Source organism: Giraffa tippelskirchi, chromosome 9, assembly GCF_054371585.1.
Source record: "Giraffa tippelskirchi isolate mGirTip1 chromosome 9, T2T-mGirTip1v1.2.pri, whole genome shotgun sequence".
Classification (NCBI taxonomy): domain Eukaryota; kingdom Metazoa; phylum Chordata; class Mammalia; order Artiodactyla; family Giraffidae; genus Giraffa; species Giraffa tippelskirchi.
Window position 1 is genome coordinate 13,221,888 of NC_137283.1, and position 923,451 is coordinate 14,145,338.

A 923,451-nucleotide genomic window follows, 5' to 3' on the forward strand; every position below is an offset into this window, starting at 1 on the left:
CACTCCATCATCACCCCATCATTTTGATGATCTCTCTGGTTCTAGTCGGCTCCCCTCCCGGTTTGGACTGGGGTTCCTACCACCAAGTGAGCCAGGCTTTTCAATGTTCCATTTCAGTGTTACAGTCCTACGGTCCCCTGCCTACCTTCCAGTCATTTGTCCTCTAAGCCTTGGTGTCATTTTGCCAGCCCTTGGAAAAATACAAAGCAATCTCTCACCAAACCTCACTGTCCTCTCTTGTAAACTACAAACGATCTCTTAGGCCCCTTCTGGGTACTCTTGTAAGCGTGTCTATGTGTGTGTTGTGTATAAACATGTAGAGACAGGTGAGTGCATACGCGTAACAGCCCTCTTTTATGAAAGCCTTCACAACGTACAATTATATAAACCTTAGTCATGCACATTGTAGCATTCAGTCTTTATGATAAACTGAATACAGGTGGGCCATTGTAGCTACTCACATCCTGACCTGCGGACGTTGAGGCGGTAGTGTCATTGTGACATCACACTGCGTGCCTGGTAAGCAGAGGCACTGGGAGTGTGTGTGCCTCACAGAGAACAGGTAAATGGAGCTCTCTTCCCACAAGTTCTCTAAGCCCATATATCCCTGTGGTTAAGAACTCAGGCTCTGCATCAGATTGATCCTAATTGGCATCTTAGCTCGGCTATTTAGCGGCTGTGTACTCTTATTTTTTAATTTCAACTATGGTTGATTTACAATGTTGTGATAGTTCCAGGTGTACAGGAAAGTGATTTAGTTATGTATATACACATATTGGAGAAGGAAATGGCAACCCACTCCAGTGTTCTTGCCTGGAGAATCCCAGGGATGGCGGAGCCTGGTGGGCTGCCGTCTATGGGGTCGCACAGAGTCGGACACGACTGAAGCGACTTAGCAGCAGCATATACATATATCTTTCAGATTCTTTCCCATTATAGGTTATTACAAGAGAGTGAATATAGTTCCCTGTGCTATACCTTGGCCTTGTTGTTTACCTATTTTATATGTAGTACCATGTATATGTTGATCCCACACTCCTGATTTATCCCTCTGTGCCTGCTTCTCTTTGGTAACCATAAGTTTGTTTTCTATGTCTGTGAGTCTGTTTTGTAGATAAGTTCATTGTGTCATTTTTTATCCTTTTTAAAAAGTACTTATTTGTTTTTGGCTGTGCAGGGTCTTTGTGGCTGTGCACGGGCTTTCTCTAGTTGCAGCGAGCAGGAGCTACTTTCTAGTTGCAATGCTCAGGCATCTCCATTGTGGCTTCTTTTATTGTGGAGCAGGGGCTCTAGAACACACAGCCTTCAGTAGTGTGGCACCCCGCGGATCTTCCCAGACCAGGGATCAAACCTGTATCCTCTGTGTCAGCAGGCAGATTCTCAACCACTGGACCACAAGGGAAATTTCTGGGTCATATTTTAGATTGCACATATAAGTGATTCTTATTTGTCTTTCTCTGTCTGACTTACTTCACTTTGTACGATCATCTCTAGATCCATCCATGTTGCTCCAAATGGCATTATTTCATTCCATTTTATGGCTGAGTACTATTCCATTGTCTATATGGACTACGTCTTCTTTATCCATTCATCTGTCAATGGATGTTCAGGTTGCTTCCATGTCCTGGTTATTGTAAATAGTTCTGTGAACACTGAGGTGCATCAAATTATGGTTTTCTCCAGATATACACCCAGGAATGGGATTGCTGGGTCGTATGGTAGTTCTATTTTTAGTTTTGTGAGGAACCTCCATATTGTTTTCCATAGTGGTACACCAATTGACATTCCCACCAACAGTGTGTAGAGGGTTCCTTTTTCACCATACCTTCTCTACCACTTATTATTTGTAGACTTTTTGATGATGGCTATTCTGGCTGGTGACATCAAGTTACTTAACCTTTCTGAGCCTGAGTCTTATCCTCTGGGACATGAGGGAATTAATAATAATATATATATCACAATGTGGACTTCCGTGGTGGCTCAGACAATAAAGAATCTGCCTGCAATGCGGGAGACCCAGGTTCAATCCCTGGGTCAGAAAAATCTCCTGGAGAAGGGAATAACTACCCACTCCAGTATTCTTGCCTGAAGAATTCCAGGGACAGAGGAAACTGGCTGGCTACAGTCCATGGGGTCGCAGAGAGTCGAACATGACTGAGTGACTAACATACATATCACAGTGTATTCATGAGAATTAAATGAGTTAGTCCATTGAAGGCCTCAGCACAGACCTGCTACACAGAACCCAGTAAATAATATTATTACTTAGATTAATATTGATATTAGCACATACTGATTCCCACAAAGTGCTTCTTGCTACACAGGTTCTGAATAGTTTTAATTTTTAAAACCCAGTAGCAATACATCGTTCCTAGTGGAAAGTATGAATCTGAGGTGAGGTCAGATGAGCAAGATCAGGAAGGACATTGCAGAAGTCTGATGGCAGGAAAGGCAGCACCTCGTGAAACATTTCTGTGGTCTCCCAGATGGTAGTGATGCCCGTGATTCACGCGTAACTAACACAGAGCAAATCGTGTGTCAATACACAGAGCTGCCCGCAGGAATAGTTGGGAGGTCTCTTTAAAGGAGCACCAGTCCATAAAAGGCCGTAAGTTAAGAATGAATTGTACCAAGAACCTTGGCTTTCAACAGAGGACACATTTCCTGCACAAGGCCTGCTGTAAACACTTAAGGGTTCACCTGGAAATAGCGTTAGGCTGAACTGGGGCCCCCAGCCAGGTCCTTCCAAGTTACCTTCAGCCCAGCCCCTTGGCAGTCAAAGGTTTGGGATGAATCTTCTTCCATGGCCCAGATAACCAGCTGCTGGCTGGGCATAGTTCCTGGGGGAGAACCTCTCCCCGGCCCTGAGTGAATAAAATGTCCACACGTGAAAGGGTTAACTAGAAGGTTCGTGATGGAATCCACGTCTCCAACCAGCCCACAGAAGAGAAGAGTCTCGGTCCATTGGGCTTGGTTTCTAAGTGACTATTGAGCTTGCATCCCCTGTAACCTTGGGGAGCCTTCTCTCTGAGACATCTGGTCCCTCCTAACCTATTGCATCTTTTAGATGTAAATGGGGGAGTGAAGGTCTAAACATCTTAGGAGGAAACCCAAAGGGAGACGTAAAGGACCCAAGAAAGAACTCTGACCCGAGACTGGGAGCCCCGAGTCCTGGTTCTGCCTCTTGCCATAGTGATATCCATGACCCACCATCCACCAGCCAGTCAGGGTGAAGCTTAGGCATAGGGTTTTGAAGCCAAGCTGACCCTCCACCTGTGGGTATGCTCTGGGGGAATGCAAGTTTCCAAGGTAGGGAGGGTGAAAGAACCCAGAAGCCCTTCGTACCCTAAGCTTCTGCTTCCCTTCTCTTCCCTGGGTCCATCTATTAAATGTGGAGCCCAGCAGACGTCTCTTGGTCACACAGTCTCAACAGGAGAGCTGTTACCCCTAAGCGGGCAAAAAATGGTTCTTGAAGAGGGTCTTGAAAAAATTCTTAATCTTTAGATATAAAGCACAGATGGCTTCCCAGGTGGCGCTAAAGAACCCTCCTGACTTAAGAGACACAGGCCCGATCCCTGGGTCAGGAAGATCCCCTGGAGGAGGAAATGGCAACCTACTCTAGTATTCTTGCCTGGAGAATCCCATGGACAGAGGAGCCTGGCAGACTATAGTCCATGGGGTTGCAGAGTCAGACACTACTGCAGTGACCAAGCACACACATATAACGCATTTCTACACCCAGCATGGAAATAGATATGCAATACATAGAATAAATGTTAATACCACACATACAGCCTGTTTCGTTGCTTGGAGTCCCTCAGAGGGTGGATAAAAGGGGTTCTTCCTCTTTGTAAAGCCCCAGGTCTTCTTTAATCAAAGAGGTCACCAGACAATCTGACTTTCCAGCCAAGCCTTATTCTTAAGCCATTCCTCTGCTCACTTAAAAAAAAAAATGTGCACAGGTCACTGAATGCCATGACTTTAGCCCTGAAGTTGGGAATGGGATCTGTCCACGGCAGCGCCCAGCAGAAGTGTCCACCATCAGACAGACAGGTAAACTCTGGGAAGACACGCCGAGTGCCTTTAGCATCTAGTCTCTCCCAGGCAGAAGTCTGTCAAGTCCAACCAGTTCTGAAGTAGAGCCTTGTACTTGGGGGTAGCCATTTATCATCCAAACAAGGTTACTTCAGAGAGTGAGAGTGGGTGCTGCTAATAAATACATCTGGACCCCAGAGTTCCTGGGACTACCCCAGGTGAGCTAGGACATCCTACTGAGACGTATCAATGAAGAGTCTGCGATGTTCTCGTCATTCACCCATCACAGATGGCCCAGGTTGGCCATGCATGTCAGTTTTGGTTGTCACGTTGACCTGGGGCATCCTGGCATTGAGTGAGTGGGACCAGAGATACTCTGCCTCCAGTGTACAAAAGAGTCTCAGAAAACAGAAAGTGTCTGGTCCCAAATGCCAGTTACTACTGAGAAATATTGATTGATATGGTGGGATCAAACCAGTCAATCCTAAAGGAAATCAACCCTGAATATTCATTGGAAGGACTGATGCTGAAGCTGAAGCTCCAATATTTTGGCCACCTGATTCAAAGAGCTGACTTATTGGAAAAGACCCTGATGCTGGGAAAGATTGAAGGCAGGGGGAGAAGGGGATGACAGAGGATGAGATGGCTGAATGGCATCACCGACTCGATAGACATGAGTTTGAGCAAACTCCGGGAGTTGGTGATGGACAGGGAAGCTTGGCATGCTGCAGTCCATGGGGTTGCAAAGAGTTGAACACGACTGAGCGATTGAACTAAACTGATGGTGGGATAATAATAATTTTAAATTATAATAGAAAACTCAGGATGACTATCTCAGATGCCTCCAGGGCCAGTGAGGGATTGAAGGATTTATGCCCCTTCCTGTGTGTGTGTGTGTGTGTGTGTGTGTGTGTGTGTTGGTCGCTTAGTTGTGTCCAACTCTTTGCAACCTCATGAATTGGAACCTACCAGGCTCCTCTGTCCATGGAATTCTCCAGGCAAGAATACTGGAATGGGTTGCCGTTTCCTTCTCCAGGGCATCTTCCTGACCCAGGGATCGAGCCCAGATCTCCTGCATTACAGGCAGACTCTTTACCATCTGAGCTATAGGGAAGTCCCACTCTTTAAGAGACACCATCAAATAAGACCTTTTAGGCACTGGATTTGGCTTTTGGTCTTGAGACTGTGGCCTTTTAATAAAAATCTCAGTGATCAGAAAAGCTGTTTATGATATACTAAGTGACAACAAAAGACTACTAATTAGTATGATTTCATTTTACACAGACACATATATGTATGTACACACACATATACATGTATTATCTCTACACATATATGGAGAGAGGTGCTTTCGCATATCATATACATATAGTATATATGTGTGCATATGCAAAAATTCTGGAAGAGTATGGGATAAGATAGAGGGTAGCAAAAGGAGTAGATGGCTCAAAGCTTAAGGATTTTCCCCTTTAAGATTTTCTAGTGCTATGGGGAAGTATGGAGCTTTTTAACAGAGACTGGCAACTGCTTAGGACAGAGGTCCCCTGGGAATAGTCTATGAAAAGAAACAGCAGCCACAAGTGTAGGGTCTGTGCCTGCGATTGTCATCACGTCCCAAATGATTTTTCCTAACCCTCAATCAGACTTCTGATGGACGTCAGTCCACACCCCTGGGCACAGCCTCCTGGCCCACAGGAATTGGAGCAATGTTGTGGGTGGTGGGGGTGCAGACTGGTGGGGGGCAGGGGGGACCTGGCTGCAAACAAGCAAGCCATTCCCCACCCGCATGCTCTTCTATGAGGAAAAGTGCATGGCTTGGGCCACCAGGACAATCCTTTCTGGGCTCCAAAACAGGAAGAAATTCACTAAACACAATATCACCAGCCCAAGGATCAGAGAAGGTTTGCCAAGAGCCCAAGCAGCTGAGTAGTTAAGAACGGGACCAGGCACAGGATTTCCGAGGCAGAGGGAAAGCCCCACCTGCCTCAGGCCTCCTCTGATGACTGTAAAATAATCTGAACGCAGGCCTGGAGCCCCATTTTACGGATGAAGAAACCGAGGCTCAAGGAAGCTAAGTCCCTCAGTGAGCCAGTGTCAGGCATCAGGTCTAGACTTGCCAGTGCCATGGTCCTTAGCTTCCCATGCTCACCCATCATGGCACACACCTCGCAGAAGAAGCTCTGATGGTGGTGTGGTGGGTGGTGTAGCCATTGCTGCTGGTTCTCCTTGGGGATGATGTCCACAGGTGAGTGGGGCCATGGAAGTGGTCCTTTTGAGACAGGATCTAGACTGACCATCCAGTTTATCAGCTGTGCCACTGACCTACACATCAGACAGAAATTTCCCCCTGCCCCTGGCTACAGGGGTATTTGTCTAGTGGCTTTGCTGATGATCACTGTGTGCTCGAATTTCTGAGGCCTGCCCTGGACCACTGGTCTGACGCTGCTCCAGTCCACTTAGTCTCTCATCATCCGGCAGCCTAGCCTGGGCTTGTTCATAGGACTGGACTGGTTTCCAAGAGAGAAAAATCTACACAGCTTCTTGAGTCCTAGGCTCAGACCTGTCATGATGTCACGTCTGCCACTTTCTGTTGGCTAAAACAGGTCATGAGGTCAACCCAGATACAGGAGGTAGGGGAAAAGGCTTCATCTCCTGATGGCAAGAGCTGCAGTATCATTGCAAAGAGGTATATGGTTATAGTGAGAGGAATGATTGTTATGGCAAATAAAATAGCACAGCAAACTTAACATCAGCCCAGTTAGTATCCATGTCATGCTTCCCCAAGATGGTTCTCACTACTGCCCTCCCTCTCCAACTCAGGTTACCCCGCACAGCCCTAACCAGGGAGATGGTGATGGCCAGTCCTCACGCCATTTTCTGTACCCTGTGTCTAATTGGCTACTTCAATTCTTCCAGAAACTTTAGCCCTCTACATGCATACCCAACTAATTAGGGTCAGACAACCCATTGCCTCTGCTTTTTAAAGCAGAATACTGGAGTGGGTTGCCATTTCCTTCTCCAGGGGATCTTTCCGACCCAGGGATCAAACCCGGGTTTCTAGCACTACAGGCAGACACTTTACCCTCTGAGCCACCAGGGAAGTAAAGGTAAAGCCACAGTAAAGGGCTAGATAAACTTTTATCAGCACAAAACTGGATATGGTGTTGCCATTTTGTGTGGGTTAGTCAGGGGTAAATCTCACTGAGAAGGTGACATTGGTCCTGAAGGAGGTGAGGGAGGAGCCCAGCGTATACCTGGGGAAAAGGCATAGCAGGCAGAGGGAAGAGCCCAGTGCAAAGTCCTGACACCAGGTGTGGTTGGCATGTTTTAGAAACAGCAAGGGAGCCAGTGAAGCTGAAACAGACCTGGAGGGTCTGGGCAGCAGGAGAAGGGTGGGGTAGACCTCAGTTGGATCACAATCTATTGGGTTGGCCAAAAAGTTCATTCAGGTTTTTCCATAAGACGTTTTGAATTAACAGACACAAAATATAATATTTTTATTTACTGTACATAAATAAACAATGAGGATTTACTATATAACACAGGGAAGTATATTCAAAATCTTATAATAACCTGTAACAGAAAATAATCTGAAATACATATGTAGAGTGGTGGTGGTTTAGTTGCTCAGTCGTGTCCGACTCTTGTGACTGCATGGACTGTAGCACACCAGGCTCCTCTGTCCATAGGTTTCTCCAGGCGAGAATACTGGAGTGGGTTGCCATTTCTGTCTCCAACATATGTATATATGTATATATATGTATATATGTGTATATATATATATACACTCATGTATATACTCATATGTGTGTGTGTGTGTATATATATATATGAGCTTTGATGATGGTTCAGGCAGTAAAGAATCTGCCTGCAATGCAGAAGATGCAGGTTTGATCCCTGGGTTGTAAAGATCCCCTGAAGGAGGGCATGGCAACCCACTCTAGTATCCTTGCCTGGAGAATCCCATGGACAGAGGAGCCTGGTGGGCTACAGTCCATAGGGTCACAAAGAGTCAGGCATGACTGAGTGACTAACACACTAAAAGAGAGTAAGGAGGTGCGCGTTGGCTCCCTGGCGGTGTTCACCCAGCACACCCATTTATCTTCATTGAGATTCAGGAGTTATTTACTGCATTCCCACGGGTGCAGCGCCAGCTGGAGCCAGACTTGGTCATCGTTTCCTCAGCAATTGTGTATTACATTCTAGCTGATGGTACATACAGCGATATAAATTGTTCACCAATAAACATGTCTCTTAAGAGCCTTATTTATCTTTGGGAAGCTTCATGAAATAATCATATAGATTCATCATGCCGTATTCTGCCCTTAGACTTTATAGGAGATTCCCCATTAACTTTAATGGGAAAGGTTGTTAGATGTCTTTTCCCCCCTCCCTTAGCATAGATCAAGCTTAGTGCGGGGCTAATAAAAGACATATTTTTCAAGAGACCTACTGGGTCCTTTCTACCCACCTCCCCAATGACTGCAAGAAGGTGTTCTCCCAGGATGGTTTCTCGTGTTTTGCCTTCTTCACAGTGAAGTGACTTACCCTCCAGTCTTTTGACCTCAAGCCCCACTTCCCAATACCTATTGGCCTCATGCTGGGAAAATCTTCCTGCCTTAAAACTCCAGAATTCTTTATCTCCACCTCCCAATGTCTCTCCATCCACTCTTACCACTGCAAACCTGTTCCCACCATGCTCACCTGAAATTGTGACTAGCTTTCTTTTCTGTTGGTGAGCCCATCTACTGGATGACGCTTCACCCTTGGTCATCCTCCATTCTGTACTCATCCAAAGGATCTGATCCTTCAGGCTTCCTCCCTCGGTTGGAATATGTCACTTTCTACCTTCTCATTTTCCACTGGTTCATTGATTTGTTTTGGAATTAGCTCTTTTTATTATTATTATTTTATTTATTTGTCTGTCAGGTCTTAGTTGTGGTTTGTGGACTCAGTAGTTGAGACATGTAGGCTTAGTTGCCCTAGGGCGTGTGGGATCTTAGTTCCCCAACCAGGGATTAAACCCACATTCCCTGCACTGGAAGGTGGTTTCTTAACCACCGGACCACCAGGGGAGTCCCTGGAATTGGCTCTTGTATTAGGGTAAAGGTTAAGCTGTTGTACCAAAAAGACTCCCAAGAAACTGTGGCTTAAAAAAGATTGTTTTCTCTCCCAAATAACAGCCCTAGGGGAAGTGGCAGGAGGCAGATCTGCTCCCCTGATCATCTCAGCACCTCGATGTCCTTTGTCTTATTCCTTCACAGTTCTTGGCTCGTGGGCACAGCCAGATCATCGGCATATCTGACATCAGTGTTTGAGCTTATGGGCTAGGAGAAGAGGGAAGATGTCTTCTCTTGTGACTGGCCCTCACCTCGAGGGGATGCCTCCACTCACCTCCCCTCTGCCCATACTCATCCCAGAGCTGCATGGAGCTGCCCCACACCTACTGTGAATTCTGGTACTGTATGTGAGAAGGGGGGACAGTGAACGCTTGTGTGCCTCCAGCACTTTCCCCTACATCTGTGCATGGTTGGCTTGCCCCAAATCAAACATGGTTGAAACAAAACCTTTCCTCGGAATAAGATACATGAAGAAGAAAGCAGTATAAACCAAAGAGCTGAGCGGTGGTCTCTGCCACCATGCCTCAAATCTTCCTAAACTGAAACACTTTCTTTAAAGTTAACATAGGACATGACCTTCGTAGAAAGAGATCATCCTTGGCTTCTTTCTCACATACAGCAGACCTGATCCATCAGCAGATACTGTGGATTCTTCCTGGACTGTGAATTTGGAATCTGATATACATTCCTTCACCTCCACTACCAAACCAACCATCAGCTCTCTCCTGGATGATATATAGAGCCCACTAATGATTGGAATTCTGCATTTATACACTCAGCATAACAGCCAGAGTGGTCCTTTTGAAACAAATCAGAACATGTCACATCTCAGCTCTAAATTATCCAGTGACTCCCATCTCAAATCAGGAGTAAAAGCCAAAATATTTATAGTGACCTACAAGGCCAACATCTGATCTTATCTCCCACCAGTCTACCCCACCCTTCTCCTGCTGCCCAGACCCTCCAGGTCTGTTTCAGCTTCACTGGCTCACTTGCTGTTTCTAAAACATGCCAACCACACCTGGTGTCAGGACTTTGCACTGGGCTCTTCCCTCTGCCTGCTATGCCTTTTCCCCAAGTATACGCTGGGCTCCTCCCTCACCTCCTTCAGGACCAATGTCACCTTCTCAGTGAGATTTACCCCTGACTAACCCACACAAAATGGCAACACCATATCCAGTTTTGTGCTGATAAAAGTTTATCTAGCCCTTTACTGTGGCTTTACCTTTACTTCCCTGGTGGCTCAGAGGGTAAAGTGTCTGCCTGTAGTGCTAGAAACCCGGGTTTGATCCCTGGGTCGGAAAGATCCCCTGGAGAAGGAAATGGCAACCCACTCCAGTATTCTTGCCTGGAGAATCCCATGGACGGAGGAGCCTGGTATGCTACAGTCCACGGGGTCTCAAAGAGTTGGACATGACTGAGCGATTTCACTTTCTTTTCTTTCTTTCTTTTTTTTTTTTTTACTGTACTTTAGTTTTTGTTTCCTTAGGTCTTATCACTACCTGATATATTACTTGTTTACTCGCTTGCTTGTTAATAGTGTGTGTGCCCCAGTAAACTGTGAGTGAGATGAGGGCAGAGATTACATTTTCACTGTCATATCTCTACCATCCAGAATACCTTAAGCACTCGCTAATTTTGGGGGGGAATGAATGAATGTGAATGAATGGGTGGATAAGTGAAATGGCAAAGGATGTAGACAACTCCCACAAGAGAAAGCACATCATAATCAAGCGTATGGGTAAATGTTCCTTACCACTTGTACTAATTGTCTACATCAGTGCTTACTATCAGGAGAGGGCGGGATGCTGTCCAGACAGCATGGAACAGTAATTCCTTAATTGAAACAATTGGAGGGGTTGACAAAACAGAAAACGTGCCATGCTAGGAGGATCTGGAAGAGAATCAAATCTGAGAGGTGCCAGGGGGCAGGCAAGGAGATTCTACCCAGCTGTAAGAATCAGTGAAAACAAGGGCTTCCCTGGTGGCTCTGTGGTAAAGAATCTGCCTGTCAAAGCAGGAGACAAGGGTTTGATCCCTGATTGGGGAAGATCCCACATGCTGCAGAGCAACTAAGCCCATGGGCCACAACTATTGAGCCCAAGCTCTAGAGCCAGGAAGCTGCAACTACTGAGCCCTCGTGCCCTAGAGGCTGCACTCCGCAACAAGAGAAGCCACCACAATGAGAAGCCCACACACTACTGCCAGAGAGATGCCCCTCTTCATGCAACTAGAGAAAAGCCCTCACAGCAGCAAAGACCCAGCACAGCCAAAAATAAAGAAGTAAAATTATTCAATTAAAAAAAGAATCGGTGAAAACAGGTTCAGGGTTAAGTTGGGGGCTGTAGGGATGTCTTAGAAGGTTAAAGCCAACAGGGCATGGTGGATTGCTAGATCTTCGTGGACTGAAGGGTCAGAGAGAGAGAAGACAGTAACAACCCAAGAAATGTAACTGAAGCAGATTTAGGGTACTGTAAAGATGAATAACACAAATTTGTATTGCAGTCGCCAGTGTGAGAGAAATTGGAAAGGAAGTGGTACCATCACATACAGCTGGTAACATAAATTAGTTCAATCCTTTTGGAAGATGATATGTATTAAGAAGAAAAAAAGTGTATACCTTTCATTCCAGTAGACTCATCTCCTGTATTTTATCCTAAGGAAGAATTTAATAGAAGAAACTAACTATAAATACAAAGACATTCACACAGCAGTCACCATCATAGCCAAACACTGAAAATGATCCAAATGCTCATTAAGAGGGAATGACTAAATAAATGATGGTCTAGTAACTCGGTGGAATATCTGTCGTAAAGCTCTAAAAATTAATTATGAAATCATAGAGCAACACTAATGACGCTCATGACATAATGTCGAGTAAAAATCAAACTACAAGTTGCAGACTACTGGTTGCAGATCTTTGAAACTATATGAACAGCATGGCTAAGACTGAAGGAGAATATGCAAAAATAACTGTTGATGGGAAGGGGATTTTATTCTTTCTCTAAAGCTGACTTTAATTACTATAATTTGATACTAATAAGCTTTTGATAAAAGAAAATCACTTTTACATAAAAAGGGAGAGAAGACACTTCTCTTGGTGGCCAGTCAACCACTCCTGTCCCGTGGAAGCCACTAGAGCCAGGAGTCACTGAAGAACATGGGGAGGCAGGCCTTCTGCCCAGAGCACCAGCCAGCCTGGCCACAGTGAGCACTTGACCTGTCTTACCTGCTGGGTCTAGGGCAGAAAACCACTGGGATGCTGAGTTTGGATGCCCGCTTGGGGTTCCTGTTGTTGTTCTGCATTTCCTGCCTATGAACAAGGAGACCTGCTGGAGACGTGAACTTCATGAGGATGCTTCCTGCCTTCCGGGCTACACACTGAGCAGCGGCCCCAGGCTTCAAGGCCAGGGTGGGAAAGACCCTTCCTGAATTAGCAGCCGAGTAACCTTCTGCCGCCAGAGGAGAGCTGGGGGCTTCTAGCAGTTATTTAATTAGTCTCCGAGCCCGCGGGCACCTTGCTCTCAGTTCGACCACAGTGCAAGAGCCAAAGGGCCAAAGAGCCTTTTACAACTTGTCTTCTTTAATAGCTCACTTTTCCAGACTCCTCCACACCCCGCGATGAGAGCCACATTGTCTCACAGAGACAACACTCGTCCAGGTCAGATCATCTGTTGCCTTGACTCTGGGCAAAGCCACATTGACTTCCCTGGTGGCTCAACTGGTAAAGAATCTGCCTGCAATGTGAGGGACCTGGATTTGATCCCTGGTCAAAGATCCCCTGGAGAAGGAAAAGGCTACCCACTCCAGTATTCTGGCCCGGAGAATTCCATGGACTGTATGGCCCATGGGGTCACAAAGAGTCAGACAAGACTGAGTGACTTTCTCAGCTGCAGCAGCCATAAAAATAGCTGTCAGTGTTTGCCCGAATCTTCTCCACAGAAAAATACTCTCTGACCTCCTGCAATCATGCTCATCTGAAAAGCAAAGCGGTGTCTCACAGCTTGAGCCACCTGAAATTCCTACCAGTTTAGTGTTTTTCTACAACACTGCTGTTTTACCATCCAACCTTCCCTTCTTTCTGTTCCCAAAGCAGAAAGTAATCACGTATCACCATTGCCTGAGCTCCTGTGTTGGGCAAGGCACTGCCCTAAACGCCACTCACCCATTTAATCTTCACAACAGTTCTATGTAGGAGATACTGTTATGATCCCCATTTAATAGATGAGAAAAGTGAGGCAGAGCCACCTGAGTAACTGGGGCAAGGTCACACTGAAACTGGCAGAACTGGGATTTGCACTACTTGGGTTCCCTTCCGGGAACTGCCCACATCACTACTTCCCTGCCTTCCTCCACAGAATTACTGACGCTCCAGAGGAAAAGCACAGCTTTCAGGATAGAAAAGCCTCCAGAATTCAGTTTGCCCTCAAACGTATTTCTGAGTTGTTGAGAATTCACTTAAACACAACCATTAAGTCCCGCTGATGATCTGCCAGCTTCAGGGGAGGCTAAAAAGCTTCCAGCAATATTTCAGCCCAGCAAAATTTTTTGTTAATAGTGAGTCTCAAATCTAGCCCCATGCTCTGAGAAGAAAGTGGGGGGTGTCTCAAACGGAAAGAGAAGTTTGGCTGTGAACATTAAACTTCTTTCGTTTTTAATATTTATTTGTTTGCTTGCACCAGGTCTTAGTTGCAGCAGTCGGGATCTAGTTCCCTGGCCAGGGATCGAACCCAGGCCCCCTGCATTGGGAGCATGGAGTCTTAGACACTGGACCACCAGGGAACTCCTTAAACTTCTTTTAAAAAATTAAGACCTTCAGTTTTAATATTTTTATTGGAGTATAGTTGATTTACAATGTTGTGTTAATTTCTACTCTACAGGAAAGTGATTCAGTTATACATATATGTACATTGTTTTTTTTTAATATGCTCTTCCACTATTGTTTATCATAGGATATTTCTAATTGGAATATAATTACTTCACAATGTTCTGTTCTATCATAGGATATTACATATAGTTCACTGTGCTATGTAGTAGGACTTTGTTGTTTATCCATTCTATATATAAAAACATCTGCCAACCCCAACCTCCCACTCCATCCCTCCCCCACCCTCCCCCTTGGCACCCACAGGTCTGTTCTCTATGTATGTGAAACTGTTTCTGTTTCATAGATAGGTCATTTGTGTCATATTTTACATTCCACATAAAAGTGATAGCTGCTGCTGCTCCTAAGTCGCTTCAGTCGTGTCCGACTCTGTGCGACCCCATAGACGGCAGCCCACCAGGCTCCGCCATCCCTGGGATTCTCCAGGCAAGAATACTGGAGTGGGTTGCCATTTCCTTCTCCAGTGCATGAAAGGGAAAAGTGAAAGTGAAGTTGCTCAGTCATTTCTGACTCTTCGCGACCCCATGATCTGCAGCCTACCAGGCTCCTCTGCCCATGGGATTTTCCAGGTAAGAGTACTGGAGCGGGGTGCCATTGCCTTCTCCAAAAGTGGTAGCATATGGTATTTATTTGTCTTTCTCTTTCTGACTTACTTCACTTACTGTGATCCTCTCTGGTTGCATCCATGTTGCTGCAAATGGCATTATTCATTCTTTTTTACAGCTGAGTAGTTTTCCAAAGTATGTATGTACCACATCTTCTTTATCCATTCATTTGCTGATGGACATTTAGGTGGCTTCATATCTTGGGTATTGTGGACAGTGCTGCCATGATCATCGGGGTGGATGTATCTTGTTGAATTATATTTTTGTCTGGGTATGTGCCCAGAAGTGGGATAGCTGGATCATATGGTTACTCTGTTTTTAGTTTTCTGAGGAACTGTTTTCCATAGAGGCTGTACCAACTTACATTTGGGGTGGGGTCTTTCCCTTCAGCAGGTGGAAGGGGGATATGAAATTATGGGAGTGATACACGGGTCTCACTTTCACTGTAACTTACACTTACAAGTGGTCAGGAAGGAAGAACACCCAGTTCCAGTCCCCAAGAAACAAAACCAATCATAAAACTTCCTGTTCAAAGACCTCTGTTACTTCCCAGTAACTTCGAGATCAAACTGTGGTTCCCCCACTTCACACCCAGAGCCCTGTCTGGTCCTACTGTCCCCTTCTTCCCCAGCCTCGGCTCTGAGGACTGCGCCCTCCACCACAGGCTGCAGTACTCCGTTTATCTCCATCCCTGCGCCTGCGCCCTCTGCACCCTCACCAGAAAGGCCGCCTTGCCTTTCTCTGTCCTGCTATGTATTTTCTAAGACCTGTTAAGCTGCTACACCTCTCTAGCTTGCTTCTCTTATCTCACCTTCTGCTTCCTGCTCCCCAGTCAGTCATCCTTTCCTTTGAGCTCCAGGATACACCGTGTTCCCTTTTGTTTAAACCATCACTGCATGATGTTATAATTGTTGGTTGCCATCCCCGTCTCCCTTACTCTAGCAGGAGCAACCGGAAGACAGTCACGCCTCTCTCGTCCTTAACTCTCACACCCTTTCCTACCTCCTTTCCTTGAGGCAAGGAAATGGCAACCCACTCCAGTACTCTTGCCTGGAAAATCCCATGGATGGAGGAGCCTGGTAGGCTACAGTCCATGGGGTCGCAAAGAGTCGGACACGACTGAGCGACTTCACTTCACTTCCTTGAGGCTCTTGAGTCAAGCCCTGAGACCATATGGGGAGGATCCTTAAATCTGTAGGTAACGTAATGAATAAGAGGAGTCTTTTAGAAATCTAGATGACAGTAGATATCTTTGGAAGGTGAGGCACAAAATGCTGTGTGCTAAGTGACTCAAGGACAAGTGATCCAGGAAATGACCTGGAGTGACGATACCTGGAATGCAGCGGACTGTCTCTGGCTGCTCTGAAATCAGGCCTTCCATTGGCCCTGATTCTTGTGTTCCTACGTACAAGGTTGAGTTTGTCCTCGTAATCCCTTCCCAAGGAGACTGTAACTGTCGCAGTTTCCCTAAATGATCCACAGGGGCAAACTCCCCTTAGCATAGAGAGTAGTTGTTCATTCAAGAGACTGGGAGAATTGGAAAATATAACTGGCTGGGTTGGGTCCCCTCTCAGGTCCCCTGGCCTTGACTGGTCTCTGCTGTCCTTGTGCAGCCCTCAGTCCCTGCTTCCCGTAGCACTCCAGCCCTCTCCCCTCCCTGCACCTCCTCACTCTCTTCTGCAGGATCACTCCCTGGGCCAGGTGGTCTGCCCTCCCTGAGCACATGACAAAAGACAGTGTTCACAGCACCTGCAGTTTCAACGGAGCAGGTTACGCTTCTGAGTCATCTGTCCCCATGTTATCAAACACACCGCGTTCTGAGAGCTTGCGTCTACAAGTGTCGCTGGCTATTCACGTTTCTGAAAGCCTCCTGTTTTAGGGTAGACATCCGGCCTTCTGGCAGAAGGGTCCTCTTCATATTTTAATAGGGTTTGACCCAGAAGCTTCAAGAAAAGAGATTGGAGTTGGCTTATTCGCTCTACGCGAGGATATTTGCCTCTCTTAAAATAATTCATCCCTGGGAAACAGCTGGGAACATCAGTGGAGACTTGCCCATTTGGATTCCACGGGGCCAAAATGCCTTCATTCCCTGTTTCAGTTTGAGGCTGAGATCACCAGCTTCACTTAAACAGAGGTGACTGTCATAGTCCTTCAGGCAGAAATCCTTCCTTAACTTGGAAGGCAGGAGCCACTTAGGAATATTTGTGTCTTAGGCACGTCACCTCCCCGGAATGATCACAGTATCTTTATCATCTCCCCTCCCCCGCTGTTTCTTCACTTCACTAGGATGTATGTTCTAGCAGTAACTGACTGTAGAGCATTCACGTGTGCTGTTCATGGTTACTCATGTGCACTGCCCATGTGTGCTGTGAAAGTGTTCGTCACTCAGTCGTGTCCAACTCCTTCAACCCCAGTGACTGTAGCCCGCCAGGCTCCTCTGTCCGTGGGATTCTCCATTCCCATCTGCCACACTGCAGGCAGATTCTTTACCGTCTGAGCCACCAGGGAAGCCCACCCATAAGTCACAACAAAAGGAGACCACCCCCGTACTCTGTGAATCAGTAGCCACCTGCCACGTGTGCCTGTCTAAACTTAAGTGAACTAAGGTTACAAACGCAAACTCTTGTCTGTATTCATCACACATCAAGGGCTCAGTAGCCACACGTGTCTGGTGGCTACCGTGTCAGATAGTGTGTGTTAGAGAAATCTCCTATAATGGCAGAAAGTTCTCGTGGATGTTTCCCAAACTACTCCTCTTTGGACAGGGAGAACCTTTGTGTCCTGTCGCATTTCCACAAATGGGTCCCGGTTTATCATGAAGTACATCCTCCACGTCACCGAACACACCAAACAGCACACCTCTCTCCCTGCAGAGTCGATAGTCATGAACAGCAACTGCGGATTGACTAGGTGCCCGGCGCTCTGCTACGCACAGCCACTTCCCCACGACTCCACGGTGTGGGCACGCTTTTAAGCGTAATGAGCAATTCTGGTGACGAGAATGTTTTCCCATTCATTATTAAGTAATGTATTGGGAAGAAATGCTGTAATACGCTGCTCAGGGTAAAGGCTGACACTCCAAGCTCATTCCCAAGGAATAAAAGGCATTCATCAAATTACTCTATAACGATTTGTTTTTCCTTCTGGGGAGCGGGCAGAGGACAGAAAAAGGCAGCATCAGGAGGGTGGAAGCGTGAGGCACACATGGAGCTCCTCGATCTCTTTATTTTATTTTAATATTTATGTTTTTGGCTACATCAGGTCTTAGTTGAGGCACATGGGATCTTCATTGCAGCCTGAGAAGGTAGTCACCCCGTGGCATGTGGGATCTTACTTCCCTAACCAGGGATCGAACCCATGTCCCCTGCATTGCAAGGCAAGTTCTTAACCACTGGACCACCAGGGAAGTCCCTCCTCTGTCTCTTTAGAAAACCTATGTGATGTAGGAAGGACCCTCATGTACAGGCCTGGGGGCAGCTGTGCAGGGAGACAGGACTTGCAGAGTGGCCTGGGGGCTCCCAGAAAGGAAGCCAGGAAGACAGCAGCTCACTGCTGGATTCCGCCTCTCGTGGGCTCTGAGAGGTTACTTAAGCCTCAGTGTTCTGACCTGCAGAATGGGGCCAATGCCAGCTAACACAGACATTTGCTTGAGGTCAACACAGAGGGAGAGAGGGGGAACTTCATCAGTGCCATCTCCCAGGCCACCAGTGCCTCTATGGCCTGACTGAGACAGGCACCAGCAGAGCTACCTAGGTGGCACTTTCACTCCACACCCAAACTCTACAGAGCTGCACAGATTGGGGAGGGGCTGGTCTGTGCCCCTCCAAGAAAGAAAAGATGGCTTCCCCCACCGCCGCACCTATAAGCCTGGGAGTCGCTGGGAGAGGAACCGGGATGAAATCCGCCCGGTTGGGTGCTCCCAGCCCCCTGAGCAGAGGAGACTTGCAGCACTCTGAGATGCTTGATGCACCCGGGAAGCAGGAAGTTTGTCTGGCTTTGCAATTCTGTGTGCCGTGGAGCGGGAGCCCTACCGCTCCCTGACATATTGGGCATTAAACCTGTCACAGTAAATAGTCAGGAATTAATACACCAACTCCCTGAGTCTGGCAGTGCAATTTGCCATCTAAATTGTTACCTTCCACAGAACGGTACATAAACACAACGAGCAGGTCGCCGGGACTTTTCAGCAGACCTGGCACTCACCAGGAAATAGGTTCTTCACCAAAAGGAGGGAGCCGAAGGGACGGCAGGGAGTTGGCATTTCCCAGGTTCCTGCTGCCCGCCAAGCAATGGGCAGGTGCCTAGCGGGCTCTGCCTCATTTATCTCTACAGCCACCCTGGGAGGCAGGAGTTACTGTTGCCCTCTTGCCAAGGAGGAGAGTGAAGGTCAGAGTCATTTGCTCAAGGTCACAAAGCTGGGGGGTCAAGGAGTCACCCGCAGCCTGGGAGGTTCTGACCCAAGTGTCACCCTCCCTCCACTGAATCAGATCTTAAAACAGTTCCGGGGGAAGTCAACGTGAGGTATGGGAGCTGTTTGGCCTGAAGAGGGACGGTAGACAGAGCTCTGCCCACCCCCAGAGGCAGTCCTTCGATGCTTTCTGTGTGTCCCTCCCCCAGCAGTGGGTTCCTCTGGGTCCACAGCCCCCTCTCCCTTGGGAGGACTGTGTACGGGCTGCCACAACCCTCTGCCCACAAGAGCAAAAAGCCCCGAGTGCCTGGAAGTTTCTGACCTCCCAGGAGTCCCTTAGCCAAGGACTGACTGACTGGGGATGAGGAAAGCCCATAAACTCTGAGGTGTGACCTTGCAGAGCTGTGCCTGGGTTCACAGCCCTGCTCCCTCAGCCCTCTCCCTCTGGGAGCACCACCCAAATAAATCAGTTTCCCACGATCCCTGTCTCTGAGTCTGCTTCTGAGAAACTCACCCTAAGTCAGAGTGGTTCCTCCCTGAAGACAGCCGACTGGGATCTGGGGCAGAGTTGACGGAACGACTCAGGTCTCTCCTCCTTCATTAATAAGTCACCGGAGGCCAGTACCTCTCTGTGTCCACCGCAGTGCCTGCACAAGAACCTTTGCCTGTTAATGAGTACAAACTGAGAAAAACCTGGGCCTTTGGATGTATGATGAGTCACAATTTGAAGCAAAATCCATAAGTGCAGATTTTTTTCTTTTTTTTTTAATTGAAGTATAGGTGATTTATAATGTGTTAATTTCTGCTGTACAGCAAAGTGACTCAGTTATAACATATATGAGCTTCCCAGGTGGCTCAGTGGATAAAGAATCCACCTGCAAAGCAGGAGATGCGGGACATGTGGGTTCAGTCCCTGAGTCAGGAAGATCCCCTGGAGGAGGGCATGGCAACCCACTCCAGCATTATTGCCTGGAGAATCCCATGGACAGAAGAGCCTGATGGGCTACAGTCTATAGAGTCTCAAAGAGTCAGACACGACTGAAGTGACTGAGCATGCACGCATACATTCTTTTTCACATTCTTCTCCATTATGGTTTATCAGAGGATATTTAGTTCCCTGTGCTCTACAGTAGGATCTTGTTGTTTATCGATCCTAATTTGCATCTGGTGATCCCAAATTCTCAATCCATCCCTTGGCAACAGTAAGTCTGCTCTCTATTTCTGTGAGTCTGTTTCTGTTTTGTAGAAAAGCTCATGTGTGTTATATTTGAGATTCTACATACAAGTAATAGCATATGGTATTTGTCCTTCTCTTTCTGACTAACTTTACTTAGTATGATAATCTCTAGTTCCATCCCTGTTGCTGCAAACGCTGTTATTTCATTCTCTTTATGGCTGAGTAATATTCTATTGTATGTATGTACAGCATCTTCTTTATTCTTTCCTCTGTCGGTGGACATTTAGTTGTTTCCATGTCTTGGCTGTTGTAAATAGTGCTGCAGTGAAAACAAAGGTGCATGTACCTTTTTGGAATTTTACTTTTGTCTGGATGTATGCACAGGAGTGGGATTGCTGGATCATATGGTAATTCTACTTTTAGTTTTTTGAGGAAACTCCATACTGTTTTCCATAATGGCGTCACCAAGTTATATTCCAGCCAACAGTGTAGGAGAGTTCCCTTTTCTCCACCCTCTCCATCTTTTATCATTGTTTGTAGACTTTTTAATGTTGGCCATTCTGACCACCATGAGGTGGTTCCTCATTGTAGTTTTGATCTGCATTTCTCTAATAATTAGCAATGTTGAACATCTTTTCATGTGCTTTTGGCCATCTGTATGTCTTCTTTGAAGAAATGTCTATTTGGGTCCTCTGCCCATTTTTCAATTGAGTTTTTGTTGTTGAGTTGTATGAGCTGCTTGTTTATTTTGGAAACTAAACCCTCATCAGTCACATCTTCGCAAATATTTTCTCTCATTCCGTAGGTTGTCTTTTTGTTTTGTTTATGGTTTCCTTTGCTGTGCAAAAGCTTGTAAGTTTGCTTAGGTCCTATTTGTTTATTTGTGTTTTTATTTCTATTGCCTTGGGAGACTGACCTAAGAAAACACTGGTATGTTTTATGTCAGAGAATGTTTTGCCTATGAGCTCTTCTAGGAGTTTTATGTTGTCGGAAGTGCAGATTTTTCAAAATAAATTCATTTATTTTTAATTGAAGGATGATTGCTTTACAATATTGTGTTGGTTTCTGCCATATATCAAAAAATATGGAAGACTTCATGAATCTGCGTGTCATCTTTGCACAGGACCCATGCTAATCTTCTCTGTATTGTTCCAATTTTAGTATATGTGCTGCCAAAGCGAGCACAAAAGTGCACATTTTTAAAACCTCACCCATAAAAGGTGTCCCCTCTTCCCAGAGGGACCTTAACATGACCGGTACTTCCCATTCACCCAACTTGGGATACAAACCAGTCGTCTCTCTTCTATTCTTTGATCACCCAGCGCACACCTTCCCACATCATCTGGAAGAAAATTCCTTCCCTGGACGTTCTCTATCCCCATCTCCCAGTATCCTTGGGCCTTACAGACTTAAGAGGTCAGTCTTACCTTGAAATGCCTGTGGAGAGAGAGCAAGAGTCTGCCCAGCCTTGTTCCTGTTAATCGCGTCTGCAGCTGCCACATGGTATCATCACGGAAGACTGGTCCTGAAGGGGTGGGCAAACTCGGGGTCAGAGCCACACTGTCCCACTGTGCAGGCTGCCCCCCGGCTCCAGAAACGCAGTGCTCACACACAGCCATGTGGCCCTAGAACACAAACATGCTGTCTGCAGCTGGATGAGCTGTGCACAGCAGCCTGGCTCATACAAACCTCCTCACAGCTGGGAAGCCTCAGCTTGGGCTCCAGGGTGGCAGTTCTTTGATGCGCATTCACATATGCTTAGCCTGCTGTGTGTGTGCAGGGGGAAGAACATCCAACCACAGCTCCCACCCTCCCTTACTACCCCCCCTGCTCCTCACTCCCCACACTCACCAGCCTCTAGACCCCGATGCTGGTGAACCTGGCTCACCAGCTCAGGCCTCCCTTCCTTGTGGTGAGCTCACCTTTGGGCCCCTGGGTGTCCTCTGGTCAGGGAGCTCAGTCAGGATGACCTAGTGCCCCAGGAGGTCCTAACCTCTCTGTGCATCAGCAGGCATCTCCCCTCGTCTCCCCAGTCACTTAGCTTCCACCTTCCCACCTAGGAAGCCTGTTGTTCAGTCACTCAGTCATGTCTAACTCTTTGTGACCCCATGGACTGCACCATGTCAGGCTTCCCTGTCCTTCACCATCTCCTGGAGCTTGCTAAAACTCCTGTCCATCAAGTTGGTGATGCCATCCAACCATCTCATCCTCTCTTATCCCCTTCTCCTCCTTTTGCCTTCAGTTTTTCCCAGCATCAGGGTCTTTTCCAATGAGTCGGCTCTTCGCATCAGGTGGCCAAAGTATTGGAGCTTCAGCTTCAGCATCAGTCCTTTCAATGAATATTCAGGACTGATTTCCTTTAGGGTTGACTGGTTTCATCTCCTTGCAGTCCAAGGGACTCTCTAGAGTCGTCTCCAACACCACAGTTCAAAAGCATCAATTCTTCGACACTCAGGAAGCCTGAAACTGAGTTTTGTTTTCCTCAAAATTTGTATGTTGACATTGTAATCCCCAATCCCCCACACTGTGACCTTTTGGGGGGGATTTTGTTTGTTTGTTTCTAAAATATTTATTTATTTATTTGCCTGTGCCAGGTCTTAGTTGAGGCACATGGGATCTTTGATCTTCATTGCGGCACGTGGGATCTTTAATTGCTGGCATGCAAACACTTACTTGCGACATGTGGGATCTGTCCCCTGACCAGGGATCAAACCCAGGCCTCCTGCATTGGGAGCTCAGAGTTTTAGCTACTAGACCACCAGGGGAGTCCCAGCTGCGACCTTTTGTGGAGATGGGGCCTTGAAAGATGTAATGAAGGTGAAAGGAAGGCATATAGCAGACCCTACCTTCCCTTGACTGGTGGCAACCTTATAACAGGAAGCGGTTAGACCATAGACCCGGACAAGGAAAAGCCACGTGGGAACACAGGAAGAGGGTGGCCGACTACACATGCAGAAAGAGGCCTCAGGAGAAGGCAACCCAGCTGACACCTTTCTCTTGGACTTTTGGCCTCCAGAATCGTGAGGAAAACTGTGAAATTAATTAATTTCTGTTGTTCAGGCCACCCACCCTGCAGTGCTTCGTTAGGGCTGTCCTAGCAGACGAACAGAAAGCCCCTTGCAAACTTTCCCACCATCTCCCCTCCTGCCTCCCCAGGGGTTTGGGGAAGGGCCAGCCTTGTTCTGATGCATAAGGTGGTCGCTCTTCCCCTCAGACAACACCGCCTCCTCGTCCGACACTTCGTGATGAAGAGGAACCATTCTCATGTTTGCAGTGGCTTCCCACATCCCCCAGCCAGAAAAGAGGCCGGTAGCAGCTCTCCTCCGACATTTCATTACCGTGTTCAAAGCTATGCAGCTGCCCCCACCAGCATCCCACTCCCCAGCTCTGGCCTAAGAGCTTTTGTCTTGTCTTGCGCTGTGAAGCCGCAGCGTGAGTCCCCCTAATGCTGCTTTGTTCCACCTTCCAGAATTGGAGAGGGCATCTACAGAATGTTATTTTCCGAAAAAATAAAAAATTTGCTGCCTGGAAGGTAGTCACTGCCCTCATAGACAGAAAAGAACACACATCTCCTTTCTCTCACATGCAGAGCTACCTCGAACGCCCCAGGGACTTCCCCCCAGAGGGATCCAAAGCCACGCTGGACCCCGGAGACGGGAGCCACTGCTAATTCGGTTCCCTGGGTCACACAGAAAGGGAAGGCAGTGGTGCAGGCAGAGAGAGAAGCTGGCGCTTCCTGTCCGCTCACGGGGCTGCCGTACACTTAACATTTCCCAGAGGCCGCAATTATTTCCTGGAGAAGAAATTCAAATGACCCAGATAGTTAATTCAGTGAGATTGGCCCAAAAAAGTATTTACCGAAAAGGCAGTTTTGTCGAAAAGAAGATCACAACACGGTCAGGGTTTGCGGTCCCCTAGATCTTAGGAGTTCCCTCTGCACGGAGCACAGAGGAGGCTCAGCAGAAGCCTGTCTCTGACCGCCTCCATCTCCTTTTCTATGTCCATCTCCGACCTCCTAGGACCCCCTTTGCCAGCCTCCAAGGCCCCAGGTTCTCCCCACCCCCACTTCTGAGCCTCAATCTCACAGTGACCACCCCCCACCCTTCTGTTTCTCTAGTATGAATACTCGATCCTTTAGTACAGGGAGCTCAGCTCTGAGTTAGGAGGAAACTCATTGGTGAAAAATTTGCCCAGAAGCCAACCATGTGTGGCCAACCATGTTCAGGGCCCCCGGATGAGGGAGAGTTAGATGGGAGCCAAGCTGTCACTGAACACATAAGAAAATGGAGCTGAGGTGCTCCACAAAAGCACAGTGCTATTGATGGAAGGTATCCTGTTCGATGGGGCTTCCCAGGTGGCGCTAGTGGTAAAGAACACGCCTGCCAATGCAGGAGACACAGGAGATGCGGGTTCGATCACTGAGTGGGGAAGATCCCCTGGAGGGGAGGGCATGGCAACCCATTTGCCTGGAGAATCCCAGGGACAGAGGAACATGGCAGGCTATAGTTCATGGGGTTGCAAAGAGGCAGACGCGACTGAGTGACTAACACGCAATGCACGCATTCTGTTTGATACCTGAGACTGCATAAGCCTCATTTTTCTCCTCGGCAAAACAAGAATAGCAGGACCTCACTTGCAAGGTGGGCTGACTGACACAGGCAGACATCTTATGGATATTTTTGTGCTTAGTTTGAAGGGATCAAACTTATGTGGGGATGAAGAAATGGGGGAAAATGTCCAGGAAGAGTAAGGCGGGAAGCCGGAGACCTCGGGGGGCCCATCTGCGAACTCCATGCCTTTAGGGCTGCGTGGAGGACAGTCCTTGGGCCAAACTAGGACCCTTCTCCAGCCTCCTTGGGGTTCCGAGAGTAAGCCCAGCATCTCTGAGTTTCGTCTGCACCTTCCCACACACTGGAGTGTTACAAGCATAGCTTGGGATCAACCGGACCCCTGGTTTCCGAGTGTCAGTCTGGCCTTCCCGGTTGGAACACAAGCCCCTTGTCTGTTACAGGGCATCTCTGTCTGCCCTGCAGACCGGGGCACAGAGCGGCTACAGTGCAGCCCCTCAGTAAATATTTGCAGACTGTCTGCCGGGAATGAGGTTTGACGTAGGCCAACCGCCTCAAGAGACCTCCTGCCACCTCTTGGCCTGTGGCTGCCTCTCAGACCTTGAGGCCACAGACAGGATGTGACTTCTACCAACTGTGGACAGAAGAAGCCTCTCCTTGGTACCCTGAGGGGAGGAGGCGCCAGGATGGTGTCCCAAGGGCTGCAGGGCCTCATGGAGAGCCATGTGTACACTGCCCAGGCTTGGCAACCCCCACCCCGGGGGCGTAGGGAAGGGTCTGGGGAAAGCTGACTTTCCTTGCTGGCCAGAGCACCAGCACCCAAGCTGTTGGCGGCAGGGCCCACGGGAGAAAGGGCGGAAGGGAGGGCAGGAAGCCCCAGCTGAGCCCCGTACTCTGCGGTGACGTGGGGCCCTGGCCACGCCCGGCCACCCGGCTGCTCCCGGCGGGGAACCAGCTTCCTTTTGTGGTCTGACCCTGGCCGCCCGCCAGGACTTCCACAAGAGCCTTGTGATGTGCACTTTTGAAATGTGTCGGTGGCGCGGAATGGCATGTCTAACTCATGTTTGATGCCCGTCTGGGTTTACGTCTCTTTCCCACGCCCACGGATGCAGACGGGCTGTGTGTGGGAGCCGTGGTGTCCGGCGGTCCTGAGCCCTGGCTGTGTGGCCGGACACACTTCCTTTTACCCTCAACCTGCCCTCCGTTAGGGGGTGGTTCCCTCGGAGGAGGAGGACAAAGAGAAGGCGAAAGGCGGGGCGGGGGCTCTACTTGATATCAGCTGCTAAACTTGGCATGAAGTTGTTTTTAACTTCATGACAATTTCCTGAGCTGCTATGGCCCCCATTTTACAGATGGGGAAACTGAGGCTCAGAGAGGTTACATCTTTGGTGCTGAGTAGCACAGCCAGGGCATGGTGGAGCAGAGACTCAACTCCAGCCTGTCTCCCTCGGCACATCTTTGGTGCTGAGTAGCACAGCCAGGGCATGGTGGAGCAGAGACTCAACTCCAGCCTGTCTCCCTCGGCGACCAGGCTCTGCCCAGACATGGCCACTTCTCTTAGAAGGATCGCTCTTTCCAGAATCTGTCTCCTTAAGTGTGGAGGTGGCAGCCGTCACTCCCCACATTTCTACTGCCTGCACCGCCTCGCACATGACCATTGGCATCCAGAGTTTGAGAAGAACCGAGATAGGCCAGGTCTGCTCACTCCAAGTTCAGGGTTTGCTTCAAGGGCGTTTGTCTTATTTTGGGTTGTTAGTTCTCGTGGTATGTCTGTCCAACTACAGAAATGACCGTGATTACTCTTTTCCCGTGATTTCCTTGTTTCTCTACTGTATTTATTTATTTTTTGATCTGACTCCAAAGCTTATATTTATTTGCTTTTTCAGCAAGAAAAAAAGAAAGAAAATAGTGTATACATGTCAGTTCTAATCTCCCAGTTCATCACCCCTTCTCCTTCCCTTGCTGTGTCCGCAAGTCCATTCTCTACATCTGAGTCTCTATTCCTGCCCTTCAGACAGGTTCATCAGTACCATTTTCCCGTATTCCACATACATGCGTTAATACATGATATTTGTTTTTCTATTTCGGGCTCACTTCACTCTGTATGAAAGGCACTAGGTCCATCCACATCTCCACAAATGATCCAGTTTTGTTCCTTTTTATGTCTGAATGATATTCCATTGTATATATGTACCACATCTCTTTTATCCATTTGTCTGTTGATGAAAATAGATAACTTGCGGGAGCCCTCTGTCCAGCGCAGGGAACTCAGCTCGGTGTCCCGTGATGCCCCAAATGAGAAGGATGGGGGCTGCTATTTATCGATTACAGCAGCTCCTGCTCGGCACTCGTAGAGACACACTTTGACTCCAGTAAGGTCCCAGGGTGGTCTCTGGGCAACCCAGACGAGAATGAGGTGTGAGGCCTTTCATGGCAGTGACGTAGTCCAGTCCATTCACAGCACTGGGAGAAAACGGCTGTAACTGCACAGACCCTTTCTTGGGGGTGGGTGTTCCCCTAAGGATTAGAATCGGAGACCACCTGGGCCATTGGAAGACCACCCCAGAAAGCTACAGGCGAGCGGCAGAAGTGGGACAGGATAGGTAAAACAACACAGGGAGTGTGGATGGGCAGGTCACTGATGTGGGCACTGTGGGTGCTCTGGGAAACTGTCGACAGGCCTCAGAGTTGTGCCATCCAGGAGAAGAGGCGGGTAGAAGATTTATCCTCAGTCGTTGGCTCAGGTCTGCTCCCAAAGCCAAATGCACTTGGGGTCAAAGCCCTCAGGCAGAGACAGGCATGCCTGGTATCAGAACCTGCATCTGTTGACTGATGAGCGCTGAGGGGGTGTGAGCAGGGGATCACCACAGAGATGCCATGCCAGATGCCCAAGATGCAGCCCAGGGCTCTTGGCCTCTCCCCTTCCTCTTCTTTATGGGTTTAGATGGGCGCGATGCTATCGGAGGGGCTCTTGGTCACCTGGTCTGTTTGTACACATGCCTTCTCACTCATCTTGGGCCAGGGAAGAAGGAATCAGGAGTCACTTCCCAGTTTGGGGAAGCCTGAAGGAGGTATAGATGAGGCCCTTGAGGTCGTCATCAATCGAAGGGAAAATAAAAGGGACTGACCCAGAGATGCCTCAATGCACTGGGCACAGAAGCTAAGACCTTGGTGGACCACCTGCAGAGTGGGAGTTCTGCAGTGAACGCCTGCAGTAATCCTAGGGGCTGCAGTCTCTTTGTGGGAGTGGGCCACTAGAAGCAGAGATGACCATGAGACACAATCAGCCGTGGCTTCTCTTGCAAGCTCAATGAGGCGCTGGGGCATAGGAAGGAAGATAGCATCCTTGCAGACTGGGAGGGGCACGTACCTTGTCTTCACTGGGCAGCGCAGCCACTGCCGATCGTCCACCTTCCCTCTGTCTCTAAGTCTGTCTGGTTTCTCTCTGCTTCTCCCTGTGGACCTCTGTCCATTGATTCTGTGTGTGTCTGAGAGGCTCATCATCGCCTCCTGTCTCCACCCTCCCTCTTCCTTCTCTCTCTTCACCTCTCCCTCATCTCCTTAGGAGACCTGGGTACCCCTGCGAGAAGGCTTGGAGTTTCAGTGCGGGGAGCTGCATAAAGAACTGGCCTCAGGGCACAGGGCGTACATATCCAAGTGGCATGCTGCCTGTGGAGGCAGTGGACCTGGGCCTGAGAGACCCATCCATTGCCAAAGGTCGCTCCCAGCGTCAGGCACCCAGACACCAGCAGCCTTCCCTCCGCCCGTCTCCTTTTAGCCGTGATCAACATTTCAAAAGCGAATGCACTGGCCTACAGTAGGTTCCTATAATTCACCCAGGGGTTGCGCCTGCCTGCCGCTGGGAGACAAGCTGCATTCTTCTCTCCGAGTGAGCTATTTTTAAGACCGCTCTTCCCCCCACCCTCCCTTCCAGTTCCATCGCAGGCCAAGGGCTGAATTAGATTCTTTCTTCATTTTGTAGGCTCCCCCTCTCTGGTATTATATAAAACCATTTCAGCCCTGAAGGAGTTGGCATCTGACATCCACAGCTTCTGGATCTCCAGAACAGAGGCGGGAAGGCATAAACAGAAGGGAGGGAAAGAAATGTTCTCTTTCCTTGCCAGCAACATGAATCGTCAGAGAATTAAATAGCAACAAAGTATTTGGTGTTAATCTTTAATATTCCCAGGAACTTGTCACCTCCTCCTTCAGTCCCAGAGCTACTGTGCTCCGAGTGATTCTGGCGCCTCTCACAAGATATCACACCTTCTATTATGCTCTAAAAAAAGTACCCACCAGAGGAGAGTTCGTAGTGATTAGACTGCCAAAAAAAAAAAAAGGCAAGGTGTTCATCGCTGTTTACAAGAAAGTAACTGAGAAGGATGAGCCACGGGTTCCTTTGCTGTCAGTCTTCCCTATTTTAAGCAGACCCTTCCCTGAGCTCATCCTTTGATGTGATCCCTCCCCCTTCCTCAGGCTCCAGAGCCAGGGGTGGTGTTAGACAAATATCTAGGGATGCAGGTGACATTCGGGGGCACAACTCGGAGTCTGTGCAAGCTGGCAATGACAGAGTCAGGAGTACATAGGTGAACTAAAGCCAAGGGAGCAGATGAGATAAATAGTGTAAGATGATTATGTAGACAACCAAGGAAACAGGGATGCAACCAAGTCCTCCGGTACTTCTACATTTAATGATGGGCAGAGTAAGAGGATCAGAGAATTGGACCATAAAATATGGATGTGAGAGTTGGACCATAAAGAAGGCTGAGTGCCAAAGAATTGATGCTTTTGAATTGTGGTTTTGGAGACTTTTGAGAGTCCCTTGGACTGCAAGAATATCTAACCAGTCAATCCTAAAGGAAATCAGTCCTGAATATACATTGGAAGGACTGATGCTAAAGCTGAAGGTCCGATACTTTGGTCACCTGATGCAAAGAGCTGACTCATCGGAAAATACCTTGATGCTAGGAAAGATTCAAGGCAAAAGGAGAAGGGGGTGACAGAGGAAGAGATGGTTGGATGGCATCACCGACTCAATCTGTGTAAACTCCAGGAGTTGGTGATGGACAGGGAAGCCTGGTGTGCTGCAGTCCATGGGGTCACAAAGAGTAGGACACAACTGAGGGACTGAACAGCAACAGAGTAAGAGAGGATCCCCCAAAAGTAGACTGAAAACCATTGGAGGCAGCAGGGTATTGTGTCCCAGAAGCCAAAAAACACCCTGGAGAGCGGTCCTTCACCAGTGGGGATAGGAGTCCATTAATAAATGCCCCAACTTCCTCCCCAAGTGGATGGCGACCCCCTTGCCCACAGAGGCAACCTGCTCAAGTGAGCTCACCCTAGATGAGCTTCCTTCCCTCCCCTGCCCCACTTCCCCAAACCTCTCCTAGCTCGATCTGCTTTGGGGGACCCTCCACTAAGACAGAGCGTCTGTGAGTGCCCTGAGAGTGTTACGATGACGCTGTTTCTATGACTCCACGCTTCTGTTCAGGGCAGGCTAACGCCTGAGCCTTCCCACAGGGCCCCAGCTGCAGATCAAGGGATTTATTACGAAACACACAGGCCTGTATCTCCAGGTCACATCTTCCCCGCTCCTGCTGGCTCTGGCTATGACAGGTCAGACTGCTCCCTAAATTTAATGCCCTGCTGAGCTACAACAACCACTACCACCAAGAAAAAAAAAAAAATGGAAAGGAAGAAGGAAAGAAACCTCACCAGACACTCCTAAGAAAATAAATAAAATCTATGTCTCTGATGGCGAGGTCAGGAGATATTTTATTTTCACACATTTATGCTGCACCTTCACAGGCCGAACCCATGAATCCTCAGTCTTTATCTTGAAATATATATTAAATGGGCATTAAGCTGAGTGATAGTGATCACTTCTCACAAGAGCCTCGGGCCTCGCTGGGAGGAAGCAGTTGGCAATGCTGGGCCCATGAGGCAGGAAGGCAGCTCTCCCCGGGGGCACTAGGGGCCGTGCCTCTTGTCCTTCCGTGGGGCCAGTCCTGCTCATCACCTGCTTGCCTCGACTGAGCCCTTGGAAAATCAAGCCACACAGGGAACCTGGCCTTTCAGGCCTCACTCTACCCAGCATTTATTTATTTTTTTAAAAATATTTCTTTTATTTACTATTTATTTATTTGGCTGCTCCGGGTCTTAGTTGCGGCACACTGGATCTTGGAGCTTCACTGCAGTGTGTGGGGCCTTGGGGCTTCCCTGGTGGCTTGGTGGTAAAGAATCCTGCCAATGCAGGAGACTCGGGTTCGATCCCTGAGTCAGGAAGATCCCCTGGAGAAGGAAATGGCAACTCACTCCAGTATTCTTGCCTGGGAAATCCCATGGACAGAGGAGCCTGGCGGGCTACAGCCCCTGGGCCTGCAAAGAGACACAACTTAGTGACTGAACACAACTAAACACCAACAACAATGTGGGATCTGAGTTGCAGCATGCAGGATCTAGTTCCCTGGCCAGAGACCGAACCCGTGCCCTCTGCATTGGGAGTGAGGAATTTTAGCCACTAGCCCACCAGGCCTTTAAAGGAAGCACTGTTTCTTGAAACTGCCTTCCTGGGGACAAATAGCACTGAAGCCAGAAGTTGCTTTGAGGTTGAACTTAAGTGCTTCCAGTATCGCTTCAACCCAGATTTGAAAGTTTGGCTTACCACATGAAGTCCGTGTCCATGTTCTAGAAAGACAAAGCAGGACAGAGAGAATGGTAATGAGCTAAAGAATAAGCCTGCTTCATCTCGCTCCCCATTTGTGTCAAGAAAATTTATGGTGATGCTTAACCTTTTTGGGGTCAAGGACACCTGAGGCGCTGAGGAAAGCTCTGGACCTCATCCCCAGAAACATACACATTTACCCAAACATGGGGAATGCCACCCACCCTTCCGCCAGCCCTCAGACAAAGCACCTCTGCTAAACAAGGAAGAGGAAGAAGGGTGGAAGTAAGAAGGAACAAGAAGAAGAAAGAAAAGAGGACAAGAAGAAACGCTTGAATGGCACTTTATAAAGTCACCTTCACATATGTTAACTGGCGCACTCCACGGGAGAAAGGTAGGCCAGGTCATCCAGCCATAGGAAGACATCAGAGGGGCTCCCAACCACAACCTGGGGTCGAAAGTGGCTCCAAAGCATCTTGAAAGAGGGGCTTCCAAATTGAGATCCTGAAAGATGAGTGGGAATCCACCAACCAAGAGGGGAAGAGAGAGGATTCAAGGCTGAAAGACTAGCAGGTGGAAAGGTCTGGAGGTAAGGGAAATGGAAAGATAGGGGTGGGTTAGAGGCTATTTAGGCTTCCTTAATGATTGGTGATTGACTGATGAAGGCCGATGGGGGGGAAAGGAGCACGAAGGCCCTGCCTGGTCAGCTGAGTGGTGAGAAGTCACGGTTGGGGGCAAGGGTGTACTTGTGCTGACTGGCAGTCAGAAACCTGTAGAATAAATTAGTAAAATATTTATGAATTTTATGAATATGTTGCAACCATAAAATCCTGACCTATAGGCCTAGAAGAGACTTCAGAGAGCATCTCGGCCAGTATCTTCACTGTCACATATTTCCAGCCACAGGTAGTGAGGTTGCAGAGGTAGGGACCAGCCAGGCTATGGAGGGAAGGAGCTGAACCAAGATTCTGGAACGCTCATCCTAGCCACGGTGTGCTGGATGGACTGATGGGAAAAAAGACTGAAGAAAGATGGCAGCAAGAGTGATTTTCCTTTAAGCCTTGGGCGTCAGAAGAAACTGAGTCCCTAACTGTGGCCTTCAGCAGGTCACATCACCACTGCAGGACTCCCTGCTGCTACCTGTAAGAGGGGAGATCTTGACATTTATCTCAGGTGTGAAATGGAACAGCATCTCAGTGCCTGGCATGCAGTAGGTGCATCACAAACATTTGCTTCTTTGTAACATCCCCAGTCTGCCCCCCCACCCACTCTACCTCTGCCTTCTGAAGATGCTCTTACTGGAACCCCAGCTCATGGTTTTCCCACCTCTCTAAGCCCACCCTCTCCAATCCTTAGCTCAGAACCCTTCCTCACCTCTTGGCTTCCCTCCATGGGGCCAGTGCGTCTAAGAAGCATATAAATGTGCATGGCCAGGGCTGACGATGTGAGTATCTGACTGGACATTTTGGGTTGACATGCAGAAGCCTGTAAGGACTGCCTCCCATCCCATTTTAAGACAGCGCACTGGCTCAGATATGTTAGGAAGACGCCTCTCATGTATTAATTATGCACCTAGTAATTACACAGGAGGGTTCTGGCAGCATTATAGGGAGGGATGGGCAGCTGAGCAGCCAGAGAAAGGAATGACGAGTTCAGCTTTTGCTTCGCAGTCGAGTCCAGTCTGATTTCCGGAAAAGACTTCCCCCCATCCTCTACCTGCAAAGGTTGGGATTTACCAGCCCCTGGTCTCGTGCTCCAGCTGAACCGCTTGTGTGATGGGGCTGGTGCTCAGTCGCTTCAGTTGTGGCCCACTCTTTGCGACCCCATGGACTGTGGCCCGCCAGGTTCCTCTGTCCATGGGATTCTCCAGGCAAGAATACTGGAGTGGGTTGTTACTCCCTTTTCCAGGAGATCTTCCCAACCTAGGGATCGAACCTGCATCTTTTAAGTTTCCTGCATTGCAAGGCGTGATCTTTACCACTAGTGCCACCTGGGCTGGAGGTGAAGAGAAAGAAAGAGCATCTATCTTTCTGACTCTAGGACCCACCAACTGTCCGATGCAGCCCCTTTTTAAGAACAGCTGCAGGAATAGCCAGGGGAAGGTCATCCCCACACTCAGTATCCACTTCCCATCACAGGTGCATTGCTGCACAGAAAAGAAATGGTCATCTGAAAGTTAAGGAAGTGTGTGTGCAAATCTACTTTGCATGCACGAGGAAGAGAAAGGCTAGGGAGCTTGGAAACCCAGAGCTTGGGCCCAGGACGAGGACCCATTCTGCCTTCCCTCACAACCCCAGGAGTCCCTCTCTGGATCCAGGAACCCTGTGTACCCCCCAGAAAACCATTGAGGCCCCAGCTGCAGAGGAGCCAGCCCACACCCTGGGAGACCATTATCCTCTGGAATCAGAGATGATGCCTTCCCAGGAGTGGTCAGCAACCACCAACTGCCAAGGAAAGGCCCCCGGGTCACCTGATGTTGAAAAGTTGACAGCCATCCAAGGACAATCCACACTTGCATTCCCCACCCCCGAGGATCTGGCAACTGCAACCAAGATTCCCGTCTGCGGCCCTGGGAAGGATGAATCTGTAAAAATATATGTGGCTCAAAAATATGTGGTTATTTATTTACAAGGTGGTGCTATTGAATAGCTCATTTATCCTGAGAAAAAAGTGGGCCAACTGAGTGGTTCAGGCGATTTGAAATAATCTAATGGAGTCTTTTAATGTGTTTAATAAGATTTTTAATAATCTAAGGAACACATGTTCATGGTAAGAAGATGAAAAATAAGAACTCTTGCACATAAATGACACACAGGTCCACAAAGGTACATGCCCAAGAATGTTCTCTGCAACATTGTTTGACATAGTAAGTAAACAGAAGTTACTTAAATGTCCAGCAATGTGGGAAGGGTTGAGTACACAAAGGTTCACTTTTGTAGCATGGAAACAACTTAGTGATAGAGTCAGACATAGGACAATAAACAAGGTACAGAAAAGCTACTTGAAACTCCATGTATGGAAAAATTACAAATTTTCATGCATTTACAAAGAGTCTGGGAAGAAAAAGAGTCTGGAAAGAAACCCACTCAATGGGTATGTATTACCCCCAAGGAGGAGTTAGGGAAGGGTGAGAGAAGTGGAAGCCTTTGTTTTAGCTTATGTACATCTGAATTCTTTGGAAGTCATACTTTTCTAAGTTAAAGTAAATGAGAAAACCCACATTAGCAATAAATAAAGAAAAACTGTATAATACAAACCTAGAAATAACCCTATTTAGTATACATGTCCTCTTCCAGGTTTCACTACACAAATAAGACTGTCTTCGTAGCTTAAATTTGCCTTGAAATAATACGCATTACTTTCCAAGTCAATAAGCAAACATTGTATTTTTAAGGACCGCCTCCTCGTCCACTGCCTATTTAAACAATTCCTTATTAGTAGGCATTTAGGTTGTTTCTAATTTCTTTCTTTCTGTTTCAAACAAAAACAATGCAGTAATGAGCATCCTTAATACTCGATTGTTGTGCATAATCACAATTATGTCCTTAGAACTAATTCCTAGAAGTAAAATTATTGGGTTAAAGGGTAGGTGTATTTTAAGATTCTTAACGCTTATGGCAAAATCACCCTCCAGAAAGGTCACAAGATCTATAGACCCTTATCCACAAAACTCTGAAAAAGTTAAAATGCTTTTATAAGCTTAACAACTAAACTCATTTGGTGGCAGACTCTGACCTGCATGGACACTAGGCCATTTAAAGCCTTTCATTTTCCCACGTAGTATGAGTATTTATACATTTCATGCAGGCACATAAATGTGTGTATTGCCCTGATTCCTACAGGGAGTGTTTATATGATGTACAATTTATACATCATGTTGCCTTTCAAAAATCTGGAAAATTCTAAATTCCAACACATTCCTGTCACCAAGAGTTTCTGGTAATGGATTATGGACCGGTGTTAATTTATGCTCCCCTGGAAGTGCTGTTTTCTTCATGTGCTCACCAATACTCGATTTTACAAGTTGTTTTCATCTTTGCCCACCTGATTTTTAGCAAACATAAATGAGGTGGTGCACTTCTTCCAAGTGATCCGGCCATTTGAACGCCTCCTCACTTAGCCTGTAAGCTGCTGTCTGTAGTTCTGAGTACATTGGCTCCAGTGCCCCTTGGTGAAGCCTTGGGCCTCTGCACCTTAAAAATATAGTGTCTAAGGGACTTCCTTGGTGGCCCCAAATTCCCAGGTGGCACCAGTGATAAAGAACCTGCCTGCCAATGCAGGAGACCTAAGAGACGTGGGCTAACTCCCTGGGTTGGGAAGATCCCCTAGAGGAGGGCATGGCAACCCACTGCAACATTCCTTCCTGGAGAATCCCATGGACAGAGGAGCCTGGTGGGCTACAGTCCATAGGGACGCAAAGAGTTGGACACGACTGAAGCAAATTAGCACACACACACCCCTGGTGGTACAGTGGTTAAGAATCTGCCGTGCAATGCAGGGACACGGGTTCTATCCCTGTTCAGGGAACAAAGACCCCACATGCGGCAGAGCAACTAAGTCCGAGAGCCACAACTAGAGAGTCCATGCGCTGCAACAAAAGATCCCACAGGCCACAACTGAGACAAGTAAATAAAATAATTTAAAAAACTATGTATATAATGTTTGTCTAGTGACTTGGAAAGAAGTGCATGATATATTATTTTAAGGCAAATTTAAGCATCTTATTTGCGTAGTGAAACTTGGACATATGCACTAACCAGGGTTGCTTCTAGGTTTGTACTATGCATCGTTTTTCTGTATTTATCCATGCTGCTGACACCTCTCCACACCCTCTCAGGGACCACTGGCCCAAACGCCCCACATCAGCACTTCCTCTGCCTTTATGGGAATTTTCTCCCCGTCAGCCTCCTTCCTGGTCTCTGGGTATTACTTCCTGCAGGCGGGAAGGGACACCATTCTCTGCTAACTCGGTTGGAGGAGTGATCCTACAGCAGAGAAATGGGACCCCTGGTAACACCGTTACTCCAGGAAAATCCCTCGTTTCCAGGAGGCCTAGGTCTCTGATGGGGGTACTGGGTCCCTGTAGATTCTAGTGAAGCCTCACTCTGATCATAACCCATGCCTCTGCCACTGAGGCCAACCCTCCTTACCAGAGTCATTCTGCCCATGGGGTTATATTCTGTACCACTGTCATTTACACCCGTCAAAATGACCATGAAATTGTACACAGAGCCGTTTGTGCCTAGTCACTCAGTCATGTCCGACTCTTTGCGGCCCCATGGATTGTAGCCCGCCAGGCTCCTCTGCCCATGGGGTTCTCCAGGCAAGAATACTGGAGTGGGTTGCCATGCCCTCTTCCCGGGGATCTTCCCAACCCAGGGATCGAACCCAGGTCTCCCACATTGCAGGTGGATTCTTTACCAGCTGAGCCACCAGGGAAGCCGATAGAGCCATTTAGGGAGATTGATTCCAGCACCTGGTATCCTTGGGGTCGAGAAGGTTATAGGAAGCCCAGGAGACTGACCCCAGGGAGTCCCTGGGGGGCGGGGAGTACAGGGGACAAGAGATACCAGCAGGAACGTGATCTCCAGCACCATGGACTGTCACCGCTGCCCCGGGCATCTCGGAGCTGATGGCTTTGCCTGCCTCACCCGTACACCTTCCAAGCTGAGAAACAGCCCCAGGCTAATGCACGCAGATTCCCACCTCCGGCCCAAGCCCTGAGCCTGTCATGAAATCACCGCAGGCTAGGCCGCGGTATCGGGAACACAGGTGCAGGGGCTGCCATCGGGGACGTGTCCCAGAGGCGCCTCTTGGGCCTGGCGAAGAGCCATCTGAATCCTGATAAGGCACATCCCTGAGAACCTGCAGCTGCCACCCGTGTAGACAGGAACAGCAACAACAAAAAGTCTTGATGCAGAGCCTTCCAGAAGACATATGCAATCATCCATGTCCTCAGGACAAACAGTATCTGATCTCCCCAGACCTCGGAAGCTGGCTTTGAGAAGTGAACCAACAGGATGTACAGGTATTTCTAAAAACAGCATATTTTCATGGCTCTTATTCTGGGGGTACTAACTGGGTTCGTACTTTGGTTCTAGCACTTCGGTAAAGCTATTTAAATTTCCCATACTTTTCTCATCTGTAGAGTGGAGATGGTTATTAGGGTCAAAAGAGATCATATGGGTAATGTTCAAGAAATAGTGCCGACTGTGTAGTGAGCACTCAGTATATGCAAGCTGCTGCTGCTGTTGTTTTATTATGACTTTGAATGGTTATTAATATTATACTAGATGAAGAGTAAACATGTCTTTGATCAGGAGCCTGAAAGCTCGCTAGGGAAAGCAGTAGAGGAGAGAACAAGACACAAAGAAGCGGTCATTATCAAGGCTGGAATTCTGATCGCCAGACCACACAGATTCTCTGCTTTCTTCTGGTTAGTAAAATGAATATGAGATGATGCAGAGAAAGAGGCTGAGTTCCAAGATACCCAGCAACTCTGGGGACTGCGAGGAAACCACCCCTCCCCCCCCAACAGGGCTCTGGAGGGCTGGGCAGTGAGCCCTTAACCTGCAGATGCAAAACCCCTGCCTGTAGACTCAGGGACATGCTGGTGGCTTAGGACAAGTTGTTAAGAGGGGAAGAGCATATGCAGAAAGAAAAAGTTTGGGAAGAGAATTTTTGTCTAAAACTGCAAAACTGAAAGGCACTTAGAAAAAGTCAGAAGACTGAAAGATGTTACAAGAGAACAGAGACCTGAGGCATCTGCCTCTTGCGCTGGAGTGGTCTTAGTACTTTCCCCAAGAGAAATGCAGAAGGAAGCAAAGATGGAGTGCATCAGTGAGATGTCACCGTCTCTATAATTTTTGCCTCTCCATGGCCAACCCATCCAGGGTTGGGGGTGGGAGGGCCAGGGCCTGTGGTCTGAATCTTCCCCCCATCACGGAGAGACAGTCAGGCTGGAACCCTGGCGGGGGTGCTCAGGGAAGAGGAGGCACTGGTGGTGGGTCTGAACCAGGAAGGGTACAGGGGTCATGTAATGAACAAGCATACACTTGATCAATCTCAGGTGTACACTCTCCACGTGGGGCGGCAGGGCTGGGCCCTGTGTGGACAGCCTTGCCCTGCACCCACACTCCATGGGAACCAACCACAGAGGCAGAGAAGTGTCTGTGGCCCACTTATTAACACCAGTTTTAAAAGCTGCAGGACTTGACTTGTTGCTCTATAAATGTCAGTTATGCCCCCCCTTGGTAAAATCGGTGAGAAACAGAACTCCACAAGAAGGCAGAGGCTCTGGTGCTGAAGAGATACCAACAGTGGCTTCAACCCACCCATTTTAGGAAATAAGAGACCTTCTTGGGGTTAAGGGCATATCATCAAAGAGTTGTGAAGGATTAGCTCAGGCTAACAAAATGCCTTCATGAACTTCCAAGCTAGAGTTCTAAAATAAAATGGCAAAAGGGAGAGGGACCCAGACATTCCTACTTCTTTTCTGTGGGTATATATGGGGGTATGGGTGTACATGTGTAAATGCATGCATGTGCAAATACAAAAGAGTGAATACTTGCTGAACATTAATTCAGTTTGATTTATCACTATATATGTGAACATAGTATATAGAGAAAAAGGACTGGGAGCAAATATACCCAAAATGTCATTAATGGGATTCTGCAAGGTTGGACTACAGGTAATCATTTTCTTTTTGTGAATTTCTCAAATTTCCAACGTTCTGGGTTTTGTTTTGGTTATCTTAGAGAAGATGTTAGATCTCAATGCCCTGCCTCCCAGGGGGTGGGGGTTTCTTGGCCTTGTACAAACATACCCACCTTGTCCCAAGCAACTTCATGTCAACCATGTGTGAGGAGGCACAGCCGCTGAGTCTGAAAAAGTCCTGCTGTGTCTTTCTCCCACTCTGACTGCTCACAAAACAAAAACGATTTTTTCCACGGTAACCTCCAGCCTCCTCAGGTAGACACAGAGGCCTGGCAACTCTTAAATAACTAGCAGCTTTGTACTCTGCTCCTCTTCGTATATAGGACTTGAGAGAAAAGTCTGGAACAACAGTCCCCATGCTGTTGTGACTAGGTTGGTTCAAACTGGCCACGGTTATCTGGGTGGTAAGATCAAAGATGACTGCTATCTTTTTTCTCTACACTCTTAGAATATGAATTTTTAAAATTATATATTTAACAATTAGCTTTATTTAGGGGGAGGAAGGGAAAGTAAAACCTTGTTGCTTCTCCCTGCCCTCAGGAGAAAAATTCAGTCTCTTTACACAGTTCATAAGGCCCCACGTGATCTTGTCCCTGATGATTTAGTGACATTTAAAATGTTTGGTTGAACCGTATGACAGTGCAGTTTTTCTTAGTCAAAAATGGTCCATTATGGGCAGTTTTATGTGCTTGAGTTCACCTAGGACCCTCATCCTCAACCAGATGCTGCTCCCTTGGCCTGCAAAACCCAACCTCTGTCTACTCCCATCTTTCCCTGCCTCGACTCACCCCTTCTGCCTTACTAAATAACTCCTGCCCTTTCTTCAAGTCTTCCAGTCTGTCATTTCTTCCAAGAAGCTTTGGATTCTGAATTAAGCACCCCTCCTCTGAGCTTCCCAAGCATCCATCCTCATTTGCTCATTCAGTCACTCAACAAATCATTATTAAGCACCAGTTACATGCCCACCGAATTCCAGGCGGTAGGGGCATAGTAATGACAAAGTCAGTGACCCTTAGTCATAGTATACTACAGTCCTGTCGGTTTCTTGTTGCTCATCTCCTCTACCAGAGCCCGAATGCTTCCATGTCTTGTACACCGTGAAACAGCCATGGCTCCACGTACCTGACACATAATAATCACATACTCATTGAATGAAAAATAAATGAATTGCTCAAATTTATCAAAGTAGTGTATAACAGATTTTATTTCTCTTCTGTTCTAGTTTTTTTTTTTTTTTAAGGTAATTACTCTCACAATTTATCATCTGACAAAAGGAAACAGCTGATAAAAGAAGCCCTCCTTTGTTCTGGACTTCCTGGCCTGATCTCACAAGTCCTGTTTGCTTTGACCGCCTCTGGAGTGTTTGCCCAGTGAGGTCAGGGAAGGGAAGGAGAACACCGCCCGCCTGTTGTCGGAGCCGCAGGAAGCCAGCTGCGAGCTCTGCTCTGCTCGGTGAGAGGGGGTGGGGATACGAGGGGCGGGAGGAAAAACCCCAGCCTGGGGAGAGTGTGCCCTCCATAGCTATACCAGCTTTAGGACCTGCCCAGCAAAAGCTGCCCATACGTGTTCAGGTCCTAGCATTGAAGGATACCAGGGGCCAGATGGGGAATCTAAGACCCCAAGCAAAGTCAGCACTTGCTGAGATCACAGAGCCCTGTGACAAGGCCAGAGGGTCAAACCCTAACTTGAAGTCCTTGTGTTTTCCTGGAACAGAGCTGGAGGTGGGGTGGAAAGGTATCTAAAACTCCTAGCTCCTGGCTGCTGCTCAAACTACATGACTTTGAGTGTCCCACCTACCCACCCCTATTCACTAAGCATCTATTATGCTCCGGCACCTGTCTTGGTAGGCAGTAGTGGGAGAGGCAAATTCCCACCCTTGACATTCCCCACAGTGGGAGTGCTGTGTGACTGGTGGCGTCCATAAAGTTGTGCAACTCACCTGGGTGACTCAGAACCGGAGCCTCCAGAGCCTTGGAAGGGGGAGGTGGCCTCTCCAGCCCGCCCCTCCCCGAAGCAGAGGCTCTGCTTCCTGAGTCCCGCCTCCTCAGAGCGAAGCTTTTACTTGGTGGAAGCCTGCAGTAGTCCTGAGAACCCAGACGGCCTAGCAGAGGGGACAGAAACACCCCAGTTGTTGACCATCTACAGCGGGCCAGGCCCTATGCCAAGGCCTACACACGCAATGTCCTTTGATCTTCAATACAGTTCTTTACAGATTAAGAGACCAAAGCTTTAAAGAGAGGGTGGAGAGGACTGAGTTCTGAAGTGTCTGCTGTGAGGCCCCCAGCACCGTTTTGCTTCCTTGCATTCATTAAACATTAGCACAGGGCTCCCAAGCATGCCTTCTGTAGCATGTGGTCCAAGGCACTTCTGTTTGCCCATACTGGACAGCACAGATTTTAGAGGACACTTCCATCATCTCAGACAGCCCTATTAAACAGCAGTGAACTAAACACTGAGCAGCAGGCCGCTCATAAAAGCACTTTTCCACCCCCTGCATCTTCTACTCTCATCCCTTCCAAAAGTGGCCATGGAGTAGAGGACATTGCAGGTGCTCAATAAATATTTTTGAAATAAATGATGAGGATCTGGTCTGAGGAGCAAGAAGGAAGTGGCTGCAGTAGTGAAAGTAAGCCTGATTTAATCAAGAAATGTTCACTACGTGATGGAGAGCTTAAGCAGACCAAAAGGTCCTTCCTTCGTCACCCATCCCCACCCATGAAAACACAGAAATGGATGGTGATATAATTTATTGGAGCAATAAAGTCCATACCTACCCATCACCTCTTCCAATGACTCATATCTGCCCATGTGCACTTGGAGTAAAGCATTTCAACCGGACCAAAGAGTGGTTAGCTCTGATTCAGGCAAAAGCACCTGTTAAAGTGAGAGCTAGGATCCTGGAGTTCCTGGAAGTCAGCTCCTTTATGGTACTGATGGGGAAACTGAGGCTTGGTCTGTGGTCAGACCAAGGTAGGCAGAGGCAAATCTATTCTCCTGCCCACTTGCCACCTGGAATTGAGGCCATCATGACAGCAGACACTCCTTGTCAGGACCAAGGAGCAAGAAGCTCAGGTGGTTAAAGAGCCAAGGTTGAGATCAAGTAGATGAAGAAACCAAGGGAAAAATAAGACAGTTGGGGGCAACCCCAGAGCAGTAGGATCAACCAGATGCGCATTAAGAAGAAGATGGTAATTGGAAGGAATAACCAAGTCTGGCCGCCTCCACTGTTGGAGAGGATAATGGGAACAGTCACTCTCGTATGATGCTGATGAGACTGCATACTGGTCAGAGGACAATTTAACATTGTCTAGTGGTGCTAGTGGTAAAGAACCCACCAGCCAGTGCAAGAGATGTAAGAGATGTGTGTTCGATCCCTGGGTCAGGAAGATCTCCTGGAGAAGGAAATGGCAAACCACTCCACTATTCTTGCCTGGAGAATCCCATGGACATAGGAACCTGGCGGGTTACAGTCCCTGGAGTCTCAAAGAGTTGGACATGACTGAAGCAACTTAGCAGTAGAATTTAAAATAAGCATCCTCATGACTCAGAAATCTCACTACTTCTCTAGAGAAATATCTGCACGTGTGCACAGAGACACATACAAAACTTCATGGCAGTATTTCCTACTATCATGAGAAACTAGATGAAAAACTTAAATGTCCAACCACAGAGACAGATCCATCAAAAGCAATATATCAAACTAGGAATAAAACCACCATATGACCCAGCAATCCCACTCCTAGATATATACTCTGAGGAAACCAAAATTGAAAAAGACACGTGTATCCCATTGTTCATTACAGCACTATTTACAATAGCTAGGACATGGAAGCAACATAGATGTCCCTCAACATATGAATGGATAAAGAAATTGTGGTACATATACACAATGGAATACTACTCTGCCATAAAAATGAACACATTTGGGTCAGTTCTGATGAGGTGGATGAACCTGGAACCCATTATACAGAGTGAAGTGAGTCAGAAAGAGAAAGATAAATATTGTATTCTAATGCACATATATGGAATCTAGAAAGATGGTGCTGAAGAACTTATTTATAGGGCAGCAGTGGAGAAACAGACATAGAGAATAGACTTATGGACATGGGGAGAGGGTGAGATGTATGGAAAGAGTAACATGGAAACTTACATTACCATATGTAAAATAGAGAGCCAACAGGAATTTGCTGTATGGCTCAGGAAACTCAAACAGGGGCTCTGTATCAACATAGAGGGGTAGCATGGGGAGGGAGATGGGAGGGAGGTTCGAAAGGGAGAGGATATATGTATACCTATGGCTGATTCATGTTGAGGTTTGACAGAAAACAACAAAATTCTATAAAGCAACTATCCTTCAATAAAAAAACAAACAAAAAAAGCAATATGTCTACATTAGGGAATACTACAAAGCAATTAAATAGAGCATAGAGAATCCATTCAGAGCCACCACATCACACACCATATCTTTGTTTTTTTAAAACCTTTTTATTTTGTATTGGGATACAGCTGATTAATAATGTTGTGATAGTTTCAGGTGGACATTGAAGGGATTCAGCCATCATATATACATGTATCCATTCTGCCCCAAACTCCCCTCCCATCCAGGCTGCCACATAACACTGAGCAGAGTTCCATGTGCTATACAATATAGGTCCTTGTTGGTTATCCATTTTAAGTATAACAGACACACCACATCTTTGAATGAATTAGAAAAAGATAGTCCCCTTTGGGTAGACCAATCAAAGAAAGGCAGGCCTCCCTTTGCGCTAAGTCAGCAGAGATGGACTGAGTTCCAGCCTCCCTCATGCCTTCTGGGCTGTGAAACCAAAGAGATGGCTCTGAGTTCAGTCCTTCCAACCTGAAAGACCACGTCAAATGGAAAAACAAGTTGTAGAATAGTGTGCAAAAGAGAATGCCTGTGATAAATTTGAACACACATTCTTTATATTTTCTACGAGGACATACATACATAGCGAGCATGTTAATGAGTTGAAAAAAGACTGCGGAGGGCATACATCTTCCTGCAACAACTCTTACTTCTTCAGTGGGAAGGGGGCACTGTGTGTCAAAGTGAACTTTAATCCCATCCAAAGTGTTTTGATTTAACGTTTCAAAGGAGAATGCATGTCTCTATAATTTGTACAATTAACTTTTAAATTAAAAAATAAAAAAAATAGAAGTTGGGTTTTGAGACAGAAGAAGAAATATATGTCCTCCCAGGTGACACCCACACCACCATCACCAGTAGATTTAAAGCATCTTGCTCCATGGGCCAAAAACGCCACATCAGTCTCCTCTAGACCCTGATGTGTGCTCATGTGCTCAGTCACTAAGCCGTGTCCAACTCTTTGCGACCCTTTGGACTGTAGCTCTCCAGGCTCCTCTGTCCGTGGGATTTTTCAGGCAAGAATATTGGAGTGGATTGCCATTTCCTCCTCCAGGAGATCTTCCTGACCCAGGGACTGAACCTGAATCTCCTGAGTCTCCTGCATTGCAAGGTATTCTTTATTGCTAAACCACTGGGGAAGCCCTAGATCTCAATATTGAACTCATTTGAGGGAGTGCAGAGGGACTGAGAGCTCAGATTGGATGAAAGAAGTTTTTAAAAATAAGAGAAAGGTAAACCTAGTGAGTCTCTCTCAGTCTCTGTCTCTTAGGTGCGCCTGCAGGCAACCTTAGTGACTTCAGAAGGGCAAAAGCGGGGGAAGGAAGTGGGAGTCTTGCCTTTCTCCATCTTTTCTTTAGAGGCAGCCTCTCCCCAAAGCAGGGAGCACCACTGTGCCCTGGTGGAACGTGGTGAGACAGTCAACACACCAACTTGAGCAAGATCAAAAGGGCCATCAGATGACTTTGGGGGGCTTTATCACACTGAAAAGAAGGTGAGGGAAGTTGACTGGTCTTGAAATTGTTTTTAATGGTTTGATTTCACGGTCTTCTTGTTACTTAAGCACCGTTCATCTTCCTTCAAATCTCTAGCGAGGGCTTCACAGGGCTTGGCAGCTCAATTTCGTCTTAGCCTACCAGATGAGACAGAAGGGTCCACCGGTCACTTATCTAAGCCAAGCACATTGGGAGCCGTTAGAACTTGTGCTCCCCGGCAGACTGTCCTGAACCAGAGAGAAATCAAGGCCACCTCACCATATGAGACTCAGGTAAGGTGATCCCTTCTTCCCATCCCTCCCTGACTGCCCCAGTGTAGACCAGTTGGAAACACGAGGGAGAGGGAGTCAGGCAAAGGAAGAGCACGTTTTCTGTCCATTCAAGTCCCTTGAGCCACACGTCTAGGCAGCAGTGGCAGAGGAGAAATCACGGCATTGGATAGAAGGCTGGTGTTTCTATCAGGACCCAGCTGTGTTTAATCCTTGAAAGTGGCCAGAAAGTTATGGACTCTGCTTAGATCAGTTAAAGATCAAGAGAAGGAGATACCATAGAGCACAGCAATGAGTAGCGAAAAAACTGTCTCGTGTTTCTGCCTCTGCCACACTGAGTGCCCCCAGTGAACCACTTACATTTGGATTCTCTTAGTTGACCTATTTCCCCTAATCCTTTTGAGCCCTTCGAAGCTAATTTTTCTGTATCCTTTCACTGACAAGTAACAAAACCAGAGCTCTCAGTTTCTCTCTCTGCTTTGCCTGTATCTCCTTGGCTCATCCTCTCCTACAGCAGCCAGGCTTTCTCTGGGTGGCTGGGAATCAGGCCACCTTCTTCTTCAACTTCAACTCCTTTCTGATCCGTAACCCCTGGGACAGGGTCCTTCTCCAACTCCAATCGAAAAATCTCAGAGACGGACCCTGATTGGTCCTGTTTGGGTCACATGATCCCCCAGTAAGGGGTCAGAGTCTCGTGACTGTCATAGCCCTTCCCAGGTCATGTGTTTGGAGTTGGGGATGTCCAAGTCCCCAGAGTAAGGCTGGGGCATGCTGGACACAAAGTGCAGAGGGCTCACGTGATGGTAAGGGGCATCTGCAGTAAGCGCCGCTTCCATTCTTCTGATGTCTTGGAATTCCTGTCTCTCTACTTACTTTTAGATTTCTTTTCTTGTTATTGTTGTTGTTCAGTCGCTCAGTCATATCTGACTCTTTGCGACCCCATGGACTGCAGCACGCCAGGCCTCCCTCTCCTTCACTATCTCCCGGAGTTTGCTCAAACTCATTCCGTTGAGTCAGTGATGCCATCCAGCCATCTCATCCTCTGTCGCCCCCTTCTCCTCCTGCCCTCAGTCTTTCCCAGCATCAGGGTCTTTTCCAGTGAGTCGACTCTTCACATCAGGTGGCCCAAGTATTGGAGCTTCAGGTTTATTTACTTATTTACTTTTGGCTGTGCTGGGTGTTCATTGCTGTGCTTGGGCTTTCACTGTGTGGCAGGCGGGGGCTACTCTGCCTTGTGGTGTGAGGGCTTCTCATTGCAGTGGCTTCTCTTGTTGTGAAGGACAGGCTCTGGACCTGAGGGCTTCAGTAGTTGCAGCGCGCGGGCTCAGGAGTTGTGGCGCACGGGCTCAGCTGCTCCACGGCATGTGGGACCTTCTGGGACCAGGGATCAAACCAGTGTCCCTTGCATTGTAAGGTGGGTTGTTACTCACTGTACCACCAGAGAAGCCCTCCACTTACTTTTAAAAGATAGTTTAAATCTTATGAGAGTTTTAAAAGCCCCTTTTAACAGAATCAGGCGATTATGAAACAAAATAAAAATGAGTGATAGAAATGTCCATATTTTAGCTTCCTCTTCCCTAAAAGTTATAAAGGCTGATTTGTTGGAAAAAAAAACACCTCTTGCCTTTTTCCTTTTTCTTTCTTTTGACAATAGCCAGGGCTCTTAGAAAAGACTAATTCTCTTTTTCAGTGAAATTTTGCAGTTATTCGTATTTTAAAATATTTGGAAAATTTAAATTTAAGTCATATTCCAATATCTAACCAGGACATTAAAAAGAATCAATTGCTCTTCCATCCATCCCATACCCCCCGGAGACCTCTGGTTTGGTCTTTAGTTCAAGGTGTGTGCATGCTCAGTCCCTCAGTCGTGTCAGAATCTTTATGACCCCACAGACTGCAGCCAGCCAGCCTCCTCTGTCCATGAGATGTTCCAGGCAAGAATACTGAAATGGGTTGCCATTTCCTCCTCGAGTTAGTTCAAGGTAGCAAAGATTAACTACTAGAACTTCAGGAACTTTAGAGATGTACAGAGTAGCATATTGCTAAACATCCCTCTTGCTTTTTGCAAGACCGATTTCAAAAGCTGTGTTCTCTCTGACCAGCCACCCATTCCAACCTAAGTGGAACTGATCACGTCCACTTATGTGCCCTACCATTGTTCTGAAGTCCACCAGTCATAACAGGAAGACTGTCATGGTGGGGGTGTTGGGGACCATGTTTGTTAATCTTTCCCTTCCTTCCAGGCTGTGGGTTTCTTAGGTTTGTGTCTGCATCACCTCTGTGTTCTCTACATGCATCTGAGGGTGTGGCACAGTGGCAGTCTCTGGGATGGATGGATGGAAGGATGGACGAATGGGTGATGAAATTCCTCTTGATGTTGAGAGGGTAGGTGATTCACGAGTATGAGAGCCTAAGGATGTGCTAGTGATTGAGGCCGTTTTGATGTGGCATTTCCACGAGACTTACAATAAGTGAGTAAATGATGATAAGCGAGTAAATAATGTCCCTGACTACAGAGGACCCCATGGTCAGTCTTGAGCCTCAGGTAGGTTCTCAAGGAGACTGAGTCACTTTGTCCATCTCTGCTTGACTTGGTTGTACAGGGCCCTCCCTCTTTCCTTGGACTGCATCCCCCAGTGCTCACCTGTGAGCTGCCACCAGGCATGACTGCCACTCCCGCCCCCTCCTCTGCCAGAGCAGAGGCCCCTGGAGCTGGCATGCTGCCCCCGCAATAGTGCTGAGCCTTGGGGAATGCTGCCCTCCTGTCTCCTGCTGACAGCCAGGGCCCTGCAGAGCCTCAGAGGCGAGAAAGCAAAGCTCCCCAGAGGCCCAGTGCTCCCTGGCAGGCATCCCCGGGGATTCAGGGCAGGCAGAGGATTGTCTCTGGGCTGGCTTCTCTCCCACTTGAGGGTGGCTCTGAGCAGGGGCTGGGGAGAAGGTGGGATGCCATGCGCCAGTGTTAGCCCAGAGGAGGGCTCCCCTGAGACTGCTCTGCTCCCCAGCCCTGCACGGAATCTCTGCATTGCTACCCCTCCAAGTTCTCTAGAAGCAGCGGTCCCCTCCCCCTCCCCCGAGGACCCCAGGGTAGGCAGTGCCCAGCCGTGCTGAGGCTGTGCTGATGTGTAACTCCGCTGGGTTGATGTCACAGCCATGGTTGTGGGTCGCTTGAGTTTTCTCTCCCTGGGCAGCTCATCCCCAGTGCAGATCTTACCTCGCTCTGAGCCTACATCTTCAGGGAGGAGCTGTCACGGGGGCCTCGCACAAGCACCCCAAACTCAGACTGTCCCAAAGCTCATCTTCCCCTACCCCTGGTCTTCATGCTTCCTCGGGCAGCGCTATGTTCCAGCAGAACCGTGACGGCCGCCCTCCTCCCAGCCCACTGCTGCACCCAGCCATTCACAAAGCATGGCTGATGCTTTCCCCTGACCCCCAACAAACTTTAAACTTTTTATTTTGTATTGGGGTATAGCTGATTATCAATGGTGTGATAGTTTCAGGTGAACGGCGAAGGGACTCGGCCATACATATACATCTATCCATTCTCCGCAAAACCCCCTCCCGTCCAGGCTGCCACATAACATTGTGATGCTACCTCTTGACCCCTCAGACCCATCCTCACCTCACTCCCTCATCCCTCCACCCCCATTGCCCTCTTTGCTTTAGGTGGGTCACCTCTTATCTGGCTGGGGAGTCCGCTACTGATCTCCCCTACCTGCTGACTCCTGCCTGACTCTATGGCCAGACGTCTACCTGTCGGTGTGCATCGTTTTCCCTGGTGATTTTCCAGAAACGTAATTTTGGTCCTATCACCCTCCTGCTCAAAGTCTTTGGAAGGTTTGCCCGAGTTCTCTGAAAACTCCACAAGTTCCTCTGTGCTGGGCAGAAGGTCTTATTGAAATCTGGTCCCTCCTTTTCTCTCGAGCTCACCTCTGGTCAGTCAAATCCCAGGGAGAAGGATAGTTAGGCAGAACAGTCACAGGGAGAGCAATAACTTCTGGGCCCACAGCTTCACCCATTTTAAAGGTCATCCGGGCAGACGCTGCCATCCGTGTCAGGGAGGCCGGTCAGAGTGGAAGGCTCCTCGCTGCTGCTGTAAAGGGCAACAGCGTGTGCCCCGAGCCCCTGCTCATATGCCCCTCAGGAGAGCATCTTTCAGGATTCCAGGCTTACAGGAAAGTCTCGTCTCTCTCCTTGGCCCAATCTGAGTAACGGGGTAATGATTGATGTCCACTAAGCTCCTTCTGTGTGATGCAGGTACCAGGCTATGCCCTGTCCCATTTCATCTTCGCAGCACCTCTATAAGGCAGTACAATCATTGCCCTCATTTTACAGTGGACCTGCTGGAGTCCCAGAAGTCAAGTTGCTTGCTCAAGGTCACACAGATGGAGAGTGGCCGAGCCGGGATATGGAACCATGGGTGTGCCCTACACCACTGGACCAGTGATATTTCTTAGGTTTCAGAAGCCAAAGCTCTTCCAAGTGCAGCGTGAGGAGGGCGCTGCACAGTGTGGCTTTTATTCTTCCGTGTGTACTTCTTGCACGTGTAAGGAGCAGCTGACTTGGCATCCCCTCTGCCCCCTTGGAGGATGTAGGCATCCTGTTGAAGAGAAAAGATTCAGAAATATCTTGGTGGTGAGTTGCAGCTTGGCCCACTAGAAGAACTTGTCTTGACAAATCTGGGGAGAAAAAGAGGAAGCTCTATTTGTTGTTGTTCAGTCGCTCAGTCATGTCTGACTCTGCGACCCCGTGGACTACAGCATGCCAGGCTTCCCTGTCCGTCACCAATCCCCGGAGCTTGCTCAAACTCATGTCCATCAAGTTGGTGATGTCATCCAACCCTCTCATCCTCTGTCACCCTCTTCTCCTCCTACCCTGAGTCTTTCCCAGCATCAGAGTCTTTTCTAATGAATTGGCTCATCAGGTGGCCAAAGTATTGGAGCTTCAGCGTCAGTCCTTCCAGTAGACATTCAGGGTTGATTTCCTTTAGGCTTGCTCTGATCTCAGAGGCTGAAGGCAAGGAATCTCAGTTCAGAAAATCACCTCCCACATACCCAGAAATGAGTTTGATTGTGAATTTACGGCCACTGCCAGGGTTCCACCAGGGGCGGGAAAGAGTGTGTTCCACATCTCAGGGATGGCAGCTGAGATGTGAGATCCTGTATCTCCCCTTCAATGTGAAGAGAGCCTCGTCATCTCCTGAGGACAATAGGAGGTGAGACCAGAGCCCAGAGGATGCTGCACAAGGAGAGCTGCGGGAAGGGTCGAGTAGGAAGCGCTGTGTTAGACGTGAAGATCGGCACGTGGAATCAGAGATGAGATTTCCTAGACGCAAGTGGTGCCTTAAAATCTGAATCTCTCCAGCTGCCTGTCTCATCCTTGTGGCTTTTTTTTTGTCTATCTGGCTTCAGATTTAAGGTCAGCAGAAACACACAGCACAGGTTATTCAGAAACTACCTCTAAGTACGTGGCTGCTTCCTTCACGGTGGACACATGGAATCTGACCCATCCTGGGCAGCCCAGGGGAGTCGGGATTGAGGACTGGGGATGTGCAGGAGTGGACCCCGACTGCGGGGCAGTCTGTGCACAGTGACTATGTATTCCTGACATTCCAGAGAACGCCTCTCGCTCAAGATTTATGACTTCATTTTGTTTTAATGCTTTGTCAAAATTCTAAGAAGCCGTAGTGACAGATGGGTAGCATGGAGAGGGGCAGAATGCGCTAGTGGAAGCAGCCCAGACGAAGGTTTAAATGGAAGAAGCCCTTGATCAGCAAGTGTCTGCTGAGCACCTACCATGTATGCTATGCATGCTGAGTCACTTCAGTCACGTCTGACTCTTTGCGACCCTGTGAACTATAACTCTCCAGGCTCCTCTGTCTGTGGGATTCTCCAGGAAAGAATACTGGAGTGGGTTTCCATGCTCTCCTCCAAGGGATCTTCCTGACCAAGGATCAAACCCGTGGTTCTTATGTCTTCTGCATTGGCAGGTGGGTTCTTTACTACCAGCACCACCTGGGAAGCCCTTGCCCTCCTCGCTTATTCCCAGGGAGACAGGGGTCAGAGCCACAACCCCTTAAAGGACACTGAAGGCTCTAGCAATGCCTGCCCTCCCTGGGAGGATGAACGTTAGCAGTCCTTCCAACTAGGGGCAGAGAGTAGCATCTCAGAGGAGCCCCGGTTCATGCCAACCCCTCCCCAACCAGTAGTAAAGCTTCAGAAAAACCAGCCCACGAACTAACCCAGGGTGGGGAGAGACCAGGCACAGCCCTTTTTTTCTTTCCTGTCTAAACCCTGTGTGTTCTCAAGGGTAAGACATGATTCTGACCCTGCTGATGGCTGCCCGACCTCATCCTTCTGACACCAAGGTGTTCTCCCCACAGGCCACCTAGAAAATGAAAGTGTTAGTCACTCAGTCGTGTCTGACTCCTTGCGACCCCATGGACTGTAGCCTGCCAGGCTCCTCTGTCCATGGCAAGAATACTAGAGCCGTGGCAACCTAAGGTTGCCATTCCTTTCTCCGGGTGATCTTCCGACCCAGGGATCGAACCCAGGTCTCCTACACTGCAGTCAGATTCTTTACTGTCTGAGCCACCAGGGAAGCCCCCAGGCCACCCAGAACCTCCTCCAAAACCGCCGAAAAGCCCCGCCTTGAGGAGCTTGGTGTCCACCGCAGGCCCTCCTCCCATTTCCACTTTGTCTACCCCAGTCTCTCCTTTGAAATAAATGTATTCAATCTGAAGGTACAAAATGGATGAAACAGTTGTTTTTAAATGCTGATTTCATGCCCCTCCCAAAGGCACTCTTTTGTTCTCCTGTTTAACTTTTACATCGCATCGGCAATAACAAACTCTAGGGCGGGTGCATCAAAGGAAACTGATAATTGCTAACTGTACATTTTATTTGGTTCATTACTTTGTTAACACCTGATTCTGAAAAATACTCCCTCTGAACGGGCTAGAAGCGGCATAAAAATTATTAGCAACAAAGAGATCCTTTTTTGCATAAAAATAGGTTTATTACCTGCCACCTGCAGTGAGTGTGTGAGATTGGCTTTGTGGCAGCCAGCAACATTCAGCAAGCACCTTTCCACCTGCCTCCAGGTAAACAAACATCTTATAACCTAAGGGTTATAACCTGAGGGTTCTGTTTTGCTTTGCAGAAATGTACCCATGTTGTCCTGGTTTGGGATTCCAGGTGGGTGGGAAATAATAGAGTACCAGGGACATGGGGTTGAAACACGGGCCTGGGGCAGCCCCAAGAGGGCAATAAGGTATAGGATGTCCTAAGAGTTAGTTGAGGGGGAACACACTAGGAAACCACCGAATCACTGAGTGTGTGCAACTCATTCCACATTTATGAGAGAGTGTTGGTTGCTCAGTCGTGTCTGACACTTTAAGATCCCATGGACTATAGCCCGCCAGGCCCCTCTGTCCGTGGAATTCTCCAGGCAGGAATACTAGAGTGGGTTGCCATTTCCTTCTCCAGGGGATCTTCCCGACCCCAGGGATCAAATCTGGGTCTTCCCATGTTGCAGGTGAATTCTTTACCGTCTGAGCCACCAGTACTTCCTATGTGCACAGTCAGCAGCAGAATTCCAATGTATGTAAGTAGTGGGTGGTGGATACACCTGGATGCCTCCTAATATCTTTAAATGCCCTTCCTGTGTTTGGATAAATTCCCTGGCTCATGATCCCACATTCCCACCCCTCCCCTTCTGCCCCCACCAATGCCTCCTTAAGAGACAAGCTATTTAGAATGCCTCTTGCTTCTCAGGCGCAGGTAAGAGACAGCCTTCAACTGACAGGACACCCACTGGAGACTTGGATTGGGAAGCTAATGTGATAAAGACATGGAACCCATTATGCTGAGCATAGCAGCCAAGTAGCCAGCTAGCTCCCAGTGACCAAGGTTCCAGATCGCATCTGAGCCCTGCACTCAGGTATGTAAATGTGATGTTTGTGTCCAAGGATGTCTTCTATTTGTGATAGAATCTGGCCACTGTTCTTTGCTACTGGGCATTCAGGTTTGTTCCTCTGGACCTCTCAGAATCTCTCGGTTGTTGATATACTTGAACAAATGCATTTTCTGCTGAAACTGGCTCAAATGGGTTTCTGACGTATGCATCTGGGAACCCATATACTCATAGCTCTAAACACTGCAAATGTCAGACGCCCAAAGGGCATTTGCTGGGTTGTGAAACCTTCAACTCCCAGGAGTCTGTAGTCTCAGATATGGTCAGACAGGGACTAGGACTAGCTGTGTAACTTGCAAAAGAAAATAAAACTGCTAGTTGCTCATTCGTGTCTGACTGTGACCCCATGGATGGTAGCCTGCCAGGCTGCTCTGTCCATGGAATTCTCCAGGCAAGAATACTGGAGTGGGTTGCCATTTCCTACTCTAAACTATCTTCTTGACCCAGGGATTGAACCCACGCCTCTCACATCTCCTGCACTGGCAGGCGACTTCTTTACTGTAGCCACCAGGGAAGCCCAGGTAATTTGCAAGGCCCAGCACAAAATAAAAGTTCAAGACCCTTTTCCAAAGAGTGCTGAGAACTTCAAGATGACAGTGTAAGATCATGAAACCAGGGACAGGGTCCTTCTAAGTGCAGAGCCCTTAGTGATGGCACAGACGGCATGCCCACAACGCTGGCTCTGCTCCAGGACGCCTGTGTCTTTCTCATCCTCCTTCTTGGTTCTGTCAAGTCCCAACTGACCCGTTGCCTGCCTACGCACTCCAGTGTTCCAGAGGGGAAGGCTGGATTCCCACAGTTAAGGCTCAGAGCCCAGTTGCATCTGCAGCATGTCCAGGCACGCTTACTGCCATTGCACTGATGGGCCCGGTATGTGGACTGTGGTCTTAGCTCGGGCTCCCAGCCTCTGCAGGGAGGATGGGTGTGCGGGGGGTTTCTAGAGGACATGCTTCCAGGGGAGACCTGTGGGGAAGCAGGGAAGGGGAGAAAATGAAGCAAAGGTGGGATCCCTCACAGAGGCCCTCGGAGGGGCTCCAGAGAATGAGTGATGCCTCAGAGTTGTCTGTACCTGAGACAGGGAGGCTGGCTTTTCAACACTCCCTGTGTGCACCCCGCAGGCATTGATTAAGGGCCACGCCCCGTGTGGGTGGGCACATGTCTTCCCAGGGTTTCTGTGCACATGGACAACGTGGGCCCCCCTAGACTGAGGACCAGCTTCTATAACAGACATGCAGGGGCTTGCTCCTGGAGGTCAACACTGAAGTGAAGGGAGGGGCCGCGGAGTGGTACAGGAAGTCTAGAGCCCCGGATTTAAGGACATTCCAGAGTCCTGACCCCACCTGAAGTGGCCCTGAGAAAATGCTGACGTGAGAGACCCCACATTTCCGCTGGGAATGTTCATGCCAGGGAGTCAGGAAATAGCGGGTGACGGGCCAGTGGGGGCCAGAAGATCATGCATATTGCCCTAACATTGAAAAAAATTAATCTTAGGCTACCTAAGTAATGCAAAACTCAGATTCCCTCTTTTGAAATGAATGCGTTGCATAACAGTGTTTTGTAAGAACTCGCTGAGCTTCTGCGTCTGTCACTGGAAAAATCTTTGCACAGACTCTGCTCATCTCTTCTGACATTTGCACTTAGTCATAGGTGGGTCTTGAGAGGTGCTTGTCATTAGATTCATTAAGGACAGGGCCCCAGAAGAATAGGATTAATTATTAACAAGGAAGTTTATGAATACATTTTAATAACAGCCTTGTTGAAGTACAAGTCACATACCATACACTTTCCCTATTTAAAAGGTAGAATTCAGTCACTTTTAGTCTATTTAGTAAAATTGGGCGATGACTACCACAGTCAACTTTAGAAAGTTTTCATCAAAAAGGTAAAACTTCTGTCAAAAAAGAAACCCCAGACCCATTCATATTCTTTATGCCCAGTTAAGGATTTGGAAATCCTTAGTCCTAAGCAGAACGTGTTTAGGGCTGGTGGACCATCCCGCTAGTCCCTAATTTCAGGAAACATCCAGAAAACCCTCTGGAAAAGAATAGTTCTAGGAAGTCCCCCATTATCTACATGCGGTTGGGAGAATCATGACTTTGAGTGCCTTTCTTTTTTTTTTTTTTTAATATTTATTTATTTGGCTGTGCCAGGTCTTAGTTGCTGCACATGGGATCTTCAGCTGTGGCATGTGAACTCCTTGTTGGGGAATGTGGGTGCTAGTTCCCTGATCAGGGATCGAACCTGGGCCCTCTGCATTGGGAGTGCAGAGTCTTAGCCACTGGGCTACTAGGGAGGTGCACTTGATTGCCTTTCTGATCATCAGACTCAGCGACAGGCACATCAACAGAAAAAAATAAAAAGGAAAGACTCTATCAACCCAGTCAGGCCACGGCAGTAAGTCAGGCCCGGGTCACAGTCCAAGAGAAACGTGAGCATTTGCATCCCCAGCTATCTCCAGAGCACATGGGGCAGAGGTGTGGCCAGCTTTCTTCCTCATCACCAAGGGGACCGCAGGTCATTCCTAATGAGGTCCTGCATCTCCAAATTCCAGCTTGGACAAAACCAGGCACTCCTTTACACAGGAAGCTGGCCGTGCTGGCTGAACCAATTTATACACTTCTATTTAAAAGAAAGACAAAAAAAAAAAAGCCACCTTTTAGGAGAAGCAAAGGGGCAAAGGAGCATCCAGCTAAGCATGTTACCAAATCTTTAAGAAATAAACAACATTACTAAGGAATGTGTGTCTGATCAAACATTTTTTTCATTCTTCTGAGACAAAGAATTTAGAAAAAATTACCTAAGAGACTCAAGGTTATTAAGTCAATTAATCATATACCTGCATGTAACTCTGGTGTAATAAAGATCTTGGCTGGAGTGTGGTGTGACCGAGCGAGGTCCACTGAATAAACACCCATGTGAAGCCCTTTCCTCTGGAACCTGAGAGTCAGGCAGCGAAAAGAAGACGTATTCTGCACATCACATCGGCCCCATTAGGAGGGCCCTGTGATCACATTATTATGTGCTTTGTCTTCAGAGACTTCCTGGTCTTTTTCACCCATAAGCAGAAAAAGTCGTCTCCATCTCATTACCAGGCTCCGGGAGCCCGTTCCCTCTGATGTGTCTCCCTCCCTCACTTTGGAGCTCGACTTCCTTGAGATCTCTCATCGTCACCTTTATTATAATGGAGTCTTACAATCCCACGGCTCCTGACACCCAGGGGAGGAGTATTCTGATGAGGAGGGTGGGGGTGCCGGAGGAGCCATCTGTGATGGAAGCTTCCACAGAGATGACTTGGCAGACGGGCGGGAAGAAGGAAGGACTCGTGGGGGAGATGAGTGTTTCACCACCCCATTGCCCTCCCCTGGTTTCGGGCAAGAAAAAAAAGATAGCAAGGCCATGGAGAGGATCCGTGAAAGCAGCCCCTGCCTGATTTTAGTGGCAGCAGGCAGGAATATTCTCTTCTCAGGTCGAAGCATAAGAGTTTGGAGCACACAGAGGCATGAGTAAACAGAGGTGATGCTTTTTCTTTGTGTCATATGTGGGCAGAAGGAGCCCAAAAGGCCCGCGGGAGGAAGGAATGATAGCCAGTTTCCTTTTCTCTCACTGAACAGAGTCTCTGATTCAATGGTAGGACAGTTAACCAGGCTGACGGAACATGAGTGTCTTTCATTCCAAGAAGTGGCTGGCCCTCCGTGGCTGTTACTTAATTAAAAGAAAGTCAGAGATCACGGAGTATGCTTCACTCACATTTAGGGGGCACAATGGGCTCAGAATATCATAAAAAAGGACAGAAGTGCAAGAGCAATATTTTTAGAAGCAAATCTGAGGGATGCCAAACAGAAATACAGCAAAAAATAAAAAAAAGGTCAAATTCTTTTAGTTTATCTACTTTGGCTAAGACAACAGAATTTAATCAAGTTCATGTGCAGATGTGAATTTTGTGACTTAGCATTCTATGGATGAATATAGATCATGTCTATCTATATTTATATCTATTCCTATCTATCCAACTATCTATATATATCAGGTTTCTATCCATCTATCTATAACTATCTCTCCACCTATCTATCTATCTTTGTATTTTTATCCCTAAGAGTGAGCAACTATCAAGACAAAAACAAACTGAAAATGTACACTGCAATGTGCTGAGTTGCAGAAGGACCCCACAGATTTATGAAATTATTTGTGGCACTCTCGATTGTTTTCATTACTTTTTGAGACTGCAATGAAAAACTCACCGCAATCTTGAGAGATTGGGCCGAGGTCCACATGAAAATGGAACACAAGTTCCTCTGCCATTTTGAACAGAACCAAAGGGAAAACATGAAGAGCTATGAGAAAGGAAGAAAATATGCACTCTGAGCTGAGATAAACTATGGGCTCAGTAAGGAAAAAAGATACAGGAGGCTATTGCAGATAGAAAGATGCTGCAGCAGGAAACTCTTCTGCTAATAAGGGAGGTAAAGGCCAAGTTAAGAGGGATGCCAAGAGACCCATGGTAGTCTCCAAGAGGAAACAGGTTGGGGCAGTGAAACACAACACCTCATTCAGAGTAGCCTGAGGGCAGTTTCAGTGTCCTGGTGATTCTGGGAGAGGTCAAAGTGCAGGAAAAACACACGGAAGGTAAAAGGTAAAAGTTGATGAATATCCACTAGGATACGGACTCCTCTGGTGGTCCAGTGGCTGAGACTCTGCGCTCCCAGGGCAGGGAGCCTGTGCTCAATCCCTGGTCAGGGAACTAGATCCCATATGCTGCGACTAAATATCCTAACTAAAGATCCCATGCGCTACAACTGAGACCTGCTGCAACCAAATAAATAATTTTTTTTCAAAAAAAATATATCAACTAGGATAAATTCCAGTGGGTTAAAGATGCAAACTAATGATTAAAAAAAAAAAAAAAGATTTATTTATTTATAGCTGCCCTGGGTCTTTGTTGCTGCAAGAGGGCTTTCTCTAGTTGCAGCAAGTGGTGGCTACTTTTTGTTGCAGTGGCTTCTCTTGTTGCAGAGCACAGGCTCTAGGTGCTTGGGCTCAGTAGTTGCAGTGTCTGAGCACAGTAGTTGTGGCACGTGGGCCTAGTTGCTCTGAGACTTGTGGGATCTTCCTGATCAGGGATGGAACCTGTGTCCCCTGCATTGGCAGGTGGATTCTTAACCACTGGATCCCAAGAGTTTTTAAAAGAATTATCAGAAAACATGTAATTCTTCTTCTATAACTTGGAATGGAGAAAAGCATTTCTCACCATGACTCAAAATTCAGACAAAAGAGAAGATTGATGAATTTGTTTACATAAAGATTAAAACTTCTGAATGGTGCCAAAAAAAAAAAAAAAGAAGGAAAATAAAAGGAGATGGAAAGAAGAAAACACAAAAACGAAAAAAACAGACAACTGGAAAAATATTCATATTGCAAAGAGCTAATCTTCCTATTACAGCGTGATTTTTATAGAAATTGAGACTAATAGGCAAAAGATATGACCATCAATTCACAGAAATATAAATAAAATAGCTCAAATGCATGAATTTATGTTCAACTTCACTCACAAGTGAAATGCAAATCCAAACAACATTGAGGTATCATTTATACATTTCCAAAATTCTGATGACAGACTGTTCAACTGGTTTCTCCCAGAAGCAGATCCTAAGACAAATATTTTAATGTAGGTAGTTCATTTGGAGGTGAGGGCTGGAAACACCTGTAGGGAGGTAAGGAGGAAAGAGAAGGATGTTATGAATGGTATGTCCTGAAGGCAAGCACGGAGCTCAATTGGAGAACCGTGGAGACAGTGCAAAACACCCTCCAGAGCTGTCCCCTCTGAATGAGGAGTGAAGTGAAGTGAAGTGAAAGTCACTCAGTCGGTCCCACTCTTACAGTCCACGGAAACCTCCAGGCCACAATACTGGAGTAGGTAGCCTCTCCCTTCTCCAGGGGATCTTCCCAACCCAGGAATCGAAGCGGGGTCTCCTGCATTGCAGGTGGATTCTTTACCAACTGAGCTATCAGGGAAGCCCTAAGAATGAGAAGCTGGAGTGTTTATTCATCAACTCCCTGTCACTGGCTGATGACTGCTCGTGGGGAAGGAACTCTCGGGAATTTCTGCCCTGTCCACACCCCAGGCTTGCACACAGGTCAAGCCTCTTTCCCGAGGCCAGGAAAAAGCCCTGGGGCAGAGTTGCAGCTGTAGTCTAGAGAAGACCTCCCAGAGGGCATGGGTGGGGCCCGGCAGCATCTTTCCCAGACCATCCATCAGTGAAGCTGCCAGGTCACAGGCATTCTCATTGCTGGTGAGAACGGACTGGATACTGTTCCAACACTGGGAGCGCCAGTTATTGGAAACCCAACAATATTTAGGCTTCCTAGGTGGCACAGTGATAAAAGAATCTGCCTGCTGATGCAGGAGATGCGGGAGACGCGGGTTCAATCCCTGGGTCGGGAAGATCCCCTGGAGAAGGAAATTGCAACCCACTCCAGTATCCTTGCTTGGAGAACTCCATGGACAGGGGTGGCCTGCCAGCTATAGTCCTTGGGGTCGTAAGAGTCAGACATGACTGAGCATGCGTGCATGCACTGCTCTCCTGGTACATTTACCCTTTGGCTCAGCAGCCCCGCTTCCAGGAACTTACCTGACAGTTTAGGTTTGCAGCTGTCGTAAAAGACACATGTGTAAGATGATTTCTGCAGCACTATTTGTAATGACAAACTCTTGGACACAATCTAATGTCCATCACTGGGAAGGGGAGAGTTAAAATGCAGCTTTTTTTCAAAGTACAGTTGCTGTACAATATTAGTTAAGTTACAGGTGTACAATAGAGTGATTCACAAATTTTTTAAAGGTTATACTCCATTTATAGTTATTATAAAATACTGACTATACTCCCTGTGTTGTACAGTGCATCCTTGTAGCTGATTTCATAGGTAACAGTTGAACCTCTTACTCCCCGAACTCTGTGTTGCCCCTCCCCTCTTCCCTCACCCTTCTAGTCACCACTAGTTTGTTCTCTGTATCTGTGAACCTGATTCTTTTTTGTTATATTCACTAGTTTGTTATCTCTTTTCAGACTCCACATATAAATGATATCCTATAGTATGTGTCTTTCTATAGCTTTAAAAACAATTGAGGCCGTTCTCTGAGTAGTGGATGTGGTGACATTTCCAAGATGGATTGTTAAGTGACAAAAGGAAAGTGCAAGAAGATGATATATCTTTTGTGTAAAAAGGGAGGTAGAACACAAATGATACCAACTTGTATCTGTTTACATATGCATAGAGAAACTGGCAGGATACAGCAGAGATTAATAAGAGAGTTAACGGACTTTCCTGGTGGTACAGTGGTTAAGACTGTGTGCTTCTGCTGCAGGGGGCACGGGTTCGATCCCTGGTCAGGGAACTAAGATCCCACATACTGCCTGGTGTGGCCAAAAATAAATAAATTTTTAAAAAGAGAGTTAAGGTGAGGGTTGTGGTGATGGTAACTGGCGGATAGGGTGAAATATATTTCAAACATGTGAAGCTATTATTCAAAAGTTAAATTTAGCAATGCTGATGAACACGGATATCTGAGGGGCATGGAATTATGTGGCACTTTTGCACAATTATGTGTTACGGATTTCTGATTTGTCTGAATGTGTTGCATGGTGCATGCATTGCTTTGCCATGTGAAAGACAGTAGCGATACAGTGACTAGGTACAAGCTAGGGAGACAGACAACAGTCAAAGATGCACTACAGTGGCAACATTGACCAGAGCAGGTGTTGAACTAAAATAAATAGAAAATGACTGGCTGGCTAAAGCAGAAAAAGAACATATTTTAAAAAAACTTTTTAATTTTGCACTTGGGTATAGCCAATTCACAATGTTGTGCGAGTTTCAGGTGGACAGCAGAGGGTCTCAGCCATACATATACATGTATCCATTCTCCCCCAAACGCCCCTCCCATCCAGGCTGCCACATAACATGGAGCAGAGTTCCCTGTGCTAGACAGCAGGCCCTTGTCTGTTACCCACTCCCTAACTATCCCTTTCTCCCATCCTTTCCCTCAGCAACCATAAATTCATTCTCTAAGTCTGTTAGTTTCTTTCTGTTTTGTAAGTAAGTTCATTTGTTCCAGCTCTAGAAAAAGAACATATTTGAAGGCTATTGGATAGTTCTCAATATCACAGAGAAGGCAGAAGCAATAGGTTCAAAATAAAAGCTGAAACCCAAGGAGGCGGGGAACCATTACTTACAGACCCATCTGATGAGGACACTTGCCACCACCCCCACTGGACCTGGTTCCTCTGCTGTCCCTGGGGAGCCAGAAGTCAGGCCAGAAAGTGCAGTTGAACCACAGATAGGACAGCGTTTAGATGTTATCGTAAGATATGGGGCAGGTCACCAGGCAGAAATGTCAAAGCAGATGACCCAGAACTGGGCCAGGTGAGAACATGAAAGGGATGGGAGCTTGAGACTGGAGGCAGATCCTTGAGGAGGAGGTCAGAGGGGCTGGAGTCGCTCCATACCCAAGGGAGGGGCAGAGTGCTCTGGCAGGTGAGTTGCTCCAAAAACCCACAGAAATGTCCACAACAGGGCCACCTTTAATCATTGACAGGACCTGGAGAGCAAAAGCCAGGTGATGACAGTAACCAATCTGTTAAGAAATGTCATATTCCTCTTAACCCTCCTCAGTGTGAGGAAGGAATCAAGCCACCCTCCTCACAGCCCCTGCTGGGACAAGGAGGAGAATTTTTGCCTTTGACTGAAGATAGAAGTGTTAAACTGAGACCATGTTTTGCAACTTAGTGACAAGAAGACTTTGTTAAGATGACAAAGACCAGGAAGGTCATGGGTACTTACTTCATGCAGGATCAGTGGTAACAGTAGAACCAACCCCATGAAGGAGGCTTAAGGGGGTGTCGGGTTGGGGTGGACAAAAAAAGTTTGCTTTTAAGATTCGCCACTAGAGACCCAGTTAAGCTGAGTTGAGTAGAAAGTGGACTTTACTGCTGCAGTCACTAAAATATTTCAACCTGCTTCTTCATGTCATTTGCTCTAGTTTCAAAGTCCCAAGCAGAGAATCTGATTGGCTGAGCGCTGGCATCATGCACATGATTGGGCTGCCATGGCCCATGCTGCCCACAATACACTACCTGATGAATGCCCCTGGTTGAGGAAAAGGGTTCAGAAAGTGATAGACAAAAATGGACACATATGCACTATGATTGGAGGCTCTGCATTCACTTCTGATGGGTACTAGACCCTGCTGAGTAGGGGTGAGAAGAGAGGATTCCAAGAAGAGTAACACAGACCCTGCCCTCAATGAAGTGGCGCCCTACTATTATAGCACCTACAACCTAAAATGATCTTTCATCTAAAACTTAATCGCTTAAAAAGCTCTTTTATGTCTATCACATTTGCCCTTGACAACAGCACCGTGAGAAAACTCCCCAGTGTTCACCGTGGTGGCTGGCATGTAGTAGGTATTTGGTAAACATTTGCTAAATGGATGGATGAGTAAAAGAATGGATGGGGAAGGAAGAACTAAATCCAAACTGTGACCAAAGTACAGTCTTTGCAGTTGTCAGGCTGGTTCAGCACTGCCCAATGGAACCGGTGATGGCTCTTGATCTGTGCTGTGCAATATGGTAGCTGCATATGGCTACTGAGTGCTTGTAATGTGCTAATGAGACTGAGGAGTTAAAATTTAATTTTACTTCAACTTTATTTCACTTAAATCTAAATAGTCAGCCACAGCGAATGGCTACTGCACTGGACAGTACAGAGTTCAAATTCCAGCTCTGTTTATCTAGCTTATAACCTGAGTAAATGGAAGTTACCATTTGGATGACTGACTTTCACCACCACTGTTTTTACTGCCACTATTAAGAGGATGCCAGGACTCAGAGAGGTTGAAGGGTCTGTCCAGGTTGCTGCAGTGGTGCACCACAGAGTGGGATTTGCATCTCCTATTTTCATTCCTGCAGGGCCTTTCTTAGTACCAAGTTAAGCAAGGGCCCGAATACCCCAGAAGGGCAGGAAGAATCATCTGTCCACTGAAAAATGAGTCCTCTGTATATGTTTGTGATTAGTATTCACATTCACATAGATTCCACAGTGGTTAATAAAACATAAATTTGTTTAAAAACATTACTAATATTATAGTAGCTTTTTATTATTATGCAGATTCTTCATCAACAGATACTAAAAGTACAGCTACTGTCATGTGAGGTATCTTAGAATTCTTTGACATTGAAAAGCCATCCTCATCCTCTTTGTTGAAAATGTCATTAGCACCTGCTTCTTAAAACATAAAGAAAAGAAAGACATGGGATACATACACACAAAACAATTTAGTATCTAGAGAAAACAGTGATGCAAGAGATCTCATAAATCAGTATATATTCCAGGTGCATTTGCTAGGAAAAAAACCACATGAATGGTGGTTTTGACCAAATGGGGTTTATTTAAACTCAGTTAATAGAAAAGATCAATTTATAATTCGCAAAAGGATTCTGTAACAATCAGCAACTATGAGTAATAAAGCTGAGTTAGTTTTAAAAAACAAATCACACACATTCAGAATAGGTAAAGCAAAGCTTTAAGGCAGATTCTGTGAAAGATTTCAGAGTTTTAGAAGAGTGGCCCTCAATAGTGTGAATATAACCCAAATGGTGCCTGTGAGGATCTATTGGGATTAGGAAATAAAACAACTGCAACTACTATATTGACCTTTTATCCTAAAAAAGAAACCAAGCTTCATTGATATTTAATATATATATTGACAGCAGTACATTATATAATTTAAATAAATAGACATCTAGAGAGCTTATGCCCCCAAATTATTTTCCTAATCAAATGGCATAATTTAAAATATTTAGACATTTTTATTTTAGAAGACAAGCTCAGGCTAAACCTGCAATATGATGTGATTATTAAAAACAAGACAAATATGGAATCATCTTAGCTATATTAGTTAGCTTTTCTCCTTAACAAACCACCCCCAAATGAGTTGGTTTACAACAACCTTTTTTTTTTTTTTTTTTACTATTTAGAACCTGCACAATGTTCCTCATTCTAATGTAAGAATACGGGTTCTGAAAACTAAGTCATATGAGCAAAGGTTGAAAGAATCGGGATCGTAATGCTATGCAAAGAGAACTTTCACAGGAAAGAGGAATATGTGTGTGAGACACTTACAATCTTGATTTCTTATAGCTTAGATTCTAATACAGTTTATAGTGGAAGGAAAAATATTTTGAATGGATGATCCCTTGAAGCAACAGAAATTAAAGCATGTTTTTTCTTTCTCTAATTGATTTTACAAATACAAAACTATATGATTTCAGAGAGGTCCATTTGTGTGGAACGACACAGTCGGCTAACATAAAAAATTACTGGAAAATCCCAGAGGAGATGGATTTATTTCATACTTATCAACTTTTCTCATTTTTATGAGAATTGGCTATTTCTTTCTCCTCTTTTTTACGAGAGAAACAATACAGTCTTTGTTTCTATTTCTCCCCTCCCAATTCAAATTCTATAAATGTAAATTTAAAATATGGGCAGATTTGAAAATGGATTATGAAGAAAATGCTTTAGCATAAACAAAAGGAAGATGGAGTAAAATGCATGTCCGTCACTGCATGAGAGATGGTGTGACAAATACACAGGACTTTTGTCTAGAGAACAGTGGTGACGCAGAGTATCGTGGTCCACCTGAAAGAATGTGAAAAGCAAAATATATTTAAACGAAAACCCATGCAAATGCTGTGTCCCTTCTGGATATACCTGGAACAGTGTTCTGTTTCAATAATTTTATATCCTTTCCTAGAAATAAAATTTCTGCGAAGCTAAATCAAAATGCTATTTAAAAGATCTATGCCTTGTTTAAGAAACTAGTCTACTTTATTGTAAGATTTAGAATTAAAATTTAAGATCATCCAATAAAAAAATTTGAATAACCAACAGCCTTGAAAATTTATATCAGTGACAACATTTATATTTTTTTGGGTTTTAAACAAACAACAAACTAAGCCTGCAGTGAAAACAGAAATGTCATTTCTTTCAGTAGCATTATTGGGAGAAAACTCAGAAATGACTGTATCCTTACTCAAAGAGAATTCTTTTTGTCAAGTGGTTAAAAAAATCAATCTACATGTTCTCCCACTTTTCTAGGCTTACAGTTATTTTTTGCTGAGTGGTGCAAAACAGAAAATGGACATTTGCTTCTGGCACTGTGACCTTCTCCAGGCCCTGTCCACACTGCCCTCTCTGATTCAGTGTATTTCTGGAACACATTTGTGATATAACCAGCAACCATTCTCCATAAACACTCAACTTGACAGCAAATGAGAGTTTAAAAGAAAAAAAAAAGTCTCTCTTTTTCAACAATGAAGAGTGCCACACTACAAACACATTTCCTTTTTTTGTAAGATGATTTTTAAAAAAGACATTAATTATCTTTAAAAGATGGGCTACAGCTCAACCCTGTTATTTTCCTTCTGGCTATACACATGAATACACTAATTTTTGCTTTAAAACCAATCGAGTTCTTAAATATTATGAACTATTGCTGATTTTTAAAAAGAAATCTATAGCTGGTCCATACATTCTCCAACTAAGACATAGCATCAGACCTCCATATGTTTAAGAAAGCAATATATACCTGTATACATGCACACTTATACACATACACACCAATCCAACTGCACACTTACCCACAGATGACTAAACCATTTGAGATATCTTGGTAGGGGATGGGGGAAAGGGGCTGGGGAGGTTTTTTTTTACGATAGGCACGCATAATATTTACTGAACAAGACATTTTGCTCTGTATTTTTTTTTTTAATCTGGGGGAATCATTTTATTTAGACTTTCTATGGCATGGGTTACTCAGTTCGCAGCAGAGACACCTGCAGCAAATTAATTTGTTGTAGCACATTAATTATCTCATAGCTTCTATTTAGGCTGCAGCTGTTGCTATTATGTTAATAATATTTTTTTTTATCACCACTGTATACAACAGGTTATGGCAATAATAGAAATCTCTCTCTTTTTTTTGCCCCCCCACCCCCCGCCCCGTTGTTCCCATGTCTCTGTGTCAGAAGGGAAGGCTGGAAGAAATTTAGGCAAATTAAGCCCCACAGCACACTATCATTTTCTATTTCTGAACCGATTTGTGAGAGAATGGGTAACTGAAATTAGCAAAGAATCACCCCACACAAAGATGGCGCGTGCAGAATTTGTGAAAGCGAAAAAGAAGGCGAAGGAGAAGCAGGAGAGGGACGGAATACTGCAGTGCTGGGGTGGTGAGTGTTTGCATGGGGGTGGGGAAAATGCTGCAGTTTTCATGAAATAATAAGGTGGGGGAAAAAAGGCATACAAAGAGTAGGTTTTTCATTGTTTGTAAACTATAAACACAGATGAATTCTGTCTTTGGTTTGTTCATGCTTTTCACTCTGCACAGCGGGAATGTTCTTAAGAAGTTGCCCTCTGCGAAATGTCACTAAATGGGAACCGTGGACCCTGCATGATGGGATTATAATCACACCAGCCACTCCTTTTACATAATTTTTTGTTTAAGATCCAGTAAGACTCCCTGTTTTTAATATATATAAAGCGATAGACCTGGATATGTCGATAAACTGAGGGTTTGCGTCCCTATAGCCTAAGTGCAAGCTAAAACAAAAAACCCGGTGGTATCACATCTACAAATCTCAATGGATTCAAAAACAATATGAACATTTTTTTTAGCTGACAAGAACATGTCTGCTGCCTGCAGTCCCTGCAATAGCTCACCATGTTGCCTACTAACCGAAAGATCAAAAATTATCGATTTCATGGCGCTGCATGCTCTGGAAAGAAAAAGCTACTTTAAAATTTGCATTGTTTAAGAAATGAGTTGAAAGAAAAGAATTATTTTCTTTTTCCTGAACAGTTTGGAATGTGAAAATGGCATGTTATAATCTTATCCATGATTTACTATAATTCTATTATTTTTAGCAGCTGGAGTCCAGAAATGATTTTTTTCGATGAATTTAGGATTTTGCCGCAGTATACATCTGCAGTCCCAGAATCCTCCGGTAAGTTAATCCTTCTTTCGATGGGAAACGCCTTTAACCTTCTCGTGAATGAAATATCTGCAACCATTTTGAAATTTTTAATAGAGGAGGGTGGGTGTATATGTGTGTGTTTGTGGGGAGGGGGGTTTATGTCTCCAAAGCATGATTTCATAGCAATGCAGCGGTATTTGTTTTAGTTCTTAGAAACATTGAGAAACATACCTTTGTGCTCTTTGAATATCATGGATGATGTCTCCATTGCTTCTCCTTACACTTTCTATCTATGGTAGCATTAGAAAGGACTTCCTTAGTATGGCAAAGACTGTTGAAGGCCTGCAGAACACATAACTCCAAGCACCAAAAGTGTGCCTGGCACATCTGAAGTGGCCATGCACATAACTACCACGGCTGCCGCCATGCCACCACCATAGCCATCGCCTCCCACCACCTCCACTGCCCCTCCCTGGTTCTGCAGTGCACACCAGACACAAGCTTTCCACGGTGACTTTCTGCCGAACTTGCCCAGTGGGTTCCTAGATGACTTCTGTGTGCAAGAATAGCCAACCATGTAGTCTGACATGGGGTATTTACAACTACTTAGCCTGTTCAGCTGGAAAGAAATCAAAAGATAACACTGAACCCTGAGATGATGGATTGCAAATCAAAAGCCCCAATCCATAAAGAGCCTACTTGATGAACTGCTAAATGAAAAGGCTGATTCTAATTTTTGTCCAGTCTTTGCAGGTTGTCTGAAAAGAAAAATTTTGAGCCAGCCTTCTTAGAGAGTTGGCATTCATTGTTTATAAACGTATGGAATATTATTTCCTCTTACCTTTCTGCGGGGAGAGGATTCTTCCCAAGGAGATTCAGATTGTCCAGAAGAGACCACACCCTTGTCTCACTGTTTTCTACTGTTTCTGTTTCAAGGAGGGCTTATTAACAATCACAATTATACATTCATTTAGGGGTCCTCATCAAAAGGAGCCAGGCATCCATTTCTTTCTCGCTAAAGGAAGCTCATTGTTTTAGCGTTCAATAAATGTTTAATTAGTGGATCTGATAGATTTAACCATCTTGAAAAGTAAACGGGCCTTGTTGACAATGTCGCCTTGATCAGCGTTTCTGTCCGAAGCGCAGAAACAATCTGGGCATTTCTTTCTTTGCCTAAAAGGTGATTCAAAGGCATATATTTTAGTGAAGGGACGCTGTACCTTCCTTCAGCTTCCACGGAGCCACTGCTGGGTGTGCCAACGGTCTGATATCATGACAAGCAATACTTTCTCTGTTAAACCAGCTGGAGACCCTTTTGGTTTCTAGGAACACAGCCTGAAATTTAGGACCATTTGTCCTCTGCAGTTTCACAAAATGGATTAATTTACGTCAAACTCAAGTGGCTGGCTCTGGAAGGAAAATGTGTAAGAAGATAACCAAGTATTTTTTATGAATGTATGACCCAAGTTCAGTTGTTAAACATCATTTTTACAAAATCATTTCACCAACTCCTCAGGTATTTTGATGCTTGTATTTCTTGTTGGTTTAATGATAATATTTGTCTTCATTTCGGAGAAGCTATTCATCTCATATTTTTGGTGAGACAATTGGAACAATTTTATTTGGGGGGGATAAGCAAATAAAAATTCAGAGCAATTTGTTAAATTCAACTAATTTGTCTGAGTGCTAGTTACCCAGTAGTCCTTCAGTACACTTAAATCTGATGCGAAAAATAGCTTGCTGCATTGTTGCAAAATTTTACATTTCCTTTACTAACATGCGTTTGCTTCAAGTATTACTAGGGATTTTAAATATTAATTATAAATTTAGATTAAGATATCTAAATTATAGACAAATGCTTCAATTATTTTGTCATCTAAAAAGAGAAACAAGAATATAAGAGAGTTTTTATCCTTTAGATGTTCTAATGGTGTAAATATTTCTTAATCAGTTTTAAAGGTGTGCCTTGTTCAGCAAAACAAAAAGCAAAAACTGAACACAGAAAAAGGACACCTGTTAAAAAATTAATATTTATTAGTCATCTGATTTTACATATATGACTTTAATCAACTGCATATTCTTTAACTCCATATATGAAGATTAAAATTGGGGATCAGCACCTGAAAAATGCCATCGATACTTTTAAGTTTATATTAGGAACACTGCTTTGATAAAGTATCTTTTTCTGCTCAATCTGTTCAAATTATGACCAGATGATTAACCACAACCATCCTCTACTCTTAATTCTACAGAACTACTAGCAAAGACACAAATGAGAAAGTCATTGTAGACAATGGATCTCACTGTACATCGTTTGAGTCTGCGGACTTTTTCCACTGCAGGGGCCCACTAGAGCTATGGTGATGGACAGCAGTTAACATTATCACTGGTATATAATAAAATATCATTAAGATAGGGGGAAAACTGAATTTTTAAAGAACATGTTGGCCCTGAAGCATTAGCTATGCCTAAAACTGCATAAGCTACTCCACAACTGAATGAGAGGGTTTCCTGCCGTACCTATGTATAAAGACCTATTGTTTGCATGCATTAATTACAAGGATAAAAGCCTCAAGATAACTTTCACTGTTGCTTTTTGTACTCTCTCCATTGTTTTGGAGGAAAAATAAGCATCTAACAATAGACTAGAGGAAGTGGATTGATCATAATTGTTTCAGCTTTGACAAACACCAAACCTGCTGATTACAATGGAGAGATTTCCAAGGGAAAAGAAGACCCAACTCCAGCCTATTCAAACGAATTAGAACATTTTTTGAAGAATAGAAAATGAGTTTTTAAAAATTAGAAGCTGCCTAATGGAGAGCTCTTTCCATAAACAACGAACTTGGATTTCTCAAATAAGTAATACCCTAGAAATGAACTTAGAATGAAAGAAAAATCCATCCCCCCAATATATTGATACTTAGTAGCAAAGTGGAGCCAGTTAAAAATGGGATCTGTAAGAATTAACCTAGATGACAGGGCTGTGGAGCTAGTCCATGTCTGTCAGTCATTTGTTCAGTTAGGGACTCCTGAGGACTTGTTGAATTGCGGGCAGGCGCCTATCCTAACGCGAGTTCGCAGTCTTCGCGAGCGGGGAAAGCCGGCAGCTCTGCCGGGTACTTCATTCCCAGATTCGAGATGAACAGCCGGTAGGGATGCGAGATCCACGATCAGGACCGTGGGGGGCTCTGGGGTGATGGGCGGCTCGGCTGCGAGCCAAGTCCTGCAGAGAGCTTGGGGCCCAGACCGCAACGACAGCGGAAGCACGAACGCGCCGGGGTCCCCCGACCGGGAGCAGGGCGGCGGCGGCGCCCGGCAGAGTCCAGAGCGGGGGGGCCCAGACCTCAGCTCCGGCATCGCCGCCGCCGCCCCGGCCCTGAACTTCCACCCTCCCGGGACGTGTGCCGCCTGCCCCGCCGGACCGGGGTCCCGATGCCGCCTCCCGCGGGTAGCCGGCAGCGCGCAGCCAGCCCCGCATCAGTTCTCATGGCCCGGGGCATGCGCGAGGCCGGGGCGTCGGGTTCGGGACAGTGACACCCCCCAGCCCACCCCGGCTCGCGGAGACCCGCGCCTCCCTGACTCGGACTACCGCGCCCTGGCGGGCCGCCCTCCAGTCCCGTGCGGCGGGGCAGCGCCGGCCTCAACCTGGCAGAGCGCCCGGAGAGCGCGCGGGCGCCCCGCCCCTGCCCCGGGCTGGCGGACGGCGGCGGCGGTGGCGGCGGCTGCGGCGGGCGGCTCCGCGGTGCGGGGACTACTTTCCGCCGCCCGCCCGCGCCCCGCCCCTTGTCCTCGCGTGGCGGAACGCTCCGCGCTGCGCCGCTGGCGGCAGGATACAGTGAATCTGCGCGACTTATAAGAGCTCCTTGTGCGGCGCCATTTTAAGCCTCTCGGTCTGTGGCAGCCGCGCTAGCCTGGCCCCGGGAGCGAAGAGCGAGGGGAGGCGGAGACGGAGCAAGGTCTGAGGAGCAGCTCCGGTCCCCGTCGAGCCGCCAACGCAGGCCGAGGACGGTTGGACTCCCACCGCGGGAGGAGCCTGTTCCCCTGAGGTGCTTGGGCGCTCCTTCCCTTACCCATCTGGGGCTGCTCCCGTTCCCGCTTCGGAGCCAAACTTCGTCGCGGGCGCGCGGTCCCGGCGGCGGCTGGGAGCCGGACCCGGCGCAGCCCGAGGCCCCGGGGTGGGGAGCAGGGGCGGGGGGTGTGGGCTGGGGGCGCCGGCGAGGCGGCAGAGGCGGACCGCGCCCGGGGGGCGGAGGGCGGCGGCCGGGCCCGGTTCCGGTCGCGCGGCTCCTTGGGGGCCCCGGGGGTGCCGCTTTCGGGGAGGGGGCGCCGCGAGGGCGCGTCCGGGAGGTCGGGTGGCCAGCGGGGTGGGCCGGTGGGTGGAGGGGGCTGTGGTTTCCGTCCCGGGCTCAGGCCGCGGCTGAGTTTGGGGGAGGGACCCTGCGCCTCGGGATGCGCCGGGGCCGGGGTGGGGGGCGGGGTGGGGACGGGGGACTCCGCCTTCCCGGCCTCCGCGGGGAGTTGGGGTGCGGGCGCTGGGCCTGGGACGCCACGTGAGGTCCTATCTCCAGGTTCCTTCTTTCGTGCTTAAGGACGAATTTTTTCGAGGGTTAATAAGAGGTTAGTGATTTTTAATGGCTTGCCGGTGTGAGTGCGCTCGTTTAAATCGGAGCAACTTTAAACCTTAGAGGATCCAAACTGTTAGTGCAGACAGTGCGATGCGCCAGGAGGATTTGCACAGATAAAAATCCATATCTTGCACCTATATTTTCTTGTACGGTGCAGGTGAGTGATAGCGGGCGTGCAAGGGAGGTCCTGGGAAAAATAAGGGCGAGGGCGGCTGGCTTACTGTCTCTTATCAAGTGACCCACAGGACTCAGCCTGAGACTGCTTCGAGAATTGTGTTCCTGGAGATTCTTTATTCAAATAGTTTCACGGCAACTAAACTTGATTTTGAGAGCACTTTCCAGCGGGGTGAATTTTCCCCTCGCTATGAAATGGCCCGCAGGAAATTCAGGCGTTGCAACTTCGTTCCGTTGTTTTGCCTGGAGAGAGGATTTGGAACTGAGACTTTCGAAGTTCGCTTTTCACAGCCTTCTCCTGAGTCCACTAAACTTGAAAGCTTTGCCAGTCGGGAGTAGTTGTTTGCTTCGTTTTCTTTTCGGTGTTGGAGGGAGCATTGTCTCCTACTTTGTATCTTCCAGACATCTGTGGTCTCCCCCAACCCCCACCCCGGGTTTGTGAGTGGTGAATGAAGGGAGACTGGTCTGCTGGTATGCAGAGGTCGGCAAAAGGAAATCGAGGAGTGGTTTTAGTGAAACGAGAGCTTTGTGTCGTGAATAGTGGTGGCTTAGACTAGACAGCAGCTTGAAGAGACGGCTCGCCTTTGATAGTCTGGGCTGCTGTTTTTCAGATGGCTAAGTTATAAAGTATTTTGTCTGGAACTTGGGAAGCCGTTTCATTCTGTCTCTTGGTGTACATTCAGTACCTTCGGCTATCTTCCTGTTAACGTGTTATCTTAAGAGATACTGGACATAGCTTGAAATTTTTTTTTTTTAATGTTTCTGTTTAATATCTGCTTAGATTAGTGACAAACTTTTGTTTAGGAGGCATTTTTTTTGGTCTGAACTAAGGCGGCTGCTACAGTTATTTTATTTTTACATTTAAGCGCACAAATCTCTGGGTTAAAAAAAAAAGGTGCCTTTAATGTTTGCGAATATCTTTTCACAAAATTTGATTAATTTGCGTCCAGTATTCATTACTTTGACCTAGTCTTTGTTCTGAAGGCCATGTACAAGGCCCTAAAGTGATTGCAACAGTAACTTGAAAAACTTCCAGGAGACTATTCTATAGGATTAAAGGAATGCTGAGACTATTCAAGTCTGAAGTCCTTGAGGGGGAAATTAAAAAACTGCTACAAAGTTAGTATAGCATGTAATTTAGAGTCCTTGCGGAGGTCTAGGCTTGAGATTTTCCCAGAAGCTAGAGCAGTCGTTTAAAATTGCTTTCAAGAAAAACCAAATTTTAAAAAGTGGCTTAAAAAAGTAAAACATTTAGTAGTGTTCAAGTGTCAGTAAGTGTCCAGAAGTTTTATTTCTTTTGAAACATATCCTTTGCCAAGATAATTATGTAGATTCCAATATTAAAACTGAAACCAAATTGAGCTTCTTATGGTTACTAGTGATAAATGGAATAAAATTATCCATATAAATGAAGTCGTATATTTTTGTTTTCATAGACACTTCCCTCCTCCACTCCCCAAATAGGAAGAGAAAACTTGAAGTAGGCTAATTTCTCTAAGAGTGTTTTGAGATTTGGTTCTTGGGAAAGCTATCTGCAGACAGCCTGTTTCATTGTTGGGAGGAGTGGAAAGATGGGAGGAGTGGAAAGAGGAGCATGAGTATTGTTGAAACTAGGGACACGGAGAATTCAAAAATTTGAATCTCACTCTTTTATACTTGTAAGTAGCAGTGAAATTAAAATCCCAGAAATAGGTTGGTTGTAATATCTTCAGCCAAATGAAACTTTTGTGTTATTGAAATGAAACAATACAGCATCCAGTTATAATGAGATTTTGTTTCTTTTTTATGGTTTGCTAGTTGCTGATAATAACTGCAGAGGAGTAGGTGGTAAATTTTAAGTATGTACTTTGAGCTTGGTTGGAAGCATGCTTGATTGCCAGCCCAGGACAGAAAGGATGAATGCTTTTAGAGCAGGACAAACTTGTAATAAAAAGTATTAACAATTCTTTCGTGCTGCATGTCGACATGTGACTTTGGTTGTGATAACACTAGTTGTACTGACTTAGTTGTATTCTTGTAGCTCTCTTTTTGTTGGGAATACGGTATCTTTTGTTGAAACAGTTCGAGTAAAAACACTTCTATATCTTAGAAGTAAGTAGTAAAACACAGACTAGTAGCTACTTCTGGTTAGTCCACAGCTTGTATCTTTTGCCTCTTGGACCCTCATTGAGAGAAGACTGAGTTGCAGAATCAGTCCTCATTCTTTAACAGACTGTTGTTTAAGTAATACTGTTCTAATTGTGTCTTGATAGATAACTAGGCTAATGGGCTAAAATAAATATATACTTTGTAAGTTCCGGGAAAGGAAAATATGTGATTTGTATTGCTTGAAAATGAGGAGTTACCTTGTGTAGCTCTTGATCACTTAAACTCTGGAGAAAGTTCTTTATTTCCTCTGTTTACTTAAGAATGCTGCTTTTGTGTTGTATGCAAGTCTGAGCTTGACCAAGTTTGAAATCTGGATACTTCTGTTGAGGCCTGAACCCTGTATCCCTGAAGCATGTATTTAAATCTGCTCCCTAAGGAAAAAGAAGCTCTTATAAGAGAGTCAGTGGAACCCTTTTTAGAGATTAACTATCCTTGCTAATTGTGAGCATCTTTTCTTTTAAAAGATATTATTCTCCGGCCTCCAAGTCTCCTCAAACCTGATGCAGCTGAGTGACAATAGCGTCAGGGCATGCTTTCATTGCATGCTTTGGTCACACTGAGTGCCCTCCAGTGGATATAATGTAATGCTGGTGATTTCCCCCCCCCCCCATAAAATTTGTGTACAATATATTTATGAGTAGTTTTGATGAGACAGCATCAATCAAGAAAACTTTTGAATGCTAGAATAGGATGTTCATATTATTATTGCTAGTTAAAAGATTGGCTTTAGAACATGTCATCTCAGCCATTATTTTCAGGAGAAAGGTCAAAGTTAAATCAGGAGTTAAAATTCTGTCACTTTTTGTAGGAAGTTTTGCTTAAATATAATTATAAACCAAAAACTTAGTATAACTTTTGAGGTGAACCATCCTAGTATCTGGGCTTCCCTGATGGCTCAGTTGGTAAAAAATCCACCTGCGATGCAGGAGACCCAGGTTTAGTCCCTGGGTTGGAAAGATACCCTGCAGAAGAGAATGGCTGTCCACTCCAGTGCTCTGGCCTGGAGAATCCCATGGACAGAGGAGCCTGGCACGCTACAGCCCATAGGGTCAAGAGAGTCAGACATGACCGAGCGACCACACTTACACCTGGACCCTAAACCAGGCCGTATTAATGGATTCTAGAAACTGAGATCCTCAGGTAGAGTCCACAGAAAGGTGAGTTATCAATTTGTCTAAATCTCTTATACAATAAAACTGAAGTAAGTCTTCAACTTGGTTATATTTTCAAGGAACATTATGTCTGTGTTAAGAACTGATTATCAACAAAGCTGGTTGAGTCAACTTATGTGAACTCCAGAGTATAATGCCTAGTGACTACAGGCATTTGTGTAGAGTATACATTTGTATAGTGCTGTGATGCCCTATTCCCATATTTTGACCTTTAAATTCTTCAATAAAAACCTTCTCCACACTCCTATGTTACAGTTCTTGCTATTTCTATTAGTACCATTATTTTATGAAAATGCTTATTTCAAATCAGATTCTGATTAATAACAGGAATAAAACCCATTTAAAAATAGCTTTTAGAAGTCAAATGGTCATTTTTATGGAAAATACTTAGCTTAGAAAAAATGTTTTTACCTTTTTATGTTTTCCATAAATAGATGATTGAAATGAAGTTTTAAAGTTCATTGAGTAGGGAGGGAAAATGACCGTATCACTTACTGCTCCATTTTGCTCTGAAATTTAGTATATTTTTGTGGAAACATTGATAATGATTTTTGACTATTTAGGAAATGTATTATTGTTATATCTTTTTAAAAACATAAGGCAAGAATGCCTCAGCTGTTTTATATTTTCAGAATGGGTTGTGATCCTTCATAAAGTATCATATATGGAATAAGTAATGTCCAAGTCTGTAACTATTATTTTCATCAGTTACTGCCTCAAGGTCAAATAGCTTGTGTTCCAGTTTCAAAGATTTTTATGAGAAGAGAGTAGGTTTGAAAGTTCTCTTGAAAACTGTGTACCTCTTAAAAAAAAAAAAGATTCTGCCTGTTAGGGACCTAATTTATCTCTTGAAATTGGCCACTTGTCTTCATGCAACAATTTGACAAACAATATAAGTGACCAAGATCTCTGTCACAAACCACTGTTGCATCCCAGTGGGAGTAGCTACTCAGTATCTCCAAGCAGGTATGGGCTCAATGGGCCCCTGTGAACTACAATGAATTAAGAGAACATATGTCCCATCTAAGCCAATCTTCAGCTGCAGCCATTGTGTGGAAAGCAGTTTAGGTTTCCACATCATCTGAATTTTTTCTTCTAAGAGAAGCAGGAAATCTGGACTGATGTGCATCCCATGATTTGCACCAGTGGGGCTTGGTGGCTCGCTGGTTAAGAATCTGCCTGCGATGCAGGAGCTGCGAGGGCTGTGGGTTTGATCCCTGAGTTGGGAAGATCCTCTGGAGAAGGAAATGGCAGCCCACTGCATTATTCTTGCCTGGAGAATCCCATGGACAGAGGAGCCTGGTTGGCTAAAGTCCATAGGGTCACAAAGAGTCAGACACTACTGAAGCAACTTAGCACACACATGATTTGCACATGTTGGTAGGTGAAATTCATGTTTTAAGACATTTTAACTCAAATACACCTATTGGCAGAATCTGCCAGTTTGTGACATCTGCAGTAAACCATTTGGAGTACAGTGTTTTGTTTTTTAAATGATGATTCTATTAAGTGACTGAAGGTAGTACAATTCTGTATCTGTGTCTCTGTATATACATATTAACACGACTGAGCGAGTAACATTTTTACTTTCATAACTTAGTAAATAAGATATGATAAGCCATTAGGTTCATATTTGGCACTTTAAGAATGCGTTGTATCAGTTGACTATGTAAACAGATTAGGACCTTAAAGCAGGTTCATATTAACACTGGGAAACCTGGGAAACCTGAACTTAAACAGTTGAAGAATTAAGATGGATTCGATCAGGAAAAAGAGGGGAAAGAACAAACTTGTTCCTCACTTGATCACCTTAAGTAAAGTTTTTAAAGTGTTTTCTTAAAAGAGGTCTTAAAACTTAACTTTGAAGGTGTTTAAAATGATGGACAAATTCTGGCTGTGTGTATACAGTCATGCCAGCCTGAAGTTTTATTGATGTCTTTAAATCATATCCTGGTTTTCAGCTAAAGTCTGCATGTCTGTGATAATTATTTATCAGACTAGATTTAAAACTGAAAGGCAAAATTTAGATAATGAAAAATTAATTGAATGTTAGTTTTTTTTTTTAAGTAATGGCTTACTCCTATTTGGTCAGAATATATTTTAAAAATTTTTATGATTATAGTTGCTTTACAATGTTGTGTTGGTTTCTGCTGTACAGTGGAGTGAATCAGCCATACGTACATGTATATCCCCTCTGTTTTTGACTTTCCTTCCCATTTAGGTCACCACAGAGCATTAAGTAGAGCTCCCTGTGCTGTATAGCCTGTTCTCATTAGTTATCCCTTCTATACATAGTAGTATTATCTATTTTATACATAATAATGCAGTCCCAATCTCCCAGTCCATTCCATCCCTTGGTCAGAATAAATTTAGGCAGGCAATCAAATAGATACTGGTGAAGTCTTTTGCTGCTAGGGCAAGAGTCTTCCTTTCCAGAGTTTGAAAAGTTGTATATTTAGTCTTTAGATTACATGTTTAAGTGGCCAACTATGTACTGAAAATGCAAACCATAAGCCAACATTGGTTTTAAAAAGTATCATCAGAAAATAGTGCTGCTGACTGCAATTGTGTTTATATGATATGGTATATAGAATGCAAGCCAAACTGACCAGTGGACTTTTCAGAACACGTTTGTCCCAAGGTGCTCGCCCCTCGGCCTGTTCCACAATCCCCATATAACTTTACAGAGCCACTGTAAAGTTTCTCTTGTAATAGTCCAGAAAATTCCGGCCTCTGATTTCTTTTGAACTTGTTGAAAAGCCTCCCCCACCCCCAGATAATTTGAAAAGTGTGATAGCTGGATGGATGATGTTAAGGTGAAACTGCTTCATAGCAATGCTAGTTGGCTCCCCTATTTATTTCCATCTATTAATTTCTTCATTAATATTCCCATTGTTTTACTTGTAATTTCATAACTCTCATGTTGCTGGACTGATTTTCCTTTTAACTGCTATAACAGGTGTGTTAGTTAAAAAATCTGGGGGTTGGGGAAATATTTTTAACTTGTTTAATTTGAAGTTCATCAGTCCACAATGGTATACAGGTGATAGCTGTGGTAAATCTTGTCTTTAATGCTGGTAGCTAATCTGACTTGGAGGAGAAGGCAATGGCACCCCACTCCAGTACTCTTGCCTGGAAAATCCCATGGATGGAGGAGCCTGGTAGGCTACAGTCCATGGGGTCGCTAAGAGTCGGACACGACTGAGCAACTTCACTTTCACTTTTCCCTTTCATGCACTGGAGAAGGAAATGGCAACCCACTCCAGTATTCTTGCCTGGAGAATCCCAGGGATGGCAGAGCCTGGTGGGCTGCCGTCTATGGGGTCGCACAGAGTCGGACACGACTGAAGCGACTTAGCAGCAGCAGCAGCAGCAATCTGACTTGGAAGTAAAAGATGTGCACATGCTAAAGAGTGGTTGATAAGTTTCTCTTATTAACGGCTTTATGATAACTGAAATACTTGATATATATTTACACATTATTGTACATTATCTGTATAAAAATGTGAGAAGTTAGATTTACTGCAAAATTTCTTAAATGCAATTTGAAGATGATCTTAATGATTCTAATTTGCTTCATGGAGGGGTGACTGTTGTAAAAGCCCCTGCCCCCCTCGAAGTATAATTCAGTGGTTTGCAGACAAGGGTGTAGAGAGGGAGTGTATCTTTGAAGTTATCTGTGTATTAGATGAATGACACATGTATACAGGAGGAACACAGGTTCAGTTAACTCCGGACGTTTCTAAGTGGTGTCCTTTCTCTGCTTAGAAGTGCTGAGGTAGACACTTAGAATCTTTCCTGAGCCACTGGAAGAATGTAGCAATGTCAAACATTACTTTATACTCAACAGTTCATTTAGATACAAAGTGGAAGTCGCTCAGTCTTGTCCGACAATTTTCGACCCCATGAACTATACAGTCCGTGGAATTCTCTAGGCCAGAATACTGAGTGAGTAGCCTTTCCCTTCTCCAGGGGATCTTCCCAATCCAGGGATTGAACCCAAGTCTCCCGCATTGCAGGTGGATTCTTTACCAGCTGAGCCACAAGGGAAAGTAGACAATAAATGTTACATCGGGAACATAGTAAGCTGATGTAGCACTCTGTAGATCCATTCATAAATTCAGTCTTTCTGGTACTTTGCTTTATTTTAAAGTTGTTTCATTTAAAGTTCATTTAGTTTTTAAATTTATGTTTAAAATAATGACATCCTCTTTTGGAAAAGCCACATGATGATATGAAATTAAGTTTATGTTGTTCTGACTTTTAGTTATTAATGTCCTCTGTGATCCATTTACAAGGTAAAATTCATGTTATATATGATAGTTGTCCTCTGTAGGTCATTATTTTCTGCCTTAATTCTGCTGTCATTTTTTTCATAGGTCCTAAATCAGAGTGCCAGGCAGTCTATTCCCCATAGGATGAAAAGAGGTCAGATTAAGAGATGAGAAATCTGGGAGTCATTCATAAGGTAGAGTAGTGATAATTAAAATACTGAAGTTAGATATTTTCTTTTGTAAGAATACTCACGTTCTTGAATCATGCTTGAAGAATGCCCTGACTGTATGCCGAAGGGCCTTAGGCATCTCTTTATTGCCATTATGTACCACATCATATTAAATTTCTCTTCAAGTGCGAAGATAGGAAGACTGTTTAACCTTTTCTTTGCTCCTCAAACTAACCCCCTTTCCCCCATGAGAAGCTAAATAAGCAAGAATTCCTTCACCTTCTATTATCAGTCTGCATGGAGGGTCCATCTTCATAGTGAAGCATTATATTCTAGTCAGAGGCCAGTCCTGACACATGACTTTTGTAGGATTTAGTTCATTTAGTTATGCCTCTGTTCTGTGTGTATTACCCTTATCCTCCCAGATTTGGATCCCATTGCTGTGAGTCTCCATTTCCCACATTTTATCATCTCTTGAAATCCATTCATGGTCCCTCTGGAACTCATAGTCTTTGGCACATGCTTTTTATTGTCAGTCTTTTCTGGGAATGTTTGCTTTTCTTGCTCCAGCTCCAGCCTAGCCTCTCCCCATGACGCTGCTGACCTTGCACTCTCTCACGTGGGAAATGTTTCGTCTTCCTGTGCACCTTTTACTGGTGAACCACAGGTGGGGGAAGCGTCCTCTTTGTCCCTCACTGTCACTTCTTGTCCATTCTTTTCCAAAACTTTCAGCTTTGACTCGCATGCCATCAAATTATTACCACCTACTACCCTCGTTATTTTAGTCATTACCAACTTTCCTGGGTCATTCCCCTACTTCCTTGAACACTTGTCTCCTGGCTCACTGTCATCTTTATTTCTCTTATCATTCTTGGTGATACCAATATTTGTGTAGACAAGTGCTACTCAAAATGTCCCATGCCCTGAGAACTGTTACAGTAGGAATTGCAGTAAGTAGATTGTGCCAGAAAGTAATTCAACTATGTCACTAAGTTCAGTGTTTAGTTCAACTGACTTTTTTTTTTTTTGGTACCAAAAATTTTTTGATGAACGAAGCAGTATGTTGGTTTATATAATCTGGCACACGCTCCATAAGGTGTTGTGGTCTGGTACTTTGAGTAACATTGATATAGAGGATGCCTCCAATATTCTGATCTCTTAGTTCCTTGATTTCCTCTCCTCCAGTAACCTTATTTTTCTGTCTGATTCAGCCACCCTAATTCCAACAGCTTTTCAGCCACACGATAACTTTGCTCTGTCAAAGCTTTTCAGTATCCCTCACTTCTACTCAACTGAAATTTCAGATTGAATCATAAGCACTTTCTTACATACTCTCTCAGCAACCTTGTCCCTCCCTGACTTCGTGCCCAGTGGTCCTTGGCCTCTTAGTTCATCTCTCTTTATGACCGTGTCTTTTCCCTCTCTTCTCAAACCTCCCAATGCTTCCTCCCCCATATGTCTCTCTTGCTTTCTGTTTCACAAAGCATGTCGAATAATTGGAAGAATTCCTGTATGCTCTCACATCTGTGAATGTGCCATTCACCTTCTTTGTCATTTTGGACAAACTGTAGTGTTCAGAGATAAGGACAACCAGCTCATTTCTGTACTAGATCCCATGCCCTCTTGCTCTCAAGAATATAACTGTCTTTCTGCCTTCTCTTGCATCTTTGGTTTTTCCTTCTGTGAGCTTGCATGATCTTTGTCCCCATTTAAAAAAAATCTTTCCTTGTTTCCCCTTTCATGCACCCAGTCTGCTTCTCTTTTGAATAAGACACCTTGAAACAATTGCTTGGATACACTCTCTCCCCTTTTCAACCCTTACTAGTGACCACCACATTATAAATCTCTGATCCTCATCTCACTTAACCTCTCAGTAGCCCTTGGCACAGTTGCTTGAGACATGTTTCGCTTGGCTTCTAGGCCACCACAGCTGCTAGCAGGATTTTTTTCCTGCCTTACTGGTGGTTCCTCCTTGCTCTTTGCTTTTTCTGTTATGTCTCATCTGTATATTGGGAGTAGCTGAAACTTTAGCACTTGAATGTCTCCTTTTTCGTTGTCTAAATACACTCGAGTCTCATAGCTTTAACCTGTTTGCTGATGGCTTCCAGATTTATATCCTTAGCCTGAGTTTCTGCCCTGAACTATAGGTCCTGATAGCCAATGTTTCCCCCAACATTTTGGATGTCTTAAGAAGCATCTCAAATGTAACATATCTAAAACTGAGCTCCCAATTTCTCCTAAAGCTGCTTGTCTTAGTATGTCCTAGATGCACCTGTCTTTTTAGTTACACCAAAAACTTTGCCATTCTTGACTGTCTTTCTGTCACTATACCCTGTCTGAAAATTGTTTGTTCTCCTTCTAACATAGATGCAAAATTTAGCCAGTTCTTACTATGCTGTTTCATAGCCATGCTGTCCTAGGGTTACTGCACAGGTCTTCTAACTGGTCTTCCTGCTTACATTTGTTCCCCTTAAATGTAATCTCAACACAGGGACCAGAATAATCCTTTTAAAGCAATGATCATAGAACTTTTCTGTTCAAAAACCTCCAGGGGCTTATGATCTCATTCTGTAAAAGCACACGCTCCTATGTGTTTGGACTATTCTCTTTATCACCCACTTCTTTCCTCCTGTCACTCATCAAAGAACTAAAACTGAAAGTATTTAAGAAAGAAGGAGGGGAAACCAGGAAAATAACTGCAACAGTCATGCAGGTGACACAGGTGGGGGTGACTTAGGTAGGGTAGTAGCACTAGGCACAGAAGAGCTAGATGGGAGGAATGCTTTGTAGGTACAGGCTCTGTAAACCCAGTTCTTCCCTAATTTCCTATCTCCTTTCTTGCTTTGTTTTTCTTTAGCCTTCAACACTGTCTAACATAATAGCTATTTTACCATTTTTTTTCTCTTTTTTCTTTTCACCTCCTAGAACATAAGCTCTAGGAAGACAGGCATTATTGTCTGTTTCCTCACTTTTTGCTTTCTTCCCAATGCCGAGAATCATAGTGTACACTAGTTGATTAGTGAATATGTGTTGAGTGAATGACTTTTAAATCTTTTCACCTCACTTTGATCTTTCCCAATAGCACATAAGCATATTCCATCTTTGCAGAGGTGGTTCCTTCCTGTCATTTATGGCTCCTGTTAGATTGAGTTCTTCCCTGTTCACCCATTTTCACTTTACCGTCTTCTTTTACTTGGTTTGTTGCACTGAATCATATTCTGAAGTAACGTGTGTTTACTTGCTTCTTTTCTCCTTTCATGATCTTGTTCTGATTTGTATGCCTGGTACTCAGAGCAGTGCTGGAAGTTGTAGACGCTAATAAATATTGGTTGAATAGGTGAATATTCTGGAGTTGGATGACTTGTTTCTTTGCAGCTAATGCCCCTTTAATTTCTCTGCTCCCTTCACACTCTGAAAGACATATCCTATGGATATGGTCTTCATTTTTCATCTCCTATTTCAGTTTATGTTTGGCTTTCATTATCAGTGAACCTCCTTTTGCTGAACTCACTATCGGACCTCCATGTTGACCAATGAAAGAGATACTTTTTACCTTTAGTCTTGCTGGGTCACTTTAGCATTTGGTGCGTTTTTGTTTTTGAGCTTTGTAACAGCAGTGTCCAGTAGAACTTTCTGTGATAATGGAAATGTTCTACATCTGTGAGGTTGATATGGTAGCCACCAGCTACATGTGACTCTTGAGCCCTTGATGTGGTAATGTGACTGAGGTAAATTTTAATAAAAAATTTAAATGTAAATAGCTGTGTGTGACTAATGGCTACTCTCTTGGACAGTTGAGCTCTATAAACATTCTATTTTTTCTCACATACTCCAAGCTAAGGAAGTGTCACAGCCTAATTGCTCAATCCAGGTGCCTAGGAGTCATTTTTTTTTTCATCCCACTCCCAACTCCCTGTGTCCACATGTTCATTATCTACATCTGCGTCTCTATTCCTGCTCTGCAGTAGGTTCATCTGTACCATTTTTCTAGGTGCCACATATATGTGTTAAAATACAGTATTTGTTTTTTATTCCTGACTTGCTTCACTCTGTATGATAGACTCCTAGGTCCATCCTCTTCTTTACAAATTTCCCAACTGTTTTCCTTGTTATGGCTGAGTAATATTCTATTGTATAAATGTACCACAACTTCTTTATCCATTCATCTGTCGATGGACATTTTGGTTGTTTCATGTCCTGGCTGTTGTAAACACTGCTGCAGTGAACGTTGGGGTACATGTGTCTCTTTTTATTGGACTGTAATTGCTTTACAGTGTTGTGTTAGTTTCTCCTGTACAGTGAAGTGAATCAGCTAGATGTATACATATATCCCCTCTCCTCTGACCTCTCTCAAACCCCTCATCTCATCCTTCTAGGTCATCACAGAGCTAGTACCAAGCCAAGCTTCTTGTGCTTTATATTTATAGCAAATTCCCACTAGCTTGCTATTTTGCGGGCTTCCCTGGTGACTTAGTGGTAAAGAATCTGCTTGTCAATGTAGGTGACATGAGTTCAATCCCCAGTTTGGAAAGATTCCCTGGAGAAGAAAATAGCAACCCAGTCCAGTATTCTTGCCTGGGAAAGGCCTTGGACAGAGGAGCATGGTGGGCTACAGTCCATGGGGGTCACAAAGACACACGGCTTAGTGACTATAAACAGCAACATCTGTTTTACACATGGTATGTATATATGTCAGTCCTAATCTCCCAATTCGTCTCACCCTCCCCTTTCATCCCTGTGATCACACTTCCTTTCTCTTACATCTGCATCTCTGTTCCTGCCTTGGAAATAGGTTCATCTGTACCGTTTTTGTAGATTACACATTTATGTGTTAATGTACAGTATTGATTTTCTGACTTACTTCACTCTGTATGACAGACTCTAGGTTCATCTGCATCTCTACAAATGACTCTATTGCATTCCTTTCAGTGGCTGAGTCATATTCCCCTGTATACATGTAACACATCTTTCTCCATTAATCTGTCATTGGCCATTTGGGTTGTTTCCATGTCCTGACTAGTGTAAATAATGCTGCTGTGAACATGGGGGTTCATGTGTCTTTTTGAATTATGGTTTTTTCAGGGTATATGCCTAGGAGTGGGATTGTTGGAGTCATATGTTGGTTCTGTTTTTTAGTTTTTAAAGGAACCACCATACTCTTCTCCATAGTGCCTGTGTCAGTTTACGTCCCCACCAACAGTGCAGCACGGTTCCCTTTCCTCCACACCCTCTTCAGTGTTTGCAGACTTTTTGATGATGGCCATTCTGACTGGTGTGAGGTGAATACCTCCTTGTAGTTTTGATTTGCATTTCTCTAATAATTAGTGATGTCGAGCATCTTTCCATTCACCTCTTGGCCATCTGTAAGTCTTCTTTGGAGAAATGTCTATTTAGGTCTTTTGCTCATTTTTTTGATTGGCTTCTTTGTTTTATAATTTTAAATTTAAAAAACGTTTTGGTTATTTTTGCCTGTGCTGGGTCTTTGTTGCTGCTTGTGGATTTCTCACTGCTGTGGTTTCTCTTGTGGAGCGTGGGCTCGAGGGCACATAGGCTTTGATAGTTGTGGCTCTCAGGCTCTTGAGAACAGGCTCAGTAGTTGTAACACATGGGCTTAGTTGCTTCATGGCATATGAGATCTTCCTGGACTAGGGATCGGACACATGTCTCTTGCATTTGTAGGCAGGTTCTTTACCACTGAGCCACCAAGGAAGCCCTGTTTTTTGTTTTTGTTTTTTGATTGAGCTACATGACCTGTCTGTGTATTTTGGAGATTAATCCCTTGTCAGTTGGCTTTGTTTGCAAATATTTTCTTCCTTTCTGAGAGTTGTCCTTTCATCTTATCAGAAGTCATCTTTAATTCCTCTCATCTACTGCAATCAGTCCATCAGTAGAGCCTCTTTTTTCTGTCTCCAAAGTATTTCTCTAATCTAGCTACTGTTTGTGCCCAGTGCTGGTAGCCTAGCCTAAGCCACCATCTGTCACTGGATATTGCTTTACTGGTTTACCTTTTTTCTGTTACCCTTTCAGTTTTTTTTCATTATAGCCAAGGTCAGTTTTGACAAATTCAAATACGATCTTGTTATTCACCTGCTTTATAACCTTTCATGGATTTCCAGTGGCACTTAGAATAAGAAATGCTTTTTTTTTTAAGGCTCTACATCGTCTGGCTACTTTCAACCTCATCTCATTGTAATCACTCTTTCCCACTAAAATCAAACTACTGTGGTCTTAAAAGATAGTCCTAACGATTCTGGAATTCTGCACGTTATTTCTGATTTCTGGAATGTTCCTGCTCTGCTCCTTATATGCGGGCTCTTTTGCATCTTTAGGTCTCAGCTTGAAGGCTCCCGCAGAAGCTTGTGGTATTACTCTTTAAGTAGGGCCTTCACTTGTCCTAGTGTCATTTCCACTACCTTCTCCCATTTGTTACTTAGCTACACACTTAACCACTCCTTGTAATTGTTTATTCACTTGTTGTCTGTGTCTCTGTCAAGAATGCAAGGACCATGTCTGTTTTATATCACTGCTGTATCCTCAGAATCTGTTATTCTTCTTGGCATATAGCAGTTGCATAACAGATTTGTTGAATATATGAAATCTCTCCATTCATTGCATTTATGCTATTGGTATTGCTGTATGCTAGAACTATTGAGTAAATGAAAGAATTATGGAAAAGATTTCTTGTGGGACAGAAAATCTCTTAACCTTACAATTTGGTAAATAAGAGAAGATAAAGAACATAATATACCAACTGGGCATTTGTATATAGCTCCAGGTTTTGACTCACTTACTGGTATATTTTTGGACTCAAAATAGAACAGCAGTTTAGAGTTCCTTGAATTTCTTTGTATTGAGGTAACAGAGTAACATATTGAAAGTAAATGCGTCCTAGCTTACTCTTTTATATAATATTCTCTTCTTCCTAAATGTACGAAAATCTCATAATTAGGCGACCTAATATTATGGTAAGGCTGTCGAACGCAGCAGTTGGCAGAGTGCCGGGCTCTTGCTGTGCATGGTGGGGGACAAAAGTTGGTTCAAGATTGAGTCAGAGTATGTGCTGCCTTAATGAACAGATGGTTCTCAAGGGACTGATGTGAGGGTTACTCTGTGGAGTCAGGTTTACGTTTTGTTTTTTTCAGTTTGTTTTTTAGCTTGGGTTACTGTTACACATAGAGTTGAATCACATAGTTTGTCTCTGTCAGTAGCCCTTTGCTCTGGGAGTAGCAGCATTAGCAACATATATGGCACTTAAAAAGTGATACAGTACAGAGAAGGTCCTTTCCAGCCCAGCTGATAGAAAACCATGGGGGTGGAGCCAGGTAGTCTGTGTTTTTTTAAAGTTCCAGGTTAGAACCTTTGGAAGGACCAGTTTAAGCGGTTCTGCAAGCAAGATTGGAGATCTTTTTGGTTAAAACAATTTTAAAGGGAGAAATTGGATGAAGGCAGTCAAAAGGTACAGACTTCCAGTTATAAATAAGTGCTGAGGATGTAATGTACAACATGATTAACTCTGCTGTATGTTATATGTGGAAGTTGTTAAGAGAGTAAATCCTAAGTTCTCATCACCAGAAGAAATTTTTTTCTATTAATTTTGTATCTATATATGAGGTGATGGATTTTTGCTAAATATACTGTAATAATCCTTTCATGATGTATGTAAATGAAATCATACTATGTATCTTACACAGTATGTATCAGTTATATCTCAATAAAACTAGAAGGAAAAAATTAGAAACTTTGGGAGAAAATATAAAAATAGCTGTTTGAAGGTACCAGAGAATGGTCAAAAGAAGAGTTTTGAGGAGTTGTGACCCATGAAAGAAAGGACATGCTCACTTGGTGACATCCATGTTTCTAAGGCTTCCCTAGTGAGAACTAGGACCAGTGTTTCTGTTGAGATCTAGAGCTCATGTAGTATCAGACGATGGAGTTCAGGGTTGCCAGGATGGCTGGAAATCGAGGGTAGGGGCTAGGTAGATTCCGAGTTGAGGGAGTCCCAGAGGGAAGCTTCAGAATCTGTGTGTAAACTCCTTTCGAATCCTTGGCTGACCCCAGAATTGTGTGTATGTGGAGCGGGGGGCGATTCCAAAGCAGCACATGGAACACTGGGAAGTATGAGCAGAGATTGCAGCTTCCACCCTCACTGTGAAGAAGAGTTTGGGGTTTGAATCCTACCAGATTAGGGGGTCTTGGTAAACTCTTCATGCTTTTCATCTGAAACCAGAGAACAGTCATATTTTAGGAGTAAAGATGTTTCCCAGGATTAAGGTAATTCACCCTAAATCTAAGGGTAAAATCTGAGAATGCTTTTAATAATGTGTGAAACCAAGCTCCATAAAATTAAGATGATTTAACTGCCTTAAAGAATGTTTAAAAGAAGACTCCAGAAGCCAGAGTTTCCACAATATATCCAATACACAATATCAGATATATAATATACAATCAATAGTTACTAGACATGTGAAAAATTAAGGGAAAAAAAGTCACCCAAGATCAAGAGGAAAAAAAAATGCTGAAATAAACCAGATGTTAGAATTTGCAGACAAAAATAAGATGAGGAATAAGACCAACATATAATTTATAGCAGCTATAAATGAAATAAAATGTTTTAAAAAAAGACTGTCAGACTGGGTTAGAAAAGGACACCATCCAGCTTCGTATTCGGTATATGTTGTTGTTCAGTCGCCAAGTCGTGCCTGACCCTTTGTGACCTCATGACTGCAGCACAGTTCATAGAGAAGGCTTCCCTGTCCTTCACTATCTCCCTGAGTTTGCTCAAAGTCATGCCCATTAGGTCAGTGATGCCATCCCACCATCTCATTCTCTGTCGCCCCCTTCTCCTCTTGCCCTCAGTCTTTCCCAGAATCAGGGTCCCCTCCGATGGCTCAGTTCTGGCCGAAGTATTGGAGCTTCAGCTTCAGCATCAGTCCTTCCAATGAATATTCACTATATGAGGCAATTAATTAAAAGAGTCAAAAGGTAAAAAGAATTAGCAAAAATATACCAAACAATATATAAAAAACAAAAGTTACAGTATTTGTATCAAAGTCAGTTTGCTGTAAGGAATTTATTTGATCTGTATGCTTTTACAGAATTTGGTGTTGTATCTACATTCATTTTTATCTCTGTGGTACATTGTTTAAAAATGCTTTTGGAAACACATTTGGTATGAATATACATAATACAGTTGACTTGAAGAACACGGATTTGACTCACATGCATCAACTTAAAAACTTTTTTCTGCCAGTAAATATAGTGCCTATATTTTGATTTTACAGATTTTTGAATAAAATCTGAGGGAAAGTTTCTGTCAGATTAGAGATCACAGTATGTGGAATTAAAAAAAAAAAGACTAGTGTTTGAATCTTGATTCTTTCTCATCCTTGGATGAGTCATTTATCAATTCTTAATGTTTCTGAGGTGTAGAGATAACTATTCAGATTTTCCACCATGTGGAGATTGGCTTCCCTAACTCCCACCTCTTAATGTTTCCAAAAATGTTCATTGAACACTTTCTGAAAGTACCAGGTGCATAACTGTTGAAAAATTAAACTAAAAGGCATAGAAAGTTGGAATTATTAAGACAGTAATATTCTTGACATTCTTCTGTGTAAAGATATTTATTAACTTATAATGAGAAATAAATACACACTGTTGGGGAAAAAGTAAATGAAAAATAAATGATTCTATGTTGATAGCACTAGAAATTGTTTCTAGAGAGTTAAAAAATAATTCTAGGTAACACATAATTTATGTATCATCATCACATCCTCTTCAGACACTGTCACCATTGGCCAAACGTGGGTCTAAGTGATATATTAATAATGACCATCATTAATTAATAACAGTGGCTAACATTTTTTATAGGGGGAAGAAAAATGCATGCATATATTGAACTGTATTTCTGTTTTAGCATGTACCTGATCTTAATGGCCTGAAATGGTTTTTCCAAAACAGATGGTCTCGATGTGGCTTTCATGTCATTTGGTCCAGTTTCATTTTTTAAAGTAATACTTATTTTTTAAGATACTTTTGGGAAAGAAGTGTGTGACTACTCTTAGTGGCCCACTTAGAAACCCTTTCTGCTGCTGTTCTTCAAATTTAGGTTTAATTCAGAAGTAAACTCACTTGCCCCTTGGTTTGTTCTCAGTGAAAGTAAGTAATAAAAAGGGGTTGGCCAGTTATTGCCTGCCACCTCACCTGGTTTTGCAGGGCCTGCGAACTAAGAATGATTTTTACACTTTTTAATGCCAAAAGATAATATCTCAGGTGATAATATCTCATGGCACATGAAATGTACAGAGTTCAAATTTGCACTTTCCATGAATCAAGTGTTATTGGAACCTAGCCTTGCTCGTTAGCGTGCGTATTGTCTGTGGTCGCTTTGTTACTGCAGTAACAGAGTTCAGTAGTTGCTACGGAGAGCTTCTGGCCTACAGAGCCCTGAAGGATTCACTGTCTGGCCTTTGACAGAAAAAGTTTGCTGACTTCTGTTCTAGGTAAGATAGATTGTTCACAAGTGAATCCTTCATGTTCCTAAAAGTATTAAGTCTCTTAGATTATATATAATTTTTGTTGGCTTAGAGCCTCTATTTTACATTTTAGTTGTTATGCTGCCTACTTTTAGAACATTTTTCTTATTTTTAGAATATTCAGTCCAGTGAGAAACTCATGGTAGAGTCCCTCTCAAACTTACTTACTGAGCTTGCTTTTTTTTAAATTTATTTATTTATTTTTAAAGATCAGTGTGCTGGTATGGTGGGGAAGGGAAACTCTTGTAACAAGTTGGAGAAGAGGAAGGTTATGGGATATAAAGCAATGCATCAAATTGCTTATGGAAGCCATTGAGTACTTACTATTAATTCCGCTGGTAGCCTGAATTTAGAGATTAACATCTGGAAATTTTCTTGAAGTGAAATCTTCCATTTTCTTAGTATAATATACTCATATTTGATGATCCTGCACTTTTCTTGTCAGCATTTGTTCTAGACACAGAGTCAAAAGTATGGAGTATGTAGTGATGCCGTGGTTACTGTGTAAAGATTGTAGTTCTTTAGTCTTACTTATGATACTTTTATTTAAAAATTGTTAACCCTTGCTCTTAACTGCAGCAGTGATTGTTAAATACTAATTGTTATAACTTTGGGGGTGGGGATGGGATACATGATTTGATTGAAAATGGATGTGACTGAGCTAAACAGACTTGAATTTTGAGTTTTTTTTTTTTTCTTAATAGTTTTATTTATTTATTGGTCTTCCTTGGGTCTTAGTTCGAGTGTGCGGGCTCCAGAATTCGGGCTCAGGAGTTGAGACTCATGGGCTCACGGGCTTAGTAGCTTCACGGCATGTGGGATCTTAGTGCCCCAACTAGGGATCGAACCCATGTCCCCTGCCTTGTGTGGCAGAGTCTTAACCACTGGACTGCTAGGGAATCCCCCTGGATTTGAGTTTTAACTGAGCAGTTTACTAGCTATACTCATTAACTGCTGCTAGTCATTTTTTTCATCTGATTGTTGGGGAGATGTTACCTACTTTATGCGGTTGCTGGGAAGAATTCATGAGATGACACTTGGCTCAGAACTGAAGTTGCTAGGCATTTAATTATGCTACCTGATTAAATATTTCTAGGGCAGAGTTAGATGTTTACCTGATACTATAAGGAAACACACTAAAGCTGTAAAAGATACTTTTAAAGGTAATATAAATAGTTTAATCAGGTATCTGACATTATTTTGTGATGCAGTTGATTTTTAGAGTATCTCCACTTGAGTAGAATAATTGAGTGAAAAACTCTATTAGATTAAATTACTAAAAATAGAAATTTATTGATACAATAAAATGACATTTGCCTAAATAATTTTTAAAATTGCAGTAAGTTTGATTTCCTTTCTTTTAGAAAACATTGTTTATTTTTCCTAAGACAAAAAAAATGTCTTTTTTAAAAAATTAAATTTATTTTTTTATTGAAGGATAATTGCTTTACAGAATTTTGTTGTTTTCTGTCAACCTTAACATGAATCAGCCATAGGTACACATATATCCCCTTCATTTTGAACCTCCCTCCCATCTCCTGCCCCATCTCACCCCTCTAGGTTGATACAGAACCGCTGTTTGAGTTTCCTGAGCCATCAGCAAATTCCCTTCGGCTATCTATTTTACATATGGTAATATAAGTTTCCATGTTACTCTTTCCGTACATCTCACTCTCTCCTCCTCTCTTCCCATGTCCAGAAGTCTATTCTCTATATCTGTTTCTCCTTCATATGTGTGTTAGAATACAATATTTATCTTTCTCTTTCTGACTCACTTCACTCTGTATAATAGGTTCTAGGTTTATCCACCTCAGTAATGTCTTTCTTTAAAAGCAGTTTGTGTCTTGAGGTGCTAATGACTGGCTGAGTAGTTTCCACATTTCTTTTGCAGAAAGTCCCATTTTATAGATCACTTAGTTTTTATGTTTAGAAACATATACTTAGTGTTTGGCTAACATAGTGTGCTAAATGATAGCTGTTTTCTTGGACAAAGTATCATTTCTAATACCAGTATATTATTTCTAAACATTTTCTTTTGCAAGTGTATGTGAAAAGTCTATCTAAAAGTATGTAAATAGCTTGTGTATTAGATACATGTTGTCTTTTTTCTGTGTAATTTTAATGGCTTCATAGTAATCCTCTATCCCTCTCAGCTGGATGATTTACGGTAGTCTCCTAACTCTTCTCCCTGCTTTTCTTTTGCCTCTCATGATCTTTTCTTTTCCATACAGACACTAGAGTGAATTCTGAAAATCTGGAATCATAAGTGTTAGTTACTCCATTGGCTTCCCAGTATACCCTTTATCGATCTGGCCCCTACCTCTTTTCATGATTCCACAGGGGACCTTTCAGTGCTGTTTCCCTACAGGTCTTTCCTTTTTTTGCACTGGTTTTCTGCACAGGAGTGTTCTGCCCCATCTTCCCCTGGCTAGCTCCTCCTGTATTCCTGTCGCTTCCCCTCTCAGCACTCATTCTTAACTGGTCACCAGCCACTCACTAGTTACTCTGTTCTTACCGTGTTTATTTTCTTCACAGCAGTTCTCAGTCTTTAAATTGTTTTGTTTTTATTGCTTAACTCTCTAATAGAATGCAGGCTTTCCTAGAGTATGACCTTGACTCTGACTCTTATTCAGTTATGCAATGCTACTAACATAAAAGGTACTTAAATATTTGTTCAGTAGATGAATATACATTCTATTCAGTGGATACATTATTCACTCCCTTGTTGGTGAGCATTTGGTTAATTTCCAGCTTTATGAATGCTTCACTGTGCAGACCTTTTGGCATGCTTCTGTGAATATTCTGCAGAATACATTTCTATTATAAAGTGGTATTTTTATGTGAAAGAGTGTTTACACTTATATTTAATGAATAGTGCCAACTTACTGGCCAAAAACCTTCTGCCAGTTTAAATATATCCATATGTATCCATATCATCAGTATTATTAATCTTTGTGCTCTTAACGATCTGATAAGCAGAAAATAATGAATTTAAGCTCTTTTGCATATATTTTTTGCTTTCTATTTTTCCTTCAGTGGTGGTTCCTGCCCTTTCTCTGCTATATTTACTGATTTCTCCTCAGTTCTTTGTGTGCTATGGGTATTAGCCTATAATGTTTCACTTATGGTGTTCAATATGTCATTTTTAAAAGTACTTTATGCATGGTTGTTTGTCTTTTTTTTTTTTTTTTTGGCTTGGAATTTAAGTTTTCCACACAAACACACACATACAATCCTGTCTTTACTTTTTGATTTCAGAGTTCAGAGTCATGCTTATATTGGGCTTCTTACCGTAGTTTTATTTCCATGTATCTAACCCTTCACGTGTATACCGTATCTTGTCTGATTTTTTTTTTTTTAGCCTGAAAATATTTGTTGTGTAGATTTAATGTAGTCAAGTAAGGATTTAAAAATGGTATTTTTTAACAAGGAAACAAAGTCCTTTTCTCCTAGTATTATTAATCAGATAATCCAGCTGTCTCCCACAGTTGAAATACCACCTTTTCCATTTATTAAACTGACACATTATGTCTGGGTGTTTTCTCATTACTGTAGTCTCCTAACCATTCCTGCCCCCAATAATATAAATTGTTTAATTGTTGTGGCTGTTGATTTATATTGAGTTTTAGTATCTGATAGAATTGGTTCTTTTTTATCATTATTTCAGTCTTTTTTTTTTTGATTACCTTCACACTTCCATTTCAAATGAATTTAGGGAATCATTTTCACTCGTAAAGAAATCATTATTTTGTTGGAAATACACTGACTTTATGAACTAAGAGAAAACTGGCCTGTTTATACAGTACAAAAAAATTCTAGTCAGGAATAAGCTTTCCATTTGATTTTTATGTACCTTTTTTTGTTGTTATTGCAATTATGAGTGAACTCTTTTTGTGATATGTTTTTCTGACTATCCTAAATGTACATAGAAAAAGTTTGTATATAATTTAGTAACTTTTACTAAAAATTTAATTGAATTATGTTTTCTGTGTGGCTTTATCAGACTCTGAAATTCATTTAAAATGGGTATAAAAGTGTCTCTAGAACGTTAGCAAAGAGTGTCCTTAGTTTAGAAGTATTAGGCAGTCATTTGTGAACTTTGAGAAACAGAATTTTCAGTTTCAGGATGTAATGGAAACAGATTTTCCCACAGATTTCCCACATACCTACAATCTCTAGCCTTTTAAAATGACTTACAGCCTTGTTTAGCTTTTGTGACAGCTACCTTTGCAGGTAGATGGACATACTTATTTTATCCTCATATTTGAGACTTGAGTTTGTAAGGCCCAGCTGATTTAACAAGAGTTTCTATCAAATATTCGTATCTTTTTTTGGGTGTTTTTCAGTCACTAAGTCGTGTCTGACTCTTTGCAACCCCATGAACTGCAGCAGGCCAGGCTTCCCTGTCCTTCACTATCTTCCTGAGTTTGCTCAAACTCATGTCTATTGAGTCAGTGATGCCATCCAATCATCTCATCCTCTGTTGCCCCCTTCTTGTCTTGCCCTTAGTCTTTGCCAGCATCAGGGTCTTTCTCAGTGAGTTCGCTCTCCACATCAGGTGGCCAAAGTATTAAAGGTTCAGCTTCAGCACCAGTCCTTCCAGTGAATATTCAGGGTTGATTTGCTTTAGGATTGACTGGTTTGTTCTCCTTGCTGTCCAAGGGACTCTTCAAGAGTCTTCTCCAGCACCACAGTTCAAAAGCATTAGTTCTTGAGCACTCAGGTTCTTTATGGTCTAGCTTTATGGTTCCATCCATACATGACTACTGGAAAAACCATAGCTTTGACTATGGACCTTTGTCGGCAAAGTGATGTCTCTGCTTTTTAATGCACTATGTTTGTCATAGCTTTTCCTCCAAGGAGTGAGTGTCTTAATTTCGTGGCTGCAGTCACTGTTCACAGTGATATTGGAGCCCAAGAAAATGAGGTCTGACACTGTTTCCCCTTTTCCACCAGCTATTTGCCATGAAGTGAGTGATAGGACCAGATGCTGTTATCTTAGTTTTTTGAATCTGGAGATTCGCGGGCTTTTTCACTCCCTCTTTCACCCTCATCAAGAGGCTCTTTAGTTCCTCTTCTCTTCCTGCCTTCAAAGTGGTATCATCTGGATATCTAAGGTTGTTGATATTTCTCCCAGCAATCTTGATTCCAGCTTGTGAGTCATCCAGCCTAGCATTTCATATGACGTATTCTGCATATAAGTTAAATAAACAGAGTGACAATACACAGCTTTGACATACTCCTTTCCCAGTTTTGAATCAGTTGTTTCATGTCCAGTTCTAACTGTGCTTCTTGATCTGCATACAGCTTTCTCAGGAGGCAGGTGAGGTGGTCTGGTATTCCCATCTCTTGAAGAATATTCCAGTTTGTTGTGATCCACACAGTCAAAGGCTTTAGCATAGTCAATGAAGCAGATTGTTTTTTGTATTCCCTTGCTTTTTCTATGATCCATTGGATGTTGGCAATTTGATCTCTGGTTCCTCCGCCTTTTCTAAATCCAGCTTGAACATCTGGAGTTCTCAGTTCACGTACTACTGAAGCCTAGCCTGAAGGATTTTGAGCATAATCTTGCTAGCATGTGAAATGAGTGCAATTATCCACTAGTTTGAACATTATTTGGCATTGCTTTCCTTTGGAAATTGGAATGAAAACTGACCTTTCTCAGTCCTGTGACCACTGCCAAGTTTTCCAAATTTGCTGGCATATTGAGTGCAGCACTTGCACAGCATCATTTTTAAGGATTTGAAATAGCTTACCTGGAATTCCATCATCTCCACTAGCTTTGTTCATAGCAATGCTTCATAAGGCCCACTTGTTTCACACTCCAGGATGCCTGTCTCTAGGTGAGTGACTGCACCATCGTGGTTATCTGGGTCATTAAGAGCTTTTTTGTACAGGTCTTCTGTGTATTCTTGCTACTTCTTAATCTCTTCTACTTCTGTTAGGTCCTCGCCATTTTTGTCCTTTATTGTGCCTATCTTTGGTAACTCCATTTTAATGAATTTGAAAAGGTTAACATACAAAGTTATTCTTTTTTTAAAAAAATGTTTTGGTTTATATTGGAGTACAGCTGATTAACAATGTTGTATTAAATTTAATTTAATTATTAATTAAATGTATTAAATTATTAATTTAATGTATTAAATTAATGTAATTAATTTAATTAATTGATTTAATGTATTAAATTATACATTATAAATGTACCATTGTAGATAAAGGCTATTCTGTAGGTATTTTGAAATAGCTGTATTTTAAAATATCAGTCTTGAATGCACACCAATGTTTGCAGCAGCACTATGCACAACAGTCAAGACATGGAAGTGTCCACTGACAGATAAGTGGATAAAAAGGGTACACACGCGTGCGCACACACACACACACACACACACGTGCACACAGTGGAATGCTACTTAACCATAAAAAAGAATGAAATTATGTCATTTGCTGCAACATGGATGGATTTAGAGATTATCATACTAAGTACGTTAAAGAAAAATGATTATCATTTATATGTGGGATCTAAAAAAATGATACATATCAACTTATTTATAAAACAGAAGCAGATTCACAGGCATAGAAAAGAAAACTTGTTACCAAAGGGGAAAGGGGAGAGGGAGGGGATAGTTAGAAATAATGGGATTAACATATATACACTGCTGTATATAAAATAGATAAACAACAAGAATTTATAGGACAGGGAACTATATTCAGTATCTTATAACCTACAATGGAAAATAATCTGAAACTGTACACCTGAAATGAACATATTTTAAATCTAGTATAACCAAAAAAAAATTTTAATTCAAAAACAAATAAAAGATAAATAAAAATGAAAATAAAAACAAAATTGAAAAAATCAGTCTTTTTGGTAGCTTATATTTTAGTATAAGCTGGAGGAAAAGTTTCTACTTGATGTAGTAATTTGTTCTTAGAATAGATAAAGGGAAAATTTGTCTTGAAAAACATTCTTTTTTTTCCCTGGAGGATCAGGACTATATTAGGATTGTGTTACTGACCAAAGATTCTGTATGAAGTTAGTCATCACTGAGACTAACAATATATCATATGTGTAAAGGATAAAAGCCATAATTGAATTGTTTTAAGCAGGAAAGTCATATTCTCAGATACACATAGTTGGTTTAACTTGGCTATATCAGTGATTATCCCAGTGACTTCTTACACATAACATACACATGTAGTGCATAAAAATGCAAAAAAGAACTACATAAAAGTCTAGCAAGACAAATGGCTACATGTGGGGGGGGATGGAGCATTTAATTTTAATCTCAGAATTGAGAACTTGTGGGGTGGGGGGTGGGGTATACATTAGGTAGGTGGATGTAGCTATTAAAAGTTGTCTGAGAAAGCAGCGGGTGCTTGGTAGGCCCTTGGGGTAAGCTGGTCACTAGTAGTACAGTGCTTTCTTTGGTGACTGTATCAGTTTATGCTGCATCAGTATTTTCGAGCTATGTATCAAAACTTTAAAACTTAAAAGTTCTTACTACTTAACCCAGTGGTTGAAGCAATCCTTAGGTGGAAGGGGAATGAAAATAAGAGAACGAAATTATGTGCTTTGTTTGAATAGCAAAGTAAATAGGAAACACAAACTAAATATTCAAGAATCTGGAGGTGTGGTTAAGTTATAGTATAGACTTATGATAAAGTACGGATAATATTTAATAAAGAGTCTACAACAAAACTGACTTTTCTATTTTTGTTGAAAATACCTAATAGTAAATTTAATAGAATACCAAATATAACAAAATGTCATTATTTATAGGAACTCCAAAGAAAAATACTATTTAGCTTCCTTGTTGGCTCAGCAGTAAAGATCTCGTGTGCAGTGCAGGAACCGCATAAGCCGTGGGTTCAGTCCCTGGGTCGGGAAGAGCCCCTGGAGAAGGAAATGGCAACCCACTCCAGTACTCTTGCCTGGAGAATCCCATGGATAGAGGAACCTGGTGGGCAACAGTCCATGGGGTCACAAAGAGTTGGACACGACTAAAGTGACTTCGCACACACGTGTATTATGCTATGGATGAGATAGAGAAGACAGGAAAATGATCGGGAATATCCTGATTTCCCCTCACCACAGTTCAGATTTCTAATAGCGATTTTTGTACCTATATATTTAAAGTGACATTAATGTAGGTATTTCAGAGGAAGGAGCAAAAGTCTCATTAAATGTTAAGTTTTTTATTGCCCATTTTGAAAAGGCCCCTCCCAAGACACGCACACGCGTGCACACACACACACACACACACACACACTTCGGAAAGGCCCCTCCCAGAATGGATGGATGGACATACACCACCGCCACCCCCCACTCCTGGGAGTAAAAGCAGAAAGGAAACTAGAGTAAGTTGTGATTTAAACGTTTTAGCATTGAATAAAAAGTGCTTAAACGGGAAGATTTGAGGAGACTGTATAAATTTTTAAATGGCAAGGTATTGGTGACAGCTAATAATACATATGTATGTGCTTTTAGATTTACAAAGTAGACTTTACTACAAACTATATTTTTTAAATCCCCGAAAAGGTATCAAAAGCTTATCATCAACTTTCTTACTAGATTAATGGAGAAGTGAATTGTTAGCATGAACTGCCAGTAATTTAGTATAAACTGATTTTATAATAGATGTTTTATTTTTATGTAGCAAAGTTCCTTTAAGTAAGTAGTACTCAAACGTTTTGAAATCCAAGGTAATCAAGATAATTTTGTATTGATGGATGAAATCTATATTGTGTTAAAATTTCCATTGTAGGTTTTGACCAAGGACCACTTTTAGTACAGAAGGTGAAGTAGAGCCTTCCAACCATCAGTTTGAAGTTAAGCTTTAAGGCTAATCTTTTGTAATAAGATTGTGGTATATAAGCAAATATCCTTGTTTTTTTAAAGCTTCATAAAGTATGTAATTTGCTTTAAAATCATTCTGTAGGAAGATACCAATATGGCATGATACTAAGAGTTAAGTGTATGTGTTGTGTGCAGTATAAAGTTGTGTCTGCCTTAGTGCATATTTGAAAATTTTCATAGTAAGAAAAAAAAAAATCTAGCATGCTTAGGTACCCTTGCCAGAAAAACTGAAGGAAAAATTCAACTGAAGTATTGAATCGAATTACTATGTATTCGGTAGTAATACTTTGAATAAGGTATGGTTCAGGATGAACTTTATCCTTAGATTGAAATTGTATGTACTAGATATAAGATGAATTTTGAGATGTTCTTTATAAAATGTATCAGTAGAAAAAGAGCATATGTTGAGCAAAAAGAGAAAAATAAAGGATGCATGTGTCCACTGCGCCATGAGACTGGGTAAGTTGGTGATCCCCTGGCACCCTCTTTCTTTGTCAGAGCACACTTGGTGGTGATAAAGCTGGCAGGAAATGAAGCATTCTAAATGTAGTCTATAGTTAGAGGTCACTTGCATCTAGGAACATTTAGTACTTATTTTTTTTTTTTTTTTTGAAAAGCATCATACTCCGTTTATCTTGATCGGTACACAGTGGGCTTTCCCCCATTCATTTGTCTTACTCATATTTCTTTTTGAAGTGCATGTCAGTTGAAGCCTTGGTCCTGAGTTGATTCTCTTGCTTCTTTTCTTATATTCTGTGTGTTTTTCCTCGATGCTCTAGGAGTTTTTCACAATTTCAGTTTTTTACTGAAGGTAAAAAAAAATTTTTTTTATTTTATATTCGAATATAGCCAGTTACCAATGTCGTGATGGTTTCATGTGGACAGTGAGGGACTCAGCCATGCCATGCACATGTATCCGTTCTCCCTGAACTTTTCATTCTTATTTATTCTCCCTGATCTCTATGAGGGTAATAAAGTGAAACACTGTTTCCCTCCCCACTTTACATCAATTTTAAAATTCTGTTTCTCTGGAGTCTTTTTTTTCCGGAAGTCTTTGGTAAGCCTTAGTTGATTAGGCACTCTAGGCCCTTAATGATTGGCAGGGTGTAGTGGAGGCATGCCAGCCCTTGGCTGAAAGCTCTGCCTAGAGGAAGAATAAGGAAAGCTTTTTGTTGAGGTAAGATTCTGCCCTAGTTTTCTGGACAGTATATTCAGTTGTTTAGTAAATGATTCTCAAGTTTTAGGTAAATCTAGATTTGTCTGAAGAGCAGTGTGAGGGTGAGTTAGTACATACTGCTGCTTGTGTATATACTCATTTTCATTCCTACTTTTTACTTCTCTACTTTCTGATTGACACTTGGCCTCCCACACTTTAGAGGGTTGCCATAAAGAGTAAAAATAATTTTTATGTGTGTTGCATAATGTTGTGCAAGTTTGAAAGTGCTAGAAAAAATTTGTATTAAGAAGTCCCCAACATACAAACTTACATATTGTAAGTTTGGAACATGAAACTACTTTTTTCCATAAAGACATTGTAAATCATGGTCAGGTTACTAGGTCAGCCCACATACATTTTACCCAGTAACACGGCCAGTATGTTTTGCTTCTGTATCCAGGAAAAAACACTATAAATGTTTTTTTTCTTAATGCCAGGTATATCAAAGCACTTCTTAAACTGTGGCAACTGTAGATTTGAGTAGTTGGTTTCTGAGCCCTGTGGCATTGGCCAGAGGAGGAGCTCAGTGTGGAACATGTAAGTCCCTTCCCTAGTAATATATTGGGAGCTGGAATGGGGAACTCATTTTTTCTGAGGGGTGGGAAAGAAATGGTTAAATAACCAGTCTCAAAGATAGCCAAAAGATAAGGAGCTAAAATACAGCGGTAAGTGGACAAAGAACCTAGGTTTCTTCCATCGTATTTCTTACCATGTGGCTTACAGATTGCTTTCTGCATACTAGAATATTCATTAAAAATGCAAGTTTCTACACCCCAGTCCCATCCTATTGAATGGAAACATGGAACGCATAATCTTACTTAGTACTTGATTTTAAAATGTAAGTTTCTTATTGACTGGAATAACTTTGTTACTTTCTGTCCTTCCTTTTGCTTTCTGAGTAAACTGTCAATTGTTTCCACTGTGGATGATAGAAACAATTGTATCCACAACTCTTGTCACTTTTAGGTGTCAAGTAATTTTTGTGGTTATAAAAATCCAGTTTTGGAAGACCAATTCCAGGATAATCAACACATACTTCCTTTACACAGGACAGAAAATAGGACTTTAGAGTACAGTTTCCAACTGCATCAAACACATTTAAACTTTTTTGTACATTGGTAAAAAACGCACAGTCCATGGGGTCGCTAAGAGCCGGACGTGACTGAAGCGACTTAGCAGCAGCAGCAAAAAACACAGTTCACATTTAAATATCTAGTCCACGTTGGTAATTTACATCTAATATTTAATTTGTAGTACAAAGTGAACTTGTTAAGGGACAGACTTGGTAATGAAGGAAATTTTGTTAGGAATATCTGGAGACCAAGAGCTCTTAAACCGGTCTCATTTGCAAATAGCTGCGTAATTCAGCATTTTCCCGAATATTACACAAAAAAAGCCAAAATGCAGACATAAAATTAGATGCTAAGATTTTTAATATATGTGTGAATGATTTCTATATTGATTAAAGTATTCCAGACAGTAATACTTGTATTTATAATAAATTGTTGCTATAAATTTGAACTTAGACAAGTTAAAAAAAATGGTGCTTCTAAATTTGTGTGGCAGACTAATTCGAAAAGTAATGTTACTTCTTAGTAAATCATCTGAAATCTGTTCTGATCTAGTCACCACAGTCTGCTTTATGATGGTATATCAGATGGCACTGTATTATATCAGAAGACAGTAACAGTTGACTTGTTCAGTGAAATTTGGTGTTTTAAAAATCCCATTGGACCTCTGTTGTCCAAAGAAGACCTATGATTTTTTTTTAGTGAAAGAAGTTAAAAAGGCAGAGGAGAGGACTTTTGAAAGCCAAGGAAGGGTTGATTTTGAATAGTCTTTTCCCCCTGGCATTCATTACTAGAGTGCTACTTTCTTTGTATTTTTACTGAAAAAGAGGTGCTTGTTAGAGTTTAAGTGAAAACTTAAAAGTTTGGCAGTGATAGAGCTGTGGTTGAAGTATTGAGAGGAGATCATGAGGTCTGTGTTTCACTATATCACATGGTAAAAGACGATTTGGGGCTTTTTGTGGATGTAGTCTGTGATGTTTGACAGACTATCCTAGTGACTTACGAGTATTAAAATCAAACAATTTTAAATACTAATGACTTTGATTAACTCTTTTAGGGTCTCTGAAGTACACCATACTACCATTTTGAAAATCTTGCGTGGACAATGGCTACCCAAGGTTTGTATCGTAGTCTTTAGTTACTGAATTTGGGGCTCTGCTTAGTTGCCATTAACCCAGTCTGGCTCAGATTCCCCTGCTTTCCTCTCTCCCTGCTTACTTGTCAGGCTACCTTTTGCTCCATTTTCTGCCCACTTCTCCTAATGGCTTGGTGAAATAGCAAACAAGCCACCAGCAGGAATCTAGTCTGGATGACTGCTTCTGGAACCTGGATGCAGTACCATGCTTCACTGATTCAGTGAGTAACTGTTAGGTGGTCTCCTAAGAGTATAGATTTTTCATCCCTGAGCTGATCCTGGCCATCATTCTGTTATCCTTCGCTGTCTTTCAGACTTTATTTCTGAAAAGATTTCAGTGGGTCATATCATAGATTTTTATTTTCAAATTAAGATAACATTTTCCTGGTAGTAATACTGATGCTGTTTGATTTTTTTTTATAGCTGATTTGATGGAGCTGGACATGGCCATGGAGCCAGACAGAAAAGCAGCTGTTAGTCACTGGCAGCAGCAATCTTACCTGGACTCTGGAATCCATTCTGGTGCCACTACCACAGCGCCTTCTCTGAGCGGTAAAGGCAATCCTGAGGAAGAGGATGTGGATACCACCCAAGTCCTGTATGAGTGGGAACAGGGATTTTCTCAGTCCTTCACTCAAGAACAAGTAGCTGGTAAGAATATTATTACCTTACTCAAAGTTAAGAGTGCAGTTTTGAGAATTGCATAGTTCCTCTTATAAAAGTTAGCATACAATAGCTTAATAAAACGGTGTGGTAAAGAAAAGGGAGTGATTGCAGCATCAGCTTGACTGTTGGGGTTAATGCTGTGCTGTGGAGATTTGACTACTGAATTCACCTTTTCCAGATATCGATGGACAGTATGCAATGACTCGAGCTCAGAGGGTGAGAGCTGCTATGTTCCCTGAGACGCTAGATGAGGGCATGCAGATCCCATCTACACAGTTTGATGCCGCTCATCCCACTAATGTCCAGCGTCTGGCTGAACCATCACAGATGCTGAAACATGCAGTTGTAAACTTAATTAACTATCAAGATGATGCAGAACTTGCCACACGTGCAATCCCTGAATTGACAAAACTGCTGAATGATGAAGACCAGGTAAGTGGAGACGTGGCCAACGTTCTAATCTGCTTTGAAGGAACCTCCCAAGGAAGTAGTCTTAAAATGTCTATCCTACATCAGTATTTGAAAACTGAAAACTAATGTTTCTTAATCCCTGTATATTATAGGTGGTGGTTAATAAGGCTGCAGTTATGGTCCATCAGCTTTCTAAAAAGGAAGCTTCTAGACACGCCATCATGCGTTCTCCTCAGATGGTGTCTGCTATTGTACGTACCATGCAGAACACAAATGACGTGGAAACAGCTCGCTGTACTGCTGGGACCTTGCACAATCTTTCCCACCATCGTGAGGGCTTGCTGGCCATCTTTAAATCTGGGGGCATTCCTGCCCTGGTGAAGATGCTTGGGTAAGAAAACATGGTCAGAATGCTCCAAGCTCAGGAGGAGAAGAGTGCAATCACACCATTTCTGATGAGACTTTTTTCTTCTTCCCAGTTCACCAGTGGATTCTGTATTGTTTTATGCCATTACAACTCTCCACAACCTTTTATTGCATCAGGAAGGAGCTAAAATGGCAGTGCGTTTAGCTGGCGGGCTGCAGAAAATGGTTGCCTTGCTCAACAAAACAAATGTTAAATTCTTGGCTATTACAACAGATTGTCTTCAGATTTTAGCTTACGGCAATCAAGAAAGCAAGGTAAAAGAATTATTCTGAATGTGGTTGTCATGGAGCCTTGGAGATCCCCAGTGTCATGTCCTTCTATAGATTTTTGAAAATTCATTGTATGCCTTACACTCTGTATGTATCTCAGAGAAGCTGGACATCTCTATTTAACTGTTTGAGTTGGTGTGTAATGCACTGTACTAGATGGACATAGCATGGACATAGCATGCAAGCTGCTTGTACAGCTTTCATTGTCGGGTGGAAGAGAGACACTGAAATAATAACCTAATTTATTTAGTTCAAGTTTTAGAAGGAAGTAGAAGGGCTATATGAGAGCATGTACGTACATGAACCAGACCCTCTTTTGAGGGTTTATGCAGATTTCTTGGAGAAAGTGATAGTTGAGTTCAGGTCTTAACGGATGAGTAAGGGATTGACTAAGGTGAATGAAGGTTAGGGAGAGGAAATGGCATCTGTGACAGTTCTCCTGAGGGAGGGAGGAGCAGGTGAGGTTTGGAAATTCAAGAAATACAGAGTAAGGAAGTGAAAGGGTGTGAGATAAAACTGTTGAGATAGGGCAGATCCTGCAGGGCTTAGTGGAACATGTTAAAAGAATAATGGGAAACAGTTCTTAGCAGAAGCATGCAATGAGAAGATTTATCTTTGGAAATTGGGGTAGAGTCAGGAGGTGGGGTATGCAGGGAAGGAAAGGTGGGGATAAATATTTTATGCTGTCTCTTTTTGAGGTGGATATGATGAGGAAAGGCAAAGAGCCAAAGCATATATTAGGAGTTTTTATTAATAAGTGCCCATCAGATTTCCGTGCAATGAATCAGCCATGACATAACTTTCATATCTGGGCATTACTGTTCACAACAACATGGATTTTGTTTTTATACCTTTTACAATGATCAGTGTGGGAAGAATAATACTGGGCCAGAGTTTATATATTTTTGGGAGGACTGAGGTACATGGATGTGAGTGAAATTTTGTAGAAGCAGGAGTTAAATATGACCCCAGTCTGGGGATCTAGTTAATGATGACCAGGAATACATTTAAGTCACTAAGCTGCTGAAATTCTTGTATAATACAATCAGTTGGTAATAAAGGCTTTTCTCAGGCATTGATCAAGATTCCATGATTAACATACACACATCTTTCTAGCTGATCATTCTGGCTAGTGGTGGACCTCAAGCTCTAGTGAATATAATGAGGACCTACACTTATGAGAAGCTGCTGTGGACCACAAGCAGAGTGCTGAAGGTGCTGTCTGTCTGCTCCAGTAACAAGCCGGCTATTGTAGAAGCTGGTAAGTGTACTTGGCTACTCTGAGTTCTCATGCGTGCAGCACATGTAGTTCTCATTAGATTGTCTTTCTTAGGAAAAGGGTGATCAAACTGACCTCCACAGGCTGAAAGTGGATGGTCGTATTCAGTTTGAAGCCAAAGTTGCATTCAGACAAAGGACGTGTTCTGCTTGACACCTTCTTTGGTGCTGTTCAAGCTTAGTTCAGGCAGAGATCATATTACCAAAAACGATGGCTGATAATAGGTTTGATAACAACTATTCCAGAAGTACCTGAAATGTTTGTTTAAAAAAAAAAAATACAGATTTTTAGATTTACTTAATCAGAATCCCTGGAGTATTGAAGTGACAAGAGTCAGTAATAGCTGGAAATGCATGGGACTGGAGACCTAGGAATCTCAATTATAAGAAGTTTCCCATTGGGGAGGGAGGTGGGAGGGGGGTTCAGCATGGGGAACACATGTATACCCATGGCTGATTCATGTCAATGTATGGCAAAAACCACTACAATATCGTAAAGTTAATTAGCCTCCAATTAATTATAAAAAATTTCCCAGGTTATTTTGATGCTCATTTGTTTATTATGAAAATATTCAGCCCCTGTGTTTCAAGCTGGTATGCAGTGGGCAACAAAATAGGTATGGTCCCCGTATTGATTCTTACAGGCTGGTGAAGGAGACAGAAATATGCAAAAAGATGGGGTGATTATAAATTGGAATGAGAGTTACGAGAGAAATGAACAGCAAATAGTGATACAGAGTTAATGGGGCAGGAACGTCCTTCTCTGAGAGGGGATGTTAAATGAAATCACAGAATGAGAAGGCTTCATCTCTATGAGAAGGCTTCATCTCTATGAGAAGTAAGGATTACATGCAACCCAGAGGGTCCTAAAGGTAGGAAAGAAATCGTTGCGTTCTAGGTGCTGAAGAGGAAGTCTGTGTAACTAGAACCTAGTGAGTAGTGGGATGAATAGCTCAGGATGAGGGTGATGGGCCAGAGCCAGGCAGGCCTGCGTTGTGCCAGACTTTCTAGGTCCCTGGATGATGTTTTTTCGTGCTTTATTGCCGCTTTGGAAACATAGGTGTTGAATGCTTAGGTCAATTTGAGATGAAGTCCAAATCCTAAAGGGTTCCTGAAGGTTATGCTAAAGAATTCAGTCTTTATCTTACAATGAGAGCTATTGTTGGCTACAGCATCACAGTGAGGTGTTTGGAATATTAATATTAGCATCATGTGACAGTTTGACCAAAGGCAAGCAGACCAGGCTGCTGGGATGTGTTACAGGCTTTTAGGAATGATATCATTTGATAATAAAAATATGTAGCAAAGGATGAATGTTATTTAAGGAGTTGATATCTGTGAAGTGACTAAAAGGTCAGTAGGTAGCTGGAAATGTTTGCTCCTGGAATGCTAGGGAAGACTGGGCGGGGATAGAGATTAGGGAGTGCCCTTCTTAGTGGATGTGGGTAAGGGCTGCAGGGAAGACATGGGGGTGCCTCAAAGCCATCTTTACCCTGGGCATGCTCAGTCAGAATGTGTGTGTGTTTAAGTCTCTGCAGGCTGTTCTGAGAGGCATCTGGAATTAAGATCCACTCTCTTAGAGTTGATGGTTATAGTAGCGGGAGAGAAGGGAGATGGGAACCAAGTCCTTTTGAAACTACTGAGCGTCAGCCTTGTGCACTCTGTTAGCAGCTGGAGCTACTGTGAGGAAGGAAACAGACAGGGAGGGTCTGGTCTTAGTCGTGGGCTCAGTTAGAGCTGTGAAAAATGCTGGGAAGGAAAAGTACAAGGTACAGCAAGTTGACCCAATCTAATTGAGGAAATAAAACAGACCTAAAAAGATAAACAAGGAGACAAGGGAGCTATATCCCACTGCATTTGGGTAAAGAACCTGCCTGCCAATGCAGGAGACATAAGAGACGCAGGTTCGATTCCTGAGTGGGGAAGATCCCCTGAAGAAGGAAATGGCAACCTACTCCAGTATTCTTGCCTGGGGAATTCCATGGACAGAGGAGCCTGGTGGGCTACAGTTCATAGGGTTGCAAAGAGTTGGATACAACTGAAGCGACTTAGCATGCATGGCATTGCATCACCGACCTAACCTAGTTAAGGAAATAAAACAGATCTGAAAAGATAAACAAGGAGACAAGGGAAAGTATATCCCACTGCATTGAGAAGTGATTTCAGTGGGAGAGAGATGGTGAAGTTAAGCTAGCCAGTGTGTGGAGAACTGAGCTTCCATTTAGACTTCTCTGCAGTGTAAACGTCCTTCATTAGGGTCCTGAACAGTGGGAGGTTGTGAATCTTTGAAGAGCATCTTTTGCAGTCAGTGCCTTTAATACAGTTCCAGAGAGTAAGCATTCCGGTGCTGCCTTTTTAGATTGTGTTTTCACCCTGTGAGTTTACACAGCTCCTTCAGGGCTTTGCTCAGATGGCATCTTCACAGTCAGGTATCCTAGTTACCCTACTTTAAGTTGTAGCCCCCTCCTCTGTCTTTGTTGTTTGTACACTGAACACCATTTGACATATAGTTTTAGCTTTCTGATAGTATATTTGTTTATTTTGAGCTTCCAACTAGACCACAAGCTCTATGAAGGTATGACTTTTAGACTGTTTGCCTCACTGATACAGCTCCAATGCAAAACAGGGTCTGGCATTAAATATTCTTGAAATGATTGGATGAAACGAAATAAGTAATAGGAGTATTACCTACAGGGAGACTGTGGAGATAATGAAGGCTTTTCCACACATGGAAGAAACAATAGATACATAACACAAGTTGTCACTAGCTGAGATGAACTAGAAAAGAAAGGGAAACTTGAGCAGCATTCTAGAAAATGAAAGAAAATAAAGGACTTAGATGAAGGGGATAAGCTGTGGCAACAAGGGATACCCTCTGAGACTAAAGAAGAGACTTAGTACTGATAGGAATTGTGAGCTAATAGCCATCACCTTAGATGTTTTTTAATCTTTTTAGGTGGAATGCAAGCTTTAGGACTTCACCTGACAGATCCAAGTCAGCGCCTTGTTCAGAACTGCCTTTGGACTCTAAGGAATCTTTCAGATGCTGCAACTAAACAGGTACATTCAGAGTAAACTGGTGCCTTACGGCTAAGTGTCAAGCTGAATATGTACTGAGTGTCCGTTTTCATCTCCACAGGAAGGGATGGAAGGGCTTCTTGGGACTCTTGTTCAGCTTCTGGGCTCAGATGATATCAATGTGGTCACCTGTGCAGCTGGAATTCTTTCTAATCTCACTTGCAATAATTATAAGAACAAGATGATGGTCTGCCAAGTGGGTGGCATAGAGGCTCTTGTGCGCACGGTCCTTCGTGCTGGTGACAGGGAAGACATCACCGAGCCTGCCATCTGTGCTCTTCGTCATCTGACCAGCCGACACCAGGAAGCTGAGATGGCCCAGAACGCTGTTCGCCTTCACTATGGACTACCTGTGGTGGTTAAACTCCTACATCCACCATCCCACTGGCCTCTGATCAAGGTAAATTGTCAAAGTTGAAGGTTGCCGAATTGAAAACAGACTACTTCTGACTATTACTAGCAGGCTGTCTCGGCACTGGGGACGGACTGATAAGGAGTTGTAAATAGGAAATATGGCTGGGATGAGGGTAGGGGTTTGAAGTGTTTGTGTAGTCAGTTTTATTTCCAGGTGATAGTGATAGATTTAGTGTGGTAGGCATTTTAGACTAAGAACATGATTTTGTTGTATGCCAGTTCTTTACTGTTTCTTCTTATCTGCAGGCTACTGTTGGATTGATTCGAAATCTTGCCCTTTGTCCAGCAAATCATGCACCTTTGCGTGAGCAGGGTGCCATTCCACGACTAGTTCAGTTGCTGGTTCGTGCACATCAGGATACCCAGCGTCGTACATCTATGGGTGGAACACAGCAGCAGTTTGTGGTAGGTAAATCTCAGTAGTGACCCCTGGCCTTTTAAAAGGAATGCATAAATCCATAGGCTCCTGAACTGCTATGGTCATTGGCTTCCTTCATTCTCCAGCTTGCCTGAAGGGCTGCTTGCTATTGGCTTAAAGAACCACCATGTCTCTATGGCTGCGGAGAATGTAAGGAGTAGTGTGGCCCCTGGTGACAGCTCCCTTGACATGTCCTTCACATCGCTGCCTCCTCAATCTTACAAAGGGAGTGTGGGGTGTGATTTACTGCTATGGGGTCTCATCTTGTCCATACAAAAGGTTCACCTCTGTCCAGAGTAGCAGAGGCATTAATTTGAATCCAAGTCTGTCTGATTTTGGAGCCTCTTATCCCCCACTGCAGTTCTACCTATAAACATATATTTTTTTAAATTTATTTTTAATGGGAGTATAATTTCTATACAGTGTTGTGGTTTCTGCTGTCCAATAGCATGAATGAGCTATGAGTATACATATATCCACTCCCTCTTGAGCCCCTTCACCCCACCCCTCAGGCTGAGCTCCCTGTGGTATTTAGGCATCTTCCCACTAGTTAGGTGTTTTACACATGGTAGTGTATATACCTCAGTGCTACTTTCTCAGTTCATCCCGCCTTCTCCTTCCCCTGTTATGTCCACCAGTTCTTTTCTACCTCTGTTCTTGCCCTGCAGATATGTTCATCAGTACCATTTTTCTAGATTCTGTATATATGCATTAATATACGATGTTTTTCTCTGACTGCTTTCGGTATGACAGACTCTAGGTTCATCCACCTCAACTACAACTGATTCAGTTTTGTTCCTTTTTAAGGCTAATATTTCACTGTATATGTATGCCACAGCTGTTTTATCCATTCATCTATTGATGGACATCTAGGTTGCTTGCATGTCCTGGCTGTTGTAAATAGTGCTTCTGTGAACACTGGGATACAAGTGTCCTTTTGAATTACGATTTTTTCAGGGTATATGCCCAGTAGTGGGATTGCTGGGTCATATGGTAGTCATACTCGTATTTTTAAAATGAATCTCCATAGTGTTCTCCAGAATGGTTGTATCAATTTACATTCCCACAAACCGTGTAGGAAGGTTCGCTTTTCTCCATATCCTCTCCAGCATTTATCGTTTGTAGATACCTGTAAATATTTAATACATCTTTTACTGCCTCTTCCAAGAGTGGTTTAAACTATTTCCATGGACTTACAAGAATATCAACAAGAATAAGTGGTAGTGTTTTTGGGATCTTTACTTGTAATCTTAGCCTGAAATTTTTGTTTTTAATAGTCTGAAACTTTGATGTCAAGTTTTCAGTCTTAAAAGTAGCTTCATTATTAAGGAAAGATACTTATGATTCCCAAGCATGTGTTTTAAGACTCAGAGTCTCTCTTACTTAATCAGGTTACTTTAGAGAAGAAGACTTTACAGAACAGATCCTGAGACGTAGCTAGTTGCGATTAGGGTGCACACATAGGGCGCTTGGGCTTTCTCCACTCAGTACTTTGGATATCGGCTGGTCTCCATGAAGTGGCTTAACAGAATGCAAAGGGTACCTTTTAAAATCTCTTCTCTGGGAAGAAAGGAGTTTTTGTGTCATAATAAAAATTAAGTTGGATATAAAAGCTGCAAATTAGCAGTAGCAAACTTATACCCTTTTTTAAAACTCAGAAAGAGGGAAAGCAGAGTATAGTTATGTTTTGCAAAAGCTAACTTCCTTATCCCTTATAGGCTATCAGTTGAATAGTCTTGGAGGAGGTGAGTGGGTTTTCTCTTGCCAACTCGGTAGACTTAGCAGTAGACGGTAAAACTTGGCTAAATTCTCACCAAATACACATAGGTGTACAAAGATCGAGGGAGTACCTGAAGGAAAACGCTGGCACAGTGTTTGCACATTACTTTCCCATCTTTGTGTCTCCTTTCTTTATATATCCCTTTACCCAGCGTGATGGGCGCCTTGTTGGTAAGAGAGAGTGATCTTTGGGAGTCAGAGGTACACTGAAGCTGTGCTTTGCTGTGCACGGTTTTGGAGGTGCCGCTTGGGATTAGTGCTGACAAGAGGCCACTTTCACGAAGTGACATTCAGTTAGTGGATCCATCTTCATCCCTGAACTTACTTGCAAATTCTGGGGAACTTTGGATTTATAATGTGAAAAACTAGTAATTACTACTCAGAACAGAAAGCCTTTCAAGCACATAAACATTAGAGCGTACAATCCCCTATTTATTAACCATATTTCTTTTGGTAGGAGGGAGTCCGCATGGAAGAAATAGTTGAAGGTTGTACTGGAGCCCTTCACATCCTAGCTCGGGATGTTCACAACCGAATTGTTATCAGAGGACTAAATACCATTCCATTGTTTGTGCAGGTATGTTAGTTTTAAGTGAGGTGTTCTAGATTCTGTGTGTCAGTAAAATTCCAGGATTTTAAAGATAAGCCAAGTATTAGGAAATTAGGGACCAAAATAGGGGCACCAGCATCTAATATTTCATCTACTATCACCATTTATAAAATGGCTGTACTGCTCATGGTCTTTGTCAAGTGCAAAAAATAGAAAATGTGTCATGTCCTTTCAGTTGAATACATTTATGAAAATACCCTTCATTTTTCTCGGGCAGTATGGAAGGAGAAACACTGGGGCTAGACCCTCAGGAGGAGGAGATTTCCTACCCTGCTCTCAGGTGTGCTTGGTTTGCTGCTGCTGCTGAGTCGCTTTAGTTGTGTCCGACTCTGCGCGACCCTGTAGACGGCAGCCCACCAGGCTCCGCCGTCCCTGGGATTCTCCAGGCAAGAACACTGGAGTGGGTTGCCATTTCCTTCTCCAGTGCATGAAAGGGAAAAGTGAAAGTGAAGCCGCTCAGTCGTGTTCGACTGGTAGCGACTCTATTGTCTGCAGCCCACCAGGCTCCTCCGTCCATGGGATTTTCCAGGCAAGAGTACTGGAGTGGGTTGCCATTGCCTTCTCCGTGCTTGGTTTAGAAGGGATGGAAGCTGGTCTGGGCTGCTGCAGTGCAAACCTCTAGTCACCTCTGGGTTTTCCAAACCTTAGTTTGAATAATACTCTGAAGAAGAGGTTTGTAGCTAAAAATGCTCCAGAAAACCATTGCTGCCAAGCATCAAACACTCAAGAACGTAAACTTAGAGTGTATGATTTAATGCAGGCTTCCCATTTAATACAAGTGGTACAGATACCGCTTAGACTGTGAACTGGGACTGTTTATACCACAGTGGGGTGCTTGCCATGTTTTAACTTTGGATTTGATTCGGTTTCATGTGTGTTTTCTCCTCAGCTGCTTTATTCTCCTATTGAAAATATCCAAAGAGTAGCTGCAGGGGTCCTCTGTGAACTTGCTCAGGACAAGGAGGCTGCAGAAGCTATTGAAGCCGAGGGAGCCACCGCTCCTCTGACAGAATTACTTCATTCTAGGAATGAGGGTGTGGGTAAGTAGGAAAGGAATCAGAGCCTTTAGCTGGTGTACAGTGAAGCCTCAGCTTTTCCTCAAGGACCTTTTTTCCTTCCTCTCCCAGCAACATATGCAGCTGCTGTTTTGTTCCGAATGTCTGAGGACAAGCCACAGGATTATAAGAAACGGCTTTCAGTTGAGCTGACCAGTTCTCTCTTCAGAACGGAGCCAATGGCTTGGAATGAGGTAGGCAGTGTGAGCACGTTTATTTGATGGTTCTCTAGAGCAGGTAAGGCAGTTTGTGGTTTCCTCTCAAAGCACTCGGTGCACATTCATTTGCATTGACTGTGTCCTTGGCTTGAATATTCATTCTTTATACACTACCTTAGCAGCTGCTGTAAGGAAAAACTACAGCTTTATACAGCCTGTTTAGAACAAACGAGTTAGAATTTGTAAGGGAGATAGATGAAAAAGTTAACAGATTAAAATTTAAACACTTTTCAAAAGGTTGTTAGGAAAGGGGCAGTCGATTAAACGCTATTTGTTGGAGGTCAGTTTATCAGTGCTTTTTAAAAATACTGCTTTTCACCTACTTTTCTACTTGAATTTCTATTAATTTGTTCAGTGTTTGTCCTTGCTACAAACTGAAACCACCCTGAAAGTTGATGCAGTTATTGTTTATAATCATAAGGTGGACTATATTGAATGAATGGTAAGAGAGAGGCTATATATTGTTAGCGAAAAAGAAGCAAACTGTAAACAGTAATATTAGTAATATATTAATTGGATGTTTAACAGACAGTCTCAACCGTTCCAACTTGAGCTCTGAACATCCTCCCCCAGCCCTTTCTCCAGACCTGTTCCACACAGTTAATGGCAACTTAGTTCTAGCTGGTGCAAGCTCTAGGGATCTTTTCATAACACATCCTGTCAGCAACTCCTATTGGGGGTAGACACTTTGCCTGTTTGGTTTCCTGTTACATTCTAGCACCTAGTAAGTACAGCTGTATTTTGAAGTAATTCTGCACTTTGTTAAGTAGTTCTACAGTGTTTAAGTCCTTTATTTTCCTTTTGTAAATCTGAAAATAAGTGTATTTTCAAAATATCAGAGAGTATCCTTTGGGTTGAGAATTTCCATTTTGCTTCCTTGCCTGTACCTGTTCATCTAGACTGCTGATCTTGGACTTGATATTGGTGCCCAGGGAGAACCTCTTGGATATCGCCAGGATGGTACGTGTCTCATATTTCTTGATTATCTCCAGATCAAGCTAAAGGTCCAGAGCTTTGTCAGAAGAGCTGTTTTGCTCGTCTTGGGAGGACCTGTTGGCAGGAAAATAGTGGTAGCAATTAAAGGCAGTTCTTAAATTCTAGAGTCAGCAGTAATATCTTTATTGGTGCACAGGGAATTCTGAGCCACACACCAAGCAAGCACTAGGATCATGCCAATAAATATGTGTCACTGCTGCCAGACTTCTGCAGTACAGTGTGTTACAAGTTGCCTGGCTTTCTATTCAATTTTTTGTTCAGAATACCTGTGTCTACAATTCTAGACTCAGATCTGGGATGTGTATTTATTTATATAGCTTTTCAGAAAACTCTGAAAATCTAATTCAAATTCGGGTAGTGGACATGGAGTATATACTATAATCTTACCTGGTTTTTCCTAGTTAATAAACACTTAAAGCTCATAAGCCTCTTACCTTGACAGGTATATAAATGTTAAGCCTTTCGATAAAAACATACAAAGGTTTCATAGGAAACTGGCACGTTTTCTTAGTATTTCTGTGGGTATCACCTAGACTTTATAACAAATATATAGCAGTTGCCAAACCTCCTTGTTATATTGCCTTACCTCACACAAACTAGATGCTGTTGCTACCGCTCAGCAACCGGTCTCTGCCCAGGGAAAGGCCAGACGTCCAGGACTAGAACCTGCTGGTCTGCCTTTGGTGGAAACAGACGGTGTAGCTTCATGTGTGGCCTGACAGTGGGTAATTACTCAGCTGAAGAAAGAAGAAGGTGAAGAGGTTAGAAGGAATGCTTTCTGACACGTTTGCTATCCTGGGATTCCCCCTAACTCTGTGTTCACGTCATGTCTTCTCTTTCTCTCTCCCCCCTCGCCCACTGTGTCTCTGCCCCAACTCCCAGATCCCAGCTATCGTTCTTTTCACTCCGGTGGGTACGGCCAGGACGCCTTGGGGATGGACCCCATGATGGAGCATGAGATGGGTGGCCACCACCCCGGTGCTGACTATCCAGTTGACGGGCTGCCAGATCTGGGGCATGCCCAGGACCTCATGGATGGGCTGCCCCCGGGCGACAGCAATCAGCTGGCCTGGTTTGATACTGACCTGTAAATCATCCTTTAGGTAAGAAGTTAAACAAGCCAGTTTGGGTAAAATACTTTTACTCTGCCTACAGAACTTCAGAAAGACTTGGTTGGTAGGGTGGGAGTGGTTTAGGCCTATTTGTAAATCTGCCACAAAAAAAAGATAACGTACTTTGAAAGATGTCTTGGAACATTTGAATGTTCTCAGATTTCTGGTTGTTAGGTGGTCATGTGTGGAAGTTATTAACTTTAATGTTTTTTGCCACAGCTTTTGCAACTTAATACTCAGATGAGTAACATTTGCTGTTTTAAACATTAATAGCAGCCTTTCTCTCTTTATACAGCTGTATTGTCTGAACTTGCATTGTGATTGGCCTGTAGAGTTGCTGAGAGGGCTCGAGGGGTGGGCTGGTATCTCAGAAAGTGCCTGACACACTAACCAAGCTGAGTTTCCTATGGGAACAATTGAAGTAAACTTTTTGTTCTGGTCCTTTTTGGTCGAGGAGTTACAATACAAATGGATTTTGGGAGTGACTCAAGAAGTGAAGAATGCACAAGAATGGATCACAAGATGGAATTTATCAAACTCTAGCCTTGCTTGTTAATTTTTTTTTTTTTTTAATATCTGTAATGGTACTGACTTTGCTTGCTTTGAAGTAGCTTTTTTTTTTTTTTTTGCAGTAACTGTTAGTTTTTTAAGTAAGTCTCCTGTAGTGTTAAGTTATAGTGAATACTGCTACAGCAATTTCTAATTTTTAAGAATCGAGTAATGGTGTAGAACACTAATTCATAATCACTCTAATTGTAATCTGATAAAGTGTAACATTGTGTAGCCTTTTTGTATAAAATAGACAAATAGAAATGGTCCAGTTAGTTTCCTTTTTAATATGCTTAAAATAAGCAGGTGGATCTATTTCACGTTTTTGATCAAAAACTTTTATTTGGGATACGTATGGGTAGGTAAGTCAGTAAGAGGTGTTATTTGGAACCTTGTTTTGGACAGTTTACCAGTTGCCTTTTATCCCAAAGTTGTTGTAACCTGCTGTGATACAATGCTTCAAGAGAAAATGCGGTTATAAAAATGGTTCAGAATTAAACTTTTAATTCATTCGATTGTGTCACCTTTTTTTTCCTTGTCACTAAGCGGTCTGTGAGGGTACTAAGTTTTCCTCAGGATGAAGCTGAACTGAGTAAACAGATAGTGAAATACTTTAAGTTGTAATGATGGAAGAACCTTACTGCTAATAGATGGAATTGTTTTGTCAAGTTTCTTTACACTTGGTCCTGGGTTAAACTGCACCAAAATGTTTTAGCTTTGCACATTTAGCTGTGGAACAGGAGAGTGTCCACCATCTCTAACTGAAGGACTCTGGGCTTACAGCCTATGGCCAAGACTCCTTCAGCCTGACTGCAGGTATGTATGTATATAATTCTGTCCGAGTGACCAGAGGCCTCATGGTTCAAAGGCATCTAGTTCTTCAGCGACATAGAACAAAGTGTGTTACTTTGTCAGTTGTGTCTGACTCTGTGACCCTGTGGACTGTAGCCCACCAGGCTCCTCTCTGTCCATGGGGTTCTGAACTCCAAATAAGCATCCCACCCCCAACCCCAAACTCCATCACATGGTTTCATTCCTTTAAGGTAATAATGAAGAATTACCCACCTGGATTTGGACTTCAAGCACCTTCACAGAAGTGTGACTCATTTGGAGCGGGGAATTCCTTCAACTCCACTTTGAACTGATAATTAAGATGGTTTACCTGTCGATGTTTATCTGAACATAATCAGAGCGAACTAGAATGGGCCTTCTTCCATTGCTCTCTGCCAGGTGAGCCTGTCATCCTGGTGGTAGGTCTGACAAGTTTTTAGTTCATCCCTGAGGGCAGAGTCAGTATACCTGTTAGAACTTGTGTTTTGGTGCTTTAAAAAGAGTGAAAGTGTTTGTACTGAGAGAGAGCTGTTTCTGATTGTGTATTTAAACATGTACTCAGTTCCTTGATGTTGGCTGAGGACCCTGTATAAAAGCTTTCTACATTCTTCCCTGTGGTCTAATTGGGATGGGAGGGAAACCATTTAGTATTTGGTGAAGGGGCAGTTCTGCTTCCAGTGCATGGCACACAGAACGAAGGCAGCACTGCAAGAGCTGTTAGTAGGTTAGTGAAGAGCTTTTAACAAAAGAATCACAGCAGGGTGTTTTATTTAAAGACCTTTTTAAAACCAGAAAATATTTCAGAGCTTTGCCTAAAATCATTACAGTTTTGAAGTTCCATGTAAAAACTTAATATGAAGGTTAATCTGAGTCAGCAAAGTAGCTCTGCAGTGTACTGAAAAGGACAAAGGGACAAGAATGGCCAGGACACTTGTGAAAAATGAGATAAGAGGACTTGTTCCATGAGCTGTTAAGGCCTGACTGTAAAACTTGAGGTAAAGCTAGAGGTGGTTAACACATTATTGACCGGAGATGTATCAACACATTTTTAGAGCGGGATAGAATTAACATCACTGTGAGAAACTGTTAGAGCATACAACTTAAGATGGTCATTATTCACATTTTGTTCTGTTAGCTTTTTGTTCCACCTTTGTGTGTATTATAAACGTAAAATTTTCAAAAATGATGTACTGCAAAATTTTGAGCAACATATATACTATTGTCTCAGAAGATAGTTCTTCAGAATATAATTCTGATTCAGACAGTGTGACTATTATACCAACAGAAAACCTTAGTGATTGATTCTGATACAGAAAGAAAAGAAAAAACTCACAATTCTGGAGAATGCTCCTTTGCTTCTGCAGAAAAATGGTTTGGAGACAACATTTCACAAAATCAGAAGACTAAAGGTGTGTCAGGTGTAACTACTGAATGTAATAACCTACAAAATGTTAGTGCAACAACAATTTTTAGCCAGTCAAAAGAAAAATTGCCAGCCATGGGTGTTAGTTTCTGAAAAAATCACGTGGTCAGTAATGAGTTAACACTGTTATTGGCCCATGAATAGAAGTGTACACAAAGGGAACAGAATAAGATGAAGACAATAAACACTTGAAAGGTAGCAATGGAGGTCAGTGTGGAAAAGAGGGACTTTTCAGTAAAGTGTGGAACAGGTAGGCAGCCATTTGGATAAAACTGAAGTTAACGCAGGAAAAAAAATCCATGATCAACAAAGTATAGAAGCCCACACCAGACGCCCATGTGTCTGCAAGAGAACAGCCACAACGCAGTAAAATACAACTTAAACACAACAGTATGGGTATATCTCAGCTTGATACTGAGCAAAAAAACAAGTCACCAGTGCATGCTGTAGGACTGTATAGGTGCAAAAAAGGGGCAAACTATCTTAAGCAAACCTTCCACAGATGATGGTAAAACTAAAAAGCAAAAAAATAATTACCAAAAAAGTCAGATTAGTGATTTATTACCTGGGGATGGAAGTGCGTAGGACGTTTGATCCCATTGCAGTGACCACCACTGAGCTGAAAAATAAAGCTTTTTCCATGTTTGAGACCTGAGGCTTTGACCTGGTTATCTGAATCCTTGATAGTGAAAGATCTTGAGGTAAATATGCTCTTGCATTTTTGTCTTGCTTAGTGTAATAAACACAGAAGATCTGCCCCACGCTGTATAGTTTATAAGCCAACAGAAAGCTGAGTTGCTCCACTGCAGGTGTTTTGTGAGAACCTAATTGCCTTGCTTGAGTGAACACCTGGCAGATACGATTAGAAAAGAATGGCGGTGGGGGTGCGGGGCACTAAAAAGGTGGTGTTTCCTTTTTCTTAGCATCAGCCAAAGAAAGTCACCCCAAACAGATCTTCCCAGAGGGCCAGCTCACGGGTGCGGACTCAGACTGTAAGTTGAGGCGAGGTCTCAAAGCTCGGGCCTGCCGTGAGGGGAGAGAAGGCAGCCTGGTGTGGCCTCGCAAGTCCTCTCCACGTCCACGCCCAGTGTGCTGCTGCTGCCTTCTTTGCCCTTACCTCTGTGATGCCACTCCTCCCTGGGGGGCTCAGCCAGTAGACTGTAGTCAGTTAACAAATAGCTGAAGCTCGGAAGTGATAGGAAGGGGAGGACCAGTAGGTACCTGGGATGTTGCCAGAATCCTAAGGGCTCTGATGGGTGGCCGGCAGCCAGCTCTTCTCAGAGCCTGGGAAGCCACAAAGGGGTGTGCAGGAAGGGTTACCGCCCTCAACATCCTCCTTGCCCACCCAGACAGTTCACGTCCCCTACCTCAGCTCAGTAGGATTGGGGCTCTTGCTTTCCATAAGGTGCCTTTGAGAAGGACATAAAGGACCCCCTAACTCCAGGAGGACAGAGCCTCACACCAGGGTGCAAAATGTGGCGCAGGCTGGCTTCAGCGCCTAACACCCTGGGTTGAGCACCCTTGGTGGACAGAAGCCCTGCTACGGACTGTCTTCTCCTCACCCCGTGCCTATTCAGATATGCCTTTCCTCAAAGAAGCAAGGCTGGGGACTCGCAGCCATGCACAGTCCACTTTTAGCATGGTTTTGGAATGTTAAAGCTTTCCTATTTCACCTTAAGCAGCAAAGACTCCTCCCTGCTCAACGCAGAAGCATAAAGAGGATTCCATTCCTCTGAAATACTTTCTGGGAGGACTCGGCCCAGAACTCCAGGGTGGTTCCCTCAAGATCTGAGAGGAGAGAACAGATTGCCTGGGCAAACAGAACTGTGTCTGTTGCCTGCACCTGAAAGGTAAAGCAAGGCCTCCATCGACTCCCTCACCCTTGGAGCACAGGCACATCCAGGCAGGCCCGGGCCACCTGGGCGCACAGCCAGGTGATGGGCATTCTGCCCAGCAGGACTTCTATGGGACCAGGCTGGAGCAAAAGAAACTGCCTGCTCTAGGGTGCAGGTCCCCCTTACACCCCAGCTACTCACAGCTCAGCTCTAGACATCACACTGGTGGACAAACAGGCTCTGGAGTCCGAGTCCTAAGTTCGACCCGACAGCAGGGCCTTGGGCAAGTGGACTGGCTCTGAGCTTCGGTTTCCTCTGCTATGAGATGGAGATAAGAAGGTGTGCTTGGCAGGTGGTGGTGTTTAAATAAGGTAAGTTACATCCATGCCTTTGTGGAGGAGGGCCCAGAGCGGCTGTTCACTGCAAAGCCACATGGAAGCTGACACACTACCCAGATCACAGCAGCAGATGAGGCTGTTGGTGACAGTGTGACCAGCTTCCCATGACACAGTAGGTGGGGACTCCTGTGTGCCCAAGGGGGCTTCCCTGGTGGCTCTGATGGTAAAGAATGCCTGCAATGCAGGAGACCTGGGTTCGATCCCTGGGTCGCAAAGATCCCTTGGAGAAGGGAATGGCTACCCACTCCAGTATTTTTGCCTGGAGAATCCCATGCCCGTGTAGCTCCTGCTCCTGCCTGCCCTGCCCATCCTGCCTGCACAGGGGCTGTGGCTGGGGCCAGAAGCCCGTCAGGGGACAGGGCTCCTCTTAAGAAGTCCTGAGCGCTCCACTGCTCATCTAGTCTAGCCCTTTCATTCTGCAGTTTGAGGAAATAGGCCCCAGAGAGGAGGCCAAGGAATGTTCTCAACTTGCCCCCCTGGTTCCGGCCGCCAAGGATCCTCCCCTCCCACCCGTGCCACAGTCCTAGCACCCTGCCGCAGTGTCGGGGGTGTTGAGGGGGTATGTGTGAGGAAGAAGCTGGAAAGGTTTTGAGGCTGGGAGGCAGTGGTCACTGGTAGAAGGTAGGGGGAAGGAGTCTACCTTGATGCCTTCATCCCACCTCGGTGAGCAGACCTGCAAGGAAGCCAGCATTCCTTGAGCATTCTGCATTCCTTTAGGCAAAGTTTTAACTACCTGCTCCTGTGAGTACAGTCTTGCCCATTTCTCCCCAGGATTCTTAGAATCAGTTCACCCCTGAAATGAAAAGCCAGGCAGGTAAAATAAAACAAGCTTCCAAAGGCTTGCTGTAGGTCTGTAGCTGAAGAGTATTCGTGCATCGTCCTGCCTGATAGATCTCTGGAGGAGACAGAGGCTGAGACATGCCTGCAGCTCCCCTCCACTTTGATGAGCACAGGCAGTGCCGGCTTGAGCAGAGGCCTACCCGACCCACACACAGGCAGAGAGCATTCTGAGAACATCGTGCAAACCTGGGGTTCCCAGATGCATCCAACAGGCACTGAGAAGGTTCCTTCTGAGTGGGGTTTCTAGGGCTGGAGTCAGAGCACCTCAGCCAGAGGTTCTGGATTCAGCTGACTTTATTGGATCCACACAGAGCTGTGGGTGACCTGTGGAGTGTGTGTAGCCGGGGGTGGGGGCCTGTGCTGAGTGCCTTCTTGCCTAGTGTCCAGCAGCTTGGAGGATCTCCAGGGCCAAGGACGCCACTGCGCTGTTGGCTGATGACCTGTTAGAAAAGCCAAAGTAAACGTTAAATGCCCAATCTTCCAAAAGGGCTGGCCGCCTCTTCACCCGACTACCCGATGGACCAGCTGCTTCCCAAAGCTGCCCTGGGCATTATTTTGAACAGCACAGACAGGATCCCCAGGCTCTAGGGGTGGGAGGTGAGGAGTCCAACGTCCCACCATAGCAAGCCCCCTAAGCTACGCCTGAGCTCCTGGCCCTGCCGCCACTTGGGGTCTGAGCTGCTCTGGACAGATGCACCGACGCCAAGCTGGGAGGGCGAGTCAGGCAGGTGGCAGCCAGAGCCTGTCAGCCCAGAGCCCACAAGGAGCCCACCTGGCGCCAGCCTGAAGCTGACTTGTGCCAACCAGCAGAGATCCCAGACGCTCCACGGTGCCCCTTCCTGGCCAATCAGCCAGGAACTCTGGATTTCTCCTCCTCATAGGTGCGGATGTGTAATTAAGGCCTTAAAGTGGAATCTTTGTTACTGGAGCAAATTGTCTGAGGCACGCTTACACTTGTGCCTTAACAACTGTCACCAAAGGAGAGACTGGCCCCTGGCAGAGTGCGCCTGGAAGTGTAAAATTAGCTGGTGGCACACTCCTGACGACACAGTCGTGGAGCTGCGGCCTAGTAATGGGACTGGGGGCTGCAAAGAAGAGGTGGGGCGCAGGGGGACAGGGCCACGTATTCCTGCTCTGCACATCAGGGGTCTCTGAAGGGAAGGAACGCACATGAACTCGTCCTGCTCTTGGCTCAGGCCAGGCTACCCCGGTGGAGCCGTGCACCCATCCCACCTGCCAGAGCGGCACCGGGGGCCAGTGGCCAGCAAGGGAGACACATCCACCTGTCAGGGCCCCATCAGGCCTGAGGACGTTGCCATCCCTGGGGATGGAGCCATCTGGCCCAGGAGCCACTGTCCACACCTTCCTTACACCACAGGGGCCACCAGGCAAGAAGGGCCCCTGCCATCAAGGTCAGCCTGTCCTTCCCCTTAGCTCGCAGAAAGCACAAGTAAGAGGTGGGGGAGGCCAGGAGATGCTGCCCCCCCCCCGCCCCCAGGGCAGGATTACTGCAGCAGTGCTGCCTGGAGCTGAGCCTTCTCCACAGAATCACTGTCTCTGCAGTACCTCAACCATATGTTTTCCTCCAATGAAGACAATACTCAAAACACCAGGAAGCAGATTCCATAGAACCTCGTGAATCTGAAAACAAACTACCAGGAAATGCTGGGCACCACCTTGTGTCTTGCATACCCAGCAAAGGCTGGGCACCCCTTAGCAGGTGGGGCCTGGGTGGCCCATCCACTAGGAGGGAGGGTGCACAGTGGGCCGTGTCAGGTGGGAGGGTGATGGTCCCTGGTGTGTAGGGGAAATGAGGAGAGGAAACAGAAATGGGAGCGAGTTTGCCGAGCCTACTCACCCTCCGGCCGGGGCCAGCTCCTCCAGAGCCCGCAGGAGGCTCCCTGCGCTCTTAAGACTCTCCAGGTGCTTCTCGTTGGAGGTGATCTGCAAGGGAGGAGAGGAGTGCAGTCAGCTGCCCCCCTCTGACCCACGACCTGTTCGCTGGGCACCCTGAGTCTCAGGCTGCCCATGTTACTGGGCAGTGAGCCCCGGGGTGCTGCTGACCACAGAGGCACCCTTGGGGGTGAGCAGGAGGGAGTCTTCTGCAGTTGGACAGGTGCCAGGTCAGGATGGGGTGCCTCCTGTCGGCCCCTTAGGAGGCTGTGTGTTCTGGGAGCCCGAACACTTCAGGGAAAGCAAATCATGGGTGAACAAACTTGCCAGCTGTCGGTTCCACGACCCTGCAGGCCCTTGTGTCCCAAGCCTAATACAGCCTCTTTCCTACAGACGGAAGGGTGATTCTGGGTTCCTGGTGATCTTGGAGGGCTGGGAGAAGGAAGAGGCACTAACAGCCGAACCAGGGCAACACTCCCGCCCAGGTACCCTGGCAAATGTGCCCTTGCCAACTTCCTGGGAGAAGCGGGAGACACACTCGGGCGCCCTTGAGCCTGCGGCACCATGGGCAGAATCCTGAACCCTCAGGGCTGGAAGGGACTCAGAGAGGGGCCGTCCCAGCCCCGCTCCCAGAGATGTCCTGATCCAGACCCTGGAGTCCGTGCCCTACGGGCAGAGAGGAGAAGGCTTTAGGAATGAACCCTGGCTCTAGCATTAGGCTTGTTTCTCTTGATTCATCATTCATGTCCTATTTGTATCTGTTCTTCAGATATTTTCTAATAAACACTTGGGTGGAACTTCACATTTCAGCAGACTCGGCAGTTTCCTGTACATTTTCCCACTCCTCCCTCTCGGTAGCCTCACCTCACAAGGTAAGCACGTACTGTGCTTTATAGATGAGGGGCCGCTATGGCAGCACACAGGGAGGCTGGAACCAGACTGCCCTTGGCTGCCCCCACTGCTCTTTTGTCTTCCCACCTGATCGTAGCAGCCAGGGCTGGAGTATCATCTCTACATTTCTTAACCAATCACAGATGTGGACAGGAAGGTCACAGGGGTAATTAGACCTTAAAGTGGTCTCTGAGTTGCATGTGAATGAATCTGCACCTCCATGGAGATCCTATCCCACATCCTGAGTGTGTAGACAGACACCAGCTGCCAGCTGAACTGCATCAGGTGTAATTTCTATAAAGATTTTCACCTTAAAAGAGCTGCGTGCAAATCCGTTCTGAAATTACACCCAGCTTGATGAGTTCAGAAGGCTGCTGTGGTTCAGTAGGTCTGAAGCAAGCACAAACTTAGCCGGAAAGGATCTTCAGCAAGGATTCCCATCTAACTTTTCTCAAAACTGTGCCTCATATGGCTCAGGTGAGCTACATCCAAACCTGCTGCCCTGACTAACCCTGCCACGCAGTCATGTGTAAGAGGCTGAGCCCCACTCACAAAGAAATAGCAAGGATACGTTTACTCACGAGGCTACTTGGAAAGTGCAAATAGAAACCTATGGTGAAAATTATGTGATCAAAGAGACCAAAATAGCATCATGTGCAGCTGACTAAAGGCAAGCATAAATAAAGCCAAGAGAATTGAAAGCTATGAAATCTGGCTGCTTACCTAAACTCTTACTAGCAACATTAACTGTTATCCCACCTATCAAGATGAGTTCATTAGAAAATAAAATTCTTAAATAATATCAATCAGAGGTTCTAATTCTGGGAAAGACAGAAAACACATGCCACTCTTCTCGTCCATTTAAAACCTGAACAGAATCCACAGAGCAGCTCTTTGAGGCCACAGAAAAGCTACCAGCACCAGCAGTGGGGAAGGACACTGAGACCGAAGCACCACTGCTGCTTTCCCTCTGGTAGAGCCCGCCTTGAACTCAGCACACCCAAACCCTGCGGGTAGCACTGAGGGGCAGAGCAGAGGGCTCCAGAAGAAGCCAGGCTTCAGGAAGGGGAAAGGAAATGTCCCCAAGCGCCGAGAGTGCAGATGAACGCCCCTTCCCTTTCCCTTGGTTCTCTGCCGCCCCATGCAGCAGGCAGTTCTGTGGTGGCGGCAACAGGAGCCGTCAGCCAAACTCTCCTCTCTGTTTTCCCAGTGTTTGGCCCAGACATGACAAGTGTGGAAGTGAGTAGTGGCCAGACAGAAAATGAGAGACCCAGGGAACCAGAAAGTATTAGGGAGGTGACAAGGAAGAGCTCAAGAAAGCCGAAGCTCCAATACCTCGGCCACCTGATGCAAAGAGCCGACTCGGAAAAGACCCTGATGCTGGGAAGGATTCAGGGTAGGGGGAGAAGGGGGTGACAGAGAATGAGAGGGTTGGATGGCATCATTGACTCAATGGGGGTTATTAGGGTTAGGGGTTAGGGTAAATAACAAAGATAACAAAAGTATTTACAGTCTCTTGGCAATTAAACAACACACCCTTAAATTTAAATAATCCAAGGATCAAAGAGGACATCCCAAGGAAAATTAGAAAGTATTCTGAGCTGAAAGATGTCTATACAATATATCAAAGTCGGGGGGTGCTGCACCTAAAGCAGTGCTTAAAGAGAACTTTATGGTACTAAATTCTTAACATAAAAAAAGAAAGGTCTCAAGTCAATAATCCAGGCACTCATGTTAAGAAAATAGAAAAAGAGCAAAACAAACCCAAAGACGGAAGGAAAAAAAGAACAGAAATCAAGAGTAATGTCGTAAATGTAGGCCCAAATATATCAACATCTATAATAAGTGTCATTTACAAAGTGCTACAAATAAAAGACTAACATTTTTAGACTGGATATAACCAAAATAAAACGTGACCATGTGATGCGTACCAACATACCTTAAATACAAGGGCAAAGAACAACTGAAGTTTTAAGAATGAAAAAAGATATGTCACACAAATTGTAACCAAAGAAAGCTGGTGTAGTTATAATACTATCAAAGTCAGCTTTAAGCCAATAATTATAACTAAGAATAAAGAGAGACATATATTTATAAAAAGATCAACTGATCAGGAAGATATACCAAACCTAAATTCTAAATGTACCTAATAACAGCCTCATTTCTTCTGTTTAAAGAAATGACAGAACCAAAGTGAGAATTAGACAAATCCATAATTATGGTGGCACACTTTTCAATCTCTCCCAGTAACATGCACATGGAAATCAGAAGGGATATGGATGTTTTACACAACATTAACAAACCTGACCTTATAAACATATAAAGAAAAATTCACTTAACAACTGCAGAATATATGTTCTTTTCAAATGTACATGTAAAGTCTTCAAAATATACTTACTGCCACAAAGCAAGTTCTGACAAATTTCAAAGGTATAACTAACAAAATGTCAGGATCTGTACGTTAAAACCTACAAAATGCTGATAAATTTTTTTTAATGAAATAAATGGATATATTTACTATGTTCATGAATTAGAAGACTCAATATAGTACATATATTGATTTTCCCAAAATACAAGTTTAATGCAGTTCCTATCATAATCCTAGCAGGATTTTTTACAGACCCACACAAATAATACCAAAGTTTTGACAAGCGTGCAAAGGTAAACTGAATGGGGGAACATTTTTCAACAAATGATGCTGGAACAAATGGGCACCTCTATGTAAAAACCTGACCCTGGGCACTTATCTTACACCTCAAATAAAACGTCATTCAAGGGACTCCCCTGGTGGTCCAGTGGTCAGGACTCCAGGCTCTCACTGCTGAGGGTCTGGGTTCAATCCCTGGTCGGACCTACAGTTTCATAAGCTGTGTGGCATGGCCCAAAAAAGAAATCATTCAAAATGGATCATGGATCTGAATGTAAAATGTAAAACAAACCAACAAAAAAAACTTCTTGAAGAAAATATAGGAGAATACATATATGACCTTGGGTTTGCTGATGAGTTTTCAAATACAATACAAAATCACAATCCCGGAAAGAAAAACATCGACAAACCGGACTTTATCAGTGTTTACAACTTTGCTCTTTATATATTTACAATGGAATTTTATTTAGCCATGAAAAGAATGAAATACTGCCATTTGCAGCAAAATGAATGGACCTAGAGATGGTCATACTAAGTGAAGTAAGCCAGACAGAGAAAGACAATATCATATGATGTTGCTTAAATGTAGAATCTAAAAAAAATGATACAAATGAAAGAAAACAAACTTACATGGTTAGCAAAGGCGAAGGGAGGGGTGGGGGTGGGATAAATTAGGAGTTTGGGATTCGCAGATACAAACTGGTATATAGAGAATGGATAACCAACTAGGTCCTACTGTATAGCACAGGGAACTATACTCAGTATCTTGAAATACACTATAATGGAAAAGAATAAATACAGATACATATACATGTATAACTGAATCACTTTGCTGTGTATCTATATAACTGAAACACTTTGCTGTATATCTGAAACCAACACAATATTGTAAATCAACTATACTTCAATTAAAAAAAAACATTTTTAAAGCCTTTGCTCTTTGTAGAAGATTGATTAAGAGAGTGCACGTGCTGTGCTGTGTTCAACTGCCGGGCTCCTCTGTCCATGGGATTCTCCAGGCAAGAATACTGGAGTGGGTTGCCATGCCCTCCTCCAGGGGATCTTCCCAACTCAGGGATTGAACCCATGGCTCCTGTGTCTCCTGCACTGCTGGCGGATGCTTTACTGCTGAGCCACCAGGGAAGCCCCTGAGACAAAGCATAGACTAGGAAAAAGTAAAGTGAAAGTGAAGTTGCTCAGTCGTGTCCGACTCTTTGCAACCCCATGGACTGTAGTCCACCAGGCTCCTCCGTCTATGGGATTCTCCAGGCAAGAGTACTGGAGTGGGTTGCCATTGCCTTCTCCAGGGATCAAACCCGGGTCTCCTGCATTGCAGGCAGACGCTTTACCCTCTGAGCCACCAGGGAAGCCATAAGACTAGGAGAAAATATTTGCAAATTACATATCTGACAAAGGACTTTTATCCAGAACATGTAAAAGGAATTCTTAAAGTTCAACAAGAGAACTTTATAAACAGGCAGAGAATCTGAATAGACACTCCATCACAGAAGGTATTAGAGATGGCAAATGAACATGTGAAATGATACTCGGTATCAGTTGTCACTAGGGAAATGCAAATTTAAACTGCAGTGTATACCGCTACACACCTAAATTCATAAAAACTGACAATCATCACTGCTAGCCAGGATGCAGAGTAACAAAAACCCTCCATTCATTGCTGCAGGATTGCAAAATTGTACAACCATCATGGAAGAGAGTTTGGTGACCTGTATAAAACTGAATATGGTTTTACCACACAATCCAGCAGTTGTACTCTTAGGTATTTACTCAAGAGAAATGAAAACTTATGTCCACAGGAAAACCTGTGTGCAAAGTCTGTAGCAGCTTATTCAAAATCACTAAAAAGAGAAAGGAACCGAGATGTCCTTCAATAGAAAAATGGAAAAACAACTAGGAAAGCCTGCGTGCCTTACTAGGTACACAGATCTGATGGGATTTTTAGAATGAGATGCCAGTAAAGATAAGTCTGGATACTTTTTGAAAAGATAAGAATTTTAATTTGCCTTGCTAAATTATTTTGTCCTACGATACCAATTTCCTATAATTAGTCAAGCGTGTAATAAATATTAGGATTTTAAGTGGCTTAGGAATGAGTGATTCCTTTCTCCCAGAGCTTGGTTTTCTCTTTGGCCATCACAGGTTATAAATTATGATGAGCTATCAGGGAAGCCCCATTATGATGGGCACTAACCTTCTTTTAAAACGTTCCACTGCCTGTATCAGACAGTGTGGCCTTTAACCTTCCATGTTCTCAGTACTTAAACTTTGTTAAAAGTGAACTGTGGGTCTGCTTGGAGGTCATCCCACCCCGTTCTCTTCCAAGCCACCTTAGCAGAGGACGTTCTGGGCACACTGAGACCCATACTCAATAAGGCAGGGGGGAAAGTGACACTTGTCCATGGAGATGCTGAATTCATGGCTGAGCAGCTGCTAGACAACTTCTCATGGGTCTGATCACTGCAGTCAAGAGTGAGCAATGCAGTGACTCTAAGAAAATCAATAACGCAAGAGGACACTACAAAGAGTGTCAACACAATAACTTCCTCCTGTAGTCAGTATTTTCATTAGAAGTCAGTTAATGCCCATTAGCCAAGACAAGGAAACCATTTTGCAATAATGTTCTATAGCAGAGAGTAGATTTTATTTAGAAACATCAAATGGCTGGTGTTCATTTCCTGCAAACAAAGGATGTCTGCCTCACATTTCTCCTGGTGCTAAGGTGTCTGACTGGTAGCTGGATGGCTAAAATCAATCAAAGTGGAAACGTGAACATACTGAATATGTGCAGTTCACCTGGCAGACAGGTATCTATTCAAAACATGGGATCTTAAAGGGAAAGATCATAAAAAAAAGTTGTGAATCTGAGTTTAAATGAAGATCAACTTGGAAAGACAATTCCCCACATGAGTTTAATTGAGAATATATAAACAAGCAGATGATGGACTTTGGGTAAACACCCTACTTTATTCAACCTTCTGCTACAGTCCCTGGAACATGAGTTGTGTCAGAGAGCATTCAGGAATCACTTGGTGTAACCAAAACACCGAAAGGAGAGGCCTGTAGCCCACAGAATCATCCCTCATGTTCCCCACAAGGCTCACAAATTGTAAGGTAGGGGCTTTGATTTTTTCCTAGTATACCCACCCTCCAGGACAGAGTTTGTGTTGGCTTCCTTTCTGGATTTCAGCTACCCAAATGCAAACCAACACAAGAAGCCATCTCTGGCCCCGGGTGATGGCAGGAGCCTGAAGTGGTAACCTCCTCAGTGTGTGGGGGCAGCTGAGGGGACAGTGGCTCACCCGGGCCGAGTGGCCACCAGGTGGCAAAGCCCGGCCTGCTGCCAACCTTCCTCAGGGAAGTCAGAACGTACTTCACTCTGTATCTTGGTGATACAGTGTGAACTGATGCTCGCAGATCTGACTCACAGCATCGCCCTCCTGCAGCTCGTAAAAGCGCGGGTGCAGCTTCCCTGCCCGGATGTGGTTTCAGGTGTGGAGCTCCGTGGCCGCGAGGGCCGCAGGCGTGGGCAGGCCGCGGGCCTCTGTTACCAGTGGGAAATACTGCCTGTCTGTCTCTCCACTGGGACTGAATGTGTGTGGCAAAGTGAAGCCAAGTTAACCTTATTTTCTTATTCGTGAGGACCTCCAGACAGGCCTGGGCAACCCAGACAGCCTAGAAAAAACCCAGCAGACGGAGCTGGCGAGAGCGCGTGCGGCCCAGGGACTCCACACACGGCACATGGGAGGATTATTCTAATTCCGTGGCCTTCAGATCTCACAGACACCAGTCCAAACAAGCAGGTAACTGTGACAACTCTACTTCAGAGGGTTCCAGTTTCAAAAATAAACCTCTCCATCGAGCCCCTTTATTTTGTACTTTTAACATATACTTTGTCTCCTCTTGGAGCACGAAGGCTTTTAAGTTCCTTCAAAGCCATGTCTACCCCTTGCACATCGAGACATGCTATACCCCCTGGCCTTCAGACGCTGGGATGGAATCTGCGACGAATCCCTGGTCAGTGTGGTGGGTCTGGCAGTCCCTTCCCACTTTCCACCTGCTGTTGCACACTCATTCTGAGTCGCTCCAGACATTTCTTGACCTGCCCGGCACACCCACATTTAAAGCAAGACTACGGGAACACCCGCTGCTCTGTTCCCAGGCCCCTGTGTGCATCGTGTCTTCCCTGAGATGCTGAGGGCATCTGGCGCGCAAGGGGGTGATTCTCACACACGGCCTTCGGCTGCCTCGTGGCCTGTGTGTCTTTCCTGGAGTCTGCTCAGAAATGTTACGTCATATTCCTCAACAAAACAAGCGAGGCTCCTTCTGAGTGGGGCTAGTCATCGGGATGATCTCAAGGAAGTTGAGGGCACCCCTCCTCTGGGATCCGTGGGCTCCCCAACCTGGCCTGACACCTCCCTTCTCCCCTTCAGACTCCCGTCTGTACTTGTGGGCACCTGCTAAGCCCAGAGCCCGTGAAGATGCAGGCTGAGGACTTGAATGTTTTTCTTTTTCACCCCGTAAGACATGACTGTTTTCTAGAAGAAAATTATCCATACCTACCCCCCTTTGTTGTGGGCTGGCCAATTCGCTGAGCTCTCTCCAGGGCAGTAAAAACGCCCTTATTGCTGGGAAACTGGTCATAATTACATCAGTTTCTGGCCATTAAATCCAGTAAGTTTAAAATGTTGAATGCAATATAGGTGGTTTGGGAAAACTTTTAGACCCGATTCAACTAACTACAACAGCCTAGGTCCAAAATAAGTGAGGAAAAGTCAGTTTTAATTGGCAAATAGACCGGATTGTGGACTTCTCGTGGGTAAAAGAATTAACTATAGGTTGGCCCAAAGAAAGTTCTGGTGACACACAGGATCAGGACCCCGGGAGAACAGGTGTCGGAGGCAGTGACGCTGGGATGTCAGCCACAGGATGTGGCTGGAGTCAGTTCCTCACGAGAGAAAACACACCAGGTAGTAACCGTCCCGTGACTGGGTTACGAGGTGTGAGAACTAGGGTCGTAGGAAGTGAGGACTCGACCCAAATGAATCTCAGCCGATCCTGAGGAATGTTCCATGGGGTCATACTGAGGGAGTCCATTTGACGATGCAGTCCCTGCGTGTGTGGTGTGGGGTGGTGTATGTGTGTGTGTTAACGGCAGGGCTTTGAGGTGAGGAAGGAGTAGGCAGAAGTGACTAATGAGTGCCTGTTTCCAGCCCTTTCTCTGAACTTCCAGTTGAATGGCAGGGACAATGGGAGGGGGGGTGGTGTTGCAAAGTGAATGACAGCAGATCAATAAGACTTAATAGGTCCCCAGCTTCCTTCTTCCCCCAATCCTCACTCCACCACGTGAGGGCCCAGTCAGCCCCTAAACTGCTCCGTTGCAATCCAGCCATCATAAATGAGAACAATCAGGAAAGTGTGCACCCTGGAATGTTAGGTAAAAAAGCAGAAAATACAAAAACAGCGTGTGGAACGTGACTGCGATTCTACAAAATGACCATGGGGCCATGGCTAACCATGGAGTCTCCAGTATTATAAACCTTACTCCCAAGGTCCTCAGGTCTAGTGAGAGGTGGGCAGAACAGAAATCACAATCCGACATGAGCTGAGCACACGTGGCGTCTCCTGCAGCAGTGAAAGGTCTGACAAACACGAGCGTGGTTCTGTGCTCAGGGGGACGGCGTGTCCTGAGCGCCTGCTATGTGCCAAGCCCTGGTTAGATTCTGGGGACACAGCTGGGTGTGTGTCAAGGCAGAGCTTCCACTGTGAGAAACACAGCGAAAGAGTAAACAGAATATCCTTCAAAAACTAAAAATTGAGTTACCATTTGATCCTCCAATCCCACTCCTGGGCATATATCCCACCCCAGTGCTCACAGCAGCACTATTCACAACAGCCAAGACATGGAAACAACCTCACTGTCCATCAACAGACAAATGGATAAAGAAGATGTGGTAAATACAGTGGAATATTCGTCATAAAAAGAAGGAGATAATGCTATCTGCAGCAACGTGGATGGACCTATAGTTGATCACACTAAGTGAAGTAAGCCAGACAAACATCATATGGCATCCCTTATATGTGGAATCTAAAAAAATGATACAAATGAACTTACTTATACAACAGAAATAGATTCACAAACACAGAAAACAAATCTATGGTTACCAAAGGGAAAGAGCAGGAAGGGGTTAATGGGGAATTTAACAGAGAGAGAGACACACTGTTACATATAATGGATAAACAACAAGGACCTACTGCATAGTCCAGGGAACTATATTCAATACTGTGTAATGACCTATAATGGAAAAGAATTTGAAGAAGAATATGTATGTGTGTATATATGTGTGTGTGTATATATATATATATATATGTATGGGCTTTGCTGGTGGCTCAGACAGTAAAAAATCTGCCTGCAATGTGGAAGATCCAGGTTCGATTCCTGGGTCAGGAAGATCGCCTGGAGAATTATTCTTGCCTGGAGAATCCCATGGGCAGAGAACCCTGGCGGGCTCCAGTCCACGGGGTTGCAAAGAGTCAGACACGACTGAGCGACTAACACTTTCACTCTTCATATGTGTATATATATATAACCGAATCGCTTTGCTGTACACCTGAGACACTATAAATCAAATATACTTCAAATAAAAAAGCAGACAGGATACTCTGAGACAGTGGTGGGTATCAAGGAGAATCAAGAAGGGGAAAGGGGAGAGGAGAAAGTGTGGCAAGGGGTGGCTGGGTGGGCAGGATACAGGAGATGACGCCTGAGGATGCAGCAATAAGAACGAACCAGACACACGAATCTGGGGACTCGTATTCTGCCAAGGGGCAAGAAGACCAGTCACGCAGGTCCCGAGGTGGGAAGGACCCTGGTGTGGACCTGGAGGCAGAAGAAATAGGGACCTGCTAGAAACAGGGGCCCTCTGGAAGCAGGGAGCTAGAGAGGAGGGGCTGCAGAAACGGTCCAGGTAAAGGCGGTGGGGACCAGTGACCCACAGACCCTTTTGAGGGGAATGAGAGGGAAGTCTGCACCCTGGACTTCATGCTATAGAAGCCTTGAGAACCCTTGAGAGACTTCTATCAGAAATAAAGCAATTCATGGCTTCCCTGGTGGTTCAGACGGTAAAGAATCTGCCTGCAATGTGGGAGACCTGGGTTCAATCCCTGGGTTGGGAAGATCCCCTGGAGAAAGAAATGGCACCCCACTTCAGTATTCTTGCCTGGGGAATCCCATGGACAGAGGAGCCTGGCAGGCTACAGTCATAAATAAACATTTAGAAAAAAGAATTCATTCTTGGGACTTCCCTGGTGGTCCAGTGGTTAAGAATGTACCTGCCAACGCAGAGGACATGGGTTCAATTCCTGGTCCAGGAAGATCACACATGCATCGAGGCAGCCGAGCCTGTGTGCCACAACGACTGAAGCCCACGCACCCTAGAGCCCGTGCTCTACAACGAGAAGCCATCGCAATGAGATGCTCAGGCGACACAACTAGAGAGTAACCCCGCAGCTCACTGCAACTAGAGAAAGCCCATGCATGGCAACAAAGACCCAGTGCAGCCAAAAAATAATAAAAATAAAATAAATATATATATATATTTTTTTTTAAAAAGAAAGCAATTCAGAGACTTTTCCAAGAAGAGGAGGACCGGGCAGGCCTGGAGAGCTAGATCTGAAAACGGGGAACATGGATTACTACACAGTAATTCTCAGGGCGTTGAGGGGAATAAACTACTATCACCAGCCAGCTTGTAAACGGACTTAGTAGATGAGCGTTTTATTTTGTGGTAAGTGACCACTGTTTTATCACAGGATGAAACTCACCTAAATGCGTGATGTCTTTGACCTTTTCCTAAAACACATGTCACAAACGGGGGAGGCCCAGTTGGTCATGCTGGCTATAAGCTCTGCTTACAGTTACAGGCTGTGCTGAGCAGGAACCCCTTGGCTCCCGTGAACCCACCGCATTCACAAGGATAAAAGGAGACTTGGGGGTGTCCTGGGGTTGGGCTGAGTACCTTGTCCCCCCAGGTCTCCAGAGGCATCGAGCTGGACAGAGGGCCTCAGGGCCCGAGGGACAAGACAGCCAGGAAGGCAGGAGGTGGGGGACGCCCGGGGCTGGGGGGCGGAGCAGCAGCTGTGGTCAGCGAGAGTGTGGCCTCGGGGAGCACCCTGCTTTGTGGGGGCCTCCGTCAGCCCGGCAGCATCCTCGACAGGCATCAGAACAGGGCGGATGCGGTCAGGCTGAGTTGTGGAGACACCTGAGCTAAGTTAAGAGTCCACTTCACTTCCTCTCCTGTGTCCTTGTCCTCCAAACGTCCCCTTCCGCTCTGGGCCTCTCTAAGGAAACGTCAGGGGCTGCTGAGACTTCCTCACACGGAGAAAACTGGGAGGACAATGAAATGGGAAGGAAAATTACAGCACATTTGGCTGATATGATTAAAACCATCAGGCACCAATTAGTCCAAATTTAGGCCAGACACTGACTGGGGGACAGCTGAAAACTCCCCTGTGGCTGGTACGTTCGCGGACGGCCGTGATCAAACGGTCCCTTTGGACGCATTTCACTAATGACCGCTCCGCTGAGCTCTCGCCCGCTCCTCCGGCAGGCCAGCCCACCATGGTTCTCTGGGAGGCCTTCTGAGACAGGCCAGCCCTACAAGGTGGGGTGGGGTTGGGGGGGAAGCTGGTGAAGTTCCTAGATTTCCACCTCAGAGAGACAGGTCAGCTGTCGGCTGAGCCCAAAGCATCCATTCCACACAGCAGAGTGGTGACAGGAAGGGAGAGTGTGTGTGTGCGTGTGTGAGACAGAGAGCGAGTTGTGAGTGTGTGTGCGTGTGTGTGGTGGTGGTGGGAGGGGAAAGCTTGGAAAGCTCCCAGGACAACTCCACTGACCCAAACACTCCCCACTCTGGGCGACTCCCTGGGACCACACAGAGGCCGGCGGAGGTGGTACGTGCACGAACAACTTCCAGACAAGCGTCCAACTTGCCTTGGGATAAAATTAACTGAAGCCAGGTCTCAGAGGCTTCCGGGGCAACATCAAAGAGCCGGGATGTTCCGCTACAAAAGGCTTTGGCAGGCTGACCTCTGGCAGGCGCCGTCCTCATCCTCGTGGGCCCCGGGTGGAGGTGGCGGAGCTGGGGCTGGTGACAGGCCAGGGTTAGGGTCCTGGACGCAGGGGGGTGGTGACCACTCATCACGTGGCCTCCTTCTGGGCCGCCCTGGGCATTTCACAGGGAGTCAGAGCTTGCGTCCCAGTGAGTCTCCCGTGGGGGGAGGGGGTCCAGAAAAGCCTCCGACTCTCCCACGCTTCTCTGCAGAGCAGACGGGGGACACAGAAGGGGCCTTGCGGAGTCGGGTCCCAGAGCTCTGAGACCAAGAGACCCCTCTACCCCCAACCCAGGCGAGCGATTCTCAGGGGCAGGCGGTTGGACACAGGCTGGACCTGTTTGTCCCCATTTTGCTTAAGGGCACCGAGGACAAGGTCACGCCTCTTGGAAGCCGAAGAGCGTCTCCCGAGAGGAACCCTTCCGGCGCCCTCAGATGAGGTGGGGTCTTCATGACTTAAAGTGCTTCATGGACCCTGGTTCAGAGGCAGAAGTATTCTAAGGAGGTTTTCACTGGGCAGAGGCAGGAAAATAAACTGAGATGGAGAGAGGGAAAACTTTCCGTGGAGAGGAGGAGAGGAGCTCCTGCCCCCGCTAACTGAAGTGCCACCCCACCTTTCCCCAAACGCGCCCCTGTACCCCTGGTCCCCTGCACCAGCCTCTCCGGAGGCCGCTCTCCCAGAGACGTGGCGATGCCCACGGGAGGGCGATGATGCCTCGGCACCTTCTGAGAAGAGGGTGTGCCAGGTGTGTGAGTTAATGTGTGTGTTCATGTGTGTGTGTGTTGGGGGGGGTAGAGGTTAAGGTTTTAAAAACTAATCTTCACTAGTGAGAACCTACTGTATACCACAGGGAGCTCTACTCAATGCTCTGTGGCTGACCTAAACCAGAAGGGAACCCCTAAAAGAAGGGATATATGTACACTGATTCACTTTGCTATACAGCAGAAAACATCAGAATGTCGTAAAGCAACTATGCTCCAATAAAAATTAAAACTATAATAAAAGTTTTTTTAAAAAAGATGGAACCAAATAAATTAATCTCAAATAGAGTCCCTTATCCTGAAATGGTGAACACAACACACGGCAAAACAGCGCTAAGTCCATGTACTTAACACAGTCACTTCTGCATGACTTTTAGGTCTTAACTTGACAACAGTCGGTGTGAGAAGGCCTTTACCTGAATGACCACGACAGACCTCGGAGCAACAGGGGTCCTGTGGCGCCTCTCATTCCACAGAGGAGGAAACTGCCCATCCACGAGGCCAGGTGGCTAGCCTCTGTCTGCCTGGCTCAGAGCCCCTGACCTCAACCATCAAGAGACCCTGGAGGAGATTGAAGGGGCCAGGTCAGGGGTGTGAGCCGAGTCGTCTACAAGATCACCAAAGGCTGGAAAGCAGGAGTCACACAGCTGCTGCTGTGACTGACTCACTCGCTCCCTGGCGCCGTCCATTCCTTCACATCAGTGTGTCTACGTGGGGGATCATCTGTCCCCCAGAGGACATTTGTCAACGTTGGGAGACATTTCTGTTGTTGCCCGTGGGGGTGGGGGGGGTGCTGGGCATCTGGTGGGTAGAGGCCAGAATGCAGCGCACAGGACTGCCCTGCCATAAAGAATCATCTGACTCAAATGTCAACAGCACTGAGGCTGAGAAACCCTGGCTTTTGGATCCTGGCTGAGGTAGATCATGCTGCCTTCTCATGCTATACTAGGATGCTCGAGGAAATTCAGGAGGTTACTGCACTTTTTTTTTAAACATACAAAACTGAGTCCTGCACCAGCCTTTGTCGTAGTACACAATGCCCTTCCTCCTGCGGTACCTGGGTCTGTGGACATCACTGGGATGCATCCCACCCAGGATGCATTTATGCTGCAGGCCCCTCCCTGCAAGGCTTCCTAATGCAGGGCAGCCCTGGCGGAGCATCCTCGAAGCCCCACACACCACCATCCCTGAATGTGGCTCCAGGAAGTAAAGAGTTTGCCTGTAGCTGCTGCCAGCCCAGGAGCAAGACCTTGTATGCGGCTCACAGAGGCCAGCCCCTCAGTGGCTCTCTGGACCAAACTGCTCACCAGTTACACTGACTCATCCACCCAGGGGAGAGGTTTTATATCCAGAGCAGGCTGGCACTCAACTGTCATAGGTAGTTCTTTTTTTTCCCATAAGACCAACATGAGTGAGAATTTAAATTAAGCAAGCTTTACTACATTCCTCTGAAATTAGTTTTGTATGACTTTTGGAAAAGTTTGAGATTCTGGAAAAAAATGTGTGATGGGCATGATGTTCTTATTCTGTATTTAGAGTATCGTCACTTGATCATCATGCCAAGATGTCACTTAGAAATGGATAAGTCCATCCTCCTCCATTAGCTTAACTAATAATTTCAACCCAAATCCATGAATAAAGACCGTAGGCTGTAGGAATTTTACATGTCACTCAACATGTCATACTCCAGAGAATCCTAGGAAATGATGGTCCTCTGCAAATGCGGTCTTCTAATACCTGGATGAGACAGCTTTAGGAGAATGTAAGCTCCCTTACTTTAGGGCTATTATGAAGCCACAATCCGTTTCACTCCATGACAAAAATGGCACCATGATCCATTGTTACCTTGATGAGATGCTCTGGTTCATGATCATGAAACATGAGTTAAGATGATGGGGATTCTGGGACTGTTTTGTTTCTGAATTTCTGACAAATTCTTTCATAGAATACCTACATACTGGATTTTCATAGGATTCCTTTAACTACTACAATCTCCATGCCTCTTAAAGTTATTCAGATGGGAAGCATTAGATGTTACAGTTTCCTGTAACATGAAATGACTTAATAAATAGAAGTGTGGAGTCAAGTTCTTCAACATAACTGTAGTTGAAAGGGTGTCAGAGAAATTCCTTGACTCTTCAGGGGCCCATCTTTTTTGTAACCTCACTACTATGTGATGACACTACCTCTAGTTTGAACTGTTGTGTGTGACAACTATAGACTTTTCTGAACTCGTGGGAATATACATATACATTAGAATAAACACACATACATGCATCACTGTAAGAAGCCCAGGATAATCAGAGACCAGGTTTTTAACAAACGCAGAGACCAGAAGGTCATTCAGAGAAAAACTGATCTGTAATACACAAAGAACTACCTCCTCAAAGAGGTCAGAGAAAGAGGTGAGGATGAGGCCCTCAGATGGGGGAGGACACAAACCCCAACCAGGAGAGGGTCTGAGGGCCGGGGCTGGACATGCAGGTGAGGTACTCACTGGCCTCATCATACTGCACCCAGCCGAGTGCCCATGACCTCGGAGCAAGCTTGAGGGCTTGAGGGCTCCACAACCCGACCTGTCCACTCCTCTTCCCACCGAACCCAAAGAATCGCTCCACACTTGTGTGAGCTCTTGGGTCCTGGGAGTCAGGAAGAGCAAATACAGATCTTGAGCCCCTTCCCTTCCCTCCATCATCTCTTTTCTAGCTTTTGTTGTTTGTCTCTGAGTATACAGAGGTGGAGGAATCAATGCTCTGAAGCTGGTCATGGCAGGAGCGAACACATACTGTGCATTTACTCCAGGCCCAGTACTGCTGTTCTCAGAGCTTAGAAACAAATTAGCCCATTCTATGAAGGAAAGGCCATTCAAGTTCCCATTTAATACATGAAGAGATTATGGCACATAAAGTTTATATTTCTGAGGAAGTCATTAAAAACCTTAGAGAAACTGAAATTCAAGTCCATAAAAATGACAAAAATCTGAGAATAGAGTGCATTTTTGTCTATTTACTCATTTTATATTATTAAAACTGCAAAAATGATTGTAATAATTCTTAGTTTGTAGAATAACCATCTTTCTAATTTTTTTAACCATCTATATCACATGCAACTTTAACCTAATTGATATAGGACTTTTACAACTGTTTTTTAGTTTTTTTCTACATCCTTTTTCTATTTATCACTTTCATTCTGTCTGCACATATTAATTTTTAACAGCTTTACTGAGGCTTGACTGACATGATAAAACACAGACAGAAGTTGTACAATTTGCTCAACTGTACATATGTATGTGAAAGTGAAAGTGTTAGTTGCTCAGTCTTGTCTGATTCTTTGTAACCCCACGGACTGTAGCCTGCCAGGTCCTCTGTCCATGGGATTTTCCAGGCAAGAATACTGGAGTGGGTTGCCAGGCTCTCCTCCAGGAGATCTTCCCAACCTAGGGATCAAACCTGCATTGGCAGGTGGATTCTTTATGGGAAGCTCCGAATAGTTCTGTGTGGAAATGCCTGAGACATCTGTGCCCTGCGCTGCCCACTAAACTGGCTCGGAGGCCCACACCCATATCCAATGGGCCGAAATAGGGTGAACTAGGTCATCCCATGACCCTCACGAGAAACACGGGCCTATGGCACAGCATGTGGTGCTCGGTGAACGCCGTGCGAGAAGAACTCATCTACTACCTCCTATGAAGGCTATTAGGACAGTGATGTGACAGAGCAGAGTGACTGCCCTGCATCTGCTATCTGGCCTTTGGGGTCATGAGGTTGGTGACTCTCTTCCCTTCACCTCCTGTCAGGGCAGAAACAATCTACCGGTTGCAAAGGACAATTTAATAGCACTTTGTCTGGGGTGACAATAAAGCACGGGCATGGCTTCTGCCTTTGAAAAGCATTTGCCTTCTTTGACCTGATATTTAGGCGATTTTGAAGCAAACCATTAAGTACACAGGAACAAAACATGAGATCAAAAGATCAAACTTAAAAAGAATGCCTACAAGATCAAAGCCTCCTATTCATCTTCTCTTGCTGCAGGAGTGTCTAGTGGAGGGAAAAGATGTTTCTTTGGAGAAATACTCTTTTCAAAGAAAGATTAGAAACCGGCTTTAAGGGGATGGCCAAGGGGCGGAGAGAGGAAGGGTGGGGAAGAAGCAAGAACAGCATTGAGCGCAAAGCTTCCGGCTACTAGTTTGGACAAGTTGGCGCATCCATCAGATGTTGGAAAGCTCCAGAGAGAACAACCCAGTGCTGGCAAACCTGCTCAGAACTGTTCGTAACATTGGTGGGGTCCGTGGAGATGCCATCTGCCCAGGAAACAAGAGGCTCTGCAGTATCCTTGGACCAAGATTGACCCAGTTGCTCTGTCACCAGCCTCCAAGCAGAGCAAGTGGGAAGCGAGCTGTCCTTGTTGGCCGTGGGCTTTGCCACGGCTGTATTCAGGAAGCAACACCAATGCAGAAAGGACTGAGAACCAGCCCCTTTCCCAGCCCCTGAGTCCAGGATTCCACAAGGACAGAACATGTAACAAGGGCCCGGCTTAGCATCTGGGGGAGAAAGTGAGACAGAAAAGCTATGTATGAACAGCAGACCCTCCCCCAGTGGCTGACCACACTGTGTGGATTCCAGCTCACTGACGAGCTGAATCCTCTCATACTCCTACAGATGTCTGGTGATGATAAATGTGGAGCAGGCTTGGAATGCTTAACCAACCCCAAGAGAACCCAAGAAGCCCTTCCTACAACTCCAGGGAAACCCTGTGTTCCAATGACCACGAGCCAGCCCTTCACTTCAGGTTCTCATCTGCATTATTCACCTGGCCCGAGGCAAGGCTCAAAGCTTTGGACTTTTCCCTTGCTTCTGTGGGCCAGCCCAGGTCAAAGCCCCATCCCCTGCACCTTCCCTTGGCTGACAGGGGAGATCAGGGGGCAGAGAAAGAATACAGGCTTGAGACAAACTCCCTGGAAGGTCAGAGCTGAAGAGCACTTTGTCTTCCCTTTTTATCCAATCTTGACACAAACTTGATGACGTAAAATCAAATTCTGCACGGAAACCACTGATATGAACAGAATCAAAAGGTAAAAACTGATGAACTGGGAGAACAGTCGCAACACCTTTCACAAAGGGCTCCCTTCCCTAATAAAGAGCTCCAAGAAATCAGTAAGAATAGGGTCAACTTCTAAAGAACAGGCAAAACATATGAAAACATAGGTCACAAGAAAGCAAACGTACACGGCTTTTAGACAGGAAACTGTGCTTAGTCTCACTTGCAGGAAGCAGAATACAAATGAAAACTATGGCAAAATATTGTTTCCACCCTCTCTGGCAAAGATGAAGCATCTGGGCAGGGAGCGGGAAAGACAGGTGGGGTGTGTGGAGTCAGCTGCCATTTGTGTAGAAGGGGGAGACGGGGGACAGCCAGCACGCTCCTCCACAGAGCATCCCTGCGGGGACGCCCAGCACGGTGACTGCGCTGGCTGCCTCCAGCCGGGAGAGCTTGGGGACTGGAAACCAGGACTGGACGAGAATGTTCACCCCATGTTCTTTTCATCAACTGAAATCGGAACCTGAAACGGCCTGAAAGCTGAACTCGTTTTGCCAATAACTAGGGAAAGAAAGGTTTTTCTGGGACCTCGTTTTGATGGATGGACTGACATGCCACACTGAACCAGAGGCTGTCTTCAGATATTGGTGTGGGACGATTTCCTTTAGAAAGGTAACCGATCGGTGCATTTGTGAAGGTCTTTCATACGCTATCTTCCTGAATCCTTGAATAACCCTCTGAGGTGGGTACCGTTTTCATCTTGGCTTTTTGGAGGCAGTGAGTGCAGCTCAGAGAGGGAAGTTCCCAAGCCTGGATGTGGCCGGAAATTAACAGTTTAATTAATTAACAGTTTAATGTTAATTAAATTAACCTTTCTACATCTGAGCCTGCCCTAAGTCGTGGGGGAAGCGGATGGGACAGTGAGCAGGGGCAGCTGGCAGGCTGCGCTGTGATGAGCAGTGGAGGGTCCCACTCGGGTGTAGCTCCAAGGCCTGTCCAGGCCTTCAGGAGAGGAGGCAGGGCCTCGGCAGCACCTGAGGCTGTGGCCTCAGCCATGGTTGAGGAGGCAGGGCGGCTGGGGCCAGGTCAAGAGTGGTGGTCCCGAGTGCCCACTCATAGCAGGGCAGGAGCACAGGGTGGGGCATGGCTTCCCACCCAAACCGCAGGGCATCTTCCTTCTACTCCACGCTCAGGTCCTCTCTCCCTTGGGGCCACTGTTTCTCTCCACACTAGCTCTCCCTGCCTCGTGCCTTCAGCCCCTCTGAAGACCTTCACTCTGGGAGGGTTGGGTGTCCGGGAGGCAAAGTTCACACTGCTCCCCAGGGATGGTCAGCATCTTTATCCAGCTGCGTCTCTCTAGTGCCCAAGCCGGCAAGGCCTGGACTGTATGTGTCAGGGGAAGGGTGCCGCGATTCCGTCCTGTAACACCCCTATTCACTGTTGGTGCAAACCACGCACAGAAGCTGGCTGAGGTGCGAGGTGGAGGAGCTCACAGTGGACACCCCAAGGTCAGGGTGGGGGCTGCACCCGAGGGGAGTAGGAGGGGGGCAGAAGAGCAGGGCCGAGGAGGGTCACTGCCCAGGCAAGGCCGGGGGCTGAGAAAGGCTAAGGAAAGGGATTAGGGACCATCAAGGAGGAAGCAGTGGTTCCCATTTCACTTGGTGGAAGGAAGGAAAGGGGGACTAAATGGCGAAGAGAGGGCTATGACTTCCTGCTGGCTCGGGAGTCAAAATGATGTGAAGAGAAAAGACGACAGGGCCTCCTCTGTTTTCTGCCCCCGGGGTGTGACTTTGGCTGTGGATATGACGCTTATCTTCCTACTGATTTTTCTCCGTCCAAAATTCAGAAACAAAGTAAGATCAGCTGGGGTCCCTGTGGGGGTGACAGCTGCTTGTGCAATTTCACTCTGCAGAGAATAGGGCACGGAGCTGTGTCTATGGGGCACATTTCAGACTCTCCGTTCACCCCTCAGACGCCAGAGCTCTCTGAGGGTTTGAGCATCTCCAGGTAGAGAGCTGGTCTTCTGGCCAGAGATCTGGGTCTCGTGAAAACAGCTTTTCTCTTAACCAAATCATCCCAGGAAGAGCCTCAAACCTTCATAGGATGATACTGACATTTGCTAGAGTCCAAATATATGAACAAGGAGAGTCATCGGCAAAGTCCTGCACCGGAGCCAAAGCCACGTTTGCTCATAAAGTTTGGTCCAGTGAATCTTATTATTTATTAGGGCTACACATGGGAACACTTGAGGGCAGAGAGTGCGAGCCTTGTTTTCTTAAACTGAATTCAACCTTCTTTTGGCTCTTGGTCCCATAAGCCTGCATAACATAAGGTGACTGAGTTGAGGGTCCTCTGCCTTCAGGGTGCTTGAGTCTGAGGTGGGTGTGGAAAGACCCACAGGGACACAGCGAGTTCCTTGACAAAGATAAGAATCACACTAAAATCCAGTCTGAGTCTGGTTGTTCTTTGCACCTAGTTTTGTGGGAAAACTCAACTTTAAGTGATTTCACAAAAGGAAAGAAAAAAAAAATGAAATACAGCATGTGTGATCATAAACAACCCATCTTTTGTTTTTTTTCCTTCCTAACTGAGCCCGTGGAGAACAGGAGGTGGTTTCTGGATGTCTGAGCCAGAGGCCTGAGTCTGCTCACTGAGACTTTAGGGCGAGTCTGCTGGGAGCTTCTTGGAAAGGTCCCTTCTCAGAGCCTGGGCAGGGCTTGGAGACACCGAGGAGGGTCGGTACTGCAGCAAATGCCCTGATTTGTTGTTATTCACTTGCCAAGCTGTGTCTGACTCTTCGAGACCTCATGGACTGCAACACATCAGGCTTCCCTGTCCCTCACCATCTCAAACTCATGTCCTTTGACTTCCAACCGTCTCATCCTCTGTCGTCCCCTTCTCCTCCTGCCCTCAATCTTTCCCAGCATCAGGGTCTTTTCCAATGTGTTAGCTCTTCACATCAGGTGACCAAACTATTGGCGCTTCAGCTTCAACATCAGTCCTTCCAGTGAATATTCAGGTTTGATTTCCTTTAGGATGGACTGGTGTGACCTCCTTGTAGTCCAAGGGACTCTCAAGAGTCTTCTCCAGCACCAGAGTTTGAAAGCATCAATTCTTCTGTGCCCTAATCTTCTTTATGGTCCAACTCTCACATCTGTACATGACTACTGGAAAAACCATAGCTTTGACTATCCGAACCTTAATTGGCAAAATGATGTCTTTGCTTTTTAACACACTGTCTACAGCCCAAGAAAGCAGCTCACAGAAGGAGGGCAGCCGGCCCAAGGAGCAAGCAGAGCCTCAGAACCATGTGCACCTCTGAACTCCCTTCCATGAGACTCAACACCCGCCCTCCCTGCTTACACACTGTGCTCGGAGTTTTTTGTGACTTGCCGGTAACACAGCTACTAGCACCTGGCATATGACACTGAGAATGCTTTGAGGACTTCAACTTGTCAAGCCCCCATGTAACTCCAGCCAGAGATGTGCCAGCCCTACTCCTTGAACTGCTTGTTTACCCGGTTAAGAAGCCTCGTCAGAGTAATTGTCTGAATGGCCACCATTGCCAACCTAGTCTTGAAATGCTGTGATGGTCAAACCTGATGAACCTTTGGGTCCCCCTTTGTTCTGGTCCATGGGAGAGCAAGGTCTCCCATGCTGGGACCCCATCTGACTGTCAGGGACCCACAGCACCAAGCACCGTGGGTGTGGAGGGGGCTCCGTGTCAGGGAGCGCTGCTGTGAGGGCAGGGGCATCAGCAGCTGGGCCACTTCTGAGGCTTCCAACCTTGAGCTGTTCTAGGTGTATCACCCACACATTTACACACATTTTTAGTTAACCTATTTAAACTGCTTTCCTTCCTTACTGCTGCTGTTATGGCGATTATAAACCACATACTTAAACTGGTCTTAATTTTGTAATAACACCCGTCACCTGAGTGCCAGGACCGTTGAAAAATCATGGCTACTGCTTACTGAGTTTACTGTTTCAGGTATGTGAGAAGAAGACACAGTGAAATGACTGGAATCAACGATTAAATCCCCAAGGAATTCTTAATTAGCTTTTATAATCATCTGTACCCAACACCCATAGTAATAATCATAAATACTGCCACAGAATTCCCTCAGAAATTTAGCATTATTGAAAATATCTACAAAGTACAAAGTGACTTTAGTACAACTTGGTGACTCAACACTGACAAAAGGCCAAGGCTGGGGTTACCATTCGCAAGCAAGAGAGCCTGAGTGGGACCTCTCCAGCCTCTCTCAGAGCCTCAGGCTGAGGGGGTGGCGGGGCCCAGGGTCGACAGGAGGAATCTGGGGGCATATCTAACCACCTCTCCCCCTTGCGCAGAGGAAACAGAGCTCGGACGGGCAGGCAGAAGCCCGAGGAGGGGAGCGGGTAGGTCTAACCCTCAGAACGGCCCTGACCCTCACCTTCTCCATTAGCGCAACCTCACTGCGGTACCAGACCTGGTACGGTCCCGGCTGTGTGTTAATACAGGGAAGATGGTGGTGATGAAGATGGCGGCGGCGGTGACCACAATGACAGCTATGCTCACTGCAGATGTACTCTGTACCAGGCGTGTTATACGTGTGAACTCACTGAATCAGCCCACAGCGTAACACAGGGCATGATTATCACCTCCATGTAGCAGACGGGGAAACTGAGGCAGGAGTCCAGTACTTCCACCCTGCTGGGAAGGGCAGGGGCTGGGGCGTGAGCCCTCACAGTGTGGTTTCAGGTGATACTGCCTGTCTCCTAGACTTCGCCATCTTCCTCTGGCTTTCACTCCTCAGTGAGCTCTTCTGGTGGTATTAGTGGTAGTGGTTATCAGTGATGGATGGGCTTACACTGGGAAGGGCTGGGGGCGGCCCCAATAATTGGACCGTGTGCTACCGCTGAGGTGCTGAGCGCCTGGAGGCAACATTATACAGCACAAAGCGGGTGCCGCCCAGGACTGTCCAACCTCCTAGAGGTCATGGCTCCTGTGGGGCAGGGCTGTGGCACATGCAAGCCATTTCTTCATACCCTGCACTATCAATACCCTTCTAAGCTCTTGCCTGTCAGCAGGAACTACAACCCAGGAACTACAATTCCCAGACTCCCTTTCCAGCTGGTGGTGGATTAGATCTTGCTGGTGAGACCAGTCCGGTAGAAAGAAGCCGTGATTCACTGGGAACAGCTCAGGCAAATGCCTGGGGATTAGCATTTGGCAGGTGTGAGGTGGGTGGAGAAGGCTTCATGGTGGAGGTGACCCTGACTGCAGCTTGAAGGGTGAGATGGAGTTTGTGAGCTGGAGAGGAAGCAAAACAGCCCCCTATAGAGAGGATAGCGGGAACCAAGGCATGATGGCATGAACGGTGTGGTGAGTCCAGGACCCAGCACGGGTCGGGGGTATTGGTGGTGGGGTCTACAGAGGGGGTGCTGAGAGGTCCAGGTGGAGGCTGCGTGGGGCCAGCTGTGACAGGCTTTGTGCGCCATGCAAAGGAGTGTGCACCTGACTCTGAGTAGCAGAGAATCACGAGAATTACGGGGAAGGAAGTGACTTCAGGTTAATAGGATCAGCAGCAGCGATGGCAGAAGTCCCTTCTTTTTTGTGAAAATGCGCTGAAATGCGGGGGAGTACTCAAATAAGACTGCGTATTAAAAAGCAAAGACATTACTTCACTGACAAAGGTCCACATAGTTAAACTATGGTTTTTCCAGTGGTCATGTATGGATGTGAGAGTTGGACCATAAAGAAGGCTGAGTGCTGAAGAACTGATGCTGTTGAATTGTGGTGTTGGAGAAGACTCTTGAGAGTCCCTTGGACAGCAAGGAGCTCAAACCAGTCAATCCGAGAAGGTATCAACCATGAATACTCATTGGAAGGACTGATGCTGAAGCATGAACTTGTACTATGAACTGATTTGCTTTCTCCAACATCTGAGGTGCTTTCTGATGGACATTCACTGCTGCTTTCCAAAGCAAACTGCCCTGCCAAGCACACTGCCCTGCCAAGCACGGCCTCTCACTGTAAGAGGCTGAGGATAGTCAGGCCATCAGAAGTTCTTGGATGGCAGAGTGCATGATCATACTGCAAAAGAGCACGAACTTCAGCTCATTATCCCAGATGTGAAGGACAAGAAAGGTGCTCTCCTGGCAATGTAATGCCCACACCTAGAGCAGACACGGGCCAAAGGTCTAACACAAATCAATACGTTCTTAGTCAACAACCGACTCAGCAGCATTTTGCCTTCTGGGTTTACAGCAGGCAAAAATCTGCCCATCTCTACTTAGGATATCACATCTAACACTGGATTCTGCTAACAGACACCCAAAGAGCATCACAGACCTTACATAGCAGGTGACAATCAGCTTAAAATGCAAGAGATTAAAGATAATATTTCGCTTATAAGGCTAATATATAAACTCAAACCAGAAAGCTACTGGAATACTTTCAAAATTTAGCTTTTGGGTTTCTGATGGATGAACTATTTCAGTTTTTCTGTCAGTAAGGGGTAAGAACAATGGGACTCAAAGGACAAAAGTAGTAGCTTTTGCTGCAGCCAGGAAATTAAAACAAACTTGCTCCTTGGAAGAAACCTATGACAAACCCAGACAGTGTATTAAAAAGCTGTCATTTTGCCAACAAAGGTCCTGAGAGTCAAAGCTATGGTTTTTCCAGTAGTCACATACGAATGTGAGAGTTGGACCATAAAGAAGGCTGAAAGCTGAAGAACTGATGCTTTCGAACTGTGGTGCTGGAGAAGACTGTTGAGAGTCCCTTGGACTGCAAGGAGATCAAACCAGTCCATCCTAAAGGAAATCAACTCAAAATATTCATTGGAAGGACTGATTCTGAAGCTGAATCTCCAATACTTTGGCCATCTGATGCAAAGAGCTGACTCACTGGAAAAGACCCTAATGCTTGGAAAGACTGAGCGCAGGAGAAGGGGATGACAGAGGATAAGATGGTTAGATGGCATCACTAACTTAATGGACACGAGCTTGAGCAAACTCTGGGAGATGGCGAAGGAAAGGGAAGCCTAGTGCGCCGCAGTCCATGAGGTTGCAAAGAGTCGGACACGACTTGGCAACAAGAATTCATTCCCATATTGGGTCAGTTTCCAGAAGTGAGAGAGAACTTCAATGCTATGCCTGGTCCACTCATATTTTCTTGTCTTTAACGCAAACATATTCTCAGAATTAGTGCTGTTTAGAAATATTTGAATCTTCCTATTCTCGTTTTCTCCTCTGAAATTAAAAAAAAAAAAAAAAAAAGATTTTGGTCTAGAAATAAGAAATAAAGGTCCCAGCTTCCACAGTTATACCCTCGATCAGTGAAGATTCAATCATTTAACGACCAGATTCTTCTTCTCCAAACTGTACATTAGAGGTGGTAAATTTTCATGCATATGGGAGTCCTCCAATCAGAGAGGGTCAGATGGAAAAAAATATTCAAAATCCCTCAGAACTGGCGTGGCATGGGAGCCAGAATGCACACCGTGGCACCTGCCAAGTGGTGCTTGTCTGGGTGTTCGGGTTTGATCTCAGTCTGGGGTGAAACGTCAGGTTTGGATCAGTCTAGCTCTTCAGAGAATCACTGTGGGGTACAAGGAACCTCAACAATTCAATGAGTGGGTGGGGTCCAACATTTACAAAAATGCCTCCCACCATTCTCCCTTCTGTAGCTACACCCCTGATTATGTGGCCCTGCGGCTCCTCTCAAGAGGTGGAGTCTGTTTTCCATTCGTGACTCCAGACTGGCCCTGTGACCCACTTTGGCCAACGGGATGTGTAGGAACCCATATTGCACCAGTCCCAAGCCGTGGCTTGGAGAGGTTTTTGCACACATCCCTTGGCCTTCTAAGAGAATAAGCCCAGGTGAGCTTGCTGGAGAAGAGGCCGCATGGGGCGGAACGGGCCCCGCTGTCCCAGCCAAGGCCCCAGATATATGAGCCCATTCAGCGGTCCTGCAGTGCACCGTCCTGACCTGCAGCGGAGCAGGGGTGCACGAGACACCCAAGCAAGGCCAGCAAAGAAATCGCCAGCACCTCCCAGCCTGAAGGGCTGACTTGCAGAATCATGAGCTATGGCTATGGCTCTTGCTTTAAATCAGGTTTCAGGGTGACTGGTTAATGCAGCCATACTTAACTGATGCAACTGGGAGGGTCTCCTAGTTGGGGAGGCTCTTACCTTCTGTGATTCTTTGCTCAGGAAGAATGGTTTGTAATCACAGTGAATGTATTATTTTTGTGCTGCTTTACTTCCAACCATCATAGCCTGCAACTTTCCCCACACTGCTAATCTGTATTTATTATAATAATCTCTGACTATAAAATATTCCACTGAAGGAGTATATCATTTACCTAATTGTGCCCATGTTGATAGGCTTTTAGATTGCTTATAATTTCTGAGAATTAGAAATGATTTTTTTCCCATGTTCCAGATGATTTCCTTAGGGTAGATTCTTAGGAACAGAATTACCAAGTCAAGTTTATTAACAATACTATGGCCCTTGAAATATGCCATCAGATACTTTTCACGTGGACTGAACCAATTCTCAGTGATGGCAGCAGGGTTGGAGCACCAGTGCCATCACACGCTTGTCAGCGCTGGATTTATTTTTAGGAGGTGCAAATTTAGTAGATGAAAAACTGAAAAAATGGGAGCTTTGGTTACATTTGACTGGATGAAAGCCTGGGGCAACCATGGAGCTGTCTGATTTATATATCACTGGATAAACGAGGTTGGCATAAAACTTTGAAAATGCAGAGAATTAAGGAGGAGGTAAATGTTACTCAGTTATTTATTCCTCGGACATTTACAGCAGCTCTAAATTGTGAAAACTGGTGGGTATTGGCTTTTCTAAATGAATTTTTAGAGGAGCAATCTTCATCACTACAGATACAATATTTGACTATGTATGTGTCACTTTCCTACATATGTGTAAATGTATGTTTTAATGGGCATTATTTAACATAATCATATAGAATCTAGCAATAAGTTTTCACTGATTTCTATATTAAAGTTAACCAGTGAATGCGGAACACTCCCCAAATAATAGGAGCACAGCTGGGAGAAGCTTTGTCTTAACTAAGGATGTCCGCACGCAGCCACCAGACAGCATGGTGAGGCCACATCACTTCCAGAGTGCACGCAGAGGGGGACATGAAAGCCGCATGTAGGTCTCAGCTAGGAGGATGCTATAGTGACATCTTCCCAGGCATGATACAAGTGATTCGTGGCTAACAGTAGGTAAAACACTGACATTTATAAAACAATTAAGTTTCTCTTCTTAGAAAACAAATTTGAGATCCAAGGTTACCACCAAGAATCACTGCATTCCCTTTCTTGCATGCTGGCAGGCTCTTGTGCATGGCAAATTAAGGGGTGGGTTATAGCTAATGCTCCAGGAACTCAGTATACCTTTCAGCTTATCACATTCACACAAGAACAAGGAAATCCCAGAAGATTCTGAGCCTGTATACATGCCACGCCAAGACCAAGTCTATATCAAGACTGGAAGGAAATGTCAAATACACAGGTGGTTACAATAGCTAGGACATGGAAGCAACCTAGATGCCCACTGACAGATGAATGGATAAGTAAGTTTTGGTACATATACACAACAGAATAATACTCAGCTATAATAAGGAACACATGTGAGTCCGTTCTAATGAGGTAGATGAACCTAGAGGGTACTATACAGAGTAAGTCAGAAAGAGAAAGACAAATATCATATATTAACACAAATATCATATATTAACACACATATATGGAATCTAGAAAGATGGTACTGATGATCCTATGTGCAGGGCAGCAAAGGAGATACCGACATAAAGAACAGACTTTTGGACACAGCTGCGGAAGGAGAGGGTGGGATGATTTGGGAGAACAGCATTGAAACATACATATTTCCTTATATAAAGCAGACAGCTAGTGGGAGTTTGCTGTATGACTCAGGGAACCCAAAGCCAGTGCTGTGTGACAACCTAGAGGGGTGGGATGGGGAGGGATGTGAGAGGGAGGGGATATATGTATACCTATGACCGATTCATGCTGACATATGACAAAAACCATCACAATATTGTAGGATAATTATCCTCTAATTAAAAATAAAATTAAAAAATACGCAGGTGAACACCTACTTGTGTATCTAATAGACGTCTCAGCTTTAACATATTGAAAAGTGAACACCTCATGTTGCCCTCCAAATCTACTCTACCTGCAGTCATTTTTGACTTCCTTTTTCTCACACCCCAAATCCAGTTTGTTAGGAAATCCATTTCTGTCTCCAATACATCCTGAAAATCTGACCACACTGCACCACCCCGTAGTCACCACCCTCGGCCACGTCACAGGTGTTTGTTCTCGAGACTGAAATAAGTGGCCTGACCTCACCTCCAGGGTTCTCCTCCTCCTCATCTCTCCTTTGCCCACACTGGCCTCCCTGCTGTTCCTTGACCCTCCTGGTTTGTGAGCGAGTCCAGTACACTCTCATCTCAGGGTCTCTGCGCCTGCCATTTCCTCTGCCCAGAGCTCTTCTCCCAGATACCAACACAGATCACTCCCTCACCTCCTTCAAGCCTTTACACAAATGTCACCTTCCCACCTGCAGCCAAACGCCTTCGTACCTTATACTCCCATCCCTTTTTGTTAATTTCCCCAAGCACGGAGTAGTTTCTGCCACACTGCAGAATCCACAGTACACTGTAGAATATCGTGCCCTGGACTTGCTGCTGACTGTCAGCTTCCCTCTGCTACAATGTAAAGTCTACAAGAGTGGGAATTTATGTCCGTTCTGTTTCACTGATGGCATCTCCAGGTCTTGGAACAAAGTCAAACACATAGTAGATAAAAGTATTTGTTGAATTGACTTATTTTTCTACCCTTTAATTTTAGACCCTGGGATCAGGGATAAGAAAGAGAGGAATTATGAAACCCTCAACTTCAAAATAGGTCATGTTGATTTGGAGCTGCAAAACAATAAAAGATGGTGTTAACAGCACCACAACCCAGGGCTGGGTGTGGAGCAGTGTTCCCAGAAAAGCTAGACGCACCAGGATGCTCTAACTGAACATCAGTCCCAGCGAGGTTCTGGCGTTCAAAACTCACAAGACTGACTGAACACTTCCTGGGCTGAATATAATCAAATTTTGACCATTTCCCAGATTTTGGGGGGCTTCTGTCTGACCTAGGATAGCAGGGATCTGAAGTCACAATAAGGAAGTAACTGAACCCAGACTGAAAAGGAGGGTCATGGAAGTGTTTGAAGGAGGGTCATGGAAGTGTTTGGTGTGATGGACTCGGGGACTTGCCTAAGGTCACGCCGCCATATGGATGGAACAGGATCCAGGAAAGGTCCGAGAAGGCAGCTGTATCTCACTCCAAAATGAAAAAGAGTGATTTCGGAATCACTGATTGATCAGGGATCATCTGCACTGCTGGCTACCTTCGATAGTTGAGACTGAGCTGAGTGAAATGGGGAGAAATCAATACCTACAGGGACGGTGCCGCTGATGTGCAGAATGTTATATTAAGTAGATTTTTTTCTCTCTCTTAACCGACTGGCATTTTATTTCATTCTCAAGTGAAACGCTATTCAGTCTTTTAAGATGAGGGGAGATGTGCATTACAACATAATGACAGAACACAATGAAGTGCATCTTTCCCCCAAATCCAAGATACCTTCTAATTAGCTCTGCGTTATCCATCAGGAACTGATGTAACATGTGATCACTAACTTATTTAATGGCACAGAGACAGCTGAAAAGATTTTACACCAACCCTAACTTATTTACGTTTTAGCCAGACAACAGCTTAAGCTCTGGCTAGAATAGCTGATCATGATCTGCAGAAACAGGAGTCCTATGTTTAGAGTACTTGCAAAGGAATGCGTCTGGGTAAATGCATCTTTACCTATCTATTAACACAAATGAAGAAATGTGAAAAACCATAAAAGCAAGAGACGGGCTGCCACTTTGTAGACGTTGTGAGGTATGTTATCACAGAATGATTTCACAATCAAAATATGTACAAGTATAAAGAATGTCTGTGAAAACTAAGCTTGAATTCACGATGAATGGAACATCACTTGGCCAGGGGTACTCTATTTCTAAGAGCGACTTGATGCTGACTACCTACAGTGAATCTCAGTTTAATAACCTAAAACAATCTTGGCCTCTTGATTAACAAGTAGTTTTATAATATTAATACATTAAAATTTTCTATTTAAGATCCACAGTGAAGCCCAGGCTTCAGAACCATAATGAATGGTCCAGCTGAGGATGTCAGAGCCACAGCAAGAACAGGAGAAATTTATAATCATTTGAATACTTGGATGAAGAAAGTAGGCATTTCATGTATTCTCACAAGAAGCTACTTTTACGAACAGAAATGCTATGATGAATAGTTGGCTAGTGGAGAACTGAACAGACGTATTTTAAGAGTTTGACTATCAGTTTAAAACATGTTTAGCTTTTCTCTCAGAGATAAACATAGTTTTCTCCAGTTCATGGTTGAGTGGAAACAAAATGGTATTTGAATCAGGGCTCAGCTGTTTCAGCAAGCCAGTAGACAGGGCTTTTCATGTGTCTCGAATCCATAATAAGAGAGGGAACAGGGAGGCCGGTGGAGGGCATGCTGCCATTGTGGCTTATGCATGTCTGGTGGCCCTCTGAACAACAAATACGAAAGAATAGATGGCTGTTGGGGATGACGCAGTGAGGTTATTCTCTGATAACCAAATCTGTGATTGAAAGAGGTTGTTTTATGAAAACTTACCATGTTGTGATAAGCCCCTTACTTTTAACTATTTCCAAAGTACTTTAAATACTTAGAATATTGTTTTGCTGTAACACCGATTTATTTTCTCCCTAATTATTCTCCCAAAAGTTCAGATTCCAAAGTGCCAAAATAAAGTCATTTAAACTGAACAGAGAATTTTTAAATGAAGACAAATAATAAAAGCTATGACTTCAAATAAAAAATTCATGATGAATGTCTGTTGGGGAGTATGGATAATCTCAAACATTCCAGTGATTTTTGTTAACAAAGCAGCTATCTTTGGCTCTATGTCAAATTTTAGATAAACAAGTTTATTTAAATATTAAAAAATGTAAATTATTTATACCTGATTTTATGTAGACGTAAGAGAATTTCATATTAAAGAACTCATTTTCTTTAAATGAAACATACTAGAACAGTCTATAGCAAAAGATTAGAAGACAGAATTATGCATTTATGTCAGAAGACCAAAATCAATATCATGCTCATAATTTGCAAAACAGCAAATATTAAAATACAAACGAGCAAGTGGTATTATTGTTCTTAAGTCATAATTTTTAAAAATGATAGCATCGGCTCTGATAATCATTGTTTTTGGCTCATAACTGGTTTTGACACTGTCTTCTTTTCAGGGTTTGAGAGAAAAGATTTTCCTATTCTCAAAAAATATTTAAAGAACTTCCAGTTCAGGAGCCTAAAACTGTGATATTTCATTCTGCCGAAATCAAGATTCAATCATTGAAGATGTCATACCAAGAAGTAAAACTCTAGGGAGGCTATTAACAATTTAGCATTTCTAGTTCATGCTGGAGTGTTAATTCCACTTCCCAAAGAGAACGAGAGAAGTGGCAGTCATTCAAATTAAGATCCTGTGATGGTGGAATTATGCCACCACATTTTATATTAGAGCACATTTGGAGTAACATGCAAACGTGAGGCAGTGAAGTTAGGGAGGTGTCAAGCTTGATTTCTCCCTAACTTATTTCTTCACAGTAAAATCCAGACAACCAACTTCCAACAATTCACAAACAGAAGTGAGTTTCTGCCTACGTGTCTAGCAGTATCCTCAGAGATACAGGGTTCTCTGGGCCAGGGAATGGTGATGACCTTTAAGACCATGGCTGTAAAAGCGTCTTTTCTGTACTGTAGTTTCCTTTGATGTGCTCGAGTCTGTAACTCGGGGTCACCTTGGATAGCAAACTCTGTGGCTACAAACCTGTGCTCTGAGACATGTCAAGCTGGGGAGGATGGCGGCCTACTGGGGCGCCTGGGACCGAATCTGGGAGCTGTACGGCAGAGAATACGGCGCGAGGTGGCGGCTGAGAGGTGTTCAAAATCCCCGAGAATCCCCCTCGTCCCTGAACTGGGAAGGGGGATGGACATCCTGCAGGCATGTCCAGTGGGTGCACTGCTCGTATTTGTCACTGAAGAGAGGGACACCTTTGAAGGCCTGGAACATGTGAGTAGGGGTTACCCAGTATGATGTATAAAATCATAAACAATCTGCACGGGGTTTTCCTCTTCAAAAGAACGTTGACTTGGGGACTTCTCTGGTGGTCCGCTGGACTTTTCCAGAGGCTGAGACACTGTGTTCCCAATGCAGGGGGCCCAGGTTCGATCCCTGGTCCGGGAACTAGGTCCTACATGCCTTAATTAAGAGTTCACATGCTGCACCTAAAGACCCCACAATGAAGACTGACGATTCCACATGTCGCAGCTAAGATCAGGTGTAGCCAAACACATAAATAAATATCTTTAAAAGAGAGAGAGAGAACATGGACCTGCTTGCTCAGTATAAACAGAAACTTTTAACATGGATAAATGTGACCCTTGGATTCTCAGTGTTCAGCAGCAAGCCGCCAAGACCAACCCTAACTGACATGAGCAGAGAAAGATACTAGGAGCTCACAGTTTTGCAGGGAGTTGAAAGCCGTGAGCTTTCAACTTAGCTGTGAGCTAAGCTTTCAGGGACAAAGTCCACGCCAATTACCACCACTGCTGCAAGGGACCCCAGCCTGCACCAGGGCCACTGCTGACTGGGAAGGTCGCTAGCCCACAGCCACGACTGGCAGCGGCCCTGCTTCTGTTCAGCAGGGCCAGGGAGTCAGTCCCACAAACTGGGAGCCCGACACTTCTCCACTGAGAGCACACTCGCCACCCCGTGCTTCTCATGTCACTAGCCCCCGTGTCACTCACTGTGTGCATGAGGGAATCTGAGAGGTAGAACTGAAACCCCTGCCTGCAGCCCAGTTGCAAGGGACACCAGAACAGAAGTATAACCTATCACCACTCGGGCAGCCTTGGCAGCTTCCTGCCAAGAGTTACAAGGTGATGAGTGAGTGCTCAGTCGCTCAGTCATGTCTATCTCTGCGACCCCATGGACTGTAGCCCGCCAGGCTCCTCTGTCCATGGCACTGTCCAGGCAAGAATACTGGAGTGGGTTGCCATGCCCTCCTCCAGGGGATCTTCCCGACCCAGGGACTGAACCTGTGTCTCTTACATCTCCTGCATTGGCAGGTGGATTCTTTGCCACTAGAGTCACCTGGGAAGTCCATCATTCTCTAATATGGAGAGGGGTACACAGGCTGGGACATCAAAACCACAGACTGGGACATCAAAAGCAGAGAGGGAAGATTTCCACCTTGGGGAGGGAAACGCCAGCCCTCTGTAAAGGTGGGTTCCTTTGTTTCTTTTACATGTATTAATATTTTTCCTGATGATAAAGGTGCCTTGGAGAGACTTCCATTCCTAACGTGAAAGCCTAGACTGAAAATTCTCACACTGTAACAGCCTAGATGTGCTGGTAAAATAATCCACATTTTCTTAAATAAATAGCAGAACTAGCAAAGAAGTAAGGGAAATTCCTGGTAGGAAAACACAAGGAAGGAATTAGGACCTGAAGCAGTGGCAGCTGCTTCAGACATGCTCATTTTGGTACCCAAAGGCTTGAGTTTCCACTTCCCTTGTCATACTAAACCAAGGTCCCACTTTCCATCCTCATGTGCTGAGGAAATACAACCTTATATTAATCTCATCGTGAACTAAATCTCACTGTACAAAAAAGTTCTTTGGTTGGCATCAATCTGTAGTTCATGCTTTGAGGAGCACTGCATTTAGATTTCATTAAATCAATTATACCCACTAACTTTTTAAAGATAATTACTAAATAAAACAAATGGAATGTATGTATCTTTCAAACTAGCAGAAGAAAAAGGTGTGTGTGTCACACAAACTTACTTCTCAATTTATTGGAAGCTAGGAAAAAAGAGAGGGGGAAAGAATCAGAAAAACACAAAATACTGTAAGATCTTATATGAAAAACCTGAATGAACTTTTTGGCCAACTCAATAAAATGGTAGAAAAAATTAACTCCAAACATGATTGCAATAAATGCAAACAGACTAAATGGACAAGATAGATATTGTCAGATAGGATAAAAATAACAACAAAATCTAACTTTAAATTATTTACATGAAATGCGCCTGAAAGCAGAGAAAGCAGAGTAAGGCTGAGAGTAAAAGGAAAAATGAAATGACAAGTGGGATGGCCAATGTTATGTTTCCACCTGGCTAGGCCACAGAAACCCAGATATTTTGTCAAACACTACTCTCAATGTTTCTGTGAAGGCATTCTTTAGATGAGGTTAATATTTAAATTAGCAGACTGTGAGTATAGCAGATTACCTTCCAGAATGTGTGTAGGACACATCTACCCAGCTGAAGTCCTTAAACAAAAAAGGCTGAGTTCCCCGGAAGAAGAGGGAATTCTGCCAGCAGACTGCCTTTGGACTCAACATGCAATTTCCCTGGGTCTCCAGCCTCCTTGCATACTGGCCTCACCACATCTCCAAAACTGCATAAGCCAATTACTTAAAATCAACCTCTTTCTATACACATACTGTTGGTTCTATATCTCTGGAGAACCCTGACGAATGCAATGAGCAAAAGAAGGGTAAAACAGACCTCAAGGTAAAAAGCATAAGGTCAACATAAGGGTAAGGGAGTAGAGGGACAAATTATTAGGTATAAAGTAAACTATAAGGCTACATTGTACAACATGGGAATATAGCTGATAATTTACAATAACTATAAATTGATGATAACCTTTAAAACTATGAATCACTATATTATACACCTATGCTGTGGGTGCTGTGCTGTCGCTCAGTCGTGTCCAGCTCTTTGCGACCCCATGGACTGTAGCCTGCTAGGCTCCTCTGTCCATGGGGATTCTCCAGGTAAGAATCCTGGAGTGGGTTGCCATGCACTCCTCCAGGGATCTTCCCAACCCAGGAATGAAACCCAGGTCTCCTGCATTGCAGCCAGATTCTTTACCGTCTGAGCCACCAGGGAAACCTATAACTTACGTAGTATTGTATAGCACCTACAATTTTTTTAAAAAAGCAATGAAGATGAAGAAGGCTGGAAAATACTGATAAAAGAACAGTTCTTTAAGAAATCTGCCAGCAACTTAACAACTGGGATATGCATACCCATGAACACTACAACACTAAATATACAAAGTAGAAATGATTGAACTGTAAGAAGATATTGAAATCTATAATCACAGTGAGAAATGTCTATCGGGAAGCCAAAAACACTGTAAAGATGATAAAGATAGGAATGTAACAGAACTAACAAGATAAACATACTGAATTCAGTTTAGTCACTCAGTCGTGTCCGACTTTGTGACCCCATGGACTGCAGCACGGCAGGCTTCCCTGTCCATCACCAACTCCCAGAGCTTGCTCAAACTCATGTCCATTGAGTTGGTGATGCCATCCAACCATCTCATCCTCTGTCATCCGCTTCTCCTCCCACCTTCAATCTTTCCCAGCATCAGGGTCTTTTTCAGTGAGTCAGTTCTTCACACCAGATGGCCAAAGTTTTGGAGTTTCAGCCTCAGTCCTTCCAATGAATATTCATCACTGATTTCCTTTAGGATGGTCTAGCTGGAGCTCCTTGTAGTCCAAGGGACTCTCAAGAGCCTTCTCCAACACCACAGTTCAAAAGCATCAATTCTTAAGCGCTCAGCTTTCTATCTAGACCAACCCTCACATCCAAACAAGACTATTGGAAAAAACATGGCTTTGACTAGACAGACCTATGTTGGCAAAGTAATGTCTCTGCTTTTTAATATGCTGTCAAGTTGGTCATAACTTTTCTTCCAAGGAGCAGGTGTCTTTTAATTTCATGGCTGCAGTCACTATCTGCAGTGATTTTGGACCCAAGAAAATAAAGTCCGTCACTGTTTCCCTTGTTTCCCCATCTATTTCCCATGAAGTGATGGGACCAGATGCCATGATCTTCATTTTTTGAATGTTGAGTTTTAAGCCAGCTTTTTCACTCTCCTCTTTCACTTTCATCAAGAGGCTCTTTAGTTCCTCTTCACTTTCTGCCATAAGGGTGGTGTCATCTGCATATCTGAGGTTATTGATATTTCTCCCGGCAATCTTGATTCCAGCTTGAGCTTCATCCAGTCCGGCATTTTCCATGATGTACTCGGCGTATAAGTTAAATAAGCAGGGTGAAAATATACAGCCTTGACCTACTCCTTTCCCAGTTTGGAACCAGTCATTGTTCAACTGGACATGTCCAGTTCTAACTGTTGCTTCTTGATCTGCATACAGATTTCTATAAAATTCTGTGAAAAGTGAAAGTCACTCAGTCGTGTCTGACTCTTTGCCACCCCACGGACTATACAGTCCATGGAATTCTCTAGGCCAGGATACTGGAGTGGGTAGCCTTTCCCTTCTCCAGGGGATCTTCCCAACCCAAGGATTGAACCCAGGTCTCCCTCATTGTGGGCGGATTCTTTACCAGCTAAGGGAAGCTTCCCACAAGGGAAGCCCATAAAATTCTGTACCCTATAGCTAAAATGTACAGTTGTTTTTCAAACATGTGCAAAAAAAAAAAAATTTGACCACATACTGGCTACAAAAATAGTCTCAATGAATAGCTAATGACTCTTATCAGCTAGATGGTATTTTCTGACCTATGAAACAATTAAAATAGAAAAAAACAATTTAAAGATACTTTTGAAATGCATAAATTTGGAATATTTAAAACATACTGCTAAATGCCACAAGGGTGACTACAGAGAACACAGAGTGTATTTAATGGAACACAGAACATATTTAGATTCAAAAAAGGAAGGAAAGACTACATTTGAAATTCACAGTTTTTAACTACTGAAAGGATAATTTAAAGTCTTTACTGCTTTTATTGGCTTCCCTTGTAGCTCAGTTGGTAAGGAATCTGCCTGCAATCCAGGAGACCTGGGTTAGATTCCTGGGTTGGGAAGATCCCCTGGAGAAGGAAATGGCAACCCACTCCAGTATTCTTGCCTGGAGAATCCCGTGGACAGAGGAGCCTAGGAGGCTACAGTCCATGGGGTCACAAGAGTCGGACATTACTTAGCGACTAAACCACCACAGTGCTTTTATTAGAAAATAAATTTTAAAATTAATGTGAAAGATGAAAGTATAAAGAAAAGCAAGGGGAAGATTATCACAAAAGTGAGGAGAGTGGGACTTCCCTGGTGGTCCAGTGGTTAAGGATCCCCCTTGCAGTGTAGGGTACATGGGTTTGATCCCTGGTAGGGGAACTAGGATCCCACATACCAGGGAGCAGCTAAGCCCACATTCTGCAACCACTGAAGCGTGTGTGTTCTGGAGCCCACATGCCACAACTGCTGAGCCTGCACACCCAGCACAATCAGAGAGTCCACACACCACAACGAATGATGCCACATGGTGCAGTGAAGAGCCTGTGTGTCACAACCAAGATCTGATGAAGCCAGATAAACAAGTGAGGAGAGAGGTTACAGTTAGGAAGAGAGCAGAATGTATTGGGAAGGGTATACGAGGGATTGACAATGTTGGTTTCCTACACTGCATCACAGTTACCCATTTGTTTTGTATTATCACTCTTTAAACCATGCAATTATTCACATTCCCTTCTGTATAAAAGATATTTTACAGTAAAAGAGCTAAACTAGGAAAACATTTAAGTTAAAAGTGCAACAGTTACACAAAGAATGGCAAACAAAACCCAGCTTCATGCTCTTTATGAGAGACATTTCTAAAACATGGATATGGAAAGGTTGCAGGGAAATTGTGGGAAAAGACCTCCCAGTAAAGTAATAAAGAAATCGAGTAAGTAATTTTAAAAAATGACCTTAAGATAAAAACAAACAAAAAAAAGATAAAAACACTTATTAGAGAAAGAAAAAGTTATACAAAATATTAAAGATTTTAAATCACTAATATAACAATTTTAACTTGAGTGCACCAGTAAAATAGTATCAAAATGTAGACAGCAAAATTGATAGAACTACAGGGAGAAATGTACAAACTTACAACCTGGCTGATAATCAGGCAGATACAAAATTTAACTAGATAGAGAATATTTCAACAGAATAATAAGCTCAATTTAGTGACTACATATAGCTAAGTCAGTCAAGAATCTACTGCAATGCAGGAGACCTGGGTTTGATTCCTGGGTCAGGAAGATCCTCTGGAGAAAGAAATGGAAACCCACTCTAGTATTCTCACCTGGAGAATCCCATGGACAGAGGAGCCTGGCAGGCTACAGTCCATGGGGGTCTCAAGAGCCGGACACAACTTTGTGACTGAACCACCACCAATGACTACATAGAGAGCTTTACACCCAACGACTGAAAGATGTATAGAACATTAGTGATAACTGTAGCCCGCCAGGCTCCTCTGTCCACGGAATTCTCCAGACAAGAATACTGGTGTGCATTGCCATTCCCTTCTCCAGGGGATCTTCGCAACCCAGGGACTGAAACCAGGTCTCCTGCATTGCAGGCAGATTCTTTACTGTCAGAGCTACCAGGGAAGCCCATTGTGATAATATACTAGGCTATGAAGCAAGTCTCAAAAAATTTCAAGAATCCATACAGGTAAGGTTCTCTGACCACAGTACAGTTCAACTAGAAGTCAGTAACAACAAAACAACCCAGAGGTCTGGAGCCCCACAACTTCACTTAAAAATAATACATGATGGAGAGAAGTGGTTATAATAAAATTGTTCAAAACATTAAGATCCAAGTGATAATAAAATATTATATATCAAAACTTGTAGAATTATGCAAGTGGCCCTATAAGAGATATTTATAGCCCTAAATGATTATATTAGAAAAGAAGAAAGGCTGAAAAGTGATGAGCTTATCACACAAAATAATCAATTAGAAAAAGAGGGACTACCCTGGTGGTCCATGGCTAAGACTCAGCACTTCCAAGGCAGGGGGCCCAAGTTTAATTTCTGGTTAGGGAACTAGATCCCACATGCTGCAACTAAGAGTTGCCATGCCACTACTAAAGGCCATGCATGCCGCAACTAAGACCGGACACAAATACATAAATAAATACATAAATAAGAAAAACAATAAATCTAAAGAAAACAGAACTGTAGGAGCAAAGATGTATGAAACAAACACACACATCCACAAAGTCAAGAGATAGTTCTTAAAGCCCAGCTGAGTAGACAAACCTCAGGAGAAAATGAGAGAAGACAAAAAACACCATTCGGAATCAAAAGAGGTCCATAATTACAGATACAGCAAAGATGAAAAGCAGTAAGGCACTCAGTGGCTATGTGTTCCATGGGCAAATTATTCAACCTCTATAATGCTTTGGTTTCATCATCTGTAAATTAGCCTTGTCTAAAGTATCAATCGCACATGATTGTTATGAAAATTAAACTGGTTACTGTATGTACAATGCTTAGATCAGTCCTTGGCAACAGATGTGATAATAACTAATACATCCAGTGCTCACTAAGTGTTAGCTGTTGCTCTCACAGTTGGCACTTATTTGTTATTCTCCCTTAGCCAGTTGGACTATTTTATTAGTATTTTCTAGGAACATTTTTGATTCTGTTGATCTTATTTAACTGCACTATTTCCCATTTCCTTAACTTCTACTCTTATATCTAGCATTTCCCTCCTTCTGCTTTCTTCAGGCTTAATCTGTTATTTTTACAAGCTTCTTTAATTGAACATTTAACACATTTGTTTTCAGTGTTTTTTGCTTTCAAAATTTGTTCTTAATGCTAAAAATGTGCTAGTTAAGGTACCAAAGTGCTGCTTAGGTTAAGCTATATAATTTTATTACTTCGGTTCTATAGTATTTTTAAAACAAGCCCAGGAGTTCTTTGATAATCCTCCTATCAAAAGTTGGTGTCTAATTTCCTGCTTCCTTTAGCCTCACTGACTGAGCTTACTTGGAGAGAAGTCATGGTGAGTGACTCCTAAAGCTAGGTCATAACAGGTGTGCAGTTACTGCAAAGCTCTACTGAGACAACCATTGCTAGAATCAGCCGCCATCTACTGGGGAAGCCCAAGCTACGTGAAGAGGCTGTGCACAAGTGTTCCAGCTGCTGACAGTGACGAGCCAATGCCAGACCCAAGAGCAGGCCTTCAGATGACTCTAATCCCAGCCTTTGAGATGTGCCAGCTGATGACCCGTGGTCAGAGGGGCAGGACATGTTGACTCTACAGAGTCCAAGCCAAACTATAGACCAGTCAACAAAATAAATGTTATATTTTTAGGCCACCAAGTTTCAGTGTGGTTTGTTTTGTGGCAACAGACAACCAGAACTGTTCCATTTTAAATTTTAACATTATGAAATTATTTTATAGCCATGAATTATTTAAGAATATGTATTCCATAGTTTCCAAACAAAGCATGGTAGAGGTGGCAGTGGTGACAGGATGGTTTACTTTATTATTCATTTCTAATTTAATTTGACTGTGGTTAGAAACGTGGTCTGAGTATATGATTTAAATTTGTTAAGAAATTTTGTAATAATCTGTAAGCGTAACTGTTCCATGTGTCCTTGTAAAGAATACATCTTTGCTCAGTGCAAGCTTTCATAAATATATGTATTTGTGCATATATATTATGAAAATGCATGTATATGTCACACACATATGTACAAATACACACACACCTATATATATATATATGAAAACACAGATTTAATGGAAATTATATATAAGTCAACATTAGATAAGTGGTTTTCAAGCTTTTTGTTCTCATGACCCCTTACAATATTTTTAAAAATGGAGACTTTTTGTTTATGTGAGGTATATTTATTAATGACCAGTGTGTTCTCTTGACAAAACTCTGTTAGCCTTTGCCCTGCTTCATTTTGTATTCCCAAACTTGCCTGTTACTCCAAGTATTTCTTAACTTTCTACTTTTGCATTCCAATCCCCTATGATGAAAAGGACATCTATTTTTGGTGTTAGTTCTAGACGGTCTTAGAGATCTTCACAGAACTGTTCCACATCAGTTTCTTTGGCATCAGTGGTTGGGGCATAGACTTGGATTACTGTGATACTGAATGGTTTGCCTTGGAAACGAATCAAGATCGTTCTGTTATTTTTGAGCTTGCACCCAAGTACTGCATTTTGGACTCTTTTGTTGACTATGAGGGCTACTTCTTGTCAGGGATCCTTCCCCACAGTAGCAGCTATAATAGTCATCTGAAGTAAATTTGCCCATTCTTGTCCATTTTAGTTCACTGATTTCTAAAATGTCCATGTTCCCACTTGCCACCTCCTGCCTGACTACATCCAATTTACCTTGATTCATGAACCTAACATTTCAGGTGCCTAGGAGATACTGTTCTTTACAGCATCAGACTTTACTTTCACCACTGGACCCATTCACAACTGGGTGCCATTTCTGCTTTGGTCCAGCCTCTTCATTCTTTCTGGAGCAGATATTTCTCCTCTCTTTCCCAGTAGTATACTTCTACCGACATGGGGGGCTCATCTTCTGGTGTCGTATCTTCTTTGCCTTTTCATACTGTTCAAGGGGTTCTCAAGGCAAGAATATTGAAGTGGTCTGCCATTCCCTTCTCCAGTGGACCACGTTTTGTAATAAAAAGATATTTATTAATATTTACAATACTAGAAATTAAAGCTGAGACATTTAAAAACATTTGTAAATTCATTAAAAATTATCATGATAAAACCATGCACATTAACAAATGTTTTACTTTAAAAAACGTATTTTTCAAAACAAGAAAATTTAGTACCTAGTGGCACTGTTCTACACTTTTGAAAATTCTTTAATGTCTGGTGCATAAAAAGACAGTTGGATTTTGATATCTGCTTCTGCATTCAATCTGCTGGGTATATTATTTTGGTCAAAGTACATGAAGAAATTTAGCCTCACACAGACACAAAACTGGAAAATGGAGAAGTATCATAGTTGTCTTTCCAAGAACTGTCAATATTCTTTAACACCATACCAAAAGACAACAGGTGGTAGTTTCTTAAGGATAATTGTGACAAGAAGTAGAAATCATATCAGTAAACTTTTCATATTCTATTACACTGAAACTGTTACCACACACTTCAAATACGTCTTTTACTACATAAAGTTTTGTAATAACATGTGTTTGTCATCTTGAAGACATTGTTCTACTGAGTTGTAAAGATGTGTCCAAGTGTTGAGACATTTCATTATTTAATACCAAAAAAGAGTCTTATCCACAAATACCACAACTGATCTCATCAGAAAAGTCTTCAAGTATTGGGAAACTATCAAACTCCTCAATGGTGATGACTCATTTCTAAAATTCTAATTTTTCTTGAAAACTCAATCTTTGACAATAAATATGTCAATGATCTTTTCAGAAGTGACAGACATGGGACTTCCCTGAGGGTCCAGTGGTTAAGAATCTACCTGCCAATGCAGAGGACATGGGACATGGGTACAATCCCTGGTCCAGGAAGATCCCATATGCCATGGGGCAACTAAGCCTGTGCACCCCAACTACTGAATCCCATGCACCCTAAACTCCATGCTCCACAATAAGAGAAGCCACTGAGGTGAGAAGCATGCACACTACAACTGGAGAAAGTCTGCAGGCATCGCCAAAGACCCAGTACAGCAAAAAATACATAAATATTCAGTTCAGTTGCTCAGTCATGTCCGACTCTTTGCAACCCCATGGACTGCAGCACGCCAGGCCTCCCTGTCCATCACCAACTCCTGGAGTTTACCCAAACTCATGTCCACTGAGTCGGTGATGCCATCCAACCATCTCATCCTCTGTCGTCCCCTTCTCCTCCTGACTTCAATCTTTCCCAGCATCAGGGTCTTTTCAAATGAGTCAGCTCTTCGCGTCAGGTGGCCAAGGTATTGGAGTTTCAGCTTCAACATCAGTCCTTCCAATGAACACCCAGGACTGATCTCCTTTAGGATGGACTGGTTGGATCTCCTTGCAGTTCAAGGGACTCTCAAGAGTCTTCTCCAACACCACAGTTCAAAAGCATCAATTCTGCGGCGCTCAGCTTTCTTTACAGTCCAACTCTCACATCCATACGTGACTACTGAAAAAGCCATAGCCTTGACTAGATGGACCTTTGTTGGCAAAGTAATATCTCTGCTATTTAATATACTGTCTAGGTTGGCCATAACTTTCCTTCCAAGGAGTGTCTTTTAATTTCATGGCTGCAATCACCATCTGCAGTGAGTTTGGAGCCCCAAAAAATAAAGTCAGCCACTGTTTCCACTGGTACCCCATCTATTTGCCATGAAGTGATGGGACCGGATGCCATGATCTTAGTTTTCTGAATGTTGAGCTTTAAGCCAACTTTTTCACTCTCCTCTTTCACCTTCATCAAGAGGCTCTGTAGTTCTTCTTCACTTTCTGCCATAAGGGTGGTGTTATCTGCATATATGAGGTTATTGATATTTCTTCTGGCAATCTTGATTCTAGCTTGTGCTTCCTCCAGCCCAGCGTTTCTCATGATGCACTCTGCATATAAGTTAAATAAGCAGGGTGACAATATAGAGTCTTGTCGTACTCCTTTCCCAATTTGGAACCAGTCTGTTGTTCCATGTCCAGTTCTAACTGTTGCTTCCTGACCTGTATACAGATTTCTGAAGAGGCAGGTCAGGTGGTCTGGTATTCCCATCTCTTTCAGAATTTTCCACAGTTTATTGTGATCCACATAGTCAAAGGCTTTGGCATAGTCAATAAAGCAGACATAGATGTTTTTCTGGTTGGTACAAAAGTATTGTGGTTTTTGCACTGTTGAAATTTGCCATCTAATACTAGAATACATTCTTAAATAAATGTGGTTATGTTATACATCATTTTAATATGCATTTCTCACTTTATGTTTTTTTTTTGCTAACGACATTACTTTCTGTGATTTTATATTTATTTTAGACTATGGAAATTATGTTAGACAAAAAGCATATTTGATTTTCTTATATGAGTTCAAAATGGGTCATAAAGCAGAGGAGACAACTCACAACATCAACAACACATTTGGACCAGGAACTGCTGAAGAATGTACAGTGCAGGAGTCGTTCAAAAAACTCTGCAAAGGAGACGAGAGCCCTGAAGATGAGAAGTGTAGCATCCTGCCACCGAAAGCTGACAGTGACAACTGAGAGCCGCCATCAGAGCTGATCTTCTTACAGCTACACAAGAAGTCACTGAAGAACTCAGTGTCGACCATTCTACAGTTGTTTGGCATTTGAAGCAAATTGGAAAGGTGAAAAAGCTTGATAGGTGGGTGCCTCATGAGCTGACCAAAAATGCAAAAGTCGTCATCCTGAGGTGTCATCTTCTCTTATTCTACGCAACAACAACAAATCATTTCTTGATTGGATTGTGACGTGCGACAAAAAGTGGATTGTATATGACAACCAGTGATGACCAGCTCAGTGGATGGATCGAGAAGAAACTCCAAAGGACTTCCCAAAGCCAAACTTGCACCAAGAAGGTCATAGTCACTGTTTGGTGGTCGGCTGCCTGTCTGATCCACTACAGCTTTCTGAATCCCAGTGAAACCGTTACATCTGAGAAGTATGCTCAGTAAATCAATGAGGTACACTGAAAACCGCAAGGCCTGCAGCCAGCGTTGGTCAACAGAAAGGGCCCAATTCTTCTCCACAACAATGCCCAACTGAACGTCGCACAACCAACGATTCTAAAGTAGAACGAACTGGGCTACAAAGTTTTGCCTCATCCGCCATATTCACCTGACCTCTCGCCAACCAATGACCACTTCTTAAAGCGTTTTGACAACTTTTTGCAGGAAAAACACCTCCACAACCAGAAAGAGGCAGAAAATGCTTTCCAAGAGTTCATCAAATCCTGAAGCACAGATTTTTACACTTCAAGAATAAACTTATTTCTCATTGGCAAAAATGTGTTGATTGTAATGATTCCTATTTTGATTAATAAAGATGTGTTTGAGCCTAGTATGATGATTTAAAATTCACAATCCAAAAACCACAATTACTTTTGTACCAACCTAATAAATAAGTAAAATTTTTAAAAACATTAAGAAAAAAGAAGTGACAAACTTCATTCATTTTGTGAGAAAATGACTGCCAAATGCTCAAGTCTAATCAGTTTGTTGGTAGCTATTCTTCTGAGTAAATATGGTGTTCCCAACTCCTGGAATGGCTGTGTGAGGAGCTCCATGGGCCATTCCCAGCAAAACAAACATAATTGGAAGAAATTATTATTTTAAAGTGTCTAATATTGTCTTAAGGGATTACAGCAAATGCAGAAACTGTTATTCAAGAAAACCTACTAATATTCAGCAAGAACAGTGAAAGTCTGTGGCATTTCAACCATGTGGCATTTTAACTACTCCATCCCTCACCCTTTTCAGCTCAGTATCATGGAGAGTCCGCTCCAGGCTGGTACATCAAGAATACAGGGCTCTTTTTCACTTACGGGCTATGATACTCCTCAACAGGGGCAAGTTGCCTGTGTTTCTCATCTTACCCAACGATGTATTGCAGAGGCTAAATTCCTGACAAATCACAGCTGAGAGACTGGAGGTGCCCTTTCTCCACCCAGCTCCCACTCAGAGAGCAGATGACTTATGTCGGGTTGCCAGGACAACTGGTGCCCGGATGGCCCTCACCCCAGTTTGTTCATAACAGGTTCCATTCTAAAATATGTAAGCTGAGAAGGCCAGGGGGCTGTAGTCTCCCACCCAACACTAGTCATAAAACAAGGATGTTATTCTAACAGAAACTGGTCACCATCCCTTCTCCCAGGTCTAGATTTGTAACTTAAGAGATTTTGTCCAGGAGAAGAGGCAGGATATAAGAACAAAGCACGCCAAAGCTCTTCCCAGATGAACTGATTTTATTTGGAAATGAGAAAGTACAAGGCTAAAGGATGCTCTCAAAAACAAATGAGACTTTGGTAGTAGACAAGCAAGGGGAGGCAAGTAGTTGCATTGCAGCAACAAGCTAAACTACAGGCCAGCTTCTTTGCCAGAGAGAATCAAGGAAACAGATGGCTCAGAGAAGCCCTCCTAGGGTCAGAACAAACCTCAAGACTAGCCTCAAAAACTCCCCCGTGAAGGGGCCCAGATTTATTTGGATTGTGCTGTGGAGCAATTTTTTTCCCCACAGCACCTTGAAAACAGAGAGACTAATCAGTTATTAATAAAGGATCACAGCTGGATATTATACCAAAAATGGAGACAGCTTACTGGAAAGATTAGGAAAAGAGAGCCTGCTAAAATCATGATCACCCCAGGGTGACTGCGAAGTATATCCAAGGCTTCACTCCTGAGAAAGCTTCAAGAAAGGCTTCATACTGTGGAGCTGGGAGAAACAGACTCCACTACAATAACTTGCCAATCACTGAACAAATAAGCAAGTGAATAACAATGACAAGCTTTGAGGGAAGGGGGACCAGTAACCAGAGTTGCTACAATACGTTATCTTAAACGGGGCTTCCCTGGTGGTTTAGACAGTAAAGGATCCACCTGAAATGCAGGAGACCCAGTTCGATCCATGGGTCGGGAAGATCCTCTGGAGAAGAGAATGGCTACCCACTCCAGTATTCTTGCCTGGAGAATTCCATGGACAGAGAAGCCTGGCAGGCTACAGTCCATGAGGTTCAAAGAGTAGAACACGACTGAGCAACTAACACTTTCACTTGTCTTAAATACCAGTTACCAACAAGAAATTATGCCTATTCAAACAGAAAAATAAATATGACCCAAACAGGAAGAAAAAGCAGACAATAGAAACTATGACTGGACTCGGATATTAGGTTTAACAGACATAAACTTCAAAGCAGCATTATAAATATGCTCAAAGATGTTACAGAAATCCTGATTAAAGAAATACAGCAAAATATGATGACAATGTTTCAGGAAATAGAGAATATCAACACAGAGAAATTAAAAAAAAAATTAATTCTGGCATTGAGAAGTACAAAAGTGATACAGAAAGTTCACTAGAGACCCTCAACAGTAGATTTCAAAGGGCAGAAAAAAAGACTCTGTAAACTTGAAGTTATATCAACAGAGATTCTACAATCCAAACAACAAAGAGAAAACAAAGAATGAAGAAAAATGAACAGAGGACTTGATTGTAAGGTGGCAGAGTTGAAAGAGCCTGAGTTTACCTCCACTCATGGGCACACCGGAATCACAAAACAGAACAGTTACGGAACAACTGTCGACAAAAAAAAGACTGGAACCTATAAGAAAAGCTCTTCCACAACCAAAGATATAAAGAAGGAATCGCAACAAGATGGGCAGAGAGGGAACTGACATAGTACAGTCAAGACCCATAACCCTGGGTGGGCGATCCACAACCGGGAGAATAACTACCACTGCAGAGCTTCTCCTCGGGGAGGAAAGGCCTGAGCCCCACAGCAGGCTCCCCAGCCCGGGGGTCCTGCATCAGGAGGGCAAGCCCCCAGGATGCTTGGCTCTGAAGGCCAGCAGGACTTACTTTGAGGAGATTCAGAGGGTTGTGAGAAATGAAGACTCCACTATTAGAGAATGCACACAAAATCTCCCATGGCAGAAGCACTCATATGAAAGGAGATTGTGTTAGAACTACTTGCTGATCTTGGAGAGTCTCCTGGAGAAGCAAGGGGCAAGTGGAGCTCACCCTGGGACACAGACACTGGTGCAGCCATTTTGCGAGCTCATTCTACCACACGGACACTGGTGCTGACAAGTGGCATTTTGGAATCCTCCCTTTAGCTTATTAGCCTCAGGACCCAGCACTAGTTCCACCCAGTATGCAGGCACCAGAACTTAGTATTTCTCAGGCCAAACAACTAACTGGGTGAAGACAGGGCCCCAACTCACCAGGAGGCAGCCTGCCTTAAGACATCCTTAGCCATCCCAATGAGAGGGTCCAGGACTGGACCCCACAAACCAGTGCAAGGCACTGGACCCAGGACCCCCAGGGCCCTGCAGCCAGAGACTCAGACCCAGCTCCACAGTACTAGAACATTTCCCACAAAATCAGAACAAATAACATTAAAATTTCTATGAAAACTCAAATGACCCTGAACAGCCGAAATGAGCTTGAGAAATAACAGAACTGGAGGTTTTACACCCCCTGACTTCAGATTATGCTACAAAGCTACAGTCATCAAAACAGTATAGTGTGGGCACAAAAACAGACACATAGATCAGTGAAACAGAATAGAGAGTTCAGAAATAAATCCATATCCTTATGGCCAATTAATCTATGGCAAAGGAGACAAGAATATACAATGGAAAAAAGACAGTCTTTTCAGTAAGCGGTGCTGGGAAAACTAAACAGCTATATATAAAAATGAAATTATAGTATTTTCTAATACCATACACAAAAATAAACTCAAAATGGATTAAACACTTAAATATAAGTCCCAAACCCATAAAACTCCTAGAAGAAAACACAGGCAGAACACTGACACAAATCATAGCAACGTTCTTTTCTTTTTTGATCTGTCTCCTAAGGCAAAGGAAACAAGCAAAAATAAACAAATGGGACCTAATTAAACTTAAAAGCTTTTGCAAAGCACAGGATACAATCAGCAAAGGGAAAAGACAACCTAACACTTAGGAGAAAATATGTGCAAATGGTAAGACCTATGAGAGATTAATATCTAAAGTATATAAACAGCTCATACAACTTAATATAAAAAACCAACCCAATTAAAAATGGGCAGAAAATGTGAAAAGACATTTTTCCAAAGAAGACATCCAGATGGCCCACAGGCATATGAGAAGACGCTCAACATCTCTAATCATCAGAGAGATGCAAATCAAAACTACCATGATGAATGACTACCATCAAAAAGACCACAAATAACAAATATTGGTAAGGATGTGGAGATAAGGGAACCCTTATACACTGTTGGTGGGAATGTAAATTAGTGTAGCCACTGTATAAAACAGTATGGAGGTTTCTCAAAACACTAAAAATAGAACTACCATATGATCCAGCAATTCTACTCCTGGCTATATATCCAAAGAACATGAAAACTGATTTGAAAGGCTATACGCATCTCAATATCCATTATTTACAACAATCAAGAAACCTAAGTATCTACCAACAGGTAAATGAATAAAGAAGATGTGGTACGTACACACACACACACACACACACACACACACACACACACACACTGGAATACTACTCAGCCATAAAAATAACAAAATCTTGTCATTTGCAGCAATGTGGTTGAACTTGTAGGGTATTAAGCTAAGTGAAATAAGTTAGACAAAGACAAATACTATATGGTATCACTTACATGTGGGATCTAAACAATAAAACAAACTAGTGAATATGACCAAAAAAAGAGACTCAGATACAGCAAACAAACTAGTGGATATCACTGGAGACAGGGAAGAGGGGACGGGCAAAATAGGTGGGAGGGGATCAAGAGATATAAACTACTATGTATGAAAGAAATATGCTACACGATATACTGGGTAGCACAAGGAATACAGCCAGTATTTTCACAATAACTATAAATGGAGGATAACCTTTAAAAATTGTGAATCACTATGTTGTGCCCCTGAAATATAATATCGTATATCAACTACACTTCAATTAAGAGAAAAACCAGAATCAGACTCACAGATACAGAAAACAAACTTGTGGTTACCAAAAGGGAGAGGGGAAGGGGGAGGGACAAATTATGAATGTGGGAATGAGACACAAACTACTATATATAAAACAGAAGAACAAGAAGCACATATTGAACAGCTCAGCAAATTATAGTCATTACCTTCTAATAACATATAATTCTACACCTAAAACTAATATAATAGCGTAAACCAGCTACACTTCAAAAAAACTCCCCAAAACTAGAATTCTGTGACTTTTCCCCACAACGGATGTACAAGCTCCATGAAGGCAGGAATCTGTCTTTTTTTGGTTCATCACCAGACACCAGCATTTACAACAGTACATTGTACATAACAGGCAACTCAAATCTTTGTTAAGTGAGTGAGTTAACATCTTGGAATATTTCCCTTTTCTTTTGCTCTTTGGTCCATATATTTTTCTATGAAATTTAAAAAACATATTTTCTAAAAAATCAATACTCCCTTTAAACATGTACATGTTTATATGACTGAATATGTTAATGTAAAATAGGCAATTACATCTACTCTCTCAGCAATCCAGACTCACTTCTGATTTTGAAACACTATCATTTCACCTTTTAGCAGTCCCCCTACAGCTAGTGAAAGTCACTCAGCCACGTCTGACTTTTTACAACCCCATGGACTATACAGTCCAAGGAATTCTCCAGGGCAGGGACTGGAGTGGGTAGCCCATCCCTTCTCCAGGGGATCTCCCCAACCCAGGGACTGAACCCAGGCCTCCGGCATTGCAGGCGGATTCTTTACCAGCTGAGCCACCAGGGAAGCCCAGTTAGTTACTCACACAGGTAAATCATCTCCCACACGGGCTTGTTAAACTTCTGTGACAGAAGAGAAGGTGACACAGCCCAGTTCCAGCCCAAGGCCCCCCCCCGCCCGTCCCCTCCCCCCACCCCACCACGAACAAAGACGCAGCCACCATTTTTCTTCCTGGTCAAACACACATTCTTCTAAACAAAAAATTACTGATTTTATCATAGTAGGAACCTCAGGATAAATGGCTGATGCTCAACAGAATTGGAATTCTGATGAAGAAATGTACCAAAATACTCCAGAAGCTGTTCTGACTTATCACCCACCGCCATCTAAACCACAGACTGCGGCTCTGCCACCCAACTAGAATAACTTCCCGCCATGACAGACGAGAAAGGCTTTCTGGTCCCGCGGTTGGGAAAGTTGCTGCCGACTCCTTTCCTTTGATGCCTGTTTACTGTTAACTCACACATGCTGCAGGGAATGAGTTACTGGACCTCCCTTCTCCCGTAGATGCAGTTTTATTGACCTTTTAACTAATGGGTATATCCTATGCTGTTGTCCCAGGGACTGAGGTAAATTATTAATGTGTTTTAAGGCAAAAATGGCTCACAACTCTATCTTCTCTCTTGAGAAAATCCTAATGAAGGAAAATACAGGTGGAAAAAAATAAGACAGGAAAAAACAAGCCCTTGTTTTCCGTTCTGCCATTCCATGAGTGGGTAAATGGTAAGTGGTAGTCGATGGGGTTTTGCTTTTCTGGAGCAGAGAGTTGAGAGGGTATTTTTAAAATGTGGGTCTCAAAATGTAATTTCACTTTGTCGTGTAAGCTTGATGCTATAATTTAAGAAGTCCACATCTGTTTGAACTGGATTGTTAGGTTTTTTTTTTTTTCCAATGGTTGTTTGCACATTTTCATAAAAATGAATATGGGTTTGGATTTGTATGCAGTAAGTATGCATAGTTTCATCTAGCTTTTAGTCCAAAACTTTATATTATAAATAGTACTGGGAGAAATGCCACAAATGAAGATTTGTTTGTAGCTGCCTAACACTAGTTAGGATACTGTGCTTAATGTTGGTAGAGAGAGAAGTCGGGGAGGGTTTGTGATAGGCCCTGAGGGAAATCTTGATGAACAGGGTCAGCTGGCCACCTGAGTCATCTCAGAGAGACGGTGGAAGGCAATTGGCAGCGTGGTCTGTGAGGTCAGAAGAAATCTAGAAAAACAACCTGGACACTGTTGATTGACACTGTGTCCAATCACAGCTTTCAAAGAAAACAGGCAGCATTTGGAATGAAGAGGCCTTAATCAATGATGTCCCCATAACTGGTAGAAGATGACTGATTTAGAAAACTTAATTCCAAGTGTGTTAATTTTGTTCTAAAAAGAACGACAGAGGGGTCAGTACCACTGGGTCTATTAAGATGGATTCTTAATAGATTGAGGAATAAATAAAGGAATAAAGGATTAAAGGACTGTGAGGAATAAAGGATTGTGTCTGAAAAGGTATGTCTAGCTGAAACAGGTCTATGAAAACGAGTTTAGATATTCATTGTGTGATTTCTAGAGATAGGTCCCTTTTTAACTTGAACACAGTGTTAAAACTAGCTCAAGATGGCCCCAGAGACATTTAAGTGGCCATCTGGAGACTGAGGCAGCCTTTGGAACGGCCCTCCACACTATGTTTCTTTCTCAGGTGTCCATGGGCATCTCTTCGGGGGGGGGGGGTCTGTGGACTAGTACAAGGGGGTGCTCATGATTGCCATTTATACTGCAAACCAGATGGTTTCCATCATAAGAGCTATTAGGACATCTTGTTTCTGCTGAGCTCTCAATGGCTCAAAGGATTTAAAAGTGCTTTTCACGTCATATATGCACGGTCATATTGTAACTTATCAAGAATGAGTTAGGTGTTTTGTTGCTGTTGTTCAGTTGCTAAGTCAAGCTAGGTGCTTAAATGCTATCAATCTGGGGAGAGCCCAGATCAAAAGGGAGAACCTGCTGGTCTGTGGCTGTCTCAAAATCAAGGTTCTCTTAAACAAGAAGAAACTCGTGCACACATCCTTTTACTAAACTAAATATATTCTGGTATGTGGTCAAAGCACATACATCGCCTACCTGCCAAGACAAATGCCATCATATCACCATATTCATTTTTCAAACATCTATTGTTTACCAGGTACCTGATGCTTTTCTAAATACTTTCTATGTATTGGGTCATGCAAATCTCCTAGGAGCTATATGAAATAGGTACTGCTATTAACCAAGTAACAGATCTGGAAACTGAGGTCAGAGAGGTTAAATAAGTTTCCTTAAATCACTGAATTAGTAAGAAGTGGAGCCTAAGTCACTGAATAAATGGAGACCTCAAGCTTTTACCTGTGGATTCCATAATGGTTTCTTCATGTATATAGATACAAAACTTTCTCATATTGTTGTTTAGTCACCCAGTCATGTCCAATTCTTTGCAACTCCATGGACTGCAGCATGCCAGGCCTCCCTGTCCCTCAACATCTCCCAGAGTTTGTCCAAGTTCATGTTCATTGCATCAGTGATATGATCCAGCCATCTCATCCTGATACCCTCTTCTCCTTCTGCCCGCAATCTTTCCCAGCATGAGGGACTTTTCCAATGAGTCATCTGTTCGCATCAGATGACCAAAATACTAGAGCTTCAGCTTCAGCATCAGTCCTTCCAGTGAATATTCAGGGTTGATCTCCCTTAAGATTGACTGGTTTGATCTCCTTGCTGTCCAAGGGAATTTCAGGAGTCTTCTCTAGCACCACAGTTTGAAGGCATCAATTCTTTGGCATTCTGCATTCTTTACAGTCCAGTTCTCACAAAACTTTCTCATAACTTACTGTTAATAAAACTCAGTAGTGATATAAATATGCTAAATTTCAAATGTTTCGAGTTTAAATGAAAATAAACTTGAATTTTCTTTATACTGTGGAATGGGCCACAAGTGATTAGAAAATCTGCTGTTTGAATTCTGATTCCTGCTCCGCAGCTTACTGGTTATGAGACTTAAAGGAGATTCTCCTAGTGGTTTTGAGCCTCTGTTTCCCCATCTAGGACAATAAACATAAAACATAAAACATCTAGGACAATAAACATAAAACCTCCATCTCATTGTGGATACTCAACAAAAGGTAGCCATTATGACTATGAGATAATCTAGTGCAAAGCCCTATGTAAACTGTGCTGTATGAATCCAGAGGGTATCACTATTATTACCCTGATGATGACGATGAATGTGATAATACAAGTCAACGGTTGGAATCACAGCACATTTTTACTTTTCAGTAACAAGGAGAGTGGTTGGGTCCCCAGGAGCCTCATGCATCTAGCATAAATTCCTCTGCATCTGTAGAACCAAAGGGATCCCCACTAACCTTGCCCAGCCCCACAAGCCAGACTGGGCACTGCAAATAGCTGTCACCTGCCATGGTCCTGAACCAAAATCCTTCTCAGTTTTGAACAGGCTCCTGAATTGGTCCTAAGAAGCCTGTCCTTCAAATAAGGTATCGAGGCTGCTTCAAAACACATTCGGAGATTCAGTAATTTAATGCAATTATATCTTACTGCCATCTTTTTTTTTAAAGCCTGGAAACAGTCCATGAACTTTAACTGCTAGGTCTCACTTCTTCCCTTTAAAATACAGCAAATTTGGACCCTGAGAAGGTTCTTCTGCTCAAGATTTCAGATTTCCATTACTACTTCAGGGGGCTCCTTTACAATAAGATGAGAGGTATTAACACAAATTAAATTTACAAGTCATTACTTGACACCCATTAAAATGGATATAAGTGCCCAGCAAACTGAAAGTTGGGTAAAACCAAACCCTGCAAGGATGTGCAGAAGCCAAGGGTCCTAAAAAAACACTGTTGGAGGGGGTTTAACCTGGTGCAGCCAGTCTGTCAAACCAAGTCAAACTATCTTTCAGTACGTCTTGAAAGACAGCCTGCCCATGCCCTCAGTGTGGCCCTGCAAGTCCATCTGAGATCTATTAATATATTCCAGAGGCACAGAAAGTTTTATAATGTTGGGGAAAAAAGCATAAAAAAAGAGTACTATCAATAGTACAGTGTCATTTGTATAAGTTAAAAATATACACATACACAAAAGGGCTCTCTGTGCGTGAGGAAATTGGAGAAGAAAAAACTAAATCCTGACTTCTAGCTGAATAACCACAAACTACAACAACAAAACGTGGACCAGGTAAGTCTATCTAAAGAGCGAAACTTTAAATTCAGCTCCAAGACAAAAATGAACATTGCTGTTAATCAGGATTTACAGTACTGACTAAATACTCTCATGGTCTCAGCACTCCTGTACTACAGAAAGTTAATCCTTCATCAGCTGGCAAGGGGCTGATGCTGGCTGGAATCCTGTAGCGTGCCCATGGCCCTGCCTACTCACCACCCACCAGGCAGGGCTGGGTGCGGGTGTGCTAAGAATCCCCCGATCCTCCTGCCCCAATTTCACTCCCAAGAGCACTTGCAGATGTTGTAAAAGGCAGGTATGATGATGTAGGGCTCTGTATTAGGATTATTTTTACTCAGTCACCAAAAAAGTAACAAGAAAAATAACTGCAATTCAAGAGAAAAATGGACAGACTTCAGAATTTAAAACATAGAAAAACAGAAAAAAAAAAAAAAAGATTTGAAAAGTTTCCCCTTTCTGGTGGACGGTGCAGGTTAGTTACTTCCTGGGTCCCTAAGGAGAGGAATACAGCAAAGCCTGCGCCTGGTTCTCTCAAGCTGTTCCATAATCCGGCAGCATTTCGGTTCTCATGCTTCCAGGAGTGATGGCTATCAGTGTGGGTTTGGCCCCACAGGAAGCCAGGTCGACCAGAGACCTGGGTTCTGAGACTGCAGCTATTTCATCTGGGGCCACAGCATCAAGAAGGCAGCCCTTTCTCTTTCTTTCAATTCAGTGAGCGGGTTCTGAGAACCTCTGGTGCATGTGGCCTGTGCTGGACACCCAAGGGGACACAAAGAAGATGGGAGCATGGCTGCTGGGGAGGCGGTATCTAGTTAGCACCACTGTATCTCTTATTATTCAACACTCATCAATTCGCTGCAGAATCAGAAAGCTAAGCTGAGCAACAGGGGTACCAAAGAACATCTTATGAGATCCTTCACCAAATTTAGTGCATTTATGGAGTATCTATTCCATGCACTTTGTGACCCCATGGACTGTATCCCACCAGGCTCCTCTGTCCATGGAATTCTCTAGACAAGAACACTGGCGTGGGTTGCCATTTCCTCCTCCAGGCGATCTACCCAACCCAGGGATCAAACCCGGGTCTCCTGCATTGCAGGCAGATTCTCTACCACTGAGCCACCAGGAAAGCCCACTCCACACAGAGAGTTACGCAAAAGCATGAGATGTAGGAGGGTAGATATGAAAGGTTTAATAGGAACTCAATAATCGGAGACAACAGGGCACAGAGAACTACCATCAGGTACAGAGGATTAAGTGTCATTTAGGGGACCAAGCACCCAGTGTGAAGACAGCGGAGGGGTGCTGACAGTTAGTGAGAGAGCAGAAAGGGCCATGGGTCGTGAAGGATGGATGCGATTTGGACCGGTGAAACGAACAACGGGGGAACAGAGTGAGCAAAAGCAAAGGTTTGAGGGACTTCCCTGGTGGTCCAGTGGCTAAAACTCTGTGTGCCCAATGCAAGGGGCCCGGGTTTGATCACTAGTCAGGGAACTAGATTCCCACATGCCACAACTAAAGAATCCACATGCCACAAGGAAGACTGAAGACCCTGTATACTGCAACTAGGACTCAGTGCAGCCAACTAAATAAAAATAAGTAAATATATATAAGCAAAGGCTTGAAGTGCAAGGTACCCTCCCTCTCTGGGTAGCATTTTTCTCTTCACTTTATCAAAAGTAATATAAGGGCATCTTCCTCCTTCATCCTGTGCATCATGATCTTAGAGGAGTCACCTTTTTATTTTCTTGTTTTCCAACCAGCATCTCATGATAAACTGATAAGTCAGATTGGGAAAACATTAGCACCACGAGAATAAAAACAAACCATCATCCTTGCAAAGGAAGTAATCAGCAAAATGAGATCACCTACACCAGCAGGAAGAAAGGGAACGACCAGTAGGGTTTGTTACAGTGGCAAGAATGTCCCTCATTTCTTCACAGCATAAACTACAATCTTCTGATGATTTAAATGATATGTTTTTTCATTAAAATACAGCTTGACACTGTACACTCGGTCGGACCCTGGTAACTGTAAGATGGGTATCATGGCAGGATTTTCCCAAGAATCCCCAAGGTAAAACCCTCTTTCCAAAAAGTGACAGTGTGAGTTTGTTCATTCAGAAAAACGAGAACATCTAAAAGAAGCCCAGGAGGTCGGGATGTCCTGGGAAGTTGCAAGAATTAAGATGGACTATATGCGGACTAGAGACAGAAACTTTTCAAAAAATATTTACACTTAAATATAAATTATTCATCAGTTTCTTTAAAGAAAGGTTAAGAGTTAAACTTCAATTAAATATAAAAAACAAATCAGATTTTATGTTACGTTATGTAAAGCAGACACTTTCAATACAAATACTCATCCATTTAGTAAATTCTAGAATTTATGTCACAGTCTTGGTTACAAATGACTTTCAGAGACACAAACTGCATGTGAGGAGTGAAGTTCCTGGCACTGAAGGTGTTTTTAATGAAATGATACATTTTATTTTACAGTGTGTATACACATAATTGCCTTATATACATGCATGTATGTCTGTACATATCTATTCAGATATATGTGTATGTTTATATTTGTTGTTCAGTAGCTCAGTTGTGTCCAACTCTTTGCGACCCCATGGGCTGCAGCACGCCAGGTTTCCCTGTCCTTCACCATCTCCTGAAGTTTGCTCAAATTCATGTCCAGTATGTTTACATAGGGGCTTTCCAGGTGGCGCTAGTGGTAAAGAACCTGCCTGCCAATGCAGGAGACATAAGAGATGTGGGTTCTACCCTTTGGTTGGGAAGATTACCCTGGAGGAGGGCACAGCAACCCACTCCAGTATTCTTGCCTGGAGAATCCCATGGACCGAGGAGCCTGGAGGGCTATACTCCATAGGTCGCAAAGAGTCGGATACAACTGAAGCGACTTTGGCGTGCATGCACAAGCTTATACAGACATATAAAATAATGCTTTTATGTGTGTAATAAAATAAAGCCAAGTCTTTCTCATACTGCAATAAAAATCACTGTATACAATGACTAGGCTCCCGGAGTCTCCCATTAGTTGGGGCTGTTTGCTTTATCACAGCTGGGGCCCCCAGTAACAGATTGCTCTGATCTGTGCTCTCCTTCTCTCTGCAGGCACTAAATGCACAGCATTCGGATCACGGAGGGTACCGTTACACCTCACAAATCAATACGGACAACTCCTCAAATTCGATCCTTGAATACAAGTTTGAAGCTAATTCCTACAAGAATTTCATTATTAACTGAAGTGCAATTTAGAATCTGTGATTGAAATGCCTACCGGCTACAATTCCCAATTCTCCTCTTCCACTAGATTACCCTGCATTTGTTAGAAAATGTATTAGCCTTAAGTTAAAGGAAGTTACATTTGTGTGCTTGTATATACACATGAACACACATGTAGTAGATTACTATATCCTTCCTCCTCTGTTGAAAACAAAAGTAAAAAGAAACATATTAAGCTTCTTCAGGCAAAAGCAGCTCACAGTCAATAGGGTACAAGTTTGGGGACTCTGGAATAAAAGCTCAAGGGCAATCTGCATTTTGGTGGTCATGTGCAAAATCCATTTGACAGAAGTTTTAGGCTTTTTAATGGCATTTCTTCTTTCCTTTCTCCCTAAGTCGCTTCACCCTGACTGGTAGGATGGACAGCTTATTTCAAGGTCACTTAGACATGGTGACAGCATCTGATGCTTTGGGAGGGACACAGTGAAGGCCGCGGAGGACAGGGGCACTGTAAGCCAGACTAGCCCCCAGAGGGGCCACCGACCCAGAGGCCATGTCCCCACCCCGCCCAGCTCACCCCATCAAGAGCCAGGCCTTTAGAACACAGGGCAGATGGCCCAGGATGGCAGTGCCAATTTACATTCCCAATAACAGTGCGCAAGGGTTCCCTTTAGTGCACATCCTTGCCAGCATTTGATGTCGTCTGGGTAATAGCTATGCTAACAGGCATGAGGTGATATTGTGGTTTTGATCTGTATTTCCCTGATGATTAGTGACGCTGAGCATCTTCTTACTATCTTTGGCCATCTGTGTATCTTCCTTGGGAAAATATCTAATTGAATCTTTTGATACTTTACTCATCTGTTAATAGGGTTGTTTCTGTTTGTTTGCTGATGAGTTGTATGAGTCCTTTATATATTTGGAACTGTTGTTGCTTAGTCACTTAATTCTGTTTGTCCCTTTGCAATCCCATGGACTGTAGCCCACCAGGCTCCTCTGTCTGTGGGATTTTCCAGGCAAGAATACTGAAGTGGGTTGCCATTTCCTCCTCCAGGGGATCTTCCTGGCCCAGGGACTAAACCTGCGTCTCCTGCATTGGCAGGCAGATTCTTTACCTGCTGAGCCATCACGAAAGCCCAATGTTTTAGATAAGGGCTCTGAAATGAATGCAGGCTCTTGATCAACTAATTTAGGAATAACTATATAAAACAGCTCAGTGTTTGTTAACATTGCATTTATATATTAGGCTCTCTTGGTGTTTTTAAGCGTTTGATAAGGTGGGCCAGCACAGAAGTTTTGCTTTTGGGAGAGTTTATTTATATTTGGTGAAATGAGAATTAAAAAAAGAACTTTAGAATTAAACCCCTGGTTTCTAGAAAGGGAAGAGAAAGGGCAAGCTAGCACCTTCCATCTTTATCCTCATATCCTGAGCAACCTGCTAAAAGATGATGACCATAGGGGACTTTGTTTCAGAAACAAACTGCACCAAATCTCTGGCCTGTTTACCTCATTATAGCAAGGGCACTTTTTAATCACGCCAACAAATTGCTTCAATGACCGTTTCTAATTTGCTCTTCCTTTAGATACTTTTCTCACTTTTCTCTGTAAAACCTCTACTTCCTTTCATGCTCATTTGCCCTCAGGCTGGCACCAGATTCCCAGCCACCTGCCTTCTCTGTCTACTCCAGCACATCTCCCCTCCAGGACCCACTAAGAGAAGCTGCTTCAGAGTTCCTGATCATTAACATTAATTAACACCTTTTCATTGTGGAAGAGACCGGCAGTCACCTTTCAAGTGCAGCAATTATGGAAATAATCACGCAGATGTATAGTAATTTCATAGTAACTGCGCACCTATGGAGTACTGAAGGACGCCGGGAGGGTTCCAACCTGCTTGAGTATGCAGTGATGCTGATTAGTGTGATAACTTGTATTTAGGCGGCGCCATTCTGCCCCAGCCACCTAAACTGGTGTGCAATTATGTACAATTAACAGTCACCTATAAAGAGTGACAACATTCAGAACACAAGAGCCACCTTTTCAGAAAGGAACACACGCAGAGGAAAGCTTGGGGACAGGCTGGCGTTTCTTTTCCTGGGGAGAAGGCTCCCCTGGTGAGTCAGCAGTGATGGGGCAGAAATGAAATTCAGACTTCTCCCAGTCTTTTAGGAGATGAAGATGGCAGAGATGAAGACGTGGCATGTCTGAGCCTGAGGCTGGAGGGAAAGGTAGATATGCCAGACGCCAGAACCTGCAGGAGGCAAAGTGGTCTGGATAGTTTGGGATGGTCACTCTAGGAAGACACAACTGAATAGGATACACACTGAATTCTGCAGTAAAAGACAAAGATCCTGTTCCTGCAGAATGAGACGAGAGTTGAGGTTTCACAGCAGCTTATGTAAAAAAGAAGTGTTTGCACACTTCCAGTCCACAGAGTGATATGGTTTCTGGAGATGGAAAAACGACCATCAGTGTCACTAAATGACAAACCGTTAGCATCAGCAACAGAGCTGGGCCAGCTCTGCTCTCTGTTGTCAGACCAGAGACAGACAGAGAAGCACATCCACTCTGGCCCCTGTGTTTCCAGAGGGACGCTGGTAAATGAGGCGGCAGACAGAAGAGCCCGGAGAGGTGGAGGGTCTGGAAACCAGCATGTAGCCGGATGAGCAAAGACGCAGTTCGGAGGAGGAGACATGAGATGCTGAGAGAGTGCAGATATTACTGCAGTATACAGAAGTTTCTGCTGTGTTAAGAGGTTGGACGTAGTTTATCTTATCACCAGTTAGATTAGATTCCACTGGTGGAAGTTACAGAGAGGAAGTTACATAGAAGGTATATATGCAAATCCAACATAAAGTCTTGAAAGATGCTAAGCTTTCGAATATGGGGTTTACTCAGACAGAAACTGAACAATCCCTTATAGTTTGTGGGTGGAGGAACTGATCATGGGCAGAGGTGAGGGTAAGGCTGCCTCCGGGGCTCAGTCAAGGAGAGTGAGACCTGCAGAGTGGATGGCTAGATGGTGCTGAACAACTGAAAGACCACAGCCATGCTTCTATGTGGGGGTCAGACACACAATCTTCCTTGGTTCCCTGTTCCTTATTTTATTGCTTTACTTTTAAAAAATTAGCATAGAGTAAAATACACTTTTCTGTGACTAGTTCTATGAATTCTGGCATGTAAGTGGCATGTTTACCATCACCACAATCAAGATACAGGACGAATCCCTCACCAAAAGCAATTTCCTTTCGCCATCCCTTTTCCCAATCCTGGTAACCACTGATCGCCTCCCCATAGCTTTGCCATATTGAGAGTGTCAGATACACGGAATCCTCCTCTATGGAGCCTTTAGACACACTGGCTCCTTTCACTCAGGACAACGCCTCTGAGATGCATCCAAGGGAGAGGCTCTCTGTATCTACAGTTCAAATTCTTAAGCAGACGATGTTGGGGAACATCCACTGCCTATTTTGTCTACTTTGAAATCTCTGGTTTTCTCAGGTTTTTCAAATTTCTTGGCTTAATCTGGGGAGCAGTGAATCCAGTTTAAGAAAATTATAGTACCTGGTAGCTCTAGTGATCTTGTCTTTCTGAAATCTTTTTCTTTCTACTGGTGTTCAATTTTAAAGGAAACTGAATTCTAAAAAAAATAAAAAACTGTAAAAAAAAAAAAAAACCCATATGCTACAGATCAGTACATATTTACATGGATAAGGAAATGAAATTTTCCCTCTACAACTTTCACCTTTAGAGGAACACACCATTAACAGTTTGATGACTATTCTTTATATATGCGTTTCTAAGCTTATTTAGTCATATATATTCGGCATTTATAAAAATGGGATCTTACTAAAAATACAGTTGTATAATTCAATACCACAAACATCTTTTCCTATCTATAAGTAGTTCCACCTCATTACTTTTATGTACTGCATGGTATTCTATTATATAGATGGGCCAACCATTTACATAATAGGTGCCCTACTGATGAACATTAGATTATTTTGATGTTTCCACTAATGCAATGTAACAATAAACACCTTTGTTTATATATCTTAGGATTTAAAACTGTTTGAAAGAAAAAATAAAGCTCTTCATAAGGGTATTTATTGGAAGAACACATTAGATTTGAAAAATGGTATTTCATTCAGGAATAAAATACAGAAACAGAAGATTATTAAAACACAAGCACGAGAATTAAAGCACTCTACTTGTGTGAGCACGAAGATGTTTCAGATTAATATCACCTTAATTGGCCTCCTCGCCACAGACCCAGAGGTTCCTCTTTGGACAGTTAAACGTGCTTCTCCCCTGAAGCTAAGAGCTGCTTCCTGCCACCGATTTTGCAATCCTGCTGTCACGGAGCTTTCTGGACTCAGTGCACTAGAGTCGACGCCAGAGGTTAGACTTTGCCAGCCAAGGATGCTCAGCATCTCTTGAACCCCTGCGTGCCTAGTTCCTCCTTGCTCCTGTCAATCAACTTCTGTCTTCTCCCCACATGCCTCCTGGGACTGATTTTGCCTTCTCAATGAAATGGATCCTATACTGACTTTTAAAAAATGAGTTTGCTGAATTATCAGACAACTGAACACATCTGGACCTTTCCCACGGCCAGCCACTGCTCACACAGGACCCCTATTCCCCAGGCAATGCTTACCTAGGGAGTTTTTATAGGCAAATCCAGTAAGGTGAGGTCTAACTATTCGTCTACTTGGTCCTACAAACCCATCCAAGGAATGAAGGTTCAGGAACCCAACTGGGCATGGACCAGCAATGATGCTGGAAGAAGTATGTGGATCATCAAGGTGAGAGGTGACTGGAGAGTTAGAGGCTCAGAGCCAAGTCACAGGCTGGGGGATCCAATTCACCCCTCAGTCATCTAAAAACCCCAAAGAACCCTTTGCCCCCAGCACTGTGTGGCTTCAAAGGACTTTCATGCCCACAGTTTCACCTGGGCTCTGTTACAATCTCAAGGCATTATAGTCTCTATAGTCTCAGTAGAGCTAAGCCTACGAAAGCAGTTCAGCCACAGCCATGGAAGTAGTCTGGGCTCCTGGGCTTTTATTAAGCCATGCTGTTATGCCCACGGCGCTACAAAGGTCATAGAGAGATGAGGTGAGGAGGCCAGAAGGAGTGGCCCGTCTCTGTCTCTCACACACACACACTGCAATTACCCAAAGCCTAAGGAGTCTGCTCATTTTTTCTCTCTCTCTCTCTCTCTCTCTCACACACACACACACACACAAACACACACGGACTATTACCAAACTCTCTAATGAACTCTTTCAGGCACAGCAGCCATTTGTGTGAAAGAAGGGAGGTGCCCCCAGACTGACTTAGGTAGCTGTTAGTTCCTCAGGTCCAGCCTGCAACCATTCATCAGGGTAAGAGATCTAGCTAGTCTGGACTGGGTCAGGCCACACCGTGTGCCAGGGTGGCAGGGAGTTCCTCTGGGCCAATAGTTGAGAAAATGGCACAGCAGTGATGCATGTGAGGGACTTATCAAGTGAGCAGAAACATTTGAGTCAATTCAAACTGGGCATCTACTCCAGGGTTCTTGACAGCTAACCTACTCCAATTACCTGAAGAAAATGGAGTGCTCTTGGGATAATAATGGGTGACATTATAGACTAAAACTCGACTGTTGAATGTTAGTTCCTTGCCTTTAGATCCAGAGGAAAAGGTAAAAACATGAGGAAGGATGTCTACCTGAGCTTATTCCCATACTCTTCTTTGCTCTCCATATTCTTAACCTCAGGTTAACAAAAGTGTCACTACATCATTTAGGATGCCTCCGTTTCTCCTTTTTCTATATTAACTTACACACTTTACGTAGTTTATAGATTCAAGGTGAAAATGACCCTTTTCTCTGCAATCCACTTCCCTCATCATTAATACCTTTGCCAAACCCAGAGAATCTCTAAAGTTGTTTGAGACAAATTTCTTAGCATTTTGTTTTATCCCCTTGGATTTAATGAGAGTTCCCTAATAATGCAACTGGTCTCAAGTTAACTGTCAATAACTTCAGAGAATTCCTTAGTACCTTATGAAGAGCAAGTGATCGGTGAGTATTTGTTAATATGGAATGGGTAGATGTATGATTAGAAGGAAGCACATCATAGTTATAACCAACAATTTATCTGGGACTACGGTATAATTTTTCTTTCCTCTTAAGTATCTTTCCAAGTTTTCTATAAGCTAAAATAAATAGCCTTTAAAGATAAAATGAAATGTAAAATTTATATGCTGTAGCAATACAAGATCATTTTTTGTTGTTGTTTAGTCACTCAGTCTTGTCTGACTCTGTGACTCCATGGACTGCAGCATGCCAGGCTTCCCTGTCCTTCCCTATCTCCCAGAGTTTGTTCAAAACTCACGTCCATTGAGTCAGTGATTCCATCCAACCATCTCAACCTCTGTTGCCCCTTCTCCTCTTGCCCTCAATCTTTCCCCGCATCAGCATCTTTCCCAATGAGGCAGCTGTTTGCATCAGGTGGCCAAAGTATTGGAGCTTCAGCTTCAACGTCAGTCCTTCCAATGAATATTCAGGGTTGAGTGCCTTTATGATTGACTAGTTTGATCTCCCTGCTGTCCAAAGGACTCTCAAGAGTCATCTCCAGCACCACAGTTTGAAAGCATCAATTCTTCGGCCTTCTATATAGTCAAACTCTCGCATCCGTACACTGACTACTAGAAAAACCATAGCTTTGACTATATGGACCTTTGTCAGCAAAGTGAAGCTTCCTCTTCTTAATACGCTGTCCAGGTTTAGATCTTGGGATGCTGGATCTTAAAAGCTCGTGAGGCTTTCTTTCTCACCTACTGAAAAGCTGAGCTGGACCACTGTATGGCCTGGAGGATGGGGACAATTCCTCTAGGAAGCAGAGATTCTCCAGCAAAGAGGGAAAAAATAAAATGCAAACCAGCAAGCCGTTTCCATTTCAAAGCTGATCAACTCTAGAAGCACCGATGACAAACAGGATCTGGGGGCCACATCAACGTTTGTGAATTATTCCAATCAAATAGTCAAGTGATTTTAGGAAAAATTCTGGAAAATAGTCAAGTCCAAGCAAGAATCCACTTGACTTCATCATGATTAATGACACTGATATAAAAGGACACTATGAAGAGCTTCCCACCTTTTCAATGTCAGTACTGGTCAGAAGTCAGAACTCTCAGCTGCTCAACGGACCAAGCCTACACTGTGCTGCTTAGAAGGCCAGATGGTGTAGCAGGCAAGATAAGAACGGTTTAATAAGATCCTTTCTTTAAGAAGGTTGGTACCAACATTTAAACCAACTTTAATCAATCTTCAAAACCATTTGCTAGTCATTTCAGCTGAAATTTCTGAAACAAATCTTTTTTTTTTTCTTTCTTCAGCAAAGCATTGTGCACTGAAACCCAGAGGGCAGGCAAATAACACACTCCTGGATGAGTTTCGCATGACCATGATGAATCTAGACAACACGACAGAGAATCTTCCCTGAAAGTCCCATTGCAGACTGTATCAGAGTCAGAATAAATGGTGAGGGTATCTCCTGGAAATAGGAGATCAAGTCACTAAACTGAATCAAGCAGACAAGTGTGACCCGGATAATTTCAAACTGCAGACTGGCTGCCAGTGGCATCTATGGAAATTAATGTTATAACAGTAAAACCCAATGGGGCACACAACAGACCTGCATTCAGAGATGGGGACTGGGGATCCAGTCACCACTCATTTCTATTTGTGACTGTGACAGCTTTTACATCCTTTTCAGTGGAGATGCAGTACAAATCATGGAACAATTAGTGCTGAGAAGTTGGACAGACAATCAGAATTGGGAGATCTATACCGGGACTCTAGGGAAAGAGAGTTGAAAACGGCAGATGTTTCATACCCACCTTGGCCTGAGTTACTTTCTTTTTGCCTTAATGTCTAGAATTTTTAAAATTCTGAAGTTTTTTTTTTTTTATTATAGTTGCTTTATGTTGTGTTAGCTTCTACTGTACAGCAAAGGCAATCAGTTATATATACACACACATATTCCCCCCACCCCACCTTTTGGGTTTCCTTCCCATTTAGGTCACCACAGAGCTTTGAGTAGAGTTCCCTGTGCTTTCTAGTAAGATCTCATTAGTATTTTACACATAGTATAAAAATCAGTCTCCCAGTTCACCCCTCTGTCGCCCCTTGGTATCTATGTGTTCCTTCTCTATGGCTGTGTCTCTACTGCTGCTTGGTAAATAAGATCACCTATGCCAAGTTTTTCAGATTCCACATATGTGCATTAATATACGATACTTGTTTTTCTCTTTCTGACTTACTTCACTCTGTGTGACAGTCTCTAGGTCCAGCCATGTCTCTACAAATGACCCAATTTTGCTCCTTCTTATGGCTTGAGTAATATGCCACTGTATATATATGTACTACATCTTCTTTATCCCCTTACCTGTTGATGGACATTTAGGTTGTTTCCCTATCCTGCTATTGTAAATAGTGCTGCAAAGAACATTGGGGTGCATGTGCATTTTTGAATTATGTTTTTCTTTGGGTATATGCCAAGGAATGGGATTGAAACTCTGAAATCTTTCATATCTTACCTAATGGTAACTGAGGGTGGTGCCATCTTGCGATTAAATTTTCCTTTTCTTTCTTTTTTTGTCTAAAACAGATCCTATAGTTTCCTTTTATCATCCATGCAGTTTGAACTGAACTGTTTTATTCTTCATCTACTTGCTATATAGGATATATAGACAAGAGTCAGGATGCTGGTTATTCAGGACAGGTGTACCAAGTGAAAAATATGTGTTTGTCTATATTTATTTGTGCTTATATAAATATATGGTCCAAAGAGAAAAATAGCCCATAAAAAAATCCCCCGAAGTCATTACAGAGGTACAATAATTTAGAGCTGAAGGAACCAAGGATATCAAACAGGACACCCTTTCTTTTATCATAAGTGGCACATCTGGGTGCACCTCAGTGGAGAACATAAGGAATGCAGGCTGTTGGGCACCATGACTAGAGATTGGGATTCACCTGGTCTGGACTGGGGTCTCATTGACTCTAAAGCAGCTGGGCCATGGACTGGCACTTGAGAACCACTGATCTAAGTGAAATACTTAGTGCCAAGTTATTAAAGCTTTCAGGCCTGGCTTTCCCATTTTAATGGCCAGGTGTTATTTATTATAACGTAATAAGATCCCGAGAGGAGAACAGAAGTCCACAGGATAGGATAACTGAAGAAAACACACACAAAGTGGCAAAACTGAGAGTAGGAGATGGTCACATTTGCAAAATTGCTTCTTCCCCTCTAGTCGGTTATCAGAAGTGTTGCTATGGTGATGGGAAGAGGGCAGAACTAGAGGTTTGTGAAAGGGATTGCACATTGGAGAGGGCTTAATCTACAGAAACCTTTGTTAAAATGATCCCTCTGAACTGGGTTGAGAGGCTCTCCTCTCATTTGGAGGTCTGTCAAGTCACTAAACGTTCTATTAGCCACGGTGTTTTGTTTGCCCCATCACAGTGGAGGGACCCAAAGCCCTGGCTATAAAGAAATGGCGTCCTATTTGATATCCTAGGTTCCTTCAGTTCTAAATTCTTGGACTTCCAAGATGACTTTGGGTTTTTTTTTTTTGCGGGGGGGGAGCTGTTTTTCTGTTTGGACTATATATTTATATAAACACAAATAAATACAGGCAAACATTCTTTTTTACCTGGTATACCTGCTTTAAGCCATGCTTGTCTATAAATATATGTAAGCGTGAGCTATGGAGAGCAACACTAATGCGGTCTCTGAGAGTGCTTCTCTCTGCTATTCTTCATTGCTCAACTTCCACACACTCTCCAAATAGGTGGCAGGAAGTTCCTTTGTGTGGCTACATGCCATTTAAACAAAGAAAGAGTCCTGGGTCTTTGAAGATTACTGTCTAAGAAAGATATGTGAGATGGATATATTAGTATCAGAATGGATTTGAATTTTGTGGAAAAGAAATAACCACAAATAGTTTCTTTAAAGTTTCATGTTTAACTTATGTTTTAATTCACCCTTTGAATGAGGAAAGAAGATTTGAATAAAGGGGGAAGAAAAAACTGAATGGGGCTCTGGAATATCACAGCTGTAGGTGAAATGGATGGTCAAAACACAGACAGCACATTTCCTAAGGACAGAGACTTTAAAGCAGGACAAAAATTTATAAAGTTGATAGTGAAGGAGAGAAAGGTCTACAAAGGTAAGTTGTTATTTACATGAAACTGATGGTTATACACGTGAGCGAAACAAAACTTTGACAAATTCTAAACTGATTTCTTTAAAGATGTTTTTAACAATGGCACAAGATTCTTTCTTTATAATTGTGTTCTTTGCAAGGCAAGTGGAACAAGTAAGTTACAAAAAATAGTATTTAGTATACTTATTAAGAGTGGAGTTTTACTCCCAGCTAACTGAAGTCCAGGACCAGATGGCTTCACAGGTGCATTCTAACAACATTTAGAGAAGAGTTAACACGTCTCCTCCTCAAACTATTGTGCAATATTTGGGAAGAAGGAATGCTTCTGAGCTCATCCTATGAGGCCACCATCACCCAGACACCAAAACCAGACAAAGATATCACAAAAAATAAAATTACAGGCCAAAATCACCGATGAACATAGATGCAAAAATTCTCAAACAAATTTGAGAAAAACGAACTCAATAATACATTAAAAGGATAACACACTATGACCAAGTGGGATTTATTCCAGGGATGCAATACTAGTTCAAAATGTGCAAACTGATCAATGTGAATACACATTAACAAATCAAAGAATAAAAACCATACGATCATCTCAACAGATGCAGAAAAAGCATTTGACAAAACTCAACATCCATTTATGATAAAGACTCTCTATAAAGTGGGTACACAAGAAACATATGTCAAATTAATAAAGGCTATGTATGATAAGCCCATAGCTAACACCATGCTCAACTGTGGAAAGCTGAAAGCATTACCTCTAAGATCAGGAACAAGACAAGGATTCCCACTCTTGTTACTTTTATTCAACATATAACTGGAAGCCTTAAGAATCAGACAAGAAATAAAAAGAATCCAAATTAGAAAGGAAGAAGTAAAACTGTCCCTACTTGTAGATGATATGAGGGTATATATAGACAATCCTAAAGATCCTACCAGAAAAACACTAGAAGTCATCAGTGAATTCAGCCAAGTTGCAGGATACCAAGTTAAATATACAGAAATCTGTGGCATTTCTACATTGAGGAGGAGCTATCAGAAAGAGAAATTAACAAAAAAAATCCCATTTACAATCATATCAAATAGAATAAAATGCCCATGAATAAATCTAACTAAAGAGGTTAAAGACCTATACTCTGAAAACAGATATTACTGAAAGAAATTGAAAAAGACAAACAGAATAAAAGGTATGAAATGATCACTGATTGGAAGAATATTGTTGAAATGCCAGTACTACACAGGTAATCTACAGATTCAATGGAATCCCCATCAAAATATCAATGACATTTTTCACAGGACTAGAACAAACAATTCTGAAATACATATGGAAACACAAATGATCCAGAAGAGCCAAAACAATCTTGAGAAAGAATAATAAAACTGGAGGCATCATGCTCCCTGATTTCAAACTACACTACAAAGCTACAGTCATCAAATCAGTATGGCCTGGCACAAAAAGATATATAGATGATTGGAATATAACAGAGAGCTCAGAAATGAACCTGCACTTACATGGGCAATTAATCTACTACAAAGGAGGCAAGAATATACAATGGGGAAAATACAATCTCTTCAATAAACAGTGCTGAGAAAACTGGACAGCTACATGAAAAGAAGCAAATTAGACTATTTGTTCTTCACTATATACAAAAATAAACTCAAAATGGATTAAAGGCTTAAATATAAGACCTGAAACCATAAAACTTCTAGGAAAAAAACACAGGCAGTATGCTGACATTGGTCTTAGCAATATTTTTTGGAAATGTCTCCTTGGCCAAAGGAAACAAAAGCAAAAATAGACAAACAGGATTACATCAAATTAAAAAGCTTTTGCACAGCAAAGGCAACTATCAACAAATGAAAAGGCAGCCTAGTGAATGGAAGAAGATATTTGTGAACAACATATCTGATAAGGAGCTGATATCCAAAATAAACAAAGAACTCATACAATTCAACACTCCAAAAAACTTCCAATAAAAAATGGGCAGAAGATCTGAATAGACATTTTTCCAAAAAAGACATACAGATGGCCAGCAGGTACATGAAAAGATCAACATCATCAGGAAAATGAAAATGAAAACCATGAGATACTATCTCACACCTGTCAGAATGGTTATTATCAAAAAGACAGTCAATAACAAGTGTTGGCAAGGATGTGGAGAAAAGAGAACCCTCACGCATTGCTGGTGGGAATGTAAATTGGTGCATCCACTATGAAAAACAGTATGGAGATTCCTCAATAAAACTAAAAACAGAACTACAATACAATCCAGCAATTCCACTACTGGGTCTTTATCTAAAGAAAACCAAAACACTAATTTCAAAAAACATATGCCTCCCTATGTTCACCACAGCATTATTTACAATAGTCAAGATACAGAAGCAACCTAAATGCCTACTGATAAATGAATAAAGAAGATGTGATATGTATACACACACCCACATGTGCTCACACACAGGCATACAGTGGGATATTACTCAGCTGTAAAGAAGAATGAAATCTTGCCATTTGTGACAATACGTATGAACTGAGAAGGTTATCATTCTAACCGAAATAAGTCAGGCAGAGAAAGAAAAATACTGTATGATTTCACCTATATGTAAAATCCAAGGAAAAAATGACTTAACAAAATAGAAACAGACTTACAGGTACAGAGAACAAAGAGGTAGTTTCCAGAGGGGAGGAGGGCTTGCGGGGGGAGGGTGGTTAGGAATTAAGAGGTACAAACTTTCAGTTGCAAGATAAACTAGTCAGGGGTATGAAATGTACAATGAGGGGAATATGGTCAATAATTACGTTATGTCTTTGTAAAAAAAATAGTTTTTTAAAAGACAGCAAAGAAAACAAAGTAAGAGGGAGTTTTAAATTAGCTGAATTTGAGTTAGGAACTAAGGCTTGGGGTATTTAATGCTGATTACCTTCATAGTAAGATGATCTGAGTGTAAAGAGTCACATTTCATGACCAGGGACAGTAGGAATGATGTCTTCAGTCCTCCAGTCCATGGAATTTTCTAGGCCAGAATACTGGAGTGGGTAGCCTTTCCCTTCTCCAGAGGATCTTTCCAACCCAGGAATCAAACCCAGCTCTCCCACATTGCATGCAGATTCTTTATCAGGTGAGCCACCAGCAAAGTCCAAGAATACCAGAGTGGGTAGCCTATCCCTTCTCCAGTGGAACTTCCTGATCCAGGAATCAAACTGGGGTCTCCTGCATTGCAGGTGGATTCTTTACCAGCTGAGCTACAGAGCTGCATGGCATACATGTAAGGACAGAAAGAAAGGATGTATCTGGTCTTTGAATAGCACACAACTTTCTTGTCTGAAATTATTTCTTATTTTAGATATTTTTAAAATGTCCATTCAAAGTTTCTAAAGCAATATGGAAAAAAAAAATGAACCCAAATAAAAAATGCTCTAATTCTTGTAAAGAAATATTTCACCAGAAAATAGGAAGAAAAAAAAAAAAAAAAGGACCCTGTAAGCCTGTTCTAGAATAAGGCAGACAGAGAAAGAGAAAGAGAGACAGGAAGTCAGAGAGCAGGGGGGAGGGGAAGAGAGAGGTAGGGAGGCTGAGGAGAGAGAGAGAGATGCTATAAGGAGAGAAGAGGGAACCACTTCCGCCAGCTGACTGCAGATCATTTGCCACAAAAAACGTGAGCCTGTCCTCCACTCAGACTCCCTCAGCTCTCCAGGGAGGCCAGGCAGGGAAGGTGAGTGGGAGAATCAGAGCTCAGCTCACTCCCCTGCAACCCGCAGAGTACCAGCCTCAGGCACTCCCAGCAGGACCCCAGTACTAGGAAAACCCCCACAATAAGGAAATTGCCTCTGGAGGAAGACACTTTCTGTCCAAAAGAAAAGGAGCTCTGGGAAAATAACATGCAGTAAGGGGTCCTCCTTAAGTTTAAAGCTTGTAAGAAAACAACAGAAAATGAAGGTGAGAGAACTTCAACCCTCTGAAACATTCTCCACTGTTCCTGGGGTTCAGCTGACAGAGTTGTCAGGGGAGTGTCCTATGGATGTGGGTCCCGTGTTGCTTTTGAACAAGCAAGAAGCCACTTCTCACCAGCTCTCAATAAGGAGTCAATGCACTGAAGGTTTAAGTAGTCAGCTTGCTGGTACAGTCAGGTGTGGGGCTGGAGGTGAAACCACTGCACCCCAAAGCCCACCCACACTCCACTTTACAGATGCCTGCGGTCTGCCCCTTCTTTGCCCAGGCTGCTCACTCCCCTAGGCAGGTTTCCAGCATTTGCACTTACAGAGCCTGGCAATGGGTGGGACCAGGCAGGGTGGGGTCTCCAGGCAGACCACCAGAGGGCTTTTTCTAAAGGTCTTACTCATTTTACTACATGTGAAAAGTTGTCCTGCATTAATCATACCCTGATATGTACTGAACAATGATGGCTGGATAAAGTCGCTCCCATTTTATCAACATTACAGAACCTGAAACAAGGAGAAAATGTCTGTTGGTTGAAGAATAATGACCCTTGCTAAAGGATCCTTCAAACTGAGCTGCCGCTGTTGTTTGGTCGCTAAGTCGTGTCTGACTCTTTGCAACCCCATGGACTGAAGCACGCCAGGCTTCCCTGTCCCTCGCTATTTTCTGGAGTTTGCTCAAAGTCATGTTCATTGTGTGGATGCTGCCATCCAACCATCTCATCCTCTTATATTGTGGTATTTTTTCTTCATTTTTAAATTTCTGGTTTTCAGGCATGTTAAGTCCATAATAAAAAAAAATAAAACTGACATTGTTTTGACAGATTCTCTGTATAGGCTGGAGGAGGGGGAGGGGTTCAGGAATAAGAGTGGTGTTCACCCCACTCTGTTGCTGGTAGGGCCTGGGTGAAGAAGGGGGCTCCTCACTTTCCCTGTTCTAGGGGGTAGGGATGGGAGAAGGGCTGAGGGCATAGCAACACCAACCACCCTTGCCAGGACAGGAAAAAGTACACACACACACACACACACACACACACATACACATGCACGTGTGCACAGGTGCAAGCACATCCGTGTACACGCATGGAACTGTGAGGTCTTGAGACCCAGAATTCACCACCATTATCACCACCGACAGCTAAATCTGCACCACACTTTACAGTTGACAAGTCCCCCTTCACACAATGTCGTCATATCATAAAGGTGGAATTACTGAAGCCATTTAGTCTGTCTCAACCCAGAGAGTCAACCCAAATCTGGTTCCTCTCCCGCTGTCTGGGCTCTGGGCCCAGCCCCCTAAGTTTGCCATCCTAAAAGAAACCCCAGGATCTCCGGCAGCTCTGAGAGCCCATGACTAGGGTCATGGAGAGCCACAGGGAGAACAGAGGAAGCTTTCTGTTCAGCCTCATCTCTGAAAACCTGAGGGAAAGCTGATGAGGGCTCACAGTCCCCCACCCTCCCTCCTCTCAGAGGCAGAGAGGTTTCTCAAATGGAACAAAGCAATTTCTTTGCCAAGAGAGCTTTTATATTCACCTTTGAAAGAGCATTTGTGCTTTTCCAGAAAGAGCCCATCAGAGGAGCACCTTCTTTGAAAGGGGGGAAGTAAACAAGAAGAGAGACAGTGTCTGGGGCCCCGGTTTTGCTCCGATAGGATCTGAGTGCCTCAAATCAGGGGTACCTGCCCCTGGAATTCCAGTTTCTTGCCCTTGACTACGTCCAGGGCTGCAGAGGTGGCAGCAGGGCCCACAGGACACATTCTGCTACTCAGAGATCAAGCTCTGAACATTCTGGCCATGACGGGGAAGGAAGCATTATAGCACTCCCAGGATGTATATGGAAATTCCCAGATGTCTGAATAAAAACACCAGATCTTGTTTGGCAGAACCAACACAACATTGTAGGGCAATCATCCTTCAGTTAAAAATAAATAAATTGAAAAAAAAAAACCCAGCAGATCTTAATTCCTGGATTATGTGGGCTCCTCAGGAGTTGGCCTTGCCCACGAGGAGCTAGCTGTCCTGATCTGAACACCTTCCTCACGAGCTTGGCTACATATTCCCTCCACAGCTCACCCCTCTGTTTAAAACTTGGAAGACTGCTGTTAAAATACCAATGTGACCTGATGGAATAATAAATAACCATTATGAATGAAATCCCGGTTGCCTGGACGTTAGGAAGCCCTCCAGTACCCAGGGGGACTCCAGGGCAGAGAGACCATGTGCTCTGGAGAAACTGGGGGTGCCCGCAGTGGGCTGGCATGAGTCTCCAGGGGACACTGCCAGTGCTATGCTCAATCCCCGCGGCTCTTTTCCCAGCTCTGCAGAGCCCCTCCCAGCCTGCACTCCCAGAGGGTGGTGGGTGCCTAGGAGTCACGTCCCACAGGATGGCTCTTGCCAGTGACTGACTGGAGGGCCATGGATGAAAGCCCAGTGCCCCAGTCTCAAATGGGGAGCACTTCGGGTGCATAACTAACACTCGGTGTCCCCTGTGAAATGAGGATGGACCACCCCCCCACCAGAGCTCTGCCTGAGATCCCACTGCTGTCTCCCTTTTCCCCCGTCCCCATCCCGTGTCTCCCCACCCCTTCTAGGTTTCTCCAGGGAGCACTCTCAATGAACTCCCTGTACCAGCATCCTCACCTCAAAGTTAGTTTGCGAAGGACCCACCCTAAGACAGAGTTCCTGACTGCAAAGGACTAGTGCAACAGGGCAACACAACCAATTCCACTCTTCAATTTTTGGTTGGGCACTGGTTCAGTTGCCCCTGAGAGCAAACGTTCTCAGTTGCTCAGTCGTGTCTGACTCTTTGCGACCCCATGGACGGTAGCCTGCCAGGCTCCTCTCTTCCAGGCAAGAATACTGGGGTGGGTTGCCATCCCCTCCTGCAGGGGATCTTCCCAACCCAGGGATCCAACCCACATCTCTTACATCTCCTGCATTGGCAGGCGGGTCCTTTACCTCTAGTGCCTTTAGAGTAAAGGTGGGAATTATATTTTGAATTTAGAATTCTCTGAGCAGCTAAAGGAAAACAGCTTTGTGGACACAGCAGCTTTGCTTACCAGCGAATTTAATCACATTCAGAGCTCAAGATCCATCTAGTGCGGTTGCCTAACTCTTGTGGGCAGTGGGGTTTGGGAACGGCTGCTGTTGTCTCGAAGGTGATTAATATTATTTGCATAAATTTGTAGAGGCACTTATCACAAAGTCTCCACCTAAGCAGTGCATGAAAATCAACATATTATTAACCAAAAGAGGAAATTAAAACAGAAAATGTCACCAGAAATTTCAGCTTATCAATCTTCATTCCTCCCTTTTAACACTGTTTCACTGCTGCTTGTATCATATTTGCATAATTAAATTGCTGGGAGCATGTGTTTTAATTTGGATGGAAAGTATATATTATTTCTACTGTGTAAAAATTGTTTGATGTTTGGGTGAATTTTTAATGCTCACTCTTCAAATTACTAAAGGCAGAAAAATAATTTTGTTCTTCTATTCTTTTTTTTCCCCACAACCTATTTGACCAAGAAGTATTCAGATACTGCTAGAAGGTTGCAAGTACAAAAGTAAGGCCAAAGTAATGCAACAGGCCTCGAGGGGGGGGGGGGGAAGGAGGGGGGGAGGGAGGGAGGGAGGGAGGGAGGGAGGGAGGGAGGGTGTGTGTGTGTGTGTGTGTGTGTGTGTGTGTGTGTGTGTGTGTGTGTGTGTGTGTGTGTGTGTGTGTGTGTGTGTGTGTGTGTGTGTGTGTGTGTGTGTGTGTGTGTGTGTGTGTGTGTGTGTGTGTGTGTGTGTGTGCGCGTGTGTGTGCGTGTGTGTGTTGGGAGGTGGTGGTGCCTGGGTCAGCCTGTCCATCCCCCAGGCTCTTATTTTAGTTTTGCCACGAGTCAGCTGTGTGACCTTGGAGTAGGGGGTCATTTCTCTCTTTCTCATTCATTCATGCATCCACTCAAGAACTATCTGCTGGGGAATTCCCTGGTGGTCTAGTGGTTGAGAATCCACCTTGCAACGCAGGGGACACCAGTTCAATCCCTGGTCCAGGAAGATCCCACATGCCATGGGGCAACCTATGCCTGAGCGCTGCAACTACGGAAGCCCATGTGCCCTAGAGCCACGCTCTGTGACAGGAGAAGCCACCACAATAAGAAGCGTGATCACCACAACTACAGAGTAACCCTGCTTACTGCGCCTAGAGAAAGCCTCTGCATAGCAGCGAACACCCATCACAGCCAAAAATAAAAATAAAAATAAAACAACTACTGATGTGTACTCTGGATCAACAAGTGGTTGACCAGATCTACACTGTAATACAGTAGTGACTAGCCACATGTGGCTGTTTAAGTATTAATCTAAATTTTTTTAATTAGTTTATTTATCTGTTTTTTAACTTTACAATATTGTATTTGTTTTGCCATACATTGACATGAATCCACCATGGGCGTACATGTTTTCACCTTCCAGAACCCCCCTCCCACCACCCTCCCCATCCCATCCCTTATTTAAGTATTAATCTAAATTAAGTAAAATTAAATACAACTAAAACTCAGTTCCACTAGACACATTTGAGGTGCTCAAGAGCTATGTATGACTAGTGGCTACTGTATTGGACAGTATAATATAGAGCTTTTCCAACTGCAGATTATTCTACTCGACGCTGCTGAACTACATGACCACTCAATGTCTTTTTATCTCAAATGTTCTCTGATTAAAATGAGGGGAAAATAAGCCCAAGTTCATAGTGGTAACCACTTGTGGTGCAAGACTGGAGCTTCTGCTGTTTTCTAGGTGTTCACTGGAGTCTTTTATAGAACTGGGTGGGTTGAGGAGGAAATGGGGGACAGAGGGACAAGCTTCCCCTCTTGAAGGACATCAGACCCAGGAGAAGAGACACACATGGGGACAAGCAGTACACTGCCAATGGGGGTATGAGGATGGCTCCTAAGCTGAGGATAGGACCAGTCTCCTCAAATTTCCAGATGGAAGTCTGGCTGTTGAGTCATCCCATGTGGGGACATCCCAGGCTGGTGTCACGAGTGGCATTCCCTTTGGATTACGAGCCTATCTGTTCTCCAGCATGTGAGCCCTGAATTCTCCCACAAGTACCATGGTTATACCATGAAGATGTTAGGATTCTTCAGCATTGGCAGCTGTGTTTCAGCATAAGCAGCCGAAGAGGAAGGAGGAGACTGATACGTGATTGCCTTCTGTGACCAGGCCCTGTGATGGTGTGATAGTTTACATTATGTTCAACAACTGTTCACTTGGCCTTGGCCATGTGACTTGACTTGGCCGAGGGGATGTTAGTGAACATGACAGAGGGAGGGGCCAGGAATGTACTCGGATGGTTGGGTTCGGTCTTTTGTGCTTCTGCCACTGCCAGGAGGAGGCCTTGTTCAGATCGGTTCACTGGCCGTGAGGAATGGAGTGGGGCTGATCCAAACTGTGGGCTGGGCCAGACCTAGCTGAGTCTCAACTAGATCAGAGAAACCCAGATGACTTGCAATCACGTGGTCAAGAGACAAATGCTTATTGACGCCATGCTACCGAGTTCTTCAGTGGTTTGTTGCATCATGGCGCTGTGCGTTATTGTCTTAATAGGTGGCCGTTGCAGATGGTGACCAGAGGGCTAGGCTTGGTTTAGAAGAAGTACTTTCTTCTTACTGTGAAGAAAGTACTGTGACTTCGTTTTGAAACTTCAATCTTTGGAGAAGCTGGCCTAGCGGCACCCCCGATAAAAACAGATGGGGGACATATGGATAACCACAAGTTTACCTCCGCCATGGAAACCTGCCCAACTCAGAACAGCACCCTACAGAAAGAAACCCTGATGCTGGAACCATCACTAGCACTGGATCATGACTCTGATTTCACTATTGCACAAAAAACACAAGGGCTTAGGTCATCCTCACTGAGCACACTCCGTGCCTCTACTGTAAATTCTTTGTAAGTGAGAGGGTAGGGGAAACTTCAAAGACAACCTCATCTTTCAAATTTCCATTTCCTCTTTTCTCTTGTACCATGTTACCATCAGACATTCTAGGGATTGCATCACAAGTGCAAAGTTGTGTCTGATCCAGAGAACAGACATGCATGAGCGGCAGACACGAGTCACTCTCCTCGCTGGCCCTGCATTCCATGATCTGCTCCCAGTGGGGCAGGCACCCCCTCATCTCTGCCCTCGGACTCAAAGCTACTCTTCCTGAGGGTCATGGGAGGAAGTGGGCTACATCTTCAGGTGGAGACTAAAGGGAGAAGGACAAGATCTAAAGCACATATAAGATCATCTGAAAGAAGAACATTCCCTAAGCCATTCAGAAACAAATTTCACTATCTTAAGAGCCAAGAAAAATTGAGCAGATGTGTTAAACCAAGTAATTTTTGGAGGAAAAATGCAAACTTGGGTTTTAAAATGGTGGATGAAATAGAAGAAACTGCCAGCATGGTTTAATATGTTTTTCTGCCTCTGTTTAGGTTCTTGGTCGATGCTGAGTACAGGATCGTATGGGGAGTGGATGTTAACGAGGTGAAGGTTCACAATCAAGTTTCCATGTGCATTTTCGTGCATGGGGACAGGCCAGTGCACCCAAGCGTATCAGAAACAGCCACAGGGCACTCCTCTCCAGGGGCAAGGGACAGGCGTGGAGAGGAGAAGGTCGCCTGAGACACTGACACACTTGCATGGCCATCTAAAGCTTCTATTTCAACTTGCTGCTGAGCTGAGGCTCCTACCAGACTTTCCTTGTCTGAGTTGCCATCAAAGCTGATTCAGAGGCCCCTGATAATTAGAATGTTGCTACTGTGATTAGAGCTAAAGCCATATAAGAAATACGCAAGCAGCCTAATGAAGAGTCAGAGGAACAAAAAGCAAACCACTGACAAACTGTGGTCTTGTTTCAATTTGCATCCTATGTGTTCCGGCCGCACTGTAGTTATCTATAACAAGGAATATGCTTCTGCCACCTTGGGAGCCTCTCCTTCAGCCATGAGCTAATTATCTTTCTCTTTCCCACTGGGAACCCCATGAGAAGATTACTGATGGGACGGAAAAGGGAAATGAGGAGCCGCAGCAGGGCTCATGTGCCCTTCTCTTTAGTTTTACATAGTTTACATGATAAACAGTGACTCAGCCTGCGCTTTGGGCGTCTTCAGGTTAGCTTTATATATGTATATGAACATATATATACATATATATATATTTTACACTTTAAACAAGATAATATTGGTTAATGTCCAAGTCTGATAAGCTTCTATATACTTTCCCACGTGTATTCTTTATTATAACAGCACTGAAGCAACTGAGGTTGGTTGGGCAATCTCGGGTAGAGGGTAAACCTTACTTCAAGCAGCTCATCAGAACAATATTAATGCTGAAAGTATCCCCCTTCTGGTTCATGCAAGAGAGAGATGGGAGTGGGGGTGGGGGAAGAACCTGCAGGAATTGCAGGAGGGCAGCCCTGGGGGCTCTCCTGTGGTTTGGGGAAGCCCAGAGGCCCTCAGTGTCCCTACACAAAGCACAGGCCTGATCCAACCATCTCGAGAGAAAGCAAGGAGGGTCCAGTGGGCACCTGTGTCTGCAGACAGTAACCCTTCAGCCAGGGAGCACGTGACCCAGGGCAGCCTCCTCACTCAACAGCCTGGACCCACCTGCTGGAGGTCCCTGCTCCCCGCTGACCCCAAGGTCTGTGCTCAGGAGCTGCCCTGAGCGGGTTTCGCACACTTGGTTGCATATGACTTGCACCCCGTCATACGTTTTCTCATGCTGTAGTTTTCATAACTCAGTTCAAAGCTCTCTTCCCCACCAGGCTGTGAGCTCCTTGTGGGTGAGGGGATTTTTTTTTTTAACTGATGTTTTATTCCTAGTGCCTGGCTCACTCTCTTGCAGACATTCAGTTCTCCTGCTTCCTCCCCACTTCAGTTCTTCCTCCATGCTTCCGTCCTCCTTCCCTCTCAATCGCTGAGTGTCAGCTACGTACAGCCCACGTACTCTGAGAACTGCTAGTGGATGTGAATAGCACAGTTCCTCAAAGACCATCCAGTCTCTGTGCCAAAACAAAGCACAATCATGCCATGAAATGTTACACTGGGGAAGACCAAGATGCTACCTGATCTTGGTTAGAAAAGACCACAAACTGAGCCTGCGGAGAGAGGAGAGATTTGCCAGGGGAAAAAGGGGAGCACGGGAGCGGAGGCTGGGTGGGGATACAGCTCCAGGGATAGGGAACACCTCACGGGTGAGCAAGAGTCTGGCCAGCGAGGGGAGCTATCAGTGTCCAGAAGAGCTGCAGTGAAGGTACAAGGAGGGTTAGGGCAGAAGTCAGCAGGGACTTCTCAAGCCAAGTTCAAGACTCCAGAGTTTATCCTGAGTGCACTGGGGACCTGCTTACGGGCTTTCAGCAGGGAAGGAAGGTGTTTTTGTGAGGTAATCAACCAGTGCTTACCAAGTGGGTCACCTGATTCACCGAGGACATGCTTTAACTGGGACGGTCCTCGTCACCTTCAACATGACACGCCACCCAAGTCTGGACACATTATGACATCAGGATTTACTTTTACTGGCCTCTCCAAAGTTCCTATTGTCTCTTTCTTGTACTTGTCACACAATTAACACTAGATTTCCTCTTTCACAGCATTAACCCCATCCTTTCTGGCTACTGAAGTCCTTGGTCCTCCTCTCCAGGCGGCGAGCTCTGCAAGCACCCACTCAGCGCTCCTACGAGTGCTCAGAACACGGGGCTGGGGAGAGCAAGTTGTTGTTCTTCAGTCGCTCAGTTGTGTCTGACTCTTTGTGACCCCATGGACTGCAGCACGCCAGGCTTCCTTGTCCTTCACCGTCTCCCAGAGTTTGCCCAAACCCACGTCTATTGAGTCAGTGATGCTATCCAACCATCTCATCCTCTATCGTCCCCTTCTCCTCCTGCCCTCAATCTTTCCCAGCATCAGGGCAGGAGGCTCCTCTATACCAGATGTGGGGAGGGAGCAAGGGTGCCTGAAATGGGATTAAACTAAGCCTGAATCTTGCCACTGAATGATTTCAAGCTTAGTTTAATATTTTCAAGCTGATGTTCATTTTCATCCTGGATGACTTTTCATAATAACTGCAAAATGAATAAGGAATAAGTACATTTTCATGTATGCTGTGGCAAATAAATCTCAGGTAAAATATAGCAAGCAGCAATGCTATATCCCTGAGTTCTCTTCTTCTAAAATAATTCACTTAAAAAGCCATTTTCCCAGGATTTTGGAGTACACAGCAGTGAACATGACAAGAGTATGAGCCAGTTGTGTGAATCTGGGGGCTCTGTCACATATAGACTCATTGCCTTTTCTGATGAGCTTCTAACTATTCTCATGGCTGAAAAATAACCCATAATACATGAATCATTACTTGGGATTATCTTCAAAGAATTCCAATTACAGAATTTAGTCACTGGAATCTCCCCCTTTTTAGACATAGGAATAAGTATTTAGGCAAAAAAAAAAAAAGAAATCATAGGATTCACAAGTCAAGATTTATACTTTAAAAAAAAAAAAAAATAGAACAGGCGCTAAATAAAAGTGCCATTCCCTGCAGCTCTAGCTGAGTTCAAACGCACACTGTACCAGCTTTAAAGTTTATCCCAGGAATAGACGCAAAGTTAGACTTGTTCTAACTAGACTTGCTGTGTGTCTATTGCCTTCAAGTCTTGAGCATGCAAAATGCTTCTTCAGTTTTGGACAAATCATAAAATAAAAATATTTCTAACTGTGCATATTTCTAGTTTAGAGTTCATGGTCTAAGAAAAAGGGAGCTTCCCTGGTAGCTCAGATGGTAAAAAGTCTGCCTGCAGGAGACCCAGGTTCGATCCCTGGGTCAGGAAGATCCCCTGCAGAAGGAAATGGCAGCCCACTCCAGTATTCTTACCTGGAAAATCCCATGGATGGAGGAGCCTGGCAGGCTTGGCGGGCTACAGTCCATGGGGTCACAAAGAGTTGGACGCGACTGAGTGACTAACATACATCCTTTTGACAGCCTATAATGTTGCAGGAAACAACATAGATAGTTTCCCCAGCTCTCAAAACATCGAGAGGCAGCCAAGCCACTGCCAACTGAGGCTCTGATTCATCTTGCCAACTTCACTCTTCCTCTTCTCTTTCACGCATTTAACACTCATCTAGAAAGGGAAACCCTCCTACACGGTTGGTGGAAATGTAAATTGGTGTAGCTACTATGCTGAACAGTATGGAGGTTCCTTAAAAACTAAAAACAGAACTACCACATGATCCTGCAATCCCACTCCTGGGCATGTATACACACACACCCACACAACAGAAAAAATAAACAACAATGAATTAATGCCATTTGCAGCAACACAGATGTACCTAGAGATCATCATGCTGAGTGAAGTAAGTCAGACAGAAAGACAAATATCGTAAGATCTCACTTATACACAGAAGCTAACGATTCCATGTGCAAGTGATACAAATGAACTTATACAAATGATGTGATTTGAACTTATTTACGAAACAGAAATAGACTCCCAGACATAGAAAACAAACTTATGGTTACCAACAGGGACTGGGAGAGCAGGAGGGATAAATTAGGGATTTGGGATTAACAGATACATACTAATACTTATATATATACATATATATATATGTAAAACAGATAAACAAGGGCCTACTGTATAGAACAGAGAAGCATATTCAATATCTTGTAATAACACATAATGGAAAAGAATCTGAAAAAGTGCATATATATATATAATCGAGTCACTTTGCTATACACTTGAAACATTGTAAATCAACTATACTTCAATAAAAACATTAAGAAAACCTCCATCTACAACTTCCTTCTCTTCCCTATACATGGATCTCCCTTCTCTGCCTCCACACTCTTGCTCATGCTCTTCCTGTCTTTGGAAGGCCCCTCCCTCCATATCTGCATGTCTATACCATACACATATGTATGGTATGCCATATGTATGGTATACCATACATATATGGTACACATATCAAGCTCATCTCTGATACCACCTTCTCTAAGCAGTCCTAGTATCTGCAGGAAAAAAGGAGGCCCTTCTCCCAAAGGAATCATCCCAGGGCATGGACCACATGCCACCCTCCTCCTGCCATCTACTCTGGGCTCACTGAGGGCAACATAAATACAAAGTAATCCCCAGTGTAGAGCTTGATTTATAACAGGCATTAGAATCTGTTCCCTACATGAGCGGTACGGTATTGGAAAGTTATGAACAGGCAAATTTGCTGATTCAATAAACTAAATGGATCAAAAGGAGGTGAAAAGAAGAAAAAGATGGGGCATGTTTGGGAGACCAGAGGATCTCTGGGGGTCAGGCCATGCCAAAGGCAACAGAAGATGGAAGGCTGAACTCCTACTGAACTGACCACATACACCGCCCCCTCCCCCCAACTGTATCATTTATAGAGCCTAGTCTTCTCACTATAACATCCTTCCATCTCTCTGTCCATACCTAATACAGCTCCTGGAAGGCAGTCACAGACTCTTGTGACTTGACCAGGGGCAAAAGAAGCATCTGCAGAACAATGCATGCTCAGAAACTGCAGGTCTCTGGGGTCATCCTCAGAGAAGCCTTGGCTATGCAGGTTGGTTCCTGAGACCCAGCCTCTAAGTTCATTCAGCTTGGGATGATTTAAGCCAATCTCGGCGTCTTCTTTAGAGGTCAGCATGGAACTTCCCCATTTGCCAACAACCAACATTTCATCAACAGATGAGAGGGACCTATAATAGTACTAGTAGTAGTATTACTGGTAGCAATAATAATAAGAATCAGCTTCAAAGTCCTGTCCCTCACGTAGAACTGAAGCCTAGGAAAGGCAGAAGCAGGCTTCAGAACAGTCAAACGGGAATCGGGCCTTTTCTACCCTCACTCCATTTACCAAATACAAACATAAAGCCAACTTCCCCTTGGAGCACTGGGCATGCATACAAGGCACGTAAGTTTTCCCTTGGATGGGGCCTTCTATGGAATGTAGAGCCCAAGGTACCTCATTCCGACTGTCAATGAAACAGAATAATTTTTCTTTATGTCAATTTTCTTCCATGAAGTAAAGGAAGTATCACCATGGCGCCCCTGTCAAGGTCACGATACCCTTCTGAAAAATAAGACCTTGATTATTTTGACCATCATGCCATTATTAATATGGACATAAATTCTCTATGCTATTTCATGGTTATATTTCCAGGCACATGATATATATTTTATAATTTCATATTACATCGTGATAAATGTGACTGGTGAGAGTCATTCCTTCACAAACACAGATCTTGCCCATATTTTATGCAAACTTACTATTCATCATATTTAGTGCCCTCATATTTAACCTAAGAAGATAATGAAAGTGTAAGCTGAAGGATTCATTTTATAAAATTCTAACATAGCTATTTCTCTCCCCCTATAAAGGGGCAGCGTGTTCCTGACCTTCTGTTTTTTCTTTTCAAGTCATGGGCGTTTTTAAGACTAAAATAAAAGTTATGGATCCATTCTCCAGAAAAACACTAGTGTTTTCATATAACTGGTTATACTTCACTGCAAGTTTGTTTCTTTAAGATGAAAACAATGTAGAAATAATTAGTATAAAGAATTATATATTCGGTTGGTCAAGAAACTCATTTGAGTTTTTCTGTAAGATGTTAAGAAAAAATAAAAACAAACTTTTTGGTCAACCCACTTTATTTTTTTACATGCTTACTGTGCATATAAAACAAAAAGTAATCCTCTTTCCAGTTTGAAGGTTTACTGTTATAAATAGCTTCTGTGTGTGTGTGTGTATGTGTGTATGTAGTTAGGTTTTAACAGTAATGGAAGCTAAGCCTGCATCAAGCAACTCCAGAACTGTGTAGTATTCTTTTGCAACAAATTCATGGTTCACTCTTTACTATGGCTTTCAAGAAGTATCTTTGTGTTTGGCAAGGTCTGCGTCAATGGAGGTGCCTCTGTCATCACAGAAAAGATCCCGAAGTTCGAATTTCCAATTTGAAGTCTCAAAGCCGTTGGGTGCTGTTGCCAGCTGTGTGTGATTTCTTTCTGCAGAGAAGTTAATGAGACTTTGTCCTCTTGGAGACTGAGCTGCAGAGCCTCTTCCTCCAGAGCAGGGAGGTTCACAAGATACTTGCCTCCAGCCTGCTCTTCCAGGATGAAAGCCCAGTCATGAGAACTCAGGGTTTCTCAGGAGCATTAGTGACAGCATGTGTGTCCGTGTGTGTGCACGCTCATGTGCTCAGTCATGTACCACTCTCTGTGACTCCATGGACTGGCAAGTGTAGAACTTGCCATAATGAAAAATTTCCCTCATTCATCCGGCAAAAATAAAAACAAAACCTCGAAGGGCATCACATGATAAGCTTTTCCCTCCCAGTTGGCTCGCAGAGTGGCCACCCCTTTTGGCTAAGCCTCCCGAGAGTCATCTTCTGGACAGCCAGCAAGCCTCTGAGTTGGAGAGGAACTTCATAGCCTGCATCACCACCTGTCAACCCCTTTAGCAGCTGGTAGGTCAAGGCCTCGGCTCTCCGAAGTGACAACAGCCTGGTGGGAAATACTTCGGTGGGACTGTTGGCAGAAGGCTGGGAACCAGAGCACATGGAGGCAGAGACTAAGGGTCCTTCCTGCTTCACGGAAGGAGTCAAACCAGGAGCTCTCTGGTGGAAACCACACACCTCTGATAGACAGAAGCCATGGACTGGTCTTCCAGAAATACACCAGGGATTTCACTCAGTTGCAACTGATGAAAAATGGTACAGCTGCCAATCTCGCAAAGAGGTATTCTGAAGTAATTAGAAATTTCAGGTGTTTGGCAAGTCCCTGCTTCATTCTTTCTCTTTTTATTCCAGTTGCAAGCTGTAGATACCTCCTGTCTGCCATCCACCCCCAAGGGCTGCTACATATATACTGATACAGGATACAGTCATACATATGTACATTATTGTATTGCTCAGTCGTGTGTGACTCTTTGCGACCCCATGGATTATAGCCCACCAGACTCCTCTGTCCATGGGATTTCCCAGGCAAGAATACTGGAGTGGGTAGCCATTCCCTTCTCCAGGGGATCTTCCCAGCCCAGAGAGCAAACCTGGGTCTTCTGCATTGCAGGCAGATTCTTTACCATCTGAGCCACCAGGGAAGCCCTTATAATATACACATTTACACATTTACATATAAAATATCTATGGCATTTAAATTTTATATGGAGAAGCAACTAGGAAAAATGTCTTACATTTCCTTGGGTACAAAATAAGAACAATAAAAGGACAAACACCGCTGCAGTGTATTTGAGAGTGCTGAGATGTCTCCAGACTGCTCCCGTATCTAGCTGTGGCCCATACTCTTACTCAGCTGCAGGCATCCTCTGGCTTGGCTCTGGGCTACCACCTGGGTTAGGGGACCACTGACTCCCTGCCCGTCAAGTGCTCCAACTTGTAGAACTGTAGCCACAGAGGATGGTGAGGCCACGCCAACGCTGCCCCTGTGAGGGCACACACTGGTTCCACTTCCTTTATCCCTTCAGGCATTGCTTTCTTGAATACTATTTATAACAGTATTTGCTGAGAGTATGAGAAGGGATTGGCCATTCAAAAAAGACAACTCAGGAGTCTGTATTAAGTTCTGGTGGCCCTCTAGGGGTTTTAGCTGGTCCCTGTTAACTAGCGCTTTCCCATCCCCGGTCGCATTGCTGGGACACCCCCCAACCCACCCCCGACCTCTTTCAGATAGCAGTTCACACTCCCCAGGCTCTGACTCCAGGCTCAGGACTCTCCAGACACAAAGAGGAGGCCAAAAGCACTTAACACCATGGTAACCTCCCCTCCCAGAAAAGCACACTTTTGACGTGCCCAGCGGAGCAACTTGGCTCCTCTTCGCTTAACCTCCTCCTTTAGACTAGGTTCCCAGCCTCTGCAGAGCCCCAAACCCAAACAGGAAGCTGTGTGGCCTGGAGGAAGGCAGGTGACTTGACAGGGAATGAGAAAGCTCCTGAGGTCAGACAAGGCCCACTCACTTAACAAGACTTCCTGCCTGCTAGACTGGGAGCTCTTTGAGGTCAAGACACAACAAAGTGCTCTTTTATTGTACTTTATCTGCTTTTAATGGAGGGAACCAGAGAAAGCGGGCATATGGTTTTCAAATCTCAAGCAAAACAGATCTGTAGCATCTTCCACTCAATGAGTCAGAATGGTGTCCATGGGCCTCGAAATCTGCCTCCTGCTCTTTCCTTCCTATGCTTTTCTTCAACTGGACTTGCCTTCCAGGCTAGTAGTATCCGGCAGCCTTCTCTGGGCTTAAAGAATCTAAGGTACCATCTGACTTCAACCTCTCCCAGGCCTCCCATCTCCTGCTTACTCTGTAAAGTTCTAAGTGTGGCACCCATTGCTCCTGGACCGCCCCACCTTGGAAGCCTCTTTGGACATCAGGTTCCCACTGGCTAGAACAAGCAGGGTCTGGCTTCACTAAGCACTGTGTACAAACCAGATAAGGCTCTCAGAGAGCCAATGAAATAGGCACGCGTCTGTAGTGATGTATTTGGTTAACTATCTGGAGTAAGAGAGTGTTAATATGAAGCCAATCATAACTAGCATAAAACAACTTTCCATCTTATTTCTGTAGAGTAACACCTATTACAGGAATGAAAATAATGCCGGATGAACTATCAGATAGTCCCCACCACAGCTCCATCTAAACCTCAGGGGCTTAGCACCCTGGAAGTTTATAATCCTCTTCTGTAACAGACAGTTCAGTGCCAGCTTTAAAGGTGGCCTGATGCCTCCAAGGCACAAGCACCTTCCATCTTGTGGCTCAACTGCCTCACAGGGGCCTCGCAGCCCTGTGTATCCAGCTAACAAAGCGAGGGTGGAAAAGACACCTCTGTCTCCTAAGCAGTCCCAACTCACAGACCACAAATGCGTGCTAACTACACCCCACTGGCTAGAACCTGAGGGCAAGGGACACTGGGATATGTAGTCCAGGCGTGAGGCACATGAGCGGAAGTCTATGGTTGGCGCCTCAAAGGCACCTCCACAACCCTCCTCCTCCCATCAGTCCACAGTGAATGAGCACAGCCTGTGCTGGGGTCACGATCTCATGGGCAGGGGCCTTATGAGACCATGAAGACCAATCCCCTTTGACTGAAGGCCTGAGGGACTTGGCAGGGGCTTCTCCTTTCTCAAGCTTTACCGTCAGCCATTTTCACAGACTGCATCCATTACAAACCAGCCTCTCTGGCCATTTTAGGGATGTGCATGGAGGATGGTTTTCAACCAGCTATCTCATTTATGGATCATGTTTATCTGTAAATCTCATTTCTGTTCAAGTTTTTCTTGATTTTACTTTCTAATTACAAACAATGCGTGGTAAGAGGCCTCCTGACTGTTAAGACTGGGAGCTCTTTGAGGTCAAGACACAATAGAGCACTCTTTTATTGTACTTTATCTGTTTTAAAAAGGAGGGAACCAGAAAGGAGCGTAACAGAGGCCAACCTGTAAAAAGGTCCTAGAAGCTCAGGAAATAAGGGCCTCACTTTGAGACAGAGAAGTAAAAGTCTGCCAGGTTCAGGCCAGCTCACCAAAGAAATTGTGTTTACTACAGTATAACGTATTAATCACAGTTACATGGAATTGCAGGCAAGGGCTACTGTGCACTCTTGTATAGGTAAACACTTCCCGTCCATTATAGTGTGGGAATAAATCCATAACGGCTCGCTGACCCCAGCCCTCCCTTGTGATTCCCTTGCCCCTAGCGATCTGGGTCCTCATCTTCCCTTTCTCTCATGGCATCAAGGCACTGCCATGTTCCTATTACATTCCACATTCTTGAAGGAGTTGCTCTCAGCTCCCCGTCACCTTAGAAAGCCGCTAGAAAACTCCAATTTTCCCAAGGAACTAACTGTGATAAGGGTAAAGACATCACTTCTCCAAGACTGCATGCCTATTAATGAGAGCTCATTTCCCAAAGAAACATCTCTAGTAAAACCCATAGTGGAATTTTAGGAAATGATGAGTTTCAGGGAGGCCCTGAAGGGCAGAGATATTTTAAGGTGAAAAGGCATTTCTAATACGCTTCAAACACCCCCAAACATGGTAGCTTTTGGACCACCCACATCTACACTACCCCTGGAAGAGAGATCCAGTCCAGTCCTGAGTTGAATCCCCATCTTCAAACCCAAGAATGCCCTTGGGCTTAGCAAAAGTCCTGCAGAACCTGACATCTGCGAACAGCCCAATTATTTGTGTGTGTGTGTGTGTGTGTGTGTGTGTGTGTGTGTGTGTGTTACCATCGCTCCAGATACATCCTTAATAGAGATATTGGGGGTAGAAAGTCTTCAGGGAAATATTCACAATCAATCAGCACTTCCTTGTTGTAAGAGAGCTGATTTTCAAGACTGTTGTTTGGGAAAAATATTTTAGAAGGTCTCAAATCAAACTGCATAATCAGCACTTGTGTTTTATGCAAATTAGAATACATATTCTTACACTGCATCAGAGGACCTAGTCATCCCAGCCCTGTCTCTCTTAGGGAAAACATCTGCCACCCGAAATTTAGAGCAGTAACTCATAGCCCGTGGAACAGTGCATCGCCACAGATTAGACTTGTTATAAATTTATAATGATTTCATATAAAAACATTACATTTTAATAGTTTCCAGAAATGACAGGATAGGGCTGGTATAAATGTTTAACTAGCAGTGTCTCACATTTCACACTTTGTTTATTTCATTACCGGGTATGCTAAAATGAAACCACTAGCTTAAAAACAAAAATGTCATCAAATTCAAAACAGAAAACTTATGATGAACAAATATTCTCGGTAAGGCAGATTTCAAGCCTGGAGGATCTCTCACAGCCTCTTTCAGATAAACATTGGTATATATTTAACTATCTAGTAATTTTTCCATACAGGTAATATTTAAAAATCACTCTTAACCTGGCTCTCAGAATTAAATTTGTTTCCCTACTGAAGGCCTCCACGGAGGGGTCCTGATCCCTGGTGTTCTCTGTGCTGAACGGTTCATGAGTTCTACTGTGACTTTACACATAGGATTTCTATGCTAAAGAAAAGAGGATCACTCCAAACACACCAGGCCTTGTTAACAGGAGATAAAGCTGCGACAGGCACTGGGGTGTGTCTGACATACAGACCAGACCTGAAGCTGTCTAGCAGGAATGCATCTGACCTGTTATTGTCAGGTTTGCTCTATTATCTTGATACTCCCTTTTGAATCCTTAGTGATTCTGACCTTTCTTTTCTGATACAATCACTCACAGAAGTCCGAGAACGCAGTGGTATTCCAGATCACAGCAGTGGAAGCCATATGCTTCTTATTTATTAATTGTAGATGAACCAGATTTAAACCTCCATGCCACACCAGCCAGTGCAAAAGGGCGGTTGTGGGATAGTATGTTTAGCTGGACTCCCCTTTCTGGGATTTTTAACTTTCATAGGCATTTTTGCAATGTTTGAATGATTATGACTAAAGGTCAGATACTATTTGTACAATCGGAAAATAAAGATTTAATTTTGCTAGCTAAGAAAAAAGAACGTTCCTCTGGTCTAAGTGGTCCACAAGGAAGACAGGGACAGAGTAGAAGGTGAAATCAGGCAAAACCCATGAGAACCAGGAGCTTGGGGGTAGCTTCAAGTGGTGAGTACAAGTCCTAAGTAAGGGACAAGTCAGGGGGAGCAGAAGCTAAAAAGAAGGGGGCAGGCTGGGAAGCGGGGTACAAGGTAGAGTGCTTCCTAACGGCTTTGCCCAATGCCCAGCATAGAGAGTGGCACAAAGCAGGGCTCAGCACGTTTGCTGAATGTGGTCATGAAATGGGAGTGGCTTGGGAATCAGTCTACTGCCTGCCAATCCAACATGCTACCCATTCTCACTTAGGTTGTCCTCCCAACAGGGGACATTTCAATCTGATTAATGCCCACTTAGTTGAGGCTGCTGAAGAAGGTGTCACAGCAGACCCAAAGATAAATATCAATAAAAGCTATAGAGCTGACAGGTAGAGAGTACCTCCCCTGTGTTGGGCACTGTTCTGACTGCTTGTGCAGTAGTAACTCACCTGATCTTCACAGTAACTCTACACAAGGAGAGTATTATTAGAATCCCATATCACAGATGAAGGCACCAGGACACTGCAGGTTAAGCCACCTGAGGTCACAGCGTTAGTAAGTGGAGCCAGTTTTCAAATGAGCTATTTTGGCTTTGGAGCCCATGATGTTTGTCATTACACCACACTGCCTCTTACACAATCTCTAGCCACAGGGCCAAATCCACCATGAAGGAGTGGGCTCTGCAGGACAGCCTGTGGCTTGACAGGTGCAAAGTTTACAAAAACCATTCATTTACCCAAACAAACCACAGGTCCAGTGTAATTCTGGGTGCTAGGGGCTTCCCAGGTGGCGCAGTAGTGAAGAATCCGCCTGCCAATGCAGGAGATACAAGAGATGAGGTTTCAATCCCTGGGTTGGGAAGATTCCCTGGAGTAGAAAATGATAACCCAGTATTCTTGCCTGGAGAGTCCCACGGACAGCAGAGCCTGGTGGGCTATAGTCCACGGGGTCACAAAGAGTTGGACACGACTGATTGTGCAGGCACCTAATGTACCTAGGGACACAGAAAAGGTGTGAAAAGCAGACCTTATAGTTCTTATATGTTAGTGGGGGAGATACTCAATAAATAAACAAGCATATAGACAAGGCACAAGAAGACGACCAGTGTAATGGCGAAAAAGCAAGCTGGGTCAGGCGCCAGAGGGCACAGGAGCATCTTGTTCACTGAGGCTACCCAGGGGAGGCCCCTCTGACCAGGTGATCCCCGAGGCAAGACCTAAAAGGAGGCAGAAGGCCATGCGGGATTGGGAAAGAATCTTTCAGAAGGAGAGGCCTTGAGGTACAAGCATGGGGGTGGGGGGTGGGCTGTGTCTGAGGAATAACAGGCACATCGGGATTGGAGAGAGCAAGCAGGAAAGCGGCAGGAAACATGCTCAATGTGTCAGGAGTAGAGTAGGCCGAATTCTGGGGGCCACGCAGCTGAGTGAAGGCCTGGGCTTTTCCTCTGAGATGGGCAGTTTTGGCTTTTTTGGGTTTTTTTTGAGAAAAGTCAATTTTAAGAGAAAAGATAGAGTTAGAATTTGTGATTGAATTAGAGACTGACATATTCAGGCTACTGATAAAACAGCAAGATCAGTTAGACACTCACATCAGCAACAGATTTATAAAACAGGTCCCTGGGGGATTTTGCCAAATCTTCCTTTTTTTGCTTTTTAAAAATGGTGATTAAAATACACATAACACACAATTTACCACCTTAATCATTTAAGCTGTACAATTTCTTCCTTATTTCGAGTAAGGATGATACAATAGACACTGCTCACAACGGTTAAGATGTCCAGTTAAATCTGGATTCAAATCCTGGATGTCCCATGTACTCGCCTGGCTTCCTATGCCTCTGTTTTCTCAACTGGGGAAAATACAGTATTCCTACCTCCCCTCCAAGGGCGGCTCTAACTTTGGCCAGGTCAATGACTCAGCTTAGTGGTCAGCCGAGAAAACACCCAATACAATGTTGGCTTCTATATCATTATTAAGAGGGTGGTCAAGACAGTAATAAGAACTTCGCTGGTGGCTCAGATGGTAAAGAATATGCCTGCAATGCAGGAGACCTGGGTTCAACCCCTGGGTCGAGAAGATCCCCTGGAGCAGGGAATGGTTATCTACTCCCGTATTCTTGCTTGGAGAACTCTATGGACAGAGGAGCCTGGAGGGCTATAGTCCATGGGGTTGCAAAGAGTTGGGCATGACTGAGTGACTTTCACTTTCACTTTTTTCAAGAGAGTAACTTGGAAGAAAACCGTCTTCTAGTCTTTGGAGTCACCTAACAGTGATGATAACCAGAAGGTCCCACACTTAGCAGCAGTGAGCACCCCAGCTTCATAGTGAGCTGGCTCAGGAGCTCAGGAGAACGAAGGCTGACTCTGGCTGCACTGTCCCTGGGAAGTTTCTGGGCGGTGATGGGTCTCCCGCGTCGGGTGCTGCAGCTGTGGCCCTGACACCAGTCTGCCACCCTCAGGCCTTTGTCATGGTGACGGAGGCTGCCAGCCCGTGCCACCTCGCAGTGGACTCTGGGAGCCTTGTTGCCCATCCTCAGGATCGAGCCTCAGGATGCCCCGGGGCCACCGATGAGATGATACCAGAGGCTCCAGCTCTCAGTGGCCTCGCAATTAAGCCTAACAAGGCACAAGGAGCTCCTTGGGGGGCACACAGAGGTGCCCACAGTAATTGGCCGTGGGCCTTGGCTTCCCCGGGGGCTGTGGATTATGCGTAGGCAGAAGGGAGAGGCCCAGGAAGGGTCAAGACCTTGAGGGAGGCCAGATGGGAGCAGCTCGCTTCATGCATAAATCATGAGCGGCTCCGCTGACTGCTCCATGCACTCTGGGGCGAAACACAGAGAGGCCGGGCCCTGATGTGGGGAAGCAGGCAGCAGAGACTCCCCCCGCCCCACCCAGGGCTGGGAGTCTGCTGGGGCCTGGGCCGCCTCCTGGCATCTGACTATGGCTGCAGGAACACTGACTTCAGAGCCCCAGGCTCTTGCAGAGGCAGGCAATAAAAACATGGGCATCCTGCAGAGTATGTTCTCATTCAGCTGCCGCTGGAGACCTTGGCAGAAGGTGTGGGTCCCTGACAAGAAGGATGTGCATTCTCAGACAGACACAGCCTGACTGAGCAAAGAAGAAGGATGGAAGTGTAGAATATGGTAGGCACGTACGCCTGGGTGCTGGATATTTACAAAGACACTTGCTGTTTCCAAAATATCTATCCGTGTGTGTGCACGCCTGTAGGTAGGTATGTCTTTTATCCACGGCTTTCGCTGGGCTGTGACAAGGGATGCAGTGCATTATGATACACCTCATGCAAAACTACCCCCAGTAATCCTCATTTAAGGACCGTAACAGGTAAATCAGCACTCGGCTTTGAGATGTTACATGACTTGTCCAAGGACACACAGCAGAAAAGTGACAGAGTAAGGTCTGAACCTGCTGTCTAGGTTGCAGGGTCTTCCCTTAAGCCAGCCACTGGGGTGTGACTGTCTAAAAGGGCTCACTCGACACTCCCCCATCCCCACAGGCCAGCCTCTGCGCCTGAACTGATGGAGCAGAAAGACTGCTGACCCCCTGACCTCCGCCAGACCCCAAGCTGGACCCTCTGTCCTCCTTACTGCAATCCTAATGCATGAGCAGGCAGATATGACCATATTAACAGATAAAACAACTACCCTACTTTCCGCCAGCCTGTTTCACAGCTTCTTTAACCGATCTTCTCTTCCTGGTACTTCCCTTCTAGTGCTGCTCAGTCTCTTCCCTTGTGAATTCTTTACTGGATAAAACAGTGTTTAGAGACAGAAACCCTCAACAGCTGAGTCAGTTTTGAATGTCATTATCACCTTCAAATATAAGAAAAATTAAAATAAAAAAGATTTGTAGAAGTCGATGTCAGCAGGTCTTCCAGAAACAAACAGACAGGAATTAAGAGCTCCAATCCCTTTCTCAGCAAGCACAACCCAAAGTTTGGAACTGGCAAAGACAGGCTAGATTCTGAAAAGGGAGTCTCTCAGACTCAAGTTGTGTTTACGGTTCTGTTAACTACGCATTCTGGATTTTCAGAAGTCACCTCTAGACCATATAAGTATCACCTCTAAAACTCCCTGGGGACCATGTTAAAGTGCAAACTCAGATTTAACGGGCAGAGGGTGGGGTCTGAGATTCTCAATTTCAAATAAGCTTCCAGGTAATGAAACTGCTGAAGGTCTGGGATCATGTTCTGAGTAGCAACGGGCTGGAGGTTCTGTCAACACCGCACACCAGCAAGCTATCCCCAAGACAGCACTTCTTGAGTGTTTTCACTAGACACAATTTTGATTCCCAAAGTGCTTTTTCAAAATAAACAAATGGGACCCAATTAAACTTAAAAGCTTTTTGCACAGCAAAGAAAACCATTGACAAAATGAAAAGACAACCTACTGTACAGGAGAAAATATTTGCAGATGCCATGACCATAAAGAAGACAGAGAGCTGAAAATAACTGATGCTTTTGAACTGTGGGGCTGAAAAAGACTCTTGAGAGTCCCTTGAACAGCAAGGAGATCAAAACAGTCAATCCTAAAGGAAATAAACTCATTGGAAGGACTGACACTGAAGCTTCAATACTTTGGCCACCTGATTCAAACAGCCAACTCACTGGAAAAGACCCTGATGCTGGGAAAGATTGAGTGCAAAAGGAGAGGAGGGCAACAGAGGATGAGATGGTTGGATGGCATCGCTGATTCAATGGATACAAACATGGGCAAACTCCAGGAGATGGTGAGGGATAGGCAGGCCTGGCATGCTGCAGTCCATGAGGTCACCAAGAGTCAGACGTGACTTGGCAACTGAACACATGGACACGCATGACCAATACGGTGTTAATTCTCAAAACTACATAAACAGTTCATACATCTCAACATTTGAAACAAAGCAACCTGGTTTTAAAAATGGGCATAAAACCTGAATAGACATTTTTCCAAAGAGGACATGCAGATGGCTAAAAGGCACATGAAAAGATGCTCAAAACCTCCAATTATTAGGGAAACACAAACCAAAACAAGGAGATCAAAAAGACCACAAGTAACAAATGTTGTGAGGATGTAGAGAGAAGGAAACCCTCATACACTGCTGGTGAGAATGTAAATTGCTGTAGTCACTGTGGAAAACAGTATGGAGGTTTCTCAAAAGAACTAAAAATAGAACTACCATAGGATCCAGCAATTCCACTCCAGGGTATAGATTAAAAAAAAAAAAATCCAAGACACTAATTGGTAAAGACATATGCACCCCAATGTTCATAGCAGCATTATTTACAATCGCCAAGGTATGGAAGCAATCTAAGTGTCCATCAACAGATAAATGAATAAAGAAGATGTGATACACACACACATACACACACAATGGAATAACACTCAGTCGTAAAAAAGGAATGAAATTTTGCCATTTGCAACAACATGGATGGATATGTAGGGTAGTACACTATGTGAAATAAGTCAAAGATAAATACTGTATGATACCACTTATATATGGAATCTAAAAAATACAACGAACTAGTGAGTGTAGCAAAAAAGAAACAGACTCACAGATACAGAGAAAGAAGTAGCCGTTGCCAGTGGGAAGAGGGGAGGGGCAGGGGAGTAAGGGGTACCTCCTATGATGTATAAAACAAGCTACAAGGATGTACTGTATAATACAGGGAATATAGCCAATACTTTAAACTAACTATAAATGGAGCATAACCTTTAAAATTATGAATCACTATATTGTACCCCTGTACAATACTTACATAACACTGTTTACCAACTACACTTCAATTTTTAAAAAGTGACCTGTGCTGAGTCATCTCAGTATCTGTTCTGGAAAATCTGTTTGTCCTATATCAGGGCCTGTCATGAGTGAACACATCTTCACATCACAGCAAACAGTAACACTTGCCTCATTTAAGAGAGAAAAGAAGGAAATAGATACACATTTATGCATAGGCCCTATAAGCAAACTGCTGTCGTTGAAGCGTGTGTGGAAACCATCCTCTACAGCTGAGTGTCCCATCCTGTTCTCTGTGCCAGGATACGGGTAATGAAGATGGGTGCATCCTCAGACCTGTGAAATACCATTCCCGTGAAGAGCTGTGGGGTTTCCTGGACCTATCCACAATTCTTAACATTTCTCTCACTCTGTGTGCACAAAGAACTCTTCAAGTTGGTTTCATAAATAATTCACTTGGCTTTTTGTCAGAGTTTATTCTGTTATTCAATCCCTCTACTGGGTTTTAAAATTTGAAAGTCATGTTTTTGTTTTATGGATGCAATAGTCTTTGAAGTCTTTGTGAGAATACCAATTGGAATTTTTTAAAAAGTCTTCTTTCTTATATATATTTTCCCCACTGTGGTCACTGGCTCATCGGGTTCACCTGGGGCCATTCTTGGGCCAAAGACTTCCCTCAGACGCCCAGCGATTCTTCTTCGTCTGTCTGTCTTCATAAATGAAGGTCTCATGAGTGAGTACTGGGCCCTCAGGAATTTTTAGGGGCTCACTTTGAGTTCCTTGGGAGATCTGTTCCTGAAGGATGCTGCGGAAAGCTGTGGGCAGTCTTGCCCTGAGGTGGGTAAGACAGACAGGAAAGAAGCCCTAACTTGAGAGGAGGAACAGGATGGAAGGCTGAGCATCCACTCTGGTGGAGGGCAGCCAGAGAGAGAGGCCAGGGCAGTCGGCCTGGAAGTCAGGTACTGGTGTGCACACCACACTGGGCAGCCTGGGGAAGATCCTGTGATGAGCAGCTCCAAGGTGTGGGCTGGGTCTGGGCCCTGCCTTTCCTCTGAGCTGCTGCTCTTCCTGAGCCTGGGCTTCTTCCAGAGCATCTCAGTATTCCTGCTTCTTTCCCCATGGTGGGCTTTGGTCTCCTAAATTCTGAATACTTTTTCTGTTAATTAACTGTGTCTTCTAGAAACTGCCCAAATCAGGCATCTATTACTGAGAATTTACCTTGTTTCCAGTGAGACTGATTGTGTGTTTTCACTTAATTTTATACTTATTTTGATCATTTCAATGATTTGCGGAGGTAATCAAGGTAAACACATGAATTTTCTCACTGTTGTAATTTAAAATCTTGGCTTGTTTAGAAATGTATATCAATATACATGTATGTTTTTGTGCATATGTGTATATACACACACACATATATGTTTAACATCAACTATGGTAATGTATGGATAAGTTTAAGGATGCCATTATTTTCTTCTTCTTTTTTTTTTTTTGCCATTATTTTCTTCTTTTTACTGTTATATATTTCCCAAGTCATAGTCCCTTTCTTTGCTAGTGTAATTTTTTTATAACAATTTCACATATCATAAAATTCACCATTTTAAAGTGTACAACTTAGTGGTTTCTAGAAAAGTCACAAAGGTGAATCACCATCACCATAATTGATTTTAGAACAACTTTATCATTCCCTTCAAAACCCCATATCCATTAGCAGTCACTCTCCATTCCCTCTTCTCTCCTGCCCCTGGCAAACACCAACATTTCTGTCTCTTTAGATTTGTCTATTCTAGTGTTTCACAGAAATGGAAATCATACAGTGTGTGGCATTTTTCATCTAACTTCTCTTACTTGACAGTTTTCAGGGTTCTTCTATGTAGTAGTGTGTATCAGTATTTCATTCCTTTTCACAGCTGAGTAATATTTCATTGCACGGATATACCACATTTATTTATCCATTCATCAGTTGATAGACACTCAGATTGTTTCCACTTTTTGGCTATTACAAACAACGCTGCTATGAACTTCATGTGCAGACTGTGTATTACTTATATAATTAAAAAAATACTACTTTAGAAAAATTATAAAGTATCTTTTCATAAACAGTCAATAAGTCAAACTTTTTACTAATGTAGAATGGCTTTGCTCCTATTACTCAAAAGTATTTGGTTTTACTACGGAGAATCCCATGGACAGAGGAGACTGGCAGGCTACAGTCCATAGGGTCACAGAGAGTTGAACACTACTGAAGTGACTTAGCACACACACATACATTTAAAACCTTTCTAATACCTGCAAATACCTAGATTTAATAAATTTTCTAGGAGTAAGCATACATTCTTGCATTAACTGGTAGTCAACTTATAAATTTAACCTTCATTTCAACATGGTAAGAGTACACTGATGTACGTTAACAACTTCTACAGTATTTCTCATCATTAGATCAGAAGAGTGGGTCTTCCTTTTAAGAATATCATCTTAGAATATATTTCATTCTGTCACGTACAACCAGAAAACAATATTTGTGTGCTGAATTAAAAACCTGCCCAGACCGTGAAAAAAGAGGAAAAAACATCTATTTTGCCACCCACTCATGGAGTGCAACCTTTAGAAAGGGATTATTTCCATTACATTTTCATCAGGGACTGGCAAAGAAAAGTATATCATGTTATTACGGAGCCTGGAAATGTAATGACTTCCTAGTTGCTAGGCAACACTGCGATGTTAAAGGCCTCAGTATCTGTGATCTCTCGAGACACTCTCAAATTTCATTAAAACCTCATAACCATTATACAGAAAGTCCATGTGGAGTTTATAAACAGACTTATTAGTTTCTTAACATAATAATGAAGAAATAAAAAAATGCAAATGGTATCAAAACTTTCATGGGACTTAAAACCAAATATTTTGGAGGCCCAATTAACGAAATCTACATTATTTCTTGCGGGTTCACAGAAATAAAGTACTACCAGTTTAGAATGAATGAAGTAGTTCATATCCTGAAAACATCATACTGTGTAGAACTTAGCAACTTTCTTTGAAGAAAGGATAAATATGTTCTGGGTATAAATAGGGAAGGGAGGCAAGGTTAATAGAAAATGAGAGTCCCAATCATTATTTGCTTCAAGCAGGGTCATGACAGTAGCACGTTTGCAACTGAAATAGGAATGCAAGATGCTACAGGAAATAATTCTCAGGAACACTTTTCATACATTTCCTTCAGCAGTGGTGTTGGAAAAAGGTAATCCCTGAAACAGGACAAGTTGTGACAGGTCTCAGTAATAGTCCCATGTGTATCACTGGGATGCTGGTCTAGGATTTGTGGCTCAGCTCCCTAAGATGCTCATGAGAATTGGTCTCTGTACCCCACATGGGGAGCCACCTAACCTCCTCATCTATCTCCTGAAGTTCTAAGGAGAAATACATAGTGGAAAGGGATTGTGTGGTTTGGTCAGTCTTACTTACCCATCCCACAAATCAAAACACTGGAAGATCAAAGTAAATATCTACTGACATAGATCAGAAGGGTCATTTATTGTGATGGCTGATTTTAAAGGCAAATTCTTAAGCAGAAACTATGCCAGCATGTGAGATCATCAGATTTGCTAAGTTAAACTGGTGGTTACAGAGTGGCTTAGGGTTCTTATGACCCAGATTTTTATTTTCAAAACCCAGCCCCCAGGAGCTTCGAGCACGGGTATCTTTACTGATAGACTGGTTTGGTGGTTCTCTCTCATGCATGTGTACGTACACACACACACACACACACACACACACACACACACACACACACACACACACACTTCATCCAGGCATAGGCACAATTTTTTATTAGCATATCTATGATATACAAGTGAAAATTCAAATCTTGCAAAAATATATGGGATTTCATTAAATCATTGCTGGCAATGGTGGAAGAACCACATCCAAAGCCTTGGACAAGGGAAGGACTGACAGATCAACAAGACTGGATAGTCACCAGCTGAAGAAGAGACAAAAGGGCAGGAGCTTCCAAGGGAAATACTAATTTGAACAGCAATGGAAAATAAATGAAGACCTTAACCAGATGTGTAAAAAAAAAAAAAGACACCATTTTATGATGATGCTGAGAAGGTTAAAAATATGAAGGCTGTTATACCATCATGCAATTTCAATAATGTGAAAGATGACACATGAAAATGTCTAGAACGGCTGGTAGAGGCCAATGTGATGGAGTGGAAGGGTCCAGCTACAGGTTCTGGGTGGGTAGCTGCACACTCAGAATAAGACCAATGCTCTGCTGACTCCCACGGGCAGGGAAATGAGGGGTCCTCTGTGTCCTGGCTGGAGTCAGGAGAAGACCCAGAACTCTGAAGGTGCTAGCAAGGTCCCTGCCTCTTGCTCACAGTCTCACCCACTCTGTCCACACCCTCTCACCACCCACACTTCATCCTAGTTTATGCTGACCACTAAGCAGAGCCCTGGTCACCCCTCTTGCCCTGGACTCACACTCACAAGGCTCGCTGAAGCCCTTTCTCCGGCTCCCTGGTCACCCCTCCTCTTGACCTCTGTCCACCATGCCCTTTGGACCGTCACCAGCACCACCTCCTACATCCTCAACCTCTTCCAGGATGTTCCCTTCACTTTCTGCCTCTAATGAAAACACCAAGCTTCTCCCCCATGACACTACTTCCCTTGCAGGTATCTCTGGACCACCAGCCTGGAGGTGGCTCCGTGGTCCTCCCTGTGGCTTCCTGACCATTTTCCATCCCCCTTTCAGAATTCCCCAGCTTTAAATCTAATGTCACCAGAGTGTGGCACCCACTACTCTCTGCTGCTGCAGCTCTCTGGGGACCACTTCGTCCCCAGCACCACGCTTGTCACAGTGCTTGGTAACATTTTGTTTGTAAAGAGGGTCCTTCTAGTACCACTCAGGGCTCTGGCTTTGCCTAGCATGACCTTGTTTCCTTCACGTCTCAGACACTTGCTTGTGTGGTTTTACCTGAGACCTGTCCTTTGCTGCTACGTGGCAGCCCTCCAGAATCCTCACTCAAGCAGTTGGTGCTCTGATCACCACCTTTCACCATTTCTCCCTCCAGTCCGAACATCTCTTGCTTGGAATTCCAGTCCTGGAGCTCCAACAGCCAGCCAGACATTCCCACGTGGATGTCTGGTAGGCTTCTCAACCATAACACGTCCCAAACTCTGCTCTCGATTTCCCTCCATTCCCCAGATAAGCTCCTCTTGAGTTTTGCCCGTTCAGGTTTTGAGTTAAAGCTAAAACTGAAATCACCTTTGACTTTTCTCTTTGCCTCACAGCTCATATCCAATCTTCTGCAAATTCTGTTGGCTCTGCTTTCAAGATTTATCCAAAATATAACTGCCCCAGCCCTGACCAGGACTCCCTGGGTGCCAGTAACCCGCTAGCATCTCTCACCCTTCACTTGCTTCAATGACTACTTTTGGGTGTGGCACCCCTCTGCCCCAAACCCTCCGCAGGTCCCTGCTCACTCAGGATAAAGGCCTGAGTGAGAACAGAACTACCATATGACTCTGTAATCCCACTCCTGGGCATATATCCGAAGAAAAACACGATCTCTGCAAGGATAACTTCCTCTCTCCACCAAAGCCCTTCCCGCCATCTCCCTCATGCCTGATAAATCTATTCCTTGCTCCTTTTGCTTTGGACACACAGCCTACTTTGGGGCTCCCAGCACACACTGGGGAGGCACCTGTCTTGCAGACTTAGTAAATGCTGGCCCCTGTCTAGTCTGTCCTGATCCAACTAATCCCCCGGGCTTCCTTTAGGTCATTACTGAGATGTCATCTCGCTGAGACCTTCCCGGGTCACATCAGCTAGAGTAGCAGGCGTCCCACGGCACTTTCTTTCTTTCCTCTTTCCTTCAATATTTTTCTTCTTGGTGCTTTTATTATCTAAAGTATAAATAGTTTATTTTGTGATTGCAGTTATCGTCTCTCTCTCCCCAGCAGGCTCCAGTAGGGCAGTGTTCCTAGTCTGTGTTGTTCATGGTTCTGTCCCCAGGACTGAGCAGGCACTTCATAACTGGTTGCTGACTGAGTGGTCACTCTTAGTGAAGACTTTTCCTGTCTAGTATTACAAAAGGCCACATAACTCCTTATAAGAATGCCCTCGGAATGTAGTTAAAAGACAAAATCAATTAACTTAAATAAATTTCAGTTTCATTTATTGAGATCAAGCCCCAGTCAAACATTTTGTCATTATTTACCACAATTGTTAGGTGGCCAGTCTAAGTGAATTTACATTAAGTGGTTAGTTTTCCAGAATTACTTACTCCAGAACAAAACGAAACTTCTGTGTTACAAAATCATTTATCTTAAACATAGTCAAATATTTCTGGTGATCAATTTAAAAACACTTGCTTATACAAAACAACAATAAGAGTTCATAATTCACCTTTAAATTCAACTTTTCTAACCGCTTGAATTTAAAATACTCTCTCAAAGGAACCCTCCTACACTACTGTTGGGAATGTAAACTGGTACAGCCACTGTGAAGAACGGTATGGAGGGTCCTTAAAAAAATAAAAACAGAACTACCGTATGACCCTGCAATCCCACTCCTGGGCATATATCTGAAGAAAAACACAATCTGAAAGGATATGTGCATCCCAGTGTTCACTGCAGCACTGTTTACAGTAGCCAAGACATGGAAGCAACCTAAAAGTCCATCGGCAGAGAAATGGATAAAGAAAATGTGCTACACATATACCATGGACTATTACTCAGCCATTAAAAAGAATGAAATAATGTCATTTGCAGCAACATGGATGGACCTAGAGAGTGTCATACTGAGTGATATAAGTCAGGGAAGGAGAAACATCACATGATGAGGGATCTACAGAGAAACAATACAAAAATGAACTTATTTACAAAACAGAAAGAGACTCACAGACTTATAAAATGAACTTATGGCTGCCAGGCGGAAGGGGTAGTTAGGGAGTTTGGGATGGACAGGTACACACTGCTGTATTTCAAATGGATAACCAACGAGGACCTGCTGTCTGGCACAGGGAGCTCCGCTCAATGTTACGTGGCAGCCTGGATGGGAGGGGGGCTTGGGGGAGAATGAACACATGGATGTGTATGGCTGAGTCTCTTTTCTGTCCACCTGAAACTATCACAACATCGTTAATCAGCTGTACCCCAATACAAAATAAAAAGTTTAAAAAAATGTGATACTCTCTCAGATAAATATTTAAAATATCAACTGAAATGATTTTATCTTCAGTTTTTTCTATAATTATTTAAAAACTGAAAACCCCAAACCCAATTCTGATTCTTTGGTATGTACAGCTTGACAACTTGAAAACAACCCTTGGGAATAAAGGAAGGTATTCCTATGAATCCAACACAGACATTAACCATTCTTCCAGTGGACAGAGTTCATTTAGTCAAGTCAGAGGAAGGCACACACAGAAATAAGAAATATCAGGGCAACACTACTTTGTGTGAATAAAGTATACATAGAAACTTGAAAAATACGGTAAAATGACAATTCTGGTAATTCCTGATCATGCAGATGTTCATCATATTATTCACCCAACTTTTGTGTGGTTTTTGTAACAGAAAGCTGAGTAAAAATACCATCCATGGCAATGGGAACTTGAAAGAGGAGAAGGCCCTTGGAGAAAGAATTTTATTTGACAGAAGAATTTCAGGAGGTGAGCAGAGAGCTTAATCTTCTGAGATAAAAAAAGTCAAAACAGAAAGGAAGTGATGCTGCCCATGGCCCACAGACATCAGACGGAGAAAGAAGACAGGAAGGACCCCAGCCGGGTCATGAGGAGCCTCCAAGTGGAAAGGGGCGGCGGGGGGGGGGCGAGATGCACGTAGGAAATGGGAGGAGAATGAGGCCCGCTCAAAGCGGATTCTGCAGATGCCTTCTCTGTTACTTGCACATCCTCAGGAAATCTACAGTGAAGATCCACACACTCCACACACTTCCGCCGGCTCTTTGAGGGGAATGTGGTTTCACTCACAGAAACATAGAAGTTTCGGTCCTAAGAATGACTGGCAGTGAATGATGACCTTATTCCACTGGCCGTAAGCTTCCAGATTCTGTCTTGCTCAAAACCTCAGGAAACTAAGGAAAAACTTTTTAGCCAAGATGTTTCTTTGATGGAAAGATACAGCTGAATTAAAGAGTTCTCAATAACTTGTGAGTCCTATGGCAATCATGAGCAGAGATGCTCAACCATGAATGGTGTGTATGGATTCAGGGAAAGATCCCTCTTGGAAACTCCTAAGAGAATCCTCTCAGAGTCACAGGAAAATGTTTTAAGGGGTGAGATTTCACAAGAATTGATTACAATGGCTTTTTATGCCTTTGGGTACATAGTGTTTCTCTAAAAATTTCCACAACAACCTCCCCACGTTTTTCTCCTTTAGGAAAATAAGCCAAGAAAAGAAGGATTTACCATGAGAAAAATTAGCTAGGCCTAGGGAGGGAGAGAGAAAGAGGTATCATTTAGCCTTTGTGCTCCACCTGAAGGAATAGTTCTTCACTTTTCTAATAGAAATTAGGTCCCTTCTGATTCGACATCTACAACTTATCCTGCTACTGAAATAGAAAACGAACGGCTGCAGAATTCCTCCTTTTCTTATTTGGTATCCTCAGAGCTTTGAAAACTGCACTTGAAGATACTGCTGTTACACCGATTTTTAGCAATCCAACATCTCTGTTCTTATCGTGAAAATGAAAGGGTGAGGGGGCCCACACAAAAATTTGGAAGAGAAATGATGGTGAGCATATAGCAAGATTTTCTGAAAGGCACAGGGTAAAGGGTCCCCAAGGAGTGAATATTTGTAATAATCTTTAATACTAATCCATACATGACTACAAGACTGGATTAGCATGAATGGATTAGTCATTTCCAGTAGTCATGTATGGATGTGAGAGCTGGACCATAAAGAAGGCTGAGTGCCAAAGAATTGATGCTTTTGAATTCTGGTGTTGGAGAAGACTCTTGAGAGTCCCTTGGACTATAAGGAGATCCAACCAGTCCATCCTAAAGGAAATCAGTCCTGAATATTCATTGGAAGGACTGATGCTGAAGCTGAATCTCCAATATTTTGGCCACCTGATGCAAAGAGCTGATTCATCTGAAAAGACCCTGATGCTGGGAAAGACTGAAGGCGGGAGGAGAAGGGGACAACAGAGGATGAGATGGTTGGATGGCATCACCGACTCAATGGACATGAGTTTAAGTAAACTCCGGCAGTTGGTGATGGACAGGGAGGCCTGGCGTGCTGCCGTCCATGGGGTCGCAAAGAGTTAGACACGACTGAGCAACTGAACTGAACTGAATACTAATCATCTTCAGAGAGTGACCCCAAGTCCCACTCCTCCCACCCCCGCTGCACCAGGTAGATGGGTGGGTGGGCAGGTGAATGTGGCCCCAGCACGTTACCATCACCCTGTTGTGGACCATCCTCTTCCTTCATAGACTAGTCGACAGCATACCTTTAAGCCAGTTTTATAGAACAAGTTTGTGGTGGTTTGTAGTAGTCAACATTTTGAGCATTAGAGTAAGCTAGCTTTAATTAAGAGACACAGATGCATAGGACAGTCTTTTGGACTCTGTGGGAGAAGGCGAGGGTGGGATGATCTGAGAGAACAGCACTGAAACATGCATATTATCATATGTGAAACTGATCGCCAGTCCAGGTTTGATGCCTGAGACAGGGTGCTCAGGGCTGGTGCACTGGGATGACCCAGAGGGATGGGATGGGGAGGGAGGTGGGAGAGGGGTTCAGGATGAGGAACACATGTACACCCGTGGCTGATTCGTATCAGTGTATGGCAAAAACCACTACAATACTGTAAAGTAATTAGCCTCCAACTAAAATAAATAAATAATTGGAAAAAAAAAAGAGAGAGACAGGTATTTAATTTGCAATTGTTACACTGAAAAAACTCCCACTGATTATCAAGTTTAGGGGACAGGTAAACTTAGAAGAGATCTGAAGGGTTTCTATCACAGTAAAGCTGGAATGCAAAGTATAATTATAAAACCACCAAACTTCCTGGTAAATGACAGTTACATAACTAAATCCTTAGGTTTCCTCAACATTTTTTCAATGTTCTAAATACAGACTAAATAAGGAAGAGCACCCTAGGGGCAAAACATATCCCAACGCCATCAGTACAAATTAAACATCCAATTCTGCTTTTACAAAGTTACTAGTCACAAGACTGAGAGTTTAAACAGGTATTTCAAGACAGGGCCTTTTGTGTAACTCATAGAGAGGAAACTGCCACAATATTCCCAACATAGCTCTCTAGTAACCACAGTATACCTGTCACAGACACACTCATTACCGGGCCCTTGAAACGGCAGGGCCAAGTGTATTTGGGGTCACCCTTTCTGAAATCATCCTGGCTCGCTCAGGCTTGGGGAAAAGTGGGCACTCCTCAATCAGGGCTTAAAAGGAGATGGTCTCACAGAGTAGAACTTTTCATAAGTGATTTACAGATTCAATGCAATCTCTATTAAAATTCCCGTGGCATTTTTCAGATATAAACAATTCTAAAATTTGTATGGAGCCACAAAAGACCCCAAGTAGCCACAGCAATCTTGAAAAAGAGCAACAAAGCTAGAAGCATCACACTCCCTTGGTTTCAAACTATATTACAAAGTATACAGCAATCAAGACAGTATGGTACTAGCAGAAAAACTCACAGATTAATGGAATAGAATAGAGAGCCCAGAAATAAACCCATGCCTATATGTTGAATTAGTTTTTGACATAGGAGCCAAGAATATAAGTTAGAGAAAGATCAATCTCTCCAATAAATGGTGCTGGGAAAACTGGACACATGTAAAAGAATGAAACTGAACCCACTATCTTACACCATACACAAAATTAACTCAAAATGGATTAAAGACTTGAACATAAGAGCTAAAACCATAAAACTCTTGGAAGAAAACACAAGCAGTAAGCTCCTTGACTCTGGTCTTAGAGACGATGTTTTGGATCTGATATGGAAAGTAAAGGCAACAAAAGCAAAAACAAACAAGTGAGACTACGACAAACTAAAAAGCTTCTGCACAATGAAGGGAACCATTAACAGAATGAAAAAGCAACCTACCTTATGGGAAAAAATTACCTGCAAATCATATGTCTGACAAGGGATTGATATCCAAAATATAGAAAGAACTCATACAAGTGAATAATAAAAAACCTTAACAATCCAATTAAAACTTAAACAATTAAAAAATGGGCAGAAGATCTGAATAGACAGTTTTCCACAGAAGACATACAGATAACCAACAGGTACATGAAAATATACTCATCATCATTAAAAATCAGGGAAATGCAAATCAAAACTACAATGAAATATCAACTCACACATGTCACAATGGTTATTATCAAAAAGAAAAATAACAAGTATTGGCAAACACATGGAAAAAGGGGAACACTAGTGCACTCTTGGTGGAAATATAATTTGGTGCAACCACCTTGGAAAACAGTGAGGAAGTTCCTCAAAAAATTCAAAATACAACTTCCTTAAGATCCAGAAATTCTACCTCTGGGTATTCATCCAAAGAAAACAAAAACACTAGTTCAAAAAGATATACACATCCCAATGTTCACTGCGGCATTATTTACAACAGCCAAGATATGGAAACAATCTAAATGTCCAATAATAGAAGAAGATGTGATACATACACATATACAACGGAATATTATTGCCATAAAAAAGAATGAAATCTTGCCATTTGTGACAACATGGATGGACCGACCTTAAGAGAATTACGCTAAATGAAGTAAGTCAAGCACAGAAAGACAAATTCCACCTAATCTCACTTATATGTGGAATCTTAAAAGAAAAAAAGAAAGAAAAGGCCAAACTCATAGGTACAGAGAAGAGAGAAGTGGTGAGGGGTGGGGAGTGGGTCAAAACTGGTGAGATTAACAGGCACAAATTTCCAGTTATAAAATAAGTAAGTCATGGGGATGTGATGTATAGCACAGTGACTATAGTTAGTAATATTATACTGTATATTTGAAAATTGCTAAGATAGTAAACATTAAAAGTTCTAATCACAAGAAAAATGTGTAACTATGTATGTGATACGTGTTAACTCTACTTATTATGGTGATCATTTTGTGATATATACAAATATCAAATCACTATCTTACACACCTAAAACTAATCTAATGTCATATGTCAGTTTTGCCTCAATTAAGAAGAACAAAAACAGAAGTGCTCTCGGAAGGAATGTGCACTTAATGTCCTTTAAGGTGGGTCCTTAAGGAGCTTTTCTTTCCTTTTTAACTTCTTACAAACAGAAGGCTGCAATTAACAGGCCTCCTTAATCCAGTTACTGAATCAGGTAACAAATCTTGACTGGTCTCTGTTTCTCTATCACATCTGGTTCCTCCAGTCCAAGTAGGAGAGCCTGAGAAGCCGGCTCCCTTAAGATTTAAGGATTTAAGTACAGGACATCTGTCACATTCTTTCTTTCTCCCAAGTTCCCATCCTCCACGCATCTGCCTATCCAGTCTCATCCATTCCTCAGGAACCTGGAGGCGATAGGGTGGCAGGGACTGAAGTGTCAGGCTGGGGACCAACTGAACGCCTATTAAAGCACCTCTCAGTCTCACCTGTGCATCCACAAGGCACTCAAATGAGTAGACAATATACACTGAAGAGCAAAAATGAAGACTCGCCCACAACAAAAGTAGAGATTATTTTATCGACATTTCTCACTCAGCTCAGTGGCTGCTTATTAAATTCCAATCGCAGGCCAGGTGCTATAAGAAAGCCTTATTTCACAGTAAACGCAATTTGAACTCAATTGAGATGCTACCACTGTCCTTTGGTTTCAGAGACTGCTGCTGCTAAGTCGCTTCAGTCCTGTCCGACTCTGTGCGACCCCATACACGGCAGCCCACCAGGCTCCGCCGTCCCTGGGATTCTCCAGAGAAGATCACTGGAGTGGGTTGCCATTTCCTTCTCCAATGCATGAAAGTGAAAAGTAAAAGTGAAGTCATTCAGTCGTGTCCAACTCTTCGCGACCCCATAGACTGCAGCCTACCAGGCTCCTCCGTCCATGGGATTTTCCAGGCAAGAGTACTGGAGTGGGGTGCCATTGCCTTCTCAGTTTCAGAGACTAGAACTTCCTAATTCTAACAACTTGTCTAAACTCCGAATGTCTGGTCCCCTCTGGCCTGTCTTGGTCCTTTCTCATGTCTGTCTGTCTAACCCTGTGGGTTTCGGGGCCATTATTCAGGATGTACTTCCTCCAGGTCCACGCATGGATGATCAACACATCCCCCATACTCAGCTCAAACACCATGTCCTGCTCAACTTCCTCCCCCAAGGGACTGTTTCTGTGGAACTCTGCTGGCTCCTCTACCACAGCACCCATCAGATTCTGCTTTATAATGAAGCTCGTGTTTCTGTCTCACTCCAGTTAGAGATCCTTGAGAACAGGGAGCAGGAAGATCATACTTTACTGTCTTAGTATCCTCAGTGTAGTGCAGGCACAGAGTAATAACTCTATTGTTTTCCCATAAGGAAGAATGAATCTCTTAGCTGCCTTCCTGATTGAAATTCAGTGAGACTCAGCTTACTGAATTCCCTCAGAGTCCAGATCAGTACTGGGCAGAGCAGTGGCAAAGCAGTCAGCTACTTGGCAAGGGTACAGGTGAGGGTCAGTTGAACTTGGTTGATGCCAGCCCTGCTGAATCTCAGTTGGTGGCTTTGGGAGTGTTACGTAAGTTCTCTGAGCCTTAGCTTTTAACCTACAAATGGCAACAATCACTGGAGCTGGTCTCTAAGAGTGCTGTGAAGATTAAATGAGGTGAGGCACCAAAAGTCCTTATCACAGTTAGAAACATCATCGGCTGACCACCTTTTATGGGCCAGAGGCTGCAACATGCTGAAGATACAAAAACGAACAAGACGGCATCACTACCCCGAACAAGGGTAAGGTGTGAAGGTGAGAACAAACAGTAAGTTGACAGTTACAAATCCACGGCAGCCAGGGAGGTGAAGACAGGAAGCAGTGAGAGAGAGAAGGCAGGAAGGCTCACAACAGTTGGGGAGTAGTCGCTGGCACCATACACCTCTTTGGGTCATCTGCTGCTGTTTCGAACATACTGAACTCAGTTCCAAGTTCAAGCAGAATTGAGCCTCAGGACAGGCAAGCTCAAGACCCAGAATCCCTGATTGTGTGTTCTGCATCACTTGAATCCAACAATGATTGATCCAGGCGTAATTTAGAAAGTTTTCAGAAGATGATAAAGCACTTATCACAGACGGCTGGCAAACTTTATATTATGTTCACTACAATTTCAAAAAAAGGATGAGCAGCACCAGAAACTTTTAATTTCACATACACAGATAAAAGTCACTAGGATTCAACTTTTCTCCCACAAACAAAACCTACCTGGTCCTATAGGAGGCAGGTCAGAAACTACTAAGAAATCATTTCAGACAGCGAAATTAACTAAAAGATGGTATATGTAGTCTGGTTACTTTGACTAAGTTGGTATCTAACTGTTTTCTGCATGATTAAATTAATCCGGTTTTAGAAAATGATGTAATTCATTTCAGAGACAAGTTCATAATCTCCCATCTGCAAATCTAAAATCTAGAAAGCTCTGAAAATCAATTTTTTTTTGTAAGTTTCGTTTAAAAACATATTTGGTGGCAAAACCTGACTCCCAAGGAGTCACGTATAGCTTTTATTTGCCCACTTAGTGTGAGTGTTCATACATTTTGGGGCAGAAATATTACATGCTTGACAACAGTACTGCCCCAGTGACCCCTATGGGGTCATGCCATATATAGCCTAAGAACCATGCCAAAAAGATCTCAAAACTATAAATTCCAAGCTAAACCTCATCCTAAGATTTTCAAATAAGAGATGGCGGATCTCTATAAAATTAACCATATCAGATAGGTGGTCAATATTCCCCAAGCTTTTGCAATTTAATACCAAATACACAATTTTGCCACATCTACAAATCACTCACGTTACTACGTCTTCTAGTACTTGATTTCACATTGACTCGCCTTTTTTTAACTGAATACAACTATTTTAAAAAAGAAACCTCTCTACTGAAAAAGCTGGTCATCTGAGAGGCTTACTCTCTACTAAAAAAGGAAGATTCAGGAGGTATTAAAGACGTAGTGGTACCAAACGGAGAGTTTCACCTTTAAACGCTGGGAAAGAGCAAAATGAAATGGAAGAGGAAATGCCTGCCTTGCTATGTGATGCAGCGGCATCTAGTGCTAGGCTGCATTACCAGCCAAGATCTACTCTGCCCAGAAGTGTGGATCCTACACACTGGGAACCGCACCTAAACTGTGTTATGCCGGGAGCCACTCCACTAGACAGGAAGCATTGCCGGGGTTGGGAGGTCTGGCTATACAAAGGTAAAATGCAGCAGCGAGGAGGGTGACTCTGTCTCTCCTTTAATTCTGTCACCCATAACCTGCCACGGAGATTCAGCTCTATCCTGCACTGCAGCTATTTATCAAATTAACACACCAACTGTCTTGCGGACAACTCTCTGGAGCATCCACAGCCTTTGCTGCCAAAGGACCCCTCATAGTAACTGGATCTAGACATGACCACACACAGACAAGCCAAAACGTGACACAAACTAATGAGACCTCTACTCCTCAACTAACTTCACCAATAGCTACTGTAAGTAATGGCCTTCAAAACCAGTAGAACAAGATTTGTTGTAAAAAGTCTTCAAAAGGACCTTCAAGTAAACATCAGCTATACACATTTTAAAAAACAAAACATAAAAGGTGCAAAAGGGAATTTTTTCCCTAAAGTACAATACTGGAAGTTAGAAATACTGTAAGTTTGAAAATCTCCATTTTGCAGCTGTTAAAAAATTTAAAAAATAACACCCACACATTGATTTAATGAAGTGATCAAAACTAACATCACCAGTAAACGGCACATAGACATCATGAGCTTCTGGATCTGATGGATTTCTTCTGGGACTTACCTGAATCTAATTGTCCAGAACACAGCAGAGAGACCTAAATGGAGGGGAAATGCTACCAAATACCTGGCCCATTCTTCAGAAACCTCATGAAAGACAAAGAACGGCTACAGAACTATTCCAGATTAAGTACATCTGTCTACTAAAATACATGATGCTGGACTGGAATCTATATTGGAAAACAAGCTATAAAGGACATTATGGGGACAGCTGACAAAGTTGGAATATGGATGACAGATTAGTAAAAGATTTGTATCAATGTTAAATTTCCTGACTTTGATAACTATAGTTAAGAGAACATTCATTTCATTAGGAAATACACACTCACATATTAAGGGATAAGCACAAATAATATGTCTAACTCTCTCATAGTTCAGCAAAAATTCTGTGTATATACAAATAGATACGTGGAATATGATAAATGTTAACAGTAGGTGACTACAGGGAAAGGTAATCATGAGTTCTTTAACGAAAGGAGGTCAAAAAACCTGACTACTCCCCGTCTTCTGGCTACCACTGAGGCTGCCCGCCCAGTTTCTGTGTGGACTCACCATTCTTCTGAGAATCCGCAACAGAAGCCTCTGGTCCTTTGGGTCCTCTTTGGATGTCAGTAGATCAGCGAAGGTCTCGGCATTTTCAGGAGACAGGCTCTCTGGGTTTTCCCCTCCATACAACTGAACCAGTATAGACAGACACTTGGATGAAACTTCAAAAATTTCAGGATCCTCATTAGGAAGCTGAAAATTAACAAATAGGACTTCATCAGCTTCATTGAAGATGATGTTGGTATTCCTCCAGAACTACAGCTTAAAAGATAGAATGTCAGTCTGAGTACAAACTTTAATTAACTGAATATTCTTGTGAATGGATCTTTTTCAAAATGTAAAGGTAACTCAAACAAGATTAACAGCACAAAATCAGAAGGAAATTCTACAGTCTTTTCTTTAATCCATAGTGATGAATGATCTGTGACAAGCAAAGGACCAATTATATATTACATGCATATTTACATATGCATATGTTCATACAGGTCTATGAACCTGTATGTGTGTCTATGGGTGTGAAAACACTGATTTTTCCGAGGCACAACCCTTACATTCTTGTTGACATAGCTTCTTTAGGAAAATTCACTTCCTAGAAGATATAAAGGAATGGTTTGAACTGTTTCCAAATCATTATTGACTAAACAGGTGGGAGAGAAAGTATTGTTTCTATATTACAAGGTATATTATGAAATAATAATCATACCATAAGCATTCTGATCTTTTAATTTTTAAAGTTTTATTTCTGATAGCTTTGTTGAGATACAATTCCTAGGTCATACAACTCAGTGATTTCACATGTATCCATCATTCAATGGTTTTTAGTATATTCAGAGCTGTGCAAACACCACCAGAACCAATTTTAGAATTTTTTCATTTTACCTGAAAAAGAAACCCTGTATCATCTCCTCCTCCCCATCCAGTCAGTGCTAACCTGCTTTCTGTCTTTCTGGATTTGCCTATTCTAGACATTTCAGATACTTGAAATCATACAAAATATGATCCTTTGTCCGGGCTTCTTTCTCTTAGCATGTTTTCAGGATTCACCCATGCTGTAGCATGTATCGGCATTTCATTTCTTTTTATTATGCAATGGATATGCCACATTTTGTTTATCCATTCATCAGCTTATGGACGTTTGAGTTGTTTTCACTTTTGACCAGTATGAGCAGTGTACATACTCATACTGTGAACATGTGTGTATACATTTTTGTGCACACATGTTTTGTTTCTCAGGTATATACTTGGAAGTGGAATTGCTGAGTCATACAATAAGTATGTTTAACTTTCTGAGGAATTGCCAGACTATTTCTCAAAGCTGCCGTTAGCACCAGCAAAGCATGCGAGTTTCAGGTTCCCTACATCCTCACCAACACTTGTTATCACCTATCTTCTTAATTACAGACATCCTAGTATGTGTGGAGTAGTCAGTCACCCATGGTGGTCTTTCATTTGTACTTCCCTGATGGTTAGTGATGCTGAAAATCTTTTCATGTGCTTTTTGGTCATTTGCATATCTTCTTTGGAGAAATGTTTACTCAGATCTTTTCTCATTTTTAAAACTAGGTCATTTGTCTTATCATAATTAAGTCTAAGTATTCTTTAAATATTGTAAATACGATTCCCTTTATATATTTTAGATATAATCCCCTCAGCAGATACACATTTTAAAACTGTTTTCCCATTCTGTGGACTGTCTTTTCATTTTCTTGATAGTGTCCTTTGAAGCACAAAATATTTTTTATTTTGATAAAGTCCAATTTACCGATTCATTTTATTGCTTGTGATTTTGGTGTCAAACCTAAGAAACCATTGCCTATTTCAAGGTCCTGAGATTTACACTTCTAAGAATTCTTATAGTTTTAGTGCTTACATTTATTTTTCCTTCTAAGAACTTTATAGGTTAGCTTTTACATCTAGGTCTTTCCATTTTAATCTTTGCATATAAGTAGAGGACCAACTTCATTCTTTTGCATGTGAATGAATCTTATTTTGAGATATTGGCAGGTTCATACACCATTATAAGAAGCAATATAGATACCATACACACTTCATCTGACCTCTCCAATGGAAACATCTTGCATAACTATAGTACAAACAATATAAAAATGCTAGGGTTTAAGTCTAACATGCAATTTTATTACCTGTCTTCTATTTATTCCCCATTTACTTTTCTGATTATTCCTTTTTTTTTAACCTTCCTGTGGGTTATCTGAACATTTTATGTTTTTGATAAGAATTATTAAATTCTCTTTTACTCCCAGTATTAGTTCCTTAGGGCTGACATAAAAAGTACCACAAACTGGGTGGTATAAACAACAGAAATGTATTACCTAACAGCTCTGGAAGCTAGAGGCTTAAAAATCAAAGAGGAGGACCTTGCTGCCTCTGAAACCCAAAGAAGAATATTCCCTTGCTTCTCTCTGGTGTCTGGTGATTTTCTGGAAATCCCAGGCACTCCTTAGCTTGCGGCTGCATAACTCCTATCCCTGCCTCCGTCATCCCATGGATTCTCCTGTGAGTCTCTTGACTTCACATGGTTGTCCTCTAATAAAGATGCTAGTCATATCGGATTAGGGATGCACTCTACTTGAGTCTGACCTCATCTGGAATGTCAGTGTTTTCAAATAACGTTTAATATTCTGAGGTGCTGGGAGTTAGGACTTCAACATCTCATTTTTGGGGGGGACACAATTCAACCTGTTACATGGCGTATCAACTTTGTCTCTCTTGTGCTCAGCTGTTTGTTCACCTTGGTTTCTCTGCTTCAGGCTATCAGGCGTCCCCAAATGTCTGGTAGTCCTTGGCTTTCTATTTAATGAATGAAAGAGTGGACCGATTAGTACAGGCAGATGGCTCCAATTTCCTTTGCATTTGTGTATATCTGTTTCTTCATGCTGCTTTCCCTGTGATTTCTTCAAATCTTCTCTGTGATTTCTTCCAACTCTGAAATGCTTCTTTCTAAGTAATAACCCCACCTCAGAAATCACATCAGATAGATGGCTCATCCTCTTCACGCGCAGACCTTGACTTATTAAGCTGGAAGAAAGCTGAGCACAATGAATAAGGGAAGGGGCTTGACTGGCCTGCCAGTTCTAAATGCTCATCTTCCAATAGCCTGGTAAGAGTCTAGGGCCTCCAGCAGTTTTCCACTTGAAGTTTACATATCAACAGCATCTGTTCCTCCCTTCTGGTTAGTTTTCTCCTCTGTATGTTCTAGGTAATAGGTTTCTTCACTAGATTTTGATTCAGTTCCATCTGCTTTCTATCACTGAGTAACTACATGAGACTTCTTTTCCATTAACAGCTTCTTCTGCTCTCCCATGGTTATAAGATATTTGATGCTTTCTCTATTTTCATAGCTTTTGGGTAGCCAGTGAGACAGCCGCAGGTATTCATGCTTCTACTTCAATCTACTTTAACATTTCTTCATTTGTGAGTTAGTTTAGCTTCATTGTTGAAATGATGGGAGGATGCTTATCATAAGTAGTAACTCCAAAGATGGCTTATTTGTTGGATTCTTGTAAAACTGATGTTTGCGTTCGTGTGTGTGTGTGAGCCCTGCCCACCACTACAAAAAAAGATGGTAATGGTATAAAATCTCCCTGGAATAACAGAATAAGGATATACCCAATTGCCTGAAGAAACAAACTACTAGAAAAATACATGCAACAATGGTTTTTAAGATACCAGACATGAGGCAGCGTAGGACAGTGATGCCCAGGGATGGAAAATAACTGAGGTGAGCTCTACTTCTCTCCCAGGTTAGAGGCTTAAGAGGTCTCCAGGCCTAAGAGAGATAGCAACTGAGGTGGGTACCAGCAGATTTTTTAAGTTGAGGAGACAGAGTGAAAAGTCTCAGAAAACCAAGCAGCTAGAGTTCATAGGCCAAAGTACTAGAGAGGAGAGAGCAAGGGAAAGCTCACAATGAAGAAACTGGTAGCCAGGACAGTATTTTATCTATTAGAGAAAATGAATTTCCGGTTAAAAACCTTTCTACCAAGACAACGATGGCTTAGATGGCATTGATGGCAAATTCTACCAAAGATTCAAGGAAGAAGTTATACCAAGTCTACACACATTTTTTTCAGAAAGCTAAAGAAAATGGACAGTTCCAAACTAATTCTGTGTGGCCAGTATTTCAGTTCAGTTCAGTCACTCAGTCATGTCTGACTCTTTGCAACCCCATGGACCGCAGCATGCCAGGCTTCCTGGTCCTTCACCAACTCCCGGAGCTTTCTCAGACTCATATCCATCGAGTCAGTGATACCATTCAACCATCTCATCCTCTGTCATCCCTTTCTCCTCCCACAGTCAATCCTTCCCAGGAACAGGGTCTTTTCCAAGGAGTCAGTTCTTCGCATCAGGTGGCCAAAGTACTGGAGTTTCAGCTTCAGCATCAGTCCTTCCAGTGAATATTCAGGACTGATTTCCTTTAGGATGAACTGGTTGGATCTCCTTGCAGTCCAGGGACTCTCAAGAGTCTTCTCCAAAACCAAACTTCAAAAGCATCATTTCTTCAGTGCTCAGCTTTCTTTGTAGCCCCATCTCTCACATCCATACATGACTATTGAAAAAACCATAGCTTTGACTAGACAGACCTTTGTCAGCAAAGAAATGTCTCTGCTTTTTAATATGCTGTCTAGGTTGGCATAGCTTTTCTTCCAAGGAAGCAAGCATCTTTTAATTTCATGGCTGCAGTCACCATCTTCAGTGATTTTGGGGCCCAAAAAATAAAGTCTCTCACTGTTTCCATTGTTTTGCCACCTATTTGCCATGAAGTGATGGGACCGGATGCCATGATCTTAGTCTTTTGAATGTTTAGTTTTAAGCCAACTTTTCCACTCTCCTCTTTCACTTTCATCAAGAGGCTCTTTAGTTCTTATTTGCTTTCTACCATAATGGGGGTGTCATACGCGTATCTGAGGTTACTGATATTTCTCCCGGTAATTTTGTTTCCAGCTTGTGCTTCATCTTGCCCGGCGTTTTGCATGATGTGCTCTGCATATAAGTTAAATAAGCAGGGTGACAATATACAGCCGTGACGTACTCCTTTCTCGACTAGGAACCAGTCTGTTGTTCCATGTCCAGTTCTAACTGTTGCTTCTTGACCTGCATACAGATTTCTCAGGAGGTAGGTAAGGTAGTCTGGTATTCCCATGTCTTTAAGAATTTTCCACAGTTTGTTGTGATCCACACAGTCAAAGTCTTTGGTATAGGTCATAAAGCAGAAGTACACGACTGAGCGACTTCACTTTCACTTTTCACTTTCCTGCGTTGGAGAAGGCAATGGCCACCCACTCCAGTGTTCTTGCCTGGAGAATCCCAGGGATGGAGGAGCCTGATAGGCTGCCGTCTATGGAGTTGCGCATAGTTGGACACGACTGAAGCAACTTAGCAGCAGCAGCAGCAGATGTTTTTCTGGAACTCTCCTGTTTTTTTGATGATCCAGTGGATGTTGGCAATTTGATCTCTAGTTCCTCTGCCTTTTCTAAATCCAGCTTGAACATATGGAAGTTCATGGTTCACATACTGTTGAAGCTTGGCTTGGAGAATTTTGAGTATTACTTTGCTAGCATGTGAGATGAGTGCAATTGTGTGATAGTTTGAACATTTTTTGGCATTGCTTTTCTTTGGGATTGGAATGAAAACTGACCCTTTCCAATCCTGTGGCCACTGCTGAATTTGCCAAATTTGCTGGCATATTGAGTGCAGCACTTTCATAGCATCATCTTTTAGGATTTGAAATAGCTCAACTGGAATTCCATCACCTCTACTAGCTTTGTTTGTGTGATGCTTCCTAAGGCCCACTTGACTTTGCACTCCAGGATGTCTGGCTCTAGATGGGTGATCACACCACCATGGTTATCTGGGCCGTGAAGATCTTTTTTGTATAGTTTTTCTGTGTATTCTTGCTACCTCTTCTTAATATCTTCTTTTAGGTCCATACAATTTCTGTCCTTTATTGTGCTCATCTTTGTATGAAATGTTCCCTCGGTGTCTCTAATATTCTTGAAGAGATCTCTAGTCTTTCCCATTCTGTTGTTTTCCTCTATTTCTTTGCACTGGTCACTGAGGAAGGCTTTCTTATCTCTCCTTGCTATTTCTTGGAACTCTGCATTCAAACAGGTACATCTTTCCTTTTCTCCTTTGCCTTTCACTTCTTTTCTTTTCTCAGCTATTTGTAAGGCCTCCTCAGGCAACCATTTTGCCTTTTTGCGTTTCTTTTTCTTGGGGATGATCTTGACCACTGCCTCCTGTATAATATCATGAACCTCTGTCCATAGTTTTTCAGGCACTCTGTCTATCAGATCTAATCCCTTGAATTTATTTGTCACTTCCACTGTATAATAGTACGGGATTTGATTTAGGTCATACCTGAATAGTCTAGTGGCCAGTACTACCCTGATGCCAAAATCAGACAAACACTTTCCAAGAAAAGACAACTTCTGACCAATAGCCCTTATGAATACAGATGCAAAAGCTTCAACAAAGCGTTCACAAACCAAATTCAGCAACATATTAAAGGATTATACATCACAGCCAAGTGGAATTTATCATAGGAATGAAAGGCTAGTTTAGCATCTAAAAATCAATCGATGTTATGTGCAACATGAAAAGAATACAAGATAAAAATTATATGAGCCTTTCAACGGTCGCAGAATAAGCATTTGACAAAATTAAAAACCCTTTTAGTATTAAAAAACACTCAACAAATTATAAATAGAAGAGAACTTTCTCAAATTGATAAAGGGTGTATCTAGGGCAAAATTTACAGCTGACACCATACTTACCATGGTTTAAGATCATGAACAAGACAGATGCCCATTCTTGCAATTTATATTCACCATTATATTGGAAGTGTTAGTTATGGCAATTAAGCAAGGAAAATAAGTAGAAATCACCTAGAAAGGAAAACTCTATTTGCAGATGGCATACTCTTACATACAGAAAATACTAGCGAATCCACTAAAGAACTATCAAAAATAAACAAGTTCAGCAAGGGGGCAGAATACAAGATCAATATTAAAAAATCAATAGTATGTCTACACACTAGCAATGAAGAATGCAAAAAGGAAACAAAGAAAACAACTGCATTACAATAGCATCAAAAAGAATATTTAAAACTGAAGTTAAAAGAAGTACATGGCTTGAAAGCTGAAACACTCTAGGAAAAAGTTAAAGAAGGTACATAAATAGGAAAACATGTCATGCTCAAGGATCAGAAGAGTTAATATTATTAGGTTGTCAATATGCCCCAAACTGATCTGCAGATAAAAAGCATTAAGAGCTGCAGCTGTATTTTTTTTTTGCAGAAATTTGATAAGCTGATCCTAAAATTCATATAGAAATGCAAGAGACTAACAGCCAAAACAATCTTAAAAAAGAATAAATTTGGAAGGCTCAAATTTCCCAATTTCAAATTCTGCTGCAAAGCTACCATAATCCAGTCAATGTAGTACTGGCGTAAGGATATACAAAAGATCAGTGGAATAGAATTTAGAGTCCCAAATTCAACACTTACATTTATGGTAAACTGATTTTTGACAGGCGTGCCAAGACAATTTAATGGGGGGAAAATGGCCTTTTTAAACAAATTGTGCTGAGACAAGTGGCTATCCACACGCAGAAGAATGCAGTTAGACCCATACCTCACACCTCATCCAAAAACTGTCTCCAAATGGATCAAATATCTAAATATGAGAGTTTAACATACAAACACATGGCATCACCAACTCAATGGACATGAGTTTGAGTGGGAGTTGGTGATGGACAGGGAAGCCTGGCGGGCTGCAGTCCATGGGGTTGCAAAGAGTTGGACGCGACTGAGTGACTGAACTGAAATAAAACATACCAAACTTTTAGAAGAAAATATAAAAGTAACTACATCTTTGTGACTTTGGGTTAGGGAATGTTTCTTGCGTATGACACCAGAAGCACAAGAACAACAACAAAATTGATCAACGACTTCATCTCCATATATGAAGAAAGTGAAAAGATCACCTACAGAACAAGGGAAAATTACTGTAAATCTAATACATAATAAGGGACGTGTATACACACAAAATATAAAATATCTTACAACTAAGTAATAAAAAGATGAATAATCTAATTTTTTAAAGGGCAAAGAAAAAAAGACATTTTTCCCAAAAAAGTATATAAATGGGCAATAAGCACACAAAAAGATATTCAACATCATTAGCCATCAGGGAAATGCAAATCAAAACCACCTTGAGATACCACTTCACACCCACTGCGATGGCTGTAATTAAAAATACAGATAATGACAAGTGTCAGCGAGGGTGTGGGGAAACTAGAACCTTCATACACTGCTGGTGCTAATGGTAGCTTTGGAAAACACTGTATTTTCTCAAAAGGTTAAACATAGGCTGACCTTAGGACTGAGCACTTCCACTACTAGACACATACTCAAGAGAAAGAAAGCATATGTTTACACAAAGGCTTGTGCACAATTGCTAACAGCAGCCTTAATTCAAAATTGCCAAGTGCAAACAGCCCAAATGTCCATCAACTAATAAATGGATAAACAAATAGTGTATATCTATACAGTGGAAGATTATTCACCAAAACAAAGAAGGAAGTACTTATATTGCAAGCTAGAAACATGAATGAACCTCAAAAACACATCATACTCAGAGAAAGGCCACATATTATATAGTTCCATGTATAAGAAATAACCAGAATAGGCCAATCTACAGAAACAGAGAGCAAATTAGTGATTGACAAGGGTTTGGAGGGGAGAGTATGGGAAGTGACTTTTTATGAGTATGAAATTCCTTTCTGGGGTGACAAAGATGTTCTGTGATGAGATAACGGTGATGATGCACAACTCTGAAAATACACTAAACAGCAGTGAATTGTACACTTTACAGGGGTTAAAGGTATGAGTTATTTCTTGATAGATCTTTTTAAAAAAAAAACAAAACAGTTAACAACTCTGCACAGTCTTCAAGAATATCAAAGAGCGGGGAATACTTCCCAATTCATCTGCTAAGATCAACATTACCCTGATACCAAAACAAGACAAAAACCATATAAAAAAGTAAACTACAAAACAACATCCCTCATGAACACAGATGCACAAATTCTAAAGAAAATTATAGCAACTCCAAGCCAACAAAATATTACAAGGATAATGATAAAATAATACCTCTTGACAAAATGGGCTGTATCCCAGGAATACAGGACAGTTTAACGTTCAAAAAAATCAGTCAATGTAACATATCATATGTATTAATTTCCAAGGGTTGCCATCATAATGAAGGACCACAAATTGAGAGGGCTAAAAAAACAAAAACTGATCTTGTAGTTCTGGAGACTAGAAGTCTCATATCACGGAGGGGACAGAGCCATGCCCCTTCTGAAGCCTCCAGGCATGAATCCTTCCTGCCTCGTCCAGCCTCTGAGAGTCCCAGATGTGCCTCGCCTGTGGCAGAACTCCAGTCTCTGCTTCCAGCATCACACGGTATTCTCCCTTGTGTCTCTGGCTTCGTAGGGCCATCTTCTTATAAGGACACCAGTAATAGTGGGTCAGGGAGCCCTCACTATTCCAGTATGACCTCATCTTAACCAGTTATGTACATGATCCTACTTCCAACTAAGGTCACATTCTGAGGTACTGGGGGGTGAGGGTTTTAGCACATCTTTTTTAAGGGATACAGTCAACCCATAATATATTAATAATTTAAAAAGAAAAACCACAATCATCTCAATAGAAAAAGTATTTAACAATATGCAACACCTGTTTCTAACAAAAACTCGGCAAACAAGGAGTAGAAGGGGATAAAAACACGTCAGGGACTGAACGCCTCATCCTGATCAGGAAGACAGAGAGGAACATCGGCTCTCACCACCTCCATCCACTCAACAGGGCAGGTTCTGGCCAGTGCAGCCAGGCCAAAATGAATAAACAAACAAACAAATAAATAAATCTAAGAAATCCAGATTGGAAAAGAAGACTTAACTGCTTATTTGCAGAAGGCATGATTCTTGATGTAGAAAATTCAGTGGAATTCACAAACAATCTACTAGAGTCCAAAAATGAGTTTAAAAGTTACAAGCAAAAACACGAACTGGAACAGATACATGCAGCCCAAAGTCCAGAGCAGCGACACTTGCTATTGCCGAGGCACAACAGAAACCCACGTGCCCATCGACAGATGAATGGATAAAGAAGACGCACTATACACACACACACACACACACACAACAATGGAATACTACTTGGCCATACAAAGAATGAAATTTGCCATTCGCAGCAACCTGGATGGACTTGGAGGGTATTATGCTCGGTGAAATAAGTCAGAGAAAGGAAATACAGTATGCTATCACTTTTATGTAGAATCTTAAAAATACAACAGACTAGTGAAGACAACAAAAAAGACACAGACTCACAAATATGGAGGAAAAAACTAGTGTTTACCAATGGGGAAAGGGTAGGGATGAGAGCCAATATAGGAGAGGGAAATTAAGAGGTACAAACTATTCTGTATGATGTAAGTTACAAGGATATATTGTACGATGTGAGGAATATAACCAATATTTTACAATAAATATAAATGGAGTACAACCTTTAAAAAGTATGAATCACTATATTGTATACCTATACTATGATATCAATATAATACTGCATAGCAACTACAATAATAAAAAAATTAAAGGGAAATAATCAGATGTGAGTATATTTGCATGTACAAAGTTATTCATTGCATTGCTGTAATTGAAAAAACTACAAACCACCTAAATATCCATCAATAAATATAAGAGGTACTCACAAAAAATAATATCATGTACCATAACAATCAAAAAACTGAAATATTCAGGGATAAGTCTGACAAAAGATAAAAGACCTATACACTTAAAAATACAAATTATTGCTGAGATAAATTAAGGAGGACCCAAATAAGTGAAGGGATACACCGCATTCATGAGTGGAAAGGCAATTTTGTTAAAATGCCATTCTCTCCAAATTAAGACTAAACGTAATCCCAACCGAAATCCCAATAGGGTTTTTTGTTTGTTTGTTTGTTTCGGTAGAAATCAACAAGTTGATTCTAAGTTTTTATATTATGTACGTATATATCAGCTGGAACTTTCTCTTCATTCTCGTTTTGTCTTCCTTTTATGGCTCTTAATATTCTCCAACCACTGAAACACTTTCCCCACTTAAGACGGGGAAGCTCGCCTTCCTTATAAATGCTCTAGTCGTCCCTTCCTTATCAAAAAAAATAATTAATTAATTTGGCTGTGCTGGGTCTGAGTTGTGGCATGTGGGATCTTTTTAGTTTCGGGATATTTTAGTTGTAGGCTTCCCCGGTGGCTCAGATGGTAAAGAATCTGCCTTCCATGCAGGAGACCCAGGTTCGATCCCTGGGTGGGGAAGATCCCCTGGAGAAGGAAATGGCAACCCACTCCAGTACGCTTGCCTGGGAAATGCCATGGACACAGGAGCCTGGCAGGGGTCCACGGGTTCACAAACAGTTGGACACGACTGAGCGACTAACACTTCCACTCTACTAGCATGCAGACTCTTCAGCTGCAGCATGTGGGATCTCCTTCCCCAAGCAGGGATGGAACCACAGCGCCCTGCATTGGGAGCGCGGAGTCTTAGTCACGGGACCACCACGGAAGTCCTCTGATCTATTTTTCTTTTCCTTTTCTTCTTCCTTTAAATTCTCAGACAGTATTCTTAAATCATCATTAATGACACTGTGGTGTTTTTAGTATCTATTTTCTCATACTATAATCACTTTTTAAATTGCGATGAAGTCTCTCAAACATAAAGATCTATGGAATACGGCAAAGTAATTACTGATGATCCAACAAATGCAGTTTTAGGCTCCTCTGCATACCCTTAACTCTCCTCCAAACCCTAATTTATCCAGTATACTGAGTTTCTCAGTAACTGTTGTTTTTTAAGTTGCAGGTCTATTGGTAACAATGTCTTGCGTGTGTGTGTGAAAATGATTATTTAGTTTAACAGATACTTCAAAGTGCATCATTATTTCTCAGACCTGTTATAAAGCACTCCATCATCTTCTGGTTTCTATTAATACTCCTGAACGATCCACTGTCAGAATGATTGGAATGTGGATTGGCAATCTGCCTTTTCTCTTTAACCTTTCTAAAAAAAAATTTTCTTGACTTCGTCATCTTCATTATCCATTTAGCTTTGCTCAATATGCTATTTTGTCTTTTTATTGGTTTATATTCTGTAATTACGGTTTTCTTTTTTGAACTTTTGTTCTTTGAATGTCTCCTAGATCATTTTTACAATCCTTGACACTTGACTGAATTTTTGCTTTTCTAAATTATATTTCTTTTTTATTTTTTAAATTATTGAAAGTATTATACCACATTTGCAGGAGACTTGGAAAACACAGAACCAAATTACACATAGTTCCACTATATACTACAATTATTTTTTAAGTAGATAAATTCAGATTTTTAGTTGAAGTTTCAGTATCAAACTTTCAAAACTTAACAGAATGGACAGAAAAGTAGGACAAAGTAGACCTGAAGAGCAATGAACCAATTCAGCGTTATTACTGCTAAGTCGCTTCAGTCGTGTCCGACTCTGTGCGACCCCATAGACGGCAGCCCACCAGGCTCCGCCGTCCCTGGGATTCTCCAGGCAAGAATAAGACTTACACAATTTTCACAGGCTTGCCTGGTGGCTCAGATGGTAAGGAATCTGCATGAAATGCGGGAGACCTGAGTTCGATCCCTCGGTTGGGAAGATCCCCCGAAGGTGGGCATGGCAACCCACCAGTATTCTTGCCTGGAGAATACCCATAGACAGAGGAGCCTGGCAGGTTACAGTCCATGGGGTCGCAAAGAGTCAGACACGACTAAGCAACTAAGCGCAGCACAGCACATAATTTTTACACACCAGTAGGATACAGATGTTATTCAAACTCTCACAGATTATAAACCAGCAGACACTGGAATTCAACCACGGACATAAAACAAGGTGCAAAAATTTCACAGCCTAAAGGTATTGAAATTATACAGCATCTGCTCTCTTATCACTGTGGAATTACGTAGAAATCAGCATCAAACAATATTTGAAAATAACCCATATATTTTCAAGTGCAATCTGACGTTTACCAAGAGAGATCCTTGACTTAGCCATTAAAAGCCTCAATAAAGTTAGAAAACTGAAAAAACACAAAGGGTAACTACAGAGAAGAAAGCTTTTAAATGAGAAATTACTATCAAAGATACTTAACCCCATGTATTTGGAAATCAAATGTCTACTTTTAAATGATGGGAGTATCTAAGAAACCATAACCAGGAAAAGTAGAAAATAATGTGCAACAGAATAAAAATGAAACAAGAATTTATCAGAATTTGTTGCATGCTGGAAGTTGCTCAATGTAACTAAATACAATGTGGAATCTTAAATAAGGTATGAACACAAATAATGGACACTAGCATAAAGTTTTGTGAAATTTGAAGAAAAATCTCTACTTTAGTTAATAATACTGTATCACGTGTTAATTTTTTTTTTTTTTTTTTTACAACATAGTATTGCTTTGTATTTTCAGAATTGGATTAGAAGTTTCAAGCCTCAATGAAATTTTTTTTTAAATCTCTAAAATAATAAGCCTTCTAGACTTTAGCAGTAACACTAGATGCCAGAATAGACAGAAGTATATCAAAATTTTGAGTGAATACAAATTAGAAATCTAGCATTCTAAGTCATAATTAGTTAAAAAAGTGGAACCAAAATGTCATAAATTTTTTAGCTGAGCAAAAATTCGTAAGTTTTCTAAAATAGATATATTATACATATTATTATATATACATGTACACAAAAGCTTTTCTGCTTACTACATTTGATAAAGGCTTGAGAAAGAACAACTAAAAAAAGAGACAGAGAAATTGCAAAACATAAACTAAATGAAATAGTAGCACTGACTAGAATATGAAACAAACTGGATAAAAGACTATCACACAGTCCAGTTGTTTCTAAACATGGCTGCTCACTCGAATCACAACTGGAGATTTGGAGGAAAAAAAAGAAAAATACCTGGGCATTTTATATTTTTCAGAAAAATTCCAAGATAATTCTAATGTGCATCTGAATTTTAAAAAGTGATCACAGGTTCTTCTATTAAATGGTAGTTTTATGTTACAGAATTCTATTATATTCTGGTTGACCGATCATGATACAATGGTATTAAAATCAATGTTACATAATCACAACAGTAAAAGATGTTTATTAGTTTTCACAATGAATAGCCAGACAAAAAAATAAAAGATAATTACAATTGCAAGCCATAATAGGCACATAATTAACCTAACAATATAAAATGATTACATCTAATTTGGGGAGTTAAGTCGAGTGATGTGGTAAGTAGACACACATAAGGCACATGCTGCAGAGTTCCCTGTGCTGTGTAGTATATTCTCATCAGTTATCTACTTTATTTTATACATAGTATCAATAGTATATATGTGTCAACTCCAGCCGGCCAATTCACCACCTACTTCCCTCTCGATATCCATATACCTGTTTTCTACATCTGTGTCTCTATTTCTGCTCTACAAATAAGATCATCTATGCATTTTCTAGATTTCACATATATGCATTAATCCTGAGCATATACTGAAAGAAACCTTAATTCAAAACACATACACGACCTCAATGTTCATAGTCAGTCAGTCAGCTCAGTTGCTCAATCGTATCCGACTCTTTGCCACCCCATGAATTGCAGCACGCCAGGCCTCCCTGTCCATCATCAACTCCCGAAGTCCACCCAAACCCATGTCCATCGAGTCGGTGATGCCATCCAACCATCTCATCCTCTGTCGTCCCCTTCTCCTCCTGCTCTCAATCTTTCCCAGCATCAGGGTCTTTTCCAATGAGTCAGCTCTTCACATGAGGTGGCCAAAGTATTGGAGTTTCAGCTTCAGCATCAATCCTTCCAATGAATATTCAGGGCTGATTTCCTTTAGGATGGATTGGTTGGATCTCCTTGCAGTCCAAGGGACTCTCAACAGTCTTCTCCAACACCACAGTTCAAAAGCATCAATTCTTCAGTGCTCAGCTTTCTTTATAGTCCAACTCTCACATCCCTACATGACTACTGGAAAAACCATAGCCTTGACTAGACGGACCTTTGTTGGCAAAGTAATGTCTATGCTTTTTAATATTCTATCTAGGTTGGTCATAACTTTCCTTCCAAGGAGTAAGCGTCTTTTAATTTCATGGCTGCGATCACCATCTGCAGTGATTTTGGAGCCCAGAAAAATAAAGTCAGCCACTGTTTCCCCATCTATTTGCCATGAAGTGATGGGACCAGATGCCATGATCTTAGTTTTCTGAACGTTGAGCTTTAAGCCAACTTTTCACTCTCCACTTTCACTTTCATCAAGAGGCTCTTTAGTTCTTCACTTTCTGCCATAAGGGTGGTGTCATCTGCATATCTGAGGTTATTGATATTTCTCCCGGCAATCTTGATTCCAGCTTGTGCTTCCTCCAGCCCAGTGTTTCTCATGATGTACTCTGCATATAAGTTGAATAAGCAGGATGACAATATACAACCTTGACATACTCCTTTTCCTATTTGGAACCAGTCTGTTGTTCCATGTCCAGTTCTAACTGTTGCTTCCTGACCTGCATACAGGTTTCTCAAGAGGCAGGTCAGGTGGTCTGGTATTCCCATCTCTTTCAGAATTTTCCACAGTTTATTTTGATCCACACAGTCAAAGGCTTTGGCATAGTCAATAAAGCAGAAATAGATGTTTTTCTGGAACTCTCTTGCTTTTTCGATAATCCATCGGATGTTGGGAATTTGATCTCTGGTTCCTCTGCCTTTTCTAAAACCAGCTTGAACATCTGGAAGTTCACGGTTCACGTATTGCTGAAGCCTGGCTTGGAGAATTTTAAGCATTACTGTACTAGCCTGTGAGATGAGTGCAATTGTGGGGTAGTTTGAGCATTTTTTGGCATTGCCTTTCTTTGGGATTGGAATGAAAATGTCCTTTTGCAGTCCTGTGGCCACTGCTGAGTTTTCCAAATTTGCTGGCATATCGAGTGCAGCACTTTCACAGCATCACCTTTGAGGATTTGATATAGCTCAACTGGAATTCCATCACCTCCACTAGCTTTGTTCGTAGTGATGCTTCCTAAGGCACACTTGACTTCACATTCCAGGATGTCTGGCTCTAGGTGAGTGATCACACCATCGTGATTATCTGGGTTGTGAAGATTTTTTTTGTACAGTTCTTCTGTGTATTCTTGCCACCTCTTCTTAATATCTTCTGCTTCTGTTAGGTCCCTACCATTTCTGTCCTTTATTGAGCCCATCTTTGCATGAAATGTTCCCTTGGTATCTCTAATTTTCTTGAAGAGATCTCTAGTCTTTCCCATTCTGTTGTTTTCCTCTATATCTTTGTATTGATCGCTGAGGAACGCTTTCTTATCTCTCCTTGCTATTCTGTGGAACTCTGCATTCAAATGGGTATATCTTTCCTTTTCTCCTTTGCTTTTCGCTTCCCGTCTTTTCACAGCTATTTTTAAGGCCTCCTCAGACAGCCATTTTGCTTTTTTGCATTTCTTTTTCTTGGGGATGGTCTTGATTCCTGTCTTCTGTACAATGTCACAAACCTCCATCCATAGTTCATCAGGCACTCTGTCTATCAGATCTAGTCCCTTAAATCTATTTCTCACTTCCACTGTGTAGTCATAAGGGATTTGATTTAGGTCATACCTGAATGTTCATAGTAGCACTATTTATAATAGCCAAGACGTGGAAGCAACCTAAATGTCCATCAACAGAAGAATGGATAAAGAAGATGTGGTACATATTACTCAGCCATAAAAATGAACGAAACTGGGTCATTTGTAGAGACATGAATGAACCTAGACACTGTTATACAGAGTGAAGCAAGTCAGAAAGAGAAAAATATCCCTAAAATTTTAAACAGGGGCAATTTCCTGAGTACCCTCTGTAATGACCCTCACTAACAAAAGGCAAACGCAAGACTCACTATAACAAATGACAATGGCTGGAGAAGGTAAGAAGGACTAAGGTAGCATATAATAGTTTCTTCAACAGACTGTCATAATTTCTTATGGCCATCAAATAATGTAGAAAGAGACCTGAATTTTTAAAAATGTATTATAGAATTATAGTTTAGAATTCTGCAAAAATGACTGTTTGCTGAATCCTGGATATTGAAAAACACCTGGAGTCCTCTTTATGCTAAAACAATCCCTTTCTGCAAAGCTTATATGTAAATAGTAGAGGTTTGAGGTAGAGAATATACTCCAAAAGAAAATGTATAGGCTATAATACATTCATCTCTAAAAACAGATTTTATTTCCAATAAATGAATGGATATTTTATGGTAAAATTACCAAGCTAATAAAATTAAAAAACCACTTCCTAACAGTAAAAACTTACCAAACCAGGCAATTTTTACAACTGGAAGAAGAAAATTCTCTGCATAAAACTGGTTAATCATAGTTATGGCTTTATTACCCAGACAGTGTGCATAAACTCCATACGGCAAAGTCTCAGCTTCACAAACTAACAGTTCATTTATTCAAAGAGACTGGTTCAGAATTAAAATGAAAGTGAGACTGTTGGTCTCAAGTATTAAGCTGTAGGATTTTGTTGTCCCTAAAGCAGCTTTACTGGGAGGCTCTGCCCCTTGCACGTCTGTGGTGTGTGCTCGCTCATTGGAGCTGAAGTGGTAGTTTTCCCACCAACAGTGCCATCAGGTCAGCTCACTTTAGAGCTACAATGAAATTGCTGGAAATACCCTGGGGTCCATTATTTCAGCACAATAATGAGGCTGTTCACAAAGAGAGTTTATTACAGTAAGAGATAGATGTTTATGAGATCAGTAATATGATTACAGAACATGCTGTATGGGAAGGGCCTCTGGGAGCCGTAGGCAGGATAATTTTGCAGGCACTAAACAAAACAAAAAAGCCAAACATCATTATCAAAACTGCTAACTTCACTGCATCACAGTCATGGCTAAATATCCATATTACTAAATATCAACATTATTTTTCTGCTTCAAAAATGATGCACAGACAGGCTTTCTGAATTTGTATAAGATCAATTTTTTTTTTTTCGGGGTGGCAAAAACAAACTCAGAGTCTTTACTGCTCATCTTTTAAATGCAGTTCATTTCTAAAGGCACCTGGGAATTGCATTTGGAGGTGGTAGCCATGATGGTTTTTCACCGCATGTTAATATATTGCTGAGTAATAAAGATAAGCCCACCATCAGGACGGATATAACAGAGAGAGAAAGAACACAGTGATGGTAACAGTTACTGCGTGCCAAGTGCTGTGACATGAGCTCTTCACACACTGTTCCTTTAGTTTTCCTAAAACCCCATGAGGTGTTAAAATTTCCTCCTTTTTTTGACATGGAAATGGAGACTTACTAACTTGCCCAAAGCCTTTCATCTGGTAACCAAAGAAGCCAACTCGACCACAATTAAATGAATGGGTGTCCAGAGATGACCCAGCTGCATCATGGAAATACCATGTGTCTGGCCAAACAGCCTCTCGTGCACGTGTGTTCAGTTGTGTCCGACTCTTTTGTGACCCTATGGACTGTATTCCACCAGGCTCCTTTGTCCATAGAATTTTTCCAGGCAAGAATACTGGAGTCGGTTGCCATTTCCTCCTCCAGGAGATCTTCCTGACTCAGGGACCTAACCCGGATCTCCTGCTTCTCCTGCATTGGCAGGCACATTCTTTCCCACTGTGCCACCTGGGAAGCCCCAGACAGCCTCACATGGACTGTAGAATCAATCAACTAATATAGTTTTGTTTCTCCCTTTAAGAGATATAACCATTTCCCTTTTTGTTGCTATTACCTATAAATCCAGAGTTCAGTATCATTAGGGCTATTCGCCCCGTGGAAGACAAAGCAACAGCAGTTTCCACAGTTTAAAAATCGAGCATACACTACAGGAAGCCTAGACATTAAAGACCAACACTGAGAAAGTAAAATGCAACCAGCATGACATTAAAGTAGATATAAAGTACATATACACACACACATACACACACACACGTCAAGTTATGTTATCCATAACACCTCTTGACTTTAAATGGAGTTTTCATCATCACCCCAAATGTCTTGATCATGACTATTTCTGCTTGATGAATCAATGGAGAAAAGCTGTCTTTTCACACTGAAAATGCTAGTTTCTCTGCAGGATCACACAATGTAAAAGGAAGGCTCTTCTGGTGATCCCTGGTGCGGGGGTGGGGGTGCGTATCAGCACAGCTCTCCTGCTTGGCGGCTACTACTCTCACCTTCTTTCCTGTGCTATAAAAGAATCACTATGGTTTCATCCCCATAGTTTTATTAGGGAGATATCCAATTAGGTCAAAGAGATGCTATTTTCACAGGACATGTTTTCCTACTGTGTCTTAGAACACAAACTACTCCCAATTATGTAATGACTGTGGTGCAAAGAACAAATAGAACCAACTGTATTAAAAGAAATGGTATTTTCATAGGATATGTAGGTGCTACTCCCACTAACCTAACAATTATATGCCAAAGAATACAAAACAAAATCTTAATAGTATGTGATGTTTGAAATCTTTTACAAATATACTGCCACATAGATGCCCACCCTACTCCTTACAACAAAATAATAATCCAGACTAAACCAAATACCTAAAGGTAGAAAACAATCAATCATGAAAGTACCAGAAGAAAATACAGATGAGTATATTTATATTCTTGGAATGGGAAGACCTTTTAAAAGATGACATAAAATTCAAAAGTCATAAAGAAAAACTGATAAAAGTGACAACTAAATGAAAACTACCTTTAGAGCTAAAGTACCAAAAAAATTAGAAATACAGAAAGAAAATAAAAGGTATATTTGTTATGACAAAATAATAAACATCTTACTAGACAAAGAATTCTTAAAACTCAACAGAAAAGAGTAAACTAAACAGAAAATAAATCAGCAAAGAATACACTAAAGGAATTTATGGAAAAAGATACACCAGTGGCTAACAAACCCACCAAAGATGTTAAATTACATTAAAAATTAAATAAATACAAAACACCAAAGACATACAAAATGTCATCTATAAGAAAAACAAAATGACGTAATTTCATAAAACTCAGTATCAGCAAGGCTGTGGGGAAATGGGCAGCCTTTCTTTTAGTGAGCATGAAAATGGTAGTCTACCTTTTAGGGATGGCAATATGGCAATACATATTAAAATTTTACATTTACAGCCTTTTCAACAAGTATATTAGACAGGATTCTCCAGAGAAAGAGCCAACAGGAGATACAAAATTATGCAGAAAGAGATTTATTGTGAAGGACTGGCTCCCATGGTTATGGAGGCTGAGAAGTTCCATGGATTTGCCATACAAGAGCTCGAAGCCCAGGAAAGCTGATGGTATAGTTTTTATCCAAATCCAAAGGCTCTGAAAACCAGGAGAGCCAACGGTGCAAACCCTAGTTTGAGTCTGAAGACCCAGGATCCAGGAGTTCCAATGGATGATGGCAGCAGATGGACATCCCAGCTCAAGTGCACAGCAATATGCCTTCCTCTGCCTTTTTGTTCTATGCAGGCCATCAAACAGTTGAGTGATGCCTATTCACATCAGTAAGACAATCTGCTTTACTGAGTTTACTGTTCAAATGCTAGTCTCTTCCAGAAACACTCTCAAAGGCACACCAGAAACAATGTTTCACCTTAAAAACAAAAACTCAGAAGGGAGCTGTTCTGCCCATAAATCAAGATTATCAAATAATTTTTAAAAAATTTTTCATTTGCACTTTTTGGTATCATATATGTGATGTTCCAGCATAAAAAACATTTTATTATTATTTTACATTTTGGTACTTTATATTTTCCCAGTGTTAATGCTCAAAGTGTTTTGAACTTGATTTTTAAACAATTACTAGTACAGGAAAAATGAGGTTAGCTATCAAATATTCAATTTTAAACAATTACTGGTACAGGAAAAATGAGGTTAGCTATCAAATATTCAATTTGTTTTTCTCTCAGTGATAAATTAAGAGAAACTGATAACTGGGTAACACATTGAATTGTCTGTATTTGCAGTGTTTCTGCATGATGGATTTTGTAATTATCTTGGTCTCCACATTCCAAACTGCTTTGAGGTTTCATTTACATGAAATGTGAGTTTCCTATTTTTGCCTCAAGTGTATCTTTAATTATGTGTGAAACCACACTTATTAAAAAAAAAATTTATGGGCTGAAAACTTAACCCTTCAATTCACACTGACAGAAAAGAAAGACAGGAAAAGCTCAACCAAACAGTTTATACTCACATTTAATTCTCTGTAAAATGAGTGTTTGTCTACTGCACTTGAATGTATATAGTCCAACAGGCATGCTCTTGATGGCAGAATGATGACAGGAAGTGAATTCTACATGGCAAGTCTTTAGTGATGCCCCACTATTGTTCCTGAAGATGGTTCAGTTCCAAGGATAGACAGAAATTATGGAAACCTGACTACTAATGACCCTAGGGAATCCAATCAAAATGAAAATAAAAATAACTAATAGAAGGTACACACACAGGCACACAATCCACAACAGCACACATTCCTAACAAGTACGCTAACAAGTTCAAATCAGTCAAGGTTGATGAGTCTCAATCTGTTTTACCAGATCATGTAGACATGGCCCCAAAATAAGTCTAAAATTGTTAGGATTCAAGTGAGAATAAATCCTAACTTTGAACTAAATATGAATACAATTACTTTCTGGCCCAAGTGGTACCTTACAAGTAGGAACATGGAACTGCATGCACAAAGATTCCTTGAGAATATTTTTGGAAAAATATTACCCCTTTTCTGCTACTAAGTATTTTGCATTATCTCTTGAGTGAATTTTAGAATGATAGAACTTGAAAGGGCCAGAAGAACTCCTCTGGTCCAATTACTCACTTGTAGGTGACAAATGGTCAATTCAACTCCCTGGTGAATCTTTCAGATAAATTGGATGAAAAAGGTGCCTTTACATATTGTGTCAAATGGCTGTGCTGGGCCATTGGATAAGGACATGTTAGAGCCCGTCTGCCCATAATGTCCTGCTTGGAAAGGGGGACCAGGTGGTTATGCTCTTTGACAGTAATTAGAGAGCAGGCCCAGGGGCTGCTGCTTGTGACATATCTACTCAAAAGGGCATCAAGAATGGATTATTACGCAACTCTAAAAAAAGAATGAACTATTGCCATTTGTAGCAATCTGGATAGACCCAGAGCTTATCGTACTAGGTGAAGGAACTCAGACAGAGAAAGACAAATATCACATGCTGTTGCTCATATGTGGAATCTAAGAAAAAGATACAAATGACCGTATTTACAAACCAGAAATAGATCCATAGACATAGAAAGTAAAGTTACAGTTAGCAAAGGGCAAACAGGGCAGGGGGAGGGATAAATTAGGAATTTGGAATTAACATATACATAGTACTAAACAGGTAAACAAGGACCTACTGTACAGCACAGGGAACTATACTCAATATTTTGCAACAACCTATAGGTGAAAAGAATCTGAAAAAAGTATATATGTATATATGAATCACTGTGCTGTACACCTGAAAGTGATACAATGCTGTCAATCAACCGTATTGCAATAAAAAAGGAACAATATCTTTAAAAATAATTAATTGATTAGCAAATCATGCCTCCCCCCCAAAAAAATACCTTTCTGTACATAAAAAAACAAACTTCACCTGTTTTCTTCCTAAAAGAAATCACTATTCTTATCATTTCATGGATGCAACATAGGTGCCAAGACATGTAACTTACAGAGTCTCAAAGTAGAACAACAACATTTTTAAATTCCAAATGAACTTTCATGCTCTTTTGAGACATACCTAGCTGCTTATTTTGGAGGACTGAAATACAGTTTATTATAGCACTACAGGGTCGATTTATTGCCACAGGAAATCCAACCAAACTGCTCATCATCTCCACAGAACAGAACAGCATGTTGACCTTTACTGGCAGAATTAAAGAGTGAATTCTGTTGTAGCAGCTACTGTGAGAAACTTGAGTTGCAGAGCTGGTGAATATTTATGAAGTTTTCCTACTGAGCTGGCCACTGGAAGAGAGGATGGAGAGATACCTGCTTCCGAATCATCCAAGAAGCATGGAGTTACCTGTCAGATCCGACTCGGATTTCAAATCCTAAATTTAGGGGGGGGAACCTCACTGTTTACTAAAAATGATACAGTGTATTATGAAAAATACTCAAGATTCTGAAGCTAAAATTACACTCCAGGTACAATTCTCCATCTGATGGAGAGAATGTCAGATATCTCGAGAGTGGAAAGAGCCAGACTAAGCAGCTTCCTTGTTGAGCTTCCGGGCCTCACACTCTCCACTCTGGGCAGAGCAAGAAGACTCTTTGGTCCCCACTGGTGCGGTGTGACAGCTCCCTCCAAGGTACGGACACTCTTGAGTGGAGAATGCTTCCAAGGCTGAGGCTGAATGTCCGCTGTTTTGTGCCCCCTTGGGGGGATCCTTGTCCCACCTCATTACATTAAACCTTTCTGTTTTATGACTCACATCCTAAACCAATATTTTAATAAAAAAACTTTCGAGAAATACCCTGTTAAATCTTTGGTATAAATCACCCTACCCTCCCTTCTTTTGGTGTCTTTAAATACACATACATACAGCATGACATAAATCAGCTCGTATTACAATTTTGTTTCGTAACTAGGTTTTGGCACTTGTTGGATCTTATCCATGTACTCCACAATTATTTATTGAGAGCTTGTGGTGGCCAAGCATTTTGAAAGTGCTGGTAATAAAGCTGGGAAATGGACAAGTGACTTTTAGTCAAGACAGTGTGTGACTTCAAATTGTGCACCAACAACTGCGTAACAACTAAAAGAAGAAAAAAAGAATTAAGATACAGAGAAATATCTTTGTGGATCACAAATAAAACAAACACATAGAAGCTTGAGGTTCAAAAGCTGTTAGAAGCAGCAACTAGAAACACCAATATAATTGGGGCCAGAGCCCACGTTGGGGCTAGGACAAAAGTCAGGCCCAGAATGTGAAGTGGAGGCTGGAGTTCCCTGTCCACCAAAGGAAGCTGAAATAGCTGTTCCAGTCTTGGGGCTTTCATGAATAAATGAAGCTGCTCTATTGAAAACAGCAGCAACAGAACCTGTGCCAAGCCCTCAACAGGCTTGGTGTCTAGATTTGTGATATATCCAGTATCACCATAATATGGGAGTTTGGGGACCCAGAGCAGTCAAGGTAACCATAGTATCATTGCAAGGCATTAGTGCAGAGAAAAGAAACAGCAGCATTATGCAGTACAAATAACTTCTACTCTTAACAAGTCTGACTAGGAAGGAAGCCTAAAATGAAGAAGACCACTGAACACAAAGACTACCAGGAAATTCATTCTGGAAGAAATGATAATAATAGAGTAACTTCAAAGGGACTTTATTTTTTAAAGGTTTCCTTCAAGCATAATTGGCAAGCAAAAAAAACTGTACATATTTCTAACATATAGCAATCAAGATAAGAAACATATCCACAAACCTCAAAAGCATCTTTCCACCAATATATCCCCATTTTGATGATAATAACTTCACGTACATCTTGACATGAGGTACTGTTAAACCCTTCAACTTGATTTTCTTCCATAGTTGCCTTGGCTATACTAAGATTCTTTGTATTCCATGAACATTTTAGAACAAATTAAACAATTTCTACAAAAACAATTCTGCTGAAAAAATTCCCAGAAACACAAAATCTTCCAAGACTGAATCATGAAGAAGTAGAAAATGTGAACAGAACTGTAACTAGCAAGGAGGCTGAATCAGTATAAAGTCTCTGCAGACCACAACAGAGAGCCAAGACACCACAGGAGGAAGTGAAGGCGCACAAACAAGGCCGGCGCGTTGGCTACACAAAGTCAAAGTGTTAGCTGCTCAATCGTGTCTGACTCTACGACCCATGGAATGTAGCCCACCAGGCTCCTCTGTCCATGGGATTTCCCAGGCAAGAGTAAGGGAGTGGGTTGCCATTCCCTTCTCCAGGGGATCTTCCTGACTCAGGGATTGAACCCAGCTTGCTCGCATTGCAGGCAGATTCCTTACTGCCTGAGCCACCAGGGTCCTCAGCTACACCTCCAACACCAATTCAGCTGCCCATGCTAGATGCCAACTGAGATAATGTGACTGTTTAAAGTCTATTTTTCCTTTTATTTATTTATATTTTTGGCCACACCTTGCAGCTTGCAGGATCTTAGTGCCCCAAACACTTCAGGGTTTCACTAATGAATTATGTCAAGCATTTTAAAAAGAACTAATACTAATTCTTCTCAAACTTTTCCCAAAATTTGAAGAGAAGGGAACATCTAACATATTCCATGAGTCCAGCATTATCCTGATTCTAAACCCAGAAAAAGACATTATAAAATATAGAACTATAGATGAATAACCCTGATGACCCCTGATGCAAAACTCTTCAACAAAATTCTGGAAAACCAAGCTCATCAGCAGATTAAAGTATCAAATGCCATGAACAAGTGGGCTTTACTCCTGGAACGCAAAGATGGTTCAGTATATGAAAATCAATCAAAATAATACACAGCAATATTACCCAAAGCAATCTACAGACTTGATGCAATCCTTCTCAAAATCCCAATTAAGTTTTTTGCAGAAATAGAAAACCCCATCCAAAAATCCATATGTAACTTCAAATGACCCAAAACAGCCAAAACAATCTTGAAGAAGGACAACACAGCTGGACTTCTAGATTTTGAAATTTACTCTACAACGATCAAACACATATGGTAACAGCATGCAGACTGACATACAGATCAACAAAAGAGAGATTCCAGAAATAAACCCCCACATATGTAGTAAAATAATTTTTAACAAGGGTATGAAGACCATTTAATGGGAAAAAACAATCTTTTCAACAAATGGTTCTGAGAAAACTGGATGTGCACATTCAAAAGAATGAAGTTGGACCCTTATCTAACACCACACACAAAAATAAACTCAAAAGTTAATGAAACACCTAAATGTAAGACCTAAAACTATAAAATTCTTGGAAGAAACATATGGAAAAAACTTCATGATACCAGATTTGGCAATGATTTCTTGGATATGACACAAAACATACAGGCAACAAGTGAGAAATTAGGCAAATCATGAAAATTTATGAAAAGTTTTTAAAACTGTCCATCAAAAGACAATATCAGCAGAGTAAAAAGGCAATCCACAGAATGTCATAAAGTATTTTCATAACATATTTGATAATGGATTAACATTCAGAATATACAGGGAGTTTCTAATACTCAACAACATAAAAACAAACAACATAATTAATAACTGGGCAAAGAACTTGATTAGAATTACCATAGGATCTAGTAATTCATTTCTGGGTATAGTCAAAAAAATTGGTGCAGAGTCTCCAAAAGATATTTGTGCATCCATGTTCATAGTAGCGTTATTCACAATAGCTAAAACTGGAAAGCCACCCAAGTGTGTCCAGCAACAGATGAATGAATAAGCAAAATGTGGCCTAGACATACAACAGAATATTATTCAGCCGTAAAAAGGGAGGAAATTCTGACATATGCTAATACAGATGAACCTCGAGGATATTATGACAAAAGAAAGAAGCCATTCATAAACTGACAAATGTTATATGACTCTACTTATATGAGTGTTTCGAACAGTCAAAATCACAGAGACAGAAAATGGAATGGTGGTTGATAAGGGCTGTGGGGAGTGGGGATTGGACAGTTATTATTTAGTAGGTAGAATTTTAAGTTTAAAAGACGAGAAGAATGACAGAGTGGTGATGACTGCACAACATTATGAATGTATTTAATACCAGTGAACTATGCACTCAAAATGATTAAGAAGGTAAATGTTGCCCTTCTTCTTTGCCCCAAATAATGTAGTTAGTTATTCCCTCCGGCCCCATGGAACTTAGAAATATAGCACAAAATTTTCTACATTGCACTGACTCAACATTCAAAAAACTGTATCATGGCATGCAGTCCCATCACTTAATAAAAGATAAGGAAAAAGTGGAAGCAGTGACAGGTGTTATTTTCTTGGGCTCCAAAATCACTGCAGATGATGACTGTAGCCATGAAATTAAAAGATACTTGCTCCCTGGAAGAAAAGCTGTGACCTAGACAGCATACTAGACAGCCTACTAAAAAAGCAGAGACATCACTTTGCCGACAAAGGTCTGTATAGTCAAAGCTATGGTTTTTCCAGTAATCATGTATAAATATGAGAGCTGGACCATAAAGAAGGCTGAGCGCCAAAGAATTGATGCTTCTGAATTGTGGTGTTGGAGAAGACTCTTGAGAGTCCCCTGGACAGCAAGGAGATCAAATCAGTCAATCCCAAAGGAAATCAACCCTGAATATTCATTGGAAGGGCTGATGTTGAAGCTGAAGCTCCAATACTTTGGCCACCTCATAGGAAAAGACTCTGATTTGGGACAGATTGAGGGCAACGGAAGAGGATGGCAGAAGATGAGATGGTTGGATGGCATCACTGATTCAATGGACATGAGTTTGAGTAAATTCCAGGAAGACAATGAAGGACAGGGAAGCCTGGCATGCTGCAGTCCACAGGGTCGCAAAGAGTTGGGTACGACTTAGCAACTGAACAACAACAACAACACTGTGTGATAAACTGGCATGTTTGTGTACACAATGGCTGCTCCTTGATCTTATGCAGGATGCTTAAGAAGGTATATTGAGGATCTTGTATATTATCAACTGCAGAGTATATGTTGGATCTCTGTAATTCCCAAATTTTTTTTCAGGAGGCTACAAGTTTACAAGAAGAACTGCCAGACATTTCACTAAAAAAAAAAAAGTTATCCAGCAAATATTTTAGGAGATCAATAGTGGAGATATTAGATGGGGACTGCAATCCTACCCAAGAGGCAGAGTCAGGGTTGCAGTGGATGAGAAAAGCATGGCTAACATGAAAAGCATAAGCCAGGCTAAAGACTGGCAACTTTGGCATATAATAAAGAAAAATTTAACACCAGTTATCTCTCATAAATTTGAAATTACCTATCTTAATATAGGGAAAAGGAATCTGTAGCATGTTTTTTTTAAATAGCAATTAATCACCTAGTTACAAAATTCATCCTGGAAGTACAGCCTGGCTTTCTATTTTTTCTTTTTTTAATTCAGATCAAGCAATTACTTTGATTTATCTTTTCTTCAGGAGACACAGTCAAATTGTTACATCTTTGATTGGCCATATCTTATACTATAGTTAACAAGAGAGGTTTCAAAGATCCCAGTGATATTGTGTATTGTGTAGACAACTTAGAATATAGGTAAGCCTAGGCATTTTTCTGGGAAGAGAGTCTAGAATCATTATATTCTCTAACCAATTCATACTCAAGACAGACTTAAAATCACTGTCTTATTCTCATAGTTCATTATGATTCCATAGGGTATAGTATAAATATGGTTTGACAGGTTTCATATTCCCTGAAGGATAAGTATGCTTACGTTCACAGGACCCTATCTGAAAAGAACCTCAAAAGCTAACAAGTTCATTCTCCTTCCTTCAGGCAAAATACCTCTACAATTATCCTAGTCCAATGAAAACTAAAAGTCTGCTTATTTTTCCCTGTGGGAAAGCAATTCCAACACCTCATTCTGTAACTTATTACATTTTTTAACAACCATTGTAAAATTTATCATTGGTCTCTACGTGCTCCAGTTGAGGCCCTCAATAGCATTATGTCTGCTTTTCTTTACTTTATACATAGATATAAATGTGTATTATCTTTTCCAGAGAAGATAAATTGAATGTTTGTTGCAGGCCATTTTTAAAGCTAATGACTTCAATGATAAATACGTATATATACAACAGAGTTCACATACCTTGGGTAAATGTTTGGCCAACATACTAGAACCTAAGTGTGATTAAGTTACTAGTAATAAGAGTTCAGAGTTCCAAAGGCTGGTGAAAACATCTCAGAGGACACATTGCAGCAAGAGGGACTGTATCAATTTACATTCCTACAAATAGTACAAGAGGGTTCGCTTTCCTCTACATCCTCTCCAGCATTTATTGTTCGTAGATTTTCAGATAGTGGCCATTCTGACTGGTATGAGGTGACACCTGATTATAGTTTTGATTTGCAGTTCTCTAATAATGAGAGATGGTGAGTATATTTTCATGTGTTTGTTGGCCATCTGGTATGTCTTCTTTGGAGAAATGTCAGTTTAGGTCTTCGCCCATTTTCTGACATAGCTGTTTGTTTTTCTGATATTGAGCAGTATGGAGATCTCTCAAAAAGTAGGAATAAAACTACTATATAACCCAGAAATCCCACTACTAGGCATATGCCCTAAGAAAACCATAACTGAAAAAGACACATGTACCCCAATGGTCATTGCAGCACTATTTACAATAGCCAGGACATGGGAACAACCTACATGTCCACTGACAGTTGAATGGATAAAGAAGTTGTAGTGTATATATATATATATATATACACACACACACACACACACACACATACATACACACATACAATGGAATATTACTCAACCATAAAAAGGAATGAATTTGAGTCAGTTGAACTGAGGTGCATGAACCTAAGACCTGTTACACAGAGTGAAGTAAGTAAGAAAGAGAAAAACAAATATCGTATATTAAGGCATATACATGGAATCTAAAAAAAAATGGTACCAATGCATCTATCTGCAGGGCAGAAGCAGAGACACAGACGTAGAGTATGGAATAGTGGACAAAGCTGGGGGAAGGAAAGAGTGGGAAGAACTGAGACAGTAGCACTGAAACAGATACATCACCATGTGTAAAACAGATAGCTAGTGGGGAGTTGCTATATAAAACAGGGAGCTCGGCTTAGTGCTCTGTGAGGTGTGATCGCGGAGGGAAGAATAGAGGCTCAAATGAGCGAGGATATATGTATACTCATGACTAATTCACGTGGCTGTATGGCAGAACCCAACACAACATTATAAAGCAATTATCCTCCAATTAAAAATAAATTTTTAAAAATCTTAAAAAAAAAACAAGCAAACAACAACAAAAAAACAAGGGGCTCTCCTGTTTTTTTCTGGCAGCTGTACTGTTGGCCAGAAGTGTGAAATGCAATGGCATCTGACAGAGATCTGACCTCTCCGTGGGCCCACAGTACAGGCCCCTCTGTGGCCCCTGTTCTAGGCTGGCCTGTGATCATAAACCCCCACCCCCAGGGATATCATGCACTCCAGGCTTTCCTGGGCACTGGCATCCCCACTTTCCCTGTCTGTCCTCTTCTCTGGGTTTGTCTCTTGTGATCCTCCCTAGACAAACAACACACCCTCCAGGCCTCCACCACCATCAGCGCACTGCCTCCCCCTGTGTGTTTACCCACTGGCTACGATGCGCCTGCACTGTGAAAGGTTGCTTCCTGCTTCCCTAGGGACTGTTAACCAGCTCTGGCTGGGGCAACCCAGCAGATCAGTCCACTGTCCTGTGGGCTGTAGTCACACCATCTCCAGTGAGGTCTGATCCATAGCCTAGGGGGAGAGGTCAGTCAGTTCAGTCCGTCAGTCGTGTTCAACTCTTTGCAACCCCATGGACTGCAGCACGCCAGGCTTCCCTGTCCATCACCAACTCTTGGAGCTTGCTCAAACTCATGTTCATCAAGTCGGTGATGCCATCCAACCATCTCATCCTCTGTCATCCCTTTCTCTTCCTGTCATCAGTCTTTCCCAGCATCAGGGTCTTTCCCAGTCAGTCAGTTTTTCCCATCAGGTGGCCAAAGTACTGGAGTTTCAGCTTCAGCATCAGTCCTTCCAATGAATATTCAGGACTGATTTCTTTTAGTATGGACTGGTTGGATCTCAAGAGTCTTCTCCAACACCACAGTTCAAAAGCATCAATTCTTCAGTGCTCAGCTTTTTTTATAGTCCAACTCACATCCATACATGACCACTGGAAAAAACCATAGCTTTGACTAGACAGACCTTTGTCGGCAAAGTAATGTCTCTGCTTTTTAATATGCTGTCTAGGTTGGTCATAGCTTTCCTTCCAAGGAGCAAGCATCTTTTAATTACATGGCTGCAGTTACCATCTGCAGTGATTCTGGAGCCCAAAAATATAAAGTCTCTCATTGTTTCCATTGTTTTCCCATCTATTTGCCATGAAGTGATGGGATCAGATGCCATGATCTTAGTTTTCTGAATGTTAAGTTTAAAGTCAAATTTTTCACTCTCATCTTTCAGGTTCATCAGGAGGCTCTTTAGTTCTTCGCTTTCTGCCATAAAGGTGGTGTCATCTATGTATCTGAGATTATTGATATTTCTCCTGGTAATCTTGATTCCAGCTTGTGCTTCATCCAGCCTGGCATTTCACATGATGTACTCTGCATATAAGTTAAATCAGCAGGGTGACAATATACAGCCTTGACGTACTCCTTTCCCAATTTGCAACCAGTCTGTTGTTCCATGTCCAGTTCTAACTGTTACTTCTCAACCCTTCAAGTCTGTCCCTCCTTGGGTACTCTTCCTCAGCTTTTGAATAACTTATAGGATTCTTTGTAAATCTTACATTTACTCTCCAATTACTGCTTAATGACTCTTTATATTGAAATTCTCCTGTTTAAATCACTATTTGTTTTTTGTCTTTTGGTGGGATCCAGAGAGATACAATCATAAGATCTTTGTGCTCATTGAGAATATTTGTTAACAGTACATTTTTAATTGTTTTCATTTTTCCTTCTAGTGTAAGTGTATTATGGTTAAAAAATGTTGTCTATACAATTCCTACTTATTGATATTCTTCTGATATTTACTGATATTCTTTTAACCTAATGCATGGTAAAGTGTTTCCAGAAATTCGGAAAGGAGGTACAGTCTCAGTTTTCAGGGTAGAGAGACAGACATGTTTCTATTAATCTTACTAAAGTCTTCACATCCTCTATACCAGGGGTCAATTAACTTTTTCTGTAAACAGTCAGATAGTAAACATCACAGGCTTATGAGCTACAGAGTCCAGGTTGTAACTCATCTCTACCATTGAGATGCAAAAGCAGCTGTAGACAATGTGTAAATGAACTGTTTGTGTGGCTGTATTCAATAGCACTTGACTTACAAAAAGAGGGTGGAGTTAGCCCACATTGCCTCATCTGTCAACCCCTGATCTACATCATCACTTTTACCTACTTGATTCATCAAGCAATGAGAGAGACAGTTTAGGTCTCTCAATACTACTGTGTTTTAAAAATATTTTTCCCTGTTTGTTCTGGTTCTTCTCCATTTTTAGAGTTCTACGCTCTGTATTTGACACAAAAAGTTCACAGTTATATCTTCCTGTGCATTTTATTCTTTACCACTGTAGAGTGCTTCTCTTTGTCCTGATAAAGGTTCCTTTGCTTTGCATTAAACCCTACATCTAATTTAGGAAAACATTTAGGAAAAAATACACAATAAGACAATACAATTAAGACTAAAGATAAGTTTAAGAATAAATCTAATGGGAATAAACTCAACTGTTAAAAGAAAGCAAATCTCAGAATGTGGCAAACGCCAAAATCCATCCATAAGAGACATATGTGAAAAAGAGAATCCTAGAAGTTTACCTGAAATAGAGCCCTCATCTGCTTTGAGCTATTTTTATTGTTTAAATCTTATATGCTATTGATGTAAGTATTATCCTACAGATCACATATTGCATCAGTTATATTTAATGAGGATGTTCTGAATCTTTTATACGTCCATAAAGAGAGCATGATTTGGGTTAGCCTTCCCTCTGTTCACTGGAGCTCCATCTGTATTTCCAAAATATATAAACAGCTCACACAACTCAATAACAAAAAACAACCCAAACAAAAAATGGGTGGAAGACCTAAATACACATTTCTCCAAAGACATACAGATGACCAATAGGCACATGAAAAGATGCTCAACATTGCTAATTATCAGGGAAATGCAAGTCAAACAGATAATGTGGTTCATTTGCTCCAAACTCCAAGTCTCCACTGGGTGCTTTTCACATACTTTGTGGTCTCATGCAGTCTCTTGTGTAATTTCACTTATTTCATTCTATTTCTATGGAGATAGCAGTCTGCCTGTGCTTCTGCATTTTAGGGGAGTCCTGCATGCCACGTAACTCTAATATATCTTTCTGAAAGAGAATTGGTCCCCACGATGGACTTCTTCTTCCTTCTTGGAATTCATTTATTGATTTGTTTTTTTTAACCTCACAGCCATGAAGAAGAATTTGAGACTCAGTCTTACTTAGATACCCACTTAAACGAACCGTAAGTCACCCGGGTGTTAAAAGCAGAAATTTAGTATTTCTAGGCTAAACACTGTTCTGACATTTCTTTTAGTTCTAGTTTAGAAAGGAATCAAAATAGCAGAGAAACTCAAGACATCATGAGACTAACAAAGTCACTTCACCCTGAGCAACGCCCCAAGAGACGCACGAGCAGGTGCGTGAGCTCTTACCAGTGGGATGAGCAGGCTGACGAGGTCTGTGAGAGGCTTGCCGAGCAGCAGCAGGTCTTCCGCGGCCTGAGTGCTCCCTCCTGAGCCGGATTTCTGTGCCTGAACAGGTAGAGGAGAGGGGAAGGGGTCTTGGAGATTAGTCAGCTTGGCTATGGGAGACCAGTCCAACACCTGACGGCGGCCGAGGAGGCCTCTAACTGCAGGCCCCCAAGAGAAGCTACGTGTGGTTACCACATGACAGAGAGAGCACACACTGCCACAGCTCAGGCCACAGAGCTGGGTGTGGGTGTGATAAACCAACAGCAAGGGCGGCTGCTGGCAGGACGATATTGATGTTGACAGACCCTGGGGGGTAAGCATTTTTTCTTCTGAACCATCCTGAGGCACGGTGAGGTTATCCCCATGTTTCAGGGGAGAAAATTGAAGTTCAGAGAGGTTGAGTAATGTGTCTGAAAGTGAAAGTGAAGTTGCTCAGTCGTGTCCGACTCTTTGTGACTCCGTGGACTGTAGCCCACCAGGCTCCTCCGTCCAAGGAATTTTCCAGGCAAGAGTACTAGAGAGTGGGTTGCCATTTCCTTCTCCAGGGGATCTTCCCAACCCAGAGATTGAACCCAGATCTCCCACATTGCAGGCAGTCACTTTACCATCTGGGCCACCAGGGAAGGTAGTGTGTCTGAAGTCCCACAGATAATGGATGACTTAGCTGGAGGATGAATCCAGGCTAAATGACTCCAAATGACACAAGCTTGCTTCTTCTGGGCACTTCTATGCACATTTTATGATGCAAACCAAATCCATTCTACTGTGTTTTCCATCTCGATATGCACACATCTGCTTCAATAACATCTAAAATATGGAATGAACAGGCTTTGGACTGGGGCTTCCCTGGTGACTCAGTAGTAAAGAATCCACCTGCAATGCCGGAGATGTGGCAGGAGCCACTGGTTCAGTCCCTGGGTGGGGAAGATCCCCCGGAGAAGGAAATGGCAACCCACTCCAATATTCTGGCCTGGGAAATCCCATGGACAGAGGAACCTGGTGAGCTACAGTCCATGGGGTCGCAGAGTTGGACACGACTGAGTGCCTAAACAACAACAACAAGACTTTGGACTACTGCATGAAGAGGCTCAGATACGAGTCTACGGTGCTTAGGAAGAATGCAATGAAATAAGAATTAAGAAAGGGGTGCTTTAAGTATATCTTTTCCCAGGAGCTTCATAGAAACTGTCTCATTCCAGAGGAGATTTCTATCAGAAATGAGTAATTTTACACTGAGGGAAATCACTGATTATTGTGTTTGCTATAGTACATACACGTTTCATTCGCATACACCCTCTCTGTTTTTAATTTCACTGAGAACAAAACTACTAGGTAATGACCTTTGCCAGAGCCTTTAGCGCAGGCTGCCCCACCTCAGGTCCTTACTCTGGACCCTAGGGCCCCTCTCATAAATGTCAAGCCTCCTTCTGCCTTCAGGCCTATGGATGAAATCTGGGTTGCCTGCTTTCCTTGGTTCAAAAGGACATTTTGAAAATCAGACACCTGCCTTGCACCTCTCTACAGCCAAGGGGGATGACAGTGATCGGCAGCTCGGAGCTTCGTCTCACCTCTCCCCTATCTCTATCTCAACCCCCGGCCTCTACCAGAAAGGTGGGACTTTCTCCCAGAAAACAGATGTGTACACTACCGTAGGTCTGAACCTTTGTGAGGCTTGGCTGTCGATCTTGCCTTCTGAAGCATGATGTGAGGCAGAATACTGACCTTTTCACATTAGCACATGAGCCTTTAGAGAAGATGACTCTCTCTTGGGAAAGATAAGTGCCACTGCTTCCTTTCCAAACACGTGTAAGCAAGGAGACACGTCCACAAACACAAGCACACACTGTGGGACTCTTCCCACCCGGATGGCCAGTGGTCCTCCAGACCCTCCACAATCTACAGTCATTTCTTATTGTCACCAAGAAACATCCCAACCCCGCCTGCCGATATTTGGGTACCAACTCCCTGCAGAGATGCCAAGGGCTCCAGAAAGGGATTGCTACAGCTTTACACAGAGGGAGGTGCACATCAGGGACACACCTGAAATTCAGCTCTCCTCCCAAGGTACAGGTCCACAGCAGAAGCTTTGTGTGCGAAGTGTATCACATGCGGGGAGCTGAGCAACAAACCTCGAGGCCCACCTAGCCTCTCTGAGGGTCTCTCTAGCTCCCTAACAGCACACACTCTCAGTCAGCCTTTGGATTCCCACATCCACGGCCTTATGTGTGCATGTTACAGAGGGATCTTTTTTTTTCTTTTTAATATTTATTTATATATTTGGCTATGCCGGGTCTTAGTTGTGGCATGCGGGAACTTTAGTTGCAGCATGTGAATGCTTGGTTCTGGCATGTGGGATCTACTTCCCTGACCAGGGATCAAATCCAGGCCCTGTGCATTGGGAGCACAAAGTCTTAGCCACTGGACTACCAGGGAAGTCCCCAGAAGTGAAGGTCGCTCAGTCATGTCCAACTCTTTGTGACGCCATGGACTATGGAATTCCATGGAATTCTCCAGGCCAGAATACTGGAGTGGGTAGCCTTTCCCTTCTCCAGGGGATCTTCACAACCCAGGGATCGATCCCAGGTCTCCTGCATTGCAGGCGGATTCTTTACCTGAGGAGCCACAAGGGGAGCCCAAGAATACTGGAGTGGGTAGCCTATCCCTTCTCCAGCAGACCTCCCAGACCCAGGAATCAAACCAGGGTCTCCTGCATTGCAGGCAGATTCTTCACCAACTGAGCTGTCAGGGAGGCCCAGAGGGCTCTTTTAACAGCAAGAAGCTCCCCACCTCTGCCACGATGTCGCTGCTGTCTTCCCTGTCCAGTCCTCTGCCTTTGCCTATGGTCCCCGTGACCCCTGACCACAACTCACTGCTCCAGGCACTGCTGGGTGGCAACTGAACCCACTCCTGGCCATCCTAGGTTCTTGGTTCCCCCAGCAGTCACAGCCTGAACAAGAGGAGAGGGCAGACTGAGCCGGGTGCTACCAGTAGGGCTTGAGGCAAAATCTACTGGATTTGGTGAAGGATTGGAGGAGGAATATGAAAAAGGGAAATTTTAAGACTAACTCCCAGGTTTCTAGTCTGTATGGCAGGATGAGAGTGGTGGGGCTTGCGGGCAGGAGAACGGTGTGGGAGGTGGGTCCTGAGCTCTGCTTTGGACATGCTGAATTTGAGGGGACCATGGGGCATTCTAGTGGTCCCGTTTAGGGAGCTACTTCATATATTAAGAATGGATCTCAGATGAGATCTCTAGGTTGTAAACATGTAAAATGTGGGAATGACAACTTGTGAGCCATATGTAATATTAAATGGGAATATATTCATAGCATTACCTAAAATGAGACGAAGGGATTCAGCTAACTTCTTGGCATTAAAAAAGGCCAGGGAGGATATAAACCTATTACATCTAACATTACTACATGAGTCTAGCACACAGCGGGCAGGTAAGAACCCACCTGCCAATGCAGGAGATGTAAGAGACACAGGTTCGACTCCTGGGTCGGGACGATCCCCTGGAAGAGAAAATGGCAACCCACTCCAGCATTCTTGCCTGGAGAACTTCATGGACAGAGGAGCTTGGTGGGCTACAGTCCATGGTGTTGCAAAGAGTCAGACACAGCTGAGCATCTGAGCCACAAGAAGGCGTTTGGAAAGAGAAAAAGAGACAGTCAATTCTTCAGCCAATTGCTGTCTGATGTCCTAAGCAGGTTTAAGCACGACCAATTCAACTCAATCCTCAGTGTGCTTCCCAAACACCATCACTCACATGCTTGCCATGCATAGGTGATACAACTCAGTTCCAGGCTGTAGAACCTCACAATTTCATTAAAAGAATGGCAGGCTTTACTATGGCAAACAGTAAGGAGGTAAAAAACTAAAAATAGAGTTGTCACATGATCCAGCAATCCCACTCCTAGACATATACCCAGACAAAACTATAATACATGCATCCCTATGTTCACAGCGGCACTATGTACAATAGCCAAGACATGGGAGCAATCTAAGGGACCACCAACAGAAGAATGGTTAAAGAAGATGTGGTGCACATATACGATGGAACACTACTCAGCCATGAAAACTGCCATTTGCAGCAACACAAATAGATCTAGAGATTATCATACTGAGTGAAGAAAGTCACAAAAAGAAAGATAAATACCACACGGTATCATTTATATTTGAAGTATAAACTACAACACAGATGAACCTATCTATGAAACAGAAACAGAATCACAGACACAGAGAACAGACTGGTGGTTGCCATGGGGGAGGATGGGAGTGGTTATGGACTGGGAGTATGGGATTAGCAGATGCAAACTATTACATACAGAATGGATCAACAACAAGGGAGGTCCTACTGTATAGCACAGGGAACTCTATTCAGTATCCAGTGATAAACCGTAATGTACAGCAGAAATTAACACAATATTGTAAATTAACTATACTTTAATTAAAAAAAACAACAATGGTAAGCTTTCCACTGCACTAAAGGCAGAATGTGGAAACTGCTACAGTGGACACGGAAATAAAGCTGAGGTGGGACTGGGGAAAGGTGATAGGACGTCATCGTTGGATGGTGGGGTGAGGTCTACAGGGAGGACACGCACGGCCGGTGCTCCAGGTGCTGGCATCTGGTGAGGAAAGGCCTGGAGTGATAAGGTGCAGGAGCCCCATGGCAAATGCCAAGGTGACTGTCTGGTGCAGGTACCGGAAGCACCAAGGAATGGCAGACGAGGCTGGAAAATCACCCCGGGGCCGATCATTCAAGGCCTGGAGTGTCTTGCCAAGCGGATGATCTTGTGATGAGATAAAGATACATCATCAGTTTTCAAAGGGAGGGAGAAACACACTGAGGACCATGGGCTACAACAGACAGCTCTCACTTGCATTCAACCATGAGACAGAAGAGGTGGCAAGAATACAAAGAACTGTACAAAAAAGGTTTTAATGACCCGAATAACCATGATGGGGTCGTCACTCCCCTAGAGCCAGACATTCTGGAACGTGAAGTCAAGTGAGCCTTAGGAAGTATTACTGTGAACAAAGCTAGTGGAGGTGATAGAATTTCAGCTGAGCTATTCCAAATCCTAAAAGATGATGCTGTTAAAGTGCTACACTCAATATGCCAGAAAATTTGGAAAACTCAGCAGTGGCCGCCACAGGACTGGAAAAGGTCAGTTTTCATCCAATCCCAAAGAAAGGCAACACCAAAGACTGTTCAAACTACTGTATAATTGCACTCATTTCACATACTAGCAAGGTAATGCTCAAAGTTCTTCAAGCTAGGCTTCAACAGTACATGAACCAAGAACTTCCAGATGTACAAGCTGGATTTAGAAAACGCAGAGGAACCAGAGATCAAACTGCCAATGCATGCTAGATCATAGACAAACTCAAAAATATACAATTCCAGAAAAATAAATGACCCAATCAAAAAATGGGCCATAGAACTAAACAGACATTTCTCCAAAGAAGAAAAAGCAAGGCAATTTTTAAAAAAGACATCTACCTCTCATTCATTGACTATACTAAAGCCTTTGACTGGGTGGATCACAACAATCTGTGGAAAATTCTGAAAGAGATGGGAATTTACCAGACCACCTTACCTATCTCCAGGACAAAAGCGTATGCAGGACAAGAAGTAACAATCAGAACTGGACATGGAACAATGGACTGGTTCAAAATTGGGAAAGAAGTACATCAAGCGTGTATAATATAGTCACTCTGCCTATTTAACTTCTATGCAGAATACATCATGCAAAATGTCAGGCTGGACGAATCCTAGGCTGGAATCAAGAATACTGGGAGAAATATTAACAACCTCAGATATGCAGATGATACCACTCTAATGGCAGAAAGCAAAGAGGAACTAAAGAGCCTCTTGATGAGGGTGAAAGAGGAGAGTGAAAAGCTGGCTTAAAACTCAACACTAAAAAAGCTAAGATCATGGCATCCAGTCCCATTATTTCTTGGCAAATAGATGGCGGAAAAGTGGAAGCAGTGACAAATCTTATTTTCTTCAGTTTTCAAAATCACCACGGACAGTGACTGCAGCCACAGAATTAAAAGACGCTTGGTCCTTGGAAGAAAAGCTATGACAAACCTAGACAGCATATTAAAAGGAGAGACATCACTTTGCCAACAAAAATTCATATAGTCAAAGCAATGGGTTTTTCCAATAGTCATGCGCGAATGTGAGAGTTGAACCATAAAGAAGGCAGAGCACTGAAGAATTGAAGCTTTTGAATTGTGGTGCTGGAGAAGACTCTTGAGACTCCCTTGGACAGCAAAGATATCAAACCAGTTAATCCTAAAGGAAATCACTGGAAGGACTGATGCTGAAGCTCCAACACTTTGGCCACCTAATGCAAAGAGCTGACTCACTGGAAAAGACCCTGATGCTAGGAAAGATTGAGGACAGGAGAAGGGGGTGACAGAGGATGAGATGGTTGGATGGCATCGCTCACTTAACGGACATGAGTTTGAGCAAACTCCAGGAGATAACGAAGGCCAGAGAAACCTGGCGTGCTGCAGTTCATGTGGTTGCAAAGAGCTGGACATGACTCAGTCACTGAACAACAACCACACAGGGATGAGCTCATGGGGAAAATAGCAGGGAGAAAGCTGTGGAGGAGTCATACTGATAACTTCAAGAGATACTGAAATAGAGGGACTTCCCTGGTGATCCAGTGGTTAAGACTCCAAGCTTCCAACGCAGAAGGCAAGGGTTTGATTCCTGGTCTGGAAACTAAGATCCCACAAGCTGCACAGAATGGACAAAAATAAACAAAAATGACTTTCTTAAAGAGAGAGAGATACTGAAGTAGGGTAAAGCCCCCATCCCAACAGCCTTCACATGAGTGTGAGATGAAGGAGGACTTGGGGGCCACATTTCAGTCTTCGGGCAACAATGACGCATCTAACTAATGGAAAGCAGTTTAACCACCCTGCCCTTGAGGAATGTGTGAAGTTTCTCCCATCACTCCAGAAATGACAGGCAAGGGCCAGACTGGGAAGTCAGGGGACCTGGATTTTGATACTGAATATTTTCCTTTCTTAACCCCCAAACTTGGTGAGCTCCCTGCCCCCGTGTTCACGCTGTAGGACCCTGGACACAGTTCAAGGTGACGATTTGCTCCATTATCTGCATGCTGATGGTCTTACCAAAATGAAGCTCCTTGACACTCAACAACCTTCCTCTGTTGATCCCTGTGGCAAGATTACAGGGGCCCATCCCTGGGCTAGGCTCACAAATGTGAAATAAAACCATACATTAATACCTCATAAGCCTGCTAGGAGTTGGTTTACTCCATAAATACAAACTGAGTGCCTTCCCTAGTGTTGGGACACAGACATGAGAACATCGCAGCCCCCAGGAACCCTCTGTAAACAGGAAGGGGAGGTGAGTGCCTTCCTTCTTATTGCTATTAATAACACAGTGACCAATCATGGCTTACTTTCCCTGGGCCAAGTTCATGTACTTTCAGTTCAGTTCAGTCGCCCAGTCGTGTCCGACTCTTTGCGACCCCATGGACTGCAGCACACCAGGCTTCCCTGTTCACCACCAACTCCCAGAGCCTGCTCAAACTCATGTCCATCAAGTTGGTGATGCCATTCAACCATCTCATCCTCTGTCGTCCCCTTCTCCTCCTGCATTCAGTCTTTCCCAGCATCAGGGTCTTTTCCAATGAATCAGTTCTTCACATCAAGAGGCCAAAGTATTGGAGTTTCAGCTTCAGCATCAGTCCTTCCAATGAATATTCAGGACTGGTTTCCTTTAGGATGGACTGGCTGGATTTCCTTGTAGTCCAAGGTATTCTCAAGAGTCTTCTCTAACACCACACTTCAAACGCATCAATTCTTCAGCTCTCAGCTTTCTTAATAGTCCAACTCTCACATCCATACATGACTACTGAAAAAACCATATTTGACTAGATGGACTTTTGTCAGCGAAGTAATATCTCTGCTTTTTAATATGCTGTCTAGATTGCTCATAACTTTTCTTCCAAGGAGCAAGCGTCTTTTAATTTCATGGCTGCAGTCACCATCTGCAGTGAATTTGGAGCCCAAGAAAATAAAGTCTCTCACTGTTATCATTCTTTCCCCGTCTATTTGCCATGAAGTAAGGGGACTAGATGCCATGATCTTAGTTTTTTGAATGTTGAGTTTTAAGCCAACTTTTTTACTCTCCTCTTTCACTTTCATCAAGAGGCTCTTTAGTTCTTCCCTTTCTCCCATAAGGGTGGTGTCACCTGCGTATCTGAGGTTATTGATATTTCTCCTGGCAATAAACATGTCCTTTATATTTACATCTCTTATATTCTCTCATTTAAGTCCCTTGCTGAGTAGTTGGCATCATTTACAGATGAGGAAACTGACACTCAGGTGGAATAACATGCCCAGCATCTCACAGGTGAAAGTGGTGTGGCTGGGATCTGAATCCAAGGTATTCCCGCCTGCAAAGCTCATGGCCCCCCCCCCCCCCCCCGGTGAGCTGGGCGCACATATTTGTCTCTGCTTCTGTATCTTTGGCATAGTACTCCTCAAGCCAAGTTGAGGGCAGAGTCTGGGCTCCTAAGAGACATTCTGATGTCTCCCTCCCAACTCCTCACCTCCCCAGTACACATGTCTGTGTCATATCCTTATCCTCCCTGAAAAAGAGACAGGTGCCTCAAAATCTGAGCACTATTATCATTTTAAACACCGGCAACAGTCAAGTTCTAGTTTTAAGAGGTTAGTGTTAAGAGTAGAAATGGGTTTTGAATGCAGAAGAATCTTGGGTATGGAGCATGTTTACAGATGGAAGAGGTGACTTATGCTTCGAAACACCTTACAGCTCAGTACTGTAGGAAGATTTGTCTGTCTTTGATGCCCACTCCATTTCTTTACCCAGTTCTTTCCCTAATTCAATCTCAAGGAGTCTACTGCTTTCAGACTGATACCAGGTATCATGGAGATCAAAGTCGGTGGGTCGTCAAGGTCAAAAGCAATATGTGGCAGATATTACAGGGAAAGGTTTAGAACAATGACAGCAGTAAAACATAGACTGGTGCTAAAAAAAAAAAAAAGAAAGAATAAAAAACAGTGATGTATTGGTACACTAGCAAATTGAAAAAAGAAAATTAGAAAATAATTTATATTAAGCAGTTTTAAACACCCTTGAATGTCTCCCTGATGATTTGAAATAAGCAATTTCTATTGTTTTAGAATTTTAAAAAAAAATTTTTTTAAGTTTGATCCTTTTTATCCACAATACACAATCGCTTACAGATTGATACCATCAAAGTATCCTCTGAGAGACATCTACACCTTGAAGAATTACATACAGCTACCACTGTGGGAACTGAAACAAGAAATGATGCTCTCTGATGAGATACTTATTAGAAAAAAAGAGGGAAAACTAAGAGAAATCCATAATCCAGGATTCCATGAGTACTTAGTCAAGGTTTACTGTTCATTTACAGCAATTACAGATGAGCAAATAAAAACAAGCAGGTAGTTTAAAGGCCAATTTCATCTACTGGCTTTACAAGTTTGGGTTAAAATTTATTCACTAACTATCATCTTTGCTGAGGGGCTCTTGGAATTATTTATCAAGCCACACGAAACAAGCTAAATACTTCACCAGCTTCACTGTGGATAAAAGATGCCATTTATCATAATGATGAATAAGAGAGACTAAACCAGGGTTGAGGGATTCATTCTTGGCTCTTGCTACTATGACTCTTGGCAAGGTATCAGAATGGTCTGCTTCCAACCTTAGCTTCTGCATCTATCCAGGCCGGTAGGCTACCAGTGATACACAGCACTTGCAACTTAACTGGGAGTCCAAATATAACAGTGAATTCCTATTGGCCGTGTGCTGTCACGTGATCTAAGTATCAGCTGGCTCAGTTGGTTAGAGAAAACATGAATGGAGACAGGCATGTGGTGAGAGCTAACACTTGGCCCAGGAAGTACTTGATGAGCTCATATGCCCTTCCTTTCTCAGACCACAATGCCAGGTTACAGTCTGGGGCAGCCTGACTTTTCCAAGGCCACTAAATACACACCTCTAGTCCTCAAAAGCATCTTGCAATTTCACATCATCAGTCATAAGGGAAAGCAAGTGCAGGGTATATGCATGCACACGTGTGTATCTATGCACATATATTCACATTACATGTATGTGCATGTGTGTGCATGCCTGCTAACTCAATCCACTACTCCTCACTAGCTAACTCATACTGCTGGAGGTGGTGGGAGCACCATCTCCAGACAGCAAAGACTGCATAGTGCGTGGCCAACCCCACAGTGCAAATGACCTCTTCAGTTGCTGGCAGTTCCCTAATAAGTGCTCACTAAGTCTTGTCTTTGGCCCCTCCTGCTTTCTTTTCATATTCAAATTAGCTGTCTGACACTGATCCCCCAAAGATGACTATCAAATCATATGTTGTTTTTCAAACCAAAGACACATTAGAGGAAGATGAGAGGAAAGAGAAGGATGAGAATGTGGGGCGTGGTGTAGGGCTGTTGGAAAGGCGGGGGAAGCGGTCCTCTACCTGCAGAGCCAGCCGCACGACCCCAGAGGTGTAGGTCAGCATGCCGTGCAGAATGTCCAACAGGGAGAACAGCAGGGCGGCCGCAGTCTCATTGTTGTTTTTGTTGTCCACATCCAAACACAGTGTGGCAGTTTCAGTGAACAGGTTACAGACGTGACGGACCAGTCCTGAGGGTGAAATAGAACGGCAAAACTGTCATCGTAAAACATAAGAATAATGTGTCACGTGAAGCCAACAGGACAGACACATGTATTCTACATTCCATAAACTCTCAACAGTCCTTCAACTATATCTGTACTAGACACACCTGGGACAGGTTTTGAAAATGCAGGTCCCCAGCCCTCACTCCCAGAGACACTGCCTAGGAGTCTGGGGTTGAGGCCTAGGGATATACTTGCTAAAAAGCACCCCAGATGATTCTGATGGGAGGGTTCCCCAAATTACACTTTGAAAAACACTATCCTACATGGACAGGTTTCACAGGGACAGAAGAGTCGCTGACACTGGAAGAAAATGTGTTGGGTGAGAACACCTGTCCCCAGGTTCTGTTTAAAGACACAGTTCTTCATGGGATGGGTCAGTGACCACAGGTGAATCTGAGGATCTATCAGGATTGACAAGTAACTGGGTCACCTCAAGAAGATAAAGCAATGAAGTGCTTCTTTTCACATGCATTCTAAAAATTATGAAATGTAACGTATTGATTTCAAGCAATGTGAAATTGAGAACTTGCCAGGTTCTATCATTTTGTCTCTGCAAACCTCATATTTACGGTGTGGTTGGTCTTCATCAACTTTTCGTTTGATGTACTTGTTACAACAACTACATTTAAGCTGGTGTTCTGTATTGTCTTTGTTATGTGAAACTACACTTTGAATTCCCCAAATGATTCAGATGCAAAAGTGATGAAAAGACAACATGAAATGTCATAAATCGAAATGGTGAGGGGGTCCTTCAGTCTGAAGAGATCATCGTCGTCTGAATGTTCTAGAAAAAGTGAATCTTCAAATATAACTATTCTACACAAGCAAACTGGGAAAAAAAGCAGGGTAAGGAAATATGACATGTGTTGTAAGCTGGACCTGCAATCACTTATTGGACCTGCAATCCATTTGTCCCTAGTTCTCAGATGAGCACCTGGATGGAAACTCTGCCAAGCACAGCCATCCAAGCTCTGCTATCTTCCCCAAACATCGCACACTGTCATTTCCAGTAAACCAGTCTGGTTTTCCTAGACAAGTGCAAAGTAATTAGACTACAAAGCAATTAATTCTGTCACTAAAGGCAGAGAGAAACCAAAATTATAGGGCATCAATCACGGTTGTACTCCTTGTGGTGAAAACCGGCACAGTCACAAAGTTGAAAATAAATATATTTGAAGGGAAAGGAATCTGCTGATCAATTAATAGCAAAATTTCTCTATTGAAGACAAGGTTTGATAGTACAAGTCATCAATGACACATGGTAAAGAAGAGCAATTGTTGAGACATGTGCATCACACTGGCAGGCGTTCTCCTTGAGTTACAAGGCATCGCTCCAGGGCATATGCTATGAATCAGCTCTTGGCGTTTGCGAGCTGCAGGTAGAGTAGAAGGGCTTTAAAAAGAGGTTTCCAGGGGGAAAGACTGGGGGGAAGGGATAGTTTGGGAGTTTGGGATGGACATGTACATGCTCCTATATTTAAAATGGATAACCAATGAGGACCTACAGTGTAGCACAGGGAGCTCTGCTCAATGTTATGTGGCAGCCTGGATGGGAGTGGGGTTTGGGGGAGAATGGATACATGTATATGTATGGCTGAGTTCCTTCATTGCTCACCTGAAACTATCACACCATTGTTTGTTAACCGGGAATACTCCAATACAAAATACAAAGGTTTTTTAAGAGAGTAGTATTTGGTAAACACAGGCTGCAGGAGAAGATGTCTTCCTTTGTGGAGTTCCCAATCGCTTTGTGACACAGCATGCTGACGGTCAGAGGAGCAGGGGGCCCAGCTATGTGAACAGCAGAGACGGACACGGCCGGTCAGGAGGAGGCACTGACCGCTGGATCCCCATCAGCGTGCTGCCTGACTCAGACTAAACAGATGATGGACAACTGTGCTCTTCCTGAGTTTCACTCAGTCTTCAAGCAAGGAGTGCAAACAACAAATGCAATCAAATCCCTACTGGGCCGGACTCTCCGGCTGGTTGTGTGAAGGAAAAAAGACAACAAACACCAAGCTCTGACTACAAACACAGAAGTCACCTCCTGTCATGGAAGGTGCTCATATGAGATTAGAAATGAAGTATGACCTAAACATTTCTTCACAACCATGATAATGCCAGCAAAGCCCATTAATATGATGTAAGAGGCCTAGTTCAGTCCATGCTCTTCACAGAACTTTCACTGAGGATGAAAACACACATTTTTCTTGTTTAAACTATTATGAAAACAAAGAAAGCCGTGCGAAATTTTAGTAAAATGAATCCTTATCACTCTCTTCAATAACTGCCAACAGTTTGCCATTGTCGTAAGTCTCCTTCAACCTCTAACAGTCCTTGCCCCACCTTCAATTTTCCATGCCATTTATTTGCTGGAGAAATGAGGATATTTTCCCTATAGATGTTCTTGTAGTGCTGCTCCTATAACCGTGCATTTCCTGTAAACTGGTAATCAGACCCAGCGACTAGATTTACTTCAGGTTTGATTATTTTGGCAATAATACTTGGAGCTGGGCATTCTGTATTCCCTGTAGCATTCTATCTGGAGGGATATACTGCCTGTCCTTTCCACCCTTAATGATGTTAATGACCTGTGGATTCAGGGATAGTTAGCCCAACCCATCCAGGATAAAATTCCTCATCAAACATTATCTACTCATGTCCAATGTCCAGTCCCATTATTTCATTAGACATGGCAATACAGAATTTTCAAATTCTATCAATCCTTCTGTATTTTTTGAGCTGCTTTTCTCCTGTAAAGAACCTTCATCAACTGATTTGAATATCATAAAATGTGGTTTGTAAAGGAAGGGCAAGGTAGATGCTTGATAAATGTTTCTTTGTTATCATCTGCCTGTTTCCGGAAGCTATTTTGGAGTGTTTGGAGGTCCCAAATGTGACCAAAGTGGCTAGAGATTACTGAAGTTACTTATCAGTTCACTATGGAGCATCACTATGAATATAATAGATTTTAATATATCTTATTAATATTAATTGATTTCAATCACTATTCTTTTATGCTAAACTTCTGCTAAGATAATATGTCCCAAGTTCACCTTATGAATTACTGCCTAAGACTGGGCATTAGCTACTTCTCCAAGGAGTTCTGGTTTCTTTTAATGAGAAGGGTATCCAGAGACCATGGTCTGAGCATGGGAAACACTGATTGCTACTGGGCCACTGATTAAGTGGATAGAGATAAGTATATACCTTTTAGACAGAGAAAAAAATAATGAGTTCATGCAGATATTTCCAATTTCAGATTCCAGAAATGGACTTTCATCTATGAGGTCAAATGATTTTCAACAAGGGAATTCTTTAGAAAAATGAAATTATTTTCAATGAAAGAGAACAGAAAAACTGATTATCTGTATGAGAGAAAAAAAGATGCTTGACCACTATCTCACATAATATTCAAAAATTAATTTCAGGCAAACCTCAAATCTAAACATAAAAGCTAAAATTATAAAAGTTCTAGAAGAAAAAGTAAGAGAAGATCTTCACAACTAAGAGGTAGGCAAGATTTTTTAGGACTCAAAAAGTCCTCATCATTTGAAAGTGGACAAATTACACTGCATTAAAAATTAAAACTTTTGCAAATTAAGAGACACTATTAAGAAATGCATGCTAAGTCACTTCAGCTATGTCCAACTCTTTGCAATGCTATGGACCTTAGCCCACCAGGCTCCTCTGTCCATGAGATTCTCTACAAAAGAATACTGGAGTGGGCTGCCATGCCCTCCTCCAGGGGATCTTCCCAACCCAGGGATGAAACCTGCATTTTCTGTCTTCTGAATTGGGAGGGGGGTTCTTTACCACTAGTGTTAAGAAAAAGAGAAGCCAAAGACTAGGAGAAAAATTTACAAATTACATATCTAAGAACTTTATACAGAACATATAAACAATTCCTAAACTCAAAAATAAAAAACTGAAATATCCAATTTTTAAAATGGGTAATAGCCTTGAACACTTAGTTTACAAAAGATAACATCAAAAAGCAGATGAAAAGTGTTCAACACCGTTAGTCATCAGGAAAATGAAAGGCACAGTGAGATACCACCACACAAACAGAAATAATGAGAATGAAAAAAAAAAAACCTGACAACACCAAATGGTGGTGCAGATTGACCAGAACTCGCAGGCATGGCTGATGGGGAACAGTTGACAGTTTTTTTTTAAAAATAAATTTTTTTTTACCATATTATCTAGCAATTCTACTCTTAGGGGTTTATCCAAGTAAAATGAAAACATATATTCACAAAAAGACTCATTAGACCTGCGGTCAAAATAGCGCCACGTTGGAAACAGCCCAGGTGTCCACCAACAGGAGAACAGATAAACAAATGGAGATCCATTTATACAATGGAGTACTCCTCAGCAATAAAAAGGAAGGAGCCATTGAATCCCACAACAGCATGGGTGAATCTCAAAACACAAACGGGGCCAAGAGACAGACACCAGAAACAAATGAGGTGTATAAACTCAGTTGTAAGAATATGTTTAAAGAAAAACTCATCTATATTGATGGAAAAGAGGAGAGCAGTTGTTTCTGAGGGAGGGGCAGGACAGAACTTTCTAAGGTGACAGAAGTGTTCTGGACTTTAATGAGGTGTTGGATACAGAAATGTATGCATTTCTAAGAAATGCATATATATGATATATATAAGGTATAAATATAAGATCTGTTTGTTTCACTGTATATAAACCATACCTGAACTGTTTTAAAATCTATTTTTAATCGGAGGATAATTGCCTGTATTGGTTTCTGCTGTACAACAATGTGAACCAGCTTTAAGTATACATGTATCCCTTCTGTCTTAAGCCTCCCTTCCACCCACCCATATCCCACCCATCTAGGTCATCACAGAGCACTGGCCTGAGCTCCCTGTGCTATACAGCAGCTTCCCACTAGTTGTCTGTTTTACACATGGTGGTGTATATATATATCAAAGCTACTCTCTTAATTCACTCACCCTCTCTCTCCCCTGCTATGTCCACAAGTCCATTCTCTACATCTGTGTTTCTATTCCTACCCCACAAATAGGTTCATCAATACCATTTTTCTAGATCCATATATGTGCATGGGCTTCCCTCCCTGGCAGCTCAGATGGTAAAGAATCCGCTTGCAATGCAGGAGACTTGGGTTCGGTCCCTGGGTTGGGAAGATCCCCTGGAGGAGGGCCTGGCAACCCACTCCAGTATTCTTGCCTGGAGAATCCCCACCGACAGAGGAACCTGATAGGCTTACAGACCACTAGGTCGCAAAGAGTCAGACACGACTGAGCAACAAAGCACACATATATGTGCATTAATACACAATATTTGTTTTTCTCTTTCTGACTTGCTTCACTCTGTGTAACAGGCTCTAGGTTAAAACAGCTAAAAATAAAATTGATTGGGATAGACTGGGCGGGGTGGAGGAAGTTAAGTGAAGCAGGGGGTGTGGCCTCCACTGGGATGAGAGCCTAGTTTACTGAGCACCTGCTTTCTTCTGCCTGGCACTTGGCTTCTGACATGTCATATTTCATCTGAATTCTCTAACAGCTCCAGGAGAGCTTATTATCCAGATGCTGTTATCTCCACTTTGTATAAGGGAGAACAAAACCTCATGGCATTTAAGTAACCAGTTCAAGGTCACCAAGTAAGCAGAAGTCACCCAATGATCTGGACCTGCATATATTATAACTCTTGAGGTCCACGGACTTTTATAAATACCACGGAGTTTCTGGGAGCAGCCAGTGGGAACTGACACCAGAAAGTCAAAGAGGAGGCCTTTGCAATTTGGCCATGACCAAGTATTGGTGTGGTAGGAAACAAGAAAGAAGCAGAAACATCACTTAACAAGTGTGATTTGTGACTTTGTGGCAACGGTGAGGTGTGGCCAAAAAGCCCTGGAAAGAGAAAAACCAGACTCTTCACTGGAAGAAGTGAGCAAGCGAGTTTTCTAGGAACAACAAGTTAGTTTTCAAGATAGACTGAGTTTTGAGATAACATCCAGACACCAGGGTCCAAAGGTAGTTGGAAATGAAGGCATAGAAACCGGGTAGCAGTCAGACTGGAAAAAGAGAGGTGGAAGATGACTGGAGAGGGCGCGAAAGCTCCCAAGGACGCACAGGCCCAGTCTAAGACTGAAGGGCGCGCAGACCCTAGACAGGAAAGGGGTTTATAGGAGAAATGGAGGCAAAAGTGCCAACATAACAGAAGAAGAACCATGATAACATAATGCCACAGGTATCAATGAATGAGTAGAAGCAATCAGAAAAATGGTGTCAAGGGTGTAGAGTTGACACAGTTCGAAGCCTGAGAAAAGTTCACCGATTGGCTCATTTCCAGGTCCCTGATGACTCATTGGTAAAGCCCATAGGGTCCTATACCCTGAAGTCAGACTTCAAGTTGCCAAACCTTCCGTGTTGCATCTCCCCATGTACCACGTAGGTTCTGACATATTTGTTTCCATGCTATCCAGAACTTCCCCATAGGGGGGTTAGGAAATAGAGTTTCTTGGAAGAAAGGGGCATGTAGACTGGCATTTGCATGAAGCTGACCACACCAGTTGCCCAATCACTGCGGGAGCCAAGGAGGGAGCTCCTGAGTCCCCTCGCCTGACCCACGGGACCCAAGGATAAGACTGTAAGTACGGGAAGAGTGCTGTGAATGACCTCACACAGGACACGATTTCCTAAAGTGAAGGAAAACATCTAAGGAGGTGGTGAAGGGAAGGAAAGGAAGGTGACATTCCCTGTGTCTCCACTTTCCTTCTCCCCAGTCAAGAGAAAGACCCCCTACCTCCAAAGAGATGGAAGGAAGTTCCAGGACACTGCTAGGGTTATGTTCTTCAGAGTGAGGTGGGAAGCACCGTCAGCAGGCACATGTGTATGACTCTCGTCTACCTCCCTCTGCCCCAAGAAGGCTGAGGACAATACAGTGGAGGCAGAGGCCTGAGCCCCTGGGAGTGGCCTAGCCATGCCTTTTGTTGTTGTCTTGGGAGGGGGTTTCCTCTCCTTTTCACTTAGACCCCAGACAGAGATACACTTATGACAAACTTAGACAGCACATTAAAAAGGAGAGACATCACTTTGCTGACAAAGGTCCATATAGTCAAAGCTATGATTTTTCCAGCAGTCATATACGGATGTGAGAGTTGGGACACTAAGAAGGCTGAGAGCCAATGAATTGATGCTTTCCAATTGTGGTGCTGGAGAAGACTCTTGAGAGTCCCTTGGACTGCAAGGAGATCCAACCAGTCCACCCTAAAGGAAGTCAGTCCTGAATATTCATTGAAAGGACTGATGCTGAAGCTGAAGCTTCAGTACTCTGGCCAACTGATGCAAAGAACTGACTCACTGGGAAAGACCCCAATGCTGGAAAAGACAGGGCAAGAGGAGAAAGGGGCAGCAGAGGATGAGATGGTTGGATGGCATCACTGACTCAATGGACATGAGTCTGAGCAAACTCTGGGAGACAGAAGGACAGGGAAGCCTGGTGTGCTGCAGTCCATGGGGTTGCAAAGAGTTGGACATGACCTAGTGACTGAACAAGAACCACCACCACCTGTGGCTTAGGTCAGCTCTGCTCCAGACCTCCTGGGGCAAATGCACAGCCCCTTGTTGTGTCCCCTGCTATCCCCCTCAGGCTAGCTGGCTTCCATCTCTGTGCAGGGAAGAGAAGGCACTCCTGCATGAAGGGGTTAAGATCCAAGAAAGAAGTTTCAACACAGAGGCAAATATACAGCGAAAGCCACAGTCAACTCTGTTTCTCACAGACAACTGTTTCTTGCAGGCAGCTCTGTTTCTCGAGCAGCAGGTGGACCTAGTAGAGGAGGCAAGGCTAAGAGCAAGGATTCTGTGCCTTGCCTGCCTGTCATCTCCCTTAGAGATCCTGTACAAAGACACTGAGGATTGCGTTCTATCATTTCCCAGTCCTCTGGCCAGATGACATCTTAATATTCCATCCCAACATCTCTGAAAGAAATAAAAATTAAGTTAAAAAAGGCAAGAACTATTTTACATGGATCATAACCAACTCTTCAAAAAAAAAATCCAAGAATTTTTCTGCATTAAGCCATCTGGTCCCATCACTTCATGGCAAATAGATTGTGAAACAATGGAAACAGTGACAGACTTTCTTTTCTTGGGTTCCAAAATCACTGCAGATGGTGACTGCAGCCATGAAATCAAAAGACACTTGCTCCTTGGAAGAAAAGCTATGATAAACCTAACATGCAAGGCAGCATATTGAAAAGCAGAGACATTACTTTGCCAACAAAGGTCCATCTAGTCAAAGCTGTGGTTTGTCCAGTAGTCATGTATGGATGTGAGAGCTGGACTGTAAAGAAAGCTGAGCACCGAAGAATTGATGCTTTTGAACTGTGGTGTTGAAGAAGACTCCTGAGATTCCCTTGGACTGCAAGGAAATCCAACCAGTCCATCCTAAAAGAGATCAGTCCTGAATATTCATTGGAAGGACTGATGCTGAAGCTCCAATACTTTGGCCACCTGATGTGAAGAACTGACTCACTGGAAAAGACCCTGATGTTGGGAAAGATTGAAGGCAGGAGAAAGAAAAGGGATGACAGAGGATGAGATGGCTGGATGGCATCACCGACTTGATGGACATGAGTTTGAGCAAGCTCCAGGAGTTGGTGATGGACAGGGAAGCCTGGCATGCTGCAGTTCATGGGGTCACAGAGTCGGACACGACTGAGCAACTGAACTGAACTATAAGCAAATCTCTAAAGGAGCCATTCCCATAAGTTACTTCCAAATGCTTAATGTTCCAGAAACATTAACATGCATGAGCTGCTTCCAACTTTGGTCACTCCAGCCAAGGTCATTCTGTCCTTATTATACTATTACTTTCTCAAAATCTGTTGGAGTAGAGAACAAATTTGAGACTACTCTTTGAAATTCCAAGCTTTTGAAAGTACTTTTCCCTTCTATCACTAATGATTTGAAAACAACACTCTAAATCCAAGGGTAACCTCCCCATATAGAGGCTTCTTTGCAGATAATCCCATTTTACATCAAACAAACATGTGGTCATTTCCACTAGGGTTCACCAGAGTCAGCCTGAATAGACAATCTGGAAGAGGAGTATAAAAACATCAGTGCAATTCAATGTGGGGAAATGGTTTCGTTTTTCCCAAGTTGACCAATGCTTAACCACCGAAACCACCAGAGTCACACCACGTCCGCTGAGTTAGTCTTCTTTTAAACGTTGAGGGTGAAAGTGGTGATGTCGTTTTGAACACAGTGAAGGATAAACGGAGATGTCTGTCAACGGCAGGTCCTAGGCTGACACATCCCAGCAACCCAACCTCTCCAGGCCAAAGTGAGGGGGCTGCCACTCACACACAGAAATGGCCCCAGAGGAAAATATGTCCCAACTTTTCTGAGGTTAAGAATGGCTGAGCCATCTCAGAGTTGGTCTTTGCCTCTGTTATTCCAGTCTGTTAATCTTTGTCCAACGTGCCTACACAGGCTGGCAGAGGGGCTTCTAAGAGCCCCTGGGTGTCCACACTGTGCCCAAGGCCAGTTCAACGCCTGGTCCCGGCCTTCATCCTCCTCCTGCGTTGGCCTTCTCAATTCTGACTCCTCTGTCCTGGAGCTCTGGCCCACTTTCACCTTTGGAGTCCACTCTCACCTTAAGCCCTCAGCCCACACCAGTCACTCCCAAACACTGAGGGCCCCTGAGAGTCTGGTTTTCCCCAGTCAGGAGAGGGACACTGAATACGTCTTGCTCGATGAGGATGACTAGCCAATTCATAATCCTGTGCTCTGAAATTACTACCTCACTGAACTTGAAACGCAAAGTACCTCACAGGCTGTGACCTCTCAAACATGATGGACACTAATGTTTAAATGACATTTTTTCTTCTGAAAACCTGAAGGGACTCTGTATTTAGGGCATTCATTCCCAACTACTTTCCTATGAAAACTCTATATATGAGTCTATCTTAAAAATAAAACTCACTCCAGTTCCCTTGAGTCCACAGTGATCCTTGGATCCTCCTGTGATTAGCATAGAATCACTTAGCTCCACAGATAAACAAGACTGCACTGAACTGTTCCAAGTTTCTGATTTATTCTGGCCACCTGTCTCATGGGCTACAATGCGCTTTTCTGATTTAAACAGAGACCCTGAATTTCCGCAACAGGTAAACCTATTTTTCTGTGTGGCCAAAAATGAGGGTCTAGTTGCATACTTGAGAGGTACAAGTTTTGGGCAGAACGAACTCAATTATAAAAACCACTGAAAGGAGAAGTTTAACACACTTAAGGGATTTATGCACGGAGGACACATGAAGAATTTTGATTACTCAGAGATAGCTAAAAGAGCTTAGGGTTAATTTAAGCAAGTACACCTGGAACAATTTTGGAATGTGACAATATATAGAAGTGGATGCTAATTTCATACCTGAAACTTATGATACAAGGTCATTTATGACTAATAGTAACTTTTATTGACTCAGAGGGACAGAAAGTTTCCAAGTTTTATCAGGAAATTAATGGGAAAAGAACAATGGATCATTCAGGTGCAAGACCCAGGAAAGCGCTGGAAGAGAGTGGGATGGAGGAGCAGGGAGGGAGGGGGGTGGTCTAAGGTCCTCCAGCAAAGCCTGAGAGCTTTGTCTAATTCGGCTCCAATAACAACGCAGCATTTGCAGAATTATGGCGGGGCTTTTATGAGTAGGACCCTAAGCCAGAGATGAGCTCTTGGGGGCCCAGAAGACCTTCACTCCTTCCCCTGCCATCCATCTCTGAGCTGGTAAGAGTCACATGCATTAGTCACCCAAACACTGGGTCATTTGCAATACTTGGAGCACTTGTGATGTAAATTTTATTGTGCCAGACAATGAGGTAAAAAAACTCAAAAAAAAAAAAGCTTCTTCCCTTCAAGGCCTATTAAAAAGACATCCACATGTGATTTCCAAGTTTTCAGCAAGTCCTAGACTTTTGTATTTCTACATAGTAGAATTAGTTTATCATGCTGTTTCTGGAAAATATGACTAACAGTTTTGAAGCTACTAAGTTTATGTCGAGATTTAAAGTTCATAATTGTTATCTTCGGAAAATATTCTTTGATCTACAGTATGTCCAAATCAATTTAATAAAATCACTTTATAACAGGGAGAAAAAAAGATAACCACATGTGAAACACATGACAGAATAAAACACTAGCTTGTTGCTATCAGTTAGAGAGCAAGGATCAATGGAAGGATGGGGCAAGCATTTACAGGGAAGCAGGGATCAGTAGTGACCTTGGACAGACAGGAGGGTTTGGACAGGCAGGAGGGAGGAGAAGGAGGACCTCACTAGTTTCAGCCAAGAAACACAAGAAAGATTTCCAGTTGGGATTTGAACATGTCATAGTCAAGTGATTATATGAAGCTAGAATATAGGGCCTGTGAGAAAGAAGCTGTAGTCAGAGTCCCAAGGCAGGAGACCCAAGATTTTATCCTATAGGCAATACAAAGTGGCACAGGTTTCTGCCATTGGTTTTGTTATTATAAAAGCAATATATACTCATCATGGACAAATTCACATTTTTCTTATACTCTGTAAATATTCAAATAATACAACTATATGTATTTGTATGTAAAATGTATGACATAGACGATTGAAACTTCCCAAACATTCCATTTCCTCAAAACTCACATTCCTTAAGAGCTTGTTACAGAGTCTTTCTAGGCATGTGAAATATACATAAACACACACATACATACATGCATGGAATAGATTCTATAGCTTGCTTTTTTTCACTGAAGGATCGACCAGAGACATCTTCCCACATTATACAAAGTGCTAACCTGTTCTATTAAATAGAATACGTAGACAGTGTCTCATTTTTAAAATAAAATTCCATAATAAAGTTAATCCCAAGAAGCAGAAGCTGAGAAGTTTGGCTATTGCCTGGTTGCTGTACACTCTGCACAAGGTGACCGCATCCCAGCACTGTGTTCTTCCCCTAGAGTTCCAGAGGCAGGGCAAGGAAGGAGGCAGCTTCATGTCTCAGGAGAACACACTTTAACATCTGAAACAGGAGAAGAGCCGTGGTGATGGATCATCTCAAGGACCAAGGATGCAGGGCCACAGCAAGAAAGGAAAGGGAAATGATGGGCAGAAAAGAGAAACTGGGAGAAGAGCTTCTGGTACCACATGTGGGCCCCTGGTTCCAGCTGTTTCTGAGGGCCAGGAATGATTCTGCCTTGAGTTCCATCACTCACCCTCGCACCTGCAGACCTCCCACTCTTCCTGCGGCTAGTTTGAGTTGTTTCTGATCCTCTGTTAAGAGTCCTAACCAACTCAGTGACTGGGACTTTTTGTTTTTAAGTCTTCTTTTAATGGGATACATTAGAAGTCTTGCAATTGTCAACCTTCACATTACTCAGTTCAGTTGCTCAGTTGTGTCCGGCTTTTTGCGACCCCATGAACTGCAGCACGCCAGGTTTCCCTGTCCATCACCAATTCCCGGAGCCTCCTCAAACTCATGTCCATTGAGTCGGTGATGCCATCCAACCATCTCATCCTCTGTTGTCCCCTTCTTCTCCTGCCTTCAATACTTCCCAGGATCAGGATCTTTTCCAATGAGTCAGTTCTTGGTATCAGGTGGCCAAAGTATTGGAGCTTCAGTTTCAGCATCAGTCCTTCCAATGAATATTCAGAACTGATTTCCTTTAGGGTGGACTGGTTGGATCTTCTTGCAGTCCAAGGGACTCTCAAGAGTCTTCTCTAAAATCACACTCCAAAAGCATCAGTTCTTCAGCACTTAGCTTTCTTTGTAGTTCAACTCTCACATCCATACATGACCACTGGAAAAACCATAGCTTTGACTAGATAGACCTTTGTTGGCAAAGTAATGTCTCTGCTTTTTAATATGCTCTGTAGGTTTGTCATAGCTTTTCTTTCAAGGAGCAAGTGTCTTTTAATTTCATGGCTGCAGTCATCACCTGCAGTGATTTTGGAGACAGAAAATAAAAGTCTGTCACTGTTTCCATTGTTTCTCCATCTATTTGCCATGAAGTGACAGGACCAGATGCCATGATCTTCATTTTTGAATGCTGAGTTTCAAGCCAACTTTTTCACTCTCCTTTTTCACTTTCATCAAGAGGCTCTTCAGTTCTTCTTCACTTTCTGCCATAAGGGTGGTGTCATCTGCATATCTGAGGTTTTTGATATTTCTCCTGGGAATCTTGATTCCAGTTTGTGCTTCATCTAGCCTGGCATTTGACATGATGTACTCTGCATATGAGTTAAATAAACAGGGTGACAATATACAGCCTTGATGTACTCCTTTCCCAATTTGGAACCAGTCTGTTCCATGTCCAGTTCTAACTGTTGCTTCTTGACCTGCATACAGATTTCTCAGGAGGCAGGTCAGGTGGTCTGGTATTCCCATCTCTTTCAGAATTTTCCACAGTTTGTTGTGATCCACACAGTCAAAGGCTTTAGCATAGTCAATAAAGCAGAAGTAGATGTTTTTCTGGAACTCTCTTGCTTTTTCTATGAACCAATGAATGTTGGTAATTTGATCTCTGGTGTTTGATGTTGAAAAACATCTTTTCTTGACTCCATGCATTATCACTATCCTGTTTCCTTTTGTTTCAATTTGTATTTATTTATTTTTATTTTTATCAGAGTCTCATTGTACTCCCAGGTCATCCTTCTCTCCCCAGAGGCAACTAGCTTTGTTTTTACTTGATCATTTGATTAGTTATCTCTGTCTTACTAAATAACACACTTGCATTTTTTAATTTTAGACGTTATCTGATGACTTCCTGCCATGCAGTGATGAAATGCAGCTGTCTTTCCCCACCCCCACCTCACGGGCACACAATTCCCTCCCCTCACCCCCCTCTATGATGACCTCTTACTTTAAAAAAAAACAATTGTTTATTTATTTATCAGCATGTGGTATCTCTTAGTTGCAGCATGTGGCATCTAGTTCCTTGACCAGGGATTGAACCCAGGCCGCCTGCATTGGGAGTGCAGAGTCTTAGCCACTGGACCACGAGAGAAGTCTCTATCTCTTACTTTGAATCAAACTATGTTCTGTGATTACACTGCTATGACTGTAAACACGATTCCTAAATAAATCATAAAGAAAACTATGATTATTTTTCCTTTTCTGGGCAACTTCTGATTTCCCCTGGAGTTAATAAATTAAAAGACTTAACTTTTATTTTGATGGCATTTTGAGAATGTGGTAGGAGCAATAGTGCCCCCTCTCCCCAAAGATATCCATGACCTAATCCTGCAAACTGTGAATGTTACCTTATAATGGCAAAAGGGACTATGTGAACATGATTAAGTTAAGGATCTCAAGATGGGAAGATTATCCTGGATTATCCAAGCGGGCCCAACATAATCATAACGGTTTTCATAAGAGGCAGGAGGGAGATGCGAGCTAGTAGTAGGATGTGTGATGACAGAAGCAAGAGGTTGGAGTGATACAAGGGAGAGGCCACAAGCCAAGGAATGCAGCAGCTTCCAGCAGCTCTTCAGCTTGAGTTTTCAAGGAAGGGAAACAGAAGCCTCCCGAAGGAGTGAAGCCCTGCCGAGAGATGACTTTAGACTGCTGGCCTCCAGAACTGTACGAGAATACATTTTTGTCTTGTTGTAGGACATTAAACCTGCAGCTTTGTTACTATGGCAACAAGAAACCAATACCCAGAAGGAACAAACGTTCCTTTCTCTTGGCTTAGTCTGTCTCTTCTTTACCAAGAAGCCCTCAGCCACTGTTTCTACCAATGAGATGCCCTTTTGAGCTCACATCAACAGACCAAAACCTTAGAGAACCCAATTTGAGAATGTTAGAGATATTCTACATTCCTTACATTGTTCTGTGGGGAAAAACTCATGAATTGGTTCATTTGTGGTTGGTCAAAAACGGAGAGCGAAACTCTTATCATTCAAGTTATGGCAGAAAAAGCACAACTGACTGGAAGTCTGGAGACGTGCTTCCTGGTCTCAGCCCTCCAGAATTTAACAGAGTGACTGTGCTCCACCCACTCCTTCTCATCAGGCCTTAATTTCCTTATTAGAAAACGATGACGAAGGAGCACTATATGACATTTGAAGTTTCTTTTAGCTCTGATACTTTGTAATCATAAGTCACAAATGTGGCAAATGAATATTGTTTTTCTCTAAACCTAGTAAAACTCTACATGAAAAATTATTTTCATACATTTCAATAAAGACTCATGATAACAAACTGTGACGATTGGTAAAATAAATAAATCAATACATCAAAACTCTAAATTAACATTTAGATATTAGAATCAGCCAGAGAAACAATAATAAAAGCAAAATCTATATGGCTCTTAATCATGTGCCAGGTACTTAGTGCTTTAAACATTATCTAACCAAAAAGCTCCTTAACAGCCCCATTTCACAGATGATGAAGCTGAGGCTGAGAAAGGTTAGGTGCCTCTGCCAAGGCCCTCTGGTTCCATGGTCTGCACTACTACCTACTATGAAAAAATGCTATTCTGTAACTGAAATGACTGGAAAGGGAAGAAGAGGAAAATACAAATATTCAGTCTAATAAATGAATGCAAAAAAAAAAAAAAGCCCAGATTTATTTCAAAAGGAACAGATAAGGATAAGAAAGTTAATGGGGAGGGTTTTACATACCAAGTTGAATGTCTCCCACCAACAGAGAAACAGAAAGGGCTATAGCATACGTAAACAAAAAGAAGGGATAGAAAATCACCATGGCACCAAGACACTCTGCCTTGAAAATCAATTTGCTTCATTAAAATCTTATTCTGGGAAAGTATTTCAGCATTTGTATACAGCAGCTCTATTATCCCATGACAGTCTTTCACATCAGTGACATCTTTCCGCATTAGTTAATTAACAGGTGCCCCTCACAGAGCCAGCCCATTCTAGCTGACAGTGCAGGAGATGCAGAGCAATATTACGCATTCAGCACCAGTGCTGTCAAGTAAATGACAACAATCAGTAGGGAATGCATTTCATTTTCCATTTTCTGGTGGAGAAAATAAACATTAGGGAAGAATCTGATATGCAGCTTTTATATATCACATTTCTGAAAAATCTGAAGTCATGCTGGAAATCAATTCAAGATATAAGAGAACTTGTAAAGATTCAAATACGAATGTAAAAGATGAGGCTGGAAGAAACAACCATAGGAAAAAGAATATGAGGAGGATTGGTTAGAAACAGAACACACTACTCATTCTTTACCCCCTTTGCACTTCATGTCTCTTGAGACATCTGATCTTTTGAAAAAGCTGCCTTCTTCTTGGTTTACAGGACACCCCACTCTTCTGGGTTTCCTCCCCACCCACTCCTTTTCAGTTTCCTGAAGCATTTTTCTCCTTCTCCCCACAATCAAGGTGTGTACCTATCTGATGAGGAGTCTGTCTTCCCTGCTAGCCCATATATTCTCCAAGAGCAGGAAACATCCATTTGGGCTATTCCTCTCTCACTTAAGCCTCACACAGTCCCTGGCTCACACTTGGCACTCAACAAACATGTGTTGAGTAACTGACATTACAATAAAATCAAATGATGAAGGATTCATTCTAGAAATTCAGAGCTGATTAATCATTAGAAAACCCATTAATAAAAGATGCACTTAGCAGTGTGTGGGAATAAACAAATACCACCCCAATGAGAACAAGCAGAGGCTATTCAGAACCTGCTAAAGCAAAGGAGTCAGCAACCATCACTTGCATTTGGCAGAGACGCAAAGACAAGCTTTATTATTATTTTTTAAGAGTTTCTTTTTTTTTTTTATTTTAATTGGAGGCTAATTGCTTTACAATATTGTGGTGGTTCCGTCATACATTCACATGAATCAGCCATGGCTGTACTTGTGTTCCCCATCCTGACCCTCCCTCCTACCTCCCTCCCCATCCCATCCCTCTGGGTCATCCCAGTGCACCAGCCCTGAGCACCCTGCCTCATGCATCGAACCTGGACTGGTGATCTATTTCACATATGTTAATATACATGTTTCAATGCTATCCTCTCAAATCATCCCACCCCTGCCTTCTCCCACAAAGTCCAACAGTCTGTTCTTTACATCTGTGTCTCTTTTGCTGTCTTGCATATAGGGTCATCGTTACCATCTTTCTAAATTCCATATATATGCATTAATATACTGTATTGATGTTTTTCTTTCTGACTTACTTTGCTCTGTATAATAGGCTACAGTTTCATCCACCTCATTAGAACTGATTCAAATGTATTCTTTTTAATAGCTGAGTAATATTCCATTGTGTATATGTACCACAGCTTCCTTATCCATTCATCTGCCAATGGACATCTAGGTTGCTTCCATGTCCTGGCTATTGTAAACAGTGCTGTGATGAACATTGGGGTACACGTGTCTCTTTCAATTCTGGTTTCCTCAGTGTGTATGCCCAGCAGTGGGATTGCTGGGTCATATGGCAGTTCTATTTCCAGCTTTTTAAGGAATCTCCACACTGTTCTCCAGAGTTGCTGTACTAGTTTCCATTCCCACCAACAGTGTAAGAGGGTTCCTTTTTCTCCGCACTCTTTCCAGCATTTATTGTTTGTAGACTTTTTGATAGCAGCCATTCTGACCGGCATGAGATGGTACTTCATTGTGGTTTTGATTTGCATTTCTCTGATAGTAAGTGATGTTAAGGATCTTTTCACGTGTTTGTTAGCCATTAGTATGTCTTCTTTGGAGAAATGTCTATTTAGTTCTTTGGCCCATTTTTTGATTGGGTCGCTTATTTTTCTGGAATTGAACTGTAGGAGCTGCTTGTATATTTTTGAGATTAATTCTTTGTCAGGGAAAGCTTTATAATGAAAAGACAGGAAGGCTTCGCAAGTGCACTGATTGGAAGTTGTTGGCATGGGGAGGCTGGGGGTGGCAAGCTCCCTTGTTATTGTTTGGGGGAGGATATTTGGCTTTCTATGGCTGGTCCTGAGTTGGAAGCAGGGGGAAAAATTAAGGAAGCTAAGTCCTTACTGATTTGGGATACAGAGGTGGTTGTTTGGCATTTGAGACTGGATGGTGCAGAGATTGTGAGTCAGAAGTCTATGATTAGATAGGATCTGATCACTGCCCAGTCAACAGTAGAGATATGTGGATTCAGGTCAGGAACAAGAAGACAATGCCCATACTCACAATTTTCATTAAAAATTCTATTGGGAAACAACAAGGACCTACTCTACAGCATAGGGACTATATTCCATATCTTGTAACAACTTATAATGGAAAAGAATCTTTAAAAGAATAAATATATACACACACACACACAGAATTGAATCATTTTGCTCTGTATCTGAAACTAACACAAAATTGTATACAAACTATACTTCAATTTAAAAAATAAAAATTCTATTGGACAATCTAGTCAAGTTAACAATAATAATAGTTAACTACTTTGGTAGTTAACACGCTTCTTTAAAAGCCTGCATAGGGAAGAGACTAATGAGATTTAAAACCATTAAGTAGAACTATATATAGTGACATAGAAATATGTCTATGGCATATTATATGGAAAACTCGTTAATAAATAATATAGAATAAATAGTATATATACTATAGGCATTTAAGAGTAATTTTTTCTTGAACAGTTGATAGTTTTTCAGCGCAGTGCTATTTCACATACTTTATACACATCTTACCCAGTCCTCCACGGCCACCCATTACTTTGCAAATGCACCCTCACCCTTCACTCCTACCTCTGAGTGTTGTTCCTACTGTTCTTTCAAGCCAAGCTGGTCTATCGTCATCTGCCCTAAAGCCTCCACGTCACTCAGCATGCACATTTGCACTCACACTTCCTTCTCCTTTGGGAGCTTCCATTTATGTCATCCACCTCTCCAATATCATCTTGCAGTACAACTTATCTATTTGCATAAGGTGCTTCTCCCCAACTAGACAGCACATTCCTCAAAGAAAGAACTTATAATGGAATGAAAAGTACATTTAAAAATATTGGAATATATATAGTTGAATTGAACAGGGTGCTTTTTGTAAGTCCCATAATGTCTATCAGGGCATTGGAAATATAGGTTTTCAGTAAATACTTACTCATTCAGAAATTGCATAGATAGATGAATATATAAATTAATTTAGATGAGAGGACAATAAAATCACTGGCGTTTGAGGGTATGGACTACATCTTCTGCATCATTTTACCCAGAGTCCACTTCAGTGGCTAACACCTACCAGCACTTAATAAATATCTGTGTGAATGACAGTAAGAAAAGTAAGTAAACAGGGACAGGGAACAATGGTTAGGTGAAGGTTACGAATATCAACAAATCAGAATTTGCTGAGAAAAGGAGAACGTTCAGTGTAAGAGACTAATAGCCTCTTAGAAGATGGAGTTGAAGACATGATTCTATTTACAACAGCAACAAAAGAAGATGAGATACTTAGGAATAAATATAACACGGACTTTGCAAGGTCTGCATGAACAAACTCATAAAACACTATCAAAGGACACAGAATCTGACAGATGGACAAACTGAGTCATAACATGTTTCTAGATAGAAAAGCGCAAAATCATAAAAATGTTGATTTTTCCTAAATTGACCTATAAATTCAAAGTAACTGCAATAAGAATAAGCAATCAATGTGTTTTTTGAAACTAGACAGGCTAATTACAAAGTTATCATGGAGGAAAAAAAAACAACAACAAAACAGCAAGGAACCTTTTAAAAAAGGTAAAATAACTAGAAGCAAGAATTATCCCAATCAAATATTTAAATACATAACAATACTACAAAAATTAAAAGTTTGGCACTGGCATTTGAGTAAATAAACCTAAAGGAAAAATGAAGAGGTCTGAAATCAACACAAAAATACACAGAAAATCAATATGACTTCATTTCAGATCAATTCAGATCAATGCAGAAAAGATGGAATATTCACTTAATAGTACTGGCATTACTGAGTAGTCATAAATCCTACTCTCACCATTTAAAAATCAAATAAATTCCAGGTGAATCAATGACTTAATGATCAAATCTAAATCCATAAAAGTAATGGAATAAAAGAGAACTTTTAAAATCAAATAAATTCCAGGTGAATCAATGACTTAATAACCAAAACTAAATCCATAAGAATAACAGAATAAAACAGAACTTTTAAGTTTAGAGTTGAGAAAGTATTTAACGTAACACAAAACTCAGAAGCCTATAAACAATATTTATAAAAATCTCTTATTTCCATAGTAAAATGTAACATTAACAAACAACATTAAAAGTCAAACAACAAAGTAGCAAATACCTGCATAACACATCACTGGGTCAATCTTCATTTATTTGTAAAGAACACTGACAAGCCAATAAGAAAATGCTAAAATCATAGAAGAAAAGTGGTCAAAGGAAATGAACAGATACACTTTTCAAACAGAAACACAAATGACTCTTGAATAGAGGAAGAGGTACTTGTAATAAGTAAACTCCTAAATTTAAAAAGAGAGGACTCTGACATCCAGTCATGATGCTGTAACTGGTATCAAATTGGTCCTCGTACCATAAATAATTTTAAGCCTAGACAAAATGAATGATACCATTGTTTTCAGATGTGAGACAAGTAGTACAGGACTCTGGTTCCTGAAGAGAGGGAAAATGCATGAAATGAGCTCTGTAGTCACTCTGGCATTCTACCTGGAGGAGTTTTCCAAACTAAGCACAGGGTGGTAGGGCCCAAGGAGAGCATGGCAGACTCACTTTGCTGAGGAGCAGGAGACCGAAGCTAGGGTTTGCCGAGGCAACCAGAATTTGCCTGGCAGACTACTTAAGAGGGTGGAGCTGCTCAGAAAAGAAGCTTCAGCAATCTGCATCGTGGTATCCGGAAGTTTTTGGCCAAATACTGACATGTTCACTGGATGAGATTCCAGGAAATGTGATAGAGAACAGCACCTTAGAAGCTGTGGGTTGACAGAGAGTATGAAGATTGCATGGAGCTGAGAGAACACGAATTCTGACAATTCAGAGACAGGCCTTGTCAAACACACTGAGTATTCAACTGAGACCTCAGAAAAGTCACACCTTACTGATAACCTATGGTAACAAAAATTTAAAACAAGCCTTGAAACGATCAAGCAGAACCAGCAGTAAATACAAGGACAGCCAATAAAGAAGTCAACATTCTCTAAAGGAAGACAACAAAATTCAGATTCACAATACAGCCTCCAGAACAGCTACCAGGCAATGGTAGCTGTTTTTGCACATATGATCATGAAAAATGATCATATAAGCAAAAAATCATGGAAATGTAACCAATGACCAAGAAAGGAAACATCAAGAGTGCACAAGGTTTTAAAGCAGCAAATTAAAATATAATGAAAGACATAAAAGAAAGTATGATCATAATGAATTAAGAATCACAATTCTTTAAGAAATAAAACCTAAAAACAAAATGGAAATTCTACAATTAAAAAGTACATTATTGGAAATGAAACATTCATCGGGTGCAACCAAAAGTAGACTAGAGGGCTTCCCTGGTGGCTCCGAGGTCACAAATCCACCTGCCAAAAACAGTAGACATGGGTTCAAGAAGATCTCTGGTCTGGGAAGACCCCACATCCTGCAGAGCAACTAAGGTCATGCACCACAACTCTTGAGCCTGTGCTCCGGAGCCCGGGAGCTGCAACTATTGAGCCCATGTGCTGCAACTACTAAAGCCTGCATGCTCTAGAGTTCATGCTCTGAAAAAAGAGAAGCCACTGCAATGAGAAGCCTGTGCACTGCAACTAGAGAAAAGTCCGTGAAGCAACAAAAACATAGCACAGTCAAAAATAAATGAATTCATTCTTTCATAAAAGCAAACTAGAAACAGCAGCAAAAAACATCAGTAAGCAATAAGACAGATCTACAGAAATTATCCAATTTGAAAAAAAAGAAAAAAACAAAATTAAACTTCAGGTCAATGATTTTTACAGACTACTATATCCAACAACCACAGAAAATGCATTTCTTAACAGTACACATGAAATCTTCAAGACAGACCACATGCCAGTTCAAAACAATACTCTTCAAAAATTTCAGAAAGTTGAAATCTTACAGAGTGTTCTTTCAACACAATTGGAAATAAACTAGAAGTCAGTAATAATAATGTATTTAGAAAACTCCCAAATATATGGAAATTAAACAACATACTTCTAAAACACCCATGGATTAAAGAGGGAATGAGGGAAATTAGAAAATGTGTCAAAATGATACAAGGAACACAACAGTGTTTAGAAAAGATCTGTAGCTCTAATGCAAGTAAAGAAGAAAGCTTTAAAAATCAATTCTATAAATTCCCATCTTAGGAATCTTGGGGGGAAAAAACCAATTAAGCCGAAATGAATGAAACAAAAGACAGACAAACATTAGAGACTTTCTTCTCTTAAAGACTAGTTAATTGATTAAAAACCCAACAAAATTGAAGGAAAAGAAAAAACATAAATTAAAACCACAATGGAACACTATTCTTTAATGAGAAGTAACAAAATACTGATATACAACACAATACTGATAAACCTCAAAAAGTGTTAAGTTAAAAAATAGCCAGATGCTAAAAACTATACTATCTTGGCATGCATGAGTGCGTGCTAAGTTGCTTCAGGCTGTGTCCAACTCTGTGCGATCCTACGAACTGTAGCCTGCTAGGCTCTTCTGTCCATCGGATTTCCTAGGCAAGAATACTGGAGTGGGTAGGGTACATTCTCTTCTCCAGAGGATCTTCCCGACCCAGGGATCGAACCTGTGTCTCCTGCAGATTCTTTACCATCTGAGCCACTAGGGAACTCTATCCTAACTTTATACTATCTTGGATGGTTCCATTTATGTGAAATATGAAAAAAAACAAAAAACAAAAAACTCTAGAAACCAAAAGCTCAAATGGGATATCTAGCCCAACAAAAATTTGCCCTAAATTTCACGCCTCTGTATTATATTGTATTATCAAATTTAATGACAATTTAAATATCAAGCTTAATTAAAACTGACTCTGTTACATGTTCCTAGCATGGGATCACTTCACTCATCCATTCTGATATTCTCTTGCCAACACTTTTACAAAGCTTACGTTATTGTGTGAAATCTCTCAGTCATGGCTGACTCTTTGTGACCCCATGGACTGGAGTGGGTTGCCATTTCCTTCTCCAGGGGATCTTCCTGACCCAGGGATTGAACCTGGACCTCCCGCACTGCAGGCAGACTCTTTACCATCTGATCCACCAAGGAAGCCCTTTATTAAGTTAGAACTCAATAAATATGAGTAAAGTGCAACTGAACACTGTTTTTTGTGTTTTTTTAAAAAGATTTTTGGCCATGCCACACGGTTTGCAGAATCTTAGTTCCCTGACCAGGGATCGAATCCATGACCTTGGCAATGAAAGCATAAAGTCCTAACCACTGGGCCACCAGGAAATTCCCTCAAATTTTTTTTAATTGATGAAAACTCTTTTGTTGGGAAGTATCACGAGGAACCTCAATACACAAAGCAGATGAGAACAGAGGTGCTCCATGGAAATGAAGAGAAAGAAAGATGTCTTGCTTATGATCTAGCCTTAAATTCCCCCTTCCAACCATGCACCTTCCCCTTACAGTAGTCTGGGTAATCATAAGATGATTACACCAAAGACCAAAGTAAATAAATATCTGCAAAACCTTTGAAGCACCACAATGGAATACTAATATTTCAGCTTTTTTCCTGTGTGTAGGGTGCTGATGCAAGACATCTTGGGAAATTTTTTCTTCATTTGAACAGAATATGCAGTGGGCTTTCCTCGTGGCTCAGTCAGTAAAGAATCTGCCTGCAGTGCAGGAGACCTGGATTCGATCCCTGGGTCGGGAAGATTCCCCTGGAGAAGAAAATGGAAACCCATGCCAGGATCCTTGCCTAGAAAATCCAAAGGGCAGAGGAGCCTGGTGGGCTGCAGCCCATGGGGGTCGCAAAGAGTCAGGCACGACTTAAGCGACTAACACTTTCATTTTTCACTTTCTTGCAGTGGGCTCATAGCCTGGGTACAACAAACTATAAGACGCAAAGGGTAGGAGTTCAAATTTAAACTTCTACATAAAGTAGTGCAAACTTGAGCTTTTCAGTTGTCCAATTTCACTTTTGGCTTTAGATGCCCACAAAAGAGAATGTACTGACATTTTAATTAACGGTCTAATTCAACAAAATCTTGCCAGCTTTATGTTGAATACAAAGGCACATTCCTGGGGGAGAACAAAATCACACCTGCATGGCACTGAAGGATGAAGAGCAGGGTTGTTTGTGACCAGAGACTCCCTGCCTAGGAACCCACACCCTGGCCCTACCCACCTATGCTCAGGCTGAAGGACCAAACCCTCCAGTCCCTGTAAGCACAGTGGACCGCAGGCCATGGCCCAGACTCTCCTCAGAGGTTTCACTCATCTCTCTGCCTAGAAGCTTCCTATATGGGGATTCAGCTCCCCACAGGAGTATACCTCCAGACATAGATCCTCTGGACATTTTGTAGTTGCCTAATCTTGTTGCTGGAGAAGGAAATGGCAACCCACTCCAGTACTCTTGCCTGGAGAATCCCAGGGGCGGGGGAGCCTGGTGGGCGGCCGTCTCTGGGGTCGCACAGAGTCGGACACGACTGAAACAACTTAGCAGCAGCAGCAGCAGCAGCAATCTTGTTGCATAGTTCCATCTGCCTCTGCAAAAACGTCTAAGCTCTGAAATTTGTTCTGCCATCTAATTTTATGAACACATTAATTCTTCCATTCCGAGCTGCTTTCATTTGAACTCCCTGAGTTGAATACATAGTCCATGTACCTTCCTTTTTCTTATTTATTAACAGAAGAATTCAAATCCCTTATCTTTAATCTGAGAAGAGATTAACTGAAAAACAAGGTGTGAATGCATAGTTTTCCCTGAGCCGTTATTTTCTAAATACTCTGCCGAGGTCGTTCCAACATTTTATTATTAAATTTTGCTGTATTTTGATGTAATCAAAAGAATGTTGGCATATAAGTAAATTATGAAGCATAATACTATAATAAAATATACACATAAATGTTATATTGAACTTAAAAAATTAGGATATTACTAACTCCATTTAATCTGCTTTGATAAGCCTTGCTAGATATATCCAGCATTTGGAATTTTGAATGGTTTATTCCTTTGGCTCTGCTTTCACAGTCCTATTACACATACATATCCCTAAATGCATTATTTTTGTTTTTGAGCTTTATAAAATTGGTTATTATATGACAGACAGAATTGTGAAGCCTGCTTTTTTCCCATGTAATATGGGTTGGTGCATATAGCTATGAGACATTCATTTCATTGCTGGAAAATATTCCAGTATATGGCTTTACCACATTCACCTATTGATAGTCATTTGGGTTGCTCCCTTGCTATGAATATTTCTGTACATTTCCTTTGACTCAAATTTGCAAGAACTTCTCTAAGATATATTTCAGAAGAGAATTTGTCAAAGGATATATAAATGTTCAACTTGATAAGATAGTATAACTATTGTCCACGGTGGAATTATGAGTGCACATAGTCATCCACAGTGTTCATTTTGATCCATAACTTTAGCAGCAACCTCGAGTCAATCTAATAGCATAAAAATGGTATCTCATTGAGAATTTAACTTGTATTTCCCTATTATTAAATAAGCTGGAATCAAGACTGCTGGGAGAAATATCAGCAACCTCAGATATGCAGATGATACTAGATCTAATGGCAGAAAGTGAACAGGAAGTAACTGAGAGTTAAAGAGGAGAGTGAAAAGGCTGGCTTAAAATTCAGCATTCAAAAAACTAAGATCATGGCATCCAGTCCCATCACTGTTTGGCCAACAGATGAGGAAAAAGTAGAAGCTGTGACAGATTTTATTTTCTTGGTCTCCAAAATCACTGCAGACAGTGACTGCAGCCATGAAATTAAAGATGCTTACTCCTTAGAAGGAAAGCTATGACAAACCTAGACAGGATATTAAAAAGCAGAGACATCACTTTGTTGACAAAGGTCCATATAGTCAAGTGAGTGAAAGTTGCTCAGCCATGTCCGACTCTTCATGATGCCATGGACTATACAGTCCATGGAATTCTCCAGGCCAGAATACTGGAGTGGGTAGCCACTCTCTTCTCCAGCTGATCTCCCCAACCCAGGGATCAAACCCACATCTCCTGCATTGCACGTGGATTCTTTACCAGCTGAGCCACCTGGGAAGCCCCTATAGCGTCAAAGCTATGATTTTTTTCAGTAGTCATGTACCTATTTGAATGCTGGACCCTAAAGAAGGCTGACTGCCAAAGAACTGATGCTTTCAAACTGACGCTTTCAGATTGAGGGCAGGAGGAGAAGAAGGCAACAGAGGATGAGATGGTTAGATAGCATCACTGACTCAATGGCCATGAATTAAGAGTAAACTCTAGGAGATAGTGACGGACAGAGGAGACTAGCGTGTCCATGGAGTCGCAAAGAGTCGGATATCACTTAGCAACTGAACAACAACAACGATTATTTAAAAAAAAACTGCTATTTTCACATTTATTTGCCATTTATCTCTTCAATAAGAACTTATTCATTTCTTCTGTTTAATTTCCTGGTAGGTTGTTTGTCTTTCCTGATTCTCACTGAACTGAGGGAGTTCTTCAAACACACAGGAAACTAACCCTATGTCAATTACATACATCAGCAACCGCTCGCCTCGGTTTACGCTTTGTCTTTTCACTTCGCGTATGGTGTCTTACAAAGGACAAATTTGTAAAACCTTACGGCACTCAACATTTCTTCTGAAAGTTTTAGTTTACTCTTCTGTATTTAAACATATAAAACATATGGACCTGATTTTTGTGAATGGTATGAAGTAGAGACCCAATTTCTTTTTATCCCTCATCTTAAAAAGCTATTATTACAGGACCATTTATTGAATATTTACATCATTTCTCCAAAGATTTAGAATGCCACTTCTGTCACAGAACAAGCAGGGCTCTATTTCTGAGCAATCTGTCTGTTCCATGGGTGTATTTGACCATATCTGAACTAAAACTCTACTGTCTTAATTAGTAGAATTTTACTATATATGGCCTTTCTTCTTCGATATAAAATCCTGGAATCAGATTACCAACCTTCAAAAACCAAAACCCTGATAGTGTTAGGAAAAGCACACTGAAAACCGCCCACCCTGGCCAGGCACCATAGTTAACTATTTGTAAGAGTTGTTTTACGACAGGAGGTCCTGGTAAACGAACGTGGAACTAATACGTCACCACCAACCAGAAGAGTTCAGCAAAGGTCAAAAGGAGACACCACATGTCCGACCACCTCCCAGAATCCTCCTCTCTGGCATCCATCTGGGCTGAACAAGGCGTGCACCACCAGGAAGGACTCTGAGTCAGAATAATTGGCTAAAGACAACCCGGAAACCAAGCCCATCACCATAAAACCCGAGACTGCGAGCCACGTGGCAGAGCAGTTCTCCTGGGTTCCCTTACCCTACTGCTCTCCGCCCGGGTGCCCTTTCCCAATAAAATCTCTTGCTTTGTCAGCACGTGTGTCTCCTCGGACAATTCATTTCCGAGTGTTAGACAAGAGCCCAGTTTCTGGCCCTGGAAGGGGTCCCCCTTCCTGAAACAATAGTACACCTATTTTAATAGTATTGAGTTCATAAATCAGTTTGGGAGACTACTGGTATTTTTGCTATTATCACCAGGTCTTCTAATTCATGAACAACATACAACTCTCCATTTATTTTTCCTAATGTCATTCAATAAAGTTTTATAATTGTCCCCATAAAGGTTTTGTACATACTTATTTAATGTATTGGGACTTCACTTTTTATTGCTCTTTTGTTATCTTTTAAAATTCTATTTTTATATATACAATAACTTTTTATATAAATCTTAAATTGAGTCAATTTGCTAATTCCCTTTATATCTAGTAATTTTCTTATAGTGGGCTTTCCATATAGAAAATTGTATCATCTATAGATAGCAATAATTTGTTTCTTTAAAACTGTTATACTTTCTATATTCTTTAAACATCATTCTGTGTTGAATAGAATAGGGGCTTACTCTGTATATGGGCAATGATCTTGCTCCTGATTTTCAGAAGTAATGCCTCTTAGGCATTATCTTAAAATTTAGGTATGCTGGATATTTTTAGTAAATACCCTCCATCAAAGTTAAGGAAGCCTCCTTCTGTTTTTATTTGGCTAAGAGCTTTGGGTTTTTCTCCTTTTAACCCTAAAGGGATGTTGAATTTTATCAAATGGCTTTCTGCATCGATTGAAGTTACATTTTTTTCTCTTTAGTCTGAATGTGGTTAGTGACATTTTACAGATTTTTCAAATGCAAAACCATTCTTAGATTACCGGGTAAAAATCTGTATGTTTATACTGTGTTTTCTTTTTTATATTTCACTGAATCCTGTTTGCCATTTATATTCATACATGACATTGATTTGTAATTTTTTGTTAATGCACTGTCCTAGGCTAGTTTCAGTATGAAGTTATACTGACCTCACAGAATGAGTTGGGGTTATTAACTGTTATTCTATTCAATGGTGAAAAGTGTAAGACTGAAATTATCTGGCCTTTGAACTTCTGTAGAAATCCCATTTAAAACCATCTGAGCTTGACGTATCCTTTCTAGGAAGGTTTTTAAACTTCTTAAACAGTTCTAGACAGGGAGCACTACTGATTTACATATATTGAGTAAATTTTTCAAGAGCACTAGATTTGGATGATAAATCATATTTTTAGGCTAGTTATAATACAATTCAGACTTTCCATATCTTGAATCAAGTTTGGTAAGTTATCTTTAAGAGTTCTGTTTTCAAACTTACTGGCATAATATTTCCATAATATTCATTCATTCTTTCTATTCATTCTTCAGTGACTGCTCTCTTTTATTCTTAATACTATTTATTTATGCCTTCTCTCCTTTTCTCTGATGAGGCCTTCCTGAGTCTGATCAATCTTATCATTGTTTCAAAGATCCATGTGTTGGTTTGGCTGATGTTCTCTACTATATTAATGAACTTTCCTGCTTCATTAACTGCTGCTTTTAATTACCTCCTTCCCGTGGGTTTTTTTTCTTTCCTTTTTATAACTTGAGTTGGACCCTAGCTCATTAATTTTCCTCTTATCTCTTTTTTTCTACTGAAACCATTTAAGATAGTGGTTCTCAATCCTGGCTGACACCCTGATATCTAGAAAATATCAATGCCAGGGTCCCAATATACAAAACTCTAATTTCATCAGTCTAAGGTGGGGCCAGGGTATCAGCTTCCATATTGGAGTTCCTGTCATCTATTTCTGGAGATAGGAGGGTTGAGGTGGGTATAGAGGGCAAGAAGAGACCAAGCTGAGCAAAGGTAGAAAACATTTCTTCAGGAATCAGGGAGACAGAGAGAGCCTGCATGTATCCTGTGGCCAATTTCCAGGATCAGGCCAACTGAGAAATTCCCAGAAGTGCTGGTGATAGCCCAGAACCCTCAATCCAGCATATTGTTTAAAAGAGAAAACTACAGACACATAAAAAATTAGCAATTGCCTGGGGCTAAGGGTGAGTGTGCAAAATTCACTGCAAAGGAGTACAACAAAACTGGGGTGATGAAAATGGTCCACATCTTGATTATGGTGGCAGTTTCACAACTGTACACTCATCATATTGCATGCTTAATTAGTACATTTTATCCCATGCCATTATATCTCAGTAAGTCTGGTTAGCTGTTTGAACAAACTCCATATGTATAAAACATTTCAGAGATTACTTGCACAAATAATCATGACTTCAGCTCTTCTTTACACTGTGGGACCACCATGATCTAAAGCTGCCCTGAGGAACAGGGAAGATGTCATTGGTTTCAGAACCTGCAGATCATGGTTATCCGATCTAGTTTTGCAAGGCACCCCACCTTCCTCAAGACTTCCTCACCAACATTAAGGAAGCAGTTTAGAAGAGCTCTAAAAGTCCTGTCCACCCTAAAATTCTCTCCCAAAATTCCTGCTAATCTCAGAGGATAATTTTTTCTTTTTTAAGAAATTATCTATTTAGGTTAGAATGTTGAAAAAGATTAAAGACACTGAGTTCTGAATTGCTGAACAATTAACCTAAATAATGATGTCTCTTTTTCACATTATATTTAACTTAAAAATATATCATAAATGTAATTAGTACACATGCTTTATGAATCATCTCGGGTTTTTGGTCTGTTAAGAAAAGAAGAAACCTGACGATTAACAGCTGACATCTGAAAAGTTCTAAAAATGACCTACAATAGCTCTATGTTCTTCTGGGGAAAAAAAAAAAACACTGTAAATACATTTTAAAAGCAAGGATTCTGAAAAGAGCTAGAACTAGATACACTAAATCCAGAACCTCAACACTCAGAACTAGTCGTTTGAATCATTGCTATGATTTCAGCAATATGAAAGGCCATTTGAGGTGAGTCAAACTAGACAAAAACAAGGCAAACAAAACAGAAAAACACTCCACTGAAGTAGAGATATGTTTTTAAAATTCTTATTTTGGGTCATTTGACCAGGTATCCTGCTGGTCAGGCAGAGAATGCTCACCCCTTTCACAATGACATGATTTCCTCTTCCTTCTCTAACATCTCTGCTCAAATATCATCTTAAAAGGGGAGCATTCCTCAATCATCTTGTAGGCAACCCCCATCTCCCATGTATTATCCCCTTATTCTGTGATGATCTGACATATGCTTGATACACAAATTATTTACTGTCTCTCTCTTCTAGAATATAAGTGCTGTTAAGCCGGAAGCCTTTGTTTTAACAAATGATGTGACCAGTGCCTAAAATAATAGTTGGAAATAGCCATTCTCAACAAATATTTAAATAAATGAATGTGTGAATGACTATGTGGATGGAAATCAAAGACATTTGTTATTTTGGACTATAAGATGGCTTGGGTCTACAGACTGATGTATGCAAATATGAAAATGTACAGCATAACTCTGAATTTCATTTTCCATCAATGTCTGATTACCCACTGATTAAGTCTGACAAGTTACAAAGAGAGAAAAATCATTATTAGATCCCAACCTATCACCTATAACAACCTAAATGTAACTAATGATTCATTTTATTATACATAAAAGCTTTTAGAGGGAAAAAAATACATGGCCACAATCTCACTGTAAAAATTTTGAATGAACTCTGCTCTATGTTTTAACATAGCAAAATATATAGTTATACTTGCCTCTCAAAATGTAAACTATAAAGATGTATTTAGAGATTCTGTTTCATTTGTAGAAAGATCATCTAATCACAAGTTGTAATATAAAATCCACTGAGTTGTTGCTATTATAGATATATGAGTACACCTATTTTTTTATATATACATATAGTTTTTACACACATTCACTCACACAGCCCTTAACGGGAGGGAAATGAGCATTTTTCTCAGTGACGCTTATGTGTCATATTAATTGTCGATACAAGTAAATGATAATATTATCCACATTTTACAGATAAGGAGGCAGTTCACACATGTGCCCTAGCTGAGTGCTCAAGGTCACACTGCTATTATACAGTACCATCAAATGACAAACCAATCTCACTGAATCTAAGGCATGCAATATTCAATGTTAACCTACCATCTGCATATACAAAAACGGTTTTTTAGAAAACGTTTTTATTGCTTTAGACAAAAAAGTGTATAAATATCTTAAGAGCACACCTGGATGAATTTTCCCAATCTGAAAAAATCCACGTAAACAGCCTGAGAATGGGGAATCACCATCACCCAGAATCCTCTTGTTCTCCCTCCAGACATCATCCTCTTCCCCAAAAGTCATTACTGCGCTGACTTCCAAAATCAAGGATTACCTGCCTGGTTTTGCAGTCTATAGAATTAGAATCACACAAGATCCATTCATACTGCACTAATAGTAGTTGTAGTTCATTATTCTCACTGCTGTGCAGCATCACAATGTGTGAATATGCCAGAGTATATGTACATTCTAAAGCTGATGAGCACTTGAGTAGCTTTTCAATTTTCTGTTATAAATATTGTACTATGAACATCCTCGTACATGCCTCTCAGTCATGTCTTAAGAGCTTTCAGCGTAGACAGTCTATCCATTAAATTTATTCCTGCTGCTGCTGCTGCTGCTGCTGCTGCTAAGTCACTTCAGTTGTGTCCGACTCTGTGCGACCCCATAGACGGCAGTCCACCAGGCTCCGCCATCCCTGGGATTCTCCAGGCAAGAACACTGGAGTGGGTTGCCATTTCCTTCTCCAGTGCATGAAAGGGAAAAGTGAAAGTGAAGTCGCTCAGTCTTGTCGGACTCTTAGCGACCCCATGGACTGTAGCCCACCAGGCTCCTCCGTCCATGGGATTTTCCAGGCAAGAGTACTGGAGAGGGGTGCCATTGCCTTCTCCTAGTTATGGGAAATTTTGCCTATTCATATAGTCCATGGGGTTCTCACGGCAAGTATAATGGAATGGTTTGCCATTCCCTCCTCCAGTGGGTCACATTTTCGATTACATTCTTTGTAGCCAAAGATGGAAAAGCTGTATAAGTCAGCAAAAACAAGACCTGGAGCTGACTGTGGCTCAACCATCAGCTCCTTATAGCAAAATTCAGGCTTAAACTAAAGAAAGCAGGGAAAACCACTAGGCCAGTAAGATATGATTTAAACCAAACCCCCTCTGAATACACAGTGGAGGAGACAAATAGATTGGAGGGATTAGATATAGTAAACAGAGTGCCTGAAGAACTATGGACAGAGGTTCATAATATTGTATAGGAGGTAGCAAGCAAAACCATCCCAAAGAGAAATGCAAGAAGGCAGAGTGATTGTCTGAGGAGGCCTTACAAATAGCTGAGCAAAGAAGAGAAGCAAAAAGCAAGGGAGACAGAGAAAGGTACACCCAACTAAATGCAGAGTTCCAGAGAATAGCAAGGAGAGACAAGAAGGGCTTCTTCAATGAACAATGCAAAGAAATAGAGGAAAACAAGAGAAAGGGAAAGACTAAAGCTCTCTTCAAGAAAACTGAAAAAATCAAAGGAACATTTCATCCAAAGACAGGCACAGTGAAGGACAGAAACAGTATACACCTAATAGAAGCTGAAGACATGGCAAGAAGAGATGGCAAGAATATACAGAGGAACTGCACAAAAAAGATCTTAATGATCGAGATAACCATGATGGTGTGATCACTCACCCAGAGCCAGACATTCTGGAGTGTGAAATCAAGTGGGCCTTAGGAAGCACTGCTGCCATGAAAGATAGTGGAGGTGATGGAATTTCAGCAGAGCTATTTAAAATCCTAAAAGATGATGCTATTCAAGTGTTGTACTCAATATGTCAGCAAATTTGGAAAACCCAGCAGTGGTCACAGGACTGGAAAAGTTCAATCTTCATCCTAATTTCGAAGAAGGGCAGTACTAAAGAATGTTCAACTACCAGACAATTGCACCCATCTCCCATGCTAGTAAGGTTATGCTCAAAATCCTTCAAACTAGGCTTCAGCATTATGTGCACAGAGAACTTTCAGATGTTCAAGCTGGGTTTAGAAAAGACAGAGGAGCCAGAGATTAAATTGCCAACATTCCACGGATCATAGAGAAAGCAAGGAAATTTACAGAAAAACTACTACCTCTGTTTCACTGACTATGTTAAAGTCTTTGACAGTGTGGATCGTAACAAACTGTGGAAAATTCTTAAAGAGATGGGAATACCAGACCATCTTACCTGTCTCCTGAGAAACCTGTATGCAGGTCAAGAAGCAACAGTTAGAACCTTATGGAACAACTGACTCGTTTCAAAATTGAGAAAGGAGTACGGCAAGGCTGTCTATTGTCACCCTGTTTATTTAACTTATACACAGAGCACATCATGCGAAATGCTGGAATGGATGAGTTACAAGCTGGAATCAGGATTGGCAGGAAAAATATCAACAACCTCAGATATGCAGATAATATCACTTTAATGGCAGAAACTGAAGAGGAACCAAAGAGCCTAAAAGTGGAACTTTTAGTAAAGAGGAGCTAAAGTGAAGAGGAACTCATTGAGCAGACTTCCCTCTGCTATACAGTAGGTCCTTGTTTGCTATCCATTTTAAATACAGCAGTGTGTACAGGTTGATCCTAAACTCCCCAAGGAGAAGGTATACACTGGGCACAAAACTTAACTACTTTATACAGATAGCATTTTGAGAAAGTCTCCAGCATCATCTGATGGAGTTTTTCTATACCATAATTTGTTCTAACATTTGCTGGAAAAGCTCAAATCTATACCAGAAGAAAAATTACATGAAGCGAGAAGGTCTTTAAATGAATAATGCAGAATATAAAACATGAGCCATGACCATTTTATCACACTATACACAAATATTAATTTGAGATCTACATATATAGGGAAAATAAAACTTGGAAGAAAGCACAGAAAAAAATCTTCCTGACTATGGCACAGGTGAAAATTTCTTCAACAAGGCATTAACTATACAACAAAAAGCATTAACGTCAACAAAAAGCATTAACTATAAAAATATGAACTATATTTCATTAAATTAAGAACATTTACTATAAAACTCTTAGAGGAAAACACAGGCAGAACACTCGATGACACGAATCAAAGCAAAATCCTCTATGACTCACCTCCTGGAATAACGGAAATAAAAACAAAAGTAAACAAGTGGGGCCTGGTTAAACTTAAAAGCTTTTGCACAGCAAAAGAAACTATAAGCAAGGTGAAAAGACAACCCTCAGAATGGGAGAAAATAATAGCAAATGAAACAACTGACAAAGCATTAATTGCCAAAATATATAAGAAGCTCATACAACTCAATGACAGAAAAACAAACAACCCAATCAAAAAGTGGGAAAAAAACCTAAACAGACATTTCTCAAAAGAAGACATACAGATGGCTAACAAACACATGAAAAGATGCTCAACATCGCTCATTATTAAAGAAATGCAAATCAAAACTACAATGAGATGTCACGTCACACCAGTCAGAATGGCCATCATCAAAAAGTCTACAAACAATAAATGCTGGAGAGGGTGTGCAGAAAAGGGAACACTCTTGCACTGTTGGTGGGAATGTAAATTGATACAGCCGCTATGGAAGATGGTATGGAGATTTCTTAAAAAACTGGGAATAAAACCACCATATGACCCAGCAATCCCGCTCCTAGGCATATACCCTGAGGAAACCAAAATTGAAAGAGACACATGTATCCCACTGTTCACTGCAGCACTATTTACAATAGCTAGGACATGGAAGCAACCTAGATGCCCATCGACAGACAAATGGATAAAGAAGTTGTGGTACATATGCATAATGGAATATTACTCAGCCATAAAAGGGAACACATTTGAGTCAGTTCTGATGAGGTAGATGAACCTAGAACCTATTATACAGAGTGAAGTGAGTTAGAAAAAGAAAGATAAATACCATATTCTAACACATATACACGGAATCTAGAAAAATGGTACTGAAGAATTTATTTACAGAGCAATTGTGGAGAAACAGACATAGAGAACAGACTTTGGACATGGGGAGAGGGGAGGAGAGGGTGAGACGTATGTAAAGAGTAACATGGAAACTTACATTACTGTATGTAAAATAGACAGCTTACGGGAATTTGCTGTATGGCTCAGGAAAGTCACACAGGGGCTCTGTATCAACCTAGAGGGGTGGAAAGGGGAGGGAGATGGGAGGGGGTTTCAAAAGGGAGGGGATATATGTGTATCTATGGCTGATTCATGTTGAGGTTTGACAGAAAACAGCAAAATTCTGTAAAGCAATTATCCTTCAATAAAAAATAAGTAAATTAGAAAAAAAAGAATATTTGCTCATTAAGTTTATCACTGAGGGGTATAAAGGTACACTACAAAACTGAAGAAACAATTTGCAATGCATACATCCAACAAAGGACTCTTACTTAGAATATATAAAGAAACCACTAACTCAGTAACAAAAACACAAATCAACATTAGAACTGAGTGAAAGATAATGCAGGACAGAAGAGCGGATATGCAAACAGCCAATCGATACATAAAAATATTACAAAATCAAACACACATACTACTACACAGCAACAGAAAGACTAAAATTAAAAGACAGAGACCAAATACATGGAGCAACTGGAATTCTCTTACGTGGCCAGTTAACAGACAAATTAGCATAACACTTGAGAAAATGATTCTAGACAGATGGATGTATGTCTATGTGCCTATGTGTGGGCACATATCATGGTCTGTATGCATCCAAAACAAATGAGAAACTATGTCCACAAAAAGATATGTATAAGAATGTTCACAGCAGCTTTATTCTTAACAGACATAAACTGAAAGTAAGCCTAATGTTCATCAATAGGAACAGAAAGACTCTGTAATGCATTAGTACAATGGGATACTAAGTAGAAATTTAAGTCAAAAAAAAAAAAAAGCTTATGAAAGAAACAATGCAGATGAGTCTCATCGAAATTATGCCATGAAAGTTGTTGTTCAGTCACCCAGTCGTGTCTAACTCTTTGCAACCCCATGGACTGCAGCGCGCCAGGCTTCCCCGTCCTTATCAATCTCCCTGAGTTTGCTCAAACTCATGTCCATTGAGTCAGTGATGCCATCCAACCATCTCATCCTCTGTCGTCCCCTTCTCCTTCTGCCTTCAATCTTTCCCAGCATCAGGGACTTTTTCAATGAGTCAGCTTCTCGCACTGGATGACCAGAATACTGGAGCTTCAGCTTCAGCATTGGTCCTTCCAATGAGTATTGAGGGTGGATTTCCCTTAAGATTGACTGGTTTGAAATCTGGCCATGAAAGTAGCCAGACACAGAAGTGCACATACTCTGTATTTCTTTTATATGAAGTTCATGAGCAGACTAAACTAATCAATGGTGATAGAATAAGAATGCTGATGAGCCCTGCATATGGGCACAGGCTGGGAAGGGAAGTGAAGGAATTTCCTGATGTAGTAAAAATGCTCTGTATCTGGATCTATGTGTTGGTTTTATATCTTTATACATACGTAAAAATTCATTAAGTGGTATGCCTAAAAATTAGTGTAGTTTATTACTACCTGGTAAAGCTCAGTAAAAGGTAAATGAAATATGATCCCCAAATGGAGACTATTTTCACACCCACTTAAATGTTTTCCAAGTAAACTTCAATAGGTCTTGAATTTATAGAAGAATGTAATGGGTTCCAATTAGTTTGTAAGAATAGGCAATGGTCTGGGAAAATGAAATTTTACTAGACAAATTATTTTTTTAAATATTTGCATAAGTGGCATATGGTTCTGAAAATAAGTATAATTTAGGAAGCAGAGTCAATGGTGCATTTTCTCCAGGCAGATCTGTGCACTGTGATGAGGTTTACTTTTCAGCTGTAACAGCCATTAAAACCAAGTATCACAACTAATCAAACCAGAAGGAAAAAAAAAGATAAGCCACAGACCGGGAGAAAATATTTGCAAAACACTTATCTGAGAAAAGACTTGTATCCAAAATACAGAAAGACTCCTTAGAGCTCAACAATAAGACAACAAACAACCCAATTAAAAAACAGGCAAAAGATCTGAACACATACTTCATCAAAGAAAATACACACAGATGCCAAATAAGCATATGAAAAGATGCTCTACATCATATGTCATTAGGGAATTGCAAATTAAAACAGTAAGACACCACCAAAAACTTACTGGAATAGTGAAAATTCAAAACACCGACACCAAACACTGGTGAGAACATGGAGCAACAATTCTGCCTTGTGGCTGGTGGGAATGTAACGTAGTACAGTCACTGTGCAAGACAGTTTGGCACTTTCTTACAAAATTGAACACAAGCTTCCCAGATAACCCAATTTTTCTCCTGAGTATTTACTAGAATGAACTGAAAACTTAGGGCCACACAAAAACCTGCACATGGATATTTGCAGCAGACTCATTCATAATAACCAAAACTGAGAAGAAACAGATATTTTTCAATAACTAAGTGCATAAGCCAACTGTGGCAGTCCAGTGTAATGCTAAAAGACAATATATGGTAAACACAATGGAATGTTATTCAGCAATAAAAAGGAATAAACTATATCAAGCCGAAAAAAAAGACAAGGAGGAACCTTAAAATGTGTATCATTGGGTAAAACAAATGAGTATGATAAAGGCTGCATTTGGATTCTTCCAAACAGATGGCATTCTTTCTGGAAAAGGTAAAAGTAGGAAGATATTACAAAGACAGCGCTTGGGGTGGGAGAGATGGGGAGATGAATAGGTGGAGCAAATGATTTTTAGAGCAGTGAAACTATCCTGTAGGATACTGTAATAGTGGACACATGATGACATGTACCTGGCAAAACCCATAAAACTGTACAATACAAAGTACATAAAATGGTACAATACAATCTGTAAACTGCTGTACTGTAAAAGGTTCAATCACATTTTCAAAAATAATAAAGCACATTGATTAAAATCTAAAAGGTATTTCATACCATTAAAATGAATAGTATCCGTTTAAAATAATGCTTATTTCATTTGAGGCTCATTGTAAGGAGAGGCTCCCCCTTCTCCAATCCCCACCCCAGGATACACAAGCACCCCCTGTAGATCCATACTGTTTTAGGGAGGAGCGTGAGGGGAGCAAGTGTCCTCTAAAGGAGCTAGACTTTGAACAGATAGCAGATGAGAACCCTTGCTAGCACCATACACAAAAATCAACTCAAAATGGATGAAAGATCTGAATGCAAGGCCAGACACTATAAAACTCTTAGAGGAAAACATAGGCAGAACACGCTGACATAAATCACAGCAAGATGCTTTTTGACCCACCTCCTAGAGTAATGAAAATAAAAACAAAAATAAACAAATGGGACCTAATTAAACTTAAAAGCTTTTGCACAGCAAAGGAAACCATAAAATGAAAAGACAACCCTTAGAATGGGAGAAAACATTTATAAACAAAGCAACTGACAAAAGATTAATCTCCAAAATATATAAGCAGCTCATGTAGCTCAATATAAAAAAAAAAAAATCCATCAAAAAATGGGTGAAAGACCTAAACAGACATTTCTCCAAGAAGACATACAGATGGCTAATAAACACATTAAAAGTTGCTCAACAATGCTCATTATTAGAGATATGTGAATCAAAACTATAAAGAGGTATCACCTCACACCAGTCAGAATGGCCATCATCAAAAAATCTACAACAATAACTGCTGAGAGAGTGTGGAGAAAAGGAAAACCTCTCGCACTGTTGGTGTGAGTGTAAATTAATACTACCACTGTGGAGAACAATATGGAGGTTCCTTAAGAAACTAGGAGTAAAACTACCATGTGGCCCAGTAATCCCACTATTTGGCATACACCCTAAGCAAACCATAATTGGAAAAGGTACATGCACCCCAGTGTTCACTGCAGCACTGTTTACAATAGCTAGGACACAGAAGCAACCTAGATGTCCACAGACAGATGAATGGATAAAGATGTGGTACATACATACAAAGGAATATTTGCCTAATTAAGGGAACGGAATTAGGTCATTTGCAGTGATGTGGATGGGACTACACTCTGTCATACAGAGTGAAGTCAGAAAAACAAACATCATCTATTAACACATGTATACAGAATCTAGAAAAATGGTACTGATGAACCTATTTGCAGAGCAGGAATAGAGACAGAGATGTACAGAATGGACTTGTGCGGCGGGAGCGGGGAGGAGAAGAGGGTGGGGCAAATGGGGAAAGCACTGACCATATATACACTACCATGCATCAAACAGATAGCCAGTGGGAAGCTGCAGTATAGCACAGGGAGCTCAGCTTGGTGCTCTCTGATGACCGAAGAATTGATGCTTTTGAACTGTGGTGTTGGAGAAGACTCCTGAGAGTCCCTTGGACTGCAAGGAGATCCAACCAGTCCATCCTAAAGGAAATCATTCCCAAATATTCGTTAGAAGGACTGATGCTGAAGCTGAAACTCCAAGACTTTGGCCACCTGATGCAAAGAACTGACTCATTGGAAAAGACCCTGATGCTGGGAAAGATTGAGTGTGGGAGGAGAAGGGGACAACAGAGGATGAGATGGCTGGGTGGCATCACCAACTCAATAGACATGAGTTTGAGTAAACTCTGGGAGTTGGTGATGGACCGGGAGGCCTGGTGTGCTGCAGTCCATGGGGTCACAAAGAGTCAGACATGACTGAGTGACTGAACTGAACTGATGACCTAGACAGGTGGGATGGGGGTGGGGGGAAGGAAGGCTCAAGAGGGAGGGGATAATATGTATACTTAAAGATGACTCACATTGTTGTACAGTAGAAACCAACACAGCACTGTAAGGCCATCATATTCCAATTAACAAAACAAAAATTATTTTCACTTCCATGTTGCCATTCTGAAAGCTCTCTCTATGGGCTCTCTGGATGTGGATGACTCATTTTCTTCAAGGGACATTCACCTCTTCAGGCAGAGACCCTGATTCAGAGTTGTTCAGGGCTAGACGGCATGGTTCTCAGAAAACGTGCCACTTCAGGTCTCACATCTTATTATTGTAATTAACGCCATTATTTTCATTACTGAACCTGCTGACTAAAAAAATATATTTACAACTTAAAACTTGAGGGTTCTGTTTTATGCAGTGGGAATTTTTAGGACTTCAAGCCCAGAGACAGCATCTCAAGTAACCCTGAGAAAGCTGCTCCCAGTATCTCAGCTATCTGGAGGCAGTATCCTGTGTTTTTCACATCCTGATCTTCCTCGAGTCTCACCCTAGGGAGTGGCTGCAGTCTGATGCTGTGAGATCGCAGATATTCTTTTCCTTCCTGAGTGTCATTATGGCTCAGGAGCTCACGGTGGAGGGCTGGAAGTGCTGATGACTGTGACCTCCTTGTTCACTGATATGGCAGGAAATACTCAATTTCTCAGACCTATTCTCTCTCTTCTCACCTCATCTTCTCACAAGCACACACCATATGCAATTATCTTTAATGTAATTTTCAAGAGCATTTGCGCATTCATTCTTTTACTGATTCATTTAATAAATATTTATTGAGCAAAAATGACATGCTAGAAAAATCTGAATGAATATCCTTTTATTCAATAACAAATAACTGATCAAGCTGAGTAAAAACCCTTTGGATTGGCCATGCTGTCAACGCTGACATGACTAGGATGACAAAGCATAGTATGGTCACTCCACCAATCTGATTACTGCTTTAATTTTGCAACATGGACCTGTCCACAATTACTCTTTATTTCAAATAAAATAACTCCTCATATTTTTATTACTTGAAACATCTTTAAAGTAAGTATCAGGTTTTCCATATCAGTTATGTATCAGAGCACTAGGGCGAATGCCATCCCCAGATGGAGAGCTCAGTTGGTGGAAGCCCAGAATTAAAGAATGCATGGCTGGGCTAGTTGTCCAGTAGTTAAGAATCCACCTTGCAATGCAGGGGACATGGGTTTGATCCCTGATCTGGGAAGATCCCACATGCTGCAGAGGAACTAAGCCCATGTGCCACAACTACTGAGTTCATGCTCTAGAGCCCACAAGCTGCAACTATACTGAAGCCTGTGCGCATACAGCCTGTGCTCCAAAACAGAAAGAAACCACCACAATAAGAAGCCCATGCACCACACTTGCTGCAACTAGAGAATGCCCACATGTAGCAATGAAGACTCACCACCGCCATAAATTTTAAAAATCTTACCAAAAAAAAAAAAAAGACTCACAGCTTTATTCTCTGGGCAAAGAGACACTTCGCCTCAACTCTGGCCAGACGTCTCAAAAATAAAATACCATGCCACTATTTACCAAGGACATCAAAGGAGAAGATACTGACTGATGTTTACAAAAGGGGACCACGAGCCATCAGTAAGTAATATTACCCTCAAAGAAAGAGACAGTGTTCCAGTCAATTTCATCAATAGCAAATGAAACTAAAGCAAAAGCTTGGCTCCAAATGAGATGTGGAAGAGAGCACCCAACGGTGCTCTGACCAAACACTTGCAGCTCTGAAGACAGGGGTGAGCCAGAGCAGGGAGCAGAGGGCCTCAGCTAGCAACCTCACATCTCAGGGTCATTCAGTTGTTTTCCAGCTGGGGGAGCCCAGGGAAAGTTTCTGCAACTTGTTGGCCTTGCTTTGATCATACATACAATGAGAGGTTTGAATAAATGATTTTTAGGAACAGTCCAACTCTAAATCCTCTGTGATTCATATAAGAGTTACTGAATGACATGGAAAGAAACTAAACCCAAATCACAACAACTGTCTCCAACAGGAAAGGAAGTCTTCTGGGCCTGGTGCAGGGGAAGAGCTCTTAGGAGAAGGGGAGAACAAACTATAATGCCCAGAAAGACTCAACTGTGGTGGAAAATGTTAACAGAATGAAAAATAAAAGCCCTGTTATTTATTCAGCTAGGTACAGCTAATATCCAAGAGACATCTAGGAAAAAAAAGATTGGATTAAGTCCAAAATTCGGTGCTTATATAGACAGAAGATCATATTGTCTGTCAATCACTAGTGCATTTATGTATCTGTAAATGGAAAGACAGAAAGAGTTGACTGCTTACATTTTACTGAAAATGATAACACTGTATCATTGCTCTTTGGGGACTCATTTTTTTAAGCATGCAAAATTCTACAGGCTTTAACAATAAAATGCATATAAAGACATTTGAAATCTAAGCGATCTCTTGACATTTGACTAAAAGTCAAAGCAGCGGACCACAGGATAAATAGAATATTTCACCCATGAAGGGTGACTATTAGCTTTGTTTCATGGTCTGTAAATGACTTATTAAACTCCTCTATAAAGTTTTATTACTGTTCTAAACCCATTAATAACTGTCCTCACTTTAAATGTCCTACTGTTTGCTGAATATGCCAGCAGTGGGCTGCAATAATGGCTGCCTGGCATTAGATTTTTTCTCTAAAACTAAGGATATAAAAGAGAAAGCGTTAAGACACACTATGCAACACTGATTATGTCATTTAAAGGAAAACAGAAAGAGCCAGATGTTAGTTGTCTCTCTTTGTATGGGTATAACCTGCTTGATTCCACATTTCCATCTTTAGTTCCTGAGTGTCAGCAGCCTAGACAGAAGGGAATAAAAGTGAATGTGTGTTTCAGCACATTGGGAAAGCACTTAACAGAGAAAACAATTTACATCTTAATAGCTTTCTTTCATTACATCGACTCCTCCTCTGCTGTTCATCTTAGAGGTTGCAGGAATATTTGCAAACTATTGGCAAGTATAAAGAGAATCACAAAATTTCTACGGCTGTTAGGATCTCTAGAGGCCATAAGCCAACCTCTCATCTGCACTGGAATCACTTCTCTGCTTGGTCTCCCTTGGAGACTGATGGCACTCAGTTTGTCCTGAAGTTGACCTCTCCCTACTTAAGTCTTCAAGCTGTTGGAAAGAACTGTCCTATGCTGAATAGGAAGTGGCTGCTGTGGAACTTTCCCTAAGACCCAAAGTCCTGCCTATTGGAGCAACTCACAGCATGAATCTCCTCCTGTTTCCCACGACACATCCAAAGACAGTGCTGGAAGCTCTCATTGGTCATCTAGCTTACAAGCCGCACCTCCCAGCATCCTCTGCTGCTCCTCAGAAGGAATGGTTTTTATCAGCCTCTTCATCTTGGATGCCTAAGCAAAGGAGCTTCTAGTTTTATCTGCAACACTTCTTTAACATTTTCCCCAGAAGTAAACTCAACATCCTTCCTTACACAGAGGAGACACCAATGCCCCAGAGTTGGGCCATCAGAGAGTAGCCTGCCTCCAGAAAGCACTGTGGTCGAGAACTTGAAGTGCATATGAACATATGGGGAAAACAGAGACAAGAAAATCAGAGTAAATTCATGGATACCTCAACAGTAAGACACAGGACAAACACAAACATAGGGAACATTCTACTCATTTTCAACACTCCATACATTTAAAATGAGTCAAATGGGAACGTTAATATTAATTTCTTTTCCCTGGCTTGTGTTTGATAGGAAATTTTCAGGATCTTCTGATCCTACAGCTTCAAGAAAGTTACTTCCAAAGTGAATTTGCTATCTCGTGAAATACATACATTAAAAAAAAATTTTTTTTTTAGTTTAGTCTTTGCTGCCAAAATAATTGCTACTCTCAAAATATTCGTGCTCTTTGTCGAAAACTGTGGCATCTCTGCTGAGAAGTGGCTGCCCAGTGAGACTTTCCAATGCCCAAAACTACATCCTCAAATGGCCCAGAAACCAGATGTCACTGATCAATGTGAGCAAGAGGGACATGTATCGTTTTCAGCTGGGGTTCTTTATTAATTGTGGTAAAAATACGTATCTAATATAAAACTATTACAACCATACAATTCAGTGACACTAAATGCATTCATAGTGTGGTGTAACCAACGCCACAATTTCCAGACCATCTTCACCATCGCAAACAGAATCCCTGTACCCATTAAATAAAATTCCTCACTTCCCCCTTATCCCAGCCTGTGCTAACCATTATTTCACTCTCTGCTCTTATGAATTTGTCTATGCCAGGTAACTTATATAAGTAAAATCATACACAATGTGTCCTTTTTGTGTCTGGCTTCTAACATTTAGTGTAATATTTTCAAGGTTCATCTATGTTGCAGCATGAATCAGAATTTTATTTCTTTTTATGGTGGAATAGTACTCTGCTATACGTATATCTCATATTTGCTATCCATTCATCTGCAGATGGGCTTGCAAATCACTTCCACCTGCAATGAACATTCATATGTAAGTTATCTGTTTAAGGCTCTATTCCACTTCTTTTGGGCATATACCTAGGAGGGGAATTGCCAGATCATATGGCAATTCTATGCTTAACTTTTGAGGAATCACTATTGTCTTCCATAGCAGTCATACTATTTCACATGTCCACCAGCAATGTGTGAGGGTTCCAATTTCTCCATATCTCACCAACACTAGTTATTTTCTTAAAAAAAAAAAAAAACAGTTGTGATCCTAATAAATTCGAAGAAGTATCTCATTATAGTTTTGGTTTGCATATCCATAATGACAAATAATGTTGTGCATCCTTTCATGTGTTCATTGGCTATGTGGCTGATTTTTTTTTTTTTTTAAAGAAATATCTATAAGAGTCCTTTGCCTCCTTTTGAATCAGGCTGCTTGTTTTTTTTTGCTGTCAAATGTTCTCGCCACAAAAAGGAAATGGTAGTTATGTCGTGTGATATAATGGTGTAACAAATCAACACAGTATATATATTAAACATATATATTATATGTAAAGTATATCTCAATAAAAAAGAAAGAGAAAGGAAAGAGAGGGTGGGATGCAGGAAGCACAGGAAGAAAGGATTCTACAAATAAATATCTATTTACAGATAAAAAAACAATGGCCATTCAGAATGGCCATTATTAAAAAGTCTACGAATAATAAAGAATAGAAAGAGTGTGGAGATAAGGGAACCCTGCTAAAGTGTTGGTGACAATGTAGACTGGTGCAGCTACTATGGAAAGCATTATGGAGGCTCTTTAAAAAACTAAAAACACAACTACCATATCCTCTGGCAATCCCACTCTTAGGCATAAACCCCATGCGTCTGTGCTTGGTCGCTCAGTTGTGTCTGACTCTTCTGTGACCCCATAGACTGTAGTCCTCCAGAGCCCTCTGTTCACAGAATTGTCCATGCAAGATTACTGGAGTGGGTTGCCAGTTCCTCCTCCAAGGGAACTTCCTGACCCAGGGACTGAACCCATGTTTCTAGCATCTCCTGCACTGGCAGGCAGATTCTTCACCACTGCACCATCTGAGAAGCCCCAGTCATATATTCAGAGGAAACTCTAATTTGAAAAGATTCACGCACCCCAATGTCCACAGCAACACTATTCACAACAGCCAAGACACGGAAGCAACCTAAAAACCATCCACATATAAATGAATAAAGACGAGGCGGTATGCTACACACATACAACACACACAGGTACACACACACACGAATACTACTCAGTCATTAAAAAAAGAATGAAATAATGCCATTTGCAGCAACATGACCTACAGTCTGTCATACTAAGTAAAGTCAGGCAGGCAGAAAAAGATAAATATACAGCATCATTTGTCTGTGGAATATGAAATATGATACAAATGAACTAAAGTTCAAAATAGAAACACTCACAGACATAGAAAACAAACTTATGGTTTACCAGAGGAGAAAGGGGTAGGGGGATGAATTAGGAGTCTGGGATTGGAAGATGCAAGCTATTGTGTATAAAATAAATAACAAGGTCCTACTGTATGGCACAAGGAACACAGTCAATATCTTATAATAAACTATAATGGAAAAGAATATGAAAAAGTACATGTGTGTGTATATACGAGATTGGCCAAAAAGTTCGTTCAGGCTTTCCATCTGCTGTTATGGGAAAATCCACATTAACATTTTGGTCAACCCAATGTGTTTAACAATCACTTTGCTGTATACCTGAAATTAACACAACACTGTAAATTAACTATACTTCCATTTTTAAAAAAAGGGGGCTCTAAGATCATATTTGTGAATTTTTCAGTACACTGTATTATAACCTACTGGAGTGGGAAAGTTATGATTTAAAATGTCTGATGCTGCCTTAGAATCTAGTAACTTACCTTGGGCTTCACTTTTCTTACTCTACTGATCTGCTTATATGGCCCCATGAGAGGGCTGCTCAGCTATTTTTAGTACTTAGTTTCAAATACTTATGCCAAGTTTACTAATTATACATGACAAACCTGCATATATTATCATTTAATCCTCAAATCAAAGCTATGAAATGGATGCCATTATCCTAAAGAGATCTCACCAAATAAACTGTAGACCTAGGATTCAAACCCAGCTATTTCAATGACCACACCGTGTTACTTTCTTCCACTCAAATGCTAACTTCTTAAGTTTCTCCCTAAATAATGGATTTATATCCTTCCTTCTTGGAAGATAACTTTAAAAGTCTTTCAGTAACCCTCTGAGAACTTACAGGAGGCTCAACTCATTGTATGCTATTTCCCGACACTAGTATCGATTCGCACCTGCTATGATGTGTCCCCCCCTTCCTATTTTTAACATGTTTTTAATCTGACCTTGCAAACAGCTTGTTAAATGTCTTTTTCTTTTCTTTCATTGAAAAACTTTTCTGATAAGTGATCATATGGCTTGGCTATCTCAAAGTATTTCAGAGTAAGAAGCCTAAGTGAGCATTGGCCAGTAGACTCTTAGGAAGGGGAGTGAAGACATGCAGGCCAATCAGTCTCAATGGAATACAAAAGAAGGAAAAGTGGGCAGTTCAATCTATCCAACACATAGTTCTTCATATTTCAAGATTAAGGTAAGACAAAATAAACGAGTAAAGAATCATTGCTTGTAAGTCTGTAGCTCCCCAAAATGGCTCTGCAAAAGCTGAGATTACATTCTTAGTCTCTGCCAATGGCTTTTATCATGCTTCAAAGCAACAGGATCTGTTCCTTGGAGATGAGTTAGCTGGATTCCAAAAGTGGAGAAGAATTGATAAAAAAAAAAATCAATGAGCAGCTCAAATTTTACCCACTTTGGTGGCCTAAGAAGAATCCAGCGAATACTGCCTTATGGATATCAGGTTCTCAGCAAACACACATTGAGGTAAGAGACACACGAAACACACCACTGCAGATGAGCGCAGACAACACATACGGTACAGCTGCTTCTGTGGGGGAGACCGTGAGCAGGTGCAGAGGCTCAGAGCTCTTACTCTAGACACAGAACGTGAACCACTCTGGGTGTCTGCACACTTACTAAACAACTACTATGCATCAGCAGCTGTGCAGGGGTTACAGTTGTGAATGGGAAAGGCAGGTTCCTGTCTCTGTGGGGCTTTCATTCTAGCAGATGGCATGGAGATTAACCAACTAATTATATAGCTCATGTTTTAATTAAAAGTGAAATATGTGCCACGGAAGGTTTTCTGGAGGAAATGGTGTTTGAACTGAGCACTGAAGGGAGGAACAAGGTAAGAAGGATGGGGAATGGTAGGTGGGACGGCAGAGTGGAGAGCAGCACAGCCCCTGACCGAGCCAGAGACAAGGTGGCTGTGGCCACAGCGCAGACAGACGAGGAGGAGGTGGCTTGAGAGGCAGTTGGTGAAATAAGAGCTGTTTGTTATGTTAACGATTCCAGTCTTGCTTCCAAGAGCAGCAGAAAGCTAGCAGAGAGAGTAATATGCTAAGATGTGCCCCCTCACATGATCATTCTGGCAGTCCCTACATGAACAATAGATCAGAGGGTTGTCATCTTCTCCAAGATTCTCCTGTTCCCAAGGTCAGTCCTACACAAATCATGAGACGATGCTCAACGTTCTTAACTTTTGGGGAACTGCAAATCAACGCCATGTGTGACATCACTTCACACCATTAGGATAGCCATAATGAAAAAGGACACAAGATAACAAAGAGTGGACAGGGTATGGAGAAACTGGAATCCTCATAACACTGTTGGTGGAAATTTTAAATGGTGTAGCCACTCTGGAAAACAGTGTGATGGGGAAAATGGAAGGGGGAAAAAGTGGAAGTAGTGACAGATTTCATTTTCCTGGGCTGCAAATTTACTGCAGACAGTGACAACAGCCATGAAATTAGAAGACTCCTTGGAAGGAAAACTCGGACAAACCTAGACAGCCTATTAAAAAGCAGAGGCATCACTTTGCTGACAAATGTCTGTATAATCAAAACTATGGTTTTTCTAGTAATCATGTACAAATGAGAGAGTTGGACCAAAAAGAAGGCTGCGTGCCAAAAAATTGATGCTTTCCAACTGGGGTGCTAGAGAAGACTCTGGAGAATCCTTTGGACAGCAAGGAGATCAAACCAGTTGATCCTAAAGGCAATCAACTCTGAATATTCATTGGAAAGACTGATGCTGAAGCTCCAATACCTTGGTCACCTGATACGAAGAGCTGACTCATTGGAAAAGACCCTGATGCTGGGAAAAATTGAGGGCAAGAGGAGAAGGGGGCAACAGAGGATGAGATGGTTGGATGGCATCACTGACCCAACAGACATGAATTTCAGCAAACTTTGGAAGGAGGACAGAGCAGCCGGGCATGTTGCAGGCCATGGGTCACAAAGAGCTGGACAGGGCTTAGCGAATGAACAACAACAACAGCATTACCTTACTGAACAGCGTCTTGTCAAATTCAAGCAATGCCCATTTTCTGTTCAGTTCAAGTTCAACATTTTTGATGCATTCGTATCTTATATATTTCCACTATATTCATTTAAAATGAGAACAATTTCTAAAAGTAATAGCTGGATTAAACCTACTCATCACATAAGAATTTACTTCAGATTCAAAACTTCACACAGACATGAAACTAACAGGGGCAGTTTGTTAATGCAAAGTTTTAGTGATACCAAGGTAGTGAGAAATCAGAGAAGTTCAAATATGTGATGAAAGTGAAAGTGTTAGTCACTCAGTCGTGTCCAACTCTTGAGACCCTATAGACTGCAGCCCGCCAGGCTCCTCTGCCCATGGAGTTCTCCAGACAAGAATACTGGAGTGGGTTGCCAGGCCCTCCTGCAGGGCATCCTCCTGACCCAGAGTAAGCAGGGAGTCAGTAGTTACCAACCAGTTTCCTCACCTTCGGTTCAAACTGCACTGCAGTCTGGCCATGCTTCCAAATCGCTCTGGACAAAACTGGCCCTGTGCTCCCCGAACGCAGAGCCAGCTCGACTGGTTCTTCCTCTCTCCTAGCTCGCTGTCTCTTCTGCTGCAGCTGCACTGGCCTCCCTGCCGTTCCTCCCCCACCAAGCAGGCTCCCACCCTGGATTCACACCTACTGTTCTCTCCACCCACCTTCACCCAGGTAACTGCACGGCTGCTTCCTCACTTCCTTCCAGCTTTTACTTAACCACCACCTGCACAGGGATGCCTTCCTTGCCTCCCCAGGGTAGGATTTCAACCCCACCTCCATGCAGACACCTCTAGCCCCCTTTTCCTTTTTTCTTTTAAATTAGTGTTTATCATCATGTGACATCTAACATTATCTAACATAAACTTTCTTGTTCATTGTTTTGGTTTGTGGGTTTTTGTTTTTTTTCCCATCAGAATGGAAGTGCCATGCAGGCAGAAATCTTGCCTGTTTTGTTCATTCTGTTCATTCCTCACCGAAAGAACAATGCCTGGTATATAAATATTTGTTGACAGACTGAATGAACTAGATAAGAATGGGAAATCATCTGTTTTGTAAATAAAATCCTACTGAGACACAGTCATGCTCATCCCTTTATGTATTTATTCTCTATGGCACTTTTTGTGCTATAGGAGCAGAGTTAAGTAAGATGTATGTATGTATTATGATTTTTAGATTAAGCCCTTAGGGCAAATATTCCATTTTTTCTTCACGTATCTTCACGCTACTATGAAGGTAGTAATGTCTTCTGAATATATTCATTTAAATTTAATTTTCAGTTTTTCTTGAGTTGAATCATAGTTTAACAACTAAATTTTACAAATATGTTGATGTGAAGATTTGAGAGCAGTTTGGGGAGAATTTGAGTTAGTTACTGTACAAGAGGGGCTGGAAAACCATGGCCAGTGGGTTGGCCACCTAATTTTGTAAAGAAAACTTATGGACACAGGGCCATAACCACTCACATCTGGATTCTCTGCCTTGTTGCTGCTATACGGGCAGTATTGAGCAGTAGTGGCAAAGATCACACGGCCCTACAAGCCTAAAATATTTACTATCTGGTCCTTTACACAAAGTTTGCCAACTTCACCTCTTTAACCTCATTCTGAACATCATCCTTAAATGTGAAAGAATCGAAGAGTGCTATTAAGTACACCGTCAAAGCCCAAACAACTCTCACAGTAATTTTCTGGTCTCTTGAAGAAACACCAACTTAGGCAGTTTTATAATATACCTAGCAAGAAATGAGTGTTTTGGTTTCTGACACACCATAAGCCCATGAGAACAAACGTAATTTCCCTAAACGGTCCTTTGGAGGTGCTACAGTTTTTTGGCTGCTGCAGTGTGTCACGCAAATCCATTATGCCGACAGCTCTGCTGGTAAGACTGAAGCTGGAATTAATATCCATTATCAAAAGGTCATTGCACAGGGATGAGCCGGCAGCCAATTTTAAATGTTAATAACAGTAACATTTTTTCAAATACAAACAAAAGGTCTTACTTTGTTTTCTAATTATTTCCCTAAACACTTCATTTAAAAGTGAAAACGTTAAAGCAAAAAACCTGGATGATACAACGCAGCTGCACACTGGTGATGTGTTGTTGATGACCCCACATCTCAGTCTGCGCGCTTGTGGGATCCGCAGATGCTGTGTGGAGGTTCTCACCTGTACTACCTACCACACCTCATTGAGTCTACGATGCCAGAGATCGTAAGGAACCACATCATTTTACGTACCACTAACAAAGAAACGATGCTGCCACTTCCATGGCACGCGCTTTATCACTTAGAACTGCATCTTACACTCAGTGTGAGTGCTCTGAGACACACTCTGATACGGATTTTCTCATACATTGCCTTTATGACACACAAAAAGGGATGTCTAAGTACATTTAATTGGTTGAGCTTTTCTTAAACGTTCTTCCTATTTGGAGATTGACTCCTCTTATTTGTCAACCCGGAATCATCCAACATCTGTACTGTCGCCTACGTTTTGCTCCATCAGAACATGGATGCAGGACAGTACTGTGATGCATCTCTTCCGAGGAGTCTCAGTTCACTTCCGGGACACTCACACTCACTCCACAAGGTTCAACACACACGTCAGCAGCAGAAACCACACTGGGGACTGCCATCTGGACAGCAGTGTTGATGTACTTATTTCAGAGACATTAACAGGTGAGGGGGGAAAACGCATGCTTTAGAATTCGTCCCTCCACTGACTGTTAGTATGTGGTCCGAGAATGACATTCAGTCAGACACTGGCCTAACACCGCACCATACTGAAGCACTTAAAGGCAGGAATAATCATTTCCACTTCATCTGCACTACAGCTCACTTACAATAGGATGATTTTCAAAGTATTAATGTTACAAGTAACTGTAATGTTTGGAATAGGGAATTTAATTCTGTATGAAATGTAATGAATATACACATCAATGACTGAGCCAGAATGGATCCAAAATAAAAACTAGCAAGAAGACTTTATTGAAACCAACCACAACAATTCAAGCCCAAACAGTGGCAGATGATTAGTGACTCCTCATGTGGCCACAACCCACTGAATCTTAATACACTCTGGGCTGGCAAACACTCAACAGTTCTCTTACCCAACTTTGGAAAAATCAGCCACACATTGAGTAGCCAAGAAGTCTGTAGAGCAACAGAGTATAATGAAAAGACAGACCTGGTGTATCTCTGGAGAATGGAAACAGACTTTCCACAGTCACATGCCTCTCCTCCCCACTAACCACTAGCAAGGGCCAGGAAAGTGATCCCAGCCTCGGTGTACCCCTTGAACCCCACACTTACCTGCTTCCTCACCCTACCACACTTGCAGTCTAACCACCTTTCTTAAGACCACCTGGACTCCTGACGATTTTGTTCTAGCAGGCAGTAAACTTCCTTGTGAATCTTTTGACCTTGAAGGGCTTAGTCTTATTCTTTGTTAGGACGGGTCTATAGTTTAATTCATAGCCCAAGGAATTAGTCCAGGGCTTCCCAGGTGGTGCTAGTGGTAAAGAACTTGCCTGCCAGTGCAGGAGACATAAGAGACATGGGTTCAATCTCTGGGTCGGGAAGATGCCCTGGAGCAGGAAATGGCAACCCACTCCTGAAAAACATCCCATAGACAGAGGAGCATGGCAGACCACGGTTCATGGGGTTGCAAAGATTTGGACACAACTGAAGTGACTTAGCATAGCATGCACAGGACATGGTTGAAATGCTATGGAAGGTCTAGACTAGCATCTGGTTTCAGGCTGATGTAACTTTACTTAGGTCCATAGTAAGGTACCAACCAGTAGCTAGGCTGGAATTCCTAAAAAACACATAAGCATAATCTCTGCTATATCAATCCAGCTCTCAACCTTATGGCATCTGCTCTATCCTCTTTCTAGGCCTAACAGAATCTTGTTCTGCACATGTCCACTGCAGCCCAGCCCTCACAAAGGACCTGTGTGAAACCTCCATGTAGACTTCTAGGCCCGATCCCTCTTTGTATCTCTTCTCTTATACTCTGCCCTGTGAACCTTCACTACTTCTCATCTCTGAACACTGAACTCTTTCTCCCTAACTTGGCAAGACCTTGGTATTCTTCTTGGACCCTGCTTCCATAAACAGACAAAAACAAACAAAGAGAACAAAAACAAAGAGTTCACCTCGTGTTTCGCTTCTCAAAGCTCAAAACCCAACGTTGCCTATTTTCCAGTGACTGGAAACAAACTGCTTCACATGTTTTGTTGAATTTTCCTGTTGTTTTGGTGGGAGGGCCTGTTGTATCAGTTACTGTCAAGAGAGAAATCCTATATGCACTTTCCCAAGTATACATATTAAATCATGAAAACTGACCATATATTAGCTACAAGAAAACCTTAATAAATTCTAAAAAGACAAAATAGCACTGCCGAAACTTGCTGACCATAGTGCAATAAAACTAGAAAGAACAAAATTAATAAAACAAAATACGCCCTCACTGTTAAACAATTATTGGCTCAATTAAGGAACATAAACCAAAACTGAAACATACACAGAAAACAAAAACAATGGACGCACTACAGATCAGAATCCAATACTGGAAGAAAATTCATAGCTTTAAATATTTTAATGATTAAGCAAAAAGGAGATAAATGAGTTAAGTTACTCAAAAAGACAGAAAAAGAATGAAAAAACAACTTCATTCACAAGGAATGAATCAGTAGATAAAAGAAATTTTTTTAAAGTAGGACTAATATGTAAATTCCCAAACTGGCCTAAAAATTATACGCACACAAATGTACAATGTACACATAATAGTAAAATCCATTATCTTAACTAATCAATAAAATTACAAGAGTGCAAATACACATATAATATATATATTTTGGAATATACATAAAAAATGGAAACAGGAAGTTAACTTCTGAAACCTAAGAAAATAAAAGAATTATGAGAAGCTATTCTGTCCAAGTCTATAAATTTGAAAGTGTGTGTGAAATGAAGACCTTCTAGGAAAATATAATATCCTATAACTGACTCTATAAAAGATGGGAAAATGAAAAAAGATTTATTATCACTGTAGAAATAGAGAATGGTGTCAAAGAGCTATCAAAACTACCATACCTTCAAGAAAGAGAACCAGCCAGATGGCTTCACATGGGAATTCTATCAAACTTTTAAAAGATAATATCTAAGATATCTTAACTGTTCCAAAGCCAAAGGAAGAAAGAAAACTCCCTTAAAAAGAAGCAATATAGCAATAACACCAAAATCCAGCAAAAAAGAAAGAAACAAGAAACAAAACTATAGATCAATCACACTTATGAACAGCAATGGAAAATCCTGAATAAAAGATTAACAAAAACCTGAAGCAGCACAATTAAAGAATATTATATCACAATTAACTGTGCTTACTGATCCAAACACTAGAGTGGTTGCATATTAGATACTCTATTAAATATAATCCATGACATGAATAGATCCAAGGAAAAATCACTTGATCATTTCCAGAGGGGTCAAAAGTCATCATTATTTATTTATTATTCTTTATTCTTGATTGCAAAAGATAAAATGTAAATACTCCCTTAACCAGAAAAAAAGATTCTGAGGCAATACCAAGATATCCTCTATATCATTCTCTTTGAATCTTGCAATTGGACTAGAGAGAAAAAGTAGAACTATAAAAATTAAAGACTGTTTCTATTTGCAATCATTATTATTACATAACCAGAAAGTAAAGAGAATCATCTAAGTCATCACTATGGAAAGTAATAAGAGAATAAACCTAGGGACAAAGTTAATAAACAGAATAAAAAATCTTTCAAACACATACTTAAAAAAATAATTGAGAACTACATTGGTAGAAAATTCCTTATTTCCGATAGCAAGTAGAAAAGGATAAAATACCTGGGGAGAGACAAACAGGAAGAAATGCATATGGCCTATATAAAGAAAACTATAAAGAAAGGAAGTCAAACAAATGGGAAAACATAACATGCTCTTAGATCCAGAGACAAGTAATCTCATGTGCCCTGATGGAAGTATAAACTGTCAGGCTGCTTACAACAACCTGTCAATACCCATGGAAATTACAAACGCATATACCCCTTGATCTAGTGATTCTAACCCCAGGAATTTACTCTGTAGATATTCCTGCTCCCACGTGAAGGTATGTGTGCTTAAGGTTATTCATTGTAGAACTGTCTGCAAAAGATTGGAAATTACCCATATCCATCAGATTACTGGTTTAGAAACAGTGGAAACAGTGGCTGACTTTATTTTGGGGGGCTCCAAAATCACTGCAGATGGTGATTGCAGCCATGCAATTAAGATGCTTACTTTCCTTAGAAGGAAAGTTATGACCAACCTAGACAGCATATTAAAAACCAGAGATATTACTTTGTCAACAAAGGTCCATCTTGTCAAGGCTATGGTTCTTCCAATAGTCATGTATGGATGTGAGAGTTGGACTATAAATAAAGTTGAGCGCCGAAGAATTGATGCTTTTGAATTGTGGTGTTGGAGAAGACTCTTGAGAGTCCCTTGGACTGCACAGAGATCCAACCAGTTCGTCCTAAAGGAAATCAGTCCTGAATATTCATTGGAAGGGACTGATGCTAAAGCTGAAACTCCAATACTTTGGCCACCTGATGAGAAGAACTGACTCGTTTGAAAAGACCCTGATGCTGGGAAAATTGAAAGAGAGAGGAGAAGGGGACAACAGAGAATGAGATGGTTGGATGGCATCACCGACTCAATGGACATGAGTTTGGGTGGACTCAGGGAGTTGGTGATGGACAGGGAGGCCTGGTGTGCTGCAGTTCAACGGGCTGCAAAGAGTCGGACACGAGTGAGCAACTGAACTGAACTGAACCCATAAAATAGAATAGGATATGCTGCTGTATAAAAGGATAAATGTTTCAATGTACTAAAATCCCTCAACACTTGGCAATATTTATTATCGTTGAGAATGCACATTCTTCTTAAGGGAGAAAAAAAACATTGCCAAAATTTAGGTATAGTGACCACACAGAAACACAATTCTAAATGTTGGGGGAGGAAATCAGAACCATGACTTAAAGATTTTATCCACTGATCTTGGATTTTTTTTATTCATTGATCCTTAAAGATTTTATCCACTGATCTTGGATTTTTTTATTCATTGATCCTATTCAAGTCTTACTTTCATCAACATTCAAATGAGAGATTTTATTAATATAAAAGTAGTAAACACTGTGTTTAAGACGTAACAATATTCCCAACTTGATCTATAGAGTCAATGTAATCCCAATCAAAGTCCAAGAAAGTTATTTTATGAGGATCAACAAACTGATTCTAAAATTTATATTAAGGAGAAAAACGAAGTTGAAGGACTGATGCCACCCGACTTCAAGACTTACCTTAAAGCTACACTCATCAAGACAGCGGGTACTGGTGAAAGTATAAAGCAAAAAGGTCAGTGGAAGAGAACAGAGAGCCCAGTAACAGACTTGGATAAATACAGTTAAATGACCTTTGACAAAGGAGCAAAGACAACACAATGGAGCAAAGACAGTCTCCCCAACAAACAGTGCTGGAACAGCAACATATAAAAAATAAAATCTACCTTATACCCTTCACAAAAATTAACTCACAATGGATCACAGACCTAACTGTAAAAATTCAAAACTACAAAACTCCTAGAGGATAATGTAGGAGAAAACCTAGATGACGTTGGGTATGGTGAAGACTTCTGAGATAATAACACCACAGACACAGTCCATAAAAAAAAATTGATAAACTGGACTTAACTAAAATTAAAACTTTGGCTCTCCAAAAGAATTAAAACACAAGCCACAGATTGGGAGAAAATATTTGCAAAAGACACAGCTGATAAAGGACTTTATCCAACATACGCAAAGAACTCTTGAAACCCAAGAGCAAGAAGAAAAAACAATCCAATTAAAAATTAAGTTAAAGATCTTAGCAGAGACCTCCACCAGAGAAGATATACAAATGGGAGACAAGAATATTAGAAAATGCTTCACATCATACACCACCAGGGAAAGGGAAATTAAAAGGAGCTACCCTGACACTTAACAGAACATCCAAAATCCAGAACACTGACAACACCCAACGCTGGCAAGGGTATTGAGGAACAGAAACTCTCATTCACTTTGGGAAGGCACAATGGTACAGCCAAATGGAAGATAGTTTGGCATCCCTTAAAAAATGAAATAATTAGCATACTATTAGCAAGTGCACCTTTGGTATTGACCTAAAGGAGTTCAAAACTTATGTCCACACAAAACTCTTAATACATATATTTATAGCAGCTTTATTCATAATTGCGGAAATCTGGAAGCAACCAAGATGTCCTTCATTAGGTGAATGGATTAACAAACTGCAGTACCTCCAGACAATAGAGACTTTTATTCAGTACTAAAGTGAAATGAGCCATCAAACCATGAAAACACGTGGAAGAACCTTAAATAAATACTACTAAGTGAAAGAAGCCAATCTGAAAAGGTGACATACTGTATGATTCTAACTTTATGATGTTCTGGAAGGGGCAAAACTATGTAGACAGTAAAAAGATCAGTGGTTGTAGAAGGCAGTGGGGATGAACAGGCAGAGCACAGAGGACTGTTAAGGCAATGAAAATACACTGTACAATATAATAATGATGGATGGATGTCATCTTACATGCATGCTCAAGTCGCTTCAGTTGCGTCTGACTCTTCGCGACCCCATGGACAGCAGCCTGCTAGGCTCCTGTGTCCATGGGATTTCCCCGGCAAGAATACTAGAGTGGGTTGCTATGCCCTCCTCCAGGATATGTTCCTGACCAAGGGACTGAACCTGTGTCTCCTGCGCCCTTGCACCGCAGGCGAGTACCTTATCGTTGAGCCACTGGGGAAGCCCCAAATGTCATTATACATTTGTCCAAACACAGAGAAAACACAATATCAAGAGTAACCCTGAACGTAAACTATGAACTCTGGGTGATTATGATATCAATGTACATTAATCTTTGGCAAAAAAAAAAAAAATTACCACTTTGGTGAGTGATATTGATAATGGGGTATGCTCTGCATGTGTGGGGACAGGGGTTATATGGGAAATTTCTGTACCGCCCTCCCAATTTGGTTTTAAACCTAAAACAAACAAAAATTGAACCCCTCAATTGAGCTCTTTAAAAACTTTTAAAAGTTTTTCATTTCAGTATTACAGATATGCATAAGATGTAAAGTAAAGCCACCCTCAACTCATCCAGTCTCATTTTACAAGGTGATTTTGACCATTTATGTTTTTATTTTGATTGGCAGCAAAAAGTCTACATCGGATGCTTACATTTCCATTTCTTGATCTATCATCTGTAAGGAGTGCCTATTGATTTTGTGCCATGAACGAGAATGAATTAACTCTGAGACACTATCACAATCCAACCAGACTTCCGATTTGTGCTGGTAATATTATCATTATTTGTAGACCTTTAAGCATCTATTTTGACTGATCAACTCTAAGTAGTACTTGTTAACTGTCTACTATGTGAGATGAGGAAACTTATAAATAGGCAAAATTCAACATAATCAAAGATGAATTCTAAGAAGTATTTACCTTGTTCGTACAGTAGCTTCATATTCAAATCTTTGCAGGCAACCAGATTGTTGAGCAATGCAACCACACTTTGCATAGTGTTACCCAGAATGTTCTCCTGATGTTCCTGCAAGAGAGTACCATTTACATCATAACTGTACAGAAACAGAGTAACATCATTACATCATAAAAAAGACAAATGGTCACATGACCGACCTCCCTTCATTCTTTGCACGAGGTTGGGTGATTATCTTTTTCCATTCGAATGAGGCAAAGTTCCTCTGTGTTAAGGTCCCATCAGTGAGTCAGGTGAGCTGGGAGGCAGCGTGAACCACTCAGGGCACCAGCATGGTTGCATGCTGTCCCCTGTCCACGTGCTAAGGGACAGCCACTCTGCCCTCGGGGCTTCAGATGGGCAACTAAGGAGTCAGAGGGACTAGAGGTCTAGTACGTGGAACTTACGAAACCACACCTGAAAGTGACTTTGAGACCACAAAAGAAAAACTTCTTAAAGAAATATTTCTGCAGCTTTGAGAGTCAACTGTTACCGCTGTTTTCCGTCCTCACTCTTACACACGGCTGGTGATGTTGAATATGACTTAGTGCAGCAATGCTTCAGTGTAACAAACTACACAGGGGCCTGAAAGGGTGAATTCTGCTTTCCCTAACGCTTCACATCGCAGAGCAGGGAGTAACTTTGGTCCAGTTTCTAACTGGCAAGACACAAAAGATAACTTCTTTCAAAACTTCTTAAGGGATCCCAAAGATTTTCTTTTGAAGTACTTTTACAGACACAGCAGAGTTGTAAAGACAGCAGAGTCTCCATACACCCTTCACCCAGCTTCCCCTGCTAGCCTCTTATCCAACCAATGTACGTTGATCAAAACTAAGGTACCACCGGTATGGTGCTAATAACAAAACTAAAGACTATTCAAATATCACATTTTCTGCTAACATCCTTTTCTGTTCCAGGATCCAGTCCAGGATCCCATGTTGCATTGAGAATTAAGTCTTTTTCACAACTTTTATTTACAAAGTGCCCACTGTTCTAGGTACTTGGCTTGTATCAGTGAATAAAACAGACCAAATTTTTTTTTTTAATTTTCAAAGAGCAGCCCCACCCTTGTGGAATTTACACGTAGCAGGGGGGAAGACAATAATTACATTCTATGTTAAAGGATGAAACACACTGCAAGAGAAACAGAATAGGGAACAGCGGTTTGGGGGTGCTGTAGGGGAAGGTTACAACTTGAAACAAAGCAAGGAAGGCATACCTCCTTCAGAAGACCCCATCTGGACTGGTACTTTTATTGTACTGCCAGGCTTTATTTGCTTGTTTATTTTAGAATAGTTACATCAATGTTCACCCAGCCCAGCATCTTGTATGATGTACTCTGCATATAAGTTAAATAAGCAGGATGACAATATACAGCCTTGCCATACTCCTTTTCCGATTTGGAACCAGTCTGTTGTTCCATGTCCAGTTGTAACTGTTGGTTCCTGACCTGCATACAGATTTCTCAGGAGGCAGGTAAGGTGGTCTAGTATTCCCATCTCTTTCAGAATTTTCCACAGTTTGTTGTGATCCACACATTCAAAGGCTTTGGTGTAATCAATAAAACAGAAGTAGATGTTTTTCTGGAACTCTCTTGCTTTTTTGATGATCCAGCACATGTTGGCAAGTTGATCTCTGGTTCCTCTGCCTTTTCTAAATCCAGTTTGAACATAGGGAAGTTCATGGTTCATGTACTGTTGAAGCCTGGCTTGGAGAATTTTGAGCACTACTTTGCTAGCGTGTGAGATGAGTGCAATTGTGTGGTAGTTTGAACATTCTCTGCCATTGCCTTTCTTTGGGATTGGAATGAAAACTGACCTTTTCCAGTCCTGTGGCCACTGCTGAGTTTTCCAAATTTGCTGGCATATTGACTACAGCACTATCACAGCATCATCTTTAGGATTTGAAATACCTCAACTGGAATTCTATCACCTCCACTAGCTTTGTTCATAGTGATGCTTCCTAAGGCCCAGACTTTGCATTCCAGGATGTCTGGCTCTGTGTGAATGATCACACCGTGATTATCTGGGTCATAAAGATCTTTTTTGTATAGTTCTGTGTATTCTTGCTACCTCTTTTTAATATCTTCTGCTTCTGTTAGGTCCATACCATTTCTGTCCTTTATTGTGTTCATCTTTGCATGAAATGTACCCTTGGTATTTCTAATTTTCTTGAAGAGATCTCTAGTCTTTCCCACTCTTTCCTCATTTCTTTGCATTGATCGCTGAGGAAGGCTTTCTTATCTCTCCTGCTATTCTTTGGAATTCGGCATTCAAATGGGTATATCTTTCCTTTCCTCCTTTGCCTTTAGCTTCTCTTCTTTTCTCGGCTATTTGTGAAGCCTCGTCAAACAACCATTTTGCTTTTTTGCATTTCTTTTTCTTGGGGATAGTCTTGATCACTGTCTCCTGTACAATGCCATGAACCTCCGTCCATAGTTCTTCAGGCACTCTGTCTATCAGATCTAATCCCTTGAATCTCTTTGTCACTGTGTAATCGTAAAGGATTTGATTTAGGTCATACCTGAATGGTCTAGTGGTTTTCCCTACTTTCTTCAATTTAAGTCTGAATTTGGCAATAAGGCATTCATGATCTGAGCCACAGTCTGCTCCTGGTCTTGTTTTTGCTGACTGTATAGAGCTTCTCCATTTTTGGCTGCAAAGAACATAATCAATCTGATTTCGGTTTTGACCATCAGGTCATCAATAACCTCAGATACCCAGATGACACCACCTTTATGGCAGAAAGTGAAGAAGAACTAAAGAGCCTCTTGATGAAAGTGAAAGACGAGAGTGTTGGCTTAAAATTCAACATTCAGAAAACTAACATCATGGCATCCCGTCCCATCACTTCATGGCAAAAAGATGGGGAACCAATGGAAACGGTCAAAGACTTTATTTTCTTGGGCTCCAAAATCACTGCAGATGGTGACTGCAGCCATGAAATTAAAAGACACTTGCTCCTTGGAAGAAAAACTATGATCAATCTAGACAGCATATTAAAAACCAGAGATATTACTTTACTAACAAAGGTCCGTCTAGTCAAAGCTATGGTTTTTCCAGTAGTCATGTATGGATGTGACAGTTGGACCATAAAGAGAGCTGAGCGCCAAAGAATTGATGCTTTTGAACTGTGGTGTTGGAGAAGACTCTTGTGAGTCCCTTGGACTGCAAGGAGATCAAACCAGTCCATCCTAAAGGAAATTAGTCCTGACTATTCATTGGAAGGACTGATGTTGAAGCTGAAACTCCAATACTTTGACCACCTGATGCAAAGAACCGACTCACTGGAAAAGACCCTTATGCTGGGAAAGATTGAAGTCGGGAGAAGGGGTTGACAGAGGATGAGATGGTTGGATGGCATCACTGACTCAATGGACATGAGTTTGGGTAAACTCCGAGAGTTGGTGATGGACAGGGAAGACTGATGTGCTGCAGTCCATGGAGTCACAAAGAGTCGGACACGACTGAGAGACTAAATTGAATTGACATCAATGTTCTCCAATGTTAATGGCCTATGTGTGACATCCTCATCTGAATTTAGTATCAGTTTGATGATACCCTTTGTCCCTTCATTTTATTCCACAAACATTTATTATGCATCTGATATCTATTTCTGGGCGAGATGGTAGAACTCCCTAGTATTTAATAAAAGCAACTGGGATCAGTGTATTTGTACTGGTAGATCTTCAGATATTTTTTTGAAAAACATCTTAGCATCTATGCTGATCCAACTTTATGTCCATTTTCCAAGAAAATCATCTAAAATGTCCCAAGTTTTCAAACATACTGTAACAGAATCATACAGAACAATCTCTCCTGTCTTCACCTATCTTCTCTGAGCTGACTGACATCACCTTTTACACTATTTCCTCCTTCTTCTTGATCAGACTCACCAAAGCCTTGCCTATATTACTGGTCTTTTCAGGGAGCCAGCTTTCCATTTTAGTCAAGAATCTACACTTGTGACTTTGAGTTGGTCACTACAAATGTACGCAATTCCCACTTCCCTCTCCTAGATATATAGGAGGATGGCCCTTTCCTGCCCACTCATACTTAGAGTTGCCCCAAAGACTGCTGCTGCTGGTAAGTCGCTTCAGTCGTGTCCGACTCTGTGTGACCCCAGAGATGGCAGCCCACCAGGCTCCGCCGTCCCTGGGATTCTCCAGGCAAGAACACTGGAGTGGGTTGCCATTTCCTCCTCCAATGCATGCGAGTGAAAAGTGAAAGTGAAGTCGCTCAGTCGTGTCTGACTCTTAGCGACCCCATGGACTGCAGCACACCAGGCTCCTCCGTCCATGGGATTTTCCAGGCAAGAGTACTGGAGTGGGGTGCCATTGCCTTCTCCGGCCCCAAAGACTGGCTTTGGCCAACTGGACTCATTTGGGCAGAAGTTTTAAAGGCTAGAGGTGGCTTCAGTGTCCTATCCTTCCTCTGCCTTGTGACCAGTCTGGAGGGAAGATGTGCCAATAGCCCAGGCCTCAGAATGAGGACATGCAGCAGAGCTGCTCGGAGTCCCTTGATGAACAAAAGCTCACAAAAACATCAACATGGTATCAGGCTCTAAACTGCAGTCAAAAGACATGGACATCCCACCAATGGGAGTCACTCTATTTCTTGAGCCTATTCATCTACAAAAGGCCTGCTTTCCAAATATCAATGCCTGGAAAGTTCTATTCTTTAGAAACACAGGTATTAAAGTGGATGTTCATGTTTGACTGTTTCACTGACATCAGCTTAGGAATATTAATGTGGAAGCAATGGGCTACCATCAATTTCATCTAATTATTCTTACAATTGGTTGGAGGGAAAGGGTGATTAATAAGCACCAAGATGACATGACATGTTACTCATGATAAAGTAGCTAATGAAACAAAGGAAACTTATTCTTGTAAAGAATAAAGACAGTAATAAATCTCTTCTTTTGTTTCCATTCGGTAAAATTATACCAGTCCTTGTTCAAAGGCCAGTCTGTCGGAAAATATAGGTCAGTTTTACTAGAGATAAATCCACTGTTCCTTTCATAAACATATTTTTGTGAGTAATATATGACTTTTTTATGCTCTTGGAAGTATTTTTGGCTCGTTGTAAAGTCAATGCTTCAGTTTTCCCTGGTGCTCAAAAGTGAGAGTCACTTGTTGATAAAGGCACTTTCTTTAAGTACAAAAGCCAACTTTTCAAACCTCCATTACCCCTGAATACTAAGAGCCCAGGACTGTACCCCAGCCAATTAAGTCCTGAGACTCCAGGCCTGGAGTTTCCAGAGTCACTGCAGAAGGAGGGGCTCTGCCAGCCCCACGGTGCTCCATCTGCAGAAGGGCATAAAGGTGCACTCTGGCTATCGAGAGCCCCCACTAACCTTATTACTGGAAATGCTCAGGGCACAATATCTGATGCAGAGAACAGAGACCAAAGATCCTATAACAAGACTGGGAGACATGGCTCCTTTTCTATTTCAGCCATTATTCAAAACACTTTTGTTTTAATTTCTTTGCTATTGATTTTTAAACCATTCATAGACTGTGAACTTTGTTCAATATAAAATAGGGGCTTTGTTAAAATTATATTCACTTCTTCCTTCTTGTACCTACAATAATGTTTCTTACTTAGTTTGAAAGAGAGAAACCATAGAACATAGTGACTGTGCCTGCTCAAGACAACAATGTGGTTCTCTAGGGGAAATCAGACAGTAACTGCTGTGGCCTGGAGCTTAATTTCCCCCAAAAACATCTCTCAAGACATGAGAAGAGCAGTTGAGAAGGTGTGAATGTGAATTAAGCACACTTCTATTAATTTCTATCAAATTGAGTTATTTCACTTCTCTTAGCAACTTTAATAAGATTTGTTCCTGCGGTTCACAACGACATTGATAGCCCACAGGGGATAAGTTATGCTATGAAAAACATCATATTTCTTTCAAAGCCAGAGGAGAGAATTATATGAAGGGAGAAGACATCAGGGTAAATATGTGGGGACCTTGGAAGATTAGCGTAAAGAGGAAAAGAACCACAAGTTTGATTTAAAGACCACAGCCCAGAGATGGAGGGGAGGGATAACAATGATTCAAGGCTGTGTCTTCATTAGATGTTCCTCTAAGACAGCCCCTCTCCCTAAAAAGAGTCCCATAGCTCACTAACAAAACAAGGGGTCCACACCACTGATGCCCCAACACATGCAGTAAGAGCAGTGTAAGGAGAGAGGGAAACATTTAATGACCCACAACAGGGCCTCTGGCACAGGGTCAGGGACCGGGACACCAGCAGCTTCTGTGCTGATGGCGGCAGAGCAGCCACATGAGCCCAAGCATGGACAAAGCAGAAGTGAAAATATACTGATAAGGGACTACATGTTATGGCCCACACCTCAAGCCCTCTACCTGTATCATCTCATTTAATCTTCACCGAAACTCCCAAGTGGCTACAAATCTCCCCCTTCTCACAGATAAGGGCTCTGAGGTTAAGGAGGTGAAGTGTCCCTCACCAAAGATCACCGAGCTTCTTGATTGTGAGGCTGGGATTCAATCTAGGAGATGGAAGGTGACCCTTTATCACCAAGCAACGCTGCCTAGTGACAACACTGACGGAGCAGAAGGGCGGAGCACAGGACATCAGGGTCACTAGCCAGCCCATCCCAGGTTAACCAACACGGCATGAGGGCCAGGGACGTAAAGGACTCTGGAGCAGGGGGTGGAAAGAGGACAGAAAGAGTGATTTGAGGCTGCTGTTCTAACACTGTCTTCTAACTTCTCTGGCTACAATATGCCCAGCCCTGTGTTACCACCACTGGGACCTCCTGGCTTCAAAAGATCCCTTAATATGGATGGCCTGTCATGAGATATGCAACCTGGGAAGCAAGATGTGGGTATTTGGCAACTACAGGACAGGAAAGAATGAGCGTACCACACCCAAGAATGAAGTTACATAGTGGCCCCACAGTCAATAGTCACAGGACTGAGACACTCAGCGTCAGCATTGGCTGAGAGGTAAGAATGGAAGCTGAGCTCAGGGGAGAAGGAGAAGCCAGCACTGCCCTCCCACAAAGACACCCAAGATGATCCTACTGCACTTGAGGATTATGATGAAAATCTTCAACCCCTCCGTCCAGAACCCAATAAGGAGAGCTGACCTAATTTGTGTGCCCAACACCATGGTGTACGGACATTTAATAAACAGGGCACTTGAGAGTTCTAATAAAACATAGCGTTTGCCAGTAGAGATAATTAGAATTGAAGCCGCAAAATTCTAGTGTTTGGCAACATAGATGAAACAACTTCATTAAGATGTACAGCTTCAGCAAATGAAAGGCAGGAGAGCACTGGACCCTGAAGAATCAGCCTTCTTGAAACTAATTGCTTCAGTGCTTAAAGAGGACAGCTCTGCAACACCAAGGGCACAGCAAGGAAATGCTGCCGGAAAGCAATCAGCCTTCCCAAAGTGCTCTCACTGTAAACACAGCGTTAGACTCCGTTCCAACACATGAAGGTGGAAGTGACACTGGAAGACTTGAGATGAAAATGTGGGGCTGGGGTCTGAACGGTCAAGGTAGGAGATACCTCTAACAATCAACAGTAACAATGAACCACGGTCACTCTCTTCTGCCCTTGGTGTGGGCTGGAACTCAAAAGACAACGTATCAGAAGACAAGAACCGATCCTGGGAGGTTAGGAAGGAGCCACTGAAAGAATGAGAAGTAGAAGCACACGCAAACGACACACGTGACATCCACGATCTCTGTGAAATGAACACACAGCATATCCCATTCAGCGCACATGTTCAGATTACACTTCGGGATGGGGTGAAGGGGCGGGCTTATGTTGCTGTGCCACCTGTCCCTGGACTGTGCAGGCACGTGTACTTGGTACAGAGGTGTTGCCACAGGACACAGGGTGGCATCAACCCACAGTCCTTTTCATATCTTCTCCTGCATGGCCAGCCTCCTAGAGATCTGGAGCCTGCAGAAAGGAGCCTGCATCATGGAACCATCTACACTACCATAGATAGCCAGAGGGAATCTGCTGTATGACTCAGGCAGCTGAAACCCATTGCTCTGTGACAACGTGGAGGGGTAGGATGGGGTGGGAGGAGATTCAAGAGGAAGGGGACATATGTATACCTGTCGCTGATTCATGGTGATGGATGGCAGAAACCAACACAATATTTATAACATAACTGCCCTTCAATTAAAAATAAAAATTTTTTTTTTAGAAAAAAGAGCCTGCAGAGCACCCAAACCACATTGAGTCCATGTGTGGGGAGAAGGACACTTTCATATTACTGAGTTTTCCACAAGGCTGTTCCACCAGCAGCGCTAACTTGATGGAATCTAAGCTGAGCTCGGCTCCTTTGCCCTCCCTCTTCCTCTTCTCTGTTTCCCATTTCAGTGAACGACCCTCCAATCTGCCCAGCTACCCAGCCATGCATCTTCGAATCACCAGAGACGACTGCCTCGCCTCTCGTCTCCCACATCCAACCGGCCACAGCAGCCCCCTGGTTTTCCCCGAGCCCCTCTTCAGTCTGCTTCCCGTCCCCACTGCCATCCCTTAGCGTGTATCGATCCCTGGCCTCACCGTGCTGACGGCTGACAGCTGCTGCTTTCGAAAGCGGCAGAGATTCGTCTCCGCTCCTGGGGCTGACATCTGGGGCTGCGGGGTCTGGGGAGTAAGGGTGCTGGAGGTGCTGGAGGTTATAGGAGGTCCAGGACGGAGGGAGGTCACTGTCTCCCACAGTCTAGTTTGTTCAAAGTCCCGGCAGGATCCCAAGGCCTCAGAGTGAGAGAAAACCACGAGAACCAGGAGATGACAGAGCAAGGCAGACCCAAGGCCTTGGGCACAGAGTAATTTAAAATGAACTCACTCATGTACCTCCTAAATATGTGTGAGTGCTAGCTGGTCAGTTGTGTCTGACTCTTTGGGACCCCATGGACTGTAGCCCGCCAGGCTCCTCTGTCCATGGAATTTTCCCTCATAAATATACACGTGGGATTTCCTGGGAAGAAAGGACAGGATTTGGGCGCCAAAGTAGGACTGTTTGGCGTGCGAGGGAGCTGGTGCTGGGCCTCTGCTTTGCCAGCTGTGAAGCAGTTACCCAGCTCCCCTGCCCTGTGGTCGGGGTTTTGTGGGACTTAGCAGGCTCCGAGGAGACTCGGTGGGGTCGGGGGAGGGGACCTGGAAAGGGTCTTCTTCCATCTGTAGACAAAACCACATGGTGCTCTCGGCCTAAGAGCCTGGCGGCATAAAATTAAGACCCTTCTTTTAGTTGGATCTCCCTCCACCTTTCTGGTTAGAGACAAGAAAGAGAAGAGTTTCAGATGGATTTTAAATGTGACTGACAGGTACGGCGGAGGCCCTCTAGCAGCAAATACAAGTTATTATTAGCGATGCGTTCCACTTGGCGCCGAAGGGGGTCTGGGTCAACTGGAGCCATCTGTCAACTGGCGTGCCCACGCGGCTCGAGGGTCCTGGTCTGTGCAACCCCCCTGGCAGTGCGCTGCGGACGCTGTTCCAGCAGGTTAACACGTCACTTAGTTTCCCCGGCCGTGCCCTCTCACATTATTTAGGCTTCCAGCAGGAAGATTCCATCCTCTGGGCTCCCAGCAGGGCCCAAGGCCTCAAGGCAGATGTGGTGGGCCAGGGCCAATGCTGTTCAGGAGGGAGAACCCTGGCCACGAAGCCAAACGCAAACGGCCAGGACCATGCCCCCAGGGATGGATAGTGTCCCCTCTGAGTGTCTGCCTACAGTGATGACAGACAGGCCCCTCCTGACCCACAACATGCTCTCTGAGCTAAATACAGGCTGGCAGCAGGGAGACGGAGGAGAAAGAAAAAATACAAGTGTGCGTCCAGACACAAAACCCTTCCTGCCTTCTTCCAACATCCCTGCCACAGTCCAAAGTGAAAACAACAACAATAGTAATAAAAAACAATAATAAAGGGCTGGCAAACAGATTTATTCTTAAAAATGCAGGCCAGATGTCATCTGCTGTGGCTGGGGAGGCCGCCTTTCTCGTGTCGCATGACGTTTCCACCACCATCCTGTGCCTGCCTTCATCACAGCACCTGCCACAACCCCTTAACTGTTGTTCATCCATTCCCGGATCAACGCTGAGCCCTTTGGGGGCAGAATTGGGACTTTAAGCCAGGTCTCCAGAGCCAAAGTGTGGTGGCTGGTATGCAAGGCCTCTGGTAAATTACAGAAATGCTCCATGTTGCTTATATGATGAACACAGCTGGGGAAGCGATATATGGCTTGTGGGATGCTCCTTCGAGAAATGAACTTGTCAGCAACTAGAAACCGCCTTCAATCAAGCAATCGATAAATATTTATGGAGCACCTAAAATTTGCTATTTAATGGTGTGAAACAGAACTACACAAGCATAAAAAATGATCTCTCTCAAAATGTTTTCAATCAGTATCTTACTTTTGAATGATGTTTGCAATAAGGGACACATTCAGATCTTTTGACTTCCAATGAAATTCATAAGAATCTCTCGCCTGCCGCGTATGTGTCAAGAACTCATAAAGCACTTGCATCCACATGGAAAATGTACACTCTGAAATTCTGAAAGATCCTGATACAGTTTTAATAGGACCCTCCATTAAAGGTAACTGCTCATCAATAGAAATAAATGTCCCATTCAAAAGAAAGAAAATATTACATAAGGCAGAAATGAAAGAAAAGATCAGCACACAGAATTATCATAAGACAGTTTTCAACTATAGGTCTCTTGACTATGGGAGCTTTCCACCTGTTGGTACTCACAGATTCTGTCTCAAAGCAGTACTAGTAAGTCCTACAGGAAAAAGAAATTAGTGGGAATTGACTGGAAGTTTATTTAAACCTATGGTTTTGAGGCACATAAAGGAACAATGCAATAAGCAAAAAGAAAACTGAGCTAAAAAAAAAAAAAAAAAAAAGAGAGCTTCTTGGCCTGCCCCATTATTCACCAGCTGGCAAACCTGGAATAAAGCAAGATCATACAACCAGACTTTGGAAGAATCTTAGAGAATTTTCTAGGTCAATCATCTGATTTTAAATATAAAGAAAGAGAAGCCCTGAGAAAGGAACAGAGGAACAGAGCCTGGACTTAAACTCAGAAGTTCATCTTCCTTTTCCATTACCTCATTTTGCCCTCATAGCTTGAAAAATCAAATCAGGGAATGGATAAGGAAGATGTGGTACACATACTACTCAGCCATAAAAAAGAATGAAATAATGTCATTTGCAGCAACATGGATGCAACCAGAGATCATGATACTAAGTGAATAAGTCAGAGAAAGACAAATACATCACTTATATATGGAATCTAAAATATGACACAAATGACCCTATCTATGAAACAGACTCTCAGACATCAGAACAGACTTGTGGCTGCCAGGGGCTGGGGAGGGACTAAGGCGAAGTTTGGGGTTAGCATATGCAAACTATTTATATAGACTAGATAAACAACAAGGTCCATACAGTAGGTATAGCACAGGGAACTATATTCAATATCTTATGATGAATCATAATGGGAAAGAATACAAAAAAAGAATGTATATATAATTGAATCACTTTGTTGTACAGCAAAAAAATTGGCACAACATTGCAAAATCAACTATAATAAAAATAATAAAAGCTCATCAGGGTATGCAGAATCAAGGCGGTAGCTTTTAAAATGGATAAAATTTGTGTGCACAATGCACAAGTAATACTTGAAGCACTGCTCTCTGGGGCTGTAGACTCAGTTGTCCTTTACACCTTCTTTGACAGGTCAGCTCTTATCCTTGAACAGCAAGTGGTAGGTGGGCTACCACTGAGCAAATGAGAAAACCTTAACAAAATGCCTACTGATCCCCAGGCCCCCAAAGCAAATACTTCCTGGATCTGATAGGATTTTTCAACCAGTTTTTGTTGCAGAGGGCCATCTCTAAAGAGAAGATAGAAGAACCAAGCCACTTCACATAGGATAAATGTTCAACAAGGAGCACCTCTTCCCAATAAGTTATTCTGAGCAGGTAACAAATCAGACACCAGGGAAACTGCAAACACATATACGTGATGTTTAAAAATCAGCAGCATAAGGCAGGCCAGATCTCTGTCACTCACCCCAGAATTTGTTGCACTGGGTATTTTATGTATGATCACACTTCTGTTATCAATCTCCATAATGGAGGGCAATCAGTTTTCCTTTTCTTAGACTCTAGTTAATAACAGCAATATTTGTATAAACACATTGGAACATTCAGTAAGCTCATTTTGGGCCACACAGTGATAAAAACTATAACATCTTGGAGAATAAATTGGCAGCAGGCAATGGGATAAAATCATCTCAGGAATTTTTCATCTCCTAGATGGGATTTTGTACCCTTACTGGCATTTTAAAAAATTAACTGGAGGTGGAATATTCCCTAGATTCAAGCATAAACTGGGCAATGTTAATGTGGGTCATGCTGGACCACCATAGGGAGATCAAAGGGTCTTTTGCTGTGTAAAGGTTTGAGAGAAAGGATCAATAAACCAGCAGACCCTGAACATAAGCAGGCCATGGGCTGGGCAACAGGAAGTGTCAGGAGACTGACCAACTTGACCAAGGCAGAAAGTGACGGTAAACTGGTCAGTGTCCATTTCTGAAGTCGAAAAGAGAGTGAGAACTTAAATTAATTCCATACGCCAAGCCAGACTGGAGGTCTAAGAGCCTCGAGACATCAGCTGATCCTCCCCTTTATTATCTATTCAGGGACAAACACCCTTGGCAGCCCTGGCTCTATGCTAGGCTTCCCAGACTCATCCACAGAGTGCCCATTTGGTCATGGCATTGTTTCTGCATGAATGCAACAGTCCCACCAGTCCAGGAGAAGCCCCTGGAGCACAGGAATGAGGGAGTGAGGAGGGCAAAGGGAAAGCTATGGTGTTTTCATATTTTTAACTCCTATATCTCAATAAACGAACTTCAGCTTGAAGGGCTTAAATGTCAAATTGGCATCATTAAATTTTTCTCATGCAAGTCTGAGGAAAAAAAAAAAGAAATCAGAATGAGTCCTAAGAACAAGGGGAGGGTAGAAGGATGGGAGGGAGGATGGATAGAAGGGAGACAGACTAGAGAGGGAGAGAGGATGGGAAGGAAGAAAAGAGAGTCAGAAAATATTTTCCCAAGAAGAAAAGTGAACCCAGTAGGGCTGAACTGGGGGTGTAAGCCCTGCAGGTGTCAGATCGAGAAGTCTCTGCGTCACCAGACAGCTGCTCACCTCCACCGGAAAGAAAAGTGAGTCACGGGCCCAGCACAAGTCCAGCCTCTGGGTGCCTCCCAGTAAACTCTGAGCAGTGTTTCAGAGAGAGGAGCACAGAGACAGAGCTTTTGTCCCTGCAAGAACCCTTTACTCCATTGGGATGCATGTCATGAACTTGTGTTGGCGTGGGGTGAACAAGGAAGGCGTGCTTATCTTTGGGAGATGTCCCTTGGCTCCAGAGGCACATGGAGCCCATTCTTGGAAGCCTGGATTTCATTAGGCTTAGTGGCTAAACTCAGAATCTCATCTCTCAGAGCACAAGTAGCAGATTAAGCCAACCAACAACCCAACATGATTGTTTAGGAGGCAGGAGAAATCATTCACGGAGCTCCAGTTCTAAAACATTTCACATTAACTATGCTCTGGAGTTCAACAAAACGTGGGCCCTGCTCCCAGCAGGGCTCTGCCTTCCACCAGAGAGAGAGGTCGAGAGCAAGGACTCTGAGCCACGTCGTCCAAGTCACTGTCACCAGATCCAACAAGGGCAGAGAAAGAAGCAAAACCTCAGACAGCTGGAAACACGCTGTCTTAAGCCATACAGATGACAGGGAGCCTTTCCCCTACGGCGACTCTGAGGGGCAGAGCGCCCAGTGGCTGCCTCATCAGGTGCAGGGCTGTGAGCTCCACTGGAAGCTAGCAGCAGCGGGGGCCGGGGAAAGGGGGGTAAGCACCGCCTTCTGCGGATGGAGAAATGGATTCCCGGGAAGAAATGCTCTCCCTGGACATTCAAGCTAAGGTCTTTCTGTTCCCTAACATCCTTTGATGTTAAACTCAATGCTATATCTTTACAGATGCATGTTTGAATGAGCTGTTAAACAACGTCAAATGATAACAATTTCTAAGCTTTGTGATTATAACCCAAAACCGTTCTGCACCATCTCAAATATTTCTCAGTGGATTATGGCAAAGATCAAACCAGTCAATCCTAAAGGAAATCAGTCCTGAGTATTCACTGGAAGGACTGATGCTGAAACTGAGCTCCAATACTCTGGCCACCTGATGCGAAGAGCCGACTCATTAGAAAAGACCTTGATGCTGGGAAAGATTGACGGCGGTAGGAGAAGGGGATAATAGAGGATGAGATGGTTGGATGGCATCACCAGCTCAATGGACGTGAGTCTGAGTAAGCTCTGGGAGATGGTGAAGGACAGGGAGGCCTGGTGTGCTGCAGTCCATGGGATCGCAAAGCGTCGGACATGACTGAGCGACTGAACAACAGATGGCAAAGAAAATCAATCAGTTTTAGCACTAGACTGGCATCCCCCACCCACCCATCCCCAGAATGCTCACTGATCAGCCCAAGAACAACATAAAGTTGTGATATAAGGTGAAAAGCAAAATCCTCAGAATCTTGCTTTTCTTTAACCTCCTGAAAGAATCCCACAGAGCAGAATTCAGCTGAGTTACTATGAAGACCAACTTTGACATACAAATGTTGGAAGGGATGGAGAAAAGAGTATGTTTATGAATTACTGTCCTCTTAATCACAGGGTTTTATTACACAGAAAACAAAACTGACTTGAGAATAAACGAATGATTCTAAGACCCCACACTGAAAAAAAAGGTTTTAATGTAACACTGCATAAATTTAAAAACATACAAATTCATACAGTCACACAGACATACACAAAACTATGTTTACCAAGCACTATGTGAACAGTTTGTTGGTTATTCATCATTTTGAGTAGTCTGCCCAACTGATATCCTCCTGTATTACAGAAATAGAGTATATTATTTTGAAGAAGGTAAAAAATGAAAAATCTCCTCCACACACAACTGAATGTCACTCCTTTAACCATCTGTACTGAAGACCAGCATACACCAGGACTGCCCTGGATCCTGATGAAGCACCCCAAACCTGCCCCAAGACACCTGCCACTGGGTAGCTGCCCACCCAGTGGGTGGGCAGGGCAGACGGAACAGGCTAAGGGGCAATGTGCCATGTCGGAGGCAAGTCCTGCTCTTAGCACCCCAGGAAGTGAGACCTTGAAAACCTGGGATGATGAGAGAAGATTTTAGGAAGGAGATTTTAGAATGGAGCTGGGCAGGAACAAACTGCAGCCTTGGGGAGGTCTAGAACCTGAGGAAGAGCAGAGACCCTGTAACGTAGGAACATGCAGTTGAGAGACATCAGATGTTACAAGCACACACCGAGGCCAATCACTCTCAACGCTCAGCTAAGAGTGATGCAACATGTAACATTGCTCTTGCTCAGTTGTGTCTGATTCTTTGCAATCCCCTGGACTGCAGTCCGCCAGGCTCCACCGCCCATGGAAGTTTCCAGGCAAGAATACTGGGGTGGGTTGCCATTTCCTCCTCCAGGCGATCTTCCCAACTCAGGGACTGTATCTGAGTTTCATGTCTCCTGCGTTGGCAGGCGCATTCTTTACCACTGAGCCACCTGGGAAGCCCCTAGACTTTTGCAATCCACACTAAATCTTGCTTTATACTAAGTGCCCAGGATCTTGATTTCTTGGGGATTCACTGGAATTAAAAGCAAACTGGAAATGCACTGTCATGATGACTCACAGATGTGAGTTACATCATCTCTGAATACAGCGGGGAGGAGTGGCGACATGTCGCCCTCATGGCCAGCTCACAGAGCTCACCCCAGCTCAGCTCGGCTAACCTCTGATCATCCCTTATCATCTGGCCTCCACCCTGCGGACCTCTGGCTTCAGACCAAGTCTAAATTCACTACATTCTACCTCTCTGGCTGGAAAGGTCAGCTCTCACCCTTTAGTTATAGGAAATAGAGGGGGCAATTCCTTCTGGAGGTTTTTTAAGGCAAACAGATTCCTAACTGTCCTTCCACCATGAACAGAGGGCTAACACTACTATTGATTCTGTTACTATCTATAAATATGATTTAAAGGATTAGATCTGATAGACAGAATACCTGATGAACTATGGATGGAGGTTCGTGCCATTGTACAGGAGATAGGAATCAAGACCATCCCCAAGAAAAAGAAATGCAAAAAAGCAAAATGGCCGTCTGAAGAGGCCTTACAAACAGCTGTGAAAAGACGGTAAGCGAAAAGCAAAGGAGAAAAGGAAAGATATACCCATTTGAATAAAGAGTTCCAAAGAATAGCAGGAGAGATAAGAAAGCTTTCCTCAGCGATCAATGCAAAGAAAAAGAGAAAAACAATAGAACGCAAAAGACTAGAGATCTTTTCAAGCAAATCAGAGATACCAAGGGAACATTTCATGCAAAGATAGGCACAATAAAGGACAGAAATTATAGGGCCCTAACAGAAGTGGAAGATATTAAGAAGAGGTGGCAAGAAGACACAGAAGAACGGTACAAAAAAGTTCTTCACGACCCAGATAATCACGATGGTGTGATCACTCACCTAGAGCCAGACATCTTGGAATGTGAAGTCAAGTGGGCCTTAGGAAGCATCACCAGTTGAGCTATTTCAAATCCTGAAAGATGACGCTGTGAAAGTGCTGCACTCAATATGCTAGCAAATGTCGAAAACTCAGCAGTGGCCACAGGACTGGAAAAGGTCAGTTTTCATTCCAATCCCAAAGAAAGGCAATGCCAAAGAATGCTCCAACTACTGCACAATTGCACTCATCTGACAGGCTAGTAAAGTGATGCTCAAAATTCTCCAAGCCAGGCTTCAGCAATACGTGAACCATGAACTCCCAGATGTTCAAGCTGGTTTTAGAAAAGGCAGAAGAACCAGAGATCAAATTGCCAACATCCACTGAATCATCAAAAAAGCAAGAGAGTTCCAGAAAAACATCTACCTCTGCTTTATTGACTATGCCAAAGCCTTTGACTGTGTGGATCACAATAAACTGTGGAAAATTCTGAAACAGATGGGAATACCAGACCACCTGACCTGCCTCTTGAGAAACCTGTATGCAGGTCAGGAAGCAACAGTTAGAACTGGACATGGAACAACAGACTGGTTCCAAATAGGAAAAGGAGTACGTCAAGGCTGTATATTGTCACCCTGCTTATTTAACTTATATGCAGAGTACATCATGAGAAATGCTGGGCTGGAAGAAACACAAGCTGGAATCAAGATTGCCAGGAGAAACATCAATAACCTCAGATATGCAGATGGCACCACCCTTATGGCAGAAAATGAAGAACTAAAGAGCCTCTTGATGAAAGTGAAAGTGGAGAGTGAAACAGTTGGCTTAAAGCTCAACATTCAGAAAGCTAAGATCATGGCATCCAGTCCCATCACTTCATGGCACATAGATGGGGAAACAGTGGAAACAGTGGCTGGCTTTATTTTTCTGGGCTCCAAAATCACTGCTGATGGTGACTGCAGCTATGAAATTAAAAGATGCTTACTCCTTGGAAGGAAGGTTATGACCAATCTAGACAGTGTATTAAAAAGCAGACATTACTTTGCCAACGAAGGTCCCTCTAGTCAAGGCTATGGTTTTTCCAGTGGTTAAGTATGGATGTGAGAGTTGGACGGTGAAGAAAGCTGAGCGCCGAAGAATTGACGGTTTTGAACTGTGGTGTTGGAGAAGACTCTTGAGAGTCCCTTGGACTGCAAGGAGATCCAACCAGTCCATCCTAGAGGAGATCAGTCCTGGGTGTTCGTTGGAAGGACTGATGTTGAAGCTGAAACTCCAATACTTTGGCCACCTGATGCGAAGAGCTGACTCATTTGAAAAGACCCTGATGCTGGGAAAGATTGAGGGCAGGAGGAGAAGGGGAGAACAGAGAATGAGATGGCTGGATGGCATCACCGACTCAATGGACATGGGTTTGGGTGAACTCAGGGAGCTGGTGATGGACAGGGAGGCCTGGCGTGCTGCGGTTCATGGGGTCGCAAAGAGTCAGACACGACTGAGCGACTGAACTGACTGATAAATATGATTCAGCCATGGATACACTTGGTGGTAAAGGGATAACCAGAGGGATTCTTATGAATTCTCAGAGCCTCTGCACTTCAGGCACAGTCATCAGTATATGTCTGAGTTTTTGTTTTCAACTATAACACCAAACTTCTGTTTGATAACTCTCAGACAATGATACATTCGGCTTTCAAGAGATGAGGTTAGAAAGAGGATATATGATATTCTGGAAGTGAGATGTCAATATCAAATAGCAGAAATGAAAGAAGAGCATATTATTAGCTACTTTTGTTTTTTTAATTCAACTTGCCAGCTTCTGTGTGCGCCCCAGAAATGCCTCAGAGTTGCACTGTGGCCGGAAGCCTAAATGAGGTCTCAGAAAAAATAATGGAGCTTTAATGATGGAAATAGTAAGAAAATTAAATTTAATCATGTTCCATTAAGCATACTCTTAGCTCCCATTTTTACCAAATTATTTTATTATGATTTCGCCTCTGTCTATTGAAACAACCTTTTACAGCAATTTGATTTGCAAGCATAAACAAGTCACGTTTATTTTCTACTATGAAACCCAGTGGGATTAATAAGATGAGATGGATCATCTAAAATTTTACCCATTCTAGCAATCAGGAAGTAACCATTCAGAGAGATGTTGTTTTATATTTATTTGGGAGGAAAACATTATACTCTAATTAGAGTCATATTCAACAGCAATGTATATTACCTGCTTAGACAACGTTCAGCCAGGCAGCTCCTCCTAGACCAGACTTGAAAGGGAGCGACAGTCATCCCCACATCAGGAGCTGGTGGCTCCCACACTACTGGTCACTTCACCTTCTCAGGCCTTTAGCCCCCATGCCTGCCCTCCCTCCCACTCTGTGATGCCCTGCTATCCTGTTCAGCATCTTGTGTTATTAATGCCCAGAAGTGCAGGACTGTTTGCTTCCAGCAAAACGCTCCTGCACAGCCATCTCGTTGTGAGTCCTTGAGTGCGTGAGTTGTGAACAATCACATGATCTGTTGAGGGGCACGCAAATGACTATCAACCATCACGCATTCTGTCATGGGACACTGCAGAGGAAGACGGGAGAGGTTGTTCATTCTAGATTCTGCAGAGAACAGAAGTGCCTGTCTAAATAGACAGGTGGGGTTTCAAATATTCTTTCCAAAGCACGTTTACTTCCACAATATGTCATGATGAAAAAGATATAAAGCTTAACTTGAATCACAATTTGCTAATTAAATAGTCTCTGGGCCAAATCCTGACGGAAACTACCAAGAAATAAAGAATCTGGGAGGAAAAATTCTTACTTAGAAAGAATGGTACCCATGGAAGAAGAGGTTGGGGGAACAGTATATGATCACCAGACATAAATTTATACCAGTTTTCTATTCTAACTTTCTATTAAGGTCTGAAGAGAAAGAACAAAAAAACATAAAAGGCAAGATAACAACGAAGCAATTTTAACTAGAGATCATAAAATGTAATAAGTTCATAATGATTATTAATATGCCAACACCCAAGGGACTTCCCTGCTGGTCCAGTGGCTACAACTCCACACTCGCAATGCAAGGGAGCCGGGTTCGATCCCTAGTCAGGGAACTAGACACCACAGTTCAGTCGCTCAGTCGTGTCCGATTCTTTGTGATCCCATGAACTGCAGTATGCCAGGCCTCCCTGTCCATCACCAAATCCCAAAATTTACCCAAACTCATGTCCATCAAGCTGGTGATGCCATCAAATCATCTCATCCTCTGTCGTCCCCTTCTCCTCCTGCCCTCAATCTTTCCCAGCATCAGGGTCTTTTCCAATGAGTCAGCTCTTCCCATCAGGTGGCGAAATACTGGAGTTTCAGCTTCAACATCAATCCTTCCAATGAACATCCAGGACTGATCTCCTTTAGGATGGACTCGTTGGATCTCCTTGCAGTCCAAGGGACTCTCAAGAGTCTTCTCCAACACCACAGCTCAAAAGCATCAATTCTTCAGTGCTCAGCTTTCTTCACCGTCCAACTCTCACATCCATACATGACCACTGGAAAAACTATAGCCTTGACTAGACGGACCTTTGTTGGCAAACTAACGTCTCTGCTTTTTAATATGCTGTCTAGATCAGTCATAACTTTCCTTCCAAGGAGTAAGCATCTTTTAATTTCATGGCTGCAATCACCCTCTGCAGTGATTTTGGAGCCCAGAAAAATAAAGCCAGCCACTGTTTCCCCATCTATTTGCAATGAAGTGATGGGACTGGATGCCATGATCTTAGTTTTCTGAACGTTGAGCTTTAAGCCAACTTTTTCACTCTCCACTTTCACTTTCATCAAGAGGTTCTTTAGTTCCTCTTCATTTTCTGCCATAAGGGTGGTGTCATCTGCATATCTGAGGTTATCGGTATTTCTCCTGGCAATCTTGATTCCAGCTTGTGTTTCTTCCAGCCCAGCGTTTCTCATGATGTACTCTGCATATAAGTTAAATAAGCAGGGTGACAATATACAGCCTTGACGTACTCCTTTTCCTATTTGGAACCAGTCTGTTGTTCCATGTCCAGTTCTAACTGTTGCTTCCTGACCTGCATACAGGTTTCTCAAGAGGCAGGTCAGGTGGTCTGGTATTCCCATCTCTTTCAGAATTTTCCACAGTTTGTTGTGATCCACACAGTCAAAGGCTTTGGCGTAAAAAACAAAGCAGAAGTAGATGTTTTTCTGGAACTCTCTTGCTTTTTTGATGATTCAGCAGATGTTGGCAATTTGATCTCTGGTTCCTCTTCCTTTTCTAAAACCAGCTTGAACATCTGGAAGTTCATGGTTCACGTATTGCTGAAGCCTGGCTTGGAGAATTTTGAGCATTACTTTACTAGCCTGTGAGATGAGTGCAATTGTGCGGTAGTATGAGCATTCTTTGGCATTGCCTTTCTCTGGGATTGGAATGAAAACTGACCTTTTGCAGTCCTGCGGCCACTGCTGAGTTTTCCATATTTGCTGACATACTGAACGCAGCACTTTCACAGCATCATCTTTCAGGATTTGAAATAGCTCAACTGGAATTCCATCACCTCCACTAGCTTTGTTCGTAGTGATACTTCCTAAGGCACACTTGACTTCACATTCCAGGATGTCTGGCTCTAGGTGAGTGATCACACCATCGTGGTTATCTGGGTCGTGAAGATCTTTTTTGTACAGTTCTTCTGTGTATTCTTGCCACCTCTTGTTAGTATCTTCTGCTTCTGTTAGCTCCCTACCATTTCTGTCCTTTATTGAGGCCATCTTTGCATGAAATGTTCCTTTGGTATCTCTATTTTTCTTGAAGAGATCTCTAGTCTTTCCTATTCTGTTGTTTTCCTCTATTTCTTTGCATTGATCGCTGAGGAAGGCTTTCTTATCTCTCCTTGCTATTCTTTGGAACTCTGCATTCAAATGGGCTCATGTTTCCTTTTCTCCTTTGCTTTTCACTTATCTTCTTTTCACAGCTATTTGTAAGGCCTCCTCAGACAGCCATTTTGCTTTTTTGCATTTCTTTTTCTTGGGGATAGTCTTGATTCCTGTCTCCTGTACAGTGTCACAAACCTCCGTCCATAGTTCATCAGGCACTCTGTCTATCAGATCTAGTCCCTTAAATCTATTTCTCACTTCCACTGTATAATCATAAGGGATTTGATCTAGGTCATACCTGAATGGACTAGTGATTTTCCCTAGCTGCTTCAATTTAAGTCTGAATTTGGCAATAAGGAGTTCATGATCTGAGCCACAGTCTGCTCCCAGTCTTGTTTTTGCCGACTGTAGAGAGCTTCTCCATCTTTGGCTGCAAAGAATATAATCAATCTGATTTCAGTGTTGACCACCTGGTGATGTCCATGTATAGAGTCATCTCTTATGTTGTTGGAAGAGGGTGTTTGCTATGACCAGTGCGTTCTCTTGACAAAACTCTATTAGCCTTTGCCCTGCTTCATTCTGTACTCCAAGGCCAAATTTGCCTGTTATTCCAGGTATTTCTTGACAAGATCCCACAAGCCACAACTAAAGTTCCCACATGCCGTAACTAAAACCCAGCAAAGCCAAACAAATACACAGACATAAGTATTTTTAAAAATATGTAAATACCCAATAACATAGCAACACCTTGCAGAAATCAGGAGAAATGAAGACAAACACATGGAAACACACTAATAATATGTTACCACATACCACCTCCTTCCATCTAAGCTAGGACACCGGTATGACCGCACAACAACATGCTCCATAAACTATCTTAGAGGCGTGCATCAAATTCTAAACTCTATAGAGAATGAGAGAACAATTTTCAAGCATACACAGAGAATTCATGAAAATTCACCATAGCAGGCAGAAAGAAAATGTCAATAAATTTTGCCCCAAATAAAAATTCTTCAGTGCAATTATTCAATACTCTTAATTAATTTAAAAACCAAACCATTTTTTCTTAAATGCTATTTTTAAACCCTTGAGGGAAATATAGACTCAAACTGCAAAGTTTTATGAAAATAATGGTAAAGAAAACATAAAACATTAGTATCTACGGACTACTGCTCAAGTTATCAGAGGAAAATATGCAGCATTAGATACCTACTACAACAACAAAAAAACACATATATACTCAATTTTTAAAAGCTAAGGAAAACATAAAGTTACCAAGACAAAGCAAAGGATGAAATTCAAAAAGATAAAAGATTTTAATGAATGAGGACACTTCTGTCTCGAGTAGGATATAATACTTCACACAGACCAAAAATATCACCTTAAAACAACTAGAAAACTCTAGAAAAATTACAAAATCAAATTTGTACCAATAACAGAGAGCTACAAGAGCACCAAGAAGTGAACTAAAATTCCAGAAAGTAGAAAATTTTTCCAGGATGAACTGATGCTTTCAAATATTTTCCTCCCAGCGGCATTTGCTGGTTCTGGATGCTGGCTGAAAGTTAGTTCAGTACCTACTAAGGGCATGAGAAACCAGCAACAATTTTAAAGGTTGTACAGGGCTGGAATGACAAATGGGGAACTTGGGAGACCTCAAATGCTAAAGCAATATCCCCAGAAGACATTTGATGGATTCTGAAACTGCACAAGGCTAGTAGGCTGAGCATAAAGTCTGTAAAGACTGAGCAAAATTTTCCACGGTCAGTGGTATAGGCATAACTCAGGGCTACTGTGAGTTCAGTTTCTGACTATCACAAAAACACAAATATCACAATAAATCAGGTCATACAAAATTTTGGGGTGTAACAGGGCATGTGGAAGTCATTCATGCTACAGTCTATTGTGCAAAGCATGTCTAAAAAAAAACAATGCATTTCCTTAATTTTAAAATGCTTTATCACTAAAAAAATGCAAAGCACTATCTGAACCTTCAGCAAGTCATAATCTTGATGCTGGTGGAGGGTGTGGCCTTGATGTTGATGGCTGCTGACTGGTCATGACTGTGATTGCTGAAGGTCGGGGTGGCTATGACAATTTCTTAAAATGACAATGAAGCTTTGCAGCATCAGTGGATTGTCCCATTCACAAGTGATTTCTCTGTAGCTTGCCATTCTGCTTTGCCAGCATTTCACCCACAGAAGTTCTTTCAAAATTGGAGTCAGTCTTCTCAAACCCTGCTGCTCCTGTACCAACTAAGTATATGTAAGTCCTCTGTTGTCATTTAACAATCTTCTCAGCATCTTCACCAGGAGTAGATTCCATCTCAAGAAACCACTTTCTCTGCTCACCCACAAGAAGGAACTTCTCAGCCGTGGAAGTTTAATCATGAGATTGCAGCGATTCTATCACATCTTCAAGCTCCACTTCTAGTTCTCTTGATGTTTCCACTGCATCAGCAGTTACTTCTCCCACTGAAGTCGTGAACTTAGTCGTCCATGAGGGTTGGAACCAACTTCTTTTAAACTCCTGTTCATGTTGGTATTCTGACCTCTCCCCATGAATCATGAATGATCTCAATGGCATCTAGAGTGGTAAATCTTTTCCAGGTTTTCAAATGACTTTTGCCCAGACTCTTCAGAAGAATCACTACCTATGGCAGTTACAGTCCTACAAAATGCCTTTTATAAAGAATAAGACTTAACAGATATTCAAGAGGGGTCTCAACAGGGCTACTGTCAAGGTGTTGAGAGGGCTGAATTCCTTCTGGATGCTCAAGAGGAGAATTTCCTTGTATTAACCAGGTTCTAAAGGCCTCCTGCATTTTTTGGTTTATATTCTCTTTTGCACATCACTTCAACCTCTGCTTGCAACATCACACCTCCTTTTCTGACTCTACTGCCTCCGTTCTTCCCTTATAAAACCTTTGTGATTACATTGGACCACCCAGCTACTCCACAATAGTCTCTCCATCTCAAGAGCCTTAACCCCATCTGCAAAGTCCCTTTTTATCATCATGCATGCTTGATCACTGAGTCATGTCCAACTCTTTGCGACACCATGGATTGTATGTAGCCTGCCAGGCTCCTCTGTCCATGGGATTTCCCAGGAAAGAATACTGGAGTAGGTTGCCATTTCCTCCTCCAGTGGATCTTTCCCATCCAGGGATCCAACCCGTGTCTCCTACACTGGCAGGCAGATTCTTCACCACTGAGCCACCTGGGAACCCCCCGCTTTTGTCATAAAGGGTAACATATTCAGAGGTCCTGAGGATTAGGAAGCGGATGCCTTGGGGCTGGGGAATATGACTGCCAACCCCAGCAGAAGGGGAGGAATAGCTATGGGTCAGCAACTGTCAGTGTTTGCCATCCTCTATCCATATTCCCCCACCACTAATCAGGTTCATTCCCTCCCCTCTACAAGTGTCATAAAGGAAAGGAAAACAAGTGCTTTCTTTATATTTGATTATGAAAAAAAGACTGTCTTCTACAAACTAAAATAAATAAAGACTTAAAAGTTGAAATTACTCCTTGATCCATGGGCTGCAGAATTGATGTGTTAGCAAGCATAAAAACAATGTTAATCTGGTTGTACATCTCCATCAAAGCTCTTGGGTGACCAGGTGCATTGTCAATGAGCAGAAACGCATTTTGAAATGAAAAATTTTTCCTGAGGTCTCAACAGTAGGCATAAAAAAATTTAGCAAATCACATTGGAAACAGATGTGCTGTCATCCAGGCTTTCCTGTTGCATTTATAGAGCACAGGCAAAAGATTTAGCCTAATCCTTAAGGGCCCTAGGATTTTTGAAATGGTAAATGAGCACTGGCTTTGACTTAAAGTCAGCAGCTTCATCAGCTCCTAACAAGACAGTCTGTCTGTCCTTTGAAGCTTTGAAGTCAGGCACTGACTTCTCTCTAGTTATGAGAGTCCTAGATGATATCTTCTTCCAGGAGAAGGCTGTTCTGTCTACGTTGAAAATCTATTGATTCTTCTGGGTAACTTGCTGCACCTTCTACATCAGCACGTATTGCTTCATCTTGCACTTCTATGTTACAAAGATGTTAAACCCCATGAACCATCTCTGCTAGCTTCAAATTTTTCTTCTGCAGCTTTCTCACGTCTCTCAGCCTTCCTCAAACTCAAGAGCATTGGGGCCTGACTCTGGGTTAGGCTCTGGTTTAAGGGAATGTTGTGGCTAGTTCCACCTTCCATCCAGACCATTCATACATTCTCCACATCAGCAATAAAGCAGCTTGCTTTCTTAGCATTCATGTGTTCAATGGATAGCACGTCTAATATTCTTCAAGAACTTTTCCTTTGCATTCACAACTTGGCTAACTGTTTGACAAGGGGCCCAACTTTCAACCCATCACAGGGTTCAGTATGCTTTCCTCACTAAGCTCAGTCATGTATGTCCAGCTTTTGATTTAAAGTTGAGAGATGTGTGACTCATCCTTTCACCTGAACACTTAGAGGCCACTGTAAGATTATTAACTGACCTAACTTCAATATTGTTTTCTCAGGGAACAGACAGGCTTGAAGAGAGGGAAAGAGATGGGGGAGCCACTGGTCACTGGAGCAGTAGGAAGACACACAGCATTTTATTCATCAAGTTTACCATCTTCCATGTGCATGGTTGGTGATATCCCAAAACAATTACAACAGCGACAGCAAAGATCACTGATCACTGTAACAAGTAAAATAACAAAAAAGTCTGAAATAGTGTGAGAAGGACCAAAATGTGACACAAAGACAGTGAAGTCAGCAAAAAGAAAAAAAATAAATGCTACTGGAAAAATGGCGCTGATAAGACTTGCTCCTCACCAAGTCACAGACTTCTATTCTCTAACTCTATTTACATTTGATTAAAATTTTATTTCCACAATTATCACTTTTTGTTTCCCTGCTGAACTTTTTCAATCTCTTTTCTGATCATTCACTTTTGTATTAATAAAACTTTCCGTGGGTCTATCCCTGGGAGATGATGAGGATACACAACTACACATTTTTCTGCCTCAGCCTGAACTGATACACAGTGACAAATCACCAACAGACCTTGAGAGAGGCAAAGTGCATCGTCATGTGCATCTGTTATTCACTTAGTGAAGTGCTGATTAAAGAGCCAGCAGAGAATTGTGTACTTAATGCAATTGCTCACAGTTTATCCACCACCATAAGTGAAATCTCAGTTGTTGCTAGGAAACTGGAGTTACTTAACTAAACCACGGTAATTGAAATTCATGCATACTGGAATCATGCCAAGAAATTTACTCCATATCTAAAACAGAAATGATACAGACAGACACATACCCTGACCTTCTCCAGGGGATCTTCCCAACCCAGGGATTGAACTCAGGTCGCCCGCATTGCAGGTGGATTCTTTACCATCTGAGCCACCAGGGAAACCCAGGAACAAACACAGAATACACTAAATGTTAAGTCCAGTTATCTCTGGGTACACGGTTATAGCGAATGTCTATTCTTTGGGCTTTTCTGTGTATTTTAGTTTTTATACAATGAAGATCTAAATGTAACACTTGTACAAAAAAGAAAATCAATGATTACATCTAAGGGACAATAGCAAGTGGTGCTAGTGGTAACAAACCTGCTTGCCAATGCAGGAGACATAAGAGACACAGGTTTGATTCCTGCATGGAGAAGATGCCCTGGAGAAGGGAATAGCAATCCACTCCAGTATCCTTGCCTGGAAAATTTCATGGACAGAGGAGCCTGGCAGGCTACAATCCATGGGGCTGCAAAGAGTAGAACATGACTGAAGCAACTTTGCACACACAGTAAGTTTTTTAAAGTGGTGATCTAGGGTGTTATCGTTTCCTGGTGTAGAACACATAGAGTTTTAAATTCATCCAAACCAGCAGAGATCAGAACATGACGATTTTTTCATGATTTTCCTTAGGTAAACACTGATTACATGTCACAGTGACTAATTGATCTAATGTCAGTAAATATGTTCTAGTTTATTTCCTTTTCCAGTGAACAGACTATCCCATTTACTTCCTCTTCCCAAGTTCTTTGACTCCTAAAGCAGTGATATGTTCCTTAAACATACTGTAACATTTAAAGAGGGGGGGAAGTCATTGCTCATTTCTCTACGTATTTACATCATAAAAATTATCTGGCATAAATTATTTCTGCTCAATAATATAAGTGCAGTGAGTTTGCCTGAAAAAATATCAAAGGAAAAATGTGGATGTGTGCATGTCAACAAGTATGCAAATGTGTACATACTTTGTACACACATGGTCAAGGCAAAAACAACACAATGAAACAGAAACTCGTACTACCCTTGGCTTGGCTCAGGAGTTTATCAAACTCTATCCACAGATCATGGCAAGTGTTTTACCCTAGAATGGCCCCTCAATTTGAAATGTAAAAGTAGAAATACATGCAGAAATAACAGTGTACAAAATAATATTACCATTAAGTTGACTACTTACATAATTGTTTTCTGGTAGACCCATTAACAGTCCCACCCTAGTTTTTTGGTGAGTGTATTTTTTTCTTAAGCAACTAATATCACAAATTTCATTAATGACGAACAAACTAGCCACACACACAAAAGTACATTCAGTTGACACTGAGTAATACAGCACCATAAATCTGCACTGCAAAACGTGAATGTTGCCACAGGCCACCCAAGTCCAAATTTGCTTTCGTTTTTCAACTGAACCCAAGTCATGCATGCAAGATACAAGCCAAACTGCATGCCTCAGTTGACACTTTTATTTTTGGGGTGGGGGGGTGTTTCCCAAGAATTAACCATTAGCACTGACAATGACTCCATGTAAGTGGGATTTTAATGTCTCATCTGTTAGAAAACAACGTGGTCCTCTAGGTAGCATATCAATTCCAAGGCTTCATCATAAGGAATTCATTACAAAGACTGACATATGGAACATTCTATGAAGAACCTCAACAGATTAAATTCTTCCTGGGAAGACATCATTCATCTCTAGGTCATAAACCATTCTGCAGCTAGGCCGACCTAAAGAAAGGTATGCTGGCATAATAAAACATAAGGAATTTTATTTACAGATCGGTTTTGGAAAGGGGCCACTTGTAATGCCAATCTCAGTAGAACAAAAGGTTCCCCAATGATATGCTTCCTGTCTCCCTACCCATCTTCATTTCCACTGACTAGCGTCTCATATAATGGATGCTTCTATTTCTCTCAGAGACAATGAGTCACATAACAATCCCTTAGAAGAAACAACAGGCTTGTGTTACTGAACTTTTTCTTGTAGACCCCAACTGCCTAGGCTCTAATGAGGAACGTTTTCTGAAAAGGAAATCTCTGAAAAGTTCCTGCAGAGAAACCAGACATCTTGGTGCCTCTCTTAATACATTCTAGTGGTGATAATAACAACCATGGAGGGGGAAAGGGTAATCCTGGAAATGTGGCCTTTTTCTCTCCCCAACAGGAACTGGCACAACAGCACAGATTTCAATGCCTCATCTCATTTGAGCAAAACCATTATTACTCATTAAACACGTAAGGCTGACAAAAAGGATACAAGTGAAAATTAGAAAAAGAAGGCAGAGACTGACGCATTATCCTCATTTCTACATTCATAACATAATTATTGAGCATCTGTTCTGTCCTCAGCCTTGTGCTAACCACATTCATACTATAATCTCATGTCCAGGGAAGCCCTGACCTACGCTGGCTGCAGAGTTGAGTCATCATAGTGTGAGAAAGTAACTCCTCATATGCCACTAAAAGTCTATTCATTGTTCTTCCTAAGAAAGCCAGAATTTACGGAACTTAAACAATCTTAACAGAGAACGTCCGGGTTTTTACTTTTCTATAAAGTTGAGTTTTAGTAAAAATATATAACAGTACTAAAACATCTGAAGAGGAAGAATGAGGAAAAGATGAAGTGAAACTCTAAATTTTTAAGTGTGGAACTTTCACTACAATAGAGGTTAAATAAATTTAAGTGGGCGAGAAAGTTTGGGAAGAGACCTGAATATGCATCTCTCTTCACATCGTGTTAAAAGTGGCTTCTTCCAAACCATGGAGATGGATGGGCTACTTACAAAACAGGGCACAAATGAATATTAATAGTAACAGAGACAGCAGACTAATGGTGAACAGCACAGACTCTGGAGCAAGAGGGAACCAAGTCTTACCAGCCTGTGATCCTGGGCAAGTACTTAACCTCTCTGTGCCTCCTCATTCTTCATTGCTATAGTCAGGGAGAGGGGAGGAGGAAAGCTGCTTCATAAAGTTCTTACGACGATTAGAAGTCAACATGCATAAAGTACCTTGTGTATACCAAACATCCTAAGTATGTGTTAAATCATTCAATGTTGGAGAAAAACAATTTTAGATCTTTATTTCAAATCACACTCCTAAGTGAATTTTAAGTAGATTCAAAAGTCTAATGTTAAAAAATAAAATCACGACCATAAGAAAGAGAGAGAAATGTTTTTCAAATCAGAAGTGGAGAAAGTATTTTAAAGTCTAAAATCAAAATCAAACTCTTAAAATATACAGATATGACTTCAAAATTATTTAAAATGTCTGTCTAAAAATCAACAAATACAACTGAAAATCAAATGACAAACTAAGCAAATATTTAGGTCATATGTGACAAAAATTAATGTAATTAACATATAAAGAGCTCTTATAAATCACTAAGAAAATGATAAGTATGTATATCCAAAAATGGGCAAAGGCCATGAATAGGCTATCAATATAAAAATAAATAAAATTTCTAGTAATGTCACCCATTCTTCCAGGTGCTGGGGTTTCAAGTGCTGAAGATGAGAGAGTGTACCTACTCTCATGGAGCTTAAATGTTACTGAGTGAAGACACAAAACTGATAAAGAACTAAGAAATATTTCAAAAAGCGTTAAGGGCTGTATTAAGAACTAAAATCGTGTGATCGGAGAGACAGTGACTTAAGTAAATACCAGGTCGGCAGGAAGAAGAACCTCCCACAAAATTAGATTTAAACTTGAATGATGTGTGGGTTTACCAGCCATATCAAGGTGAAGGGAAAGCATTTCAGGGAAATGGTCCCACGTGGATATTAGCTTGAAAATGTAGAAACAAGACAAGCACCGTGGTTGAAGTAGATGATGGGGTGGGTGGCGAGAGGTGCAAGGAAGAGATGATGTGGTCTTGGTGAGGCTGAATAAAGAGGTCTGGTTTTATTTCCAGTTAGATGTGACGTCCTGGTAGGTTTTAAACTGGAGAGGGATATATATCATTTTCATCTTAGGAAGGTAAAAGCCGGCTGCTCTTTGGAGCACAGATGGTAAGAAAAAGAAAACGCTGAAGCAGAGAAATAAGTCAGGATACACTGTGGCCATCCAGGTAAGCTAGGACAGTGACTTGGATACAGCGGTGGTAACAGAGATGGAAAAAGTAGGCAAATGGAGATAAGTTTGGGAGAAGAATAAAATAAAATACAATCTGGGATTGTCGTATATGGATGAAGAGAGGTAAACTGTACAGAGATGGAGAAAACTACAGAAGCAAGAGTTTGGGTATGGGTAAGGAAGGGCAGTGGGCACAGAATCCAAAGACCTCTGTGGCTACATGAAGTCTGAGATTCTAAGGCACTTACATGGAGATTTCCACTGTGGAGTTGAACACTAGACTCTGACTCCAAAGACAGATGAAAGTTGGACATAAGATCTGGAAGTCTGCAGCAGATACTGAGAGTGCTATCGGATGAGGCGTCATACACTGACCAGGTCAGATGACAGGGGCACACTCAAAAGGACTCAGCAGAGAACCCAGAGTGAAGGGACTCTTCCCAGGTGTGCAGGCAAGCTGGAGACAGCCAGCAGGGCGGTGAGGCACCCAGGGGCCAGCAGAGACCACCCTTAGGCCCCAAGTGACAAGGGAAAGGACTGTGTTGCCACAGCCCAAGAGGAGCTGGAGTCACAGAGGAGGGGACCCCAGACAGGAACTGAAGTTATAATGGAATTCAGCCACTGCCAGGACAGTCATTAAGGCGGGAGGCAATGAGGAAAGGAAGTGCTTGATCTTGTTCTCCTTCGGTCCCCTTCACCCTGATCAGGCCAGCACCGACTACTGGCATAACCCAAAAGAAGCCTGAAGCTAAGGGGACCAGGTGCCCACAGGCTGGGTGCATGAGGTAGCGGAAGGGATGGGCAGAATGTTAGAACTAAGACGGCCGAGGCACTAAATGGCTAGCCACATGGAAACCAAAGTCACCAACAACAGTGACAGCGGTAGCCAGAGCAAGAAAGTAAGTGAGCTAGATCCCGGGGCAAGCTTTCTCAGCATGGGCACTACTGACATTTGCTGCCAAGGAGCCCTTTGTTGTGGGGCCTGTCCTGCATCTTACTAGTAGCACCCCTGAACTCCACCTCAAGATAGAGGCAGCAGCACCCCCGAGTCCTCCTCACAGCCCCTGGGGTTGGTGGGCAGGCTTAATACCAGACTGCTCCATTAGGATTTGGGAGTGAAACCCACTGAGCGCAGCTGTTCTCAGGCAGCACAGAGGTGACTGGGAAGGGATGCCCCACCCAGAGGCTCTGCTGTCCACCCCCACCCGGTGGTAGGGCACCATGGAAAAGCCTTAAGGGACTAACGTCCCCACGCACCATCCATCGACAACCCAAGACCTCACTCTCCTTCTGCAGCTGGACCTTCCTGAAGGATTCTTGGCGGCAGCTCAACAGGGTTCAAGGCTTCTTTTCTCCATGTGGACCACGGAGAGGGGGGGCTTTTCTTCTTTAGGATCAAAACCTGCAGGGCTTTGCACCAGTCAACATGGCAAACTGTACATCTATCTTCTATAGCTTAAGAAAAATGTAGTTTTCTAGACTTAATTCTCTTTCCCTGCCCCTCCTTCCATAGCGTGCCCCAGGCTGGCTTCTTTGGACAGACAGTCCAGTCTCCCGTACAGACAATCCTGGGGACGCCCACCAATGAACTCAGTGCAGGGCCTCTGGGTTCACTGCCCAGGCCACGGACACTGAGGTTCGGAGGGGCAGGCTTCTGGGCAGGCAAGAAGACAGCACCACCCGTAGGCAAACATTCTGCTCTGGTGACCTTCCCTAGATCACCAGACCACCACCGGAAAGGGGCCAGAAAAAGAAACACACTCCCCAAAACACAAACTGAAGAGATTTGTGGGGAGGGGGGCAGAGGCTCTCTGCAGAGGTAAGGGCTACAATTCATAATGTAGTGAGTGGCAAAAAGGGAAAAACAAAAACATGCCTCTTGAAATGTAGTCCCCTAGATTAAAAAAATAAAGACAACTTCTTTAAAAAAAAAAAAAAAAACTCATTTCTATGCATGGTTTTCATTACTGGCAATCCCTGACTCCCCAGAGAACTCAAGTTAATGCACCTTAAGAGTCCCAAGGCCCCTGAGGGCTGAGTGGACCCACTGAACATGACAGGAATCCTCAATATGCAAAACCAACCAAGATTCACCCTGGTCCCAGGTGACCTCACTCCCGCCCTGAGCTGCCTCCATTACAGGGAGAAAGGCCTGGCTTCGCTTCAGCTGCAAGCCCCACCATCTACCTAAGCAGTTTTACAGCACCGCACACTTTCTACACTAAACCCTCTAAAATATTAATTGTAGCTCAACAGGAGCTATGGAAAGCTATAACACATTTTATAGTGAAGTAAAAGAAAATCCTAGTGATTCAACAGATACAGAGCATCTGAGGAGACCAGACAGGGGGAGAGAGACATATGTGATCAATCTCCTGGAGCACATGAGTAATGTATTTCAAACAGAAGCCTGTCGTGGAGAGCAAAATGAATCATCTTTACGACGAAACCTAGAAATGGCTGGAGTACTAACACGTGAGTCATGAGCGCCAGCCGTCAGGATAACAAGAGCATGGTTTCTGCTGCCACCGATTTAGTTTAAGAATCATAATGTGAATTTTAATCTAAGAAAACATCAAATATCTGTGGATATTTGCATCACCTACCAAATACACAAACACGGAAAGATCCAGGCAGATTCCCAAGTCCGTCTCAGCTGCTGCTTCTACCAACGCTGCTCTGTGGTGTTCCTCATGACCATTTACCTGGCAGGCTTACTATAAAATATGGTGAGCGGTATTCCCTTAGTAGGACCACACACTTAGTAGGTTAACACAGAAGTGTTATTTTACAGTTCTGGAGGTCGGAACTCCAAGGCAGGTCTCCCTGAATTGACAATCAAGATGTCAGCAGAGCTCCATTTCTTCCTGGAAGCCAGTTTTCCAGTTTTGGGAGGCTGCAGCATCCCTTGGCCTGGGGCCCCCACGTTCTGCTGTCAAAGCCAGCAGGAGCTACCCAGGTCGTCAGGTTACTCTGAAAACTCCTTCTGCCTCCTCCTTGCACAGATAAGAAACCTGTGATTACACTGGACCCACTTGGATAAGCCAGGAAAACGTCAATTTTAATTCCATCTACAACCTTAGACTCCCACTGCATGTGCACAGGTTTCAGGAATTAGAACGTGGACATCTCAGTGGGTGGAGGCAATATCTTGCCCACTATAAGTGCAAACTCTCTCAACACCATCCTAAGCACAGCATAGGAGAGAATCTTCATTAACACATAAAAAGCTTGCTCAGAGAAGGCATTTTTAAAATGGGAATGTCAGTGAATAATAACTACTGGTTACTACTTACAAAAATAAAAAGTATCTACTTAATATTGCTTGTTTCAAACAACAAGCACATGTTTGAAAATGTGCTTTCCACACAAATGGTTCCCAGGTAGATCTTTCTAACGTAAAGCTGACCATGTCAAATCCTTGGTTAACATTCTTCCAAGGCTCACAGAGGACAGGAAGCAGGGTCTGAACTCCTCAGCAGGGACATAAAACCCTTCACAGTGTGGACCCCACATACCTTCCCTTATCCTCCACCACCACCCCTTACACAGCCACTCATCCCCTTACTCACTCACTCTCTGAGCACCTACTATGTGCCAGTCAGCGATCCAAGGGCAGGGAAACAATGGCAAACAAATATAACGTTGCTCCTACTTCACAAAGTCAGTAATCTAGCAGTAGACTTTTTTCATCAACTAATCACCCAAAGCAACCATAAAACTGCAAACGTTGACACATGTTATTAAGGAGGACCGGGTGCTAGAGCACCTGGGACAAAGGTATCTCAGGTAACAGCTGGGAAGAGAGACGAGGACCCACTGGCAGCTGATGTTGGCAGGTGAGCAGCAAGGCATCTGAGCACAGGAAGGAGAGGCCTGCCAGCCACCCTCTAGGGAGCGAAGCAGAGCAGGCACACGCTTCTGCTGGTGAGCACGGTCCAATGCACTCCTCAGCACAAGTGTGCTTCCCTCCTGGCAGGGGCACTGATCGCCCCCAGCAGGGAGCTGGCCCGCTGGGTCTCGGTTATAATTTACACCGTTCCATGTTACAGCTATCGAGTTCTGTCTGCCTCCACAGTGACCTGTGAGCTCACTGAGGCCCAGACCTGTGCTTCATTTTCCTGTGCCCAGAAGTGCCTGACAACCGACTGACTCAACAACCACAATCATATCACCACAGGTCACAGTCCACGCCTCCACACGATAATACTCTCCACTTTCTCTCTGACACACACTGGGAAAATGGATGTAGTTCTGGTTGATGCCTGTTATTTCTCAGAAGGAAAATTGATAAATGGATAAAAGCACTTACATCAAGAGACCAAGAGAAGAACAAAACAATTCTAGTGAAAAGAGAAAAAGCAACAATTAATGACTTTTTTAATTCATGTAATAGAACACAATCAGTTCAACTGGTAAATATCCAAGAGCTAATTAGTGATTGGGGAGGGGGAGGGGGGGAACCATTAAACACCAGTTATCTTAATGCAAACAAAATGAGAGAAGTCACAAACACCCCAAATTAGGAAGAAGGGTAAATGTCCATATCTGAAAATAAATATTTACACAATGTACTTTAATAGTGGAGTAGATATTCTAGAAAAATTCTAATTTCCAATGTAAATTAAAGAAGAAAAGAAACCTTGAAGGGTCAGTAACTAGGGGAGAAGTTTTAAAGCTGTCAAAGAGCAACTAAATGGGGAAAAGAGCGGAATCTGTATAGAGAGCTCCAAATAATTGGTGTAGATACTCTGTCCTCAAGAAGCTGGAACTTAACCCCCACCCTTTGAGTGCCGGACTTGCCTAATGACTCGCTTCCTAAAGTGAAGTATAGAAATGGGGGAGGGGGGAGTAACCTTTGAGCAGAGAAAACTGACAAACGCCAGCCACTTAATCAAGGTTAATACACTCAGTGACGGGTCTTGTTGACTGCAGACACCTTTGACATGATGTGATGAAAACAGTACTTCACCTCTGAGGCATTCCTCCTCCAAACCCATAACGAGCTCATCATGAGAGAAAAAAGGGACATATTCAAATTACATAATATTCCTCAAAACACCAGTAATATTCAAAACTACCAAGGTCATTCAAACATGTAACATCTGGGGAAATTTCACAACCTAGAGGAGATTAAGGAGATATGATAACTAAATATTGAAGTAATCCACAGGAAAACAGGAAAAAGAAAACAGAGAACTGGGGAAAAAAAAGGAAAAATAAAAAAGAATATGGCAAATTTAATATCTAACATATCAATAATTACATTAAATATAAAAGGTCTAAATGAACCACTGAAAAGACACATCTGAAGAATGGATTAAGAAATAAAAATGATCCAACTACATGCTGCCTACGAGAAACTCATATAAACTATAATGATAAAGGGAGGCCAAACATTAAAAGGATACAAAGAGACACATTTTTCAAACATTAGTCAAAACAAAGCAGGTGTGGCTATTTTAGAATCAGAAAACATATACTCTAGAGAAAAGAAAATTAAAAGGAACATAGATATTACATAATGACAAAATAGTGATAAAATGACTTAAAATAACTAAGAAGACATAACAATCCTAAATATGTATGAACCAAGACTAGATACACAAACACATGGAACTACAAACTGAGAAACAAGACAAAGAAACAAATTCATAACTATAATTAAAGACTTAAACACCCCTCTTTCCTCAACTAACAAAATAACTAGAAAGAAAATTAGCAATATAGAACTAAAGAGCATCATCATCCAACAGAGTTCAATCAACATTTATACAACACTTCAACCAATAACTGCAGAATACACATTCCTTTCAAGCATCCACAGAACATATACCAAAAGGCCATATTCCTGGCTATAAAACAAATCTCCAAAATGTACATAAATTGAATGATGCAGACAAGGTATACCAATGTAGATCTTCTGCTTCTGATAATGTACTACAGTTAACACATCACTGACTGGGGCATTTTTGCGGAGACTAAAGCCTGTGGCCAATGATTTGTTGTAAAAGTGAAAGGACTTGTTTTTAAGTAAGTCCTTTCACAAGTCTGCATATTACATCTAGCACTACATTAGAAGTAATAATGCATGACACCTTAACTATCCGATACGTAACGGGTGGCCACTTAACAGTCCTCTGTGCCAGACGGCAGGTGAGGCTGGAGAGACAGGCCCGTATTCTCATAGTTTGGACGAGGTAGAAAGGCCTCTCTGAAATCTGAAGGATGAGATCCACTCAGTCACGCAAGGAGATGGGAGAAGAACACTCTGGGGAGACGGACTCGCAGAAGCAAAGGTCCTGAGAAGAAGAAAGGCAGGTCTCTGCACTGTCCGTTCAGTAACCTGAACTGGTGACGCGGTGACAGCAGAGTCAGGGAGAAAAAGGGAGGAGGGCGCGGGGCAGTAGCCGCAGTCAGCCCACACAGGGGGCGGCAGGAGCTCGATTTCAGGACGTGTGTGATGAGATATCGCCAAGAACAGAAGTATGCTGCTGAAAGATTCTCACATGAAATAGGAAGTGGTGTAAACTACACTTCCATATTACAAGGAGGACTTTTAATTCTGAGATGGAAGAAAAATTGGAACGCGTGATGCCTATATGACATGACAGAGAAAGTATAAATGTGCTAGACGTGAACAGAACTGACTGAAAGGCCCAGAAGAAACCTAGTGTTCATGAGTCATTGAACATACATACGACATCTGGACCCTAAATATTCACAGTGCACTAAATATTAAACTGAATACTAAAACAGCAAGTACCAAAAATATTCAGTATACATGAAGTTTTAACTAACTCACACATCAGTGACATCTATTCAGGTCCGGTGTGTTCTTTGCTTAAGAAACACAAATAAAACCCATGGATGGTGAGCCAGTTCACTACCAAGTACAGACAGGGCCAACTACACAGGTCTCTCCAAGCATGTGCTATTGGTGTGCGATAGCTTCCACTGGTGGGCCGTGCTCCTCAGACTCAACTCAGAGGAAGGTTCATGAGCGTGCGGGGATATTAACATATTGTTACCCAGGATTCAGATGGAGTGTCCTTCACCCGGCTTGCACCCTATTAAAATGTGTTAATCTACCCTATACCTTGCTTCTCAATGTACATACTTAAATGTTTCAATAAAACACGTGATGTGAGTTTTTGTTTTTGATCTGTGATCCTTTGTGCTCAGGGAGCCCTTGGCTGCTCTGTCTGGCAGTTTATCTGGAGGTGATCACAGATCAGGGTAATTACCTACATGACAGTGGGCACACTGAGATAAATTAGAGATGCACATTGTAAACCCTATACCAATCACTGAAAGGCAAAGTACTCTACTGATACGAAAGACAGCTGGAAAAGACAGAATTAAAGGAAAAAGAACAGGAGATGTGATATAAAACCAGTAGTGAGATGGTACAACAGATTTAAATATGCTAGTATCAATATTTACATTTAATGAAAATGTTCTAAGCACCTCAGATAGAAGATTAATTATGTAAGACTGAATAAAGAGGTAAAACTCAACTACATCTATTGTCAGGAAAACACTTTTAAATATAAACACATAGATAGGTTAAAATTTAAGTGATGGGAAAATATGTTATCTACTAGCACTAATCAAAAAAAGCTGCAGTGGTGATACTAACATCAGATAAAGTGGCTTTTAGGACAAAAAATATGACCAGGGAGAAGGAGGAGAATCTCATTACGATAAACAGTTCCACTCCTCAGGATAACACACAATCCCAAGTTTAATTTTTACACGGGATAACAGAGCTAAAAGCAGAGAACAACAATGGCATAACCAAAACAGAAACAGCCAAAGACACAATTATAGTCAGAGACACCATCCCCCTCTCTCAAAAGGGACAGACAAGCTGACAGAATGCCAGTAAACACACAGAAGATTTGAACAGACACTAACAGCCACCTTGACGTCATTGACATGCACAGGGCATTCCAACCAACAGCAGCAGTCATCCTTTCTCCACAAGTATACGGGAGACATTTACCATCTACCAAAACAGACCACCATCTACCCAACAGACTGGGTGATAAAACGAGTCTGAAGAAACTGTATAGGATGCAAAACATACAAAGTATGTTCTCTAACCACAGTGTAATTAAACTGAAATCGACAAAAATATACATGTGAGCCTCAAATGTGGGAAAACTAAATAACAGACTTCTAAATAATCCATGGATCGAAAAAGAAATCACAACGGAAATTACAAATTATGTTGAACCAAATGAAAATGAAACATCTAAATTTTGTAGGATGGAACTAGGACAGTGCTTAGATGGAGATTTATAGTACTAACTGATCATATTAGTAAGACAGAAGTCATAAACTCATGACCTCAGCATTTCTTAAAAAATTAGAATAAAAGCAAAAAGCTAACCCAAAGAAAATAGACAGAAGGGTATAATAAAGAGCAGAAATTAATGAAAAAACAAATCAGGGGGAAAATCAATAAAACCAAAAGCGAGTTCTTCTTTCAGAAAGGAAATAAAGGCAGTAAACCTCTAACTAAATCAGAGGAGGAAAAAAAGAGACAGCAAATAGTCAATTTCTCATTACTATTCAAATAAGCAGTATGAGAAATGAGAGGGAGGCATCACTATAGATTCTCAGACACTAAAAGGATAATAAGGTGGTATCACAACAACCTCATGCCAATAAATTTGACAACTTAAATGAAATACACAAATTCCTTGAAGATATCAAGAAGAAATAAAGTGAATAACTATATATCCATTCATAAAAACAAATTTATACTTTACAACTTTCCCACAAAGATAACTTCAAGGCCAAGTGGCTTCACTGGTTATTTTTACTAAACATTTAAAGGAGAAGATAAATACCAACCCTAAAAGAAATTTTTTCCAAAAAACTAAAGCAAAGGGAACATATTCCAACTTATTCCCTGGGGCTGACATTCCCCTGATACAAAAATCAGAAAAAGACTCTAAGAAAACTACAGAACAACATCCTTCATGGACACAGTCACAAAAATACTTAGAACTTTTACTAAATCAAATCCAATGTTACATATTAAAAAAAAAAGGAGCATGACAGGTTTTCACTCCAGGTGGCCAGACTGGTTTCACACACACACAAATCAGTAACTTCACCATAATTTTTTTAAAAATAAAAAATTACATGATCATTTTACTAGATGAAGAGGAACAGTCCACTACAGTGAAATCTCAGGAAACCAGGCATGAAATGGAACTTCTCAACCTTCTCAAGGATCTAACAAAACCCCACGGGTCACATCAGACCTACTACTCTCTCCCTAGGAAAAAGTACGTTCAATAAAAGAAGCCAGGGGTTCATTAAAAAAGAAGAGTCCACCCCTTACTACTCATTTATATAAGATTCTAGGCAATGCAACCTCATCTACACAGACTGTAACAGGAGTGGGGATGAGGGGATAGATTAAAAATAAGCACAAGGAAACTTTGGAGGATGAGGGTTGTGTTCATTATCTCGATTGAATACACATATGTGAGAACTCATCAAATTATACATTTAACACATAATAGAAATAAACAATGCCTATAGGTGTACATGGGGCTTCCCTGGTAGCTCGGCTGGCAAAAGAATGCGCCTGCAACGCAGGAGACTCCCGTTTGATTGCTGGGTCGGGAAGATCCCCTGGCGAAGGGATAGGCTACCCACTCCAGTATTCATGGGCTTCCCTGGTGGCTCAGACGGTAAACAATTTGCCTCCAATGCAACCTGGGTTCGATCCGTGGTTTGGGACGATCCCCTGGAGGAGGACATGGCAACCCACTCCAGTACTCTTGCATGGAGAATCCCCATGGACAGAGGAGCCTGGCAGGTACAGTCCATGGGGTCGCAAAGAGTCGGATACAACTGAGCAATTAAGCACAGCACAGCACATGGCTGTGCACACACATACCCTGCTGCCATGAACATTACAATGTAAGATAGATACAGAAAATATTATTTTTAAAAAATTTTTTTACAAAAAAAGAGAGGTCCCATTTTTTTTAAAAGAAAAGAGAGGTATAATACATACATGGAAAATAATGAAGAAAATATGCAGCAAACTATTAGGAAGACTTTCACATTCTATCTTTGACATTTCTGTACTGTTTGAACTTTTTACAAGCATGTACTGTTTTTGTTGTCAGCAAAAATAAACCAAAAATTCCTTTGTAGTAACTTGCCCTCACTGGCTCATCACAGTCCTCCGCCAATTTGGTACCTCTAATAAATCCAAAATGCAATTTCACTTGCTATAACTATTTAAAAAGCTCTCCTTTTCCCATAAATCTGTAAACTATTTTAGTGCATCAGATTTCCTGGCTCAGCCTGAAAACCCTTTGCAGTGCTGGATAAGCACATAAATTCTGCTTTCTCTTACTCATCCAAGAAAACAAATGCAAAGAGCATGAAAAGCAAATGCTAATAGATGTTTGCTGCTTTCTTCAAAACTAGTAACTTTTCAGTGGTATTTCCACATTCTTAAAAAGTATTTCCACATTCTTAAGTTGGTATTCTCAGTAGTTTAGCACATGAATAAACTCATGGGGTCCTACATTACTGAAGAATTTTGAGAAAATGTACCATTCGTTGGCCATATATTGAGAAAGAATGATTATCGCTTTTAAACTTGACTCTTTCAGTAACTCTTTATATTTACCACAAGCTATTCTACTTGGTCCCATCTATCAAAGAGCCCCAAACACATGGGACTTTGGAGTTATGAGAATGGGCAAGGCCTGACGACCACAGTGGGCATTTTAACACAAGCCTGAGCCCAAAGTTGACCAATGGCCAATGGCTGAGCATCCTCAGATAAAGCAGCATTAGGAAAGAAATAAAACTGAGTGATATCACTAGTCAAGGCCAAAATTCAGGGGAGCTACAACCACACTGCCTTTTGTGAATATACTATACTGAAGAATGTTGGCCCTTCCTACTGTTTCATCCTCCAATTCACCATCAAGGGAGAAAGGTCAACTGTGATTGCACTCTAGGAGGAAAGGGTCTAAACTGAACAGCCATACCTTGCCTCCGTCACTTCTTCACTAATAAAATAAGATGTTGTTGTTGTTGTTCAGTCACTAAACCCTATCTGACTCTTTGTGACCCCATGGACTGCAGCACGCCAGGCTTCCCTGTCCTTCACTATCTCCCAGAGTTTGCTCAAACTCGTGTCCACTGAGTCAGTGATGCTATTTAACCATCCCATAAATGTACTGAAGAGCAAAAAGTAGGGAGGACAATGTGCTGGAGACAAACGTGGTTGTGTTTAGAGTGACTTCCTCTTGAAGGGAAATTCACAATGCGATGGAAGAAATAGATAGGAAATCACCTACTGCAGCACAATCCAACAGAAATAGAATGCAAGCAACATATTTTTAATATTCTGAAAGTTGAATACTTTTAATATTCTGAAAAAAAGGGAAACAAAATTAATTTTAATAATAGTCCATTTAGCCCAATATACTCCAGATACTGCCGCTTAAACACGTAATCAATACAAGAAAATTATTCAAGTACTTTACATTCATTTTTCCCTTGGAAATTTGGTATGTATTTGACACTTAGACTGCATCTCGGTTCAGACCAGCCGTGTTTCACATGCTGGCTGTGCTCTATGTGGCTGCTGGCTACCAGGCTGAAAAGCGCAGGTCTACATGAGAAATTTAAGCAGCAGCACAGACAGTGAGATGAGCGCGGGGGAGAGGCGCACCTAAGTGCCTAAGATTCTCGGACCTTCAGCCAAGAGTTCTGCCTCTTCTTCCAGTGTTATACTAACTCTTTTGCTTTTCAAAATTTAATCCAGTGTTTGTTTCCTCTCGATTCCCTCTCATGACACTTTACTGGACCACACCTCTCTTCACTTGTCTGTAACTTATTCTCATTGAGGTTTCACTTGCTTGCTGCGCCCTAATTTTGCCCTTACTTCACAAGTCTCATTCTACAATCAACTACGAGTTAAAAAAAAACAAAACACAGAAGCTTACACTCAACGGAAGTAAGTACGTATCACCTTCTTCTATGCTTTGTACTAGGCCACCTCCTTGCAGAGAAGAAAGAAGGAAGAGTTAGTATGTTTCCTCAATGTGAAGCCCAGGAATTGGAGCAGAACTAGAAACAAGAATGTGCTGTGCTGAGTCGCTCAGCTGTGTCCGACTCTTTGCGACCCCATGGACTGTAGCCCGCCAGACTCCTCTGTCCATGGGGATTCTCCAGGTAAGAATACTGGAGTGGGTGGCCATGCCTTCCTTCCAGGTGATCTTCCCAACTCAGGGATCGAACCCAGGTCTCCTCCATTGCAGGCAGATTCTTTAATGTCTGAGACACCAGGGAAGCCCAAGAAACAAGAATGATGATGATAAAACTCAAGATCCTGTTGGCTTGGGAGAAGCCCTATGTGACACACTCTATGCGCCCTGAGATTGGCCAAACACATCCTAAGCCTTATTTCAGCATTTTTTTCAGTGAGTATAATTCGTAGCTTTTAACTTAATAAAGTCCATATTCTTTCAAAGCCCAATTGGGCTGATTATGCAGAAACCAATGATGCTTTACCCAAGTTATTGATATGTTTCTTTTACTAAGCTTCAACCCATTTATTCAGCTAACTAGGTAACATGGTATTGATCAGATCAAAGCCACTGGTTCAGTTGCTATTTGAACAAATTCACTTCATTCAATCCAGTATCAATACATTGCACCTCTGCCCGAAAGAGTTATACTGCAAATATACCTTTATGACACAAGCTACTAAGAACAGATGTGCACAAATCCACCTCCTTCCCGATTCCCACCAAACAAAATGCTTCTAAGTACACACTTTAACAGCAGTATGTTAGCGGTGTATAAACTCATCTTCATATACAACATGAATTGGTTATGAGTCCATCCTACAATCCACAGAATCCCTGACTGGCATTCATGTAGGATGAAGAATCAGATTCACCCCCTGCATTCAGTAAGTATTCTTTGTCTAACTTTTAAAGTACTTTCCTAAGTCAAGCATTTTGAAATTGGCATCAAACCATGTTTCCTGTTTTAGAAATTCATGCTCAAGTGCATAGCAGAAGCGTATCAACGGCATATTGAACACAAACAGTCTTAGCTTATAAGGAACTTGTCATTTTAACCCTAAGAACCAACTCACATTAGATGGGCTGCAACTAGAATAGATCAAAGTAACTTTAAAAGTCTGATGAATACTTGGGATCGGAAACATTTCTTACATGTGATGTGGCTACCAGTGTGTACTACCTTAGTATCTCAGTGATTAAATCCTTTATGCTCCAAAGGTCCACAGGGCTTTATAGGTAGCCCTAGTGGTAAAGAACCTGCCTGCCAATGCAGGAGACTTAAGAGATGTGGTCCAATCCCTGGGTTGGGAAGATCCCCTGGAGAAGGGAATGGCAACCTACTCCAGTATTCTTGCCTGGGGAATGATATGGATAGAGGAGCCTGGTGGGCTACAGTCTATAGGGTCACGAAGAGTTGGACATGACTGAAGAGACACGCAGGCAGGGTGTGATAGCACCCTGTGTTTTCAGACATCCACTGGGGTTAAACAGGACTGAAGCAATGCAGCACCAAAGTCCATAAAGAGATTCTTTCCTAAAGGTACCACTGACTTGGCAGATTTACTCAAGCTTGTTTTAACTGCTATCATTGAGAACTGCTAAAACAATATAATTGTCAAACTAGTGTATTGCTAAGCCCATTTTTATTGTTAACATTTGCCAATGAAATTGCTCTTTAATTGTTTGCTCTGGAATAGACACATAAAATATCGTGACAGTGATATTTTGGCACATATTGGAAAATATGCTATGAATATAGATTTTTTCCAATAAAATACAGGTTGCCCATATTACTTGGCATTAAAATGATTTACAGAAGTAGGCCAAAAGATAAAACACTGAAACAAAACGAAGAGAGGCCAGAGTTATAGCAAAATGCAAAGGCTGATCCATCCAAATTCATATTTAAGACTCATTTAAACACAACGTTTACTCTTTGGAACACTTGCCAATGAGGAAAGAAGAGGAAAGCAGGAGAAAGGGAGAAGGCTTTCCATCCAGCTCATCCAGCAACTCGACACTCAAAACCCAAGCCATCAGGGCCTCCTGTGGTTGACTCTCCAGCAGTCCCCGTTTATTAAGCAGATCCAGACTGCCTAAGCGTCACAGACCCTGCAGCCTGTGTATGGGAGTCTGTTTGGCTTAATTCAGGGCAGGCTGCCTGAGCCTCTGCTCTGTCCAGCACTGGCCTTGTGCTGTCAGGGAAAATGCAGTGTCTCACCCAGGTGGGCTCTGCCAGGGAAGCAGCGCCCAGCTGCTATGGCAGCTCCTTTTTGTAAGCCATCAGCTATGTGGCTCTATCCACCACTTGGCCTGCCAAGAGTGGGGACACTTGCAGGTCGAATCCAGGATTAAAAATATCCTGCCTGCTCTCTGGCCTGACTGTGACGCTAGAACTCCCAGGCCCTTAGATCAGACCTCTGGGACCAGCTCTGTCTTTTAAGCTTCCTTCCCAGAGTTCCTCTGGCTGATCTCAAAAGCCTCGCTGATGGAAATTGCCGGCAGCTCCCAAAATCCAGCTTTCAACCTGTTTCAAGTTTCCAGTGTAAGCTCATGACCCTAAGCCTGGTTCTCCCCCCAGCACAACCCCTTGGCCAGGCAGTCTACCTCCTCACTTCATGCTGCCCTGGCTGCAAAGGGGCTCAAAAAGATCTTTTTTAAGTAGAGGATCCTGACTTTTTAATTTTTAAGTGGAAGTATAGTTTATGGACAATAGTATATGTTACAGGTGCAGAATATATTGATTCACATCTTTTAAAGGTTACACTACATTAATAGCTATTATAAAATACTGGCTATTTCCCCACGTACAATACAGCCTTGTAACTTATTTTATACATAATTGTACTCTTAGTTCTCCATTCCTATACTGCCCTCTCCTTCCTTCCCTCTCTGCACTGGTAACCACTACTTGGTTTAGAGGATCCTGACTTTGAAGAGTATAAATTATTTGCAAAGCCAACAAATAAGGAACAATCACAGTATAAAGACCTGCAGGATCTGGTCCCAAAGTACTCACTTCCTACCATCTCTCCATGGCACTGGTGCAGGCACATTTAAGTACTCACCATACCCTAGCTGCAAGGACCCTCTCCTCACGACAACCCCCTGTTAAAAGGTTACTTCTGTGAGACTCCTCTCCCTACACGGAGCAGAGCCCATCACTCCCTCCCCTGGAAATCACAGTACTCTCTTTCTCTCTCAGTAAAGCTCCTACCAAACAGGACAACAGACGCAGAATCCTGCCCCCTTCATCTTCACCTTCTTCTAGGCCTGCAGGAAAGACACAGACACTGACTACAGTCCCTGCCCGCCAGATGAGACAGTTTTGCTTTCTTAAAGGAAAACATCTCAGACAAGATGTCTTCATCGTGGGTAAAAGTGCACATCATATGGGAAACTCAAGACAAGAAGGAAGTTATAAATTCCATTATCTGGCTTTAGGTACATCAAACCAAAGATGGAAAACAGTTATGGGCTGAGAGTAAAGAAAACAATCATCAAGAGATCACGGTGGACCACCAGCTGAACAGGTCACATGCTGCTTTGTTTTTTAATGAGGGGCCAGAGACACAAGCAGTAGCCAAGGGGGTCTCAGTACAATCTACTCATTACGTCTTGTTCTGATCAAACCACCATGAGAAGCTGTTATATATACACCAGACACCACCTAGGCCCTTGAACTTAGAAACCAAACCTAACTAAAGTATACACTGTGTTTCCTTGAATCTAGGAATCCATCAGTTCTAAGATACACCATTATTTTATCAAGAAGAAAAATGCTGCCAATTAAACTATGGCATAGTTTCTTACTATGAATTTTCATTTCTTACTTAGAATTTTCATTTTATTTTTATTGAAAGAGTTCGTTTAAACTTAGACATATGTTTCTATAACATATTATTCTTGGGCACTAATAAAATAAAAAGAAAAGGAAAACTGACATGTATCAGTTAAGGCAATGACAACCAGGTCACCTGGCCGAAGGCAACTGTTAAATGTCACTGGTTTGGGCACCACAGTCCAGTTTCAGAAATGTTAAAATTAAAAACAAAAATGTACAGCACAGAATCAATAAAACACTCTGTCTAGCTCAGTGACAAAAATTTAGAAAGGACAAGGCAGTAGTTCACAGGATAACTGCTAAAAAAGACACTTCACTGATTAAAAATGTATGCATACAGAGAAAAAAGTTCAGATTATTCAACTCAAGAAAGACGAAAATAGAATAAGGATTCGAGAACATTCTTCAAGGACATCAAAAGTCCTGTCCCAAAAAAGTGATTTCCAACTGTTTTTTCTTCACATTTTTTTTAAAATACACTTTTAAATACATTTAAAATATATTTTTTAAAAAGGAAGAGCCGACGAGAAACTTGAGCATGGACCTGTTCCATTTGGAGGAAGAGTCTCACCTAGAAATGCCTCTGAAGTCACACTACATGCAACCAGCTGGAATCCTGACCTGGAGAGTGTGTGTAACCTCCACCCACTCCCTGTGACAGCTACAACCCAACGACAAGGGTTTAAATGGTGGCACCGATCAATTAAACATTTGCACAATATGAAGCCTTGCTAGTTGCCTGTGATGCAAAGATTCAGCACGTTATTGAGGGGAGGCGGGCAGGGGTTGGTAAGCCACAAGGGAGAATTTTCCACATGTGGGATTTCGGACCTTGAGATGACTGCCAAAGGCTGGGATGAGAACCTTCTATCAGTCACAAGGAGCCGTAGTGATCTTAGCAGGTCAGGAGCCTCCTGGGCACAGCAAGGGGGTAAGTAACATCCGAGAGTTTCAGGTATGGCCAAGCTCCAGCTCTCTGTGTCTGAACACCAAGTCTCTTTTCAAGCACAAGCCAGATGTGGCTGAGAGTGGACAGCTTTGGCTCCTGCCCCCTGCCCAACCATGTGGCTGAACCCAGCAGTTTACAGCACCCATGGCCCTCCAAACACAAATCCGACTCCACAACAAATTAGCAAGCGATGTATGTCCTGCGGAAGGTGGGAGATGCATATATCGCCGGGCGGAGCTTAACAACCCCCAGTACACAGCTGGTAATTGCCATGGTGCGTCACCTCCTGTTTCTCTGTTTTCTCTATTTCTTCTCCTGAATGCCCAGAGGTTGCTCTGCTGGAAGCAAAACAAGTGGGTGCTAGAGCAATGCCTGCGGACTGGGGGTAGATTCTCAGGGTTCCTCTATGTTCTTGGGCTCTGCTGAGACCAGGAGATAGAGGAGGGCCACCGAGCCAGTCTGTTTCCCTTGCAGACAAAACCGGGGAATGTAGGGGAGCCATCGCACTGATCCCTTCCCTGCTGGCTGTAATGAGGACAGAGGCCCATGCAGGGATGGAGCGGAGGGGAGGACGCCCTGGGCCTGCCCCCGCCCTGGACCTCCTTCACTGCCCCTTCTTTCCCAGCAACCCTTGGCGCCCTCTCAGTGCCTGACCCAGCTGGCGAACTGTCTTGTATAACTGTAGCTCCCATGGCCCAGATCTGCCCCTCTGGGCGCAGCTCTCAGGCCCCATCACGAAGCAGGGCCAGAGGACTGGGAGCGTGGCTCTGCTGGGCTTAGGACCCAAGCGGAATGCCAAAAAACACTGCCCTCATCTGCATGCTGCTTTGCATCTCATTTGCATACCCACAAGAGACTGACCCAGACTTGTCTGTGAGTGTCCAGGAGTCTCCGGCAGAGAGAGGTGTGGGTCAGTGGTGGCTTGCTACAGGGTCAGGGGCACTGAGTGCGGCAGTGAGTGCATGGGACATTTGGAAGGAGGTTGCCACTATCTTCTCCTGACACTTCCCCTAAAATCCCCTTTGACCACTGGAAGTGGTTCAGTCCTCTTAGGACGGCAGCTCTGGGTCATCTTGGTGTCACTTGAGCATGCCCACCCATGCCCACGTCTACTCCCCAACCTAACTCAAATAGCTCAGCAAACCCCACAGCTCTCCTCCAAGGGCAATCTGTGGCCAAGAAAAATAATGTTTTCACCATACAGCCCTATCAGAGCACAAGTAACATGTAGATTAATATTTTAAGATGATTAAAGAGAGCTAATTTTCCATGTGTAGGGTTATCTGATGGTACAAGCTATTGCTCTATGGATGACCAAGTCAGGTTCCACTGATCTGACTAGGGATGGGTCCCCTCCTTTGTCGCTTGCGCTGACAGTTAGCCACGGAGGGAAAGTTTTTGGTAAAAGGGGACAACTCACCTAGGTATAAGAGAACATTTCTTTGTCTAAGGGCACTCCCTTGCTGTAAGTACCAACTCGGTTTTCAGCGTAATTTTCAGATTTATGTTTAGTATAAATAGAGATTTAGCAGACGTGAGAAAAGCCAACCCTACATCCCGTTTTATTCTCTACACAGAGTAACCAGAGAGGAAAGGTTTTCTTTAACTGGCGGTTTTGAATCAAGCTGCGTTCTATGAATAGGAAAAAAAAAATGGTGTACAGAAGCTAAGCTACTCTACATTCTGAAGAAGACAACTTCCTGCCCACAGGCATCAAACTGTTGACCTGACTCAGTGATCACAAAGTCAGAGAGGTTCACGCTGAACATGAGAACATGCAGACTGAAGCACAGCAATCATCATTCTGCCCTTTCATCCACAAACCAACCTCAGACACAGTATTCTTTGTATATTTTGTTGTTGTTCAGTTGCTAAGCCATGTTCGACTCTTTGCAACCCAATGGACTGCAGCACGCCAGGCTCCCCTGTTCTTCACCATTGCTTGGAGCTTGCTCAAACTCGTGTCCATCGAGTCAGTGATGCTATCCAACCATCTCATCCTCTGTCATCCCCTTCTCCTCCATGCCTTCAATCTTTCCCAGCATACTTCTATATATATCTTTCTATAGTAGATAACGTAATTTTTAACTTAATAGAAATAAAATGTAAAGGATTTCCAGAAAGATTGCAGATCATTAAATAATATCCCTGTACAATCTCAGAGCTAGACAAAAGCTCAGACAAGGAAACTGAGGCCCAATAAGGTGAAGTGACACCATGGACACACAACCCTGCTGTGCAGGCCACCCAACCAAACAACAGGCCAAAACTTGAAAAACGTTTCAATTTTTCACTTGAATTTCAGACACACATTTCTTTTCTTACCAGAATTACTTCAAAAACGCGTGGGATCAGTTTGCTGTCTTCTACAAGTCTGTTAAAAAAATACAAAGATAATTTATTAATAATAATTTTTAAAATTATTTAAGCTGCTGTCCTGACATGGAGCACTGCAGCCCCATGTTTTACTGCTGAAATTCTGTGACTGAGGAACAGTATGATTAAATGCTCATTTTAATACACTGAATTACATCTAAATACAAGAAATGTGAGGCTTCTTTGCGAATGACTATTAGCTTTGCCTCATTGATCTGCAGCAGGCAAAACCTCAAACAGATACATATAAATGTAAAAAATGTATTAAAAATTCACAATTATTATAAAGACTATCAAAATAGGCAATGCCAGCTGAAATATGTAACCTATCCTTCATGTAGTTAAATTATAAGCTTGCCACACTGCAATCTTTCATATATGCCTCATTAGTTATCTTCTCAGCATTAACGATTTAATGTACAATGATTTTTAATGATCTTTAACTTTAAAAAAAAGTAGATACCAATCACACAATAGCTTCTAGGCACTTTCATCAAACCCAGTTATAAGTTGTCATCTATTTGTAACAGAAGAGTTTCTCCAAGCAATTAAAGGGAAAATAGCCTTTATTCAAAGGGGATAGTTTTTTTAAGAACAATACTTCAATCTCTAAATATTCCTTTAGTCCAAGGGTCAGAGAACTTTCTCTCTAAAGGGCCAAATAGTAAATATTCTAGGCTTAGCAGGCCACACAGTCTCTATAGCAACAATTACCTCTGTCACAATAGTGTAAAAGTAGGTATAAATTATCTATAAATTAATAAGCATGGCTGTGTTCCAATAAAATTTTATTTACAAAAACAAGTAGTTTCCCATATTAGGCCCACAAACTATAATTTGCTGATCCTCCTTCAGTTTAAAAAGAAAATCAAATTCCTTAACTTGACTAGAATTTACTTTGTAGGATAAACCACAGTGCTTAAGACAAGCATATTCCTTTCGTTGTAGATATGGGCTGTTTGTCTATTTCACAGAGGACGTCAGGTGGATAGAAAGGAAATTTATCATCTGGCCTCCTTGGAGCTTGTTTGTCTATAATACTACATTGATAAAAGAAAAGCCTATGAGACTAGCAAAAAAAAGATCACAATGTTTTACAAATATCTGTTAAGGAAAAGTGAGCTACAGAGTGAATCCCCAAAGACAGATGCACTTAGAATGCCCTAGCTCAGTATCTAGCAAAAATAAACGTGATCATTTTCTATAGTCTCGATAGATCAGAGGGGAAAAGTTTTGACTATAAGTATTAAATATATTGATATTCTCTCACTTTCCTGGGCAACTGCAGGCTCAGGTATGAAGATGGAGCTCCTTATACCATGAATGGGTAGGACAGGAAATTCACAAACTCAGGACCAAATGCAACTTTAGGTCAACACATCCTTATTCCTCTTCGTTTCCTAGATGTTAACCACTCATTTCCTAAATTGGTCTTCTAAAATTTTCGTGATATATACTCTTATCAGGCCCAGGCCTGAAAGAGCCAAGCACAAACATCTCTGAGTTTGGTTGCCCTAGCAACCAAAAGTCAAGAACATCACAGGGACACAGGCACCACTGCTTCCTCAGTGGTACCAAGGAGTGACAGCTCCCTGTATCACAGCCTACTCCAACATTCAGATCCAGAAGCAGACACTCACAATGCCACACTTTTTATGATGGTATTTTAAAACACATTCTATTACCAACATGTGTGCATGCTAAGTTGGCTTCAGTCGTGTCTGACTCTTTGCGACCCTATGGACCCTATGTAGCCCTCCAGGCTCCTGTGTCCATGGTATTCACCAAGCAAGAATACTGGAGCGGGTTGCCACACTCTCCTCCTGGGGATCTTCCCGACCCAAGGATCAAACTCCTCCTGTCTCTGTGTCTCCTGCATTAGCAGGCAGGTTCTTTACCACTAGCATCATATGACTACATAAATGACCTTAATTCAATCTTAAAAATTTCAACTAGTTCTTCTCCAGGTCTCTGCATGACAAGCAGGCTGACCTACACTACCTCTTAAGACTCTTTTAAGTTCTAACAGTTCGATCCTTATGTTCTTCTGAACACAATCAACCAGAACAATTTTGTTCTTTGATCTGACTAACACATCATTTAGAGCCATGCTTGGAAAATTAAAAGTGAACTCAAGGTTAAAAAAAAAAATACACTTTTAGTGAAAAAAACATTTTCTTCTATGACATTTTCTGTGACCCATGAACTAACCTCACATGTAATCCCAAAAGAATGCTAAAACAGATATGGGACAGGGATGGCTACAAACACAACTATCTAAAATGCATCAGTTTTCCAGACTGTGGGAAGTGACTGATAAGTGGGCGATGAGTACTGACTAGCATTTTCTTAAATTTAAATTAATAAAATAGATATCTGAAGGTGTCACACATACTATTGTTTCTGTGGCATTTTTATTTCACTTATATGTGTACCGGGTAGTGACCTAAAATACAGTTTGTTTTATTTTGAATTGTATAAAAAACATCTGAAATCCACAGATTCCAGGCTGCTTCAGAGACCTTAGTTTTTAATATGTTCTTAAATTTTGATTTTAAAAACTGGGTCTGCTTACTTAACGCATCTCCTTTCATATCACCACAGGTCCAATTAGTAGCTCCGTTCTCAAATGACCAAACACTTAATGTGCTCTGAATAATGGAGTGCTCTTCCTCTGACTTGGTATTCTGGGGAGCAGCTCCGGGGCTTGGGCCTCTGTAGACCAGGGAGGACGAGGCTTACCTCTGAACAACATGAACGTGGCTGCTTCTCAGGGAACTATTCAGGCAGAAAGTCTTAAATCATTATATTAGACTTTGGAAAATCATGATGCAAAAGGCAACCTTATCTGGGGGCTCTGTTGTGGCTGGCCCCCATGATTTAAATGACCAGTATCATTTTACTACATGAGTCTGTTATTTCCTAAAATTGAAAAGAATGAAAATGCTATGGCTTATGGACAGCCTGAAGGACAGGAAGGGAAAGATTTATCTGAACTTTCTAAACCAAAAACAAAGTAGAGATCTTTTTGAAATTATCCCACATCTTCAAAGGATTGTGAAGTTATTAACTGCGGTAAACTTTTCTTCCTTTATGTTAGCCATCTGAGCACACTGTGTTTAAGTAATTCCAGATGATTAAGTTGAATATACTGCCATTTCTAAATTCCATTCCTGGGACTACTTTACATTGGGTTTTTTGGGGGGGGTGTTGGGGGAGGGGTTCTTTTTTCCCTTTATGGTGTAATTAATGATATGAGTGTGTGATGCAGAATTTTCCTTACAAAGTTTGTTTCAGGAGATTCACTGGGATTTTTGTTTATCTGTGGTTCATGTTATTAACAAAACAGGTACTGTTAGCATTAGAAAATTTTAAATGAACTTGTGAAAATCTTTAGGATATCTGATTTGGAATTCTAACTCCCTCCTGTTCTTAAAGCAAACGTTGCCATTGATGTTGGGAAGTTTTTTAAAATTTTAATTAATGAATTATTTTATTAATTGATAAATTATGTATTGATAAAAATTTTAAAGTATTTACTGATGTTTGAGAACTCATTTAAAATACCATATATTTAAATTCTGATAAATACTTGGTTGAGATTTAACTATGGAAGCCATAAGCACAAATTTACAAGAAAATTTTATCACAAACCATGGTAAATGATAACCAAAAGGATTCATTATTATTTAAACTACACTTTAAATAATAGGTCAACACTTTTGATCTAAGAAAAAACAATGGCTTTTGAGGTAAAGTTATCGAGTGACCTATGGAGTCAAGGTGACCTTGGTTTTCTCTATTTTCTGGCACAATTAATCTTCATATACTTTGAAAATAGGGCTAAATATAAACTAGCAATATTTAGATACAAAAGACTAGGTGCAACTTAGGTAGGGAAAATTGGTACAGAGAGATCACTCTAGCTCTGTTCAGAGAGATATAGCAGTAGGTTGAGTTGAATTTCAAACTATTATTAACTTTTAAAAAAAAAAAAAAAAGCTTTTTTCTTTTTTTAAAAAAAGCTTTTTTTTTTTTTTTTTTAAGAAAAAAGCAGGCAGAGGATCTCCACCTGCTTTTTGCTCAGTTGTACAGGTAAGAAAAGTGGCCTCCAAAAGTGATACAGCATGTCTACAGACACATGGGGTCTATCCATCGAGTCACACCGTCCTGAGTTTGCTTCCTCACTCGAGGTCTTTAATCTGCTCCTAGGGTGGAGACAGCACACACGAAGAAGGGCCACGAGCCTAGAGCCACCGTCCTCATCAGTCAATCCTGTCCTTCAGGAACAACGTCCTCCCCAGAGGCTTCTCCGCGGTCTCTGCAATTCTGGAATCTGTCTAGTCATAAACATCTTACTTAGTACTGGAGACATTTCTTCTTCCTGCATACTATGTCAGGTTATGACTAACACTTTTGAACCCTTGTGACGAGCTAATCTTACAGCTCAAAATCACTGCCTTCAAGCTCAGTCGAGTCAAATGGCTTGACAAATATCTGACAAACAGGTATCGTATAATAGCACTTACATGTCAAATCTACAAGAATGGTACAAATGAACTTATTTACAAAACAGAAATTGAGTTACATGTGTAGAAAACAATGTTACGGTTAACGGGGGAATGGGAGGGATAAATTGGGAATTGGGATTGACATATACACACAACTATATATAAAACAGATAATAAAGATCTACTGTATGGCACAGGGAACTATACTCAGTACTCTGTACTGAACTATGTGGGAACAGAATCTTAAAAAGAGTGACTGTATGTATATGTAAAACTGAGTCACTTTGCTGTACACCTGCTACACAACATTGTAAATCAACTATATCTCAATGAAGACATTTTAAATGGCTTGACAGATACATAAGCAAACAAGAAAATAAAACTCAACTTCCATCAGAGATATATGCACAGGGTATAGGTGCCTAGACATGGGGAGAACTTAGTGAGTAGCCCAGACGACTGAAAGGAGGTGCTCATGAGCCTTGAGAGACAGGGGATTGGCCAGTTACAGTGTGCGGAGACAGCTGTGCCTACCTGGAGATGGTGGTGAAGAGAATCAGAGAAGGCTAATTAGTAAAGAAACTATGTAACTGTCAGGCTCGCAAGTGTGGCTTTCGCCCTGAAAGATGGGAAGCCTCCAATGGGTTTTAAGCCAAAGGAGGACACAGTTGGATTTGTTATTCAAACTCCAATCTGCCAGTAACGGGAAAAAGGAACTGGTGAAGGAGTGCAGGCTTGAACGTCACTCCTCAAAGAGTGGTCTGCCAGCCTGCCAACAGCCACAGATCTATGACAATATAGTGACAGAACCTGAAAAGATTACATTTTTATGTTAGATCTGATGATAAATTTAAACTTTATGGCAGTTTTAAAACATGGCCCCAGCAACAAATGATGACAAACAGAACATCTGTATCAAAGGACCTGTCCACGAGATGTTTACAGTGGGGCATCCCGGCAGAGACCACCTTCCCCAGGGAGCACATTTCACAGCACCAGGAGTCAGACATACTGATGTCATATACACCCTAATACCATGCATCAAGGAAGGCACATCCTCACTTCTGGGGTACACTTGTGAAAAATGCACAACACTAATCTAACCATGAAAAATTCAAGCAAATTTGAGGGGCATCTTACAAAATAACCACTCATGTATGTCGAAAGTGTTAGTCATGAAAGAAGACCTAACTAAAGAAGGTCTGTTCTTTACGTCTGTGTGAAGGAGACAATGGGATGATTTGAGAGAACAGCACTGAAACAAATGCATTACAATGTAAAACAGGTAACTAGTGCCAGTCTGATGTATGACAGAGGGCACCCAAACCCAGTGCTCTGTGACAACCAGGAGGGACAGGGTGGGGAGGGAGACGGGAGGGGGTTCAGGAGGGAGAGGACAAAAGTATACCTATGCCGATTCATACTGATATATGATAAAAACCATTAGAATGCTGTAATTATCCTACAATTAAAACAAAAAAAATTCTTTTTTACAAAGACAACAGAAGGGTGAGAACTGTCCCAGACTGGAGCAGACTAAGAAGACGTGAAAACTAAATGCAGTGTGGGGTCCTAAATTGGACCTGGGGCCAGAGAAAGGACAGTACTGGGAAAACTGGCAAAACTGGAGTAAGATCTGCAGATTACTTGACAGTGAAAGATGTTTCTCCCTGGAAGAAAAGCTATGACAAACCTAGTTCAGTTCAGTTCAGTTCAGTCGCTCAGTCGTGTCCGACTCTCTGCGACTCCATGAATTGCAGCACGCCAGGCCTCTCTGTCCATCACCAACTCCCGGAGTCCACCCAAACCCATGTCCATCGAGTCAGTGATGCCATCCAACCATCTCATCCTCTGTCGTCCCCTTCTCCTCTCGCCCCCAATCCTACCCAGCATTAGGGTCTTTTCCAATGAGTCAACCCTTCGCATGAGGTGCCCAAAGTATTGGAGTTTCAGCTTCAACATCAGACCTTCCAATGAACACCCAGGATTGATCTCTTTTAGGATGGATTGATTGGATCTTCTTGCAGTCCAAGGGACTCTCAAGAGTCTTCTCCAACACCACAGTTCAAAAGCATCAATTCTTCGGCGCTCAGCTTTCTTCACCGTCCAACTCTCACATCCATACATGACCACTGGAAAAACCATAGCCTTGACTAGACGGACTTTTCTTGGAAAAGTAATGTCTCTGCTTTTAAATATGCTATCTAGGTTGGCCATAACCTTCCTTCCAAGTAGTAAGCGTCTTTTAATCTCATGGCTGCAATCACCATCAGCAGTGATTTTGGAGCCCAAAAAAATAAAGTCTGACACTGTTTCCCCATCTACTTCCCATGAAGTGATGGGACCAGATGCCATGATGTTAGTTTTCTGAACGTTGAGCTTTAAGCCAACTTTTTCACTCTCCTCTTTCACCTTCATCATGAGGCTCTTTAGTTCCTCTTCACTTTCTGCCATAAGGGTGGTGTCATCCGCATATCTGAGGTTATTGATATTTCTCCCGGCAATCTTGATTCCAGCTTGTGTTTCTTCCAGCCCAGCGTTTCTCATGATGTACTCTGCATATAAGTTAAATAAGCAGGGTGACAATATACAGCCTTGACGTACTCCTTTTCCTATTTGGAACCAGACTGTTGTTCCATGTCCAGTTCTAACTGTTGCTTCCTGACCTGCATACAGGTTTCTCAAGAGACAGGCCAGGTGGTCTGGTATTCCAATCTCTTTCAGAATTTTCCACAGTTTATTGTGATCCACACAGTCAAAGGCTTTGACATAGTCAATAAAGCAGAAATAGATGTTTTTCTGGAACTCTCTTGCTTTTTCGATGATCCAGCGGATATTGGCAAACCTAGACAGTGTATTAAAAAGCAGAGACATCACTTTGCCAACAAAGGTCCATACAGTCAAAATATAGTCAAAAAAACTACTGGTTTTTCCAGTAGCTTTTCCAATAGTCATGTATGGATGTGAGAGTTGGACAATAAGGAAGGCTGAGCGCTGAAGAATTGATGTTTTTGAGCTGTGGTGTTGGAGAAGACTCTTGACAGTCCCTTGGACTACAAGGAGACCAAACCAGTCAATCCTAAAGGAAATCAACCCTGAATATTCATTGGAAGGACTGATGCTGAAGCCCCAATACTATGGCTTCCTGATGCGAAGAGACTGCTCATTAAAAAGACCCTGCTGCTGGGAAAGACTGAAGGCAGGAGGAGAAGGGGACGACAGAGGACAAGATGGTTGGATGGCATCACCAACTTAATGGACGTAAGTATGAGCAAGCTCTAGGAGATGGTGAAGGACAGAGAAGCCTGGCATGCTGCAGTCCATCGGGTCGCAAAGAGTCAGACATGCCTGAGCAACGGAACAACAAATTATATCAATGCTCATTTCCTGGTTTTGAAAGTCGTACTATGGCTCCATAAGATGTTACCACTAGGGGAGGCTGGGTGAAGGACATATGGAAATTTTCTGCAATATTTTTGTAACTTTTCCACGAGGCTAAATTTATCTCAAAATGTAAAGGCTTTTCTTTTTTAATGGCTCCTGAACTCTTCGAGTCTCCTCTCTTTTAGAAGTGGGGTCTGCGTCCTCTCCTTTTGAATCTTGGCAGGTTTGAAAGTGCTTAGACCAACAGAGTAGCATAGAAGTGACACTGTGTGATTTCTGCTCATATTCTTTTTTTTTTTTAATTTCACTTTCATAGCATTTTAGAAAAATGTTTATCTGCTGCTGCTTAACAAACCAACCCCAAATGCAGCATCAGAAAGCAATAACTACTTTGTCACGTCCATGGCTTCTGTGGGTGGTGAATCTGGACAGGGTACAGTGGGGATGACCTATCTTTGTCCCCAGTGTTTGAGGCCTCAACCGGGAAGACACAAAGGCTGGGGTTGACTAGACCAGCTTAGAGGCTGTAATTATCGGAAGGCTTCTCTATTCATATGTCTGGTATCTGGGCTGGGATGACTCAAGGAAGGCTGTTAATTCTGTTGACTGGATCACCCAGTACTGCCCCGTCCACGTGGCGTGGCCTCTCACAGCATGGCAGCTGAGTGCCAAGGAGGAGCCTTCTGAGAGAACCAGGCTGAAACTGCATGACCTTTCATAACTGAACCTTGAAACACAGAGCATCCCTTGAAAACAGTAAGAGGTTAAAAGTCCAGCCCAGACTCAGGTGGAGGGAACTAGAGCCATCTGAAGAAGGAGAGGCATTGTCACGTAACAGAAGAGCACGGGGCAGGAGATACTTTTGCAGCTATCTTTATAAAACACAATCTGCCATAGACATGGTATTGGTCTGCAACATGTTGAAATTTCAAAATCTGTTTCTTCACCAGATAGTTTGAGTAACACCAATGCAGAACCAGAGAGACCAGTTAATACACTACTGTAGTGATGCAATGGAGACGTGACTGAGGCCTCGTATTAGCTGTCTGTTGGTGCATAACATATTACCATAAAATTCATGGCTTAAAGCACATCCACTGATTAGATCAAAGGTCTGTAGGTCAGAAGTCTAGTTCAACATGGCTGGGTTATCTGCTCAGGGTATCAAAGGTCTAGAATCAAGACGCCAGCTGGGTTAAGTTCTCATTTGGAGAGTGGAAGGGGTCCATTTTCAATCTTACTACTGACAGAATTCAGTTCCTTGCAGTTGTAGGACCCAAGTCCCTATCTCCTTGCTGGCTGTCAGCCAGGGATGCTTCTCGGGTTTCTGAGGCCATTCTCATTCCTTGTCATGTGCCCCCTTCCATCTCCAAAACCAGCAATGGGGACTCTCCTCCAGGTAAAATCCTTCTCAAGCTTCAGATCTCTCTAACTGATATGTCTTTGACCTCTAGATCAGATTTAAATGGCTCATATGATTAGTCAGGCCCACCATGAAATGATCTCCGTATTTTAAGGTCAACTAAAAGTTTGGGACCTTAATGACATCTGCAATATCCCCTAATAGCAGCAATAAATTAGTCTTTTAACTGAATAACTGGGAGAAGATGGGCTTGGAGTCTTGAAGGTTATCTTAGAATTCTGCCCACTACAGACTTGACCTTGCCTCCACTTCAATTCCATCTTACCCCACCTCCTTTTTTTAAAAAAAATATAATTCAGATTTGATTCTTTGAATAAGCTGCTTCTGACCAACTTGTGTACAAACCCCAAAATAGATGCTGGACATTGGTTAGCTTTCCAACAACACTGGGTATGAGTTTTAGATTTCATATTTGTTCACAACTGAGCACTAGACCACAAACAAAGCTTTTTTTGTTTCTTATGGCTTACATAATTTACCAGCTAAGAGGGCCAACAACAGTCATTTTTAATAAAAAGTCTCTAACATTAGCTGAATTTCAAATTATCGGTTCAGTGAATCAGCTTCAAAAGGAAATGGTTTCATAATGTTTAGTTATGGCATAATATTATGTCTATCTTGAAAGCAAGAAAGTTTATAATGTTTCCCCTTGAAATGTTTGCCCTTGGTTGCAATGCTTGCTAATTGTCTTACAGAGAACTGCAGAAGCCGTCCCAATAAAAGGACACATATAAAGACTTATTTCCCCAGCAACCCAAAAAGGCAGGCTTAAGATTTTAGCAGATTTAGCACAGAGAATTTCAGACCTGGTCATTTTACAAAGATCTACAGAATCCTCCATGGAACAGGCATCACACTTCTTCCCAGAGGAAATCTGCACCCCAGTGGTCCCAAAACATAGACAATATGAAACCAATTTAATCCAAGTTATAAAGCTAACTGCTTCATTTGCTGAGAAAATGTGAGAATTAAACGAGCACACGAGCCATACCAGGATGTGCCTCTGAAGTACCAACATCTCCCATTGCCTAAAACAGCATGCGAAAGACACAAAGTTCAGTTAGGAGACACTTCGGTTATGTAAAAAAGCAAATGTTTTCCAACAGAAAGGATATTTTAGGTGGAAAAAGAAGAACATTACATTATCAAGTTTGCAAAATGCTTTTTTATTATCTCAATAGATGCCCAATACAGCCCTGTGAAAATCCACACCTGTTGAATGAATCTAGGCAACAGAACACTTCTGTAACAGATAGTACGAAAAGGAAAAGCAGCAGTCAAGAGGCTCTCCACGCAGTGTATGCAATGACTGACAAGACATCTCTAGCTTCTTCTAATTCTAGATGCTGTGAGGTGCCTGAAAGCCCCGTTTCGTCTATGGCTTTACAGGAACCGTCCCTACACAGCGATGATGCTCTTCTTAATCAACCAAGGGCTTTGGCCCCGCCTCCCCACAAACAGCCCCGTGCTTTCTATTCTGGGTCCTGAGCCCTCACCCTCTTTCTTTCGGAATTCCGTGGCTCTGCAGCTGGCCTCCTTGATCTAATAATTCACTGCATCCTTGGCACTCTCCTTAAGACATAGTTCTGTATTCGTCCCACAGCTCCACATACACTGAAGCTACGGGTAAGAAGCATGTTCATCCGTGCAGCAAACTGGCAGAGACAACGAACAGAAAGAAACGCAGTAAGAGAAAGGACAGGCTGCGACACAGGTTCCTAAGAGAATCACTAGACCATATATTATGTGGACAGCATTTCTTTCCTCTTATGGACATGAGCCCAACACTAAAAGCAGCACTTGTAGGGACTTCCCTGGTGGTCCAGCAGCTAAGACTCTGTGCTCCCAATGCAGGGGACCTGGGTTCGATCCCTGGTCAGGGAACTAGATCCCACATGCCACAACTACAGATTCCACATGTGGAAACTAAGACCTGGTGCAGCCAAATAAATAAGTATTTTTTAAAAAAAACACCAATTGTATATGAGATATTTTAAATTTTACTTTCAATTTCATGAACCTGCTTCTTTTCTACGGCTCCTTTTTGTCCTGTTACTCAGTAATGAGAGACCTTTTCCGAATCCACTTGAAGTCAGGCTACGATTTCTCCCTTTCCTTGCTCTCACTCAATAAACATTACTGAGTGCCTATCGTTACGGAACACAACATGCTGAGAGCTACGCCAAGGGCTAGAAGGGCTATGAGAGGTGGCTATGAAGGGCACAGAAGGGAGCACAGCAATCGTCTCTGCTGTCTGAGTGCAGAGTAATTGATGGCACAATAACTATGATTTCCAGTGCTGCCCATGTGCTAGCTCAGTGGATTCTAACAAAGAGAAACCATAGGGATGATGGTGATGACTAATTCCTTTTTTTTTTTTAAATGAGAAACTGAGGCACAAAGAAATGGTCTAGTGACAAGAAGTGGGGCTGAGACACAAACCTCGGCAGCTTAGATCAGTGTCCGCACTGCACAGAATAAGGACTGCTTGAGCTGAACTCTGAAAGAGGAGTAGGTTATTGATCAACAGTGAATGAAGGATGGAATAGAAGGGGAGAGACAGGTAAGAATGAGCTGCGCCCTGGGCAAAGGGAATAGTATGAGAGAAAGTAAAAAACAGGATGGCTCCTTAAGGACACAGCAAAGGCAAGTTTATCGCAGAGGTAGAAGAAGTAAAGAGAAGGTGGCGCAAGATCAGGCTGGAGGAATAAACCGGCGCTGACTGCACAAGACCTTGTTACCCGTGCTGGTGAGCGCAACTGATTTGGTAAACTGCAGCCTGCAGGCCAAACCCCGCTACCTGCCAGTATCTGTGTGGCCCACGAGCCAAAAATACTGGTCAGGTTTTGAAATGGTTGGAAAAAATCAAAAGGAGAATATTTCATGACATATGACAACTGCATGAAATTCAAATTTCAACTTCCATAAAGTTTTATTGGAACACAGCCCTGCCCATTCCTTTACACACCGTCTGCGGCTGCTTTTACACTACAGTGACGGAGCTGAGTGGCTGCAACAGACACTAGACGGCGAGTGATGCCTAAAATGTTTACTATCTGGCCTTTCGCAGAAGAAGTTTGATGAGTTAGCACGTGTCCCTGCTCTAGGTGACTGGGTGCCACTAAGAGAAGGACTAGGCAACATGATGCCATCACCAGCTTTACATTTTTACAGTGATTATTCAGGCTACAGTGAGAGGATGGGCTGAACACAAAAAGAACTGGGAACAGGAAGATCAGTTAGCTGCCAGTGATGACTCTCAAGAGGTGATAAGAACCAAAGCAGGAGTAAACAGGAAAAGATTAACAAGGCTGTATCAACATGACTTGAAAATCTGTCAAACACAGGGACTTCCCTGGTGGTCCAGGGGCTAAGACTCCATGCTCCCAATGACTCAGAAATAAATTTTTTTAAGACTCAAGAAATTAATATTTCTAAAGAAAAGAAAAGAAAATCTATCTGATGCAGGAGAGAGAGAAGAGGAAAGAAGTTCAGAATGACTCCAGTTCTTCATTTGTCCTACCTGGAGGCCACTGCCATGACCGCCACCAGAACAACAAACGTCACAGCAAGCAATCTCATCTGCGGAAGCGCCTGTACAACAACTCACTGGGCTTAGGGCTTCACCTCCTACTCAGTCCTTACTTTGAGGTAGGCATGAGTAACCTTACAGAGGAGGACACTAGAATTGAACCTTATCCAAGGTACACAGCTAATTAATTTCAGAGTTCATGATTTTCAGCTGCTCTAAGATACAATATTAAGACAATGTTTCAGGGAAAGGCTACTTTGGACAAGATGATGAGTTAAATTTGGAAAGAGGAAGCACAAGTGAGGACAGACACCCGTGGCACACCAATATGTCAATATGTAAAGAGCTGGCAAAAAAAAGAAAACCCGGGAGTCTCAAAAGTTCACCAGAAAAGGACATCAAAGGGAGTGAAATAGAGAAGAGTCAAAAAGAACAGTTTCATCTTCTTGGTGTTCAGATCTTCAGTTCAGTCTCAGTTCCTATAAGTTGTACCTTCATTACACTGAGCAATTTTAGGATCCCCAAGCTCATTTCAGGAGCTACTTCTAAGATCAATCCATGATACTGGTGCTAACAGACAAAAATAGAGAGATGATCAACTTAAAACCACTGAACTAAAGGCTATCCTGCTGACCACAAAAACTGTAAGATGGGTTATAGATGGGCTACCCACTGTAGCCTGTCACTCATACTACATCTTTTGGTAAGAACCACCAGTCTGTGTCAGTGTATGTACTTAAGAAATGTATGCTTTTCCTTGATTACACAAAATGACTAAAAGCCTTAATAACTATATATAGCTATTTATATTAAATTATTTCCATAAAATATATAAATACAGAGGCATAAAATACATTCATTGAATGTTCTACTGGGGAGAATAGCAAAGCATTACAAATAAAATATTCTAATGTCAGTACTATAAGAAAAGCATTAATAAGTTTTAATATATTATTTCCCTATTTTTGGATTTATATAAGACATGAGACCAACTTCATCTTCAAAATAATAGTTACCATTTCTTGTGCATGTTCTTTATGTTGCTTAGACAGCCATGGCTAGTTTGATGTCTAATAACCATAGCTGAGTCCATTTTACAGAAGAAAACACTGACACTTAGGCTAATGAAACAGTCTGCTCACAGTCATTCACAGAGTCAACGATGGATCTGGGATTAGAAATGGAATCTGCCTATTCTGACAAACCGTTAGTTGTATTACATCATAATATGGGGTAAGAGAAAAAGTCAAGTCATATTACATACACTGGGATTTTTAAAGTATTAAAAACATTTCCCATGTCATCACATATTCAATTAAATATTAGTTCTCATATCTACATTATTTTTTGGTTGTTATTAGAGTCAACTTTTTCTTTTTTAATTGAAATACAGTTGATTTACAATGTTGTGTTAATTTCTGATGTATAGCAAAGTGATTCAGTTATATATATACGTACATATATATATATATTCTTTTTAGACTCTTTTCCCTTACAGGTTATTACAAAATACTGAGTATAGTTTCCTATGCTACACAGTAGGTCCTTGCTGGTTATCTATTTTACATGTAATTGTGTGTTTTTGTAAATCCCAAACTCCTAATTTATCCTTTGTCCTTTCCCCTTCGGTAACCATAAGTTTTTTCTATGCCTGTGGGTTTATTTCTGTTTTGTAAGTAAGTTCATTTGAATCAATTTTTTAGATTTTACATGTAAGTGATATCATACAATATTTATCTTTCTCTGTCTGGCTTACTTAATATGATCATCTCTGTTGCTATTGTTTAGTCGCTCAGTCGTGTCCAACTCTTTGCAATCCCATGTACTGTAGCCTGCCAGGCTCCTTTGTCCATGGGATTTCCCAGGCAAGAATTCTGGAGTGGGTTGCCATTTTGTCCTCCAGGAGCTCTTCCTGACCCAGGGATCAAACTGGAATCTCCTGCATTGGCAGGCCAATTCTTTACCACTGAGCCACCTGGGAAGCCCCATATTCATCTCTAGGTCTATCCATGTTACTGCAAATGGCGTTATTTCATTCTTTTTAACAGCTGAGCAATATTCTATTGTATATGCTTCTAACCTACTTGTTAGAATTCCTCTATTGATGGACCCGTTTTCCACTTTTTGGTAGTATTCACTCGGGAAAAAAAATATGGTTAAGGGATTGTGTCAAATGAGTTCAACTTCTCATTAAATCCTCCTAGCTCTGCGCTCACAGGAAAAGTGTGAAACCCCAAACATTACTTTTCTACCCAGTGATACCACTGCCTGCTTCCCTTCCTGATGTTGAGAAGCAAATAAGGTTGTGCCTGTGAAGTACCCAGCACTGTCTGGTACATGGAAAGCTCTCTGTTAAAAGAGATATCAACCGTCTTTACTATTAGTGTTGCTGCTGTTTTAAATCATGCTTTAATGGACATTCTTATATGTAAGAATTTGTGTGTCTCTTACTATTTTATGTTAGGATTAATTTCTAGAAGTGGAATCAAAGGCTATATTTAAGGTTTAACATATACTGGCAGTTTGCCTGCCACAAAAGATGTACCAAGTTTTGACAGTCCATGTTTCTCTAGTCTGTGAACAAGGGCTATTAACATTTTTTTAAAACTCTATCAATATGATGTTTTTATTATTTTGGTGGAATTTTCTTTGATTACTAATGAGGGCAACTCTTTTTCATGTTTATTGTTAGAAACGGCCTTTTCAAGTTCTTTGTCCATTTGCCCTTTGGGCCCACCCTTCTTTAGAATTTCGAGGTACCTAATGATATCTGTCCCTAAAAGCTGACCATTATGTTGACTCTGTAAACAGTTGGCTTAAGCAGGATTTATGAGTCTGAGCAGAGAAGAGAGATGTGCACACAAAAACTGCGCTCTGAGGGTACAAGGCATTTATCTCCTTAAAGAACCAGGGTTAGTCCCCTTCACTGCATGGGTTTGTTTCCTCTGTGATCTGCTGTGGCAGAGAATGCTAAGTAATAACACATGTTTGAGATGGTGATAAAAACATGCCAAGGAAGTCACAGAACATTGTTTGAAACCCAGACCACTGTTTAGTCTGGCAGCTCTTGTGCTCTTCAATTACGTGACAAAGGCCCCGTCTGTACAGCAAACACTGTAATACATTCTGACCAATAACTGTCATCACATAAAATCAGAAGACTTGACATGAGAGCTTGGTGTGGAGACCAGAGAACTGAATTGGGAGTCTGTTTTGTGCCTCGAGTTACATTCCATTCGGTGGGGTATCACTTTGTTCTGCAGAGTTGACTGACAGTGACAGGTGTATGTGACGGAATCACAGACAACGCCTGGTTTCACCAAGAGTAGATTAACAACCACCACCACCACGAGAAGCATGCAGCTTAGGTAACTGTTAATTCTAAAATGGCCCATTACCTAGCGAAACCATCAAAAGAAAGCACAAACGTGACAAGAGAAACATGAGGCTAAAACTTGCCCAAAATCATCAAGGGACTGCTTCTCTCAGACTTTAGAAGGTACACTGATCATATCAAGAGACTTTATTTAGCTGTTATTTCTACAGTTAGGATGCCATGAAGGTTTGCTGGCTGTAATAACCAGGTAAAGGTTTCTAAATGAACTGTGATTTGCAAGACAGCTAGTAACTGTATAAATACGAAATATCAATATAAGGGCACCCGTAGGGTGCTTCATTGCCAGACCACGCTATCTTCTCCTTTTGGCATTGTTTACAGTGCTCATATTTTAACACCATCTAAAGTAAGATAAATTTGCTTTACAAGTGCAAAATAACAAAAACGCATTAAATTGATGAGTCAAAACTCAAAGACGCCAGTAAGAAGAGTTGGAAACTCCCATCAAGCCAAGATAAATAAATGCATCAGTCAAAATAAATGTGTCACACACTAATATTCTAGTCCAAGGCAACTAATTCAACTGTCATCTTGACACATTCCTGAACGAACCAGTTAAAATGAAGATGTTAAATAAACAAATCATTTAAAGAATATTCCCTTTAAATCCTGAAGATAATGATACAGCCTGTGGTGGCTGGATAAAGAAATGGAAAAATATTGATTATGGTAAAGAACACAGTAGATTGCTTTGACAGCACACCCTGTATATACATGAAAAATCAAGTGTTCCACGGAAGGACGTCAATGTTTAGGTGGCAACGGCTCACGAAAGTTACTGGGGGTGTGGGTCGTACCCATGCCCACGACTGCCGTCTAGTCACGGGCACTGACACACTCACCCTAGAACCACCCACAGGGAAGGTCTCATTTCACTGGCACACAGGCCACTTCAAGCTTTTGCCTCCTCACAGAATGGGCTGGAATAGGTCACTGTGGACTTGCACAACAAAAGTGTCTGCACAAACCCCACAGAAAAGTTTCTCTATGCAACTGAGTCACTCCCTAATAAGGACTGGTGACCTGAGGAGGCTGCCACTGACCCAAGGTTGAACTACTCGGGAGGCTCGGAATGCAGTCCTAGAATTCACATTATGCTCTGATAGCCCAGGCTAGACTCCTGTGCTAAAAGAACTGCAGTATGTGAGCAGAGCTCTCTTCACAGTGCCGTCGTGTCATCTCCACAATGGCCACAGGGCCTGCAGAACAGTCTTGGGCTGTGTCTAGGGGCCGAGGAAGCCTACGGCTCTTGACAGTGTGGAGCTGAGGTGGAGACGACCAGCGACCAATGCGCTGCCTGCACCATCCACCACTAAAGGGTTGTGTCAAGCTCCGCCAGCAAAGACACGGAGAATCACAGGCCCACACTGGTCCCAAATGCTTAAGTCTGAGCAAGTCATGAGCAGGTGATAAAACATGGCCAAGGGCACAGTACACCTGAGATTCAACCAACATTCTATGGTAAGATATGTTTCTAGACAGAAGATGTCTGTTGTAGATAGAAGGCCCAGGCTAAGAAACACCTCTCAGCAGGGTTCGAGAGAGGACTGAGCTCCATCCTATCTGAAGGAGCTATGAATAAATAGTAATTCTGAACACGCTTCAACAGTCTATTATGGGGAATGTAACACATTTTTCACAGGGAAGATAATGTCTTACTTTTTCAAAGGCAAGTGTGAAAAGTGTGTTTGTGTGTGTGTGTGTTCAGTCATGTCCAACTCTCTGTGACCCCATGGGCTGTAGTTCACCAGCCTCCTCTGTCCATGAGGATTCTCCAGGCAAGAATACTGGAGTGGGTACCTATTTCCTTCTGCAGGGGATCTTCCCAACCCAAGGACTGAACCCGCATCTCCTGCATTAGTAGGTAGATTCTTGACCACTGCATCCCTGGGAATCAAGCAAGTATAAAAAGAGGAACTCATAAAAATGAAAATGACAATAATTACAGTAATATTTACTATTTTACTCTCCACCTTAAATCAGGGGAAAAAAAGGATAGTAACAAATGACAACAGCCCCAAAGAGAAATATGTAAACAGCATGGAGGTTTAGTACAGTGTTACTATTGTTTTTATAAATATTCTAAAAATAAGAATACAGAACATAGTTTCCAGTTATCCAAATAAGAATTCAATACCTTCACCTCTCAATTCATTGATCTCAGCACTTCCCAACTCTTTTCTAATCTCCCCACCTCAGGTACCCAGTTTCTAGACAGATTACTAACTGCACCGCTTCAAAAGTCTCCTTTTTAAGCATCCCAAACACAGAGCATCACTTCCCAACTTCCCAGCTCAATTACCCTGTGCCTGTGCACAAGATTCTAACACCTGTCCCTGAGGAGGCACTGCGGGGGCTACCCCCTAGGAGGCAAGGTATCAGTCTAGTCAAGCTCACTCTGTGGCTTCACCCACTTTACCCTTACTATGAGATCGAGGGCTGGGAAATTATTCTAGTCAAGGGACACAAGCAAATACTTTTGGCTTTGCAGATCATGTGGTCTCTTTCAAAACTACCCAACTCTGCCACTGTAGCACAAAAGCAGCCACAGACAATAAACAAATGGATAAGTGCGGCCTGTGTTCTGCTATTGTTATTGTTGTCACTCAGCCACACAGTCGTGTCCGACTCTTTGTGACCCCGTGGACTGCAGCACGCCAGGCCGCCCTGTCCTTCACCATCTCCGGGAGTTTGCTCAAACTCACGTCCATTGAGTCAGTGAGAGCATCCAACCGTCTCATCCTGTCACCTCCTTCTCCTCCTGCCCTCCATTTTTCGCAGCACCAGGGTCTTTATTAATACTACTCTATTTACAAAAGCAGGTGGGCTGGATTTGGCCCCCCAAGTGTAGTTTATCAACTTCTGCACTTAGATCATCCTCATCAACAGAGAAACATCACTAAAATATTCAGAACAATCCCAAAACTGCTTTGACACCGAATTTCCCTCCACCTCCCCATTTTTCAGCTCTGCTTTATAGCAAAACTCTTTGTAGAATTACTGATACCCCCTGTTTCCACCATCATTCCCTCCTCAGTGAATTGCACCCCTCCCAGGCTTCTGCCCCTGAATGCCACTAAAAATAAGATCTACAATATTACTCCTGCTGCCAGCTCATCCTCATCTTACTGATACTTGCAGCAGCATTGACACTGTTGTAATTCCCTTCATCTGAAAGTCCCAGAAAAACAGAGGCTCACTCCCTTCATTAGGGAGCTAGCATTAACACAGCTACTCAGCTCCCACCTCACTCTTACATGCTGTCACCTTCCCAAGAAGCCCTGACCACCCTCTCAGAAACAGATGACCCCACCCATCACTCTCCACTCTCTAACCCTGCTTTTTATTATTCTGTACATGGGGTTTTTAAGTTGATTTCTTTGTTTATTCTGTTACCCTCCAGGCATTCATAAGCTCCATGAAAATCAGAACCATGTATGTTTCACCCAACTCAGAGAACACAACTACTTGCAGGGTGACTCAGTGAACGAAAAAATATTAACTATTCCTGTACATAGAAACATATCAAAGCAGATTCTGCCCCAAAGTTTCATAATTCTACAATGGAAATAGACCTGCAAAACTTCAAGAGACTTTGTCAAGGAGAGAAAAGATACAAATGAATTTTGTTGGGGGAAAGTAAAGAACTACTTCAGGAGAAAATGTTAGGTAGCTTTTTGTTAAAGATCTCTGAAATATATTTAAATAAAGAAGGAAGGAACTGTGAGTTATTGTTGATTGCAGACCACAAAACCTCAGGCATTGCCCTGATCAGAGACTTCAACTAACTGCTGGCTTCCAATACGACAAGTGTGGTTCAAGCTCAGACACCATGTGACCAGACACTTTGGCCTGTTGGGCTCTTGGTCCGGATCCAGTTGCCACTCTGTAAGGAAAGCTGTCACTGAACCCACGCGAGCCAGAGGAGGATAACTGAAGTGAATACGTCTCCAGTGTGGCTTCCCAGGGGGGATAAGTGGTAAAAAATCATCTGCCAATGCTGGAGACGCAGGTTCGATTCCTGGGTCAGGAGGATTCCCTGGGGGAGGAAATGGCTACCCGCTTCAGTATTATTGCCTGGGAAATCCCATGGACAGAGGAGCCTGGCGGGCTATAGTCCATGGGGTCGCAAAAGAGTCAAACACCACTGAGCGATACCGGGCACACAAAACCCAAGTCTCCAGCACGCAGGGCTGCTATGGGAATATGGAGTCAAAAGATTAAGCTGTTTCTAAGGACAGAGATGAACAGTCTCAGGGGACCCAGCTGACTCCCATACAATAAGGTCAGGTGATGAAATGTGCACCAAGTCAGCAGGAACTTAGGGAAAATCTCTGTGATGAGGAACAGTGGAAGAAAATAAGCAGAAGTGTAACCACTACCTACACTAGGAAAAGGAAAGATGTTTTTAAAAGGTCAAAACAGATTTGAATTAATTACGATTGATCTTCCTCACAAATCATAAAGGAAAATAGATGGCCTTGGATCAAACTCTGAAGTTTTAGGCTGGTCTCTTTCCTTGGTGGCTCAGCTGGTAAAGAACCTGCCTGCCAGTGCAGGAGACGCAAGAGAGGCAGGTTCAATCCCAGGGTAGGGAAGATCCCCTGGAGAAGGAAATGGCAACCCGCTCCAGTATTCTTACCTGGAAAACTCCATGGATAGAGGAGGCTGGTGGGTTACAGCCCATGGGGTCGCAAAGAGTTGGACATGACTGAGCACACACAGACACACACAATCCTTCCATAATTCTATCATAATTCTTCTGTAATTCTATCACACACACACACACACACACACACTCACACATCCTTCCATAATTCTATCAGAATACTGGGGTGGATGGAGAGAATTTAATACTCCATGAGGGTGTACATAAAGACGTACATCAGTTCCTGTAGGAGACAGGATGATTAGCTATCTCATAAGTAACATGAGGAAGGATTCCAACCCTGTAGGAGTGGTTTAAGTCACGAGCAGAAGAGAGTTCACAATCCAGGAGGCAGAGGAAAGGAAGAGGTCAGGAACCAGGAAATTACTAACCAGAACTGTGCCAGGAGCTGCCTCAATGATGAAAATAGACAGAGAGGAGAACCAGAACCTAGTGATGACGGCAGAGGAAAACAAAGAAAAAGCCTGCCGGTGCCATGATAAGATCCACACAACACCAAAGACAACTACGCTGAGGAACTGGGCCAATCTTACCAGTAATGTGACACAAAGAAGCTTACAACAATCTGACTTCAGAGTACATGGTTGTATTCACTTGGGTATCTTTTAAAAAATGGTTCTGCTGGATAGTACAAAGGACAGCGGACCAGGAGGTCTAGATCCCAAATCTGATCTTCTGTGAATCGACTGTGGGGTCTGGGGTATCCAAATTCCCCCCGAGGGCCTCACTCTCCTCATGTGTAAAATGAAGACATCAGGATGCTAATCATGTCTTTTTATTCTGAATTTTCGATTCTCTGACGTCTTAGTATGTTAGTCGCTCAGTTGTGTCTGACTCTTTGCCACCCAAGGGCTGTAGCTCTCCAGGCCCCTCTGTCCATGGGATTCTCCAGGCAAGAATACTGGAGTGGACTGTCACTCCCTTCTCCAGGGAATCTTCCTGACCCAGAGATTGAACCCAGGTTTCCCGCATAGCAGGCAGATTCTTTACCGACTGAGCCACCAGGGAAGCCCAAGATCTCGCTAACTCTGGAGGGAAGGCCCCTCCCAGGGCTTGCCTTTCCAATGCAAACCAACCAAACCCCCACCAGCCTCCTTCATACAAAGCTCTTAAACTCCAGACCACTACTTCCCTGCCGTTATCATCCCAGGGCCAGGTACCAGGTAAAGAGAGACAAACCCCTCACCTCAGAGCCCAGTGAAGTTAGTCAAGCAGCCAAACCTAAGCCAGCTCACCCACTCCTTCCCTTGTGAATTACAGCAACAGGCTCTTGCCCACGCTTTCCTCTCCCCTCCTCTGCCTCCTGACTGCCTCTGTTGCTTCCCCACGTGGCTGCCCGTGACGTGGGGTAGCCCCTCCTCTTGGAATCTCTGAGTATAACACATTAACTTTTTGAGGGCAGTCATCTCCTCATCTGCTGATCTCACCAATCAAGAATAATTTTAGGCACCTCAAAAAGTATATCATGAATAGTAAAAAAAAAAAAAAAAACTCCCAGGTTAAAAAAATGTAATATACGCTTTAAAACATTCAGAGGATCTCCCCAAAGTCCCATACAGCACTAATGTTCTAATATTTCTTTCTAGGGGGTAGGGTTCACATGAATAAAGACAAAAAAGTTCTATTCCCTCAGTTCAGGGGTCAGGAAACATTTTCTGAAAAGGGCTAGAAAGTATATATTTTAGGCTTTGCCAGACACAAGGTCTCTGGGCCTCTCATTCTTCTGTGTTCGTAAGTTGCACGAATCTTTAAAAATGTAATCACCACTCTTACTTCGCAGGTTCTGGCCCTGTGCGCCACAGCTTGTGAGTCTGTGCTTTAGACAACAAGGGGAAGCCTGCGGATAAGGATGTCTTGTGAAACCCAGAAAGTTTTACTGAACCCCTACTCAGTTTTATCACCACTCTATATTGTACACAACTGGAGAACCACACTTTTAAAGGTGTTCAATAAGTAGAGTTTAGAACCACTTAGAGTGCTTGACTTATAAATGTCACACCAAAAAAGTAAGCTGAAACCATCCACTTCTGATCGTGAAATAGCTGCTAAGTAGTCATGTAACCCTGAATTCACATCTGCGTTGAAAGAAAAGATTCCTGTATTGAAAGAACCATCCTGGCTAAAGTCGAGGAGTCACAAACTTCACAGGGTCACAAAATCAAAAAATCGTTTACAAGGAAAGCAGAGAAACATTCTAATACACTTACATGCTGTGGATTTCTCTAGAACCAAACAATATAAAATGAACACATTCAAGTGTAAAGTCTTTCGTAAGAATGGAAGGTATGTTTCACTTTCAAAAAACAGCTAACGTCTTCCCCTCCTGGTCACCTCAACCCACCCCCCCCACCTCATCTCTCCATGTAACTCAGTGAACCTTTCTGGGTATCCCTCACTGTGGAGAATCTCTTCACCATTAACCTAAAAGTTTTAATATTGAGGCTGTATGGAAGGAGAAGTCTTGAGGCTACTGCAAGAATAAGACTGAAAGCCAGGGGAAACATTAATTAATAAGAGACCATCCAATAGCCTCCATAAATTCACTGAAACCAAGCTCCACCCAAGAGCCAATAAGTTCCAGAGCAAGACATACCACGCAAATTCTCCAGCAACGCAGGAACATAGACCTGAGCATCAATATACAGGCTGCCCAGAGGCACACCAAATCCATAGACATCTCAAAAATTAATACTGGTCACTCCATTGCACTCTAGAGAGCAGAAATCCAGCTCCACCCACCAGAACACCGACACAAGCTCCCCCAACCAGGAAGCCTTGACAAGCCACCTGTCCAACCCCAACCGCAGTGAGGAACCTCCACAATAAAGAGGAACTTCATAGTTCCAGAATACAGAAGGGCCACGCCTGACACAGCAATCTAAACAAGATGAAAAGGCAGAGAAATACTCAGCAAGTAAAGGAAAATGAGAAATGCCCACAAAACCAAACAAAAGAGGAGGAGATAGGGAATCTATCTGAAAAAGAATTTAGAATAATGATAATAAAAATGATCCAAAATCTTGAAAGCAAAATGGAGTTACAGATAAATAGCCTGGAGACAAAGATTGAGAAGATGCAAGAAATGTTTATGAAGGACTTAGAAGAAATAAAAAGGAGTCAATATAGAATGAATAATGAAATAAAGGAGATAAAAGACACTCTGGAGGGAACCAACAGTAGAATAACGGAGGCAGAAGATAGGATAAGTGAGGTAGAAGATAGAATGATGGAAATAAATGAAGCAGAGAGGAAAAAAGAAAAAAGAATCAAAAGAAATGAGGAAAACCTCCGGGACCTCTGGGACAATATGAAACGCCCCAACATTCGAATCATAGGAGTCCCAGAAGAAGAAGATAAAAGGAAAGGCCATGAAAAAATACTCGAGGAGATAATAGTTGAGAATTTCCCTAAATTGAGGAAAGAAATAGTCACAGAAGTCCAAGAAACCCAGAGAGTTCCAAACAGGATAAACCCAAGGCGAAACACCCCAAGACACATATTAATCAAATTAACAAAGATCAAACACAAAGAACAAATATTAAAAGCAGCAAGGGAAAAACAACAAATAACACACAAGGGGATCCCCATAAGGATAACAGCTGATCTTTCAATAGAAACCCTTCAGGCTAGAAGGGAATGGCAGGACATACTTAAAGTAATGAAAGAGAATAATCTACAACCCAGATTACTGTACCCAGCAAGGATCTCATTCAGATATGAAGGAGAATTCAAAAGCTTTACAGACAAGCAAGAGCTGAGGGAATTCAGCACCACCAAACCAGCTCTCCAGCAAATGCTAAAGGATCTTCTCTAAACAGGAAACACAGAAAGGATGTTTCAACACGAACTCAAAACAACAAAGTAAATGGCAACGGGATCATACTTATCAATAATTACCTTAAATGTAAATGGGTTGAATGCCCCAACCAAAAGACAAAGGCTTGCTGAATGGATACAAAAACAAGACCCCTATATATGTTGCCTACAAGAGACCCACCTCAAAACTAGGGACACACACAGGCTGAAAGTGAAAGGATGGAAAAACATATTTCATGCAAACGGAGACCAAAAGAAAGCAGGAGTCGCAATACTCATTTCAGATAAAATAGACTTTAAAATAAAGGATGTGAAAAGGGACAAAGAAGGACACTACATAAAGATCAAAGGATCAATCCAAGAAGAAGACGTAACAATCATAAATATATATGCACCCAACATAGGAGCACCACAATATATAAGGCAAATACTAACAAGTATGAAAGGGGAAATTAACAATAACACAATAATAGTGGGAGACTTTAATACTCCACTCACGCATATGGATAGATCAACTAAACAGAAAATTAACAAGGAAACACAAACTTTAAATGATACAATAGACAAATTAGATTTAATTGATATTTACAGGAGTTTCCACCCCAAAACAATCAATTTTACCTTTTTCTCAAGTGCACATGGAACTTTCTCCAGGATAGATCACATCCTGGGCCATAAATCTAGCCTTGGTAAATTCAAAAAAATTGAAATCATCCCAGCCATCTTCTCTGACCACAATGCAGTAAGATTAGACCTCAATTACAGGAAAAAAACTATTAAAAATTCCAACATATGGAGGCTAAACAACACGCTTCTGAATAACCAACAAATCACAGAAGAAATCAAAAAAGAAATAAAATTATGCATAGAAACGAATGAAAATGAAAACACAACAACCCAAAACCTATGGGACACTGTAAAAGCAATACTAAGGGGAAGGTTCATAGCAATACAGGCGTACCTCAAGAAACAAGAAAAAAATCAAATAAATCAACTAACTCTACACCTAAAGCAACTAGAGAAGGAAGAAATGAAAAACCCCAGGGTCAGTAGAAGGAAAGAAATCTTAAAAATTAGGGCAGAAATAAATGCAAAAGAAACAAAAGAGACCATAGCAAAAATCAACAAAACTAAAAGCTGGTTTATCGAGAAGATAAACAAAATTGATAAGCCATTAGCCAGACTCATCAAGAAACAAAGGGAGAAGAATCATATCAACAAAATTAGAAATGAAAATGGAGAGATCACAACAGACTCCACAGAAATACAAAGGATCATAAGAGACTACTACCAACAGCTATATGCCAATAAAATGGACAACTTGGAAGAAATGGACAAATTCTTAGAAAAGTATAACTTTCCAAAACTGAACCAGGAAGAAATAGAAGATCTTAACAGACCCATCACAAGCACGGAAATCGAAACTGTAATCAGAAATCTTCCAGCAAACAAAAGCCCAGGACCAGACGGCTTCACAGCGGAATTCTACCAAAAATTTAGAGAAGAGCTAACACCTATCCTACTCAAACTCTTCCAGAAAATTGCAGAAGATGGTAAACTTCCAAACTCATTCTATGAGGCCACCATCACCCTAATTCCAAAACCAGACAAAGATGTCACAAAAAAGGAAAACTACAGGCCAATATCACTGATGAACATAGATGCAAAAATCCTTAATAAAATTCTAGCAAACAGAATCCAACATCATATTAAAAAGATCATACATCATGACCAAGTGGGCTTTATCCCAGGAATGCAAGGTTTTTTTAACATCCGCAAATCAATCAATGTAATACACCACATTAACAAATTGAAAGAAAAAAACCATATGGTTATCTCAATAGATGCAGAAAAAGCCTTTGACAAAATTCAGCATCCATTTATGATAAAAACCCTCCAGAAAGCAGGAATAGAAGGAACATATCTCAACATAATAAAAGCTATATATGACAAACCCACAGCAAACATTATCCTCAATGGTGAAAAATTGAAAGCATTTCCCCTAAAGTCAGGAACAAGGCAAGGATGCCCACTCTCACCACTACTATTCAACATAGTTTTGGAAGTTTTGGCCACAGCAATCAGAGCTGAAAAAGAAATAAAAGGAATACAGATAGGAAAAGAAGAAGTAAAACTCTCAGTGTTTGCAGATGACATGATCCTCTACATAGAAAACCCTAAAGACTCTACTAGAAAATTACTAGAGTTGATCAATGAATATAGTAAAGTTGCAGGATATAAAATTAACACACAGAAATCCCTTGCATTCCTATACTCCAATATTGAGAAAACAGAAAGAGAAATTAAGGAAACAATACCATTCACCATTGCATCAAAAAGAATAAAATACTTAGGAATATATCTACCTAAAGAAACAAAAGACTTATATATAGAAAACTATAAAACACTGATGGAAGAAATCAAAGAGGACACAAACAGATGGAGAAATATACCGTGTTCATGGATTGGAAGAATTAATATAGTGAAAATGAGTATACTACCCAAAGCAATCTATAGATTCAATGCAATCCCTATCAAGCTACCAATGGTATTTTTCACAGAACTAGAACAAATCATCTCACAATTTGTATGGAAATATAAGAAACCTCGAATAGCCAAAGCAATCTTGAGGAAGAAGAATGGAACTGGAGGAATCAACCTGCCTGACTTCAGGCTCTACTACAAAGCCACAGTCATCAAGACAGTATGGTACTGGCACAAAGATAGAAATATAGATCAATGGAACAAAATAGAAAGCCCAGAGATAAACCCACGCACATATGGACACCTTATCTTCGACAAAGAAGGCAAGAATATACAATGGAGAAAAGACAATCTCTTTAACAAGTGGTGCTGGGAAAACTGGTCAACCACTTGTAAAAGAATGAAACTAGAACACTTCTTAACACCGTACACAAAAATAAACTCAAAATGGATTAAAGATCTAAACGTAAGACCAGAAACAATAAAACTCCTAGAGGAAAACATAGGCAAAACACTCTCCGACATAAATCACAGCAGGATCCTCCATGACCCACCTCCCAGAATATTGGAAATAAAAGCAAAAATAAACAAATGGGACCTAATTAAAATTAAAAGCTTTTGCACAACAAAGGAAACTATAAACAAGGTGAAAAGACAGCCTTCAGAATGGGAGAAAATAATAGCAAATGAAGCAACAGACAAACAATTAATCTCAAAAATATACAAGCAACTTCTGCAGCTGAATTCCCGAAAAATAAACGACCCAATCAAAAAATGGGCCAAAGAACTAAACAGACATTTCTCCAAAGAAGACATACAGATGGCTAACAAACACATGAAAAGATGCTCAACATCACTCATTATTAGAGAAATGCAAATCAAAACCACAATGAGGTATCATTTCACACCAGTCAGAATGGCTGCTATCCAAAAGTCTACAAGCAATAAATGCTGGAGAGGGTGTGGAGAAAAGGGAACCCTCTTACACTGTTGGTGGGAATGCAAACTAGTACAGCCACTATGGAGAACAGTGTGGAGATTCCTTAAAAAACTGGGAATAGAACTGCCATATGACCCAGCAATCCCACTGCTGGGCATATACACCGAGGAAACCAGAATTGAAAGAGACGCATGTACCCCAATGTTCATCGCAGCACTGTTTACAATAGCCAGGACATGGAAGCAACCTAGATGTCCATCAGCAGACGAATGGATAAGGAAGCTGTGGTACATATACACAATGGAATATTACTCAGCCATTAAAAAAAATACATTTGAATCGGTTCTACTGAGATGGATGAAACTGGAGCCCATTATACAGAGTGAAGTAAGCCAGAAAGAAAAACACCAATACAGTATACTAATGCATATATATGGAATTTGAAAGATGGTAACGATAACCCTATATGCGAGACAGAATAAGAGACACAGATGCATGGAACAATTTTATGGACTCTGAGGGAGAAGGTGAGGGTGGGACGTTCTGGGAGAATAGCATTGAAACATGTATATTATCATATGTGAAACAGAACACCATTCCATGTTCGATGCTTGTGACAAGGGCTCAGGGCCGGGGCAATGGGATGATCCAGAAGGATGGGATGGGGAGGGAGGTGGGTGGGGGGTCCAGGAAGGGGAACACATGTAAACCCATGGCTGATTCATGTCAATGTATGGCAAAAACTATTACAATATTGTAAAGTAATTAGCCCCCAACTAAAATAAATAAATTTATAAAAAAAAAAAAACAAAAAACAAAAAACAGCTAACGGCGGTGGGCATGGATTCAAGACTGCAGAGCAGGAGAGTGTGGTGCTCGCCTTCCCTCACAAACACATCAAAAATACATCCACATAGGGAACAATTCTCACTGGAAAGTAACTGGAAACTGGCAAAAAGACTCCTGTACAACCAAGGCTGCAATAAAGATCCACACATAATTGGGCAGGGAGAGAAGAAAAGCAATCAGGGTGGGACCTGTGCCAAGGGAGGGGACGCAGAGTACAGGGGAGGATCCACAGGCAGAGAGCCGCCCTGGGGAAGAGGGGCTCTGAGCTGCTGACTGAGTGCCCCCACCCCGGGGTCCTACCCAGGGGAGACACGACTTTGGCCAGCTGGAGGATCACTGCGATGAACAGGAGGGCTGTGGGAAGCCTGGCCTCCAAGCGTGCACAAGCACGGGCTGGCCTGCCCTGGAAGCAGGATGAAGAGAGCACACTAAGGACAAAGGGGACCTGGACTTGAGACTGCTTCCGAGGAGAGGCAAGAGAAACAACTGCTGGAGTCTCCATAGGCGGTGCTTCAGAGATAGGTCAGACCTCTGTCCGTAGCTGACAGGAGCCAAGAGCCCCCACGGGACCCCCAGCTTCAGCACTGCCCCTCTCTGGGACAAGGGTCCCAGTGCCAGGAGCCCGGACGGTGCACACTTAAAGGGAAAGAGCTAGTTCCAGCTTGACCATCAGGGCTCCAGCTCTACACCGTGGGATCAGGCCCTGCCCCTGTTAGGGTGGCCATGGCCGCCGAGCAGGGGGGAAGTCCCACCTCACACCTGGCTCCAGCTCGAGCCTCTCCATCTCCAGCCCCAAGCCCTGCCAAGGAAAGAGGTGTGAGCACACACTGAAGGAAGATGTGATTTCTGTCCATGTCAAATTCAGATCTCCCACAAAAGGCCCTGGGTGCACAGAGTCTGCCTATGGAGGTTCCCACATAAGGATAGCACTTCTAGATGGCAATTTGTAATGTTGCGCTGAAATTTATAGAGGCAGAGTAAGTTAAGCAAAATGAAAAGGCAAAGAAACAAGTCTCAAATGAAAGATCAAAAGACACCCCTGAAAAAAATATTTTACCAGATAAAAATTCAAAGCACTGAATTTTTTCAATGAATAATCAAATTGTTAACCAGAGTAAGGAAAAGAACAGATGAACACAGTGAGAATTTTAATAAAGAATTAGAAAATATAAGAAGGATGCAACCAGAAATGAAGAATTAAATAAGTGAAATAAAAAACACTAGAAGGAGTGAATAGCAGTCCAATACAAAAGAATGCAAAAAGTAATTTGGAATACAGAATGATGGAAATCACCCTCAGAAAAGCAAAAAAAACGACAAAAAAAGGAATAGCTAAAGAGATTTGTAGAACAACATTAAACACACCGATATTCAAATTACAGAGGTCTCACAAAGAGAAAAAGTGATCGAAAATGTATTTGAGGAATTACACCTGAAAACTTGAAGAAGAAAAGAGATATACAGGTACAAGAATATATTCTTGTAGGGTCCCAAGCAAGATGAACCCAAACAGACCCAAATGAAGACACATCACAATTAAAATGGCAAAAATTAAAGATAGGGGAGGGGAAGAGGGACACTTACATTGCATTTTCTGTTGACTAGATACTAACACTAACCCCATTTTCCAGATGAGGGAACTCAGGTACAGTCAGGTTAAGAAACTGTGCCAAAATTATACAGCTAGTTAGGTTAAATTCCTTTAGGTGCTCCCATAACCTCCTGGATATGACTGTACCCTGAAATTGTTACACCGTCTTATGAAAGACTATGGCTAGGGACTGCCATGGCAGCTAATGGTTAAGAATTTGCCTTCCAATGCAGGGGGTGAAGGTTTGATCCCTGGTCAGGAAGCTAAGATCCCACATGACTCACTATCAAAAAATGGAAACACAAAGCAGAAGTAGTCATGTAAAAATTCAAATAAAGACTTTAAAAACATCAAAAAAAAAAAAACCTTAAGAAAGAATATGGGTGTACCTATGGCTGATTCTTGTTGATACATGACAGAAAAACACAAAATTCTGTAAAGCAATTATCCTTCAATTAAAAAAAATTTTTTAATAAAAAAAAAAGAAAGTCTATTGATAAATCTGTTTCCTCCACTAAACTCTAAGCACCTACAGGGTGGTAAGAACTTTACCTTAATTATCACTTGTCCTAGCATCATTCAATGGTTGCTGAGTAGATATTTGATGAGTGAGTGAATGAACAAACAAAAGAACCAAAAACTAACAAGGGAAGTCAGAAGAAAACGGGTGCCATAAGGTAAGAAGTCACCAAGAACTTCCACTAAGAGACCACTAAAGTTCCTTTCTTCTAAAGGGCATTTTTTAAAATCTTACCATAACACAAAGGGCTCTAATAATTTTTAAGCACACTAAAATGATAATTCTTACACAGCATAGTTTTTCTAATTTAGGGAAAGAGCTAAATGTTGCTCCAAAAGAACTCAAGAAGTTAAAATTTAATTTGTCTGCTATGGAAGCTTTGCTGAAAGTTGATTAGCTCTTAATGGAAACACGCTTCTGGGGTGTTACTCTCTCAGAGCAATGGCTTGGTGCACCCTACTGTACAATTAAGGTGAGAGAAGAGAGCAGAGCTCTGGGGAGCTCACACCTTCCCTCAGACAGGAAAACTGAACCAACACTCATGCAAACAATTTGCCTTTCTGCTATAAACCCAGTAATAAGCTAGATTCACCAGGGCCCCGTGGTTTGTGTGGTTTTTTTTTTTTTTTTTTGATCATGCTCTTGGCCCTTATTTGAAGGGGAACAATAAATTCTCAATTGTAGTATGGCTAAGCTTTTGAAGACTTCTTCATCTGTTAAGAATACCATAAAATAAGAACAATTAAAAAATAAATGTTAAACTTGACAGAAAAAGATTTCATTCATGTTCTAATACTTATTGCTTGGTTCTCTAAACTCTTAATATGTACAATCTAAATTAAAATGACTATCCTTTTAAGAACATGATGCTAATGGATCTAATAAATTTATTAAAAATAGTTCAATGTGAAACAGAACACCATTCCATGTTCGATGCATGAGACAAGGGCTCAGGACCGGGGCAATGGGATGACCCAGGGGGATGGGATGGGGAGGGAGGTGGGTGGGGGGTCCAGGAAGGGGAACACATGTAAACCCATGGCTGATTCATGTCAATGTATGGCAAAAACTATTACAATATTGTAAAGTAATTAGCCCCCAACTAAAATAAATAAATTTATTAAAAAAAAAAAAAAAAAAAGAATACAGAGGCACCCAGACTCTCCGCTGCCATTGTGTGTCCTGGGGCCGAATATTCTACACTATAAAAAAAAAAAAAAATAGTTCATACTTATTTCTATATTACTAGAAACCTACTTACACATAAAAATTAAGGCATCAACTCTTGACATGCACTGAAAAACGAAGCATTTTGCCTAAAAAAAACACTACTACCAAGTCACTGGGGAAGATCTTATAGGTTAACGAGTTACTGTTTTAGGCACTTGCCCAAATTAGCGGTGGGTGACACTTGTTTCAGGCCTAGCCCTAACTTTGTTTTGGTGACAGTAAGCAATTAAACATAGAACAATCACAAAAATTAATCACCTATTAGACCACAAATAACATCAAATAATAAAAATTAGAAATAGAACACTTTATACAATCTGGTCACAATGCAAACTAGAAATAAATAACGGACAAATTTCTTGTATCACGACTGGCAAAGATCAAACACTTACATACACTAATTCAATAAAATTTTAGCAAAAATTGGGCACTCTCACACACCTTTGGTACAGCCTAGACTGGGGGTAATTTGGCAACAACTCTAAAATTACAAATGCTTAGACCAGGGGTTCCTGAATGTTTGCACATTGTAATCACCTGGTGGGCTTCAAAGCTACTGTTGCCGGTGTCCAGTCTTAAGAGACTGTGATTTAACTGTCCTGGAATAAGGCCTGGGTTTTAGACTTTGTAAAAGACCCCCAGATGATATTATGTACCCTGTAGTGAAAAAATTACACTTCTCATTATTTGTCTTACACATATATGTTCACAAATATGATAAATAACCTACCTCATCAATTGCAGCTTTGTTTTATAATACCAATACATTAGAAAAACATAAATGTTCACCAAAAGATGACAAAATATGGAATGTACATAAAATGTAATACTATGTATCTTTTTTTAAAAACATAAGTACAGATGGTATGAGAATTATATCTCAACAAAGCTGTTACACATATTTTTGGAAAGAAGTGAAGAATGGTGCAGCCAGCATACTAGCATCTATGTGAAAGACACACACAAACTGGTCAGAAAGTGGCTGTCTACTGGGGTAAAAACATGCTTTTCTATGTAAATTCTTTCAAATACTAAAATTTGAAATGCATTCTGTATTACCTCTTAAAATACATTTTAAAAGTGAAAATGAAACATAAAATCAGTCTGGTCATATTCTTCTCCACACAAACAGAATTTTCATCAGCTACCAGTACAAAGGGCATAAGGGAATATTTTGGAATGATGGAAATACTCTATCTTGATCGTAATGATAGTTCCACAATTGAGTATGTTTCTCAAAACTCAGAGACCTGCATACCTAAAATGCATGCATTTTACCGTATGGAAACTTATATTTCAATAAAACCTGACTTTAAAAAAATTTTTAAAGCTTATGTGACAACTAGACCTCTTGACCAATGCTAGTAGGAACATAAATTGGTACAACCAATAAGGAAAACTGCTTGGTAATATCTACTGGATCTGTGCAAGCTCAAGTTCTGTGAGCCAGCACTTCCACTCTAGAATGAACACTCAATGGAGACACATACACAGATCCACCAAGGAGCAAATAAAGTAATACTCATGGTCACGCTACTCACGACAGCAAAAAAATAAATAAAAAATAGGAACAGTGCAGACACTGTTAAAAGTAAAACTGGATTAGCAGACTGTAGTGTATTTGTGCAATGGACAGCCAAGCAGGAAGTTTCCCTTTGAAGAGTGGCATTGCCAAGACCAAGAACTGATGGCAAAGAACACGAGCAAAAAACAAAATACAAATGGCCCTTAACCATATAAAGAAATATTCAACTTCACTTATGAAAAGGAAAATGCAAATAAGAATTACAAGGGAATAATCTATCTCATTACACAGGCACATACCAAAATTTAACAACGAATTCTGATGGCAGGGTTGTAAGGAACCAGGCATCCTCAAACATATCCTTTGAAAATGCAAAATGGTAAAATCTCCACATAGGCCAGGGGCTTCCCCAGTGGCTCAGCTGGTAAAGAATCCGCCTGCCATTGCAGGAGATGCAAGACACACGAGTTCAATCCTTGGGTCAGGAAAATCCCCTGGAGGAGGAAATGACAACCCACTCCAGTATTCTTGCCTGGAAAATCCCATGGACAGAAGAGCCTGGCAGGCTACAGTCCACGGGGTGGCAAAGAGTTGGATATGACTGACTGCACACTCACAGGACGCATATAGGGCAATGTGGTCAAATCTTAAGAAAAAAAATATTTAAAGTGCATTTATTTTTTGATACACAAATACCATAGCTAGAGATTATCCTGTAATATGTACATGCATACTAAAAAAATGATGCATGAATAAGATTATTGTTTGCTCTATCAATCCTTCGATAGAGCAAACAATGTGGAACAACTCCCATCTATCTATTAGACATCAATGAGATGAAGCATGCTACATCCATACAATGGGAGGCTTTATAGCTGTAAAACACAATGTGGAAGCTCTCTATGTATCCATATAGAAACAAAATTGGGGGAAAAAGTCATAGGGTAGAAAAACATACATACTATGCTATTTGTGTATGAAAGGGAGAAATGAGAAAATACACAGTGCTATCAGTTTGCCTTCAGACATAAAATGAATAAAAGTAGTCAACCACACAGGATATAATAGGAAGATGAGGAAAGGACACGGTGACACAGGAAGGAGCTGCTCTTCTCGGCATCCTGTATCTTTTCCCCAAATAGAAATTCATTACCCATTTCAAAATGGTGGGCTGAAAAATCATTCTTGGAAAAAAAGAAAGAAAATCCAGTTAGTGAAATAAAAACTTTCTTTCCCCGACCCCCACTTCAAGGTGTTATGAACAGATTTTTGCAAGATGCAGACAGGTTGCTAGAGCCCATAGGATCTAGGACCTCCATTTAGAAAGACGGGGGGAGAGGGAGAGAGCAGGTGGGTGGTAATGGGCCTTTAATGCTTTGCTCTTGACCTCTGGAGCCTCAGTCAAAATCAACATGGGACAGTTCTTATTTTTATATCCTGTTTCAAGAGAAAAGGCAAACAGAAGAGAATAGTGAATATAGAAAGAGACCCTACAAAAGGCAAAAGTGATTATTAAATGAGGTTTGGGGGTGATAAATAATTTCAGTTTACAAAATTTTTAGGATATTTTTGTAGAACAATATTCAAAATGAATCTTGCCCTGTCAAACTGTTTACACAGTTGTGTTTATTATAGCTGTAACATAATTTAATTTTAAAATCATTGTTCTCATTTTAAAACGTACTTGCTTAGGCTGAAATCTTTGCACATATATGCATTTTTCTCTAAAACAGATACTTAACGTGGACCTGAAGGTTGAAAGCTATGTACTTTTCACAATTTAGTTATAATGAATAAATATGAAGAGGTTCCAGATTATCAGTAGATAAGTAAATGCAAAATAAAACAAAATCCCATTTCCATCTGTAAGTTGGCAAAGATTGCCAAAGTGTGAATAAATACTGATATAAAAAGATCTTCAACTAATTTTGATATATGAAAAAGCAAATTTCAGTAAAACACATACCCAATGATACTATCTATGATCATTTAAAATTTGACCACTACAAAGAGAAGCTATTTTCTTCAGTATATTCACATTGAATTTAAATAGCCCCTCAAAAGTTCAAGAAGGACACTCACCAAAATAATAATAAGTATTAGCCCTGGCACAGATTTGTGTATCAGTGGTGAGGAATAAGGAAGCCCAGGGTACCACTTGGTCATATTGTTGGAATTTAATACAAAGATACTCAAATATTAATTATGCAAGGAAAACAAACAAAAAAGTTTATAAAAATTAATCCACTGAATTCTGCTTGTAAATCTTTTTTAAAAAGAATAAACTGACTTCTAAACCTGGGGTCTAATCATTTTAAAATAAAAAGATTTTAGGTCATCAGTTATCTGTTTCCACCTCACTAGACTTTTTCCCCTCAATATGAAAAATTCAGATGCATTTAATAAAGAATTGACAAGAAGAGAAAGTAGTCTCAGAAACATGCCTCATGAATGAGCAAGAGTCAACTTAAAAAAAAAGGAAATACAATCCATTCAATCTAATGAAGGGATAAAATTAGTACATAATGTTACCACTTGGTATGGAAGGTCCAGGAAAGAAACAACTACCTGAATTTGGCTTTAACTTCTAACACGGATTCACTCTTCAGACTTAAATTTCCTCTGTAGGAAGAAAGAATGGTGCCTTCTAAATCAGAAATTTTGGAAGACTCATTGGATAGAGTTTTGAAAGGCTACAGAAACACAGGAGGATTTAAAAGGGTTACTCAAGTGTTCTCCAAGTTCTTTTGCAATGTGACAGCCAGACTACATGGTCACATTTCTATGTCACTCTCTGGAAATGAACATGCCACCCACAGCGGAAGGACACAGGCCTGAGAGCTGCAACAGCCCCAGCACTGTGGCTGACCTGTGACTGGGTCAAGGTACATGCCAGGCATGGCACACCCCCTGCAAAGGTTGTCTTAGTGCATACTGCCACTCAATACGGATACTCTACAAACAGCCTTTCTTGTCCAGCATTAATGGTGGCTCATCACTATGTACAAATGTAAGAGGGGGACCATAAAGAAGGCTGAGCACCAAAGAACTGATGCTTCTGAACTGCGGTGTTGGAGAAAACTCTTGAGAGACCCTTGGACAACAAGGAGACCAAGCAAGTCAATCCTAAAGGAAATCAAGCATGAATATTCATTGGAAGGATAAATGCTGAAGCTCCAATACTCGGGCCACCTGATGAGAAGAGCCGACTCATCGGAAAAGACCCTGATGCTGGGAAAGACTGAGGGCAGGAGAAGGGGGCAACAGAGGATGAAATGGTTGGATGGCACCACCGACTCAATGGACAGAAGTTTCAGCAAATTCTGGGAGATGGTAAAGGAAAGGGAAGCCTGGTCTGCTACAGTCCATGGGGTCACAAAGAGTCAGACAAGACTGAGTGACTGAACAAAAACAACGTCACCACTATGCAGGACTGGTAAACAGCAGGCTGGCTGAAATCCAGGTGGTTGCAACTGTGTGATTTCATTCTTTAAGAAAGACTGAAGGACAGCTTTACAGGTGCACCGTACCTACAGGTACAGGATCCAAACCCACACAACCCACACAATCAAAATCAGTGTTCTTTGAAAGCAGCAACTCTTCTCCTGCCCTTCTGCAGACCTGGGTGCTCTTTGACCAGTCCGTGCTCATAAGACTGAAGCAGTTGCCGCTGCTCTAAGAACTAATTTGGTGTCATCACAGGTGGTATCTTCCATACATGCAAAAAGCTTTAAACTACTCAATGAAAGTATGTCAACTTAAAATAGTTGAAAAGTTATAGTCAATAAATATGACAGGGACTTAATAAATAACTGTTCAGTGCAATGAGGTGACAACTGACTTTTTCAAAAGTATATGTGTTAGTATTTTCTCTTCAAAGAATTTATAATCGTAGAGCATTACGGATTCCACAGTATGCAAACTCCAGCAAAGAATAAAAATATGAGAACAGAATCCAAAACACCATAGATGACAGATATTACAAGCTATAAAACATGAAAATTTATCACTTTGGTAACTTAAACTCGATTCTTGTATAATCTCATCATCTTTAACAACATTTTCAGAAGACATAAAATTCACTTTATAGATGAGAAACAAAGAAATGAAAGTCTGAAGTGACAGTACCTGGTAAAAGTTGGGTTGTGCTCAGTCATGGCAACCAGCAGCTTCAGAGCATATGCTGGTACCGGGTCCGGCTCCGTGAGGATGTGTTCGTACCTGAAAGGACAACATGATTAAAAAACACCCAGTGGTTTTCTCATTGTAAGTTTCCTCTGATCAACAGAAATAATATCCCATGAGTTTCTAACATGTTTCCAAAAAACAGCGGATACTGAAATAAATGTATGAGCTACAGGACCTGCACGTGCCATTGATGGTGATGACACTGACCTACCACACAGAGCCTGGGTGCGGGGAAGAGTCAATGAGACAATTCAGATAAAATGATCAGCACCAGTCTACCCACGCAGTAAGAGACTCAGAAATTTTAGCATTTGTGTTGGGTATCACAAAACTACCTCGCATTCAGAGACTCTAGAGGACTCATGAGACCCACGTATGGTTGTACTCATAGTACAGACTTAGTACAACAAAGGCACAGAGCTGAATCATAAGGGAGACAGACACGGGTAGAGCTGAAGATGCCATGTGCAAGCTTCATTATCCTCTCTTCCTTCCACAAGGGGTCACAAAGCATGCTCTCTCTCCCAGCCATGAAACTAGAGCATGTATGTGTGATGTTACCACCCAAGGAAGTCCATTACAGACTCATGGGACAAGGTATTTATTGTGTGGGGCTGGTCACACAGGCAACCTCAGTTCAGTCACTTAGTCATGTCTGACTCTTTGTAACCCTATAGACTGCAGCACATCAGGCTTCCCTGTCCATCACCAACTCCTGGAGCATGCTCAAACTCATGTCCATCGAGTCAGTGAAGTCATTCAACCATCTCAACCTTGGTCGTCCCCTTCTCCTCCTGCCTTCAATCTTTCCCAGCAGCAGGGTCTTTTCCAATAAGTCAGTTCTTCACATCAGGTGGCCAAAGTATTGGAGATCCAGCATCAGTCCTTCTAACGAATATTCAGGACTGATTTTCTTTAGGAATGACTGGTTTGATCTCCTTGCAGTCCAAGGCACTCTCAAGAGTTTTCTCCAATACCATAGTTCAAAAGAATCAATTCTTCAGTGCTCAGCTTTCTTTATGGTCCAACACCCACATCCATACGTGACTACCAGAAAAAACCATAACTTTGACTAGATGGACCTTTGTTGGCAAAGTAATATCTCTGCTTTTTAATATGCTGTCTACGTTGGTCACAGTTTTTCTTCCAAGAACAACTGTCTTTTAATTTCATGGCTGCAGTCACCATCTGCAGTGATTTTGGAGCCCAAGAAAATAAAGTCTCTCACTGTTTCCCCATCTATCTGCCATGAAGTGATGGCACTAGGTGCCATGATCTCTGTTCTTTGAATGTTGAGTTTTAAGCCAGGTTTCTCACTCTCCTCTTTCACTTTCATCAAGAGGCTCTATAGTTCTTCTTCGCTTTCTGCCATAAAGGTGGGGTCATCCGCACATCTGAGGTTATTGATATTTCTCCCAGCAATCTTGATTCCAGCTTGTGCTTCATCCAGCCCAACATTTTGCATGATGTACTCTGTACATAAGGTAAATAAGCAGGGTGACAATATACAGCCTTGACGTACTCCCTTCCCAATTTGGAACCAGTCCCTTGTTCTGTGTCCGGTTCTAACTGTCACTTCTTGACCTGCATACAGATTTCTCAGGAGGCAAGTAAGGTAGAGTGGTATTCCCATCTCTTTCAGAATTTTCCACAGTTTATTGCGATCCACACAGTCAAAGGCTTTGGCATAATCAATAAAGCAGATGTTTTTCTGGAACTCTTTTGCTTTTTCTATGATCCAACAGATCCAATGGCAATTTGATCTCTGGTTCCTCTGCCTTTTCTAAATCCAGCTTGTACATCTGGAAGATCTCAGTTCACTTATTGCTGAAGCCTGGCTTTGAGAATTTTGAGCATGACTTCGCTAGCGTGTGAGATGAGATGAGTGCATTTGTGCAGTAGTTTATCTTTGACGTTGCCTTTCTTTGGGATTGGAATGAAAACTGACCTCTTCCAGTCCTGTGGCCATGGTTGAGTTTTCCAAATTTGCTGGCATATTGAGTGTAGCACTTACACAGCATCATCTTTTAGGACTTGAAATAGCTCAGCTGGAATTCCATCACCTCCACTAGCTTTGTTCGTAGTAATGCTTCCTAAAGCCCACTTGACTTCTCATTCCAGGATGTCTGGCTCTAGGTGAGTGATCACATCATTGTGGTCATCTGGGCCATGACGATCTTTCTTGTATAGTTCTTCTGTGTATTTTTGCCACCTCTTCTTAATATCTTCTGCTTCTGTTAGGTCCATGCCATTCCTGACGTTTATTGAGCCCATCTTTGCATGAAGTGTTGCCTTGGTATCTCTCCTTTTCTTGAAGAGATCTCTTGTCTTTCCCATTCTATTGTTTTCCTCTATTTCTTTGCATTGATCACTGAAGAAGGCTTCTTATCTCTCCTTGCTGTTCTTTGGAACTCTGCATTTATATGGGTATATTTTTCCTTTTCTCCTTTGCCTCTCACTTCTCTTCTTTTCTCAATTTGTAAGGCCTCCTCAGACAACCATTTTGCTTTTTTCATTTCTTTTTCTCGGGGATGGTCTTAATCACTGCCTCCTGTACTGTGTCACGAACCTCCGTCCATAGTTCTTCAGGCACTCTATCAGATCTAATCCCTTGAATCTGTTTGTCACTTCCACTGTATAATCATAAGAGATCTGATTTAGGTCATACCCGAATGGCCTACTGGTTTTCCCTATGTTCTTCAATTTAAGTCTGAATTTTGCAATGAGGAGTTCATGATCTGAGCCCCAGTCAGCTCCCAGGCTTGTTTTTGCTGACTGTATAGAGCTTCTCCATCTTTGGCTGCAAAGAATATAATCAATCTGATTTCAGTATCAACCATCTGGAGATGTCCATGTGTAGAGTCATCTCTTGTGTTGCTGGAAGAGGGTGTTTGCTATGACCAGTGTGTTCTCTTGGCAAAACTCTGATAGCCTTTGCCATGTCTCATTTTGTACTCCAAGGCCAAATCTCCTGTTACTCCAGGTATCTGCTGACTTCCTACTTTTTGCATTCCAGTCCCCCATGATGAAAAGGACATCTTTTTTGGATGTTAGTTCTAGAAGGTCTTGCAGGTCATCATAAAACCGTTCAACTTCAGCTTCTTCAGCATTAGTGGTTGGGGCATAGACTTGGATTACATAGGCAACCTAACATGTATCAAAGTCCTAGACTTCCCAAACGGAAGCAGGCATCTGGCATAAACCATACCATCTGCACAGACAGTTGAGACACAGTGGACTACATACCCTCATTAGCTAAACACTAGCTCTCTGGGAGCCTAGCTCCAAGATGGCAGCCAACGGCCAACCTTGCAAATAGACCTTTCTCAGAAGAGCAGTCTCAGGCCTGCTATGTCAACTGTTTTCTGCACTGCATGCTTATTTATACCTTAGAACCTGAAATGAGAAGTATTACCACAGATCATAAAACTCAAAATGCCCTCATCATAAGTTTCCACAACAAAGTCAGGCTGTGCACTCAGGTTATTTGCTATTAATAGAAAAAGAGTTGGACTAAACACTGTGTCTGACCTACTTAGGTTGAGCTATGCAGTAAACAGCCCCATGCAGATGCTCAATTAATAAGCACTGAATGAATGAACGAACAAATAAACTAACCCATCAACTTTACAGCTTAACTCTCTGAAACAACTAACAAGGAAGCAAAACATCTCCAAAAACCCAAAATGCGTATTTAAAATTCCATGATGTGGAGCGAAAGCTTTATCATCTAGAAAACAGGGCCCCAGGCTCTTACTCAGAGCCTATTTACTCTCATTTTGGAAATCATTGCATAATAAGCTTAATTATGCAGCTTCTGAGCCCACAATGATTAAAAAAGAAAGAGCCAAGTAAAGGGAGGAAAGGGACTATTACGGAAAGGCAACCCAAGAATTAAAAGAAGCGCAGCTTGAAAGCATAGGAAACACGAAAGAAAGCAAACCCAAGAACTCCTAGCAGAGAGCAGTTCAGGGAGCATTTAACACAGAGGAAGCAGGCGCTCAGTCCCCAGTGGGACCTGAGAGCCCGTTATACACCATGATGTTCAACATGGGGGCAGTCAATCAAGGAAATGTTAAATTGGGTAGACTGCTCTGTTTAAGGAGTCAGAAACTACCATATTTTAGTAATTTTTCTTATGAAATATTTTTAAACTGTAGCAATTAAAGATTTGCCCATGTATGATAAAGATAGAAGACAAAACACCAATCATTCATGATAAAATCATAAATAAAACAGTAAGAAAGAGAATGTTAAAAAAAATACAGCAAAACCAAGCAGAAGTAATTTTAAGAATGAAAAACAAATCAAATTGATGAGAGTAAGACATTCTATCATATGAAAAAAACAAAAATCAAGGAACATTTCTGGAGGTGAAAAAAATGTAAAGCTTACAATTCAGAATTTTTTCAAAACAGGAACAACACAGCATTATCCCTTTCTCTAATAGTTTTATGAAATAAAAAGCTCTTATCCTAAATTGGTGACACCCAAGCCTACCTTTAGGTTCAGTTATTTGCTAGGTGGGCTCCCAGAACTCAGAAAGGTTGTTCTATTCCTAAGTACGGTTTCTTACAGAGAAAGAATAACTGGTTAAAATCAGCAGATGAAAGACACAGGGTCGAGTCCAGGAGGACCAGGCACAGGCTTCTCGCCGTCCTCTCCCAGTGGAGCTGTGTGGACAGGGCTCAGTCCTCCCAGCAGCAATGCGTGGTAGCATTTGTGAAGCACTCCCAGCCAGGAAAGCACAGGCATGCAGGGTTTTATCAGGGGTCAGTTCCTTAGGCATAGAGTACCTTAGTGACTGCCCTGTCTCTAGCCCCTTCGGGAGTCACAGTCAAAATGCCCCACTGTAATTCACACTGTTGTCCAGAAGTATCTGGCATGGCTCAAGGCCCCAGGGATACAGAGACTCTCTTATCTGGCAAGAATATTCCAAAGCCTCAGAACTACTCTTCTACAAGGCAGTCAAGCGCCAGTTTCTTCATTATGTGCAGGATTTGAACCATGCCCCACCTGCTAAGCAAAGCCTTCACAGCACATATACTTAACAGGGAAACAGAGGCACTGCTGAGTTTAGAGTGCAGCAATAAATACAGTCAGAGGTAAGAGAAGAACGCGCTCTCCTACTGGTTACTTGTATTTGGAAATTGTCAGCCAGAGACTTTCAGCTGACGAGGGGATGAGAAACTTCTTATGAGTCACTCACTTGCTCTGGACAGCCCCCCGTCCCCACTTCCAGACTTACTGGAATCACTGAGAAAAGGACTACAGACTTATGAATTTTAAAAAGCTTCCCATGTGATTTAACTCATGTGCTTGTATAGAACGTACAGGAGGATAAACACACAAATTGTTAGGAATGTAATAGAGAACAACAATCTCAAGAGGACTGAAAAATACGAAATATTTTTAAATGGACTGAACAAGAATATGTAAAGCCTACATTTAAAAACAAAACACCGATCAAACTTTCACTGTCTGAAATACAATACAAATGTGTTGAAGTTGTCTGAGGTTATCTAACCTTGAAACAGAAGAGAAGGGCGAAACTTGTACCAGCCTATGCGTGACAATTTTCCCCAAGAATGTTGCTGTTTTTCTCCCCTTGGAAAAAGAAGGGTAAAACAAATAATGGATCGGTTCAGAATAGAAATATTGATATGCTGAATATATTTTAGTTTAATCAAAGATAGGTTTGTAATAGCCAGCAAAAACTAGCCCAAAAAATGCTGAGATATATTAAGCTTGTCTTCTCAAGAGAGATAAAGCAACTGAGCTGATAGTAAATGGATTTTGCACTCCTTTGAATGACACTTGGAGGAAAAAACAAAAACAAACAAACAAAAAAACCAATGATAATCCAGACTCCTGAAATGGCTATAAAGGACAGTGGCCAGTGAGGAGCTGGCCCGTCTGGATGGCCGGGGCTGGGGAGGAGCACTGAGTGCCATGAGTCAGAGACTGAGATTGTTATCGAAATAAAAGCATGCTGTCCAGATAGGAACCCAAGACCGGGCCTACTCTTTTACTTCTAGGATCCTCCCCAGATATGGAGTCTTTGCTAGGTCCCAAACAGTTAGAAACCAGAGGAAAAAAGTCATTCATACTAAATTCTCTATCTGAGAGGAGAGAAAGCTTGTAAAATTACATGTTTGGGGATTTAAGGGACAGACTCTTCCCTACCTTGTTAAGTGCCTAGAGAAACCAGTGTCCAATGAGACAGTCTGGCAGAACATTTAAACAGACTAGCTAAATAACTATGGATTATTGTGAGAAGTTCTTCTGGGAGTATGACCAAAGAACTGGCCAAGTGGAAGGAAGGGCCTATTTGATTGAGGCAAAGGAGAGACACAATGTCATAAAGAAGTGCACTATGCTGGAATTAAACCCCGAAATCACATTTCACGTCTCAGTGGAGAATTTGGGAGAAAAGAGTGGTTCCAGAACATCCAAGGGACTTCAAGGGATACAATGAGGAAGAGCCTGCTAAATGAAAAGCTGAAGCACCTTACAAAGCCACTAGAACTGTTAAGTGTAGGGTGGGATCGAGAACAGACACAAATTGAAAGAAAGGTGATCCAACACTGGACAAGAAAGAGTCATTATAGAAAGGAAGACAGAACAGTCAGGCCATATCTTATGAAAATATATCATGAATAAATTACAAATTCAAGTAAAAAATTTTTAACTTTGTTGAAGTACTAAAATGAATAAACATTCACATATTCATGAGTGAGAAGGCCTCCACAGCATGACAACAAATGAGAAATGAACCCCAAAATTTCACAGCTTTAAAGTTTTAAAGTAGCATTTCTCAATGACAAAATCACCATAAACAAATCAATTAGGGAAAAATTATTCACAGAATTTTAGTACATTTTATACATTCTTAATATATAAAGAGCTATTTGCAAACCAATAACAATCCCACAGTGGGGGAGGGGAGGGGAAAATACACATAAGAAGAATATGAATGGCCAACAAACATGGGGGGATGGTCAACATCATGAGTATCAGAAGGAATGCAAGCTGAAGCTAGTAAGAGTACAGAAAAATAGGCAGTTTTCATAAAGAGAAACTGGTTGTATACATCGTTTGCTATCTTTGGAAAAAACTGCTCAAACATGATGAATGTTGTCATTTTTAACACAGTGGTTCCATCTCTAGAGATTCAACAAAGAGAAATCAGTATGCACCCAAAGACATAGCCCTGAAAAAGGCCTGTATAGCAATAAATATAATAGTGAAACACTGGAGAACTCCTAGATACTTACTGGCCAGAATTGTTCAATGATTTTAAAACATTTATAAACATAGGTGTAGACATTCAATAAATTAGTGTTATATAAGTATAGATATTCACAGTATGATGTCTGGAGGAAGAGACAGGCTGCAAGGAGGAAATTTCAGAAAGTACTGAGTAAATCTCATTAGGAATGGAGAAACCATTAGTGGAGGAGGCAGATGTTAACGTAAAATGGGAGGCAAGAGGCAAAACAATGAGAATCTTGAATGGCTGGGTAAGAACTATTGATATTATTTTCTGCATTCTGAAGGTTTCAAGGTCTCTGAGCAAGAGAAAGCTATGAGGAAGGCAGTATATTAAAATGCATTTGTAACAATGCAGGGTGAATTCCAGGCTTAAACAGCTTAAAGGAAAGAGATGTGTACGGTTAGATAAAAAGAAGACTGCCAAACATCAAAACATGGAGGTGAAATCTACCCTGAGAGAAGGCTGAGAACTTACCCTGGACTGCTATGAGAAAGGGGTAGATAACCAACTCTTCTTGGCATTTTCTGTACAAGCTCTTCCCAACTGTACTAGGTGATATCCTGAGTCAACTCCAAAATTTTATGAACTGAGTCAAAAAATTTTATGAACTGAGTTTATATCCTAAGACTTTCCAATCTTGTGTTTTTATGTGACCAGAGTTCTATGCAATACTCTCTTGTCTTGTATGAATGCATAGATATTCAAGTATATCAGCAGTAACCTGGACACATAAGTGGATGGACAAATAAACAAATGGTGGGAAGATATATATACACACACATATATAACATTTTGTAAGTGAGAGAAAGGTGTAAGACTTCAAAATAAGTACTAAATATAATTTCAGATAGTAAGCCCTAATGTCTGGCTTCTTGGATAAAATCAACAACAAATTTTAATTATAAAGGCCCAAAAGGCTCCAAAAAAAAAAAAAAATGACTTCAATAAAGTAATACTCAAGGTTTACAAAATACTATCCAAAAAACTGGAGCACTAGAATTATTCTGATTCAGAAGAATTAAAGAATATTTATCCTTACTCCTCAAATTATCCCAATTTAGATTCTCATAGGTTTTTCCCCCAAGGGAGGAAAAATCACTGTATCTATGTATCTAAATGCACTGATTTAGGTAAACACTCAGAAACATAAAAGGATTCAAGTAGAAGGAAAAAAGTAGAACTTTCATTTGGTACAAAAATATTTAAATATTATCTGCCAAAAAAAAAAGCTTATCTAAGGAAAGGCTGAAAATGAAATACTCCTATATAGCCTGATTCCCATCAAAGACGGTCAAGTTCATGTCTATTTTAACACAGAATACTGCAGTTAAAGAAGACAAAGATGCAATACAGAGAACCATCTGGATGTCTTTTGAGCCACCAACACAGAAATTTGATAGTGAAACTCAAGACTTTTGCTGAGTATGATTTCAGAGACAAACTCTACAATGTGTTGCCACAATAAAACCCATTTATAAATTCATATTCCTAAAAGGAAATACAATTCTAAGTTGTCAAGGATACAGTCCTTTCTGAAATTCTGAAAAACAAAGTCTTAATAATTTATGAAGTCATTATAGCCCTAATGATTGTACAGGTCACAAGAGAATTAGAAAACAGAAGAAAAAGAAAAAAAAAAGACAATACTCACTTTACCCAGGAGAGAAATGCTGAATGCCCTACTGTCATAAAAACACTGTAAACACATTTATATCAGCATGATCTCTTTTCAATACAAAACACTCAAAGCTAAAGGAAAATACGAAAATAGAACAAAAATGTGTTGGCAAAGTGGTTCCAATCTACCAAAGGCAAATTTCACAGCACATTTTCCCCCATGGCTTGCTACCTGGCATAAAGCCTTCCTTGATATGCTACCTAAATAAAATAAGCTCTCCCTCCATTCCCCGCGTCAACTGAGGTGAAAAAAAAGCATAAACTAAAACTTGAGGCACCTTTTATTCGGCAGACTTGCTGGGGAGTTAACCTGAGAGGCAGCCTCCCAGACAGCTCTGAGAGACTGCACAAAGAGGGAAGGGAGGAGCCAGGATATATAGGCATTTTTGTAACAAAAAACAGGGAGATAGTCGGAACAAAGGATTACTGTTAAAGCAAAACCAGCCATCTCAAGGTAATGAATCTAGCACTTTTCTCTGTATGGGAAGATGCAAGAGTCTGGGATTACTGAAGTCATTCCTTTGATACACACCTTAGCTATCAAGGACCTATTCTCTTCTCCAACCTGAACCCCCCCAGGGTACACAGTCTGGGGTGGCTGCAGCAGCCATGCCATCCTTTATTGATACGGCAGGTGTCATTCTCCATCTACTTACACCCTTCTGCTTTTTCTTCACAGCGCTCACAATGAACTGAAATCACCCCATGTGTTCATTTGTTTAGTCTCACCCACTAGACTGTAAGAGCACCAAGAGGCAGGGATTCAGTCTGTCTCACCATAATATCCTGAGTGACTGACACAGAAGTCTCTTGATATCATTTACTGAATGAATTAAGAAAGAAAGGAGGGAGAGAAGAGAGGAAGGGTTTTAAACCTCCCATGAATGAACGCACAAGGGAGTTCAAATTACATTCTTTATGTTTGTATGAATATTAGAATTTCCTCTTCCCTAAGAAGAGTAATGATGTGTTCCCTGAATGGATGATCTAGTCCCATTTATAGCTAAATACTGAAAGAGCAATGCCCTCCCTTTATGTAAAAAGCGACAGAAAAAAATGTTCAGTCAGAAGTCTACTTTCAGTGTTAAGATTTCACTGATCAAAACTTTGATATAAAACTTCTGAGCAGTAACGATTTTAATTAATAAGGTCACTCTGGGCTTAAGCTCCATTAAATATTGCCTCTTTTTCTTCTGCAGCAACCTTTAAAATTAAATCTTGTCTCTGCTGAAAAAAATCATGCCAATTTTCTGAGTATATGGGGTTTATCTTTCTTCTCAGAGAAAAAAAACTTTTTCTCATTAATCATACAGATAACATTTATGTTCCTGGCATCCCAACTGTCTTGAAGAAAGGGAAAAAATGGAGAGAAGAGGTGGGGAGGGAGGAGGAAGTGAGAGTACACACACCAAGTCAATGGCAGGACGGAGATCTGAACACAAATATATTCTAATCACAAGATCCAGACTGCCAATGACTGACATTACCAAGCTCAGGAAGCAGACAGCTTTCTCCAGCGGGTGGCCAAGGAGGAAGTCAGGGAAACGGCAAGCATGCGGGGGATCTGACAAACTGCTGCTGATTCGAAGATGGAGGGGCCACGTGAAGAGAGTTCTGGGCACCTAAAATACCAGGAGGTGGCAGAGAAATAGGTGCTTTGGTCCTGCCACTGTGTACAGCTGTATAAATAATGGCCCCCAGAAGATATGTTCAAGTCCTGAACCCTGTGAATGGGACCTTATTTGGGTCTTCACAGATGTAGTTGAAGATTTCCAGGTAAGATGGGCCTGAATGGAGGGTAGGCCCTAAACATGATGACTGATGTCCTTACAAGAGAAAGAGGCAGAGGAAAATGCGAAGCTGACACACACGGGAGAAGGCCACACAAATACAGACAGACTGGAGGGACACTGTCATAAATCCACGATGCCCACAGCTACCAGAAGCTGGGAGAGAGGCATCAACTCTCCCCCCGAGTCTCCCTAAAAGAAAGAACCCTCCTGACACTTTGATGTCAGACCTCTGGCCTCCTAAACCATGAAAGAAAACAGTTCTGTTGTTTGAAGCCGGTCTCTATATGGTAATTTGTTATAGCAGCCCTGAAAAACCAGTACAAACCACAAGAAACAATTCTGCCAGTAGCCTGAATGAGCCTGGAAGCAGAATTTTCCTTGAGTCTTCAGACAAGGACTAAGCCCAGTACTGCACTGTGTGTGTTAGTCACTCAGTTGTGTCCGACTCTTGGTGATCCCACGGACTAGAGCCTGCCAGGCTCCTCTGTCCATGCAATTTCCCAGGTAAGAATACTGGAGTAGGTTGCCACTTCCTTCTCCAGGGGATCTTCCCGACCCTGGGATCGAACCTGTGTCTCCTGCACTGGCAGGTAGATTATTTACCACTGTGCCACCTGAGAAGCCCCTTACTTCAGTATACATTAAATAAATATGGAAGCCACATTTCTTAAACTGTGGGTCTGTACCATGTTTATAAACATGCTTTGGAACATGTGTTCTTCCTGAAATAGTCTGTGTGCTTTTGATTTTTACCCATTTAACTTTTTTAAGCTCAGGATTTCTCAACATTATATGCCACAAAGACACTACTTCCTACAGCTTATCTGTTAACATGGCCCAGAACGCTGGTTTACTTTGACCACAGTCTGAATACTATTCTGTTATGGACATTTCCATGTCAGGAACAAAAAAGGGATGCTCCCATCACAACTTTAACTTTGGATATCAGTATTAACTAACAATATAAGAAAATTAAACTCTAAACATTCCATTAGTTTTTCTATCGATGTACAACACGTTAATGGCTTCCCTTGTAGCTCAATCAGTAAAGAAGAATCTGCCCGCAATGCAGGAGACCTGGGTTGAATTCCTGGGTTGGAAAGATTCCCTGCAGAAGGAAATGGCAACCCCCTCCAGTATTCTTGCCTGGGAAATTCCATGGACAGAGGAGCCTGGTGAGTTACAGTCCCTGGGCTGCAAAGAGTCACACACAGCAGAGCACAGTACGGTCCAGTGTCCTTAAGTGAACATTTATGACTTACAAACCTCTTCCATTAAAAAATTACTAATTTCTGAACTATCTGGCTCTACCAGCCAATACATTCCACAAAGGCAGAGACGGCGCCTATCGTGGTCATTATTAGAAATATGCCTGTGAAATAAGATGGATTCAATTAGTATCAGTGAATAATCAGGGTGATGAAGAGAGAAGACATTTTCTCCCAAGCTTATTCCACGGAACTCTTACATGCAGATTTCTGCTGGAAATGAGCTGGTCTGCTTACTGCCCACGGCTCTGCCTCTTCCACGCCTGTGCTTACCCCATTCCAGCCTAGGGTATCCCTTCCTCTTCTATCTAATCATTCTCAGGTTTCAAAGTCTAACTCAAACACCGACTCTCTGTAAGTCGTATTATATAATCTTCCATATACGAAAGGCACTAAACAAACACTTGAAACCAAAGTTCATCCCTTTAGAAAGCAAAGCATGGACAGTAACAAGAGGTGACAGTTTTTTGGTATTTGCAGCTCACATAGTAAGTCCTTTACTCGTGATATCTACGTTAGCTGGGGCGATGGCTACCTTTATGTGTCAACTTGACTGGGCCACAGGCCACGAAGGTTTCATTACTGATGTGTCACCAGTTATTCTCAGCGCATCAGTGAGAGTATTTCCAGATGAGATTAACTCAATAGACTGAGGAACACAGATTACCCTCCCTAATGTGGGTGGGCCTCATCTCAGCAACTGAAGGCCAAAACAGAACAAAAAGACTCAATCAGAAGGAACTCCCCCTGCCCCACTTCCCTGAGCTGGGACATGGGGTCTTCTCCTGCTTCTGAACTTAAATGGAGACACTGAGTCCTCCTGAGTCTCCAGCCTGTCAGCTTTCAGACTGGGACTCACTCTCTCAGCTCTCCTGGTCCTCAGGCCTTCACTCAAACTGGAACCATACCATCGGTTTGCCTGGGTCCCCGCTTACAGACTGCCAATCTTAGGACTTCCTGGTCTCCATAATCATGTGAGCCAATTCCTTATAATAGATTTCTTTTGCACTCTCACACTCTCTCTACACACACACACACACACACTCACATACATCCTATTCTGTTTCTCTGAGAATCATAACTAATATTTACTTTAATGTGATATTTATTCTTACAACTGAGTTTTCATTCAAATCATACCACAGTTCTGAGAAGCACCTGGAACAACGTTTTACATGGTACTTAACAAGATTAAATTACTGTGCTCTCTGGAAATTTTACAACAGCTCTCGGAAGAGAAATCCACTCTTCCCCTAGGATCATCACCCGGGAGCCACTTAACAGAGAAAGAGCCTCTCTGAGAACAGAGCCGCACAGATGCAGGCAGAGTAGAGATGCTGAGGATAACACATAAACAGTACCGTAGACATAATTCAAACCCCTGGATTCAGCTGTGTTTGACACCAGCACAAGTCCGACTTCTTAGTTATGTGAGAAAATAATTACTTAGCAAGTTAGTCTGAGTTAAGTATCACTGTTTGCAAATAAAACTGTCCTAATACAACACTTTCAGGTGAAAAGACTGAAAAGATTATCACTGTGGCTTTATCTACAGTAGTGTTTACAGTCAAAGATAACTAAAACTTTAACAAAATTAAAAGGTTCAACAATAATATGTCTATTTTCACACTGAAGCAGGTGCTACATAGCTCCTATAAACTCTAGAAACTTCATTATTCTTAAGCCATTATACGTACATACCATTATGAGCATTTCTAAACTTATAATTACCAAGAGCTATCTTCAGAGGCCAAATTCCTTGCCAAGGTTTCTGGTTTTCCATTATCAAAGTTAAATGAATGCATCAGTTATATTTCATTTTTTAAAGTTTGTACAGATTACTTATTGAGCCCTTACTATATATGACAAGTAGGCACAATTATTATTAACTATTTAATGGCCACTCCTATGAAATATGTACTATTATTGTACCATTGGAGAAGGAAATGGCAACCCACTCCAGTATTCTCGCCTGGAGAATTCCATGGACAGAGGAGCCTGGTGGGCTACAGTCCATGGGGTCACAAAGAGTAGGACACAACTGAGTGACTAACACCTCCTGTACCATCACAATCTTCATTTTAGAGTTTAATATGAGAGAGTATAATAATGCTCCTAATAATAAGGGTAGTGGAGCTCCGTATCTGTCTAGAGCATATTATGCCCCACATGCTGCACTAAGTGCTCTAAGAGAAGCATCCCATGTAATCCTCATTTTTGAATCTTCTGAATTAGAGACTATTATCCTCATCTTATAAATGAGGAAACTGAGGCTTAGAGAATGAAATGCAGAGCCAAGACCTGCGCTTCACATGAGAATCAGTCCACAAGCTTTGAAAACATTCTACACTACATCCCAGTAAATCCCATACCATTATCCAAAGTACGTTTCAAATTGCTGAACAAAGACCTGAGCTCATCTACGTTACATTTGTTCTTGAATTGCCAGGTGATTTACATTTGTGCTTTCCTCTTTAATTCCTCACCTCTGGAAAAGGTACAGATGCACATTAAAGGAAATACTATTATTCATTACAGCTCAGATGAATAAAACAGGAGCACTAAGTTATAGAATCAATACTTTCTACACTAAAAACTGTTCCAAAAATGGGCAGACTTTAGAAACGAAATTAGATAAACGTGCATAGGTGTTAACAAACTAACATTAAGCCAAGAAATTTTATTGGGGGAAATACTTGGGGGACATCTCAGGCCCTGGAAAATGCTTCAGTACAATTTCAGTACAAGTTGTCAGGTAACAGATATCCCAAGGATATCTTTTAAAACCCTTGGGACTGCCCTGGTGGTTCAGTGGTTTAGAATCCGCCTGCCATTGCAATGGACACAGGTTCAACCCCTAATCTGGGAATACACCACAAGCCTCGGGGCAACAAAGCCTATGTGCCACAGCTACTGACCCCAACGTGCTCTGGAGCCTGCGAGCAGCAACTACAGAGAGCCCATGCACAGCAGCAAAGACCCAAAGCCACCAAAAGCAAATACATACGTAACATTTTTTTAAAAACATATATTTTGCACAAAACTACACTTGAGCATTTTGTTGTAAGATACATATATGGTTATATGTAAGTAGTCAGGAAATGTAAGATGGCAGTGAAAGTATTGATCAGTTCCATGTGACAGATCTGAATCTCTGGACTTCCCTGGCAGTCCAGTGGTTAAGACTCCACGCTTCCAACACTGGGGGTCATGGATTTGATCCCGGGTCAGGGAACTAAGATCCCACGTGCCACACAGTGTATGGCAAGCAATCCATCATTTTTTTAAAAAAAAGATTTGAATCTTATATTCATCCACATTAAGTACAAACCATATATGCATATATGCATACATAACAAATGCAACCAAAAATATATTCATTGATAGTTTATCACTGAAAAAGCACCAATGACAAAGTTTAGTTCCTTTTCATATAGATTATCATTTTCTTACATGGGAGTATCAAAAGTATTCTCATTGTATGTTACCAGGGGTCTCCCCAAACTTAACTGCAGAAGCATGGTGAGCAGAAAGAACCAAGGGGCTGGCCTTATACATCAAGCCATCAGGGGTCAAGCTCGCATGAGTCAAGACACGCTCTCTCAGCTGGGAGTAGGGTTGTCACACACTGGCTACACATTTCGTAAAATATACCTTCCTGAGTCAACAAGCAGTGTTTGAACACTTCAGAATATAATTAGATCTCGTTTCTATATCGTGAAAAAAAAATGTTTTGTTAATGAGAAAGATCTTGAGAAGTTTAACAAATATCAAGGAGCAGTTGGTGCAGCTGCCATCCTTGGAAACGTGCTGGCCTGACTCAGACCGCAGCCCAGGCCCTGAGGAAGCAGGATCAGGCATGTACATTAATGCCAGACACACCTTCTAACATTTGCTTATTATGGGGGGAAAAAAATTATTCAATACTATATATGGCATGCACTTATTTAACTTCAATTTCTTTTGTTTGATAAAATTTACAGAGTTGCTTGATTTATAACACGCCATTTTAGAGCTTAGCATATTTGCACTGGGTACTCTCAGCAGTCATTCCATTATGTGTCTGCTACGTAAGCAATGGAGTAAAAGTAAAAAATACACCCCTTCTGTTAATTAATACTCATTAACTGTTCTGGTATTATTCCCCACCTCAGCTCTCCCATATATATTATTTTTAATTAAACAATTTCCACTCCAAGAGTTTGGGGAGGAGTGAAGGAAGATGTCTTTCCTTCCCTATTATTATTGAGTAGGTGCAGGAAAAGTCCCAGCTTCAAGTTCAGAAGTCTCATCATGCTGACCTTGAATAATAAACCTTTTCCTTCTGGCCACAAACACCTTTGAATCTGCAAAAGTTCAGCCACGTGCCTTATAAAAAAAACAGATGAAGCTCTGAATGGATGTTTCTGAAGATGGACTGAGATTCTCCCGGGTCCCATGCAGCATTGTAGTTACTGCCTCTCTTTCTAGACCTCCTACGGTGAATGCAAGAGCACACACACGAAAACGTAAGGACCCTCCCTGAGACCCCGAGCCCATCACTGGACCTGGTTTGACAGCAGCATCCTGGGCACCCCACCCTTCTCTGCCTGAGTGCGGTATGTGGGACTTACTGGGGAAGTAAGACATCTCTAATTAGAGCCAGAAGATTGTTGTCAGAGTCGACATTCACCACCTCCTTGCTGTCGTCAGGCTCCTGGTTCACAAGCAGAGAAGCGGTTTCTGAGAGAAGCCGCAAGCTGAAGAGTCTCCACTCCACTGGAAAGAGAGAGAGATGCAAGGAACGTGACCACGTGGAGTCGGAATGAAAACAGAACGTGTACCTGCTGGTGCTTGTTGATATGGTCACACTTACCATTCTGGCTTTGAACCAATGACACCAAGGGGGGCAGGATATAATCAACCACCTGAAAGACAAGACGTAAAAGACTCCATTCAAATCCCAACAAACAAAAAACTAATGTTGTCTGTGTGCCTGATGCGCAGTGGGGTCAAACAACACTCAAAGGTCGGAGTTTGGAGCAGAGAAAGGTTGAGTGCAGGGCCCTGCAAGGGGATGGGTGGCTCATGCTCTAAAAACCCCAAACTCCCTGAAAGCTTTCAGCTAAAGCCTTTCATAGGAAAGGTGAGCGAGGGGCGTGGTTAGTTGTTGCACACTTCTAGGTGTTGTATCCTTTGTTCTTGTAGCTAGTCACAATGTTCCCACAAACCTTCACCAAACAAATGTTATTCTCTGTTCTGATAAGAAAAGACAAGGTCACCAGGCTCAACTTTCACCCTCCAAGGCCCAGGCCTGGCTAAGAGGAAGTGGCCCCATGCAGGCCAGTCCCCAGCCCGGTCCTCCCACCAGTGCCCTCCCGGGCTGAGGAGGCAGATCTCAGCTGGCAGCATCCTCAGGGCCAGGGCTCCAGACTCCGCCCAGCTGTCGTCACTGAGGGAGCCAGGCACCCAGCACCTAGTGGCCCTCAGGCTAACAGGGGCACAGTTCTGTGGACCAACAGCCAGGATGACCACCGCCACCTTTAGGTCATGGAGTGGGGATAGAGGAGAGGTCTGCATCTCCTCAAGGCCTAGGCCTGGCCAGTGGGGGGCCTGGCAAGAGCTCTGGAGCCTGCAGGGCACAGCGCCCTGCCTGGCCCCGGGCCCCAACCTCACCACTAGCCCGAGGGCATGGAGGTCCTGGGAAAGAAGACCACGACCCACCTCTCATTGTACTTTCTGCCACGAGGACCACTGCCCCACTGACCATAGGCCAAGTGGGCCTCTAGCCACAGTCCGCGCCCACCCCCCAGGGTCACATGCTCAGATGCTAAGTGTCAGTCACACCCGGCCCACCCGTTACAATATCAACCACTACCCACACCGTTTGTCACTGACAAATCACTAGTCAGAGGGGTGAAAAACATCAACAGCTAAATTTACCCAGCTTCTAAACTCTGCATGACATTTAATAAACAACCAAGCTCATTTCAACCTGAACAAGTCAGGTCAAAATGACACTGTGATCATCAAGACAGTAGTTTATCAAAACCTTCAGAGTTGATGAAAGGAATGTTAGTATGTAATACAAAACCTGCCTGGCATGCATTGACATTGAACTGTCAAATTAATATACATTTAAGATGGTGATCATTAATCAAGTTTAAACAATCATCAAAATGCTGGGGAAAAAGGAGATACATAATCCTCATGCTTTCACAAATCCATCAAAGTGCTATGACAAGTTAATCTTGGTGGTTTTGAGAGGCAGATTCAAAAGATCTAAATCCATTACACATACCACCTCTATGATTTTCTTGTTATATCAGACAGAGCACTATCAAATATGGTTTGAAATCGACTCCAAAATAACAATTTACCCCCAGGATGAAAACGGATGATGAAGAAAGGACAAATCACTCCCATTCTCAAAACAACTGTCTCACCTGGTGAACTATTTTGGTGACAATAAATAAAATTCCTATTGTTTATACCTGCATTGATTTCTGATCCTATGATATGCATGTGTTCTCACCACAGACAAAAGGCAGATGAAGTGGCCCACAGCCCAACATCACCCTCCTGTTGTCCAAACCGATGAAAGAATGTCCTGCACAGGTCAGGATCTCCACACATGGGTAGTGGCCCATCAGTATTACCCTGTTCTAGCTCAACCTCCAAAATAAATTTACACATGACAGTATATCTAGACAGTTGTACAAGAACCGTAAGGACTAGGAATTTTTTTTTTTGCCCTCTTCCACTGAGTGATGTCACATCACTTGAAGCATAGACCTCAAATTTCACAAAGGAATTTTGAAAACTCTAAACTCCCAGTAATGTCAAAAGCAAAAACCAGGCAAAGAAGAGAACTACATCTCACCATCAACCCCTATCAACATGCTCAACACCCATCTTGAAGGTTTAAGAGAGCATATTAAGAGAGGAGTGGGACTAAAATAAAATTATCTACACGTCCAACTCGGTAAGTTTGACAATTAAGCATGGTCCAAAAAGCAAGACTATCAGAAAATGAATAGCCAAAAATCAATACTCTTCCCAATGTCCCTACAACAATCAATCAAATAACATAATCTTAAAAAGACACCATTTACAACAGTGATAAAAATACTAAGGTGTCTATGATATCATGACTTTTACAAAATATAAATACACACACATATATAAAATATTTACAAATATGATAACCATTGATAACTTCTAAAAAAAAAGCTGGAAAGCTATCATAATCAGGCTCACAAGCAGAAAACGGCTAAACAAACTGAAAATCAACAACTCTTCTCAGATAAATCAGAGAATTAAAGTCACAGAGAAAACCAAGTGTCCCCTAGAACTGAAGAGAAAGGCAAAGACAGAAAATCCTAGCTTAACAGGAGCGGAAACTGCCACTGGAGCCGGTAACTGGTACAAAACCTTCAACAGCAACTGACCAAGAGTCGGAGTCTGAGATGATGAAACCTCCTGGAAGCCCAGCCTTACTTCAGCCACCCACCTCCCGAAAGCTTGACCCCCCAGAGCTCCACCAGATTCTCAGACTAAAGATCAGAGAAAAGTCCATGCTTCTGGCAGAGGAGAGGAAAAACTAACCATTCTGAAATATGTTTAGGGCATTCTTTTCTCCTTAACCAAGGCTGGACTCAAGAGACATTATTCTACCAAAAGCTGAACCTACTCGGGTTCTACCAAAACCTGAGCTGGGGGGGAAATATCCAATTCCAACACCCTGTAAGCCTTCCCCATCTCACCAACTGGGGCGTGGGGGTGGGGGTGCTGAGAAGGATGTGTGAGGGTCCCAGCCCAGGTGCACAGGCTCGGAAAAGGCATGTGATCTAAACCTAGGGGCTATGGATCTCTACCCGCTCCACCACACCTCACCACAGCATCATCAGGGCTCCTGTGTAATAACCCAGGGTTACAACTGAGACAGCTGCAAAGCACAGGCTTTATTCCAGAAGGCGCTGTTAGGAAAACCCGAAGACGACAGGATAGACAAAACAGGGACATTACGTGTAATTTTAGCCTCTGAAACCTACAGTTAGAACAAACAGTAAACACAGCTTGGCTCCTAGCCAAAGAAACATAAAACTTCATACTAACAGCTAGCTCATTGATCTCAGGTCATTTTACCTGATATATCAGGCTGGAATGAAATACTTGTAGTGTTGAGAAGGAAAAAAAGAACACCAACCTAGAAGTGTGAGTGAAATTATCCCTAGAGAATAAAAGGAAAAATAAAGAATTTCTCACACAAACAATAACTGAAGAAATGTTTTGCCAGTAGCCTTGCCTTGTAAGAAATGTTAAGTTTCTTAGAAAAAAGGAAAATGACATGGATCAGACACCCAGATCTATATGTTAGGAAAAAAAAAATCAATGAAGGTAAAATATAGTCATTGATGAGAAGCCTCAAAGAAGTCAACTCTGTGCAAATTAATCTATCACTTCAGTTCAGCGGCTCAGTCGTGTCCAACTCTTTGCGACCCCGTGGACAGCAGCACACCAGGCCTCCCTGTCCATCACGAACTCCTGGAGCTTACTCAGACTCATGTCCATCAAGTCAGTGATGCCCTCCAACCATTTAATCCTCTGTCATTCCCTTCTCCTCCCACCTTCAATCTTTTCCAGCATCGGGGTCTCTTCCAAGGAGTCAGTTCTTCACATCAGGTAACCAAAGTACTAGAGTTTCAGCTTCAGCATCAGTCCTTCCAATGAATATTCAGGACTGATTTCCTTTAGGACTGACTACCTGGATCTCCTTGCATTCCAAGGGACTCTCAAGAGTTCACCACCAACAGAATTCAAAAGCATCAATTCTTTGGCGATCAGCTTTCTTTATAGTCCAACTCTCACATCCATACATGACTACCGGAAAAACCATAGCTCTAACTAGATGGGCCTTTGTTGGCCAAGTAATGTCTCTGCTTTTTAATATGCTGTCTACGTTGGTCATAGCTTTGCTTCTAAGGAACAATTGTCTTTTAATTTCATGGCTGCAGTCACCATCTGCAGTGATTTTGGAGGCCAAAAAAATAAAGTCTCTCACTCTTTCCATTGTTTGTCCACTATTTGCCATGAAGTGATGGGACCGGATACCATGGTCTTTATTTTCTGAATGTTGAGTTTCAAGCCAGCTTTTTCACTCTCCTCTTTCACTTTCATCAAGAGGCTCTTTAGTTCTTATTCACTTTCTGCCATAAGGGTGATGTCATCTGCATATTTGAGGTTACTAATATTTCTCCCAGCAATCTCGATTCTGGCTTGTGCTTCATCCAGCCGAGCATTTCACATGATGTACTCTGCATATAAGCTAAACAAGCAGGGTGACAATATACAGCCCTGATGTACTCCTTTCCCAATTTGGAACCAGTCTGTTGTTCCATGTCCAGTTCTAACTGTTGCTTCTTGACCTGCATACAGATTTCTCAGGAGGCAGGTCAGGTGGTCTGGTATTCCCATCTCTGGAAGAATTTTCTACAGTTTGTTGTGATCTACACAGTCAAAGGCTTTGGTGTAGTCAATAAAGCAGAAGTAGATGTTTTTCTGGAACTCTCTTGGTTTTACCATGATCCAACAGATCCAATGGCAATTTGATTTCTGGTTCCTCTGTCTTTTCTAAATACAGCTTGAACATCTGGAAGTTCATGGTTCATGTACTGTTGAAGCCTGGCTTGGAGAATTTTGAGCATTACTTTACTAGCATGTGAGATGAGTGCAATTGTGTGGTAGTTTGAACATTCTTTGGCATTTCCATTCTTTGGGATTAGAATGAAAACTGACCTTTTCCAGTCCTGTGGCCACTGCTGAGTTTTCCAAATTTGCAGCATATTGAGTGCAGCACTTTCACAGCATCATCTTTTAGGATTTGAAATAGCTCAACTGGAATTCCATCACCTTCACGAGCTTTGTTCATAGTAATGCTTCTTAAGGTCCACTTGACTTCTCATTCCAGGATGTCTGGCTCTAGGTGAGTGATCACACCATCGTGGTTATCTGGGCCATGAATATCTTTTCTGTATAGTTGTTCTGTGTATTCTTGCCACCTCTTCTTAATATCTCCTGCTTCTGTTAGATCCATCCCATTTCTGTCCTTTATTGTGCCTTTGTGTGAAATGTTCCCTTGGTATCTCTAAATTTCTTGAAGAGATCTCTAGTCTTGCCCATTCTATTGTTTTCCTCTATTTCTTTGCATTGATCACTGAGGGAGATTTTCCTCTCTTTTTGCTATTCTTTGGAACTCTGCATTTATATGGGTATATTTTTCCTTTTCTCCTTTGCCTTTAGCATCTCTTCTTTTCTCAGCTAAGGCCTCCTCAGACAACAATTTTGCCTTTTTGCATTTATTTTTCTTGGAGATGGTCTTGATCCCTGCCTCTTGTACAATGTCACAAACCTCCGTCCATAGTTCTTCAGGCACTCTATCAGATCTAATCCCTTGAATTTATGTGTCACTTCCACTGTATAATTGTAAGGGATTTAATTTAGATCATACCTGAATGGTCTAGTTGTTTTCCCTACTTTCTTCAATTTAAGCCTGAATTTTGGAATAAGGAGTTCATGATCTGAGCCACAGTCAGCTCCCGGTCTTGTTTTTGCTGACAGTATACAGCTTGTCTAACTCAATGAAACTATGAGCCATGCCGAGTGGGGCTACCCAAGACAGACGGGTCATGGTGGAGAGTTCTGACAAAATGTGATCCACTGGAGAAGGGAACGGCAAACCACTTCAGTATTCGTGCCTTTAGAACCCCATGAACAGTACGAAAAGGCAAAAAGATAGGACACTGAAAAATGAACTTCCCAGGTCAGTAGGTGCCCAATATGCTACTGGAGATCAGTGGAGAAATAACTCCAGAAAGAATGAAGAGACGGAGCCAAAGCAAAAACAACACACAGCTGTGGATGTGACTGGTGATGGAAGTAAAGTCGAATGCTATAAAGAACAATATTGCAAAGGAACCTGGAATGTTAGGTCCATGAATCAGGGCAAACTGGAAGTGGTCAAACAGGAGATGGCAAGAGTGAACATCGACATTTTAGGAATCAGTGAACTAAAATGGACTGGAATGGGCGAATTTAACTCAGATGACCATTATATCTACTACTGTGGGCAAGAACCCCCTTAGAAGGAATGGAGTAGCCACCATAGTCAACAAGAGTCCAAAATGCAGTACTTGGATCCAATCTCAAAAACGACAGAATGATCTCTGTTCATTTCCAAGGCAAACCATTCAATATCATGGTAATCCAAGTCAATGCCCCAACCAGTAACGCTGAAGAAGGTGGAGTTGAACGATTCTACGAAGACCTACAAGACCTTCTAGAACTAACACCCAAAAAAGATGTCCTTTTCATCACAGGTGACTGGAATGCAAAAGTAGGAAGTCAAGAGATACCTGGAGTAATAGGCAAATTTGGCATTGGAGTACAGAATGAAGCAGGACAAAGGGTAACAGAGTTTGGCCAAGAGAACACACTGGTCATGGCCAAACCCTCTTCCAACAACACAAGAGAAGACTCTACATATGGACATCACCAAATGGTCAATACTGAAATCAGACTGTTTATATTCTTTGCAGCTGAAGATGGAGAAGCTCTATATAGTCAGCAAAAACAAGACCAGGAGCTTACTGTGGCTCAGGTCATGTACTCCTTATTGCAAACTTAATCTATAATTCCAATATAAAACACACAAATATTCCAACGAGGTTGTGTGAATTTCTCACACTGATCCTATGAAGTATTTGGAAAGAATAGGGTCAAGAGTAACGGAAAAATGTCAAAAAGCAAGAAGCAGACATGGTTTCCAGGTTTACTATGAGGGAAAGAAATAAGATGGTACAAGCAAAGGGCTAGACAAAGAGGTTCATGAAACAAAACACGTAGCCTAGAAACAGACACATGTGGCAGATGTGTAATGGCAGATGGACTACTACCAATAGTGGAAAAACATACCCAGAAAACATCTGGCAATGTGTAGAGACTTTTTTGATTGCTGCAACTGGAAAGAGCCTCCAAATCTACTATGTAGAGGCTAGCGATGCTGCTAAACATCTCTCAATGCCCAGGACAGCCTCCACAACAAGGAACTGCCCATCTCCAAACATCCGGAGTGCCAAGGTTGAAAGTGAGAGCATTAGTCGCTCGCATGTTTGTGATCCCAATGGACGGTAGCCCACCAGGCTCCTTTGTCCATGGAGTTCTCCAGGCAAGAATACTGGAGTGGGTAGCCATTCACTTCTCCAGGGGATCTTCCCAATCCAGGGATCAAACCCAGGTCTCCTGCATTACAGGCAGACTCTTTACCATCTGAGCCACTGTGGAAGCCCAGTGCCAAGGCTGAGAAACTCTAGGCCAGGAATACCAAGGGGCACACTCTGAGTAAGGTGTGGACCAGAAGGAAAAGAAAATAATAAGCAAAGAAAAACCCCAAAACAAGCCAACAAGGTAGGGAGAGATTTCTTAGGTTCATCCTGTCCGGGGGGCAGCTTTTTTCAAGTTATTTCATGTGAGGAACATGTATGACCAAGTATATGTAAACTAATCTCTTTATAGACAGAGTTACCAAGTAAGCCAAAAAATATCTTTTTCGAAAGCAGCCAGAACTGACCGTAGAGCAATAGTCTTTCAATAAAATAGGATACTGTATCACTGCTTCAAAAGCCGATAGCGTGATCTTGATAAATTCTTCTGATGCCATCAGTCCTAGAAATACAGTTAATTATTACAAATGTTTATTTACATGTCCAAAATCATAGTATCAAAATCTTCAAGCAAAGATACAAAATGTCCCATGATCTACTCACCTACAGCTCCATCTATGTTAGTTTCTCCTGAGTCTATTGATTTAATATGACTCTGAAAAAAATACAAAAATGTTAATAAATGGAGATTTTAAAATAACTGTGATGTAAAAACTATGCAGAGGGAAAAAAAACCTGAACATATAATCCTATGTGTGTTCACCAACATTTACTTCGGGTGGTAGGAATCAAGTGATTTTTATATTCTTTTTACATTTTTCTACAGTTTCTAAATTTCATGTGATAAGTAGGCACTCATTTCTTTATCCAGAAGGGGAAAGATAACATTCTTAGAAAGTCTCTGATTAAGTTAACACACAAAAGTCATTAGAAATTTTTTTTTCAACATCAAATCCCTATTTATTCAGCAAAAGTCACATCCCTATTTTGAAATCAGGTGAAATTATTTCAGCCAAATTATATACATAATAAATAAGAAAAAGAGGCATTTTAACAACAATTTGGCTGAAATAATTTCACAATTTGATGTTGAAAAATTCAAAGAAAGGTATCTTTTGATTTCAATAAACTTAAATGTCTACAGCTTAAGACAGAAGAGACAAAACAGTGTTTATACTATAATTTTTCTGTATAATTTTTAAAGAATATGTAGGTAACACATGAACATAGATGTGGACAAAAAATTTTGAGGCAGAAATCACAGGAACCATTCACAGAGGCTCCCTGTAAGGAAGAATACTGGACCAGGAAGTATAGTTTCACTACTCATTTTCTGCCTTTCTGCACTGCTAGAATTTTCTAACTATGAATATGTATTAATTTTTTTTTCCTTTTTTTAACAGCAACAAGGGTTTTCTAGATGGTGAAACTATAGGGTTCTTTTATTTTCTCCCTTATACTTCCCCTGTTTAATTTTTAAAAAATCTCTACTGAATGTTTCATTGATTTGTCAATTTAAATCTCTCTAGGTCAATTTCTTTCTCTTCATTCTCGGTGTAATAGGAATTAATCAGGTGAGAGTGAGGCCAGAGCAGGAGACACTGGAGATTCAAGGAGAGGAGGGAATGTATGAACAATCATCCAGGTGAGCGTGAAGGTATATAAATTAGGAAAAGGAACCTGATGTCCCAGTCTGCAGAGAGGACTCGCTTGAAGTGAGCAGTCATGAATTTAAAGTGAGACCAGCTATTTTCCTCATGTTTTTCTTGAGCCATACTTAGTCACTCAAAGTAGGGGTGAGGGAGGTAGAGAATTAAAGTGAACCAGTACTTGGGTTTGCAGAGGAGGACAATGGAGGGAGGGACAGGAAAGAGATCGTGGGTATATGGCAAGGTAGGGACAGGGGCTGAACCAGGGACTCGAAGCTCAGGAAAAGAGAATCGTCAAGTCACTGGGCCAGGGAGGGCAGGATGGTGAGTGCAAAGTGGTGAGGCCAATTTAAGTCCCAGAGGAATTAAAGGACTGTTGGGGATGAGGAGCAGGGGTAGTGAGCTGAAAATTAGGTGTGGTAGCCAGAGAGTATGATGTGGAAAATAAGGCTGTGGGTGGAGGCAGCTGAGGGAGGGAAAGACACACCCATGGGAAGAGAGGTGGTCGAGGAGATGAGAGGATGAGGTGCTAGAAGGAACCTCCACACAGATACCTGATTCTCTAACGACGACAGTGAATCCAGTGCTGAAAGACCATCGGAGTGAGGGGGAATGACCCAGAAAAATCTGTAGATGACCACACTACCCCAGGCGTCTTCCGATGGTGTGAGCTTCAAAGCTGAGTACAGCAGGGGACCAGCAAGGGTGGGTACCTACTCCACAACTAGGCTCATTAGGTGGAGAACTCTGGGGCAAAACTACGGCCCCATCCAGGCGGAAAAGGAAAGAAAGCTGTGACTCCAGGGTAGACCGTGCCCCTCATTACCGTGCAGTACTTCTGAGAAGCTAAGCAAGGTGGGTATATAACTGCAGGGTGGGTTAAATTTTTTTTAAATAAACAATTTTTAAGAAGAGGAAAAATCTTTCTAACAAGAACACTCATGTGGCAATGAATAAATACATAATATCATTTTTTTTTAATATAAGGGAATTCTTTGGCAGTCCTGTGGTTAAGATTTGGTGCTTTCATTGCCAGAACCCAAGATCCCACAAGCTGTGTGACACAGCCAAAAAATAATAAAAAATATAAGAGTACCCTCTCTCTGCGTTATCTTCTACAGCTGAAGTCAAAATCTATCAACAGACCAACACTCACTTAAAATAAAAATCTGGAGAGGGTCTTTTCTGACTATCTCAAAGCCCATGATGAATATTATAATCACATTCTGGTGTGAAAACCAGAATCATTTCATCATTTCTTTCATTTGAAAATTTTCTCTTTGTAAAAAACTATAGCCACCACATAACCACTGAACCTTCATAAACTAATGAGGCCAGAACTTAAGAATAAACACAACTAAGTCCTCTTCCTCAGCTCATTAGTCAAGAGCATTTTCAGAAGGACACAAGAAACACAGTGAACATCACGAGTTTTCAAACAGATTTCCTTAATAGCATTGCTTCCTGTTTCCCAGCCCAATTCAATGAAGGTAGGAAAGAACTAAGCTCAAGTTCACCTTGGAACTTTCCCACAGCACCTTCCCAGATGCTTTACTGCATTAAGTATCCCTGGGTACCTTTTTTTATCCCCCTCTTACTGGAGAGGGAGGCAAGTACAATGACACATTGCTTCTGCCAATAAGAAGTAAAAACAGCAATCATCAGCTGTGTGGCCCTTTGAAAGCTTAATAATGGTTTAAAAAGTGTCCTACTAAATTGCTTCCAAACACGTGCCTCTTTAAATTATAAAGAGACCAAAACTTCCTTTTGCTTGGGGGAAAAAAAAAAGCTAAAGCCTATACTCAGGCCTCCATATATAAAAAGTATCCTGAATTTTTCTATCAAAATAAATTTTTAAAAAATGATACCTATAGGTCAAAAGGCAAACCATGCCTGGTACCAGTATGGAAACAGAAACCAATGGGAAGCAAAATTCCAACAGCCCCTCCAGCCTGTGCCTTCAGGGCCCTTCTAATGAATGAAGATCACACCAAGTGTGGCTGCTGTCTCCACCACGTGAGGCAGGCCAGCAGTGCCTGGAGAGCTCCTTTAGCAGAAGCCCAAGAAGTTCTTAGATACAGCTACTAATGGCAGACCAAAAGCCTGAATACCTCAAATTAATGTGCATTTTTAAAATATAAAGGGCTTCCCTGATAGCTCAGTAGGTAAGAATCCGCCTGCAACGCAGAAGACCCCAGTTTGATTCCCAGGTCAGGAAGATCCGCTAGAGAAGGGATAGGCTACCCACTCCAGTATTCCTGGGCTTCCCTAGTGGCTCAGCTGGTAAAGAATCCACCCGCAATGTGGGAGACCTGGGTTTGATCCCTGGGTTGGGAAGATCCCCTGGAGAAGGGAAAGGCTACTCACTCCAGTATTCTGGCCTGAGGAATTCCACGGACTGTATAGTCCAGGGGGCTGCAAAGAGTCAAACACGACTGAGCGACTTTCACTTTTCTTTTTTAGAATATAATAGGACAACAGGCCTGTTGTCCTATTCTATTTGCCTTTATTTTCCATTTTTCTGTACACATATCAGTCAACTGAACATTTTTTCTACGAATAAAACTGGAGAGTAAACGGAAGTTCACCCTTGTAATTATTTCTGATAGTAGGTACTTTAATTTATAAAGGAACGTTATCTAAAAAGAGCTTCCCAGGTGGCGCTAGTGGTAAAGAACCTACCTGCCAATGCAGGAGACGCAAGAGATGTGGGTTTGATCCCTGGGTTGGGAAGATTCCCTGAAGAAGGAAATAGCAACCCACTTCAGTATTCTGGCCTGGAGAATCCCACTGACAAAGAAGCCTGCTGGGCTCCAGTCCACGGGGTCTCAAAGAGTCAAATATGACTGAGCAACTGAGCACCAGCACCAGGAAAACAAGGCTTTCAAAACACAGTGCCAAAGGTATACCTAGGAATAGTGGGGTCCCCTTATGCCCCCAGGATGGGAGAAGCACTGTGCGCTGGCCTACATGGCATTAATAGCTGTGCAGCCTTCCCACACCCCACCTTCTGCGCGCCTCCCCCAAAAAAAAACCCACACAAATAAACAAACCAACCCTGTTAACTCCAGGGAAGCTTTGCGTGGACAAAATTTAAAGTAATTGTTCTCAAGCAGAAAACTCAAGGATTTCAATGTGCAGATCCTGCACCGTGACCTTCCAAGGGGCTTCTACTCCTTCCAAGGGAGGAGAAGACTATGCCTCTGGCACTGGAAGGACACTGTAACTAACAACAGTATTTGTGGCATCTTCTGGACAGACTGTGGATCAACTCACAGAAGCAACAGCCAACTCTCAACAGCTCACAGAAACAGGCACCAGAACTGGGTGGATAACCACAGCCAGGTCCGTGACTTCAGCCAACGCTTCCTCTCCCTGGACCAGTGTTTCATTGGTGCGGCCAACGCTAAGTCAAGAAAGATGGACGCACAGCTAAGGCCAAATAACAGATGCAGTAAGAAAAATAACAAAAGAAGAACTCTGGAACTGGCCACAACTCAAACTAGGAAAGTGGCCCCAACAGAGCCAAGAGAGCTTTTCCACTGTGTGTATAAACTCCTATTACTTGAGCAACATTATCAAGGGAAAGACTGCCAAAGAATTTTCAGTATCACAGTTACCTTTGAACCAAGAAAGTTATCTTCCATTCCCTGAAAGTCCCAATGTGAAGCAAACCCATACAGAGCCCTACTGAACACCCCCACCCCTCAAAGCGTGCACTCCCTCCTGGAAGAAGGGGAGGAGGCCCTTCCTCGGGCAGAGCAGATGGGTTACAGGAAGTAGAGGGGGTCTCCCTGAAAGACACAGGTGAAAGTCCACAAAGACTTTTATATTGGAGTTCCTTGAAAATCTTGATAGTTCCTTGAGAATCTAAACTGCACTCAGTTAATGTAAGCATAGCAAAGTACTACACGTGAGGAAAAAATAAAGAGAATGAACACAGGACAATTCTACCTAGCCCAAACAAACAAACACTGGGCCAAAATATTCCAAGGAGGGCTGCAAGGGCAAAATTACTATTATCAGGCATCAACATGTCAATACAATGGAGGTATAAACATAGAACTATAGTGCTGCTAAAAATGATTCCCATATTGTCCTTAAAAAGATTAGAAAGATATTAAAGGAGGTGGCAGACAAAATTCTTACAATTTGCAAATTCATGAATGTGCTACAAAAATTACATGCTTTGTAGAATTCAAGATTCAAGGATGATAATGATCTGAAGTTGAGTACAAAAGAACCTATATTATTGCATTGACTAAACACACTGCTTACAAAAGTCAGTGACCTCTCTACTCAACAGTCATACTTCAAAACATCATACGTAACCATATGATGAACCTTCTAAAAAAACTATATTCTCGCTTGTGGATGGTAATCATTTTTTTAATTCCAAACCAGCAATAAAATTGAGATATTTACTTCATTTTAATTAGATACCTATCTGATGTGGCATTTTTAAAATCTCAGCTCAGCGTTTATTATCATCAAAGGAAGACAGAATAGGCTGCGTGACTAATGTTTTCGTTTTCCCTTTGTACAGCTCGATGTTTTATCAACAGTATATACTATAACTGTTCCAGGCCAGGGGAAAAGATAACATAATTCACGAGCCACAACCTTAACAAAAAGACTCTTTTTTTTGTGAGCAAAAATCGAAGTGAAAGATAATACAGTGATTTGTTTTTCACTGCTACTTATCTCATTAAAATTAAAGATAAGGTTAAATTGAGCTCCACTTAGAGAAATGTCATCACAGAAAGAGACACTATACATAGCTGGACGATGTTAGCCAAAGTAAATTATGTTTCCAGAATTCCATTTTTACCAATTTCATTATTTTAATTTTTTTCATGATGTTTAATACCAAACACTATAAAAATCTTTTCTATGGACTTATTTATCCTACCTGGGCCTGTCTCTAAACAAAATGCATTATCAAGAGAGAATGTATTTTTCCCCAAATGTCAAATTTTATTACAGTCAACAGATAAAAATACAAAAAGGTCACTTCCCTAGAGACAAATAAATACCACTAAGATTTTAAAATTACTTCATTCTGACACCAAATCCCACAAACAGTAGGGACAGCCACATTTTTATTAGGAACATGAAAAATTCAGCGTTACTCACAAGAATAGTTCCGTAACTGAAAAGGAACTCTTCTGTTACAACTTGAGGTCGAAATACCTGTGTGATGAGAGTTTCCATATATTAAATCCTGAAAGCCATGAATAAGGAAGAAATGATAATGTTTTGTCTGAGTTGACGTTTCTCAGCTCCACTTTTTTCCCCCAAAAAGACGATACCTGAGACATTACCAGGTGAAGCACTATAGGCATGAGGGGGAGACACATCTTCAGCTGTTTCGCTTGAACTGTGGATGGGTGTTTACGACCAGAAACGTTAGCCAGGGCGTTAAGAATGTCACCTGCAAAGCACATCCCAGAGCACATGTGAGGTTAGAGACCACAAATGCTTAGGGACCACTAGCTGTGGGCCAAATACTAATGGGACTGCTACGGGAAATAATCTCCAAATAAAAGATGTGGGTAGACGCTGCACTGTTTTATTCCCAACTCTCGACATTACAACAGAAAGCTGTGGCCTCTGGGGACAAGATGGATATAAGATTGATCTCTCATCTAGAAATTTAAAACAGAATATAAAAGTGATTTTTCTTTTTTTGTACTTTCCAAATATCAACCACGAGTATCCATTACTTTCGTAAACAGGAAAAAGTTATTTTAAGAATTATAAGCTAACAGGTCATAGATTACATTTCTCTGTTAATAGAATGCAGGATGGTAGTAATAAGAGATCAATTCCCAAAACTTCCCATTGGATAGCTGCTGCTGCTAAGTCGCTTCAGTCGTGTCCGACTCTGCGCGACCCCACAGACGGCAGCCCACCAGGCTCCGCCGTCCCTTGGGTAGGAAGTCCAAGAATAAATAAACCTTGCCTTGTTAGATATATGAATCTCATCATCATCTTCTAAGACAAGATGAGTCATATAAAAAGAAAGTCAGCTACCAATTGACCAGATTGTAGCCTTTGGTCTGGAGATTTTAAAAGGGTTACAATTCAAATAAATTTTGAAAAGCTCTATTTTCAGTCATGAACAGGCAAAACTCTCCCACATTATTAATAAGGAGCAAAAAGTTACTGTCAATCAGCCATGAAGACATTTTCATTACTTTGATTTAATATTCTGAATTTCTGAATCTAAATATCTTTTACCATAACTGGCTGGATCAAAGTTAACATTTTAAACATTTCTGGTTTATAGCCACATCTGCTGGGAAAGCATAGAATGCGATTTTAAACTAAATGTACACATTCCTTAGATGATTTTCGCATCTGTAAATAACACTGGAATAATAGATTTTGTTAGCTGTAGTAAACATCCTTTGCAGATCATTATTACTTTCATCTTAAATTTTTCAAACCAACGAAATTTTCAAACTTTAATATCAAAATTCTTTAATATTAAATTTTGATGCCCATGTACTTTTAAATTATTGTAAGAAAAAATAAATTTGCAGTTACAACCTGAAGGAAAAATGTTTTTCTTCCAAATTATGCAAACAGAAATCTTGAGAAAAGTTCCTAAAATGATAGCCTAAGTCCAATTTTCACCAATTAAAATGTTTTCCTTTTCTTTTCCAGGACTGCAAGATGACACCTCAGTGTAACCTAATTTAGCCCTTTAGCCTACTCATTGCCTCAATCATGTCACTGATACAAAATATTTATGATAACAGAAAAGGCACGTTGAAATTTTGACACTACACATTCAAGAAGTGTCATTGCACCCGCCTGTAAAAAACAGACCATCAAGAACAAAAAGAGAAGAGATGCCTAAAAGCCAAGTCACAGAAAGGTGAGCAGGAAGGGGCCTAAGAACGGACGAGACTTCAATTTACCCAGGATACGTGGCAGCTGCTGCACGACGTGACAGATGAGCAGGTCAAGGCATCGGGACAGGTATTCATTGCCGCTTTGCTGCTCCTTGCCTGGAGTGGTCTTTCTGCTGTCTCTCTCGATGTACATCACCAGTCTACACAGAGAGAAGTGCCAAAGATTACCTCTCATGATAAAATAGTTGATAGCATCTGCCCGAAAATGCCACCATGGCAAGTGTTTCCAGGGGGCACCGTCCCCATCACGCTGACATTTAGATATGGAGCGACTTGTTGGGCAGAGTCTATTTCTGCCTTAGAAAAATGGAGATGTTTATGCAGAGAGAAAATCAGGCAACTCTGAATATCTTTGCCAGTGTATTACAAAATGACGCCCTGACTTCATGTGCCTTTGGCCTGGTAAGAGAAACCCCATGTTCTTCAGATGACAGATGAAAGGCAAACAAAAGCATCTGGAGAGAAGAGGGCTTTGGCATTTTGAAGATTCAAAGTAGAACCACCAGTTGTCTGCACCTTTGTTGAACATTAGTCTTAAACTTGCTCTGAATCCCAGGCAAGCCATAGAAATTCCAGTTCTTTCACTAAACTGTGTATATAAATCCAAAGAAAATGATTCATTTCAGCACTGGATAATACAGAGAGTAGATACTATCTGAACATCTGAATTTCACATGCCCTTTTGTCCTCTGGTTTAATGATATCTGTCTCTTAATAAACTTATTTCTTCTTCAAAACAGTGGCATTTGTTATCATTCATCTCTGAACCAATAGCCTCCAACCCAGAACTAGGAGACTTGTTGAACCATCATTCTGGGTACCGAGGGTATTGTTGAAAACTGTTAGGCCCACGCTTCCTTCCCTTTGCTAGACCCACTACCCAAGTTCCCAGTCCCTGCAACTCTCTCTAAAGGGCAATGAGTTCCCTGACTTCAAAGGCCCCTTGATTGCAATCCACCTTGCTGGACTCCCCTTGCCATCATCAACCATCTCTCCAGCTCTGTTGCAATCATCATCCCACCCAATTTCTGCTTCCCAAAACTTCCCAAAACTCCCATTGTAAACCAGAAAAGGGTGGTTCTGGACACAATACATAACATACACTGAAATCTTAACACTCAGCATTTATGTGGTTCTCTTAGTAGATTTACGCATCCTTTTGCCTTCTTGCTGGTCATTATTTGTAGCTCTATTGGTAAACACCTGGGAATGAAGCCAAATCAAAAGCTTAAGATCCATATAAGCCAGTTGGCATCTCTGTTTCAGTTGCTGATTAAAGCCCTAGTCACACTCTAACAAACACAAGACACTGCTCAAAATGTAAAGTAAATCCTGATGAATCCATAGAAATGTATCACTATGACTTAAAAAACAGCACAGAGCTCCATGATGATAAGTAAACCAGAGAAATGAGACCCTAATAATTTCATGGTAAGTGGAATCCAAAAGCTTCACATAAAATGGGATATGATAGAAGATGAGATAAAATGAATGGGATCAGCCTGGGGAGCCAGTCAGTTCCCAGCAATCCACAGCAGGACACACTTTCGCTGTGGCCTGGGGCTTCCAAGCGAATAGCAGCCACTCCAGGAACCTCTTGATCAGCTGACTCCTGCTCCATCAGCACAACTAAGGAGCAGGACCAGAAAACACCATCTTCCTTTTTGGTTCCCCAAGATGTGTTGCCTGGTATCTCCCTGCCCAGTCTCGCCATCTGCTGAAAAGCTTTACCCAACATTAAAGATTCCAGCATTTAACTGTAGCCCCTCCAAGCTAAGTATTTCAAATATGCCCTCTGACTATACTGACTATGCTGCTGTTGCTGCTGCTAAGTCACTTCAGTCGTGTCCGACTCTGTGCGACCCCAAAGACGGCAGCCCACCAGGCTCCGCCGTCCCCGGGATTCTCCAGGCAAGAATACTGGAGTGGGTTGCCATTTCCTTCTCCAATGCATCAAAGTGAAAAGTGAAAGTGAAGTCACTCAGTCGTGTCCGACTCTTCGTGACCCCATGGACTGCAGCCCACCAGGCTCCTCCGTCCATGGGATTTGCCAGGCAAGAGTACTGGAGTGGGGTGCCATTGCCTTCTCCGATACTGACTAATAATCTGCTCGTATTCCTGCTTGCACACTCTTCCACTGTGACAGTTCCTCAGCCTCCAAGGAACTTCCACTGATTGAATCCATGACATTATCTCCCAACCTATGACATCGTCTTTCAAAACCCATGACATCGTCTCCCAATCCATGACATCTCCCCAAAAGCACTTCTTTTTCCTCACTTGCTTCCTGCTTTGATTGCATCCCACCACCTATCATTTCATTACACTCTTTTTTTTTCCGCACCCAAGTAGTCAAATGATCCGGATGAATCCGGTGATCTATATACTTCCTGTATGTCTGCAGACAGGCTGCAGAAGTTAAACATGGAGCAGGGTCACTCCACTGTAAAAGGATGACATCAATACTCAAGGGCACAAAACAGCACCAGCACCTAGCCTATCTCCAAAATTTTCTTCTCTTTAAACCCTGAAATTTCCATCCTCTTAAGAGATTCTCAGTGAGTGATTCTGCCTCCTACTATACAGAGAAAATAGAAAGCATCATGAAGAAATTCTTCCTAAATCTAAACTTACTGTGTGTCCTATCCTGGCCTCCTTTCCTCCCATCACAACCACTGACCTCTCTCTCCTTGCAACTCTGTCTGGATCACATTCACTTCCCTTTTCTCAGAATCTTGAAACAGCAAACTCTTTGTTTTCCATTTTGTATACTCACTCTCTCCCGTTTAACAAAATGCTTTTCCTGTCCTTCCAGCAACTGCCCCATTGCCTCTCTCCTCCCTTTCTCAATCAAACCTCTTAAGAAATCAATCTACATCCAACATCTCCTTTGCTCCTCTTAACTTCTTCCACCAACCACAATCTGCTCTCACTTTCATCACTTTTCTAATGAGTCGGCACTTTGCATCAGATGGTCAAAGTACTGGAGCTTCAGCTTCATCATCAGTCCCTTCAATGAATATTCAGGACTGACTTCCTTTGGGATTGACTAGTTTGATCTCCTTGCAGTCCAAGGGACTTTCAAGAATCTTTTCCAAAACCACAATTCAAAAGCATCAATCCTTCAGCACTCAGCCTTCTTTACGGTCCAACTATCACATCCATACATGACAGTATGAAGAAGTAACTTCTTACTTTTTGAGTTTTTCTGGTTTATGAACCATGAGTAGGAGTCATCTATTCAAACCTTAAGTGTTTTGAAAACATGAAATAGTATCATTGCTCTACAAAGCCAATTAAAAAAAAAAACAAAAACTTTAGGTGATGTAATGCTCAATTACACAACACACCCTACCAGATGATAAATACTGAGTGTCCACAAAAATATTACCTCCTTTTCCTAAGAGCTATGGACCTTCATTTTCTCACTATGCCAAGTCACGGTGACTTTAAAAAGGAGGTAAATCAACAGCAACATCACAGGAGTATCCCAAAACTTTATTATGGCCTGTGGCCCATTATGATTTCTAAATTATTTTTCTCCTTTCCTTCAGTAGGGTCACTCTTTCAACTTGACAATACTGACAGAGATTTCAGTAAATCTGGCTGTAACTCCCAGCGCTGCAACCTTCTAACAGCGTGATCCTGAACAGATTTCTTAAACTCTTTATGCCTTCAGTTTTCTCATTATAAATGGGATAACAATGCCTACCTTGTAGCACTGCTGTGAAGATTAAATGAGAAAATCGTCTGGGGTCTAACACAAGGTACATATGCAAGAAATGGTAGCTGCTGTTCTTACTAATAATAGTTGCTTCTATGAATTATTAAAATTAATGACCACCACCAAAATGAAGACATTGTGTTCTGGAGTGAACAGATCTTAAGGGAACATTCCCCGGGAAGGCCGCCTCTGCTGTTCATCCTATCTCTAACTCACAAAGTCACACACAGAGAGACAAATAGAGTATCACTTATATGTGGAATCTAAAACACAGTGCACATGAACTTACTTACAAAACAAACTTACAGTTACTAAAGGCAGAAGGGTAGGAAGGGATAAATTGGGAGTATAGGATTAACAGATACACACTACTATATAAAAAACAGAACAACAACAAGGATTTACCATATAGCACGAGAAGGAAACATGCTCAGTATCTTACAACAAACTATAACGGAAAAGAATTAGAAAATATAGATATATACACACATATATATAATCAAGTCACTTTGCTGTACACATAAAACATAATATTGTAAATCAACTATAGATCAGTTTTAAAAAAATAAAACAAAGAAATGGAACCTCAACTGTCCCACTTGACAGCACTGCCAAATGGTTTCCCAGAATGGCTGTCCCAGTGGCACACAAGTTCCCCCCCTCCAAGTTACACTTCACCAGTATTTAGTAGTATCAAATTTTTGCTAATTTCTATCTTGTGGTGTTAATGCAAACTTTTGTAATTATTATTATGGTAGGCATATTCTGATATTTCTCTGTTGTTCATATTTTCTCATTTGTGCAATACCTGTTCAGGTCTTCTGCTGATTCACCCATGGGTTACTGGTCTTTTGTTATCGACCTGAAGGCATTATTTATATGGTCTAGAACTGTCCCTCTTCTCCTTATTTCTCTTTCTTCTCCTTTTGTCTTTCACAATGAAGTCTTCAATCCACTGGAAACTGCTTTATAATAAGGATTTTAAAAGGAATCTAATCCCATTGCTTTTCCAGGCAGACACACTTGGCCTGGTACTATGCATTGAAAAGGTACTTCTAAAACTAAGGGTGGAGGAGCAAAAGTACAAATTTTTGGCAAAGCCTGACTAAAAAGCAGTTTCATTTGTAGATTTCCTTTTCTACCCAATGAATCTAAGTGACAGCTATCAGACTGGTACACAGGCAGAAGTTTGAAGATTTATTCCCTACAGAAAGTAAAGCAGAAAGGTTCTAGACTAAGAGAAAGCAAACCAAGTCAAAAAAGGGGCCACCAAACAAAACAGAGTCTAGGTGAATTTCTGAACAAATACCAGGACTTCTAGCCCCCTAGAAGTTCCCCAGACTCGGGCAGCAGGGTCCCTGCATCCCAGGCTGACAGCAGGAATGCTCTTTGGTGAAACTAACTGGCTCAAAAGAAACATCCTAGACGCACTGATGCTAAGTTCAGTTCAGTCGTTCAGTCGTGTCCGACTCTTTGCGAACCCATGAAATGCAGCATGCCAGGCCTCTCTGCCCATCACCAACTCCCAGAGTCCACCCAAACCCATGTCCATCGAGTCAGCAATGCCATCCAACCATCTCATCCTCTGCCGTCCCCTTCTCCTCCTGCCCCCAATCCTACCCAGCATTAGGGTCTTTTCCAATGAGTCAACCCTTCGCATGAGGTGGCCAAAGTATTGGAGTTTCAGCTTCAACATCAGACCTTCTAATGAACACCCAGGATTGATCTCTTTTAGGATGGATTGATTGGATCTTCTTGCAGTCCAAGGGACTCTCAAGAGTCTTCTCCAACACCACAGTTCAAAAGCATCAATTCTGCGGCGCTCAGCTTTCTTCACCATCCAACTCTCAAATCCATACATGACTACTGGAAAAACCATAGCCTTGACTAGACGGACTTTTGTTGGCAAAGTAATGTCTCTGCTTTTAAATATGCTATCTAGGTTGGCCATAACCTTCCTTCCAAGGAGTAAGTGTCTTTTAATTTCATGGCTGCAATCACCATCAGCAGTGATTTTGGAGCCCAAAAAAATAAAGTCTGACACTGTTTCCACTGTTTCCCCATCTATTTCCAATGAAGTGATGGGACCAGATGCCATGATCTTAGTTTTCTGAACGTTGAGCTTTAAGCCAACTTTTTCACTCCCCTCTTTCACTTTCATCAAGAGGCTCTTTAGTTCTTCTTTGCTTTCTGCCATAAGGGTGGTGTCATCTGCATATCTGAGGTTATTGATACTTCTCCTGGCAATCTTGATTCCAGCTTGTGCTTCTTCCAGCCCAGCATTTCTCATGATGTACTCTGCATATAAGTTAAATAAGCAGGGTGACAATATACAGCCTTGACGGACTCCTTTTCATCTTTGGAACAAGTCTGTTGTTCCATGTCCAGTTCTAACTGTTGCTTCCTGACCTGCATACAGGTTTCTCAAGAGACAGGTCAGATGGGCTGGTATTCCCATCTCTTTCAGAATTTTCCACAGTTTATTGTGATCCACACAGTCAAAGGCTTTGGCATAGTTAATAAAGCAGAAATAGATGTTTTTCTGGAACTCTCTTGCTTTTTTGATGATCCAGCGGATATTGGCAACTTGATCTCTGGTTCCTCTGCCTTTTCTAAAACCAGCTTGAACATCTGGAAGTTCACGGTTCACGTATTGCTGAAGCCTGGCTTGGAGAATTTTGAGCATTACTGTACTAGCATGTGAGATGAGTGCAATTGTGCGGTAGTTTGAGCATTCTTTGGCATTGCCTTTCTTTGGGATTGGAATGAAAACTGACCTTTTCCAGTCCTGTGGCCACTGCTGAGTTTTCCAAATTTGCTAGCATATACAGTGCGGCACTTTCACAGCATCATCTTTCAGGATTTGAAATAGCTCAATTGGAATTCCATCACCTCCACTAGCTTTGTTGGTAGTGATGCTTTCTAAGGCCCACTTGACTTCACATTCCAGGATGTCTGGCTCTAGGTGAGTGATCACACCATCATGATTATCTGGGTCATGAAGATCTTTTTTATACAGTTCTTCTGTGTATTCTTGCCACCTCTTCTTAATATCTTCTGCTTCTGTTGGGTCCATACCGTTTCTGTCCTTTATCGAGCCTATCTTTACATGAAATGTTCCTTTGGTATCTCTAATTTTCTTGAAGAGATCTCTAGTCTTTCCCAATCTGTTGTTTTCCTCTATTTCTTTGCACTGATCGCTGAGGAAGGCTTTCTTATCTCTCCTTGCAATTCTTTGGAACTCTGCATTTAGATGGGAATATCTTCCCTTTTCTCCTTTGCTTTTGGCTTCTCTTCTCTTCCCAGCTATCTGTAAGGCCTCCTCAGACAGCCATTTTGCTTTTTTGCATTTCTTTTCCATGGGGATGGTCTTGATCCCTGTCTCCTGTACAATGTCACGAACCTCTGTCCATAGTTCATCAGGCACTCTGTCTATTAGATCTAGTCCCTTAAATCTATTTGTCACTTCTACTGTATACTCATACGGGATTTGATCTAGGTCATACCTGAATGGACTTGTGGTTTTCCCTACTTTCTTCAATTTAAGTCTGAATTTGGCAATAAGGAGTTCATGATCTGAGCCACAGTCTGCTCCCGGTCTTGTTTTTGCTGAATGTATAGAGCTTCTCCATCTTTGGCTGCAAAGAATATAATCAATCTGATTTCGGTGTTGACCATGTGGTGATGTCCACGTGTAGAGTCTTCTCGTGTTGTTGGAAGAGGGTGTTTGCTATGACCAGTGCGTTCTCTTGGCAAAACTCTATTAGCCTTTGCCCTGCTTCATTCTGTACTCCAAGGCCAAACTTGCCTGTTACGCCAGGTGTTTCTTGACTTCCTACTTTTGCATTCCAGTCCCCTATAATGAAAAGGACATCTTTTTTGGGTGTTGGTTCTAGAAGGCCTTGTAGGTCTTCATAGAACCGTTCAACTTCAGCTTCTTCGGCGTTACCGGTCGGGGCATAGATTTGGATTACTGTGATATTGAATGGTTTGCCTTGGAAACAAACAGAGATCATTCTATCGTTTTTGAGATTGCATCCAAGTACTGCCTTTTGGACTCTTTTGTTGATCATGATGGCTACTCCATTACTTCTAAGGGATTCTTGCCCACAGAAGTAGATATAATGGTCATCTGAGTTAAATTCACCCATTCCAGTCCATCTTAGTTCGCTGATTCCTAGAATGTCGACGTTCACTCTTGCCATCTCCTGTTTGACCACTTCCAATTTGCCTTGATTCATGGACCTAACATTCCAGGTTCCTATGCAATATTGCTCTTTACACCATCAGACTTTGCTTCTATCACCAGTCACATCCACAGCTGGGTATCGTTCCCATTATTCTTTCTGGAGTTATTTCTCCACTGATCTCTAGTAGCATATTGGGCATTTACTGACCTGGGGAGTTCATCTTTCAGTGTCCTATCTTTTTGCCTTTTCATACTGTTCATGGGGTTCTCAAGGCAAGAATACTGAAGTGGTTTGCCATGCCCTTCTCCAGTGGACCACATCCTGTCAGACCTCTCCACCATGAATCATCCGTCTTGGGTGACCCCACACGGCATGGCTTAGTTTCATTGGGATAGACAAGGTCCGTGTGATCAGATTAGCTGCTGCTGCTGCTGCTGCTAAGTCGCTTCAGTCGTGTCCGACTCTGTGCGACCCCATAGACGACAGCTCACCAGGCTCCGCCGTCCCTAGGATTCTCCAGGCAAGAATACTGGAGTGGGTTGCCATTTCCTTCTCCAGATCAGATTAGCTAGTTTTCTGTAATTTCATGTCAAAAATGCCCAATGATGAGTAGTATTCGAGGGTGTAAATATACCACAATTTATTCATTTTAGTGTTGATGGACATTGAGGCTGTTTCAACTCATGCATACTACCAAGCATAACTTAGGCTGGATCCATGGAAACATTTCTGTTGGATATATACTCGGAAGTGAGACCGCTGGATCATAAGGTATGCCTGGCTTCAGATTAACAGGCACTGCTGATGTTCAGTTTTCCAAAGTGATGAAGTCACTTTACACTGCAACAGGTAGGTGTAAGAATTCCAATTGCTCTACATTCTTGCCACAATTTTTTCATGTGTTAATTGGCCATTTGAAGATAACCAGCTTTGTAAAGTTCCTGTTCAACTCTATGCTCATTTTTCTCTTGTATTATCTGCTCTTCGGTGCTTTATACATTTTAGTTAAGGGCCCACATCAATTACATGTGTAGCAAGTACTTTCCACTACGCTATGGACTTGTTACTTTCTCAGTGATCCCTTGTGGTGAACACAAGATCTTAATTTTAAGGTAATCCAATTTATCAATATTTTATGACAGTGCTCTTTTGTTCTGCTTAAAAAAAAAAAAAAAAAAAACCTTGGTCTATTCCAAGGTAATAAAGAAATTTTCATGTGTTAGCTAATGGAAACTTGTTTTCTCTTTTTACATGAATTAAATCAACATGAATTAACTTCTATGCACACAGTAACTTAGAGCTTTTTTTCTTATACTGATATCAAAATGATCCATTTACCACTTACTGTAAAAACCATCACTTCCTCACTGTTTTCTCCTATGTCTCTTCTGCTCTTCTCCATATTTTCCATCCTTTTATCTCTCCTCATTGGTCCCAGATGAATTCAGAACAGTATATTAATTCTCTATTCAGCTGTGTCTAATATGCAGTTAACCCAGTCCCCCGAGTTCTGCATTTCAGTTATAGAATATCCACTCTGTTTGTTTTTATAGTTCTAGTTCTCTACTGAAACTCTCCATTTTCCAAATTCCTGAATACACTGATCATAGTTATTTTAAGGTATCTTTGTGATTAATTCCATTCTCTGTAAGCTCTGTGGATATTGTAATTTATCTCACTTGTTTTTTGTATCATATCATCTTATCCTCTTGCAGGCCCAAATGCTTTCTGATGAGCATTAGACTCTATATATACAGTCTATGAGAAGTGGAAGGATTACTTTGAGACCGAGGGTTAAAATCTTCCAGACCGGATTTACACGTAACCCTGGATCACCTTAATTCAACAAGAGATGATGATGATTCAAAAGTGGGCTTCTTTCCCTGTTCCAAGAAGTCTTCCAAATAAGTAACAGGGATCCAAATAAATAACAGAAACAGAGGGCAGAGAAAATGGAAATGTTTATCTTTTGGACATCGAAGAAGCAAAAGAACTTCCATCAAAATTTATAGAGCAGAAAAAGTAAACTTATACTTGTGTCTAAGGAGTCAATTTTTTCTAAAATCTAAATTATCTACCACAAAATTTAATACTGTGCTACTTAATTACCATAGTATGACATACCATTTCTTTAAGGCAAAAACTACTCACTTTCAGCCACTAGTACAGACTGTTAGAACATAAGAAAATATCCATTACCTCTGCTGGGAGAAATAAAAGACTTATGGGATCCATAACAATATAAAACTCACTCTAGAATGATGCTCCATTTCTTCATGCCCTCTCCAATGCCTTCCCATTACAGGATGTGTTTACACAGGCTACAGGAGAATAAATTGACTTCATGGACAAGAGAACATTAGCTACTAAAAGAACTCACATCCTATGAAGGAAAGAAAATGTGGAGACATTTGAGTATAGTATCCATAAACACTTTACAATTTCTCTACAACCAAACTATTATTGCAATGTTATTTCTTAGTGGTCCACAAGGGTATCAAGTTAAAAAGATTGACAAGCTGAACAATAGTCCAAGTGTTACTGAGATGGGGAAGCCTGTGAGTGGAGATAGACTTAGGGAGCGGATTGGGTTCCTTTGGGGCAACTTGAAGATTCCTCTTGGGCATGCCGCTGAATATGTAAAGATGATACAAACCTGGAGCTTGGAGAGATCATACAGGTGCATACCAAGCTATTTGAAGCCACTGGATTGGTGAAATCACCCTAGGACAGTGGTGAAAGAAAAACAAAGAGGGCCCAGGAAGATGCAGAAGAGGGAGAACCAACGAAGAAGAGACTGAGGTGGGAAGAAAGCAAAGAATGCATGTTAACTCCTACCATGAGCCCTTTCACTACAAAGGAAAATTCTGGTTCACGTTGGCCAGCTGAACCCAAGCATTTTACTTCTCTTTTCTCCACATTCCCTCAGGAAATCCACATTATCCCTAAAAGGAAGAAGCTGTACCATTCACAGCTAGAACCTTCCAAGAATTTTGTCAGGATGACGGTGCAGATGTAAGGGGAGAGAGGCAGGCACACATGAAGGAGAAACCTGCCCGGGAAGCAAGGAGAACCCCAGCAGCACCCTCAGCTCCAAATGGCAGGGAGGCAAGTTTAGGCGCTGGAACTGATCAGAAGAGGCGAGTTCCTCAAACCTAAGGACAGTTTGTGAAGAAACTCGTACCAGCAAACCCGGCACAAAGACCATGGTAACTACAAGGAGAGGGATCCCAGGAAGACTGCCGGAAGGAAAATGTTTAAAGCAAAGGAATGACCGGATGAAAGTGGCATTTGAAGAACATGAATCTGGTATGGCACAGATAAATGCTGAGAGAGGAAGGAAGCCAGATAGGCCACCAGCAGTTACCAGTGTGCAGGTGAGGAGGAGAAACAGAAAGGAACTTGAGAGACAAGAACAAACTGCCTGGAAATGGGGTGAATAGGAGATAACACTCCAGTAGTCTGTTTCAGAGAGAATGGCACATCTATGCTGTGAGAAATCAATCATATGGATTTTTTAAACAGAGAAGTCATGCTCCTTTAACTTAGTCCGGGATCCTCCAGGATGCCATCACCCCTGCCCCACCCCCATTCCTACCCCCTGAAACCCCTCCCCCCACTTCCGGTCCTACTGGACTCACTGTACCCACCAATGGACCACTCCACTGTCAACTTCTGCTGCAGACCTTCCCGTGTGCAGTATGATGCTGCATAAGATGCAGACTGTGGCTAATCCATCCCATTTGGATTCGCCTTGGACTACCTCACAAACAGTTCCTTGTTGAGACCATATACTATTCCAGAAAACCAAAACAACACACTTTTCCTCGCTTTACTTCAATCTAAACCCACTGGTATCTATCTACTGCACAATTTTTATAACTGACCTTTCTCCCTTCAAAGAAAATGTGTATTTTAAATACAGAATTTTGGGGGGAGGAATAAATTTGGATTTTAAAATTAACAGATACAGATTATTATGTATAAAATAAACAACAAGGACCTACTATATAGCACATGAGTATATTCAATATCTTATAAAAACCTATAATGGAAAAGAACCTGAAAAAAAGACATATGTGTGTATATATATCCCTGAATTACTTGCTGTACACTTGAAACATTGTAAATCAACTATACGTCAATAAATAAATAAGGGATCCTTTTAGAAAACTTATGAATTTTTGCCTAACTAAAAAATTTATGACGTTTTGATTCCACTTGTTTGACTTAGTATGAATAGAATGCTAGACTTCTAATTTTTAAAAAACAGATATACAACAAGCAACAAAGATATAGCACAGGGAACGACAGTCAATATCTTGTAATAACCTCTAATGGAAAATAATTTCAAAACTAATATACATTTATAAGTAGAACTGAATCATGCTGCTGCACACCTAAAGCACTGTAGGTCAACTATACTTCAGGAAAATATATATATTAAGACAGATAAGGGATCTTCAGCAAGCTCATCATCCAATACTTTTCTTTGTAATTAAAGCTACTGCCTTAATAATGCTCAGGTGATAGTTTTGATCTAAATTTAAATTACATGGACACACCATATGTATAGACCTATCCTGTGTTTATTTCTTCAGTTTCGAAATGTAATAGACATTTAGGAATAGACATACTTAGCAATTAGCAGAATCCACACATTGGCTACATGATCTCTGCAGCAAGGGCCATTATGATAAAAAAAAAAGAGAGAGAGACAAACAGAAACAGGAGTTCCTGACATGTCCCCTCTCTAAAAAGATATTAACTCATATCCATAGAAAACCAAATCACAGAAATTGCTATCAACATCAAAAAAAAAAACAGAGGCACAGGGATGATAAAAATCTATTATATGTCCATTTGTCTATTTGGTCTGTGCAGAATTTCAGAAAAATGACTGTGATGGACTTTGATTGTGGATTACCCAAAATAGAAACAGGTTGTGACTCCAACTGTGGCTGTGATTTCAGCTTGGTACCTCACTGCAGCAAATTAGCATTGCCCTGGGATCTTATAGTTGCTATTGACCTGGCAAAGGCTTTTTTCTACATGTAAATACGAAAGAACTACCAGCACATGTTTGCTTTTTACTCATCACCGGAGAAGGCCATGGCAACCCACTCCAGTGTTCTTGCCTGGAGAATCCCAGGGACGGGGGAGCCTGGTGGGCTGCCGTCTACGGGGTCGCACAGAGTCGGACACAACTGAAGCGACTTAGCAGCAGCAGCAGCAGCAACAGCAGCAGCATCACGGCAAACAGCAAATGTTCAGGGCCTTGCCTTTGAGCTCTGCCAACAAGCCTGCTCTTGGTTATCAGTCAGCAAAGATCTGCATTGTCTTGATGTCCCACCAACATCACACTTGTACTTGCACACTAGCACTCTGATGACGTTAGACATTAGGCTACTGGACCTGAGGAACTTCAGTTGGCTTAGTAAGACATTTAAGAGACAGATAACCTCCATAAAAATCCATTGTCTACTACGCCCCAATGAAGTTTCTAGGGCTCAACAATCAGGAACACGTTGAGCTATCCCTCCAGAGCAAAGACAAGTTATTGCATCTTCTACTGATTATGACCAAAAAGTGGGCTTTGTGAACCTAGGCGGCAATATACACCGCCTTTGACTGTGTCCCTCTGACTTGTTTTCTGAGAGACCCATACACTTACTAGTTTTTAATGGAGCTGGAATGAATGAAGGCTCTGTTGCAATTCCCATCTGCAGTGTAAGCAGTTCTGCCACATGGGCCATATGACCCAGCACATCTACTGATACTCTCAGTATCATGTGGGTTATCTTGTGGGAATATTTATGTGATATTTATATGGGGCCCCAGGAAGACATCAATAAGTGAATCACAACACAAGTCTTTGGGTTGCTATCGTCTGAAGGTTTGTGTTTACCCCCAAATTTAACTAGAGTCCTAACACCCAATGTTATGATGTTAGGAGGTGATTAGGTCATAGGGGTAGAGCTCTCACGAAGGAATCAGTGCCTTTATAAAAGAGAGCCCATAGAGGGCCCTCGTCCCTTCCTCCATGTGTGGACACAAGGACAAGCCTGCAACCTAGAGGAGGGCCTTCATCCAATCCACAATAGCATCGTGATCTCAGACTTCCAGCCTCCAGAACTATGAGAAATATATATGTCATTTATAAGCCACCCATCTGAGCCACCAAGGAAGCCCCTGTATAAGCCACCAATCTTTGATATTTTGTTAGAGCAGCTAAGGGTTTTAGCTGCCAAGTTTTAGAGTTAAGTCATATTCTCATCTGCAGATCACTGTTCTTTTGAGAAACAGCCCCTGGTAAAGGATGAACATGACTAGTGACATCAAATGAGCCCATGATATGAGTAACCTATCACTAACTGTATCATTGACCTGACACACCAAGCCACCACGGCTGGGCACACACAGCAGTAACCCATCATCAAGTGCATTGATAAGTATAAGAGCGGAGCTTGAACAGGTCCAGTAAGAACTACTAAGCTGAATGAGCAGGTGGTGCAGAGTCCTTTGACACGTTCTCTTTAGCACTGTCTCTCCTCTCTCGATCCTGATGAAGAATGACTTATAAGCAGTTGACCGAACAAGAAAATCACTGAGTCTGGTTAGTGAATGGTTCACTACAGTGCGCTGGCAGCAAATCAAAGTAGACCGCTGCCAGCATGACAAAAGAAATCAAATGAGTCCCTGAAAAGGAAACCCAAAACATTCGTTTTACCTTATGTTCAAACTGAGACACGGCTAAAGGTACTGATGCCTGCTGATTCATGGGCACTGACTAACTAACAGCTGGCATCTTCTATTGATGGCCAGGGACTTTAAAAAAAAAAAAAAAAAGAGTTAAAAACTGGTGACCAGAAGTTCTGGGAAAGGTCTATGTGAGTGGACATCTCAGAATGGGCTCAAAGCATGATGACATTTGTGTACCATGTGGATGCCCACTAAAGGACAACTACTTTAGAGAAGCCTCTCTACAATCAGGTAGAGAAGATGACACATCCTGCAAACGTCAGTCAACACTATTTCTCCAGTCACCCCAGGGCTTGCTCATGGGCCCTCAGCCAGAGTGGCCTTGGTGGCAGTATTAGAGGATATACAAGGGCTCAGGAAAAGGAATGCTCCTCTTCAATCATGACCGAGATCCTACCCATCCAGCCAACACGAGAAACCAACACTGCGCCCTTACTCTGGCCCATAACCTGGGGAGACCAGCCAGTCAGCTAGCAACAGACTGATGCATGAAAGGAGCAGTAAACTCTCCTTTAAGTACAGACAAAAGAAATGCCTTGTTTATCATCATGATAATCAAAGTAACACTCTAACTGATCAAGAAACTTATTAACACCAAAAGAAGTGTGGTAATATGCTCAGGTCCACTGAATTCACCATTCAGCAAGTAGCCCATCACCCAGAGACACCTGGCTTAACGGAGAGCAAGAACGGCCGACTGCACACTCAGCGGTGCTGCCAGCTGGGAAACACCACGACACAACGCCGGGTCTTATAACAATAAGGTGCAATGTTTTGAATCAGCAAACAAAACATAGGCTTTAGCACCATCATCAAAACACACGGGTCTGGTGGTGACTGAGAGGCAGAAGTGGGAGTGACTACCTCTCACTGTTACACCTAACAGCCCACTCACTGCTTTTTTACCTACAGTTTCCACGACCCTGAGCTCGGCTGGAATGGCTCCGAGCAAGAAAGGTTTCCACCCAAGGACAAAATCATTCCATCTGGGGCATGGAGAGGATCACTCTACTGATGAAGAGTGAGCGATCACAATCACCAAGGAAATACTACGTTGCTGCCCAACAGTGCGGACGGGGTCAACGAGGACCTTGGAGAGTCTCTGAAGAACCCGCAGGATTTCCACATGCACACTCACTAGTCGTGGCCGACTCTTTGAGACTCCATGGACCACATCCCCCCAAGCTCCTCTGTCCATGGGATTTCCCAGGCAAGAATACTGGTGTGGGTTACCATTTCCTTCTCCAGGTGATCTTCCTGACCTAAGGATCACATTCGCATCTCTGTCTCTTCCTGCATTGGCAGGAGTATTCTCTACCACTAGCACTGCTTGGGAAGCCCAGATACTTCTGTAGCTAATAGCTAAAGTTAAGGAAACTCTAAGCAACCAACAAAAACCTGGGTCCTATCCTTCAAGTACTTGACAAAAGCACAATTCTGGGATTCAAGTTTATTTATAACAGTGGAGCTTCTGACTCATCAGGATTCATGATATATATTTGTCACCATGCTCAGATGCTCTCAAAAAGGTAATCTCACCAACTAGTCAAAAGTTGCCCCTCTAACTGTACTTAGGATATAAGATAGTGGGAGGTGTTTTTTTCCTTAATTTGACATTGTAATGGATAGAAAAAGTATTTATCATTTTAATTTGCACTTCTGATTACTCAAGACTGATTATCTTTATGAATCTCTTTACACAGATTAACTCTATTACATATGATGCAAAACTTCTCAGAATTTCTTAGCATGAAATTTTATTTCTGATTTGTGGAGCACATAAAAGTTTCTAAACTATATACAGCCAAACTATCAGTATTTCCTTTTATGGTTTATTTCATTGCTTTTCTGCTCAGAAAAGCTTTCCTTGCCCTTATTTAGACATATTTTCTTCCAGCTGTTTAGAGTTTCTTTCTCATATATAATTCTTTAATCCATCTGGAATTGACTTTTGTATGGTGTAAGCTGAGAAAATAATTTTTCCCACACAGTTAACCAATTATACAGAGCAAAATTTTTTTAAATCTTCCTTTTAAGATCAAAGCAGATTTTTCCCCCACTGATTACCATATTAATAGCAATGCTATGGGGAAGAGGGAAAAAAAAGTCTAGGGAAACCTGATCCATCAGGAGGCATTGACATTTCAGGCTCATAACAAACTACACAATGAACTTACAAGGCTCTTCATCCCCTAAAAGGGTTATCATTTCTAGAGAAACATAAGACCTTATTTTATCTCCCGTCATTTTCAATATGAGTATGAAGCCATTTGGAGAAATAGGTGGACATTTGGGGGCTATCATATCCTTTTTATCTAATCCTGACAGCTCAATTTCACTGCCTGTCGTGCAAGATAGATTTGAGAGCTGACGTCATAGAAAATGTACTGAAATTTAATCCATAAAAGGCTGATGGTGATGATGGTAAGCAGGAAAAAATATCTACATAATGTAGCAAAGGTTATCATGGGCTCTTGATGTGAGGTTTCAGTTCTCAGGCAGATGGGTAGCATCGCTGTTAGCTCAAACATCCAGCTGCTAACAGAGTTCCAAGGCACAGGTATGGAAGAGAGAACAATTTTCTCTATGAACTCATCACAGAGAATTTTAACATCTCTCTAACCTGAAGCCTGCCTTCCTTTTGCAAACATTTATATTCAACGTTGCATTTCTTTTTTTTTTTTAGTTTTCTTTTTTTTAATTAGTTTATTTTCTATTTTTTAACTTTACAACATTGTATTTGTCAACATTGCATTTCATATGCACACTGATGTAATACTTGGGCAGCAAAGCAAAAAGGAACATATACCAACCTTCCAGCAAGGCCAAACAGGGCGCCAACCTTCTGTCCTCTGCCTGGTGGAAGCAGGCAACACTGACCTAATTCCCCTGTAGGTGCAATACCTATAAGACGGCAGGCAGCAGGCCCTCCATTCCCTGCACAGCCAAGCAAGCCACTCTCCAGTCTCCCTGCAGGGGCAGTGACAGCGTGTCTGAGCAAGAAGCTGATCTTCCATTCCCCGGCCAGGAGAAGCAAACAGCAATCTGATTTCCCTGGCAGGTTAGTTATCAATGGGGCCCAGTGATGAGTGGGACCTTCGTCCCTACCCTAGCAGTGACAAGACTTAACACCAAGCGAGATGAAGACACATCCTATTACACAAGGTAATAGGCAAAATGTCCAGGATATAACCTTAAAAATCACAAACCATAGCAAGAACCAGGAAAATCACAACATGAATCAAAAACACAGTCAACAGAGGCTAACACCAATATGAACCAGGTGCTAGAAGGATCTAATAAGAATTTCTAAGCAGGCATCATAAAAATGCTTCAAATGATCTGAAAGACCAATGAAAGAACTGAAAATTTCAGGAGAGAAAAGTTTTTAAAATAACCAATGTAAGCTGCAGAACTTTTGAAAACTACAATAACCAAAACTTAAAAGTCAATGGATGGGCTCAAGAATAGAGCACAGGTAATAGAAAACATGATCAGTAAACTTAAGGGCAGATTAACTCAATTTACAAATTTGAAAAGCAGATACAAACAGGCTTATAAAAGAAAGCGTCTCAGGGACCTATCAGACAATAACAAAATGCCTTGTATTTGTATCATCAGGATCCAGAAAGGGAGGAGAGAAACAATGGGACTGAAAAAGTATCTGAAGAAATAATGCCTGAAAAATACCCAAATTTAGCAGAAGACTTAAATGAACAAACTCAAAACAGGAGAAACCCAAAGAAACCCACACTAAAGATACATAACAATTAAACTTTTTTAAATCCTAAAGACAAAGAAAATGCCTTTAAGACAGCAGAGAGAAATGATCCATGGCTACTGAAGGAAGAGCAACTGAAATGAAAGATGTCTCATATGGAACTACCAGTTTCGTTCCAAGACCCACTGCTGATACCAAAATCCGTGGATGCACAAGTCTGCTCTCAACGTTCACATAGTTTCGCGTCTGAGGAGTCAACCAACCACAGATTGTAGTTCTGTCTATATTTATCGGGAAAATATCTGCATGTAAGTAAACCTGCAAAGTTCAATCCTGTGTTGTTCAAGAATCAACTGCACTGCCAAACAATTAGTGTTCTTTATACACTTCAATATCTTTTCTTTGGAGCTACATCACACACTACCAAATTATTTTTCAAGTTTTAGAGACTGCTTTATTTAATTTTATTTTTAATTAAACATTCACCTGACTCTTCAATCTAAACCATAAAACAGGTATATGCAAAGTAGAGCTGTCACCCCACCCCTGTTCCCTATTGTCTTTCACTCCATATAAAATGCCATTTTGTTCATTTTTAATTTATACTCTGTTCTTTTTGAAAATAGTAATAAGTGCATATGTCTTTTCTGTTTTCTCCCTCGTCCTTACACAAAAGTTAGTATATAATAAGTACCCTTCTGCACCTTGCTTCCATCAGGATAATATGTCTTAGTGATCAGTCCATGGCTGTGTACAGAGATCCTACTTGTCCGTTCTCACAGCTGCAGAGTCCTCCATCATGGGGACTGTGGCTGGAAGAATTCTAAAAATGTCTCTCCCACAGTTCCTACCCCTTGACTATTCAAACACTAATATGAGAACAACAGTGAAGGGAGTTTAAAGATAAAAAGGAACAAAATTATTTCATTTGCAGAGACGTGGATGAGCTTAGAGACTGTAAGACAGAATGAAGCAAGTCAGAAAGAGAAAAACAAGCATCATATATTCGCATGCATATGTGAAATCTAGAAAAATAAGAGAGATGAGCCTATCTGCAAAGCAGAAAGAGACACAGATGTAGAGAACAAACATATAAACGCTAAGGGGAGAAGGAGTGGGAAAGAATTGGGAGATTGGGGTTGACATATATCCACCACTACGTATAAAATAGGTAACTAATGAGAACCTACTGTATAGCAAAGGGAACTCTACTCCGGGCTGTATGGTGATCTAAATGGGAAGGAAATCCAAAAAGGAGGGGATATATGTACATGCATAGCTGATTCATTTTTCTGTACAGCAGAAGCTAACACAATTATTGTAAAGCAACTATATTCCAATAAAAAATTTAAAAAAATAAAGTCCCAATTCGATTATCCTCAAATTATGTAGGTTATCTGCATTAGCCCAACCCAACCAGCTGAAACCTTTAAAAATGGGGTTTTCTACTGCTGGTGGCAGATGAGTGCGGCCAAAGACATTTGAGTTGGTGGAGGGGATTCAAGGTATAAAAAGGGCAACTACTTGCCTCCAGGAAAAAAGCAAATGGCTCTGCTGTGAATTGCCAATGGAGAGGAAGGACGGCCTCTAGAAGCCGAAAGCAAGCCCCAGCCATAAACCAGCAACAAAGTGGGGATGTCGGTCTTATAGCTGCAAGGAAATGAACTCCGCCAACAATCAGTGCTCTTGGAGAAGACCTCAGCCTCGGACAAGGACTGCAGCACCAGCCAATAACTGCACTCCGACCCCGTGAGACATGAGCTGGGGGTCCAGCTACGAAGAGCCTCCTGACCCACACGAACTGCCAGATGAATACACGTGTGTTGCCCTAAACCACTGAGTTTGCTGTAACGTTACGGCAGGAAGAAAAAACTAACACAAGGGTGACCACAATTCTCCAGCTAGTCTGCTGTACATAGTTCACCGTTAACAAATGATGCCTCACGCACGTGTCATTTCACGGCTTTGCCAATAACAGATCTTTGGACAGTGTACCCGAGAAGTGAGATGGCTGGGACAAAGGGTAAAAATATGGAATTTCTCTACATGCAGCCAAATTCTTCTTCATAGTAGTCACAGTATTCTGCCATTCCCACCAGCAGCACAGGACAGGGCCAGCTGCCCCACAGCCTCACCCACAGAACACGTTTCAGATGCTATTAATGTGCTGAGTGAGAAAGAACATTAAGCAAAGTTTCTCTTGTAACGAGAAGTACGAGTGCTTTCCTCTAATAATAAGGAAGATTCAGCATTTACTCACAGGTTGAGGAGTCATCCTCACTCCTTTTTCCATGAACTGTCTGTTTCTAATTAAGTCTGTTTCTGCTGAGTTCTTCTTGTCTCTTGGTGAGTCTTGACTTCTGAGTTCCATGTTTCCTTATGTATCTGGTGATTCTTGGTTTTGTCCATTTATATTTTAAGAGGATGCACTAAAGTGTTGTTGGAAGATCTGCATGCAGGAGAGGGGCTCTCGATGGATGGGCTCCAACACAGGAATATGGGGCAAGGTTTCTTGAGCTACGGTAGGGGAAAGCCAAATGGCCAGCTCCTGTGGGGAAGGGATCAGCTTCCCGGAGGTTAATCTCCAAACTCTGGTCAAGAGCATGGAAACCAGGCTGCCAACAGCCTGCAAGTCAAGGAAGGGTAGAAGGCAGATGTTCTCACCCTTGAGAGTAAGTAGCTGTTCTATGATCCTCATTAGAGGGACTCACAAAGCACCTCATCTCCCTCTGATGCGTCTCAAACCCCACATATGAAGCATTACCGGTTCAAACCACCCAGAATATGTCTCAGGTCTCCTGGTGCCGGATGCTCAGGCCTGGGAATCAAGTCCACACGCAAATTGCCATCGATCCTCCTACATTGAGTCTTACCTCCCTCTCCCCACTGACTTCAAAGGTACCTTTACACCTGACTTTCTCAACCTGTCCTGAGTTCTGCCAGGCAGTGATCAGGTCTCCTCCCAGCTTCTCCCTCTGCAGACATTAATGGATCTCAGTGAACGTTCATCTCTCACCCTTCCAGCTTCCAGAAACCAAGGACGGGTGACAGCATCCATCTGCCTCAATCACCTTTCCCTTTGTAGTTTTGTGGCTTTTTGATTCCTTTACTCTCGGTTTAATACAGCATCAGGAGAGAGCATGTTTGAGCAGAGGATGACTAGTGAGATTTCTTCCATTAGAAAACCTCCTCCATCTGTTCCTCTCCTCCTCCTGGCATTCCCCATGCTCTGCATGTGAGGTCTCCTGGACCAACACTCCAACTTTCCTATTGTTTCCACATGAATCTCCATGTCTTTGTCATTGGCTCTGTGTGGGTCAATGTGTCCTTTCAAAGCACTAATGCCATCCTCAGCAAAGGCCATTTGCTTTTGGTTCTTCTGCTCAATTTCAGAAAATTGCTTCTCCAGGGAGTTTTCATTCCTTGTTTGTTAACATTATGTCTATTCCATTAGTTCTGCCTCCGTGAGGGCTGTTTGCCCTTGTTCTTCCTCCTTCAAGAACTTCCAGCATCTCCATCAGTGGACTGTGACCAAGCTCTGCCTGAAGACTTCCTCCCCCGACTCGGCGCCTGATCAGGCCAGGCTGTGGCGAAGACACAGGTGGGGAGGGGACGTGCTCTCTCCAAGTCCTGGAAAATGAGATCACCCCCCTGCAGCCTCATGGTCAGGCAGCCCCACTGTGGATCCTCTGGGGACAGGACTACTGGCCCAAAACCCACACACCAACAGCACCTGCATTCTGCACCCAACAGAAGACCTGAGGTCTGCTATTCCCCCAGGCTTAGAGGACAGAGTGTCATGTCTCTGCCCACAGCACAGGAAGAATGGGGCTCACGCTTACCTCTCCCGCAAGGCTAAGCCTCACCCTCCAGGCACCCTGGCCCTTCTCTCCCAGAGAGTGCAGAGTAGAGGGCAGGGTTAGGGTGTGCATTCAGGCCACCATCTGTCCAGCACGGCCAAAGTGTCTGAATATTCACTCAGGGACACGGAAATCACAGTCACTTTCTAGGAGGACCCAGCCTGTCCCACACAGGCCCTCACGGTCTGAGTGCTTCAGTCCTTCCCAGTGACACAGTCTCTGAGTTGGGGTGAGGAGCGGAATTTGAGATAGGATGATTAGTGTGGCTCTCAGAAGTAGTAGCCGCTAGACTGAACAGAAACCTGAATGAGCTGAGGCAATCAGCCAGGCTGAGAGCACCGTGGGCACAGGGAACACCGAGGGGAGGGTTATGAGCAAGCATGTGCAGGAAGCAACAGGAACTGTGCAGCCGGGCTGGCGTGCAGGGGGCGCAAGGAGGAGCCGCAGAACACAAGGGCTGAGAGGCAGGCGGGCGTGGGATGAAGTCGGACAGAGCAGCCCACGGTCAGAGTGCGGGGTGTGATTTCAGCCCAACAGGATGCTATGAGGAGAATGTGAACAGGCAAGAAACAAAAGCTGATTCACACTGTGTAAGAGACACTCTAGCTGCTACACAGAGACCAGACTATGAGTCTAGGAAATGATGGAAGAACACCTGTTGAGAAACTATATTATTCGTCCTGGAGGAAAATGATGGCAGATACAAGGAGAGATGAGAGGCAGCAAAGACAGTGATGAGGTCTTTACTGACAGGTAAGAGCAACTTCTGCTTCCAGCCACAATGGGCTCACAGGATCAGGGCACACCCTCTCATCCATAACCACTAACAAACAGACAAAACATATGAGACATCAGTTCTCAAACGGACATAAGACAACAAAGGGTTGATCCCTGGGAGATCGGAATCAATGGAAATGTTAGGACCCTGCACATGACCCACATCTAGAAGTGGTTCACCTCCAATGTGATGACAGGCTCAAGACAGATACAGGGAAGACTCTAACAGAAAACTACAAATGCCTTTGAAGTGATGAATATGCTCAATGAAACTCATACGCCCATGATCTGATATTGACACGGGGTAGAACCCATCTGTGTGAAAAGACATTTTCAAAGATAAGAAACATAACACTGCATTAGGGATCAGCACCAACAGGAACATTTGCAATCAGATTTGATAATAAGGACTCTCACTTTGACCCCTAATTAAGCAAAATGTTAACTCTTCTCCCCAAAAGAATTCTATTTTTCCCATTATTAGACCTATGTTACAAAAAATATATACTCAATTATTAGCAGTATATATTTTTTCTTTAATTTCAGTGAAGTAGTTGATTTACAATATTGTGTTAATTTGTGCTGTACAGCAAAGTGATTCATACATTATTTTTCATATTCTTTCCATTGCAGTTTATCACAGGTTACTGAATATAGTTCTCTGTGCTACAGAGTAGGACCTTGTTTATCCATTCTATATATCATAGTTTGCATCTGCCAATCCATCCCAGGGATATATTGCGAGTAGCATATTTTTAATTATGTCAACAAAAAATTTGTGAAAATTTGTCTTCTCTCTTGTAATAGAAGTACATACATAATATTCACAATTTTGCTTCTTGACTTGTAAATCCTAAAACACGTACTCTCTGTTTGCAGGATAAAATTTTCCAATCCCTAATCAAAATCCATCTCAGTAATTCTAGAGTCTTCCCAGTATTCTACCGTAAGTAAAAAAGCGGGTCGAGAAACAGACAGTAAACCACGTGCTCAAGGTTCCTCTGGGATGTAACAAACAGGGCCAGACAGTTTCAAAGACATTCATCAAGAAGCATCAGAGGATGGAGGGAACCTGAGGTACATTAGAAGCTTCTCCTTTTGGAGAGAAGAGGTGAGACTGAGTAACCATGAGAGATCTGCCCAGTCGAGGACCAGTCCACATACTCCAGATTTCCCATCCTGCCTCCTCCTCTGCTGCACTACACTGGTTCCTCTGGGCTTCCAGCCACTCGTTCCAGAAGCTCATACTAATGAGAACCATGACCAAACCACCCGTCAACAATGCCTTACAAGCTGCAAACCAGAACCATCTTTAACACACTGTACTCAGACCTAGGAAATTCCTAATACTTAACCACCAGCTGACATCAGTGTTTCCAAGCAGAGGTGATAAGTGAAAAATTAAACCCTTGGAAAAATCTAGGAAAATAATTTTCAATAACCAGGTACACAGGGGCCAAGAAACACTACTAATAAAACAGGCACCAAAGTGAAGTCATTGGCAGAATCAGAGAAAATCTTACCTTGCTTGGCAGCTGAGCAGCAGCATCTCATGGTTATGAATCAAAATATATAAAAGAACCAGAAAGGCTTTGGCTCTAATGGAAGTGGAGGGGCTGTCCAGTAAACGGATAACTGTAGAGACAAAGTCCTGTGGGAGACATGAGAATATTTTTTGAGAAAGCATGAAACAAATAAATACAACAGTCAACTCTGAAGGTCAATAGATTATAATAACCAAATAGGAAATAAAATAACATCACCTGTCAGTTTTGAAATTCTTTTTTAGTGCTATACTCTATACCAACTTATTAAAATGTATGATCTCATTTAAACCTGAAAAGTAGCTGGAAAAGGTGACAATATTATCTGTTTTAAAAAAGGAAATCTTGAAAAATTAAGCACTTTGCCCCAAATCACAAAACTGGATTGAAATCCAGATCAGACAGACAACAAAGCCTGATTCTTAACCACGCATCACATGACTGGAAATGTGGCAATAACTAACTAGAACTCAAAGTCACAAATGCATGTATGCATGAACTTTTGAGCAAACCTGCACACACAAAGATCACACCTCTCATCTACACAACTGAGGTCCTACCGACATAAAGTAAAAACAACAGCCAATATGAGACACAAGGAAAAAACCTCAATTTTTCATATGTATCCATATATATATATATGGGTATATACGTACGCATGCTCAGTCACGTCTGACTCTGCGACCCCATGGACTGTAGTTCATCAGGCTCCTCGGTCCATGGGATTTCCCAGGCAAGAATACTGGAGCGGGTTGCCATTTCCTATTCTACTATTTCTATAACATTCTTTACTTAAAGGTTTAACACAACACAGAGGAATAAGTGTTGACAAGTATTACTGTCATTTTCTCTTGTAACAAAAAGACTGCATCATTCTGGGAGCCTGTGGATATGCAAAAAATGGAATACACATATGCACAGGGTTAATGGATATAAGTAGGTAGAATTATGGAATTGGATTGTTATAAAGATGGTTACAGAGAGGAAAACTTAAAGTTCCTGAGAGTCCTTGGCAGAGGCAAGCACCCAGGAGTGACACCGTGTGTCCAAGGTAGATGTAAGCAGCTCAATTTTTCTTTTTTTTTTTTTTGCCACAGTGCTTTTACACTGGGTGCTATACTGGAAGGCAAGGAAGCACTTACACAGCCATGTACATGATTCTATTTTAAAATGGAGATATATCTGTATCTATGCATCAGTCTTTTTGCCTTTTCATACTGTTCATGGGGTTCTGAAGGCAAGAATGCTGAAGTGGTTTGCCAACCCGTTCTCCAGTGGACCACATTTTGTCAGAACTCTCCATCAAGACCCATCCATCTTGAGTGGCCCTGCACGGCATGCCTACAGGGCATGGCAGTCCCTTGGACTGCAAGGAGATCAAACCAGTCAATACTAAAGGAAATTAATCCTGAATACTCATTAGGAGGACTGATGCTGATGCTCCAATTCTTTGGCCACCTGATGCAAAGAGCTGACTCATTGGAAAAGATCCCCATTCTGGGAAAGATTGAAGGCAGGAGGAAAAGGGGATGACAGAGGACGAGATGATTGGATGGCATCATTGACTCAACAGACATGAGTTTGAGCAAGCTCAAACTCAAGATGGTGAAGAACAGGGAAACCTGGCATGCTGCAGTCCATGGGGTTGCAAACAGTCAGACACAACTGAGTGGCTGAACAACAACAAATCCATCAGTCTCACCTAGATCCTGAACCGAATAATCAAACTAATTCATCAACTGGGGTGAAAAACATAATCAACACCAATGTGGCCTTGAGTAATGGACCTGTTTTCACCTTTCCAGTTGACAGTAGACAGCCCATTTCCCCACAGTCAACTCTCAGTTCTAATTTATACACTGCAGTCCACAGATCAAAACAAACTGTTTCCCACACTGACAGCACTCTCACACATACACATGCATAACTGCAAAACCATGAAAATATCCACTAGCCATGTACTAAAAAATGGTTTCAGATTACTGGAGACTAGAGAGACATGATACCTGACTGCCAATTCAGTATCTGGAAGTTCTGTTTCACATCAAAGAACATTACAGGGACAACTGCAAAATCTGAAAAGGACTACATTAGCTATGTTAAATAAATGTCAGCTTTGTAGGACTTCCCTGGTGGTTCGGTGGCTAGGACTGCACACTCCCAATGCAGCGGGTCTGGGTTCGATCCCTGGTCAGGGAACTAGCTCCCATATGCCCCAACTAAGAAGTCCACATGCTACAAGTGAAGATCCCACACACCACAACTAAGACCCAGCACAGGCAGGCAGGTGAATAGTTAGACAGACAAATTAATAAATAGTTAAGAAAAAAATGAAAGTTTAAGCGTTTAATCTTTCCTCTAGCTCGGTAGGAAAGTGAATTGTCATTTCTCCAAAGCCTTAAAAAAATGTTGTTTTCTTCTGACCCAGTTCTTGTATCTCAAGAATTTTAGTGTAACAAAGTGATGATCAAAAGAGCTTTAAGCACAAGAATGCTCATGGCAGTGCTGTTCATAAGACAGACAAAAATAGGAAACAAACTTAACATCCCAAAATAGGGAATTTGTCAAATCATAAGATTCTGAGAAAGATGGAAGGCAAAAGGAGAAGAGGGTGGCAGAAGATGAGATGGCTGGATAGCATCACCAACTCAATGGACATGGATTTAAACAAACTCCGGGAGACAGTGAAGGATAGGGAAGCCTGGCGTGCTGCAGTCCATGGGGTCGCAAAGAGTCAGACACTACTGAGCGACTGAACAGCAACATTATATCCAGCAATGATGCATGTGAGAAGGGCAGGTGGAGTAGGAAAGAGACATCACAGAAGTGACATTGCACGATTTCCAAAGCCAGGTTTGCAAAGGCCATGCGGCTCTTGTCTGGTTCTACTGAGACACTCTCTCTCTTGGAACCCAGCTGCTACACTGTGAGGAAGCCCTACTAGCCCTCAGGGACCCTACGCGGAAAGCGACTGGGGATCCCAAGCCACAGCCCAGTTGGGTTCCCAGGGAATGGCGAGCACCAGCTTGCCAGTCATCTGCGTGAGCCTTCTGGAAAGTTTATTCTCAGTCTTTCCCAGCTTTGCCTAAATTACCGATTGGGGAGATAAATAAATTATTGGTCTTGTTTAAGCCACTACATTTTGAGTAGTTACAAAGCAAGAGATAAGTGAAATATAGCTTAAGTATACAGTGAAAGAGGAAATTTTTCCAGGTGCAATGAAAGTTTTGTACAGCAACAGAAATAATTTTAAAACACAGAAACATCACTAAGAAGTCATGATGAGGTCTACTCTGTGTCTTATTGATGGAATGTTATGCAGCCATCACTAACAATCTTGAAAAACTAAAATAATGCTTATGATTTTGAGTGAAACAAACTAGAAAAACTATGGCAAATAACAAAGATAAAAAATTGCATATAAGATTTGTTTGTAACACTATAATTCCCAGTTCCTTACAAGATGCAATATATTACAGTCTCTAATTTTGGATCTATACCTAAAAGCACCTTGTGCCCCAAATAAATTCTCATCTAGTCATTTCAGAAAAACTAACTGAACAGTACTGACTCCCTAAAACTAACTGCCCAGGGCACCATAGTTAATCTTAAGCAATGTGCACCAGACTTCTAGAACAGTATTAATCTTACAACAAGATTACAGGCTGCAGGCAAAGACTAGTGCCATGGATGAATAATCAAAACCACCTTCAGAAAGTCAAAATAACCCCAGGTCACTTTGGGTTGCAATCCACTATGTATTCAGCTTTGATTTAAATTCATCTCACCATTTGGCTCAACACAACTAAATTTTACACATGGAGGAAAAAAGCAGAAGCTGTTGAGGTCTATAGCCCAAACCACAGATTGAAGAGCTTCTGTCCAACAGTCAAATGGTTCTTGGCAGTGATTTCAGAACAGACATATCTACATAACATAAAGATGATGTTATGAAATGTTCACCATGTGAGGAATTGGTTGAAAGATATGAAGCTTACATCACAAAGTGGTATCTTGATCAAAATTAAGCAAAAGGATAAAAATTCCTCGAGTACATATCATAAAGACAAAATTATGAGAAGAATAAAAAAAAAAACAACAGTGATGTAGAGAACGTCAAAGTTATTTATTTCCTGCAAATCTCCAGAGGTAAAATCAATTTGTTTCAATCAACTGTCATAGGTAAAAATCATTTAGTACAGCCTGGCCATCAAATGAAAGCAGCCTCAAAAAAAAAAAAAAAAGAGAGAGAGAGATAGAGAAATCATGTGTGTGAATAAACACACTGACATAGTTTTCCCATTTAATGTTGATGGAAGTGAAAAAATGTACTAAAATTGTTTTTGGATTACACTTTCCTTAAAGAAGTTTAGCCAAGTATCTAAGTAAAATGCCTCTTTTACAACATATTTATTAATGTAGACAGATGAAAAATGTGAATACAAACTCATGTTATTAATATGCATTAACTAATTAACATATTTTAAATGAGCAACCTTTGAGTCAAGATGCCTAGTGACTTTGTGAGAAACAAAAAAACAAAACCTGAGCTGTCTGGCTTTCAGATTTTTCAAAGTTTTATATGCATGAAATTTCATAGTGATCTTCCATAGTACCTCCAAACATCATAAGCACCTTCTGGTTTATTATTAATCACTGTTGTGCTACTTGGTCAAAATATGAAACCTGCAACAGCTTCAAACTAGATTGCTGAAATAAAAATGGACAGCAGCTCCTGTTAAAATTAACAAATCAGGCACAAATTACAAAGGTATCTGTAGGCAGTAACACCCAGAAGGAAATCATCTTACCAATGAGCATGAACAAATGCACCTTGAAACATGGTATGACTCTTACAAAGTAATGTTTAAATTGCTAAGTGACCCCAAAGCATATGAAGTGCCAAAGTATGCATCACTGATTGTGCAGCTAAGAAGCACATTCAAGGTCACACACCTTAGAGGAAAAAAATACATCACTGAGCCAGATGTTTGAATCCACACAACGTGTAAACAAGTTGATGTGAGTGTACTAAGCTCAACTAATTGAAATAGAGCAGAGTAGGGTTCCCAGGGTTTTATATACTTTGTTTTCTAACATCAAGAATGATGCACTGGATTTTTAATGTCTGCTTTTATTTTTTTAAGTCACATGAGTGACTTTGTTTTTTACAAAGCAGTACACCAGTTTACTACAATTTTCATATGCTTTCCCCCTTCTCCCTGTATGCATTTATAGACATGCATATGTATGTATGTGCACATATGTGTGTATATAGATAGATAAGTACATGAAAGGAGAGGGGGAGGGAGGGAAGAAGGAAGAAAAGAGGGGAAGAAAGGAGTCTGCCATTCTAAACCTGCAATGACATCTAGTATCAAACAATCATCCTGATTCACATTACTTGGTCTTCTTAGCTGATCCAAACATTGCTTGGTTGTCTGAAGCTCATTCTCTGAGATTCTTCAGGAAGAGCTCATGGGAACTGACCTCTTCCATGCTCATACATCTACCTGTGGTCCTTGTAACAGAACACTCAAGATACTGAGTATAAAATCCTTTGTGACAGACTCTCAGAAGGGCAGCTAAAAGAGTGCTTAATTTTACTTGAGAGTTTCTCCTAAAGGAATAATTACAGAAGTCCACGCAAAAGAATTTAGCCATAAGAATGCTCTCTCTTGCAAAAAAGAAAAGAGGGGTGAGGCAGATTCTAAAATGTGCAGTAGTGAACTGCTGGAAAGCACTGGGGTACCTCCACATCATGGACCACCATAACCCTTTAGAAACAATATTGAAGAGTTATACCGAGTTACACACACATTCCTAACATCACTCAATTGGAAAGGTATAAACAATAGATCTAATTTTAATAGATCGATCTAATTTCTGTAAAAAGATTCTAAAATAGCACATGCATGTGGCAGCAGGGAGAAGGAAATATGTCAGTGTCTGCATATGTGTACGTATTAATATACATACAAACATACACAATAAATATCAATTTGAAAAAATATACAAAAATTTTGACGAGATTATTTTGGGAACATTCAGCACTTTATTTGACTCTTCTGTACTTTATATTCCTTATATTCTGGATTTTCAATACTAAATCCTAAAATGTATAAGAGTTATAAACATACCCCAATACAAATAAATATAAGTGACATTAGCTACTTTTAGTTTCTAGATACTATAATTAAGGAGAATTGCAATGACCTTATCCAGTGTCTCTCTCCCTAGTAAAACATCAGGAAACATGTTTTCAGCACCCTCAAACTCCTGCAGCCCCAGATCTTTAAGATTCAGTATTTGTAGGCCATAAGAGCCTGGAAGAGACCGAAAAATAAAACTAGAAAGTATACCAGGTCTTTAAAAAATCAGTTTATATGGCACAAGACTGGTAAATAAGCTCACACCTAACTTACAAGGTTTTCTCTTATGCCTGGTCATGCCTTCCGGAAGCTACTCATCCAGAGTCATTCAAGCATCTGAACTGTGAAAAGGTTATCAATTCCGTACATCTAGTGATGACGCAAGAATTACATATAAAATACCATCTACCAAGGATTCTGAAAGTATCCTATGAAGTGTTTCGTTTGTCCTTTTTCTCTTTTTTTGAAAACAGGGTAGAAAAACAGTTTTGTCATTTTTTGTTTTGCCCAATTTTTCTAATTACTAGAATATGCAGAATACATGATTTGTAACAAAGAGAGTCCCCTTGTACCATGGCTGTGAACACTCACTTTCACATCACAGTGTATAGAACTAACACTCATTTCGATAAAGGAATCTTCTGCATTTAGCACATTATGGGCAAGCAGATCCTTGTGAAGATGATGACAAAATAAATCAAGCACTGTGATGCACATGGCTGCTGAATAACAATCGTCTAAGGACAATGATATCCATGTAGCTAATGCAGGTGATACTGTGAAGTTAAATTCTTTGAACACATCAATGTCCATTCAAGAACATAAACATTATTCAGAAGGTAATAATATGACCTAATGAATCCAGTGTAACATGAAAATATGGCTACAATTACATATTTCAAATGGAAAATCAGAGAGATTAATTACAAACCACACATGTGCGTTTTCAGTTACGTCCGACTCTTTGTGACCCCATGGACTGTAGCCTGCCAGGCTCCTCTGTCCGTGGAATTTTCCAGGCAAGAATACTGGAGTGCGTAGCCATTTCCTCCTTCAAGGGATCTTCCCGACCCAGGGATCGAACCTGCATCTCCTGCATTGGCAGGCGGGTTCTTTACCACCGAGCCACCTGGGAATCCCTACAAACTACAAGTAACTATAAATCATACAGTATACTGCTAATCAAGTAATCCTAAATTCTAGGTTTTACTGTAAGATAAATACAGCATGTGTCTTAACGACTGCTGGTTAAATTACAAGTAAACAGTACTCTCATCATCTACCTTTCTAGAGAATAATTTATCATTATTTATGCACAGGCTTTGAAGTATGCATTACACCTGTGGTAACCGATTAGCAGTGGACACAGAAGCATGGAAATAGGATGTTCACCGCATCAGGCTGAGTACAAACCACAAAGTCAGAGGCAAATAGCTCAACAGTGGGAAAAGGGTTCAACTACCATATGCCACAAAATGAAAACTTATTTTTAAAATGTTCTTAGGGTATATTTAAAGACAAATGCCTAGATATGATAAATCAACACATTTCAATCATAGTTTTATAAATGTGTGCATAAAATATATAGACGTATAAGGAAGCTGTGGTACATATACACAATGGAATATTACTCAGCCATTAAAAAAAATACATTTGAAATGGTTCTATTGAGATGGATGAAACTGGAGCCCATTATACAGAGTGAAGTAAGCCAGAAAGAAAAACAACAATACAGTATACTAATGCATATATATGGAATTTGAAAGATGGTAACGATAACCCTATACGTGAGACAGAATAAGAGACACAGATGCATAGAACAGTCTTATGGACTGAGGGAGAAGGTGAGGGTGGGACGTTCTGGGAGAATAGCATTGAAACATGTATATTATCATATGTGAAACAGAACACCATTCCATGTTCGATGCATGAGACAAATGCTCAGGGCCGGGGCAATGGGATGACCCAGAGGGATGGGATGGAGAGGGAAGTGGGTGGGGGGTCCAGGAAGGGGAACACATGTAAACCCATGGCTGATTCATGTCAATGTATGGCAAAAACTGTTACAATATTGTAAAGTAATTAGCCCCCAACTAAAATAAATAAATTTATTTAAAAAAAAAATACATAGACGTATGGACCAAAGACTAAAAGAGATAAACCTACATGGCAACAGTAATTAGCTCTGGGCAGTGAAATTATAGTCTATTTTGTTTTCTTCTTTAGGTTCTTCTAAATTTTCTGCAGTAAACAGTAATTTCTCTTACTTAAAAGGAATGGCAGGGGCCTCTTTGGGGACTGAATTTCAACACAAAAATCTACCACAATGCATAGGCATCAGTCCCCCAAATAGACAGGTGTGGTTCCTTCTTCCCATATCCAGCTGGAAGTGATAAGCCTGGTATCTGTTCCTGGGCCTCTTTCTCTTCCACTCCTTCTAGCCTATTAACAACCAATGCCTGGAAAAAACACAATTACCAATAATAACCCCTAAAACACATACCTACATGCAAATATTTGTATTTTTTTTAAGTAAAAATAAAACTATGGCCACTGTGTTGAAACCCCTAAGGAAGGCCAATATCACAGCCCTACATGAGTTGGATCTTCTTCCTACTGCCCTGCCTCTTTCTACATCCCTTCCCCAATGCTCACTGTGGATAGCACTGCTGCTCTTCCTTCTCTTCCAGGGTCTCTCCACGAATTCTCACATTTCAGGGAAGCTGAACTAAGGACAGAGTCCTTCCTACACATGTTCACACAGCACACTCTTTCTTATCATTGAGGGCTCAGCTGGAACATCACGTCCTCAGAGAGGTTATCCTTGACTTCCCCCTGCCCTCCCCCAGCAAATAGTGTCTGCCTCCACCCCTGCACGACATTTTATCAACATCATCCTGTTCAATGTTCTTCACAGCACTAACACTATCCAAAATTATTCTGTTTCTTTGTTTACTGTCTGGCTTGAGCATCAGCTTCAGCATTTATAACCTCCATGAACTTGACAAAATCACTCAAGGCACTAAGTCTCATTTGAGAATAACCCAGGGTTATAAGTCATTAAGTGTCTGATCTATGATAAATGTTCAATATGATGGTAAATTGTTTTAATTAATGAAAAATAGAACCTTACCTTTTAAATGACAATTCACCATATTTAAATGGACACAGATACATTTTAAAGACTACAGGACGAGACAGAAAAGATGCACAACAGTTAGAGGCCTCGGCACCTGAAGACAGTATGTCAATGAGTTTGCTGGGGTTTCTCTCTGCCTCATACATCCCATACTGGGTGCTGGATAATGCAGCAGTCCAGAAACACCAATAGCACATGCGCACGCATGAACGCGTGCACACACATGCATGCACACGTGTGCACACACACACATACACACACAAATACATGGCAAACATCAGCTCTCTCAACCAGACAGACAGACAGACATACACACACACAAATACAAAGGAAACATCGGCTCTCTCAAGCCAGAAGATCGGGAAAGGGACAGCCTGGAAAGACCAAAAACATTCAGACAATAGCTACTTTACTTCAGCCAAGCACCATGAAAAAACCATGGCCCCTTCAGCAAAGGGCAAGAGGGGAGCCTAGACTCCCACCCTCACGTGACTGTAACAAGGCATCCAACACTCCTCCTGCCAGGGAAACAGAAAGGACCACAAGGAGAGCTGGGACTTTCACCCCCAACTCAGCAATAACAAGCCTCTCTGGCCCCAACCATGGTACCAGCAGAGATACTGATGGGATGCCCAGACCTCCACCCAGATTAGCAGCAGTGATGTTCCTCTCCCCATTCCTGCTGAGATGGCATCATGAGAGGCTGGTGGGCGGCCTCCACCTTTGCCACCATCTGCTAGGAATGGGGCGCCCACCTGTACCCAACCAGCGTCAGTGGAAGAGCAATGAGGAGCTCTTCCGCCCACCAGCCAGGAAGGCATCAGAGAAGGTGGTGGGAAGCCTGGGTTCCCACCCCTGCCCAGCAGCAAGGAGGAGCTCTGCCACGTCCCTGGGGTGTCCACAGGGAAATCTGGGTTTCCACACCAACAGGGGAGGAACAAAGCAACGCCATCCTTCCTCTGCCAGTTCAGTGTCAGAGGAGACCTACCGAAATGGGAGATTTCAATAAAACCCAGCATCTTAAAACGTAACACCCAAAATGTACAGCTGATACAAAGCTTCCGTTTAACAAGATGACAGAGTTCTGGAGCTCTGTTTCACAACAATGCAAATATACTTAACACTACTAACTACACGTAAGAATGGTTATAAGAGTAAATTTTATGTTTTTTACTGCAATTTAAAAAATTTAAGTAACAATACTAATAAAATTCAAAAGATTATTTCTCAATTAACACAGGCAATTATTCAATCATTAAGATATATGGAATATTAGTTAAACATTATAAAATAAATATAAAATCATTTAATTAATGCATATTATTTTACTACCTTTGTGAAATACCATGTTTTAAACTCAATCAATCCATGCCTGTGTGAAGAAAAATAAACTGCCAAAACCCTCAGCCTCTCTTACCACAATTTACACAGCAAAACTACTCAAATGGTACTCTTTCTAACACAATGATAACAACCTTCAATGACTTGGTACATTAAATAGAAAAAAATTAGATACACAAACTATACTTTCTGTGAGGCTCAAATTTCTTAGCAGAATCGAAATCAGACTAATAAAAGCCAAGAACTGGTTTGCTCTCTATTTTGACTTTTAAGACAATTATTAATTTTAAATAGAAATTTTTAGCTTTATAAAAAATCATATTTAACACACGGCATTTCATGCAGAAGAACCACAGCAAACACTGTATTTAAGTGGCCCCATTCCACACTGCTGAGAATGCTTCAGAACACTCTAATTTGACAGCTATTATCCCTCAGAAAAAGTTAGATAATTGGTCCAATAAGTGCAAAGAACATTGCATACTACATCACCCTTAGGAAGATTCATAATACACATGAGCAATCGAAAAACTGGGAAAGGTTGTACAACTGAAAATATCTCTGACTCACTGCTTTCCAAATGTGTGTATGTAGCCACGGCCCACTATTTTCATCTAACACCTCACTGGACACTAATGTTCAAGGGCAGGACTTCTCCAACCATAACCTTCCACCCAATCCTCTAGAGATCTCATTAAAATGTCGGCTCTGATTCGGCAGGTCAGGGAGGGGCCTGAGGGTCTGCGGTTCCAAAACGCTCACAGGTGATGCCAACATTTCTGGCCCAGGGATCACTCCTCAACAGGCGGCTAGAGAAGATACCAAGGACAGTTACAACAGAGACTTCTTTGTAGCTGTGTGGTTTTGTGATATGAAGTGAACACTTACAGACTCTACAGTACATAAAATACAGGTATATCAAAAGATTAGAAGGAGATGAAGTTAAAAACAAGAGAAAGGGTGCTGTGAAGGTTCAGTGTGCTGGCGGAGTATTAGGACAAGGAAAGGAATAAAAATGAGTCAGGGTGAGCAGAGAATATAAAGGGACCCCTCCAAAAGGCAGGCAAAGGACATGGGAAGAGAGATAGGGGCTGAGGACAAACAGGCATGAGAAATATTAGCATGGAGGAAGGATTCATAAATTTTCTAAGTTTTCATTACTAAAATTGGACAAGTGGGCAGAGCCATTTACCGGATTTCTATTTTAATCACTAAAAGACTCTTAAAACATCGTCAGATGAATGGCCTGTGGTACAGAGGTTTGGCAAAATTCAAAAGGGCCCCCTTGAGATGAAAAATAAATTCTACAGAGATATATTGCTTATGGAGCCACTAACATTGCAGGAGAAAACAACCATTTTTAAAGTGGAATCATAGGTCAAACCTTTTCTTGGATTAGCCTCTGAAGATGAATCCCACAAGACAGCATTGCACTGAATAAGGTCAACATGTACTGCTGGACTTTGCAGATGGCAGAGGCCAGGGAGTTTATCACCGAGGTCAGTCCCACCTTCTCAATAACATTCTGGAAGGCAGTAGGAGAATGGCGAGTGATTCTACACAACGCCTGCAGCGAGAGGAGAACAGACACATTAGAAGACTCCAAGGGCATGAACCAGCCCCCATAAAGAGAGCAAATACTTCTGTGGAAAGGAGAAAAAGGTGCTTAACTTGCTCCTTCATCACTTATCTTGGCATAAGTAATTTGAACAAGTTAGACACATTTAAAATTAAAACAATAATCCAACTTCCAATAAAAATTTAATTTGGGAAGCATAGGGCAGAGAGGGAAGTGGGAAGGGGGTTCAGAATGGAGAGGACACATGTATACCTATGGCTGATTCATACCGATGCATGGCAAAAGCCATCACAATATTGTAAGGTACTTATCCTTCAATTAAAATTAAAAAATTAATAAATTAAAAAAATTTAAGTTATAAAACATTAGAAAATCTTACAAGTATCATATACATTATGAGTTAACTAAAATGATAAAAGTTTTTCTGTAGACTCATAAATTATTTTAAGCAATGAAAACATTAAGATAAGCCTTCTTTATGTAGACACTAAGTTAAAGGCTGAAGAAACTGCCATAAAAGTAAATATTTAACATTTATTGTTTAGTATGTAAAGAACACAATCTGAGAATATCTAAAGACTATCTCACTTAATTCTCCCAAATAACATTTGAAAGGTATTATTATTAGTCCCATTTTATAGATCATAAAACTAAAGGACAGAGTATTTAAGTAATTTTCTCAAAGGCATAAAGCTAGCAAGTGGCAAAGACAGAAGTCAAACCAAAGTAATCAAGACCCCTGACACAGTTCTCAAGTTCTCATAGACTATTAAAGATGAAATTTACAATTAACAAACTGCTGCTGCTGCTGCTAAGTCGCTTCAGTCGTGTCCAACTCTGTGCGACCCCATAGACGGCAAACCACCAGGCTCCCCCGTCCCTGGGATTCTCCAGGCAAGAATACTGGAGTGGGTTGCCATTTCCTTTTCCAGTGCACAGAAGTGAAAAGGGAAAGTGAAGTCGCTCAGTTGTGTCCGACTCTTCGCGACCCCATGGACTGCAGCCTACCAGGCTCCTCCGTCCATGGGATTTTCCAGGCAAGAGTAATGGTTAACAAACTAGTAGAATTTAATAAGTATTGTAATGGAAGTGGGCTCAATTATGCTTGAAAAAGCATGAAAAGTTAAGTCAACAAAAGCTACAGAAGGAGAATGATAACTGAGTCAGTTTTTGAAGGTGAGTAGGAAATGGACAGGTGGAAAAGTAGATAAGAAAATTCTAGCCAGAGAGAAGAGAACAAGTATTCACATGGAGGCATGAAGACGCAGAGAAGGTTCTAGGAAGGGCAAGTTGTCTGATGCAACTCTCAGGGGAAGAAGAGACAGAGTAGGAAAGAGGGAAAAATGATGACTCACCTACTGAAGAGATTACCTTTTCCCACTCTTGCCTCCTTTGCTGAAGATTAATTGACCACAGATGCATAGGTTTCATTTCAGGCTCTGGGTTCCACTGATCTGTATGTCTTGTTTTTGTGCCAATACCACACTGTTTTGATTAATGTAGCTTTATAATACAGTCTGAAGCCTAGGAGGGTGATACCTCCAGCTTCATTATTTTTTTTTCTCAACATTGCTTTGGCAATGAGGGGTCTTTTGTAGTTCCACACAAATTTTAGGATTATCTGTTCAACTTCTATGAAAAATGTCATAGGTATTTTGATAGGAGTTACATTAGATCTATGGATTGCTTTGAGTAGTATGGCCATTTTAATAATATTAACTCTTCTAACCCAAGAGCATGGGATATCTTTTCCATGTCTTCCCATCATCTTCAATGTCCTTCATCAGTGTTTTATAGTTTTCAGAGTGGAGCACTTTCACTCTGTGGTTAAGTTTATTCCAAGGTATTTTAGTCTTTTTGATGTGATTTAAAATAGGATTTTTTAAAATTTCTGTTTCTGATAGTTCACTATTAGTGTATAGAAAAGCAAAAAATTTCTGCCTATTAATCTTGTATTCTGCATCTTTGCTGAATTCATTTATCAGTTCTAATGGTTTTTTCGTGGAGACTTTAGGTTTTTCTATATGAAGCATCATGTCATCTGCAAATAGTGACAGTTTACTTCTTCCTTTCCAATTTAGATGCCTTTTATTTTCCTTATCTGACTGCTGTGGCTAGGACTTCCAATGCAATGTTAAATAGAAGTGATGAGAGTGAGCATCCTTGTCTTGTTTCTGAATTTAAAGGAAAAGCTTGCAGCTTCTCACCACCGAGTATGAGGTTAGTGTGGATATGTCAAAAATAGCCTTTATAATGTTGAGATATGTACCCCCTATACCCACTTTAATGAAAGCTTTTAGCATGAATGGATGCTGAATTTTGTAAAGTGCTTTTTCTGCATCTATTGAGATAATCATGTGATTTTTATTATTCCTTTTGTTAATATGATGTACCTGACTGATTTCCAAATGTTGAACCATCCTTGGATCCCTAGAATAAATCTAACCCGATTATGGTGTATGATCCTTTTTATATATTGTTGGATTTGTTTTGCAAATATTTTGTTGAAAATTTCTGCCTCAGTGGTTCATCAAAGGTATTGGCCTGGTATTTTTATTTCTGTAGTGTCTTTGACTGGTTTTGGAATCAGGCTAAAGTGGACTTGTAGAATGAGGTATCACCTCACACCTGTCAGAATGTCTCATCAAAAAGTCTACAAATAACAAATGTTGGAGAAAATGTGGAGAAAAAGGAACCCTTGTACACTGGTGGTAGAAATGTAAATTGGGGCATTCACTATGGAAAACAGTATGGAAGGTCCTCAAAATTCTAAAAGTAGAACTACTATTTGGCCCTGCAATTCCACTCCTGGTTATATATCTAGAAAAAAAATGAGTACATTAATTTGAAAAGACAAGTGAGCCCCAATGTTTGTAACAGCACTATTTAAAATACCCAAGATATGCAAGCAACCCCCCAAAAAGATAAGTGGATAAAGAAGATGTAGTGTGTACACACACACACACACACACACACACACACACACACAATGGACTATTACTCAGCCATAAAAAAGACGGAAATTCTGCCATTTGCAGCAATGTAGATGGATCTAGAGAATATTACGCCTAGTGAAATATATTTGACAAATACTGTATGACATCACTTATATGTAAAATTTTTAAAAGTAATACAAACAACTGTGGGCAGGAAAATAGAAACAGACTAACAGCTATTAAAAACAAACTACTGGTTACCAGAGAGGAGAGAGAAGTGAGGGGTAAGTTAGGGGTATGAGATTAAGAGATACAAAGTTATATATAAAACAGATAAGCAATAAAGACACATTGTATAGCACAGGAAATTATAGCCACTATCTTGTAATAGCATTTAATGAAGTATAATGTGTAAAAATACTGAATCACTATGCTGGACGTGCATGTGTGCATGGTAAGTCGCTTCAGTTGTGTCCAACTCTTTGCAACCCTATGGATTATAGCCTGCCAGGTTCTTCTGTCCATGGGATTCTCCAGGCAAGAATACTGGAGTGGGTTGCCATGCCCTCCTCCAGGGAACCTTCCCAACCCAGGGATGGAACTCAGATCTCTTACACTTCCTGCACTGACAGGCAGATTCTTAACCACTAGCGCCACTTGGGAAGGCCCACTTGGGAAGCCCCACTATGTTGTACGCCTAAAACTGATACAACATTGGAAATCAACTATACTTCAATTAAGAAAACAGAACTGTTTCGTTATTTCAGTATTATCTCAAATATTATTCAATTCTTGGATTTTAAAAAAAAAAGCATTCTAAATGGAGTCCCTAAAGATCATGCCACAATTTGAATTTTTTAAGGAAATTTAGAGATCTCCCTTAAAGTGACTTAAAGACAGTGAACAGTAATTCTCATTAGCAGTGTGACAATTCTTGGGAGAGGCTTTCAAAATAATACTGACTTGCTATTGATATAAAATATCTATCCAACCATATATGAGCTATTTCTTGATGCAAGATTTGTCTAGATTACTTCTAAGTGTATTCAAAGCAATATGAGGGCAACTGTAAGGTCCCGTCTTCAGAAAGGCACTCAAATGCCTAACTTATCTTCCATTTGGAAAAACTCATGCAAGAAATAACCTTTAATTCATCACTTCTGGATATAAAACACAGTTGAGAGTTCACAGAGGCTTAAGAGCATTTAAGTACTCATATTCCCCAAATTAAAAAAAATCAAATCTCAAGATTGATTTTCAGGGATTTGGTGTTTAAAATACTTGCTTATTGAAACAGAGTTTGAAACTACATTTTATAGCTGGAAAGAACATTTTCAGTTCAAAATTCACTACAAAATTTACCTCAAAAAGGACACTGTGTTATCTCCAGTTTTTTCATAAACTTTTTTTTAATTGAAGGATAATTGCTTTACAGTATTGCATGGGTTTCTACCAAACATCAGCATGAATCAGCCATAGGTTTACCCATGTTTTCCAGAATTTTTAACCATCTATTTATTAAAGCAATGTCTAGGAAAGAGACTAATTCGGAAGTGAAGGCTGCATACCTATTAGAAACATGAACAGAATCACCGTGGAATAAGTTTAAGAACCATTTCTTTTCTGTCTCTTGAATGATTTATGTCATATCAAAATTACCTTGGGGACTTTTTCAAACTACACACACTCTCGTCTGACCTCTGAGACCTTAAGCTACAAGGGAAAGGGGCAGCGGGTGGAGAGAGAGGAGGAAGTAGTCAGTGTCATTGAAAAGTTCTCCTGCAACCCCAGGGTGAACCACCACCCTGAACCACTCTTCACTTTGTAACTCTTCCTCTCGGCACTCCAGGAATTATCAACAGCCCAATCACCCCCAGCACACGAGCCATTCTACTCAACCTAACTCTAAAGGTGTCTCTGGTTCCCACTGTGGTTCACACAGAGATTCCCTACAAACCTAATAAATCCAGGTCCACTCCCTTCAGCCACCAATCCCTAAGCACTGGATGCCATTCCTGAGGGGGGACGATTAATTAGTCATCTTTCACTCTGCACCCAGGGCAGTGGTTTCCAAGAGCTTCAGGGCCTAGGGCAGTGGTTCTCAAACTTCAATAGGCATTAGAAGTGCTTGTTGGAATGCAGATTACTGGGCCTCTCCCTTCAGAGACTCTGAGACAGTAGCTCTGGGTCAGGGTCCCAAAACCCATGTTTCTTACAAATTCCTAGGTTACTTAATGCTGCTCATCTGAGGTCCACACTGGTACAGGGGACTCTATGGGGCCAAGAGATGACTAGGCCAGTCTGAGGGAGAGGTGGTGGCGGCCTGGATTTCAGGGGTAACAACAGAGCTGCAGAGAGAGGCACAGAGTCCTGGGCTGTATTTATGAATTACAGTCAAAGGACAGGTTGACTAGCTGGATGTAAATAGCAAAGGGGAAGGAAATAAGGAAGATGAAGCATCAAAAATGACATCTAGCTCTTTGTTTTCCTTCATCTATCTTCGCTTCCCTTCCCCTCCCCAAGACAATACATCGGATTCTGAAGAAAGGGGGCAGACACAGGAATGGGGGCCTTTGCTCACAGGGCCCAGGAAGTAGAGCGGCAGTGGCAAGGCAAGAGGATGACGACACAGAGGCGGCGGCCAGAGGGGACGGAGTCTGCTACGCTGAGCAAAAGAATTGAAGAGATCATTAAATACACTGAGAATAATGGGAACCAGGTTTCTGTCTGAGAAGGGATTTACAAATATAGACAATGGGAGGTCTAGAAAGAATTCTAATATATTGGATTAAAATTGGAAGTATCAGTATGAATGCATGAGTTTTGTTCCAAACACCTACAATGACAGATGTAAGAATAATTCTATATATGTGTGTATATGTGCATGCGTGTGTGGTTAGTCGCTCAGTTGTGTCCGACTCTTGGAGACCCCATGGATTGTATGTAGTCCACCAGGCTCTTCTGTCCATGGAATTTTCCAGGCTAGAATACCGGAGTGGGTAGCCATTCCCTTCTCCAGGGGATCTTTCTGACCCAGGGATCGAGCCCATGTCTCCTGCATTGGCAGGCAGATTCTTGACTACTGCGCCACCTGGGAAGCTCCATATGTATACATGGGTACATACACTTTTTTTCTATCTCTGAATACTCAGAAGGCCTGAAAACAATAAAACCCTAAAGCAGTAAGCACATCACCCAGACTGTGGGTTCTAAACATCAAAGCTTCCTTGGAGAAATGATTGGTTCCAGGGTTGGCAGAGTGAAAGCACGAAAGTAGTCCAAAAACTGCATGGTTTCAGAAAGGAATCAAGTGATCAAACAATGACAGAAATAGATCAACAGGACACAAAAGCCAGCTTGGAGGGCTTCTACCATGATCTGAGGATCCAAACAATACATAATAACAGTGGTAACAGTAATATGACATTACACTTCATCAAATAAAACAGGCATCCCTGTCATAATGATACAAATACACACATACGTGTGAGAGAAGGGAAAGCACATCCTTACGAAAGAATTCCAACGAATACCAAAGGCCTATTTTTGCACTGCTCTTAAGCACAATGTGCAACAGTTTTTACATTTTTAACAGGTTATAGAAAACAAACAGCAATAAAACAAAAAGAATATGGGACCTAGGGAGGTGGGATCGGGTAGGGTATAAAGGAGGCCCAGGAGGGAGAGGATATATGTATGCATACAGCTCAATTTATCATACATTAGAAAATAACACCACATTATAAAGCAATTATACTACAATAATAACATAAAGCTTTAAAAAAAAGAAAAAGAATATGGAACAGAGACTGTATGTGGCCACCAAAACCCAAGGTACATACTATCTGGCCCTTTATGGAAAATATTCACCAACTTCTAAAAGGAATGAAACAACTAGATAACCATCATATGACAACCATCACAGAGGCATCTGGTACATGTAGGGATCCTCAACGGTGCTAAGGAGGTTCAACGGGAAAACACTGGACAGACAGACCCAGGTTGAGCCTTACCCTACAAAACATGAGCCCGTTAAACTCATAAATGACACGAAGTTCCCAGAAAGGCTGAGAAACTGTTTCAAACTGAAGGAGACTAAAGAAATACAAAAACAATATATTAACACGTTACTGAATGTGATCCGGGGGCACAAAGGAAGAAAGGGACATTTGGGGGGAAGCTGGCAAAATTTCAGTGAAAAATTAATAATTGAGATGAACGCTGAGAACAAAATGTAAGCAGCCCAAGATGAAAGAGTGAAGCTTACCGTGTCAGATGAAGAAAGCGCTGGAAGGTTTGAGACCTTGGTGGAAACAACTGGAAAGAACTTTGCCAAGAAATCATGCTGAGCATAAAGATAAAAATGATAACATAAACCCAATTAAACCAAGACAGGTTTGTTTTTAAGTCCAAGATTAAAATGAATGCCTTAAGGAAGATATGACTCAAAGATGCCTCGAGAAAGTTCACTGGTATACACTCGAACCCTTTCTGACCGTTTCTTCGTAATGACTAATATCACAGCTTGGGGAGGGGATTCTAACAATGTGAAGCTCGTGAAGCAGATTCCTTTGTTTACGGACAGCGAGCAGGATTGTTAGCCCTTGATCTTCAAAATAACATGGTAAATGAAAGAACTCAAAAATATCCATCAGGGGCTTCGCTGATGGCTCAGTGGTCAAGAGTCTGCTTGCATGCAGGAGACACAGGTACGATCCCCGATCCAGGACGATCCCACACGCCATGGAGCAGCTAAGCCCGTGTGCCGCAACTATTGAGCCCGAGCTCTAGAGCCCGGGAACTGCAACTACTGAAGCCCACTACAGCCCGTGCTGCGCAACAAGAGAAACTGCTGCAATGAGAAGCCTGTGCAGCACTGCTAGAGAGTAGCCCCTGCTCGCTGCACTGAGAGAAAGAAAGCCTGTACAACAGCCAAAAATAAATAAAATTATAAAAAAAAATATATCCATCAATATCCACAGGATTTAGCAATATGCAAGTCGTTAGAGATTTCAGCAAGACTATTCACGTTTCAGCATGTTTCAGCAAGACATTCACGTTTTTAGGACAGATAACTGAAAACAGGCCAAAAAGGACCATTTGCGGCAAAAACCCTTTCAAGAAGTATGGCTGGGATGATAGGGGAACAAATGGAGATACACCCTAGAAAACTTTGGATATGTTTTTATGTGGGATTTTTTTTAATGGGGTAAAGAATACACAAACGCTAATTAGAAAGATTTAGTAGACAAGGAGAGGTTAAAGATTTAGGAAAGAGCAAAAATAACCATTTGACTGAAGATTCTCAAGAACAGATAGAAGAATCATAGAGAAGTTTTTCTGAGAGGAGAAGGGGCAGTTCACCAGTTGTAGGAGGAAGGGAAGAACTGAGGAAGGATGGGTACGGATGCAAACAGGTCCACAGACAGGGAAGACATACACTGCGATAATGCCCACCGGACGTCTCCATTTTTATGGGGGAAGTCACCTACTGAGAAGGAAGGAGGGAAAAATGTGGGATCGGAGGCTTAAGGAATAAAGAGAAGGTCTGAAACTTGGCACAGCGAGAAGCACAAGGATGAGTCAACTCGAGAAATACAGGGAGGGTAGCAGATAGCACTGAGAGCCCCGATAAGACTGGTGATCAAAAAGAGCATTTAAATACATCATGAGAAAGGCTTCTATCATTTTCACTGACCCTTATATTGATACATCCAGGTTAACACATTTTCATACATAATTACCTTTTACACCAAGTCATTATAACCATGGAAGTGAAGTAGTAGACAATCAGAACACAAAAACTACAAAATCATAGACGCCTGAACATTAATATGAATTCATTTGAACCATATGACAAACCCACTGAACATAAAATCTGAAAGAGGGAGCTAACAAGAAAAGTCAAGGAACACTAAAAATATATCAGACCAAATGCTATACCCTATCCACTACAGCAGTTTTCCACTATCACCTCCAAATAGTTTTTGGAATCCTAATGTCAGGATCACACAAGATCCTTTTGGAATGTCCCGACAGTCCTCTTGCCTCAGGAGAAAAATCAAATTACTGTTCTCACCAACTGCCACTTTTGAGATTTCTACCTATTCAATGAAATTCACTCTATATCTAGCACAGTTCTTCAAATTTGGTATTTAAATACATGCAAATATATCCCCCAAAGACACTCCATCTTACCGATATTGCTGTTATCCTAAGAGAATCAACCGTGGAGTGTTTGAATAGGTACCATAAAACAGGCCCAATTTCTCCAGTAATAAAGCCCTGGGCCTGAGCAGAAAACGTAGTGCAGACATTTTCAATAATCTTTGCTGCCATGTGATTCACAACACGTTCTTCCTACAGAGACAGAGAAGAAAACAAGGAGAAAATGAAATAGATATTATTAACATTTAGGATGACAAACATATACACGTCATTTCTTCATAACCACTGCTTTATAAATAAAGACCTGACACCAAGACCATCACTGGCCCCTGGATGCATTAGCTGTTTCTGGAGGTGCAGTCATTTTTTCAGGCTACTACAAAACTATTACATTCAGTTGATCGTTAAATGTAGTTTAACATAATTCTCCATATATTGTTGTTGTTGCTGTTGTTTAGTTGCTAAGTTGTGTCTGACTCTTTTGCGACCCCACGGACTGTAGCTTGCCAGGCTCCCCTGTCTGTCCATGGGATTTCCCAGGCAAGAATACTGCAGTGGGTTGTCATTTTCTTCTCCAGGGATCGAACCCACACCTCCTACATTGCAGGTGGATTCTTTACCGCTGAGCCGCTAGGGAAGCGCTTAATTTTCCACATATTTCCATAAAAAGGCTGAAATAATCTAGGAAGTACACATAATAACTTATAGTACACCAAAAACTTGACGATGATTTTAAAATCATACGGAGTATGCAGAACAATCATCAGAAGTTACTCTGGGCTGGAAATAATTAGCTAAAGACCACCTAAATACAGGGCATCAAGGAAAGTCCTCAGAAAAAGACTGCTCCAGTGGTGTGACCAAATTAACCTCAACTAAAGGCTATACTATATTGTCCTAATAATGCTTAAAAGTCTCAAAAAGGATCAAACTATTTCCAGGTAACTTAAATGAGTCCGAGAAAAAGCACAAACGCACTTAAAAGACTTAAAAAATGCCCAACAACATAAAAATCACAATATCTGACATCTGATTAAATTCACACACACAGAGCAGGAAAATATGACTCATAAGAGAAAATTCAGTGATAGAATAAGAAAAAAGCATTTAAATGTCTATTATAAATACAGTCCATATACTGAAGAAGAAAGAAGCATAAGCATGTCAAGAATGAAAGATATAGATTAAAAAGTGACCCAAGTCAGAAGACTAGAGATTATAATCTTTAATATTGAATTGGAATAACATATCAGACTCTGCAGACTCAGTGATTAGAGAAGATTAGTAAGACATAGCAATTAGCAAAAAAAAAAAAAAAAAAGAAAAAACTAGAATACTGGAGTGGGTTGCCACACCCTCCTCCAGCCTATCTTCCCAACCCAAAGATCAAACCCACATCTCTTATGGCTCCCTGCATTGGCAGACAGGTGCTCTACCCCTTGGTGCCACCTAGCAAGCCCAATCTAAGAAACTCAATGAACTTCAAGGGTTCAAACTTCAAAATAACATCAAGGTACATCATAATAAGAAAGCTGAGCGCTGAAGAAATGATGCTTTTAAACTGTGGTGTTGGAGAAGATTTGAGAGTCCCTTGAACTGCAAGGAGATCAAACCAGTCAATCCGAGAAGAAATCAACCATGAATACTCATTGGAAGGACTGATGCTGAAGCTCCAATACTTTGGCCACCTGATCCGAAGAACTGACTCACTGGAAGAGACCCTAATGCTGGGAAAGACTGAAGGCGGGAGAAGAAGGAGACGACAGAGGATGAGATGGTTGGATGGCATCACCGACTCAATGGACATGAGTTTTGAGTAAGCTCTGGGAGTTGGTGATGGACAGGAAAGCCTGGCGTGCTGCAGTCTACAGGGTCAGAGAGTTGGATACGACGGAGTGACTGAACTGAACATCATAATCAGACTGCTAAAAAGCAATAATAAAGAGAAACTTGTAGAAACAGTGATAGTAAAAGGACATATAGAGACTATCTAACACATTACCTCTCAAAGATAAGGATGATGGGAGACTTCTCATCAGAAACAGTGCAAACCAGAACACAGAGGAACAATATCTTTAGAGTACCAAAAGAAAAAGAAGTAACTGTCAACCTATAAATGTATACCCAACAATAACATCTTTCAAAACAGGTTGGCAAAAGGTACAAATTTTCACCTATAAGATGAATAAGGTCTGGAGATCTAATGTAAAACGATGTAACTCTAGTTGATAACACTATATTGTATAATTGAAATTTGCTAAAAAAGGAGAATTTAAATGTTCTCCCTCCTACCACCCAAAAATGGTAACAGGATAAAATATGAGATGATTGATGTGTTAACTCGATAGGGGAATGTATGCATATATCACAATGTATGCATATATCAAATCATCACTTTGCACACTTTAAAAATCTTACAATTTCATGTCAATTATACCTCAATAAAACTGAAAACAATTTAAATACCTATCTCTAATAAAACAGACAAAAAACAATCAGCATGAATATAGATTTATATCTGTATGTATCGATCAGATTAACAAGCTTGACCTACTTCGAGAAAAAAAGCACATCACCCAACAATGGCAGAATTGAACTTTTTCCCCCTAATTATACATACATACTGAGGCAAGAGAGAAGTCTCAACAAATTCCAAAGACTTAAAATCATACATACACCATTCCCTCTATCCACAATGCCATGAAGTTAAAAATAATAACAAAAAATTTTTTTTTAAAAAGACAGGTATTAAGTGAGGAAGACACAGAAGAGCTATAGAATTTGTTAAGTCTACAAAGCATGTAATGGGATAAAACAGTTAAAGGAACATGAAAATTTACACAGAAGTCCAACCAGTGTAAACTGTAGAGCCCTGTGGAGCTCCCCCCATAAGATTATCCTCCACAGGAGAAGAGGAGGTGCAAACCTCACTCTGGCAGCGAGCACGCCACGCTTTGTGCCTCTGACCTCACCAAGAGTCAGGAAACTGATCTACTCCCTGTACTCATAAAAAAACTCAGGATTGCTTCTTTATGCCATTCTCAAAGGTTCGCTTTAAGACACATTAGGCAACTCCATACTTGGTAAGCCCTACTGCGTTCTACTAATATTAGCATTCCAAATATTATGAATAGTGATATTAAAAAGAAAAACACAAAAAAAGCCTGCATCATTCCTATTCCCCATAAACATTGCCCACTTTCACTATGTAAAGGCAAGGAGAATGGTGCGTACCTACAGAGAACCCAGTGTTGATGGCACACACATTTTTTATTAGGAAGATTAAACTTAAAACTGTTAGAGTAACAAAAACAGAAAATGTAGCTGTACATTTTCACTTTTATCCAATATCAAGAGAATTTAACTTCTCTGTCCTCATTTTAGATAACTAGTGTCCAAAAACACTTCAAAGATAATACACATAATGACTAATATCTCTATACTTTCTAACTCAAGTCCTGTCTTTTTCTAATTAAATACATAAGCAATTTACCACTAGCTTTCTTTTTTAAAAGCACTAATTAAAAACTGAAAATTCAATTTCCTCCTAAAAGAAATTTCTTACATCGAAATTGTCTAATAAGCTATTGTTCAGAAATGAATAATTAAGCGAAGGATTTATTATTTGAGCCTCACAGTTTAACATATGCCAGGTGTCAGTTCAGCATCCATAATTATATACAGACTATTATGCAAGTTATTTAAAAAAGATGAGGCTGATTAGATACAAATGCCTAAAATTAATCTCCTCTGAACATGTGGAAACATTCTAGGTGCTATTTCCAGCTTCTGTGTACACTGTAGAGTAAGTTGCTACCTACCCAGATAAAAATAACTACCTTCAAGGAAAGTCAGCTTTCTCAGCCTCCCGATTTCATGCACATACTGAACATATGCCATGTAAGTTCAACGCCAAATGTTCCCGGGATCAATACAGTGATGATACCAAGTACATAATTTGTCTTTGCTATTATAATCATGGAAGGACTGATGCTGAAGCTCCAATCCTTTGGCCACCTGATATGAAGAGCCGGTGGCCTTCACTGGAAAAGACCCTGACGCTGGGAAAGATTGACTGCAGGAGGAGAAGGGGGAGACAGAGGATGAGATGGTTGGATGGCATCACTGATTCAATGGACATGAGTTTGAGCAAACTCAGGGAGACAGCAAAGGATAGGGAAGTCTGGCATGCTGCATTTCACGGGGTTGCAAAGAGTTGGACACAACTTAGCAACTGAAAAACAGCAAACATGAGGGTCAAAGCAATGGAATGGAAAGCTGTCAAAGACAGCCCAAGGCAGAAGCACGTGGAAGATCAACCAGCAAGGTACCTTTCTTCATACAGAACATCAGGTGGGGCTCCAACTATCAAACTACTCTAGAGCAGCACACCTGGGACTCAAATCCACATCCTCTGACTCCCAGCTCAAAGTCTCCAAAATGCCAACGCCAAGTCGAAACAATGACTCAGTGTCATCATGGACACCTTTTCTTCTATACTGCCACACTCTTTAAAACAGTTATACCAGAGAGACTTCCTTGGTGGTCCAGGATTCTTAACAAACAATCCGCCTTTCAATGCAGGGGACAAGGACTCGATCCCTGGTTATGGAACTAAGATCTCACATTCCACGGGGCAACTAAGTCCAACTGCCGCAACTTAGACCCAGCACAGCCAAAATAAAAGCAAACAAAATTTTTTAAAAATAAAAAGCTATACCAGATTTTTTTTTTGGCATGTTCCACCCTAGGTCTCTCACTTTAAATACTTCCCTCTTTCCATCTGAGCATTTACATCTGTAACAAGATCAAAACCACTTGACTCACATTTCTACTATCATTGTTATAATCACAGAAATCATAACAGGTTGACCTGTCAAGGTCATAATCTCTTAGGTAATCTTTTGAAAAAGAGAAAGTTTACTGAACACTATTTAAATAAACTCATAACAGTCCCAGAATAAGACTACCTTTCTCTCCTAAACTGCATCCTACCATTTGCCACAGGATAAGATATGTCTGTGGGCAAATAAATTTGAAAATATCGTATACAATATGCTCCCATGTGGATTCATAATTAAAAATTCTGAGAAGTACTAAATACAAACAAAACCATTCAACTTTGTTTAACCTGATATGTCCCAATGTATTTGACTAGAAAATCCTTATCACAGAACACGTAGGAAAATCCCTTGGCAAAGTTAGTTATCTATGCACCAGAAACATAAACAAAATTTATAATTTAAAACTAAAATCGTCTTCTAAGAAATTTACATATGAGTTAAAACAAAAAAGTACAGTTCCCATACCACATTTTTCCCAATGCACAGATTAGAAGGAAAAGGGGTAAAAATCAGAATCAATGGCCCATTTTCAATAAGGCACGTTACTAAGTTTTGAAAGTATAAAAAGGTCAATAAGTTAGGCAGAAAACATCAATATATTCAAGAACAACAGAAATAGCACAACAATGTTAATGTCCTTAATGCCACTGAACTATATGCTTAATAGCTAAGATGGCAAATATTATATATATTTTACCATAATTTAAAAACATACAAGGGAAATAGAACAGATATTCTTAATCTATACAGTAATGCAACTTTGTAACAAAAGAAAAAAGAGGCAATAAAATTCCACCCACCTGAGAAAGTTGAAACCATCCCATAAAAAACCCTGGACTGCTTTTTCCCCCCCGAAGCCATGCTGGTTCTGCAGCTCTGTGGCAAGCTGCGGAGTCGGGGTTCTGTTCCGCAGGATGGGGTTTGTTAAAGTTGTCAAGAACAAGGCCTACTTCAAGAGATACCAAGTGAAATTCAGAAGAAGGCGAGAGGGCAAAACTGACTACTATGCTCGGAAACGATTGGTAATCCAAGATAAAAATAAGTACAACACACCTAAATACAGAATGATTGTTCGTGTAACCAACAGAGATATCATTTGTCAGATTGCCTATGCCCGTATAGAAGGAGATATGATAGTTTGTGCAGCTTATGCTCACGAACTCCCAAAATACGGTGTGAAGGTTGGCCTGACAAATTATGCTGCCGCATATTGTACTGGCCTGCTGCTGGCCCGCAGGCTTCTTAATAGGTTTGGTATGGACAAAATTTGTGAAGGCCAAGTTGAGGTGACTGGAGATGAATACAATGTGAAAAGCATTGATGGTCAACCTGGTGCCTTCACCTGTTACTTGGATGCAGGACTTGCCAGAACTACTACCGGGAATAAAGTTTTTGGGGCCCTAAAGGGAGCTGTCGATGGAGGCTTGTCTATCCCTCACAGTAGCAAACGATTCCCTGGTTATGATTCAGAAAGCAAAGAATTCAGTGCTGAGGTACACCGAAAGCACATCATGGGGCAGAACGTTGCAGATTACATGCGTTATCTGATTGAAGAAGATGAAGATGCTTACAAGAAACAATTCTCTCAGTACATAAAGAACAACGTAACTCCAGACATGATGGAGGAGATGTATAAGAAAGCTCATGCTGCAATACGAGAGAATCCAGTGTATGAGAAGAAGCCTAAGAAAGAAGTTAAAAAGAAGAGGTGGAACCGTCCCAAAATGTCACTTGCCCAGAAGAAAGATCGGGTAGCTCAGAAGAAGGCAAGCTTCCTTAGAGCTCAGGAACGAGCTGCTGAGAGTTAAACCAAACCACAATTTTCTATCAAGATTTTTCAGATAAGACAATAATAAACTTATTGAACAGGCAAAAAAAAAAAAAAACAAACCCTGGACCAAGAAAAAAAATTAAACTAGGGATTATCTATAAAATAACAATAATGGAAACACTACATGTCAAAATAATGGGACACAGCTAACACTAGGTTGAGAGGAAAGTTGATAGTCTTAAGTGTCTTAGTCACTACACAAGAGAAGGGAAGAAAACGCAAATGTAGTTACAAAATAGCAAGAAATGGCATACTAAACCAGAGATTAAAAACAATTCACTTTCCTATTCCTAATAAATGAAGACAGGGCAGTATCTTAATCATCTTTGCGTCTCCTGTATCCAGCCAGTACATAATATATACCAGTACATAAATGCTACCTCTCAAGAATGGGAACTGTATCTGAGAGAGTTGACTTAAGCAGTGAATTAAATACATTAGCAGAATGTCATGGAGAATTCAAAGCAACTACAATCATATTTCCGTGTTTTTTAAACCAAATATGTCATTCTCTTGTTAGTATTCTCATTGAGTGTGCCTTCCATTTTCACTACTATCAATCCTCCTTAAATTTATTCATAGACGTATACTCTCAATCAAAGTACCAACAGGTGAACTTGCATATAATTTTTAGAATCAACTTTTCAAGTGAAAAGAAAGTTAAAAAAGAGCTAAGAAACTCATGAAAAAGATTACGATGGTAACAAAAACTGTCACTGTATATTTTCAAAATTATTAAAAAATAAAGACTATTAAATTTAAACAGCATGGCACAGGTAACAGCCCAACAGAACTAATTAGAGCCCAGGAAGAGACGTGTACACAGACATGACAGAGGCAACACCAAAGAGTCATGGGGAGAAGACTGGCTTTTCATTAAATGATGCTCAGATAACTGATTACATTTATTTTAAAAACAGAACTGGGCCCACACATATCACCACACACAGACACACAAAACAATTACAAATAAACTTCTAAACAGAAAAAAGGAAAAAATAAAAAATAACTTTTAGAAGAATATTTATCATGGGCGTCCCTCGTGGCTCAATGGTAAAGAATCCGTCTGCCAATGCAGGAGACACAGGTTGGATCCCTGACCCAGGAAGATCCCACATGCCTCAGAGCAACTAAGACCATGCGCCACAGCTACCGAGCCTGTGCTCTAGAGCCCTGGAGCCGCGACAACTGAGCCCGCATGCTCTAGAGCCCGGGCTCCACAACACGAGAAGCCACCACAGTGAGAAGCCTGCGCACCGCAACTAGAGAGTAGGCCCCGCTCACTACAACTAGAGAAAGCCTGTGCAGCAGCGAAGAGCCAGCACAGCCAAAAATAAGTGAAGTGAAAGTCACTCAGTCGTGTCCAACTCTGCAAATTCTCCAGGCCAGAATACTAGAGTGGGTAGCCTTTCCCTTCTCCAGGGGATCTTCCCAACCCAGGGATCAAACCCAGGTCTCCCACATTGCAGGCGGATTCTTCACCAGCTGAGCCACAAGGGAAGCCCAAGAATACTGGAGTGGGTAGCCTATCCCTTCTCCAGCGGATCTTCCTCACCCAGGAATCAAATCGGGGTCTCCTGCATTGCAGGTAGATTCTTTACCAACTGAGCTCTCAAGGAAGCCCCAAAATAAATAAAAGTATACACAAAAACTTTTATTTATTTTTGGGCTTCCCTGATAGCATCACCGACTCAATGGACATGGGTTTGGGTGGACTCCGGGAGTTGGTGATGGACAGAGAGGCCTGGCATGCTGTGGTTCATGGAGTCACAAAGAGTTGAACATGGCTGAGCGACTGAACTGAACTGATACACACAAAAAAAAGAATATGTAACAGCACATCTTAATGTTAGATTAACATCTCATGGATTGATAAATTTCTATTAAAATTAAGAACTTCTGCTTAGCCACAGATACTATAAAGAAAAAGATCAAACATCTTATGGATTGATAAATATCTATTAAAATGAAGAACTTCTGCTTAGCAACAGACACTGTAAAGAAAATGAAAAGATCAAACACAAAATAGAAAAGTACCTGGGACTCGTATAAACAACAAAAGATTAATATCCAGAATACATAAAAGAAATTCCTGTAGGTAGAGTATCATGACATCTGTATTTTCAAACATCTCAGAAAATAAACAATGAATAAATAATAAATACACACATATGGATATATATACATACACACATATTACAACAAAGCAAAGAAGGCAAATATATTAAAAGCGGATGGAAATAAAGGCGATTAGTTTTCTTTCCTTTTCTAATACTTGAAACATTTTATAGCAATAGCTGGTGGAGGCAGGGCAGGAGGAATGATGGTATGCAGAATTCCTGCAAAGCAACAGAAGAAACTGGCCTAAGACTTGATAATCATTTTCAAAACAGGAAATTCCAAAAAACAAGATAAATAGAAAAAGATAGTCATCCTCATTAGTAATCAAAAAAATGCATATTAAAATGACACTGAGGAAACAATTTAATGCTCATGAGATTGTCAAAAATTTAAACTGTGATTCTATCAAATGTTCAAGAAGATGCGGGTTAGTGGATACTCCTATACAAACAGATACAAATGTGTGCCTGTGTGCCTGTATTGAGGCATACACCAACACACTATTCAGTGGTACCGATGAGCTGCACTTTACACAATCAACATGTATCAGTCTCAACCTAACTTTAAGCAAAAGGAAAAAAAGTTAAGTCTCAAAAGAACATGGTGCCAACCCATTTATACAGAGTTCAACATTTAGAATCAATCAATCTAGTATTTAGCAATACACTCAAAAAGGGAAACAAAATAAAGAAAAATTTGCGAAAAGAAAAAAAAAATTTTTAAGAAAAACAAGAAAACCTTGGTGAAGTTTATCACCAAAGTCAGAGTAGTGGTTACTCCTTGAAAGTACAAATTTCAATCCAGAAGAGACAGAGACGAATTCTCTAAGCATCCAGCCTTTTGCTTTTTAACAGAGTGAGTCAGAGTATGCGCTTTTAACCACATCCATACAATTCATATACTCTTCCGTAAGTAAAGAACCTACATTCAGAAATACCAGTAGGAGCTGGGAAAACAGTCTGCTACATTAAAAAAACTAAATCATTGAAGACAAATGGCTTAAAAATTATTTTACCTTCAACACAAATTTGCTCAAGAACTGCTACAATTGAATTATTTTTGAAAAGACAAATCCTCTTTTAGGGGGAATGTTCACCTCTGAATTTGTCATTTTATAGGGACAGTGTTAGTGTACATGCTGCCAAAGCATACACTAAAAACGTCTTCCAAATATATAAAATTTTTACAAATTAGCGAGTTCTAGACTTTCTTCCCTTTTCATGAAAAATATACAAGACCTGACACACATACCAAGAGAGAATAAAAGTGTGTATATTCACTGTTAACTCTATCCTTACATCATTAGCTATATCACTATGTTACAATGAACAATACACATGCATAGCAAACATTCTTCACAGTATGTACTCAATAACAAATACAGGAGGGGTTGGGGAGGACATATCTAATAAAGGACACCACCTCCTGGGTTAGAACTGACCATCTTTGACTCAGCATTAATCTAAGTTTTATAAATTAAAGATACAAAGTTCTAAAACTTTCTTTCCCCCGTTTAAAAAATTCCTGGAAGATTCCTTTCTCCTTTGAGCTCCTGCATTTTGTTCTTTGGCATGAACACACGTGACAGATTCCGCTTTATAGTTTTATCTCATCTCCCACAACAGGTAGATGTGTGCATGAACATAGAGTCCACCTTCTTCATCCGTGCCCCTTGGGTGTGCCTAGCTTGAGGCCTTGAATGATAAACCCAAACATGTCTTTTGACTACAGATAAAGATAACTTAATTCTCCTATTGTTGATACAGCGCAGTTCACTGGCTTCATGCACACCCCACAGGGACAACTGAATACACATTCACCCTACAGGCTGGGACGTGCTCTCAATGCCTTTCTGGATCACTAGGGGAAAACTGCAGAGATTTTTCTGTACTTGGAACATCATTCCATTACCATAACATGCATGAAGTAATGAACTCAAAAGGAAGATGTTTGTTTTGACATATTTTTTTTTTCATTCCTTAAGGAATGCTTTTAGCCTGTGGCTTTGCCTTGGGTGAGACAATGTCAAGGTTTAAAGCAAACAGAAAAATGCCAGCCTTTGAGGTCAGTTATAAATCCTCCTCACCGTCACACACAGGAGCTACTTATGCAAGTTGGCTGGCTGGCCAGCTGGCTGATTTTCAGCCATTAACAGTAGCAAGAGAAGGGATGTGCATCAACTGAAGAAACCACATCACATAATAACGACTACTTAATATTAAAATCAATGGGTGCTGGTGGCAGCTTCCTTGTTTCTGAACCACAAAAGGGCAGCATGACAGGATAATCACTGAGCTATCGAGGCGGACAGAAAATTCCCTGCATACATCTGGTTTTCTAAACTGAGTTACTGGTAACTCGAAGGGGGGGATTCAGGATATGTTACTGAGAGATACTCAGGTTGTTTATATTTGCTATCGTCTCTTTTTAAAAAGCAAGACACTTAAACAAGTGAATGTGAGTTGGTTTTTTCACTTGCTCCACTGTAGGTCACGGGCTCACAGTGGCTTGTCGGGATTATTTAAATTCAGGAGCAGTACAGTACTCGGTTGACAGGCTCCTGCACCGCTGCAGGCTACAATCCTCACACAGTGCCCGAAGGGTTATTACAATTGCAGGCGTCTACAGAGGACAACAAAGGAGCCTTACCCCTTCCCGAAGGCACCTCATTAGCACCGTGTATGCAGCCAAGGGAACAGCCCAGCATTCTCGGGGGTTCTTTTTTTTTTCTTCCTAAAAATGAAGTAGAAGGAAAGGTAGTGAGGCTAACAGCACAGAAGATGTTAACCCTTTCAAGAAAAAATGCTAAGTTTCGTATAGACAAATGACGTAGAACTTCTTCACATTCTACTGCAAGTACTACTTACAACCTGCCAATTAGGACCTGATGAGGGGCCCTTTACGGCAGTGTACATACAAAGCATTTCTTGTTTCCCAGTATGTCATATATGATGTTGATAAGCTCCCCTCAGCAACAGCTAGATGGAAAGAAAAGAACCAAGGGATGACAGCACACGATCTGGTTGATAGAGAAACCACTCCACTGATAACCATAGATTACGATACACATACTTTTACCTAAAGGTATGACATTATCTGGAATGACTTCAAAGCACAGAACATGCAGTTTGGAGTATTATCTCTGGATAATCCATAGGAAAACACAGTATGCTACCTAGCGAGATGAAACTCAACAAAAGCAAGTAACTAGGATCAGTGCGTACACCGATTTTAAGGATATCAGGAATAATTCTTTCATAGAAGAACTAAGTTAGAAAAATAACCACAAGAACTCTCCTGGAACCTAACAAATAAAATCACAAAATCAATCAGGGGCCACAGACAAAGGTGAAAAAAAAAAAAAAAACACTCTGGTTATAGCAGAAGAAAGTAGGTTCTGCTTAGACAGAATATTTCTGTTTTAAGATTGTCCAAATGTTAGAAGTGGTACCTTACTGATCCAAAAGTACTTAATACCCATGATGAGAACTGACTCATTAACACTGTACCCTTAATCATGAAATGGCACACACGGTCATAATCTAGCCATTATCAACTGGAGCTGCTCCAGCTCAAAAATCACTAGTTCAGCACCCAATTTAACTTTCAAACACAATGTGCCTCCCTTTCAGCTCATTAATTCACGACATCCACCACCACCTTTCCTTAACATCCCTGGACCCTACTCCCCATGTTCCTCGCCCTTTTTCTTTACCCCAGACTATCCCCTACCCACCTTGGCTGCCACTGACATTCCTGGCCTATAATTTAATCACTCTTGACAAAGGCCTGAAGGACCTCATCCTTTGGAGTTCCACTGTCTCAGGTCTGGGAAACTCAGCCTTACCTGAAAGCGGTGGCTTGTTCTCTCTAGGCCTGTGGTCAGACAGCTGGGCTCTGGGAGGGGTGACACCAAAACCACAGACTCCACGAGTGACATAGGATGGGGAAGCCCGGGGACCTTCCAGGCCTGCTTCACTCTCTGATCGATTCCCTCTCCTGATGAACTACAGCATTTCAACCCACTGCCCTCACTTTTCTTCCTCACAGGGATCGTGAAAGTCACAGAGAGGAACCACGCACTCACCTCCCCATGCAGCTGGCTGCTGCTCGTACCCTAGGCCACAGCAGGACAGGGTCCTCCACAAGTCCCCTCCCACTCTTCTTCCTTCAGGGTCACAAGCTTCTGGACTATCCCTTACTGCTCCTAAATGTTCAATGTCGTGTCTCCATGGGATCCTTCCTATTTCCACCAAACTCACTGTCGTCTCCCACTTTCAAAACAGCCCTTCGCCCCACATCCCTCTGCTCTTTCCCATGGTGATGCTCACTTTACACTGACTTCCTCAGGATCCCACGTCCCTCTAAGTCCTCAACACACAGCAGTCTGACTTCTTCTGCCTCCCAGTCCATGTTAAATAAATACACAAAACAGCTCTTGTTGGGTTCCCGGTGACTTTTGCATCCACTCAACCCAGGGGACTCTTTGTAGTCCTTTTTCGTGGACCTTAAGCTCCACATTCAGCCCTATAAACTCTTGTCTGAAATGCCCATTCCTCTCCTGATTTTGCTCCTACTTCACTTACTCATACTTAGGGTCCAGAAGCTTCTCTTACAATCCTCCCATCTATTCTCCACATTGAAACCAGAGTCATCCTTGTGGCACTTAAGTCAGATGACATCCTTACCTTTCTTAAAACTCTTAACCAGCTTCCTCTTGCTCTTAGGATCAAAACCCAGGCCCCCATCTTGGCCAAGAGCCTTCCACGGTCACGTCCCTGTCTCCTGCAGCCCTGCCTCCTGCTCACTTCCCTCCTGTCCCACTGGCCATGCTGCAGCTCATGACTGAAAAAAAGCACCTACTGTGTGCCAAGACCTCTTCTAAACAACAGTCATGCAGCTATGAGCAAGACAGACAAATGTTCTGTCTTAATGGTGTTCAGTGGGGTGGGAGGGGGACAAAAAAAATTTTTTAATTAAACAAAATAAACAAGGCAAGACAGTCATGCAAGCTATAAAGAAAAGCACAGCTGGCCAAGGGGTTAGAGGAAGTCTGTACACAAAGGGCTTCATCTCACAGTTCTCAGGTTCAGGAAGAGGCTCTCTGCAGAAATCCATGCAAGAGGAGATGAACAGCAGATATCTGCAGGTAAACACTGTCAGCAGGAAGTACAGCGAATGCACAAGTGTGGCGGCAGGATCAGAGTGTGGGGGCAATTCAAGGACCCATGGGGAGGCCAGTGAGGCTGGAAGGAGGAAGCTAAGAGGGTAGTGAGGACAAAGGTCATATGGGAATTGAGGAGCAGTCCCCAAGGCCCAGAGGTGACTAGAGGGCTTCAGCTGTGATAACAAGGAAGACAGGGAGCAGGGAGAGCTCTAGGAATGACACAGTGGAGTCTCCTGTGTTTCCACAGGCTCTCTCCAGCTTAGTCTGGGGAAAAGACCGCAGTGCACACAAGAGAGACGCAACGAGACCATCTGGGAGCTCTTACAACAAGCCAAGTGACAGATGGTGATGTGCTGGACCAAAAGCGACAAAACATGGGGACACCTGGACTCTAGCTCATTATGTATCCTTGACAAAAGGAAGAAAAAAAATACATAAACTAAAATGTGCTGCCTCACACATTCCTTTGCAGGATCACGGTCTGGACTGCTGTCCTCAAACCTGTAACCCCGGGGTGCTACCAGAGAGCCAAAAGGTCAGGACGTCAGTCTCTATGTTATACACGACATGTATGTATGCACGAATGTATGTGTGTGTGTGTGTATACAGGCATCGATCACTTCAGGTCAGTCCCAGTAGATCAGCACTGCCCTGAGATGTTAAGGTTTACCTACATTCAAAGTTACAAGGCCACAAAACACCCCCATCTCATGAAACATTAGTGAATTTTGTGGATATAACTTCCTGTCGTTAGTTCAGTTCAGTTCAGTCACTCAGTCATGTCCGACTCTTTGCAACCCCATGGACTGCAGCACACTAGGCTTCCCTGTCCATCACCAATTCCCGGAGCATACTCATACTCATGTCCATCATGTTGGTGATGCCATCCAACCTTCAATCTTTCCCAGCATCAGGGTCTTTTCCAATGAGTCAGTTCTTCAAATCAGGTGGTCAAAGTATTGGAGTTTCAGCTTCAGCATCAGTCTTTCCCATGAATATTCAAGACTGATTTCCTCTAGGATGGAGTAGTTGGATCTCCTTGTAGTCCAAGGGACTCTCAAGAGTCTTCTCCAACACCACAGTTCAAAAGCATCAATTCTTCTGCACTCAGCTTCTTTATGGTACAACTCTCACATCCATACATGACTACTGGAAAAACAGTAGCTTTGACTAGACGGACCTTTGAAGGCAAAGTAATGTCTCTGTTTTTTAATATGCTGTCTAGGTTGGTCATAGCTTTCCTTCCAAGGAGCAAGTGTCTTTTAATTTCATGGCTGCAGTCACCATCTGCAGTGATTTTGGAGCCCCCAAAAATAAAGTCTCTCACTGTTTCCATTGTTTCCCATCTATTTGCCATGAAGTGATGGGACCAGATGCCATGATGTTAGTTTTCTGAATGTTGAATTTTAAGCCAACTTTTTGACCCTTTTCTTTCACTTTCAACAAGAGGCTCTCTAGTTCTTCTTCACTTTCTGCCATATCATTAAGATGTCAAATGTCATGGCCACAGAATCATCCCTATACTAAAATAGCCTAGCTTATATCCAATTAAAGTAAGTACCAAGGGAAATGATTCTTCAGATCTACTTCAGAAATAAATAAAAATGTGATTCTGTATCATTCCCTTTATAGAAGACTCTAAAAAACGCAAACTAGTCTTTGTGACAGAAGGCAGTTCAGTTGCTGCCTAGGGACAGGGAGAGGGGCAGGATGAAGGGATTACCGAGGGTGCTAAGGAAAACCTTTGGAGGCGATGGAGATTTTCATTATTTTGACTGTGGTGATGGTTGCACAGATGTATACATATACTAGCATTGACCAAATTGCCATCTTTAAACATGTGCAGTTTATGGTATGCCAATTATACCTCAATTAAGCTGAGTGAACAGGTTAAAAAAAAAAAAAAAAGACACACTCACAAAAAGAATTGGACTAGACTCCCATCCCTGATAAGATGGCAGACAAGATACCTGACCACTCTTCTAAGGAAAGCAGTTTTACCCCACATCCTTACAATGCCTCAGAGAGCTGACAAAAAAACAAAGAATAATCAAGCCACAAATTAGCTGCAAGCACGAAGGGATAAACAGAGCACTGAAGTTTGCTTTCATTCCCCGAGCCTGCAGAACTTGGTAACTTTGAGCTTTGATGTCAAGGCCTCCAGGGCCCAAATTAAGAATAACGTTGATATAAACTCTCCAGCCCCATCCCCAAAGAACCACAAGGAAAGCTGTCTTTCACAAAACTTAGCACACAAGAGAATGTTCCAGTGCAAGAGGAGGGAGGGAGGGAGCTCTAAATACTAACTGAAGAAGACATTCATATTAATTATTAAGAATTAGCTCCAGTGTATATACCTCCACGTACTTTTCAATACTGTTTAACTATTAAATGAAAAACGTTGTTCTACTTGCTATATAAAATGAGACAAAGTAAGAATCTACATTTCTACTTTCTCATTTGGGCAAAAATAACTCTGTAAGTATAAGTAAGAAAGCAACTGCAATGGTTATTTACTGGGGAACTACACAGAAGGGGACAAAAAAAGAAAAGAGACCATAGACTACACCTTTCTATACTTCCAAATTGTGTAGTTTCATGAATGGGACACCTCTTCAAAATATAAAACTATCTGAGATAAACTCAACAAAGTGAAATACACAAAAAGCTTTAGAAGTTAAACAACTTACATGAAAAAAAATTGTAATATAAATATATGGAAACATGTTTTTGTGCATTAAAGGACAACATACCATAAATGTACTAACACTCTAATAGATTCAGCAGAATTCCAAACATATACTAGAAGACTCAAAATCATAAAAATATCAGTACTTCTGCATAGTCGATGCTGTTTTCAAAAGATGATTTCATAACTGGACAATCTGATTCTAAAATTTATTCTGACATGCAAATGACCAGGAAGATCCAAGACATTTATGAAAAGGAAGAATAAGGAGGAGAGATTTGTTGCACCAGCTATCAATACTAACTATGGAACTGCTACTGCTGCTACTGCTGCTAAGTCGCTTCAGTCGTGTCCGAACTAAGTGATTTTAAATACTGATGTTTTCTAACAATTATTCTAATTGCTTTAAAATGATGATTATCCAGAGTCAACTTAGATACTAAGGATACTTAGGTTATATAACATTTAAGCAAGTTCTAGAACCAAAACAAGTGGAAACAAAGAACTTCTGATTAATTTATAACGTACTGGCACTCATTTAAAACAGAGCACCACATGAAATGAATGACTCATAATGTCTCTATATCTATTCAAGATATTCCCCCAAAAAGAGGTCAAAGTCTTCAGTCACAAACTCTCACCACCATGTTATTAATAACAGCATGCGTATTAGTCATTCAGTTGTGTCCAACTCTTTGCGACGCCATGGCTCCTCTGTCCATGGAATTCTCCAGGCAAGAATTCTGGCGTGTCTTGCCATTCCCTTCTCCAGGGGATCTTCCTGACCCAAGGACTGAACCCAGGTCTCCTGCATTGCAGATTCGTTACCATATGAGCCATCAGGGAAGCTTCCAGGTGGCACTAGTAGTAAACAACCTGCCTGTCAATGCAGGCGGAAGTAAGAGACACAGGTTCAATCTTTTGGTTGGGAAGATTCCCTGGAGGGGGGTATGGCAACCCACTCCAGTATTCTTGCCTGGAGAATCCCATGGACAGAGGAGTCTGGTGGACTACGGTCCACAGGATTGTAAAGAGTCAGACATGACTGAAACAACTTAGCACGCATGCACGTACATGTTAAAAGCTATATTTACACACAGTGTTTTAAATATCAATGGTGTTTTTATACTGGAAGAATCAATGAAATCTTCTTGCCTAAAGGAGTCAAAGATGGCAGTAACCCGGGGACAATGTTGGGGGGCAGGGTGCGGGAGGGGCTCTGCTCCATTGGCTTTAAAATACAGCTTGAGACTCTCCTACACTTTAAAGAAAAAGAGGCACTGGCAAACAGGGAAGACTGACCAGGAGAGACAGAAGAGTCAGAAAGACACCAAGAGCCTCTCCCCTCCACAGGCAAAATTTTCACTGAGTTCCTTACATATGTCCAAAGAGGCAAAATCAAAACATTTTGATATTAACACTTATCAACCAGGAAATGTCAGAATACATCAGAGAGCAAGAGCATTAACCAGATAGTCTTACCTCGGTGGCTATAAGATAGATCAGCTCTCCCAGGGTTGGTAAAAGGCACTGTTTTAATTTGCTGTTTCTGAAATTTTCCCTGATTAATTCAGTTAAAAGAGTGATTGCCTGAAAAGAAGGGGAAAAATGTGTATTATTTTATGCATACCTCTCAGTTCTTTACCCTATATGGAACAGGAAAGACATTCCACAAAATTCATCTGACAATTTTAACAACTGGTCTACAAATGATTTTCACTATATGGACCTTATTTCTGAATTAAAAATAGGAACTCTCCTAGACGATGATGTAAATTTGTTGTTGTTGTTGTTGTTCAGGCACCAAGTCAAGTCTGACTCTTCACAACCCCATGGACTGTAGCATGCCAGGCTTCCCTGTCTCTCACCATCTCCTGGAGTTTGCCAAAGCAGATACAAACATACCCAGTGAAGTAAACTTACCTGCTTATAGCACCAAGTTTGGCCTTGGAGTACAAAATGAAGTAGGGAAAAGGCTCACAGAGTTTTGCAAAGAAAACACACTGGTCACAGCAAACACCCTCTTTCAACAACACAAGAGACGACCCTGAACATGGATGTCACCAGCTGGTCAATACCAACATCAGATTGATTATATTCTTTGCAGGCGAAGATGGAGAAGCTCTATACAGTCAGCAAAAACAAGAGCAAGAAGTAACTGTGGCTCAGATCATGAACCCCTTATTGCAAAATTCAGACTTAAATTGAAGAACATAGGGAAAACCACTAGGCCATTCAGGTATGATGTGAATCAAATCTCTTATGATTATACAGTGGAAGTAACAAATAGTTTCAAAGGATTAGATCTGATAGAGTGCCTGAAGAACTATGGATAGAGGTTCGTGACATTGTATAGGAGGCAGGGATCAAGACCATCCCCAAGAAAAAGAAATGCAAAAAGGTAAAATGGTTGTCTGAGGAGGCCTTAAATTAACTGAGAAAAGAAGAGACACAAAAGGCAAAAGAGAAAAGGAAAGATATACCCATTTGAATGCAGAGTTCCAAAGAATAGCAAGGAGAGGTAAGAAAGCCTTCCTCAGTGATCAATGCAAAGAAATAGAGGAAAACAATAGAATGGGAAAGACTAGAGATCTCTTCAAGAAAATCAGAGATACCAAGGGAACATTTCATGCAAAGATGGGCACAATAAAGGACGGAAATGGTATAGACCTAACAGAAGCAGAAGATTTTAAGAGGAGGTGGCAAGAAGACACAGAAGAACTATACAAAAAAGATCTTATTGACCCAGATAACCATGATGGTGTGATCACTCACCTAGAGTCAGACATCTTGGAGTGCAAGGTCAAGTGGGCCTTAGGAAGCATCACTATGAACAAAGCTAGTGGAGGTGATGGAATTCCAGCTGAGCTATTTCAAATCCTAAAAGATGATGCTGTGAAAGTGCTGCACTCAACATGCCAGCAAATTTGGAAAACTCAGCAGTGGCCACAGGACTGGAAAAGGTCAGTTTTCATTTCAACCCCAAAAAGGGCAATGCCAAAGAATGTTCAAACTACCACACAATTGCACTCGTCTCACACACTAGCAAAGTAATGCTCAAAATCCTTCAAGCTAGGCTTCAACAGTATGTGAACTGAGAACTTCCAGATGTACAAGCTGTATTTAGAAAAGACAGAGGAACCAGAAATCAAATTGCCAACATCCGGTGGATCATAGAAAAAGCAGGAGAATTCCAGAAAAACATCTACTTCTGCTTCACTGACTACACTAAAACCTTTGACTGTGTGGATCACAACAAACTGTGGAAAATTCTTTAAGAGATGGGAATACCAGACCATCTTACCTGCCTCCTGAGAAAACTGTATACAAGTCAAGAAGCAACAGTTAGAACTGGACATGGAACAACAGATTGGTTCCAAACTGGGAAAGGAGTACGTCAAGGCTGTATATTGTCACCCTGCTTATTTAACTTATATGCAGAGTACATCATGCGAAATGCCAGGCTGGATGAAGCACAAGCTGGAATCAAAATTGCCAGGAGAAATACCAATAACTTCAGATATGCAGATGACACCACCCTTATGGCATAAAGTGAAGAAAAAATAAAGGACTTCTTGATGAAGATGAAAGAGGAGAGTAAAAAGGCTGGTTTAAAATTCAACATTCAAAAAACAAAGATCATGGCATCCAGTCCCATCACGTCATGGCAAATAGATGGAGAAACAATGGAAACACTCACAGACTTTATTTTGGGGGGCTCCAAAATCACTGCAGATGGTGACTGCAGCCATGAAATTAAAAGATGCTTGCTGCTTGAAAGAAAAGCTACGCCCAACCTAAACAGCATATTAAAAAGCAGAGACATTACTTTGCTTTCAAAGGTCCGTACAATCAAAGGTATGATTTTTCCAGTAGTCATGTATGGATGTGAGAGCTGGACAAAAAGGCTGAGTATGGAAGAACTGATGCCTTCGAACTGTGGTGGAGAAGACCCTTGACAGTCCCTTGGGAAGAAAGGATACCAAACCAGTCAATCCTAAAGGAAATCAACCCTGAACATTCACTGGAAGGACTGATGCTGAAGCTCTAATACTTTGGCCACCTAAGGTGAAAAACTGACTCATTGGAATAGACCCTGATGCTTGGAAAGTTTGAAGGCAGGAAGAGAAGGGGATGACAGAGGCCGAGATGGTTGGATGTCATCACTGATTCAATGGACGTGAGTTTGAGCAAGCTCCAGGAGATGGTGAAGGACAGGGAAGCCTGGCATGCGGCAGTCCACGGGGTCGCAAAGAGTCAGACACAGCTAAGCGACTGAACAGAAACAACGCTTACAATATTTATCAGTTACCAAGCACTTTCACTATATCGACAATCTTCTGCCAAGCAACTGTGGCTCTGTCTTTAAAGCCAGAAAACCTAGGCTGAGAGAGTGGAAGCAACTTGCCCCACACACCATCCATGCCACTTGGAGGCTTATACTGCATTAAATTCTGCATTAAATACTGCATTCAATTCTAATACTGCATTAAACTTTTAAGTGATTCCTTCAAAAATATGAGAGGGGCAATATTATAACAACATTGCAGTATAATTCACTTTGAAATTCTGCAGCATATTTTTATTAGATCTAGTTAATTTCATAGGACTCATCCCAGAAAATCCCAGAAATTCCCAGAATTCTCCATGCCAGAATGTATACCCCAGAACACAAGGTTAATCAAATCACACTGTGACCATAAACTAGGGTTGAATGGTTTCAGAATGATACATATAGAACGACACGGGGAAAAAAAAATGTATGTAAGTAGTATGGAAACACTGCTCTGAAACGGTGCGACTCAAAACATGGTGCACAAACAAGATTATTTCTCATGGTGATAAGACCTAGGTTTTTAAGTTGAACATACATCAAAACACTACGTTGCACACCTAAGACTAATATAATGTTGTATGTCAATTATATCTTGCTTTATTCATTTAGAAGTTTAAAAACTGAAAGTGGGCCACTTAAAATTTTCAGAACAATTTCACAGTGTAATAATACAACATCCCAGCATGTGATCACTGGTTCCACTTGGTAAACAAGAGTGTGGACAAGTTGGAGTTGGACATTAAGCAGCTGCACAACAGTAATGCACGGGAGGAACACTTGATGTGGGGACAGTTTTGATTTATAACTGACCTACAATGAGCTACATCTTCTTGTTGTTGTTTTTCGGCCGTGCCGTGTGGCTTGCAGGATCTTAGTTCCCCAAACAGGGATTGATCCTGAGGCCACCGCAGTGAGAGCTCCGAGTTGTAACCGCTAGACTGCCATGGAATCCCCGCAGTTGTATAAAGTGTACGATTAGATACATTTGACATACGCACATCCCACGTGAAATCACTACCACAATCAAGACAGCAACACCCTCAAGTGTTTCCCCAAGTTCCCTTGGTAATCCCTCCATCCCACTACCTTTCTCTTCTCCTACCAATTTACTTTCTGTCATTAGTTTGCATTTCCTACAGTGTATATCAATCGGATCACGTATCATGTATTCTGATTTGTCTGCCTTCTTTCACTTAGCATAATGCATTTGAGATTAAGGCATGCTATTTATACATAATGCATTCTTTTTTATTGCTGAGTACTCTTCCTCCATATAGACATAACATCTTATGTAACCCCCACCACTTACTGCCTTACACACAGTGAGTCCCCTATATAAAATGGTTGAGGAGGAAAAAGCAACACATTAGCCTTTGCAGGTCATTTCTACACACAGCGTTTCTTTTCCTTTATCCTGTATTGATCATCCATTGATCATTCATTAATATTACATTGAACCATCTGAAATTAACAATGCTCAGCCATTTTTTACCCTATGAAAACCATACACTTACCATAAAAGAGTGGATAAAGGCAAGTTTTCTAAAAAGAAAGGAAATGATTTTTTAAAAGGAACCTTGGAATACGAGGAAAGAAGGAAAGAAACCAGAACATGATAGGCAAAAATACAGGTAAATTCAATAGTCTTTCCTTCTCCTATTAAGTTTTCTAAATTATCTTTGATGTTTGATGCAAACATTATAAAAATGCTTGATTTGGTTCTAAATGTATTTAGACGATATATTTTACTCATTACTGACCAGGGAATTTTTGCATAAACTAATGCCTATGGCTGGCAATGTGCTATGTAAGTGAACACTGAAACATCTCTGGTCAATAACGTTAAGGTAATAAAAGACATATCAATACATTTCTGGTCAATAATATGCTATCTATATAAAACTGAGGGAGGTTAAATGGTTGAAAAAGGAGGTAAGTTTTCTATACTTCACTTGAACGGGAGGAATGAAGATACCACTAGACTGTGATTAAATTATATATAATATAAATATAAACAAAGTTTTTTAAAAAACCAAAGATGATCTAAATAAAAGAAGAGGTGTATTTTTATGTATGTGTGTGTGTATTTTATTTTCTATACAATATGATGTTTTGACATCTTAAACAAACCATTCTGGCTGGGGAGAGAATGACCTTCCTAGGGCCAGCCAATTCTTAGAGGTAGCTAAGGCCCAGGAAAGTAAAAAATGAAAGTGTTAGTCACTCTGTCATATCCGAGTCTTTGCAATCCCATGGACCATAGCCCACCAGGCTCCGTCTGTGGAATTCTCCAGACAAGAATACTGGAGTGGGTAGCCATTCCCTTCTCCAGGGGACCTTCCTGACCCAGGGATCAAACATGGGTCTCCCACATTGCAGGCAGATACTTTACAGTCTGAGCCAGCAGGGAAGCCCCAGGAAAGCATGTCTTCAAAATGCTAACAAGCAAACCCAGAACCATACCTCCTCTATCTGGTCCTTATACCTCAGAAGGCAATACTCTTCTGTCTTCATCAACCCAGGCCAGGTACTAGGCAACTAGAGACTGTCATTATTCCCATAGGCTGCTGAAAGTATTCAGACCAACCAATTCTAAGCTATCTATCCTGCCCTGCCTTTCCCGTGGAAACCCCAACAAAGGCCACAGCCTAAGCACTGTCTTCTGCCTCCTGACCACCCTGGTGTTTTTCCACGTGTCTCTGGATGCCACCTGTCTCGAGGAGCACTGAGCATAATAAACTCTATTTTCCTGAGCCTCTGCTCTTTCTCCTCGTGTGGCCAATCCTGACCGACCCATCTCATAAATGAATACGAAAAGGAGATATACTAGGTTCATAGATGGTAAGACTCACAGTGAAGATGTCAATTTCTCCCAACCTGATAGCCTGAAATTCCTATCAAAATCCTAACAAGACTTTTTTGTGGATATTGACAAGAGTATCTATCCTACAATTCATGCAGAAAAACAGAAGTATCAGAATTGCCAAAACGATTTTGAAAAAGGAGAATAAAGTGGTTGAAAACTGTTCTACCTGGTTTCAAGACAGTTTACAGCTACAGTAATCAAGACTGTGAAGCAATGTCAGAGAGACAGGCTCTCAGACCAATGAACCAGACAGAGAATTCAAAACTAGCTCCACACTAGTACATTTTTGACAAATGTGCAAAGGCAGTATAATGGAGGAAAGTCCATCTTTTCAACAAATGTTGCTGGAGCAACTGGCTTTCCACTGGGAAAAACAAGTAAAACCTCAGCCTAAGTCTGACACTTTATATGAAGTACTAACTCAAAATGGACCATGGACTTAAATGTAAGACAGAAAAATAGAAGTAAAAAAAAAAATATATATATATATATATAAAATAAAGTCTTCAGAATCTAGGTAAAGAGTAGATCTGATACCCAAAGCACAGAGACATTGTACCAAAGAAGCTATACAACTGGCAAATAAGCATATGAAAAGTGTTCAACAGTATTGACGATTAGGGAAATGCAAATTAAAACCACAATGAGCTATCACTGCACCTCAATCAAAAACAGAGTGACAACAGCAATTGCTGCTAAGGATAGAGAGAAACTGGATGGCTCATACCATCTCTGGTGGGAATGTAAAATGGTACAGCCATGCTGGAAAATAGTTTGGCCGTTTCTCAATAAAAACATAACAAATGAACCACTAAACACGCAGCTGCCACAGGACCTAGAAACTGCACTCAGCACCTATCCCAGAGAAACGAGTACTTTCATCCACACAAAACCTGTTGTTCAATTTTACAGCAGCTTTACCTGTAACTGTCAAAACTGGAAATGATCCAGGTTATCTTTCAACAGGTAAATGAATACAGAAGACTATTAAGCAATAAAAAGTAACAAAATGTGAACACAAACAACAACCAGAATGAAGAGTCAGAGAATTAGGTTAAACGAAAAAGCCAACTCTGAAAGGTTACACACATCTTCAAAATGAAAGAAGTACAGAAATGGAGAAGAGATTTGTCAGTCGCCAGGGGTGGGAAGGAAGAGCATGAGATAGAGGCAAGTGGGTATGGTTATAAAGGGCAATAAGGGTGATCCTTGTGGTGATGAAACTGTTCTGTTCATTAACTATCTCAACATCGACATTTTGACCGTGATATTGCCTGATAGTTCTCCAAGATGTCACCATCAGGGAAAATCAGATGAAGTACCATATATACCCAGCATCTCTCTGCACTTTCTTACAGCTGCATGTGAATCTACAATTAACTCAAAATAAAATTTTAATTTTTTCAAGTTAACTTCATTCTAAATTCAAAACCCAGATCCAACTTTCTGTTTCACAAAATTCATAGCAGGGACATATAGCTGTACTGCATTTTATCATCCACTGGCCATGTGGTATCAGTAAACATCACAGGAAATTAAAACATTTTAATGCTGCAGACCCTTAAAGATATAAAACTGTCTGAACTGCCTCCAGTGTAACAGAAACTGCTCTGGAACTCAGTGCCTTGTAGACAGACAAACATCATATGATCTATGCTAGTAACGCCACAGCAGCCCAACATCTCACTTGCAAAACTTAACTCTGGACACCATCAAACAATGCACAGCAAATAAGTTTCCCTGCAATATTACCGCATAGATTTTGCACTCATTCTGTAAAAATTTCAATAAACACTAATATTAAAAAGGAAAACTGTAAGAATAACCACATAAATGACAAACACCAAGCAGGAAAAGTAACTTTGTTGACGTAAGTATGACACTAAAATATGCCAATACTAAACAGAACAAAAAACATAAACGAAATTGTTTAGTTCTTCTTCCAACTCAGAAACCCAAGTAATATGTGGATATTGTTCTTAGGCATGCTTCTCCTATAGTGTGTAAAAATCTACCTGGTCTTTTAACAATGAAACTAAAATATATAATTTTTAAATGGGATGGATATGCATGTAGTATACTACTACTGTGTGTATTTTTTGGAAAAATCTAAGGAAAATGAGAATGGAGGGTGTCTTACTTCTAGTATTATTATGCTTTAAGACATATCTGCACAATCACTGATTCTATTACCATAAAAAAAACTATGCTTCTGCAACCATAGGCATGACTGGTTGCTTGAGTACTTCAAATAACAATAATTATTTATAATTATAAATAATAATAATTATTATAATAGCAAATACAATAATAGGATTGTAATCCTATTTCTTAAATCCATATAGTCAAAGCTACGGTTCTTCCAGTAGTCATGTATGTGGTGATGAAACTGTATAAATATGAGAGCTGGACAATAAAAAAAAGGCTAAGCACCAAAGAATTGATGCTTTTGAACTGCGGTGCTAGAGAAGACTCTTGAGAGTTCCTTGGATTGCAAGGAGATCCAACCAGTCCATCGTAAAGGAAATCAGTCCTCAATATTCATTGGAAGGACTGATGCTGAAGCTCCAATACTTTGGCCACCTGATTCAAAGAGCTTGCTCATTGGAAAAGACCCTGATGTTGGGTAAGATTGACAGCAGGAAGAGAAAGCGAAGACAGAGGATGAGATGGCTGGATGGCGTCACTGATCAACGGACATGAGTCTGAGCAAAGCTCCAGAAGATGGCAAAGGACAGGGAAGCCTTGCATGTTGCAGTCCATGGGGTTGCAAAGAGTAGGATACAACTGAGCAACCGAACAACAACAAAATCCTATATCTTAAACTACTCTGAGGTCTTAAACTCAAAACTCATTTTACAACAACTTTGACAAGGGAAAGCCAGGCCTCTTTCGGCTTTATCTGAAACTATCAGGTTGACATAAGGTCGGATGTGCTTCAATTTCACATACCTGAACTGAGTCTCTTAGGCAGAAAGACAGAAGATGAAGAAGTTCTGCAGTTATAAAACTAACATTCTGAACTCGCACAGAGTTTGCTTGCTGCTGACTCTCAAAATATAGTTTTTAAATGTCCATGTTAACAGGTATACAATTAACAGCTACAAATAAAAATTGAAATAAACTCCAGACCAAAGAGATTGGAGTGTTTTATTAGGCCAAAGGGACATTTTTTAACTCCTATATAACTGTTCCCAATGGGAGATACAGCAGCAGACATCACAACAACATAACCTTTTAAATTAGATACTGTTCGGTATTCTTCCCTGTAGAAGTCCCAACCCCTCAAGCAGGAGCATTTCACAATCTCAAAGGAACAGAGAATTCCAATGGATACCACTCTGCCCAACCTTTTTCTTTCTGAGAACACCATTTTCAATGTCCCAAACACAGCTTGCTCACATAAAACATGAACCTCATAATTCTGTCTTCAATTTTATTTGTATTAAATCTCAGACTCCGCTGGGAACTGCATTTCAGATTTGTAGACTTGAAACTTCAAGTTCTCATTTTCACAAGTGTTGGTTTAAAAAGTGTGAGAGAGAGAAAACACACTAGAAACAGATAAAAGAAGGATGAAGAGGCAGAAACAGAAAGATGGTAAACTTATTTGAAGAGAAAAAAATCTGTTCTGTATCTAATAACTGGAAATATTACTGCAATGTTGCAACACTGTAAGAAGTTCTCCTTAGTGACTTCTGGATATCAAAGTGGATATAATCTTTAATCTCTAATTCTCTGCACATTATTGATAATTGGGTTAACGGCATTCAAATTGGCATCTAACTCCTAAAAGTAAATAATCAGGGAGTAAAAGTCAGTACTGCTATCTTGTCACTACCCTGCCGAGGCCTAAATGTACATAAACAACCTGGAACTGGTGGAATTTTTTCTCTTAAAGATTACGCACTGTCAGGAAAAGCAAATAAACGCATAAGTAGATTTCTTTAACAGCCATCGAAAAAGTCTGGAAGCACTTGGTACACAAACTTTATCAAGTTCCCTGATTTTCTTTTTGAATTAGATGTCAACAAATTTCAAAACTGCAGAAGAATGTGTCACTTTTTGGTCACCAGTCACCCAATCCCTCTTCCTAACATCATTCAAGTTCCTTTTGAAGAAAATACCTCTCCTGTACTGTGCCTGTCTGTGGGATGACAAAGCAGGCCCTCCAAACATGGAAACCGTAAGGGCCCTGGCTCCCTTCAGAAACATCTTCCCTCCGAGTCTGGTTCAATTAAAGCCAAATCAGAAATACAGACACGGATGTAGAAAACAAGCTTATGGTTAACAGGGGATCGGGGGTAGGGAAAGTTATAAATTGGGAGACTGGGATTGACATATACACACTACTATACATGAAACAGATAACTAGTAAGAAATTATTGTATAGCACAAGAAACTCTACTCAATACTCTGTAATGACCCGTATGGAAAAAGAATCTTTAAAAGAGTAGATATATGTATATGCATAACTGATCCACTTTGCTATACACCTGAAAACCAACACAACATTGTAATTCAACTATACTTCAATAAAAAATTTTTTTAAATAAACTACATCACTAGCAGATTTCTTTTTGTTCTTTATATCTTATTAGAGAATAAAATTTTGTGTTAATTACCTCAAAATCGGAGGTCTTGAAAAATAAATAATAAATCAGAGTCTTATTCAAAATTAAAAAAGAAAAAGATGAGGCCACAACCTCAACAGCCAGCAAGGCTCCTGCTCAGAAACCTGAACCCTGAGTGGAGTGACACAGAATAAACAAACAGCTGAAGTTTACTAGCAGTGGCTCCAAGTGAGACTCAAGAGGGCCCTGCTCCAAAGGCCCCCTGGAGCAGCCAGGCCCTGACTGTTCTCATCCTTCTCCTGGAGTCTCTGACCTTGCTCATCTCCCCTAATAAACACCCTTTATGCTCACGTTAGGCAGTCAACCTGCAGAAGCAGTGAACAGTACTTGTGCCATGCAGTGCCTCCCCCTTCCTGGACACATGGAAATATTTCCCAGCGCCCCTGAAGTTGGATGGGACCATGTGACTAACTCTAACCAACTGGCTGAGAGTAGAAATGATGTGTGTACATGTGTGCGTGCTAAATCATTTCAGTTGTATCCGCCTCTTTGCGACCCTGTGGACTGTAGCCTGCCAGGATCCTCTGTCCGTAGAATTCTCTAGGCAAGAATACTGGAGTGGGCTGCCATGCCCTCCTCCAGGGGATCTTTCCGACCCAGGAATCCATAGGCAATTTTCTCTACTCTATCCCCATGTCCCAGGAAACGTGGGCACATCTGCTGGATGGAGATGAACTGCAAGCAGCTGGGGTTCTGAGGTCAGCCGCCCTCAGAGCACCTCGGCCAACAGCAAGAGAGTTCTAAAGCCTCTGAGGTTCTGATGGTTGCCATTATCACAGTATCAGCTAGTCATACACCGACTAAGACAGAATTCTAATCATCCAATTCAGACAGACCACTTTAGTCACACATAGTAATGACAAAGTTTTCATACCTTAAAATAATTACTGACAAAACAAGACTGCAGTAAACGACTGCACCCATATCTTGGGGGAGAAGATCATTTGTGTCGCGGCTAAGATCTGCCATCAACACTTGTATCATGGATCTGACACCAGGGTTGTGAAGCAACAATCGCCAGAAAAGCTGTGAATGGAAAGTATACTGATAAATCCTGCCCTGCAGGTTAGGAAATTGGGTGTCAAATTGCCATAAATTTGTAATAAATCTGCAGTTTGAAACCAGATTAATCATTAAAATTCTTTTGCCCGTCTCTGGCAGATGGCAGACAAGATGCCCTAAATATTCCTCCCACTGAAAGTAATTTTAAAATGCTAGATAAAATACTTTTTAACGTCTTTATAAACTGCACAGCTGAACTGGCAGCTATGGGAATCTCAAAGACTGAAACTTGGAAAATATGCCAGCAGAAAGAAAACAGGAAAATAAGAAAATAGGTAAGCATTCAAGATACTTTCACCCTGCAGGCATGTGATGAATCTTTGTGACCTTGAAATGGCCTTCTGAAACGGAACAAGTGACAAACTCCAGGGCTTGCCCAGAGTGTGGGATCACTTAGGAGACCATTCACCTTAAGTTGGGACCCCAGTAATGTACAAGTAAGAAATGAACCAAACTGCAAGAGGGCAGTAAGGAATCGTGAGACTTTGGCACTGAATGAAGCAATGGGAAAAAATAACCTTCCCTGAGAATCAAACCAGGCCTCAAAAGCAGGTATGCAGGTCACACTGACAATGCTTCTTGCCAGGGAGTCCAGAGATTCAAACACTTGGGAGTTTGCTAGCCTGACCAATTAAATCATGGCCTTAACAATGGCCTATAATTAATGAGGTCAAAATGCTAGGATTTCGCCAGCATACAGCAAGTGAAAGCCGCTCAGTCGCGTCCCACTCTTTGCGACCCCATGGACTATAGCCCACCAGGCTCCTCTGTCCATGGAGTTCTGCAGGCAAGAATACTGGAGTGGGTAGCCTTTCCCTTCTCCAGGGGATCTTCCCAACCCAGGGATCAAACCCAGGTTTCCCACACTGCAGGCAGATTCTTTACCATCTGAGCCACCAGGGAAGCCCAAGAATACTGGAGTACGCAGCCTAACCCTTCTCCAGGGAATCTTCCTGACCCAGGAATCGAACCCAGGCCTCCTGCATCGCAGGCGTTTTCTTTACCAGCTGAGCTACCAGGGAAGCTCATACAGCAGAATAGTAGCTCTCAAATTTGAGTAGGCATCAGAATCACTGAAGAATCTGTAAAAACACAGAATGCTGGGCTGTGCCCTCAGAGTTTCTCTCTCCATAGGCCTGGGCGAGACCTAAGAATTTGCAACTCCAACAAGTTGCCAAGCAATGCTAATGGCCTAAACCATGCTTTGAGAATTACTACTATGGAACTCTAGTGCCTGGATACTGAAATCATCCATGAAGCTTTAAAAACTACAGCTTTCTGCATCCAACTCCAGAGATTCTGGTTTAACTGGTCTGGGGTATGGCCTGGACATCAGAATTTTTAAAGCCCCTTGGAATTCTAATGTGCTACCCAAGTTGAGAACCACTGCTGCAGGGGACGGAGTCAGGAAAAGCTCAGGGAACTGGAAATGCTGGAGTGGTTCTGCAAAGGGCAACTTAACCTGCCCAGCCAACCCCTAAACCACCCCTCCAGGGAGGATCTGAGAAACAAGCCTTGTGAGGGGGGCACCAGCACCCTGAGCAGCCTTGCAGCGGAACTCTTGACAGGCCAGAGATGACAGTGAGAAACACTGACCATGGAGCTCAGTTCTCTGATCACAGAGGGAACAACGGAATTGAGGGACAGAGAAGACCAACGGCAGCTCTTAACTACACAAATGCCAGTGAGGCATGGGGCAATTTGGTGATCAGAGTATTCTGACCCACTAGAATCTAAGACGGGGGCAAACTGACCATCAAATCAGCCAACTAAGCTTTGGGCTTCCCAGGTGGCCAAGCGGTAAAAAAAAAAAAAAAAAAAAACAACTGCCTGCCAATGCAGGAGACGCAGGTTCGATCCCTGAGTCAGGAAGATCCCCTGGAGGAGGAAATGCCAACCCCCTGCAGTTTTCTTGCCTGGGAAATCCCTGGTGGGCTACAGTCCATGGGGTTGCAAAAGAGTCAGGCACAACTTAGCAACTAAACAACAAAATCTGATGCTTGACATAGAATAAGAACATTTCTAGGCCTACTGGGCAAAGACCTAACAGAAGTCCCTATATCAAGGACTCACAGCCTCTTATCCAGATCCCACAGCCAAGCTGGTTCACAGATCCAGAGCTCCTTGACTAAGCTGAAGGTCCCCTTGAAAGAGACTCCTACAAACTGGCCACAGGTAAATGAGGTCAATCTGTCCCAACACTTTCATTCCCCAGAGGGTCCACAGCCATTGACCATGTGACTGAGCACTGGGAAAAGGGAAACACCCAGACTCTCTGAACGTATTAGGTACTGTTTCTGAATGAGGGCTGCTCTCCGGAGACCTAAGCTGCCACTACAGTCCAGCAGTCAGAGCAAGAGCTTATTAAGGGTCAGGGGCTAACATGGAGTCTTAGCCAAATCCACCTTACACCTGTCCCATGATCCCAGACATCTAGCTCTGGTTACCTTCCCAGCCCGGGAACATAGAGTGACCACAAATACCAAGTAATTAGTAGGATGCTCACAGCAGATCCCTACTTAGAGTAGGAAGGACCAAAGCAGAACACCTACCCCGCCTGTCCACTCAATGACAGTAAGCCCAAAGCAAATCATGTCCACGGAGATGGACGATTAGGGATCACTGCCACAGAAGACGTGGGAGGAGTCGAGGCAGGGATTTCTACCAACGTGCCCACTGAACTTGCCTGTCGGGCCAGTGAAGAAGCCACATGGGTCGTGGAGAGTGACTACTGGTTTTGCAGATTTAATCAGATGATGATCCCAACTGTAGCTGCAGATTCAGTTTCAGATGTGGCATCTTTACAGAAGCAAATCAACACAGTTCCTGGCACCTGGTATGGATCTCTTTTTTAATTCCAATCAGTAAAAAAAAAAAAAAAAAAATCAGAAGTAGTTTCTACTTGCTGAATTGCCCCTGTATAAGTCAAGTCACCCATTCTGTCCCAATACAGACTCTGACCATCTTGATACTCTGCAGGACACCATGCTGCTCTGTTACACTGAGGACGTGATGCTAAGTGGATCTGGTGAGCAGCACTCTAAATTTGCATGCCGGAGGGTAGGAGATAAAGCCTTCAAAAAGACGGTCTTTAACACTGCTGAAATTCCCAGGAGCCCTCTTGGAGCATATGACCACATTCCTTCTAAAGTGAGAGGGAATTTGCCGTCCCTGGCACTACCCACCAAGATTAGGAGGTCCCACGACTAGTGGGCCTGTCTGGATTTAGGGGTGCCAACCCATTTAGTGTTCACTGACAAGGCTGCCAGTTTTGACAGGGGCCCAAGAAAGAATTCTGCAGCAGGTCCAGGCTGGTCTGCCAGATGCAGCACAGACTGTCAGAACAGTCTGTGGCAGAAAGCAACACTACAAAAAGCCTGTGGCAGAGTCAGAACCCAGACCCCTCAAATTTTGGAATAAGGTCTTACCCTACCCTCTGCCAACTGCCAATCGCCATTTGAAAAGCAGCACTTGGCTCCTTACTGGGACTTGGCTGAGACTTAACACCTGTCTCTGGAAGACTATGGTACCTGATCTGGCCATCGTGAATCAGAGGCCACCATAAAATTGGTTACGCACAATAGCATTTTAAAATTGAAATGGTATGCATGAGTCCAAGCCACGCAGATCCCCTTACTCACATTCAACAGGCAGGCGGCTCAGACTCCCTGGCATCTGCTGTCACCACTCAGCCGCCTCTCCCTTCCTCAGCCCACTCCCGAGACTTCCTATAAAGTTTTACGTTTCCTTCTTTCCAGGAGGAAAAGCATAGTCAGACCTGGTGCACACATAGGTCTCCACGGCCCGTCAGCACCAGTAGAAAGTAGATGGCCACTTCACTGCAACCCCATCCACAGCGGGCAGAACTTTGTTTATGGTAAATCCACAAGCACTGCCTGGAGAGAGACGGATGCAGCAATGCATCTACACCAACCCAGAAGCAACTGAGCTACCAGGGCTTTCCTGAGAGCTCAGTTGGTAACAAATCCACCTGCAATGCAGGAGACCCCGGTTCGATTCCTGGGTAGGAAAGATCCACTGGAGAAGGGACAGGCTACCCACTCCAGTATTCTTGGACTTCCCTGGTGGCTCAGCTGGTAAAGAATCCTCCTGCAATGCAGGAGACCTGGGTTTGATCCCTGGGTTGGGAAGATCCCCTGGAGAAGGGAAAGGCTACCCACTCCAGTATTCTGGCCTGGAGAATTCCATGGACTGTATAGTTTATGGGGTTTCAAAGAGTCGGACACAACTGAGCGACTTTCAATAGGCTTGCCAGGGGATCAAAAACTTGAAAAGAAAACCACCGTACTAAAAATACAAGTCTGGAGGAAACAGGTACAGACAGGCTCCTGGAATGGGAGTAGAGTGGAGACATTCATGACCCATTCACATAAATGCCCGTAAGAGGGCCTTACCCAACAGCTGGAGGATCAGACCTATCCTGGGGACGCCAGGCAGCGTCCTTCACCAGCACGGGTCCTCACTCAACAAGGCTGTGTACAAAGAACACGGAGGCAAGGATGGAGGCAGCACAGGGGCTCAACAACATGGACTTCGGCTCACCAAGGCTCACTTGACTGCTGCTATGGTTGAGGAGTCGCCTGCCATGAACAGAGGCCAACACTGAGGCAGGAGAGAGCTCCAGTCCCTGGAGGGCCCATCCCACAAGCCAGCAGCAGACTGATTACACCGGGGGCCTCTGACCATGGAGGGGACCACACTGCGCCCTCACTGCGAGAGAGACCCGCTGCAGGCAGGGGTCAGTCATTCCCGCCCCAGCACTTGCGCCGACTCCACTATCCATGGTCCTGCCCCTTTCCACCAGTCTTCCAATCGCAACTCCTGGAACCACATCCACCCCAACGCACATACTCTTTTTTTTTTTATTCTTTGCAGGCCAAAGTTCAGTTCAGTTGCTCAGTCACGTCCGACTCTTTGCGACCCCATGGACTGCAGCACACCAGGCTTCCCTGTCGAGCACCAACTCCCAGAGCTTACTCAAACTCATGTCCATTGAGTTCCATCCAACCATCTCATCCTCTGTTGTCCCCTTCTCCTCCCGCCTTTCAATCTTTCCCAGCATCAGGGTCTTTTCCAGTGAGTCAGTTCTTCGCATCAGGTGGTCAAAGTATTAGAGTTTCAGCTTCAGTATCAGTCCTTCCAATGAATATTCAAGACTGATTTCCTTTAGGATGGACTGGCTGGATCTCCTTGCAGTCCAAGGCGCACTCAAGTCTTCTCCAACACCACAGTTCAAAAGCATCAATTCTTCTGCACTCAGCTTCTTTATGGACCAACTCTCACATCCATACATGACTACTGGGAAAACCATAGCTTTGACTAGATGGACCTTTGAAGGCAAAGTAATGTCTCTGCTTTTTAATATGCTGTCTAGGTTGGGCATAGCTTTTCTTCCAAGAAGCAAGCGTCTTTTAATTTCATGGCTGCAGTCACCATCTGCAGTGATTTTGGAGCCCCCAAAAATAAAGTCTCTCACTGTTTTCACTGTTTCCCCATCTATTTGCCATGAAATGATGGGACCAGATGCCATGATCTTAGTTTTCTGAACACTGAGCTTTAAGCCAACTTTTTCACTCTGCTCTTTCATCAAGAGGCTCTCTAGTTCTTCTTCACTTTCTGCCATAAGGGTGGTGTCATCTGCATAGCTGAGGTTATTGATATTGCTCCCGGCAATCTTGGTTTCAGCTTGTGTTTCATCCAGCCTGGAATTTCACATGATGTACTCTGCATATAAGTTAAATAAGCAGAGTGACAATATATAGCCTTGACATACTCCTTTCCCGATTTGGAACCAGTCTGTTGTTCCATGTCCAGTTCTAACTGTTGCTTCCTGACCCGCATACAGGTTTCTCAGGAGTCAGGTCAGGTGGTCTGGTATTCCCATCTCTTTCAGAATTTTCCAGTTTGTTGTGATCCACACAGTCAAAGGCTTTGGCGTAGTCAATAAAGCAGTAGATGTTTTTCTGGAACTCTCTTGCTTTTTCGATGATCCAGTGGATGTTGGCAATTTGATCTCTGGTTTCTCTGCCTTTTCTAAATCCAGTTTCAGGGCCAAAAGGTGAAAACAATTCTATTACCAACCCTGGAAATGGCATCATCCCTTGTACTCATCACCCCTTTATAAATAAACCATGATTGAATTATCCCAATTTGAGTGAGTCACCAGTTAGAGAGTGAGTGATAGTTATCTTTGAAAATCTTTGCTTTCTAGTTTTTTATACTGCTTTGTGAAACCAATTAATATAGAAAACGTCAGGGACTTCCCTAGTGGTCCAGCGGCCAAGACTCCATACTCCCAATGCAGGGGGCCTGGGCTCGATCTCTGGTCAGGGAAGTAGATCCCACAGGCCGCAATCAAGACCCAGTGCAGCCAAATAAATAATTTTTGAAAAAGTGACAGGTCGATCCCAATAGCTGGATTCATCCTCTCCTCCTTGGAAAAGAATACTACAACACCAATATTGTACACTTAGATAGAGCAATGAATAAGTTGTCAGGTGTCAATTGCCTTTTAGGCCTTCACAAACTATTGGTTTTATAGTTTTGAGTTATTTTTACTCATTTTTTTAAGAAAAAGGAAAAAATTATTCAAGTCACCAGGGACGCTGGATCCATATGTCATCTCAGCATCAGAGAATCAGCCTCTGAAGCCCACTTTCTCGGTCAAGCAACGATGTACGCGGATGGCAACGATGCGGCAGCAGCTAAGGAGGGCGGTGCAAAGCCACCACCGGCAGCCTACAGAGGCCGCCCCCGAGAGTCTACCCACCACGAGGAGAGCAGGGATGCTGTCCTGACACAGGCCTTTTTACCAGCGTGGGGTACTGACAGGACTCCTAGCAGCCATAACAGAAAAAGATGCATATTCCTTCTTTCCACTCTTCCTCACTTCCCTCTGGTGACCACAAACTAATCCTGACACAGATGGGGGAAGAGGCCACTCCAGGCAGAGGAAACCAAGCTAGATGTATATTACAGGTACAGCCACATGGCGGCAGGTCCCCTCTTCTGTCTCTGATGCAAGCATCTCCTGTGGTGCAACTGGCGTGTATATATTTGTTGAGGATTAAGTGACTTTTTTTTTCTGGGAACAGCAGAACACAATTACACATGCTCACTATACAAATGTTTTCCTAAGTCAAGTTACCATTATCTGTTATTAAAATTGAATCTTTTTGATATATAATAATTTAAAAGCTATGGCACAGAGACAAAGCTCCAATACTGTAGTTTGGAGCTGGCTATATATAGTTTTATATATATATATATATATATATATATGTTTTTTTAATAACAAGCTTATGTCTATATATATATATAAATGTATATATATATATAAAACTAGTATTATTTACTTGTTACTATATTCTTAACATCATCTTTTCAACACTCCTCAGATAGAAATACAACGGAAGCTCATTTTTAAATTGCATTTTTCTGCTTCAGGGATCAGCTCTGATGAGTTGTATTCTCGGCAATTCTTTCCATCACCAATTCTCTTCCCATGTTTCTTTCATCTAACAGAAAATTAAATGTGATGGTTTGCTAGTTCCCAAGGATTACTAAATTACATCACATTCAAATATATAAGCCTCACAATGGCTGTTCTAAAAATATTAAGCCCAGGTAAAATGAGCATAAAAATTAGTCAGACAGAAAACACAGAAGCTAAAAATCATTCTACAAGATGTCAGGTAAGAAATTAAATGAATTCTATCATTGTAAGAAATTAGGAAACACGCCTTATAAATATGCTTTGATGTGAGATGTTTAATTTGTATGCAGAAGTTGATTCAAATATGCCAATTCCCCAAATGATACGAACTTCAACATCATGACTTAATACAACAAACCCAGAACATGTCACGTCATTCTTCACAACGGCATGAACATGATTCAACTCCTGCTTCGTTAATTTCAACACGTTTTCTCTCTCATGATGTCCGAAAGGTAAGAGAAGCAGAAGTTTGTTTAGCAGGGAGGCACAAGGGCAACTTCACTGAAACTAGTAACGGGGAAGGGTTATACATGATAACCTGTCCTCGCTCAGGGCCTCACACAGCGTCTGGTGTGAAAGATGGCGCCCTCCAGCCCCACAACACAGGAACTACCGAGGAGGCAGAAGCGAGGGACACAGCCTCCTGCGGGGCCACCGACTAACTCGGACAAGAACGGGAACAGACACTCTACAAGGCAGAGGTAGTTTCCTCAGGGAAACACACAGCACCATGTCCACAGATTGCCATCAGCAAGAAAATCCTGCTCAAATGCAGGTTTTAGAGAGAAAAAAGTTCACAAAAACATGGTTACTGTATCAAGAGCTCTTCCCACCGGCAATATTTTGTTGAGGGCTCTGTCCTGGGCTGTAACACAAACCCTCGCGTACACAGCACTGACATTAAGGGAGTCCTTACTGTGGGACAGTTTTCAATAGCACTTTATCCAAAGGAGAGAGAGCTCCTTCTCCCTGAGATTTCAGTGGAAAATCGATGTCTCTCTGTGCTTCACGTTGCCCCGCCGAGCACCAAGCATCTTGAGCCGGAATCGAAGCGTACTTTGAGGTGAGGTGAGGCTGGTGTCTTCCCCACTCTGGCTGACCATCTCAAACCCTTGGTCTTGGCCAAGGACCTGTGGTTCTGAGTCTTGCATCATGACATCACACTGTCCTCTCCTCAGCGCCCTCAGCTACTGACCCCCGACTCACACTTCTTGTCCACGGAGCCCACGGGCTCCTGGCTCACCACCTCCCCCTCCACCTGTACTCCTCCCCCAGCTTCAGCCAGGTGGCCATCTCTGTGAAGGACACACCGGAACCCTGACCACACAACAGTCCCTTGACCTCATCACTCACTTCCCTGTTCCTCTACCCTGAAGCAGCCGCCGACCCACCGTCACACTCGGACCCCTCACGGTATCCCCAATACTTCTCCAATTCAAACACTCCCTCACCTCCACTCAGAGCTTCTCTCAAGCTTCCTTATCCAAAGCCCTTCAGCAATATTTCTTTAAACATCCAAGCCCATGAGCCCACCACCTTCTCACAGTCTTTACATGCTTTTGTACATAGACGGGGTTCTGGGGAGAAAAACTTAAAACAGTAAGGCCTCAGGCAAGAGGGCTCGGGAGTAACAACTCACTCCCTTCAATAGACTCAACCCTTCCCTTGATTAAAACCCAACTGTCCTCACAGAACATCACACAACCACTAGGCCGACTGCGATGAAGAATTTAAGGTGAAATAAATCAAACCTGGTTTCTATGGAGCCCTCTTTTCTTATCATTCTGAGATGACAGCTCCATATCTTCTCTGCCTTTCTGCAGTGGTGACCTTGATGTACTCCATCATCAGAAGCCATTAGATACAAGATCCCTCATTCTCCACCACCAAATCTTACCCCCACTCCATCTACATTTATTAACCCTTCCTTCCTGTGACAGTAAATTGTATCCATTCTCTGCTTTAAGGAAATCAGCCTGTTATCATTCATGCTATGTTGCCTGCCCTGCACCTTCTCATAAAGCTAAATAAACCTGATGTTGCATAAATATAAATAAACATCATCGATGTATGTATTCTTATATACGTGTGTGTGTGTGTGTGTGTGTGCACGCGTGTGTACATTACCCTGTATGGGGGGGGTGGGGGTTGAATTCACCAGTGAACTCATACAAGCCCAGAGCTGTTTTGGGCGGAAGGTTTTTTACTAATGTATTCACAGACACAGGGTTCTCCAAATTTGTGTCTTCTTCCATCAGTTCCCTTAAATGTTCGGTTTTCTCCCTGCTGTCTTCCTTTCAGTCCTGATATTGTTTATTTCCATCTTCTCTTTATTTTCTTTTGGCTGTAAGTTTTAACAATTTTAAGTTAAAAAAATATGAACTATTGGCTTTACTGGGTTTTATATAGTTACTTTTCCAGTTCATTGATTTCGGCTCTCACTTTTTATTACTTCCTTTATTTTAATAGAGTTGGGTTGAATTTGCTCTTTTTTCTAAGTTTCTTAAAAGGGAACTTAAAATATTTCTGATTTCCAATATAGTGGTTTTCAAACTATAGCCCCGGAACAAGCAACATTAAAAAGTCATCTGGGAACTTACTGAGACACAAATGCTTATGCCCTCCTCCAGACCTACTGAATGAGAAACGCTGGAGGTGAGGTCCAACAATCCACATTTTAACAAACCTTCCCTAATTCTGATATGCATGAGGCTTTTCACAGCTAATGTTCACTATACAAGTACTTAAAGCTGTGGATTATTCCCCTCTTACTACCATTTAACAGCATCACAAAAATCTTGATGTGGTAGGTGTCCTTTATCATTAAGTTCAAATATTACATAAATCCTCTTGGGAGTTCTTCATTAATACATGAGTTACTGTTGGTGGGAATGTAAATTGGTACAGTCACTATGAAGAACAGTATGAAGGTTCCTTAAAAAACTAAAATTAGAGTTAACCAGTAAGATCCACTCATGGGCGTATATCTGGAGAAAAGTCTAATTTGAGAAGACATACACAGACAGTGTTCACTGCAGCACTATTTACAATAGTCAAGACATGAAAACACCGTCAATGGCCATCGACAGATGGATGAATAAAGAAAATGCAATAGATTAAATATATATGCAATGGAATCTACTCAGCCATAAAAAAAGAATGAAATAATATCATTTGCAGCAACATGGATGAACCTAGAGAATATCATACTACGTGAAGTAAGCCAAAGACAAATATGATACCACTTCCATGTGGAACCTTTTAAAAAAAGATACAAATGAACTTACTTACAAAATAAAAATAGATCCACAGAAATAGAAAACAAACTTACGGTTACCAAAGGGGAAAGGAGCAGGGGACAATCTAGCAATCTGGGACTAGCATATATACACTCCTAAAAATAGATAAGCAACAAAGACCTAGTATACAGCAAACTATACTCAATATCTTGTATAACAGAAAAGAATGTGACAAAGAATAGGTCTATATCATGTGTAACTAAATCACTGCCCTGTACATCTGAAACTAGCACAACATTTTAAGCTGACTATACTTCAATTAAATAAATCATGAAACTGATGAATCAAGAAAACAAACATCAGGTGCTTCAAAGTAATTTGCTTAATTTCTAAACATTTGAGAAATTTTCTAGATTTCCTCTTATTAACTTCTAATTTCATTCCATCACCATAAAAGAATATATCCTAAGTGATTTTAATCCTTTAAGATATGTTTTATAGCTAACAATATGGTCTTAGTGAATATTCAGTGTGCATTTTAAATAAGTGTATTTTACAGTTGTTTGAATTAGTATTCTGTAAATGTCAATTAATTCAATTTCATTCATATCATTCAAATCTTCTATCAATATGTTCTTTTTTTGCTTGTTTAAAAAATATTCAATAATAGCAACATATTTGTCTACTTCTCCTTTTAATTCTGTCAACTTTCCCTTTATTTTAAAGTGCTCGTAGTTGGTACATATAAATTCAGGGTTGTTAATGCTTCCTAATGCACTGAAGGGGCTTCCCGGGTGGCTCAGTGGTAAAGAATGCACCTGCCACACAGGTCCGTTGTCTCCATAGGTTAGTTCATTCCTGAGTATTTCATTTTGTTGCAATGGTGAAAGGAATTCTTTCCTTAGTTTCTCTTTCTGACTTTTCACTGCTAATGTATAGGAATGTAAGGGATTTCTGTGTATTAAATTTTATATCCTGCAATTTTACTATATTCACTGATTAGCACTAATAATTTTCTGGTGGCATCTTTAGGGTTTTCTATGTAAAGAATCATGTCATCTGCAAACTGTGAGAGTTTTACTTCTTCTTTTCCAAACTGGATTCCTTTTATTTCTTCCTCTTATCTGATTGCTGTGGCTAGAACTTCCAAAACTATGCTGAATAATAGTAGAGAGAGTGGGCACCCTTGTCTTGTCCTGATTTTAGAGGAAATGCTTTCAATTTTTCACGATTAAGAATAATGTTTGAAATGGGTTTGTTGTATATGGCCTTTATTATGTTGACACATGTTCCTTCTATGCCTACTTTCTGGATAAACTTTTTATTATAAATGGGTGTTGAATTTTGCCAAAATCTTTCTCTGCATCTATTGAGGTGACCATATGGTTTTTATCACATTGATTTGCATATATTGAAGAATCCTTGCATCCCTGAGATAAAGCCCATTTGATGATGTATGATCTTTTTAATGTGTTGCTGGACTCTGTTTGCTAGATTTTGTTGAGGATTTTTATAAGACACTGATGAAAGAAATTAGAGATGACACAAATAGATGAAGAGATATACCATGTTCTTGGATTGGAAGAATCAATGCTGTGAAAATGACTACACTACCCAAAGCAATCAGTAGATTCAATGCAATCCCCATCAAACTACCAACAATATTTTTCACAGAACTAGAACAAATAATTTCACAATTTGTATGGAAACACAAAAGACCCCCAAATAGCCAAAGCAATCTTGAGAAAGAAGAATGGAGCTGGAGGAATCAACCTTCCTGACTTCAGACTTTACTACAAAGCTACAGTTATTAAGACAGTATGGTACTGGCACAAAAACAGAAATATAGACCAATGGAACAAGAGAGAAAGCCTGGAGATAAACCCAAACACTTATGGTCACCTTACCTTTGACAAAGAAGGCAAAGATACACAATGGAGAAGACAGTCTCTTCAATAAGTGGTGCTGGGAAAACTGGGCAACTACGTGTAAAAGAATAAAATTAGAACACTTCCTACCACCACACACACAAAAAATAAACTCAAAATGGATTAAAGACCTAAATGTATGACCACAAACTATAAAACTTAAGGGAAAAACATAGGCAGAACACTCTTTGACATAAACCACAGCCAGATCCTCTATGACCCACCTCCTAGAGTAATGGAAATAAAAACAAAAATAAACAAATGGGACCTATTAAACTTAAAAGCTTTTCACAACTAAGGAAACCATAAGCAAAGTGAAAAGACAACCCTCAGAATGAGAGACAAAAACAGCAAATGAAACAACTGACAAAGAACTAATCTCCAAAATACACAAGCTCAATACCAGAAAGACAAACAACCCAATCAGAAAATGGGCAGAAGACTTAAACAGACATTTCTCCAAAGAAGACATATGAATGGCTAATAAACATATGAAAAGACAGCCAACATCATGTTATCAGAGAAATGCAAATCAAAACTACAATGAGCTATCATCACCTCCTACGGGTCAGAATGGCCACCCTCAAAAAATCTACAAACAATAAATGTTGGAGAGGATGTGGAGAAGAGGGAACCCTCTTACTCTGTTGGTGGGAATGTAAATTGATACAGCCACTACGGAGAACAGCATGGAGGTCCCTCAAAATACTACGAATAAAACTACCATATGATCCAGCAATTCCACTACTAGGCATATACCCTGAGGAAATCATAACTAAAAAGAAACGTACTCCAATGTTCATTGCAGCACTATTTACAATAGATAGGACATAGAAAGTGAAGTCGCGCAGTCATGTCCTACTCTTTGCGACCCTATGAACTGTAGCCCACCAGGCTCCTCTGTCCATGGGATTTTCCAGGCAAGAATACTGGAGTGGATTGCCATTTCCTTCTCCAGGAGATCTTCCTGACCCAGGGATTGAACCCAGGTCTCCCACATTGTAGGCAGACGCTTTACCGTCTGAGCCTCCAAGGAATAGGACATAGAAGCAAGCTAGATGTCCATCAACAGATGAATGGATAAAGAAGTTGTAGTACATATACACAATGGAATATTACTCAGGTATAAAAAGGAAAGCATTTGAGTCGGTTCTAATGAGGTGGACAAACCTAGAGCCTATTATACAAAGTGCAGTAAGTCCAAAAGGAAAGACAAATATTGTATATTAATGCATGTATATGGAGTCTAGAAAGATAGTATTGATGAACCTATCTACAGGGCAGCAGTGGAGATGCAGACATAGAGAAAAGACTTACGGACACAGTGAGGGAGAGAGAAGGTGGGATGATTTGAGAGAGCAACACTGAAACATACACATTACCATATGTAAAGTACACAGACAGTGGGAATTTTCTGTATGACGTGGGGAACCCAAAGTTAGTGCTCTGTGACAACCAAGAGGGCTGGGATGGGGAAGGAGGTTTAAGAGGAAGGGGACCTATGGCTGATTCATGCTGATATATGGCAGAAACCATTACAATATTGTAAAGTAATTACCCTCCAATTAAAAATGTAAAAAAATTTTTTTAAAAAAGAATCTGCCTGCCAATGCAGGAAACACAGGTTCAATCCCTAGGTCAGGAAGATCCTCTGGAGAAGGAAATGGCAACCCACTCCAGTATTGTTGCCAGGAAAATCCCATGGACAGAGGAACCTGGCAGGCTACAGTCCATGGGGTCTCAAAAGAGTGGGACACGACTTTGTGACTAAAACAACAACAAAATGCATTGAAACTTGTATTATGAAACACCTGTCTCTATCTCTAGTGTTACTGCCTTAGTATCTATCTTTTTATTAACACAGCCATGCAGCTTTCTTGTTAGTAGTGCTTCCATGGTATATCTTTTTCCATGTTTTTAGTCTATCTTCATATTTAAAGTATGTCTTATGTAAACTTCATATAGTTAGGTTTCTCTTTTTAATCCATGACAACCTGTGCCTTTTAAATGAAGTATCTAGGCCACTGAACTTTAATGCAATTATTAATGTGATGTGGTTTAAGTCTATCATCTTGCTATTCACTTTCTATTTGTCCCATTTGATCTTTCTCCCTTTAACCCTGCTTTCCCAACTTACTTTTGATTGAGTTCAGAATTGCATTGCATTTCTTCAACTGACCAAATTAGCTATAGCTGTTTGCTTACTTTTTTACTGGATACTCTTGAGATTATGATAGCATCTGCTAAGTAATCACATTTCACCTTATATCAGCATTACCCTATTTCACATACAATGCAAAAACATATACAATGTGTACATATAACATAATACACACATAACTATAGAATGAGCTAGAAAACAATGTTTGATGAGATAATTGTTGGAAATTTTCCAAAATTTGCTGAGGTCTCCAGCTAACTTGGAGGCTGTGTCTGTGTGTGTTGAGCGACACTCCCTGGAATCCAGCAGAAGGCAGTAGGGTGAGAGGTCAAGGAGGAGCAGAAATTTCAACAATTGCCCAGAGCAGGGAAGATCAGAGTTTGGAGGTCAAGTCCCACCCAGTTAGGAGGTGGGACTCAGTCCCTTGACCTGGGAAGACTGCTGGGTTCTGCCTGAACTCAGTTCCCTCCGTCAACTTGGAGCAATAGCCCGAGGATGAGCCAGTTGAGAACACAGCTCACACAGTCAGCTTCCTTTCTTCCAAGTTGTGCGTCCCCTCCACCTTCTACCTACTTCTGTTTTATATCCTGTCTAGAGTCATTATCATTATTGGCAGAAGCTTCTCATCCGTTAACAGAATCACAACTCCAACCCAGGTCTGATGTTTATGTCAGTTTCTCACCTGGGAAGAAGTGTAAATGCACACTCCAAACAGTAATAAAACCCAAAAAACTCTGGTTACAAACTTACACAAAAACTTTAAACTTTTCTAGAGCTAAAGATAAAATCAACAAGCCTCTTTGATTATCTCTCGGTGTAGATAAATGGACTGCTCATTTTCTTATTCTTCCTGTAAATTCCCCTTCTTACTAAATATGTAGCTCTTCAAGAGCCTTAGTTCCAACTAACTGCTGCTGGGCAACCTAAGGCCTCAACTTCTATTCTCAAGTTCCACCAGATCTCAAAACTCAACGACAATAACCGCCACCCTACCCTGCCTCAGATAGCCTCAAAGTCTTACCATTTCACATTTCAGCTCCCTGTTTCTGACTTGTGCGAATTTCCCTCTCTTTCCAGGACATCCAATTAAGTGTTTTAAAAGTCTTTGTTACATTTTATCCTATATTTCTAGATTTTTTTTTGTTTTGCTGCTGTGGGAAGATTTCCCAGTAATCTAAGTAGCTAAGTTGTCATAGTTCGAAAAACATATGCTATTTTATAAGTAGAAAAAAAGTATAATAGACAGTACATGGGAAAAACTCTAGGTAAAAACAATTTAATTTATGTACATGAAACATGTACATCCTCCAAAGTGGAACAAGTATCATTTGTTCTTCAAAAAAGTGATATGTTAGTTAGTTGCTCAGTCGTGTCCGACTCTTTGTGACCCCATGGACTGCCGCCCGCCAGGCTCCTCCGTCCATGGGATGCTCCAGGCAGTAATACTGGAGGGGGTTGCCGGTAGGAAATAAGGACCACGACAGAGCTCGCCGTGTGCAGCTGTTTCAGTAATGAAAAGCTACAGCACGCAAGGCACCAGGGGAGCGGTGCAACTGTGCAGCTTAACAGAGACCAAGAGCCTAAAGCGGACACGCTACACCACAACCTTTACAACAGACGCCAGAACAGTCAATTGTCCGTAAATACAGTTCATCGTGTCCTGCGTTTAGAGTTCCACAAGTACACGATGTTCAGAGAGAACTAAGCTGAATCATGCTTCAAATCACCATATATCTACCGCTTAACATGAAATTCAAATCTAAAACCACAGGGAATTCTGCTCTATGTTATGCGGCAGCCTGGATGGGAGGGGAGTCTGGGGGAAAATGGATACATCGATATGTCTGGCTGACTCCCTCTGCTGTCCACCTCAAGCTATCACAGCACTGTTAATTAGCTATACTCCAATACAAACCAAAAAGTTTAAAAAAAACAAGTCTAAAACCAATTCAGTACAAGGCTGAATAACAGAGAGTCAACACCCTTAAGAAGTCATAAGATAATGATTATCCTACCAAAAAAACATTAGGACATAAAAAGTAAAATAAATTTGAAAACTGTACGAATTTTCGAACAGTAACAGCAATAATACAGTTGCCTACACAATGAACTAAGTGAAATAATCTGTTGCAAATGAGAGAAAAACAATGGGAATTAGTGACAGTTAATACATTGATTAGCATGTCATGAGCTAAAATCATGAGTTTTAATTCAGAAAAAGGTTAAAACAGGAGAGTTACAATTCGTGTAACTTTTCAAGTTATTCTCTTACTGTGCACTCAACTTGGCAGTGAAAGTGACACGGCAAAGGAGGCATCAGGCATCACCTCTTTAATTAAATGATCCAAGTAAGTACAAACACCATGTTTCCTGATACAATGAAATACGAAGTAGCCAACACCACCTATGATGTTGTATTTCTAAAAAAGAATTTAACTTGAACCCATCAAGTCTCTAGACCTAACTTAAAATTTATAGGAAACGTTGGGACTAGAGAATCAAATTTAATGATACCAAGAGAAAGCAAATGGACAAATATGGAACACTGCACAAGGCAACTCACGTGGACTTTTCAAGAACTTAGTGTCATGGGGGAAAATAATGGGGAGAGAAATCCAGAAAAAATATAAGCAAAAAGAATCCAACAGAGCGTTATAAAGATGTTAATATATCACGAGTGGAAGGCCTTCTAAAAATGCGAGGGTGGTTTAATTTTAGGACTGCCATTGCTATAACCTACCTATTAATAGCTCTGCTATGCTATGCTAAGTCGCTTCAGTCGTGTCCGACTCTGTGCGACCCCGTAGACGGCAGCTCACCAGGCTCTGCCGTCCCTAGGATTCTCCAGACAAGAATACTGGAGTGGGTTGCCATTTCTTTCTCCAGTGCATGAAAGGGAAAAGTGAAAGTGAAGTCGCTCAGTCGTGTCCGACTCTTAGCGACCCCATAGACTGTAGCCTACCAGGCTCCTCCGTCCATGGGATTTTCCAGGAAAGAGTACTGGAGTGGGGTGCCATTGCCTTCTCCGACCTATTAATAGAGATAGGAACAAAACCCATACAATCACCTCTACAGACATCACAGAATCAAATTCAACACTCATTCATGTTAAAAAATATGCTAAAAATAAAGAATGTGGTACATGCTAATTTAACATGATTTTATACCAAAGCCAAGTATTAATGAAAACACAGAGGACTGAAAATTCTTTCATTGGTGAAAGGATTTTAAGGTTATACAACTGTTTTGGAAAACAGTTTAGATGACCCTGTGAAGTTGAACATACACGTATCCTATGACCTAGCAATTCTAACTCCTAGGTTTATCCAACAGAAGGCACATATAAGTGCATCAAAATGTTTTTACGAGATTTACCTGTAACAGCCAAACATGGCAAACAACCCAAATGTCCATCACTAGTGGTGTGACGGTGTAATGAAAAGGAATGACAGACACCTAAAATGAAAATGAATTTCACAAACATGACATGTGAGTCAATTTAAATATAACTCAGTAACAGGCAAAGTAACCACAGCATCAGAAGGGATGGCAGTAGTCACCTTTAGAGCACAGGGAGAGATCAGTGATCAGGATCAGGCACGAAGGATCTGGCATGCTGGCAATGTTCTGTTTCTTGAACCAGGGGCAGTTTCCTGAGTTTCCACTTTGCAAAAATTCACTGAGTGTGAAATTTATGTTTTGTGCACATTTCTGTATATTTGTAACACTTTAGTAAAAAGAGTATTACCATCTTTAATCCACAAAGAAAGCACAAAGCAATCCCTGAGTCTATAATCCCAAAATATGTAACACAAAAGGAAAAAATATATAACTATCTGAGATGGAACTCAGTCCAAAAGACTAATGCCTACAGAAGACTGAAATATACAAACATACATACGTAAATCCCTAATTTCTTAATACAAAAAAAAGAAACTCACTGGACAGAATTAAGACTACTAATGCACAACGTGTTATTCTGAATATTGGTCTATAAATTCATCCTGCCTTTGCTAAACACACTGTATTTTTGGATAACCAATTAGCTGGGATGGGAAAGTTCTAATGTAAGAAACATTACCAGCTGTAAATGAGAAAGGAATTATAGAATGAGAAAATTATCATTTTTGGAACCCTGAAGGACTAATGCCACTAAGTACTAATCATCGATGGATGCTACAACTTTTAAGAGCGATGGAAAAGTTCCAAATCTTAGCATTGACAACGCTTGAAGCTAGTGAGCAATCACACTACCACTAATAAGGAGGTTTTAGAAAAGGCAGAGGAACCAGAGATCAAATTGCCAATATCCGCTGGATCATCGAAAAAGCAAGAGAGTTCAAGAAAAACATCTACTTCTGCTTCATTGACTATGCCAAAGCCTTTGAGTGTGTGGATCACAATAAACTGTGGAAAATTCTGAAAGAGATGGGAATACCAGACCATCTGACCTGTCTCTTGAGAAACCTGTATGCAGGTCAGGAAGTAACAGTTAGAACTGGACATGGTTCCAAAGAGGAAAAGGAGTATGTCAAAGCTGTATATTGTCACCCTGCTTATTTAACTTATATGCAGAGTACATCATGAGAAACGTTGGGCTGGAAGAAACACAAGCTGGAATCAAGACTGCCGGGAGAAATATCAATAACCTCAGATGTGCAGATGACACCACCCTTATGGCAGAAAGTGAAGAAGAACTAAAGAGCCTCTTGATGAAAGTGAAAGAGGAGAGTGAAAAAGTTGGCTTAAAGCTCAACGTTCAGAAAACTAACATCATGGCATCTGGTCCCATCACTTCATGGGAAATAGATGGGGAAACAGTGGAAACAGTGTCAGACTTTATTTTTGGGGGCTCCAAAATCACTGCTGACGGTGACTGCAGCCATGAAATTAAAAGACGCTTACTCCTTGGAAGGAAGGTTATGGCCAACCTAGATAGCATATTTAAAAGCAGAGACATTACTTTGCCAACAAAGGTCCATCTAGTCAAGGCTATGGTTTTTCCAGTGGTCATGTATGGATGTGAGAGTTGGACGGTGAAGAAAGCTGAGCGCCGCAGAATTGATGCTTTTGAACTGTGGTGTTGGAGAAGACTCTTGAGAGTCCCTTGGACTGCAAGGAGATCCAATCAATCCATCCTAAAAGAGATCAATCCTGGGTGTTCAATGGAAGGACTGATGTTGAAGCTGAAACTCCAATACTTTGGCCACCTCATGCAAAGAGTTGACTCATTGGAAAAGACCCTAATGCTGGGTAGGATTGGGGGCAGGAGGAGAAGGGGACAGCAGAGGATGAGATGGTTGGATGGCATCACCGACTCGATGGACATGTGTTTGGGTAGACTCCGGGAGTTGGTGATGGACAGAGAGGCCTGGCGTGCTGCAATTCATGGGGTCGCAAAGAGTCGGACACAACTGAGCGACTGAACTGAACTGAACCAGACATTATAATATGCATCTTCCTGTGAGTCAATAGGAAACACAGAGCACCAACTAGGAAGAATTCCTACCCTTTCTCCATAGAACAACTTGAATTTAAGCAAGTTTACGTATCTAACAAGCAGTTCATGAGAAGTACAGGTGAGAGAGGACCACAAAGGATAGAATAAAACTTAACGAAACTCAGCTCTAGTTAAAACAAATGCCAGTTTGTCTTTGATAAATAAATGGCACTAAAAAATAATAGGAAAATGTTTGAAATTAAGGGAATTAATAGTCAATGTTCTCTAAATGCAGTACAGGACCTTGTTTCAGTCCTGATTCAATGAAAAAATACACAATGACATGTGTGAGACATCAAGGAAATCTGAACACTGACTGGTATTAAATATTAGGGAACCACTGCCAATTTTGTTAGCTGTGGTAACAGCATGGTGACTGTATTTTTTAAAAGCCTTTTCTGTTAGATACATATACTAGAGCACTTATGAGTACAATATGTCTAGGATTTTTTTTTAATACTATAGCGGGGGTTGGGGGGGTGGTAATTTCCCTGGCAGTCCAGTGGTTAGGATTCCACACTTTCCGCTGGGGGCTGGAGTTCAATCCCTGGTCAGGGAAACTAAGATCCAGCAAGCAGGCCACATAGCACCGCAAAAAAAAAAAAAAAAACTGTACCAAGGGGAGGGGGAGACGGAGGGAGGAGTCCAGAGAGAGGGAAAGAGACAGGGAGGGTGAGTGAGGAGTAAGACGACAGACAGACAGTATTCGTAAAGTTTCAGTAACTGCTGCAAGTGGTCTCAGTATTTCAGGCTCTCTGCTTTCAGGGATATTGAGACTTTCCATATTGAAAACGTTTCATGAAGGGATCAAACTAGAGTATCTGTTAATATTCCTTCCAGTTCTGAATCTTAAGGTTTTATATTCAATTTCCTAAAATCTATCCACTGCATGTTGAAGATTTAAATATATGTAACATAATATCATAATATTTATTTTAGATTATTACACATAAGAACCACAACAAACTCGGGGTGATAAATGCGTTGCTAGGAGGAAAACTATAAGAAGCTGGCTATATTTTTCTGTAGAAAACATAAGGAAGAATTTAATAAATGCTTCTAAATATATACAAGAGACCACAACTAGCTCTTTTCTGTAGCCAGTGATGGCAGAATAAGATGGAAGGGACTTAAACTGTATCATAAAAAAAGTAAAACAATTTTTCTCCATCCATCTCTTCTGTCTCCTTGTAACAAATTACACTGCTACACTTTCCTACCATTCTTCTAATCGTTTATTAAATCTTTTAACATGGACTGAATACCAGGTGTACACACGTAACTTGGCTGGCTAGGCACCATGGATTACAGTGATGAATAATGAGGTTCTATAAAAAGAGAATGAAACAGTGCCATTTGCAGCAACATGGATAGACAGAGATTATGATACTAAGTGAAGTAAGACAGACAGAGAAAGACAAGTATCATATGATAACACTTATATGTGGAATCTTTATTTAAAAAAAAAAGATAATACACATCAACCTATATACAAAAGAGAAATAGACCCACAGACATAGAAAAAAAACTTACAGCTACCAAAGGGGAAAGGGGTGGAGGAAAAATTAAGAGTTTGGGATTAACATATATATACTACTATACATAAAATAGATAACAAACAAGGACCTATTTGTATAACAAAGAAAACCATACTTAGTATTTTGTAATAACTTATAAGGGAAAAGAATCTGAAAAAAGGAGAGCTATAGACAGAAAGATATACGTACAACTGAATCACTTTGCTGGACATCTGAAAGTGACATTGTAAATCAATTATACTTCAATAAAAAAATAAAATTTTTAAAATTAATAAAATGAGGTCTATGCCTTTAAAATGCCTACAGGATCTTCAACCACGAGTTTCATTGAAACGTACTGGAGAAATCAAGGCACATCTCACACCTGAAATTTTATTAATGATTTACTGAAAAACTACGTATGAACACACAATTGTGCTACAGAAACCTCGTCTCAAGAGTTCTGAACCTAGGGCTCACAGATGGGCCTCACAGGAATCCTCATCTCCTGAAATGACTGCATTGTTCTCAAGAGACTGTCATGGCTTTCCTTAATCTAAAATGGTAATAATAGCCAATGGACTGGAACCACATCTCATGCAGCAGAAACCAAAAAAAGCAGGGAAAAGATGAACAAAGTGCCATGTACCTGCCAAGCTTCTTTCTTCCTGACGTTCTACCTTGTAAAACTTTGTTTCCAGTGTTCGAGCCTCCTCTAGTGGTTGTCTCAATTGCTACAGTCAATTGGTCTTAATGGCGGTGTACCTTGTAAAACTTTCCTGTGTTTGAGTGCCATCTCATGGTTGTTTCGATTGTTACAGAACTAAAAATTGTGTTGGATTCAATGCACGTGAACTTGGGCAAATTTCAGGAGATAGTGAGAGGCAGGGAGGCTTGGCGTGCTGCAGTCCACAGGATTTCAAAGAGTCAGACACGACTCAGTGACTGAACAACACAACACAAAAATCTTGTAAGCAATAACAGAATTTTAAAAAAGATGGCATTACAAAGTTGCACCCGACACAATCGAAAGTTATTTTGAAAATCCCTCATTATCCAACAGAAAATAATTCAAATACAGTATATGTTAATTCAAAAGTTTCCTAGATAGCTAAATACACACTGTTACTTTTTAAAATTAACATCGGCAGATATCCAAGAAATCTAGTTAATGAAACAAGCTTTATCCAAAAATTGTTGAAATCACGATGAATAGAGCCCAGGAGCCGTGTAACTCCACCACACCACCTTCAATAACTGACAGTTTTGAAGACGAGAGGCTGTGCTGAAGTGTGAAGGTCCACTGAGGTTACTTTATAGCGGCTGCCACAATCCACGAAAAACACGTAAGCGAAAGCTGCCTGTTCTAAAATTGAGAACATTCTCTGCCATTCATAACATTTCAGTAATAAAAGAAATTACCTCAATAACAGGTGCATTTTCCTGGAGCTCAGTTGTGTGCGAGGCCAGTAAACCAATCACCCGAGCGACCTTGGCCCTTCTGTAAACAGAGAGGAAATGGGTTTTGAAGTGGAGAGTTAGGACCAAGGAAATCAACCCCATTTAGTTACATTACACAACTGTCAGCATCAACATGAGAGAAAGGTGGAATGGGACAGGGTGAGCACACATTCCCCCACGTATGTGGCCCAGAGGAACGTCCCCTTGTGTACACAGGGAGGCGTGAACACAATGCCCTCTGCAGCACCATCTGTGTGCCCGCGTGCTCGGTCGCTCAGCCATGTCTGACTCTTTGCAGCCCCTTGGACTGTTGCCCGCCAGGCTCCTCTGTCCATGGGATTCTCCAGGCAAGAATCCTGGAGTGGGCTGCCATCGCCTCCTCCAGGGGACCTTCCTGACGCACAGATCAAACCTGCGTATCGGGCGTCTCCTGCACTGGCAGGTGGATTCTTTACCCATGAACCACCTGGAAAGTCCATTTGTAATGGTGACAAAAACTGAAGCTGTGCTTTAATAGTGAAATGGAAAGTAAAAATTTTTCAAAGGTCTTCGCCAGAGAGAGGAAAGAAATAGTAATTACCCCTTTCAGTATGTGAATGGTTAAATAAACTGGGTACATCCAGACAATGGAATATGTGGCACTAAAAAGAATGAGCTATCAAGCCATGAAAAGACATGGAGGAACCTTAAATGTGTGTTACTAAGGAAAAAAAGCCAGTCGGAAAAAACTACATACTTTATGATCTCAACTACATGACACTCTGGAAAAGGCAAAACTATTGAGGCAATAAAAAGTTCAGTGGTTAAATAAAAGTCAGAGGTACGAACAGGCAGAACACAGATTTGCTTATTATCCAATAAATACTGTATGATACCATAATGATGGCGACACATCAGTAAACACTGTCCAAACCCACAGAACGTACAACACTAAGAATGAATTGTACTGTAAAGTACAGAGTTCGGATGATTTTGACATGTCAGTCTAGGATCCTAATTTGTAACAAATGTCCTGTTCTGGTGGGAGATACTGATAACTGGAGAAGCAACACGTATGGGGGAGCAGAGGTATGTGGAAATCTCTCCACCGTGCCTTCAATTTGCTGTACACCTAAGACTGCTCTAAAACATAAATTCAATAAAAACCAAGAAAGGGTGAATTTCATCTCAATAAAAGAGCAAGAAAGCACAAGAAAATCCAGAGTCAAGAGATACAAAATCCCACATCCATCCTACAGGAGTTTCAGGAGCAGAAAAAGGATGAAATAGAGATGAAGAAATCATAAAGACAGAGAAAAGCCAAAGAAAGGCTAAAGCCTTTAAGAGACCGACTGGCAAGGAAAATTTGTAAAAAGATGTATCCTAGTAAAACGCTGCAGGCCTGCAATATAAAGAAAAATTCTTTTTTCACTGAAACACAGCATCACCCTGGTCATATGTAAGAGGAAGAAAGAGGTGGGCTGGGCCCTGAGTCTTCCGAAACTGCAGTCAGCGCATGAGAGAACGATGACATACGCCCCAAGGCACAAGGATGGGTGTGCTCCGAAGGTCCCGGGAGGCCTCATTCAGCCTGCTGGGCCTGAGCCCCAAAACCACAGCCAGAAAGTTTCAAAGGCAGGAGTAACTCCAGAAGCACAGCCTCCGAGAGACATTCTTCTTAAAAAAATTGTTTAATTCTGAAAGAAACCTAGCGAATGAAATCCAATCCATCAAGAAGTGAACTAATTCACAAATGGAGAAACTGTATTAAAAAAAAAAAAAAAAAAAACAACTGACAATGAGCATTTATTTTATTCAAGTATGAAACTATACCAAAAACTGGAAAACTCCTTCCTAGAATATGAATATCAAGGGAACCTAAAACAATCCTGAAAAACAAGAACCAAGTTAAAGTCACATTTTCTGATTTCAAAACTTACTACTAAACTATGGTAATTGAGACACTGCGACACTCACAGAAAGACAGATTTATAGACCCATGGAACAACAGAGCGCCCAGAAACAAACCCTCACCGTACGTGGTCAACACAATTATCAACGAGGCTGCCAACACCATTTAATGGGGGAGAGGGCAGTCCTTTCTAAACACAGTGCTGGGGAAACTGGATCTACATATACCAAAGAACGAACCTGGGGCTTCCCTGCTGGCTCACTGGTAAAGAACCCACCTGCCAGTGTAGATGACATGAGTTTGACCCCTGGTTTCAGGAAGATCCCAAATGCCGCAGGGCAACTAAGCCCACGCACCACAACTACTGAGGCTGAGCTCTAGACTCCAGCAGCTGCGACTACGGAAGCCCTCACACCCTAGAGCCTATGTTCTGCAACAAGAGAAGCCACCGCAATGAGAAGCTTGTGCACCACAGCTAGACAGTAGCCCCTGCTTGCTGCAACTAGAGAAAGGCCCAGGTGGCAACAGCCAAAAATAAATAATTTTTTTTTAAAATGAACAAACCTGGACTCTTACCTAACACTGTATGGGAAAAAAAAAAAAACTCAAACTGGATAAAAAACCTAAGCATAAGAGCTAAAACTATAAAACTCGTAATTCAATTCAGTCGCTCGGTCAAGTCCAGCTCTGTGACCCCATGGACTAGGGCATGCCAGGCTTCCCTGTCCTTCACCAGCTCCAGGAGCTTGCTCAAATTCAAGTCCATTCAGTCGGTAATGCCATCCAACCATCTCATCCTCTGTCATCCCCTTCTCCTGCTGCCTTCAATTTTTACGGTCATGATTTTCAAACCCTGCATATTTTTCTTAGTAAATGAAGACATTCTGACTGGAGTGGAATAGAGGTTCCGGTACACTTGCAAATGAGTTTGTGTCTGTGTATGGGCCTTTTATATAAAAATCTTTTATATAAGGAAGTGTAGAAACACTCACATTACTGATGGACACTGTACAGGCAGAACAGAAGCCTGTCCTAGAGAAGACCAGAGTCCTGGGGCTTGTCTCTGAAACAAGGGGTGACTTAGTAGTGACCCCCGAGGTCAGAGGAATTTGAAATGGGGTTTCCCACCAAGCATGGAGGCTGGTAGTCCTGTTCAGACTTAGAAACATTCCAGTAAAGAGTGCAGCGTAGAAAAAAACATAAATGTAAAAAGCTTTATGCATTGGATTTGGCAATGATTTCTCGACTAGGACACTAAAATCACAGACAACAAAAGAAAAAAATGAAAAACCTGGTTGCATCAAAATTTTTAAATGTATGCATCAAAGAAGACTATCAACAGAACAAAAAGGCAACGCACAGAATGGGAGAAAGTATTTGTTAAGTCATGTACCTGATACAGGGTTAATATCCAGAATACATACAGACATTACTGGTCATTAGTGAAATGCAAATCAAAACCACATTGTATATAACTCCATACCCATTAGAAGAGCTACTACCAAAAAGAAAAGAAAAATGGAAAAAACTAAGGGTTGAAGAGGATGTGAACAAACTAGAACCCTCATGCATTGGTGGTGGGAATGTAAAATAGTGCAGACACTGTGTAAAATAGTATGACGGTATTCTCAAGAAACTGAACAAAACATTATCAAATAATCCAGCAATTCCACTCCCAGGTATGTTACCCAAAAGAACTGAAAGCAGGAACTCAGACAGGTATTTGCACACCAGTGCTCACAGCCACACTATCTGCAATAGTCAAAGTTAGCAGCAACCCCGGTGTCCATCAACAGATGAAAAGATAAACTGTGGCATACACATATGTGGAATATCATTCAACCCTTAAAAAGGAAGACATTCTGATCCATGCTGCAAGACAGATGAATGTTGAAAGCATTAAAGTAAGTGAAATAATGCAGACACCAAAGCACAAATGGATGATCTCACTTCTATCAGGTACCAAGAAGATGGAAATTCATAGAAACAAGAGATAGAACTGAGATTATCACGGGCTTCGCAGAGGAAGGATCAGGATTTAATGGTTACTGGATAAGAGCTTCTGTTTGGAACTGAAAAAAGTTCTGGAAATTGACAGTGATCGGTTGCAAAACATCAGTACTACAATATACGTAATGCCATTGAGTTATACACTTAAAACGGCTAAGTGATAAATTTTGTTATGTACCTTTTATAATAAAATTTCTTAAATTACAATATTATGCACTATCTGTGAAGTATACCTCTGTAAAGTTGATTGACAAAGGTGATGCTGGGAAAGACTGAGAGCAGGAGGAGAAGGGGGCAACAGAGGATGAGATGACCAGATGGCACTGTCGACTCAACAGACAAGAGGCTGAACCAACTCAGGGAGACAGTGAAACGCAAGGAAGCCTGGCATGCTGCAGTTCATCTGGTCATAAGAGTACAACACGACTTAGCAACCGAACAACAAACAATAAGATTTTATAAATGTTCACCATTATGAGTTCTAACAAAAGGGCATTTTTATACAAAGTGACTGAGAACGCAGGCTGATATGTTTCTACAGAGCATTTCTGCAATTTATCAGAAGTCACAAAAATTATCTATTGCTCTCTACCCATTCATTCTAATTCTACAAATCTGCTCTGAGAGGAAAAAGAAAAAATACATAGGAACAAAGATTTAAGCACAAAAATGTTCACCAGTGTATTATTTACAACATTATAATACTATCCAAAATTAGGGGCAGGGTAAATAAAATGATCAAATATTCATAGCTTACAAAAAGAGGCATACCACAAAAAAAATCCTGGGCAAAAAAATTAATGACATGAAAAACATATAATATGTTATACAAAGGGAAGAGAAACTTACAAAATTACACCACATTATTTTTCATTTTGTTTTCCTATATGCAGACCACCACCAAGGAGCGAGCATACCTACTTCAACAAAGGTTATCCCCTAGCTGAGTTAAAGACCCTTATCATATGCTGTCAAGGTGATAAGACCTGGATCAGAAAAAGCCTCACTGGAAGAAGTAGTATTTGAATGGACAATGAGAGTAAAATAAGACTCCGAGCAGAGGGCTCATCTAGCCATCATTTTCCTCAAATTAAAACTGTTTTACAAGTAAGTGAAAGAGGCTCAGTTGTGTCCAGCTCTTTGCGACCCCATGGACTATACAGTCCATGGAATTCTCTAGGCCAGTGGGTAGCCTTTCCCTTCTCCAGATCTTCCCAACCCAGGGATCAAACCCAGGTCTCCTGCATTGTAGGCGGATGCTTTACCAGCTGAGCCACAAGGGAAGCCCAAGAACACGGAAGTAGGTAGCATTTCCCTTTTCCAGCAGATCCGCCCAACCCAGAGATCAAACTGGGGCCTCTTGCATTGCAGGTGGATTCTTGACCAACTGAGCTATCAGGGAAGCCCATTTTACAAGTAAACTTCAATCTACAAAACAGAAAAAAACAGTAGTACCTGGAAAGGATTAAGTGTCTGTTTTTAAAAGTCAGCAGGGGGCACCCCATTCAAAGGTGTAATTTGAGTCTCAGCTGAAGGGTTAGATGATGTTTCTTTTCACTGAGCATACCACAATCCTTCTCAAAGTTTAGTAGTTCATTCAGTGGTAAAGAATCTGCCTGCCAATGCAGGAGACACAGGTTTGATCCCTAATCAGGGAAGATCCCACATATCTCGGAGCAACTAAGCCTGTGCGCCACAAATGTTGAGCCTGTGCTTTAAAACCTGAGAACCTCAACTATTGAGCCCATGTGCGGCAACTACTGAAGCCCACATGCCTAGAGCCCATGCTCTGCAACAAGAGAAGTCACTGCAGTGAGAAGCCTGCCTGCCACAATGAACATCCAGCACAGCCAAAAATAAACTAATTAAAATTATTTAAAAAAGAATATTCTAAAGAGTAACCATGAGTAAAGTTTTAGAGTAGTTTATAAAACCTTACAATTGTATTTATAATATTAGGATAAGGATAGCTCAGTTGGTAAAGAATCTGCCTACAATGCAGGAAACCCTGGTTCGATCCCTGAGTCAGGGAAGATCCACTGGAGAAGGGGGAGGCTACCCACTCCAGTATTCTTGGGTTTCCCTTGTGGCTCAGCTGGTAAAGCATCCGCCTGTAATGCAGGAGACCTGGGTTTGGAAGATCCCCTGGAGAAGAGAAAGGCTACCCACTCCAAAATTCTGGCCTGGAGAATTCCATGGACTGCATAGTCCATGGGGTCCCAAAGAGTCAGACACGACCGAACGACTTTCAATTTCACTTTCATTTTTAAACTTAACAGTTGGAATGGTACAGAAAGGACTATGATTCAGAGTTATCATTACTTTAGAATATTTTGTAGTATTTTGTAATAAGTATTTTAATAAACATGTTTTAATAAACATGTATGTTTTAACTACTTAATACTTTACTTAATAAAATAAGAATAATTTATTAAAATATAAATGTTACTTACATATCCCAGTTTGGTGCTATTCGCAAATGCTGGATTAGCAACTGGAACTAGAATATAAAAATTAAAATGTATTTCAATCATGAAATGAGACAGCAATTGACCACTAAGTTAACAAATCAAACCTATATACAAATGAAGTGCAAATTCCACACCAGGGAAGTAATTATTTACAAAGATGCAAAAGCCCTGAATATACTGGATAAAAACTAAGAAACAAGTACGTCCAGTTTCTCCAACTCAATTCTATTCTCTAAACATGCCACTGCCCCTTACCCCACAAACATAAATACCAAATAAGGAACTGTAACACGACTCTGCAAGAAAATAAACTTAAATTTTTTCAAGGTAGTTCCCCAGTGAAGGCCCAGAAAGGAAAATGCACCAGAACACTCTAACTCCTTTCTGAGGATGACTTCAAAAGCTCTGCCAAATTCCCGTGGTTTCATTGATGAGCCAAGAGAGCCCAAGAAATAACATTATCAGAGGAAGAGGGAAAAAGGCTTCGAGACTCAACTCCCCATTCAGTGTCACATCGGAAACCTTGGAGTTCGCCAGGAAGACCCAGGAAAAGAGCCCCTATTCCACATGGGCAGCTCACTCCAGCAGCTGATGAAAACATCGCTCTCTTATTTCACTGATGAAATAAATCTTACAATTACTACAAGTTAACGTAAAATGCAAGCGGAGTGTTACCAAAGCAGCTCTTCAAAGTCAATGTCGATTCAAATGCTTTTAGATCTAAGCGTTAAACAGAGGACAACACTGGCAAACCTGTCATCTTGATAAATCACTTTTTTCACTTTACTTAAATTGAGTTAGTATTTTAATGCTTGTTTTTCTCTCTATAGAAATAAAAAAGTTAAGTGCAGAAGGCAGGCAGCAAGGACATGAAAAGAGTATTTGCTTCCCAATATTTAGAAACCCACCAGGGGGCAGTGGAGGAGCCTGGTGGCCACCTGCCTGTGCCCAGCTGCCACGCACAGGTAGCAGAGGAGATTCAGCTTGGCTCGCGAGGCCCCCGTGCTCTTCTCAGTGGAGTCAATCTGCGAGCACACTTGTTGCAGAAAATCATTCCAATCCTGGTCTTCTAGAAATACTAATTGATCCACTGCAGAAGAAAGAAAATAGTAAAAGTGGGGATTATGTGAAAAAAGCTTGCCAAAAATGTTGCAAGAGAAAGTAGAACACAGAATCTCAATAGCTAACGTGAGGGCAAAGAAAATCCTAACTTTACACTATCAAAACCAGAAACACTCTAAAGATGTCCCTACTTTTAGTTACTCTTCTATAGTCTTCTATTTTTCTACCCATGGAGATGTTTTAAACTATGTCAACGGAAAACTAGGCTTCAAAAAACAAGGCAGATGCCTAAATTTAGTAGAATTTTCTTGCAACCAAGAGCATAACAAAATGCAAAGTTAAATAAAACTGTACTATGAAAAAAACAAGATGGCCTTTACATAAATAAAGCAACCTAGTCTTAAAATATTGGAAAAGCCAAAATTTCTATAGTTGTTATGAAGTTTCAGTGAAATGACTAGTAAATGTAACTAGGTTAATACAGAGCTGAAACCATCTGGGAGTGCCACCTCCAAAAGCCTACAAACAAAAGGCAAAAACTGGGAAATGAAACGCCAGCTAAAATTAATGTAATTTCACCTAATCTCTATATTTAAACAAAATAAGCTTTAACAATAATTTCTTACAATAATTCAAACTAAAGTGGAAAAGGGAAGGAATATTTCGAGATAAACCCGTCTTAGTTTTCATAAATTGTGCTTCTACTTGGAATGCTTAAAACGTGAACATAATTTATTTTACATTTACTTTGATTTCAATTTTTAGATTCTACTCCAGCTATGATGAAGAATCTTTCCAGGTCTAGTTTAAAATATAATTTATCAAACAAAATACATCAAAATTCAAGGTATTAAAAAAATTCTTACACTCACCCTAAATAAGACTGTCCATTAGGAAAAAAGAAGAGAAACAATCACCCTTCAAGTCTCTCCAGGTCTACATCATCCCTACAAAAATGAGCCATCTGATTCCAATTACAACTGCCCCACTCCCTCACGTAGAAATCTCGATTCCTCCTTTACGGTTTCTAACTCTCTGTACCCACAACAGCACGATTAATGTTGGAAATTCAACTGGCTTTTAAGGTCCAGGGTGGGAGAAGGGCCCACACACACAACAGGAAAACCCACCCAGCTTCACAGAAACTTTCCTGCCCAGAAGAGTACATGGCAGCCTGGACCCAGCTGAGTAAGGCAAACGCTAACACAAGAGGATTATAGGTGGTTTATACAACAATGCCTCAAGAAAATAGCCAGCTGGCAGGAAAATAACAATTTAGCCATTCATAAATGAAATATTCCATTTACAATTAAATTTTATATTTGTATCTGTATCTGTCTGCCATGAATTTACGTGTTTGATAAGCCCTTTAGGATCCTACCTGAATGTGCTGGTAGATGCAATATTTTTGGATCATATTTAATTGGTGGTTGTTTCATTATCTGTGGTTAAAAAAAAAAAACCTTTTGAGATGGGTATCTGTCTCCTGATGTATCTCCTATTCAGTTCCATTCAGTCGCTCAGTCATGTCCAACCTTTTGTGACCCCATGGACTGCAGCATGCCAGGCTTCCCTGTCCATCACCAACTCCCGGAGCTTACTCACACTCATGTCCATCAAGTCAGTGACGCCATTACAAATCAATGAGGACAGAGAAAAATAACGTAAAATGCAACAGCAAAAAGAACAAGCATTCAACAGAGCCCTTTCAGATTAATACACAAATACAAGTGATAAGGCATAAAATAAAATCATTTCAATTGATGTCTGCAATAAAATAAAACTTCATGGAAAAGCGTCAGTCACCCTATCTTGGCTTACTCTTAAGCTAATTTACTTCTAGGTTAGAAATTTAGTTATTCAATAAATATTTATTGACTACCTGTCAAGGCAAAGCACTGTGCTAAGTGCGAAGGGGGAGAGAAACACATAGAAGACGTGATCCAACTGCCAGAGAGCTGACACTCTGGTTGGAAAGATAAGACAAGCATCTGTCAAACAACAGAAAAAACATGAAATATTTATATTAGAATGCACAATTACAGACTTCAGAGAAATGTTTCTAAGAAACTAGAGGATCAATAAGGACTTTAGGTTTGATGCGGTCAGGATTTACGGAATAGCTGGAAGGTGGGCTGAGGTCTTGAACAGAAGACCATATAGTTTTCTCAAGCAAAATGAAGACTACATGTAGCAGTTGGATCCATGAGTTTGGGTTACCTGGGGGATGTAACTGTGACACTTTTAATTTAAAAATTCAACCCTCATTTCTATGTCTAACTTTTCCAAAAACTCCCTAAGGAGCATTTTTTAAAACTTTTCCTGGTAGTATTCTAACCAAAAAATGCATAACGTCATTTCTAATCATGAGAAATGCTTAGGCAAACCCAAGCTGAGGGACATTCTACAAAATACCTACCCAGTACTGTACTCTTCAAAGTATCAAGATCATAAGTGAAGTCGCTCGGTCATATAAGACTCTTTGAGGCCCCACGGACTGTAGTCCACCAGGCTCCTCCATCCATGGAATTTTCCAGGCAAGGGTACTGGAGTGGGTTGCCACTTCCTTCTCCAGGGGATCTTCCTGACCCAGGGATCGAACCCAGATCTCCCACACTGCAGGCACACGCTTTACCGTCTCAGCCACCAGAGAAGCCCAAGATCATAAGAGACAAGGAAAGAGTAAGAAATTACCACAAGACCATGGAGTACAAGGACCGATTGGAGGCAAAAGAACCAACTGTAACGTGGGATCCTGGCACAGAAAAGGGACTCCGGTGGTACAAGTGATAAAATTCGAGTAAGTTCAGCGGTTACTAGCACTGTACCAACGCCAGTCCCCTAGCTCTACTAACCATGCTATGTTCCTGAACAATATTAACACTAAGAGAAGCTGCATACAAGCTCTCCATCTCTCACCACCACCTGCCCTGCAATCCTAACCGCCTATGAGAGCTATGGTCTCTCCGTGATCAGCCCCCCACCCCAGCCTGGGGAGCGCTGCTCATTGACACGTGCCTTCACCACACACCATCAGGGAGAACGTCTGCAGTCACTCACCTAAGTAAGTACGGGCAAGTGGCAAGAAAGAGAGAAAAGCAACAACCACAAGAATCAGGGGAGAAGGTAAGACTGGGGAATGAAAACGTCACCCAGATTCCAGCCCCAGGGTGGTAGGGTGTCTTTGGGGTCTTTCCGCACCTTCGGGTTGTCAATGATTGGGGTGATGACGAGATCTGAGTCTGTGTAGATAAGCTCTCTCATCCGGGACTCCAGCTCCTGCTGACTCATGTGGCCACTTGCAGTCTGGAACAGTAACAAGAATGAGACCGCTTCTGTGAGTGGGTGTGCTCAGTCGCTTCAGTCGTGTCCGACTCTTTGCAACCCTATGCACTGCAGCCGGCCAGGTTCTTCTGTCCGTGGGATTTCCCAGACAAGAACACTGGAGTGGGCTGCTGTGCCCTCCCCTCCAAGCAATCTTCCCATCCCAAGGACTGAACGCTCCTCTCTTGCAGCCCCTGCACCGGCAGGCGGATTCTCTCCCACTAGCGCCACCTGGGAAGCCTGTGTCCCTGTGACGAGTGAAGAGCTTTAAGAGGCGGAGTCAGTAACATGCTAAGCAGACGCCACTGAAAAAGGTCACCTGTATCGATGGACCTGCACTGCTCCTCAAAACACTTCCACAGACAGTCTCATCTGATCTTCATGAAAACCCTATATCTACTGTATTATTATTCCTGTTTTTACAGGTGAAAAAAACAAAGCTCAGAAAAAGTAGCTGACTTGCTTGTGTTCACCACAAAGGTTGGTTAGAGCTACGAAACAGATCTTCTATAGTCTGATGTGCTCAACTATGAAGAGGCAAACTGATCTTACAATCATCAGCATGTTTTTTTATCTTTCGTCTACCAAAAATTAATCTATTTCTGCTTTACCAAATAGTCAATATAAAGCTTAAATTACAGTATAAAAAAATTCCAGGCTGAAGTAGGTATTAAACGCCTATATCTTTATAAATACCAAAGTAGAATTGATATGTAATGAAAACGAATAACTAGATGTTCCCTTTCAGTTATTCAAGATGCTTCTTTGTGCTCTTCTTAAATTCAATTTTTATTCCTAGTGCTATTGCCTTAAGTGTTTCACATCAGAAAAAAGAAATTGGATTTATGCATTAAGAACATCCACTGAAACTCTGACCAACAAATTGATAACCAGAAAATCAAATCAGTAGAGTGAAAAATAAGTAGAAAAATAAACTATTCAAAACTAAGGTAAAGGACAGAATAATTAGCTAATAAAGTTCCTGGAAACCACAACCACCACTTTGCAACTTAGAAGACAGAATATTAGAGACTCATGAAGAATTAGGAGGAACTTTTGTAAAAAATGCTCAAAAAAAATTTAAGAACACAGACTTTCAAAACAGAAAAACTCAAAAGAAAAGCCAAGATGAAATCAACTGAAAAACTTTTAAAAGGATCTAAGAATTAGTAAAGTAGATCAATTAGAAAACTATGTATCTAAAAATTAATTTCATACATACACAGTGAATGTATGCACAAAAACAGGTTATAAAAATACCATATATCAATGACAGTAGAAAAAATAAACTGTTAAATTAAATGCTCAGGAATAAATTAATCAAAAGGTACAATGAGGTCTTACTTATTAAATGAAAAAAATATTTATAAAATTATGTTCCTTTGTTTAAAAATGAATAGACATGTATAGAACAAAAAGTAGTTATATCAAAATGTAACCAGTGGTTACTCTAGGTAGTAATTAAATTACAAGCAGTTTTTTATTCTCTTTGTCCTCTTCTACATTTGCCAAGTTTTCTACAATTTTTGGAATTGAATAAAAAGCATCAGGGATCATTTAAAGAATTATAAAATCTAAGCTCCCTTATCAGTTCAGTCGCTCAGTCATGTCCGACTCTTTGCAACCCCATGAATCACAGCATGCCAGGCCTCCCTGTCCATCACCAACTAGTAATTCTGTAATTAGTGCTTGAATATTCTCAATAAGATGATTACAAACACTCCTCTACAATAAACATCTGACAAAAGAAATTCAACATTTATTGCATTTCAGAATGCATCTTTTTACTTTTACACTGATTCCATATCTCCCATTTAACAAAACATGTATTAGCACAGGGAGATTTTATTATAACCTTTTACCATTTCATTTCAATGCAAAATTAAGTTTCACATGGTTCAAATGCATTTCACATTACATAAAAATTACGGTAAAAATTAAAAGCGATTATATCTACCAAGCAAAAAGTACAATAAAAGATAACATGGAAAAATATTTAATTCAAAATATTTCTGCATTCAAAACAACTATGATTGAAAGAAACTAAAGAAGGCCTAAATAAGTAGAAAGAGATCCCATGTCCGTGGAGGCAAACTATACTGCTAACATGGCTGCTGCTGCTGCTAAGTCGCTTCAGTCGTGTCCAACTCTGTGTGACCCCATAGACAGCAGCCCACCAGGCTCTGCCGTCCCTGGGATTCTCCAGGCAAGACCACTGGAGTGGGTTGCCATTTCCTTCTCCAGTGCATGAAAGGGAAAAGTGAAAGTAAAGTCGCTCAGTCATGTCCGACTCTTCGAGACCCCATGGACTGCAGCCTACCAGGCTCCTCCGTCCATGGGGTTTTCCAGGCCAGAGTACTGGAGTGGGGTGCCATTGCCTTCTCCGCTAACATGGCAATACTCCCCAAAGTGACCTAGATATTCAACATAATTGTTCTCACAATCCCAGATGGCTTCTTTTCAAAACCTGTTGAACTGATCCTAAAATTCCAATGGAAATTTAAGAGACCCAGAATAGACCAAGAAAAAAAAAAAAAACTTGAAAAAGAACAAAGTCAAGAATCATACTTCCTAATTTCACAACTTACTAAAAAGTCACAGTGCCCAAGACACTGTGCTACTAGCATGAGGAAAGAATCAGTCAGTGGAATAGAACTAAGAGTGCAGAAATAAACCTTTGATTTAAGTTAATTAACATTCAACAGGGCTCCCTTGATAGATCAGCTGGTAAAGAATCCTCCTGCAATGCAGGAGACTCCGGTTCAATTCCTGGGTCAGGAAGGCCCCCTGGAGAAGGGATAGGCTACCCACTCCAGTATTCTTGGGCTTTCCTGGTAGCTCAGCTGGTAAAGAATCTGCCTGCAATTCATGAGATCCTGGTTCTATTCCCAGGTCAGGAAGTTGCCCTAGAGAAGGGAATGGCTACCCACTCCAGTATTCTGGCCTGGAGAATTCCATGGACAGAGGAGCATGGTGGGCTGCAGTCCATGGGGTTGGAAAGAGTCGGATATGACTGAGTGACTAAGCACAATATCCAACAAGAATTCTAAGACATTTAAACGGAGAAGGAAGAGCCTTCTAAACAAATGGTGCTGAGGCAACTGGATATCCACACGTAAACCAATGAAGTTGGATGGACCGCCTTACCTCATGACATATACAAAAAATTAACTCAAAATGGATCGCAGACCGACATGTAAGAGCTACATGAAGAAACAAACCTTCATGACCTGAGAGTTGGCAACTGTTTCTTAGTTATGACATCAAGGGTACAGGCAACAACAAACACAAAAAAGATAATTTAGTCTACATCAAAATTAAAAACAATTGTGGTTCAAAGGACTCCATCAAGAAAGGGAAAGAACAATTCACAGAATGGGAGAAAATGTTTATAATCATGTATCTAAAATACATAAAGAATTCCTACAACTCAATAATGGGCAAAAGGATTACATAGACATTCTTCCAAAGAAGATATAAATTCCCAATAAGCACTCAAACAGATGCTCAGTATTATTAGCCAACAAAGAAATGAAATCAAAACTACAGTGAGATATAATCTGACACCCACTAGAGCGGCTGTAATAACAGAGACAATTGCAGTACTGTTCACAATAGCCAAAAGGTTGAAGCAACCCAAGTGTCTATCAAAAGATGAACGAATAAATTGGCACAAACACACAATGGAATCTTTTTCAGCCTGAAAAAGGAATGAAATTCTGATACATGCTACAAGATAGATGGACCATGAAGACACTACGCTAAGTGAAACAGTCCCGATACTAAAGGACAAATATTGCGTGATTCCACTTACGTAAGGTTACTAGGCAAATTCACAGAGGCAGAAAGTAGAATAGTGGTTGTCAGGGTCCGGGGGAATGTGGGGAATGCGCAGTACTGACGGTTACATAACAATGTGACTGTATTAACACGCCACTGAACTCCCACTAAAAAATGGTTAAAATGGTAAATTTTCTGTAATGTATCTTTTAGCACAATTTTAAAATCTACTGACTGGCAGGCAGTAACAAGTTTTGGTAAGTATGTGAAAACTGGAACCCTCACACACTGGTGCTGAGAATGTAAAATGGTGCAGCTGCTTTGGGAAACGATTTGGCAGTTCTTCAAAAGGTTAAAAAGAGTTACCATATGATGTAGCATAGAATACATACCCACACAAAAATGTACACAACCGTTCACAGCAACATCACTCAGAAGAGCCAAAAGAAAACCACCCATGTGTCCACAGACTGATGAATGGAAACATAAAATGTGGTATATACAACAGAATATTATCAGGCAATGACAAGGAATACAGTATTGATTCATGCTACAACTTGGATGAATCTTAAAAAACATTACATTAAGTAAAAAAAAACAGGCACAAAGGATCCCATATTGTATGATCTATTTAAAGGAAATATCCAGGACAGGCATATTTATAAAGACAGAAAGCAGGTTAGTGGTTGCCTAGAGCAAAAGGTTAGAGAAACTGGAAGAAGACAGGAGTGACTGCTAATGGGTACACAGGGCTTCTCTGTGGGATGATGAGATTAACTGTGGTGATGACTGCATAACTCTGTGAGTATGCTAAAAGCCTCTGAATTATACACTTTAAATGGGTGAATTGCATGGTGTGTCAATTACATCTCAATAAAGCTGCTATCAAGAAAACACCTATGAAGCACCTCTCTCTTAAGAGTACTTACTAGAAAAACCAGTGATCATCAAGGAAGATGACTTAATTGTAAATCTTGCAATTACAAACATAGTTCACAGATTAACTTGCAATTATTCTTGTGAGTCTCTGTTATCTTGCATAAAAAAAAATTAAAAATTCTATCTTTGCTTACTTTGGTCAAGGGAGAAGTCTTCTGTGGTGAATTCTGAGTCACAGCATCACCAGGACTTAATGCCACTGCAGTGCTGGTTCTTGGAGTAGGACGAGAACTGAAAAATGCACGCCAGTTAACATTATTCAAGGGGCTTCCCAGGTGGCACTAGTGGTAAAGAATCTGTCTGCCAATGCAGGAGACATAAGAGACCCTGGTTTGACCCCTGGGTTGGGAAGATCCCCTGGAGTAGGAAATGGCAACCTGCTCCAGTATTCTTGCCTGGGAAATCCTAAGGACAGAGGAGCCCGGTGGGCTACAGTTCATGCAGACACAAAGAGCTGGACAAGGCTGGTCAACTGGGCATGGATGGCATGGCATGCTATATACAGTATTCTGTTTTAACTAGAGGCTTAAAAAATGTTATTTTTTTAATGCCTACTGATCTAGGCAGGACTTACATTAATGAAATAGCTCAGATATTCTACAAAGCATGGAAAATGTTTATAACTTTTTTTCATAAAATGTTTGAACTGGTAAATTACTTTGGTACCTACTTAGTAACAAGTTGTAATCCTCATCTGTTTTTAATGATTCCTCCCACACTTATCAATGGATGCCATACTCCAGGGCCACTCCATTACATCCGGGTCTCTGAGTTTCAGTTTTTGGCATTTTAAGAAATTCTTCCATATAAACCATATGGTCTTTTTGTGACGAATTCCTTCAAATTTCTAAATGTCACCTCTCCTCCACTTACCTGCCTTTGTATTCATTCATTAAACAAGTACTTACTTAGGTCACAAAATTTACCAGAGATTGTACAAATTTTTAACTGAACTTAAAATGCCTAAGATGTATAGACAAATTTAACATACCTTATATTTAAATATGGGTAAAATAAATCAGGAAATTTTAGTTTATTATTATAACTCCTATGTCATGAAATTAAACTATGAGGCTGAACCTATAAATAAACTATAACACTTAATATTTACACATTATTAAAATTTTAAATACATTGGCCTAATCATTTTAATTACCATTCCGATTTTATTATTTCAATGATTGCAAATAGTTTAAGCCTCCCAGATAAAACTACATTTAAAGAAAAACATAATCTGTTCTTTCCTATAAGTCTTTATGCAAATAAAGGAGTCCAACTTTTGAAATTTTAAATTCAATTTTACTTGCAGTAGAAGTACAAAATAAAGAAGTTTTAACCCTTATAAATAGAAAAGATAAGGTGGTTTGGTTAAAAATTTTAAAACTACCATGGGAAGTCTACATTCCACTGGCCAGCACTGAACAGTAACTTGCGAGGAGAGCGAAATGGGAATGCGGCATTTATCCCTGTCCTTTATTTCTGTGCAACGTGGTTCGCCACCAGGACAAGACGCTTTAAGAAGATGTAGCTTTCACCTCCCATAGACTCCTCGCCACTCTGTTATTCTACATACCTGAGAAGAAACATGGACTCATTCAGTGGACCCCCAAGGGTACTCTTAGGCCGCAACTCAGATGGATTTTCTGTGGCAGGAAGGTAAAACAATATCCATAAGTGAACAAAAATATGAGCAAGGTATGATGTAGACAGAGATTTGGAGAAAGATGACACAAATTAGGGGCTGTCAGAAACAGTGTCCTGAGCAGCAGGAACACGGTCAAATGAAAGCTCACCTAGCCTGCAGGAGTGACTGAGTCGCTGCCCACTCTTCTCCCCCTTTGTCTGTCCACCTTGAGGGCTCTTCAGAAGTTTCATGGCATCTTGGGACCCAGAATATTCCATGTTTCTGCTGTTTAACAAGAGAAACTCAACTCAATCAAGCTTACTACTGAGCTTTCTACAGTTTTCTGTTTCAAACAAGAGGCTGGCAAAGTTACTTAAGTTGCACAGGACATTTGGCCAAACTATGGAATTAGAAAGGTAGTATTTTCCCTTGAGTAACTAAAATGAGCACTTACTGTGTGCAAGGCACTGTACTAAGAAGCCTATAAAATTTATCCCTGAAAAATAAACAGCAGCAGGCCAACAGGAGAAGTAAACCAGCACTCGAAGTATCAGTGAGCCAGTAATGAGCTTCCCTTTTATTTCTGCCCTTCCAGTGTTGCCAGCCCTGGGCTCAAAGAAGCCCCACGAGAATCCTCTATTTCTGTTCCAAGGAATAGGAAAGGGAATCCCTAAGGGTCAGAGCAGGGGAAATACCCTAGTTTTTTGTTTGGTTTTTGGTTTTTCTTATTCCCTTTCATCCTGCCCCAGCATCCAGGTAATCTTGCAGCAGACATTTCTGGCCTACGCCTAAAATCCTGCGGGAGGAACATCCTCTTTTCTAACCAGAGAGCTATGATCCCAAGAAAGTGAGGCAAATCTCTCTGTTCTCTTACTTTTCCTCTCATCCTCCTCCTGTCACTTGGTCCCAAACACATCCATCAAGACATAAAAACAAACACCATTAGTAAGTGTGGTTCTCAGTGGGAAGGCAAGGTTGCCTCAATATTTGAAAACCAATTTATGTAAGAGTCCATAAAGAGAATCTAAAGGAGAGAAACCACATGATCGTATCTACTGATACAAAAAGGCATTTGACGTTTACTAATAACATTCGTTTCCAACTGCAAAGGGGAAGTTACAAAACCCTCCAGCTCATCGTGTGTGTGTGTGTGTGTGCGTGCGTGTGCGCGCGTGCTCTGTTGTACCCAACTCTTGCGACCCCAAGGTCTATAGCCCACCAGGCTCCTCTATCCATGGGGATTCTCCAGCCAAGAATACTGGAGTGGGTTGCCATTTTCCTTCTCCAAAGGATCTTCCTCATCCAGGAATTGAACCCGTGGCTCTTGCATCTCCTGCATTGGCAGGCAGGTTCTTTACCACTTGCACCACCAGGGAAGACCATCGCACTTAATGCAGAAAGGCTGAATGCATTCTAAAATCAGAAACCAGGCAATGGGAATGAACACCATCACCCCTCATACATTCAGTTCAGTCGCTCAGTTGTGTCCCACTCTTTCATTACCTCATTCATTAGCATGCTAAAAAAAAAAAGTCCTTGCAAAGCCAATACGAAAAAGAAATAAAAGGCACACAGATCAAAAGGAAGATGGCATACTGAGGTGTCAGGTGTCCCAGGACTTGCTGACACTGATGGACAAGGTCCCCAGCCCAGGTTTCTGTACTCTTCATAGAGCCTAGTGTGAAAACAGTTGATGCTCAGTGGATCACAGAAACCAAAGTTTGAGAGAGACCTTACATAGGATTCAGATTTCTCTATCCAGTACACTAGAATGACAAGATTAAAATTAAGAATCAGACAACCATTATCACTGAATAAAGTGGAGAGAGGAGGAGTCAATTATCTGGACTTCGCCTCATCTACTTTTCACCTTGTTCTTTTCATAACACCGTCACTTTTGTAAATGTCCTGGGCTAAGAAGATTTAATAATAAAAATGAAATATATTAATCAGGATGAGCTAGGTTATGCTGTGGTAACATGATCCACAAATACTAGTGACTTAGAATCTCCTAGCTTTATGTCTCACTCGTGCACACAGCCACCACAAGCTGGCAGGAAAGCTATGCTCATCGTGATCACTAAACACCCAGCCTGAAAGCAACTCCAACTGGACATTTTCTTCCTGATCACCTCATCAGGAGAAAGAAATGTAGCACATCACACACTGGCTCTTTGAGTTTCTACCCAGAAATAACACATCACGTCTGCTCGCATTTCATCAGCCACAGCAGGTCACAGGACTGCACCTAATTTCAAGGAGGGAAATGAGATCCTACCATGTGCTGCCAAGGTGGGAATCCAGATGAACAGACCTAATGACTACGGTACTAAAACCCTGTCTGGAGAATAAACAACTCACCAGAAAATGAGCAAAGTCAAGCACACAAAATGCCATGACTAAACTCTTTAAGCAACCCTTAATTAAACAAATGCTTGATTTTCTATTATGAAAAGCACAGAAATTCACCTCATTGAGGCTGCAATCACAGTAATGGGCCAAGTGTTTAATAACCATGCCCCACACACAAAGATCAGCTTGTACTACCTGACGTTGGAATCCTCGGGGCTTGAGTCCTGATCATTTCTAGCAAAAGCATCCTTCCAAAACGAATGCTGCAGCAGGTCTGCCCAAGTCAGTCTTTATAAAACAGAGATGTTTAAAATATATTTTAACATGATTACCATGGAGAATTCCCAGGACATGTCCTAGTTACACATAGCAGATTTGTTTCATATATTCCTTTTTATTATCTATTTTTTTGATTCTTAATTTTTAACTGGAGGATAATTGCTTTATAATATTGTGATGGCTTCTGCCAGACGATCTGAATCAGTCATAAGTACACACGTCCCCCCCACCCTGAAGCCCCTTGTCCCCTAACGCACCCCTATAGGTTGTCACAGAGTACTGCACTCAACTCCATGTGTTACACAGTCACTTCCCACTAGCTCTCTGTTTTACAAGTGGTAATGTGTATGTTTCAGTGCTACTCTCTCAATTCATCCCACCTCTCCTTCCCTCGCTGGGTCCCAAGTCTCTTCTCTATATCTGCATCTCTATTCCTGCCCTGCCAATTCTGTAACTTCACTTTTAGAAGTGCATTCAGAAATAAACAAGATTATCAACCTCATGACCATACACAGTCACACTTCTGTTTAGGAGCCAAAACATTATTTAATTAGATCACCCACATTAAGATGACTTCAGGCCGTATCTGAAAACTAGACTCAATTTCAAAGCAGTAAGTTTTACTACTGATCAATTATACCTGAGGTATACTCAGACTCAAAATGATTAAGCCTAAAATTCAAAAAAGATAGTAATTTATATCTGACTATTCAAAATTTATGAAATGAAATTCACACTACTTCAGTTGAAATTAAAATACAAGCGATAAAGAATTGGCAGCCACAAGTATATATCCCTTTGATACAAATAGCTCCTAAAATTCACCAACAATTAAAATTGCCAATAAAACGGAATTTCTTTTTCATCTATCAAAGTAGCAAAAAAAAGTATAAGATCAACAAAGCCCACTGTATTTAACAATGGGAGGGAAGGAGCTTCTAAAATTTCCGGAAGTATAAACCTTCCCATGTTCCTAGGATCAGCAAATGTGTCCATATTTTTAATGTTCTAATTAGTCTTTGGCCAGCAACTCCATCTTGAGAAACTTATTCAAAGGAGATAACTTCTTAGGTGAACAACAACAAAGAGAGACAAAAACATATTTACTGTAGCAGTCAGTATATATGATACTCTAAATCAAGAAGCACTCTCAAAAAAAAAAAAGCACTCTAAATGTTGTTATCATACATTACTGCAGGTACATTCAGCGGCCATTTAAAATGACCAAGTGAAAAAATAAAAATAAAATGACCAAGCAGATATATAGAGTAAAAAAAACTAGGTTATGGGGTGGTCCCATTTATGCAAAAAAGTATTTCATATGGAATATAAATACATAAAAATGTATCCTAAATAAGGTCCTAAATTAGCTAAATTAAGCACATTTATATCTGATCCAAAAAGTCTGGGAGATTATCCACCAAAGTAACACTTATCCTAAAAGCATTCTATTGCAAGTACAGCAGTGTCTTACAATTTATTCAAGTAAAAACATTTTCTTCTGTAGTTTCTCTCATATTTAATGCTGATACATTACACGCTATACTCAATTTATTCATTCTACACCCTGAAGTAGAGACCCCAAACATTTGTCGAAAACCTCAAGATACCTAGTGGGAGAACCAGAAGCTAGTTTCTCTTGTCTTCCAGGTCAGGGAGACCCCCACCTTCATTCCCTACTCCCTTCTGCCCTCCCCTACACTCTTGTATCTTAAGGATTTCTAACTTTCTGCCATCCCTGCCACACAGAAAATTCACACTGTGCCTGTGACCTGTCACCTGACATTCCCAGTATGACAGGACTATCATATTGATAAATCACATCACATGAGAATAGGGCTCTGTTAGTCATTATTACATTAATTATCTTGACAGCCCATCCACAGTTGGGTAGTCTAAGACAGTTTTAGGCTGAAATCCACAATGGAAACAAAAAAGTGTACTCCTTGGATTTTGGGAGTTACAAGAAAATCAGTCAACCTATGAGGCAACTACGTCCTACATTAGAAGAAAAACTGACTTTTAAAATATCTCCTGATTAAAAACACCTGCAAACAGAGAAGCCACTCAATGTAGACTGAGATTTCTCCCTCCCACAAAAAGAGAGATCATTTGAACAGTTCTTTCTATAATAAGAACAGTACAATTTTAGAAGTACACTAAAGGAAAAAAAAAAGGTTCCACTGCTCATTCATGTTAAAATATTACCCATCATACCTTTTTTGAGGGTCTTTTTGAAGCAAACCATCAAGCAAATTAATAAAATCTGAAGAAGCTTTAGGACAAGAAGAATCTACACACAAAATAATACCCAAAAAAGAAAGAAAAATGATAAGTAACTGAAAACACACCCTGCAACAACATTATAATAATAGCATTTTAAGCACATCAATTATTTTTAAGAGAACACTGAATACATGAGTAACAATAAAGCCTCCATTTAATGGAGGGGGGAACAAAAATTTAAAACTTTCTCCCTGGACCACAATATAACATGTATCTCAAAAACTAAGTTCTGACCAACCTCTAAACTTTCTCTTTATAACCCCAGTAATGATCATGAGCTCACACCCTTGTCTTCAACTATTAATTATGCTTCATTTTCTGAGACATTCTTAACTTAACCAGCTTTGCTTGATGATATACTATGACTACAGTACTTGTAATCCCACTTTATTTCAAAGATTTTTAACAGGAAAAGAATAAACATCACAATATTATGATACTGTCAAATTCCATTCATCTCCAAGTGTTCTTTTTATATTGGACAGGTGCATACCTCGGTCAAATTATCAGTCTATAATTAAAAGAAGTGGCCCGGAAGATGATGGCCAAAGCCATCAAAACAGATGGTGCTATTAGGCACTGTGGCCACAGTCTGAACAAGATCCCTGCGAAATAATTACCCTTGGGCCGCCAGTGGTTATCCTGACTAGACCTTTGAAACCTTCATTCTCAGATTTCTTTACCCTGCATAAACATCTTTAACTTATACAAGAAAACAATACTCAGTGCTATGAGTACTCAAACAAGTAAAAAATCAGAAGTCATCATTATAGGAAATAGGAATGACTGATTTCTATAAAAACTGAAGTTAATAAAAAAAAAAAGAAAGAAACACTTTTTAAGAAATATAGACCTCTTTCAAAATATCAAGATTTTTTGGTTTTTTTCACCTAGGATGATTCTTAAAATACTGAAAATATTCGGCATTCCTATTTCTTCATTCAATTATTGAGGATTTTTTTTTCTTTTAAAACTCACAACCTTATTTTTCCTAAAATCTTATATTCATTTTGGGGTCTTAAGATTCACATCTTTTGAGGTATGTATCAAAGCATTTTATTATGTTTGTACCTTCTTTTTCTTTTCTTTCCTTAAAACTGTTAATGTAGACACATTAATTACAATTTGTATGATTAAATTTTCAATCCTTTTAAAACACTGCAACCAAATCTAGCTTAAATGGTTGAGCTTATCAGGGTAGCATTCTGATTTCTCAGGATACAAGACTGAGAAGTGCTTGATTTGTTCCTATTCAAATACTACACAGAATTAACTATATGGAACATAAGTACATATCAAGTAAATGGTATAGACATATGAACACACCAAAATGACATAAAAGTTTGAGTTTTAAATCTTTAAACCAGACTTCTTTTGATATAGGAGGACAAAATAATTTGTACTTTTAAATGAGGGAACTTAAGAGTACTCTACTTTCCATTTCAGCATCTTTTTAAAAATGGCAAAGGGAATACTAACATTTCTAAAAATATCAATTTGTGACTATTTAGAAAACACAAATTTGAAGGGTTATATGAATCAACAGAAATACTTTGGGATAAAAGTGCACCATTGGTCCGTGTAGTAAATTGACTACATTTATAACAAAAAAGAAATCCTACCTTTTGGAATAGGTGGCAAAGGATCTTCATAACAAATCTTTTCAATTAGTTCTGAGACACATTCTGAGAAGAATGGAGGCTTTCCTTAAATCAAACAAAAACTTGCAAAATTACCCAACAGTGTGCTAACATCAATAATTATTAATGAATCTCAACTACAGACAGTTCAAGAGTACATAATTTATAGGAAAAAAATATATATATAGCATAATTAATTACTGAATGCTGAGTACACACCAGGCACACTGTCTATGTATTTTTATATTTCTGCAATTGAAAATTTATCATCCTAAAAATACAACATTCACTTATGGATAACCATACTCCAAGGGTTGCATGGGCCACTGGACACATCTGAAAATTCATAGTCAAAGGTACCTTTACAAGATTTTCTACTAATAATCAGTTTTCAACAGTTAGGCATATTTCACCATTCCAAATGATTGGCATGAAAAATACCTCGTCAAAAGTTCCTAAAAACCTGCATATGCTGAGACAACCAAGCAAGTCAGCCAAAATCAGTGTATAGAAAAATTTAGAAAAATCAGCTTTTTCACCTCTTACAGGCCAACTCTTTGCAAACTACCTATGTAACCATTATGTATGTGTGTCCAGCTCTGATTTTAAACTGAACCAGAATGTAATCACCTGAGAACATTTCATAGAGCAGGCAGCCCAAGGACCAGAGGTCACTAGGGATGGAGAAGTCGGTGCCCCTCACAATTTCCGGAGCTGTGTAGATCAGAGATCCTAAAAATGAAGGGGAAAGGACAGCTTTGTTAGGCATTCGTACTGTGGCCAACACAGATACACCTAGGAAAGACGAGGTGAAGTGAAAACAGATCGGAGAACACGCACATGAATAAGTCTTCATGCAGATCTCACTTTTATATGTTTTCTAATTTTAAGGTCCCACTTGCCAAGAGGGCTCCCCTGGTGGCTCATTCGGTAAAGAATTCACCTGCAATGTTCCATCCCTGGGTTGGGAAGATTCCTTGGAGGAGATCTTGGCAACCCACCCCAGTATTCCTGCCTGGAGAATCTCCATAGACGGAGGAGCCTAGCGGGCTGCAGTCCACAGGATTGCAAAGAGGCAGACGCGACCGAGAGACTAAGTATAGCACTTGCTAAGAATATGTCCTGTCAGTCCCTAAGTCGTGTCTGACTCTGCAACCCCACAGACTGCAGCACACCAGGCTCCTCTGTCTTCCATAATCTCCCAGAGTTTGCTCAAATTCAAGTCCACTGAGTCAGTGATACTACCTAACCATCTCATCCTCTGCTGACCCCTTCTCCTTTCACCTTCAATCTTTCCCAGCATCAGGGTTTTTTCCAACAAATTGGCTCTTTACATCAGGGTCCAAAGTATTAGAGTTTCAGCTTCAGCAACAGTCCTTCCAATGAATATTCAGGGTTGATTTCCTTTAGGATTGACTGGTTTGATCTCCTTGCTGTCCAAGGGACTCTCAAGAGTCTTCTCCAGCACTACAGTTCAAAAGCATCAGCCTTCTTTATGATCCAACTCTCACATCCATACACGACTACCGGAAAAACCATAGCTTTGACTAGACAGACCTTTGTAGGCAAAGTGATGTCTCTGCTTTTTAATATGATGTCTAGGTTTATCATAGCTTTCCTTCCAAGAAGTAAGCATCTTTTAATTCCATGGCTGCAGTCATCATCCACAATGATTCTGGAGCCCAAGAAAATAAAATCTGTCCCTGCTTCCAATCTTTCCCCTTCTATTTGCCATGAATTGATGGGGCTGGATGCCATGATCTTAGTTTTTTGAATGCTGCGTTTTATGCCAGCTTTTTCACTCTCCTCTTTCACCCCATTAAGAGGCTCTTTAGTTTCTCTTCACTTTCTACCATTAAAGTGGTATTATCTGCATATGTGAGAATGTATTGAAATATAAAGCTTTTGAATAATCACCTGAGTAAGAGGGCATGGTCAAAAGAAAAAAAAAAGTAGGAAAAAAAAGAAATTTGACTTCACACTCTCCCCTCAAGCACAGCAAGCTAACAGCCTAGGCCCCATCTCACTGTCAAAACCACCTCCCAAGGATGCACCCCTAAAAATCTTCCATACTTGCAGAATATTAGCTACTTAACAATGCTGAATATGTACCGAGCTACTGGTGTGTGCCAGACACCGGTGTTAAGTGCTGAAGGTACAGCAGGAAGGGAGACAAAATCCCCTTCCTTACATTCTAACGAGCGGTCAGTGATGAAGCAAAGGAGAAGGCTTTGTCAGAGGTTCCCTGTGCTTTAAACGGCATTAGATCCACATGGAAAACCCTAGGTCTAGACAAAGCCACCCATAAATCCAGGCTTCTCCTGGTCCTTATTATTTATTTTCAATACATCATTTGGCTGGCAACATAAAAGGTGGACATTTTCTCCAAAACACATGACTTGGGTGGCCCACCGCTGGAGTTCTGGCCTTGAAGCTCCCCTCATACCTTTCACTCTACTTTTCATGTTTTTCTTCACTACATTTTCCCCGCTGTCACCTCCTCCTTCTTCTGCTGCCACCAAGGTGAAGAACTCTTCCAAATTTTCACCTTCCACTTTGGCCAAGGAAAAATTACTAAACTTCAGAGTTCCAGGCCCTTCCAAGAGTATCTATAAAGGTGAAGAAACAAATGTGTTCAAAAACAAATTCAATGTAATTTGCATTTCCATCCGTACCTCTTATAATCTCACTATAGAACCCCGAGTATTGGCTTTCTTGCTTCATCACAACTCATAAAATTAAACACAATTTTTTTTAAAAGAAGATGCTGTGCTCAGTCGCTTCAGTCGTGTCCAACTCTTTGCAATCCTATGGACTGGAGCCCACCAGGCCCCCTGTCCATGGGATTCTCCAGGCAAGAATACTGGAGTGGGTTGCCATGCTCCCCTCCAGGGGATCTTCCTGACCCAGGGATTGAACCCGGGTCTTCTGCACTGCAGGAGGCTTCTTTACTGCTGAACCACCAGGGCAGCCCCAAAAAGAAGCTTAGGAAATGTAAATCCAACACTAATAGAATCAAATATTAAATTCTCCCTTCTCAGATGCAGATGAAAAATGTGTCATAAAACCACAGAGAGAAACAGCAGTCTTTTGGGAAAGATGAAGAATGTACATGAGACAATCTACTCACGAACCCTCAGTGACAGCTGAAAGAGGATTTGGAAACTCACCAGTCCTAGGGGTTGTTTATTTAAATGAGGAAGTGTGATTTAGGGTTCAGCCTAAGGGTTCTGAAATTAGAGACTGAGATTTGACCCCTAGGTTCACCACTTACTGGCAGTCTAACCTGCAGAAATTACTTACCCTTTGTAAAGCTCACCTATAAAATGGGGAAAGTGATACCTCAGCTAGTTTTAAGGATTGAGGTTATACATGATGCAAAGGGCTTCTGACCATGACTGGCATGTGAAAAGTGCTCAAGTCTGCTAACATAATTTGTGATTAGGAGTTATCTGTTGATTATTGAAACTATACCAGGAACCAGTGTTCTCTTACCTTTATCTTTTCCCTCCCTTGCAAGGGGGGCTTTTTGATCCTCAAAAGCAATTTAAAGTTTACTCTTTACTTCTAGTCACAAATACTAGTGACTAGTGACACAAATACAGTGACTTTTAAACTTTTTTTTTTTTTGAGCACCTGAAGGCCTTGTTAAGACAACTAGTCGCTACCCTGAGAGTCTCTGATTCAACAGGTCTGGGGTGAGGTCTAAGAACCTGCATTTCTAACAAGTCCCAGGTAATGTTGTGCTGCCGGTCCAGGGAACACACTGGCAGAACCACCGCCAGGTGGCAGATAATTTTTTAAGTCAGTAAATATTTTAGACTTTGCAAGCCGTTCAGTTTCTGCCCTGAGTACTCAAGTCTGCAACCACTGACAATACATAAATGAAAGGGTGTGGCTTTTCCAACAGAACTCCATTCACAGAAACAGGCATTGTGCTGGAACTCCTCCAAGTCCAGTTCTAGAATAAAAGTTACCTTATAAATCAGCCTGAAGCTCCAAGACTATGAATAGCTGATATAAGACCTCATTAAAGAGCTCACATATAGAAGCTGGCACATTATAGCCTCTGGGCCATATACTGCTACTGCCTATGTATGTACAAGCATGAGCTAAGCACAGTTTTTATGGTTCTAAATGGTTGAAAAAAGTTAAAATAATACTTCTTGACAGGTGAAAATTACATAAAACTGACATTTCCGTGTCCACAAATAGAAGTTTTTTTGAAACAAAGTTACACCCATCTATTTACATATTGTCCACAGCTGCTTTCAGGGCTGTAACACAGTTAAATGGTTATAGTCTTCAAATGAGTATATGAATATTTCAAATAAGAATATCTGTTACAGCAAGTTTTTATGGAGGTTTTTTTTCTAGGTTTCATTATGTTCTTGAAGGCAATGGCACCCCACTCCAGTACTCTTGCCTGGGAAACCCCATAGACGGAGGAGCCTGGTAGGCTGCAGTCCATGGGGTTGCTAAGAGTTGGACACGACTGAGAGACTTCCCTTTCACTTTTCCCTTTCATGCACTGGAGAAGGAAATGGCAACTCACTCCAGTGTTCTTGCCTGGAGAATCCCAGGGACGGCGGAGCCTGGTGGGCTGCCGTCTATGGGGTCACACAGAGTCGGGCACGACTGAAGCAACTTAGCAGCAGCAGCATTATGTTCTTGTACAGGTGGCCTCAAGTAAAATTTAACAAGAACATACCCAACTTTTCATTTCATTAACAAAGGAAAAGAAGTAGCAACTAAGATCAGTAACACATAGAATCCCGAAGTGTATGAACTTGTAAAGGTAACAGGTGCCACTGACTGAGAGACACTACCAGAAAACATCCTATGAATCTCATCTAAATATAATATGGAATTCTCACTATCTCCTTGAAATATCTACCCCCTCCCCCCCACATCACAAGCAAGAAGCCTAAGGTACAAAGAGACAGAAAGGGTAACTGGTCCTGGACACACAGCATCTCAGCATCAGTGTTGCTGTGACTCAGACACTAAGCAGGTTTGTGACTCGACAACACTGAAACACATTTAGTGATGGGTAATTAGTTCTGCCAGAAAAGAATAATGTTTGATATAAAATAGCACGAATCAAACACATTGCTGAGAATGTCATTATCAAACTAAAATAATGGCTCATAAGTGTGAACTATAATTAAAGAATAAAGAGTCTTATTCTATAAGTCTATCGAGCTCATCATTCACAATGTACCTCAAGAGCAATGATACTTACTCCAAGAATCCTGAAAGGAGGGGAGATTTCACTTTCTAAAAGGTACTTCAATAGGCAGCTAAATAGGAACCTAAAATATAATACTATGTACTTCCTTTTGTTAAAAAAAAAAGTTGACTAAAAAATTTCAAGATGCTCTAAACATATCAAAGTTGTATCTAAAAATAAAAACATCTCTGAGGAAGCATTATAAATTGAGACACAAACAGTCAGGGAATCAAAACTTTCATGAATTACCTTCCCAGGAGAAATGTCACAAAAGAGAATGCCAAGTTGATGAAGATGATGTAATCCAGTCAGCAGGTCAATCCCAAATTCTCTCACTACATCTTCTGGGAGATTTTCATCTTGAGCAATAACCATTTCTAAAGAACCACCTGCAAGTTGATTAAAATCACCCACTTTAACCCACCAACATTACACAGTGCCTCTAGAAAGGTTCCATGCTGGGACCTGAGCATTAAAACATGACCAAATCAGTCCATCTGGACAATCTGACGGGGAAACATACTCGTGAATGAACACTGGTCCAGGAACCCTAACAGGAAGCTCCACACTCCAGAGCCAGCTAAGGGCGAATGGCTGCTCGACCTGGAAGGACAGTCAATAAATATGCCAGTGGAGTGAAGGAAGAATCGCTCTGGCACTGTGATCTCTCACTCCAGGCCCCTCGGGAAAGAAACAGCTACAGAAATTAGTGTTAAGTGCTAACGTAAGCTGTACACTTTAATCACACTGTGCAAAGGATAGTCATGTTTATCCCGATGCAAAGTTAGGTCACATTCCGCAAGTACTGCCTGGCACAAAAAGGTGCTCTTCCTTAAGAGTTTGAAAATTACAAACTCTGATGTACACCACTGATGAAATAAAAGGTCAGTGGCAGACACACTGTGAATTCCACGTCTATATTCTTCCAAGGTCCCTGTCATAACTCTATCACCTAAGTGTCAGAAACAAACTTTTTTTTTTTTTTAGGATCAAGATTATAATTAGAAGTCAAGTTCACAGAAAGAGAAGTCTTAGCTGGCAGCTGAAAGTTCAATCAGAATTCCTGTGATGAAGGTAGGAGGCATTCTGGGTTCTGTTCATTTTGTTTGGTGGGTGAGGAACCATTCCAAACACAGGTATAAATTAGTTAGGTTGTTACAACAGCCAGGGGTCAAAAATAACTGCTGAAACAAAAAGTAACACGGGTGGAGTCCCCTGATCACCTCAATAGTGTGTACATCTTATGAAAGAAATTAAACCACCGTCTCCTCCCGTTGATTCAAAAAATAAAACGCAAATAATTTACTATTCCAAATAAGCTCTTTCATAATTGCTTTATAAATTCTAAGAGCCAACAGGTAAGAGACTCATAAAGCTAGAAATAATTACATTTCATCTTAATATTTAATGATTCCTTATTATTACTCAATGTATAACTCTGGTACTTCTTACATTTTTTCCTAAAGACACTGAAACTAAAAGCCCAGACAATACCTATGTATTTAGTCACCTTTCTCTCTGTATACAGTCCTGGAAAATTTTACCAAGCAAGAGCTATGTTATCTCTAATTATTGCCAGGTGGTGGAATTTGTTGATTCACCTATTTTTCTATATTGCTTAAGTTTTACTAATGCAAGTATCCTTTGCATAAGAATAAAAAGATAAGAACTAATTAGGTAATAGGTAGTTGACCTCAAATCTTTTATTTTTATTGAATGGAAAAACTTGTTTGATCAATCATCACTAAAAATTATTTCTAAAGTTTATGAAGATGATTTAGTATTATTTTATGCCAAAGTAAAGTTAACTCTAAACTGCATCTCTTCTCTTACCAAACACCTTTTTTTCCTGTCCCTAATATATGAAACAACAGGTGTTCAAGTTAATGTAGTCAACAGTATGCTTATATTCATAATAGAAGAAAAAGTGAAAAATAACAAAACCTACATCGTATGTTTTTTCAAAGCAATATACAGTGACTATAATCATAGCACTTCTTTATTCCTACCTGTGCAGAGCTCCACAACTAGCCAGAGATGATTGCTGGTTTCATACCATTCATGAAAAGTTACAATGTTCTTGTGTTTAATTTCATGGGTGAGACGGACCTATAAAAACACACAGCATTCACACTAAGAAACAAAGTTCTTAAAACCTTTCAATCTATTAAGAAACACCTAAATACCACATCTGGGAAATAGATAAGAAAACAATGGAACTTATTCAGTGGAATAAAATAATGAATAATTTAAAATATAGACATTAAGAATGATGGTTATGTGCTTATTCGCTCAGTCGTGTCTGATTCTTTGCAACCCCATGGACTGTACAGCCGGTCAGGGTCCTCTGTCCACGGAATTCTCCAGACAAAAATACTGGAGTGGGTTGCCATTTCCTTCCCCAGGGGATCTTCCTGACCAAGGGATCAAACTGATATCTTCTGCATTGCAGGTGGATTCTTTATCATCTGAGCCTCCAGGGAAGCCCTAATGTGAACATACTTATCTTAAAATGTACATTTCCAATGGATTATAAGAATACTTGTATACCAAAAACAAGAGTGAATTCAAAAACTCAGTAATAAAGATGCAAAAGCATGTCCATTAAAAAATATTAAGTTGCTTTGGGGATTTTTGGCTTTCCCCTTTTAAAAATCCCATTAAATATATGAACTAAAACTACAAAAATGTGTATAGAACATCAAGACTCAGAATTGCTGATGACTATCAAAGTGCACTGGATCCTTGCTTTCCAATTTTCTTAAAAATAAAAATAAATAGAAATTCTACTGTCACTCAACACAGGCTAATGAGCCCATAATCTGTATAAATACAGAGCTCCCTGTTTAAGAAATGGAATTTGGCATGCGCCAGGAACAACTTGGTGGGCTCATATGGTAACAAAAATAAAGGAAAACTAATCTACATGACTTAGAAGACAGATGAGGAGAAAACCAAACACAGTGACCAAGGGAGAATTTAAGGAGCATCTTGTAATAAATCCCCAATATAAGGCCCCTAGAGAACGGAGAGAACCCTGGGTAAATAAGTTTAAAGGGATCCTCGCTAATTCTGGCTCGGGAAGGGGATGTCCTAGTGAAAAAATAAAGGAGATACAGAAATCCCGAAAGAATTCAGGCCACAGCACACTCCTCCTGACCCTCCCCATCCCTCAATACTTGCCAAGTACCTACTCTTCCAGACACCGCTCTGCCAATCTCACCCTCCACCCGGACCTCCATCACCCATGTGCAGCCTCCACTGGCCAGTGCAGGAGATACTGTGGCCAGTACTCGCCCCAGAGGGCTACTGTGCTCTGGAGTGGCAGCTGGGATGAGTTTCAAGTGTAAAATACACACCAGACACCCAACAATCAACATCAAAATTAGAAAAATTTCTCACTGGTTGCACACATGGGGTCACAAAAAATAATACATGGTCTTATTAGTCTCATTTGAGATTAATATATATTAATGAGTTTCACCTATTTATTATCCTTTTTCCATGTAGATACTATGAACTTCACAGTTAGATTTATAACCCCCATTATACGTCTACTGGACAGCATTGCTAGATTTTTTTTTCACTGGTAACAGTATTCTCTCCAAAATCGCTTCCATACATCCTAGTCCATGACCGCCACTCACTCTCTTTCCAGCTCACTCGCTCCAGGACTGCAATTCTGGTTCAATCCAACCCTCCCCACAGTCTGCATACACCTAAGGCACTGAAGCAGACGCGAACCATGCTGACTGCTATGCCTTCCACTGATGAACCCCACTCTCGGGCCCCAGCCAGTCTGCCCTCCAGGTGACCTATTCACACCTTTTCTTTCCTCTTTTCTAGAACACTGCCTGCCCCTTTCCCCTCACCGAAGACTTAAGATTCTCACCTCAGTGAAAACGTAATCAGAAGAGAACTTCTTCCTGTTCCCAGCTCCGAATCTACCAATTAGAGAGCATCTTATCCCATACACCTGTCTTCCCTCAAGCGTCCACACGCCTTTCAAAAGCCAACACCTCCTCACGCAGGTGAGGATGGCTGTTTAAAACAATAATAAATAACAACAGTGATAAAAATAACAAGTGTTGGCCCCAGTGTGGAGAAATGAGATCCCTTGCACACTGTTGTGGGAATGTATAATGGTAGGGCCTCTGGGGAAAACCGAGTATTTCATGAGTTTGGACAAATCTGTAATGACTTGTATTATTATAGCATCCATCATATAGAAGAGTTTCACTGCCACAGTTTTCCTCTGTGCTCCGCCTATTCATTCCTCCCACTCTCCCCCAACCCCCCAAACTCTGGCAACTACTGATCATTTTACTGTTTCCATAGTTTTGCCTTTTCCAGAATGTCATATGGTTGGAATCATACACTATGCAGCCTTTTCAGACTGGCTTCTCTTACCAAAGAATGTCCATTTAAGGTTCCTCTGTGTTTACTTGTTGCTTGATAGCTCATTTCTTTTTGTTAATGAACAGTATTCCAGTGTATATATGTTCCAGTTTGTTTATTCACTCACTCACAGCAGGGCATCTTGATTGTTTTGATTACAAATAAAGCTGCTGTAAACATCTGTGTGCAGGTTTTTGTGTGGACCTAAGTTTCCAACTCTTTTGGCTAAGTACCAAGAGTGTGATTATTCAGTCATTCAGAACTCTCTTTGCCTTGCAAAAATGAAAATTTCTACACATTAAACAATAATTCCCCATTTCCCCTTTCCCTGGCAACCACCATTGTATTGTACTTTGTTTCTGAAAGGTACCTCATATAAGATGGTGATGGCTGCACAGTAACAGGCACGTACTTACTGACAATATCAAACTACATACTTAAAAATGGTTAAGATGATAAACTTTGTTATGTGTATTTTTCCACAATTGAAAAAAAAAAAAGCTAGGTTTGGTCCAAGGAGTCTGGGCTGTAAAGTGGTACAACTATTTTAAACCCAAGTTACTCTCACCTAATGTCCTTCCTTTGGAAAGCTTTACAGTCACGTACTAAATTTAAAAGTAAATGATCTAGGGACTTCCCTGATGGTCCAGTAGCTAAGACTCCTAGCACCCAGTGCAGGGGGCCAGGGTTTGATCCCTGGTCAGGGAGCTAGATCCCACCTGCCACAACTAAGTCCTGTCACAGTCAAATAAATTTATTTTTAAGTGATCTGATATAAAATGTATTTTCCCTGACTCATAAAAAAAAAAAAAAAACAGAAATCTAAGTTGCTAATTATTGATACTTGAGTATGTTTAGTAGCCCTTATTCAGGACTGTTGGCACTAAAGAGAGAAGGTCACCCATTCCAGACTGAAAATGTACTGTCTGCTACAGTGAGTTCAGTGACTTCCGTTTACATACTACTTACTCTTATCCGATCGTCTTTTCCCAAAGGGAGAGAAATATACTTGACTTACCCAATTGGTTATTTCAGGCCTCCTGCACTTATCAGTACAAAGAATAGCTACAAAATTGATGGTCCCCTTTCGTCGCCCTTTGTAGACCACAGTCTTGCTTCCTCGGCCAATCTCCTCATACAGGATGAAGTTTTCCATCTCTGGGTTGACTTCTCACCTTCGATAAAATGACAGTCTAATAGCATCTCTAACTCCTAAAAAGTAAACAAAAATGACACTTCAAAGCCCAAACTAGCTGCGTGATTGATCAGCCTAAGCTATTTAATATGTAATAAATAAATCTAATAATTCAATAAATTCAAAAATCCGCCTACAAATGTTGATACCAGTGTCTTTGTTTTTGTAAAATGAAAAAAACTAAGGAAAAAAATAAATAAAACAATTCACAAACCAATATTCAACTCCCTAGTGACAAGACCTTAACAAAAATAATGAAAATGACAGCTATTTTGAACACATGGAACCAAACCAGGGAATGAATGCGATTTCAGTCAATGTATCTTGATACAGCTCTTACTCTGTTACACCGGAATGCACTTGGTGTTAGTATCTGTGTAATGAATGGGGTAATAAGCCCCATCTAACCATAAATTATGAGAAATGAGACAATGCATGTGAAAACACTATGTAAATAAATATGAGGTGATAGTATTTCTATCTAAACCACAGAGATTTTAAGAGCCAATTCAAACATTATTCGAGGTCAGTGGTCAGCAAACTACTGGTTCCTGGGCCATATCCAGCCTGACTCTTTTGTAAATAAGTGGAACACAGCCATGTCCAGTCACTTATATGCTGTCTAAGGATGCTTTTCAGCTACGACAGCAATGCTGAGTAGTAGTGAGAGTGACCCTATGACCTGCACACCCTCTAAAATATATACTATTTGGCCCTTTACTGGAGAAAGTTTGCCAACTCTTTCAAATCGTGTTTTTTTAACCACCCACTATAACGACTTCATTTTCTTGGCCAACAAAATCACCTTATATTCATGAGTGAATAACAATCCGATGTAGTCTTTTACAAGGCCATGCGGTTGCAAAGAGTCAGACACAACTTAGCAACTAAACAACAGGGGCTTATACTTCAGCCAAGAACACAAGTGTCAATATTTATACTGATAGTAGATATGCTTTCAGAGGAGCTCAAAATCTTGGAAGTAACGTGACTTCCTTACTTCCCGGAGAAACAAAATTTTAAGTGGCTCCTATGTTCAGAAATGATTAAATGCAATACTTTCACCTGCCAGGTGAGCTATTATTAAGATTCTGGGGCATTCTACGCTTGACTCTCCAGAAGCAGAACAAAATCACCTGGCTGCTATTAATATTGCTGCAAAAAATGCTACCCTTAAAGGGACCGACAGCAACCAAACCTCTGTCATGGTCCAAAGGGATATTTCCCAAAATGATAATTTAGAAAAACTGGCACAAAGGGCCAACAGTTGGCCTCAGAAAAGGAAAAACAAGATTAGAAATTCAACAACTATTGGTTTGATAAAAGAAAAAGCTTTGGTTTGGACTAAGGAACAGGCCTGCCCTAAGAGAGACTAAAATTCCCACTCCTTATCCCTGTACAAGCATTTTGTCAGTCTACTAACAAAATGACGGCCTTCATGAATCAGCACCGCTGGGGAAACATCAACTAGTGGCAAATGGATTACATACTGCATCATCTAACAGATAAAGTATGATTTAGTCATGATCTGTGTGTTGTCACACTGGACTGAAACCTTTGCTTGCAGACAGTCTAGTGCCTCTTATGGGGCTAAAGGACCAGCATTTTTAAGACTCAACTGGCAAAATACAGAGGCCCTCCACATATCTCGACCAAAAGCACTGCTGTTGGTCCTTCCAAATCTCAGATCCACCCCTTCTGTAATTCGGAAACTCTCAACCTCTTGAAATAGTCACAGGAAACCCAATGCACTGGGCTCCTGCTTCTTACAATCCACAACTAATAAATGGAGGGTTACTCCAATATTGAAAGGCCTAATTGCTTCTATGAAAAATAACCATGTGTTGGCAGGGCAGTCTTTTTTAGAGCACCCTCAGGAAACAAAGACCTCCAGCATCACACCTTGCAACTTGGAGAGTTCATTTACTGGAAAAGACATCTTCAGCATCACTAGAAAGGTCTCTACTGAGTATTACTAACCAACCCTTGTGCCACCGATCTCTAAGGAACACAACTTTTGGATTCACGTGACACATCTAAAGAAAGTGCAGAACTCTGACTGGAACTGCACAGCAACTGGTGATCTGAAAGTAAAGATTTTGCGGAATTAAAGCAGACAACATCCAATGAGACAGCTTTCCCAAGGTATGCAGATCTGGCCTGCTGGAAGTTTGTCACTGTGGGGCTGCACCCTGCAGGCCTACGAACCTTGTAACTGCTCAGTCTCAAAGAGCGAGCCTGGAGTCAGCGACATTTGGAGTCAGAGACATAAATGACTTATTGGACAGGGAGTCTTAAATGCCTGAAGCAAGGTGCTGGAGAGACAACCCACTATGTGTGGCAGACAGCAGGCAGAACAGGACATGGCCGCAATCTTCACTACTTGAGGGAGGAGTCGTCTACCATTTACAGGGGAACTGATGTCAGGTGGGCTCATTAGGTACCAGAGACTAATTAAGAGGATTGGATAGTCCTGTGAGTGAAGTAGGGTGTGGTCGAGCAAGACATGTACAGAAACCAAGAGAACAGCTCTTTTGAATAGGCTAACCATACGGTCACCAAACCTTAGATGATGGCATAAGACTTCAGATGATCACCAATGTCTGTGATCTTGAAAATAAAGATTTTAGATTAAAGGTGCCTGGTAGATCTCTCTCCTACCCCTCCTTGGTAACTGTTATCTTAATAGGTTTCCACTCTGCACTTTCCCCTCCACCTGAGACACTACACCCAGGAAAGATACTTTCTGACATAGAGGGACAAAAAGTCGCTGCAACTACAAAACCTGACTCTTGATCAGCGATGCTTTCAGAGAAAGACCTTGATCAAAAGAGAGAAATGTAAAATATGTATGTACATATTAAACAAAAACCTCAATGAAATAAAGTTGGGAGACAAGAAGTGGGGCGCTCTCATACCCTGCAGTGATAGCCGAGCCCAACTGGAAGGAGAAAGGCTCCTTTACTTTCCTGGCAAGGACTCCATCAATGGAGTCTTTGTTTACTATAGCCTTCCCAACTTACTCTTCCCCTTTATAAGATCTTTCTCCTTCCCTGCCAAGCTGGGGAACTGCACCGTGTCTTGTCGTGGTTACACACACCGAAATGGAATTCCCTGCTGATGCCAAATAAGGCCATCTTTTCTGGAGAAATATCTGGCAGTCTTTTGGTTCCAGTAAAAAGAACCAGTCCTGACTCCTGAGCCACCAAAATGCAGCCTTAACAGGAGAAATTATGTGTCAAAAAAAATAACCTGAGATCTTAAATGTTCACAAATTTTGGTTATATTATGATACATCAGCATAAGACGTTAAAATAAGTTTTTATATAAGATGAGTGATTCCTTCAGAACAAGTTTTTAGGCCACAAGAAAAAAAAAATCTTAAAATTTTGAATTGGAGTCAGGCCAAATTCATTTCGTCAATCTTTCACTGAATAGAGGCATCTGAGCAGGGCACGCAACCTGAAATTAACAAAACATATCAATTACAGACTAGGCTTAGACAAGGGTGATTTATTACCTGCAGTATTTCCTCTATGGGCCCAGCTTCCTTAGAGCAAAATAAGAATTCAATCAGACTATTTTATAAGTTATCTTTCAGATTTGAAAACCACTGTTTTTAAGATTCTTTTTTACTCAGTCCAAGGATGTTCCTCACCTCAGACTTCCTAATGCACATTTTCTAAATGTTGTAACTTCTTAAACTGTAAAACAAAACACAAATACAGAAAAACCCACAAAATAAACGTATAGCTTAAAGAATTATTACAAGAAGGGCATCCTTGTAATCACCACCCAAACCAGCACTTTGCCAAGAAGTCCTTCCCTGAGCCTCGGATAATGACAACTCCTCATACTTTCCCCAAAAGTAATCACTCTCCTGACTTCCATGCGTTTCTTTATAGTTTTCACATTCAAGTGCGCATTCCCAGACACCTCAGTTTAGTCTTGCACATTTTCTAAAAAGCATTGTGCGTCTTTTAATCTGCAAGTTCCCCCAGGTGTCATCAGAGCCACTCACACCTATCAGCAGTTGAAGCATTTATGACTTCAGCGGGCTGGGCCTATACTCAAACTTTGAAACAGAGCAGGCAGCTGGGGCACGCAGGTGAAGACAAGAACCTCCTCTTAATCATCCACACCTTCAAATCTTTAAGCTCACTCTCTAGCAGCATTAGCAACACCCGGGAACTGAGAAGTGCAAATTCCCCACCCTGGGGCCCAGACCTTACCGAATCAGAAATTCTGGAAGCAGGATCCAGCAATTTGCGTTTTAACTAGCCCTCCATTGCACGCTACCTTAGAAATCCAAGTCAGTCTTTCCCGAGAGCACAAGAGGCGGCGGGCACTACAATGAGCACCAAACTGGTGCTCCTCCTCGCAGCACTTTTCGGACCAAATCAACTGCAGGCTTTCAGCTTCGTCTGACCTCGAAAGCCTAAGCTCTGAGTCGCTACGTTAACACACTCTCTTCCCGCCCCCACCCCACCCCAAACTGGAGGCTTTCACTGCCTCCCCACGTCCAACGACATCAGTCAGCGAGGCCAACTCAGAACCCAGGAAACTAAACCAGAGTTTTAAGAGATAAAACTCCGAATATGAGGTGTCTATAAAGCGCATCTCCAGAACCCAGGTCCTAGAAGAGGTGTCCCATGTACCCTAAATCAAAAGTTTTGTAGACTTCAACCAACACAAACTCAAAACAGCGGAGCCCGAAGAGAGACGGGGCGCTGGGGGCACAAGGTCCACGGAAGGAGAGAGGGTGGTGGGCGAACGCTGAGAGAGACAGAAACACAAATTCGTGGGCCTTATAACCGCCACTGCAGCTCACCTGCTCGCTGGGTGGTGAGAAGCCGCAGGTCCACCGGATACCTAGCGCGAGCGCGAGCGCGAGCGCGAGCGTCTCGGCCCCCGTGCCTGAAGACGAGTCCACTGGCCAAAGGCCAGGGGCGAAGCAACGGAGCAAGGCGGGACGCGAAAGGAACAGCGTGAGGCCGTGGAGGTGAAGCACCCCTCCGGGTTTGGATTCGGCCAGCCGGTCTCCAAGGCAGCACGCAGAACGCGGGTTGGAGCGCCCAGCGCTGATTGGCTGAGCAGTTTCGGTTCCCATTGGCTGGGGCCGGGAAGGGGAGCCGCTAGGGTCAACTTCAGTGGAGCGTTAGGACGAGTCCACCGATCTACCCCAAACCGGGGTGGAACGTGCTTGGGAAGGCAAGGCTCAGAGCGTCGGTGACCGGCCTTGCGAGTTCCGCACCGCTCCGCGTTTGGATCAGTCCAACCCGTCTCCAGGGCAGCACGGAGAACGCCAGGAAAAGCGCAGGCCTCTGATTGGCTGAGAAGTTTGGGTTGCTATTGGCTGGGGTCTGGAAGTGGGGCGGCCGTATGACAGCGTTGATCCATCCTAACAGTGAATGGGGAATGGGGGCTCTGGGCTGGTGGTTGGGGCCCTTCCTGGGTAGTAGTTGCGTAGTTGGTGGCAGTGCAGTCTTGTGCCTTCATCATTTCTTCCTTCCTCCACTGTCTTCAGTTTTCTTCCATCCTTTTAGGTGGAAGGGGCAACTTTGTAACAATCGCTCCTCAGGTTCCCTACCCTTTAGAAAAGAGAAGGTTACGTATTATCTCTCTTCTTGTACATGAGGAAAGACCAGAAACCTGATCTCGAGTTGGTTGCTTATGATTTTCAAAGCTCCAAACTCTCAAATTCCAACCACCAGAAACGTTAGCACAAACTCCTCTCTTCCACACGGAGTTAACTCACAGATAATCACCTTTCGCATCAGAATTATCTGAAGCTCTGGTTAAAACAAGGCCCTTCCACCCACAGAACTTCTGATTCTGTAAATCTGGTGAGCCCCCAAAGTTCTCATATCTGTTAAGGTGGTGTGAATGTTGCGGATAATGGACCACGCTTTGCAAACCTTTATGACTAGAAACTGTGTTTGTCTCTCATCTCAGGTTAATCACGTCTCCTGTTCTTTGACTTCTAACCCTTCTTGCCTTCCCAAGAGTCTTAAATTAGCCATGATTGTCAGTTTCTGTATTTAGGAGATTTGATGTGGAAAAAAATTTCTTCATATATCACTTCCTAATTAATCAAGACATACAATGAAATATCAGCTAATTTATTCTGAGTTTTGACAGCCTCATCCCTAATGTCAGAAATAAATATCTGGAATGTAGTTCTTCCTTAAAACTGGTTAAATACACATCACCTGTGTTGAAGAAGTTCGCATATTCTTGGAACAACTAGGGAACCTAAGAAAGAAGTTCCACTCCTACTTAGGACCCAAACCAGGTCATTTGGGAAAAGCTGTAACTGTCCTCACAAAATAATTTGGATTCATGATTCGAGGACCTGAACACATCAATTTACCACGCAGCCTCCACAATTCTCACTGACATGACTGAATCAAGACTTAAACCCTAACGGCACTTAACAACAAGGAAGGAAGAATGAAATCAGAGCACTCCCTAATACCATTCAGAGAAGGCAATGGCACCCCACTCCAGAACTCTTGCCTGGAAAATCCCATGGACGGAGGAGCCTGGTAGGCTGCAATCCATGGGGTCGCTAAGAGTCGGACACGACTGAGCGACTTCACTTTCACTTTTCCCTTTCATGCGCTGGAGAAGGAAATGGCAACCCACTCCAGTATTCTTGTCTGGAGAATCCCAGGGATGGCAGAGCCTGGTCGGCTGCCGTCTATGGGGTCGCACAGAGTCGGACACGACTGAAGCGACTTAGCAGCAGCAGCAGCTAATACCATGTGCTGTTGTTGAGTTGTGTCCAACTCTTTTGCAACCCCATGGACTGTAGCCCCCAGGTCACCCTGTCCATGGAGATTCTCCAGGCAAGGATACTGGAGTAGATTGCCATTTCCTTCTCCACCCTAATTTCATACACAAAAAAATAAAATGGATTGAAGACCTAAATGTAAGGCTGGATACTACAAAACCCTGAGAGGAAGACATAGGCAAAACATTCTTTGACATAAATCGCAGCAAGATCTTTTTTGACCCACGACCTAGAGTAATGAAAATAAAAACAAAAAATAAATGGGACCCAACTAAACTTAAAAACTTTTGCATAGCAAAGTAAACCATAAACAAAATGAAAAGATAACCCTCGGAATGGGAGAAAATATTTGCAACTGAAGCAACCAACAAGGGATTAATCTCCAAAATATATAAACAGCTCATGCAGCTCAATATCAAACAAATCGAAATATGAGCTAAAGATCTAAATAGACATTTCTCCAAAGAATACATAAGGATGGCAAAAGCACATGAAAAGCTACTCAACATCACTACTTATAGAGAAATGTAAATCAAAACTTCAATGAATTATCACCTCACACCAGTCAGAATCAAAGTATCTACAAGCAATAAATGCTGGATAGGATATGCAGAAAAGGGAAACCTCCTACATTGTTGGTGGGAATTTAAATTGGTACAGCCACTATGAAGAACAGTATGGAAATTCCTCAAAAAACTAAAAATAGAACTGCCATATGACCTAGCAATCCCACTTCTGGGCATAATATATCCAGAGAAAACCATAATAATTTAAAAAGATACATGCAACCCAGTGTTTATTGTAGCACTGTTAACAATAGCCAGGATATGGGAAACAACCTAAATGTCCATCAGCAGAGGAATGGATAAAGATGTGATACATATATACAATGGACTATTAATCATTAAAGGAAAGAAAATAGTGCCATTTGCAGAGATGTGGATAGATCTAGAGACTGTCATATACAGTGAAGTCAGAAGGACAAAAATATCATAAAACATCTCTTATATGTGGAATCTAGAAAAAATAGTGAGAAGTGAAAGTCACTCAATCGTGTCTGACTCTTTGAGACCCCATGGACTATATACAGTTCAGTTCAGTCGCTCAGTCGTGTCCGACTCTTTACGACCCCATGAATTGCAGCACGCCAGGCCTCTCTGTCCACCACCAACTCCCGGAGTCCACCCAAACCCATGTCCATCGAGTCGGTGATGCCATCCAACCATCTCATCCTCAGTCGTCCCCTTCTCCTCCTGCCCCCAATCCTACCCAGCATTAGGGTCTTTTCCATTAGTCAACTCTTCACATGAGGTGGCCAAAGTATTGGAGTTTCAGCTTCAACATCAGTCCTTCCAGTAAACACCCAGGACTGATCTCCTTTAGGATGGATTGAGTGGATCTCCTTGCAGTCCAAGGGATTCTCAAGAGTCTTCTCCAACACCACAGTTCAAAAGCATCAATTCTGCGGCGCTCAGCTTTCTTCACCATCCAAATCTCACATCCACACATGACCACTGGAAAAAACAGAGCTTTGACTAGACGGACTTTTGTTGGCAAAGTAATGTCTCTGCTTTTAAACATGCTATCTAGGTTGGCCATAACCTTCCTTCCAAGGAGTAAGCGTCTTTTAATTTCATGGCTGCAGTCACCATCAGCAGTGATTCTGGAGCCCAAAAAAGTAAAGTCTTACGCTGTTTCCACTGTTTCCCCATCTATTTCCCATGGAGTGATGGGACCAGATGCCATGATCTTAGTTTTCTGAACGTTGAGCTTTAAGCCAACTTTTTCACTCTCATCTTTCACTTTCATCAAGAGGCTCTTTAGTTCTTCTTCACTTTCTGCCATAAGGGTGGTGTCATCTGCATATCTGAGGTTATTGATATTTCTCCCGGCAATCTTGATTCCAGCTTGTGTTTCTTCCAGCCCAGCATTTCTCATGATGTACTCTGCATATAAGTTAAATAAGCAGGGTGACAATATACAGTCAATGGAATTTTCCAGGCCAGAATAGTGGAGTGGGTAGCCTTTCCCTTCTCCAGGGGATCTTCCCAACCCAGGGATCAAACTCAGGTCTGTCGCATTGCAGGCAGAGTCTTTACCATCTGAGTCACAAGGGAAGCCCAAAAATTCTGACATGGGTAGCCTATCCCTTCTCCAGCACATCTTCCCGACCCAGAAATCAAACCGGAGTCTCCTACACTGCAGGCGGATTCATTACCAACTGAGCTATCAGGGAAGCCTGAAAAAGTAGTACAGATGGACTTATTTGCAAAACAGAAATAAAGATATGGATGTAAAGAGCAAACTTAAGAATACCAAGAGGGAAAGGGGAAGGTGATGTGAAATGGGAGATTGGGACTAACATAGATACACTGCTGCTGCTAAGTCGCGTCAATCGTGTCTGACTCTGCGACCCCAGAGACGGCAGCCCACCAGGCTCCCCTGTCCCTGGGATTCTCCAGGCAAGAACACTGGAGTGGGTTGCCATTTCCTTCTCCAATGCATGAAAGGGAAAAGTGAAAGTGAAGTCGCTCAGTCATGTCCAACTCCTTGCGACCCCATGGACTGTAGCCTACCAGGCTCCTCCATCCATGGGATTTTCCAGGCAAGAGTACTGGAGTGGGGTGCCACTGCCTTCTCCACATAGATACACTACTATATATAAAATAGAAAACTAATGATAACCTACTGTATAGCACAAGGAACTCTCCACAATGCTCTGTGGTAATTTAAATGGGAAGGAAACCCAAAAAAGAGGAGATATATGTATACATGTGGTTGATTCAGTTTTTGCTGTACAGCAGAAAGTAATGAAACATTTTAAAGCAACTACACTCCAATAAAAATTAATTTAAAAAGAACAAGGAAGGAAATCATCATCAGATGAAAAATCTAAGGCCTTTCCATCTGGAATACAGGAAACACTTGGAAAAGCAGAGGATCTATAGCAGAAGTAATCCCAACTCAACCACTAACATTTGAGTCTCCAGGCATGTACTCCTCATCTTGGTAATGGATGAAAGGAATTCTACCTCCCTTACCAGCTGGCTTGACACTCTGGGGAGCATCTGTCTGCCCTGGCTTTTGCTTTCAAGATGAAAACTTTGAATCACCTTGTTAGTGACATGAGCAAAGGACCTAGAGCACTGGAGGATGGGGAATGCCTTCTGAACCTTGTGGCACTTCCTGCCCAGAAAGATGGTATGGCTAGTGTTTTTATATTTGGTGCAAAGATTGGAAGTTTCCTTGTTGGAGAAAGAGATTTGCCCAAGAGAAAATACTGACATCTAGCTTAGGGAAGGTCTCCCAGTGAAAGAGCCTATCTCAAGTGCCTTGAGCCAAAATGAAGTTTATTAATCAATAAACCTTCAAAATACGCAATAAACACTGAATGAGCCTTTTAGTGTCTTACTCTTGCATGTGAGGGCTTCCCTTGTGGCTCAGCTGGTAAAGAATCTGCCTGCAATGAGGGAGACCTGGGTTCGATCCCTGGGTTGGGACGATCCCTTGGAGAAGGGAAAGGCTACCCACTCCAGTATTCTGGCCTAGAGAATTCCATGGACTGGGGTCCATAGGGTCGCAAAAAGTTGGACACAACTGAGCGACTTTCACTTCATTTGTATGTGAACACATAGAAATATCAAGATAAACAAGAAAAGACTCTAACATTAAAGACAAAGATTAAAATAAGCAAATGAATAAAAGTAACAGAGGAAACAAAGACATTGCAGAAAACAGACTGAAATTTCAAAATTATAATTAGTATCTTTATAAATGCTATGAAGTTTTATAAATAAGGCTTTATAGCATCCATAGTTGCCACTTTATTTTCTCTTTAAGAGATATTTAAGAATTAGGTTCTGTTCATTTTTAATTAACAACTGGATAGATTTTTGCTGTTGTTGTTGGCCTGTTTGCTACTTGATCTGAGGGATTTTTTGAAATTTCCTTTGTGCTCTAGTAAGCGGTTAATGTCGTTAAATGTTCCACGGGCATTTGGAAAGAAGATACATTTTTATTTGTTGGGCTCAAAATTTCATATGCATATTTTCAAGCTTAGTAACTGACATGTTCAGATCTTTTAAATCCCCCTTTTCTGGTGCTTTATCCTGCTTGCCCTGCCAGTTCCTGAGAACCGTGTTTGAAAGTTACTCATTACAGTTGTGGATTTGCCAATTCTTTGTGTTTAGATTTAGTTCAAGCTTGGAAAAATAACAACAAAATGTGCTGATGGAAATGAAAGGACTTAGTAAAGATAAACACGGAAATGAATGAAACAGAAGGGAGAGTGGGTAGAATCCACTCAACAGGGGTATAGACTTGAGAGGGCAGGAGATGGTTTCCACGACATTCTTCCGGGTTGTCATTTCCCCAGAGCACTGGACAAAGAGGCTGGCCATGGTGTCACGGGGTCTCTAGCCCTCCCTAAGATAGCACACGCTCTGCTCTCAGGCGGCCGGCTCAGGGAACAGACCTTGCTGGAGACGGAAGCTGGGAGCTGGAGTCCACGATTGCTGCACCTCGTCACTCTGGAAGGCTGGGGAGAAAGCATGATCATTCTTCCAGCACCAACTTACTGATGAAGAACCAGACACCACCTCCCTCTTGGATGGGGGAGTTTCAACCTTAATATTATTAATAACCCATAGCCCATAAAATGTCTGGCCTTTCTCCTTTAATAACAAAATTACTCATTCTAACATGCATCACACATACTGTGGCAACTCCAGGATGAACTAGATCTCCAGTGAAAATATGTATATGTTTTGGCCACTACGTGTGACAAATTTCTTAATGGTTGGTCCCTTTCCAGATCCTCTTTACCTCTGGCCCTGACTCCCCTATACCTGACACTGCTTTCCTCTTCTTCCTTCCTCAAAGCTCATATTACCGTGTGAAACAAATTTTACTGAAGGTGTGGCAATAGCAGAGAAAGGTTACAACACAACTGAAAACTGAGTGTTGGAAACAGACATGGATATAGAAAACAAACTTCTGATAACCAAAGGAGAGAGTGGGAAAGGGATAAATTAGGAGTTTGACATTAAAATATATGCACTACTATAAATAAAATAGAAAACCAACAAGGACCTACTATAATAGCACAGGTAACTACACTCAATACCTTGAAACAAACTATAATGGAAAAGAACCTAAAAAAAAATATATGTGTGAAGCACTGAATCACTTTGCTGTACACCTGAAACTAACACTAACTAACATTGTAAATCAACTAATTTTAATAAAAAAATTTTAAGTGAGTGTTAGATGTAATGCTGGTAAGAGTGTTAGAAAGCAGGCACTTTCACATTGATGATGGGTAAGCAATTTGTCAATAACTATCAGAATAATAAATGCACATCCCCATTGACCCAGAAATTCTAATTCTAAAAATTTATCTAGTAGGTATATTCTTTACATTTGCAAGATGACATATGCACAAAAGTGTTCATTACAGCCTTCTTTGTAATTTTTTAAAAATTGATATCAACTCAAATTTCTATCAACAGAAGACTGATTAAATTAGAAATGAATTTGCTCTTTGTGTATGGATATGAAAATATCTCCAAGATTAATGAGTAAAGGAAAAAAGCAAGGTGCATAATGCTGAGCATAGTAGACTACCATTTGTGGAGAGAGAAAAAGAGGGGCAAGAATATATGTCACTATTTGCTCATATGAAGGAATACAGATCCAGCATCTCCTGAATGATGGACAGGAAACCGGTAACCACTGACCAGGTGGAGGGGAAGTGGGTAGGTGGGTGCAGGACTGGGTATGAGAGACGCATTTTGTACAGTTCAAATGTGGAAGCACATAACTATTCTACGTATTCTATCTGTACATCGTGTAATTTAAATGAATATGTTTATATTTTATATACATGTATACTTTATTTATATGCCTATAATTTAAGTGGACAAAATGGAATGTGGCCCAGTTATAGCCTGCAAGTCCTCCCACAGGTAACCACACACCATGCCCCACCCTCTTCCCTGGACTCTGCCTGTTTTCACTTATTACCTCTTCTATTCATTCAGGACTTTACCCTCGGTTCTTCCTTGTCCTCTGGGGAAAACTGTTTAAGTCTTAGCATGTGATCTGATGGAACATCTGAACTCTGTAGCCATTACTCACCTCCCTCTAGACAGAACTGATCTAATCTAACCTTTCATCATCAGCAAATTCATCGAGGAGCTTGTCTAGACAAATATCACCCACTCCTGACTTTTACCTTTAGCAGTGCAAAGAATCTGCCAATTATTTGAATTCAGATATTTCTTGTATTCAGATTTTCTGAAGTTCCCGAATTCAGAAAATCTGAAAAAAAATTCAGATTTTCTCAGATTATTAGGTCAGCCTCCCTAAGAGTCTGTGACAGGGGAGAGGAGAGGCAAGCTGTCCTTGTCCAGAGTAAAAGTCCATTTCTTTTCCTCTTATTTTTTTTTTCCCACTGCACTATGCGGGATCTTAGTTTCCTGACCCGGTATCAAACCCATGCCCCCTGCATTGGGAGAACTGAGTCTTAACCACTGGACCACCATGGAAGTCCTTCTTTCCCTCTTTCCTGATACAGTTAACAATGAAACGAACATTCTTATACACCCATCTTGGCGAGTATCTTTGATTTTTTGCCTGAGGATAAATTTCATATGTGATAGAGTGGTGTCAAAGGCTTAACACTTCCTTTGTGACTAAAAAAAAATGATTTTCAATCTTAAGCATTTCCCACAGGGATTAGCTATTCACCTATCTTTCTAGTTGTCTCAGTTTTCAGTATCAGATTACTTAGCCCATCAGTAATCTGTTTTGCTGAATATTGGTAAGCTAGGTTATAATTTCCTTACTCTTCAGAATAATTAATCAATTATCCTAGCACTAAAATTCTCCATTGCAGAGGTGCTGCCTTGTTCAATACAGACCAGTTTTTTAATATGCACGTGGAGGTTTGTTGCTAGCTTATTAATGTTGCTCCATTGAGTTCTCTATGTTTTGAACAAGTTAAAGATGGTTCTTAATCATTTGGGTATTAAATTTTTCTAGCACAGAAGAAATAAAAATTATTGGCCGATAATGAAGGGGCAGGGATGACAATGAAAAGATAGCGGAAATGGTTCAAGACAAGACAGTGTGGTATGTGTTACTGAGAGTCATTCAGAGTCAAGGTACTGAACTCTCTCGGGGTCTGTCTGTGGCTTGTTGCTGCTGTTGTTCAGTCACTAAATCATGTCCAACTCTCTGCGCTGTAGAACCTGAAAGGATGAGAAAAAAAATTCTGGCATCATGACTGTCTAGAGTGGACAGTAATCTATGAGCAAGATCACAGGAATCATGCTTATCATCTGTCCATATTGTATACTGAGATGTACATTGATGTATATTGAGAGCCCCCATATGTCAGGCACTACATTAGCTCCTGAGCCTAAAGCAGTGAACAAAAAAATAGGATTCTGACTTCTTGAACTTACTGGAAGAAGAGAGAAGAAAAGACTTGTCCTTGGAGTAGGAAAATGTAGTCAATGGAAGTTATGCATCTTATTTCCTCTTCTTATTAAGATAAGCAGGTGATTGTCAGTTTTTGACAGCTCAGAACATTCATCTCCTTTCTTCCTATGTTTGGGTTGTTGATCACTGTCTTGGGTTGAGTTGCCTAGAAATGGAAGCTGAGAAGGGAATTTCTGTGCATGTGATTTATTGGTAAAGTGCTTGTAGGGGAGGCCAGTGAAGGCAACAGGACAGGGCATGGGAAGAGCAAGGCAATGGAGACTACATTTGGCCTGTACCTGCTGGGAGCTGGAGCCATAACTTGCACACAGATTTTGGTCCCACTTTGAGGCAAGATGTCACTTGAGAATGCCTACAGCAGTCAAACTGGGACTGCATGCTGCCAGGGATGGCCAGCCTGATTTCCAGTACTAGGGTTATAACTGCTGCTGCTGCTAAGTTGCTTCAGTCGTGTCCGACTCTGTGCGACCCTATAGACGGCAGCCCACCAGGCTCCGCCATCCCCGGGATTCTCCAGGCAAGAATATTGGAGTGGGTTGCCATTTCCTTCTCCAGTGCATGAAAGGGAAAAGTGAAAGTGAAGTCGCTCAATCGTGTCTGACTCTTAGCGACCCCATGGACTGTAGCCTACCAGGCTCCTCCATCCATGGGATTTTCCAGGCAAGAGTACTGGAGTGGGGTGCCATTGCCTTCTCCTACTAGGGTTATAACAGTTACGAGTAAATTTCAGGAGAAGGAGGTGAACGGAGGATGAGCCATAGCCAGGTAAAGAAAACCTGAATGTGAAATCAACAACAGGTGCTGCATTCACCATATGAGAATTCCACTGGCCTTAACCCTAATCCTAATTATAGCCCTGGATGTGGATGTAGCCTACCTCTGCCCTAGGGCTCTCTTTGTACTAAGGTTAGCAAATGCCCTGAACCAAGCCTAAGCCATAACCCTAAAACTCACTCAGTTGCAAACCTAGACCTAATCTTAGCCCTGACTCTAATCTTAGCCCCAGTTGTAACCCTGATGTTTATGGGTGAAATCATATGATGTCTGGCATTGGGATTTGCTTCAAAGTAATTCAAGAGATGAAGGGATTGGGTGAGGCTACAGATGGATTGGTTCTGCATTGATAACTGTTGAAGCTGGCAGTGAATACATAGAGCTCACTGTACAAGTCTATTTTTACATTTTAAATTTTTCATAACTTAAAAAAAAAACTGCTGAACGTGTTGGTGGTAGCTGTTAATTTTGAAATTTCTAAGGATGAGGGGAGGCCCATAGGGATATATTATCAGGACTATCTCTTTCAAAATGAGAAGAACTAAAAAGAAATTAGAGAAGACTGACTGGAACACTTAGAGAAAAGTGGCTTTTTGAAAAATGCTGTCTCTGATTTGTCCCAGGATTTTGCCTAAAACCCGTGTCACAATGGGCACCATAGAGGTAATAAAACTTATTACAGTTTTCTTCCACTAAACCAATTTGTATTTGATTATCCAGGGTGAAAAGAGCAGAGTGAAAACCTGGCTTAAAGCTCAACATTCAGAAAACTAAGATCATGGCATCTAGTCCCATCTTCATGGCAAATAGATGGGGAAACAGTGGAAACAGGGGCAGATTTTATATTCTTGGGCTCCAAAATCACTTCAGATGGTGACTGCAGCCATGAAATTAAAAGACACTTGCTCCTTGGAAGGAAAGCTATGACAAACCTAGACACCGTATTTAAAAGCAGAGACATCACTTTGCTAACAAAGGTCTGTATAGTCAAACCCATGGTTTTTCCAGTAGCCAACCTATGTTTTTTTCAGTAATCATACATGTATGTGAGAGATGAACCATAAAGAAGGCAGAGTGCTGAAGAACTGAAGCTTTCAAACTATGGTGCTGGAGAAGAATCTTGAGAGTCTCTTGGACAGCAAGGAGATCAAACCAGTCAATCCCAAAGGAAATCAGCACTGAATATTCATTGGAAAGACTGATGCTGAAGCTGAGGATACAATACTTTGGCCACATGATGAGAAGAGCCGACTCACTGAAAAGGACCCTAATGCTGGGAAAGATTGAGGGCAAGAAGAAAAGAGGCCAAGAGAGGATAAGATGGTTGGATGGCATCACCGAATCAATGGACATGAGTTTGAGCTGCAGGAGACAGTGCAGGACAAGGAAACCTGATGTGCTGCAGTCCACGGGGTTGCAGAGTTGGACACAGCTTAGTGACTGAACAACAACAAAGAATCTGAAATGTGAAAGTCACTCAGCTGTGTCCGACTCTTTGCAACCCCATGGAGTGTATAGTCCATGGAATTCTCCAGGCCAGAATACTGCAGTGGGTAGCCTTTCCCTTCTGCAGGGGAATTTCCCAACCCAGGGATAGAACCTAGGTCTCCCACATTGCAGGCGGATTCTTTACCAGCTGAGCCACAAGGGAAGCCCAAGGGAAGAATCTAAATTATTATAACAAGGGGAAAATAGTGTGTTGTTAGCCACAAAATTAAAATCTCACATATACATAATTCTGCTTTTCAACTCTCAGTTCTGTGCAATTCCTATGACAGAAATAGCCCCTTAATTACTGTCACTTTATGTTATATGTCGCTTTGCGGTCAAAATTAATACCCTTTGATTGTTTTTTTAATTGTCTTATATTTTCTTATGTATTTTTCTCCCATATGAAGTTTAGGATATATTGTCATATATATGTCTTTGATATTTGACTGGAATTACATAAAATTCACAGATTCATTTGGGGGTAAATGACATATCACAACATCGAGTCTTTCCATCTGATTAACTGGGCTAACGTGTAATTATTATCCACGGTTTTAGTCAAATCTAATTAAGCATGACAGCCTTGTATTAGCTGCGCTCAGACGGACAGCTGGAGGACCTCTGAGTGGTATTGGCTGATGAGCTCTGCAGAGGTGAGGGGTCTGCAACAGTCATCTGGAGGCAAGCACAAGAAGTGACAAGAATAATAGGAGGAATTTTTGTAACATGTAAATATTTCTTAGGATCCTCAGGTTTACTGGGGGAAAGGGCAGAACTCCCTGCAGTTCTGCGTGTAATGGACTCAGGCTGTATGCGAGCTGACTGAGGAAAGGCAAGTGTACAGGAGTTGAGGACACTGCTGCCATATTATGCTTTCTTTTTATTTTTTGTTTTAACTTATTGTGCATTGTTTTGTTGTATTCTTGCCCTTCCCATTACTTCCAACTTTTAAAAAGAAATCATTGTCTTTTGCAAACACCAGAAAGCTAGACTTTGTTTTTTCACCCTGAGAGTCTTCTCTTTCTAAAGGAAAATTTACCTCTCAGTCTTTCCTCTGACCCTTACTCTTACCATATTTTGTTTTGACTTTATTATACTTTATCAGTGTTCCCCTCCACTGATTTGGATGTTCAACAGCTTATTCAGTTTCTCTAGCAATAACCCCTAATATCTAAAAAAATAAAAAACATATTTCTTCATCAATATCATACACTACAAAGGATGAAGCCATTAGACTGATCTCCTTTCTCCGTCTTCTTCCCTCTCCCTTAACAGTCCAGATTTAGTAGAAATTGTATTTTAATTTCAAGTCATTCATTTTTTTTACCATTTAAATAATACTTTAATAGGGCTTTCCTGGTGGCTCAGATGGTAAAGAAGCTACCTGAAATGCAGGAGACCTGGGTTCGATCCCTGGGTCGGGAAGATCCCTTGGAGAAGGGAATGGCAACCCACCCCAGTATTCTTGCCTGGAGAATTTCATGGACAGAGAAGCTTGATTAACAGTTTCACTTTCTTTAATAACCAATGCATTAAACATTCTTATCATATTATTGACAGTTATTTAGACCTTAAATTATACCAATTTCAATGTTCACCACTATTTTTGAAATAAACTTTTTTGGAATAGTTTTTGGATTTATTGAGAAATTGGAAAGATAGTAGAAGAGTTCTCATATGCCGAATGCTCAATTTCCTCTATTATTAATATCTTACATTAATGTGGTACATTTGTTGCAAATATTGATGATGAAAAAATATTGATACCTTATTAACTAAAGTCCATATTTCATTCAGATACCCTAAATTTCTACTGAATGCTCTTTTTTCATTCCAGAATCTCATCCAGAATACCACATGACACTTAGTTGTGTCTCCTTAAGGCTCCTCTTGGTTGTGACAGTTTCTCAAATTTTCCTTGTTTTTGATGAACATGACAGTTTTGAAGAGTACTGGTCAGATATTTTTAGAATGTCCCTCAACTGAGATTTTTCTGATATATTTCTCATGATAAGACCGGGGTTGTGGGTTTGGGAGAGGTTGCCCGCAGTGGCAAACTGCTATTCTTATCATATCACATCAAAAGTACATACTATCAACCTGACTTATCACTACTGAAAACCTTGATTGCCTTGCTGAACTGGTGTTTATCATGTTTCTCCACTGTCAAGTAATTTCTTATCCCTTTCTATACTATACCGTTTGGAAGAAAGTCACTATGTGCAGTCCACACTTGTGGAGTACGGAGTTATTCTCTACCCACATGAGAGTAGAGATCTATACACTCTAATTGAAATTCCTCTATATGAGAGATTTGTCTCTGCTTCCCCATGTATTCATTTATTTAAATTATGACTTTTTTGTATTTCTTTATTTATTTTTGACAGCACTGGCTCTTCTTTGCTCTGCGTGGGCTTTCTCTAGTTGTGGCAAGCAGGGTCTAAGTTGCGGTGTGCGGGCTTCTCACTGCAGTGTCTTCTCTTGTTGCAGAACATGAGCTCTAGGCGCATGGACTTCAGTAGTTGCAGTGCATGGGCTTAGATGCTCCGTGGCATGTGAAATCTTTCCCAAACAGGGATCAAACCATGTCCCCTGCATTGGCAGGTGGATTCCTAGCCACTGAACCACCAAGGAAGTCCATATTTTATTTATCTTTTGGCTGTACTGGGTCTTAGTTGCCACTTGCATGATCTTATAGTTGTGGCTCTGGGGATCTGGTTCCCTAACCAGAGATTGAACCCAGGTCCCCTGTATTGAGAGAGTGGAGTCTTAGCCACTGGACTGTCAGGGAAGTCCACCGTGTATTTATTCATTCAATCAGTTATTTATATCAGTGTGGATTCATGGCTATTTATTTTGTACTTGGCGTTAAAATCCAGTACTGCCTTATTTTGGTGTTTCAATTATTTCAGCTTTGACCATTGGGACCTCTTTGGCCATTAGAAGCTCTCTCAGCTTTGGCAGTTGCAAAGTCTTTCCTGGGCCCTATGAGATACCCCATCATTTTGGGTTGGGTTTGCTTTTGTGTTTTGACCACTTCTTACTGCCTAGTATTCCCAGATGCTCCAGACACGTATTGTATTTTATCATTATGTTTTGCATGTGAAGGATTAGGTTCCTTATTTGAGTTTATTCTTGTTTTCCTAGAGTACATCCTCAAGTAAGATCAATGTCTTTTTCTTAAAGAAACATAAATTTGTTAAACACTTAAGGGTAAATATTAAAGAAACAGAAGCAGTGTGCCAATCTTTCAGATTAATTGAGATGGGGAGGAAAAGAATCAATAAGATGGGTCCTGCTCAACAAGCTTTTGAAATGGAGGGGAAAAGGAAAACAATGACTTACATTTTTTTTTAGCGTGTGTCCTTTTTTTTCCTGCTTGGCACTGGAATGTATGACCTTGAAGGCCACTTCAAATAAGGCTTCTGAGTGGCAGCTGACTCACACTGGAATTCTTTACAGGAAGAAGGTCCACCCTTTCTTCAGAATGTCCAAGATGGTCAGACTCAGGTACTCTCGCACTTTGCCCTGTGCCTTGTGCTTTTTTTGGCAATAAGGTCATCTCACGTGGGATGAGGTGGCTTCTGTGTCCTGTCCCATGGGGTGATTCAAGTAAAATGAAAGGAATGAGCAATTTGTTCCCGTTCCTGGAAGTCCTTCTTTGTCTACTCAGCTAACAGATAGGCCTAGCATCTTCCTTTAAGAGGCGGCTGGTGCATCCTCCATTTAATTGGTTCACGTAGGGTGGGCTTGGGAGGAATAAGGTATGCTGTGTCTCCTCACCTTATTCCGTCAGCTAAAACAGCTTCGTGTTTGCCAAGTTATTATACCCTACATGGAGTTTGTTTCTTATTGGTTTTTTTTATCCCTGGGGCCCAGTCAAAGAAACAGGAATCTATTCGTACTGGTCAACTGCTTTATTTTGCTAAAGGCGATAAATTGAGTAACACCAGGAGAAGAACGTTCTACTTGCTGGAGCTGAGCAGTGCCAGATAGTTACTTTTGTTCTCAGAGTCCTTGTAGTTCAGAAACAGCTGACCCTATCTCTCCTTGCCGTTCTTCTATTGTGACATAATCACAGCGTGTCTAAAGAATTTTCTCTGAGGCTCTTTGCCTTGATGGCTTCCAGTAGAGTCTGTACTGAGCATACACACTGACTAATATGTGTAATACTCATGGTAGGATAGGTGTCTTAGTTTATATTCCTCCAAAAGAAGACCATACCTATGCAAGCAATTGATTTGGTGATCCCAGGAAACACAGGGCTTCCCCGGTGGCTCAGCGGTAAAGAATCCACCTGCAGTGCAGGAGACTCGGGTTCGACCCCTGAGCAGAAAGATCCCCTGGAGTGGGAAATGGCAACCCACTCTGGCATTCTTGCCTGGGGAAATCCTATGGACAGAGGAGCTTGGCCAGCTATAGTCCATGGGGTCGCAAAGAGATGGACACGACTTAGGGACTAAACAGCAACAACAAGGAAACACAGGCAGGAGGGCAGAGAAGTGAGATAGGAAGGAAGATGGCCAGTGAAGAATGTTAAATCAAGCAAAAATAACTGGAACTTAATCACAAGGTCTTCCCTGGTGGCTCAGCTGGTAAAGAATCCGCCTACAATGCAGGATACCTGGGTTTGATCCTTGGGTTGGGAAGATACCCTGGAGAAGGGAAAGGCTACCCATTCCAGTATTCAGACCTAGAGAATTCCATGGACTGTATAATCCATGGAGTCGCAAAGAGTTGGACATGACTGAGCGACTTTCACTTTCACAATCACATGAAGAGTCTGGCAGCCAGCATAAAACATACATTGCCCTAAGGGACAGAGGAACTTCTGGTACAAAGTCATCGATTCCCCAGAAATTTCAGGCCACTGCACTAAGCAGAGCAGCCTTCAGTGTCCAGGAGAGGCAGTCAGTGAGAGATGCAGGGCTGGCAGCTGGCGCGGGCTGCACACAACTCCAGGGCCATGAGAGATGTGGATGGAGTATCCCTCCCAATAGGTTTTGCTCAATTCTTATTAACACATGTCAGAACCTGGTATGATGGCATGATAATGCCTTGCACCTTACCAGACCATATGTACTGGTATGTTTTGTTAGTAACAGACTATAACCCTAAGTCCTTACAGTCATGTGACCCAGCTGAGCCAATCATATAACGTCATACATGCTGGTGAAGCATAAAGTATAGTAAAGCCGTAAGCTTATAGTTTTTACTGATAAAGCACATTTTCTTGATAATTCTCAAAATAACACAAAATAAACAGAGCAAAAGAACATAGTCTGTGCATGTGTCTGTTTCCCAGACCCCTTTAGGCAGCAAATGCTAGCTGAACACAAAAATCTGTTTTCCCATTCTTCTTGGTTGTCCAGCTAGCCTATATTTCCCAGCCTCCCTTGCAGTTAAATGTGGCCATGTCTCTAGGACCTCTGGTCAGTAAAATTTGAGCAAAAGTGATATGTGTGTCCCTGCCAGGCCTGATTCATAAAACCTCTTCCATGCTGTTTACCACAGCACCTAATTGAGATGGCCAGGCCCAGCGTGACCTAAGACGGCAGTCAAAATTAGCCCGAGTCCTTTTGTAAGTGGGTGAAACAATTTGGGAAAAGGAGTACGTCAAGACTGTATATTGTCACCCTGCTTATTTAACTTATATGCAGAGTACATCATGAGAAATGCTGGGCTGGAAGAAACACAAGCTGGAATCAAGATTGCCAGGAGAAATATCAATAACCTCAGATATGCGGATGACACCATCCTTATGGCAGAAAGTGAAGAAGAACTAAAGAGCCTCTTGATGAAGGTGAAAGAGGAGAGTGAAAAAGTTGGCTTAAAGCTCAACGTTCAGAAAACTAAGATCATGGCATCTGGTCCCATCACTTCATGGGAAATAGATGGGGAAACAGTGGAAACAGTGTCAGACTTTATTTTTTTGGGCTCCAGAATCACCACTGCTGATGGTGATTGCAGCCATGAAATTAAAAGACGCTTACTCCTTGGAAGGAAGGTTATGGCCAACCTAGATAGCATATTTAAAAGCAGAGACATTACTTTGCCAACAAAAGTCCGTCTAGTCAAGGCTATGGTGTTTCCAGTGGTCATGTATGGATGTGAGAGTTGGACGGCGAAGAAAGCTGAGCGCCGCAGAATTGATGCTTTTGAACTGTGGTGTTGGAGAAGACTCTTGAGAGTCCCTTGGACTGCAAGAAGATCCAATCAATCCATCCTAAAAGAGATCAATCCTGGGTGTTCATTGGAAGGTCTGATGTTGAAGCTGAAACTCCAATATTTTGGCCACCTCATGCGAAGAGTTGACTCATTGGAAAAGACCCTAATGCTGGGTAGGAATGGTGGCGGAAGGAGAAGGGGATGACAGAGGATGAGATGGTTGGATGGCATCACCGACTCGATGGACATGGGTTTGGGTAGACTCCGGTAGTTGGTGATGGACAGAGAGGCCTGGCGTGCTGCAATTCATGGGGTCGCAAAGAGTCGGACACGACTGAGCGACTGAACTGAACTGAAACAATTTGGAATTACTCTAGGCTGTTACTTGAGCAAACAATAAGCCATTGTATTTGGCCATTATATTTTAGAGTTGCTGATTACATCATTTTGTGGGTGGTGGTTTAGTCATTAAGTCATGTCCAACTCTTGAGACCCCATGGATTGTAGCCTGCCAGGCTCCTCTGTCCATGGTATTCTTCAGGCAAGAATACTGGAGTGGGTTGCCGTTTCCTCCTCCAGGGGATCTTTCTGACCCAGGGATCGAACTCAGGTCTCCTGCATTACCACTGAGCCACCAGGGAAGCCCTTACATCACTTTAGTCCATTGTCATTAATAAACCCTAACATCTATCCTGGGACTCCCTTGGACCCTGGTTAAAGAATCCCTTGCTTGGGGGAAAGTAAAAAAAAAAAAAAATGTATACAGACAACACTAGGAAACAGGCAGCTAGAACAATATTGTGACAGTCAGTCAGTTGTGTCTGATTCTTGCCACCCCATGGACTGTAGCCTTCCAGGTTCCTCTGTCCATGGGATTTCCCAGGCAAGAATACTGGAGTGGGTTGCCATTTTCTTCTCCAGGATATTAACCACACTTAAAATATGCACCAGAAACTCAGAAAGGCATATAAATTTGGAAAGATTTAGATAGGAGCAACTAGAGAATTAAAATAGCAGAGGTAGTTTTCTATCAGGCTAAACTGCGATAAGGAATCTTTAGCTTAGAAAGAGGATTAGATGAACTCAAAGTCCATGAAAGCCTGAGGTTTAGCTGGCGTCCACTTTAGAGTCATCCAATGAAATGTGGAATCCTAGAACTTGCAGATAAGAAGTTCTTTTATACAATAATCATAAAGTAATATGGGACATTCATTACCCCAAGGATAATAAGGTAGATTGTGAAAACAAACAGGATCTAGCAGGTTTTTGATAGATGTTCACTTCACAATGGGCTGTGAAAAGGCAGCCAGTTTAGGACATAGTCTCAAGATCTTTTAACTTTGCTATAAAAAAAAAATACTATCTTTTTTAGACCCTAAACAATAAAATGTTGATCTTTGGTTAGATTCTGAAGGCTTGATCATTCAACAAATGTTTATTGAGCGATTACTATGTTCTAGACATTGTGCTGAACATACATGAGGGCATATGTCTCTCTCATGAGTCCAGAAAGAGGAAATGAAAATCAACAATAATAAATACATTTTGTAATATTTTAAAATGTGCTAAATAAGGAAAAAATAGAGCAGGCAAGGAGATTGGGATGCCAGGGGGAAAGAAGTGGCATTATTAAACGAGGTGGTTCAAGGAGGCCTCACTGAGGTGAGGGGAAGGCTATTCCAGGCAAAGGGAACAGAGCGAAAGTGCTGAGGCGAGAGTGTCCCTGGCATGTTCAAGGAACAGCAAGGAGACCATTGTGCCTGTGCAGTGAGTGAGTTCGAGCAAAGAGGAAAATAAGGTCGGGGGCAGATAGTGTAGGTCTAATGGGCCACTGGGAAGACTTTTGCTCATATTCTGGGAGAACTGGGGAGACATAGAGAGCTTTAACAGAGGAAGGTCATGATATGACTCACATTTTCCAGAACATGGCTCCTGTGTGGACAATGGACTATAGGGGAGATGGGGGCCAGGGGAGCAGTCAGAAAATCAGGAGGTTCTTGTAGGAATCTGGAAGAAATGACGGTGGTTTGGAGTAAGTTGCAGATAGTGACAGTGGTAAGTAGATTCTGGCTTATATTTTGAAGGTAGAAGCAACAGACTTGCTGACAGATTGGATGTGGGGTTGAAAAAAATCCCACTCTTGGGCATATACCCAGAGAAAACCATAATTCAGAAAGACATATGCACCCCAATGTTCACTGCAGCACTATTTACAATAGCCAAGACATGAAAACACCTAAATGTCCATCAACAGAAGAATGAATAAAGAAGACGTGGTACATATATGTATATATATATGTATATATGTATATATATACATATATATATAATGGAATATTGTTGTTGTTATTTAGTCGCTAAGTCGTGTCCAACTCTTTTGAAATCCCATGGACTGTAGCCCACCAGCCTCCTCTGTCCATGGGATTTCACAGACAAGAATACTGGAGTCCGTTGCCATTTCCTTCTCCACGGAATTTTCCCGACCCAAGGACTGAACCCGAGTCTCCTGCACTGACAGGAAGATACTTTACCACTGAGCTACCGGGGAAGCCCACAATAGAATATTACTCAGTCATAAAAAGGAATGAATTGGGACATTTGTAGAAGCGTGGATGGACCTAGAGATTTTCACGCAGAGTGAAGTAAATCAGAAAGAGAAAAATGAATGTCATATATCAATGTGCATACGTGGAATTTAGAAAAGTGGTATAGATGATGTTATTTGCAAAACAGAAATAGAGACACAGACAAAGAGAGCAAACGTGGGGACACCAAGGGGGACAGGGGAGGGTGGCTGAATTGGGAGACTGGGATTGGCTGTATACATTATTGGTACTATATATAAAATATCGATACTATGTATAAAATAGATAACTAACTAGAATCTACTGTATATAACAGGAAACTCTACTCCATGCTCTGTGGTAGCCTAAAGGGGAAGGAAATCCAAAAATGAGATGGATATATGTATATATAGAGCTGATTCACTTTGCTGTGTGGTAGAAACTAATGCAACATTATAAAACAAGTGTACTCCAATAAAATTAATTAAAAATATAAATACCATCATTGCAAAAAATAGAGAAAAGATAAAAACAATTATAAGGTTTTTGGCATGAGCCTCTGAAATCTGGGTGCCTGGAAGAGTAAACTGGGGAAAGACCAGCAGTTCAGGTTAGGACACAGAATGTTGAAATGTCTATTAGACATCCAAATGGCAGCGTCAAGTAGGAAGTTTGTTGATGAATCTGGAGTTCAGGAGGGAAAGTCAAGGCCAAAAATATAAATTTGGAAGTTATCCATGGCTATGTTTATGTTTATCCATGGCTATGTTTAGATGGTATTTAAAATCTCAAGATTAATACAGGATGCAATAAAGAGGTTATTGGTATTAATCCATGTTTTTTCCCTTCTGAGGAATCTGTGAGCAATGGGTCAGCATTATAAACATAAAGGCTACATGTCTTAATCATAAGATTACTTTCCCACCCCAATCCTCACCTCGCTATCCTTCCCATCTTCTAAGACTGAGCGATTCTACTTTGTCTGCAGAAGAACCAAAGCAATGTATTTAATTAGTCATATGAGGCTAGAAGCCTGGATTGGATTCTGACCTTGTCCATAGTATGTGACTTTGGGTAAGTTAATTAACTTCTCTGAGGCTCAGTTTTCTTATCTATAAACTACAGATGTTAATAGCTACCCCATAGAGTTGCTGTGAGGATTCACTGAGCTGTTATAATTAAAGCACTTAGTACTGTGCTTGGAACATATATGTGTTCAATAAATGTTAGATTAAAACCCTTGGATAAGCCATTCAGTGATAATGTGAGAGTGGGTATAATGTAGTTGGACTTTTGCTCTTGGTCTAGAATGGTTCAAGGCCTTTTCTTGGAAGATGTATGTGTGGGAGGTGGTTACAGGTGAGTATCTTCCCCCCACAATCATTTAGGGTGCTCCATGTCAGTTTAAGCTTTATTTGTAATAATTGACCTATTTCCTATATATCTATGAAATGAATAGAAGCATTTTTTCCTTTTTTTAAAAAGAATAGTAACTGTAAGATTGTCTGAGAAATACTGATTTTAATGAACCTTCAGTTATGCAAACCTACACTCTACGAGTTCAATTTGGGGGGCCCACGTGTGTTACAGTGGGGTGTCAGCACATCACTGAAGTATGACTGGCGGGCAGCAGAGGTGGTGGAGATAGAGGCCATGGAAGCCATGCCTCCCTGGCTGGCCCTGAAGGGGTCTGGTCCTCTCTATACCTTCCAAAGCCATGAGATCTTCTTGGTTGTCCACTTGAGTCCATCTTCCACACAGCAGCTGGGGGGAACTTTTTAAAAATCTGCATTTGATGACATCACTGTCTTACCTAAAACTCTTTTCTCCTTACTGAAACCGTCACAAACCCATGGTCTGGCTCTTCCCCATGACTCCAGCCATAGAGGGTCTTTGTTGCCTGTGTTTATCTCATGTTGTCCCCTTCCCCTTTGTTTGGTCGGCTCCTGTCCTTCCTCTGGATCTCACGTTAAGGGTCACCTCCTTAGACAGGTCCTCCCAGACCAATTATCATGAACATGCCTATTACCTACTTCTAGTGCCTGCATCCTTTTCTTCAAAGCATTTGTCACAAGCTAATTGAATATGTGTTCATGTATCATATTACTCGATTCATCTCCTAGACGGCAATGTCCAATAAGGCCAGGATTATACCTGTTTTATTCACTATACTGTCACCCTATCCAATACCTGGACTATCCAATACCTGGCACAAATAGGCACATACATATACAAATTGTTGAAAAATGACTTGTGCATCTATTTTCTATAATTTCTTCTATCCTCAACCTAAGATAGTATTTCATCCATTCTGTATCTATTGATTAGACATCTATTATGAATTAGGCACTGGTTTTGGTGCTAGGAAAGCAACAGTGTGATAAAAGCAGACAAAAATCCCTGCCCTCAGGATGCTTTTCTGCTGGTACGTCAGGCATCATTTTACATATGTATGTCCTGTGTCATACTTGTTTGGTTTACTTTTTTGCTCAGCATCCGCTTGACCAATGGGAGGCAGGAACTGGTGGATAGATGCTCCCTCCTTTTGTTTTGCATTCTTTGCAGTTCCTCAAAGGGCCACCACAGTGGGACTGAGCTCAGTTGATCATAGTGGTTACCACCTAGACCAAGCACTCTTGGATGGGCTTTCTCTCCTTCTCTCTTTTGTGTGCTCCTGATTCCTTTTCCCACCTCTATTCCATGGGATTACTCCCCTCAAGCCCTTCTCTAACACTGCTTTTGAGGAGAACCTGACCCAACAAAGCTAACATCTTCATTCTTTGGTCAGGTCATTTTCTCCATTTCCATCCTGGGTCCCTTGCTATATTTTGGGATCCTAAAGGTCAAGGATCAGATATTTTTTGCTTGTTCGTTTGTTTGTATGCATTTTCCCACAGTAACTAATTCAGAGCCTGACAAATATCTATAAACATGTGTTGATTTTGATTTTGATTCAATTTGACAAAAGAAAAGAATAGTGACTTTCCATGGCCCAAGGGAAGCCAGAGTCACTTCTGGTGCAGGCACCTCTGCCTGATGTTGGATGAGACTGGGACCTGCCAGGGCAATGACTGTTTTCTCTTCCATATATCCATCCTGCATCCTTCCCAGGGCCCTGCACTCTTGACTTGCAGCGGTAGCAGGCTACAAGCAGCTTCAAGTAGCTCAGGGCCCATAGCTTGGGGAGGTGGGGCTGACTCGCTCCAGGGGTTCCATCTGCCACCTGCTTCCTCCAAGCTGTGAATGTAAGAGGGAGACCGGCCCCTCCTCCTCAGGAGCAGAATCACACGTCTGTCATCTGGTGCTGGGAACCAAACATCAGGACCCTGCTCCCACAAGGCCACAGGCAAGGGCTCAAAATGGCTGAATGAATGACTTCAAAATTCTGTAGCGACCTTGACTCTATCTCATGGATATGGAGAGTGACAGGCAGCTGGTAAAGGTGCAAAGAGCACTGGACATATTCAGCAGAGAAGAGTTGTATTTACGGGTCTACCACTAATTTGATGCTCCTCTGGTCATGTACCACTTTTCTGCCCACAGTTTCCTGAAAATGAGAAGGTTGGACTAGATGATCTCAAAGATCCCCCAGCTCTTGGATTCTTAAATTACAGAACTGGAAGGAACCTGATCTGTCAGTTATACTTCACATAGTCCTTTCGTCCTTAAAAAAAAACTCTCGCTGTTGATAACAGCTTCATGTCTGCTCTAAACCCACTAGGAGCTCCGCACTTTTGCTCTGTGAACTCCCAGGCAGCCATGCACATTTATGTACAAATCTGGCACATACATGGTCATTTTTTTGTGTGTGTGTAACTGAAAAAAATTCTTTTTTCGGCTGCACTGGGCAGCTTGTGGGGATCTCAGTTCCCCAACCAGTGACTGAACCTAGGCCATGGCAATGAAAGCCTGGAATCCTAACCACGAGGCCACCAGGGAACTCCTTGTAATTGAAATTTTTAATGAGATAATTGTAGATTCACATTCAGTCATAAGAAATAATACCCTTTGCCTAATTTCCCCAATGATAACATTTGGAAAACTTTACTATGGTATGACAACTATGATATTGACAATCATACAGTCCACCTGTCTTCCTCAATTTCCCTAGTTTTACTTGTACTTTTGTGTGTGTGTGTCAGTTCTACATAAATTTTATCACCCATTCTAAAGCCACAAGTCCTAAAACCATCAGGATCCCTTGGGTTGTCTTTTTATGACCACTTCTTGCCTTCTTCCCATCTCACCTCATCCCCCACTTGATGGTTTTTCAAAATCTTTTTATTTGAAAATAATTTCAAACTCACAGAAACATTCCAATACACCCTGAACCCAGATTCACTGATGGTTAATTTTTTGCCCATTTACTTTAGCATTTGTTTCCATCAACAGTTTTTTTGTGAATCATTTGAAGATAAATTGCATACATAGTGCCTCTTTAGCCCTACGCAATATTTCAGAGTGTAATTCTAAGAAGAGGGATATCCTTGTACACGACCATAATACAAGTATCAACATCAGCACATTTAACATTGAGCCAACACTTTACTATCAGGATTTCAATTTTGTCCATTGGAATGTTCTTTACAGCATCTCCCCTCCCCCAAACATCCAGTCTAGGACCAGGTATCACATTTAGTTGTCAAGACTTTTTAGCACTCTTTAATCTAGAACATTTCCCAAGCCTTCTTTTGTGACATTGACATGTTGGAAGAATACAGTCCCTGCCTCATTTTAAAATAGATATTCTTCATTTTGGTTTGTCTGGGGTTTCATTATCATTAGATTCAGGTTCTGCATTCTCCCTGGAAATACTGTCTAGGTGATGTGTTCTGAGGACATGTTCTCCGTCTGCTTTCCTTCCTGATGTCAATTTTGATCCTGGTAAAGATGCTGTCTCCCTGCCCCTTCGTATACTGAATACTTTTCTCTTGCTACTAATAAGCCTAAACCACCTACTGGGGAGACACATTAACCCAGGCAAATATCTGCTCCACAATAAACCACAACCTCCTAGAGCGAGCATCCATGGATGATTCCTGCTTGAACCGATCTTTACTATACACCATCTCTTCAAGTCCCCTTCCAGTAATGGAAACCAGGGTTTTCTCCGGTTTAGTTTCCTTGGGTCTTCCCGTTCTGGTCTGAGTCTTCTCCATGTCCTCCCAGTGTCCTCCATGACCTTTGGGCAGGGACTGAGGCCAGTGCTGTAGACTCAGCAGCCTCAACTGGAAATGAGGTCATGCGTGTTGTTCCCTGTTAAACTGTCCACTGGTGATTTGCATAATAGAGTAGCCTGTGTGCACTTACTTCCTGGATCGTTTCCTGATCCTCCACACCCCTGTCTCCCTCCCTTACCCTTGGGTGGCATTTTGTTCATTCATATTCCCCACACCTCCTGGCTCCGTCCCACCCCCATTTAAGCCTAAGGATTGCTTTCCTAGGGAACGGGCGGGCCTGCACGGACGGAGCGCCTGGATTTCCCCTGCATTCACGGCAGTCTCAGCGTGAGTTTAACCCTCCCCATAGACTGATCGAACTGACACTGAGAAGTGCTACAAGTGCTCGGGGCGGAGGCGGTGGTACTGGGGGTGTGGGATACCTTTCCCGCTATAGGTATTTTCGCCCGGGACTTCTCCAGGCCAGACGCGGGTAAAGGCGCAGGAGCCGGCTACCTGCCGGCGCGGCACGGGGCAGCGGCGACGCGCTCCGCCCGGCGGGCGTCCTGGAGGTGGTGGCGCGGGTCCGCAGGCGGGGCGGGGGAAGGGGAGGGCTCGGCGCGCGTCGGGCAGTGACGGCAGCGCGGAGGGGAGGTGCGAAGCGCCCGCCCGCCGAGAGCCATGGCGAGAGGCCGCGCCGCGGCGCCCGCATCACTGCCCCGGTCCGCAGCAGCGCCCCCGCCCGCCGCCCCGGGGCCCACCAGGCCGCCGCCCCCGCGTGCCCCGAGCCCCTGACGGCCGCGCGCTAAGAGCAAGGCGCCCCGGGAGAGGGGCCGCGCGCGGGAAGGCGGCGCAGGAGGGAGCGCGGGGGAGCCGGAGCGCCCCGACGAACCCCGCGTCCCAGAACCCCGGACCCGGAGCCCGGGAGCGCCGAGTCGGCGGGAGGGCAGCCGAAAGAGGAGGAGGCGCCCCAGCCGAGCCCGCCGCGTGCGCCCCGGTGCTGCCCGGCCGGCTGCTGTGGAGGGAACCGGAGCCGCCGGGCGGCCGGGACTGGGCCGAGGACAACGAGGAGGAGGCGGCCAGGAGAGTCGATCGCTTGGGCAGCCCGGCGCCGGAGGCCCCCGGGATCGCGCCTGTTACGGGGCCGCGCTCCGTGCGCCTCTCGAGGGTAAGCCCGGGGACCGCTGACCGGTGGCTTCAGCGCATCGGGCCCTCGGGGATGGGTCGGGAAGGTGTTTCGGGAGTGTGGGTGCATAGAGTGATAACGGCGAGAGGCCGGGACCCTGCGGGAGCGGCCCCCTCCGGCATCGGCCGCACCTGCGGGAGGGCCGTGGGGCACAGAAAGGTGCCCATAGCGTCGTGTCGGTCACGCCGCGTGGCCTGGATTCCCGGCTCCGGCGCTTTGAAGTGACAATGAGGCGACCTTCAAAGAGCCCCGAGCTGAGCCAGGCCAGAGCGCGAGCGGCACCCCCTTCCTACTCGCCCGCCAAACGAATGTAAACTCCATCTTCTGAGAGTGTTTGGCACGGGACAAATGGCTTTTAGGCCCCCTCCTTTCTATCCCGAGAGTTAACAAGTTCACTTTGTCACTTTTTGGACCCGAGTTTTTCACTTCTTTTCGAATCTCCAAGGTCAGCCTCCTGCAGTTAAAAGAAACTTAATGAAATGTATTGCTTCCTCTTTTGTCAAGTTGTGTTCAGGAAAACACAAATCTACAGCCCGTTCCCCTGCTTCCCCGGTTGTCCCTGGGTGCCCCCTACCCTTTAAGTCTACGTGTTTTAGACCCCTTCGCTGCGCCTGTTCAAAAACTGAAATCAGCCGTCCACTTTGGGCCCTTTCTAAGTATGTCTAGGCCTCTGATTAAAAAATATTTTCCCCTCAAATGCCTCACTAGAACTTTGCTTCAAGCAAACGGGTGAATGTTGTCAGTGTCTGCGGTTGGGTAGGCAGGATGGGTACTCTTGCCAGTGGAGCATCTTTTGGTTATGGGGTGGGGTGAAGATAAACACCCAAGGCAAACAAGCTAGGAACAGTGTCCTTTCCGATTTCCAACTGCAAGAGCAGCAGAGAGGGAGGGCGCCAGACTGAGCGGTGGGGGCTCTGGGCGGTCTGCACCAAGGAGGGTGTCCCAAGTTCCGGTGGACGATGACAGGTCGGCTGGCAGGTTCTGAGTTGGACCTGGAGTGACAGATGGCTCCTGCCTCTTGGTTTGGAAAGATTACGTGTGTGTGCCCTTCGATCTCTGGCCCAATCTTTATCACAGAGGTGCCCAGACAGTTGTGCACCGAGCCACCTGGAACACTGACCCAGGCTTGGGGATGATGCTGAGCTGGGTAGAAAGTGCATGTCCGTGGGCAGCAGGTCAGACCACAGTTGGGTTTCAGCTTGGTCCCAGCACCAACCGTTTCCTGTTTGATGCCCCAGGGACCTGTGGAATTGGGTTTCCCACCCCCAGCTCTCCGTGGAGGGTGTCTCCACTCTGGCTGTGTTGCTCATAATCCTTCTCTCTGGTGTGTTAGAGAAGGACTTAAAGGGGGGAACCTGGAATTAGATTACAGCTCCTCTCTTTGCTGGCTGTGTGACCTTGGGTGCTTATTTAACCTCTTTGACTAGGCTGTCCCCTCTTTGGGATTGCACGCCCCCCACCCCTTGCAAGACAAACAAACAAAACCCAAACAAACTTCCATGGACTGTTGTAAAGATTAAAGAGTGCTGTGATTGAAAGTGTCTGTAAAAGTTTGAATGACCTGGGAGGGTTTTCAGGTCTTCTTCCAACATGACTAGATTTGTGACTTGGTAAGGTTTTTGAGCCCTAATGGGTATAAGATAGCAAACATAATAGAAGTTATTTTCCTTCTTATAGGTTTATTGGGAGGGTTAAATCAGATTTTGTAAAAGGACTTTGAAAATGAAACAGCATTGCTCACGTTGAGAGGAGTTTCTAAACTTTGTTTCCAGACTAGCAGCATTTTACTGTTTGCCATGTGATACAGACTTTCTTCTGAACTCCTACCCCTAACCTTGCACATAGTAGGTCTCTGTAATTGTTCAATGAGGCTGGAATTAACCCTCTGGGTTCCCCTCGTGACTGTCTGCTCCCAAGGTGGAGAGCCGACTTTGGACTTTCTCTGCCCAGCAGCTGTTGGTGTTTTCCTAGACTTGATTATTCTGTTTCACCATATAGCCTAGAAAACAGCTGAGAAAGGCAGGCAGGCAGGTGGCTCTTTTCCTAAAGAGGCACTTCTTTTCTCCTGTAGGGCTCCAGTGGGAAAGGCATTGGAGGGTGAAGAGTTCATTTAAACTTACTGAGGGTTGCTGATATTAAACCAAGTCTTTCACCTGTCTTTCAGTTTAGTAAACTTGAGGATAACGTTACAACAGCCAGCCTCTTCAAATATATGATCACATGACCTTTGGTTTTGACAATGAACCCTGCTCTGTTTAATTCACCTGTATTTGGTATGTATTTGGATTTCTGTGAGAGGACAAAGGGATGGTCCTTTTAGGAGATTAAGATGTTGGGGGACAACTATTTCCACCAACCCCAGGGCTCCTGTGGGTTCTTAGATTTTTAACCTGGGTGAGTGTCTGTTGTATACAGAAACACTGTTGAATGGGTCTTCTGGTTCCTCCCCTGCTCTTTTTCCTTCTTTTTGAATAAATGTTCCCTAGTTTGACTTGCCTTTTTATTAGGTGTATCCAAATGGAGACCACCTGCACTGCTGAAAAGTTCAAAGTTTTAGTGAAGAGACAGAAAATAATAGCACATGTGTCCATATGGGTGCCTCTGAGCTACATACAGTACCAAATGATGTGCAGCTGGTTAAAGAAAGGATTTGACATGTGTTTTATAAAGGACTGCATGGCTTCACTATTCATGGAGAAGCATTTTTAATTATTTATTTGTTAATTGTGTACCTGAAATAGAAGACGGTGGAAGGTGAGCTCTTAAAATCCCTGTTTGGGCTTCTGGTCCAGTGTTCTAGGAAGGACTGCTCCCAGCCTCGCCCCGGTGATGGTGAGAAGCACTGTAAATCTCTTTGAAGACTAACAGGGGCAGTGACCTCTCAGGCAGCCACTCACAGCCTTGGGAATGAATGTCTTTTGGCTTCCGTGTCTCAATAGGAAAAGGATTCTACTGATGCTCCTGAAGCTGGACTTTGCCTGGTGGCTCAGTGGTAGAGAATCTGACTGCTGACAGAGGAGACACGGGTTTGATCTCTGGGTCAGGAAGGTCCCCCTGAGAAGGAAATGGCAACCCACTCCAGTATTCTTGCCTGGAGAATCCCGTGGACAGAGGAGCCTGGCGGGCTACAGTCCATAGAGTCCCAAAGGGTCTGAAACTTACCCTCATAGCCCTCACGGCTGAAGGAACCCTGGAAGGGGAATTGGGGGGCTCAGCCTGAGGCTTCCAGGACTTCTCAGTGAATTTTCAGTGTTACTTCCATTACTCCTTTGATGAAGAATAGAATGCAGGATTCATCTTATTTGTTTTAGTGTAAAAATACTTTAAATTGCTGCCTGGAGTCAAGAAGCACTCAAAAAGATGCACCTTATTGCGCTTGGGGCTTTGGGGGCTCCCTGCAGCGTAAGCATTTGTACCCCAGTTTGATGGTTTTTTTCCCTCTGGCCCCGCTGCGTGGCTTGTGGGACCTTATTTCCCCACCAGAGATCAAATCTGTGCCTCTTTCAGTGGAAGTAAGTAATTCTAACTACTGGACCACCAGAGAAGTCCCCAGCGTCACAGTCTTGGAGCTGAATTATTTCTAGGCTCTTTTCAAGTTGCAGGTTTTATGCTATGCCAGGACATTTAAAAGCAGAAGGTAATCTTCCTAGAGGAAATGGATTTTGTACTGACATCTGAAAAGGATGCTCCATTTTTGGGGGGAAATAGGTATATGAGTGAATCAAAGAACCACTAGAATATGAATTATCTGCATTTGAATGTTAAGGAAGACCCTGCTCTGGGTGTTCAGGGGACTTTGAAAAAAATGTTTTTAAAATAATTAGTTGAAAATCACTACAAACATGTGGAGTAAGTGGTTTGTCTTTCTGACGAGTGTTACAGGTGGTCTCCTGCATTGCAGGCTGATTCTTTATACCGACTGAGCCACCAGGGAAGTCCCATCCTTAGCATACCATTCAGAGCTCTCCCCTCTTCATTGTGCTCCTCCTAATGCCTGGGCTTAGTTAGTAGATAATGTGAATATGTTGACTGAGAAAAATGCTACTGTCTCCTGACTTGTGTTTACACAGATTAGCTATTGGTAAATTCTACATTTGATAACATAGATGCAGGTGTATTTGCAGCTCTTAAAATAGATACTAATTAAAATAGGGTATGAGATTTTATTTTTCTCTCTCCAGGTTTGCAGAGAAGAAACATCCATGCATGTGGAGGACTGGAGGACTTAGATAAGATCTCCATCAGTTCCTCTGATGTTCTGGTAAAATCAAAGTCCTTCCAGGCAATTCTTTATCATTAGCAGCATATGCTCTGGGTGGGCCTGGATTTTTTTTTTTTTGATAGTAGTGTTCTGCAAGCTGTCAGTTTCACAAAAAGTAGAGGAGGCATTATCTAGTAGAGTGTAGGCTCACCTCCTTTTATTATGAAAGTGAAAGTGAAAGTCACTCAGCCCTGTCCGAATTTTTGTGACCCCGTGGACTGTACAGTCCGTGGAATTCTCCAGGCCAGAATACTGGAGTGGGTAGCCTTTCCCTTCTGCAAGGGATCTTCCCAGCAGGTCTCTCTCATTGCAGGCGTATTCTTTACCAGCTGAGCCACAAGGGAAGCCCTTTTATTATGGTCCTTAACAAATAGTTTCCAGTTTGAGATGTGGCCAAAGCTAAAATGTCTCTCTAGGGTGCTGGAAATGGTTTGGCTTCACTTGTAGTATTGAATCATGCATTTTAACTAGGAGAAGCAGGTAAGCAGTGAGCGCAGAGACTGTCTCCAAGTTACTATTTGAGGACCACGAGTGCACTTTTCTTGGGGAGGACAAATTTCTTTGACCTCTGGGAGCATTGTCTTCAGTGTAATGAGAAAAGCTGGGAGTGAGTCACTGCAGATGCCTTGGCTAATTATGCCGAAGTGGCTAAGGGTCTAGATTCATGGTGGAACAAAGTGGTCATGGCTTGGATGAAGAATGGCAGTGGGAGGAGGGGGATGCTCATGAGAGGGAGATCTTGACTGTTGTTGTTTCTGCCTGATCTTTGTCACTGCTGTCATGGCCCCAGCTGATTGCAGGAGTGTTTAGTTCAGTTCAGTCACTCAGTCGTGTCTGACTCTTTGCGACCCCATGGACTGTAGCACGCCAGGCTTCCCTGTCCTTCACCAACTCCCAGAGCTTGCTCAAACTCATGTCCATCAAGTCGGTGATGCCATCCAACCATCTCATCCTCTGTCATCCCCTTCTCCTGCCTTCAATCTTTCCCAGCATCAGGGTCTTTTCTAATGAGTCAATTCTTTGCATCAGTTGGCCAGGGTATTGGAGCTTCAGCTTCAGCATCAGTCCTTCCAATGAATAGTCAGGACTGATTTCCTTTAGGGTTGACTAGTTTGATCTCCTTGCAGTCCAAAGGACTCTCAAGAATCTTGTCCAACACCACAGTTCAAAAGCATCCATTCTTTGGCGCTCAGCTTTCTTTGTGGTCCAATTCTCACATCCATACATGACTACTGGAAAAACCATAGCTTTGACTAGATGGGCCTTTGTCGGCAAAGTAATGTCTCTGCTTTTTAATATGCAGTCTAGGTTGGTCATAGCTTTTCTTCCAAGGAGCAAGCGTCTTTTAATTTCATGGCTGCAATCACCATCTGCAGTGATTTTGGAGCCCAAGAAAATAAAGTCTCACTGTTTCCACTGTTCCCCCCATCTATTTGCCATGAAGTGATTGGACCAGATGCCATGATCTTAGTTTTTTGAATGTTGAGTTTTAAGCCAGCTTTTTCACTCTCCTCTTTCACTTTCATCAAGAGACTGTTCAGTTTCTCTTTGCTTTCTGCCACAAGTGTGGTGTCATCTGCATATCTGAGGTTATTGATATTTCTCCCGGCAATCTTGATTCCAGCTTGTGTTCCATCCATCCTGGCATTTCATATGAACTACTCATGATGTACTTACAGGAGTGTAAAGCCTTATTATTCAACGTGTGGTGGGCTGGCCTGCAGCATCTGCATTACTTGGGAGCTTGTGAAACCCTCAAAGTGGGAGACCCTGCCCACACCTGCTAAATCCTAATCTGTTTCCTAAACACATCCTGAGGTGGTGTTACTTGTCAGGCATTCCTTCATGGTTACACAGAGTGGTTCTTTTTAGAAGCACAAGGCCAGATTTCAAGTATGTTGGGAAGGGTAAGTGGCCAGCACACCCTTGCTCCCTATGTTGCTGGGGAGAATTGGTGCTCAAAGCTGGAAGACTGCTGAACCCATTCCCTTCTCAGTGCCCTCCCCTTCCCTTCCTTCATTTGTATGCAAGGAACCCTAAAATTGGAGGACCCAAGAGGGAAGGGACAAACTGTCATTCTAATCAGAAGTGAGGAAAAGCAGCCCAAAACTTAGCCAGTGATTTACCCTCCCTACCCTCATGTGGTGAGGTGTTTCGAGCTCTTAAAAATATGCCAGAGTGGTCAACTGGGTCATCTCCCCATATTCTAGCCAAATAGTTGAAAGGTCCATGTATCCATCCATCTATCCACCCACCTACCCTGTGAAGAGTAACTCTTCAGGGCAGGGTCATGTGCACTGTGAATACGGGAGACTTCAAAAATGACAGAGTGGAGCCAGATGGAAGGCAAATGGATCTGACCCCAGTAAGTATAACCTTCTCCACCTTCCTTCTTCCCTGCTGCTTCCCCAGCAGGTACAGGGCTGTAGGGCTGCCATGCTCCTTCATAACCTCCTGCGGGGGTGGGAGCAAGTTACCTGTCTTTGCCAAATTCTGTTTTTTCCCCAAAGGTGCTCAAGTCCCCCAGTCTGAGAGATGAAGGGAAATCCCTAATGCAATGACCATTTTTAGTTCTTTAAAAAAATTTTGGTTAAGTAAATGTCGCATAATATTTACCATTTTAGCCATTTGAAAATGCACAGTTCAGTGGCATTAAGTACATTCATATTGTTGTGCAAATATCATGACCATCTATCTCCAGCACTTTCGTATCTTACCCCAGAGAAGCTCTGTACTGAGTAAACACTAACTCCCCACCCTCCCACTCCCCTCAGCCCGTGGCAAACACTATTCTACTTTCTGTCTCTTATCAGTTTGAATATCTAAGAATCTCATATGAATGGAATCATACAGTATTTGTCGTTTTGTATCTGGCTTGTTTCACTTGGCCTGATATCTTCAAGGTTTAACATGTTGTATCACATACCAGAATTTCATTCCTTTTTGAACTGAATAGTATTCCATTGCTATGTATGTAAATATTTTGTTTATCCATTCATCTCTCTTTGGACCCTCACGTTGCTGGCATCTTTTGACTGTTGTGAATAATGCCACTATGAATGTGGATGTATAGACAACTGTTTGAGCCCCTGCTTTCATTTCTTTTGAGTATGTATCCAGAGGTGGAATTGCTGGGTCCTGTGGTAGTTCTGTGTTTAATTTCTGAGGAATCCCCACGCCATTATTCTCATCAGTGCAGCATCTTGTATCCCCACCAGCAATGCACAAGGTTTCCAATTTCTCAACATCCTCACCAACACTTGTGATTTCCTGTGTTTGTTACAGTTTTATGCTGTGTATTTAATTAAATTAATTATTATTATTTTTGGCCACATAGCATGTGGGATCTTAGTTCCCCAACCAGGAATTGAACCTGAGACCCCTGCATTGAAGCGCCGAGTCTTAACCACTGAACCACCAGGGAAGTCCGATTTTCTGGGGGGTTTCTGATACTTGCCATCTTACTGGGTACGACATGGTAATTTTATCCTCCCAGCATTAACCAGGGTCTTTGCCTTGCTTTGATCAGGGAATTCCTGAAAAGTGGTTGATAATAGGAGCTCTTGCTTCAACCCTTGCTGCTAGTTGCTGTTTAACTCGAGGGGCATCACAGTTAATTTATTTAGTGAGTGTAGTGGGATTCAGGTTAATAAGGCTTCTAGAAGCTGTTAGTGCTTTAGTGTCTGCGTCTTTATGATCTTTGTTTCTATTCTTCCCTCACATTTTTTATTTTGGATGGAAATTGGAGTGTGTGAGCGGGGGACCAAAGAGGATGAAAATAGAAAGGTAACTCAGTAAGACAGTGCATTACATTTTGTGATTCTGAATACAGGGTTCCAACAGTTAATTTGGTTTGACTTTGAATGGTGGTTGGGGGGGGGAAGGGGCGGGGTCGGTGGTCTGACATCAACAGAGATCTGGCAGCACAGTTAGAATGTTAAGGGCATTTTTTTCCTAGTTAAAACAAGAGTCCAAAGATGTAGGCCTTGCTTACATGGGAGAATTTCAAGCCTGGGAAGAAAATTGGAGGTTTACTTAAAGGGATAGGCAGATTCTTGTCAAGTTACAATGTTGGACCAAAGTTGGAGTTGGTAAGCTTTATGCTGGGGGATTAAAAACATCAACAAACAAAGAGAAATCCAAACCTATGATTCTGGCATAGCAGCATAATGGTTTAGAGGAAAGATGAGGAGCAGGAAAATGAGCAATTTGTTACATGTATGACTCACTGGCGCTCTGAGTGGTACATACGGATGCAGGCTTTCATTGTGGAGAAGAGTCCTATCCAGATGAGTATTTCATCCCAACCTTTGCATCTAGAATGTTTTAAATAAAATGCTGAGTGATATGGGGATTATACAATTCTGCTTTATGGACCTAAGTAGGATGTAGCCTTGTTTTTTTCACTTGTTAAAAAATGAAAGTGTCCAGATGTAACAATCTGTCTGGATAAACTAGCACACTATTTTGTTTGTCTATTTTTATGAATACTAGATAGGCATCCAGCACTCTTTTTTTTTTTTTCTTTTCTTTTTTTGCCATGCCATGCTGCATGCAAGATCTCAGTTCCCCCACCAGGGATCAGACCTGTGCCCCCTGCATTGGAAATGGGGAGGCCTAACCCCTGGACCACCAGGGACCTCCCTGGCATCCTGTGGACGTGTTTGAAGCCATGTCCCCTTTCCCCATCCTTTAAGATTGGTGCTTTGTCAGGGGCAGATATGTTAAACCCAGCAAAGAACTCTTGTTTGTGACAGCTAGCTCCTGAATCATTACCTTATATGATAATCTCATATAGTTAATAAGATCACATAGATTAATATGTATGCTTGACTCAGTAAGCATTTTGCGTTAACCATTATTATTGTTGCAGTTACCGAACTCCTTATGATCCATTCATCCACAGATACTTTTGGAACGCATATCTGTACCATGCCCTAGGGGTATATGCTGGCCTTCATTTTTGTGGTACTAACAGGAATGGCCCCCGTGACCTAAGGCAGTGATGAGGCTATGGCTTTTGTTCAACTGACAGCTATCTTCCCTCCTTTGGCTTTGAGGAGGAGGGGTTAACTTTGCAAGGATCCCAGAGAAATCCCTCTGGATGCAATATTTGGAAACAAATATCAAGACATTTCAAAGGTCTCTTAAAGGGAGAAGTGTAGTTTGGTGTTAAAATTCTGAAAAAATGCCTTTCTATTTGAGAAAATAAGCAGAATATTCTTTCTACTACCATAGTAGATAAGGAAGGACAGCAAATCACTGGCAAAATAGACTAAAATGTGGCCTAATGCGGTGGATGTAGTTATACTGTACTTGCAAGGTAGGGCAATAGTTTGTATTATTAGATGAAGGAACTACTTTTTATGAAGTACAAGAGGAATGTCATAGCAACTATTAAATTTTAACATGAAAGACTTTTAGGTGAGTTAAATCTCTTGATACTGAAAGAGAAATGATACTCATGTGGAAGGGAATAAAGTAAATATTCCTGGGAGTTTGGTCATCTTAGTAGTCAGACCTTTATCATTTATGAAATACTGAATTCTCTTTTTGGCAAAAGACAGCATGGTAGAGAGTGATCAGGATAATCAAGTCTCAGAAATTCCCTCACAAACTCAGAAGTTGCAGCAACGTTTGTTCACAAGGATGGCAAAGGGATGCAGTTTGTAGACTCTCCTAAGAGAAGGCTGTGGCCGGGCAGGGGTGAGTTAGGGGAGGCAACTGACTTGCCCTTGGTGAACGTGCCCAGGGCAGTCTGTGGTCCAAGGCCCCATCCACCTCTGGGTTGACTGAGACCTTCTGTGAAACTCTGGCTTTACGCAAGGGGAAAGAGAGGTGACTTCACCTGGGGTTGTAAATGATACTGTGGGTGGAAAGAGGTGGATTCCTTTGAGTGATGTTGGGAGGATGAGCCCTGTTCTGACTTTGTGATGGTGGTAGGATTGGAGGGGGCAGAGTCAAGGATGGGGCTGAGATTTCCAAATTGTATTAACATCTCTCAGTTATGCAGAGGTGAAGGCCTGGAGGAAGCTATTGTGAAGGTGCTGTGTGTGATGTGCTTGTGAGATTGGTGGTTTAGTTACCAAGTCATGTCTGACTCTTGTGACACCATGGACTGTATGTAGCCTATCAGGCTCCTCTGTCCATGGGATTCTCCAGGCAAGAATACCAGAGTGGGTTGCCATTTCCTTCTCCAGGGAATCTTCCTGACCCAGGGAATGAACCCAGGTCTCCTGCATTGCAGGCAGATTCTTAACCCCCTGAGATACGAGGGCAGCTTTTGGGATGGGGGACATCTGGGGCTGATGCTTGGAAGAGAGATCTGAGTATGAGGAAAGGGTCTGGTGGCCATCCCCGTGTGGACAGTGATGATACCAAGTGCAGAAGCACTCACACAGGTTGGCCAGGAGACCGGAAGTGCTGGGGGAAAGTGTTCTTGTGGCGATAGGTGGGGTTCCCGAGTCCTTCTTCTGTGAGAGGCCAAGTAGGCTACGGGCTAAAATGTTCTTTGTGTTTGTTTATACATAATAGGTGTGCATTTATTTGTAGACTTGTATCACTCTATGGTTCTCTATGGTTCAGAAGAGATGCTGGCTTAGCTTTGTACTCTTATAGTAGCACATCGACTGTAAGAATTCTTCTGGTATTTGTGAACATTTGCAGGTTTCCTCGCCAGATATCATGTGGGTTTGTGTCACTTACTGTTTGTGTCTGTATTTTTATGGATTCCTGAAACAATAAGCTCTGCGTTAGATTTTTCTGCACTTTGTGATCTTCATACACCTTACTTGAGGTTTTACAGTTTGTGATATTGGAGCTATAGGATTGTGATGAAATTGGAAGGAATTAGAAATTGCTTGTTTTAGCAGAGATGCTTTTGCAGCCTCAACAGAATGGACGAAATAAGAAATTTGACAATATCAACCACTGGTGAAAACGTGGAACAGCTGGAAGCCTCACGCACCGCATTTGAAGAAGAACAAACACTGGGAACACTGGCAGTATTTACTAAAGCTGAGCATATGCATTGCAACCCCGTGATTCACTTCTCCATATGTGCACCACAGAAACCAATATTCTTGACTTAGTTCATAGCAGCTTTGCTAACAGTAGCTCCAAAATAGAAAAACCCCAAATGTCCATTGACTGTGTACACAGATTGGTATGTCCATGCAACGGCATGCTGCTCAGCAATACGAAGGAATGAAATGCTAATCCATGCAACAAATGGATGAAAGTTACAGGCAAATGTTGAGCCAAAGAGAGTCGTTCTGGCAGTCCAGTGGTTAAGACTACACACTTCTGCTGCAGGGATACCGATTCTCTCCCTGAGAGGACCTGAGATCACGCATGCCACTTGATGAGGCCAAAAAACACAAAACAGAACAACACAATTGAGTCAAAGAGATCAGACACAAAAGTGTACACTGTAGGATTCCATTTTCAAAAATAGGCAAAACTATCCTGTAACAGGGATCTGAATAGTGGTGATTAGTTTTGAGGTGGTATTGACTGTATAAAATATATATGAGTAAAAATTAATGGAGCCAAATGTATAAGATAATTAAAGGTGATTTGGCAACTGTTAGGTTTTAATGCAACATGATGTAAAATATTTGCTCCATAGACTTTAACTGTGCTCAAACTTGTGGGTTTTATACCATTCCCCATCACCCCCCACCCCGCCTTGAAGAACTTATACACACATAGCCTAGTAGATGGTCCATCAGGCAGCTGTTGTCCAGTCTGTGAGGTAGTTGGGAATCCTGAGTGTTTACTCTTCGTTAGTATACCCAGGGTATATTGTTACTGTTGTGGGCTCGGACCTGGGCTAAGGTGAAGTCGCTGAGGCGCTTGCCTCAGGTAGCACATTTAAGGATGAGGTAGTTGCCAAAAATTTAAGTAATCAAGATCAACAGTATTTTAGTGCAGTATTTCTAAAACAAAAAAAAGTAAACTAATGCAAAGAAATCTTTAAAACAAACCAAAAATTTACATAAAGACAGAATTGGTATTACTGAGTTTTGTTTTGCCTGACACCCTAGTATGGTTTGGTCAGGTGTACTGTTGTGGGCCTGAAGATGAGCCGGGGGAGTCTCTAAGACTTGAGAACCACAGACTTGACCTTGGCTGTATGACATAAAAAGTGTGAAATTGAAAGAACAAGGTTGATAAAGACTAAATTGATTCTGTTAATGCTTTTAGTGCTTTGTGAATGGAAACAACTCTTATTTTTGGAAAGGATTCTCAGTATATTAAATATTTCAACAAAAGGGAATAATGTATAAAAGTACTTATGATAGTCCTTAAAACACCACAATTATTGTTTAAATTTTTGTGAATTTTGCCATGTTAACTTACAGCAGGAGTGGCATTGGTGTTTTAAATCGAAACAGGAAGCTGTCAAGGCTTAGATAACTTATTCACGGCATTAACAAGGTATAATTTGGTGTGTAACAGTGTTGAACAGTAGGAAAAGTTAATGATTGCCCACCTTTCAGCTAATCATGTGATTGCTGTTGATATAATTACCTGGTAGGCAGGGATAGAATCATGTAATTTGCTAGGCTGGTGCTGCATGCTTACAAACATTCGTGCTATTGTGTGTTACCAAGCGCGGTTTCTGAAACGTGGCCCTCTTTGTCTGCATCTGCTGAAGAAGCCCCATGTATCATGTCCATTTGGCTCTTTGTTACGGTCAGGATGTGTTGCTTGGACTGAGAGAGATACCAGATTTTTCAGCTTGTCTTCCAATTGCTATGGATACTGTGTCAGTGCTATTGGGGTCTCATCTTGTCTATTTCAGACAGGTTTCCCCTTGGACGCTGAAATCCGTGTCCATCCTGATATTAAAGGGGCCTTTTGTTCAAGTGCGAGAGGGCTTTTGAAAGCGTACCGTGATGAGAATTAGTTTCAAAAAATTATTCCAGAGAGGGTTAAAACTTTCTGAACTTGTAAAGCCTCACTTCTTTGCTCACCCCCAGCACCCCCCTTTCTGATTTTGTTGTTCATGATTTCCTCCTGGTAACAGGCAGTGCTCAGCAGGAAAGTCAAGCTGGCCTAGAGTCTCCCTGTCCCAGAGAGTGACTTGCCAGGGCTCCTAAAGGGGCCTGTACCCTGGCAGAAAAGCCCACTTGGTGGCATCCTGGTTGTACCTTGGATGTGGAATGGTTTTTCATTAGGAGTTCCATTTCTTTAGTAGGCTTTTCAGATCTTTTTATTTGCCTCTGGTGTTAGTTTGGGCAAGTTGCATATTTCAGGAAGCGTGTCCATTTCATTTAAGCTGTTGAATTATTTATTGGCATAACCATTGCCCATTTAATGTCCAGAAGATCTGTAGCGATGTCCCCATCTTCTATTTCTGATATGTGCCTTTCATATTGAGAACATGTCCTGTCCTGAGGAACTGGTGGATCAGAGTAAGTTAGCTCAGGAAAACGGGTGGGGGTGGTTTCAGGAAAGGGAGGACGGAGGCAGAGGGGGTAGGAGAGCCTGGACGTGGGGGAGGGCAGGGGGCGTGCCTGGGCCTGCCCTTGGCCCCTCGTTTCCCTGGAGGTAGCCCTGAGGAGAGAGGGTCACGTGGGCAATGAGCTCATTAGGCTGGGGACACCAGCTGTGCTATTATTAGGGCTTTTAAGGTCTGTGGCAGATGTTCTTGGGCCGAGTTCCAGCCGCCCTCACTTCCCACATATGGCATAATACAGTACATGGAAAAAAGCGACTTGGAAACAAATAACTTTAACATGAAACACACTATTCCCTTTTCCCATGAACTTTTTCCCCTTCTCTCTCTGTTCCTCGCTCGGTGTCATTTTCTCCCTTACTCCTTCTGTCTCTGTTTTCTCTGTGTGTTCACTCTCTCTGTCTTTCCCCCTCCCTCTGTCTCTCTTCTCTTTGTATTTCTGTGTTTTCACTCCCCTGGCACTCCCTCTGTCCCTCCCTCCCATATTTCCTTCTTTGCTACTTCTCGGCCCTTTTATTTAACCCTGTGTGGACTTTAAAAAGACACAGTAGGATAGGAAGAAAATCTGCCCATTTTAGGTTTAAAGTGAACCTTGGCATTTCTAGCAAGTATAATGAATGCCCGTAAGGCCGAGGGTGATGTTCCATTGGAGCTTGTTTGGCTTAATGCCATCTTCACTCCTGTGGCACAGTGGTAGCTGCAGGGCCACTCTAAACCCAAACAGATCGATGAGCCAGCCCGGAGCACTGGTAGTTTTTCTTTTCTTTGGCACACACTTTGTGCCTTGTTGGTTCTGCTGATGGACATCTCATGCATCTCATTGACCAACTTTTATCAGTTGGCTTCCACGTGGTCCTCCCCTCCCCCCTTCTCTTTATAGTAACCTACATCTCAGCTTGGAATCACAAGGTAGAATCAATACCAAATTGAGTTGAATTATTGTTCTAGGAGCCTGAATTTCCAATAGGAAATGTGCTGTTCTGTGATATGACTTCAGTGTATATTCTTTAAAGCTCAGAGTCATGCAAGCTTCATTATAGAACTTTCCTCCTGTTTGTGTGCTGATATTTTGAAATATTTACGTTCATTTTGTAGCTATGGCACAACATTGTATTCTTATTTCCAAAATAATGAGATAATACATACATACATGAGCATCATTTCTTACTCTCATGATGGCTATAACTTTCAGAAGTAGATCTGAAGAAAAACCTTCTATAACCTAGGCATTTTTCTTTGAGAGTAAGTATAACTATTTTGGAAAAGTACTTCTTTTCAATTTAAAAAATTATTCAGTTGTTAAAAAAAGTTTTAAAAACCCCGCCCCAAACCTGAACTATAGAGTGAGATCACAAGAAAAGTGATACTGAACTGAGTGACTAATTATTCATACTGATTTCTCTGCTAATTGAGAGATTGGGAAAGAAGAACAGGAGCAACCTTATTTCGTTTTCCTAACCTTGTCTGGAGAAGAGTAATCTTACAGACTGGTGGGTACAGGTAGGTGCTGGAGCTCTGGACTGTGGTCAGAGATGTGTCCGTGCCTGCTTCCCATGTCTTTGGTGAGCGGTTTATGCTTATTCCAGGAAGATGGTTGGTTGTGATTTCATCCGTCTTCAGCAGATAAGAATCACCTTTGGTTGGAGTGAGGGCATTCTTGGCAGAGTAGGCGATGATTGCTAAGTGTGTGTTGACTAGTTCACCTGGACCAGGAATTGAGATTTGACAGTAAATGAGACACTTTATGTCTGGGGGCAGGTGAGAGAGGAGAGAGACATAAAGGAGAAACAGATGTATGATGTAATGCCAGATAGGGAGTAGAGGTGATGAGCAGAGACCCAGTAATAGTGCAGGGAGGGGATTGAACCATGGGAAAATACAGAGACACCGAGTCCCAAGCAGGACAGAATTCAAGTGCCCAGGCCTCTGCAAAAAGGCCAGTGTGGCTGGAGGGTAGGAACTCCTTGGGGCAAGTGGACACAGATAAGGGTATTGTCAGGGCAGGCCTGTATTCCACTGGCCTTCTGGGCCCTGGTCAGGAATTGAAATTTTAATCCAAATTTGATTGGAAGGAAGCTGCTGGGATGGCGCTAGTGGTAAAGAACCTGCCGGCTGATGCAGGAGACAAAAGAGACACGGGTTCAGTCCCTGGGTTGGGAAGATCCCCTGGAGGAGGGCATGGCAACCCACTCCAGTATTCTTGCCTGGAAAGTCCCATGGACAGAGGAGCCTGGCGGGCTACGGTCCATAGGGTCACAAAGAGTGGGACACGACCGAAGCGACTTAGCATGCACGTGTACATTGATGGACTTCTTTCAGGGATCCCGGAGCTGTTGTGTGCAGAGCCAGGGCTTAGGGGCAGGAGTGACAGCAGGGAGAGAGGAGAGGTTGGCACAGGCCCAGGGAGAGTGGTGGCAGCTCCGGAGAAGTGGAGGGATGTGATGTGGCCCTGGGGCTGGCAGTTTGGGATAGCTGGCTGTGGGTGAGGGGAGCCGTGAGCAAAGAAGGTCTAGTGTGATGCCTTCCATCTTACATATATTCTAAGTGGGATTTTTTTAACTTCTTAAAGCATTTACACAATTAAAAAACCTGGTGTTGAAAATCATTGTATGTAATTTGTTAGTCAAGTATTTGGTAGGGACCCCGGGGTATAAGCTTTCCCGACTCCACAGAAGTAAGCGGAGGCGTCCTCATCTCAAGCGGGAGCTAAAGAGGGAGAAGGACGAGAGTGCTGTTTTCTTTTATGGTTGAGAAATGAGTCTTCGTGGCAGGAATCAGAAGGTACATCTCGGACTTCATCCCAAATCAATGAACATGAAGAAACCACATGAACAGATGACAGAGAAAGAGGAACCGTTTCCCTGAGAGCACAGTATCAGTAACAGCTGATGATAGTTAACCTTAGGAGTTTGGATTTTCAAAATTGAAAAAGCTCCAAAGATTCTTTAAAGGTTTGATAGTTTTGTCTCGGTATAAGTATGCACATTTGTTTAACCTGTGTCTGGAAACAGTGCCCTCTTGGAAACTGCAATTTTATTTTTCATGTTTTTTTAATTGAAGTGCGGTTGATTTATAATGTTGTGTTAATTTCTGATGTCCAGCAGAGTGACTCAATTATATATATATATATATGTTATATATAGATTCTTTTTCAAATTCTTTTCCATTTCAGTCTTTAACAAGATATTGAATATAGTTCCCTCTGCTATACAGTAGGACCTTGTTGTTTATACATTTTATATCTAGTAGTATGTATCTGCTAATCCCAAACTAATTTATCCCTTCCCCCAACCCATTCCTCTTGGGTAACTGTAAGTTTGTTCTCTATGTCTATGAGTCTGTTTCTGTTTTTTAAATAAGTTTGTATCATTTTTAGATTCTGCATATAAGTGATACCTCTGGCATTTATCTTTCTCTGTCTGACTTACTTCACTTAGTATGATAATCTCTAGGCCCAGACATGTTGCTGCCATTGGCATTGGGAAATTGTTTTAAAAATGTTTCTCTCATACATTAGAGTGAGGCTGTCTGAGGTGCATTTGCAATTTCCTTATGATGGATGTGGATGATAGCATTTTCCTCCCAGGGAGGATCAGAATTTCAGGGACCAGGGAGATTAAAAAGATTAAACAGCTGATCCAGGGTTTATCATTATCACTGTCGCTCACCTCAGCAGTCTGAGATTATTTCCCTCCCCACAAGACTGGCCTTCAGTGGGGAAGAAACCTAACATGACCATAGCTCTTGAGAAGCGAGGGGACTCGGCTGGTCCATGTGCAGCCTTGGTGGGTCTGAGCTAAGAATACTTAACAGGTTCCCTTGTAAAGCAGGTGCTGATGCTTCAAGTGGGTCAGAGGCTGAGGTTATGGGTAAAGAATTTGGAGGGCACATTCTCTTGGAATCTGAAGTATTTGAGGACAGAAAGGCAGGCTGCCTTCTGGAAGAGTTTTTTGTTTTAAATCACTCTGAGACTATGACACTAATATTTTTTACCTCCCTAAAACAAGTGTAGTAGGCTGCTGTCCTTTTAAAAATGAAACTCCATTGTCATGGAATTAAAACACTGGCTGCTTTGTTTAGAAATGTGAGAAGGAAGGGATTTTTCTTGTTGAGTAGGATCAAGTTAGCTCTTTTAGGAATATAAATTCCAGACTAGTGTTTCCTAAAAAACTGATATTTTGATGTGTTTATACTGGAACTGTTAGCACATCCCATTCTGGGCTCTTTTTAATGGGCTCTGGGTAATTACTGTGGCCTCTCATCTCAGCCAGTACACTGAGCCATTGAGGAAGACAGCTGGTCGCTTATTAGCCACCAGAGGGTGGCCCCTGACCCCTCCTCCTTGAAGATGGTGTGAGGCACAATTAGAGAGCCCTGGAAGGGGCATAAGTGATTGCTGGGGCATAAATAATGCAATCTACCCTGTCTGTCTGTGAATGTGATGAGGCCCAGCTGATTTGATGTTCACAAGTCAGAACCTCCTATTCTGGGTCCAGCATGTTCAGGCTCTGTGACCTTAGGGGAATTCTTAGCCAGTGAGCCTCTATTTTTCCATCTGTAGAATAAGACTGTGTAGTGTGATTGTGGGGTAAAGAAGGTGATGCACAGAAAGGTTTGCCTTATTCTTGCTGGTTTGGCAGCATGTGGTAGGCATTTAGTGAAGGAGCTCTGAGCCTATTCCTTTGGGGCTGGTTTATTTCAGTGTATTATCCCCTTCTTCCTCCTTCTCCTCCAAGCCTCTCTGCCTCTACCAGGGAAGACTTATGCATTTGACATAAGGTCATTTTCCCCCAGGGGTGGAACAGGTGGCTCAGAGGTAAAGACACCAGAGACGTAGGTTCGATCCCTAGGTTGGGAACATCCCCTGGAGGAGGAAATGGCAACCCACTCCAGTATTCTTGCCTGGGAAATCCCATGGACAGACGAGCCTGGCAGGCTGTAGTTGACGACTGAGCACACACTCACTCACACACGCATCTTGGCCTGGCTGACTTCTGAATCATTCTGGGTTCTGATGACTCACCTAGCACCTTGCCCTTCTCCCCTCCAGCAGTGACTTCTCCACCCTGCTTCACCCACTTTCCCGGTCACAGCCAGACTATGTCATCTCCTGGGGTTACGTGTTCCACCTCTGATATCCTAAGTGTAAATTCTCTGCTCTCGGAACTTCATTCCTTCCAGTCTTTTGCCCGCATTCCTTGCCTCATCCATGGTCCTGGCTTCTCCTTTTCCATCCCAGCTTGTCATCACTGAGTACCTGCTGCCCTTCCTTGGTGTCGCCTGGCAGAACTCTGCCCGTCTCTTTTGGGGATGGCTAGAGAAATTATATAATCACCTGTCACTCTGTAAAGCACCTTCAGATGGGGCATGGGTTCTTCTCAGTGGTTCCCTTGTGTTTCCTTGGGCTTCTTGCTCTGTCTTTTGCTGCAGTGACTGTTCTAGACTTCCCATGTCTTTCTCAAACACCTGACGGCTTGCTTTTAGTAGGTCCTCTTAATAGAGTGAGCTGAAGCAGGCAGACTAACTGCCTTCCAGCCTTCACATGCCTAGCTGTGGGAGTGCCCATCTCTTGTCCTCTGTTCTGTCAAGTAAGGGAAGGACCCTCTTTATCCCCGAGGCTGATCTGCATCCTATTGTTGGACCCCATCCTCTCCCACGTCCTCAGGGCTGGTTCTGTTCGATTGGCCCTCCTGTTTCTTAGGAGAGCTTCATCTTATCTGTGGACCCCACTCACTATCCTGTACCATACTCGGCTCTCTGCTGTCTTTCTCGAGCCCACTTCTCCCTCCAGCCTTAGTTCTTTCCTCTCCTTTGCTGCCAGTCTCACTGAACCGTCCTTTCCTCCTGTCCCTGGCCTTACTGCTCTCGGGCACCCAAGCCCATGATTCCACCACCAGCACAGTGAATTTGGTGCCCAGTCCAGCACACACCTTCCAGTCCTGGTGTGTTTGACCTTTGACAGCACAGACTAAAATTACCTGCATCTGAAATTCTCTTTCCCCTTGTGTTCTGGAAGGCTACACCCTCATGGCCTCCCTCCTCCTCCTTCCACCACCCCTCCTGGGCAGCCTGCAGCCTCCTCTGTCCCCGAATAGCCTTGAGTGTTGGGGTGTCACCTCAGGTGAGCACCTTGCCTTGCGCTCTGCCCCGAACGCCACCATGCCTGTGGCCTCGGTTGCTGCCACTACCCAAATCTTTTCTCCTGAGCTGTGTACCCTTTTACCTACCTGCTTGCCCCCTGCACACTTCCGTTTCCCCCTCGCCCCCTCCTCCTCCCCGGCAAAGAAAGGGTCTTCCTAGTCATATGGACTGCAGTTTCCAGCTACTCAGGCAGGAACTTGGACCTTTTCCTGACTCAACATTTCTGTCATCCCCCCGCTTCCAGGCAGTTGGCTCCCAGATCTTCCTGAATGCCCTGCTGGGCTCGGCTGCTCCAATATTTTCTGCTGCTAAAGTGACCTTTCTAAAGTGCAAATCGAATACCATCATTCCCTTGCTTAAAACCATTCAGGAACTCCCCATGGGGCCAAAGTGACTGCTGCCCCTCCTTCCCTTGCTGAAGCCATTCAGAGCTTTTTCAGTTCCCTAATTGAGCTGTGCTTTCTTTCTCCTCCAGGACTTTGCCTCTGCTGTTACATCCCCCGTAGAGCACCCCTCCCCCATCCCTGATCTGGCAGCCTGGCTGATTCCACTCACCTTTTCTCCTTTTGGCCCGAGGTTGGCCTCGGAAACCTTTCTTGACACCACGTTACCCATCTGTATCAGCAGTTTTTTTTTTTCCCAGTGGTCTCTCACTGCTGATATTTTTGTCTGTGGCCCTGTGAGGGTAAAGAGGATCGTTGAGAGGCTTCACCTGGACAGTGGAGGGCATACAGACATCTGACCTGGCATTCAGCTCTTGACCCAAAGGGCTGTTCTTGTCTGCGTGGTGTAGGGGAGAGAGCTTGTTGAGATAATTACTCCCCATAGATCACCAGTTCCATGAGGACAGGGCTTTTTGTTGGATTCATTTTCTGCTATATTCCCAGTACTAGGGAGGCATATAGGGCTTCCAGGTGGCACAGTGGTAAAGAATCTGCCTGCCAATGCTGGAGACTTGGGTTCAATCCCTGGGTCGGGAAGATCCCCTGGAGAAGGAAATGGCAACCCACTCCAGTATTCTTGGCTGGGAAATCCCATGGACAGAGGAGCCTGGTGGGCTATATACAGTCCATGGGGCCACAAAGAGCTGGACATGACTGAGTGAGCACACAGGAACACATAATAGTGCCTGGCAGAAAAGAAGTGCTCGGTAAATATTCCTGAATGACTGCAGAGCAAAAGTGAGCCTTTCAGTCTTGCTCAGTTTTCATCATGCTCTGCCCCTCTGCCAGGTGATAGAAGGGCGCAGGCTTGGAAATAGGAGCCAGCCTTAAAGGAGCCAACCCTCTGTGCAGCCTCCCTGCACTCTCTTTTATCGCACATTCGTGAACCTCTTAAAATCACAAGTTGTAATCACCAGAGCTGTGTAACAGAATTCCTGGGTCATGAGATAGCTAAGGCTGCTCTGAGTCATGGCACAACTGGGAAAAATGGATGTGCTTCTGGTTCTGAGAATTAGAAGCAGTGTCTCCTCACTTTCAGACCAGATCTATCGCTGGTGATTGAAGTGACTTTTGACCTTCTGGGGGAGTTTAAGCTCCTTTGAAGTGAACCTGGCAGACCGCAGTTGATAGCCCAGCATAGCCGTGGAGCAGAGCTGTGCTGTTGTGGTCTGATACAAGTGGAAGCTGCTTTGATAGTTTTCACAGTCAAGTAACTAACTAAAGAAGGTTCTTTATCTTTCGTTGAACAAATACTTACGGCATGCCCATTTTGGGGGCTGATTCTCTTTTACAATCTTACTGGTTTATGGGTTCTGTTTTCAGCCTTTCCCCTAAATAGAATGGAAGCTGCTGGAAGTCAGGGACCTCATATGTGATGTGCACTGGGAATGCTGAGGACCTACCTAGCAGAGTGCCTGGCACAGTGTTTTGTGTTTATTTTTTCAAATAGAGACAGTTTTATTTTTCCTTTTCTATCCATACGGCTTTGATTTCCACTTCTTGCCTTATTGCCCTGGCTAGAATTTCCAGCACTGTGTTAAAGGGGACTTACTTGCCTTGTTTCTGATCTTAGGGGATGTGATAGTCAGTTTTGAGAAATGGAGTATTTCCTGCTATATAAATAAAGATGTCAGTGTCATCAGCAATTCCAGCTGTCCAGGGCAACCAGGAAGGAGACCAACAGCTGCAATCCAGCAGCCACTAGGCTGCCGCCACTCCCTTCTGTGAGCATTGAAGGACAACACAGGATACCAGCCCCAGAGAACTCAGATGCTTATTAAAGAAATGATTTCAGTGACCCCAGACTCTTGCATCTTCCCATACATAGAAAGGTGCTAAATTCCTTAACTTGAGATGTCTTGTTTTCTTTAATTCATAAAAATACTTTTGATGTTCAGACTACTTGCCCTTTGTTACAAATTTCTATACAGCCTGGCTCCTCACCTTGCCTCCTCAGAGCAGTTCTCGCAGCATCCCTTGAGATGCTGTCTCCTGGGCTTGAAGTCCTAAAAATTCCTACCAAATAAACTTTTAGGTTGTGACTATTTTTTCAGTAATACAGACAGTTCAATGTGTCAACTTGGCCAGGCTGTAGTCCTCAGTTATGCAATCAGTCATCTAGCTGTTATTCTGAAGGTATTTTGTAAATGTGATTAAATTCCATACTCAGTTGGTTTTAAGTAAAGTTTATTCTAGATAACTGGCACAGTGTTTTTGTTGAGTGAATGGCAGGCAGATTGCTGGGGATGGTGAGCAGGCACACAGTCCTGCCCCCTGGAGTTGACAGTATGGTTTTGTAGATGAACACAATGCAGTTTCACAAACAAATGTAAAGTTGTAACTGTGACCAAGAGGCCACTGTGCTTGGAAGGCTGATGTAGGATCTCTTGGCTTAGGGAGTTTGGGAAGGCTCCCCTGAGGCACCGAGAGCTAAAGGAGAAGTACCCAGCCAAACGGAGGGGGCAAGGCTCTTCAGGTGGAGGAAGCAGCATGATCTGTGTTGGGAGAGTGTCCTAGAGGAATCAACCCAAGAAAGATCTAGATAATCTCTTTCAGTCTCCAAAATTGGGCTGTAACCATGACAGACTTTATTTTCTTGGGCTCCAAAATCACTGCAGATGGTGACTGCAGCCATGAAATTAAAAGATGCTTGCTCTTTGGAAGAAAAGTTATGACCAACCTAGATAGCATATTAAAAAGCAGAGACATTACTTTGCCTACAAAGGTCTCTATAGTCAAAGCTCTGGTTTTTCCAGTAGTTATGCATGGATGTGAGAGCGGAACAATAAAAAAAGGCTGAGCTCAAAAGAATTGATGCCTTTGAACTGTGGTGGAGAAGACATTTGAGAGTCCCTTGGACACCAAGGAGATCAAACCGGTCCATCCTAAAGGAAATCAATCCTGAATATTCATTGGAAGGACTGATGCTGAAGCTGAAACTCCAATACTTTGGCCACCTGATGCGGAGAGCTGACTCATTAGAAAAGACCCTGATGCTGGGAAAGATTGAAGGCAGGAGGAGAAGGCGATTACAGAGGATGAGATGGTTGGATGGTATCACCGACTCAATGGACATGAGTTTGAGCAAGCTCTGGGTGTTGGTGATGGACAGGGAAGCCTGGCCTGCTGCAGTCCACGAGGTCACAAAGATTCAGACATGACTGAGCAACTGAATTGATCTGGACTAACCTTTCTCTTCTATCTTAATGATAAGAATGGATAACATTTTTCAGGCATTTACATGGATTATAGCATTTTATCCTCCCAGTGACGGATATACCAGCGGGAGGTGTATAATATATAGTATAGTATAGTATATAGTATACCAGTGGAGGTATACTGTGGAAACCAGTTAGAGTTTGCCCAGCTGGCAAGTAGGTTTCTTGCCTACTTTCTTTGACTAGAACCTGCAGGATAATGTTCAGTGGAGGTAGCTAGAGTGGATGTCCTTGTCTTGTTCCTGATCATATGGGAAAACAGTCACTTTCCCAATTAAGTGTGATGTTATCTGTAAGTTTTTCATAGGTGCTATTGATCAGCTTGAGGAAGTTTCTTTTTATTTCTCATTTGTTGAATATTTTGTCATGAAAGTTGGTTGAAATCCCGTGAAACGCATTTTCTGCATCTCTTCAGCTGATCATATAGTCTTAGTCCTTTATTAATATGGTATAATACATGATTTTCAGAAATTACTTCATTACTTTCTTATATTACTTACCTTTCATTACTTTCTTCATTAGTTTCTTTTCAGAACTGCCATGAAGTAAAAATACCTTTTCTTTTCAATGAAGCAGACTTAGTAGCAATTGCTTGTGCTTGCAAACTCTTTTTCGTTGAACTACAGTTCTTTGTCTTTTTTTTTTCCTTTTGGAAAATGAACCCATGAAAGTGATCGCTTCACGGTATACATCCCAGACAAGGAATACAATTAATTTTGATGGCGAAAGGGCTTTTCCACTCTCTAGGGCTGATTATGTATCCCTGCTGCTGCTGTGATTACTGCCTGTGATATTGAAGTACACCCCGACCTGTCATGCTCTGGAAGTGCTGCGCGTTATACTGATCTCTTTGTCTCATCTTTTAAAGAGAATGATGATCCTGGGTTCTTATTACCAGAGGATGTGGTCTCCTTTGTGAAGAATACATTAGGCAGGATGCTTATGTGGAATTTGATCCCGGGAACCCTGCTCCACAGTTCTTTCTGACCTTCCCTCCCCCTTTTGGGGCAAGGATTAGTGTATCCGTGACCATTATTATTGGGTTTATGGGCAGCAGCTTAGCAACCGTTTCCTGGCATTCAGCTGTCTCATTTTGCCTTTGCTTTTAGCTCTCCTCCTGCCTGTCCTCTTCTCTCTCCCCCTTCCCGATCCCCCATCTTCCACCTCTCCCCTCTCCTATTTTTCTCCCGCTTTTCTCTGTCTTGTCTCCTCCCCATGGCCTCTCCTGCAGGTCCCTCCCTCATCCCCCTTCCCTCCCCACTTCTTTCCTGGCCCCTTCCTTTCTCTCCCTAGTCCCTTCCTCCTGACCCCTTGTCTTGGAAATCCCTTGTCCTCCTGTGACCCAGCCCCCCTCTACTGCCCCCAGCCCCCAGCCCTGTGAGCGAATCCAGCTTTAGGTGGATGTTGTCTTTGGCTTTTTGCCTGTAGATTTCTCCAACTCGAGACCCCCGTGTCCTATTTTCTCCATGGAGGTGGGGAGTAAAGGGGATCCCAGGATTTGTGAGCTCAGATAGGCTGTGTCTGCGGGACGTGGCCGTTTCTGAGCTAGTCCCTGGCTTTGCTCCTTGGTGTCCCCCGGTTCTCACGATGGCCTGTTTAGGGAGAAGGAGCCCTGCCCCCTCTGTCCCCAGGGGACTGGGATGTGGAAGAGGACAATGCTTTGACCTCTTAGGCTCTTGATAACTTGATGGACAGCCTGCTTCCTGGCCCTTTAAAATATCTTTGGTTAGCAGGAGGCAGTATAGTTTAAATAAAGCAAAATGATGGCTGTGATCATAGTTTAACATTTTGAAAATGGAATCTCGAATGTTCGTTGCCCTCCGGTTGTGATTCCTTGTCCTGATCTCCGGAAGGGGATTGCTTTGGGATGGAAAGGGTGGCCCATGACCAGCTAGTTCTCTTCACTTGCTGGAGCCCAGATGCCCCTGTCCCCTGGCCTGAGCACAAACCCACCTTTCAGGTGACCCCACATGCTACTTGTCTCTAATTGTCTTAGATTGGGGACTATAATAAAACTGATGCTGGTATTTTAAAGTACCGTTTTTTCAGTACTACAGTATATTCCTACCTGATTCTCATCTACTCTTCAGGGTTTTGTGTTTTTTTAAAGCTCTTTGGATATCATTTGTGTTATGTGGAAGGAGTTTTGTCTGTGTAAGAGGGCAGCTTTCCTAGAAAGTAGAGTCAATAAATTGGATTTGCCAGTACACATTTGGTCTTGTGATGCTAAGAGCTCGGGCTCTGCAGCCAGACCACCCAGATTCTTGCCCCTCTGTGCCCCTTGCCAGCTGTGCAGCCATTTCCTAAGCTTCTAAAGTTGCAGGCTCCTCCTTGGTAGCAGCAAGATGGGGTGCTTCCTTCATCAGGTGGTGAGGGTGAGGGGACATGCCACACGCTAAGTCGCTTCAGTCTTTACAACCCGATGGACTCTAGCCTGCCAGGCTCCTCTGTCCACGGGATTCTCCAGGCAAAAATACCAGTGTGGGTTGCCATGCCCTCCTCCAGGGGATCTTCTTGACCCAAGAATCAAACCCGCGTCTCTTATGTCTCCTGGATTAGCAGGCGGTTGTATATCACTATTGCCACCTGGGAAGCCCAAGCGTTTATTAGTAAATATTATTTGTTGGCTATTACACATACTTAGTAGCAAAGGCCAGCCAATGAAGCAGCCACGAGGCTGCTGCCAGTTTTTTGGGGCCTCTGTTTTTTCACTTGAATTGTGTGATTTCTCTGGATTTTTAAGTTAGTCTAGTTTAAGAAATTAAGAGTTGTAAAGCCTCTTTCCCTGGAGAAAATCAAATCTTTACCAGCTGATACGTGTGTATTTCTGTTAAAAAAAAAAAAATCTTGTATGAGGTGGTAGTTTTGAAATAGGATGATTAAGATTTCTCGAAGCAGAAACCTATTGCTACCATAAACTTCTGCTTATGAGGACACATTTTATAGTGCATTTTATCTATAAATGTATACCTTTTCATTTTATAACCTTATTTAGAAGCCAGACTCATGCTTGTTTGCAGGAAACCCACCGTGGAAACTGTTCCAGGGTAGAAGTTTTAAAGGTGGAATCACATTTAATTCATTTAAACAAAATCTGAAGGTTCTCTGTGAGGTTGAGGATGGCCATGGGCCTAACTTGGGATAAAGGAGACCAGACACCCTTTGCCTAATGCTATTGCTTAAAGTGAGGACGGGGCCTCCGAGGCCCCTACAACTCTCAATTCACTGCCTTGGTTGGTTAAATGCCTAACTGGGTCCCACATCTCAGCCCAGCCTGCAGTTGTCTTGTGATCCTAAAGCCTTGGTGTGTGTCTTCCGCCCTTAGTCAAGACTCCTTCACCTGAGAGGGTTAGAAATCAGGCCATTATGTTTTTCTTATTTTTATTTTTTGGCCGCGCCACTTGGCTTGTGGGATCTTAGTTTCCCTGACCAGGGTTTGAACCCTGGTCCACTGCAGTGAAAGCGCTGAATCCTACCGACTGGACCAGCAGGGAATTCCCAGGCCTTTGTGTTTAATAAGCTGAAACACTGCATAGTGTACTCTTTATTCAGACATTCTTCAGAATCAGCCCCATGTTCCAGGGCCATTGTTGTCATTGCCCATTATGTATAAAGGTAATTGTAAAACATCTGTTCATTGGAGCTTTTCAGTTGTGTGAACTTCAGGTAATTGAACAGTTTAGTGTATCCTGTAAGTGGAGCGCTTGTGCTTCCCCATCTCCAAGCCTGCAGAGACTAGTCCTCTTTCCCGTGCCAGCCCAGTACCTGAGCCAGTAATGTGTGTCCTGGGGCAGTGGTCTCCAAATTGAACGGCAAACGGGTAAAAAACTGGGGCCTCAGTTGGGTAGCAGATGCCAAATTTGAAACGGGAAGCGTTGTGTTTTGATTGAGCAACTATTACAGTTGTGTTTCTTTTTATAGATTCAGATCTGCCATAGAGCACAAATGAAAAAAAAAATATTCACACATAATTTTGCACCAATCCGGAACTCCTAAGAGAGCCCCTCAGAAGGCTGTAACTTGGGAAAGCAGGGTGGAGTTAGCCACCTCCACCAGCTGACGTAGGTTCCCTCTGTGCTACCTTGTCCGGCTGCTTCTACAAGACCTTCCTCCTTTAGAGGAGTTTGTGGCTCATCTAACAGGCCCAGAAGATAAACCAGCTCTTGCTGGAGTTCCCACTCCTAGGAAGATGGAATTCAGAGGATGTCTGCTGCATGCTTGGAGCCTGTCTGACAGGGGGAAGATGGAGCAATGTGTTCAGAGTTGTTACCTTTGGATCTAGGCTAAAAGGTACTGTGTCTGCTGGAATTTCAGTACTTGTTTCAGGAAGAAGAAATAAAAATGTATTGCCCAAAGACTAACGTCCCATCATAAATCCATAAAACACTAAGTCATATTTCTGGTGCTAATGGATTAGTTTTTTTTCCCTCCTTTCCAGTAAATGTGTGCTTTTTGGTGATCAGTTCTGGTATTTTCTGAGGACCTTAAAATAACTGTTTCTTGTTCATTAGGATTGCATTTTCCCCTTCTAATCCTGTGTTGTCTACTGCCTGGTGACACCCCGGTGACTCATTTGGAAGCCTTTTGTGATTTGCCGCTGCCCTGTGGCCTCTGATATGATAGCCCACTTAGGATGTGCCCAGTTTTTGAATGATTAAATCTGTAGGTCCCATCAGAAGCAGGGAGTAATCAGTGACGTCCAGACTCACAAGAATTAAAAGGAGCCTGCAAATCAAAACCACCTATCTCAGGTAGGACTCTAAGGATCGTGGCATCAACCCTGCGCTGGAGTTCAGTGTGTTGATGTCTTAGGGATGCATTTGGCCTGAAATTACCTGTTGATTTCGTACGATAGCTTCATTATGGTCCCCAACTAGCAACATCAGCCTCACCTGGGAGCTTGTCTAAAATGCACTTTCTTGGGCCTTACTCCAGACCACAGAAGCTCAGGCTTGGGGCCCAGCAGACTGTATTTTCACACGCCCTTCAGAAGCCTCTAGGGCTTCCCACATGCACTAACAGTAAAGAACCTGGCTGCCGATGCAGGAGACACAAGAGATACAGTTTCAGCCTCTGGGTCAGGAAGATCCTCTGGAGTAGGACATGGCAACCCACTTCAGTATTTTTGTCTGGAGAATCCCATGGACAGAGGAGCCTGGTGGGCTTCAGTCCACAGGATTGCAAAGAGTCGGACATGACTGCGTGCGCGTGCACACACACAAACACACACGTACACACACACCCCAGGAGCTTCTAATGCATGCTAACTGGCTCAGGTGATCTTGTAGACACACAGAGAAGTCAGCTGTTGTTGGTTTGGGGTTTAGTCCCAGAAAACCTGGCAAGCTGTCCCCCCAGGGAGCCATCATCTCATCTGAGGACTCATGAGGGAAATGGCCCTGGAACATCACTGCCTAAGGCTTCTTATGCCATTGTTGAGCAACTTCAGCCTCTGATTTAGGAAAGTAGCCAAGTGGACCCAGAGCATGATTAAATCTTGAAGGAAAAAATAACTTGTCTTATTGTACATTATGTGAAGAACTAACAAGGCCTGTGCATGTGGATACTAGCGATAACACCAGCTGGCATTCTGGGGGTTCCTTCCAGTCTTTATTCTGTGTGCATATGGGTACGGGATGTGTGTTTAACCTAGCTGAGTTCACACTGTATGCATTGTTCTCCATTGTCTTCCTCCGACCCTCCCCCCATCACAAAAGAGCCCCAGACACCAGTGTGCTAAGGACTGGGGTGGCCAGGAGCCCCAGGATTTAAGTTCCAGTTATCAGAAATCCCTGCACCGTGAGAAAATTGGGGGCTGGGTGCACAGGCCCTCAAGGAGTCATTTTCCCTTGGCACTTGGAGTTGTCGGTGGGCCTGGCTCCCTTCAAGCCTTCTGCGAAGGGGGAAAGGCAGGGGGAGCCGGCTGACCAGCCACTCCACTGCCATTTAGATTCCCTGACTCTGCAAGCCGGCTGAATGTTGCTTTTTCATGTGCTGCCCGGAATAAAGCTGTCAGATTCTTTCCTCCCCAACAATGGCCGTTTTTATGAGTTCTTGCTTCTCCCAGGCAATGCCCCCACAATGAAATCTTTTCTTTTCCATTTGTTTAAGCTGGTGGACCTTATGGACCCTGTCTGATTGACTTTTAGTGAATGTTTACAGTTCGTGTAGTGTGATAACTGAACTCATCCTTTGCATGTAGTGAAAGAAAGAGTGGGTGATGACCCCCCCCCGCTCACCATTCCTGGGGGGAAAACAAAAAACAGAAAACTCCAAGCACTCTGTGAGACAGGAAATATCACAATTCTATTCAGAATTAGGGATCACTCTGTCGGTGGCAAAGGAAGAGGGTAAAAGAGGACCCTTGGGGCCACTGGCCGCTTTGGGGGGAGCCGGAGAGTTTCTCCTCTTCATGGGGGAGCTGGGTGTACTGTGCTTAGGCCCCCATTCTGTGGTATAGTCGCCTTTCTTCCTGGACCCAGGGGAAAACTGGAGAAATCCTTGTCAGAGGAGCCACTGCCTCCCCACCACCACCCCCAGGATCCAGGCCCAGAGGAGCCCCTGCCAAGGGCCTGCTCTGAGCCAGGTTCACACTGACCAGGCTTGACCTGGCTGGTCAGGTAAGCAGGCCTGAACGAGCCCGAGCAGAGAAGTATTGCAAATCCAGGGACACTGCCTTCCCTCCTTCATTCACTTGTCTTCCTTGAGTGAAACGGAACTCTGCTGAGGGTCCCCTTTGCTTTTTTAATGACCAGTGATGGACTTACTGCTCATCTCCCTCTAGGTAGGAACCAAAATCTCTCTCCCTGCAGACAGCCTGCCCTACCCTGACACTTAGGTAAGATGTGATGAAAGTTACTGGGACACAGAAAGGTCTGCTTTCCATTTTTTTAGAATTTTCTCTGAACACTCGGGTTCTTCCTGAATCTTCCCTCTGTCCTTTAAGACCAGTTTTGTGGATGTCGAGGATACAGAGGAGGTCACGACCTGCCCTTAGGAACCTGACATTGATGTGTGTGTGTGTCTGTGTATGTGTATAGAGCTTGTGTGTCTATAACAGTAGCAGTAGTTGCTGTTTATCGAGGGCTTGTGTGTGCCAGAGTCAGTGTCATCAATGAATGCCTTGGAGTGAATGACCTCCTTGCCCTTTGTCTGAAGCTCAGGCCTGCTGGTTTCACGGCCCACCCTGCTGTCCTGCTGTGTTCCTGGTCCCCGGCCTGGTACCGCCAGATAACATGCTGACAGTGAGAGCCTTGCAGGACAGAATCAGGAGTCTGATGGGGAGCTGTGGGAAGATTTAAGCAGGAGGGTCTGAAGTAACTCACCCCAGGTCACCTGCTCACCAGTTGTATAGCAAGTCCCATTCCTCACCTAGTGGCTGGAGGAAGAGCATCATTATCTGGAAGACTCCATTATTGCCTATAAAAATGGCCTTCTGCTGTTTTATTACCATCATACCTGTTCCCAGCATGGTTAAAATTTTTGAAAGGATGTTACAGTTTATGCATGGTGCTAAGTGGAGGTGACTTGATTATTTTAATCACTGAAGCAAATACAGCCAAGTCAGCAAGAGGTTGGTCAGTCTTTCCCTGTCTCATAGATTAATCATTGATGTGATTATCTTTGAACATTTGTTAATCACACATCAGCTGTGGATACCCAAAGCCATAGACTTGTGGGAAAATGTTTATTTTGCATATTTTCATACAGTTATAGGCTTTTTTTTGACATCCATTTATGTACAGAGTTGTGTGACCACCACCAGTATACAGAAAAGTTCTGTCACTCCTAAGAAACTTCCTTGTGCCTGTCTCTTTATAGTTACCCCCTTCCCATAGACTTTTTTTTTAAATCTTTATTGGATTTGTTACAGTATCATTTCTCTTTTATGTTTTGGGGTTTTTTGGCCACTAGGGATGTGGATCTTAGCTTCCTGACCAAGGATCGAATGTGCACAGTCTTAACCACTGGATCACCAGGGAAGTCCCTCCCATAGACTTTTTAAAAAGCTTTTTAAAAAAGGCTCTATTGAGATATAACCATATACCATACAATTCACCCCTTTACAGTATAGAATTCACTGGTTTTTAGTGTATTGATAGAGTTGTGCGGCCATCACCATAATCAATTCTGAACGCTTTGATCACCCCCAAAAGAAACCCTATACCCATTACCATTACTCCATATTTCCCCCGACCCCCCAGCCCCAGGCAACCACTCATCTACTTTGTTTCCTTGAGTTTGCCTATTCTGGACATTTTATGTAGGTGGAATCATATAACATGTGGTCCTTTGTGTCTGGCTCCTTTCACATAACATGACGTTTTCAAAGTTCATCCGTGTTCTAGCCTGGATCAGCACTTCATTCCTTTTTTATTGCCATATCATATTCCACATGTGGATGTATACCACGGTTTATTTATCCATTTATAAGCTAATGAACTTTTGGATAGTTTCCATTTTGGGGCTTCTATAAATAATGCTGCTGTGAACATTCATAGACAAGGTTTTGAGTGGACATAGGTTTTCATTTCTCTTGGTTAGATTGGAAGGAGTGGAATTGCTAGATAACATGATGACCTTTTGAGGAAATGCCACACTGCTTTCCAAGATGTCTGCACTCCTTTACTTTTTTTTTTTAAATATGTATTTGTCTGGCTGCGCTGCATGTTAGTTGCAGCATACAGGATCTTTGATCTTCACTGCAGTGTGTGGGTTCTTCAGTTGCAGCATGTGGAATCTTTAGTTGCGGTATGTGGGGTCTAGTTCCCTGACCAGGGATTGGACCCGGGCACCCTGCATTGGGAGTGTGAAGTCTTAGCCACTGGACCACCAGGGCAGTCCACGTTTACTTTTTTCAACAAGCACTGTATGAGGGTTTCAATTTGTCCATGTCTTTACCAACACTTATTATGTCTTTTTTATCTGAATTATCATAGTGGGTGTGAATTGGTGTCTTACCATGGGTTTGATTTACTTTTCCCTGATGGCTGCTGATGTTGGACATTTTTCCATGCAACTATTGGCTTGCAAACTTCTGAAATTATTTTATTTAATTGAAATATATCTTGGGCTAAGTATTCTGTAATACATGCTTAGAGTATTTCAACGTAAGTATAAATATACCCTTGTATCTCATATTATTGATTTTAAAAATTGGTTAGTATACTCATTAACTGACATTAAATAGATTATTTCACCCAGGTGAGTATTAGAAGTTGTAAAATCAAAAGCATTCTTTTTTGTTCCATTCACTCAGAAATCTTGTAGAAACAAGGTAAGAAATCCTGCTTTTTAATGTCCCGGTTGCAACATAATAGTATGCGTGTTTCACACTATTATCTTAAGCTTTAAATGTGTGCCACGTGAGGATATAAGATTGAGTACCTGGGATTTCTTTCTTCCAAAAATCATAAGTCCTTAATTTTTTCTGGCCTTGATTATAATAATAGACTGCTCTGTTTTCCTTCTAGCATTCTGCAACATCGACTTTTCTGTTTCCAGTACTCAGGTTTTAAAAATAAGAATTTCATGTGAGAGACAAAGTTAAGTACCAAAATTGCCTCAGTCAGAGGAGCAAGTTTTATATGGATTTGAACCAACCTGTAACCTGAGTCACGCATAGCTGCTATTATTAGGAGCGGGCCTGGTGAAGGGCACCTTCTACTGCCTCAACCGATTCAGACAGAGCAGCTTCCCCGTCAGCAGTGACCAGGGAAGTGGGGCACTGGTGCGCTTTAAAATCACTCTGAAATTGTAATTTACTCTCTGGTATTTAGACTGGGATATCCGGTGCTACTTTGAAGTATCAGAGAAATTGGAATATTCTTCTGTAAATATGGCTTTACCCTAAGTTCCAAGATGGCTAGAATCCAGTTCTGGGCAAGAGTTTTCTACACATAGACTGTCAGCAGACTCACCACTTGAATGAATGAATGAACAAATGAATGAGTGAATGAATGATGGAAGTAGCAAAAACTGATTGCCAACGCACATATCCATCTTCTACCTTTTTCCTAATGGAATCCGAATTTTGTTCCATTCTTCAGCTTCCTCCTTAGCCACATGCGGGGCTATGGGAGGAGAAGTCATGGGCTGGCATTGGTTGGTCCAGGCCCATCACTGTGGTCCCATCCTCCCTACCTCTTTACCCCCATCCCCCTACCTCTTCACCCCCACCCCAGCCCCCCATCCTTACCTCTTCATCCCATCTCCCACCCCCCCAATGATCATCACCACCCGACCCTCAACCTCTTCACTCTACCACCACTGACCATCACCCCACCCCCCACCCCCACTTCCCATCCCCCCACCCACTCCCCACCACCTGGGCCGTGATTTTGACACTGCCATTGCAGTTAGGACCAGTCTGCTTCTGTCTCCTGAGGAAGGTTCTTCTCCTGTGGCTAAGAAGGAGACTTGTGAAGACTGCCCCTCTCCTTCCCCTGGGCACTGTCACATCTCTGTTTGTTGTCCCTTTGCGTTTGGGAGAGTGGAGGCAGGGAGGCAGGGACAATGTGGGAAGGCTTCGGAGCGTAATCAGCAGCCGACTGCCCGTCCTGCCTGGCTCCACTTCACAGTCTCACCAGAGTACAGTTGCAGACTATCACCCAGGAAGGAGAAAGCACCTTAATGTTAAATAGTCACAGAATATCGGGTATGTTTTGTGGTCCTTTGGGAACCTGATCAGCTTCATTTCAGGGCTAAATACACTGACCCTCTGAAGGAGTTGATGACTTATGCAGGAGGCGGCTTTGGAAACTAGAATGATATGCTTCAGGCCTTCAAGTTGACCTAAAGTTTATTTATTTATTTTTTTAAATCTCTTCCTTATGGTATAATTTTAGATTTACAAACAAATTGCAAAGAGAGTTCAGAGAGTTCCCACACACCCTTGATCCAGCCTCCCCTGATGATAGCATCTTACATAACCATTGACCTCCAGTGATGGGTTTGTGTGTACATACGCAGGCAGAGAGAGACACATGTACACACACACATATGGGGTATGAGGGAGGCAGCTTTGTTATCTGTTGGTCCTTTGATAGCTCATCACGGTCACACCTCCCGGGTACATTGTGGACTCTGGCCACGGCAAGAGCAGGCGAGGAGCTACTTTGAAGCTCAAGTTCCAAGGCAGGAGATACGGGGAGAACAATCAGCTGTCTGGAGTGCTCTGGGTAGCATGTGAACTCAGCACCACTTGAACTTTATTTAGTAGAAGCCTGGCCCGAGATCCTTAATATAGACATCCTGGCTATCATGTGAGAATTCCATTCTGCTCTAGTACAAGTACAAGGGAATTTGGGAATGTTTGCTTCTGCTTGTCTCAGGCTAAGTCATCTTATTCCTTTCCCTTCTGATATCTGAGTCAGGAGACCCACAATCTGTATCCATTTATTAATTTATGAATCAGAAGCAACATGTTCATTGATCCATCAATCCACCACCCTTCCATCCGTTTGCCTGGATTTTAGCCTTATTCATTTCGCTCTGGAAGTGGTCCAGACTGCTTTGGAAGGGGACATTCAATCCAGATGATGACAGCCGTTGGCACTCACTCTGGGGTTTAGGAGGCAACCCGTACCCTTCTAACGCCGTCCCTCCAGGGCGCAGCTGTCTCTCCTGGAGACTAGGGACAGCTGCTCCTGGTGAGGGCCACGCTGCTGTGGGAGAAGAGGACGTTGAAATTGCAAGAGCAGTGGCTGGGATCCTGCTCACGTGGGTGCTGCAGGAGAATCCTACAGCAGACAAGGTTTTGAAAGTGGACAAATCACCCACCTTCTGATATATTCACTTTCCTCTGGATGAATGGAATTTTCCAAAAGTGGGAGTGGACTGCTGCCAGTTATTGATGTAGAAATCTCTTATTTTCTTAGAGGACTATTGGTATTACAAAGTGCTGCCCCATTAGGGGAGATGCAAACAAAATACTTCAATGCTTTAAATTCCTTTGGGCTAAGGATAGTTCTTTTTTTTTTTTTTTGAGTTTTTGAATACATTTTCTCCCCCATCAGGGTCAATTTTAAAAAGGTAAAGCTTGCATTCCCGTGTTAAAAAAATTCCAGTTATACCTTTAGCATTAAAAAAAATATATATATATATATATATTTGTCTCAGAGACTGTTTTTTTGTCTAAGCTTTTGGAAGCTACAAAACCAGCTTAAATACAGTAAGATTTTACTGCTGTGCCACCGAACAGACTTTCTATTTGAGTCATCACACTTTTGAGGCTTGCTTATTTTGTTTTTTGGTTTTTTTTTTTTCACTGACCACGTATGCTCCTTGTTTGTGAAAAACCATTTGTGTGCATACTGTCTGTATGCCTCAAAACAAGAGAGTTTGCTATTGAGAAAGGGCAGAACAGGGCCAGGTCTCTAACAAAGACTGTTCAGTCTTCCATGAAATATAATTTTCATCAGTGAAGGTTCCATTTCATTGGAGAACAGGGGTGGATGGTCATTCCGTCCTGCTAGCTAGGTGTCCCTGGGGCCTCCCCCCCTCCAGAGGAATTGTTCTCCAGGCCCTGTGGTCTAGAACTAAGGCATATTTGTCTTATTGAGGGAGGGGGCTCTGCACTTTGTTGTGTCTCCTTGCCTACAAGCACCTCAGAAAGATAAATGGCATTATCTCTACATTTTAGATGTAGAATGTAACCTCAGAAAGTTGAAGAAACTCAACTGAGGTCACATGGGTAGCAAGTAGTGAAGTCAGAATTCCAGGCCTGATTTGCCAGTTTCAAATCCAACACTCATTCTCTTAGACCGGGGCTCAACAAATCACATTCTGTAAGCCAACACCATCCCTCTGATCTGCTGTTGTAAATAAAGTGTTATTGGAACACAGCCAAACCCATTTGTTTGCATATTATCTCTGGCTTCTTTTGGAGAAGGAAATGGCAACCCACTCCAGTATTCTTGCCTAGAGAATCCTGTGGATGGAGGAGCCTGGTGGGCTGCTGTCCATGGGGTCGCACGGAGTCGGACACGACTGAAGCGACTTAGCATGCATGCACGCATTGGAGAAGGAAATGGCAACCCCACTCCAGTATTCTTGCCTGGAGAATCCCAGGGATAGAGGAGCCTGGTGGGCTGCCATCGATGGGGTCACACAGAGTCAGACACAACTGAAGCGACTTAGCAGCAGCAGCAGCAGCTGGCTTCTTTCCTGCTGCTGTGACAGAGTTGAGGAGTTGTGCAGAGACCGTACTGCTTTCAAAACCTGAGATACTCGCTTCCTTTCCTTTTACAAAAAAAAAGTTTGTCAACCCTTGTCCTTGACCGTGAGCTGAAGAAGCATTCAGATTCTCTGTGCTATCAAACTTTTCTTGCAGGAAAGCCTTTGAGACAATGTGAGTTCTTACTCTTTGGAAAGAGTGTGAACCATGTGGTGAACACAGAGAAGGCAGACAGGAGCCGCACAGCCGTGCCTTATTGTCTAAGGGGAAGGGTGATGTCTTGCCCTGAGCTGGGCTACAGATTGTTGCCACACTCCGGTGGACAAGTGGAGTCTGTATCTGTTCCCTTTGAATCTGGGGTGGCCTTGGGACTGTTACCAATAGAGTGTAGCAGAAGTGACACAGTGTAGCTCTCAAGACCAAGTTTAAAGAGAATTCTGCCTCCTACTTTGAATACTCCCACCTCCACTGGAGAAGCCCAGTGATGGAAGCAACACGTTTCCACCTGATAGAGGTCCCAGTCTTGCAGGCATCCCTGCCACATTACTGGACATGTGAGGGAACTCATTTAAAATGCTCTGACCCTTGTTATCACCTGATCGACTTTATGAGGGACCCCAAGGGAGACCAGCAGAAGGACCATCCAGTTGAGCTTCTGCCACACCCACAGAAATGTGAGAGTCACTGTTTGTTTGTTTTTTCTTTAGCACCTACGTTTGGCAGTGGTTTGCTCTTTCATGATAGATAACCGAAACACCTCAAGACCAAGGTGAGATAGGACCTAGGGGACATGTCACAGAACCCTTCTGGACTGGGTAGTGATACATCAGAAAAAAATGAATTCTCTCACAGTCAGTCCCAAGTCAGTGCAGGAAGACTTTTAGCTGTAACACTGAACTTGCTGAATTACCTGAATGTAATTCCTAAGAACTCTTAGGATGTTGTCAACTGGAATCTGGGAAGCTACTATGTGATTCTAGACTAATAAGGGCAGGATGTATCTTGCTTTCTTACAGACTTATCATGAAGAAGCAAAAAAATAAACAGTTTAAGAAGTTTTCAGAATGTTTCCTAAAATATTGAAATTGAAATATTTGTGCTAGACTGCTTAGAAATGAAAAAGCTGTTCTGAAAATAATCTATGAATTGATTTTACCTTAGAATATTAAGGGTACATTTTCAACGGGTTAAGTAGCCACATTTTTTTCAGTAGTTCTTTTGGGTAAAGGCTGTTTATTTTGCTGCTGTTTGATTCTAATCAGAGGTCACAGAACTATGGAAGTTCTGGAGTAGATTTTAAAACACGTGCCTTTCTGCAGATCTCAATTGGTGGTGTTGGTTTATACTGAGAATTTCTGGCCCTGGGCCATGAAGCGCTCATATCGGAGCCCATGGTTTCCTTTAACTCATTGAGTATCTCAGGGTGAACTTTGCAGCTGAGACAACGTCTGCCATGCTGGATTATTTGCCTCCTGGATGAAGGCCGAGCTCTTTTTAGCACGAGTTACAAGACCTTAGTGTACAGTTACATAGATTACAGTGTAAGTAGTAGCAGTGTGTTCCCTTGGTATCTCTAATTTTCTTGAAGAGATCTCTAGTCTTTCCCGTTTTGTAGTTTTCCTCTATTTCTTTGCATTGATCTCTGAGGAAGGCTTTCTTATCTCTCCTTGCTATTCTTTGGAACTCTGCATTCAGATGGGAGTATCTTTCCTTTTCTCCTTTGCTTTTTGCTTCTCTTCTTTTCCCAGCTATTTGTAAGGCCTCTTGAGACAGCCATTTTGCTTTTTTGCATTTCTTTTCCATGGGAATTGTCTTGATCCCTGGCTCCTGTACAATGTCACGAACCTCTGTCCATAGTTCATCAGGCACTCTGTCTATCAGATCTAGTCCCTTAAATCTATTTGTCACTTCCACTGTATATCCAACCAGTCCATCCTAGGGGAGATCAGTCCTGGGTGTTCATTGAAAGGACTGATGTCGAAGCTGAAACTCCAATACTTTGGCCACCTCATGCGAAGAGTTGACTCATTGGAAAAGACCCTGATGCTGGGAAGGATTGGGGGCAGGAGGAGAAGGGGACGACAGAGGATGAGATGGTTGGATGGCATCACCGACTCGATGGACATGGGTTTGGGTAAACTCCGGGAGTTGGTGATGGACAGGGAGGCCTGGCGTGCTGCAGTTCATGGGGTCACAAAGCGTCTGACACGACTGAGCGACTGAGCTGAACTGAACTGAGTAGCAGTGTGAAGCTGTATGCTCAAGTAGCCTGCGTCTGCCCCCTCCTCTCCAGCTTTACCCCTTGAATCTTAAGTTCCACCCATGTTGAACTTTTTTAGGGTTTTCTCGTGGCTTCTGCCAAAAATGCCTTCCCCGCCCTTCCAACCAAACTAACAACCCTCAAATCTTGTTCTAAACAACACCAATATATTTACACATTGTACCCCAAATAATTTAAAAATTGGCTGTGCTAATACTACTACCGGAGAAGGCAATGGCAACCCACTCTAGTACTCTTGCCTGGGAAATCCCATGGACGGAGGAGTCTGGTGGGCTGCAGTCCATGGGGTCGTGAAGAGTCAGACATGACTGAGCAACTTCACTTTCACTTTTCACTTTCATGCATTAGAGAAGGAAATGGCAACCCACTCCAGTGTTCTTGCCTGGAGAATCCCAGGGACGGTGGAGCCTGGTGGGCTGCCGTCTATGGGGTCGCACAGAGTTGGACACGACTGAAGCAGCTTAGCAGCAGCAGCAGCAGCAGCAATACTACTACATGAATATTTCTTGGAAGAACTGATGCTGAAGCTCCAACACAGTGGCCACCTGATGCGAAGAGCAGAATCATTGGAAAAGACCCTGATGCTGGGAAAGATGGAAGGCAGGAGGAGAAGGGAGAGATCGAGGATGAGATGGTTGAATGACATCATTGATTCAATGGACATGAGTTTGAGCAAACCGTGGGAGATAGTGAAGGACGGGGAAGCCTGGGGTGCTGCAGTCCATGGGGTTGGACAGTAGGACACAACTGAGTGAAACTAAACAACAGTACCACTACAATCAACACACCTACTAAATAAAATTAAAAATTTACTTTTTGCAGTTCTTTTTTACCATAAAGAATGTATCTCATTAAGCCAGTATAGAGTATTGTGTGCAAGAGTGTCATTGACACTTTTTTTCTGATTTTTTTTTTGATTAATGCTTTCTTTTCTTCTGTGTGCTAAGCTTGCTAAGGTTGTTACTGTTTGTTCTATGGTTCTGTTCACCTCTTTCTGTTTGCATGCAATATTAGAGTCTCCATCTTCATTGACTTAATTAAAATTTTAGATTATGTAAAACATTAACATGCTCCAAAGTCCAAAGTATAGGAAAAGCTATGCCCAAAGGTGGCTCCTTACATTCTTAATTCTTTCACCGTATTCCTACCCACTCCCAAAGGGAATCCATTTCCAGTTGTTAGTTTATCCTTAATTCTTTCACCGTATTCCTACCCACTCCCAAAGGGAATCCATTTCCAGTTGTTAGTTTATCCTGTGTTTCTTTTTATAAAAATAAATAGCTACTTATGTGTGAATATTTTGTTTCCCTATTTCCTTGTAGAGAAGGTAATAATGTTTTCATGTTTTTCTTTTTCGCTTAACAGTATATTCCAGAGACTGTTCTAGAATGTATTTATGGAGCTCTTCCTGCTATGTTTTTTCTTTACTGCTGCATGGTATTCCATTGTTTGGTTGAATGAACTCCTATAGAGAAACATTGAGATTGCTTCCAGTATTTTACTCTGACAGTTAATTTGTGTCATAATGAATAACTGTGTGTTATTTTTAAAATGTTTGCCTATGTTTTACCTATACCTTGTTCCACTTACTTCTGAGTATTATACTTTACTGTCTTACTTGGCATTTTATCTTTCATTGCATCTTCTAAAAGTCGGAGGAAGATCTAAACAAACATTTCTCCAGAGAAGACATACAGATGGCCAACAAACACATGAGAAGATGCTCAATATTGCTCATTATTAGAGAAATACAAATCAAAACAACAATGAAGTATCACCTCACACTGGTCAGAATGGCCATCCTCAAAAAATCTACAAACAATAAATGCTGGAGAGGGTGTGGAGAAAAGGGACTTTCTTGCCCTGTTGATGGGAATGTAAATTGACATAGCCACTATAGAAACAGTATAGCGATTTGGTAGAAAACTAGAACTAAAATTACCATAACCCAGCAATCCCACTACTATGCATATACCCAGAGAAAACCATAATTGAAAAGGACACGTGCCCCAGTGTTCCATAGCAGCACTGTTTTGTGCTATATTTATCTGGCTTAGATGTCAGTGTTATATTTGCTTAAGAAATTGATTTTTTTTCATTTCCTATACTATGAAACAATTTAACTATAATTGGAATTATCTAGTCTTTGAAGGTCTAATACAATTCTCCTGTAAAATTCTGACTGTAAATTGAACAGTAAAATTAGTTGGAGAAAATTCTCATTATGTGAAGCTTAAGGATTTCTTTAAAAAAAACTTGTATGTTGGGTTATATGTCACAATTGTAAGTATAAACAATAAGCTAATTGCAACTTTATCTAAAAACCTATCCCTATTCCAGAGATAACTGGAATTTTGCAAAATGATGTGTAAAAGAGGGAAATCATTCTTAGTAGAAGCAAAGCTTGCAGGACACTGCCCTTCTTTTTTTCTATAGAACATGCTAATAGAGGCCAGGTAGATAACACAAAGGAATGAGACCATATGGGTACCATGTACTAGGGAGCGGTACATGGGAGAAGTCCTAGCTCCTAACCAAGTGTTACTTCTCAGTAAAATCTCAGGAACGTGAGCCTGAAGTTGCCAGCTCTCCAGATTTATCAAGAGGAGCTGAGAAATCCAGATTATTTTTTGGTGTTAATACTTGATGATTTTTAAGACGTGGCAATTAGTTCAAAAATTGAAAGCACAATGTAGGCAAAACATAACAGTTGTAAAAGTGTGACCACATCAGTTCTCCTGAGGTCCTGCAGGTGGTGTCATTTTGATGTTGAGCATCAAACATCTTAGCTGGGTCTGCTGTTCAACTTTCACTTGTGAAGAAGAAGCTATGAGGTGTGTTAGACCTGCCACAGCTGTCGAAAGATGCTGCTTGCTCTGTGTTGGAAAGATGATGGGGAGAGAGAGAGAGAACCCAACTTGATAAATAAAGTTGCATGTGGGTATTGGTGCCTCTGAGCAAGGTCATCAGCAGGCAGAAGTGGTGCCTCTGTGCAGCTTCCTGCAGTTGGCACCCTTGGAAGGTGGTGTCTGGTGGGGACTAGTGAGGCGCCAGGCCTCATCTGCTTGGGGATGACTCAGTCCTCCCTGCTCCCGCCCCTCCCACCCCCCTCCCACCTCCGGCCCCTTCCCCCACCCCCCACCATCCCGTTCCTAACTGGTGTGTTTCCTCCTTTCACTTCCTGTCTTGCTGCTGCATTTCTGCATGGTGCTTATCATGGGCCCTCACCCTAGGGACCTCCTGCCATCCCAGGAGGCTCTGCGACTGAAGGCCCAACTGTCATATTCACTCAGTGAATGCTTGGCTGTTTTGACCAGTTTCCTAGTAACAGCCTGGTTAATTTCAGTCAGAAAGACTAATTGGGTGCCTTTTTCTGGGAAGGGAGAGTGTGCTTCCTGATTCAGCCCCTTGGTGGCTCTGATCTCTGACCTCATTGCTTCCTCGGATGTTCTTATATAGAGACTTTTGGCTTCTGCTCTCAATACCATGCATTCCTAATTATTTTTGCTACTTCATGAGTAATAGCAAGGTCTGCTTGGGTTACTTACTGAAAGTGGATGATAAAAATGGAGCTAAGATGATGAAAATTGAGCTAAGATGCCCCATTCCTCTCTTGCAATTTCCACATGCCTGCATCAGTGCTATGTAGAGAATTTGTTCTTTGCCATCAAGCTGGTTTGAGCCTAGAATCTGACTTTGAATATGGACCAAGTGGGGCCCAATTGCCTCTTGGGGATTATTTAGAATTAATAAAATCAGGAATGGGACACCTTTCGACTACCCTTGTGTTTGAAGTATGAAGTGTTAGCCAAATGAACTTGTATGTGGTACAGTTTATCTAGAGGATTAGGAATTTAAGGGCTTTATTTGTTGATTGCAGTTAAGCACATTTTATTGCAAAGAACAACATTTGTAGCTAAGTAGCCGTGTCCAAGCTGAGATGTTTCTTCTCACTTGATCCTACAGTGAAGTCAGCGTAAGCGACAACTTCTGTTTCCATAGCTGCGGAATCTGTTTTCAAAAACACAAGACTATGATTTCAGTGTAGGTCAGCGCACATGGAGAAGCCGATATGGAAATGGAAAGAATCTTTCTTCAAGACACAATTTAAAACAAAAACTTCCTGTCCTCCTTTGATGGTTAGATACAATTTCCCCCTTTAAATTTTACAGGTTAATTTCAGAGGTTGACCATGAGAGGATCCTGGTTGATGGTACTTCTGTCACTCAGGAAGCCCCTCAAACATTTCCTTCTCATTTCCTGATATAATGGCTGACTCAGGGGAAAGCCATTATACTTTTTGGTCACCACCATTGTGAGTAGCCTGTCGTGTAGTTGTGGCTAAGACAGAACAGTTGGGTTGGTTGTGTTCCGTAGGTTTGAGCATAAAGGCCACGTCATTTAATTAAGTCTACACTCCAGCTTTTACTATATTTCTCAGGCACTGGGGACACAACAGTGAAAAACCTGAAATAAGTCTTTATTTTACTCATTTCTTCCCAAACCATACAAGGCATGGAATACAAATTGTGTGTCCTTGGACTTTTTATAAAGCCTGATTGTGGAAAATGCCTGTTGATGTAGAGTCCGCATTTCCTCAACAGGTTAACCCCTACTTTCAGAGGGTTTCTGAGCAGAGCTATTATTTATTGAGCATTTACTAAGGGCTACCTGGGTTCGATCCCTGGGTTGAGAAAATCCCCTGGAGAAGGGAAGGGCTACCCACTCCAGTATTCTGGCCTGGAGAATTCCATGGACTATATAGTTCGTGGGGTTGCAAAGAGTCGGACACGACTGAGCGACTTTCACTTTCACTGGAGGACATTTTGACTGTAGTGTATTAGCTCCTTTCATCCCCATGAGAGCCTTGCACTGTTAGGTATTAATATTACTTCCCATTTTGTAGATGAGAAAACTGAGGCTTAATTGACTTTAACTTGCCCAACACCCCATGGTGACTCATGGCGACTGTGTCTTTCTGTCCCCGGAGGGGTTGAGCTTATAGTGGGTGTGCTTTAGGAAATGTGGTTGCGCCTGTGTGGCTGGGGTGAGGAAATGTGCTCATATCCAGACTGTTCAAATGTGTGGGCTGGTCAGATGATGCCGCAGTCAGTGCTGAAGCTTGGAGAGGTCGGGGCTGGACTGTCGTGCTGGAGGACAGCCAAGGACCTAATAAGGAGCAGTAACAAGACTGTTGGGTGTAGATCTGTGGATGGGGAAAGGATGCCTGCGAGATGAAATTCTGCTGGAAGTACTCTTCAATTATATTTTATGTATCTTGTTTTCATTAAAACAGAGACACTATATTCTATACACTGTTTTGTGACCTGCCTTTTTCCCTATTCATTCTATCCCGAGCATCTCTTCTTGGCTTGCATGGGTTTCTCTGCAATATCATAGCAACGGGACACATGCAGGCCTGTTATATGGATGGACCATGCTTTATTTTATTGAAATCTGTATTATTAGACAACTTTGTTTTCTGGTTTCTCATTGTGACTTAGTGCTGAAGGGGGAAAGGTCAGTCTCTGCACACAGTTATGGTTTTTCCTTAAGAAATTACTGCAGAAGTGGAACTTTTTTTTTTTTTATAAATAAATTTATTTATTTTAGTTGGAGACTAATTACTTTACAATATTGTAGTGGCTTTTGTCATATATTCATATGAATCAGCCATGGGTGTACAAAGAATTAATCTCAAAAATATACAAGCAGCTCATGCAGCTCAATACCAGAAAAATAAACAACCCAATCAAAAAATGGGCCAAAGAAATAAACAGACATTTCTCCAAAGATGACATACCGATGGCTAACAAACACATCAAAAGATGCTGAACATCACTCATTATCAGAGAAATGCAAATCAAAACCACAATGAGGTACCGTCTCATACCAGTCAGAATGGCTGCTATCAAAAAGTCTATAAACAATAAGTACTGGAGAAGGTGCAGAGAAAAGGGAACCTCTTACACTGTTGGTGGGAATGCAAACTAGTACAGCCACTATGGAGAACAGTGTGGAGATTCCTTAAAAAACTGGAACTAGAACTGCCATACGACCCAGCAGTCCCACTGCTGGGCATACACACCGAGGAAACCAGAATTGAAAGAGACACGTGTACCCCAATGTTCATCGCAGCACTGTTTACAATAGCCAGGACACGGAAGCAACCTAGATGTCCATCAGCAGACGAATGGATAAGGAAGCTGTGGTACATATACACAATGGAATATTACTCAGCCATTAAAAAGAATGCGTTTGGAACTGCTTTTGATGCACACTTCTGAGCATGAACCACCTCATTACCTGCATGATCAGCAGCACAGGTTATAAGCAGGGGGAAAAAGTGTGCAGGGGGATAGAGGGCAAAAGAGTGTCTCATCCTTGTTTTCATTTTTGTTTCTCTGATTACTTGTGATTTTTCTCCTGAAAACTACTATTTGAATTTTCTCTCATAATGATTCCCTACATGAGCATTTTTATTGGGGAAGTTAACATTTTTTCAGTATAAAATAATCTTCATACTTTCTTTGAAAGCATTTGTCTTATAATTGACATTCTCTTATAATCTTAAATTTTTCAAGTAGGATTGCTTTTTTATATCCCACCTGGTTTTTGAAAAATTTCAGATCTACCTAAGTGGCAAGAGAAGGATGGGCTGTGTGTGCTGTTGCTTCAGTCGTGTCTGACTCTTTGTGACCCTGTGGACCATAGCCCACTAGGCTCCTCTGTCCACGGTATTTTCCAGGCAAGAAAACTGGAATGGATTCCCATGCCCTCTTCCAAGGGATCTTCCCGGCACAGGGGTTGAACCCCCGTCTCCTGCACTGGCAGGTGTTTTTTTTTTTTTTTTTTTTTACCACTAGAGCCACCATGGAAGCCCAAGAGAAGGATACCATGAACTAAATTGATGTTTGTATTTATTGGTATGTTTGCCATGTGCTAAGGCATTGAACACCCTTGGGTTCAACACCAGCTTCACCTCTAGGTTCTTGGGACTGTGGGGAGAAACCTCCAGCCCCAGTTTCCCTGCCAACAGCTGGAGGAGGGGCATGTCCTGTGAGCTTTAGGTCAGCATTCCCTGGGGTAATGCACCCAGGCCTGGCCGGGCGCACAGTCACAGTCACTGCGATAAATGGGAACCATTCGTGCTCTTTTCCTTGTTGGAGTCATTATGAGTTTTTAAACTCCAGACTCCACCTGGGGAGTGAGTGCAGTGAAGGCCAGGACCCAAGGAGGGGTCATGTACAGAGACCTGTTCTCTTCCCTCTTTCTCTCCAACCCTAGCCCCACATTCCTGGGCCTCTTTCTCACTCTGGTTATTGTATCAACTTTATCCTCAAGCGTGACAGCGCCGCAGCCGCTGTTCTGGCTGTACATGGTTTATTACTCGCTCTGGCCTCATGCACTTGCCTTGCCTGTGGATCCCAACTCTCTCTCTCCCCATTTTTTGCTCCCCAGACATCCCACACCCCTTCGAAGTGGCAGCGCACACAGTGTGGACTGCAGGGCTTCCTTGTTTAGGACATGTAGGTTTTCTCAGGGGACGTTTTCTTTCTTCATAGCAACATCTTTCTATTCTGGAATCACAGAGATTTCCAGCAAGCCACCCCACAGGGGCTTGGGATGAAGTTCCTGTTCTTGCCACCTGTCTGACTTTGACCAGCCTCTTAGTCAAAGGCTGGACTCCTCCCTGGACTTGGAAATGTGGAAAGGACTCTGCTGCAGATCTGAATTTTCTGATAGGGGTTAGAATTGGGGCAGGGAGCGTATGGGCGGGGATGCTCCACCAAGAACCATCTTGGCTGGCCTTACAGTCCCTGGCTGGCAGAATGAAATGTCCAGAGGGCACTGTTTCCCCCCGGTTTGGCTTGGAAGCACAGAGCAGCCCTGTAGGCATGTTGGGGAGCCTGTCTGCAGAGGAGCATGTGGTTCCTATGCTAACTTGGGAGACAGTGCTCCCTTACCATCTTGCTCAGCTTTTAGGGTCTCTTAGGTAACTTATATCTGCGCTGGACGTGGGCCAGCTGGTCTCCCTGAACTTACTTTGTGCTGGAAGACACATGAAGGTTCCGTTGGGGACGGAAGAGGAGAAGCTCGACAGCACAACCTCCCTGCTTGGCCTCCTTTCCCCAGAGAGGGAGCTATTTATGGCGCGTTATAAATCTGCTGCCGCCAGCCGGAGAGACCGGGACTGTTACGTAAGACTGTTAGAGCATGCTGGCTTTTTATTCTCCTTTCTTCAGGAGATGGGGCAGGGCTTGCAGAAGGCAGGGTAGCTGGGCACTTCTGTTCTGTGGGTTGCAGCAGAATTATTTTTGGAAACCAGGAAATTTGGTCACACGACAGTTTTCATTCAGTGAGACCTGATGGATGAAATAGATTTCTCCTTCTTAAAGATCTGTAGGGGACAGTGGCTTTGTTGGTGGATTTGTTTCTGTCCTTAGCACAGTTTAGAAAGAGAAGGTTGAGTTATGGGACTAAGCTTGGTCAGAGTCATTGCTTTGAGTGACAGAAGTTTTCTTTGAGTGATTCTTGATTTAAAAAAAATAGTGGGATGGGTGGGGTAGGGTGAGATTCACCTTCAGAGCTGGAGAACAGTATAGCCTTAAGAATGAAATGTATTTCACGTGTGTATGTGGGTGCCTGGGCATGAGAACGTGTGGAAGAGAGAGAGAGAGCAAGGGAGGAAAGACACAGAGGCGCCCCACACGTACTAGGTACATATACAGGAGCCGCTCACGTGACGGGTGCACCTATGCGGTGCACGGGTCGGGGGCATGTGATGGGCGCACATCTCTGGGTCAGCGACACGTGGCAGGGACACATGATGAGGGCACGTGAAAGCAGCTGTGCACGTGTCAGGCACATCTGTTGGATTTGTGCATGAGGTACAGGTGCTGTATGCATGTGACGGCACAGGTGTTGGTCACATGTGATGGGTACAAGCGTGCAACCCCCATTCCATGCTCAAGTTCTTCCTTCAGTCATTCTAGTCTTAGTCTCCAGCTGTCCCAGCTTCTCCTTTTCTAGGGACCCTCAGGGGTCTCATAGGACTTCACAAAAGGCCACGATAGCCCTCCTGGAGACCATAGAGCATCTCCTTTCCTGTGCCTTTGGCTCCCAACATGGCGCCGACTTTCTGGCTGTGAAAGTGAAGTCGCTCAGTCGTGTCCAACTCTTTGCGACCCCATGGACTGTAGCCTACCAGGCTCCTCCGTCCATGGGATTTTCCAGGCAAGAGTACTAGAGTGGGCTGCCATTTCCTTCTCCAGGGGATCTTCCCAACCCCAGGGATCGAACCCAGGTCTCCTGCATTGCAGACAGACGCTTTACCGTCTGAGCCACCAAGGAAGCTGTAGTTGCTGATATTAGCTGTTCCAAGTCTCCTTACTCATTCTGTGGGTAGTCACATATGCCCTCTCCCAAATTGCTCCTTCCTTGTGCAGCGTCGTGGTATAGCAGTAGTTGAAATTGTTGAGTAAAGAAGAAATGCTTCCAGTCCTGCTTCTTGCCACTTATATGAAGAAAACTTTGAGCAAGTCGCTTAACTTTTCCCTACCCCTGTTCCCCACCCCTACTTCACAAAATGAGGAGATCTACCAAGCTATGCTGTAGATTTATTTTACAGGACAAAGGGAATTACGCCCATGTGAAAGCCCTCAGTGAGCAGTATCCTCCTGTAGGGCCAGTGGCTGCTTTTGGCAGTTCTGCACCGTTGCTGCAAAACTGCAGCTCATCTCTCTCTCTCCAGCTGTTCAACTCTTACATCATATTTTCCACTCTTTAGCCCCTTGTCTCGTTATTTAAGGAGCTGGCCAGAAAGGTCAGATGAGGTGGTAGAAGAGGAACAAACCAGTACAGTTGCCCATCAGCTGTGAGCCAGCCCGGCATGGCCCTGGAGGTCAGACCCCATCTTTGGGCTCTCTGAGGTGTGTGTATTTCTTATAAGGAATTGAGTGGTCTCAATGGGGTTTTGAGTTCCTTTGCCTCTGTTGTGGCAAGAGCCTTGTTTTTAAAGACAGTGGACAGATGCAGGAGAACGATCATTGGTCAAAGATCCCATGAAATGTCTGATTCTCCATTGGACATAGAACAACTTTAAACACATAAGCATGATACACTCACAACTCTAATAGTGCAGCATCTTTGGAGCCATTTAAATCTAGGTTCATACATATGGACTCTAAAATGTGACACAAATGTCTGCAAAACAAACTCACAGACATAGAAAACAGACTTGTGGTTGCCAAAGGGGAAGGTGTTGGGGGAGGAATGGAGTGGGACGTTGGGGTTAGCAGATATCAGCCTTTATATATAGAATGGATAAACAACGGGGTCCTACTGTGTAGCACAGGGAACTATATTCAATATCCTATAATAAACCATAATGGAGAAGAATATGAAAAAGAATGTATATAACTGAATCACTTTGCTGTATAGCAGAAATTAATACAACATTGTAAATCAACTAAACTTCCATGAAAAAATACGATAAAGGGAAAAAAAATCTAGGTTCAAATCCTGGGTAAGTTATTTAATCTCTCTGAGCCTGTTTTCTCTCCTGTAAAAAGCAGATGCTGATATTACTTTATAGGTTGTGAACCTTAAGCAAGGTCATATATATAAACAATCAAGCCCACTGCCAGACCTGTAGCTCATTTTGCAAGGAATGCTGGGGCTCTCTGCACTTTCAAAAAGCACATGTTCACCTTACCACCTTTTAAGCAGGTAGCAGTTTGCTCAGATAAGTAGTTGAAGATGGCAACAAAGCACATGGCCCTGGCCAGAGAAGGGGAAGCCCCGGTGGCAGTCATGCCATAGTCAAGATATTAATAGTTTGTAAGCAAGTCATCCTGAAGCAGGTGTCAAGTTCTGGAGTGTTCACCCTGATTTCAAATGAGTCTTTTCCTTTAGGACCATCCACAGCCTGCAAGTTCCCTGCCCTGATTTTATTGTTCCTAAGATAGAAATAAGTATTGAAAAAATGCCTCCACTGTACATTCAGAAGCTTAAATGCTTATGATCCTTAGGGTAGGTCTCCTAACTTTTGATTCAGTTTCAGGCCTGCTGTCCTAGGCCTGGCAGACCATCTGCTTTTGTTGTGTTTACTTCTTCCAGCAACTTGACAACTGACTGTTGGTACCCACATTTTATAGATGAGTCATCTGGGGCCTGACCCCTGCAGTCTGTAGGGAATGGTTGAGCTGGGACTAAATCCAGTCCTGTGTGGTACCCATCATTGGATCTAAATCTTCCTCTAGGACCAAAAGGGTCTGGGTGGCTGTGGGCTGACTGGTTTGCCTTCTCACTATGCTTGGGGAAATGTGGGGGCTTCTAAAGCATACTGTTTCTTTTAGAACCAAAGGCCCTTGAGGGAGGCAAAATCTCAAGTTGTTCTATCAAGATTCCTATCCCCTGGTTAATCAGTCAAGCAGTGATCTAGGTACTGCTATGAGAGGACTTTGCAGATGGAAATAAGGTTATTGATCACATGACTTTAAGATAGGGAGATTGTCCTGGATTATCTAAGTGTAATCACATGAGCCTTTGAAAACAGAAAAGAACAGGAGAGGAGGCTAGAAACATACAGCAGAAGAAGATAGAACATGTGGACTCAACACGCCTTCGCTGGCTCTGAGACGTAGGGATCATGTGCAGGGATAGGAGAGAAGCCTCTCGGAGCCCATGGGCAGCATGAGAAGGAACATGGGCAGCCCCGAGGAACAAAGACCAGCCCCTGGCTGACAGCCAACATGGAAATATGGTTGTCAGTCCTGCAGCCACAAGTAGCTGATTTCTGCCCAACAATCTGAATAAGCTTGGGTATGAGTTCTTCCCTGTAGCTCCAGGAAGGAGCTCAGCCTTGCTGATGCCTTGACTGGCGCCCGCCTGGCAAGGCTCTTGTTGGACTGCTATGACCTATAGCAGTCTTGACTTGACAAGTGACTGTTTCAGGACACTAAATTTGTGGCAGTTTGTCACAGTAGAGGTAGAGGGCTATACAGTCCTGGTAAACAATTTGTCCCTTTATGAAAACTTTTGGTGTTCTGGGACCTGTTGGTTCAGAATTGCTGAACTGTGACAGTAAGTTAGTCTCTGGATATATTGGCTGCCTATGCCCCCCCAGAACATAAACCTTGAAAGCTCAGGCACCTGGCTGATCCTGGAGGGGTTCCCGCATCCCCCAGGATGGGCTTCTCCTTGTCACCTGTTGGGCCTCCAGCCCCAAAGTTCTGTTCTGGTTTCCTTCTGACAACCTGGAGGAAGTTTGTCCTCGAGGAGCCTCTTCCTTTGGCTCTTGGGAAATGGGTGACTCATGTTCACAGAGGGCAGCTCTGCCTGCACATTGTCGCTTGACTCTCCTGCCAGAGGTCACCTCCACATGGGTGGCAGAGGGTTCATGCTAATATCACTGGGGGAGTGGGGGAAGGGCTGACACAGGACACAGAAGCCCTCCTGCAGTTCCGCCTACCTGCATTTGGGGTTCCTGGCGTGGCTCAGCTGCAAGGCCACTGGTTTTCTGGTGCTCATTGAGTCCGTTCTTTGTTCATGATGGTGCAGCTAAGGCCTGGAGGAGCAACACTGTCCCCCCAGTGTCACACAACTCTGGGGGGTTTTAGCTCAAGTTCTGAGCTACAAAAAAATCCCATGCTGGAGAAGAAGGAAATTGTAGGAACATGCATACATGTTTTCTGTTGGCAACAAACTGGATTAAGCTTGAGCAACTCCAGTCTTCTCTGAGAGCCTAGGGGCTGGAATCGTGGACCACGAGTGGAGGAAAAGGGTAAGGCAGGGCACCTGGGCCGAGGGCCCCAGCAAGAGGCAGGATAACCTCCTCAGCTCAAATGCAAAACCACTGGCCTTCTTGCTTTCTTTTTTCCTGCTTCCTTTCCTGGCCCCTCTTTTGCTGACAATTTGACCTGGTTGCAGAATTTCTCACTCCTCTGCTAAGAAAAATCTCTCCTTCCCCAGGCTCCCCAAGTAGAACTGAGTAAGACAGAGGCGCTTTCATCTCTCAGGGGCGTCCACCCTCACTTTGCTTAAGCCTCATTTGTTTCCTCTGCCTGAAAGAAGCCTTTTGCTTGGTGTGCCAGGGTTGGCCAGAGCCAGAGAGCATCCAGGGCTGCGACCGCTTTGTTCCTGAACCCCGTGTGAAGTCTTGGAAATGTCTGCATACACTCGAGTGAGGGGCAGTGACCAGTTGGCTAGGATCATTTTCCCATGGAGTTCTTATCACTTTTCTTAGTCCACACCTGGCTCCGTGACCTTTGGAAACTTCTGAACCTCTTTGAGGACCCTTGTCCTTTAGCTGTAAAATGAGACTGGTAACAATACCCAGCTAAGAGTCGGACACTCACTGGGTGACTGAGCAAACACAGATAGATCGATCTGTGTCTTGTACAGAGTGCTCACACACAGCCCTTCCCACACTCCATGTGGCTGGTAAGCAGCCTGGGTATGGTCATTTCAGGGTTGTTGTTGCATAATTGCGAAGTCGTGTTCAACTCTTTTGTGACTCCATGGACTGTAGCCCACCAGGCCCCTCTCTCCATGGGATTTCCCAGGCAAGAATACTGAAGTGGGTTGCCATTTCCTTCTCCAGGGGATCTTCCTGACCCAGGGATCAAACTCACATCTCCTGCACTGCCAGGCATTTCTTTACTGCTGAGCTACCTGAGGAGCCCCATATCAGGGTAGGTGCCCTCATCTTAGCTGTGGTCCAGTCTGTCTATTTGCTTACAGCTGCTTTCAGACAGGTTTCAGTTAGTAAATGAAGCCACATGCCCTGTATTTCAGTCCCTGAGTGGTTGAATAGAACTTTACTTGCAATTCTTTATTGAAACTGAAGAATTCAATTGGAAATACCTTGGCTCGAAGGAAACAGAATTTGCAATGTGATCACTCATCATCTCGGGGCTCTTACTTTCTGAAGATTTTGTTCATTTTTTTTCAGAGATTCTAAGTCACCATGCTCCTCTCTCTGGCTTGTCCCTTAGGATTCCCGTAAGGAGCCGTTGTCAGTGTGCCAGACCTCCTGGGGGCTGTCTGCCCGACTGCCCCAGACTCCGGCAGTGGGGCCACCGATGGCAGTGGGCACCTCCCTGTGAAACCTGCCAAGCTGGACGCCACAGCTCTGCACGAAGATACTTTGGCCAACTCTGTGCCCCCTTCGGAGGCGTGCAACCATGCAGTCCTAGCCTGCGGCCTGGGCATCCCCGAGGAGCACTATGTGAGCGAGGCCGTGGAAGATGCGCCCAGCTGCAGAGGGTACCGAGATGCCTGCACCATCACCGGTAAGGGGGCCTCTCCCTGCCGGGGTTGGGGGAGTCAGTGAGGACTGGGGAACGGTGGGGCTGTAGGAGTGGGTCTCGGGGAGGGAGCTGGAGGTTGAGGAGAGCCCACCAAAGGGCAAAGTGTCTCAGCTTTGGGATTGTGAGACCTGCTGTCCAGAACTGAACTGTCTGAGATGAAGACACTGCCTAATAGAATTGTCCTGAAGGTTAGAGATGGGAGCACTGAATCTTGAGCAGTGCCACCGGCCCGTAGCGGTGCTCAGGGTGGTTTGGTCCCTCGCCCCTCTCCCTGAGGCTCTGTTTCTTCCGACATAAAAGAGGTGTAATGAAAATAACATGCCATGGTGCTGTGGGCTGCAGCAGTGGGGAACTCCCCGCAGGGCCCTGTGCACACTGTCAAGTTCAAGTTCCTATAGACGCCTGTGTCAGTCACACCTTCCCAGTGTCCTGGGAACAGGGTGATCTGCCCCCCACCTACCCAGTGCACGGGCAACACCTGCTATTCAGGCACATTGTAATGGAGCTCTGGCTTGTTTCTTTCCTTGAAGGATCCTCGTGACAAGTGTTTGGAGCCAGCACCAGAGGGGCTATGAGGGGGAATGGTGTGGGCTGGTGTGCGAAACAGCAGTAAGGAGCATCGTGATACATCCACTTGCGTTTTTCTTGAAGTTTCTGCCCAGGTCTCATCTTGTCTGCACTGTTTGCTTTCACACTCTTGTTGGAAATAATGTTCGTTGATAGTTTCAGATATGCAGATGTGCTTCCAGTTGGTTTTCACTGTTTTCTCACCAGTTAAGCATTGAGGACCCCACCCCACCCTACGCCGTGTCAAAAGCTTCCTGGGTAAGAGGGGCGTGGAGATGCCAGGGATCCCAGCCGAACCCCTGGGTGCCAAGCCCTCCCTCCACTTGTGTGCTGAATCCTCCTGCTACTTGCCTGGCCCCCAGAGGACACGCGTCCAGCACCTGTTTTGTCTCTACCACACCATCCGTTTCTCCTTGCTCCTATTAGCACAAAAACAGGTGGCCACATCCTCCTTCTTAAAAGAAATCCTTCTTTGCTCTTTTCCACACAGCCAGCATCCCTGTCTCTGCTCTTTGGTTTGCTGACTCTGGTTTTTCTCCTGTTTTCTCATGTGTCCACTACGCACAGGCTTGGACCCACCGTACCCCCAGTACTGATGGCCTCGTGCAGTTTGGCAGTCCATCCTCAGCCTTCTCAGCAGGCTGAGACCACCCCCTACTCCTGAAAATGTAGTCCTCCCTTGGCTTTGGGTCCTGACTTGGCTGGCTGCTCCTCTCTGGGAACCTGGGAGGCCCCAGGGCTCAGATCTTCTCTCTCCTGGGTCCGCTACTCCCTAAGTGATCTCACCCAGGCCCCAGGAGTTAGAACCTGCCTCTGCGCTGACCACTGTCCAGTGCCTGCCCTCATGCTGGACTTTCTCCCTGAAGGCCAGATGTGAGGGTCTGACTCCACACACAGCATTTTGTACTTGGATGCCTGATAGGCTTCTCTGACTAACCTGGCCTTTAGTGAATTCCTGGTTTCCTCCTCCACCTGCTTTCTTTGCAGTATTTCTAAATGGTCCTTTTGCCCGTTCAGCTGCTCAGCCCAGAAGCCTTGGAGGCACTCGTGACCTCTGTATCTCCTTCCTACTCTGGTTTGCTAGGAAGTCTACTGACTCATGGTTCACAGTGTGCCCAGAGTTTGACTGGTTCTTGCCAGCCCCACAGTAACTGGTCGAAGCCACCATCATCTTACACTCAGATTGTTGCAGTGGCCTCCTGACTGGGCCTCCTGCTTCCTTGCTTGCCTCTGTGCAGTCCAGTCTCTGCCTATCCAAAGGAGTGACTTTCTAAATACAAAGTTGGATGGGTTAACTCTTCTGCTCCACACCTCCCCTAGGCTCCCTTCTGTCCATGGCTTAAGTGACAGGGTTTCCTGTGCCCCTTTGACCCATGTCCTCTTCAGCTCACTCCACTCCAGATACACTAGCCTTCTCACTAATTTTTGGACAGACCCAGAACATCCCACCTCAGGGCCTTTGTTCTTGCTGCTGCCCAGCACCTGGGTGGCCTTAACCGCAGGTGGCCCCCTGATTCCTAGTGTACTTTCTCCAAACGACATTTCCTTGGAGGCCTTTATTGAGTCCCCTGCAAAGAGAATGGTCTACCCCTTCCCCGTCTCCCTTACCTGCTTTAGCTTCCTCCCCAGATTTAGCCATGAGCTACTATATGCTTGCATTTTGTTGACCAAACTTGCAGTTACATAGAAACTACTACTAGGGTAATCACAAAGGCTAGGGCAAGGATTTTGTGCATCCTTGAGTCTCATGATTGAAAGAGCACCTGCATGTGGCCATTACTCAGTAACTATTTGCTGAGTGAATGAAATGTGTTGTTTAATTATTACTGCATTCCCATGAAGTGGGGAATGTTGTCCCCTTTTTGCAAGTAAAGGGACTAAATCAGGAAAGGCTCAGCATCCTGCCTAAGATCCCTGAGCTCTAAGGGGTGGGACTTGATGTAAGTTGTGACCCCAAGATACATGTTCCCTGCCCCACCTCCGCCAGGAATACAGTCCAGTTGGGGAGACAGATGAGCAAGTAGAAATAGGCTATGCAGCATGGTTAGACCAATGATAAGCACAGGCACACAGAAGAGCACCAAGGAGGGTACCTGGCTGAGCCTTGAAAGGGAAAGGATGGGGGAGACCAGGAGGGCTTCTCAGAGGAGACAGTGTCCCAACTGCATTTTCATTTGTCTGAACACATAAGCTCACCACTGGGATCCTTGTGGCATTTTGCCAGTGAAATCCAGGAAGCGATTCACTTGTTAAAGTAGTTTCACTTCGAACGTGACAGACGAGGGCAGAGTAATGGCAGAATGGCAGTGCTGAAACGTCAAACCCTATGGGGCATGGTAGCTGGCGGTTCTTTGTTGGAACATCCGTAGCAGGCACCATGGGACAGCTGAGAAACAGCTCAGTGCTGTCACATTTGGCAGCGGCTTGGTAAACAAGAGTGTAAACACAGCCACTGTTATGTGCTTAAGGCAGCCAAATAGTTCAGAACACGCTCAGGTTAAAGCTTTATATGTTGGTCTCTGAGAGGAAGACACGAAACAGAAAACCCTCTTGAGTATCACCGAGTCCACGTATGTGGACTCCAAGGGCTTTGCCAAGTGCAGTCCTGGGAGACTGCTTGGCATCCAGCCTCAGATAAATCCATGCCACCCCCGGTTCCCAGGGAGCGCTGAGATGAACAACAGGCTTTTTGTTCCTCTCTAATTTTTAGGCAAAGCCAAATTGCCCAGCACAAAGCCCCGCTCCCCCCCCCCCCAGGGATATCACCTTTTGGGGTGCCTCATTTTTCGGTTTGGGGTGGTTTAACAAGATGAGCCGATAGGGTGCCCAGGCTGCCTGGAGTTACATAACCCATTGTGCTTCCAGGGCAGTGCACAGTCTTAGGATTTGCCCCAACAAGCAAACTCAGAGAAATGCTGAGTAGGTGCAGAAGGTGGCTGTGCCGAGGTGCTGCCCAGGTTGGATGCTAATGGAGGATCACGCTTCGCTCTGAACTGCCGCTGGAGTTTCTTTCTGCACATGGCCTTGGTGTTTCAGTTCGGGCAGCCCGTGAGGGCCCAGCCTCTGCCAGGACTCTGCTCAGACAGGCTCATTCGGACAAGCTCATGTGGTGAGTGTGTTTGCCCGGCGTATCCACTGTGCTTTTCTTGTGAAGATTGTGGCCAGGGAGGTGAAAGGCTGAAGGAGAAGTCATTTCTCTCCGGTTCTGTTCAGCTTGGCAGGTTGTCCTTGGACCTGGGATGGGAAATCACTGTATTGACTTGCTGACATGCAGAGTGGAGGGACCTTGGAAGCTGCTCACCTCCTCTTAGTCCCTCATCCAGGCTCAGAAGAGGCAGGTGACCCCCACGGGGCCGTGAGCAGCACGTCTGAGTTGGGACCAGGCTTCTGGACTCCCACCACCTTGCCCTTCAAAATGCTCTGAAGCGGCTGACCAAGGTCTCCAGGATCCTCTCTGACCTCTCCTCCTCTGTGATTTTCCTGATCCTGTGTCTTATCCTGGTTTCTTAAAGCCTCATCTGGTGTCTGGGTCAGCAAGGGAGTTTTCAGAAGGTGAGGAACACAGTCAGACAGTGTCTCCCCCCATCCTTTCCTCTTTTTCTACCCTCAGTTTTCTTTTTCTCCCTCTGTACTAAATGTGCTTGGTCCTGTCCTTCCTGTCCACACCCCAGTGATGGGGAGCTTGCTAATCGGTTCTGTTCTGGCTTGTCTCATGTTGTGGGGCTGTTTCTCTCACTTCCTCTAAGCTGATCAGAGTCCGAGAGTTGATGCATCTAGTTTCTGTCCTGTCTATATGCTGTTACTCATGGTCTGTCTGGGGTCACACACCAGTGAGTTTCTCGGAAGGGCGAGCTCTTCTTGTTCCATTCAGTTGTCGGTTTCAAGACATATGAGAACTCTGGATGGGAGATTATAGAGATGCTGTGGTGTGTGTGTATTTCAAATATCTTCAGGCTTGGTCAGGAATTCTGTTCAACTAGCATCCGTCTGAGGCCAGCTTTTTGATGGTGTCCACAGGTGAGATCTGGCCTCCCCCTTAGAGCCCTGGAGGTAGGCAGAGATGGAAGTGACTCTCTGTGACCCAGCCAGGCTCGCTCACACTATGCTCATGGGAACTGTCCTGTATGGGTGAGCTTGTCATTGCAGGGCCACCATTTCAGATTTGTTCCTTTTCTGTCGCCAATTTAAGCCATCAGACTTGGTGACTTATCCTCTGAAAACATGCTCAAATAAAATATTATGGACGTCTTTTATGAATTAAATGTGAAGTCTTGCTTATCAATTCCTGTCTAGTATAAAATTTTTATTGTGTTTTCCATTGAAAATGTATCATGATAGTGGTTCTTACTTGGCTAAATGGAACAGAAAAAAATAAACACCCCTGCTTGCACAGAGTGAGAAAATGTGAATTAGAATCTAGGGAACTGCAAATTAGAATCTTTTTCCGAATTCAACTTAGAAATGATCTTTGCTTCTCTCAGTTGAATGGCCCCCATTTAGTAATTGGTTTGTTTTTGCAAGTGCAGTGCAGGAGGAGGGCCCTGTTATGCTGGTTTTCGGAGCTAACACTTAATCTTCAGCAAAACAGAAAAACCTTCACCTTTGTATTTTAAACATGCTGACCTTGCTTCTCCTCCACTCCTCATCCTTAGGTGAGTGGGTGGAATATTTATCAGACAGGGTTTTAACATGTACTGTAAAATTTAGTTAAAATTATTAGTAAGCGTCCTGACATATGATTGACAGGCTATAGTTACAGATGCCTGATATATTCTTATCTTCATAATTCATTTTTGTTCTGAATTTGAGACAAGTTTTAATGTATCTGATGTATTGGTGTTAGTCTTTGCCCGTTTCAAACTGTTTTAGGAAGCTGGCAAATAATAAATTAAAATTAAAAAATAAAGGGACTTCCCTGGCATTCCAGTGGGTAAGACTCTGCACTTCCAATGCAGGACCCACGAGTCTGATCCCTAGTTGTGGAGTAATGAAGATCCCACATGCTGCGTGGCATGGCCAAATTAAAAAATAAAATAAAAAATAAAGAGTAGTGTTATTAAAGATTTGATCAGAGGTGCTTTGCAAGGGCTTCAGTATACTGAGTCCCCTAGCCGCAAATAGCACTCCTAAGGGTGTTCCTTTAGGTACTGGGTTATCATAATGGATTTACATTGATTTGTTTTGCAAGTATCAGAGCAGTTGTCGCTTCACACACGCTGTGTTCAAGCTGCTCTTTAGGGGACTGGACGGGCCAGACGTGGGCCGCTGTCCTCAGCACCTTTTTATGCCCCTCTGCTGAGGTTTGCTGTAAGGACTTGAAAGGGATTCAGCAAGAGAGAGTGCTGGGTGGGGCTTTGCAGGCACTGCTCACAGTTCACTGGTGATTCTGGGACTCATGGCCCAGAGAACCTTGACTTTCTTCTCTGACCTCTGATCTTGACCTCAGACAAACTTGAGCAAATCAAGCAGAAACTATCATGAACAGGAACTTTATAGCTGTAATTGGACTTGGAACAAATCAAATTTCATAGATCTTGTGTTAAGGCTTTTCTGAGAAACAGAACCAACAGGATATTTTTATTATATTATATTATATATGTTTATATATCATATCCTCAGGCATTGGCTTATGCAATTATGGAAGCTGACTAGTCCCAAGATATATAGTTGGCAAGCTGGAGACCCAGGAGAGGCGATGGTGTAATTCCAGTCCAGAGATTAGCAGACTCAGTGGCTCAGATGGTAAAGAATCTGCCTGCAACGCAGCAGACCCAAGTTCGATCTCTGGGTTAGGGAGATCCCTTGGAGAAGGGAATGGCAACCCACTCCAGTATTCTTGCCTGGAAAATTCCATGGACAGAGGAGCCTGGTGGGCTACAGTCCGTGGGGTCACAAAAAGTCAGATATGACTGAGCAACGAACACTAACAGCCTAGAAAGAGCCAGTGTTTCAGTTTGAGTCCAGAGGTAGGAAAAAGCTGATGTCAGCTGGAGGGCAGTCAGGCAGGAGGAATTCTGTCTTACCCTAGGGAGAGTCAGCCTTTTTGTTCTATTCAGACCTTCTGTGGATTAGATGAGGCCTGCCCACATCATGGAGGGGGTATCTGCTCTACTCAGTCTACGGATTTAAACCTTAATCTTATCCAAAAACACCCTCACAGAAACAACCCAGAATAATGTTCAGCCAAATGTCTGGGTACCCCATGGCTCATTCTAGTTGACAATTAGCCATCACAGATCCTAACAAAGGCTGACACTTACTGGGTAGTTGCTCTGTGCCTGGCAGGCTTCCAGGCACTGCTCTGGAAACTCACTTAGTTCTCAGCACAACCCTGCCGGGCAGGGACTGATATCACCCTCATCTTTAAAGAGGTGCAGAGTGGGGAGACCTGTCCTCCCATGTAAACCAGGCATCCTTGGGGTTTGGACCCAACAGTGTTGTTTTCTGACCCTATTTAACCTCTATCATTGTGTGTTTTTCTCTTCTATTAAGTTCATTTAAGTAGAGTTTTAATGATAAAAGTTAACACATGCAAAGAGTAAAACTCAAAATTGTACCAAAGCATAGTCAATGTATGGAGAAGGCAATGGCACCCCACTCCAGTACTCTTGCCTGGAAAATCCCATGGACGGAGGAGCCTGGTAGGCTATAGTCCATGGAGTCTCTAAGAGTCGGACACGACTGAGCGACTTCACTTTAACTTTTCCCTTTCATGCACTGGAGAAGGAAATGGCAACCCACTCCAGTATTCTTGCCTGGAGAATCCTAGGGACGGCGGAGCCTGGTGGGCTGCCGTCTATAGGGTCGCACAGAGTCGGACACGACTGAAGCGACTTAGCAGCATAGTCAATGTAGAGTAGCAATCACCCTTCCATCTGTACAGTTTAACCATTAAAATATCATTCCTGTAAGTTTTTATGCACCTAATTCTTTTTTCTGAAAATACACTAGTGGGACCATACCGTATACCCTAATCTGCATTTTAAAAATTAACAATATTATGATTGCTTCATTGCAGTACATAGGATGTTGCTTTATGCTTTGAAATGGCTTCATAGTTGCTCATTGTTTGGCTGTATCATTATCATCTTCCATTTATTTATGTTCGCAGACATAATGGGTTTTTTTTGGTAACAAGCATTGTGTGATTCCTCCTTTATTAACCAGAAATTAATAGGTAATGAATCCTTCTAAATACATCATCTTAGAAGTAACAATGGAATGCCTTATTGTAATGTAAGGGAGAAACTAAAGTAAAATGATGGAGCCTGAGTTCTGGTTGTAGCGTCACGGACCTGGCCTCATCAAAGTGTGTAGTGAGCAGGCAGGTGCTGCCCCTGTGGATAGGGTTGCTGTGCAGGTATCAGCCCTAAGGGCAGTTAACCATACTGGCCTCTCAGCGGCCAAGAATGAGCCACTGTTTTTGTCAATCCCCTCTTGACAGTTGCTTTGTTTCCAGTGTTTGCTTTTTAACAGTGCCCCAAGGAACAACATTCTTGCATGTATGTCTTTTGGGTCACTTATTTCACATGTCTGTGGGCTAATAGGGAATATGCATTTAGGATTTGGTGTGCATCGCAGCACAGCCCTCCAAAGAGCCTGCACCTATTAAGTGCCCAGCATCCATGTGGAGTGGCGGGGGTCTGGGTTTAATTGACCATTTTCATCATGGTTAATCAAATAGTCATACAAAATGGTATTTCATCTTATTTTGTTTCTTCTTAATTATGAATGAGTCTGTTCCTCCTTTCTCTTTTGTCTCATTTTCTGCAAACAGCCTGCTTTTTGTCTTTGCTCATTTTTCTAGTGGGTTGTTGGCCTTTAAGAGGTATTCTGGAGATTCTGTTGTGTGTACAGAGGGTAGGGTGGTGTGCCAGGGTGAGATTCTTTTATATTTCAGAAGAGGAAAAAAATGTCTTGAAAATAGTTACACAAATTACTATTTAACTATGACTATGTCCAATATTCACAGAAGTACAGGGTGCTTAGAGATTATGTAAAGGGGATTTCTGAAGTGGCATTTCTAAGAAGGCTTCTGTAGGAAAGCCATATTTAGGCAGAAATCTGAAGGCTGTGTAGGTGTCAGCAGAGAGGGAGAGAGGGAAGGAGCAATCCACACATTGAAGATAGCATGAGCAAAGGCCCTGTGGTGGGGAGGTACTCTGATAATAGTTGCTAACACTGGTAGAGTGCTTACTGTGTGCTTCACACTGTCCTCAAGGCCCCTTGTGTCTGACTTCGTTTAATTCTCATGTATTAGTTATCTGTCACCGTGTAACAAACTTCCCCAAAGCTTGCACCATGGAAAGCAGTCTGGTGGTTCTCCAGGTTAAACCTAGTAGCTGCTGTATGACTTAACAGTTTTTCTCCAAGTTATGTACCCAAGAGAAATTAAAACATGAGTCCACACAAAACGTTAGATGTGTGTTGCAATCAGCATTATTCACAATAGCCAGAAAGGAGACCCAAATGTCTATCAGTTGATGATTGGATAAACAAAATGCAGTATATTCATACCATGGGGTATGATTCAGGGATAAAAAGGGATGAAGTACTGATATGTGCTATATAGCATGGATAGCACTTGGAAGCAGCATGCGAGGTGAAAGAAGCCAGACATAAAAGTTCTCATATGCAGAACAGGGAACGCCATAGAGACTGGGGCCAGTGGGCTCCCTCCCTGGTTCCAGAGGGTGCTCTTGGAGAACTTGCATTTTCAGTCTTATTTTTCTACCCCCTTTTCTTCTCTCTTCCTCTCCCCACTTCATCCCCTTCCCTCCTTCCATCTCTTTTTCCTCCCACCCCTCTTCTCTCCTCCTTGCCACCTGTTTCTCCTCCCTTCTCCTTCTCTCCTTTCCTGGTTCTTCCCGTCCTCCACTTCATAAAAACAAACAGTTCTTTTTTTTTTTCCCCCTTTGTAGACAGTTTTTACAACCAAGATGGATCTAGGTTGGCTAAGACTCAGAACCTCTTAGGTAGAGACAAAAGGTTACAGGGCACACTGGGTTAATGTTCTTTGGTGTTTTCCAGCATGTGGAGGGGGTGAAGTTGGCCTGTTGTAAAGCTGGCCCCTTTCCCTATTGTGTCTGGGTAACACGCTTCCTGTGATAATGAAGGGCTTTGGACAGCTCATTGGGAAACACTGGGATTTAGCTAGAAACTCCTTGGAGGTGAGAGGATGGAATGGAGAGGGCCTCCATGCAGGACCTCTTCTGAATTCTTGTGCAGTGCTTGGTCACTTGGTTGTATCTGACTCTGCGACCCCATGGACTGCAGCCCGCCAGGCTCCTCTATCCTTGGGGATTCTCCAAGTGAGAATACTGGAGTGGGTTGCTATGCCCTCCTCCAGGGTGTCTTCCCAAGCCAGGGACCAAACCCAGGTCTCCTGCATTGCAGGTGGATTCTTTACCATCTGAGCCACCAGGGAAGCCCAAGAATACTGGAGTGGGTAGTCTATCCCTTCCCCAGGGGATCTTCCTGACCCAGGAATTGAACCGGGGTCTGCTGCATTGCAGGAGGATTCTTTACCAGCTGAGCTACCAAGGAAGCCCTCTGAATTCTTGGATGGAGGTAAATTGGGCAGAGAGGAGAATGGAGTGAAGAAGAGGCCCGAGGGCTGGGAGTTCTAGGAGTCCTTAGGAGGGATCCACCAACCTCTAGGAGAGGAGGAGAGAGAGAGGACCAACCAGCTCCTGCTCTAGGCACCTGGAAGCTGTGCAGAGGCTTTGTTACCCTAGTTTACTGTCCAGGGAGAGGCTATTTCAGACCCTATCCAGCCCATCTCACTTCTGTCCCTGGTGCCCGAGGGTGTCTGGGCACCATGCTGGAGGAGGACATGGGGTGGTGAGCCTGGGAGCCCATGACATTCTAGGGCTCTCTGTCTGCCCATCGTGCTTTGTAATTCCTCCCCCCGACCCGCCCAGCCCAGCTGCAGGGCAGAGTAAGGTGGACCATTTATTTTTGTGCAGAATTGGGTTTTGTCCTGTGGATGCCATGAATTTACCACAGAGGGAGGAAGGGCTGTGGGAATGAAGCTGATGGGCAGAGGAGCTGGAGGTAACATGGTAGAGGGGTCTAGGAGTGGAGGGCTTGAGGGCTGGGAGGACGGGGGGTTGTGGTCCAGGCGGGGGATGCTCCAGGAGTGGAGAGGTGGGGAGTTGGATGGCGTCTGACTGGGAGGTGATGGGCACGGTGGGGAAGGTGACTGCGGACCTGATGCCATGGGTGGAGGGACTGAACGGTAGACAAGTGAGCACACGCCAGGCGTAGTGTGAGTCACAAATGAGCAAGGAGTATGAAAGGCAGATGGAAGAAAATGAGCTCGTGTGGCTGGAGGAGCCAGATAATGCCAACACAGAGCCCAGGCCCCCAGAGAGTCAGCTCAGGGTGAGGCTCAAATGGTCCTCTTCCAGGTGGTTTTCAGCCCTAGCTGGATTTTGAACTTCCACCCTAGCTGAAGTTTCCACTCCTGGGCTTCAGTTCAGGTGTGTTCCACGTGTCTGACCTTAGGGCAGCAGCTGTCTAGGGCCATGTTGTTCTCCTGGCAGAGGACAGGAACTCAAGGGGACAAGGCACCTGGGTCATGTCCTTGGTGGGAGAGAGGGAAGGTCTTAGGGATTAATGGTTAGAAAGATGAGAAGGAGGCAAAGCCGATGGGTAGGGGGACCCTGACCTCCCTTCTCTTTTGGTAGAAATTCTGTTCTCACGCCCAATCCAATGTGTTAGATCTCAGTGTATCTGATAAATATTACTCCTTTTTTTTTTTTTCTGTATTGAAAAAATCTCACAACAGACAGCTCAGGTTGTCATAACTTCAGGTTTGAACTCCATTGCTCAATGCTATTTCAGTTCTGTTTACGTAGGGGTTTGTGGTGAGTAGAAATGGGGAGGGTCAAGTCTAAGTTTGAAGAAAGCCTGATCATTCTCCTCTCTCCTTCCTTTGTCTGGGGCTTGGGGGAGGGTGCAGGCCTGCCCGGGTGCAGATGCAGCTCCACCTAGTGGGTCAGGAAAGTACCAGCAGCAGGAGTGGCCGCCTTAACCTTGAGACCAGACACTTGCGGCGATCTGGCGTTTGCAACTTTTATAGGGATTGGAAGAAAGAGGAGTTAATTGTCTCGAGAGTCTGACAGATTAGGCCTGGCAACCTTAGATGTGTAAAACAGAAGAAATCTGCCCCTATCCCTTCTTCTGCCTTGGTCTGTCCCAGCTTTATTCTCTTCCCATCTGCTCTTTGCTAGAGTTAGTTCCAGAAGTTGTTTTTTTATGAGAGGGTATTATGAAAGGCGAGTATGGCCACATCTTTCTTGCTTAGACTACTTGTTAGGAGATCCCGATGGTGATGGAACTTAAGCCCCATGTAGTAAACTTCATCCTCCTAGTTGTCGGGGCCGTACTTTACATGATTTTAAATTGGGTATGTATTAGTCAGGTTTGGCTGTAGAAATGCTAGGTAACAAACAACTCCCAATTCTACAGTGGCTACTGCAACACTTATTCCTTGCTCCTGGTCATAAGTTTCCACGCCTGGGCTTCAGTTCAGGTCTGTTCCACGTGTCTGGCCCTAGGGCAGCAGCTGTCCAGGGCCATGTTCTTCTCCTGGCAGAGGACAGGAGCTCAAAGGGAGAAATATAACCACACAGGGATATTCAGAGCCTCTAATTGGACATGCAGTAAGTGATGTCCACTCACATTCCACTGGCCAAGGGAAGCTCCATGGCCCAGCTCAAGGTCACAGAGTTGTGAAATGATACTTCATTCACAATGACCCACAGCAAGGGTGGGAAGTGAGGGAAGATCAGCCTGGATTTTAGAAGATTCTCAGGTAGCAGGAGTGGCCTTGAATGGCAGAGGCATGTAGGTGGTCTTCAGGAAAACCCCATGGTATCAGTGACCTTTAAGCCCTTGGTGTAGTCTCTTAGCTCTACTGGGCTAGGGAACTGGGTGGGTGTGGGTGGGGAAAGGAGGTAGACGCCCATGGCCTACAGCCAGGGCTTGGCATATTCCTCCCTAAAGGGCCAGAGAGTAAATGTTTTAGGTTTGTTGGTTCTGTGGTCTCTGTTGTAGTTGACAGCAGCCACAGAGGGTACCTTAAGGAATTGGTGTAGCTCTGTTCCAATGGAATTTTTATTTATAAAAACAGACAGGGGACTGAATTCTACAGTGGACTGGAGTTGGTGGACTCCTGGTCTACACCTTCAAGCCCTGATCTGTATCAGGGTGTCAACTTAACAAGAGAGAAATATCCCTTTTTAGTTGAGAAGCCAAATAAATAAATAAATTCAAAGGGCTTCTGGTGGGTCCAATAATACCCCACCCACTCAGCGTTGTTAAGCCATGAATAGTTGGTCCATATTGTTGGATTCTCCGGGCAGCCAGAGCTTATTGTTTTTAAGCATGATCTCTCATTTTGCTTGACCCATTTTCAGTAGAAATGGCTGGAAGAGTCTTAGAAATTCCTTAGGCTTTCCTACAATGGTGGGGAAGGTGATTAACCTTTTAGGTAGATTTAGATGCATCTTTTATGAACAGTGTTTGGTGGACGATTTGGAGATGTGTCCAAAGATGGTAGGTGTGCCTAGTGACCTTTTTTTAACATTCTTTGTGGTTACATTTTTTGTGTGTGAGTAACCGCTTCATTGAGATAGAATTCACATACCATATAATTCACCCATTTAGAGCATATAATTTGATGGTTTTTAGTATGTTCACAGGGTTGTGCAGTCATCACCACAGTCAATTTTGGAGCATCTTCATCACCCTAAAAAGACACTCCACGCCCTATAGCTGTCACCCAGCAATACACTCACATGTGCCCCAATGGGCTGCATTTTTAATAAGCTTTCAGGAAGTCACTTCTTGGTTTCTGCTGTCCTTGTTTTTCTTTGCTCATCCCTGGCCTTGGAGAGCAGAGCAAGAGATCTTGAGTAGTCATCTGTGCTATTCAAGTGCACATTTAACAGAAACTTTAACTGTTCATGACACTTCTGTATCATACCAACGTCACCTGATGAGATAACTTAAAAATTTTTTCCTTTATTATATTTAATAAAGCTTTATATTTCTTTATTTGTATTCTGCTTTGTAAAAAGTTATCTTTTGTAATTTTCTATTAATACATTTGAATTTATGGTTGTGTTGGTTTGAAACCTGGTTCAAGTAACATGGAACTGTTTCATGCCCAGATTTTATTGTTTTATCTGTTTTAACTGCTTATTATCAGGCTGTAGTGAACTGTTTAGGGATGAGTTTGAAGTCTTTTAATATCCACATGATCTCATGTGGTGTTTTGAAAACGTAACCATTGTTCACTTATAAACAGAATTTCCTGTTCAGGAAGTTAATTTGGATTAACAATAAAACAATTGACTGCATTCAGTGGTAGAGGCACTGTAGGTATTTTGGGATCACAAAATTTTGTTCTATTAATAAAATAAAGTCTCTGTGATTTGGCACATAATTCTTTATCTCAAAGTTTATCACCTATGCTAACCGACTTCCATTGTCCCCTGGTAAAGGGCTGACTTTGGGAAGGAGAAGACAGGCAGAAGGACTGGGCTGTGAACTCTGGCAGCTGCTCAGGATGAGGGTCTGAGAGAGTCTAACTATAAATACCAGGTGTGTAAACATATTTGGAAATCAGAAAGCAAATGTAAGTGTAAAGAGTTAATTTGAAAACAAGAAATTGTATCTGAACCCCCAGATTAGAGCAACAAAACCCAAGGTAGGAGCGAGAATAGTGAGATGAAGTATAAGCAAATTACCCTATTTTTGCTATGGATAATGAGAGAAATACAGATTTACCTCCTAGTATTAATAATTTAATGGAAACTACCTTCATCAGTAAGGCTTAGGCTTTGCTGCAGAGAACAGTGCCTTCACTTCACAGGATTTATTTTTCTTTCACATAAAAGAAGTTCAGAGGGAGGCTCTGCAGTGACGGTATAACCCTTCTGTCCTCAAAGGTCCAGGCTTCTCCTGTCCTTCAGTTCCACCATACTCATGCTTTTTATCCTCAAAGTCACCTCATGTTCTCAGAAGGCTACTGAAGTTCCAGCTGTCATGTCCAAATTCCAGGCTCTAGGAAGGCAGCCTTTAGAAAAGCCTCACCATACCACTGCTTAAATCTCAGTGACCAGAACTTAACACTCTTGGTCACACCTTGCTATAAGGGAGGCTAAGAAATGAGTCTTCCCAGGTCTTTGATACTAAGGAAAGTGGGTGGCTGGGAAGCCACTAGCATCATAAGGTATCATATTTTAAAGATAGAATGTGAACCTTTCAAATCAGTGTTTCCTTCTCTTTCACGTCATGACCCCCCACAAGAAAATGATAGTGTTTGCATAGCTCAAAGGGTGAACGGTGATTGGAGGCCACCCTGCACATTGCTTGGCACCCTCTATTTCCAACACTTGAAGAAAAGTCTGCCCTAAATCATTACAAAAAAAAAAAAAGAATCTGGCAGCAGATAGTCTATAAAACAAAAGACAGCTAATTAATGAAACCTCAAGAGAGTAGAACCACCAGGAGGCGGACAAAAGTAAGATCGGTCTTGTCCCACATGCTCCTGTTTGAAGACAAAGTCTCTGAATGGGTCAGAAGTAAAGCTTTAGTGATGTTCTCTGTCTCAGGAAGTTTCAAAGCAAAGTACATAAGGGAGTGGAAGTTGGGAAGAGGAGGGCAATTTAGAGAAAAGAGAGTTATACAGAGGAATTATTTAATCAGTGAGACCAGAGGGTCAGAGGCAGCATGGGTGGTGGCTGTGGCCACTGGATCCAGACTCTATGTTAGAAAACCAGGTCTAATACTTACTGTGTGATGTAGGTTCAGTTATTTAACCTCTCTGCGCCTTAGGTTTCCCCTTCTGTAAAATGGGGATGATAATAATTTCTGCTCTTAGGGCTGTTGGGAGGTTTAAATGCGTCAGTGGAAATAAATACTTGAAGATGGTAGCATCTGTAAATATTTGCTTCTGTTATTATTGCTTCTGTTTGTTATTATAAAAAGTACAGCTGGATCCATTATAAAAAGTGTGTATGTGTTAATCACTCAATCGTGTCCGACTCTTTGCAACCCCATAGACTGTAGCTTGCCAGGCTCCTCTGTCCATGGAATTCTCCAGGCAAGAATACTGGAGTGGGTTGCCATTCCCTTCTCCAGAGGATCTTCCCAACCCAGGAACTGAACCTGCATTTCCTGCATTGCAAGCAGATTCTTTACCATCTGATCCACCAGGGAAGTAGCTCCTTCAAACCCAATGAAATCCAGGTGGTTCAAAGACAGAATGTTTAGAATGAAGCCATAAAAGTGCTGGAAGTAAATATTGCTGGATATATTAATAAATCTTGAGATGGGGAAGGCCATCCTAAGCATGACACAAAGACTGAAGATTATAAAGAAAATGATCAAGGGGAGAGTGTGGTACGCACTTCTAGTTGCAAAACAAATGAGTCACGGTATGAAATGTATGATGTGGGCTGCTGCTGCTAACTCGCTTCAGTCGTGTCCGACTCTTTGCGACCCTATAGACGGCAGCCCACCAGGCTCCGCCGTCCCTAGGATTCTCCAGGCAAGAACACTGGAGTGGATTGCCATTTCCTTCTCCAGTGCATGAAAGGGAAAAGTAAAAGTGAAGTCGCTCAGTCGTGTCTGACTCTTAGCGACCCCATGGACTGTAGCCTACCAGGCTCCTCCGTCCATGGGATTTTCCAGGCAAGAGTACTGGAGTGGGGTGCCATTGCCTTCTCCAATGATGTGGGCAGTATAGTAAATAATTATGTAGTATCTTTGGTTGGTTACAGATTCTAAATAGATCTATCCTGGTGATCATTTTGAAATATATAGAAATATTGAATTACTATGTTGTGTAACAGGAACTAACATAGTGTTGTAGTTCAGTTACATTTCAAAAACAAATGCATAGAAAAAGAGATCAGATTTGTGGTTACTAAAGGTGGGAGTGGGGGTCAAGGGAGGGGGGAGCTGGATGAAGGCTGTTAAAACTGCCTTCCAGTTATAAGATAAATAAGCACTGTACTTATTTATGTACAACATGAATGATATATATAAATACATAAATGATGTACAACATGATGAATATAATTAACCCTGCTGTATGTTGTATATGGAAGTTGTTAAGAGAGTAAGTCCTAAGAGTTTTCATCACATGGAACGAGTTTTTCTCTTTCTTTAATTTTTTGTCAACGTGAGATGATGAGTGTTCACTAAACTTACTGTGATCATCACTTCAGTGGTATATGTAGGTCACATCAATATGCTGTACACTTTAAATGCATACAGTGCTATAAGTCAATTATATCTCAGTAATACTGGTGGAAAAAACTTGACTACACAAAAATTAAACTTTATACAGGCATTCTTGCTGTAACACGATAATACTTGCTCCTAAAAAACTTTCTGTTCTGCAAAACTGGACACTAAAAATAACAGGAGTTATGCAACTTTGTAGCCAGAACACTAATGAAAGCCGTACGTTGGGATATAACAATAGTAGGGTGGTCATCTTTTATTAAAAAAAGAAAAAAAGGTAAGCGCTCCCTGGCAGTCCAGTGGTTAGGACTTTGTGATTTCACTGCAGGGGATGCAGGTTTGATTCCTGGTTGGGGAACTAAGATCCCACATGCTGTGTAGCCAAAAAAAAAAAGAGTAAAATACACATACCATGAAGTTTACCGTTTTAGCTATCATTAACTGTACAGTTCTTTGGTGTTAGGTGCGTTCACTTTGTTGCACACACATCACCTCCATAAATCACCACAACTTTATCATCTTCTGCAAATGAAACTGTACCCATTAAACACCCATTCCCCTCTCCCTGCATCCCCTGTGAATCACCTTACTACAGTCTGTCTCTATGAATCTGAATCTAACAGCCTCCTATAACAGGATTCATAGAGTTTCAGCACTTTTGTGACTGGCTTAGTTTGGTTGGCATATCATCCATACTCTAACATATGTCAGAATTTTCTTCTGTTTTTAAGGCTGAATAATATTCCAGTGTTATTGGAATACCACGTTTTGTTACCTGTTTATCCACTGGTGGACACTTGTGTTGCTTCTGCTTTTTGGTTTTTGTAATAATGCTACTGTGAACATGGTGTACAAATATCTGGTCACGTCCCTGCTTTCACTTCTTTTGGGTATATACCCAGAAATGGAATTGCTGGATCATATGGTAATTTGATCCAGTTTCCCTGGTAGCTCAGGTGGTAAAGAATCTGCCTGCAATGCAGGAGATGCGGGTTCGATCCCTGCGTCAGGAAGATCCTCTGGAGAAGGAAATGGCAACCCACTCCAGTATTCTTGCCTGGAAAATTCCATGGATAGAGGAGCCTGGAGGGCTACAGTCCATGGGGTCCCAAAGAGTTGGACATGACTGAGCAACTAACACATACATGGTCATTTTGTTTAACTTTTCAAAGAACCTGGCTATGCATGTTTTTAGCTTTATCAGATATGTACTATAAATACATTTATGTATTTCGCATTCCAGATTTTTGGGATTCCTCTCTTATATTTAATCCCATGTGGGAGGTTACTGGTTTGAGGGTCATGACAGAATTTTGATTCTCCAAACATGCTGTCAAACTGTTTACTCCAAGTGTTGTTCCAATTTCCACCAGCTCCATCTGTCTAAATACTAATTCAGCTGCGAGCACATTAATTACAATCACAATAACACTGACTATTTTCATGTAAAAAATTTTCCTCTGACAATTTAATAATTATATGTAATATATACACTTTTAAGAGGAAATATCTAGAAAACTGGAATACCAAAGTTTTTTTTTTTAATTTCTTAATATGTGCTCAGTCACTCAGTTGTGTTCAATTCTTTGCGGCCCCGTGAACTGTAGCCCATCAGGCTCCTCTGTCCATGGAAATTTTCCAGGCACAAATACTGGAGTAGTTGCCATTTCCTACTCCAGGGGATCTTCCCAACCCCGGGACCAAACCTGCATCTCTTGGGTCTCCTGCATTGACAGCAGATTCTTTACCACTGGCGCCACCTGGGAAAACAAATTCAAATGAATAGTAATCCACCCCACCCCACCCTTCCCATTTTTTGAGCATTTTCCTGGAGGTTTATCTTTTAAAATTAATTTTTTCTTTTAAAATAAAATTTCTGTGCAGTTCTAGCTTTATGTCTTTGTGTTAGAATCAGTCTAACCTGTGATGTGCTATCGTCTGTTTTTGTGGATTTCTATGCCCACCCCGTTGGAGTCACTTTCTGCAGAACACTGCAGTTAGTTTTGACGTCCTGGGGCCTCCATAGCAGGGTCTTTCTGGCTTCGCTCTGTCCCGCCTCTTCCCGCCCTCTGCTTGCACAATGCTCTGGCGTGTCTGAGTGGACAGGGCCACATTTTGCACAAGGTGGCACTTTAACCTCGCATCGGAGACCCTGCCCGTCAAGGCAGCCGCTGGGTGGCTCAGCCATCTCTGCTTATGCTGCTGTCACAGCTCAGCACCTAACACCCCATCTGCATGGAACTGAACCGGGGTCATTGTTTATCCTTTTTCTTAGAAAGAGTTGCTTCTGGTGGCAGGTAAGGCCATGGCCCTTCCAGTGTCAGGTTGTGTTTCTGTCTCCAAATCCTAGTTTCTTTGGCCGTTTCTTTCTGCTCCTGTGCGGGTGTCTCTGCTTGTCCTTCCCGACTCCTGGAGACCCAGGTTACTGCCCACAGCGAGGCAGCAAGGATGAGAAGAGAATCTGGTGCTTGTCCCTGTCCCTGTGGGGCTGGAATGTGAGCAGGGGTATGTGTCAGGAGGTGAGCTCAGGATGGGGGCCCAGGAGAGGATCGGGGGTTCTGGCGTCCATCCCCAATACTGCTCAGCCACGAGACCTCGCCCAGTTTCCCGCACTTCCGGCAGGGCCTCAGTGTCCCCTTCTGTAAGCAGAAAAGATGGGAGAGGCTGGATCCAGCTCCGGGGCGGAGTCTGAGATGTCTCTGGTGAAAGCAGGGAGAGGGCAGGTGTGTGGAAGGAACTGGGGTGGGGGAAGGACCTTGCCCTTTAGGACTGTTTGAATGTTGAGCCACATTTATGCGTTTTTTTTTTAAAGAAAGCAAATTTAGTTAATTATAATCACAAGGGTCTGTCAACTCTCAAATGTTGATGGGCAAGACCCCCTTGAAGGACTTGCTGTAGAAGCCAGCTTCCGGGTCCCAGCCTTGTAGCTCCTGGTGCAGGAGGTCTGAGGTGGAGCCACAGAAGCATCTACGGAGCCCAGTACAGAAGCGCAGGGTGTGCAGCGCGCCGCTGCCTGCCCCAGGGCACCAGCACCCCAGACTCAGTTCTCGGGGGGGGGGTCCCCCAGTTCTGCTGAAATGCCCACAAATAGGTGAAGGCAGGAGAAATGCTCTCATGCAGGTTCCTTCCCTAGGGGACCTTCTCAGGGGGCCACAGAGAGCGGCAGTGAATGGTGTGTGGATTAGAGTTGGAGGGACTGGGTGATGCCGTGTGCAATGGGCTCAGCCCCTTTCTAGCAGGGTGCTTTGAATTCCTCTTATAACCTTCGGGATCCTGGTTTCCTCGTTTGCAAATGTGTTCCTGATCTTCACCCTGCACTGCCCGCTGGTTTCTGAGAGTAAGTGAAATGTAGGAATAGATACCAGCGGTTTGCATCGTTCAGCAAAATGTTTGCTGAGCCCTTACTGGTTACCAGGCAGGGTTCTGGGTTAACAGTGGAGCATGTCGGCCTCCAGGATGGCTCCTGGTGTGGGGGCCATACACACCGGGTCTTGCGTCTGTTATAGGCAGCTCTGGGATGTTCAGCCACCTCCTCAGCCTCGCTGTGCAGCGTCCTCTCCTATTAAATGAAGTGGTTGAGCCAGTAATTTTTAGTTCTAAAGGTCCCTCTGTAGTTAGTGAAACCACATCTTTCATGGCATTCTAGGGAGTAATTACTGAGTTTCTTAGGTAAGGCTCTAAACTATGTAACCCCACGATAGAGAAGAACTTTCCGGAAGGATGTATGACAGGTACCAGTTGCAAAGTGTCACGTGTGTCCCCGACACCAGTCTGGCTTGTGTGTGAGTCTCTGAGCCCATGCCCTCTGTTCCTAATAACTCAAGGAAAAGGCTTTGTTTCCAAGTCTGTACAGAATGACTTGTGAACGGCTCAATAGGTCAGCGGTCTTGTGAAAACTTGAAAACATGGCTATGGGTTTGCCATCACTGCCGAGGTTAATGGGTGATGAGAGGGGCTTGCTGCCCCTTCCAGAACCTCCTCAAGCACAAACTGGGGTCATGTTCTTTGACTGTCACCTTTTGTGTAGCCTAGAACTTTCTCCCGAGGCCCATAGCGAGGCACCAGGATGGGAAGTCCTGGCATGCAAACTGGAGGCACTCACACATGTTTGATCTGACTCTCAGGTATTTTACAGAATTCTAAACTATCGTCCAACGTTTGATAATCAGGGCATCTCATGTGAAAGAACAGATCCCTGGCCTCCCAGAAGAACTTGGCATTTCGAGGTGCTATGGGGCCTCCTCCGTGGAGGAGGGATGCGCTGGGTGTGGTGGCCGCCTCCCGACCTCGGTCTGGTGGCCCAGAGACCTTTTGGGTAGAAAGAGAGCTTTTGTGCGACCTGATGCCTTTGTTCTACAGATGGAGGGACAAAGACCCAGCTAAACCGCGAGGTGACTTTTGGGTGTCATGGTGCAGTTGGGGACAGGGCCTGTTTTCCACACTTTTGGAGCAGCGCCTGCTGCACCCAGGGCCTCCGGTGCTGCCAGCAGGTGGCAGCCGTGGCCCTGCTGGCTGGCCTGCCTCGGGTCCTGGCTTTCCTCCTTCCTCCCATCCTGTGCCCTTCTGTTCCTCTCTTGCTTTGATTTTGCCAGACTTTTCTCTGGCCAGTCCTTTCCTCTTTGTCCAGAACTGTGCTCTCTGCCCCATTTTATCCTTGCCTCTCCCCGCACACCGCTGTTTTCTTTAGGCTCTCTGGAGCTTGGGGGAGTGTTCAGGAGGCTGTCTTCCACTTCCTTGCAACTCTCTGTTCTCCTGGACCCAGTGCCCTCTCCTCCAGCGTGTGGGCAGAAGGCCCAGAAACCCCCCCCAGGAACTTCCTTTCCCCTCCCATTTGGGGGTGGCCACCACTCAGAGTCTATAACTGTGTGCTTTTAGACATGCTGACTTTTTCTCTGAGGCCAGAGATCTGTATTTTTACATGAGATTCTCTGATTTTAAACACTGAACACTAACTTAGAGCTGCAGTCTCTGCTGTAAAATGTCAGCATCCTCTGGGGTCCCTAGTAGGTCTCATGAACCTGGCGTGTGACCCGTGGTGATGGTGGCTTACTTGCTAAGTTGTGTCCGACTCTTTGAGACCCCGTGAACTGTAGTCCACCAGGCTCCTCTGTCCATGAGATTCTCCATGCAAGGATACTGGAGTGGATTGCCATTTCCTCATCCAGGGGATCTTCCCAACCCAGGGATCAAACCCATGTCGTCTGCATCTCCAGCATTGGCAGACGGATCTGTTGCCATGAGCCACCAGGAAAGCTTTGCATCAGTACAAATGCTTAGAAGGAGGTGCCTCCTTCTAGCCCCTCTCTGGGATTATGGATCTAACCCAAGTCAGCTGTAGAGAGGACACAGCTGAACCTGTAGCCCCTGCCGTCAGGACCCTCTCCCACCTCCCACAGCCCTCATCCTTGGACAGGAGGATCCACTTCAAACCTTATGCTGTGGAGAAACCTAGGAAGGGTCATAGTTCTGAAGAGGTGAAGAGCGCTTTCACGTTCTGCTCCCAGAGAGAGTTAGTCGGGTCCGACTCTTTAGGATCCCATGGAGTGTAGCCCACCAGGCAGGTGGTGCTCTAAGAACAGTGGGCATTAGATCAGATCAGCATTTGCTGAGTGGTTGAGGGGACATTCGTTTCCCCTTGGGACTTTACTCCTTGCTGATTAAGACCTGGGGTGATACAGAGTGAGCTTAAAAAGACCTTGGCACTACAGGGCCCCACCTCCCCCATGCTGAAGGCTAGACATGCCACCCATTGCCGATTCTTCCTCCTTTTGTTCCATGATTCATCCAGCGCTTCCTGAGTACTTCCTGTTGCAGAGAGCAATGCTGAGGGCTGGATTGGATGTTAAGGGGGTAATTCAGAGCTCCTCCTGAGGGCTTCACTGATGGTAGAGGAGAGACTTAGAAAATGCTTGTAACATTGTCCTGAAATAATCTAAATACATAGCCAGAGGCGAGAGGTCAAGGGAAGCCTGATATGAGGTGACATTTGAGTGATATTTTGGGAGGGAGTTTGCTGGCAGGGAAGGGCCTTCCAGATAGCTAGAGCAGCTGGTGTCAAAACCAATATTTGTGTAAAAATGTGTTTGGAGAATGGCGAAAAGTCAATGTGGCTTCACAAGGGATATTGGAGAAGTAGCATTAATAAGGTAGATGTGTATTTCTTTCTCTCTTGAAAATCCAAATGGAAGACGGCCCAGGAGTGCTCCCTGCCAGCTTGTCCCTGGCACCCAGGGTTGCTCTGGTAATCCCCTAGGTGCTACCTTTACTTTCACAGTTGAAGGTGATTCCAGTACCAGCCCCATCTCTGCATTTTGACAGCTGGATAGGGTCTGACTTGGAAGTGCTGTTTGCATCCTGTTAACCAGGCATATAGACAGACCTCACTGCAAGGAAAGCTGGAAAATGTAGTTTTTAGCTGTGTGGCTGTGTGCCCATCCATACCTTGGAGGTTACATTCCTGCAAGAAAGAAGCAGAAATTTGATACTGGGAAGGAGTCAGTAGACTCTGCCCTAGGAAGGTACGTGCTGAATCATGAAGCACTTAATAGGGAATGGGGAGGTTTTTAAAGCAGGGCAATACTATGATTTGAAAAGTATCTTTCATGGGACTTCCCTGTCGGTCCAGTAGTTAAGAGTCCACACGTCCAATGCAGGGGACACAGGTTCGATCCCTGGTCGGGAAACTAGATCCCACATGACACACGATGTGGCCAAAAAAAAAGAAAATATGTCTGTTGCAGATGGGGCCAACAAGCATGGGGCTGCTGTGACTGATGAAGGGAAGTATGTTGAGGGTGAGTCCACCCGACTGCCTGGGTGAACCTGGCCTTTGGATGGTTTGATCAGCTGAGGGTCAGTGGATGCAGGCTGCTGTTGCTGTAGATCTTCTGGAAGCCATGGATGGACCTGTCAGGGTCTGGGTTCAATCAGGAAGTGGATGCCCGTCATCTGAGACTTCCCCAGGACTACATATTATAGCTTGTTTTTTTTTTTAATATTCATTTTTAATTTGAGTATAATTGCTTTACAATGTTGTGTTAGTGTCTGCTCCAGAACAGTGTGAATCAGACATGTGTATAGGTATATCCTCTCCCTGTTGAGTGTTCCTCGCACCCTTCTTATAGCCAGTTAATAGTGTGGTTGGAGCTGTGGAGAAATGAGGACTGTGGAGAGCTTGATGGGGCTCTCTACAGGTGGGGCTAGCAGTGCCCTTTCACACATTGACCTTTAGTAAACGCCAAGGGACTTCCTCATGGGGCTTCCCTGGTGGCTCAGTGGTAGAGAATCTGCCTTCAGTGCAGGAGATGTGGGTTCAATCCCTGGGCCGGGAAGATCCCCTGGAGGAAGAAATGGTAACCCGCTGCAGGATTTTGGCCTGAAAAATCCCATGGACAGAGGAGCCTGGTGGGCTGCAACCCAAAGGGTCTTGAAGAACTGCACACGACTGAGCGACTAAGCAAGAGGACGGGTCTGTTGAGAAGCTGCTTTGGTTCCTGGCTCTCCTTCCTGCACTCTGGATGGGGAAATCATCCTGACACCTCCCTGATTTGTCAGTGTGTCTAGCTGAACACCTCTACCTAACATGCCTGTGAAATCTTTACCTGTTTAGAACAAAAACTTTCTGTTGAGAAGAGCCTGGGAATCCTCCAGCATGTGTAGTGCACCTGCTGGGAGATTGGAGGCAGATGGAAGAGGGAAGGATATAGTTTACAGTGAGATGGCCGAGGCTTCTCACACACGATCTGCTGCTGATTTAACTGTGTGACCTTCACCTACAAGGTACTCCACGGCTTCTGTGAATCTGCTTTCTCACGTATAAGTCAGAGCAAACATTATCTACGTCTCAGGTTGCTGGGAGGATGCGCTGAAGGCTCCTGGCGTGGTGCTTGGCACTGTGAAAGCATTCCTGGGGAATTCTCGACGGCTCTCATGTTTACACAACCTGAGGCCTCAGATGTGTCTTTTTCATGTGGCAGAGGTGGTGTCTCCCTTCTCGGGAGGTTCTTGGGGCACTTGGCCCTGCACCCAAGGTCACAGTGATCTCCCTGGGTGGTCTTTATCATCCCTTCCTAATTCTCCGGGCCTGCCGGGCAGCTATGAGACTTGCTGAAGTTTCTATGGCGAGTCACGTTACGGAAAAGTCAAATATACAGAATGTTTTTCAAAAGGCTTTTTGGCACAGCATCACATTTGATACTTTATCTCCTGGTCATCATATGCTTTAAGGAAAACGATACCTCTTGGGCATGAGGACCCACACTGTAAATATGTTGACCTTCAGCCCTGAGAACGTGGAAGGACAGGGGAGTCTCAGTGTCCGAGCAGCTGGCAGTGTGCTCACAAGTGACCCGGTATTCTTAGAAGGGATTTTATTTTGATTTCTTGGAGTCCGTTGCCTTGCCCACCACCAAGGGGCAGTGACACCAGAAGATTCTAGCCCCTTGTGTGGGTACATCGTGCAGGAATGTGTTGGTACCCTGCCCATCCTCCTGCGGCCAGGCTGGCTCACCCTTTTGTGCAGCAGGTCTGTGTTTAGTCAAGAGCTGCCGTCGATCAGGTGTCAGCCCTCCTTGACCCCGAATCCCCTCAGCTAGATGGTGGTCATTTTATGGTTATGAAGCCTCCCCTGGAAATGAGGTTGGTGGGAACTTACTCCCCACTTGATTGCAAGATTTCCTTAGTTAGGAGCCCATCTGGAGCCTTTAAGAGGGTGTTTTGTCACTAGTGGGAGATGGTAAAAAAATACGAGACATCTGCCTTGAGGGTGGGCTGTTGACTGTGGCCAAGGGGACAGGAAGGAACGTCGCTCAGTTCTCCGCAGACCTTTGTAGGGTGACGGAGCAGCTCCGGCCTGGTGGGGGCTGGCTGAAATGCCAAGTGTGCTAGCCATGACATTTCCCACACGAGGCAGAGAATCCAGAGCGTTCACGTGTTCCCTCTCCAGTCCCCAGAGCTCCAAGTAAAATTCGAAATGTCTTCACTTTCCACTTATAACTCTCTCCTCAGCACTTGAAACACCATGCGGACTTTTTGAGTCATAATGTCCTTCTACAGTGAAGCTTTGCACGTTGACTTAAGTAAGAAGGGGTAGCATGGGATGGTGGGAGATTTGAGGGGCTAGCAAGTGCCTTCCATGGGCTCCTGCCCAAGAAGGGGTGAAGTTGCCCACTGAACACTCTTTTTTACCTATGATTCTATGCCTTTTTTTTTGGGTCTGCTGCTGCATGGCCTTCCTGTTAAACAAGAAGATGCTCTGTCTGTGGTGTAACCCTTCTTCTGGGCACAGGTGTCCACATTCTCCCTGAGGAAGACAGATTAATTCAGCTTGGTGAGCTCAAAACACCATCCTGTCGAGGAAGAGGTGGTATTCAAACTGTGCCTTGACGGAGGGGTACCTGTTGGTTTAGTGGCTGGAATCCCCATGAGAATATAAGAATTACAGAGGCAAGACGGTGACTGTTGTGTTTATGTCGTGTCTCCTGTGACTGTGGGACTCAGGATATAGTTGGATGATGACGGATGGATGGAAGGAGGGAAATGTCGGAGGATAAACAGGTGAATGAATGAATTAAATGAAGGCCAAAATCTTACCTATGTGGGGACATGGCTTGAATGGTAAAATAGTGGCAGGAAGAAATTGACATATTGCTGAACTTATAACTGGTTTGACCTAAGTGCAGGGTGACTGGGAGAGAGTGGCCAGAGAAAGGGTTGGGAAGAAAGCCCAAATGACGAAGGCACAAGAATGTTGGCTTTCCTTCATAGAAAGTGGGCAGCTAGACAGCAGGAGCTATTTCAGGTAGGTCTGGCAACAAACATGCCTAACTCTAAGTTTCAAGAGTAGAATTTCAATTGGAAAAAGATCTCTGGCATGGCCTGATCTGGTCTCTCTGTGCTGCACGTAAGTAGCCCAAGACTCTGGCTACAAGTGCCAGGGTTAGGTCACTAGCAGCAGCAAGGCCACCACCAGGTCCTGGCGCTCATCTGTCCATCTTCTTCCCTCCAGACGTGTGCAACAGCACCGACCTTCCGGAAGTCGAGATCATCAGCCTGCTGGAGGAGCAGCTGCCCCATTACAAGCTAAGAGCCGACACCATCTACGGTTATGACCACGACGACTGGCTTCACACCCCCCTCATTTCTCCAGATGTCAACATTGACCTCACGACCGAGCAGATTGAGGAGACGCTGAAGTACTTCAGTGAGTGATTCCCCTTTCCTGGAATGCCCTGTCCTCTCCGCTTAGCCACGGGCACACGTGTGTGCTTGGTCTGGCTGCTGTGTCTAATAGCCTGCTGTATGTGGAAAGTACTTGAAGAACTGTGGGATTTAGCCCCATAAAAGGCCTCACTTGACTTTGAGTCTTCTGGATAGAAATGTTGGAGTAGTGGGAACAAGTAGGAGTTTTCATTTGAACCAGCTTTCTCTTAACCATGCAGAAGATTAGAAGATGCTCCCATTTCCCTCCTTACCAGAAGTACCATGTGAGTCCTTAGCAGCTTGTATTGGGGAGGAGCTTATCTGCATTTAAAACCCCAAGTATTGGAAACCTCAAGACTGCTCAGTGTTTATAAGACATAACACAACATGCCAAGGCTGCTGATTTCTGTGTGAAAGTCCACTCAGCTGGTTAGTCGGGAGAGGCAAGATGTTGCTGCAGCAGCAGACTGGTCCTGCTATGGGCTACAGAGCTGACACCTGGTAGGGTGAGCAGTATACTAGGTGGGACTTTTTTCAGTGTGTTTGTGACGACAAGGGCGTGAAACCTGATTTTGCAGGCTTGAAAAATATACGATAATTTAAAAAATTCACACCAATGATATTTTTTCTTTTTAAACTGACATATAGTTGATTGACAACATACCAGTAACATTTCTGATGTTCATTCAAGAGGTAGTTTTGATGTAATTTTTCTCTTTAGAAATCCATGGCAGCTTTGTAAGATTGGTGAGACCAGTTCTCTTTTGTTTTGACACTCTTGACTTAAAATTCAAGTTGATTTGAACCTAGTCTAAATTAGTGTGACATCATTTACATATCCATGTATCAGCATATCACCATTTTTTTTAAAAAAAGTACAACAATCCTGTTTCTGCTTAGAGATAACTAGGTTCAAAAGCAGCTTATTGTGCATCTGTAAAGTTTTCTATAATTATTTCCTCTAATACAAACCAATTTCCAACATTCTTGAACTTGTGAAATCATTAATAATAAACAAGTGAGAACTCGTAAGTTTCTCCTTTAGCATGTATCTGGACTGTTTTCATGTTTTATCTATTAGATATTAATAACAAAGGAATTTTGTTTAAATTGGCCTGTATTTTAATACTTAGTGCAAATCCTGCACAATCCTCTTTGTGAGCACTGCAGATAATCAGTTTTGATAGGAGTGAAAATAGAATAACCTACACCAGGGCAATATGAAGTACATTAGACTTGAACTCATGTCCAAGTTGATGCTTTAGAACTTCAAGGATATCTTGTAGCCTAGAGGAGGCCCATTACAAGTCACTTGTGTTTCCTCATGGTACGTGTACACCAAGGAGACGTGGTATTGTGTGGAAAACCATGTCCTGGGTGACCTCTCAGGTAGGTTTCGCATTTGTTCCCTTCAGACTGCTTCACAGTAGAATTATTTTTCTAGAAATCCCTGCCTGTTACTTACTCTTCTTTAACAGACTCTCCTATGATTTTATAGGATCCTGCTTGGCCATTTCTGCTGAGGGAGGCTCCTAGGTCCCTCATATACACACTGATTAATCACTTACAATCACAGTGTGAATGGAACACCACCCAAGGGTAACACTTCACTGTTGTCAGAGATCTTTCATAGGAATTGCCTCTTCTTATCCCTGTAAAGTGTCTGTAGTTTGTTTGGGCCAGGCTGATTTTATTATCAAGGAAATTGAAGTGTGAAAGGCTCATTGTATTTATTCAATAGCACTGATCTATAGCTTCTAAAATTCTTTTCAGTAGACTGGAACAGACGTTGTGACTTGTTATTATTTGTTTTGCTTCTAGTGATGTATGTAAAGGAGAGAGAGAAAAAAAAAACTTCCTGGTGGAGTCTGGCAGTGCATAACACAAATTATAATAAAACTGTAAGAACTGAAAATATATGTTGACCAGACATTCTGAACATTTTTAGAGCATGGTTGCATCTAAGTCTTACTATAACTCTGCATTTTCTTCTGTGGTACATGTGATGAGGGTAAAGTGGGTATTTGCTAAATATCAGTTAATTGAATGATCAGGCATTAACTTTTAAATACAGTGCCCATAGAGCAGGGCTTTCAAACTGAGGTCCTAGATCTTCCCAACCCAGGGATCGAACCCAGGTCTCCTGCATTGCTGGCAGATTCTTTACCATCTGAGCCATCAGGGAAGCCCAAGGTCCTAGAACCACCCTCCAAGGGATCTGTAGAGAGAAACTGGGGATTCTATTAACTTGTAAAGGAAAAAAAAAACTAAATCCTTAATTTCATAAACTTCTAACTGAAATGCAGCATTTACTTTCATTACAAACACGAAAGACAAAGCACAGTGGTATTACTAAGACCTGTGACTTAGTCACCAGTAGAAATCACAAATATTTTCATGTCATGCTACAGAAGAAGCAGATATGGAAGAAATAAGATCTTTAGTCGTCTCTGCTTTGAAACTGCTTTCATTATTAGTTGTGCTGATCTTGTTATTTAATGTGCATTGATAAAGAAGCACTTTTATCACGGACCTTTTTTTGAAGTTTTAATAACTGCATTATAATACGGTTGCTTTCTTTATAGTCCTTTGTATCTTATGTCTTTAAATTTTTCTGCTGAGGAGGAGTCTGTGAGCCTTGCTGAGCCAGAGGTCCGTGGAAGCACAGGTTAAGAAGTACTTGGTGTCCTTTCTGGATTTTATCTGTGTGTTTACATGTGTAACCCGGGAGATGCCATGGTTCACACCACTGTGACTCACCCATGTGTTTTTCTTTGTTTTGTTTTTTAATTTAATTTTATTTTTAATTGGAGGATAATTACTTTACAATATTGTGATGGTTTCTGCCATCACCAGTGTGTGAAATCAATTGTGAGGTGTGTGGGAAGACAACATAAACCGTCCCTTCATTTTAGATTTATTTTCTGCATCAGTCAGGGCAGTGGGTGGGTATCAGGGTAAGGGGTTCTCCAGCGGGTTCTGATACACTCCTCAGGTGAGACTCACTGGATAATAGGCTCACCCACACCATTGCTTCAGAGATCAGAGCGGACACCTTGGGTGGCAGAAGGTGGGCTAATACTCATCTCCTTTGCCCACATGTCATCCCTCAAAGGAGACAAGCAATTGCTTCGTTTTTAAAATCTGACCCTGGCCTGGCTTGTTAAGGAGAGACAAGAAGGCTTTGGAAATCCACCTTTTCCCAGTGGTAGAATGACCTTTTCAGATAGATTTCAACAGTCCAGTGGATGTTCACCCCTGCAGAGTCTGAGGAACTCACAAGGTAGAAATGACCTACACAGCAAGTGAACCCATAAGCATGGGGCAGTTAAGATTCGATGCCCCAGCAAGGAGAAAGGATAGTCTTACTGTGTGCCAGGCACAGTTTTTTAATGCTTTACAGATATCTCAGTTACTTCCCACAGTGACCACTGAATAAAAAACTCTTGCTGTCCCCCATACTACTGATGGGGCCACTGAGGCTCAGGGAAGTTACGTTTGCCCCAAATCACACAGCTAGTAAGGTGGGGTCCTTTTTTTTGGCTGTTTTATTTCTTTTTTAATTGAAGGATAATTGCTTTACAGAATTTTGTTGTTTTCTGTCAAATATCAACGTGAATCAGTCACAGGTACACATAAGTCATGGTGGGATTCTGAGTTCCCAACCTGGATTGTCTGGTCTAACTTTATGTCTTAATTAACCATTCTCTCAGAGAAACTAAATAAGAAAAACATTTTATTTAAGAATAAAGTTCATTTAGTAAACATGAAAAATGTGAACCCTGTTTTAGAATATGTCAGTAGCTTATTTGTTCATAAAAATGTGTCTGACATATTCAAAATTGATTTTTTTCCAAAAGGTCACTGTCCCAAGTGACACTTAGCCTGATGTAGCTTAGTTTCAAGATGAGGTTTCCTTCTTCCCTGCAATTTCCCCCCCTGCATCCTGTGGTCTCTAGGTCATGCTTCCCTGAATTCAGGTGGAAATGACTGTGTGCTGTAGATTTTTCTAGTCACAAAGTAGTCAGTGGACACCAGCCATGAGGATTGCGGTGTTGGTATGTAGATAGCTACGGCTCCTTCTGGTTCCTTTTCCTAGGGCCATGTTTTTGCTAACTTTTTGGTTAAAGAGCATTTGTCAGGAAACGAAATCTCTCTGTGTCTCAAGTGCAAATGATCTGCTGACAACTTCAACAGAACAATCCTTTCCCTAAGAAGAGAAGGGTCGTTAGTTGCTCAGTCGTGTCCGACTCTTTGTGACCCCATGATCTGTGACCAGGTTCTTCTGTCCATGGGATTCTCCAGACAAGAGTATTGGAGTGGGTAGCCATTCCCTTTTCCAGGGGATTTTCTTGATCCAGGGATTGATCCCAGATTTCCTGCATTGCAGGCAGATTCTAAAGCAGATGAGAGTTTCAAGACATCATCTCATTGTTTGCTTTTGCCATAAAGTACTATTAATGAATCAGTCAACAAGTATTTATTGAATGACTAGTCTGTACCTATAATCTTTTATGAGCTTGACTTTGTTTGAGTTCAAGCTGATGTTTTCTGGCTAAGGAAGTGAAAACATCTGATTACTGATTTTCTTTCACTGCCTAACCTGGGACTTTGCACTGGGTGGGGCCGACACAGGATGCTCTCGAGGCCCTTGGCTGGCATCCTGTACCGAGTTGTCTACCTTGCTTGTGTGGAAGGAGTGGATGGAGTCTGGGCAACTGCAATTAATCCAGCTCCCCATCCCATTTTAATTTTGTAAAATTTAATTTAAACAAAAACAACAAAGAATCAAAGAACATTCATCTAGTCCAACTGTTACTATACAGTCCATGTCTGCTTCATGTTTAAAAAGTCTGAAGTCCGCCTAGTGCCTTGCATGAAATGGGTATTTAACAAGTGCTGATTAAATAAGAACATGCAAAAGTATCTTTTAAGTTAAAAAACAAGATTTTCTCTATTTTTTTTTCAAAAACAAAGCAAAATTACAAACAATGTATAGAATAGAAAGATCACTTTGTTGCCACTTTCCAGAGACTGCCTTCATCTAACTAGAATCCTAAGTGAAGTGAAAGTCATGAAAGTCACTCAGTCCTATAGGACTCTTTGTGACTCCATGGACTGTAGCCCACCAGGCTCCTCTGTCTGTAGAATTCTCCAGGCAAGAATACTGGAGTGAGTAGCCATTCCCTTCTCCAGGGGATCTTCCCAACTTTGGGATCGAACCCAGGTCTCCCACATTGCAGGTGGATTCTTTACCATCTGAGCCACCAGGGAAGTCCAAAATCCTAAGTGAAACAAAAATAAAGGCTCCACAGTATGCACTGAGCCTGTGCAAATTGAATTAACTTACACACAATGCTGACCTTCTAAAGGGAGGGATCACAAGTTATATGAGGTGTGACCTAGGAGAAAACATGATGCGTTTGTGTTTGTGTGTGTAAGAGGGGTGCGTGTGGAGCACCGACAAACATTGTGGTGGGTGGGATTGAAAGAAGGAAGGAAGAATGAATGATGGGTGTTGGGGAAGGTTGTACAGAGGATGGAGAAGGGATCCAATGGCTGGAGAAAACGTTTCATTATCCTTTGCTAACAAATGACACTAAAATGTATATGTTATGGTATATTTATAAGCAGTTGCCTTGAGTTTTCTCATGTAAATGCTCTCGTATGAGTTGTGTCCTTTCTGCCATTCTCAAGACCTCAGGCCATTTTGTTTGCAGGTGAGGACCTGAGGGAGCCCTGGAATTGTGCCTTCTCCCCTCTTACACTCACTCCTCATGTGAGCAGGTTCTTCCTTGGGCCCATTTTCATTGCTTTTTAGCAGAAGTCTGCAGGTGGACTTCTGTAGACAGAGAAGCTCTGGCTGCACAGTCACTTCCCATGTGTCAGCGACACGCAGTCAAGGCACCCCCCCACCCCCCGCCATCCTCATCCCTAGGTGTGGGCCAGGGTGTCAGGCATCGGTGCGGAGGGGAATAGAAAATGCTTATCTCTGAAGGTCCAGAGCAGCCACACCCATACCACACCGGATGCCGACGGTACCAGGAACCCCAGTATCTGGTGAGCAAGGCAGCTGGGTGTTCACACCAGGAGACAGATTACCCTGTGACCCTAGGCCTGCTTTCTCACCTGCCGCCTGCCAGCTCTCACTCTTTCTCATCAATCCAGATTCCAGTGTTGGTGTGTCTTTGCTTTTTCTTTCAAGAACAAAAATGGTTGGCAAGCAATCCTGTACGGATTGACTGTTTTCCTTTTCAAGTGAATCCAGCATGTCTAAGACAAAGCTGGAACAGACTCAGGTGGGAAATTGACATGACAGCTCAGCTTGTTAGCCCATCCGCATCCCCCTCCCCACCAGTCATGGGCTCAGGCCATAGTGATTCTGGGTTATGGTTTGTGTTCTGAGCTTCTGATTTATGTTTTGAACCCTGGAACATCTGCTACATGACCTGCTGGTCCCAGGAATGAGATGCCCCATGCAGGCCTCCCAGGGTGCAGGAAGCAAACTGGGAACCCCAGCAACACATCAGAACTCTGTTTCTTTTCTGGATCCTCCTCAGGTATATGAGTGATCTTAATGAGGACTGCTTCCAAGCTGGGGTACTCTTTGTCTCTGTAGTGCTTTGTTGGGTGCTCTCTCCCGCTTCTGTTCTGTCCCCACGTTCTCCCTGGAGGTGGGATGGGTGCCTGCTTGTCCTGTGGCTGAAATGAGGTGGAGATGGTTTGGGAGGGGGTAGTTGACAGCAAGCTGTTCGTTAGCAGCCTGCCTTCGGCCGTGGGAGCTTGGTGACTGGCAGTGGCAGTGTTTTAAAAAATAAAGATCAGAAAGAAAACTCTGCAGAAGCATCCTGTTAGTTAACTTTCTGCAGCTGATGGAGGGAAGGCCTGCTTGTCAGCCTGTATTTCATGCGAGTCCCCCTGACCCCATCAAGAATGGAGGATTAGGAAGCCCTCCCCTCTTCTGTCCTGGCTGCAGGTAGAAGGCTTGCAGTACTTCCTGAAGGGAGGAAAGCTCTGGAGACCAGGGGCATGTTGCAGAGGAGGATTGGGGCTCTGAGTGGTTCTGCTTCCAACCAGAGGGAGAAACACAGAGAGCCACCCTTCTCCCACCTGCTTGTATGGTCGGCCACTCGAGGTCCCGGTTGTGGCCCATGCTCATCATCTGGGGTGCGGAGGAAGGTGGCATGTGGCATGTAACATCTGAGACACTTCCAGGCAGGCTCATAACTGCATCAGTTGTAATTTAATCCAAAATTGTTAGCATGTATTCATTTTTAAAATGTGTGAATAATTTATTTTGACTTCTTATTGCATACATATATATGCATATAAGTATATAAAATTGTGTGTGTGCGTATGAATTACTACACAGCTAGTAGTTTAAAACTTGGAAATTTTATTATATTCTTTTAATCATTTAAGTTGGCCACCTGATACGAAGAGTCGACACATTGGAAAAGACCCAGGTGCTGGGAAAGATTGAGGCCAGGAGGAGAAGGGGGCAACAGAGGTTGAGACGGTTGGATAGCATCACTGACTCCATGGACATGAGTCTGAGCAAATTCCAGGAGATGGTGAAGGGCAGGGAAGCCTGGCGTGCTACAGTCCATGGGGTCACAAAGAGTCAGACAAGACTTAGTGACTGGAGAGCAAACATTTAAGTTTGATTATGAGTCCTCTCGCAATTAGAGCCTTCTTAATTTGGCAGACCCAATCTACTAGATCCTCCTAAATGCTTACAGAAGAGGATACGTAACTAACTTTGCAGCTCAGGTGCTGATCCTCCTCCTACCTGTGGGTAGTTGTGGCCATAGCATCAGGTTTTCCTATTCTTTTACCTGCCTCCTCATTCCACATCCAGTTGGCTTATTCATAGCCACCCTACTTAGAACTGTGTTCATGTGGTGCTTTATGAAAAATATTAGTGACAGAAATAGAACAGTCACACACACCTACTCTCCCTTGCTTAAGATAAATTAAAAATATCTCCCTATTATATTCCACTTTCCTTTTTATGTCAGTTGCCTTATTCACTTGGTTGCTCTTTTTGTTTTCATATTCATTGATATTCATGGCCTTGACAGACCCAACCTTTAACTATTATTGATTGTATTTTCTTTTTGATGGTAGAATTATCACAAGCTGGCAAGTGATATCCTTTTAAGTGGGCTCTGATGCCTGATCACTCCTACCCCAGACCTTTTGGAGTGGTTGTTTACTTTTGTACAACATGCTATTGCAGACCTATCTTGATTTTTCCTGCCCCAAGACATGGAATCAACAACTCTCCAAGAAGCCATGTTAAAATTGGCATCAGAATGGTGATCTGCTGAGGATGGGTAGAAAAATATCCCTTTAATTCCAACCCCCTCCTTTTTTTTCTTTCAAATTTTATTTGTAAATTCTTCTTCAGTGTTTTCTCAGTTATTGACAGAAAAAGTTTTGGAGGTGGTTGGTGCCTGGTTTGTATTCAGTTGCTCTTGGTTTTTGCTGAGCGATCCTGGTCAAACGACTTCAGCTCTCTGAGCCCCCTTCCCTCGTCTGCCCAGCGAGGGGGGTCTTAGGTAGCAGGGGTCTGAGGAGTGAGTGAGCGGTAAAGGGCTGAGGCCTGATGTGCAGTCAGCACTCCTTAAATAGTGTTGAGTGAATGGACAGGGGCTTCTCTCAGGCTGCTTCTGGGACCTGTCCCGATTCCTGATCTGGGGGTGGGTCAGGAAGATCCTCGGAGAAGGAAATGGCAACCCACTCCAGTGTTCTTGCATGAGAAATCCCATGGACAGAGGTGCCTGGCACGCTATAGTCCACAGAGTTGCAGAGAGTTGGACACCACTGAGCATGCATGCACACCTGGATTTTAACCTTGAAACCATCTCTGCAGAGTTGTGGATGGATTACTTTATCCTTTGGAGCCTATCACATGGCAATTTGGATAGAGACGTTCGATTTAAAACTTGCTCAAAAAAAAAAAAAAAACTTGCTCAAAGTCCATAAAATTCACCCATAAATGATGCTGTTTCCTTACTCATTTCTTTCTTTTGCATTTTCTTAAAAAGTAAATTAGATGTATACAGTCTTTGGATTTGATAAAAGTCATGTTCAGTGATATGTTGCTATTTAGAAATGGCACCATCCCACCCCTAGATTACCACTCCTGCTCATTACTGTGAACTCAATGCCTTTTATTATGCTGGAAAAAAGCTAATAAATGACGTTTCTACCTCATTTCCCTAATTATGGCTTAGGAAATTGTGCTCTCTTTTTAATTGCTTGTACTGCCTTGTTTCCTTTTTTAAAGAATTAAAGTGATGAAGATGATTGCAACTAACATTTGTTGCAGACTCACTTTGTCCCAGGCACTGTGCTGAGTGCTCTCCCATGCATTAATTAATGCCTCACCCTGTCTGTGCAGCAGGTATTATAGTCATGCCATGTAGCAGGTAAGACTCAGGTGTCTAAGATCACAGATGGCAAATGAGGAGCCTGAACCAAACTTCAGGCCGTCAACTCCAAAAGGCTTTGCTCTGAGCTATGATATTAAACTGCCTGCCATTAGTAGTCCATCCATCTATGTATCCATCCATCCATCTATTCATTATTTTTTGCTTCTGTGGTAATACAGTATATAAATGAAATATTTTAAAAATTCATAGCACCATGAGGTAAATGTGCCAAGCCTTTGTTGAAAAGTGTTAGTCGCTCAGTCATGTGCAACTGTTTGCGACCCCATGGACTGTAGCCCTCCAGGTTCCTCTGTCTGTGGAATTTTCGGGGCAAGGATACTGGAGTGGATTGCCTTTCCCTTCTCCAGGGGATCTTCCCAACCCAGGGATCAAATTCAAGTCTCCTACATAAGCCTTTGTTGAAGAGGTTTCTAACTGCACCTGACTTTTCTATGGAGGTTTATGGAGTTTGCATTTTTTGTTCCTTTATTCCATCTTCATTTTGAAAGGTCATACTAGACCTCACCACCTGTACTGGATTGAATCTGTTAAACATGCTGATTTTGAGGAAACTGTTAACTGTCCATCAGTTTATTTCTGAGACCTATAATCATCTTTCAGAAGCACCTGAGGGAACTTTAAACAAACAAAAACCTCAGAAAACCTTAGGACACCAGCCTCAGCTCATCTGTCATGAGGAGTGACATCTGAGAGGCCGCCTGGTAGGTTTGCTGTGGTGTTCTTGAGAGCTGCCATCCAGGCAGAGAGAGACATGATAAGGACCAAAGGAAGAGAGGAGATGTGTTCAGATAATGGGGGCAGTTACAGCAGGAATTAAAACTGCTGGCTGACGACTTTAAATAGGTGAATGTCCTAGAAAATTTTAAGTGTGTATCCAAGTTGGGGTCAGGGAGAGGGAAGGGCATACGCAAACCACCACCCCCTCAACGTACACACTTGAAAAGTTTTCCTCTAAATTACCTGCTACTCATACCCACAGTTAGACATACACACACACACACACATAAAATCTACCCCCAAATCTGTCTTTCCTACTGAAGAGCCTTGCCATGAAGTGTTGTCTGGGGACCAGCTGCCTTGCTAACATGTGAGAGCTTGTTAGAAAGGCAGAAAATTGTGCGCAGTTGCAGGCTTGAAGCATCAGAATCTGCACTTTAGCAAAAGCTCTGGATAATTCACATGCACATTAAAGCCTGGGAAGCCCTGCCCTAGAGGGATGCCTTTCCCTCCAAGTTCATTAACTAGGGCATCATGTGCCTTTGGAAGGATAGAGGGAAAGCCTCCCTGTTTGATCACTGTGGAAGGAAAGAAGCTTGCCCTCCCAGTAGTGGAAAAAAGTGCTTTTACTATTACTCATTCCCACATTATACGTCTTGAGTAGAAAATTAAGAGGAAAGCTGGACCAAGCTGGCGCATTTGTTGTCATTGATACCAACAGATGGTTCCAGTACCCGGCTAACAGGCTGGTGACGTTCCATGGTAGTTTTGCTCTAGGGCAGCAGTTTTCAAGGGAGATTTTGCTCCCAAGGGTCATTTGGCACCATCTGGAGACGTTTTTGGATGTCACATCAACAGAGAGACAGGGTAGTGCTTCTAGCACCTAAATGTGTAGAGGCCATGCCCAGGACCACGCCTACAACAAAGAACAGTCTGACCCTAATTGTGTGCCAGTAGTGCTGAGGTTGAGCAACCCTGTTTAGCAGGTGAGTTTAACTTATAGCAAGTCTAAAATCTATTTAATTATCCGTTACTCATTTAAATGAAATATTTCAAACATGCTAAATAATTAGGACTAATAAATGTTAGCTTTGCTTTCCTTTTTTTTTTTTTTAAGAAATAAAACATTGTTGTTGTTTAGTCACCAAGTTGTGTCTGACTCTGCTACCCCATGGACTGTAGCCCAACCAGGCTCCTCTGTCCATGGGATTCTCCAGGTAAGAATACTGTGGGTTGCATTTCCTCCTCCAGGGGATCTTCTCAACCCAGGGATAGAACCCTTGTCTCTTGCTTGACAGACGGATTCTTTACCACTGAGCCACCAGGGAAGCCCAAATAAAACATTCGCAATGCATTTATAAGGACAGTTTCAAAGTCCTATTCCCTCACTCCTTTCCTAGAGGGAACCACCTTCCTGAGGGAGGGCAGTTTCCTTCTGGTGTATATTTTTGTACTTTGGTAACACATTTTAGTGTCCATGAAAGCAGTCTATCTTATTGCACAAGCCCCTTTGTGATGGCTTTCTCCTCTGTTTGTATGCTGCAGGCTGTTTTTCCAGGAGTTTGAGCCAAGGCATGAACAGAGAACAGGACTGTATCTATATGAAAATGGTTCCCTTTTCTGAGCAATTTACATTTCCTTTAGGCGGTGGTCAGAATTTTTAAGGAAGATGTTTAATGTTTAAAATCAGGTTGAGGAAAGAAGTTGCAGATTTTTAAAGGGGTTATTTTTCAAATGCAGATTCCATAGTGACCCAGAATTAAACAGATAGATAAACTTGTCCTGACATTTGTTGGAAGAGATGATAGTGATAAGGTTCCTGGCGCCACCCACTTCCCTGCCTGCACTCCCTCCTTTCTCCCAACGTGGCACCTCTCAGCCCCTGCTCCCAGCATCCTTGGAAGACATTTCCTCCATTTCTGCATCATTTTTTTTTCCGAGCCAGGCTGTTTCTATGGCAACTGTTAGATTGAAAGATGAGCGGGAGCGGGGTGGCGAGGCTGGAGTGAGACCTCAGGGTGGTGGTGTGTGTCCCTGACGTCACCCTCTGTGCTCCCGGATAGGATGGCTCTGGCTACTCCCATTCAGGGCTGCTGGCCGCTGCCGCTTTATTAGCAGGACTGCCAGGGTCTCTGATAGCTGTGCTCCTCCTCTTCCCCCTCCATGATTTTCCTTTTCACTGCCCCTTTTCCGTCCTGGCTCCAGACTGTCATTAAGGATGCACAGCTTAATTCTGGCATGTTTGGGGATGCTCTTCTGCCCGGCGTTCTGGAAGGGCAGGGGGGCATGGCAGCGTTTCACCTGACGTCGATGGTGCCGTGAAGTCCATTCTTTCCTCTGCCAGAATACTGACTATGCAGAAATTTATCGAAGCGGATTATTATGAACTAGACTGGTATTATGAAGAATGCTCAGACGGTAATTATGGCTCCTGCAAAACAGAGCTGGGATGTGTAGGGCCATTGTCTTCCTTCGGGGGAGGGGGTGTCCTGGAACCTTCCTGGGGAGATGGGAGGAGGGAGGGGCATGGGACCAGCACCGCATGGCTCTGACCGTTGTGAAGGCGTGGTGAAGGGGGGACAGCAGGTGGGCAGGGCTCGTGATGGGGGGGGAGGCTCCTTGGCAATTTGGGGATGGTGTTGGCGTACTGGGCTTGTGAGCATTGCACTTCAGTGGGATTGAATTCTCTCTGGGGTGATGTGTGTGTGTGTGCATGTGTGTGTGTGCAAGTGGAGATGTCATCATCTCTGGTCCAGGGACTAGTGTCTTCAGGAAGTGGTCCTCTGGCCTTGGAGAATCCAGCTTTCCTGGGCCCAGACCTGGGAGCCCAGGGGAGGCTGGAAAAAAGGCAGAAGCAGCTTCCCACCTGGCAGCCAAGTCAAATGAATTATCTTGAGGGATCCCACAGATGGGGGTGGGAGATGCTGGGAGGGGCTGGAAGAGCCTGTATCCTTTGCGTTTGGGCAGGGAGGGTGTGGTGCATTCCAGAGGAGAGGAGGCAGAGTTTCTGTGGCTGGAGCAGCCTCAGGAGGTTCCAGACACCGGGAAATGGCTCTCAGGTGCATTCTCAGGCCACAGGGGAGGGGCTCTATGGGGTTGGCATCAAATTGTATATGACACAGTTAACCTGTCATCTTTAATTTCTCCTTTAAAGTGACCCTCTATCGCATGCCTTTACATAAACACACACACACAAGAGGACCTAATATCTATCTACTTGGAGGGTCCATTCCCTGGTGATCGTAATGTTCTCAGCCCACACGAGCCAGTAATAGGTAAGGTAACTGCTTTTTAATTGAATCGGGAGTTTCAGATCACTCTAACATGACTACATTTGATTAACCTGAATGATGTAACAGGCTGGGACCTGGCCTCATTAATAAGCTGAAGAACTGCATAATTATCTCTGTATTTTCTGATTTTGGCCTTGACTGTGAGCCACAGAAGAAAGACCAAAAGGCTTTGTTGGAGGGGGTGGGTGGGTATTTAAATGCGCCGAGAAACTTCCCCAGCTGAGCCCCCCCATCCCCGAGCATTCGATGCAGACATTGCCGTGTCGAGTCCCTGTGCATCTCTAAACGTCTTGAGTGATGATGATGGTGGGTAGCTCCCAGGGTCGTGAGGGGGAAAGATGACTCAGTTGTTTTCTTTTGGGTATATTATTCTTAAAGCAAATTCCCAACCTGTTACCCAACTCCAGAAGGCAATTATAGGGGTGCTTCTTTTCAGATTCCATCGTTGACCTCTTGAATTTTCCGCGGTGATTTGTGACTCACTGAACCCTCCATAACTTTTTAGAGTGTGGACCGCTGGTGCACGGCACACTGGTTACAGCTGTCTCACCTCCACCTCCCAGTGGAGGTGTTGGGTGTGGCCATGGCTCCCCCGGAGCCTTCCTAGAAGTGATGGCGGAAGGTTTCTTACTATCTTGCCCTGATTGTGACACTGTCCAGCTTTATTTACACCCTTGTCTGAGGAAATGAAGGCAGTCACTCGCGGTGCACAATCTGAAGGGTGAGAAGAGGCCGGGTCTTATCTGGATGTCTCTCAGAAGGATTTTCTTACCCAGCCGTTTCTTGGTTGAGTCTTTTGGCCCCGGGCAGCCAGAACTCTCTTCTTCCAGCAGAAAAGGAAAACAGAAAAAGAGGCAGCTCATCTGGCCAAGGGTAAATAAATGTTGATGGCAGTTACTGTCTGAGTGTTTGCTGAGTGAAATATTTGCTTTTCTCCTCCATACCAATTTGGATGAAGTGGAGAAGGCCACTGGGACAGAATTTGCTGGGACAACTGACATTTTCATAATCCCATTTTAAAGATAGTTAGAAAAACAGGGAATCAAAGGAATGGGAGCTCAAAACTAATGTGGTTTAGGAAAGCCCACAAAAGGGAATGGGGAATTCAGGAATATGCTAATATTGACAGTGCTTGTTTATACACGTCTGACTAGTTGGGTTCTTTCCTGACCTCGCCAGGTTAGTCTGGAAATGGAAGCAGTGTGCCTTTGTTTTTGTGCATCTTTAAAACTGCAAAGCTGTCTTTGAATAGCCCTTTCATCTCCTGGTTCTGAACTTCCTGGTGAGGAGGCCAGGTAGGAGTTAGACACACAGAGTGTTGCTTTGTCTCTCTTATTATTTGTCATTGGAATCTTTAACGAGGGAAACGTCCAGGGAGCTTTCCATAGTAATAACAAAAGATGAGTCAAATGTTTTAAAAAAGATGCAAAATCATTATTTATGTCATAGTTACTGACTTGCACTTAAGTTGCAAGGTTAGCACTGAAAAAGTAATACATAAGGGTGGGAATATAAACTGCAGGACAATTAGGGACCGCTCTATTAAATGTGCACTTAAGAAATGGCTGCTGTTCTCTTTTGAGGTTTATTCAGTCTACTGACTGTATCCTTCCCCCTTAATGAGTTTTAGTTGTGGAGTCTTAATACTCTGTCTTGCCACCCCCAGCCCCCTAAACACAGTCAGATCCCAGAGGGTATAACAGGGGCATGGGGCAGGAGCTTAGAATAGTAAGCAGTTGGAGAGGTTGATTGCCCAGTACCTTAAAGTAATTTTTAGAGGTTTGAAATAGTAATACAGCAGTGGCCTGTGCAGAATTTGCACACATGCACTCAGCGTTTATAGCTTAAAATTCTCACATCAAACAGATTCCTGGTTACCCACATTAACTGTTTCCCATCTCTTAATTGCAGGAACTTCTAAAACCTGGCAAATCATGAGTCACCCCATTATTTAAAAAGCATATTCCCAGACTAACTCCAGACCAGGAGAGGCCCTGAGAAATTGGAATCTTTAGTGCATGCTGTAGTTGATTCTTTGCAGCAGATATGTTTGGAAAACTGTGTCATGGAGACCATCCCTGGGCACAGGGGTCTGGAAGATGATTCTTTCTGTCTGTCATGAAATCTTAGGTTGTTTCTTGGCTCCACTGGTCACTTAAGAAAAGTATGCTTAGAAAGAGTGTGAAGCCTTTTTAATTTTCAGAAAGGTTTGGGTTCAAGTATATGTCCCTGAGTTAAAGAAACAGAGTGCGCTTTCATAATTATTCTAGAAATAGGCAGAATGGCAGGAAAAGCACGGGCCTGGAGTCTGCCTTTGAGGCCCGTTTTGCATTCTCTGTGGCTGTTTGGTATTTAAAAACAAAACTCAACTGATAAAGATAAAAACTGGCGTTCTTCAACCATTCGTGAATTGAGCCTCATCCCATCTAGCAAGTAGAAAGAAGCTTGGAAGAGCTGTATGAAATGGAAGGCTTTTGTAGGCAGAAGGCAGTGGGGACAAGAAAAAGGATTATCTCATCTTTCTTTGGGGGACAAGTGGGGTTTCTCAGGCTGATCACCTCATTACTGCTGACCAGGAAATTCCAGACTGTCTGGCTAAGACTTCATTCCTGGGGGAGGCTGAAGCCGCAATTAGGTCAGGTATTAAGTCTTGGTTGACTGCCCCCGGGGCTTAGCACAAGCAACTCCATTGGAGGCCTGTTGTCTCTGTTTACCAGCAGTTAGGCACATCCTGGGACCCCATAAGCCTCCATTAACCTAACTCTCATCTGGAAAATGGGGACAACCCCACTGGGCAGAGCCATCTCGTAGGATGATAAAAGCTTGTAAATAAAGTAAAAGCTCTTTGTGATCTGAAGTGCCAGGCCAGTGCTTAATTTTTTCTTTTCAGAAACAGTACTAGTTATTAAGTTCTTTTTAAAAACTCCTCTGAAAAGGTAACTGGTTTGTTGAACAAGGTATAGTAACTTGACCCTCTTTCTTGCTGTAGTCTCTTTTGTAATCATCCACCCTTGTGTCCCCTTTTGCAACGTTATAGGTTTGAATGTCGGGGTGGGAGATGGGGGTAGTTCATATTGATTTTATAGATGGAAACACTCAGGCAGATTACACAGTGATTGTTCTTACGACTTCTTATATCCATGGTGAAAATCCATGGCGTTACACTTGGGTGGCACGCATACTGTTCCCCGATTGCAGTGACCTCTAAAATGTCACCTAGGGTCAGGGTGACTGGTTTGTGAGTGAAGTTTTATCAGATATTTTAAGCATTGACTGAGAAACTGTTACTAGGCTTTTGAGATGATTTTCTGACTTTCCTGCACTTGTGTCAAACGTATGTAAGCAGGCCTCATTTTTCATGTTTCTTGTGGGATGTGCCCCTGGAGGTAGACACTGACTTTCCCTTTCCAAACATAGCAGTCTTCTGAATGACTGCTAATTGGATATTTTTTTAAAAAAGAGTTAAATGTAAATATATGATATAGCTGTACATTTTTATCAGCAGCTTTAGTAAAGCAGAGATAATGTCCTCCCTTAGGTGTAGAAGCAAAGGGCTCAAGAGCTGAGAGAGGGCCAGAGGGAGCACAGAGACCAAGTTTTTAGAGCTTTGTGTTTCTTTCTCTCTTTTTTTTAAATAGCATAAGCGAGGGCCTTGGGAAAGTGACCTTCAGCGATGGGCCACCTTGCTCTGTATGGTCAGAGAAGTAAAGGGACAGCAAGGCTCATGGAGAATGGAGCAAAAGGCATGGGACACAGAGGGGCAAGAGACTCTTGACTGTGGAGGAGGAGATGTAGCAGGAACAGGCTCCAGGGGAGATGCAGGTCCAGGAGTGCCAAGCTCCTGTCTAAAGACAAGGGGCAGCCTTGGGCGTGCCTGTGCTGTGGGACTTTTTGTGATGATGGAAGCATTCTGTGCTGTCCAGTTTGGTAGCCACTAGCCCCTTGTGGCTGTGGAGTGTCTGAAATGTGGCTACTGTCACTGAATCTTGGACTTTATTTCATTTTAATCAGTTGAGATTTCAATGTAAGTAGGTAGCTCTAGTGGCTTGCAACCACTCTTTGGACAGAGGAGGATGGAGCTTCGGGGAGATGATGTCCATGGAGGTTATGTGAAACAGAGCTTGAGAGGACCCTCACAGGAAGAGGTCCCTCTGCCCACTGGGAGGCGAGTGACACTTCCCTCCCATAGCCTTGAACTTCCCCGGACCTAGGTCAGAACCCACTCCCTTCCTTTCTGCTTCGAGCCCCTGTGTTGGTCCTCACTGCTGGACAGCACACACTGTAGCTGCTTGACTGTTGGGGCGAGCAGCTTCTTGAGGGAGGGCCGGACCAGCCTCAGCTCCACACCCCACCTCCGTGTCCCATGGTCCATCTGTCACCTGGCACAGGGATGGCCAGGCCTTCTTGGTGGCCTTTAAGTGTCATATTCTGCTTTGACTTTTGGAAAAACTGTTTTCTCAGAGAAGATGCACTTTGGCTCATCTCTGCCTTTAACCTTGAAGCAAATGCAGAGGTAGATGAGGTTGGAGAATTCCCTTACATTCCTGCAGAGGAAGTGGGGCAAAGGAAGAGGGAGGGGCTTGAGATGGGTGGGGGAGTACCCTGAAGAATGAGGGAACTGAGAGAATTGGGGTGACATGGGCAGGCTAGAGTGGTCTTGTGTTCATGACACCATGTCCTAAATTTATTTTTAATTTGCATATATATATTTTAAATTATATAATACAAAGAGACTTGGACATCATTTACTAAGGGTAGCCTAGGATTGAGTTAAGAGATGAGTATACCCAACTGGTAATGAGTAAAATCACTTAATAGTAGTTTCAAATATATAAAATCAGCTCTTGTTTTCATTTGTATATACTGCAGCCCCGCCCAGTAACTTGCACATCTCATAGTCCATCTGATACTCACGAATGAATAATGCACGAAGTGGAGATTTCTCCCTCCCTCCCTTCCCAGGCCTTAAAACTCACTGTCATTTGTATTGACTTAACAAGCCCCAATTTGATAACGTCAGTTGAGATTAAAGAAAGTATCCCCCCTCCCAGAGTGTATGCCTTTCTAAACATTGTATTTAGACTTATGAAGATTTTCAAATGTGATTTTGTGCTTCCTGCCACTGAATTCCTACTGACCCGACTTTTTATAAACAACACATTTTTATCATTGTAAAATGTAGCAGTTCTTTTCAGGTTCCAGAAAAGTAACCTGACAAGGCATATGTCTGTAGGTATTAATTTTAATAAAATCTTTATTCTATTTCATTTTCTGTCTATAGGCACTGGCCTATGGTCTTCTATTCATTTTTATGGAGGCAGTGATTCAGTGTTGAGGAGATTTTTAGCTGCCTAAGAAGGATCTGCAGCCTTAAGGATTCAAAGATGGACAAGACCAAGTTCCTGAACTTGTGCAGAGAATTCTTGCTGGCAATCTTGCCTCTGCTAAAGACCTTCTTAGTTACCTGAAGGAGGTGACTGGGCAGAGAGGTACTTTAGGCCTCCTGCTATAGCTTTTAGGAGCAGAGAGACCTGCCACAGTGTAGCAGGGAGGTGGCTAAAGCCCAGGAATTGTAGAATATGCTGTGATTCTCTGAGACACCAGTGCTTCAGGCCATCTTTCAGTGGATTTGATGGAAGGACCTGCCATTTCACTGTTACAGGCAAAATCAAACAGTGCCAAGGAATTGATCATGAAATATGCAACAAAACTGGATTCTTGTTTTCAGGCAGCTTTGCAAACTTTTAGGCTATAGATTTTTTCCCTCCTTATCCTGCAATTAGAAAAAAATATTTATAAATTTGTCTGTGAAACCATGGATGTAGAATAAGAGTGGAATTTATAAAATGCAGTTTAAAAAAGAGCAAATGCAATATATTATTACCAAAGAAAGACTGGGATGAATTAGGCTTAACACAGGTAATGTTCACTGCAATTTTCCCTCTTCCTCTTGCTAGAAACCCAAACGGCCTTTTCCTTCCCTGTTCAGCACTGTGTCATACTGTTGTCACCCTCAGATTTGACTCCCTTTTGAGGCACACCCACAGAAGCTCTCTCATCGGAGAGTATTGGACAATCAGTCACCAGGGCACCTCCTCTTCCAGAGCCCCAACTTTAGACAGGTGTATGTATCTGCTTGAGGCATAGTTGGCATGACCCTTTGCAGTCGCTCCGTGAAACTTCCAGGAAGCCACCATTCCTCATTGCTTCTGGGGGAGGAAAAGTGGGAGAAGAATCTGGATGCAGATAGCTGGCCTGACACCATGCACCTGCTTACTTCCCTCCTCTCTGACTCCGTAGGACCTGTCTGGGCCACCCCGCCCCCCACCTCCGTCCAGCCCTGCCCCAGGACTGGGCGGGGCTTTCCCGTCCCTGATAGGTGCTTCACCCACTCCGCCCCGCCTCCTGGCTCTGGGAGCCGCCCCCTTCCGGGTCCACCTGGGCGACGGTGGGCCAGTGGCCCTGTGCACATTCTCCATTTCAGCTGAGCCAGGGCATGTCCGTGGCCCCCGCCAGGGCCCTGCGTGCGCCCCAGGGGCTCCTGCCCCAATGCCTCCTCCAGGAAGGCAGCCAGGAGTTCCCTCAAGGACAGCTCCTTAGGGTGATGTTTTGGTTTTGGAGTGACTTCAGCAATGTCCCTAAGAGACGTGGGAGAAGAAGAATGTTTTGAGTATGACTGCCAGAATGAAGAGAGGAAGCCCACCCGGGAGCAGGAGGAAACCCTGGACCTCTTTGAGGAGGGTAAATTCTGTTCTTTGCTCCAGTCTGATCCTTTCCCTGTTAGCATCTATATAGAACTGGCTGTTTTACTGGTCTCACAGTAGTCTTTTATTTCCTTAGTGGAGTATAAGGTCAAGTACACATGTCTTACATGGTGACTGTGAAGCCACCAGAAGAGAAGCTGTGTTTCCAGCATCCTGGGACGTCCCCTTGTCCCCTTTTTTCTTTCTAGTTTACACCTCCCTCCTGGAAGGCCACTGCCTTAACTTGTATCCCTTTTGATTTGTTTTGCCTGTTCTCAACTATGTAAATGGAATCAACAGTGTGTATTATTTTGTTTAGCTTCTGTTGCTTAACTAAGATCTTTGAAATTCATACTTGTTGCAAATATCAGTACCACCCTCCCTCTTGGTGACATTTTGGCACTCTGTTTTAAGAGTTTTCATTGTTTTCTTTTGACAGAATGAGTTTTGGTGGGTTAATAGAAACTTGAGTCATTATTAAATGTTTTTATTTTAGGAAATTGTTTATTTTAAAAAATTATTAATCACCAATTTGAAATAGGGATTTTTAAAAAATATATAGAGAGAGAAATATTTCTAATAGAAAAATATAAAGGCTGACATTGGAATTACCTGGGAACCTACCACCAGGCTATATCAAAGAGGTGCTGCTTTTTGAGAAGAGGGCGGGTATTAAATAAAGATACACCCAAATGCTGGGTGTGAGCTTCTTAGTTGGGCTTTTGGGATTTTCACTCAGAGCCTAGAAAAAGAGATTTTGCAGGGGAGGGGAGAGTTGGGGTTAAACAGAATGTTTAAAGAGCAACTGTGGGAAGTTCTTTAGGTTTTGAGTAAAAGCAATCACAAGATTTTTTTCAAAATTCTGCTCTCTGATGGCCTGTTTCCATGTCTGACAATAAGTTTTGTTTTTTAAGCAGTTTATAATTGGCTGTATACTGAACGTGTTTGTCTTTTGAGGTTACTACCCTGAAAATATTAACACTTTACCTATAGGGCAGTTAAGAGTGTTTAACTGGAGAAGGGGAGTGGGGAGCAGTGGCTTCCCTTGTAGCTCAGCTGGTAAAGAATCCACCTGCAGTGTGGGAGACCTGGGTTCGATCGCTGGGTTGGGAAGATCCCCTGGAGAAGGGAACGGCTACCCACTCCAGTATTCTGGCCTGGAGAATTCCATGGGCTATACAGTCCATGTGGTCGCAAAGAGTCAGACATGACTGAGCGACTTTCACTACTACTGCTAGGTGGGAGCCGTGCTGAAGCCTGAAGCCCCACCCAGTCCTTCCCTGAAGGAGATGATGGAGGTAAAAGGAGAGAGGAGTGACAGCCCAGTGGGGACTCTCCATTTGTTGGGTTCCTGGAAGTGATCAAGAGAAAGGCATCTATCTGTTCTAACAGAACCAGGGCTGGCCCAGACCTCACTAGATAAGCTTGTGTCCCTTAAAGCCAGGCCACTCAGCATGTGGACTGGGTGCCCATGTCACCTGGGAGCTTGTTAGAAATGCAGACTCTCAGGTAGCACTGCAGACCTGCTGAGTCAGGATCTACATTTTAACAAGACCTTGAGGGGATTCCTGTGCACATTAAAGTATGAGATGAGCTGCTGTCTTAAAGCATAGTAAGATGATTTTTCAAATCAATCATTGAGCCATATGATTCTAAATGAAAGGTTATAGTAGGTTCTAGAGAAGTAGCATATATCCTTGTCAAGAGAAGAAAAAATATTTTGCACATATTTTGTATATATTTCATACATCTATATATTTTGAACCTTTTTTTAAAAAACCTGACAGCCAGATGATAATGATGATGATAGCCTCTGTTTATTATGTATTTACTATGTGCCAGGTGCTAGTCCAAGTACTTTAAGTAGATTCATGCATTTAATCTTTAAAATAAGCATAGGAGTTTAAGGACTGTTATGCTTTTCCATTTCATAGGCTTATAAGAAGAAACATAAGCAACTCGTCTGAAATAACACCGCTCGTAGGTGATTTCAAGCTATGTAAACTGGCTCTAGGACCCTACATAGACCGCTCTTAAAGACCGTACTACCAGTTCCCAAGGTAGGGTCCCAATCTAGCAGCATCAGTACCACCCAGGAATATGTTACAAATGCACATTCTTGGACCCAGCCCCAGACTGGCTGAATCAGACATACTGGGGTGGGGCCCAGCAGTCTGGGTTTTAACGCACCCTCAGCATGATTCTGGTGTACCTTGCCCTGTGCTGGTCCCTACCTCACAGATGCCAGGGTCTCTACTTTGTGATCATATTTGATGGAAGGGAGGATTGGGGACCTGCTCTGTATTTGCCCTCTTAAGATAGACTGTTACAGTTCTCTTCCTTGCCTCTTATTTGTTCCCATCCAATTTCCCTCCCTTCTGTAATTAAAAAAAACTTTTAGCTGTCCAGAAGGTGAAAATAATATTTGCAAGACAGTAACTGCAAAAGAAAGATACAGTTGATCTTCAGAGTCCATAGGGGACTGGTTCCAGGACCACCGTAGATACTAAAACCCATGGATACTCAAGTCCCTCATATAAAATGGCACAATATTTGCATAGAACCTACACATATCCTTCTGAATATGTCAAATCTGTAGATTATTTATTGATACAATGCCTAATACATTGTAAATGCTGTATAAATAGTTGCCAGTGGTGGCAAATTCAAGTTTTGCTTTTTGTAACTTTTTGGAATTTTCTTTGTTTCCGAATAGTTACAATCTGGGGTTATTTGAATCTGCATATGTAGAGCCCATGGATATGGAAGGCACACTTCATTGTCAGTGTGCTCAGTTTTCCTTGGAAAATAAAATTCACGAGACTCGCTCCCAGCCTGAAGGAGGTCTGTGGCGTAGATCATGAAGACAGGGATTTGGTTTGGAATGCTTGGTTTCTGTGTCCACTTTTGCTGGAAGCAAGGAGTTCACTGGGCAAGACTCTCTTTCCTTCTGATCCTGTCGCACTACCACGTGTGCAAGAGAAGTCTCTGTGAATAGTCAAAATACGTGCTTGACGTAGATGTAACTGTGTTCCCTGGATTCTGAGGTGGTTTAGGTGGTTTCCTACACTGTTCAGAGTTCCTAAAGAGGTGCTTTTGATTGAAAACTGAAGGATAAAATTTTGATTGAAAGTTGAAGGATCTGTTTGGGCTAACAGATCAAACCAGTCAATCCTAAATAAAATCAACCCTGAATATTCATTGGAAGGACCAATGCTGAAGCTGAAGCTCCAGTGCTTTGGCTACCTGATGCAAAGAGCCAACCCATTGGAGAAGACCCTGATGCTGGGAAAGATTGAAGGCAGGAGGAGAAGGGGGCGACACAGGATGAGGTGGTTGATGGCATCACTGACTCATTGGACATGAATTTGAGCAAATTCCAGGAGATAGGGAAGCTCAGGGAAGCCCGGCATGCTGCAGTCCATGGGTCGCAAGAAGTTGGACATGACTTAGTGACTAAACAGCAACACTAATATTGGTAGCCAAGGATACAGGAGACATATGTTGTTCCCTCCCAGGTCACCTTATGGGGGTGATAGGCACTTCTGATGTCACCCATTTCATCTTCAAAGCAGCCTTTGAAATAAGTATGATTTCCGTTTTGCAGTCAAAGCGACTGAGACTCAGTTAGGTTATCCAGAGTCCCAGGACCATAACCACAGAGCAGGACCCTCACCCTGCTGTGGGGTTTGGCCTCCACCACACCCAGACTCTCAGCTAGTAGGGCCCTTGCCTTGCATTATCTCACATCACCCTCCTAACCCACGAGGCACCCAGAGAAGCAGCTTGCTCGGATTACACAGCTGTCAGCTAGGCAGCATGGCTCTTTTTGTACTCAGGAGAGAAGATATCTAGGTTCTGTGTCCTTCTGGTCCCCGGAGGCTTGTGTGGTGCAGAAACTGCGTTGATCTTAAGTGGTTTCTTGCTGAGTGGTATTCTCTGAGGTGGGCTTTCTTGTTTTCCCCCTATCCCTGAGATGGAGCAGGGGGAGTCACAGTGCTGCTGAGCGATGATGCAGTGGTCACACCCCTCAGTGCCCGAGCTGTGATACCAGCTCCAGGAAGACGCTGGTGAAGCGTGGAGTTTTCTCATCACACCCTTGTGGTTTGTTGTGGGGCAGTTTCTTCCTGCTTTCTCGAGGAGGGGTCTCTGTTACGTTTTCTCACCTGGACGCTTCTGAGGCTGTCACCCAGTTACCAGATTGGTCACTGATTTCCTGGCAGGTATATTCAGGATAGCCTTCGGGTGGCAGGATTTGAAAAGAGCATGTGGCGTGGTCTGGGGTTTACTGAGCCCTGAGACTGTGAGAGAGCGCATGTCCCCTCATCAGAGGTGGCTGCTACCGGTCAGTAGTCAGTCTTTTAGACACAGGCCAGTTGTCAGGGGCTGAGCACTACCCAGGAATTATCATTGGCAAAAAGCCGAGATGCAAATGATTCTGTTAGACAGTGGGAACCCAGAGCTTGATGGAGTGCCTCGGGCACGTGTCCAGCATCACGTGTCCAGATTCTTTAGTGAAGAATTCCAAGGTGAAGCACGGGAGCAGCACCAGGGGAACCCATTCCTCCAGTCTGAGAGGGATTCCTCATTTGTCAGAGCCCCAGGGATCTCTGGGGCTAGAGGAGGAGGGCTGGGCCGTGTGGGGGATGGTGCTGAGGCCTGCTGGTGGTTGTGATGTCTTGTAGGGTGGGAATGCCCACCCCAGAGAGAAAGCGCCATCAGGCCTTGGCCCTGGGGTCTGTAGTGATACAGGGTGGCTTGTAGGGCTCTGCCCTGTAGGGTCACATTAGAGAAAGGAGGTGGCCTAGCTTATCAGCAGTGACCTCACCTCTGTTACAAAGGTCTCTCTGCCCATTGTTTTCGTCACCTTGGTTTCAGCCTGGGGTTTGTTTGATAGTATCCATGGCTGCACCACTGCACGTCCCTTGCTCAGGGCTCTTTCTGGGGTGGAGTACCAGCAGCGCCCCAGGGCTGGCCATGGGCAAAGCTGTGCATTTTGTGGTACCTGTTCCCCAGTCCCTAGCCATCTGAACTCCCTAAGAGCTTTTCTCACCTGGCTCTTCCTGCTGGTTCCCCTGTATTATGCTAATTTGCACAAATGTCTTACCTTCTCAGTTAGGGCTTGAATTCCTCAAGGGTAGGATTCATTTTGTTTACTCAACTGTGCTTAAGAGCCCCAACTTGGGTGTCAAATAGAATCGGACCCTCTCATAGCTTTGTGACCTTGTGTAATTTCATGTCTAAAATGTGGGCTATAGTAGTACTTCCCTCCTAGGACAAATGTAGACATTGAAGGAGGTGGTAGACATCCAGCACTTCAGCAGACTGCTGGGCACATGGTGAGCAGTCCATGAGTGAGCCATTTGGTTATCGCCGAGGAGGCCTTCATTAAATACCCTGGTGATGAATGGCCCCCATAGGTCAACGTAGGGCAGGGTGGATGATTCTAATATCCAACATACTGGGTTTGAGTCCATAGTTCTGTCCTGTCTGACTTTGGACAAGTCACTTGGCCCCTCTCTCTGCCTCCCAGGGTCTCATGGAGATCACGTCTGTGTCACTGTGTTTTTCTGGTTTTAAGTGAAAACAGTATTTGTAAACTGCTCCTGGTAGCTGTTAGCCTGTTGTAAATACTTGATAGTAATTTTCTTTTTGCTTCCCAGCCTCTTCAGTAAGTTGCTCTGGTGCTCTGCTCTCAGACAACCCTGGCAAAGGAAAGTGAGACAGTCCAATCATCACCCCCTAATCTCAACTGCTGGTGATGCTCGTGAGCAGGCAGATTTAGCCAGAGCTGCCCTGTCAGGTCTCTATTCTTGGCAAGTGACACCTCGCTCCCACCTCCAGTGCATAGACCCAGCACCATGCAGATGCTGGTCATCACCAAACACACTGCCATTAGCAATGAACTGGGCTCTGGGTTGGCCTCTGCCACCACGCCATCCCCGAGACTGTCCCTAAAGCTGTCATGATCAAGCAGCACCTTTCACCTGTGAGGACTCGTGGCCGGCAGTCTGCCTGTTTGCTTCTGGCTTAGGCCCACAACTGCTTATTAGTTGATGCCTTTCTGTTAATGCAGCTTCTTTCTTAGCAGCTTTGTGCCTCATCATATCACACTGGACTTCAACTTGGCCTGTTTCCAGATGTCTTTTTTTTAGGCAGGAATCCTGGCGGGGAGGGGATTTCTTTCCAAGATACATGTTCATCTGGAGGTGATGAGATATACATCAAGCTTTTATGTTTTCACCCCTCTCTGGGCCCTCTGATTGGTTAGAAATGAGCCTTTCTTTGCAAAGACTGGTCTGGGAGTAAAACAAAGTCTTCCATTTTTTTGAGCATCAACTATGTGTCGGGCTATCATGTGACTTATATAGGTGGGAAGGGACATAGGACATTTGTAAGAATTAGGTTCATTATGCTTCTGGCCATTTTGGACATGGAGCCATTTAAACAGAAATAACAGGGAATTTGTTCTTTTTTCATTTTGTTCTAACTGTGGACAAATGAGCATTGTTTTTTATTACCAAGTACTATAGTACTGTGGACCTCACTCTATTCCTATACACACATCAAGGGCTGCATGAAAATAGTTAGGTTTTTTTTTTTTTTTAAAGCCAAATCATGTGTGTCTTATAGCTCTTAGTAGTTAATACACTTGGGCTTTTGGGCCAAGTCTAAATTATTTTGAAAATAGATATTAAAGGGCAACAGCCAAGGGAAGGGCATGGCTGAATCTCCAAGAAGTGGCTGTAACTTGAGGAAAGTGTAAGAGTGAAAATTGGAAAGAGCTAGCGTTATGGATATATCGTGAACTTCTGCCATCTAAGCAAATGCTATGACAACTATCTAATTGAAAATAGTCTAGTCCATGTGGGTTAGATTAGTTCATTTATGTGCCATTTATCAGTGCTGATTTTCTAATCACTGATTTGCTACTCCTAAACACTTTTGCTGTCTGAAAACATTCTTGTGGCTGGAGAAAGCCTCCATCATGAGATCAAGAAAGAATGCGTTTGTCATATTCTGTTGAAATGACTGGCTATGGCATATGTAGCCCAGGGATGCTTGTTTGCATATTATTTGGTGATAAAATATTGAGGTATAATTTACATACTGTAAAATTCACCCATTTTAAGTGAACAATTTATAGTGTTTTTTAGTAAATTTCCAGAGTTGGCAACAATCACCATAATTCAGTTTTAGAACATTCACATCTCGCCCCCCACCATCCCGCCTCATAAGATCCTTCATGTCTATTTACAATTAATTCCTTTTCCTACTTCTCATCTTGGATTTCCCTGGTGGCTCAGTCGGTAAAGAATTTGCCTGCAATGCAGAAGACCTCGGTTTAATCCCTGGGTCGGGAAGATCCCCTGGAGAAGGAAATGGCAACCCACTCCAGTATTCTTGCCTAGAGAATCCCATGACTACAGACTGAAGCCTGGCTACTGTCCATGGGGTCACACCACCACCCCTCCTCATCTCAGGGAACCACGGATCTGCTGCCTGTCTCTATAAGTTGCCTATACTTGATACTTAATATGAATGGAGTCATACAATATATGGTCTTTTATGTCTGGCTCCTACTGAGCATAAAGTTTTCATTTGTTTTCAATACCTTTTGGGGGGAAGTAGATTTATTTGGTAGAGCTTCCTTGTTCAGAAGTAGAACTTCTGTTTGAAATATTCTTCTCACGGAGAGAGAAACTTGAGATGGTTTATTGTAGATTGGGTATCTGGAAAATTGATGCTTGAAAAGTGCAGACTGTGCTTGTCGTACTGTTTAAAGCGTCATTTGTTAATCTTCATTTCTTGGAAGAGGAAGCCCAAGACATAATTACGGGGTTTGCCCAGGGCCTCATGGCCTTGGTAGATTCTCCTATGAAAACCTGAGGAGTTAATCTGAAAATTAACTGAAAATTAACAGAAAATCTGCACCAGGGTCACAGATCTGACCTAAAGCACAGGCACTTGTTTCTTTCTTTATGCTTCTTAAACATTGTTGATTTGTGCTGACCTCAGCCTTGCCCTGGAATCCTCTATGGCTCCCTAGTTTGGTACAGGAGCCAAACTGGCCTTGGCTCAGTCCCCAGCATATGCAGCCTCATTTGCTGTGACCATGGGTCGGGTCCTTAACTTCTCTGAGCCTCAGTTTCCTCATCCATAGAATACTCATCATAATAGTGCCTACCTTGCAAGATTGTTCTGAGGGGAAAACAAGAAAAGCACATTAAATTCCTGGACATAGCAGGGACTCCTTAAGTGTTAGCTGCTGCCTCTGCTAGGAGTCTCCTCTTACTTTGAAATTCACCATTTGCTAGCTGTGTGACATTGAATGAGTTAGTTAACCTCTCGAGGCCTCAGTTTCTCTTTGGTAAAATGAGGTTAAGGTGAGTGCCTACCCTGTAGTATTTTTGCTCTGAGGAGTACATGAGATAATCCATCTAGAGGGCTAGGAACAAGGCCAGGCTATAGTTAGCGTTCTTGGTAAATGTAGGATGGTGCTATTATGAATTACTCTTAAAAGTTACCTCAGGGAGTGCCCTTTATCTTAGTCAAATATTTCCTGGAAAATATTTTAAGTAATGTTTTTCCCATCAGGGCATGGTCACTACAAAAAAATAAAATAAAGTACAAAAAAGAAAATTAAAATTTGCAGTTCTCTCCAAATGGCAGAAAGTGAAGAACTAAAGAGCCTCTTGATGAAAGTGAAAGAGGAGAGTGAAAAAGTTGGCTTAAAGCTCAACATTCAGAAAACTAAGATCATGGCATCTGGTCCCATCACTTCATGGCAAATAGATGAGGAAACAGTGGAAACAGTGGCTGACTTTATTTTGGGGGGCTCCAAAATCACTGCAGATGGTGATTGAAGCTATGAAATTAAAAGACGCTTACTCCTTGGAAGGAAAGTTATGACCAACCTAGACAGCATATTAAAAAGCAGAGACACTACTTTGTCAACAAAGATCCATCTAGTCAAGGCTATGGTTTTTCCAGTAGTCACATATGGACGTGAGAGTTGGACTATAAAGAAAGCTGAGCGCTGAAGAATTGATGCTTTTGAACTGTGGTGTTGGAGAAGACTCTTAAGAGTCCCTTGAACTGCAAGGAGATCCAACCAGTCCATCCTAAAGGAGATCAGTCCTGGGTGTTCACTGGAAGGACTGATGTTGAAACTGAAACTCTAATACTTTGGCCACCTGATGTGAAGAGCTGACTCATTTGAAAAGATCCTGATGTTGGGAAAGATTGAGGGCAGGAGGAGAAGGGGACAACAGAGGGTGAGATGGTTGGATGGCATCACCGACTCAATGGACATGGGTTTGGGTGGACTCCGGGAGTTAGTGATGGACAGGGAGGCCTGGGGTACTGAGGTTCATGGGGTCGCTGAGTCAGACACGACTGAGCGACTGAACTGAACTGAATGGCTATTCTACTTTTTTCTGTGTATTATAAATCTGTACTCCCTTACCCCCTCACCATTGGGATTATATGTATTTTTGAAAATGTAACTGGAATAACAGAGCACATGCTTCCATAGTAGTTTTTCATTTCTGCCTTTGACTTCTGTGGCTGGGCTGTCAGGGACCTCAGAACCTCCTGGAGGTCTCTGCATCATTCTATACCCTCTCGCCTCCTGTCACCATGTATGTGGTGATATCATATGCCTGACTGGTTCATGCTGGAAAAAACCCCGGTCTAGGTGTCGGTTTTATTGGGTTCAGTTGTTAAAGCATGTTAAATCTTTAAAAAATTAGCTTTATAAAAGGGCAATACAACAGGTCCTAGTGGTGGTGGATATATGAACCTACACCAGCAATAAAATCATATAAAGCTTAATATTCACATGTGCAGGTGCACATGCTCTCACACACACACACACACGCACACACACACACACGAGTCCAAGTAAAATGGAGAAATCTGAGTAAGATTCCTAGATTGCAGCAATGTCAGTACCCTGGTTGTGATATAATTATACAAAATGTTACTATTGGGTAAAACTTTGGTAAAGGGTATATGGAATCTCTGTGTTATTTCTTACATCTGCATATGATTATCTACACATAATTAACTACAGTGATCTCATTTCAAAAAAATAGCTTTAAAATGTAAATATAATTTTCAATTAAGTCAATCCCAGAGCAAAAAGCTGCTCTGAGTCTTATTCTCTTATGTTAGGGTAACATAGAGCCAAGATGAGTTTAAAATGTAGCCTGGTTGTCTTTCTTTCCAGGAAAGCCAAGGACCTGGTCCTTTGAGGAGAGCTAGGGTGGACGTTAGCTGGCCCTGGAGTCAGCACAGCCAGGTTTCAGCATAGCAGCCTTTTGCCCGTTGATGACCCGGCACACCATACTCTCCGAGAGGGAGCTGGCTGGATGGCCTCCGGGTCTTTTCTGCACCATTGCAGAGCATCGCAGCCATGCAGCATGAAAACCAAGTCCTGTCTGCACCATAGGACTCGGCACTTAAGGGTTTCTTGTGACCTCGAGCTGATGAACTGCTTAGAGCAATTAGAGCTGGACTCCATCTCCATCAAGTTAAATTCTGGTTTTAACCAACCCTGTACATTTCCCTTGCTTTTCCTCCAGCCAGCAGCCAGGGGGTTTCTGCCATAAAGCGCTGGGTGGAGAGGCCGGCAGAAGAACCCTCCCCCATCCTGGCTCAGAGGGCCCTGTGTTAGGAGGGTTTCAAATTTGGAACCAGATTTCAGGTCTCTTAGAAAATCATTCCAACAGATCCAATTTCTCTGAGCTCACCCACTAGGATGATCTCTGCTTGCATTTATAAAATATTTAGAGACCTATTGCTTTCCAGCTGCAATTAGCCATTAGTGATGCTACTGAGTGTGGTTAGAAATACACTTCAATTCCCAAAGGCCTTGCCTGGGCTGTGACTGCAAGTGGGTTGTTGCGAAAGCTGAACTAAGTCTTTTACTTTTAAAAGAATTATTTGTTAGAGTCTTAGTTATGAGGAATTACTAACAACTTATTATTTGGCGCCTAAGTGGCTGGTGTCAAAAAATTTTATACTTTGGCTCTAAATCCATTTGCTTTCTTTCACTCCTTCTTCCTCAGAATAAAACCCATGCTACCTTCACGGTGTTTGGACTACAAATCATTTCCTTGCCATTGATTTATAATAAAACAACCCTGAGATTTTTCTGGAGACTAAAGCCTTCTTTCAGTGCACACCCTTTTTCTCCAATGGAAAAACAAAGACATAGTCCTAAAGTGGCCTGGAGGCAGCCTTTTAAGACCTCTTAAGCAAATGGCATATGTTATGAAATACCATGTGTATGAGTGTGTGTGTGTGTGTGTGTGTATGTATTAAAAAAAAAGAATCTATCACTCCAGTTTTCACGGTTTGGGGAAGAGGAGGCTGGGCCATTATGAAATTATCAGCTAAGACTGTTTAATAATTAATACCAAGAACTGCTTTGGAAAGGACCCACTGAGTCCACGTGCGTGGGTCTGTACAGAAAGTGGGGTCTAGATCCTAGGGCTCTTTCTGTGGTTTATATATCACTCACTGTGCTGCTGACCCACTTTGGTTTGCTGACCGGATATGAGGCCAGACCCCTTTCCACTCCAGCGCCCTGCCCTCAGCACCACCCCCGAGTGTGCACGTGCGGATGTGCACGCACACATGCACACACACACACATACGCAGTGTCAAGGCTTTGCAGTGATTAGTAGACCCCTGTCCCCTCACCCCACACAGCTTGGGGCTTTTCTCTGGAATCAAACCCAGTGGGGCTGAACCTAGCCAAACCAACTACCCTTTCCGCCCATGACAACATAAGTTAGAGCCACTTTTTTAGGTGGGTCATTTGTTTGGCAGACTTGTAGCCTCAGTAGTTACTTGGTCATTTTTATTTCTTGCAGTTTTATGTGCTGAACGAGTTGGCCAGATGACTAAGACATATAATGACATAGATGCTGTAACTCGGCTACTTGAGGAGGTAAGTGATTTGGGGAAAGGCAAAGAGTCATTTATAACTGACTGATTATAATTTATATCGATTAAAGCAGACATTACTATTTTTCTTGGTGAAGAATGTCAGAAATTGAGCCCTCTCAGAGTATGATTCAGTGGCTTTTTATTTATTTTTTGAGCTGGTAGCTATGTTGGCTTTAGTCACTATAATTTGGTACAAGATATTTTGGATTTTAAAAGGAATGTATTAATAATGGAATAGGGTAACATTTAAATACTTGCTGTAGAATACCCAGTTGAAGCTTTATAAACTCTTAAAATATATACTAATGATATATGTTAAATGTATATAAAAATGTCAGAAAAAAAGACATCATTATCCATATCTTTGTAATGTTTTCGTTTTGTTGTGTTATGTTTTTACTTAGGTTAAGGGAATGTTACTATGCATTGTCAGCATGGAAATAACCAAAACAAATGTAGCAAGAAAAATTTAGGAAACTTGCTTAGGATCAGGTGAGCTGCAGGCATTTTAGAGACTATGGTTTTTTCAATTTCTTCTCAGCATCCTGTTGACATTTGAGAATTAAGGTGCTCTGATGATCTCTAGAAGCAGATCAGTATACTATGTGTATCCCCACGCCTAGAACAGGCCAGAACATGGTAGGTTCTCAGTATTTGCTGAATTAAATGCCCATCTTTAAAACTTCTTCCACTCTCCCCACAAAATCAGGCCTCAAATGCAGAGGTTTTAACTTTTAGATCCTGGTTTGTGCTCTAGAACCTAGCACAATGTAAGTCATGTGACTATTCATTAGCCCTTCTTGAGGAATAGAATAGAAAGACATGAGTGACACAGAAATCCTCATTTTCAGCCAGTGGCAGGCCAAAGCAGAAGTGTGGGACCTGAGGTTTTGTTCTTGGGGAGGGTCTTTTCACCCCATTTTTCACGTCTCTCTCTTTCCCTGTGCTCTTCCCTTCTATGCACCTAGTTTTCCCCTACCTGTTCTGAGGACAGGACCCTTCTGATCCACCCCCCTGCCCCAGCCCCAGTTCCTGAGGGCTCACCTCCCCGGCTACCCACTTCCCTCTCATTCTCCTGAAGGCCACCCCCTGGTAGATCCACTGGAGCTGACACAGGGCAGGAGCTGAGACCCACTTGACCACTTGCATGTCAGGAAAGTCCCAAATTCCTCAGCCCCAAATAAGTGAGATTAGATTTTTCTGGCTGTGTGAAAGGGCCCTTGCTGAGGCATTTTAGGGGCACCGGCCTCTTGATGGTTCTCCAGTTGCAGCCGTCTGGGCAGCTGGCATTAGCCGCCTCGTAGGCTAGCTTGGCTAACATCACCAATTTTTGAAAATGGTTTTTACAGACTCCTTTCTGCTATGTCCATTTCCCCCAACAATGCCCTGTTTCTGAATCTGCTCCTCACCCCATACCCAGTTAGTCTTCTGAAGGTGGTCCTGTGTCTGTGCCTTTATTATTTTTTTCCCAAGGCTACTACCACGGCTCCTGGAGCCCTGGCATGAGATTTTGAGTTTTCTCCCTTTCCTCTCTGCAACTGCCACCCTCCCAAACCCTCTGTAATCACCTGGCCCACCCCCTAACCCGACACTCAGTACTCCTTGGCGTGGCATTCAAGGCCATCCACTTAACCACATTCCTAAATCAGCTTCTTACTCTTCCCTGGTACTTGCCTCCTGCTCTCCTACCTGTGACCTTTTGCACCATTTGGCCCCTCTGTCTCTTCCTGCCTCTGAATGTCATACTACAGGGCTCACTGGGGACCTCTGAAGCTGCCACACACCCCCAGCCACAGGTAGTCCCTGCCGCCACCAGCCCTGAGTTTGTAAGCCATCCTATTGTTGTTTGCTTTGTTCTTCCAACTGGGTTGGTTAGAAGTTTCTCCAAGGCGGGAACCCTGTTGGATGGTTTCCTTCTCCATTTTAATCTTGGAAATGACAGGCCTTTGGTAAAAGCCTGCCTCTGTGCTCATCCTTATTCATAACGGTAAACTTTGACTGAGAATTAGCTGTTGTCGTGCATCATCTCATTAATTCTATGCTAGTTCTCAGAAGTAGATGCCATCGCTGCCCTATCCTACAATGAAGGGACCTACTCTTGAGAGGACAGAAGATTCCCACATAGTACAGCTGTTTTCCAGCCTGGGCCCTTAACCACTGTGGCCCTGCTGCTTTTGGCTGTAGTTGTTTATTGCCCTATTTATTTAGTTCTGGAGAATATGGTTAGTTGATTGACAATGAGACATTTTTACTTTAAAAACATGAACTGTGTGACTTTTTTTTTTAATGGGATGCTGCTTCAGTGAGTGTCCAGGGCCCACGGTTCCTGGCTGCTGGTGAGTGTGAGCTGGCAGGGCTGGGTGAAGCTTTCACAGGGCCAGACCCATCTCTGCTTGGATGTTTGAGGATCGTGTTCAGAGGAGACTGGGACTCCAGCCCTGTATTTAGATTCTGGTCGTCAACATTTCACAGCTAATTTCCTAAATGAGTGTCACTGTATAAAATGTATGTTGTCATGTTTTTAAAATTTTTTTGGGGGTTGTTGAAAAGAATATTTGTGGGGCAGTTTCTTCAGGTGGCTCTTTGCTCTGCCCTCTTTGTTTTATTTTTAGCAGCTCCCCATGGCCATGGTCTGGGTGCATCTGTGTTTTATATACAACGCAGTTCCTCTCCTCCTGATAAGAATCATATCTGAGTTGCCGCCTTTCTTTGGAACTAGCCAGGGTTTCCTGGTTAAAGTCTGATTGTCCCAGTCACGTGACAGCTGTCCCATGCTGTACTCTTCCTGGCTTTGGTTCTGTTTCTTTTGGTTTTGCACACCTGCCACACAACAGGATCTGCACAGGATGCTGTGCACAGCCCTCAGCCAGCCCGAAGAGTTTGCTTCTCATTGAAGGGGAAGAGGATTCTGCGGCTTGCCCTGGCTTGCTGCTGCTTGGAATTTACCTTTGGGCAAAGCTGTCTCCTCCCCAGTTATGGAGAGGGTTATTCCGGGGGCCCCTTAGTCATGCTTTTCATCCTTAAATGGGTGAATGAGATGAGTCAGCTGCTCAGTGTGGGAGGCAGGCTGTTCTCCGTCTCCGGGGCCGTGCCAGGCATCTCGAGTGCTCATTGGTAAAAGGCGCCGAGACACAAGTCACAGTCCTTTAAATTTTCAGGAAAACTTTGATGTAGATAGGGAGTAGGGAGAGCCAGATTGAGCCCCTCCTGGCTGCCATCTCCTGGGGAATCAAAGAACCAGTTATTTTAATATCTTATTTCCAAGGGTCACAGTGTGTTATGATCCCATTTTTCTCACTGTAGTTTGCTCCAGTGGTAATTTCCTACCTGTTTTCCTGGTTCTGGAAGTAAATATTTATCACGTGTTGGCTGGTTGTAAGAAATGAGACTCTTTTCATTCCTGAAATTCTTAAAGAGAAGCCCAGCCAGCCTTTTGCCTGAGAAAAACCAGAGACCTTCTCATAACCTTTTTGTTTAAGGTTTTCATTTCATCTCTGAATATTTTTGTTGTGATTTCCTTTTTTTCCCCAGCAGAGCACTTTATTTATGTTACTATGAAGATTAGATTTGGGGTGTAGACAAGGTGAGAGTTGTCCCTTTAGTAGGGCAAGGAGGCATCGGGTCTGAGGTTTGGGGTGTATCAGCTTAGGGTGGGAAGGCTGGGAGGCTTTGTGGTTGAACCCACCCCCACTATTTCCTTCCCCTGCCTGCTCCCCATTCCTCTTGGGTTCTGGCTCCTGTGTGCCGTGGGAAGCCTTCAGCGTCCTTCATGTGCTCAGCAGTGCCTTGCTGAGCTTGTCTTTATCCATTATGATTTTGGCTTGATTTATTTGCACTGAAATCTGTGTATGAAATGTCTTTGTGCACAGGATCTTAGCAGCTTGGATGCGTGATGGCAACAACACAGAACAGTAGGCAGTGAGTCGAAGAGCATAAAACACCTGCTGGGTATTCAGTCTGAGGGCTTGTTCTAGTAGAGAGATTTAATAGCCTGGAGTGAGAGTTATGGAGACCATGCTTTTTGGACAGTGGGGCTACAGTTTTCACTGAGACGTAGCCAGCTGAAGGGCTTCCCAGGTGGCTCTGCAGTAAAGAATCCACCTGCCAAGCAGGAGACACAGATTCGATCCCTGGATCAGGAAGATTCTCTGGAGAAGGAAATGGGAACCCACTCCAGTATTCTTGCCTGGGAAATCTCATGGACAGAAGAGCCTGGCGTGCTGCAGTCCATGGGGTCGCAAAAGAGTCAGACGTGACTTGGCATCTAAACAACAGCAGCCAGTGGAAACCACCTCCACTAGTTGGTAATTTGGGGGCAGCCGCTGGAGAAGTGGGTTCCCTCACACAATCCCTGTGGGTCATTTCCTCCCGGTACCAGCTATGCACAACCGTTGCGTCTGAGAAATGATAAAGGGCCACTGAGATAGGGCCGCTGCTTTGATGTGGAAGCCAGTGCAGATGAATGCACAGAGAGGGGCGTCTCGGTTGGTTGGGCAAACTCACTGGTCCCCTTTGTTCCCTGGGAGGGCATGAGGGGGAGGCACAGATGGGGAAGGAGTTGGAAGAATTTATGGCTCACTTGACATGACCCCCAGCTGTCTTCTGGGACAGTAGTGGCAGCAGTTACAGGTTTCAGGACCATGGAAGACTTAGGGGAGAGAGAGACCATCGTTCGTGTAAGAGCTCCAGAGAGTTAAATCACTATTGGATCCAGTCTCCCCAAACTGTGCTTTGCTCATAATTCATCGAAACTCCCATGATGAGCAAAGGAAGGTGTGTTCCCATTCCATTGCATGCAATAATTTGGTGGGTATGAAAAAAGTTGGAGATAAAAGCTGCTTTTTGAAAAGTCTTACAACTCAATGAACCATAAAGCTGGAAGATTCTTTGAAAGGGTCGTTCAGCTAGTGTGCCCCTCCACCCAACCTCTTCTCCCAGACAAGGCAACCAGGCCCCAGGGATGTTCAACCAGAACCCAGACTCTCAAATTATAGGGTAGAACAGTTCACATGAAGCAGTTAAACTTTGGACGGGTACCTACTCTAAGAAATGCCTCTTAGGTTGTAGGTAAATACGTGACAAGTGACATTTAAACGTGAGATAATAACCTTCCTTCGTGGAATGCACCTTGGTATGTCAGTTCTGTGCTGTTGAATGTCGTTTAAAACAAAATGTCAGTTGCCATGACTAGAATGATTCTCAACCTACTGATGATTTATAATCTGTGTTTGGAAAGAATGGATCTAGGGGATCCTTGTTAAGTGTAAACCATAAGGTCACTTGGTTATCAGAAGCTAGGACTCCTCCCCAGCTTTCTTCTGCTCAAAACTGCATGTCCCTGGTCTTCTGCTTTTTTACACCAAATGAGCAGAATAATTAGCATAGACTTCTTAGAGGATTTCACTTTCTGGAGTTCTCCTCACCATGCCAACCTATAAGTGAGCAAGTGAACCTACACATCGTGGCCAGTGGTTTCATCAGCATGGATCAATAAATCTGCATTTTGTGATGGCATCCACCCCACTGTCTCCACTGTCAGGGGCCAGCTTTCCTCTCATAAACGCAGCTGTACCTTTATATGCCACTAAAGATTTTCCTCTGTGCATTGCTGTGCCCTAAATGTCAGCTGCTGAGCTAACAGAAAATTTTGTGTCTACAACAGTCTTTGTTTCTGAGGTAGGGTGATTTTATGCATTATTTCTCCATTCTTAGAGCTGTTTCTTTAAAAAAATAAAGTCTAAGTAACCATAAGTTAAAAAAAAAAATAACTGTATTCTATTTTAGAGACACTTTAAATATTTTTGTTGCATATGCAGTGAATCTAAGGAACTCAGTAAATTCCATCTTAACTGAAGTATGCCAAAGAGGCTGCCTTGGCTATTTTAGCACACTTGGAATTTCTGGATTCACTCATTCATCCCGTAAATAGTTCCCGAGTGTTTCCCTCTGCTGGGCACACATGAGACTGTAGCCCAGCCCTCAGGTAGGAAGACGGATTATCAGATGATTACACAAAGACCAAAAGCAGTTGCATGGAAAGGTTTTGGGAAGCACATTTTTTTCCTGCAGGAAGAGACTTGTTTTCATTAGATTGGAAGGTTCCCTTTCATTGTTTGGGGTCCGTGTCACTGAGTGAACTGCTTTTTGAACATGTATCAGAGGCCACTGCATGGATGGTGAATCAATAATCCATTGTTATTGCTAAACGCCCTTGTTTTCTTTCATTGGCACGGACATGGATATGGGCTCCTGCTGGATGCATGGGTTTTCTCAATCTCTGTTCTCGCTTATGCCTCTCACAGAAAGAGCGGGATCTAGAGTTGGCTGCTCGGATTGGCCAGTCGTTGTTGAAGAAGAACAAGACACTAACCGAGAGGAACGAGCTGCTGGAGGAGCAGGTGGAGCATATCAGGGAGGAGGTGAGGCGCTGGCGGCCTCTGGAGGAGCAGCCATCTGCAACGGCTTGGGTACCGTGGGTACAGCCAAAGAAAGTGATGATAGAACAGGGTCCTGTTGGGAAAAGCCCAGCCCAGACACAGAGGGCTGACTTTCTGCCACCTCTTCTGATCATTTGTCCCTTTTGACAATGAGGACGGGATGGCCCAAGCTGGCCCCACCCTCGTGTGGTCAGTAGGCCCACAGTATGGACCAGTCACAGTCCCCCCATCCTCCAAGAGTCCAGATCACCCTGTGGGCTGAAAAAGGCACTCAGAGCTTTGGCAAAAGCGCACACAGCCTCTTCCAGCAAGGAGTGGGGCTCCCTGAGCCGGGGTGGGTGTGGGTGGGTGGAGAAGGAACCGCCGCCAGCGGCCAGCCATGCTGCAGAGTGAGGCAGCGATGGCCCATTCATCAGTACAGTAGTATAATTTTGTGTTTGTAAAACAAAACCAAGAGTAGCCCATTGTTTTCATGGTAGAAACCCTACCATTTCAATGATACAAATCTCGGCTGGTGTCATCAGCCCCCATCACTGTGAACAATTTATGTGGAACTTGGGGGCTGAGGTCACAGCGGAGTAGCCCTGGTTTTCCAGCAGGGATGTGGTGTGGATGGAGCAGGGAGACTGCAAGGTCAGGTGGGGTTGCTGCAGCAAGAGTTAGAAACTTAGAACCAGGTCCCGCTTGGTAGCATCTTTGCCATCATCTTAACTGTCCTTTGAACAGGGCATTTGAACTGTGAGGACTCTGATTTGCTTTTCTTCTTCTCATTTCTTCTCCCTGATTTTCTATCAGAAACTTACTTAGCGGCAGGGGATGCCCTCATGCATGTCCCTAAGATGCACTGAGACCTATTCCTCATTAAAGCTATTCCCAGCTATTGTCTCGGTTTAACCACCATTTCAAATGATGAAATAGAGTAGCCACTAGGTAAGAAAAAGTTTTTTAAGGGTTTACTGTCATTTTTATTGATTTTTCTTCTTCCAGTTTTATTGAGATACAATTGACATGCAGCATTGTATAAAGACAGGTTTTAATCCTGGGTTTTCTTTAAAAGATAATGAGGTAGGTTATTTGCAGGGTAGGAATAGAGACGCAGACTTGGACAATGAACTTGCAGACACAGTAGGGGAAGCAGAGGGTGGCATGAACTGAGAGAATAGCCCTGAAACGTATACACTACCATGTGTAAACCAGAGGGCTAGTGATAAGCTGCTCTAAGCACAGGGAGCTTAGCTTGGTGCTCTGTGATGACCTATAGTGCTGGGGTGGGGAGTGGGGTGGAAGGAAGGCTCAGGAGGGAGGGGATATATGTCTACATATAGCTGATTCATGTTGTTGTACAGCAGAATCCAACACCACGTTGTAAAGCAATTATCCCCCAATAAAAAATTTCTTAAAAATGAAAAAAAGATGATGAGGTAGGATACTGATAAGCTGTAAGAAATAAAGTTAACCCTTGCTTTCCCGGCCTCCAGCCTCTTGATCTGAATCCCCCTTCTTCCATGTATGAGACAAGGTTAGCCCGCCCCCCTCCTTGGCCCCTTCTGAGCAGAGAGACATGCCATCAGGAACTGGGAAATGGTCACCCATTGCCCTCACGTGCTGTTTCTCCACGTTGCTGCCCTTGCTTGGGGCTTCCTCACCTTCCACAGAGTACATCCTGCCCTCTGAGGGTGGAAGTGCCTGTCTTTCCTTTGGGAAACCCTGGACTTTGAAAACTGATTTCCTTTGGCACATCATTAAATGATGTCTAGGTGTTGAAGCTGAAGCCTTTAAGTGCATAAAACTGGCTTTACCACAGAAGATAAAATATATTTACTGTGTTATGTAGGAAAAGTTGGAATGAACTATAGAACCCAAATCAAATTCAAAACAAGAAAGAATGAAAACAATTACAATTCTCATGCTAGTTGCCTATTCATCAGTGCCAAATAGTGAAAGGGCAGGTGAACAATTTTATGACCCAGGTTTGTTTACTTTAAACCTGAAGTATAAATAAGTGTGATTTGTAGATCCGTGCCTGCAGTAGTTGGTATGGCCAGTTCCTGATGGTTGCCTCTTTTATTCCTGTATCTGGAATTCCTATCTTGCAAGCATTGAGTGCAAAGCAAAATCTGGCCATGCTTGGCCAGAATTCCCCCAAGGGTGTAGCACTCACAACATGGGGCTGTGAGATTTTCTAGGTGGAAGAACAAGGGCCGACCAGCTTGCTGCCTACCTAGCTAGCTGCCCACCCAGAGCTGGCCTCGCCAGGTTCCTTATCTGAGGTGGGATTTGGTTTGGGCAGAAGTAAATGACTTCCTTCATTTGATAACATGGTCCACCTCTCTGGGTGTCTTCCCAGTTGTCATCTGTTTACTTGCAGAACCCATGTGCTGTCTCATCCCCCCACCCCCACCCCTCATTCTAGCACCTTCTCATCCCCTCTCACCTCTTCTCCATACCAAAGTAAAAACTACAAATTTAAGTGGAGGGGTTTTTGCCACAAAGTAATCGATCGTATGTTTCTTAAATAGGATCAGACTCAACCCTTTGTTTTCCTTGAAGAGCACAAAATCAATGACGTGCCTTCACTTTGAGTGAGGAATTTTAAAATATCGTCACTGGGCAGGAAGTGTTTAAGCATGAGTGGGGATGCCTTCTTGTTTGGAGAGTGTGTGATGGGCCTCAACTGGGTCTGTGCAGGTGTCACAGCTCCGGCATGAACTGTCCATGAAGGATGAGTTGCTTCAGTTCTACACCAGCGCCGCGGAGGAGAGTGAACCGGAATCCGTGTGCCCCACCCCGTAAGTCACCGAGGGCCTGTCTCTGGAGGCCGGAGCCCCGCTGGCTGTGGTCCATGACCTTGGTGTTGCCCACACAGGGTCACCTTCACTGGCAGCACAAGCTTGGCCTTCTCCAGGCCAAGCATCTGAGTGCCTCAGACAGATTGTTTTTTCCTTTTCTGCTGGGATTTTAGTTTTCCTCCTCTTGGGTCTTTCACAGCTCCGTTGTCAGTTTAGATTGCTTAGGCCTGGCTGCGAATGAGTAACAGGCTGGGCTCTGCTTTTGGAGGGGGTACGGGGGCCAGCAGTGCCGTGGGGGCTTCTTGGGGTCCTCTTCTCTGTCATCAGAGTCTCCTGTAAGGAACTTGAACACTAGAGCCCAATGACCTGAGTTCAGATCTTGGCTCTGGGGCTCAGTGCTGTGTGCTCATGGCCAAGTTACTTAACCTCTCTGTGCTTCTCATTGGTAAAATGGGGATAATACTAGTAACTTAGTCCTTAGGGCTGTGAGCACTCAAGGAGTTCATACATGTAGAGTACTTAAAATAGGTCCTGACAGATAGAAGGCATCCCAGAGTTGTGCAGGCTTGAAACAGAGTTGGTTCCCCAGAAATCTGAGGCAAAGTGGCAGCCAAGGGTTGGGATGCGGGACTGAAGTGATGTGAGCCTGTGCTGTTTTCCTGGGGGCGAGGGAGAGGCCTGATGGATCATTGTCACACCCACACCTCCTGAGATTTCCTTGAAAGCCCCCTCTTTGTGCTGCGGTGTGGATTGCCAGGTGGTGGGAGGAAGTGTCTCCCTCCCTAGGAAGTGGACTTTCTCCCCCAGGTTGAAAAGGAACGAGTCATCCTCCTCTGTCCAGAATTACTTCCATCTGGATTCTCTGCAGAAGAAGCTGAAGGACCTTGAAGAGGAGAACGTTGTACTTCGATCCGAGGTGAAGTGCAGTCCCTGCCCTGTCCCCTCTCTGCAAGGGTGGTGGCCCCGCGTGCTTATCTGGCGAGTACAGTGTGATTACAGCCCTGCCGTTCTCAAGAGTGACGGTCTGTGGAAGGGCCACCTGGCCCTGGGTCACGGCCACACCAAGTGCCCAGGGGGCGTGCCTCATTTATGAGCCAGGCAACACACACAATCCTGGTTGCGGCAGACGGATAGGTGAATTGTGCAGTGTGAGAATGGGTAAGAGTGGCAGACCCTCCTCCTTCGGGGTTAGGGCAAAAGCTTCTGGAAGGTGGGGCCTTGCTCTGGTGGTCTTCAGCTCGGATGTAGAAGCAACTTGGAGGCCTGGTGTGAGAGCCTTGTTCTCATGCTACTGCAGGTCAGATGTGCTCAAAGGAAACAGTACTTGGGAACTTGGAGACATATTTCTTAGACAACTAGCTTTAAAAGATTGAGCCAAAGCAACTTGGAAACTCATGCTTTTGAGTATTTGTGATTGGCTAGTCACTGTGATGGGTACTTTGCCTGCTTTCTTAAAAAAAAAAAGTCTTCATAACAAGGGTGGAAAATCTTGGGAAAACCAGGACCCAGGCTGCTAGGTATTTTGATTGCCTAAGATGTTGCAAATTAGTGAATAACAAAGCCAGGGTTTGTAAGTCTCTATGACTCCAAGCCCACATAATTTTCCTTTACCCACTGCCCCTACCCAGAAACACAGATGCATGCGGATTTAGTATTTTTTATTTAATTATCAGTGAGCTTTTGCTCTCCAGCCAGAGGTTTGGTTCAGCCCTGTTATCAGGCCCTTGGCTTGTCAAGTTTGAGCTGCAAGCTCACCTAAGCTGGCCCAGGGCTCCCCAAAATCCCTCCAATATGGCAGACCACCTGTCACCTTGAACTTGCCTCACTTGTTGCAAAGAGCCTCATGTCTGGGCTTAACGAGATGCTCTTACGCCTGAGAAAAGGGTCATGTCTCTTAGCCCTCACCTCTTCCAGCCCCTCATTTACTGATAAGAGATGTAAACCCAGAGCGATCAAGAGGGTTACCCAAGCTTTCACTGCCAGCCAGCAGCCGAGCCAAGACTCCAGTCCAGTTTTCCCCATTCTGAGTTCCAGCATCCCCTCTAAGTAAATGCTCTGGCCCCAGGCACATAGTGATCGGTCCCTCTGTCAGAGTTGTCACATAAAGCAAGCAGAGGGAATCTGATTCCAGCCATAGATTCTGACTCCTCCACCTAGCTTTCAGGACGGTGATGTCTCTGGGGCCAGGACCTGAGAGCTCAGAGATACCTCTCTACCTGGGGCATTTTCTTGGAGCCTTCAGATCTCTGTCTTCCCACTTTTTCACCCAGGAGCAAAGCCATCCAGAGTCCAAGTATAGCTCCTATGTCCCTGAAATTTAATGCTTTCATGTTGTATCTTGTTTTGGCTTCGCTGAAAACAGCAGGACAGATTCCCACTTGTGAACCTCAGAGGACCATACCTAGCACATAGCAAGTGTGATAATTGTTAACCCTTCTTATTGTGGGGCTTATGCTTAGAATGCCCACTGTAGGCAGGGATGTGTCACAGGCTCTATTTGGGTTACAAAGGGATCCGTGACTGTGAGCCGGGACAGACACACATGAATAGACGGGGCTCGCAGTTTTAGCAACTGCTTTGTGTGGTGCCCTCTAGTGGTTGGGATTGACTTTCTGTATCTGAGGGCGCAATGGGTGACAGCTGGGGAGATGCTGAAGGGCAGCATTCCAGACCCAGGTGAGCCCTTGCTGCATCACTTGGCCTGCCCAGCTGTGACTGTGGGGCCTCTGACCTGAGCCCTGTCCACAGGCCTGCCAGCTAAAGACGGAGACCATCACCTATGAAGAAAAAGAGCAGCAGCTGGTCAACGACTGTGTGAAGGAGCTGAGTATGGCCTGCCCCCTGCCACTCCTGCCCCCCCACCTTTTGCTTTTCCCATCGGCCATTGTTAAGACTGGATGGATTTGCATCACTTGATAGAATGTGGTCTTCCTGCCAGCCTGGGTTCATTAGCATTTTTTTTCCTGAACACTAGAGGCCTCCCCGATCTTGTGTGACACCCCTCACCCTCATTTACGACAAACTGGGTGGGAGGTTGTCAGCCATACATTCTCAGTCTCTCGCCAAAATGGCTATTTAATTTTCATTTTGGGTGCTCGCTTCGGCAGCACATATACTAATTTTCATTTTGGCTTTCTGCAGGAATATTGGTTATTAAATGGCTAAATTAGATCCAGCTTTAGAGTCCTGAACTGAAGGCATGGAAAAATAACTTTCTAGTCATTTGATGTGTGAACCTTGAGGCCAGAGTTCTCAGCTTTGCAAATATTATGTTCCTTTCCCCACCCTCTCCATGATAAGTTTACACATTAAGATCAGACAAAAGGGCAAACAGAATATTTTGAGTGTCAGCAAAATATCAGTGAAACACACCCTATGTTTAAATCTAGTAAAATGAGTTATGGCTCTGAATATGGGCTGAAAACGCCCAGGGGAATTGTGTTATGCATGCAATAGTTCCTTTCTAGAACAGAGTGCAGCAGGAGTTCCTGTCACTGGTGATGTGTTTGTATGGAACATGTGGAATCGGTCAGAGTCACTTTCTGTTTGGTGTGGTGGCTCCGGGCTGACCGCCAAAGCCTGCCTGATTTTTTCTGGGGAGGTGACTCTAGGCAGTGGGGTGAGGCTCCCATACTGACCATGGGAGCCACAGCTAGGGGTTGGTTCCTCCTCAGGACAGACCAAGCCCATTGAGGAAGATGGGGACTCTCCCTCCAAGCTCGTCATGTGCCCTCTCCACTTCTCCCCCTGTCTTGTAATAAGGACTTTTTTTTTTTCCTTGTACAAACCACAAAGAAACCATTGTCTCTGGTTCTTGTGATTGTTGTTTCTTGGTCAAAGGGGACGCCAACGTGCAGATTGCCAGCATCTCTGAAGAATTGGCCAAGAAGACAGAGGATGCTGCTCGGCAGCAGGAAGAGATCACACACCTCCTCTCCCAAATAGTTGATTTGCAGAAGAAGGCGAAAGCTGTAAGGCTTCTGTTTCTCTGACAGTTCTGAGATCGAGAAGGGAGCCATTTACCCTAAAGACAGCACCCTTTGGATTCATATTTTAGGAAATTGTGCTTTCCATTGAGAACTTTTGCTGAAGCTTAGCAGATTCAATAGCATAAAACTGGTTACCCTGAATTGGCAAGGAGATCATATTTATTACTATTTATTTTCCTAAGAAAAATCTGCAAATGAATAGAACACATCAAGACACGTAAAGGTGCTATAAATAGAGAGTTTGAGAATTTAAGGTATAAATCATCTAGATTAGCATTTCTCCTTACACAGGGCACCTGTATGTTCTGCACAGAACAATGTCCCCTTTCCATTTAAGATGAAGCAGCAAAAAACCAATTGTTTCCCACGTCAGGCCTTTGCTGGAAACCCAAGGTGAAAGACTTCCAGAAAGCAGCTGTAATTATGGAAGTTGTTGCTTAGTCGCTAAGTCATCTCTGACTCTTTGCGACCCCATGGATTGTAGCCCGCCAAGGCTCCTCTATCCAGGGGATTTCCCAGGCAAGAATACTGGAGTGGGTTGCCATTTCCTTCTCCAGGGGATCTTCCCGACCCAGCGATCGAATCCGCATTGCCTGCATTGGCAGGCCGATTCTTTACAGAATTCTTCCCAGAGCCACCAGGGAAGCCCAACTATGAATGTGGAGGTGGGCAATAGGGAATGAATACAGACGTAGGAAAGACGTTGCCTTCAAAACTAAAAGACAAAAGTTTACTCCAGTATAAGATAAAAGTCTCCTTGTGGATGTGTGATAGGATCATAATGGATCAGTTAATAAGAGGGAAAATGTTAGACTTTGCTAAGTGTCTTAAAAGAGAAGCTGACTTCCCTTTGCCACGTTCTAGTGTGCAGTGGAAAATGAAGAACTCGTCCAGCACCTGGGGGCTGCCAAGGATGCTCAGCGGCAGCTCACGGCCGAGGTGAGTGGCTCTCCCTCATTTCATAAGGCCCCCATCCCAGTTGGGGTGCATCAGCCTCCCTCTGACAGGCTGTGGGTCCCATCCTTCTTAACGACCATTTTGATAATGAATTGAATGTCATTCTTACTCCTAAGGCAGCTCCCAGTTCTGCTGACATTGGTCATGAGCACCTGGGAGGCTCGGCTGTTCACCAGCCTGGAGCCTGGCGTGCACGGGCTCCTGAGAAACATTCCAATAAGGGAGAGGACACCAAACATGGTGTACAGAGGAACCCCATTCAACGATGTGGCAGGAAACGAGGGAGTGATGATTCGCCCTGTCATTTGTTTTGTCTCAGTAGTCAGTCTTTTAGGAGATTTCTGAGTCTGCAAGCTTGCCCCAAGTTCTAGAAAACCTGTGCCTTGAGGACTGTTTGGCCTCAGGCCACAGGACAGCTGGTCCTGCTGGGGGGCCAGGACATCTGTTAGTGATCCTGGGTCTTCCGGGCTCGTGGGAGGTACCTGGTCTCACCATTCCAGCCCTCTCTGCTCTTTCCTGGTCTCCCGCAGCTACGCGAGCTGGAGGACAAGTACGCGGAGTGCATGGAGATGCTCCACGAGGCACAGGAGGAGCTCAAGAACCTGCGTAACAAGACCATGCCCAACACCACATCCCGGCGCTACCACTCACTGGGCCTGTTTCCCATGGTGAGTGCCCGCCTGGCCACCCGCCTCCCACCCTCAGCTAGCAGGCACTCCTGGGAGGAGGGCAGGTCTGGAGCTGAGTCTCTACAGCTGGCTGGCGTCTCCCTTTTACAGCTTGGATCTGGATCCAAATTGAGGGCTTGTGAGCCCAGCCGCTGGCTTCTTAACCACACAAGACAAGTTGGTTCTTTATTTTCCATCCCTCTGAATCTTTTTTACCCCTGCCCTTAGAAGATAAGTTTAGTAGGAACTGGATTTAGTAGGCACCTCAGATATTTGGAAGATGCTATTTCTACGTTATTGTTTCTGTAGAGTATGTGCTATTTGGGCCTCACAAGTACATTCCAGAATGCTTAAGTTGCCTTGTGGTTCTTCTGGTTCTTTGTATGCTTATTAACAATTCTCCCACTGGTTCTGGTATCTGTAATATGAAAAAATATTTCCCTTTGTGCTGTGTGCAGTATTTTTATATTTTTTATATTATTTCCCCACAATCTTATTTTTTTAGCTCTGGCCTGATCTATTTCATGTTTATACATTAGGAGAATGTGGTTGAGAAGAGGGCTTTCCAGGAGGCTGACCTCCCCCACTGTGGGGGGGCGGGGTTTGGGTGGCACAGGGTGGAGCCCCTCTGCTGGCCATTTCCCAGTAATATCTGGTTGGGGAACTTTCTCGTTTTATCTTCTTCTGTCAAACTAGGGCCCCTTGAAGGTGGGGACCCATGTCTTATTTGCTATTTCCTCCTTCCCTCTCTTTAATACTCTGCACCTGGCACAGTGCTTGGCATGTCGTAGAGTCACAGGTTCTCACTAGACATTAGATCTGGGTGGAATCAACAGACTGAAAAACCAACAACCAGGAAGTTTTCAGGCTGTTTCAATGGTTTGATGAAATACCAGTTCTCTCTGAGAAGAGAATAACTTTTGAGGAAAAGCCCCCTAAATGAGATAGACATGGAGGGCCGTATAAATATTTGTGAAATTTGGTCCCTTCTGAATTGGCCTTTACTCGGGGCTCTTATTCCTCCCTACCCTCCAACCCCATTGCTGACATTGTTACCCCGACCCCTTGCTGTCTGGCCCACTTTTCCTAAATCATAGTCTCCTTTTCTCCTTTGATTTCATGTATGAAGTCAGGCTGGAACTCTCTCTCGGCCTGACTGAAATCTAAGGAAAACCAAAAAGAAAGACACAACACCAACAGTCAACTTTCCCAGGAGCACATCGGTGATTCAATGATCCCAATGAAGGCAGCAAAGGACATTCTGTCCCCCGAATCCACTGATCTCGAGCTCACTATGCTCAGCTCACAGACGACCCATGTAGCTTTGTATATCCCCTGCTTCGCTTTCCCTTCTTCCCGGCTTCTCATCTCCTGGGGCCATCTTGTGTTGTGCATTCCTGGGATTCACCCTCCTGCGTTCCCTGCTCTCAAGGACAGACGTATTTTAAAACTAAACCACGCCATAAGAAAAGCTGAATTGAAGGTCTACATGAATTTCTTTTTGAGAGATTGAGTCTCAGCTTTTATTATTTGCTGAGTTGGAGCTTTTGTTTGCCTTTTCCTGCTGTTGGCAGAGCTCAGTTTTTGAAGATGGCTATTTATAAAGTGCATTATGCATGAAAGGTATTTAAGGCAATCTAAAGCTTGCATCATGCCCATGCCTCTGGAGCAGAACACTCAGATCTGCTTCCCTTGCTCCCAGCCCCTTCTAACTGCTGAATAAAACAGTGAGTAGCAGTTTTTCTCAAGTATGTTCCCAATTCTCCCACCTTATGGCAATAGTTCTTAATCTGGGATCTACAGACAGGATTCAGGGGGTCCATGAACTTCAGAGGAAGGTTTTATCTTTTATGTTTATTAATCCCTAGTTGCACTTGGTGTTTCCTTCCCTCGTCAAGGTAGGTCACAAACCACAGCAGCTGCGGTAACAACCACAGCAGCACAGTCATCTCTGGGACTTTGTCATCCATCGAAATCACAGGTCTTATCATAATAGCACTTGTCAGTTGCCACAGATGTCCCAAAATACCACCTGTGCTAATCTCCGCTCACAGTGACAGTTGTTACCAGTTACTCTATCACACTTGCTGTGATTAACATTTTAGTAATTAACTCGATATATCTGGCTTCCTCTTTAATCCTAATTATGTCATTCATTTAAAAACATCATTCTGATGCTTCATCGCCTAATCCATAGCATCCAGCACTCCCCTCCTTGCCTCCACCCTCAGACCTTACCTCCCACTAGCTTGTCTTTTTTTTTTTTTCTCCTTCATCTCCTGAATCTGGTGCTCACCTGCTCTCGTCTCCCTTCCCCTGGAGCACCTGGCTGCTGTCTCTTCTCTGGCCACCCCTGCAGGGGCCACACACTCATATTATCTTCTAGAGACAGAGCAACTTGAATTGCTCACTTGCTGTGTGTCTCCCGGCTTTTCCCAGGACTCCTTGGCGGCGGAGATTGAGGGAACCATGCGCAAGGAGCTGCAGCTGGAAGAGTCAGAGTCTCCAGACATCGCGTAAGGCCTTGGTTCTCAGCTCCCAGGGGCTGTGGGGTGGGCACCAAAGTGCACTGTGGTCCTTCCACAGACGATCCAGAATAAGGGAAATTAGAGCACGAAGCCGACAACAACATCCTCCTTCCAACTGGCTCTTCTGGTTGGGTTTTAAATACATATTATGAACTTGTGGAAAGTTGGGGAAGGACAGATGTATTTCCCATCTCTTGTCACACAAGCTTTGTCTTGACACCCCCACTCACTTTTATCTTTCTTTTTGCTGGAAAACATTACTTTAAAATATTTTTAACATCTGTTAAGGAAAGAAAAAATGGGATGCAGTATGAGATACAGAAAAGGGCTTCCCAGATGGCTCAGTGGTAGAGAATTCACCTGCCAATGCAGGAGACGCAGGAAACTCGGATTCGATCCCTGGGTCAGGAAGATCCCTTGGAGAAGGGAATGACAACCCACTCATGTTCTTGCCTGGAAAATCCCATGGACAGAGGAGTCTGGTGGGTTACAGTCCATGGGGTCACAGAGTCGGACATGACTGAGCATACATACATGCATGTGTGAGGTACAGAGGGCTCTTTGGGAAGGTGTGAACAAGGCTTCCATTTCCTTTCTGCATACATTTAGGGGTGTCAGCCTTGATCATCTCTCCTGCTAACTTGCGGCCTTGCAGTTGACCTGCTTAGAGGTGTAAGAAACCTGGAGATTGATTTAATCAAGTTTTCTCTGTATCCAAACGCCATAGAGAGAACTTGGAACCCTGGAAGCGACCAGTGTCCCTAAACCTCAGTGCATGTGTGAAGCCGATTGCAACCCAGAAAGAAGCAGCCATTACAGAAACACACCTACCATTTTCTCCTTAAAAGGGAACAAATGAACATCAGTGCGACTCTGCTCTTAGAGATGTTTCCAGGGGGGTAAAAAAAGAGACTCATCTAGTGCTTATCATCTCATTATAGACGTTTAAGACTAACTTAAAGTCTTACTTTTTTAAAAAATATGAATGGTTGACAAAGACTCATTGTATAAAAATATTTTGAGCCCTGATATGCGCTAAGCAGTAAACACTGCCCTCCTGAAGTTTGCATTCTAGAGACTGTCAAGAAGAAAACTAGGTGGGAGACAAAAGTTAATATTAAATATCTTTGTAGGTCAAGCTTAAGGGAAGTAGGAAGCAGAATCACTCTTGCTAGCATCACCTTTAGGACACAACCATGTAGTGGAGCCTTGGATTCTGTGGGCATTGAATCTCTTGAATTCCAACCAACACCCTAAGAAACATATGGAAGGTACAGGGTGGTGGGTTGCTTGGAGGTCACAGTGGACCTGCTGCCTATTGGGTCCTCAGTAAATAGTGTTGGGAGGGTTGAACTCCAGGGTCATTCCTGCATCTGCTTAGTCTTGGATGATGTTGTGCATTCTCCCCAGTCACCAGAAACGAGTCTTTGAGACCGTGAGAAACATCAACCAGGTTGTCAAGCAGAGGTCTCTGACCCCGTCTCCCATGAACATCCCTGGCTCCAACCAGTCCTCAGCCATGAACTCCCTCCTGTCCAGCTGCGTCAGCACCCCCCGGTCCAGCTTCTACGGCAGCGACGTCAGCAACGTGGTCCTGGACAACAAGACCAACAGCATCATCCTGGAAGCAGAGTCAGCCGAGCTGGGGTGAGCCAGCCGGGGACTTTTATCTTTGTTTGGGGGATAGGTAGGGGGTGAGTGAACACAGGTCCAGTCATCAGAAGAGGGAGGCCTGAAAAGTGTAGACCTTTCAGTTCTCAAATTTGTTGTGCCAACTGGCTGAGCTAATGCTTATCTTGATGTTAACCAGTTTAAAGGGGTGTAACAGGACACACCAGAAGTCAGCTTTTCTGTAAAACATTGGAGGGGAGGATAAATGAATGTTTTTTTCTGTTAATCTCTATCTGTTAGGCATTTATTTCATGAACCCCTTTGTAGCTTGGATTCTGAAAGGCTGAGGAGGACTCAGGCTCTGTCTCACGACCAGAATCTGGTTTGCTTCATAAAGTGGGGTGCAGTGTGCCTGGCAAGGGCCCACCACACTCTGCATGCCTGGGGTGGGTCCTCCTTGGCAGTGGTCTCTCTCTCTCCTCCTGAAGCCCTGCCGGAGCCCCCACCCCCACTCCCACCCTCATTGTCCATCCTTTTCCTATGACTTAACAAAACTGGTTTTTCTGACCGATGAATCAGATAGTTGGAAAATGCTTGATCAGAATTCCGAGGGGTTTTTGGACTTATTTATTATTATTTTTCTTACTGTAGTATAGTTGCAGAACAATGTTATGTAAGTTATAGGTGTACGACATAGTGATTCACAATTGTAAAGGTTATAATCCATTAATAGTTATTATAAAATATTGGCTATATTCCCCGTGTTGTATAATATATCCTTGTAGCTTATTTATTTTATACGAAGTACTTTGTACCTCTTAATCCCCTGCCCCTATATCGCCCCCTCCCCACTGATAACCACTAGCTTGGATCAGAACTCTCTTAGAGCTCTCAGCTCCCTAAATTCAATAGGAAAAAGGCGCATCCCTGGAGCCAACTGTCCTGTTGGAGACCAGGAATTGAAGAAGGTTTCTTCCCAAGGTGTCATGACGGAGATGTTTGTAGGGGCTGGGTTTATTATGTAGTGTTTGCAAGTTTTCCTTGCACCTTAGTGCCCCCTCCTTACCTCCCTGAGGAAGGAAAAACCAACAGAGGGAATTGTTCTTCTGGACAGGCATTTGTTTCCCCGTTTAGGGCTACATTTAGCCGCTTGCCTTGGTTTCCTTAGAAGTTCCAGCTGCCACCCGGAAACTACAAGTAAGGACAGTGCTGTCCAGCGCCCCCTGCTGGCTGCTCCGCGCTCACACCCCCCCCCCCCCGTTTCCCCTCCTTCTAGAAACGAGGAGCGGAGTAAGAAGCCTGGTACGCCGGGCACCCCGGGCTCCCACGACCTGGAGACGGCGCTGCGGCGGCTGTCCCTCCGCCGGGAGAACTACCTCTCGGAGAGGAAGTTCTTCGAGGAGGAGCAGGAGCGGAAGCTCAGGGAGCTGGCGGAGAAGGGCGAGCTACTCAGCGGCTCCCTGACGCCCACCGAGAGCATCATGTCCCTGGGCACGCACTCGCGCTTCTCCGAGTTCACCGGTTTCTCCGGCATGTCGTTCAGCAGCCGCTCCTACCTGCCCGAGAAGCTTCAGATCGTCAAGCCGCTGGAAGGTGATCACAAGGGGCCTCGGCCCCTCTCTGCCCTCCTCAGCGACTCCCTGTGGTCCCTGATCCACCACCGGAAAGCGGGCAACCTCTGTAACGCCTACTCCTTTTTCTTCCGCGATAGCCACCCCCGTTGCTGGTTTGAGTTCCTCTGAATGCCCAGGCCTCCACCTCTCCCGGTGCAGGTTTGGAAATGCACACACAGGCAGCCCAGACTAACCTCCATCAACTAAGCCAAAGAAAAGAAAACGTGTTTGGCGTTGGTTTCCTAATTCTCTTGCATTCAGAATCTTTGAAATACAAATGTTTAAGGCAGAGGCGCTCCTGACCTCCTCAGGAGTTAATTAGGTCATGTCAGAGGGCTCGGAGGAGTGTAGAGAATTGATGCTTTGACTTTTCAGAAAATTTGGTGTCAGGGAGGGGGTGCAAAGCAAAAGCTGTTTTAAGTTGCTTATTCAGTAACCATGAGAAAGCAGTTTCCTGTTTGTTGACTCACATGTTCTGCTTTGATCTTCAAATGAAAAGGGTGTGGCTTTCTTCAGATGCAGTGTGTTCTGAGCAAGACTTCTAGACCTCCACAGTTTGGGGGCTGGGAAGGGGGTGGCTGTGGAGGAGAGTGAGCTCTGTACCTCCTCAAGCCTACCCTTTCCAGGGGCCATTCAGGTTTTAGTATCAGGAGCACCCTAGATGATTAAACTCATGGAAACACTTTTCTGCTTTCAGCATTATAAAGTATGTTCCCTTTACTTATCACTGCCCTGCTAAGAACCATCAGGTGTTTGTAATATTCATTTTTTCTCCCTCCTTTAGTTTGAAAACCCGTGCGAGTTTGAGAAGATATTTTAATTCTATGTTATATATCTAGTAGAAAGCCAAATCAGAATTTCTGTAAAAGCAGTATTTCTCAACTTCTTTAAGAACCCATTTTAGACATTAATTCCTAATCTATCCCCTCAGAAAATTTAATGTGATAGATATACTGTTTATGTATTATATGTGTATCTGTGCCTAAAAAGAATACAGTTATTCACCCCAAAAGAACCAGTTTTAAGCCCTGGAGTGGGGGCTGGAGTATCACCTCTGTTAGGATGCATGCTATAAGATGAGCTTGTACTTGTTAAAGATCCAGGAAATGCTGGCTCCCATATTCTGAAAAGGAAGGAAGAGGGTGGGCAAACATTCTTTTTCATGATTACTTCTAAATTGTATAACCTAGGTCCTTCTTAGGTTTCAGAAGAGGGATAGCTCATCCTTTTTTTAATTTATTCCGTTGTAAGCTTGGTGATTGTTTTCTGATTCACTATTATGTCTGTTTTTCTTTCAATAAAATTTTTCATTTCTGCAATTTTACTTTTTGCCTTTCTTTTCTTTTTTCTCCTTTGTCTCTCAAAGGTCATTGGAATTTATCATCTCTATCTTGTCTGCTTTCTACATTTTACTTTGTGTTTCACTGCTCATCTAAGGATATGTTTTTGACTCATTTTCCAAGCATATTTTAGAAGAGATTTTTTTTAAAGAAATTATCTTGACCAAGTCATCTTTTTCTCTTTCAATCTTGTAACATAGATAGCAGTATTTCTGTGATAAATTAATCGAATAAGAGGAAATCCCATTAGATTTGCAAGATAAATTTCATCTATAGACCTCTGCTCACCAGGAACCTGTATCGCTACCATTAAAAAGCCATATCTTGTCAATATGGGCTGTAAGGTATTCTCATGATAGAGTCTATCCCTCTGGCTCCATTTTGACTTCTTAACTGTTTCAAATACAATCAACTTTTTTTCTTCCTCTGCAATTACCTTTTTGTGTTACTGTGTTTAATTTGATATGGTGGAGTGCTGACATGGAAGTATGCCTGATGCTGGGTTCATTATAGCTCTAACTGTGGTGCTGGCTAAGTTACTTCACCTTTTTGAGCCCTGTTTCCCTTATTGTAAAATAGGGCTCACATCTGCCACACAAGACTGTGGCAAGGAATAAACGTGATGTGTTTTGTATTACGCCTATTAGTTATTTATTAACTTGTAGGCTCCTCGAACTTGTCCCTGTTCCGGTAACTCAGGTGAAAAGGCTAGCCTCACCAGTGTTGAGACCTAGACCAGCATTCTGCTGGTGCCATGTTCTTACATCCTTTTTCATTGGACCACCAAGAAGCTGATAGGATTCCTGTGTGTTCTCCAGTGACCCAGGTAAATGTACCTGGGGTGAGGCCCCTTGAGACTGTTGGCTAGGATCATAGCAGATAGCCAATCTGTGTCTTCCATCTGTTTTCCTTACCTATTTAATTAATCTTGCTATCTGCTCAGTGGTGTCAGCCAAAATAGATGGGCTAGGTATTTTGTCTCTTCACCTTACCTTACACGTTTTAAGTAGGTGAAGAACAAGCAAAACATTCAAACTAGAAAGAGATATATCTGCATTAAAAAGATGAGTTGGGCAGTATTTTTTCCCTCTATTTTCTCTTCCTTTCTAATTATAACCAGATAGTATTTCCAAATAAACAAGTTAATATGTAATTAGGGAAAAGCACACACTTCCAAGCTGTCCATTATCCAGCAAGTTTAGTTCTAACTGTTAAGCCTCAGGTGCCCTGCTGACATAAATGGATTGAGTTTTCTTCTCCTTTGGTGACATGAAAACCCTTTAGTAAAACAGTGGGGTGTGGAGAGAAAGCAAACAGAAGGAAAAGGGTAATAACTATAATTATGTTTTTGCCCTATCCACACCCTGCTCCATAGGCCTTCATCTTGGTACCAACTGGAAACACAACATTTCCTCTCTTTGCCTGCCTGACCCCAGCGTCATTCACATGTGGGCGGGAGAAAGTGATGGTAATGGGAGGTGGGGTAAAAAGCCAAGTATTATGCATCTTTCAGCATAATCTCTCCATTGTAGTCTCACTAGATTTCCGTGCTCTGCCTTTTCAGGGAATGCAAATAACTCGGTGTACTTTGTAGGCTATTCAGCTCCAAAAAGCAACTCTCTGTAGCCTCATTTGTGTCTTGGACTCATGCATGGGGTGGGGAAAATGGGGCAGCCTGTTGAACAGATGGAAGATGGAGGCCCACGGGACTCTTTTCTGGGCCTAGACCTCCAGCCCCACTGAGTTCTTTCCTGGTGCGTTGTAAATGTCTAGAACCCCCTTCAGAAGGATGGGGAGACCTGGCACTTCCTTGACACAGTTCTTCACTTTCCAGTGTGTTTGCTTTGCCTTTAGTCCCCTTCCAAAGGTAGAGGTGACATGCCCACATTGCACCTGGGGATTTTTCATCTTCCTTCTGAGCCCTGGTTGTGCTGCCCCAAGCTGGGTATCAAAATTCCTTGTTTAAAATTTCTCCCCAGTACAATTTTGTTACCAGGAATGTGGATGTGTGAATAGTGAACACAAACAGTGGGCCCATTTTGGATTACTATGCATGGAGGTCCCCAGGAGTGGCAGGAGAAACCCCAGTGGCTGGAAACCCGATTGCATCTCCTGGCAGGCCCTGGACACCCATGAGGAAGTTCCACTGCCCACTCTGTATTCCTCCCGATTCTCACTGAGCCCAGGTTCCTGGCTGGAATGCGGATGGCCTTGCTTGTTGTCAGACCTGTGGTTTGGGGAGGGAAGGGGGGTGAGTTTATGGAAAGAACTAGGCCTTTAGCACTGAACACCGGCTATGCTACAACTAACTCAGTGACTTTGGAAGTTAGGTAACTTCAGTGAACCTCTGTCTGTGAAAGTATGGGTCATAATACTTAACCATGACGGGTGGTTTTGAGGAATGAGTCAAGGTGATACATATAAAACAAGCTGCCCTGCTGACATGTCTCTGTACAGGGTAGCTTTTAAAAAATAGCGCCACGGAACCTCATGAACAGGTTTGTTTCATTATATACACCTTTGGTCTTTTTTCTTTTCTTTTTGCATTTAGAATATTTTCTATTTTTATTCAATAGATTCCAGTTAAGTAGGTTGCTATTGTACTTGTGACACTTAATGCCGGGATAAACTCCAAAGTGTGTATGACTCTTTTCTGTTTTAAGTGGATTTGAAATTGCCCATTTACAAAACCCTTTCAAGACTCCTTGGCTAAGACTATCCGATGAGAAATTATTTTGCAGCAGTGGCCACTGGGCACAGCAGAGGGTTGGGGAGCTCAGTTACATTCCTGGACCACTTCCTGGCCCCACTGCCTGCCTGCCTTTCCCTTCTCTTTTATCTTGACTCTTGAGCTGCTGGCTCCTGGCCTCCCTAGTCCCCCTTTCTGATGTTCCCCAGGGCAGCCTGGAGGGATCACTGCCCTCCTCCCAGAGGATGCCCTCAGGAAGCCAGCAGTGATAGTCTGAGAGGTTATTTGTGCAGGAAGGCTCTTGCATTTTCATGCTTGAGAACCACTTTCAAAGTCTCTCTGTTGAGTTTGGCATGTTTTCAGTGTGGCCAGCTTCTTCATCTGTGGAATGGTGATAGAATGCCCAGCGTCACGGGCTGGGCATCCCCAATACCAGAGCCGTGTGAGGGGTAATAATGTCCTAAGGGGAAAAGAGTTGCTCTGGCAGATGGGTTGGGCAGAATCCTGCCACAGAGCAACACGCTAAAGGATCTGAGATGTTGTTCCTCAGTACATACACTTCTTAGCCCAGGCTTCCTCAGACGGCTTGGTCTTGGAATACCTCTCTCTTTGAGTACCCGGTACACCCTCAAGGTCCTCAGGGACGCACTCTGGTGTTATTACAGACCTTACACCGTGTCATGTGAGTCCTGGGGTCTGGTGTCATTGAGGAGATCAGCTCTTCTGCATCAGACCTCTGGATGGACTTGCATGTTCTTAAATCACGTCTCTTTAAGCCGATTCCCACTCCCCAAACCTGCAGCCTGTCAAGGTTGCTGGCAGCATACAGAAAACTTAGGTAAAGGAGGTGGCGGCCGTGCCCACCACTTATCCGTGGGCTATGTTCATTGCTTTTTGCTTTTCTCTTATTGTGGGTGCCTAGAATTGCTTTGACATCATCTTCTTCTGTTTCTGCTGTCTTCCCTGTTCCCAGCCTTGGGTACTTGGCATAGAATCCACACATATCCACCCCCGCCCCCCACCCCTCTTTCTGTGCTTGTCATGCTTATTTTTCCCTCTTCTGTTTCTAAGTGATTCTGTGTTGGATTTGGGGGTTGACATCAGTTGCTTAAAATAAAGAGTTTGTCACCCAACATCCTTGACACGTAGTATGACGTTCATTTTACTTTGTTAAAAAAAAATGGATTTTTGCCCTTAGATTGGTGCTCCTTCTGGGCATGGAAGGGTGTTAGCGCCTGACACGCAGCAGGAGGGGTGCAAGGCAACTCCGTGGGTGTCCCTCCCAGAGTCCACCTGCAGCACCCAGGGCCCCCTGGGCTCGCACTCCGCGCTGGAGGGTGGTGAAGAGCCATCAGCTTAGACTCCCGTCCTAACCCTCTCTTTTCCCTGTCACCCCCTTCCCCCTGCCCTTTCTCCTTGCAAGGTTCTGCCACCCTTCACCACTGGCAGCAGTTGGCCCAGCCTCACCTCGGGGGTATTCTGGACCCCCGGCCTGGTGTGGTCACCAAGGGCTTCAGGACGCTGGATGTTGACCTGGACGAAGTCTACTGCCTTAACGACTTTGAAGAAGACGACACAGGTGACCACATTTCCCTCCCGGGCCTAGCTACCTCCACGCCAGTTCAGCACCCAGAGACCTCAGGTGAGAGGTCCCGAGCACGTGTGACTGTCTCAGGCAGCAGAAGTTACCCGAGCCGGCCTCAGGCTTCCCCAGAGGAGATGCAGGAGCCGCCAGCGGCCGAGGAGGAGGAGGAGGAGGGGTCTGGTGAGGGCACCGCCATCAGTCCTGTAAACCTGGCACCTCTACCGGACGCAGAGTTCCGGGCCATTCTCACTTCCGTTCTGAGCACCATCCGTAGTGGCTCTCTGTCTGTAGCTTCTGCTCGTCTGTGTGGGTGATGATGAAAGCATTCTCATCGTGGGGTTCCGTTTTTCAATAGAGTCTGATGCCTCCTTTTGTAACAAATGGGTGTGGCTCCTTGCCCATCTTGGAGGTGCATGGCCCAGCAGGCTCTTTAAGGGGAGCAGGAAAGGCTGCTAAAAAGAAGTGGATTATTGCCCCATCATCCCCCCCCAATCCCGAGCATCAGCTCCCCATTTCTGTTCTGGGTTGCTTCCCAGTCTAAGGGGCAGCTTCTCGAGTCCCCTGATGACCTCCAAACTGAGCTGAGCTGGGCAATTTTAAGGGAAATTTTGAGTGCTGGAATGTTCAGAAGGTTAATGAGAGAATCTGTTACCTGCATGATACATTAAAATTGGAAGAAGCCCAGAAAGTGTTCAGGATTTCAGACAGCACTTCAGAGATCAGCCCGTTCATTTCCTAACTGTAGTGAAGGTATGTGTGTTTTCGTTCCAGCTTATACATGTGTTCAAAGTGGATTTTTTAAAAGTGCTTTAGCAATTCTCCTTAATCTAGCGAACCCTAAGAGGATGTCAGTAACCTTTTTTAGAGAGAGAACTCTAGATGAATCTGGAAAAGAGCCCTGCCTGATCTCTGTGTTCTCCCCGCCCACTCCCCCCCCAACAATATTAAAGTTATGACCATGAGTTTGCAGAATTACACATCCTAGGGGTCACTGGGATGCAAAATTTTGTGCTCGGGGCCCTGGGATCACAGGATCACATGGGTTACTATTTACCCAGACTTCCTGGACCTCCTCATTGCTTGGGCTGAGGGGGAGAGACCCAGATAAAGAAGAATTAACCCAATGTCATCATCCTAATGACATTTCCAGGTCACCAGGTTTGAGAAGAGCACATTCATCTTTGTGACTGACAATTTTCATTCATGGAAGGTACAACACTCTGCATATAGTACAGAGCAGGTGAGAGCTGAGGTTCATGGTGGTATCTCCCATCCTCTGTGTAACTTCACACACCTGTGGCCAAGGGACTGTTTTAAAAATTTTTTTTCCTTTGACATAAACTTTAGGTATCATCAAGTAAAAAAGATTGTTTAACACCTAGGTTTATTTTTATTTTTTAGCCATTAAGTTACCAGATTCAGTTTGCAAGGGAATGAAAATGCTTATTATTTAGGATCTTCTGACAAAGAGGAAACCAGCTTAGGTATTGTTACCTCCTTTTGTCATCAGCATCGGTGCCCTTCTGGAAGGCAGACAGTGGTGCAGGAGACACTGTGTCTGCTGATTTTGTGACTGAAGCAGCAGGCATTGTGTCGAGTGTGGTGAGCCCTCCCTGCAGCCTGGCAGGTGAAATAGAAGTGAATGCTGTCAGTTTAAAGAAGCACCATTAGGTTCATCTTTGAAAAATTGTAGAGAAGGAATAAAGCCTATCAAGTCAGCTAAGAATACCCCTCTGAGGACAGCGAGGGCAAGGGGACCAGGTGTGAGGAGCTAAGTCCTGACCACTTTCCTAGCCACACACAAAGGCATATCTCTTGCTTCTTCCCTCCTTCCTCAAACCTGGAACAAATCCATCCCAACAACTCTTGAGAAAAGCACACCAACCTCCAGTGCCAACTGTAGAGGGGTCACATTGGAAGTGTGTGGCCAAAAAGAATTAGATAGATTGCTGAAGGGAATTTAGAGAAGGTCTGCTCATCTAGACAAGGGTTCTTCTGAGATTGTTTTCTGAGTAAGATGTGTCGAAAGTTCTGTGCATGAGGGAAAGGCATGGCCAATGATTTGGCTCTTTTTCCTCTGTGGGGAATGATGGGACCATTTTGATTCTTGGAATGTAAGAAGCACGTCACTCAATGTAACTCATTCCAGGGGCCCTGAGTGACATTATGCACATAATCGTGGAGTCACGGGCAGACAGATAAGCTTCCATGGGGAGGCCTGGAGCATCCTCTGTCTTGGGATTTGTACTCAGGCTGGCCTGCTCTCTGCCTTGGTCTCCCCTTTCCTGTTGCCAAACAGCACAATTCCAGGAGCTGCCATCTGCCTGAGAAGACTTAGTAGGGAGAACCTTTGAAGACAGAAGGTGATTAACCTTTCTTTTCTAACAACTGGTATTATGGAAGGAAATTGGGAAAACTTGTATATTAGGCAGTTTTGTCTAGAGCCTGCTCTCTCATGGAGAAAACAATTTTGAGTACTGAAAAATATTTATTAATATATTTTAATGTATTATTGTATCATTATTTGATTTTTATAATCCCATGTTTTTAAAAAGGATGAATCCTTGTTATATTTGTAAATAATTTAGATGATTAAAATGGATTATGATATAAACAATTTTTAGATTATTAGTTTTACTTTATTTCAGTAATGCATTTTGTTTTAATTCATAGAGAAAGTGTACTTTTATCAGAAATGATCTCGTACTGTCAGTGTTTCAAATTTTGGGTATTTATGTGTAGCGAAAAGCCTGCATGTGGTAAAGGTTTAAGATTAGATTTAAAATCACATAGTTAGGTCAGCAGATGGTGGTTTGGATGGACAGTCCAGTTGAATTACCTGGATGCCTTGATTCTTAAAGGGAAGACCGAGGCGGGATTAAAGCAACATAGAAGAAAGTAAAGGTCAGCTTATTTAATACTCATACACATGGAGACCATTTCCAGTAGGAGAAATGTCCTAAAACAGACTCCTACACATCATGGCAGCCTACCTGGCAGTGGTTCTGCAGAAGAGCTGTATTATCTCTGGGGCTGAGGTCCTAAAGTAAGTGATGAAAGCAAAAATCTCATTGGTCAAAAGTACCCTTGGAAATCCCTGAAGGTGCAGGTCTTCAGCCCCTCAGAAGCAAAAGCCAAGAACTAGCTTCCTTTGAAGCTTTCTTATTTGTGACATAGGTATAGGCTCTGCTCAGGCGAGTTACTTGAAGGGAAGGGAACAGCTAAAAGAAGCAGACGATTAAGGAACTGAGTATCACTCCAGCCTCTTCTGGGGCAGGGGCTGGTATGAACAAAGCCTCCAGTGGGCATTCTCTCACACTTGTCAATCCCACTGGGGAAGCAGGACCCAAAGGGGCTTGTGAGGGAACATTACCCGTGGAGACCTGAAGAATCTGGAAGGAAAAGTCTGGTACATTCAGTTCACAGACCATTGGGTCTGGGAATGTTCCTTTTCTTCATGTCTCTACCTAGAGAGCTGAGGGAGTTCCCACTCAGATGGCCGGACTTTTCAACCTTGCTCTGGTGTGTAGCAGTTATAGGAGTGTGGTCATGGTAGACAGAGCCAGGATCTGCTCGCACCCCTGTATTAGGAGATGTTAAGGAAGTCCTGTGCTCTTCAGGCCAATGCAGCCTGAAGTGGAAAAATGAATGAAGAATTGCTTTATTGACTTGTCTCAAACAGCATGGAGTCAACCCTACTTAAAAGTTCCAGAACAAGCCTGCTCTCTGGAAGCACTTTCTCTAGGAACCTCATCTCTGAAAACCATAGGAAGGTGCTCTAGTGCTGGGAGGGGCACCCACGTGGACTGTTGAGTGGGTATCTGCACTCAGCCTTTTCTGAAGTGAAGGGCCCTTGAGGGAGCAAGGGTGGGAACTGAGTTTCAGGTTTGTTGTCCAGTTGTACCACCTAGTGATGCCCTGGAGAAGTGCACCCTTGATCTGGCTCCAGGAGCACCAGCTGGATGATGAACTTGGGGCAACTTAACCAGGCCAGCTCCCCACACATGTTGGTGGCTCCCACAGGACAGACAAGAAGGCAAGAGGGCACGGGATCCAGCTCTGTTGGCATCTTAAGACTCCAAAGAGATTTTTACATTTGCACTTTTGACTTTTTAACAGCATTCCAAAAAGTCACTTTATCTCCTGAAGATACCCCAGAAGCCACTTGAAAGAATTTCTGGTTCTATCTGTCACGCCATGAGATTATTCCTCTGTTAAGTCACTCTGTAGGTGAAACAGAGAGGAGACAGCGTGGTGCAGTGGGTCAACTAAACTTTTCATTTTTTTAAGTTTTGCAGGAACCAAAAGTTGTACAGAAGCCAGAATAAGATCTTGTGATGTGGGTTTCAGTCTCTGTACTAGAAACCTTCCTGGAACTGATGGGCTGGATGTCTGCACTGGGGACTCATGGGTCTTTTGAACTGTAGATGGGAGCTGTGTAGAAGAAATGCTTAAGAAGCAGAGAAAAAGAGTTACAGGCCCATGTTAAGCCTGGAACTAAGGGCTTTCAAATGTCTTCTTGTAACACTGTGTAGTTTAAAATCACTTTTATCTTATTTTTAAAACAGAAAAGATAAAAAGCTGTTCTGCTCTATCTGAAACTGCCCTTGTTTCCCTACTCCTCAGAGAAAAACACCTGTTAAAGCGACATTAGTCCCAAACAGCATTTATGTTAATGATGAAGCACAGGGCAAACAAAGGTTTATGGAGTTATTCCCTCATGGACTCATCACAGAACTTTTTTTCCCACAGAAAAATTCATGCAGAGACAATCTTGAATAATCAAGGATTAACTAAATGTAAAAGTTCCCTTTGATAGATTAGGATTTTGTACCAGTTTCAGAACCTGGAGGAGGAAGAACAACTAAAAATAATAAAGGATTAGGGGCTTGGGGGAGGAGAGGGGGAGAAATACAAGTTCATTCCTAAATAAAATACTTGATGAAAGTATTTGTCAGTGTTTGTACTTCTAGCTCACAACACTGCGATCCTCCAATCAGACTGAGAAAAAGAAGGAGGATTTAAGTAGGAAGTTAGAGCATTAAATCCAGGAAACGCCATCCTTGGAGGCCTCATGTGAACAGCACAAGGTGAACTCACAGCACATAAGGCAGGGCTTTGGGGTGCAATAGGGCCTGGGCCCTCTCCTTGAGTCCCTGCTCCCTGCCCTGAAGACTCTGTTAGCACCTCCTGCTTTGGAAATTTACTCTCTCCTGTACACAGAACTGTAGGAATCAGCCGGTAACGGCTCTGTGGCGGCTCACTCTCTCTGTGTTGTGTCCCAAGGAAGGGAGACGCTGCAGCGGCCCGGCAGGCAGTGGTGACTCAGAGAGCTGGCGGGTCCAGGCATCCCAGTGGTATTGCAGAGGGGCTGAACCTCTGGCTTTGGCACTTTTGATTCTTGTTGATTTACCTCGGTCTTCTCAAGCTGTCCGTCGCTTCTGGGGAATGAGGACCTCTGAATTTTAGCAGCCTTTTCCTATTCCCGAAACCCATTTGCATAAGATGGGTTTCGCTTCTGCTGATGCAACGGTGTCTAAAATGTCCATCTCACACTAGCTTTTGCGACCGAAGATCCAATACGTAATGGGGTGGAGGAGGAGGTGAACGTGTGTGACCTTTTGATTTGATATTCTGGCCTTGTGTTTAAATGGAGTATGCTTCTAAGTTTAAATCCAGCCTTGCTTTTGTTTGATTTTTTAAAAAATGTTTTCTCTTTTATAACTGTTCTGTCCTAATTACTTCTACTTACTGCATTTTTCTTTCCTCCCTCCCAAATAACCCATCATGCTGTTATTTGGGATGCTTTTCTCAGGTTTTCTGTTGCTTTTGTTTCTAGACTTTATTGCAATCAGAGAATCGTGATTGGTTGGTTGCCTTTTGTTCATAGCTTCTTTCGTTTTTGTTTTGCTCGCAGTCATTTCTCAGTTATCTGAGTTCCTAAACCAGTACTTTTTTGACTGAGAAACAAAGATGCATAAAGGGTATTTTCACATGTGTTTCCCACACCCTTCCTGCTTTGCCTGGAGCTCCTTGAGGCTGAGAGTTTGTTCTTGTGACTGCAGTGCTGGCTGCCATGCCAGGGGCTACCGGAGCCTTCCTTGACACACAGAGATGACTTGGACCACAGTCATCAGGGCAAACCAGTCTTACATGGCTCCTGAGTCACTGCCACCATCTCTGTGCTTTGGCTTTGTCCTGCCTGCCTTCAATTTGCGTGTGTCCAATATTTTTTTAATTTCATCTAGTCTCTTGTTTTTCCTTTTTAAAGACACAGTCACCTGTGTGTGGATCTGTAGGTTTGGGGCACCAATCTCTTCTGGTTTGTTTTCCTTTTTGTCAAATCCAAGTGAAAACTTGCCATAAAGAGCTAGAAGATTCTAGTTCCAGACTTTTGAATCTTCAGCGTGCTCATGGCCTCCAATATCCTAATCATTTTTCTCCCAGGAGGTCTCTGGGGGCTGAGAGGCTGCAGGGGTGGAGTTGGTGGGGAGGAAGGGATGATCCTAGACCTCACCATGCATGCTACTGGGAGCAACATCTTTTTTTTCCTTTAATTTTTTTTTTCCTTTTACATTTGAGTTATGAATGAGGATGACCTCTACAATCATGATGTCTCCTGTAGACTCTATTCCTACTTCTCACCTGCAGTTTTCTGATGCATGGTCCTAAAGCTTCTGTGATTTACTTTGCTCCAGATCCTAGTCTTCAGCTGCCTTAACAACTCTTTGGAGCTTTCAAAGGAAATAAGTTGAGGACAACTTACTCATTTTCATCAGAAACCAGACATCCTAGAAATGGCAAGAAAGCAGCTCACGGGGACTGATGCTGCTTATAGTGCTGTGTGCCAGCCCAGCCCTGGCAGAGAGCCTGGGCCCTGGGACTCTTGCCAGCAACGTTGTTGCTGAGGCAGCTGAGGCCCCATCTCCCTCCCTGCCAACCACAGATAGGCAGTAGTGGAGCCAGCTTCCTCAAGCCCCTTTTTGTGTAAACTGAAAAGGGAGCCCATGAGCCTTGCCCTGTTTCTAGACTCAAGTGCCTCTTTCCCTGCCCTGCACCTCTCCCCTCCCCTTGGCAGAGCTTGGCACCTATCTGCCAATGAAAAGAAAAGTAAAGCAACAAACGAAGGAAGCCGGTTCAAATCTCTGAGGAGGGAACCCAAATTTACCCCCAAGGGCCCTTTGGCCCTTCAAACTGGATCCACTACTGGCCAAAGAACGCTGATGGGAAACCCTGTCTGGATTGGGTTGGAAGCTGGAATTCGATGCTCTGCATGCCAGTGCTCAAAAGTGTGGTTGTTTTTGAGAGACCACCTTCGACCCAGAACATTCGTGTTTCACTTTCCTCGCCCAGATCCAGTTTACAAGGTAGCTCATCGCTTCTTGCATCTGTTGAGGGCCATGCGGGACTCTGACTTTTCTCGTGGGTGTACTTGGATGCAAGGACTATATTTTGTTCCTCCCCTCCCCCCAATTTAGCCCACCACCCTGGGAAGTGCATGTCACAGACCAACTCCACCTTCACCTTCACCACCTGTCGCATCCTGCATCCTTCAGACGAACTCACGCGGGTCACACCAAGGTAAGGGACCCAGCCGCAGGGTGGGGGCAGGGTGGGGTGAGGTGGGAACACTCCCTGAGAGACTTAATGTCAAGGAAAGCTGAAGTAGAAAGAGGGTTGTTCAAAACTAACTCCAGCCAATGGAAGCATCTCTCATCTGTTCAAGTCCCATCTTTCTTTTCGAATCAAGACCACTATTGATTCAGACCCAGCACAGAATAGAGAGACTTGGATCCACTTTAAGTTGCCTTCTTATTGGCCATGAAAGATTCTTAGGCCCCACCTCAACCAGCGGAAGTTCAGGGCACTACCACAGGCTCTAAGGCCAAGTCTGTTGGATTTTTGCCCCCAAATTTGCCAGTAGAACATGTTCTTTCACAGAATGGAGTTACTGAACCCTGTGGTAGCCCTTATGCCTCTGGAAATGGCCCCAGGAACCATGCATGCTTCACAGCCACACTGTAGCAATCAAAATGGTAAAACTTGAACAGAACCACAAGCTTGGTGCTGTCCATTTCCCGTGGGTACCTCCAAGAAGTGATAGAAGTTGGCACCATCTGACAAGAGGACTTGTGTGGCCTTGGCGGGGTCGGGGGAAGGGTCTGCTTGACTGGATTTCAGGCCTCCCAGAGCTTCTGGTGAAAGGGAAAATGGTCTCCCCCAACATGGTGGTGTGACCCCCCTCAGCCATTTTCTCTGTGGTGCGAGGTGCCAGGGTGAGTGGAAAGTATCTCACAGGAGGGAGGCGAGTTGGACCAGCTCGGAGGGAGCAGCCACCCCAAGGAGCACCTTCAACTATGAATAATTCTCCACAGGTCATGTGAGGAGGACGACGAAGCAGCCCCAGGCCCTGTTGAGCTGAGAGCAGATGTAGGGCAGAGAGTGAGCCCACGGGCAAGGCAGGGGGTGAGCACACCGCCAGCAGGGCCTGCCTGGCAGGGCCCTGTGGAGGAGCTGTGTGTGCACGTGTGGCCGCCACTAACCCGCAATGTGGGCGTGGATGTGTCTCTGTGGTTGTGCCTGGCTAATTCGGCCTTGACAGCAGATACCCCTAACCTGTCTAAACACCCTAGTCAAGCCAAGTGCCAACACTAATACAGGTCTAACCAAGGTTCTTACCGGAAGGGGATCTCTAAATTTTAGCTTGTCTCCATCTCCCTTCCTGCCTCTGGAGAACCTGGCTTCCCCACTCCCCAGCTTTATGTTTGAAGAGATTGTGTTGAAAACCAATGAACAGAGCTTCCCCTTGGGAGAGGCTGGTGCCCCAGCACACTTCTGATGGTAGCCATAGGACTCAATACTGCACCCCTGCCTTCTTTTCTAAGTCCTTATGGCCTCGTAAGGGATGAAAAAGCCTGAGAAGTAAGTAGCAGGAGAAGGCTTTTTGCCTGAGTTTGAAAGAATGGCAGCTTGAAACAAAAATGGAAAATCTCTCTAGAAGTGGTTCTGTGACCAAGTACGGATTGTTTTCGCCCTCGATTGCTTGTAGATCAGTTTTGTAGAATTCCGCCTGTGCCTTTTGAAGATCCACCTTTTAAGCTTCAGGACCTACTATGGTTTCTAATCCTGTGTTCCTCTGAGTGCTCCCCACCCACCAGCATCCCCACTCCTGAGCTTGTATGAGACGGGCCTATTCTGGGTTCCTCGCCGTGTATAGACCAACCAGCGGTGAGGTCACCTGAGTGTGGAGCCAAATGATGCCGCAGCTTGTACTTGGCTTTTCACCTGCCCTCCCACAGGAGGGGTCCCTGCTCCACTCATTCTGGGGACCTGCCCCAGAGCCTGTCCCCTTCCTCCCCTTTCCCTAAGTTGGTGCTTTGTCCAAGGTATGTGGCCCGTCCCTTGCCAGTCTGGGGAGAGAGGGCTCTATCCCCCGGTTCCTGGGGACCACCCAGCTGCCTGTCCCCAGGGGCACCCGAAGCCCCTGCTGCATCCTTAGGTAGGTGCCAGGGCAGGTCTTATGAGACCATCAGGAGGGATGTTTCTGTGCCCCTCAGTTGCTCATCCAGCAACAGCTTAGGGCCTCCATGCCTGGGGTCGGGGGTGCCTTACTCCATGCGTGTAGCAGTTGTGAGAAGAGGATCTCTTCTGGTTTCCAGGCAGACAGCAATGCATTTCCCACTCCTGCCCTTTTGTTACACTTTCTGCCCTGACTCTCCTTACTGCTGAATCCCAGCTTCTAGAATATAGTGGGCCCTCAGTCATATATAAGTGGACAGAGGAATCTCTCCACTTTCCTTTAGTAACCAGGTTTCACCACCCAGGGGGCCTTGTTCTAGGTGGCTCTTTAGATGAAGATCTGATGATACGTGACATGGCTACATCTGTCCCCCTATCTCCACTCATCAAGGTGGACTTCAGCACCCACGGGAAGAGTACTGAAGGGCCGCAGGGTGCAGAGGAAACAGCACTGTAATGGGAGTCAGGAGCCTGGGATCTGCTGCTGACTTGATATGCACCTTCAAGCCTCAGTCTCCCCATCACCCGAGGGCCCTCCACCAAAGTGTCCCACCTGCTTCAGCCACACCCAGGATCAACTCTCATACCCCAGAGCCCTGGTTAACATCTTACCTCAGGGAAATGGGTACTGGGAAGAAGAGCAGGAATTTGAGCAAATTGGTAGAGACAGAGCACACCTCTCTGCTGCAGGGCTTCCTCTCTTATCTTTGGGGTCACTCAGACTTGGGTTCGAATCCAGGATCTCCCACTGAGTAAGCTGAGTGTGACGTTGAGTAAGTCACCTAATCTGAGCCTAATTTCCTCACTTGCAAAGGCAACAGTTGTACTCACCCTCTAGGCCTGAGAGAGAAACCAGCCCCCCAGTTCAGACACTCCACGGCCTCTACGATGAGAGGGAGGATCAGACATGAAAAGAGGCATCCAGGGAGCCTGGGTTGGAGGAGTCCCCTCAGTATGTCCCCGGCCTGCCCTGCACCCCTGCAGGAGGCTTGCCCAGACCCTTTCCTTGGTTCTCCTGGGCATTTTCTGATCAATGACCTGTTGTGTTTTCTTATCAGCCTTAACTCGGCCCCGACTCCGGCTTGTGGCAGCACCAGCCACTTGAAATCCACACCAGTGGCCACGCCATGCACTCCCCGGAGACTGAGCCTGGCCGAATCCTTCACTAACGTCCGTGAGTCCACGACCACCATGAGCACGTCCCTGGGGCTGGTGTGGCTGCTGAAGGAGCGGGGCATTTCCGCGGCTGTGTATGACCCCCAGAGCTGGGACAGGGCCGGCCGGGGCACCCTCCTGCACTCCTATACCCCCAGGATGGCTGTGATCCCCTCCACACCACCCAACTCGCCTATGCAGACGCCCACATCTTCTCCACCTTCCTTCGAGTTCAAGTGCACAAGCCCTCCCTACGACAACTTCCTGGCTTCCAAGCCAGCCAGCTCCATCCTGAGGGAGGTGAGGGAGAAGAAGGCGGTCCGGAGCAGTGAAAGCCAGACCGACGTGTCTGTGTCCAACCTCAACCTCGTGGACAAAGTCAGGAGGTTTGGCGTGGCCAAAGTGGTGAACTCGGGGCGAGCCCACGTCCCCACCTTGACTGAGGACCAGGGACCTCTCCTCTGTGCGCCCCCAGGCCCTGCGCAGGCTCTTGTCTCCAGGGGCCTGGTACCCGAAGGCCTGCCCCTCGGATGCCCCACTGTCACCAGTGCCATCGGTGGGCTCCAGCTCAACAGTGGCATCCGACGGAACCGCAGCTTCCCCACCATGGTGGGGTCCAGCATGCAGATGAAAGCCCCTGTGACACTCACCTCGGGCATCTTGATGGGTGCTAAGCTCCCCAAACAAACTAGCTTACGGTGAGGCTGGGAAGAGGCCCTTCCACTAGTGGAGACCAGGCTTGTTCCCGCCTCCCTCTCCTCCCCCTGCCCTGTGCACGCTCCCTCTGCCCTTCTCTGTCCATCCCCTCCTGAGCTAGACAAATCAACCTCGTGCCTAATGGGGGCAGAGTGGAGACTCTGTAAAATGTGTACATAGGACTTGGAGACCTGTATCTGCCCTGCCCTTCCTTCAGATCCTGCAGGAAGCACCCCAGCACCGACGTCACTCTCTTGAGGACCTAGCCTATGCTGGTGGGCGGGGGCAGGAACAGCTGGGTGTCTTTCCTTCTTCTTTCCTTTGAGAAGCACTGAAACCCCCAAGTGTGTTCTTATCCCATGGATAGGAAACCAGTGAATTTGTGGCTGCCTGCCAGAGCCACACATCCTGTGCTGTCAGATGGCACAGTGGTTCTGCCTCCCTGTGCAGAACCTCGACTCTCGACTCTCCCGCCCCATAAGAGCGTAAGGGGCCTCCGTCCGCAGCCACGTGCAGCTGCCGTAGCTTTCACGATGGAAGAGTTGTTCTTTCTTTCTGGGGTCCCAGCTTCTTTAAGACCTTCACTGCTCGGCCCCAACGGACGGTCGCTTCTTTTTTTTGACCTGTGACTTTTTCTTCTCATGCCTTCAATGCGAAGTCATCCTTCCATGTTTTGTAATCCACTGTCAGGCCAGATGTCTGACCCAAAAGAGAATGTATTTACACTCCTGCTGCACCATTTGGCAGCCCCTGTGTGTTCTGTGTGATTTACTTTTTCCATGGGTTTTTTTTTTTTTTTAACATATGCAGGGAAGTAATGGTACTAGATGGGAAGTCGCAGTAAAATGTTCTCTCTGTGGTTCTGTGACACCAAAATACAAGTTTCAGACACACCAAGCAGCTAATGCGATAGCTTATTTCTGGGACCCAGTGTCACAACCAATTGATTAAGACCAAACCCAACACGACTTTGACAATAGGACCTTAAGGAAAAGGGGTTGGGGGAAAGGTGGTGAACGAAACCTGTCAACAGTGAAAGAGTAGAAACATGGCCAAAGGTAACACCAAACCAGTTCACAGAGAAACAAGGCTTTGGTGGTCCGCTGGTCCTGGTCTTTACTCTAGACCTGAGACCCTTGAGCGTATTCTCACATCTGTGGTCTTCTGCTGCAGCCATTTGATACCCACTCGTTTTGCCCTCTTGTTTCAGAAAAGAGTGGTCCCAGAAAAGCCCTTCGTGTCCTTGTGCCACTTTTTATGCTTAGGAAAAGGTAGAGGTGTTGTGAGTAGAACCATGAACAAACAGGGAGCCTGGTCCCATCGCTGTCATCCACTAAGTTTCAAACTTTTATTTATTATTTGTGTGTGTTATATTTTAAACAAACATTCTCTGTCCTATCCAGCTTGGTCACAGTGTGTCTGTGGCTTTCCAGTCCAAGCAGATCATTTATTTATTCTGATCTAGGGACTGCACATCACGGTGCTCTGTGGCCATTTGTTCCAGATGTTTATGGAAGGATAACATCATATGCAAGTAAAATCATCATCTTGCACCCCCCATCCCCCTTTTCTTCCACCCTCTTGGCAAAAGATGTATCCTTCAATTGAGTGAGTGTAAACTTTTGTCCACAGAAGATGCTTTGAGAAAGTTCCCAGGAGCAAGCTTCAGTTCCATGATTTCAGACTATTTATTCTCTGAACACGAGGGTGTTGATTAATTATGTTTTCAACTCTCCTCTCCGTGGTATGTGTGCACTCACTGCACGGAACTTATATCTTTTTATTTGAATGTATTTTAAAGCAGTAGGTAGAATAACAAAGGAATATGAAAACCATGGATGGAATGCACCATTTTATGTATTCTGAGAGAGGAGCCACCCATCATCACAAAGGAAATACCCATGTAAAATTCAGCAATTCAGAGGTTGCAGTATTTAGTATAGTTAATAAATCAACATTGTGCAACCACTACCAAAAAGTGTGTTGTAATGCATCCAAAATCAACAATAAAATTTTATTTGCTGATGAGTACCAATAAAATAAGTTCAAATGATGGAAACCACACTGCTACTGATTTGTATTTTGTTCTTTTCATTGAGGAGTTGATCTCTGAAAGACATGAGGGATTCAGCTCTTAGGGGAACTTAAATGAAAGACATATACTTCTATTGTATCCCACCTTTCTTTTAATGTAATACTTTCCCTTAGATAAACTTCCAGTCAGAGCTGGAAGTGCTCTTTCACTTTTCAGGGCTGTATACTACTCTACCATGTGCACATGCCCACTGTGAATACATACACACCCCCGTGAACCTTTAAGTTAATTCTAAACTTTCACTATCACAACACTGAAATGAAAAAATATCACGTATATGTAATTTTCCACATACATGAACTTACCTATAGGATAAATTCCCAAATAGATGTTGTCAAATTGCCTTCCATAGGACTTGGTTGAGATTTAAAAACCAATGACAGTGGAGGATCACTAGACGGAGAAGAAAATGACAAAACTTACTGCCACTTTAATATGTGGAAGCAGTGAAGTAACAAGTAAACAGTGTTGGTGGTTTCAGTGGCATAGATTTCAATCAAGTGCTACCATTTAGTAGTGGTGTGACCTTGGGTAAGCCACTTCTCTTTGGGTCCTCCATTTTTTTAACCTGTAAATGGGAAATCCCTTAGGTTACTGAGCTGAGGAATTATATTTTGAACATCTATGATGGACCAGGCCCTGTTCAAGGTAGTGGGGACATGGTGATAAGCGGTCGATTTTTCTCACGGAGCATACATACAATCTTTTAACAGAGAAGAGATGACCAAATATGGCATAATAAGGGCTGTAGAGAGAATTGAAATAGGCTGATCTGAGGGACTAGGTGGCTGCTTTGTGCAGTCAGGTAAGGCCTGTCCAAGGAGGTGGCATTTGAATCAACCATGTGAGCTCTGACACAGGAGCATTAGTGCAGAGAGAGCAGCTGCTACAAAGGCTCAAAGGTAGGAACGCACTTGGTGTGTTTGAGGATCAGAGAGCAGGTTTGTGTGTCTGTGTGCCAGTAAATAAGGGGTGAGTGATTATGGCAGAGAAACCAGTGTTCATCAAATTGTCCATGTGATGCCAATGTTTCCCAGCCACTTTGCAGTGGTCAGGGCACAGGATTATTTCTGGCCAGTGAGCTGTGAGCAGAGAAAAGGCCATTCATGATTTTTCCTCTCTTGCTCTAAATTCAAGCATCGAAATGGTAGTGTCACAAGTTGGTGGAGCCATCATCATCCTGGGTCTCCAAGAAACCGTGAGACCTGCTGTCCCACATTTGACACATGCTCTGAAGGAGAAACCAACTTTTGTTGTTAAGCCAGTGAGGTTTTAGGGTGCTTCATCAGAATCCCTGGAGCTAGGGCCCAGGTATGTTTCACTAAGCCCTCCAGGTGATCCTGGGGCTCACTAAGCTCTGAGAACCACTGTGCCAGATCAGGCAGAGTTTGACTGGGTGTCCTGCCATGGGAGGGGCCTCTGTCTCAGAGGCTCAGGGAGGCCAGGCAGCTGTAGCTATAGCCACCAAGCTTGAAGGGGAGAGAGTGAATGAGTTAATCTACTGGCTAGTGCAGAAAGCCTCTGAGACAAGGTGACCCTGCATCTGGGTTTCCAGGATAAGCAGGATTTGCCAAGTGGGGAAGGCATTCCAAACAGAGGTGTGGAGGAGGGATGGGAAAAGGAACCTAGAATGCATGCTTCTAAGTAGAATGGTGAATAGAAGGACAATAGAGTTAGAGAAACCACTATTTTGCAAAACTAACTCATTTAGACAACAGTGGATGTTAAAACCACTGAGTAAGACAGGATAAATAAAGTGGACATGTGCCTCCCACAAACTAGAATGAAAGCTGGTCACAGAACATAGATGCTTTCTGAGGAGAAGTTGATGGAGGTAGAAAGTTATGAATTACCTGAACTGACTGGGAGGTCATAATAGGGATTAAGTAAAAATTTTTTAATAAAAAAATAAACTTTTGCACATTTGGGCTCCTGGCTGGAAAACATCATATCCTGGGAGGATTTATTTTATTTGGCCTGTAGAGGGCACTTGGAGACAGCAGAAGACCTGAAGGAATCTGCCCTGATGGTCCAATCCTAAGATTAGGTGGGTATGTGTTTCCCTGAAAAGTATCAATAATTCAAGGCAATCAGCTGTCCTAGTAGAAATATTGAGGAAAGTCATGAGGCCAGGTGAACTGAAGGGAGGCATTCATAAATCAGGGAATGGCATACACACAGGTTTAGGGTATTAGTGAAAAATTGAGCACAGGATGGGGATGAAACCACCCCAAATAGTCTCTTGCCACTCCCAGGAGACACAGTAAAGCATTTTTAAAAAACAGTTTACAAAAAACTATTCTATATTAAGGTATTTCCATCTTTTGAAATGAACCCATCCCCTTTTAATATATCTTTCTTTTAAAATAATTTTTTATTCTTTGTTACTGAATCCAGGGTTGGGATAAGTACTTGTTCAGTGGTACTTAGGATCTCACCACATGAAATCCCAAGGTTCAGGCTGATCAAACTCTGAAGTTCCAAAGAACTAAAAACCAGAGAGGGAAAGCAGGGCCTTCAGCTTAAACCAGCAACATGGAAGCTCAGCAATGCCTTGAGCAGACGTGAAAGGTCCCAGGAAAGAAAGCAAGATGGATACCTGAGGAAGCCTCAGTCTGAGAGGACACAGTGCCTTACCTTGGGAGCCTGAGTTTGAGATAAGACACAGCCCCACCTCAGGGAGACCCACTCTGAGGGAAAAGGCAGCCCTGACTTCAGGAGGTCAAGTCTGATAGGAGAATAGACCTTCATCAGGGGCTTCCCAGGTGGCACAGTGATAAAGAATCCATCTGCTAATGAAGGAGACGCAGGATTAATCTCTGGGTCGGGAAGATCCTGTGGAATAGATGATGGTAACCCACACCAGTATTCTTGCCTGGAAAATTCCATGAACAGAGGAGCCTGGCTGGCTACAGTCCATGGTGTCACAAAGAGTCCGACACAACTGAGCAACTGAAACCACATGTAGGAATGCCAACCTGAGGAAACAGAGCCCTGCCCTTGAGGAACCTCAGTGAGGGGGAGTACAGTACTCCTTCAAGGAGACCAAAAATGAGGGGAGACACAACCCTGACTCGAAGAGCCTAAGTTTGAGGGGAGACACAGACCTGCCTCAAGGAGATCACTTTGAGGAAACCCAGCCTTGCCCTTGAGGACCCACAGAGGGGGAGATACAGAGCTCCTTCAGGGAACCCAAATCTGAGGGGAGACACAGCTCTGCAGCAAGGAGTATGAATCAGGGGAAAAACAGTCTTGCCTTCAGGAAGTCCCATTCTAAGAATGGAGCCCCATTCTAAGATGCAGTTGTTCCTCAGGGAGCCCCAGTACGAGGAAATACAACCCTGCCCTTGAGAATCTACAGTGAGTGGGAGACACAGCACTCCCTCAGGGACCCAGAATCTGAGGGGAAACACAGTCCTGCTCTCTAAGAACCACAGTCTGAAGGGGAGATACAGTCTTGCTCAGGGAGCTCCATATTAAGGGGAAATGCAATCCTGATTTCAGGGAGCCCAAATCTGAGGGCAGACACAGTCCTGCCTGCAGGAAGCCCTAGTATAAGAAAACACAGCCCTGCTCTCAAAGAACCATAGTCTGAGGAGAGTCTGGCTCAGGGAGCCCCACTCTGAGGGAAAACACAACACCAACTTCAGGGAGACCCAGTCTGTGGAGAGATACAGCCCTGCCCTGAGGATCACAGTGAGGGGAAGATATAGATCTCCATCAGGGAACTTAAATCTGAGGGGAGATACAACCCTCTCTTCAAGCAACCCTGGACTGAGGGTTGACACAGCCTTGCCTTCAGGGAGCCCCATTAAGAGGAGGGGATATAGCCCTTCCACAGCCAGAATCTGAGTGAAACAGCCCTACCCTTAGGGAGTCCACATCTGAGGGGAGACAACTCTGTCCTTGAGAAGCCACAGTGAGGGGAAATATAGCAATCCTTCAGGAAACTGGAAGGGAATACATGCCCTACCTCAGGGAACCCCACTGTTGTGAAATACAGTCCTGCTCTCAAAGGGCCATAGTCTGAGGGGGAGATACAGCCCTTATTCAGGGAGCCCCACCCTGAAAAAGCACAGTCTTGACCTCAAAGAAACCCAGTCTGAGAGGAAGACACAGAGCCTAATACTGAGATTAGAAACAGTTCTGCCTCAGGGAGCCCACTCTGAGGAAACATCTCTGCCCTTAAGGATCCATAGTGAGGGGGAGACACAGCCCTCCCTCAGTGAATAGGAATCTGAGGTGAGATATCACCCTGCCTTCAAGGAGCTGCAGTTAGAATGTAGACACAGCTCTGCCTTCAGGGACCCCTAGTCTGAGGGGGACACAGCCCTGCCTGAGTGAACTTGAATCTAAGGGGAGATACCGCCTTACCTTCAGGGATCGCCATTCTAAAGGGAGATACAGCCCTTTCTCAGAGAGCCCCAAGCTGAGAGGAGAGATAGCTTTACCTCAGGGAGCTTCACTGTGAGGAAAACTCAGCCCTGCTCTCCAAAAGCCACAGCCTGAGTGAGATACAGCTCTGCCTCAGGGAGCCCCAGTCTGAAGGAAAATACAGCCCTGACTTCAGGGAGCACAAGCCTCAAGAGAGATGGAGACCCTGCCCTTGAGAATCCACAAAGAAGGGGAGACACAGAACTCCTATAGAGAACCTGAGTCTGAGGAGGGAGACATTTCTGTCTTCAGGGAATCCAAAAGTCTGAAGGGAGACACCTCCCTACCCAGGGATCCTCTCTATGGGGAAACACAGCTCTGCTCTTGAAGAACCACAGCCTGAGAGGAAGATACGGCCCTCCCTCAGGGTACCCCGCTCTAAGGGGAAACACAGCACTGATTTCAAGGAGCTCCAATCTATGGAGAGATACAGCTCTGCCCTTATGGATCACAGTGAGGGGACGATACTGAGCTTCATCAGGGAATGCAAATATGAAGGGAGACACAATCTTGTCTTCAAGGAGCCCCAGAATTATGGGAGATACAGCCTTGCTTTCAGGGAGCCCCATTAAGAGGGGGAATATAGCCCTTCCACAACTGGAATCTAAGTGAAACAGCCCTACCCTCAGGGAGTCCTCATCTGAGGGGAGAGAACTCTATCCTTGAGAAGCCACAGTGAGGGGAGATATAGCGATCCTTCAGGAAACTGGAAGGGGATACATGCGCCACCTCAGGGCATGTATAGCCACCACTGACTATCTAGCAGAGAAGATAGTCCTGCTCTCAAAGAGATCCAGTCTGAGAGAGAGACACAGACATGCCACACAGAGCCCGATACTGAAATCGGAAATAGCCCTGCCTCAGGAAGCCCACTCTGAGCCCTGAGCTTGAGAAGCCACAGTGAGGGTGAGACATAGCATTCCCTCAGGGACCTGGAATCGGATGGGGAAACACAGCCCTGCCTCAGGGAGGATGAATCTGAGGGAAACACAGCGTTGACTTCAGGGAGCCCCAGTCTGAGGGGAGAAACAGACCTGCCTGAGGGAACTCAAATCTGAGGGGAGATAAATGCTGTCTTCAGGGAGCCCCATTCTGAAGGGAGTCAAAGCCCTCCCTCAGAGAGCCCAAATCTGAGAGAAACACAACTCTTCCTTCAGAGAGTTCCAAGCTGAGAGACGAGACTGCTTTATCTCAGGGAGTTTCACTGTGAGGAAATCTCCACCCTGCTCTCCAACGGACAGAGTCTGAGTGAGATACAGCCCTGCTTCAGGGAGCTCACTCTGAGGAAACTCAGCCCTACCTTGAGAAGCCACAATGAGGGAAGATAAAATGATCCTTCAGGAAACTGGAAGGGGAGACACTGCCATACCTCAGGGAGCCCAACTGTTGTGAAAGATAGTCTTGCTGTCAAAGAGATCCAATCTGAGAGGGAGACACAGACCTGCCACACAGCCCAATACTGAGATCAGAAACAGCCCTGCCTCAGGGAGCCCGCTCTGACCAAACACAGCCCTGAGCTTGAGGAGTGAGACGAGTGAGTACGCCTTCAGGGAAACGGAATCTGAGGGGAGACACAGCGCTGCCGTCAGGGACACGCAGTCTGAGGGGAGACATAGCCCTGCGTGAGGGAACTCGAATCTGAGAGGAGATACAGCCTTGCCTTCAGAAAGCCCCATTCTGAAGGGAGATAAAACCCTTCCTCAGCGAGCCCAAATCTGAGGGAAACACAGCTCTTCCTTCAGGGAGCCCCAGGCTGAGAGGAGAGAACGTTTTACCTCAGGGAAACTTGTAAACTCAGCCCTGCTTTCCAAGAGTCACAGTCTAGTGAAATATATAGCTCTGCCTTAGGGAGGGCAAATCTGAGGGTTAAAACAGCCTTGCCTTCAGAGAGCCCCATTCTGAAGGGAGATAAAACCCTTCCTCAGAGAGCCCAAAATTGAGGGAAACACACACCTATCCTCAGGGAACCCCAAGCTGAGGAAACACAGCCCTGCTCTCAAAGAGCCACAGTCTGAGGGGGAGATACAGCCCTGCTTCCAAAATCCTAAGTCTGAGGGGAGCAGCTCTTCTTCAGGAAGCCCCAGTCTGAGGGAAGATGCAATAGTGCCTCAGGGAGCTTCAGTCTGAGGAAACACAGCTCTGCCCTTGAGGAGACACAGGGAGGGGGAGATACGGCGTTCCCCCACGGAGGTCACTTGCTGCTTTCATTCTTTCACTGCCCTCACAGGGGTTCAACCGTTAGTGCAAGAACTAAGATCCCGCCAGTCGCGAGGCACTTGGCCAAAAGAAAATACCGCCAAGACTTCTTCCAGCCCAGTGTGATAACAGAAAGAGCCCTGCCTCAGGAAACCACTCTCAGTCACACAGCACTTGGACTTCCCTGGTGGTCCAGTGATTAAGAATCCGCCTGCCAATGCAGGGGACACGGGAAGATCTCACGTGCCAGTGTGCCACAAGTACTGAGCGCCCCGGCCCGGGTCCCCCCGGCTAGAGCCGCCCCTCCGAGATGAGAAGCCGTGTGCTCCTCAAGAGAGAGTAGCAGGCTGTCTCTCTGCAGCTAGAGAAAGCCTGAGCCCAGCAACAAAGCCCTAACACAGCCAAAATAGTAATAACAAATAAATTAGTTAATTAAAACAAAAACACAGGACAGTCTGAGGGAGAGACATAACCCTGTTTCAGGGTGCCTCACTATGAGGAAAAACAGCCCTGCCCTTGAAGAGCCAGTCTGAGGAGATACAGCCCTGCCTCAGAAACTCCAAGTCTGAGGGGAGCAGCTGTTTGTTAGGAAGCCCCGGTCTGAGGGAAGATACAGCCGTCCCTTATAAAGCTTCAGTCTGAGGAAACACAGCTCTGCCCTTGAGGAGACAGAGGAAGGGGGAGATACAGCGTCCCCTCAGGGTCGCTCGCTGCTTTCACTGCCCTCACAGGGGTTCAACCGGTAGTGCGGGAACTAAGATCCCACAAGATGTGAGGGGCACAGCCAAAAGAAAAAAAAAAACCGCCAAGACTGCTGGGACCCCAGTGTGATAACAAAAACAACCCTGCCTCTGGAAACCACTCTCAGTCACACAGCTCTTGGACTTCCTGGTGGTCCAATGGTTAAGAATCCACCTGCCAATTCAGGAGACACGGGAAGATCTCACTGTCAGGCGCCACAAGTACTGAGCGTCACCCCCTCCCTACCCCAGAATCACGGCTCCGGCTCCGCTCTGGGAAGCCTCATGTCCGCAGCAGTGAGTAGCACCCCCACTCTCTGCAACTAGAGAAAGCCCCAGCAACAAAGACCCAGTGCAGCCAACATAATAATAATAAATAAATTAGTTAATTTTTTTTTTAAAAAAGAAGAAAAAACAGCACAGTCTGAGGAGAGACTCTGCCTTGTTTCAGGGTGCTTTCTATGAGGAAAACAGAAATATAGCCCTGTTCTTGAAGAGCCACAGTCTGAGGGCAAGATACAGCCCTGCCTCAGAGAGCTCACTCTGAAGAAACACAACCCTGTCCTTGAGAACCACAGTGGGCAGGAGATAACAGCCTTCCTTCAGAGAACCAGAAAATAAGGGGAGACACAGCCCTCCCTTAGGGAGCCCCAGTCTGAGGGAAGGCACAGGGCAAGGCAGAATTCAACAGGGTTTTCTAAGGGCAGGCAGCTGCAGCACTGGGCCATTGGTAGCAGAGACTCACAAGTGCAGGCCAACATTTAGCAACCTTATTCAGAAGAGAAAAGCCAGAGAGGTGTTTTCTCCCAAGCCCCCCAGTACATAAACCCTTGGTCTTCCCAGAAACTTCTGTTTGTCACCTGTGACACTAAGTAGACTAGCAGAGTAACAGCAACAGCATGCATATGACTCCTCACTCTCCTGGTTACCTAACTTCCAGCCACAGGTGGTAGGTCACTAGTCTGTGAGAAGCTATTGCATTGTGTGCTCAGCTGTATGAGTGGCTGACCCACCACAGAAATGGTTGTTTGGCTCAGGAACTGGGTAGGAAGATCCCTTCATTTGCATCAGCTGATGCCCAGTCTCTGGCCCCCTCTGAGGCTGCTGTCTAGGCCAGAGTTCTGACCAGCAGATTACACAGGGGTGAAGACAAGGGGCTTAGCCAGGTGTCAAATTCCTGGGACTTTCAGAACATGTAGCGTGGTACTTCTCAACCCTTAACAGTGAAGGATTGGTGGGTTGGTTTTATTTTTCAAACTGATCTGTTATGGGCCAGTATTTTTGTAATGTGCAATAATGATAAGTTACAGAAAAAAATAAAATTAAAAAATCCAAAATGCAAGACAAACTTCTTAATTACTAGACTCAACAGACATTAAATTACATTTCTAAAGTACATTACATGCACTCAATGGAACTTAGCATTTTTACTAATTTGGAATTGTTTTTCATTTCAGTTTTCCTCCACTCAAATTTGAAAAGCATGAGCTGCTCACTAATTAGAGGTAACCATAGTTACCAAATTGTCTTCAAAACACATTTAAGAGTTCCTTTTTCTCCTTGAGTTTAATTCTACAAAAAGAATTTGTCAGTGGCTCTTGTTTCCTTTCCAGTTTCATTGAGTGATTTTCCAAACTCTGGAGCCTTTTGGCAGTCATATTAAAAGTTCCAACATTAAGATTTAAAAAGTCACCCATTCTTAGAATAAACAGTCCGGGGCCCTGAATTATCCGGTTTTGACACTTCAGCTGACTGGGAGGGTTAACCAGCAGGTGGGCAAGGAAGTGGGCCTGAATTCTGCAGATTTCAGTGTCTCTCTACAGAGAGGAGCTGGCAACCACAGGAGCGGTTTTTTAAAAACTGTCCACTTGAGGGCATTGTCATCTTCTGTAGGGGAGGAATGGATGCCCATTTCTTCAGTTAACTAAGTTACTGAGTATAAACAAATTCACTGACACCTGATTTGCTGCAGTGGTGATTAGGTGTCCCTTTGAGACTGGCTCTAAGAGCAGCTGCCCAGCTGTCCTGCTCCTTAATTCAGCCAGCTCTGCTGCTCCGTTCTCTCCCAGGCTTTGAATATTATTAGTATCTGCCAAAATTCCTGAAGCACTGTACTGTGATTTTGTGAACCTCCCACTGGAGCTCTTGGTTGCTGTACCTGCCACATCAGCATAGTGCCTGACATACAGGTGTGTTTCCATACATGTTTTTGGGCCAGTGAAGGGCTTATAACAGTACACACAAGGTAATAAAGAGAGCAGTTGAATCCTTTCCAGAATGGAACTTGGAAAAAGATCAAACAATTTGAGTCACTCTGGCTATAGTCCAGAAGTGTTAGGGCAGGAAAGGCTTGAACTCTTGCCAATACTGCCTGCTCCTATGTGCCCAGACCAGCATGTGAGACATGGGATCGAAAAGGTAGAAAAGTTGCTAGTCTTGGAGCTTGATTAGATATAATATCCCACTTTTCAGGAACTCTTGTGCTGTCTTGAGATTTTTCTAAACCAGAAGGCTCTAGGAGTTATAGTAAAGTATTCAGAATTAAGATAATAAAATAAGCCACTCAATCTTAGAGATACCCTGATGGCATGAGTGACTGGGTTTTTAAATTTCATCACATCTTAAGACAACATTTCATCAAGAACCTAGAGTTCCATTAGAAACTACCAGGTCCTGGTGGGCAAAGAAGACGCAGGAGCAGGCCTGGAAGGCTGTGTGTGGGACTTTTTTTGAACTTAACACAACCGAGGACTAAAAGTGCAGTCTGGGGCACAGCAAACCCATCTCTAGGAGATATCCCTTAGTTCTGGTTCAAGGAATAAAAAAGAGAATTCCTAATGGCCAGAGAGCATAAATATTCCGTTTTTCTTTTCTTCTCTTTCATGCCACAGCCCCCTGGCAAACACACAGCCACAGTGGTAACAATCAGTCATGAGCCTGGCCAAGGCCAAAACTGAGGAAGAGGAAACTGGCTCTTGGATCAGAGGAGTTATGATCTCAAGAGGGTCTCATCAACCCCTACTGCTTTTTTTCACTCACTGTTCTTCCATTACTCAGACTTGAACCTGGGCCTAAATATAAGAGTGTGTTGCAGAACAGGATAACCAGAGCCAAGTTTTTGGGTGGAGGACCAAAAAGGAGAGTCCCAGGGAACTGGAAAGTTCTGGGGAGATTGTAGAGAGAGAGAGAGTAGCTCAGGAAGGCAACCCCATATAGTCGTTCATGAACTCCAGGCCTCAACCCCAAGCCATGCATGCTTGGATCTGGTCCTAATTGGCATATCAAAGACTTTGAAAACTAAAGTAACACATAGACTACCATCTACTTCCCAGACTGTCACTGGGTGGTATCCAACTGATATGGAACCAAAATGCAGTGTTCCTTGTAAAGTGAATTGACCACCTTTCTTTCCAATGTCTGTCCCCTTTGGGGCTGCATGTCCTATTGCATCAGGCCACCTGGGGCCTTTGCTGGATAAAACCCGGGTCCCTTTTCTCTGATCATCGACTGCAGGGATTCATCCTTGGGTGTCATACATCAGGAATCCCTCCTTGAACTTTCTGAAGACTGAAGGACCTTTTGCCACTTGTAGACACAGAGAACGAGGGACAGAAGAAAATCACTTTAATAGCATTGTAACACATTAGGACCAGGGATCACAGATAGGGAAAACACTTTGTTGTCCTTTTGTACATTTCTGCCAAGGTGTGAGGTTGTGTTGGACAATGATACAGATTTTTCACATTGAAAACTTAATAAATAGATATTTTAAATGTCAGACGTCAGAGACGAGTTATGAGTGTGATTGTTTTCTTATTCTGCCTCCTTTGAGTCAGGAGGTTGCTTCCTATCACATTGCTGAAGGCCAGGTCTTCTAGGAGGTGTATTCAAACTCCTCAGCACTGCGCCGGCCAAAATCCATCCAGCCCATGTAGTCCCGGTCACTTATCCTGTGGCTGGGGTCCAGGCTCTGCAGGTTCTTAACCATAGACATTCGGCCAGAAGGAGCTAGGGGCAGAGAGGAAGGAAACAGGATAATTACATCTAAGAGCATCACTAGTTCCTATTGTAAAGGAGAATAATAGAAATGGCCAGGAAATAGGTAATATACACCCTCTTAAAGGTATCAAAGAGGTATAAAGAGAGTGAGATTGCTGGGCCAAAATCTAAGAGAAAAAAAAGACCCATGTCTGTGTAACTGGAGAGAGGGTAGTATTTTCTGGTCATGGGTGTAATTTGCAATCTGTAAGAATTTAGGTGAATTAATTTACTCTCGCCTTTCATAGCTGAGACCTGCCTAGGTTTTCCTACTCCTCGGGGTGTTTTCCCTTATGTAGCAGGATTTCCCCAGTAGTACCCATCTCTAAAGTTTACCACTTAAAGGCCTTTCCTGGTGGTCAAGTGGTTCAGGCTCCATGCCCTCAAGGTAGGGGGCATGGTTCATTCTCTGGTTGGGGAACTAAGATCCTACAGGGCAAAAAAATAAAATTTACCCCTTAATATTCTTGAGCCTACCACTCTTGTCAAGGTAATGTGAAGACAATATTTTGATATTAGAATGGCTTTTCTAAAATGGAATCCAATCTCACTGCTAGATAAATGCTGTTATAAAATTATTAATTTGAAAGCTAACTTCTTTTTCTAAAAAAGAAGAAAAATGATATTGAGTAAAAGGCACACCGGCAGATTAAAATCTTAGCATCTCAGTAACACTCAAAGAAGGGTGGGCAGAACAGAGGTAGTTTAATTCAGCCAGTTTGACCAAATTGCAATCATTGAACCTGAAATGGGCCCGTGGGGATGGGAGTTGAGTCCTTCGGAACAGGATGAGTCCATGTGACTGTCCATGATGAGGCATGTGACTGTTTTGGCCCATAGATCATAGACACTGGCATCCTGGGGATAAAATCAGTATCATAACTTCTGTTGTACAAACCAAGGGGCAAGAACAGTCCCTCAGGGATCTCAGTGGGCAAAGCCCAAGTGGCTTCAAGAGCAGAGGGGTAGAGGCTCACTCGATGGTTCCTATTATATTGGGGGCCACTGTGTCCCTACTTGCTCACAATGCTGGCATTGAGCCCTTCTGTACAAGGCTGACCTTGCCAACTGCTGCCCACAAGCTGCATCAAGTCAGACCACAGCTTATTTATTGATGACACTGCATAAGCAGGTATCCTGATAATCAATAAAGCTAGCTAAATTAAAAATCAGAAACAACCCTATGGAGCAACGTCCCCACCCTTTCATCCTGTCCCCTCTCTCTCCCCTCCCCATTACTTCTCAGCCTTGGAACTAAGCATCACTCCAGCACATTCCAGCACTTTTGCAGGGATTGCCAGTCTATGCAGAGGAAATCAGCCTCTGCTGTTTATTTGTTCAACACCTTTCAGCTGAACTATTAGTCCTTGCATTCAGCAAAACTCTCAGACCCAGTTATCTGTACACAGTCACACCAAAATATGCCTCATCCTCCTGCCTGTTGCTGCTGAATGCCCCCTCGAAGGGCTGGGTACCACTGGAAATGCCACCTAATGGAAGCAACATGGCAGCTTCAGTGTGAGCACCAACCTCAGTGGTTGTAGTCAGGGGCATCGTGTACATTATGGAAGCTGTGCCTGTATCACCCAGAATTTCCCCATTCCACACAGGGTTCTATGTATTTACCAGAGTCCTCACTCACTTCCCCACTGCGTACACAGAGCAGGCACTTACAACCAACTTACACAATTGAAGGGCCTGGCTCCTTGAAACTTTAAAACTTGTAATGAGCAGTACAGCTGGGAAGCTGAATGGCTTCCAGACCCTCTGGGGAAGGCAGGACTTGAGTAAATTCCCAGCCCTTATGCTGCCAAGATGTGCTACCCATCTAGGCACTCAATCTTCCAGAATCCTAGCTTCCACACTGACACTACTGCACAGGGTTGTTGTGAGGAGACAAAGAGAGACAATACAGATGGAGCACTAGACTGTGCTGGGCTTGGGGCAGGTGTACACTAATAGAATTCCTTCTCTTCAGATCACTGACATCTCCATAGACAGTTCTTAATGATAAACTCTTGAGCTCTCCCCAAAGGGTGCATTATCTTGTTTAGAATCTTTAAACATGGCATATACTACAGTTGAGTAAATATATTCACTGTGATCTCAAAATGTATAAAACAAAGAAACTATAGATGGAGATACTTATTTCTAGTTCATATTTGTCAGATAGAAGAGAATGATTTTTTTTTTTTCCAGCTAGCACTGATCCTTGGTGTTGGCAGCTAAAGTTTCAAGTGACAATTCTTCCCATATGGGTTTGTTTGTCACTGCAGGCTGAAGGCAAAGGGCTGAGAAAAGACAGCAGGAAGGCCCTTCCAGTTAAGAGTTGTGGTATAAAGTCACTGTGAAGTGTCAGTTCTAGGGAAATCATTTGGTAACTGGCTTTTTTCCCGGAACTGTTTCTGGTGGATCTTTCCTGAAGGTAGGAAGAGGCTTCCAGATCATGGTCAATGAAAAACCTAGGATATTCAACCCATATCCAAGGACAGATTTTAAACTACTTTCAGACAGACAGTCAGCAGGAACCTCCAAATTTTCAGACATTCTCTGTCATCTGTCTAATATTTCCACACCTTTCAATATAATTAGGATGAAAGTAAAATAGAAGATGGCAGTTGGGATAATCCCCCAATAAGGGGATGAAATGTAATGCATCATCTTCTATTTTTTTTTTTCCTTCTGAAATGCCCTGGTCAAAAAGGTCCCTTCTCACCTTCCTATGGAATTGTAGGAGACTCTGGAGACCCAAACCCTTTATTTTCTCTCCATCTCATCAAGCCACAAGTAAAAGTTCAAATCCAGGCCCCAGAACCCCAGCAGGTTAGGAGAGCCTTGTGGGAAAGGAGCCCACCTCCCACCTCTCCCAGCAGCATTTGCTGGTTTATCATCCAGCCTTATTTGTCCAATTTAAAACACAGCTTCACCATTAGTGTCACTTTGGATAAAGTTGATAGGAAAAAATCTGTCCCAGTTCAAATCACGATTTCCAAGGACCCTAGAGATGAATGAGCATCCCTCTGAATCTCACGAAGAGCTGGAAGGAGCCAAGGGGAACCCCACCTCATGCCCTCTTTACAGATGAGACAGTCAGGCCCAGGAAAGGGACAGGGCTGTCCGTATGCCACTCAGCTATTGAGCTGCTGAATTACTTTATTCCTAGAGAAAGACTTTGCTGCTGAGGAAGGTGTGACTTGTTTAGCTCCTGCTGCAGTTGTGTCTGTGTCTCCAACAGCAAAGTAAAAATAAACATATCTCTTGCTGGGTCATCATCTTAAACCACTGCTAAAAGAGGACTCAAAACTGCTCCCGATTTTTTCTTCCTGTTACATACTTCCATGAAAATCAACACATAGTCACTTCTTAGACTATTGCTGTCAGCTCTCAAGTATTCTCAGCACTGACTGTTGCCTGCTAGCGGGTTTCCAAATGCAGTAGCTGGGCAGCTCCTGGGTCCTTTATATTTACAGTAGAGGGTGTTTAATGGATCTGCAAACTCTTTCTGAGTTAGTAATTTGCTAAGTAATCATCTTTTAATATCTTTACAATATGTTGAACCTAAACAGCAACACAGTGCCAAAAATTAGTTTAAAGAAAACTTTCTCTTACTAAATTAAGTCCTGCCCCTTCCCTCTCAGTTTGCTACAAAGGAGGTACAGAAAACTGCACTGTCTGAGGCAAGCAGAATCAGAGAAAAGAAAGTGAAAAACCTTTCACCTTATCGTGTTGCCCAGGTACCCCTTCCCTCCCTAGGAGTCACCCACCTTCACCAGCCCGATGGTAGAGAAGAGGATCAGGCCTGGAAGCAGAAGGGAGGGACAGGGAGGCAGCCTGCTTACCTTTCCGAGCCTGCTGGATGTACCTGGCCAGCAGCGCGCCCAGGTGTGCTCGGGGCTCATCGTCCATCCTCGGCACCGCCCTCAGCTGCCTCCGGGGCGCCTCCTCCGCCTGCTGCACCCGAGGGCCCGTGGGGTCCGCGTGAGGCACCGGCTGCGCCAGGGCGCCCGCCGCCAGGACCGCCATCAGCAAGCACAGGCACACGCCGCCGTTCATGGCTGCGGGGAGCAGAGGGAAGGGGACGTGAACGAAAAGGTGGGGCATCCGTGGGTTCTTGAGGGGGGGTCGGACACCCAAGGTACAGAGAAGGGGGCTCAGCCCGAAGGCGTGGGGCTCCGGATCCGCCAGGCAGGTGCCAGCACTAGGGAGCCGGTGACCCCAGCACGCGCGATCGGGCGCACCGCGTTCCTCTTTGGGGTGAACCGCAGTCGGGGCCCAGGAGTGGTGCGGGGGACGGAGAGAGACCCTGTCCTCTGCCCTGTTTAGCAGAAGGAATGTCTTCTGTTTCCCTTTAGTTTGAGGAAGTGATACAGCGTTGTCTCTCTTTTCCTAACTGGAAAAACAAGAGATTAAAGACAGGTGAAAATTATCCGAAAGGGAAGACTCTGTAGGAAAAATAAGAGTCTTGAAGAAAAGAGACACCTTACCAGAGAGCTAAGACGCTTCAAACAGGGAAATAAATGGTGAAAAACTGAGAAGCACCGTTTAAAATATGAGACCAATACATAAAAGCCGTATTTTTCAAGTTTCCTCAAGGTGCAAATGGGAATTGGCCATGAACAACTATGTAAAACATAGGCAGGGTTTTAAAAAAAATCAGAAATCTGCGCTCAGTCCTCCGGCGTCCGCCAAGCACCACTGCGTTTTAGATCCGCGCAGATAAAACACTGGGACATTTCTATCCCCCAAACCTTGAGTTTTCCTGCAGTATTCAGAAAATGAATTTAAATAAAAACCTCTCGGTAGTTTATTTGAAAAGATTGCAAAGTACACTGGACCGCTGTGTAACATCTAGCGAATCGCAATTTGCCTGCTAACCCGAGCAAATAGATGCTCCAGCGTTGCCTGCGCTGGAGAACAAAGCAAGCGAGTAGAAGTCTGTAAACCAGCCCTACCCACCCAGCCCGCACTGTCCTTTGTGACTTGAAGAAATGTCTTTCGAGCTGTCGGAAAGAAGACACAGAAAACAGTAAAATGAAATGGAAGGGAAACAAAAGTGAAGAACCCTTCTTCGAAGACACTTGGATCCCCGAGAGCCGGGAACCTACCTTCGGAGGCAGCCGGCTTCGCGGTCCAGCCAGAGCAGCGGGGGAGCTGAGCCAAGTTCAAGGTAGGCGGGCAGGAGGCTGCCTCTTAAATAGCCCCGCCTGAGTCGTTGGCCAGTCATCTGTTTACCCAGTACTGACGCAGAGGGGTAGCGGCACGTGCTCCGAGGGCGGCCGCCGGGGCGACAATAGATTGAGGTGGCTGCCGGGAGAGAGGGGGCAATGGCCATGGGGAGCCGGGTGGGTGGCGGGGTGGGTGGCGTCAGCCGCGTCTCGGTCGAGGGGACTTCCTCCCCCAGCTCCGTGCACCCCCTCTCCCTTGCCCATTCCAGCGTGAAGCTCCCCGTCTTCAGGGTGGGAGACCTAGGAAAGGGACTCTCCTGCGGGATGGAGAAGCTCCCCGCGAGCCTATAGTTCGCTTTGGGGACCAGAGGCGCCGGAAAGGAAACGGGGGATAGGATGGGGTGGCACTAGACAGTGCTGGGTGTCAGCAAAGCGTAATTTTGAGATGGTGGAAGTGTCGGCCCCTCTTGGAGCATCCCAAGCCTCTCTGGTCTTTTAACTTTGTTCTCAGCCCCTTGATCCCAGGATCCCGAGGGCAAGGGTCCCTGGGTCAGAGAAAGGACTCCTCCACGGCTGGCTGCGGGGGTCGCGGACCCTGCTTTACGTAGCTGTAAAATGAGGATGAGGCTATTGGGCTTTGTCCGGAGTTTGGGAAAGGGTATGTTTTCTTCCAAGCGGAGCTACGTTCTGCCCGCGGCGCCCGTAGCTCCTGTCGCCCAGCGGCGCCAGCGAGTGTCCCCCAAAGCCCCCCAATCGCCGTTCCCCTCTGGCATGGGCATCCGCCAGTCCCATCTTCCCCAGCTTTCACACTTGGGCCGGTCCCCGCCGTCTTTGAAATAAAGAACTCGCTCTTGTCACTCACCCCGCTAGTGGGGACAAGGGAGGCACCGAGGCAGCTGTGCGCCCTTCCCTGCGGAGTCGCGCCCCTGGCCAGTGCGCCATAGGGTTCTACACCCACCTCTACCCTGAAGCCGTTTGGGTTAGAGTCATCTAGTTAGTGCTCCAGTTCTCCCGGTGCTGCAAAATTACTGACAACCTCATTTCAGCAACCGGGGAGCGAACAGAAACAGCACCTGGCCAAGGCTTCTCCACAGATCCCTGGAGCCTCAGCGGACTGAGACCTTCCAGCCTGAGACTTGAGGGTAGCCACTCGCCCCTCCGCCCTTTTCCCTCCCTGGAGAATGATCTGGACCTGATTCTTTCAAATCGGAATCTGTACTCAGTTCCTAAGATGGTGGGATTGTGCCTGTTGAGGTGGATGGGGAGCCCAGGGCCTTGGTGGGGAGATGCCTCTGATTGCTGTCCCCCTTTCTAAACTCTAGAGGCTGCTGCATTTCTGCAATCTAAAGGCAATATTTTTGAAACAGAGTTGCAGGTTAGATGTTTCCCAGTGGTTTTCCCAGGAGGCTACTGTGTAGTTCGCTGGTGAAACTAGTTTTATTTGTGACTGTGGTCAAGGCATGTCTGAGAACATGAAGTTGTTATGGAGCATAATCACCTAAGGCGCTTGCTCAAACACCTCCCAGAGTTTCTGATTCAGTAGGTCTGAGGTGGGGCCCAGAAACCTGCATTTCTAACGATTTCCCTAAGGCTACTGCTGGTGGTGATGGTCCCCTGATCACACTTTGAGAACCACTGCTACAGAATTTCCTTAGGGTAAGCCAGTTACTGAACTCCCTTCCCTCCATCCATTAGTTAGTTAATCCATCGGTTAATAATTATTGAACACTTTTCCTCCTGTATTCTCATTTTCTCACTTCTGGTACCGGGGATCATCTCCCTAATAAATCACACGCCCCCAGGGTTTTGTCTGATTTCAGCATAATCCTACTGAGGACACCAACTGTCTATCAGACACCGTTGTGACACAATAGGGAGCAAAACAGGCAAAATGCCTGTATTCGTGGTGCTTCCCTTCTAGTCAGGGAGACAGAAAATAAATGCCACATGATGTGAAAGGTCTCTACTTTCATCCAGGAAATGGAAAGGTTGGGAACCACATCCAGATGTGTCACTGTAGACAGCAGAGGTGAGTGAAAACCTGTAACTGTTTTCTGATTTGGAATCTAGAAATTTCTATCTAATTGTGCTGAAAATAATTTAACTGAGATCCCATTCAGAGTTGGAGAGGCATCCCCCCCAAGGCAGCCCTTGAAACAGGGATGTGATAGTTTCCATGCAGGATTTTTTTTAGCCATGAGAAGTATCTCAAAGACATATGTCCATTTTGCTTTTGTAGAAAACTGAGAGGAATTTCCAGGGATGTACTTGAGCCTCCTACTTTATTATTCATGGAATTTAAACTTGTTACAGTGATCTCCATTTAAAGGAGGTCAGGAGATTGTTTGCTCTGATTAGAAATGTGCTTGAAGTCTTGTGTTTGGGATCTTGAATTTTTTTTTCCCTTGAACTTGTGTTGGAAATGCCATTATTTATCCTGTAATTTTCCAAAGGCCCACATAGCCAATGTCATCTGCCATTATATGGAGCAATTTAGCAGCAAAGAAAGAAGGAGCTGTGGTTATGGTGAACCATTTCCTCTTACTAATGATGAGTTTCCTCAGAATCTCTTAAGATGAGGTGCTCACAAAAGCAAGGCTGAGACAACCTGGGTGCAGGGAGATTATTTGGGAGTGATCTCAAGGAAGTAGGAGTAAGGGAGCAGGGAAGAGAGAGAAGGAACAAGTGCATGTTAAGAGGGGGATACTGTTGTGGACTCAATCCCACCGAGGTCTCTGTGAGATAACCCAAGGGACACATCTCATAACCAGCACCCCCAAGCCTAGAAGGACAACAGCTCCTGAATAAATATTTGTTGACTGAATTCTTCATCTCTTTGAACATTTTATCTGCCAACATGCCAGAGGATAGGAACCATGATTTAGTCACTCAATGCAAGGATTATCCTGGACCCATGCTAAGTGATCAATACATGTCCATCGAGGAAACAACTCTTGATTCAGTTGACTGGATTGACTAGGTGTATCATAGTGAGTGAAAAGCCATTTGTTGGCCTCTGCCTGGGTCTTGGACTCCCAAATAGCCATAGGAATTATTTTTAACACAATCTCTTTTAGCCAGGGATGTAAGAGCAGCCAGAAATGAAAGGTCATCTCCTGAATAGGAGACAGGAAAGAGGAGAGGTCAGTGGCCAGCCCATTGATCCTCACACGCAGAATGAGTCTTTGCTTTTCAAACCAATCCTGAAAAGCCAACAGGAATGGTAGTTGCCAGGGAGACCATCCACCAGTGTCTTCAGGTTTGTCTTTAGTGTCACTTTCCTTTGTAGAAGTATTAAGAGCAGCCTCTATTGTCCATAACTGGGAAAAGTTGACAAACAGACTTAAGTTCTTCCAGGGGAAGTCTGAAGTCTTTGTGGTCCTGCTGATACAGATTCCCTCTGAAGAGGGGCCTCTCGCAGCAGAGGACAAACACATGTCCCTGCAATGTCCCAGCCTCCAGCAGAGACATGTCCTACCTACCACCCTGGTTGCTGCTTTTCCCCTCCTCTAAATTAATGCCGGAGGACACAGCTGTTGCTGGACAGCCTTATCAGGGAAGGTTCTTAGTTTTACCAGTTCAAGTGGTTACTAAATTCAATAATAGGCCTAAGTGCACATAATTCAAAAGTTTATTAATTTAGATTAAATTTATTATTTAAAGGTAGAAAAGGGTATATAGTTAACATGAAGCCTCCTGCTCACCCCTGTTCTTTCCAAGAGGCAAGGAGTGCTTCTAGTTTCTAGTGAATTCTTCCACAGAGAATCCATGAACATCAAGCAAATCAAATGTGTCAAACACACACACAAATAATTTCCACTTGGAAGCACATAATATACAATGTTCTCTGCTTTGCTTTTTTCATTTAAGATATGTATTAGAGGTCACTTTGTATTATTGGCATAATTCTACCTCAGTGTCTATAGAACACTCCAATGGATGATGTGCCTTAATTCATCTAGCCAGTGCCCTACTGATAAAAATTTAAGTAGTTTCCAATATGTTCTAATTACAACTGAGGCTCCTTGAATATATATCATACAACTCATGCACATGTTCCTAGAAGTGAAGTTGCTGAAAGAGTATGTATACTTAAAATTTTGGTAAATATTGCCAAGTTACCCTTCAGGCAATTGTTCCCAGCTGTCAAAGACAGCATATATATCTTTTCTTGTTCATTAATACTTCAGCTCTAGATGCTTGGCCAGCTCCCCAGCCAAGCTCACTGCCTGAGAACATTAGTTCTGAGGTGGTAGAGAGCTGACCCTACTTAACCACTGAGTTTAATCTTTGGGTCACCATTCTGTTTGAAAATCTGTGGCCTGTGTGTGTAGAGGGCAAAGGGTGGGTGATACTGCTTCTCAGTGTGACTGACACTGCTCTCTAGGTGACATTTTGGACATTTATGAAGAATTTTGGGGTGAGCAAAATAACAAGTGGTGCCTGCTGGCATTTGGTGGGAGGGTGCCAGAAGGCAGAGTGTCTGGCCACCTGCTAGACAGACAAGTACATAATGTTGGATGACCCCCTGGATATTCACATGTGTGAAAAGCTTGTCTCTAGTTATTCAAGCCTAGAAGCTAATTGCATGTAACTTAAGAAGTAAAAAGCATTTTGGCACAGTTTTAACATAACTTTCCAAGAATGTTAAATCCACTAAGGATTGTACTTTGTTTTGTTTGTGATTTTAAGAGTAAATGGCCACCGTTCTGAAAACTCATGTTGCCAGCCCCAGTGTTGCTTGTGGTGTTTGAGTTCACACCTCTATTGGCCCGTGTATTGGCCCACTCACAAAATCCTGTGTTTATGTTATTTAACTTTTATTTAAAGTTATCAAATGTAAAGGGAAAATGTCTGTAAAATTCAGTTGCAACCTGGGTTGCTTATTTTAAATCCAAACTTACTCATTCTAAGTAAGTATAAACATCTGACAACTGTCTTCTAGTTAGCTGTGCCTAACCATTTATATATTGAGACACATATCATGGCATTCTAAATGGCTTTCTTTTCATATTAGATAATTTTCTTTATATTATCTTATATAGAGGGCATTATATTGATTTTTAAAATATTGTGTGTAGAAGTGTATTATGGAATTCCCAGGTGGCTCAATGGTAAAGAATTCACCTGCCAAAGCAGGTTTGATCCCTGGGTTGGGAAAATCCCCTAGAGGAGGACATGGCAACACATTCCAATATTCTTGCTGGGGGAATCCCATGGACAGAGGAACCTGATGGGCTACAGTCTATGGGATCCCAAAGAGCCGGATACGACTAAGCAGCTGAGCATGCATGCACACACATAGAGGTGTATTATAAGAGTTATACATGGTATATTAGGCCAATAAAGGGAGAATGTGAAATATCTATGATTTCAGAGCAGGTCAGATGGGGTTTGGAATCCAAGTCTTCAGAACATGGATGTTTAAGGCTTAATCCTGCTCCACCTGTTTCTTGCTCTCCTAACTGAATCTGGGGAAACACTGGGAGCAGGGATTGAAGGTAGGGACTCCAGAAAGATGGGGTGGAGTGTGTGAGGGCAGAGAGTGAGGATATAGTTGCCCAAAAAAAGAGAGATGATGCACAAACAGCACTGAATACACAGCTCTTCTTCCATCTCATCATGCTCCTGACCCTTGGGCCTGACAACACCATCACATCTGCACTAGCTTCTCTCGGACAAGCCTGAGACCTGAGGGTGGAAAGGGGGCTGCCAAGTTTCAGCGCAAAGATGGGCAGAACCAGCTGAGGTGCTCTTGAGGTTCAGGGTTTTGGGAACAGCAAGTGTGGGGATACTTTGCCTAGGGATGATGCTGAGCAATGTGTGAAGGACATGTTGATAAGAAAGGGAGCCAAAAAGAAGAGAGAAAATCATTGTGTGTTAAAAAGCAGCAGGGTTTTTTTTTTCTTTACCATGAAAGTAAAAGTTCTGCTTAGATTTTCCGCAACATCCAGTCCTTAAGGAATGGCACAAACCTGCAGCATATGCAGAAATTGGCAGCCCAGAAATGAAGGATTCGTGCATAGATTTTCCTAGCACCCATGATGTCGGGTGAAGGAAGGAATTTGTTTACCAGATTCTGAGACTTCCCCAGAGATGCTGGCAACAGACGGGCCTCCAGCTGAGTGGGTAGCATCAGGGCTCTGGGCCCAGGGGCACTGAGGATGTACAGAGGAGTGAGCATATGACAGTAGCTGCCAGGTTGGGTTTCTTATGTAAGTTTCCAGAGCTTAGAGTGGGGAGGAAAATGAGGCTCAGTCTTCAGTCAAGAATATTGCCTTATATTTGGAGTCCTTTAGTTTGGGTCTCCCCCCAAACAGACTCTGGGACCAAGTCCAGGTGCAGGTGGTGTGTTTGGGCTGAACCATTCCAGGCAACACAACTGAGAAGATGGGAAAGAGAGAGTAGCTGATTACAACATGGGTTAAAGAACAGGCTACTGCTGGGGGCAACTGGGGTTCAGAGAACTGTATAGGAAACACCTCAGAATTTTCCGCTGTACCATTTATCCACTCCTATGTCCTCTTGTTACTCTGGCAGGTGGAAAAGAGGAGGCCCTAAAAGGCAGAGAAGAGAGATGCAGGTATTCAGCCTGGGAAGCCATCAGTGGATACAGGAAGTGTCCCCCATAGCTGCAGGTGAATTCAGGGGGGTGGAGGTTAGATCAGGTGAAGCATTAACAGCAGCTCTTACAGCCTCTAAATGCAAATCTCAGGAAAGACCCTGTTACCTTTTTGACCTGTAAAGACACACAAATCTCCCTATTTTTTTTTGTTCTTTGGGGAACATAGTCACCTATGGGTACAAGTACTCTGACCTGGAGAAATGTTCAAGCAACCTGTCCTCTTTGTCATGGCAGGCACTTTTTCCTTTCTTCTCTGACCCTGGGAACTTTGTAGTGAAAATGATATTAGATCTCAGTCTCATGTCTCACACCCACTGTTTGTATCATACAGAGCAAGCCACTTCAGTCTCATGACCCTACATTTGCACAACCATCCAAGTTGGCGAAGAACCACTTCTTAGAAGGATGTAAACCCTCAGTGGGATAAACCTTAGCTGTGTGAGGTGAGGGCTTGGGGATGAGGAGACTGGCATCTCCAGCTCTTTTCCACAATCAGCAATTCTTGGAACAAAAATATTGATCTCAGAATGGGATACTGAGGAGGAGATAGCCCTTGGGGATGGAGAAAGCAGAGGTGAAAGATGTCTTGGGATTTTTCCAGATCCAAGGCTCTGGAGTTTTACAACTCACTCTTTTCTGAGAACTGTGGCTCCACTGATGTAAAAGCGGACAGAGAACAGCATTCAAGGCTAAATTCCACTGAAACCTTCAAGTTTTAGGAGTTTTGTTCGGGGCTCCCTGGGGACGACCCCTTGCATAACAATATGCTAATTTGAATGGAAAATCATGGATTCAGAGAGCAGGAGTGAACGTGTAGCTATTTCTTGGCGATCCTAATTGCTACAAGCGTTGCCAGGCTGCTAAAGGCATTCGCCTGTGCTGTACACACAGCTGGGAAATCAGAGGCGAGGAGCTGGGTTTGTTACCAGCCAAAACCCTGGAACTCACAAGGCAATCTGCTCTCCTTGGAAAGGTACAGATGGGTCTCAAGGATTTGCCTAGAGAAATGCTGCTGGTTTATTGGCAATGGTTGTGTTTCTTTTTCTTCTGCCCGTAAAAATTTGCTTTCTTGCTTTAAAAAGGGCCAGGCGATCTGCACTGTGATTGGAAAGAACTTGCCTTCATGGACCAGGCTTTCATGTGTTACTGTAGCTACTTTACCAGATGCCAAGGGTGCCTTGCTCAAGTCTGTTTAGCACTTACTTTTCCTATGTGGGTTGTTCTGACTTCCAGCTCCCAGCCCTTGTGACTTTTTGCCAGAATGTCCTCTCTGATCAAGGGGAGCCTGCTTCAAGGACTGAGGAATGACTCCCCAGAGGAGCAGCCCTCAACCAGCGACTAGCAGGAAGTGGTGACCATATTCCCCAGCTCTCTGATACTGAGCCGTGTTTCACGCCGGCTTCATAGGTTCCCAGTACAGTTCAGTCATAATGGCCTCTGGTGGTGTCATGGTCAGTAACGCAACCTTTACTGGAACCACTGGAACCCCTGTGGTTCCTGGGGTCACCTCCCAAAATTAACTACTGGCCCTCAAAAGCTTTGCTTTGGATCTACATCTGTAGGGTTTCCCAGGTGGCTTAGTGGTAAAGAATCAACCTGCCAATATAGGAGCCTCAGGCAATGCTAGTTTGATCCCTAGGTGGGGAAGAGCCCCTGGAGAAGGAAATGACAACCCACTCCAATATCCTTGCCTGGGAAACCCCATGGACAGAGGAGTCCAGAGGGCTATAGAAGGGTTGCAAAGAGATGGACACGACTAAACAACCACAATGGGGGGTCTTCAGTTGCAGCATATGAACTCTTAGTTGCAACATGTGGGATCTAGTTCCCTGGCCAGGGATCGAATCCAGGTCCCCTGCATTGGGAGCCCAGGGGAAGTTCTGAATCTGGAAGATTTTGGTGGTAGAATTTCTGGCTGCTGGATTATTTGCATGTCTGTCAGGGTAATTTAGAGGCTCTGAGCTTTCTGGATCAAATCAAAGGTGATTGTTTTTCTCTCTCAGGTTCTCATGGGCTCATACCTGGGCCATTCTCATAGCCTCTGACTCTAACCCCCCTCCCTACTCCTTCCCTTCCTTCTGAAGTCAATTGCTACATAACAAATTGCCCCAAACTAGCTTTTTCTGACAATGACCTTCCCATCCCCTTAACTCCACAGTTTCCCCACCTGCATCTGTCCTGTGCCTGGATAAGATCTGAGGTCAAACCAGAATAAAGGCATATAAAGAAAAACATTTGTCTGGCCAGCAGTTCCCCATCTTAAGCCTGAATTCTCTCCTTCTTGGTTAACTGAAATTTACAATTGCCTTTCCCACTTGGAGCCAAATGTGGCCCAAGAATACCTGGGGGCATGTTCTCATACCCCCTTCAAGGCTAACGTAAGTGTAAGGACTTATGAGTACTGGAAAGCTGGCCATCTTCACTCTAGGGGATGGTGGCAAACCAGGTGTGGACCAAGCCTGTTGTGTTTGGGAAAGGGGTTACGAGCTGGGCTTCTCCCTGTCCTCTGGAATAGGACACTTACTGCCAGCTGTTGGACTGCTGTGCAAACAGAGGTGTGAATTTAGCATTAATTCCTCACCTTCTCAGACAGGCCCTTGGAGGGAGCACAGTATTTCATTGAGATGGCAGGTTACACTCAGAAGGGGTTTGAATGGAAAGGCTGGGGAGTTTGGGGAGCACATTCTTTGAGTCATTAGACTTCAGTGTCAGATGATCTTGCATTTAAATCCCTGATTTGCCCCTGTTAAGCCTCAACTAAAGTCAGTTCATGCAGCAAAGGATGATTTACAGTCTCCCAGCTGGGTGTGTGGTGAGAAGAAGGGATGTCCTTCAGAATGCTCACACTGTAATTACTTTCATTTTATGAGAAGTGTGCTTACATTGTAGTCTAGTTTGCAAAACTAGGCTAACTAATGGGTCAATAGTGATACAACTTTGAAGAGCACTTGAAGATGTCAAAATGAGAACAGCAATTAGAGGACCTTTTGTGAGCAAATTATTTCCTTTTGAACATGGTTTTATGTCATGGGAGTGTCTGTGTGCATAAATCATTTATATTTACTATATTTTATCAATTCTAAGATGTATACATTTTTCACATTTTAGCACTTAAAATCAGGCATTTTACAATTTGCTCAAGAGTAGATGACCCTGGTTGTTCTTATTGATATCACTTCACCTAAGTAATGGCATTGCTGTATGTTGAGTTTAAACACTATTTTAAATGTCTTTTAAAACATTGCACTACAATTTGGCATCAAAATAAAAGGTTATTCTGTGCATAGAAGGACACAGAGACAGCAGTAAAACATAGAGATATTGTCAGTGAAGCAAATATTCATGGAGAAATGATTGCAATTCCCTATTTTCTCAGCAGACAATAGTCAAATACTTAAAGTCATCCTGAAGTCTCTGCCCTCATACATTACTCTAAGCAAGCCTAAGCTATTATTTTTTTCTGTACTTGGCAATTAGTATACAAAAAAGGCAAAGGGAAGAATACAGGAATGCAGGGTTTTTTTTTTCTTTTCTGTTCTTTTCTGAGTGGAATAACTTTGCAGAAAGACATGTCTCTTCCATTAGGTATGAGGTTGGGGCTGGTTGAATACCCTCTCACATCATGAAGGCACTGGGTTCTCACAAAGGATCCATATGGGAATACTTCCTTCCTAGGCAGGAATGCACAGGTCAAATAATCATGGTGCCCACCTCATCACATATTTGTGTATGCACATATGGGGACACACAAACACACATACACACACACACACTCTCTCTCTCTCTTTTCTTTTCTTTCTCTTTCCCTTCCCCTGTTGTTGTCCTAGTTGTGTTGATGAGAAAGTAGACTCATACTTCAGAATCAGGGGAAAGGGGATGCAATTGTGGATGGATTTAAGAAAAGTGTTTGATAAAAACACAATTCTTAGCATAGAACAAAGAGATAGAAAATGTGTATAAATTCACACTTTAGGAGGTTTGGATAATAACTTCCATTGATATATAGCATACATGTCATAATACTAGTGTAATCTATTTAAAAATGTGGTTCTAAACAGCTGTCCTAGGTTTTGGGGAAAGCAAGTTTGGGAACATTTTCTGGTGTGTCTTCCTACCAAAATGGTCTGATTATTTCTACCTGCCCTTTAGGGAATAGGCTTGGAGAGACTAAGGCCATGTAGCCAACAAATGGCAAAGCAGGGATCAGGGAACTGGCCGGGGGAGGCTCAGCATAAAAGTAGAAGTTTTAACACAAGCTAAACTTGCTTTTGAATCATAGGAATATCAGCTAAAATTTCCTTTCTCTTAAATGGAATAACACTGAATAAGGGCAGGAGAGAAAGAATCTCAAATGCTAGACTTTCTGAGAACCTAAACCTCAGGCACATAATAGCAGTTGATTACAGATGCCCCTTTCCTCCCTGAATGTCATTACCATACCCCTAAGTCTTCCAGGTCAAGGCCCAGAATGGTGACATTTTATTCATCAACACTTCTGCCCCTCTGAGCTATTTTCTTCTCTGTGAAGGTCAAGTTTCTCTCTGCTCTGAATAAATCACAAGCTGGCATCCTTATTTTCCTGTGAATGGAGAAGTCAGCCCAATAGCCTTTCCTCCTGCTGCGGAAGCAAGATAGCACAGGCAGAGGCAGGGCCCTTGCCTTTCTAGCAAAGCTGAAGAGTCTCCTGTTCCCCCAGATGATTGAGAACCATGGAGGTTCACAAGAGAGAAGATGAGTTCTGTGACTCACCTGGAGGTAGCAAGTATAGAGAGTTTTTTTCATTAGGCAACAGCCTTCCTGGTTGGGATGCTAGCAATTTCCCTTCCTCCTTCTAGGGGACTGTGACAGCTTCCCATAATGCCATTTCCTCTCCTCTTCTGCTGGCAGAGCTCCTCTTTACTGCAGGGAAGCCAACCCATGTGGTTTGGGTGGGCCTATAATTCCCCTTCTCACCTATTCCCTCATGGGTGGGCCTTGGCAGTAGGTATGGCCATTCTCTTGGCTGCAGTAATTGGTCCCCAAATCAGCACTTAACCCAAGCAGAGCCAATCAGAGTTCCTCTATGAGACTTGATTGAGGACTTCCCTGGTGGTCCAGTGGTTAAGACTTTACCTTCCAGTATATGGGGTCAAGTTCAGTCCCTGGTCCGGGAGCTAAAATCATACATGCCTCGTGGCCAAGAAAAAACAAAACATAAAACAGAATCAATATTGTAACAAACGCAATAAAGATTTTAAAAATAACCCACATCAAAAAAATCTTACAAAAAATAGATATATTACTATTGAGGGAGCCGGCCTATTTTTATCTAGGATACAGTAGGATCAGTAGGGGCCTTTGTAATCAAGAGCCACGGGTGGTCACAAAAATGCAAGAGTCTAATTGAGAATTCAGCCTATACAGAAGACTGAGGGCAAGAGAGCTGGGAAAGAGAGAGCTAGAGGTAGGATGAAGCCTTTTAATACCTATATCCATCTGTGCCTGAGAAGACCTACATCTGGATTTCCTAGCATAATAGTCAATACATTCCAATTCTGTGCCATTTTGTTTGAGCCAGGCTTTTGTCACATTCAACTGAATCTGAAGCTTGGCTTCCATCAACTCTGTCCCACCTTGTGAATGGAGGAAGAAACATTTTTTTTTCTTGGGGAAGGAAGGGTATTTGTGATTAGAATCACAGACTCACACCACTCCCAGAAAAAGGCAGCTAAGATATAGGTACATGTCTTCATCATCAATCCCCTCTGCCTCTGCCTTTGAGTGAAATGCAACTGGAGCCTTGACTCTGGAAGGCTCTGGAAGTGTTCTAAGATACTCAGTGTTCTCATGTCCGCTCTTCACTGCTCCCTCATGAAGGGAATGGAGATAAGGGACTGATGGGGCCTGATGTGGAAGAAGCCCTAGATTCTCTTCTCCATAACACCACAGGGCTGCTGCTGGGAAGGAGACACTGGGTGGACCCCAGTACACCTCAACAAACACATTCAGAAAGAGAAAGGTTTAGTCACGGCCTTGAGGAGATCTTGGTGGGGGTGGTGGGCAATATACATGAAGTTGAATGTCCTCCCCGGAATATTCATCTACGAAATGTCCACTCTATTGCCTCTCCAATGTCAGAGTCGCCCACAACCAGCAGAACTGCAAGTGTAATGCTCTCTGACAAGAACAAATTGCAACTGACTTAATTTCTCCGAGCTTCTTTGATAGTGAAGTGGTTACATGATTACAGGGAGCTAAGGCTATCTTATAAAGTGGAGCTTGGTTAGGTTACTGCTGTGGTTTCCAGCTCTGGGGACTGGGGAGACAAGCTATTGACTGAGGGGTCTGGCTTTACAAATGAGTAAAACCAAAGCTTTTAAATTAGGCTGGATCTGAAAGAAGTTCAGATAGCTAAGGACTTATTAAATAACTTTATTGAGGTATAACTAAAGTACAATAAATAACACATAGTGTGTGCCATTTGGTCACTTTTGACATGTGTTTACACCCTTGAAGCCATCATGACAATCAAGATAACAAATATTTCTACCCACCCCACCCCCGCCAAAGTTTCCTGATATCTCTTCCCAGCTTCCCTCCCAATCCCCAGGAAACCAGTGATCTCTTCTTGTTGCTATAGATTTGTTCCCATTTTCTAGACTTGCTGTTAATAATAAGAGTATCCAAGTAGAGCCAAAGGTATTGAGTAGGTGGAGAGGAAAATGGGGGTGGGGGGGCAGGGTGTGGGATGGCCAAGGTAAAATTATGATCCTGGTAACTAAGTTTATACTGAAGCATAAGAAATGCTAAAATCTCAAAACAATGGAGCAAACTAGCAGAAATGGCTAACTAGCTCTGAGGGCAATTACCATTATCACTGATTTATTTATTTGAAATTTTAAAATAATTTTTAATTATTTATAATTTTAATAAATGCTATATAGAATGTTGAAAAACATCAAATGATTGTTACTATTCTTTATGCTTGTAAATTCTATAGAGAGCTGATGAACTAATATTTCTTAAAATCATTTCCTATAGATCTATTTTCCTTAAGGTCTGGTTAGAAATTCATCTGCTTCACAATCACCTGGGGTCAAGTAATAAATGCATATGTCCAAGTTCTAGAGATACTGAATTAAGTGTCTCTTGTTGGATTTAGAAAACATGCATTTTAGCAAGCTTCAGATATATCACTGATTTTTTTAAAAGATAAATTCTCATCTTTCCGAGTTGAAGTAGCCATGGTCCCATCTAAAGGCAGAGAAATGGACTACAGACATCCTAAATCGTCATCTAGGTCTGATTCAACCATGAAAAGTTTTAGTGTTTTACATAAACATACTTTGAAGAGTAGATTATCAAGTGAACATTAAAGCATCTGAGCCTCAGTTCCACTTTGAGATTATGAACAGAAAACCTTTGTGTTAAGAAAGATCAGCAACAAGCTGATCTTCTGATGTAGACTTAGGCTGATCCTCTGATGTAAACTTAGGTCTCTTCACGTACCTATTCCCATGTGCTTACCTGGCTGCTAACTTGGGCCCTGCAACAGAGTAAGTGTGATCCCCTACTATCTTGAAGTAAGCCACCTTTGAGGCATCATTTTAGGCTCAGAGAGAGTAAAAAGTAATCATTAAAAACTGATAAGATTTACATTTACAAATAAATCATGCTCATTTCCCCCCATGCATCTTCTCTCAGGCCATTAAAACTTGATGGATACAATTCTATTGTTAAGCAAATATCATCTCCCCTATCTTGTGACTCTTCAATATTTCAGTGCTATGGGTGATCAATATGTGCTACCTGAAAAATCATTTTTGTTTATCTTTTATAAAACCAGATTGCAATTACATTAGAAATTAATGTCAAATGAATTGGAAATCAATTCATCTGGGGAGGTGGTGGGGAAAGTACACTGAAATCATTTAAAGATGAGAAATCAGCCTTGTGGTGGTTTTTCTCACATTGTGAACTAAATGTGTTTGCACGTTCCCTCCAGCAGATCCCTAAACAAATGCCATATTTGTTTTTTTCCTAACCTAATGTTTAGCACATAGTAAAAGCTAAATAAATGTCTATGAAATGAAGGAGTGAATGAACCAGAGTTACTACTGTTAAACATTCATATTTCTAGCTTTTTTCTTAAAGGAGGTAAGAGCCTAAAATATCTTTGTGAATTTATCTTTTTCCTTTAAGTTCATTATTCCCTTCAAGTTTAACTCCATGAATTGGATTATTGGATTAAAATTGTCAATATCTTTCTATATTCCTTATATATTTTAACTATTTTTAAAAGTGGAAAAGAAGTGAAATTGTCACACTGTTTGAAGATGACATGATACTGTATATTAAAAAATCCTAAAGAAAATTCTAAGTTTTTTGGTGGTCCAACAAACTATTAGAACCCATCAATGAATTCAGTAAGTTGCAGAATACAAAATTATTATAGAGAAACCTGTTGCATTTCTATATACTAACAACGAGCTATCAGAAAGAGAAATTAAGAAAACAATCCCCTCTATGAGGTGCTAATAGGAAAAGAGTGAGAGCTTGACACCTGGGATGGAAACATTTTGATAGCAAATTCAACAGTCTTGAATCCCCAAATTCCTTTGAACTTCCCTGGTTGGCAAAAGCAAACCCTCTGCAGAGTGGGTGGTGTTCCCTCACCTAGAGATCATGTTGACTTGAATTGATGCTTCACAAAGAGATACTAATTCTCTTCCAGATCTGCCCAGCCTGAAGGAGTTGGGAAGACTGGATGACAGATGTCATCACGAATCCCTGTGAGCACCCATGACTAAGGACCAAATAGAGCTCCTTTTCCCCAAGGCCCTGGTGCTGTGCAAGACCTGGGATTGTGGGCCCACCTAGAGGGTGGGGTTTCCCAGGAAGAAATGAGGTTGTTTTTCTTGTAGCCCAGCAGAATCGGGACTTGAGTGAGAAATTGGAGTCATGGAATATACAGCAAGTTCTAGTTCTTGAATTCTTTATTTTGTAAGATGAAGCTTATACTTATCATGTACCCAAGGACATTAAACTTCCTCTCTCTTGTCCCTACTCCACCCCATCTTTTTCCTTATAGATGGGCTGAGACAGGTGAGCTGACCATGATGCTCCATCTGATCTGCACTAATTCATGGACTTCCCTGGTGGTCCAGTGGTTAAGATTCCATACTTTCACTGCAGGAGACACAGGATTGATTCTCGTTAGGGAAGTTCTACATGCCACACAGTGTGGCCAAGAGAAAAAAAAGAGTGAAGAATTGTGATTTGCACTAACCCCTATGTGCTCACCCCCCCTCAACTCTCCCTGTCCTGAACAGCCATGTGCTTGGCAAAGCAAGGTTGGACAAAGAAGCCCAACACCACAGCAGAGAGAGGCTTATCCTGCCATCCCTGAATGCCACTGGACACTTGCCAAAAGGTGACTTTGGGAACACAACCAGAATAACATTCTAGAGCCATTTTTCTGAGTATCAGAAAATTATTTAAGTGACTCAAATAGAAATTAAGTACTTTATTCAACCAAGACACATCAGAGAGTACTTAAAGGACAGGTGACCCCAGATTAAAACAGTCAGGGTTTTTTATCAGAAAGGGAAAACTGAATATATGGACACTTGGTTTGGGTTTAGGCAGAAGTTTTTGCCTTTAATGGAAACTCATGGTTTAAAGGTCACTTTGACTCAGATGATAAAGAGTCTGCCTGTAATGCAAGAGACCTGAGTTCTGGAGAAGGGAACATCTACCCACCCCAGTATTCTTACCTGGAGAATTCCATGGACAGAGGAGCCTGGTGGGTTACAGTCCATGGGGTTGCAGAGTTAGACACACTGAATGACTAACATTTTCACACTTTGGGATTCCCTGGTGGCTCAGCTGGTAAAGCATCCATTTGCAATGCAGGACACCTGGGTTCGAGCCCTTGGTTGGGAAGATCCCCTGGAGAAGGGAGTGTCTACCCACTCCAGTATTCTGGCCTGGAGAATTCCATGGACTATACAGTCCATGGGGTCTCAAAGAGTTGGACGGAACTGAGTGACTTTCACTTTCCTGGTTTTCTGCCTCTTGCTCAGGTCGTTGGTGCAATCCCAACACCATTGTCAGCATAGTATATTCCAAGATGCATTTTTGCAAGCCCTGTGGCTTATCTTCTAGTCAAGGATTCCAACTTGAGGGAGCTCTATAGCAAAGAAATAAGAAAAAGGGACAAAGTTAGAAGGCAAGGAGGAAATTTGGGATCCCTATCATGCAGGTTTTAGTTCTTTTACTCAAGAATCACATATTGTACCACACATGAGAGTATGCAGGCAGGAACACTTAGGAAACTGGCAAATGCCCCTGACCTGCAGGGTTCTTCCACCTCCATTCTTGGAGGTCATCCCAGCAGACCTTCCTGTAGGCTCTAACTTCTGCCCCATCTACTCAGGAAATATCCCTGTCTCTCTGCTCAGACTCAGGGGCATTCTTTGTGACCATCTTTATCAGGACCAACAGACGGTCTTCACCTCTGTGAGGCCCAGGGACAGGTACAAAGATTCTGGGAGCATGCAGCCCTGCCTAGCCCAGCCTTTCCTTGACAGCCTATTGTTGCTTCTTGGCCTCTCTTCCTGATATGTTAGGCCACTGCTGAGCCTGTTGCATGAGCCTTGCCGACCTCTCCTGTTACTCGAGCCATCTTCCCATTTCTCCAGGGTTTCCCCAAGGCTGATGTCCTGGGCCATTCACTCAAGCTAGTTGGTAGGTCCCCTCTGCTGGCCCATCAAGCCCTTCAGTTGCCCCTTCAACTAGCCCTGTCCCCCTTTCCTCTCTTCCTGGGCATTCTCCAGCAAGGCTGTGGTGGCTCCATGTGGAAAATCCAAGTTGCCCTCTGGCAGATGTCTCCATCAGCCTGGCCCTTGTTTCTAGGGATATTGAAAAGGTAGCCATGGAGACGCACCTGTGGGAAGCCCAAATACTAGAAATACTCCCTCCCCCTCAGGCCACAGAGACCTTCCATCTGCTGGAAGAGGAGCCACCACCTCCTTTTCCAAAACAGAGATCTGTCAACTCTCTTCAGGCCTCCATTTAATTTGACTAGCGTGTCTTTTGGAAGAAGAAGGCGATTTTTGGATTCCTTCAAGCTCAGTCTGTTTACCCTTGGTTGTTTCATGAATGAGGAAGCTTAACCCCATCCTTCTTGGATGACAGGCATTGAGATGATGATGACTGTGACTTTCCCCTGTTGCTTTGTCCCTTTCCTCCGTGGTCAGAGGTGTGTGAGCGGGGCCCAGTTCCCAGGCTGGTGAATTTTTAGAAGACACCACCATGTTAATCTAGAATTCTGAATATTGTTAAATAAACAAAGGGGCAAATCTACACTATCAAGAAAAAAGTTTTTTTTCCAATCAAAGTTCTATAATCATGCCATAAATGTTGCTTTTCCTGACTCTTTTATTCACTTGTTTATTAGGCAACAAACTTTTGCTGGTTACCTACCACATGCAACATTTGTGTCAGGCATTAGGGATAAAAAGGTGAATGGGCGTGAGATTTCATGGAAGCACAATTTAAAAGGGAACGATGGTTTCAGAATTATCCTACTGCATGGGGAGTCTGTAGGTGAAGCAGCGGAATCCCTCTGGGGACTTGGGGAAGGCTTCTAGGAAGAGATGAAATGTAAGCTGAATTTTAAACACATTTGAATATACCTAGATAAAGGTGGGAAAGGAGAAAGTCATGGGCATTTCAGATGGAATGCCCAGTGCCTGCATGAAACAACTTGGCTTTCCTAATGTCTTGTCTGAAGGGAAATTTGGTATTACTAAAACCAAAGATGCTTGTGGAAAATGGCAGGAGGTGAGGGAGGGGAATCTAGATCTTGGATGAATTTGGGGGTTAACCCAAAGACTTCTTGAGGGAACAAGCAGTTATTAAAGACTTGCAGGCAGAAGAGTGCCTTGGTGAACATTAGAAAAACAACTTTGGTTGCAAAGAGATGAGGAGTAGTTGGAAGTGAAGGGGACCACTCAGGAAGCAATTCTAGCCACGTGGCTGCAAGGAAATGAAGAAGCCAACTGAAGCAGTGAATGTGGGGCTGGCAGAATGGGACAGGTCTGAGGTGTCTAACAAGTAGAGGCTATAAAACTCAGTGATCAATTGATGTTCAGGGTGAGTGAAATAGAAGAGTCTAAAATGTTTCTGGTTTCCTGGAATGACTGGCTGAGTTGAAAGGTGAAAGTAAAAGTCGCTCAGTCATGTCTGACTCTTTGCAACCCCATAGACTATATAGTCCATGGAATTCTCCAGGCCAGAATACTGGAGTGGGTAACCTTTCCCTTCTCCAGGGGATCTTCCCAACCCAAGGATCAAACCCAGGTTTCCCACATTGCAAGAGGATTCTTTACTAGTTGGGCCACAAGGGAAACCCAACAATACTGGAGTGGGTAGCCTATCCCTTCTCTAGCAGATCTTCTCAACCCAGGAATCGAACCAAGGTCTCCTGCATTGCAGGCGGATTCTTTACCAACAAATTTGTGGTAATTTCCTACAGTAATCCTGGGAAACTAATACAACAGTGAATGAAGACTTGGGCTTCTTTTTCTTGAATGTATTCATTATCTATTGCTGTGTGACAAATTACCATGAACTTCCTGGATTACAGCAACAAATATTTATTATCTCACAGTCTCTGTGGGTCAGGAATTTGAGATATTCTTAGCTGGGTGATTCTGTCTAGAGTCTCTGATGAGACTGCAGTCAAGATGTTGGCCAAAGATGCACAGTTTTGAAAGCTTGACTGAAACTGAAGGATCCACTTTTCACTTTCAAAATAGTTCTCTCACATGCCTGTTGGCTGAGGGAATCAGTTTACCATGTGGACCTGTCTGTAGGGCTGCTCACAGCACTGTGGAATCTTCCAGAGTGAATGATGAGAGAAAGGGACCAAGGCAGGAGCTGCAGTGCTTTTCCTGATCCAGTCTCAGAAGCTACACACGTCTCCATTCTGTTCATCAACAGCAAGTCACCGAGTTCAGTCCACATTTAAGAGGAGAGGGATTGGACTCCATCTCTTAAAGGGAAGCATTTCAAAGAGTTTGTGGACATATTTCTTAAATTATCAAATTGAGTTCCTTGTGGAGACACCCAGGGACTTTTGGTTCCATGGGCATGAAGACTAGTAGACTGGTCTGGGCTGCAGACATGGATTTGTGATGCAAGAGAGGACCTGAGGGTTTTAGGACAGGAGGCTGCATTCAGGGAGCTTAAGGCTTTAGAGTTAAAGAAATGGCAGCTTATGCCATGTTCTAGGGTAGTGAACATGATGTTATTCCTAAAGCATAGGCCGAGCTATATGAAATGACTGGTTTTGTAGGTCAAACGCAGTAGAATATCAGAAGTTTCATATGGTTTAACCTACACAGGCTTGGTGGAAGTCACTCTGTCTTCTAACAAAAGAACCAGCTCGTTTTCCCTTTGTGTTTTTTGTGTTTACCTTAACTGACTGCTCATCAGTTTTCAGAAAGCTGGCTGTCATGTTGAAATAAATAAGTGTCATGTCTGGTCTGCCTTAGACCTTAGAAAACTTTCTTTTCCCCATCTCAGTAGGGTCAAAAACCATGTGATTAAATGTTTTCTATATGTCAGTCCATGTTATTGAAACCTAGGAGCTATCACTACTAAACTGAGAGTCAGAAATAAAATTTAAAGACTATTTCCTTCACAGACATATTGAAAATAATTTCTTTTTAATGGCAGCAAAATGCCTCCCTGGTGTCTGAGCCAAAGTTAGTATGTCTACTTTTCAGAACTCCTGCTAAGCTGACTATTCCAGTTATTGGAATATTGCACTAAAGGGAGGAAAGACATTCTCCTAGACCAGATACTAAATGAGAATCATCCCAAAGAGTTATCATAATATCCTTCATATCTTATTATTTTATGGACTGACACAAGTAGCTTCTTTCTGTCCATCAAAGGCTTTATGAATGGCATGGAAAATAAGTACATGCATCGCCAACATCTATTAACAAGATGGACACCCTGGACACACTGTTTCAATAACTTCCACTGGCTCCCAGAGGTGTAATTAGGGTTGAATTTTTCATGAATACAAACATCATATCCTTTGTCCACTAAGCTGTGCCTTGTGTTTGATTATATCCAGCACCTCCATCAGGAAAACAGAGAGGGAGAGAAGGGAGTCATGTCCTCAGCCAAAGGAAGTACTTCTGGGACTATCTGTAAGTGTCCCTCAGGCCCTGCCACATTTCTGGGGGCCACTTCCTGACTAGGTCTGCCCACTCGAGCTCACACCGAGGTGGGTAAAGACTTGGCAGTCTCCTGGAACTGAATCTCCCTAGCTAGACTTTCAGATTTGAAGGGAAAAACCTGAAAATGTTCTGAAACTATAGAAAAAAAGAGAAAATATCCTTCAGTGTAGTTCTAAGTAGATTTACTTAGTCCATCATTTTTAAGTCATCAAAGAAAAAAAAAAGTGATATAGCTGCAATTTTCTTTTTCTGGACCTAACTTGTTCATCTTCCTGGCTTATTCAGTGCTTACTCTTCCTCCTGGCTTATTCAGTGGGGATGTAGCTGGTCTGATTTGCAGTCATATTGGAAATGTTTTGCCAGTGGAACCAAACAGCCATGGCATCCAGAAGAATCTTACTAAAATACAAATCTAATCATGCCATCCCCCTGCTTAAAGCCTGTTGGTGGTTTTTATACTATGGAAGAAAGTCCAAGCTGTGAGGTCTTCATGATCTTCCTCTTATGGTCTTCATCCACATTTCCTGCCTTTCCCATAACAGGCAACCTAGCCTCCTGCCACTTACAATTATTTTAAATGACTTACTGTTCTCTAAGTGTGCCTTTCTCTTACACAATTCTGGAACACAATTTCCCCTAATTCTCCAGCTGGCCAAATAATACTTTAAAAATTAAATCGAGTTCTGATAAAATAGATGTGTTTCAACTCAAAGGTCAGCTTCTTCTTTAATGGAGAACTACCAAAGACATTCCTGTTAAAGTTAAAAACAAGCAAAACAGAAACTATTGCCACTACCCTTTAGCATCAGAAAGATAAAATATCTAGAAATAAATTGAACAGGAAATGTGTAAACCTTTTATGCAAAACTGTAAAACACTCCTGAAAGTAAAAAAGGCAGACCTCAACCAATGGAAGATAAAATGTATTGTTGTGTAGGAGGATAACATCATAAAGATTTTAATCCTGCTCATATTATGTGAAGAATTTGTGATCTCTACAGAAACAAAAAGCCATCCCACCACCACCACCTTGGAACTTGCAAAGATAAATTGAATTTCCTATGGAGAAATAAAAAGACAAAATTGGCCAGGAAAACCACAAAAAAGAGAAAAGTAGTGGAGAATAGGGTATAGCCTTATCATATATTAAAATATGCTAGAAATCCTCGATACTTAAACAAATTGGTGGCTGAAGAGACAGACAGATCAATGGAGCACCATAGAAAGACCTGAAGTAGGACCAAAGAATATATGTCAAACCAGTATTGGATAAAGACAGTGTCTCAGATTACTGGGGGAAATGGGATGGGTAATCACTGGTTTCAGATAACTGGCCAGTCATTTGGGAAAAGACCACACTGGACCAATACTTTACATGTACAGTAGGATAAACTTCAGATAGATCAGAGATCTACATATACAAAATGAAATCATAAGTATTAATGCTAAAAGAAAAAGGAACGGATTTCTTAAAAAACCTGAAGCTGGTTTTTAAGCTAACTTATTCTTGCTTAGCGTAAAATTCTCTCTCATGCTTCTGAGATTTTATTCTCTGATTAACTGTGCCTCCTCGGGTTCCCACGCCCCTGTCTGTTTCATTAGTGCCTCTCTTGTGTGATTTTTATTTTCTCCAGTTCAGTTCAGTTCAGTCGCTCAGTCGTGTCCGACTCTTTGCGACCCCATGAACTGCAGCACGCCAGGCCTCCCTGTCCATCACCAACTCCCGGAGTCTACCCAAACCCATGTCCATGGAGTCGGTGATGCCATCCAACCATCTCATCCTCTGTCGTCCCCTTCTCCTCCTGCCCCCAATCCTACCCAGCATCAGGGTCTTTTCCAATGAGTCAACTCTTCGCATGAGGTGGCCAAAGTATTGGAGTTTCAGCTTCAACATCAGACCTTCCAATGAACACCCAGGATTGATCTCTTTTAGGATGGATGGATTGGATCTCCTGGCATTCCAAGGGACTCTCAAGAGTCTTCTCCAACACCACAGTTCAAAAGCATCAATTCTTCGGCGCTCAGCTTTCTTCACCACCCAACTCTCACATCCATACATGACCCCTGGAAAAACCATAGCCTTGACTAGACGGACTTTTCTTGGCAAAGTAATGTCTCTGCTTTTAAATATGCTATCTAGATTGGTCATAACCTTCCTTCCAAGGAGTAAGCGTCTTTTAATTTCATGGCTGCAATCACCATCAGCAGTGATTCTGGAGCCCAAAAAAATGAAGTCTGACACTGTTTCCACTGTTTCCCCATCTATTTCCCATGAAGTGATGGGACCGGATGCCATGATCTTAGTTTTCTGAATGTTGAGCTTTAAGCCAACTTTTTCACTCTCCTCTTTCACCTTCATCAAGAGGCTCTTTAGTTCTTCTTCACTTTCTGCCATAAGGGTGGTGTCATCTGGATATCTGAGGTTATTGATATTTCTCCCGGCAATCTTGATTCCAGCTTGTGTTTCTTCCAGCCCAGCGTTTCTCATGATGTACTCTGCATATAAGTTAAATAAGCAGGGTGACAATATACAGCCTTGACGAACTCCTTTTCCTATTTGGAACCAGTCTGTTGTTCCATGACCAGTTCTAACTGTTGCTTCCTGACCTGCATACAGGTTTCTCAAGAGACAGGTCAGATGGTCTGGTATTCCCATCTCTTTCAGAATTTTCCACAGTTTATTGTGATCCACACAGTCAAAGGCTTTGGCATAGTCAATAAAGCAGAAATAGATGTTTTTCTGGAACTCTCTTGCCTTTTCGATGATCCAGCGGATATTGGCAATTTGATCTCTGGTTCCTCTGCCTTTTCTAAAACCAGCTTGAACATCTGGAAGTTCACGGTTCATGTATTGCTGAAGCCTGGCTTGGAGAATTTTGAGCATTACTTTACTAGTATGTGAGGTGAGTGCAATTGTGCGGTAGTTTGAGCATTCTTTGGCATTGCCTTTCTTTGGGATTGGAACGAAAATTGACCTTTTCCAGTCCTGTGGCCACTGCTGAGTTTTCCAAATTTGCTGGCATATCGAGTGCAGCACTTTCACAGCATCACCTTTGAGGATTTGAAATAGCTCAACTGGAATTCCATCACCTCCACTAGCTTTGTTCATAGTGATGCTTTCTAAGGCCCACTTGACTTCACATTCCATGATGTCTGGCTCTAGGTGAGTGATCACACCATCGTGATTATCTGGGTCATGAAGATCTTTTTTGTACAGTTCTTCTGTGTATTCTTGCCACCTCTTCTTAATATCTTCTGCTTCTGCTAGGTCCATACCATTTCTGTCCTTTATATAGCCTATCTTTGCATGAAATGTTCCTTTGGTATCTCTAATTTTCTTGAGGAGATCCCTAGTCTTTCCCAATCTGTTGTTTTCCTCTATTTCTTTGCATTGATCGCTGAGGAAGACTTTCTTATCTCTCCTTGCTATTCTTTGGAACTCTGCATTCAGATGGGAATATCTTTCCTTTTCTCCTTTGCTTTTGGCTTCTCTTCTCTTCCCAGCTATCTGTAAGGCCTCCTCAGGCAGCCATTTTGCTTTTTTGCATTTCTTTTCCATGGGGATTTTCTTGATCCCTGTCTCCTGTACAATGTCACGAACCTCTGTCCATAGTTCATCAGGCACTCTGTCTATCAGGTCTAGACCCTTAAATCTATTTGTCACTTCCACGGTATACTCATAAGGGATTTGATCTAGGTCATACCTGAATGGACTAGTGGTTTTCCCTACTTTCTTCAATGTTTAATACATTTTGGCTGTGTGTTCATCTTTGCAATGGAGTTGTCCTGAAAGCCTGTCTGAGTGTGTACTATGATTTACCAGTTTATCATCACTGATGGTTTGATCCTGATTCAGGGAGATCCTCTGGAAGGGGAAATCACAACCCACTCCAGTACTCTTGCCTGGGAAATCCCATGGACTGAGGAGCCTGGCAGGCTACAGTCCAAGGGGTTGCAAAGAATTGGACCCAATATAGTGACTCAGCATGCACACATGCATCATCATGGATGCAGGCAATGGGTGACATGCAACTGCCTGGGAAGAGTCCAGCCTTCTGGACATGAGGACCACTGGTTTCTTTTTGAGTCATTGGGCATGAAAGGTCCTGCCTGCTTGGCGACCTAAGCATCTACACTCACTGCTCCCACCTGAACATTGACATTTCTGTCACCTACTACCAGCATAAGCAGTGGGAGAGGGGAGAGGTTTAGAACCACCTGTCTGCTTCTCCTCTCATATGCCAACCAGAACCCCTTCAGATCTCTGTACCCACCTTGTCCAGCTCTGAGCTCCCCCTAGAATCCCTTCCTGCTTTTTAAGAGTCCTTTCCTTCTCCTTCTCATATTTTGGAATTAGGTTTCCTGCTTCAAATCAATTTCATTTGCCTTCTGACTTTCAGGCAAACCTCACAATTTCCACTAGTAGTACCATCTCTTGTTTTCCAAAATAGTTGTAAATTGTTAAAAACACATTTTCTCAAACTTATAGGGGTTTAAATGAGGAAACTGCAATGAACACATATAATTTTCTTTATCCAAGAGATGTACTTTTTAAAAATTATAACCAGGCAATTAGGCAGCATTGACAAGAATGTCCTTGGGTCCTCAGAGCAGGAATGGAAATAGAAAAATTAGAATCTGGACTATTTCCCATTAATGATGCTAAGACTGCAAAGGAAGGACCCTAGGGAATCATGGTATTCTCAAATCCCATTCCTGTCAGGGATTTATCTATTATCCATTGTAATAACGATGACCTGATTACCATTTGGTGGTGCTACTGTTGGCTGGAAAACATTCAGATCCATAGTGCTCAGAAGCTAAATCAATCCCATTGATCGTCATATGATAAAAGATCCCTAAGTACAACCCATATACCCGGTAATTACCACTTTATCAAAGGAAGACATCTTTAAACAGGCTTTAATAAGAATGTTAAATGTTTTGCAGATAAGAGCTTGAGAATTACAAATGGGAAGCAGTCATCATGGCGGAAAGAGGTTGAATTTATTTGCAAACTGATAGGGAGTTGTGTGATACAGGAGAAATTACCCATGAGAGCAATAGAGGTAGTAAGAATACTCACACTATTCCATCTTCCCCAGCTCCTCTGAGAAGGAATGAGAATAGCATCCCCCACCCTCCATGGGCTTCTCTTGCCTGGTTCCTGACCCTACAGTTGAGAGTCCAAACCTCAACACTGAGGAATTCTTTTTTTTTTTATTTAATGTACTGTTAACTTTATTTTTTTTGTTTCTTTTTACTTTAAATTAGTTTATTTATCTATTTTTAACTTTACAATATTGTATTTGTTTTGCCATACATTGACATGAATCCACCATGGGTGTATATGTGTTCCCCTTCCAGAACCCCCTCCCACCTCCCTCCCCATCCCATCCCTCCAGGTCATCCTGGTGCACCAGCCCCGAGTACCCTGTATCATGCATCAAACCTGGACTGGCGATTCATTTCACATATGATAATTTACATGCTTCAATGCCATTCTCCCTTATCATCCCGGCCTCATCCTCTCCCATAGAGTCCATAATACTGTTCTATATATCTATGTCTCTTTTGCTGTCTCACATACAGGGTTATCTTTACTGATTGACTAAATACCATATATATGTGTTAGTATACAGTATTGGTGTTTTTCTTTCTGGCTTACTTCACTCTGTATAACAGGCTCCAGTTTCATCCACTTCATTAGAACTGATTCGAATGTATTCTTTTTAATGGCTGAGTAAGATTCCATTGTGTATATGTACCACAGCTTCCTTATCCATTCGTCTGCTGATGGGCATCTAGGCTGCTTCCATGTCCTGGCTATTATAAACAATGCTGCGATGAACATTGGGGTACACGTGTCTCTTTCAATTCTGGTTTCCTCAACAATGAGGAATTCTTGACTTTGTTTTCTGGTGGTGCTGGGGCCTGGGTGAGGCCCAGGGATCTGCATGTCTCTAAACGTTGTCACACTGGCTTCACCCCAAACCTGTCAGGCCAGGGCAGATGGAACTACCCCAGTAGAGCTTCTCAGCATCCCGGGAGTATGAACAGTTGTTACATAAAAGTGCTGTTTTTATCTAGAGCATCAGTTTTTCCAGAAAGCTTCCAGGGAAAATGTCACAATTTTATGTAAACAACCAAACATAGGCATATGATAGAGTAAAAGCCAATTTCACCATTAATTTTTAAGATAAGATATGAGATGGCAAAGAAATGTTAGAACTATGGAGCCTGGCTGTAGGCTCTTTGTCTTCACAGCTTTCATAGTATTTATTTGATTCTCTTCTTACTTTCTTGCTTGAAATTTTCACTGGAAGAGTTTGGGGAGTCATTGGGGCAGATATTGTAGACAGCCTCTGTCAATACCCACCACACACTTTCCTCTTCTGCTTGCCTTCTGGTCCTGAAGCCTCTGGAAAACTAAAAACTACATTTCCCAGACCCCTTTGTAGTAAGAGTTCCTAAGTTGTGTGGAGCCAATGTAGCCATTTGAGACTATCTGAAACCAAGGACCAAGGCAATTTGTCTGTGATACCTAGACAGTGCCATGGTGCCTTCCTCTTGGCTAAGGACCTTACATCTGTAGCAGGATAAGACCACAGGAGAGAGGGCAGCAAACCCAAGGATGGTTTCCAGAACTGAACTGGGGAAATTGATTTTCTTCTTTTTAAAAACAGTTAAAGAGACATTTGTATTTTAATTTTTAAATGGATAAGAGACAGTATCAAATAAAAATTCCATTGAATTCATTTGAAGAAGTTGATTTTTAAATGTCAAAACCTGAAATGCCTATAGAGACTGGGAAGATGAGAAAACAGTTGAGGGGGTAAAGGAATTAGAAAAATCTAACTTACTCTAAGAAAAAACACAGTGCAAAGTGTGATGCTACCTGGCTCCTCTCACTTGGGACCAAGGACAGGGAGGCATTAGAGATGAGTGAAGACTGGTGAATAGAAGAGGGAGCCGCTATCAGTATTGTAGATCATCTGATTATTCAAAAGGAGCTGAAAATCTTGATTTTGATATAAAATCTCCCTAGTGTGAGTGTAACTTCAAATTAAAAGTGTACTTTTAAATACCATGTAGGCCAGTGTAGGGCTTCCCTGGTGGCTCAGATGGTAAAGAATCTGCCTGCAATGTGGGAGACCCGTGTTCAATCCCTGGGTTGGGAAGATCCGCTGGAGAAGGGAATGGCAACCCACTCCAGTATTCTTGCCTGGAGAATTCCACGGACAGAGGAGGCTGACAGGCTACAGTCCAGTGGGTCACAGAGTCGGACACGACTGAGTGACTACACTGCTACTACTACTATCACCGCTTCCTGCAAAGATTAGGGAAACGGCACAGATAAAGACCCAGTTCTCAGTATGGCCTTCATGGACTGGCCCCTACTTACCTTCCTGAGATTGTCTATTCACTTGTCATTCAAGGAAATACCCTAAATCCATTCACTTACAAGTACTGAGGCTGTGGTCTGCTGACAGGATCCAAGAGAAAGATGATGAGCATCTTAACCATTGGTGGTCCTCAGATTTAAGAGAGTGAATAGTTCCAGAGGTGTTCAGGAGACAGAAATACCTGAGCATGGGGACAAAGAAGTGAGGGTCAGAGTGATGACACCAGAGTTTCTGGCCCGGCCGGTTCCCAAATCAGGTAATACAGCAAGAGGAATGAGTTTGGAAAAAAATAATAGATTCAGCACTGGAAATGCTGAATTGAGTTTTGTGTAGAAGATCCCAGAGTAGAGTTGCCTAGTAGACCAGTGAAATACAGACCTAGAATTTTTTAAAGTATTTCTTTGTAAAAAATTATTTTATTATGCTTATCGTTGTTTTATTTATTTTTAATTTTTGGTCATGACAGTGGCATGTGGAATCTTAGCTCCTTGACCAGGGATCAAACCCACACCCTCTGCATTGGAAGCAGGGAGTCTTAACCACTAGACCACCAGGGAAATCTCCAGAATTTGGGGAAGTTATTTGTTCTTGGGAAGTGGATTCTGTGGTGACCCAAGGATGAAAGAACAGATAAAACCAAGGAAGGTCTTGGAATGCAGGAATGGAAAAACCAGACCCTTATTGTTCTTCCCTCCCCCAGGTTATAGCTATTAATGGAACAGTATAACCTGTCTCTCCTCCTACCCCATAGGGAGAAGGTATTTGCCCTACTCTTCCCCCACCCAGTAATCATGCCTCATCCAATCAGCAAATCACCCACAAGACCCCTATCCCACTCTTTGTACCCTGGGTATAAAAGTGGACTAAGGACCTCTGTTCAACGTTGGTTCTCCCTTGAGCTGGCCTGCTGTTCTAACAGCATCTCCCACTCTAATACTTTATTTCCCTCTCATTCTGTCTCATGTCTGGAAACTCTTTTCCAACCCACACCCGGACCACGACAGATTCGAGAATCACAAGCACATGCAAGTTAAAATTACAGGTCCCCTCATGGATAAGTAAATGACTTGGTGGGCTTTTTCGTGTGCATTTCCCATATTCATTTTAAGTGAATAATGCTCACTCTGTACCTTCAGGACCCTGAGCTAACTGCTTAACTGTTCTATGCAGTCTTGATATATGCAAGGGGTAGATAATATGTGGGATCCGAGGGAGGGGATGCCTACTTGTGGAGTGTGCCTAGGCTTGGGCCAAGTGCATGCTCCCAACAACCTGACTTTACAGGGATCATCCACTGATAGATCAATTAATCAACCTGCAAATACTCTTTGAACTCTGAGTCCAGTGCTTGGCCATACAGAGCAAGGCCAGCCTAGGTCACAGGAGTAGACCAAGTCCCTCTGTAGCCAGATAAAGCTGTAGTTGTGGCTTGGCTGATTCTCTTCCTCCTCTAAGTCCCCAAAACTGCAGAAACAGGTCAAATGTTCCAGAAGGAGTCTGACTTCAAGAAAAACTCACCAGGAGTTCCCCAGGATTAGCCACTCTTTGGGTTGCTTTACCATCCCCTCTCCTATAACTGCCACCTTGGCATCACCAGGTCATTCCAAATAAACCATCTGAGTAAAAGGAATGTCCTTGTTATGCAAACATACTTCATAGAATTTCCTTAGTTGACCCTCATACCCCCAACCACTCTCAATCAGCTTGTGAAGAAATTCTGAAGCCATAGCCATGAATGGTAGGAATCAGCCAGCAGGGATGGCTCAGGAGTGTTTTATTCATTTTCACTTTGTATTAAGGTAGGGGCTTCCCTGGTGGCTCCAGAGGAGACACAGGAGACTTGGATTTCATCCCTGGGTGGGGAAGATTCCCTGAAGGAGGAAACAGTAACCCATTCCAATATTCTTGCCTGGGAAGTCCTATGGACAGAGGAGCTGGCAGGCTACACTCCATGGGGTCACACAGAGTCGGACACGAATTAGCAACTAAACAGCAACAGCAAATCATGGAAAATTTCAAACACGTATAAAAGTAGAGAAAGCAAATATAACAAATTTTCATTTACCCATGACTTGCATCCGTCTTTTATTTCTAGGCAAATCCCAGGGTGCTTATCACTTCATTAGTAAATCATTTAGTAGCTATCTCTAAAATACAGAGTCTTTTATTAGAAGCATAACCACAATACCATTATCAACACCAAAAAGATGCTCAATAATGATCTAATATCATCACATTTTACTTATGTTTATTTTACTCACTGGCATTTTTCTATGAAAACAAGCATTGCATTTCCACCTTTCTCTTTCCTCTCCTGGCCCAGGAACAGCCCCCTGTTGCTCAGGTAAATCACCTGACCCAGCCAGCCCGGATGTCTTCATTGACATCCCTCCCCAAGTGACTCTGGTCCAGGGACAGTCTTTTATTCCTTTCCTGGAGGTTGTTGATTAGATTTGAGGGAAATTCCGAGCTGCTTTCATAGCTCTCAAGCTGGACAAAAGTTAATTATAACGAATTTTATATTCCAGCCCTGACTTCAAGATTCCTCCTGGGTATTCATTATTTTATTTTCACTGTAAGCTTTAAACATTGGGTCCTTTACTTGAAAGGCACCCTTGGGTTTGGTTTCTACCGAGAGCCCAATAAAGCAGTTCCAAACACTGAAATACCAAACCAATGTTATTTAGAACAGCTTGTTAACAAAAGTTTCCTGCAATCAGGCTGAGAAGCCAGATGGAAAAGAAAACTCTACCCAATGGCCTCATTCACTCAACTGAAACTTTTATTGGGCGCAATGATATAAAGGCTGCAAGGGAAATGTTTTCTTGACTTGCCACTCTAGCTGAGAGGTTAAGACGGCTCACAAATCAGATGACTGACACTCGTGGGCAATGTAAGGGCTAAAGGAGCAGCTCAGATCACGGTCTGAGCATTGTTCCCTCAAGCTGCAGGGGACAGGGCAGGTTTCTGGAGGAGGGAATTGTGCCCTGAAGACTGGGACAGTCTGGTGGGAGCAGAGGTGACATGGGGGGAGGGGAAGGACAATGGACACCACAGGACAGTGACTGTGAGACTGGGAGTGAGTGGTAGGTTTCAGGCTCCAAGCTGTGGGGTGAGTTATGGTGGAGACCAGAGCTCTGGCAGGCAGGGTGACTATCTGGAAATCAGGTGCCAACTTCTGAACACAGGAGCCAGGTCCAAATCCACAGCACGCGGAGCTGGGCACTAGGGGTCAGGGGGCTGCGTCAAGGTGGGAAGAGAGCCCTTGGTAGAGCCAGTTTCAGATGCAAGAAGATGTGGCCCCTGATGTCCCACCCAGCCAGGAACGTCTGTCCCAACAGGTGGCCCTCAGCTCAGGGTTGGGTCTTTGTGAGCCCTTCCTGCTGGCCTTGAGCTCCACTGGGTTCCCAGACTCGTCCCTTCCCTGACTTCTGCTGACCCAGATCTTTGTCCAAACTCCTAGTTCTTGCTCTCCAGTCTCCCACCCAACCCATCTGGTCCCAGCTCACTGGAGCCCTGGATGGAGACCTGAATGATTTAGAGCTTCCCTCTCCACCATCTTTAATCTTTTTCCTCTTCTCCATCTTTGACTGATTTAGACTCCTCCTCTTGCCTCCTGATCTTTGGACACATTGCCTTTTCTCTCCATTTCCCCCACCACCCACCATGAGCCTGACTGCTGCCCATCAGTCTATAGCCCTATATCTACCTCATCCTCACTTCCTGATGAACTCAAACTGTGTAATTAAATTTTAACATGAAATCTGCTCTTAAAATGAATTTTAATAAGATGATGATGTTTGGTCTGAGTAAGAAAATGCGTTTATTGAGTGGTCCCTGCATGGCCAACCCATGGCACCTTTGGAACCACAAGGAAGCCACCCTATGCTTCTTCGGAGTGAAATCAGAGTTTAATACTGTTACTTCAAATGTACAGGAAGGAAAGTATTTTTCTTTTTCTTTTTTCATTAACTCAGTTTGGAAAACAGAAACCCCTGAGCCAGATAATGCCTTAGATTTCTTCCAGCTTAAACATCTGTTTTTAAGGTCTTTCTTTTGCTAAATTGAATAACTTGAATACATTTCACATAGCTTTTTAGAAACAAACTGAGGTTTGTGTAACTTTTTATCTCTGGTTCCAGTGTTCCGTGGCTTTAATGAGTTTACTTACTTTATACTTTATGTCTGAGCATCTGAGATATTTTCAAGTAAGAAGCTATGGCGATTGAAATAGCTACCCCTGCAGCAAAATCAGCCTCATGTTCCAGGCTGGCCTGTGACTCTGGGCCTCAGGCCACTGGGGTCCCAGCCATTCTCATCCCTGGTGAGCAGTGGGTTCAGTGCAGGTCTCTCAGAGCCCGGAACACCTGTGTGCAGAGTCAGGCACCTCTTACCCACACTGAGGTCTATGTAGCTGAGAAAGTTCTGGATGTCTTGTTCCAAATTAGAGTTGGAATTGTAACCAAGGTAAATGCTACAAAGCCAGGTTGCCTGTCTTGCTATATAAGTCAGGATATTTTCAATTATAAGATAGAGACACTCAAGACAAAATGTTTTAAAACAAAGGAATTAACTGATTCGCATAACCAAAGAAGTCACCAGAGAATATGGCTTCAGGCATGGCTGAATCAGGGACCCAGAAAATATCTACAGGAAACTTTCTTGACCCTTGTCTTTGCTTTCTTTTGTGTTGGCTTCCTTCAGAAATAGGCAAATACGGTCATTCATTCGTAGTTTCAAGTTTTTATTCTACCAGCTTAACATCACAGGAAAGAGACCATCTTTTCACTTTTTTAAGAGCTTTCTTGAGACAGAATTCACATATTAAACAGTTTATCCTCTTTAAGTTCACACTCTTGATAAATCAATGGATTTTAGGATATTTATTCACAGAATTATGCAACCATCATCACAATCAGTTGGGAGCATTTCATCATCCCAAAACAAAGCTCTATATTCTTTAGCAGTCATTCTGCATGTCCCCTAACCGTCACCTTCAACCCTAGACAACCATCAATCTACTTTCTGTTTCTACTGCTTGCCTGTTCTGAACAGTTCATATAAACAAAATCATATAATATGTGTCCTTTGTGATGTTTTCTTTCACTTAGCATAAGGCTTTCAAGGCTCATCCATATTGTAGTATATATCAGTATTATATTCCTTTTATTGTTAAATAGTCCACCGTATGGATATACAACATTTAATGTCTCCATTCATTAGTCAATGAGCATTTGAGTTGTTTCTACTTTGGAGCTGTTATTAGCAATGATGTTATGAACATTTATGCACAAGTGTTTGTGTGGACACATGCTCTCATTTCTCTTGGGTATATACCCAACAGTGGAATTACTGGGTCATATTAATTCCTTCTGAGGAACTGCTAGACTCTTTTCCTAGGTGGCTGCATAGTTCTACATTCCTACCAGCATTGCTTGAGGGTTTACTTTTCCACATACTCACCAACGCTTGTTATTTGTCATTTTGATTACAGCCACACTATTATAGTTTTGATTTGCATATTCCTTGGAAAAGAAAGGGGTTAAGGAGACTCCATGACAGATGAGCATTGCCATTCCAGACATGAAATTTGAACTTAGAATTAACTAAATATTTACACAAAAGGGACACTGAAATCAGGAGAGAGTTTTACCTTTTATTGATAAATGTAGATGTTTTCTGCCCTCAGAAGGAAATGACTTTAAAGCAAGATATGGTCATATGTATGTGTGTATGTGTGTGGTCATTATATACAGTCATATATCCCATATACAACATACACTCACACAGAGAAACATGCATACACAAAGAAAATTACATTTCATGCCTATCTGAGTTTTGGTGGGTAAATATTGGTGCAGCTACATTTGACACAAATGATATACCAGACACTATACTTGATTATTATAATATCATTCAGATGTATTATTTTATAAATTACAAACAAAAGCAAGCTGAGACCCAAAGCTAGTAAGGAACAGAAAACTGGAGGCCATTCTCATCTTCCAGCTTCCTGATCAGTGCTCTCCCCCCCCACACCACAGGCCCATTCTCTGAGTCCTTGGGTTGCGCTGTTCCTGGCTGATGTGGTGAGTTGAGTTTGATTCATTTCTGACCATGAAGCACTGAAAGGTACAAAATTGCACAAGAATAAAAGCCTAGGATGATGACAAAAACAGAGTGATGATAAATGCTAACTCTTCCAGGAGAAAATGTTCCTCATTTTTCTGTATGGATAATCAACTCCCACAGGCCATCGCATGAATGTGCTCTTTGTTTGGGTCTCCAGCCTCATGCATTATGGATGAAGGTTGTCGATGTGCAGGCTGCATGGATGTGACTCCTCCAAAGCAAAATCAACACTTAGCTCCACCACCACCTATAAACACCTGTTGTCCAGGGCTTGAAAGACAGTAAAAATGAATCCGTGATAAGAGGCAGCCTTATCTTCAGGGCCATGGGTCCAAGGGTGAGGCTGAAGGTAGGAACTCCACCCTGGGTTATCACCTCACATTCTACAATCCCCTGGGTTTCTTAGCAAAAGAGAAAAGCAACTGCTAAAGCAGCCATCACCCAGGGGGCAAGAAGCCCCACCCAGATTCTGCTTGGAATCTACCTGGTACACATGTGCTCAACTAATGAGAACTAGCCCCTCTTCCCTGCACACATTCCTGCCACATCCAGAGAAAGATGGTTTGTAGGATTAAATGCTTTCTTTTGACTTAACTAACATCCCACCGTTAGATTTTTCAAAATTTCCCTTTTGATAAACATTGCAGTGTGAACATCTTTGTAAATAATTACACCACATTGCTCGTTCAAAAGATGCTTATGTGTTTACCACTTTCAGTATGTGCCCAAATTACTTTCCAGAAAGGTCTGCTTTATCCACATTCCAACAGTGTGTCAAAATAGCAGATATTCTGTATATTTGCCCATCCTGTATACTATCATTTTTAAAATGCTTTGTCATTTAATAAATTTGAGAAATGCTTTCTCATTATTGTTAATATATTTCCTTAGCTGCCAATTAACTGGAACTTTTTTCATTTGTTTATTGGCCATTTGTGGTTCTTTTATGAATTGCCTGTTAACGTTCTTTGCTCATTTTTCACTTGGAATGCTCGCCTATTCCGTATTGATTTGTAAGAGCCTCGATCCAATTTTAATGAAAAGTTTAAATCTCCAACACAGCTGTCAGAACTGCTTATGTCTGCAGTTCTCTGCAGCTCTAATTGTTTTAATAAGTCCCACTAATGACTCAGAGGCTAATGAAGGTGTAGATCTGATTGACAGAGCTTAGAAAAGCAATGTAATTAGAAGTTTCCTCTCCCAATCAAAAGAGCTATATTTATCAGTTCAACTTCCTACTTTTTCCCCCATATTTTGAAAAATACATTTAAATATATCCCACTGGTCTTGGCAGGGTGGTGGGAAGGGCATGCGGACTGTGTCTGGTTGTTATATAACCCTCCAATTAATTTAAGGTCTTATTTCCTCTTTTAACTTTCATATTTTGTCTTGAAAGAGGAAGCTTCAGATTCTTAAGTCCATATCTGCCTTGGCTACCTCTGGAACCCAGAGCGAGGCTGTCACCTAGCAACCAGTGCTCTGCTTATAGAAACCTAAGTTGTGGCCTGGCCGAGAGAGGAAAATCACCCATGGGAATGAAAAGTTTTAGCTTTGAGCTTGAGAGCAACCAGAGGCACATCACTGAGTGAGAAAGAAGAACCAAGATTGTTTTCCTAGGAGAACCTCAAATTCACAGAGTCCTGATGCAGAGCTAGGGTCGGGGGATGCCTTCAGGGACAGCCTCGGGGAGCTTTGCTTCCCATCCTGATGAGTGACCAGAGGCTTGGTGCTTTCAGCTTGGGTGCCACAACCCCTGAGTGATCTGAGACAACCCCTGGTGCTCCCCGGTGATCAATACTATCAATACTGGGGAGCCACGGGGCTCAATACTTCACTCAAGAATTTGAACATGAAGGCTGCTTCCTGGGGGCTCAGCCTTTTCGCTTGGATCTGAGGAGGAATATGTAAAACCACCTTAGGGTCTCCCATACCATGAAGCTTAGGGGATATTAACACTTTCAGGGCATTCCCCAGGAAGTTGCAAAAAGCTGGGTTCACTGAGGTTCTGAAGAGTAGGGGGCTCTGGCTGGCTGTCCACCCCCCACCCCCATGTCGTAATTCTACCGACAAATTGCTCTTATTTAGTAGTCACAGTGTCTTTCCTTGAAAAACCACCCTCTTCTCTCACACATCCCTCATGAATTTCCACCTTCTTATTTTTCCTTCTCTTTCTCCACGGGACTTGCTTTGGCCAATGGAGTATCACTGAACACGACAGGAGCAGAGGTCTTAAATGTCCTTCTGTGGTTTGGCTTACTCTTCTGTTTTCTGTGATGAAAAGACAAGCTCCAGGTAGCCCCAAGTCCAAGGAGAATGAGGAGACATGTATTGCACACCTGAATTTAACTGGGGCCTGAAACAGCCATCCTAGCCAACCCCCAGGCCCTAGACAGGAAAAAATGAAAGGTTGCGAGTCACTGACAGTCGAGGACTGTTTGTTAAGCAGCTTTATTGTGGCACAATCTGACCAATACATTGCTGATTGCTCCTACCACTATTTTCTTCTAGATGTCCTGATTGCTGTATTTTCTGAGGCTGGTTGGTCAGCTTTTCCTTCAATTTTGTAAGCTTCATCACATCCTCCTAATAAATTCTTCTCTTTGCTAATGTCAGTTAGCATTGATTTCTGCGGCTTGTCACATAGTCCTGACTGGTAGAGCTGATAGGCCAAGTCTCCTCTGCTGAGTTGCCCATTCTTCTGTCTGAATTCAGAACCTCTCTCACACAATCTGAATGCTTGAATTCAGCCTTTCCCCATTATCCTTTTGTTTTCTGACGGCCTCTGCTGCTTCTAAATGAAAGAGCGTGTGCCCTGGTTAATGTCAGGGGCCTTTGCTTTGTCTGGAACATCCTGTTTCATCTCAAAAAAAAAAAAAAAAAAAAAAGTCTTGTATACCTTTCAGGACTTCAGCCAAGCAGCATGTCTTTTTATAAAGCCCTTCTTGGTTCTCTGGACATGCCCTTCCCTTCTGCAATACTGGAAGCAGTTGCCTCTAGTCTGGAGGAGATTTACCTTTTTCCACGAGGTGCTATGACTTATTCCCCTACCAGGGGGCCCTCATTGAGGCCATCGCTCAAGGGGGAGCAGAGAGAGCCCAAGTGGGACACTGTTTTATTTACCCTGTCCAAGGATGAAGTTGGGTCTGGGGTCAGCCATGGACTAAACAATATGGGAGAACATTTCAAATGAAGCACCCCACTCTTAAAATTCACTCAACCCTTCCTGCAGCAGTTGAGAGGACTGTGTTGGCCTGTGTTTGTAACTTCAGGACATGTAACCCATGAAACTGAGGTCCAGAGTGGGGAAGCAAGAAGCTAAAATTCACACAGATGATAAAGGGAAGGGTGGAAATTAGAAGCCCAGACTCCAAATTGTTAGTCCTCTGTTTCTTATAAGAAGTGACAGACCAGAGAGGTCCAGGCTGGGTTTTTCCACTGGGTCTTCCTACACAGCCTGTTGCTGGGGAGGACATCAGCATCCCTGTGCCAACCTCCATAGACACGAAGGCTGCTTTTCTGTGCCCAGGAGGATTCTCAAAATAATGGTGCTGCCTGCCTGCCTCTGTGGGCTGGAGCCAGCTGTCTTGGTACACTTGGTTCCCAATTTATAATTTCCTGCTCTTTATTTGTGGTGATAATTGGTCTCACAGTAACTGGTCAACCATGCCCACTTCTGTCCTGGTAGCCAAGGTTTAAATAGGCAGGAGAGGTGGAAGGAATCAGGTGAGTGTCTTGTGATGGGACCTGCGGGACTTTTGGAGCCAGAAAGATGTGAGTTCAAATCCCAGCTCTGCCACTTGCTGACCCTGTGGCCTCATTTTCTCACTTGTCAAGTGGGAGTTGTAACAGGATCCACCCCGGGGAGCTGACATGAGGTGAATATTGTGTCTGACACATAAAGGTGGCCAGTGAGCATGATGCTACTTTGTATCATCCTGAGACATCCTAAGACAGAGGGCTGTCTCAGGCTGGGCTCTCTCAGAGCCAAGGAGACTATTTGTGAGGTGGTCTTGGGAAACATCAGTGTGAGAGTGGGTAAATGAGTCAGAAAAGGGAGTGTTTAATGTGTAGGCGACCCCTGTGAGCAATTAGAGTTCAGGCCCTTGGGACCTCTGGAAAGCAGGTGACACGCACCTCAGCAAGATGGAATAGTCATCTACCCCGGTGACCATCCACCATTGGTTGAGGGCTGCTGGGGGGCAGGGCTTAATTTCCCAGCATTACTTGCTCCTTGTGTCAAGTAGGTTTAAGTACTCAGAGAAAGGCTTCTTAAAGCAGCAAGTTGCAGCTGCTGGGGACATCATGGGGTCCACATGGATGAGAATGGTTAAGGCAAGACACCCACAGTATCTGCTTTAAGGGCACACAGCTCATCAGGAGAAGTCAGCATACCCGGTCTGAACTTGGTCTAAAATTAGGATGCAAAACCTAAAAGTCAGCACTTCCCTGGCAGTCAAGCGGTTAAGGCTCCGTGTTTCCAGTGCAGGGAGCAAGGGTCCCATTCCTGTTTGGGAAACTAAGATCCCACATGTCACACAGTGCGGCCAAAAAGAAAATTTTTTTAAAACTTAAAAACCAGAAACTGGTACAGATGGCCCTGGGAGGTGAGGAATGAGTCAAGAATGAGGTGATAGATCGTGGACATTTGTCATCAAGTGTTCTGGATCCCCAAGTCTTGTGTTCCTGGGCACTGGCCAGGGTGTGAGGCAGGTCAGCTTTCTCTCTGCAGGAATGACTTGGGACTATGGTGATTTCCTCACTCTTTTCAAAACATAAGGGTCCCTGTTTCCCACACATGCCCTCATTCAGCACTCAGTACCAGCTCTTTAGATTCACCCCAAGCATGGAAGCGGGAGACAGCACACATACACATGTGTGTGTGCACGTGCAGGTCCTGGGAGGACTGCCTGGAAGAGTACCACTCTCTTGTAAAATGCAGTGATTGCAGACTGAGCTGAGCTGAATAGCACAATAAGAGATGGGCAACATGGAAGGGGTGGACAACAGAATTATGAACCCTGTGCCTGAGAAAGGGGCTGAATTCTGTGTGAATCCTCCCAAGGAACAGCCTTGCTGAAAGGCCAATGGATATTAGTATTTGGAGATGCCTTACGCTGTATAAGTCAAGTGTCAGAAATTCCCACTGAGCTTAGATTTGAATGGATAACTTGAGTTCCCTGAGTGCTTTGCAGATAGAATTACCAAAAAGTGCTAGGCTTTGTGACTTCCAAATAAACGTATAATGAAATGAGAAAGTAACATCAAATGCCTCGCCATTATCATGGAAAAATCACCCAGGAAAAGAGCTTTTAGAACACAAGTTTAATTAGCACTTTCCTCAGAGTTTATAAATATATGTACTGACAACAATCATGATCATTATCATCAGTGATAATGATCTCTATTGCTATTTTAGCAAGCACCATTTCTTGAGAATCTCCCATGTGCCAGTTATCTTGATTTTTGTATCTTATTGTGTTGAAGCCTCATAATAATTCAGATATAAGGAAATAAAGACACCAAGAGGTTAATTGACTTGCTCAAGGCTGCACAGAGCATTAAGAGGGAGGTCTGGGATTCAGCACCAGATTTCTCAGGTTCCAAAGCCTGCTCTTTAAATTCTTCACTCCATGTACAAGGTGGTATATTTGAAATTGATTTCCTTTTAGTAGTAAAATTATATTCTTGTGATAATTGAGGTCATTTCTTGACCCCTTTATCTACTCTTTAGAATAATCAGAATTTGCAGAATCCCCACAGCCACATGGAAACCATGGTTTTGATTCAAATTCCAGACTTGGTGATGGTTCCCTGCCCACTAACTGACAAGGCTGCAAGTTTAGAGACCAGATCCACCATGCAGGTTTGCTTACACTAGTGTGCACGTGTGTGTGTGTGTGGTGTGTGTGTCTGTGTCTGTGTGTGTGTGTGTCAGCCAGTCATGTCCGACTTTTTGCAACCCTATGGACTATAACCCACCAGGCTCCTCTGTCCATGGAATTCTCCAGGCAAGAATACTGGAGTGAGTTGCCATTCCCTTTTCCAGGGGATCTTCCCTACCCAGGGATTGAACACGGGTCTCCTGCACTGCAGGCAGATTCTTTACCATCTGAGCCACCAGGAAAGCCCTACATTGGCCAACATGGTGTTTAAAAGTAATTTGAAGTTACACTCACACTAGGGAGATTTGATATCAAAATCAAGATTTCCAGCTCCTTTTGAATAATCAGAGGATCTACAATACTGATGGCAGCTCCCTCTTTTATTTACTACAGTCCCCCACCCATCTCTAATGCCTCCCTCTCCTTGATGCCAAGTGACAGGAGCCAGGTAGCAACACACGTTGCACTGTTTTTTCTTAGAGTAAGTTAGATTTTTCTAATTCCTTTACCCCCTCAATGGTTTTCTCACCTTCCCAGTCTTTGTAGGCATTTCAGGTTTTGACACTTAAAAATCAACTTCTTTAGATGAATTCAATGGAATTTTTATTTGATACTGTCTCTTATCCATTTAAAAATTAAAATACAAATTTCTCTTTAACTGTTCTTAAAAAGAAGAAAATCAATTTCCCCAGTTCAGTTCTGGAAACCATCCTTGGGTTTACCATCCTCTCTCCTGCGGTCTTATCCTGCTGAATAACACAAAGACACCAACTCATGCTCTAACCAGCCTTTTTAATATTGTGAATCTCACATCTGTTACTCTGACCTCAGACAACTTCCTCGACTTCCCCAGCCTCTGCTTCCTTATCTGGAAAAGGACTTCGGGTCACTTAACCTGGGCAGTTTGCCAAAAGCCAAGTGAAATGTTCAGTTTACCCAAAATACTAAGAGCCGGTCTGCCAAATAAGTGATTCACCAAGTCACTTGATTCTTTGAAGGATCCTGCTTTTGTTAATCAACTCTCATCTAGTCCCTATAACAGGATTTTATGGGATATTTAGCTCTTGTCTTCCGGGCTCTCTGCTGCTGCAACTGGAGATTGAAGCACCAAGGAGGGAGGAGATTAAAGGGGAGAAAGAGGAGTAAAGAGAGGCAGGCTGGGGTGAGGGCTGGGGGATGCATAAGGAGAATACATTCATGAGACTGTGTGCTCTTTATTATGAAGACTCTCATAAATACGTTATCCGTATGAATAAGAAAGCATGAATGAAGAATATTCTCATAAGAATTCTCCTTATTAAAGAATATATTACTCTCCCTTCCCTCCATCTTCCCTCCTTCCACCCTTAGGCTCACACAGCAGCAGCAGCAGGAAATGGGAGCAAGGACACTCTGAATGCTCCTTTTAAATGCTGCTATAAAGACAAAATGAAAACTTCAATTAAAATGAAATGATTAAACAAAACAAACAAATTTATCAAAGTTGCCATTCAGCCTATTGGGAAATATACTGGTACTTTCCTCATAGGAACACTGGGAAATTAAATGAGGTGAGGATTCTGAGGTCCATAGCACAGCCCTCCATACACAGGGACTGTTGTCACACTACTCAGAATGGTGCCACTGCCCAGCCTGCCACCAAATCTCTAACTTGAGTCAACCTTAACTCCTCCCTCCTGCCCACTCTCAAGACCCATCCAAACCAAATTCTGTCTGCAGATGACTAGAAGAGACCCCCTAGGGACCTCCCTGGTGGTCCAGTGGTTAAGACTCCAGGCTTCCACTGCAGTGGGGCATGGGTTTCAATCCCTGGTCAAGGAACTAAGATCCCACATGCCTCAGAAAGTGTTAGTCGCTCAGTTGTGCCCGACTCTTTGCGACCCCATGAGCTGAAGCCCACAAAGCTCTTCTGTCCACGGGATTTTCCAGGCAAGGATAGTGGAGTGGGTTGCCTTTTCCTTCTCCAGGGGATCTTCCCAACCCAGGGATCGAACCCAGGTCTCCTGCACCGCAGGCAGATTCTTTACCAACTGAGCTACGCTATAAGGAAGCCCACATGCCTCATAGTGCAGCCAAAAAACAAGAGAGAGAGAGAGACCGGAGAGTGTGGAAAGGAAGGAATTAAGGATGTCTTGAGAGTTACACAAGGAAATTAGCTCGTGATCGAGTAAACAGAAGTCCAGAGGCCCCAGGCCCACAGTGGAGTCACCCCTCCACGGGGATAATGGGTCCCTAGGTGAAGGTTGATGGACCAGGAAAGCCTGAAGGAGAGGCGGAAGTTGCATGTTCATGGGGCCTGCCTGCACTCTGCCCAAGAAAGAGACTGGAACCATTAATATCTTGCTTTCTGAGTTCACATTCACCAAGGCACTATTGAATAATCTGGCTTCCTGAGGAGCAATGCCTCCAGAGAGAGAATGTTCTCCCCTCACTGCTGTCAACCTCTAGGCTGCTTGAAATTAGTCATTTCTTTCTGGTTTGTTCTCAGCTCCCTCACTGGTCATGTTTACTTAAGCGCCAATAACTTCTGGGACTTAAAAGATAGAATTTCTGAGCTTATGTGGCTGATGATCAGAACCGGATGAGTGACTCATTCTCAGAGGTTGGTGTCCCCTGGTGGGAGACTCTCTGGGCAGTACTGGGACTCCACTGTGGGGTCCACTGTGACTGAGGGCTCTTCCCACTGGCAGCCCCCACCACCTCAGCAAGACATCAGGTCTGGGGCAGGAGGTAGGACTCAGTTCTGCTGCAAGACAGAATCACGTTTGAAGTTCCCCTGCAAGGCACCAGCAAATCTTGCTCTTGATCAGAACTTATGGCCTTTCCTGATAGTGTCGGAGAGGAAGGGGGAAAGTTCTTCCCCCTATTAGCCTTAAAATCTAATTGAGGAAAATTCTGTTGCCTAGACAATGGCATATTAAAGTGTTTAGCAAAAGCAAGAATTTATAAGAAATTGTCCCTGACCTATAAGAACTAGAAAACTTCATAAATCTTCCAGAATTTTTTGCCACACTTACGATATATCAGGCTCAAAAATTGCATTAGTATGGAGATGAGATGGGCAGAGGACTGTGGGCTCCTGAAACAGTAGAACAACACTCCAGAGCCTTCTGACCTTTGAGGTGATGAGTATATCTCTCGAGTAGGCACCCAAGGGAAGGAAACAAGAAGGGAGATGAGGTACGTATTGTGCATATTGATGGCCTACTTTGTGCAGACACAGAGCTGGGAACCTTGACTATATAATAGCATCTCTTTGAACCTTCACTGGTATAAACCATCTGCTGTTTCGTTTTTTGGTTTTGGTTTTCGGGTTTTTTTTTTTTTTTTAATTCTCCATTGGGTTAAGTTTCTTAGGATGGCATATGAGACAAGCCTATTCTGGCTATCTTAAACAAAAAGCAGTACGTACTATGTAAAAGCTTCCCCAGTGTGGTAAAGAATCTGCCTGCAATGCAGGAGACACGAAAGACTGATTCGATCCCTGGGTCAGGAAGATCCCCTGGAGGAGGAAATGGCAACCCACTCCAGTATTCTTGCCTGAAAAACCCTATGGATAGAGGAGGCTAGTGGGCTGCAGACCAAAGGGTCACGAAGAGTTGAACACAACTGAGTGAGAGAGCACACACTGTGTAAGTACTGCTGGATCCCACAGAGTGAAAAGGAACAGCCAACACCCACAGAGTGAAAAGGAACAGCCAACACCCACAGAGTGAAAAGGAACGCCGGGGACAGGCAGGAGCCAGGGGCAGGTATGCAGACTCAGCAGTAGGTTTGCTGATGGCCTCTTTAGTGAACTGACTTGTCGATGACTCAGCAACCCAAGGTCAAGCCCCTCAGTTCAAGGGCAGAGAATATGATGGACGTAGCCAAAATTGGATTCTCCCCTATATCTCTCAGGGATGGCCAAGAGGATGAGGACATGTAGTGTAGACCAAACCTATGAAGGCTCATCCGCGCCAGATTTGTGAGCTGTTGTTCCCGGAGATGCAGTAGTGGCAAGGTCCCCAGGTCTTCCTACACCACCTCCTGGCGCAAAGTGGACTTCCCTGATGGCGCAGTGGATAAGAATTTGCCTGCCAATTCATGTGACATGGGTTCAATCCCTGGCCGGGATGATCCCACGTATCACAGAACAACTAAGCCCGTGCACCACAACTTTTGAACCTGTGTGCCTAGAGCCTGTGTTCTGCAACAAGAGAAGCCACTGCAATGGGAAGCCTGCACACCACAACCAGAGAGTAGACCCCACTCACTGCAATTAGAGAAAGTCCGCGCAAAGCAACAAAGACACACAAACACAATTCTGTAAAGCAATTATCCTCCATTTAAAAATAAATAAGTTAAAAAAAAAAACGCATCACAGCCAAAAGTAAATACATAAATAGAAGAAACAAAGTACATTAAAATTTTTTGCTGCAGTAAGTACTTAACAAATTAACCAAATTAAATCAAACCTCTGAGGATTTGTACAATCCTTTTTGTCTTTCTTTCTATTAACTTTTATTGGAGTATAGTTGCTTTACAATGTTGTGTTAGTTTCAACTGTACAGCAAAGTGAATCAGTTATCTGTATACATATATCCCCTCTTTTTTTGGATTTCCTTCCATGTGGGTCACCACAGAGCACTGAGTAGACTTCCCTATGCTATATAGCAGGTTCTCATTAGTTATCTACTTTATACATAACAGTGTATATAAGTCAGTCCCAATCTCCCAATTCATCCCACCCTCCCACTTCCCCCTTGTAGCAAATGAATCTCCCACTGAGGCATCATGAGCAACACCCCTGCTTCTTTGTTCTTCCTGAAGTTGGAGGAGCTGGAGGCCTGGGAGGTACCTGTACCAATAGGGTTTCAGATGCAGGTTTGGCTTCTCCACTGAGCTACATTTGCAGACATTTAGAAGGCAGAATGGAGGTAATAGACATTCTCCATCTCATAGAAACTGGAGCACATGGATACTTCCCAGGCCAGAGACAGCAACTTTGACTCAGTAGACAAAGGGCATGGCCTGGGAATCAGCATTTTAACAGGGCAGGTGATTTTCATGGTGACAGAAGTGTGGAAACATTACAAGTCACCACACTGATTTTTTTTACTGATTTTTCTGTAGTTGAGAAAGTTACTTCTTCTCCTGTGGCCTCAATTTCAAGCCTCTGAGCACTCTGACAGTGACCCATTATTTTGTACCAGTTGCCTAAAGCTTCTTCAATAGCAAGTCTTTCATTCAAAAACTGGAGACTTGATTTTCCAGCTAATTAATGGGATGGAAAACTAACACTGATACAGTACCAGAGTTTGGAGGGGCTGTGTGAGGAAGTGATAGGTTTTGGAAGGATACCCGTTATATCCCTATCACCTACCAGGCTGGAGTAAAGTCAAGTTTTTTAGCCCCTCCAAACCCCAATTTCCCCACCTGTGATATAGTTATGATTCATATTTGCCTTGTAAGGTTTTGTAAGATCTGAAAATATTCCATGTAAAGGCACAGTATATTCTTTTGTAAAACTGGAGTTAATATGGCAGGAGTCATTTTTGTTTGTTTGTTTAATATTTAGTTTTACTTATTTATTTGGCCATGCTGGGTCTTAGTTGCAGCAGAATCTAGTTCCCTGATCAGGAATGGAACCCAGGCCCCCTTACATTGGAAGTGTAGAGTCTTAGCCACTGAACACACCAGGGAGACGCCAGGAGTCATTGCTCATGAGATTTTTTAAATCTAGCTTTGATCATTCTGTAAACCAGACAGGGAGGATGGCTTCCCTGGTGGCTCAGTGGTGTGGAATCCACCTGCCAATGCAGGAGATATGGGTTCAATCCCTGGTCTAGAAAGATCCCACATGCTGCAGAGTAGCTAAGCCTGTGTACCACAACTATTGAGCCTGTGCTCTAGGACCTGGGAGCCACAGCTTCTGAAGCCCCCATGCCCTACAGCCTGTGCTCCACAAGAGAAGCCACGGCTATGAGCAGTCTGTGCACTGCAATGAAGAGTAGCCCTAGCTAGCCACAACTAGAGAAACACCTGTGCAGCAATGAAGACCCAGCACAACCATAAATAAATAAACCAGACAGCGAGATCTGGTCCCGGGATGAGAGCTCATTGTAATGCCCATTATCAGTGACTTTGAGAGCATCACACCAGGAGACAGCGTTGGGAGACCCTCGAGAGGGCAGTCTGATCGATACATTAACATTTGCTTTGTCCTCAAGCCTCACGCCCATGTTGACACAAGTGGCCATTAGAGGATGATGACGAGCCACAGCAGGAGTAATGGGCTGGAAGGAGGCGGCAGCCCAATGGATGTGGCACTTGAGGAGATAGTTGTAATCAATTGTAGGTGGTCATTAATGCCTGGGATAAAGTTGGGTTGAAATCAGGTGTATTATCGCATGCAGCCCCGCCCTTGGAGACGGTGTGTGTCCCCAGCTCAATGAGGAGCTCTCACAGTCTCCAAAGCTTCTCAGTGACCTCAACAGCAAGGGAGGCTGACAGCAGGAATTTCACTGTATGATTCGTGCTGGGTGGGCAGGAACTATCAAGCACCCTTTTCCCTGGAGGTGGGGGAAGCCATACAGAACCAACCGATTAAGCTGATCAGTCAGAGCTGAGAGTAAGGAGAAGTTCTGCCTCTGAAATTCTCACTTGCACCTCTTTCTTCAGCTTTCTGAAAGAGACCAGGATGCAAACAAAACGAAGGGCTGACTTGCTCTCAGTGTTGCCTGACTTTCAGGTGGCCATGATTCAGTCACATCATTTTGTTTTGTTCTTGTATAGATTGAACAGAGTAACAAGAGGGGGTGTAAACAGTCATGTGTAAACTACATTATAGTTTGTCCACTAAATGGAGATCAGTTGTTAAAAACGGTGCTGGGATCCCCGTCAAAGTCACGGAAATGTTGTTGTTGTTCAGTCACTCAGTCGTGTCCAACTCTTTGCTACTCCATGAGCTGCAGCACGTCAGGCTTCCCTGTCCTTCACCAGCTCCCGGAGTTTGCTCAAACTCGTGTTCATTGAGTCAGTGATGCCATCCAACCATCTCATCCTCTGTCCTTCCCTTATCCTCCTGCCTTCAGTCTTGGAAATGTTAGACCACAAAATATGAAGTGAAAAAAGCAAGATACAGAACTGTGTACACAGTAGAAGTTCAAGCTTATATGGAAAAAAATATGCCCACATCCACCCTGAAGTAGGAAAGGGTATATGAACAGACTAACACTAACCATCCCTACTGCAGGGTGCCCTCAACTGTGTCTACATAACAGTAATGAAAACTTCTGCTTCCAGTGGAGGCATGATGAGCATTTTTAATTTCCTCCTTTAAGACTCTGTACTCTCCAAGTTTTACCTATTAAATGTATGTTGTTTAATTTTAAAAGTGCAAGAAGGGACTTCCCTGTGGCTAAGACTCCACGCTCCCCATACGGGGTACCAAATTTGATCCCCGGTCAGGAAACTAAGATCCCACATGCCACAAGGTGTGGTCAAAATAAATAAAACTTGTTTTAAAGAAAAAATAGCACCATCATCTCCCTACTTGGGAAGCAGCAGTTAGTGTGTGTGTGGGGGGAAGTCCTTCACATGAGATTAAGGAATAAGGAACAATAAGGAAGCATGATAATGATAAATAATGATGTCCACCGTAACAATCACAGTACAATAAGACAAGAAGAGCTCTTTGGGCCAGGTTGAATAACTAGCAGTTTATTCTGCATCCTGCATCCCCAGATGAAGCAAACTTTTGCTGTCTTCCCTCTGGAGCATCCAGCGGTGGGATAATCAACAGGATGAGTAAAGGCAGTGAAGCAGGAAAGCATCTCCACTAGGAAGATGCCAGCGGCAAGTATGGTGAGGGCTTTCCCAGCAGCTACAGCTTGCATCCATCCAACCACCGTGCCAGAGTGTCAGAGCGCTGGCAGTTGAGAGTCCAAGAGGGCCTACAGGGAGGAAGGCCGGGGAGAGTGAACCAGAGGGGGCTCCCTATCATTACAGCTCAGCCCCTGCTGGCCCATCTACATCCCTTGCCTGATGCCTGGAGCATCTGAGTGGGCACAGTTCTGAAGGCTTTTGTGCATCCCAAGTACATCTCTCTCCATGGTTCCTCCAACTCTCGCAGGCGTGAGCGCGGGTGCTCCCTCCATCCACTATACAACACCCCCTTTCTCATAAACCCCACACTGTGAGCTGGGGAGGCTGAGCTGTGAACTGTGAAATCCTTCTCCAGTCCTGCAAGGCATTTTAAACTTCCCTGAATTGAGCATCAGAGAAGTTCTGTGACATGTGTGGTGAGTACTTGGCAGATTCTAGTTCTGAAATGGGAACCCCTGTCCCAGAGCCAGGGCCACCTTTCCATGCACCTGTTTCACCCTTCACCTTCCAAAATTCCTTCCAGCTCCTCAACCCTGCCTAGGTCAGCTGGACTGAGTTTCTCTACCCTTTTCTCCTGGTGCCCGTAACTGTGACCCTGCCTATTCCCAGCCCCTTGGCCAGCTTCCAGACCCCACGTCCTCCTCTCTTATCCCAGAAGCTATTGGAGTCTCCAGGCCAGCTGCAGACCATTAGACATCCTGTTAGTTCATCTCATCCCTTGGTCAGGTATGAGGTTCCATGGTAGGTTGTCCCACAGTTAGAACAGGGGCTGGGGTCCCCTGGCCCCTCGTGGCTACAAAGCAGCAGGGAAAACATACAGAGAAATATTTTCAGAAATCACAGCACCCTCCTTAGCCCTGAGCAGGCATTGCAGATGGGACTCCTGAGGACGCTGAGAAGGAAGGAGTGGTAGCCTGGGTTTCTCCCATCCTGTCCACACCGACTTCACAGAGCAGCCTCATCTGAACTTTGGAAAAGCCACTGCAGGTTATTAACTTAACAAGAGCTCACTTCACTGGAAATTCTGAGTAAGTGAGAAGCCTTGATCAGCCTGGCCCAACACATTTCTACTTAGTGCCACACAACAAAGATGATTTTATCTCATTAGTGCTTACCCTAGGGGGCCAGCCAAGCTTCCAAATTAACTGGAAAGTCAAGACTATGTATGAAAGATATTTCAAACACTCAGAAGACAGTTAACATTAACAAGAGGATTCCCTCTTTAAAATGCAATCTATTAGTGAGAAAACGGATGAAGGCATAAGCGGTGTCAAGACTACCAACTAGCATTTGAAAGATAAGAACCTGGATTCCGTATCTCACTTTTCATATCAACATAAGTTTCAAGAAGGACTAAAAGTTAAGTATTTAAAAAATGACAATTCTATTTTACGATTTATTTAACAAAAACTTAATATAGGTTATTTTGTGCTGGGCACTGTTCCAGCAGAGAGAAAAACATGGTTTGATTTCTTTACAATCTTTCATCTTAATCTTGGCTCCATCTTGGTCGCTACACATCTAACTAGGAAATGTATGAAACACATAAAAGCAACACTGCCCTATAAACCCTGTAAAGGTGGGGATTGGTTTCATTTGCTCAGGTATAACCTACATGCCTGGCTTAGTGCCTTGCATGGGATGAGTGATCACTTAATATCTGACCAATGAGTATTAGAATGAATGAACGTGTCAGCATGTATAAATTCATCCATTTCAGATTTTTCGACATTCGTGTGTTAATTTCAAATGTAGTCAAAGTAAGATCAGTTAGAGAAGGCTTCCTAGGTGATGTGTGTTCTCTGTTGCTGCTGCTACTGCTAAGTTGCTTCAGTTGTGTCTGACTCTGTGCGACCCCATAGATGACAGTCCACCAGGTTCCTCTGTCCCTAGGATTCTCCAGGCAAGAGTACTGGTTGCCATTTCCTCCTCCATATGTTCTCTAGGACATAAGCAACATGATGGGTTTTCCTGGTGGCTCAGTGGTAAAGAATCCGCCTGCAATGCAGGAGACCACCTGTACTGCTGGATATGTGGGTTCGATCCCTGGGTTGGGAAGATCCCCTGAAGAAGGAAATGGCAACCCACTCCAGTATTCTCACATGGGAAATCCCATGGACAGAGGAGCCTAGAGGGCTACAGTCCATGGGGCCACAAAGAGTCGGACACAACTTAGCAACTAAACCGCCACCACCACCCATCTAAAGTCACAAACTAATAGGACCTGATGTGTGGGTGAAAGTCAGGAACACAGGCTACTTACCATGCTCCCATCCCTCTTTTTCCTTTTACAATTGTCTTGGCACATTCGATTGTCTTCTTTAAATCTGGATTAAGTAAAGCTGTGAAGAAAATGAAGTGGAATGACACCACATCACCACTCGGCAGCCAAGTCAGAGTGACATCAAGGGAGCTACCAGGAGCTCACATTAGAGAGGAGTTTTTTCTTTTTTTTACATTTTATCTAGTGGGAGGGTTTTTCAGGATATCTATTCTACCATATTTTCATCACAACACCCCATACCACCTCTACTACAGATAGTTGTATGTTTCTCCCATTGGATTCTGGAGATAAACATACATCATCTTCTTATGAGATATACATTACAGGCCTGTCTTCTCCCAGTGATCACTTCCGCCTGTCAAAGAGGCAGCCTCTGCTCCCCTTGAGGAAGAGTGTCAGCTATACTAGGCCTAGCCAGAGCTGCCTGGTCTCACCCCTCATGCTCCTCCTTGCCTCCTCCTCTGCCCATTTGGACATGAGTCTCCATCGCTGCATCTCAGGCCACCGAGCCCACAGCTCTTTCTCCCTGTGGACTCTTGGCAGTGCGGCACAGCCTCCTGCAACCCCACTCTGGATATGGCTCAGCCCAGCCTCTGCCAGGCCCTCCTCCTCTCAGCTCCAAACTTGGAAACTGGTCACTGGGAAAGCAGCCTTCTGAGCTCAACGTGGCTGCCCACCACCCCCCACAACCCCCAGCATGGAAGGAGGGAGGGACCTACCAGAGCAAGACATGTGGCAGCGGTTCCTGCCGTGGTCACACCAGTCATGGTTGCGGATCTGAAAGAGGCCGTAGCCAATGAAGTTATTGTGCGAGTTGTCATAGACAGCCATAGGGTTGAACTTGCTCTCAAAATAAGCCAGGCACACCCCTAAGATGGAACAGACAGGGTGTGGCTCAGAGGAGCACTGGGGAAGCCTGGAAAGGGGCTAGCCATTAAAGAGGTAGGGAGGAGGGTTGAGAGGGGCCACTCACAGTTTTCAAGGCTGTAGCCCTCAAAATCACTCAGGCCTCCATCATGGAGCTTCTTAGCCACCACGCAGCGTCCCAGAACCTCAGGGTCACTTGGAACCACCAAGTACCCAATGAGAGAGAGCACCATGGACACCTTCATCTTCTCCAGCTCAGGGCACCTGCTGCTGGGTGAGAGGATGGAGTCACAAACAATCCCCACTGAGATCACAGGGACCCTGGCAGAAGAGAAGGGTTCTGTGAGTCTGGGGGTATACAACTCAGTATGTTCAGAAAAGGGAGAGGCCTTCCTGACTTAACCACAATACTTAGTTCATCAGAGTCCCGCCATGACTAGCACAGTGGCTACTGTCATATTGGGTTATTCCACCACTGCTTTTTATCCAGGAATACAAATTCTGAGCTGTGGCCTTAACCTTTACACTGTCTTGACCCCAGATTTTCTACAAACAAAACTCCAGGGACCTTGTCTCTTGCCCTCACAGAGAGACCTGGTCCAGTCCAGACATGCCACTGATTCATTGGAAATGGCAGAGAAGTCCCTTAGCCTCACAGAGCCTCTCCTTTCACACCTCTTTTCCCCTCGTTCACCTTCATGCCATCATGCCATCACATTCGCTTTGCACATTTCCTTTCTTCGTACATGCCCATCTCATCTCTACCACGGGTCCTTTGCACCTGCTCTTCCTTCTGCCTGCAACGTGATTTCCCCCAACCACCACAGAGCCTGCCCTTTCCTGTTCAGTCTCAGCTCAAACAAGCTCACCAACTCAAATAGGATCACCTACCCACTGCCTTATCACAGAAAATAGCTTTCATTTTCTTCATAATATATGTAAATTTCAGAAATGTCCTTGTTCATTTATTCACTTATTTGTCCCCTGTCAGAGTACCAGCAGCAGGCATGCAGAAACTTGGCCTGTCTTGTTCTCTATTTTATCCTCAGAACTCAGAACAGACCTTGGGACAACAGTAGGTCCACAGTGAATCTTTGATGAGTGAATGAATGAATGAATGAACAAAAACCTCCTCTTCCCAACAGAACTGTCATCGGATGAGCAGTAAGTGAATTTGCTGATAAGCATCTCCTGCAGCCAGGGATCATCCTGCCTGTCCCAGTTCCTGCCCAAGATACACCCACTCACCCTTCTTCCAAGGCCCTTGGTGGCTCCTCGGAGGAAGAGGAGAGCAGCCACTGTGGAAGCCTTTCCTTTATTACAGGAAAGTTGCTCTATCTACACTCTGTTCTCTGGACTTTTCACCGCCTTGATAACCCATTTGTCTTCACTCAAGAGCTTCCAAACCATAAGTCCTTCTTCCTGACCTGCTTTTCTAGAATCTTTTCTATGACATCAGTTGCTATGCACCAGAATATTCCGACACAGGGAGCAGTTGGTCACCAACGCATTTGTATTAGTTTTCTATTGCTGCTGTAACAAGTTACCTTCAGCTTAGCAGCTTAAATAACACAAATGTATTATCTTGAAGTTCTATAGGTCAGAAGTCTAACAGGGCTCACCAGGCTAAAAGCAAAGTGTTGGCAGTGTTGTTCTCCTTCCTAGAGGACCTAAAGGGGATCCATTCCCTTGCTCATTTGGGTTGATGGCAGACTACAGTCCTTGTAGCTGTAGCACTGAGATCTCTGTTTCCTTGCTGGCTATCAGCTGAGGGTCATTTCCAGCTGCTAGGGGCCATCTGCCTTTCTAGGCTCTACCTCCTCCTTCTATCTTCAAGGATGGCAAGGGTGGTTGAAAACCCTCTTTCACGTTGAATCTCACTTGTCTCCCCTTCCACTGTTGTATCTCATGGACTCACTTTCTGCTTCCTCTCCCTTTTTTTTTTTTTTGGAGGATGCTTGCTTTACAATGCTGTGATGGTCTCTGCTGTACATCAATATGAATCAGTCATAATTATTTATATATATCCCCTTCCTCTTGAGACCCCCTCACCCCTTTTCCACCCCTCTAGGTCATCACAGAGTACCAGGCTGGGCTTCCTGTGTTGTACAGCAGCTTCCCACTAGCTATCCATTCTACACGTGGTAGTGGGTGTAGATATACTTTAAGGGCTTCCTAGGTGGCACAGTGGTAAAGAATCTGCCTGCCGATGTAGGTGACACTGGAGATGCAGATATATGTCAATACTACTTTCTCAGTTTCTTTTAGCCTGTCCTTCCCCTTCTGTGTCCACTTTAAAGGCTACATGTGATTGCACTGGCTCACCCAGACTCTCCAGAATAATTTCTCCATTTACATCATTTGGAGCTACCCACAAAGAAGCTTCTGCCAGGGGGCCTGGACTGGAGGCATGAGGGTTATGGTCATTTCTACTATGAGACATCCACACTCTGCTTCTGGGAGCTGTTTCCAAGCAGCCCTAGCTGGTCCCTGGGATCCTGGAAGCTCTGATGCTATAATCCCTCTCCAAGGAATAATGCATCATCACTCATTCTTAAGTGGCCATGACCTGAACGGAATTTGCATCAGGGCAGAAAGTTGTAGCCTTGGGAGTGGATATTATATGAGCTTATTGTTATCTGGACACTCTCTGGTTCTGGGAGTGGACAGAAATGTGCTTGCTTTGAGGAAGGTGCACTGTGAGACCATCCTCTTCTGCAGTCCTAGAACTGGATGTGGTTTCCTTCCCTCCCTGGCTTGTATTAATTATAAAGGTGGTGAGGGGAGGGGGCGCAGAGAATGTGCTTTATGTGGAGAAATCTGGATGGCAGCACTCTAACCGAGGAGTTAGGCTCAGCCCTGACAGCAGTGGGATGGCGTGATCTTACATGCCACTCATGTCCTACAGGGAAAGCTACGCACCAGCACACTGGATGCTCATCTTCTTTTCCCCAGGCTTGGTGACCCAGGCGTCAGTCATTGGTCTTTGGTCCCAAGTATTCCAGCAAAGCTGCTGGGATCCCTCCTCCCACAAGTAGAGAACACCTGCGTGTATGGGAAGGCCACATTTAGCTCCAGAATACAGAGATGTGCACATAAGTGGGATCATGCCAGCTGTTCCATCACAGCTTTGGTTTTTGTAAAGATCATTTGTCACCTATAATCCAACAGTAAGATAGATCTGGCAGCTTCAAGTTCCAAGTCCCTTACAGGAGCCACAGTCCCTGAAATGGGGCCAGGCTCAGCCACTTCCAATTGGGGATGGGGATCCAGCCCTGAGTCCCTGAGTCTCACTGGCTCTCACAGACCTGTGGTCTCTGAGTTTTCCCCAGCCCTGGGCCCGAGTTGAACTTCTCCTGAGCCTTCCCCAGCAGATGGAGATCCATCTGCTCTTCAGACATCACCCAATAACACAATCTATAATTACACTTGTATCTGTGTCAGTATCTGCAATTATATCTATACAGTGTCTGCACACAAACATACAAAATGCCTGGAGATAAAAACAGATGCTGGTCAGTCAATCCTGTAAACACTCAAGAACATTCCAGGTAGAAGTTCGCTTTGGAATGATCTAGTTTACCTATTTTCACAAGTGTTTCTTGCCATGGAGCCAATCTCATGCAGAAACCCACCTGCCAGCTCACCTTCCTTGCTGTCTTTGCAAATGGCCCATAGAGGTCATATCAGGGCTTGGGGAAGGAGCATCCAGTTTACCACGTTGTTCATATCTGAGCAAGACAGAAATAGGACCAGGACCAGAACTCAGGGCTTCTGAGCCCAAAGAAGTCTGGGAATCCATTTTTGGTCATCCAGCCAAAACCATTCCTCCCTAAAAGAACCTCAGTAGTGTTTAGGCATTGGCAGAGACCCCTGAACTGCAAAGGAGGTGGCCCCTGTCCCTGGCCTAGAGATGGGTGTATGACCCAGTTCTGACCAGTAGGATGTAAGGGGAAACCCACTGGGGAGAGAGCTTCTGGCAATGATTTCCCTTTGATAACAGAGACAAGGAAGGAGAGCGTCCCATTCAAGGCCACCCTGCTTCCCCCTTGAACTTAGCCACCCAAGGCATGATGCTGTTATTTGACATGAGAGGACATAGAAAATGACACAGATACCAAATCACAGCCTGACAGCCCTGATCCCTGAATCACTATCAGCAGCCACCCATCCCTAGACTTCTTATGCAAGAAAAACAAAGCTGTGCAGCATGAGCCCCCACTTCGTCACACTTGTACTTGCTGCTGAAAGCATCTCTGACAGATTCAAAGGATCTGTGTAAATCTGCCACAGGTTTATTTTCAAAGCCAAGCATTTTTAGCTGTGGTGTTGCTTGCCTAATTTCAAAGAATATTTTAAAACTGTATCTGAAATGGCATCAGACAGAAAACAGCCCCACTTTTGTCTACTCACTGAGCGCTTGTCTGAGGCAAAATGTGTTTGCAGAAAGGGGGAGGGAAGAGGAGGTGTTCTCTTTTATGAACAGTCTTCTAGTTTCCCGCGTAGGACAAAGCCTCCTCAGCTACTAAATTGGAAGGAGAAAGACCTCATGGTGAGCCAAGAGAGACGCTGAGCAGGGAGCCAGCAGGAGACCCATCACGACCTTGAGTCTCGGGCGTGGGGGGATGCAGCCACCGTTCCCATCCCAGAGGCTTGGGACACAAAGGAGATGAGAAAAACCAACAGGAACCACCTCACACTAAAGGACCCTCCATGGAGAAGGGAGGCAGAAAGGCACAGAGCTGTCAGGTTGTAAAAGAAAGGACATCCCCCAGACCCATATGGTTGGGGTAGGGTGACCAACTGTCCCCATTTGTCTGGGATGCAGGGATTTCTAGGGATGTGGGACTTTTAGAGTTAAAATTGGAAAGTCCTGGGGGTGGAGCTTCTAAAAAGTAGTTCCTTGCGTACATGAGATACACATGAGATGGAGCCCCGACTTCCTCATCTCTCTAGCCCCCAGCATGATAGGAAACAAGCCACAGAGACAGCCTGACCTGTTGTTGGGGGGTTCAGGCTGAGTTGTCTTCAGTAATCCCATAAGGTCAGAGGGAACAGAGGCAATGAATGAATGAATGAGTAGATGAATGAATGAATGACTTCAGTGGGGTAATTACTTATTCTTGCTTTGAGCATGATCATTTTCCATTGATCTTCACTTAATTCCATCCATCGACAAGCACTAGTGAATCCACTGCCTCTTATAGCAAGGCCTCTTGGAGCAAAGAAAACCAATTTGAAGCCATGAATCCAAAAAATCACATCCACAGATATTTTGTACTCATACTTGCATTTTTCTGCCTTGGAGGAAATTGCTTTCCATTTGAAAAGTTGACGAGAGCACAGAAAAGATGACTTACAGTCTAGACATCTGTGCCCAGTGCCAAAGAAGATGGGCCCACGGGAAGTACTGAGATGTGGAGACAGCCAGAACCTCTCCTGGGGCCCAGGCTCCAGTGTGTGTGTGTGTGTGCTAAGTCGCTTTCAGTCGCGTCCAACTTTTTGCAACCCTATGGACTGTAGCCCACCAGGCTTCTCTGTCCATAGGATTTCCCAGGCAAGAATACTGGAGTGGGTTGCCATTTCCTCCTCCAGGGGATCATCCTGACCCAGGGATCAAACTCTCGTCTCTTATGTCTCCTGCATTGACAGGCAGGTTCTTTACCACTAGCACCACCCGGGAAGCCCTTGGGGCATGGCTTATATGGGTCACGTCATTTTATGTTCCCGACAGCCCTGAGAAGTGGCTCCATTTTACAGAGGAGGGCCCAACACTTCAGGATCTGGGTAGCCTGCCCAAGGTCACACTAACAGTGAGTGGTGGACCCCAGGTCTGTCTGACTCCCGAGGCCATCATCCTCTTAAACCCTCACTCTGCTGCTGTTGTGCTCCAGGAATAGAAGGCCTGGGTGAGTCCTGACATTGCTGCTTAATAGCTGTGTGACCTAAGACAAGATGTTTCACTCTTCAAACCTCAGTTTCTCTATCTACAAGATGGGGATAGAAGTAGTGCTGACTTCATCAGATCAGGTTGTGTGGAAAGTTCTAGTCCATAATAAACCCTCTGTGAGTTCCAAGGATGAAGGAAAAGGGACTCCAGGAGTGCAGCTCAAAGGTGGTGTGAGTGAGCCAGGTTGGCAGTGAGGAGAGCTGGCAGGCAGAGGTTGTAGGCTGAGGGGTGAGACCAGTGGACATCTACCCTGGCTGCAAGTCAGAGGCATCTGGGGTGTCACACTTCAAACTAGGGAATTATGAACATCTGAAAGTAGGACCCAAGCACTGGTATTTCTACAACTCCCCAGGTGACACCAGTGTGCTGCCAGAGGTGAAAGCCTTTGGCCTAGACCTTTGCTCTTAGACATGAGGACCTTGGAGAAACAGGAGTGTCACTGGAAGTGTGTTAGAAATGCAGAATCTCAGGCCCGCCTCAGATCTGCTGAGTCGAATCTGCATTTGAGCAAGATCCCTGGGTGATTCGTGTGCACATTATTTTTTTATTTTAATTAACTAATTTAATTAATATTAAATTGCCATATTTGGTTGTGCCACACAGCAAGTGGCATGTTAGCTCCCCAACCAGGGATCAAACCCATGCCCCCTGCAGTGGAAGTATGGAGTCCTAACTACTGGATCACCAGGGAATTCTCATGTGTACATTAAACTCTAAGTATCCCTGGGCTAGTCTGTGGGTCACAGATGGGGAAAAATCAGCAAAATGCCAGGCTTTAAATCCATTTAAAAGCCAAAGTACAAGTGAGAGGGGGAAATGAGGGACAGCTATTTACAGCTATCACTCACAGATAACCTAATCTGGCAAATGCAAAGGGCGAGGGTGTGGCAGGTCTCTATATGTTTAAACTTCAATGAATCCACGATCACGGATGCTCAGGAAGTCAGGGATTCTGCCGGCCACCCAGTGTTTGCTCACCTGCCACTGTATCAGTCAGAAGACTAACATTATCTGGTGTCAAAAATGCACCTGGCCTGGGCTAGCAGGAAAATATCAGCCTGCGTGAGGCTTTGGAATTATGACAGGGAAGTAATTCCCAAAGGACCTTTTCCTCACCCAGAATGAGCAGCTCTCTATCCCTGGGCAAACAGGCTGCTGAGGCCAGTTCTAAGGGGAGTGGATGGTGGCTGGGTTCCCAGCAGGGCTGTGAGCTCAGCCTCTGTGACAGAGTGTGGGAGACCCTCTGTTGTGGCCCCAGAAACAGGACTTTCTTGGGAGGGAAAGGGGGCCCATAACTTCTGGAACCTGAAGAAATGATATTTTAATCAGTATTTACTATCTCTGGTAATCCCAGTAGGTTCATCATCATTTCATAACAGGCAGCTGGAAAGCAGATTGTACATCTTAAATTGAAAGCATTCAAGAAGACAGTACAAGCACAAAGGCTCAGTTTTTACAAAGCACTTCTGTCTGGCTCAATATTTACCACTATCTTAGCAGAGCCAACTCTTTGGGTTGGCCTTTGATAATCTAATCAAAGCTATGGACCCTGCCCCTATAAAATGAACATAAATGCAAACTACCAGGACTTCCCTGGTGGTCCAGTGGCTAAGACTCTGCATTCCCAATGCAGAGGGCCCAGGTTTGATCCCTGGTCAAGGAACTTAGATCCCACATGCCACAACTAAGACCCAACATAGCTAAATAAATAAATAAAAACCAATATTAAAAAAAACCACAAGTACAGACAACTTCGGGGAACCCCTGAACAGTCCCCTGAATCACTTCCTTGAATCTGTTTTAGAGTGTCCTGAAGCAGACTAAAATAAAATTCGATTAGTTTGCTTCCCACCATCCATTAGCACTTCAGATAATGCCACACATTTCTTTCAGGGTCTACCTACTTTCAGTGTCTATACTCAAGTTTGGAGCATGTGATTTGAGCCTGAGCCACGCAGTGCATCCCATACTCCTGGCTACATTTACTGGTTCAGGGATGGATACATGGATGCATTCAGGACCCAGAAGGCTCAGTGAAAATTAAAGGAAGGTCCTTGACTCTTTTCTGTTAATGTGAAATGTGAAGGCTGTGGCCACAGCAGTGAGAAGCTGGCAGTTGCCATCTTGGGATCACAGGGGAGAGTCACTGTGTTAATGGACTCAACACGAAGTAAGCAGAGCCCAGAAATGAAGAGAGAAACCATGTTCTGAACACAGCCTTTGAGCTTTGAAGTCCTGTCAGATCTGTCTTTGGATGGTTTAGTAAATAAAACCACAAGTCCATGCTTTAAGTAGTTTGAGTCACATGCAACAGAAAGTGCTCAGATGGATAATCTTTATTAATTCATTGGATAGTCTTATGGCCCTTCATGCAGCTACCAATTAAACAAATAATGTCACTCTACAAGTGTTCTTTATGACCTCTTTTGGCCTTTCAATTTCACTAAATCTCTTCATCCCTACAGTTAATCCTCTGCTTATCCCAGACACCTTTATAAATAAACCTCTTCTGTTACAAGGTTCCTTCACTTACATGTACCATAATATTTATCAGGTACCACAGAATTGCAAATTGTCACATTATATCATATTGCAGTAGGTGAATTATATAAATCTGATTAAAGCAGCCTAGTGGCTGAGGTCCAAATTTTAGATCTCAATACTTAACAACACAAGTATTCTGAAATCAATTCAATGCTGTAGTTGTCATTAAATGTAACTTTAAGTAAGATTATTCTTAGACCTCAATGATACGCATGCCATTTTTTCAGACTACAGAATGTTGATTTCCAGCCAGCAAGGGTAGGAAGAGGCTTCAGCCAGCCAGATTCCAGATTTCAGTGAATTCTCTGCAGTCCTATGAAAAGGTTGTGACATGTGATAAAGCCAGGCAGACTTGAGATAAAATCTGGCTCCTCTAATTACTAACTCATGTCACCTCTGAGTCTCCAGTTCCCCATATAAAAATGAATGTATTTATTGCTGCTGCTGCTGCTAAGTCACTTCAGTCGTGTCCGACTCTGTGCGACCGCATAGACGGCAGCCCACCAGGCTCCCCCATCCCTGATATTCTCCAGGCAAGAACACTGGAGTGGGTTGCCATTTCCTTCTCCAGTGCATGAAAGTGAAAAGTGAAAGTGAAGTCACTCAGTCATGTCTGACTCTTCACAATCTCATGGACTGCAGCCTACCAGGGTCCTCCGTCCATGGGGTTTTCCAGGCGAGAGTACTGGAGCGGGTTGCCATTGCCTTCTTCAATGTATTTACTACTATATATAAAATAGATAAGCAACAAGGACCTACTGTATAGCACAGGAAACTATATTCAATATCTCCCTTCAATTTATAATGGAAAGGAATATGAAAAAGAATCAATATATATGAATATGTGTAACTGAATCACTTTAATATACATCTGAAACTAACACAACATTGTGGTCCAGTGGTTAAGACTCCACCCTTCCAATGCAGGGGGCACAAGTTACATCCCTGGTTGGGGAAGTTTCGCATGTCTTGGGGTGTAGCCACAAATAAATAAATAAAATTTTGAAAAATTGTAAATCAATCATACTTCAATTTAAAAAGTTATTCCTCAAGCTTAAGATTTTAAAATTACACTGTGGTAACTTACACCTCAATTTTTTAAAACACAGACTAATATATATATAGATATACATATATATGTATACACTTACCATATGCACACTATATACACACACATTTATACTTTATATGCAGGCATTATATATAATATTTATGCATGTGTGTGTATTTTACAAATGTATATATTATAGATTCATATATGTTATCATTTCTAAATCTAATCAAGGAATTTTTCTTTTGACTACTTTTCTTTTACTCCTGGCACAGTTTAAACTTTTGTTTTCCTCAAAATCAGTCTCCTTTTCTCCTCTTTAAATTTGGATTTTACCATTGTGACTCTACGGTTGGCAAAAGTATATTTTAAGCTTTAAATATTTTCTAAACAGCTGACTCATCAGCAGTCATAGAGTACTGTTCTTAAAATGCCAGGGATCAAGTCCATTCTTCCCAAACACACAGCATCACCTTCCTCCTTCTGAGACCTTGCCTCTGCTCCCGGATGCTCCAGAAGTGGTCTCTTTATCTCAGACCTCTGTGCCTTGACATATGCTGTTCCCTGTGCCTGGAAATCCCTTCCATCTTTCTTCATCTGTCTGACTTCCCCACATCCTTCAAAAACCTAACCATTCTTCTTGGTATCCTCCCCCTTTCCTTTATCTGCTTCCCATGCATGGCCTCTGTGTCAGAATTCTTCCCACTGAACTCCCTCTGTTTCCAACTCTGTGAATGTCTCCAGCTCATGTCCAGAGATACATCTGCAAGGTTTTACCTCCCCTTCCAGTATTGCCCAGCAAACAGTGGGTCAGCAATTTGTCAGGACATGACCTCCAAATGGATAGACAACCTTAGGTTCAACTGAAACACAGTAGTTTTACAGGGTTTTCATAAATTAAAAATTTCCACTATTGCAAAAAATCTGGAGACTGAGGAAATGAGGTGTTCATAAAAACAAAAGTGCTGTGAATGCAAATGTGTAAACAAGAAGTCTCTCTTTCCTATGAAGATTAATTGTCCCCCACAGGCTAGCAGCAAAAAAAGAGTAATGAAGGATGTCAGAATTATTTATAAAGATCTGGCTCCTGTGGCTTTGATAAATTTATCATAAAATGCTCTACAGAACCTCAGACCCAGTGGGAGCCTGTTGCTTCTGTGATCATAACTCGAGATGTGTTTAAGGTTCTGCCTCAGGCTGAGTTTCAGAAACATCAAATCATCAAATGCTGGAAAGTGTGTGTGTGTGTGTGTGTGTGTGTGTCTGTAGATAAGAATAGTCATAAAAGCTTTGGAAAACTAGAGAACTATTTTATCTACTTCAAATCCCCACTCATTTTCCCTCCATACAACTCCTGGGTAGAAAGACACAGAAGACCTGCTTTTCTGAATTTAAATACAGGCTTCCAACCTAGAAATCAAGTGAACATTAGTGATTCATAAGGATAAGAGATGAAATCTCTGAGTAAAACCCTAAGTTCCACCCAAGATTCATGATCCCAGAGATGTCTTCCACCATCTACCAGCTGCCATGTTGTCACCACCTCCAATCCTTCCTTCAATGTAGGAAGTATTTTCAATAAATAAGTTGAGGCAAGAGGAAGAAGAAAGTCAAGTGGAGGGGATAATCATCTGAGCATCTCTGGATCCTCTTCAGTTAGCTCTCAGTTCAGTTGTTCAGTCATATCCGACTCTTAGCGACCCCATGGACTGTAGCACTCCAGGCCTCCCTGTCCATCACCAGCTCCCGGAGTTTACCCAAATTCATGTCCACTGAGTCGGTGATGCCATCCAACCATCTCATCCTCTGTCATCCCCTTCTCCTCCTGCCCTCAATCTTTCCCAGAATCAGGGTCTTTTCAAATGTCAGCTCTTCCCATCAGGTGGCCAAAGTATTGGAGCTTCAGCTTCAACATCAGTCCTTCCAATGAACACTCAGGACTGATCTCCTTTAGGACGGACTGGTTGGATCTCCTTGCAGTCCAAGGGACTCTCAAGAGTCTTCTCCAACACCACAGTTCAAAAACATCAATTCTTTGGCATTCAGCTTTCTTTATACTCCAATTCTCACATCCATACATGACTACTGGAAAAACCATAGCCTTGACTAGATGGACTTTTGTTGGCAAAGCAATCTCTCTATTTTTTAATATGCTGTCTAGATTGGTCATAAATTTCCTTCCAAGGAGTAAGCGTCTTTTAATTTCATGGCTGCAATCACCATCTGCAGTGATTTTGGAGCCCAAAAAAATAAAGTCTGACACTGTTTCCACTGTTTTCCCATCTATTTCCTATGAAGTGATGGGACCAGATGCCATGATCTTAGTTTTCTGAATGTTGAGCTTTAAGCCAACTTTTTCACTCTCCTCTTTCACTTTCATCAAGAGGCTCTTTAGTTCTTCACTTTCTGCCATAAGGATGGTGTCATCTGCCTATCTGAGGTTATTGATATTTCTTCCAGCAATCTTGATTCCAACTTGTGCTTCATCCAGCCCTGCATTTCTCATGATGTACTCTGCATATAAGTTAAATAAGCAGGGTGACAATATACAGCCTTGACATACTCCTTTCCTGATTTGGAACCAGTCTGTTGTTTCATGTCCAGGCCTAACTGTTGCTTCCTGACCTGCATACAGATTTCTCAAGGGGCAGGTCAGGTTGTCTGGTATTCCCATCTCTTTCAGAATTTTCCACAGTTTATTGTGATCCACACAGTCAAAGGCTTTGGCATAGGCAATAAAGCAGAAGTAGATGTTTTTCTGAAACTCTCTTGCTTTTTCAATGATCCAGCGGATATTGGCAATTTGATCTCTGGTTCCTCTGCCTTTTCTAAAACCAGCTTGAACATCTGGAAGTTCACGGTTCATGTATTGCTGAAGCCTGGCTTGGAGAATTTTGAGCATTGTTTTACTAGTGTGTGAGATGAGTGCAATTGTGTGGTAGTTTGAGCATTCTTTGGCATTGCCTTTCTTTGAGATTGGAATGAAAACTGACCTTTTCCAGTCCTGTGGCCACTGCTGAGTTTTCCAAATTTGCTGACACATTGAGCACAGCACTTTCACAGCATCATCTTTTAGGATTTGAAATAGCTCAACTGGAATTCCATCACCTCCACTAGCTTTGTTTGTAGTGATACTTCCTAAGGCCCACTTGACTTCACATTCCAGGATGTCTGGCTCTAGATGAGTGATCACATCATTGTGCTTATCCGGGTCACAAAGATCTTTTTTGTATAGTTCTTCTGTATCTTCTTGCCACCTCTTCTTAATATCTTCTGCTTCTGTTAGGTCCATACCATTTCTGTCCTTTATTGTGCCCATCTTTACATGAAATGTTCCCTTGGTATCTCTAATTTTCTTGAAGAGATCCCTAGTCTTTCACATTCTATTGTTTTCCTCTGTTTCTTTGCACTGATCACTGAGGAAGGCTTTCTTATCTCTCCTTGCTATTCTTTGGAACTGTGCATTCAAATGGGTATATCTTTCCTTTTCTCCTTTGCTTTTCGCTTCTCTTCTTTTCACAGCTATCTGTAAGGCCTCCTCAGACACCCATTTTGCTTTATTGCATTTCTTTTTCTTGGGGATTTTCTTGATCCCTGTCTCCTGTACAATGTCACGAACCTCCGTCCATAGTTCATCAGGCACTCTGTCTATCAGATCTAGTCCCTTAAATCTATTTCTCACTTCCACTGTATAATCATAAGAGATTTGATTTAGGTCATACCTGAATGGTCTATTGGTTTTCCCCACTTTCTTCAATTTAAGTCTGAATTTGGCAATAAGGAGTTCATAATCTGAGCCACAGTCAGATCCCAGTCTTGTTTTTGCTGACTGTATAGAGCTTCTCCATCTTTGGCTGCAAAGAATATAATCTATCTGATTTCAGTGTTGGCCATCTGGTGATGTCCATGTGTGGAATCTTCTCTTGTGTTGTTGGAAGAGGGTGTTTGCTATGATCAGTGCGTTCTCTGGGCAGAACTCTATTAGCCTTTGCCCTGCTTCATTCTGTACTCCAAGGCCAAATTTGCCTGTTACTCCAGGTGTTTCTTGACTTCCTACTTTTGCATTCCAGTCCCCTATAATGAAAAAGATATCTTGTTTTGGTGTTAGTTCTAAAAGGTCTTTTAGGTCTTCATAGAACTGTTCAACTTCAGCCTCTTCAGCATTACTGGTCAGGGCATAGCCTTGGATTACCGTGATATTGAGTAGTTTGCCTTGGAAATGAACAGAGATCATTCTGTCGACTTTGAGATTGCATCCAAGTACTGCATTTCGGACTCTTTTGTTGACTATTAGTTAGCTCTGGGAAGACATAAATGTTAACAGGACCTGAAAATTAACATCTCTCCATAGATTCAAGGAAAACAGCATCTTGCTACTTGTAATTCTTTATTGTTTAGTTGCTCAGTTGTGTCCAGCTCTTTGCAACCCCATGGACTATAGCCCAGCAGGCTCCTCTGTCCATGGGATTTCCCGGGCGAGAATACTGGAGTGGGTTGCCATTTCTTCCTCCAGGGGATCTTCCTGACCCAGGGATCAAATTTGTGTCTCCTGCATTGACGTGTGGATTCTTTACCACTGAGCCACCAAGCAAGCCAAGATCAGGGATATGAGCTGCTTAATACACCATTAGGACACAGGATGCAAGTGGATGCTAATAAATATTAACAATAGTATATAGGATGTGATGTGCATGGCCTCAGAGTTCTTTTCATTCACTCATTCACTCATTCATTTGTCCATTCATTCATTCATTGAATGAATACATACCAAGGTCTACCTTGTGCCTGACAGTGTTCACAGCACTGGTTATATGGTAGTGAGCAAATCAGGGCAGAAAAATGAAATACTATTCAGCCATTAAAAGGAATGAAATTTTGCCATTTGCAGCAACATGGATGGACTTGGAGGGCATTATTCAAACTGAAATAAGTCAAAGAAAGACAAATGCCATTTGATATTACTTGTATGAGGACTCTAAAAAATACAACAAACTAATTCATTTAACAAAAAAGAGCCAGACTCAGTGATATAGAGAATAAGCTGGTGGTTACCAGTGAAGAGAGGGAAGCAGGGAGGGACAATATAGGGGGGAAGGAGTGGGAGGTACAAACAACTGGGTGTCAGATAACTACAAGGATGTATTTATACAACACAGGGAGTACAGCAAATATTTTGTAATAACTGTAAATGGAGTGTAAACTTTAAGAATTATATTTCTAAAAATCCTGTTCTTGATGCAAACTGGTATATATTGAATCGATAAACAAGTTCTTATTGTATAGCACAAGGAACTATATTCAATATTCTGTGATAAACCATATTGGAAGAGAATATGAAAAAGAATGTATATATGTGTATAACTGAGTCACTTTACTGTACAACAGTAATTAACACAGCATTGTAATTCAACTATACTTCAATTAAAATTTTTTTAAATAAATAAAATGACCACTAACCAGAGATAAAATAATAAATAAAGAAAAAGAATTTTAAATCCTGCTCTTGTGGAGCTTACATTCTAGTAGGGGGAGAAATACTGTACACAGACAGATAGACAGATGTGGCAAATATCAGACAGGGACAGACAGAGGCCACCAGGTCTTCTCCTCAGAGCAGCTCCCTTTTAGGTTTTGCATTTTAGCCTTTAAATGAGGCTTCCCTTGAACCCCTAATCCTCAAGGCTACCATCCTCAAGTCTGCAAAACTGCACACTGTATGCCCAAGACATTCTGAGCTGCATCCTAGGGGAAACATAGCATCTGCAGGGAGACATAGCAATTACAGTTCTTTCCATAGTTGATCCTAATGTTGTTTATTCACTCAATAGCATCCAAATCTTTTGCAACCCCATGGACTGTAGCCCTCCAGGCTCCTCTGTCCATGGGATTTCCCAGGCAAGAATACTGAAGTGGGTTGCCATTTCCTCCTCCAGGGGATCTTCCTGACCCAGGGATCAAACCCACGTCTCCTGCATTGCAGGCAGATTCTTTACTGCGGAGCCACCAGGCTTCCTCCTTGATCCTAATATCCTGACTTAAAACAAGCTCTCTTCCCAAGTCTTGCAAAACTGATTTTCCCATCACTTTCAGAGAAAGCTGTGCTTCCCAGCAAATGCAATTCTGCATAGTCATCGAGATTCATGCTGATAATATGGCTTCATGTCTCTCTGATTCAGTTTGAATCTTTCAAAAACGCCTTGATTAAATTTGGCTCTTCTGAAATGTCAGTGGCTTTGACTCAGGAAGTGTGAATTCTCAGCAAGTTTGCCAAGTGTAGGACGCTTCCTTTTGTCACACATTCACTTGCTTCAGTGACTAAGTCCTGTGTCTTATACAAATGGGTGCATTTTTAGCCTGACGGATGAGGAAGAACTCTTTCCAGAATTGAATTCCCATTTCCCTTTGTCTTGCAGTTTCACTGTGCCATGTGGGGATGTCATGCCCAGGTCCCCTCAGTCTCCTGAGCCTGATTGTGCGGGTTCCCAGTGCATTCGGCAGTGACGCTCGAATGACAAGGAGACATTGAGGCAGTATCTACTGAAGGGTGTCCTTGGCTGTGATAAAGCCCTTCACAGTTGTAGAAGTCTCTGCAGCCTCCTCTGTCTTCTCTCCCTCTTGAGCTCACGGCAGAGAGATTCTCTGATGTGATGCATTTGGCTGACAGAACAGACACAATGATAGTCCCCTCTGGGAAGCAGCTCCAAGAGCCAACTGCCATCCTCTCTGACGGATGACAAGGGAGGAGGATGTAAATGAACCAGGTACACCTGTCCTTTAATAACCTGACACCTGTAACAACCAGCACCCCAGTGGCCATGGAAACACAGAACAGAGTTGGGATGGGAATCATGATGAGACTATGGGGAGATTTCAATGAGACCGCACTTCCTCGTGTATCCTGGTTCTTCTTCAGCCCAATACCTAAGACCCCCTGAGGGGCAGGACGGGAGAACAAGAGAGTCAAAACCTTAGCTTGCCTTTTAAACATCCGAAGCCAACTCTGAGTTATAGGAAACTGAAAGACTTGGCATGAAATTTACAGACAGTCTAAAAACTTGGAAGACCTGTGATAGGTCAGACCTAGTTTTCCCTGCTTCACAGGAGAGGAGGGTGCCAAGATCAAGGAAGGGAGAACTTCGAGAGGAGTCACATGGGTAGCAAGGGAGGTGGACCCTGGGGGCTTCCCTGGAAACAACCCTGCTTCTCCAACACCTACCAGATGGACCCTGCAGAGGATGGAGAATAGGACAGGGACCTCAGACAGGTGTGTGTGTTGGGGGAGTGTCCCCTCAACAGAAAGGGCCCATGCCTAAGGTTGCAGATAAAATACAATGCTGGGGACAGACTAAAAGATCACTCCATGTTGACCTGAAACTCGGATTTCATTGGGTAACCTGTATTTTCACTTGCTAAATCTGGCAGCCCTGTTTCTGCACCTTACTTCCTAGGGGAATCTGAAAGACCCCCTCACTCCAAGCTTGAAGAGGGAGATAGAGGCAAGGAAGGGCCACAGGACACAGTGATCTGGGTTGCATCACCACCCCGAGGCCAGCAACAGGGAAAGGAAAATATTTGCTCTGCTTCCCTGGGAGCCCCAGAGCCAGCCTGGGGTATGGTTTCCAGACAGATGAGGAGGATATAGTTGCCACCTGCAAGGAGCACTTCCTTTACATAGCGATTGATAGTGTCACTCAGACAGATGCTCACACACACAAACACACACACACACACACACGGTACATGTGTCTCTGTGCAAAAAACAGTAAAAGCCCACACTGATCGAGAAATGTGCAAGCGGTTGCATACTTTTAGGCTTCAGTTCAGTTCAGTTCAGTTGCTCAGTTGTGTCCGACTCTTTGCGACCCCATGAATTGCAGCACGCCAGGCCTCCCTGTCCATCACCAACTCCCGGAGTCTACCCAAACCCATGTCCATCCAGTCGGTGATGCCATCCAACCATCTCATCCTCTGTTGTCCCCTTCTCCTCCTGCCCCCAATCCTACCCAGCATTAGGGTCTTTTCCAATGAGTCAACTCTTCGCATGAGGTGGCCAAGGTATTGGAGTTTCAGCTTCAACATCAGTCCTTCCAATGAACACCCAGGATTGATCTCCTTTAGGATGGATTGATTGGATCTCCTTGCAGTCCAAGGGACTCTCAACAGTCTTCTCCAACACCACAGTTCAAAAGCATCAATTCTTCAGCGCTCAGCTTTCTTCACCGTCCAACTCTCACATCCATACATGACCACTGGAAAAACCATAGTCTTGACTAGATGGACCTTTGCTGGCAAAGTAATGTCTCTGCTTTTAAATATGCTATCTAGATTGGCCATAACCTTCCTTCCAGGAGTAAGTGTCTTTTAATTTCATGGCTGCAATCACCATCAGCAGTGATTCTGGAGCCCAAAAAAATAAAGTCTGACACTGTTTCCACTGTTTCCCCATCTATTTCCCATGAAGTGATGGGACCAGATGCCATGATCTTAGTTTTCTGAACGTTGAGCTTTAAGCCAACTTTTTCACTCTCCTCTTTCACTTTCATCAAGAGGCTCTTTAGTTCTTGTTCACTTTCTGCCATAAGGATGGTGTCATCTGCATATCTGAGGTTATTGATATTTCTCCCAGCAATCTTGATTCCAGCTTGTGTTTCTTCCAGCCCAGCGTTTCTCATGATGTACTCTGCATATAAGTTAAATAAGCAGGGTGACAATATACAGCCTTGATGTACTCCTTTTCCTATTTGGAACCAGTCTGTTGTTCCATGTCCAGTTCTAACTGTTGCTTCCTGACCTGTATACAGGTTTCTCAAGAGACAGGTCAGATGGTCTGGTATTCCCATCTCTTTCAGAATTTTCCACAGTTTATTGTGATCCACACAGTCAAAGGCTTTGGCATAGGCAATAAAGCAGAAATAGATGTTTTTCTGGAACTCTCTTGCTTTTTCAATGATCCAGCGGATATTGGCAATTTGATCTCTGGTTCCTCTGCCTTTTCTAAAACCAGCTTGAACATCTGGAAGTTCACGGTTCATGTATTGCTGAAGCCTGGCTTGGAGAAATTTAAGCATTACTTTACTAGTGTGTGAGATGAATGCAATTGTGTGGTAGTTTGAGCATTCTTTGGCATTGCCTTTCTTTGGGATTGGAACGAAAATTGACCTTTTCCAGTCCTGTGGCCACTGCTGAGTTTTCCAGATTTGCTGGCATATCGAGTGCAGCACTTTCACAGCATCATCTTTCAGGATTTGAAATAGCTCAACTGGAATTCCATCACCTCCACTAGCTTTGTTCATAGTGATGCTTTCTAAGGCCCACTTGGCTTCACATTCCAGGATGTCTGGCTCTAGGTAAGTGATCACACCATCGTGATTATCTGGGTCGTGAAGATCTTTTTTGTACAGTTCTTCTGTGTATTCTTGCCACCTCTTCTTAATATCTTCTGCTTCTGTTAGGTCCATACCATTTCTCTCCTTTATTGAGCCTATCTTTGCATGAAATGTTCCTTTGTTATCTCTAATTTTCTTGAGGAGATCTCTAGTCTTTCCCAATCTGTTGTTTTCCTCTATTTCTTTGCATTGATCGCTGAGGAAGGCTTTCTCATCTCTCCTTGCTATTTTTGGGAACTCTGCATTCAGATGGGAATATCTTTCCTTTTCTCCTTTGCTTTTTGCTTCTCTTCTCTTCCCAGCTATCTGTAAGGCCTCCCCAGACAGCCATTTTGCTGTTTTGCATTTCTTTTCCATGGGGATGGTCTTGATCCCTGTCTCCTGTACAATGTCACGAACCTCTGTCCATAGTTCATCAGGCACTCTGTCTATCAGATCTAGTCCCTTAAATCTATTTGTCACTTCTACTGTATACTCATAAGGGATTTGATCTAGGTCATACCTGAATGGACTAGTGGTTTTCCCTACTTTCTTCAATTTAAGTCTGAATTTGGCAATAAGCAGTTCATGATCTGAGTCACAGTCTGCTCCCGGTCTTGTTTTTGCTGACTGTATAGAGCTTCTCCATCTTTGGCTGCAAAGAATATAATCAATCTGATTTCGGTGTTGACCATCTGGTGATGTCCACGTGTAAAGTCTTCTCTTGTGTTGTTGGAAGAGGGTTTTTGCTATTACCAGTGCAGCCTCTTGGCAAAACTCTATTAGCCTTTGCCCTGCTTCATTCTGTACTCCAAGGCCAAATTTGCCTGTTATGCCAGGTGTTTCTTGACTTCCTACTTTTGCATTCCAGTCCCCTATAATGAAAAGGACATCTTTTTTGGGTGTTAGTTCTAGAAGGTCTTGTAGGTCTTCATAGAACTGTTCAACTTCAGCTTCTTTGGCGTTATTGGTCGGGGCATAGACTTGGATTACTGTGATATTGAATGGTTTGCCTTGGAAACAAACAGAGATCATTCTATCCATCCAAGTACCGCCTTTCGGACTCTTTTGTTGACCACGATGGCTACTCCATTTCTTCTAAGGGATTCTTTCCCACAGTAGTAGATATAATGGTCATCTGAGTTAAATTCACCCATTCCAGTCCATCTTAGTTCACTGAGTCCTAGAATGTCGACGTTCACTCTTGCCGTCTCCTGTTTGACCACTTCCAATTTGCCTTGATTCATGGACCTAACATTCCAGGTTCCTATGCAGTATTGCTCTTTACGGCATCGGACTTTGTGTCTATCACCAGTCACATCCACAGCTGGGTGTCGTTTTTGCTTTGGCTCCATCCTATCATTCTTTCTGGAGTTACTTCTCCACTGATCTCCAGTAGCATATTGGGCACTTACTGACCTGGAGAGTTCATCTTTCAGTGTCCTATCTTTTTGCCTTTTCATACTCTTCATGGGGTTCTCAAGGCAAGAATACTGAAGTGGTTTGCCATGCCCTTCTCCAGTGGACCACATTCTGTCAGACCTCTGCACCATGACCCATCCATCTTGGGTGTCCCCACATGGCATGGCTTAGTTTCATTGAGATAGACAAGGCTGTGGTCTGTGTGATCAGATTAGCTAGTTTTCTGTAATTTTAGTTTCAGTGTGTCTGCCCTATGATGCCCTCTCGCAACACTTACTGTCTTACTTGGGTTTCTCTTACCTTGGACGTGGGGTAATACTCTCTAAATGCATTAGTCTTTTCTTTGTCAGCTCCTCTGCCCTTGCAACAACCCTGTAAAGTAGATATTTTTTATTTCTATTTTCCTGAGGAGGCAGTATAGGCAAAGAAGTGAGCTGAGTATCCCAGAGTCACCTTGCTGGCAGGGGGCAGAACTGAGGTGTGAGGCTGGTTATTTGGTTCCAGAACCTCTACTCTTGTCCTCTATGGGCTTGGCCTAAGGAATTCTGGAGTGAGAGGTCACTGTTGCAAGTCTATGACTGAGGGCAGACTGGGCAGTGACACTCCCAGGACCATGGAGAGAGCTGGCCCTGCCCAGAAGATGCTTGGGGTCTCCAGCCATCCCTCCGGTCAGCCCTGGCATGCTGGGAATGCAGAGATATGCCAGGATAGAGGAAGGACAATTAAGATATGAGTGTTAAATTCTGAGAATTGGGCACAGAAAAGGAGTAATGGCCCCAGAAGAAAACCAGCAATGTCTCCTGCACAAATCCCCATATACTCTAAGCCAGGACACAGAGAGCTCTCTGATCTGAAGTAGAGAATGTGCAGAGGTGGTGGAAGCTGTTTCTCCCAGATTAGTGGCAGGGCTGAGCAGTGTTCTGAGGCCATAGGAACTTGGCACCACTGCCATCTGGTGGTGATGCTGCCACATGGCATGTGGCTAGGACTCCCACTGAAGGCAACCAGAGGTGAAGCTATCAAGCCCTCAGAACTAGGAACTCCCACCTGGCTACCTGACTAGTGAAATGAGACAGGTCCCCAAAGCCTCTCTGGAAACCTTGTCCACAGAGGGCTCAAGATTATCAAGATTAGAATCTCTCCTTCTGGAAAAGATTCTTTGAGACAAATGCTTGCCAAGGTTTGCATGTGTGCGTACTGCGTGCTAAGTCGCTGAGTCGTGTCCGACTCTTTGCAACCCCATGGACTGTAGCCTGCCAGACTCTTTTGTCCATAGAATTAATGTGTTAATTGCACCTGCAATTAACACATTAATGTGTCAGTTGTTTATCAGATTAGCCAACTCTTAGGCAGGAGAAAAGTCAAGAGGGTGGGACACGGGACAGGTAAATTTTGATGGAGAAGATGTAATTCAGAAGGAGTTAAAGCATAGGACTTATATAACAAGGTCAGATTTGGGTTTCTATATATTCACAATGGAGGTGCCTAGCACGATCTGTGGGTGGCCTCCCTGAACAGCTTGAACTCTGGTAGTATTAGAACTACTTCTGTTTGATGTGACAGAGGCCAGCATACACTAGCTTAAGCAAAAAAGGGAGTTATAGCTCAGAAACCGAAAAGTCCATGAGTAAACTAGTTTTAGGTGCAGCTGGATCCAGGGACTCAAATAATGTCATCAGATATGTCTCTCACCATCTCTTGAGTCTGATTTCCTGTGTATTGGCTCAAATCTCAGGCAGGCCAATGTGGCCACAACAGCAGCAGGCTTATCTTTTCCTGGCTTACTAGCACAGAAACACTTCTTTCCCAGAGTTCAAGCAAAAGTTCCAGGGCTGATGTTCACTGGCTCAGCTTGTGACATGTAACCATCAGCAAGGCTCTCATTGGTCAGACCTACAGCACATACCCACTACCGCAGCCAGAGGAAGGTTGAACCTGACTCAACCATTGAACCACACGAACAAAGAGTAGGGGAGCAGTGATTTCCACTCCAATAATCAGCAATGTGTTACCAGAAGGCACATGTTCTGCATGGATATGTTTTTCACAGTGGCATCAGGAGGACTAAGGAAAAGATTCCAGTTGCTGAATGGCCAGCATGTGCCAGACTAGAGCAACCTGGCCATGATAAAATGCATCCAGCCCCTGGAGGGAAGGCTACAACCCCAACCCTACTCTGGCCATAGATTAAGGGATCCTCAGGTCCAAGCTTTCCCATGAATTGGTGCTTCTACAAGATGAGGGATGGGATATTTCTTTAATGCACACAGCTGCATACTTCCTGGGGCAGGACCTCTTCTCCTGGTCCTCTGGTTGATACCCAATTGCCCCCAAAGGCCCTCTGGCCGGCAAGTCCTCTACCCTCAGCTGAGTAGTACTTCCTGCTCTTAAGTTGTAGGCTATCTACACACATACTCCACTTCCACCACCGGTTCAAGACCTCCCCTCCCTGATGCTCCATCCCCTCCAGAGCATGGTTCCCACTGAGCCCCTCCTGTGGGCTGTACCACCCAGAGAGGCTAAGCCCAGCCTATAGCCCCACTCATACCCTAACTCATCCTTCCAGAGGATTCTGGTCTCCCAACAACCCTGACAGCTCCCAGGACAGGAGCAGTGCTGCCTCCTTACCTCATCACCACCTTCAAGGCAGAGGACAGAGATGTCTACACACCTCAAGGAAGGACAAATTGGAGCAAATTATTTCACATCACAAGGCAAGAGAGCCAACAGCCAATCCAGGGTGGCTACCTGGAAGCAGTAACAGGTGTTAGGATTCACTTGGGCTGCAGCAAAGCTGCGAAACTTGTCTGGGCCCTTAGCCCCATCTTTCTGAGCCATGTCCCATCCCAGGCAAGAAGAGGCTGAGGAGTAGGAAGAGCTGACAAATGACTTGGGCCTGGGCAGGGTCTAGGATAAAGGGGGAATGGGAGGTATGTGTAGCTGAGGTTATTTGTACCCAGATCTGAGCAAAAAGAGGCATGGGCTGGTCTGGCCAGCTCATCCCATCCTCTGGTGCCTGGCCATAAAGTCAAGTGACCTGAAGGCAGGGCTGTGTCTCCGCTCAGTGCGGCTCCCTGAGGCAGGACAGTTTCAGATCTCATTATAAGACTCCATGAGGCCCGGCTTGTCTCCTCCTCAGACTGGGGCTCTTTGAGGGAAGGGCTGTGTTTTCTTAGGGCTCCCTGATTTGGGGCAGTGTCCTCCCTCAGAGCGGGGCTCCCTGAGGGAGGGCTGTGTCTCCCCTCTGACTGAAGCTCCTTGAGAACAGGACTGTGTCTCCCCTCAGATTCAGGTTCCCTGAAGGAGCTCTGTATCTCCCCCTCACTGTGGATCCTCAAGGGCAGGGCTAGGTTTCTTCAGAGCGGGCTCCCTGAGGCAGGTCTACGTCTCCCCTGAGACTTGGGCTCCCTGAATTCAGGGATGTGCCTCCCTCAGTGTGGGGCTCCCTGTGGCAGAATTGTATCTTCCCTTCAGACTATGGTTCTTGGAGAGCAGGGCTGAGTTTTCCTCACAGTGAAGCTCCCTGAGGCAAAGCGGTCTCTCCTCTCAGCTTGTGGCTCCCTGAGGGAAGAGTTGTGTTGCCCTCAGATTCAGGCTCTCTGAGGAAGTGCTGTGTGTCCCTTCAGAATGGGGTTACCTGAAGGTAAGGCTGTATCTTCCCTCAGATTCTAGTTCCCTCAGGCAGATTTGTGTCTCCCCTCAGACTGGGGTCCCTGAAGGCAGAGCTGAGTCTACCCTTTAACTGCAACTCTTTGAAGATAGGGTAACGTCTCACCTCAGATTCCTGTTCCCTGAGGGAGGGCTTTATCTTCCCTGTCCCGACTGTGGTTCTTTTGAGAACAGAGCTGTGTTTCCTCTTAGTGGGGCTCCCCAACGTAGGAAGGTGTCTCCCCTCAGACTGGGGCTCCCTAAACACAAGTCTGTTTTTCCCTCAGATTTACGCTCCCTGAGGCAGGGTTGTGTCTCCCCTCAGATTTTGGGTCCCTGAGGGAGCACTGTATCTCTCCCTCACTGTGATCCTCAAGGGAAGAGTTGTGTCTCCATAGACTGGGGCTCCCTGAATGAGGGCTGTATCTCTACCTCAGACTGTAGTTCTTTTAGAGCAGGGCTGTGTTTCTTCATAGTGTGGCTTCCTGATATACAGCAGTGTCTCCCCTCAGGATGGGCTTTCCTGAAGACAAGGCTGTTTTCCCCCTCAGACTGGGCTTCCCTGTCAGGACTGTGTGTCCCCTCTGACTGGAGCTCTTTGAGGACAGGGCTGTGTCTCACCTCAGATTCCAGGTCTTTGTGGGAGCTCTGTGTCTCCCCTTCACTGTGGGTCCTCAAGGGCAGGTATGTGTTTCCTCAGAGTATCTCTCCACAGACTGAGGCTCCCTGAAGTTGGTGCTGTGTTTCCCCTTAGAGGGGCCTCCCTTTGCCCAGGGCTGTGTCTCCCTCTCACACTATGGTTCTTCAAGATCAGGGCTGTGCTTTCTTATAGTAGGGCTCCCTGAAGTAGGGAGGTATCTCCCATCAGACTTGGGCTTCTTGCAGTCAAGGCTGTATTTTCTCGTAGTGGGACTCCCTGAGGGCAGGAACATGTCTGCCCTCAGATTTTGGCTCCCTGAAATCAGGATTGTGTTTCTCCTCAGTGTGGGGCTCCCTGAGCAAGGACTGTATCTCCCCCTCAGACTGTGGTTGTTAGAGAGCAGGGCTGTGTTTCCTCATAATGGGGCTCCCTGAGATAAGAAGGTGTCTCCCCTCAGACTAGGGCTCCCTGAAGACAAGGCTGCTTGAACCCTCAGATTCACCCTCCCTGAGGCAGGGCTCTGTCTCCCCTCAGATTCCAGGTCCCCGAGAGAGCACTGTATCTCCCCTCCTGTGTCTCCTCGAGGACATGGCTTTGTTTCTCCTCAGAATAGGACTTTCTGAGGAAGAGCTGTGTCTTCCCTCAGACTGGTGCAGAATCCACTGGACTGGGGGCCAGAGGGAGGTTTGGATAGCTGATGGGCAGATGTGAGAACTTCCCCCAGGTTCTCTGGAGACTCCCAGCCTTGAGGTCCTGGCCCCTCTCTAGAGACTGTGGCCCCTCTCTAGGGACTGTGGACTCAGGAGACTCAGGGACTGCCTCCAAGAGCCAGTCACACATCATCACTCCTGGTGACAGGCAATGTGAATTGGTGTCAGAAGTCACACTAGGCTTATGCCCATATTAAGAAGTTAAGTATCATTCTGGGGTCATGGGTCACCCTGGATTGGGGCCCATGATCAGGATCAAAGGTTAGTCTTGTCTGAGACCCATGATAAGGGTTAGCAGTCAGGCTAGAGTCAGGAATAAGTCTAGGGTCATGTGTAACTAGGGGTGGAGGCCTTAGATCATGGTTAGGGAGCAACCTGTGATCAAGGGTCAGATTTGGACTAGAGTCTAAGACACATCTAAGCAGAATAGGCTTGCTGGAGGACCTCCATCCCTCTTGCTTATCCAGTCATCACCACTCTGGGCCTGTCATCACAGAAGAGACCCCAGAAGTCTTCCCAGAGGGGGTGACTGACAAGGCCCTAAAGCATGACAAAATCTCCCATAAGAGATGTGTGGAGGAAAGCATTCCTGGCAGAAGGAACAGCCTAGGCAATGCCAGGGAGGCATGAAAGAGGTTGGTGTTCTACATGGAAGAGCCCAGGCTTGGGTTGGGGCAGGGAAGAGCAGCTGAAACCAGACTAAGGAGGGGCAGGGAGGAGGTTCCCTCAGAGCCTGAGAGAGAGCAGGGTTAGAATCCTGGGACAGGGGGAAGGCGGCATCAGCTATGGATTTTAGGAAGAATCATTCACTTATTTTTTCATTCAATAAACATGAATAGAGGGCTGCTTGCCAGGCACCATTCCAAGGACTTGACATACATTTGAGAACAAAACACCTGAAAATCCCTGCCCTGGTGGAACTTCTCTGCTAGCAGGGAGAAAAAGACAATAAGTGTAATAAAGTGAATTTACAAATAACTAAAGGACATTGTGTCTTAGGAGGTGATAAGCACAGTGGGGAAAAAAGTCTAAAGAAGGTGAGGGGCCCCAACCTGGGGGGTGGGGTGCAAGGAAGCAGTTTACAGTATGAAGTAGGGGAATCAGCCTTAAAGAGAAAGGTCAGGAGCCATGGTGATACCTGGGCAAGAGCATTTCAAGCAGAGGGATCTAACACCTAAGAGCAAGAGTAGGCTAGGAACTGAAAACCAACTTACTGTTACTAAGGTGGAAGGAGAGGAGAATGAAATAAAAGTTTGGGGTTAACATATACATCTACTATATGTAAAATAGATAACCAACAAGGACCTACTATATAGCCCAGGAACTACATCTTGTATCAGTTTAGTTCAGTTCAGTCGCTCAGTTGTGTCCGACTCTTTGCAACCCCAAGGAATGCAGCACGCCAGGCCTCCCTGTCCATCTCCAACTCCCGTAGTTTACTCAAACTCATGTCCATTGAGTTGGTGATGCCATCCAACCATCTCATCCTCTGTCATCCCCTTCTCCTCCTGCCTTTAATCTTTCCCAGCACCAGGGTCTTTTCCAATGAGTCAGTTCTTCACATCAGGTGGCCAAAGTATTGGAGTTTCAGCTTCAACATCAGTCCTTCCAATAAATATTCAGGACTGATTTCCTTTAGGATGGACTGGTTGGATCTCCTTGCAGTCTAAGGGACTCTCAAGAGTCTTCTCCAACACCATAGTTCAAAAGCATCAATTCTTCAGTGCTCAGCTTTCTTTATGGTCCAACTCTCACATCCATACATGAACACTGGAAAAACCATAGCCTTGACTAGACAGAACTTTGTTGGCAAAGTAATGTCTCTGCTTTTTAATATGCTGTCTGGGTTGGTCATAACTTTCCTTCCAAGGAGTGTCTTTTAATTTCATGGCTGCAGTCACCATCTGCAGTGATTCTGGAGCCCAGAAAAATAGTATCTCACTGTTTTCACTGTTTCTCCATCTTGTATAACCTATAATAGAAAAGAATATGAAAAAGAATATATGTACATGTATCACTTTGCTTTACAGCAGAAACTAACACAACATTGTAAATCAACTATACTTCAATTAAAAAAAAGAAAGAGTGGACCAAGAATGAGTTTTTGAACTAGCAGGGAGGCCAGTGTAACTGGAGACAAGAGTGGGAGAAGCAGAGGAGACGTAAAGGAAAGGTAAAGAGGGATCTCACTCAGGATCTGTGGGCAATTTGAACTAATGAGCAAATCGCCTCACTTATGTTTTTAAGATGTGTTTTAAAGTAATTAGTCTTAGAGAAATAGTTAGATAACACCACAGAATGCAATCACCAGAACTCTGACTGTGGAAAGCCAGTAGACAGGATCCCATCCTAATTTCTTCCAAGGAGAACTTGCAAGGAAGAGAGGCAGAGAGATGGAGGGAGACTGTCTTGAATTATAATATGTGAGTCTTATTTAAACAAAGAACTGATAGAAAATAAAGGCATTTATGAGGCAAAGAATGAAAATTAAATAATGACTATTTAATGCTGTTTAGGAATTTGGGTAGGTTGGGGTGGTTAGCATAAAAATGGTATTGTGTGATAATGGTATTGTGGATCTTTTTTTTTAGTTCTTATTCTTTAGAGCTACCTACTGAGATATTTGGGCTTCCCTGATAGCTGAGTTGGTAAAGAATCCACCTGCAATGCAGGAGACCCCAGTTCGATTCCTGGGTCGGAGAGATCCACTGGAGAAGGGAGAGGCTACCCACTCCAGTATTCTCGGGCTTCCCTTGTGGCTCAGCTGGTAAAGAATCCGCCTGCAATGCGGGAGACCTGGGTTTGATCCCTGGGTTGGGAAGATCCCCTGGAGAAGGGAAAGGCTACCCACCCCAGTATTCTGGCCTGGAGAATTCCATGGATTGGAATTGCAAAGAGTTGGACACAATTGAGAGACTTTCACTTTCACTTTTACTGAGATATTTACAGATAAAATGATAGATTGATGATGATTTAAAATGATCATGGTTGGGGTGCGGTCACAGAGGAGTTCCTTCTGGAGTCATCCTTGTCTGTGTCCAGAATAGGCATTCCCCAAGGGTAGGACCATGGTCTCCTCTTCCTCTGTCTCCTGAAGCAGGAGCTCTCCCCCGCCTTCATTTTCCATGATTCAGTCTCCCCTCTGTGGTAGCTGCAGACATGCATCACTTGGATCTCTTGTCAAGAAAGAACTTGCCATTTCAGCTGAGAGCTGAATTCAGTGAGCTGACAGCCTCTAGGAGTAGTGCCTTCAGGATCCACCACAGCATTTGAGGTGAAGCCCTGCTCTTCCCAGATGGCCCCCAGACACTGACTGCACACATTGGGGTTACTAAGGCATATGTGTGCCACCTTGGCTCTGCAGTTCATTGTAAGGCTGGCAGAGGGTCTGTCAGAGCTAGATCTCGATTTGTGGTTCTCCCTGCTGGTTCCTGCCTTCTCCTCCTTTGTCATTCACAGGTATCTCCTCCTTTGTCATCTCCTAACATCCAATAATCCTAACTCTATCCAGCATCTGATCACTGGAGGGCCTGAACTCATTCACCTAGAGTTGGCAACATCACCTCCTCTCGGTCCCCACCCATTCCTGAGCTCTAAACTCCAGCCTACAGGATCAAGGGGTGGTATAGTGCATTTCAGAAGCTGTCCCTGGTCTTTTTCATTTCCCAATCTCGCAAGTCAGAATACCTCTCTTTCCATCATCTGTACTCTGTGAACTTTATTTTCCTAGTGCAGCTGCAGCATCATGAGAATGTCCCTCCAGTCCCCCACTCAAGCAATGCTAGGTTGCCCTACAGGGGTCGCCAGTGTCTTAAGTCACTGTGACATCCCCGGTACTTATCACAGGGCCAAGTCAGTGGGGGTGGTGATACAAGAGGGATGAAGGAATGCTATTCCCTGAAAGCTGTTACAGACAAGATGAAGGGATTATTGCTTCTTTAAGCAATGGGCCTCTCCTGCCTTCCACCAAACCACAGCTTGGAGTTAATAAGCATCTGCTGGGGAAGTGGTGGGCAGTCCCTCTCGATGGAGGTGTCTTCAACTCAGAAACTCAGAAAGGGCAAAGCTTGCTTGCATTCACCCAACAATGTGGACAGCTCTGGAAAGGGCATCCTGAGCAGTGACTCCCCAGGGCAGTTCCTGGTTCCTACCATGAAGGCCAGACTGTGCTGTGAGTGCCTGAGCAGGGAGCCTTGAAGTAGTGCATGCACAACTCGACTCCAGGATGTGGGAGAAGACTGGGGGAGGCAAGAGTGGCACCCGCTGCTAGGAAGTGGCAGGCAGCCAGGAAGCCAGGCAGGCTCCAAATGAGTAACTGCAGATTCTTTCCTGCCTCGCCTATCATCACGGGGAAAGGCAAGTGACTCTCTCTTTCCCCCTATACCCCTGCATCCTTCGGATTCCTGCATCCAGAAGGGAGGTGGGGCTTGGGCCAGAGACTGGAGACTGGTTCCAGGGATCCAGGAGGAGAAACCTCAGAACAGAATACTCCTGGAGAAATCCATTCAAGAGGATAGGAGGGAGCAAAGGGCAGGAGGTGGCTGCACCCCACTTCCCAAACCTGGCAAAGGCCAGCTCCAGAGGCACTCGGGCTTCAGACAGGGTGGGGGACGGGGAGTGGAGATTCAAGTCTCTGCTTCCCACACCCTCAAGTAGTCTGTCTCCCTGTTCCTCACCCACATACACCTCCAGTTTCTGATATCCCTCCCCAGTCCAAGAAGCTTCCCCACACCATGAGGCAGGTGAAAGGATGGTTTCATCAGATCCCAAGGACTCCTCAGGAGTAGTCCCCTGGGAGACCTCTCAGTGCCTCAGGACATAGAACTGGACATGCAGGAACAACTGATCAAAACAAGGTCAAACTGACTCGTGGTTGAATTTTTCAGGTTTTTGTTTGTTTTTGCTACTTTCCTTTTCCTGCGCCTTCTTTCACTTCTGAAGTTGTTTTGTGCCTTTTGCTAGGTAAGGAAGGGTGGATCTCCCAGGAGAACAATTCTGAAATAACAAAGAAGTAATTTTCATTGTAAAGAATCTGCACGGAAACTATTATTCCTTAGTCACCCGCTTCCTTCCTGGGAGTCTGAGGACTGCAAGGGCATCCAGGGGCCCTGCCACTCACTCTTACTGCCTCCAGCCTGCCCACATAGCCCTCCGGCTAAGGAGGGGTTGTTGTGTGGACACCCTCCAGGAGAGAGGAGAGCAGCCACCTGCAGCTGGGAGCTATCGGATTTCCACCCCTCCTCCATTTTCCTAGGACTTCCCTGGTGGCTCTGATGGTAAAGCATCTGCCTACAATGTGGGAGACCCGGCTTCGAACCCTGAGTTGGGAAGATCCTCTGAAGAAGGAAATGGCAACCCACTCTAGTACTCTTGCCTGGAAAATCCCATGGACAGAGGAGCGTGGTAGGCTACAGTCCACAGGGTCGCAAAGAGTCAGACACGACTGAGTGACTTCACTTTCACTTCCATTTCCCCCCCCCCCTTCTGCCCCCATTCTGGGCCTCACCTAGAGTCACTTGGCTAAGTGGGTTCTTTGTTTTTTGTTGTTGTTGTTTAGTTGCTAAGTCACATTTGACTCTTCTGCCACCCCATGGACTGTAGCCCACCAGGCTCCTCTGTCCATGGGATTTTCCAGGCAAGAATACTGGAATGGTTTGCCATTTCCTTCTGAGGATCTTCCCAACCCAGGAATCAAATCCGCATCTCCTGCATGTGTCTCCTGCAATGCAGGTGGATTCTTTACCACTGAGCACCAGGGAAGCCCCAAGTGGGGTCTGGCTGACTCCCTCCTATTGGCCAATCCTCATCCCCCTCAAATGCACTCTCAAGTACCCAAGCTATCTGTCCTCAGAGAGAGCAGAACTTCAGCAGGCCAAAGGACATGCTTTAATTGTGGGACTTCATCAGCATTATTCTGCAGGTGATCAGGTGGTGTGTGTGTGTGTAGAATGGGAAAGGGTTTATGAGATCCAAAGCTCATGGATTTGCCATTCCCATCTAGGACTCCTGGGACACTGTGCCAGCAGATGTGACACTCCAGAATGAGGACAAAATTCCACTGCCCTGCTAGAGAACTGAGGCCTGAGTCGGGGTACTGGCTGGGCACAGGGGTAGGGAAGGACCTCTGACTCCTGAGCCTAATCTGGCCTCCAGAAGTGAGAACAGCTGAGGAGATGGTTGGTGACTCATTCTTCAAACACTTCCTCCCCGGAGGAATTGAGTCCAAGCCCCAGAATGGCTAGGGCAAAGGCGTCTCCACAGTTCTCTGGTCTGGGGAAGAAGCGCTTCTGTCCAGGCTAACTGATTATATTTCCATAGTTTAATAGTTTATATTCATTTATATTGTATATATTTTATATTGGTTTATATATTTATAATAGTTTATATTTAATAGTTATATTAAATATAACTGATTATATTTCCACTGGAAGGAGGTGGAAATCTAGGGGGAGTACAATAGCTCCCCAGGTCCTTTCCAGGCAAGAAATGCTGCCGACTTATCCATCTCTGTGCCCTGGTGCACAGCACTGAGTCTGGCACATTGCAAACTATTAATGAATGTGAGAGGAAGAGAGGATGGGAGGGAAGTGTAGAGAGAGAGGGAGGAGGGAGAGTAGAAGATGAGTAGACATGGAAGGGAAGAAGGAAAGGGAGGGAGGGAGAGAGAAAGCAAATGTTAGCATCCAAATAAGCCGAAATCGAGGAGGGGCTGGACGCTCATCCTTTCCTGGCTTTCCCTTGTCTCTCTATAACTCCATCCTACTCCATCAGTGGCCAGAGTTCCCCGCGCTGTAGGGAGGAAAACCCCAGTGGGTCCGCAGGGAACTCCGTCGCACCTGCAGGTCACCCAGCGCCTGGAATAGCACCTCCTTCAAGCAGCCGCATATCCCGCAGGCGCCCAGGGATGCGCACCTCTCTCCGCCTCTCCAGAGAACACCACCCTCCCCCAACTCCCTATCACAGTCACTCACCAGCCACCCGACCCCACTGCCACCACCGCCACCTCCAGCCTCGATCGCACCTTCTAGAACCCTTGGAAAGAGGGCGAGGCAGCCACTTGCATTTGGTCCACAAGAAGGAGACCTTTCAGGGCGCTGCGTCAATGAACCTGCGCCTCATTCTAAGGACGAATAAACCAAGCCCTGAGGATGCACGGTGGAGACTGGATGGTCCGATGTCAGCTGCAGAACCTTGGAAGCGAGGCGTCGGAGGCAGGCGGCCCAGGTCCGGGCGTTTCTCTGTACCTCGGTTTCCCAAGCTGTAACATAGGAAAGGTGGGAGGAGGAGGACTCGGGTTGTTTCAGGTCGGATGCGCGGGTTCTGGACTCGCGCGCTGGGGAACAGACCTTCCCTCTCCGCGCGATGGCGCTAGAACTTAGGTTCTGCGTTCTTTCGGAGATGCTCCGGCCGAGACGAGCGAGGGCGCGGACTTGCCATCCTTCCTGAAGCACGACCTTCGTCTGGTCATGAATGATCCGGGAGCACAGCCGGTATCGAGCGCGCCCTGCTAGGTCTCCAGGGCTCGAGGAAGGCACCAGGGATCAAACAATCGGGCCTCACTCGCGCCCTAACTTCCCTTCGTGTGGCCTCTCCCGCGCGAGGGATGAGTTGGGGCGATTGAAAATGGATCAAACAGTGAGCCCCACTTATCTGAGGCACTTGCAGCCCAGGACCTTAAGCAAGTCTCGGCCTTCAGCCTGGGGGATCAGAAGTCACGTTTTGTCTTGTAGTCCGGCCCGCCTGCACCTACCCTCCGAGGTGCAGAAATGAAAAATGGGGAGATTGGGAGGCCTCCTAGAGCAGGCGGCTCTGAAGGTGAACGAGCAGGGTGCCCTGGGGTGGGGCTCAAGGGGCGTGCGGGAGTGGGAGATCGCAGTCAGGCGCTTGGAAACGTCGTGAGCCAAGCAGAGAATGGGGCAGATTGGGCTCTCGGGATTCCCGGGGATGCGGTCCCAAGGGACGAAGGTCTACCCACACCTCGCGATTGAGGACTGAAGTGTGAGACTGGCTGGGGGAGCGCGCAGACTCCCTACTAGCCCGGGAGCCCCCCAGCCCCGCCCCACACCTGCGCGGCCGCCCCGCCTCTACCGAACCATTGGCTAGACCCGCCGCCCGTCAGACGAGCCCCCAGGGCCCGCCCCCGCCCCCGCCCCCGCCCCCGCCCGGAGCGGCGCCTCATAGCGCCGGGGCCACCTAGGCAGCGCCACTTTGTCAGGCTCCCCGCTGTCGGCCGCGTGGTGCGCCTCCCGCCTGCCAGTTACCGGCGCGGGGCCTCCCGCCGCCGGCTCGGGGCGGACCATGCGCCCGACAAGCCCGCCGCCCGCCCGCTGGCTCTGCGTGCTGACCGGCGCCCTCGTCTGCGTCCTCGGCCCCGCGGTGAGTGTCCGCCGGGCAGCCCGGAGTCCCGGCAGCTGAGGGTGGAGCAGGGGTGACAGGAGCCCGGTCGTGTGCTCACGTCTGTGTGGAGGGGATAAGAGGCGCGGAGCATGCGGGCTCGTCTTTGCTGCGCCTGAGACAGGCTCTAGATCCGAGGGCGGGGTAGGGTCTCCCTGGCGCCTAGTCCCTTCCCGCGCAGCCCGTTCTGCGTCCGAATCTGGGACACTCGTAGAGGGGCGGCGGGAAAGAGCTGGCTCCAAACTTGCCTTGCGTGTAACGTCTGTGGGTTGGCGAAGTCAGTGAATGCAGGGTCGGCGACTGCAGGCCACTGAAATGGAAGGTCAGGTAGGCAGTAGGTTAGGGGGAGGCTGTGAGGGTCGTCGTTGTGTGCTGTGCCTGCGGGAAAGTGTCTGTGGGGCATTAAGTTACTTGTAGGAGTGACATTCAGCAGCAGACCAAGCACTGAGGACCCCGGGGCCTGGGAAGGGGTTTTGGGGATCAGGTGACTGGCAGGCAGACCCTTCCTGTGCCCTCCCACTGAGCAGAGTTGAAAGATATGGAGCCCAAGGTGGAAGGTGTTGGGCAATGGGGATTTGGGGTGGTGTTTATTGGGGAAGGCCAGACGTGTGCATGTGAAGGGAGCAAACAACCAAGAAGCAGTGGCCACCCTCTTCCTTGCACTTCTGCTTTGTCTCCACATGGGTGTGTGTGTGTGTACCCCTGGTACCCATGTGCCCCATGTGTGCGTGTGCCCATGTGTGTGCCTAGTGGGGGGGGTGGCACTCACCTGGGCTGCAGGGCAGATTCTGGCTGAGGCAGGAGATGCATGGGCCATCTTCCTGTAAGATCAGGGAAGACCTGAAGACTACCCAAGCCCATTTTACAGATGGGCAAAGTGAGACCCAAAGATATCAGAGCCACACCTGTCCCCCACCCATCAGACCTGGACTGAAGCTGATTTCTTTCTATCCCTCCCCTGAAATTTGAGGAATCTGTGGTTCCTACTTGGGCAGAGCCTAAAACCTATGGGTTCCAGGTCTGGCACCAGCTCCAGGTTGGCTGGTGGGTGGATGGAGTATACAGGTCATCTATAGTCTCTTCTGTCCCATGAGTATCTCCCTGACCATCACCTCCACCAGGGCAGGAATCTCTGTTTCCATCTCGCTAATGTGTTGCACACTTGGGCTGGGATGCTTATTGCTTGTCCTGGGAGCAGACCTTATGACAATTGGCATAATGCTTCTCTCACTGATAGCTATGGTGACACCCACCTCCTGAGCTCTCAAAGCCCCACCAAGTTTTGGCCCTGAAGGCATACTCTGGCAACACTTACAGCCTCTCAGGGTCACAGAGCTTCCAGGCCTCACCAGCAACCCTCTGGCTCTCCCACCTCTGAGCTCTGACCACTCAAATTTTCCGTGGATGAGCCAGGGATCTTGGGACCACCACTGGCACCATATTTTCCCATTGCTGGAGGCTTCTCAGCCTAGGGGCAGACTGGTTTCAGTGGGGTCCCCTCTCCAGCAACATCTGCCCCCCACCTCCTGAGACAGTCCAAGCCTGGCTCTTGCCATTCCTACCCTCCCCTGTCTTTCCACATCTTATTTGGTTAGTTCCCAACTCCAGCTCCTCCTTCAGACAGCCTTCCCTGATTGTTCCAACCCACTGTGCCCTTCCCACTCTGACCTCACTCTTCAACCCTAGCCTGGGCCCTTTTGATCATCCCATGGGATCAAGGCCTAAGGTCTCTCACCCTCCCATGTCCCCTACAGCCCAGTGCAGGGCTGGGCCCGCAGAGGGAGGAGAAGGGACTCACCCAGGAGTCAGTGAGAGCAGGCTGGAATGAGGGGCCCCTATTTCCCTCTCTACTTCTGCCTTCTCCACACAAACCACCACTTGCTCCCACACCAAGTAGACACCAGGCAATCCTGCTCAGCCTGACTTGGGGAAGCGGGGTAGTGTGTTATCAGAGTCATAAAATGGCAGCTGCAAAGTTCAGTTTGAAGACCCAAGGCCGTATCACTCCTGTTTATGGAGCCCTGACCTCAGCCTGGGAAGAGGAAATTTCTGAACAGGGAAGCAAAAAAAGGAAAGAAAACCTCCAGTGCCTCAAAAGAGGAAGTCTTCCCCAAGGCCACCCTTCAAGCTTTCCACTGCCACTACCTGCTGGAGAGTAGGCACAGGAGCTCCTCATTGGTAGCAGAACTGCTCAGGCCAGTGCCCAGCCCAAGAGTGGAGACAGGAGGTGTCATAGAGAAGGGGCAGACCCATGCCCTGCCCTGGGAAGATTCTCTAGCTGGTAGCAGAGAGCAGAGCCAGTGACCCAGGAGAACCAGCCCAGCCAGATGTGTGGTGCAGCCTTCCAGAACTGGGGCAATGGTCGCTCAGAGGAGCAGTCAGGGAAGGCTCCCTGGAGGAGGCAGGGCAGTCCCTAAAGAGTTTGTCCAAATGATCCAGTCTTCCACCTGAGACCTATGAGACAGCCTTTGTTGGCAGGATCAATGGGCCTGTCCCCAGAAGGAGGAGGAAACCCTCAACTCCCCTCTATCCTCCCAGAGGCTGGGTTGGCCCAGGGATTCAGTGAGGCCTGGTTCCTCTGACTTCTCTCTGAGTCTTACTGGCCATTTCCTGAAAGCTTCACCTTGCCATAGGCATCCTGCCCCAGCCATCTGCTTCCAGCTGCTCCAGGAGCTTCCATGGCTACCCAGCAGCCCCGGCCCCTAGCCAGCCACCTGTGGCTTTTAGGAAACACAGCTACAGAGGGGTTAAGTCTCCTCCTTAAGTCAAGTGACCATGTCAGTTAGGCCTGCCCAAAGCAACAGAAGCGGAAGATATTAAGAAGAGATGGCAAGAATACACAGAACTGTACAAAAAAGATCTTCATGACCCAGATAATCACGATGGTATGATCACTCACCTAGAGCCAGACATTCTGGAATGTGAAGTCAAGTGGGCCTTAGGAAGCATCACTACGAACAAAGCTTGTGGAGGTGATGGAATTCCAGTTGAGCTATTTCAAATCCTGAAAGATGACGCTGTGAAAGTGCTGCACTCAATATGCCAGCAAATATGGAAAACTCAGCAGTGGCCAGAGTACTGGAAAAGGTCAGTTTTCATTCCAATCCCAAAGAAAGGCAATGCCAAAGAATGCTCAAACTACCGCACAATTGCACTCATCTCACACGCTAGTAAAGTAATGCTTAAAACTCTCCAAGCCAGGCTTCAGCCATACGTGAACCATGAACTTCCAGATGTTCAAGCTGGTTTTAGAAAAGGCAGAGGAACCAGAGATCAAATTGCCAACATCCACTGGATTATTGAAAAAGCAAGAGAGTTCCAGGAAAACATCTACCTCTGCTTTATTGACTATGCCAAAGCCTTTGTGTGGATCACAATAAACTGTGGAAAATTCTGAAAGAGATGGGAATACCAGACAACCTGACCTGCCTCTTGAGAAACCTGTGTGCAGGTCAGGAAGCAACAGTTAGAAATGGACATGGAACAACAGACTTGTTCCAAACAGGAAAAGGAGTACATCAAGGCTGTATATTGTCACCCTGCTTATTTAACTTACATGCAGAGCACATCATGAGAAATGCTGGGCTGGATGAAGCACAAGCTGGAATCAAGATTGCTGGGAGAAATATCAGTAACCTCAGATATCCAGATGACACTACCCTTATGGCAGAAAGTGAAGAAGAACTAAAGAGCCTCTTGATGAAAGTGAAAGTGGAGGTGAAAAAGTTGGCTTAAAGCTCAACATTCAGAAAACTAAGATCATGGCATCTGGTCCCATCACTTCATGGCAGATAGATGGGCAAACAGTGGAAACAGTGTCTGACTTTATTTTTCTGGGCTCCAAAATCACTGCAGATGGTGATTGCAGCCACGAAATTAAAAGACACTCCTTGGAAGGAAAGTTATGACCAACCTAGACAACACATTAAAAAGCAGAGACATTACTTTGCCAACAAAGCTCCGTCTAGTCAAGGCTATGGTTTTTCCAGTGGTCATGTATGGATGGAGAGTTGGACCATAAAGAAAGCTGAGCACTGAAGAATTGATGCTTTTGAACTATGGTGTTGGAGAAGACTCTTGAGAGTCCCTTGGACTGCAAGGAGATCCAACCAATCCATCCTAAAGGAGATCAATCCTGGATGTTCATTGGAAGGACTGATGTTGAAGCTGAAACTCCAATACTTTGGCCACCTGATGTGAAGAGCTGACTCATTGAAAAAGACCCTGATGCTGGGAAAGATTGAAGGCAGGAGGAGAAGGGGATGACAGAGGATGAGATGGTTGGATGGCATCACCAACTCAATGGACATGAGTTTGAGTAAACTACAGGAGTTGGTGATGGACAGGGAGGCCTGGCATGCTGCGGTTCATGGGGTCGCAAGGAGTCGGACATGACTGAGCGACTGAACTGAACTGAACTGAAAGCTCCCAGGGGTAGGGGGTGGACAGGCCTGTGCTGGAATATTGAGCTCCCTTCTGAGGTTTCCACTTTCCCTTGCTGCCCTGACATCCATCTTTCCTGACATTTCTAGAGCTTCCATGATGAGTAGCCTGAGGCCATGGCCATGGCCACTTGACCTGGAGAACATGTTTCCTCTTTGTGGAAGGGCCTCTGTTTCCTCATCACAAAGAGGATGGTGAGAACCCTTGGCCCAACATGCAGGAGAAATGGGAAGAGAGGCCAGCTCCACCTTGACTGGAGCCAAGTCTTCCCCACCCCACCCCATCCCACCCCATCTCACCCCAGCCTCACGAGTGACTATGAAAAGGGCTTGGTCTTCCAGTCAGGACTTCTGTGGTAGTTGAAGGATGTGAAAGTGCTGTGTGAACTGTGTGACAGGTTGTTCCTTCCTCTGGATCCCCAGCCTGGGAGCTTTATGGACCCTTCTTTTGCTCTCTCTTGCCCCCCTTGCCCAGGGGTTTCCAAGGAAGGCAGGAGTCCTGGGCACAGAGTGTGGTATGTCCTCATGGGTGGCCAGACAATATGCGGCATGAGGTTCCAGGCCAAGGCAGGTGACAAGTCCTCTTAGGGAGGACTGGATGATGGGCCCTTCGGCATGGTGGCAGCCTCATGGCAATCCATCCTGAGGAGCCTGCCACTTACAGGGGCTACTTACTGTGCCCCTCTGGCTGTGGATGCAGGAATGGAGTCTGGGGACTAGACAAAGCCTCATCCCTTTCTTCTTTTTTTTTTTTTTTTGACTTTGCATGGTATATCTTACTCTGGGACTTGTTGGCCCTTGGGTGGTGCTTTTAAGACTCCCTTCCCGGGACGGATCTCCGTCCCTACCCCTTTTGTCTCTCTTTTTATCTTTTTATATTTTGTCCTACCTCCTTTCGAAGACTATGATCTGCCTTTCTGTGTGTCTGATGTCCTCTGCCAGCATTCACAAGTTGTTTTTCCATCCCTTCCTTCTTGCTCCATCTTCTCAACCTCCTAGACTCCGCCTTTTCCTGTCTAACCTCCCCAACACAAAGCTGTTCTCACTGTACCAAGGAAAATGTGCAGTGTGTGCAAACTCTCTCACATGCCTTAGATGTATTTCAGAAGAAAAAGAAATACAATCTAATCTCTCTGCCACATTATGGGTTTTTTAAAACTTGTATTGTGAACATTTTCAAGCATATAAAAAAATGTAGAGCAAGTAGTATAATGAACATGGAAATGCCCATTTCCAGGAGTGATGTCACCAAAACAGCAGTATAGGAATTTCCAATGTTTGTCCACTCCAAATTTCTAGATTTGAAAGTTATTAACCATTAATATTTGCATCATTTGCTCTTTTGGCTGGAGTATTTGAAAATCATTATAGATATCATAGAGCAAATTATTTTCAGATGCATCTCTAAAATCAAGGATATTTTCCTGTATACCATCATCACTCCTAACAAAATTAACAGGGATTCCTTAATAGCCGATATTCAATAGCCGATTTCCCCCAGGAGCATTTAATCAAGCATCACAAGATGTGTGGTGATATTATCAGGGGGAGGAGGGGTGTTGCATTTACTGCAAGAAACTTTCCTGCCTGTGCCATGATGGGACTCTACAGTGAGCTGGCAGGTGGGTGAGGGGAAGAGCAGGGGGCCTTGAGCAGGGGGATGGGAAGCAGGCTAGACTTCACCAGACAGGGCTCAGTCTTATATGCACCCCCTCTCATGGGGTTCATGATATGAAGGTCTGTGTCTCCCAGGAAGTTCCTCTGGGCATCTTGAAAACAAGATCTTCCCGCCCAGAGGGTCATCAGGGGAGGGAAAGAGGTCACCAGCCGATAGGTCAAGGACTCGTGGCTCCAGGTGCTGGTGCCCTTCTTTCTGCGGTTGATCAGACACCAACATCACCCACCAACATCACCCACAGACACCATGTTTGAAACTGAGTGTTCTTTCTGCAGTGGTGCCCAGGATGACCTTCAAAAGACAGAGGATTGAAACCTGAGTCCCTACTGCCCCTGCTTAGCAAAGTGACCTCATGGTAACAAAGGTAGTAAAGGCCCTCTTCGTGGTGATCCTCTGCAAAAAAACCTGAAAGACTTCATGGCCCTTAGTAAACCTCACAAGAAGGGCCTTTTAATGGGTCCAGGCTTAACACCAAGCTGAACTCCTTTGCTTGCATTCTCCTAATAATGAGAGCCCTTATCCTGGTATCACCTTGAACTGCGGAAAAGTTCTTTGTTGCCCCAGACCCAAGCTTGCGTCCCTATGTCTCCCTCTTTTTCTTACCCTCAACCCCCCAACACAAGTTGTCACTCCATCCTCCTACTCCCTAGAGTTCAACCTTCCCCAGGATTTTTATTTTTTTTTTGGCTGTGCCGCCAAAAATGTGGCATGTGGGATCTTAGTTTCCGGACTAGGGGTCAAACCTTTGCCCCTTGCATTGGAAGCACAGAGTCTTAAGCCCTGGACCATCAGGAATGTCCAGGCTTCCCAGGATTTCCAGAGACGGGAGGCTTTGGACTATTGGACAAAGAACGTGAAAATACAGGGAGGGTAAGAGAAATCAGACAGCAATAGGGGGTAAAGGAGAACCAGGCTTGAGACCTCTCCTCTGGTGAACATAGCTGCACTTGTCAATGGGAAGGACATTCAGGCTGCCGGGGATTCTGCAAGGCTATCATGCTGGAACTAGGCTGGCATCTGGGCATGTGGGGCTGGGCTGGGGCTTTGGCAACAACTGGTAACCCTTGTCAATCCCCCTGTGTCCTTTACATGTAACTCTCAACACAACCTTGATGTAGGTGGTGCTGTCATTGTCGCCACTTCTACAGACGAACTGAGGTGACTTGCCCAAGTTCGCCTAGTCAGGCAGTGGCCAAGAGTCTGCTTCCAGAACTCGAGGACTTAACTAGGCTATGCCATCTTATAAGAGTAACTACTTCTTCCGAAGTGGCTGTGGCATGCCACACGCTGCCCTGGGACTTTAGAGATAGGTTTTAATTAATGAGATGTACACATCAGAAGTGACAGCTCAGGGAATTGTCTCACACATGTGCACCTGTGGAGCCACCACCCAGATCAAGCTATTATATACCTTCCCATCAGCCCAGCAGATCCCCTGTTTCTCTTCCCACTAAGATAATCATCTCTACTTCCTTTAGTGCCCTCTGAAAAGGCGGGAGCCTATTTCTCCTCTTTTCTGTGACCTCTGGATCCCATGATTTACCTCACCTTCCTGTGCCCGCCCCGACACTTTTCTCCTCCTCCTCTCCTCTCCACCCTTATTTCTTCCTTGACTACAAGATCTGAGACTCCTCACCAGTTCAGACACAGAAACCAAAATGAAGAGGACATCCGGGAAGCTAGTTTGCGGGCTTACGTACCTTTGATCACACCGCTTTCTGTCTGAGTCCTCAATTTCCCCTCATGACCCTTTGATGCTCCGTTATTTCAGTGGTGGTAGGGAGGGGCTTAAGTAAATCGTGGGATGTGACATGGTAATGGGAGCCCCTGCTCTTTCTGCTTCCTTTCCACAGCTTTTTCCAACTATTCCTAGCAGGAAGAAAAAAAAGAGAGAGAGAGAGCCTTCCTTTGACAAACCTTGGAAACACAGATCATCCATGGTGGCCCCCCCGGTGCTTGGTACCTTACAGGCAGGAATTTCTTTCTCCTGTTTCATCGATTCCAGCCTGTTGCATTTTAGATGCTCTCAGAGACTAGTTGCTCCTCGGAGGGACTCACGTGCCCCCACCACCCTACTTCTGTCTCCTTTGGCTTCTTCTGCCATAGTTCTCTGGCCCTGGGTGAAGCAGGGGTTTCTCATCCAGGCCAGTAGCTGTGGTCTCAAGCTTCCCTTGAGGGGAGTTGGATATGGCCCCCAACATCTGAGGTGGGCTCACCCCTGTCTTGCTGAGCCCCCAGCACCTAACAGCTAGAACTCCCTGCATCTTCACCCTTTGCCCCACCACCTCAGCCTTTACCCTAGATCTCAGGGGGCCCCCATTGGGAGGAGAAAGCAAGGCTCTCTCCCAAGCCCCTCACAGTGGGAATAGACAGGAAGGGGCGTCCTGAGCAGGTGGAATTAACAAGGCATGGCTAATCTGGACCCCCAGCCAGACACTCAGGACTATACTGCAAGTCCCCAGGCAGTTACCTAACTAAACACAAGGTAGGACTGACTTTGAGCCCCACTTTCTCCTTTCCACATGAAGTGGCAGGAGACACGTTAGGACATGTAGGCAGCGGTGGGGTTTGGAAGAGCTGGAATGCCATTTTGATGTATGGGCTTTGACTCCTAGGACCATCAGAGATTTGATGCGGGAGAATGAGAATGAGGACACACAGTTTACAAAGATCCCTCAGGTTGCAGGTGGTGGGGCAGAAAGCTTCTGCACTAGTCCAGGCAGGGACTGATGAGGCCTGGCCCCTGTCCACATCTCCAAACTTGTTTCCTGATGCTTCCAGCACCCCTTACTGAAGCTGACTCAGACTTCTTGCAAACTTGACTGTGTTAGGCATTTTCCTGCCTCTATGCTTCTGCACACACTGTCCCTACTTCCTGGAATGTCCTTCTGCTGCTGCTGCTGCTAAGTCACTTCAGTCGTGTCCGACTCTGTGCGACCCCAGAGACAGCAGCCCACCAGGCTCCCCCATCCCTGGGATTCTCCAGGCAAGAACACTGGAATGGGTTGCCATTTCCTTCTCTGACGCATGAAAGTGAAAAGTGAAAGTGAAGGCGCTCAGTTGTGTCCGACTCTGTGCAACCCCAGAGACGGCAGCCCACCAGGCTCTCTCGTCCCTGGGATTCTCCAGGCAAGAACACTGGAGTGGGTTGCCTTATTCCACCTCTAATTATCAGACTCTTACACAACCTCAAAGGCCCACCACTACTGCCCATTCTCTGTGAATCCCATACACCAGCTATATCCCTTCCCTGGGGCCAGTAGACTTGGCTGTATCTAGCTGGGAATTTTCTAATTTTGTGTGTCTGGAGTCCAGCGGGATAATGAGGATGTTTAGAATAGGGAAGTATATAGAAGAAGAAGTTCAAAGTCTGCCTGAATTCCTCAGTGATAAGGCTAGAGGGAGCTGCCCTGGCCCTGTCCTCCAAAGGGCAATGGTTGACCAGATGGCCTGAGGCAAGGCCACAGAGAGGGATTGATGCTGTCCAGACCAGTGGCCAGAGACTTAGATCCCTTGGGGAATGTGCATTGCTGAGTGATCTCTGGTCCCTCTTTGAGTCTCTATTTGGGTCTCTGTTTCCTCTACCATTCTCCAGATGGGGCCCAACACTTGGTTGTGGTGAAAGTAGAACTCCTCTTCTAGACCACCTCCACTTTATTCAGAGATATCCCAGGTGACCCCAAGGGCTCCTGCCCTGCTTCTACATAGTGCCTCTCAGGAGAGACTATGTTACTGTGCTTCTAGGGGAGCAGAGTTGCCTAGAGAAGTTAACCCCACAGTCTTTACCCTCAGAGAGTAGTAAGCAGAAACTGCCAGGAGCCCTGGGATGCCCTCAGTGATTGGAAAATAAATATGTCCTGGCAAACAGCAGGGCCATAGCCCAGGCTTATGAGGGCTCAGCAGGGACTTCCCTAGTGGTCCAGCAGTTAAGACTCCATTCCCAATGGAGGGGGCCTGGGTCTGATCCCTGCTCAGGGACCTAGATCCCACATGCCACAACTAAGAGTTCACATGCTGCAACTAAAGATCCTGTGTGCCACAACTAAGACCCAGTGCAACCAACTAAGTAAATAAATATTAAAAAAAAGAAGGCTCAGCAAATGAGGGCATCCTTTGTCCTAGACTCAGAGCACAAGTCTGGACTCTTGGTTACAGGGACAGAAAACTCAACCGGCTTCAGCCATACAGAAAGGTATTGAGTCATGTTGCTGGAAGCAGGGTTGGTTTCAGGCATGGCTGCATTCAAGGGCTCAGATAATGTCAAGAGGATCCCATTTTTCTCTATCTCTTTTTCCTGCCTTTAACATGCGGCTTTCATCACTGGGTTCTACTTGGCAACAAGGTGGTAGCAGTAGTTCTAGCCCCTGCATCCTCTGAGGTTTCCAGGCCATTGGGCAAGAACAAATCCACTTACCTAATTGCTTAATCCAAGGTCCCAGGAATGAGCTTCCTGGCTCTGAGGAGTGTGAATTGGACCATGTGCCAGGCACTATGGCCAGGAACACTCTAACTGGCTTAAGTCTGGTTACATGTTGATCCCCTGAGAGAGGGTTCATCAGAACCCGTGGACTAGGAGTGGGGAAGGACATGATTTCCCAGACAGAATGAGGACATGGCACCGGAGGAGTTGTAAAGAATGACAGAAGGCAGTAACTCTGATGCCTACTACTTAACTATCCATCCTGCTTTTACATTGAGGAGTGCATGCTCATTCGCTTCAGTCATGTCAGACTCTTTGCTACCCCATGGACCTTAGCCTGCCAGGCTCCTCTGTCCATGAGATTTTCCTGACAAGAATACTGGAGTGGGTTGCCATGCCCTTCTCCAGGGGATCTTCTCAACCCTGGAATTGAACCTGCGTCTCCTGCATCTCCTGCTTTCCAGGCAGATTCTTTACTTGCTGAGCCATTGGGTTTAACTAAAATTGGTTGAGGGGGTGATGGCAGCTGAAAATGGGGAGAAGAGGTAGGCAAGGCTGGGGAAGCACCAGAAGGCAGCACACACCCTGTAACTGAGGACAACAAGCTGGGAAGGTACCCTCGGGAGAAGTGTGCTCCAACAAAGCAAGAAAGACCAATGGTGGGACACAAGCTGGGGTGGCCAATCCCTGGATTCCTCTTCCAGAGTTCACCTCCGGGATCCCTCTGGCCATCCTTGTTCCCAGGCTCCAGCAGGATGAACCAAACACAAATCCCTTAAGACAAAGCACCATGAGAATCTCCAACACTTTGGGGCAAGCGGGGAAGCATGTGACCCAGCACCCAGACCTCACTCACCCATGAGCCATTAGCATGAAAGCCACACAGAGAATGTGGGTTCCATCTCGGACTGTTAACTCTACCAGTCAATTAGGGTAAAAATATTAGCTGGTAAGTCATTTAAAGGACTTCTCTGGTAGCTCATCTGGTAAAGAATCTGCCTGCAATGCAGGAGATCCCGGTTCAATTCCTGGGTCAGAAAGATCCCCTGGAGAAGGGATAGGCTAGCCACTCCAGTATTCTTGGGCTTCCCTTGTGGCTCGGATGGTGAAGAATCCGCCTGCAATGCAGGAGACCTGAGTTTCATCCTTTGGATGGGAAGATCCCTTGGAGGAGGGCATGGCAACTCACTCCAGTATTTTTGCCTGGAAAATCCCCATGGACAGAGGAGCCTGGCAGGCTACAGTCCATGGGGTCACAAAAAGTCGGACACAACGGAGTGACTAAGCACAAGTCATTTAAAAGCTGTCATATGGAAAGTAACACAGATCTATTATGGAGCAGGATACAGTTGTTCATATAACTGTTTAAAAGAAAAGATATGAGATTTAAGATTGTGGTCCCTCTTTGGAGTCATGTGCTTACAGTGGGATTGACTTGTTTAGAGCAATGGTTAAAGTCATACCCTCGGTGCCTAGGGGCCAGACAGGGATCTCCTTAAAAGAAGGAAATAAGGGGAATCCCCCAACACAACTGTGCTCTCCCCAAAACCCTACTGCAAGAAGCCTTAGAGTCATCAAGGGAGGGGGCTGAGGTCCACTTGGCCCACAGAGAAACTGAGGGCCAAGACCTTATCCCAGGGTGAGGGGGCAAACTGGAAGAGACACTAAGAAACTCTGATTCTGGAGCAATCTTTCGGGACTCTCCCCACAGCCCTGTTGGGGACTGTAACATTCTTATCCCTGGGCAGAGATGAGGAAGTGGTGTGGCAACCACTTCCCTAATGCCAAAGAGACTGGCAAAAACTGCCACCAGCCCAGTGGTTCCTTCACTGAGGCCTTTACCACACCTTCCTCCGCAAGACCTGACTCCCAAGACCTGTTTTTTCCGGCTATTCTTGGGCAGCTCTCACCCCTACTCACATGTCAGCCCCAATGCCAATATCTCCCTGGCACACAGGTTTGACTTTACCCTTAATCCCTGGCCATGGCACAGTGGAGGGAGGGGAGAAGCCTGGGCTTCTCGGTGACCTCTGTGAGAGGAGGCCTGGTTGGATCGCGAGCCGTTCTGGAGGGGCCTCTCTTACTTCTTGAGACTTCCCTCACCCTCACTAGACCTGCTAGAACTTGAATTATTTAGAAGCTAAGAAGGGGGCTGGAGGGTCTGGTCAAGGAGGACCAGCATTCTCTTCCCAGCCTGGTGACCCAGGAGAAGAAGCACAGGCTCCAAGAATGGGGGACAGAGAATGAAAGATGGAGTCAGACTCCAGACTCCTCCCAGGCCTGGCTCTGAGAACCAGAAGCTAGGGTCCAACTCAGAACAAGGTAGCACCTGCTGGGCCCCACTCATCCACAGAGACCAAAACAGGGACCCAGGGCTCCCAGCCCAAGTTGGAGGATCCAGTGGGCCAGCTCTGGGCTCCAAGGAGAGGCCCTCTGACCTCTGTCCAGAGTTATGCCACCCACAGAGACAGGGTTGTTACAGCCACGGTACTGCTGGAGCCAGCAGGAAGCCATGACAGGGCCCTCACAGCAGAGGGCTTTGCGGGGGACACTGGATAAGAGGTTGGGGTCAGATCTAGGTCAAGGTCAGACTTCAGTCTAAGGTCGAGTTCAGACTGCGGCTGGAGTTCAGTCTGGAACTTGGGTCAGTCCGGCAACTGGGCCTTGCTTAGCTCCACACTCCTGGAGCCCCCGGATGGACAGGTAAGCTGTGGATGAATGAGGCTGACGGGTCCCCCTCCCTGTCTCTCTCCCCCAGGGCAGCTGGGCGGTGGGGCTGCAGCAGGAAGAGTGTGACTATCTGCGGATGATCACGGTTCAGCACGAGCAGTGCCTGGAGGAGACACAGCTGGAGAATGAAACAGCAGGTGAGGCCCCTGGTGGCAAGAAAGAACCCTCCCCGCTCCACGTAGCGCACCTCCCTCTCACGGTGAGCCCTGCTCCACCATCAGGTCAAGGCTGCCTAGCTACAAGGCCATCGGATCACATGGTATCACTCTCTGGTCTTCACTCCCCAATCTTGTGCTCCCCAAGTTTGGCTCAGCAACTGTGGGGTGAGAATGGAAGGAAATAGAGGGTTTCCTTTAAAAGCTGTTGCTGGAGCCAAACTCAGAAGGGCAGGCAGGATGTGGAGAAGCAGAGAGCCTGGGAAGTCAGAAGGTACCAAGGCCAACTGCCTGTGGCGGGTGGGGAGTGGGTGTAGAGTTCACGCCTCTCGGGGGGGTGGTGGGGGGAGGGCTGAAGCAGTAGGGTGCCTGGGCAGCTCTGGGTCTCTCTCCCAGAGGTCACCTCCCTGAAGCCGAGGTTACAGCTACATAGCAGCCTGGCTCAAGAGCAGGGAGCATCTGTTCTTCCTGGCTTCCCTGTCCCCTCATCTCACAGAGGCTGACAGTCATGAACCCCAGCCTAAGTCCCTCCTTCTGGGCTCTGATTCCCACCTCCTGCAGCACTGAGTGTGTGCAACATCACAGATGGCCTTTGCCTCTCCCAGCTCTCAAGGAAGGATGGCCCTCTGTCTCCCAGGACCCTGAAACTATGGCCCAGGGGAGGGTTAGCCAGCTGCCTACAGTTTGTACAGCCCCTGCCCCTGCCTCTGTGGCAGGAAGTCAAGACCAGGCTGCACACATCCTTGGAAAGTCTCAACAGTGAGATTCAGGATCATCGACAGCCGGGAGAGGCCCAGACACCAGACTCTAGGCCCCACTAGAGCACCTCCCAGGCCCCGAGGGCAGGCCACCCTTGTGATCTCAATGAGGTCATTGCTGGCGCAAGGTGCCTGTAGGATGCCAACACTCTGTCACCAGGCAGTCGGCCTGAGATGCAGAGGAGGCCATGAAGGGTCTGTGGGTGGTGAGTCTGCCCATGACCTTGTGCAGGACCCTGTGCGTGTTCATGCACATCTGGCCGTGCACTCCTGGCCCATATCTGTCTAGGGCTGCATCTGTACCTCTGGAGCCTGTAGCTCTGTGTCTGACTCTGAGTGTCTTTGTGTGTTGGAGGCATATGTCTGTATAAGCCTGGACCTGCCTGGATATGTCTGCTTGGTGTGGTGTGTGTGTGTGTGTGTGTGTGTGTGAATGTCTATGGTATCCTCAGTCGTGTCTATACATGTGTGTACGTGAGTTGTGTGTGTCTCTCTGTACCTGTGTTTGCTTATGTCTGGTTCTTCCATTTTCAAGTAAGCGTACCTGTATGCATGTTTACATGTGTGTCTGTGATTCTCTGTGCCAGGGAATACTTGTCAGTGTGTGTGTCTGTGCACACACATCTATAAAATGACACAGCAGAGGCCCCCACCCTGCCTCGCCATCCCCTACCCAGGCTGAGCTTTCTTTCCCATTGAGGTTGCAGCCCCACTGTGGGCATGCATAGCCAGCCTGGGCCCTGGGTCTCTGTGGGCCTGGTGACATGTGCGGTGGGACCTGTGTGGCCTCCCTAGGGCAGACACACAGAGAATACTCCTGGGCCCAGCTCACAACCACGGGCGCTCCCGATGCCCAGCATTTTCTTGGCTGTCACCCCCTCTCAGCTTCCCGACCCTGCTCTCTCCTGCAGGAAGCCTCCCTGACCGGGTACTGGCCCCTCTTCCTTGGCTCCCCCCAGCCCCACCCCACCCACCAGCCTGTGCCCCGGCAGTTCACAGCCCAGCCCTAGTGGTACTGAGATTCCTTGAGGCCAAGTGTGGCCGCCCCAGGGGCGCAGAGCCCAGGCTCCCTCCTCTTTGTGCCGCTTCCGGTGAAGTTGAGCTCAGGACACCCAGTTCTGAATCCACTTCTGATCCAGGTGGCCACTGGAAATCTAGAGAGCCTGAAGCCTGGCAAGAACCCACACACAATAGCTGGCCTGCAAGCCAGGGTATGCCCAGCATTGATAGGGCTATCCACAGTCCAGCCAAGCAGAATTCCCAGAGAAAGAGTCTTGAGCCCTTCGGCCCAGGCAGAGGGCAAGCAGTTTGCCGGAGACCTGGAGCTAGTTGTGTAATGGCTCTGTCCCTCAGTTGTTTGTCTGTAAAATGGGAGGATTAAATAAGTTCTTAGTGTAAAGAGGGTAGAACAATGTCTCCCACATATAAAGGCTGCATAAATGTTTGCTGATGATACCATTAACAGGATCTAGCAAGATATGACTGGCAGCTACATGGCCTCCAGAGAGGGCACAGAGATGGAAGAGAGACGAGAGCCCTAGTGAGGCCATAAAGACTCAGGATAGGATGGGTGGTAGTGGATGGGGTCCCCGAAGCAGGGACCCTGTGCTCTCTGACCAGGCCCTGGGGATCCAGGTCTTCTCAGCCTTCAGCTGCAGGTTCCCCCTGGTTCCTGCAGCCCCAGAAGGTACCCCTAACCTCCCCACTGCTGGCCCACCTTAGTATTCAGAGGCTCAAGTCTCTTCCCCGAGTGGGGATGTCCTTCTGCCTCCTCTTCCCAGGCCCCGTTCTTGGGAACGTGTGAACCTTCGGACCTGGGCTGGGCTGGGTTTGGCCCAGCTGCCGTTGACTTTGGCTCAGGGGTTGGGTTCCCTGAGTAAATCTATGGGACTGGCAGTGTTGCAAAGAGACAATTAAACCTCCCTCGGGGGAGGGCATCCAGAGGAGTCCTTGTTCCTCAGGGGCACCCAGACCCTGAACAGGCAAGACAACAGCATTGGCATCTGCCTATTCAAGTGGGCCCCTAGAGACCCCACTGTGCAGGCTTCACCAGCCAAGGCGAACAGGTGCACAGTGGAGAACACAGCCTGTGATACAGGGTTTTATCCAAATCCATTCCCTAATCACCAGCCCCTGTCACAGTCCACAATTTGACTGGATTGGAGGCATTTGTGTTGCTTTATGGTGGGCTTCCCTGGTGGCTCAGATGGTAAATAATACACCTGCAATGCAGGAGCCCTGGCGTTTGATCCCTGGGTCAGGAAGATCCCGTGGAGAAGGGAAGGGCTATCCACTCCAGTGTTCTCGCCTGGAGAATCCCATGGATAGAGAAGCCTGGTGGGCTACAGTCCATATGGTAATTTGGTGTTGTTTTATGAGTTTTATGAAGACTCCTCAAGAACTAGATAAACCCCAATACATTCATCACCCTATCATACCCAACAGCTCCTTTTTATAACAAATATTTTCTAATGCCTCCTTTACTATTCTAAAATGAAACTTAGGACATACACCTTTTTTTTTAAATGATGTCCTAATTATAACACAAAACAAAAATAGAATAAAGACATGTATAATAAAATACTGTGTACACATTCCAGCACAATCACACCAAAAGATAACAAGACAGAGTCTAAAGGTTGTACCTATAAATATAAATTCTGGGAATGTGACAGCTCTAAATGTAGATTGATATATACGCTGGTTGCATCACTGACCCAGGTTCATGGGCAGCATTGCCATAAGTAATGTGATTTTCCAAAACATTGAACAACTCTTAGTAAAGTTCAGAGCACAGCAAAGCCCAGCCTTCTCTCCCTTTACTTGGCTGCTTCATTCCTGGAAAACTTGTACTGTCAAACCCGTACAATAAGTGCCTTGTGTTTATCTGTAAAATGGAGTGAGAGTCTAGCCTCTAGTCATTACAAAAGGTTTTCATCTGTGCAAAACACCCAGCAACTCATTTGAGAGTCCCAGACGCTACACAATTCACCGTCATGCAGGACCGCGCAAAATGCCTGCCTGGCATCCCTGTTGCCTGTGCATCGAATGCTGGGGAAGCCCTTCCTCACAATCTCTGCAACAAACAAACCCCCTCCACTGTTCAAAACACACAAGGAGAACTCTGTCTCTCACCAAAAAACCATGGAACTGTAGTTATGCCTCCTTCTCCTCCCTCCCAGTTTCCCCTCTCAGACTGGAGGCTCCTCAAGGTGGGAGCCTAGACAAGGAGGAAAAGAGTGGGTACCTGTGGGCTCAGGACCAAGGCTGGAGGCCCCTGGTGACTACGCTGACCCATGTGTCCTCTGCCTTCACCCCACAGGCTGCGGCAAGATGTGGGACAACCTCACCTGCTGGCCAGCGACCCCTCGGGGCCAGGTGGTCGTCTTGGCCTGTCCCCTCATCTTTAAGCTCTTCTCCCCCATTCAAGGTAAGAAACTCAGGTTGAAGGGCGGGAGCTGGGTGGCAGGAGGAGAGGTGGCTGGAGTGGGGAATCACCTCTCAAGGAAGTGAGAAGGCAAAGGAGGTGCTCAAAGGAGCTAGAGCAATCGGGGATCTGGGGGGCCTTCCTGGAAGAGGCTGCACTATTAGTTCTCTGAAGGGCTCATGGGATCTGATTAGCTCTTCCCAGAAAGATAAGCATGTGGGAAGGGCTCACTAAATATTTGTTCAGCGATTGATAACTGATTGACAGTTATAGCTCCCATGTTCCCATTTTAGGGGGCTGGTCTTGATTCATTCTTTAACTACCTGGAGTCAATGACCTTTCAGACTCTCTGAAACTGGCCTTTCTTACACAACTTGTCAGGTCCTGCTTAAGTGAATGTGCACATATAAGGCAGAAAAGAAAAGGGGGAACCTCTTCAGGAAATGGGCCATCTTGCTACTGAATAATTAAAGGGGCTTAGGGCACACAGTCAGTCATGCTTTCATTCAGAGAATGTTCATTAAACACCTACTAGCTTGACCAGCACTGGGCTAGACAAACACAGCATGGATCAGAAGGATAAAATGCTCTGGGTTCAGGGAGCTCCTGTTCTAGTTGGAGAGACATTTAGCAAGAAAACACATGCAAATATTATAAGTAGTAAGCAGTGCTGGGAGAGAGAAGAGGCAGAAGCAGCCTAAGGCAGCCGTCCTGGCAGCCTCTACAAGGAGGTGATACTGGGACTGCTGTCTGAAGACCTGGGCTGGGAAAGAGTCTGAAAGATCCTGGCCGGGGGTTTGCTGAGAGGATCCACAGCCCATGGTATGAGCCCTGAGGAACCTCAGTGGAGGCCACATGAGCTCAAGGGAGGGAGGAGAGAACAGAGACCAGGCGGGCAGAGGCCTGGAGTACTGACAGGACATGGGCTTTCCCTAAGTTCACTCAGAAGCCATGACGGAGGTTAAGCAGGTGATGGACACCGTCCAGTTGGGAATTTTTAAGTGATAACTGGTTTCTGTGAGAAGAGAGGATGCTGGGAGTACAGATGGGAAAACCCAACCCCAGGGCAGAGGAAAGATGATGATGGTTTGGACCTGGGTGGACAGCAAGTCAGGGGAGGGAAGCAGGAAGGTGGGGGAAGAGGGAGGGAGGGATCACGTGTGCCTCACTCAGGTATGGGTTTGATGATCTGGGGGAGGACAGAGGGAGGAGCAGGGCTGGGGTGGGAAGGGGTGATGATGGACAGGACCTAGATAAGAATTGAGAGGATGAGCAAAAAGTCTCTCCAGGTGACCTTTCCCCCTCTGGGCCTATTTCCCTGTTTGTAAAGTGAGAATGGGAAGGGGAGCAAATGGTCTCTTCGAGGCAGTCATGTTTTGCTCCCCAGTGCTCAGGGTTGCATCCTCAGCAGTCAAGGAGATCTAGGTGCTCTCCCTGAGGGTGGCCTCCATGACATGCCTCAGCCACAGGCATGTCACAGTCCAGACCAGCACCCACCTAGCCCAGCCCTCTTCTAGGGGGACCCAGCACCTGGGCAGGTAGGAGCTGAGCTCCCTGGGGCAGCTCTCATCATGCTCCCTTCAGCAGAGCCTGGCAACCAGCCTTTCTTTGGATCCCTGGAAGCGCCCGCTAATTCCGTTCCACTCTGACACTATGCTAATTGCATCCCTCATGAGGCTCTTCCTGCCTTCCCTGCTGGAATTGAGAAGGCAGCTTCTTCACTTGAGAACCGGAACTCCAGCCCACCATCTGGCTAATGCAGAGGCTGCCAGTCTCACTGGGGCCCCCACCAAGCCCTCGGGCAGATGAGAGAAGGCAGCTCTTCCTCAGGTGGAGTCAACCTCTCATTGAACCCACCTTATCACAAACTGAATAGGAAGTACACTTTACCCCTCGGTGTCCATCAGCCAGATGCCCTTGTGCAGTGAACAACCTGCACAGCTATCCTTGGTGGCCTTAGCCTCTGAAAATGATGGTGAGGAATAGAAGACTGGGTTAGGGGCTGAATCTGTAAGGGAAAGAGGGTTTGTTTTCCCGGGAAACTAGATGAAAAAAGTGTAAGCCAGGAAACTGGCCTAGCCCTGTGCCCCTTCCTCTTCAAAGTCCTTCCTGCCACAGTGGCAGGAAGGAACCTCACAGTGGAAAGAGATCCAGCCAACTGCTCCTTCCTGGAGATCCCCCCACCCCTAGCCATCCCTCAGTTTCCTATCCAGAAAGTGGGATGACGAGCACCTCCTTCAAATGGCAGCCAGGAGGATTCACGGAAATAGTGAATAGGGAGTTACCTGGGATGCTCTGAGCACATGGCAAAGTTTTGAAATATTAAACATGCACAGGGACCCTCCCTGAGCTCAGGATATCTTGACACCTCCCGCCTCCTACAGTTCTGCACCTGGACACCTGAACTAAGTCCTCAGTCACCTCAGTTCAGATGAGAGTCAAAGTTACCTGGGAAGACTGTGGGGACCACATCTGTTCTACCCTGTATCTTCTATGTGGTCTTGGAAAAGTGACCAGCCTCTTGGAGCTTGGCTTCCCAACTGTGATTGAGGGGCTCCAAAAAGATAATGTGCCCGAAGTACTCTACCCAGTATACCTGGGGAAAGTTCTCAAAACTTTTCGTCTGTTGTGATGATGGTGATGGTGATGATGGTGATGGTGACGATGTTGATGGTGGTGCTGACAGTGGTGGTTCAGGTGAGAAAGCAGCTAGAGGGCAAGGATGTCAGGAGCCATCTTCTTTCTCAGTTCTTCCTCATCAACTCGCTTTATCTCTTTCCCTAATCTTCTCTCCTCCCACCTTCTTTCTCAACTTCTTACCTCCTCCTCCTACCTGTTCTCTCTCCTCTCATCCTCTCTCCCTCTCCTTTTCTCCTCCTCCTCCTTGTCTCCCTCCACCTTCTCCCTCCCTCCCCCACAACAAGCCTGGCAGGCGGGCTCTCTCCTGGACCCAGTATCTCTGTAAGGAGTCCTGGGATAGAGGCGAGGGGGCTCTTCTTTGTCTCACCCATTTCCTATCCAGCCCCTCCCTGCCCTGAAGAGGGGGAGCCTAGGGGGTACCCCTCACCTCACATGGCCCATTAATGGTCCTGTCCCTTGGTTGCAGCCCTGGGCCTCCAGGGACAGAGGACAGTGCACTGCCCTGGAAACCCAGCCTCAGTGGTTCAGCCCCGAGATTGTGCAATCCTGTGAGGCTCAATTCTTCTCATGCTTGCCATTGCCTGGGCAGGTGCCCCTGCCAGGAACTCCCACTTCTCCATGTGTCAGGATTTCACATCTGTGCCTTTATAAGATGTCCTCCAACTCTCACCCACCTCCTGCCTTACTCTGGTCCCTCTCCAGCAGCACATCTGAACCCCTGGCCCCAGGGTATGGGAGGAAACCCAGACCCATAGGTCCAAGCAGACTGACTCAGGAGGACTGGGCAGGCCTGGGCCCCTTACCCCAGCCAGAAGGCTGCTGTCTGTACACATGGGACCAAGAAACCATCTGACACAGTAGCATCCATGGCCCTGTGACAGGGGTCAGCATTCAGCTCATGCCAAGGGTCAGGGATCAGTCTGTGCCAAGCCAGGCTGCCTGTGATGAGGATCAGGGTTTAAATTGCCCTGAGGTCAGGTTTATACACAGCAAGGAGCAGGAATGTCTGCCCTGTCATCTGTGTGGGAGGGTCCGCTGGCAGCCCTGGAAGGGCTTCTCCCTGCCCCAGGCTGCCCCATGATGTCCTGGGCATCTAGGTCAGAACAGCCGGAACCTGATGCTGCAGTGGGTGGTAAGAGTAGGGCTGAGCCCACAGACAGACTCCATGCCTACTACTCCAACCTGCCAGCTCCCACCTCAACCTCTCTCCTCTCCGCCCCGCCCTCCACCCAGGCCGCAACGTGAGCCGCAGCTGCACCGAAGCGGGCTGGACGCCCCTGGAGCCTGGCCCCTACCCCGTTGCCTGTGGCTTGGATGACAATTCATCGAGTTTGGATGAGGTGGGCCTCCATGCACCACACACACACACACACACACACACACAAGTGCCGGGGCCTGCTGGCTCCTTCCACTCTCTCCCACCAAGGGGCATGGTTGCCCTCTGTAGGAGCCAGGACTTCTGGCATCTGCCCTCCCCAAGCCTCCTCCCTCTCCAGGCCCACATTCCCAGGGGCTCATCCCCCGGCTCCCCTGAAGGGTCCAGGAGGGGGCTTCCAGCAGAATGATACACAGCAGCAAAGCTGAAGCATCACCCTGAGGCCAGCCCACCCCACTCCTTCACAGGAACCTTGCTCCAGCCCTAGACATGGCAGGGCAGACAGAACCCGCCCCCCTGTCTCATGCAGAAGGGAAACCAAGGTGCGGATCCTGGAAGCAACTGGCCTCAGATACCCAGCAGCCAGTCAGAAACAGGGCCAGGGCCATTTTCCTCAGTCCCAGGGCAGGGATCTGCCATCAGTGGTCTCTCTAAGCATGTGGGGCCAGGAGCCAGGGAGAGATACTGATGGGGAGGCTGGAATATGATTGAAGTCCCGAGCTAGGAGCCCCTCACAGCTTTGATGTGTGAACACAGTCTGGCTGTCTGGGATGACTTCTGTCCCACTCCCGATGCCCTTCACAGATAGGGACTTTTACTCCTCCCAAGAGGGCAGCAATTTTCTCAGAGGCCTTCAAAGCCCACCAGATCCTCAGGCAGGATCTAAATCCACTAAATCCTTTCTAACCACTGGCTTCTGTTCCAGCAGGGAGTGGGAGGCGGGGAGGAGGGAAGCATTGCCCAGTGACCGTGGCTTTGTATGTGCGTCCACGAGGAGGGGGCAGCAGGAAGCCCTCGGCATCCAGCTTTGTCCCACCTCCCCAGAAAGGCCAGAATGCCCTCCTCCTGCCAATCCCAGCCCCGACAAGTCACAAATTTGTGACACCACCCACCCCTAGTGTCTTCTTTGGGCTTCCGTGGAGGCTCCGTGGTAAAGAATCTGCCTCTCAATGCAGGAGACTTAGGTTCGATCCCTGGGTCGGGAGGATACCCTGGAGGAGGAAATGGCAACCCACTCCAGTATTCTTGCCTGGGAAATCCCATGGACAGAGGAGCCCGGAGGGCTACAGTCCATGGGGTCACAAAGAGTCAGACAAGACTTAGCGGCTAAACAACAACAGTGTCTTCTTTACCATTGTCTTCAGTGGGAAGGGAGGGCTTCACTTGAGGGTCTGAAGGGTGAGCAGTCTTACGCCCAAGAATACCAAGCCCAGAGTTAGCCCAGAAGGTCTGCTGGACACACGACTGAAGAATGAATGGATGGGCCAGTGGAACGTGTGGCATTTTTGCTCCTTCCCCCACTGACATTTCTCCTGTGAAGGAGCAAAGAGTTGAGATCAACCCCCTGCCCCCACCATGGGAAGCAGCCCTGATTCGTCCATGGAAAGCAGGGAATCAGGGGGTCTGGGGACTGGGAGCCCCAGGCCTCAGCCTCCTCATCTGCCAAGGCAGGGGAGGGAGGCAGGATGTATAGGGCACCCTGCCCCTAGGTGAGCGCCCCTCACCCCACCCAAGATCCTCGCCCCCCTCCCTCCAGCAGCAGCAGACAGTGTTCTACAGTTCCGTGAAGACCGGCTACACCATCGGCTACAGCCTGTCCCTCGCCACCCTCCTGGTCGCCACGGCCATCCTGAGCCTGTTCAGGTGAGGACCAGCCCAAGCCACAGGCCTCAGAGCAGACCGACCAGGTCACTCTGCACCCGGGCATGCTGTTCCTTGCTCCACTATCAGCCCCTATTCAGTCCTGCCCCAGCTCCCCTGCCAGGCCAGCCTCCCCTCAAGACAGCAGGCCACTCAAAGTGTTCCCCTGTATCAGTCTCGTCCCTCACAGGGTACCGGTCACCAGGGGGTAGGTCACCAGAGGCCTGTGCCCTGGAAGGAGGTACAGCAAGCCAGGCTGCACATGTGGATAGGATGCCAGGGGACAGGGTCCCCCTTGAGGGTAGGGTCCGCATTCAGAGGCTTCGAGTCCTCTCCTCTCTCAGAGCACTGGACGTGTTGGATGGGGTGGGGGTCTGAGGCCTTCTTCGGCCTCCCAGATCTGGCCGCCTCCCACAGGAAGCTCCACTGCACACGGAACTACATCCATATGCACCTCTTCATTTCCTTCATCCTGAGGGCCGCCGCCGTCTTCATCAAAGACTTGGCCCTCTTCAACAGTGGGGAGACGGACCATTGCTCCAAGGGCTCGGTGAGGACCCATCCAGGCCTGCCGCCCTCTGCCCTCTCTCCTGAATCTCCTCTTCTCTCTCTCCTCCCTCCTGTCTTCCCCTTGCCCCCTCTCTCACTCTTTTTCTCTCTCTCCAAAGATGGCCAAACTCCTGTCTGAGCCTGCCCGCCAGTTGCTTGAATCCCAATTCCCTCCCACAGCAGGAGAGGGTGCTTGGCCATCTGGGGGTTCACACACCTCCTCCTGCCGATGAGAAACACCTCTCCTGGGTGGGAAAGGGGACACTTGGTGCCACAGCCCATAACCCCCTTCCCGCCTCTGCTACAACTTCCCATCGGAACTTAGGGAACTCCCTGCTGCTAACTTCCCATGGGAACTTAGGGAACTCCCTGCCTCAGTTTCCCCACCATGCAAGGACATCTGAGCTTCCTTCCAACCCTCCTCCCTACCATCTGCATCCCCAGGGCTCTGCTCACCGTGCCCCCCTTTTCCTCCCCCCATGGCCACCTGGAGCCGGTCCCACCCCACACCACCCTGCTGTTCTTCATTTCTTCCCCTGCCGTCAGTCACTCTGGACCCACCTAGGGAAGGGAGATGAGAGCATTTAAAGAAGTCATTGCCCATCACTAAGGAGTCCATCTCCAGGTGATTCTGAGCCCCTCCCTGAGTGCCCCTCAGCCCTGAATGGAGACAGAGGGCTTGAGACCAGTCCTGGCTCCCATCTACCCCTTGTGGTCAGTGACTCATTGCCTCATGAGGGACCTCAGAGGTAGTGCATTACTTCAGGGGTCAGCAGTACCTTCTCCCCAGAGAGTGAGATTGAAAGTGAATCTCTGCAGAGAGTGATGATAGAATCTTGGGTGTCTCAAGGGAGAGGGAACACCAAGAGGAGCCACCCTGGCCATTCCCAGAGTGCCTCAGATGACCCCGCCTGGGAGCTGGGCTCAGACCCATGGGACATGAGCCCCAGAACCTGGGGAGCAGCCCGCAGCCTCCAGCGCACTTGTTGAGGATAACTGTGGCTTCTCTATGCATTAGCAGCTCTGTGAAGCTTTTCTAAGGCAAGAAGAAGCACAGATAATTGTCCTGTTAAAGATCTGAGTTATTCTTGCTGTCAAACAAATGGGGGAGGGTGGGGGAAACAGATTGCCTATAGCAGGAGGGACTGAAGTAAGACCTGAGGAAGGATTTTCCATCCAGGAGAGGAGTGGAGTCTGCTCTCTGAGGACGCTTCAAAGCCAAGGGCACAGGAAGGAATGGTGGGAACCTGAGGTCTTGGGTACAGGGAGGAGTGAAAACAGAAGACTTCCTGGAGGATGGCGTCTCTAAGCTCTGGCTTACATGTATCCGGGCTCACTCTGAAATGGAAGATTGTTTCTGGGAGAGGAAGAGGGCCCAGAAGACCTTCTGATCATGCCAGCTGGGCCTCCCAGAGCCCCTGATTGCCCTCCCGCAGGGGCGTCCCTGACTTCTCCCTTGTCCTCACTCACCTGTCTAGGGAACCCATTCTTCACCTAGCTTCTTCAGCCCCCAAGAGGAAAGATCACCCCTCCCCTCTTCTCGTTTTTCTGATTTCTTCATCCCCCTTCTCTGTCCCTATCTTTCCCCAACAATTCCATCTAATGCCCTCATTTGCTTTAGAGCTCACAGTCCCCCCTGCTACAGGCAGTCTGGTTCCCCTACCCTCCCCTGTCCTTGAGGCTCCTGAGAGAGTCCACAGCTCCTCTCCCTACACACTCAAGGGACTCTTGCTAATAGAAGCAAGAATTCTCCCTTATACCTCTTCCAGCTACTTTCCATGGTAATTGGAATAAGGTGACTGAGTAGCAGAGGTGGTAAATGGGTGGATTGGCAGCTGGATGGCTGAGTAAATAATGTGTGGATGACTTGAGTAGGTGGAAGGATAGAAGGATGAAGTAAGAAAAATTGATAGATGATGGGTAGAGGGGTGTGGTATATTGGTGGGTGGATGGAGGAGCAGACTGATGGACAAGTAGATAAATGAATGGATGAAGAGATGTCCAGGTGTCTGGGTCTGTAGTGGATGCCTGGTACGTAGATAATAGATGAATGGAGAGATTGATAGGTGAGTGTGTCGATGGACTGGCAGATGGAAGATGATGGTTGCCAATAGACAGATGATGGATGAATGCATGGATAGTAGATAGAAAGACAGGTGACTTGACAGTGGATGCTGGGGGTAGGTGGGTAAGTGTATGGATAAGTGGATAGGTGGGTAGATGGATGATTGGGTGGGTAGCTGAGTTAATAGATATATAGATAGGAAGATAAATAGATAATAAATTCATGGGTGGATAATTACAATTGTGAGCTTATTCCAAAGCATCTGGTGATATAAAATTAGAGCTAACGGGGAAGTTGGCTATCCTGCAGTCCTTTTGATCACCTCAGACAGAGACGTGGACAGGCAAGGACCCCTGCTTGCTCCAGTGAGCCCTCTCCCTGCTCCTCCCCTGCAGGTGGGCTGCAAGGCAGCCGTGGTCTTATTCCAGTACTGTGTCATGGCCAACTTCTTCTGGCTGCTGGTGGAGGGCCTCTACCTACACACCCTGCTCGCCGTCTCCTTCTTCTCCGAGCGGAAGTACTTCTGGGGGTACATATTCATCGGCTGGGGTATGGTACCAGGGAGGGCTGCCAGGATGGGAACAAGGGGGCAAAGCTGGGGGAGCCCTTTGAGGGGGGGGTACCAACTCAGCCTGCACCCTTAAGTCTTGCTGGCTGCGAGTCCTACCTGCAGGGCACTCAGCCAAGGACTGAGAAAAGTCCTCCAACTGTCTGACCGCCAAGCAGACGCCCTCTGGCTCCAGCTGCACCTCGGGCTGACCTGTGGGACAGACAGGCTCTCTGAACATCCTTCCACTTCCCCTTCACCCCTCAAAACACACAGGGATGCTGCTAATCTATAAAGCACCTCTGCCAAAAGGAGAGAAAGACTCCCCCTTTATGTAGACAGGCACAGTCCCTCAGTCTTAAAGCTTCGCCCCCTCAGTAGAGTATCTTTGCACAGTGACCTGTCTGTGTATGCCACCATGAGTGACCGCATTGGAAACCCTCCCTTTTCTCTCCCTGCCCCTCCCTGGTTCTTCCTCCTCATTTCTCCCTCTTTCTCCCGTGCCCTCTCCTCTTTCTCTCTCCTTCGGTCCTGACAGGGGTGCCCAGCACATTCACCCTGGTGTGGACCATCATCAGGATCCATTTTGAGGATTATGGGTGAGCTGTCAGCCGGCCCCCTCCTCCTGGCTCCCGACGCTCAGGGCAGATCCCCTGGGTGGGGTCAGGAGGGGCTGGGGAGTAACAGACTCTGGGCCAGTGGTTTTTAAAGGGCTCCAGGGCAGAGCTGGGGACCGTGGGAGGAGGACTGACTCTCTCGGGCCGAGGACAAGCTCTCTCATCTCTCCCCCGCCGTCCCCTGCCCAGATGCTGGGACACAATCAACTCCTCACTGTGGTGGATCATAAAGGCCCCCATCCTTGCCTCCATCTTGGTAAGGCCTCCTCCCACCACTTAGGGATGGGGAGACTGGGCCCGGAGTGGGTACACAATTGACCAAGGTCCCACTGGACATTCATGTCTAGGTCAGAACTGAAACCTAGACTTCCTGATAGATGCCTAAGGCAGGACTGTCCCCAACCCTTTCCCCAGCAGTTCTTCCTCTAGAGTGGAGAAAGCAAATGGGGAGGCCCAACCCTTGGGGGTGTGAAAGAGGGTTCACACCTGACTTCAGGAGATGACTCTCCCAAAGAGGGAAGAGCTAGGGGAAAGGTACAATAGACAGGTAACTGGGCCCTGGGGAAAAAGACCATCAGTCCAGGGGACTAGACACCCTGCCTCCCCTCTCTGACCACCTAACCTTGGCCCCCACCCACTAGGTGAATTTCATCCTGTTCATTCGCATCATTGGAATCCTGGTTCAGAAACTGCGGCCCCCAGATGTCAGGAAGAGCGACAGCAGCCCATACTCGTGAGTACAGGCCCAGGGCCCCAGCCCTCCCAACATCCCAGCTCCAGTCCTCAGATCATCCCCCATTCCCTAGAAGCTCCCCTCCAGAGTCACCAAACAGCCACCATGCTCTGCCCACCTCCACCCCATGGCCTGGCTCAGTCCACACATGTCCCCACCCCCATCCTCACCTGGCCCGTGAGCCCCAGGTCTACTTCTCTTCACGTCTTACCTAGAAGGTGATCTGTCCTGCTACGTATCTGCTGCTAAACTAGGGAGCTCGAGAAGATAGTAGATAACCTGTGTCCTGTTCACACCACGTGCCCAGTGCCTGGCACAAAAATGGGGTGCAGTAGATGGATGCCTAGGGCGAGCCCCAGGTCTACCAAGGAGACAGCCATATTCGGGACTCAGTACCCCCTGAGAGTAGTCACGGCGGTGACTACATGCCAGGCGGTGCAATGGGGTTTCCAGGCTTCATCTCATTGCATCCATATAGTCTCCTCCAAGTGTTAGCTGCTCAGTCATGTCTGACTCTCTGTGACCCCATGGACTACAGCCTGCCAGGCTCCTCTGTTCTGGGGATTCTCCAGGCAAGAATACTGGAGTGGGTTGCCATGTCCTTCTCCCAGTCTCCTCCAAATTGTCACACACTCCCTCCTCCTCCTCACAGGTTTGGGAGCACATCACCATGGCTGGGGGAGGGCGTAGTGTCCCTGGGACAGAGGTCATAGCCTCGCTTGAAAGGTGTGAGGGGCATTCCTGTGCTTGTGGGGATGAGAGAACCGGCAGGTTTCATGAGAACAACTAGGCTGGAAGACAGAACTAGAGAAACACAAAGCGGGCGGCTGTGGGAGGGTGAGTCGGTCTGTACACCCACAGATGGGAACAGGAGATTGATTATCTGCACCGCATGGACAAGACAAACCTGGGGCGTCCCACCAGGACCTTTCAGTCCTGGGATTCTAGAATGTTCTCCTGGGCCTGGCTTCTCTCTGGGGAATCTGTGCTGTGGTTCTAAAGACTCCTGGCTAGAAAGAATGTCACGAGCTGCTGGATTTAGGATTCTATTCTGGAATCCTGCGATTCTCTCTGATGAGACTAAGACGACTTGAGTTCCTGGTGTGACAGCTCTCCCTCCTGCCGGGTGTGGAGGCGGGGCTTCCCTTCCAGTTTGAGAAAGGAAGGCCCTGCAGGGGCTGCAGTGGGCCGGAGGGCTAGCACAGCAGGCCTGTGCCCTCTCTTCCTCTACTTTGCCTGCGGGGCCTTGTTTCCCCCAAACATACAACTGCTCAAAAGGGCTTGGATCTGAGGCAGAGTGAGCCGGTCATCGCCAGGTCCACGTGGGTGAGGTGGAAACTGAACAGCTGTCGGCAGGCAGAAGAGGTGGGGGGAGTGGAAGATGGAGCTCCCTGTGGAGGGACTGTCAGCTCCCACTCTCCACCTCCCCACAAGCCTTCAATTTAAAGAAAGCCTCCATCTGTCAGTCGCGGGTGCGTGGGATAGGTTTGCAGTCAAGGAGCGGTGGGCAGGGCTGGGGATATTGGTGTGGTGGGGAACCAGGTCCAGGAAGGAGTGGGTGGGGCCAGGCCAGCTCTTCTGCCCACAGTTTGCTGTGGGTCCTTAGGCTCAGGGCTAGGCTCCCCTGGACTGACTGCCAGGGCAGGAGAGTTAAAGGCAGAGAAACATCTACCCCTCAGACCTCTCCCAGCCAGAGGACTGTGGGTTCACGCTGCCTGACCAACTATGAGGTCAGGGGGCTGGGAGGCCTGAACCAGGATGAGCCTTGTTCCACGGGAAAGGGGCGAGTCATTTCAAGTGACTGTGGACCCTGCTGAGCACACAAGGGTGGTAAAGGAAGAGCTGGTCTTTCAGAGAATGCTGGGGTTGCGTGTATTGGTCAGGGGGAAGAAGGAGGAAAGGGGTGTGATCCCAGAAAAGGTAGCAACTCCTGGGGAAGTGGACACAGCAGAGAAGCCAAAGACAGGGCTTTGCTAGTTGACCCTGAGTCACCCTTGGTGACCAAGCACAAACTTGAGCACCCACCATCCTCCCAAGTGACCTTGGACAGATGTGGTCAGCAACCCCATGGCAAGGCCTTCCTTCCCAAAAGCCCTCAAATTCCAGTAAAGCATTGGTCTCTCATGAAAACATTGCACTTCATAGCACCCCAAGTGCTTCTTAGTTTACAGTGGTTGGATGGCATCACCAACTCAATGGAGATGAGTTTGAGCAAACTCCAGGAGATAGTGAAGGACAGGGAAGCCTGGTGTGCTGCAGTCCATGGGATCCCAAAGAGTTGGACATGATGTAGAGACTGAAAAACCACTTCTCTTACTTGACCATGTTGAGCATACCCTCGCCTCATTGTATAGACTGGAGAAACTGAGACTAGAGAAAGAGAAACCATGATTTCCCATTGCTTAATATCCCCATTAGTGGCCATAGAGCCTGAAATAACCACTGTTACACATTATCCTCGGGTTTTTCAGCAGTGGCCTTCCTTTATGTACTCTCCTCCAGGAAGTGAAATAGAAGAGTTACGCTCCCTCTCTCCTGAGTCTGTCCAGGAGAGGAGGGCCGGGGGGCATGAGGGTACAGGTGCTGCAGATATGGAACAGAAATGTGGACATAGGGCTGACAAGACCCCACAGCCCATCCTCACACATCCTGGTCCTTGTCTCTGTCTTCTGTGCCCACATGTGTGGACACCCATGTCCACTTCCTGCCCCTCCCCTGTCCCCAGGAGACTGGCCAAGTCCACCCTTCTACTGATCCCCCTGTTTGGAGTGCACTACATCATGTTCGCCTTCTTCCCCGACAACTTTAAGGCTGAAGTGAAAATGGTCTTTGAGCTCGTCGTGGGGTCTTTCCAGGTAGGAACTGTGGATGTAAGGCTGCATTCTTCTCTGGGCTTTAAGGGAGGGGATTCTCCTGGGGCCTTGGCCTGTTGCCCCGAGGCGCCAATCTTTTCATTGTAATAAGTATCTATTAAGCACCTACTCTATGTTTAGCCCTTTGATTTACCAGGGGAACAGGGGTGGGGCAGGACTTGGGCCTCTCCAGGTCTGTCTCCCGCACCTCTCCTCCTCTCCTGCTCCCTTCCTCCCCAGGGTTTTGTTGTGGCCATCCTCTACTGCTTCCTGAATGGCGAGGTAAGCCCCTCCTAGACCTTGGGGGCCAGGGAACAGAAGTCTGGTAGCCCCAGGGTCCAAAAACCCTGATGTGCAGAGCAGAGAAGAGTCAAACCTTGCTATGCCAAAGGTGGTCCTCAGACTAGTACGTCAGTGATGGTACCTAGGGCCTTGCTTAAAATGCTGACTTCTGGGATGACCCCGGACTTGCTGACTTTGAATCTGCTTTTAAGAAAATCTCTGGGGATTCGTGTGATTCGTGAGAGAAGAGTGTGAGAAGTGCTGTGTTGGGTGGCTATGTGCAGTGTGAGCGGGGACGGTGGAGGCAGCAAGAGAAGGTTGAGTCACTGTGGAGCCTGGTTACAAAGGACAAAAATCTACTTGGATGAGTTCAAGTGATTTAGAGGGCAAGGATCAGGAGACTAGAGTACAGCCACCCCGGGCAGCATCCCACTCCCTCCCTACACTGCATTCTCTGATCCTCTCTGGCTCCCACCTCCCCCAACTCCAATCGCTTGATCTACCTGACTCCAAGGAGGCTTCCTTGGAGCGGGCCTGACCACTCTCCCTTCTCCCAGGTGCAGGCAGAGCTGCGGCGGAAGTGGCGGCGCTGGCACCTGCAGGGCGTCTTGGGTTGGGACCCCAAATACCAGCACCCGTCCGCAGGCAGCAACGGGGCCACGTGCAGCACGCAGGTCTCCATGCTGACCCGCGTCAGCCCCGGTGCCGGCCGCTCCTCCAGCTTCCAGGCGGAAGTCTCCCTGGTCTGACCGCCAGGTGCCCAAGCGGGTGGGAGGCCCCTCTCGCCGGCACCTCCCGCCACCCCGCGCGGCACCGGGGGCAGAGACCTCTCCGGCGAGGTCAGCCCCAGCCCCGAGCTCAGGAGGCTTCCCCGGGCCCCCAGATCACTCCCCGAAAGGCCCTGGAGAACGCTGCCTTTGCGCCTGCCTGGAGAGACGGGGGTACATAGATGGAGGAACACTGGAAGCTCCTACCTGGAAGACGTGGGATGAAGCTCAGTCTTCAAACTCCTCCCCCAAAGACTCCCTCCGCCAATTGAGGGCAAGAAATCTGCATACTCTCACCTGATACCACCACCACCCCCCGCCCCAGCTCTCCCCCCAGCTCTCCTGACCCATCCGACCCCATCCGACCCATCCGAGAAAGGCCACCGCTTATCCCCAGACAGTGCATATGGGAATGTGCTGTTATCTCAGGCGACAAGGGTACTGCCCCGAAAGGTCACCTGCCACCACCACCTGGACAATGCCTGAAGTTCTACCATTGACATCAGGTTCTTTTGGGTTAAGCTTCACCGTCCAGGCATCTCTCCAAACACGCAGTCCCCTCCCTCAGTGCCTCCTCATAGCTGCCAGGTCTTCGCAGTGAATGAGTTTTTCTGCCTCCAGCAGGTGCGGTTGTAAACAAGGAGTTTTTAGTTTGGGGAGGGCAGCTATCTCCATAGTTCCCGCTAAGGTGGAGTTGCCCCCGGATGGCTGGACCAATTCCAGGAGATTACCTCCAGCACTACCTATCTTCATGGGCTATGGAAGCTGCCCACCTATGTGCCAACTATTAGCACCAAGCTCAGAGATGATGGACGCTCACAGGCTCCTTTATCCTCACAGCAACCCAGCAAGGTGGGCACTATTTCACAGTGAGCCTCCCACAGAGCAGGTACCTCACCTTGTCACACAGACAGGATTTGAACTACGATCTTGCTGATGGGAAAGTGAAAGCACAGACTCTTAACTGCTGCTTTTTATATATTGTAACCAGCTGAATCCTCTTGCTTATTTGTATCACCATTGGTATTGTTATTAGCACTATCCCCGAACCCCCATTCCCATCCTCCCTGGAATGTGTCTGAGGAGTCCTCTGGCGCGTGTATCCTCTGGACAAGAGCCTGGGGGTTGTCACAGCCTGTATCTTCCCTGCACCCCTGTGGCCACAAGGCTTGCTACCCCCGCCCCAGCCAGAAGATCCCCTAGGGACTGCAAACAGGCTTGTGAGACAATAAACACTAGGTTGGATTAGCCTGGTTTTCCTGGTGGTTGGTGTTCCCATGTGGGATCAAATGGGGACCAGCTTCCAACTCATGGCCATCCCCCCATCCCCCATCCCAAGGAGTGCTGGTCAAAATCGTCACCGAAGTCAGACGCCACCACCCCTCTGGCTTCCACGTGAGGAATACACAGTTCTAAGGGCTTTCAACTCACATATTGCTCAGCGATACCCTCTCTCCTCTGAGTGTAGTGAAGTTATATCCCGTCCTTGTTGTGTCCCCCTGCCCCCTAAATCCAACTAAGAAGAGACAGTTCTATTCTTGGAACTACTGACAGAGCTGTCCGCAGTCCCAGAAATGGTTACGTTTGGGCACCGATACCCAAGGAGCACACAGGTTATGGGATGACCATGTTACCATTGTCCAGGTGTCAGAGGACAGAATAAATGTCACCAAAATGTCACCACTAATAGGTTTAAACACAGAGGCTGCAGGGCGAAGAAGATGATGCCAGTCAGCAAGGGATGGATTCAAAGCCATTGCTCCAGCTGACCTCCTTGGGTTCCCCTTCCTGCAAACTTTCTGCCTGGTCCTGGCCCATTCACCACTCTGCCTAAAATCCCACCATTAGTGTGTCATATCTGGGGAGAGAAGCAAAGTTATCATCCAGGAGGGTGGAAAGAAGAGAGAGAGACCCAAGACAGGGACAAAAAAAAGGAAGGACAGAGGTGGGGCCCTGCCACCCTCACAAATCCCCCCTCCTGCCAGAGGTTGAGGGGTATTCAGGAATGGAGAGAAGTTGAGACACGGTTCCTGGCCAGCAGAGGTCATGAGCAGACATCCCAGGCTGCGTACAAACTGGGAGTATAATAGGGGTGACCACGAGCAGAATTTCTCCTGCACCCCCTCTTTCCTCCAGCTCGCCAATACCTCTCCTGCCTTTCCTGGCACTGTCAGACCAGACCAGCTCATCTCTACCGCCACCTGGTGGGTGCCTCAAGGACTTCACCAAGGTAGGCCTTAGGGACCCAAATACCTGAGTGGAGGTCCTTCCCCAGAAGGCCAGGTGACAGAGAGGTCAGGCCTCTCTCCTCAGATCCATTTCAGAATGAGATTCAAGAGAGAGAGGAGGTGGTGAGGACACAGGATTGATGATCCCAGGTACAGCTTGGGATGAAGGAGACCCAGGATGGCCCCTCCAACCAAGCCCTCAGCTGTGACCCCAGGTAGAACCAGACCTCTGGTGGCCCGCAGGTGAGGCCCTGGCCCTTGGCCACATCTGACCCCAGACCCTAAGGGCAAAGCCCAGTTAACTCAGGTGGGCTCACTCTGTGAAGACAAAGATAAGTAGCCCCCTCCACCATCCTGGCACAGACTGCCACCACGTGGACGACTCCTGCCGCTCCAGGGGACAGGCTGCCCAAGGAGGGTGACCAGTCTGCCAGTAGAATGGATAAGGAGCATCTTCCCAGGTGAGGGGTACTTCCTGAGAACTAGGGAGGAGTCGCCAGATCCCAAGGGAGCAGAAGAGGTGCCAGAGTCACCTGAATCTAAGTAAGCAAGTATGGGGGGCTCTTTGCAGCAGGAATTCAGTGGGGGCTTCTTAAATGAAGCCAAAGGGATGAGGGTGGGTTTGGGGCAGGCCACTCTGGCTGCTGAGAAGGATCCCAGGGGCGGGACAAGGAAAAGCTGCCAGTCCATCATCCAGGTGAGGAGGACCTGGTTTGGAACATGCTGAAGTAAGGTCTGTGGGGTACCTGGGGAGAAGACCCAAGACCGTTGGAACCTGACCTAAGGGGACAGAGCCCAGGCAGGAGGTAGGGAGACCAGAGCAGCCCCCGGGGGTGGGCGCGGGGAGTCTATATCCCCAGGCACCTCCATCTGGCTGGCAGACGGGGGTGGTTGGAGTGAAGAGCTGGTATCTGTGCCTCAGTTCCCATCACTTGCCCAGGGCCCAGTTTAGTGGGCAATGACAGCGCCCTCCCCCCCCACTGCTCCTTGCTGTTCCCTCCATGTGGGAACAGGAACTGCTCTTATCTCTCCCGGGGGAGGGGGCCGGAGCCACAGCTGGCAGTCATTAAACACCCTGATCAGGCCAGGGATGGCTGAGATATTAATAGCCAGGAGTCGATGGCCTGGGAGACGCAGCCTCCCAGAAAAAGGGACAGAACCCTCTGCAGGCCATGGGGGGATGAGGAAGATGGGTCAGGAGGCCATCCAGGCAATGCCTCAGCCCCCAGGCAGGACAGATGAAATCCAGAGAGGAGGGAAGGGATGTGCTTGGGATCTCCAGTAAGTCATCAGTGCAGCCCAGCCTTGATCTCAGTTCTCACAGCCCCAGAACCCTGCCTCATTATATGAATTGTCATAGGTCAGATTCACTGGGATTGCCCTGTACAGAAACCTAATTGATGACCTAACTAGGTCTGCCCTGTACAGACCTAACTGATGACCCTGAATCTTTATTGTTTTTATTTCAAAATCTTGATTGATTTTTTTTTGTTCATTTTGTGTTTTGACGTTAGTTTTGATTTCTTTAAACATTGCATTAAAATACTTATCCTGATTACCACTGAGTTTTTTGCAACCCCCTTAAGTTTTGCATCCAAAAACAGTGCCTCACTTGCCTCACCGTAGTCCCAGCCCAGCTTCCAGAGGTCCCAGTGTCTCTGAGGTCAGCATATTGGCATGGGAAGAGTTCTGAGCCAGACTCTATGTGGCCCAGAGGGAAGGGGCCCTGCCAGGGTGACGCCCACTAGAAGTAGGGAGCTCCCAGGTTAATTCAGAGGCTAAATAAATGTCAACTTAGACCTTGGTGTTTCCTACCTGTCCACTCTACCATCCTCAATGTGTTGACTTTTGTCCTCAGACTTATTGTCTCTTGATTGCAAGATGGTTGCTGTTGCTCCAAGCATCACATTCTCACAGGACCCCATTCACTGGCAGGGAGGAGAGTGCTTCCTGTGTGTCTCTGTTTGTCAGGAAAATAAGCTATCCCAGAACCTGCTTTCTATATACTCTCTTCAAGCTCATTGGCCAGTTCTAGGTCACACACGCAAGCCCTGACTGTAAGAGAGACCAGGCTTTCAGAGGCAAGTTGATCTAATAAGGAAGAAGGATTGACCTGATAAAGGAAGATACCTATTGAGTAGGCAACCAACAGAGTCTGACTCTCAGTCTCCTTTTGGACACCTCTTTGGATAAGTGTATGGCCTTCTGTATTCCCTCCATCTGAGCCTGGGGGTGTGGTAGATGGTAGAGGAGAGGAAGCCAAACCAGTGATGGGTCAGTGGTCAGACCTAGAAAACACTCTAAGTCTCTGTGCAAAAAGAGATTTAAAACATTTATCATTTATTTATTTACTTGGTTGTACCAGATCTTGGTTGTGACATTTGGGATCTTGTTCCCTGGAACTGAACCCAGATTCCCCTGTATTAGGAGCACAGTCTTAGCCACCCAACCACAAGGGAAGTCCCAGAAAGAGATTGAAAGTAGGAAAGTAAACGTATACAAGTTTGGAAGAATGGAAACGAGGGTACACCTAGCTTCATGGTCACACCACCCCAGCTGCTGCCTTGAAGGAAATTATTGTCAGTGTCCGAGTTGCACATCCATTAATCTGGTGACAAGGAAGTGGAACACAGCGTGCTGCTGTGGCAAAAACTCACATCTGCCAGATCCCACCCAGCAGCTGCCACGCCACAGAAAGAGAGGCCCCCACCCCCCTTCTGCCTTCCACTCTCTCCCAAAGAGCCTCCCTCTAAGTTGCATCTGAATTCTCAGCAGTCAGGGGGCCTGGGCCTTCTAGCCCCTGCAACCCAGGGAAATATGGAGGGGGCCAGGGAGGGGACACCAAGTGCCAATGGGCCATTTCTAGCTCAGAGGCTCAGGTGACTTTGCGGCCTGAGTCCCCAGAAATCAGAGCCCGTGACCAGGAACCAGGAACAGGGAACAGAGAAATATGATGCAGGGAAACCGAGAGAGCCAAAAATCAAGGCGGGTTATTGAGCTGGTCACCGCTTTGCCAATGGGAACTCGTGTTCACAGGGACCCTCCAAGGAGTGGGTGGAACACGCCTGCAGGCATGCCCGTGGCAACACCCTCACACTGCTGGGCAGGGCAGGACTGAGTGTAAGCGGATGCCTGGAGTTGTCCCACAATGACTCTGGAGGCCCTGGGGCAGAAAGCCAGAGCTGTGTGGGACAGCGGAGGTGGGGTCAGTCCCGTCTTTCCTGCAGGAGCTGGCAGAGGTGGGGAAGAAGACATGAAGCAGAGCCCAATACAGGTGGCCTTGTGGCAGGAGAGAGAGGAGCCTGGCACAAAGCTAGGCTAGGGTCTTCTAAGGTCTCGGGGGACATTCATGGTGGCCAGGTGCTCATGAGCTCCCAGCCTGTTCTCTCGGCTCTAGGTCCCATCTCAATTCACTCTGGCTCCTCAGACCCCTCCAGCTCCAGCCATCCCTCCATTCCCACCCTGGGGATGAGCTGCTCTCACCTCAGCACTGGTCGGGCAGTGCTGGGACAGGCCCACCGGTCCCCACTCAGCCACCTTCCCTGTGCCCCATGGAGCAGAGGAACTTCTGGAACCTTCCAGGCCTCTGGGAGTGGAAGGAGGCTTGAGAGAAGGTGCCTACTCTGACCTTCTTGCCTTCAAATCTGTAGCTCCACTGTTTTTACCCAGCAGGGTCACCTGAGAGCCACAGGCTGCCTGGTGGGGGGTGGGAGGAAGCTGCCTTCCAATGCAGAGGGGGACACATCCTCCTCTAGCTTCAGCTTTCAATTCCTTTCCCTTCAAGGTTTCATCCCAGAGAATGAAACCTCAACAAGCATCTGAGAGATGTGCCCCCTCCCCTTCCCACCACTCACCAGCTGAAGCTGGGTTTTCCTCCCTCCCCCTCCATCCTCCCCCCGTCCTCCCCCCACCCTCCCCCCACTCTCCCCCCATCCTCCACCAACATCCTCCCTTCCTCCAGCCTCCCCTCCCCGCATCCTCCCTGCTCCCAGAGATGGCTTCACCCATCCCCACCCCTTCCCTGGTTGTCATGGTGGAAGGCTTCAAAGGAGTGCAATTTCAGGGCTTAGGGCATGAGAATGATACCAGTTTATTATTTTCACAGTATTAACGTCATTCTGTTCACTCAGCAAATAGTGACTGAGCTCTTGCCGTGTGCATTGTTCCAAGCAGAGACCAAGGCAGAGGTCCTGTGCTCACGGAGCTGAGCCTCCAATGGAGGAGTCAATAAATAAGAGAGGAAAATTATAGAATAAAGAAGGCAAGAAGGGCTTGGGGGAGGGGTGCTCCGTTGGTTGGGGTGGTTGGATGAGGTCACCCCCAAAGGGTGGAGCAGTGACAGGTGGTTTCCCTTTCCTGGTCATCAGAGGATTTTAAACCATATATGTCAGAACTGGGGCCCAGAGACTTTGAGGTCCGGGTCAAAAGTTCCAGTCCCCTGCCTGTGCAGCAGCAGCCCTGACAGTATGTGAGAGCTACATCCTGGGCCTTGGGGCCTCAATGCCGTTGGAACCTCCCCTAAGCAGGGGCTCCAGTGCCCACAGCTTGCATGGTCACTGGGAGGGGATACCTGCTTGGACATGAGGAGAGTTGTTCCTTGGAGCTACACTGTGGCAGTAACCTGGTCCAGAGATTCCATCTGGGTGTGGGGGCCAAGAGGCAACCCCCGCCCCCCCCAACACCGGTTCAGTGTCCTCCATGCCAAGTGACAGAGAACAGGCCGCTCTTGAAAAGACTAATATTTACTCTTCAAATGGGCGCTGGCACAGGCTGTTTCCTGCAACTGGCGACCAGCTCACCCCGTGGGCTGGACACGACAAGAGGCGTGCCGGGAGACAGGCTGATGTCCCCACGGACACCAGCTGCCCCGAACGAGACAGTGTCTTTGAGATGGGGGTGGTATGTTCCAAGGTCCCATCTTGTCATCTCACCTCTGCTTGCGCACCTGCGTGGTGGGGTGCTCACGACCTCCCTGAGCGCTGTTGGACAGCCCTGTGAGAAAGTGCATTCTCGTTCTGGCCTTGTGTTCCTTGCTTTCAGCCCTCGCTCTCATCCCTGGGGCCTCAGAAAATGTGCCTGGAACAACCCCTCAGGGCAGGCATGGTCCTGGTCCTCTTCTTGCCTCCCAGCCCCAGCCCCCTCCAGTTTTACTTCCCCAGGGCTCACTCTGCCGGCCCTGGAGCCAGGACAGGCTATTTATGGGGTGGGAGGGAGACTTGCCTTGGGTGCACCTCTGTCCCCTGCAGCTGTGTGCTCTTTGTCCCCGTGAGAGCCCTTTAGCGGAGTGCCTCCTGTGGGAAAGAACCTCCCCCAGGAAACTCTTGGTCAGACCGCCTGAATCTAAGAAGGAGAGGGTCCCTGGTGGCCAGAGTCAGCTCCCACCCACCTGCGTTCCCTGTCTGCAACCCCTTTCTCTCTGCTCTCTCCCCTCCCCCTGCCCCCATGAATCCCAGAAACCATCCCCACCCATTACAACCCCTGGGCTTGGCTCAAGTTCCCCCATGGAGCCCAGGAGGCTGAAACACTCCAGGAACATATGGGCCTTCGGAGGACCCAGAGGCAGGCCCTGTCAACCTGTCAAGTCCAGTGAGGCCAGAGAACCCTGGAAAGATCTCCAGGGGCAATGCAGTTCCCCTGGTTCTTCCAGGGCTCTCAGACCTAACTGCTGACTCTAGCCAGTCCTCTTTTTTTTGTTGTTGTGTTTTGGTTGGTGGTTTAATTCTTTATCTTCTCTTTGCGTGCTAAAGTCGCTTCAGTCGTGTCCGACTCTTTGCAACCCCAGGGACTATAGCCCGCTATAGTCCTCCTGTCAGGGGACAGGCTCCTCTGTCCATGGACATTCTCCAGGCAAGAATACTGGAGTGGGTTGCCATGCCTTCCTCTAAGGGATTTTCCCAACCCAGGGATTGAACCCGTGTCTCTTAGGTCTTCTGCATTTACCTAACTCCCAAACTTCTGACTCCTTATAGGCAACCATTCAGATGAATTTGACATGTATCTTTGGGAGTATATTCTTAGGAAATATGTCATCATTTTGTGCACATATGTTTCTAATTTGTATAAATGTCATTTTTTTTACTCTGTGCTACATTCTGAAGATGTATCCATGCGGCTACATCTAAATCTGGCTCTTCTGCCTCCCGCCCACTGCCCCACAGTAAGCCTGCATGATTTATCCGTCATGGTAGACACACCGGTTGCTTTCTGCCAACGAAAATAATGCTTCAGTAAACATTTCTCTTCATACGTGTCCCCTTAAGGATCTGTGTAAGAATTTCCCAGGGACACAGAACTAGAATTGAAGTTTCCACAGCATAAGGTACAGGTACACTAAATTTGGGCAGGCAGCTGTATCAGTTTTCTAGGACTGCCAGAACAAAGTGCCACAGGCTGGGTGGATGAAAGAACAGAAATTTATTTTTTCACATTTGTGAAGGCTAGTAGCTGGAGATCAAGGTGATCCATAGGGCTAGTTCCTTCTTGGCTTACAGAAGAGCACCTCCTCCCTGTGCTCTCCTGAAGTCTCCCCTCTGTTCATATCTGTGTCCTAATCTCTACTTTTAAGGATTTGAGCCCTCTTCATATGATCTTTTTTTTTTTTAGCCTTAATTACCTTTGTAAAGACCATATCACTTCCCTGGTGATCCAATAGTTAAGGCTTCCCTTTCCAATGCAGGGGGTGTGGGTTCAATCGCTGGTGAGGGAGCTAAGATTCCCCCACCAAAAAACAAAACAAAACAGAAGCAATATTGTAACAAATTCAATAAAGATTTTAAAAATGATCCATATTTTTAAAAAGACCCTGTCACCAAATACAGCCACATTTGAGGCACTGGAGGTTAGGACTCTGACATATGAATTTGAGGAGAACACAGTCCAGCCCATAACAGGGGCACGGCTCTTCAGACTGGCCATACACGAAGTCCCATATCCCCTCAACTTGCTCCAGTACTTGATGCCACCCAGCTTTCCAAGTTTTGCCAAACTCATAGGCGTAAGGTGATACCTTACAATTGTTTAAATAGGTATTTCTCTGTATTTCTAATGATTTTAAACATCTTCATATGCTTATTAGCTTTCTGAGTTTTTCCTCTTAGGCAAATTGCTCATTTTTCTGTTCAAGTCCCTTATCTCTCTTTATGATTTCAGGACTTGCTTGTATATTAATCCCTTGCTAATTTCAGACATTGTTAACATCTTCTCTCATTCTTTAAACTTTGCGCATGAAATCATTATTTGTACGTCATCAGATTCATTGATCATTTCACCTTGAGGGTTGTGCTTGTGATGCATTTTGTTTAAGAAGCACTCTTTCATCCCGGGTCAAATATAACACTCCCTTGTGTTCTTCAATGAACATAATAGTTTTCGTCCTGCACATTCAACTGGGGATGTCTTAGAGCTGCTTCAGCAGAGCTAGGAGCACTCAGGTGGGCCCCTTCCTGAGCCTCACTCTTCTGCTGGCCCTGCCCAAGGATGCTACACAGCTGTCAGGCAGCAGCCCTGCTACCTGGCCCCACAGAGGTTAGAGTCCCAGAAAAATGAAGGCAGTTCATCGGCCTAAACAAGCACACAGCCCTCCTGGCACAGAACAGGCGCCCTTTATGGGCCAAGATCCCTTTTGATTCTCTGTGGCACTTTTTATTCCAAGTGCACCTTGTTCTCAGCCCAGAGGACAGAGCTCTGGGCTACAATGTCACCGGCTACCTAGGATAGGCCTCAACTCCTGCATCTGACCAGCAACAGGGTTGCACCTGATGGTACCTAAAGGTTCTGTCAACTCCCAAATCCCAAAACTCAATAATCCAGATACTTATTTTGCAAGTCTTTGTCCTCCTCCGAAAATCTTCGCTCAGGACTGACAGTGATGAGAAACTTGGAGCATGTGTTGCCCAACGTGGTTAAAGCATGGTCAGGAAAGGTGGGTGCATTTGTTTTCTTTCTGGGAATTTTATCAGCTGCTGAAGGAATCACCCTGCAAAACAGCACCAGTTCCTGGGCTGGGAACCTGGTGGTGTGCCCTCTGGTGGCCGTTTCCTGACAGGGCTGGTCCTGGGAAATGAAAAAAGAAAAAAACGATATGACAGGAGCTCAGAGCCCAGAGGAGGGAAGGTAACTGGCTGGGGGCACACAGCCAGGCAGAAGCAGAGGCTGCATAGAAGGCAGCCCTCCTGGCCCCAGGGCAGGGCCACAATTGCTATTTTGGTTTTCCCAAAGTATTTCCTGGGCCCATGATTGCATTCCAGACTTTAGGGATTAGTGCTGAAGACTATTTGAGCCTGGGCACCTGTCTAGACCTCACTGGACAAGAGGACTTGAATTTCATTTCTCCCAACACAACCCCCTCCATTATGCCGGGCCCACATCACCCCCTCTAGGAAAACAGACCCACAACTCAGAATTTTTCACACAAACACACAAGTTAATGAGCACCTTGGATTTATTCTCTTCCCACTTCCGGAGCCACCTCATTTATTATATATATATATATATATATATATACACACACACACACACATAGTATATAAACGGTTATACAACATTCTTTACCTATATCAACACAAGTTTAGACTTTATGACTGTGTGAAAGTTTGTTAAAACACACCCATCATTTACTCAAAATAGATCTTCGTTATTACATGAAAACAGTAAGAAGCTAGTATAACAAGGGTAGCAAGCATTCAAAATTAATATGTGAAATAAATGGTTTTCCCTGGCTAAACAAGCCTCAATCTTTAATGCTCTTAGTAGAAAACTCCATTGAACAAAATGGAATCCTGAAAAAAAAAAAAAAAATGGAATCCTGGGGGCCATGTCATATGAATGACTCACTGGATAATATTTGTAGAACAACCCAGAATCACTTAAGTGTAAGGGTTAAAGAAAGTCATATGTACCCAGCATAGGGTAAAGGGAGCAGAATGGATTTATCATTTTACACTACATAAAGGTGCTTGCGGGCAACAGCCTTGCCATCAGTACATATGGGCAGATGTTTCTATTTCCTTCCATTCCCAGATTTTACTGATAAGTCTTTTTTTACAGGTTCTCTACCAATCACGTTTCCCCAGCAATACAAGTTTGACATTACTGCTCCCAGATGGCAGAACCAGAGCTCTCCTCGCTTGGGTCAGAAACAGGCCATGAGATTTGGTCTAACCAGCAGACCTGGCCTCCCTGTATCCTGGAGGACCAAACATCTGGTACTAAAGGTGCTGTACCTGGAAGGCAGGAGGCAGGTCCAGGGGGAGGAAGAGAGGCCACTACCTTTCTGGAGTGAAAGCTTGAGGCGTTTTTTTGTAAATGTGGGAAGACACAGCTGTGCTGAGCTACGCTGCCTGGAACATGCAGAACCTCTGCATGTTGAGTGAACCAATGCAAAGCCTTTCTCCTCCTGCACGTGAACGATGGATTCACCCAGCATCCCCACCATGACTGCTTTTCCCCTGCTGACAGCTCGCTGGGGAGCAGGCTGATATTACCACCATTTCCCAGAGGACCCCAGCCCACGGGCCACAACTCGCCCACTGTGGGGTGGTACCAAGTGGAAGAGCCACGCCGGCTGACGGGGCGCTCCATCCTGCGTTACCTCTCCAGGGCACATCTACTCTCCCTTCTTCCACCTGTATTAATGCTCAGGGCGTGCAGGTAAGGCTTCCCTGTACTTGGCTGGGATTCTGTGTAGAATCGCTTGGAATGTGAACAACATCAGGGCAGGTGTCTGTGTACTCATCTGGCCTCCACAAACCCTCCCTCCTGGCCAGTCCTCACTTGCAGTGTGCTGTTCTCTGAGGGTCACCCATCCTGGTGTGACGAGTGGCTGATTCCATCAAAGAACAGTGAACAGCAGCCCTGGTTGAAGGTATGGTGTGCAACCCCCATACGCCAAGGGAACAGCTGCTGTCTTCCAGCAGCCAGCCAGGCCCCAGCTCCACTTTTCGCCTGTCCCTTGCTTCCTGCACCCCGAACAGCCAGCCTTGCTGTGCGCCTGGGGTGCAGAGGGGAGAGGGCTGGGCCTCAGTGTTACCTATTCCCTCTCTGAAGCTCCTGGACCCACCCTATCGATTACAGTGAAAGGTGGCTTCCCCCTCCCTCCAGAGTCTCTAATTTCAGCCTCTGTCTCTAAGACTGGAATGTAGGCGGCAGAGGTGGAAAGAGGCAGGGGAGACCTGAATGGGGGCACCTAGGAAAAGAACAGGGAACTCAAGGTGGGGCTGGTAGGAAGGATGCTCAATGTTCTCATTTCCTTCCAATATCCTTTTTCTTACCCTTTGAAGAACTTGAAAACTGACTCACAGATAAAAGGGGTGCCAGC

General features: G+C 43.5%; 6 protein-coding genes, 4 long non-coding RNA genes, 3 other non-coding genes and 1 pseudogene across 96 annotated transcripts; 9 read left to right on the top strand and 5 right to left on the bottom strand.

Annotated features, from left to right (window-relative positions):
* The first annotated feature begins 528 nt into the window (after positions 1–528).
* On the top strand, positions 529–17,761 carry LOC145522054 (uncharacterized). The gene is made up of 3 exons (XR_014065877.1): positions 529–562; positions 9,219–9,498; positions 17,411–17,761. It is a non-coding gene; the product is annotated as an uncharacterized LOC145522054 (long non-coding RNA).
* A 3,547-nt stretch (positions 17,762–21,308) lies between these two features.
* Positions 21,309–21,415, bottom strand: LOC145522069 (U6 spliceosomal RNA). The gene has a single exon (XR_014065888.1). It is a non-coding gene; the product is annotated as a U6 spliceosomal RNA (small nuclear RNA).
* Positions 21,416–49,659: 28,244 nt separating this feature from the next.
* On the top strand, positions 49,660–67,358 carry LOC145520645 (uncharacterized). Its single transcript, XR_014064692.1, has 5 exons — positions 49,660–51,313; positions 52,338–52,426; positions 52,861–52,929; positions 53,100–53,265; positions 67,282–67,358. It is a non-coding gene; the product is annotated as an uncharacterized LOC145520645 (long non-coding RNA).
* Positions 67,359–71,176: 3,818 nt separating this feature from the next.
* CTNNB1 (catenin beta 1) lies at positions 71,177–118,896 on the top strand. 31 transcript variants are annotated; one of them, XM_081527588.1, is made up of 17 exons: positions 90,335–90,396; positions 91,990–92,061; positions 102,630–102,690; positions 103,131–103,358; positions 103,552–103,805; positions 103,937–104,175; positions 104,264–104,465; positions 105,597–105,741; positions 108,715–108,818; positions 108,898–109,236; positions 109,497–109,655; positions 111,905–112,024; positions 112,947–113,097; positions 113,185–113,306; positions 114,230–114,290; positions 115,209–115,429; positions 115,893–116,500. In XM_081527588.1, exons 3-16 carry the CDS (start codon positions 102,678–102,680, stop codon positions 115,415–115,417), a joined length of 2,346 nt encoding a protein of 781 aa, XP_081383714.1. In that variant the 5' UTR covers positions 90,335–90,396; positions 91,990–92,061; positions 102,630–102,677; the 3' UTR covers positions 115,418–115,429; positions 115,893–116,500. The 31 variants fall into 31 exon arrangements, with proteins under 31 accessions (XP_081383728.1, XP_081383706.1, XP_081383726.1 ...); XM_081527602.1 differs by lacking the exons at positions 90,335–90,396; positions 91,990–92,061; positions 115,893–116,500 and adding exons at positions 71,177–71,377; positions 117,031–118,896 and having other exon boundaries at positions 102,630–102,694; XM_081527580.1 differs by lacking the exons at positions 90,335–90,396; positions 91,990–92,061; positions 115,893–116,500 and adding exons at positions 71,177–71,377; positions 117,031–118,896.
* Positions 118,897–121,590: 2,694 nt separating this feature from the next.
* ULK4 (unc-51 like kinase 4) lies at positions 121,591–598,688 on the bottom strand. 40 transcript variants are annotated; one of them, XM_081527539.1, is made up of 39 exons: positions 598,635–598,688; positions 597,462–597,507; positions 597,324–597,349; positions 593,627–593,820; positions 590,220–590,319; positions 588,460–588,599; positions 585,424–585,586; positions 583,608–583,709; positions 582,960–583,043; positions 581,269–581,344; positions 578,968–579,060; positions 576,590–576,705; positions 576,370–576,439; positions 574,931–575,027; positions 569,955–570,059; positions 568,135–568,195; positions 566,600–566,781; positions 565,674–565,720; positions 559,281–559,359; positions 524,579–524,686; positions 517,890–517,973; positions 506,475–506,636; positions 497,146–497,328; positions 485,109–485,236; positions 460,558–460,691; positions 458,941–459,062; positions 458,765–458,821; positions 452,583–452,634; positions 452,387–452,481; positions 444,635–444,686; positions 444,393–444,537; positions 427,706–427,798; positions 389,656–389,704; positions 339,596–339,701; positions 280,714–280,880; positions 270,137–270,235; positions 236,636–236,821; positions 123,173–123,258; positions 121,591–121,754 (listed from the first exon to the last, which is right to left on the bottom strand). In XM_081527539.1, exons 4-39 carry the CDS (start codon positions 593,762–593,764, stop codon positions 121,691–121,693), a joined length of 3,825 nt encoding a protein of 1,274 aa, XP_081383665.1. In that variant the 5' UTR covers positions 593,765–593,820; positions 597,324–597,349; positions 597,462–597,507; positions 598,635–598,688; the 3' UTR covers positions 121,591–121,690. The 40 variants fall into 40 exon arrangements, 39 of the variants coding, with proteins under 39 accessions (XP_081383665.1, XP_081383674.1, XP_081383661.1 ...); XM_081527548.1 differs by having other exon boundaries at positions 576,590–576,702; positions 597,324–597,353; XM_081527535.1 differs by having other exon boundaries at positions 597,324–597,353.
* Positions 247,958–248,029, top strand: TRNAG-UCC (transfer RNA glycine (anticodon UCC)). Its single transcript has one exon. It is a non-coding gene; the product is annotated as a tRNA-Gly (tRNA).
* On the top strand, positions 512,151–515,532 carry LOC145520636 (large ribosomal subunit protein uL18 pseudogene; annotated as a pseudogene). Its single transcript, XR_014064647.1, has one exon. The product of XR_014064647.1 is annotated as a large ribosomal subunit protein uL18 pseudogene (transcript).
* On the bottom strand, positions 545,843–550,966 carry LOC145520649 (uncharacterized). Its single transcript, XR_014064696.1, has 2 exons — positions 550,408–550,966; positions 545,843–549,580 (listed from the first exon to the last, which is right to left on the bottom strand). It is a non-coding gene; the product is annotated as an uncharacterized LOC145520649 (long non-coding RNA).
* Positions 598,689–624,935: 26,247 nt separating the features above from the next.
* On the top strand, positions 624,936–777,595 carry TRAK1 (trafficking kinesin protein 1). Of its 6 annotated transcripts, XM_081527647.1 has the most exons (17): positions 624,936–625,429; positions 678,435–678,731; positions 705,589–705,783; positions 737,882–737,958; positions 744,260–744,376; positions 747,083–747,183; positions 747,991–748,099; positions 749,932–750,010; positions 751,024–751,154; positions 752,037–752,111; positions 752,660–752,797; positions 755,237–755,313; positions 756,736–756,972; positions 758,213–758,529; positions 764,002–764,343; positions 771,642–771,744; positions 774,741–777,595. In XM_081527647.1, the coding sequence occupies exons 4-17, from the start codon at positions 737,908–737,910 to the stop codon at positions 775,537–775,539; spliced, it is 2,676 nt and encodes an 891-aa protein (XP_081383773.1). In that variant the 5' UTR covers positions 624,936–625,429; positions 678,435–678,731; positions 705,589–705,783; positions 737,882–737,907; the 3' UTR covers positions 775,540–777,595. The 6 variants fall into 6 exon arrangements, with proteins under 6 accessions (XP_081383773.1, XP_081383770.1, XP_081383771.1 ...); XM_081527644.1 differs by lacking the exons at positions 624,936–625,429; positions 678,435–678,731 and adding an exon at positions 681,923–682,425 and having other exon boundaries at positions 764,002–764,220; XM_081527645.1 differs by lacking the exons at positions 624,936–625,429; positions 678,435–678,731 and adding an exon at positions 681,923–682,425 and having other exon boundaries at positions 764,002–764,157.
* LOC145520651 (uncharacterized) lies at positions 695,909–702,308 on the top strand. Its single transcript, XR_014064697.1, has 2 exons — positions 695,909–699,070; positions 700,684–702,308. It is a non-coding gene; the product is annotated as an uncharacterized LOC145520651 (long non-coding RNA).
* An 11,277-nt stretch (positions 777,596–788,872) lies between the features above and the next one.
* On the bottom strand, positions 788,873–793,089 carry CCK (cholecystokinin). Its single transcript, XM_081531062.1, has 2 exons — positions 792,876–793,089; positions 788,873–789,006 (listed from the first exon to the last, which is right to left on the bottom strand). The coding sequence occupies exons 1-2, from the start codon at positions 793,087–793,089 to the stop codon at positions 788,873–788,875; spliced, it is 348 nt and encodes a 115-aa protein (XP_081387188.1).
* Positions 793,090–842,170: 49,081 nt separating this feature from the next.
* LYZL4 (lysozyme like 4) lies at positions 842,171–846,949 on the bottom strand. 2 transcript variants are annotated; one of them, XM_081527651.1, is made up of 5 exons: positions 846,755–846,949; positions 845,613–845,773; positions 845,359–845,508; positions 844,619–844,697; positions 842,171–842,423 (listed from the first exon to the last, which is right to left on the bottom strand). In XM_081527651.1, the coding sequence occupies exons 2-5, from the start codon at positions 845,749–845,751 to the stop codon at positions 842,354–842,356; spliced, it is 438 nt and encodes a 145-aa protein (XP_081383777.1). In that variant the 5' UTR covers positions 845,752–845,773; positions 846,755–846,949; the 3' UTR covers positions 842,171–842,353. The 2 variants fall into 2 exon arrangements, with proteins under 2 accessions (XP_081383777.1, XP_081383778.1); XM_081527652.1 differs by having other exon boundaries at positions 845,613–845,827.
* Positions 846,950–853,046: 6,097 nt separating this feature from the next.
* TRNAG-CCC (transfer RNA glycine (anticodon CCC)) lies at positions 853,047–853,119 on the top strand. Its single transcript has one exon. It is a non-coding gene; the product is annotated as a tRNA-Gly (tRNA).
* Positions 853,120–878,990: 25,871 nt separating this feature from the next.
* Positions 878,991–912,156, top strand: VIPR1 (vasoactive intestinal peptide receptor 1). Of its 8 annotated transcripts, none has more exons than XM_081527653.1 (13): positions 878,997–879,212; positions 892,529–892,637; positions 896,736–896,843; positions 900,714–900,820; positions 902,393–902,499; positions 902,914–903,046; positions 905,506–905,659; positions 906,196–906,256; positions 906,464–906,530; positions 906,916–907,007; positions 909,733–909,862; positions 910,100–910,141; positions 910,699–912,156. In XM_081527653.1, exons 1-13 carry the CDS (start codon positions 879,135–879,137, stop codon positions 910,888–910,890), a joined length of 1,380 nt encoding a protein of 459 aa, XP_081383779.1. In that variant the 5' UTR covers positions 878,997–879,134; the 3' UTR covers positions 910,891–912,156. The 8 variants fall into 8 exon arrangements, with proteins under 8 accessions (XP_081383782.1, XP_081383779.1, XP_081383780.1 ...); XM_081527654.1 differs by having other exon boundaries at positions 902,396–902,499; XM_081527655.1 differs by lacking the exon at positions 878,997–879,212 and adding an exon at positions 891,805–892,092.
* The last annotated feature ends 11,295 nt before the right edge of the window (positions 912,157–923,451 follow it).

Excerpts from the sequence above, each read along its gene's own strand:
- CTNNB1 (XM_081527578.1), top strand. The coding sequence starts at position 88,833 with ATGAATATTCACTATATGAGGCAATTAATTAAAAGAGTCAAAAG. Across the intron at positions 104,176-104,263 it reads GCCCTGGTGAAGATGCTTGG|TTCACCAGTGGATTCTGTAT; the intron begins GTAAGAAAACAT and ends TCTTCTTCCCAG. Across the intron at positions 104,466-105,596 it reads ACGGCAATCAAGAAAGCAAG|CTGATCATTCTGGCTAGTGG; the intron begins GTAAAAGAATTA and ends ACATCTTTCTAG.
- ULK4 (XM_081527531.1), bottom strand. The coding sequence starts at position 593,764 with ATGGAAAACTTCATCCTGTATGAGGAGATTGGCCGAGGAAGCAAGACT. Across the intron at positions 506,637-517,889 it reads TGAGGTGCCTTCGGGAAGGG|GAAGAACGTGTTGTGAATCA; the intron begins GTAAGGCTCCTT and ends CTGTCTCTGTAG. Across the intron at positions 123,259-236,635 it reads TGCGGATTCTCAGAAGAATG|ATCACCTCCAACGAGAAGCA; the intron begins GTGAGTCCACAC and ends CCTCCCTTGCAG.
- TRAK1 (XM_081527644.1), top strand. The coding sequence starts at position 682,335 with ATGGCCTTGGTGTTTCAGTTCGGGCAGCCCGTGAGGGCCCAGCCTCTG. Across the intron at positions 705,784-737,881 it reads GGAGACGCTGAAGTACTTCA|TTTTATGTGCTGAACGAGTT; the intron begins GTGAGTGATTCC and ends TATTTCTTGCAG. Across the intron at positions 748,100-749,931 it reads ACGTTGTACTTCGATCCGAG|GCCTGCCAGCTAAAGACGGA; the intron begins GTGAAGTGCAGT and ends CCCTGTCCACAG.
- CCK (XM_081531062.1), bottom strand. The coding sequence starts at position 793,089 with ATGAACGGCGGCGTGTGCCTGTGCTTGCTGATGGCGGTCCTGGCGGCG. Across the intron at positions 789,007-792,875 it reads CATCCAGCAGGCTCGGAAAG|CTCCTTCTGGCCGAATGTCT; the intron begins GTAAGCAGGCTG and ends CTCTGCCCCTAG.
- LYZL4 (XM_081527651.1), bottom strand. The coding sequence starts at position 845,751 with ATGAAGGTGTCCATGGTGCTCTCTCTCATTGGGTACTTGGTGGTTCCA. Across the intron at positions 844,698-845,358 it reads CTGCCACATGTCTTGCTCTG|CTTTACTTAATCCAGATTTA; the intron begins GTAGGTCCCTCC and ends TTTTCTTCACAG. Across the intron at positions 842,424-844,618 it reads AAAAGAGGGATGGGAGCATG|GCCCTCTTGGACTCTCAACT; the intron begins GTAAGTAGCCTG and ends TCCTCCCTGTAG.
- VIPR1 (XM_081527653.1), top strand. The coding sequence starts at position 879,135 with ATGCGCCCGACAAGCCCGCCGCCCGCCCGCTGGCTCTGCGTGCTGACC. Across the intron at positions 892,638-896,735 it reads GCTGGAGAATGAAACAGCAG|GCTGCGGCAAGATGTGGGAC; the intron begins GTGAGGCCCCTG and ends TTCACCCCACAG. Across the intron at positions 909,863-910,099 it reads TCGTCGTGGGGTCTTTCCAG|GGTTTTGTTGTGGCCATCCT; the intron begins GTAGGAACTGTG and ends CTTCCTCCCCAG.